The sequence below is a fragment of the Apis mellifera genome, linkage group LG9, assembly GCF_003254395.2.
Source record: "Apis mellifera strain DH4 linkage group LG9, Amel_HAv3.1, whole genome shotgun sequence".
Classification (NCBI taxonomy): Eukaryota; Metazoa; Arthropoda; class Insecta; order Hymenoptera; family Apidae; genus Apis; species Apis mellifera.
Genome location: NC_037646.1, coordinates 2,373,350 through 3,526,782, shown reverse-complemented (window position 1 = coordinate 3,526,782; position 1,153,433 = coordinate 2,373,350). Strand labels below are relative to the sequence as shown.

Genomic DNA, 1,153,433 nt, shown 5'->3' with positions numbered 1-1,153,433 from the left:
CGATATTACCGGCTATTCAAGCCTCGATTTATTATTACTTCCAGAACTCATTAAATGAAAATAATCAGGAGGTTGGTAGCTGTGAACCTTCGTACGAGATAGCAATAAAGATAAAGACAGTGGCTGCAGTGTCTACGAATTAGCCACTGACAAGTGAAGACTTCGTTTTTACAAAAAAAAAAAGTCTGGATTATCTTTTGTCGTGGCTAACCTACAACTTTCGCGCCTAAGGCGATCGAGGAACAACCTCTATCGGATGCTTTAACGTGGAATTATTACGAAAAAAAAAAAAAAGAAAAGAGGGAGGAAAATGCTTTATTTAGCGGCGAAGAAAAATTGTGAACGTGTACAGATAAGGGGGAGGGAAGACGAAGATGGTGGAACTGGTTCTTGGATTCAGGTTTTTCTTTCCCCTATCAACCTTTTACATTTGAATGCTGTTCGTGATAATGAGCGATTGAAATGTAATTATGGGAGTGGAAGATTAATCGCCTTATATTTTGTTCCAATCGAGCAGGGATAATTCCGTTTTACGACTCTTCATTTCTATGATTTAGCCAATTTATCGGCTATGGAAATGAATGGAATCGTAACTTTGAACTTAATTGGTATATTTTTAAAAGTGACGGGACGAGTTATGGTAAGAGAAATATTATTTCGAATCCGAGCGAATTCCAAAGATGATTTTCCATCTATGTAAGTAACAAAATAGTAAAAATTAATTATCCGTTGTAATTATATATTGGATATAATTATACCCGTACGTGTTAATATTCTAAATGCTTGTCATGCGTTGCAACGTCTGCTCTCTGTATGTACGCAGAATGTGCAATAATTGCATGGCGCGTTGCCCTAATTACTTTCACACGTTCAAACAAGTTCCTGAATGGTAACACGAATAAAACGATTAAATTCGTGTGTGTGTATAAACGTATTTTATTAAAAAAATAATCTTGTACTTGAAAGAAAGAAATCATAATACGTTCTATAATAATTATCATTAAATAAATAAACTTTCATGAGAAGAGATACAAATAAGATATTCGAATTAACTTTCTAACTAAATTTCAAAATTAATCCTCGAGCCAAAAATCGGAATCTCGTTCGAAATGGGGAAAAATTTATCGATCTCGTAAATCAATCGCTGACATTGAATCAAGGTTAATAAGAGGAGAAGGATAAAATGATTTCGTCGCGTGATATATTTCATCCATCTCACGATATATCCTCCCCCGAAATAATTCGTCGTGGCCCTCCGCGTTTCCCGGGCAAGTTATGCGCGGGCTCGTGCTCGAGAATTATGTTAACAATGCCATTAAGGCTCGTGTTACGCGGGAGGCGTAATATTTTTTATTTTTCTTTTTATTCTTTCATCTCTCTCTCTCTCTCTCTTCTGTGGAAAAGATAAAAGGGGGATGGAATATTCGAAAATTACGGTCACAACTCTTCCCAAGACAGATATTATTACCTATTTCTTCCCCGGCAAAAATGTTTCCATATCGTTGTGTGTCCGCGCGTCTCCTTCAATTACGCAAAATGCATTTAAACCGAGAACGAAAACCCGTTCGCGGTTTAACTTGCGTGCACCTTCATTGTTATAATCCTTTCTCAACCTCCATGGCTGATAGCCAGAAATGATCTCCTTCCTGGAATCGTGAAAATTTTCAACGTACGGGGGCGCAGTAAACCACACCGTCATTGTTTCCCTCGGCCTGCAACGTTATACATCTTCGTTGTTTAAGACAGGCCCTGCGGCTGGCATCCTGCATTATTTCAACGCGAAAGGATTTCGACTGCAATTTTGTTAAATTACCGAGGCGGGGAGGGAAAAGTGAATATTCAATTCGGGAACGATATTTTTGAAAAATGAAGAAAAATAAAAGAAAAAAAGAGGAATTGAGAGAAGATGTTCTTGATAAATTTAAGAATCTTAGGAATTTCGAACGCATGCAATGTAAAGTATCATAACAGGTAACAGTTTTATTAAAGGGTTGATTTGCATTTTCAGAATCTACCACCAGAAAATTCCGCGGATTCCGTGTGTACAATTTCCCTTGGAACAGGATTGAAACTGTAACCGAATGTAAAAGATACGCGTCTTATCGAGAATGTAGAACATAAAAATGCTGTCGTAGCAGCCCTTTACATCCCCGTAAACCCTCTGAAGTATTATTCTTCAAATACCCTCCCCTTTCCTTTCCTTCTCTTTTTGAAATAATTTCATCGTTTCGAAATAATTTTAAAATTTTCGATAATATTACTATTAATAAAAAAAATCAAATTACGAATTAACGAGCGGATATCGAACGTCAAGATACGAAAAAAAAAAATTGGAAAGAGATCACCCATGTTTTCCCTATTTCCAATATATCGGGTTATCTAGGTCCGACACACTCTTACTATGGTCAAACCAATTCCTTCCCATCCCCTGCGCCTCCTCTCTCACCTTCGACCAAGCTCACCCTCCCCCTACGTCGGTGATATAGTTATACATTATTCGATATTGCGGCTCCACCGATATTCTCATTGTATGCCGCGCCGCCACTTAGCAATACATAGCCGGCTCCCGGGGTGGACAATGTTCGTAGACGGGCAAAACCGTGTGCAGGAGAGGTCCAGATGGGGGAGGGACGCGAGTACAATTCAATGTACAATGTTTGAACATTACTTGAATGCTTAATGAAGTCGTGTCTTATATCGAACAATGCGAAACCGTTCGTTCCTCCGCATCTAAATCCCCTCTATAAACCAGCCCTCTCAGCGCGCCGCTTGGTCCTCGTTCTCCTCCCCCCTCCTCGAAGAGGCGCGTCTCCCTCTCCACTCACCCCTAGCCGCAATCCAGGCTATTACGGATCTCTCTCTCTCTCTCATCCACCCCGTCCGCTTGCAATACGAGGTCCTTCCGCAAGGTTCATCAGAAAAGCCTACGATATTTCCTCCTCCTCAGAAGAGGGTATATGATAATACGTTTCCACCAGAGCCAATAATCTTTATCGCCGGCATCTTTCGTGTGATCTTCGCTGGAACGGTGCACGGCGGCACGTTAATAACCCAGGCTTATTATTATTTGTCGTAGTAAGATTCGTTCGGATAAGGCTTGATCGCACGATCAGCCGCAGTAGTTTATCCCGGCAACTAGCTGGCCAGCGCCGAGAGATCAACTTACTCCTGTACGTACGTACGGTGTTTATGATATATACTTGACCCCTCTAATGAGCGGAATATCGTTTCTCCATGTTCTCGCTTCCTCCTCCCTTCCTCTTGATTAATACATTGATAATGAGAAGGGTCACGAGGGGGCGCTCTCCTACCCCTTTATCGACGAGGAATAAAATTAAAAGGAAAGGGAAGGGAGTGTAATTGTGTTGGAGAAGATTAAAAACTCGTATTCAGCAAGCAGTAATACAATGGAATCACAAGTTGTCTTCAGTTCCAGAGACAATCGCTCTTCTCGGATCGTGACTCCTTATGGACGGATGGAGATTCAGTCTCGCTCTCCCGTCCTTGACTTCACCTTCACCTTCACCTTCACTTCGCCGTCTCTTCCTCCGTTATTACGTTATTACATTCTCTTCCTTTCACGCCCACACAAAGATGTGTCCACCGTAAGAAATCGAAAGAAATAGTCGACGACGATTTCTAGAGGAGGTGAGAAACGAAAGAAACGGAGCAAGGGGTTGAGAAAATTACGTAAGGTACGTTTTCTGGCTTCTTGGTAATTCACGCGTGGATGCACGCGCTAATACGCGGCGGGGCAAAATTGTTGCCCCTTAACCCGTTCGCCGTGGATCAAACTCTCACTCGAATATTACACGGATAGGGAAAGTATAATAATTCTATCGTGATCACTGGAAGATGATCATTTCGCGTGTAAGGAAGGGAACCTTTGTTCCTGAATTTGCATCGTCATCACGACTCGTGGAATTTTAATAATAAAGATTCGACAACAAATTGTTGTGTATATATTTTTAAGGGTTGATCACGAATCACGATTTTATTAGTTGTGAAGATGTCTTTATGAGTTTTATTGGATTTGTAACGTTTCGAGGCGAAATTTGAAGTTTTAATGAGAGTTCATCCATATTTTGTTTAAATATTTTCTTTTTTTTTTTTGAATATTTTTGAGCGAATCGAATTTTGGATTACAGTGAGAATTTATTATGAAAATAATATATTAATAAAGATATATTAATTATTACTGTTATTTAGATGGATTTATATGCATTTTAATGAAATTTTAATTTATAATGAATTTTTCGAGGGTGATGTACATAATATAATTCGTAATTTATAAAGTGAAATGAAATTTTAATGTAAAGTTGCACCATTACCGTTCGAATTGCAATTATTATTGGACGATATTTTATTATTTTTCAAATCTGATTTTTCCATGGATTGATGAAAATTAAATATAGATTTTTTTTCAAATACAGAATGTATCGGGTATCGTTTTTGTTTAGTCTATGGCAAAATGAATTTCTACATTTTATAGAAATTCATATATATGTATAGATATAGATATACAATTTTTCGAGAGAGAGAGAAATACGCATATGTGATATAATTTACAAGGCGAGACGGTATGAACGTTACAACAGAGACAGAGAGTAATTCCATCATAAATCAAAAAAGTGGGATGCACCGTATTCTATATAAAATCTCGTGAAAATGAATTTTGCTCACTGAATTCATCGCGTTCATTTAACCAACCCTCTGTTTGACAGATTTTCCTTGTTCCGAGTATTACTTCCGTTTACAAAATTATTACTTTCAATATATTTAATTGAAGAAACGTTTCTAAATTTCATAACTTCTTCTCTTCTTAATTTAAATACTTTAATACTTAGAGATATTAAAAATTATCAATAATAGAATATATTTTCAGAAATTATTTGCTTTTCACTTTCACAACGAATACATCATCTCATCGATGAAAATTGATTTTTATTTTTTTTTTCCTGAAACATAATATTTTCAACTTCATTGTACACGTCGGGTCAATTTTTATACTCGATCAGTTTCTTTTCCTCCCTAATAAAGAGCCGATAAAAGTAACGTGATAAATCCGCGAGGGAATGGAATCAATTTCCCCCTTTCCCCCTCCCCCTTATTACATCACACTCTGATTCTATTCTTGACCACCACCACCGTTTTGCGTCACCGTGTTCAATGCAAATCCCATTAGTTTTCTATTTCACGGGAGGGGAATCCGATAATACTCGTTCGAAAAGAATAGAGACCCACTGTTCCATCCGTATTTTTCCACGGAATGATCCACGCCGCGCTATATATAGGAGAAATAACGAGCTGCGAAACTTCCATACCGTGCACATTTCCTTCCTTACTTGCGTAAGAAAGGATTTCGCGCGAGGATTATAATGATTTCGCGTATACGCGAAATACGACCAACGTCACGTGTTGCGTTCAAGATTACGTGACGTTGTCCGTATTTCTATAAAGGAATATCGATGCTTTGACTTTTTGAATTTCGTTATTTCAATTTTTGTTGAAAAAAAAAAAACTGATCGATCATCAGTTATTCGACATTACTCACAATTTACGTACGTAAAATATTATTTTTACTCGTAATACGAAAATATAAATTCGATGTTTCGACTTAATTTTCAGTATTAAAGTAATTTTACGAATTAGTAAAAAAAAAAAAGGAAATTCTGATGCATGTTTCTTAACTAAAAGTATTTCTTACTTATTATTGTAATTATATAACATACCCAAGAAAACTCGCAATTGGAAACGATAACTGATCGAAATATCCTTCCTCCGTTCTAACTCATTGTTCAAACAATTACGAAATTACAAACAAATCAAATATTTGTTCGAGCAAACGTGCGCAAACATCGTTAAAAGGTCTACGTATCGAAGCTAGGAAGATTTTTCGACGAACAGTGTCACGTTACATTAAGGGGCGAAGAACGAGCGTCGTAAAAGATACGTTTCTCGACCAAAGTCATGCGTATTTTATTTGTCAATCGATAACACGATTCCTCGTGGGAGGACGCGGTTAGCGCGGTCTCCCCTTTCAAATTAGTATTCGTCCTCGTGGCCCGTACTCGTCTACGTGTGTGGGAGGAGGGAGACGAAGGAGAGAGAGAGAGAGAGAGAGAGAGCCCAAAGGAGCAGCGGGGTAATGCGGTTATCTTGTAGCGGGGTATTATTTCCTCTTTCAATAAGAGGAAGAACCGCCCTTCTGCTTGCCATCGTTCTGTGCCACCTCCTGCTTCGAAAGCCCATCCAGGGGAACAGCTTTTGTTCCTTCCGTTCGTTGGCCCGTTTTTCACCAACTCTCGAGACACCAGTTACGCTGCTATCTCCTCCCCGCCGCTGTCATATTTATAGCCGGTTATTAAATACTTGAAATTACATCTCCCTTCCAAATGGAGCTTTCGTTCGAAAATATTTTCGAGGGAAGGATTTGGAGGAGAATTTTTTTTCTTTTTTTTTTTTTCGCTTGCAGAGGAAATGTAATTATTCTTATTCGTGTTTAATATCTTTCGTTAGATATTTTTTAATTATTGTTCGTTCAACGAAATTTCGAAAAATTATTTCACCGATTTTTCGCGTCGAATTAAATTTACATTCCTAAAATAAAAACGTGAAAATAGGAGGAAACGGTTGATAATTTACATCGCGTCATTTTAATTTTTTCTTCTTTCAAATTAATTATTTTCAGACTAGTCGGAGCACGATAGAGAAATATATTTTAAATTGAAATCTCGTTCCTTTTTTTCCATTCGCGAATAATTCCATCGAGTAATAATAAACAAAAATTTCGAACGGATTAAATTGTCGTTTTTCTCGAGGATTGAAGAATTTATTTTACAAAAAGAAGAAACTCGCAATAAATCACAATACACGACATTTAACAAATTCGTGAAGAAGAAATTGTTTCGAGAGAAAACATTTAAAAAAATTGCTGCGATGAAAATTCGATATGGTGAGAACGGCATTCCTTACCTAGCCCAACATTAATATCACGTTGTCCTCATCAGAAGCGTCATCAAGTTACGTAAACAAGGCTTGGTACAGCTTGGTCGTGTATTAATCCGCATTCCACTCGCTTTGATACCGAAGTAGCGAGAGTTCACCCGAGACACACCGATACCCCCAAGATGGCCGTGAACCGTTCGAGAGGAAAATGAGACAGATAACGTAAGGGCGAAACCCGGAGCCGCGGAGGGAACGAGTTCTTGTCGCGTTGGAACGGTGAAACAAGGCTAAGAGATAGACCGTGTGAGATAGATCGAATCTGTAACCGAAGTAGAAACGAAAGGATACCTCTCTCTCTCTCTCTCTCTCCTTCGTTTCGACTTAAGGACCTTACCTTCCGGCTACGGCCACGGATAGTCTTCGAAGATGCACAGTGTACTCGAAGAATATAACCGAGCCCGATAATAATCGGTCGACCATGCTTATGGTTTCTAGGTTGGGGTGGCGAACAGTCGGAGCTCACGAGCCGCAAGCCATTTCTTTCAACAAGGTTGTTTACTGGATAATAGAAGAAGGCCTCTGGGCCTCTAGTTTGAATTCTCCCTCCCTCCTCTCCCCCCTTCTTTACTTATCAGTTTTATTCTATCGGCGAGGAAGGGAGGAAGAAGATGCGAAGAACCGTTCAACTGTGAAAGAATATCCGAGAATATTTTTACTCCCTCTCGTTATTTCACCTGATTTCATCCGTCCCAAAGCTTCCGCTTTAACGCCCCTCCCCTCCTTATATCCGATCCACAATTTCCCTTTTATCGGTTTTATTGTAACGGTATTAATATTTACTAGAAAACTCGATGAAATTATAAGCTTATATTATCTCAATAGAAAGCTTTTCCTTTGAAAAAGAAGTTTAAGTATTGTTTAATTTCATTTATACGATTAAAGGTTTAGGATATTTTATAGGATATGTATATAACGAGACCGGGAAATTGTGCAACTAATTATATACTCAGAATACATCGAAATTGGAATTTGGAATATTTTACTATACGAATAAAATTCCCTAGACTCGATCGGTAATTTTAAGAAAAATAATCATCGCCTATATAACCAATTAACTTGATCCAACTTCGAATCCGGACAAAGTAACGACAATCTCTGAAAACGTTACAAAGGTTACGAATTACGGCGGAAAGAGGAACGAATTACGCGCTGTAATAAGCCGGGGTAATTTCCGTAAACGCAAAACGCACGCAGCTCTCGTACGCGTCCTCTTCCTGTTTTACCCACCGACCCGACCGATTGTAACTGACCACGAGGTGGTCGAGGGGACTCTCGCTCGTAGATCAATGGGACAACGCTTCCAACGTTATATTCGTGCCACGATTGTTGTTCATCATACGACTGTGGAAAGATAAAGGCGGGGAGGAGAGGCGAAAGAAAGCGGTGGTGTATCGCACGGAGACGGAGCACACACACACGTGCACAGCGCGTACGACCGTGTCGCCACCAGAGGATAAAGGAGTTGTGGAACGCGGCTAGTAAGAAACACGCGGAAACGGGTGACAGTTCGTGCCGCGGCCATAACAGCCACGCTATTTTGCCGTCCATTTTTCCTCTCTCTCTCTCTCTCTCCTTTCTTTTCTTTCTCTCCTCCTCCCCACGTTCCTTTTATCTATCGACCCCCCTTCGCCTTTCCATCTTCCTCGTTTGCGGCACTCGGGGGCCCCCCAACAACATCCGAGCCCCGGCGATCACGGCCCCAGATAGACCGTGGCTATATAGCCCGGCGAGCGGGCTTCGATAAAAAGGAATCCCGAGTGGGAGGGGGGGGGAGGGCTCGCTGGTGAAAAACCGCGAATGTCGGACGACGATGCGGCGGTGTTAGATAGATCGGTGGACCAGATCCGGATGGAGGCGAATGCCGCCTCCTGTGGCGTGCCTCAATCAGGGACGGGGAGGGGGAGGAACTGAGGAGGAGGAGGAGGAGGAGATTGTCTCGATTTTTGATCGCGGATATTTTTAACGGGCTAACTAAAACTCTTATATATATATGTTTGTGTGTGTATATACGAGTATCAGGGAGGGGATGAGGAGGGACTTAGAAGGATTTCTGGAACCGAACTATCATCGATCATTGTGTCTTTTTCCCCCTATTCGGGGAATGATTGCTCGGTTGTTATCTCTTTTTTTTTTTTTTAATAAATTTCCGATATTTCTCCCTCCAAGGGTGGAAAAAAAATTTGTGTACCTCGAGTTTTATTATTACTTATGGTTACGGTCCGTTGATTGTGATTATTACAGGCGCGCATCTTCCACGACGAATCTTATATTTACGTCTCTTTTATTTCTCTTTGATTTTTTTTTGAGAATATCGAATTTTCTTCGATATCGTAAAAATCACGCTTCTTCGATTTTTAAATCTCTCCCGCATTCCATTAAGAACAATGGTGCTCTCCTATCGTTCCTGCTCCTCCTCCTCCCGGAGCAAATGAAATTTCAATCTCGATCCAAGCCAACCTAACCCAACCCAACCTCACGGCTCTCTATCTTTTAGTATAAACCGATTGTCACGATACCGAAAGCTAGCTCTGCCTCGTTGACAGTTTTACGACGATAGAGGTCGCTTTCGTCCTCCACACGTCTTCCATCCAGATAGCCCAGTTCTATATACGCAGCAGCAGCAGAAGAAGAAGAAGAAGAAGAAGAAGAAGAAGAAGTAGTCGCTTGATAAATCTAGTTCCGCTCACGTTTGCCGGGTAGCCGCTGTTCGTCTTCTACCTGTTAGACAAGGCGGCCAATTTGTGTGTGGAAGGGAAAACGTTGGCCGGCCGGCGGGCAAAAAGCGTGGTGCGGGTCTCTCTCTCGAGATGCGGGATCCGATTTTTTTGCTTCCGCGCCATCGCTGACCGCGAGAACGAGATTATCGCGGTATCGAATTCGGGGACGGGGATAGAAATTTATCGTGCGGCCTGAGAAAAATGATCCCCGAGCGCGTTAAACGCGTGAAACCACAGGCAGCTAGTCACTGCGGGGGAGCAATTTCTTTAGGCACCGTGAGGAGATGAGGTGTGCCTCTCTCTCCGCATCTATCCGATCGAAATGTTTCTCGTGATTGGGAATGTAATGCGGTTGTAACGCAGGGGACTTGGAATTACTTGGGATCGTATTCGTTTCGGATTTCTTTTCTCTGAAATTGTCCATCTTTTCTGTTATAAGTTTATCAGTTTGAGTTGAGAAATGTTAGAGATGTATTTTGAACGTTACGTTGAATTGTCGAAGGAAGATGGAAAATCAGTTTTTCATTTCTTCAGAGATTTGTTTGTTGAATAATCATAATTGGTGTGGTAACAGGATCGGTCAATTTGTCGAGCTATCACGTGGTTGCAACGAATAAGGAGTACCTCTTCGGATCTCTCTGAGGAAAAATAGATTCCTTACTCGTGTATGAAGTACATTAGTATATTTTCTGGGGAAACAGAAGGTTTTAACTTTTCCATTTGTTCCTTCGAATCGATCCAATAGTTTTTATACTCGAATAAAGTTTGGTTAAAATGAAGAAAGATGTTGAAACTTCAATTTTTTTCCTATTCTTCGAACGATTGTTATTATTGTCACGCACCACCATGGAAAATTTAAACATCTCGTAATAGACTTGTTTTTTTTTTTTTTTCCCTCGATCGATGAATCGAGCCAAGGGACTAATCGCAAATGCAAAAAAAAAAAAAAAAAACGGGTACAAAATATTTTGTTTGGTCGTCGTTAAATGCTACGTGAAAATAGCCGTTGAAAAAAAAAAAAAGACCAATAACAATTCCATTATCCCCCTGGTCGAAAACGGCTCTACTGAATCATAAACAAAGCCCATCCATATTCATGCATGAAAATAGATTTAGTTATGTCGAGCAACGTATGCTCGGCTACGTGAGAAAATTACGAATATTTCCATAAAGCTTTCTTAACTAGGGGATGGCGAGGCACGTAGACCGGAAGTGCATTTCAGACGGAAAACACCGGGATGTCATCGCGTGCGTCATCCCTGCGCTTAACTTAATCTACCTGTGCACGCATACGTTCGTTCTCTCGTTTGACAGAAATTTCGAGATTCTTCACCTCGCTCGAATTTTCAGAAACAAATTTGAACATGTATTTCGAAAAAAAAAAATATTATAATAATAATAGTTGAAGAGTAAAAATTTGAGAAATTTCGAGATTCTTCGCCTCGCTCGAAATTTCAGAAACAGGGCACGGTATAATTTGAAGAGAATTTAAAAAAAAAAATGGAAGAAAATAGTTGAAAATGGAAAATAAAATTTGAGAAATTTTGAGATTCTTCACCTCGCTCCAAATTTCAGAAATAGAATACAATTTAGAATAGAATTTCAAAAAAAAAGAAATGGAAGAAAAATATAATGACAATAATTATTAAAATCATCAAGTATATTGCATCTATCGAATTTCTAAATAATAATTTATTGTGCTACTATAAATATTTAAATTATTGAATTGATTTGTCGATATTTCTCAGTAAAGTATATCTCTATGTGTATCGATTTAAAATTTATTTTTAGTATATAACAACGTTGCGAATTTTCCATCTCGTGTTCAATTTTTTTGATACATTTTGTTAAATATAGAAAATTTTTTCAATGAAAACACACGAATTCTGTCATGACAAATGATTTATATTTTTAACGATATCTATTCAGTTTTATTAAATAAAATTTGTTTTATATCGTTATTACTTCACATTATATATATATTTTTTATTCTCTTATTATTCACATTATATTTTACACATATTTTATTTCATACCGATGCGATCTGCAACTATCATCATCGATCAAAATAACATATATACATACATTTCTGCAAAAATTCAGACACCAATTTATCATCGAATCCATTTTGGTCAAGTTAACTTATTTTCAGATGTAACGATTATTCATTGTACACCCGTATATACATACGTATGCAAAATACTATGCAAAATCCTCGCGTCGATTAAATAAAAAAACAAACGTAAAAAAATTTTCGCCATAAATTACAAAAATTCCAAAATTATCGACAATCCACAAAACTGTAAATATTCCAAAATCATAAAGAAAAAAAAAAAACCACGTTCAACTCGTGGAAAATTATTCCCACGATTCGTAATCCTGCAAAAAAAAAAAAAAACAAATCTTCGATCATTTCGAAATCGTAAAAAACAATCACATTCGCGCCAAATTCCCACGATCGATAATCCTATATATACGCGCAGCAAATTTTGTATTTCTCTCGAATAAATTCTCGATAACGATATATATATATATATATATATATATATCGTTCCACGTTATCCTCTTAAAACAAGACGTCAACGTCGTGACGAGTATTTCTGCTTGGAGCGAGAGAAAAACATCTTGGAATGGTGGAAAAGTGCGCGAACTAGGAAGCGAGTGGGACTGGGTTGTTGAATTTCCATTAACTGTAACGGGAACCGAAGAAGGATTGGAAGCGGACGGGTATAAGATAGAGTTGGAGGTCTAGGTCTCTATATACCTCTAATACACCGATCCCTATCTCTGCGTGCGGAGTTGGCCGGTGGCGCAACTACGGCACAACTAATATCTTGTCCGGCGCAAAACCGGAATGCTGGCAGGGATTACAACTTGTATTAATTACGGGCGACATTACGGCCGGCCAGATTAGAAATCGAAGGAGAGTATGGATGGAGGCGAAGTCGTGGGGCGGCTCGGCTTTACACGACGGGGAAATTCCTCCATCAATATGCAGCAATACGCGCCACCTCCCGCTGCCTCTTTTAATTACCGCCTAGGCGGCTCTGGCTGTCCGCCGCCAAGGCCGCGCCAAGATCGAGCGCGATTTACGTAACGATATTGTTTACTCCCGCCTCGTTAATGGTGATTGGTTCGGATCTAGCGTACAGCAAAAGTGTACACGCACACTTACAGGGTTAATTTCCATGTGAAAAAGGATTTATTCGATAGGAATTGAATAAGGCATTTTGATTATTATTGAAATGTACAGAGTATCAATTGGATCCAATAATAATTAACATAAAATGTTACGGGATGGAAGGACATTTTATGGGATGAAATTAAATGGTTTCGAGTATTATTAGGTCTAATGTATATTGGAATATATGTTTTCTTATATATATATATTTTATTCTACTCGTTAAATTTTACTCTATTTTATATTTAAGAACTTGTGTCGGATATATAAAACGTATTTAATCTTCGTAAATTGGTTCGAAATGTTAGAAACGATTGAATTCATGTTGTTAAGTTGTCGTTCATATAACACTGATACAAATTCGCAAATGAATAAAGAAGAAGCGTGTTGTTTGAAGTTAAAGTTTCGAGATTTAGAGGCGCTCTTGCGGCCGTACATTCGAGCGACATACGTCCTCAAGAACTCGAGCATAGTTGAAAGATAGGGGTAAGTTTCGAAGGTATCTTGGCCACTGTACGTTGAACTTTAGGAAAGTGGTGTACTTTCTTCGAGTCAGAGGGTTGCAATTAAACTGAATTTAGGGATTCTGTAGATTCTATGTATCTTGCGTTATTTGTTGTTCCCGACAGAATAGTTTGTTTCGTACCATTTTCCTTTATTTTAAACGTTCCTCTCCACGCGAATTTATTATAACGTATATATATTTTCTTCAAGAAAATTTATTCTCAAGTTTCTTTTTTAATATCACGAGAATTATCGTATCTCAAAAATTACTCGCTAATTATTCGTGATGATAAATTCCTTCTATCAAATATTATTCATCCGTATCGAGTAAATCTAAAATTGACTGTTAGAGAATCACTATCAATATCGTGAAGATTAATTCTATTCCAATGACAGAGATGCAACAAACACTTTCCTATCGAAAACGTACGAACTTAGCAAATATTCGTCCTATATATCCCTCCCCTTTTCCGCCGATTTTTATACCCATGCATACATACCATGCTTCCTCCCCGTATCGTTTTTCGATGCGCCACCCATGAATAATTCAAAATCATGGGGCGCGTCGTGGAACAAATTCTAATTGAGGCAAGCGCAATGAGAACGATGTACACGTTACGCGTATCACCGGCGCAAGTTGAACGTAATCTGGCCGGGATCGTCTCGAAGATGGAAGAGAGAGAGGAGGGGTTATTGATTCAAGGAAAGGGGAGAGAGAGAGAGAGTTGCCTCGTCATCCGGCAGCAATTCCTGAAACCTAGCGTTTCACCCCCTCGTGCTTTCCGTTTCCTCCTCGGTGAGCAGAGTCAATTAGAGTCCCGATCCGAGATTTTCAATCTTCAGTCAAGGTTGCGTCACACGAGCCGAGTAATGAGCGAGGGATAAAGACGGGTCGTAAAATTACGCAACAAAAGCGTACGAAGATAAAACATTTGAAGAAGTGTTGAAGAAGTTATCGAAACCGAATAGGAAAATTAAATTGTCGAGCAGGTTTGGAAGATAGTGGAAGTAAGAAATTTTACGTTCATCGAAGAGAGATTAATTAAGAGAATTAAGATAGTAAAAAAGAAATTTAATCTTGAAATTTTGTTTGTCCCTTCTTTTCTTCTCTTTGCTTCTTTTGAAATTTTGGATCAATTGGATGTCTTTGAAATATTCAATTTTTTAAGTCATAATCGAAAAAGTAGTTTGAAAAGTATCTAAATATTTAAATTTGAATTATAAATATTGAAGTTAATATTTAAAAATTAAATTCTCGATCCAATATTTGCAATATCATATCGATATTGGATAACTTATTATTTTGTTTTATTATTTTAATCGATAATAACCTTGAAAGGGAAAAAGTGTAATATTTCTCCGTTAAAAAGATTTCAAACCTGTTCGTTCGAGAGAGAGTCAAGTTTTGCTTCGTTCAATCCGACGTTTAATTTTATCTTCAATTTCGTTGATGTAGTTAATTCTCAAAGTTAACCACGATTTTCGTTCTTCTCGACATCGTAATAAACCAAGTATAACGTTTGATTATTTATTTTGGAAAATAAAATCTGTTGCCTTATGAACGTACGTAAGATTAATACAATTTTTCGAGGTGTGATAAAGATAATTTCTTAAAAATAATTGGAATAAATTTGTAAACTCTGTTTCTATATTAATTATCGAACGAATAATAGTTAGTGCAGCTCTAAGGTGTTAAGCTTAATTCGATATTATATATTTAGCGAAGGAATCTCGTTAACATAAATTAAAATTTCAACCATCTGATTTGAAATAATTTTCCTTAACCGAAGAAAAAACTTTTAATTACCTCTTATCGAAATAATTCTCTGCAAATTAGAAAAGAGTTTAATTGCATTCATTCCCGTGTTGCACGATCTTAATAACATTAAGCAACGAGATTGAATCATTAAAAGCGTTGAATTAAATCGACTTCGAAGTTCTCTCGAAATTTTTTTAAATATCAATTAAAAAAAGAAAAATCTTCGTCCCTCCCTCAAAGAAAATTAACTTTGTATTATTCTTCCTTTATTATTTTTCTATTTTAAAAAGAAAAGAAATCGACGTATGCCCGAGAAATTTTCCTCTAAATCCTTTTCGTGTGTTTCGAAGAACTTTCCCCTTTCCTTTCTCATCGAGTGCCCAATCTGGAAAATGCGATAGACGACGGAAAAATCGTAGGTAGCTGAAGGCGGATAAAGTCGATTTTCCCCAGTCAACACACAGGTCACCGGTGATTTCAATTTGTGTTGATTTTTCACACGGCAAACAGAACTCCAGAAAGCCTTTTGAACATTTCTGCTTCTTATTTGTCCCCCCTTTCTCGATCTCGGTTCATTTAACCCTTCCTTCCTCCCGAGACATCCAAGCCTATTTATTACGTTGCTCGCAAACTATTTTGTTTATGCGCATCTCTTCTTCCTCGAAAGAAGCAAAAGCCCCTTTTCGTGTTTCCCTTTTGAAAAATTCGATTTTCTCACTCGAGACGTATCCCCGTGAACATTTTCATAAGAACCGGAAGAAAAGTTGAAGAAATCCGCTTAAAAAATTTTATAATATATTTATCGAGTTATATAAGAGTTCGTTACAGCCCATCCTGCCATTTGGTGCGTGAAATAATTCTAAGTAAGAAGAATCTGATTATATCCTCCTTTTTTTTTTTTTTTTTTAGGCGGTATATAAGAAACTTACTCTTTCATAAAAGAGATTATAAAATTCGCGTTACGAATTATTATTACGCTTGGATTAATTGCAATTTAAAAGATCGAAAAACGATATAGTCTCGAGTTATAAATTTTGGAAATAATTCAAACAATCATTTACCCTTAAAAAAAAAAAATCTCTTTCACGACCAATTTCCAGAAACGGAGCAAGATGATTAACGCGTGCACACGATCCACTCTCGAAACTCTATACTTTCCTTTTCTCTTTCTGTTTGTTTGTTCCAGGTAAGTGATCCATTTATTTTGACGGGGAGAGGCCCGGCTCGCCTTCATCCTTGGGAAAACACGTAAGAAGAATTTTTCTATTTTGTCCAACAGCGTGTAACCGGGCTGGGATATTTCCATGTTTAACAGAAATACCAGTCTGTACAAGTTTTTGCGGCCGAGAGAGCCGTGCAAGAAACGGGGAGGGGGTGGAGGAGGAGAAGGGAGAGAGAGAGATAAAAGGCCAAGGAAAGTTCGTGGTCGTTTCACTTCTCGCCTTTATCCGTCTTTTCGCGGGGGAGAAAAACATCTCGCGAAACATTTATGTGAAATTCGGTTTTTCTTTCTTTTTTTTTTTACTCCGATCTTCCTCTCTCGAATTCTTTCTCGAAAACGCATTTGCATTTCCCCGATCTCTCGACGGCCAACTATGCCCGTCGTTTTTACCCGATTATACGAACCGCGCAAAAAAGAGTAACGAGGGAAATTGTGCGCATAAATTCATTAATGAGCGAGGGAAGTGGTTTTTGTCAAACGATCCCCGATACAATGCCGCGAACAGGACTTCGGTTGATTGATTTCTATAATACAGGATGTCGACTAAAAAGTTTTCTAGATCGGAGCGGTGTACGGTTGTTTTCTGTGTGCAAAAAAGTGGGGGTGGGGCAAGCATGCTCGTATGCTCGTTTATTATGTAAGCTAGGTTTTTTTCCTCTCTTTTACCTTGGCTTGATGAAATTGTAATGTACACGCGTGTGAATATCCATGTTTTTATATATATATATATATATATATCTACAGAGAATTTAGTTCTAAATTGGATCGAGGTAGGATGAGACAGGGATTGCAAAAATGAATATTAATTTAGATCAATGATGGATCAACGATGAGATAGAACGATTAGAGTCAAGGAAATTGAATTGAAAGATCTGGATAATCATTCGAGACGTGCACGTTCCAAACTGGATCCGTTACGAAGAGGACAAATAAAAGAAATGGTGAATTTTTCTTCCTTAACTGGATCTTCTTAAAGGAAAAATCCTTGCATACCAGAAGAATGGAAATAGAAGCAGAGACGAGAGCCTCTTCTTTTTCCTCTTCCTCCCCTCGCATTCTCATCATTTTTAGTTAGCAAAGTAAATCGCAATAAATTTATTAACCGGAAGAAAACTTTTCCAAAAATATCTTAAATTTCCCTCTTTTATATTTCCTGTCTATGTACAATTTCTCGTATTATGATTATTCAATATTCACAATTTGAACAAAATATCGTCTATGAGATTATTTCGATTTATTCATCATTGTCGAGGCGCGTTTTTCAGGCTTGGGAGAAATGTTAGAGAAAGGAGATCTCGAGTAAGTCGGCAAACCAGAAGCAAGGATTGCATGTCACGACCTATGCTTTGCCTTAATAGTAACACTTGCTTGTCAAACAATCTAATCGTTCGGTATTATCATACCAACTCTTGTCGGCAAGTCACCGAGAATATTAGAGATACACTGTGTACATATCTACGTGTATAAATCACCTGGGAGGACGGTAACACGTTAGAAGTAACGGGCCTTCTTCTATTATTCACGACTTGATAGCCACCATCACGAACCTCGTTTTTCTTCGCCTATACGTATGTCATATAGATTTCCTAGGAGAGAGAGGGGAAGGCGAACGAAAACGATAGGGCTAGCCGGTTTATTGGGCTAATTAACGGAAAAAACACGTTCACAGGGATCCAATGGAATCGATAACAAGAGGAAGAAATTCCTTCCAACGGAGTCTTTCTCACGCGATCCTCTTCTTTCCTTTCTTTTCTCTCCTTAAAGATTCTTAAAAATTGGACGGATGAAAGAATTACGCGACTTCTCCGAACTCGGCTTAATAACGGTAACACCTGATGATGTAAACAATCATCAGGGACGAAAATTACACACGAAATTTCTAAATCTCTCGAAATTACATCGCTCTCCTGTTTACCAACACGGGGATACAAAAGCGCAAACACTCGAGTCGAGCAAACAAAAGAAGAGACACGGGCCCCGCGTTGTACACCTGATCTCGGCCTCGAGCGATGAGAGATTTTCATCGCGTCACAAATACAGCCGGATATCGAGGATGGAATACAATATCAGGGACAACCTATATATAGGAATATACTATGGTCGAACGAGGTTAGAAGGTTGCCAATTGGTTACACGTTGCTTGGCCTCGCGTTGACCGAGAGAGGACGATCGTGAACTGGAGGGGGATATTAGATAAAGGTTATAGAAGAGACGTCGAGAAGAGATCAGAGAAGAGGGGGACAGGCGAGCCAAGAAGGAAGGAAGGAAGGAAGGAGGGGAGAGTCAGTTGGCAGGTCACGACCTGGACCGCCCGGTCGTAGAATGGATGCAAGCTATCCGACTCTCCCACATACATTAGGGAAGTTTCTCCTAACTTTTAGCCCATGCTTGTTGGCCCATACCTAGCTACACGGTTACCGTGCTTGGTGGCATAGAATCGGATAACCCGCCTAACCCCTTCCCTTTTAATCTTTCCCCTCGATCTGCCCTCTTTCGTCTCATTTACCTTGTCCTCATAAGTAACGAGAGCATCGAGTTTGCTCATGATCGTGGGTGTACAGAAAAAAGAGGAAGAAAGAGAGAGATATTTTGCTTCGATCATCCAATGGAAAAGTTGGTTCGTTCTATTTCGAAGGAGCTGATCAAGATGGGGATGGATATCCCTCCTCCTCTCGGCTACCACTTTTCCACTCGTTAGTATGCTAATTTATCGAAGCAATTAAATTTTCGCGCCCGATACACCGTGAAATTTATGCTCCATATTTCAGTCTCGGAGGAAGATTACCGATTTAACGAGCATGTACTACTACTCCTGCTCTGTATATATATATTCTCAAAAAAAGAGTGATATCCAAGTGAATAGTAGCTCTCCGTTTCTATCAATTATTCGAAATTCGATTATAATTAATTTTACCTCCGTTTATCTCTCCATCAACACATCATGAATCCATCAGCCGAGGGCATTAATCAGCCCTCAGAGATAGTAGCATTACCCAAAGATCGTCGGCAGGAAATCAGGAATTCGTGGGCAAAATGAAATTTATACCCCGAGCCGAGGATAAAGGGGATGAAGTTTAACGAGCGATGGCGAAAGAATATACAACGTATAACGAAAGTATATACGTAATAAGCAATGAAAACGTTGCTGCTAGCTCAGAGAAACATGCTTATGTAACCGGGATATACGTTAAGGGTAGTAGCCAATCGAAACGATAGCCTGGTTAAATGATTCAGGATTGTGTTACGTTTTACGGAATTTTATACCCTGGCGGTCCTCCGGAATTTCGTACGTCATATTACGGGTATGGCACGCGCGTTAATCACCCTGATATTAGCGTAACTTTCTAAAGCGTACAAAGCGTCGGGACGTAATTTGATATTATTATATTACCTAGCGCACGAACACGTACATACACACATGTACGTAGTGCGGTGGGTAAAAGTGCCGAGCAGCATCAGCCAAGCATCTTTAAAATTAGATTTTTCATTCATTCGCCCTTCTATTATCCCTCCATCTTCCTGCGAATGTGTTTTTTTATATTCGTTAATTAAGAGGGTGATTGAGATTTAGGGTATTGGTATCGTTTGAATTAAATTCTTTCTAATAATTTTTAATATTTTATTCTATAAATCAGTTTAGTTATGATGTCTAAAGCTTGTCGAAAGGTCTAGTGAATGTTTCTTCTAAAGATCCTTAACTATATTCAGTAAAGAAGCACGTTATATATACAATCCTTTTAAATTAATAATTGATACACGAATTATTAAAAGTGTATATTAAAAATCCTAACCTAATCTTCTACAAATACAATCCTTTTGATAATCTTAATCTTACTTTGTGATATTCAATAATAATATTGATGCTTGAATGTTGAAATATTGATTACCAAAAGTCACCTAACCTCTACAAATATCCTATACCTGTTGTTCAATTAAGATTGTACAACAAAGATCTTGTTGCACGATAAAGATCCTTTTGATAAACATAACCTTACTTTGTGATATTCGGTAATAATATTGATGCTTGAATATTGAAATATTGATTACCAAAAGTCACCTAACCTCTACAAATACCCTATACCTGTTGTTCAATTAAGATTGTACTGCAAAGATCTTGTTGCACGATAAAGATCCTTTTGATAAACATAACCTTACTTTTACTGATATTCGGTAATAATATTGATGCTTGAATATTGAAATATTGATTACTAAAAGTTATTTAACTTTTACAAATATCTTATTGTTTGATTAAAATTGTAAAGATCCTTTCGATAAACATAACCTTACTTTGCAATAAACACATTTATCATATTCCATAAAAAAAATAACTAACAAATTACTCAAAAGTCACTTAACCTCTGCACGATAAAGATGTTTTTGATAAACATAACCTTTGTGATATTCAGTAATATATTAATGCTTGAATATTAAAATTGATTGAATATTGATAAATATAACCTTACTTTTTGATAAACAGTCTATCACATTCAATAAAAGAAATACATTATATAATATTGATGCACATTAATTGACATAATAATGTACACTAACAAATTACTCAAAAGTTACTTAACTTCTACAAATATCCTGTCGTTTAATTAAGATTGTACTGCAAAGATCTTGTTATAACCTTTGTGATATTCAGTAATATATTGATGCTTGAATATTAAAATTGATTGAATATTGATAAATATAACCTTACTTTTTGATAAACATATCTATCATATTCAATAAAAAAAACATGTTATATAATATTGATACACATTAATTGATATAATAATGTACAGTAACTAACAAATTAACTTCAAAACTCACTTAACCTCTACAAATATTCTATACCTGTCGTTCAATTAAAATTATACTGCAAAGATCTTGTTGCACGATAAAGATCCTTTTGCTAAACATAACCTTTGTGATATTCAGTAATATATTGATGCTTGAATATTGAAATTGATTGAATATTGATAAACATAACCTTACTTTTTGATAAACTTAATTAATATAATAACGTACAGTAACTAACGAATTAACTTAACCTCTACAAATATGTGCAATTAAGATTTACAAAGATAGAAACGAAAAAGATTCCCTTTTGTCGTTCGTGAACGTTTCAAGATTCACCTCGTGGATTAAACCGTATATAATAGCGAATTCGGGGCACGAGCCAGGGGGGGAGGGGGCGGGATCGTAGATTCAACGAGTAACTAGCGCGCAGCTGGCGAGCCTTGCAAATTCACGATATTCGCGAATCGACGGAAGTTACCGCGTATGTTCGGAGGAGGCAGGCTGGTTTAGGGGCACTTTGAACCAATCCTCTTGCCAAGCTGGAGCAAGCCCCCTCCCCCCATTCGGCTCACGGTCAGGTTATTTCGGAATGGGGGAAATTATTTTCCCCTCGGCGTATCCGAGGGACCCTTGACGGCCGAATCACTGTGATCTCGATACCCACTACGTATTTCCGCTACGTTTTAAATATACCGTGTGATGCAGGGCCGAAACGATACAACCTCGGCCATTGCCAAGTAGTCGAGGCTGCTTTACGCTCACTGCCCCGATAAATCGGGGGATTTGGACGAAGTGTATATTCTTATTCGAAAATTATTTTATCCTATTTCTTTCTCCCCTGTGTAAAAATTTTTGGAAGATGGAATGACTTTATTTTTAGATTTTCTTGTGTACGAAAAATTGGAAGGAATATTGAAAGATAAATTACACGTAAACTCTACTTTTCTTTTAGATTCAATCAATAGTATCACAATTTTGAAATAAAGAAAGAAGATTGGAATTAACTCTTTCATCAGCAACAAGGTATCTCGATTGTATATATATTATTATTAATTTCCTTACTCTCTCATTCTTCGAATTTCCTCTTCCCCAAAAAAAAAAAAAAAAAACAAAGTCTATTCAATCTTCAAATTATTATTCGGTGGAAAACGATAACCAGAATTAAACCGGCCAGAAATATCCGAGGCAGCGTATCCCTGAACGTCGGTTAGGCGTGCCAGGCCGCAAACGTACACGCCCGTATCATCTCTCTGTTCATGTACCGTAAGCCGTCACTTAACGTTCTTGAAATTCAATCATCGCCATTATTAATCTTGACGTGATGCGCACGGGCGTGCGAGCTTACGTTTCGTATTTTGCTACGCGAAGTGACGATCAATTTCACCGTGTTCCTGCCGTGGTGGCCGTGACGTGCCGCCATTGTTTATGCGTTTCGCGTGTCGCGGATACACCGACTATATATTTATCGACTAAACACACACTCTCTCTCTCTTCGAATGGCCGAAACTATCAGAAGCCGCTCCTGTGTGACGCGCCGTTTCCAGAATTACTATAAATTCCTGGAGAGGCGCACGATGATCGCGGAGAAGCGAGACGGAGGAGGACGAAGGAATCATGAGATGCCCGTCCTCGTTAACCGCGCGGACAGATACGGTAAACTGTCGAGTCGGAAACTCGTTAGGTACACACGCTCGATCGACGGCGAGTCTTTAAAGAGGGACATAAGTTCGTCGGGCTCGAACGATCGATTGTTTTTCTTAATTGATTTATTTGAATTTATTATACAACGGGGCGATGGAAGAGTTTCGCCAAGCATTATTTCTTTTTCTCCTTTTTTTCCAAACAATTATCGAAATATTTTAAACGAAAGTTGTTGAATTCTCAATTGACGTTATTTTCTATGTGACGAAAGAATCAATCTAGAAGAGAAAAATTGATAATTAGAATTTAAGAAGCAATGTTTCAAATCGTTTCATTAACGAGATTATTCGAACTCGAGAGAGATATTCCCGCAGTATTCCATCCACGATGGAAGGAGAAGGTTCCACGGCTCGTCGCGAGGTTGATCAGTGGATCACGAAGTGGTTGGGTCGGTATCGAAGCCCTCCACCCCGAAAATATACGACGTGTGGAGAAGGAGGGGAGGGAAGGAAAGAAAGGTAAATAAGAACCTTGGCGAAATAACGGTACCCGGAGGAGGAAAGCTTCGTCTCATCTCCTGTACCCGTCTCTCTCCTTCCTGCCTCCATCTCCGTTCCCGTTCCTTGACGCGATCCAACCTTTTTCCCTCTCTCTCTCTCTCTCCGTTGTATTATATTCCACCCGCCGCCACGAGAAAGAGGAGTCCTTATTATTATTGAGAGCAGTCACGACGACGTATCGTCCGCGGAAGAGAAGGTTCCCGACCGACGTATTTCACTTTCCTCCCGAAGCGAGGGCCCACGATCTCCTCTTCCTATTCTCCTTTTACACCTCCTCGGCGTCGCGCCTCTAACGGATGATGCATGCAGAGATACACGAGAGCCAGGCCTCTCGTTTACCTCCTCTCTCGAGTGGCTCTCACGAGAGAATTTGCTAATCGAACACGGAAAATCGCGGTCTCTCTCACTTGCTTCTTTCCTACACGTGCGCTACCCTTTCGATCGAAATCTCGTTAAGGGAGGAAATGAAGAAGAGGAGGAAGAGAGAATGAAAAAAAAAAAGATGGCAGATATTCTTCGAACCAAAGGAATCTTTCTCGAATAAATAAAAATGCTCGATTTCGGGGTGGAAAGCATAATGCATCGCGATTCGTTCTCTTGGCTGTGCACTCCACTCCTTCCAGTGCTGGATTGGCGCTTGTCCAAAGCTCCTCTCTCTCTCTCTCTCTCTCTCGCTTCGCTCGTAACCGCGGAAATTTTTGCCTGATTAACGATATAGGTTTCGGTATTTTTCCGCTACCGTTCAGATCCTCGAAGTATGGATGCTCGTTACATCGTTCACGAGATCCGTTTCGAGTCCAAATATCTTGGAAAGATTCGTCTGTTTCTTTTTTTCCATCCTCTGATCGTGTCGTCATTTCTCACGCGCGAGATTTTTTTTTAAGAAATGGAAGAGGTTCTCGAAAAGCTTGGCAGTCGATGCATAGAGGCTGTTTACTGGCCCGGCTCGTAATTACCACGTGCTCGGATCCATACGAACGACTTCCTACCGGTTCTCAGTCGGTCGAAGAACTTAACTGTTCAATCTGTGTATCTGAAATTCCTATGGGCAGTCTGTGCTATGGGTGCATAATGCATAACTCGTGGAACGTGATTCATTAGACACCGGGCCTCCCGTGTAATTAATATCTTTTGGGAAGGAGTTTATTTCTGCATTTATGCACACTCGGCAACGTGCTAATGTAATATATATATATATATATATGTACAACCGGTTGCCACTTTTAATGACGTAATTAGCGTTATAGAATGACGTTTGTTTAGCGCCTATTAACGTCTAATAACGTGGAATTTGATTATTTATAAAAAAGAAGAAACGAAATGATTAAAAGATGGAGATTAAATATTAAAAATTTTGATTAGTTTTATATATATTTTTTTTTCTGAGAGAATCGTGTTAAAGTTTAATTCGAAGGTTAAATCTCCTTTTTAAATTCATAATTTTTATTATCACATAATTCAACGTTGACGAGAATAAATTAGATCGAATTTAACGAGCTATCGAAATTCGTCGAGGCTGTCTCGTGAATTGCAAACTCCTATGGAACGTGCACACCCAACGAAAACACCGTGACATATCTCTCTGCAAACTTGCCACAGCTGATAATTATATGGTAATAGCGCACGCTGCGTTAACAACCGCGAGTTGCAACGCGATAACAAGAGCGATGAAGGGACAATGGCTCGCCATCTCCATTCAAAACTTGTACGTCCGTCTGACGTATTCTTACGTAAATGTGCGTAAAATGTCTTGGAAAAAAAAAAAGTCTTCTCTTCTCCTGTTGGTTGGTTGGTTTACAAAGGAGAAATTTTCAAATTTCACGAAAAACCTCGTTCCTTCTTCGTTCATCGTGTGTTAAAGACACACCTGCGGGACGGGTAAATTAGTTAGAAGCTAGTAGAATTTCGTGCTTCCTCTCTGCTACACCAACCGCGAATATCCCGCACCATGATCTCGAATTTTCGAGTGAACGTAACTTGAGGAAAGTTTTAAGCTCCTCTTATCTCTGCTTCGTTCTATTGTTACGATTCATATGTGAATCGAAGCGGATCTGTTATAATGTGATTTCCAACGTGTGTGGACGTCCGTTTTCTCAACGCGGGAGATCAAACTTGAGAAATTAAATAACCGGATTATATTGGTTTAATTTCCTACGAAACTTTAAATACCGTTTTTGAACGTATAATATTATACGAATTTATCAAAATGATGTAAGCTTTGATCATTCACTCTGCTTTAACAGCTAAGGAGAATGTCCAGTATCATTTTCTTACAATAACTTGATAGCCACCAATTTCATAGCCATCACCAATTAAATATCAGTGACTGCAATCTATATATATATTTCACTTAATAATTTTCTTACAAATGATGAACTTGATATGCCCAAAAGAGATACCAATACACAAAAATTATTAAGATCCTTCAAATTTCATCATCACCAATAAAATATCAGTGACTTCAACCTATATTTCACTTAATAATTTTGCAGATTATAGAAGAATGTATAAGTTTTAATCATACAAACTTTAATCTGCTTTGTTAACAGGTAAGAAGAATGTCCAGTATCATTTTCTTACAATAACTTGATAATCACCAATTTCATAGTCATCACCAATAAAATATCAGTGACTTCAACCTATACATATATTTCACTTAATAATTTTCTTACAATAACTTGATATGCCCAAAAGAAATACACAAAAATTATTAAAATCCTTCAAAAGTCATCATTACCAATTAAATATCAGTGACTTCAACTTATATATATATATATATATATATATATATATATATATATATTTCACTTAATAATTTTGCAGATTATAGAAGAATATTTAAGTTTTAATCATGCACTCTGCTTTGTTAACAGCTAAGAAGAATGTCCAATATCATTTTCTATAATAACTTGATATGCTCAAAAGAGATAGTCACCAATTTCATAGTCATTATCAATAAAATATCAGTGACTTCAACCTGTGCATATATTTCATTTAATAATTTTGCAGATTATAAAAGAATGTATAAGCTTTAATCATACACTCTGCTTTGTTAACAGTTAAGGAGAATATCTAATATCATTTTCTTACAATAACTTGATATGCCCAAAAGAGATAGTCACTAATTTCATAGTCATCACCAATAAGATATCAGTGACTTCAACCTATATATATATTTCACTTAATAATTTTCTTATAAATGATGAAATTGATATGCCCAAAAGAGATACCATAGCATAAAAATTATTAAGATCCTTCAAAAGTCACCAATTTCATAGTTATTACAATAAAATATCAGTGACTTCAATCTATATATATATATATATATATATATATATATATTTTATTTAATAATTTTGCAGATTATAGAAATATGTACAATCTTTAATCATGCAAGCTTTAATCTGCTTTGTTAACAGCTAAGGAGAATGTCCAATATCATTTTCTTACAATAACTTGATATGCCCAAAAAAAAATAATCACCAATTTCATAGTCATCACCAATAAAATATCAATGACTTCAACCTATATATATATTTCACTTAATAATTTCAACTTTTACTACATTTCGTACGTTAATCGTTTCAATTTTTCGAAAAACGAAGAGAATCGATCATCCAAACGTGTCCCTTATTATCATATCACAACTACAGCGTTCGCCTATATAAATGAAATCCTGGGGGATGGCGCGATAACGGCGGGCTGTTAAACGTAAATTCACGGATTATTATACTCGTCGACTTCATGGGTGTCATCATTGCGGTCCTCGTCATTGTCGTAACTCGGTCTCGTTGTCACTATTGACCTTCGTCGTTAACGGTTACCGCAGATTGTCGGGGTATCGATCCAGGCCAGCACAGTCAAAGAGTAAACTCGGTAGGCAGTTTTGCCGGTAATATTCCGAAGGCTGACCGCCATCACAATAGGCTCCCCTTCCCCTCCCTTCCTCTCTCCACCATCGATGGATACCCCTCTCATCGAAAAGCATCGAGACTCGGGAGGAATATGGAATGGGGAATGATCGATAACGAGAACACAGTTTCTAACTTGGTCTAACAACAAACAGCGGCGCAGTAGTAGATAAGTAGATACGTCCGATAGGCCAGGTGTATTCTGCGTCTCATTGTGTCTTTGACAGATTTTTCATTCCTTAAATCCTCTATATATATATATATATATATATATATATATATATCTCCTCAGAATAAGATACTTATTTCTGGGCCGACCTTCCTTCGTTATATTGGTAAGGAAAACACACGTACACCGGCTCGATACATCCTGTGTATACGGCTGAATCTGGCTTTTTATTACATTTCGAGGTTTGTTAGCAATGGCCGTTGGCGATATCCAATCCCCCCTCTTTATCCATCCCTTTTCCCATCTTCCCCTCCTTCTTCAAGTAACCGACGGTGTATACCGTGTAAACAATAGCCACGACGATATTAAGGGATCAGCGAGATCTCTTTTCTTGATTCAAAGTTAGGAAATTTATCGACCCCTCTATTGAGAGAGATGATGTCCATAATACACGATAGGATAAAGGTTCCACTTTTTCCTTTCTTTTCTTGAAATATATTTCTCCAATTATTTAAAAGAAATGAGATAAGATTTTGTAAACGTTTGCAATTCGAAGAATAAATAAATTGCAAAATATCTGTATGAAAGACAGATTGGGATAGTATGAAAAGGCGATGGCGGCGAGCGCGCCGTTTCATTTGTTTCGTGTTCCTTCGGGTATTAGAGAACGTGTCGATGGTACGTGGTATCTGTATAGACATAGACCTAATAGAAGCAAAGCAATCTGATGAAACCAATAAGCGTGAAGGAATGCAAGCGTCTTCTCTTATTTCATCCCTTCTCCTCCTCCTCCATCACTTTGTTGCGCCTCTTCTCGCCGAGGCGAGAAGCTCGTTTCATTGGTCTCACCCCTGGAGCACGTTAAATCTTTTCACTTCGATCCTGAGAGATACCGTATCCCCGTGGATATTCGATAAAACTTGGTTTTAAAAGGATGAACAGCTCCGGGGGAGGGAAAGGGTATATAATTACACGGTTCGTGTCATCTTTGGCCAGATTTTCATCAGAGATTTCGACTAATCACCGGCTGTTAGGCGTGGTAGTAGTGGTAATCTCATCGATAATGAGAATTTTTTTTTCGGGGATAATGGACAATTATCTCGTTGATAATTATTGAAAATAAATATCGAGTCTAAATTTCAACTTAGGTACAATTTATAATAATAAAATTCGGCTCGGCTAATCGAGCTTATAACGCGAGAACGAGAAGATTTTATTGTCTTCCGAGTCAAAGAGCTTTGAAGAACGAAATAACTGGAAGGTTGGAGTAATATTTCGGCCCAAAATTGCGTCGACTATCATCCCCCTTCGTTTCACCATCCAGCCGGGCAATAAAAGATAAACGGTTATGCCCCACCCTTTCGGATTAATTTCTCGTTTCCTCGCAATAAAGGATCCGTCTGTTTGATCCTGATCGTATCGAGAGGGAAAACAGGCGGAGCCCCGAAAGGGAAGAGTAAAAGATTGCTCTAGATCCGCCTTAAAAGATTCCTCTCTATTTCCGTTCTTCGTGCAACAAGGGAACGAATCCATCCGCTATTCCATCTTTCGATCCGTCTTTCACAAAGATATGTGTGCGCGGGAAATATAAATATTCACCGATCTGTAACCGATTGAAAAAGTATAGTCGAATTATAAACAAATAAAATAAGACATGATCAGATTCTCAGATTTTCAAAATAGGGTTGAATAAATTATTATTTTTCGTCAAGTTATTAATTGAATGAAAAGTGTGTGAAATAAATTTCAATAACAAATGGCATGGTATATGGATAATAAAGGGAGGATATCTAAAATTATATCCCGAATAAGCAAAATAGAGAAACGCAGGGTTGATCGGGAACGGAATTACTTCGGCTTCGTCGAGGACAATGTAGCCAATGTAGTTTCGGCCTATCCGTTTCGAATCCCATTTTGAGAAGGTCCGGATCCTGGTGCGAAACAGGATTATTCGACGTGGAAATCATATAAATCTGCTCATTAAGTCCGCCCGCCGGTCTTGGCAATCTAACTTCGACGAGCCATCCACGGCGAACTCTAATTGGCTGACGTGAGCCGACCACAGATTAGAACTTCTTCACTTTCGTTCGCGCTAATCAAAAGCGTTCCAACGCCGATCATCCACGGCGACCGCAACGCTTATCCATTCGATGCGAGAGCCGTCTATCGGTCGCACTCGAAACTCGCCACACACAGCCCTGCGCTGATCGCATTAAAATCGGATTTGTCGCTTCGTTCCTCCTCGATGTGCGGCCAACGGAACTTCTCTCTGTAATTTCGTCCTTGCGTGATGCCGTTTCTGCGCTACAATTTCGTACGAATGGCCAGTTTGGTGAATTTTGAACTGGTGAAGATGACGGACTCGATTGGACTTTGTGATTTTGTGATGAATTTCTACTGTTCAGAAGTTAGGTTATGTTGAGAGGGAGAATAATATTTTGTGATGCGTGAATTTGTTAGAAAATTTGTTTACAATGTTACGTTTATCGACGATTAAAGGATAATAAATATTTTATTTGAATTATATCTTGGCAAGTATTTTATAGATCTGTCTTATCACTTTCTAACTTTCGTTTTACTACTACACTTTTTAACTTTCTGTCAACTTTAAAAGTAAATTTATGTATCGGTAGGTGTCTTTAGAAATGCTACATTGTTATTGATGCACGGCAGGTATATCAACTGGATCGCGTGTTACGGTTAAACGTGAAACGTCGTATAATAAATGCGTCCAAGTTCGAAATACACGCTGCGTAGAGATTCTTGCGTGGACAAAAAGTTATTCTCAGCATGCCTTCATCGTCCAGATATATGACCGTGCGATTTTCATGTGTTTCCTCCGAATGAAGAGGGGTACGACTGCGAATCATTTTAATAAGATGACGAATTGTAGAGCGCGGTGCGTGAAGTGGCGTTGAAAAATTGAACGAGTATCCCTCGAAGACGCGATACATAAATCAGCTCCTCGTTACGACCAACTACTACTACGCTTAGAGAGGCGCTTGAATATAAGTTTTTAACTAGCGATGAAAAGTACCTTTTTTTCTATTCTATATAACTTAATCATATACATTTTTAAATTCTCTACCATATAATATAATCAAAGATATTCGATTTGAAAATGAAAGTTTACAAAAATATCCTCTTTAATTAATATAAATAATTTCTATAACTGCTCGACGCTTAGAAAAGCGCTTGAATATAATTTTTTAACTAGCGATGAAAAGTACCTTTTTTTCTATTCTATATAACTCAATCATATACATTTTTAAATTCTTTACAATATAATCAAAGATATTCGATTTGAAAATGAAAGTTTACAAAAATATCCTATTTAATTAATATAAATAATTTCTATAACTACTACTACGCTTAGAGAGGCGCTTGAATATAAGTTTTTAACTAGCGATGAAAAGTACCTTTTTTTCTATTCTATATAACTTAATCATATACATTTTTAAATTCTTTACAATATAATCAAAGATATTCGATTTGAAAATGAAAGTTTACAAAAATATCCTATTTAATTAATATAAATAATTTCTATAACTGTTCGACGCTTAGAGAAACGTTTGAATATAAGTTTTTAACTAGCGATGAAAAGTACCTTTTTTTCTATTCTTCTATAACTTAATCATGTACATTTTTAAATTCTCTACCATATAATGTAATCGAAGATATTCATAAAATGAAAGTTTACGAAAATATCCTATTTAATTAATATAAATAATTTCTATAACTACGAATATTTTTAAATATTTTTCGCGAAAGGAAAAAAGGGAAGACGCGTAGCGGAGAGAACGGTATCTAACCTAACAAAATATCCGAATCCCTGGCACAACTCGTGGCGCGGATTACACGCCGGCGAGAAAGGGAAAGAAAAACAAAGATCCCGTCCGAGTAATCAATTCGCGTCTAAGAAACACGATTTAGATAGCTGGAAACTATCGATCATGGTCGAGCGAGGCGCGATCGTAATAAAAGGCGGGGACAGGTTGGACGAAAGAAGATGGCGGAAGTGGGAGCGGTTTGAAAACGGTTTGAGAACTGCTTTCGGGCAAGAACCGAGAATCCCGTCGTGGAAAAACGTCGTTTCTCGACGTCAATTTTCCAGGCAACGTGGACGGCCAAGGACGTACGTCCCTGTCAGTTGTGGACAGAAACCTCTCCCTCCCTCCCTCCCCTTCTCTTCTTTTACGACTTTTTAAGAAGTCGACCAAGTTCGACAGCGAGTTCTTCTCGCACAATGGACGCTCGGATCTCGCCGCTTTCTCGTTCTTCTCGATGAAGATATCCCTCCTACCCTCCCCCCATTGTCTTCCTCGCGCCTTCAAAATCCCCCGTTTACAAGGGGGCCCTTTATGCCGATCGCCCTAGATAAAGTTTTCAAGGCTCGTTAAATTGTTTTGAGATTATTGTCGCGCGATAATTAAGTTTGTGAAACTTAACGGAGGCTCGTTAAAAAAGTGCATAACGAGGTAAGCATAGATCGAAACGATGGAATAAAGTTGGTCGAAAAGCAAACTTTGATAATTCCCTTCCTTCCTTCCTTTTTTTTTAAATCAACAACTTCCCAAAGTCCGTTTTTTATACCTCTACGAATTCTTCTCTCCACTTTTTCTTGCAACAGTATCACTTTAATCGAAGACAATTTTGAAAGCAATCCTCTTTCTTAAATTCACCGAATATTCAGAGACTCAGATTCTTGGTTGGTGGAGAAAAATCTAAAAGAAAAGCTACCTGTCGAATTCAATATCCACTCGAATCCCGTCCTCGGATGGGGAACGGATCTCGCACGCTTGTCCCGTTAAGATCCTTCATCTTCATCTCCACGTATCTGCGGAATGCAGCGTGTTTCGATGATCGAGCACCCGATGGACGGCGGCGAAAGTTGCGAGATGGATCGCCTCTCGACGGTTCACCCCGGGAACGAACACTGGCAACGCGGGGCGACGACGATCCATCGACATCCTCGCATCTTGGAGGATCGGCGTCGTGGAAGAAGCGACGCCGCTAATTCAACCTCGACGAGTCGATGCTGACCGATAATAATATTCCATTACAGCGGCGAGGCCGTACATCACCGGTCGTCACGCGGATCGTCCGCAACGCGATACCATCTACATGAGGCGTTAATTACGTGCCGTCCTACCGCGTTACACCGCCACTCCACACAGATATCTTCTCCGGGTAGAGAACGAAGCCAGGTGGAAACGCTTCCCAGACGTCTTTCTCCTCGATCATTGCATCTCTCTCTCTCGTTCGATTCTGCTACCCTCTTTTCTCTTATCTCGCGCGGTGGACGTTAAATTCTCTTCGTTTACAATCTTATAAGGGATCCTTCTTCTTTTTGAAAGATACGCAGGAGGAGGATTGAGAAGTTGTAATCGAGAGGTGATTTTTTTAGATGATACACAAGAACGGTGTATAATGCATCGAGGGAAATATGATATTTGGCGATGTCGTTATTTGCTGATTTACGATCTCGATGGACAAACATAAACACGTTCGTTCACATTAATCGTTTTACTTTTATTATTAACATATGCCGCGGTAATCGTTGTTTAACGAACGCATGCTTGCGAACACCGGCTGCTAAACGCGGAGTAATTGCGGCGTGGAACAAGTTTGATTGCCGGGACTCGGTTCAACCGTAAACGACATAAATTGAAAGTAAATATAATTTAATTGCTTGCATTATTACGAACGTAATCGGGCGTGCATCGACGTTTCGACTCGGAGGGGGGGGTATCGGTGTAATAATTTCGAGCTCGAGTTTCACGAAGCAATTTATTTGTCCACACCTATTCTTAATTATAAATAATCTGAGAAACTTTTTCTCAACTCTCTTTATAATTATAATTTGCCTCGAATTCGATGCCAAGTCTCGATCTCGAATAATCTTTCACACTCTCAGATTTATAACAGACTTTCTTTTTTTATGGAAATGATCTTGATAACTTGATAACTCTCAGAGCAGATACGTATTCACGTGACGAAGAAATGTTGATATTTTAATAAAGTTTATCATAAACAATTTTCCATTATTTACAATTTATTAAAAAAAAAATTATAAATTCTTTTTACACGATTGAAATAAAAGAAATTCCAATTTGACAAAGTACAAAATTACCACAATTAGGCACGCTGTTGTACAGGTCGAATAGTTTGGATCGCGTATAAATATTTCATCGACGAATTAAATTTGGAACGAGGAACGTGTGCAAGTTCTTGATTGAACGACAGAAGACGCTGGTTAAATTGATTCGATTCCAAGGTACACGCAACGGGTTACTAATTCAGGCCGTTTCTCGCCGATAAACCGAGTTATGCCGTGTTATACGCACGGTATAAATGGCGCGTAAGCGCGCCGCACGCGCGCACACACGCGCCTCCATTGGCCCGAGTCGATACGCGAGGAATTGTCAATTTGCTCCTTTTAATGAGAATCCAACTTGATTATCGTTGGATGAAACCGCTGCGCGAATGTAATCGATTTATTTGATCGTTGATCGAGTTTCTGGAATAATTACAATTTGCTGACAATTTGATATCAACCGTGCATTAACGAATCCAACGGCTTTTGAAAATCTTTACCGATCGTCCTTTTGTATCGTGGAAAATTTTCATCGATACGATATATTTGTAGAAAGAGACGGACGAATTTTATTAAAATATATAAATATAAAAGTAACAGCTAATTCTTAGCTTAGAGAAGTTGGATTATTCTCTTTTCGAGCATTTTAAACGGCTCGTTAGAATTTTTTGTAACACTTTTAAATAAAGTAATATAAAACAATCGGCCATAAATAACAGGATCATTAGGCTGGCAAAGTGTTAATTGCAAGTACGATTGTAAATAATACAATATTATACTATTATATACACGATGTTGTATAAATATTAATACAAAGTATTAATTTTTTTTTATATATATAAAATTACTTAATACAATTTTTTATTGAAACGTCATAAATGATTCATCGACGCCTTCGATCCACGAACGATTTCAACGTTGCAAGCGAAATAATAAATATTAAAAAGTTAATAGCGGTATAAGCATTAATTATTCGATTCATTATGTTTTTCTAGGATAGTAAATTATTGCCGATAAAGATCTTGTTTTAGCCATGGAAAAGAAGAAGAAGAAGAAGAAGAAGAAGAAGAAAAAAAGAACCTCTTAATAGTCTTAGATCCGGTGAACGTGCCGGTTATAATACACGCCCATTACGTTCAATCCAATCATAAACATGATTTGATAAACATAACAGTACATTCATCGTTTAACGATTTAACACTCCAGGAGACATGATGAATGGAATAATTAATGCTTGTTCTGTTATTACTCGAGGAGGAAAGAAACGTCGTAATTCATTTTATTTTTAGCTTTACAGTTTATCACTTTTGATAGAGATTATATATATATATACGATTGAGTATGAATAGTATTTTTATCGATAAATCTTAAGATTATCCTGGAATTCGGAGTTAATAAATTCTTCTTATTAAATTATCTCTCTAAAAGATTATAATATTAATACGGCAATAAAATTAATTGACAAGGATATTAAGAAATTATTTATCTAATCATTGAATCGTTATTAATAATTAAAGTGTTTCAGTTTATTTCATTCTCTCGATTTAATATTAATTTCAAGCGAAACTGTGTAAAATTCTACCGTGAAGAATCTCTGAATTTTTAAAACCTTTTTTTCCTTTTTTTTTTTTTTTTTAATAATAAAAACTGGAAGTGTAATAATTATTTGGATCGAAAAATCAAATATTGATCAACACTCGAAAAATTCTCTCTCGTTTTTTGATAACATTATTGATAACATTTTTTGTTCTATCTATTCACTCGACGATCACCTATAATTTACGACGATTGGTCGGATAGGATGTCAAACACGTATAAAGCCATCGGGTGGGAAAATGAGTAACGCGAATCCGTTCGAGCGAAAAGAGCGCGCCAACTGTCAGGAGACTTGGCGGAGGAGGAGAGAAATCTAAACTGCACTTTTGTGCGAGTAAACTTTAAGGAGTCATGTGTCAAAACGTCGGGCCGGATGACGGAAATTCCCTTTAGTTACACTAGCGATAAAGCGAGCTTTTTTTTCTTTCTTTCTTTCTTTATTTCGAGAAAAAGAAGGTTAAATAAAAGTTCCCGTCGACGCGAAGACAGAAGAAGAATCGTCGGTTGGAGGAAACCGCCAACTACTTATCGCGAAATAATCTTCGTTATCGTTCATCCTGCGTTGATATTAAATTTTTCAACTGTGACGAAAGAGAAGGAATATATTACACGAATCTGTTAAACATCATACTGGATCGAGAAAAAATATTGTATAGACTTACCAATCTCGTGTCAGTGATTGATTGGTTCCCGAGTCTGGGCTCTGAAAAAAAGAAAGAAGAATATTAAAAAAAAAAAGGAAGAAGATTTCTTATTTATGAATTTACAAGCAATTTAAATTTCCATCGAAGAGAGAAGTAAGAGATCCGGCAAGAAATATACGACGTTGGAAATAGATTCGACGAAATTCAGAGGAAATCTCGGCAAGTTTGCAGAAAAATTGATTGCTCCTCCCATAACTTTCCTTCTTCTTTTGAAACAATTGATTTCGGATGGGTCCATAAATAAAAGTTCACGAGACGCTTTCGAATAAAAAGTAAAGTGTTCGATATATATATATTTCCTTCCTGTTTGTAGATCAATTTATTCGTGGAATGTGATCCGACTACGTCTTTCGTTTCACGTCGGTTAACCAAAGCCCATAAAGAGATCTCGAACAATACACTTCTGCGCCACGCTATAATGGCGCCATTACTATAAGTTATTAGCGCCACTGTGTGTAATGACACGTGCAATACGGTTAGTAATATAACGCGAGTGAACGTCGGCGAATATCGAGGCGGAGTGCATGCATCAAATCGCATCCATAGAAATCGCAGCCACCTTCGAGCGATCACGTCTATTTGAAGTGTGTGTTCCGCGGCCGCATTAACCGCTCCTTCTATCCGCGCACGGAGAGGAGGGGAGGGGAGGGGAAGAAGATCCCCATCCATTTCCATCTTTCCCGCGTTAGAACTAAATACCACGGTGCGAATTGTGAATTGATGATACGCGTTTTATCTATCGGTTTAATCGACGGATTAAAAGGAACACCTTCCTCTCGACGTATTAATGAAATTAATTGCATTCTATCCCTCGTGAATCTGCGAGGAAGGGATCTTACCAGGTTTATGGTAATTGCGCGCGTAATTTAAAATTATCGTTGGAGATTCTTTACAAGGATTTTCCGAAATTTACGCAACGCGAGAAGAGGAGAAATTTGAGAATTCACGGAGGAGTTTCAAATTCTCCAATTCTTTCGATTCGGTGAGAATAATTTTTAAAAAACTTTTGAGCTCGCAATTATGGCTGCTCGGAGAGTAGTTTCGTTTTCTCACGCTAGTGTCGCTAGTGTCGAACGTTTATAACCAACTTCGTTCTAAACCGTGTCGTTATCACATTTCTCATGGTTTGCTAGTAAGAAAAATTGATTTCCAAAATTTATACAACGCAAGAAGAAATTTGAGAAGAACGATTCACGGAGAAGGAAATTCTCCGCGATTTGATTAATAATTTTTAAAAGTGAATATTTAAGCTTGCAATTATGGCCGCTCGGAGAGTAGTTTCGTTTTCTCACGCTAGTGTCGCCAGTGTCGAACGTTTTATAATGGCCAATTTCGTTCTATTATCACATTTCTCATGGTTTGCTCGTAAGAAAAATTGATTTCCAAAATTTACGCAATGCGAGAAGAAATTTGAGAACGATTCACGGAGGAGGAAATTCTCCGCGATTTGATTAATAATTTTTAAAAGTGAGCTTGCAATTATGGCCGCTCGGAGAATAGTTTCGTTTTCTCACGCTAGTGTCGAACGTTTATAACCAACTTCGTTCTAAATCGTGTCATTATCACATTTCTCATAGTTTACTAATAAGAAAAATTGATTTCCAAAATTTACGCAATGCGAGAAGAAGAGAAATTTGAGAACGACTCACGGAGGAGAAAATTCTCTGCGATTTGATTAATAATTTTTAAAAGTGAGCTTGCAATTATGGCCGCTCAGAGAGTAGTTTCGTTTTCTCACGTTAGTGTCGCTAGTGTCAAACGTTTATAACAGCCAACTTCGTTTTAAATGTCGTTATCACATATATCTCATGGTTTGCTAGTAAGACAAATTGATTTTGTTTTGATGCAAGAATTAAAGTCTTATGAAAAGTCTAAGAAAGAAGGTAGTCGAAATTGATTCGAGAAATTATATTAATATTATTGCACAATCCTTTCAATAATTAAACAATGACTTGGATTGGACGTTGGTCGGGGAGAAAGTGAAAAGTCGCGCGGATGAAAAGCCATGAAAATTCTGCCTCCGTATTATCACCGGGGCTAAGAAATAAACGTCAGGCCGGAAGATCTCCTTTGCTCCTGAACTTTTTAATATGACACATAGCCTTCGTAGCGTGGCCGTTATAAGAACTCGCGCCGCGGAATTTAAATTCTTTTCACAGTTTTCTCGGGGAATCCGGCTTAGAAAACGAGCGAGGAGGGAAAAGGGGGGAGGGAGATGGGGAGGGCGCAGAAAGAAATATTAATTCCAGGTTTTTTTCTCTCTCTCTCTCGCCCTTTCTTACGAGGCTATACGTGGATCTCATATTCCCGGGGAGGGGAGACGAAGGTGGAGGATAAATTTCCGTGTCTGAAAACTGTAATGGATGAACATGGGGCCGAGGAGCTAATACCGTTCGAATCGAAGGCATACGCGAGAAAGAATTGGATCGTGTTACCCATTTTCGAGGAGATGGGATCGAAGCGATCGAGAAACTATCGAAGCTACGTTGAATAATAATAATATCGAAGATTGCAAAAGCGCGGGAAAGAGGGCGCTTTTTAAAATTGCGCTCACATTCAATAATTGTATTCGTGGATCTTTGATTTATTTAAGACGAAAGAATAAATATTGGATGTAGAATCGTTTATCCATAAATATAATCTCAGAAAGTAAAAATATTTAATCAAAATAATTTTATATTATAATAATATTAAAGAGGAGGGAGGAATGTTAATCTTATTCGATTTTATAAGGTTAACTGGATGTTTTATTTCCCTTGTGTCATAAATCATGTAATTGAAAAGTAAGGGGAGAAGTTTCGGTGAAGTTTTGAACAGTTTTAATGAAATTTTATTCTTAAATGAGGAAACTCCGGGAGACGTTGGTATTATGAGTCTGTGTTATGACTGGTACTGTTATCTCAAATGTGCCATAGTGCGTTTTAATGGACGATCCTATCCTATATGCGGGATAAATTTAATTTTAACATTACTTATCAAATATTAGCGAATAATTCATCGTCTGTCTCGAATTGATTATTCTTCCCCGTGATAAAAGTGTTACGCGCGAAAATATTGCCAATATATAATCACATATCTTGATATATCGTCTCTATATAGAATTATAAAATTTTTCACTCTATATATATATATATATATATATATATATATATATATATATATATATATATACAACTTTTGAATTCAATTAAGTATAGCGCCCTCATTAAAATTATGATTACGTTCTAGAGTGAAGTTCTTCGTATAAGAACTTTCACGAGCAAACTTAAAATATGGAATAATTAATTTTCCTTTCATTATTCCATGCATATGGTATAATATTCCTTTTAGCTACTACTTTTCAAATTGCTTGCTCTAAAATTAAATTTCACGTATTAATTATTATCTTATATAGAGGGTTGCTCGCCCCAAATTTTTAGAACATCATTATTTAATCCTAAAATATTTGTGATTCTATTAAAAAAAAAGAGAATGAATCCTGTACATGTATTATTTATTAAGATGAAATTTAATTTTAGAGCAGGCAATTTGAAAAATAGTACTTAAAAGGAATATTATACCATATGGAATAATGAAAGAAATTAATTATTATCTAGAGGGTTGCTCGCCCCAAATTTTTAGAACATCATTATTTAATCCTAAAATATTTGTGATTTTATTTAAAAAAAAATCTTTAAGAGAATGAATCCTGTATTATTTATTAAGATGAAATTTAATTTTAGAGCAAGCAATTTGAAAAATAGTACCTAAAAGAAATATTATACCATATGCATGGAATAATGAAAGGAATTAATTATTATCTAGAGGGTTGCTCGCTCCAAATTTTTAGAACTTCATTATTTAATCCTAAAATATTTGTGATTTTATTAAAAAAAAAATCTTTAAAAGAATGAATCGTGCACATCTATTATTTATTAAGATGAAATTTAAAAATAATACCTAAAAGGAATATTATACCATATGTATGGAATAATGAAAGGAATTAATATCCACTTAAAACTATATCCACTTAAACATTTGAGATTTTATTAAAAAAAAAGTCTTTAAGAGAATAAATCATGCATATGTATTATTTATTAAGATGAAATTTAATTTTAGAGCAAGCAATTTGAAAAATAGTACCTAAAAGGAATATTATACCATATGCGTGGAATAATGAAAGGAATTAATTATTATCTAGAGGGTTGCTCGTCCCAAATTTTTACATTTACTTTTTAGAACATCATTATTTAATTCTAGTAAAACTACTTAACTACTTAACTTACTATCCACTTAAATATTTGTGACTTTATTAAAAAAAATCTTTAAGAGAATGAATCGTGCACATGTATTATTTATTAAAATGAAATTTAAAAATAATACCTAAAAGGAATATTATACCATATACATGGAATAATGAAGGGAATTAATTATTATCTAGAGGGTTGCTCGCTCCAAATTTTTAGAACATCATTACTTAATCCTAAATATTTGTGATTTTATTTAAAAAAAAATCTTTAAAAGAATGAATCGTGCATATCTATTATTTATTAAGATGAAATTTAAAAATAATACCTAAAAGAAATATTATACCATATGTATGGAATAATAAAAGGAATTAATATCCACTTAAACGTTTGTGATTTTATTAAAAAAAAAGTCTTTAAGAGAATGAATCCTGCACATGTATTATTTATTAAGATGAAATTTAATTTTAGAGCAAGCAATTTGAAAAATAGTACCTAAAAGGAATATTATACCATATGGAATAATGAAAGGAATTAATTATTATCTAGAGGGTTGCTCGCCCCAAATTTTTACTTCTTTAGAACATCATGAACTATATCCACTTAAATATTATTTATTAAAAAAAAATCTTTAAAAGAATAAATCGTGCACATGTATAATTTACTTACAAAAAACTCACGTTGCAACGTAAAGTAAAAAAGAAATAGAACATATATTATTCCACTCCATTAACAAATTAACATTAATCTAAAATCCAAGGAAAGGACATCTTCAAGCTTGATCAAGAATTGATTAAATCTCCTTCCCCACACTGTTTATTTCTCCGATTTCAATTTCCCGCCCAAAACTTGATCGAACCATTGGAAATAGGTGGATTCGAAAACGGCGAGAGAATCAATCAGCTATTTCCACTGGAACACGTTCCGCGTATCGATAAAGCGTTACTTTATGGGTCATAACCGCGGCGAATGTAGCGGTAATAACCGTAACATTAATAATTAGCCGTGTGCAGTGTGTAACACGTTGTCATGCGACTAATGCAGCTGAAAAGAGGGGTCGTAAAACCTATGCTTCCGGCGTTAACCACCTCTTTTTCCTTTCCTCTTTCCCTGCATACGGGTGAGAGGAGGGAGAGGGTTAAGGGACAGGATCATCCGGGCAACATTTACACCGTGGCTCCATCTCGAAACGATTCGTTTCCTTTTCCCTCTCTCTGTCTCTCTCATTCGCTCGCGATATCTCGTGGAAACGATCGTTCGATACGACATAAATCGAGAGGTGGTGGTACCATCGAGATTTGAAACTGTTGTACCGTTTAATCTGCCGATAATGGGGCATTTCGAGCGGGGAGATACGCAGTCGCGCCGCATATTTGTCTAGCTTGGTATAACGCGCAACTGTTTCCCGTCTGCGATATAACATCTATATGGAGAGGGTTAATATATATATATGTGTTTGTTTGTGGAGAACTATCTGTTTCGAATTATGAGAAAATAATGGGAGAATTTATTTTGAGGGATCTACGTGAATTCGTAAAGGGCTTCCCTCAGATTTGCGTCGCTAAGACGGATATGCATCACTGAGCAGACGATACAGGATCCTCTGTGTCGACGAATATGCATTTGTCTTGATTATTGAACCGCCAGATGGCTGACGATCGTCTTAGCTGCTGGTACAATGCGATTATCGCGCTTAATCAACGTGCCATATTTACGTTATAACGAAACATTATTGCGAATTTTTAATTCACGAAAGAAGTAAATAATACTTTTTTTTAGGAAGGTTTAACAATCTTATTTTCATCGATTCCATGATCTAACTTTTACAAATTAGATTACATGTACAATAATCAATGAAAAGGATGGAAAGGTAAGTTTCCAAACAAAATATTTATCGACCACCAAAAAAAAGAAAGAAAAATATTCTATTCTCGAAACGTAAAGCGTTCGACAAAGAATGCATCGAATAGAGATTCAACGACTCGTACACCACAACGACAAAAGCTCCTCGGCTAAGCCTGGAAGATAATCCAATGAAGAAGGAAGAAGAATGGTGAAAAGGAGCGTATCAAGGAACGATGGTTTATAACACAAAGTGAAGAAGCTGAGAGACTTATACGCCGTCTTTTGACATATGTTTGAGGATAGAGGATTGGTGGTTGAATAAACGGCGAGGGATTTATAGAAATCCATCCAAGCTATGAGTAGCTCGTATTATCATCGTTATGTAGGACCGCGTCAACGGGTCCGCATTAACGTTTCCTTTCTCGATCCCTATCTGATAATCCCTCGTCGTATTCTCCACCGTGTCATCCACCGTGGTTGGAATACACAGCTGTATACAATGGCTGGGTATAATCACCGGTTCGCGTGATAGCACAATTTATTATAACCGGAATTTCGCCGGTTTAACATGCGTTAAAAAACGAGTTAACTTTTATTGAATTGTTTTCTAAACTTCGAAGTTGTGCGTTCCGTACCGTCACGGTGATTTGTTCCGGTAAATGGTAAAGGGATGATTTACAGGTATTTTCTATTAATTTTAATTTCAATATTCCATTCGACGGACCCGCACTTCCAATAATAATTTAACCATGTTATTTAAATTCCATACCCGTGAAATTGTTCGTTATTTTCACGACTCCATTTATTGTTTTACTTTGCAGAATTTCGATATTCCTTTTGGAGAGATGATTGGGAAATAAAATTTTCGACCAATCGTGTCATCTTTGTATTCGTTACACCTTTCCCGATATAATTATATACAATTCATTCTGGAAAATCCATCTCCGTTTAAAAAAAAATTGCTAAGCATTTACATTATTTGAAATGTTATGAAAGTTTAATCAATTGACCTATAAAAAGAAAAATAACTTTACAAATTAACTCAAACTCTTATTAAAAAAGATTATAAAATTCCAATAGCCAAAAATTTCTCGTTTACACCCTTCGTTTATAAAAACACGTTGGAATACGTCCGAAGAGGAGCCCTGTTCGCAACGATGAGATCGTGCTCCGTATTTATTATAAATTCCCGGCCAGTTGCCGGCTTAGAGGGAGATACGTAGTTGGATAATAGTCTGAGACAAGTACACCTACACGAAAAGGGCGAGGTCAACTCGTCTGTCGCATATTAAAGACGAACATTGCGCTCACGTAATCCCCTCCGTCTTGCGTTAAAGGAATGCGCATACGGGTCTCTTAAGTGGCTCGTTGCATCGTGTATCGAGAAGGAAGAAAATTTCTTCCTTCCTTCCTTCCTTCCTTCCTTTCTTTTCAAATTCATCGCGAGAAAGAATCGGCGAGAGAGAGAAAGGGGTGGAAGGAATTTCTCGAATGCTGGAACGATATCACGTTGACGGACACGCGGAAAGAATTCGCTTAGGCGCGCCAAGTATGCGCGTGGATCCTATTGCGTTCACGTACACACACACACACAAAACCGGTGTTGGAAAGGTAATCGACGTCGCTTGATCCCTTGGAAGTGGTCTTAGTTATCGGTGGATGCTTTGGTGGTTGATCGTAAAATTAGGAGGGTGGTTAAAGCTAAATTCCTCTTGCCGCTTGGAACTGGGCTTCTGGGTTTGAAAAAGGGAGAAGGAAGGGCAGATAAGATTTTTCAAACTGGAGGAAACATGGCCGCAGGGAAAATGCAAGCAATTAATTGTCGTGAAGCTGTCCTCGATTGTTTTTTTTTTTTAACGAAATCGTTGGAAGAACGAGAATTCTTCTATGTATTATTAAAAATATTGATCATAAATTTGGTTGGTTTTATTTAAGATTGAAATTTACAAATCTTCCATACTTTTTTTTCTCTGCTTGGATAGATAAAACTGTATACAAATTGTGTCGCTCTTGCGTGTAATTGGAAGAAACTAAAATCAGGAAGAGAAAAAAGAAGGTTTAATAATCCAGTTCAAGGTCATGCAAATTGACGAGAAGCTTTTGACAACTCGTCTGTGAAAAGAATTTTTCAGTGGGCCCGACAATATTTTAAGTCTTTCCCAGGGAAATGTTCAGGATGCTTCTCTTTGTCTTACCGACCATCCTTCTTCCTTTCCATCTCTGACCGGGTTTCCTCCCCCCAAGAAATTTCCATAAAGAGCACCGAACCTCGTAGAAGTATCCGTACAAAGGATTGCTTTATGAATTTGCGCGAGATCTATCCGGCCAAGACGTGAATAATATGCACCTGGCGCAACCGTGGAATGAGCTACGTGCACCATAGTTCCTATTAACCTTCCAGCCCACGTCTCTCCACCCCGAATATTCGCCCGAATTTCCTCACGTTTTATCGCGCCCGAGCTCTGATTTCCACGCGAGCCAAACTAACGACCTGGACGACCCGCTCCTCTCTCTCTTTCTCTAACTGTGCTGCGATGATAATTCGTGCGAGAAAGAGAGAGAGAGAGAGGGGAGAGGAACGTGTGCAACGACGCGTGCAGAATCCAAAAATCCTCCCCTTCCTCGAAGACCCAATGTCTTCGAAACACGCATACCGAACGGCAAAAGGTCAATTGCCGCAGGTGTTTCTCTCGACGTACCTTGAACTCGAATCTCTTTCAATGGTACGCTCTTGGGTAATGAGAATGGTAATAAGAGTTTAACGATGCGGGTGATTTGAATGTACGTAGACGTACGTTATGTAGAATTCACGCTTATTATATGCCAGTTATCGTGCGCTTTTTCATATTTACGATATGATCGAGGCTCGTTAAACGCGTGGAATATCTTTACCGGTTTAAATATCATTGAAAAGTTACGTTAACGGTTTGGATTGTCTTGCTGTGAATGTAATAGTAATAAAAGATCGGAGCAATGTGTATCTATTGTGTAACAGTTTCATTCGATTTTATCCCATTTGTGGAGTTGTCAAACCTAACCTAGAAAGATTGTCTTCTCTGCCTCTTAAAAATATGTTTAATTTACAAAATGAAAAAGTGAATGGATATATTTAGAAGATAGTCCTGGCAAAATTTCTCAACATTAGATCATCTGAATATAATTTATTTTAAAAGAAGAAACTTATTTTTCCAAAACGAGAGGAGGATTCTAACCTAACATTTATCGATCGGTAAAATCGCAGAGGCCAAGCGCGATCGGTAAAAATATTAATTAGATATATATACAATTTAAGGTCAGATTTGGTATGTGTTTGCAAGCAGTGCTCGTTGACCAAGCCAGCATAAATAGCCTGCATAAATTGCCAGCTGAGTACCTCGAACAAGAAAAGGATAAGCGCGATGACCAGCGTGCGTATACAAAAAAAAGTGAATTGGAATAAATTTGTACAAAAGTTATCTTCTCATTTTTCATTTCAATGAAATATTTTAAGCAACTTAATTTGAAAATTTTAAAACTCGTCTAATAGATATATAGGTTAAAATGACTACAACAATTTCTGATTATTACACGCTGTAAAAGTAGTATTAACATATCCAATGATATTCAATCGAGCGCATCGTGATTTTCTTTTTACCTGAAAACGATCTGATAGAAATCACTTCGTTACACATATACGAAACGAGGAATGGAAATACGAGGCGTAACGACTCGCGTGCTTATACGCCAGGAACTAACTCGTGCACAGGTGCATCCTGAGTGTAGATTCACTCGTGTGCCAATGTACGCCCTTCCTGTAACGGTGTTTACGGGAAGCAGTTTCGACCAGCCAGATCTCTGGAGGACTGGCCAGACGAGACAAACCGAAGTTAGACAGACGCTTCGAACTGTGTGGGTGTTATCGAGTAGGTTAACTCGCGTGTTCCACTCGTGGTTGACCATATACATGCAAAATACCTTTGCATTGTAATGACGGAACACCCTTTGCCGTAGTTTATGAAAATTACCGCAGAGGCGATGAAGATAGGAAAGCCTCCGTTCCGGAGGAAACGGATCTGTCTTTCGTGTTTCTGCTGGATAAGCTTTGACTTTCCAACTTTACCTAACCCTTTGTACTTTTAATTGTTTTATTTGTTGATTCGCTCGAAATTTAATATCCTAAACGAAAAAACCTATAAGAATCGATACATTCTTGCCTCTTCATTTTCATTAATTTTATAAGAAATTCCAAAATATTAATGATCGATCGAAATTCTTTTATTTCAAACTATCCTCGATCACAAATCACACACGATATTGATTATTATTGATTATTTGAGCTTGTTCAAATAATCTACAAAATTTATCGTACGATTTATGGGACAGATGTGCTCGATGACGATGATGAAAGCCGTTCGATCGTATGCCCTTGAGTGTACAGGTCACGAAGAGGTCGAGGACCTCTCCGGTTTATTAGTCTCGGAAAATGAATCCTGTTGAACTCGACGAGTTGTGACTCGAACAATTACACAATCGACGTAACGCAATTGCCTTCGAATATCGATCCGATCCTCTCCATTCTCACTCTTCTTCCTTCGACGCGGATATTTCACGCGTCCCACTTTCCTTCTCTCTCTCTCTCTCGTCGTCGAATCGCTAACCGGTCTATCTAGAGCCGATCGTCGATTGTCTCGTTTTTGCGCGAGGCTAACCGCGGTATGCGCCGAACCTGCGACTCGGCTCGCCGTTTTAACGGTACCGCACAAGGCCCGCCACGATCGGTGTGTCCCCCGAGTCATCGTTATTACGCGCGTCGTTCTCATCCCACGAGAAGTTATCGATACGATAAACAAGTCGGCCGGCACGTACAGATTAGCACGTAGCCACGTAGATCAAGCGGGTGGGCGGATGGGCCTGGATTATCGGGCGCAATAAGGAAAATGCAAATCGATGCTCCTTAACCTAAGAGGCCAAGATTCTCGTAATTCGAATCGATACTGGGCGAGGCCAGTGCGAGAGAGAGAAACCAGATCAACTGGATAAACTGGAATACGCAATATATTCCATATCTTGACCCGTTGGATGGATCTTTTAATTTTCTTTCGTTCTTTCTTTCTTTCTCTCTTCGTTACGAGAGAGGGTTAATTAGAAGCTTGGATATATACACGTAGGAAGAGGAGAGCGCGAGGCCAGTCTCTCATGAGTGTCACATGGCAGTGACCCGGAGATCAGTGTCCAACCTCTAATTTCCTCCCGTTACCTCGTATCTATACCGTTGTGTCGTATCTATACGTGGTCACACTCCTATGCCAACCCCTCTTCTCCTCTCCTCTGTTCCCCTCGTGCTCCTCGCGTTGTCGTCGCCTATGACCCGACCTGAATGTACACAACGGGGCCAATAGCAATTACGGGTAGCTATATGGTCTCCCCCTCGTGAACAATGAGCCGATAGTTTCGATCAAGTTATGCCACGATACTTTTATAAGTCCTGGCCGATTCGAAATATTGGAAGGATTTAATAAAATTCGAAGTTATAATTGATCGTTCCATCAATTTCAAACGTTGAAAGATAGTTTTGTATATAAATTCATAAGAGCTCGATCATTACTCAACTCTTAATTAAACTTGCTCCTACTGGCCAATAGCACAATACACGAGAATCTTTGTCCACGCGACAAAGATTAATTCCCTTCGCTATTATTTTCGAGACGCTGTCATTTCGCTCCAAGATTATTTATAGGAGTAAAAGGAGTAAAATTTCAAAGTTGAAATTCGATTGTTCGCGATTTTTAACGATTTTTGACGAGATAAAAAAAATCGTATCGTGTTGGCGAATTCTCGAAATAACGGATATCAACGGGATCACGATCATCGTCAAACGGCACATGATCACGACATGTGATGAGGTAGACCGCAACAACACCAACAACAACAGACAGGAGGAAAATTGAAGTAAAATCACTTAAGCGTTTACCCACGTTCTCGATTATACGCGATGAACCCTCGCCACCAAAATAATTATCCTCCACGCTCCGTTACTCCACAGATTCAGAGTATACAATGTCTCGTTGTGTGTCAGAATCAAAAGATTCCCAGACTCGAAGAAACATGAAAGAAAAGCAAGTATTTGTAAATTGTGCAATCATTTAAGAAAGAGAGAGAAGCGTCGATATATAGATTTAGATTTTGGAAAAAATTTCTCTTTCACAAATCATCCTTTTTTTTCAATTAAATCAATTGGTCATCAATGATATTGATCATATGAATATCCAGAATTTAATAATATTGAATTTGATTCATATATATTAAATTATAATAATTTGATATATATTTTATATCGTTTGATATAAAAATTTCTAAAGTTAAAAGTATATTTTGAATTATTAGATTAATTGGTAAAATTGAAATAAAATTTCTAATGAAAATTCCTAATAATGTTAAAATTAAATGTCCAGAAATTAAATTTGCTGATAATCGAATTGATAATGTTCAAGGTCGAATAATTAATCTAATCTCCCTATCATAAAATTGCATTAGATAAATAATAACAATAATACGTTCCACCTCTTCTCAATTAAGTAATTGCTAATTTAATGCTCTTTTCCTAATATCAATTACTACTAGAGCAACTCGAGAGAGAGAGAGAGAGAGAGAGAGAGAGAGAGAGAGAGAGAGAGAGAGAGAGAGAGAGAGAGAGTTCCGTTCTAATTATGATTACGAGCACTTTGATCTATCAATGGGATCAAAGAAAGCAATCAATCGTCGGGGAGGAGCATCGGTTAACTCGAACGTAATAATTATCGTGATCTCGTGCGGATCCCTCCTTGCTTTGGATCCTCTAAGAGGGTATTAGAAGACGGTGTAGAGAGGGAGAGAGGGGGAACGAATCCACGAGAGCGAGAGATTTAATGCGGGTCTTATCAAAGAATGTCGAGGTCTAGATAAACCCGATATAACCTTATTCTAACATGTGAAATAGAGCCAACGTTGGCCTTCGAATAACAGTAAATCGGTTCCATTCCGTTTGTACGACATTTCGATTAGTATCTCTCGTGCTCCAGCCCTCCGGTCCGCTTTGTTGTCCATCGGTTTTGCTACGTGGAAATTATTCTTTTCGATTTCAACAAACGATTCATTGCGTTCGACGGACGGAGAGAGGAAATCTCGTCTGACGACGAGAGAGAGAGAGAGAGAGAGAGAGGAAGATATTCTAATTTATGATAGAAAACGTCAAGATAGGGCATACGGTTTCGTACGCGTAACGGTACACAGGCGTATATTTCATCTGAACGTTTCGATCGACACTTGGCGAGCTCGCCAACTTTATTAGCCATTGTTCCTTATTCTCATTAACATTCGTGCGATTTTTTTTTTTTCGAAACGGGGATGAAAAATGGCGTTCATTGGGAATCGTCTTTTTCGTGTCGATTAGGTTATTAAGCTTGTTGAAAGAATTTTTCTTCGCTTCTCGAACGATGATGATTCCAATAATTTCTGAATGAAAGAAAGGTATTTAAAAGAAAAGAATTTCTTTATATTCCTATTATATATTGTAAAAAATAAAATTATATTTTAAAACGAACGAATATTCGTGTAAATAAAAATAATATTAAATTCATCAGTCGATGGTGTTTAAATTCAAGGCGGGATTACAACAAAGAAAATTGAATTATTTCACATGTGTAATATATACTTGTTTTGAAGCAGTATTAAGTGACAGTTTCTAAAGGCACTTTGAACAAAATTTAAGTCGACTGAAACAATTTCATATTTTACATAGATAACGTGATAAAGGGATATTGTTGCGTATGATCCCCCTTTTCGTATGCTAATTACGTCGGTTAGAAATAAACAGAAAAATTAAAGCTTTCAAATTTATTACATCTGTTTGACACGTTCATAATTAAATTTTTACTCTATTATTATTTCTTTTTTCACTCTCTTCTAATTTATTTTATTAAAATATCCTATTTATATATTTTATTCTTTCTTTCTTTTCCATCATAGAGAAATCTGTCTCAAATTAAGACGTAACAGAATCAAGAATATATTCAGATTTCAGATAAAATAACGAGGAAAAAGTAAGTTGAGAAATTATATAAATATATAATAAATATAAAAAAATGGCACTTTCGTATAATAAATTTGCCAATACATATATGCGAGAAAATTAAATGGATAGATCTGGCAAAGGATCTGTTTTTCAAGTAGAGACGAATGGTGCAGGGCATCGATGTTTCAGTATTGACGCTCATTTGCGTGGAACGAGGAGAGGAGAGGGGCTTTTGGGCCCAGGATTTCGCGTACGTTTCCTCCCAAAGAGGAGGAGGTCAGTCGAGCAATTTTCACGAACAAAATCAAAGAACTTTTGACCGCCGAAAAGCTTGGGCGGTCAAATATTGATTCGAACGGCGAGTCAACCGTGAAACGAGTGAGATAAAACGACGGATAACCAGAGTGAAGAAAGTATAAATGGGTGAAAAGGGTGAATTTATACGAATGGGGCGGGGAGCAAGTGGACGGGGAGATAAAGGAAACCGGCAGAGGAATGGCCGCCGATAACACGAGCCATAATGATGATGCAGAGTGTGCTTTGGAAATTGGTGGACCGTGGGGGCAAACGAGGAGACCTTGAAACCTCGAAAGTGTATAAAAGAAATTTTCTTTATCGATTGATCACACAGTAATATCGGTAAATGGATATCGATCAACGATTTCGATCCACTGTCTCTTTTTTCACATCCTTTTTCTTGTCTTTACCCTTCTTCTCTGGCCTCGTTATCTCACACTAATTCATCTTTTCTGTCAAAGGCAAGAGTGGCAATTCTTTCCTGAGAGAGAAAAAAGAATATCGTACATTTAGTTTCTTTCTAGGGGAAAGAAAAGGATCGTATTGACAGAGGTACTGTCAATATGACAAGATTAAATGATTGTGTAAAGTGACAGAAATAAAATAAAATTACGAGAATTGTATTTTATTGTAAAAACTGAAAACGATGGAAGAAGAATAACAAATTAAAAAACTATTAATAAAATCTTGTAAATATTAAATTAATATTTAAGCATCTTTAATAATAAAGAAAAAAATTTTGAAAGTAATTTTTACTCTTCAAATATCGAAAATTTCATCGTATAATAAAATTTTTCACGTGTCATGAAAAAGAAAAAGAAGAAAAACATTCAATAAATATTTAAAAAGTATCGCGAATCTATTACGAGAATTGTATTTTATTGTAAAAAGTGAAAACGATGGAAGAAGAATAAGAAATTAAAGAACTAACTATTAACAAAGTCTTGTAAATATTAAATTAATTAAGCATCTTTAATAATAATAATAAAGAAGAAAATTTTGAAAGTAATTTTTGTTCTTCAAATATCGAAAATTTCATCGTATAATACAATTTTTTACGTGAAAAAGAAAAAGAAGAAAAACAAATATTTAAAAAGTATCACGAATCTGTTAAATAGATTCTGAAAACGATTCTATTTGCAACGGTTGTAAATTGAGAAAAGGCTCGCTAATTAACGTTGAAAGCGAATTAATGAATTAACAGTTTGACATTGCATAAAGTTATCATCGAGTCTGAGGTAACGATCTGCCTACTACTGGCTAATGCAGCTTCTTCAAGTATAGATTACCGTTAAAGGAGATCGCTATCGGAATCGGTAGACCACCCATGACGGAGTATCACCAAGGGTCGAGTAATTTTTTGCGGAGTTTACTAACGAATGGCTGGAAGTGAACCATTCCTAACCTGTTTACTTCTTACTTATTGTTACTTGCCCACGATCGATACAATCGATACAATCGAAATTTCAATCCGAATCCAATCATTTCGACAAATCCCCCCGCGGGGGGATTTACGGTTTGATTCTATTGTCCCTCGTTCGTATCGATCGTTATCGAATTCAAAAGCTCGCACGATGTATGATTTCTAACGTTCGAGAAGACAATGCACGTGCATCGAGACCGATCATTATGATTTTCGAACAACAATTCTGTTACGACTACTTCGATTCAATAAAAAAGAAAATTATAGAATCTCGAATAGACGTTGAGTAAGTAAAAATATGATCATCGATAGAGATTTACATTTGTTATTGTAAAAAAATATTATAAACGAATTGTAGCATGTATCCTAGATCGAATACAACAGAAAAGAACAAACTCTGTTATTTAATTCACTGTGCAAGCGTACTTTCGAGAGATTGGAATGCATAAAGACACGCTAACACGAATTGGGAAATATCCGTGATGAAGTTGCCTTTATTTGACCTAAATATTGCAAGGAGAAAGAGAAATCGAAACGTGTAAGCATTCGCCTTCCAATCCCATTGTTTTAATTCCGTTGGATCAACGCTGGATTGTTCGTAAATTCGCCTTCACCCTTCTCTTTCTCACCCTCTCATCCCCGAAGCAGAAGTTTAAAAAGTCCTTATAAAGTGGCGAGTAAACTACGCCATCGCCTTTCCAAGGAATAAACAATTTCAACGAGGTAGAAGCTAATCCAACTCGGCGATATAAACACGGTTCGAAAGATTTCTAGATCCATTCGTATTAATAAATTTTTGTTGAATTTCATCGAGTACAATTTAATCAAAGGAACAAGAAAATTTTTCAAACCTAACCTAACCTCCAAACTCTCTTGAGAATCAAGAGAATAAACAATCGATATGACAGGAAAAATGAAACTTTGGGGATAGATAAAAATTTTCAAAAAATCTGAGGAAAAATATTCGACACAAAACGTAATGATTTTTCTTTCACGCCACGGTTTCAACCAACGCTGAATTATCCATCGTGAAGATGGACACGAGAGTTAACCTCTACTCTTAACCTAAGCTCGAGACCGCATCTGCACGGGTTAATGCCGACGGGAAGGAAGAGGGCGAGCGTGGGCCCTTTTGGCGGGACAAAGAGGAATGGAGGGCTCCTCGCGTTCGCGTTATCTCCAAGCGTGCGCATACATTTGCTCGGCGAGGCAGTTCCGTTTTCTTTGCGCCCTCTCGCTCTCTCGCCCGCCATTCCCGACCGGTAGACGAACCTAACTGTTCCGAATCGTCGCGATAATTTTGAATCCGCGCGCTTCTAAACTACGCCTCCCTCTACTCCACGCTATTCCTGTTCGAATTCTATTCGCCGAGTCTATTCGCCTCTAATCGATAGATAATTCCGTGTTATTTGTTCGGAGAAAGTCGAAATAATATTATTGTTACGTTTCTTGACAATATGATCTTTTGATGATGTTCGAAGTTTGGTTTACAGTTTACAGATTCTCTGATAAAAAAAAAAGATTGGAGTGTTAAATAAGGATTAAGTCAAGATGAAGCATTGTAAATTCGATCCGTAAAGCTGAATTTAAATTAAATTAATTGAATTTAAATTAAATACTAGAAATTTATTCCTTTAGAATATAGATTGAAGAGAAAAATATTGTAAATCGAGTCCAAAGTTTAAATCAATTGTAAGCCTTAATTTATTTCTAAACCTAACCTAAAATTGAATTTAAATGTTACAAACTCAATTCGAAACCTAAGCTAAATTTAAAACTAAAAGAAAGGATTTTTGAAAAGAAAGAAATTTATGTAAAATGCATCTTTTTTTTTTTTGTTTCTTCTCGCAGAGAGTTAATGGCGGAATCGCGAAGAATTATACTCGGCAAAATCGTGCATCACTGCTCTTACACTTCAATTCTTCCGGCATTATTCGTTTAATAACAAGCATTCTCTTTCTTCCCTTCCCGTTCCTCCTTTGTTTTCGAATCTCACTATTGCCGTGTACCCCGCCACAGAAATGGCGGAAACTGTTTTATTCCAGCCGACACGAAATGCATTTTAAGCTCTGAAAATTGTCTTGTTCCACTCCGACATTTATTATTATATCTCTATTTCACGTGTATTATTATTCCACGCTTATAGTTTCGATACTGATTTGAATGTTCGATCGAATGCTTATTTTACTTTTCCACCACTTTTTATATATTTAAACATTTTTCTTATTTCTTAATAAAATTGTACAATAAAAAATTCTTAATCCAACAATACATCACAGAAATATTCACTCCAAAGAGAAGTAAATTAACATGCTTTGAAAATTATTAATTGTATCATTGATTGTAAAAAAAAAAAAAATAATCAAATATTTGAAGAAATTTAGTGGAACGAGTTTTTCAACTTCGAGAACGTGCACAAATGAAAAATATTTTCAGTAAGAACGTTTTCAAGAAGCAGTTTGGTATCCACATTTACTCGAATTATTCGCCCAGGGATTACAGAGTTTCTGTAATGTTCCGCCTGAGAATTACCCGCATATTTCCTCGATATTCATCGGCCATTCCAGAATGTTCGCGGGAAGGCATCGAGATCCAACGGAGGCAGGGATCACTAATCGCAAGTTTTTACTTTTACTCCTTCATCGACTCGTTCCCCAACGCGCGCAAACGTGTACAAAAGCGAAACACGAATCCCCGGTTATCGGCCCCTCGAGTATTGTTCCTTTCGTTGCAAAAACGAAATTCCCCACCACCAGTTTCTCAAGTTTATCCACCTTAAATATTAGTCCGTTGAAAACTGTATACACAGTTTGACAATCGACGGATTTCGTTCGTTGAAACGTGTTTAATCGACGAGGATGTAAACATTATCGAGACATTACTTCCCCCTTCTTTTTTCGTTTAGATATATCTTATTTGTTAATGTTTATCGATAAGAATTATTCGATATTTTATGCGTGTTTGACGCGTAATACCACTTTGATCAGCGGTGGGAAAAGCTTGGATTAAGTCGTCCAACTAGTTTGCAACTAGTATGGATTATCACGGTGAAATGAACAGAAGTTGTTGTATACATGCACGTTAGATGTGATGAATTATTACACTCATCGAGTTGTATCGCGTTTAATTTGTTCGTTCTAATGTTCACACGTCGTGTTAATATTACGACCGGCAATTAATTCCCTTTAATACGATTCGAATGTAATCGTATCGCGTGTAAAAAAAAAGAAAAAAGAAAAAAATACATCGAAGCGGATTTGTAAACTTGGAAAAAATTTTAATTAGAAAATTTATCATTTTTGATGGATATATTTTATATTCGTTCTTTTTGGATAATTATCTCCTAAAGCTTCTGAACAAAGATATATATTAAAAAATATATATGATTTATTGATTCTGGATAATGAAAGAAAGGAAAGTCGAATCTATTTTTCCGGTTATAAAAAATTCAATCTAATACAACGTTCGATATTTTGAGACAAATCCAATGCTACTTCCATTCCAACTTCAAATTACATCCCCCAGAAACGAATCCCAAGAAACGAGACACGAATAACAATATATAAAATTAGTTCAAAAAATTATTGACAAAAATTTCTTTCTCCCTGATAATTAACAAATCGACAAAAGTGGAAATACAATGGTGAAGAAGAAAACGAGGAGCGAATAAGAAATATGTTTTCTCACGTAGGTCAGGAACGATCGTTTCAGGAATGCCGTTCGAATAGGCCGAGGCAAAGTCGAAAAATAGTTTTCCCGTGGCGCTTTTATTCCAAGGCGACGTGACGTATCGACAAACAGCTCACGTGGTGGCGCGACACCACGCGACACCACCCATGCCAGCCACCGCAACACGCCTCCCAAAGAATCCACTCGTTCCGCGTCGACTGAGACCGTGAAAAATGGTATGTGCTTTATCCCGATTTCGTCCTCCTCCTCCATAGACAACGCGACAACGTGGCGTACATCCGAGCTGCCGATGTACAGAGAGTACAAGAAAAGAAAAGAGAGAGAGGCAAAAAAAAAAAGAAATGAAAACTCGGCGACTCGTGAAGGCAACCGTGAAGGCACGTCCCGCTTGTAACTCATTGTCTTTCTCAGCCAAGGACGTGACGAGTACTAAAAGACGGCCAGGAGGAAGATCAGGGAAGGGGGGATCGACCAAAGGGATCGCCCACAACCAATTTCCTTAATAAATGATCCTATTACACCGGTAAAACCGCAAAAAACTTCGCGTTAAAACGTCTTATATATCACTGAAACGTGAAATTGGATATTTATTGGTGACAGATGGGACATGGCTGTTCCGCGGATCACGCGGCACGATCAATCATACCGTAATACTATACACTTTAGCGCAGTGCCGCGTAATGAATTGCATCCGCAGTAATAGCGTAGGTCAGTGGTGGTGGCAAACGGCGCTTGAAAAATAACCGTAATATCATTGTTCGCTTGGAAAAAGGCGCGGAGGGGTAACGCGGGAATTTGAGAAACGCACTCTCCCTCTCTCTCTCTCTTCTATTCTCTCTCCTGTCTCGTTTCATCTCGGTTAGGTACACGCGACCGGTAAACTAAATGCTCGCGGTGCCTCGAAGCGACAGACGCACAGCCGCCTGGGAATAGGAACACATGCGCCCGATTTGATATGCCGACTGACACACAGGATCACTGTTCGAATCTCAACGGCATATACAACACACGGCTTTTGATACACGCGATTCGACGCGGCCCTCCGCCGTCTATTTCCACCGAGCGATACGGAGGAGGAAGAGGGGAGGTCGCAATGAGAGATCGAGAGACGCAAGAGTTATCGGTTAAGCTCGTTAAATTTAACTTTGACTTTTCGAGGCGGAGGTGCCCGTGGGACGTAACGGTGCCCGCAATGACGGACGGCCTCCGCTTCCAACACAAATCACGTACGTACCCTGGCCTCGCCCTCTCCCAAGAATTAAATGATTCCGCCCCGATCTTTTATCGACTGAGCACTTTGGATTCGCTACACCGCCTCCTAGATTCGTTTCTATATATTGGGTTGGCAACTAAGTAATTGCGGATTTCACTCATAGATGAATTTTTAGGTTTGCTGGCGTAGTCCAAATGTAAAACACATTTTGTTATTCGATAGTTGGCAATTCAGCTGTCAATCGGTAAAAGAAGTTTTTTGATCGGTTGCATAGTTTTCGTTGAAAAATGGAAAATCAAAAGGAACGTTATCGTCATATTTTGCTTTTTTATTTTCGCATCGCAAGCTCACAAAAAGTTATGTGCTGTTTATGGCGACGAAGCCTTAAAAGAACGGCAGTGTCAAAATTGGTTTGACAAATTTCGTTCTGGTGATTTTTCACTCAAAGACGAAAAACCTAATCAAAGCAATAATCGATTCGGATCGTCATAGTACAACTCGTGAGATTGCAGAGAAGCTTCATGTATCACATACATGCATTGAAAACCACTTAAAACAACTTGGCTATGTTCAAAAACTCGATACATGGGTTTCTCACGAACTGAAAGAAAAACATTTAACGCAACGCATTAACAGCTGTGATTTGCTAAAGAAACGTAATGAAAATGATCCATTTTTAAAACGACTGATAACTGGCGATGAAAAATGGGTTGTTTACAACAATATCAAGCGGAAAAGATCGTGAAAAAATCAAAAGCTGGTATTCATCGAAAGAAGGTTTTGTTATCAGTTTGATGGGATTATAAAGGAATTGTCTATTTTGAACTCTTACCACCCAACCGAACGATCAATTCTATTGTCTACGTTGAACAACTAACGAAATTAAACAATGCAGTTGAAGAAAAGCGGCCCGAATTGACAAATCGAAAAGGTGTTGTATTCCATCATGACGATGCAAGGCCACACATATCTTTGGTCACTCGGCAAAAATTATTGGAGCTTGATTGGGATGTTTTGCCACATCCACCATATAGTCCTGACCTTGCACCATCTGATTACTTTTTGTTTCGATCTTTACAAAACTCCTTGAATGGTAAAAATTTCAATAACGATGATGATATCGAATCGTACCTGATTCAGTTTTTTGCTAATAAAAACCACAAGTTTTATGAACGTGGGATTATGATGCTGCCTGAAAGATGGCAAAAGGTCATTGATCAAAATGGGCAACGCATTACAGAATAAAGTTATTTAATTCCATGAAAAAATTATCTTTGATTTTCTAAAGAAAATCCGCAATTACTTAGTTGCCAACCCAATAATAACTCGTTATATGATGAATATTCCAACTTCTGCTCGAGAATCGAAGAAAATTATTCGATGTTTTTGATAGTAGAGTCGTAAAGGAGAGCCTTTATGGGTTTGAAAATAAATTCGTTGTAGCGTGAAATAGGTTGGCGGTGTGTGAATATTAAGGCGATAATGATAGCAATAATGGCCGAGCTGTGATGATAATCACTTTGGTGGTCAATCTTGGGGAAGGGAGGAGCCGCAAGACAGCCGTGCACGGTAGTGTGCACAGAGGCCGAAAGGATGTCATGACCTAACCTCGGCTGTCGGTTGCGCGGGAGCGTCATTAATACGGTAGCAATTTATTACGCCGCTGTCTGACTGGCTGTCTGCCCCGACAGCGTCTTCGGGGATGTAGAGGCGTCGTCCGTGAGGCTGAATCTCGCGACAACACACGCGCGCGTCTGACAAGAGATAACGAAAGGAGGAGACAATGCACGGGTCACGTAAAATTCTATGGATGATGAAAGCTTTGGAGGGAAAATCGAGAAGAAGTTCGTTCAAAGGGGACGATTAAAAATTATTATCCCTCTTGGAAAATGTATGTACAGGGTCAATAAATATTTTATCAAATTAATTTTATTAAACTATATTCTCGAAGAAAGTATACTTTTATTGTTGTAAAGAGATATCCACGCCCTCGCAAGATAGATGTATATTTATGGCGAAATATTTCACGTGTTCTTCCTTGTTGTAATAAAGATAAGAATATTGGACGTAGTAAAAGTGTCCTGAAAGCGACACGCTGGATAAAGATGTTTATACAACGGGAGCATATGCAAATGCGCAAGAGAGGAGACGTCAAAGGGGGGAGATTTATTCGAGAGAGCGGTGGAATTTCTGTGTCGGAAATTCGGGGGCTTCTTTCGAGATTCGACAATTCGTTCCTTTCTTAATGTCTCGCTCGAATAATTGATAAACGGACACGGAAAGTTTCGACGAAAGTGGGCGACGAGAGGTCGGCCGTGCTATTTGGGGCAGTGCATTCCCAATGGTGCGGCCAATTAGACGTTATTCAAGACCTTTGACTCGGAAGAGAGAGAAACTCTGCGAGTAAAACTTTGCGATCATCGGATGAAAGTTTATTATTACACGCTACGATACTTGCCACGATAGATGTTCTCTCCTGCGATGATGATGATGATGATGACGACTCTTGTGCTCGCGCTTGCCTATGTCAACGAAACATCGCTGGAATATCGCGAACATTGACGCAATGCATGGTACACGCGCGCCCTCAGGCGGCATACCGTAATAGGTGCAATCTAATTCCTGCACGTGTCATTCTCGTGTCACCAGGATATCCGGAGTCTCGTTCCTCGCGATATTAACGACATTCTCTATCAAACCACAAAGCGTTTGATTAAAATGGATGTTAATGATTTTGGAATTCGAGTGAAGTTTTAAAATTTAATTCTAAATTTACGCGTGAGAAATATATTTAAAAGATTTATTTTGATAAATAAATTTGTAATCATTGATAAAAGTAATTGATCGCGAGGGAAAAATATTTTTATGAATAATCTTTAGTGGAATAAAAGTGGATATTATTTAATGGATAATTTTTAGATAGGAAAAGTGATTAATCTCTTTATTTAGACACGAACGAATGAATAGAATAAATTCGATATTCCAGTTTTCGAGATCGTATCAATGGAGCGAGATATCGGCGACGTTGTATCACTCGATATTCGAATATAATCGATTAAACAATTTCATTCAGTTTAAAACATTGGTCCAAGATTTCATGAATAATATTATCGTAATACTTTTTTCGAAAAAAAGAGAGATGATATTATGCATATATCTAACCATGTCTAATAATTAGAAAAATATAATAATATAATAATTGTTAACATCTTATTATTGAAAATATATGAATTAATAATGACGAATTGATACCATGATTTCAGTTTATAGAAAATACGTATTATCTCGTATTTTGGGACGAAATGCAATGTAATTGTAATTATGAGAAATACTGTAATTTAAACTAATCCCCCGTTATTGATGCGACGATATCGCTGATTAGTTTTGTCAATTATTATTGGGACCATTCGTGTTATCAACGTGTTAGATAATTAATATCCATTTCAATCAATCCGTGATATTGGTAATAATTATTTAACGATAACGAGTTATTTTTTTTTTTTTATTTCTTGCACAGCAGATATTCGTTCGAAATTTTTTTTTAATATAGTTCGGCGAAGTTGAAGTTTTGTCAAACGCAAAATTATTCAAACTCTATGATGGATTTAAAAAGTAATAATACTTTTGCAATTTTAAGGGAGGAAGAGAAAAAGGAAATCTCTCTAGAAATTGAATTTAAGCGAGATACTTCTGCAACGTATCTCTGCAGAAATTACATTTATGGAAATACGAAATACAGCGAATGTACAGGATTTCGCATCAATTTTTAAACGCAGTTACAGATAAAAATTCACAAATTGGCATCGATATATCTTGAATCAATTGTAAATTAATAATACTGCTCTTTAATATTTATCTTTTTATATCAAGAATTATCCAATTGTTAAATTTTATTTTTCTATTCTAACTAGGATATTTCATTATTTACAACATGTACAAAATACAAAGACTCGATATCGTTATATTCTAAAAATTCTTTAATACCTTTATGTTGCAGGTAAGCGATGCATTTATTCCACGAGAATCAAGACGTGCATCCTTGAAAACACGCGAGAATTTATATACCTATTTTCTTGCAACAGTACGTAAGTAGCGAAGTTTCAAAAGAAATATGTACTAGTCCGTGCATGTTATAAATATCGATATATCAGATTAATAAATTCAAAGATAGGAGATAGCAATTTCGAATATCGAGTAACTGTATCAATATATACATATATATAAATTCAAATAGAATAAACACGAATCTTATCTACACGACATTCTCTTATCCTACATATATATTCATGCACAGTTTCAAGAATCTAAATCTACTAAAATTACCTAAGAATATCCGATCCACAATTAATCCTGTATCAAAATTGAATAAATAATTCAAATATATTTGAACTTCCAAATAACAAACGAAAAGGACAAAAAGGAAAGAAAAGAAAACGTATTTCCACCAAGTTAACCCTATCTTTTCACGGATTGCAATACAACCCTCCCTCCTTCTCTCCCTCTTTTGCAAGAGGAGAGCCAGCGTTCTTCAAACATTCGCGCACGACTCTATTTCGAAAACGGAACCAACTCGTCGAGAAGAAAGCGTGTACCAATTTTTGATAAACCTCGGCCGATTCGAAAACCGCGCGGAATAACGGAGGGAGGAAGGGGAGACGAAACTCGATACCGAATCCTGGCCGTGATTAACGACGTTTCACGCTCCCCGGGCGTCGGTTTGTTGCGGAGGGAAGGATTTGCGACTCACGAGATTTTCCTGGGGCAACGACCTCCTAGCCGCACACCAAGGATACCCGGGCCTACGACCCGGGGAGGGGGAGGAAAGAGAGGGAAGCCCGTGCACGACTTTCTCGTAAGCGGAGGCCGGTTGGAATTCTTGGCCGTGGTAAACACTTTTTACGAGATACTTTGGAAATCTTCATAAATCCGGGAATGTCAAGGCGAAATTTGCTTTACGAGGGGAGAGGAGAGGTTCGTCCCTCGCGTCGGAGGAACGCCGTGCCCTCGCGTTTCCCAGGGCGTGCACGCCCCCCTCTTATCCACGTCCCCCTGATTTCCAATTTATCCCTGGATATCGTTAATTTCGACGTGATGTAGAGGGGGGAATTGTTTAAGAGGGTGGATAAAGAATGATCTTTTCCTTTTCTTTTATTTTTTTCCACATTACTTTCCTCGTCAATGGGAGAAATTCGTCGAGAGAACAATTATTGAAATTCGTTTCGATAATTTCGAATAATTAAATAAATTCTTGTTAAATCTACACTAATCTACACTATTAGTAGATACTTAACCCCTTAACCTACAATTACAGACATAGCCCGTGTATCTATACACGCAACTAAATAAATAACGGGAAGAAACAATGATCTGACCAAACGTAAATATTACGGGCATAGGCCATAGTACGATGATCGGGTCAAAATATTAAAATAATAAAAAATAAAAAATATAAAATATTAATATAAATATTAGCGGCGGCGCCCTCTTAAAATTATAAATATTTGTGGAATATTTGATATGTAATTACCTGATGCAATAATTGTGATAGATGCAAGTACTATAAAATTAATAATCTGCAATGGTGTGATATAATTCGAAGCATATAATTCTGGTAGATGTAAAGGAAACCTTGCACTTCTTACACTCCCCCGTTATTTCTCTACTATTTTTTATTTCTTTGGAAAACTCTACAAGGTTTTGACGGTCTTAATTTTGATGCTATTGGATCAATGTGCTTTGGAAAATGAGTGCAGTCTCTCTGGCTTATCTCCGGAAGATAATTCGCCTCGTTCTCTATAATTAGCATATATTCTTCAGTAGAAATTTTACTGAAGAAGCTATGTTGATCCTACAATCCATTATTTATTTTTTTCCATAAGAGTTAAAAAGACTAATATCGAACAGATAAAAAAAAATTTTCTACATCCTTATCTGTCCTATCACGATCGATGCCTAATTGTAACATTTACAATTGGCTCGATCAAGTACATTTACAATTGGATCAGCGTATTACACAAATGGCTGCGCGAACTTGTTTATATTTCCAAAATTCTCGAAAACGTAAATCGTAGGTTAAAGTTAAGTGTTAACACATCTCATTTGCAACTCGCTCGAAACTGAACGATGGAAGTCGAAGTGTGAACTTGGATCGACGGGGGAGGGGGATGGATATGGGGAATAAATTCCGTACTTAATTGGGGAGGGCAAAGGGGATAATTGTCGGCGAATGTTCGCAACGAAACGATTGTTCCGGGAACCCCGATCGTGCGTCACCGGGGGATAGTAGTATATATTCCCCTGCTGAGGCGGACGATAAACTCTTTCGCCTCCTCTCCCTCCCCCCTCCTTTTGCCCGAGTTCGGTTCTCACGTGTAGGATAGAGGAATTCTCCAAAACGAATGCCCGACTACCGTACTACTGCGAGAGATTCCCGCGGAACGGCCAAGCCTCGAGACCGGTAATTAATGGCCGGCCATTATAGTCTTTAATATCGCGCGCATGAAGTTGGCGCGTACGGTTTTCTGTTACAGCGAAACGTGCTGTGGGTTTTCGTTGACGGCCACGCGATGAAACCGGTATCCACCGATACCGGTGGACGCGAGACCATTTGTTAAAGGCGCTTAGAGACGCCGCTCCCTAAAAGAAGGTCCCCGAAACGTTACTCGTATTCGTTCGATCTGCCTCAGAAGACAGAAATGGAACTAATTTTATATATCTCGAAATATCGAGAGATCGTTCCTTGAGAATTAAATACAGGTCGATTATAATACTTTATATTGTTTTTCCGATTGAAAAACAGGATCTGCATGAGAAATAGTCTCATCTCGATATAAGGAGCTCGAGATGATTAATTTAAAAGGGAGAATCATGGAGATTTTTAACAATCTTTATGAAACCTGCATTTATATAATATTGTCGAATTATTTAAAATATATATATATACGGTGGTTTCTTGAAAAGTATTACAGTCAGATAGCCGTAATCGGTCACGCGCGTCCAAGTTCACTGGCTTCGCTGGATGTGCATTATAGGCGGAGGCTGTTTGGCATAGAAGGGAGGCGGCGATAAACTTCTTTGGAAGGCGATTATTAGCCAGGCTGAAAGGTGAAATTGCCCGTAGAGGGAACGAAACGACGTGTCCGATATTAAATCAATCGATCTGTTCGGCGAGCTGTGGGGGAGCAAAATCGATATAACACAGCTGGCCGGATCCGTTGTTATTTCGAGTGTGTGTCTTGGAATATCTCAATTATCGAGCTTCATAAAACGATACAGAAGTCGATTTCTCACCCGTCGTTTCTCCAACGACTGCCGCTCGCTCGAACGGCTTTGAATCTTTGATCTTCCCTCGGATAGGAAAGCGATCTATATATATAGTCTCTGTGTATGTGGAAGGAATGGCGCGTGGGCCATCGGGATACGCAACCTTATTTGCTCGCGGGATGATTCACAGCCTCTGTCGAACTGTTTCACACCATTCGGGGCAAATTCGTCCTCCTTTTGTGCATGCGAAACATCAGTCGTTTGATGTATCAGCTATAAATGTATGTGCGTGTATGTGTGCTTGCGTGTGCAAGGGGAAATAGTCGATTTTGTTCTCGAATAGTTTTTTTTTTTTTTTTATATCAACGAGTGATTGGGTCCTTTGTTTTATTCATTTTCGTGACGAATGAAGCAATTCTTTTTTTTTTTTTTTTTTCGTTGCGAATTTATAAAAGTGAAAGTGTTTAATTTAATTGTAATTGTAATTCTGACCAATGCTAGAATTCGAAAAGAATTCTTTTCAAGCATCACACGTAAATTATATACACAGAATATTCTTGGAATATTAAATTACTATAATAATTGCCAAGCTGAACATTTTGAATATATAAAAACTTCCTTCATAAGATTATTCAACGATCGTCCCAACTATTTCTAAACAGGGCAAGACGAAAGTAACCAGATCCCGTGAAACAGTATTCCCATCCAACTCTAAATCTCTCCTCCCTCCTCCTACGTCCGCCCCATCATCTAGAATTTCACTCGTGCCTCGATACCTTGTCCAACCAAGGCTAGCCATTCGATTCAGCCAAGAAAATTCGTCGTAAATTCATCGCTCCTTGACGCGTGTACGCCTCCTCCTCCTCTCCAAGAGGGAGGTGTATCGACACGCGAAGATCGCGTGCGAATCACGAGATGACCGGGCGTACAATGCTTCGCTGTGATCGAATCCATGGGAGTCGAGAGTCGCATCGTCCGTATGCACGCTTAACGGGTTATCATCGGGAGCCCTCGTAATTCCGTGGCCGGTGTGACAGCTCAATGTACCACAAATAGGGCCCCCCTTCGCTCAGGAGGAGGAGGAGGAGGAGGAGGTTGGTCGGTTGGATCGTCATCCATATTCAGCGTGTTGAGGATTCCGGAACGCGGCTATCGCGTCAGCACGATGTCACGCCGATTCAGATTTCATCGTAACGACGTTGTTGCCACGCTAGCGTGAAAATCGGCATGCGTCTATTTTCGTCTCATCGGTTAATTCTTCACGCTACTTGCTTATTTAATTTGTCGAGTTGAAGATTGGGATGAAGAAGAGGTTTATGAAAGGGTGGGTATAGGATAGGCATCTTAATGGTTTCTTTGGTTTTATGGAATTGGAATTTTTGTAATTTTTCTTATGAAAGGAATGTAAGGAATGATCATTTTAAGATTGATCAAATTCTTATTTTTCTAGTACGATTAATAATAGTATTGCAAGATGAAGATTCTATCTTTCATGCGAGATGAGAAAAATTAGTTAGTTCTTTCTAATAATTGGAAAAATTTTTGTAATTTTTCTTATGAGAGGAATGTAAGGAATGATCATTTTAAGATTGATCAAATTCTTATTTTTCTAGTATTAATAATAATATTGTAAGATGAAAATTCTGTCTTTCATGCGAGATGAGAAAAATTAGTTAGTTCTTTCTAATAATTGGCAAAATTTTTGTAACTTTTCTTATGAAAGGAGTGATCATTTTAAGATTGATCAAATTCTTATTTTTCTAGTACGATTAATAATAGTATTGCAAGATGAAGATTCTATCTTTCATGCGAGATGAGAAAAATTAGTTAGTTCTTTCTAATAATTGGCAAAATTTTTGTAATTTTTCTTATGAGAGGAATGTAAGGAATGATCATTTTAAGATTGATCAAATTCTTATTTTTCTAGTATTAATAATAATATTGTAAGATGAAAATTCTGTCTTTCATGCGAGATGAGAAAAATTAGTTAGTTCTTTCTAATAATTGGCAAAATTTTTGTAACTTTTCTTATGAAAGGAGTGATCATTTTAAGATTGATCAAATTCTTATTTTTCTAGTACGATTAATAATAGTATTGCAAGATGAAGATTCTGTCTTTCATGCGAGATGAGAAAAATTAGTTAGTTCTTTCTAATAATTGGCAAAATTTTTGTAACTTTTCTTATGAAAGGAGTGATCATTTTAAGATTGATCAAATTCTTATTTTTCTAGTACGATTAATAATAATATTGCAAGATGAAAATTCTGTCTTTCATGCGAGATGAGAAAAATTAGTTAGTTCTTTTTAATAATTGGCAAAATTTTTGTAACTTTTCTTATGAAAGGAATGTAAGGAATGATTATTTTAAGATTGATCAAATTCTTATTTTTCTAGTACGATTAATAATGATATTGCAAGATCTTGTCTTTCATGTGAGATGAGAAAAATTAGAATAGGTGGATGTTAAAAGTTGAAATAACTAGGTTTGAATATAATATCGGCTCAGATTTCAGAAACGTTTTTAAAGAAACTGAAATAACCATTGGACAGTTATGAGAAAAGATTTTGATTTATATCGGTTTTGGTTCTACAGAACCGATGTTATATTGGTTTTATAACGGTTTTGTAACGGTTATGTATCGGTTACAATATATATATATCGCCTGTACAGGATACAAGTAGGCGAGAGGGTGATTCTACAAGCAGGAATAAGTTTTAGAAACAAAATTCTGGAAATTTTTCTAGCAAATCAAACTTAAAATAATTTTCCAAATATACCAATTCATTGGAAAGTAATTGATTCTTTTCAACTTAAAATTAAAAATATTTTATGAGAGGCAAAGAGGAAATTTTTCAACAAATCAAACTTAAAATAATTTTCTAAATATACCAATTCATTGGAAATTAATTGATTCTTTTCTAACTTAATTAAACATATTTTATCAGAGGCAAAAATTGTTGTAATCCTGAAAAGTATTCGACAAATTCACGACATATCGCGGATAATCCTAAAAACCGCCTTTCCCTCCGTTCACGCGTAAAGATTGATAACGACAAGTATTAAATAACCGTATAAAGTTCACGTTATCAGATATCTCTTCGCGATAACGCCATTAGCCTCGTGTTCGTAGCCGTGAATTTTAATACACTCGTTAACGTGACGAGACCCCGTGAACCCGGTGAGTGAACTGGATCTAAAACATCGATCCATAAGACACGTATACGCGTTAATTTCACGCATTAGATTCATTTCCTCTCGTATTTATACATAGAAGAAAAAAAAAAGGAAAAGAATAAACTCGTATATCGCGACGTATCGAGCCGGTTTTACCAACGGTACACTCTCTGTGCTACAACGTGCAACCGACTTCCCGTTTTAAATGAACCGAATTTTCTCTCTCTCTTTTTTTTCCTTTTTTTTTTTCAACGTCAAACTGCTCGATGTCGCGAGAGGCGATGCGATACGATAACGCTCGTTTCGAGAACGAATCCTCCACCTCGCTCCTCGTAATCTATGCATTCGTGTGAAACGAATTCGATTTTTAATTTTTCTCTCTTCTTTTTTCTTCTTCTTCTTCTTCTTCTTCACAGTTATAATTCAATAAAGCAACGGCGAATAAAGTAAAGAATTATTTATTATCTCGTGTCGCGGACAGTGTTTAAATTACGCTTCGCATTAGCACATGGAATGTTACTTGAGAAGCGAATTAGTGGTTTTATCACGGTAGAAACTGTGCGCGCTTGCCTACAAAGCAATTATTCTGCTACTAATATTTGAACGCTTCTCTTATTATGTTTTCTATATATTTTTTTTTTTAAATAAAATTTACTGATACAATCTATTGACACGATTAATGCTTTGAATTTTAATTGGAAAGAATTTTTCTTAGATTGGTATAACAAGAATATCACGAAATAAGTGAATATATATGTGATAAATCTGATTCATTTATTTTATTTTTAATTCGTTCTCAAAGTGACATACTCTTCACACTCCAACCTTACAAAGAGATTGAGAATCGTTGAATATTTTCAAATAATTATACTATAAAAAGAAACATTCCTGCATATCGAAATGCCTTTTTCAAGCAATTCCCCAACCCCCTCTTTCTTTGAACAACGACAAGATTAAAGTCGTCCCCGAAAAAGAAGAGAACTCTCCGAAAAAATCGTTCTCCCGCGTTTCAGGGTTTTTTTCCTTTCGAAAAGAGAGCGTGGTCCCCGTTTCTACACCCTCCACCCTTCCCCCTTTCCCCGCGCGAGTTTCACATCCCGCGCAATTTCCAAGCACACTTGTCCACAACGGTGTCGACAGCGGCGCCAGCCGGAGGATAGGACCCGAGTAAATGGAGGAAGGTTCTGGATACACTGGGGGCTGCACAAAGGGACATCTGAAATTTCTACGCTCGCACGGAGCAGGGGGGAGGGCAGGGGAATTAATGGCGTGTGCGCCCTGGATAAAGTGCCCCGGTGAAAAGGCGCGCCACCTCGCTAGCTTGCTTGCTTGCTTGTGTGTGTGTGGTGAGTTTGGGCGAGTAAAGGGAGAGAGAGCAACTGGGGGAGGGAGGAAACAGAAATAGCTAGTGCAGGAAAGAAAGAGAGTAGAGGGAGAGTACGACGTAACTGCGTTTAGTAAACACGGAGCCGTGGTAAGTTACGCCGCCGTTTTGCGGCGTATCGTGACAAAACAAAGTTTGATACGCGGGCCACTGTGAGTTACTACGCAGCGTCCAGCACCCACCCTATCCCTCTTCCGCGGCTCTCCCGGTTTTGAAACTTTGCCGAGGTTGTTTACCTCGGCCAAAGCAATTACGCGAATCTTCGAATCGTCTTCGAATTCGTCTTCATCAGCGCGTTGCTTTTTTTTCCTTTCTTCAAGTTTTGGCTCGGAATTTTTTGAATTTTTTTTACAAAGTTTTGTCGCGTAATTAGCGAGAATTAATTTTTGGAAGCTTTTTTGGATCCTTTCTTTCTCTTTGTGACAAGATGAATATTTTTTAATTTGAAGTTAAAGTTGAAAATTTTATGTTTCTTTTTCCTAGAGAGAGGAAAGAAAGAAAAATTTTTAAGGTTGATTTCAGTAAAAAAAGAAAAAAAATATATATAAATTATCATACGTATAAACTTTCATGGAAATTAAAATTTTAAAAAGATTATTTTATATTTTCCTTAACATTTTTCTTTCTTATACAATGTTTTAATATTAAAATTACATTTGAAAATTATTTCTGAAGCAATTAATAAAAATCGATCTTAATTACACAATTACGTAATTATGCGATAATGCAATTGATAATATTATCAATTATCATAATTGACAGTGTTGTCCAGATATTAGTTGTAATTACAAACATCCACGTATCGTTAAATATCGATAATGTTTCCATTTGTCTGTCCTAAACAATAATAGTGCTAAACAATAATAATCAGATTTGGGGGGGTTTCTGTTCTTGAGAAGATTGACATATCTGTTTACTATTCAGACAATCAACAATTATGCACTGTCATAGGGAAACGCGCGTACTGAAAATGATCCGATAGCTACGATATTGCTGCAACATTGATAATGCAATCTATCATATCATTACCACATATTTAATACTAAATTCATCTGGGAAACGTGGTGAGCCAAGCCTTTATTGCTAAAATTAATCGAACGCATTCGTAATAAAATTTTCCATCTGATAATTGAAATATTCATTACACGATAATAACAACAATAATAACAACAATAACACGATTTCTAAAAGATTAGGAAATTCGTATCGAGTTTATAGATTTCCAAATTACAATCCATTTAATATTCCAATAATATCGAATATTGAAAATTGCGATTTCAACGATGCACATTTTTATTACTTAAAACTCTTTCTATCATATATCGACACAAGCATTATTATCATTAGAATAATTAAATCGGAAAAACTAACGCGTATTATTTTAAAATCACACTTCATATTATTGGGCGATCAATTTATTTTAATCGTTCGTTTAATCATTCGAAACGAATGGAAAATGGCGGCATCAGATCCATGAGATTTCCTTTGCCATCGGAGAGCCCTTCCGCGGATCTGGCAAAACTGGCTCGTGACATAGTCTCTTTGTCCCCCGTTCGAATGATTAATTATATACTCGTTCGAGCATTTCAAGTGGCCAAATCAATCCAGATTCTCATTACGAGAGATCCGCGCGATTCGGTTTACCGAAAGTCGTGTAAATTAATTCCAGTGGCAACAAGCGATCGGGGGTAGTTTCGCGGTTGTGCGTCGATAGGACTAGCGGGCATACCTCAACACCCATGTTTCTCAATTCTCTCGGTAAAACATTGTTCAGTAAAGTATAACCGATTGCTAATTTTGATATCAGCATTCGATATTAATTATTTCTTTTCCTTCCTTTTTTAGAGAGATAGATCATCATGGGAATTTAGTTTCTTGATTATATTTAATACAATATATTTTTTTTCAAGGGTCTGAATTCATAAATACATGATGAAGTATTTATAATAATTATAATTTTCAAAGTATATATAAGTATATATAATTATAATTATATATACTTATTTATTATATAAAGTATTATATATTTATTATTATAAAGTATATATAATTATAATTTTCAAAGTATTTGAATTTCTCCATTTTCTATTTCATTTGGAAAGTAAAATATTTAACAGAATTCTTTTATATTTTTTGAAAATAGTAAAACTCGTTCTAAATATAAAAACATAAAAATCTATGATAAGATTTATTTATATTTATTATTTGCTCCTTTAAAGGAAAACTCTGAAAATAATTCAAATTATAATTCCACCTATGAATGGAAGAAAGGATAGAAAAGTTACGTTAATAATTAATAAATAAAGAAGAATAAATCGTTCAAATAATCTCTAAAACACGAAGAAGATAGCAACGAAAGACACTTTATCCTAGAAATATAATAATTTGGAAATAAGGAACAGGATACATAAATATTTCCCTTCTTATTTTAATTCTTTTTTAAAAATCGTCCAGAAGATCCATTATAAAAATCCGCGAAGGCAAGAAAAAAAAAGAAAGAAATTAATTTAACTACAGGAAGCTGAGCATAAGCACTCCCTTGGAACATTGAAAAGACTGAATGGGGAACACTTTCCTCCTTTCTTATCCGATTTTTATGCGCTTCAGGCTACGGGGTCTTCTTAGCTCGCGCGTATGAGGTAATAAATAAACTTCTTTTGCCTAGTCATTCGACGCGTGAAGTGGAGAAAGGAATTTCAAGGATATACACACTTTCAATACGTATACGTATTCCTGATTACCAGACAATCTCCTCTCGAGTATATTAATTTTCTTAATTTTCTTAATTTTCCGGAAATCCGGATTCTAAACATATTTCATTCATTCGCGAAACGCTAATGTACTTGTAAAAACACTTTTATTTTTTCAACTATTTTATAATTCTTTCTTCCTTTTTAATGAAACCTTGAAGAAAAAGATTTATCGGATATCAATGTCCAATTTCATGAAATGTATTCTTCCTTCGATAGAAACAATACACATTTCTTTATTTAAATATTATTATTATTATTATTATTCAACAATCTTGGTCTTCGAAATCACGTGTTATTCTCTCAAACTTTTTTCAGGAACTTGTTAAAAAGAAAAGAAAAAGAATTTGGTCGATTAAAATATCTCTTTTATCGAGAATATTATATCAACCTATAAATATCCACACAAAAAATCCTTTCATCCTTCAAACCATGTATTGAAACACAAATTCACGAGTAATGGCCAAGTTAACGGCCAACGAAGCAGAGAACCATTTTTTAAACAAAGATGTTACCGAGACGAATCACGTGTCATCGATATTCTTCTCTCCTCCCCCTTATTTTTTCTTTCCTCTTCTTCTCTTTTTTTCGAGGCTCGTGCCACGAGTTCACCACGAGTCGCAGGGGACTCTTTGAGGTAGAACAGGTAGAGGAGCGCGAGGTCGAACGTGGATGGAAGGAAAGGCCGGTATCGCGGAAGCGTGCGTGAGCGGAGCGCATTTATTGCCGGCGTAAAGTAAAATTACCGGTGTAACTGCTGTTACCGCAGAAGCATCTCTCTCTCTCTCTCTCTCTCTCTCTCCTCCCCTTTCATCTGCCCGTTGCCCGCGTGTAACGCAAAATTCCCATCGTTTTAGCGGCTGAACTGAAGCAGAACCATTTTCGGTGCGCAGCCGAGAGACTGTGCATAACGGGACCGAACGCAGGCGTTTCCCCCTCCTTTATTTTTTTCCCTCCTCGATCTTGGAATTCGGGCAGAATTTCGTACGTTTCTCGTGAAAGAGAGGGGGAGAGGAGTGGATTTACTGTTCTCTTTGGTTAAAGTATTAGTCTAATAAAAATAATAATATTAGATTGATATTTAGATTTTGAAACAATTTTAAATTCATTAATTGGCAAAAGTAATTTTTGCCATAGATGTGTTTCTGGAAGAAATGCGCGAATGTTTTCCAAGTTTCTTTTCTTTTTTCAGACGAATCGTATCTGATTGGTAAAATTATTTGGAGATAATTTTGAAGGATGTACGAGGAATGGATTGGTAGAAAAAAATCAAGATGATAAAATTCAACATCGATTCGTGTGTTTCTGGAAGAAATGTGCGAATGTTTTCCAAGTTTCTTTTCTTTTTTCAGACGAATCGTATCTGATTGAAATTATTTGGAAATAATTTTGAAGGATGTACGAGGAATGGATTGGTTATGGATAGAAAAAATCAAGATGATAAAAATTAAGTTTCTTTTCTTTTAAATTTAGTAGAATCTGTTGTTGATTATTTGTATTTGTTTGTATAAATTGGGGATAAAAGGCATGGAAGAAAATGATAAAAATTAAATTTCTTTTCTTTTAAATTTAGTAGATTAGAATCTGTCGTTGATTATTTGTATTTGCTTGTATAAATTGGGGATAAAAGATGTGGAAGAATTTTTGGTTGTGAATTATTTTAAACATTCGTATGCAGATTTGACAAATCTTCTCAAAAGAGTCTTATTGATAATTATTAATATCACAATAAAATGTATTTAAATGTATTTCATATTTATTCTTATACGACATTCATTGGACTATAATATTCGAGCATTAACACGTGTACACGGCAAGGTAATCCTCATGAAAAAACTTAGAAAAACTCGTTTTCTAAAAGCTACATCTTCATGAAACCAAACATCCGCGCGATCAACATACACTCGCGAGAGGCAGTTGCAATAAAGATTAGACATCGTTACCGATCTTCGCTTGCAAATTGCTCGAAATACTTTTTATCGGCCAGTTTTTATCACCTGAACAATGAGACTGCGTCTGCAAATGAAGATTACGCGAACGATTTAATGAGGCGAACAAGAGTTTACGAGTGTGCACGTGGATCTGAGAGGGAAACACGTGTGAGGAAAGTCGATTTTAATGTTGTGATTTAAATTCGACTTCGAAAAACTTTAAATTTTCAAGATCGATTTTACATACATAAACTTCATCGTGCAATTTATTTGCTCCTTTTCCAATATAATTAATAAAAATTATTTAAATAGATTAATTATCCAAAAAATATTGAAAAAGAAATTTCCTTTTCCAATGATATATTCTCGATTTCAATCTCTTTAAACAACAAAAGAAATAGATTATTTCTATCTCTTCAATCAAATCAATACAGTTCATTGTGCAATTTTTATTTCTTTTCCAATATGTGATAATTGATCTTTCATACATAAATTCACGCACAAATCGTGAATTCATCATTGAGTTAAAAACAAAGAAAAATCTCTTCAGAAATATCGGAAAAGAAATAGTTATCTTTCTCCAAGCGTTTCTAATATAAAAGAGAAACGCAATGAAATCGACACAGGCGACGAATATATATCCTTTTTTCCCTCCCCGAATGGAAAGAAAAATGTTCCAGTGACCCAGCCAGATTGGCTTGGACTCGTTCGCGTGGGCGGTTTCCCGTTTTACATTTCTCCAACGCGACTCGACTCTTTATTCTTATCGCACGACACCAAGACTTGGTGTATCCCGTGGAACGCCATTGGCGATAGAACTCCCACTCGAAGGAGAGTTCGACGACTTCGTCAAATTGCCCGGGGCAAGTTTGAAAACGTTGCCCACCGGCTGTTGCCCCCCCACACTTTCGCAAAATTTCGCTTTCTCGACGCGTCCAATGCCCCTCTCTCAAATGTTTCTCTCACACGCGTTGTCGATTCGAACGAAATTGAAATTGTTACAAGATAAAGAAACTTTTGCAAAAACGAAAATATGGTGTCAAATAATCGAAAGGAAATATAATTGAAAATCGAATCGAAAAGGATCAAAAATCATTGCAAAAAAGATATAAGTGTAAATGGAATAATTATAAAACGCGAGAAAGAAGTTAAAAATCAAAGTTCAAAATCGCTTCGTTGATACACTGTTGAACACGGTAGCGACGAAAAAGAAAAGAAGTAGATCGTGTATCGAGTGTCCATAAAGGTCTTGCGGTCTAACGATGTAATTTAAGGTCGGCAAAAACTGGCCTCCGACCGATTTCGTGCAGATTCTGAGGTAGACCGACGTGAAGTCAACGACCACCGCGAAAGAACGGGGCCTAACCTAAGAGAGAGAGAGAGAAGCAACACTCGTGTGACTCTCGAGGAGAAGTTGAAAGAAGTAAAGTAAAACTTTAATCGTAATTTTCAACTTCCAATCTCTTTCGATCGTGCCGCTTTGAGAGAATCGAAAAGGGGCGCGCCATTAGCGGTGCCATTTGAATATTTGCAAAGCGTGCGGGGAGGGAGGGGAGGGGGCCAAGGTTGAGAAAGACGCGCGTGTAATATCAACACGTGGAACTGTCCACTCCTTTACGGGGGAGTAACGGGACCACCCGAGTAACATCCACTCGAAACTTCATTTTCAAGCTTCGCTTAACTGCTCGCCGCCTCTCGTTTGTAAATATTTGACGTTTCATTCTTTTTTCGCCTCCTCGACCGGTATTAACGCATGTTTCGAACGGTAATGCGATTAGGATAAGGCATATTTTGGATTGGATTTAAATTTACGATATTAAGAGATAATTTCACAAATCTTATAATTCGATTAATGAAAATTTTATTTGTATTTATTTATGAAATATATTGAAAGTGTTAGTTAAGAAAGATCAAGCAATTGTTATGCCAAGTTCGGTTCAAGTTTTTCATTCACGAGAAACTATTTGGTAGAAAAAAAAGCTACTATCACACGCGTATCTAATTGCGAATCTTATAATTCGATTAATGAAAATTTTATTTGCATTTATTTATGAAATATATTGAAAGTGTTAGTTAAGAAAGATCAAGCAATTGTTATGCGAAGTTCGGTTCAAATCTTTCATTCAGGAGAAACTATTTGGTAGAAAAGAAAGAAGATGCTACTATCACGCGCGTATCTAATTGCGAATCTTATAATTCGATTAATGAAAATTTTATTTGTGTTTATTTATGAAATATATTGAAAGTGTTACTTAAGAAAGATCGAGCGATTATTATGCCAAGTTCGGTTCAAGTGTTTCATTCGCGAGAAACTATTTGATAGAAAAAAAAAAAGAGGAGATGCTACTATCACGCGCGTATCTAATTGCGAAGGATAATTTGAAATTGAACATGGTGGAATCTATAAAGTTGTTAGTCACGGTCCTCGACGAGCTGTCCGGCTCGTTGGCCGCCTCTTTTTCTTCGCCGGCTCGTTATCGTCAAGTGGCAATTCGAGTGTCTTTTAATTACGTGCCGGAAACCTGGCCTGATTGCAGGCAAATTTCACGGTTTAAAAATGTGTCTAACGTGTCCGAATAATTTATACGCCCCACCCGTCCGAGAAAAATTCCAACTCGAATGGCCGAGATTAGAAATGGCTCTGTAACTTGGTACGTATATATATATATATAAATTAAATTGGACGTTAAATTATCCAACTATCGCGCGGAATACGAAATATCTTACAAGTTATCCCGGCTACCAAACTGTAGCACCAGTTCGTAATCCTCTCCTCGGTCGGCTGCTGCTTCCCGGAAGAGCCGTAGGTATCCTCGAGGCATTTCAATCCTATTCGTCCTTCCGTGCCGGTGATTTACAATTCGCGACACTTAACAGATCAGAAGAAAACCACCGATACGCTCGATAAGAGAAATCTCTTCTTAAGTCATTTTAAATTCTGGGAAACGATTTTGTATGCGGCATTCCTTCGTTCATTCCATTATTTTTGTATCAAATTGTTGAAGATTATTTTTTTTTGAGGGGGGGGGGGGGAATAAATTTGAAAATTATTGAAGAAGATTTTGAACTACTGCTTCTTCCTCTCTGATTCGCGTTTAATAATATAATTATATTCGACGTGTAAAAAAAGGGTGTATCAATCTGCGTTACAAGACGATGGAAGGATGAAAGAGATTGTTATATTTAGGAGAAAATTGGTTAAAATTTATTATTATTAAGAGTGAATGATGGAGAAGGGGGAGACTTCTTACGGAGATCTCGTAACTATGGAATTTTATCTCGCGAAAATAGCCCAATTTCATCGGGGGAAAAACGTGGATGTTCGTTGGGGGAGACTAAAAAAAGCCATTTCCGTTTCAAGAAACTTCATCCAATCTATCTTCGCTTGAAAGCATTCAGCAACGATATTAATATAAATCACGTATTTCCAGACATTTGATTCCGTATTATCCAAGCTTTTTCTCCAGTTTCCAAGCGTTTAAGAGAAAAGTGTGGAAACTTTGTACGGGACAAAAACGTATTCCAAGGAAGTACTTCATCGTATCAGCGTAACAGCTTTCAATCTGCTAAGCGTTCGAATTACGTTTCTTGCAGCTGGCTCGAGGAAGAATGTTTTCTGACATTTACGACGCCATCGAACAGCTTGGTTTTAAACTAATCTCGCAGTGTCCCATGTCTCTACGGTGAAAACTGCGGATAAAATTATTCGCAAATAAACCCTCGAAAAATTTAAATTACACCTTAATTACTTTTAACAACCACTCGGTTGGTTTATACCACCGACAGAGTCGACGATTTTTTAAATTAGATCCAAAATTTATTCTTAATAATTCGTTATCAATTATTATTCGATAAATAATTTCAATTGGTGCAATTTCTTTGAAAATTTCTTCAAATATTCATTTCTTAATTGTCAACGATTTGTATATTCCAAGTTTAGAATTTTATTATGAGAAAATTTAGGCTAATAAGAATTGATTCGATTTTTCCCATGATATTTCGATTGTTGTTATTATTATATTTTCCAAGAGAAAAAAAACTAGATTTAAAAAAAAAAAGATTACATGCGAATACCTTTGTTTCATCGAAATTTGTTTTGCGACTTTAATTGCTGTTTCATTTCTCATTAAAACGAATATTAAAATCGAAATTCATTGCGTTAGTCACTTTTACAGGCTTTGGAACACGAGAAATGAAGCAAATAGCAGGCGCAAAAATAAATATCGTCCATCCCATCTCTTACGAAATTTAATTCGACTTCCATCGAAAAGTTTTATCCTTCCATTAAACAAATTGAAAGCCACGTCACATCGTCGTGTTATGATATTACTTGTGCACCTACGTTAAAGAGAGAGAGAGAGAAAGATTGTTGATTTACCATACAATTGATTATTTATTAAAAAAATATTCTTAATAGATTGAATTATAAAAAATTATGCAGTTTAATATAGCAATATGTAAAAATAAATTTCTATGATTAAATTCTATGATCTTTGCAAACTTGAACTGGATATTTCATTCCATTTAACGTTATACTTGTATAAAATACATCCATCTACAGTTTCATGTATTAAATATTATATCGGTAGCCAAAGTTTTCTACGTTGTTTTTCATTTCAATAATTTTCGACGGCACGAATATCGAGGACGATAAATTTGCTTAATTTTATGCAAAGGAACAGATATTAACATGAAATCAATGATTACGAAAATATAAAGAAAAAATATTCAAACAATTCGTCTTATATGATGAACAATATATTAATCGTGCAATTTTTTTTGAAATTTTCAATTTTTAAATATTGTAATAAATAATCGATAAAAAAAGAAAGGACAGAAACAAGAATGTACGTGTTTCAATTATTGAAATATTGATAGTTTTTTAATGTTGTTTACCTCTAAGGATATTATATATCATTATCACAATCTTTCACAACGCGACTTGTGAAACATTAAATTCTCACACCCCTGTGAGGGTATATAATCGTGATAAAATACCGGAAAGATGTTCGTTCTACGATAAAGGTCGACACGGAAAGATTTCACGATCTCCAGAAGAAAGCCACGTATTCTCTTAAGGATTTCTAATGCGTAATCCGTGTTCGAAACGAAAAGGAAACAACCGTAGATTGTTCGATACTGTGGGTGAAAATGGCGGGAGATTTAAAATAGAGGATATAAAAATTTGAAAAAAGTTGAATCCACGAGCAATTTCGTAATTTGTCGTACTGTAAATTTTACTGCAAATTCATAAAATCGTTTCAGTTAAAGTTTCAGTTAAAGTTAAATCTTCGAAAATACATATTATTCGTCACAAAAATAAAATTGATAAGATTATCAATATTAAAAATGAACTCGAATAATGAATTCGAAACTCGAGTAATTAACGTAATGAAACGTTGAAAGAAAAATATAGTCAGGAATTAAATAAAAGGGGGAAGAAAAAAGATATTACACACGGATACTTGGAATAGAATGAACTTATTTTTAAAATTAATATTCTTTAAATATACCTGCATGGTATTACCTCTACACTTGAGAGAGAGAGAGCCAGTACGAAAGCACCTTGTTACGGGACTCTTGGATTACGTGAAGAAGACGCGAACAATCTCCCCGTTTATTGCAGCTGATGTAAATATTGCTCATTAGCGGTAGATCGCGTACGTACAGTTGTAAAATCGTACGAGCATCGAACTCTCGAGGAAAGCCCGTGCAGAACCCGATTCTCGATTCTTTCCGCTCGTATAACCGGAAAGGATTTGTAATAATTATATTTACAACATTATCCGTGTATTGTTTTATAATTACGTTACGTTGATCACGCTACATTCCTATTCTAATTACAATTGTTCGAGAAAGATAAAGGAGAAGATCAGTTTTTCAATTAAATGATAATTTTTATTATTAATTAAGTATTATAAATATCTTTTTTGAAGAAAATATTTCGGGAATTATTGTCTGTCTAAATGTATCATATATTTTACGTAATATAAATTTAAAAAAATTTTATATTCTGTTATATTGGATTACGGAATGGTTTTATATAAGAATGATACGAGATTAAAAATCGAGAATACAATAAACGTGGAAGTCATTGGAAGAAAATTATTTCGTTCTCTTCAAAATTTTATTTTCGAATAACAGGAACTAGGAGTAGAAAGAAGTAAACAGACAATAATGTAAGACAATTAGAGAGGTTGTATCACCAAATGTAGCATGATATCTCGTGACTTTGATTCTTTATCTTCATCTTCGCTTCCTGCCTACTTTCATGGTACACACATAAGGATCACTCTGACGCGAGTCAGACTTTTAAATTAATGCCTACCGTTATATCCAGTAATGCGTTCCAGCTACTTTTGATTCTGATTAACCGAGCTTCCGGACATTGTTCTCCCGATTATCGCGATCGAAGATGTCGCGCAAAATAAGAAGGAACGAGAGATTTCGAGAACGAAAAGTTTCTTTGTTTCTTCAATTCGAGTTACCACCAGATGTAATATTCTTTAAATACCAGCCATTTCAAATTTTCCTCTCCCTCGTTTCGTAAGATTTATTCGTTTCGCTTCGAATTATAATTTTTATTCATTCTTTTTTATCCCAATTGCTTTCAATATCTTTTTAAAATTAAAAAATTTTCCTCGCTTCTTAAATTTATATTGGTCATTAAATTTTTCAAGTCAATCATCTCGCGATATCTCTTAATCAATTTATAATTCTACATTCTCTGCGCGTATATAACATATCCTGTCCCATAAATTACACGCACACTTATTTCGAAAACTATAAACAATTTTCTAAGATCCGCGAAGACATTCAAAACATCTTATTTCGTGGAATACACATAATAGCTTCGCCGTAGCTTATAGCCCGTTCTATTAAAGTTTCCCATAAAAATGATTGTTTCCTTCACGAAACAGCAAACTTCTCGGGAGAAACAAAATGTCTTCCCGGAATACAGAGATGGCAATTTAACTTTTTTAATGGAGCCCCGAGCCCGAAATTTACACGTGTATTAAACGGTGATAAACGATTTCACCTATCCGATCCGTGGACTACCTTTCCTCCTCCTCCTCCCCTCTTTGACTTATCAAAAACCCTTGGCTCGAGGCAAAAGTGGTTTCAGTTGAACGCCTGGTTTTTGTCCGAATCCCCTCGGTTGTTGATGGAACGAAGTTTGCGACCAAGTGGAAACGAGGCCAGATAAAGGCTCGGTCAAAACAATGGGAATTCCCCAGAAGAAGTCTTTATCGCTCGAAACGAACGTGACAATTCCTTGAACAATCAACGGTTATCAGGGAGATAATCGTTGGACGTGGTTGAACACCCTTTTAACCGATGCTCGATCGCCGATTTCGGGGAAGTCGGCTCACTCTCTGATTACGATACGTCGATCGTCGATGAACGATGGCTGGCTCGAGGGTTGGCCAATTATTTTTAAACGAGCCTGCTTTCGAAAGAGGCTAGTAATTTTTTGGAATAATTCGTTCCAGGAGCCAATTGAATCATTTGACAAGTGAAATTGTGCATACAAAGAATATTTTGTTAAATAAATTTGTGGATAAATAAATAAATCTCTTTTCAAATTCGATAGGAAGGATTTGAGAAATGAATTGAAACGGCCTTGAGTAGTGTATTTTTAAGGAAAGTAGAATATCCGAGCGTGGTCAGACTGAGAATAATTTCTAGACACGCAACAAGAAGTATTTCAATTTAAATCTTTCATACACGTCATAAATTTCGAATGAGTTTCCAATGAAAATATACGTCCCTTTAATCTTGAACAAAGATATATCCATATCTGTTTGCTCTTAACTTAAGATGTTTCGAATCAACAATCGAAATTCATCCACCTTTTATTCCTTTTCCTTTTTTCTTCTTTCTTTCTTTCTTTTTTTTTCCACTGCTTCGAGACGCACGTAACCGTTAATCCTTTCGTTGAAGACTCGAGTCCCACGCACATGGCTGATGGAATTAACTAATCTGACGCGAACTAACATCCAGCATCGTTCTTTGCACCGTTAACCTCGTCGAAAAGTGTATTGAACGAGGCTACGTGCACACATTCGTGCGTTTTTCTTAATTTATGCAAATAGATTGTTACTTCACTTCCCACCGTATTCCGTGTTATTAATTTTTATCACTTCTAGGAAGGTAGAGAAGCGTCATTATAGAACGCTTGTGCGTTCCAACCATCGTACGTTTCAAGTAGTGTCTTATTATCGTTTGGATTAGAATCAATTCCTTCTATGATATTTCTATGATTGATAGAATTTAAATTGTTAGAAAAATTTTCTTTTTATTATTATTATTATTATTCGGTTAAACAAAGTTCGTGTTAGAATTATATTATACGAATTTAATACACAATCTCGTTCTTATCTCTTCTTTATACTCGCTTTACATTTAATAATAATTTTTCTCATCAATTCTTCCTCTGTAAATGGAGATGAGATTAGATTAGCATTAAATAAAATTTCGTATATATAATTAATCGTATACTTCATTCATAGAGAGAAGATGAAAAATATCTGATGCCAAATTAGAGTTTCTTTACTTGTAATTCGTTTATCAAGTCTTTAAAATCTTGAATTTTATGATATAATTTTAATTCTATTGAATTATTATTAATTCCGCTAATTAGTCATCTTATTTTAATTCTTTCGTAATTATTTGTTGTAAATAAAAACGGGATGCATATATTTATATATATTCAAGAAAATAATTGATATTAAATCTATCAAGATAATATTACGTGTTTCTTTCTAGCGAATTAACAATGAGGTAATTGAATTTTATTTTTAAAATCTTATTCTTCTTAAATTAAATAATAATAACGTAGGTTAATTCTGTTCCCGATTGAATATTTACAAGATGTTATTTTAAACATGAATGATGAACGAGTAGTGGAAGGTATTGTATGCTAGTTGCATTATGTACGAGTTGAATCATCTACTTGATAGCTTTTTGATCTAGTTTTTGGCGTAATTTTTTGATATTCTTTGAAAACCTGGAATCAAAAATTATATATTCTACCAAAAAAAAAAAAAAAAAAGAAACTCGAAACAACTTTAAAAAAAATTAATTGATGATAGTCGAGCAACAATACGATTATATTAACTTATCTCTTTTTATCCAAAATTCTCAATAATCATTGAATTATATTTAAGAGAATTTGTAAATAAAAAAATCATTTCAAGCGAAAAATTATCTCATTTCTCTAACTTGATGACCCAAATATTAATAAAATAATAGCATCGATAACAAAATTTCAAAAAAAGATTAAAATACCTTTGATAGCCTGTACTTCAATTTTTAAAAGAAAATCTGGAATAATCCTTTAACACTCTTAGCATTTATTATATTTATTATATTTAAGAGAATTTGTAAATAAAGAAATCATTTCAAGCGAAAAATTATCTCATTTCTCTAACTTGATGATATCCAAATATTAATAAAATAATAGCATCGATAACAAAATTTCAATGTTCAAAAAAAGATTAAAATATCTTTGATAGCCTGTACTTCAATTTTTAAAAGAAAATTTGGAATAATCCTTTAACACTTTTAGCATCGATTCATCAACTTCAAAAATCTTCTCAAACCCTTCAAACCACGCGAATTTTATATTCATATTTTGAATCGTTTCAACTTCTCGGCTGCTATCCCGATCTACGCGACGCCCGAAACTGCTACAACACTGCATATCACAAAACGAAGCCTGAACGAATCCTTTATCCGTATAGAAAAACCGATGCCGATATGAAAAAGCAAGTGCAGGATCCACGGTAACGGTGTGGTAACGGTGAAAAACGGCGATTAATTTCGCCCGAGTCCACGTGGCACTCTCCCCTCTCTCTCCTTCCCCTTCCACTCTTCCATGCCTTCTAAACTCTTCTCAATTACGACTTGTTGGCGCGCGAGCACGCCTGTTTCCTCCGTTCTCGAACGAAAGGAAGGAAGGAAGGAACAACGGTCTGTACGCGTGCGTTACCGTATGCGTGGAGAAGGAGAGGGGCGAGGCGAGGCGAGGCATGCGTGTAAAACGGATGTTCACCTTACCGGCACGCATAATTTTTCGAGGGAACGAGGAACGAAGGTAGGAAAGAAAGGCGACTAAGAAAGGAAGTTGATGCGCAAGTAAAAAGGAACCTTCCGTGTTCGCCTCTCGAGAAGAATGAAAAAGAGACGCGCGTCTAGACGAAAAGGAAGGAAGGAAAGATATAAGAAAGAGAGAGAGAGAGAGATGGAGGATGATTCGCGCTTCCATGAGAGCGAGCGGAGTTCGGTCGGGTAGGTGTACCCAAGGGGCTATTAACCGTTCGCAAACAATGATCTAGAAACGGAAGTGGCTGCGTTTCTTCCTCCCCCCTCCCGCGTGCGGTCTTATCAGAATTTCAGGAGGGAGGGGAGGGGAGAGTTCCAGCTAGGAAGAGATAAGGAGGAGGGAGAGCGATTGTGTTCCTTCGTGTGGCCTTCTAATTGAGCGGCTTGTACGACGGGTTGCCGCATCCGCGCTTCGCACGGACCAGCGATTCTGGGACTGGATGATGTGAATTCAACGTGATTATCTCGTTGCACGAGCGAGCGTGATACGGCTAATCGATGTTCGAAGGGGATGTTTTGGGAAATTGTTGAAATTTTTGATAATTTATTTATCAGATTGAAAATATTTTATCATGGAAATTTTCATATTTACAATTTTCGATAGAGGATGATTATTCTCGGTTTAGAGAAGAAAAATATTTCATAATGTATATAATTGGAGAGATTTAAGAATCATCTAAAGTGAATGACAACATAATAAACACGCTAATCTAATCTAAATCCATTACGACTCGAATTTGATTAAGCGCATCAAGTTCATTTTCAATATTTTATCGTATTATCCTGTGTTAAATCAGCAAATTAATGCTGAATATAATAATAATAATACAATACATTCGTCTCGTGGCAGATGAAACGAAGGGAAGAATTAATTTAACGTGCTAATCCAAAACAATCCCTCGAAAGGGAGAAAAATGACCGAACCTATCTTCTCTCGTCAATTATCGAGGATACAATGTCAATAAATTCATCGCTCATCGTTAAGAGTAAAACGAGACTCTGTGTACTGTCTTTAAATTAAACTTAACAGCAATCTTCTCTATGTCGTCGAGTAATATATCCGTAAAATAAAAAAAAAAAAAAAATGTTGATTATTCAACGTCGATGGGAAATTACAAATTTTAATGGGTTTGCTTAATCAAAGAGCGCGGCTCTTGATGAGAATAACAGTTTCAACGGATAAGAAGCGAGTTTTAGCCGCGAAACTCCGTGAAAATTGAAACGACAGTTCCTCCGAATGGCGGCAAAAAGTATAGAAAATAAAGTAACCCGAGTTTCGAGGGCCAATCTTCTGCTTTTAACACGATCGGGCATAAATCGACCCGAGTGTATTTAATAAAGGGAATAAATAAAACGTTGTTGAATCACGTTAAATTGAATCATTGTAACGTCAAGTGGCAGTAAGTTTAATTAAAAAGGACGATGCGTGAAGAAACGGAGCAATTTACTTTCTTCTTTTTCCCCCCTTTTCCACAATGTACAACAGCATTATACGAAACGAAGAAGCGTGTTCCCCCGTTTCTTCCAATTTATGCGGATTTTATACCAGTTTTTAATAACTGGTCGCAATAAATAACTCGTTTTTATGCTAATTGACAGTTTCGTTGAGACGAGAATGTTCTATGCGCAAATGTATAAGAGTTTGTCTCTCATTTTTACAACAAATTAATGAATCATATGTTTTTTTTTACAATTTTTAAGAAGACGAACATACACAAAACATACACCATGCACATCCCTTATTCCCGTTTTACAATTTCCTAAGAAAACATTCCTTGAATACGACTTCCTTCCCTAGTTTCATCGCATGATATTCCTGATGAACAAAAAAAAAAAAAAAAAAAAAAAAAGAATGGCTTCGATCGGGTTAATCCGTTTCTCGCGTTTCTTAATGAAAGGGTTTCTTGCGCAGAAATTTTACGGCCTCTTAGTAGTCCGTAACCGACTGAACACGACCACTTCCTTCCGCAGAAACGAGTTCGAAGAGGAATGGAGAAAATTCGCGGGGAACAAGCGCTGGTATTATTCCGATTTCAGCTCGAATCAGCTTCGTACATGTGTGTGTATATATATATGTACGCACGCATATGGTTGTACCGTTATAACAGCAAGGCGGTTATAATCCTCTCAGCTGGCTCGTGACGCTCGATTCCAAGTAAAGTAATATCTCCACATTTTATCGAACATCTTTTCTAGGAAACTGTGTTTGCGGAAGATCACGAATTTGGGGACAAACGACGCGTTCATCGAATCTTTCTTTCTTTCTTTTTGTTTTTTTTTCTGAGATTCTTTCTTCTGTTGCATTAAAGTCAAGGTTATTAACCATTTTCCGATCTAGATTCGAAGGAAAAAAATGGGAGAACCGGTTGGTATAATAAAAAAAAAGGATATGCAATAATAATTATTAATATGGAGAAATAAATTGCACAGTTATCGTAGAATAAATCTTCTCCTTCTTATTTATTACTGAAAATGTCGAGCAAATCGAAAATCGAGATTGAAGCGACATCGAATATTAATTAAATCCTCTTATTTAAAAAGTTTACACTTCTTCTCAACTTGTTGCGATGACTGTTATTAATTCATCAAAGGGATCACACGAAGGAAATTAATTAACGTAGATATCCATCACTGGCCACCGTAGAGCCTCTCCAATATTTTCCGTTCTATCAACGATATAAACACTGCAATTCACATATCGTTAGGTATCGAATATGAAACGATTAATTGGCAGCTGTTCGTTTCGAGGGGCGAGTTGGACGAATTTAATCGCCCCTTTTGCGCGTAAACTCGTGCCCTACGACAATAATAATCCAGTTGGAAAACAAGACGACGTTAAACTTTCGAGAAATCCCGGATTGGAATCGTGTATAATTGTGAATTGTCACAAAATTCGGAACCGAGATCGATACACGGGTGGACACCTTTGAAATTAACTCCGGATCCGATGTAAATCAACGGCCAATGTACAAACCGAGTGAAATCCAACGAGCATTGAATTAAAAGGCAACACTAACCGATTGGCCGGGTGAAATAGGCTTTTTCGATCGACAATTCGTCTAATTGGCCGGTAAATTTCGATCGAGTCGAAAAAACGAGCAGTCGAAGCGATCGGTTTAGTAACTTTACTAAGCAATTTATATATATATATCATGAAAGTCGAATTCCCTCCCCATGGGTTGACAAGCATAAGCATCGTTCAAGTTTTAATTGACACGTTAATTCCTTACCCGTGAATCGTAACCTTAATTACGATATATGATAAAAATCGGTTTAATTACTATCAATGACAGTGGCCGAAGAAACCGGATGATCGTGTCAACATTAAAGTGTGGAATGTTGCGTGAAATGCGATAAGCATTTTAACGTCGTTCGCCTCGAGATCGAAGAAAGATAAAAAGAGAAGGCATTTTATGACGACGGTCGGTCTCATACCGATGGGTATATATATATATACACTGTAGTGCGTAGCGTAAATGTGGTTTCGAGACCGCGCTTAACAGGGGTGAAAAAGTTTTAACGTAGGTTTTAATGCGTTATTGGCAGTCGTAGAAGATGAGAGATTATTTAAAAAAAGAAAAAAGAAAAAGAAAAGGAAATTTAATCGAGATTAAAGGTGATAATATTCGGTGTTACTTTACACAGGAGCAATTAGAAATTTCGTTCTTTTATCCTGTAATCCTGAAAATTTATGATAATCTCATTACAATAATCTGTTTTATAGCGTGCGAATACCTCTCTTTGATAATTTATTTCATCCTGTTTTGTTTAAAATTAACTTGTCCCTACTGTTTATATTACATCTTCTTTATAAAAATTCGTAATCACAGGAAATGTAACATGTTATGTACATATATATAGCTTGAATATAACTGGATACCTTGTAAAAATTGAACTTCAATTTCGATTAAATACGAGATATATCATATAAATTTCAAAGAATTCTTTTAAGAAAAATAATCCTGTCAATTTACAAATAAATTACAGTAGATTTTAATCTAGATTTTAATATTATCTTAACTTCTCGTCAAAAATAAATAATTCCTCATTGCTGTCCAACAACGATACAGAATTTCAAATTATACATTTTATTGTGGACGGAGAATGATTTGCGTCTCGAAATCTGTTGGAGGACATCCAACACGGTAGCTCCTCCAGGTAAACGTCCCTTCCCCTCCCCCATAACTTTTGTGAAAAATATCTTTAGCGTTTCATTATCCTTGCCGAGCAGCAACTCGACTAGCTCTCTCTCCAGGCAAATGCCTTATCTCCGGAAACTAGTTCAATTACTCAACAGTGCCGAAAGAGGATCCCTGCAACATGATTGCAGATTATGTCACTGCTAAGTTTCTCAACGTTCCTCCTGCGAGCGGCAAAAGTTTACTGACGGATTACCTTAACAATGTTCAAAGTATCCATCATTCGTACTCGAGATTTCGTTTCACTCGCTCTTTATTAAGACGTCTGCGCTCGATCGATAATATAGATTTACTTGCCGCTTATTGCCGATTCTAAATCGGAGAATATTCGAAACGATTCTTTAAACGAGATTAAAAAAGTGTCAAAGTGGTATTCCGAAAATTATAAAAATTGTAAGAATAATACAATGTTGTACCACTAACGGAAAACAATGTTAACAATGTTCAAAGTATCCATCATTCGTACTCGAGATTTCGTTTCTTTATTAAGACGTCTGCGCTCGATCGATAATATAGATTTACTTGTCATTTATTTCCGATTTATTTAAACGAGATTAAACAAGTGTCAAAGTAGTATTCCGAAAATTATAAAAATTGCAAGAATAATGTAATATTGTACCATTAATGGGAACCTTAACAATTCAAACAGTTCAAAGTATCCATCATTCGTACTCGAGATTTTTTTTATTAAGACGTCTACGCTCGATCGATAATATAGATTTACTTGTCATTTATTTCCTATTCTTTAAACGAAATCAAACAAGTGTCAAAATGGTATTTCTAAAATTATAAAAATTGCAAGAATATATATAATGTTGTATCACTAATGGGATAACATTTTGCTTCGTAAACATGTTATTTTAAATCGTGCGTAACAGGGATTACTACAATTATTTCAAAAGTCGGTTACTTTGTGCGGGGAGAATAATTTTACACAGATGGAACGTGTCGATAGCAGTCCTCGTTAGGCGTCCGTTTCAAAGTAAAACTTGCAATTTCCAAATTAAAAGCCTCCCTTACGTGTGCATCTCTATTTATCGCGGAAATTTATTTCAATATATTCTATTGCCCTGTTCTCCCATCGAATAATTTTGAAAGGAAAATTTCGCATGGTCGAGCGATTAATCAAGTCAGAATTGAACGAAATTTCGAAAAGTAAAAAATTTTTGTTGACTCCTGGAAAATTTAATTGTATTTTAATTTGAGAAATGAATATCTGTAATTAATATTAATATACTGAAACAGATGATAAAATTTATTGCAAGTTATTAAGTATTAAGTAAATGTCATTCTGTAAACTAATCAAGTGTAATTGAAAGATTATTGTAACAATAATGATAAATTACACATAAATCAGGTTTACTTTAATAAAACAATAATAAAACAGAAAGAAGAGCCAATTCTGAATAAACAAATTTTTTTCTAATTCAGTTAACAGCTAAATACATCATGAAATATATGAATGCATAAGAAAAATTAATCTCTCAAATATAAGATTTCAGAATTTATTCCCAAAAGAAATAAACATATCTTGAGATTGAATTTAAATTAAAAATATCCCCAAACAAATTAACCGAAATTATCCTATCCTCTTCAATCACTCTTTGAATGATCATATATTTTGTTGCAAGATCAAAGCATCCAAAGTCAAGATTGATTTCACCATTTCTCTATAAACTCTATCTACTCTTGAATTCACGATCGAGTTGGCCTGTTTCTTTTTCAAAGTTCAATATCAAAATTTCAGAAAAGATTTGCCTTTATCGCAAATTTATTATTAATATGGTCTGACCGAGAAGAGGAAGATGAAAGGAGAGAATTTTATTCGAGCATCGTCTCAAATAAACTTGTAACGGATTGTTAACCGTTTCGGCGAACTCGTGTTTAATGATAAACTTTATCGATAGCCCGAGACGATAAGCCACAAGATATACACGGCGGCCTGCCTCGTCGATTCTTCCTTCCTCGCTCGATTAGCCGTGGAATTGGAACGGTTTCCGGGCCGAGGCGATCTCTTTCTCTTCGTTAAAGTTGAATTCCATTAAATTTCCCTGCGCTTAATAATACTAACTCGGGCAGCTGGTAATAGAAGGACATCCTCGATTTACGATAAGATTTCGCTTTATCAACAATGAGACGATATTTCCTGGTTATTGAAAGTAGAAGATACGATTGTATTCAATATCACAAAATTATTTCAACATAGAAATATATTTGTAAATTTTCTAAACTATATCCAACGATTCCTCAATTCTCATTAATATCATATCCGCTTCGAATAATTGGAGCAAGCTGTTCAACAAGCTTCGTGATTATGCGAAATTACATTATAAAATGTTGGATATCTTTCTAACGATATATATATATAACGGTGAACGATCTGTAAATATTTTATCTCTCGACGACAAACAAGAAACACTTTTCCGTATCTTCGTGTGATTAACGATGGAATCAGAGCGTTAAGAGCCAGCGTTGCCTAGGATGCAGAAGGATTTCTCGGATTTTGGCGAACGATAAAGGCCGCTTGTTTTATCGCTTAATCGTTTCGCAACCCAAGAAACGGGAGGAATTTCTTCCTTATGGTTTACGATAGCCTCGTTTGCGAATCGCAAGAATTGTTGCTCGCCACTTGGGAGACGGAGGAGGTGGAGGTGGAGGAGGAGCAGCGTTCGATAACGATGAACATTATCGATAAGTTATCTGAGAAATGGTGTGTATGTACAACGTTTGCTTGGTTTCTCCCTCGCTCAATTAACTGCACGATACCAAGGGAAAATGTATCTTAAATTTCTTTCCCTTGGTCCTTCTCTCTAATTCTGATACACAGAATTATTTTTATCAAAAATAGAATAGAAGATAAACTCGAGACGCTAAAAAAAAAATAACTAAATTATTCACTATATTCTTTCTTTTTCATATAAAGAAGCATATAATAGCTGAATACCTCGAGTCAAAAAAAAATAATCGTGTTTAATCGCCGATTTTATCATCGATCGAGTACCGTGAATCCAGATAATTACTCTCGAAAGATGGCTTTGTCGGGATGAAGATGCAACGCGCCCGATTCAACGCGATCCCTTCTTTCTTGCATATTTAATTAACGATAGAATTAACGTCACGCACACGAGGCGCGAAAATGACGCTGCCCTCCGCTCAAGGATGATAAGATTGATACGCCTGCCTCCCTTCTCCCTCCCCTATCCCTTAAGTCTCTTGTAAAACCATTGAAGGGCTTTAAGTAATCAATATCACAGGAGAACGAGGGTTGCAGGGGTGTGGGTTGAGGATGAATCTCATTACCCTGCGCAGCTAAGGCCATTGTGCAGCTGAACTTCATTATCCGGACTAATTATTTCAAAGTTAGTCGAACAGTTCGCCACAATGTAATGGGGAAGGAAACGGTCTTAGTTGGCTGGTAGAAGGAGGAGGAGGAGGTTTGCAGTATAGACCAAAAAGGAGCAAGAAGGGAGAAAGACCGACTACCGATGAGAAAGAGAGAGAGAGAGAGAGAGAGCATAATATCGCCGCTCGGTGTATATAAAGCCACTTTGCCTTTGTTACCATTCATTAAGGTAATTACAGGAACCGATTTTCTTGCAAATACCTTGGCGCAACCAAGAATTGAATATCACACACAGTGGATATATACGTATAAAACCATCTATCGAAGTCTATCTCTTGTTCTCGACCGCAACAACCCTTCCTCTTCTCTCCTTCCTTTCCAGAGAAATATTCGTAGCTCAGAGGACGAAGAGAGAATGAAGAGTGATCCGTCAAAATGATGGAGGCGAGCCACGATTGAGGAAAAACAATCGTAGCGGACACCCTTTCACGTGGAAACGAATCACCGACGTCTCCTAACAAACTGCTTCTGCACTTTTCCTTTTTTCTCTAATCTTGGCCTACACTCAGACAAAAGTCTTTCCTCCTCGTTGTATCGCGCAACGATACTTCTAATGACTGTTTCTTTTTTTTTTGACGATCAGAAAAAGCGGAAGAATAGATCTGTCGGATTATTGGCCATTGTCTCTCTATCGTGTATATGTATATATATATGACGCACTTTCCGTTAGCGATCAATTATTCGCAATCCAGCGTTGGAGGGCAGAAATGCCGAAAATTCTCTCGAGTGGGCGGAATCATCGAGGTGGAAAATTGTTTTCCCGCTATCCCGGTGGATAGCGGGTAGAGTGGATAGGTATAACCGTCGCGGATGGGTCTTATCGATTTTATATTGAGAATACAGACAGTCTCGTCCACCGTTCGGCGAGACGTGAAAACGCGAAATGGAAAAATTCGAGGCAGGCACGAATTTTTTTTAATTGAAGAAGAAGGAAAAAAGAGAGTCCACTCGAAAGGATCCGATTTTTCTCCCTCCCCTTCTAACTAACTGACTCGACAATGTTCTATCCACTCGCCTCGTGGCAAAGATCTACGAGGATAAATCTCCCTCCAATCATCACCCTCGACTAAATTAAAATTGGGTTGCGTGACAACTTGTCACAATTTAAACGGAAGGTTGTTTCGAAGTGAAGAAGAAGCTTACTACGTACCTAGTGGCGGATGTAGATGTGCTGCCAGCCCTCTCTGCGCGCCTCCAATAGCGGACTGAGCGCTTCGTTTGCAGGGCCCGGTCGGAAGACGGTTGACGGAACACTCACAGGGTGAGTTCGACGGCGAACCAAACGGACGGTTGGTTGATCTCGCACGCGAGATAGACTGTCGTAGGCACTCTCGATGTTTTCTCTCTCCCTCTCTCTCTCTTTCTCTCCCTCTCTTCCTCTCTCTCCCAGTCTCTCTCACTCTCTCTCTCTCCCTCACGTGCCCTTGGACTTGAGCCCCGTTCACGGCCACAACCAACACAGAAATGCTGGGATTGCAAGGCGTGCGGCCACTTTTCCTGCCAGGTATCCACCAGGTGGGGGGATGTGCCCGGTTGCTGTTGGCAGGTGGAATGCTCAACATCACCGCAACGTACTCACGAATTATTAGTGCGACGGGACGTTTCTGTGCAAAGGAGAAGGGGGAGGGGACGGTGGATGTGCTCGCGCTAGAAGAAGAGGGGAGGGAGAGAGAGAGAGTGGTGGGGGAGGACGGAAGGCCCCCGCGATTCGGACGGCTCGGTGTGATTTCAAGTACGTTCACCGGCTCTGCGCTTCCGCGGTTCCGCGGAATGATGAACCTTTTGGGTTCCTGGCCTTGCCCCTGCCCCCGCCCCCCCCTCCTTGTCCGCGGTTTTTAAGGTCTTTGGACGGTAAATGGATAGGTTCGTCGTGGTTCCTGGAGGTGGGAAACGTATTTCAATTATTTTTTCTTAACGAGCGGGCTAACTTCCTCTCCGTTGATATTTCCACGCCCAAAGGCTAGTAAGGATAGTATGATTTTCTTTTTTTTTTTTTTCAGACGCGTGTGTTTCGAATCTCGATTCGTGTAGATGTTAATTGAAGAATGCGATGGTGTGAACGGCTTGTTGTTGATTGGCAATGTAATTGAAGATGGTTTATGGCTTCCTGAAGGAATAGATAGTTTGATAGAAATAGCGTTTATACGAGCGAAGTTTTTCTTTTTTTTTTTTTTTTTTTTTTTTATGATATTTTGAAGATGTTCGATCACCCTCATTATGCACTCGCGTTTCGTGCAAAATTCGTTTCGATTCGAAAAATAATAATATTCGTGTGAAGTAGAAGAATAAAGATAATGATTTATCAGAAAGTTTTTTTTCAATTTCTTTTCAAAGTTGGAATCCTGAATGATAATTCATTCGAAATGTTACAAAAATGAATGAAACATGGGATGAATTTATTATAATTACAAAAAAAATTGATATTGATGAAATGGACGATACGATTATTTATCAAATAATCTTTTTATTTCCCCAGTTTACTCTCTCTTGATCGTTGGTAACTGGATAACGTCTCATGTTACAAACTTCGAAGTGTTATACACTTGGATTTGAAATTTACTTTCGTTGCCGTTAGTTTCTTCCACATTTTGCTTCAATAGAGTTCGGAATAAATAATTGCGCGATAATACACGAGAAGTGTGATAAACGACTCGCCATTTCTTTAATTACAGTTTTTAACGTAGCGTATTCGTGACGCGCGGGGATTGTAATTTCTGCATGTTTCGAAAGAGATTGTGTATTAATAATTTCAAATATCGTGTCAGAAGTAATTTTTCCCTTTTCTTTTTTATTTTTATCGTTGTAAAATTCGTATTGATTTTGTTATAATATTCTCCATTATTGTTAACAATCTCTTTGTAATATTCTTCATAATTTTTTTTCATTATTCATAATCAACGATCTTTTTCTACTTGTCTACAATTTTTTGAATTTTTTTACGAAAATTATCACTGTTGTTTCGAATTAAATTAATAAGTAATAAATGCATAAAATAATTTACAATGTATCATCTTTTTAATTTTTTAATATCCTTATAATATTTATCCACTTATTAAATATCTTACACGTTTCTCACTAAAATTATTATTCCATTACGATTTAAATTATCATAGCTGCTAAATTTTACAAACTTTATATTCAATATAAATTCGAATATGATAAAACTGGCCAATTCAATTGTTAAGTTTTATTATTAGATCTTGAAATGAAACCACATTCTTGCAATTGATATTCTCAGAACGTCTTTCCTCTAGTTTTTGCTTCCATTGGAAGTACGTTCCAATTTCTGAAAACGTACGTGTCTGCTGAAAGTGTTTCGTTACGACTTAAAAATTCAAACTGCAAGATTCTCCACGATCTTTCCACGCGTGGAACATTCCAGGTGAGAAAATTTTTTGATCCTATTTTCACTCTGATTTTCATAAAATGTTCTAAGAACATTTATCCTACATTTTTTTTTTATTTTCAATCACAATTCTTTCCTTAAAAAATAACATTTATTTAATTTAATTTTCAATTAATCATCCTTTATTAACAATAATATTTTCACATATTTGCTTGTATTATTTATACATTTTTTTTTTTATTTTCATTCATAATTCTTCGTCGTGATGATGATTCATGGATAAAGGATATGCAGTTGCATTATTTTTGCTGAGATCCCATATTTTCAATATTGCAACCTTACTTTGCTATTTTATAATCAAGTAGGATAGAGTTCTAATTATTTGTTGTGCATATTTATTCACAAGTGCCCTCGATACTTTCACTCCAACTACTGTTCCAATTATTTCAATTATGTCTCTGTTACATTTTGCATTTCCTCCAAAATAATCACTTCAACCAATTTTTCTCGAAATTAAAGATTATTCTTACTTATTCGATATTTTATAATATTTGAATATTCAAATAATAAGCTAAACTGATAATCTTTCAAATATGTAAATATCATCGAATTCATATCGTCACAATGCACATATCAAAAGTAATTAATAATAATTTTAAAAAATTTATTAAGATATATTCACATAATGAATAAAATAATTTAACAACAGGCAATCGTCTAAAAGAGGGAGAATCTAGGATCGCTTACTCCTGTAACGGCGGCGGGAGATAAATTTCAAAATTCATGCAACAACGAGCTAATCTATTTCTCCAGCGCGATTCGTATCCGCCGACTTCCCAACGCTGCATAATCCGTGCGAGCAAAATAGCTATTCTAGTCACGAGCGTACTTCTCGCGCCAATTCTCCGGCGAACATACGACATTACTTTATCATATCAAAGGATCGGGATCAAAGAGAAGCTCGTGGCCATAATAAACACAGAAGAGCCCCTTCTTCTTCTTCTTACGTTTCCGATTCCGTAATTACATGCCCCCTCGATAGGCGATCCGTGGATAGAACGCTGGCTCGAACGCGGTTGATAAAAACGAATTCGCCTAGACCGACCGATATTATCGTTTAAAATAATATCGTAAATGATTGCCGGCGAACGTGATCCAATTCTCGAATAAGCCGCATTAAAATGTAGTGAAACGGACGCTATAAATCTCCAGTTCGCGCAACACTACCGGTTCGTCTCGTGGAAACGTCAAGTGGGATCTTGTCCGTGCAACCTGTTCGAAAGCTTCGCCGTTCCTTCTTTATATATATATATATAGATATATCGTTCACACTCGTCAAGTCGAATCGAGTCATGGATCACTTGTTGGCCACTTGAAAATCTCGCGTCTATCCGGCTTAAATTAGAGGCGATGGGAATTTGTGTGATCGAGGACAATAAGCGGTTCAATGAGATTCGCGTCACCGTTTCAGAGATCATCGGTGTCGGGCAACAGCGCCATCGCGTAATAGTTTCGGCTTGTAACGAGCTTGTGGCGCTCTCTGCATTCTCTTGTTGTCGCTCGAAGGTTACGCTTCGCGTCGTGGCTGAAACGGGCGTTTCTGTTAAGCGGCGTGGCCCCCCCTTCCTTGGGTGGACGATTAATTTCGAGCGAGCTTAAGCCGATTGAAACGCTCTTGTGATGAATAAGTTACGTGTGATTAAGTCAGGATTTGTGAAGAATCTGGTTATTGGCCTTGTACTGGCCGATAAAAATAATTCGAAATGTTACAAATCGTTTCATCATACTTGAACTTTGATCGAGGAAAATTTGAATTCGAACGTGAGCATGGAATTGGATAATTGAGAAAATTAATTAATATACGGATTTGGAAATATGTAGAATATAAAAAAAATGTATACAATTTATTATAAAAATAATTATTTTCTTAGAAATAAATTATATCTACTTGAGGATCTACTTGATGGTAAAGTTAAAACGATGCTATTAAAATGATTGTAGTTCGTGATAAATCAAAATGCACTTAAGCGGCGATAAATTAAGGTGGCGCTAGTTAATATGCTAATTTCAACCAATATCGAACGGGCAGATATTTATTAGATAACCTATAGACGAGTTAATGGAAAACGTGAACAAGTCGATGCTTCTCATTAACCATTTCTTTCTCTTTTCTTTTCTTAATTCCCTTTTATCCCTCGTTCAAGATGACGGAATGTTCTTCGACAACGAAATTTGAAGAAACGAAACAATTCTTGTTATATATGCTGCGTCAGAGGATCTGGTAATCAGAGACGTTTAAAAAGATGGAACGAGATAAGTTGGATAGTAGAATTAAATACATCTTTCTCGAAGGATCACTTTCATCAGAGATAGAGAATACATGGAATTATTGAAGAAAAGATTAAAAGTTTTTAGTTGGAAATCATTCTTCGTAAATTCTTCGTTTTCGAGAATTCCTTGTTTCTCTCTTTGTCGTGATACTCGTCGACGGATGCGTGTGTAAAAATTTATAATTTGCATGAATTGCAAAATCTCGGTGGTATGTGTGGGCCGACTTTATTGGATATTTCCTTATTGCACCGACTTTTCATGCACCCACGTTCGAGAGTAACAGCCTCGCTCTTCGTTTAGAGATTGCTGTGCGTTTTATCGAGACATATTCATATTGTTATTTTAAAACATATTGTAGACGAGATTTATACAAGTTGTACGATTAGAAAATTTATTGTATCGATATTTTGATATTGATTTATTTAAAGATTTTTCTCAATTATCAAAATTTTATTATTATGACAATATGAATATATATCACATTGTATTTTAACTTTAATTAAATTAATTAATAAAGTTACAATTATTATTATCATAGCAATTCCTTTCCATCTACTTTTAGCAAGTTCCATAAAGTTACAGAAACAAGTATTGTCTTCCAAAGAAATTGCATTGTACAAATATTACAAACTGCATTCAATACCTCATGATATTTAATAGGATATTCTGGTAGGTAGAATCATACCGCAAACCATTCGCCAATCGTCGCAATAGCCATGGCTATAATCGCCTAAACCAGGGCTAGTTAGTACGTGCAATGCATGCTGTTAAGGATGCATGTAACAAATGTATGTGTATTCGGTTTAACGACCGAAAGATTCGTTTTGAAACCGACTGGAAAGAACATTTAGCTACGTGGTAACATGGAGATGGATGTCTATCTTTAAGAGTGGTATATCACGTTGTGATAAAAAGTGTTTTATTTTTAAAAAAATATTCTCTAATGTGATATCAGAGAAAAGTATTTCTAACTGTTAATTTGTTCATTATATATGAAGTGTAAAGTCGTTTGAAAGTCGTTTGAAATTAACAATGAATGCCACGAAGAAAGATTGACCACATTCCACAGCTGTGACACAAAAGTTGTTGCATAAATTTCAATGTAAACTATGGGAGTGTCCAGCTTGTAACACTAAACCATTGGAATGTGATTTTCATCTGTTTGATGAAGTGAAAAATGATGTGATTGAAATTTATGTAGTTCATGATGAAGAAGATACGTTATGAGTTATCTGAAGATCAAAGAAAGTTTTAAATATTCCACTTTGAAATCAATTATTCTACAATATGTCACTTTTGTTGATATTCCTTTATATTCTATGTAACTTAGAAGTAAGTGTTTATCTGGAAAGTATTTATATTAAGTTCTGTTTCATTTTGTTTATATTTCATCATTGGAATTAGAATTCTATGAATCTTCTTTTCTTCTTCCATGTATTAATATTCTAATATTTTAAAGAAGATGTCTTAATGATTCTTTAATAGTTCCATGATTTTTTGTACATATATATATAATATAACTTTCATTTAAAATATTGTGAAACACATTTACACTTTTCCATTTATAATATAATAATTTAAAACGATTTGAAAATTAATGGTTTAACACTCTGTCTCTATTAACACCTATATCTCTTCACGTTTAGCCTCGGTAACGGCGTTAATTATTTCTCATATAAATCATTGATAGATATCTTCCCATATGTTGTCTTGATATGTTGCTCATAGAAAAGGAAACAAATAAAAGGATCACTGGATAGGTGTATTAAATACACGAATCATTTTATAAAATGAGAATCCAATCCTCTTCTGCAATTTTCACTTTCGTTCCAGAACTAGAATTATTACAACCTTGCCATAACATCCCATCCTCCTCGAGAATCCTTTATTATCAATGCATTTATTTCAGTTTAACGTGAAAGCATGCACATACGAACAAACATTAAGTAATTTCTTATGAAATAGTTCGATCATTTCGATACTTGCAGTAAGCAATTTAACTGGTTTCGTGTGATTATGACTCGATGCAACACTTAATATTTCAGACCTCTGATAAGATACCGTTACTTTATCGTGCGATTAACGCGTTAACGCTTCAAAGAATTTAAAATCATACGAGGGAAGGTTTTTATTAAAACGGTGCGTTACAATACGTTTTAACAGGACGTGTATCGTAAATGTTCTTTCTTTCCTGGTAATAAATATAACAGGAGGTCGATAATAAATACTCATCAACGAATAATAATACCAATTATTAACAAGTAGTGACCCTCTTCCTCCATATTAAAATAATAAGCGACGAAATCGAGGATATTTTCTCGAAATCGTCCCCTAAAATTAAAAATATAGAAATAATTAGTAATACAATTTAATCAACAACATTTCATAAAGTTGGATACTTTTAACAATAACTCCTTAAACTCCTAACTTAAAAATATTTCGAGTGAGATTATTGTATAATTTCATAATATTCTCAGATTGAATAAAAATTAAGAAATAAGAGTTTTATTCTCACTTTCATATATATTTTATTTACTTCCCCCAAAGAATTAATTAAAACAGACACCATCAATTACTAAAATCACTGTTAAATTCTACCATCAAAGCAGCCCTTCGAAAAATACTTCCCTTATTGGAGAGAATTGGCCACTCTTGATTCCATTAAATCCGTATCATCTTCTAAACAAGCACAGATCGTCGAATAATGCGTCGACCCTATTTTTACGGATTCCTCCGTATTTTTCGATCGAGGAGGGGTGAAGGAGGGAGAGGTACAATGGTCCACCCCTTTTTCCCCAAACAAATCGAAAGACGATAGAATTTCTTCTCTCGGCCGAGTTTACATTCGTGACCCCATCCCTCGACTATCCCTTCCCCTCCCCTTCTCTCTCGCAACGACACGAGGGACAATATTTACGTGCGCGCGATCGAATTTGTTCGGCGGACTGAATAAAAGGAAAAAAGAGGGGGGAGAAAAAAAAATAGAAAGAAATAACATGAGCTAACGAAGCCCTTTTGGAAACGGTACAGTGTGTTTATAACATCATTAACTTTTGTACGACAGGGCCCTGGCCTCCCTGTTTTCATTAGTCTGTTGGCACATACTCGATGCAGCGACACTTTGCCCATTCTATTGTTTCGTCCGAGTGTAGTATTGATTTGTCGGCTAACACTTCGCTCGTACGCTTTGCGTTTTTGACGTTGGCCGACCTTCCCTCCCCTCCTCTCTTGCGCCTCCTCCTCTTCCTCTCCCACTTTTATGTACATTTATACACGCTGTCCGCTTGATACATCCTATCTGCGTTAATTCAACAAAAAGCAGGCGGGAATCCGATGTAATAGTTTTATCCAGCTTTGACGTACATTGGTATCTATTGATCTCGTGAAATCGAGTTGAAAACCGATAAAAAAAGGAAGGAAAGAAAGGGGGGAGGAGAGGGGAAAAAAAAGAAAGGAAGAGAAAGAGGGAAAAAAATACATTTTCGCTGATAGGTGCATTTTAATCGGTATCAGGGTACACGTGCGTTCGTGAAATAATTTTTTTTTTTTTTTTGTAATCTAACAATGTTTCGTCTGGTGGCGAAGTTTGTTATTGTTGTAATATTGATTTCGATCCTTCGAATAGTTTTGTTGAATTGTTATTTTTTTTTTGTTTTGTTTTTATAACGGTATATGTATATATATATAAAAGTGAAATTTGTGGCGAAGTCGATTTTAGTTGCACGAATATTGGATATTTTATCAATTCCGTATTTGCTTTATACGTGTACGAATTTCTTTATGGGATCTTTCAACGAACGAGTATTGAACAATATTTGAAAAAATTGTGAAATTTTTTTTTTAGTATCGATTATTTCTTTCCACTTTCTACTTTTAATTTTAAACTTTTCCACTCCTATCTTTATTATATTGTTAATTTTAATATTACTAGTCTAAAAAATTATTTAAACTAACTTCTTTTGAAATCTTTGAATAATAATATAAGTTAATAGTAATATTAAATTGAAAAAATTGTGAAATCATTTTTTTTTTAGTATCGATTTTTTTCCACTTTCTACTTTTAATTTTAAACTTTTCCACTCCTATCTTTATTATATTGTTAATTTTAATATTACTAGTCTAAAAAATTATTTAAACTAATTTCTTTTGAAATTTTTGAATAATAATATAACCTAGTTAATAGTAATTGTTATAAAAATAATTGAACCGATATGAAATCTTAAAATTGTGAATTTGTATATAATAAAAATCAAAACGTTTCTATTTGTAACAATTATAATTTTTTATATATATATTATCATCAAGAAGAATCTTTACAACGAATATCAATTATCTATATAGTTTACTTAATGAAAATACATTTCAAAAATTATGTAAATCGTATCGAACATTTCAATATATCGATTGACACATGGAAAAGTAATTTTTAAACAATATTTTAAAAGATCAAAAATCAAAATGATCGTAGAATTATAAAGAAAGAAACGAAGCGGTAAAACGCAGTACAAATGTTTGCTATCGCGGCTTAATAGCAGCTATTCAAAACCATGGCAACTATTCCAACGCTAAATGTACTAGCGACACACAGACGCGTGTTTAGACCGCTTTAAATGCGACAAAATATAGGATTCTAAACGATAGGGTATTCAAATCCTGAAGTTCCCTACTTGTTTGTAACGTGTAACCGATATATCAACCGGAATTTATTACAACTGGAATAGACTTTTTTCTCCGAATAATATATCTTATTTACGATCAAATTATTGTTAAATAAAAATAAAAATCAAAGATATTTTAAGATAGATCGAAAACTAAAAAATTTACCAACAATATCCATCAATCTCCACGAAAAAATCGTCCAAAGAAACCCGATTTTTTCCCGCCAATTTTCAAACGAATAAATTATTTAATTCCTCGTCTCGAGTACTACTTTCTACATTTTTCGACACCTCTGTCAAATATTTAGCTCGATGGCAGGTATGCCAGGAACGTGGCTCTGGCTGTACGACTAAAAGAGAAAGGCAAGCGTAACTCGTCACAAAGCCTCTGTTTATGAGTAATTACGCGTTCACCTCGGTATCCTCGATAAATTACCTCACCGCTGGCCCAACTTTACGACAGGTGAAAAGCGATTAGTGACCGTGTTACGTTATAAAAGCTTCCTCGTGACCCTTTATTTTTTTTTCACCATCCAACTTTTCCTCCAACGCTTCATCTCCCTCCTCCCCTCTTCATCCCCTTCGATTCTCTGCCACGGCAAAGTAGGGCGCGAGCCAAGAAAAACCGTGTTGCTCTTTCAAAGCCGATCTTCCTATTTTTTTTTCCCTTCTCGAGGAAGAAGAAAAAAAAAAGAAATATTCCATTCCTCCCCATAAAGAAAATCGCGCGAATCTCTTTTCAGAGAGGGTTTTCGAGGCCTTCGCCCCCAACCATGCCCCCCGCCTCGACGTTGCAGCCTAATTGAGTCTGTTTGTAATCCTGCTTATGGATCTTTATGAAAGGGAAGGTTTACAGGCGCGGTATAAACCCCTCCATCCATCAGGCGGGAGGCGGCAGCTAAAGACCTCATCAGTTCCGGTGCCGGCAAACACGGTGTCCCCTTGATAAGCCTGCCTAGGGATAGAACGGGGCCAGGGTGGGGGGAGCGTGGAGGAAAAAATCCGCATAACTCCCTTCCTCTTCGTCTGTACACCATCAGATACTTATCTGTATGTCGCCAGATTTATCTGAGCATCAAGAACGTAACCCCTCTTGTAACGTGTGTGCACAAGGAGGGAAACTATTAACGCGCACGCAAAACTACTACTACGTGCACGGCACACTAGAAACGCGTTGATTTTTCGCGATGAGTTTCACGGTTGTCACCATTCGTTATACCGAGTTATGCGGAATATTTTTCGAAAACCAGCTTATATCGCCATCTTAAAGCGCGGCCGCCTTCTTTGAAAATAATTTGTTAACCCATCTCGCGGCTGGGCTTAAATTGATTAATGTTCCCGTTACCCCGCGTTTTATTTATTACGCAGAAAGGAAAAAAAAAAATGAGCGAGCACAGTTCCATTGTTGTGGAAACACAACGACGGGAAACAGGTTTGTGTTGGTGGTGGTTGAGGTTATAATGGTACAACTGTACAATTATAATTGTATTTCGCGTGTCGCGAAGGTCACCCGTTATGAAGATCTTTGCACGACGAGGATATCGATGAAAAATCTTTTATTAATTTTTTTTTATTAATTCGATTGTTATTTTACTTCCGTAAGTCGATCACCGTCCGTTCGCCGTCAGTTTGTTTATTAATATTCATAGGTTTCATACTTTTTTTCTTTTCTCTCGTGTATGAAAACTCAGTGGATGGAACGATATTGATTTGTTTTGTTTAAGTTTCTTTTTTTTTTTTTTTTTTTGTAACTACAGAATATCGTGACAACGTTCGTCCTCGAAATAATATCTTTAACTTTGGGATGAGTTTGCATGAATTTCACGTAGCCAATTACATACATCAGCGCAATTAAATTTCGATCTCAAGTAATGGTAGAAAATTTCTTATCTTATGTACGTTCATCTAAACGGCGGGCACAGTTAAGCAATTGAGAAAGACATTTGTCGGTTAAACGAGAGGCAAAAGATCGCGAGAACACATTGCTCAGCAGGTTCTGGAATTGGGTCAGTTTAATATACAAATCGTGCGTGGCCGACTTGCACTGGAATAGTTTGTTTCGCGATATCTCGATGACCCCTCTCCCTCTTCATTACCTTGCGATTCAGGTAATAAATCCGAATCTCGTTCGAAACGGTCGCGCTCAGCTTTTCAAAACTATCTGAAACAAAAAAAATTAAAAAAAAAAATCTTTTATCGAAATAATAAATCTTAACGCTCGCGGATTTCAAAATGTGTTACACGCGATCCCGAGAGCGAGATTCTGCGCGAGCTTTGTACGAGTTGTAGGCGCGGGTGAAGTGGCAAGCTTCGCAAGCCTCCAAGTATAATGAACCCTGTGTGCGATAATCCTCGCAAAACCTCGCTTCCCGAACTACGTTTCCTTGGGAGCGTGTACAAGGAGCCCTGCCTCCTCGTGAAAGGAATCTCGAGAATAATCTGAGCCTCGTGGTACATTCTTATTCCGTTCCCGCATCAAGCTTCAATGGCATCGATTTATCACGTGCTTCGTAGGCGAACTACTTGGCCCTCTGGTGTTACATCGTACGAACCACGAGAAAGAGAGAGAGAGAGACGCATAGACGTCGATGTCGTGCCATCGAACACACGTGTGCGCAGCACGGTCGTATACACAGAAGATATAACTCTCAAAAAATCCAAGAACGTTTCGCTGCTATGTAAGATTGCATGAATTCGTCACCTGGGTGAAATAGCTCCCCTTTACACGCCGAGAGTAATCAATTTCTCGACAAACGTTTGGCTAGTGAAAGCAAGGATCGAAGGTAACAATAACAAAGGACAGTCGATAACGCTTCTAACGCTCTGTTTGTGTCCTTGGCGTCTCTCTCTCTGTTTTGTTAAATTTATATTTAAAAAGTGGAAGGAAATTATTATGCATTGTTTGCACGGCACAGTGTAAGCTGGTTGGGTCAATTTCCGTGTTTTCGTAGGTTGGTGTATGGGCGAGGATATTAGAAATTCAAAGATAGAGGCAGCCTGTTAACAAGGCATTCGTTCCCGGTGAATTTATTCGTCTTCATCAGAATACGTGCACTCGGTCTCGTTACACATGGTACCGTAGGTGAGCTATTCCTCATCGATAGAGGCATTAAATCAAAGCGTGTCAGGCATAGTGGCCTTGTAGCGCAGCAAGATTTTTAATAATGCTTCCAGATTCCACGAAGCATGTTGCAGGTTAGTTTTGCTTAAATCTTCGTTAACGGCGTCGCGTCATTTTTCTATACTCGTCGTAGTAATGAAAAATAGGCGAGTACAAGTATCGACATTGAATGCAAATTTCATATTTTCATCTAGTTCCCGTCCCACGAATACCGATCTTTTATCCACTCCCGTGAGACTTTATCGAACGTGATGTTGTAGGTATCGGGTATCATAGCAATTTGTGGTAATTGTTTCGGTTCAGCACATTACATTAATGATTACGCGTGAATCGTATATAAATAATGGAGGTATTTAAAAGTTAAAAATAATGCGTTGTATCAAGCTAACAAACTATGGAAATTCCATAATTAATTAGAAAAGAATTTCGTAATCTTTTTTTACTTAATAATCATAATAAACATCGATAGGTTACTTTTTTTATTTTAATAATATTTATTTTCCTGTTGCATCGTATTTGTGATGTATGAAAAATTGTAGAAATTGTATCATCGATGTTATAAATTAATTATTGACGAATTATTAAAATTTAATGAATTCAAATGATATATAGAAAAAATTTGATGCGAGATCAATGAATAATTTTTATAGATTATATTCAGAGCGTGCGCAATTTTCTTGATCAAGAGAAAATTACACAAGCTCTGATTACAAATAAAGGTAGAAATTTCGTTGATCAGGAATATTATATCGGGAAGCGCGATAGTTAGCAGCGAGAACCAATCATATTATGCGCAATCTAGCGGTGTCTCCAAGTACTACTACGCTTAGTTGTTTTAATTGGTTTATAAGCGAAAGTGTATTACGCTTATTCGTTCCATTGTTATATACCTTATCTGTGCAATTATTTTCAAAGCCGATGATGAAATCGAAATAAGTTTTTTTAAACTATGATTTTTGAAATCGTATCTCTCTCTTATCTCGAAAAGGGAAAAAAACGGAGTAAAAATTTCCTTGCTTTTTAATCACTTTCATAAATGTATTATTCTCTTTTCGCATATATACATATATAAATGTATAAGAAGTGTACAAGCTGTAAATTTTAATTAAGATTTAATTATTATTCAAATTTCATTCAATTATCGTCAAAATTTAATTGCCTCATAATATAAAATAATAATTTCCACATTGCAAATTGAAATTGGAAACGATTTCGAGAAATACAAGTACAACTTATAGCATTCTAACGATAGCGTGAACTAGGAAGACATTCTTAACTGCCATATCATAGTTCGTGACTCAAACACTGAGATAGTGGATGTCAGAGGATATACATCTTATTCATATTATATATTCGAAAGAACCGCACGCCTGTCCCATTCTTTTACCAACTAATCCATTAACATTCTGATTAATTCGTCTCCCCCTTTCATCAATATCCTCCCAAAAAAAATATCTCTCTTACCCTCCTTCCTTACCTCCTTTCTCCATTCCTCGCGCGTTCCAGTATGATAATCGAAAGAAAGAAAGAAAAGAAAAAAATATTCAACCGGAAAAAGGAATTTCTTCCCTCCGCGGATCACATAAATAGAATCGAGGCTACGGTGTGTTCCACCGGTAGCTGGGCCATTAAAGCTTATTAAAATTCTTCGCGACAAACTTGAACTTCTTAAAATTCCCGTAACCGTGCATAATTTAAACCCGTGTCCCCGATATAATATCTTATTATATTTTCCCTCCCGTTAACACCGAGCCGCCATTATTTCCCGCGCAAACGTTCCGCATAAGTGGCTGCCTTTATTCCGCGTTATGCGCCGTTCGAAACACGGTTTGAGGGGGGGGAGAGGGGAGGCAAAAATCAAATGGTATCTTCGAACGTGCGTCTCGTCGCCTGTGACCCGTCTTTTCAAAAGACTGGTTTCGGCGGGCGAAGAGGTTTTTTTTTTTTTTTTTTTACGTTGGTAACGGCACGCGTGCCGCCGCATTGACCCGAATTGTTACGCGAGCGCATCTTCGATCGATGCGAACTTACGAGCGGGCAGCAAACGCTCTCTCGAGATGGTGAACAACAGTTATACGAGTCGGGCGGACGTCTGGGCGGACGGTTATTCGACTGCGCCGCCGTGCGCCATTGTGCGTCGAGGAATATAAACGTCGGGGAGAGAAGGATAAGAATAAGAACAATAAGCAAAACCGAATCTGGTCTCTGATACAAATTATAATTGATCGTTGAAGGATGAAGATGTCCTGACGGAAGTTATTAGCGTGTTATTCCGGGATTTGGGATGAGAAAGGTCGATAAGATGGAATGAAATGTTTCGTATCTTTTTTTTTTTTTTTTTTTTAGAAAATTGAAGGAATCTTTTCAATTCTCTCTAGTTTATAGAGGAATTTAATTTTTCTTATGATTGTAAAAATCATAAATAAATTGAAAACAGGAATTGTTTTGTTATTATATTCTCAATTGAATATCGGTTGAAAAATAAAAAATAATGGAGGACAGATTTTTTTCCTTCTTTCTTTTTTTTCTCTTTTATAATAGAACGAGATATCTCGATGAAAATCGATTTCGAAAATGTATCGAGCGTACTTAACTTTGATATCTATGTACCAAAATCGATTAGCCAATAGATATTGATAGCTTATATCGATAACAAACCAATATAGATGGGTAGTAAATTATAGCGTTAACTGCATCCTCATAAATACAAGCGCGCAACACTAAGAGAGATATATATGTACACCAGGAACCATCAAGTTATTAGGAGTTAAGTGCACGAGTTTTCTCTCGAAAAGAAGCGTCATTTTCAAAAATTTTATCCTCCGTTCCAGAATAATTTTTTTTTTCACAAATTACCACCAAATTGCTCTAATTTTCTCTAAATAGTGTCGCAATAAATTATCTCTAAAGTTCCTCGTATTTGCGATTACAATGTACGCAGTTTTTTTTTTAATTTATAATATTGAAAAATTAACACCAAATGGTGCAATAAATAATTAAAAGACAATATTTTACACGAACAAAGTTTTTATCTGCGAAAAAATCAAATAATGAAAGTACCGAAGAGATGGAACTTTGATGTAAAATTGTTTAAATGATTAAATTTAAAAAATCACAACGATTTTAAAAGTACAAAGAATACTATCTCTAGAAGGAAAGAGAGAAATTTAGGACGATCCAAATACACTCGAAAAATAAATCGTATAAAAGTATCAATATTGACGATTGTAAAAGTCTTTGAAATATAAACAAAACCGAGAGAAATCGATCATTCTTGTTATCGGCTACACTGTTCAACGTAAACATTTCTTACCTATATATATATATATATATATTTCTAAACAAGCCCGTCGTCTCGTTCTCCTTCCCTCCCTCCCTCCCTCCTCCCAGAGCAGCGTGTTCTAACGTTTCTTGGATTGGAAACGGTTTGCACCTTTGTCTAGCCGCTCCTTCGAAGTGAGACATTCCCGTAGAACGAAATATCTATGCGCCTCGTGCCTCGTATTTTGCATCCATGTACGGAAACAAAACTTCAAACGGGAACGAAACTTTTTTTTTTCCACCAAGAATTTCATGCCTCCTCGATACTGAGACCATTGTGCACGAAGCTGAGAACAGCTTGTCCGTTTGCGGAGAGAGAACAGGTTTATTGTCTTAAACAACCATATTCAACCGAGGTTGTATTTGCATTCGCTATTTGCTTTAATAATTTCCTTGGGAACTCTTTTAATTTTGATGTATGAAAAATATGTTACGGTTCCCTTACCTTTTTTTTACTCTTTGTTTTTTCTCTCTTTCTCTTTTTACTTCTAAAACTGTGAGAGATTATAATTGTGTGGAGGAGGATGCGAGATAACGTAATTATAAATTTTAAACTGACTAGGCATTGAAATTAGAGAAGCGAATGTGAGATTATAATTTTAATTTTCAGTATTTTGATAGGGCAATAATTTTTTTCTTTTTTATGTTGTATTATTTTTTTTTTTCTACTTAAACTGTGAGAGATGTGGGATAATTATTCCGAGGGATGTGAAATAACGTAATTATAAATTTTCAAACGATCAAGCGTTTAGATTTGAAGTGATTGTGAAAAGTTTTGAAGTTTTGATACTTTTAATCTTTTTCAAAAGTTACTTATAGAAATATATTATGTATTGGTAATTATTGTTGAGGAAATGCCTTTCGTTCAACTTTCCATATACAAAATCCTAGGATATCATAATCGAATCGATTTTTTTGATTATATAAACTTGTATCAATTATTAAGAAGAAAGAGGTGTACGTTTGAATGGAAAAAGGGAATTTAATAAAGTATCGGATGAATTGTATACCGTGTACTGTACTTAACAAGCAGAAGTGCATCCTAGCTTTATATATAAGGGTAACAAGAAATATAACTTCTTCTATATAACAATAACAAATGTGTTCCCTATACACAAAGAAACAGCAACGTGAAAAGAAAATTTCTTTTATGATGCAAAGAAATAGAAAAATAAAGTGGTTGAAACGACCTCATTCCAGATATTTCTTGCACCAGAGTTTTATCACATGTAGATATTATCGGAAATGAATCAGCAAATAATGTAGCAGAAGATAGATAATTGAATGTTTTTAAAAAATTTCAACGAGTAATCTTCGTAGAGGGGTGCAAAAACACACTTGTACATCTATCTAGAGAAAAAGAGAAAAGAAGAAGAAAAGAAGAAAAGAAAAAAAGATCAAGATCAAATTGTTGAACGATCGACGAAGAATATTCGAGAAAAGAATTATTCGAGGAAGAAAAAAACTGTTTCCAATAATTTCTGGAAATTATATATTTTATTAATGGAGGCGATTCCATATGAAGTTATTTTCATTCCACGGCGAGGCGCCAAGGAGAAATCAAGGCCATCCAGGTTCTTCGCACAGCATGTTATAATTCTTTTAATAGCATCTGATAATTACTCTGGTTAAATTAGCTGTGAGAACAATGGGGAATCGTGCTATTATTATTACGTAAGATAGGCGTGAATATTATACTTCCTTATATCCATAAAATACAATTAGTCAAATATTTCACTCGGCTCTTCCTCTTACCCTTTCGCACTCACAATTTATAATTTGTTAGATCGTATTTATTCAATTATAATAAATGCATACGACTGTTTAATTATGTAATCAAGCATTATCTTTAACTGGGAGCTAAATTAAAAATCATTAAGATAAAAATGATTGAATATTAACGTGTTTCATCAACAATGTTTTACATTTCGTACGGTGTTATTAAATTTTTTTCTCGTGACTTGTGCTCGAAATCAAAAGAAAATCTCTGAATTCAAAAGGATGATTTTGTAAGAAAACATTGATTCTTCGACAAAATTTCACGATAAACGTATCGAAAGTTGTTCTATACTATTATACACGTTGATCAGAATTTGCAATATTATGGACATGTTAAATTCGTTTCGAGCGAGTCGATCACGTTGGAAATTTTTTAACCCTTTTTTTTTTTCTCTTCTTCTTTTTTAACCGTATCAAATTATACCGTGTTTTATAACTGCCATTCTATTTTCGTCTTTTTCATCCTGTTATAATCGTGTTTTACGCGACATCCACCTGAACGCTCATCTCTCGACTCGTGAAAGTTTTTTTATTAAATTGAAAAGATCAGGAAGCTAATTTCAAGAGTCATAGGCATCGTCACGCACCTGCACTTGTTGTTAAAGCTTGCTGTCGAAAGCAACGAGAATAATCTTGTACAAGTAATTCAATACGTTACACCATTTTCACATAAAATCTCGTGAAATATCGAACAACTCTTCCTCTTCGATCGTTCCTTCGATTAATTATCTTCCGCCTAGATTCCAAATGATTGGATTCGAAAAGCGAAAGCAGATACTTTTTTATCCCAATCGATTAGGCACACTTATTAAAATGTATGAAAATATAATAAAATCTCTTTTGATGTTTTTTGCACATTTTATACATTTTATCACTTTTTCTTAAAGTTTAAATATTCCCTCTTCGGTCAGAGGTTACAATTTCTATTATCAATTTTCCACTCTGTAATATCCAACATATATAAAAATTGAGTTTTCTATCCTCGATACTTGAAATTCTCGTTAATCAATCTTCGTTATAGATAAATTTCCAAGCGGATGGAAACGGGGAGATATTCAACGGGGGATCAATTTAACCCGGGGAAACAATGTCGCGGACACAGAATGAATTTTTATAAACATGGCCGCATCCGTCCAACGAAAAGCCCATTTTTCGAATATTCGCGACTTGCGACGCGGGGCGGCCACACAGTCCTGTCCCTGCGCTCCCACTCTATGAATGTTAAATTAAGCAGCGCGGAACAGTGTGCACTCATCATTAAAACTGGTTCGAGCCAATTTCCACTCCAGTTGGACAAGTATTTGTTCGCCGGCCCGGCGATTTGTTGAATAATTTGTACGTGCACGTATGTACGGAGGGACGCGAGACGACTCGATGCATAATTAATTGGGAGGATTATTATTCAAGGTCCTCCGGTTTAAGTTTTATAACTTATTCAACGATGGGAGGAAACAAGCGTGAAGAGAGAGAGAGAGGAGGATAATAATTCCGCGGATAGATTGAAAAGTCCCCTCTTCCCTTCTTCTTCTTCTTCTTCTTTCCTTTCGTTCGAAATCTAATTTACGTAACGCGAGAGATTTTTACTCGCTTGCTTTTATTGTACGAAGCCTGTCGCGAAAACAAATAAATCTCTGCTCAATGAACCGCCTATGTGTACGCCTATGTTCATAAGCGGAAATCGACGTGGAAAAATAATACCGGGGAGGGAGAGAGGTGAAAACGTCTCATCTGGTGGAAATGGAAGGCGTATAAATTGATACGATCAGTTTTGTAATGTGTAAGAGAAGTATATTTTTATATTTGTCTATATTTCGTGATTCGTGGAAGATATTTTTTGTTCATTCGAAGGAAGAAAATGGTAGAACAAAAGAAAAGTAACACGTGTAAATAAGATATTTCGTTTATAAGATAGACATAATAGAAATTTTAAATAGATTTAAAAAATTTATATAAATAAATTTATAAATAGAATTGTGTAGAATTTTTTTTTTTCTAAAAATATAAATAACGTAGAAAATAAATATAGGGAGAAATTATGAAAACGTAACGAAGATTTAAATTACGAAGTTGGGGATATGAAAGGGAAAAAATTATAATGAATTAAAAGTTGAATTTAATTCTTTTTCTACTATCGCTTTGTAACGAATTTAATGATACGGAGATCAGGTCTGATCAGTCTTTCAGATACGTTGCCATAAATACGTTTATAAATCGTAACACCGTAGAAATAATCTTTCCTATACGCTGTTACAGAACTGATAATTAAATTTATTGCTCGATAAATTGTATAATAAACCACGATAGTAATTAAGATATTTTAAATTCGAAAGTCAATCTAAATTTATTTCTAGTAATTTAAAGCATTGGTTTCGAAAATATGAAATTTGAACATATATTAATTTTGTTTCTTTGAACTAAAAAATTTCATAAAAATAATGGCCTTTTATATTCATTGTAATAGAGATAATTTTCAATACGAAATTTGGACGCATATTAATATTCATTTTTTGGAATTAAAAAATTTCACAGAAATATCGTAACGATCAAAAGATATATTTTTTTTTCCTAATTTAATATAGAGGTTATGATTTGAATTATATTAAGAAAAAAATATGTATTCATTGAAAGTATTAATCCTTTTAATAATTAAAAATTATTATTCATAATTTTATTCATAATGTAATTTTCAAATATGGATATTAAACGAGAATGTGTTTTTTCCAAATTTCCACATTATAAAATAATCACGTTTTAAAAATTATGTAAGTTAATTTACGAATACATTTTCATGAAAATATTTAAAAAATTCCATAAATTTCATTTTAAATAACTGCGATTATTTGAAATATAATTACACACAAATTTCTGAAATTCTAATAAAATTCTAATCCAAGAAACGAATAACAACAATGCAGCATGATTTCTGCTCCCCAAAGATAAAAAATTTTTAACATTACGTTAAATTATATAAGTTAATTTATAAATACATTCATGAAAATATTTAAAAAATTCCATAAATTTTATTTTAAATAACTGCGATTATTTGAAATATAATTGCACACGAATTTCTGAAATTCTAATAAAATTCTAATTCAAGAAACAAACGAATAACAACAATGCAGCAGAATTTCTCCTTAAAGATAATAAATTTTTAATATTATAAGTTAATTTACGAATACATTCATAAAAATATTTAAAAAATTCCATAAATTTTATTTTAAATAACTACGATTATTTGAAATATAATTGCACACAAATTTCTGAAATTCTAATAAAATTCTAATCCAAGAAACAAACGAATAACAACAATGCAGCATGATTTCTCCTTAAAGATAATAAATTTTTAATATTATAAGTTAATTTACGAATACATTCATGAAAATATTTAAAAAATTCCATAAATTTTATTTTAAATAACTACGATTTTGAAATATAATAAATTTTTGAAATTCTAATAAAATTCTAATAAAAATTCAAGAAACAAACGAATAACAACAATGCAGGATTTCTCCTTAAAGATAATAAATTTTTAATATTATAAGTTAATTTATAAATACATTCATGAAAATATTTAAAAAATTCCATAAATTTTATTTTAAATAACTGCGATTATTTGAAATATAATTGCACACAAATTTCTGAAATTCTAATAAAATTCTAATCCAAGAAACAAACGAATAACAACAATGCAGCATGATTTCTCCTCCCTAAAGATAACAAATTTTTTATGTTAAATTATATAAGTTAATTTATGAATACATTCATGAAAATATTTAAAAAATTCCATAAATTTTATTTTAAATAATTGCGACTATTTGAAATATAATTACACACAAATTTCTGAAATTCTAATAAAATTCTAATAAAAATCCAAGAAACAAATAAATAACAACAATGCAGCAGGATTTCTCCTTAAAGATAATAAATTTTTAATATTATAAGTTAATTTATGAATACATTCATGAAAATATTTAAAAAATTCCATAAATTTAAATAACTGCGATTATTTGAAATATAATTGCACACAAATTTCTGAAATTCTAATAAAATTCTAATAAAAATCCAAGAAACAAACGAATAACAACAATGCAGCACGATTTCTCCTCCCCAAAGATAACAAATTTTTAACATTACGTTAAATTCAAGAATATTAACATAACAGTTAAATGCAAGAACGCGTTAATATTAAACCAACGGCACGTAAATTAAAACGCTCGCTCGACCAGAATAAACTCTCGTGCTGGCAAGGACGTTCGCGCGAACGTTCGCAAGGAGGAGCATCCAAGCCGGAAGGAGGAAGAGGCGGAAGGAGTTGAAAGAAACGTCCGTGACTCCGGACGTTCAATCGCGTTCTCATCCTCGAGTCTCGTCCCTGCCGCGCGATCAGTTTCGTCCGCCACTATCGGCTAACGAGAGGATGCGCGCAAAAGAAATAAAGAAGGATTATACGGGGGAAAGAAAAAGGCAGAAAGAGCGCCGCCAGTGAATTTGCATTAAGGTCGGTGCACACGGCTTCTTCTTTGCGCACCGTGCTTTTCCGCGTTGCCACGTTTTCCCCGCGGGCGATCACGCCGCTGTTGCGCGGTTTCCCCTTGCTAGACCGTCGTCTGCTGCGAGCCGAGTTTACGTGACAACCGAAGAAACAGGGCCGAAAGTATCCGGGCCCGCCTTATCTCTTTTCCTTCTTCTTTCGTGCGATGGCAGCGCCATCTCGTTCTGGAATCTCGATTATGTCGACGTCCATGCGTCAAAAGTTAACCTCCTCCGACCGGAAATAGCTGGCGCCAATCGCTTGCACCAGGAATTTTTCATCATCGTTCCAACCACGTGTAAAGAAGAATTCGGGTTTCGTTATATTGGCCTTTCGCAACACTGTGTGTCTCGTGTGTTTACGGCTTCCTTCGATTCCAATTCTATGTGGTATCTTTTATGTACGTGAATGTGTTTTGATTTATTGTGAATTGTTATATAAATATATATATATATATATATATATATATATATATATATATATATATTGAAATCTTGGATATTATTTTTAATTTTGAAGGATTTTTAATTGAAATACTGATAAGTAATATAAATTATATATGTTAAATTGTTACAAATCATTCGTTTATTCGACGTAAAGTTGTAAAATATCGGGAAAGAAGTTTGTAATCTGAATTCATTTGTATTATTTCCCATTGAGAGGAGTGATTGCGTAATATATGTGTTGAAAAGTTACGAGAGTGCATATATACCTACGTATTCACGAGTTAAATCTTACTCGCGACATTCCTCGATTCTGTGCTAAAGGCGCTTCTAATTATTTCGTCTGCGCAAACTTTGTATACGTCCAACACCTTTTGCCCTGTTACGCTTCCGCGACTACATTGCTTGCAAAGTTATTGTGAAAACATAGAGATTACTAGGTGGAGATGTACGAAATTATCTAAGATAGCGCATTTAATCGTACACTTTATGAAGGTTAATAATTTCAATCTTTGTGATAAATATGATATTATAAAAAAACAATAAATTTAATTTAATTTTTTTAAATCTTATATAATAATTATAACTCGTGACTTAACTGATTTTTATTTCTTTAGAACTAAATTATCTTTATTCCCCCAAAAAGCACTATATTTGTGATTATAAATGTAATATATTACTTTACTATTCGTTATATAGATTTTTGCCTACAAAATGCGTTATAAATATTGATTTCAGAAAATAAATACTTATATCGATAAATTGATTAACAAAGAAGAAACAAATAGATTCTCAATAATAAAGAAGAAAGTTGAAGAAAGAAAAGAAAAATGATATTAACCATTATTGGTCCAAGTATAATATAATTATCTGTTAATAATAAGAATTTCATACCATAAAAAAAATGCATTATAAATATTCTTGATACTTACCTTTGTATCGATAAATTGATTAACAAACAAGAAACAAATAGATTCTCAATAATAAAGAAGAAAGTTGAAGAAAGAAAAGAAAAATGATATTAACCATTATTGGTCCAAGTATAATATAATTATCTGTTAATAATAAGAATTTCATACCATAAAAAAAAATGCATTATAAATATTGATTTCAGAAAATAAATACTTACTTATATCGATAAATTGATTAACAAAGAAGAAACAAATAGATTCTCAATAATAAAGAAGAAAGTTGAAGAAGAAAAGAAAAATGATATTAACCATTATTGGTCCAAGTATAATATAATTATCTGTTAATAATAAGAATTTCATACCATAAAAAAAATGCATTATAAATATTCTTGATACTTACCCTTGTATCGATAAATTGATTAACAAAGAAGAAATAAATAGATTCTCAATAATAAAGAAGAAAGTTGAAGAAAGAAAAGAAAATATTAACCATTATTGGTCCAAGTATAATATAATTATCTGTTAATAATAAGAATTGCGTTATAAATATTGATTTCAGAAAATAAATACTTACTTATATCGATAAATTGATTAACAAAGAAGAAATAACAAATAAATTCTCAACAATAACGATTGAAGAAAGGAAAAAGAAAAATGACATTAATCATTATCGAATTCTAAATATATATTGGTCCAAGTGTAATATAATTATCCGATAATGGAGTTAAGCGTGGGTTTCAGGAGTCCAACCGAAGTGCAACCATAATGTGTTACTCGTGGTCACAAATTGATTGTAAAACGTTTGCCGGGGCTCGCGATAACTGTAAAGTGGTGGTCATTGTTTGGGAAATAAAAGCAACATGTTTATGCAACCTTGCGGCAATTGTCGTCACTTGTTACGTTGTTTTCCACGAATATTATCGACTTGTGCAATTTGTCCCAACTTATTCAACGTCAAAGCAAAACGATCATCTTTAAACGGGATAAAACGGCAGGGAGGGGGGAGGGGGAAAGGCCGCATCCGTGTAATGCAGTCCATTCACATTATGCAAACGGCACGAATCGAACAGGGTTGAATAAAATCGACGTAAGATATCTTATTCCATCTTACTTTACCCTCGTAATGTATCGAAATGTATTCGCGGAACGAAGATATCTCGTGGATATTTTCAACGGAACTAATGTCGAACACAAATACGGAATAATTCATCATTTCGGGTCGAAGAGAACTAAGAACTAAATCTTTACGTAAGAAATTTAATACAACGTGCTTTCTTTTTTCCGTGATATGAAGAAGCACCAATAATTTTTCGAAACGAACCAAACGAACATAACCTATAAGTTGAAAGTTTGTGCAAAGTTTATCTGTAAAAATGATTGATCGTTTCAGCGTTTGATTTAATCAAATTTTTCGACCAAATTGCACGAACATAACCTATAAGTTGAAAGATTTAATCAAACTTTGTATTTTTATATTCTTTTTTCTTTATTCTGCATATTCAGAATGATTTTTGTATTTAAATATACTTACAGATACAATATGTTTTTTTCTTTATATTTTTGCTCGTGATTATAATCTTATGAAATCGAAACATCTTATATAACGAAGATACTTGGAAATTTTCATTAATTATTAAAATAAATTGTAAATGTTATTATTATTACAAGTTTTTCGTGATTGGATTTTAAGATCTTTTGAGTTAAAAAATTAAGTTTTGGATACTTTTTAATGGATTGATTAAATAGAAAAATAATAATAATTTTTATTACATCGTAAGAAAGTATTATAGAAAAATAACACAGTTCTTTCGTTCCTCTTCTCTTTCTCGTATACAAAAGAAAAACTCGATTCTCTTATTAGCATTCCAAACTGGAAGTATTATTCCTGCAAGTCATAAGATTCCTGTTCCGATACTAGCAAAAATCCTCATGTTAAGTGCGTTTCTCATTCAGTTTCTTAATTGCACGCTTCGACAATACGCGAAAAGTATCAAGTGGAACTCGTTCGAATTGAAAAAAAAAAATTTAAACCAGCCGTTTAATCGTATTATATCCGATAACGATATTAATGCGCTCGGCATACTCACTCACAAGTTTTAAACAGAACCTGATTTCGCGCATAATACATTTATTTCGCTAATAACCAGTCACGTAAGTAATTTATATTATCCGATATAGATTATCATCTTGAGATTGTACTTAATTTGATAATTGGCAAAGTTCTCATGCGTTAAATTTAGCCAACTTTTAACTTTAAGCTTTTTAAAAACTATTTTTAGATACTTTGTAAAAACGAAACGAAGAGAACAATATTGATATTATTATTGCATTCAAAAATGAAACGATAAAATGGAAGAAATTTTTATTTACTGAAAAAACACCTCAAACTTTCTTTTTATAACTCGTCAATAATATTAAAAATATTATATTAAAATAAAAAATAGCCATTATATTTAATTATTATATCGAATTTTAATGGAAATTAAGCTTGATTAACATAGCACACAGTTTAATAGTGTTCATACTGTTTAGCTGCAGCTTGTACTTGGTTTAACAGTTCTCGTTTCACTTAATTGGAAGTTAGCTTAACAAGTATCATAACATTTCGAGGGGAGTTCATTCTGGATTTGACAAGTACACCTATCGAGAGCATTATTATCCGTACTATAATGTTTGCAACGAAAATTTATCGTTCAAAAATCTTCAAGATAATTTATCAATATTCTTCTGTTAATTTTGTATCATTCTCACCTTATATTACAAATATTTATATTATCAAATTCTATTATAACAATGTTATACATCTTTACGAATATACAATAGAAATAATCGAACGTTCGAATAATTCAGAAATTTATTTACAAAATATACCAAGAATCGACCACTATCATAGAACCGTACCACTATCTTAAATAAAAGAAAAATTCCCCTAAAAAAGAAAAAAAGAATGCTATTTTTCCTTCTTCGAAACAGATCCATTTCCAGGATTACTTTCGACCCACTCTGTATAAGTATCGAGTTATACAGTAAGTACAATATACATGCTCGCGCATCGGTCGCTCGTTCGCGCGGTTTGCCAAGCGAGTTATCAGCGAGAGCGAGAGAGGAGGGAAAGGAGAAAGCGAAAGAGTGTAGTCGAAGAAGAGAGAGAAGGAGGGGGGGGGGGCTAGCAACGACTAGTTACACGTATGAAATAATCTATTATCTGGAAAGGGGAGTTATCTGGTGCGGGCATTGAATCGCCAAGGTCGCGGTGAAGTCTTGACGGAGAAAGGAAGACGGAAGGAAGGTTGGCAGACAACGATGGAGCGGGACGGAATGACAGATAGAGCGATAAAGGAAGAGAGAGAAGTCTCACAGCGGTCAACGAACCTCCTTCGATGCTCGACTCCCTACGTATACTACCCGTGTATCTATACATTAGCGATGTTACTAACGCAACGTTACTATCTACGTATGTACGTACGTACGTAAGTACTTACGTATATAGGAGGTACCAGCCTACCATTCAGTCGGCGCTGCTCTTGCTGCCTAGGCGCCCGCCATCTACTGGGTGTTTCTTCGTATGCCGTGTACGTACATATTGATGCTTTGCTTACGGCGCGATGACAAAGCGTAAGAGGCTTCGTTTGTTTACCCTTGGATGGATACGCTCTCGCGAGGATATTAAGTGGATCACGAATGTCGAATGATCTTATGTGTTTGATGCTTGAAATTTTAAAGGGTATTGGGATGAAATGTATTCGTGTCTCGTATACGCGTGAAATGTCAATGTATACGCGTGAATGGACAATTTTATATTTAATTAAAGTATTACGGGGTCGTAGATGAGAAGAGGATAGTTAAAGAAATGAATATTTAAATGACGTTAACGTTATGGGCAATGTACTTTTACGTTTAATTTGTCTAGAAATCATTATAATATTCAATATTCGTGTATTCATTTAAAGAATAGTTGTTCGAACAATTGTATTGCACAATTGTTAAAACATTATTTATATATATATAATGTAATAATCTTTTCTATTTTAACCACGTTATATCATAAATTATATGTATAGTGAATTTTCTAACGAAATTATCCTTCAACGCGTTGTTCATATTATTTTCAAATATTTTAATAATTGTATAAAAGTATTGTTAAATGATAACGAAATTTAATGTATTAAATTGAATAAATATATAATAGATAACAGTAAAAATTGAATCATTAAGTGTCATTCCAAGACTTTTTTTTTTTTGTTCTCACACATATATTTTGGATAAACATACAGGAAACACCCTATATATATATATGCATCTAGTAAAGTGCCTCACAGTGCTGCCTTCTTCTTTCTCTCTTCCTCCTCCCCCTCCTCCCACTTCCCTTTCTTCCATTCTCCACCACCTTCTCACCACCTTCTCTTCCTCAAGTTGGTCCCCTCTTTCTTTGCGAGAACCACCGCTCGCGCTTCTGGAGCACGCTAGCGTCTAGGTTCCTACTAAATAACAAGTGCTTAGATTTACCCAACAATCTTCTTATTTTCCTTGTCGTGTTCATGGCCGGGGCCGCCAGCTTTCTCGATAACGGTCGCGTCCAAACGACGTCCTTGGCGTGTTCGACCTAATAATTAAGGAAAAATATCGACAGCCGGTGAGAAGGCAGTGAGCGTTTCCAATGAGCGGCCGACTTTTAAACTCACTACGAGAGTGTCGATGCTCTGTTGCCCGCTAGGCGAGACGCCATCTTTCGTTTTTTCTCTTGAAACGTTAATACGACGAGATTTGATTTGGAGCCAACTCTGCTGACCATTGCTGATATATATATATTTTTTTTTTCTTTCGTAGAAATAAACGCAACGGTCTGATTAACATTTGGAATATTTCGCATCCTTCTGAAAGGATGAGGTTAAAATTTCGCTTCTTCCTAGGTAAATATCGCGTTTCGAAGAGGAAAAAAATGTAGAAAATGATTAGCAAGATCGAGGAATTTCAATAACTCGAGAATCCCGAGAATGTGAATATACGAGTCCGTGGAAAAAAAAATCTTTTTATGAACATTTCCCTCTATAATTATATTTTTCGTAACCGGTAATTTATCTCTATAACAAAGCTTCTTCCTCCGGCATAGGAGGAACTTCGTGTTTTCAAATTAATTCTCTAATTTTATCTCGCAATAATACGTTCTGAATCTGTTGTTGTTCAGTATCGAAATTATAAGGAATAGAAAAATACGTTCGGTAAAGAGAACTCGCTTTAACCCTATTTCAACCCATTATTTTAAAGTATTATCTTACTTAATGATGCGTTGTACCCCTCGTATTTGTTTTAAAACCAGATCTTAAGTGTAATTTTAATTAATAAACAATATATATAATACACATCCTATTACAATTCATATAATACATTTGTTCATTATTGTAAATCTTGTTTAACTTTCCAGGCGAATTTTTCTCAAATGAATAATAGAATACTGTAACAGAAAATGCGATAGATTGATTAAAAATAGAATCTGATTTTCAATTGGTGATTTTTATTTTTAAATCACTTTGGAAATATCCTATTAATTTCGAAAGAGTTAAAAGAAAACGAGAATTTCAAGCCGAGTTCGTATTTTATACAAATGGAATTGTACATTCTCGTTCGAACGAATATAAACTCGTTATTACATCCGCAAAGATTAATTTTACTTGTTGATTTTTTTTTTTAAAATCGTTCAAAATTTTTCTTGTCGATTGATTACAAGATTTTCCGTATTTCGAACTTCCTTTACGAGATATTTCACTCCCTACGGATGTAGTTTCTAGCAATGATGGCTTTTAAGTCTTGAAATCATAACACTATTAACCTCGATACTAAAATCCTCTTTAAAATCGAAGCACAAATCATTCGATAAAAAAAAAAGAAAAATCTTAGAAATATCGAGAAAATTTTTCGTTCCATTACGGTGGAAAAGGAAAATGTAATAAAAAGTTACGATTTCGAGAAATGAAAGCCTCTTCTTCGATACTATTTTTAGTTTTCAGAGCGTCTATTATTTTACGATTACGTATATAACAATCCAAACTTGAGGAAAATGAAAATTGAATGCGCGAGAAATTTTCACTCACGCCGATCTTGAAACGCAACACAAGTTTTCTGAAATGAAACTTGTTTAATTTATTCGAAGGTATCATTGTATAAAATCCATTTTCGATCCATTTCAAGTCCATGATCATTTGCATCTTATATATTTATTATAACGTTCTTACAAATGGTACTTTATTTCATTATATATATATATAGATATCCAATAACAATAATAATTTTTGTATTTAATAATATTACTTTAAATCATTTATGCGATAAAATATATAGATACACGCAAAGATTACCTGTTCAGCCATATAAATTTCTCTCTCCTTCTTCATCCTCAATGTTTTTATTGCACAGGTTGTTACAAAACTTAACTTACGTAACCTATAGTTCACGTTAGATAAAATAGTATTTACGATCATGCATTCTGTTTCTAACTGTTCATAACATCCCTGAGTTTAGTTGACATCTCTATATTTAGCACGTAAGATTCCGTTACGTTCCGCGCTTCGCCAAAGTTTTCTACGAAACAGTGAGCATTCGTTTCCATTGATGCGTGAGAGACGTGTTAGCCAAGTAACGTGTGGCTCGATGCCAATGATCGAATGGTTACTGTAAAAATAATATTCGCGATAAATTCTCAAATTCGGTTAGATCTTCATATTTTTTTCCCTCTTTTTTTAAAATATACATTACATCATGAATATTTCTTTCATAAACACGAATATTTAAATTACAATAAAATATTTAAATTTTCAATGTTATGAATAAGATGAAAATGGAACAATTGAAGATTGATGAGAACAATTAGTAAAGAAAAATTGAAACGATAGCCTCTTATCTTATGCTTAATATGTTTAATAAATAATATACGTGTGACAATGCAGAATCATTCATGAGAGAAAGTATACATTTGCATGAAAAGATAGAATATAAAACCAAAATATGTAGAACAATATAATTTGCAGTGACATTTTATCAAAAGATAAACATAAGAAAAATGTTCTTTTTTTTTAATATATCATAATTCAAAAACTCTTTCTTTCTAAATTTTACCAACTTTCAATTCATTGTAATTACTTGTTGTTTAAATTTGAAATATTAACAAAAGAGCAATAATTCAACTCTAATTTTTCCATAATCAAAAACAATCGATTTTTTCCCTTCCTCGAAATAAAGATAGTTGCATGCTCACTTTTTCTATTCTATTAAAATAAAATTACACTTTCATTGCAATCGTCCGGCTAATGTCCCGGGGGAAATTTTTGCATCGTTTTAATATATTATTCACAGTGACACGCGCGTCCAACGTTTAATGCCCGGTTCAATTAACGAAATCGGAAAACTACCAGCAACAACATTAGTATTATTATACAATCTTGTTATATCCTTACGCTCGGGGCGATGCCTTTCAATCATTCACGCTATTACGAAGGGAGGCTTATTTTATTTCCGATTCCATTGAGCTTGACTGATGCGATAATGCAACAGGGAATATAATTGCGCACACATTGCGTAACTTAGGGCTTAATCACGCGTAATTTCGCGTTGTGTTTTTCACGCGTACTAATGGAATAAATTACTCTTGACGAAGAATAATGCAATGTTGGTTTACGTTTCAATTCGACAGACTCGGTGTACGAATACGAATAGAGAAAAATCGGCGAAGAATATCTCACACAAATTTTTATCTATTTTTATAAATAATAAAATTCGAAAATAACGAACAATGTACAAATGTTCCGTCTCTTGGTTAGATCTACCGCCATTCTGTGATTCTCAACCTATAATTCTCCATTGAAAAAAAAAAAAAAGAAGCAAGAAGTATAATAATCGAACATCGTTAAAAAATATCCCTTATTATTTTTTCGTATTACCGCTCACTCCGTATCTGACCCATTTATTATGATCACAGTTCAAGGATCCACGTTTCACTGGTGTAATTATACCAGTAATACCTTTATTAAAATTCCGTTATGATAATCCAATTGGGACGAACGGGATGTCTCAATTTCGGTAAATGGCGGTCCGTTAATGGGATTAATTAAACTGGAATGTTTACCCGACAACCGTAATTTATTGCGTTTTCACGGTATCCTCGTATAAATATGTATATATATTTTTCGAAATATATAACATTGATAATCATGATCGAAGATGCGGCTAGTGGACCAATATCGAATTGGCAGAGAGGATAGAAAACAGAGGGAGGAGGAGGAGGAGGAGGAGGAGGAGGGGAAGAAAGAATGGGGATAGAGAAATGGCTTTCTTCGCGTTCTTGGTATTGCAGTCTTGAAAATATAGATTGACTAGACTGCACCTAAAAGAGTTGAAGGAGTAGTGGAACAGTTGAATACTTGGGTCGCGCCCAAGTATTCTTCGATAAAAGCCCTCAAGTACCTTTATGCCATGGCTCACACCCTATACAAGAGAGTTCGCTGTTCTTTCCCTTTATCGCGCGACTATTTCGTGTGCATCAATGGAGATCGGGGTTGGTTTTCGCGACACGACGATTTTAAAATGTAAATTATTTGCTATATCGAGATTGTACATTTGTCCACGTGTGATATTTTATTATAGAAATATTTCTCCTTGCAACGAGAATGAAATAAAATATCCTCGTGATCAAAGATTCGACGAAGAATCAATTCTACCCTTGTTTCTATATAAGTTTGTAAAAATTTTTCAAAATTTAAAAGATGAATAAATATACGAATAAATGAAAGAAAAAACCTCGATTTTAAATAGCCTTTCAAGAAATGTTTTATATAACCTAATAAAATACACAGTGTAATTCGTGATCAAAAAGAATTCGATAAAAATCAATTGTAATTGCTGGTTTCTATAACTTTGTAAAAATTTTTCAAAATTTAAAAGATGAATAAATATACGAATACTCGAAAGAAAAAACTTCGATTAGATAGATTTTATTAAATAGCCTTTCAAGAAATTATACAGCCTAATAAAATACACGATGTAATTCGTGATCAAAGACGACTCGATGAAGAATCAATTTTATGTTTGTTTCTATAACTTTGTAAAAATTTTTCAAAATTTAAAAAATGAATAAATAAACGAAAGAAAAAACCTCGATTAGATAGATTTTAAATAACCTTTCAAGAAATTATACAACCTAATAAAATACGGTGTAATTTGTGATGAAAAAGGATTCGATGAAGAATCAATTGTATTCTTGTTTCTATAACTTTATGAAAATTTTTCAAAAAAAGATGAATAAATATACGAATAAACGAAAGAAAACTTCGATTAGATAGATTTTATTAAATAGCTTTTCAAGAAATGTTTTATACAACCTAATAAAATATACGGTGTAATTCGTGATCAAAATCAAAGAGGATTCGATGAAAAATCAATTGTACCCTTGTTTCTATAACTTTGTAAAAATTTTTCAAAATTTAAAAGATGAATAAGTAAACGAAAAAAAAACCTCGATTAGGTAGATTTTATTAAATTTTATTAAACCTTTCAAGAAATGTTTTATACAAATATCTAATAAAATACACGGTGTAATTCGTGATCAAAATCAAAGAGGATTCGATGAAGAATCAATTGTACGTTTGTTTCTATATAATATAATATATAACAAATAAACGAAAGAAAAAACCTCGATTAGGTAGATTTTAAATAGCTTTTCAAGAAATTGTATAACCTAATAAAATACGCGGTAATTCGTGATCGAAATTCGATGAAGAATCAATTGTACCCTTGTTTCTATAATTTTGTAAAAATTTTTCAAAATTTAAAAGATGAATAAATATATACACGAATACACGAAATTATATAATCTAATAAGATACACGGTGTAATGAATATATTCGTACACGATTGAAGTATTTTCGAAAGCTCTCGAATCTTTTTTCCACTTCACGTTAAAAATTATAAAAGCGGAACATTTCTAATAGAACAGAGGATTAATTCGTACGAATTACCCACGGTTGTAATCCGCCCGTTCCTCGTCACAAAGCAGCGCAAAATACCCCACTGTTAAATATAATAAAGCATCAAACGGATATTTAACCGTTCACCGTATTAACTTCTCCAATCTTCTTACATTCCCGGTGCCCGCGCAAAGCTTTAAATCCGTGCCGTAAATTCGTACCGCGTTGTATCACGTACGAACCGTTGTACAGAACCGGGCGCGCATACGTTAATTTATCGATCGATGTTATTAATTCGATCCTCCCCCTCCCCCCTCTACCGCAGCGCCATCTAATTAATTTGATTTTCCGATCGACTGTGCGCGCCACCTCCCATTCACCTGTCCCATTACGAACCGGTGTCACTTTCCGCCCGACGCACAGTTTTTGCCACCCGCAAAAATCCGCATAATAGATCCAACGTGTACGTAATCCTCTCCAAGGATTAAAAACCGATAAAACCGATATCTCGTCGCTTTTGCCGCGCGTGTCTTTTTTCCTTTCTTCCTTTCGCTTCTCAAGAGCGAGAGAGAGATTCGATTCTCCCTCGCACTGAGTCAAGTATCGAGGCAAGATGACACGAGAAGAGAAGCTTGGCCAATCAAAACGAAAACATCGGCTCGGCTCGTCGGCGTTGTAATTATGGCCGGTGGACGACGTTAAGGCGGCGGAATTCCGCTTCGCGGAAACAACTCCCGTGCCCCGTGCCCCGTGTACACACTAACGAAGTGGCAGTGAAAAACGATGAGAACAGCCATGGAAACCCGCCTGTCCCCTCTGTCTCCCTCCTCCCCCTCCCCCTCCTCCCCTTCGCGCGTCCAAGTATGTGTAAACTTTGCTCGGAGCAACGCATATATAACGTTCATGTCCTACCTTGAGATGTTTCCCGTGAAAGTAGCTGTGATAGTTTGTTTTGCGGCTAACAACACCCGATTTGCGTGCAACGTGGACGCGATCCAACTGTACTTCCAACCCGTGCGCGCTTGTATCGCATTCCTGTCTTCGGGAAAATTGGAATCGTTTCATTAACGGTAACATCCTTAACGCGCTCGATGCCGGCCGAGTCACGGTTGGACGGGTTGGACTCGATTGGATATTTGGTAGAATAACAGCGTTACATTAATTAGCGACGTTGATCACACATGTATGTATTATTCGTTCGATTGAAAAATTTGTCGATCTTCTTTCGATTACAATTAGTTTATTAAGTTGAATAATATGTCATCGTTGGATTTATTATTTCGATAATCAATCTAGAAATGTGTTATATAAGTAATAAGGGAATTATATCACATCGATATATTTCATCGTTGCATAAATGAATTTCAATATGTAAATTCTAATTTCTTTGCTCAATTTCATATAACGTCAACGATCGGTCGAGCGTAAAATTTCACACTTAAATAAAAATCTAATAATAAAAATCTCATCCACGAGAGCACGTTGAAAATTGTCCACGGTGGCAAAACACGAATACAATTGGCGCGGTCGTGGGCTTTAAAAACGGAGCCAACGCACTGGTTGTAAAGCTGGGGGTCGCTAGTTACTTCCAGGAAGGTTACCAGCTTCTTCTTCTTCTTTCCCCGTTTTTACCGGCTTTAATTGAACCTTCGTACAGCTCGGAGGATCCATCCATTTCCCTTTCGCGGTATTCCCTCCTCTCTTCTGCTTCGAATCTCGCCGGGTTCACCCTCCACGGAACTCTGCGAAAGAGTTTATACCTTTATTGCGAGGATGCATCTGGTACACGTCTTCCTTCTCTCTTTTCCTCTCTCTCTCTCTCCCCCGTTCGTCGTAAAAAGACGATATCAGCTATATTTCGTGAATCTTGGTCTCTAGCTTGCAGGAACGATGGATTTGAAAGAGGAGGCTTCTTGTAGGCGTAGTGTAGTAACACGGTTCAGAGGCGAAACAGAAACGCGAACGAAACACTCGAAAACCCCTTTTCCTTCTTTTTTCTTTTTTTTACTTGCTTACCAACGTGCAACGTCGAAGGGAAGAGCGGTAAAAACTGCGACGATAAAAGCACTTGGCGAATCGTTGCCCTGTGATTTTCTTTGGTGGAAAAATGGCCACGATCGTTGAATCCCACGATTGGAAAAAAAGGCTACTGTAACGCTTTTATATATATATATATTAAGTAAGTTAACTGGGCCATTGGTTTCACTGTGAAACCGCCATATTATTTTACCTCTTTTCGCGGTAGCTTGGATTTGAAACGAAATTACTTCCGATTCTTTATTCTTTTTAAAACTGTTTTAATCCAATGTAATAATCAATGGTCAATTTTTGTTTTCCACGTTTATTTATCTGCGATATATTTCGTGTCCTTTTTTTACTGCAATTTTATGAAGAAGGAGGAAATTCTTGTTTGTAATTCATTGACAAACTTTTTCAAGATATAGTAGTATTCTTGATAATAATGTTGATTAAATTATATAAAATAAGATACTGTACTTTTGTATTATCTTATTAAATCCTGAATACGTTTGAACACTTTTGAATAATTTAATGTATATAACGTGTAATAAGCTTCATTAACATTTTATTAATTCGTATTATCAATCATTGTAATAATAATTTTATTCAAATGTAATTATAAATTATCTTTCTTTATTATAATTATTACATTTACAAATCCATTCTTATCTATTTCTTTAAAGTACATGATTATGTAAGTGAGATCTTAGTCAGAGATTTACCGTCTACGAACTCTTATTACCTAGCTTACATGTTTCGTGTTCTTTCATATATTTCTTCTTTATCTCCTGTATAACCATGGTAAATCAATTTCAAAACACTGTTGCATTATCTGATGTTACATTTTCATTTCGAACTGCACAAAAACGACACATTTATTCCTATCATAATGTTTCTTATAATAGAAGATATAGCGAAAATTAAAGTGTTGGAATAAATCGATATTAATGTAACTTACAATTATATTATATATATTTCTTTATTGTAGAATTATTCTTTTTATACAATACTATAATCCTCAATTGTCGATTTTCGTTCACATCTCATCTTCAATCAATTCTCTTTTTGTATATTTTAAATATTTTTCTTTTCAGTTTCACCTGAACATACATAATTTTCTTTATAAAATATCCGTATATCAAAAAACTTTGAAAAAATGTTTAAGAAATTAACTAATTACGATGAGTAAATATTGTAATTCTGATATATAAAAATCATATTATATCAACTGAAACGTATTTCAACGAGGGATGGAAAAATAATAATTAAACTTAAGTGACGTACTATCATTCGAACTTAATACCTGGAAACACCGCTAGAATGCGTAGAACGATAATCGATTCTCGCTCGCGGTGATGCTTGCCGAATATTAATATAGCCTGGTAAGCAATACGCGGACAAACAGTTTCATCGATCGAACGATCTTATAACCCTTTGTTCCAGCTTCTAACTAAACGTTGATATTTGCGATCTTTGAATTATTGATCGTGAAATATTCGATATGGAAGACTTTAATTCATAGATATCTGTATTATTCATGATTATATTCAGTTATTATTTATTAATGATTTATATATATATTCATAATCTATCTAAAATTGTAAGAGAAGAGTTGATAGAATAAAACAAAACATTGGTAAACGTGATATAGCGAATAAACCATTTTAGATTTACTTAGATTATTACTTCGAAATTTACGTATGTATTATCTACGTCATTCGTGAAGATGGAGGAAAAAGGAATGTCGAATCTGATAAGGATCGAGAAAGGGCGTGCAATCGTAAGTTTGAATCTCGTTGGGTGGAGGACAATCGGGAAAAGAGGATCCAGCGGATCGTTTAATGTTCCTGTAAAGAAACGGGGGGGGGAGGGGAGCTCACCTCTGCACTTTAGACCAACTTCTCGAGACGTTGGATTATAGTATAGCCCGGATTCACTCTCTCTTTTCCTTCACCCACCTCCAAGGAAGTGGAAAAAGTTCTTCTCTTGACTCGTATAACTCGTGGGTGGCTACGTTCCTCCTCCTTCCACTGCCGTGTTTCTTTTGCGTTAGAGCCCTTCTGGCTAAACTTCTGGCCCATTAATTTACATTAGGACATTTTTCAAGAGCTCCCAACGCCCGTGTACCTTAAAATTGGCGAAGTCTTCTTTTTCACGCCGCTCTCTCTACTCTCGGCGAAAGGAACGCCCCCCGAGTTCGTGTTTCCCTTGTCGACGTTGCGCTTGAATTCTTCTTTACCATTAAATACCGAATGCGGGAGAGCTCCGGATAATTTTGTTAGCCCTTTCTTTATTTCTTCCTCTTTTATTGTTCGGGAAACGTCGATGCAAGATAATACGCAAATCGCGTTACTTGTAATATATCGCTCTGATTTCTCCACTTTCATGTTTTTATCTATTTTCTGTATTGTAATAGACGGTGAAAAATTCATGTTGGGTTTTATATTAAACAAAGTATTTTAATTAATTATATATCTTTTAGAAGAAGAATATCGAAAATAGTATCCTTAAAATTTTATTTTGTAATATTTATTAAAATCAATTCTATTAAACCTAAGTGAATTTATTTGTTGTAATTTATTTGAAAGCCACGCATTTACATAATCAAAGTTGATATTATCAATTAAAATATTAAATATTATAAGTAAAATATTATAAGTATTTTAATTAATTATATATCTTTTAGAAGAAGAATATCGAAAATAGTATCCTTAAAATTTTATTTTGTAATATTTATTAAAATCAATTCTATTAAAGTGAATTTATTTGTTAATTTATTTGAATGCCACGCATTTACATAATCAAAGTTGATATTATCAATTAAAATATTAAGTATTATAAGTAAAATATTATAAGTAAAATTATATAATATTATAATAATATTATAAGTATTATAAGTAAAATATTATAAGTATTTTAATTAATTATATATCTTTTAGAAGAAAAATATCGAAAATAGTATTCATTCTTAAAATTTTATTTTATAATATTTATTAAAATCAATTCTATTAAACCTAAGTGAATTTATTTATTGTAATTTATTTGAAAGCCACGTATTTACATAATCATAGTTAATATTATCAATATATATTATCAAAATATTAAGTATTATAAATAAAATATTATAAGTAAAATATTATAAGTATTATAAGTAAAATATTATAAGTATTTTAATTAATTATATATCTTTTAGAAGAAGAATATCGAAAATAGTATTCTTAAAATTTGTACTAAATTTTATTTTGTAATATTTATTAAAATCAATTCTATTAAACCTAAGTGAATTTATTTGTTAATTTATTTGAATGCCACGCATTTACATAATCAAAGTTGATATTATCAATTAAAATATTAAGTATTATAAGTAAAATATTATAAGTATTTTAATTAATTATATATCTTTTAGAAGAAGAATATCGAAAATAGTATTCTTAAAATTTTATTTTGTAATATTTATTAAAATCAATTCTATTAAACCTAAGTGAATTTGTTAATTTATTTGAATGCCACGCATTTACATAATCAAAGTTGATATTATCAATTAAAATATTCTATTAACATTCTCAATATTTCATTTGTTATTCGAAATATCAATTTTGTGAAAACTTTTCTATATATATAGCTTGTTTAATATGAAAAATCAATATGTGTAGATATTGTTATTTTCGATAAAAATTTTATCGGAATAAAATTCTGTGGCCATCATAATGTGAGCACGATAACGTGTGCGCATCCAGTGTGAATCCAAGTACCAATTGTTACTACAATCTTCTTTAATACGTCACGTACAATACAAATGATCCTATTATCACACAGAACGTGTTGGTAAATGTTCCAAAACGACATTTCCATTTCTGTTTCAGCACACTCTAACGGGCCACTGCGGGAAGGTGATGGCTGCGAAGTTTCTTGGCGAGCCTTCAAAAGTAGTTACTGGCAGTTACGATCGTACCCTAAAAATTTGGGACCTGCGTAGCAAAGCGTGTAAGTAACCAGTGCCAAATAAATAGGAAACATTTAGTATATACTCTGATATTTTATTCGTCAAAACATTGTTGCACTATATATACATATGTACATGTAGATAGAAAATAATGCACAGTATTACTGGTAATCGCGTTTCTCATTATTCCCATTAGTCATGAATAATGCTAATACATTTACTGGAATTTAAAAGGAATCTGAATATTCGTATATTCGTGTTTTATATACACACTGTTTTTATGCATACAAAGTACTTTTGAATAATCAACAAGTGCTTTGCACGAGTGAAAATAAGAGGAAAAATTATGTAAAATTTTACCGCCACGATTTGTCGTAAAGTTATTAGCAGATTATGAAAAAGGATTTTTTTGTTTAAAAAGTTTTATTTATTTTTGTAAAGGAATGAAAAAAAAATATATCATCTTTAAATTTTGGATAAATTTACAATTTTTCCTTATCCAAATGTTACACAAATGTTGTAAAAATATATTATTCAGAATGATAAAAAGATTTTTAAAAGGATCGTTAAAATAAAAAGAAAAAATAAAAGAAATATATATATAGATAGTCTTTTTTCTTTGTAATGTAATTAGACACTGTATATTTTTTACACAGTTTCTTCTTTCTAAGAGATTAAAATATTATACCATCAGCTGATAGTTCGATTTTCAATAAAAAAAAAAAAGGAAAAAATAGTTCAAGGAATTAACATTACGGGCGTTTTCTAAGCGTTAAAGCGTGAAATTAATACATGTAAATGTACAACTTATTATCTAGTCATTTTCGTTTTAAATTCTTCCACGGTCTAATATTTTAATTATACGCGCTTTAAAGTGTTAAAGATACTTTCTACTTTTTTCCGCATCCAATCTTCGATTCATTATATTTTTGGACATTATATATTTTTTTTTAAATATCTTTCCTCGTGAAAATCGTAAATCAATTATTCGTCTATAATTGTTAATTTGAATCTGGAAAAATATGGTATTTAAAATTAATAGTACGAGGATATTTTCAGATTAACATATTTTGATAGCCATTTTCTCTCCCTATTTATTAATGTTATAAATTACAAAGCCGCCTCGTATTGACGTAATAGCCTATTAACGTAAAAAATTCTTTGCAACTAGATAGTTCAATTTCCTCGCACCTTTATACTCGATTCTCAGCATCGTCTCGTTGCTTTCCCTTATTTACGAGCGCTCGTAAAACCATTACACGCCTAATTCGAGTCATCAGGAGGCATAACGTTGCCATAACAGAGGAATCTAAAATAGCGTCGACGGAGTTGTAAGATAAGTTTGCAAGATATGGTACATAAAAGAGGTATTACTCCATCCAAAGATGCCCTGTATCTTTCAAAAAAAAAAAGAAAAAAAAAAATAACAATTCTAAATGGCCACTTGTTTCTCTTTCTTTTTTAATCGCTATTTCACTTTTTAATACGAATAAACATCGATTCAAGATATCCTTCTCTCTCGCACAACCGCGATGATATTAATATATTTTCGAAAATTGTACAAATATAAAAAACGTCGATCAAGTTTTATCATTTATTGGATAATTAAAGTTAATAATGCGAGGTGTAACGCGCGATAAGACGAGATAAAGATCACTTACGCCATATTTATACACGCATATTTTAAAATTCATTGGTTGGAACTATATAAAGGATGAAAGTTTGCCTTTTGACGATCCTTGATAATAAAGTTTCGTATCGATTCAGCTCTTCGTTCCATGGTGAAAAAAACGGATCGAATAAAAGTTCGATTTTTCGTCGCGTCGTCACTTCACCGAGATTAATTAACACGATAACGCTCTTATCGGTAGTTAACGAAATCTTTTCTAACTCTGCTCCAACAGTGTGCAGTTTTCTTGTCACGGCCTCTTTGTTCCTGATCGTTGACGGCCCCTAACGGATGATGTTTGCCGGTGTGAGAAGGGGCCGATAAGAAATTGGTAAATTCATGCGGGATGAATGCCCCTCTCCCTTCCTCCCCTCCTTCCTTCCTCCCTCATTCTGATGGTGGATGGCATCGGTGATTAAACGGAAGTTGCGAACAGAAGAAATTTAATTTAGATTCCGGTTGTTGTAACGAGACACCCGTTAATTTCTCTCTTCAATGCAAAAGTTTGGCCAAGTTTTTTCCCCCTTCTTCTTTTCTTTTTCGAAATTCCGAAAAACCGAATCGTCCGTTTAAACTGCTTTAAACCGTGTGTGTAATTTTGCTGGAAGAAAATTTTAATGAAATGCAAATTGCTTGTACACAAACCGTTAACGAAGATGTATAATAACGTGTCGTTGTCGTTGGGGAAGGAAATTTGATTTTTCTTCTTCCTCCTTTTTCCTTCTCGCTCCTTCTGTTTCCTTTCTTTCAAACTTAAAAAGAAGCTATATTTTTAATATTCATTGTTTTTAATCTTTTACCGGAGGCAACAAGGAATTTTCGAAATTTCTCGTGATATCTTTTTTCTTTAAAAAATAAATATTCGAAATATATCTTTTCACACGAATTGGATGATTTACGATTCTTCGTATAATAATATTATTAATCGCGTTGAATTATATTCTAATATATTTTAATTATTTTATATTCTTCTATTGAATATATAAATTATATACGAATGAATGTACAAGAATGCTAATTAAATTAATTCTTTAAAAATAACTATTTAAATAGCTATTGTATCATCTTGTACGATGTGATTAACATTACTGATAATATAATAATCGATATCAATTATTTTTACTTCTTTTTAAACGAATAACGATTGGATTTATTGATTTCGAAATATATCTTTTCACACAAATTGGATGGTTTATGATTCTTCGTATAATAATATTATTAATCGCATTGAATTGTATTCTAATATATTTTAATTATTTTATATTCTTCTATTGAATATATAAATTATATACGAATGAATGTACAAGAATGCTAATTAAATTAATTCTTTAAAAATAACGTACTATTTAAATAGCTATTGTATCATCTTGTACGATGTGATTAACATTATTGATAATATAATAATCGATATCAATTATTTTTATTTTTTTTTAAACGAATAACGATTGGATTTATTGATAGTTTCGAAACGAGGGGAGGGAAAAATACATAAACAAATTGAAAATTTGAAAATAAAATTGAAAACGTGTAATCGTATTAATCCAAATGTCGCCTTTTGTACGGTATATTTCGATTTGTATCAATTTTTGCAAAATCAATGTTTATATAAAGTTATTAAACCGGACTTAGTTACGAATATTTTTATATATAATTCGTTTATAAAAATAGAGATTTCGGCTTATACACGAGTTGAGTTATTTGTTTATTTATTTATTTTTTTCGATATTTAGGAAGAGCATGCATGGAGAGAGAAAGTAATAATACGAGCTAAATAATAATAATAATGATAATAAGAATGGCGAGAAACACGTATCGAGAGTCGATCACGATTATATTCGTGGACGAAAATAATTCATCCGTGGTATATTTACTATTCAAACATTTACACGAACGGTGAACAAATATTGGGAATTATTTTGGGAGCGTACACCGCATAGAAATAAAATCATGCGCAATATCAATTTGTATGGATGCGGAAATTGTCAGCCGTTTACGCGAGAAATATTCAGCTCGATAATGCTTTCAATACGCGATTTCTTTTATTAGATGTCATCCCTTATCTTTCGATTTGATATATGTTCCGTTCCAGAGTTTGAAAAGAACTATTCGTATTCAGGCCTGGGAGATTCAATTGCCTCAAGTCACTTTTTGTAATATCAAATTAAACTCTCTTAAATGGATATCAAAATCAAGAAGAGGTTTATACGATGATAAGATTCATATTGAATTATGAATTTTGTATATTTTTTTTTTTTGTAATAGTTAAGAGACATCGAGAGAGGTTTTATTATTAACATTTGCAAATACTTGTTCTGGAGGATGGAATTGTAAAAGGAAACGAAAGGAGAATTTTGTAAAAGTCAGAAGAAAGAGTCTTTTGGAAAAAGTATCTTTTTTACTGCAGTAATTTTAGAACTTTTTGAAATAGGTTATTTGAGAAAACGAGAAGTTCTTGTGATTCTTCTTTCTGATTCTCAAGATTTGACAATCCGATGTTCTTTTTTTTTTGGGGGGCTCAATGAAACTTTGGATATTTCAATTTTTGATATTAAAATTTTCTATCGTGAAATTGCGATTAATCTTATTATACGTGGAATTAACGAAGTAATGCTTTTACAAAATTTAAAAAAAAAAGAAAAAATTATACAATTTTAATAGGATTTCATAATAAAATTGTGCAAAAATGATGCTCGTGACTGCAGAAAACTTTTTAACTACTGTAATAAATTCAATTTTTTAATTCACCATTTTATATCTCTCGTATAAAATGACAATTCATGTTTATACGAAAGATAAAATAATAAAAATTTTTTATATTTTAGAAATTCCATTTTCAAAATTCCACCTCGCACAAAGATATAAAATTTTTATATCAACCAGTTAATACATGAACCGTAAGATAATTAAATAATAATTCAAGCAAATCACTTTTTTTCCCCCCTCCCCACACTTTTCTAAATAATTCTCCTAAAAAAAAGAATGCTTCGAGAATATATCTCATATTTTACGTTTCAATGCCTGGATCCGTCAAAATGTACGATACACGGCGATAAATTATATTTTTTCCATGCCGAATACGTATAAAATAAAATAAAATAAAATAAAAAATAAATAAATAAACAAAATAAAGTAAAATAAAATAAATAAAAAATAAAAAAATATTTAAATCAATGTATCTGAAATCAAATTTCAAATCGAATTTCGGCCGATGAAATTGACGTTCCGCAAACCATCCAATTTTTATCCCCTGCCTTTTATCGTAAAAAATGATTTTGCTTCCGCAGAATCTCTTTCGAAACATCTTATACATACATACATACATACATATACACATATATATATATAATTTCTTACGTGGAGCAGGATTTTTATTACCGGATCGATGATTTAAAAAAGGGGAGGATAAGCCGATTATTTACAACCGATTCGGAGAGACCTACGAGGAAAATGAAATATACAGATCGTAGTTCGTGCGTGGATCCCATATCCCTTCCCAACAATTTTCCTCGGATCCTCCGCGTGATAAGCGGCGGTTTTAAAGAAAAGGGTGGCAAAGTGATAATTTTTTTCGAAAGTGGCGAGGATACAGGCGAATGGGGGTAGCTTTAAGGGGTGAGAAAAGTAAATTGAACGACGTGACTGACTGATACGAGCCGAGCCAATGAAAGTTGGACGGTTTGCAAATGTACGCGGGATTTACATCCCAACAGGCGGTTCACTAATCTCGTGAAACCATATCGTTCGAAGGACCCGTTCGAGATATCGATTTACATTATGGTCAACATTCGAGCTACAATCGAACTTGGTGGGTGGCCAACGTGGGGGGGGCACTATTGACAAAGTATACACGGTGTAGCCTGCCGCGGATGATAGCGGAACGTGGTCGTATTAATTCGCAAGATCCGAATGGAAGGATGATATTGTATAATTTATCCTCCAGTTTTTAGAGATTATTATTTTCAGAAAAAATAATATAATCTAATTCTAATTATTTGAAATCTTTTTTTGAGAAAAGAATTATATAGAAAATAATATTAGTTCGACGAAGCTTCTCGATAATTTTCGAATATATATATTTTTTTCTCGAAAGAAAGTTTGCAGTTGGTGTATGTAATATATCGTGCAAACTTTTGCAGATAATTCTAGAATCATTCCAGAATCATTCCGCGCAATAATGGAGAACGGGTACTCGTTGAAGGCAAAAAGTAGAAGCCCTTTCGCTAACTTGTCCCAGGCGGATACGAGCACTCGACGAAATCTAGACGCGAAACTTCAATTCTTTTCTTCTTCTTTTTCAACACAAGAGCGCTCCTTCCCTTCTCTCTTTACACGATATAAATACAAAAAAACTTGGAATAAACATGGATTCGTCGTCACTTCCGTTCGCAGCACTAAAAAGAAATTAGATTACATTTTTCCCACGAATTTTTAAAATTAATTTCGTAGATCGTGGATAAAGTCGTAGCGTTTGATACACACGCAACTGTGATGTACAACGTCGCACTTGACGTCCGTTCCCACGCTTTTGTCGTTCCAAAATAGTGAAAATAATCGAGGCTTCGCTATCAGGGAAAGGCGGGCGAAGGTGGGCGAGGTTGTACAAAAGTTTTGCGCAAATAAATCTCGCAAGAGGAGAGGACAATGCAGGAGGGGGAGGGGGCCCGCCGTTGCTGAAAGCGCGTTTAACCGTGAATTATTGTTTAAAGCGCGCCACGGTTTGAGACAAAGAAAAAGAAAGAAAAAAACTACGCTTAAAGTGGATCAGCTGTTTTCTATCGGATTATTATCATCCTTCCTTGCCGCTACAACGTCCCCCTATCATCTTGTTAACTGTTTCGCAGCTGTGTCGGCTCACGGAAACATCTGCCGCGAAATGCTTATTCCATTCAAATTTCACTTGTTTCTGTTTATGGACGGTAAATACTTAATGAACGGAGGGAAATCTGGCGACAATCAGGTCAGATCTGAGTATCATCCCGCCGCCTCTCCTATAATCGAAAGAAATTAGAATCAGAGATTCTATTGGAATAAAGTTTTAATTTTTTAATAATATGGAACAAGATTATATTCTTTTGTCTATTTATAAATTTGTTCGTAGAATTGTTACCAAAATTCTATCTATTTTTCCATTTATTTCTATGTATAATACATGCACATTGTTTACGTATTTATTTGAAGCACTCGTTATTCATTCATTTTACATAGCATGTTGAAGATTGGAGGAAGATGTAGATCAGTCTCGAAAAAAAAGGGAGCACGAGATTGAAAGCGAGGTTGTGCTTATGGTTAACTGTAATCCATTGAGAGGCTTTCTTGGTTAATACAGGAGGAAAAGTGAATCGACGTCGAGAAACGGTTAGGTACTTTAGATTGAACGAAGGAAACGGATTCAAAGGGAGATCTATATAAGATATATATATATATAATGCAATTCAATAGTTTTGAATGAATTCGAAATGCAAATCTGTTATATAATAAATATATAACGACGAGTTGTTATATATTTCGTTTAAACTAGAAGAGAATAAACGTGTAATTAATAAATTAAGTTCCATTTTTTTGATTAACAGATTTTTAAAGTATAAATAGATAGGATAATTTAATTTGATTTAAGAATCTTTTGGCAGTAAATGTTTTTATCCGGAGATTACAAATACTTTCTTCTTTTCAAATTGTAATTCCCAGGCTACGGTCGTTTCCATCGATATCCACAGCGTAATAAGCAAGATTTCAAGCTTAATTTACTTCAGGAAACGACGCTTCTCTCGGCATTTCCGCGCAACTGTTGAGAATCAACGCGCTTCAATATAGAAACTCTTTGACACTGAAATTGCAAATCGGATAAATTACAAATCTACCGCTTACCTTAAGACTGCTATCTTCATCTTTTAAAGTAAACGCAGACGTTAAACACAGATTAAAACTTGTGTTATGACCAGTTGCTGGAAAAACTTTGTCCAACTATTTCTAAATTTTCAAACAAATTTTTAAAACATCAGACATTAAAAATTAAATTTACAATTGCACGCTAAATTTCCACATCTTGTTAAATAAATTTCTTTCTACAAACATTTTGGAATAATATATTTTCAAATATTGTATTTGTTACGTTACATTCATAGTTAAACATTTTGCAAAAAGATAAAGAAAATTAAAAAAAGATTGTTCATAGAATTATTGCTTTAATTTTAAGTTAGGAAAAAAATATGTTTCTACGATAAATAAATTTTCATTATACATTAATAATTATATTTTTGAGTTACTTTTGATTCGAACCATTTTCTTTAATACAGAATATCAAAAAAAAATGTAAGAGATAATTAAAAGAATTTGCTCATCTAATTTTGAAAAATCGTTTCTAAATTTTTCTCCTAGAAAAACTTGAACAATTATCTAATTATTCCTCAAGTATATTGGAATTAAAAATTAACTGGAATAAAAAATTAAATCAAAGAAATTTTGCTCGCGTGAAAACACTCTTGCCACGGGTTTGGAAACGACGATAAATAACGTCGAAACGACTGGTCCGTGTCCGACGCAGCGATTACGAATTTCGCATACGATTGTCCGTTTTACTTTGATGATCTACATTGAATCAAAAGTGATTTACTAGGCGATCAATTAGCTTGTCGAACTTACAGCGACGATACGCCGGTTATCGATATCGCTCGAGGCAACCGTGCTTCCTATGAAGATGGAATTACTGGGTCCAATTACTTGGTGGTAATGCATCATACCCGTCAACTTAGGTGTACCGACGTAAGCAGATTTTATGTGAATACGCGGGGAACGCGACGCGATCTGATTGAAATTTCCGAGGATCGAGAAATGAGATTTCGTTTCTTTTCACACGCCCCCTCCTCATCCCCCCCCAATTGGAACGGCTCTATAAATTTGTAATTTTAAGATTTATCGCGCCAGTGTAACGGTACATTTATAATGTTATCCCGTTCAGAAAATTGAAACGAAAACGATTCCTCCTTCTATGTTCACGTTTATGTACGATGAAACAATTGTAATATTGTTGAATAAAATATTATTGATTATTTATAAATATAAGAATTTAGATTAATTTTGCTTGTTGACAGGTATAGAAACAAAGTTTGCGGGCTCGAGTTGCAACGATCTTGTAACCTCAGACGGCGCGGGTTCTACAATAATTAGCGGCCATTTTGACCATAGGATTAGATTTTGGGACACAAGAGCCGAATCCAGCTCAAATGACATTTTATTGGAAGGAAAGGTCACTTCGCTGGATTTATCTCGTGGTAAGTTTTCATATTTTCGAAATATTCCATATCTTATAATGTTGTGTGTATTAAATTATATAATTTTATGAGATTGAAATATTGTCCGAATAAATAATGATAGATTGGAAGGCTAGTTGCAAAGAAGAATCATTTGTCATAAACTTTTCACATAAAATTAAATCATGGAGACTGCAACTGTAGGAAATAATTAATCAGATGATATGCAAGATTAAACAGGAAGATTATATTTATATATGCTTTCAATTATACAAAAAAATGTAAATGTTATATTCTTCTGATTCAACGAATCATTATTTTGATTATTATGAAATTTTTCAAATGATAAATAATAAAAATAGATAAAATTTTTAAAATAAATATAAAATTTTGGAAATAAAAGTTTCCAGATGTTTTTCTAATTATTAAAAAAAAATAATAAAAATAAAATTTTCCACGACTCAATCCCAAGAAATGCAACGATGAGAGAGAAATGTAGAAAAGAATAAATAATACCTCGGTCCATCATCTTCATGACAAAGAGAAAATATATCGGAGTTCGCGAAATTGTTAATCAGTCATATTGAATGCACTTTGTGCATTGATGCAGGTATCAAAGGAAAATATTCAAACTTGTGGGGAGACGGACAGAGATGTTGAATTATGAAAATGTTTCAACTTGTAGAACTCGAGGAATCGTATCGCATGCAAACATTTGAAGCATGGACATAAAAAAAAGGCTGCGAGCACTATAAGAAATTGTATCGTAGGAATGTTAAGATATACAGTGAGCACGCGTTAAAAATGATATTCAGTTTGTATGATCTTCTTATTTTTCTCTCTCCAAGAAGGAAAATAAATCGTGAATTTTTAACTGTTTTTTTTTCTTTTTTCTTTCTTTTTCTTTACGTTATATTTCATAATTAAAAGGTTTTATCATTGGAAAGATTTTATCATTGTTTAAAAAATATTATCCCGCGCGAGATTTAATATCTTTTGTTCGAAATTCGCGCAACTTGTAATTCAATTCGAATTATTATTCGAATTACGCTATTATGAGGTTTCAAAATATTTCTGTTAATCTGGAATTAATTAAAGCTGAGTATTATCGTTACCGTTACACGTAGTTAAACGGTTTATCGTGTTCGATAAAATCTTAAAAAATGAAAATCTTAATCGATAGAAATGGGGAAAATAAAATAATTAAAAAGTAAAATACCTTTTTTTTAAGTTTTTGAATAAACTATAAAGCGCAAATATATTATACTTTGATACACTTTGATAATTAATTTTGAAAATTTCCATAAAATTTATTATCAAATCTCGTGTACTTTTTTGTGAAATTATAAAAAATTAAATTTATGATCGTTTACTGAAGTTTCAAATTTTTACGAATTATATGATCGTTGAACATAAGAAAATTTTCGCCAAAATTTATAAAATTTGAATTTCAAGGACAAGTGGAAAAATTTTACATTTATTTTCTCACGTAAATTGTTGTTTAAATTATTTGTGATGTAATTTATTCACATTTATCCTATTGCTGTGATTAATTTAATTCTAGGCCACATTTAAATTGATGATTTAAAACAATTTTATTACAATTGGAAAAATCACGCCTCTTTTGGAAAGATCAACTTGCCAAAGAATTCTTCTTCGAAGAAAGGTGCACTCGAGTAATTTCGGCGACATAAAACTAAAATTCGAAACGATATCGCTAAGACTGTAAAATTCTGCTCGATTACATTGCGCCACTCTAATGCTTTTCCTTTATCATTCACCGTAATACATTATGTATACTTCCATTAAAGTATAATATACCATTCCTTGGGAAATGGCCGCTAGATTCACAATGAAACCTTTCTCGAACGTCTCCCTATAAGATTTATATATCTCGAAAAAAGAGTTATTTATTTACTTACTTACTTACTTACTTACTTACCTTTTTTTTTTTTATAAATTTCAAGGAGCTAAAGTATTTCTTTCTTCGTTGCCATTGTAACACGAATTCACGAAAAATTTTGTCACACAATTTGAATTTAATAGATTATTTATTTAAATTTTTTATATGATAAAGAAAAAGAAAGTTTTAATAATTAATATATTTAATGCATTTGAACAATTTTTTGTTTCGATTAATATGTTATTTATTTAAATGAAAAATGGTTTGAATTTCTTTAGAGATCTCTCGAAAGTGTAATCTTCAACAAACGAATTGTGTGATATGAAGAAGCTGTAAATTCCTTTTTTTCTTCTTTTATCATCCTTTTACAATCATATCAACGCAATTAATTAAACTTTAATTCAATTTAAGTAGGGATATCTGATTGTTCGTAGATGCAAATTACCTTTTGAGCTGTGTCAGAGATGATACATTGAAACTCATCGATCTGCGGATGAAGAAGATCATTGGATCATTTAGGTAAGTGGCTTTTATAGAAAAAAATTAAGGCAAAAACAGATTTTTATTTTATATTTCGTAGTAACTTGATGATAAATTAGTTTTAGCCAATTGTGAATCATTCATGATCAAAATTACTATATTTTAAATAATTTCTAATAATTCATTAAAAGAAAAAGGAAAATTAATTTTAACAAATAATTATTTTTTAATCGTTCAGGATTATTAGTCTTTCAAAAGTTTCGTTGACAAAATATTCAAAATTAACTTTTTAATAATTATTGAAATGAAATTAGTTTCATTTTTTTTCTTTTTCAGCGCCGATGGGTTTAAAGTCGGTTTCGACTGGACACGAGCTACTTTTAGTCCAGATGGTCAGTACATAGCGGTTGGTTCTTCAGACGGGTCCGTTTTCATTTGGTCTGTCGCCACTAACACGATTGAGACTGTGTTGAAAAACCATTCGTAAGTATCTCCCCTTGTTAATTACTAGAATTTATAAAAAATTACGATCTTCGTATTTTTTTACTTATAATCATCGAAAATATGTAGACATTTTTGAAAAAGTTAAGAGATTAAAATATATTTTATTAAGAAAACAAAAGTAATTACTTACACATATTTCATTATAATGTTCCAATTACCATAATATATATAAATTTGAAATATTTAAAATACCTATTTAAATTAATATTTAAATGGATACATAAGCCATTAATTCTACTATTAAATTAGGTCATTGTATTTAATCCCAAAAGAAATATAATTCACAGTTAAAATTATTCAATTCCAACCAATTAAAAGAATATCACTCGAACAAACGAATCTTTTTCAACAATGAAAGAAAACGATGAAAAGAAAACGATCTTACGTAAATTAATAAATTATATCATTTAGGAGATTAAAATTAATAATATTAATTAAAGAAGATTAAAATCCTCCAACATTTACCGTTCAAAATTAATCAATTCGCGAAACACGATGATGTTATATTTTCAATTTACAAATTCCATTATATAATTAAACATTAAAATTTACCACCTCCAAAACTTTGTTTCCATAAAAGCGTCAAGCCGGTCATAATTGTAGCAAGCTTCTTCGAGTGCTTTACAGAAACTTCACGTTCTATAATTCGTGCGCTCACATCCCCTAACCTGAAGTGGAAAGGCGCGGAAAAATATTTCGGCGTGACCCGATTTCCTCCTCCAACCTTTATATATATATATCCTTGGACACGCCCGCCTATTCCACCGTATATCCCGCACATATAATATTTTTATACATGCATATGTATATATATATGTATATAATAGATATATAGATATATGTATATGGGATATCGCAAATTTATACGATAGTCTGGATGCCAGCAACTTCTTCGAGCCACAGTGTCGGCTACCGCAATTCAAACTGTCGCATCGAGCGTTTGTAAGCGTAAGATTCATTTCTTGTATAATTAAATATTATCATAATTTGTACACACGGGTTCAAATTATTTTGAATTTAATATTTTAATATTTACAAGCATTCGAATTTAATTTGGGCATACTCTGTCTACAATTCTTTTATTATCAAAATTTTCGAAATTTTTCAATAAAAATATATTTTTTTTTACAATAAGATTCATTTCTTGTATAATCAAATATTGTCACGGTATCGTAATTTGTACAAATGGGTTCAGATTATTTTGAATTTAATATTTTAATACTTACAAGCATTCGAATTTGATTTTGGTGTACTCCATCTACAATTCTTTTATTATCAAAATTTTCGATAAAAATATATTTTTTTATACAATAAGATTCATTTCTTGTATAATCAAATATTACTGTGGTAATCGTAATTTGTACAAACGGGTTCAGATTATTTTGAATTTAATATTTTAATACTTGCAAGCATTCGAATTCAATTTTGGCGTCCATCTACAATTCTTATCAATTATTATCAAAATTTTCGATAAAAATATATTTTTTTATACAATAAGATTTTAAGAGATTTTAAGAATTTCATCCAATAAGATTCATTTCTTGTACAATCAAATATTATCATAATTTGTACACACGGATTCAGATTATTTTGAACTTACTATTTCATCAAAATTTTTCAATAAAAATAGTTTTTTTTTATAATTTATTCATAATGAACGAAAGTATCTTTAAACTCTAATAACGAACGTAATCTTGTTCATCGATTTCCAGGAATATTTTTCCAAACGATCTATGAAACAATCCATCTCTAAAACCATTCAATTGATTCAATATTATGAAAAGCAACGTATATAATAACTTCTTCCATTATTATACCATTTCACCTTTTCGCGCAAAATCCTCACCCCCTCGACGAAACAATATTACACGCGTTTTGAAACGCCGCGGATAAGAATTCATCATTTTCACACTCCCCTTTCCCTCTTTCTCTCATCATAATATTTCACCAACCAAAAAAAAAAGAAATCCTCCAACCGTTCCATCTCCATCCCCTACACATTAACCAACATTTCCATCACGAAAATCGCGACAACATCATCATCGAGCGAATAACACTCTCCTCTCTCTCTCTCTCTCTCTCTCTCTCTCTCTCTCTCTCTCTCTCTCTCTCTCTCTCTCTCTCTCTCTCTCTCTCTCTCTCTCTCTCTCTCTCGACAACGAAGAAGGAAAAGGGTGGCGAGCGAGAAGTAGCTGAACCACCCTCGCCTCTCATTCACCGACCTCAGTCATCGCGATCGTTTTCACTCGAATTTCACGGTAGATACAGATCCGTCCCACAATTATCCCTCCTAGCCTCGTCCTCGCCTCCCTCCCCCTCGAGTTTCCCAAGGACGCTGTGTCTGTGATCCTACTCGCGGCGGAAGAGGAGGAGGAGGAGGAGGATCCCCTTTCCGCTCAAGGAGAGACGGGCGGTTGTTGCGGCCGGCGTGCACCTAAGTGCCGGTCGTATCGAAAAATAGCTCGGAGCACCGGTCACGTAGAGGAGGGAGGGAGGCCTGGGTCCACCAGCATCTCTCGACGCTGAAGCTGAAGCTGGTCAGCGTGCGTGATTTCGCCGTTGTGTACGCGCACGTCTCACTGTTATTACTTTCACCCATCGAAGGGGAGCATCCACCCTTCGGTCCTCATCACCCCCCCCCCTGCCCCACACACAGCGAGATATTTCCCATGATCGTTCGACGGATATCGACGGAGCCGGGATCATCATACACGTGTAATTCATACGTTGCGCCGCCCAACGAATCCCCCGAGACTAACTTAATAACCGCCTCGCCCTCTCTCTCTCTCTCCCCCCTCCCCGCGCATACACATACCTTCCCTCGCGATCGACGAGTTACAAGTTGGAAACGTATACCGATATTTAATCGGCGCGCCCCTCGAAACTGCGGATGTGCGATGCCTGGGATATCGAAGTCGGATTAACGCGAGAGAGAGAGAGAGAGAGAGAGAGAGATCCGCGGAGGAACAGATCCGTGGCACGCAAGCAAGCATCTACGATATGCAACCGCGAGTTAACAGATTACCGAGCCGCAATCCTTCCTTTCCCCTCCCCACGGAATCGGATTTCTTTGCTTTCGAAGCGTCGATTTCTTCGACGAACGGGGTAGAAAAATTGTAAGGAGGTGGAAATAAATTCCTGATAGAGAAAAAGAAGAAAAGAAATTGATAAAACATTTTTGTGTAATTATTTTACACAATAAGAAATATTGATGGATAGATCTGGGAAATTATCGAGGAAATTATTCCATCGATTCTGAGGAAATAATAATTAAGTTGATAATAAATTAAGTGTATATAGGCATGCCAGAATGCGGAAAATGGGAGGAAGTGTTCTGCTTTGCACAATGGTTTTTCCCACGTGGGTACCCTCGAGGAGTCGGGGAATAAAGGCTATCATTCCGTGGCAGCCTAGCGATACCTTGATTTGTGTAACTTGTTATTAATAAATAAGTGCGTACCGAGGCGTGGTAACAGGCGCGGGTTATTATTCTTTTCAGCGGTAACTGACAAGTAACAGCATCTCATAAACATTACTGCGCCATATTTCAGTCACGCACGCATTTATGGCGATTTTGTCTTGCACTTTACGAGTTTCGATGGCTTACCGCGATAGTTAGAGGGGTATAACTGGACCCCTAAGGAAGTGGTTCGATTAGTACGTTTCATGGTCCTTTTTTCTCTCTCGTTGCGTTTCAAAAGCGTTCCCTTTCGAACCGATCTCTATCGCAGGTGTAAGGAAGGATGCCGCGAAAGGGCGCGGCCTCTTCTCGTTCAGCTTCTGTTCAAAATTCCCGCCAATTCTCGAATTCTTATCGATTCGCACGATTTTACGAGGAGGATAACCGTTCGAAGTGTTGAAAAGAGAGTTTACTGGTTGGTAATAAATTACAATTGTCTGTTTCATTGTGCAGGGAATTCGAAAATATGAATAATCGATGTATAAATCAACGGTTCGTTTAATATCAAACGAACGTTGCTGAAATACCACGCAAGATGTTTCGAACGCACAGGCGTCCGATAGATGGAACACGTATTGGAATGTGACGCGAGGAAGTTGATTTTTCTCGAGGATTTACTTCGATGTTCTACCGTTATTATCGCCACGGGATATGGTTTTCTATATTTACCACGAACCTGAAAATGATAAAATTGGTTAATGCAAGGTATGCAATATATAAATAATGCCATGTCCTTGTGGTTTGATTGGTTATAAATTTTTGAAATTAAATTGTACGACGAGGAAGCAAATATTATATTAATTATTGACATTGGAAGGAATGCGAGAGAAAAATATTTTTAGCAAAACTGAATGAAATTAAATACGAGTAGTAATAAAGTGAAGTTAAAGTCTCTGGTTTTTAGATAAATTTGAAGCAATTATTTCAACCATTTCAAGTTAATTATTTATCACAGAAATATTATGCTTAAACTTCAAAAATTATAATTAAATGATTACCTCTGGTGGGACTCGAACCCACAATCCCCGGTTTAGGAGACCGATGCCTTATCCATTAGGCCACAGAGGCTGTTGCCAATTATTATTCAGATCGTTTAAACTGCTGATAACATCGATATGAATGAAATTTAAAATTAAATCGAGAAAATATTGGACAAATATTTTTAACGGATGATTCTTCAAATAAATTTCGATGAAAATTCAATGTCACAGTCGATATTAATCATAGGATCGAGTTTCTAGCTTTGTACAAATGCTATATTACATCATCAAACACAAAAATATATGAGAATCACTTTAACACTCGTTCTCTCTTATTCTCTCTTATTCAATCTTGAGGTCCTTTTAATAAAGTGCGTTGCTGATAAATGGTAAAACTGTCAGTAGCGAAATGGTCGACGATTTACGGCGATGTTTTACGACTTTGTCGAGTAGATATTTACAGATGTCGTAAAAACAACGATAATTATTTGATGTATTCGTAAATTTGTTGGATCGATTATTATTACATTGTCCAACGAAATGCAACAATGAATTTATCACTGTTCAATATACAATTCTTTTCCATTGATTGTAGTCATTTTATTCTATTAGATCCTGTCCAATAAATTTATAATTTTCTTGGAGATGAAAAGGATATTTATATTTTTATCTTTCCAAAGATTAGATTCAAAATATTCGAGAAAGATACTTCTCGTTTTTTTGTGATAATTAATTAAGTTGAAAAGTTTTAAAAAAAAAAGTGTTTTTGAACGAATTTGAGTGAAGTGCAAACAGAAACATTCTTGATATCACTTAAAACGTGTTCAAACTTTTAAAGCTTTTCCATTTGTTTCAAGTGATTGTTGAAGAATAGTTTGTGGAGAACTGTTCGTACTATCGGTCAATTCGCAACATGTTGGAATTGTTTGATTTTAAATTAAGTAAACGTTTTAGATTTTCATAAAAAAATGTTGAGATGTCGGAAATACTCGTGGTTATCAAGTTTTCAATTCAAACCAAAAAAAAAAAAAAAAAAGGGAAAAAATTTGAATCAGTAGCATTGAAACTACTTCAAACACATGAAACCACATTCAATTTTTTTCTGCTTTTAATTAAACCTTTTATTAGAAAAATGACATTATTCCATTTCTTTTTATTCAAATATTTGAAAGTTTGCATTTGATTCAGACATAATATCAAAAAAACTAACAATATTTCACCCAAGTTCTCTCTTCAAATCTAGAAACAAAATATTTATTTATCACTCATTGTTTCTTCAATTTACCATTAAATAACAATACCATCATTCACTTATTTTTAATTAAACACATAAATCCTCAATTTTCCAAAAATGGACTCGCTTTTCCAATAATCCAATCACACCAATCTATTTCACAACACATCTTATCCGCTCCAACCCTTCGCATACCTTATCCCTCGTCTCTATCGACAGCAACGGTAAGAAATCAATATCACCAAGGAATTAAACGCGACCGTTAGTCGATACGCCGTAATGAAAATTCACCTACCTTCCTCCCTCCTCGAAGAAAAAGAAGAAAGACGAACGGTAAACAAACGTCAAGAGTGAAGGAAGAAAAAGAGATTACAGGGCTCGCGTAACATACAAGCCATTTCGACGAGTATCAAACGGATTTCATTGTCGCGCCCCGATGTAATGAAGCATCGTGCCAGATCAATTGCCGCCTAACACTCGATTTCGTTTTCTGGGCCAATGATCGGATCCCAGCCACCGATATTATGCCATTTATCTTCGTCGTATCTTCGAAAGGCTGGCAAGACGGCTACCTCTTTATCTGTTTTTCCCATTTCCCTGACCTCCCCCCTCTTCGTGAACAGGGCAGTCGGCAGCTGGTACGGATATATACGTCAGCCCTCCTCTCCTTCCACCCTCTCTGCCTCATATTTCCATCCCCTCTCGACCATTCTTCCCTTTCCTTTTCCCTATTGATGATCAACCCTCGATATAAACCTCAAGTTAGACTATTTTTTAGCGGTTACTCTGGCATCGAATCTTTTTTTTTTTCTTTATTTAACGAGGTAATCGAATAATCGGTTTGATTTTTAATACTGCGTGTATAAACGGATTAATTAAGATTTATTTTTAACACGATTTTATCTTTCTCTCTCTTTTTTAAAAATAGTCGTTGTAAAAGTATAATGATGAAATGCGTTGATATTCTCAGCTGGAATTATAGAATAAGAGGCTAAATCAAGTTTAATTATTTTTGGAACAAAGAGAGAGATGTTACTATGATCAAGCTTGTTCGAATCTTTTGCTATTCCACGGAGTTTATTCCGAGGAAGGTGTATTAATATTCGATAAATGAATTCGTAACAACGTATCATAGATCATGCGTATCTCCCTCTTATCTTTCGCGCTGATACTTAGAACAGCTATAAATCGATATATAAAAAGTTAGAAGCGGCTGCTTCACCCGAAGTAACGCCAACGGGCCTCCTCCCTCGTTTCACTTTATAATTTACCATAATTTCGGTGTTCTCGAAATAAAAAGTTGCTAAAAGGCTACTGTTACATGGTTATCTCTATCACGGGCGATGAGGCTAATTTCTATGATATTCGATTCCACAATATCCTCATATTATATTCCTATCGGATTAGCATAAATCTCCCCTTTCGATCCGCGTCGTTACGCGTAATAATCAAGTAGGAAGTTTTATTAACCGTCAGATTCTTCGCTTCCTGTTAACCCCCTACCTGAAGTCTTCTATGATTGAATTCGTTTCGTCTCCCGTGCTCCAAAGGAGATCCAATAACTATAATATTCGAGGAAGTCCTTGTCGTCGTTTATCTATATAATTATTCCGTAAAATGTAACGCGTAATGGGAGTAAAATGTATCGAAAATTGAAATAAAATGTTGTAATTTTATAATAGCGTAACGACGAGTTGTATGTGTGTGTGTAATCATAATCAATCGTGCATAAAATTTTCGATGTACTCGAATTTTTTTCTTCGCTTAATTACGCCTCTACAAAATTTTTTAATTCCTTTTAAAAAATCTCGCCATTTCAATCCGCACAATTTCTCACGAGAAATAAAGTTTCTCCATTATTCGAATTTTATTTGGATTTTTCTTTTCTTTTTTTTTTTTTTACCATTTCTTCAACAAACTGCACCATTCACAACTCAATCCGGAAATTTTTTCCTCCGTTTCGCGTACGAAAAAAAGAGAAAAGCAAGGAAGGGAAGAGAAAAAGAAACAGGTTGCTAAACAGAAACCGAAACGTTGGCGTATCGCATGTTAAGGAATTAAAAAGAACACGAGAGGTAACCGAAAAGTTTCGCTAACGGATGGTAAACTAACGTGGAAATAATGGAGCAACGTGGATGTATGCACCGCATCGATCTCGCGCCCAAGTATTCAACGTTGTACCATCTATTCATGCATTCCCAACAACTTTAAGGCGAATTTACACGTGCATCCGCTTGATTTTCATCATTTCATCCAAATTAAACAGGTAGAATCAATCTCTTCTACTTTTTCTACTGTGCTAGCAACATAAGAAAGCATCATGAAAATCGTGTAAAGACTTTAATAGCTTTAATTAAATATTGTATAAAAGGAATAGAAACGATTAGACGTATTGGGTTGGCAACTAAGTAATTGCGGATTTCAGTTGAAGTTGATGACGACCTAATCAAAGCAATAATCGATTCGGATCGTCACAGTACAACTCGTGAGATTGCAGAGAAGCTTCATGTATCGCATACATGCATTGAAAACCACTTAAAACAACTTGGCTATGTTCAAAAACTCGATACATGGGTTCCTCGCGAACTGAAAGAAAAGCATTTAACGCAACGCGTTAACAGCTGCGATTTGCTAAAGAAACGTAATGAAAATGATCCATTTTTAAAACGACTGATAACTGGCGATGAAAAATGGGTTGTTTACAACAATATCAAGCGGAAAAGATGGTGGAGCAGGCCACGTGAACCTGCTCAAACAACATCAAAAGCTGGTATTCGTCGAAAGAAGGTTTTGTTATCAGTTTAGTGGGATTACAAAGGAATTGTCTATTTTGAATCCTTACCACCCAATCGAACGATCAATTCTGTTGTCTACATTGAATAACTAACGAAATTAAACAATGCAGTTGAAGAAAAGCGGCCCGAATTGACAAATCGAAAAGGTGTTATATTCCATCATGACGATGCAAGGCCACACACATCTTTGGTCACTCGGCAAAAATTATTGGAGCTTGGTTGGGATGTTTTGCCACATCCACCATATAGTCCTGACCTTGCACCATCTGATTACTTTTTGTTTCGATCTTTACAAAACTCCTTGAATGGTAAAAATTTCAATAATGATGATGATATCGAATCGTATCTGATTCAGTTTCTTGCTAATAAAAACCCCAAGTTTTATGAACGTGGGATTATGATGCTGCCTGAAAGATGGCAAAAAGTCATTGATCAAAATGGGCAACACATTACAGAATAAAGTTATTTAGTTCCATGAAAAAATTGTCTTTGATTTTCTAAAAAAAATCCGCAATTACTTAGTTGCCAACCCAATATTTTCATATTCGTTGATTATGGGTGGATGAACCGTTATCAAAGTGTAAATTCACCTTTATCTGTGAAATGAAACGTTATATTATATTCCAAGACGTTTAAAGGAGTGGAATTTTGCCGTCCATTAAATTCCTAAAATTGGAAAATATTCAATATAGAGAAGATGGGTCGACCAGGCGTGAATTCGAATCAAATATGGAAGCGTAACCGGAGCGGGCGCCGGGTTAAGTGAAGGAGTTTGTGTTATAGAGGTGGATTCATTGTCACGATCGTTCCGTTTGATCGTTTATGTACGTAATATGTTTACCTCGCCTTGCGCTTTCGGATTTTGCCCTCTCTCGAGCCCGGCCCCGCTTAAATACACACACAAATACGTACGCAAGGAACTGCGTGTGTACTCGCAGTTACACAGTTATGTTTGAATGGAAATTTCGGCCTCCGTTTCGAATTATGTACGAGAATTATAGAGATATTTGCGGATGATAATTATTCGCTTAAACTTTGTTCTCGCGAATAATTCTTCTTCGTTCTCGATAATATTATTTTTTTTTATATTAAACTCGCGATCTTATGTATAAATAATTCTTCTTTCGAATAATTTAAAAATTTTTAGAAAATTCTATTCTATCAATAAACAAGTACACGCATAAGCAAGAAAAAGAATTCTCCAACAAGCGTCATTGAGAAATTATTACAACAAAGACGTTTACCATTCTCTCGTTCCAATAGATTCCACTTCCGAACGTTCAGTTTCCAATTCATTCCGCGTTACAACGCTCATACATAACAATAATAAAATTCCGAATAAAATCTGTCCCGCCAGACCTTTTCAAAGCTGCTATACACCGATGATTATCAAACGCGTACGTATACCATCTCTTACCATCTCTATAATACCTCCGTATTGACGAGGAACATCTTAGATCTCTCCAAATATAAATCCATCTCTAATAATAGCCAACCTCCCCCCCTTTCACAGGGGAAATTTATTCCGCTTATTATTGAAAGCCGGCTGCGCGCAACCGTGTGTCGCGAGGAGTGGACGTTTTCTTCTTTGCGGCAGCGGTCTCGCGTCATTTGGCGCGTGAGAACGACGCCGATCTAATCATCGTGCGTATTGTCGTTCCGTACGTCGCGGCTGTAACGTCAATGAGCGCGCGCCATTAGGCGCCACTGTTCATGGCCGAGCGAGCATTCAGATACGCGTCGCTCGCGGCCAACGTAGATTGATGGCAGTGATACACACGATTGTCCCGATAACAGGCAGGAATTCCTCGCAGAATTGTCGCCCGCTAGACTACTCCTACGCTATGTCTATGAATCCTATTCCTTCTTTCGTGTTAAACACGCGAGGGGAGGGGAGGACGTAATCGGGCGTAGCGACTTATGGGGCTGTGTGTTCGCGAGGATGTTCGTTTGTTCGATTCAATGCCGCGTTGGATCCACTCGATTTCCTTGCCCGTATTTCATTCAGCATTGAGCGTAAGGGAAGACGTTTGGGACGAGAATAATACGGCTATTTTAATGCGATTGTAGCAATGGATGTATTCCTCAATGCGACGAGTGTTGCGTGTTGATGTTGATATTTTCAGGAATATGTGTATATAGAGAGAGTGAATTTTCTTTTTTTTTTTTCTTTTCTTTCACAGTGGATTAAATTCATTTTGGTATTACAGTTGAGATTGTATGGAAGATGGATTTCGTTGTTAAAGTTGAAAATCTGGTTTTTAGAAGTGAGGTTCATTTAATTTCTTGTTTAAATCTCGTTCACATAAAATTTTCTTTTAAAGATACTGGAATATGGGAAAGTTTCTAATATTAATACTGTAGAATAATAGTTGAATTATATAATAGAAACATGTTTGAAATTAATGCTTTTCTTACTGTTTAAAGTTAACATTTGAATATATAATTCATTTAGATTATATATATATAAAATATGAATGCACAGGTATTTAATATTTTTAAATTAAAAATATTCAAATATATTCATAAATTATAAAAATTTGAATCTCTCTTTTATAATTATGGAATAATTTTCTTTTATAGATATTTCTAAAACGATTTCGATGATCCTTAATAAATAAAAAAAAAAAAATTTCTTCCATGAAAATTCAGAATACATTCCATGTCAACATGTTCCCATGCAATGAACGATTACGTTTTACGGTTAGTTGCGTTAAGATTCTCATTTTGCTTGTACTGTAAATTTATCGCCTTGAGGCATCGCCTACGTCGACTGTGTCAACAGGTGGTGCTCATCATTTTGCACTGACATATTACAAAGGAGCTGCTAAGTATGATAAAAGACGCATTGCCAAAGAGTAAATTGACCGGCTCCCGCCTGTTAGGTATTTATAAAACAATGTTTCGACAATATTTCCACGCGATATAAATCATATTTTTCGTTTTTTTAATAACACGCCTCGACTGTCTCTTGTAAATCAACAAACTTAATAATTACCGATCCCATATGAATTTCACGGCCGGCAATAATTCTTTCCCGTAATTAAAATTTATTACTGGTAAATGTTGGAGATGCTTTGGATTATTGATTTAACGAAATTCGTCATCCAGGAATAGAAATTTCAGGTACATTACGTTACAAAATATTCGACAGAAAGATTATATAAATATCTACGTGTTATATCTTAATTATAATTGGAATAAAAAGAACATGGAACCAATAAATAGAAAAAAATATTTCAGAATCACAACTGTGCGTATTATTCCAATATTTAATATTCGATAAATTGATTTATATCGATCGAATTTAAATCGAATTCGTATTCAATATAAGTGAAACATTTCATGTTGTCAATTGTTAATTATTCTCTCTCGGATGAACGAAAACGCGTTAAAAAATAGACGAGAAATTGATCCTCCGATGCTCTTCTTTCCTTAAACGATGATCCTCCGGCAGCGATATATTCTATTTCTTGCAATTCCGCGCTCCGCATAATCCATCGCCCCAAGGTGAAATCTGAAATCCTGGGTGGTTCTCCTCGCGGATACGTTTCACTTTGCATTTCCCTTCCTCATTCCCTTCTAATTGTTTGCTAGTGGTTTTCGCAGTACGCCATTCTCCGTTGACCCTTACATGATAATCTATGGTTTTATAAAGATCCAACTGCCAACGATTCTATAGGTCTTTGTTTTGGAGAAAGAAAATTAGAATTTTTTTTCTTCAAGATTAGAGAGTATAACTTATGTATTTTCGTATTAATTTTTTCCCTTTTATTAGATTTAGTAGATTTTTAAAAACAAATTTTTCTCTGATATCCGATAAGACTATATAAATGAATTAGAAAAAGCAAAAAACATTGTATAATAAATTAATCGTAAAATAAAGTCGTCCTTCAAATTTAAGATTAATAATAAAATTTATAAATAACAAATCAAAAGATTGTCTAAAAAAAAATTATTACCGAAATCATCTCTGGTTCTAAAAAAAAAGAATCTTAAAAAGTTAATCAAACTCCCCTTCTCCATACTTCATTTATCCCAACGATCCAGTTTCTCGCCAAAAAAAAAAAAAAAAAAAGAAAAAACACTGGCAATTATAGAATAACACTCGGTCCAGTTAGAACGAAGCGATTGGATAATTGTCACGATATTACTTCCCCGTTTCCTTCCATTCGGTTAGTCTAACCCCCTTTTTCCCATTTCACCCCGCCGTTTTCTCTCGGTTAAATCGCGCTCGCCACACGCGAGGAGGAGAGGGATGGAGAGGAGGGGAGGGCAGCCGAGCCGAAATGCAGCGCAATGAAAGGAAAAGAGAAACAAAGGGTGGAGGGTGGAGAGTGGAGGGTGAGGTAACGGTTGGAAATGTCGTTCGAGAAAGCTTATTTCCACGCTCCTTCGGCAAAAATGGATAGGTCCCTTTTATCACGCTCGCAATACACACCACATAGGTGGCTGGCTACCTACTCGCAAAGGTATCCCGAGACACTTCGAGAAATATAGCTGTCGCGGTTGGTAGCACTGGCTGCGGGCGGCGACGGCCATCGTTGTGCACGACGGGCGGTCGTCGCGACGCACGTTCCTAGCTACACTTTTTTCTCCTTTTCCGACCTGTACTTGTTGTTTCATCCTATAAGAGGCTGCCTTTTCGTCAGCAACGCGAAATTTACGTACTCGTGCACGTAGACACGTCGGGGTATGCATATTCTATATTTTCTTTTTTAAGATTTATCGTTTTCGATTCTTGCTTAACAATATTCTCGTATTTTTGATTTTCAAGAAGTTTGGATTTAATTTATGTTCAATTCTTGTTCAATATTTTTATTAGGGATTATATTTTCTAATTGGAAAAGAAAATAAGTAGATTGTAGTTTTCAAAGGAAATGTATGAAATGTGTAAAATCAGAAAAATGTTTCTAGTTTTTTCTTTTGTGAATCTTATTTAAAGAATAGTTGCAAGAATTACAACAATTGAATTTAATAAATCAATAAGTTATGTTAAATTAAATATTAATTTTGATTAGACTTGTTTTTTTAATTACATTTATTAGTTTATTTTATTAGTTAAGAAATTATAAATCTAAAATTGTAATCAGTATATTGTATATTTTGAAAATGATTCTTCTAAACTTTTATCATATTAAATTATTATTAAAATTATTGGCATAAAATGGAAAAATGCTATTCGAAAAAATGAAGTGATTTTTAAGAAATAATAAAATATTTTAAAATCTATCTAATTTTAAACAGATTCTTCTTACGCAACAAATTTAACTTGGCTCTGTAAATATATAAAAGTCTAGAAAACGTGGTGCCAAGCTTAAGCCCGTGATCCAACAGAGATATCGGTTACTTAAAAACTCCTCAACATGTTTCCTAAAATGTGATAACCTTCCATCGTGTTGAATTAAATACCTCCAAACTTCAACATCTACTACAGTAAATTCAACAAGTTTTCTTAAAAAAGTTAAATTGGTTATATTGGACGCGACATATTTTCTTGTACAATAAATTAATTCATGATCGTTGAAAGATATTGAAAAGCATTTAATTTTTCAGCTTCAAAAAAGTTATAAATAAAATTCTGAGCAAAGAAATTTATTTCCAATAATTTTCGTATTAATTTTATTCTTTTCCTTCTATTATTTACGATACAAATATTGAAAATAGCGGCAGATGATAACGGTATTAAATCGACTGACAACGTACATAAAAACCATATATATAACAAATTAATATTGATTTATTTAAAATGAGATTTGAAACGGGGAGAAGAAAAATATTCTTAATTTTCGTTTCTATTTCTATACGATTTTTATGCGATATTCCATTTATAATAATTTATTTACGATTTCTACTTATTGAATACATTTTAATAATTCACGATATTCAATATTATTTAATGAAAAATATATTTGAAATTGTGTTTGAAATTGATAAATATTCTTTGCTCTTTTTTCAAGCAGCCTGTTATTTATGCACAAATAAAATATATAAAAGTATATGCAAAAAGGAATGGTGTGGATGTCGTCAAAAAATAACGTACCGAAATGTTTTTCTGTTGGTCAGTTTTTCTACGTTGCAACATCAATCCATCATATCGCAAGTGACCTGGTTTAGTATGCAGAATGTTGTCAGCAACTGAACTCGAAATTTTTACTTTGACTTTGTGAGTTTTTAACAGCTTAATCATAAGTTCAGGATAAAAAAAAAAAAAAAAAAAAAGATATATACGTGAGAATATTTACAAAGAAAATTGCAAATAATTCTCTTATTTTAATATAATTAAGATATTAAAATAACTACGTTCATTGCATAATTTTATTTAATTTTGTTAACGAATTAAACACGGCGAGAGGAAATCATAAATACTTCAAAAGTAATTTATGTTCCTACAAAATGAAAAGTCATTTCGAATTTTTTAAATCAAAATACAAGGCATTCCTATATGCAATTAAGAAGAGAGTAATTTTATTTGTTATAAAAAGAATAAATCGAAAACGTAGGATGAAATTTTGTTCAAGTCAAGGCTTGTTTTCGAGAGGATTTAAGGTAAATATCGAATTTGGTTTTTCGAGAATTTTAGTAAAAAAATGAACATATTCTATTCCACGTTTAATATTTATTCTTACACATAGAACATTTTGTTATTCATTTCGATTATTATTCATTCGTATCTACTTAATAATTAATCAAATTCATATAAATAATTTTTAAATTTTAAATTTCTTTTTACTTCAAAATGAGACCTTAAATTAAAAAATATCGTTACATCTTCTGCATCTCTGATTTGCTTTTCAAAATTCCCTTTCGTGCTATAATCATATTACATTAAAAAAAAAAAAAAAAAAAGAAAAATTCAACCTAGCAAATTTATTTATTTATTTTTTTTTTTTTTCAAAAAATGAAAGAACTCAAAATTTCTGTATTTGAACAAATGATAATTGAAACTCCACTTATTCCAGTCTACATTCTACATCGTAAAGAGCAGAAGTTTCCTCCTGATATCGAGGTCAAAAAATAATCGACCCGTGTGCATATATTTTTCAGAATATTATGAAAAAAAAATTAAATTAAATAAATCAAAAAATATATATTTGGCAAATTTACCAAGTAAAGTATTAACAAACAAATTATTTTTTAACTTAATACACATACGTTTCTCTATCTCAGATATATTCAACAAATTTCGAAAATGGGAATGTAAACTTTTTTGTAATCATATTTCCACGAATCAAATTTCTCTTTAACACGTCATTTCCGCTTGATCTTTACAGTATATCCGAAAATAAACAACGCATTTTACGCCAAAGTTTTACCCGAGACGCAAAAGGTATGTCATTTTCACCACGTTTGTCCTCGCGTAGAAACACCCTTTTACGATTCCACGGAGCCCCGTGAATCACCCTTGGGAATTCAGGTTTTATAGACCTTTTGCTGCATGGGCGAAGCCGCTCCGGCCAGAAAATTACGCGCCACCGTGTATTTCCACATTCAAATGAAATCTTTAGCGGTTTGCGCCATCCCAGATTTTCCAAGGTGGCGCGTTAAACGTGGCCGCTTTTAACAATTTCGAAAGCTTTTGATTTTTAAGAATAAAAATTCTTTTTCAACTTGAAAGATAGGAAAGAAGAATATAGAGATAATAATATCTTTATAGAGGGTTTATATTCTCTGGATGTGAAAGTTACGTTTATTCTTTTTCCGAGAAATGGAATGATATATCTTTTTTTTTTTTCCTCCCCCTTTACGATATGATAGAGATTTTTTTTTTTCGGAGGATATATAAAGTTGTAAGTGTGTAATAAGAAAGACACGCTTTTGACGTGATAAATGATCCACGTTGTATTCTGAGATGTGAGATTATATATATAGAATTGTTTGGTTTAGATAAGATTGGCGAAAATTTTGAAAAAGAAAAAAAAAAATTTTTTTTAATAGATTTTTAAATAGGTTAATCCTATTTTATTTTGCTCCAATAAATGTATATATAATCTAAAAAAAAATTTATATTTCAACGTTATAAGAACAATATTAATATTGATTTTATCACCCATAATAAAAAGGATTAAAAAATACATAGCATTAAAAAAAACTTGCATTAAAATAATATAGTAACAAGTTCTGAGATAATTACATTTAAAAGTTCTTGCATATATAAATATTCCAATTTTTACACAGATATTAAATCTGAATTTATTTTAAAATTAAACTTGAATACATAAAAGAAATTAGACAAGTATTCAATTTCTCTTATTACAATTATTACTATAGACATCCTATATATATATACATATCTCTGATTACTACCAACTTAAAATAAAAAAAAAACAATACAATTATAGAGAATAATAATTACAATTCAATCCTAATTCCAAAGATCAATTATTCATATCTAGTTCAAACAATTAAAAATAATCATTTAATCTCCCTCATTATTCGTTTAATCCATCCGTACAATTATTACCACCCATCTAAACCAGTACAAATAAAAAATCCTATATCGGATCTTGTGAAAATCCCCCCCTCTCCCCCAATCCGCTTTCCATTTTTCTTTTCGCCATTCGCAACAGAGGCACAGGAACAATGATGATATTCAGTCATCCTAATTAAGACCGTGTCCTTCATCGCATTATGTCGATTCACAGTTGTCGGATGGAAACGGAGTTTCCACGACAATCCCCCGCGCCACGTATTTACCGCTCGGCAAAAAACAATAGGGACGGGGAAACATTGGAGAACGGGTATGGCCGGCCAACTCGAATCAAACTGTGTGTCCGACGACATATTTGCCTGCTTTCTCGCGGGGACAAAATGGCGGGGGTGGCGGGTTTGCTTACGTCCAGATCGTGGCCTTTTGCAACAATCAATGATCGATTAATTCGAATCGAAGATTCTTTTTATAATTGATCTCGAATTACAATAACTTGGGAAGAGATCATTCAGCGTCTTTCAGAGATTCCCTTTTGCTCTCATATTGTCGATCTTGCTTTTCTCTGTTGTTTTTTTTTTTTTTTTTCGTGTCGAAACTTTCAGTAGGATTTAACGAGGTTTATTACGATATTATTACGTAGCATTATGCATTGCCTCTGCTCCATTGTTTTCGATACTCTTGTGATGCGATTTGATTCGATTTGTTTAAAGTACGAAAATGTATATATAATTCAATTAAGCTGAATATCTCTTAAATGTTATTTTATATTGAATTAATAATTGTAATTATTTTAACTTTATTTGACTTTTTTATATTGTAATTTTGATTACTATGATTCTAAGTAACAGAATATATATATATATATAGACTATAATTAACATTCTCGAAATTGAATTCGAATTTATTAAAAATCGAGATATTTTCGCAAACTGATAAATTTCGAGATACAAGTTTCCATTTTTTTTCTTTTTTTCTATTCCTCGCAAATCGACAAATCGAGCCACGACAATACGCACAACGAAAACAATGAAAAACAAAGCTAGAACAAGAAAAAACAGAGTCTAATCTAATTGATCTAATTGTTACACTTTTCAGAGCTGTGGTGACAGCAGTTTCTTGGCATCCGCACGGCACCTATTTCGCATCTGTGGACCGTGCAAAAACGGTGACAATATGGGGCGACCACGTTTAACAGGACAAACAATCCCAGGATAGACACGATTGTCTCGCGTAACGAAGGTCAGCTTGTTCTTTCGTTTTTTTCGAGAGCGAAACTTTCGTCGAATCGAGAAATGTAAAAATCCGTGGCGCGCAGCAGCCCCATAGAAGGAGAGAGAGAGAGAGAGAGAGGTTCGAGAGCACAAAGGAGAGACGACCCCCGTTGCGGGCGCACGGGTTTGTAAAGAAATAACCGTTTCCAGAGGTTGTACAAAGCGTGGCCACCGCGATGAACAAATTCACTGGTGGATATTATTGTACATAAAATGCTGCGATGATTGTTGTTGCCCTCTTGCCCGAGGTTGTAAAGATCCCCTCCCCTCCCTCCCTCCCTTTTTTAGGGTAATACCGGCGCCCTCGCATCAACCCCCTCTCCTCCTCTCTCGAACCAACCACGTTCCACTCAGAATTATCGTAGTTATCCCCCTTTTTTTTTTTTCTTCGAGATTCGCTAGAATACACTCCTTTTACTTCTAAGAGACTATTTCTCGCGTTTCAATCGTCCGTGTCGGTCGAGACGAGATCGCTCCTGTTGGATTACTTCTCGCGAGAAACCTATAAAACACGGTTCCTTCTTTCTTTCTTTCTCGACACCTGGCTCGACACATTTCTTTTTCTTCTTCTTCCATTCGCGAGACCGTCTTTTAAATTTCTTCTCGTTGTTTGCATGCGAGCTTTTTTTCCACGCAAGCTTTCCAATAACTCGTTGAACGATAAATGGTTTCTTTTCTTCGGTGCTTTTTATCAAGAAACAATTTATTAAATTAGAAAATTAATAAGTCGATTAGATTACGGATTTGTAATTATACGGTAATTCGATATTATATTGTACATACGATAAGAAATTTTCAATAAGAATGAACTATTAACAGGTTATTTTTGTGAAATATTTATACGAAAATTGAAATTCAATTTTTTAATAAAAAAGAATTTTCACTCTGTATATCGAATAGAATAATCGAATGACTCGATACGAGTCTCCATAAATGATTTTATTTTTAAATCCTTTTGGAAAAACTCGATATTGAAGAAAAAGAAAAAAGAATTAGATAGATAGAATTCCGATACTTAGAATATTCTGTGTATAAAATGTATAAAATTTTATAAACGGTGTAACATTAACGTGTATTACAAAAGATTTTTATTACAAATCGAAGAAACGAGAAGAAATTTCTGAAACGGTCTAAAATATTGAGAGCTCGATCGAACGAAAAATTCTGATTCGTCTGTGAACCGATCTTGGCGCGATGATTAATCACACGGGTCACGAGCAATGTGTTTTCTATGTTACTATCTCTGATGTGGATGGAAAATGAAAAAAAAGAAAAAAAAAAATCTGTGTGCGAGTCGGTCCATAGAACAAGTTTGTTAATTGCCGAAGCAACCGTGAAATCGAGTCTACTCGAAGTTCTCCAACGTCAGCGAGTTTTGAACGTTTTTATCGTAAGTCTGATATAGGGCGGAAGAGTGGATGTACTCCGTTTTAAACGGAGAAGCACAATAAAGTTCTAATACTGATACTGAGTAAATTGCATTATACAAAGTTTGATCGACGATTACGTGACGAATAATATATACTTTTCCCTCGATTTTGTATTTCTTTTCACTTTTTCTTTCTTTCTTTCTCTCTTTTTTTTTGGTTTTTAAAAAAAAAATGAATAATTAACCGTAGTACGGGACATTTCACGTTCGATACGATATGATTAATAAACTTCGAGAACTCGTGATATTTAATAATAGCCGGTTCAATGTTTAAATATTTTTAGCTCAAGATAAGGGAGTTATTGTTAATAAAAATTAAATATTGAATATGCGAATAGACTGATATCTTTGCGAGCTTCTTACGTGTTGCAGTTCACAATTTTTTAAGTGTAAATTTAATAAGAACAGAGATTTTTTGATATTCTGGTTGATATTACACTTGATTTATCTCGAAAAGATACGATGATCTTTTATTTATTGCACTTTTAAACAAAGGATTGTCTGTTATTTCTTCTTTTTTTTTTTTTTACAGCAATTATTGAAAACCGATATATCAGTGTCAAGTCTGAATTTTTCGATTCGTTTTTTTCTATCGATTAAGTGTTCTAACAATAAGAATTTCAATTATTCATATTTTTTGAATTATACGTGATATTTGTATCCTTAATTATATGTCACATTTTCTTTCTAAAAAATCGTATACGTTTAAATGTTTTAAATAAATCGCACTTTTTTCTGCCTATTATAATTTTTTTTTTTTAAATATTCAATTATAAACTCATTAATATTAATATCTAGTGATAATATAAGATAAAATATTGTTAACGTTAATACTAATCTAATATTAAGATGATATAATATTAACTTAATTATTAATTTTCGGTAGCTAATAGTTTTACGATTATTATTAGTGCTGCCAATTTTTAATTATGCTCAAAAATTGCAATCGATTGCTATTTTGCATTATATAAAATTTATAATATAATAGATATTCTCTATTATAATATTATATTAATAATCGTAATAAATAAAGAAATCTTATTTTTAATATTACAAATATTACATCTAATTATAATTTTATTTGAAGATAAGATTGAAAGAAAAAAAAAAAGAATGATTGTTAAATATCATTCGTTAAAAATAAAAAAAAAAAATAAAAAAGATAATAACACAATCAGTGTAAACGAAATCTGTCTTTCTAACAATTTATTCAATTTTTCCCAATTTCAGGAATATCTTTTAAATATCTCTTTAAATATTCCTGAACGATTACTTTTCATTAATTATTTATTTTTAAATCTGTGAAATACTTATGCTTTTTTTTACTTTTAAATATATCTAGTTTTTTTTTATTTTCTTTTCTTTTTTATCTTATATATCTCCTCTTTTAAAAATCTTTCTATTTTCTTCACGGTATAGAAAATGTTATAAAACAGTGGACCTAAATAATAAGATAACTTTGAAAAATATACCTCGTCGATTTTTAGAGAAGAATTTCCATATAAAAGAATTCTCATTTAATTCATAAAATTTCATCACTGAAATATATTCTTAGGCACGTAAAAATCTATTACATCTTTAACTTATCCATCCTATGAAAAAATGCATGAAAATTGATATTTTCATGAATAGGATCGAAATCGTGATATATGTAATTTTTACCAAAAATAATTAAAAAGAGATTGTGTTCGATTTCGATATTTATCGTAATTATTCCCTAAAAATATGAGAATTATTAATGCAGTGATTAAAAATCGTATAACGAGAGGCTATATTTTAAATATTAAGGGCTCTATTTAGATTAATAAAATTTTATACCACAAATTACACCGAGTTCGAAAGAAATTGTTTACGTATAATTTCACGTGAAATGTCTCGTACATCGTATACCTTCTAACAATTTTCGTTTATTACACTCACTAATGGGGAAAAAAAAAATTTGTGCTGAATTTTACACACTGTCCACTTATATCCTCTTAGTTTGTGCACAATTTAATAACAGATGGCCGCATTACGCCATATTGCACAATAGTTGTTTAAGCGAATGCTTTCTATAGGAATACAGGGCCAAGATCGAAGGGCTCTAAGTGTAAGTATAGAAATTTATGACAATGTTTGTCGATAATAAATGCGGAAATGCCAACGTGTATAGTTTTTCATATTTTTGATACGTGTTTTTGTTAATTCGAATACACACAACAACAACAACAACAACAACAAGCACACGAGAAGACACTGATACGATACATCATGATGATCATAAATTTCTTTGCGGCCTTGTTTTATATTTCATATCAGCTTTTGTATGAAATATTTAAAGACAACAGGAGGAAAACTTGATGATACAACCATTTGTCCATTTTCTATTTTTTTACGTACGATTTAACAATCAAAAGAAAAAGCGCGCTTTAATGAAAATGCAAAAAAAGAAAAAAATGAAAAACTGAGAAATTTCAAAATATAATGATTTGAATTAGGGATGGATAACTCGAAACTCTTCGAAATTCAAAAAGATTCGAATTTCTCGAATCTTTGAAATATTTTGCTATTTTTGTAATTCGAAATTCTCGAAAATACAGATAATAATTATATAAATAACTTACATTTATACATAAGCTGATAACGATTTTGAAAAATTCTAAATATTTATTAAAATTTAAATATGTAGCAAAGATATAATAATAATAATAATAATAAATAAAAGTGCCCGATTAACTGTCGTGGAATCTCTGAAGGATGCTCTGAAGGCGTATATAAAAACTTAAGACATCATAAAAGAGACAAGAATACTTTTCTATCTCGATAGAAAATATTTTTCTCTCTCTCGAACGTTTCCACGATCCAGTGAAACGAAATAAAAATAACTTTCGAAGCTGTAAATACTTTTTAGAAAGTAATAATAATAATATTAATAATAATAATAATAAATATCCTAGGTTTTCGAGAATTTTGAGATCTCACAAAATCTTACGAATCTCAAAATCATCAGGTTTCAAGAATTCATCTCTGATTTATAAATCATATCTGTATGTAATAATTTGACAAGTCCAACTTTAAATGTGCTATTGTGTAAAAATTGGAAAATGTGATTCATCAAGTTTTCACTCACTGTTGTCTACATTTTTAGCACGTTTTTTCCTCTCAGAGTCCTTTGATCATCATTTATAGTGTAAGCCTATGATCAACAACAACATTAAGAAAATACGTTTTGTGGATAAGTTAAATGTTACGTATGGATTTTGGTATATATAAATATTGAATAATTAGTATTTCTTTATTATTAGATGAAACCGATTACATTATAATTAAATGATATTATTTTTAGCATTTAAGTTTTGTAAATCATCACATTGTATTCAAGCATAGAATTAATTACAATATATAATTGTTGTAACATCATCGGTTTATCCAATTGAGGACTTGGAGATTTCCTTTAATAATTAAACAAACAGTGATTCGTCTTGTTTACTCGATTAATCATCTCATTGATCTCAAAAGTAGAATTTATAAAATATATAGGATCGATTGTGTTTTGCTCCACTAATAGACTAATATCTCTTTTTCTTTTTATATATATACATATATTATACGTAAACCGATGAGGATTATAATATCGTTTGTAGAGTATATAATCTGAATGTAAGTTTGTTCTTTAAATGCAAATTGCGTCCAACTTGTTACATAATTCTTTCCCCGTCATATGAACAATATGAACATAAATCTATACCGTTATTCTATTTACATTTTACATTTATTTCAGCGGAGACATTGTATACACTGTTCGCAATATATTATATATATATATATATTAAACGTTTTCTTCTTGTATTTTTTAAAAAGTGGTGCACATTTTTAATCAAACCCATACATACCTATATTTATTAATTCTTAGATTGTTAGATTAATCGACAGTGATGTGATTGATTGATCTTTTGTGATCTACATTGTAATGAAATTCTAAGAATATTTTCTTCAAAAATTGTCGAAAGAATTACACTAAAAGAATATATAAAATATACAAAAAAAAAAAAAATTATTTTCTAATGACTCTTGTTTAATTTCACATTATATTAGAAAGATCATCACAACTTTTCTTAATAATACTTGTGCAATTTTATTAAAAAAAATTTATCGAAGAAAAATTGAAGACTTTAAAAATTTTAAGTGAAATAAAATTCTTTTTTTTAATTCTTACAATTTTAGTTATTGATAATTGAACGAAATGAATAATATTATAAAATTTTATTTAGTTTCAGCATCAATCTTGAATGTTTCCACTTTTTTTTAAATATTTTTCTAAATATTTATTCATTTTATAACAACAAAATTTGATTTAAAAAAAAAATGTTCTATCTTCATTCTTGAATTTTAGTTCTTCCCAACTTGGTATTCGTATAGCGCGAAAGAAATTTCTTTGTTATGAACGACAAAGATTCGCGAAAAGAGTTTTTATTCGAAGATGTTTCTGGATAAGTAGCAAAGATCTGAGTGTACCGCATACCTTCTTCCTTTTAAAAATTCCAAATGCACCATCTGTACTCGGAGAAAACTTTGATTTACCACGAAATGAAAGGTTCTTTCATATTAAAGAGACAAGCCATCATACTTTATCTTTTGTTTTTTTCCTTTCTCTCCTTTTTAAAATAAGCAACCAACATTTAAAATAGACCATCGTTTGTAGTCGACGTTCTCGTGTTTTCTAACAAAGGAGTGTTTCTTACAAATTATAAAACTTTGAAAATCCATGCTATAAAAGACGTTTACAAAAGAAATACGATCATTTTTTCTTCTATCCCCTTCTCTCCAATTTTTTTTTAATGTTGTTTGTCTTAATGTAATCTAACTATTGGATGAAAACTACAGATTTATGTAAATAAATGTCTTTTTCATGGAATGATTTTTATTTTTATTATACAATTTATTGTAAAGTGTAAAAAAATAAATGTGTTGAAATACTTACATTTAAAAGAAATTTATAAAAATTATTTGTATTTTATAATTTATAATGTTTGAATCTTATTTTAAATTTATATTTTCTTTTATTTCCTATATTTTATCTTGAGTAATATCATTTAGTATCTAGTTTCTATTATATTAGTATTTTATTTGTTATCTTATTTCGAAAAAATAAAGATAAAGTTTTTCTATACAGAATTTCTATTATTTTCTATTCTCTATTATCCTTTCCTTCTTTACTTTTCTTTTATCCAGGCCAAAGTATATTCTCTCTATGTACTTTTCTAATTCTCATTTCCGTGAAATAAAATTTTCTTCACCTTTATTAATTGAAACAATTGAACCACTTGACAAACAAATAATTCACAAAATAAATTTACTTCATACACATATTTGTTTTTCATTTTGTTCAAATATTTTATTTAAATATTTTCCCTTCTATTTATCTTTCCTTCCTTTTTTTTATCTCACATTAATAAAAAATAATCCAACCCTTATTTCCAATAAAACCAAAAAAATTGTATTTACAAACTTTCGAAATTTATTTAAAAAAAAAAAAAAAACATTACCCAAGACCAAAATCAAATTTCATCCGAACTAATTATTTCCTCTATTTATCCCTTATCCACCCTTCGAACAATCCAAAACTAATTACAACACATCAGATTCCACGGATTCCCAAATTAAAATACTTTCTCCCCACGCGTTCGACATCCAATCTGTGCAACTTTCCAAAAAAAAAAAAAAAAAAAGAATCTCCATCCTCCTTTATTCCTTCTCCCCTCGTTTTAAAATTAACTTCATCCCAGAGAAATTGAACAGAAATTCACAACGGCAAACACGATGCCGTTCGCTTCGTCCCCTCCCCCCTCATCATCATTTCCCTTCCACCTCCGCTCCTCGTAGCTCCTCGCGCGAAAGGATGATAAGTCCTCGCTACCGGAGAGACTACTCCATTCCTCTCCCTACTCTGTGTGTGTGTGTGTAGATATGCATGTGTATCAAGATCCCTTCACAGAGGGTCCACGGGTATAACAGAGCGTGTATCTGACAGTACCTAACGTGCTTTCGAAAGCGCTCATTAGTCACTGAAATGCGGTCGCGAAGTGACAACTCGTACGTGGAATATTATACGGTCGAAGAACTTCCGCTTGTATCGCGCGAGCGATGCACGTCCTCCCGCGCATGCGCGCTTCGCCCCTGTTTCTAACTTTCGCATTATACGCCCTTTGTCCGCGATTCGACAGTTTCGACAGTTTCGCAATGGAACGTGAGAATGCGGCGCCAGGAGGCGGGAGGGAGGAGGGAGGGAGAGAGGATTCCGCTTGCAAACGACGTTAAAGTTCGATCCAGAGCGGACCCGGTCGCATCTGGGGGCCACCGAAATTTTTCTCTCTCGCCGCCCACCGCACAACCGGGTCGGCCGAGGCCACCACTCGCGCTCCGATGTGTACACAAGCAAAAGTTACACGCGCGCATCTTGTACATACCACGGTGGTCCGTGGTTCGATTCCCCGTGGTTTACCGGTTAAACGTTGTAATCAATTGTAAAGCGAACGGGGAAACGGCCCACGCGGGGGGAAAATTTTTTAAGCTTCCCTTTTTTTTCTCTCTCTCTCTCTTTTCCCTCTTTCTCGCTGGCGCGAATTTGTTGTTTTTACGGGGAAAAATAGATAAATATTTTTTTTCTGGGGAAGGGGGGAGGGTCTCCTCGATTGGAAAAATAATACGGGCGAGGAATAAAGATTTAACTGTTTGAAAAAAGAGAAAAATTGCTTTTAGTTTATACGTGTGAGATTAAATTAGGAAAATAAATATAAATGCGGAGACGAAAAATTCTAATTTTCTTGATTGAGTGTACGTAAAATATAATTTTTGTGGGTGGAAGAAATTGAAGAATGTTGAAAAAAAAATAAACGCGTGAAATATCGAGTCAACAAGTTTCTCAGATACAGCGTGCAACATTTAATTTACGTCCATTTCATGTTCAAGTGTGTCTGCTTAATTTTGGCCGCAGTTGTCGTTGATCTACTCCACTGGCCGTAGATTTGAAGTCTCACAGAGTTATACGTTTAATCAGTCGCTTTTAAAGTATATATCTGGATCAGCTTGAACTTAGTCAAAGTACGGAACGATGAGTTAGATTTGACTTAAATTAAGATTAGAATCCCTTGTTAGCTCTGCATTTAGTTTTGCTTTTCTGACTTTATCGATCTTCCTTTTGCCCGTTTAAAAAAATCAATGAAAACATCTTCTCGAATAAAAATTAATACGTTTTCATGATAAATTTATCAATAATGATGATAAAAAGTTCATTGAAAAATATTAAAAAATAAGTACTATAATTTCATATATTAAACTCATAATAAAAAATTTTTTAAAACAGATTGAATTATACTTTTTTTGAACCTAATTTTCAATCTTAAATATCTAAAATTCCTAAAAATCAAATAACTAATCCAGATATACTCGATCGACTCAACTTTCACCTATCTCGTTTCCAATTTTACAAATTTCGTTTTAACAATAATCATCACCAATATTTTCTCAATAAATAATTAAGACGCAATTATTCACACACGAATTCTCATTGTCCAACGAAATAAAGATTCTTCCAAATTCTTTTATAAAGCGACGCTCTATCAATTTTTCCTCTCCACGTGATTATTCCGTCGTCTTACGATGTGTAATAATAAACTTCAACCCGAGAAAGAGGTGACGATATCGTGTTTATTGTTGCACAAAAACCTACCTCGCTTCCTGTCGTCGAGGGGGTAACGAGCGACGATGAGGCGAGGGATTCAAAGAGGAATCGTATAAACGAATCAGAAGAGTGACGCGTTAACTCGTGTTTGGGGTTCGAGGCGACGAGATCCGGATAGCCTCGTCCTCGTCTGATAAAAGGGCGCAGGCGAATATTAGCGGAAAATTCGTGCGGAAATTCCATGGGTTGTCAACCGTGGGTAAGAGACTCGAGGACAAGTTTAAGCGCGATGTTTGTCCGCCGATATAGAATAAGCTTCTGTGAGCCGGGGAATGCTTTCGCGTCCCATCATACGGAAATACAAATTCCTTTTCCAAGCTCGATATTTTGACTGAGCTTTGGGTGTTCTTGCAGAAAATTTTCTTCCCGGGATTTGACGGCGGGATCCCTCTAAGCAAGTAAATTGTACTTGCGTCGTAACTGCGTCGCGCAACCTCGTTCGAAATGTATTTTACTTACTGATTTTTTTTTTCTTCACAAAGTTGGGAACAATGGGGTTGTATGAATGTGTGTAATTATACGAAATTTAATAAATTTTATAGATTCTATTGGATTATAAATACAATTGAATCCTGTACGAGAAGAGAAAGAAAGAATCTTAAGGGAAGATGTTTGATTTGTGGAAGTTTCTTATTGAAATTTTTAAAGAGGATTTATAGGAAAATTTGATGTTGTAGAGATTCTGTACGAAGATTGATATATTTATTATCTGATTATGAGGGTTGAAATAGAGAAAGGTAAGAATCTTTTCTCTTTTGAATAAAAATAATACATCTAAATAATAATGGGAAATAATTTAAGTTGTATAGAGTGTATATAACTTATATTTTAACTTGTAGAAGTTTTTTCAATGGGAAAGGAAAAGAATGAATGAAATTCTAGTTCCATAAAAGTTTTCAAGTTATGTATAGAAGTTCGAATGTATATGGGGATACTTTTGAAGGATCGGATTGGAAAATCGATTTTAAACAGTGAAGCAAACATAAAAATTCATATTAAAAAATATCGATTCGGGGGGGGGGGGGGGTCATTCTTCAAGTTTCGAGGAACGAAGAAATAAGATGGAGATAAAATGAAGCGTCTCGATTCGATGCATATAATTGTCATGATTGTACGAATTTAAAAAGACTCGTATACAATTTCAAAATTATTAACTCTGCTAAAATTACATAGCAGATATAAAATTTTTGTTTAAGATCAAAAAAAGTCAAATATCCGAATGTTAACATATTTTTCTATCGTACAATGGAGATACATACAGAAAAAGAGTCAAAATATTTTTTATTATTTTGTAAAAAAAAAAAAAAGGAATTTATGTAAAACAAATATTTGCTAATATATCAATCATATATATATATGATTATCACAATTATATATCATAATTTATAATTTCGTTGTTTTTGAATTATAATAGAAAGATATTTTTTATATTGGAAATAATTTCTATTTTAAATATTATATTAATTGTTGTAATTTTATTAAATGCTATAGCGATAAAGAGAATGTTCTATTTATTTTAATCATGTTTAGTACGGCAGGAAAATACCGTTGAAAAGTCCACGATAAAAATTGCATTTCATGCTTTCAGACCTTATGAATTTATTATGAGTTTTAAAAATAAAACGATAGAGTATCATATGACGACCATTTATCGCACTAAAAAATTTCATTATACGCTTTGATTTTTTGCAATCGTATACATGTTTTTTTTTTATATTCTTCAATTTATTAATTTATTTTAAAGTAATTTTTATTCAAGTAAACGATTGAATTAAAAATGAATGAATTAATGTGCAATAATATATATATATATGGATAATTATTGTAAATATAATTACTTTTAAAATTAATTAAATATTCCATTTTTTTTTAAATAACAAAAATAATTATTAATTATAGAGTTGAAAATTTTTTTAAATTCTGTATTATTATCATACAGATTCATTATCGTAAATCATAATTAAATTCTTTTTAAAATGATAATTTATGTTGGTACACAGCCATGTTATGCAATAATTAATAACGAATTATACAAACATATCGCCATTACGAGTGAAATAGAATTGAAAAAGAAATAAAATCATTATTTTTTAAATTATTATTTTTTGGTTATTAAAGTTTAGAATATTTTTCATTTTAATAAATATTTGATTTTAACTACAACATTAGCTTAAATAATCTTATGATTATACTCGTTATACTAACATTATAGTAATTGTCACAATTTCTTTGTCAAGTATAACAACTCTTTTTATTTTTTATAATTCCTTCTAATGAGAAATTCTTCAAATGAATTATGCATCAAGGAATGATTTATTAGAAATTTAATTAACATATAATTTCATCTTAAACTAGAATATAAAACTTTTATTTTTCTAGCTTGAATTATTAGTATAAATATTAATATTTTATCAAAAAGTAATTATTTTAGAAAAAAATTTAGAAAATGAATTATTTCATCTTTTTTTATTACAGTTACTTTTACAGAATCTTTTTTAAAGGATAATATATGTTTAATTGTATAATTATGTAATATTACAATTTCATATAATAATTCGAAAAAATCTTGATGGATAATGTAATCATAATTAATACGTGTTATTCACATGTTATTAAATATATTGTAGAATTATATTTTTAATACGCGTTATGTATATTATATATTTTATATACAATAAATATTTTATTAAAATTTAAATAACAAAGTGAATCTTTCGTTATTATTTAATACATCGAATATATGATGTACCATTCATAATTCTGAAAAATATCGAAAATTTCCAATATTTTGAATACAATGAAATATTAGCGAATTCACAAAATTATCGATAAAAAGTTATTAAAAATCGTATCAACAAATATGAAATATTATGCGGAATTATTTGTGTATGCTAAAAAATATTCGTATTTGCGCATTGATAAATCAATGCAGTAATAACAAACGTTTGAAAGAGAAATAATATCGACTGTATATCATTATAATCCACATAATTATGAAATATTTTTTTTCTACTAGAAACGAATCAAAAATTTTTTTTTTTTTCACAGATTGCGTGGAAAACTATTTTAATTTAGAAGCGTTTGTAGATAATAATCATACAATAAAACTTTTCTCATATTATCCTTTAAATATATGAATCTTTGCCCATAAAGTTCTTTCTCATCATTTAAAATTCATATAAAAGTTTATGTTCTCTTCTTGAAAGTTTTGCTTAAAATATGTTTACAAATTAATTATTTCTAAAGAAAAAATAAACTTTATGAATTCTTGATTTATTAACGAATTAAACGAATAAAAAACTCATTAATTCCTAAGGAAAAAACTGCTGTTTGAATAATTAGTAAGAATTATAGATACTAAAAATGATACTCTAATGTTAAAATAACAAATCAATTAACAATTAACAATATGAGTTTGTACAAATTACCCAATATTTTCAAAAATATGAAATGAACTTGAAAGAAATGGATTCTTGAAATTAAAATTTCTTTCAATCATTATATATGATAATGAGAACTTTACTTTAAATATTTTTTATCCTTTAAATTCCGAGGAAATGGATAAAAATTTACAATTTATTTATGACACGAAATGTAAATGGACTTTTCGATGTCATTGATATTCGAGAAATATGATTACTCTCCGACTTTGGAATGTGAAAAGAATTCTGCTTCAAAAAGTCGAAATAACCATCTTCAAGAAATTAAACACACAGATAGCTACACATAGCGAAATGCTGTTATCCTGTATACATCAATCACGTCTCGATTCGACTAATACTGTGTATCTGGAATGCAGGTCACTCACCGGAACATGGCTCATCCATCCGGTCTTAATCACCTTAACTGTACGTGATATACTTGTTTTCTCTTAAATGATACGATCGTGATTGTCCAGATTCCTCTAGGATCAATTTAAATCACACATGTCAAATCAATCAAATCGAAGGAGAACGAGTATCGCGATAATTATCGTATAGATGCAAAAATAATCTTATCTTTCTTTGTTTAATCTGTGAAAGAAATCAATTTTTACGTTATTTTATAATTTCCTTCTACTGTTCCATTTCTACAATTCAATCTGAATGAAATTATTATTATATTTTCTGTTATGCTACTATGTTTGAATTTTTATATTTATAATCGAGCTTATACGTAATGGAATGTACACTATAAATGTTTAATTAAATTATTTCTAGATGTGTTTATGATATAATAGGAATTTAAAGATCGTAAGATTATTCTACGTTCTATCTAATATACGTGTACACATATTTTTTGATATATTCGTAAAATGTTATTAATATAATTATCTTATTTGAATTTTAATTAAAATACATTGTAATTTAAATTTTGTTGAAAAATGGAATTAAGCTTTTCATATTTCAGGCGAAGATACGGAGAATTTTATTCAATGTAAAAGAGGGTTGACATTAAAAATGTCAAAATAAAAATTTTGTAGAATTTCTAGGTTATAAAAATAGGGAAGAAGTCACGTCCACATTATGAACGCATTTCACGTCCCTGTTCTCGACGCTTCATCGGCTACACGTTTTCACTTTTGTGGCATCATGTTAGGTAGCAAAAAATTGCCATGTCATTTATTAAAAAAATCACCTATTACCTATTATACATATTTATACCCATATATATTACCCATATATAGGATTACGTATATAACGTTATATTAATTTCTTTAACGTTTTTTTTTTTTTTTTTTTTTAGGATATTGCATTTAATAAAAAATTGAATGATTAAGTAGAAAAATCAGTTTATATCATGATACCGTTTGAAATATTTCGTGATTTTAAAAAATATTTTATTTTACCTCGATATTTTATTTTCAATGACGATAGTTATAGTTAAGTTATAAATACGTGCATGTTAAATTGAGATAAATGATGTTTTAATAATAGTTAAGAAAATAACTATGTGTGTTTAGAATATAACTGATAAACTATCTATTAAACTGATGCACAGGAAATACTGGCTCTTCTTGACGTTTGAACTTGATACCACTTATGTAGTATTATGGTCAATTATTACTAACTCTTTTAAGATGATTACTACACATGTTTCGGATCAATGTCAAATCAACGTCAAGATGGATTAAAATCAAAGTCGAGATGCATTTTCAATGTATTATGGAGACCTTCGTATCATTCACAGAGTTCATAATTCACATAAAGCAAATATTTTTTTATGATGTAAAAATTATTTTTTACTATATAGAAAAAGGAGTATCATTTCAAAAAAATAAGCAAAGTTTACTTTTAATTTTCATTATTATTGAATGTCAAATAACTCAAATTGACTGATTATAAATTTTTTTTGTAATATAACTTTTGATTTTTTTTTAAAGAAATATAATTATTCATATACTGTATATTGAACTATTTTTATAATATCTAAATAATTTTATACAGTAGTTTAAAATTCTTAAAATATATCGAATACATTAATCAAAATAAAAAATTGATATTTGAAATGAAAAAAATGAAAATAATAAACATAAAATCATGTAAATTTTTTTGTTATTTCAAATATTGTACCAGCTGTCTAAAATTTTTCAGTATTATATTTAGATATTATTATTATTTTCAGTGTTAAAATACAATAATCCGAGTATTGTACAGTTGTTATGGCATCCTTTTCAAAAAATGGCTCGATAAGAAAATGAACGATAACGACGAAAATAAACTTGAATTAATAAAATGCTTCGTACGAGATGAAAAGAAGTATGGTTGGTGTATGGATAAATCCAAGATAGAAACGTTCAATTGGCTGTACGAGATTTAAAAGTGGGCGAATCGTCGTCGTTACGGGCTGTCTTCGCGTAGAATGATGCGAATGACGTTAGATATCTAGCAATCTTATTCAATAAGAACGTTCTAGTAGTGACTCATATCATTTTGAAAATTTTAAAAAATCACAACTTCCACTTAGGATAATGGTATCATAATTTTTTTTCAACATTATCAAATTGTTGTTTTTACAATGAAAGAAGAATCAATGAGCCAGATGATCCTTTTGATAAACTTTTTTCGTGAACGTACAAAATAAATTGTTTTACTTTCTATCTATGTTAAATTAATTTGGTTACTATTCAGCATAACGATGGGATGGAAAATGTATGATGTATTTCTGTTTTTATGTTTCGTAAAAACATCAAATAAATCACGTAAACTGTTTCAAGCGATGTTACACAAAAATATGACACAAATATGAAGGATTTTTTTTAAATGTAATAAGTCAAAAATGAATCTATCTTTCAAGTAAGTTTTGTTTCTTTTTTTTTTTTTTTTCCTTTTTACAATCTTATGATCTTGATCTTTATTTAGACACAACAAGATATTTCTATATAATTTTTCTTGAGCAAAGTTCGAGCAAAATTTGTGGTATAATTTATACTATATGTTGACTTCAGCATAACAATCTGTTCAGCCAAGAGGATGTAAATGTTTGGATGCTGATGGAGAGCATTTTGAGTGTCTAATATAGAACGTTTTCATGGCGTTGAATAATTGATGATTTACAATAAAAATAATTACCCTTACAATTACTTACTATATCATATTTACTATTATTTTTTAATAGTAGAAAAATATATAATAAAATTTTAATAAAGAAAAAAAAGATTAAAAAGATAAAAATTTAAGAAACGTTAGAATCCATTTGATTAGATATTATTATATTTTGCACGATAATTCACTTATTAATAATTAAATAATACGAATTAATAATTAACAAATCTTACAATTATGTTTTTTTTTAGAAATGCATCAAAATCCATCAATATCTAATTCATTTCTATTAAATCTTTGCCAATTAACAAGTTACATTGTCCTATTGGATACAAGAACAGACAAATTGTGAATTTCTTCTTCTTTAGATATAATAAGAATTTATTGGCAAGTTTAAATTACGAAGCGTAACTTCATCAGTTTTAAATCAACAACAATTGAGATTTACAGATTTATCTATGAAAAAAAAAAATCTAATTAAGTATTTTATTCAAAAAGTACTCGCCTTTCTTGCATCCAACTTACACTTGCAACAATTATAACGAAACATTTACATTTCAATCTCATCTGAACAATTTAAAAAACAAAAAAAAAAAACTATCCTTTCCCCATCACCACGAAAAGCAAACCAAAACAAAAACTCGATCCTACACATCTTACAAGGAACAATCATTCTCTCGTTGGAATCTCTCTCGTCAAAGGACCGAGTAGTCCATTCCACGAATAATCGAAAGCAATCGATCAAAGGCCGGCCGAAAACTCGACCCTCCAATCTGATCGCGGCTCCAAGAATCGCCCCTTCGAAATTAACCATCAAAACCCTCCAAGAAACACCCGTACAACGTACACGCGGGTACACACACCCTCCCCGCGTACCATCCCGCGCGGGGATATTGATATTGAAACGTGAAAGGGGAAAAAAAGGCGGGAGGAGGGAGAGAAAAAAAAAAAGAAAAAAAGAAAGAAAAAAAAAAAAAGAAAAAAAAGATTCAATCAGTCGCGAAGTTTCATCGCCAATCAATCACCCCTCTCCCTCCTCCCCCTCTCCCCGAAAGCTTCAGAAAGCTTTCCTCGCGCGCGCAGCCCCGCACTGGCGCGGCTGATCGCGACGACGACGACGACGCTAAAATGGCCGAGGGGGTGAAACGAGGCGCGGAGGAGAGGAGAGGAGAGGAGAGCGAAGGAGAGAACGAGGCGACAGGGTGCGTGGAGGGGGAGGGAGGGAGGCGAGCTTTCGGGTTGCATGACCGAGTCGACGCACTGGAAGCTTTCCGTGCTTGCGGCGGGAGCCTCAGTAGCCGTTTGTACGTCGACCGGAAGAGCTCCTCGCGTTTACGTCGGTCCCGAGACGCGCGGCGCGCCATCGTCGACCGAGTGATCGACGAATCGAATCTCGACGTCGCTTGGTCCCAATTTTTTTCGTTTCTCTCTCTCTCCCTCTCTCTCTCTCTCTCTTTCTCTTTTTTCTTTCTCTCTTTCTATCTTTCCTCTTTTTTCTTTCTCTCTCTCTCTCTTTCTCTCTTTATCTCTCTCTCTTTCTCTTCCTCTGCTCCTCGACTGGAGATCCAATCCTCTGGTGACATTGTCATTTCTACGGTGAAAAAAAAAAAAGGTGTTGCAAGGGGTTGTTGCGAGTGGTGGATACCCTTTCCTCCCTTCACGAGAAGAAGAAACGGATGAACGAACGGACAAACAAGAGGGATTTCGTAAATTTTGGTGGAGAAGTGTGTGCGAACGTTTTTTTTTTTTTTTTTTTTTTTCTCCCTCCCCTTTCCTTTCTTTTCTTTTCTTCCCCCTTTTTTTTTTTTTTTTTTTTGGTTTCCTCCTTCTCTCTTCGCCCTCCCCTCCCCTCTGTTCCGGTCGAACGAATCGCCGTGGATAGGTGTGTGGTGACACACGCACGCGGGGGGGGAGCAGGAAGTGAATTAATTATGAACACGGGGCCAGTGAAAACCGTGGAAACCGCGTATATGTGTGTATAAAAACACCGAGTTGCGATCACCGAGAAACACGAGTGGAGAAAACACGATGAGAAGTGACACAAGATATCGGGAAGCGCGATCTTCTCTTCTCGCGTCCCTTTTTGTCGTCCTCGCCGTTTTCGTGATCGGTAAGGAACCCCCCCTCCTCCCCTCCCCTCCTCCCGTCTGGTGAGAAGAAACACAGTGATCCATCGCGATATATTTATTTATCTTTTGTTACCGTTTCGATCGTTGAAAATGTGCGCGCTTTAACAACGTCGATATTGCAATACTGATTTGTAACAACATAATGTATGGATGTTCGATTCGAGTAATTGTTAAAATTATTGGAAATGAAGCACAGGGAAGGAAGGGATGAAAAATGTTTAAATATTTTCGAAGATATATACTTGTGTTGAAATCGTGGGATCGAAAAGGGATCATCATCCCGCGAATTGAGACGAATTCAAGTGCTTTTTTTTTTTACGATTCTGAAGATTGATGAATCTTCTTCTTACGAAGAAATACTTATTCGAATTAATGTTCGAGTCGGACAAAGTGTGATGAAATTTTGAACACGAGCGACACGGATCGACGGTTTCCGCGATCGATTCGAAATTCATCGCGTGTTACTGTATGATGTACACGCAGCGGCACACTTTTACGTTTTCATCCTCTACCGGATAGTAATTCTCTCTTCGACATCGCTACTTCAGCTTTTTTGCAATCAAATAACTGGCCTCGTAGAACAATCAGCATTTTTCGATATCCCCGAGGGAAAATGGTGAAATCGTTCGTATCGATATCTTCAAGTATAGAAAAATCCTCGTCGATAAATAATTCCTCTTTCCCTTTGCCGAAATCAAATTAGGAACGTTCAATCATCATTAAGGATCGAGTGAAAAGTGGAAAGAAGAGAAAAGAAGACTTTAAATAAATAATTTCACTCTCTTATTTCGAAATTAAATTAATCGTCGTTTAAAAAGTGATTAAACATATGATGAAAAAGATAAAGTCTATTTGTTTTAAAACAAACATCTCTCAAACGCGCGAATCTTTATAAACAACGTCTCTCGTTTTATTTTGAGATTAAATACGAGAGGAGTTTAAAAACACTCCTTTTTGAAGAAGATATACCTTTTAATGGAATCTACTTCGAATAATCTTCGAATGAATAAATCTCCTCTAAACCCTTATTATAAAATCGAGAACAATCAAATTCAATTTAACAAACAATTTCTTTCTTCAAAATCAAATTGAAAAAGAATCTGTCCATCCAGTCGAAAACATAAAAATCGTATTTCCAACCAACATTCCGGTGAAAATCTATCCGACACAACACCTCCTCTCCCCTCCCTCTCCCATAAGAGTCGGTGATTTTTAAAGATTCAATCAGTTTTCGTTGGCGCGCTTTTCCCGAAGCTGAAAGCGACGGCCTTTTCCCCAAACCCATTCGTCTTCGTGAAAGTATTTGAAACTCGGTTTCGAGACTTGAGAAATCGCCCCCGGTGATTGTGCAACGTATCCGTGTTTTGACTTAAACCACCAACCTAACTTTGTGGATAAAGTATCGCGGCAACGACGAGGAAAGAGAGACGTCGAACACACACATATATATATACATACACCATCTTGGATCATTCGATTTTTCGGGGAGAGCTAGTGCACTTGCGGAGAATTCCAAACTACCTTTATTAGATACCTTTATTAGACGTCCGTACTTCTCGTGAATCTTCCCGAGGTCCATCCATTTGCGGAGACAGGAGAAGAAGGGCTTTTCCACGTCCGTTTCGACGGCACGTTACGCGTTCTCCTTCTTTCGCGCGGGGCAAAAACCACGCTCGAGTAGGATTGGAACAGTTTTTTCCCCCGATGCTTGGAAATTTTTGATCGCGGGGAAGAAGAAGATGGAACTAGGTGTATGGAACGAGTTTTTACGAAATGATATTAACGTTTCAATCCGTTCAGTTGAAATCATCATTGGTGCACTATGGTGAAGATTTGGGGAGGGATCAATAAAAATTGATACATAAGCGATAAAATTATGCGTGCTTATATTTAGTAGATTTAAATTTCAAAATGTACGCCATTTCTTTAATTCGTTCTCGCGATTGAAATTTAATAATATTTTGTTTCTAAAGTATTAGACGTATTATTTGTAATTCCAAGATGAAGGAAAGTCTTGTTTTTTCAATTGGATGAAAATTTTTTATTTGATTATCTATATAAAGATATAGATATATATTTTAAAACAGCGTGTTTAAACGAATAATTAAAAATTCTCTTATTTTATTTTTCCTCCATTTATTCGATATAACGTGATGTTCGTTTTAATCGAATAAAATAGAGTTGAAAAAAGAAAAAAATCTTTCCTATACTCGATTAAACGAAATATAAATATTAGCGTAATTAAGAAAAAGAAATTAAAAATGCAGATTGAACGAATATATATCTCGGAGAAACGAGCTTAAAAATGAAGGTTTTTTTTTTTTTAAATTGCGAGCCGGTGCAATTTAATGTAAAAAACATTAATCAAAGATGAGAAGAGAACCATTTCTCCAAAGTATCTATTAAATAACCTAAAAGAAACGATTTCTCTCGAAACTTGTAATAATTTCCTTCTCTCAGAGATTTTAGGCGGTCGTTCCCTCAATTTTTATTACCCTTAAATTAGTGACAATTTTAAGTAAGAAATTCAACCGATCTCTTTGCCAACTTCGGAATCAATTACTAGATCCAGAGCCGATTAAAAATTTGATTTCGCCAATAACTGATCCTCAGATTCGGGGGAAAATCACGCCATTGCGAATTCCACCCTTTGTATCGCGATGAAGCCATTAACTCGTTATAGCGCTAATATTGCCGCTCGAAATTGTTGTGGCAGGCGGCAATTAATATTGAAAGCGAATGAAGACTGTAATTATAGGATACTAAAAAAAAAAAAAAAAAGAAAGAAAGAAAAGTGAATCGAGAAAATGCACTTGTATATATCCTTTTCGAGGATCGAGCGAATTGTTGGAAATTATTTTATAGGAAATACATTATGGACGATGAAGAGAATCTCTTTTTCGATGCTACGTTTCTCGTGTTATTATTTCGTATCGATACGTATCGATAGACTGGAAAAATGCGTGCACGATGATTTATATTTCGCGAACGACGGGGAGGAAAAAAATTTCGATTCCTCGTAGATCTGGATCTATTTTTACCGAGTTAAAGGAGGGAAATAAAAAGTGTTTCGTCGCGTGATCATTGAAAGATGGTTATTTGGTGGATGTTATATAATGTGGTGCGCCGATACAACTGCGAAGAATTTATTCAAAGGAATATAAATCAAAGGAAATATAAAATGGAAATTCTATTTAATTTTTTTTTGGTGAAATCGTGCGGTGTTTGCATTTGATAACGTCAGAGAATTTTTTTTTTTATATCATTGGAATTATTTTATATGAATTAACGAAATTTTGTTGGATTATTGATATTAAACAGTTTTTTGAATCAATTCAACAAGTTATTTGAAAACTATATATTTCTACGTCAATTTTTAAACGAACTCGAACTTGAATTTCTTGAAATGGCAGTTGTAAAAAATAAAAGTATTATTTTATACATCCTTTTTATTTTTTATTTCTAGATTTGATATTTAAATGCGGTATTACAATATCCCCTTACATAAACCAAGATAGAATCTAAACTTTAATATATTCATAAAAATTCTTATTCGTTGCATTTCGTATCTTTATGATAAGAATTTAAAAATTTTTTTTGTTTCGAGGAATTCGAGTATTTAAATGGAATAAGCAAATATAATTATTTATGTAAATGTGAATAGTGAAACAGACAACTTAATTTAGTGCATAATTAAATATAATAGATATAATATTTATGGGAATATTTACTTAGTGACAATGACATTTATAAAAATATTTATTCAATATAAATTCTTTCTTATTACTTTAACAAATAAAGCAGTTTCAGTGTAACAAATATATTAAATAATAACATTGACTTATTAACAATTCATACATACACAGATATACAAATATTTGTATATATACATATGATATGTACAATTATATAATTAAATCAATAGTTGTTTTTGTTTCATTATTCACATTTGTATAAATAATTATGCGTTTTCTCATTTAATATAAAAAATATAAATGTTTATTATTCCTCATGAACAATTTTCCAATTTTTGAACAATTTTTTAATCATATTTTTCGAAAAATGATTTGTCTTTTCAATTTAAAAATGAGAAAGCTTGCAGTTTCGAAAATATCGCGACAAACGGAATCGTTGGTAATTCATTAGTACTGCGTCAGAAAAAAATTTGATGGATACGTTACATTCATACTAATTGAATTGTTTTTATTTCATTTTTTTAAATTTTATCGTCATTTTTTATTTTATTTTTTAATTCTCTGCGCTGAGCATCGTAATCAAATATTGCTATAGCGAACAAAAATTTCTTTATATAATTTATTAACTATATTTATTCATTTATCAAATCTGTATATGATTTGTTTGATTCTTTATTGTAAACTTTTGCTGAATAATTTGATCTTGAAACACGTTGATACAATAAATAATTCTTCGTACAATTGAGACTGAAATTCTAAAATGACATTGTACAACTATTTGAAGTATGATCTAATAATAAACTACGTACTATTATACAATTATATCACAACTATATTACTTATAACAAATATTCATTAAATAGATCATGTTAATTTAATTCGAATCTGTTTATTAAATAAACGATTCAAAAATTCCGAAAAAATAAATTTTTAAATCTCTAAAATTGATTTTACTTCAATGTCAATCGATCAATTTTCTATCGATCGTCAAATAGAAATCCTAATACAAAAAATCATACATAAATAAAAAGCAACGATTACTTTCCGTGGCTCAAACCATAAAATTATTTATATGCAATTAGAACAACTTGACAACGTTGATTCAAACGTGTTGATAGAAGAAGATCAAAAAAGTGTTTCTTACGAAAGCAAAAAGGTTCATTTCGAAGGAAATGCAATCAACTTTTTCGATAAGACGAATAAAAAAAAAGAAAAGAAATATTAACACGCCAATCAATCAGCAACAATGCGAGAAATAATTTTTTTTTTTTAATTTCTATCCCAGAGCAATCGTCGGATGACAGGACGAGTCAATGCATACATCCTGATATGGCGAAGGGAAATAAAGTAAAATAACGCGGACAAGCGTGAAGTTGAATTCTTCTAAGAGTTCATAAAAGGCAGTATATATATAGATCGTGGATCGTTTGTGAATTAATATCACAAATCTTTGAAAAATTTATTTACAACCAGTTTCATCTAATTCAAATTTTAATTAAAGGAAAATTTCCGCGAGAAGGAATTGTTTGCAATGCTTGAATATTAAAATTGAAATTTTATTTGTATATAGAACGGTAATAAAATGTATACTTTTCGAGGAAAAATATTTTTTATTCGGGAGAAAAAAATATACCGTCGGATGTAGAATGTGTTTAATAAAAGTTTAATTGTTATTATATATTGTATGGAAAGAAAACAATTGAAATTTTTCTAATTAATATTTTCAAAATTATAAAGTGAAAATAATTAGAACTATCTGCATAGTGATGATTAACACATAAAATATCATTTTTCTTAAACATAATACAAATTAAATTAAAATAATTTTCCAATTTTTATTTTAAATTTATAAAAATATCCAGTATTAGAATTGTTTATTCGTTTAAAGTTTCCTTTGAAATAAATTATTAATCACACGATCATTTCACTTATTTGAATGATTTTTCTTGTAATTATTAAGATATTAAGATACTTTTATTTTAAACTTATAATGAATATTATGATTTTTAAAAATTCACTAAAGAAGTTTAATATTTTTATTATAAGTTTTCACACATTTAGTTCAAGGAATCACTCAACACTTTTATACAACGATTGATATTTTCTTAAACTGGATGGAAATATTTACGAATTCGTTTACGGATTGCAATAATTAAAATAGCGGGAATTCAAGCGCCAACATTGATGGGAAAAGTGTTTCAAACTAGAAGAGAAAAAGAAGTGATTAAGTCAAGCAATAGAATTTGAGGATAAGGCATTACGAAGTTCAATCGAAGTAGAAGCAATTTAATCTCAGAAATAGCGGAAAGACTGAATTCCGTCTACATTATGGTAATACTGTACGTAGACACTTAGCAAAGATTGGAAAGTATCGAGACTTGGGAAATGGATTCTTCGTGTACTGTCTGTGGCTAACTGCTTTTCAAGTACTGGCATTTGTACTTCATTACGAGACCTCCAAGCTCATTCATTTATTTCCTCGCTGGAATGAAATACAGTCTCGTATGTAGATATCATGAAATCTTAATAAGAGAGTGAAAATTACATTAAAGTAGAACATAATTTAATATAAATTTTGTTTAACGTAGGAGTTAATTATACCGTGAAAGAATAATATTTAAAAACCAAATACTTGTAACGTATAATTTCGTGATACTTTTAACGTAGAAGAAATATTAATTTGCTAGATTTCTTTATTGAACATTTTAACATTGGATTGAAATGAATTCTGATGTTGTGAAAGTGATGTCCTAATGCTACTCTAAATCTCTACTATTAATTATTATAAACAAAATTTATAAAGAAAGAAACATTTAATACAAACAAAAGCAGCAACAATAAACATTTTAAATTTTTACAATTTTTCAATAATTCATTTCGAAGAGAACTTATACTTAATGAATTTTATTTTCGAAATTAAACACAATTTAAAATCAAATAATCACATAATAGAATAAAACAAACAAAAATTCAGTCTACAAAACGAATCAAAAAAAAAAGAGAAACGAAATTAAATCAACTCAAATATTCCTCGCATTCCGCTAATAACTCTATGCAAGAGAAATTAATCTATAATTGGAAAAAAAAAACTTGGTTCCGTCGCGAGACGGAAACAGTTTGAAACAAGAAAGAAAGAAAGAAAGAAGGAAGGAAATTCGATATTTCGTGGAACAGGATTAAAAGAAGAAAGGAAGGCGGGAGGGAGGGGGAGGAGAAATTCCGCGTAGGAGGAGGCGGTGTAAAGGAAAGATTGTATCGCGGTACACGTTAATTGCCAATCGAATCGAGTTTTCACCGTGGAAGTTGGCTTTAGTTGGATTTACACGCCGGCATAATTAAAGTGTCACGCGACGAGCAACGTTGATAGCGCGTAAAAGTAAGAAGGCCAAAGTAACGGGTGCTCGCCTTTGTTCTTTGACGCTGAGCGAGGGCTTCACTTGTGAGAAATTAAGCAATTAAGCCGCGTATTTTACTACTACCGGAGATCCGAGCCCCGGCCGTGAGCAAGCCTTCCGATCCTGAGGAGAGAGAGTCAGCCTCGCTTGCCACGACCCGTGAGTACACCGTGAGCGACCGAGGCTTTATTAAGATATCAGGCAAGATGCGAATTGGCCGAGCGGATCGCAGGAAAAGATACGCGGGAAGCGGAAAGATAGATGTAGAAGGAGGGGGGAGGAAAAAAAAGATGAGAAGAACTCGTGGAATAAAATTACTCGTAATTAAATTTTGCCATCGCTTTGTTTGAAGCAATTTATTAACGAGTTTGGTAATTTCTATCGAGCCAACTATCGTTGAATAATAATTAGAAGATATTTGTTCTCATCTTGAATTAACCTGCGTGTTTCGATTCGTTATCGATCGTTTGAGGATGATTCAATTTAGTGACATTTTTGTTTCTTACGTTTAATTTTATTCCAACGTATTTCTAGTAAATGATGTTACGATTATCTTTGGCTAAGAGTTGTATTGATTCAACGTTAGCACGTGAACAAGTTGATCTTTTCCTACTTGGCACAAGATTCAGTATTAGTTTAAGCACTTGAAGTATTCAATTCTTCAGAGAAGAATATACGTACATCTGCATACATCTTAACATCAACAAAGAGTTCCAAAGAGTTGTAAGAAGACAAATCAAATATCATGCTAAAAATTTTTCGAAATTTACTAATTTACTAAAAAAGGGATATTAATCACTAACAATTGAAATTAATAAAAATCATTGAAACGGTTATTTTAAATTATCCTGATTAATAAATTTTTAAATAATGTAATTTTCCAATGCATTCCTCTTACGAGATTGTAAATTGTTTCTTCTAATTCGAAAGAATTTCTCTCCCAATCAAATAATCATCAGTAACAAAATTTAACACATTGAATTATTAAAAAAAAAACAATCTCATTACAACAGTTTCATTTAAAAAAATTATAGATATAATCTGTATCTGTTTCCTTCGTCAAATATTTAATCTTAAACTATCGGATGAGAAAGAAGAAGAAGAAAAAAAAAAGAAACTTAGTTGCATTCCCTTAGATTAAAATGAATTTGGACTCGTGCCTGGGAAAACAAGTAGCTCAGTGAATCGCGCAAGTAACATTCGGAGGCTTTCCATCTATATAAAGGCTAATCTTGCTGGTAATTCTGGAAAATCCTATTAACCTAATTACATAACTTGCTTAATAGGGTGTATATCTCAAGCTTCCTGTGAAGAATGCGCACCTGTGCCAGTTTAATTCGTGGCAACGCGCGAATCGATACCGCGGTTCGACGTTTCACCATCAACACCCTGATTTGTTGCTCGTTGAAACCCTATCCCTATTTCCTCTGGTCACGAACGGGGATACACCATCCCATGTATCTGACAGGCAGAGTTCAGTTCAGTTCACTTATATTCGAAGGGAAATTCCTCATCTTCCAAGGATGAAAATCGTCTATTGTGTGGTATAATTTCACTCTCTCCCTCTCTCCCTCTCTCTCTCTCTCTGCGTGAAAGTCTATTGAACAGTGAAAATTACGGTGATCGATGAGCAATGCGATGGAAAATTCGTTTTCTGAGTTTGTGCGTGTATAAAAGGGTGTTCGAGATATATTTCTTTTTTTTTTCGATTAAATTTTGATTATCCTTAAATGGCTTGAATGAATGTTTTAATTTTTAAAAATTAATCTGGATATCTTATTGCTGTAAAATTGAAAAGAAAATTTATATGATGTTTATAAAAATCTGAATCGAAAAATTTATATGCGTCGATCAAAAATGTAAAATTTTTTTCGAATATTCTAGTTTCTTTTGATTAAATTTTTTTCGCGTGCATACGTATCTATTATTTCGTCTGGGACACTTTCGTATAAAAATACATATTTATTGTTTACCAAGTTTATATTGAATAAACATGTGTTTCCTCTTAATATGGAAAAATATTGTTCATTGATGAAACACGAAATATATCTAGAATTCCTCGCATTAATATTTGTATATTTATATTATACGAAAATATATAAAGTGCTATACTTTGAAAATTTCTTCGAAACAATTTGTACATGTGCAAATAATTATTTTTTAAACGAAAAAACGTTGAAGATATTTTAACTATTTCGATAAAATTATTAAATGTACAACACTTCTGCTCAAAAAATTTTATCCATTTATTATAAAAAATTAGGCATCGATAAATAAAACAAATTATTATGTACTGAAGTAAAATTTTTGTTGAAATATATACAGAAAAATTAAATCGTTTAAAAGGAATAAGATTAAAATACACAAAAAAATAAATACAAAAAAGTTATTATAATTTTGTTACAACAATTCTCTCACGTTTCGAATTTACCGATATTATCATATATAGATAGATAGAGTTGTGCACTTGCCATAAAATTACGCGATGTTTGTGTTTGCCTCGATTCATCGCGGACCAAGTGCGATAAGAGTGTGTCCTCCGCAAAATTATACCCTCCCCCCCCGCCTTCATTATACGGGAATAATGTTGACGGAAGGAAGAGAATAACGAAGAAAGTTACCGTTTGTATTAAACTTTTGATAAAATGGCTCACGACGGTACTTCCGGAACTGAGACAAGCGATTCGTCCTATCAGACTGGATCCTCCAACCTTGCAAACGAATCGTTAAGAACGGTGTTGTTTTTACATCGTAAATTCAATTGTCTTTTCACGAGAGTATTGCCAAACCATCCTCCCAGAATAATGGAATTAAAGATAAAATTCTAATAATTTTCTGAAGTTGAAATTAAATACAACTCGTTCGAGGCGATTTAAGTAATCGTCGAAAAGAAATTAAATGAAATTATTCTTCTTAATGTCAAAATTATTTTTGGTAAATATAAATTTTGAACGATTTGATTTCAGCAAAAAGAAAAAAGAATGTACGTCATTGATAATGAGATATCTATTTTCTTTCGAACATATAATTATATAAATATTTAATAAATATTCTTCACAATTTTCACAAATAAACAAACTCAATAAATTCCCTGGACACTTAATAAAAGCAACTATCATTCACAAATTTCCTTATAATTCTTATCCTCGTTTCATCTCGAAAAAGATTCATCGTTCACGATGCCTGTTATTTTCTTATTATTTTCATATTCAAAGAAAGAGACAAATTCGCGAAACGATTCCTCGACTTTAAATAATTTCAACAAATATATTCCCTTCGATTCGAAGAATACAAAGTTAATTTATAAATATCGACAATACGAATTCGAAAGATCGAATAATAACGACCTCCCTCGCTCACATTGTACCCCACAACAAGAATATTCAGATTTCTGAATAAATATCAAAGTAGATCCCGAAGGAAAACCGATAAGTAGTTAGGGAGAGCGAAGACTAGCCAGGGATGACACAGTTAGCTGCATAGAAAAGTGGATAGAACCCAGCCACTTCTCTATTCGCATGATAAAAGAGAAAGTTCGGAAAAGGGTGGTTCGAGAGTTGGCGAGGTGTGTCATAAACCGTTCGATAAGCCGTTGCTGATTCTTGAGAAACTTGGAAGGCCACGTTTGAAGGGGAATCCTTTAGGATTATCATTACATCCGTCTGAAATCCTTTCTCCCCGGTATCGGTGTGTAAGAGAGCGGTCGGGAAATATAGAGAACGAAATGAAAACCGGCCGTCTGAATAATCCATTTCAATTTGCAGTAAACTACTTGCTACTGAGATAAAGAAATCACGGCGAACGCGTATAAGGAAGAGGATAAGATTTAAAAGAACGGTTCGGTGTGTGGATCGCAAAAAGGAAAGGGAAAAGGGGAAACGCGGGTGAAATTTATAGGCCGTGCGTCGAGTATGTTTGTTCGTGACATTTTTGGCTTTTCGCAAGGAACGGGCGTCCGTGTTGCATGAAAAGTGACGTTGTTTAATGATAATAAAAAAACATTATGATGGTAGTAAATGATACTGGAATTAATATTAACATTGTAAATAATGAGATATTTTAACAAGCCTGTTCAATTAACTCTTAAACGACAATGAAAACTTAGAAGAAGGAAAGTGTTTAAAAAGTGTTGAATGAACAGTTTCTTAATAAATAAAAATATAGTGGGAAAGTGAGTGTTTTAAATATGGAATAAAAATAAAAGTAGCATTGAAATAACAGTGAAAATATATTGGACATTGTTACGAAGAATATAAAAGAAAAACAGTGAAAAAAAGGGAAAAGAAAAATATATTTAATAATGCAAATTATTTAATGTGAAATTAATATATGGAGATAATACTTTTAAACGTGTCTATGTATATATTCTAACTAATACATTGAGGATAAATGTTCCATAGGTGGAATAATAAATAAACAATGGAATAACGGCGATTCTTAATCGATTACGTCCACGAATGAAACGAGAAACAATTCGAAATTAAACGAGAAAGCCTTATGTAAAATTTATGAGACGAATTATTCGCTTATTTGATTATACGGAAAGGATGTTCCGTATTACGGGACAATCTTCGTCCAGGAAGGATGGAGGGAAGTGTCATGTGTGGAAGGGTATAGAATACGAATACACAGTGCTTGTCGTACACAAGCTGAAGCTGTTTGTCTTCGAGGAAGAAGAAAAAGGCGAAAAGGAAACGACCATTCTTCAGAAGTTCTTCCTGCTGTCTGGTTTTCCTGGATCTCCAACCTATCACAGCTTTTTTCCCCACTTATCAACTTGGATGAAAGGGACTTGTTTAGAATTAATCAAACAGAAGGATAAATATTTCAATTATATTTCACGAATATTTTTTTACACATAGTGAATTTTATTCTTAATTCTTTTTCTTCATTTTTTCTTTTCAATTGAAAGACTGTTTCTCTTTTCAATTACTACTAATAACAACTATTTTTATTAAATATATACAATCAAAAATGTTAAATCACAAAAATCCAAGAAATACATCATCGAAATAAAAAATTGAAAAAAGAAATTTCATCTAAAATGGAATAAAATAGAAGAAAAGTGACTCAAAATTTTGTTAAATTAATTTCACACTTACTTACTCAAACACACAAAAATATAAAATAATCACCATAATATAAAGAGAAAACCAGGAAAACCATAGACACCGATGTCATTAAAAATAATTAAAATTTCGATCAATTTTCAAACAAAAAAGAAAAACATTGACATTCTTGATAAAATAAAAATAAGATCTCCGATGAAATCAATTTCTACGAGGAAAGAGAGATAAAATTTGAAATTTCTATTCGTACCTGTCGGCGCAAAATCATGGCGCATTTTCTCAGTGGCATTGATATCGATGTCATTGTATCGAGTCAATGGGCTATCCATCTGGCGCGCAGTTATCAATTTGCTAAATTGCAAATCGATACGTCGAATTCCATGCCTGGTAATATACCTGGACCCGACGATAGCCGTCGGATACGTAATGATCCTTAAGGCACAGTCGATATTGAGCCGGCGGGCGTCGCGACGTCTCGACAGTAACCGAGATTACGACTCCTGCCACGTTACATCTTTAGAACCTTTGGAAAATATATTTTTGAACGGGTATATATGTACCTGGTAACGCGTGGTTCGTAAAATTGGATTTTACACTTTATAGAATGTAAATTACGCGGCCCGGCTTCGAAATGGCGAGATTCACTGTCGCATAAAGTTAAGTCTCTTGGAAGAGGAATGGGGGAGAAGGGGGCACGAAGGAAGCCGCAATGCTAACAAATATTTCATATGGGAAGTTCATTGAAAAGAAAAGGAAAAGATAAAATCTTTTGTTCCGTTTTTATTCCAAAAACGCGTATATTATCTGAAAATTGGATAATTTTGTAAAAGTTATAAATTAATGAATTTTTTTTTCGAATCGAAGCGTAACGAATGAACGCGTTTTGTTGAATATAAAAAGAAATATGTGATATTGATCCCTGATAAGAGTTAGATATGTAAATGTGATGGACATGTGGATATGTAAAAAATTATTTTATTTTTATATTTATTTTTCTAATTCGATTAAAAATTAATTTATATTATAAATATGAATAAAATAATATTTTTATTTTTTTTTCAATATTTCTTGCTCTTTTTAATTGTCTTGTAAATTTTTTCCTCGACGTCCTGTCTTATATTATGATTTTCATACCTGTTTGAAAATTAATTCTCAGAATGAATACGTTAGAATCAAGACGAGAAATTAATGTAGTTAATTGAATAATGAATTTTCCAAAGTTAATATCTGAAACTAATTTAACAAGTAATATTATCCTTTAATTCTATCATAAAGATTTTTCTTCGCACCTTAATTTTGTCTTCATCCTCCATCTTTTAAACAAGTTTTAAGGCTAATTAAGCTTATCTTATCTTCTTTATTATCCACAATGTTATATGGAATACAATATTAATTAATCTACATCTCACAAAGATTATAAATATCTCTAAATATCTGAACAACTCGACAAGTCTTTGTTAATTAAACGTTGAAATATTATTTAAATCATATGCTATATTATCTACGTGTATTATATTGTTTAATTATACGGTTATTAATTAGGGTAAAAAGGATGCCTTTTATTATCGATCATCAATATAACCAATTACTACAATTACTATATAAATAATAAATTTATAATAATTATGCACAATAATGGATAAATAAACCATTTTAGCTAAATAATTTTCAACGATAATGGATTTAAAAAAGATTGAATTAACGATTAAATTATACCATACTTTTCTTCAATCAAAGTCAATGCACAAATATATAAAATACGTTAATTCCACGTAATTGAAGAATCATACGACAAAGTATTATTGACTTTACGGGAAAAAAATCGATCTTCCACAATTTAATTAAAAAAAAAAAAGAGCAAACTCAATATCTTAATTAGTCTCTTCCACCACACACGAATCATACGTTGCATAATAATAAAAACAAGATCAGGAATAACAACGTGTAATTACGAGATCGTAAAATCAGAATAAATTACCATTCCATCAAATCTAATTAATTCCTAATTCCAACAAATTTCGCGGGGGCGAAACGGTTGATTAATCAACGATTAATCCCAACGGTTAAATCGCACAATTAATCCTTACACGGTGGACGATATTCTTTACCTCGTAAAACTCAATTGGCCGAGATGATAAATTTGAGGGCCGCGATATTTATTGCCGGTTAAACGTACTTTTTCCATCTTTCTCGTACGTGCCCGAGTGAACGAAGTCAATGGAGCGAGAACTTATCGATTTGCCGGACCGGGAAGAAGGACGTGGTAACAATAGTTCGACGAATACAAATGTGCCCAACCTCCCTCAGCTCTCTCTCTCAAGTTTTAATAGAGACACCGCGTGGATGAACTTTCCACGGATTCGTTCGTAATTTCCAACTTAATCCAACATGGACGAGGACATGGACGGAGGAGGAAGAAAGAGGAGTATAAATTCGCGTTTAAAACAATCGGCCATAATCGGAGCTAATATCTCGCCTCGATGAAATATCCACCCGTCACTGGGACCAGTGTGCCAAATTACAAATCGATATTCGGAATTTCGTCCCCGCGATTCTAACATCCTTCCAAGTAACATCTTGAAGGATTGACGCGGATTCGGAGGAGACGGAGGAGGAGGAGGAGGAGGAGGAAAATTCATCACCGTGGAGCAAAGCCGTTCATCAATCAAAATTATTTTGAATTCCATTAGGCGGAAAACGTGGTAATTAATTTCCTCGGGATTCGATATTTTCGTCTAATTACTCGGTTGCTCGCGTGAAACGGTACGGAACGAGGGTAAATAGCAAAGATTTATATATATATATGTATTTAGATTTTGTAGAGAAGTTAATCCTTTCACCGTTTATTTCGAAAGAAATTTTTTTGTACGGCAAGAATAATTTTAAGTTTATTGTCTTAAATTTTATTATTGTTATAATGGAATTTGATTAATATTTATTGGCTTATTATATCAGGCAGAAAATGGGATAATAAATTTTCTAGATTAAATTTACTTATTCATACGAAACGAGTTAACAAAGATTTATATACTTTTGATTCATTCGTAATTTATTTCGAGATATAGGCTCCGTTGGAAGAATCATTCTAATAAATATCTAAAAAATTTTATCGTAAATTTCTTTTTATATTATTATAGATCGATCTTTCTTACGTAAAATTTCTCTTCACTTACACTTTTCTTAAATTACATTTATATTTACATTGTTCCACTTTTGTTCCACAGTGACTCCTTTAATTAACATTTTTCGCAACGTCACGTATGCGCATACATGAATAATTATAAGTTATTTCCTCCGTTGAATTCTTTCTTCTTCTAATTAGACACCGATCAGAATAGCTCGTCCCAATTGCAATTTATATAATATCGCGAATTGATCGGTCGTTGAACGTTGAATCACATTTTCAATCGTGCAGATATCCCTTATTTCATGGAATAATTTTCAGGATAATCTTCCATGGCAGAGGCGTTCAAGATTGAAATTACAGCTATTCGTATCCATCAAACGTCGAGGAAACGTAACATTTTCTGTATAAAGTCGATTTATCTTTTCGATAGGGTTAAAAAAAAAAAGAAACGAAACATTTTCGAGAGAAGAATTCTTGGTTCAAATTTTAAAGCGTAGATAAGGATAGTAAATTTTTTGTCGGATCTATACACGCGTATCCTTAAATATCATTGATCTAAATATCCTTTGATATTGTAAATCAATTTAATTTTTTAATTTTATAAAAAGAAATTTCGATACGTTTTATTCCTTCTTTTTTCTTTTTTGAACACGATTTTTAGATTTATCATTGCAAATTAAAATAATAAATATATATAATTTTTCGTTAAATTAATATTAAATCGAAACCAAATTTGTATTTTTGTCTATCTAATATAACTTATTATATTTTTAAAATATTCGAAATAGTGTCATAGTCAAGGAAAACTATAAACTCGATATTGCTTCGTTTAAATAGCACATTTATATGCATACGCATATATTCTGCAGAACTTTCTGAATTGTTCTAACCCGTTTCAATGTAATCAATAGTGCGAGAACATAGGAAAACTTTAATTAAATTCTATCTATGAATTTCAACTAATTTCATCTTTTTTTTTTTATTTTTATTTACTTGAAGAATGAATATATAAAAATAATGTTCGAAATACGAGTAAGATTCATTTTTTTTTTTTTAAATTTTATTTATTGGAAATGAAATTTTTGATAATATCTAAATAAATCAGTTCTTTTTTTTTTGTAAATTGCATTTCATTTGTCTGAACCTCTATTATATGAATTATTTATCTCATGCAATCAAATAAATGTATTTTCTGTTCCAGATCAATCATTAAAAATATTCGATATTTTTCATTTTCTTTTTTTTTTTTTTTTTAATAAATACGAAAATGGTAAATAAATTCTGAAAATGAATTCTGATAAAAAATTATTAATATATCCTTTCATTTTCTTGATAATATTACGAATTAAAAATAAAAAATTAAAATTAATAAATTAATTACCAACGAAAAAAAGAAAGAAAATCTCAATTCATTACATATTAAATAATTAATAATAATTATTTAATTAAAACACATATTTTCAATATTCTTTTACTTAAAATATATTCATCACTACTCCACTAACAATATCCCAAAAACAATTTACTAATTATATATAAATTCATCACGAATAATATTTAAACTGACTGGATTGCCAATATTCATAAATTAATACAAAAAATTTGTATAATAATAGAAAGCACATACAAGAAAAATACAAAAAACCATAAAACCTCCATTGTTCTAAAATTATATTTATAAAAACTTGACTTTAAAAATTCCTCTTACGATACACCATCTAAACACTGACTAATATTTTTTACATATAACGATATTTGAAAAATTATCACCATTAACAATCTTTCATATATATATACATACACACACATACTCTTCCCGCCCAAAGAACAGCCACGTAACTCAATTACAGGATCAAACAGCGCGCGCCCCCTCCGTCACTGTAAATCACAATCAATTCTGGCCAAGAATAATGATCCGGTATAATGATCCTCGAGGAAGCGTTATGAATCAGACTACTTCAAGTTAAGTCATTTTTCCGTTAAACCGGTTTACAGTGTCAAACTTCTGATATATTTGATATATATATGTATAAGATGGAAGAAGGATCGATAGCTGGCCGTGCTTCGCTAAAAGTCGGCCTGATCCAGGGGGGGAAGGGTTGGTTGGGGAGAGAGAGAGCAAGCACCGTGGATGCGGGCTGAGTTTCATGGAAGCGATACCTGTTAAATAACGTTCCTCGGAGGAAGCGCAATCGAAGACGTTGGGCAAATTCGATCAAGTGTACTCACGTAAATCCTCGTTTCCGTTTCAAGCGATTTTGGGGCTCAACTCGGGGCTTGGATCGACGATTCCGCCGGGATAATCTGCGTAAACTGGGCTCCGGAATTCGATACGTTTTCCGCCGATCCGATTCGTAAATGTACGACATATCGTTACAAATTGTCACCGATTAAAATGGTGATTGAAATGCCGTTCAATTTGGAATTTTAATGAGTTTGGAAAGGAATTTTGTTTCGGCGATGAGGGGAAAAGATCTCGTTTTAAAATTAATTCGATTGTTTTTTTTTTTCTCTCTTTCGTTTTATTTATAATTCATCTTTTGTGAGACTGAATTCGATGAGATATTCTCTTGCATCTCGTTTTAGGTATTATTAATATTAAATTTTCTATTCTCTTTTTGGAAACACGAGCAACGTAGTATAAATGAACATCGAATGAAATCGAATATTCCCTTCGTACCAATAAGCAAATTTATTCTTTAAGGGATGAACGTTATCTTTTTTATACTTGATTTCAAATTACAATTGTAAAATATTGAAAAATTACAGTTTCATTGATCATAATAAATATCTTGTAATATTTTAAAATTATATGATATATTTACAATTCTAACATTTATTAGTATCACATCAGAGTGAAACAACTAATGTTAACTAATTACAATTATTATTATTGTGATACTAGTTATTAAATTTTACACGATAAATTTAACTTATTATTTATATTTTAATATTATTTTTTAATATTTTAACATTTAAATTTATGATTATTGTATTATTTTTTATTAGTTACAAATTTTCAAGAATATATTTGACTTTTATGTTATTGTTTAAAAATTATTAATTACATTTAATTAACTTAGAAAAAATTAATTTATTTATTCAGTGCGTTACAATGATATTATAAAAGTTAATTCGATCAAATAAACAACGATCTTGATTAAAAAATTTGCACAAATATATATTTCTAATATGTTCATGTATCGTCAGTCGGAATCGAGTCGTATCGCGATTTTCAAACACAATTTTACAATTTGTGATATTTTCATACCGTTAATTAATTTAAAAGGTCTCTGGGATCTCATGAATTTAAGTTAATTGCTTATAAACGTTTCCGTTTCTCACGTCAGTTAGCGCAAAAGCTTTGGAAGCCTGATAAAATCAATTAACCACTCCTCCAAGCCCCTACTATTTTACGTTACGTTTCAATGAAACTGACTTGAAACAAACTTTCCCAGTAGCATTCGTACTTCATAACGTCGCTTCTAGACCATTGGTGAACCTGTTATTTCCATCCGAGTGGTTTGCTAAATTGATTTGAAATCAGTTTCCCAAATAAGTAAAGATGTTTGACTCTTTCAAAATGGAGCGGAAGCCATTATTATTATTTCTTCATCGAGTTTTTTTTTTCAATTTAAATTAAGGAATGTATATCAAAATTTATATACATTGTTTTAATTTAATTTAAACTTCTAATTCGTTAAATAAATAATTTTAATTGTGATCATTAGGATTCAATGTATAATATTTAATAATCCGTAAGATGAATCAATTTTATCGAAAATCTAATAATAAAATCTAGTAAAAAACTCGTTGATGTATAATAATTTATATCTTCAATCAAACTTCCATTTCTTTAAACACAATTCTGTCATAAATGAAAGATGTAATAAAAATATCAGATGGAATTGAAACATAAATTTAATTGTATTCAACAAAAAGAAGAAACATTTCAAATACTTTTATCCACGTTCTTTTTAAGAAAAAGCAAGAATTGTATTTAAAAAAAAAAAAAAATGAGGCAAAACGCGAGGAATTAATTTTTGCACAGCTTAAAATATTCCGTTTTATTTAAGTTACAATGTCGCTTTTTAATAATCGTCGAAATTTAAAACGAACCACTTTTATGAGAAATTATCCGCTATAACGCGAAACGAAGAGAGGGTGTTCTTACGCGAGGAGGGCGTAAGCAGCGCCATCTAGCGCATCCCCGAACGTTTCTTTGTTATATTCCGAGTAATCGACTTGGGAGCATTTTGCGGGGACGTTCAACGTCTTGGCCATTCAATGGTGGCCAACCCGTCGTCGTTTCTTTGCGGAAAAACTCGTTGGAAAACGTTTTTCGTGCCCGTTACTTTTAATGTCTTTGAAAAATTGAAAGGAACTCTTCCTCCCCTCCCCTCCCCCCCTTCTCTCCCTATATAATGAACCATAGCCTGATGCTATACATCGTTTAAACTTGCAACGCCTCCCTGGAAACTTTCCACGGCCATTCGAAAGGAAACGAATTCCTGTAACTTGAACGAACACCATCTGAATGCATTTCCAATTCGATTCGAAATCACATCGGCCAGACGTTTCCATTTTCCAAGGGGTGGGAGAATTTCAAGGGAAAGTATCAAGGGAGAAGCGGGTGCAAAAGTTCTTTGTATCGTTCATAAATAGAATTGTTCTTCTTTAATGGATATTTTAATAAAATGGAAAGTAAAATCTAGTTGCAAATACGATTCGATAATATACGAAAAAAGGAAGTCTTTGATTGTTTTGAGAATCGAAGATGTTTAATTACAATGACAACATGATTATTTAAGCAAATCAGGCTTATAAGTCCATTTTTTTTTGATAGGATCTTGTTCTATCATATATTTATTTAAATTATTAAAACTTGTAGAATTTTTAATCATTTAATCATACAAGTAATCTGATTAAATTTTGAAGTGATAGTTTGAAAGTATCCTATCCTAGTAAAAGCAGATCAATTTTTTCCTCCGTATTAAATCTTTATAACAAACTTGAAGGTAAATGTTTTTTTTTTTTTCCCCTCCCCTTTTTACTTGACTTTAAAGAAAACAAATTTATCCTGCTTGACTTTTTATAAATCTCCTTCGAACTTCTTAGCCAATTTTTCTTCCAGGAGTTAAAGAATTTTTTTTCCCGAGCTTAACAACTTTTAACAACTTCTTTCAGAATTCCAAACTTCGTCACGATTCACAGTTTTATTATGCTTATATAAAAATATTTTTTTGTTTCTTTGTACATTGATAAAATCTTGTATCAATTTTCGAAAAATTGTTTATGAAAATATTGTACACCGTGGATAAGATGAACGTATATCAACGATTATATTCGGAAAGTTTTTGACTCGGAATATCGACCAGACATAGAGAAATAATTCGGAATAGATTAAATTCCGGAATACTTGTAGAGCACATTCAACCGACGATAAAGAATGAACTCCGCGCGCCCGCAAATGCTCCCCCATTTTTCAGAAAGATCGAATTTTAAATATCTCGATGGACCCATTCGAAGTTGGGCAACGTTTGATAATAACGACGAAAGTTTAAGCTAAATGTTCGTCGAGGATACTAACTTTTAACCCAGAATCATAAATCGCGATCAAACACCCATCTATATATCGCGAAATGATATTTGTTTCGTGGCCAACGTCTCGAGAAAAAGATCTTCTATCTTTTCTCTCAAAAATAAACGAACAAAGATCTAAATATTTACTCTTCATTAGACGAGTGTAATATTGTTCATTGACATTTCTTGAATTGATTGCTATCTCTTGGAAAACTTGTTGCGCTTCATCATCAAAGATGAAGAATGCCAATTATGTTACATTAATTTCTGATTTTTAATAAAAATATCCTAATTGTCTTATTCTACCTCCATGAAAAATTAAATTACTCACTAATTCAATAAACACAATTTTAGCCAATTACATTTTTTGTAAAATAATTCACTCTCCTCTTATAAATTATATTAAATATAACACTGGAGTAAAAATTAATAATTTTCACAATTCAGAAATACATAACGTTTTATATATAATAACATACTGCGCCATTGTGTAACAACTTGAGCCATGACGGGTATATAACGACATAATCGCTCAAGGGGTTGATAATTCATCCACGCTCCAAGACGACGTAACAGTTCATAAATGGGGCACGAGGATCCGGACTGATTGTGTTCCAGGTTAAAACATTGAAACGCCAACGAACGTGGCAATGATGGGAGCGACATGTGATAAGCGCATCGCGTGTAATTTTCTACTATTTGCCAGATATAGGAGGAGATGAAATAGGCGTTGTGTACGCACACAACACACATCGTGGTGGTAATAAAGTACTTCACAGCCGTGAAACAGCTCATTTTTCCTTCCACCTTCGTTTACGCTTCATTATACATGGCGCGTCAACAACACAGGTAATCAGGCGCGGCTGTGAAACAACACCGCGAAAAGTGGCTCGTGATAAACTATTACGGGGAATTACGCTCCTCTTCGAATATCGAAGCGATGTGAATAATACTTGACGTTATTATTCCCTTGTGCATTGTTTAGCTTCTCGTTGTTCCAGCTTTCTGCATAAAGTATTCACTAATAGATCGTTTCTCTCGGGTGAAAATAATGATCCTTCTGATGTGTGGATTGGAAAGTGTTTCATTGAGAAAAAATTAGGAAATATGTTTCATAATATATATATATTCTTCGTGAGTTATTATTTATTTATCAGTCTACTGTTTACCTCTTTGCTCGTTCTAAGCTTTCCACGTAAGGTATTCTCTGATAAATGATTCCTTTTGTACCATGAAATACGTTAAATACGTTTGATAGGGATTTGGGAAATATTTCATGACAAAAATATGAAGCATGATGTATATTTGTTATATGTAAATTATTTAGCGTGTACAGGATGAATTTGTAAAGTAGAAGTTAAATATTTCTGTTGGAATTGAAGATAAGATAATTGATGATGGTGAAAAATCTTCTGATCGACTTTTCTTCAAGATGTTTCGAAGATCATTCGATTCGAAACAAACTCAATGTACTTGAAATGATCATGAAATGATCTTGATTCGACGAACTCTTCCAAGTTTCATTTGTGTATGTATAATAAAAAATTGATTTCTAAACATATTAGTATAATTATTGTGATAATGTATTAGTAATGCTACTGTTTCTACTTTTTTCTTTATAATTGAAAACTTAAATACGTCCTTAAGTTACAATGAGAATTTAAGAAAAGCAATTTTTTTGTTATATTTGATATATTTTTTGTAGATTACTGATATGGGTTTGGCAGAGTAATGTAAATCCTTACGGATAGAGTTAGACTCTCCCGAACTTTCTGAAAGTTTATTTCTCTCATTTCTAGTGGTTTAATTACGTGTCATAAAACTGAAGTTTCTGAGAAGTAAATTAGAAATTAGTTGTAACGGTCTGGGAACCAAAGTGTCAGAACCTGAAGAAAATTCCCCACTGTTGTAGAACTTTCATCCACTCCGAATTTAATCCGAGTATCGTTAAACTCTTGTCGAAAAGAAAGCATACGAATCGTTGAAACGTTCGTTATATAAAATGTATTTCGAAAATATTGGACGTTACATTTTTCACGCCTCTGCTGCTAATTTATTTTTTATCGCCGTGAAATTTATTTGTACAATAAAAAAGAAAATTTCTCAAATTTCGATGCTCGAAGATCATAATTCCGCGATTTAATTAGATATAATTTTTCAATAATCAATTGAACCAAGTATATTATATTCAATTATCTTCATTATTAAATCCATGTATATTTACTTTTAATTTTTCCTAAGAAAAATTCTTAAAACTATTCCCTCCGTCCGTGTTATTAGGATCAAAGAAAATAAGCAGGGTGAAATCAGTTGGAGAATTGCATCGTACGATTGGCCACGGTATTTCCTATATTTTCACACGAAATTACCTCTCTGGACCAACGTTGTCCGGAGAGAAGCAACGTTTAATTAAAAAACACGAACGGCCTAGACGAGAGGGATAAAATAAAGAGGAATGAGAAACGAAAGCAATCGCGTTACGAGACGTAGCTGACAACCAACCGTTGTCCCAATTTCGCGCGTGGCAATTAAACGTTATTCGTTGGCCACACGTAGAGAAAATTGCTCAGTCAGAGAGCACGTATGTATTGTTGTTCTTTACTTTTTATCCCCTCCCTCCCTCCGCGCAATCACTTGCGGATTTGGACATATGGCGTGCAATGAAATCGAATATCCAGCGTTTCAATTAATTTCCCAAACACGAGAAACACACGACTCTCTCCCTTCCGTTTATTTCCAGTTACTTTCTAGGTTATTGCACGCAGCCAAATAATTCGCTATTTTTCGGCCAAATTTTATTTTTTCCTTGGCATCGTGAAAAAGATCACCGCTTCAAAATTTTATATCTTTCAATACCTTTTTCCTGCATTCGATTCCTCCAATTTTCGGCATGTATTTGATCGATGTAAATGTATTGTTTAACTTTTCATTACAGGCTAAAAAATGTTGCAAAAATTGATCTTTATCATTTTCTATATCTCGATTCCAATTAATTACAATATCATATTATATTGTCTTTTTATATATTATTTAGTAAATTAATTATACTAATTTTTAAAAAAAATATTTTTGTTGTTTGTACCAATTTTATTTTATTTTAAAAATGAATAAAAATGTGATCAAATATTTTTTGCCAGGGGTTGCATATGCATATATTCTTCTTTGAAACGAATGCAGGAAGGATATGTGATATTCATTTAAAATGTAATTTCATTTGTAATTTTAATTCGTGAAAAGATATAATTAGAGAAAAATTATGTAATATTTATTTATTCATAATGCGTGCAATGCAATTTATTATAATAAAAATTTATTAAATTAAAGCGATATTTTTCCATTTTTGGGAGGTAATGGATTATATACAACAGCTAGAGATTACGATTTATTGTTTATTTAAAAAAATATATTTTAGAAATTTAATTTAAAACTACTTAATATTAAATATAAAAATTCAATAAATTTTTATTATTGCATTTATCTATTTATTTACGAAATACGTATTTTTTTCAAAATTAATTATAAATATTAATGAATATTAAATTAATATTATATCAGAAATAATATACGATATTGGATAATTGCAAAATTTCATTTTTCATTCCTGCAATCCAATATCTAATGTTTAATAATAAATTACTTAATGTAAAAGGATTAATTGATAAATAAATTATAGATATGCCTATATGGATAAATATCTAATTTTATTAAGCATTAGAAATTAGTTAGAAAGATTTTGAACGAATTTAATAAATTTCTTTATATTATTATACTTCATTGTAGTACACTCAATTATAAATAATTAAAAATAAAGATATACACGAGTTAATTAGAGAGATTCACTATGATAAATTGCATTTAATTTTAAATAATATAATTAAAAATTTTATACATGATGTAGCTAATGCTTAAAGGACTATAAGTAATAGCAAAAAAATAGGAACCTAAGAAGAATCAAAGATTCAGTACTGAAAGAATCAAAGATTTAAAGATAAAAAGATTGGCAATAAGATTCCAAAGTTATTCGCAGATTCAAAGAATCAAAGTATGAAAAAATTATAAAGGTAAAATATAAAAGATAAAATTTCAAAAAAATTAAAAATAAAAACGTCAAAGGATGAAAATCTTCAAAAAAAAAAAAGATAGTAATATAAAAAAGTGAGATTAGAGATATTATAAATATTTAGATACATGATTTACCTAATGAGAGATGTATAAATTTTTAAATAATTTGAACGATCTAAATACACTGAAAAGTGTGGAGAAATCTGGAACGAAATTTGATAATTCACGAAAATAAAAGCGAATTTATTTTTTTTTGTCGTAAAGAAAAGAAGAAAAAAAAAAATAAAACTTATTAAAAAACATACTATAAACACATTCGTTTAAAAAAATGTTTACAATTCTTTTACATTGTTTAAAACATTTATTTTGAGTTATCAAACTATAATTAATAAAATGAAATATCAATATATTGCAGAAACATTTTTTGTTTAAAACCTGAATGAAAAATTGTAGAAAATATTTTTTGTATCAATATTAATTTTTAATCAAATATAATGTTATACAGATAGAATTATTCTATCATGGAAATGGTGTTTTCATTTTTGCTTATCTGTATTTTTGCAATACTTATATTGGCAATTGGACCGGAAACTGGTGCAATTTGAATACATCCGCGAGCACGATAACAGAAAATCAAAACCCATTGGCATGGAATTTAATTAAATCTGTTATTTGAATTCTGATCACAGGAGCATGGCTAATAATATTTTCAGAATTGTAAACTTTTTTTACAAGATTCAAACGAACGAGTAACGTAAATTAATTTTTAACGATTTTGTCGCGATTCAATGATCTTGTAAGAAAATACAGTAAAAATTGGCGCGCGAACGATCGGAATTTCGTCATCAATTTTACACTCTAATTTTTTTTTCTTTGTTTTCTCTTTTTTCTCCCCTTTCTTTCTTTTTCGTTGTAACGAAATCGAATATCGTGCATTTTAATTGAACGTATCAATATCCGTTTCAATGTCGATAACACACTTTTAATTTATTTTACATTCCAAAAACTTGCAATCATTTATTACATGTTACGTAATAACGCGTATAACTTACTTATCTCCAAGTATATTGTTTTATATATTATCACGACATCTGTTGAGATATTTATAAAGTCATTTATAATAATGTTAATCAAGTTTAAAAAGAAAAATCTATTTAAATTAAAATTAATTAAAAATCTTGATTTTTAAAACATAATATAATTTAATATCTATCTCTATTATTCTTCAATTTTTGTCTTGATATTGATATTAATCCTAAAAATCTCAAAAATATTTGTTTAAAATATTTGTTATTTTAAATTTTCTATCTTAATATCTATTTAATATATATTAAAATCCCTATAATTACAGTAAAAAAAAAAAATCTTTTAATCATAAATCACAAAGAAACAAGATACTGAAATAATTTAATTAAAGATAAGAATCATCATCAAAGATGAGAATTCTACATAGATATTTAGCTATAAAAGATTAATTGAAGTCCTTAATACGATAAAGTTAAATTCCCTGGAAACGATTTTATAATAAATTAATTTCGTCATCCTTGTCAAAGTTTATCAAAGTTATATTAAATATAAGGTATTCTGTTTTTAGAAAGGATTAAATGCACATCTGTAGGGAAATCTTGTCAATCGAAGCACCTGTTCGGTGGCTGCTAACACTTTCCTTTGGAGATCACCAACTACACACAAGCGCGTCCAGAGTTTATAGATGTAGTTGTCACAACAAGGTTGAAGGACTGACAGATTTCACCCTGAAGCACACTCTATCTCCTCTCAGTTTTCCACCCTTCCTCTCGCTATCAGGTTACATTGTCATTCAAGCAGACTATACATCATGACTCTCAAAATGTCGCTGCTCGATTAAATGAAAATTTATATTTTAACTTAAATTAATTTATCATATTAATTTCTTCGATTCCCTTTTATCGATATTTTTTTGTGTATAATATATATAATTTGAAATAAACTAATTTATATTCAATCGTTCGAAAGATACAATTATATGTATAAAAAAAAAACAAATTTTGTAAAATTATGCTATTGTGACGTATAAGATAATTTAAATACTTCTGATTTTTTCACTATCACGTTCATTTGAACCTAATAGAATTCAAATTCGATTAATGGATTAAAATAAAATACAATAGAAAATCCGTGATAAAAATATTCGATTGAAATAAAATGGAATAGAATGCGATAAAAATCTGATAACGTTCATTGATATTATTTCGTATTCACTTTTAATTAAACCACGTTTCTCCGATTATAATAAAAGTTTAAAATTGAGAGAAATTGAAATATTAATATTAAATTCATATTAAATTTTATTAATCATTTCCAATGTGTGAAAAATAAAATTTGCCGAGTTCGCGTTTCATTTTTGAATCGAGTACTGATTCGTCTGAAATTCAACGACAGTAGTAGTGGCTGCAATGATTCGTTCAAATTATTCGGAACGACGTCGTTAAATTTCTCACTTTAATATTGTGTGTACTAGAAATGAATTCTATCATGCAAACCGGATGTGAATTGCTAGAAGACAATTTGAAGCTACCTTGTAATTCAGACTGTTCGAAAGCAATTTAAATTCTCTCCCGGCAAATTCAAATTGCTTTTGCAGATTCGTATCGTGTTTGCATTGCATTTCGTAGTTTGTACCGTGCGCGTACTGTCCTCCATCTTGCAATTTATTTTCTACACACAAGACATTTTTCTTCGTTTCATATAATATAGATATGATTTCGATATTCCAAACTATAACTTTCCATTTCCACTCTATTCCATATAATTCATAAATTTTTAAAAATCTTGACAATTTGTTCTTAACTTAGCTCTCAAATACGACTTTGAGAAAATTATCCAAAATTATCCAAATTATCTAACAGTTATATCCAATATCGTTAAGAATTAATTACTAAGGATGATTTGAAATTCAAATAATGAATTATTTAACGAAATAAATTAATTCGAAACAAAAGTTGCTTTTATTACTTCTATTAAAAATATGACCACTTCTCAAGACGAATGTTCAAAGAAATCTATTTTCTTAACAGAAAATTTTCTAAAAATTGGATCAATTAACGATCGATCTTAATAAATGAATAATAAACAATTGAGCAATTTTTTGCAAACATTTGATATAAAAATTCGTCCGAGACATGCCAAGTTTGAATTAGCCGACGAAAATGGGAATAGATAGGGCAGATTGTTGGAACAAACACGGGAAACGAAAAGGCGTTTACGCGAAATCTAAAATCTAGCGCGAGGTCGCGTTTCACGGTGGGCTGCACTTTCGACGCGGGCTGCACGACTCCGCGCGAAAGAAGCGTGGGTACCGGAATGCGAAGGAAAGAATGCGGGGGCGATGATGTCTGCCCGACTCATTACACCACCACCACCACCACCACCACCCCGGAAAGTCAGCTACGGATAGAACCGTAGAGAAGCGGTTCTGCGCCGCGTGAAACGATAAATAAAACGTGGCAACAGGAAGAGGCGTTTCTCGAATGCGGAACCGCGTTGTGCGTTGCATGTGTATCGGCTCGCGCGTGCACTTATCGAACAGGGGAGAGGTAGAAAAACGTGGACAACGTTCACCTCGTGAATGGAACGTGGAACAAAATCATTAACTCTCTCGGCGATGATCGAAAGAAGTTGCATACGTCGTCGCGCCGACGCGTACGGCTATCGTAATTTTTCCAATGCGTCTGGTTCCTTGATTCCCGTGTCGGCGAGAAGAATTCGCCGAGAAATTTAGTTTTTTTTGTTCGCGTTTGGAATTTTTCTTTTTGTTAAATTCAGATGATTTAAATCGATCCTCTTCTTGCAAAGGAAATTTTGGAAGTAATTGTGATCAGTATGAGAATTATTATGATATTTCGTTAAAAATTTGGCGAAATAGACGATGTCATTAATATTATGAAAAGGATAGGAAAAGAAAAACTTTTGATTCAGATTGAGAATTTAATTCGATTTCTTTATATTAAATCATTTATTAACTCTGATTTAATATATATCATTTGAGATGCGAGGGGATAGAGTATATGCTACTGGACTTGTTCCAATCCTCAGACTATTAATTCAAATCTGTGAATATGTTGAGAGGAACTGATGAGAGGAAGAGATAGTTTGCAGTACTTATGATGGCAAGACGTTCATTTGCAAAAAATATCATTTTTATTGAACTCGAAGGAATTCTTCGTGAGGAATATTTCGCTTGGATTTATTTCAATGTTGAAATCATTTTAATATTATTTGATATATATATATATACGTATAAGAATTGAAGGAAAAAAAATATTTATGACTTCCTTCCTTCTCGTCGAAAGAGAAAAAGAGTCATTAAAAATAATGGTGAACATTTCTTTTCAAAGTATAAAAAGTTGTACGATTAAGAAATGGTGATTTTATTTTTAAAACTGTTTCTAGATGTAATATTTTTTTTTTTATAGAAAATTTAATGAAATGAGAATAATGGATTCCATAATGCAAAGTAAATATATGTAAACAAAACATTAAGGAAAATGAAAAATTCTAAACGAATTCAAATTCTTGCGAAATTATGTTTTCGTGTATCAACTGGTGCGAGAAAAAACGTTTATAAATAATTAAATGATCCTATGATTTTATTCATCGATTATTGACTCGAAATTATTACAAAATTAGAATCATATTTGAATAATTCGGGACGCTTAATTAATCCTGGTCAATACGGAATCAGAGATTACATAAACACGTAAAATCATACGAAATTTAGTGAATAAACGTATTTAATTAAATATTACTCAATATTATTAATAATTTAAAGAATTAAATCAGAATTATTTATTTTTATAATTTTCTTTACAATATTCTACGCCTCTGATTATTATATCAAAAATTACCAATATACATTTCCTTCTTCTTGTTCATAATTCCAACTCCATCGCAACTTTTCAAACTGTTACTCACATTCCATATCTACCGAACATTTTATAATTCCTAGATGCGTGCCGATAAAATCGTGAAAAATTTTCCACGAAAATTACACAAACATGTTGTGTATACCCGTAAAATTTCATACACCCCGGCCAACTGTTGTTGTAAATACTTTCTCGAATCGCCGTACAAAATGGAAATTATCCACTATGAAAATTGGCTGCTACGTTCCCGAAGGACCGAAATCATCATCGAACCGCCGCTCTCCCCAGACGTACGCGAACCATAAACGTTACACGCTTCCGCGGCAATGATAGGTTAAAATAATTTCGCGTAACGGAAAAAAAAAAAAACCGCGCGAGAACTGCGTAAGTAATTGCGATGCGCAACGAGGATGCGCGTTGCACTGATCTCACCGCCCGTAAACCATCCGTCCCGTTTTCGTTCTCCTCCACCTTCTCCTCTATTTATAGACCGAGCGAAGGAAACGTCAAATTCCATCGGCTTATCTCGTGACAGGGCGCGGGTGCCATTGCGTCACATCGAAATGTCGGGTGGAATGAGCGTTAACACGTGCCATCTCGACGGAAGGAAGCGGCATTACGTATCGGCGACGTAACGTATGAACGACAGGTGATACCGACGGAACTTCTATTTCCGCATCCGGTTATCGGTAATCAGCTTTACGATGACCGTGTACGATCCGATACGTACGTCGTAAACCTCGCAATTTCGCGATAATGCACCGCGTTTTAGTTTATCCGGCCGTCGTGATGACGCATCGAGGGGGGGGATTAGGCTTCCCTTTCTTTTTACGCGTTGAAATAATAATATGGTTCATCGAATTATTCGGATGCAAAATGCTTCGTTCAATTCTTGAATATCGATATTGTCTTGCTGGAAAAATCGTTTTTAGATCAAAATTGCGAAGAACTTATTTCTCTATTTAATTTGTGAAATTATGTTAATTTAGATATACGTAGATAGTAAATTTTTTCATTTGAAATATTTTTCGAAATATTGAATGCTAAAAAGATTCGAGACAGATTCTTATCGTTTACAAAAAAATTCTCTATTTCATAATTTGTGAAATTATGTGAATTTAGATATACGTATATGTGTCTTAAAATTGTTTATTAAATTTTTTCATTTGAAATATCTTTCGAAATATCGAATGCTAAAAAGATTCGAGACAGATTCTTATCGTTTACAAAAAAATTCTCTATTTTATAATTTGTGAAATTATATGAATTTAGATATACATACATGTGTCTTAAAATTGTTTATTGAATTTTTTCATTTGAAATATTTTTTGAAATATTGAATGCTAAAAAGATTCGAGACAGATTCTTATCGTTTACAAAAAAATTCTCTATTTTATAATTTGTGAAATTATGTGAATTTAGATATACATGTGTCTTACAATTGTTTATTAAATTTTTTCATTTGAAATATTTTTCGAAATATTGAATGCTAAAAAGATTCGAGACATCTTATCGTTTACAAAAAAATTCTCTATTTCATAATTTGTGAAATTATGTGAATTTAGATATACGTATATATGTGTCTTAAAATTGTTTATTAAATTTTTTCATTTGAAATATTTTTCGAAATATTGAATGCTAAAAAGATTCGAGGCATCTTATCGTTTACCAAAAAATTCTCTATTTTATAATAATTGACACACGATTCATTATTTATATTTTATTGTTAATTTTTAAATAATTTAAACAGGTAGAATGGAATTCATGCTCGAATACATGTTATATACAATCGTGCGAAATAAAAAATCGGAATAGGATCGGTTTCGATGCAACAACAATTTTACAAAGAATGTAATAAAGAGAAATATATACATTCTCGTTGATGCGTACACAATGTTATAAGGAAGCGAGTGCAGCAACAATAGCTGTATATTATACTAATAGGGTTGGAGGGGATAAGGTGCAATCCTCTTACAAGCCTACAATGTTCGTAGTCAACAATGAACTCATATTCTCATGTTTTCTACGACTATTCCCACCTTCCGTGGTTGTTGAACCAGACTTTCCTGCTTTTAACACATTAAGGTTCAACGTTAACATTTCGTTTCTTCAACTTTTTCTCGATATGCGCAATTTCATCATCAATTTCATATTTTCTAGAATCTCAATTATGAAACGTTTTTTTTCTTTTTTTTTTTTTAATTTGAATCACATTGTGATAAATCTGTATTAAGTTGAATTAATATATTTATCATTCTAATAATTGTTTATTTACGCAAAATGATTAAAAAAAAATTTAATTCCTATATATTTTGGACAATATTTTATATTTATTTGTCAAACATCATTGCTAAAGATACATTATCCTAATAATTCGATTGTATTTAAATGTTTAGCCGATCTTTTTTCACGAACGAAAAATCGAGAGAAATGATTGAAGTGGAGGATTTTATATCATTTCGATAGAATGTAGAATCGAGAGAAAAAAAAGAAATGATACGGGATAAAATAACATTTGCGAAAACAATGAGAAGAACGAAGAATGGTATGACACACTTTAGCTTAATGAAATTTTATTGACGATGAAATATAGGTAGAAATGTAAATATTATTTTGCAACGATGTATAAACTGATTATAATTGTGAAAAGTATGGAAACAATTTACATCTATTATGATCGAAATTTCGTTTGGAGTATGGATTTTATATTGAATGTCATTTTCCATAATTAATTGAAAAAGATAAACTAAATATGCACGAATAGAGGCTGTTAATATATTTTCAAAAGGTCGATTCTAAAATTACAAACTATTTAAGCTTGCAACTCGAATGAAACAAGGAAGAACGAAATAGTTTCAATCTGATACACGCATATCCAAATAAAATCGTATAAAGATCTAGAAAAAATTAATTTTGAAAATAACATGTTGATTTTCAATTCAATAATATATATTGTGAATAATATAAAGATATACAAAAAACCTATTCTTTTCTTAAACATTACCTTAAACATAACTTCTCAAAATATTCTATAAATAACAGCTTATTAAAACTATATAATTCTCACGCCACCTAATAAAATATTTATTTTAAAAATTTATTAAACACGTTTCCATTAACAAACAAGAATAAAGTTGAATAAAGTTACTTAACCTAAAAAATAAAGCAGTAATTCATATTCGATTAATCTTTGAAAATAGCGATCGGTGAGAAATCAGAAATTTCCGAAACCTCGCCAATTTGGGGGATCCAGTCGTATCAGCACAATGTGACCAGCATGAACTTCCCCAAGGATTACGATGCCGTGAGGCAAGCGCGTTACTGAAAGCTTCGAAAGCAATTCAACGAGACCACCACACCACTGATATATCGACGAATTTACTATATCTCGCACGGTGCACAGTGAAAACGGACAAATTTCATCGTGCGCCTTCTTCTTGGCATTTCCACTCCTTCGCGTTTTCATGGCAACCAGTCATGGCAAGGTACATAACCCTGGGAGTAAATCACAACCGTGTACAAACACGCGGCACATACTTCCGAAGTTAAGCTCGCTCGGAATAGGGTTTCAGCTGAATCTAGAGGCGGAGAATGATGGGTACGCGGGGGAGGGGAAGTTGATACGAGGAGAAGACAACAAGGAATTGGGAACTCTATCGTGCTGCATTTCCTATCCGCTGTTATATTTGTTTCGAATACGTATATTTTGTTTCTCGGCGTGACGAAAAAAGGGGGAATAGTTTTTGAGACGAGGATCGTTTCGATAATTATATTTGTGTGTAAATGTGTATAATGATAAAAGATGGTATAAGTATATCGATTATCCTCAATAAAAATTTATAAATTATTATAAATTATTTTATAAATTTTAGTTTAATAGTTTATAAATTATTTTTCATTTCGATTATTTGCTTCTCTTTTTGGATTTTTAATGAACGATGATCGTTCTCGAATTTTTGAATTTCTTTTTCCGTTGAAAATTTGTTGAAAATATGGTATGCTCTTTGATATAAATGAATTATGTCAAAAAAATGCAAAATGAAATTGAAATCTCTTGTAGCTTTTTTTTTTAAAAGAGTAATTTTCTGATAACGAGAAATTAAACGTGGAAATATGGAAGAAGAATATGTTATGGAGAATTTTTTTATAACCAGAAGAAGAAACGATGAAACGTTTAATTTAATTGAAACGAAATATTTTTTTTCGATTATTCATATTCACTAAACCTTTTTTATTACCCTATAATGATTAAAATCATTAATCAACTTTTTGAAAAATTCTTACTCTCAATATAATTAATGTTTAACTTTATAGAAAAAAATAGTCTCTTTCTAAAATATTATACGATTGATATAATATTGACTACTATTCTTGAATTTATTACTTTGAAACGAAAAAGTGAAAAAAAAGTCAAGCATAGAAATTTTGTTTTAAAAAATTCAAATTAAAAAGGGAATATTTGTTGAAATATTTTAATATTTTAAAACTAATAAAAATCGTATCGAGACTAAAAGTTTTGAGATCAACTTAATTTCTCATGCATACTATATTATCAATTGGAAATTATTATGTTTTTATATTTTCATTTTTACGTAATACGGAAACACATTATTTTGAGAAAAATGTTATAACAAGTGGTTAACATGTAACTTTAAAACAGTAAACTTCCTCTTTGAAGTTGGAAGAACAATAGCGCGATAGAGATTAAATTATTATCTGAAAGCATGCATCTACAGCGCGAAAATAAATCTGTACAATTAGCGTATGCAATCTCGTTTAATAAGACGTCACTATTACGCGATGGGTATTAAAATGTATGTTCAGAAAACGCTTTCATAAACAAAGTTACGTTTAATTTCTTAACGAAGTAAATATTCTTTTCGCGAAACTATTATTCTCTGTAAATGCATTTGAAGAAATTCATTAATTGTATGAAACAAAACAAACAATTTTTATAAAAATCCGAGCTAAACAAGCATTCAAAATTTTTATATTATAAAATATAATTAAAATTTGAAATTAACTTGACATTAAAATTAATTTGATGCAACTCGAAATTGCTCTTTAAAAACCGTGTAAAAATATTTAAAATTTTAAATATTCTTTTCAATAATTTTTAAGTTGAAATATAATTTAGATAAAAACGCTGAAACAATACATAAATTGAATAAATTGAATAAAGTATTTAAAATGCCATTTTAAATTATATGTTATTCATTTTTTTTTTTTTTTTTTTTTACTCTTTATTTAATATTTTCTTATTTAATACCCTATCATTTTATTACTTTTAAAATATTTCCACAATGTGTGTTTTTTAACTATATCTAATAATTGTTTTCAAATTTTATAAAGAATTAGAGAAAATTCATAAAATTGTGGATAATTTTTGAACTCAAAAATCGATAATATGGAAAACTTTCCAAAAGTTTTTCCACGCTGTTTAGAATTTTGTACTCAATTAACGTGTATTAAATCTGCTTGAAATTAGTATTAAATTGATTTTTAAAACATTTTTATACGCTTGACATGAAAATAGAGAGGAAAATCGAATTAGAAATATATTATTATCAGAGATGCGAGTACAAAAATTCACACAGAATGAAAAATGGTTTACATTTTATCCATTTTATTATTTAATCCGATATATTCTACTATTTAAACTATTTCATCGAATTAATTTTTTATTAATTAATTATTATTTAATACATTTTGTATAAAATAATTTAAATTCACCTTCTATTTAACATACGTGTAATTCACCACCCTCTTCTTGCGTTCAAATTTACATATTTTTAGATCAATGTTAAGCTCTTTTATTTAATTATATTTTTGCACAATCATAATTAATATAATGAATATAATAAAAAAAATTAATATTAAATATTAAATCTGTGTATTTATACATATACAAAAAAAATTCAAGATGACTTTAAAAATTTATTTAAAAAAAAAAACAAATTAGATGGTGCATTTTGATTTATTAAAAAAAAATCGAAAAAATTATAAAATTAAAGACGATCTAATTGAAAGAGAAATAACGAATAAAACTGCAAAAGAAAATAACGTACTACGCATTTGTAATGCGCTACATCAATCATCTGTCAAGGAAAAAGTGGTATATCAAACTGTCATAAGAAATGATCCAGAAAATAGAGGCGGTTCGAAAAATACTCATAAACAACTAAACGACATAGGAATACTTATCCACTATATCCCTTATACATATATGCTCGCGTTCGGATATTTTATATATTTTATTATAGAACTTTTTACGAGCATCATATAAAAGTTCAAGTTCCATTTCGAGAGACCTGGGATGGAATCCTTTTTCAACGTCCGATTACTGGCCATCGCCCTGCACGGACTCGAAAACTTTAAAGATTCAACGACCGCTTCTGAATCTTGCAATATTAACCGAGCCAACCCCCTCCTCCCTCCCTCCCTCCCCCTCCACCGGATAGATTTCTCGATTTCCATTGGAAATTAAATACGGCCGGATACGTAGCGGATACCAGTCGATCGTAACACTTCCATCTGTTGGATTAAAAGATCGTCTGGTGCAGATACTTTCTCGGCCGAATCGATACCAATCGTTAGAATTAATGTCTAGTTTTTCCATGGGTTAATATCGGCCGCACCTCCACGTTATCGAGGGTTAAAGTTGATATCTGTCATTCTTGCGTGATTCGATTTATATCAGGATTTATATTTTATTTTGATTTTTTGGGCCTAATGATAGGATAAAATTAGATAAGATTTTTAAGAAAAGAATTTTTATTTCAAGTGATAATACATTTTGATGCTTGTTATATTCGTTGTGTTTCGAAAGGAATGATGAAAAAAAATAATTTTGATTCAATTAAAAAAAATATTTTGTAAATAATAAATATATGTGTTCCTAAAATTTTAAAAAAATTCTCTCCCTATTTGAGTTTATGATATATGTGACAAAATGATTAGAAAATATTGATCTGACTTTTGCAAATGATTTAAATAATTTTGTAAACTATTAAAATGCATATCTACAAATTATATTTTATTTAAAGAAATCTCAAAACATTTAAATAACAAGTTATTAAAATATATAGTCTATGAAAACTAATATTGGAAGAATTATTCACTGAATTTGACAATCCTGATTTTAAGTATCGGATACTATACGAATATGCAATAAAAAAAAAATCTGCAATGGAAGTTTTTCGTTCGGATAGGTCGTTAATTTTGCTCGAATTTTTATAAAATCTGTTATCGAAAAAAAAAAATTTGATTCAGAAAAACAGAAAAACTATAAGAATGGGAAACGTTTGTATCGAATTATAATAAAAAAATATTCAGTTTGGAAAAATACGTAAAAAATATTTTAAAATGATTAAATTGAAATTGAATTTTCTTGAAATATTTGATTATTTATATATGATCGAAATTTTAACACGAAAAGTTATAATATTATTTCGTCAAATTTTAAATAAATTTATGCATAAAATAAAAAATGTAAATTTAAGATAAAAGAATATCTAATTATACGAACTTGAAGTTATATAATATCTCTTTATAGAAGAAAGTTCAACGTATCAATTATCGTAACATCTAATCATAACGAATACAAATGAAATTAAATATTCAAAAATGATTTCTGCATAATTCTCGAAATATTTAAAGCTACTCTAATACATTTTATTTCGATTAAATAATAACCATTTGATTAATTTCGAGATAAAAAGTAAAAGCATTTAATGGAGTTTTAATTGCTTTTAAATTAACTACTTTTAATTGTGTGGAAAAATTGCAATCATATAAATAAAAACGAAATTATTAATCTAATTAATCAATCGTATCTTATTATACGTTATATTAAAAATTTTGCCATAGAAACACGGCAAACATTCTTCTTATTTCAGAATAATCTATTCACATTATTATTATTTTTATTAATCAGAAACATTTAATACTATCTTCTAAAAACGTACATCCAATATTCATCAAATTTGAAAAAAAATTATCGCAATCGAACGTTGTTGTTTTCAATTATTGTTAATATTAATTCATCTTGAAATTCATCCATTATTGAATATTATTATTTCTCAAATATTGTCCACGAATTATCGAATCCATTCTGCTTGGCCAATATTCGAAACATATTGAAAATAATCATCAGAGGCGAAAAATATACAATATTCATATACATTTGAAGAAATGACGTCATCAAATATTGTTATCCATGTCTCCTCCCCCGTTCTTTTGATCTTCCAGCAGATTTATATAGACCGCTCGGTATGATATTTTCTTTATAACAAATATTTTCAAAGACTTTTTCCACTTGGTCTCTTTCTCCCGTCTTTTAGAAAACAATAAAAGGCTCGGCAACCGGCTGTGTATCAGAGATGGGGTTTCATTTAGTTGAGTTCTGAAGAAAGAAAGGGATCTCATTTCAAAGTACAAGCTCTTTACGCCTTTGGCTTTTCCGTCTTTGCGGGCCGTAGGGGATCTTGCCAAGGATATGCATAATGCTTGGAAGATGCTTTTTAGAAGAGATACTCGCCATAAGCCTCCCTAAATAAAATATGCATGTAATTAATTCCTGATTGGGGTATTTAAAATCGTGGAACATCCGGAACACAACGTTTTAAAGACGATTTATCCTGATTTTATACACAGATGCGGTTAATCTTTATGATAATAATTAAGATATCTTATTTTTTGCTTTACGTAAAATTAAATGTTTATCTTCCCTTCAAGAGATTCTCGAATTTAATTTGATCGTTACATCTGATATCGATTTGTATTCTATCACGATGAAATTGAAAATTGAATCACAGAGAAAATTATCTTCTTTCAAATTTAAAAGATTTTTAAATTTGATTAAAAAGTAATATTCCAATATTGGAATTTTTATAATATTTGGTAGAAAGTTTTTTAAATCAGAAATTGATTCAGAAATCTTCACAAGATTTTCAAATCTAGTTCAATTCGTTATTTGACATATTTGCTATCAATATTATATTTTTATTATAATTTTTGAAATTAAAAATTGAATCAGAGATCTTAAAGAATATTCAAATCTATCGAATCATTGTTAATTGGAATATCATTAAATCAGAAATTGATTCTTCACAAGATTTTCAAATCTAATTCAATTCGTTATTTGACATATTTGCAATATTATTTATCAATATTAAATTTTTATTATAATTTTTGAAATTAAAAATTGAATCAGAGATCTCAAAGGATATTCAAATCATTGTTATTTGGAATATTGTTAACGATTTATATTCCAAAATTGATATTTCATTACAAGGAAACTTTTTAAATTAGATATTAAATCAGAAAAGATCTTTCTTTAAGAAGATTTAGAATCCAGTTAGATCTCTTTATTTTATTATTAATTTCTATTCCAAAAATAAAATATCTATTATGAAAAAATAAGTAAAGTCAGAAATTGAATATCGAAGAGACTTTAAGTATTGTTGGAAAGATAAATAATTATAATGGCGGTGAAAAATTTCCACGAATAACTGTACGCCAATTATGCGAATTCGGTATAAATTAACTATCTGAATGAAGAATCTGTATAATAGAAACTCATTAATCCGCTGTGGCATTTGATTTCTTTTTCAGGATCTGATACATTCGCTAATTATAGCGAACTGATGCAAGTATAGAATTGACACACCCACGTTTATGAATGAGAACAATTCCCAGAGATCTGTGTACAGAGATTTCTCTCTGCTTGAGAATTATTTTACATAAACTTCCTTGTCGTGATATTTTCACGGAAATGTACGTTCATGGAATTGATAAGAGACTAATTCCATGCTATCTAAATATACGTGTAGTTTTTATGGAAGTTTTTATGGAAAACCGTATAAATGAAATATTTCCTTTAATTAAAATTTTATCGAATAATAAAATAGGAAAAGAGATACAAAAATTGTATCCAGTTTCTCAAATGCCAAAATGACTTCATTTTTTGAAATATATTTTTACTTCAAAATATAAAATCACGATTAGTTTTTGAACACAACAACAAAAAAAACTATTGGCTTCAAATTAATTTAATTATAGTCGAATTATTTTCGTTGAATTTTTAAATCCATATTTCAAAAATCTCCTTATTCTGTCACTTTTTAATAAATCAATATTAAATTATCAAAGTATTTAATTAATTTACCAATTAAAAAGAAATGTTTGAACTTGACTATTATAACTCATTTTCGAAGAACATGATCTCCTTCTCAATCCTTCAAATTACAAATTCATAACTACACTACACTAAGTAAATATTAAACATCCATTCAGTTTAATCTTTCCAAAGAATACCTCGATTCCTACCGATTCACTTTCGATGAAGAAATATACAAAAATCCATCCCATTCTTCACGATAACGAATTTAATCAATTACGCCAATTATAAAAATCATAGATTGCACGCGATCGATTGTAAATTGATAATAATAATTAAAAAATCGATGATGCAGAAGCTATTATATCGACCAGCAAATGAATTTCCCCTCCCCCCTCCCCTTCCCTTTCATTTCCTAAGGAGAGATTTGTAATCACGTGGCCAAAAATCGATCGCCCATAAAGCGATACCGTAATTATAAAAGCACGAACTTTACGAGGGATTCGAGAGAATAACTCGAATAACAGAACAGTAGTGTATTTAATCCCAATGGTCTGTGTTTAACGTTTCGCTGCGCAATTTGACGAAGAACGGGGCAAAGTGGCCGTGAAGGAGAACGATTTTGGGATCTAGCTCGCCCTATTATTCGAGCGATAATTTAAGGCAAAACCGGGGTGGGGAGTTGGAGCGGAGAGGAGGAAGGGAGTGATGTATAGGTAGCGAGTTTATGCAACGCCATTGTCTCGGCGGGTACTGTTATTTATTATGGGGAAGGTCTCATCTTCTAAAAACGGAAGGTGCGTGTACCAAGAGAGGCAGGCAGCGTGACGCGAATAACGATCGGAGGGGCCAGTAATTAAAGATTAGCGAGATGATTAGCTAGGGGGGCAGGTATTTAAATCTCCTTGAAATGATTTGTCGAGTGCCCAGTTCTCAAACAACTGATTGGCTGAGGAATCCACCACGCTGTATGCAAGATTCCGCGATTAATGGCTATCTAATTACGTTCCTTCCAACGCTTCGTGGCGGATATGATAAAATTTAACGTTTGATTGAAATGATTCGAAGAAAGCAATGTGGAGTGTCAATTTGATGATTGATGGCCAAAATAGGAATAGGATATTATTTGGAAAGCAGATAAAAGTCTTAAACGAATTTTGGACCACAGAAAATACATTCTTTTTGTTAAAAAAAAGTATATTGAATTATTAATAGGAATATTTTGGAATAAATGTAAATGAAGAATTTTTGAAGCTGTGTTGGAGGAAGAGGATACGATAAAATTTTGATTATCTATTACTGAATGTTGTATACACAATAATTTATGTGTGTAATTGCTGGATAAGTAGAATGAAATCAACGTACTGCTTTGTAAGGAATAGCAAACGACGTATCAAGTGTTGAAGTGGTGAAGGATATAATGATAAGGAAATGGCCGGGTTGAATGATGTTCCGTTTCTATCCATAATTTCATCTCATTAAACCGCAACCTGGCTGTTTTCTATACATTAGCAAGTCAATCATAGGCGAACCTAATGGTCAATGCATATATTTAACAATATTTTCTTTTTTAACGGTACTTGATTTACGTGTCATTACGTTTTAATACATATTTTTTTCAATTTGTTATTATTCCTAATAACACACGCTTGATATTTTATTTTGATATACTACTACATTTACTCAATAATTTCCCATAAAATTCTAAATAAAAATTAAACTTAAAACGAAAATTCAAATATTTATGAGATAAAACAATAATTCCCCCCTATAATATCTGAATATTAATCTCTGTTTGACGATAATGAAAATATTTTTAAACCATTTATTTCTCCAATAATGGACTCGTATTAAATATTTTTTTGTATCCAAGTATCTCGAACAAGAACAAGAAGCACAGAAGACTGAAAAAAAAGAGAAACATACATGATGCTAATATAGTATATAATTAGATCAATTAGTAATTAATTATATTAAAGATACAACAGGCCGTGTGTTGTGCCATGAATAATTAACAAGTTTCGTGTTTCCGTGAAAAACGCTTAATTAATGATGAAGCTAGCTGCGTTAGTCCAGTATAGCAAATGCCACTCACGTACATCGCGTGCTGATCTCGCAAATCCACGGAGCTAGACGTTTAACTTGCGACAGATTTTTTTCTCTCTCTCTTTTTAAGCCGAAATGTCGACGAAACGGACAAACTTTTCAACTCGTTGGCGATAACCGGGGCTAGGAATATGACACGTCGTCTTATCACCAGTGTACAAACATTCCCATAGACAGTGACATCGCATATCCGTCTCGTTTAATCGCGAATATATACATATTTTATTTGTATTATTATTATTACATACAAGAAAATTGTTACGTAATATTTGTATTTTTTACATGTGAATTATAAATTGAAATAGGAAAATGATCACTTGAAATACTTTTATGTAAGTTCATATTTCCTGTATCACGAAATTTGATTCTTTTAATTATTTATTGATTTGAAGTAATTTTAAAAATACTTTGATTTGTTTTTAAATAATAGTGAGATCATTTTATCATTTCTTTATTTTGAACTTAAAAGAGATTATGATTAATTATATAGAGTATGCTTTTATTAAATCTCTATTGAACATCTTTTTGATATGAAATAATATTTAATTATAAGAATAATATTTCAAATAATATAATTTTATAACTACTTATAGATATCTAATTTAAAATATAGAATATCTTGTTCTAATGGAAGACACAAATACTAATTCAAACTACTACTAATGAATATAATTTTATATAATGATTATTTAATATATTATCTTTCAAAAGAAGAATCACAAATTTCTTGCTGTCATATTTCCTTTATTTTAGGCTCATTACACGCAACATTAAATACAGCAATCACAACGAATAATAATGTTTCTCGTGAAAGTCATCATTTCAGATAAACGTTAATTTTAATTCGTACGGTTAAAAATGAAGTTCGAAACTTTCACGAAAATGAGGTTATCCGTGATTTACCTAATTTGTAACGCAACGAAGGGATTCGGATAAAACGAACATTAGGAAAAAAAAGAAAAAGTTAAAAAGCGCATATCGTTATATTTAGAAAAGAATAAACCGCATAGTTCCCCGGGGTGATATTTAAAAGTCGACGCCAGTGTCGAAAGTTTTCCCTGCCTTTTCACGCAATTCTTTTCTTGGGAACGTAATCCCACGGGTGACTAACACTGACGCTGACATTGCTAAGCTTACGTAGAAAGTTTTGTAAGTACTTGTCTGTTTAAGTTATTACAGGATAAATGCTTGTCACCCAACTTAGTAAATCTTGGGAAAGATATGTTTGCGATTTATGCTACGTGATTTCTTTTCTTCATCTGTCCGGAATATTCGTTTGAAAATCGTTAATAATAACGTTTCAATTGAATCAAATTTGTATAAACAATATCCAATAGCGCTTACAATTTAGGAATATAATGATTGAATTAATTAAAATTTTTTGAAACTTTGAAAATTAACTCATTCATAATCAATTTTATCGAAAAATGAAAACTAGTTTATAAATTTCGCAAATAGAAAAAGTTTTATTTTTTATTTTTATTATACATTCTGAAACTCATGATTTTTTATTAGTAATGAAAATTATTTAAAAAATTTCTAAAATTAAAAAAACAAATTTGTTGCGTTAAGGATAAATATTCTTAATATAAAATCAAACAAATATAGGATCATTAATTGGAATTACACAATTTTACAAAAGAATTGCAAGGAAGTTCCAAATTATTTTCATTACTTCTTTTCTTATAATTCTCCTATCAAGTCATTTGGAAATATATCTAGCAATGTATTAACAGAAATTCTGGCATGAAAATTACATTTTCCTTGTTTTATTTCCAGGTGTGCGAGGACTTAAGAATGTATCCATCGATATTCCATTGGCCGTGGCAGATGGCACCACCGTCAATATGAGTTGTGGATACGATCTAGAATCGGATACTTTGTACACAGTGAAATGGTACTACAAACGTTTTGAATTTTTTCGATACATTCCTAAAGAAATGCCACCTACAAGTGCTTTTGGAGAATTGGGTAACAAAGTTCTCGTAAGTATTCATTATTCTTGCAAATATTAAATATTACTAGTAGTATACTTCTCATTCGTATGATGATTAAAAAATAATATATCAATTAAATTTTTTTTTTCTTTTCGATTATTTTATATTTATCATGTTTTCATTATATTAATAAATTAATGAATAATATATATTTCGTTACTTTTAATTAAGAATTTTTTGTTTACGAATAATAACTGGTTGCCTCGTTATTGAAATATACAAAGATTCGTGTAAATTAAAAAATTGAATCTCTTTTAAATAACTAGTTGCTTCGTTAAAATTCGTTAAAAATAAGGCGGTTTCACAACAGTAATCCGTGGTGGACGCTACTTCAGAGAATTGTCGCCGAGTTATTTCGAGCTAAGAACAGAGCTTTAGAATTTCTTACTTATTAAAAGTTGGAAGGCCGACCTCTGCGCGAATCACGTTTTACATTCGCGCCTGACGTGCAATCGTTGAGAACCGAGGAAACGGAAGTGAGTTTCCTCAAATTATATTTCTCCAAATTCGCCAAACCATGAAAGTTTGTTAGTACCATTCACGCCCTACTTTATTATATAATTATATTTAACAAACTATACACACTGCGCCACGTATTTTAACTTCAACTTAAAATGTATTCCCTGTCCATTTTTTTCATGCCATGAATTATGCACATATACGTATGTGCATAATTCTCATTGTAATCTTTGAGTAATGAACAAATTAATTATATTATTATGGATAGAGATTGGATAATAAAAATAGGATACAAAATAATCGAGGGAATTATAAGAACAATAATTTTAAATTTGGACCATGATATTGATAATAATGTACATTCATTAAATGTACATACATTTATGGATAATTATCCATAATAACTATGTAACAATTCTACAAAGAATATTTTATTTTAAAGAATAATTTCTTTCTTAATTAATTCGACATAAGCAAAAATTAAAAATATTGGAACATTCTTCTGTTAGAAAAAAGTAACAAGAATTATTTTTATTATATAAATCCTTCGAAATAAAACTATCTCCAAATCGTTGAAATTTAACTATGATATATTTGAAATCATTGTGTAAATTATTTAAAAAAATAATCTCTAAATATAAGTAAATAGGGCTCTCTTTATTCAACTTGGAATTCAAACAAGAAGAAGTTAAATCGGTTCATTTTTAAGGGAATTCAGACGTATACAGATTTCCATTCCGATACGATCGATAGAACGTTAAATTTTCGTCAGTCGCATTCTAATTTGCTAAAAGCATTCACAAACATCGGTGACCAAGCAAAATGTACCGTTGCTACGACCGGCTGATCTGGAAGAAATCCTGATTAGTTGAAACTCTTCGAAGCTTCCGGGTGTAAGCCGTGTTCTTTTAGACAGTTTAATTAATCTAACGAAATCTGGGAACAATTCTCTGGATTGATTCTACAATTCTAATATATTGAACCAATAAATACAAGTTGCTTAATTAATTCTACTTCGCTGCGATTAAATTAATCCTGTATATACGAATCTTCCATTCTTTCGATATGATTTTTCATTTATACAATAAAAATTTTGTATAAACGTTCAATTGATGATTTATCGATTTGTATCGATGACGAAAATCAATTGTCTAAATCTCATTTCTTATAAGAAATTATTCTTACTTTCTTATAAGAAAGTAAATAAATAGAACCTGTTTAAAAATACATCTCTATGTTTATCGTAAAAACCTTACCATATTATAAGAATTAATATGTTAATTATTATTTTCAAATAAAAATAATCGATAGAACATATAACTATAATAAAATCCTATTCATTCAACTTTTAAGAAATTTCAATAATAAATTATACGAATAATTTATATGTCATTTCATGTAAAAAACAAGAATAATATACAATTAATATTTAAGTAAAAATATACAATAATATTTTGAATTTCTTTTTTCCGATTCAGTCACATCATTTACCTTACCGTACCAGATAAATTAAATATAACGTATTAACGCAATAATTAATAACATGTTATAAACATTAAACATTCGAAATGAAATATCATTAATCAATAAATTATCGCGCAAGAATTGGCCTGATAAGTGAAAACCGTAATACCTTATAAAACACACACACACAGCGCGCGAGCGCTCGAAACACAAACCAACTGTTTAAATTACCATCAAGCTACGAGTACATTACGTACGCACATCTTATTAAGTGAAAGCAAAGAGGAAACGTAAATGAAGGTATAACTGAGTTCTGTCGTTTATTCTCTCGCTCAAGTAACTAAAATCATTTTCTCCGGCCGGAAAAATTATCCTCTCATTTCAAACTCTCATTACGTTGCGATATTTTTCCCTCCTTGTTCGTGCGCATCGCGTTTGCGCATACATTGTACACGATATGGCAGAGGCCTAAGGGACGCGCGAAACACAAACAACGAGCGAGGGGGATTACAGCATGGGATCGGGTTGGATTCGTATTTCGCAAACGGTAACATTATTAAAATTATCAGGAATGAGCCGGGATGAATTTATGCGTGGCGTTAGAGCCGCCGGCAGAATTGTCGAATCGATGAGAGAGATGCGCGAGATGGTGTGAAATAGTACGTAGAACAACCATGCATCGATGCGTGACTGCACGTCGATCGCCCATCGAATCCCACTTATTTTCCAGCGAAACGTTTCATCCGCAATTCCGTCCAATCCGTTTTTCTACCAATCCCAAGTAATTCCTCGAACGCATGAACAATAGTTGGCGGTGTTGTGTTTTCCACTTACGGTGTGGAAATTACACGGTCGATTCGTGCGTATGAAAAATCTTGCAGGATTTCTTCTTCTTCTTACGAGTAGTTAACCTCCGAGCGAAACTAGCCACTCTTGCTTGCTTCGGATGGAAATTGTTATTTCTTTCCATTCTTTCCATTCGTAAAAAAAAAAAAAAAAAGAAAGAAAGAAAATGGAAATGGGATGTTTGATCACTCTTGGATCATTTTAGGGTACATTGTAGTGATTTGAGATTTAGCTTTTAATTTTGAGTATGTATTAAGAAATATTTGAATATTGCATTTATCGTGAGATTTATGTATCAATTAATTTCTATCCAAGTGTAAATTTCGTGTTATTTTATTTGATTACAGAAACTTGATACTATGAAAAATGAAATGTAAAATCTGATAAAAAAAAGCAAGTACAAATGGTTTTTCGTAGTTTTCATAGTTTCTTCGATTTCGAAATATTTTTTTTCGATGAAGACTAAGAACAAAGCGTTTTTTTTTAATTGCTTCCTAAGCTGGATTTACATTGATCAACATATGAGTTTAAGTTTGTTTTATCTGACTCTCTCTAACAATGTTGTATTATTAACAACTTTAACTTTGAAGATTCTTAAAAATAGAATTAGATCAATTAGAATATTTTTATTATTTTTTATTTTTTTTATTTTGTTGGTGTAACTGACATTGAATTTTCATCCAATCATTAGCCACTTTTTATCTAAACACTTCTTCGATTATATTTATGTTATTATTTTTCGTTGCATGTGTAATTTTCTTTAAATTTTAACAAACAATGATAAGAAAATGCAATTTGAATTTTATATTTACCATTATAACGAATACTAAAATATTAAAATTAAATTTAGTATTACAATTGCATCTTTAATGCAATTTCAAGAAGGCCATTGTAATTATAGAATTATATACGATAATTACATTAAACTAGAATTATGAAACTGAGAAAATAAAAGGATTCATAAAAATTGCCCTCGTTCAATTTTAATTCACTATCCAACCTCATGATCTAATTAGATATAGTGCCTCTCCAACCACCTATGTCAAGCGTATGACGAACATTCTTTAAAGAAAATTTAAATTGATAAAAGATAAAACTACTAATTATCATTCAAATAAATTAAAAGTAATCAATAATCAAGTTTCAAGTGATCAGCTTAAAAAGTTTATCCAATTACAAATCACAAAATACACCGCAAAAAAATCGATATTCGAAACCATTTTATTTGAAAAAACTCCATCGATCAATATAATCAAAAAAAAAAAAATCGAACCTCAATGTAATCAAATTAACAAATTCCATCAAATCCTCTCTCTCTCTCCGTATCCCTTCTCCCTTGTTGTCATCAATATCCCCCCCTTCGGGAGAAAAGCAACGAGTGGTTAAGCGAAGATAATCGTTCGACGATTGGCAAGTTGGATCACGAGAATGTTCACACCGCGAGCGCAACACACCACTCGATGAAAATTGATTGTGTGATTTATACGCTGCCACCGGCAACATGTAATTAATCGTTGTTGCGAGGTATTGTTTGTCATGAACGGGCGAATGTGCGAGGATGTCAAAGGGAACGAGTAAGTGCGATCGATTTGCAATAAATGGTACGCACCCTCCATCCCTCCTCCTCCTCCTCCCATCCTTCCTATATGATCATCGACGCTTGAATTGACCCGATCGACGACGAACCGATCGCTTCATATCGCTTCATATTTTTCCAATTTTTTTTTAATTTAATTACACGGTATCAATTCACGGTGACGCGCAGGTGAAAATATATCCCCCGTTTTATCATCGTGGCCATCGTCGAATTTTATTTTAAATTGCGCCAATAAGTTATGCCCGGCGTGAAACAATTATCCCGCGTAGGTGGGCAGATGGACACGATGTTTCGGGATTTATATTTAATTGAAACAGATTCAATAAATTGGAAATCTTTTAAATTTGTTATTGCACGGCGAGGAACATTTTCGAGGACGTGCATATCGATATTGACATTTGTAACGAATGTAGTAAAAATAACTTGTCTCTCTGAGAAAGAGAAAGAGAGATTGATATAGAAATATATATATATAGAATTTTGTGAAATACGATTTTTTATTTCGTTGTGATTTTTTTTATAATTGTTGGTGATCGTTTCTTTTTTTTCTTTCTTTGATTATCCATTTAGTATATTCTCTCTCTAAGTTAATTAATCTTCGCGTCAATGTTACTTTTTAATTACGTTACAGTTAAATCAAAGTGATGCTCATCGCGTAGTTTTAAGGGACTTGCAACCAAGCCACACTGGAAAATATCGCTGCGAAGTTTCTGGCGATTCTCCATCGTTTACTACTATAACGGTCGCCGCTTACTTATATGTTGCTAGTAAGTATCATAATTTAATTTCATTTACGTTAGGAACAATAAAAAATTAAACGGTTTCTAATAATTTTATATAACTAAGCAATCAATTATTTAAGATTTATCATCCTGTTAAATCATCAAACGGTTTAATAAACAGTTAAATCGAATTTTATAATAATTTTATCGGCAATAATTACGCGATCGTTTATCTATTTAAAATTTATTTACCTCGAATGCTGTTTGAAAAAAAAGAAACTTAATTATTTTATATACTTATAACGAACAGATTTAAATTTCTACTTTTTCTTTTCGAGTAAAAATATATATGAAAAATATATAATAACGAGTTATTTCTTCATTAGTATGCAAACTCGCAATTATGAAGTCATTTAGCGAATAAAAATATATTCGCACTCGAAAGGCTGTGAAAAGGCATTAACAGCCTCCGATAACCACGGTATCTGCTTACGCGTGATATAAATAATGCAGCCAACGGGGATAATTTGTTCGTAAGGAACATTAAGAAATAGTAAAACAGTGCAGCATTAGCGCTCGTTTAATATTCCTAAAAAAAAAAAAAATATGTAAAATGAAGTTCTCCTTACGAATACGAATTATATATATAAATCATCGCTTCTTAAGGGCTAGAGGGCCATTAAGCGTTTCCTACCTCATTTAATATTTTTATATCCTTACCTAATCCGTATCAACATTAGTTAAATAAATCGGTCTGACACTTTCTTCTCTTTATCACGATAAGATAAATAATACGATGATACGACAGAATTGTCAAATATACAGTTCCTTCGCTTATTTACCGATTTTTCCCCCGCAAAAATGAAAACCGTGAGATTAAAAACAACTTTAAACACGGGACAAAAACCGTGCAAGTAATAAAATCGAGTACGACGGATCGGTCTCATTAAATCACCGAATACAGCTTCTTTTCATTCAATCTTTCACGGTTCTCTTAACCGAGTTACTGTTAATTAACAACCTTCCCCTATTCTAATAAACATAACCTCGCTCTCGCCTCTTTTCAGTATCATTTTCACCTACTTTCCTACCTCGCGCGGATTGATCCTTTAACACGCACTATTAACTTTCAATGAAGAAAAAAAAAAAAAGAAAAAAAAAAAAGAAAACGCACGAAGCTCATTCAAATACCTGGGACAAGAGTCGAGAGAACCGGATCGTGACCCATTATTTTTTCCTTTCTATCCCCTTTTCCTTTCATCGAATCGATGTCATCTTCGACTCTTACTTTTCCACGTTGATCATTCCGCGCGATGAGTTAACTGCGGTTAATTGAAATCGAGGCACGATTCGACGAGTGACGAAACGAGAAAAGAGGAAGAGAGAGAGAGAGAGAGAGAGGAATAAAAAGGAGAAGGAAGATAGGAGAAAAGGATAGAATATCGTGCCTCGTTCCCACCGTCTCGCATCCTCGTTGAACGTCGACTTAACGACGCCACAACCGCGGTAGCGATTCTTCTTTGAAGAGACGAGGTGATTGCCTCTCCTTTCCGATCACGGATCGCTCGTAAAAGCTCGATACTGGATCGAGCCTTCGAATCTCGCCTTGTATCCCTCAAACCTTGCTCCCTCCCTCTCTCTCTCTCTCTTCCACTTTTCTTCCTTTTCTCCATTCTCACGAGACAGGATGATCGTCTCGCATCCACAACATTACCAAACAAGTTCAAAATGGTAATCTTCGGCCGATCGAGTGTCCTTGAGAGTGAGGCAAGAGGAGAGAGAGAGAGAGAGAGAGAGAAAGGAGGGACTTGGAGATACTCAGGCGGAAGTCATTCAAGCCGAAGTGAGACAATTCTTTGACAGTTCGCTACCGGTACCAGGAAATTGACTGCCTTCTGTGGACGGCATAATGATCCCTCGAGATGTACAATGACGTGTTACGTATTCAGGAATACCTCGATCTAGCCTGGCTTCGGCCTCGGAAAAGTATCGTTCGACAATAGACTTCCTATCCGTTCTTGAAACGTGCGAGGATGAAAGGGGAAAAAGTAAATCGGATCGAAAGATGTATTCCAACAATGTATATGTTCTGTTGATGATAATCGATGCAACGTTATAAACATGAATGAATAAGTAAATGAACCGTTGATATGATTGCACTTATTTAAATGCTTGAAATTAGGTGAATGTAATTTGATTTTAAAAAGCAAATATCTAACTAACATATTCTTTTCTCATCGTTAGTTTATCGATGTTCTATACACGCTTTGCTCGAGGATATATTATATAATGGAAGATAATTATGAAACAAGATTTTTCTGTTATTAAGTAATTCAATGAATTTCAGATTTACCAAAAGGGGATCCTCAAATTAGAGCCGAAAAGATACGCTATGCGGTGGGAGACACGGTGCGTGCAAATTGCACCGTTCCTTCGGGAAATCCTCCGGCGAATGTGACATGGACTGTGAATGGAGTACAGGTGGGTTTATTAATATAAAAACTTTTGAGGGTCGATAAGCTACCGTTGTTACTTGAATCAATTTATGCTATATTTTATTAAATGGATCAAATAATATTAAATAAAACTGTTAAATGTAACTAATTACTAAATAAAAGATTAATAAATTTAAATTGAATAATTATTCGTGAAAGGAAAAAATAAATAAAAATTAAAGTAATAAAATCTAAGATTCTTGAAAAATTTTTTTCGAATATTTTTTATATTTTTCACAAATGATTTACCGTAAATTCTTCAACTTTAAGATGTTTTTGGAATATTTATAAATATAATGAACGTGTAAAAAGAATGATAAATAATTATTAGGTAACTGAATTTTATATGCATCTTAAATATTCTTCCCGCGTACAGATATCAATTTGTACCTGTATCAATGTAAATCACATATGTCTTTAATTTGAAATGAACCGGCCTCCAATCATGTAATCCTGGTCTGATATTTGCCGTTCTCATAAATTTACGGTACGTCAATGATAATTGAAAAATGAGAGATAAGCTTCAAATTTTAATTTAAAATTTCCACGTATAAATCTGTGGAACTTATTAAATAAAAATTTTCAAGATGAAAAATACGAAAAAATTAACGAACACAAAATGTGTTCTTAGTTTCATAAATAAAAAAAAGAACTGTGAACAAATTATTGTTAATTGTTTGTAATTAAATGTTCGAAATGTATATACTATTAATAACACATAAAGTTTGTTCACATCAAAAATTGATGTTATTTATAAACTCAAACCTATACTTTTCATAAATTTTTTTAATCTAAATATCTAAAATTTATTCTAATAAGTTTATTACGATTGAGTGATAAAGATAAATGAAAAAGATTATTATTGTTTCTACCAAATATAATATAATATTGTTATTCTACTTAAAAATTACATAAAATTTATATTCAATGCTAATTCTGCAAATTTCAAATAATTCTATCTAGAAGATAACTAAATGGAATATAAAAACTTAAAAATTCACTATTCTCTCATAACATAAAGCATTTATATTGCTTTTTAACGTTATTTTCTATAATAAATATTCATTCTATACACACAAATAATAAAATAAAATTAAAAAATGCATAAAAATCAAAAAAGGTTTCACGTGTAATTTTCTATGTAATTTCCTTTTATTACACGATCGAGATCAATTAAATAAATGTATATAAACATTAATAAAAAAAAAAAAATATCGAGAAAATGTATGGAATGTGATTCACATAGATTCTCCAATACAACAATACCGTTATAAGTGTGGAAAGTCACCGAAGAAATTATTCTTAGTTCAGTCATTTTCTAACTTTTATTCGATACAAAGTAACAATTTGAAATTATTCAGCGGATTTCCTAACAATCCGCTAAATATTATACTTGTAAAAGAGTATACCATAAACTATTCATAGTCTCTTTTAAAAAAAGATCATAATAAGTGTCTATGGTATAATCGAAAAGCAAGAAGTACTGTTACATACTTATGTATAGTATTAAATCTTATCCTGTTTATTTTTCTTTCCTTTCGCGTTCCAGTAATAATGTATGCACGTTTTAATAACGTTTTCCTGATTTAAAACATAATTTTTTACGTAATATTTATACATCTTCCATTCGACAAATTTTATTTTATTGCAAAAAAAAAAAAAAAAAAAAAACAAAAATACGATAATAAGAAAGAATGTTTTACGTACACATTTATAATAATCTAAAAAACGCATCAAGTCCTTTCGATAATTATTATTTGATATAATTATTCTATACCTTACGCGTTTAATATTATCTCAATGTAAAATGTATCTAAACATTATTAAATTTTTACAAATTAAATTATTTCTATTAAAATTAAATATAATTGGGAGATAGAATTAATACTATGTATTATGTATCATGTATTGAATTACTTAAATGTACATATAATTATTTTACGAATAATTACACGTACATATAAAACGTATTACATATAATGCTCAATTAATTTTGTATTTGATTTTATTTATTAACGAAGTGAAATACATATTTCCATTTCGTTATTCTCATTTCACATTTTATAAATAGAATTTTATAATTTTCCAGGTAAATTCCAGCTTCATGATGAACATTACGGACAAGTTTGGTGACAATCAGCAATTGATGACTATCGCAGGATTGGACTTCGAGACTATACAAGATAGCTTTAACAACGGAAGATTACATATTGTTTGCAATGCTAACGTCTTTCATTTGTATAAAAAACAAGCAGATGTTATTTTGATCGAGGAACGGCCACGTCTGGCATCAGTATTAGGAACCCGAGAATCTTCTTATATTGGTACATCTTCTAAATCTCTTAGCTGGCTACATTCGTAATATCGCACAATATACTCTCTTTTCATAACCGGTATTGTGCTGTTCAGACACTTCGAGATGTACGAAAAAAAATGTATCTTTTTATTTTTGCCAATAACGAGTATTGTAAATTGTAACGGCTAGTAAAAGACGAGGAGGGATTAATAACGATTCAATGCGACGAAAATCAAAGGAAATATCCGGTGGCGGATATTGATTTTTCAGGAATAAAGAAACAGTTGTAAAGCGAAAAATACAACGAAATTCAAAACAGTTGTGCATATTGATGATAACACTTGTATTGAACGCGTGTGCAAAGGGAAAGCCGGATATGCAGAAAACCTTTTACATCTTTTACATTTGGGGAAACATGACGCGATCATTCGACGTCATAGAGAAAAAAATTCTTATAAAATATATGTTCATGTCACCTATATTCAATGTGTTAATTAATAGAATTATTTCTATTGATGAAATCAATGAAATTTATAATTGTTACGAACGAATTTTATAATTTATGATATAAAAATATCTTTGCTCGACTACAATTTCGAATGACACCGATTAAAATGAAACTTAACAAATTTGAAGATAAACGAATGATAGACGGAAAGTATAAAATTTCAGGAATGCATGCATTCCTGAAGATACAAATTATATCTTGTATAAAGAACGATGGATAAATTTTAAATATGAATTTAAGAATTCAATACGAAAAAATTCTCTCTACATAAATGTTAAACTATAATATTTTTTAATTCTATTTTTTGTTTTATCTTTTCTTTTTGTTTTCTTCTCGATAAAGTATATAAACTTTATAATTATTTTTATATTATTAATAAATATTAATCATCAGTAAAATTCATGTGCATGCATTTATGCAAAAGTTAAAAGTGCAAAAATGTACATTATAGTACAAATGCATAGCATAATAAAAAACGCAAAATATCTAATTATTATTAAATTATATTGTGTAATTAACATTTATAGTATTTGAAGTATGAAACAAATATCCATTCAAGCCCTATTTTTTAAAAATTCGTATAAAAATTTGATTTTGCATAAAATTGACGATAATCAAATACAAAAAAATTTTTCGCTATCGATAATGAATATCGGCAATCAAAATAAAATTTCCCCTATCGATAATAGTTATCGGTAGTGGAAAAAAATTTCCATTATTGATATTGGTTACCGATAACCAAGAAATTCCAACAGTAATAGTTATTGAACAATAATTTAATTATTTATCATAATGGTTTATAACAAGTACATTTTTTTTATTTTTTTTTTAAATTTCATAATGATTGCTTTCTATTTGAATAGAAATTAACTTTTATTCAATGATTTGCAAAAAAAATTAAAAACGTAAAGTCGTAAAAGATGAATACGTAAAAAAAATTTATTTACACTATTGAAAAAATTAATTATATTTATGTTAAAATATCACTAAGTGTACTAAATCTAACTATCTATATCTAACTGATATCTAACTAAAAAAAATATAATCGATTCCTTTTCTATTCTATCCAAATAATTCATTAACTAAATCTTCAATTGTATTGTAGATAATTTTTACATTATTTTATTTTAACATAAGAAAAATAATGATAGAATTCTGAAAACGTAAGAAAAAGTAAAAATAAAAGTATCATAATTAGATTTTATTTTAAATAATATTAAGAAATTCTAAAAAAAAAAAATTTGAATAATATGGAAGATTTTCTTATAATTTCTTTTTTTTCTTTCTTTTTTTTTTTTTTTTTTGGAAAAAAAAGCTATTTTTTCTTCAAAAAAATTCCGTGTGAAAAAAAATGATTTTAAAAAATTAAAAGATCAAGATATAATTTATTTCAAATTTTTCGTATAATTCTGTTTCTCTGAAAATGTTAATAAATAAATATAAATTCATAAACAAGTAAATATAAATAAAAATATTATAAAATGTCATTCGATTTAAACACTATTAATTACAAAAAAAATTTGTTCGCGTCAGTAATTACGATATTGAATATACTATATCAAAATTAAATCTTTATAATTATCCTTATTATGTATCCTTAAATGATATATGAATTTATATATATTGTTTTTCTAATTTCAGGGCATGCATCAACGCAATTTACACAAACTTCATTTGCAAAATGGTTTATTGCCTCATCTGCTCTGTTACTACGCCACTTCAGATAACAACGATGAACCTGTTATTCACCCAATATGCATATGACTGTATTGAAATGGAGAGGGCAAATTGTTTGTAAAATTTTAAAACTTAAGTGAGACGAGGAAAGAATGACAAATTTTTTGGTTAATATAAATATCGACCGTATGTTATTCGTGTAAATAGGATAAAAAAATTAGCTAATTATCTACGTGAAATTGCGACCTGCGCTGTCTCATTGCAACGAGACAAATTTATAATCTAAATAACATGTCATAATATTATGTATTAGATTGATAAAGTGTCGCGCCAAAGTGTTCGAAAATTTATTTCAATACTATTATACCATGTTTTCTATCCTCTAACAATGATTTTGATACATTTAAAGAATCTTCCGTAAAATATAGCTGCCAGAATATATCATCTCACGTTTATAGGTAAAAGCTGTTATTGTTTGTGAATAAAGTTTTACTTAAGTGAAAAACAAATAAATAATTCACCTCCGTTATTTTCGTTTTTCTCTTCCTTAAAATTATTTCTATTCCATTTTTTCCTTATTAAATATTCCTATTATAATTATATTATAATTATTTATTAAGCAATATTAGTTTGTACTTTAAATATAGAATTATATATTATTGATAAAAATGTGTATATGCATAAAATTTGTTATATTTAATAAATATGTATATATAAAAAAAATGGATAATATCATAAAATAAAATTTAAAACATCTTATTATTATTAAATTTAATCTTCCTTTAAAATTCTCAAAATAATTATTATCCTAACAAAAAATGTACAGAACAATGTAATTTAATGACAATACCAATACAAATTTGTACAAATAAAGAGCAAATTACATAAGAGCATTTAATTTAGAAACATTAGTGTTTTCATTCTTAATCTTCTTTCGGCACTTGATTTTGAAGTTTCATTTCTATCACATCCACAGTTGCATCTCTAACTTTACTTTTTTCAAGGCCCAATTGTTGAATTTTTTCCATTTGTTCAGTAACATAAGCTACTCTTCTATCAAAGTAATCCTTTGCATCTATAACTTTTTTTTGAGCATAATAACCAGTTCCAATATCAATTAGAACATTATCAGTTTCTACTAGTTTGCCAACTACGTACATCGAGCCAGTTAATGGCACAAGAATTTCGTTTCCTTAAAAGAAATTCAACAATATTATTAATATAATATAGGTTAAAGACTCATATTTTCTAACCTCTAAGAAAATATTAAAAAATTAAACATTAGAATATATATAATTTTTACATATATAATTTTTACATAACACAAAATTAATTAAACTTACCTTCCAAGGATGGACTAATTTTTTCAAGACATGAACCTGATTCTTGAAATTTACTTTGAGCAATTTTTAATGTTTGCAATGAATCTTGGAAAACACCGAGTTCTTGGTCTAATTGTTGTTTTAACATTGTAAGTTGTTGAAGATTTAAAGTTGTTAAATCTATTTTTTGTAAATGTGGCGTTTCTGTCATCGAAACTTCTGACATTTTAAATTATTTACTATAAAAATTAATCGAAATCAACGATTTTCCGTACACTCTAACCGTATATCCAAAAACGGTCAACACCGGAGATAAACTCATATGTTTAATCATTACTTTTAAACTTTACTAGATGGCGCAAATGTATCTACACTACTAGTGACATCTTAACTTAACAAAATTAACTATGAAAAGAAACAACATTCTAAGAGACTATTTATCTTTTGTAGTAAATCATATTTAGAGATTACATATTAATTCCGCGTCTCATGTTCTGAAATATCGACGACGAAAAAATAATGTTTGTTACGCCATCTGTGATTTATTGAAATCAACAAAAAAACTATATCCATTTTATCATCAAAAAAAATAAAAAAATAAAAAAAAAAAATACATGTGTACTATGAAAAAATCTTAATTTGTTGTAGAATACAACAATAAGCTATGATAATATATTATAGATATAAAAAGAATAACAAGAAAAAAATTTAATATACGTTTTAATATATTCTGACTTAAGTGCTATCAATTTTTATATAATTTAATAATTAAAAATACAAATAAATATTTCTAATAAATACTTCCTAATACAAGCTTCACAAAACAATCAATCATTGATCATTTGCAAAACAACTAATAAAAGAAGTTATAAGAAAAACTTACGCAATAAACTATACCCCAAAATTAAATTATATCATAATTCAATTGTATATAATTTTATATAACAAATAACTATTACTACAATAATAAATAACTACAAATAACAAACACTATACAACACCATATAAGACATAACATTCAAATACTTCATATGTATATCAATATCTTATATATTCATTGCCATGAAAATATAAAATATTGATATTTAAAATTTAAAACCAAAATAAAAATGCAAAATGAGTTAATGCATTTTATTGATCACAATCTTTTTTAATGTCAACAGTATTCATAATAATATTACTATTATATTATATTACAATAATTATAATAGCAATAATATTACTATTATTATTATTACTGTACATGCAATGACATATATTTTACTCAAAGCAGTAATTCTATAGCTGCAAGCTATAGAAGCTACCCACTTATATTCTAAAACTTATACCATTTTTATTAAAAAATTTCACGATTCGTTAAACTTCACTAAACTTAAAAAAATATCCAAATTGTAAAGATAATTTCGATTCCTAAGAAGAAACATCATCCTAGTCTTCTTAAAAATACGATTTTAAAATATTCTCATCTAAACCTACAAGTTTTTATAGTTTTCATTCATTAGCTAAATACATTGCGTAGTATAAATTTAAAAATAGTATTTTCCTATACATAACAATCTAAAGATTTTAGAGAGCCTACTTAGAGAAAAACCTCATTAAAATGAAGAGAATTGCATGAAATACAATTATTCTTTACCAGTACTCTATTGTATATTAATACACTGTTTGAAAGAAAAAGGATTAATAAAAATTATATAAAATAAAAATATTATTTTCGAATTGACGATAATTTCAAAAATCCTATTTTCTCGAAATATAACTGGTAACTTATGTATGAAACAAACTTATTTAGAAGATTAGTATAATAATTAATAAAAGGAAAGAGCGATTCAATAAATATGATTATGGAATAGTATAAAATATAAAATTCTATAACGAATATTCACAAATGTTCCTAAAAAATATAAGACACAGAAATTTAAATTCGACATTTTAAATGATTTGGAAAAGGATTTTCTCAACAATGACAAAAAAAAATATACTTACAGTGTTACAGCAAACGCAGAATGTGAAAAGAATTGCTGAAAAAGGAAACAATTTAGTAGCCAGAAGGGCTACAAACAAAAATATCTTCCACTCGAAATAAATCCGAACAATAAACCGCGAGTGGAATATTCATTTTGTATCGCAACATTAATAAACTAACACTTTTTTAGAAAATAGAAAAATTATTATATCAAGCATTGATTTAATACATTTCGAATATTAATTAATTTACAATTGAGAAAAAAAACTGAAAAATTTCCGGAAATAATCGAATATTTATGCAATATTATCATTTAAAAAATACAACATTAGTAACGAGAAATTCAGTGCAGTCTTTCATGACTGCCGCCGTACAATCATCCTTGTTAGCTTGCTTTGGCCAACGTGAGATGATTCAGGAACATATGTAGAAATATTTCCACAATCTTGGTGGAAAAAATTTGGGCATTTAATGTTCGTAATATTACTAAAACAAACGCGACTATTTCTTAAACGCAACACTACTTTTCAAAACGAAATCGATAAAATTATTATTGATGCATGAAATAGAAATCTATTATCAATTAAAAGGAGAAATGATGTAATCTTCAATACTAATTTACAAGAAATTTATAACAATTCATAGTCAAAAAAAAAACGCGATACGTTATAATTTCCAAAGATATTACAAACGCGATTCTTATTTTAAAGAAACGATCATTCAAACCGTAATTGCCTTTTCGCAACTCTAATGCAAACGCGACTCTCGTTTCGACGCAACACTAATTCAACCCGTTAGTTAATCGCAACACTAATAAGAAAAATCGCGATGCCCATGATGACTGGATCTGATAGGCCTGCATGCAATCGGCCAGACAATACAACAAACAATTACTACATATTACTAAAACGAGCACAGAGACAAAGTAGTAACAATGACTTCCCATTCTGTGGACCCAAACAAAATCCAAAAAATGAGAAGCCATTCGTTGCAGCCCCTCTTCGTGACAGTTTGTCGAGGCCTCTTCGGTCTTCCTCCTTCGGGCGCAATGCCCGCTGAAACTTAAATCTAGGCTCGAGATTCACTACTCGTAAAACAAAGAAAAAAAGAAAAAAAAAAGTCTAAATCGCGGAAACTGATGCACATGGACGACTAACGATCATTGATGACCATTGTCCGTACATGTGCAGAATCTCGAGCGCAACGTTCGTTTCGAAACCAAATCGCGACCGCGACCGCGGAATTCGAAAAATCGAAAGCAAAGCCAGAAACGAGTGATCGCTGAATGATCACTCGTCTCAGCCTTACACTCGTCTTTCAAATTTGATTTCCTGAAACAGATTGTCACGCGAAAACGCGCCTACCCGATCGGAGACTGTGACAATCTGCCCGGCCCTACCTACTTATAATTAACATTCGCACCAGAAAGTATGCTACCTATCCTACCTAACCCTATATTTAAAAAAATGGCAAAACGGGCACACCAACACATTCATTCCACGATTCTCACGCATAATGCTCGGGCGCAAAAGCCTACACTAGGGAAAGCGTCCCGGGACACCTCCGACACCCGAGCTTGGCACGCTACTTTCACACTCTAACTTTACGTACCATTTTCCTGAAATCGACTGACGATGGCTAGCGACCTTTGCGTGAAATATCATATCTCAATTTTAATTATTAATATTTGTTAACAAAAGAATATTTTACAGTTTTATATCTAATTTGTTATAATTTGAAAGTAAAAAATCTAATATTATGGACAAGTTATTGTTTGAAATTATTGTAACGAGATTAATCATAAATATGCTAAATACTTCGAGTTATATCGTATAGAATAACATATTAAACGACGCAATTCCACAGCCTAACCACACACACAAAATGTGGAAAATACATCGTGCACGATCACTAACTCATCGTCAATCGCTGAAAAATTTTTATTAACTTATGAACTAAAATCATCATGCCCTTTGCCTCTCTCTCACCCAAGTAACACCTGGGTACGTGAGTGAGATCCTGGCATTAAACATGGAAAGGATTAAATCTGAAAATCCTGAGCTAAAAATAATATTAGTATATCTAACGGACTAATGTTTTGTAATTCAAGATCTGTTAATTTTATTTGAAACTTTGATAAATTTATTTTATAAATTTAAGAAGCTATATTAATTCAATATAACAAAAGAGAAAAAATATGCAAACGATATAATATGCAAATTAATATTCAAAAAAATTTATTTATGACAATTAATAATAAATTTACACACAATAGTAAGAAATAATTGAATCTTAATAAAAATATATGTAATGAAAATAACCTCAGGCGATCACTTTATCAAAGCATATTTCCGAAAATACAAAACTAGCATACATAAAAGTTTTTGCTTCGATTCAGAGATCTACCTGTCGCGAAATATCTTCTTGCACATAATATTTCATACATTTTTTTACAAAAAAAATAAAATATTTTTATATTTCAAATGATAGATTTACATAAATAAAAATCAAATAATTAAATATTACCGATGAAATCGAAGATAAAATTAAAAATTGTTATTATACGCGACGTGCAAGAAGATCTATCCTATTCTAATAAATAAAACAGAAGAAAAAAAATGTTACTACTCACGAGTATAATAAATACCCGTGGTCACTGTGCTCGTGCAAAAATCTACGTATACAACCAGTCACTCGTGTCGATTTGGACCTTTCGTCCTACGACATGATTGAATGACCAGAGGAACATAAATGCATGCGACTCACCATTAGATGCGAAGAATTTCTATGGCACATTAGGAAGTCATCATCGTGAAGAAGGATGTGGAACATCTAACAAAGAACGAAATATAATTTAAAACATAGTTGAGATAATTTAAAAAAATTAAAAAAAAATTAAAAACTCTATTAGTATAATAGTAATAAAAATTGAAATGAATTTTGATAATGATAAAAGCTAAAAATCTAATCATACTATATCGCGATAAAGAATAAGAAATTTTTATTTTAGATAAAATACAATATTTACCTCTTCGCGTGATGGATGACCGCCTTATATTCTTGAGAGAAACACTGACTCTAATTTCGCGTTATCCATTAAAGGATTTAAGAAAACTATTACGAAGCAAACACTGATTCTAATTTCGCGTTATCCATTAAAGGATTTAAGAAAACTATTACGAAGCAAACACTGATTTTAATTTCGCGTTATCCGTTAAAGGATTTAAAAAAACTTTTACGAAACAAAGCACTGATTTTACTGACCGCATTGCGCGCGATCACAAAAATAACACTGTATCATTAGAGAGGAGTGATATAGAAAAAATAAAATTAAAAAAATAAATCAAGAAACAAGTGTAAAAATAAATAAATAAATAAATAAAAGAATATGTGAATAGATAAATAAATAACTGAAAAAATAAATGAAAAAATAAATTGAAAAATAAATATTTAAAAAAAATAATATGTAAACGATTAAATAATTAAAGCAATAAATAAAAAATAAATTAAAAAATAAAATGAATAAATAATATATTATATATAATAGCAATATTATAAATATTAATTTAAAATAAATTTTATAATATTAAAAATTATTTATTATGTTAAACAATTTAATTAAAATGTTATAATATCGATCTACTCCTCAATTAAGTTCGATAAGAAATGATCGTTCCGTCGCGACCTGTCTTGTATTTATAAGACGCGAAAATTTACGGAAATATACGTACTTTACCGATGGCTTTAAAATCGAGTTTTCGAATATAGCGATTAATAATTTCTCAATTATTATTAGATTATTAGATTATTATTGTTAATTTATGCATTTAATAATTTATTATATATATATATTAATTAATATATTATATATATAACTATTATATTAATTATAAGAAGATTGAACATGTATTTTTTAAATTATTGTTTCAGTACATGTTGCTTAAATTATTATCATCGAAAAAAAGAAAAAAAGAAAAAAAAATTTCTAATTATTACGAATATCAATAGTATAATAACGCATCACTATTTTGATTTGAATCACGAATTAGGGAAGAGAAAAGTGTGCGTTCGGAACATGTCGGGCGTCATATGGACGCGACTCCCAATTTCTTGGAAAAGCTATATTATGGAAAAAATATTATCAGCCTCGAGAATAATAATAAACAAAAAGGAAAAATACGTTAACATTATAATGAGACACATTTAAAAATGTTATTTAGAAACGCAATACGTATAACTATTATAATTTATTTTCATAAAATAAAATTGATTTTCTGCGTTCAATAAATTACGTTCAATAAAATTTTTCAATAAAAATAGATAAAAAGATTATAGAAATTTATTTTTCTAAATTATTATAAGAAATAACACGTTAAAATTATCACTTAAAAATTTATCGTGACATGTACGTACTCTAAATCATTTTTCGAAGTTATTCCGACAATCAAACGACAATTTTTCTAAATAAAAATCAAATTCGTAAAAGAAATCTATAAAAAAATCGATATTAAGATGAAGCAACAAGTGAATTCGAACCTCGATTCAAAGTACGAAATACCGGTAATCTTGACAAAAACGATTAATGGAAAAAACTCCAAATATTAATTAATTTCAACATTATTAGTAATAAATAAATTAATATCTAAACGAAAATAATAGAAATTTATAAATTTTATAGCGAAATATGAACAAAATCACTTATTGCGCAGTAGAATTTATCGAAGTATACGACGATCACACGTATATGTTATAAATTATTTTTCAAAATTATTCCGACGATCAAACGATAATTTTTATAAATAAAAATTAAATTCGTATAAAAAATTTATAAAAAAAACCTATATTAAGATGAAGCAACAAGTGAATTCGAATCTCGATTCAAGGTCGAATTACCGGTAATCTTGACGAAAAGGATTAACGGAAAAAACACAAAAAAAACTCGAAATATTAAATAATTTCAACATTATTAGTAATAAATAAATCAATAACTAAAGGAAAATGATAGTAATTTATAAATTTTATAACAAAATATGAACAAAATCACTTACTACGCAGTAGAATCCTTGAAGCTAGCGACGATCATACATCCTCTCACTATGACTTTCCACACTAAACTGACATTCGCGCGCCAAAATTCTGTTAGAAGCTCTCTGATTGGCTGACATTGTAAGCCAATTCGATAATCGAAATCGATAATCGCAAAAAATTATATATTGCATAATATATTTTAATTATTTTAATTAATAATATTGAAAATAATTATTAATTTAATTTAATATTAATAAATTTTAATTTATTAACTATTTATTTTACTTTTATATTTATATTTTCTTATTAATTTATTTATTTATTGATTTATTTATCGACTTTCGATTTATCGATTATCGATATATTTATCTAATTATTTATTTATAGATTTTTTTATACAAAATTATTTATTTATTTCATTTTTATATATTTATTTATTTATTTGTCTAGTAAATTTTTCATAAATAAATTTTTTGTTCATTTATTTCTATCCTATTTAAATATATAAATATTTATTTATTTATTTATTTATTTAACCCATTTTTTCACATATTTTTTCATTTATTTATTCATTATTGTTTAAATATTAATTCATTTATTCGTCTAGTAATTTATTTTTAGAGTTTTTATTTTTGCATTTATTTAGCTATTCAGCTATATTTGTTATTATGAATTTATTTATAATTAAAATTATTTATAAACTTCTGATTTTGTTTTTTTATATATAGAAATTTACATTACTTATTCAATTATTTATATGAATTTAATTATTATATTCATTTGTTTAATGATTTATTTCCACATATTTCTGTTTTGCCCATTTATACATTTATGCAACAAATAATTTATTTATTTCTTTATTTATTTATTATTTAGTTCCTTATTATTTATTTATTCATTTTATTCCTTTATTCATTCATATATTTAATAATTTACATATAAATTTTATTACAGTCATATTAATTTTAAAATATATCATACATTTATTATACATATAATATATAATAATATACAAATAAATAATACTAAATGAATGAAGGAATAAATAAATAATTTGATGCATACATAAGTAATATAAAAGTATTATTTATACATTATAACAAATCATTAGAACAATGAGTTAATAAATTTATAAATAAAGAAATGAACAAATAATTTGATATATATATAAATAAATTAAACAATGTGTAGAAATAAATTTATAAACAAATGAATGAATAAAGAGATGAAATGTATAAATAAATAATTAAATAACTGAAAAGATAATTATATAAATAATTTGATGCATACATAAATGAATTGAACAAAAATATATAGAAGTAAATCAATAGACAAATAAATAAAAAAGAAATAAAATGCATTAATAAATATTAAATAACCAAATAGAAATATCATAATAAAATAATAATTTAAATGCAGGAATGAGTGCAGAGAGAAAAATAAAGTAAAAAAAGTCATTAGATATGAATGCATAAATATATAAATAAATATAATTAAATAATAATACATAAATAGAAAACATAAATAGATAAATTATATGTTGCATTTATAATTCAACAAAACAGATATGTGTAAAAATAAGTCATTAGAACAATGAGTCAATAAATATATAAATAACTAAATACACAAAAAAATAAACAAATAATTTTCTATTTTTTCAGTTATTTAATTACTTATTATATATTTATTAACTCATTGATCTAATGACTTATTCTACATTTTTGTTTAATTTATTCATTATATTATCAAATTATTTACTTACTTCTTTTTTTTGTTTAGTTATTTAATGTTATTTATATATTTATATATTTATTCATTTATATTCTGTAAATTTTGTTTGTTTTATTTTTTTTATGCATCACTTTATTTATTTATGATTTTTTTTTTCTACTTAGTCATTTCTTTGGTTATTTATTATTTATTTTTGCAAATACGTTTTTCATTTATTAAAATCTAATAATTTAGTCTAATAATTTATTTCTATACATTTTTGTTTAATTAATTTATGTATGTAACAAATTATTTATTTACTTATTCATTTATTAATTTAGTTACTTATGTATTGTACAATTCATTAGTCTATTAATTTACTTTTATACATTTTTATTTAATTCATTTATGCATGAATCAAATTATTTATTTTTTTCTTTGTTTATTTATTTGTATATATTTTGATTCATATTTGATGAGTTTTCTTGAGATTTTCTTTCTTTTATTTTTTTCTTCATGCATCATTTTACATTATTGAGATCATTATTTAATTATGATATTTTTATTCAATCATTTACTGATGCATTTCATTTTTTTTCATTCATGTGTGTATTAATTTATATTTACACATTTTTATTTAATTAATTTATGGATGTATCAAATTATTTCCTTTGTTTATTTAATCATTTATTCTTTTGTTTGACCAATAATTTATTTTTTCACATTTTTTATTTAATCATTTGTGCATGCATCAAATTATTTATTTTTTTCTTTGTTTATTCATTTGCATATACTTTGATTGATATTTGGTGAGTTTTCATTGTTTTATTTTTTTCTTTATGCATCATTTTACATTATTCAGATTATTATTTAATTATGATATTTCTATTTGGACATTTACTGATGCATTTCATTTTTTTTCATTCATGGATGTATTAATTTATTTTTACACATTTTTATTTAAATAATCAATGGATGTTTCAAATTATTTCCTTGTTTCTGTGTTTAATTAATCATTTATTTTAATTAATCATTTTATTCTTTTGTTTGACCAATAATTTATTTTTTCACATTTTTTATTTAATCATTTGTGCATGCATCAAATTATTTATTTTTTTCTTTGTTTATTCATTTGCATACTTTGATTGATATTTGGTGAGTTTTCATTGTTTTATTTTTTTCTTTATGCATCATTTTACATTATTCAGATTATTATTTAATTATGATATTTCTATTTGGACATTTACTGATGCATTTCATTTTTTTTCATTCATGGATGTATTAATTTATTTTTACACATTTTTATTTAAATAATCAATGGATGTTTCAAATTATTTCCTTGTTTCTGTGTTTAATTAATCATTTATTTTAATTAATCATTTTATTCTTTTGTTTGACCAATAATTTATTTTTTCACATTTTTTATTTAATCATTTGTGCATGCATCAAATTATTTATTTTTTTCTTTGTTTATTCATTTGCATACTTTGATTGATATTTGGTGAGTTTTCATTGTTTTATTTTTTTCTTTATGCATCATTTTATATTATTCAGATTATTATTTAATTATGATATTTCTATTTGGACATTTACTGATGCATTTCATTTTTTTTCATTCATGGATGTATTAATTTATTTTTACACATTTTTATTTAAATAATCAATGGATGTTTCAAATTATTTCCTTGTTTCTGTGTTTAATTAATCATTTATTTTAATTAATCATTTTATTCTTTTGTTTGACCAATAATTTATTTTTTCACATTTTTTATTTAACTATTTATGCATGTTCAAATTACTTTTTTTTTTTTGTTTATTTATTTGTATATATAATGATTCATATTTGGTGAGTTTTCTTGTTTTATTTTTTTCTTTATATATTAATTTACATTATGTATATAAGTTGTAATTAATTACATATTATAATTATTATATTAACATTATATTAACATTGTTTGGTTATTTACTGATGCATTTCATTTTTTTTCATTCATGGGTGTATTAATTTATTTTTACACATTTTTATTTAATTAATCAATGGATGTTTCAAATTATTTCCTTGTTTCTTTATTTATTTATAAATTTATTAACTCACTGTTCTAATGATTTATTTCGATATATTTTTGTTTTAATCATTTATGTGTGCATCAAATTATTTATTTATTTTTTTCTTTATTTATTTATTTGAATATATTTTCACTTATATTTGGTGAATTTCCTTTGTTTTATTTTTTTCTTTATGCATCAATTTACATTATTTACATATTTGTATAATTATGATAACATTGTTTAGTTATTTACTGACGCATTTCATTTTTTTTCATTCATGGGTATATTAATTTATTTTTATATATTTTTATTTAATTAATTTATGGAAGTGTCAAATTATTTCATTGTTTCTTTGTTTATTTAATCATTTATTCTTTTGTTTGTCCAATAATTTATTTTTTCACATTTTTTATTTAACCATTTGTGCATGCATCAAATTATTTATTTTTTTCAATGTTTATTTATTTGTATATATTGATTCATATTTAGTGAGTTTTCTTGTTTTATTTTTTTCTTTATTATTTATATAAATTATAATTAATTTACATATTTATATAATTATGGTAATATTGTTTGGTTATTTACTGATGCATTTCATTTTTTTTCATTCATGGGTGTATTAATTTTTTTCTATACGTTTCTATTTTAATTAATTTATGGATGTGTCAAATTATTTCCTGGTTTCTTTATTTATTTATAAATTTATTAACTCACTGTTCTAATGATTTATTTCGATATATTTTTGTTTTAATTATTTATATATGCATCAAATTATTTATTTATTTTTTTCTTTATTTATTTATTTGAATATATTTTCACTTATATTTGGTGAATTTTCTTTGTTTTATTTTTTTTTTATGCATCAATTTACATTATTTACATATTTATATAATTATGATAACATTGTTTGGTTATTTACTGATGCATTTCATTTTTTTTCATTCATGGGTGTATTAATTTATTTTTATATATTTTTATTTAATTAATTTATGGAAATGTCAAATTATTTCCTTGTTTCTTTGTTTATTTAATCATTTATTCTTTTGTTTGACCAATAATTTATTTTTTCACATTTTTTTATTTAACCATTGTGCATGTATCAAATTACTTATGTTTTTCTTTGTTTATTTATTTGTATATATATTGATTCATATTTGGTGAGTTTTCTTGTTTTATTTTTTTCTTTATATATTAATTTACATTATTTATATAAGTTGTAATTAATTTATATATTTATATAATTATGGTAACATTGTTTGGTTATTTACTAATGCATTTAATTTTTTTTCATTCATGGGTGTATTAATTTATTTTTACACATTGTTGTTTAATTTATTTATATATATATCAAATTATTTGTTCATTTCTTATTTATTTATAAATTTATTAACTCACTGTTCTAATGATTTACTTCTATGTATTTTTGTTTCAATCATTTATACATCAAATTATTTATTTATTTTTTTCTTTATTTATTTATTTGAATATATTTTCACTTATATTTGGTGAATTTCCTTTGTTTTATTTTTTTTTTATGCATCAATTTACATTATTTACATATTTATATAATTATGATAATAATGTTTGGTTATTTATTGATGCATTTCATTTTTTTTCATTCATGGGTGTATTAATTTATTTTTACACATTTTTATTTAATTAATTTATAGATGTATCAAATTATTTCCTTTGTTTATTTAATCATTTATTCTTTTGTTTGACCAATAATTTATTTTTTCACATTTTTTCTTTAATCATTTGTGCATGCATCAAATTATTTATTTTTTCCTTTGTTTATTCATTTGCATATACTTTGATTGATATTTGATGAGTTTTCATTGTTTTATTTTTTTCTTTATACATCACTTTACATTATTTAGATTATTATTTAATTATGATATTTCTATTTGGACATTTACTGATGCATTTCATTTTTTTTCATTCATGGGTGTATTAATTTATTTTTACACATTTTTATTTAATTAATTTATAGATGTATCAAATTATTTCCTTTGTTTATTTAATCATTTATTCTTTTATTTGACCAATAATTTATTTTTTCAGATTTTTTATTTAACCTTTTATGCATGCATCAAATTATTTTTTTTTTTCTTTATTTATTTGTTTATATAATGATTCATATTTGGTGAGTTTTCTTGTTTTATTTTTTTCTTTATATATTAATTTACATTATTTATATAATTTATAATTAATTTACATATTTATATAATTATGGTAACATTGTTTGGTTATTTACTGTTTCTTTTCCTTTTTTTTTCTTTCATGGGTATATTAATTTATTTTTACACATTTTTATTTAATTAATCAAATTATTGGATGTTTCAAATTATTTCCTTGTTTCTTTGTTTATTTAATCATTTGTTCTTTTGTTTAACCAATAATTTATCTTTTCACATTTCTTATTTAATCATTTATGCATGCAACAAATTATATATTTTTTTTCTTTATTTATTTATTTGCATATACTTTGATTGATATTTGGTGAGTTTTCTTTATTTTATTTTTTCTTTATGTATCATTTTACATTATTTAGATTATTATTTAATTATAATATTTGATCATTGCCTGATGCATTTCATTTTTTTTCATTCATGGGTGTATTCATTTATTTCTACACATTTTTGTTTAATTAATTTATGTATGCATTAAATTATTTGTTTACGTCTTTATTTATTTAGTTATTTATATATTAATATATATTAATATATAAATAAATATAAATATAAGAATTGCATAATATTTTTTATAATTAATATGTCAATAATGTCTACATATAAATTATTGAACATACGAATGTATAAAGGAGAGAAATGTTTAAATAAATAAATAAATAACTAAATAAATAAATAAATAATGAAATTAGTAAATTATTTATTGTATTATATATTATTGTATAAATGAACAAAACAGAAATGTAAATCATTAGACTAATGGATGAATAAATAATTGAATAAATAATGTAAATCTGTGTATAAATAAACAAAGTTAGAAGTCTATAAATATTTTTAATTATAAGTGAGTTTATTATAGAAATTCATGAATAATTAAACAAAACTAGAAGTAAATAAATAAATAATTTGATTCATACATATAGTAAATAATAAATATATAAATATATAATATATGTGAATATATAAATTTGATATAAATAGAGAATGTGAATAATACAAAAAAGTTTAAAAAGAAATTATTAAGCAAATAATTGAATTAATGTTGAAATAATTAAATAAATGGAAAAATATGTGAATAAATGATATACTAGAATAAATAAAATAATTAAATATTTATATATTTATATAAATACAATAGAAATAAATGAACAAAAAATTTATTTATGAAAAATTTCCTAGACAAATAAATAAATAAATATATAAAAATGAAATAAATAAATAATTTTGCATAAAAAAATCTATAAATAAATAATTAGTTAAAATATATCGATAATCGATAAATCGAAAGTCGATAAATAAATCAATAAATAAATAAATTAATAAGAAAATAAAAATATAAAAGTAAAATAAATAGTTAATAAATTAAAATTTATTAATATTAAATTAAATTAACAATTATTATTAATATTGTTAATTAAAATAATTAAAATATATTATGCAACACATAATTTTTCTCGATTATCGATTTCGATTATCGAATTGGCTTACGATTTCAGCCAATCAGAGGGCATCTAATAGCATTTTGGCGCGCGAATGTCAGTTTAGTGCGGGAAGTCATAGTGAGTGGTTGTGTGATCGTCGCTCCAAGGATTCAAGGATTCAAGGATTCTACTGCGTAGTAAGTGATTTTCTTCACATTTTATTATAAAATTTATAAATTTCTATCATATTCGTTTAGATAATAATTATTTATTATTAATATTGTCGAAATTAATTAATATTTCGGGTTTTTTTCTATTTTTTTCCGTTAATCGTTTTCGTCGTATACTTCGATAAATTCTACTGCGCAATAAGTGATTTTGTTCATATTTCGGTATAAAAGTTACAAATTTCTATCATTTTCGTTTAGGTAATAATTATTTATTACTAATATTGTCGAAATTAATTAATATTTCCGGTTTTTTTCTATTTTTTTCGGTTAATCGTTTTCGTCGTATACTTCGATAAATTCTACTGCGTAATAAGTGATTTTGTTCATATTTCGGTATAAAAGTTACAAATTTCTATCATTTTCGTTTAGATAATAATTTTTTATTACTAATATTGTCGAAATTAATTAATATTTCGGGTTTTTTTCTATTTTTTTCGGTTAATCGTTTTCGTCGTATACTTCGATAAATTTTACTGCGCAATAAGTGATTTTGTTCATATTTCGGTATAAAAGTTACAAATTTCTATCATTTTCGTTTAGATAATAATTTTTTATTACTAACATTGTCGAAATTAATTAATATTTCGGGTTTTTTTCTATTTTTTTCGGTTAATCGTTTTCGTCGTATACTTCGATAAATTTTACTGCGCAATAAGTGATTTTGTTCATATTTCGGTATAAAAGTTATAAATTTCTATCATTTTCGTTTAGGTAATAATTATTTATTACTAATATTGTCGAAATTAATTAATATTTCCGGTTTTTTTCTATTTTTTTCGGTTAATCGTTTTCGTCGTATACTTCGATAAATTCTACTGCGTAATAAGTGATTTTGTTCATATTTCGGTATAAAAGTTACAAATTTCTATCATTTTCGTTTAGATAATAATTTTTTATTACTAATATTGTCGAAATTAATTAATATTTCGGGTTTTTTTCTATTTTTTTCGGTTAATCGTTTTCGTCGTATACTTCGATAAATTTTACTGCGCAATAAGTGATTTTGTTCATATTTCGGTATAAAAGTTACAAATTTCTATCATTTTCGTTTAGATAATAATTTTTTATTACTAACATTGTCGAAATTAATTAATATTTCGGGTTTTTTTCTATTTTTTTCGGTTAATCGTTTTCGTCGTATACTTCGATAAATTCTACTGCGTAATAAGTGATTTTGTTCATATTTCGGTATAAAAGTTACAAATTTCTATCATTTTCGTTTAGATAATAATTTTTTATTACTAATATTGTTGAAATTAATTAATATTTCGATTTTTTTTCTATTTTTTTCCGTTAATCGTTTTCGTCAAGATAACCGCCGCCATTTTGTGCTTCGTTGATTCGAATTCGAATTCACTTGTTCCTTCTTAATATAGGTTTTTTTATAATTTTCTTTTATGAATTTGATTTTTATTTATAAAAATTATCGTTTGATTTTCGGGATAATTTCGAAAAATGACTTACATATATACATATATATATATATTAATTATTATATTCAGCATTGTAATAATTTATAATAAATTATTAGATGCATAAATTAATAATAATAATTTCACAATTGAGAAATTATTAATCGCTATATTCGAAAACTCGATTTTGAAACGATCGGCCGAGTACGTATGTCTCCGTGAATTTTCGCGTCCTATAAATACAAGGCTGGTCGCGACGGAACGATCACTTCTTATCGAAATTAATTAAGGAGTAGATCGATATTATAACATTTTAATTAAATTATTTAACATAATAAATAATTTTTAATATTTTAAAATTTATTTTAAATTGATATTTATAATATTGCTATCATATATAATATATTATTTATTCATTTTATTTTTAATTTATTTTTTATATTTTGCTTTAATTATTTAATCATTTACATATTATTTTTTTTAAATATTTATTTTTCAATTTATTTTTTCATTTATTCTTTCAATTATTTATCTATTCACATATTTTTTTATTTATTTATTTTTTTATTTTTCTTATATTTATTTCTTAATTTTATTATAATATAATATAAATAAATAAATTTTAATATCTGGGTCTCGACGTAGTCACCTCCTAGTTGGTGAGACCTGGTAATTGGCATCAGTTTCCTTTTTATATTATTTGATTATAAATATATTAGATGTAAAAGATTATATTATTAAAATTATATTTGAAATTATATTGGAAGTTTTTTATTATAAAGATTTTATGTTAGTTTTTGGAAACTGATGGTAAGCTAAGAACTACACTAATTTCTTTTTTCTATGTTTCAGATTTTTTTTTAATTCAATTATATATTTTTTTTTTTCTTTTTTTATATGTATATATTACATTGTATTATACTTAATTTAATTATAGCATTTTGATTATTTTACAAATAATTTCGAATATTTATAATTCGCAATATATCATAATTTTAATTAAAATTTATAATCTAAATTTTGATAACGAACAATCGTAATATAACTTTTCTAAATTAATAGTTTAAATTTATAGAATTCATAAATATTTTGAAATATTAGATATAATTGTAAGAAGTAATATTTTACATAGCAATATTGTCTTAAACAAATGCTTCATAAAAAAAAAAAGAAAGGAAAATATCAGAAATATTTTACTTCTTTTTCTAATCCACCCCTCTCTAAAGATAAGTTATTTTTGTGATCGCGCGCAATGCGATCAATAGAATCAGTGCTTTGTTTCGTAAAAGTTTTTTTAAATCCTTTAAGGGATAACGCGAAATTAGAATCAGTGTTTGTTTCGTAAAAGTTTTTTTAAATCCTTTGATGGATAACGCGAAATTAAAATCAGTGTTTGCTTCGTAATAATTTTCATTAAATTCTTTAATGAATAACGCGAAATTAGAATCAGTGTTTGCTTCGTAATAGTTTTCTTAAATCCTTTAATGGATAACGCGAAATTAGAGTCAGTGTTTCTCTCAAGAAAATAAGGCGATCATCCATCACGCGAAGAGGTAAATATCTTATTTTATTTAAAATAAAAATTTCTTATTCTTTATTGCGATATAGAATCATTAGATTTTTAATTTTTATCATTATTAAAATTTATTAACATTTCAATCTTTATTACTATTACATTATAATCTAATAGAATTTTCTTTTTTTTTAAATTTAATTTTTGTAAATTATCTCAATTATATTTTAAATATAATTATATTTCGTTTTTTTGTTAGATGTTCCACATCCTTCTACACGATGATGACTTCCTAGTGTGCCATAGAAATTCTTCGCATCTAATGGTGAGTCGCATGCTTTTTAATTCCTCTGGTCCATTCAATCATGTCGTAGGATGAAAGGTCCGAATCGACACGAGTGACTAGTTGTATACGTAGATTTTTGCACGAGCATAATGACCACGGGTATTTTATTATACTCGTGAGTAGTAACATTTTGTGTTTTATTTATTAGTTTAGGCTAGGTCTTCTTGCACATCGCGTTTTTGAATATTAAAAACAATAATATTAAAAACAAAAATGTTTTTATTTTTCATTTCATTCACATAATAATAAATTTTTAGTAAATTTCAAATCAAAATTTTCAATTTTAAGATGAAATATAAAATTTCTATTTGATTTTCTCTTGTTAACGAAAATATATTAAATTATGTGTGCAAAAAGACATTTCGCGACAGATAGATTTCGGAATCAAAGCAATACGTTTTGAATATTGCTTTCGTTTTAAATATGTTTTGATGAAGAAATCGTCTGAGGTTATTTTTATTAATAAATTTCTTTTTCAAATTTTCTTTGCCTAATAAATATTAAAATTAATATTTTATTAAATTAGAAAAATAAAGTTTGAAATAATTCAAATAAATTAAAAAGTATTAGCTCGTTAGAAGAAAATATTATACTAATATATCTTTTTTTAGCTCAGGATTTTCAGGTTTAACCCTTTCCGTACCCATTGCCAGGATCTCGCTCACGTGCTCAGATGTTACTTGGGTGAGAGAAAGGCGATGGGTATGACGACTAGTCGATAAGTTAATGCAAATTTTTCAGCGACTGACGATGAGTTAGTGATCGTGCACGACGTATTTTCCACATTTTGTGTGTGTGGTTAGGCTGTGGAATTGCGTCGTTTAATATGTTATTCTATACGATATAACTCGAAATATTTAACATATTTACTTGTTTAATAAATTACTTGTTTGTTTGATTAATCAGTTACAATAATTTCCAACAATAACTTGTCCATAATATTAGATTTTTTTACTTTCAAATTATAACAAATTAGATATAAAACTGTAAAATATTCTTTTGTCAACAAATATTAATAATTAAAATTGAGATATGATATTTCACGCAATGGTCGCTAGCCATCATCAGTCGATTTCAGGAAAATGGTACGTAAAGTTAGAGTGCGAAAGTAGCGTGCCAAGTTCGGGTGTCGGAGGTGTCCCGGGACGCTTTCCCTAGTGTAGGCTTTTGCGCCCGAGCATTATGCGTGAGAATCGTGGAATGAATGTGTTGGTGTGCCCGTTTTGCCATTTTTTTAAATATAGCGTTAGGTAGGATAGGTAGCATACTTTCTGGTGCGAATGTTAATTATAAGTAGGTAGGGCCGGGCAGATTGTCACAGTCTCTGGTCGGGTAGGCGCGTTTTCGCGTGACAATCTGTTTCAGGAAATCAAATTTGAAAGACGAGTGTAAGGCTGAGACGAGTGATCATTTAGCGATCACTCGTTTCTGGCTTTGCTTTCGATTTTTCGAATTCCGCGGTCGCGGTCGCGATTTGGTTTCGAAACGAACGTTGCGCTCGAGATTCTGCACATGTACGGACAATGGTCACTGCGATCATTAGTTGTCCATGTGCATCAGTTTCCGCGATTTAGACTTTTTTTTTTCTTTTTTTTTTTTGGTTTACGATTAGTGAGTCTCGAGCCTAGATTTAAGTTTCAGCGGGCATTGCGCCCGAAGGAGGAAGACCGAAGAGGCCTCGACAAACTGTCACGAAGAGGGGCTGCAACGAATGGCTTCTCATTTTTTGGATCTTGTTTGGTTCCACAGAATGGGAAGTCATTGTTACTACTTTGTCATTATGCTCGTTTAAAGTCAGTAGTAGTAGTAGTAGTAGTAGTAGTAGTAGTAGAAGTAGAATAATAGTTGTGTGTGTTGTAGTAGTTGTATTTATTTGGCCGATGTGCATTCCGGCCCAACGTACAATCATCATGGACAAATGGGCAATCGCGATTTTTTAATTAGTGTTGCGATAAATAAATTACGGTTTGCATTAGAGTTGCGAATAAATAATAATCGCGTTTGCTTTAGTGTTGCGTTTTAAAAGATATCGCGATTTTTTTTAATAATATAAATGATATAAATGAAATGTAATTTTTTTTAAAATTAGTATTAAAAATTTGTATGTTTTTTTTTTTATTTCGAGTTTTAATTATAGTTTTATTAGTTTCCAATTTATTTGTATTCTTATTAGTATTGTCTATATTAAATTTATTTTTAAATTTAGTAGCGTTGCGATAAAAAATGATCGCGTTTTTGAAAGTAATGTTGCGTTAAAAAGTGATCGCGTTTTTGAAATTAGTGTTGCGTTAAAAAATGATCGCGTTTTTGAAATTAGTGTTGCGTTAAAAAATTTTCGCGTTTTTGAAAATAGCGTTTCATATATAAAATGCCCATAATTCTTCCACTAATAAAATGTGGAAATGGTCCTATTTCCGGATCACAAAATGCAGTTACAAGAACTGCAAAAGTGTGGTCCCTTTTTTGGATCATCAAATGCAGTTACAAGAACTGCAAAAGTGTGGTCCCTCTTTTGGATCACCAAATTATGTTATAGCCTCTTTTGGCTATTTCTTTTCAGCGTCCCTGAATATTGAAGCATTTGTATATAAAAATATTGTTTAAAAATTTATTCGTATGAATTTTTTTAATTTTTGTAATATTATTTAAAATCATTATGATTATAGTAAAAATATTAATTCATTTAATATTCTTACTATGATATATTAATATAAATTCAGTTCATTTCTTTGAATTACAATAATTATTCGTTATCAAAATTAAAATTAAATTTTTTTCTATGTTACAATTTAATTAATTTTGTCTATATATACAGTATTTTTTATTTTTTAATTATTTTTTATTTTTAAACTAGTTGTATAAATATTCGAAATTTCTATGTGAAATATCATAATTAAATTTTTTTTTTTTTCAGATTTCAGATTTTCAGAATTTATTTATGTTTCATTTAATTGATTTTATATATATTTCAGAGTTTTTTTTTTTTTAGATCTACTTCATTTTTCAAATTCACGGGGCATCACGAGATATATATGTTTTAGCTTAAAGTTAGATTTAAATTTTAATTTTAAATATAATTTAAGATAGATATTTAAATTATATATTTATTGTGAGCATATTCCATATGAAGATACGCTCCTACATACATACGATAAATTAAAATATTTTCAATATCTTTATTTCTTTTCTTCTCGAATAAAATCAAATTGTTCTTATTCTTCTTTCGATTTCTTCTTCTTTTTATGATTAGGCTTTTATGATTTTTTGGTATTTGATGAGAATAAAGTCTTGTGGTCGAATCATCATTCTTGTAAATCGATTCTGATGGTCATGGATTTATTCTTTGTTCGTTCTTGTGTCGTCAAAAGTCGTAAGTCGTTCTTCTACTAGATCAGTAAATATCAATCTGTCTGGTGATTCTCGTAAATCCATTGACATAAGTTGTGATAAAGCCTATGATTCAAATTTTTTAATTTCTTAATTTTTCTTTAATTTTTCTTTCTTGGGTTTTTATATTTCTTCTTGCGCTTGTTTTTCTGTTCTTTTTTTCCTTTTTTTTGCAATGATTGAAGGCATTTGTATTTCGATTGAATATCTAACAATTCTTTTTTTATTTTATTATCGTTTATATTAAATAGGAGCATATCTTTGATATGGATGATGTCAGTAGGACACAAATCGTAGATTTAAGATTTAGCATTAAGATCTAGATTAAATTAGATTTAAGCCTCATCGTTGGATAACGTGAGATTAATTGCGAGAAGAATTGAAGAAAGAAAAATGTAAAAAACTTTTGTAAAGATCAATGTAAAGATCCTTGTAATTTATATGTATATAAATATATAATTTATATTTTAAATTATTTTTATAATACTTATTTTTTATATGTTTTATATCCTTTTGTCATAAATTTATTTTTCATTTATTTGTCTAGTTATGTTTTATATTTTTTGTAACTTAATTATTAATTATTAATTTTAAATTCATTAATTATAATATTTTCTTTTTAGTTTTAGGTGGGTCTCGATGCGTAGTCACCTCCTCGTTGGGTGAGACCTGGTAATTGGCATCGTTTTCTAAAAATTCTTTTTTTCAAAATTAAACAAAATTATATTTTATTCACAATACATTTTATTAGAAAGTTTTTGAAATATATATGTTATCAATAACAGTAGTTCGGAAAACGATGGCAAGCCAAGAACTACGCACACCTGCAATTCAGTCTAAATTCTGCATAATTTCTTTTGATTATTTTAATTAATTAAATAGACTGGATTGTAGGTATTAATAGAATAATTAATAAATTATATTAGTTAGATTAAGTTTATTGTAAGCGTATTCCGTATCAAAATAAATTGTGTAATTTATAATAATAAAGCGAAAAAAGCTTAGATTGTAGATGGTAATAAATGAATAAATGTATATATACATAACTAGACAAATAAAAAAAAAATAAATAATCGCCAAATCGATAATCGATAAATAAATCAATACATAATTGAATTAATAAAAGAATCATAAATATAAAAGTCAGATATATAGAACGATAAATGTTTTAAAAATGTTAAAAAATATTAAAAATTAGTAATATACAAATAAATCAATATATTTTTAATTAGAATAATAAAAATATAATTTGAAATACTTTAATTTTTCGCGCGATTTCGATTATCGAATTGGCTTAGAGCAATTAGCCAATCAGAAAGCACCAATTTGAGTTGTAGCAAATGGCATCAGTTCCCTGTGGAAAATCATCATGGTAGGACGTGTGATCGCAACCAGTCTCGCTAATTCAACTACGCAGTAAGTAATTCTCTTCATATTTTCTTGTTAAATATAAAAATTACTATCAGTTTTGTTTATTTTCTAATCCATTTATTATCGTAATGAAGAAATTAATTAGTGTTTCGCGTTTTTTCCGTCGATCGTATATTCCATTGTTGAAATTATTCGTGTTATTGATAATTCGTTCAGCCGATATTCACTTGTTGCTTCATCTTAATATATTTTTTTTTCACACATTTGTTTTATAATTTTGATTTTCGTTCGTTAAAATTGTCGTTTGATTGTCGAGATAAAATAATTCATAATATATACATGTCACGATAAATTTCTAGTAATTTTGGTGATTTTCCTGGTAATTTCGATGTTTTGTTTCTTCTAATAAAGATTTTGGGATAAATTTCTATAATCTATTTTTATTGAAGCGAACGTAGAAAATTAATTTTATTATGTCGAAATAAATCACAATAGTGATATGTATTGCGTTTCTAAATGCATTTCATTGTAATATTTATGTATTTTTCTTTCCTTTTCGTTTGTTGTTATGCTCGAGATTGATGATATTTTTTCATAATATAGCTCTTCCAAGAAATTAGAAGTCGCGTCCATATGACTCATTCCTTGTTCCGACACGTTTCGACATTTTTCGATTTGCGGAACGCCCCTTTCCCTAATTCATAATTCGATAATCGAAATAGAGAGGTAATGTGTTATTATAATGTGTATCGATATTCGTGGTGACTGGAAATCTCTTTCTTGTAGTGTGCGATCTATTTGTTACGTAATAGGCGCATATTTTCTTCTATAATTATATATTATTTATTGTTCGCATATTTTCATGCAATCAATATGGATTCATTATTATAATTGGCAATTTTGTTCGCTTTTCTTTAACATGATTTATTTGACACAGTTTCATTGATTACAATTTCATTTAACTCGTATTATTCGATTTTCTAAAATGGAATTTACGATCGATTATTGTTTTATTTTCACAAGGTCGTTAATTTTAAACATTTTATACATTAATTTGAAAATTATTATTTTCTTTTGTACAAGTTATTTTCAGATTAATAATCCAACTTCATAGACGGGAAGTATTCCAATATGGACATCAATATTTTTTCAAAGAGAAGTTTGATTTTTCGCTCTTGTACTGTATGTATTTATTCTATTTTTATTCTATTTTTATTCGATCATATTTATGTGATTTATATTATATTATTTCAACGTATATTTATAGTTTTATAATGAATATTCACGACGAATATCAATATGTTTGTACAATAATTTAAAAATGTATATATGTACACTCTTTTTATATATATGTGAAATTTTTTTATTCGTGAAAAATTAATAATTAGTCTTAAAGAAAAAAAGGATAATATTTTCTGAAACAAATGTTTGATAAGAAAAAGAAGGAATCAATTTACTTGTTTTTCTATAGAACTTCCATTATTAATACAACTTTATTTCCAGAAAATTTTTATGACCGCGCGCAATGCGGTTGATAGATTCAGTGTTTGCTTCGTAATAGTTTTTTTAAACATAATAGTTGTTTTAAAACATAATAGTTCTAATTAAATTTACTCGTGATAATCGCGAAATTAGAGTCAGTGCTTGTTCGCCGATTGTAAATTATCGAACGCGTTAGTAGATTTTTGTTTTATTTTTTTTTTTTTTTTTTAAATAATATTCGTTTTCGGTATAAGATAGAGTCAGTGCTCAAGAGAATAAGGCGATCATCCATCACGCGAAGAGGTAATTATTTTTATATATTTTTTATTTATTTCATCTTTTTCAATCAATCAGTATTGTATTTCAATGGTATTTCCATGGTTTGTTACAGTTTCCACTTTCTCACACTTGATGACTACTCGACATCCTACAAGCCATGGTAGATTCTTCGCATCTATTGGTGAGTCGCATGCATTTATGTTCCTCTGGTCACTCAATCATGTCGTAGGATGAAAGGTCCGAATCGACACGGGTGACTGGTTGTATACGTAGATTTTTGCACGAGCACAGTGACCGCGGGTATTTATCATACCCGTGAGTAGTAACGATTCTTTTTCTTGAATTTATTTATTAGAATAGGATAGATCTTCTTGCACGTCGCGTACTTAAGATATCAACGGTTAATTCTACATTAAGTAATATATTAATATATGATATAATACATCTACATCAATTATTAATATGAATGATATAAATTAGTTTAAAAATGATTTTTGCCATAATTATTTATAAAATGGAAGTTAAATAATCATATGAATAATATATATATATATTATTTCATCAATGTGATAATAAATAATTTTTAATTTTATCTTTGATTTTATGGTATATTTAATTATTTGATTTTTTGTTATAAACTTACAATTTTAAATGTAAAATTATTTTCTCCGTAAAACAATGTTTGAAATATTATGTGCAAGAAGATACTTCGCGACAAGTAGATTTCTGAATCAGAGCAAGAAATTTTAAACATTAGTTTTATATATTTTTGGAAAATGTGCTTTGATGAAGAGATCGCTTGAGGTTATTTTCATTATATCTATATAACCATTTAAAATCAATTATTTTTTATTATTGATTATCATATATAAATTTATTAATAATATCATAAATTTTTTAATTATCATTCGTGTATTTTTTTTTTCTAAAACTAATAATTCTCAAATTCGTAAAGTAAATTTATTAAAGTTTAAAATAAAATAAACAGATACTGAATTACAATATTAGCTCGTTAGACACACTAACATTCTTTTTAGCTCAGGATTTTCAGATTTAACCCTTTCCATATCCATTGCCAGGATCTCGCTCACGTGTTCAGATGCTACTTGGGTGAGAGAAAGGCGATAGGTATGACGACTAGTTGATAAGTTAATGCAAATTTTTCAGCGACTGACGATGAGTTAGCGATCGTGCACGACGTATTTTCCACATTTTGTGTGTGTGGTTAGGCTGTGGAATTGCGTCGGTTACGATTATCGTTTCATTCATTATTACTAATTTTCACAACAATTTATTATCGTATTTATTATTACATCTTCTATGAAATTAATCATATCTATGAAATTAATTGCAAATTATAATTATATTGTTTATCAAATTTTCTATTATCTAATCCATTAATATCATCTTTCCTTCAAGTTATACGTATTCTTTCGATCATAAATAGAATTACAAGTACGATTAAAATATTTTTATCGCGTTTTACGCAATGGTCGCTAGCCATCGTCAGTCGATTTCAGGAAAATGGTACGTAAAGTTAGAGTGTGAAAGTAGCGTGCCAAGCTCGGGTGTCGGAGGTGTCCCGGGACGCTTTCCCTAGTGTAGGCTTTTGCGCCCGAGCATTATGCGTGAGAATCGTGGAATGAATGTGTTGGTGTGCCCGTTTTGCCATTTTTTTAAATATAGGGTTAGGTAGGATAGGTAGCATACTTTCTGGTGCGAATGTTAATTATAAGTAGGTAGGGCCGGGCAGATTGTCACAGTCTCTGGTCGGGTAGGCGCGTTTTCGCGTGACAATCTGTTTCAGGAAATCAAATTTGAAAGACGAGTGTAAGGCTGAGACGAGTGATCATTCAGCGATCACTCGTTTCTGGCTTTGCTTTCGATTTTTCGAATTCCGCGGTCGCGGTCGCGATTTGGTTTCGAAACGAACGTTGCGCTCGAGATTCTGCATGTGTACGGACAATGGTCATCAATGATCGTTAGTCGTCCATGTGCATTAGTTTCCGCGATTTAGACTTTTTTTTTTCTTTTTTTTTTTTGGTTTACGATTAGTGAGTCTCGAACCTAGATTTAAGTTTCAGCGGGCATTGCGCCCGAAGGAGGAAGACCGAAGAGGCCTCGACAAACTGTCACGAAGAGGGGCTGCAACGAATGGCTTCTCATTTTTTGGATCTTGTTTGGGTCCACAGAATGGGAAGTCATTGTTACTACTTTGTCTCTGTGCTCGTTTTAGTAATATGTAGTAATTGTTTGTTGTATTGTCTGGCCGATTGCATGCAGGCCCATCAGATCCAGTCATCATGGGCATCGCGATTTTTTTTATTAGTGTTGCGATTAATTAACGGGTTGAATTACTGTTGCGTTGGAACGAGAATCGCGTTTGTATTAGAGTTGCGAATTACGGCAATTACGGTTTGAATGATCGTTTCTTTAAAATAAGAATCGCGTTTGTAATATCTTTGGAAATTGTAACGTATCGCGTTTTTTTTAACTATAAATTGTTATAAATTTCTTGTAAAATAGTATTGAAGATTATATCATCTCCTTTTAATTGATAATAGATTTCTATTTCATGCATCAATAATAATTTTATCGATTTCGTTTTGAAAAGTAGTGTTGCGTTTAAGAAATAGTCGCGTTTGTTTTAGTAATATTACGAACATTAAATGCCCAAATTTTTTCCACTAAGATTGTGGAAATATTTCTACATGTGTTCCTGAATCATCTCACGTTGGCCAAGGCAAGCTAACAAGGATGATTGTACGGCGGCAGTCATGAAAGACTGCACTGAATTTCTCGTTACTAGTGTTGCGTTATTTAAATTCGAATTATTTAAATTATATTGCGTAAATATTCGATTATTTCCGGGAATTTTTCAGTTTTTTTTTGTCAATTGTAAATTAATTAATATTCGGAATGTATTAAATGAATCGTACTTGATATAGTAATTTTTCTATTTTCTAAAAAAATGTTAGTTTATTAGTGTTGCGATACAAAATGAATATTCCACTCGCGGTTTATTGTTCGAATTTATTTCGAGTGGAAGATATTTTCGTTTGTAGCCCTTCTGGCTACTAAATTGTTTCCTTTTTCAGCAATTCTTTTCACATTCTGCGTTTGCTGATGTAAGTATGTAAGTATATTTTTTTTGTCATTGTTGAGAACTTTCCCAAATCATTTAAAATGAATTTAATTTTCTATGTAAATTTTTTAGCAACATTTGTGAATGTTCATTATAGAATTTTATCTTTTATACTATTCCATAATCATATTTATTGAATTGTTCTTTCCTTTTTTTAATTATTATATTAATCTTCTATATAAGTTTGTTTCAGGTATAAATTACCAGTTATATTTCGAAAAAATGTGATTTTCGAAGTTATCGTTAATTCGAAAGTAAGTACATTTTATATAATTTTTATTAATTTTTTTTCTTTCAAACAGTGTATTAATATACAATAGAATACTAGTAAAGAATAATTGTGTTTCATGCAGTTCTCTTCATTTTATTGAGATTTTTCTCTAAATAGGCTCTCTAAAATCTTTAGATTGTTATGTATAGGAAAATACTATTTTTAAATTTATACTACGCAATGTATTTAGTTAATGGGTAAAAAGTATAAAAACTTATAGGTTTAGATGAGAAGATATTCTAAGATCGTATTAGAAGATCGTATTAGGATGATGTTCCTTCTTAGGAATCGAAATTATCTTTACAATTAGGATTTTTTTTATGTTTGAGTGAAATTTAAAGAGTCATGAATTTTTAGAATAAAAATGGTAAAAGTTTTAGAGTATAAATAGATGGCTTTGTAGGACTGCTGCTTTGGGTAGAATATATGTGATTGCATGCACAATAATAATAATAATATTATTACTATTATAATATAATATAATAGTGATATTATTATGAATACTGTTGAGATTAAAGAAAATTGTCTCAGTAAAATGCATTAATTCATTTTGCATTTTTATTTTGTTTTTAAATATCAATTTTTTATATTTTCATGACAATGAATATATAAGACATTGATATACGTATGATGTATACGTATGTGTTTTATATAGTGTTGTATAGTGTTTGTTAGTGTTAGATTTTTCATTTATTGATTTATTATTTATTTTTTTTATTCAATGTTTGAAAATTTATTTTATTTTTCCTAAAACATTACTTTTCTTTCATGTATTTGTCGAATAGAATTTTATATTTTAACTTTCTTTTTGTATTATTTGTTTTAATGCATTTTTTCTTTTTTATTACTTTGTTGTAAATCAATTGTTTTGTGATTTTTTTTATAATTGTATTCATTTATTGTGTAGAGATCCTAAATATTTTTAGAATATAATATGTTTAATGCTGTAAGAAATGTTATTAAATTTTTTGTGCTTACAATATTTTAGAACATGAAATTCAGTTTTATCTAATGTTAGGTTTAGTCTGTATTGCTTGTGTTTCTCTAAATGTAAGATGAGAAATTGTTTTGAATGTGATCACAAATTAGATATAGAAATCCTATATCTAGTCCGTGATAGTTATGAGTGATATAATTTATAACATATATTTAATAAGAAATAGAGGTAGAATAGTATGGGTTAACTGTGCTGCAAGTGTGATTGTATTTTTCATAAATTTTAACATTTTAAATTATTTATTAATATTAAAATATATAACAAGTGATATACAAGCATAGGTATTTAAATTGTTGTATCCTAGATAAGAAATATTTTGATCTTTTTTGAAATTGATATTTCACAGTATACGTAAAATTCCATAAAATTCCATAAAAATTTTAAAAATTCTTTGTTTGTGTTCTTTGTTTATAAATATTTGATTACGCGAAAAAATAGATAAAAATTATAAATAATAGAATAAAGATAGAGAATATAAGAATTGAGTCTAGTGCCATCTCGTATCAAAAACGTTTTACCATGAGCAGTAAAATAGAATAGGAATTGCTATGCTGCGCTATCTTTCGATTGCCAAACATATTTTTCTTCTATAATTTTTTAAGAGATGGTGTTAGTTATTAATTCTTATTTTATCTTATGTGATTTTGAATACATATTTTTATTTCGGAAGATGGCGTTAGTGATCAACTCTACCTTTATCTTTCTTTTGTTATTTGCTGTCTTTTCTATTGTGTTTTATTTAGACATTTTAGAGATGGCACTGATTTGAAAATTTTCATTCTCTCTGTATCCTTTCATTATTTGCTCTTTTTGTTTTTCAAGAGGTGATTCTGATTAACTTTTTTTTTTTAAAGATTGAAAATTTTAAGAAAGTTTATTTAATCCAATTTTTATACATGAAGTATTTATGTACATTTTATATTTATTTTTATCGTATAATGAAAAAAGTAAAATTTCGCGTTTCCAATAATTTTTTATTCATTAAAATCTAATTTTAACAGAATATTATTTGAGTTTTAAGATAAATTATGTGAAAGATATATAATATTTAGAAAAATATAAGATTTTATTAATGGTATATTGAAATTGATTGAAAATTTATCTTAAATTTTTAGCTTCAAAGCTAAATTAAATTTTTGATAACTAGGAAATATTGAAATGAAGAAAAATTATTTAATTTTTATGTAGATAGGTTATAAATTATTTTAGATTTCAATTAAACTATATCTTTTTTCTTAAATTTTTTCATTTCAATATTCTCATTCGTGTCCATAATTTCTTATATTAAATACTAAATCTAAATACTCTTCTTTCACAATTACAAAATTTTTACGTGAAATATTTCATAAATATCTATTCATACAGAAACGAAATTAATCAAATTTAATCATTTAATTTCTAAAACAATCAAATACCAATCATTTTGGTATTAAAATTCAGAAAGACTTTTTTCAAGAAGTGAAATTTATTATTTTTATTTCTAAACAACTTACTTTATTAATCATTTACAAATAAACTTTTTACAAAATTTTGTTATTAAAATATAAGAATCGAAAGAGAAAAAGAAACGTAAATAATTGAAATACGTAGATTGTACGATTGTCTAACATTTATTGCCCAAGTACACGATAGAGTACATTTTATTTACACGGGATGAGAGAGGGTAGAAGTGGCAATGTGGTCACAAATGCAAAAACTAACACATCATCATCATCTTACAGCTTAACGTATTTACATGTCCCTGAGGCTTATTCTACACATTATATCATACACACGCTATTATTTTACAATGTACCACGTATAATCCTATGCGTCGAAAGCAACGATCTGTAACGCTTTACAGATCACGTTTAGGCATTACAACGTTCCATTATATTACACGCAACGAGAATCGTTGCCAAGCCGGGCTATATGAACGATTAATGCACACAGCTTCGTTTCTTCTTTGTTCCTTTTTATCTTCTTTATCTCCTTGATTAAGGCTGAAACATGATCGCCAAACTGGTGTTCAACAAGCAACGTCAACGTTAAGAATATGTGTAAAGGCGGATTATAGGCTCGGTTCGCTCTACTTGTCTTGATCACTACCGATCTCTCTCGTACGTTGACTCGAACAGAGTGGAAGGAATGGATGATTCTATTTAAGTCGCCATTTAAGTCATATTGATCATTTTCTTCATATTGATCATTTATAAATTTCGAAATTTTATTAAGTTAAGCGCATATGAAATGTCATTTATTAAATCTTAATTATTATTATAATTGTCTTTGAATATTTTAAAGATTACAAATATTTCCTAATTTTTTATTTGATTAACGTGTAATTTAATTACTTATATTGAATGTATAGGTAATTTTAATCGGATTTAGATTTACATTTAAAATATTTATAAAAGTCAACAATCGTTGTAAATTGTATTCTCTGAAAGTGATTCAGTGCAAGAATTCCTTTGTCGTTTAAACTTTCAATTGACAAATCTATTAAGTAACTGTTCTAAATTGAATTTAGTAAACTCTTAATTGAAAAATTAAGTGACTAATTTTGGCGATCCAATTGATTTATCGTTATTAAAAGTTTATAGTAATTTGAACAATTTAAATGTTTCTAATTGACTTCTGAATCTTTCAATTTAACTAACTTACAATTCTAAATTTTTATTTTTTATTGGAATTAGAGAAGTCATTATATTTTAATTTTATCATGGCAGTTGAATATTGTCTTTTTATATTCATTATCATTATCATCAATTATATTCATTATAATAGTAATTTATGATAGTTAGGAGTTGCACATTTTTTTGTCAACTGTTATAAACTATTACATTATTATAAAATATTTTGAAAAAAGAAAAATATTTTATTTATTAATATTATGATTTAATTCCTTTCAAAATTTATCTAGATTATCAAATAAAACAATAGATATATTTAACATTCAAAGATTTGTTAAATTTTTATAAATCAAATAAAAGAACTACTTCGATTAAATGTATAATATTAATTAACAACAAATTTATTCCAGAAAATGACATTTCATATGCACTATTCTAATAATACATGACTAATACATAATTTTTCAAAAATGAAACGATATTTATATTAACAAGAGATGATCAATTTGACTTTAGTATGGTTCATTTTATTGGTTAGGGTACGTTAAAATATTACCCATATCGTCATCCTTATTAATCGTGTTATTTTGGTTATTAATTATTGTTAATTATTGGATACAGAACTTGCAAACGTATTTATAAAACGATGGAAGGAAGTAAAGTCACAGTTTCTCTCTCATTGTTTCCACTTGTCCTGATTACAGAAATATAAATGTAAATAACGATGATAAAGGATAAAGTTTTTCTGAAGTATAGTTTTAACTTTTGAATCTTTGAATTTGAACTTTTGAATTGTGCTTGATTATCTTTGCAGTGGACAAACTTATTGTGTATGCAAGCATAGAAACTTTTTATATCTAAAGCAATGAATTTTTAGTCGCGATTTAATACATTTAATCTTTATAATGTAATGTAATTTTGTGATATTTATTTCTATTGTGTCTTTTTTAATAATTAAATTAAAATTTGAAGAAGAATACAACAAAGAATTATTACTATATTTATTAAGTACTTCTAGTATCATTAATAATTTAAATTAAAAATTTAATCTCATAAATAAATAGTAACTTAAAATAATTATTCCTATTATAAATAAAAATTTATTATTATTTTTAAATATATATTTAATTTTTATAATATTTTATATAATTAAAATTAAACATTTCTAATATTAATAATAATAAAAAAATGTATTTATAACGTGAAATTATTTGTCGTTTAATGATTAGTAAATAGAATAAAGTAAACTATCTACTTCAGAATCACTTTATATTACAATCGTGATTTAATTCGATTGAATGTTTCATTGATTGTATCACTTCAGAATCAATCATTTCTTTGAAATGAGATAAAAATAATCTATATTCATCTTGACGAGTTTCTAATACACGATAATATTAAAACAGAAAAGTCAACGATACAATTTACAAGCTTTGTACAATAAATTTATAATTTTCGATTCATCCTCTGAAAGCAGAGAAAAGCTTTTTATTCTCGTATAAATATATAACGTGATTCGGAATCAATGTTACGAACCTTGTTGCGTGTTATAAATCATATGTTTCTGTTCGTAATTGAATAATCGAAACAATTATTGTCGTAAAGCACGTCGCTACACGAATAAGAAAATGATATGTACTTACATGTAGATTAGGTACAAGCGTAACACACATATACATAAAAAGTAAAATAACTCTCGTCGAGATTTTTCACTATAAGAGAACATGAATTAAAAACGGATACTTTCGACTTAAAATTGATAAATATCACAATAACAATATCAAACGGTTGATAATGATATAACGATTGATAAATGATATTAAAAATTATAAATTACGCGAATTAGAAAATATAAATTTTTCTTAAAATTTTATAAATATCACATGATAAATAATTGCACGAATAATGTTACAAAAAAGATTTACAAATTAATCGCATAAAATTCAATGACGAATAAATTAAATCGAACACATCGTCATCGGTGAAAGCTCTTTTCAGATTTTGTATCACATATTATCGTTAAGCGTTGTTATAAATTATAAAGAAATGTAAAAAAATATATTTGCTCGATATGATAGGCCTTACGAACGATCTAGAATTTACAAATTAACAAATAACAATAAATTTCTATAATATTTCTCGCAAAAGTTTGAAGATGGAGAAAATTAAATTTAAATTAAATTAGATCTTTCCTTTGATTTGTAATACGAATTATGTCAAATATAAATATTCTTTATTTATATATCTCTATCGTTAATTCTTGATACACGGGATTTAATATGAAGAAAATACGTGTTATAATTATTATTTCAAATTGTTTGGAAAATATAATTTAATAATTACATGGAAGAAGAAACATAGCAAGTTCTGTTATTCTAAATAAATGCATTGTCGGTTCAAAAGCTACCTGTAATACTATTCTTAACCCTTTAGTTGCGATACACGCGTCATCTATTAATCAAAATTATTATAATATGATACGATATCAGACGCGTATTAAATTTGTAATAAAGTATTACGAGTACAATTGCAAAACCAATCCAAATTTGCAAGTAGATTTTAACTAATAATTTTCCAAATTTTTTTCTCCAAATATATTTTCATTAGATTTTCTCCACTTTATATTCAAATAAAAAATTCTTAAAAATATTCCCATTATTATTTCAATATTTTTACAAAATTGCTAAATTTAATTAGAAATTGATAAACACAAAAAAACTTGCTTTTGAAATTTTCCATGAATTCGTCTCGATATCTATTAACTGATAGACAAAATAATCATTGTATTGCAAAAAAATTAAAAGTTTTAGTTAAAGAAATCTTATTTAAAAAAATCAAATGTCTTGAATCTTGAAATTGTATTATTTATAACAGAAAAACTTTAAATTACAATAATAAAATTCAATAATTAATATTCTAATCTTCAAAAGAAAAAACACGTATTAACACAAATATTTAACAAAAAAAAAATCTTATAAAACAAGTGATTTTTATCCATCATACTTATGCTTTTCATAAATAGGCAACATTCTCCTCGTGTTATGTACTCGTGCTAAAGGGTTAAAGAACGAATGGAATCTTTCGTATAAGAGGAACGCGCATTCTCTCAAGCGTGCGCTTCGTTCTAGGCGATCTTGCTCTCTTAGAAGACACTTTTTTTTTTTCTTTCTTTCAATCTCTCGACACGTTTTCTTTCTTTTCAAATCCGTGCAATGGATTCTCTCGAACAACAAACATCGAACCCGACTCTGGTCCTCCCGTTAACATTAGAGTCGCAATCCGGTAATAATTATTACCGTTATTATTCTCGCGACTAGCGACCCTGAAAACTCATCCGGACGCGAAATTGATCAGTTTCATACGTGAAAAACTGAGATCACAGAAGAAGGGTCTACGTTGACATACCACCGGCCAATATGGCGGCGGTGATGGTCGCGATTCCGAGATTGGTCAGCAGATGGCAGTGGAATAGGGACGAGGAGGCAGTGGCGGATTGGAAATCGATCTGCTCGTCCTCGTTCTCGATCATTTTCGTCATAGGCTCGTCCTTCATGCCGGTCGTGTTCCTCTCGTGATTGTGATCCATCTTCCAACTATTCTTCGAGTCTCGTCTGGTGCTCGGTTTACGCATAGTTGGCGATCTATCGATCCCTGGAAAAAGAAGAAAAATTGACGCGTTAAAAAGCACGTTCTTCCGGCCGCGATTCGGAATTTACGACGCGATCGAGCACGGCCGCGCAACCGATCAAATGACCGCAACTCTCGGGGAGAAATATCGCTTCGGTTCGAAATTCGCTTGGAATCGAATCGGGAGATCTTGTTTCGCGATTGGGAAACGATTTGTACTTCGACGCGGTGATTAAGAACCTGCGTGTGCTTTTATCGAATCGCGAATTATAATTTGCTTTAATGCCTTAGTTTGCGTACAGGTGAACGTTGTAATCGGTTGTTTATCGAAATTTTATGAAATTTTCGTGATAGATTGGAAATAGATTGATGAATAAAATTAAATTTTTAGCATGAATGTAAGATACGTGATTTGTATCTGTATAAAAGATGTTGTGTTATTTATTAAAATTTTATTAAATATTTCGGAAATAGATTGCATAGAGTATTATATATAATGGTGAAAATATAAATAAAGTTGTCTTAATTTAATTTACAATCCATGTAAGAGGTATATATTTTATATTAGAAAAAAATAAAAAGAATAAAAATTAATTTCTTTATAGTATATATAGTAGTTATTCAAATTGAAAATTATATTATTAGTTTATTAGTTATATTATAATTTTTGTTAACTCGTTATCTGTCGAAAAGTTTTTATAAGCTTTTCCAATACTTAATTTTTTTTCATTAAAAAAATTTATAGATAAAAATTGGAATAAATGACAATAGGATTACATTCTTTGAATAGAATAGATGAATATTCTATCTGAGATTCAATATTTTTTTATAATAGTTATTCAAATTGAAAATTATATATATTATTAGTTTATTAGTTATATTATAATTTTTGTTAACTCGTTATCTGTCGAAAAGTCAATCATTTTTCAAAAAATTGCAATATTTCTAATAGTTTTTACAAGCTTCTTCAATATTTAATTTCTTTTCATTAAAAAAATTTATAGATAAAAGTTGGAATGAATGACAATGGGATTACATTCTTTGAATAGAATAGATGAATATTCAATCTGAGATTCATATTTTTTTATAATAGTTATTCAAATTGAAAATTATATATATTATTAGTTTATTAGTTATATTATAATTTTTGTTAATTCGTTATCTGTCGAAAAGTCTCGTCAATCATTTTTCAAAAAATTGCTCATCCAATAAATATCTATTTCTAATAGTTTTTATAAGTTTCTCCAATATTTAATTTCTTTTCATTAAAAAAATGTATAGATAAAAGTTGGAATAAATGACAATTACATTCTTTGAATAGAATAGATGAATATTCAATCTGAGATTCAATATTTTTTTATCTGTTCATCGATACACGAGATTCAAAGTATTCTTGTTCTTTTTTATTAATTCATGTATATTTTAACTAGAATCTTTTATTATTCGCATATTTTTTTGCTCTTAGAGATATAATAATTTTCTTCTTTCCATTCATCGTACAATTAATTAAAAACAAACAGATTAAAAATCAAAATAAATTTTTTTAATCTTCAAAATTTTTACTACTTTAAGTTTTTAATTCCATTTTTTTTAAATATTATTTTTTCGTCGATCAATAAAAAATTCAAAATTTAATTTTAAATATGAAAAATAACTTTAATCAAATTCTCGATATCTTCATAAAACATTAGATTTCTCGAAATTCTTTCCTTTTCTATTATAAATCAATCTTCGTTCTTAATTGATATACATCCAAGTTATATTTATCGAAAAGAATGATCAACAGTTTATAAATCGAGAATTCGTTCGAAGTGTATGGAACATAGAGATGAAAAGTAACCTCTCGCAGATCCCAAACGCAGATCTATGGACTGACGTATCCCCTATTTGTTCCACATAAATTCAACATTATGTACGATACATTGTTACGGGATCAATATTAGCCGAATGCGCCATTAGTTCATCTATGGCTTTAACCTTAGCTTAAGCTTCATACTTGGATCCACAGTTCATTGTTTGATACCTTCAGAGATAGAATTTACAGCTTTGTACTTGAGCAATTGCGAACTTCTGTGTTTGACGTATTTCTAACTTGTGAAGGAGGGGAGGGAATGAATTGTTACGACAGTTGTGTTTGGATACTTAAACAGACGAGACACGGTAAGATTTTTTTATTTATAGTGTTGTTTCATTATTTCGTTATTATTTCATCTTTTGTTCTCCACTAAATATTAATAAAAAAAAATTAGGTTCTATTTACAAAGAATTTATTTAAAAATATTTTTAGTTTAATAAATCAAATTCATTCAATTCTTAAACGAAAAAAGAAAAAATTAAATAAAATTGAAATAAAATTTACCTTAAAGGAAGAAATCTCCATTCATTGATTCCATGACAAATATTTGCCCGTATAACGAAATGCAATTGAATTCCCCGATGCTCGTCCAACGTTCCCGGTTGATGAATAAAATAAAATTCTTTAGTGAAGTACTAGAATCGTAACCTACTTGTCCGATCGTGACTGGTAACGCATTTGATTGAATATCGATTCTCTTCCTGTTGTAAGAAAACTAATTAAGAAAACGAAGAAGAACGTTTTCTTTTTTCGTTTAAGAAAATATATAACAAAATATTTTATCGGATTAAAAAAATATTGCGGAGAAAAATTTACACGTAATCCAATTTTAAATGGAAGCACATACAAATATCGGCTTTAATATAAAATATTCGTTAAAATATTCGTATATTTCCGTGCGATTAAAATCGAAATTTCATCCCGCGCGATATACAAATATAAAAGAAACTCGATCGAAGAAAATCGTGATTTTAGCGAATAACAAATGATAACGAAGGAAAGATTTCGATTTCCAGGGGGTGCGAATTGCCGAATCCATTACTTGCCCAGAAAGTCTATTGTCCCGACGCGACAAGAGCCACTGATTCGAGAAATAACACCGCATACGTGTTTCCGTATCGTGGTGGAGGTCGGCAAAGGAAGAATGCTTCCATGTCAATGTAGCATTGTAATCCTATTACACTACCACAGGATATCGATAAGCGCTTTTGATTGAGCCAGTCTACGTTAATCTGCCGTCGTATCCATTGATTTGATAAGCTTGTTTGAAATCCGGTCCATCGGTGTGCCGGTATATACACCAAAGTAATAGCATTAAACCGTATCTTTAGTACTCGCGCGTATTGCGATACAGGAAAATGGGTATACCGCTGGTATATAATCTCTGGAAAGAGAGTATTTCCTTTCCGTTCCACTTTGAAATCTTATTTTGTTTCTGTATATATTTTTGATTCGATCGTATAATATTGTAACGATAATAGTAATGGAATTTTTTATTTAATTAGCAGAGCATTGATATAATAGTACTGTATACATTAATTTAAAGTTTTGAATGATTGGAGTGAAAATAGATTTGCATTTAATGTTTAAGAAAATAAATTAGATTTCTATTTAAATTCCATTTTTTTTTAATCGCGTTAATAAAAATTCTTGTATAAAAATCCAGCCATGATTTATGATGATTAGCTTTTTAGGCAAAGTTTTAATTTCCTTTACTAATTAATTAGTAAACTAGAATGTTGTTGCTGCAATTAAAACTTGGATGGCATCGTAATTGCCATTATGAAGTAATCATAATTTTACTCTTAAATGATGTATGAGAAATATTTTATCTTTAATCTAAGTATTTATAATTTATATATAGCTTCGGATTTTATTCCTCATTGGGAAATAATGATAAATTAACTTCGTAATTAAGAGTTAAATTATTGGAACGAATTTTAAAACTTTTAATTTTTGGCAAGATTAATCGTCAAAACTTAAAATTACGATTATTACTCGATATCCATCTTGCATTCATCAATCATAAAGGAAAGCTCGAAAAGTATGCAGTGGTAGATTTGTGGCGGCACGTTCCTCGTAATAAACTCGGCAACTCTAATTAAGAAGACTTTAAAGTTTCTTCTTCTGTAACTGACAGTATCATAAACCGTGGAAAAAGCTGGAAAACTCGTGGAATCGTTGGTCTCGTTCCCCCAAATTAAACACGCGTGCAAACATCCCTCCTCCTCCCCTTTGTTGTACGCATTTGTAATGCAAATAACGCGGAATGAAAACGAACACATCGTTGTAAGTAACACGACCAGCAGCCAGCTATTACGCATAAATCAAACGCGCGCTCATCTAAGTGACTTTAAATCACTCGCCGGCCAAAGATCCAATCGGTCAATCAATAAACCAATCTGCATCTCGATGTCCATCGAACGGGACAGCGCATCGTCCATGTAACGGATAGTCGCGGCGCGGATGATAACGCGCGTTATCACCGATCTGTCCATTAATAAAGATGAACGCGCGCGGAATCTCATCAGCGGCGCAAAGTCCGCAGTGCAAAGGATTTAACGCTCGTCAAATCGAGCACGTGCCACCGGTCAGAATAGCTTTTCCTGAAGCTTTTGAATAGTTTTTGTTCTTCTTTTGTTGTTGTCTCATTGTGTTTCAACCAGAAATGTAAATTTTAGAAATTGATCGTACTTTTAAACGTAATTTAATATTGACAAGCTTTGGATGTTTCGTATCAAAGGATAGAGTTATTAATTTAATTTCACTTGGAATGTAGGAAGGATTTTAGGAATGTGTGTTACTAGTTTCATTATCATCGTATTATCGTGGATATGTAATCTAAACATGTCTGGTTATATTGAAGTTTAAATTGATAGAAATTGAAGATTGAACTTAGGACAAACCGCGCTATAAACTTTTATTGAGAAAAAATTAAATAATTAAAATTGATGGAACGTATTCATTTTTATCTGTAATTTCACTCGTTCAATCCACTATTCTTTAAATCTGTAATATTAGTGATTCGTTTCATTAGTATATAGTCATTGAAAAATCAAATCAAGGTGAATTTATTTACAATTGAATAAATAAACAAATCAATCGAGAATATTTGCTTTGCCCTTCTCTCCCTTAAAGATTAGTTTATAGTTATTGAAAAATCAAATCAAGGTGAATTTATTTACAATTAAATAAATATACAAATCAATCAAGAATATTTGGTTTGCCCTTCCCTCCCTTGAAGATTAGTTTATAGTTATTGAAAAATCAAATCAAGATGAATTTATTTACAATTAAATAAATAAATAAATCAATCAATCAAGAATATTTGGTTTGCTCTTTCCTCCCTTGAAAATTAGTTTATAGTTATTGAAAAATCAAATCAAGGTGAATTTATTTACAATTAAATAAATAAATCAATCAATTAAGATTTTTATATATTAACTTTCATATTTCTTTTGTTCTTTCCTTGAAGATTCAAAAAATAATACACTCTGCATACAAATTACCCGAAAACATTGTAATTTCAAATATTTGGATTTTGATAACAATTTTGCGTGAAAACTTTCTATTCTCTGCTCGGATATTGCTCCAAGAAAAAGTTTAGCCTTTTCCTGGGAAAAATGGAGTAATAACCGGGAGAAATAATCGGGCTGTGTCAACCGCGTTTCGCCTATTGGCGAACGTCGAATGCCGCAAAAGCGGGAATGCACTTGTCACTTGCACGCCTCGTCGAAAATGTTCACCGACGATATTAATTTTCCCGTGCGCGTGTGGTTCCGTCCGTTCGAAAATACACTTCTTCCAATTATTCCTTTAAAAGGGGGCTAACGGACAATCGGCTCATCTCTGTGGTCAAAGCTCCCGAAAAAAAGCGCGCGATCGTCGAACCGGTAATAACTGATCGCGGATCAGACGACCAAGTTTCTTTCATCGAACATGTTTTTTTTTTCTTTTTTTTTTTTCACCGTGGAAAACGAGCTCGATAAGGGAACGTGACGCGGTTATGGATAGGAGAATGATGGTATTGGATGGAGTGTGATAGTTTGTTGTTGGTTAACTCGTGCGCAGTGTTTGACAGAAATTCACGATTGACTTTTGAGAACGCTTTCGTGTCTGGAATTGTGATTTCATGGAAATTCGTGTCAATTCTTTTTTGATACAATTGTTTTATTTTATTTATGTAATTGAAAATTTTCGATGATATTGATAATATAGTGTTTTATAGATATCGAGTTGGTGGAATATGTCACTCTGGTAAAATAAAATTGTATATTAAATGGATAATATTCTTTGGACAAGAGAGAATAACTTTCCATTCGTGACGTTATTCCAATGATAAAAGTGAAGTTTTTAAATTTACATTACGATTCTTCGATAAATTCTTCAACGATCTCTACATTGTAATATACGGAATCATTCTCGTAAGATTTGTACGATTTTCGATTCGCATTCTACAACAATTTTTCTCATCAAGATATGCGTTGTAATAAGACGCGTCCGAATCCTATATTTCATTCGAAGAATTCTTCATTCCGTTGAACCAATTTTAAAGAATCATATATTTCTGTATAATATAATTTAAGAATGATATGAACCAATCATTTTTCACCGTTTCGGTGAAATAATATCGTGGAGTCGTCGTAATCGTAAAATATCATTTTCCTTCAATTTTTTAGTCTCTTTATTAGACGCCAAGATATGAAAATTGGAAAGGATGGAGCGAATTTTAACAGACCGATCTCTCGCCAACTTTTCGAAAATTGTGTCCAAAAGAACGGAGTCGAATTCATTCATCGATTCATTCAACGAATAATAAATATACGGATTCGAATCATTTCAAAGGCTAAATCTTAATGTGCATACGTGGCGTCTGCTGGAATCGCAGATTCATCTAGGTAAATATTAAATCGTACGAGGTTCGGTGATCAAACTTGCCCTTTGTTTATATAGGTTCGCGTTGTTGAATTTCATTTCGCCACTGTAATTGCATTTGTTTCGATGACAAGCGCGGAGTCATGTTTGTTCATAATTATAATCCATATACTGTGCACACGAATTTGCTTATGTGCATATTAATATTAATATAAAATTGCTCTTTTTTATTCGACGATGAATAAAATCTACGTGAGAAAATAACAAAGAAAATTTAATATAAACGCGAATTATAAAATTTAATCGAAATTGCAAATGTTTTTGAAATTTTCATTTTTTAATAAATTTAAATTAAATAAGTATTTACACGCAAATATTTATCGAAACAATTTTCTATGAACATTTTTTATTTTTGTACTTTCGATATTTATATTTATTTCACAATTAAATATTCAATATTCGTTTGTTTAGAATCAAATTCAATTTTGGTTGATATAAGTCACTTTATAATTAAGATTTAAAAAATTATTTTTTTATTTTTAATTTTGAAGATTAATAGTTTTATTTAACTTAAAATCTTTTTAAATTTATAAAATTTAAAAATTAAAATAAAAGTTTTATAGATTTAAGCTAAAAATTATTTAGTGTTAAATCTTAAAAAAGAGTTAAATTGTAAATTTAAAAATTGAAAATTAAAATTTTTTTAATACTAATATATAATTAAAATTATTATAGTTTAAAATATAAAACATTAAATTGCAAATTTAAAGATTAATTTTTAATTATAATAATTTAGATAAAGTTTAATACAAGAAAAAATGAAACGTTAAATGATAATAATATAAGTGCAAAATAGCTATGATATATATATTTATTATCTTTATCATCAAGAAAATTATTTTTATAAAAATTTATTTTTAAGAATACATGTTTTAAAATAATAATGTATATTATAATATTCGTCAGTTTAATTTATCCTTCTCCTAGCAATATCTTACCTGACAAATCAGATTGAACCGAAATCTAGATTCCAACATTCATCTAGAATGCGTGTATACGTGCGTGCGTGTATAATATTAAATCTAATAAATAATATATTATCTCGTTTTTGATGAAAAAACACTTCGCAGAACGATTATTATCCTGAATATGAAATTAATTCTTATAATTTCAATATATTTTTCAATATAACTTTGTAACGAGATGATAGAATATTAAAATCGGGGATATTTTCGGGATAAAATTAGTTGATGAGATAGAAAACTTTTGCGAAGCAGCCAGGAAATGTAAGGAATGATTCTGGAAATTAAAAGTTTATTATAAACAATTTAATCCTTTCTTTCTTCTCGATAAATAAATTAATATATGCACAACTTTCACGTTTCCTTTACTCTCTAAAAAATCATTCCTTAAATTTTCCATACTATTTCATATGCACATACACACACATTTAAAAAGCCACGCGTATTTTTCCTGTCGCAGCCATTTTAATTTTCCGCCCTCGCACAATACCGAAATCCATTAAGAACCGCGTAATTGCAGTCGGGTTCAAAAGCCAATCAGAGGCCCCGGATCCATCTTGAAAAACATTCATCCCTTATAATCATCCCCCCTTACTTCTACCATTCTTCCATCCCCCTCCTTACACCCCATTGTCCGATAATTCCCTCCCCTCGCGCCCCAACGAGATTTCCATCGAAATTAATCGACTTTAATAAGGCATATAACCCTCCTTCTTAACCCCCTCCCCCGATAATTATTGCTAACGTTATCAGCCGGGACCGATACCTGGGTGGAGGGGAGGGGGAGGGTTTAAGAAAACCGAGGAAGGAAGGAAGGAGAACGACTCGTCGTCGACGGTGCGTTTCAATGGGCCGCGAATTATTCAATTATTCGGAGCCAATTTACTCGACGAGGAACTCGAGAGGTGACGATTGCACGGGTTTTATTTACAATTATCGATAATTGAGTACGCGGCGCCCGAATCGAGCCAATCGGGGCTTTCTCTCTCCCTCTTCCTCTCTCCTTCTCTTGATCCATCGAACACCGGTTTTCGTTAAATCCGTCGTCGTCGTCGTCCCCGTTTCTCCTTTCTTCCTTCCTCCGTCTTCCCGTTTCATTTGCCCCTCCCTCCCCTCTCTCTCTTCTTTGCCGACCGATACTCTCTAATCGGGCGACCGATTAATTATCCAGCCAGAGCCGGGAGCGGAGCCGTGAATAGATGGCTCGCGGTTTAATCGTATGCATGCCATTCGAAAATCACGTTCCAGGACGGGTTTCGTTGAAGGAAACCTGGGGGGAACGGGGAACCATCATCGGGGGTTTGTCGGCTATATCCCTATGTTCGTGATTTTCGGCGATGTATTTGCCGGGGATTGAACGATTTCGGATGGGAATGAATATGTCGGGTAATTTCGATTTTGTAGAGAGGTTTTTTTTTTTCTTTTTTTTTGTGAAATTGTGAGGGGAAGGATAATTATCGTTTTTTTTTTTTTTCGTGATTTGATGCTTCCTTTTTTTTTATATATTTTTCTCTTCTCTGCGATTATTTCCGAGATTATGGATTTTGCCGAAGAAATTAGGAATTCGTTGCAAATTTATTTTCACGAGCTGAGATATAGTTGAGAGTTTGCAGCACGATAATTTCGAGTGATGGATGGTTATGCGGCGTAATTTTATAGGGGAAAGTGTTATGAATGGAGGTTTTTGTGTAAGCGGTATTGGTGATTAAGTCGTATTTGGTAGGTTTTTCTTGGTGGAAAATGAAAGTGTATTTAAAAAGATTGCAGAGAAACTTTAAAACCGTTTTAAAGCTGTGAACGATTGCAGTATTTCATTTCGAGTATTTTTTTTTTTTTTTTGAATTTAAAGCGCAGAGATAAATTAAAAATATATAATAAATTTTGTTCACTCGAAGCGACTAAATCATTATTTTGGAGGTGTGAAAATTTATCAAGTATACATGAATTTTATTATTTCCCATTTGGACGCGAATGAATAATGGATGAGAGTTTATTCTACGCGTGAAAATCAGTTAAAAATGTAGTGGAAAATTTTTGTTCAAGAAAATTAAGTTTGCAAATATTCGGTTAAGATACATAAAATAATGAACGAATTTAAAAATTTAAAAATTTTCGAATGAAAAAATTCTTTTTTTTTCTTTTTTGTCTTCACTCATTTTTGTATATGAAATAACGTTCTATAGTTCATACATTCGTATTAAATTTCAATTCATATCAAATTTATCAATACACGAGTTATATTTTCAAATTTGATATTCCCGAAAATAAGAAAGAACAAATTCAAATGAATTTTATTCATTTTCGACTTATTTTCGTGTTAAGAATTTATCTTCGCTGTATTTTTCACATACGTAATGACACACATTTCTCTTTGGATAAAAATCAATATTAATTTTTCCAAAATCACTTGCAGCTTTAAAAAAAAAAAAATAAAAAAACAAATATGAAACCAATCAACCTGATTGATTCGACAGTATTAAAAAAATAATTACTATCTTGGTTCATCCTCCCTAAAATCAATATTCGGAGTCATTCAAGTAGTTCAGTAGTTGCGTGAACAACCCTGTACAGCCACGTGACGTTTATGTAGGAAATTTGACATGATATGATGCGACATGACGTGGGGTTATACGACCTGTCATAATTTAAAGCTATCTGAAATTCTTCATCGATTGCAGCATGTTTTCTCTCTCTCTCTCTCTCTTTTCTTTCCCTTTGCAAATTACGATACTAACGTCATTAGCTAACGAGAAGCAACTTTGCAACAGAATGTTTCTCTTCGAGATACTTCTCAACTTCTTTGAGAAGCATGTAAATATTTGCAATAGCAAAAGTAAGAAAAAAAAAAAGAGAAAAAGAAAAGAAATATTGATGCAATTTTCTTCTTAAAATGAGTTAATTTGTGTTATGAATAGAATTAGCTCGATGAATGGAATAAGAGTAAAAATGTATAAGATTAAAAATTAAAGTTTAAAAGGAAAATAATTAAATAAGTAAAGTTAGAATATATTATAAAGTTGCAGGAGAAAAGCTATGATAAGTTCATCTTTATTGATTTTTCATTTTTCGCGCGATCTAATGATTAAAAGAGTGTACATTAAAAAGTTAAAAACTTGACAAGTTTCAAAGTATAATGATTTGAATGATGAGCATATATAGGAAGATAATTTCATACATGTGATTTAAGATAATAGTTTTATATATTTATATAATATGTATATACAGATAAAAAAAACTTTTAAGATAAATAATATTTATTAAATAAAGAAGAAAAGTTTTAAAAATTAACATTTTCAATGTTATAAATAATTTTTTTTGTTTTGCTTGAAAAGAGTGATTTTGAGAACTGACACATCATGTAAAAAAAAAAAAAAAACAATAGCCTTATTATTTCTTCTTTTTCTGTTTACAAAAGATTTTTTTACATGTCCTTCTTTCATTTCTTTATACACGCTTGGCATCTTCATTAGAATTATATATCCATTCAAAAATTCTTTAAAAACTATTTGCTTTGATAAGAAATGTTTATTAATTTTGAAAATATTATCATTAATAGTTTTGTTATAAAGGATACTTTTTTCTTCATTTATCAAATATTATTTATCATAAGAACATGAATCTCTCTTTTTTATCAGTTTATACATATATATGTGTGTAAAACAGTATTTTTGTTTGATTATAACTAAGACTATATTATATATTCATTTTATCGTGATATTAGTATATACTGCAAAATTTCTTCTTTAATTTCATTTATTATTAATTTTAAATTTCTATTTTTATTTTTGTCTATTTAGTTCGAGTTTCGTATGAATTCTATTTTCAGTTTGATTTGCTCGTTTCCATTCAAAAATAAAATTTCACTAGGAAATTCTGCCAATTTGTAAAAATTGATGAGAACTATGTAACCAATCAACGAATTTCGGTATGTAGAGAGATTTATATCCATTTTTTTTTTTTTTTTTGCTTCAATTTTCGATATTACCCATATATAATCTTGATAATTTTTTTTATTGAAATATCAAGTATTAAAAATCTTTTTCTTGCTACAATTATATATTCTATTTATCATTATTTTGCTATATTTTAAAGAATAACATGAACATAATATCATGGATTTATCTAATTGTTTAATTTAGAGCAAAAAATATACAATGAAATATATAAATAGAAAAAGTTTTTAATCTGTATGTATCTATATGAAAGAATTTATTTTTTAAATTTACAAATATAATATATGTATTACATAGTAAAGTAATATATATATATATATATATAGTGAACTATTAAGGAAATATTTTATGACAAATTACTAAAATTAATTGAATTTGAAATAAATATTTTCTTATTAATACATTTGTAATTGTATTTCATATTATATATTATCATATTAAATTATAATAAACAAATTTAAAAATATAAAATAAAGGAGCAATCTATAAAAGAATTAAATTAGGAAGAATATATAAAAGGATTAAATAATCTCCGATATTAATAGTACAAATGATAATTTTGAGGTTATCGAATATCAAACGGTAAGAAATTGAATAAGATCCACTTTCTTTGTGATCATACAAGTTTCTAATTGCAGTACAGTATTATCGTCAAGTTTGCACCGAGAAAGATACAGCTTAACCGTTTTCTCCAGTTAAATAACGTTTAAACAGCTCAGTTGAACGCGTATGTTTGTTTAATTAATTCAAGTCTCACCGGTTAAATTACTTTTCAAAGCGGTTGAAAGAACCGTCACGATAATTAACACGTTGCAAAACAGAAGAAGAAAGTTTGTCCATTATCTTCAACATGTAACGTTATTTAGCGTATTAAATTTTTCGCCTGGCATGTAACGAACAAGTTTTTTCGCATAGGGAAACGAAAATCGTTAATATAACATGGCGAGTGAAAAAAAAGAAGAGGAGGAAGGAATTAGGTAAATGGCGAGAAACACGAAAGTCTTCTATTTTATATTCTTTTTATATTATTACGCTAAGGAATTAACGAAACGATTTGCATTCATATTCAATTTTTTCCTAACAATTAATTAATTAAGTAAATTTGGTTTAATGGATATTATCTTAGAATATTTTTGAATTAGATTTTTATTTAGAAATAAGTGATATATTTAATTAAATTACATTAGTTATAGAGATTTTAATTTAATAAGTTTATCCAATAAATTTTATAAATATTAAATAAATTTTTAGTTGAAACGTTCCATTTAGAATCTTGCGATATACGTGAAAAGTTTTTATCGTTTTCTTTCTGAAATTTCTTGCGAGGAAAAATAAATTAGATTCCTAAATCTCTATAAAACACATAAGGTTTTCCAACTTTACTTTTGAATAAAGAAAACAGATTGTAGAATGCTAAATATTGTTAAATAATGCAAAATTTTTCTCTAGAATTTTTTTTTCATTTTATCTGAAACGAAGGATAAAATAATTTTATTAAAATTTAAGTTTAATGTATAATTTAAAACGATACGTGTGGCTATAATTTATTTTTCATTTCAATCTTTACAACTGATTCTTCTGATAAAACCATTTAAATCAAAATATTAAGTAGTCACACGACATATTTCATGTTTAATTATCGCAATGGAACTTAGTCTACAAGCGATAAGCGATACAATTAACTATCGCAATATGGCGGTTTGTGAAAACTTTAAAACAGTGCCAGATGTATCCCCGTAATTCCACATTAGTTGTATTAATTGAATCCTAATAACGACTCCCAATGGCTCGATTATGTTACCTGTACGTGGCTGTATCGTGGCATGCGGAGACGGCTTCCGGAATGGATTTAGCACGCGAAATCGATAAAAAGACGTTCGTACGAACGCGCGTTCTATTTGCAACAAATTTTGCGTTCCAATACGAAACTTGTTAAAGTAATTTCACACGAAATTAGCAAAATATAAATAATCTATGATATATTCATGATATTAAAGAAAGTATAATTAATAGGAGGATATTCCTTATATAATTAATTTCCTTATTTGCAAATTTGTATCATTTCTAACTATAAAATATGATCCTATTATATTTCTACTATTTCACAAACTGGATCGACACTCATAGATTATTCAAATTGATTTTAATTTCCAACAGATGAATTGACCTGCAACGAGCATTCCAATTTTTACATGCAATTTTTATAGAGTCTAGGATTTGAGGTAAATTGGCAAAAATGGCGTTTATTAAGATGAATTAATTGAGTGGCACGAAAATATCGTTGGCAATCTGAATTGATCGACGAAATTTAACGTCTCTTAATATTAGCCTCCTAGTTCCTCTCAACCTCCACCTTCTCTCTCTCGACCCTTTTCTCTTGCACCCTCGATTCGATATCATCGAGTGGTTACAGCCGTGTAATTAAGTAAAGTTACGATAACGAGAGGATTTCGCGAACTGATAAGCGGAAAAGTTGCGCAGTTATGAAATTGCTGTGCAATTGCTACCGTTGAATGAACGATATTACAAAAATAATTTCTTTACATATCCTCTTGAGCCGAGTTAAATTTTCTTTCTTTCCTTCCACTGAATATAACAAGAGGATTATCATAGAAATGAAAATGTTACACGTTACGTATCCGACGATTGTATAACTAATTAAACATTAATTAGCACAGTGGAAAATTTTTAGAAGATTTTTTGCTCTTTGCTGAGGTCGGTTTTTCAAACACAATGTGGATCGCATTTACGCGCATGTGAGTTGAAAGTTTGAATAAAAATATATTATTATGTATTATTATATATCGGGAATAGAGATTTTTTTAAAATTCTTTTATTCCTTTTAGTTCTGATGCTAATTTTAATTATTATCGTGTAATAAATTTTAGACGATTAAGATTTTTGATGATAGCGTCGACTATGGTCATGATTTAAATTAGGTCAATGAAGTTGCATTATCCTATTTTTCTATCCATTAACCTAATTCTATTATTCAAATGAGACGTGCTTGCAATTTTAATGCTACGAACGGTTGATCGATGTTGACAGAATTGGAGAGTGATGATCGTATAAGTGAAAAAAATCGCGTTAAAAATTTTTTAATCGAAATATGGAAATAATTTTAATTGATTATTAATATTCGAAGGATTAATATCAATGATGAGAATTTTTTATGAAAATGAAAAAATATTTCCAATGGATATCGAATCTTTGAATAATAAATAAATTCGATTTACTTACTGTACAGTTTAATTTTTCCGTCCATTTCCCCTAATGAGTTTTTCGCAACGCATCGATACGATCCAAAATCTTGAGGTTGTACGGATTTTATAGTAAGCTTCATAGTGATCTCGTACCCCTTTGGAATTGTCTCAACCTTATAATTATCTACAAACAAAAATACGAGAGATTTTATCGAATCATTATTTAAACAAACAATTTCGCATTTGTTGTGTATAATTCAAAAAGTATTTTCACGATAAAAAGAATATACAAGATGATCCAATAATAATAAATCTGAAACGATTGAGGAATAGATAAACATTATTTCAAATGGAAACACGTTAAATTATTTGGAATTGACATTTGATTCGATGTGTGTTTATTATTATACATTGAAAATCGAGATATTTGAAAAGCATCTCCTGGAATGAAATCGATACGTGTTTCTATTCTCTTTTGTGGAAAACTAATTGATACATTTTTATCTGAAAACGAATTCGTTCGAAAAATATCAACTTGTATATAAAATTTTCATCCACCTTCTATTATAGATAATCATTATAACGTCAGAGTATCCCGTATAAAATTATATTAGAACTTATAAAAATTTTATAGAGAGAACCAGCGCACTAGTCCAATAACATTTTTTTTTCCCTTCTCCAAGAAAAACATATTCTCACGAACAATCGTTCTTCGTAATTGAAAATCTCGTTCAATCTCTACCCACGTTGTTCGTGAACGAAGAATGCAATGAAAAAGTGCTTGATAAGACTCATCACTCGCGAGTTCCGCTATTAATCCCCTGGTGGTGTAATTGCTCGTCCGTTAAAAACCTAATTCGTTTCATTTCTACGAGATGACAACTATAAGAATGTGATCGTCTATTTCGAGCAATGAGTGTTGAATGACATAAAAAGGATTATAGATTAATCTTAGTTATTTTATTCCGTGATCAATGTCATCTGGTTACGAGACAGTTGTTAGAAATATGTATGAAAGTAAGAGATTATAAATTATGTAATGATAAAAAAATAGACGGTACAGGATTTATTCTGATTCGTAAGATTTTTCTTTGAAATCAAATGCTTAAGAAGTTATGTCGCAAATGTGATCGATCAATTTCACTGTTTGAATTTGGCGCCTTTTCCCGTAAGATTTAAGCGAAAAAAGATTATGAAATTTTATTAATTGACAAGTAAAATAATGATATTAAATTATTAAATTACTAATTTTTTTATTTTTTTTTCTTATGCATCGAGTATGTAATTACTATTAGATGTAATATAATTCTGTACAGAAACAAGAAAATCGAGTGTATATTTAAAATCTAATCCAGATCAAATTTTTAAAATTTCGAATATTTTAATGATATTATAAAAAATACATAATTTTTATTTTTTTATTTTCCATTATATTTGAAGAATTCGGTGTAATTCAAGTAACGCAGAAAGATTGATTTAATTTGAAATAATCGAAATCGATTTAATTTAAAGATTTACAATCTTTAAGGGATTAAATATAATATGAGAATGCAAAAGAAATTGTTTCTTTCAATCTTATAGAAACACAAATGTTCTGAAGACAAAAATATAAAGAAGAAAGAACAAAAAACTTTTATCTCTCGTTGTTACAACATTACAACGTGAATTGTATATACCATGCTTTTACATGGCTGCCATTTTCTATGTTGAAATTCGTTCAATGTTCTGAAAATGCGGATACGTCGTACACATTTGCTTATCAGCGTATTTTCTTCCTTGCTTGGTATTCTAATGCGTAACTTCTTCCATATACATTCGTAAATTTTTTGAACAATATTAATATTTTTTTCCTAGCCAGACGTCGTGACACGCGGAGACATAACGTAAATGAAGTTTTATTACGCTTTGCAGGAATACGTGGTTGGAATGAATAAAAAAAAAAATTTAAGTTAAACTTTTAAATATTATGATGATAAAAATTCCTCTTAACGACTCTTCATTCTTAATTATCTATTTCCAAATAGATTCTGCATAGAAGATAATTCAAACTGTAACTTTTTCAATTCTGACATTATGACAGTCTATGTTTTCCTACGTGTATTTCTCTGGTTGATATTTGAACAATCTTTTTTATCATCGACAAAGAGTTTTTGCAAAGAAAAATATCGCTTGAAAATTACCGTAGGAATTTATCAAGCTGTATTTCCCATATTTATCTGCCGCATTTTTTGGCCACCCTGTGTATAAAGAATTTACACACGGAAAATTATTCGAATAGTGATTCGTTATTTTTCCATCAGGAGAATACAACAGTGAGAAAATACTCATATTTCGACCTGTTAAATATTGTCCTTTGTCCCAATAACAAATCTCTCTCTCTCTCTCTTTCTCTGTTATTTTTACTGCATGTCACGTAATCCAGACACCGCGATCAACTTCCAAATACGCCTGAACTGACAAAGGATTAACCGTTTCCGCAAAAGCTTTTCCAGTAACCAAGGAAAACTATCATCGATCCAGGACAATTTTACCACTGTATCATTTTTCCTTCCTCTCTCTTCTTTTTTTAATCCCCTTTTTCTTCGTTTCGTTCCGCTCAATCCGCACGTTTAACGAGTTTCTGTCACGCAACGCGTATTTTCTCACGGGCCTGAGTCGACGTATCAATTAATTCAAAAATAAACGCGCGGTCCGCGCGGCGCGATTAAAGATGGCCGTGATTCGGTTAACAAAAAGGTGGGAATTAAGATACACGCGAGAGAGACGTGTTATTAATTTTCAACGCGTTCAACGATTAACTCGAAGGGGATAAAGCGGCACGCACGCGCTTCTTTGTTTCACGTGCGTGCCCCTTCATCCTCCCTCTCTCTCTCCAATTATCACGAAAGGATATTAGGCTTTAAAGGCGAGACAATTACGTTGGATTGAAATAATTAAGCGTTAGCGTTGCTTGGCAGTGCAAAGTTTGCATCCCGTTATATCGAGGTTATTTGAGGTTAGGAAATTAAAAATTCGTTTTCGAGGGATAAAAAATTGACGAATCTGTTTTGAAGTATGAAAAATATTAGATGTAAGTATTTTTTTTTTAGGGAATAATAGGAACTTTTAAATTTTCTTCTATTAAAATATTTGTTGTTGCGAATAATATCGTATTGGAGATACAATTATTCTATGATATTGTAGATCTCATAATTGAAATTATATTTCTGTTATGAGCCTTTTAAGAGAGGAAGAAAAATATAATTTGAATTTAAAGAATTGCCAATAAATTGTTACAAAAAAAAAATTGCGTTCAAAAATTTCTATTTTAGGAAAATAGATTGTTCTTATAAAATGATGAATCATTGGAAAAATTCATCGTTCGAAAAATTGTGAATACATGTAATCATATATCTATATTAAAAATTTAGTTTCTCACTCGTTGTTTCGAATAAAAGAAAATAAAAGCATGTCTTTGAAGAAAAATTCAATATTTGCATACCATTCGTAATCGTTTCGTTAGACGGCCTAGTCCAATAAGTGATTGCTGTTGGATAAGCCTCGCTGTGACATTCTAGGACGAGCGTTTGACCCTCATAAGCGCCAACTAACTGGTTTTCAATCCATACCACTGGCTGAACTGCGAACAGAATTTCCATTAATATTTCATGCACCTTGTATCTACATATGAAATCAAAATTTTCTACCGTTAATTGCTTCCTTCGCTTCTACACTTGACCAAACGTTTGATAGGTATAGAGAATATAATAGATTTTGAGAGAGTTGCATTAATGAATTTGTGCGATGATGGATCTGTACTTAAATATTAATAACGTACAAAGTGATTCTGAATTGGCACTAAATTTACTGAAAATTAATTATAGAAATATATGGTAGAAGTAAATATTTCAAAAACCTCGTGAATTTCTACTAAAATATTAATAATAAAGATCAAAATATAATTGCATACAATTTTTTATATAAAGTATAAAGTACTTAATTTTTTCAATTTTTCTATGCTAAGATTCTTGAACAGAGATTCTTCAATTAAACATTTTAAAAAATTTATTTTTATTTATACGAAATCATAGATTATTTTAATTTCATTCATCATTTTCTAGATTATATATTTTTTCAAAGATAGTGAAAATTTTTAAGAAAAATTCACAAATAATTAAAAATAATTTCCTTATATGAAATTTACATCAACTAATAAATTCTACAAATGAAATAAAATCACAATTCCCAATTATCAAAGAAGACTTTTAATATTTTATAATTTCACTTAACTTCACAACTAAAAAAAAACCTGAAAGATCAATTTATATCTGTATCCAGCAGAAATCAATCGAATTACAAAATTCGTTTCGAATCAATAACAAAAAAAAAAAAAAAAAAAAAAAAAGAAAAATGAAAAAAATTAACGAATTTTACTACGGATCCGGTTGATGGAATATTTTTCGCCTCAAAGCGGACGTTTCAAAGGCCCCATATTTTAATCAATCCGGTAAGATGGTCGACAAGCCGGCTCGTGACGGCAGCAGAGATTCGCCGGTGGCGGAAAATATTTAAGGCGTTACTCGAGCGGCGGAAACAATAGTCCTTCGCATCTGCCATTCACGGCCTCCCAAGTGGCGTCATTATGGTACCGCTCTCCCGGCGGAGAGAGACCACGACCACGTTGCAGCGAGACCTTAAATTGCATTTTCCAACGTGCGTGCACAATGCATTGTTAACGCTTTCGGTTGTTTGCCTTTGTGCCGTGCTCGTGACCCATTAACTGCTCTTCGAGTCGAAGATTTACAAACGATTAAATTCTCTCTCTCTCTCTTTATTGAAATTATACAAGCATCTTTATTTTGACCGAATTTAGGAGATTTAGGCTTACGCGAAGGTAATAATATTGTTATTTTGTTATTTGACGATTTTGACGATTTTTATTGTTGGAAGAAAGAATTAGAAGAATTGCAATATTATTACGATTTTAAATTGGAATTTTTTGTAATAATTTTCGTGCGATTTATGATTTCTCAGTTCTCCATATGTACAAATGAAATGATTTGGTTATTCTTTAGTTGTAGGATAATGATCATTTTTGCACGTAATTTTTTTATATATATATCATATAACAAAATCTGAAGCTAGTTTATAAAAATTGAAATATATATTTTCTCTACAATCTATAGTTAATCACAAAATTCTATGGAAAATTTCTGAGTGAGAATCTTCTAAAATTTCAGCTAAAAACATTCTTTACAATAGGATGGAGCATCAAATTTCTTTGTAGCTTAAAATATCGTTAGATTGAAAATAATATTAATGCTTTAAAGATTTCATCTTTTTAATATTCTAATAAAAGCTGCTCCATATTCATCACAATCTATGTTATTTCATAAAACATTGTGAAATTATCATTGATTTCAATAACACAAATTATTGAATTTTCATAACCCGTAACAAAGACTTTTGACTCTGTACAAAATCATTAATCAATGAACAACAATAATTAACCTCAGAGAAAGAAACTTTAAATCCTCTCTTTTTTAAAATTAAAAGATATCAGATTTTACCATCCAACCGCAACAAGTTTTCAACAAGTCATCAAAAATTTTTCAATGAGGTAGCAGCATATAGAAAGCATAAAAGTTTCCGCATCGTGATTTATAATTCGTGTATGTACACGTTGTTTTCTCAAACGGCAAACAAACGCGTCGCTGAAAATACATATGCATATTCAAGATACGTACAGTAAACGTTGAGGACGATCCGCTTGCTCACCGCTGGCGGCACACCGTTTGACGCTATGCACAGATACGGTCCCATGTGGGTACGCGTGACACGCGTTAGCTTCAACACGGGGCCCTGGCCTACTGCAACAAAACGTGTGGAAACGTATAATACACGGAGGGCGGCGGCGCGTGTTCCGTTTTATTCGAGCTATATAAGCGGGGGTGGTCTCGTTTAAAACTCGGATACTTTCGAAAAATCGCTATCTCCCTCGGCCAGGTTTGCAACCCTCGAATGGAATAGGGGAATGATTCGCACGACCGCACGAAAAGCGAGTGCATTAAGTAGTCGATTTTGCTCCCGTTTGTATATCCGTTTTTTTTTTTTTGGAAGGAGGGGGGATAGGGCTAGTTGATTTTTCGTGTAAAGCATAGAAATTCTATCTCGCAATTGGAGGAGGAATATTGATTCTGCAATGTGTATTTTGTGAAATTAATTAAATTTTGATTATTTTTATATCATCATTGTCGAAAGGAAAATTCACTCAGGAATGGATATGATAAAAGAGAATAAAGTATCTTTCATAAAAATATTTAAGCTCTAGAACTAATTTTTGATGCTTTAACAAATCATAGAAAAATTATTATTTATGCAAGAGATAATATTTATTTAAGTGTATTTTAATCTATACACTTTTCTATATAATTTGAAATTGTAGTAAAGTACAGAGAAAATTTACTACGATCATCTTCCCATTTTATTTCTATTTTTGAAAACAACTTACATTAAAATTAGGATCAGACACTTCAAACACTTTTCAATAGTATATTCTCGATACACGAAACACGTTTAATCGTTAAAAAATTGTTTGCCTAATCATGTTTACGTGTAATATCGTTGCCGTGCACCAAAAAGCTGGTTAAATACGATTACGGTTGTAATCCGGCAGAAAATATTCGAAATCACGAGGATGCGATGCACCTTGGCTTGGTTGAACGCGACGCACAAAAAACCTGCTTAAAGGATCTAATTAGACCGTTTGAAAGGGCGTTTGTGTAAGTGATGTAACCGCGTTCAAGGAAACCTGCCACGTGAAATTTCACGTAGTCTATGATTTATTAAAGTAGCGAGTGTACCGGCAGGAACACGTGAAAGGGGATGCTAATTTCATGACGTTATGAACTTCAATGGCGTATGTAATTCGCGGATCTGAAACGGTATTGAAGTTTGCGTATGCAAGGAATATGCAGGATGATGAGGAAAAAGAGATAATTTTCAGAATGCGTAGATAATACATGAATGAGAAAGAAAATAATAATGGGGAATTTGCATGCGTCTAACTCCATCTTGATTTTTAATAAAGTGCCTCTTTCTACGTATTCTAGTGTGTCTCTGAATACGAACTTCTGAATGTAGTATAATGTTTTCTTTAAGGATGGATTTCGACAGAAATATTCAGGATAAAAGCGTTAAAGTATTGTTGAAATTATTATTAAGTATTAAGTATAGTATATATTAATATATAGTATAGTATATATATAAGTATATATTATTAAGTATTGTTGTAGTAATCGAGATTATTTAATTTTGTTCATCTTATTACTTTGAATGAGGAATATTGATTCTTGATGAAATTTGTTCAAATCGATAAATTCAAATCGAAAAGAACACGAAGATATTATTTTTTTAATTATTATATAGTAATGTAATCAAGTAAATAAATAAGATATGATTACAATGATGTGTATTATAGTAATAAAATGTAATTATATGAAACTAGAACGAAAGAATGAAATGTAAATTGCATCGATGCACGTAGAAAGTTCTTCGAACGTGTTTTATAATTTATAATGAATATTTTCTATTGTTAATACCACGTTGTATTTTTAAAAATATTAAACAGTAATTCATAAGTTTATTTCTTTTGAGAGAATAAACAATGAGGCTTGAAAAATTGAGATTGTATAATAGAGGGTTAAACTATTATTGCTTTTCATGGAAAAAGAATTAATGAGAATCATTTTCGTTATGAACTTTTCAATTATTAAGTTGTTAAAACTTTTTAAACTTTTATTGTAAAAGTTTAATAATTCGAAGAAAATTTCATATAGGAGATTTCACATAGAAAATAAAAATTTCTTTAAGAAGCAACCAACAGTTTAAAGAGAAAATGAATCTAAAAGTTTTCTTTTTCTTTTTCTTTTTCTTTTTTTTTTTTTACGGAGAAACTTTCTCACTGTTTACAACTTCTCATTTTAACTTTCTTTTCCCTTTTATAAAATTTAGTCAAAATTTACATTTACGATATTCTTTCCAAGAAATCGTTAGAATTTAATCTTCGTGTAAAAAATCTCAAATTAATTATTTAATACAATTATTATTATTATTTTTTACTTTGATTGTATAACTTTAAATCGACTTAATTTCGAATTTCTAGAAAATGCGAATTTGAGATAAAATGAATTGAAGTTTATTTTAACATATGTTATATACGTATAATATAATGTATTTTTATGGATGATATAATTAATTGATTAAACTTTATCATATTTTACCGTGTCCATCATTCCTATTTTTTTAAATTATATTCCTTTCAATCGTGAAATCGGCACTGGTTACATTACAAGTCTCTCAATTTCCAATTAATACGTTATTCATTTTCAGTTAATTAGCAATCATCGGATATGAAATGACTAATTTCTAATTTCCAATTTCTCACTTTCGTGCGATATATTTCTCCCCCCAAAAAAGACAAAGAAAGAATATATTAATCAAACGCAAAATCGAATATCGAAAGCAAAACGATTTATCATTCACATAAAGAAAAAAAAAAGAAAAAACTTCTTAAATCATCCCATAGTTTCGTCAATATCAGCGGGAAATTCTACCGGGAAGTTGAAAAGAAAGGGCTTATTTCCGGTAATTGATTCGATCGGAATCGGTGGTAGAGAAAAAGGGAGGGGGTGAAAAAGGGAAGCACATCCCTTTAAACACCTGTTGAGAAGAGCATTCGTTCGTTCCGTTGAAAATTCATTTCACGTGTCTGTCTTTGGTGTCCTCGAGCTAATTAAACGAACAGCATCCAGTTGTGCTGAAATTAACGACAGGAAGTTTCATCAGGGAAAAGATTTTGCTTTTCATCAAGCATTGTTGAAGGCCGTTAAGCTTGTCCTTATATACGTGTATGTGTTTGTGCAATGTCGGTCGCGCGAACGAAGCCACCGAGTCGTAGAATCAACGCCTGAAGGGATAAAAAAAAAAAAAGAAAGGGAAGAGAAGAGGAGAGAAATCGTGTGTATATATATATACGGCCAATGGAATATTTTATACCTTCCCCTCTATTTATCGCCTAATGGAATCGAATCGCGCCATTGTTGGGAAACGACAGGTGTCGAGGAAGAAGCGGATAAGGAGAATAAAAAAAAAAAATAAACGAAACAAACGCGACAAATGCTCGGAACGATTCCTTGGAACCTATTGGCGGACGATAAAAAGGTTCATCCGGTGAATAAATCAGAGAAATTTCATCCTTCGAGGCTTGCCAGTGAAATCCCTTTTCGTTTCGACGAGCCATCACACCTTCTTGTGTTGAAATCTATGGATCCGATACGTTCTGTTGCTTCATCCTTTGCTCGAGTACTGGATTGATTCGATTTTTGGGAATTCTAGGCGAAGGAGGATTCGAAAGGGAATTGGATAGATTTCTATTCGAAGTCGAATGTGGATTTGATGAAATGATGATGATGGGGGATCGATTCAAGTTTTCGTAAGATCCTTTTTTTCCTCGATTAAAATATGAATTTTTAAAAAGGAGATAGATAAATCGAGTAAATCTTGTTATTCGTTTCTTTAAAAAATAAACAAATATATACGTGTCTATTTTAATGAGATTAATTAATAAAATTTCGCAAACTAACTACTTAATTGATATATAATAATAATTAGAGAAATCAAATAAATTCTCCTTAAAGAAACTAATATACTTATAACTATTACTACAATTCCAAATTATTAATTTAATAAATAATAATTAATTAATCTTAACTTAAGATTTATCAAATCTTATCAAGCTTGAGAGGCTCACAGCTTTTCTTTTTCATTAAAAAAAAAAAAAAAAAGAAAATAGAACCACTAGAAATAAACCTCAAGAGTTTCAATTCTTACTTAATACTTATACCTCTTGATCTTGGAGACCGTCCTCGAAGCTGTCCTCTTGGAAAGAAAGAAAAAAAGAAATAATCCAACCCTCTCTTCGAGATCCATTCACCGGAGGGTCTTAATTAACGAGAACCTTGACCATTTATCTGGCTTGAGAGTGGCTCAAAAATTGTCGGCTCCTTTCGTTTCAAAAGAGAAACCGCAAACGCGGTGCAATTGTCGTCGTCGCCAGCCTCTATCCCCTCAGCCTCAGCTCTCTAAGCTTGGAGTCTGGAAAGGACGAGGAGGGCTGGAAAAGAGGGGGTGAGAAAGGGTTATAGAGACTTCTCCTTTACGCACCTGCACAATTCGAAACGTCCCTTGCACTTCCGTGTGCAATTAGTCACGAAACGGTTGAACAGTCGTGCAGGATGCCTCGAGGGGTGAGAAGGGAGAAGAGAAGTGGACAAGAGGGATGGCGTATTGGGAACAAAGAAGAGGAGTAATTCGAACGAGGAGATGGTAATTGAGGGGGGATAAAACGATCACGAGCCATGACGGCTTGTTGTGATAGTGGAGAAAATTTTTCCAGGCTTGAGAGAATTCGAAAACGAAGAAGGAATCGTGTATCGATTTTCGAATTCTCGAATATGAATTCTCGTTCGATCTACGATTCGTTTGCACGATTCCAGGCATAGAAACGGTTAATTGATTGGCGCGCTTCTGAGGAGGTAATTAATCCTTTGGATAGAAGCGAGTTAAATTGATGATTAAATTATCCCCGCTGAAGGTAACTTTGATGGGGGTGACGTTACAAATGTGTAACGTTCAAAGTGTTTGAATGTTACGTATATCCTCTATTTACACTCGATTGTTGATCGATTGCTATTTAATACTTGGGTTAAATTAATTGATTAATCTCTAGATTCTAGTTCTCGTTGAAATATAAATAAAAATAATAATATAAAATTGTATAAATTATTAATTAAAAATATTTTTTCTTTATAAGATTTATTAGATTTAATTCAGGACACATCACTGTTTGCTTGTTAAAGATTAATAAATAAGAAGGAGCGACAGTTTGAAGATTAAAAATGATAACGTGATCGAAAAATTAATCGAATCTGTTCACTCTGACACAGACTGATTATTATTAGGAATTTATTAGCAATTTTCGCCTTTAACAGGTTCGTCGGACATTTTCGTTTCGACTTGTTCCGTTGTAAATTATTAAATGATTCTCGTTAAAAACGGATCGTTAAGAATTCTTGACGGATGTTCGTAATTAAGATAGAGAGCGATTTAAATGAATAAATGAGAAAGTTAACGTGTCAAATGTTACGTCGAAATGAAATAAGACCATTTTTGAATAATGTTATTCTTGTTATATTAGCGCATGCGACAGAGATGGTGATCGAAAACACATTGGATAACACTGCTCGACATCTGTAAACGTATTACTACAAAATCAATTATATTTCATGAACAATAGAACACACGAATAATACACAATTATATTAATCTTTGACAGATAATTATAGAGAAAATAAAAAGTTTCTCAAGTTATTCAATAATTGAATTCGTTTGGATATTAAAATAAGTATAATTGAAATTGTTAAAAATAACAATGAATATAAATTTATTTTACAGAGATATATATAAATTTTAATTCTTAATAATTTTTAGTAAAAATAATTTTTCTCAGTATTCAAATTTCTCGGTATTCAAAATTTTATCTTTCGATAAAATTAATCAAGGAAGACTTTATTTTCATGCATTAAAAAGAGACACAAGTAAATTTTATCAAATACGAACGTATGAGACGTCTGAAATGGAGAGAGCCAAAATTATTATGGAATATAAAAGCAAATGGATATATTTACATTAACTTTTTAAGCATTGTGAGATAAATAAATCGCGAGGTAAATTAATTAAAAAATAATAAACAGACGAATGTGAAAAAGAGATTAACGAAATAAATTTTAATTATTCTCTACACCATCCTTCTTAAAATTCTCTCCTTATATCAAATTAAATCGTATGTTCTAAATTTTAAATTCGATCATTTTAATCTATTTCTGTTTATTTTGCAGAGTAAAATTTTTTTTTTAAATAATTCAGTTGAATTATATAGAAGTACAATTATTACATTCAATCAGCAAAATTGAATTATATTTGTTCTTATATTAATTTGTAAAATCGAAATCATTTATTGAATTTTATTAAAACAAAATTATTACACATATATAATGTAATAATGGAAAAATAAATATGTGTATATATAACGTATATTTAAGAAATGGAGATTATTTCTATGTGAAATATTTATTTAATTTATACATATATTTATTCTCAATTGAAATAAATATTTTTATAAATTATATTTCACATAAGAATAATATTATTTTCTATTTTGATATCTTAAGAGCAAATGGTTTTTGATAATTAAATTTATTGTATCCTATTTAATTCATCTTATTTTCTAATTAATTTTATCAATTTTTATTAATTTATTAAATTTTGAATTTTAGATTATTTCTCTTTATTACATTTAAATTGGGAATCTTTATATAATCTAATTATATTAATTTTATATTTAAACTGGGTGAAAATTGGATTTTTCAAAATGAATTTCCTTTTAGATTTCTTTAAATTTCCAATAATTATATATAATAGAATTATTGTTTCTGTATTTTCAATCGATATAAATTTTTCATTTTTCTCTTTTTCCCTAAAGTCTAACAAACTAGAAAACTAATATCAAAGTTTAATGAATCTGAAACAAAAGTTCAAATCTTCCGAGACAGAAAGTAATCTCGTATTTATCTGGTTGTTATTGAAAGATAAAAAAAAAAGGGAGATTCATTGATTTAAATTATGTCAACATGGAAAATTACCTATTTTCAAGATCAAAATTGAAAATTCTATTTAATCTCTTTTTTTAAAAACTAAAATCATAACACTATATATTGAAAATATACCAATTCTTAATATTTAATAATTTATTAAAAAATATCTGCATATTGTCATCTTATATTGATATTTAGATTTTAATAAATTCACACAATATTCAAATTCACATTACTTATTTTAAGTATTTTATAAACAAAATCGAGCAATAAGATTCATTTCATTCATTGTCCACTCATGCACTCAAATTTTTTAAAATATTAATACAACATAATTACTTTTTATATTTGTTTGAAATATTGGAAAATTGGTATCTTTTCGACGCATACAAATTATCAACTCTCTGGTGCACGATCAGTAACCATAGAAAAATGTCAAAGAACACGAGGATCTCATTCAGATTGCTATCAAAACGTGGGAGTAGCCAGACTATCCTCACTAATAAAGATCTGGTGCAATCAGAGAGGAGGTCGAGCTGGTCGTGTCGCAGCTTTATTTGCAAGAAGGTTGGGCAAAGTGTGCTCCTCTGCAAGAGGAAAGTGGTAATATACGCGGAACAAGGTGAGAACGATTGTCGGGTAACAATGGCTGCAGATGGAGAGCAGATATAAATGGAGGAAGATAGGTAAAAAACATACGGTCAGTCGGTGCAGAGTGGAAGCTACGTCGAGATTGGAGAAACTAAATTGGGTCGAATGATCCATTAACCTAATTTTCTGAATATCTTGATTTAGTGAAAACCATATTAGAACTATGAGATATCATTTGATGATTGTTTTTATTTTCCAATTTTTATCCTTGTGATGACAATTGGAAAAATGACAAATACATTAATTTAATTTTATTTGAACATTCAAATAAAATTTTATATTTAATGAAAAGCAAATATTCTTATCAAAATTCTTGATGCATTACCAATTTTCCATTTTTATGAATAATCCTTTAATTTATTGTTTAGAAAACCTGATTGATTTCTAAACTGTTCTTCACACTTGATATTATCAGACACTTGCGAAAAGAAGTCGATCAAATCATAACCTAATATTATATTATGAATACGCATCTCCATATTTCTTTTTTATAATCTCTCTCGACAAAATATCGCAAAAAGAAAAATCCAAAGAGTACAAATTTTATCAAGAACCACGAGTGAAATATGCGCACATATATCCCCACAAAGGATAACGAAAAATCAATATCACCAATATCAACACGGGGTAACAAAAGAGACCAAAGTGTAAAAATTTGCGCGAAAGGAGATCGAATAATTCGGTAGAATTTTTCGGCCAAATCCAACATACCTTCGTGCGAGTTGGGCTGGATGGTGCCTCCAACTTCGCGACGCCACATGACCTTCGGTTTCGGGGTGCCGGTCGCGGCGCATCGCAACGTCACGTCGCTCCCCTCCCGCACCTCCATATCCGTGCTGGTGGAGTCGTCCAGGATATCCGGTGGTACTGAAACAATGACCACATTGCAACGACAACGAGTAGCCCGCCTCCCTCGTGTACCGAGCGCCAACCCCGTGTAACAACTGGCACGCTCGAGCGCGGCCGCCATTCGCTTGGATGGATGGCTATCTGGCCGAAATCGGCACCGATCTACCAATGTCTCGTCGTGTATTCGCAAATATTTCACACCACGAGGGGGCAATCCACACAATTCGATCGTAAAATCCGGGAATCGTTGGGATGATCGAATGAATAGTGGGACTATCAGCGATAGGATTTAGTTCAAGTATATACTTGTAAAATGGAATTTATTGTATAAAGATTCGATTAAGGAATGGATATTGTTATTATAAATAATTGTTTTATTTTTTTTGTATTTGTTGAAATGTTTCGAATCTCGAAAAATTTAATTATCGTTTGATAGTTGGAATCTTTTATGAGTTATGAAAAAAAAATAAGGAAATACAGTATATGAATTTGACGTTCAAATAAGAGTTGAAGAGTTTAAATAAACAGACTCAATATTATATCTAGTTAAACTATTGTAGTTGATGTTCATACAATTGAAATGAAGTTTGGAATTCAAATAATAAACTCAAACGAGATTCACATATTGAAAAATAATACTTGACTGATAATAATAATATTTCTAAAAAAAAAAAATTAAATAAAAATAATATCATCGAGACTATTATTTTATTTTGAAACATTTTTCTTCTGAAAATATTCATAAATTAGCAATGAATTTTTCTTTTAAATCTATTATCGATTTCGATTGTAAAAATACATGAATCTTGTTTGTCAATGTTCAAATCTACTCGAGGTACGTTTAATCCCATCACTAGCGAATACCCTTTGAAACGACGTGCTCCGATTCACCAATCTGTGTCTCTATTGTGCGGTGACGCGTTCAAGGCGCCTTCGATCAGTTGAAATCATTGCGTGTAATTCGTTTCGTTTTTGGACCAGTGTTTGAAATTACGTGACGAGCTTTTCTTTCGTGAGTTTTTTTTTTTCTTTTTACTTTTGAATCGTATTGGATTGAAATTTAATATTGGATGCCTGATGTTTTGAATGGACAGGGTAGAATTGTTATGTAGGTCTTGTTTGTAGGGAAAAAAAATATGTATGGTGGTAGCGGTGGATGTTAACAACATCGAATAGATAGAAGTTTTGGTTGTACGTGTTTTGTTGGAATTTCAAAAAAAAAAAGAAAAAAAAATGATGAACGACGTAGCTTCTTCGTAAGTTTTATTTTCACGTGTACAATTATTGTTAGTTTTATATTTGCTTGTGAAGAAGAATAAAAACGAAGAAATGGATTTAATTACTTAATTATATCTCTAACGATTTTTAAATTGCTGATTAAGTTACAGAGACAAGTTAGAAAGTTTAAATGGATGATTGACTTATTTGTTAATTCATACTATTATAGTGGAATTAGATTAAAGAAGAAAGATATTTATGAAAGTAATAAAGTATTCTTTAATGATCTACAACAAAAGTTAATCAGAATACGTGGAAATTCTGAATCTTGTAATTGTACGATTTGCATACATTCAAGGATTATTTTATTAGAATAATCTGATATAGTTAGTTTTTTGAAATCTGTATTTCACAGACCATAGAATTATCCTCATTTTTCAGATCTCCGCTTATTTATTCTAATACAATAAAAAAGAATAACATGAAAAATGATGAAAAATGAGAAATCATATCAACTATTTCTAATAAAAAAAAAAACAATTTCTTAAATTAAGAAAAAAAATTATAATATCCACGTGTTATTAATCAATATTCCTGATTATTACTAATTAATTCTTCATACCAGAAATTTCACATAATTTAACTTTTACACGAAAATTTTCCGGATGACTGTACATTAAAAACTTTTCCCCAAATCCATAAATTGAGAAAGAGGAAAAGAAATAAATTACACAAGGTTGTAAATTCAAAGAAATGAAAAAAGTTTCATAATATTTGATACGATCGGGGATTTTATACGTTTAAATTTTCCAAGGCTAAGAATTGAATGGTCCTTATCACGGTTCTCCCCGATTTCGTTTCTTTCTTTCTCGAATGTGAGGGGTGAAAGAGACAGAGCATGCCTTTGTCTCGTTGCCATCGATTCGTGATAATTGGCCACGATAATTTCGCTACTTCGATCGTTATTTCGATCCGCAGGAAGGGGAAAGGGAAAAATGTTTTGTTTCGCGCGCTGTGGAAATTAAATGGCGTACCGTGGCGCGGGATGATAACCACGAATCTTCAATTTACCGAAGGTTATAATTTCAATTTAAACGAGAAAGGCGAAAGGGACTTTATCGATTAATGTTGCAATATATACCTGCAATTTCACTTTTTAATCCTGAAAACGTTTCGGGCTTACAGTTTCATTCGTGTACTCATTTACTGAAAGTTCGAACAACGAAGGGGAAAAATATAGAAATTTATTACTGCCCGCGGAAAACTTTTTATCGATTTTTATTATAAAATGAAACGAATCGTGTTGTTTTTGCAGAAGATAAATTATTCGATCAATTGTGTCATACAAGAAAATTAATTATACAGAAAAATTACGATTTTAAATGATTCGAATTGTGTGATTTTATGGTTTTGGAAATTCGTCTTCTATTTGTGAAAAGTAGCAATTTTTTTTTGTACCAATTTAATTTATGAATTGGAAATTTTGAATTATATTTAAATTTTCTAGTATTTTCCTAGAAATTTAACCGAAAATAAGATGAAGAATCTATTTATTTATAAGGGAACCTAAAACTTAAAAAAATCAAAACTTTTGCGTGTATCTATTATTTTCAAAAGATCTTTTCTTTTTTTTTTTTATATTAAATCGTTTCATTATTCATTATAGATATTGTTTTTATAAATGAATATCAATATATATATATATATATATATATATATGTGTGTGTCGATTTTGCAAAGTGTAATTTATATTTATTAATTATACATTGATATCAATCACTGGAACATGAAACTAGATGTTATCAATAGTTTCAAAAAACTTTTAGCTTGTTATTAAAATTGAAACGTTATGTTCGTTTTTAACAACTTTCAATGTGTTCTATGCATCGTGTTTCTTTTATGCATTCGAAACAATTGATTAAAAAATAAAGGAAAAATGCTAAAAACTTCATTCAAAACATGATAAAAAATCATTTCAAAAAGCAATAAAATTAAAGCAAATTGCCCAATTTTTTAAATTTAAATAAATGAAACTATTGTGTATATATTAAAGTGAATATTAAATACATCGAATGTATATTAAACATGAAAAAAAAAAATAAAAAAAATTCGGTAAAATTTGTTAAAATAAAAATTTTCCCTACAAAATATTTGAAATTAAACTTCATCGTACATAAAATGATAATGCATTTTATCGATAAGATTTTATTTAAAAAAAAAGAAGTACTTTTTGAAAATACCTAAAAAAAAACAACTCAAGCTATTATTTTAATAGAAGTAACAAAAATTTCAATTATCGTTAGAAAACAAAATTCGATAAAATTGCTTTTAAATATTTCATATCACGAAATTCTTATACGAAACTTTCATAAAAAAAAAACTATTTTTATTCCAAATTCTTAGTAACAATATTTGGCATTACATCAAAGAAATATATACATATAAATAAAACATTTCTAAAATCGTGAAATTTGAAAATATTCGAAAGTATCGGAATCTTGACTGTCTTAGAAATTTGGCTAGCTTTACGATTCAATATTCAAAATTTTAAATTTAAAATCCAAATTTAAAAATTTGAAATTCAAAGATCCGACGAAATTCAAAATTCAAAGTTGAACAAGCTTATTTGCGATATTTTTGCATATTGAAATAAAATATTATCATCCATAATAACATAGTTTGAGATACTTTAAATCCTAATTATATTCAAGAAATTTTATTTAAAATATTTGATAAAATATAATAAATTATTACCGGAATAAAAGATAATAAAGAAAGTATTGTAAAAGAAACTAAGTTATATCGCTTGAAGTTTAGAATTTCGATTTTAAAGTTTTTACTTCTTTCATCCTCGACTAGTCGTGTCATATCCAAAGAGCTTTTTAAGAACAAGGTAGAAATTAGTTTTTAATGATCTTTAGAAACCCGTATACTTGACAAACGATTCAAAGCCCGGAGAAAACTTTCCCACAGACACAGATGCTATTGCAGCTATTTTTTTTTTAAAAAACCTGCACCAAGTTTGCACTAAAAGAGAGATTATATCTTTTAAAGTTAATGAACCGTTAATTAGTTGAAAATGAAAAAGAAAGAGTCCAATATTTCGAGTTAAATAATATAAATAATTTGAGAGAAATTAAAAATTTAGAATCATTTTCATTTTCCTTTTTATATCTAAATTTTTGTTAAATTAGTGCTATAGATTTAATCAATAGTATCATTTTTTTATTAATTTAATTTTCTTTGATACATTTTTTACGGAATAATTATTCTAATTAATTAAAGAAATTAATTTATAATTTCTACGGAACATATTAATGATTCTAATTCTTTGAATAGTTAAACGAATAAAAATAAATATAGAAAAATATTATTATTAATTTTATTGTGTAATTCTTACAAATAATTTTTCAAAAGTATTTTATTCTAAAGTATTATGACTGACATTTTCAATTATTAAATCAATAGGTATCTTTAACGATTTATGGATCAAAATATTCTTCTCTCAATATATACTTCAAGAATATCAAATATATCTATATCGATCAAAATTTATAAAGATAAGGAATATTTCAAGTTAATTATAGATCATCATCAATTATTAATCATCTTCCAGAGATAAAAACACTAAAGGGAAAATATTCATAAATCTTTACTAATTATATCCTTATATGAAGATCACCATTAAGGATAACACTTTTCTAAAAAGCTCTCTTTCTCTTTCTTTTTTCCTATGCACTGAATTCTCAAAGACGTGTCCAGAAGATGAAACAGTTTGAGAACGAACTTTTCACAAAAAAAGAGCGTGAATTTTTCATCCAGCTCTCTCCCAATGCAACTCTTATGCAATTTTTTATCCTGATTGGAATGATAGAATAGTGTTATAGGCAGAAATTTCGGCCATATTGAATTATCAAATCGAAATCAAATCAAATAAACAAGCATCAAAAATATAAACGCGTATTAAATGTTTAAAGTTACTTCATATCGAATTAATATGATAATCAGGTTATATTGCTTATAATAAATGTTGAGATATTATTTTCATTTATTTTAGAATCACGGATGATCATTTTTATTTATATCTCGTATCTCGAAGAGATTTATCCTTGGTACCGTAAAATTAATAATATTATCAAAGCAATAATTTTCGTTTTTAAAAATGGAACGTGTAGAAATGTGGTTTTCTTTATGAGTAATGCTTCTTCGAGGCTATAAATATGACAAGATTACTTCGAAACAAAAAAAAAAAAAATCAAATTTTTGTGAAATTGAAATTAATGATACTTAATACAATTTAGTTTAATAAAACATCATGAACAATATTCATTATGTAACAAATTAATTTTTGCCAATCATTCGAGGTTATTCAAATTTTTGCAATGATTTTAAATTTTGTATTTTTATAATTATTAAAATATGAAGGCGACAAAATTAATATTGGTTTTCGTTCAGATACAGATATATTTACAATTAATGTATTCTCACAATACTATTTTAAATCTAATTATGCCTGTATAACACAGAATATATTTAGTATACACTGTGTAGGATTTCTATTTCACACAGGTTCTAATTTATAATATATTATCACCATCGACAATTCTAATAATTAATCCTTTCATATTCGACGTTTCGTATTCGAAATATTGTATTTTAATTAAATTTCTAAATGACGAATACAAAAATTTTCTCGTAATCTTAAATTTGATTTTGAAATACGTCATTGTATAGATCTTACATTTTATACAAGATATTTCATATTATGTCGAATGAATTATTATATTTTATAAATTAATATATTTATTGTTACATCGAATCTTCATATTTATGCGTAAAAAAAAATCAATTATACATTCGTACTAATAGAAAAATTATTCATCCTGACAAATGGAGCGATCGTGTACTTCCATGCGACCATTTAAAAATCGTGGGTGGTGTTTATTAACGCTCGTAGAATCGGAACTTGAGCTCATTTATTTCCCTTCTTTGATTTCGTATCAGACAGATCAGGAATTTAAATAACTTTCTTATAAAAAAAAGAAATGTGGAAGGCTATTAAGTATATATTTTGTCATTCATTAATCTTTATTTAACTTCTTTACATCATAATTTAGAGTAAAATTTAATGAAACGAGATAAAATTTCTAATGATTTATTCTTATTCTACAATATATTTCTTTATCAGATACCAAATAACAGATTGGATCATTTTCATATTTGATAAACTTTCGAATATTAAGAAATTAAAATTTTTTTTTTAATATTGAAAATATAAATTCTTATTGAATATCATTGAAACGATTAATTAATTAACTTTATTAAATTACTTTTAGTATCAAATATTTATTTATCTATTATTATTATTATTTTTTTTTTTAGAAAATGAAAATACGTTTACAAAATTAAAATTCCAAACATAAGCTAAATTATCTATTAGATTATATAATATCACTTAAAAAGTTTCTTTATTTTTAGAATTAGGACGCAGGATATCACGATAAAACTAGTATGCAAAATTTGCATTCATTTCCATATCGTATAACGTAAATCGCACTACAACTTTGAACATATTAATTTTTTTGACTCTAAATAGAATCCTTATTTTTTTTCTTTTTATCCAAGGAATATTATCTATCTTAAAAAAAAAACGAATTACAATTTTTTTTCCTCGCTTCGTACATACAATACATACAAAAAACTGTATCCAACCGTGTTTTACCCCGATTGACAAACGCACAAAAACACTTTGTGTTACAGAGATATCGAATTTCCATTTGTACCATCTCATCGTAACTACTACTACTGCATAATCGAGGAGGAATAATCGTGAATTATTTTATCGACGATGCATCGCAACTAAATTATTAAACTTTTCTTTATCGATGCAATTCACAATTTACGGGGGGGAAAAATATAACTTGTACGTCGGGCATCGTATAATGGGAATAAAACGAATAACAAATTTTCCGTGGAAAATCAAGTAAACGCGGGGCCATCGAGCAAAAAAAAGCAATTGGGCCGGAGAAAAATATCAAGCTACGCGTATGCGCAATTCATTTCTGGCAAACGGAGCGACAAAAAACCTTCTCGTATCCGCAGATAGTATATTTATTGATACTGCGAAACAATTGCGTCGAATTTATTATTTCGCACGTGTTTCGCTTGACAACGTGCTGCTCCGGTTCCTCACTTTCTTTTTTCTTCTTCTTTCGCGCAACTTTCCCCTTCCCCCCTTTCTCATCCCAGATTGCGCGAAACATCCGTTCCATTTGCGAAATGAACGGGTTACTGTAAATCTTTAAGACAACGAAAACATGATGCAATGTTTAGGAATATTTTTCACTGGTGAATCGATAAAAATTCTTTTCTAAATATCAATTAAATAATTATTAGTTGTTAATTAATTATGAGGGAAAAATAATAGTATTTTACTAATTATATGATTATATTATATATGCTATATTCGACCATCAATATTCATTGCTCACTTTTCCACTAATAAAATAGAAGAAAATAGCAAACAACGAGAATATCATTGTAAAGAAGAAAAATTCCATTCCACAAAAATATTAAAAAATTTCACGGAGGATATAATAATTAGTATGGACGAGCGAGGGAGGAGATATATTATAAAAACTTTACATTAGAGAAATAAGACTAATTAAAAGGGAGAAAGAAAAGTAGGAAATGAACGAAAGGACGTCGTGCTTTCCCCGTCCATCTTGCTTCTTTAAGGCTCGTAGAAAAACATTTCGTGCCTCGCATAATAATTCCCCCAACACGTGCGAAAATTCAAACTGCCAACATCCCCTCCCAACACGCGAAATATCATCATCAACCCCAAAGTTTCCTTCACTTCCAAAAAAATAATAATAAATCCTCTCCATCCCCATGTATACACAATAATAATAATTAAACCGATTAAAACTATAAGAGTTGATTCTCGTATCATCGCCTCTAATCCCGCGATACAATCAAATCCCAAAATTCTCGAGCCGATCGAACACATAATTCACGGTGCGCGACACCTTACTAAGAGTAGTAAACGCGATAAAGGAAGGAATTTAACGAGGGTTGTACCCGATAAACTTAAGAGCTTGCCAAGAGGGAGGCAGCGTGGAAATTATTGCTCAAGTGTGGGGCACGCTTCGGTTTGTGTCCACTGGACTAATGGAATTTCGGGAATTCCATTTGAAAGTTAATCGCGTGTCCCCCTCCCTCCCGCGGAGAGCATTTAATTACTCGCAGAAACGGTCCCCCTAACTTATTTACGCGTGTCCAACAACAACTCCACGCTGCTTCCATGCAAATATAATCTTGCCCCGTTTACGAATTCATCAGCGCCCTCTCGCTCGTCCAGCTGTTCGCCGGCTAAACGGTGAATTATGCAAACTATGTACGACATATGGAGAAGGAGGACGAGGACGAGGAGGAGGAGGAGGAGGTTCTTTTCCTCGCGCAAAAATTTCGCTCGATCGATCATCGAGCGAAAGAGTTTAAGGGATAGCGCGATTTCCTGTATGCGACCCTCCACCTCTGTGTTCTGACGCCTCGCGAAATGGCGGCTTTCGTCGACCGATCGTCGAACGCCGATAAAGAAGAAATTTAACAAGGGGTTAGGTGGGTTGTTCCCCTGGCTCACGTTCTGCCGTGCTCAGCGACTGGTAAATGGGCTTGTTGCGGGGAGAGAGAGAAGGGATTACCGGGCAGTTATTAGGGCGAGTCGAGCCAGGAAGGTGTTTAATAGCCCGCGCCAAGAGTACAATCACGAGCAAGGAGGTTTCGGTACAAGGTGTGCACTTTACATATATTTGCATCCCACCGCGGCAAATTCGACATCAATCTAGGGGCGCGAGCCCTCAGGTGTCTCTATCTTGGCCGACCGGACTATTTCCACCCCTTGATTACGCTGTCTCGAATTCGCGTTTCCACGCTAAACGGCTTCCTTTGTGCCCTTTGTTCCATCCCTGCGGGTGGTCCTCTTTCTCTTGCTTTTTTTTTTCCTTCTTTTTTTTAGTTCCAGGAGAAATTTACAAGGGATGGGTGTTGGGTTTGGCTCGAAGACAGGTCTACTACGCTTTGAGAGAGTGTAGGGAAAGTTGTGTATGTGTGTGTGTACACGGTGGATTTGTGATTATGTGGATTTATAGCCTGAGACTCATTTGCAACCTCGTTAAAATCGTGGTTAGTGTTAATTGGTCCTTGTGTACGGAGTGTTAGAGAATAAAGGTCTTATTTTATTTTTATTTTCTTTTTGTAAGAGTTTATACTTATATATTTAGCGAGTTAAAGTTTAAAAGTTCTAGTTGTTCTTTTAGAATGTAATGTCATTAAACGTTTTTCTGTATTGTGCAATTTTGTAGTTTAATTGTTAGATGTATTAATTGATATAATTTTTTGTATAATACGATTTTATTTTTTCTGGTGGTCAAATTTCTATTATTTTTATCTAGACTTTTCACAAAATTTAACTCGTTAATATCGAATTATGAAAAGATTCGTCATTTCAGATTAAAATTAATCCACTTGCTTTATAATTCGATCGAAAAATTAATCAATTTTATGGAAAGAGCTTATAATAAAAGTAATATTTAAAGACATTAAAATATCAGTGTTGGTCTAAATTAATGTAAAGATATTCAATTCCTGCGCGATAAAATATTAGCATTTAAATTACTATTACGTGACAAAAGATTTTCCTTGTTATTTCCAAAAATTGTCACATTATAAACTTTCGAAATTTTCCATAACTTCTTTTATGTGTATCAGGAAATAATTCGAAATGCAGATATCAAAGTATTCTCGTTATAAAATCAATAAAAGTATTATTTATTGATTTCAATATGGCGATTGCTATATTTTCATGAACGAAAAACTTTTTCTTACATTATTATAAAAATAATGTGGAAAAGAATAATTAAAATCAATAGTTTTTCCTATTTCAAGATAAGAAATTATCCAAATCGTATCCATTTAAAATCTAACCTAGTTTAACAAGCGCAACCAGTGATTGTAAACAATCTAACTTAAATTAAACATAATCTACTTCGCTTCGCAAAATATGCGAGGAGTAGCACAAATAAAACTAGAATATCCATCACGTTGTAAACTCGATCTAACCTAAACATAACCTAAACTTAATACAAACCAAATTTCGACCTGAATCAAAGACTCTTCGAAGATGTATTAACGTCTAAAAATAAAACCAAAGGCATACAGAATTAAAAGATCGAGATTGGCTCTTATTTATTAAATTATTCCAAGAATTTGAAGAAATTTTCCATAAAAAGAAAATTCTACTTTTATTTAAATGATTCCTCTCACAAAATAATCACTTTTGCCACATCCTTCCTTCTTTCCAATCACGATACTCTTATGCTATACTTCATCACTGCTAAGCATTGCCCTGGTCAGCGAGACAAACTACCAACGAAATAATCAGGGATTAAATATCGGTGCAATCACGCGACCGGAGAGACACCAGTGCGGATTCTAAGGCGACCGTAAGTTGGGGTAAGTTTGACAAGTTGGCGGTAACAGGAACGGTGGTACCAAGTGCCAAGAAAGTTGTGCGGGAGGAAGGATCGGTTGATGCATGGCCACGGAAGAGGGATGCCGTCCAAGGGAAGGTGTTCCGCGGGGCCAAGGCTGAGTTACGAACACACGGAAAACGCTGATTCCGAGTTTCCCAAGGAGGACCGAGGAAAGATGGCGCGGAAGATTTGTGCGGGTTTCCACGGCGCGTTACAAGTTCAACCTGTGCCATCTCGTAGATTCAAATATTTGCTGTAATGACGCGGCCATCCAGCTTGAGAGCAACAGCACAGAGCGTGAATTCGATACTACCGAAATCTGAATAACAGTGAGCGTAAATTATGAATTCCTTCTTCGTTGCGGAATGATCCTTATTAAACTTAGCGAAAACGGTGGAGTATTTGTTTGGCTGATAGAAGAGGAGATTTTGGGGTTCCGCGTTGGTTTTTGTCGATTGTGAATTTGATGAAAATAGCGGTTGATTGTGAGGATATTGTAGTGCAACGGTCCTCAAATGATAGAGAAGAATGGAATTACATTCGCATGAATTCTATTCGTATAAGAGACATTTTAATAATGCTTATGGTTATTTAAATTTTGGTCGATTCTTCTATTAAATGGATTACTTGCACTATTTGTACAAAAGTCTGAAATAATAAAGAAAGATAGGAATGAAGTTAAAAATCAGTAAAAGAAACAGAGTGAGCTTTTTATATTATATTTTGGATTAAGTTGATTTTAATGGTATCCATTTATGAGAATTTAGAATCACTTGAGAGGGTTTATGTAATTTCATTTCATCATGGTAGAAAAAATTGGGGGGGGAAAAAAATAATAAAGATAATGGATGAAAGATAGGGTTAATTTTAAAGATTAAGAAATTTTTAGGAATTTGGGTATAATCTTTATAATATTTTATAACCAAACAGAATTCAAACTATAGAGTTTTATAGCAATGGATATTTCTGCAGGTAATGTATTGTGTGCAGCAATAGATGTATTGGAGTTTTTAATTAATTGACGAATGGACCATATCTGTTAGGCAATTAATCATACAAAACATAAATGATTGAATAATGCTTACAAAAATTCCTAAACTTTTTCACATTGGTTAGTACATTTTCTCAGTTATTAAAATTTTTATAAAAATATCAAGAATTATAGTAAATTTAATAGAATAAGATTCTTGAAGAATCATTAAAATTTGTTAAATTTTAAATACAATTCATTAAAATCATAGTCAATATTTGTTATTATTTATAACTCTTTATTTATATTATATTTATAAAATATCATCTTAATTTAATTTAATTTAATAAACAGTTATTATTTGAAATTAAAATTATATTTTATATTTCAAATATATATTATTGATTTCATTGTTTCAAATGATAATATGAGATAATTATTTGAAATAATATTTAAAATATCATAAAATTCACAGTTTTAATAAAAACAATAATATCAGACTCTGTTTTATATTTGATAATTATTATGAATATTGTTCGTAATTTCCTGCGAAATAATGATACAACTTTTATATTTTTTCGAGGATTATTGTTTTCCTTAAATTTGAAATGAGTATAAACAATAATGTATCTTTTATTTCAATTTTAAATAACATTTGCTAAAAAAGTTTAAATATAAATATGAAATCACGATTCCACGAATATTTGGAATTTTTGCAGTAAATACTTGTTGTACGATCTGATAGTTGACTTCACTTATTGAATGTCATCCCTCCTTTCGTACGAAAGTAGACGTCTAAAAGTTGAACTTTTCAAAAACTTGATTACACCATTTCCTGATATTTCGGTAAACTTCATATAAAAAGTTGTATTACATTTTCCGTCATACATGTTCGAAAATAGAAATTCAATAATTACAATGAATTAATTTTCACAAAGAAACAAATTCTAATAAAATAGAATATACTTGATGGAATATTAACAAATTCCTAAATCCGAATTTTTATTTATTTATACCTCGCTATAATTTTTATTTATATACACTTCTTTAACGTTTATTTTAAAACTCACGAAAGTTGTAAAAATGCTTCCAAAGGAAATACGAACGGCCGTGTAATAAATATTCCTATATATTTATTTCCTGAATTATTCATTTATTTACTTGGAAAATTATTTATCATTGAAAAAAAAAAATAAATAAACAGTTGATTACCGACTACTTCGAGGAATCCAGTGTTGCTGGACATCGGGTCGGTGTTAACTTGGCACATGTACCATCCCCTGTCCGTCTCTTTGGTGTCCCGAATGTGAAGGCACCACCTACGATGACCGCTATGTGTCACGGCGATCCGATGATTCTTCGTAATGACGTGCGTTGCTATAGTGAGTATTGTCTGTGTGTCGACGCGTAGCCACGCCACCTGTCAAACAGAAGAAGAAAGAATTTTTATTTATACGTTCAATTTTCAATTCGATCCGAGACATTAAGCACCATCGACCAATTGTACACAATCGAATACAAACGGAGGAGCGTATCCCCTTTGAAAGGTTAATTTAACTTGAAACGCGTCCCGCCGTGGAACTTGGGCAAAATTAAACTCGTTATATTCGTCGGCAATGTTGTTATCTAATTTTACTAACTTCGAAGAATTTCACTCGTCGTGACGTCGTGATATAGTTTTAGACGTCGAAGAAAGGAGGAATCAATTTACTTATGAATTTCCAAGCGGGACTGGTTCTTTGAAATTTATAATTATTCATTTTTAATTGCCACGTGTTATTTATAAACAGATTAGAGAATTATATTTTTTACGGATAAAAAAGGATGGAACAAACGTATCTTTAAATTAAAGAAGTACGAGTTATTAATAATTTCGTGTCTCTTTTCTTTCGTAACTTGATTTAAATTTTTTAAACATTCAACATTCCTTTGTTCCATCGAACAAAAAAACTCCTTCGTACTTACAAGCTGCAACAAATGATTTATTATATTCCCCCGCGTTAATAACTGACGAAATATTCAGATAATTTTTCCCCGAGAACAGGATAACAAATTCAACGAATTCATAATAATAATAATAATAATACGTATCATTTTGACGTGTATTACACGCGAAACAAAGCTAATATATTCATTTATATGAACCAATTTTCGCAATTTCACACGTGGAATCCAGTCGATATATCGAGACGGTCGTCTTCGCGGTTCGATTGAAAATTAAAAAAAAAAAAAAAAAAAAAAAACACGACCACCAATGTACATTCTATAAATACATCAACGAGCGACAACCAATCCGAACACAAGCGGAATCCTCTTCGTTCGAAAATAATTCATAGCTGGACGGGAAGGGGGGGGGAGAAACGCGGATATAAAAAAAAATATAAACGCAACGAGGATCTGTTCAAAGCCGACAACAACACGCGATTGTCGCGATCCAAATCAAAAGAAATAACAATTTATCTGACCTAGATGCCGCACGCGTCATCTCCAACCATCTCCACCTCTCCAACACCGCTTACAATCTACATGCATCACAAAAATGTATACGTTCCCTTGTTTTATTCAATCTCGACCACTTTCGTTTCCTACTATCCGTGTATTACTTTGGAACACGCATTGTCCCGTTGGCGGCCAAGACATTTTGTTAAAAGTATACCGCGTATTCTTCGTAAACGAGAGCGAGAAATTTCGTGGAGAAACAAATCCCCTCATACGGGGGGGCTATATATTTACAAACGTTCCACCACTTTTTTCCCCCTCTTCTGTCCTCCTTCTCGTTATTCCTTCTGGAACATTTCCCAATCCCCTCCCTCTTTCCGTCTCGGCCGCCGCAAACTCTGGTTTCCACTCCTTTTTTTTTTTTTTTTTTCGTTTCTTTTTGTCGCCATCGTCTCTCAGTGACTCATTGTCCAAGGTACTGCGACAATGTGCTCCGTGTTACAAAACTGTACTCGTTACGTAGAAAGGAAAAACTTGGGCCGTACAAACACCGTAATACACTCGTCGACGTTTTAAAGCGCGTATTTCCTCGCTTCCGCTCCCCTTCCCCTTCTATCCTGTATTCCGGGAGAGCTTTGTTGTTTCCCGCTTGATTTCTTCTTCCGCGGGAAGACACATCCACTTCATCCGCTGCATCCTCGCCTCGGCCCCCGTGGGCGATACAAATGTAACCACGTTCCATCCACGCGTGTACAGGGTGGTTCGTCGTAATTATTTCGCCGGTAGCAAAATTTGAGAAAGCTCTTACTTAATTTTTTTTTCTTCCAAATTTTATAAACTCCAAGTTATACAGTAAAATATATTTGATACGATGTTTATGTTCTCCTTCTGTTTCTTTTTTATAATAAGTTTTATGAGGTTCGAGATAAAATATCTGGGGAACTAATGATTCTTTTTGGAGTAACAGGTAAGTTAATACTGCGTTAATAATTGAATTGGAAAAAATGTTATAAAAGTGAATCGAGATGGTAATATCTTACGAAACCACCCTGTATATGGATGGTTTACGTGCGTGTGTATGTTATATACAAAGACACGTGAATAGATTTTTATCCGCCTTTATCTCGTGACGCGCGAGTACGCCTCCCCAGTATCCGTGGAAAGGGGCGAGAAAGAGAACGTTTTCCGAAGGTTTCGCGAGGTTCTTTAATAGAACAAGGGGAAGAGGCGCGAAGCGGACCGCCACCCCGAGAAAGACGTTTTCCAAAGACAAGCGAGGAAGGTTGAAGAGAAGAAAAGGAAGAAAGCGAGGGTGGCGGAGGAAACTTGCAAATCGTGCCCGCCTCCAATGTTAGCTCAACGTAGTTTACCGAGTCTATTGTTTAGCGGATGAAAAATATAGCTTGAGATGGCGTTTGCGGTTTTTCACTAAAAAAACTATTAATTTAATGATTAAGTTTATTATTTTTGTGTATTTGAGGATGATTGAATTTTAAATATTGGGAGAGGAATACGAAAGTGACGATTAAAAGAATGAAATTAGTAATCTTTTTCGTGTTTTTTTTATAAAAATATCGATCAACTTACGTGATCAATATGATAGTTTGTTTTATGATATTTTGCAAATGAAATTTTTTCTTCGCGATAAAATTTAATAAACCAAGATAGGTTTGTTTCTTCGTTGTTTTTTTTTTATAATAAGGAAATTTTTATAAATTTTTAGAAATGGAACAATCGAATTGAGGAACATTTTAATTAAATTGTTTCTTTTCTTCGATTAAATTAAATATAATATTTTTCGAATTCAATCACGTGATTGGATGATAAAAGTTGATAACAAAGTACTTGTTTGTAAATTTCAATAAAATATTCTTTAATAATTGTACAAACATTATCCGATATATTATTTGAATCGAAATTCATTCGATATTAATTACAAAATAAAATTGTAATTATAAAGAAAATTTAAAAAAAAATTAATTTCTGTATACGTAATCAGCGTAAAGTATAGTTGAATTTTTCGAGATTCGAGAAGATAAAGATTATGATGATTTTCTTCAAGAACCATCGAGTTGAAAATCCTTATTTCAAATCTTACAAAAGAATTGTTCGATCGAATAAACTCGGAATACGGAGATTTCTGAGATTTTTATTGAACTTTTTACAAAGACAAACTTTTTCTTTAAATGAACGTTAAAAAAAATGAGAGAATAAAGTTTTGGTTAATTTAATATCTTTTTGTGTATTCTTCTATATATGAGTGAATAAGATACAAGAATTTGATACATATATAACATTTTTTTTAATACAATTATTTTACATTTCAATGATTATCATCAGCAAAAAAGAATAAACTTATCACTTTAATTTATTACATGTTTATATATTTTATTTATTTATATAATCTTATTCGTATATCAAATCGTTCATTAAATTCTATTCGCTCTATTCATAATATTAATTAGAGTAAATATTATTAATTTTTTGCCTTTGCAATAATACTTGTTAAAAGTGTAATTTCTTGTCTTTACTGAAATAATATATACTAAGTCGAATGATTTGCCATTATTTCAGATTCCACTTCGAGCTAAAGTAGTCGATTCAATTTTTCATTTTATCGTGATTTTTAAAGTGCTATCCTTTTAGACCATATTGGACGAAACTGGACGAAATGAGTCGAAGGTATAGATAGCGTGAGGAAAGTGAAAATAAAATAAAATATATATCGATTATAATCTATTTTATTCGTATTTATTTTACACAATAAATGAATTTTTATATATTATTTTAATTTTTTGTAAAATAATAATTTATGAGATAGGAAAGAAAATTGACGTAAAATATAAATTTAAACGAGAACGAATAGAGAATTATAACAGAATGTTATATGCATTGTGAATAATACAATATCAAATTTAACGTGGGATATATAGAATTACAATTTTTTAGTACAAAAAAAATCTCCTTTTCGAGCAAATAGAGTTTGAAAAATTGTCAAACACACGTGAAAATTGGCTAATTCTTCATTCAATACGAGTGAATAATCGGTAGCAAGTTATTCTACATGTCAAAATAGATATAAAAAAGTGTAGAATAAAACTTTTTCATTTGAAAGGTTCGTTTTCCAGAAAATCGAATTTCGATATTCATCGAGTACGTACGCATGTATCTGATTCACTCCTAACCGAATGTTTTTTGAATTCTATTTTTTAGTCAAAACTAAAAGGTTAAATAATAAAAAAATTTTCGACTTATTCTTCTATTTTATTTGACTTATCATTTCATAAAATACGAAAAATTTATTAGATAATTTATTATGTTTCTTCAATTTAAAGAAAAATCTACAAACTCTACGAAATTAATTTAAAACTTAGAACTAAATAAAAGAAGTAAAAATATATTAAATATTCTTATTATTAAAAGTGCGATTATATTATTTATAGGACCAAGTTTAAAATTAATATTTTTTATAACTTTTAATCCTGTATATACATCATCTCGATCCACTTAATGTTAATTATCATAACAAAAAGCCATTATTACAAAATTAAATATCAATATTTCATTAAATTTTCTCATTATCTTATAAAATAACACCCATGATATAAAACAATAAACAACGTTTATAATAAATAGAATAATCGAACCATCAATCTTTCGTTATTAAGGAAGATTAATCGGCCGATGACATTTATTTCGCTCGATTCGATAATCAATACAATTTCTTCTTCTCCTTCCCCTCTTCAGTTTCATTTCATTTCTCCTCCCCCGTTGCTTTCCTCTCCCTCGGTCAGATACTGATGATGTAGTTCTTTAATTTACCTCGAGATATACCACTCCTCGACTCCGACCACCGTGAAAAATGACTGGGAAAAGTTGCTTCCACGCGGGAAGAATAGCCCTCGCGATGATCGCTCATCCTCTCCACCCCGATCCCTCCTTCCTACCTATCTTTTCACCCTGGCGTAGCACCGTAACCAAGTTTGCCGATAATCAACGAGAGAATGAACGTCGGTTTCACGAGTTTCCAGCGATTTCGAATGATCGAAAAGCTGTCGATGTTGGTTCCCGATCGAGGTTTCCCCGATTCGTGGTCGCGCTGTCACTTCTTTTCTATTCGAGTTTAAAAGAAAAAAAAAGGAAAAAAAGGAAAGGAATTGGGAGGAGGACAGTGGAAAATGGGTAGTGGGCTATTGGAAATTTTTTTTTCTTTCTTTTTTTACTGTTCTTTTTATTTGAAAATTTTGTTGCGCGTGTTTTTTCGATTGGAAATTCTGGCTCTTCGGAGCAAATGATGTTTGAAAGATTCAATCAGTGCTCACCGGAGTGGTTATACTCTGTCTGATCGATTCAGTGGTCAATCAGTGGTTAATGAATGGTCAGTCGATGGTCGGTTAATAGTCAGTCTGTGATTAATTAAGGATCGATATGCGATCGTTAATAACCAGTTAACAATCGGATAATTGATGAGCAGTTAGTTGTTAATCAATGGTGAGGATTAATAGTCAGTTAAAGTCAATAATCAATTAATCGGTCAATTGTTAATCACGGATCAATGATTGATCAATAGATAGCTTGTCAACTTTCGATTGATGGCCAGTCAATGATCAAGGATCGAGCAAGTTGAAAGTTCCACAAATTTTACGTATAAAGTATAAATTATTTGTTTAAAATATATTAATTCTTTTTATACAAATTCGTTTCTTGATAGTCTTTCAAAATAGTTCAGTTTACAAGAAAAAAAAAGTCGTTGTTAATATCTATGAAATAATATCCTATCATTAAAATTCTTAAATGTAAATAAACATTTTATCGAATGTTTCGAATATCGCATTTAATTGTGATATTCACGTTTCGTATTAACTCGTTTTTCCGTATCGTATCATTTTACTCACACACATTTACCCAGCCTATTACTTGTATTATTTACGTTACAAAGACAAATACACGCATTGATTAACCGAATTATAATTATCTTAATCCCATCGATGTTCTGGAAAATCTCGAACAATTCACAAACCGATCGTAAAATTATACACTCGCACGAACAATAACCTGTTCAAATCGAAGTAAAAACAATAAAACGATTAACGGACAAGCTGGGGAACAATTCAGCCCGATAAATAGCAATTATTGCGTGCATACCGTTATCAAATATTCGATAACGAGCGAAAAAGTGAGACACGAGAGCAAAGTAAGTAAAGCGTGTATGCGATGAAAAGTTTTTAAACGCAAATCAACGTGCAACAAAGAGTGATGATCCGATAATTTATCCCCTATCTTTCCCCTCTTCCCCTCCAAAATCTATGCTAACAATAATAATTTTAAAACTCTTCTTAATTCATCCATTTCCAAAAGAAAAATCGAAATCGAATATCGTCATATACCGGGTATCTCGAGTAAAGAAAGGCAGAAACAGGGCAGAAACAGACATCAAAGGGGTTGTCACTATAGGCATTCCGTTGCCGCGAAAAAAATCATGGAACGTATATATATATATGCAATGTACGTATATATATATATATATATATAAGCAATAACGAAACAGGCATATTGGGTTATTCAAATTTTCTTGTGGCGTGGCGCGCACAGCTGTGCAAAATATTGAATATTCTGGCGTGTAAATATTGGAAATTCTGAACGGGGCACACGGTATGAACACAAGGGTTCGGAAACGTCGTATATCGGGCCGATGTACATTGGTAATCGTATCCGCACGACCGTTTACGAGCGAAACATCTCGAACGCGCCGTCATTCATTTTTTCAACAGCTCTATTTCCGCCAGGTATATTGAAACGAACGAAAAGCTGATGGCCACAGAGGCGAGATTGGCCGAAATATGAAACGTTCGACAGAAAATTGTTTGCTCTGAGTATTTCGGGAATTATAGTAATGTTTCATTCTTCCCTCTTTTTTCCTTTCTCTCTTTCCTTCTTTCTTTTTCTTCTTCTTTTTTTTTCGATTACAAAAGATAAAAGGAAGAAAGTGGAAAGAGTTTTTTTCTCAAACTCGTTTCTCGCGGATTTTGATTTTAAGCGTTGATGGGGGATTAAGATATTCTGCAATTAAAATTTTACAAATTATATATATATAGTCACATGCATTCTTTTTGAAAATATTGCTGTTATTTATTATTATTAATTAGAGATTTAAATTAGATTTCAAATCATAATCATAGAATATTTATTAAATAATGATATTTTTTTTTTTTAAATCACTATTTCCTTTCCTGCATTTGAAATGATATTATTTCAAAGATGTTTCTGAATATAAAACCACAAATGCTGCTCTCATAATATGGCTAGTGAACTATAATTTTTTCCAAGAAGGAAATTTTTTTAATAACATTGTTTTCTTCCTTCATTGTTTGAGATAATGCAAAATCATACTTAAAATTTAAAAAATGAAGAAATAAAATAAATAAAATAATAATAAACAGTATAGTTAGTATAAAATTAGATTTCTTTATTTTAAATTTTGTAAAATTTACTTTGTGTTCTTCATCTTTCATATAGTAAGATTCAATAAATTTAAATTAGTACTCTCACGAGTATATATTTGAACCATATTAAATAATTAAGAAAATATATTAATACCCTATTCTATAATAACAATAAGAATCTTATTATTATTATTTTCAATTATCATTACATTAATCTTTTTTCAAGCTAAAATTCAGAAAATCGTATACGACCTACATGCATTTCTCACTTCTAAAAAACATCTTCCAAACTAATCCTCCCTCACAGACCTTAAAAAACTTCCACATTATTCCTCTCAACACCCTCCTTCTTCACCCTTATATACACCCGAAAATCTCGTTTATTCGTAAAAATTCAGTTGAAAGATTCTTCCCAGACAACGATTCCCCGATAATGTAATGAAAACGGACAATGAACACATCCGGTGACCCGTGCACATTGTGTGCCAACCCCGCGCGAATTTCAACGAGAGAGAGAGGGAAGTCGGTAGCCGTGACCGGGTCGACGGTCAGGTTACGGGTTAATTCGATGGGTTATCAGAGGACAGAGGAGAGATAAGCATCTGTCCGCAACGTCAAAGTTTACCAGAGGCAGAGCGAGAGCCGGCGGGTGCGGAGAGGAGGAGGAGGAGGAGGACGGAGGCAAGTACGGGAGAGGATAATTAGCCTCGGTGGAGCAATCCGCATAATTATCGTGCGCGGTACGTCTCTGTCCAACTCGCTCTTTTCCCATCTCCCTCCTCCCCTCGCTGGCATCAACCAGCGAGTGCCTGGAAACGTTTTACATCCGGCAAACATTCCCGCCACGATCGAAACACGGGCTATCACGTCGATGATCCGACGAGCGACAACCAATGAACCGCTTTTACCTAAACAAGGAATACACTGTTAATTGTAATCGCCCGTGAGCACGGGACCCGGGCTAATTACAAAGGTAATCATCGTAACGAATGTCACGTACGGGTAATCCTTTTTCGTGGACGCGTGCCAGATGTGAATGGGCGAGCAGGAAGGGGATAATTCGCTTTTCGAATTTCCTGATGATGATTCGTGGCGGTGGTGGAATAAGAAGATTCTTTCGGGGAAGTATTTTCGTAGTACTTTTTTGTTTGCTTCTTGAGAATTTATTTTATTCTCTATATAATTTTATGAATTAAATGTTGAAGGGAAGAATGTACAGCGCATATTATACGTACATTGAAAGTTAATTCGGCGCAAAGTTTTTTTAATTACGGATATGCTTAAGAGGATATATAATGGAATAGAATTGAAATTTTCACAACAAGCGATTCCAAGCATCGCAGCGTATTTTAAATGTTTATAAACGTGACGATAATCGTGTTTTATAAAATTATATTATCCACTGACAATGGCCATAATTAAAAGATTGAAAAAGATGAATTGTCAACTGTTCGTACCTCCCTTATGAATTAAAGAGAAATAGATATTCGATATATTTTCAATTTTAACATCGACTATTTTACTTATTTTGTTATATTTTATTCGTAATATGTTGCAACCATTAATTTATAAAAAAAATTCAATCTTGTAAATCGATTTAATTTCTTATATTTAAATCAGTTTCATCTGATTGATATATATATATAACATGGCGATACGAATGTGACATTTTAGAGAGAAAGATTTTTTTAAAAATCCGATTTTTATATCCAACTTTTTTTGAGCTTATACGTTTTTCATTGTAAGTACGTGATTCATAAAATAAAATATTTGTACCGGCCAATAGAAGTTTAATACAAGTTTTACTCTGAAATTTCAATATTGTATTTGAATGGATATATATATATATATATATATGGATATTTTTATCTTGTTTCCACATGATTTGAAAGAGTTTTAGGTAACGTTTTTAATTTAATAAAATTGTTAAATTATATTTTTCTATTATACGTATATTCAATATGGACCAATAAATATAAAGCATGGAATATATAAAATCGAAAACGCAAGTATCAAGAGTTAGAATAGATATTCAAAATTATTTATTTATTCAAATAATAAAATTAAAATATCGAAAAATTTTATCCAAAATTTCTATCTACGATTCATCCATCATCCATTTTCGAATGCTCAACGAATTCCACGGAGCCCCGATATCAACAACACTCGTCGAAGCTAGATCAGTCACGATTTCATTCACGTGGGAATTCGCCGAGACGCGTCAAAGGGGAAGCAACCAAAGTAAAGGAATAAACAAAAGGAAAGGAAAGGAGAGGAAAGGTTTTCGGGATCGATTTCGACGGTGGGTTCTTCTCCTACTGTCTTCCCCGACTGACACCCTTCCAATACTACTAATACAGACTTGCTTATACACGCTTTGCACTGGGATCGTGGCCGTTCCAACACGAATACGGGCGAGAGAATATCTGTCGAGCATACTGGCCCCCCCCTCCCATCTGACAACCCGTAAAAACCGTTCACCTAAGGTGTGCACCCCGACGACGCTGTGTTGCTCACCCTGTGCCGCCGTCACACATCATTTTTCATATCTCGAGGCCAGGAATATCCTAACCTCCTCCACGACGGCTGACATTTTCCACCCCTGTCTGACGTCGACAATGTGCCACGTTGATTGAATCGTCGAACGTCAACCCGTGCCCCGCCCCTTTCTCTTTTCGTTTATGTACACCCTCTCCTTTCTCCCTTCCTCCTTCGTTTCATGCGTGTCTCTGTCCTTTTATCCGCTATCGGTTATAGCCTTTCTTCGAGAGATTCGAGGCTCGATTCTTAACGAAATTCCACGAGTGGTAATTCCAACACCTATCGACCTGTCTAACGCTTTGCAGCTTCGCTCAGAGAGGATTATTGTTAAGCGCTTGTAGGCCATCGTTCAGTGGCGTCTAAATTCAAATGCAGGAGAATGAACGAATTGTTTATTTACTTTGAATTCTTCATAAATACAAGAACGATTGAAAGTTATGAAAGTATTCATTGTATACGATAAAGAATATGTATAGGTTAAGATATGAATTTATAAAATTATTTTGAAATCAATCTGTTTTAAATTAAATGAAATAATATGATTTTAAGAAAGAATTATTTTAATGATAATAAGAAAGTATAACAAATTTTAAGAGTGTAAATGAAAGAGTAAATTTTATTTTTCTCTCGCAATGATAAAGAAGAATAAACAAGGATAAAAGGAAGGGGAAGAAAATGGAAAGGAAGAACTTGTAGAACATTAATATACAGTGAAAGATACGAATGTACGCAAGATTGAATTTTATTATTCGAATAATAGAATAATTCTGGAATAAGATATGATAAAGAGAAAAATATAAATATAAATAAGCGAACAGTACGATCTTTTGCTTTCAAGAAAATTTGCGTGATAGGCCATGTCACTTTAATTCGCGAGAGATGTTGTAGCAGTTGAATACTTGGATTTGGGGATCTCGTAATCCCCGAATATCTTCGTATAAACCTTATACGAACCACTCACGATAATGTTTCTGAGAATGAGAGCTAAAAGTCACTTAATCCGATGAAACTGAAACGCAAAGTACCGTGTTATTCAGTAAAGTAAGCTACTATAATTTTCATCAAAAGAATACTCCTCGAATATATATATAAGACATTTACTCTCTCATTATGTTTGAGTTTACGTAATTCTACTTTTAATTTTTTCTAGAATAAATTTTGTCAAACTTTCTAATTTCCTTAATTTTTAGATACATATTGAATGGTTGATGCAAACTTTACATTTAAACATAATATTACAAAAGCCTCAATCATATATGCTTTCATTCAAGATATCTCTTAATTCATGGTGAAATCGAGTCAGACAGGTTTTATAGCTTTTTAGAATCCTGTATAAATATATTTAATTAAAATCATATTCCATATTCCACATCCAAGTTTTACAACGATTACATTATTCATTTAAATATTATATTAATTATCATAAAAATATATTGATATTTCATTCAGATCAAAAATTCAACAATTTCAAGTTAATCGTAAAATCGATAAAAATTATCTAAAATATTATAAAGTAAAATAAAACTTGCAAAATATTCGAAGAATCATTTCTCGCAATTACAATATCGGCACTTAAATGGAAGGGGGGGACATGATACGCTATCATAATAAACATGCCAGTCATGATATCAGACTACAATTACCATCAACGTCGATCCACCGGCAAAGTATAGGCGCATACAATGAGCCGAGGCTTGATTATAGTCCCAGAAAATACATCATCAGGGACATTTAGTGACTAATGTTTCAAGGTACTCGATCCACGTCGAACGAATCGTGAAATGGGAACAATGCATGGTGGAAACGCGAATTCGCCGAGAAAACATCAATACGAATAGAAAATTCGATCGTGATGAAATCTATTGTGCTTTTGTATTATTGGCGATAATTTAATTCGTTATTATCTAATAACGAATCTAAAAATAATAATCGAACTTTGATATTGTATTTTAAGGATGAAAGATCGCATATCGATTCAAAAAATTATTTTTGACTTTTGTATTTTCTATTCTCAAATTTGGAAATTTTATAGCTGCGTAATGAGAAAGCACTGGTGAATAATTGATAATGATTCTGCCTATAAAAGTTGTTCAATTTCAATTAATCTTCTGCAGCTTGGTTGAAAGAAATTAAATATTGCATCCAATTGTTAATTTAATTTAATTTAAATAATTTAAAGATTTAGAATTTCTTTCTTTCGTATTATTCATTTTCATCATTAATGATGTTGTATTTCGGTTTTATTTTTTAATTTTATGATTATTTTTCCTTTCGATCTTGGCTTTTTAAATAAGATATATTATTTAATTTATCCCATTTTGCTATTTTATTTCAAATATTATTAATGTCGAATTAAAGGAAATATTTAAAAAATATAATTTATCATTGTCGAAAATTTTGAATTTTTTCAACGATCAAAATTAATCACATTCTTTGAAAATATAGAAATAAATAATAATTAACTGCGATGAGTTGATGAACAACAACGATAAAAATTTGAAATTGTTATAAAAATAACAAGTAGATACAAAATAATGATACGAATAATAATAAAATAACTTTTAATAATAAAATAAAAGTTAAAAGTTTCGTGTTTCCTCTTCTTACGCTTTGTTCATTTTTTTTCTTTTTTTTTTTTTTTTTGATACGAACTGTGTCTAAGTATAAAAGCATTCTAACGTCTTGCAAAAGACAGAGCCGGTATAGAAAAGCAGTGTCGAATTGTGAAAGCTTTGAAACTTTCGAAACACTGCTAAGTGCGATGAAACGCACACATGATAAAAATTTTTCTTAAAACTTTTGAAGAAGCTCTTTTGAACAAAAACATATTATTTTTTGAACAGTGAGCGAGAATTGAGAAGAAAAGGATGCTAAAAGGATGCTATTGTTAATTTATATCTACGTACAATGCTCATTTTATATAATTGTACAACATAATTCTGTGCAATTAAATGCAATTTTCATTTTGTTTGAGTTTTGAATACTCGTGCTTATTAAAACTATAATCCTACTATCACGAGAATATAAATGGAAATTTTAGAACATTTAACATCAATAAAAACACTTTCATCAAGAAATTTCCCTCGTTAAAAATAATTTAATTAAGAAAAAGATATAAAAACGAAAAAGATATAAAAACGAAGAAAAAATAAGAAAAAAGAAACCACAGGAAAGGAAACATCGTTTAAATTTTTTCAAACATTGAAATTGCTGTCACGAGTATCTCTCTTTTATTCAAAAGGGAGGAAGGAATTGCTATTCATGAAATCAGAAATTGAAGAAATATACGTAGTTTATTGACTACACCGTTACATTGCCTTCAGATTTTTTTTATATCTTTGTATTTTTTTTTATTACACATTTTATTTTAAAAAAGAAAGAAAATTTTTAAAAAATATTATTCTTCGTTTCACGTATAATAAATTAGCCAATAATTATATGATCTTGCAAGAAGATCAAGTGCAACTTTATTTATTATACAAATAAAAATAGAAATAATAAACATAAGAAAAAAAACGTTAATTATAACGCTCAATCTTCAATCATCTTTCAAAAATTTTTATCGAAATTAAAAATTGTAAAATTGTAAATTTTAACGTTCTGATAAAATATATTAAAATAATATTACATAATATTACATGCTAATTTTTCAAATGAATATTTACAAATAGGATCGATTTATTGAATTTTAAATCTTTTTGGCCGATTTGTCAATCATTAAAACAGAAGAAATGCAGCATTGAATAAATACGTATCCCGAATGTACGTTTATCGTTTCATTTCACGAATGAATGAAAAGTGGCACGCGTCGTTGAAAACGTTAACATTGTGAAACGGAGAACGATCTACGGATAAAATATATTCTGGAACAAATTACACGGTGAGTTGACGATTGTTTTACGTCGGGGATGTTTTGAGATAAATAATCTCTCTCTCTTTCTCTCTCTCTCTCTCTGTAATCCTGTATCTGATACAGAAAATACAGAAGAAATAAATAAGAAATCTAAGAATAACGTTATACATACGTTGTTGTTGACTCGTGGATTACAAATATTGAATTTGTCAACATTGCCTGATAAGCATCAGTGTATTTATGTCTCCTCATATTTCAACACAATGTTTCATCTTCGACATCCTCGTTAAACATTGGTACGATTTATGTTACGTTAGAAATCGATGGATAGAATGGAAGAGATATTTATTCAAGCTAATTGTGATAAGTTAAAATATATATAAATTATTACAACGAAGAGTTATTATTAATTAACTTTCTTTTCGAGATTATAAAATCGTAATAAAATTGTTTGTTCAATTATCTACTATATATAAGTTTACAATAAGGATATTTTTCTCATATCTCCTGAATTAAATATATTTAATTCATATTTGTATAAATAAAATGGAATTTCTTTGTACGAAAGATGAATCGTATAATTGGAACAATATAGGGGTTCTTTCTGTTTCGAGAGATAGGGGAAAATAGTAGAGACAAAAGTTTAATGATATAATGGAGTTCATTTTCCTATACCCTCTCTTTCCTTTTTGAAATATAATCAGAGGAAGTTTAGTTCTGCCTCTGAAACTATCATATTTCACGGCTGTTTTAATACAGATTCAGTATTTCATTTTCTTTGAATTCGATCAAAAATTATTATAATATATGCATCGATAAAAAATTTATATCTACGAATAAAAAGTATAAAACGTGAAATATAAATAATGTGTCAATTCATCGAATACACGTAAACTTGGCTAGTTCCGGGAATTATAGGATTGGAGAATGAATAATCAGTGGACAGCTATCAAGCTAGAAGCTATTGACCAATGAATACACAGAATAATCAACAATTAATCAAACACGTGTGTAATAATTAATCAGATACATGGGATACAGCAAACAAACGAAAGCTTTAAAGAGAAAAATTTTATTCTGTAATACCTGAATCTTTTTAAAAAAAATGGAATTTTTTGATTTTCATCTGACTTTAATAACCATCTTTATGTACACAGTACATATATTTATATAAAAAATTATTTATAATATTTAATAGATAAAATACATTTCTCTTGATGTTCCATTTCATTATCTATAAAAATACGAATTTTTATAAAATATACTTATAATTTTGAAGAAGTAAAATATTCGAAAGTTTATTAAAAAGAATCTCGATTTCGATTTTTTAAATGAAAATCTGGAAAAATCAAATCAGCAAAATACATCACGAGACAACTGAAAATCAAATGATGCTTAATATTACATTACATCATATATATCACTTAATATCTATCATTAGCTAAAAAAAAAAAAAAAAAACGTGAAGAATTTTTACCAACTAAATAAAATATTTTAACATATCTTCATAATTGTATCACCGACTATTTATTTATTATTTGTATAATAAAAAATTGCATAAGAGCGGAAACTAATTTCCGACAAATGTGAAAACTCGAGAATGCATGTTTCAACAACTGTTTTCCCTCGCACGATTCATCCCATGCACTATTAAAAAACGAACAACGAAACGTTAAACAAACTCGTTTAATTATCCTCCAACAAGTGTTGAGCACGAGTGTTGTCTATATTCTCGAAATCTTCTAGCTATCTCTCGTCTAATGAAGTATGAATGGCAAAGAGAGAAGAAGAAGAAAAAAAAAGAAAGAAAAAAGGAAAAAAAAAGAAAAATATCCACCCTTCGCGCAATTTCATCTCTGTTAATTTGCGAACCGCAGAGAAGAGAGGACTTAGAAAGACGGTAGCTCGCAATTTCGCACAAAGCAACGCAATTATCATTCGCGTTGTTTTAAGGGGCTGCGTTTCATCATCGCCATAGCAAATTTAGTTAATGTTTCTTCACAATCTTTCACAATTTTTCTCGGTTCTTCTTCTTCTTTTTTTTTTTTAAATTAAACTCGTTAGCTTGATCTTATCAATTCTGTTTAAGATTGAAACCTCATTTTACGATTAGGATAAAATTGTATTAATCGCTGGAAATCTTTTTTTGAGAAAAAGAAATTTCAATGATAAATGATGTGTTAATTCGAATTTCGCCAGCGGTATCAAAGTTAAATTGAGTTTAATTAAATTTTAACGATTATTAGTAATTAATTTTTTATGAAATATATTCTTTTTTTAGATTTATAATTTCAATTGTTCACGTGGAAAATATTTTCGAAAAAAAGGGCAATCAAGAATATTTATTTTATATTTTATTTTATAGTTATATATAGGTTTAGAATTTAATTTGGATCTATCGTTGATCGATATCATTTCCATAAAATTTGAAATTGGTAAATTAATACTGTTTGACATTAAGTTTTAATTATAATAACTGACAACTATTTATGATTACAAAAAAATTCTTAGGTAATAATAATATATATTTTGTTTTATGAATTTAAATTTAATTTTATTTAGAGATTAATAGAGACGTAAATGTGTATTATATTTTTGTTCCTCTGTTATCAACAATATTTTGACAAGATTTTACAATATGCATGCTATTTGTGGTTTTATACTTCAAGAAACTTGCGCAGTTTGTAATTTTGACTTGTAAATAGAGATTTCATTATTAATTACTGTTATATAATTAAATCGGCGAATATGGAAAGTTAAGACTATAACTGCATGACTTATACGTGATCTTTATATCATTCGTTACAAAAAAGATAAATTTGTCTATGATTGAAACAGTCGAAAAGGAATAACAATTATTAGAATCGAATGATTAAAGTGATGAATATTCGAAGAATCGTATAAAATTTTTATTAAATTGAATATAATTATTTTTTTCTACAAATAAGAAAACGAAATCTTCAACAATCGAAATATGAAAATGATCTCGATTATCTTAATATCTGAATATTGTTATTCTATTCTCAATTTTATATTATCTTAAAAATAATCATAATATAAAATTTGAGTTGGAATCACGTTTGGTACACATTTATTTAGGTAATAATATCATCAAAATGTAAACAAGTATCCAGTGTTACGTTACTTGTAACTGTTGAAGTGAAATTATATTAGAAAGTAGCGAGAATGTTAGGGAAATGGAAAAATTTTCTTGTAATATTGGAAAATAATTGGCACAATCATTGGCATTAAAAACCAGAGGAAAGAAATAAAAAATTATTTGAAGTGAATACGTTTCATTACACATACTTTTTATTTTGGAAATTTTTCTTTTTTTTTTTTTTTTTAGAAATTTTAGGAAACGTTTATTAAGATGCAATATAAAGATTGAATTGAATATGAAATTTGAAACATTTTATGAAATTTGATTGCTAAAAAAAGAAAGAATCTCTAATTTTCATTATCTCAATTTTATTGTAAAGAAGAAATAATATTTTCCTCGATACATATAAAACAATTCAACTTCAATGAAAATTTGTGTTTCATTGTCCCGAAAATTTTCTTATTCGATTGAATCTGAATCTTCCTATTAATTCTCATAATGAAGATATTTTTTTGTGCAATTAAATAAATTTCGGTGGAAGAAAATTGTGTATCCATACGAATTTGACATTAAATAAGCTCGGATTCTCGTTCCCTCAAGAACGAAATTGCGTTCCATTTATACATAAGTAATTTATCTCTAGCTACGTCCATCGTTTCAGCTGTTGCAATTAAGAAATTGAAACGAGTCCCCTCGAAAAGAACGGAGAATATCCGCTTGTCATTGCAATTTCGATTGTTGTTTCTGTTTCCACGACGAACAAAATAGGAGGAACAATTTTCTATAATTAATCTTCCTCATACAGTATTTATCTTGGATCAACGGATAGATATAAATGTTGTAACGATGATTAATTATGATATAAATGAAATTGAATCCGAGATTTTTATATAAAATATTTGTTATATCGACTATGAGATTAATTATGTGCCTTTTGTTTTTCGAGGAAAAGCTTTTCACTTTAAAAATTTATTGATATTTGAACAGACTTCTGTTCCTTTTCGAACGAAATTATATATTTTTATAAAAATTAAATTGTTTAGTATTTTTTCTAACAAAAGTATCATACCTTTTATTTTGGAAATTTTTTAATTTTTTTTTTTTTGCATTAGAAATTTTAGAAAATTTTAATTTATTGAGATGCAATATAGAGATTGAATTGGATATGATAAATTTGAAACATTTATAGTGAAATTCGCATATGATAAAATTAAATAAAAATTAATGAATTTTTATGCTGATACAAATATCAGAAAAGATTGAAAAGATTATAACTAATGATAGAACTGTTATTAATTATAGAATTATTATTTATTACATTAATTATACATATATATTAGGATAAAAATCATTTACTTATATTTAAATGTATAAAATAGATCATATAGATTTTATTCATCGAAACACGTTTTTCTACACAGATTTATGAACATATTAATACCAGAAACGATTGAAATGGTTGATTTTAAAGCTTTACTCAACGTACGATTTTGTTAATTCCTTTCAAAAGTGAAGTAAAAAATGATAGAACTATTTTATGAAATGTATACAGATAAATTCACAGATTCAGTTGAATTTTTTACATAAAGAATATTCGAATAAAAAAAGAGGAAATGATTGATTGTTTAATTGATTATAGGATTTTTAAGAGTTTTTGGTTTTATGTTATTCGAAATTTTAATAGTTTAATTTAAATATCTGTTTTTACAATGCAAATATTAACTTTTAATAACAATCCTATCTTTCTAAATATAATATCAAAAAATAATGGAAAATTTCCATTTGTTATGCATAATAATATAAATATAATATAAATAAGTGAAATATGAATACAATGAAATGAAATATATCTATGCATTTGCATTAATATTTGAACATTATGTTCTATCTCTGAATTTGTTATTTGATATACAAAAGGATTATTTATTATGTTTGTTACGGTTTGTAGATATATCAGTGATATTTTCACAATAATAATATTTGTGTATGCAATATCATCTATCTTATTTTATCAGAGAAATATAAATAATTAGTTTTAAACGCATATTTCATAAAATTTCATAGTATGTTCATTCGAAAACGAAGGCTTATATAAAAAATTGTCATTTCTATATTTACTTTACAAGAATCATCTTCCAGTTCTGCATCACAATTTTCAGTTTTTTAAAGCTAAATAATCATCTCCAGAACCAAAAATAAAAATAAAAATCATTTCGATGAATACTTTTCAACTTTCTAATATTTAATAATTTAAAAAAAATGATACTTATATCTTTTTATTAATTTATTTTTTTTACAGTCAGAATAATAAGTCATAATTTTTTATATTTAATTACTTTTTTCATTTCCAACACGGAAAAAATACAAAATTTTTTCGGTAATATTACAATTTCAAAGAGTAAATACCGTTTCGGTTGAAAGATCAATCTAAAACGAACCTTCGTGAGTTTAGCGTTGTCTTGGTTTCACAACACGCGATTGTTTTCTCGGAGAGGAACACGAATAGGAGAACGAGTCGCAACAATGACATTTTGCATTACCCAGCAGCTTGTCATCTTGCCATTTCACTCGCGAAATGTCGTTCATATGGCCGTCAAGCCACGTCGCGTTGCGATCAAGCGAAAAATTCACCAAAATGTCACATTTCTTAGGACAATCTAGGCTATTTTTCTCTCTGCAACTATTATTATCATTATTGTTGTTATGATTTCTTGATATCGTTTTCCTAATTTATTCGAAGCTTATAGTTATATTCCTCGAAAAGAATATTGGATTGAGACCATTATAACATTTGGCCTTGAGTGAAATGATAAAAGTGAAATGAAGAAGTATTATATATGATGATAAATATATAGGAAATAATAAATGAAGATAATAGAAAAAGTAAATCAATATTTATTTTTTTTAAACATTCTTTTATAAAACTTTTGTGAAAAAAGTTTATTTTCGTTGTAAACAAACTTTAAAAAAATTATGAAAATTTACAGGAGAACGGAATATCTCAAAATTATGTTCGAAAATTCCGAATAAATAAAAGAGAATAATTAAATAATATTATACGTAAACTTAAATAATATAATAACGTAAACAATTTTGTTTGAAATGGATTTAATAAATGTTAATTAATTAAACATTAAAATATTATTAATATTAGAACTTTCAATCGGATTATAACTGTATAAATAATTCAATTGTAAAATTTTCTATAATTAATAGATATGTAAACAATTTCGTTCCCGATTGATTAATTAATGTTAATTAATTGAACATTAAATATTAATAATATTAGAATTTTCAATTGGATTATATAAATAATTCACATAAAATTTTCTAAATAGAGTTCAATGAATATGCAATCAATTTTCGCAAATTAATACTGCAACAACACCTCGCAGTAATGTAAATAATTTTAGAATAATATTAAATTATGCGGGGATTATCAATTGGACATCAATTTTGACAAATAACAACCATCTTATTCCAAATATTATTTCAAGAAATTAATAATTCATTATTTTTAGAATAGATTTATTGAAACCTTGTAAAATAACATGGAATGGCTCATAAAATTATTCAAATACTTATTCCAATTGTTAATAAAAAAATGTGTATATTAAATTATTGAAAGAATAGTTGCAATTATTATAAAACACGAATATCAAGAATTACATCAAGAGTATGTATAAATTTTTTATAAAAAAAGTAACATTATGATAGAGTGATATCGAGCTTTAAAATTTCAATTTTGGTTTTTTAAAAATATAATTCGTTAGTGGGATAAAAATTTTAAATTATAATACTTTTTTTATCATCCTATTGTAAAAAAATATTTATATTTCCAAGTGAAATTGTACACAAAATATTATTCCTGTTGAAAAAAAGTTTGTTTCATTTATAATCCATTATGTCGTGACATGTAAATGAACTTTCACGTCACTTTAAAATCAAAATGAAATTAGGTATTAATTAAATATAAAAACATAATAATATTAATGTATAATAATATAAATAACATACTTGTTGTACATTTTATATCCATAAATAATTTAAACTTCATTTATTTTTAAAAAGAAAGAGTTTACAATTTCATTATAAAATTACTAATAAACAAATTTATTAAAAAATATTACAAGTACTTGTAACTTAGTAATTAGTTTTTATCAAATATATCTTTCAAATAATGTTCGAATATTTTCATTACACGTTATATTAATACAATTTAACACAAGATATTGTCAAACTTATAATTGGACGATTATTTATTTATCATTACATCAATATAATTCTAAACACTTAGATATAAGTATCTGTTTAAAAAAGAATTTTCCTTTTCATTCGAATATTTTTCAACGCCTGTCTAACTTGTAATTAGAGAACCACGTATTCATCATCATTCCACAGAGAACGCAATTCATCGACTATAACTACTGAAACTAAGCACTAAATTGAGCATAGAAATATTTCTCGACACATTGGTTTCCTCGTTCTTCACGCCACATGTTTTCCAATTCATAAGACGAAACATTCCGCCATCTTTATTATTTCGACCCATTAGCAATTCATTGTTCCTTACAAACGCTTTTTTACATAAGCATCCTTTGCGTAACGAATACGTTATTACCTCATTTCCTTTACGTGATATACCCACCCCCCGCAAATAAGATTCGACGTTATTTACATATTCATGACGAAACTACTTTAATGCCCAAGGAAACTATAGCGTTATTTTATTCCAATTTCCATCTTAAATGGTAAACAGAACGCCACTGTCATTTTACTCCGTGGTATCGATCGAGTGTCCCCCCTCCCCTCCCTCGACAAGTCGTCCCTCGTTATAGAACGTAAATTATCGCGCCGCAATCCCAAATGGTACCGTTAATCCTCCTTAAAATGAAATTGGAGAATGCACTCCTTTGGAAACGTCGAATAAATTATAGGGATTTAAATCGTTCTGAGAGAAAAAAAACACGTATCACACCAGTAATAATGTTCCCGCAGAACCAGGATATAATGATATATGTATATATATATATATCCATATATATATATATATATATATATATATATATATATATATATATATATATATATATACGTATGTATGATATATGTATACCTTGAAAGATGGCCATTTGCTTAAAATATAATAATGTATGAAACGTTATTTATGAAATTTTTTTCTTTATTTCTTTATTTTGTTAATTTGTTAGTAATACGTTCCGTTTGTAAATGGAAAATTAATATTGTTTTGAGGATAATTTATTTTATTGTATTTTTTTTTTTTTTTTTTTTTTTTTTTTTTTTAGGTAAAATGTGTTATTTAAAATTTTGAAAATCTCGAGAAATTGGAACGGTTTTAATTGCGATGTTTTTGTTAGAAAATATATTGTTGAAACAGGAGATATTAATTTACACGTAAAAGCATTAATCTGCATATTGAAAAGAAATTATGATACGTGAAAATTGAATTGATGAATACAGTAGAGGATGCATAAAAGAGAATTAATATTAATTACGAATAAAAATTAAAATAAGCGAAAAATAATGAAATGAAATTAATAGTAATTTAATTAAATTTCATAAAAATCTGAAAGACTTTTTTTGCTTATAAAACGAATTATAAAAAGAATTAATTTCATATTTCATTTAAATTAATACTGTAAAGTAACTGTAACTGTATTTGAATAATTTTTTTCGCAGTTTTGTTTAAAAAAATTTTTAATTTTCCAACAATTTTTTCGCGCAGCATAAAGCGTTCCTTATAAGCTCATAAAATCTGTTTTACATATGTATGATAGAATTGTACTACTTCGTATACTATCGTAAAACTGCAACATCAAAATAATTTATCTCATCACGTGCCTGTCGCATCCCTACTATGCGACATTTTTTTTTTTTTAACACGAAAAATAGAGATAAAATTTTATTTTAACATTATTTATATGAGCCATGAAATTTTTATGTCTAATTAATTTAAAAAAAGTATATTTGAAAAAATAATATTCAATAAAAGATTAATTTTTTAGGTAAAAACAATATGCATTCACGTGTAAGTCTTTTAAATGTTAACAATAGTTATTATTATCCACCTTTACTTTTGTTGTTTTGGTGTAATTAAAAAAGTATCATAAAAAAAAGTAGCTGGGAGCTATTTCAAGCTATTTCAAATAAATCTAACTTAATTTTTAAACAAGCTGTGTAAAAATGTAAAGCTTGATATACCATTCCATTAAAACAATGGCGTTACAGTCGTGCAACGCGAGTTGAATAAATTCCAAAAAGTATTCAAAGAGAATACTGTTTCTGTTCTTTCTTCTAAGTTTCATAGAGAATAGATAATGTTTTAATGTATCTGACTTTCGAAAGAATATCCTTATTATAAAAATTCATATTAAAATCATTTTAGAATTAAAAATATTGTTTATTTTCGTTATTAATCGTGAAATAAATGTTAATAAATTATATTAATTATGTATATATATACATTTTAAATTTATTACACGTGAAATGAGGATTTCTACAAATAATATTTTCCATAAAGAAAATTTAAATTCAAAATATTTTTATTCCTAAGAAAAACAAATTATGATGCAAGTCATTTAATCTTGTTAAATAATATTAAACAATTTATTATATTATGATATCACATATTCAAAATTCACACAGATCAATTTCTGAACCTCTTTCTAAAAAAATTTTTAATTTTATGTATAATTAATTTTTTAAAACCTGAATGATTTTTTAAAAGAAAATATATTTGTTAATTTCTCACATATTCTATTAATTTTTTTAATACTATATTTTTTAATATTCATTAAATTATAGTATTAGATAATTTTATTAATTGATTTAAAATTAAGTTTATTTAAAATAACGGGATTAATTTTAAATTCTGTACATAATATAACAAATTGTTGTGTTCTCAAATAAGCGTCATCTACAATAAATGATCCACATCCTAAAAGGAAGAGACACCAAAACGTGCAAACTATTTTCTTTTCCCTAGCTCGAGTAACATCGTTTTCCGTTGGCCGCGCGATCATTCCTTATCCCCCCTCTTCCTCTCCGTGTTTCTGTTTCTCATCAATTCTCCATTTCTCGTCATTTTTGCTTGCGAGAACGCGAGAAAAGCAATATCAAAAGAATTTCCCGCCGCTCGTTTGAAATCGAAACAATTTTAATGGAAAAATCTTCCGGGCCATTACATTGAATTTACAATATTTCTCGAATAATGTTAAATATGAATTCTTATAATATACTTTAAAAACTACTTATAAAACTGTTTAATCTAAATTTTAAAAAGAGGAGAAATTTTCAAATGTTCGAAGTTTTAAAATAATGTCGATTTAAAAGAGGGAATGGGTAATTAAAATTAATTAAAACATCAGAAATTTTAAAAGATTATGTTACGTTCGAAGATTGAGAATTAAATTATAATTCTTATTTTTTTTCTATTTATATATATAGTATCATTGTTAATAAAATAAAAGTAATTGTTATCAATTAAAGTAATTATAGAAAGTCGAGGGGAAATATCAATTTCATATTTTCTCGAATGCATTTTTCCTTGCCATTCTTTTTCCCATATTGTTACGCATATATTATATACACAGATTCCTTTTCTTTTAGTCGTTATATATGTTTCTTAACAGCCGTTTTCATTTTATCGTTCATATAAAATTCACCACGTGTACAATGCGTTGCGAGTATATTTTGTTGGGAAACAAATCTTTTCTAGAATTTTACGAAAATTTTCATTTCATTTTCTGAGAAATAATATTTCCAGATGCAACATTTAAAACCCTGTAAAATAGAATATTCCAGTTATTAAACATTTCTCAAAATTTTCCATACACAGAATTGCTCGAAGTTTATACAAGAATTATTTCGAATCGAGACTATCTAAAAATTATAAATTTTCTTTTTTACGATACATAACATTTCAAATTCAAACTGATTCGTAACGTTTATCGCAATCGATATTTAAAAATAAATAAATAACACATTATTATTTAAATAATATCGCGTCTATGAAATATCAATCATATTTCCGTTCGAACGTTAAAAATTTAAGTGTCTCTTATTCGCGAGTAGATCATTGCTTTTCGAACGAAAACGACGCAATTCCAGTTCCGCAAACTTAATAATATCGGCCAAGTTTTCGATATTCATTTATGACTTTCATACGGCGAGCAACGATCGCAAATAGCGCGTTTGAACGGAATTTCATTAGAGTTCTACCATTTGATTCCACACACACGAAACATCCTTCTTATGCATCACCCGTGTCTGAGCTCGCAAGAAAACTTCATCGTGGCGCGCCCCATATTCTCAATATCTGCACCATTTTCTTTTGTGCACGAGCGAGCTTGAAAATTTTCAATTTTAACAGGAAAAGTGATGTTAGCTGCACGATCAATGTCGTTTTCATCGTTTTTTTTTTCTTTTTTTTTTTTTTTGAGTGGAAAAATTCTATCCCTTAAATAATGTTGAGATTAGCCGAAAACAATGTTGGAACTAAAATAATTATTGTTATTGTTCGACGACGATTTTCTCGAAAGCTTTTGAGGATCTTTAAGGATATTTAAAAAACGAGTATCTTTTAAATATTCTATAAAATATAGGAAAAAAGTTTTTCGATGTGATAATTTAGAATGAATGGGCTTTTGCATGAAAATTTATTTTTTCACGCGACGATAGAAAATTGTTTATCGTGATTATTAATAAATAAGTTCCTGTGTTTATTGTACAATCAATGAGATGACGTGATTCTACATGAAAAAAAAAAGAATTAAATTTGAAAAATACAATTTGTTCGTTCGAAGCTTTGATTTCGAGAAGTTTGAAAATTTTTCAAGTATTTAATTATGTCTTAATTAAATAGAATTTATGAATGTAGAAATGATTGAAAATACTGTCCATCGTTATAGATGCATAATTGCATTCTCCGAGTGAAATTTTTATATTAAATTTCACGAAACGAATCCAGACAGTTATCTGTCTGAGCAAATAACTTGTGGAAATTCAATTGATCGGGAGAAAAAGAGGAAGAACGAGTGCGAGTGGGATAAAGGATCGATATCAAATTTATTATAGATTTATCTTGAAAAATCTTTGACACGTTTAGATTTGATAGAAAAATTTCTATTATTTTTTAAAAATTTTTGATTCGCGATTTTCTCGAAAATACCGCTTGAATTAAAATATTTCATTCCTTTAACGTATATTTTTTTCACACAGAGAAAATTACTTATCATAGAAATGGATTTATATACGCGATTTTTTTTCATCAAATTTAATAAATTTTCCAATAAAAAATTTAATTGAAAACACGCTTTGAACGGAAGGTAAACTTTGGAAGGCAAAGCAATTTCTCTACAACTACGAATTCAGAGTTCTTTCTTCTTTTTCTTAATTCATCTGCAAAATTAAAGGATTAAAAGAATCCAGGAGAATCCACCTTATTCGTAGCTAAAATACACAGGAATCCTTAAACTTCAATGCGAACTTTCGAAACTCGAAAGCAAGCTCATAACTTTTCTCGAAACGAAAACTATATCAATTAAAAATTTGATTGAATAATTTTTTTTTACCAATGAAGAAACTTTAATTCGATTTAAATAGAATCGTCCCCTATCCATTCCTTTTATTCTTATCTCGTCCCAAACACGATCCCCAAACCAGAAAAAAACAACAAAAAAATATTAATAATAAAACTATACAGCCATTCACGTACATCTCATCGCACTGACTGGCATATAAAATCCTTTACGTATTCATATTTCATCGCTCGTCTCGATCCCGTCTTGATCATCGCCACTTTACACCTTGGAACGTATATCGATATAAATTCAATAAATGAACGCAACATAGGCAGACAACGTAGGATAAACGGATAGGAGAGGAAGAGATACGAGGATGGAGGGGAGAAAAAGAGAGGAGGAGGGTGGAAAATCAACGCAATATTTTCACTGTCATAGCATGCGAAGGAGGACGAGAGAACGAAAAGGCCGAAATGTTTTATGGTTGAGGGGAAAAATAAAGGAAAAACGTGGCATGAATGCCACGTGTCGGCGCCCCTCGTTCTCCATCTTTCTCTCTCACTCTCCGGCTATTCACGCAAACAGAAACTAAACAACCGTGAAGTAATTTGACCGAACTGAATCGTTTGACGTGATAAAGTCCAATTAATTCCCTGGCAATTGCCACGAACACGACGAGGCCTTGTCGCGATATCGTCGTAACGTCGAAACGCGTTCGAGTGGAAGATACAGGGGATTAAAAGAGAAGAAGGGAGGGAGAGAAGGAAAAAAGGAAGAGGAAAAGGAGGGGGAAAGGGAAATAACTCGATGTTATTCCGATTGGTCGTACTTACTTTCTGTGCACGCTATACCTGTTGAGAACAACGACACGTACCTTGGATTATGACGAACGTGATTTCTTCGTTGTTTTCGAGACTATGGTGGAGTTTCTGTTCTTCGCCATTTCGAGGTTTACGATAGATTCGTTTGGGAAAGAGATAAAGTGAGAATCCGAATTAAGAGCAACAGCGAGTGAGGTATTTATTTTCTTCTATTGGGATTTTATGGTCGGATAAGATTGCATTCTTCGAGTACAACTGTTTTCGATTTTATCTTGGAAATTTTTAAAATTTGAAATTTCGAACATTGGCGGCGAACTCGAATTATTTATTCGACGTTTTAATTTGCAAATTAAATTCATAACGTGTTTTTGAATATTCATAAATTAAAAATGCGTTCCTTTGTCGTATATCTGCGATGTGAGAATAATTAATGCCTCGTTTGACCGCGGCTCGGATAATAGAGATTCAGCTATGAATAATTTAAACTGAGCATTACAACGGTATACGTATAAACGGAATGCTGATAATCCAAATTGTACTGCATAGCCGATCTTTGGATAATGAAATCTTAAATCTGTGCTAAGATATTTTAATGCCTGTCGTATATTTTTCTAATCTTATAATAAGATTGATTTTTGAAATTAATTCATCTTTGAAAAATCTTTTTTCTCAATCGTTTTTTTCAAGTTACGTGATTATTAGTAATCACGGTATTATTTTATATTATTGAATGTGAGATTAATAGGTGATTATTTTTAATTTTTTTAATATTTTCTGTTTGCAAATTAGTTTTAGGTTTATCATCGTTAGTTAGAATAAATTATGAATTATCTTGGTCACCAGAAATTAAGAATTATAGATTTAATTTATTAATTAATATTATTAAAAATTTATTAAGATAATGTTTATAAATAATAATAATTTTTAATAATTTATTTATTAATATTATTTTTAAATAAAATAAATAATTTAAATTTAATTCTTGGAAATTTGACTATAATTGTTTTATTAATAAATTTATTTAATTTTAATTGAATTGATTGGATCAATATTTTTTGTAATTTAAGATTTAATTGTTATTCATATGGATTAATTATATTAACTTTATGAATTTTTGGGTTAATTTTTATTTCATTAAATAATAATAGATTAAACTGTTTATTAATAAATTTATTATTATTTTATTTATTTTATGAATTTGGTTTATTGTTAATTTTTTATTTAGTTGTAAAATGGGGATATAGAGAAAATAGAGACAAGCATCATATTTTTTTGCAAATTAATATTTTATTTAAATAATCACAAAAATAAATAATCTACAATTATTAAATAAAACATTTGAATACCATCATAATATATAATAAAACACTATCTTATATATAATTATAGTGAAAACAATTATTTTTCTTATAAAACTTTTTAAATAACAACATTAAAAACATTAATTTGAAAATTAATTAACTTAAACAATTGCATTCTTAAGAACAACAATTGCATCTCAAGAAATAAATTAATAGATTAAAACATAATAACATTATACTATTGAGTTTACTACTATTAGTATAAAATATCATTATTTTAAACAAATCCTTGAAAAAAAATCATCAACTTGAGATTACACGAATAATCTAGTCACACAACATGCTTGCCAGATTTTCATAAACGAACTGTCATCACGCATTATTTTCCCGACAAAAGCTTTCTCATCGTTTCTCTTTCATTTTTTTTTTCTTCTTTCCTTCGCGAAAGTGCATAGCAACGCACATATATACATACATACATACATATATACATATAGATAAAACGTTGCCACTTCACTCTCCTTGACTACTTGGAGCTTCATCTTCACCTTTCGATTCTCACGGTTCTCGGCAGCTAGATTACAAGGTGCCTCTTCCTTGTTGCCAGAGTATTTCAACGGGCTCCCCCTCTCGTAATACACGTGAGAGAGCGAATGAAGGTTGAAGCGGAAATTCTATCGTATATATCCGGTATCCAGAAGGGAAAGGGCGCCGACTTCTGGCAAATATTTTGCGTCGATAAGTGGAAGTGGAGCTGCATCTTGCGCCGCCACCCTCGACAATATCGATGATAAATCTCCGTTTTCGAGTTCCTCGTGCGATCAAATTACATACGTACACTAGACGACTTGGCGTCTCCATCTTTGCGAAAGATCGTCGAAGATTTATAAATCCTTTTGTCGAGAAAAATTCTCGAACACTTTTACAATTTATTTATATCAATTTTTTGATAAGAGTGTTGGGATATTTTTCATAATTAATTCCAAATTTATTTTTTAAAATTTAGAAATACGAACAGATCGATAAATTGAACACCTATTCCTTCGGGAATATAATTATTCATTCAAAAATTTATCATTCCATATAATGATAAATTAATCACGAAAAAGGAAATTCCGATTTTTATGAAATTTTTCTGCAAGACATAATATGGATTGTACACTTGACGAGGAATCTCTTTGAAAAGAACGAAAAAATTAATCCTCGAAATCCTTTATCTTCATTTTCTCATTTTCCAATAGTACGATAAAAATATTTTTTACAAGAGGATAATAAAGCATTAAAATCCAAACATTTTTAGATATATTTAAATCTCTCTCTCTCTCTCTCTCTCTCTCTCTCTCTCTCTCTCTCTCTCTCTGTATCTGCCTCTGTCTCTGTCTCTCTCTCTCATACTATTAAATATACTTTAACGACAGATTTTACTCCCTCAATGCAATATTCCTCTAATAACACAAATCTTAATTTTGATACAGCACAAGAAATTCAAATTATATATACATAGTTCAATTAAGAATCTCCTTTCACCGTATCCACTTAGAGAAAAGAAAGAAAAAATATCAATTTTAGCAATATCTTGAATAGATTACGATCTTCTTGCTTACGGTTAATCAACTATCTGACTTACTTTTCGCACAACCGCTCGTCCCTCTCAAAAACGAAACCCCTACATATGGCGGCACAGTTTCCACGCCGTAATTACCCGGAATTATTACCGCTTATCGCGAGCCGTTGGCCCGTGGAGGGTTTTCGTTCGTCGATTTCGTATCGCGTAAATTTAATAAGCGGCAAGTTGGAAACCGCGCACAAAGGCGAGAAGGGGGAAGTCTTTAGGAGAGAGGACAGAGGAGGGAGGGGGGGATACTGTATGCAAATTCAACGGTATCGCAATTCCATTCGGGAAACGTAACGCGCGCGCACTTTACGACCGCCACAGGTCGACCTAATAATTGTTCCATCCGGGGAATAGCCCAGTTGCAAAGGCCCGGGTGCCGCATCTCAAGGTTCTACACTCGCTCCCGGCCGCCTCTGAATTGTTCCTAACCTAAGAAGCAATTAGCGTTATCGCGGTATTAATATCGATCCGGGATGGAGCGAGGAAATTGTGCGAAACATGCGATTCCAGACTCTTTTTTCTTCTTCCTTTTCTTCGTCTTCTTCTTTCAGTTTCGTTGTTCCGTGCAAGCTCGAAGTTTATATTCTTTTTCTTGGAAGTTGAAAGAGGGAATCGATTTGACTTTGATTTTGATAATAGGAAGAGATTGTAGTGAATTTATTTGGAATAAAATTATTGACATTTTGTGATATGGATACAATGTATGTATTTATTTATGGTATATTGGTTCAATGTTTTAAAATTTGTAATTATTATATGGGTAATAAACGAAAGGAAATGTTGTAAATTAATAATGCAATATAGATGAGAGATCATAGAATAATATAAATATATATTAATAATTGTTGAACACTTTTTTCAATGATGCATCGTGTTATGTAAGATGTTGAGTAATTACTTTTTTATATTTTTTGTAAAGAAGGAATAATATATAATGTTCAAAATAATAAAATAATAAATGGTTGAAAATATCTAGTCAAATCTATTTTCCAGAAAACTTTCTTTATCATGAAATTAATTTGTAATCCAATAGACGTGGCTAAATTTCACAATTAGTAGATTGAATCGAAAATAATTTATTCAAAGTCCAATTAAGGATGAATCCATTTTTTCATTAGAATCGTCGTACGAAAAAAATAATTTAAAAATAAATTAGAACGTGATTAGGAACTTTAGAATATTTTTAGATTAGAATATCGAATCAATTGTTTTTTTAAATTTTTAACTTATTCAAATTAAAATATCCAATAAGTTTTATCGACAAGATTTGTTGCAAAAGCACTTAAATTTAATTAAACGTTGGAAATTATTAATTATCATATTGTTTCAACAAATAAGATAATTCAAAATTTGGGTTTAAAAATTCTTATCATAGATCTTGAGAATTAATATTGAAGAAAGTAATTGAAAGAAATAGATATTGATCAGATATATTAAATGTAAATTCCCAATTTATTACATCTCTATACAAATTTGCTAATATTAGATATCTCAGAAGCACTTAAGATATCCGAGTTGAACGTTAGAAATCATTAACACAAATTACTCTTGCTACAAATTCCCGTCTTGCTCAATCCTACATTATTATTAGATTATTCTGTAAGAGATTTCAGCAAATATAATTACTCGAAATTTGTATCTAAGGAATCCTTAGAAATTAATACCGAAAATGTGTGATTCAAATGAATATTATTTACATCACAGAAATACAAATTGCATGGTGTGCAATCGATACAAATTTTATCTTGCACAACACCCTCCATCTAAATTTAACATTAGACAACACAAATTACATTACAAATTCTCTTCTAATCCATTTGCAGAGAATTATTCCGCAAAGAAACGAAAGAAAATTCCAGCAAATGAAATCATTTAACCTTAATCGATCGATACGAAAAAAACTTACTTGCCAAAAATTTACAAATTTCCCATCTCGCCCCTTATCGATAATTATTAAATCCCAGAATGAGAAAGAAAATTATTCGAAAAAAATTCAAAAGTAAACTTGGACACCTTTTCATAGAATCGTTCTCCCCATCGCATAGTTTCCAATCCCATGGGGGGGGTCCCTTCGAATGCCTGCCTCGTCGTAACCATCGACATTACGAATAATTAATACGGTGGTTTGTTTGCATGGGCAATCACAGGGCAGCTCGTGCACACAAGTTCCCCGACCCTTCCTCCCTCCCCATGGCTCCTTCCCTTCGGCTATTGACTTCGAGACGCGGGATTCGCCGGGTTAACCTCCTTACTTTCGAATAACCCCGCATTAGAGCTGACGGCAGACACGCGTCGGAAATCGTGCGTCTAGCTGCCTCGAGATCTCCGGGTAATTACGGATTCTTAATAGGGCCGGCCATTTCCGAGCAGGAAGCGCGCTCTAATAGATGATCCTCGAGGCACGGGGGGACCGATCTCACGGGGCAAATTATAGAGGTGTAAAAAAAAAGAAAGAGAAAGGAAGAAGGAGGAGGATAGTGCGAAAGGGTGTTATTAGATTGGGATGAAATAGGGTGCCTTTTGACGGGTGGTTTTTAGGATTGTGGGTGGTTGGGGTGATTTCAAGATGGATGATGTGCAAAATAATTGGAATTGATAAATTGTTTTATTATGTTTATTAGATAATATTTGTAATGGTTATGCGTTTAGAATTGAAATTAAATATTTTTTGTATCGAGTATTAGAATTGGTATTCGATTTTTATTCTTTCGTTGTTTTTTGCATCAATCGATCGAATTTTATATGATTGGTATAAATATGAAAAATGTATCGTATTTAACTTTCCGTTGCAGGTTCAGGTAAAAAGTTTTAAAGAGCCATATTTAGCGTTTTTTTTAAGATTCTGATTCTAGTTGCTTAAATTTTCCAAAATTTTATCATTTAATAAAGTAATATTTATAATTTTTTAAAAAATTTCGATATGTTTCGTCTATTTTTAAAAAAATTATTCTAGTAATTTTTGCCAGGAGTTGTATGAATGCAATCGTTCTTTATAATATATTAAATAAAATATTAAAATAACAATTATTTTAAGAAAAGAAAAATTATTAGATAGCATGTTAGCTAAAATATAATATAAATAGCACAAAATTTACTTGGATGTAATAAAAAAAAAAAAGAAAAAGATAATTTTGATATTAAAATGAAAATTTTGAATAATAATATTCGTATGAAATTTTCAACATTTTTATCACGATAGATATCTTTTTTTTATAATTCAACAAGTTAGATTGTAACAAATAAATTTAATTTGTGATTTCTGATATTTCTATTCGTAATAAACAAAAAAAGAATATTGGCATTGTTATCAATAAAATATTTTCATTATTATATAAATATTAATCAAAATAATATAACAGAGCATAGATGGAACGTGAAATAAATTTATATAGATGTATAACAAAAAATATTATTAATTTACAATGTAATTTAAATATAATTTAAATATTAAACAATATTTACTTTAAATACCACATCTTTCAAAAGAGGAAATATATTTTTAGGAATATACTTTACAATTTGTAAATATTAATCAAAATAATATAACAGAGCACAGATGAAACGTGAAATAAATTTATACAAATATATAACAAGAATATTGTTAAATTTATAACATATTTATTTTAAATACCACATCTTTTAAAAGAGAAAATGTATTTTTAGGAATATACTTTACAATTTATACGATGCGTTCAAAAACAATTTCATTTCCTTCGAAACTTTCTTTGAGAGGTTTTTAATGCATTTGCAACATTCACAGATGTCTCGAGTTATAAAAACACGATATGTAAACTTAGAATATCGTAATAGGATGAAAAAAAAAACTTACTTTGGGAGATCATTTTGCCCAAGAGAATGAGATAAATGGAAGAGAAAATAATACGTGGCGCCACGCGGTATAAGTTTCAAGAATCTAGGGTAAGCGCCAAATTTAGAAGAAAGAAAAAGTACGGTATTAGAGAAAAATAACCAGAATCTGACCTCCCGTATTTGCTCGTGATAAAATGCGGTTTAGATTTATCCTTTTTCTTTCCCTGAACTTTTTCCTTTACTCCTCTTTTCTATCATTTTCATCTTGTATATATATATATATTCATTTTCTTACTATATTGTTATCTTTTAATTATCTATAAGTAAAAATCATAACAAGTGAAACTTATCCAATTAATTGTGCAATAATTAATTTTTGAACAGAAAATAACATGATTTATTAATAGAACATTTTTACAAATAAAACTTTTCACTCTAAAATATATACATATATATAACAAAGAACTCTATCATTAAGATTCAATGAAAAAATAAAAAAAAATTAAATAATACTCATAACAAATGAAATCTATCAATTAATTGTGCAATAATTAATTTTTGAACAGAAGATAACATGATTTATTGATAACATTAGGACATTTTTACAAATGAAACTTTTTATTTAAAATATATATATATATAGAATAAAAAAACTCTATCATTAAGATTCAATGAAAAAATAAAAGAAATTTAAATAATACTCATAACAAATGAAATCTATCAATTAATTGTGCAATAATTAATTTTTGAACAAAAGATAACATGATTTATTGATAACATTAGGACATTTTTACAAATGAAACTTTTCATCTAAAATATATACATATAATAAAAAAACTCTATCATTAAGATTCAATGAAAAAATAAAAGAAATTTAACTAATTTAAAATAAATTTAAAATAAAAGAAATAATACTTAAAGTTACCCAAACTTTTCCTTGAAGATTAATCCATTTAAACTCAACTACTTTAATTAATTGAAAATTTCGTTCATTTTGACCAACATTATTTTTATTTGCACATACTTGAATATATTACTCTTGATTACTTCCAAATTCAAATCTTACGTGTATCTCATCCCTTCATCATCACCCTCGACAGTCCTACGAGGACACAAGGATCGCGCACGAAAATCCCATCCCCGTTATCGTTTATTTCTCCGATTAATTTATTCGTATTTCTGTTCTCCAACCAACTCAAACGCCGTTCGTTGCATCCGCATTGTGTTGCTCATTGAATATGTAACCGGTATTCGTGCTCGCACGCCATTCTCCGACGTAATATTACGTATTAGCCGCAACATCGCGCATGAGAATCGCGCAGTTTCCGAGTTCGTCTTTATTCACCCGCAATGAAATCTCTGCCATTGATTCCCATGATTTTTACGTGCCTCTCCTTCGAAGGGATGCATATATATATATATATATTCGCAACACTTGGCACCCGATCCACGGTTCGATAAAGTTGCGATCGCGAAAAGTGCATTAAGGAGGGGCCGGCTCATATTCGTCCAAGCTGGAATGGCGTGCGACCATTTGGCAAAGTTGGCTGGCTCCGGTTGGCGAGATCAAACCGGTAATCCGACGGAACGTATGGACGAGTACGAATGAAACGTCGTCGAGAAAGTTTGCCGGCCACCGAGTCTTAATTTCATCTTGATGGGGAGCAACGATCGATCGGGATTTAGGGAAAATTAGGATTTCGATCGTGTTTTGATTAATCTTCGTGAAAGAGACAGAAGAGGAGAAGGAATAAGTTATTTTCTACGCGTATTTTGTGTCGTGGTTCAATTTTCTGATCTCAAATCTTGAAATCTTCATTTTTATTCAAACAAGAGTTCGAATCATCTAGTTTAACTTTTGTAAGAAAATGTGCCCGCGATTCAGGGAAAATAAAGAACAAGTAAGCAACGTTTTGTTGAAACATTGGGTTGAGACGAAGAAACGAAACTCGATATCGCTATTTACACGTTACAAATGCGGCAAACAAAACGGAAAGAGAAGAGCTTCTTTCTTTCTTGATGTTATAAATAAAAGATTTCTCACGCAAATACTAAAGTATATGTAAAACAGTGTACAATTTAAATACGCGATTTATTCAATTTAACGATAGAATAGAAAGGAGAAATATTGTGTAGCTGATGCTGAAGATAGTAGAAAAAAAATTTAAACGAATGATAAATTATAACAATATTTTGTCACGTAAAATATAGGCACGTGTAATATTTCCTTCATTTATAATTTTTATTTCTCCCCTACTATCTACTAAAATTTTCCATAGGATAAATTATTGGGTTGTGATAAATGGTTGAATTTTTGATAAAATTTTTAATTTAACTTTTAATCTGTATGCGGACTTTTGATTTATATCTTCATTAAAAGAATGATTTCGAGTTCGATGGAAGATTTTTTTAAGATTTTTGTTAAATTAAAATATTTTTCCAACGTTTATTAATAATTTTTATATTTGCCAATCAAAATTTTCACAGAAGAAGAATCTCTTAATGTTCTCAACGATGTTTTATACATAGAATTTTAAAATTGGATAAGAAAAATATTTGAAATACAGTTCGTTATCACGTACAATTCGCTTCCTTTAATAATAAAGCGATTAATAAAACATTGTTCAAATTATGGTCAGTTAATTTCAAGCTTAAAATTAACGTGCAAATAATTAATTAACGATGATATATATTTACTCATTAAATTCTAAAAACGTATTTGTGAAAACGACTATTACATATGTAACAATTTAATAATAAATTAACATTGAAAATTTTTCTATTCATTTATCGCGTTTTACATTATTACATATTTATCACTTTGTCCCACGAAGTAGAACTTGATCCTCATTGCATTCAACAAGGACGAAAATCACGTAACAATTCTATTAGAGTGAAATTTATTCCGCTTTAAGTGAACCGAAACTCGGTGACGGCGTAAATACAAATTTTATCCTCCCTTTAAATTCACTCATGCGCTGAATGAAACATTATTTAATGTATTTAATTAAATGTATTTAAATTAATTCATAATTTTCTTTCAAAGCTTTCAAATATTATCTAATTATTGAATAATAATAGAAATATTTTAAATGTAAAAGTAAATTGGAATAGGATAAACAGAAAAATATAAATATCTGTTTAATAAAATGTATATAAAAATAAAGAATATTATATTTCTTAATTATATATCTTCTTAAATATTGTTGATGCTAAATATTGACCAAGTAATGAGCTATTATTGAAGTGTCTTTTTTTTTCAATTTTCTTAAATACAATAATATAATACAATATTAATAATATATTATATATAATATAATTGTAATAATTATATGTAATCATTCTAGATTTCTTAAAATAATTTAATCATATTTATTTTCAAATACTGTTTGCTTAATTCTGAAAATCTTTTATCACGTCTCACATATTTCAATAGCATTTCTTATATTAGTAAATAAGATATTCCAACAAACAAATAAAATTTTATTAAAATTTTTTTTTAATTTAACAAATTTTGAAGATCGTTTTCCACTTTAATTTTCAAAAGTTATTTTTTCCATTCATCTCAGTTTCAACATCGTCAATTAAATTATTAAAAAAAAAAAAAAAAAAAGATTCAATCCGATTAAATCTTTGAGCAGTGGAAAACAAGTAATTCGAGCAGGAAACGATTATTTTAACGGGACGAAAAAGAAATTCTGTTGATGCTAATCTCGCCAACTCCGACAAATTTCGAGGGTTCCAACTTCAATTAGGTTTAGCACCGTAAAAATACGGGGGGGTTAGGGCCGCTTCCACTTCAGCGCCGTTTCCGCAGGAAGTAATTTCGACTCTTTAATGAAATTTTAAAATTTCCCGCCGACTTTGGATAACGTGCAAACTGTATTCGCCTCGCGGACCAATGTTCTTTAATTTTCGCAAATTTCATCCGGATTGCACAGAGAGAATGTTAATATTAAGCGTTTTTCCTCTGTGGCGGAATCAAAACTTTCAATTAATATTAGTTCGTTTTCTACAAACGGAAAAGGAAAATTATTGTTCGTGGAAAATGGAATTTTTATCCATTTTATATTTATGATATTGAATTTGTTATTATATATATATAATATTTACAATTTTATTATTTAATTATTTTATCAAATCAATTTAATTTATATAACGATTTGACAAATTTCTGAGATTCGATATCATTTAAATATAATTAAAGGGATGTACTGTTTCGAGGGTATATTCAACAGGTTATTAGTTATTCTTTTTTAAAATGTTGAATAAAAGAAAGTTCTACGCGTTTTTAATGGAAAGATTATTCCAATAAATCATAATCTTGATTTTCTTTCTTTCAACTTTATTACATTCAAAGTTACAAGATTTTATCTTTAAGTCACCTCAATCTTCTCTATAAGTTTCTAAAAGAATTTCATAAAGATAAAAAAAATTTTTTAAAAGAAAACAAAACAGAGAGTAAAAAAAAGAATAATAGAAATTTGCATTATTTTAAATTCAAAAAGAATCCTTTTGTTATAAAAATATTATATATCTTATTCTAACAATCTAATTTACAAAGATTAAACAGATATTTTATACAAACAAAATTTTATCGTAGAAATTAACCATTGATAGTTACTTTCTCGATTGCATTCCGGATAAGATGCTTTCGAGCCTATTGCAAATAATACGTCGCCCGAAGTATCACAGATTTTGATTACTTTAGAAATTGCCATAGACGAAGCAGCAGATAACCTAGTCATTTTCAAAGGAATTAGCGGTGACACGTACACGTCGAATACCTGATAATGTCACTGTAAACTTGCTTCCTTGCTCATGAGCATACTAATTATTATCTTGAAGTGGAAGATTAACTTGCATCGCGTACGTATAATTTCAATCTTTCTGAATACAATATATTCTTTATAGAATATATTCGAAGCAGAGAAAATTTAGCTTACTTAATTAACTTCTAAATCAGGATATTTATAGTGTTTCAAATGATACGTAAAAAAAAAGCAACATTAATTAACTTAATAAAAAAATTCTTGAACTCTGAATTCATTCCATTGCTTGCAAAAATAAATATACAATAATTCTTTTTAATGATTCCTTCATATTCGATCATTAAACGTTTCAATCTTCCTCTCCAAAAAAAAAATCTCTCTTTTACAACTTTAGAGAGAATTATTAATACTCGAAGCAGAAAAAATTTAACTTACTTAATTAACTTCTAAATCAGGATATTTATACTGCTTCAAATGATACGTCAAAGAAAAAGCAACATTAATTAACTTAGTGACAAACATCTTGAACTCTGAATTCATTCCATTACTTACAAAAATAAACATAATATACAATAATTCTTTTTAATGATTCCTTCATATTCGATCATCAAACGTTTCAATCTTCCTCTCCAAAAAAAATCTCTCTTTTACAACTTTAGAGAGAATTATTAATATTCGAAGCAGAAAAAATTTAACTTACTTAATTAACTTCTAAATCAGGATATTTATACTGCTTCAAATGATACGTCAAAGAAAAAGCAACATTAATTAACTTAGTGACAAACATCTTGAACTCTGAATTCATTCCATTACTTACAAAAATAAACATAATATACAATAATTCTTTTTAATGATTTCTTCATATTCGATCATCAAACGTTTCAATCTTCCTCCAAAAAAAAAATCTCTTTTTTACAACTTTAGAGAGAATTATTAATACTCGAAGCAGAAAAAATTTAACTTACTTAATTAATTTCTAAATCAGGATATTTATAGTGTTTCAAATGATACTTCAAAAAAAAAGCAACATTAATTAACTTAGTGACAAACATCTTGAACTCTGAATTCATTCCATTACTTACAAAAATAAACATAATATACAATAATTCTTTTTAATGATTCCTTCATATTCGATCATCAAACGTTTCAATCTTCCTCTCCAAAAAAAAAATCTCTCTTTTACAACTTTAGAAAGAATTATTAATACTCGAAGCAGAAAAAATTTAACTTACCTAATTAATTTCTAAATCAGGATATTTATAGTGTTTCAAATGGTCAAAAAAAAAGCAACATTAATTAACATAGTGACAAACATTTTGAACTCTGAATTCATTCCATTACTTACAAAAATAAACATAATATACAATAATTCTTTTTAATGATTCCTTCATATTCGATCATCAAACGTTTCAATCTTCCTCTCCAAAAAAAATCTCTCTTTTAAACTTTAAACTTCATCAATCATATAAATAGATAATTGCATCGAACACAGATCTCGAAGATAAAATTGTTGCGCCGAATTTCGAGGAGAGTTCGTCAAGATAAATTATTCACGGAAGAAACAAGGTTAACTTGACCGGAAGCGCATCTTCCATTATCGATTACACCTCCCATTTACCCATTTATCCCTTCCCTATTTTTTCTCCCCTTCTCCCCTTTCTCCTCGTAGATTCACCCTCCTTTTCTCCCCATCATTCAACCACCATTCTTCTTTCCTTCGTTCCTTCTAGGAACCTTGGCATTTTCATTTCCGTCCTTGTCCACCACGCCGCGAAGATAATGCAATCGATACCCATACGTGCACCCCCATAAACCAACCCCCGCATGCATTTTTTATTGGCGAAACACGGCCCCCGATCGCGAACGATGCCCATATAGCAGAATTTATAACTCGTGTATATACAGCGGCTGGTCGGCTAAGAGGGTTACTCGAATGGGAGACGTGTGAGGAGAGGGGATAAAAGTGTCGAATAGGGAGGGGTTGGAGGAACCACTTAACAAACTGCTGAACTCACATCCCGCGGGATTTTATTTCTACTTAAATGGAGAGCGCCGAGATACGCATTGGATTGTTCGAATTTATCCGTACCGTTTGTTATAGACACTCTTTTATCCTCGGCTTCGATCGTACATCCGCCTTTCTCCACGAGTCTTATAAAATTCCTTTCGCCTCCCAGTCGAAACTATCCCGTTCAAGGTTGGTAGAAGGATTATGGGTTTCTTTTCTTTCTTTTTTTTTTTTTTTAGGAGGAGGATAAGTTTCGAGAAATGGATAAGATGTTAATCGTTTGGGATTGGGGATATGATTTTTAAATAAATTATACGGAGTGTTAGAGTATTGTTGGTTGGTGCTTGTTTGTGTTACGAGTCTTGTTAATAAATAAGCTTGAACCAATATTTTTCTTACCAACTTTGCGAGTTTGTTTTGGAATCAAGCCTTCGGGCTGTTTCACGAATACATTAACCGTGTATTAAAGCATCAGTTAGTTTTGCACGAAATTCAGATTGTATAAAGGAAATTAATATATAATTTATATTTATAATTTAATTTGAGAAATTGTTCAGAGAAGAATTTCTTTCCAAACACGAGAGAAATTTACTTGATCTATCGAAACTCATTTAATCCTCTTTAAATAAGCAAAGAGAAAAGATCAATCTGAATCTTCTTACTGCACAAATTTAAAAGCAGTTACATATCAGCGTTGAAAAGTATCGAAACGATATCAATTCTTAATTTTTTCCTTTTTAAATCCATCCCCCTCCCTTATACAAAGAAACAACGCAAAAAAGGAAGGAAAAAGCTTCCTTTATTTTTCCAACTTTTTTCACGCGTAACGTGGAGAAGGGAAGCTGGCAGAAAGATATCTGTTCCATTCAAGAAACGCTCGCCTTCTAATTTATTCGGGGCGGTACGCGCATAATATGGCGTGAATAATTGCAAAGACGGTTTGAAACGGTGCGTGAACAACGGAGACAGGTAGGAAGGAGGATAGAGTGAGGTGGCTCACCTTGTACGGGCCAAGATTTTCCACGATGCAGGTGAAAACGGCCTCTCGGCCCACGGATACCGTCAGGTTGTTGAGCGGTGTGCCGAACCTGGGTAAATCTGCAACACGAAACATCCTCGTCTTAAGTGTCCCGCCAACGGGTGAACGATTTGCATAACCGTGGTATACACGTTACTCCCTTACTCGCAGCTACTTATACTTATAAACCCCCTCTCCTCCCTCCCTCCCTCGCATTGGAGGAGCGCGGTAAAGTTTGCAAAGTACTCGAGAAACTCGACCGGTGAACGGGGCGAGTTAACGTAAGCGGGTCAACCTGGGACCTAAGCCAGCCTCTTTATATTTCTCCCCGAGAAATTCTCCTGATTTCAGCGGAAGCTCGTTCGTTCGATCAAGGAAGGGAAGCGGTCATCCCGGGGAATATCTCGTGAAAATAAAGGGAATGGAAGAGAGAGAGAGATGTCGAAGGGAGGTTTTTGGGGGTTTTATTGTTATAATATTGGGTTCGAGTGGACGGATATATTTTTGTTTGAGAAGAGTTCAGATGAGTATTTAAACAGTTTCGAACATGTGAAAATATTTTTATTTTTGTGCGAATAATGTTTGAATAATGTTTGAATAGGAAAATTTATTTAGTTTTTAAAAGTTTGTGTCTGAAAAGTTTTGGTTCAACTTTAGTTTCCCAGTGATAATAATGAAATAGATTTGTTTAATTTTTTTTTTAAATTATCTGGTAGCTTTTATGGTTATATATAGATATTGGTAATTTCGAAATTCGTTTATTATGTTTCCAGAGAGAAATTTATTATATATTGAAAATAAATGAAACTATATATACGTGTATATCAGCAATCGAAATATATTCGATACATGTCGTAAACGATTCAGAGGTATATCGTGCGGAAGTTCGTTGGACACGAAAATTTCAATTCTCGTAAGACCATTGGTTACATATGCCACGTTGAGAATTTATAGAACATCGATCGTCATTGGTGGTAGAAGGAAAGTGCAAGACTCTAAAAATGAACGTTTCGAACAAAAACTTAAAAGTTCTTGAATATAACAAGAATATTATAATAATTAAAAATCTATGTTATATTTCCACTAGCATATGATAAAATTTCTATAAATTTTTGTTAATATATTTAATAAATATATCTGTATTTAAAAAAAAGGAAAGGAATAAAAGATAAGAAAGAAGAATTATAATTATAATTATTCGATTGCATTTAATGTATCAAGAGAACATAAACACGATATTGAAAGAGTAAGTAACGGTTAAAAATTAATTTACTTCAAAATCTCCAAACAAAAATACGACGGTGTATGATCACGTGATAAATCTAGAAAAGCTCCAATAAAACGTGACTAACAGTATCGTGCGAAATTGATTATTCTGTGACATCTGGCACTTCCGTTATCTCACGGTTTTTCACTCGTACAAATTTCTAAATCGTTAGATATTGATTTCGATACATTCGGCCATTCATCTTTTCTGACAAATATTTCCATAATATGGCTACAATGATTATATCTTGAAATCAATCGATTATATCTTAAATCGATATAAAGGCTTTCGATAAATTTGATACAGATGATTGATGTATATGCAGGTACGATGAAACTAGAAATAAATACAATAACAATTGTGTATCAAAATATTTCATATCACATAATCCGTATTTATATTTATCTGAGATATTTACATTCGTCGAATTTATATTTCAATAATAATTATAATATTGTTTATCGAATAAACGATGATTAAACGTTAATCACATTCTGAGGAAATATTCCTTCGCAGATGGGATCAAGACGATCTCAGACGTCAAGTCAATACGAATTAATTTCTCGATACATAGTGGCCGTTCAATTTATTTACACGAGGAAACACGTTTCAATAATGTCCAATGCTCGTAACGTCTTTTAGCATTATGAAATAGCATAAAATTTAAAAAAAAAGAAAACTGAAAAGTTACGTTCATTAATGAATATTGTTATTAATATGTATTTTTATTAATACATCTTGCAAATATGTTAAAGAATTAAATATGAAAATAGTATAGATAAAATTTCTTTTTCTTCTGTCAATCAGAATTGGAATTAAAATTTTTTGTTGGTTAAGAAATATTTCATTTCTTTAAAAAAATTTGTAATTAAATTAATTCATTAAATTTGGAATTTGTAATATGTATATATTACATATCACATCTTATAATTGTGAATAAAAAATGAATATTCATATTAACAACATAATTGACAAAGTATTATTATTCTTTTTTAAAAATTTTTTTAAAATTTAACAGAATATTAAAATACTTTGCCTTTCACATGGCATAATTTCACAAATTTCCAATATTCTTTTAAATTAATCTTGATATTAAAAATAACTATTAAAAATTAATCCATTTTAAAAAGAAGTAAAGATTCACGTAACCTCTATAGAGAGACACCATCCCCTTATACCGATATTAAAACAACTTTTGCAAACATTTTCTTTCGTAATACTTCCTCTCCTTGAAACATACCTCGGTGTATTTAGATAAAACCAGATATCCTGTATTAAAGTCAGTTGATGAAATTTACCACGTCTCTTTGAAAGCTATCGCTAAAGTTTCAACGGTGAGAGCGCGGAAACAGCGCGGTTATTCTCGTTTCTTCGCGTAGCCTGAATTCGAGGATGCCACCTAGGTCGTGGCACGTAAAGGAAAAAAAAAAATATATATATATATAAAATGCATTAATGTCCGCGCAAGCTTGATGATTTATCCGATGAAAGGGATGCCGAGATTCGCCGGATACGGATCTCTCTCTCCCCCCTCCTCCCGATACCCTTTAGATATAATATCGAGAGAAATCCTTGGGGGTGAATAGGAGGGTTGGTTGAAAGCGGGCCGAGCGTTATTTAATGCAAAGAACCCGCGGCATTTAATTGCGGAAAATCGGATTCCGCTGTTACAACGAGAAAAAAGGGACGTTTAAACTAGTTTTTAACCTACTTCCCTGACTAGAGGAGTCACCCCGCTTTCGCGATTTTAATGAATTGTATTTTAATGGGGTCGCAGCAGGGGGTCCAAAGTAAAACTCATCGCGTAATTTCGCCGTTTTTTCTTTTTTTTATAACTAAATCCGTGACAAAGAACCGATTCCATCCCATCTTTTCGTGTTCCGGGTTCTCGTCGTTGAAAAATTTGTCGAAAAAAAAAGTAAATAAAAGTGTAAATGAAGTATATAATAGTGAAACATATAGTCACATAATATATATAATATAGAATATAGTATATAATATAGTATATAATATAGAAACATATAGGCTAATAAAAAGTATTTGCATGCTATTGCTAGTTATTAATTAATTAGGTTCAAGTATAGTATTTCATATTTCGTAACAATACTTTTGTATGATCGATATTCCATATTAATTTTTTCCATATTTCGAGAAATGAGTGAACAGTGATTCTATATGCGAAAAATGAGTCGAGATGAAAAAATAATACAATCGTTTCATTAAAGGTTTCGTTTTTAAGTCAGATTTGAAAATTTTTTAAATACAAATGGGAATAATATGAATGAATTGTTGATAGAAGAACGAAATTTTCATTTATATACACTTTTTCGAAAAAATTGAAAAATTCCTCGAGCATAAATATTTGACCACATTTCGATTACGTATTCAATTTCGATTTTCTCAAAAATGCAATGTTTGTGTAAAGACAAAAGTATGTGAAATTTAAAAAAAAATTATATTATTAATAAAAGAATTAATTGTTTCATATCATTTTAAGAATTATTAAAAAATTAATTAGAAGTAATATGTATAATATTTAAAAAGTCAATATTTTTGAATATATAGATATTAATTTTTTTATAGATATTTTTCATGGATATTTTCTCTTTTATGTATAATATGAACGAGAAAGATATTGAAAAAAATTTTTTCAATTGTAAAAAGAGAAGTTAATTTTACTTTAAAAAGTGCATTCCTTGCATTGATTATGATTATAATTGATATTAGTATCTTTCTAATGAATAGTATAAAATAAAATTAAAGTTTAATTGTCGTGCAAAAAAAAGGATCATTTTTCAGTCGTTTACCATCTTCATCCTTGCTAATTTGGATCTCTTGCTCGCACCTCGTCTCATTAATCTAACTCGAGAAAAGCGACAAACGCGATTCTTGGAAAAACTAATACACATTTCCATATTTTTCAAAGAAAATATATAAATCATCGAGTCGTAAATCTATTCATAATCTCTGTATTAAATGTATTGAATGTTTGAAATATCAGGATGAAATAAAAATTTCAATTGCATGATTTCCTCTATTTCTTATAATCGATTTTAATAACAAAATTTTTTTTAAGTTTCTTCTTATATTTTTTTATATTATATTGAAATTTCATTTGTAACTTTGCATGGATACAGTGATTCGTCAGCTCGATACAAAGTATATACAGAGACTTAAATTTATTTAATTTCACGCTTTACAGTACAAATGTCATTTTATTTTACTTTATAGTGCTTTATGAATCGTTTTTTAAATTTTTAGATACACGTTTCTATCCTCTCAGTTTGATAGAATTTGAGGAGGATGTATTTAATCAACAATTTGCAGACATATGACACGTTACGATAATCTCAAATTCGAAAAGTAACGTTAGGAAAACAGTCGAACGTATACATATGAAGAGGAAATTCACGCTCATGTTTTTGCAAACACGAATGTTTAATATTTCACGTGAAAGGGAAGATCCATTGATGCGCATGAAATTGCCTCCGTCAAATACGAACGATCGTTTTTTATAAAACTAGCCAATCAACTGAAAGTTCATAATTTTTGGCGAAATTTATCTTTGAAGACGAATTAATTGATCGATAATTATACATTTTGTTTTTTTAATATCATATCATTATTTATTTATTATTAATAATCATATTTTTTTAATACTGCTTTCAATTATTTTCATAATGATAATTTCAAAATTATTGTTATTATAATTTTTCTAAAGTTTTCTGTACAAATGAGATGAAAATAATTATTTTTATATTTTCTATCATTATATTTTGTAATAGAAATGCATTCTTAAAACAATCTTATAAAAATCAATGTGAAGTATCTGGAATAAAAATCGTGATAAGTAAAAAGGATAGCAACAAGAATAGCAATTCATGGCATAAAAGTTTAACAAGCTATATCCGGTCATGAAATAGAAATTCAGTGAAGTTTTTAAAAAGGTAACGTGAAAAATTAAAGACTCATTTCCTTTATAGTTCTTCAAGGGACTACTACTAATCTGATGGATGTGGAAGGAACGGGAAAATGGGAAACAAAAATCAGCACGCAAGGATGAAACGAATCGATAACAACCCCTTACTTGAAACAACGTTAATTGTTTTACTGAAACGAACGTGAAATTAATTCTCGAGTTTATTAAATAGACCACTGCTGCAGAGATTCCTTTTCAATTAGATTTCTTGAATAATCCCTTTTTACATTCCATTTTTTTCCCCTTTACTATTATTATTATCATCTCAGTAAAAGTAGTCCGTTTCCCTTCTATTTTCTTTTATTACTGGTATTATAAAGGTAGAAGAAATGCGTAGTATTTATTTGCTTGTCATTAGTTCTCACAATGAAATGGATTAAAAAAATCTGATTAATGAATTGACAAGAAGATTCGTGTACTAAAAGATCTTTGTGTTAATTTATTCCTGGTAGGAGATACGTAGAATATAATAAAAGACATAATACGTCATAGGATAATGGCTTTAACCGATGAAAAGCAGCCAAAGTTCTGATAGATATAGCAGGATGTAATAATGCATCAAAGGTGTGCTACTTTAGCTCGTGAAAACTAAATAGAAGCTGTGGTAGATATAATGTAGAGGGAATAATAGTGAGCACATAGTCTATGTAAAAAGGTACTATTGATAACATTGAATGTTTCAAGAAAAAAATATTTCAATATTGCTTTATCATAATAAATATTGTTTACATATCTCATATTATAATGGAAAACAATATACAAATATTAATACAATAGACAAATTTCTCTAAGACAAATGATTATAAAATTGTTTTTATTTTTTATTTTTTATTTTTTGTAACGTTGAATTGATATAAAAAAATATTTGTGTTGATTAATGAAGAGAAAAATAGATTAATAAAAAGAAAAAAAGATTGTTCAAAAATTACTATGTAATAGCTAACAGTTTTTATCATTATAATAGTGATATAATGATTATACTATAATTAAATTTGTATAATAAAGTAGCTGTAGACTATTGAAATACAGCCTTTAGCTTTAAGTCATATGTATATCTTTACAAGACTTGATTAGAAACAAGATTTCTTTCGAGGTTCTTATTTATGATTAAATGATTCAACTATCAAAGATAATTTTATTATCAAAAGTAGTTTAGAATCATAATTTTTCAAGATTATGAATAATTTTTTTGCTTTCTTTCTTTTTTTATGTAGATTAAACAAAAGAAAACAGCATTATGAATATTTCCTCAATCTCATGAATCATTTGAATTTTTTCATACTTTTCAATAATTAATAACATAAACAAATTACGTCGAAGAGTATAAAATATTGAACAAAAACGTGAAATTTTTGGAAGAATACACAATTTTTTAGTACAGGAATGAAAGCCAGAACATCTAGAAAGCATGAAATTTCGAAAAGCCGGAACTCTTATTAATTGAAACACGAAAAAAATTAATATCAGCCAGGCATTGTTGAAACGGTAATCGAATATTTCTCGCGTGTAAGCCAAACATGGATCCAATGGATGATATCTAGATTTGTAATCTGCAGCTTGACTCGAGCTCTATGTAAATTCAGCCGAGTGGTATAGACGGTTGAATGGTCAGAGTGAACAGAGAAAGGAAGGGAAAAAAAAATAACGCGGAAGAATGGAAAGGTTTTTCGAGTCTCGTCACGTCCGCGTATTACCATCGATGAAGGCATCCGAGTTCTTCGAAAATAAACGTAACGATTTTATCTAAGATCGGGAGATCGACGAATCGTGAAACGACGTATCCTATATGAGAGTTCTGGCCATTTCTGGAAATTATACCCGTGCACAATGCGAGCACGGGTATTTCTAATATGAATTTTGAAAAAAAAAAAAAAACGAGAATGGGAAGGATACGTGGCTTGTTTTGGAAGTTCGTGTCTCTTCTTTCGATGGTGCGTTGGGATAATACTCTGTTTCCGGAGAATACGTAATCGGATTATTGGGTTTCTTTGGTGGAACGATATTTGGCGAGAAGGACAAAAAGTTCTGGGAAATGAGTTTGTTTCTTTCGCTGTGCTCTGGCCGTGGTTCTGGGGAAAAATATGGAATAGGATGTTTGCTAGTGTATTAATGTACGTACTAGGGATATTTGGAGTCGTGATTAATTAGAATAGAGATTGACTAGATGGCGATACTGGGCTTAGAGATTTCTTGATTTGGATAGATTACTGATCTATTACATGATATTGATTTTTCTTTAAGAATGATAGGATGTTCATCAAATATGCAAAAGTATATGACATGAAATGGAATATTAGGATAGAGATTCTTTTTTATTCATAGATAAATCATTGATTTGGTAAAATTGGTTCTTCTTTAACGAATTTGTTTCTTTGTGATGTGATATAAATTCAGAAAAAGATATGAATGATCAAACAAAATATGGAATAAATTATGAAGTATAATTTCTTTTTTCACTGTCAAAAGATAATCATATAATTCTAATTTTTTCGTTTCACCTTACCAATATAATAAATTTTTGGAAAATGTACAAAATAAATATCTCTTGCAAATATCTGGTTTTTGCATCATTTGTCACATCACAAAAGGAAATCCTCGAGTTATCTCGATTTTTGCGAAATTGCTAGGAAGCTCTTAAACTTCTATCACCTTTCGAACGTTTCCACGAAAGAATTTAAAAAGGATAGAGCAACACGATCGATCGAATGCTATACTGGCCACAGCATTTTTCCAGCGGAAGGTGATGGCGAAATATTCGAGAGGGAGACGTGTTCCTCATCGATTTCTGTCGTCACAGCACACGAATTATCGTCGCGTGATAGAAAGTGGACGACTGATGACTCTAAACCCTCCGATGTTATCTGTGTATCCTCTCTTTCACTCCCCCTCCCTGCAAAAAGGATACCGGATTTTGGTGTCCACGAGTTTGAATCTAATCTGGCCACCGCGTATTAGCATCGGAATTAACGAGATCTTCGTTTCGATCCTGCTTACCTGCTGACCGTTCTTTGCGCCGTGACAATTGCAGCTTTATCCTCGAACTACCTCGAGGAAATCGTAATTGCGTACACAAACTCCGAATGTTAGTTTCATGCTTTCCTGTTTTTTAGCTAGGAGAGATTTGGGAGTCGGTATTGTTTAAGAAAGAATTCAGTTTTTCTTTTTTCTTTTTTTGTCGAATACATAAAGGAATTTATGAAATTTGTATAATATTTTTATATTACATATTGAAGGAAAAATATCGTTGTTTTCATTGATTAGAGAAATATAGAAGATGAAATGAAATTGTGAAAAATTTTCCCTTTAATTATTTGTAGAATTGATAGAATATTAATTAAAATTTTTATTGTATCAAATTTTTTAAATAATTTAAAAAAAGGGATCAAGGAATGATTTCTTTTTACTGAAAAATTTAACTTTGATAGTGTTTTTTTTTTTATAAAGAATCTTCAATAGAACTGTTACGAGTATTTAAAAAATGGTAATGATTGACCATCATTTTTGATTATTTCAAATAATTAATTTCATTTTCGAGTTGGACGTATTTTGATCATTTCGATGAAATTAATGGTTGAAACAGCTTTTGTAATTATGATTTAATTATGTTAATATATTGACAATTATGGTCATATATTAATAATATAGTAATATTTGATTAAATTTAATTAACTTATAAAGTCATATATAATCCGTATTTTAATGTTATTTTAGAAGCTTTAAATTTTTATTCAAAATTTTTAAATTAAATTATCACGATTGCAATTTATAATAAAGAAATAAACAATAGATTTTATTATTCCACTTTAATAAACAAATATTCAGCAGATCACAAAAGTAATTTTTTGCTACAATAGCTGATCACATCCAGCAAAAGTAATGTAAGAATGTAATTACTATAATTATTATTATTATGAAATATATTCTTTCTAATGTAACATCAACGAAATAATCACGTATTTTATCCATTGCAAGAATTTACTTTTTAAACAGCAATATTTTCTTCTCAAAAAGAAAGCTCACTCGAATTAAAATTTTTAATCTAAAATGATAGCTTTAATTTTCAAATTATATAACGAGAAACTCGAACATTCCGAAAATTTCGAACTTTGAAAAGAATTATTTTTCGTACGACAGAAATATTCTATTATGACGAGTCTTCAAAGCTTGAACATTTTAAAAAAGAATTGCCTTCACAGTGTTTAATTTGCGTCGAAGATTAATTTTTAACTCGATATAAAAACATGTATTTTACGCGTGTAATAAGAAAAATCATTGCACTCGTATTTTTTTTTCAATATAATATTTCAATATAATATTCAATTTTTACTTGGACAATTCGTTTTTTAATTTTGATGAAATTGATTTATAATTATATTGCGGTAAAAAATGTTGCTGGCTACACAGTTGCCATAAATTAAAAATGAAGTCTAGTTTAAAAATTGTTTACAAAGCGTGAACGGTATAAATACGAATGGACACACGAATAACGCGAAAATGGTAACGTGTCACCGATGGGATACAGATACAATCAATATATTGTATATCTTGACATTAGTAATAAATAATATTGTTACAAGCTGTCCAAACTGTGACGGCTCCAATATGAATGCTTTGTTAGCTGTCACCGACTCGTCTGACGGTTGTAAACAAGTCAGGGAAAGAAAGAAAATGAACAAATGTACGTCAAATGCTAAATTGAAATTTTTTTTAACACTTAATGTGGTTTACCAGAGAATAATGATTAAATTTAATTAAATTTATGATTAAAATATTCGATCGATTTTATCATATTTATTTTAATAAAAAAAGAGAGGGAAAACGAATATTTATTTCAGATATATAAAAATTGTAACAAAAAATTTTGAAGATGTTTCTCATAAAATTTAACGAAAAAAAATATTTCTCTTTTCTTTCTTGGAGTTTACGATTTATAAAATAAAATAGAATTATATTTTCAAGGATTAATCTCTTAGACCAGCGATTTTCAATCAATTTTTAATAAAAAAATGTTGTTATTATTATTTGTCATTAATCAGTAAAAATTATTAATCAGAATATATAGTCCTGTATTTTAATTTTAGTAATATTAAGTAATTTTAATGTTCTCTAAAATTTTCTTAAAAATCAAAATTTCCTGTAATTTCAAAAAAGAATTTGTGACAGAACAGAAAACAAATTATATATTTATACTCCACTTGTCTTCAAAGTGCTACAAAAGTTTTTGAATTTTCTAAGATATTAAAGAATTTTTTTGTTAAATATATGAGTTCAATACTCAATATTTTTTCCATGCTCTTATTGCAGCATCTATCGTCAAACTTCAAAGAGTCAACATATTTTTATGACCTTTAAAAATAGTTATATATTTATTAAATTCCAATGTATTTTTATTCTCTCTTTTTTCTTTCTCTCTTTCTCTCTCTCTCTCTCTTTTTTTTAATATAACAAGAATTTTTTGACAAACGTTAAAAGAATGATAGAACATTGAACTAATGGATTGTCAGGAGTAATTGAAAATTCGTCTAGCGACACATTATTTCATGTCACAAGCGTTTCTCAATGCACCTTCCAATATCTATTACTCTCTGTTTAAATTAGTTTTCAAATTGTCGGGTGTAATACGCCAGATGTTGTTGTCAATATAATCAATAACACTTTTAATTTCTACGTTCGATGTTCGAAATAATTGGAAATGAAATGTTCCTTGTTGTTACGTTATAGAGTTTTATTACATTACGTTTGATTAATTAGAAATTGTTGGATATCTAAATTACTTTGGAAATTCAAATTTTTGAACGAAGAGTATATTAACGATATAATCGATATATTTAATGTACAACGAATATTTTTAAGCTATATAAATTATATTTGCATTTGGTTGAAATTTATCATTGCTATTATCGTTATTACACAATGCTAAAATTTCGTTATTTCAATATAATTTTCAATTTTGCTCGTTAAATTTAAATCTTTCCTATTTATCATTTCAACAAGATATATTATAAGATAATAAAATTGGGAAAATAATTATTGTTATTGCAAATTTACTGTTTCATTGTTGGAAACTTTGTTGCTTCAAATATTCTTTTAAATTTTTTTCTTTAAGATTAAACATTTCTAACATGTTAGATATTTTTTTTAACAAAAGAGTAGATTAAAAAACGGACCACTTTGTTGTCGATTAAAAAAATATTTTTAATTGAAAATATTCTTATTAAAAAATTCTTTTTCAATTTACCTTCTAATTAAAAATTTCTATATACTTCTTTACTTTATTGTCCTTTGAAAATTACGTGTATTCACTCATACGTATAATTAAAAATTTTTATAAATATTGATGTACATTTTAAAAAATTTAAAAAAAAAAGTTCTATCTCGCTCCATATATTAAATATTTTATAATTCCTTAATGAATTCCTTTCTTCCTGCACAATTGCTGCAGATACAACATGTGTACAAAATAAACGCAAAATTTAAAGTGGCAACTGACAATAGCTAGGAAAGAACTTACTTAGAAATAGCTTAGATCTGTCCTTAGAGTTAGACGAGTTTTGAACTCTAGTGACCAAACTTCTTGAGCTCTTGTGCTTTTGCACTTTAGAACTATTCGTGTACTTCATTGCGCCAAAACTCTTGAAGTTGCAACTTTGTAAATCCTCCCAAAATTCAACCGATTATTATTTCAATTAGATATGTCAAATTTTCGAAACTATTGAGTCGAACTTAGAAAAATAAGAAAAAGATATATATTCATTCGGAATAAGTTTCTTTATTCATTTTATAATGATATATTAATAATATATAAAATGGCAAAAAAAAATGGAGAAATTTCTTTTAAATCTATATTGTAAATAAAGTTTCAAAATATAAGGAAAATTATTTCAGAATCACTGGATAACTATTGGTTAACGTTAATAAATTATTTCCTTGTTTTATTAATTTCTTAATTTAATTTTTTTCGTTCATAGTTGAAAAATTGTACATATTCTATTTATTTAATTTTTTTGAAACAAAAAATTATTATACTTAATTAAAATAATTTTATTATACTTAATAAAAATAATCCATCAAATGTATAGAAAGTGATTGACGAGCTTCGAGGAAATAAATTTTAACGACACATGGATTATAGTCAAAATTCGCACTAATTTTCAATTATATTTGAATACTATACCTTAAAAATTAAAGAGCTGCATGTATATCCGAACTTTTATTAATGTTTTTTCCAGATATTTCATTTGATCAAACTATACTTCAACGTAAGATCTTATTTTAAATTAAAATAGAATTCGATATTATGTAATTTATTATATAATTCTTATTTTTTTTTTTATTTTATTTTCAAATACAACATCATCGATATTATGTTAAGAAATTTACACAATGGAAAACCAAGATGAAGATGCTTCGTATTTCCTCGATTCCAATAGAAGGAACATAACATGTTTGAATCATAGCTTGCGGGAGTGGCGAAATTCAATAGAAATCCATGTTATTCGTAGAAACATAAGGAGAAACATCTCGATTGTTGCTAGTTATATAAATAATATCCCATTAAATGGAAAAACAATCTCAATCAGCGTAAAGAAAACTGAGTCTTCAAAACTGATCATACGTTAGGTTAACTCGAAGATAAAGCAACATTTAAAAGTAAAATAAAATAGTAATTTGAAAATATAATTTTGTCAGGCATTAAAAAAAATCTTAATGAAAAGTCTTAATGGAAATAATGGCAAATATTAAACTTTGAAGCAAGAAGTAAGAAATATTTATACAAAATATCAGAAGATATAATGTTTCCATTGAAATAAAAAACTTTGGCAGATCTAAGCAAAAAATTTTATATACATTATGGATCTAGTACGTTCTCGAGAAGTGTGAAACAATATGTGCAAATAATCAGATGCATTTGGAGATAATATTTTTCTGCTTATTAATTTTTATCACAAATTTCGATATTAAATTTTTATATTAATTATTAAAATTTTCTTCCCTATTTTCTATGGTCATTTATTATCTCTAAAGCGAAATTTTTTTTTATTATGGAAAATATAAATAATGTATGGTACGTATATGCATATTGCATGAAAGAAATTTCTTTTTCAAGGAATAACTCTTTTCAGTAACTAAAGATAAAAGAAATATTAGAAGAAAGATGTTTTCATAAAATTATTGATATCAAAATTTATATGAAGATTATTTAAAACTATTTCCAAAATTATTTTAAAGTATAAATAGCTTTCTAAATTAATTTCTAAGAAATATATTTTGAAGATTATCATATGATCTTTTGGACTAAAATATATAGTAATTTATGATAAATTTATGATTTTTATTATTAAACCATATTTATATTTTGAAATATCAATAATGCATTTTGAATATTAAATTCTATTGTCTAATTGTCAAGAATTAGTAAATTTAAAAAATCTATATAAAACTTTTAAATATTTTGATTTTGATTTAACTTAATAATAAAAAAAGTAGATCATATTACAATCACATGACGCATGGGGAAATTTATGATGACTTATTTTTCTTCTTTCAAAGAAAAATGAAATAGCATAGCAAATCCGCTGTATTCATCAGATATGCCATTCTCTGATTATTGTCTGTTCCAATCTCTGCAACGCTATTTGAAGGAAACAAGATTTCCAAATTATGACAAAATGGAAACTGGACGAAATTTCCAATGAATTTTCCAATTCACGGATTTTTTTCGCAAAAAGGAGCTAGACAAAGATGAAGAAAATTTAATTGAGTCAAGAATATTAGAAAATCAAGAAAACTTAGGAAAAAAGTTTATTGTAAATATTTTAATTTTATTTATTTATCTATTACAAATATCCACGTACGAAAAATTATTTAGATAATTACACAAAAATTAAAATTAATTTCATCATAAAAACATATATTAATATATATTATTCCATTGAATATTCAAATTTAAAAAAAATATATTTGAAAATTATAACATCTCATAAAAAATATCATTCAACTGATGATAAAATCTCATAGTTTTTTTTATATTTAACTAACTCGATACTACACTATATTACAAAATTAAAAATGAAATTATGAATGAAAAATATTATTAAAAAATTTTTATTCACACACCGTATTAATAAAATTACTCCAACTTAAAAAAAAGTTTACAAAATCAAACGCAATCTATGAACTGGAGTTTGCTATTCAGTTGTCACTTCGGGAGTCACAACAAGATCAATCGAGCAAGATGAAGTATCAGATCAGGTTTATGTATGATTCGAATTCGGTGTCCAGGGAAATATACGAAGAATCAGCGGCTGATAGGATAGAGTAATCGCGGCTAAAATTTTAAATCGTCGATAATTATCCTCGTTGATGAAGGAATATTATAATTTCGAGTTTTGAAGCGTTCGAGTTGAATGCGTGCACCGAAGCGATGCCATAATTAGCGGTCGAGCCTGTCATGGCGACGAAGTTGCGTGCAAATAATTGAGCTAACATTGCGCACCATCATTTAATATTCTGTTGACCAGTAATAACACGTGATATTTGTACTTGCATGTACGCGTTGTAACGATAGATGATGCCATATGATGGTGGAATAAATCGTTGATTTTAAAACGAGATTTTGGGATATTAGTAATTATGAATTATTCCCTTCCTTCTTGGATTGAAGAATATTTTCGAAATGAGTACTCTTGAGTTTTCATATTGGATTGATAAATGATTCGTGATTTATTGGCAAATGAAAACGTTTATTTAAAAATTTGGATTTTTCATTTAGACTTTTTTTTTTTTTTAGCTGGAAGCGTGGAATTGGAAAATGTTTGAGATGAATGTTTCATGATGAAATCAATAGTTGATTGAAATATTTTAATTATAGATACAATAGATATGATAGTTTTGTAGGATGAATATTTAAAAGTATTTTCTATGTCAGCTTATTTGTAAAAAGCTTATTTTTTTATATAAAATTGTATAATATCAAAAAAGATGTACCAGTTTCTTTTTGCTATATTATTTCTTATTCTATAATATATTTAATGTCGAGTAGAAATCATATACACAAATTTATAATTTAATAATTATTAAATATCGTTTATATAAATTTAAAGCCCATAATAATTATTACAAATAATTGGTCAATGAAGTGTCATTAATATATGTTCAAATATTTTCAAATAATATCGACAGTGATATTGACGAAAGACTTTATTCTTTTATCAATATTTGAAAAATAATCCAATAGCGTCAAGAATAAGCCGGTTATGAAAATATTCACTCAATTTATCGATTCGTGGATTATCTTATAATATCTGATGCACTTATGCATAATTCATAATCATCCTGTGTTGGTACCACATTGTTAAATATAGTCGCCATAACGGATTTAGTTGTGTTTATAAACGCATTAATCCTTAAACATTAAATCGCCATTATTATCTTATTATATTGTCATCATATTTATCCCATTAAATTAATCCCCTATCTCTTCGTTACATTATACCTTTTTTTCCCTATCCTAGTTTCAAATTTACAAACTAAATTAAATTATAATTAAATTCAAGCTGTAACTTACTTTTAATTATAATATAAAATACAATTTCTAAACATGTGTCTATATAAACTGGATAAAATTCTTTTTCGTAAAAAATTTTTATATAAAATAATATCCAAAAACTAAACTTTAATATTTTCAAATAATCAATTGATTTCAATACACATGCCAATATATCAAAGCACTCTCTGAATTATTATTCACACACACACAAACATACATAATTATCATATTCCAGAAATAAGAGAAGTAATATCTACGTTTAAAAAAAAAAAAAGTGATCGTAGTCATCAAATGAAAATAAGAGATGAGCCTAACTCTATAGTCGACCTCGTTAGACCGGAAACGCTCCCATTCGGCCGAGTTAAGACAATTGGCCGTTCATCGTTTGCCCCACGATCCTCCTTCCGCAAAAGCTGATCCTTCCGAATTATTTTATAGCCCGTCTCCCTCTCCAAATTCTGTTGTTCAATTTCTCTATGCTCTCCCTCCCTCTCGCTTAATTCCTCGATAAACGGAAGAAGCATCGAGTTCGTTCGCGGAATAACAATGGGCATCCGGATGGTGAATCCGGGCTAGGGATTTTCAACGGTTCAATTACTTGGAGGGCTCGATTCCGCGGCTCCTACGAAAAATTGTCCCCTCGAGGAACGTTGTCGAAAATTCAGCTGAGACCGGTAAACGACGACGTACCGGAAACTCGGCGACGAATCTCTCTCTGATCCCTCTCATGATCACTGGATTAAATGCACGTACGATGGCGCTGCCAGTCGTGAAAAATGGGGTATACACTAACGATCGGAGTGTGGCGTTTTTCTTTTTCTCTTTTACCTCTCGTTTTACGATCTCTGTCTTTTTTGTGTCTGTCTTTTTTTTTTTTATTAAGATAGGAGACTTTGGAGGGGTTCGATTGAACGTCGACCGAAAGTCGACGTCTGCTTGAAAATTGGAATTATTGATTTGATGGAAAAATTTCATCGGGAAAGATTTAGAAATGAATAAAGCTTTTATATATCTTTCGATTCTTGACAATTCAATAATTCATTAACAAGCTTCAAACGAAATATACAGTGGTGTCTTTTTTAAGTTTACTGTTTAGTATACTTCTTTTTTATTAATTGTATAATGTTGTAAAATTGAAAGTATGGTAGATTAATAATGTTCGTCAAAAGTAGTTTTTGGAAAAGTAAAAATAGGAAATGGAGAAACAATTGCAACAAACATTTAGAAATTTCATTCTGAAATTTATTCGCATTAATTATTTCTTTATTCATGCAATAGAAAAAGAAAATTGTTGGTTTCCTTCCAAGATAGAAATCATGTTAAGCGATATTAATGTATCAAGAAATAGTAAAGTGTAAGATCTACGTAGAATATATAATTAATTTCGCATTAGCTGTGTCATATATGGTGGCCTTATTAGCTAGTAGAAAATCAGGTTTAGGTTAGATCATTAAGACTAGATTAGAAGCGTAGGATAATTATTAGATGTAGATTAAAGCTCTGCGCTGCATCTAAGTATATCATCTAATCTATCCATGAAGCAAGCACATTTGATTTACATATATAAAATAAATTTTCGTACGAAACTTTTGTACTTTTTCCTTAATTTCTTTACTTTAAATTGTTCTATCACAATTTGTTTGGAAAAATCTTATATATTTCACAATGTAATTACAAAATTATTTCAATTTGTCATCATAACTATAAAGTCAGTCAAGAAATTTTAATTTTCATACCAGTAAATTTATATTGGTGCATTTGGAAAAGAAAGGCTTTTCTTCTTTCCAAGAGTTTTTAGAAAAAAAATGTTGTAAGGATTTTCAGAAGCAAAATATTTTTCAAAAAGCAATTTTGATAATAGTAGTTTAATTTGAAGAGAATTCTGTGATAATGATATATTGTTACTAGTTATTTTTGTTAACAAAGATGAATATTTAGTAGTGCATTAATCTTAGTAGAAATTTCTGGAGAAAAACAATGACGATAGTAAGACAATGCTACTACAATTACACATCAATCATACAATATATACTTAATTTGACTTCTAAATCAAAATTGATGTATCTTTTTGACTATAACCTATTCTCTAAAATTCTATACGAAATACGTATAGATACTCGTTCAGAAAGTTCTTGTTAAAAATTTGAATTTTTCCATAAAATTCCATGTCACATAAAATATGGAAAATTCAGAGTGCTTCTATGTGCACTACGAAACGCGGTATAAACTCAACAAATAATTTCCAAAATTATAAAGTTTTCAAACCTACAAATCTAAATATCAAACATCATCCATCAAACATAAAATATACATTGCTGCAAAATTGGATCAAATTATAAAATAATTATAAAATAAAATAAATCATTTGAAAAATGTAATTCTACCACCAATAAAGAAATTATCATTTTTTCCTAATGAATATATTCATCACTTCTTCTTTTTCCTTTTTTTGATTAAATAATCAACAAGATTATTATTCATATTGTAATTACAAACATTCAAGAAAAATCTATCCATCTCGAAACAACAATCTGAAACATCTCTTTCCAATCTCTTTCAAATCCTTAAATCCAAAAATTCACCACGCAATTTCTCCATCCTATCATTACATTGAGATTCAAATTGCAATTCAAACATCATCAAACAACAACAACTCGATACTAATACAACACAACTCGAGGAAATTCTCATTCCGGATTGTCTCACAATCCGCATAAATCGACTCGGCTACAGATTGACGAATTCTAATCTCCGCGTTGCTTGAAGGTATGAAAGGGAGGGAGGGGGGGAGGGAAGATTGACGGATGAAGAGGAGATAACAGAGGAGGAACGGTTGATCGGGCATAAGTTGGCGGGGACAGAAGGCTGGAAATGCGTGAGCGTGGCCGGTGACAATCGTGTATATCGTCCAGGCAAATCAGATTAATTAGGGAATAACGTGGCCATGCGACTAACGTCAGGCGAGGGCACGAAGTCCCTCTTTGATAAGCTGCTCGTGTCGAGAGGTTGAGTGTCGCTCCTTGAATGATTGCGACACTGGGGGTTGGGAAAGGCTACGGTAGACAGGCCGAACAATTCACGAATCTGATGGCATTAAACTAACCGACTCCCGCCGTACGTAGGGAGGGGGGAGGGGCATGGGTAGGAGTGGTGGAGGCTTTGATCGTAATCCGGAGAAGCTTCTAAGCTGTCGTCGACCTAATCGAGCTCAATCGATAGAGGATTCCTCGTGTATTCTCGATATTCATATCGACATATTTTTGAACGATTGGGGATGGGATAATCGATGACCGTTTCGCGTGTCGTTTTTCGCGGTCGTGATTTTATAATTTGTGGCTTCAAAATTTTGAAACGTTTGGAATTAATATTATTTTATTTGTTCTTTCTCTCGTTAAAAAATGAATGTTTTTTGAGAAATTTATAATTATATTTTTTATTTTGAGTATTTGTAAATTAGTGAAAATAATGAATTTTGGAACATTTGAATATTTTCCTTGAGTTTTATTAAAAATAAAAATAAAGTCTAGATCTAATTTTGTAAAAAGTACAAAAGCGCATGATTAACATTAATATTTTTTAGATTTTTTTTCATTTGAAATGCCTAGAGTTGGAAGGATGCAAGAGAAATTATTAAAAATAATATTGTAAAATATTATTCTTATTTTATAAATTTGAGAGAATTATTTTATCAGAATTTATTCTTTGTGAAAAGATACATTAAATCAATAATTAGCTTTGGACTATCAAAATGGAAGGGAAAAAAATAGAAATTATAAAACTTTTTTTCAATATAAAATAAGATAAATTAAAGAAATTAAAGAATTATAGAATTATTGTGACATAAATGTCATAAAGAATTGAAAATAACTTTTTTTATTTCTATTTAATTTTTAATTTTTTTTCACTTTGATTTTTACTTATCAATATAGTATAATAAATATAATATTAATAATTTTAAAAAATATTTTGAAAAATATTTATTATTATAAACAATTCTTTAATATAAAAATGAATAAGAAGAAAATTAAGCTGTTCAAACTTTGAAAACTAAATTAAATTTAAAAAAAAAAGATAATAGGATTTTTTAATTTAATTATTGCAAAAAAGAAGGTGCAAATTTAAGTACGATTTTCCTTTCAACGAAATATACGCAAATGGAAATGCTTTTCTTCGTGGAAAATCATCAAAGAAGCTTTAGAGTCGCTTTCGAGGAATAATGATAATACCTTTGATGTAAGCTTATAGATAATGTATAAATAAGCTTATAGATAATGTAAGAAGCGAGATTCAACGACGAAGGAAGAATACAATGTTCTTAAATTCAATTCTAATAATATTTTATTTGACATTAAAATATTAACGATTCGTAAAGTAAAAGAAATAATTATATTAATTAGAAAGAAATTGAGATTTTATAATTATCGTATAAAAATATATGATATTAATAAATCTCATTATTGTTAAATTATAAAGGAAATAAAACATTTAATGATATTTTACTTTTATTACTTCTTCCTTATATCTATATTTTATATTCTCTAAATGATTTATTTTATTTTAGAAAGAAATGATACATTAGACTAGATGGAAACATTAGGATTAGAAATATTTTTCAGGTCGATGAAAGTAGCACATTTCAGAGTGTAGTTTATTTTTTGAAATCCGATTAAAAAGTTTCGATAATAACTTTTCGTTGCAAACTCGAACAGAAGGAAAGTTTAAAAAGCTATCAAGCTTTTTAAACTTAACTTTAAAAGCTCGAGGAATTTGTGATATAAAATAAATACCAGTCCCACAATAAAATTCTAGAATGTAACGATATCATATTAAGATATCCAAATATAACAGTATCCAATAATTTCTAAATTTTCTGCTAGATGTTTATCCATAAATCTAGATAACATTTCTTTTAGAAAATAAAATTTACATTTTATATAATTATTGTAAAATATTTTTGCAATCACGATATTACAAATTAAATTATTCTTATTCCATAAAATGTTTTAAAAAATTTTAAATAAAATGTTTATACGCAGAAAAATCATATGCCTTAAAAAAATAATCAACAGATTGAATAGAATTATTAAACGATATCAAAAAATATTCGACGATAGATAGAAGATAATATTGTGGCAAAATGAAATGGCAAGATTGATCAGAAATTTTAATTTTCGAAATTATATTATAAATTGATGAAATTTCAAAAGATAAAATGAATATTCAGGATCCAATAGAAGTTAAACAAACACTGCTCGAACGAATTTCAATCTGCTCTTATTATATCATCCTGTGTCAAAGTATAAATTAAATTTTTAACTTTTAATTGATTCAATTCAGCTGCACATAACAGATACTTACACATACCGCATTAATAATTAAAAAAAAAAATCTCCTTCGTTCAAACAATCCTCGATTCTCAATTATTCGTACAAATTAAAACGAAAAATCGTTCTACATTTCTCAAAAAAAAAAAAAAAAAAAAAAAATTCACCCGTTACAAACACGATCGGGATAAGGATCAACAGTAAAACCAAGTTTCCAGTTACCCTACTAAACCGAACGACATCCCCGCCACCTACCTCTCTCCATGGAGGCCATTCGAGGGTGAAAATTACAATCAACGTGGAAAGAGCGACAGATGGCGTAACCGCAATCTATAAGATCGTAAGAATACGGATCGAAACCGTTGTCTAATTAACATCGGAATGGGAAGAGCGGATGCGTTTTCATTGCGCCGGCAATAAATCCAGGAAGCAGATAAGCGTTATCACGGTCTTTCGCCACCACGAGGAGGAACGTTTTCCCTATCCTCGACCGGGTCGGGCCAACGCAACACCAACAGAGTCAGGGTGAGGGTGGCCAGTGATAGATGGCTCATCGATCAGCCTGTTCGCAATGTCGTGGATCGATGGGGGGGATCGAAAACTGGGCGGGGCGGTGTGAAAAACGTCAATTTGCAACGTGCAAATGCTTATGGCACCACGCATAACTGGTAACCGCCGCCGACTGTCCAGGTTTATTTAAAAACTCGCCAATCGATGAGGGATGATTGATTCAACGCGTCTTACGACGGGCCTCGAATGGAACGAATCGGAGTGGATGATCGATTCGATGCGTCTTCGATGCTTGGAATTAATTAATACGATAATAAATGGATGTTTCGTTTTCAGATCCCCTCGAGGGATGGTGATTTTGTTCAATTTTTGGAAAGTTTTGATTTCACAATGAAAATTTGTGAGTACGATTTTTTTTTTTTTTAACGAGAAATATATTGTTAAAAAAGTTTGTTTCATATTTCGAATATTCGAATTTGGAAATTAGTTTTGACGATGTTATTTGGTGGTATTTCAGAAAACGAGAGGGAAACGTTAAAATTTGAGGAGACCATTTTGCCTTAGGCCAATCTATAAATTATTTATCGTATGTGGCATCTGGATACAATATCTATTGTTTACATTAACACATTACATTAGCATTACTGTACGTACTCTAATACACATGCATTAGCATCAAGTTACATTAGCATATTACGTAGGGAAATCACGTTTGCATTAAGCAATTTTTGATCTTTCGAGCAAATTATTCGATTATAAATTATTCAGAGTTATTCGTGTAAACTAAATTCTATTTGAATAAAGTAAACGACTGGAGTTGAGCAATTTGGTCTGCGAGAGATAAACTTAGCCTGGAAGATGATATAAACTAAAATTGTCAGAAGTCTTAATGTGAATCTTAATTCACATTTCGATAAAAGAAGTCGTGTACGAATAATTTTGATTAAAGATAAAATATTCATTTGGGGATGAATTTGACACAATTGGACAGTTTTCCATTTAAAAGCAAAATAGAATATTTTATGGAATGATATATATAATTATTTATATCTTGTATCCATCATCCCTTCAAAATTGTACATAAATAATTGAAAAGAAGAAAACAGTGAAACACGTTTCACTTTCTTTCCACAAGAAACAACACGTTCTGGAATACAGCACGTTGTATTGAACTTTCCATTTTCTTCGCGTCATCGAACTCCGTTTCCTATTTGTTTTACAGCTAAATTCTGATGCCTCCTTTCATCGAAAAAACTTGGTCGGTCGTAAAGCACACGAAACGGTTTCAAAAGTCGTAAATAAAATATCGATCTGGTTTTACGCGATGCCGAGTGTGAAGAGATCCGTCGTGGCCGCAAATGCAGGGAAAAGACAAAAAAAGAAAGGAGGGTAAAATTTCCAAGAAACCGCGTGTATAAAAATTTGTATTTGCGATAAAATTCCACGAATTGAGATGTTTTCGAACGCGCGATGAACGTTTATTTGCTCTCCATAACACATTTTAACCTCGAATTGGTTGTTAAAAAAAAAGAAAAGGAAAAAAATGCAAGAGGAATATGGATAAGTGAAAAACAATATTCAAACGTAGTGGATAATTCTACATTTCCGTTTAATTGTGTAAAATATAAACGATCTCGAGTGAAAACAATTCTTTAGTTCGTTTGTCAACTTGTCGATAAATCGGTGTTTGTGGAGTTCTACATGCAGAGTGGTAAAAAAGATTTCTTCACGCAATATTTATGACTCTATTGTATCGTTTTACAATAATTTGTTTTTCTTTCTTTTTCTTATTTTTTAATCTGTGCTTTTCTCTTTTTTACAATTTATTTAATTAAAAAGGAATTAATTGGTGTAATGAAAAAAAGTATATTTTTATTTGTTTTTGCAAAAGAAGAGGGAATTAATTTGAAATTTTAAATTTTATCTTTGCAGCTAGTTCATTTAATATTTAAAATTCATCAAAGAGATTACGTTAGATGGATAAAATTTTAAGTTAGGGTAGATTGAATTAGGTAAATAAATTTTGCAAATGATGGAAGTATATAAAGTTATAAAATATACATTTTCAACAAAACTTTGTCTAAATCAATTTTGTTAGAACTAAACAAGTAAACTAGATTCTATAAAGTCCCTATTTTCAATTTTAATCAAAACAACTAATTCTCTATAATATGAAGTAAATATAACTTTCTAACTTGATTCAAAGTGTGCAAAAAATGTGCAGAACTTTAATAAATTTCAACATATTTTAATATATATGTTATAATACATGTATATTATAATTTCTATACATTATTTTCCAAAATAATAATAATAATAATAATAATAATAATAATAATGCATATAATTCTGAAGAAATATTACATAAATTTCATGATAAAGAACAGTGACATATTTTTTTTGTGTTTGATGAAATAGTCAAAGGAATAATGAAATATAATTAATCAACAGTTATCAGAGTAGAGTATGAAATAGTCGGTTCAGACATTCTTTCATAGATCGATGATACATATATCATGGAAAAAATCGATCAAGATAAACAAGCACTTTTGGTTGCAAGCTTCATGTGATAAGAGCTTTCATGTAATTTAAGGATTTGATAACTATCCGGTTCATTTATGAACGTTTCGTGGAGATCTGTTAAATACATAATTTTCTTGCCATCAGAAGTAACTGTGGTATACTTCACTCTAATCTTTCCTTTATAATCAACCCTTTTTTACACGCTGCTAATTGTACTATAATTGAGCTCATAACTTTATTAATAACTCTCTCTAATTTTAGATAAAAGTTGAAATGAAGTTATGAAGTTATTTTACTTTTGTGATACTTTTATTATTCGTTCTATGTATATATATATATAGTAGAGGTGAATGAACTTGTTATTAGATTATTATAATGCAAGTAAAGAATTCTTTGTTACTGTATCTATCTATTTATTTTAGAAAATGAATAAATTTTTCGTGAATAAAATATTGTGTGAATGGTTTGATATGAAAAAATACTATTTTGATAGATTAACGTTGTTTGTTGATTGTAAAAATATCATCTGGATCAACAAGATTCATTCGAAAGCTGCAGAAAGAGAAAAGATATTTGTAAGGAAATAAATTATTCTTTGAAATTCTTTCAGAAATATTCCAACAAGTATTTATATACAAACTCATTAAACTCACTTAAATTATTATCAATTATTATTAGAATGACGTATTCATTCAATAATAATTTATAATAATCGAGTCAACCTATAATTACTTGATGAAATTTATTTAATACCTTCAAAATAGAAATGAATCATGTTAATAAAATTATCCCAATAAAAGCAATTATTATCACATTTCATCCTATCTTTGCATAACCTCTTTTCTCTCACCCAAGAAAACGACACAATTCTCAAAATCGAATTTACTGACTCTAATTTCATCCCAGCTTCCCTCCTTTTTCTCATTCAAGAAAATGACACATTCGAGCAATCGAAATCGTTCTCCTTTTTTTATTACGTTCAAAGTGCGATCGACCAAAATGTATTTGTTGGATCCATGGAAAATGGACGACAATGGAACGCGTTCGACATTCATTAGTAAATTGCACTTGTGAAGAACGGGCGGAGCCGCGAGACAGGGCTGGGCAAAAGCAAGGCGTGCTGCCACCACCATTGATGAGAAGTTGTATCGTTCATGCTGAAGCAACATATTTTACGCGGGTTTCTGCAGCCAGCAAGATAGGTGAACGCTGTCGGCGAATAAGTTAAAGTGCATCGCATGCGAGCCGTTAATTCATTTTACGAACAATTAAGCCTGGGATCGTGATGGGTCAATCCCGAGTCACGGCTTATCCCGATCTCATTACGTCGAAAAATAGTACGGATTTGTGGGCTGAGTTTCTTTTCTTCCCTTGCGCCGATTCGACCCATTATTGGATCCTTGAACCCCCTCTTCCCTCTGAACTAGTTCCGACAATTGGTTCTCCTTTGTCTTCCTTTATTATTTAGAGATGCAGAGAGAGAGAAGGATAGGATATATATATATTTTTAATTTTGTTGTGCAGAGTGTTAATATAGATGGGAGAAGCTTTGAGTTGATTGAAACAAATACAAATGTTTGTATTGTTTCTCGAATTGAGAGCAAGATACAAGATATTTATATTTTTTAGATATATTTATCGAGTTATTATTGATGTTTGCAACTTAATAAGTAAATCTCAATCGAGATGTTTATTTCTGTTTGTTCCGAATTGATTCTCTAAAGTTTCACGAATATATAAACTGGGATGGATTTCATATTTTTTTGAATTATTGAAGCAGGGAGGAAGATATTTAGCAGTATAAATCTATACTTTCGAATAAATATATTCCGTTTGATGCCTTTGACGCCATCGTCATTGGATCGAAATTTGTGAAATTTAACATTGACAAAATTGGTAGATCATTTATAATAATATTCCTCTCATTAAGTACTTTGATGTTAAATTGCATTAATAATATCGGTATCTGATCATTAAAATTAGTCGATCATGTAATATATAATTAAATGAGTTACGATTTATTAAAACAAATTGCATTTGCATTGCTATGCACATTCTAAGTACATGTAAACAAATTACATAATATTTATCAATATAATAGTCAATGAAATAATAATATCGACTATGTAACTCGTAAATAAAAAAATAATTTCTTTCATATTCTATTTAAAATAAATTTCAATTAGAGGTAAACGTATGAGAGACAATGAATTGAGTGCAAATAAACGAATAATTAACAAATTATATATATATATAATTAATAATTAAATAATTAAATAATTCTTCTTTCGTTAAAATAAAATGTATCTCTTCTTATAATAATATATATATATATATTTTAATAATATTTTAGTAATTCATTTCTTACGAAATTATTTTAAAAAAATTCATAGAGATTCAAGAAATTTTTTTTTCTTCTTTCACTTGATTTGCTACAATCCAAGCACCGTTTGAGTATTAACACTACTTCCTTTACAATAAATAATTTTTTTTCAATAAATACACAAGAGAACTTAATACAGTTTATCAAGAATGGATTTTTATTTTTTACTTTGTAAATTTTTTTAACGCATGCAATTTTATTTCCCGCCGTTTATTCAATATAACGATGCGAAATTGAAATTTTAATATTGCCGCATATTGCCGCTTTAATGTGTAATATCCACGAAGAAAATAAATCCAAAATATTTATACATTTTTTTTTTTCAATTATTAATAGATGATATTTTAAAACGAATGTTGAAAATGTACATACATTTAACCGTATATAAATTGAATGACGCATGAGCTTCGATATTAATTTTTCTAATTGTAAAGAAACGATTTGTTGATATCATTAACGCAATAATATTTTACATTCACGTGTATAACACATTTTCTTTGTTAATTGATATCTTTGAACGTATTCCCCTTTATAGTTGAGCCACTTTGTTAATTCGCGTTTGATCTCTAATTATAGTGGATTTCATGGTTCGACGAGTTTTCGTGGGAAGAAACGTTAAAAATGCGGAATAACCGAAAATAAAAATTAAAAATACAAGATAAATTAAAAAGAACATTGCTGAGAATTTAATATCAGAAAGTGAGAAATTATGGTTGAAAAGTTTATTCAAATTGTGCAAGGGTTCGGTCAATGTTTTAATTAAATTTCCACTTTGAAAATCTGTGGATCGGCAAAGACCCTGTTTATAAAATGCTTCCTAATTAATTTAACTTCCTGATAAATTAAATAGATATACTATATATATATATATATATACATATATATTATTTAAAGTGTCTCTCTTAAATCGCAACAAAAATATTAGAAGTTTTATTATACAATTTCTTTTCGAAAAATAGAAATTATATTTAATTTTAATGCTACTTTTGAAAAATTTGTGTTTAAATTGTTTGATTTGTCATTCTTTACTTTTCCATAAAATTTTGTATTTCACATAAAATTATCACATAAAATAAAAATTAATGTAACTTCATTCATTTTATATTTATACAATATGCTAATATTGCACTTTTAACGTGTATTAACATATAAAAAAGAAAGAAAATTACAATAATTTTGTTTATTTTTGTGTAAAATGTAACGTTATGGCAAATAGATATTATTTTAATTTTTAAATTTTTAATTTTTAAATCACATAGCAAAATAAAAAAAAAAAAGACAAGATCCATTTTTATTTGTAAATTATGAAACATAATAAAAGTTTCAAATAAATAATTACCATCAAAATAGCTTTAAATTGCACTTTCTATATCTCAACAATAAAAACGAATTGACCATCCTTGACATATACATATATATTTGAATTTTTTCAAATATATCATCAAAAATTCTCGATTTCGATCTAGCACATCTTATATATATAATAGAATTTGTGTTTCCACTTGTACAAATCTTAGATTTACAAATCTTATTCCATCACATTGTAAATTACATCTTACATCTCACATCTTTTTCCAATTACTCTTCTACGTTTTTAAATATCATTCATTCTTCATCATTGATAAGATCAAATCCAATCCAATCCAAACCTGAAGAAGAATCTCTGTATACGAATCCAAAAAAAAAAAAAAAAAAATCAAAGATAGAAAAAAATAAGGGTTCCATTTCGACAATCAAATAGATTAACGAGCACTCCTCCGTGAATCGCGCAGAGGAACAGTCTCTGAAATTATCGTTTAATACCTCGAAACGGCGGCGTCTCCCCCATGGGAGCCTTTCGCGCGAGACGGCGTCAAATTGATAGAATTTTTAATTAAAATTCGTGGTAATTGTCCTGGGCAAGGAAAAGTACGCGACAGGGAGGGCGCAAGGGTGGAAAGCGCGAACAACGAAATTGTCCGCTCCGACGGGGGAGGGAGAAGGTGAGTTCATAGATGGAGAGTTTATTACCCGAATCTGATTACCTGGAGTCGTAGGGGATTTAGCCTCGCAACAATTCAGACCGCAGCGAGTGTATCACTTAAATTTGAATACGACGTTATACGACGAAACTGTCACATCGTGACGGTGATGCGCAAGTTTTCAACAAGAAATTTCGTAATTGCGTTCCTTCCGTGGATTTTATCGAGTTGTAGGATTTATATTGTAATTCGATTTGATGGATTTTTGAATGTTTCGCGGGTTTGTTGTTGTAATTTTTAATTTTTTGACGAGTATTAACGGTGTTTTTAAATCGGAATTTGAGCGTATAATAAATAATGGAGAATGTTATTCTAATCTTTAATTATTTTTAACGTGAATAAAAAATAACGAAAATTGTTAAAATCATCATAATCACATCACGATAGAATATCATTTTTCAACTAAAGTGCTCGTGTAATCAATTATAGATAAAATGGGGATTAAAATTATTCCACAATAAATTGATTAATTTGAAATCAAATTTATCGATCGATTTTATCACGAACAATAAGGAAGTATATCGATAATTATTCACAGCTTCTCTAATAAAAATATATATAAGAAAATGCACCCTGTTATTCAAGATACTTTATCATATTTTACATATTTTATACGCATATAAATTACCGTAATTGGTTCTTGAATCTAATGGAGAAGAGAGTAATAAGGAAGTAGATTTAAATGTATCATATCAGCGCACACGTGAACGTGTCTGTATTTTATTGAAAAAAAAAAAAGTAGAATAATAATTAATATCACCTTTTCTTTAAATCTCTCGTAAAATATAATTTACTCTTAAAAGTTTAGATTCGTTTTATTGTTTACAATTCTACAATTAATTTAAAAGATGTTCTCGAGTGAATCACCTATACGTTTCAAATCTCTGAAAGGGAACAATCTGGTGGGACGCTTAACAAGGATAACAGTGCCGCGGGACACGAGGTAGGAAGGTAAAGTTCCCGCTTTAAAGCACAATTTAGGAACAGAGTGTCTTCTATATTCGCACCACTCGGTTGGTAAGATAGAACAGATAGGATAACGAAGGATGGCCTCGAAGGAAAATCGTTCTCTCATTTTTTTTCCCTCAAGAAGATTTATTTTCACGAAACAGTTCCTCTATCCCGCCTCGTTAATATTTATATCCCGCATCGTGTTTAATCTTAAAATGGGAAAAGGCCTTTGTGAATTCGTCCATCGAAATTGATCGGAACAACAGTTCCAATTTCGCCCTTTTTTTGCGGATTATTATAAATTTTCCATTCGAAAATTAATGAATCGCGAATGAAATGGCTATCTTCGGCTTGATTAATAATGTATCTGTTGCTGTTTACAATTTGGCCGGATTTATTGATGAAAAACCTTGTGCTCAGGTTTCAAGATCATTTTTTAGGAAATAGGAAACTTTATTGATACCGAAACTTCGAGAGCTTGCAGTACTTCATCAATTGGACGGAGGAAATGATTTATGATATGATATTGTATACGATAGTTTTTAAAAATAAATATTTGACGTAAAATTATATCCTCCTTTTTACGAAATAATTCAAGCGCGTATAATTTTTATTTCGAAAAATAAGCTAGGTAAAGAATTATTATTGAAGGATAAAGTAAGTTTGTTTAACTTTTCATTAAAGTATAAAATTAAACGAAGATTCGTAGTCAGGCTATGACGAAATATGACGAGATATTATCCACACTCTTGAAAGTACAATTCTTTTACTTTACCTTTATTAAATATTCCAAAAGAGAATCATCCTCAATCATTCACAGAGATTTTAACACACAGAGAAGATAATAATTTCTACTAAAATTGTTTACACGACAAAATAATTATTGCCTTTGTTACACGATTTAATAAGTAATCGTTTAATTTTAAAATATTTTAATAATCGAAGTCTAATTCATGGAAATTTATACCGTGTTTCGAAATTTTTTTTTACTTTTACAATTGAAACGTTCATCGAAATGTCGAAACTCGAATTTTTACCACATGTCGCAGATTTTTCACGGCGTTCCGTTACACTTTAGCAATTATTGGGAATCATTGGCCGCGAACGGGAGGAGACGTTTTTACGAAACAATGGACTGGCAAAAAGCTTGATCGATACGCGCGATACGTGTGCGTGCAATATTCAACGGGCGAGCAGCGTGGAGAAAACCGCGACTCGTACCGCACCGGAAGTAGCCAGATTCGATGCAGGTGCATGCAACTTTGATTAAGAACGAGGCAAAGGGTGTGGCGCGCTCTGGCGGTGAAAAAGCTTCGCCAACATTTTTCCTCTTCTCTTAAATGATTGCCAAGATAAGAAATATTTCGAACAATGGTATATTTAAACATCTAAAATTCGAATATTTTGCCATTAAGAATGCAAAGGATTGATCGTATCGTGTCGTAATGGAGAAAATAAACGTGGAAAGTAACATTTATTTTATATCAATAGAATAAATTCGTTCAACACGCTCGTCGAGGCAAAATAATATATCGAAAATATTCGAATAAAATTCTTATTATCGCGTAACAAATACGCGTCGTAATCAAAATATGGAAGGAAAATATTTCATTTTTCATGCCATGCACCACACGAGAAGAATATTTCAATATTAAACGTGTAAGCAAATTTAATAAAAAAAAATCTCTTCTCGCAAAGATTTGACAACGCTGTCAATAACGGGCAATTTCTTTGAACTATCAGATTATATTCCTTTCAATAATATCACTGAACACTCTTCCTGCATCAATCATTCACATATAAAATCAATCTTCTTATAGAAATTATAAAAAAGAAGAAATAACAAAAAATTTATTAATAATTTTCCGTAAAGTATAAAATTGTTAATCGATAAAATTATACAAATATTATACTTTTCTTTCGTTCGAGACTTAACCTAAAACTCGAAAAACGAAATTAACGAAATGGACCGCCGTCATTCTTCGATTCTCCAACTCGTTTTCTGTTTGGAAAGTAAACGAGCAACCTAATACGTGAACACGAGCGTGAATTTGATCCGGTCTCTAATGATCAGTCCCACTGCACCCCCACGTAATCCGCCTATAATTTACATTTCTCCGCTCGAAACCTCAGGAAATTTCTATCGTATCATCGCTCGTTGCATCCGCTGTTTGAGTTACAATTACACGGGAGGAGGAGAGGGGGAGGCACGAAGAGGAGGACGAATCGCGCGAGCGGTTTCGAGCGAGGAAAATCCGGGCATCATCGTAGGTCGAAAATCGATTTGACGAGTCGTCGAGGGAAGGAAGGGATGGATATACGTATAATTTGTGACACGCGATCTCTCACCGAATGAAAACTTGATGCCGTCACGTGGATCGGCTTGGCGCCGAGCAGACGTTCCGCTTATTTTATCCGCCTGCGCTATCTGCCTTCTCCCTTCGTTCAAATTCGTCTTGCTACTACCTCTACTCTCGTCTGAGGACGAAATTTGGATGCCGTTGTCGAAGAATCATAGATTGGGCGAGGTAATGCAAATGTTTCGTGCAATAGGATTTCAATGATTGAGATATTTTTCAGCGGCCTGCAATCGAAAGAGTGATGAACGAATTTGGTTATTAAAGATATAAGTTTTGAGTTATTTATAAAAAGAAGAGAAGGTTCTGTCACGTCATCGTCAATATTTCAATTATAAATTAATTTATAAGTTAATAAGTCAGTCTCAATAGAAATTCTTGTACATCGACTTTAACGTTTATTTTCGTTTCTAAAATAGATAGATGTTGTACAAATATATATTATAACATTCCAAGTGTAATTTTCAATAAGTTGATATTTATTTGAGAGGAAGAGATTGAATAATAACTTATTTTCAACTATTTAGCGTTTTTTCGAGACTGATGGATTTTTTACATCTATTGGTGTAAAAAAGTTTTATTATTTTATTACGTTTTTTTTATATTTCGCATATTTCTTTTCGCGAAAAATAAAATACATAAAAAAAAAGGGTCAACAAATTTAATGAAAAAAAATCAATTTAAAATTTTATAAATCAAACGATTGAAGCAATTATTTTTTTCAGTATCGCACCTATTAATTAATCTCGTACAAAGTTTAAATCTTTCACGACAAAAAAAAAATGATCCGATTGTTTTGTCCTTTCTCACCTTTTTTTTTCTTTTTCCTTTTTTTTTTTTTTTTTTTTTGTCACAGACTTTTCAGATGCACTGAAACAGTTCCAATCAACGAAATTTCATTTGAGGGCTTAAGCTTTTACGAAAAAATCCAATTCCCTTTCACTTCAAAAACTTTTTGTTTCGCTCCGGCAAATTTCTAGTGATCCCTAGCCATGTGGAATTCGTTATGAAAAAAGAGTTCCCAAAAATACCTTTTATCAAATGATTCTCCGGTCCACATGTAACTTTTTTTCTTTTTAATTAGTAAAATTAAACGTAATCCCGCATCACAACACTCGTAATTTACGTAAATATCATCCTTCGGTTATTTTAATAAATTAAAGAAAAAAATTTTTCAAAAAAAATTCTCTCGATCGAATTAAAAGAAAAAAAAGAACAAATTGAAAAATAAAAGAGCAATCTTTTTCGTTTTTAATAACAAAAATTACGCGCGTTTCGCGAAATGCAAGCGGATTTTCAGATAATGTAACCTCCTGTAATATTATTTTCACGGTGTCCGAATTTTCAATATGATCCTCGGTGAAAATCATTTCTGAAATTTACGGGAATGAAAATTGAATCGGGCAATTACGGAAAAGTAAAGTTTATGGAAAACGTTACCAAATAGAATTTCCAATTTTAATTTAAGCGATCATTGTGCGAGTATGCATTATCTTGATTGAGGGGAACCGATTCTTTCGATTCGGTAGTTAGAATTTATTTTTCAATCCTTGTTTTAACTCGGCGATATGATCTTTTTAAATGGATTTCCGTTTTTAACGTTCGAATTAACAATACGTATATTGAAATATATGTAGAATCTTTCATCACATGTTATTTTATAATTGAATCAACTTCTCGATATGTTACAATTTTATTAAATAAATTTTACTTACCGTTATATTAAATTATGTTAGATTATTGTACAGATTAAATCAATAACTTTATTAAATTTTTGCGTATATATCATAAAGTTTCTTGGATTATTGATATTCCTTTTATCACGATTATTAAAATTCTGTCTCTTTTTAGAATGTATCGTTTAAATGAATTAAAAGAAATCTCTACAATTATTATCAATGTTAAAAATTTCTCAAAAATATATTCAAAATAATTTTCTTTATTCTACAAATGTTCTCTTTTTTATAATGTTTATTAAAACAAGCAATCTAATTCCATCTATTTTAATAACACGAATGAATTGACCTAATTTCCCTTCTCACATCCTCGTATAAACGTATCTCAAAGTTCCAAGTTCCCTTTTCGGAACATATCACGAGATAGCCTTCCTTATTCTACAATCGCCATCCATTTCAAAATTTCTACACACAACATATGGCAAAGTTCCAAGTGTCCTTTCTAAAACATATCGTTCGTTCAGATGCAGATAGTTTCCCCTACTTTAATAAATAAATACCAAAAATAACCTCCCTTACCGTTACGACGCTTCGTTCGTTCTAAACTTTAACACATCCTCGACAAACATATCGCAAAGTTTGAAACGTCCTTTCTAAAACATCATCGGTCAATCTGCAGATAGTTTCGTACCTCAACAAGCCAACCAACGAATTAATCCAATTTCCATTATTCCACGACTCGTTTCATTGTCAATTCCAAAATTACATAAACGTGCAGAAAGTTTCAATTGCCCTTTCCAAAATATCTACACATAGTTTCGATTAATTGCAACGAATTTGACCAATTTCATCATACTCCTTTATTGTCAATTCCAAAATTTCATAAATATCTTCAAAAGTATTATTTGCAAAGTTTCAATTCTAAAATATCATCGATCTACAGATAATTGCAACGAATTCACCTAATTTCTATCATTACATCGTTCAATTTCAAAATTTCATAAATATCTTCAATGTATCTTCAAAACTCGTTATTTATTACACTCGTTCATTTTCAATTCATAAATATCTTCAGTAAATGTATGATATTTATAAAGTTTTAATTCTCAAATATCATCTGCAGATACTAATAGTATATATAAGTAACGAGTTCACACTAATTTCTATCATTATACTCTATCATTATATCGTTCATTTTCAATTCCAAAATATATTTATAAACATTTCCAATAGACATATTATTTATAAAGTTTCAAATCTAAAATATCATCGACCTGTAGATAATGACAACGAATTCATCTAATTTCTATCATTATATTCCTCGTTCCAAAATTTCATAAACATTCTCAAAGTTTCAATTCTCAAATATCATCTACAGATACTCTAATATACTTAATAGTATATATAAGTAACGAATTCACAATTTCTATCATTATACTTATCATTACATTGTTCATTTTCGATTCCAAAATATATTCATAAATATCTTCAGTAAATGTATGATAAAGTTTCAATTTTAAAATATCATCAATCTGCAAATATCTTAATAGTAAATTAATTTCTATCATTATATTTATTATTAAAACGTTCATTTTTGATTCCAAAATATATTCATGAATATCTTCAGTAAACGTATATTTTATAAAATTTCAATTCTCAAAAATATCATCGATCTGCAGATAATGGCAACGAATTCACCTAATTTCTATCATTATATTTTTCGTTCCAAAATTTCATAAACATTCTCAAAGTTTCAATTCTCAAATATCATCTGCAGATACTCTAATAGTATATATAAGTAACGAATTCACACTAATTTCTATCATTACACTTATCATTATATCGTTTATTTTCGATTCCAAAATATATTCATAAATATCTTCAATAAACGTATGATAAATTTCAATTCTAACATATCATCAATTTGCAAATATTTTAATAATATCGAATTCACACTAATTTCTATCATTATATCGTTCATCGTCAATTTCAAAATTTCATAAATATTTTCAATAAACGTATACTCGTTATTCATTACATACACGTTTATTTTCGATTCCAAAATATATTCATGAATATCTTTAATAAACGTATTATTTACAAAGTTTCAATTCTAAAATATCATTGATCTTAATGGCAACGAATTCTCCTAATTTCTATCATTATATTTCTCGTTCCAAAATTTCATAAACATTCTCAAAGTTTCAATTCTCAAATATCATCTACAGATACTCTAATATACTTAATAGTATATATAAGTATATATAACGAATTCACACTAATTTTTATCAATTTCTATCTTATACTTATCATTACATCGTTTATTTTCGATTCCAAAATATATTCATAAATATCTTCAGTAAACGTATGATAAAATTTCAATCTTAAAATATCATCAATCTGTAAATATCCTAATAGTAAATTAATTTCTATCATTATACTTATCATTAAATCGTTCATTTTCGATTCTAAAATATATTCATGAATATCTTCAGTAAACGTATGTTTTATAAAATTTCAATTCTCAAAAATATCATCGATCTACAGATAATGGCAACGAATTTACCTAATTTCTATCATTATATTTCTCATTCCAAAATTTCATAAACATTCTCAAAGTTTCAATTCTCAAATATCATCTGCAGATACTCTAATATTATATATATATATATAAATAACGAGTTGACATTAATTTCATCATTAAATTCTAATATGATATAAGTATATAGTATTCTAATATCATTACACTTATCATTACATCGTTCATTTTTCCGATTCCAAGATATATTCATGAATATCTTCAATAAACGTATATTTTATAAAATTTTAATTCTCAAAAATATCATCGATTTTAATGGCAACGAATTCTCTTAATTTCTATCATTATATTCCTCGTTCCAAAATTTCATAAACATTTTCAAAGTTTCAATTCTCAAATATCATTTGCAGATACTCTAATATTTTATATATATATATATATATATATATATATATATATATAAGTAACGAGTTGACATTAATTTCATCATTAAATTCTAATATGATACAAGTATATAGTATTCTAATATCATTACACTTATCATTACGTTCGTTCTTTTTCCGATTCCAAGATATATTCATGAATATCTTCGTACGTAAACGTATGATATTTATAAAGTTTCAATTGTCCTCTCGAAAACGCGGCGTCAATCCGCGTAGATAGTTTCGCAAGAGGGTGAACACGGGCGAGCGCGCATTGCGGTCGACAGTCGTGTGTGACAGCGCACAAAGGGCGTCCCATTAGACGACACGGGTACGCAGTTCCCTTTGAACGCACGCGAATCAGTGACAAGTGTATATGTGTCGAGTCCTGGGGGCCGGACTTCTCGAGCACATCAAGGCGTCCGCGACGCGTGTTTCACGACGCTCGTCTTTCCCTCCGCGATGGGGGGAGGGGGAGAGGGATGGCCCGTGACACGAGGAAATGGCTTTTCAATCGCGGGCCAACCGACCCCGGGAAACGCTACGCCCGTCACCCACGAAACTGTGAGCAACCCGACCTCTTAATGGATGACGAATTTAATTAACGCGCGAAATTGTTCTGGTTACCCGGTTCATCTCATTCCGCTCTCCCTCCTCTTTTGTTTCCTTTTCCGCTCGCGAATTTCTCGCAGAGAAAATATTTTCACTACGAGCCACTGGGATGTTTTTGTTTGTCAAGGATCCCGCACAACTAAGGTATCTAATTTTTGGGACACTTTGTATAATTGCTTACTACGATTGTGATTATAATTGCTCTGCTCTTCCCTTTCCTTTGCGAATTTTTCGTCGGTGAAATATTTTCACGAAATCGTGAAAATTTTGATTTTGATAAAATGATTATTTTAAAGGATATCATTGCTTATTACATCCTGATTTTCATGAAATTGTGAAAATTTTGATTTTGGTAAAATGATTATTTTAAAGGATATCATTGCTTATTACATCCTGATTTTCATGAAATTGTGAAAATTTTGATTTTGGTAAAATGATTATTTTAAAGGATATTATTGCTTACTACGTCCTGATTTTCACGAAATTGTGAAAATTTTGATTTTGGTAAAATGATTATTTTAAAGGATATTACTACGTCCTGATTTCTTTTTATTTTTCTAGTGAAATATATTTTCAAAATTGCGAAAACTTTGATTAAAATTATTCTGGTTATTTGGAAAAGAGAGACGCAATATATTTGGAGTATTATTATCGGTAATTTGGAATATTTGAAATATTACTATTACCTAATATCATAAATAATAAGGGTAAATATGTTGATCAATATTTGTGGATGAACGATAATTTCTAACCAAATTTGCGAAGCAAAATATGATAAAACGTTTACTATAAATCATTCAATCTCCTCATTTGCTATTATTTCAAGAATAAAAGTGTGAATTGAAATTTTAATCTCACTTATTCCAAACTGATATAATTTGAAATAATTTAAATAAGAAAAGAAATATTTCCACATTCTTTTCATACTTTTCCATATATCCTGTATTCTCTTTTACCCAGCCTTTCATAAAACTAATCCAATCTTCTAATTCTAATAATATTATTTCCTTCATTCACTCCTTTCCCATTTTGCTTATTTTCCAACAAATTCGCAAAAATATTTAACTTTTCCCATTAAATCGTGTTTAATGCACCTCCTCCTCCCCCCAGAGGGGGTCTACAATTATCTGGAGCAGTCAGTCTAATTACCAGGAATTAATCAGGATAGGTGGAAGGCTCGCGAAACTTTCCGCTCTCTGTTCTCTCAGCCCAGAGGCCGACTTGGACGATCCAAGTCGCGTCTCGAATTACGGGGACGACAACCCGCGAAATCCTCCTCCCCGTCTCCCCTGTAATTTATCACTTTATTCGGAGAGAAACGAAGGGAGGGAAATTAGACGATCACGAGAAACAACGAGGAATCCTCCGACGCCATCTCGCGGAAATCTCGGTTGATGGGGGCTGGAAGAGGGAGGAGGGGGAGTGGTACGGTCTGCGACAGTGGAAAATGGGATTTCTATCGTTCGGACGATGGGCCACACCGTCGAGGGAAAGGGCAACGTTGGCGGATCAATCGGGGTGAAAGAAGAACAAAGAGCTTCTGTATTATTAAGCTGGGATATTAAACGTTCGCAACGGTGAACCCGATTGTTAAAGAAACCTTCATTACCATTCTTTTGCGCTCCTTTGAAGGGAGAAGCGAAGGCCTGGATTCTTCCTCGCATTTTGGAATGGAATTTTCTCAGGTTGCTCGTTTCTGTGATTTTTTTTTTTTGTGTAAATGAAATTTACATTAAAACGGATGAGATTTGGTTAATTTTGGTTAATTAATGTTTGACGATTTTTAGAGAGAGATAAGAATAATTGTTTGCATTTTGGAAAGTATTGGGAATGGTTGGAAATAGATTGGAATGAAATATTTAGTTGATTAGTTGATTGGGGTTAATAATTTCTTTTTTCTTAAATAAAAATAATTTCTTTAAAAATAATTGTTATTTGGCAAGAGAAGTAAATAAGAAAGGAAGAGGAGTTTATTATTATATAAGAATAAACTTCTTATATTTAATGATTAATGGATTAAGTTTTAGATGAATATTAATCAATCATTTGCTTCACGACACTGTATAAACACTGAATTTTAAGATACAATCTTAAAATTATATGGTGAACGAAATGATATTCAAATGATATTTTATTGCACGTATAATGAAGAAAATATTTATTTTAAAAAATATTTTTAATTTTTTTTTATTTTCAATATTATTATACGAGATTGTTCGTGAAACACTTGGAAGTTTTGCTATAAAATTTATTCATCGATAATTATAACTTAGTTTTTTTTCAGAATATTCTTTATATAATTTAAAAATAAATTCTCTTTATAAGTACTTAATTATCACGATTTATATATATTGAAGATGGCAAAATGACAAATAGTTTTAAAAAATTTCTCAATTCTTTGAGAAAAATAAAATAATTACAAATAAATCTTATAATTCTAAATATCAAGATAAATTATGAAAAGATATGTTTATAACACCTATTTATTGAATTTCTTCAAGCAAGAAAAATACAATGTAATGGTATTTAAAACTAAGTTTAATTATAGAATTTAAAAAGAAAAAAATTTATTGAATAATTTAATTGATTAAAGGATTCGTTCACTATACTATTATACACTATATATATATAGAAAGATCTTAGTTTGATCTGTATTCACTGATAACCCGATTCTTTCTCTTCTTAGAATTCAATGGTACGAGAATTCAATACGAAAATTCAATGAATTCATTTCAGAAAATTCTTTTCAAATATTCAAGTTCTAGTCCTGATTCATAATAAATATCCAGTAAATAGTGCGTCTTTAAACTGAAAATAATTAAAATATTTAAAAATTAAATATAATATCTTAAAACTATAAAAATTATTATTATTAACTTTCTGTAAAACATAAATTTTCATCTATGATTTATTTACGACTATTATCTCGTTTATTATGCTTGTGAAATTATTACTAAATTTACGCGCAATTTACATTAATTCACATTCATTTGATCATTTGACACTCGTGAAAATTCGTGTAAAGATAACTATTTATGTAATAAATTAGAAAATTAATTGCAATAGTATATCGATACTATTGATATCAATAAATCAATTTGTACATCTTTTATTTTATATCTTTTTTTTAAAAATTTCATGAAAAAATGCATCAATATATCAACCATTTATGGAACGATTTGATTAATTATATACATTTAATATTATATTAAATTAAATAATTAAATTAATAATAAATTATAATATGTAATATTATACATTGTAAATTAAATACATATTATAATATTAATTTAATATATATTCACATTTTCTATAATATAATAATCAATTATTAATGATTATCAATATTAACAACCACCATATATCTTAATCCAAAAATTTTTGACATTGTTCAATTTGAAAATAACGATTAATAAAATTACAATGTAATAAAAACGATATAATATGAATTCGAAATTATCTTAAATATATCTTAAATATATCTTCACAAATTATCAAACAAAATTTCCCCAAAAACGAATCATAAAATTATAAAATAATTATTCAACAATACCAAATCGTAACGAGAAGAATACACGATGTATACGATTCATCTTAAATTAAAATTTAAAAAAAATTACAATACACGATCAAGAAACTGGAGAACTAAGAAAACATTACTCGTTCAATTATTTCACATCTTCCGCAAACATCCTTAATCGGTATTCCTCCAACAACAAACACTCTCAATCCTTCACAAACAAGAGATCTTCTTCCCCTCCTCTCTTCCACGATTTCGTCTACCTTGGTATACGAAATAACTCGAGCTTACGAAATAACTTACGACACGTCGAGTTATGCGATCTCCATAAAAAATAACGGCCAGATCGAATGTAAGATCCGCGCGTGTTCCATGCTTATTACTTTTCGACCGTGGAATGGGAGAAATCTCGCCGCATAACAAACTTGCAGTTCCTTGTTAACGATCCTGGTCGAGTTTCAACCTTCCCTGCGAAGTGATTCTTAAACGACAGAGGGTGTTGCAACATTAGGACGATATTTTACGAATTATAAGGAGGTCGGGAAGAATGTTGGAAATTGAGCCAATTCGATAATTCTTGTATTGATTGTTTTTTTTTTAAATAGATTCTAGTTTTAGTACAATTTTTTATTTTATAATACGATATGATTAAGATTAAGAATTATTATATTTAACATCGTTGTTTGTTGATAAAAATATCATAGTCTGGGTTATTTCATTTGAAAAAGTGAAAGATATTTGTAAGGAGATAAATTATTTTTTGAAATTCTTTCAGAAGTGTATAATATATGTATAATATAAAGTCAATGTATAATATAATGTATAATAGTAAGTAAATGTATAATGTATAAATGTATAAAAAAATAAATGTATAATATAATATAAAGTCATTAAACTCACTTAAAGTATGTCAGAATGATGTATATATTTAATAAGTAATTTTGGAATGTCGAAAATTGAGTCAACTCGATAATTTTTCGATTGTTTTCGAGATGAATATAGGAAAAAAGCAATTAGAATTTTTAATACTTTATTGTGTTTTCTTGAAGATAAAACGATGTGTTGTTGATAATAATTCTTATGAGATCTTTTGATAAAGTTTAATTGAAATGCATAATAAGCAATTGTCCATATTTATGAGTTAAATAATCAAAGAACTATAACATTTTTATCAATTTGTTATAATCAACAATTTAAATGGATCGATTTAAACGAAAATATAAAATGGAAAATTATTCGTTGTAATTATTTGATTTTCAATTTCAATATCACATGTCATATTATCGAATTTCAAGAAAATTATACCATTGAGACACAATTAAATTTGATTAATTGAATTATTGAACGAAAATGACAGGGAGGAGAAATCAATATTTCGCTGAAACTTACAGTGTCTAACAGTGCATACATACGTGACATTTGACGAGATTGCCATTTAAGTTGATAATAAAGCCGAGTCGTAAATTTAATACACATCATCATCAATATGCCCGGTGGATATTAATCGTTTGAATCAGAATACGTGATACATGTATATTTCCATTTTGGTAAAATGAAAGCTGTTATTCCCCGCTAATAAAATTTCATTAATATTCCCATTCTACTTTCTATATTCTCATTCCGTTCCATTTAAAATTCACGAGTCTGATCTACATAATTTTTTTATTATATAAATCCATCCGTGAATTTTTTTTTTTTTTTTTTTTGAACGAATTAAAATTCATTCGCTCGAATTTAAAACTTAATGCACTAGATAGAGATAACAGCTTTAGAATATTGTAGAGGGATATATCATATCACTGTTTCAAAATTTACAATACAATAAAAATATCCTTCCTAAAAATTAAAAAAATTCTCATTGATCTACAAATAATATACTACAATACTTTGTTTTCATTTATTTTTATCAGTTATTTTATTTTTATTATAGCTATATTGATTTTGAAAAAAAATTTATAATGTTTTATTCAATTTGATAATATTATTGTGTTATGCACAAATATAGTATTAGCCAGTATTCATAGACAATGTACGTGGATTGTTTGCACACTGTTTGCATTATCTGTCAATTGGGTTAATCCTAATTCCACACGAACGACAGAATGTTGTCTTTACAACTATTATTATATTGAATAGTGAATAATACGTGTATAATGATATTATAGGAAACAGAATGGAAAGACAACAAGTGTCTTCTGACAAAAGAATATCGTTTTATGATATGCATAAGATACGTAATTTTAATATGTTATTAATTTAAAAAATGAAATTATTACTTTTTCCATTCGTAATTAAAAAATTGGAAAATGTTTATTGCAAAATAAATTCCAAAATCTTGTTTGAAAAATAAACGTGTATATTAAAAATAATTATCGACGAATAAATGTTTGGAAATAAAATTCCAAAATCTTGAGAAATAAATTATTTCAAAACATTCTTTCAACGTTTAATTCAACAAATATTCGATCATATTGAAACAATAATTAATCACAATCCAATAACTGCGGTGTATTACTAATAATTTTTCCACGAAATAAAATTGTTACGTTTTAATTTATTATTAAACGTTCGAATTAAGTGTATTTTAATCCACTTTACAGATATTTACCGATAATTGTAAACAATATTCAAAAAATATATACACACGAAAAAAAATTGGAACGTTTTAACGAAATAAGAATTTTCGTCAATTTCAAATAATATTTTCACTCTTCCTTTTCTTTTGTCCTTCTTTCTTTCATTTTATTCGTGAAATTAATAATAATTGATTCTCATCAATCCATGTTTCCCTTAAAACTTCATCCACGAGATATTTCTCAAATTTATGAACGAAGAGCTTATCATCCGTGAAATAATAATTTTTAATCTACACAGGCTTGTTTCATCCTTTGAATTTACGATTAGTAAAGAGGAAAATGTGTATATATATGATCATATTAAATTTTACCGATTATAAATATATATAAGATAAATTTGGATTATTCATTGGATTTCATTTCATACTTTTTTTGCAAAATGGAAATACTAATTCGTTTTGGAAATCAGTTATAAATATAATGACAGGTTAGACATTCGTGGGAATAATTTATCCCTGATAATTCTGTTTATTAATTATTTATTATCAAAATTATTGTTGTGCTCAATTTATTAATTCAATTATTGTTAGGATTATTTGCAGGCCGATTATAAAAGTAAGATCATTATCGATACTTCTCAATTATCTCTTAAGTAAAATTTTATTTGCAATTTTTTTTATTTTAAATGTATTTTTTATTTCAAATTCAATGCAATAATAATAGAAAATAATAGGATATTTGTAAATCTTTACTCGTCTTACAATTTAATTAGATAGCATCGAAGAAATATTATTTAATTTCTCTGTGGAATGGAAAATAAAAAATAATAAAAAGATAAAAAGATATTCAAATTTCGTAAACTATAATAAAATTTGCAAAGTATTTTTCTAAATATTATGTATAGCAATTTTATTTTAAAAATTAATCATTCGAAAACATAATTTCATGATGATAAATAAAGGATTAAGCTTCATTTCATAATCTTCTTAAAAAAATTTGAAATATTCGAAATAGAAGAAATCCTAGGTTTAATTGCGACCAACGGGGCACGAAAATTAATAAAAAGGGTTGAAAATTCGTAGAAGGAAAAAAAAAACTTTGCACCAATTTGTAACGTTTCAGTGACATCGAACGTGTCAAATGAAGGATAAAATCGATTCCAAACTAGGGAATTCTGGCGTGTTTGAATCGTGACAAGAAACGAGGGCGAAATTCTTTTGCGAAATTCTCGTTAATATCCGCCCCGTTTTTCCCCCGAAATTAATAATCGACGAGAAAAAAGTGGATAAGTAAGAAACGAGTCGCGAGTTTCCAAAAAAGCAACAGAAGACAATTTAATTAGAGCGTGGTGGTGGATCGTGCTGGGCTATTTGCGGAAAGAAAAACGATCAAAAACGGGGCGGAATCGTTACGCAGACGATTTAACATTCGCGAGATACGAAATTGCAGACCTGCTATAATTTGTTACGATTTCGAAAAATTATTATTCTATTTCAGAAAAAATAAATTACACCGATAGGAGGTTTTTACGAACGATGATATTTTTTTTTATTTATTTACGATCGCGAGGCTGATTGAATTTCGACCCAACGTGACAATTTGTGATAAATATTCTCCGTTCCTGGATCGTTGAACAATCGAATATGGACAAATTTGTATCGCGATTTAGGGAAAAATTAATATCAATGAAGTTTCAAACGTGGAACTCTTCATCAAAAATTTTCTGCTAGCAATTAGTCGTTTATCCTCTTACAAAAAGAAGGGAATATTTATGAAAATTGAAAAAGACATGAAATAATTGGTGTTTTATTTGCAGAGTAGCAAAGAAGATAATTTTCATTCTTTCGTTCTCGCATTAAGTAAAAGATTAACTTGTTTTTATCGTAATGCGAATACTTTGATTCAAAATTTAAACTTTAGTTAAGAGTTTAAAGAAGAAAAAAAATAAAGAGAAAGAAAAGGTTTTTGGAAAAAAAATTAAAATAAAATTCTTCGATAAATCTTTTGAATTAAAGAAATATTGTAACTTTAATTTTCTTAAACATCGTATAAAAGATAAAAATGATTTTTCTCTTTCATTTCTCCAAACCAACGATATTTTTAATAAAAATAAATTAATATATTTTTTTAAGAATTGATAATAATATATCTATGAATAAAGAATTATATATTATTCAACTAACATAAGTATCGATTAAAAATATTTTATCAATTTATTGAAATAATTTTAATTTGCCACCTCCTTAATTACTTCTTGTTTCTCGACACAATGGATTAAAAAAATCTTTTATTGATCTGCACAACACCACATCATATGAATCGTCTTAGAACATGTTTACATGCAGAATATGGGGGCAATCAAGCGTTCAGTTAAGTATAGGTTCAAATAATTCGGATAATGGATTCGGATAATAATGGTTTAGAGGTTCTACACAGGTACACCAAACTACGAAAGCACAATTTCCCTCACAATACTCTGTTCAAATAATAGAGGATCGGGATAATGGATTCGAATAACACAAGTTTAGAGGTTCTACCCCACTTGCCAAAGCACGAATTCCTCCACGATCAATCAAACGTCATTATAATGAATTTCAATTTGATAAGCAGTCAGAGAGCGCAAAAAAAAAAGCAAAAAAAAAAAAAAACTCCACAATCCGTAATCATGTTACAGCAAAATTCCCTTGTTATCCCAGATCACACCATAGTTGACTCACCATCAATCACGAAAGATTAACCTGACACGTGGATCATTCGTTCCAGAGAATATATTTAGAACACTTTGATAATCTATCAAGTGTCTGTTCAGAATACGGTTCGTTAAACCAACCAACCAGTTGGTTGATTCTGGTTGACGAGAGAATAACTTTGATTTCGCTGATAAACTATTGGCCGAAGCCTTTACGACAAACCTCTTCTTGACAAACCAGATTCCTTATCAAAGATTTTCATACAACATCGTTTGACGAAGTTTGAAGGGGGTCGAATTTAGCAGAAACGATTTTGAAGGATGGAGAAAAGAATTTAATTAGTTTCATTACAAAATAAACTTATTGATTATTCTTCATTCAGTATAAAGTAATATTGAAGATAAATTGCTTCATACGAAGAATTTTTAATACATGATGATGTAATTAATTAATATGGAGGAATTCTTATTCATTAATTCATTATAATAAATATTTATATATTGATTTCTACGTTTATTTATAATGATATTACTTTACAGTTACTGCTTGCATTCAGTAGTACAACTCAATAATTGGATCACGTGTATATATATACATTTACAAGTATACTTTAAAAATAATTTAAGCAATTATTTGACTGAATATACAAAATAAACACACTGTTTCTCTATATATAGAATGGCAAGGATAAGTTGTACTTTACACGATTCCAATTAACAGAAACAATTCTCAAAAGAAGTGCAAACATTATTTCCAACTATTCTATCAAAACTATATTCATATTCAATTCAATTGTAGATTAAATTAAATTAAATTCCAAAAAATCTTATCTCTCGAGAATCCTAAATCACCTAATATCATTTTAAACTGAATCCACTGATAAATTGCCTTCAAAAAAAAAAGTTTAGTCCAATCAACAAACAAAAAGAATTCATGAAAAAAGAAATAGCAAAAGAAACAAGAAGAAGAACAAGAAAAAGAAAATTGCCCTCGCATGCAAAGAAGATGAAAGAACCTCACGAGTTCGGGTCTTTAATTAATTGGGCTTAAGTAACCGACTATAAAATAGTTGGCGTGTCGAGGTGGCGGGCACGCGGCTCGAGAATCGAGAACCCCGTTAAGAGTTCAAGCAGGGGTTACGGAGCCAAGGGTTGGCCAAGGAGTATAGAGAAAGAGAGAGAGAGAGAGAGAGAGTCACCTTTAATGAGCTTGATAATGGGGCTGGTTATATAGTCCCCCTGTTTCCCGATAGCCTTTCGTCCCTTATGTTCACTCCACCGTTTTCTCCACCACTCATTGATTTCACGTAAACGCTAGATTAATCGAGGCTCGGACGATATTTCGGATATTTCAACCGAATCTACCACACTCGTTTAAATTTAAAACGTTCTTGAATCGAGAAAAAAAGAAGCGTCGAGTTAATTGGCTTCGTTTTAAAAATTTACGCGAACTTCTTTTTGTCTTCTCTTTTTGGGAGGGGGAAGAGGAAATTCAAAGTTGACGGAGGGGGGAGGACTAAAAACGTCTGAGCCTTCGAATCAAGCCGTCAAACCGAAAATGGGCGAGGCGATGATGGGTTAATTCGCCTTCGAGTATAGAATTCATTTGTGCCGAGTCACCGACCCAAGTCTATTTCTGATCCCATCGGACAAAAAGCGCGCGGATAATAAAACTGGGTCGAAGCAGGTTGAGCGAGGAAATGCACGCCGCCGAGGGTGGTTCCGTTTCGAGAGTTTCTACGTTTAATTGTCGCTTTGACATCTTGCAGGATGAGACAATTTGTGTTGGGGAATTTTCGAATGGAGGCGATTCGTTCGATTATTTCGGATGGTTATTCGGGGAACGTTTCGAATAGTTTTTATTGTATATATTGGAACAATGGTTTGAAATTTTCTTTTTGACGAATTTATAATCGTATTTCTAGAAATAAATGTGTATAAAATGAGACGATTGTATAATTGAAGGGCTAAGTTCTAGATAAAAAATGGAACTGTGTTATGATCTCTATATTATTTTAAGTTAACTGATATCTCGATATGTTATAGTTAAAAATTGAAACCAAATCGATATTGGAACTGGAGAATAATAAAAATATACGAAGAAGGCTAATCTTTTTTTAAACGTATAAAAAAATCAATTGCTCGAAATAAATTTAATTTCCATAAAAAAGTATTGTTTACATAATTTTATTGTATAGAAAAGTTAATCAATAGAGTTAAAAATATAAATTTAGTTATTTCTATTCTGTTGCTATTTATTCTTTACAAAAATATATCTATTGACTATTGGTGTGAAGAAATTATCGATTCGAGATATTTTGATTTCTTTCAAATTCAAGCACATCATATGTAAAATTGTTATTATTACATTCATTGCATTAAAAAAGTATAATAACATTTTACAAAAACGATAGAAGAATGATCATTGAAATAATTAATGTAATTTTTTAACTAATAATTAATATTTATAATAACAATAATAATATTTATCAGTATATAAGAATATATAATTGTATCTTTTAATTAAATAGGATTAAATAGGACAAACTCGATTCTATTCGTCGAAATAATAGATAAGAAATTTAATTAAATTCGATGACGATCAACGCATATTCGAGGACAAATTTGCAACTAATTTGCAAGGTTAGTTAGCTACAATAATTCATTAATATTCATTGCAAACAAGAAAGGAGAAAGTCGATAAGATAAAAGTAGGGTATGGTCTTGTTACGATTACACTTAATCGATTCATGAACTTCGATAAGTCAATTGACCTGTGAAGTTGAATGAGCGTATCTCGCAGTATTAAGTAAGTTTATTTTTAAAACTTTTTTCAGGAATAGATAATACAGGAATAGATAATAAAACGTGGTAAACGATCATAACTTGTCGTTTATAAATCTTAAATCGTATGAAATATTGAACAATTATTATTAGATAATTATTATAATTAATATCAAATTAAGTAACCATTGAATTTATGTCTTCAAATTTAGCAATTTGTATAATTATAAAAGTTATACATTAACATAATAAATTTCGTCCTCGATACATAAATGTTAAACAAAATTTATAATAAAGTCTCAATGTGTGGGTTTCATGAATAATATTCATATTGTTTCAATTTGAAATAAATTATGAAAATAATCTAAGTAAATCACGAAATTTTAAAAATTTTAAATCAATAAAACGATTCTCATATGCATGAGATAATAAAATTAATCAGAGATTGAAAAAAATTATCAATGATTAAATTTTGTAATATTTTAATTATACATATATGGTATTTTTTTTATTTGAAAAACATATTTTACATGCACATCGACATTATAAAATTAGATTCTTCTTCAAAAACAATTCTTTCATTATGATTTGATATTTTCAGTTGATATTTTTATTATTGAATCTTGTATAATAATAATTATTCATTTCTTATATATCTTATAATTTACAATAATCTTGCTGCGTATCAATACCTAGATAACATTATATATGAACTACAATATCAGATAATCGATATCAATATCAGATAACACTGAGTATATTTAACAGAGCACGTTTTACAACTATTACACATTTCGTACATTCAGAACATGCATCATTGACCAATATAATCCCCATTAATACAGAGAACGATTAAAAGTTTTCAGTGTGTATATTGTAACATCATCCGAATTAATCGAGTCATTAATTAATATTTCCATTTATTAAAACCAATAATATGAATAGAAGCGTCAATTTGATAATAAATATAACATTATAGATAAATACAGAGGATAAATTCGCCAAGATCTTTGAAGAACATAAGACAGAATATCTTGTTTAATTAAAATCATTTGTTATAAATATAACATTAATCTTTCAATGAAAAAGATTTATATTGTATAATTAGAGAAAAATTTTAAACATTTAAAAATAAGAATCCAATTTTATTTTATGAAATAAGGCATTTCGACAATTTTTTAAAAATCTTATTCTCGTTATATTTTTTTCTTTCTGAAAAAATCTCAAAATTTCATTTCATGATAAACGTTCATTTAATCCTTCGTTATCGATCTCTTCTCTCTTAACGACATTAATAATTCGTGTTATCTAAATTTACCAAATATTTTTGATTCTACAAAATTCTCTGTCAATAAAAATAACAGTTTTTAAATATTCTTTTTATTTCGAGTTCATTCCTTAAATTCTGAAGAAAATAACAATAACTACGTCTTATGTCTAATACCTATATTCCCAACGAAGAGTAAATATCTTTAAAGAAGAAATACTTTCTATTTTTTTCCTCCTCCAATAACCATTTTCTTAAACAACAAGTGTTGAATTTGCCCACAGTTTCCAAACAAAAAAAAAAAGTTCATGTATATCTCGACGGAAAGAGAAGAAACAATGGAATTGCTCGTTCAAAAATCCAGCTGTTACAAGATGTTTGTCTCCATCCAGCGGAATAATAAAGCTGAGTACAACTACTCGAATGAATAATAACTAACCGCAACCGCTGAGAAACATTGTTTGCTTAACCGGGCGCGAACAAAGATTTGTTTGCTTCTCATTCATTCCGTGGAGGCGTGTAAAAGTGACGGGGAGGGAGCAGGCTTGATAAACGTGTAATCAATAGGTATCCTATTTGTGGAATTTACCATAGTTCGAATTCGACGTCAGCAGGTCAGAAGAATCAACCGCGATATCATTATTCAGGCCTGACTTATGACGCGGTTATATCACGTCGCAATCCTTTTCCTCGCCGATAACGAGGTTAAAAATTCGCAACCCGAGGTGTCTTGAAAGCGTTTCGTTGTTGCAGCGATGACTAAGGATAAACTGATAAGCAAGAAAGCAATCTAGAAATTGCATAAAAACTTGGATCTATTCGATTACGTGTTAAAAATTTATATCTTTAATTTTTTTAAATAATACGTTTTAAATTAATTTGATTAAAATTAAAGTTTCACTAAGATAATTTAGAGAACATCAGAAATGACAATCCTTCTTTTCCGATTTCTTATTCAAACTTGGATTAGTCCAAGTTTCCAAGTACGATTTCTCAATTTATCCTCTCTTCGTTCAAGATATTTATGAAAAATTTAAATAATGAAAAAATCAAAGGAATTAATTTCTCTTCTAATTAATTATACACTTTCCAATTAAGTTGCCGCTCAGAGCAATTAACCTTTCCGAAACAAACGATTTTCAATTAAAATCTTGTTTAACCAATCCCTTGGAATAAATATACAATTTACAAGAATGAAAAGAATGAATTAACCAACGCAACTGGATCAAAAAAATTTCAATTTTTTACTATACTTCGATACGATTATCCCTTAAAAAAGGAAAAGAAGAAGAAAGAGAGATCTCGATCGATAACAGGAGATTATATTCCGCTCGAAACGATGGAACAGAAGAATGTGTCGCGAATTACACAGGTGGTGGCACGTATTCGAAAGCGATCGCGGTCACGCATCATCCTGAATGAGCCACGTGTGGATATTTTATAAGTTGAGCTCTGAGGTGATTTATTGCGCGGCCGGTGATTTTTCATCCGAGAATCTAGTGGAATGAAGTGATTGATCGTGGCCGCGAAGGAACACCGTCGAATAGGGAATTTTTATTTATCACCGCCGCCCCCTTCGTACAGAAGAAAAGAACAAAACCAAATGTGTGCCAATCGGATCGGACAATTTACGTATTTGCTTACTGCACGCTCGATTTGATATTTAGATTGTTGGTGAAGCTTTGGAAATTTTTTTTTTGTAATGGTGTTTGTTGACGGGAATCGATCATTTGACGAGAGTTTGATCGTCGCGAGGAATCCAACCACAGTTCGAGGTTTTTCATCGTCATTTTTCTTCCCCGTTTCGGAAAATTTTATCGGTTCCAGAGTGTTTGCGAAGTTGATGCGAATATAATAATTTTGCGTATACGGAGGGAAATAATGGTAAAATAATGAAACTTCGATGGAACACGTTGCTTCGTTGTGATTGAAGGAATTTAAAAATGTATATTTTAATGTAACATTGGTGGAGACGAGTAGAATTATTCGTGCTTTCGATTTGATAATTATTGCGGAAAATTTGAAAGATATGTCATAAATGTAGTAAATAAAATAAATATTATATAAGAATTCGAAATATATAATCAAGTTAAGGAGAATAATTTTTTGCAGAATAAACAAAGGGATAAAATATAATAGAATAATTAATAATTAATATCTCGTTTAATATTTTATTCATGTTTCTGACGCGTATTTGCATACGTATTACATTTTATATTTTTCGTTCACATTTAAAATATCGTTCGTCCAACGAATGATCGATGTTGCAATAATAAATGTAATTTAAAAAACATATACTTTTTTTTTTCATTAAATATATAATTTAAACGAAATCCAAATATTCCAATATTCGAATCGTTTATTAATTCATATTCTCGAAATTATTCTCCTACGAAATAATTTTCTCGTAAAATCTTCATAACTCAATTTACCTTTTTTTTTCTTTAATTAATTGTCTATCGTAATCAACCTCTCGTGTGTATCTGCATCGATATTAATAGAAAAATACTTATCTCATCGTCACATTTCGTTACGTTCGAGAAGAATATGATAAATTTATCCGCTGCGGAAAATCGAGAAGAAGTTTATAAATCTCCTTATCAACGTCAAACTCTTCCAGGCAACAACACCCTTTCGTCCCGCGCGAACGAGCCACGATGAAACGTAAACGGTGCAAATAGGTTGCGATGCTAAGCAGTCGGCCGGCAGAAAAAGCAAATTGATATCGGAAAAAGTGGGTGGGAAAGGAATGGAACACAATGTAAGAGTCGCGCGGTGAAAATGGGCCGATGATAAATGTTGCTTTTCCTCCCCCCCTTTTCGTTGCTTGCTTGGTTGAACGCGCGATTCATCATCGGTAATTAACCGTGAAACTTGGACGCGCACACGCGTGTGCAACGCCGCGAGGAGGAGGATGGAACTGTCAGTATTTTTTTCTCAGGGAGGAACTGTTGCAATTTGCCTAACATTCGTGCAAAATGATGAGAAAGTATTGAAAATAATAGAAAGTTTGAGGATAAGTAAATAGATTTTTTTCTGGTGAAAAATATATATATAGTGTTTTCTAGTGAAGTTTTCTGTGTTTCATGTGACGAGTAATTGAATATTGGAAGTGAATTTAATGGTGATTATGAGAAAATTAAAAATTCTGATTGAAAAGTATTAAAAGCGAAGAGGAAATGAAATGAATTTTATTGCAAATTGTGATTTTGTAGATGAATAATTTATTGGAAAGAATAATTAATGTTATATTTCAATGCAAATTATGATAAGTACATATATATGTAATTATATTATTGATATTTCATGTATATATGTATCTTACATAATTGGGAATATGTTGGAAATAATATGATAATACATAATATATTCCATAGATTAATATTTGAATAGTGAAACATAGTAAACAAACTATCTGTGGAATTATTATTATTATACTTGCATTTAAAGATGCAAGTCATAATAATATAATACATGATAATGCAAGTCATCATAGTGAAAAAAGAAATAATATTTAAGAGTGAAAATAAATAAATAAATTGGAATAAATATACTTTTGTCAAAAAATAAAATCTTTTATTGACATTATTTGAATAGTGAAACATAATATAGTAAACAAACTATCTGTGGAATAATTATTATTATATTTGCATTTAAAGATGCAAGTCATCATAGTGAAAAAAGAAATAATATTTAAGAGTGAAAATAAATAAATAAATTAGAATAAATATACTTTTGTCAAAAAATAAAATCTTTTATTGATATTATTTGAATAGTGAAACATAGTATAGTAAACAAACTATCTGTGGAATTATTATTACTATACTTGCATTTAAAGATGCAAGTTATAATAATATAATGCGTGATAATGCAAGTTATCATAGTGAAAAAAGAAATAATATTTAAGAGTGAAAATAAATAAATAAATTAGAATAAATATACTATTTTGTCAAAAAATAAAATCTTTTATTGACATCAAAATAAAATTTTATACATTTATGTATATTAAAAGAAATGAAAATATTTGATTATGTTTAAGACACATGTATTAATCTTCAATATTGAAACTCGCCCTTTAAGAATGCTTTAGGATCTCGAAGACAACTGTTAACATATTCCTATATTCAAAGAAATGGAGAAAAATCACATTTATAACTTAAAAAATTTTGTTCAATTTTAAGATCCATAAATTATTTGATTAAATAATAATTATAATATAATTACAATCATTAAAGAAAATTTCTCTTTCTCGAGGAAAAATGAAAAATTTCTAGAAAAAAGAAAAATTGCCCAAGGCTCGTTTTTTTTTTTTTTGATATAAATTCTCGAGATTGAAGGTGAAGAACAGAAGAGAAGAAAAATAAGAGAAGAAAAGAAGAGGAAGCACCCTACAATGATAAGGAGAGGGAGGAAGAAATCTGGAACACATTAGCCCCACCGTTGAACGTATAAACAGTTTCTGTGCGTGCACGAAGAAAATCGATAGAAATACACGGGATGATGCTTTGAATATTCCCCTGCTTTTCAGTGCTTTCATGCGGGTTGTCGATTCGCTATTATGCCCATGAAGAAGATCTCGCTGAAACGAAACAGTACTCGAAGTACTTGAAGTGGGATGGCTTGTTGATAGATCGGTATGCGCGCGTTTATGCTTCTTGAAACTGGGTTTGTAATGGTGGATGATTAAAAGTGAAAAAGATTATTCGATAAATGCATGATGAAAGTATGCGAGTTATGAATAAACGTTGAATCATAAAATTCTCAGATTACTTACAACGATTTGAGAAAGTATTTCAGATACTTTTCATAAAAAAATTCGTTGTAATTGAATATCTGTTTTTAATAACAAGATAAAATGTATTTTCAATATAATAATATATAATAAGCATATAATAATTTATCTTTAAATGAATACATAAATTTTAATGAAAATTGAAAAAAGTATTGAATATTTTGTAATTTATAAATCAGATACTACTTGAAATAAATTATTAACATTATAAGTGAAACGAATAATTATTGTATAAACTAGTAATAATAGTAGATAATTCTTTAACATTGATATGATAAATTATCATTATTTATAATGCTATAAATAATCTAATATCTAATACAATTATTTAATATTGTATTAATACCCACACTAGATACATTTATTTACAAAATAAACTTTATTAATTCGATTAACTCGCTATTCTAGCGTAAAGTGATAAAGATAAACTATGCTTCATACAGAGAATCTTGTGTGTGATAACATAATTAGCATAGAGAGAGATATAATCTTACAATTAGCTACATTGATAACCTGATTATCGTTAAAATAAAAACACGCGCATAATAATCTATCACCAAGTATATTATCCAGTATTTTATATTAATTTCTAAGTTCAATCAACTATCGATTATATGTTCACTCGATTGGAATTGATGTCCCCAACAATATTATTTCAGTTACCGTTTTACCCGTGCAGTAGTACAATTCAATAATTGGAACAACGACGTACTCCATCCGGGTATTTATAACTGGATGCTTTAAGAATAATTTAAACGAAATGAAAAGAATATCTAATCAGACAAAAGGTCAAAGAATCAGAAAGAGATTTTAAAATCTGACGTACATAATAATTAATAAATATATCACTTTTTTTTAATTTTAAAATGAAGTTACGATTTTTTAAATATATATATAAAAGAACAAAATCAATAATTCTAACATTGATAATTTAACATTATAACACAAAATAACTAAAATTAAAGTATCAATTTTTCTATTCTATTTATCGATAAAAAAAATGAAATCAGCCAATAAAATTCGACTTACCAAAAAAGGTACAACAATTTCAACAACAATAAATAACAATTTGAATCGTCAAGCAATAAATTCGATTGATCAAATTAATAACAATTGCCAATTCGTAGGAAAGAAATTCTTCATTCACTAGCCGGATGATCGATTACCCCGCACTTCACCTCCCGCCATTTACATTCAGAAGGGCGATTAGAAATCGCGTGTCGCGGATAAACCCCGGGTGTACTCAGCGCGCAATTATCGAGTCACGTAAAGAGCGTCGCGGGGGTTGTTCCCGATAGGGGTTGGAAATAGAATATTCCGCGGAAATTCGCGCGGAATAAAACGTAATTTGTCTCGATGAACGCGCGCGGTGCGGCGCGGAATAAGCGTTTTGTTGATGTTCCGGGTGTGATGACGAGTCGTGATCCCCCTCGAGCAGTATCGATCCTCGGTGAGAAATAGTCGTGACGTGATTCTTTGGCTATCAAAAGGAATCGAAATGTAAATGAATCGCTCGTTCCAATCTTTGTATGCATCTATCGGAAGAAATTCGTATTGGTGCATTTGCAATTCGTATATATGCTGCCATTTCAAAGTTATCGATGTAGTACTTTTACGTTTGGTAAAAGGTAAATGTAACTTGTTCCGAGATTCGATTCTCTCCTGTTCTTTCTTATTCTTTTCGCTTTTCCATTCCGTCTCTAATGTTTATTTCATTGTTTATAATTTAAGAAATTTATACCGTTTTTTTCTGTATACTTTTGTAGAATATACTTTAAAGATGTTTCGCAAATATAACACTCTGTATAATACATCTATTTCAATGATATCCAAGATATCAATTTTGCATTGATTCTGATAATGTTTCAAAATTGTACAAGAATTATATAATATTGAAATTTGAACTAATAATAGGAAATATCAAAGAAATAACAGTATCAGAATGATAAAAAAAAAAAGTATTGTGCACTAAATATTTTTTATCATATTTTTTATCATATACAATTTACGTCAATTAATTTCAAGTCTCTATTTTTTCTTTTAAATAAGTACAGAATTGAAAATCGTGAGAAAGATTGATCTTACATCCATCCGTCATTTTTTTCACTTACGAGATTCAATTTCATTTCACGAGGTGATCGTGAGACGAAGCACGTGTTTCCACGCGTGCGTCGACCGCTCGTCTTTCGTGACAATTAAAAAAAAAAAAAAAGAAAGAGAGAAAAAAAAGAGAGGGGGAAACATGACGAGCAGCCGTGTCTAACGTTGGACGAGGCATGGAATATTGCGAGGAACAACGACGGTGACGTTGCGTTGTGTGAAACAACACTCGTCGACGTTGGTAAAATCAAAATACACCCTTTATTTGTGCTGCACCCTCCGCTGCGTGACACTGACGCGTGAAACGTTGTAAAAACTGTGCATCGACCGTGGTGTTTATAATATTTGATCGATTCGATGAATTTAATGGATTGAGTCAAGAATCGTCGTTGGGAGGAGATTTCGAAAAAATAATGGATAAGTAAAATAAAATTTTAAATGTGCGTCGACCGCTCGTCTTTCGTGACAATTAAAAAAAAAAAAAGAAAAAAGAAAGAAAGAAAAAAAAAGAGAGGGAAACATGACGAATGTGAAGGAATGAAGGATTAAATGATAATCGATTTGAGACTCTTAGTCTGAAAATTAGAAATTCTAATAATTCTTATATAAATGAGATACAATGGGTTATGAGTGTATTTGAGCACTTTTTATTTTTTACAACAGTGACTTGGAAACTAATAAATATTATAGATAAATTATATAATAATAATAATAATATCAGATTGATAAAATAAAATTTTTTAAATATAGAGGGATAATTTACAAATTATATTATGCAAATTACGTTAAGTATTAATAAATTGAATTTACACTTTGAAATAAGAACAGTAATTTTTTTTTTTTTTTGTTCCCTGATTCTCTGATAAAATTCTATTTTCGCAGCAGAATTGTGATATCGTATCCGACCAAGCCATCATCGTAATGAAACGATGAATAAAATTTTAATTTTAATAACATTTAATATCACGGTATGCCTGCTACCGTTTATGTAATAATTTTAACAATAACGGATTTATTTTATTTAAATAAAGCTAATGAAACATACACAATGAAATATTTCCGAGAATTAATTAAATTTAATTCCACTTGTTAAATCATATGTGCAAGATGTTACGTTATCTCTATTTATTATAAATTTTGCATTAATGATTTACAAATTAAACAAATTGTTTGAAACGTACATTTCTTTTTTATTCTACTTTCAATTATCGAATATAACAAATTTGGATAATAAAGTTGGAAAACATTCAACTGTATACGTAATTAATGGATTTTCAAACTCGGTTTTTTCTCGAAACAAAAAAAAAAAAAACAAAGCGTAAAATGAAAAAAAAAATTTACTTGACAATTTTCTGAGCTTGTTTGGTATCATATTATACCAAATGATGCCTTGTTAGACAAATATATTTCGGTACCTAAATTCAGTTTATTGACACTTTGAAATATGACGTTGGATATAAATTTGAACAATTATTAAATATTGTGTAATAGGATAGCTTCGAAATAGAACACCTGTCTGTAGTATCTTCCGTTTTATTTATTATTCTCATTGAAAAGTTATCGTAAATTGTTTCGATCTTGAAAGATACAAGCCTTAATAATATCTTCAAGAACAAGAAATGTTATAAATGTTTATAATAATTATTGAATCAGAATCAATCATCATTTGAGTTATTCAAACTGTTATTATTCATCGAGATATCCTATCATTAATATTCCATTTAAATTACTTCTAGCATAATAAATATAGTCTTAATTTTTCGTGTAAAACTTTTATATTGTTTCACGTTTCTAAAATCGATCTTATAATTAGATAAAAGTAATATGAATAAAAATTAAGATTTCAATATTGTATCATAAATTGTTATATACGAATAACACGAAACTTTAATGAAATACACAAAGTGATGAAGCGTTATAATTAAATTCAAACTAGAATAAATTACACAATCCAATCCTAAATCTGAAATTAAAAATCTCGAAACCCTCTTTTTTTCCCTCTTCAATTCTCAAATGAATACCTACGATATTAAACAGCAGATAAAATCATCATAAATTTCAATTTCTAATTCCCCCTCAGACTTTCAATCTCCTCAGTCAATAATATACCATTATTATACTGAAATCCTCTCGATAATCAAAAAAAAAAAAAAAAAATACGAACCACCGAATCATTCAAAGAAATCCCCTTTTCTCAAATCTCTGAAACTGACGAATCACCGTACTCTCGTAAGAATAAAATCATTTTATATCTTGCCAATTGTTCCTTCCAATGTTCCTCACCCAATGGCGGAGGCATCGAGCGATACCGCTGTTAATGACACGATCGAACAAACTTCAAAAGAAGAAGAGGGGGCGGGATGAAAAATCGAGTGCTCGCCGAGAAAGACGGAGAGAAAAAAGAAAAGGATGCCGGTTAAATGATCGTTAGCGAAATTTCGTAGGGAGAAAGAGAGACAGAGAAAGAGAGAGAGAGACAGAGAGAGAGAGAGAGAGAGTCAAAGCGTGGCCATAATTTACGTTTAGCTACGTGTGTCCTACTCGACCCCGTCGCGAGATCGTATCGTTTCGCTAGGTGTCTGACTCTGTACTCACCCATGGCCAGGCACGCGAGGGTGTGCACGTGCACGTGTACAACTACCCGACGGCCAACAACCACGGAAACGCAGTTTAACAATTCCGTTTCGCCCGCGCGAAAATGGCTCGCCCAACTGGTTCGTCGAGTTCGAGTGAAATTTCCACGAAACTTTGCACAATGCGATGAACCCTTCGACTTTCGCGGCCACCCCTTCACCGGTTACCTTGTATCTCGGGTTAGAAATACATTAGAGACGCCGAGGGAAGGATCGGTTGATTAAAAACAATTGTGGAATGATAGATAATGATCGAATAATAAAATTTGTTTTATTTGTTAAGAATATCACGAATTTCGCGTTAACAGTGAATTTTAATATTTCTTGCTGCAATTTTTTCCCTCCTTTTTTATAATATGTTTTCGTGATCCTCAAGCACTTTTTAAGAATCATTATACATGTCTTCGAGAGAAAGATTGATCGTAATTGATTGTTTTCTTTGTACTCTTTTCTTCTTTTTTATATTTTATATTCATAAAAATGATGTACATATAAAGAATTTTGCTTAATTTTTATTGCTTCTTTCTTATTTAATATTATTAAGTAAGAAAGATTGTTTGGAAATTATTTTTCAAGGGAAATATTCATCGGTCGTACAACAAAAGGAGTAATTTTCGACAAATGTAAATTATAATGTCCAAGCGAAATTTTGCACGGTTGCACTGCGCAACAACAATAAAAGACTAGGGATATTTTAAAGGAAGGTTTTTTATCGATGTGCCGCGGTATCGCGAGACCAGATCTCCTCGAAAGATTTAATCACGAACGCTTTCTATTGCCGCGGTTGGGAGTGGGTGCAATATTTAAAGGGTTAATCATCCGTCTCGCAAAGCTAATATGTATTCTTGCTTTTATTATCCGCCATAAAATGTTATAGTGTAACGATTGCATGTCAGATAGTTTCATGTGTATATTATACGGAACGCTTTGACAGGACGGAATAAATCCAAGAAGATGGACAAAATGGACGAGAAAGTGTTGTAATTTTGTGTAATATATATATATATATACTTTATTTTTAATTATCTTTATCTTTATATTATGCGAATTTTATTATTTTTAACTTTATTTTCGAAAATGAGCAATGAATATAATATATCAGATATTTAAAAAAATATTGCAAAAAAGATAGCAGAAATAATATTATTAAATTTAAACGAAATTAGATTTCGTGATAGATTGAGTTAGATTATGGATAAATGAAAAAGTATTGTGGAATAATTTTTAATCAATATAAATATTTAAAAAAAGTATTGTATACACATTGATATAGAAAAATAGAAAAAGTCCATTATATAAGTACATATTCATTTAACAAAAACATGTATATCTTTAAAAATTATTTTACAAGATTCAAATCAAAATATTGTATAAAATAATTAGAATTGTACATATAATTGATCATAATTATAAAAATCTGATAGTATTAATAAAACATTAAAAAGTTGAAAAGAAGTGCTTAATATAGAAAATAAGAAAATATTCGATATTAGCTATTACAAATCAAAAAAAAAACGAGAAAAAAACAGCCATTATCATTCGAAAAAACCAGCTGAAAATGCAAAATCCTTCGATTGTCTGTAATTCAATCCAGCAAACTTGAATAAATTCTTCTGATCTAGCCAAACTAACCAGGATTAATGTCCCTCACTCGTTTAGCATGGCTACGATAAAAGCTTTTAATTCGATTGGATCGGTTAAAATGAAAGCTTTCATCTGGGTTAAATCGTGGCAAAGATCGTACTAAGTTCGCAAACAGTAGAATCTCCAGTTATCCAGTATCCGAATAGCCCGATATCCTGTTATTTAAAATGTATTATACCTCTACTCCCAATGATATAAAAATGTCTTTTCCTATTCGATGGAAATTTAATGAAACTGATCCTCACATGTACTAACATATATCAACAATTTTAACGAAATATATTAAATATTGAAACGATATCGAAAATATTCAAGAAAATTGCAAGAATATTATAGAAAAGTCCACGAAAAGTTATTTGGATATTTCTTTATATACATATAATAATTTGGTAGCTGAAAAAATAGGATCTCTAATTTTACAATAAACTATTTTCTCGTATTACTACATATAATTTTAATTGTAGATATAGATATATTATTTTCTTTGAAATATAGAATAATTCATTCATTCACAGAAAAATCTGTGTACCATTCTTTTGGAAATTCTTTTATCCATTAGTTCGAATAATGGAGGTTCTACTGTATTCCACGTTTAGATGTTAGTTGTAAAGGACATCGATCGGCTTTCGGAGAACCACTGAGGCCACTCGTCTTCCGGTAACCATCGACATTGCTCGATCACGTGTCGTGGACCAAGCTGAGATTGATAAGCTTCCCGACGAAGCAAAACAACCAGGGAAAAAATAAAGAAGGAAAAATAGATAGAGGTAAATTCCTTTTTATCCGAAGAGAACGTTTATGACTTTGAAAATTTATTCAACCACAGTTACGATCATTTTAACCATCACTGCATTCTCCCTCCTCGCATAGAATATTTACATTAATTTTTATGCAATTTTTGATGACTGAATTTTACGCGATGACACTTTTCAGTGTTTAATCGTAAAAAAAGTTGTCAACTTTAAAATTCCATAACTTTGTATCTATTCGTTGAAAACACGAGGGATAAAAAGTGCAAGTTAAAACTTAAAAAAAAAAATAAATAAATAAATAAATCCTTGAAAAAAGAACTCTCAAATTTTAAAAATTTACTAATGAGTTACTTTTGAAAACATAAATATTTTTTCTTGAATTCATCATTCTCTCTTTCCTCCACAAACAAATAACTTGGTTAAAATAATTTACGAAAATGAAATTGACTAAATTTTCACTGATGAAAAAAAAAAAAATTCCAAATAAAAAATTATCATTTTTCATTCTTCTTGTTAAGCGTATGTATCTTCGCACGAGGGATCACCCTCTTTCGACTTGCACCCCAGGTATTATAAACTAAAATTAGTTTCCAAGCTATCTTTCTCGATAAATTCGAACGTGGTTGAACGCGGTTTCCAGCTCCAACGATCAGAGAAAATTCATTTTACACGTTTTACCCGGTAATTGTTAATCACGGTTCGAGATGTCTCGCGATAAAGGCGAGAGTGTATCGGGTTCCCTCGCCGTTTCGTACCCGGTTTATCTGATTTTTTTCCCTCCCCCCGTTGGAGAAGTTTGAAAGTTAAATGAGGGACTACGATTCGGTAACACGACATCAACCAACGTGCGCACTTTTCTTCGCGGAATGAAAGCGCAAAACCGCTTTTAATTATTCGGGCATAGAGGCTCAACCTCGGAAAGAAACCTTGCTAGTCTCGACGAAGTAATTGAAATTTTTCTTCCGTTTTCTAGTTGGGGGATGAGGCGCGCCTTTGCTGTCGTCGAATGAAGGGAAAAGGAGTAATGGTATTTTATTTTATTTCATTTTCTTTTTTTTCGAAGAAGTTAAATACATTTACGTGTTTATCCTCGTGTTGATTGAAAAAAACCGGTTTGATTCGTCAGAATGGAAAAGGTTTTGCCGTTGAACGGGATGCTTTGAGACGGGTGAAAGAGGGGAAGAAAAAAAAAAAAACGTGGAAACAAGTTTTACCACGATGAAAGTAAAAGGGGGGAGGGAAATATATTAAACCGAAATGTTTTTTTTTATAGTATAATGATTTGGCGGTCTGTTTGGATTTCTTTGTAGCCTTTGTGTTCAGCCCATCATATTGGTTCCTGGAAAAACGAGTTATTCCACTTGCTCGATCAACACTCGTTTCGTTTTTTTTTTTCTCGAAAATTTTTCGGTGCATTAAAAAACAATGAATTTTTTTTCCCTCCCTCCGATGAAAATGCATGTGTAGACAGGAAGTGGATATAAGAATTTTATAATGTAAATATTGAATTAAGTTCTTAATATAAGAAAAAAAATATATAAATATCTTATCTGCAATAATATTTCGAATTAATAAAAAATAATTATTACTGTTGTTACTGAGTGAATTTTTCACATTGTTAATATATATTAACAATAAAGTAATTATTTTCTTTAATTAAAAATCATTTTCTTCGGTATTTATAAAATGAATTTGCCTTGTTTTTTATTATATATTGTCTTTTTTTTTTTTCGTGATTTAATAATTGTATCTTTTTCATTTAAAACGGTACTGATGGATTGTTTGTAAAACTTTCAAGCTTTCTATGCTACTCTTTATACCGTTGAAAATTACACACCTCTTTCACTGTTTCCGTCACCGGTCTACTTGACATAGAACGAATTTCATTCACCGCTAAAAAGTACATTTATTGTTCTTTCCGCATCGAGGTGCATTGTTCTCCTCGATAAAATATTAAATTTAGGGGAAAGGAGAGAGAGAGAGAGAGAGAGAGAGAGAAAGAAAAAAAGGTCAATTTCCATTCTTTTTTTTTTTTTTTTTTTTAAGGGTTTCAGAAATTTTAAACACTTTGAGAAGTTGTAACGTTATAACCTTTTTGTAATCCATTCGTTTAACATTTACATAAAAATTTTTACGAGATTATATTCGCTTTAAACGTACCGAAAATTTAAAGAAAATAACGTGATTGAAAGAGATTATATTTTTCAAGAATTTCCCGTTATATAATTTAAATCTCTTTAACTGGTTGCACATTTAATTCAAAATATTTCCTTTTTGCTTCTTCTTTTTTTTTTTTTTTTTTAAGAAGATTAAAAAGATCCAAGAGATCTAGTGGAAAACAAATTTCGTTTGTTCATTTCACGAGTCTTTAATGATAATATCATTTTATTAAATATTAAATAACGTTTTATTGAATATTATCGTACTACTACTTAAATATGCAATGCAAACAATTTTATAAACATATTTTTCATATTTCATATGTTTTGAACTTTTGCATGAACAAATATGTTAAATATTTCTCACATTTTTTTTTTCTATCGTAATCAAATATTATGATTTTAAACTTTAATCGTATTCTAAGGAAAATTCTTGAGCATCGACAAGATATTAAAAATTGAAAAAATTCAAAATATGAAAAAAAAATATTATGACAGAGAACGATTTCTTTTAGCCTGTAATTATTTACAAACAATACTAATTTGTATATAGAAAATTGCGAAAAATTGTTATAATGAAAATTATAATTAACAAAAGTTAAAGATACAAGTAACATACAGTAATTTTTTAATTACTCTTTTTTAATCGCAAAACATTTCACTGTTTAAAATTAAAGTTACCTCAATCGAGATAACTTTCCAACTTTTCAACCAAACTTTCCCGAACTGTGCTATGGTATAGTCGTTAATGACTTCGAAACTAAATTTTTTACAAGCGAGATTAGTAAGAAGTTGAGTATTGATATATATATAATTTCTTAACCTCTTGCCAGACTTCCATTACATAAAAAAAAAAAAAAAAAAGAAAAGTGAAAGTTTCGAGATGACAAGTCCATCATGTGTGTTTGCCCACGCACTATCCTCTCGCGCGTAGATTTTGGGGGTGCGAAGTGGCGAATTGCCGGTTTAATACCGAGTGTTCGTGCAAATAGGGATGCATCGACTGACGGTGGTTCCCTGTTTGCGAATTAGATGCAATCAAACGCAAAATCGTACCGGCAAATATCGCTCTATTTGCCAATCATAGATGTGCCATGTGATAATTATTGTCATGAGCGAAGTTAAACGTTTCAAGGAGGAAGAATTGTTGTTGGAAAGTAATAAAGATCGCGTAGATGGCGCGATGGAGTTGTACAGATGCGTGATAGAAGGTGAAAAATTTCGTGGAAAGTTTTATTTTTATTATTATTGTTCAACTTTTTTCTTTCTCTACCTTTTTATTGGAAAACGAAATTTTAAATTTTATTATTTAATACGTAGTAATATTTTGTAGATAAGGTTCTATTCCGTTAGTTAACAAGAGCATATTTAAAATTAAAAAGAGAAAATTGAATTGAAAAATCAAAAATTCATAATTCAAATTTTAGATTGTATAAATTCTATATTGTTGGACAAAATAATAAGATGCTATACAATTTTCAATGTTTTTTAAGATTGAATTTATCCAAATTTTATAGATAATTGTTCTATTCTTGATAATATAAAAGAATTTTAATCGTGGTTAATATTTTATCTATTTATGTAGACAATTGATCAGACAAAATGATAAAACATGTACAAAATATTTTTAATTAAAAATGGAAAATGGAAAACATAGAATACAAAAATATTTTGTATAATATACAATAAATTTAATAATATAGCATGGTGTTTAAAAATTCACAAATCAAATATACAATTTCAAAAAATATTTACAATTATTGAAATAAATTTAAAAGTACAATAATTATAGCTTGAAATATAAAAAAACTGTGAAATGTATAATATATTAGACAATTTGACTCTTTTTTTAACAATATTAATAATATTTCGTGTTATGTTGTTCATACAAAAACAAGTAGTAGTGTGGAAAGCAGTTGGAGTTCTAAAGTCAGGCAAACTATGAGAGAGTACATAACACGTTCGCAGTTACAAACTCCGTATTAAATGAGCCCCAGTTTTGTTTAATTACATTAAACTACATTTTGTTAAATTACCTATGAGCTTCGTGATCTCTCATTAAAACGTCCATTCAAAAAACTTGAAATTAATAATGTGAAATTCTTTGACAAATATATAATATACAACATTTTTAAAATTACATTTTTCTTCAATTCACGGATCATTTTCATATCATCGAAGTTCATTTCTATCAAATTTTATTTAAACGAAATTTGATTATAAATTTATATGTAAAATAATCTAATAATTTTTATTAAAAATTTATCATTTTATATTATTTTTTTTTTAGCTTCTTGAATTTGAAATAACATATTATAAAAATATTTCATTAAATACAAAGATATACATATAGTATTAGAAAAAATTTTGATCTAAATTATATTAATAGATATTGTGCGATTAATTATGATTTTCAATTGATCAATTGTGTTTATGAATCACATTTTTCAACATTATATAGATAAATCTTAAGACGTTGTTTGAAAAAATATTGAAATAAAAACTTTATTTTTGACTCTTTTACTCTTTAATGCACTTTTAGTAGAGTATTATTATTTTCTCCAATGCAATATGAACTCAAAAGGTTCACTTTAAGAATCACAACGAAATGAGAAATCCGATTAAACAACTGCTTTAATTATAAATGAGATTCAACTTTAATTAAAGTAATATTTAATGGAAATCTGTTGAATTGACAGAAATTACTTAAATTAAGAAAAACATTATGATGAAATTAATAAATATATTGTATAATTTATTAAAGAGTATACGAAACTCGTAATTATTTACCGATCTAATATAAAATATTACTTTGCAAATAATTGTACAAGTATATTCGAAAATAAATATATTCAATTAAAATAATAATGGAAATTGTGTTACACGAACGATTCACAGGATTTCTTATAACAATATTCGAATCACCTCTGTATGTATCGTTATTATTATAATTTATCGAAACAGAAATATCATTCGTGGTTTCAATTATAACGTGTGCATAATTCACTGCAAATTTAACAAGCTGCTGGTATAAAATGACTTTTGCGAGACCAAAACGTCAACCTAATTGACAATGACGCCACTGCATAAATATTAATTAATAAATATTAATTAATTACGATCTCGTTCGCGATTTCGGACAATGAAAAAATGATAATTCAAAAATTACAAAATAATACCACATTCCTTGAAATTCTATCTCATCTGGAAGAGTAAGTCTTATTTTAAATAAAATCATATATATTATATTCGAAATTCAATTCGAGATCATTAATTTCATCGTGGAATCTAAATCGAAAAATAGGATATTTAAATTCAAATTGTTTCAATTATTGAATAAGAATGTTTAAAATATCATTGTAATATTGAAAGAGGAAATATTAAATCAAAAAAATTAATTTGAAAATTAGAGAAGAAATAAAATCGCTGAAATAAAATAAATTGATTAATATTCTACTTTATTCTTAGTTCATTTCTAGATATTTTGGATTGATATGATTTCCAATTTAAATCCAAATAGAATCAAGATTTTTCTGTTTTCAAACGACTATTGGAAATTTGATCCAGATAGATATAAAAACATTTCCATAAAATTAATTCTTGATTAAAATCTATTATTAATAAATAATAAATCGCAAAAAGAATTTAAACTCCTATTAAACTCAACAATAATTTAATTTATATTTTCAACGATTCTCATTATAGATCTACTAAATAATTTCGAATAAAAACAAATACGACTTATAAATAAATTTAAGAATTTGAATTAAGAATCATTGTCAATTTGCTTATTTATATTATAAAAATAATTGTACACATTCATTTTAAAATTCCAATAAATTCAATAATATTAAACTAACAAGAAAGATATATTTAAAAAATACATTTTAAACGACATCTAGCGATATGTATATAAAACTATTTTTCATATATTAAATCTACACGATAAAATTTTATTTTTTATTATTAAAAAACAATCAATTCCATTTAAAAAGAATCGTTCGAAAAGAGCAATAATAGAAGAGTACACCTCGTGTTCGTAATATGGCTTGAGAGAAAATGAAGCTCGGGAAAGGGAAAAAAGAAAAATAGGCAAAGTGTAATAAAACCTCGCCAATGAAATATGCAGCCTCAATTTCGTTCGACCACTATCTAATAACTCGAAATAACGCGGTAAATCAAACATCAGTCAGGTTGTGTAATCAACGAATTAAATCAGGTGCCCTATGCTCGTTGAAATCGATGATGCAATTAATTTAAACGCTTCATCCTTGCCGTCATTTGAAGGATTGGAAAAGCATGACGGATAACGCGTACGACGTCTATCATTCGATGACACGTCGTGGTTAGGCGTGAAATAATTGTTGAAATGCAATGATATCCCCGTATTGAATTCAATATCTCGATTTTATTCCCGTATTATAAATTAAATAAAGAGCAAAATTTTAATTATTTAATTTCGTGAATGGTTGAAATTAAGAAAAGAAAATTCATCGTTCAAAGAATGTATATATATATATCGTTTATTAATTAAATATTATTTCTCAGATTAGACAAAAACTGTGTCTTCATCATCTTTGTTTCCATCCACAATTTACATGCTATCTATGAAATGAGGGAAGAGGGGGATGTAAACAGGAAATCAAGCACCGATTCGAACAGTGTAGTTGAACTGTTTACACATCGAGATTAAAGATGTTTGAATGGAAAAACCTGACATTATTCGACAAAAACGCGTTATAATGTATTTACTTGGAGACGAAACGAAGGAAAATAACTCGGCTTGGAGAAATGAAGATTTAAATTTTACAAAGACAGATACGGGGGGTGTAAATTATAGACACTGAGGGGAAATCTGCCGGTTGAATAATGCATAGTCCTACGTTCGGATTATCCGTCATATCTGTCTAATAAAAATATTCGCATTGTGATTCGCCTTTTTTGCACTCGTTCTTCTTATGTCTCCCCCTTTTTTCTTTGATTTAAAATCGCGAAAAAAACAAGGATCATCGATCTGATTCGTCGTCATTTTTTGGCGTAACAGTCGAGTTACGTAAAGAGTAAAGAGTTTTTTTTCCTTCGTGGTTTGGAGCCATCTCGTGGAACAAAAGAACATCTTTCACAATGATGCTTGATTCGTTCTTGATTTAATTATTTTTTTGTCAAAGTTGGTGAAACTTTCTGAAACTTCAATACGTTTTTGGTCTATTTTCTACAATATATCCGTTTAAATCTCATTAAAAAGATATAATAATTTGAAACAAGAGAGAGAATAATTTAAAAAAGGGACAGATGAAGAACTACATAAGTATATATTAAGTACTCGTAGTTAATAGTTACGTGGCGCTAGTGTCGCCTCTCTAATCATAACGATGAATATATTAAGAATCAAAATAATTTAAAGAAGAAGTTACAGTTACAAAGTTCATCTCTAAATTCGATTTTTCTAAACTTCAAAATTTTTGAAATTTTATTCATTTAATATAGAAATGTATATACCTTATAACGCTAGCTAAAAATTAAAGGTTGCAAAATAGGAAATGTTCGTGAAAAAAACCCAATTACGCGAGAAAACTTCACTAATCAACGTTCAACAAAATTCTAACTCGGACCACGGATATTTATACTTGTCCAACGAAAAAGTTCCCAACAATCTCTGACACGGCGAATATATCATTCACCACAAATGGGTTAAATTCGTATATATCCTTCTTCTTTTTCTCCTCCTTCTTCTTCCGCGGGGGTAGTAAATTCGTAACTAATTCCGGGTAATAATGTCCGCGCAATTAGAGAGAAGAGAGGGCGGTAGATTTACGAGGACGTGGAGCGACGCGCGATAATTCGGCGCTAAGTCATTAGCCTGGCCGATTACACCGCAAGATGCGCATAATAGGCGGCACCGTATCTCCTAATTCGCGAACGCCCATCCTCCGCCGTTGTTCCAATTATCCTTTCAATTTTATGTCTACGCTGCTCTAAACCGGAATAACAAACTTTCCTCGCAACTCGATGCCGGCTTAACGAGACTCGGTTTAATCTTAATGCTGATATCTTCCCACGGAATTCTGCTGTTATTATTGGTCTTAAATCTTTGAATATCGGTGAATAATCTTTATTGTTTGTGGTTCGAGGTGAAACGAGGTGTTCGTTAGAGGAATATTGTTATAAATTGTTTTTTGGAATTTAGATAATTTTTTTAAAATTATTTTAATCATCGAATGATATAATAATAGACAAAATTTGGCAACATGTTTTGGAGACTATTCTTTGGTTATTAAGATTGTTATTTAGTATTATAGAATGTAGTGCATAGTATTATGTTCTTTTTTAAAAATGTTTTTATTATATAATTTTATATTTTACAATTTTGAAGTCCATTTTTCATAACGTTTTAATAAATTGTTAATAAGAAAATAAATTTTCATGACTTTTATAATTATTTGAACCGTTTTCAATTCGTTCTTTGTTTACGTTTCGCTTCGATCCTGTTATTCATTTTATATTTGTTTTCTAAAACTGATACGCGTTCATCTTCATTTAAAAATTTTCCAATCAACGCGTGCAGTTTTTTTATTTCATTGTCCACGCGGATAAACAAAGCCGCTGGAAAATTTAATAATACCACAATAATATTATTTTATACAAATAATAATTTTGTATAATCGATAATTTAAATATAATTTTGTCACCCGATTTCTCTTGAAATATAAATGTAGAAGAAACACGTCTATAATTCATACGAGAAATAAAGTGTCAGAGGTAAAATAAAATGTCACCAACAGAATGTAACGAATAGTTTTTTATTGCGCAAATAATTTTCTAGTATTTTGAATTTTTATTGAAATACTTTTTAAATTTTGTACGTATATATTATTAAAATAAATGGAAAACTAATATAATAATAATTAAAAAAGATATTCGAATGTGTATCATTTTTACTAATTGATGGACCGTATTTGTATATTTATTTTAACAGACAATTTACATTTTATATTTACAAAACATCTCGTTGATTATTAATTCTATTAAATTATATAAAATGAATACATAAATTAAATATAAATCTTATTGAATCAAACTAAAAATCTATATCATGAAAAATTTAAAACTATAATATTAAAAGATTACAACATTACAATATTGTATGCAAAAATTTCACTTATTATATTACAATAATATTATAAATAGAAATTTATGTTTAATTATATAATTAAAATATTCTTCTCTAACAAGTTACACTTTTTATCTATATTAGAAAAAAGAAATTTGAATTATGTCAAATTCAAACAAATTTGGAGAAGCCTTTCCATTAAAAACCAAAATCTAAGATTCAAATTGAAATTAAAATAATATTAAAAAGATTCCTAACTTATATCATAATAATAGCCATTATACTAATAGCCAAATCAAAAACTTTTATTTCAAATTCAAACAACATTTCAGAAATCTTCCCTATTTCAATCCTCATTTTTACTAATTGATGGACTGTATTTGTATATTTATTTTAACAGTCAATTTACATTTTATATTTAATTTACATAATATTCGATCATTACATTAATATAACACAAATTATAATCTTCTACATTAAAAACGCTCGGTTCAAACTCGAAATTCAAGAGACACCTCAACCGATCGTCACCTTCGAACTTGCTGTTTAAATCACCAAACCAGACACGTGCATCTTCCCCCCTGCGGCCAATGGACGTAAAGAATAATCGTTTCGGCGCGAATAAACGAGGGATCTCTAGCACGATCTACGAAGTGTCCCGTCAGAGGACTAAAGAACCTATTTCCACCCGACCGGCCGAGAAAGAGAGAGTAATTATTATCACGCGAGAGGATAAGGAGAGTTGGTTGGACTAACTTCCGCCCGTGATAATTTATACTTGCCATGAGCGCGGTTAAGCGTGAGATGGTGGACGTTAGAGGATGATGGGGCATAATGTCGAGGAGGAAAAGAAAGTGATACAATGCCACAATTTCATTTCCAAACAATTGACTCTCGAGAAAGAACATAATAAACCGATAAATCGAAACAAATCTTGATGATTAACGATGGATTTGTCCACGTCAAGTGATAAATGCTTCGATATTATTGACATCGAGCTTTATCGTATGCTTTAATCCTATTGATAAATACAAAAATGTAAATTCGCGAGGATATCGTGATCTTGTGTTCAAAAGAGATGATTTTATTCATAATTCAATGGTAGAATGATAATTCTATTAGTATTGATAACAGGAAGACTGAAAAATTTCTTTTTTTCTCTGAAATGCTTTTCTTTTAAATTGTTACGTTTCATCAGTTGAATAAGTTAGTATCCTTTATTACTGCTAGATGGCCATGATTATGATTAGTCACTATGATTAGTCATATGCCGATTCATAGTACTTGTTATGACCGCTAGGCGATACCTTGATTCTCGCTAATATTATTAATTCTGTCTGGTATAATTATTAGGTCGAAAGGATGTTACTTGAATTGTATTAATGTATCAGAAGTTTAATATTTTCAGAATTAGTGGAAAACGTCAAAAAAAGATTTATTATTTGGTCTTGTATTTCAAATTTTTATTTCTATAGTTTGTACTACAAAATTACTTACTTAAAAATTAAAATTGGTATTTTATAAGTAAGGGTAAGTGGTATTTTATAATAGGTTAAGATATATAAAATTTAATTGTAATAAATTTTGCATATGATATTATAAAATAAGTAAATTTAATAATAATTAGTTAGTATGCAAAATATGATCAAGAATTAATTAAAAAAATATATATGTGTATAAAATTTATCAAAGTTTTAATTATAATTTTTGACATTACTTGTAATCAAATTTCCTATATAATGAGATTGATAATGTAAAATGAAGTAATTAACTCTTATATTAACATCTCTGAAGATTTTTTAAAATTAAAATTTGTTACCTTTGTCAAATATTTTCAAATCCATTTGAATTATTTAATATATTTATTATTAATTTGAATTACATTTTTTAAGGATAACAAAAATTTTGAATATAAATGTAAAAATTAAAAAATAGAAGAATAATTTATACAACTCATCAGCTTGAATTCCATTGTGCGTTTTAATCCTTTGAGCTTACAAGCATATCACGATCAAGTATTCAAAGGCAGTGGTCAACTAGAGTTCTACCATTGAATGACATTTTCAATGAACTCATTCTGTTCATTAACCTATACCGATAACAGGATGTTCGAGAATAAATTTTCTTGCTCCTTGAAATGTCAAGATCGTGCTTTCCGTATTTTAGCTAAATGAACTGATTAAAAGATGACGGGGCAATTTATCCAGCTCGTCACCCCTGGTAATTGCAAGCTGAAGGATAGTACATAGCTATGAGGTGCATCCATAAAGACGAGGAACTCATCAGAGCTTCCTTCCACCACAACAAACTTGTTTGATGACCAATTGCTAGCCTCTTGCTATATAGTGTGAATGCTATATATTAATGAAAATATGACCAAGATTAAAATTTCTTGTGATAAAATAAAGATCATGTCAGATGTAGTCTTAGCCAAATTGATAAACAAGAATGTAATCAAGAATAAAGCTATTACTAGTAATTATTATATTATCTGTACTATTATAGTTAAAAAAAGAAAGGAATTAAAATCCTGATATATTTAAATCAAATTAACTTAAAATTTGATAGTGCAATTTATCTTGTTTGATTTATTATTTTATGAAATGAGAAATAGACACGTTAGCCTTTGATGTATAAACGAAAATAACATTGAATGATCTACTAATTAATTAATAGAATTACAGTGACAAGAATAAATTCCACATTTTTATTTCATAATGAATTTTAAAATTCAAAATCCTTGAGAAAGCTTATTAATAACCATAGATAACGCATAAAATACGATTCACTATATCGATTCCTAACTATTCCATTCTAGTATTTCACTTTTTCACAGAAATAAATAATAAATATTTAATGGCAATATTTTATGAAAAATTGATTGTCAACTACTTTTTTATTTATTATTTTTTTTCTGGGAAAATTATCAAAGAATAAAATAAATATTAAACGATATATAAAATAAAATTCTTCATTACACTATGAACTCTATCTGATTTAAATCTTAAAAATAATTAATAACTTAATTACTTCGTGTTTCTTTTTTAATTTCTAAAAAATTAATTAATTTTCTAATATGTGAGTCAGTATATAGAACAACATTAATCACGATAATGATTTCAACGGGTTATACTTTGGCTACATGCAATTTTAATTCTACAGTATGCAAATTAATTTATTGTGCACTATTTTAAAACATAATATCATAAATTTTAAAATAATTATTATATATATGCATATTATAGAATCAAAGAGAATATGTTTATTTTAGTTTAGAATTATGAGGATCTCCATAATTCAAAGTTGAGTTGATATCGATGTAGAGATTCTTGTCAGAAAACAATACATGAATATCATATATATATATATATATATATATATATATATATATATATATATATATATATATATATATATATGTATGTATATATTTTCGTGGAATATTGTGCCATTAGTTGAAATATCTCCCTCTTTACAATAGAATCCATTGTGATAAACTGTTATTTAGATATACATCATCAAATATCATTCAATGTCGCGAATTTTATTTCTTTAAGTATAATTTATTATTCGTTTTACTCGTTTTATTCGTTTATATATATATGTTTTTTATTTTAATTTGTTATTTAACTCTTTCATTATACATGTGAATATAATTGAAATGTTTTACTAAATACTTTTATATCATCAATATTATCATAATTTAATTTTTGTGATTTTTTTATTTGAAATAATATTTTATTGTCGAATAATTAATTATTTTTAAAACTTATGTGAGAAAATTATAAATTATCTATTTGAAAAATATAATAAAATTTGGAATAAATCAAACCAAAATCACATAATATATATTTATCCATAATATATCTAATTATTATTAATAATCACTGAGTTAGTAATAAATTATAATTGATTAAATAGTTTATTTTTGAATAGACATATATATAATCTCTCTTTATAAACTTTAAACTGTATATATTTCTTTTACATATTCTAATACATATCATTTTTAATATCTTTATCATACAAAATATCAGATTAAATAACATTACTTTATATTTATTATTATTACATGTATATTTCATTATAATTTTTGCCAATTTTGAAGAAAATATAAATTATCCTACAAATTTTATCAAATAGGAGTAGATGCATTTAGAAATTAATATATATATTGATCTCCTAATTGTACAATTTCTATCCTGTTATGTGTGCCAAGTAAAAGTATGGATATCTTTCAAAATATCAGATTCAGTGAACGAAAACAAAATTTCTATACATTTATCTTCTACATCTACAACAACCTACATTCAATATACATCAATTCATAATTTATCCCCACGGATATTCAAAAATCGACCATCAACGATTCCGATGGATTCCGAATTCCAAGCATTTCGTTCAAAAAATTTAATTCCAATGAAATCTTTTAGCGCGAGGTCGTCCCAGTTTAACGGCATTGTTTATCCGAACGAAGCATTCGAATTTCCTTAGATTGTCCGGTCGTTAAATGAAATACGAGGGACGAAAATGGAAAACGAAAGATAATTTAGAGAGCGTGGCACGATCCATTGCACGATCGATGGAGGGGCTAAATTTACAACACGATCCAACGGCGTTGACGTAGCGAGCGACTGACGCGCATTTTATGCAACCATACACGAAGCAGTAAAACGGGGGTGGTGATTAAAGAGATCCAGCGTGGTGATAAGATTTCGATCGCCCTCTCTCTCCTGCTCTATCGCGCGTGTCACGGCCGAGTCTTTCTTTTTCCTGGAAACCTCCTTACGTATTTTAAGAGGGTGGCGGTTTGGATCCGGAGACGATTCGTTAATTTCTTGAACGATGAATAATGCGTGATTGTAACGATAATTTCAAGAAATTAAAAGTGTGCGAATTAAAATTTCTTTATTTTTAAAGATAAATAAATTATTTTGATATAGGTTTTTCAACAATGAGATAATAATGATAATGTTAAATGTGTCGAAAGTATATATTTTGAACGAATATAATGGAAATAATTAATGGTGAAGAAAATTGAATTAAAATTTTTTGAATGAGAAGAAGAAAGGATCATCATCTTTCGTAAATTTCTCGTTGATGAACAAAATGAGATAATAATTTGTTAAGAAATCGTTTGCGTGTCAAGAGATAAAAATAATTAATAGTAATTATTTTTATAAAAAAAAATTGGAATAGAATTTGAAATTTAAATGAATAAATAAAATTTCTATTATAATACAAAGTAATAACATTTCTTCAAATAAGAGATTGGAAAATATATATAGCTATTAATTTTAGAGTGAAAATTAAAATTTATCAAGAATAAAATTTCTGTTACTAAAATAATAATAAATGGAAAGAATCACTTTTAGCTGAGATTCGAATCGATTGTTCTTTTTGTTTTTACCAAATTTTCAATTATTTTAACATTCCCTTAAATGGAATATTTGATTCGTTCTTAAACGTATTTTTATTACATAAGACTACGAATAAATTTTCACACAAAATCTATTTTATCACATATATTGCAAAATTTAATTCATTTCATACTATTGTTTTATTATATATTATTTCCTTTTCAAAATTTTGTAAGTTTTTTATTTTCTTATTTGTATCTGAATCAACATAAAATTCAAAATTATTCAAATTTGAAATAACATATACTGTGAATGCACTAAGAAATTAAAATAACACAGAAACACCTGATGTATAAGTAATAGTGCCTCAGAATATCGATTTTGAGACATGTGGATGATGTGTGTGTTTCATTAAAACGAATAAGAACGCGATAATAGATAATAATAATACAAAGATAACTTAACAAATGAAGACAAATGTAAACGTGATATAGTAGTTAACGTTTATAATTAATTGAACTTTTTGTATATGTTTGTCATTTAAATTGATATGTACTTTATCATATATATGATATACAATAATATCATCTTATGAAATTTAGTAAAAAACGTATCATTTTCATTCTATTAAAGGATCAATATTTTATCCCCATCTCAGTTTTAATTATCATGAAATTTTGAATCTTGACAATTAGAAAATTTCGAAAAATTTTTCACAATAATTCAGACAAAAATTAGTACAAAAATTAAATTTCATGTGAAATATATATTATTTTTTTTTTTTTTTTGGAATAAATCACGTAACGAGAATTCAATCAATAGTGAATCTATTGATCTTGTCGAAAGCTTAAATTTATAAATAAAGAAAATGTTCATTTTCATCGTGTCATATTATATTTTCAAAAGGAGCATCTTTAGTTATTTTTGTTTGAAAATAGGTTTGTGGCATTGAATTGGATACGAAAGTATAAACTGAAATGCTTTAAAACGTGAATGCGCCTGACCAGACGCATAAATATGGAATGATGCTAAACAAATTGACATGAACTCTAGCAACTAACACTAAGATGTCGTTCTCTATGAGTGAATAGATGACTCGCAAACGTAACGAACTACACGCCAAAGATGAAGGGACCAGGATTAAATCCCATGTTTAATCATCTGCGGAAGTGAGAAGATAGAGAAATACTCGCAAATACTCGCAGGCAAACTAAGAAATTGCATAGAATAAGAAAACAGGAAATTTTGAAAGATAATTTTATAAATATAATTAGATATAAATTATTTAATTCTAAATCAAATTTTTCACGAACGAAATTAATTTCTTTTATTTTTTTTTTATTAATTATATTCCAATTTTTCTAATGATTCTTAAATAAATGTTACATTTACAAAAGTGATAAAAATTGTATTGTAGTAAAATTAAAAAATTTTATGTCGATTCAAATTGTTTTCTTAAAAATTCTTAATTCCTTAACTTTTTTTAAATTTAAATGATATTATCTGAAAATTGTAAAGTTGATGTAATATGTTCTATTTTGTTATATTGATAATATTAATATCAATACGTAAATTATTACTCTGATTTGATATAATATTTTTCATTAAAACTGAGTTTCATTAAAACTAAGCAACTTTGATTTATAAATTGTTTATAAACACGAATTCATTTTGAAAGAAATAACATAAAAGAAAAAATTGTCAGAAATTTTTATTTAAAAGAAATATTCTAAAATCATGCTTGAGTAAACGAAACTCAATTTTAATAAAAAATGTCGAATTCAAAAATTCGTATTTAAATTTGACAAAACTTCAATTAAAATACCTAACATTTTAAAACATTAGAAAAAAAAATTAAAATTCTATCACTTTCTATCACTTCTAAATCACTTATTTTTATATCTCTATTGAATACATAATTTCTAATTTAACTTCAAGAATAAACACCGTGTAAAACTTCAAATATGCAAAAAACATTTCGAAACTTGAATAAATTCAAACATAGCAGAGAGTAATTAACAATCTGCAAATCTTTCATTTCTCTAACAGATAACAGTTATCAATTTCACCGATACTTCATTCAATATTGATTCACAATAACAAATCAGAATCTTAACCAATTAATTAAATCACCACAAAAACTTTCTCACAACTTCGACAAGCCTTACAATTCCATCGCTAATTTAATAAACACTGTATATAACAACACTCTCGTTCATCACTAATTAATTAATTGGCAAAATATAATAACATTATATCCAATCCAACACGTAAATTGTGGAAGGCGTAGCAGTGGCAATATCTTGCTGTATCCTTCATTTAGAGAAACCTTAACAGTTGCGCCTGTTACGCTGCAATCAGACCAGCAAACAGTCGGTTTACGATCGTTGTCACATTGAAATTGTTCGAAATACGTTCTCTTTCGAGAGAACGTGAAATGACTTGACGCACCATATCTTTCCAAGAACTTTAACACATAAAACTGAAACTTTGCACAGTTGAATTTGACATAAAACACTAAAACACTCTGACTCTTGTCACGATTTGCGAATCCCTTTTTATCGATCTTCGAGATTTAAACGCGAATATAACCATATTATAAACTGATTCGATATGCAAATGCGTATACGTAAATCAATCAAGTTTTAAAGACACTTGAGGCTTTTGTGGTTTGGTATTGCACAATTTCGTAACTATAAATATTTTAAATACTCTTTCGATATATTGTAACGTGTGAGTGGCATTAAGTTTGATGTGAATAGATTATTATGTGTGAAAATATGACAATAAATAAATATTATAATAAAATTTAGAATAATTCGTGAATCGTAAACTTTTAATTTAGAATTATGTTTTTGTCAATTTTTTAAACGAAAAAAGTTTTAAAAAAATTACTGTTAAAAAATTAAAAATATAAAATCAAATAAATAGTGTATATATATTGATTAATTGCAAAAATCCACAATCTAATAAACGGATGTGTTATTAAATCTTTATCTGCTAAAAAAATCGAATTACATCTTCCAATGGAATTCATGATGAAAAATTCACACTCCCAATTTTAATAAAATCTCTGAAGAAACTACAAGTACAATCGAGATATTGTCAACCTCTCAAACTACACGTAAACACTCGAAGATGTTTGTCAAGCATTCCTGATCTTTGTCGAGCATCTTTGCCAAACTTGAGCAAAGAAGGACTTCTGTAATCATTTCTTGATCCATAAAACACAAAAGCCTATACTCCTTCGTACAAACGTGCACGAAAGACGTTTATCTTCCGTAAATATATATATATATATATACCAACATTTCTCGGGAACACTGGCAAACATAAACGAACGTTTACGCTCATTCTAGTTGCACGTCTCCGTTAACCGCTTCGAGTGATTTGCAAACGTTCGTGAACCACTTGCGCTACTCAGCCTTATAAACGTCAGGCTAACGAGGTTAGAGAACGCGGCGAGAAAGAAAATGGAAGAAGAAGAAGATAAGCAAAAAAAGGAAAGAAAATGTTTCGTTCTCTCACTGGGAATGATAAACTGACCGTGGTGCAAAGGTGTTTTAATTGGCCAGGTGATTGATTTACCTGAGAGCGGATCGTTCAACGCGGATGCCCATGTCGCGATGCAGAGAACCGTGATCGCGAGAACTGGGAGCATATTGTTACGTGGACGACGCGGCTACGTCAACTGACTGGTGTACGCCGGTCGACCGTATACGGCTTTGCCGCCAACGGAACGGCGCATGCGCAGAACCACGGAGACCAGAACCACCATGAAAATAACGCGAAAATATCTGTTTACAATCGGGCATGCCGACACGAGTGCCTCTTCAGGGATACTACAAGGGAGTAGAACAGAGGGCTCTCTATTTCTCTCGTTCTCTCTCCCGAGTCACTTTTCACGCTAATTACATTAATCTTAATTGCTTTAAGATTTCCCCTCTCTGTCTCGTCGCCCCTTTCTGAAGTCTTAAAAGCCGGTTAATTGCATCGTGACCCGAGAATCGTGACGGATTCCTCTTTCCGCCAGATCGAGAATTGAAATACTTTAATCGCGAGTGGCAACGTTCGAGGATTTTACATATGATTTTCTCGATCAAAAGAATTTGAAATTTAATTTGATTTCAAGTTGGAGCCTTTTGTAAATGTCGATGAAGCGTCGATAAAATTTTTCGTGATTTTTCGAGAGATTGATGGGGGATTTTTTTTTAATTAATTTAATTAATGTCAAAGAGGCAGGGAAAAATTTTTGAAAATTTTAAAATTGTTGAAATTTTTGCTTACATTTCTATATAGAAAATATATTAAGTGATATATTAAAAATAATAGAATAGTTGAAATATATTTTTATTGATTTTTATAATTTCTTTTATTAAACTTTTTTACAAAATTATATAATTCTATAATATTAAAATTATTTTTGTGAATGAAATAAATTTTAAAACACGCAATTATAATGATTTATTTTTATACGATAAAAATTCTTTTTATACAATTTTTAATATTATTGCTTCTTCTCACTTTTTATCATCGTTTATTTACTTTTCCAAAAACTATTCGACGAAAATATAAAGTTTCATTCAATTTCCCTATTTGCTTTATTCTTTCATGCATAAATAACGAGATATCCCCTCAATTTCTGCAGGATCAACCTTTTTGTCGTTTCGTAATAATTAATTATCAAGTTGAAAACTGCAATAGCCCGAATTCAACTTTCCAACACCATCTCTCTCTCTTTCTCTCTCTCTCTCACCGGCAAAAGTTATTATAACAAGCTTTAAGAATTGCTCTCGCGCATTGATGAATATAAATTACATCGTGCATCGAGAAGTTTAATCAAACTACGAGAGAAGCTTTTCACGCGATCATTATTACGGCCGATCTCGAAGAATTTGAAACACCAAACGTGAGCACGAATAATTTTGTCCAACCCAAGTTTCCCAAGCTTAATTCGTCAACTGGGTCGATTTCATAATCGAAATTGTTTCGTCGACTCATCATCTTCTATCTCGTTATCTCGTTTCGTCTACGAGAAGATATAATAGAATTTGATTTTTGATTCTCGATGTAATGACGATAATGTAGGAATGCTTGGCTATTTCGAGAGAGAATTTAATAATTAAATTTAATTTAAAAATCTCTCTTTAATTATATTCATGAAAATTTGATTTTGTAAAGAGAAAATTATCTTTGTTCTATTATTTGAATTATTTGGCAACAAGTTTTCAGTTTATCATGAAAGCATTATATATATATATATTTTTTTTTTTACTTAATACATCTTTAAATTTTGCAACTTTCAGTGTAAGGAATTTTTGTGTAAGTGAATTGAAAAAGCTGAAAATTATTATAATTATAACGAGTGCTTTATATTTAATATAATTTTATTTTTCTATTGATATGAAAAATTTCTGTTACATTGCAACAGACATTATAATGCAACATTATTATTCGAAGCTGGCTATTTCTTTTTTTTCATACGAAATAGAAGATTATATTTTTTTTAATAAGACAAAATGTGGAATTTCCTCTTTATTCTTGCAAACCCTTTAATCAGTAAGATAACTCTACGTTCATTAAGGGGTGAAAATTAACATTAGAGCTACTAAATCCATAATTACATGTAGCTATTTATTTTCATTATTAATTATAATTATTTGTATGTGTATGAAATATTATTCACATATTAAACATTACATATTTCTATTATATATAATAATTATGAAAAATGAAAAAGAAAATTTTTAATTTAAATTTTTAAAAAAGACGAATTTTTTTGAGAATTTTCAAACGTAACCACAATTAAGATTCACATTTTTACTATTTCGATTTTATATATATATATGATAAAAGCAATATTCGCAATATTTCAATCAAAGAATCGCAATTTTCACGATCACATTTCGATTATTATCTTACTTTTAATTTCAAATTCAATGTTTTAAGCTTGAATTAATATTCATTCGACAATTCAATTTACTCGTATCGAATAATTTCGCAGCAAAATTGCCGAAAAACAGGTTCAATGATTGTTCTCATTAGAAATATTGATTTCCAACGATTTTCATAATTGCTTTTCATAATACTAAAAACTCTCTTGAACATACATAGCTTCAATCATAAGACCATAAATTAAGCCAATAAATTACGAAAAATTATGAAAAATTGTAAAATTCGAATTTCCAAAATCAAAATTTAAACAATTATATAGTTTCCAAAAAAAAAGGAAAAGAAAAATTCGTTTCAAATTCTTCGCGATCAATTATTTACTCTTCGAAATGGGACGATGCTCGAAGACACGAATCCATTTTCCATCCATAGAATCCTAGCGATAGTAAATCCATTTGTTTCGATAAACCCGAAATTCGCGAGAATTCAACAATAAAAATACGCCGTAGCAGCTTGCCGTGGGCATTGTCACGGAAAAACGATTATTTTGTTTTCCCCCGCGTTTCACATTTCACTTTTCGCGTTTCGATGCATCGCGAAATTTCCCCCCAATTCTTTTTCTTTTTTTTTCTTTCTTTCTCTGATCCTTCCTTTTGTCGCCTCTCCAATGTTACGCGTCATTGCTAACAGCCGGGTCGTTAATGCGCGATTCGAGGATCGGCGGTGACAACAACAACAAGAAACAAGTTGTGAATTCCAGTTTGCCGGAAAATGCAGATTTTACACGGGACGGTTGGCAACAAGCTGGTTTGTAACCGTGCAGTTTGTAACCGAATTTACGCTGCCGCGGCGGAAAATTCACTTTTACAATTAGCCTCGTTAGTGTTTTTTAAAGGGGTAACGAGGTAAAAGTAAAAATTGCGCTTCGCATCTATTGAAAGGGATCGCGTTTGACGGAGGGAGATTCTTCGGAAAGTTGCGTAATTCGCTTTGCATCTCTGAAGAATGAAAAACTCTCTCTCGAGAAGAGGGAGAAGAGAACTCTCTCTCTTTTCGTGGAGAACAAGAATAAAAAGTATCAGAAAAAGTGTCAAAACGCTAATAATTAACAAGTTTTAATACGTATAACTACATGGAGAGAATTTTTTTTTTTTTTTTTTAAGGAATATTTTTTCGTGGAAATGAATTGATTTAATTAACGATACGATGTTACGAAAACGTTGAAATACCAAGCTGTTTTGATAAGCAAGCAGGAATATATATATTGTGTACATATGTAATTGATATACCTGCGTTTTAATCCACTTTTAATATATGAATACACAATTGTCGAGATACACGATTATACTGAAATATAATATTTAAACGAAACGTATTGAAATATAAATGTTTTATTATAGATGCACAACAAAATATTTCATTTATGCACCAACGTGACTAAAAGTACATGGATAATAATTAATGCGACTTCGAAACTATCTCACGGATATAACATATATCCCTTATTACGATCCATGCATTGTTAAAACTAAATCTTTGTTTCGAGAGAAATAATAATGAAAGAATTAAACATGGAAATTTCTGCAAACGTTACATTCATCTGTATATGTTATATATAGTCAAATAATTCGTTCCCAGGTTGTATCGAAATCGAATGTTAAGCTAATTGGAAATTAATCGAGAAAAACAATGGGATGGAAGAATTCTCGTAACATGACAATTTCGAATAATTCATTGTAAAAAAAAAAAAATAAATTCCAAATAAAAAAGTTGCTTCGAGTTTTATCGAGTTAAAAATAATAAATAACTCAGCTTGATCTTTTTAAATGTCTCGTGTTTCTCATTGAATAATTTGAATAGAGCATGAAATTTTCAAGAAAGTATTGACAAAGAAATGCTGCGCGTTGATGTGATTAAAGTGACGAACGTGTATCTCGGATCGATCTTGGTAAATAATTCTGTATTATATCGTCAACCGTGCTGTTCCAGTGATCTAGTGTTGATTTTTAAACGTTCGTAATAATACAGTTCGCGTGATAATTCAGTCTCCCCACGAATGTCGTACAACGAATAGTATGCTAGATGAAATCGCGCCCCTGGCCAGATGCTATTACGCTCAATTGCTCTCGCTTATTACAGGCACACGGTTTCCCTTTAAATAGAAAAATGCCGTAAATATTTCTCGAATTGTAACCCGTTTTCGAAACCATAATTTCATCGTGCCAATTCACGGTATTTTTGTTTTAATTGTTTTATCGTGGCACACATTCTAAAATGTTCCAAAATGTTCTTCAGGGCACGGCGTAAATATTTAAAAATGAGAATTCATTTTATTCTGGTATTCGTAGAATAGTTTTTAGTATTTATGTACGTAAAGATTGAAGAAGATTTCAATCTCGTATGCTTTTTTAATGAGTTATTTCGACAAGATGTTTAAACATTTCAAAAAGTATCTTTGAATATTTATAATATGAAGAATTATTTGATATAAGGATCATATTTATTTGAGTTAAAAAGTTATTTTTGTTTAAATAAGGAACAATTGCAGATACTAAAAAATAGAGAGAAGAGTTTTGTCTTTTATTATTATTATTAACATGATATATCCGATATTTTTAAAAAAAATATACGTAAAATGTAAAGATTGAAGAAGATTTCAATCTCGTATGCTTTTTTAATGAGTTATTTTGTCAAGATGTTTAAACATTTCAGGCAGAAAGTATATTTAAATCGAAGAATATTTATAATATGATATAATATTTATAATATGAAAAATTATTTGATATAAGGATCGCATTTATTTGAGTTAAAAAGTTATTTTTGTTTAAATAAGGAACAATTGCAGATATTAAAAAATATTTATTTTTCTAATATATAATGTATAATATTTTCAAATAAATTTTTCTTAATTCGAAGAGTTTTGTCTTTTATTATTATTATTATAAACGTGATATATCCAATTTTTTAAAAATGTATGTATAAAATTTGTTGATTTGATATCTATCCAAGAGAAAGTTTAAAAAAATTATAATCAAAACTTCATGCAATATATCATAATCAGGATATTCTATTTTTAACAATTTAAATTTATTCAACATATCAGCAAGAAAATTTATTTACAAATTTACACAATTATATTTTTTTTCCACTTGAAGATTTCATACTCGACTTATACTTAACTAATTTTACATCAAATATTTAAAGATATTCAAATCAAACTAAAAAAATTATTTCTAAAAAAATAAATAAATAAATCATCAAAGAAAAACATTTTATTTTACTTATTTTTTACTTATTTCCTCCGCACAGGGCATCATCATATTCGAAAATATTTATCTATTATAAATCACGGAATAGGTCTATGATTTATATTTAAACACAATTCACATACGTTTCTTATAATATTTATAAAACACACTCTCGTGAAATAATAACGTGAACTTCAAACATTTCGCGTGTCAGTCGTGCAAATGTATAAGGTATTGCATCCGTGATCTAGGCACAGTGTTCCACGAGTTGCTAAACACGCCATGCTATCGTTAATGCTGTTATGCATTATTTTATTTGCATGATCTTACGTACACCGGCTCGTCATTCCGGACACGGATAGACCATAAAATCGTGATCCATTCCCTCCCATTGATTTTGCAAGCAACATTCGTCGAATACCGTTGCACGAATTGGAAAAAAATGAAAATATATCGTGGTCACGGTATTCTAGATTCTTTAATTCGTTTACACAGAGGTGCGAGAAATTTCTGCTCGTGTTGCATATTGCCATTCAAAATATATCATATTCCCGAAATTCTTTAAATTTTGTATACATAAAAAAAAAAGGATTTTTCGTTTATATTTATCTTATTAAAGATAGACTATTTCAACATACACCACATGAGAATTTATTTTTAATTTTTGTTTTGCTTAAGTTTCATTTTGTCAAACAATATTAATGTAAAATTCTTTTTTTATCACGTTCCCTATAAATATATTAAAACAATATAACAATTCTTCCCTTTCATTTTCACTCATGCAAGAAAACCATACTCGAATATTTCTTATACAAACAAACTCAAACAAACTTCTACCTCGATATATATAATAAGACAATATAACAATTCTTCCCTTTCTCATGTCATTTTCACTTATGTACCCTTCCATTACCAATGAAAAAAGAAAACCATACTCGAATATTTCTTATGCAAACAAACTCAAACAAACTCCTCGATATATATATTAAAACAATATAATAATTCTTCTTTTTCATTTTCATTCATGCATATTCTTCATTATCAATGAAAAAACAAAAACTATACTCGAATATTTCTTATGCAAACAAACTCAAACCTCGAGGAAATAATCGCACGAAAAAGCGTCGGTCCAAAACTTGGTTAGTCGAGTTTCGAATTTGAGCGGAAATCTTGGGGATAAGAACCTAACCCTAACCCTAACTCTAATCCTATCCCCCCCCCCCCCGTAACGATCCTCTTCCCGAAAACAACGAGGTTGCGATCCGAGTTTAACAAGATTGTGTCGCGTGCACATTGGTGCAAGGCACGTGGCGCGGTACGGGCGAACGTGTGCTTGCCGCGGTTCCTCGAGACGGTGCAGTGTGTAGTGGGTGATCGACGCCAAAAGCTGCGAGAATCGATTTCAATTTAGCGGCCGTTTAAGCGTGCACGCTCGTGGCTAACGAGCTTTCGAAAGTCGTAGATAGCCGACAAGTTGGCCTACACGGAACCACCCCTCGGAACTTACCGCAGCAAGCGCACGTGTAACACGACACCGATAACTCCCCCCACCCCCTCGCGTATCTGTGCGGATACGTGGATCGGTATACAGGGTGTTGGGGAATAGTATTGGAGGAGATTTTCGAAAATTAATAAGAAGAAGAAATGTGTAGTTTTAGTTGGAAAATTAGGTAATTTTTTTCTTTCTTCTTTGATATTTTGAGATATCTATGTAAATAATATGTTAAAAATTAGAGAATTTTGTGTGCATGTTTTCAGGTATCAGGTTTTTTGTTTACGTTTTTTTAAAGTTTCTTAAGGTACAAAGGAAAGAAGGAAAAGTTTAATTTATGTGTTTTGAAACATTAAGTGTTTGATTTAAATATATTTTCTTTTTGTTCAACAGATATTTCGATATATTATATCTCAGTTGCAGAAATAAATTAAAGAAATTATTGTATAGATATTACGAAAAAGTATTTTATTGTGGTATATTATAAAGGAAGAAAGTAAATTTCTAAATAATAAGCTGCAAAGAAATTTAAAATAGAATATGATATGTATATTCCGTACTACTTATTCTATATCTTATACGATTTGTCGTACTAATGACCGAGATATACTACTCGTTTCTTTATTCGTGTAATTAACCTATATGTATAATCGCATCATACTTATCTCAATCAAACGGCCATTAAATTAGTCCAACAAAAATTTACCTAAACATATGAAAGGAAAATTTACAAAAAGATTTTATAAATTCTAAACAGTTTCGTGATTAATTATCCCAAAAATATACACCTTATGTTAGATGCATATTTTTAATATACATATTTTTTGATTGAAAGATATTCCACATAGATAAACGTATCATTGTTCAAAAGAATGTCCAATTGAAACTTATTCGTTCAACGATTAATTCAATTTTCTTCCAAAAATATCTTACATATACAAAACCAAAAATATAATCTAACAAATTGTACAATATTGATTATAAATGAAATATACTTTTTCCTTAAAAAAACAAAATCCTCCAGAATCAATGCCAAGCATTATGCTCATGAAAATCAATTAATCACAATTAACATGTATGAACTTTACTTTCTAAATAATGAGACAAAATAACTTCCAAAAATATTTTACATATACAAAATCAAAAATATAATCTAACAAACGTTACAAATTTTACAGTATTGATTTCTCTTTAAAAAAAAAAAAACAAAACCCTTCAGAATCAATGCCAAGCGTTATGCTCATGACTTGAAAATCAATTAATCATAATTAACATGTATGAACATTCCAAACAATGAGACAAAATAACTTCCAAAAATATCTTATATATACAAAATCAAAAATATAATCTAACAAACATGACAAATTGTATAGTATTAATTATAAACAAAATATGCATATACACACTTTCTCCTTAAAAAAAAAAAACAAAACCTCTAGAATCAATGTCAAGTATTATGCTCATTGAAACTAACTACTTGACTTGAAAATCAATTAACTATAATTAATACATATGAACTTTACTTCCAAACAATAAGACAAAATAACTTCCAAAAATATCTTACATATACAAAATCAAAAATATAATCTAACAAACGTTACAAATTGTACAATATTGATTATAACACACTTTCTCCTTAAAAAAAAAAAGCGTTATGCTCATGAAAATCAATTAATCACAATTAATAAGTATGAACTTTACTTCCTAAACAATGAGACAATATAAAGTACACTAACACCCTGTATAAATAACCTCACAATAGATACATCTCGTGCACGATGGAGGGCGCTGTTACCGCGATGGAAAGGAATAGAAGTGCACCGATGGAAGGTGGCCAGGTTTATTGCTTTACTGCTTTTCGCAGGGGCGAGTCGATTGTACGGTGCGCGGTGCACCCCCCGCGAAGATTAGAGGGAAGCGTTATGCGGCTGAGGAACAGATTTACGTTCGGCAGGTAGATTGCACATTATGGTCGACATTTTCTACGGGCACGGTTTCCTCGAACCTCATCCCCTTCCTGTCCACGGACACTCCTCTCCAACGAACGCGATTTCTTCTTTAATATCGTTGAATGAGATATTACTGCGATTGATGCACTCTCTTAAATTTTCTCTTCTATCTGCTATAGATGATGGCCGTGTTCTTCGTACGTATCACTGTTGTGCACGGAATTCGTTCGGATATCGGAGATGGGGTTGGGGGAATTTTGATAAATGAAATGTTTTTATTTTAAAATATGAATTAAAATTGAAGAAACGAGGTTTATATATATATTGTACATATATAGTAGATTTTTAGTTAAATATGATTATTTTGAGATTCATGAAATCAATTTGACAAAATAATGAACGAAATTCTAATCTTGTAGAAATTTTCGTGCCAGATTATATAACTAATTTAAAGTACAAACAGATAAAAATCTATATCCAATTTTAAAAAATTTTCATGTTCCTTTAAAAAGTTATCTTTTCAACAATTTTTCATTCCCAAAAAATTAAAAAATCTAAAAATCAATTTAACCTTATCTTTATTATTTTAATGATATAATGATAGAAAAAAATAGTGATATTTTAACAATATCGATCACTAAATCGAATGGGATATACGAAAGATATAATTCTCGAGTAAAAAGTCCATAAATAATTCTAAATCGGGAGAGAAAGGGAGGAAAAGTTTCTAATATAACCTGACATCCGGCTCGACCTATTCCTTTCACACTATTGCAAACGTGCCTTTCGTTCCGGGCAAACGTTCAATCATAGAGAATCGTGCCATATACCATTGTCTTCGCTTCAAAAAGCTCGTTGCGATACCTGGAGAACAATGATTCTTGGCCAGCCTTCACGCAATAACTGACGCACAAAGGGGACTGTGTGTGTTGACCGGGGAAGAATCGATTATATCGAGCAAATTTACTACCCACTCGTTGGTAAAGTATCTCACATTTATCAAATTAGTTTGACGTAGTTTGAGTATTAAGGGGGATACTTATTATAAGGTAGTTATTAGTGGATGTTATAGTGGATGAAAATATGAACTTATTTTATAAATAATATTTTTTTTATTCCATTTTAAAAAAATTTCTTATTTTCAACCGAGAAGTTTAATGTTAAAAGTGTTTTTGTATCTTTTCAAAGATTTGAATTTAAAAAGATTCAAAGTTAAAGGGAACGTGGTGATTTTTAAAATATGGTGAATGTGATATATTAATAAATATTAGTTATATAATAAAATTCGTTTTATAACTTAAGATTTGATTTTTTTTTTTTGAGATTCGAATTATTCAGAATAAATATAATGTTAAAGTTAAAAATGTCGAAATAATTTCCTTAAGAAATATAAAATGATTATCTCTTTTCAAAATGATTAAATATAAAACAAAAAAGTATACTTTGTAAATAAGAATAGATAGGATGCATATTTTAATTCAAAAATTTAAGAATAATTGTTATAGTATATACAAATAGATATGATTAAGTAACACAAAATTAAGTTAAAAAATGAACTATTACTTAATTTTATACAATTGAATTACCTATGAATTAATAAAAAAATAAAATTTTAAAGAAAAATTTATAATACGATGTTAACTTTTATTAATAATAATTTTATTTAAAAAATTAAATTTAAACACAAATTTTCATTCACGATTTACGATTTCTTTTTCGAGTCTGAGATATCATTGATCTCTACCACTGACGAAGAACCGATCTGCACATGAATACACAGGGAAGTAAATGACAAGATGGAAAATATAAAACCAGCCTTTTATTCGCATAAAATATTTTCACGACGCTACAGAACATTTGAAAAATATCATCGTACAGGCACACGTTTCGAAATTCTTTCACAACTCCAATCCAAGGGCGGATAATCTGAATATAAAATACTCGTTATATTAACATTTGTCAAAGCGTCTCTCGATAACAGTCCACCGCGAAAAAGGAACTAACGAACATCTAAAATTCGAGAAACGGAAAAACGTGTATAGCAACGTATATATTACATTATTTTTTGTTATATTGCTTACATTAACAGCGAAAATTCGATGATTGAAAATTTTGTTTCTCGCTCGTGCTTTCAGAACGGAAAGGAATGAAGATTACTTTCAGTTGAACAGGATGTGAAAAGTATTTGCACTTTTATTTATCCATTGATAAAACAAATTTCTTTCTTGGAATTTATAATCACAATTGAACTTGTTGTCCTTTGTCCCAAGTTTAATTAAATTTTTAATAAAAATTTGTCTCCATTAATCATTGAATAGTGCAAAGGGTCCAGCTTTTTGAATAAAATTTTAGTAGGCTTGAAGAACAAAGTTAAAAATTGTAAGAAGGGATTACCTAGAAATTTGAAAGATGATTTCAATCAAAAGATATGCATACTTGGATACTTTTAAATGTTTTTCAAATTTACAAAATTTTATCCAATTTGGAAGTTGGACTGAATCATTCATAACTTTTCATTGTAGGTAATTCAAAAATTAATAATTTTTTAGTTAATTCGTATTTTTTTAATTCGTTTTCTTTATAAATATTTCTTTTATTCTTCTTCTTTATAAATATTTTGCTATAATATAAGTTTTGTTAACAATTCATCTAGTGATATAATAAAATACAATTTTAATACAGAAACGATTAGATAATTAAAAAATTTCTGTTGTTTCTTTATGATAGAAAGTAAATATAGTAAAATATAAAAAAAAAATATTTTATTTATTACAATAACAATACACACAAAATTCCTTCTTTATACAAATTCATTATTTTTGAAAAATGAAATAAAATCTAATGTTCTATAACTTTACTTATTTCTAAAATATTAATAATTTATACGAATTCTCTATCCATTATTTTCCAATATTTTTATTTATTTTTATATCATTTTAATATTTTATTAATTAATACAAAAAAAATAATTTTATTTTATCTTCAATTACTTATAGAATATTTTTCTATCATAAAAAAATCACAGATAAACCTTTTTTAATTAGCTAATTCAGAACTCTATAGAATAAGACACTTAAGATTGGAATTTGAAATATCAAAAATTTTGATTGTATTGAAAAATGTTTCGGATGAGAGTTAAATTTTTATAAATAAACATTCGATAGAAGACATTTCAAAGTCAAATTTTTTCCTAAATAAAATTATACATTTTTCAATACATGAATCAATTCAGTTCATCATTCTTCATAAAAATAAAATACCAAATTTAACTTAAATCGAAAAACTATTGCTTTAAAAGATATTTAAGAATTCTCGGATTCGACGAGTTGGATGAAAAGTGGCACGTATCAAACGAATTCAAACTTATTAAATTTTCGTTATCGATTATCAAATCGTCTGGATCAAATATAATCCAACCGTTGTTAATTAAAATATCGAAAGATGGTGTACAACTCAACTGTTTTAAAAAGACAATATTTCTTTTTCTCACACGTTATTTCTTCTTGCAGAATAATAATGGTGAAACGATAATAGAAGACTATCATTTAACGTTTCTCTCACTCGATATACCTAGCGCAGCGAACAGGACATCCATCATGTTGATACCACATATCCATACTGCATACTATATATATTTAATACTTTTTTTTTTTTCAGTAAATCTGATAACATTTTTTGTCAAGTATTTTTTTCAACATTCCATTCATAAAATATATATAATCTTCACTTTTCCACAAAATTAATTCATGCATTAAAAAATATATTTGTAATTAAAATAACATATATAATATTTATAACAATACGATAAAAGTGAATGCTATATAATTCTACATTTAAAAAAACAATCCCGACCTTCAAATGCCCCCTACTTACAAAAATTCTAATCTTAATGCAATAATAATAATAATAATAATAATAATAATAATTTTCTCAATACGACACACTTTTCCAAAACATTTCGTCTCGTCCCAATCTCCCCTTGCACGTCAAGATACACACCGAGTAGTCACGAAAAAACCGACGTGCCAATCAAGCATACCAATCGAAATTACCTCGTCAAAATATAAAATGCAAACACTTTTTCCATCGGAAAGCCTCGAGACAAAATGGCGGCCGGCCTCTCCCTCTCGTAACAATATTTCCCGAATCTTTTACAGAACGTCGCTCGATGATGTTGCGATGAAAGGGATTGGACTCGAGGCGATGTAGATTCGACACCTTTTCGAACAACAACCGCGTGCGCCGAATTGAAAATGAACGGCGACGAGGAAGGAAGCGATCTTCGAGGACAGCAGAAACATGTGTTTACATGTGTATATGTATGTCAGAGAGAGAGAGAGAGTATATGTGCGGGATAGATCCTTTCTTCCATTGTTTGCCCATTGTTTGTTCTCGTCCTTGGGTAAATCGGCCACGTCGAGCGTACGATGGACAAAATCGGTTAGCGCTAGCGTGCACACGTGTAACGACCGACCAGGAACACGTAACACTCGTCGCACACGCGTACAGGTTTCGATGAATTCGGCAGGGACGTGGTGTTGTCGCTGCAAGCGTTGCAGAAGATCTTGCCGCAGTTTCTACAATGGTGCTGGAACACAAATGGTTAATATGGCAATTAAAGAAAAGTTATTGGACGTGTGCGTTGCTTCTGATGTGGAGGAGAGAATACATGATCTGGAGGAAGAGTAGTGGTTGTTGAGAGTTATTTTTCTTTGTTTGTATTTTGAGAATTTTTTTTTTGTGTTTCTTTATTCCAATATCATCTCTTTGATATGGTAATGATTATATTTGTCTTTATATTGTTCATTGTTCGTTTGAAAGTTAAATATTTTGATTTGATGATTTTAATTGTTGGATTTTAAGTCAAAGTTGTACTATTTTATAAATAATATTTTGTATTTATTTTATTTTGAAATTTGTACTAATATTTTGACTCTTTCTATCAATTCTTATATCAATTATTTAAAAATTAATCAAATTAGAGAATAACAGGTTATATTATAATTGAAAATAAAAAGATTCAAAGTAACGTAATAAAAATGTAAGTAATTTAAAGTAATTTAAATTGTAAATTAATATTAATTGTAAAAAATATTCAGTATAAAAATCCCTTAAAACTGAAATACTTATTAATATTAAAAATTTTCATTTTGATACCATTTCATTTTTCCATCCGAGGATTTAAAATGTGAAAATTAATCTCGTAAAAAGTACTAATTAATTAAAACGTATCGTAAGGTTAAAAGAGAATATAAATATTCTGTATAAAATAGTATATTTAGATTGTGCATAAAGATAAAAGTAAAAAAAAAGAAAGAATCCAGGAAATTTCCCCAATCGATACCAATCCTCCAATTGTACATAATTATTAAGGTAAAGAAGGAGGAGAAAAAGAACATGCAAAAGTAATTGAAAATCAGAATCATGCATTAATTGCTTGATACAATAATACTTCGAATTACGTATAATTTGTTTGTTCCAATTAATGCACGGTATGTACCACTGCTTCCAGTTTACCATCGAATTTCTCATTAAGATAAATTCGTTAATTCGTTTGCTAAGAAATAAAAAACATCTCGAGCAACAATTCTTCCAAAATACTGCTCTGATAAATCATATTATTCCTTTTAACGTTGATATCTTTTATTAGGATTTAATTTTTTTTTTTGTGAAAATAATATATTGGGTACGTTTCATTATAAATTTTGTTTTAAAATTTTTTTTACTTTATATTTTTGATAAAAAGAAAAGATATGGAAAAAAATATAATTTTATGAAATCAATGTTTCAAAAAACAAAGATTATTTCAAAATGAGAATGAAAATAAAGGATTAAAAACAAACGAATCACGTATTGTTACATAAAATCATATTAAGCAACCAATCATTTATTAATCATCCATCATTTATCATTTATCATCATTGACATTTCATATCTCATGCCTTGTAATTTGATTGTTAGTTATTAAATAGTTAAAAAATAAATAAAATGTTTTTCCAATAAAACTTCTTCAATGAAATTTGCAGATCTCAAATTTTAATAAAATTTTTTTTTTTAAATTATAATTGAAAAATTAATAATAATAACAATCATTTTTTCTATTCCTAAGAGGAGAGAAAAATATTCTAATATTTACAATTTTTATTAAAATAGATTTACAATTTTCTATAACAAAATATTCGTAGTAAATATTTAATAAAATCATAAAATTGCATATCTCATAGTTGATAACAATTGCTGATTTCCTTTGTTAAACGAATCCTTCATTTTTGTTTTATTCACTAAATATAATTTATGTCATTGTGTAAGAAAAAAAACAAAGTAATAAAAAAACGTAATAATTAAAACCCATTAATATTGCCAATCTTTAATAATTTTTCAAATTGAAACCATTAATTTTCATTTAATAAATTTCTCCTGCGAACGAGTATTATTGCACATAAATACGTATATTTATATTAAAAAGAAGAAAAAAAATAATAGAAATCGATTTTAGTCACTCGAGCTGTATAACAACACGCCCATTGCTTCCGTAAAACAATAATCAGAGTTAATGGCAACATCACAAGGACTTGTGTTCAAATCGAAAATGTCAAAACACCATGGAAATAAAATTACGCGATTTAATCATATTCTTGCCGCTCATTGCGATCAAATACATTTTCGTAAATATATTAACCGAATGAAATGTCATTGTGCGCCTAATGGACGCGTATATGATAATCCAAATCGAAACTCCATCAAATCAAAATGACTTTAATCGCGTTCCCAAAATTTCGAATATTCCTTCAAAAATGGCCAACGATAACGATAAAAATAAATCCTTGTTAACGTATCCAAAATTTCGAAAAAGTTTCAAGTCTCAAACGAGTCAAAATTTCAAAATCAATATTCAAGAAATACAATAATAATAATAGTAATAATAATAAAAGAAGAAGAAAAGAGTAAAAAAATTGTTCGTTTCTTTCGTGTATAACCAAGATCTCCATCCAAAATTTCGATGAAGTTTTAAAGATGTCGTCTCAAATGAGCCAAAATTTCAAAATTAATATTCAAGAAATACAAAAATTGTTCGTTTCTTTCATGTATAACCAAGATCTCAATCCAAAATTTCGAAGAAGTTTCAAAGATGTCGTCTTCTCAAACGAGTCAAAATTTCAAAATCAATATTCAAGAAATACAATAATAATAATAACAATAATAATAAAAGAAGAAGAAAAGAGTAAAAAAATTGTTCGTTTCTTTCGTATATAACCAAGATCTCGATCCAAAATTTCGAAGAAGTTTCAAAGATGTCGTCTCAAACGAATCAAAATTTCAAAATCAATATTCAAGAAACAATAATAATAATAATAAAAGAAGAAGAAAAGAGTAAAAAAATTGTTCGTTTCTTTCGTGTGTAACCAAGATCTCGATTAAAGCGAAACGTATTCCCACGATTCTCCCATACGGGTTCCTCAGATCGGCGACAATGTAGAAATTTTTTAACGCGTCGAGGCAAAAGTGGCGTGGCAATACGGCTCGTGGTTGCGGATTACGTTCGCAAAAGTCGAAAAAAGTTTACGGGGTTGCACCTGAAGCTGGCACACGGACAACAGAGCTTTTTTCGTCTGGCGACTCCATTGTCCCTCCGTCAATTTCAGGGAAGAGAACGTTTAATCTTGTAAAATATCCCTTTATTCTCCCTGTTACATTGTGTTCAGAGTGTTGGGGAATGTTAAGGACAGGTGAGAAAATTGTAGAAAATCTTATTTTGTTATTCCTTGCGTGTTTTTTTATTATTGTTATTATTATTGTGTGTAAATAAAGTCGAAGAATATAACGTTGAGAATTGTGAAGAATTTTTAAAATTGAGAAATGTTGGAATAAAATAAGGTGTTAAAATAAATAATGTTATATTTTTTTTCTGTGAAGTCGTGCTGATATTAATATACAACTTAATGTTATTGTAATTTTGTTATTTAGGACGGAATAGAGTTGATTGATTTAATTTCAGTTAAATTTTTCAACATTATTTTATTTTTAATAATATTATTCAGCAATGAAAAATTTTTTGTTCATATAGAAGATATAGAATGTTTTTTATGCATTTTTCTATGTATAATTTTCATTTTCCAAATACACTTTTTAAATCCAATATATGATAATAATAAATAGAAATATGTTTATTTTTAATAATCATTTTTATTAATCATTATTATATTAATAAGCAACTTTAAATTTATTTCTTTCTTCCTCTCTCTTTCTCTCACAGTAAATGATTACCATATGATAATGACAATTATTAATATTAGCAAGGATATTATATTAATTATGTTCAATTTTGTATTATTTAATAATCATTATTATTGAAATTATCGTTCATATTCGTACATTTCTGAGAATAATTAATTACATTTCTGTATTTTGACTCCTGATCGCAACTTTGTTAAATAATAATTGTGGAAATTTTAAATGGAAAACAATATTTAAAATAGGAAAAGTATGAAATATAAATTATTCGAATATAAATATTAATTTGTAAAAAAAAAAAGAGCAAAATTTATTTTAAAAATTAAATTAAAATAAAATAATAAAATAACAACGATGTCGAAGCGAGATCGAATTTAACATCGAATATTTTTCTTCGTTTAAAATACATTAAGTAATAAGCAAATATTTTTAAAACATTTTAAAATATTCGTATAGAAAATTTCTTCTTCTTATCATAAATAATTTCAAAACATATTTAAAATGATTCAATAAATTTTAACGTATCATCTAATTCTATATTCTTCCTTCTTCAACAAATTTTCAAAGTTACATCTATCTATAAAAACAAATTTCAAACATTTTTCTATATATCTAATAAAATAAAAAACCTAAGAATTACACACAAAAGAAACTTTACTTAAAAAAAATATATATATACTTTAAAATAATCTTTCAATTACATATTGTCAAGTACATATTATATTAATTAACATCCAATCTTAATAATCCAAAAATAATCTTACTCATCTCATAAAAATATATCAAAAGAACTCGTAACAACTCGACCGGGAAATAATAAACGTCGCTTCGTCAATTTCATTTCCAAGCGGGCGAAAGGGAACGAGCATCGCCCCGAAGTTACAACCACGCTCATCGTGGAATAAGAAACACACGGAGGATTTAAACGAAGGAGGGAGGATGGGGAGGGAAAGTTTATGGCTCGTATATATATACGTACATCCAAAGGTATGCCACTCCTTCCACTATCCGGTTTCTCCATTACCCCTTGCCTCTTTATTTTCGAGCCATTACCAACGGTCTATTATAATAATGCGGAATTCGTCGGTCGAAGGGGAGGGGGGAGGGGTGGCGGCGGCGCGACCACCACTCTAAATTTTACATCTAAATTGAATCCGGCCGAGGTGAAATGGCGGCACGGCTCGTTCGTTCGAGCATTTCGGTTCGAGCCGTGGTATTATCGAGGTGGCAAGAGGTCGAATAATATCATCTCGATAACCGATTTCCACGCCGGGTTAATTATTGAACCGTCCGTATCAATCGTGACTTACGACGAGGGGAGGAGGAGGAGGAGGAGGAAGGGAACGTTTAGCTCGGACCACGACGTTCATCTGATTTCAGTTTTGATAGATGATAGAGACTTATATATATATAGGGAAGCTTTTAAATTTAGGGAATAAATCGGTTTGCAGATGTAGAATTGTGGAAGATAATTGGGTTAATGATGTAATATTTATAACAGTGTGAATATTTAACGTTGTTTCAAGGTGTTGTTGGAGGAGATATTTATGCACGAGACCTCGTTCGAAAGGATTTATTAATCGTCGAATTAATAAATAGTAGAGTTATAAATAGGATATTAACATTTTAGATAAATTTTGCAATTAAAATCTTGCGATCGTGTAACATTGGCGCAACAGATTTGAATAAATTGCACGGATATTTTTTTTTTTCACTGTATGACTACTTAAGTACGCGTGTAATCAGAAAAACACGCACTATATGTGAAAATATAGTGAATATTAATTAAAATAATGTGAATATTAATTTATTGTACGGTAAATTTAAATAAATAGTGTTAAATTAATAAATCGAGTCAACTGATATCGATATTGGTGTAGTTAACCTGGAAGATTTACTCTTAAAAACGTTCAATTTTATTTAATAAACCGTATTTATTCATTCATTATTTTTTACCACGATATCGTTAATAATAGTTATCCATAACTATTCTAGTTAAAATGTGAGAATAACGAACAGGATTAAATGGCTTGAAATTAAATGTCCTAACCTATTCTCAACACCGTTTTCCAACCAGCTGAGCGTTGATATTAACATGTAACGACCTGATGATATTCCGAGATTAGCAACCCCCATAGCTCAATTTAAAACTTGTTATACAGGATATAAATAAAAGTCGTAAAAGATTCAATCTCGAAATAATTAGTTGTTTAAACCTGCTACTTAAATGTTAAAGGAAAGAAGAAAAATAGATAACTAGATGTATATAAGAAGAAATTTTAAAATATTCGCCTCGATAAAATTAAATTGAAAAGACGATATTTCAACCCTCCTTTAAAACACGCACAATGATTAAACGTAACGAGTTAGTGCAAGAGAAGATCTGAAAACATAGCTCAATTTTTCTCTTTTTACTCTTAAATACATAAATTACAGAGAACAATTTTCCACGATTTTTTAGAGAAAAGAATAAGAAGAATAAGAAGATCTCGTATCTTATTCTACTTTGATAAACGAAAAAGGTAGAGTAGAGATCTGAAATTATTTTTTTTCTCCTTTCTTTTTTTTTTATCGCTTGAATAAATATGAATTGCTCGTGTGAATAAACGATTTTTAAGGAGACAAGAAATATATATATATGGTGGCGGTTATCGTCTAGCGTTCCTCGAGCACGAGAAGGTCAAGTCAGTGTGATAATGTTTGCGCGAACGAAATGATTAGGCGAGGACTCGTGAGAATACTATGCCGGTGCCGGGTCCCAGTAGTCGCAAGTGTAGAGGGATCACCGCAATTCCAATAGCGAGACGTCCCGGCTGATTATGAGCGTTGTGAGTATTTGCTTCTAATATTTAGAACATGCGTGGTTACTGCACACAGTGATAATGCGATTCTGCAATCGATAAATTCCATTGGGCTAGAAATTCAACTTGATGGCCATCCTAATTAATAGATAAAAGATTTTTAACGAATTATAAATTGTTTTTTTTTTTTTTTACGATGTCGAATAAAAAAGTTGGCAGCTTTTAGGATCAATCATCGGATCGATGTGATATAAATGATTTGGAGTTTTGATTTTATAAAAAGAATCCATAATTATTGCATTATTATTATACAATAAGAAACAAAGAGATATAACAATTAGTTAATAATTTATTGAATATGTAAAAACGAAAGTAACTTTTTACACATCTTTCAAAATATTTTAAATTCATATCAGGATGGATATCAATTCCTGAATGAATTATTCTTTTTAAAATTAATTATTCGCAAAGTCTTGTGCGATTTCAAAATATTCTCTGACGAATTTATCTCGATATCGTCGAGTAACTTTATTTTTTTTTATACACATAGAGCAGAAATAGAAAAATTTTCGATTTTAATTTTTGATTTATTCAACCTAATACAATGTTGAATCAATATATTCGTGGTATATATAAATTGAATCGGCACGGTGTCACGGTATATAATATTGAAACAGGAGGAACAGGATGAATCGAAACGGCAAAACGAAATGGTAAATGGTGAAAACAATCCTCTCCCACCCTCTCCAGTTATTTCAACTTCCCACCGTGAAAGCTATTCCAGCCATTTTCCGCGCGATCGCGTGAACGAACAAAACGATTTTTTCACATGGAGGATCGTTAACCTAATTGAAGGTATCTTATTGCTTGCAGCCATTTCCAGCCCCGAAACAGAAATATTCGTGCATCGAGAAACAGGGAACGAGCATTCGTTACGAAGTTTATGGTAAATCTTAATAATCATCCTGGCGCCGGTGTATTTCCTTGTGTATGTATGTGTGTTGTGTGTGTATTTTATTCCCAGATTCGAGAAGGAAAAGTTTATTTCGCGTCCGTGCAATTATTCGCAACAATGTTTTCCGTGTTTTCTTGGATTAGCAACATTTCGAAAAAAGAAGAAACGAAAAATATGGAAAGTTTAAGGGATTAATTTCATCCTCTCGGAGTGAAATTTACTTTCATTAAGAAAAGGAATTTATAATATATAATATATTGAGCAATTAAGAGAAAATTTAGAATTAAGAAAATCATGTAACGATTGCATTTTTTCTTAGATATTTTTAGTTAGATTTAGAGAAGAATGGAAAGCATTGGATCTCTTAAGAGTTCCATTCTTTTTTAAACGATACCACACAAAAGAAATTTGCATGATTTACTGCATCTATAAGTAAAACTTGATTAAGAAAATCGTGCAATTTCTGTATCCATTTAAAAAAAAAAAGGGAAGAAAGGGAGAGATATCGTTTTGTTACGATACATAAGATGTTCAATGTGTTTCACTTATTAACATCTGTGTACGGATCGATATCGGCGATTATGCAACGTTATGACGCCATTTTGGTATCGGAACGATGCTCGCTTCTTATTCCAATTTACAATTTATGCGTTATAACATTTCGTTGCTGCAACATATGCACGCATCGGTTATGATGGTTATTTCCCAATCGATTATTAGTATTAGGGATTATGCGATGAAATTTTCTCTACAAAGAAAACGTGAAACGCGTGAAAAAGTTAAAATTATTTCGAGGAGTGGGAAATATTGTTGAAAAAGATTAATAATAAATTTCTAATCGCGAAAGTTTTCTTATAAAGAAAAAGAAGAATACTTCATTTTTTGATATTAATATTACTTGATGAAAATTATGATTAAAATTAATTAAATATTTTTACTTGAGATTTTTTTTGTTAATATACAATAGAATATCTATATTTTGATATATAAATTAAGGAGATATAAATAAAAATGTAATTGAAATTACTTTAGAAAATTAAATTCAATTCGATTAATCGAGTAATGATAAATTATGCAGAGGGCAAAATGTTATAAATTATTTATTCTCTAAAATTATTGCACGTGCTTTTTTTTAATTAATTGATAAAAGTCAAAAATATAAATGTAACAGATTTGAAGAAATATATAAACCTAAAAGAAAGTCTCTTTTTTTCATTTTTTTTAAATACATATTAACTTTTTTTTTTTATGAAAATACTGTGAATTCTCGATTCCAATATTCATTAAAACGAGTTTTAGCTAAAAATATTCTAAACTAAAAATATACCAAGAAAAGAATTTACACCACAGAAAATACGTGACACAAATTCTTTCCTTCTCTCGTCCTCTTATACACAGCATTCTTTGTTATAATTAATCTACAAATTTTTATACAATCAAAACATCATATAAAACATATATTATTATTATTATTATCCATATTCATAATAATTCAAGAATAAATTGCATTCGTGCAAAGTGACGTGAAACTTTGATATTTCGCATGAAAAAACTTGAGAAAGGATATTCGATAACAAAAATTTGTTATCGAATATATGCTTGGGGAATAGAGAAAACCGTACCATTGAAATCCCTTTTTGTTTTATCCCGATATCTCAATCGGTTGCCGAGATATCACGATTCAAAGTATTCATACCGTTTAAGATAGCGCGCAATTTATGAATGGATCCACGATCCAGTGACCTACATATTTTTCCTGGAAACGCGTACTACGTTTTTCTAGGAATCGCGTCTGCCGCTTGTCTGCAGTTTGGGTTAGGTCAGAGAGACGAGGTGCGAGCGAGAGGCCCGAATAAACAACAAGGACGCAGATAGTAAACGATTAAAAAATTACCTTTCCGTTTATACGACGATATCTCGGGAACCGGAAGTCGTATCGAAATAGATAAAAAAGCGTTTCAAAGGGGAAGATTCCCCGCTTCTAATGATCGTTCATTCGTTGATTGGAAATCATTATCTTCGGAGTTATAGCAATTCAAATTTTTTCCTAATTTTAATAGGATTTAAACAGTTTAAGGTAAACGATTAAAAATTACCTTTCTCTTTACACGACGATATCTCGGGAACCGGAAGTCGTATCGGGATAAATGAAAAGGCGTTTTAAAGGATAAGGTTTCGCATCTCTAATGATCTTTCATCCATTGCCTACGGAGCATTGTTTTTGGAGTTATAATGGTTTGAATTTTAATAGATTTTAATTGAGTTTTTAAAACAATTTACGTTAAATATATTTAATTCTGGAAGATGATATCTTATTTATGAAATATTGAAACTCCAAATTGATTCAAACAATTTTTTGATCTTCATCACTATATTTTTGTCAATACAAAAATAATAATATAAATTTCTTTAAATTTCATCCACTCTCTTTATAACTATCAAAATTCGTCAAAATTCGTTAAACATTAACACATATTTTAGATGCCTAAATTACAAGTTTCTCCAACAATTTCGAACAACTTAACCGGTTCAACCGTAACAATAGGATCAGGGCCGAGCAACAATACTCTGCTATCTTAACGACAACGAGGGCGAATCTGCGGTGGAGGGTTATTGTTTTGCAGGGGTTTGCATGTGCCAAGCCGTGCTTGCTTGCATTTACCTCCAGGTTTTTCCAGCAAAACCCTCTTGCGAACGAGCCACCAGCGAAACACATCGGCCGCCAACCGACACCTCTTGTCCACCGGCACGGCAACACGCTCCTCTATTCTATTCTATATTAAACAGTATGGTAACAATATGGTAATACACGTGTTCCAGCGATGGGACTAAATGCATCGCGAGTAGACATTGACAATCGAAATTTCCGATAAGTAAAACCGAAACTTTGCATAAAACTCCGTTAATTGAAACGAAACTTTCATCAATATCCGAACTCTGGATAAACTCTCGTTATCTATCTAAACGAAAATAAACTGAAAATAAGCTTCTCGGTGAATTGTGCTCTGAACAATTGTTGATGAATTTTTTTTTTTCTCACAGAAATCTTAGCCTCGAATAACCATTCATTCTGAAAATCAACCTATACTTGGATCCAAATACTTGGAATATTTTTGGACTTGAAGTTACGCGTCGAACTTGATCCCATCGCTACCTCGTGTCGCGCCGTTAAAAATGAGTGTATCTCTGGCTTGTTATTATGCAATAACTTGCGAGCCATCCCCCTTCGAATGTCTTTCTCCGAGGGTGGGAAGAAAAAAAAAGGCGGAGCCAAGCGAACGTCTCTATCGAGACGAGGCTATCTGAATATGCATATATTGCGTGCGTCGAAGGTTGCGTGGGTGATTGCGTATGAATGGGTGGAGGCAGAAGTGATGGTGCAGTAAAGTGATTGCACCGAGGATAAGCGAGGGTGAATGTTTTCGGCCGGGTTTATGATTATTTGGAAAGTTTTGATTTCTGAGAACTTGTATAAAAGTCTCTCAGTTGGATTGTTTATGCATAAAAGAAGAAATCTTTCGTATTTTAATATATAACTCTGTTTTCTGTATTTGTTATTAAATAATTGTAATAGAATTTTTATAGTATTGAAAATTTATCTATACGTGTAATGTAACAGTTGATTTTATTTATTTCATTTTAGTATAATGTTTTCTAATTCATAATTATTTTTCAAATGCGAATCATTAGCATCTGTATTTGTTATTAAATAATTGTAATAGAATTTTTATAGTATTGAAAATTTATCGATACGTGTAATGTAACAGTTGATTTCATTTTAGTATAATGTTTTCTAATTCATAATTATTTTTCAAATGCGAATCATTAGCATCTGTATTTGTTATTAAATAATTGTAATAGAATTTTTATAGTATTGAAAATTTATCAATACATGTAATGTAACAATTGATTTTAGTATAATGTTTTCTAATTCATAATTATTTTTCAAATGCGAATCATTAGCATCTGTATTTGTTATTAAATATTGTAATAGAATTTTTATAGTATTGAAAATTTATCGATACGTGTAACAGTTGATTTCATTTGTTTCATTTTAGTATAATGTTTTCTAATTCATAATTATTTTTTAAATACGAATCATTAGCATCAAAATAATTAATTGATGTAATTAATGTTTGTGTTAATAAGAATAAAAATTGAATATTAAATATGTATTTATTTATGTTGCTAATTATTGCCACGTGTGCAATAATTAGTATTTTCTATGTGTACAAACAATGGAATTATATAGTTAAATTATTTTACACGAACAAAACTTGCAAGATAAATTAATAACGAATGAAACAGCAAGATAAATGAAATTAAATGACGACACATTTCAATCTTTGAAACTAATTTCATTTGTTACTTTAAAATTATATTCTTCTGAAACGTTAGCTATCCATTTTACATGATTTTACATATAGAAACTTTGAATATAGAAAAATCTGCAAGATACATATGATATGCAAAAATATCCAAACATACATTTGCAAGATAAAGCAAATCTCTATTTCTTCCTTGAAACAGCTCCTTTTTTTCAATCATATCTTCTATAAAAATTTCTCATTATCCCTTCACATTTTCTACTCATAAATTTTCAAAAAATAAAAGTAAAATTCAAACGACTCTCTCTGATCAATTCCATAACACGATTGAAGAAACATTTCTTCTTTCCAATTTCTTTCGAAAGGAAATCGAACGAATGATTATCTTCTTTCTCTTCTTTTTTCCAAAATAAAAATCTCTCAGATTGGACAAGGAAATCTCTCGCGTTTAACGATCCCAACTCTTTCCCTTTCTGCGAAAGGGGCGCCCCCATTAGCGCGAGAAATCCTCGGAGAAGCTCTTGGTAAATCTCCATCGGGCGCGTCCACGAAATTTCGATAAGGGCCGGCCGTGCATAAGCCACGGGGATATATATTCCGAATATGACGAATGCATGCATTCTCCATGCATTCCTTATCGATGCACGCAACTCGAAATCACGATCTGATCGTGACTGAATATTTTAAATGAGAAGGAGGAGCGCGTCGTTACTTTTATTCGCGCTTATCGATCGATGCTTGTTTTGGATAAGATTTTTATTATCGAATTCGCGTGTAATTCGAGAAAATGAATTAAAAAGTTAATATATTCGTGGATATATGTAAGGATATTTTCTTTTTAAGATAATTTATTTAATATATCGAGTATCTTTAATATTCGTGCATATTTTTTTTTTATCGAGAAAGTAGTTAATACCGAGTTTGAATTTTATTAAAAAGAAATTTATTCGAAGGGTTGCAATATTTAGAATATCTTTCAACGGGGTTTTCTTTTTTTGAATGGAAAATTAACTATTTTGTTGCGAATAATTTGTGAATTATTGGAATTATTGATTTTAGGAATTTTTATTCATCGCGAACGTTTTTGCATTTGTGAAAAATGGATGAATAATCGACTGAAAATCTTTAATGGATAGAATTAAACGAACATTTTGTATTAATATTGAAAAAGTCTTCTCGTCATCTTGCTGAATCCAATTGTATAAATGTTTTAAAAGAAATTAATCCCTTGAAGGTAACTTCAACTTTCTAAAGTAAAATATCTTCTCTAGTCTCTCATTTCGATAAAGATACCACTTCTACACCTTCTTGTTATTCCATTTTACACTTTATGCTTCTTATTATATCTTCTAGTTACTTACAAATTCCATTAGAGTTACAATATTCACTTTTATCTCGGGAAATATTCAAATGTACGATTGTTGTTGCCCTATTTCCTATTCACAGATAATTTTTTATTAAGCGAATTTTAAAACAGGAAATGAATCCAATGTTGCAAAGGTACATTAAAAATGCCAAAGTCTCCAAAGTCGTTCCTTTATTCTTGCAAAAAGATAAAATTCCTGTTGTTTCATGTAAATTAAAATTTATATTACTTGCTTAATCCGAATATTATGAAAGAAAAAAATGTTTATTAATTTTTATATTTTCACTTCAATTCATTAATTGTATATTTCGATAGAATTGAATAATAATATAGAAGCAAAAAAAAAAAAAAATGTTTTCGAGAAAAATGAATTTTAAACATTTTTCATTTAACATTTTTTCCATGAATGCATGGAATAAATAGAATCCTAAAATGTCCTACAATTTTTATGTTCAACAAATGTGAAACAAATCATTATCAAAAGAATATTTCTATTATTTTGCAAAATTTAGATTCCATAAATTTCCATTTTCGAAATAAAAAATAAAATGATTCCAATTATATATAAAATCTTGAAAATCGGTGGCCCAAAGTAATTGTTTTGTTACTTAAATGGATTTTCAAAATAAAATGTTATTCCTATTCAATGAAATAACAGTTAACGTAGAGTTGGGAACATTAAAAGTGGTTAAGCAGCGTTGGCCAACATTATCGTATTTTCAATCTTTTCAAATCTCTGGGAAAATGACAAAAAAATGTTTATTATTCATTTGACCATTCACAGATAAAACGAATATTGAATCACTGTAGATAAATATAAAAAGCGCACAATTTTGAGAGGTTAATACTTATTTATGTGAAATGATCAGAATATTATCTTTTAATGCAACACTAATATTGCAATATCATTCGATCAATATATAGATTGAAACGGATTTCAAAGTCAATAAAGATCACAGGATAGTGTAACAAAAAAAGATAAGTAATAATTAATAAATATATTTATCTATTAACTCATTGATTATCCAATTCAATATTTTGAACACTCTCCTCGATAAATACATTTTCCAAAACCTTCGATCGACGAAGCGAATTCAAATTCAGCATCGAGGAGAAGAGAAATATACGAAAACTGGTGGTGAATATCCGCGATACGATCTAATCAAAAATCCACGAGTCGAGATCTCTTCAATTACCCTTCCCAGGAAGGAAGGACTGGGCACGGACTACCAACAAACGAGGATCGGGGCCGCTTGTAATTGCAAACCCTAACACGACCCGATACAACTCGCGTTATCTCTAATAACAGAACTGTCATGCATCAAACTTCCCCACCTGGCGCACGCGATTCCGATCTTCGAGAAACAAGCGTATCTGTTTTATATATTGGGTTGGCAACTAAGTAATTGCGGATTTCACTTATAGATGGCTTTAGTTGAATTTTTAGGTTTGCTGGCGTAGTCCAAATGTAAAACACATTTTGTTATTTGATAGTTGGCAATTCGGCTGTCAATCGGTAAAAAAAGTTTTTCGATCGGTTGCGTAGTTTTCGTTTGGCGTTCGTTGAAAAATGGAAAATCAAAAGGAACATTATCGTCATATTTTGCTTTTTTATTTTCGCAAAGGGAAAAACGCATCGCAAGCTCACAAAAAGTTATGCGCTGTTTATGGCGACGAAGCCTTAAAAGAACGGCAGTGTCAAAATTGGTTTGACAAATTTCGTTCTAGTGATTTTTCACTCAAAGACGAAAAACGCTCTGGTCGTCCAGTTGAAGTTGATGACGATCTAATCAAAGCAATAATCGATTCGGATCGTCACAATACAACTCGTGAGATTGCAGAGAAGCTTCATGTATCGTATACATGCATTGAAAACCACTTAAAACAACTTGGCTATGTTCAAAAACTCGATACATGAGTTCCTCACGAACTGAAAGAAAAGCTTTTAACGCAACGCGTTAACAGCTGCGATTTGCTAAAGAAACGTAATGAAAATGATCCATTTTTAAAACGACTGATAACTGGCGATGAAAATGGGTTGTTTACAACAATATCAAGCGGAAAAGATCGTGGAGCAGGCCACGTGAACCAGCTCGAACAACATCAAAAGCTGGTATTCATCGAAAGAAGGTTTTGTTATCAGTTTGGTGGGTTACAAAGGAATTGTCTATTTTGAACTCTTACCACCCAACCGAACGATCAATTCTGTTGTCTACATTGAACAACTAACGAAATTAAACAATGCAGTTGAAGAAAAGCGGCCCGAATTGACAAATCGAAAAGGTGTTGTATTCCATCATGACAATGCAAGGCCACACACATCTTTGGTCACTCGGCAAAAATTATTGGAGCTTGGTTGGGATGTTTTGCCACATCCACCATATAATCCTGACCTTGCACCATCCGATTACTTTTTGTTTCGATCTTTACAAAACTCCTTGAATGGTAAAAATTTCAATAATGATGATGATATCAAATCGTACCTGATTCAGTTTTTTGCTAATAAAAACCAGAAGTTTTATGAATGTAAGATTATGATGCTGCCTGAAAGATGGTAAAAGGTCATTGATCAGAATGGGCAACACATTACAGGATAAAGTTATTTAGTTCCATGAAAAAATTGTCTTTGATTTTCTAAAAAAAATCCGCAATTACTTAGTTGCCAACCCAATATATACATATACAATATAAAGCTATAAAACTAGGCGGCCATCAACGGGTGGTTCAGTTCAATAGCGGCTCGGTTCCAAATGTTGCTGCGCATTGGGATCCACACGTGGTGGAAATGTGGAACCGTGGGTGACTTTGCCGATAATCCAGGATAATTGAACGATTAAGGGAAGCGAGTTAACCCTTTCGAGCGATCCGTGACCCCAGGCAGGAGGGAGGGGAGGGTAAGGAAGGAGGACAAGAAGGAAAGAGGCCGGGATCCTCGGGCCAATTAAAAAGTTTGATTACCTTGCGACGAGTGATGTTGAACTCACGGTTGCAGCTCTTGCAATGGGTGACCAGCCGATCGTTCGCCCAGGTCGCCGCTCCCTCCTGCTGGTGGTGCTGGTGGTGCTGGTGGTGCTGTTGGTGCTGGTGTTGAGCGTTGTCAGCGGCCTCCCTTAATTCGACGGCCGCCAATTTCGCGGCGCTCAATTGCCCCCCAAGTTCCTCCAGAGTTCTCTCCTGCTCGGTGCAGATCTCCCTCAACGCGTAATGCTCCTCCTGCAGGGCCAGGTATTTCTGTAACACACGCGCGAAGGGGGGGGAGGAGAATTACACGCGTTCTTGGAAACTTTGCCTCCAGACGCCTCTCTCTCTCTCTCTCTGTTTCTCTATCCGAGCCTGGACACCGATTGTTAGTCGAGCTGTCGCCGGCTGTTAGGCGAAAGATTCGATTGCAGGGAGTGGAGAAGTTTGGGGAGATTGATAGAGACGTGGGAAGAGGTAAGGGGGAAGAGGGGAGAGAGGCGAAAAATCGATCGGGGAAGGTGAGTAATATAGTAGCATTGTGGAAGAAAATGGACGCTTGAAGGTGTTGGACTGTTTTGAAAATATTTAAAATATAAAGTTTTTATAAGGAAGTAAAGATAATAATTGAGCACGAATATTTTTTATTTTATATTGTGATATTCTTTTTTTTTTTGGATATGAAATAGATTAATTTGAAAATAGGAAAGTGTAAAATAGATAGTTGAAAATATTCTTCTATAGATAAGAATAATAAGTGAGGTGACTAATGTAGTAACATTGTGGAAGAAAATGGACGCTTGAAGGTGTTGGACTGTTTTGAAAATATTTAAAATATAAAGTTTTTATAAGCAACCAAAGATAATAATTGAATATTTTTTATTTTATATTGTGATATTCTTTTTTTTTTAGATATGAAATTTTTTTTTAGATTAATTTGAAAATAGTAAAGTGTAAAATAGATGGTTAAAAATATTCTTCTATAGATGAGAATAATAGATGAGATGAGTAATGTAGTAGCATTGTGGAAGAAAATGGACGCTTGAAGGTGTTGGACTGTTTTGAAAATATTTAAAATATAAAGTTTTTATAAGCAACCAAAGATAATAATTGAATATTTTTTATTTTATATTGTGATATTCTTTTTTTTTTTTTTGGATATGAAATAGATTAATTTGAAAATAGTAAAGTGTAAAATAGATGATTGAAAATATTCTTCTATAGATGAGAATAATATATGAAGTGAGTAATAGTATTGTGGAAGAAAATGGACGCTTGAAGGTGTTTGATTGTTTTGAAAATATTTAAAATATAAAATTTTTATAAGGAACCAAAGATAATAATTGAATGTTTTTTATTTTATATTGTGATATTCTTTTTTTTTTTTTGGATATGAAATAAATTAATTTGAAAGTAGATGTAAAATAAATGGTTGAAAAGATTCTTCTATAGATGAGAATAATAGGTGAGGTGAGTAATATGATAGTATTGTGGAAGAAAATGAACGCTTGAAGATGTTTGACTATTTTGAAAATATTTAAAATATAAAATTTTTATAAGGAACCAAAGATAATAATTGAATGTTTTTTATTTTATATTGTGATATTCTTTTTTTTGTTTTTTGGATATGAAATAGATTAATTTGAAAGTATGAAATAGATGATTGAAAATATTCTTCTATAGATGAGAATAATAGATAATTTATGAATGTTTTATATTGTGTGTTGTTTTGGATTTGAAGAAAAATTTGAAGATAGAAAAATGATAGATAATGTAATATTTTAGGAGAAAATTGAAAATATTCCATAGATGACATCAATCTGTGAGAATATTGGATTCATGAATGTTTTACATTCTGTTTTACATTCTTTTGGAACAAAATTACTTTTATTTCTCTTTTCTGCATTATTTTGACTGATGTTGATTCATTTTGTTCTTCTTAATCGAAAATATTCTATTTGGAATTTTTTAATAATCTGAAGATATCTTGCAATATTTAAAGTTCCATGTAAGTACATATTCCATGTAGAGATTTAAAACTTGAGATTTTAAAGAGAATAATATATCAACGAATTTAAAGCAAAAATTTATGAAATTTATTAATATAAATAATTTTTCAAATATATTTAAGTATGATTCGAATATTATATCATTTATATGTTATTTTATTGAAAAAAAAATAGAAGTTAATTCTCTTTAAAAAGCTAGCAACAGCTATTTCATTTATTCTGTAAAAGATCTGTGTCAGTTGTGTTAATTGTTCTTTTTTAACATTTTTTTTAACATTAGAATTATCAAACCAATCAAGTTAATTGATTTTAAATTTTTTCATTTCTACAATTACCAAAAAATATTTTATGCTACTTTTCAAAAAACTAATATTGATTCTTTTCAGAAGCATGATTATATCCCATTTTAATTCAACTTGGACATTGAGATACATCAGATATTGAACTTCAAATCAAATCAAACCAATCAAAAAAAAAAAAAATCTAAAAACGAGTATATTTTACGTTGATCTTATCTCGATATCGAATAGAGATATCGAAGAAAATTTCAATTCCTTGGCAAAAAAAAAAAATGTTATTCTCATCAATTTTTCAATTTCTCTATTTCAAAACAGAAACCATACTTCCAATAATTCCATAATACTACGTTGATTCTAATGTGATATCACTTTGATGCATTCACAATTCTAACGAAATTAAAATTCGTAAAAGAGAAACTGAAAAGTGTATTCGGGATGAGATCGGCATTCTTCTCGATTTTGGCCGTCAAATTCGAATGTCGATATATTTGACGAGGTTGATACATGCAACGTACCTCGGACACTCGCCTCAACTGATCGATTTCCTGATGTAATTGAGAGATCTTCTCCGCGTTGGAGATCGATGCTTCCTGCAAGGAGGTCCGCCATTCACGTTCGAGTCGCAATTCCCTCTCGACCCCATTCGCCCTCGCCTCCCTCTCGGCAGCCTCTGCGCCCAAAATCTTCACCCTCTCCACCGCTCCTGATTTCACGTCGTCGATTTCCTTGCACCTGATTAAGTCAAATAGCTGACGCTCAAAACATCGGTGTGCCGTGTTGCACTCGCCCTCGTCACTCGTACGAGATGCAAAAGACAATTTTCGAGAAACGCGAAAATTTACGCACGAAGGCTGATGCTCAAAAATGTTATCTTAATGGTAATTAAAAATATAACGAGCGAAAATTAATAAATTTGAAATTATTTGACAGATTAATCTCGTGTCGAAAGATTTAGAAAGAGAAATCTTTAATAAAAAGCCAAAAAAAAAAGGAAAAATATTTAAGTGATATCTGCTTAGACTGTTAACCTTTGAAAAGAAAGATATTGATTTTTGAAAGTAAATTTAAATTTGTTTCTATAATTCTTTTATTAAAAAGTAATACATAATAGATGAAAATATGAAATAATGAGAACGAAGAGGTTGTATATATGTACAATAAATTATTTTTAATGGAAGAAACGATCTGTTTTTATTAAGGAGTCCATATTGAAGGAACTGTCTTGCGATCATTTACACTATTTACGTAACCTAATTATTAATTAAACTGTAATGGACTATGATTCGGCTACAAGAGTTATCTCGAGAGATTATGGGGGAATCGATATGCAAAATGCGATGAATTATTATTACGATAACCGATGCAGGTCAGCAGGCATCCGGAAAATTAAAGAAAATTCATTTGGCTGTTTGCAAACCGGCGTGAACAGTTTCGAGTTTACAGAAATGATAAGCCCCGAGGAAGGAAAAGAAAGTTACAAAAGCAAAGATCCGTAACTTAGTTCGAGGTCTTCCCGTTGAAACTTTCAAGTCATGATTATTCATGACTTGAATACCTTCATCCGCGAGAAGAAACAGGCAGGTTGTTTTTTTAACGGCTTTACGCTGCTATCCCCGAGCAAATTTAACAAAATGCACGGGATCTCTACCACTACCACTACTACTACTATTACTCTATTGCTACTATATATTTTTCCCCTCCAATTCAATCTTTATCCGACTTACCTTTTTCTCGAAAGAAAGAAGAAAATAATAATAATAATCTCTATTCTTTTCTCTATCTATGCGAAAGCGAACAAAATTTGCAATAAAAGAAAAAATAATTTGAACTATCTATGTATGCACATCCTTCTAAGTTTGCAACTTTCTAGAAGCACAAAGAAAACATGTTACGCTTTCGACTCGAGCGATGGATTTAAACTAATAAGTCTCTAAACTAAAACTGGAACATATTATCATATACATCATTCAAAAACGAGATCCAAATATTATGATAGTGTTCCAACTAAATATGCTAAACATGGAAAAATCTTGTTTATTAAATTTAATATCAGTTTCAGAAATATAATATTCCATTATTGTAGAAGAAAACATTTTTGAAAGATTGATTCTATTAATTTGATTGATCGTATATTAATTTGAGATATTTCTCAATATATTTTATTTCTTTTATTAAAAATATTCTATAATGTATCAAGTGTAATAAGCAATTAATAAAGCAAGCCATCGATTGAGTCGAGCCATCTGCCACGTTTCAGCATCCTTACACAATATTTATCATTATATCCGACCAAGATGATGATCTTGAGGGTAATTAAATGGTAAGAAAAAAATCTATCTTCTGTCATGAATTTATTTTCCGCTGAATTGATATACAAGCACACAAGTGTCTCGGTGCATTATAAAGACCATTGCTCGATGCTTATACATAATTATATTTTTATATAAAGATTAGTGTTGGGTTATATGGCACGTATTTGCTTCTCTGTATTATGTGTCTCTGATGAACATGTGAACGACACGACACAAACATGTTTACATACATTGTGTCATTGTGTGTATATAACGACGAAGGATATATATATTATATACATATACACGATCGAGAGAAACAATTTGATATAAAAGCAAATATAATTGTTCAGGAGAAATAATAAGCGGATATCAATGCTTATAGAGATAAAACGATGACGAGATTAAAAAAATGATCGCAAGCCAGTCCCAAGTTCAAATTCGTCCTGTCGTATTATTCATCCTGATACGTTACTCTAATTGACCAGATACTTGATCAAATTGCATATAATTAAGGCATGTGATAAAAGAAGTTGTTACAACTTCGCGCACGAGCAAGGCAAGATCAACGAAAGATCAATCAACGTCTCTATGCACTATCTTTTCTCCGATATAGCATTATTCCATATATTATTTTACTCGAGGTATAAATCTACCAATTATTGCGAGAAACATGGATTGTATAACATTAATATTATGTGTACTATATACAGGCTGCTTCAGAAATAAGCAACCAAATTTTTTTTTTACTCTCGTTAAATACGAAAAAAAAGTATAATGTAAGCACAAAAGTTCTTATTCGAATCAAAGATTTAAAAATCGAGAAATATTACAAATATCTTGATCACGATACTTGATCTTCTAATAGGAAAAAATAGTAATTTTTTAGTAAAATTTCGATCCTTTCTCTATCCTTAGCAAGAAAGTTTGGCTATCCATTTCTGAAATTGCCTTGTATATAAATAATATATGTATATATATGTATATATAGAATTAATAATCTTAAATCGAGTAGCCTTTGAGTGAAGGTTTGCCAACATCCCCGTTAACGATAATCTGTACTATGTTTGCCTTGGCTAATCTAATCTAAGTCAGATCGCGTTCGCGAGACGCCTACGTAAAAAATAAATCACCTCTAACCCTACAGCCCTCGAGCGTATATTATTCATCGTTTCTCGACGTTGTCACACAATAATCGTCGAACAGATCGGCGATTTTATAGAAAAATTTGTTATCACAACGACTAGGTTTCTTTTTTTGTACGTAAATCGCTAAAAACGATTGACGATAATAAAGATATAATATTTCTAGTAAGTTTCTCTTCCTCTCTTTTTTTGTTTCTTTCATTCTTTTTCTTTTTTTTTGTCGTTTGTTATCAATGAAGTTCCTCTTCCAAGATAGGTGAGGAACAGTGAGAGATTTTTTTTTTTTTTGTCAAATTAGAAGCGTTAGAAGATGGAATGATGTAAGGAAGACTTTGGTATTTGAAATATTTTTCTATAATAAAATAATAAATAATAAAAGTTTTTAACTAATCCTTAAATATTACTTGGCAATATACATTGATACTTTTATTGGATAATTATAATGTATTACAAATAATATGAAAATCATTTTAGTACAATTTTACATGATATATAATAATTCAAAAATAATATGAACTTTTCAAACTTTAGTATCTTTATAAATTTAAAAGTTAAATTATTGTATTTAAGGGTTCATACTTCAACAAAATTAATATATCTGTTTCAATAGGACAACAGTTTAAACAAATTTTAGTAGAAAGAAAAATTGTGTGATATTTTCAATCAATTCAAAATTATCCAATGATTCGTAATACCAAAGTCTTCAAAGTTAGTCGCGCTGAATGATTCGAACATTTCAACGTGAGGAAAAGAAAGATTTTTACAACCGTGACGCGAAGCAGAAACTCACGAATATAACCATTTGATTGGAAAGCGACATAAATTCTACGCGATAGAACGTATTATTATTGACTTTTTGATAAATTAATTAGCTAACGTATATAATCTAGAATACCGAATCAGTCAAGTGCTTACAAATTAATTAACATCTAATGAAAGACAAAATTAAACATACTTCTCATCCATTTTCTGGATGGTCTCAGTCATCGATAGCGTCTTAGCCTCCAATTTAGTGATCAGTTCTGTTTTATGCTTAAGCGAGCCTTCGCACTCCTGAAATAAACTATGTTTCAATAAAAGAATCGTTCCGTTTCTATTTCACTACTTAAAGGAACAACCCTGAAATTCGCACACACAATTCTATAGAGACAATGTAAATATTTTGCAGCTTGCAAACTCGCGATTTAAAGAAAGAAAAGAATTCCTTTGAAGAAAAAAAAAAAAAGAAATTCCAATATAATCATGCGTTGAAAAATGAATTTTCAATCTCTTTATGAACGTAATATTATTAATCATTTGTCAGGTGGTAGATCATTTGCAGTAGCGCCAGTTTTAGAAATTTGGAAGTGGAGGAGGAGATTGAATGTAAGTTTGAGGAAGAATCTGAGATGGGATTTATTGAAGTTTGGATACTACTAAAACAGGCACTACTCTGTATTTCTCTCAAAAAAATTAAATCTCTTCTGTTAAATGTTCAAATGACAAATTGTCTATTGGGAAGATACAATAATGTGACAAGATAATTATAACACTTCAATCAATATACGTCCCCTTTTGGATTGAAAACACATGTGCGAGACACTCTAGAAATAGAGTAATAATAATCATAATCAAAATATAATGGAAGGTAAAACGGAAACCAATTGCGACAAGATAATAGGAAAAGAAATATACGTCTATTAATATTATTGTCCTTGGTAGTAGTTTCCATGCAGATAATAGCAATTTTATTATTTAAACAGCCGTAACTATGCCGTAACAGGGCACAGTTAATTCCATAGAGTGTCTCGATCGAAACACACCACTGATGAATGCTGTATTGAAAGCCTATTGATGCATGAACAATGCTAAATAATTAATCATTCGGATATTTCGTTTTAAATCCTCGTTAAATATTCTACGCGTTTCAGTTAAATATATATATATATATATAAAGTTCTGTCCTGTGAAAGGATATCTAAGTGATATTTTGATATAGTGTTGAATGTATAATAGCAGTGCTTCTGAATGATCCAACAACATTTTAATCGATTAATCGATAACAATCATAGAGTCCATAAACGTTAATTCTTTTTTTTTTCTCTCTCTCTCCATGCGTTAACAGTTATGCATTTAGGCTTCGACTGCATTTACACTATACAATTATATATATATATAAATATATCCACCGACTTTTAAACAACATTTAAGCTCTTTCTGTTAACTCAACTCGTTCGAAAAAGCTGCTACGATGATTAAAAGTATATAAAAATTGTCACGTTGGAAAATGAAAAGTTTAAAATAATACAAACTATTTATAACACGTGGACATTTTTCAAAATGTCATTGGTCATATCAGGAACACCTTTTCTTCGGTATAAAGAATTAACTGTCTTTCGATTACGCTTTACTCGAGATATTATTTAAACGTAGTGATAGTTTAGAAGATGCATAAGTATAAAAACCATTTCTCTAGAAAGACAACGTTTATTTTTTTTATTTATGCGGTCGATCGTTCCTCTCCGGATTCACCCGTGGAAACCTCGCCGTTACTCTGTTCTCTCTTATCAGGCTTCGCCTTGCACTTGGCGCCATTTTCTACCCTCGTTTGTTTATTATTATTGTTAGGAGAATCTAACTGCTTAACGACAGACTTTTGTTGAATGACGTTATTGGATTGTTGTTGGTGATTATGGTTAATGGATGATATTTGCTGCTGGTTATTAGTCGACTTTTGCAGATTGTTAGCCGATTGTTGCTGATTATTGGACTGGGGATGCTGTTGTTGTTGTTGTTGATAATCAACCGCATTGTCAGCGTAACACCTGGGCGAGGTGGGACTGGTCTTATTTAGGATAGATTTCGTTACACTGCTCGGTGTCGTCGGGCTACGAATATTCTCCACCTCCTTTTTCATGTGGTTGCACTTCTCGAGATTATTCAGGATCTTCCCTATTTGATTCGTCTTGGCGTGGAGCCGGCTCACCATTTCCCCTTTCTGCGTTAGTTCGTGCTCACATTCCTATAATGGAAATATTCCCAGAAACAAGGAATTTCGAAAGCCACCCCCGACCCCCAGCTTGGCGAAGGGGAAGCATAAACTGTCTGAGTGTCTATATCAAATCTTGGCTAAAAATCTGAAAAGCTGGATATTAAAAGCAGAGGGGAGAGCGCAAAATTTCCAAGTGGAAGAACACGTAAATTAGAGGAAACACAAGTTAGAAAAAGTGTAAGTTAATGTAATCGCGACGAGGAAATGGAAAAATGTACGAAATTCTTCTTTCGTACGAGGGAGAAGAAGAAAAAAAAGACATTGAGGAGAAGTACGTCGATCTATAAAGCATCCCTCGTCGCGATTAACACGGGTGAAAAGGTATACTAATGATCACCTGTAGCTTTTTATACATTTCCAAGTTAATTAATTTGATCTCATCGAGTTGCCGTCGCAACGATATAATCGTGTCTTGTTTCTCGTGAATATCTTTCTCCAACAGTTTCATAGCCACTTCCATTTCCGACTTCATGCTCATCTGCTCAGAAAAAAATTAAAACCTTAAGAGTCATTCCCTTCCTCGCTGATAAAATTTATTAATAATAAATTTTCCAACGAATAAGGGATGACAAGGATCCATTTTTCTATTTTATATATATATATATATAGAAGTAAATAAATATATATGGCCCCATCCACCTGCAACTCTAACTCCTTCTCTACATCCTGCCGCATTTTCTTTTCAGCCTCTAATCTACTTCTCAACTCCTCGATTTCCGTGGTCGTTTCAGTGATTTTGATCGGTGGTTTCCCATTCTGAAACCAGAGAAACCCCAATTGTCAATCTTGACAAAAAAAAAAAAAAGAAGGAGAAAAGAGAAAAAGAAGGTGGAAAGAAAGGGGACGATCAAAACCAAACGATATCGTACCTCGTTCGTGTCTTTGATCTCGATTCCTAACTCTTTCTTCAATTGTCTATTCTCCTCGTGAAGGGACAGTATATTATTCTTAGCTATGGAGAGATCCTCCTTCATAAGAGCGTTCGTAGTTGTCAATGATTCCACTTTAGCTTGAAGGTTGGTCACAGTAGCGCTGAAATCGACGATCGTATAAAAGGCTTCGAATCATCGGCGCGTGTTAATGTTAATAGTTACTTCAAATGTCGGTTCAGCTCCTCGATGTAATTTTTCTGATCGAGCACGGTCGTCATGTTGTCGTTTTCCAGCTCGTCGTCCGGGGATTCGCCGGGTATGTGATTGCTGTTCCGCAGATACAATGAAAAATCGATCACCCCTTGTTGACAATCGAGGTCTTCCTCCTGTTCGCAACATTCAATTCTATATACACTTGTTTCTTGGTCGAACAGTTTGCGCGGACAAACTGACCTTCACGCAGAAATTGCAATCGATCACGTTCAAACCGACCAACAGGCCCATTATAACGATCGCCTCCTCGCTCATCATCAGAGCATCTGGCTCGAAGTACTCGGACAGTATGTCCTCCTTGTGATCGATCAAAACTTTCAAGTAATCCGCCAACTTTTTCTGCATTAACGCCATGCGCAACCATGCCCTTGCCCTACCCATGGCGGTCCTGCAAATTCGGTCAACAAACGACCCGTGCAATTTGAATGATTCAATTTTTTCTTCTTTTCGAAAAAAATTAACAAGACTTTTATATATGGAAGAAAATTAAATGTTTGATATTAAATTCATGGAAAAATCTCTGCAAGAAATGATACGTTATTTTGAGGTTAGGAAAGGAAGGATTTAAAAATTCAAGAATAATTTTTTTTGGATGGAGAAAGAGGAATGAATAAAGAAACGGAAATTATACCTAACAGTGGGTAGATCACGAATACTGGACGTAATGTCCTGCGCTTCGGGGCAATATTTCTCAACGAGCTGTAGAATATCCCAAAGCTCCTTCTTGGGTCCAAGGAGACCCTGAAATCGATTAGGCAATTAGCGCCAATTTCCCTTCCCAGTTTCTTGTTACAATTCGAAGGTAATCTTCGTTTTACCTTCTTTGGTCGCAAACCATGCCTAAGCACGTGTTCAAGAACGATGAAGAAATGTTGCAACGGCATATGATCAGAGTCGAGCATTCGACCATACTTCAAAGACGTTTCGATCAGCTCCTTCACGATTAATTTCGAGATATTAACGAGGTTACTCCTCTCGATGATCACTGGATCCCGTGCTGCAAAAACAACATGTTCTTGTTCCAATTCGAATCAAAGAATATATATGTATATATGTATTTATGTCTTCATATTCATATTCAATAATCGTTGGTTTCATCCGATATTATTCTCGATGAATCTTCGATGAAGATTTTAAATAAAAAGAATAAGTAAAATAAATTATTCTTCTCGAAAGCTGATGAAGATGCGATGATATGAATGCGAGTATCGGCGAAGCGCAACGAAAAAAAATATTAATTAAGAAAAAGTTGCGCTAATAAAGAAAAAAAAGATTTTCTATTAAAAGATATAGAAATAGTTTAGAGAGATTGGAATTACGGATTTTAGAAATCGCGAAGTGAAAGAGAGGAAAGGAAAAAAAGAATAGACAAGATAAGATAAAATAATCTTACATCGAAGGAAATTGATTCCAGTTTGTAATAAAATTAAAGAACAAAAAACTCTTCGAATAAATATCCTATAAATCTCGGAATTTCTTTCCACTTCGAAGATTATTAAATTGGAAAAAAAATTTCTATTATCCATAATCATGATCTTTTTTCGCGCACATATAAAATGTCGAATAATTTAGAAATTATTGAATTAAAATCCCACGTTTACGGAATAAATTTCCCTCTCCTCGAAAAAAGAAATGAAAACTTGATCTCGTTCGACGAAACCACAACCGAAAGAAAAAAGAGAAGAATGGAACGATCGAAAAGCTTCGAAACTTGAGCTCGTCCATGTCGGAACATTACCGACCGAGACTGCAGGTGCAACGATAAACCTGTGTTGTTTCGAGAAAATAAAAAACGGGGAAGAAGCGTGAATAGTGCAGAGAACATCGAGTACAGACACAAGCTGGAAACGTGCTGCAATGGCGGTGGGCTTGACGGCATTATATCGCGAAGCTCTCGCTGTTGCTGGCGATGATGATCGTTATGATGATGATGATGATGATGGTTAATACCACTTAGAGCAAGCGGTGGCGAGGGGGATCGTTGGATCGAGTCGTGCAACGAGAACTCGACGTCCTGAAGCTCCTTCAGGCACAGCCACTCGCCGTCCACCGACACGCGAAAGTTGCACAGGTATATGGTATCCTGGGCGCCGGCCATGTCTTCCTCAAGCATGACACCACCGTGATGCACGCCGTGGTCACCCGCTGGTCTGATCTTCAGACCGTTCTGGGATTCTTGCCGCATAGAAGAAATCGTAACGATGGATCCCTTTAAGCCGCTCCGCACACGGAGTACTTGTGCTCGGGTTTAACTGGGACTGGCCTCTTCTCGCTATCGATCGATCGCTTCCTTTGTAACTTTTCGAAAAATATTCAATTTCTCTCTAATTGTGAGCTCTGTGATCAGAATTTATTATTATCTCGATAGTGCTTTCTTGTCACTCCAATTCGATCGTTTCTTGTTAGGTTGTTGGTTTGCTCTTGAGAATTTCAGAATCAGCTGATGACTCGACGATAATTTTGCGTATCGAATAATCGATGATTATTTATTTAATTATTGACCACTGTATTTTATATTTATATACACGAATGGCAATTGTTTTTAAGAAGTTTTAAAAAGTTTCGAAGAATTGGCGATGTTTGTTCGATTGTATATCGGTTAAATTGTTAAGTGTTATAGTCCCGTGTTATGGAGAAAATGAAATATAGACACTGCGGTAAAAGCGGTGAAAAGAAATCTTTGCTGAAGCGGAAAAAACAATCGCGTTCGCGTTTCGGTTTTAGAGCTACATTGTAGCTGTGACTTCGTGTCAATTGGCTTCTTAAGAATTTAACGTGGAAGAAAGAGACTGATTCACTCTGTCGAGGAAAATCGCGTATGATCGCGTGTGTCGATTGCTCGCGAAAATTTTTACGACGAAAATGGTGTGTCGCCGGCGTAAAGTAATATTGATTTTCCCGCCGACTTTACCTCCACCTACGATAATCAATACGCATAGTCGAGCAGCTGGCCGGGAGGTGCTGCCATCTACTTTGCTTCGTTTTCAACTATGTCGATAAAACAGTATTTGATAAAAAAAGGGGATATATAACGGAAATTAAATTGAAATTTAATGTATCGTGCGCCTTAATTAAAATATTTTATTTTAATATAGTTAAAATAAAATAACTTTTCAAAGGTATTTTTAAGAAATTACATACAATTGTGTGAATTATAAAATTTTATTTTAATTTTATCAAATTATTTGTTCATAAAAATTATATAATTATATTTAGGGTAATTAAATATAATAATGAGTTAATTTTATCTTCATAAACAATTTTTAAGATTTTTTATTATGATATAAAGTCAAAATTTAAAATATGTTTGCTCAATGTCAAAGATCATTTGATGCAAATAATAATACAAGATAAATATGTATTATCTGTAAATGTTCTATTGCATTAATGTATTTTGAAAAAAATAAAATCGTTTAATCGTTTTCTTTACATTATATTCAATACTTTGTATCATTATCGTGGTATTAAAACCATTAAAATTTTATATATATAAATTAAATGTTATTTTTAATTTAAATATCTCGCTTTTTGAGATTATTTGGCTCAAATTTTCAAAATTTAAATATAAATCTTGAATAAATCTCATATATTATATATTTTCACGAAAACTAGAATTAATATCCTAAATTCCAAGACGAGTTAAAATAACGAGCATTTATCTCTTTTCTTTTTTTCTCTAATTAATTTTTAATTAATTTTTTTTATCGTTACCGTTTCACCAATCGAAATCATATAACCAATAATTACCGTAATGTTACACATCATAACGAAAATATAATTTCTCATTTCTTGAGCCATATCTAACACGTTTAACATTACCATTGACGGTCACGTGACATACTAGTTAACCCTAGTGAAGTAGGCGTATCTCGATAAAGAAACGAGAATACCGGCGTGTGAGCGCTAATGTGCGTGTATACTACGCTATACACGTACATATATATATATATATATATATACACACACGGTTGAGCGACGTTGAATCACGCGCACTTTGCATCGACGTAGCCGAAACTGCCGACTTTAAAACGCGCGCCGAAAGCGGATCGAAAACATGCACCTGTGTATCGTGCTATGTAGTACTTACGTCTCGGTAACCACCAAGCGTCCAGTTTTCTAGGCCTCGATACCACTAGATCCGGCCACTTGTCCTCCCGTATCGAGTAAGTCGACGGCGATCGCGATACACTTTTCTCATTCTCCTCGGACACTAAGCTACCGGTTAACGATTTCTCGGACGGAGATATTGGCAAACCTTCGCTACTCTCCGCGGCCATGTTTACGTTTTCACTGTACGCTCGCGCGCGCGCTTGCTACCGAATGGCTGGCCTGCGTTCATGCGTTCTCGCGTGCGCTCGCAGTTAGCGATGGGAACGACACTCTTTCAAGTTTTGTAAGATAGTTTATTGTTCTGGATATGAACGTTAGTGTTATTGATAGTGTTGATAGTCATATTTGTTGAGTTCAATTGATGTTCGAGATTACGTAGAAATATCGTCGGTTTGTGTATTCTAACCTGTCATCTACTACTATCAGTTATCGTGTTTATTTCGTGTTATTTTCGTATTATCGATGTGTGTATATATAAGTATGTGTGCCAATACGTGTGTGTATAATAAATAAAAATATTTATTTCATATTGAAACAGATATCGATTTTAAATATAGAAATGACAATTAGAAATGTCAATATTAATTTATATAACTTTATATTATAATATTATAACTAAACTATAATACAAATTATAATTTTTCGTTTAATTTTCAATATAAGAATTATAAAACTAAAATTTATTTATAATATTTACTTTTCGTTTTCAATATAAATTCCAAATTTTAAATTCTATGAATGACAATTATCAAGGGATTGTAAAATGTTTTTTATTTAAAGAAATATTGATTATTTTGGTATCGTGAAAATAATTATAAACATTAGTAATATTATATATTTTGTTTTGTGTTTTTTTATCATTATTATTGTTATATATTATTGTTATATATTATTTAATATATATTTATTTTATTTTACTGTATTATACATCGATGTATATGTATTTTTATTACAAATATATTTCTACTTTAATCTCTATTTCACAATAAGATTCTATTATCTTTTATATTCCTCCAAAAAAATTTATGTATCTTTAAAAAATTTAAATATCAATTGAATTAATCCCATCACTACTTAATATCTTTATTTCGAATAGAATATTTGTTTCAATGACAATATTACTTGTTGATCATTAATGGTATAATCAATGACGAAACATAAACAATAAAATGCGGGAAATATGAATCATCTTGTTGAAAAAATTGATACATTGACAATATAAATTAAATGGTAACGAGTGTAACTAACTTTACAAATACGATAATTATGGATTAATTTGATTAAATTTCTTTTTTTATAAAAATACTAGATAAAATCTATCGAATAAAATGGTTTGAATATATTAATTTTTATACAAGATTTATCATATTTATGTCAATTTTAAGTTATTTTCTACTATATTTATAAAATAAGTTATTATGAATAAAAAATAAAAATAATTATGATTATATTTAACAATATAACAATTTATATTATACTATATTATACAAAATATATATATTGTTTGTACTAAATTTGTAATTTCTTGTAAAGAAAATAAAAGATATTATCATCTTAGCACGTTTAATTCCCACTTTCAAAAAGGAATTGTCATGCCATGTACGTCTCTACTAACCAGTTACGATAAAATGTGTTGGCGCGTGTGTGGCAAAAGATAACAGTACATCTTCCATGACTTGTACATCTTGTTTGTGACATACATTATCATATACATAATTTCGTTCTCTAGCACATACGTATTTTTTATATAACTAATTCGTTTAAAAAAAAATATGATTATGAGAAAAAAAATTATATTAAATAAAATTCTTAATAGTTCTTCAATAAAGTTTATATATTAACATACTTGATCTTAATCAAAGTAATTAATTAGTTAAGTAATTTATTACTTAAGTAATTTATTTTAAAAACTAATAATAAATGCATAATTATGAAAAAAAAATTCCCTGTAAATCTAAAATCAAGAAATTTTTTAATTCTTAAATAATTAAATCAGATTAACAGATTAGATTACATTAGATTTAGATTCTGCATAATAAATTTGCATTTCTAGATTTAAAAAAATAAATCTAGATTAATACATAATAAAATAAATAAATATAAAATAAATTTAGTTTTTAAAATACGCTAAAGCTTAAAATATACTAAAAAAAATATGTTGATTTTGTGTCAAATATTAATTTTAATAAAGTTGACTAATTGAATAAATGTAATATATATCTACTTTATTGTACATTTTATAGTCAACTAATATATAGACTCATACTAGTCAATATATAATGAGTTAAATATATTATTTATCTAACATGTCAAATTATTTTAAGCAGTAATTTCGATTAAATTTTAATCGTAGGTTAATGTTACGTTTACACGAAACATAAATTCAGTTCTACTTATCGAAATAGAAACATCTTATATACATATCACGAATCGTTTCATGAAAGAGCAAAGGACAAAATGACTAATAAACAAGCCAATTCATATTAATAACTTTACATTAATACATACATTAATATTACATTAATATTACATTAATATACACTAATACATTATTATTTACAATTAATGATACCTATATAAATTATTAAAAAAATTCTTCATTCATAAGTCATTGTAAATATTGTAAATATCGTTTAACTTTTCGAATTCGTCTTTGAATTACAATATAAAATGAAAAATATATCGTTAATAATAGACATTGGACTTTTACATTTGTGAAACTTAAATTTGAAACTTTATAAGATCATGAAACTTTCGAATCCTAATTCTTACTCTCTTCCTTCATTTTCTTTTTTGAGAAATATTTATTTTTCCTTAATCTAAAATTGTAATAAATTTTAATTTATCTGAAATGTTCAGATTAAACAATAATAATAATTATTATTCTTTTGTAAAAAATACAATTTTTTCATCGTTTTATTCAAATTATTTTAATGAATTATTGAAATTTATTGAAATTATAAAGCTTATCAATTAGAATAAATCTAAAATCTAAACACAGAATTAATTATTATTATTAATTCGTGTATATAAAAATAAAAAAATTAAATAAATTCATATCATTACAATTATGTAAATTATATAAATTATTGTTTATCTGAATTTTCACAATTTTTAATTTTTAATTTATAAAAACATTAAAAGCTGTTAAACTTCACATAACATGAAATATTTGGAATTTCAAAAGGTTTCGAGATTCCAAGTCCCATTCCTACTTAATAGACTTTGTCAGTGGAATACAAAATACGAAATATATTCCCCCAATTTCTCATCTCATGTTTTTTCATTTAAATTATATGATCTCATAAAATTTGAAAAAAAGAATAATATAAGAACATAGATTTTTCTTTTAAATTTAGTATAAATTAATATTGTATAATAAACTTGATACAACAATACTTAAATTACCCTATTTTTAATGACTTTTTTAATCATCTAAATTATATACTAAAATATATCCTTAATTATTCAATAACTTTTAAACACAGGAAAATTTTATAAAAATTCTATGATAAATAAATTAAATTGTTCAAATTTACGCTTGTCACAATTTCAAAAATTATAATTCTTTCTCTCTCTCTTTCTCTCTTATTTAAAAAAAAAATGCCAAATATACTGTAAATATACCAACATACACACTGAATCACATTCAATTCCAATATTTCTACACGAAAATAATATTACACAGCAGATTATCGAAATCATTTCACGATATCCTGTCATAAATTTAAAAAAAAAAATCCAAATTCCCCTGAGTGGTAACAGGGAATGAAAAAAATTGAATCAACGCAACTTGGATAGTCTCCTCGCATTCCGCGCTGGTTTCCTCGCGGAAAAGGGGGAGGGGAGGGGGATGGAGAGCTCCCTCCTTCGAATTTGGAACACGTTTGAAAAGGATCCAGGAAGGAAGATGCGTGGTGCGCACGCAGTCGGCGCGTATCTCTCAACCACCCTCCCCGAACTAACCCTCGCGGCATGAAACTCAAAGTTGGCCGCGCCGCCGAGGCGGACAGTCCTCTCCGCGCTCTCACAAAAGGCAAAGCGAGAAGAGGAGAGGAGCGCAACAGCCGAGGATGTTGTCATGAGGCGCGGTAGAATGGCGCGAAACACTTGATCGGGGACAGGGCGATGCGGCGGCGTCCTCCGCGACGATGCGATTTTTATCGTTCACAAAATCGTATCCGCGAAAAGATCCTATCCCTTTTCTATGAATGCGTACGCAACTTGATAGTGAATTAAGAATCATCACATCGCGGAAGCACAATGTACGGCATGCTGTTGGAGAGTGTGCAGCACTTCGTGCAGGTAAACGTGATTGGGGTGGAAGGAGGGGAGCCTGGCATGATTACTCGTTGAGTGAGTGCTTTTGTTTGTTGATTTTACCTCGTTCCGAAGGTAAATCTGATCCGTTATTAAGATACTCTTTTCGTAGATTTTTAGTAGGATTGTGTTTAAAGGATAACGATAAGGTGGTGCAAAGGAGAGTAAATAATAGTTTGTTCGATAGGAAAAGGAATTTTAGGAAATTTTAATGATTCGCGTGTGACAATTTTTTCGAAAATATTGTAAAGTTATAAAATATATAGGGTTGCATATGTTTTAAATACTTTTATTTTCTTTTGTTTTTTTTTTTTTTTATCAAAATAATGGATAGAATTCGAAGAGAATTTATGAACAATTTATGAACAAAATCTAATATTCTTTCGATTCGAGATAAGGTATAATTAAAATACTTTTATTTTCTTTTGTTTTTTTTTTTTTTATAAAAGTAATGGATAGAATTCGAAGAAAATTTATGAATAATTTGTGAACAAAATCGGATGTTCTTTGATTCGAAATAAGGTATAATTATTTTTAGGCGAGGAAAGAAGAAAGTAGCAATAAAGAGGAATGAAAATATTTGAAAACAGCTTGTGTTCAAACTGATTTTGATAACTCGTTAAATGAAAGAAAATATTGAATAAATTCTTGAATGAAATTTCTTATTTTTTCTTATTAATGAAATTGTAGAATTTTTTTTTAAATGATAAAAATAGCTGATACTCAAAATTTAAATACGATTTCCTATTATGAATCTATATGTAAATATGGTAACGCATGCGGTATACATATAGGTTCATTTTCAATATACATAGGTTTCCTGGTTTGACGAATAACTTAAAATGCAAACATGTAATTAAATATAATTGTATGAGATACAAATCTGTAGAGAAAATAACCATTAAATCTGTATAAAATATAGACGATTTTAATCTACATGAAAGATAAAAGAGTACAAAGAGTATATATGACAAGATTTAAAAAACGAACAAGAATAAAATGTCTTGAATTGAGGACAATAAAAATCTTTTAAAGGATTTTGTTTTCATTTAAAAATTGATGATTTAATTTGATTTAATTTGTGATTTGTCTTATTGATAATTTTCAGAATCACCCTGTATATTTGACCTTCGTCAATCTAATTCGTATCAATTGAACTGGTAATGAAAACTTCTCTGATATTTTCTCTCGTTGAATTTTATTGCTTCTTTTTTTATTGCGGTATTATTATTCCTAGTACATGTATCGTACAAAAAAAAACATAACATTTTTTTTGATTTTGTTTTTATAGAATATAATTGCAGATAATTTTGTGAATAAATTTTTAAAGTTTTTGCAGCTATCACAAATATTTATACAGTTATTAAAAAATTAAAACGTGTATAATATAATATAATATAAATCTGGATTATGAAAAATTATATTGATTATCTACAAAAGAAAAAGCATCCTCATTTTTTCATCTTATAAGTAATATTTTTTATGCATATAATAAGTTCTTTTTCACCTAGTATACTATGTATCTATACGTTATTAATTTGTTATTACTATATAATACATTATTGAATATAAAAATAATTTATAATGTTCAAAGTAATATATCTCTATATTACTACTAATAAGAATATACTACTAATAAGAATAATGTGCTTAGGAATTTAATTAAAAATAAATTATTTCTTATTGCTACATTTAATCCATTAAATCTCAAGCAGTAGAATAATGTAATTTTTGTATATAAGATTATTTATCCAAGACAATTACCTGATAATTTATTTAATTGTATATATATTATGTGTATTATTGTATATATATAATTATTATGTGTACAATAAATAATATATGTACAATATCTTTATAATTTCTTTAGTCTTTTAAATATCGATAATTTATAATTGAAAGATTATCAATTAATTTTATTCTTTATTGATTTAACAATTACATCATTAACATTTAACATAGTATGCCAAGTAATATTCAAGTTTCTTTTATTCTTTATCTCATAAAATCCAACATTGCGCGTGATTCAAATTTCGTTCATGCACATATATGCACATAATTCTATTATAATTCTTTGTATATTATAAAAAGGAATTTAAAAAATTCATTTAATATTTTTTGTTTATTTTAATTTTTTTCTTTCAACTAAAAAATTATTCGTATTATAAAATTTAAAAAATTTTGTTAAATGATCATATTTTATTTGAACATCCATATAACATTATTATTATAACATGTATTTTTTTTATACAAAATATTTTTAAAAATTTATTATCGATAAATATATTAAAAATATTCTAAAATCACGTAATATTTTTTTTTATTTTTACAAATCTATAAATAATAAATAATCATATAAAAGTTTCAATTCATTGCTTAGCTTTAATGTATTAAATAACAGTGTTATTTATTAAATAAACTATTTCTAATTAAAATTCTCCTCAATGATATAAGATTACTCGAAATAATATACATTTACATTTTTTTCTGCAATCTCTTCAAAAATTTGTAGCAGAAAAATTTTCAAAAATCATTTCATATTTCTAATTTGTGTAATTTAATTTAATAAAATTTATCTATAAAATGATACATAATTCAAAATAGCATTATACTGTTCTATTAATATTATATTATATATTCAATGTGTATTTAAAAATTCCATTTTAATTACATTTAATGAGATACGTAATTACATTAACAGAAATAAAAAATCATCCAAGAGGATGCATTGAACGAATATAAACGAAATTAATCGAAAAGAACTTTTCTGCGAATAGAAACCATAAAAGAACATGATCCGATCTGCAACGTGATAGCTTTCTCCAATATCCTCCATTTCTCAGCTTTAAAGATTCATGTCCGTTCTTAATCTTCTTGATTAAGTATCCCAAGTTGTTTAAGTATTGACAAGTAAAATAAATTTCCTTCATCTTTCGCGCATTTTCAAACTCACCCACTTGCTTCTGCTCGAGCGATCACGTGATCGTAAAAATCATTAGATGCACCGAATCTTTGCATCATAAATTTCTTTGACAGGAAAACGCTGACTTCGAAAATTCTTTTTTTTTCTTTTTGCTTATATTACATATATCGAATTTTATGTGCAAAAAAAAAAGAGCAAGATAAAATTCTTTGACGCTATTCAACACCTTTTTTCTACGTATTTTATACGCAACGAATCTTTATTTTTTGTATTTTATACGTACGAACAAAAAAGTAATAAACGAAATTCTTTAATAACGTTCAAAATATTTTCCTAGTATTAAATTCTTCTGAATTTTTTCTATGCAAAATAAGGAACAAAACAAAATCTCTTTACTCTTGTTGAAACAAATTCAAATTCGTACAAACAAAAACAAAATAAAACTCTTTTCGAGATTCGAAGATTTGCTGTACTTTCAGAAAAATGCATCAAACTTTTACTTTTAATAAAAAACAGATAAAACTTAGCGTGCATAGATGTGTTTATCAAGCAAGTGTGCAAGTTGTTGATTTATCGTGTCGTCCAAAAATAATCGGTCGTTGCGAAAAGAATCACGTAGTGGACGAAGGAAATGGCCTGAAGGTACGCAACGAACGAGGTATCTGAATATGGATGGATTCATACTTCCTTTCGGTGCAACTCCTTAATTGTACGAACATTTTAAAAATAGCATCGTTATTCCGTCACTTAAAGGACGGTTAATTTGTTTTTCTAATGTAACATTTTATGTATCAATGACGTTTCTTCAACCATCATTGTGTGTGTCATGCTCTTCATTGTATATATATATATATATCTTTACAAATGAAGAGAAATAATAATGGAATACACACGCGAGATTCATATCTATTCAGAAAATTTTCAGCTCTTCGTTTAATGTAATAATACGATTAGAGTTTCTGAAACTAGCGAACTAAATGCAACATGTAAATCTCTTACATGGGAATGGAAACGTGACCGTGTTATGTTCATTAGTATGTACTTATACGTAGTCTTGATTAGTTCCTTTGAATAGATCTTGCAAAGTATCGTGTACACAGGTGTATACACGAAAATTATTGCTTTCAGAAAACCATTCGTTCATAATTTTACGAAACAACAAACAATTGGACAAAATTAAAGATGATAATAATTTCGAATAATTAAACTTATCGTAACGTTATTTTTTACTTTAAATTTAGTGAGATATGTAATCGATTCAAAAAGAAGTAATATTACATCGTGCAAAGATACAAATATAAATTAAGTTCTCTAATTAACATTTTAGAAATTAATTCAGAGATGTTAGAAATTAGAAATTTTAGAAATCTGTATATTTAAAAATGGAATATTATTCCATTATTAAATTTTCGAGTAATTGATATAATTGCACGAAATAATTATAAATTAGATTAAATTTTTTATTTCATATTCATTTCATATGTTCATTTTTATATGTCTGAAGAAATTACGAAATGATATGACATGTTATTCGAAGTAATATTTCAATGTTTCCTTGTAATATTTCAATGTTTTCCAATGTTTCAAACCTTGATCCGAGGTACGCTTCTATGTTTTATAATTCAATAAATAATTGTGAAAGAATTCGGTTATTAAAAATTGATCCGTTCGAATCGAGAAATTTGTGCGTGTCCACTTGACATATTAAACCTTAAGGGATTTCATTAAATGGGGTTCCTATTAATTTTCGTGACCAGGGTCATTATTGTAGAAGGAGCATTGATTATTCTATAGGGAGCCAGAAATTGGCTTGATTGTGCGAATCAATTCCTTGTAAATATGTGGAATGAATAGTTTTATTATGTTCACTTGGTATCATATTAAGTGATTCGTTCCGTGAATTTTTAATATCGAACGTATCAATTGTATTGTTGTATCATTTCATGGCCATCAAATTAATCATAGGAAAGAAGGGAAGAGATTAAAAAACAAATTAAACGAAATCAAGATAAGAAAATATAACAAACGAATTTTGTTTAATTTTGTAAATGTGATTAATATCGAGTGAGTTAGATTATCGAAAAGAATTTTTCATTTTCAATTTTACAATTTAAAATTCATCTATTAATATACATGTGATATTTTAGAATTTTTTTTATAAATATGTAGATGTAATATGAAAAATTCATTACTTTTAATTTTATAATTTGAAATTCAAACTCAAAGATTTTATTATTGACATTTTTAAAAAATCATTTATTATATTTTATGCAACATAATTTAAAAAATAAATAAAGATAATGGTAGTTGATAAAGTATTTATTTAATATTATATCCTCTTCGCGTTTTATCTTAAAAGGAATCAAATTGACATCATTTTTCTTTATAAAAAAAAGAATCAGTGTCATAATTACTTGTAAATATATATTTGCAAATTTTTTGCAAATTTTGTTATTAATTGTATATTTGTATAATTTAATTTATATCGATAGATTTTTGCAAAAAAATTTTTTTAACTATTACGTTAATAATTGAATATTTAAAGATTATTTTGTATCATGACTTTTTATCTATTAAAGATAATATAAATTTTTATTATTATTAAAAGATATTAGATTGTTATATATAAAATAATTAAATTTACATTTGACATCTTAGAACTTAAATCATTATAAAAAAAAATAGTATGTTATATAATAAACTATAATATTTCAATATAGAATTCCAGTACATTTCTATCTATCATTGTTGTAAAGAATTAAAAATACTAATATAATTAATATAATTTAATAAATATTAAAAATGAATCAAGAAATTTTTACTTGTAATTTTCTTTTTTTTTTTTATATATAATAAAAATACCATCTATGTGGCATTAAATTTTACAGTGAATATTTTTTTTTTTTTTCGGTTCATAATTATAACTTATGAATGACGCTACGAGCTGCACAATATAAAACATTTGTCTTTGTTTTTCGTGATGGAGGAACAATAGGAAATATGAAGGGAGAAATATTCCCCGGAGCATAATAGAACGGTTACACGTTCTATCCTTTTACATCGTCTTTTGTCACCGTGTCTAAGCTACTTTTATCGGAAATCAATCGTTTGGTGGAAAGTAAAATCTGTGTGAAGTATAACATCAATGGAATCGAGTAATAATCCTTTCCCTTAAAACAACAAATCTTTTAAGCATTTTCGTTGAACAACAAAAGAGAATTTTTTCGAAAAAATGAAATTTTAATTTCACCAATGATATATTTCACATAAAAATTGTTGTGAAAATATCATTTGAAAATTTATTTCACTTATCATAGTGATAAATAAACGTATAAAATATTTATTTGATATAATATTTTATATAATTAAATTTGAATTGATTATTTGAATATTATTTTTTTATTATTTAATAATGTAAACGAATATAAAAAATGAATTTCTTATATTCTTTGATTAATGATATGCACATCACGAATATAATCGCAATTTTATTGTGGACAAAGTTTCGTCAAAATTCAAATATTTATTTTAATTAATTCAATTCGAGATAATATTAAAAAATATTATCATATTAGAAATATTTATAACTATTAAATACTTATAATATATTTGTAAAATCGAATATTTAATTAAATATTTAAATATTTAATTTTACTTATCACAGAAACGAAACAATTATTTCAAATATCCAAGATTGAATTTCACCCTTTTATTCCTTTACCATAGTAAGCACAATATTACATTTCGTAGCCATGAAAATTCTACAGAAATGGAATATTTGATCCTTAAATACCACTAAGTCGTTCAATATAATATTATACGAACGTGATGCAAACTTTCAAGAAAAAAAGAAAACTGTAATCTTAAAAAGTATCGAGACAAGTGACGAAACACGAAATGAGAAAGTTTTTGAAAACATTGAGGGGACAATAAAATTCTCGTTACAGTTAGAATACGGGGAGGATATGTGGCTACAGCTACTGGAAAGAGCTGATTGCAAGCATATGGTCTTCAACACGCGACAAACTTATCCGGACGAGCTTATGACCAATTTAGCTGCTGCATTGGCCGAATTTAATGGCGAATCCGTGGAGAATGTGATGCAATTCTTTGGAAAGTGTTTCGTTAGATTTTTTAGCAATCTAGGGTAAGTGAACTTTCATAATTTCGATTTTGAATTATAACAGTATTTAGAGAGTTATATAACAATAATAGAGAATTTAAATAAGAAAAGTTTTGAATCGATATAATACTGTTTATATTTTAGGATAAATAAATATGCATGATGCATTTCAATTTTGTATTATAACAGAATGTCGATATAATGTCATAGAATATGCTTTGAAGGGTCGATTCTAGAAAACAAAAGTTAATATGTTGATCAAGTATTATAAGCAATTTAAATTTGTGGCCAGTATTTTCGTTTCATCTAAACTTTGATTGCTTGTAGGTATAATAATAAATAAGTTTTAATAATCAAAATTATTGTACATCAAGTTTTATTATTTGTCTTAAAATTAGAATTAGAATCGATCCTTCAAACAGATAATCTATGAATGTATTAATACCATGTATAAAGAAGTAAAAATTAAACTTTTCATGGTACAGAAATTATTGGTTAGATTAAAACTGAGCTTATACAGACGCCATTGCAGATGTCGCCACATGTTTGCATTACATTCAAATCTGTTTATTTTATTTGTATTTATTTTTTTGCAATCTACTGTAGTACAATTAAAAAACTTTAAAAAATTTTTCAAATTATATATCGTCTTAAATAAAATTACAACATATCAAGAACAAAAAAAACACTTAAATTAAGAAAATTTAACATAATTAAAGAAAAAAAAAAAAAAGAAATCAAAGTATTCCTTTAATCGCACGAGTTTAAACACGTGGATGATTAGATTGAGCTCATGCTGATATTGGATTTAGGTTCCTGCTAATTAAACGGTTCAATTACCATTATACATCGAGAATTACGTGATGTGGAAATTAATTATTATCTGGGGACGAAGTCACATTAAAAGCCTCGATTAATATTTTATTACATTTGAATCGATACTCTACTTGGAATCCAGTTGGCAAACTGTTCATTGAAATCAATGGAAAATCATATTGTCTTGTTCAATTACCCACTCGAATACTTTCACTTAATAAATAAAAATAAAACTGAGAATGAAATTGCAAATGATTTGTTAGGATCGTTATGTCAATTATACGTATATCAAGTAGTATTTCCTCTTATCAATTTCCCGTGTCTCGAGAGGGATGATTATCGAGACAGGCGTGGTTTTATACCGATTGTAAATTTGAAACGTTAGATCGTTATAACTCATAAATGTTGTTGAATGAAATCAGATTCCATTTTCTCTTGTAACAGGAATACTTTATCTTCTTTAACGTTTCTTCTTATTAAAATTTAATAATTTACTTCAGAATATTGAAACTATTATTGATTTTTATCTTTCATTAATGAACAAAACGAACAAAGTTTATATTATTTTAATAATACGATTTTGAAGATATTAATCGATTGATCGATTTTTAAAAATAATTATTAACAAAGAATTGTCGATAAAGGTTATAAGTTATAAAAGATTAATTAAAAATATAAAAATGGAAATACCGGTGAAATTATATCCAACTGAAAAACGATTTTGTTTCAACGGTTTGCGCCGTTTTCGTTTGGAATTTAAATTTCCAGAAAGTAAAATTGATACGTCTCTCAATCGAAATTCAACGATAATCATTTTCCTTTGTAACAGATATGCTTGTATGATAAAAGCCACTGGCCGTTATTTTTGCGACTTTCTACAAAATGTCGATAATATTCACATGCAGATGAGATTCACGTATCCTAAAATGAAAAGTCCCTCGATGTACACGACCCACATCGACCCACAAGGCGTAGAATTAGTCTATCGAAGCACCAGGAAAGGATTTACGCATTACCTTATGGGTAAGGTATATTAATTTTAAATATTCGAGTAAAAATTATTAAAAATTAGTATTTAGAGAAAATTATAATATCTTCATATTTGTAAATTATTATAATAATTTATATTTATATTATTTATATTTATATATTTATATTTATATTATTATAATATTATAATATTGACATAATATTTATCAGACATTTCACTTTTACGTAATATAATTTTTCGTAGGTCAATTATTTCAAATAGCGAAAGAACTTTACGAGACAGATTTGGTCATACGTGTATTAGGAAGTTCGAATAATATACCTGGGTCCAGAAGCGTGATGGTTAAATTTAGAATCGATTTTGACAATCGTGAATACGTAAGTAATCAATCATAAATAATTCAATCGATGAAACTATAATCGAACAATTGAAACAAACAAAATAAATAATTAAAACAACGAAAATTTTTTTTTTTTTACAAAGCACGAAGAATTGTTTTTAAGAATTTTCTCAAAAAAGATTTTTACGTATATTAAATTTACATTGAAATTTACAAAGGAAAAGGAATAGCATGAATATTTGAATATATTTTCAAAAATATGTATTTCTCTATTATTCCATATAATATCAATCATTTAAAATTTAAAAAAAAATTATAGATCGCGAGGAACAATAGGATGAAAACTCCACTTAGCCGTGAACTAGCGCCAGTGTCAATTTCATTTCTCCTACGGCTTTTCCCATTTGGAGCGATAATCGACAAAGATATGAGGATATTAGGAGCTGGTGATAAATTGCTGCAAGCATGGGGTGGCAGCTCCTCCTCCATCCTGAATAAGCACGTCACGGATGTTTTTAAACTTCGTAGGCCTAAAGGGATATCCTTCACGTGGGGAAATGTAAGGGAGCATTTTATGTGAAAAATAAGTGAGAGACGTGTCGTATTTCCCGGTATCATTTCCCTTTTATTTTCCCGATAAGAAAAAAGATGTTACGTTAAAGTGACGCACATTTATATTTCTATGAAATATACACTTTGAGTAAGATTTTTTTTTTTTTTATTACCTACAATATTTCTATATTTCTTTCTTGTTTCATTTTTATTTTTATAATTCATCGTTTCAGAGAAATTCAGTATTTCAAGCAAAAGTATTGAAAATTGTTTGATTAATTGAAGAATGATAATTTAATAATTATTAGATACAATTATTTGAAATGAATATTATTGAATATTATGAATATATCGTATATTCGTGTTCGTATAATTCTTTATAAAATAACATGTGTACATGCGCAGGTGATATATCTACATTCGGTGATGTTCGAATTGGAGATGATCAGATTAAACGATCAAAATGCTTCGTCGAACACAGTCAATACACCGAGCACGAGCACGGGATTGGATAGACGAGGTAGTCAAGGAGCTAGGAGCATATTGCTGAAGGGTCAGATGAGATATATCGAGGATCTCAAAGCGATTATTTTCTTATGTAGCCCCTTGTAAGTTTCGTAAAAAATGTACTCGTTAAAAAGATGGAGGAGAGGAAGCAGAAAAGGAGATAAATTTAACAAAATCGTACTTTGACAGAATTAACAGTTTAGACGAATTGCTTAACATGGGCCTGTACCTGAACGATCTGAATCCCCATGGTTTGAGCCGTGAGTTAGTACTCGCTGGATGGCAGCACTGTGGAAGGTAAATCATATCATTTTTTTTTAACTATGAGTGAGATCTATTTATTTCTAATTTATTCATTTGGATAACTTCACTTGTAATCATATTGTACAAATAGCGTGTACACAAACAGGTTTAGGTCTTTGATTTGTTATTTCAAGGTATTCTGTTTTACTTCAATTAAAAGTAACACATTAAAGATGGAAGGTTTTAATAGAATGGAAAACAGTACATCATTTATATAGATTGTCACTTGTTGCATGAGTTATAAAATTAGCATGAAGTTTGAAATATTTAATGAGACAATTTATAAATATATCATAAACAGATTTCATTCATTTGGCTTTAAATTGATCCAAGTATATTGTTTACATGGACCAAAATATATGCAAATTAAGAATATGAAAATTTGAATGAAAATTTTTTATCATATATTATTGTTCATAAAGTCTGAAACTTTTTATCATTAACAATGAACAATGAATTTTCTCTTTAAGAGAAAATTTTAAATTGCATTTTGTACATATACGTGTATGGATAAGTTATTTCATTACACACTTGCTGAAAACATAAAGAATTTTCCACTGGGGTGTTATTATTGTGATATACGCATGTCCGGACAGATTGGAGATGATGTTCGAGAGAGCGGAACAAAGATCCACGGAATTGGAGAACAGCTACGCGTTATTGGATCGTTGGAAGAACAAAAGTGACGAGCTTTTGTATTCTATGATCCCTCAGACTGTCGCAGATCGATTGCGTGCTGGCGCCAGTCCTTTAAGTACTTGTGAGGTATCGAGAGAATCTTTTGAATTATATATAATTTTATTATTTTTTTCTTTCTTTTTTTGTAATAATTGTAGATATCGTAGAATTATGTAATTTATTCTAAATATAAAGCGCGTCCTTCATCGCGAGGATTAATTCTTCCATATGAAATATAATAAAATAATTTATTATCCTGTAATCTATCTAATCTTGTCTTCGATTTATAGTAAAATTATTATTATTTTTTTTTTTTCGTACTAAACATTCTGCATACAAATTTTTGCTCATTATATATTGAATAAGGCATTATTATCTGTTATTTCTCGATAAGAATATCTTATTTTCATTTCGCATACGTTGCACTGCAATATCTGACATTTAATTTTCTGGTGACTCATATACGAGATACTAGCAATAATTTTACAGAAATAGACCGCGCATTTTAACCTAAAAAAATTGTGTTTTGCATTGAATTACTAAATTAGTTCCATAGCTAGCATATACTTTCATACTCTCGGATATATAATAATAAATGTTTTACGTAACATAAATTTCTTTACCACTCGTAAACGAATGGTATAAAAAATCAGAAAATATACGTGTTTGTTCAAATTTTATATGAAAAATTTATGCCATGGCACGCTCTTTATATTATATCGAGTTTTAATCTGATATTCTCACCCATATATGGATATGAAATTTGATTTATCGATTTCGACTCTGGGATTTGATTTTTATCCCACATTGAAAGGGAATATATAATATATATAAAAATATCGTAACAAAAGTTAGAATTTTTTTCTTCTTTTTTCTTTTTTCTTCTAAAATTGAAAACGCTTTTAAAAGATTATAAAATAAATTTTTCAACGCTTTTAAAAAGTTTGTTTTAACATATTCTTTTCTTCTCGTCTAGTCGTTCGAGTCTATTTCCGTGCTATTTTGCGAGCTGTGCGACTTCGATTATTCGACGATCGAGGGTGCGATGGATATTGTTTCGTCGATGAACGCCGTTTTCTCCTGTTTCGACTCGCTGATGGACGAGTTTAACGTGTACAAAGTAAGCAAACGAAACGCGTTATCAATTACCGTTAGAAAACACTCGAATGGGGTAAAATAAGAGTAAAATGCGAGAGTAATATCTCGAGATGATCCCAGCACGGCATCTCTACACGTCTACTCTTGTGACTTTCAACAGGTAGAAACTGTCGGTCGAATTTATATGGCAGCCAGTGGAGCACCGGATAGAACGGAAAATCATGCGCAGAACATCGCGGATGTCTCGTTGCAGCTGCTAAAACACGTTCGATCCCTTAAGTTACCCTCTGGTTTAGATATACAAATTCGTATAGGTAACTTAGGATAAGATTCATTTAAATTAACGATCGATTGTTGCAAAATATTCTTTCATTTTCGTATGAAAAATATTGAAAGAAATTTAGAGAAATCAAAGTTTTTTTTTTTTTTTTTCTTTCAAAAATTCAAATAATGCAATTTTTATATATTAGTATATTGGAAGGAACAAAAGAAAAGTTTTTTATTTCTTCTTTTAAATTTAAATTTTTCAAGAAAAGGAAATTGGAGTAAAAATTATTTATTAAAAAATACACGACAAAAAATAAATTAAACGTTTTTCGATGCAGTCATAAGATATGTGAAAGATGTAATAATACTTGTCCAATTTTTGAATAATCGATGCTCTGTTGTATATTCTGTTCTAATTTCTTTTGTTTCTTCTTCCTTTTTGTTCTGTTTTTCTTTTCTTTTCTTGTCGCTTCTTTCTTTTGTCTTCACGAGATTAAATTTGTCTTTCTATCGAAAACAAACTGTTTTTTTTCCCCCCGAGAGAATAATCAGAGAATGAACGCAATTGCATACAAGTGTGTTCCACTTTCTACTAGGAATCCATTCTGGACCAGCTGTGGCAGGTGTGGTTGGCATCAAAGTACCTAGATATTGCTTCTTCGGTGACACTGTGAATACTGCTTCTAGGATGCAAACGACTAGTCTGGTAAGTTGATTTATTCAAGTTAAATCCCAATGGAGAGATTGGAAAAAGATAAAAAAGATAGAGGATAAATTTTAAAAAAATCGAAAAACTCTTTGTTCTTTGCTCAAGATTTTAGTATAAATTGAAATTTAAACTTTGAAATTTCTAATAATAATTTCTTTTGCGAGATCAAAATATTTTTACTTAAGAAAAATTCTCAATTTGTTACATAATTTCTACACACAAATTCTTCCAAATTTTTTTACACAATTCCTTATGATATCCCCAAAATTATGAAATATTGAAGAAAAAAGCAAGACTTTTGATTTTGAAAAATGAATTAAAAATAAAATCTTTGTTTGCACAATGAATTTTTTATCCAAATTGAATAAATTGTATAATTTTCAAGTTTGATTTCCTCAAAATATCACATGGAATAAAACTTATTCCATATTTCATACTCATTTTTAATTCATCTCTTCCTCACTATTTCACCAAAATACTCTTCGTTTCGCTTTAAAATATTTAAAAATTATTTAAAAAAATCTTTTCATTCTATAATATATAATTCAACTATCTCTCAGATTCTTATCCGATTATTAATTAACAAATTATTACTTTTTCTTCCATTTCCTTTACCACCAATTTTAACGTCAATATTAAGTAAATTTTCTTTCGAAATTTACTTCCACGACGCAGCCGGGAAGAGTGCACATCTCGTCCGATGCCAAAGCCTTATTATCACTGGATCGCTATCACGTTGAATCACGCGGTTTGGTCTGGGTCAAGGTTCGTATACACAAGAAGTTTTTAATTTAGCTTATCTCTCCTCCCCGCGCCGCTCGTGTAATTCTTTAGTTTCCGTGCAGGGTAAGGGTAACATGGAAACATATTGGTTGTCCGACAAAGTAGAGGCAACCCAAGTTAAGTTGATGGAGGAACAAGCCGTAAGACCGGAAGGACTTCTAGTCACCGATATTTAAAAATATATATGAAAAATATGTATGAAGTATTGACGATTTTAATTTTTAACCTGATCGATCTACTTCTTTGTGGTTGTTCTTGTGGATGTTCGTTTCGATGTTAAAAAAACAGATCAGAAAAATTCGCTCTCTCGACGTACGATTTTAGACATATTGAAGTAGGATATCATTGGGAGTAACTCTCATCCAGGTAACTCTCGTATGACACGGTGCTTGAGTTACATAAAAATTATTATGCAAGACTCGCGTTACACGCGTAAAACGTGAACGTTTCGTCCGAACAATTTTATTATCCATTATTCTATCAAAGGAAAAACAGTTTTATTTAAGAATCGAATTGATCAGTTCGTTAAAATTTAAACAATTGTATGTTTAAGTAAATTTTTCGATGAATAAAATTGTACCGTTTACTGTACAAGAATTTTTTTAAAATTTCCTAAAACGAGATTATGAAAAATAATGATTCTTCTTTTTTATATGAAGAAAATCTTTAAAAAAAATTATATATAATTTATATTCATATTATATATTGCAAAATCTTTAATCGAATCAAAATTATATTTAATGAAATTATAAAATTGATTTCATTGAAATTGAATAATTTTGTATATATGTATGAGTACTGAGAGTTATTACACATGAGAGTTACCTATATTTTTACGATGTTGTAGACATATCATAGTTGAATAATCGGCATATGTGTTTAATTTAATATTATTTTAATGTTTATAGAATTTTAACGAATTATTTATATAAAATAACGATAGATCATGTATGTATGGAGTACAATGATACGTCGATTGACAGGAAACAATTACTAAAAGGAACTAAAGCTCTTGGTTGAAACAAGTTACAGTAAATGAATTTCTCTTCCGTTTTCCTTACTTCCTTCCCCCCCATTTATCCCTTCTTATTTACTTTGCTGTTTCATTGTACATTGTGCTAGGTTTTAGAGACTGTTTGTCGAGTTGAGCTTCTTCAATTCTCTACATCCTTTCTTTATGATAACGTTCTCTTTCGCTCTTATTTCCTTGGTTCGTATATTAATTTTATCCCTGATACAACTTTTTTTGTAACTCTTTTGTTCTTCTCACTATTAAATTTTTTTTTAATTTTCTTTTCTTTTTTTTCAAAATATCGCTTTAAAGGGGCGAAATGAACGCATAAAATCGATATTAAATTTTGTGAAAAGTGTTTACAAATTTTTAATTGGGAAACAAAAAAAACTGTGAAATTAATTTATTTTAATTTTTTATTTAAATCTGATTTGGTAATTTCAATATTAATTATGATTCAATAAAATGAAAATGAAAAAAGTATAATTATTTGTGGAAATATTGTAAACAAATTTCAATTAAAATAATTGAATATGTATTCAAAATTTGAAAATTTGTAAACATAGTAGAAGATAGTAGAAATAAAAGTTTAGAAAGATTTTTAAAGATTTACAATATGGAGGTTAAAGTCGTATAACTAATATTGAAAAAAGAAACTAGTTTCTAAATTAAGTTTGTGAAAATTAGTTTCAGTCAAATGAATTTACTTTTTATATACCGCAAGAGTTTCAAAATTAAAATTTCTTTTTCCTTGAAATTGATGTTTCCTTTATTTTTCCATTCTTGTCTTTATTTTATATTTTTTTTTCTCTCTCTCTGAATGAATTTTAAAAGTTGAAATACATTTATGGGAAACAACTTTTGTTCTCCATTGAAAGTTGGAAGTGATTCAAAAAAATGTTGACTTTTCTTTTCCAGTCGAGTATTCAGACTTGAAAAAAAAATTCCATTGAACGTCAGTCAGAAAAAAATTATATAAATAAAAGTTTCCTATTAAAAAGTTTCTATTAAAATATTAACTATCTTTCTAACATAACTCTTTTTTATCATCATCCCTTATTTTATATTACAAAAAAAAAATCGACGAAAAATTCTTGTAAAAATTCTTTTCCAACTTGAATCGATGAAATTATAACGATTAAAATTACAAAGAAAAAAAATTATTATTTTGAAAAATATAAACAAATTTATTGTTTCTCTGGAAAATTGGATTTCCAGATCTCAACTTTATTTTTAACTTTATTATAAAAATAATAAAATAAAAAATTCCACGCAATACAAATGAATTTGATAATAATAGTAAAACAAAAAATAAAAAATTGATACATAAATACTATAAAATTAAAAATTAACTTACAAACTTGAGTATCATTCGAGTATTTTATACATAAATATATTCTATCAGTTATCATAAATATTTAAAACTAAACACTTTCGAATTCCTTCGAACAATTCGTGTACGACAAAAAATTTTGTCGATGATCAATGACAATCGACGTTTCACTGTCGCCCACGAAATTGATGGAAACGGATACAGAAAGAATCAAAGCTCCGTGGGCAACGGGTATATATATATATATATATATATATATACACATATAGTTTTCACCGAAATTCCAGTTCGAAGAAACAGAGAAAGTCCGGGTGACTTTCTTTCTCGTACGTTCAATATTACGAGTCGCGTGGAGAACGCGCGATACGTGCCTTAATTTTCAATTGTCTCCATCGATGTGGGATAACGGATCGCGTGGCCACCTATTATTTTTAACTTCTCGTGGAACAAGTAGAAAATCGTTTTAACCCTCTGTAAATTTTTCATTTTCAGAGAAAGGATAAATAAGCTCGTTCGTTTTAATTGGAAAAATTAGTTGTCAAACTGTGGAGGAAGGCAGTTAAAAAACGAGTTTTATTTTTCTTTTTCTAATTTTAGTTGAATATTTTACTTTCGAAGGAACGCTGTATACATGTATAAGATGTTAATATATTGTATAGAAGAGAAATTGTAAGTTGTGGAACTTTATACATTTATGAAAAATCTAAATAAAATATAAAATGCATAATTTTTTTTCTTTTTTAACTTGCATAAATATCCCCGTCGTTATAAAAGATTGAAGTTAGATAAAGTAAAATGGAAGAAGAATCGTTTGTTTCGTTTCATTTAATTCATTAAAATTAAATTGCTTGTAATTGGAAAACGAACAAGACTCGATCGATATTTTTATATATCATATTTTTGTTTGGTTTTTAATATCTAGAATTAACCTCAAAGATGTCCCACGAATATATTAACATTCTATACAAACTATTGTTTTAAAACTTTAATAACTGCACTTTAACGAAGCCTTGGAAGTTTATATCAACTTCCAGGAAATCCAGGAATTCTGCTTCCCCCTCCATAGTTGTACAGAATAGAAATTAATAATTGTTACGTGCAGATTGCGCCTTACGAGGCAATGATGTAACAGCAAAATAAATTAAAACTGTAATTACACGTTTATAAAATACAAATACGTAGAGGTGTTTGACTTTTGAGTGGCAATTATAGAGGGTTAATTTATGAAACACCTTCAAACTTGTCGAATGTAAAAATTCGCGAAGATCCTAAAATACTCGAGAAAAGATATTCCACGAGGACGAATTTTACTATTTTTTTTTTTTTTTTAAAGAATCTGGCGATGAATTTAAAAATAATCGAACGAAAACACGACTCTTGTCGTATCCACGCGTGATTACCTTTGATTATTATTCATCGTTTAAATCAACAGTAACAAGAGTCCTCGGTGTTGCGACTTATCCACGAGAGGTAACGATTCACCCTGGTGTAAACACCAGGGTAACCAGGCCTTGCGCATCCTTCGCCCCAAGATACGATTCCTGTGAATTACAAGATAGGACAGATCGTAGATATAAGTATAGAGCAGTCATTGGATGAGATATAAAGGAGATATCAATTCGAACGTGTCTTATGAATTTTAACGAGATATGTCGAAGATAGAATTAAGAGATTTCTCTTCAATATTTATATTTGAATTTAGATAAGAATTAATTTCGAAGAATTAATTATTATTTGTTTATTTTAAGAAGAAAATAAACGATAAAGCATGATTCCTGAAATTTTGAGTTAATTTTTCGATTGATTATAACATGTTTTTTTTTCATTACGTGTCCTAAAAATTTTATTAATTCTCTTTTGTAATCACAATAATTTTGTATTAACTTTTTAACATATTTAACAAAACACAAGCACAACTTTACGTCCCTTCCAATGATAATTCTATTTATAGCCAAGCAATATAGCAGAAATCTTACCGACTATTTGATACGTATCCACGTTGACGACATGCAGGGGACCACCACTGTCTCCCTAACGAAAAGAAAAAACAAAAGAAGAAATTTCACAAATTTAAATAGCACTTTTCTCTGTATGATAAAAAAAAAAAAAAAACGGGACGTGTAAATCACGTGTAAATCAGATGATACACGCAAAGTAGATGCAAATGTACAAAGACGTAACAATTCCCGTTTGTATATGTCGTTAAAAGCGGAGAAGTGTTAATAGTAACGATAACGGAGAAGAAGAATTTGTTGTTAATTACCTGACACGAATCCTTGCTTCCCTCTTTGTAACCGGCGCACAGCATGTTGTCCGTAATCCTTTGCGATGGATATTTACTGGCGCGACAATCGGCGTTCGAGAGAATCGGAACCGTGACTTCCTGTAGAGTTTGTGATATGGCGCCAGACTCGGCTGTCGCCCCCCAACCTGTCACTGTTCCATTCAATCCGGCAAAAGTTTTCGCTGAGAAAAATAAATAAAAATTTTCCCATGATTTTTTTTTTCTTTCCAAAGAATTTCTTTTAGAAATATGATTTGTAATTTTATGATAAAAAAAAAATAGTAAATCGAAAGGAGGGAGGAAAAAAATACTCGATTCGAAAAAGTTTCTCGAGGACATGCGAATGCGAATCTTTTTATTTTTCTAGTATGAATGGATTGAATTAAAATTGACATTGCATAGATGATTAACAGATTGTTCAATGTGTGTGAAAATAAATAAGAAAAAAAAAATGTAAAAATTTGTTTCGACATTTAATAAACTATATTCGATTTTATCGAGAATAAGAATTTAAATTACATCTTATTATTTAGAAATCTCCTGTCAATTTCATCTAATAAAAAATTAATCAAATTCAAATATATCTATTATATTTCTTGGAAAGATTCTTTCTTATTCTATTTATTGTAAACGATAAAATTCTTTATTGTCGTGCACAATGTTATAGATTAACGAATATTGGAAAATTTAGAACGTTTACCTCGTTCTGGAAGACAAACAGGTCTCATCTTTCCCTCGAATCGAATCGCGTCCTTCAGTTTGATGAGCGCGATGTCATTGTTATAATTATACGTCGAATAACCGCTATGCTTAATCACTTTATCGACACGAAATTCTTGCGTCTTTGCCTCTGTGGTGGAGTTACGATCGTGTTCCAATATCCGCACCGATATGAGCTTGGGATCGAACCTGTCGTTGGAATTGGAATACGATACGCGCGATTAAAAAATTATTGTTTTGATGAGTAAAGCGCAAAATTATTATTATTATTATTATTATTACAGGCATAAAATTTCAAAATCGTTGAAATCGATATTTGTAATAAACGTTAGCAAAATATCAAAGTATTGTCATTAATATAATAAATTAAAATATTAATATGTATATAAGTATATTATAACAATTGATTTATTTATTGCAATGTATTTTAAAGAATCACCTGTCGACACAATGGGCGGCAGTTACTACGTAAAAAGAGCTTATAACAGATCCACCGCAATAGAATCGTCCTCTGTACATCAATAAAACCATCCATGGATATTGATTAACTTGAGTCTCGACACCACCGACGATACGTCTCTGTACGTTCGTCAAACCGCATTCTATGAAATATAATATAATATGTGTCGTGTTCAATCAATTTTATCAAAAGAAAATAACTATATTTAACATTTTTCTTTAAGAAAAAAAATCTACTTAAAGATATATATATATATATATAAATGCATGGAACTCTCTCCACGTAATTTAACTTTCTATGTATAGTTGAAATTCTTTAAAACTAGAAATCATCCTGGCACGATTATTTTTAATCATATTTCTTTGTATCCATTTTTATTTTGATTTAATTTAATTTTAATAAATATTCTCGTTTTATTTGTTATATATTTTCACGATACGTGTATAAAATATGAATGATTAGAACTTATATTTTATAAAACAGTCGAAAAATTTATAGTTTTATCTTTTTACAAAAGAACGAATAAATTAAACTATCTCTCAAGATTTCTCAATTTCTAAAATATAAACGCTTCTTCTTAACTTTAAATATTATAAAATATATCTTGAAACATGAAGAAATTTTTAAAGATAACTGAAAAAGGATAGTTTTTGTCTCTGGATGTATTTTCAGTATTCAATAAAATCACTTACTGCAAGGTAAACACTCTTCAGGAGTTCCTGGTTTCGGATTTTCAGTCGTGGAATCACTAGGGGACAATATCCCGGCCAATATCCAATCCCAAAAATTTTTGTCATCGTTAATTGTTGCATTGTATTGTGTTGCGTTTAAATTTATCCCCTCTTTGATTACCGACGACTGCACCTACAAAAGTTTGTATTACTTATTATTTCAATAGCAGAGGCATTAGTATAAATACATTTAATTTCTTAATGTACATTTTTTTGTATTGTATTTCTACAATACAAATAAAATATTATACAATCAGAATTAAATTACAAAGGAAATCAATTATATCATATGCACATATTTTATACTAGAAACATTGATAAAATCAAACAAAACTAAATGGAAAGAAATATTCTAAACTTTGCTCTACATTTCTTTCATCATTTCTTTCACCGATAAAAAAAAATTCTTTCTAACCCTTAAAATCTCGTCAAAAAAAATTCCTAATTACTAATCGCAAAGTAAAAAAAAAAAAAAGAAGAAGAAGAAGAAAATATTAAAAAAAAAAAAAAACGAAATCGATCGGTTTTGCCATTTCCGTGCCACATCCATTTCGTGTCGAACTCTCGAACTCGAAGAGAAATTGTCCGATCACTTATCCGAGCACCACCGTTACTTACTTCCTCGCAATTAACAGTACACGCGACCACGGCCACGATGACGGCCAAACAGATTGTCGTGCGGATACACATGATCGTCGGTCGCACTTTTCTTTCTCGCGCACGAAACGTACACACCGGTGTGTGAATTCCGTGGCACTCGGTCGCCGAATAAAAGGGAGCAACCGGCGATTGAATCGTTGCTCGGGATCTACACTTCCTACCAGGACGGCGTACACTTTCACACGACACTTAGCCGTGGCCGTCGCATCTTTATTTATACGGAATAGTGGACTGGCGGGTAGTCGAAGTGAAAATTTAGGCTGGCCATATTTACCAGAGCGAAATGGTCATTGGGTATTGGGTGAAGATGCGGACGTGGAATCTTATTTTCGTCCATTTTATTGATTCGTTTATTGATTCGAATGTTTTTTTTTTTTTTGTGTTTGCATTTCTCAACGATGAGATTAATGAAAATGGTGGTAATATGCGGAACTATTTTTTTCGAAAATTAGTGCATTGATCGGCTTTTCGATTTTAGTGGAATCTTGGAGATATCGTATTTATTTTGAAGATGATTATTTATGCAATATCACGAGTTTTCATCGCGATGATCCTGTAAATGTTTAATGGCCACATAATATGCAAATAACGTTCTCGTTAGCTTCTATCCATCATTCTTCAAATCCCTCGAATAAAGCTGCAGGTGTGTTTTATATAGCTGCATCAGAATATTTGAATATTTTACAATCGAATATCTTATAATGCGTGCGCGCCCATGAATCGTAATTTATAAATTGCTTTATGAAAGAATACGATTTGTATCGCGTACGTGAATCTCATGTAAAAGAAGTAGTCGATTAAGTGGAAAATTTTATCAACGAGCTCAACAATTTTCAATAATTTTTATATCAATAATACTAATTTTATTATTTAATAAACTAATATACATATAAATATTTTTAAACTTCAAAATATTTTCAAGAATTGTCATAAATTAAATAAAATTCTCAGTTGAGTTTCGTTCGAGTCTTTGCCAGAAGAGAGAAAGAAATATTGAAAATTGCAAAAAATGGCTTTTCTGACCAAAAACTACATATAGAATTGCTGCTCTAAGAAAGAGGCGAAGAAATGACACGTAATCGACTTATTTTTTCAACTCGACATAATTTCTGCGTACACGTGATATATAATGCTCTCATCGTTATCAATGGTCCGAGAGAGAAATAAGATAAGATGATGTAGGACGGAGGATTGTAGCTCACCTGTGGACAGTGGGTCAAGGTATATGGGTCGCAGCACCCTCATGCGGGTGGGACATCGCCTCATTGTCTTCTCGGATGACTAACCTTATCGGCCAGCCTTGCCTTATTTACACTTATCGCCACGGTCAGATCGTCACCATGATTTCAACTTTTCACGGGCAACGTTCCCCCTCCTTCGATTTTTATCTTTTGTCATACATTAGAGATAATGATAAACTTTCTTATAATTTTCGAGCATTGATCTATGAGTCGATCGATCGAATGGAATAATTGTGGATATTATGTATCAATATATGATTAAATTTGATTTTTATCTTTCTTATAATTTCGATCGAATTAATTCTTGCTCTGTTTATCGACAGTGATGAGATAATGCAATGGTGTATATCTTCTTAATTTCTTGTTAATTTTATTAGAACCCAAGGAAAGTATAATTTTGATCATACTCCTTTTTCTCAGAGTATAATACGATATCCATGAACTAAATCTTCCACAACTTACCATCAAATATATTCAGAACTGTAATTAAAAGGAATTAAAATTCCATGTTATTATGATAACTAAATTTCATCCAGGTTATAAAAAAAATATAAACAATGAAAATTTAGAAGAAAAAAATAATACAATAGGTTCAAGTGAAATTTATTTAATTCCTTTCCATAATAATAATGAATGAAAAGAGACAAGTGATTTTGATATCAATTTGGGAAATATGAAAATTCTTGCTGCACTCGAGATTCGAGATAATAATCGCGTTCATATCGGTGGATGGGACGTGACAGATTAATCGAATGAATGGTGAAACAAGACAAGGTGGTATTAAAAGAAGCATGCATAAATTATATCGGGCACGGTTTTGATGCACGCGAGACGATCGCCTCGTATCCTTGTTCTTCGCTACACGATTCGATCCAATCGATCGATACTCACATTTTCTCCCTTGTGCCGCGAGTCGCACACTCGTCCCACGAATTACGCTTATCCCAGTGGGATACGTGCGTGGCGGCGCGTTTTCTTACCCCGAATAATTGAATTCCAACGTCGGGACGAGGGAGCGTTTGTTACACTCGGTGAAACTCGTCCGATATTGAACGAGTCGCGATCAATCGGTAAATTATTCGATTGTCAAAAGGATAAGCCATCTTCTGGCGAAGGTGAAAGTGAGAAAGTGCGATTTCAAAGTGATTTAGATTTCTTTGCTTGGCGACTTATAATAATCGTCTGTACGTATATTGTAACGTGAAGTGTTTTCAACGATAGATCAGTGTTGAATCAGGAAGATTGATTTTGAAGAGATGGAAGCAAAAGTAAAAATGTTACGAGACGTTAAATGTCTTCAGTTTATTGTACCAAGATGAGTTTTATTTGATTTGAAGCTCAAATTATTTAATAAAATGGACAATAATTAAAGATCTTTTGTTTCGCGAGTATATAAAAAATACAAAGTTAAATTTAAAGTTAAATTAAAGATTGGGGGCAATCGGATAAGAGATGATTTCACGTGTCGAAAAATATACAGGGAAAAAAATTTTTCTTTCCCTCTTAGTTTTCGAAAAAATCGAGTTGAAACGTATATAGAGATGAAACATATAGGAAAATTTCCGATAGGAGTTATTGGAATTATCGATAGAAAGTTATTTGACGTGAAAAAAAAAATACATATGGAATACAATTTTTTCATATTTTTTGCAAAAAGATTATTAAAATTCATCGAGTATAGTATATAGGATCTGATTATTTCGAGGAGAAGAAAGTTTTAAGTTGAAAATTGTTTCATTTATTTTCGCATGTAGAGAAACCTTCTATCAATAATCCGTTTATATTCAATTGAGAATCGGTAGATTCGGTTATATTTTCATCTAACAAATTCTTTTTCAAATTCAATTTCTTTGAAAAAGAAATCCCCAGGGGAAAAAAATTTATTTTTTGAGTTGTTTTTACAAATTGAAATTATTCGTTGTTTAAAAGTTACCTAAATATTAAATGCTCGTAAATGTTTTATTTAAAAAAAATCGTAACAAAAATACGAAATGACAATGGCCTAGTTTTTCATTCCATATACAATAATGCAATGATAAGAACATTAATGATAAGAATACATTGTCCATATCTATTTAATACGTTTTATTATTCTCAACCACTCCTTGGGAAATTTTATTTAAAAAATTGAAACAATAATAAAAATATACTTGTTTGTCGATTTATGTTAATTTATACGACAAAAAACAATAATTAAAAAATTTGTTTTGAATTAATGTAACGAACGAATGCAAATTATTTCGTATTTACAAGGATTCAATATTTAAAAAAATATTCTTGAAAACGAATCACAAGTACAAACATTCCAGAATATACCGTATTCCATTATTATTATAATTCCAGTATCTAGTTTATAAATAACACGAGCCTGCAGAAATCATAAATAATCGAAAGCGAACGTCTAAATGATAATTGCCTCGAGGCTGATAATTAACTCGAAGCTTAACCCCATCATCCGTTGAGACGAAACGAAAATTTCTGACACGGTTTCCCGAAATTTACATAAGATAACGCCGTCCCAGCCGAGCAATTATCTGGATGTTTAGCGTCCAATTTTAACACGCGTCGTGCAATTAACCGAACACGATTATTTCAACACCCTCGCGGAGCATTGGTGGAATCCCGTGTAAAAGAGAGAGACAGGCCGATAGCGCGCGCGCGCGCGCTCGTTAAATGTTTGCTTTACGAATCCGGAGGCAAGGGCAAACGGCTATTACATTGACCCGATTTCGAGCGGCAACATTAACCCGTGTAATATCGTTAAACTGTCACAAACTTCTTAGAATCTCGACCAGTAAAAATCTTTTTTACCACGAAATCGAAAACTGTTTCATGGCCCTTACAGGTAATTCTCTAATTTCGTATTACGTAATACGATGTTTAAAAGAATGGAATAGATACGTATTTAAATTCCGTTTACTTGAAACTCTCATTACGTTGATTAAAAAAAAATTCGAATTTGCATAAATATCTATTATACGTTCTAATTATACGTTCAATATGACACGTAATCTTCGAAAGTTTTTTTTTTTTTTTGAACTTTCATAATCGAATCATGATAGAATAATAGAAAAATTATTCTCTACGTAACAGTAAACGTAAACGGTTTAACAATGAACGTGTCATAAGAGGGAGAGAAAAATTTACGAATTATCCCAACATCAAAAACAACTGCAACAAAGCCAATACGACGTTCTTACGACTTCAAAGTTATTAAAAAATTCCAGCAACACCCATAACCCATCCACCACACTGGCTCGTGAAACGGGCCACAGCCAATTACAAGAGCTCGTTCCACTCGATAAGTGAAACCCTTCCAATTAACTCGTTCCATATTGCTCCTATGTTCTCTCCTCTCGAATACAATAGAGGAGGCGTGAAGAAGAATTTCGTCTGACGAAATGAATGACATTGATCCAATCCGCCGGATCTTCGAAAGGAAGGAAGGGTCGAAACGTGGAGAGGAGAGGTCGAAGGTAGCGAAAGGTAGTGGTGGTGGTGGTGGATCCGTTGTTTGACATTGATCGTCGTTGGTGGTCGTTGGTCGCCTCGACGACATCCACTTGTATAATATATCCCTCGTTACGCATCAGACACATTGTCACCTTTTTCCAAGTGTCGTTTATCCGTGTGTGTGTCGAATCGGTTGTGCAGGTGAGACAACGTGCCGCCGCTTACACGGACAACTCGGGCTGATTTAAAAGCTGTCACATGCAACATCTGCCAATGCACACGCACCACTCAAGGTTGACGATCCCCACCGGCAACCGCGGCTTCTTCAATAGTTATAATTTACTATAAAACGGCAAAACGGCCACGGTACCTTTAGAATTTTCACGCCTGGCGTGGCCACGTGCACTCGACGTAGCTTGTATACACTTTATATATATATATATATATATATATATATATATATATATATACACACACACGGTGTATACATCCGAGATCGGAATCGGGAAGGCTGTTAATCGACAACGCGCCGATATTTCGGGCATTGACACGTGACAATGCGACGAACACTCGTGATCCTGTTCTGGATAAGTTGTTGCAGCCACGCGTTACCGCGAGTGGTGAGTCCTCTCGTCTAATTAATTTTATTTCGATCGTGATATAGATCGCTTGTAGGTGTATGGCCGGAGATAGGCAGGTTAGAGAGAATAAAGTTATTTTTCGTGTTAATTTATCGGTATTTATTATTCGAATAATCGCTGAACACGAGCTATTTAAGTAATAAGTAATATTTTATGTTTAGAATTTATAATTGATTAATAATTGATCAATTTGTTTAATCGTATTCGTAAAAATGACATTGATCATGTAAATATTCGAAAGTTTCATGATTATTTTATTTTTCAAATTAATTGGATGTCTAAGTGAATATTAATATATTAATATTTTGTTATTTGTGAAATTTTATACAATTTATATTTTTTATAAATTATTAGTATATATTTTTTCAACATCACATAAGTTAATACAATAATGATGTCGTCGAATTCATAAGAAATAAAATGATTTTATTATTATTAAATTTAAAAATTAATGATCGATTATTATTTAATTAATATTAAAATTATATTACAATTATTGTTGTGTATTTTTAAATCTCTAAAAGTTGAGTACAAAAAAGTATTTATTGATTATATTATTCATAAATACGATAAATTATGTCCTCTATAGATGATATAAAAAATGGAAGACGAATTTTAATAAAAGTAGTGATATTAATATTTTAAATCATACGATGAATAAATGCCAAAAATTGTTATTTGAATTTACATGTTTCATAAAATTGGAATCAGAATATTATTAGAAATAAAATTTATATGATATTAATATAATAAAAGGGTGGAACGAAATATAGGGGTAAAATTCCTTTCATGCTATTTATGACTTCTAATACAGGCCAAAGATTGCCTTCTGCAATGATATTTATGTTGATCTGATTTTTATCAACAAATTCTTTTAAAGTGTCGTGAATAACTTAAGAATTACTAAAATTTAATAAATTTTTATTTACCAATAATATAATATTTGTTTTTAGCAAATAATATTCTTTACAATCTATAAAAAATAAACTTCTGATAAAGAAATTTAAACTAGATATGAATAAAAAAGATAGATAAGTATTTGAAAATAAAATAGATTAAAGAATCATTAAATAAATGAATTATAAGTATCAACAAATCAAAAATAATTTCAAAAATTATTATATAAAAAATGGTATGTGAATATATTTAATATGTAAAAATTGCAGAATATTTAGAAAAATTTTTCTTGTTAAGCATATAATAAAATATTATGATTTTTGCTTATAGCAAAAATGACTCCATCCTCTTCAATAGTTCATTCTCAATTCACTTCCAGATTTAATTCCTAGATATCTCAGAAACAATTCATCTAAAATTTTTCTATTTATCTTAAATTTAACACGAAACAATCACAATAATATTAAATAAAATACAATTATGCGATTCGATTCTACAATAATTATTTCATTTTTTATTTAGATAACAAAAGATAAGGAAAAGAATCTATCAGCGTTAAACGTTACGAGCAGGGAGATAGATAATCTGAAATCGATAGATGAAGTCTCTTACATCGATTTCGATCCAATTTCTTCGATTCCGCCAAAGAAACCGAACGTCTGCAACAACTGTGGTAATTAATAAAAACGATCAACTATGAAACATGATTACTCCCACTCTTCTGAAACTGTCATCTTGAAAATAACGAGTGAAAGAGTCTATAGCTACTTTCATTAAGCTCTTTATTAATTATTATAATATTGTGCAACAGTAAAAATGAACAAAAAATTTTTTTAAATAAAAAATGTATAATAATAATAATTATAATATAAATTATAATGATATAATGATTTAATTGAATTTTTTTAGATTGATTATTATTAATCAAATTTATAAATTAAATATTATTAATAAAAATTCTATATTTATTGTAATATATATAATGAAAAGTTCATTTTTATATTGTTTAAAAAAAATGATATTTAAAATTTGTCTATTTTAATTTAATTAAAATAGAAAGAAATTGTTATGAAAATTATTTAAATTTTTATTGCAATATACACAGCATTCTAATTTAAATTCATGTTCATTCATGTTCAATTTGCATGAACAATTCATTTTCATATTACATTGAAGAAAATATCGCTTAAAATTTATTTTAAACACATATGAACAGAACAAATATAAAAAGTTATTTTAGAATATAATAAATAATGAAAGTTAAATTTTAAAAATCTTTGAGAAAAATATAATATTTTATCTATGTTAACAATATTTACGTATAATATTTACGTATCTATTTTAGTCTGTGGCATAGGGCGGAAAACAAGAATCATAGGTGGAAACGTAACAAGCGTTTATGAGTATCCCTGGATTGTTAGCATGTTTAAGGAAAATGCATTTTATTGCGCTGGCAGTTTAATCACGCGAAAACATGTACTCACGGCTGCTCACTGTTTGCAAGGGTGAGTATCGACATACAAAATGTCGTATATTCTATTTATAAATAGAATATTCAATTCTTTATTCAATTTTTTATCGAGTAATAAAATAAAAAATATAAATAAATAGAATTTTTTAAATTTGAACGTATTAAAGCACTATTTTGAAATAAATGATTCACCGTACTTTTATTTTATTTTATTTATTATTAGATGCCGATTTGAAAATCCATATACTGAAAATGATGATAACTATTGTGAGTTATTGATAACATTCAAAAGAAAAAATTTAATAAAATTTCATCAAATGAAATTATATAATTATTTATTTTTCACAAATTTTAAAGTATTTTCTAATTTCTCTGCTCTGAATTTTTCACAAGCAATATTCTGGACACACGTTTTGATCTTTATTAATCCACTTATAATAATTAAATCAAGCGTATCTAAAAAGATTTAAAGCTTTCAATTTCCTTTCTTTGTCTGTAACGATAAATCTACAAATTTACACAAGTTATTCATCCAAATAATTTATTAACTTTTCTTCTGTACACATTATTTATCTTTGTTTATCACTTCAGCTATTTGAAATTGAAATTGAAATAATCACATCATTTAAACGAATTATTTGTTTTTAATAATTTTAAACTCGATAGAAAAATTGTAATTTTCACAAAAATATTTCTAAAACAATTTTCTAATAAATTTCAGATTCGACAAAAGAACGATTAAACTTATCTTAGCGGACAATGATAGAACAAAAGTAGACAAGAATGCTATAATTCGTCGTATCAAATCGGTTATTATACACGAAAATTTTAATAAATACAGCAAATACAACAACGATATAGCCATTATCGAAATGGATCGACCAGTGAATGTGAATGGCATTGTGCGAACCGCCTGTTTGCCCAAAGACAGTGAGTTATTACGATAAATAGCGTAATAAGTCAATGACGTGCAATAAAATATATATCTCATTCATGAATGAACGATTTAATTTAAAGAAATATATAAAAAATAACTAACTAATTTTTCGCGCTTTATTTAAAAAGTCAAATGTTTTTTTTTAATAATTCGAATTTTAATAATAACATATTTACAGTTACATATTTTATAGATATTCTATGGATATTATTTATTCATTTTAATAATATTTCTTTTAAAAAAAAATATCGTGTGTTTTAAAACAAGAAAAGGATCGTGAAAATTATAAAATGGAATACAATTTTGCAGAAGCTGTCGATTATACTGGAACGACAGCTACGGCAGTTGGTTGGGGTCAAACGGGGGAATATGAACCTGTGAGCAATAAATTGAGAATAGTCAATCTCCCAATTTTGTCCAAGGAGGAATGCGATCAAGCTGGTTACTACAAACATATGATCACCGAAAATATGTTCTGCGCGGGATATTTGAAGGGTGAATTCGACGCTTGCTTCGTAAGAGAACAATCAATCTTGTATAAAAATATCTATCTTTTGTAACAACATCTCAATGTTGTTTTAATGTGATTATGAATTTGAACTTTTGATCGCAATAATATTAATTTGTAATCCTTGTAATTCAAACATTTCATTATTCTACTTCATAAAAATTAATCACAACATTACATTATTTTTAGGGCGACAGTGGTGGCCCTCTCCATGTGAAGAACACGTTTGGATATATGGAAGTAATAGGTATTCATCGATCTTTATGATTTATAATTACATTTATTTAAATTCTTTCTATTTTGTTATTATTGATAACTAATAATAGTTCTATGGTATTAACGTGAGAAAATATTTTTGATTATTGCTACATATTTCTTTTCAGGTATTATTTCATGGGGTCGTGGTTGCGGAAGACCAAAATATCCGGGAGTTTATACAAAAATAACAAATTATCTCGAATGGGTGGAAGATCATCTACACGAGGAATGTATGTGTCCGCCATCGTCACAGAGATATTAACTTTTTTACATCAAAAATTTTATGCTTAAGATAAAGTAAGATAATATGATCACACACACACCTTTCGAACGTCAATCTTTCGTTACGTAACACTTTTAATTCCATTGAGATAATCGATGCAACAATACGATCAGTATTATCAGTATATTCCATATAGTTGATAGGTTAATTTTATTGTTGTACGTTTATAAATATTTACGCGGATTGTTTTATTGTTACTTGACAAATCTGATCTTGTGTAAATAATTGTTGTTGAATTTGATAGAAGATATCATAGTTTATCATGTTAATTTATTGCAATTTTTAGTAGATACAATTGCATATAGCTGAGGTGATCTAGTCCAGTGTACATATATAATCGAAGTTCCGATTTTCTGTGATGTCCCGCGTTTTTCTGTTCTCAAACGATTGTTGAATAAAGAATTTGCGTCCATCTTGATATTATTATCATTGAAGCCTTTCACTTATATTTGGTAATTGTACGAACAATAACGAAAAAGTTGTAAAAAGACGGATTTAAAGTTGCAAAGAAGCTGTAAGATAATTATTACATGATAAAAGAGAAAGTTACAGGTAAAACTTTTACCTTGGATTCGCAAATACTTTGATAAAAACAGATGGTAAAAAATAATATCGAATATCATAATTTTGAAACTTGTGAAACTTTCTTTCTCTTGTTTTTAATTTTTTAAATTTACAACTCGGGTTATTCATTTTTTTTCATCTCTTTAAACCTTTTCTTATATCACTGTAATACATTTGTAATATTTTTTCATCATAATTCATAATGTAAATGATAAATCGAAAAATAAAAATATTTGAATTATCATAAAAGAAAATAATCAATGCAGAAAATTAGAAAAATAATCCTAACAATAATTTATATAAATAATCAAAAAATTTCGATTAAAAATCATTTTTCCATGATATACGTATCTTTGCAATAAAATTTTGCAATAAAAAAAAAATAATTAAACCGTTAGAAAAATATTTCTACGAATAAAAAATCGCAATAATTGAAAAATTCCATTTTTCTCTAAAATTTCTCGATCTCGTTTACTGATTAATTATGAAAAAAAAAAAAGTGCAGGTTACGAGTAAAACCGGTAAAATCTAACGGTCGAGGAAACATGACTGAAAGAAAAGTCGGACTTCGTAACGAAATAGATAAAAGTTAGATAAAAGATAGTCCTCGATCAAGATGAATTGATAATAATGGAAACTGGGTCAGCGGTCAGAAACGTTTTGCTTTCAACGATGAATGTGGGTTAGTGAAACCTCCAGACCGTTACCAACGACTCCTAATTCTTCCCAAAATAAAACAGAAATGGCAATCGAATTTATTGTGTAAAAATAACTCAAGGAATATCTTGTTACATTATATAACGTAAAAATTAAGATAATAAATAATAATAAAAAAAATATTGTGCATATATTTAACATATATTTATACATGTATGAAATATTAAAATACGATGTAAATAATATAATATATCTTTTGATTGTTAATAATAAATAGTAAACATATTTTTAGAAAATTTTTACTATTTTTCTAAAAATATTTTATAATTATACAATAAAGGTAATTCTTTCTATTAATATTTTTTGGATTTTAATAATAGTAAAGAAACTAATAATATGTTATTAGTTAATTAATTAGAATTTTTAATATTTTTAAAAATTAGTAAAAATGTTTCAAAGGAATTTTCCATTCCTTCAATACTTTTGTCTTCTCAAAATGTAAATTCGTGAATTAATTTTAAAGTAAAATTATCAACCTGCGGTATAAAGCTCGAAATTTTGGAGAAAATTTAATTTAAAAGTCTTTGAACAAACGGCAATCATTAATCGAATTCGTTGCCAGTTGAAATGCTAAGAACAATCTTAATGGCAATTCTTAGAAAGAAAAATTTCTTATTGTGAGTCGTAAAAAGGCACACGATCAGAGGACACGAAAGAAGTAACCGTAAAAATTGACGATGAGCGGAGAACTTTTTTAATAAAAATCTTTCCATGGCAAAACTCGTATTTCTCGCCTCGTGATTTCATTTGTCAAGGATGGAGACACGTCCACGTTTGGTCGGTCGCTAAAAGAGAAATTTTTTGAAAGGATAAATCGAAAGCGTGCCTCCTTTATCTGGTTAAGATGGGGTGTATCGAATCGGTGTAATAAAAGTAACGTTCACGATGGAAAGATTTCGTATTCGAGATCATTTCGAAAAGATATTTTCATCGTATTCGATTTGATCATTGAAAATGTTAGGAATCCTCTTTTTGGTATCCAATAATCTCAATTTTCATGCGGAAAAAGCATTTCTGGAATTCTCAATTTCTATCATTGGAAAAACGATCGATTAATCGTTGAATATGTTCCAAGTTTCTCTAACATTTACCAACGTTAAAACGATTCCATATCCTCTACTAAAGAGAATAATTACCATTGGAATATCAAACAGTTGCAAATTGAAGCTTATTTGCAAAATTAAATGCAAAATTCAATATACATTAATACATTGGGATTGTAATATTTGATAATCTAATTTTTTCATTCTGTTAATTTTCAAAATTTCATTGATTTATAAAACGTAAAATTTTTAAACAATTTTATATTCAATTTTATATTCTTTTCTCAGAATTAAATTTTTTACAAGAAGAAAATCTTTTATTTCTAAATGAATATATATATAAAAGATATCATATTTATTCCTAACCTCACTTTTTTGTTATTAATCTTAATAAGCTTGGAATTGTAATATTTAACGCAGTAAAATTATAATATTCAAGAAAAAAGTTGATAGCATTAAAATTGTAATACTTAAAGAAACAACAATCATAAAATATCACTTATGAACGAAACAAAATGTTTCTTTTTTTAACCAAACAATAAAATCATGTAATCATTACAGCATTCACATAAATATTATTTAACTGAATCCAAATACATTAAATTTCGTATTAGCATCACTTTCACTACATGGCTACAAAAAACTTGGCAATAAAATAATAAATAAAATAAACAATAGTCTCGTTGAAAAAAAAAGAATACACAGTGCTACAAATTCCTTTTTTTTTTGCTACAAGAAATCAAAACTTTCAAATTCTCAATAATTGTAAAAAATGAAAATTAAAACCAACCTGACCGACGATCGAAAAAATATTAGGAAATGGAATGGATCGAATGGAGGATCTGGACAGTGGCGTGACACGAATCTACGCGGCCACGTCCATCTTGCCAATTTCGAAACGAGAGGATCATCGTAGCGATCGGCTTAGCATACTGAATGGGAAGAGCAACAGGACATAGTGAAAGAACTTTCTTCGCGAGCGAGGAACGCTCGTTGTTGGTCTTGCTCGGTCAGTCCGATGTCTTCGTGGAAGAGCGGTGAAAGCGTCTGCACCACGTCCGTCGATCCTCTACAGCCTCTCGAACGGATCTAGAGAACTAGTGAAGGAAGGAAGAGGGAAGAAGAAGAAGAAGAGAGAAGAATATCGGGTAGTGGAAGGTGTGTTGGCGCGCGAGAATATAGAATGCGCGATCATGAAAAATTCCGTGAAAATCTCGAGTGTCTAGGAAGTTTGGCCGGCGAATGGGAAAATCTGGCGTGACATTCCTCCGCAATCAGACTGCCGGAAGATGTTTCGAGGCACGATATCGCGGGAAACGTGGACTCTTGCCTTGCTCTTGTTTCTTTTCGCTCACGTGGCTTGTCTGGATGTTAAACCTCTGCGTAATAATTCTTTCACTACCTCGAATTATGGTGTAAGTACAATTGGACACAAGTGAAATTGGTATTTTGGCATTCTCCTCTTTTGCAAAGTGATGTTTTAAACGAGTGATGTTATGCAGTGGATAATTAAATCTCTTTTCGATACAGAAAAATTCGTATGTAATGTATCCTTATTCTTGATAAAAAAAAATTGCTTTGGTCGAGGAATTTTTCTTTTTTTCTTTTTTGGAGTGGTAATTTTTCAGATAAGATAATTATTGCAAGTATTTAAAAATTATATTTTGACTGGAGAGATTATTTCTTTCGCGAATATCTCGTTTAGAATAATGAAACGGTTCGTTATTTCGTTATCCCTTATTTTATATGAATAATTTAGAGGATTTGTTGGTTGTGTAGATTGGAATTTTTTAACGAGACGAGCCTTGACCCATAATTCGAATCATGGTCACTTTCTCTGACGGCTTCTTATTGCTTATTTGCAATGGAAAGTGAGCGTACGGCTTGAAGAGTGATCGATGTGTTTCTTTCAGACGACGAATTCGACCCGTTATCGAAAGGGCAAGTTCTTGTTTGATGAATTGTTCGGCCTTGACATAAGTAGCAGCGTGGACGACGATGATGTTGTATCAAGGAATTGTACATGCGGTAAGATTTATGTTAACAAGTAGATGAGTGAATTCCTCTTCTCTTTTATTTTCTACTTGCAAGAAAATAAATTTAAAATAATTGCAGAGCATAAATATTTATTAACATTGAAAGTATTGCTCGAATTATAGTTAATTTGTCAATATATTTAGAGTGAGATTATAATATAAATAAGTAATTTTTATAAAATTTTGTAACAGTTTTTGATATTGAAATAACAAGAACATTAAAATTGCTATCTTTTTTATTATTATTATTATTATTTTATTTTTTTCATTTTAATTACTAAAATTTTCCATTTCAAATTTTGAAAATTCGAATTAAATATTTTGGATTTTATTAGAAATATAATTTTCTATTTTTAATTTTATTATATATTATTTTCTTATATCTGAAAATGACACGTTTCATTTATCTTACGTAAAAGAATATATTCATCCTGGATGTGATTCAAAATATTATTATATTTTTTTCTCTTCCGCAAACGAAAAGCATATTTATTAGTTTATTTAGTAGAAAATAAAATATGCTATTTTACCACGTTTTTTCCCATGGAAAGTAATAAATGTTTAGTTTTGATTGCCTCCAAACAGAAGAATATTTTAGTCGTTTGTAATGAAAATTTAAAATGTTCGAATGTACACGGTAGCACGTTTCATTTAAATGTGACTCTTTTTTCCAATGAAAGAGTGAAATTGATTAGTTTTCGCCTCAAACGTTCAAATACGATTTCTTTCAAATAGGGAAATAAATTATTTGTCGCGCCAAAGTCAAAACATATCATTATTCGTAATAAAAGAATGTGAAATTTGTTTCTTGGATAATCGAAATATAATTACTTTTCATAAATATGAAGGTAAATGTGAATAAATACAAATATGACGAATGACACGTGCCACTTTCGATTTATTTTGATGAATTTATTGTGTCCTGAATTTTCCAGAAATTGTATGTATTTACGATAACAAAGAATATTTTTCCGATAATTTTTTACACCAATTTATGAGTCACAATCTGATATAAATTTTTAACAGGAATTATCCAAACTATATTTGAAACGCATCAACTCTACATAAATATGCAGAATTTTATTCATAATATACGTATAATTTACATAATATATACATATACAATGATTCCAATTTTGTCAACTTTTCAAAAACTCTATATTTCAAATATCCAACTCGTGGTACCACGCATTACAACTTGATTACAAAATTATTGTATACGAGATATCGAATTTTTAATAAATCTAAACTCATAGAATGAAGAATTATAATTTATAGAATTTTCGAAAAGTTCGAATCAAAAATTCATTGACAAAAAGATTTATTATTGAATCAAATTCTCAATTAAAATTAATCTCAAACCTTGTACCAGTACCTTTATATTAAAAATTTCACTTGCAACAACCTAATAACACATTCAGTCACATTCAGAGAGAGAGAACCAGAAAGTTGAGAAATTCTGCTCCATACTCTACTTACATTCACAACCACGTGCAATAAAATGATCAAGTTCAATGCTCGAAACCGCACAGATCGCAGATCGATTCGTTTTCCAATTGCAAGATAAGAAAAGATAAACTGGTTTTAAACGAAGTTTTCACCTGCGTTTAATTCCACTTGACGGTGGGATAGAAAAAAGAAGAGGAAGAAAAAAAAAAAAAAGGAAAAAAAAAATACACGAACTAATTTCCATCGTACTCGTTACTCGTTTCTCTTTCTCTTCCACAGCGTGGAACGAAAGTGCGATCGAAAAATCACTTTCCCCCCATACCACTTTGCAAACTTATTACATCACGTGACGGAATTTACACTTGACCACGTCGGCCAAGTGTAATAACGTCAGTCAATACGTATGATCGCGCGCTACCTACCGATGTAACAGTCCACGGTAGAAAGCGTCGTTGAGTGCTTCCGGCTCCTCTAGCGACGATGTCACGTAACGGGCAACAATGATGGAGGAATTGCTTTCAGAATGCGGTATATCGAATCAGGAGGATCGAATCGTCGGTGGACGACCGACAATCCCGAATAAATACCCGTGGGTGGCGAGGCTCGTGTACGAGGGTCGTTTCCATTGCGGAGCCAGTCTCGTTACCAATGATTACGTTATTACCGCTGCTCACTGTGTACGAAGGTAAGATTTTCGTTTCGAAGAAGATTTTCATCAGTTGCATCAATTTTCAATTTTTTTTTAAGGTAATTTTTCTGATTTGCACTTTTGTTCGGTGAAAATTAAATTTTATTAGCGTGCAAGAGTTTACGAAAGAATTTTTAGGTTATTATGTTATTATCATGTAAACATGATACATGATGTATTTTTGTATTATCCAATTTGTAATTATTAAATGAAACGTAAAACATCAAAAAATGCTTTGTTAGAAAATAAATAGTAAATATATAATGGATACGTGATCAAATGACTGAATGTAAATATATAATTGTTATTAAAATAATTGACAGTTATATTATTATTATGTATGTAACATGTCAACTTAAATATTATCGAATTTGAAATGAATTTTAGTTTATTATCATTTTCTTTCTGCAGAATTTTTTATTAAGAAAAAAAATTTACTACTTACTAAGTAAATAGAATGCTTAGGTAGCAGTAATGCAGGGAATGTTGCAACGAAAGCATTTTAATGTTTCCATTATTTCTCTTTGTGTATTCTACTTTTATGCAAAATAGTTAAATCAAGTGATATTTATTAATTTATTGTAAATATCTAATAAAATCATTTATAATCAAAAATTATATATATATTCCTTGTATTATTGTATAATACAATAAATATGTATTAAATTATTTATATTTAATAATTATATGAATTAGAATACGATATATATAAAATAAATAATACCAATATTTTGTTATAAGGAATTATTAAATTTATCAAATTATTAAAATATATTAAATTTTGAATTATTTTTCAGATTAAAACGTTCAAAAATACGTATAATATTGGGTGATTACGATCAATACGTGAATACCGATGGAAAAGCTATAATGAGAGCAGTGAGTGCTATAATTCGTCACAAAAATTTCGACATGAATTCGTATAATCATGACGTTGCTTTGCTGAAACTTCGAAAATCTGTGAAATTTTCCAAACGTGTCAAACCAATATGTTTACCTCAAAAAGGTAATTAACAATAAATATTATCTCAAATATGCCAATGAAAATTTTTGAAATTCTATTTTTACAATTTTTTTCTACAAATAATATCTTATATTTTGTAAAATTTTAAATCTTTTATGAATTTCATTATCACAATTGAATAATCATGAAAAATTTATTAAAATTAAATATTGTTATTTTCAAACAAATTGATATTAGAATAAATAATTTTATTTAAAAAAGACAAAAATTTATTCTATTCAAGAGATCCTATTACACTAAAAACGATTAATTAAAAATACATTTACTAATCTTCGCTTCATAAAAAGAACAAAAATTTATTTTTCTCTAATAAAATGAATTTAAATAGCGAAAATATTTGCAGGTAGCGATCCAGCTGGTAAAGAAGGTACCGTAGTAGGCTGGGGTCGGACAGCGGAAGGTGGTATGTTGGCTGGACAAGTCCACGAGGTTCAAGTACCCATATTAAGTTTAATACAGTGTCGTAAAATGAAGTATCGAGCTAATCGAATCACGGATAATATGATATGCGCTGGTCGAGGAAGTCAAGATTCTTGTCAGGGTGATAGTGGCGGACCTCTTCTCGTGCAGGAAGGCGATAGACTCGAAATAGTTGGTAAGAAATAAATATCGTTTAACATTCAAGTTATCAAGTTATTCAAAAAAATTTCTATTCTTTTTATTCGTTTATTTTTTCTTCATAAAAAAAATAATTAAATAAAATACAAATTCACTGTGTAGATTAAAAATTGATATACGATTAAATAAATATTAAAGAAATAAATAAACTTTTGAATATTAAATAATTGTAAACTAGTAGTTTTTAAACTATTGAAAATTAATATAGTTTATCTTTTTGAGATGTAAAAGAATAACAAATTTTTATTTTTAAAAATCATATTTTTATAAGAATATTGTATTATTATTATTTTTAATTTTTATTTCTTCTGAATATAGGAATAGTTTCTTGGGGTGTTGGATGCGGAAGACCAGGATATCCTGGAGTTTACACAAGAGTATCTAGGTACCTGAATTGGATTAACACAAACATGAAACAAGGGTGTATATGTACAAATTAAAAAGAATCGATAGATTATTTAAAATGATATTTCCATAAAAAAATCTACAAAATGGAAAATCTTTTAGTACTAATTTAATTTAATGACAATATTTTATATTATAATTCAAATTATTTATTAGTCCAATCATGTTGTGTTGAGAGTGTTTTGATTTTATTATTTGATAAAATATAAAAGTCAACACAAAATAAGAATTATTTATTACTTTATAATTATTGAAAATTATTATAATTTTATTAATTAGTCAAATATATTAGAAAAGTAAATTAAATGTATTTAAAAATCTCATGGCTAAATGATAATATAAAATAAGAAACTGCTACAAATTAATTTAATGTATATAATATATTTAATGGTAATTAAATAATTAGAAAATTAAAATAATTAGATTATATTATGTTAACAATAAGTATAAATAGTCATAATTGTAAAGAATATTTTGTTATTTTTAGAATATATATTCATTGTACATAATTTATTAATAAATTATAACGTTAGAATAATTATTATCATAGCAGAGAAAAATAAATAAAGTCGTATGTTGTAAATTAAAAAATAATCTACTAAAAATAAATCCATAAATTTTTAAAAATTTAATAGAAAACAAATAAAAAAACAAATTTCAATTAGTAAAACATTTATACTTTATACATTAGAAATACTTTACAAATAAAGTTTTCTTTTTCTATTTTGCAAACGAATAATAACAATAAATAGTCTTTTTTTATTCTGTAAAATACAGATATTGCTTTCACATTTGTAAAACATCTGTAAAAATTTACAACATGTAGAAAATGTATTGTATAATTCGAACTGTACTCGTATCGTCCCTTTTGTTGCGTGAATGGCAACCAAACGTACTTGGAATAATGATCAGTAACGGTTTTCTGTCGAACCACGATTAAATTAATGAAGCTAATACAAAACCAAGACGACAGTATGTGCATTCGTGCATATGTAACATTTCAATCTTTGCATTCAATGCTTTACATTTTTCATATAAAATATAATATATCCGATATAACACTGACTCATCATTCAAAAATAAATTTCCTTTCGATCCATTAAAACTAGCTCCCTTCTCTTTATCTTTCTCGCATTCCTTGATATTCCAAATATGACGTTATTCAACAACTATTTATAAAAGATCATTGTCAGAGAAAAAAAATATATATATAAATAAACAAACAAATAAAAACTAATTCTGAAATCCGAAAGAACTTTTGTTCCTTCCACACTGGTCGGGACTAAAAATAAACGGTCAAGAAGCCGTATCATAATTTAGTCGAAAGTGGAAAAACCAGACTATAATAGCCTAGTCACTATCTCGAATAGATATAATATTAGTGCAAAATGCTTGATATTGAACAAATGACGCATGACAAATTTGTGTATAATAAGAGTTTTCGTTACAATATGATGTGTAGTTGTAATGTCTTTTCCCTTGGAATTTGAATAATATATTCGTAACACTGATTTTCGGGCGTGTCGTAAAGTAATTATAAATATGCAAAAAAGAAATATATTTATATATTTTGATAAACTGTAAATAATATATAGATTATATTAAGTGATATATTGTTACAATTGTTATCTAAAATAAATCGATAAGATTTCTTTTCAAGCGACTATTTATCACGAAAAATATACATATTATTATTATACAATTTATTTAATATAATAATACAATATATATATATATCATTAATATGAGAATCAAAAATAGCAAATTTTCAATTGAAAAAGCACATGCATTATAAATAATTAAATATAAAATTAGATCGATTCAAACGATTCATTTCTAAATTAAATTACGATATCAAAAAATACTTAAACGCATTCAAATGCATATAAAAAAAAAAAAAAAAAAAAAAAAAAAAAAAAGATCGAAACTGCAATGATCGTTGAAACCTAGCGTGACCCTGATGAAGGTCAATAACAGTCACCCGTAATTCGACCCTGAACGTGAACCCGAACTGGTCAGGTACTGTCCAGTCGCCGACCAGTCGTGTCCTCCTTCTCTTCTGGAATAGCAATCACCTTCCTCGAAGTGAGTCGTCCTCAGTTGCCGTGGGACACTGGCGATAGCAACTCCCCAGCCAGGGATATGTTCGTAACTCGTTCCTGACAGTGCCCGCGCGGCGGATCCTTCATCAACAGAGAGAGAATCCTTTCTGTGGAACGTGTTCAACTTCGCACGGATAATAAACGCGGGCAGAATTTGATCGACGGAAAATGAGGTTCTCCCCGTGCATTGGATTACTAGTGGTCCTGGGTCTGGCTTCAACAAGTTGTCAAGTAAGATCATCTTTGCGGTAAAACTTATTTTTATCATAATATCAACGGTATCGTGAGAGGAGATGCAGATGTAAATGCAGAAATTTGCAGGATATTATCATTTAATTATGGGATGATCATTGAGATTGTTTTAGGGATAATTGAGGAGTAATTTTATTAAATAATTGGGGAATAATTATTGAATTTGTAAAAATGTTTTCTGTCTCGAGATTTTGAATTGTTTTTTAAAAAGTAATTTAAATTGGAACGTGATGTAATATGAATTAATTTTATTCTTTAAAAGAAACTTAATATTAATGTTAATTTTCAAATAAGTTAATGTACATATAGTTTATTTATTTATATTTTGTATTGAATCGATAATTGAAAATTTATTTAATGAATTTTTTTTAGGCAAGTACTATCGGTGAAAAGGTGAAAAACTTTTTTGGTATATTTGGTAACAAACCACCGTATGCTGTAGAAGCACCTGGACCATGTTACTGCAGTAAGTACAACTACATTTCTATTAATAATATCAAAAATAATAACTAATAATTATATGATGCATAATATGATGCAACAATTGTATCACCAAGATGATACAATATTTTGGAAATAATCTTTTTAATTTTCTCTAAATATTTAATTATTCATAATATTCATTATCATGTCATTTTTAATATCTTTAACATTTAAATTAATATTACTATCATATTATTCAATATTATTCAATATTAAAATGGACTTATTATTGCTAACTAAAAAACTATTATAATTATAACAATATTAATCACATAATAATTATTGAAGTATACTATACTATTTAACGGTATTATTTATAATCTTAATGAATCTTAGATTAAATTTTACATACGTATTGGCATTAACTTAACGCTACATGTTCTAAAACATTTGAACACTAAGCTCTAATATAACAGTCAATATTGCCAACTTATTATTATTATTTTATTTTTCGTTACCGTTAACTGCGACTCCTAGTTAAGAAAACCAGGTTGCTAACACGTTTAACTGTTCAAACTATTAGGCTGCGGCCTGCGAAACGAAGAAAGTCGAATAGTTGGTGGTCAAACGACTCGTATGAATGAATTCCCATGGATGGCCAGGCTTTCATATTTAAACAAATTCTATTGCGGTGGAACATTGATAAACGATCGATATGTACTCACTGCTGCTCATTGTGTCAAAGGGTAAGTATTAACCAAAACAGGCAATTAATCCTCTATATAATGGTATAACAAAATTTGCATATCCATGCATGTAATACATGTTTTTATAGTATTTTTCAAATTTAATTTGTTCTATTTTTTTTTTTATATTTTATTGACATTAAGTAATTTGTAATTTGTAATTAAGTCATCTCATAATCAATGTTGTTTTTGATAGAAAACAATAATAATTATTTTTAATTATTATGAGAAAATAATTTTTCTTTTCAATCAAAATAATATTTTTATTTAAAAGATTTTATATATGAGGTAAATAAAGAGAAATATAAATTTAATCAATAACAAACAAACAATTATAATATAATTCAATATAATGGATATAATATGTTAATATTAATTAATTTTTTTTTAATTGCTCACTTATCAAAATATTATCTATTTAATTCTTCTTAATTTTTCACTTGCAGCTATGACAATTCTTTCTTTTTATAATAAATGATTCTTTAAAACGATTATGAAATTAATTAATATTCAACTAATGACTATTATTATTCAAATTTATAAATCAGAAACTATAATTAGTTACGTAATTTTTTTACGTCAGAAACGAACAGAAAATTATCACTCATAGAGGTTAAAACAATTTATTATATATATAATAAACCAAGCAAAGAGTTTCGAATCTCTGGTTTAAATTACCAATGACAACTTAGTTCTCCAGAGAAGCATGATCAGCTTTCCTAGCCCCATTTTCAGGTTCATGTGGTTCATGATCAAGGTCACGTTCGGTGAGCATGACAGGTGCACCGAGAAAGGGGTTGAAACCAGATACGTGGTGAGAGTGTTAACCGGTGATTTCAGTTTCCTTAATTTCGACAACGACATTGCCCTGTTACGTCTTAACGAAAGAGTGCCCCTCAGCGATACCATAAGGCCTATATGTCTGCCATCAGTAAGAGGTGATTATTTCATTACTTCTATTATCACGTATGTAAATATTAAAGATGTTCATTCTGTCATACAGTCTGTCATATGTATATCATTCTGTAATAAATACTCGTGTAGAAATAGAGTATTAATATATTTATTTTTAAAAAATTTTAAAGGGAAAACAAATAAAAAAAAAAGTTTATTTATCAACAATTATAAGTATTGAAGTTTACATTAAGTGTGACTAAAATCATCTCACTTTAACTGCATTTCATTTAACTTAAACTATCTATAATTTGATATCTGAATTAAATCTTAATTGACATTTTTATATTTTTTCTAGAATGGATCTTTGAAAGATATTTATTAATATTGGATAATATTGAAATATATTTGAATATTAAAAATAATTAATTAATCAATAGATTGTAGATTTTTATATTTTTAAATAGATTTTCTGTAATACAGTTCATGAAAGAAATGTAATATGATATAATAATTCAAGAAGTAATACTGAAGTTTTAAATATATTTCAAAGATATTTTGTAATATCAAAGAACAATATTGTTCAATCTATAAATTAATTTTTTCAAATAGATAAGAGTATGAGATAAAAATATGAAACATTAAACTTTTAATTGTAGAAACGTTTTATAGCCATTTTCCTTTATTAATATTCATGCAATACGTACATCATTAATTCTAGAAATTAAAACAAATATAAAAATATAAATTAAAATTGATTTAATAAGTTATAATCAATTTTGTACTAAATAAAACAAGACAGAGATAGTGTGAAACATTTTTATCTCCATCTATCACACTCTATCAATGACATATTTTCTTAAAAATTTAATAAAATCCTGTAATATAAGTTCTATCTTATTAAATCCTCTTGAGTACAAACTTAAATCATTTAATAAATAAATCTCAAGCACTATTTTTTACACACCAATTTTTACCATTTCCTTCATTCACAAAAATATTAAACACTCGTATATTTGAATCTTATAACAATTCACTATTCCATCAAAACATCTAACATCTCGCACCAAATAACACCATCAAAAACGAAACGTCAAATAGCACACATATATAGATAGAAATTCTTAAAAACAATTAATCTATCGTTACAAACATTTCAATCATTCTTATTTATTGTTGCAAAATTAGAAATTGATCAATATACGGGTACCTAAAGAGAATTCAGCCACTTTCGATCAAAAACAATGAAACTGTGATGTACAAACAACTATTGGCAACAACTATTATCGAATTATTAAGTAATTCGTGGTATTCAAGCAAGGTGGCCAGATCCAGGTGAGAAGTAAGCAAATGGATAAACACCGGTGTGACAAGTGAAATGCAAAATAATTCTAAAAACTCTATGCATACCAATCGATATCGATGCATACCATTACCATTCCACCGCAATCTTCTCTTTCTCTTTCTTTCTTTCTTTTTTTTTTCCCTGCACATTTCTCTCCTCTCGTGTACATACGGGCCGTGTTAATGGGTTTCAGATAAGCAATATATCGGATCGAAGGCAATCGCGTCCGGCTGGGGTACGTTGTACGAGGACGGTAAGCCTTCTTGCCTGCTGCAGGAAGTCGAGGTACCGGTTATGAGCCTTCAGGATTGCCGTAACACAAGCTACAATCCACGCATGATTTCTGATAACATGATGTGCGCAGGATATCCCGATGGCCAGAAAGATTCTTGTCAGGTGAGCTTTAGCTCGGTGTTCAATTTAAAAAATTATGCTTAATACGCGTTAGACCGCTCGAAGAAGAATGTTCGACGAACGATTTTTCGTATGGGAAAGAAGAGAACTTAGAATTAAATTAAATTTTCTTTATCTATTTTTATTTATTTACAACTGATAATTGAAGATTAATAAATTAATTTTTTGTACGTAAAATTATTTACACATCATTTTGGCAAAACAGTTTTAACAAATATCGTGTTAAAAAGGAAAGAAAAGAAAAGAGAAGGAACAGATTATTTTTCCAATATTTTCCAAAAATATCGTACAGATGTTCTAGTTTCTACAGATTTTTTTCTTCCTTTTTTTTTTAGGGTGATAGTGGAGGACCACTCGTAACCGAACGTGAAGACAAGAAATATGAGCTTATAGGTATAGTATCCTGGGGAAATGGATGTGCTCGGCCAGGATATCCTGGTGTTTATACGAGAGTTACACGATACATAGACTGGATCATTTATCATTCTCGAGAGGGATGTTTCTGTGAACAGAATTAAGATCAATAATTGTTGTACACTACGATGTTCGAACCAATAGATTTCTCTGCTTTGTCGTTATCAATTATTATCACCGAAAAATTATCACGTTGAGAGAGATAAATAAGTTTGAAATATTATAATTCACGTGCACGCAAGGATAAAACGTTTGATTTCGTTACGAATATTAATTAACAATCGGATATTTCGCATGAAATATGTGTCGAATGTAAATGATATTCGATATCAAAAATTAAATTTGTTTTTCTGAATGAATGACTCAAATGGAGAGCATGAAGCTCAAAAATAATTTTAATTTACGTATATATTTACAAAATACTCAAATTTTTTTCATTTTTTTGTATATCATTTCTCATCTATTATTATTAATGATCATAAATTTATTCATTTTATTGTATTTTTTACAACAAATATAAAAATCACGATTTACAATATAAGTATAAGATCAATTGAAATAAAAGAATTACACGATCTGTTCAAACATAAGTGAAAATTTTTATCATTTTAAAGATCGAATAATATGCTCAATGATGAAATAGTCAATAAACATAAATTACATAAATTATGCAACGATAATTATACATAAACTTTTTATTTCATCCTAATAACGAAAAATTTAATTTAGTTTATCGAATAACTTAAATCATTTGTCATGTTTTACAATATTTTCTTTCATTAAACTCGAAATTTCACTAATTTTCTATACACGAAACATTTATCAATGTTATTTTCTATCAAGATTAATTATTTCATAGGAAATTAATCGCACACATTAACAAATCAAAATTAAGAAATTCGATCAAAATAATAAAAATAGAATTTACAGTGAAAGAAGGATAGATCCATTTTTAACAAATCTCTGAATTATTAAGGATTAATTATATAAATTTTAAATCGTTTCGTGCAATACGAATAAAATTCTTGAGTTGCTTCTCTTGTATATAAACGATATAAACGATGCTTCCAATCAATAAAACGATGAATTAATTAAATTAAGTATTTACAAATTCGTCAAAAATTAAAATAAAAAAACCTAACACCTATTATTAATTAATTACCATCGATTATAATGTCAAGTCGAAACAATATATAACACAATTAACATCATTCACAAATTTTTATTACAAAATAAATCAACCCTTGCTGCAAGATCGATATATCGATATATCGTTCGATCGATGTGATTCAATTATGCCCGCGAATCAATAAGATCATTACATCCGATATGCAAAGCTGAAATGCGTGCATCATCCCTCGGAATCGAAGCCAATACTCTCTGCTCAAAGCTTATCATACGTGTCAAACGTATATTTCCATTTCCACGGATTGACTCCTGATCACATCATCTTGAAATCCTCTAACGGTACCGTGCAACCGGTTGGCGACCGGTTACCATTCAAACGAGACAACCAAGAGCGAATTCTTGGGCCGATAACTTTCGTGGATTTGACGTTTGTATAAAAAGGCCTTGGCCACTGCTTGAGATGCGGGCAATGATAATTCCCGCTATACAAGACAAACCGACCGTTCAACCGGACCCAGTACCGTTTCGACAGCCGAGGGAAAAGCCATGAAGCTGCAAAACTTCGTTAAATACCTCGTATGCGGTCTTTTGTTGGTGCTCGCCACGAGATCGACTCGGTGTATCGAGGTATTCGCTCCATCCGTAAGCGATTTTTCTTTAAGCGACATCTTCGATATTCGATTTCTCGATAATAGAATATGGATTAAAAATAGTTTTATCTACGTACGTTTCTGTCGTCTGTGTCCATTTTTTCTAATTCGACTTCGTGCCAAAACGACGATATGGAATGAAATATAAAGGAAATGGAAAGAGATGGTATAAATTGAAGATTTAATTCAAATTTCGAGATCGTTTTTTAATTATATGATAAGGGGGAAAACAAGGTGGTAAGAAATTATTAAATAGAAGGTATTTTATATTCGCTATTTTTGAGAAATTACGAAATTAATATTTAAAATTCAATATAATATTTAATATTGAAAAATTATGTTATTGATTTTCTTCGCGATTTTAATTAAATCGTCGTGTATTTTCAATTCTATTCTCGATTAAACTTCAATAAACTCATTATAATTCATATTTTTACACTGTCAACAACTATAATCTGTTAAAAAGCAATCTTTGAAACAATAAAACTATTTATTGACAAAATAATTAAATGATTTATCTTTTACTTTATATATCTCGTAAAATTAGCGAGAAATTCGTAAAAAAATAAATTCAATATTTTAACGTTCAAAAGGATGCTAAAAATAAAGTATAAAATTATAAAATATAAAAACAATTAAATTATTCACGGAGAGTTTCATACATATTATATTTATACGAAATACAGCTCTTCGTGTTCTACTCTTTTTATTAGAATAAATTTGGGGAAACACGAGGCATTTTGGACTTCCTGTTGGGCAGATTCAAAACTTGTGGCAATTGTCGTAAGAGAATATTTCATTTTTATTACCAGATACTTATTGCTTAAACTGTTCGTCGATTATTAAATATAACTTGTTTATAGTTTGCGGGCGACCAAATCGATTTGGGGAAACACGATTCCTCGGCGGAGAATACACGAAAGCTCACGAATTTCCATGGCTTGCGAATATTCACGTGAAATCGAAATTTCTCAGCGGAGTTCTGATAAACGATCGTTACGTTCTCACTTCGGCCAGTCAATTGATCGGGTTCGTAAATCGAGTAAAATTTTCATCGTTTGTAATAATTTTAAAAAAGAAACGAAACAAAATTTGAGAATATTATTTGCAGCGTAACGGCGGCGGAAGTAAAAGTATCCCTCGGAGAATACGATCGATGTAATTTGGACGTGTCGTCGAGCACGATCAGCGTTGAATCGTTGACCCTCTATCCGGAGTATAACGTAGAGTCTCATGCTCATAATTTGGCATTGATCAAATTGAGTCAAGCTGTTAAATTCGAGAGAAGGTTAACACCCATCTGTCTACCGAATCCAGGCATGTATTTCAATTTTTATAATTAATTTTTTCTATTTTTTTTTCAAATAATCTACTTGTAAAATAATAATTAAACTGCGGACGTTTATGCAAATTTGCGTTTTTATGGAATTGAAATAAATAATATTGTTATGAATATTTTTCAATATCTTTTTCAATATCACGTGCATTCCAGATTTTTATATATATATATATATAAATTTTATATGTATAAATATGTAAAACTTCTTTAATTTAATAACAATATATAGTTTAGGGAAATTTAAAAAATGTATCCAATAACATCCTCTTCGTTATTTTTAAAAATATTCGAAAGTTTTATGATACAATATGTAAAATTTTTATAATATAAGAAAGAGTTGAAATATGTATACTTATAGTAATCTTTTTTATATGCTCGTAAAAATTTTAGTTCTCGAATATATACGCATTCTTAACTTGGGAAGCCATGCTTGTTTTATCATTGATATTAAAAGATATTTCTTCAAAATTCTTCATTTTTATTGATATTTTTTGTTTCTTTATATATCGTTAATATAACTTGCAACAAATCAGACCAAATTTCTAAAGAAATTTATAAGAAATTGAAAAAATAATTTCTGGCAGATTAAACATATTATACGTATGTTGTATAATGATAAAAGAAAAATTGATAAATAAGTACAATTAATAATGCAAAATTATATCATTATTTACAATTATTTAAGGTTCGACTTATCTTGGACAAGTTGGAACCTTGGTCGGATGGACGGTGAAGAATATGGACGATTCAAACAACAATCAAACTTGTCAACCACGAAAATTGGGACTTCCAATTTTGGGGCACGATGAATGTGTTAAATCTGGAATAAATCTTACAAATTTTCACAAGGATTCCGGTTGTGTTGGAGTATTAGGTGGAAATTCTATTGTATGCGAGGTATGTTGAATTATCAGCAATGTTATTTTTTTAATCGTTTTAATTAAGTACAGTTATTAATCAAATACGGATATTATAAGTTTGTTACAAAAAGTAAATATAATTAAGGGATAATTAGATGAATCGAAGAAAAATATTATTATTAAATTATAATTTACAAGTTAAATGGAATTTGTAATCTTTTTTTCTTCTTTTTTTTTTTTTTAATTTTATTTCAGTTTATTTATCCATTTATTTTATTTTGATAAAATTTTAAATATCTAAATATACGTTTCAGAACGACGTGGGTTCCTCAGTACAATACCGTTCATATTTTGGAGTGTATGATCTAATTGGTACGCATAACATTTTTTTTTTTTAAATTATTTAATTTTGAGTATACACGAATAATTGTAATTAATATTCGTAATAATTTTATCGCAATAGTTTTATCGTATTAGTATATGATAAAACTTCTTTATAAATAAAATTTTCACGCTAAGAATAATGAATTAATGACAATAACTTATTTTTTAACAGGTATAATTTCAGATATAAACAAGTGTGATAATATTCCTGCAGTTTCGATATTCACAAGAGTTGGTCCACATTTAAATTGGATATTACAGCAAACTAATGATGCTTGTTATTGTTCAAAATAATAGATTATTATTTTTTTACAGTACTTGCATTTCAACAATTTGTTTTACATTGAATTATCAAATGATTCATAAATAAATTTATTTTTATTATTTTTTCAATGTGTGGAAAATTTCATTATTTAATATAAATTTTAATTATTTCCTTTAATTATGCAGAATAAAAAAATATGTTTCACATGTTTGAATGTCATTTGACAGCGATTCTAATAACAAAAAATTAATATTTTAATTTTAATATTTTTAATAAATTTAAAAACATCTTTTCCCCTCAAAATTCGATGCTCTTAAAATAATATTATAATATTTAAAGAAATCAACATACAATCGTTTCAAAGAAAATCAATTTGTAACGCTTTATGTATCTTATGTTACAAATTATTATTTAGTATTATTACTGAATTGTTATCTTAAATTTAAAAAAAAAATAAAATCATTAATAAAATATTAATATAACTTCTCAATAAACAGAAAAATAATTATCTTCAACAATTTCAGTATGAATAATATTCTTGCTTACATACAATAATATTTATTTTGTTGTAAGAAATTTATTACATATTCGATATCGTATGCGTGTACAAGTGGACGGTATTTGCAATCATGAAAAATTAATTTGTGATGTAATTATCAACGAATGTACAATAACTCATTCAAATGTGATCAAGGTATAAATACATGAATATCTATATAAACACCTGAATACTTTGTGCACTAAATTCACTTGAACATAATACATGTATTATTATCTGTATTATTTATGTTTATTATTATTAATCCTACAATGATATACTACTTCTTTTTCGATACATCAAATAGATATTATTGCCATCTTTTAGATTTAATTGTATTTCGTATATTTACATCATACAAAAAATTATGAAAAAATTCATTGATATCTTTTTATGTATAATTATATATTTAAAAGAAAATTATAAATTTTATATTTGCAACAATATTGGATAGTAAAAATAAATATTCTACTAGTATAATGATGAATTCCAGTATATCATTATAGGATTAGTATATTCGAGTTTTCTAAATAATAAATATGACGTACGATTACAAATTTGTCTCGGAATATAATATTTCGTCACATGCTATATCGAAAATAAAAATAAAAATTTTGATTATGATATAGTAACATATACTGTAATATACAATATACATGTCATTGAAGGAACTATTTGAAAAAATGTACCATATAACTACAATACGTGTTTCATTCATCATTTCATACAACTTTTACATATATAATGAATGAAAAAATTCAATAAAAGGAAATATTAAAAAAATTTCATCTAAAATTATTTATAATATATTTATTAAAACAAACAAACTTAAAAGTCAAAATGATAAATAAATAATTTTTTTTATATCAATATTATTTTTAATTGATTTATATATTTATATTTACATCATTGCTTGTAATTCGATATAACAACAAAGATAAATTTTGAAAATATTAAAATATTAAAATTCACTTCAATTATAATAAAATATTATATATAAAATTTATATTTTTAAATGTAAAAAAATGTAAAAAAATATATAATATTTAAATACAAAATTATAAAATAAATTTTAATTTTTGATTTTTAAAAAAATTAATAATAATATTAAATAATGTAATGAATTTTAAATTATAAAGCATAAATATAAAATTATATATATCTAATTAAACAAAATTATAATATATTTAAATTTCAAATTACATTTTTAAAAACAAATTAAATTAAACTTTGTTTTTGTCAATATTTCTGTAATAAAATAATAAAGTAAAATTTATGTTTTATTGTAATAATTATATATGTATATTATAATATTTTTATGAAATGAAAAAATTCTAAGAAACATTATAATAAAATCACAATAAAAATATATATAAACGCTAAAAATAAATTACATGTAATATATAAACAATCAATAAATTGCTAATAATATTAAAAGCTCACCGGAAAGAATAGATTACTGAATTAAGCAAACTGAATTTAACAGTAAGCAAAAGCACTTTAGCTATTATAATTTAAAATTAAGTGTTATATTATTTGCTAATATATCTAACTTAATAATATTTAATGAAATATTAATAAAATAATTAATTTGTTAAAAATAAATTCATATTATAATGGAAGTATACATGAATACAAAATAATATGTTACACGCGTGCTATTATACAGTAGCTTTAAAATATTTGATACATGCATTAATATATAACATGGGTAACATTTGCATTACATTGTGATGTAACTGCTTCTTCTAATGTACAATCCAATTTACGATAATTAGCAGTGCTTGGTCGTCGTCTAGCGCGACTATTTCGTGATCTTCGTCCTTCTACTATAATAGCTATTATCTGTAATATTAAAATACTAAACTGTAAAATATCAAGAATAGAAATGAATGATTGAAGTTTTATAAATGAGAAAAAAAATACTTATTTACTTTTTGTTTATGTTGATAAACGAAATATGCAACTACAAAGATTAAAGAAAGTGCAGTTAAGTAAGTAAGAAAATGAGATTCTTCATCTGTTCTTATAGGATGATATTGAGGTATTGAAATATCTCTTTGCTCAGATGGTTCAGGTATACCTTGATCTTGATCTGCTGACATAAAAATACATTAAATATAAATATATAGCAAAAATTATAAAATATTTTTTTTTTATTAAATTATTTTTTACCAGCATCAGATTGGTCAGAACCATCATTTGTATCTAAAAAAAAAAAAAAATTTTAATTTAAATACATTAAATTATACATTAAAGTAAGAATTAAAGAAAACATGAATTAAATAATACCATCAGATAATTTTCCATTTTGCTTAATGCTAGCAAAATTTTCATGATCTTCAGTATTATCTGATATTGTACTTGTTTTATAATCATCATTTATATTATTCATACTTTTTTCAGCTTCATTACTTATAGTATTTATTCTATTGTTTTCATTTTTTTTTAAATCTTCATCATTTTTAGATAACGTTTTTGAATTTATATCATTTTTATCATCCTTAGGTTCTGTATCATTATTATCATTATTATCACTATTATCAGGTTTTTTATGTAACGTTGGTTCTGAATTTTCAAAAATATTATTTGTAGCACTTGATTCTTTCATATTTAAATTTAAATTTGTTTTTTCAAAATCAGATGTTGTAGTAAACTCAACAAATTCAGTTTGAGATTCTTGTTCTAACGCAATATTTTTCACATTAGATGTTGTTTTATATTTATCATCAATATCTCCTTTCGTTTCATTTAATGCTGAATTTTGTTTTATATCTATAGTAGGTTTTTTATTTTCAGATTTTTTTCCAATATCTTTTATCTCATCAATACTTTTACTCCATGATAATATTGCGCAAAGTGGAATAAATTTTCCTGACAAATTAAAACATGCGGCATTACATACATGAGAATTATTAAAATGTACATGTGATAATAATGGATCCAATTTTTTATATGCAAATTTAATATCTTTAATATTTTTACAGAAATTTGTCTCATCATTTTCATTCTCTTTAGGGAAATATTGTTGAATATTTGAATAAAAAGTAGTATGATTCAATTCGTTTTGCAATTTAGCTTGACAAACTTTATACAACGTATCATAAAATATCAAACATAAAGAATTTCGTATATTCGTATATGTCATATCATATTGCGCAATTACGTGTTCTCCTTCAGGATATGTTACATTATAACAATCCGCTGTAATATTATTTTCATATAAAATTGTCGGCATTTTACATAATCCAGTGTCATTTTTTATTACATCTATAAGTCTGTGTGTTGTTGATACACTTAATACATTTGACACTTTTATAAAATAAAGAAAAAAAGCAAAAATGCCAAAACTAAAGGCTGAACGAGTTATGTAGTTTTCCATTATTCTATTATCTTTTAAATTAATGTTTTATATAACTCTTAATTTTTTAACCAATTTGTTTTAATATGTGTTATGAATACAGTGTATTATTTTTTAAGATTTTAATGAACATAACCTTCCACAGTTTAATTTATTTAACACAGACTCAACTATAGAATTTTATATATACGCCATCTTTCGTCTGATTGATCATACATAACCTAAAAAACCATCTTAATTTTTATATTTATTCAAATGTTTTTATTTTATATACTATATAAAAATCTTATAAACAATAATATAATAATAAACATTGTTTTTTTTACCATTATTATTATTTTATACAAGATATATTAGAAATATATAAGCACAGATAAGATGCAGAATAGATTTGTCACTTTATGGGATTTTGTATTCCCTCTTCTAAATTACCGATTATATGAGAAAAAGTGATTTTGATATATTATTTATGATTTAGACATATAAACTATAATAATAAATTGAGAAATTAATATTCAAAACATTAAAATTGCAATAAACATGCAATTAAAAAATTTTATTAAATATAAATAAAATCAATATAAATTTATATATTCATATAGATATGATAATCGAAATATAATAAATAAAAAAAATAAAAAATGATTTTATTTATAAATGCAAAACTATTGCAATTCAGTAGATAGATTTTTTCATTATTTTTATCTTATATTGAATCCCTTTTAAATTATATATACTAAAAATATATTACCAACGACCATACCACGTAGGACATACTGGTTCTCGTCCGATCACCAAAGTCAAGCTACGTTGGGCACGGTTAGTACTTGGATGGGTGACCGCTTGGGAACACCGTGTGTTGTTGGTATTTTTTTTTAATTTTATGAGAATATTTTATATTTTCATATAAATAATTTTTTTTTCGATTAATATTTTTCTCTTATTTATTATTTTTTTATTTATCATTCTTTTAATTTTACAGTCGTAAACTATATTTTCATTTATAACAATTTGAATTTGTTTACTATGTATATAAAAAACCATATATAGAATTTATATATATGGGCAAAAAAACAATATTCCAACACATTCCATTTTAATAGATAGAAAATAAATTAAAATCTAATTCATTAGAGAGTAAAATATATATTTAAATTTTAATTATAATGCATGGTATTCTAAAAAAAGTGATATTGCAAAAATCATTTCTCATTCATTATTTTATTCAAGAATAATGCAAATTAAAATTCTGTATTTTTACAACTTTTTAATAAGTAATATATTGATCTAATACTATAATATCTGGTTTATATTTATGCTGTAACAACGAAAAAATTTTAATTTTGTCTTTGAGATAAAGTATCGAAATTTAATTTTATCAAAAAAAAAAATTTTATAATTTTTTAATTATATAAAAAAAATTTTATAATAAAAAATTATTATAGATGAAAATCATTTGCATCATTTATTTTCATTAAAACTAATTTGAAAAAAATTATTGTAAAATTTTAAGCATTAATTTTCTTCATTGCACCATATATATGTTTTATTATATTTTATAAAAATTATAAAAATTAATTATAAATCAGTTACTGTTCAAGATAAATTTAAATATAATAATAATACAGTCAAATAGTGGCAATTACAACTAAATTATAATTATAGTATCAGTTTAGCAAATCCAATACATATAGATTCCTCGGTAGTATAGTGGTCAGTATCCCCGCCTGTCACGCGGGAGACCGGGGTTCGATTCCCCGCCGGGGAGAATTTTTTTGCAATTTTTCTTTTTTTATATCATTATTTTTATATTATTATTATCATTATTATATATTAATATCGTAATATATTAATACCATAATTACATCTTATTTATCAATATTATTTATTGGCATAACAAAATTATTATACTATAAAACTAGAAAAGATTAGTAAAACAAATGAAATTCTTAATCAGTTAGCTCTTTGCAAACAATATATTCATAAATTAATTGGCTGAAAAAGTCACATTATATAGTCATTTCTCTTTAATCTTCTTTCTTTTCTTCAATACCGTTTTTTGTTCATTTATATGTACATTTTCGTACTGCGAACTTTGTTAAATTTACTTAATATTCAAATTTAAATTATAAATAATTAGTTTTATAGTTACTTCGCAATAATAAATATAAAAATTAATTGTTGATGATAAAAACAAAAAAAAAAAAAATAAATGACTAAGCATACAAATAATAAATCATTTTACATATAGATAGTAACCTCAAAAAAAAATATCCGATATATAGTTATGAAATGAAAAGTAGTGAAGTGAAATTTTTTAGTGTTCTAATTATTAATATTAATTAAAGGAAAAAAATGGAAGGAAGAATTTCTTGAAAAATTAATAATATGGAAAATTGTTAATAAAATGGAAAATTTATACATTTTATTTATATGTGCATATATTATTTGTTATTTAAAAATTTTTGAATGATAAATTCTGGGTTAACAAAATGTGCATTATTTTATTATCTGACTCAAACAAAATGAATAATATGAATAAATATTTCCAATTCACTTTTTTTCTTCCTGAATTATGCGTTAGTTAACTTTATTATCCAGTTTTTTCTAGAATTTAGATTTTAATTTTGTTTTTAAATTCTCATTTTCTATTATCAATTCTTTATCGTTTACTATTTTATTATTATTTAATAAAAAAAATTTTTTTTTAAATAATCTTTTATTGATTTATTTCCTTTATTCTTTCGTAAAATTTCATTTTAATTATTCCCACGTGAGTTTAATGAATTATATATATAATAATAATATAATAATTTTAACATAAAATTGCATCATTGTTTTGTTCAATATTAGATAATATTTATAAGTTAGTTTCAAATTCTTTTTTAAAGATAAATATTTTCATATTATTATAATAATATAATAACTTCTTAAATTCTTATCACATAATTTTAATATATTTGATATCTGCTCTTCTACAACATTCTAGCAATACAAAATAATTTTTAATCAATTTTTGTTTTTTTTTTAAATTCTGAATTTTAACGCTAATTTAGCTATCTTATAAAAAATGAAAATTATCAAGAATAACAAATATAAATTTCTACTTATATAATATTTTAAAAGAAATTCTCATCTATATATTTAAAACTTTTTCAAGAGAATCATAGTTTTTTTGAAATTAAAATTAAAAATTTTAAATCAGAAAGTCAATTAAGAGTTTGAAATTCAAAAACTTAAGATTTCTTCATAAAAATTGAAGAAGAAATTGAGATTAAAATAGAACAATATATTATTATTTATATTAAAAATTCATTGTGGAAAAATCATTTTATGTTTTTAAAAAAACTGAATATGTAAAACATTAAGTAGTATCATATAAAAAGCTGAGATATAAAATATTACATATAATTATATAATAAAACATAAAAGATATCAATAATTAGGCTATATAAATAAGAATAATTAACTATGCAAATGAACTATACAATAATTATGAAATTTAATGAAAAACACAAGACAAGATAATTTAAAATTGCATTAACTGAGTTGAAATTAGCATAAAATTTTATATTATATAAATCAGAAAAATTTTGAACATTCAACCTTTCAAATAGCAGATGTTTACAGAACACTGGAAATAAAAAATATTGTTTGGAAAAAAAATGACACAAAAAATGTAGAAATACAAAAAAAAAGCATAATATTCTATGAATGATATTCTTTAATATTCTTCTCTCTTAAAGCAGGCAGATTTTTTTACATGTTAAATCAGATATATTATATCAATATATATTATTATAGTAAATGAAATATTATTTTAGCAGTTAATAAATAAATAATATAATAATATTGTTAAAAGAAATATAACAACTATTAAAATAAAATATTTACAGATACAAATATTTATACATAGCAGAAATTTAAAAAATGAATAGCACAATAAATATAATTTTTATTACATTTATATTAGATAATAAAAAAGTAGTAAAATAATGAAAACATAATGTAAAATTTGATTATCAAAATCAATTTATATAACATGATTAATATTTAATGATTTATATTTGAAAACATCATATTAACAATATTTCTTTTTATTTTTTATTTTCGTCATTGTATATGTTTTTGTTTAAAACATTTATTTGTTTTAGATGATATTTCAATATTATACCTAATATATTATTAATATATTTATATTTTATTATTTTTACATATCTCTTTTAAATCTTATATATTAATATTGAAAACTTAACTTATTAACCAATTGTAATTTCATAGAATCATTAGATCCCATTTAAACATAAAAAGTAAAATATATTATTATTGTTAATTGACAAAGTAATTATATATTTCTATTTTATTTAATAATTTAAAATATGACAATTTAAATAATAGAATTTTTTATATTTTTGTATATATATTTGATGTAATATAAATCATTATTTATATAATTATATAATATTAATTTTAATAAGTTAAAAATATAATAATTTAAAGATAATAGAATTTCTTTTTATTTTTATATATGTATATAATTTCATTTAAAAAACTAAATGTGATAATAATAAATTGTTTTAAAATTGTCATCAATTAATTTACTTTAATTTACTTTTAAGTAAAATCAAATTAAAAAACCTATATACCAATAAAGAATATTTATACGTAACATAATGGAAAATAAAATTAAATTTTAGAATTGAAAATCAAAATATTAAAATTAATATTAGTGAATTATAGAAATATTTGGATTAATTAGACTTTGATATTTATATTTAATATAAATATAAATAAAATAAAAAATACAATATATTGAAACAGAATAATAACTATACTAAAGAATGAAAATATTTTGCATAATATAAATTATTATTTAATATATTTAAAATAATATTGAAAAAACAATTTTCATATTACAAAAAATTAATAGTTACAAAACTTATTATAAATTATATAGTTATAAAAATTAATATATAATAATATATAATATAATGTATTATAAATTATAAATTTTATTAAATTCTAATGAAAATAATAAATTTTATATGACTTATTTATTAATTTCTATTAATAATTTGTAATACATATTCAAATATTTTCCTAACTTTACTTTTTTGAAAATTATTTTCTTTTAATATTTAAACAATATTTTGTACTAAATTAAAGATTTTTTATTTTATATTTATTTTAGATATAGATATAGAATTTAATGTTTAATTAATATTTTTTATTATATTTAAAAGTATTTTTATTTAAAAGAATATTAATAAAATTAAGAAAAGCAAATTTATTGATTTAGTGATTACTAATACTAGAAGTTAATATTGTTCAATAGATATAAAAAACTTTTACTTTAATAAATTAAATTTTAATTAATTAAAATATAATTGTGATAAAAATAATCATTTTAATACAATATAATCACTATCATTTTAATTTAACATATTATATTATTAAAAAAATTATAAAATAAAAATAGATTAGTTAAACAAGAAATTGTAAGGACAATTATTTGTTTAGCAATACAGCAATTCAAATAAATTAAAATAATATAAATAAGAGTTTTATTATTAATAAAATAAAATATTTTACTTTTATTTTATAAATGTGTAAATCTTATTAATATTTTCATAATTTCCAAAATATTAAATTAACTATAAAATTTTCCATTGTTTCTTATAACTTTCAATTAGTTTTATAAAATATGAAATTTTTAAAAAATATAGTATTAATTGAAAGTAATAATATATATATATAAAAAATATAATTAAGAAACAAAACAATCAAAGAACAAACACTGCATGCAAATCAATATTTTAACGTTTTCAGAAATCACATTTCAACATAAACAAAATACTATATGTACCGTTGTTTAAAAAACTTCATTTGCGTTTTTTCTCCAAACCTTCGTCTTTATTCTCATGAATTGAAATATATAATTTTATATTGCAATTTATATATATAAATATTGTAAAAAAATTCTTATTATTTTTTTAATATAAACAATTTTTCATATTTAAAAATATTAAAACATTAATTATCTAATATTTTATATTAATTGAAAATATAAAAAATAGCATATGTAAATGCAATATATTGTTTGTATCGTTCTAAAATGATAACCAATACGAGAATGAAATATGACAAATAAATATCATTCTGATGATTTTTTGTTAGTGAAAGTTTTTTTACGTTGAATTATATTTATAATTAAATATGAATATATTTCATATAATATAAATGCTATAACTTTTCTATAAAATATATAGAAAAAATGAATGCATAATTCTTAAGAATGTTTTAATATTAAATTTAAATATTTTTAATATTTTAATAATTTTATTGTAATAACATCATAAATTTTCTTGTTTATATATGATATATTTTATAAAATAAAAAATATTTTATTTTATTAATCAAAAAAAGTTTTATGCATAATTTTGTATTATGAAATTTTGATTGGAAAACGAATTCAATTATCATAATCAATTAAAAATCTCTTAAAGAATTTCGTTGTGCAGATTATTATATTTATTTTCAAAAATCATTGTGACAGCATATTTCCATAAAGGTATGTTAATTCAAAAAAATATTTATTTAAATATTATTTAATATTAATATTTAATATTTAATATTTAATATTTTTATTACTATTCTATTATTCTTTATAGATCTTTAATAATATTTTTAAATATTTTTAAATATCTAATAGTTTATTGTACATTATTTTAATAAAATCAAAAAAAAATCAAAAATTATTTTTTTGATTATCTATTTAATTACTAATATTTTTTATAATATAAATAAACTTTGAAATATAAATTTTTAAGACAAAATATAATTAATTATTGTTTCATTTTAATATAATTTTATTATTTATTATTTATTTGTTATAATTTATTTTTATACTTTTTTCCATTTACATTTCATATCATAAATAATAATTTGATTCATTTTAATAAAGATAAATATATTATTTAAAATATTTTTTTTATTGAATCATTAATAACAAATTATATTTGATGCTTACACATGTAATTGATGTATATTATATAAAATATTAATATGTAAGGTGTTAAAATGAAAAAAAAAAGATATTCAAAAATAAATTTTATATATTCATCTGTTTATTATCTTTCAATATCTATTATATTTATTATTTTCCATTAAAGATAACAAAAATAAAAAAAATATCTCTTTTTATGATATTTAATGTTATTAAAATAAGTAATTTAATTATTATAAATTTATGTTTCTTAATGTAGTATATTTATAAATTTATTACAATTTAATAATAAGAAGAAAATATTAAAATAGAATAAATATTTATTTTCATTATTTATAAAAAAATTGTGCAATGAAAACAAAGAATCTTATTAAAGGTTTAACATTTCTTTATTATTATAGCTATTTACATGCTGATTTAATGATTAATATGTGTTCTATTCAACTTATATTATTCAATGAATTCTTTTCCTCATTATCACATACTAAAAATATATTTAATGAAAGTACAATAATATAGAACAATAAATAATAAGGAAAAATTTGATATTTGAATAATATTCTTTTCGTTGTTTATAAATGAAAAATTTGTGTGAATGATATCAATTGTTTGAATAAACTATTTTTATTATTTAAACTTATTTAAATTTAATCATTGTTTGAAATAAAAATTTCTTTTTGAAAATTATTAGAATTGTTATAGTATTTAAAATAATCAATGATAAAGGTTGTGAATATTATACATAATAGTTTTTTTACAATTATAATTATATCACATTATTCACTTTATTGTAATTCTTTCTGTATATATTTTTTTATTTATATTGAATAACTGGATACATTATCATCCACCATAATTGATATATATTGTTACAGCTGCATGCACAATCGTAAATAACAAAAAAAAAAAAAATTAATACTATTTAACTATAACTATGTCATTGTAATTCTGTTAACTATTTTATTTATATGATTGAGCTGCCAATATCGAGTCGTTCACCATTATATCGGTAATCAACTTTATATTTTGAAAAATATTAAACCATATATATACAGAGTGCAAGAAAATTCTTTCGTACTTATCAATTTATGATATATTTATATATTTTTACGTAAATTGATATTTTATGTAATATAACAAGATTACATTTAAAATGATATAATGATTATTGTTTTAAGAATTTATTTTTAATAATATGTAAATTTATATTTTTCATTTACAATTCATGCTTCAGAATTCATCTCTAAGAATTTTGCCTCTAAAAATTGTAATATTCCAAAACAAAAATTACAAAATAAATTATTTCTTTATTTTCCATTCAATATTATAATTTTTTATTGCACTGTGTATACATATATATGTCACTCTAATAAAATTTCTTATTTAAAATATAATGTAATTTTTCTTATAAGAATTCAGCATATTAATATGTTTTATGTATACATACATATAGCATCTGAATGTTGTGCAGCTGTATGTTATTAACAATTTTACAGCGCTATTAAGTAGACGCGTCCATTTTAGTTTTTTTTTTCTTTATTTTTTATTTAAATATGTAACATATATTCACACACTTTATTACATTATTGACTGTCGCTAATAAGAACAGTTTTTCTCTATAACACAATTCTCCTCTACCAAAACTACTTTCAGACATGTGACATTTAAGCACTTCTATCATATTAATGACGCTTGTAATATTAATTTTTAAATTTTAATATAATTTGTTTATTGGACTTGCCTTTCATGTATTATTAGCGAGGTTTTGGAAAAGTCTATTAATATTTTAAAGATATATTTACATTTGACAAAAATTTTGCATAATATTTTTTAAAACGAAATTTTTTTTTTAACAAGTAGAAAATTAGTTGTAAAGGATGATAGTAAGCGTTATATTTCGTTGTAATATAACTGTTCATAAAATAATATTTATATCAGAAGAAAAGATTATGACATTCAGAAACATTAAATAATGTTTATAATTAAAGTTATTAATTAAAAGTTAAAATGTCAAATGCAAATATATCTTAACTTATATATTGTAATAATTCACATTATTGATTGACGAAATGTAAGAAGTTTTTAATATTTTCAATTTTTATCTTAATATGCACATAGCTTGCGATAATGTATTTGTTGATAAAATTATATTATTTTTTCATATTTTTTTCTTAATTAACCCTTAAAAGCTAATTGATCTATATTTTTGTAGTATAATTATATATTTTACAAATATACTATATATTTGAATAAAAATGATTTCTTTTTTTTTCTTTTTAGAAAACTTCTATCAAATTCACAAAAAAAAGGAAGAAAAATTTTTAACAAAGATTTAATCAAAGTTTAATATATTTTGAACAATATTGTTAGCTCTTAAGGGTTGTTGAAGTTCAGATTGTCCAGCGAGAGCACGTGCAGTATTGTCTAGAATTTAATTACAACGAAATATTTTTTCATTGATCCCATGATAGACAAGGATGTCCATAAAAGCACATTATATTTTCTTTTGTCTTATAGCAGATCAGTTTCTTATTTTTATATATAATTAAATATAAATTAAAAAATTATTAAAAATCATAAATAAAATATTACGTAATTTTATAATAATATCGATGAATTATATTTTCATGAATGTAATAATGATTATTAATTTTTTGTATTTAAATATACTTTTATCTTAAAAAGAAAAAATAAAAAAATAAGAAATAATTATATATCTCTCACTAACTAATTTTAAATAAAACTAATATTATATTTCTTCTATTTTCAATTATACATTAGTACAAAAAAATATAAACATACTTAACTTTATGGTAATATTTTATACAAAATACTAGTGTATAAGAAATGAGTAAAATTTGATAATTTTATTTATGATTTCTGAAAATAATACTTGAAAAAATGTGTACAATCTACAGTAAAAATTTCATATAATAGATGATTCTCTTGATTCTCATCAAGAATTGAGTATAAATATTTTAAAAAGAGCTTAGTAATTTAAATGGAATAAATAGTAAATTATTTTAACAGTCAAAAAGTCTTAAAGAACCTATTAAATATTATGAACTTATTAAATATTATTAAATATTCTCGCAATATAATCAGCCTTGTCAGTCAATAAATTGTGTGTCAAAAAAACGATATAAATTAAATTAAATTCTATTTGATTTCAATAAAACTAAAAATATAAAATAATATAATTATATGTTATATACAAATTGTTTAATACAAAAGATTACACTAGATATAAAGATTAAATAGTTTATATCAATTTCGACACATTTCATTACTATTAGTTGTACCTTATAAGATAAAGATTTGTGTAAAAATTTCTATAAATATTAAATTATGTAAAATATAAATTTGAATCACCTGAAATAATAAAGTAATTAAATTTTTATCTTTTTGTCTAGAATTATCGCATTAATGTTATTAAAATATTTTTGATATAAATCAATAATACGTATGTTTATTTTTTAAATTAATATTTAATAATTCGTATTTATAGAATTATAAATTTTTACCATTTAAAAATGGATATTACATTTAATTTGTCATTTTAATTGTTACACAGTATTTATCATAATTTTTTTTAAAGAAGAAAAAGGAAAAATATCATCTTTCCAATTGATTTAAAACAATTTTATTATTTTAAAAACATTTTTGCAAAATATAAAAAATGTAAAAAAACATAATATAAAAAAAAAAATAAATGATACACGTATATAAATTAAGCAAAAGACAAAAGATACAATATCTTATAAAATATCAGTTTTCATTCAGTAATATGATTTTTAATAGCGAATCAAAAAACCGATCCGCAGCATGACTCTCGTATTTTTATCTGTATATACTGTGTTTTGAGGTAGAAAGAGTGAAAATTCATCAGGAGATATCGCGAGCCATTGTAATGAATCGAGCACTTGTACGCCCATAAACGAACGTCTTAATTGATCTTCAATCTCTTTTAATTGAGACTAAACGTGGAGTTTTTTTTTTTTCTTCTTCTTCTTCTTTTTTTCGACTCATTTTCCCAACGCCTTATAGCTCATTAACGTTTCCCTCCCCCCTCCCCCCACCCTTTTTTTCGTTCTTAATGACTCTGCTTCATTGGTAGGCGTTAACGAAGAATACTATGGCGATGAAAGCTTCGGCACACAGAAAGAAATGCAGAGAGCGCGAATATTCATTTTCTCCACGGCAAACGTCTAGTTATCATCTAGGCTTCATGCTTATTTTCTTCTTATTCGTTCAACATTAACTTTTAATTCTTTCTCTAGCTCTATTACGCTTAATTTCTATGAATCCGAATCTATCATTATACGCTATATTTTTTTTTTTTTTTTTTTATGTATACTGCTACTTGTGATGTAGCTTATAAGCAATTTATTTATTATTTATTTATTTAGCGTGTTTCGTTTTAACACAACAATTGTTCTTAGAATTGTAGACGATGAAACGTCAGCTGTTTGGAAGCGAGTATATTAACTATTATGCATTGTATATGCAAACATCGAACTTTTAAGTAATTACCGTTTTCTACAAAAGTCTTAAATGATTTATAATATAATCCTTTTTATACACTCTTTTTGTATTTATTACAATTTGTACATGTATATTAAAAATATTAACGTTTGAACAAGTGGAAATAACTGTTAGCAATTTTAATTTTACTTCAAGATTGGTATCTTTAAAGTTGTAATTATTTGCATTGAATGTGTGATGACCGTTTGTCAATTGATAACAAGCTATTTTAATAATGGAAATTCTACATTATTCTGGAAAAATTTCAAATGTTAGATCATTTCGAATTATCAAGAAAGTAATAAAATTAAGAGTTATGTATATTTTCTTTTCTTTTTCTTCTCTTATTATATTAAAGTTGAACAAATGCAATTTAATAATTTTGATTTTTCAAAATGAAAACGTTGTTATAAGTATTTTGGAAAGTTTATTATTATATAAAAACTAGGCAAAAATTGATACAAAATTGATTAGAATTTTATTGTTGAAAAAATAAAATGAAATAAATTATTAATTAGAATATATGAACGAGATATAAGTATAATTATATATAATTTATATAATAAAATTTATAAAATAATTCGTCATAACATGATACATATTTTTATGTTAATGTATAAATACATTTTTTATTCAATAATTTATATTACAAATACATCTAAGACTTTTGCACGGTATTACACATTCTTCTATTGGAAGATTGATTTTCGATTTATTGATCATTTTTAATTCCTTTTGTTGTACACGTATTATATGCTAATCATATGTTTCGAGTTTCTGAAAAAATTGACATTTTAATGTATGTTATTCACTTCCATTTTCCATCCTGAAATTTCTATTTATATATATATATATATTTTTTTTAATACTATTTTTTCAGAAATTTTTAATTTTGAAGAGGAAAATGATTTTACACGTTTTATACATAATGTCATACTATGTATAATATTCTAGATTGGACAATTCTAGTAATTTATGTTCAACATCCTTTTTTTTTCAATTTATTTCTTTTCATGAAGTAATGTAATTTTCTTCAAACAATATATGTATATTATATGTTATTATATAACAGATTTGTGAAGAAGATCAGGAATAATTATAAATAAAATTTATAAAAAAATCACTATAAGAAATAAATAATTACAGATATGATATAAATATAAATAGGATGACTTGGTATTGGCAGTGAATTTCGAAAAACGTTGACAAAGTATCAACATAATTAAAAATGAATTAACATAATATTTTATAAATTATAATTTTTATAATTTTTTTCTTATTTTGTTTTTTTTTTTAACCAGGATGCAATATAATTAGAAAATCGCGTTTCTAAATTTCGTTTCAACATTTACATGAAATTGAGTCCATGCCAATTACGTATAATGGTTCATAATAACGATTGATAAATACATTTAACCATTCTGAATCATTTAGAATGATTCATCTTTACATCGTAAATTTACAATTATTAACATCACCAATATGAAAATTATATTTTTACGAGCAAATTGTAGTTTACGTAAATTACCGTGCGAGATAACTTGGATTTTTGTAAAAAAGATACAAACCCTTGAAAATGATTAAATCATGGGGAAATATAAATATTGCCAGTTTTTTTCCTTCGCTCAATATGCAATATTGCATAAAAGTGCTATTTAGTATTATAAAAGTAACTTCACAACGTACGTATTTACGAAAAAGAGCGAAAAATATTGATCTTGACATTTGACATTGTCGCATTTGAATCATTTTCTATGTGTATGTAAGAGAGTTAATCCCAATCATGAATGGTAACTGTGGTTTTATGTAAAATTCTTCTGTCGTACGGTATAGTCGTTTATTTAAAAATATATCCCTCGCAAAACATGACATTTTGGATTAGGGATTTGGATAATGTTTTTCTTTATTAATTAGTGATTGTATTGGAAAAGCTCGATTAATAGTATCAAAGTTGTACATCGTTATTGGATTAGTCTCGTGAGATCAATTTAAATGTTTCGACAGTATCTTTAAAAAATATGTTCTTTTTTTTTTTTTTTTAATAAAAAGCATACTCAGTCAAAATGTTAATCTATTGCATTATAAAATCTATGGAAATTCACGAAAGTCTATTTTTATCGTCGAAATAAATGTTGATAAATAATTAATATTTGCGTCTAAGGAAGATTGAAAATATGTAGCTATGAACGAATGAAACATTTATACAAACGTGTATAATTGTAACTCGTACAAATTGCTCATCACTTATTACGACGAATATTTTACGAATGAATTAATAACACTGGCGTACAATTATTTTAGATTTTTAACTATTATATTTTATTGCATCTAACAGTTATATCAATTGATAAGAATATTTCATTATTTTTTAGGTAATTATTTATAAAAAAAAATATCTCCATCTGATTTTGATGATTTTTTAATATATTGTCATCAAGTTGAATTGTATTATGACAATTAAAGTGGATTAAGAAAATTAGTAAAAATCATTGAATTGTCAAATAAATATTTATTCAATTTTTGGTTTTATTTATTCTGATTTCATGATTTTTGGATTTGAGTTAGCTTAGATTATTAATAAAGAACAGACAGACAAGTAAAATTTTCAAATTATTTAAACAATAATTTAAACAATATATTCAAAAATCATCGAAATCGAGATGGTATATTTTTATAAATTTATTTATTAATTTAAATTTTTTCTGACATTTCATATTTCTTTGTATTTCATATTTTTAATATGTATAATTTCTGAAACATACGAATAAAAATATTTTTTTGTATCCTCTTGATGATATATGCACTGTTACTTTTTATTTATTTTTTTTTTTCTTTTTTACCAAGACTAAAATTTTTCCTCGCGCGATCTCCACGTTGGATAAAATCTAAAATGAATTATACCAGTGTTATCGACGAGTGTTCAAAAACTCCTTTCGTCGGAGTTTGAGTATTCGGTATAAGTGTGTTCCAAGTGTGATGTTTGAAAGCAAACATTATCGATTAGAAATCCACTGGACGCTCGTTCACGAGGACAGCACCAAATGTAACTGAATTCGGAGAAAGAAGGCCCGTGTATCAGTAGGCCACCCCAAGGCAGTGTGTACATAGATAATAAAATCCTTGTCTCTTTGGTACTTCTTCGAAACGAGCCATCTCGATCTGGTTCGTTGCTCGTAAAAAATATTTGTCTATCGTTGAACAGATGAAAGCATAATCCGCGTTTTTAAAGGCTCGTGCAACGATACAATGGCCATGTTACGATTGGCGAAAATTAATTAAAGCTTTTTCTTCATTCTTGTCTCGAAAATATCTTGTTCATTCCGATGCGAAGTGATTTTTTTTTGTCTTTCTATTCTAATCTTATTCTCATTCCTCTTGTTTTCTTTCCAACCGACGACGAACGATTCGATCGTTCAAAAAAAACCTAATATCCTTTCTTTCAAAGAAATATCTCAACTTGATGTTTTCATCATCGAAGCACTTATTGTAAAGCGATTATTACTGTAATAATAACGCACAGTTATCTAAATACTACAAATACGTTACGTTTCTTTCTACATTTTGCTTTTTTTTCCTTTTTAATGCTTTCCTGCACAGAATTTAACAAATATTCATACATATACATTATGTACATCCGAGTCTAAAACTACACCAACGCATCCTATTACTATATACACGAAGCACACGGTACTTTTTTTTTTTTGCCTGCGTTTAAATCGCAAGTCATCCTACTAATCTTATTGTCCAATTTGACCATTAAACAATGGCTTTGGTTTAAATATTAATTCGGTATTTAATTAAACGGAAGGCCTTATTCACCTTATTTTCTCAAAGCATGTTTACTTCTCTCTTTTTCTTCTTTTATTTACTCCTCTCTTCGCATCGAATCCCCTTCCTCCTTTACGTCATGTGCAGATCACCTTTCAATATTCTCGTAAAAGTCTTCTTGAACTGTTGGTTGGCCAATGCGTAACAAAACGGGTTAATGGGGCTGTTTGTGTAACACAAGAAATACGAGAACATAAATAGATGCTCGTTGGTGCACGGTTTGTTCGTACAAAAACCCTCCACTAGCGCCAAAATGTGATACGGTGTCCAACAAGCGACGAATGCGCCTAGAATGAAAGATATCGTCCTGAAAGCTTTCCGAGCCCTGTTCTCGGTCCGTGATTTCTGCCTGCTCAACAAAGGATCCCTCCTCTGCGTTTTCGTCTTCAAACGTTTCCCAATCGTCTTCACGAAGTCCTTCCTCGAGCCACCTTCCTCGCCGCCCCTCGTGTCCCTCTTCTTCGACTGTTTCCTGCTCGCCGTCTCTTGCTCGTTCCCCGTCGTCCCGGAAATCGTGGGCACCATGCTACCGCTGGACGACGAATTCTGCGCAGGGTTGATCCTCGTTTCTTGATCGGAGTACCGATTCGTCCCGTTGTTCTTCTCCACCGAGTGCGTGCTCACGATCGTTGTCACCGGTTGCTGCTTCGTGTCCTTCGCTTTCACGCTTACCTCCGTGTGCACTTTGCTCACCGTCGGCGATGTTTGAGAAGCGACGTTCGACTTTTGCGTGATGAACACGCGGGGAGGATGCGTTTGACTCGAGGCGTTCGACATTATCGGTTGGCTCTGCTTGCCCCCCGCCGATTGCTGATTGCTCACTTGCTGGGCCGTGGCTCTGATCAGCGCTGCCTGCAGCAAGCTGGTGTTGGACGAGGTAGGGATATTACCTAGGATGGGGGACGAGGGGGCGCTGGAAAGGGGATTCGCCAGGCTGTACGAGAAGGAAGACGATGGACTCTCGTAAGATGGGCTGGGCAATATAACCGAACTTTCGTCCATGTACCTCAAATCCCCTCCGTCCAACCCGGTCAGAATGTCGAAAGTACCTGTTGTCCCGTGAGAGGACACGACCAACGACTTGGGTCTGTCCGTGGACGAGGACGTGGACGGGCTGTCGGACGCTTGGGGGCTGCTTCGAAACTGCGTGGGCGGTGGTATGATGTTCTGTTGGCTTCCGCTGATCGAACGGGCGGAAGCGGGATGAGTGGGTGGCGAAGTCTCGGCGGAAGTGAGGGGTCGTTGATGAGGGGTCGCGTCCCCGTTGCAGTGAGACTGTTCAGGTGTCAACGTTTGACTGCTCGACCTGTCCGGTTCGAGCACGTTGTCCGTGTCCAAGAGGCTCGACTCTTGTATCTTCGGCAACGTTTGAGCTTTCTGCGTGGCCATGTCGCACGTCGGGCCTGCGGCCACGGGGAGGAGGAGCTTCTTCGATGCTTGCACGTTCAGATCGGCCTTGGCAGGAACGATCCCGTTCAAGTGGCCGTTGGTGGAGAAAACCGGGAGGGCGCCGGTCTGCGCTACCAGGCCGGCCAAGGAGGATCGTTTCCTGATGCTGGCGAGCTGTTGGGAAGCAGGGCCCATCGTGCTCTCCTCGTCCGAATCGAACGCTGGGCTGCTGCTCCGCTCGGATTTTTCCGTCTCCGTCGGGGCCACGCTTCCTCCTGTTTGCTTCTCCGTCGAGTCGGTCACGCCCATGGTTCCGGAAGTCTTCGACGAAGTCTTCTGGCCTGAACCGTCGCCACCCCCCTCCTCGTCGCCCGACGCGCTCAGCTTCGGTTTATCCTGGCTCAAAAGGGTGCTCTGCGTCTTCGATATGCCTATGCCAGCCGCCCGACCCGCCATACCCGACATCGCGCCCGCGCTGAGGGCGACCATCGATTGCATCTTCCTCTGTTTGGCCTCGCTCTTCTTCTGCATGTCGTAAGCCGTCTTGTATATACCGCCGTACAGGATGAAAAGCACAACAAGCGTGGTCCAGTAATAACCGATTATCAAAGCGGTGTTGAAAACGGGATCTTTGAGGAATTGAACGGTGCATTGGCCGGGATCTAGGTCCCTGTAACCGATAAAGTGCTCCCAGCCGAAGATACTGATGAAGAAGAGCAAGGCCGGTATAATCCAGGTGATCGTAACCATCCAGATCACGCGATTTTTCGTGCGCCAGCTGCGATACTGGGCTGCTATTTTCACCGAACAAAATCGATCGATTGTGATCAATAGTACCGTGTACTGGGATACCAAGCATACCGTGTAATCTACGGACAGCCATAAATCGCAGAGCAAAGGTCCAAGATTCCAATATCCCATCAGAATGTAGACCGTGTAGAATGGCATGGATACAGTTCCTGTTATAACAAACGTCGTACGTCACGATTAGGAGGTTAATTTGAGTTAACCGGAGTTATTAGTTCGGTCGTGCTGTGCAATTGATTTATCGTTAAGAAAGTGAAAAAAAAAATTGCAAGCAAGTAGAATACGAATTATTGTTAACGCGAGGGATATGTTTGTTTATTAGGTGAGAGACGAGAGACTTACCAATAAGCATATCGGTGGCCGCTAATGAGGCGATGAAGTAGTTACTCGGCTGTCTTATAGCCCTATCTACGATAAATGCCAGGAGGACGAGAATGTTACCGCCGACAGTTAATAGTATACATAATGCGAGGGAGAAAGCGATCAGTATCGTCTGCCATAGTTCGAAGGGTGGTAGAACAGGTGTGAAAGGTTCCGCTGTTTAATATATATAGAATATTCATCCCATTTGTTTTTACTTGTACATATGTGTATTTTTTCAACTAAAATTAATTTTGAATTATACATGTATATATATATATATTATATAACAGTGAAAATACGGATGATAATTAAAAAAAATAATATTTTATTATGCATATAAAAATAATTTGAATTATACGAAATGCATCTAATAATTAAGCTGAATTACAGTTCTTTTCTAAAAAAAAAATATTACGTTTTTTAACAATCTTTATCATTTTATGAATGCAACTTTTTCTTAAAAATAGATTAATCTTCAGATTCAAAATTTTTAAATAATTTACGCAAATTATTGTTTTCTTGAATTTTGAGAATTTTGAATAGCAAAAAAGAACTTTAAACTTTAAAATTTGAAAATTATTGAGTTTCGAAAATTTTTTTTTTATATAAATTGTTAAAAGAAATTAATATCTCGCGAAATATTTGAAATTTTATAATTTCCACTTTTCTGAACTTGTTCAAAATTGCGTTTAAAAAAACAATTGCACCTGCGTCTTTTAATTACGAAGATTAAACGGTATACAAATTTTCTCTAGAATTTTTTTCTAATTTCATTTGGAATATAGTTAAAATCCAGCCCAATTATTAAATCCCCCCCCTTAATTAAGCACAAACAAGTGATACAGTATCGAGAAAAATTTAATTATGTTACCGGTTGATAAGGTTGTTGCGTTCCCCGTTATCGTTCCGTTGGTAATATTTGACGGAAACCATTCTGACAGAAGTTCTACATATTCCCCACTGCTCCAACGTGGATCATCCGGGTCAGGCCAGCTTCCATTAAGCTGGGAGCATTCCGCTAAAACTTGATTGTACATGCGACAAAGACGTTCCCGTTGCCTCTCTCGTTTCCTAAAAATTATTTTGAAAGTATTATATTGTTCGTATTAATGTTGTCACAATATATACATAACCTCTTAGTTGGTCAAAAAAAATATTTGTCTCCCTGAGCCATTATTTCAACTCTCTTTTTACACGAATTTTTACTATTTATCATTTTACACAATTATTGTAGAAAACAATAAATATATTAATAAATAAACTTTTATATTTTTGTATACCAATTTTTATATTTACTCTCAGAATCAATGAATATATAAATATATTAATACCCTGTATATTCTATTTACTATATTAGTGTAACTTAATTATTTAAAAAAAAAATTTTAAAAAAGAAAGATAAAAAAAGATATGTTAGAAATTAAATATAAAATAGTATATAGAAGACTTTTAGAGTACAAGTTAATTTCAAGTTAAATTCATGTACATATTAATTTGATAAAATATTTATGGATAAACAAAGGTAATGCAGATTTACCAATAGTAATTAATATTATAATAATTGATCATATATCCTATTAATATTTTACATATTTTCTATTAAATCTTTGAAAATATATTTTAATTATTTAAAAATCCATCAGTCTGATAGAATATTTGAATTATTGTATTCTTTCTCGAGCAAAATATAAGAATTTCTTATTTTAAAAATAAATTATATGATAATAAAATTATCAGGAATGGGACGTGACACGATTTGCTACGAAAGAAGAATAAGAATCGTAAGAGTGTTACTTCTTTAGTAATGTTCGTTAGCATCGAAGAAAATGTGACAGCGGTATTTCCTGATTTTAGCTAGTGACACGCATGCCTCTTGCTCTCTATGAAACATTGCTGCAGTGGCAACACGAGAAGCAAGTCAAAGGCTGAATACACCGGGCGCACAATGAGCTTGAAATAAGCATGAATGGAACCACATCCATTCCTCCGTTCGCAGGTCCCTGTCGCCAGGAGGGAAGAAACGATGGGCCTCCGCCTTAAAGAGGGTGACTCGTTTTTAAATAATTTAGCTACTCGATCGTAGCTACCCCTTGGTTAAACGCTACCTTCATCCTTTACATCCAACTTTGTGAAAGATGTGATTAACGTCGTTCATTCATGAGCTTATCTTGCAAAATATTCATCTACTTTTCTCTATCTCTTGCCTTTGAGGAGAGAAAAATATAATCGAGTATCTCAACTGATAAATCTCAAAGATAAATTTGTATTTTGCTGTTTTATTAATTTGTTATTATTAGACTGTGAAATATATATAAAATATATGAATTTCTTTATTATTATTATTTGTTATTTATTATAATTTGTATTATAATAGGTAATTATAATATATTTTTTTTATTTCAGGTAATAATGTTGCTTTTATGCAGGAAAAATTAATTTATATGCCAAAAATATTCATTCAACGTCGCAGGATGTTTGAATTTCTCCAATATTGTGCCATAATTTGTTTTATTCATTAATAATTTCATCTTTTAAAACATTGTTAATTTTACATATTTCATTAAAATCTGAATCTTTTTGAAGCATTTTTTTTATAAAATGCTTAGAATAAAATTTAAAAACTAATTTCAATAATGTTTTATTTGCTAACTACTTTATGATTTGGTTATTAATATTTTAATATTTGCAAAAAATATAAAAATGTGTAAAATAAAAAATATATTTCTATCCAAATCTCATCTCTTTATTTATTTATTGTAAAAATATGCATTTAAATAAATATATTTTATATAATATACATAGTTATAATAAATATCCATAGTTTATTTATTATTATATTTTTATTTTATTAGTATTTTGATTATTATATTGAATATTAATTTTTAAATTGAATAACTTGGATTCCATCATAAATGAATATTTTACAATAATTCTTTCCTTATAAAATTTCTGTTAAAAGCTTTACATTTTTTATAATATTAAAAAGATTAATCAATTTCATTAAAAATAACAAATGTTGAAAATATTGAAATTGTTCAATTTTAACATAATTTTATTCATTTCAATAACTCAGAATACATCAAGAATAAAATTGTAGAAAAAATTCATTGGGAATACTCTTGTAAATTTTAAGAAAAGAAACTTGGAATAATAATTCCTTTTAATTCAGTTTCATATATTATAATACATTATTCCTTTCAATATAACGTCGCATTGATTAACGTACTTCTAAGATCGATGATCGAAGATTGGATGAAACGAATGGAAAAATGTAATATAAATATAACTTGTTTTCAACTATTGATTTAGGGAAAGACGTTACAGAGGGCAATATAGTTAATGTCTTAGGTTGGACATTAGATTTGCAAATCAATGAGATCGTTCTAAGATTATTAGAACGGGTCTCTCCGAACGCAGACAATGAAGTCACACGAATAAAAGATAGAGAGATGAGATCCATTGTTTCAATGTTCTCGAGGGTAAATACTTGTCCTCGTTATAGTAGGCTTTCTCTTCAAGTTGCGCCACCGTGAAATGATTCGTAAATACTTGTCCTCGTTATGGCGGCATCTCTTTTTTACAGCTCTAGCAAGTGAAATGATTCGTAAAGAGGAGCCAACTACCTATAATTAATTGGAACTTGCAGCGAGCTTAATCACCAACAAAAAAAAACATAATGAATCAAAATGTAATATATTCTACTTGGAAAAGAAACATGCTTTCAAATTTGTCATAAGCATTTATTTATTATTAGATACTTTAAAAAATTAACCAAATTAAAGGAAAAATAATTAAATAGTGAGATAATTTTGTTGTTAAATAATAGAAAAATAATGTATGATAATGTGAATGATTATTTATAAAATCTGTGGAATAATTCTATAAATTATTAGAGATTTGTAAAAGTATTATCAAGTATTACAATATTTATGATCATATTGTGAATAGGATATATTAATTTTGTAGATTTTGATTCCTCTATATTTCGTTACTATAAAATATTATAAAATATTGACATATTAAATATATTATTTTACAAGACTAACTCTCAAGACTTAAAATTATATATACACTATAATATCATATTTAAAACATTTTCTACTTCTACTACTTCTTCAATTATATTAAATTTCATGAAACAATTCTCATTCAATTCTCATCCTCCTGAGAGGATCTCCTTTTAATTATTATACAATATGCAACTCTTAATTCTGAATAATCAGAGTAAAAAAAAGAATATTTAAAAATACAAATTTTCTTATTCCATTTCTTCTATCTTCTTTTCCCTTAGAATCACTTGGAAAAAATATTTATTTTTATTTAATAATAATAATAATTATTATTATTATTTTTTAAATGAAAATTAGAAGAAATCGGTTCACGAATTAAAACGGATTAAAAGACACTTGAGAGAGTATTTAAACGAGTTCGAAGAGGATACGAGTATCGAGTAAGAGCCGAATGCCGAGGAGTAAGGTACTTACTTACGTAGCGTGGGGTCGTTTGCAGGGTACTTTAGACGAGGAAAGGGTGCTCGATGGGTTGCCGCAACAACTCGTGCATCGAAACAAGGGTAAAGTATCCATTTTGTCTAATGAGTTGTAATGCCCGCTCATCAAGGTCATTCAACCGTGAGTCGAACAGCCGGAGACACCCCTCGCTCGGCGAGGATTTTCCATTTCTCTCGTATTTCGATATTTTTCAAACGAGTCGCTCGAAGAGGAGGGAAATTTAAAAAAAAAAAAAGGAAATGTACAATCACGATCGAAAGTGTCTTTGCACGAAACGTTAATGTACGATAGGTTTCAGATAAATGGAGAAATGGTAGATTGGTGGAAATGAAAAAATTGTTAAACTCCTTTGTATCGCGGCGTCGTTATTGGATAATTGTCTTCTATTTTTTATTAATTACGGACGATTCGTAATTAAAGTGTTGTGAAATTGCACAGGTGACCCAGATCTTGTGGGTCTAAGAAAAAAATTTCAAGTGCACTTAGTTAAAGTCTGTAGTAGACTCAGTTTCCAAAAGCTTCTGTAATAAAAACGCAAATGTGTATGTTGCATAAAGGTAAGTAAAGATAAATATTTTACCAAGAGTCGGTTAATACGGATTGCGAGATGCGAGTAAACGACTCCTGAGAAGGCTCAACCTTTGCAAGAATCGTGGAAATTTATTAATATTTCAACCGGTAGATAATAATTGCATATTCCTTTCTAAAAAGATAATTGTAATTATGAAACAGTTATTCAACGAATATGTATTATAAATAGAAATTTGAAATATTAATATCTCAATTCAATTTTTCTTATCAAATAAACAAAATAACAAATGACAAGATTAATATATATATATATATATATATATATATATATATATATATATATATTAAAATTGCTTTTAAGAATTATTCTCATATTTGGTATTTTAAACTTTTGTAAGAAATTTCCTAACTGAATCAAGATATTGAAATTTGTATTACAATATATAATAAGATTAACTTTTTGCATTATGATCATATCATCTCTAATGTTTTACGATTCTTTCCCCAGAAAAATAATTATAACTTGAGAGGTCAAAAAATTCTTAAAGATTATTTTTTATACTAATCCATTATATATATATATATATATAGTAATTGTGTTTTTAGGTATATATGTATATATAATAATGTATAAACTTTGTACATTTTTTCTTATATGGTGAACACTTAATAAATTGAATGCTTTGCAGGAAAGTAGAATTTTTTTTAAAATATTCATGTTTCTTTTACACTAAAATGAGTCTTTAGAATATTAATGCGTAGATGATAGTCCATTATCTTGTATATCTCTCGTCTAACAACTATCAGCATTCATATATGGAAGTTGCTATGCCTTATGATGAACTATATGACGCGTTTTGAATATTCATGCATTTTTACCTCCACATGTCATCCATTTGAATCAAATATGTAAAATTTGCTCTCATCTCACTTTTCATTTCGTTCGTGTACGAAATATTTTCTAGGTGCCATGCTGGGTGAGTAGGACAATAGAATAGAGATGATTTTATATGCAAAAAAATAAAAAAAAAGAATAATATTTTCATTCGTAGCTTCGTTTCTGAAAAGATCGGAATCGAGGTGAAAAAAGTTTGATTAATTCTCCACTGGATTATTGATAGAAGATTATTTTATGCCCAAAAATAAATAAAAAGTGCAGAAAATTTTTCTTTCAAATTCTCCTTTTCAAAGAGATATCATATTCGATTTTTTTGAAATCTACTATCTAAAAACTTTTCATTTATTTTTCGAAAATATAATAACCCATTGAAATTCAATCCATTAAATTAAATTCCTTTGCATTTGATAGTTTTTTTAAAATCGAAATCAGGAAAAAAACCTTATTCTTCTCTTTGTGGCTCATCTGGATTCATTCTTTGGCGTGAATACATTTGAGAGTAAAATTCTTGAGAGTTCTGCTTGAAAGTTATTTTTCGCTAATGAACAGCGTTGCGAGGGTGAAAGTTACTTTCGGACATCCATTCTTCCACGCATTGTCCACTTGCGAAAAAATTGCTCTTGAGAATTATTCTCATATTTAGTATTCTAAACTTTCGTAAGAAATTTCCTAACTGAATCAAGATATATTGAAATAATAAGATTAACATTTTGCATTATGATTATACATTCTTTCACCTCTAACGTTCCACTTCTACTTTTCCCTTAGAAAAATAATTATAACTTGAGAAGTCAAAAAACTCTTAAAGATTATTTTTTATACTAATCCATTTAATAGATAAATTTAATTTTATCTAATAAAAATTGCATCTTAAAAGGATATCTCGTGGGAAATAATTCATTCGTACAAATATTTTCTATATTTTATTACATTGGCATTTTCTCTCGAAGACACGTGGAATAGTTGAATTCAGTGACAGGCTGGGGTGTACATTTCTGCGTTAAGGATTTACGCGAGAGTCTCTTTCTCGAATGAACGATACTCACGTGGCGGATATTCAGTTCCTCTTGAATACCTTGAGATGAAAGGAGAGAGAATTCAACGGGAGAAAGCTCGAGTGAACCGAAATAGAAAACGGAAAGATGTGAGAAGTGACTATGGGCATATGAAAAATCCTTTTTTTTTTTTTTTTGATTAAAAAAAAAGAAAAAAAAAAACAGTTCGCGGATCATGCTTTTGAATATATATATATATAAGTGTGCTAGTTCCATTTCGTGAAAATATTTTAATTAACTTGGTACTTGGTTTCGCAATAGGTGCTTTAGTTCCAAATCATTTCGTTCCTTCGTGTTCTATAAATTATTTCGAAAATATAATGTTTTGATAACATTCGAATGAAACGATGGTTATCGCATAATAATTCAATCTATACGAGTTAAAAATAAAGAAATTAATTATATACACTTTTCATACGTTTATTTATACATCGTTTAATTAAAATTATACAGAATAATATTATGTAATATTTTGTGTATGATGTATATAATTTCTATTTTTCTTCCAAGATTAATCAAAAAATTGACAAAAAATTTTCATCTATCATCGTAAAACCGTATTACCAAAGTAAATTTTATTTCCTTCAATTGTCCTCCCATTCGTCTCATTTCTAGCAAAAAACCAAAAAAAAAAAACATCCTTGCAAACTGTTTGCCGCATTAAAGCGAAGCATCTCATAAAAAATGGGCGCGATCCATCGAAGTTTAAAGAGAACTTGCATGCAAAAAAAAAAGAAAAAGAAAAAAAGAAAAGAGAGTCCCAGTTAAATTTCATCCGTCCAAAGTACCTCCTTTGTTTATATTGTTTCTCGACTTTCTCTTTGTCCCGTGAAAAAATCCCGTAATTTCCAAATTAAAAAGAAAAGGAAAAAAAGAAAAAAGAAAGAAACGATGAAAGAATTCAGAATCGAAAAAGTTTCTTGTTCCATATACTATAAACAAGAGGTTGAAATATATCGGCGGTAATCAACGCCGCTTTGCACACGCCTTAGACTCCTCCATCCTCCTTGTGTATATGTGTGCCAAGAGGATGGTGAAGGGTAGCTGGTATATAAGCCCCGTTAAGCGGAGGATCATCGCCGTGGAATGGCACGATCATACGGATAAAGTGAGAAGGAGAAAGACGGATGGAAAGACGAAAGGGTGGGAAGAGCGGAAGAAGGGGGATCCACCGTGGAGGGGGTTGAGGCGAGGAATTTGTGGAGATGTGGAGAGGAGAGGCAACAAGTACATAGCGAGCAGGCATCGTTCCAATATTATGTGAAAACGCTGCTCCCAGTTTCGTTTCGTTCCGTCCAAGAATGAACCAAAACTACGAGCTGCCTTCCGTTGTATCGACAATGTCGCCGATGAATGACAGACACAGCTTCTTACATAGTATTGCGACGACATTGTCAGAATTTGCTGATTTCAAGAGAACAACTACTCGTGGAACACTTTCGCATGGCTTGAGCTCAATCGCTCACGATTCTATTGTAATTTTTCGCTAGGAGTTTGGACGTTTTTCTTTTTCTTTTTCCTTTTCTTTTACTTGAGAAATTAACATCGTCGGTTTCAATTAATTAATTGTTATTGGTGGTTTCAAGCAAGTTTAAAATAACTCGGAAAGTTATTGCAAGATCGAGTTTTTCATTAAGGAATAATTTCTTATCAAATGGAATTTGTTTAATCAAAAGAATTAATTGAAACTATGGGATATCTATTTTTAATTTATTATATTCGAAAATTATTATGTTCGTATCAGAAAGATTAAGATAGATCTTTCGAGATGGATTATGCTTTTAAAGTCGTTTCGTTACATTGAAACGACAAAGTTGATATTATGATATTAAGCTGACCTATAAATTAATTACTTTTTTAACAGTGTAATGCCTAAATGCCTAAATGCGAGAAACTTTTAGTCGGTCAAACAAATTAATCGAGTTATTTAAAATCACTCGTGTAAAATAAATTCCAATCGGGAAAAAAATAAACGATTGGAGTTGAATCGCTTGATTCGTAACTTACTTTTACTTAATTTACTTAAATTATCCGAGCTGTAAATTTTATAGATTTTCGAAGTGAACGAGTTACATAGTCGATGTAGCAAAAAAAAAAAAAAAAAAAAAAATAGGGCGAGCCTAAACTTTCAAAGCGAGATATATTTATAGTGAAATTCTATGTTCCGTACGAATATGCAATCGATAAAGACTTTTGACAACCCATCAATCCTCGTAAGATTTATTTTGGAGAATGTGTCATTCTATTAATCTCTAAAAATTTAAGAAAGATTTAATATTCGATATTAAATACAGATAATTATGAATTTACATATTTAACGTCTCATTTATAGAAAATAATCAGAGATATATATATAGAGAGAGAGATGTATATACATTCAAGCAATTTGATGAAGCTTTTAATACTGTATTATTCGAGTGTAATGCCTATACGTATATCTTTACCAACTTAAACAAGCTTTGGAAATTGAACATACATTTCTAATTCGTTTTTATCGCTATAATACGAGGCGAGCTGGCTCGCAGAAACGTTGACTCGTGACACGGATTATACGGATGCATGTGTGCACTTATATTATTAGTCAATGTAATTCATTCTTCCGTCTCTAGCGAGAAGACCGTGGAGAACAAAGCCGTGTAAGGGAGATTCCCTTGTGATTAACCTGTACGGTTAGCGTAGTGTGTATAAAGTATCTCGAATAAAGATTGATTAGAAATTGATGGAGGGTTAATTGCTTTTCATTTTAACCCAAAACTAATCAACGACTAATGATTAAATTATTCGTACGCAGTACTTCTTTGCTTTCATCGATCGATCGATCAATTACACATTTAATTTGGAAAGAATAAATTTAAAAGGGAATTCTCAATTATCGTATAATATAAATATATTACAATGATAAAAAAATTTAAGGGAAAAGTTTGATAGAGTACACGGCTTGATAATAGAAAAATATCGAGAATAATCCATCAACAAGACGCGACTGATTTACCTCGAGAAGAGGAGGGTGGCAATGCCATGACGAATTGTCCGCATCACACCATCCATTCTTCGATGCTTCCTGCTAACCCCCTCAAGGGAAACCCTATTTTTATTTTCTCCTCCTCGTCGCATCTGGATGCAGTCTTTGAAAAGGATGCCTCTCGCCATGCACGAAATACATAACCCATAGCTGCAGGGTGATATCTGCTCCCCCCCCCCCGTTTCTTCCCGTGACATCGTTTCCTTAAATTCTGCGATGCACCTCTTGTAAGAAATAGGCCGTTATCGCAAAAAAAAGAGAGAGAGAGAGAGAGAAACTTGGATCCACAGAAACTTGCCTCGTGCATGAATCGAATCGCACGTCCCTCGTTTCGTTCGCTGGACAGGTGAGCTTGAAGCGCAAGAAATATGGCGTGAAATGACGTAAAATGATTATAATATATGATATTTTCCAACCTAAATTAATAACTTCTGATCAATTATATTTTTTTGCAGAATTGGATTTATTAAATCTTTCATAATTTGGTAATTTTTGTTTTAGAATTGAAACGATATTTGGGATATACGTGTCGATATCGAGATAATAAATATGCCAAATTTTTGGATATTTTGATAATTCATTAATTTTTTCTGGAAATAAAATGCCACGTTTGGAATATAAATCGATAGTAATTATGCCAAATAACGAGGATTCAGGATGAAATCTTTAATTGAACATTTTAAACTATATAATTTCTGAAGTTCATTTTAAAATAAAATACCACAAGAACAGTATAATTTTATGACAATTATTAGACGATGTCTTATTGAGAATTAAGAGACACAGAATCTTCTGTGGATTCTTTTTTAAAATCTTTAGTTGATTGAACTGAAGAATTGATTCAGATTAATGATGAAAGATTAATTATGAAAATACTACAACTTTCTAATCAAATCATGAAATTGTAAAATTTTTAATTATACTGTTTTAATCGTATATTTTATTATTAAATGTCAGAGCACATGCTTTTTTTATCTTTATATTTTAAACTTTATATTTTTATATTTCTTCATCTTTGGTTATGTTTCACTGGCTTGGTTGTAGTTTGCCAACGGCAAAAATGAAAGAAAATGGGAACAAGCGAGGATGAGTAAAAAGTAGAGGGATATATTCTACGTGTTATACATTCGTTTTAATATTTCGTAATTTTTTTATCGTGATTAAGAACATTTTATTATTGAGATCTCGGATAAAATTCTAGTAAAATCGAAAGACAAGATAGAGATTTTAATGCTTTCACGTAATTAAGATTCTAGAAATTTCTCGCAAAAGAATGGAAAATATAAGATAAATATATTTTGAACGCGTTTCTAAATATTTGTTTTAAAAAAGTGGAACATTATAATTTTTAAACTTCTTACGTATTTATTAATGTTTTTAATTATTTAATAAATTAAAAATAATTTTTCTCCCTTCGATTTCTAGAAAATGAAATAAATTTTTAAACGAAGAATAAAAAAGAAAGATAAAATGAAAGAATTTTTTTCATTTAAATAGATTTCGTTATCCCGATATTTGCGAATGCTTCACAATTAAATCCAAAATTAATTTTTTTAAGTAGCAATTTCATATTTATATCTTTTTCAAACGTTTGGAAAATACTTTAATATTTATTAGAATGAAATCTGTTTCGTATAAAGCGAATAATGAATCAAGTTTTTAGCAATTTGACGAGGTTACATCTTTCCATTTAATCCCCTTTTGACTTTGCCCTTGTTTTGTGTTGATTTTAGTTTCATTCTCTGTGCTCAGAATGAAATTCGGCGCGCAAAAGTCTAGAGATGAAAGTAGAAGTTAGCAGAAAATTTCCCGAGATTGAACGTTGCTGCGGTCCAAGAGAATTGGCACTAAGACTAGATTCATCACTTGTCGAAAAATTTCCTAACTTCTTTGAAGGTTTCTCACAGTTTAGTAAGAAACTTTCAGTATTGCTATAAACAAGCAATTTCGTTATATTACAAATTTTAACCGTGTAATTGTTATTCAAAGATGTATCATCGTTTGAAAGTTTCTGATTTTGCTTAGAGATACAAATTCCATGATACCATAGAAAAACGAAACATCATTTTACCCAATTAATAAATAATGATAAATTTCGAACCTTAATAAAATAACAACAATAAAAGAATATATCAATTACAAATATCAGATACAATAATATTACACACAAATTAAATTGACAAATATTAAGTTAATTTATTTATCAAATATATCATTCAAAACTGAATTATACACGCGAGAAGTGAGAAATGAAATTATTTCATATAAAACAAAATGCATTATTACACGTTCTATTTATTATATTATTTAACTTCAAATTAATCAGATTCAAACATGTTAAAATTTCATTTAACTTGCCACGTACTCATACACAATTATCAATATACAAAAAATTTGTTATATCATGAAAATTAAATAAATGTATTAAATCCAAAGAAAAGAATTCCTCGAATTAATCAATCCAAATACTTATTCATCCATATATTAAATACGATAGATGTAACACAGTTGCTCTTAATTCTCGGCAACAATCGATCGAAAACTTCGATACAACGTGACTAAAGCGAGAAGAGCATGGAGGTATCTCTGGAAGAAGATGTTCTCGAAAACAGAGGTGTTGTGCCAGATATTGTAGACCAATTTTCTTCCACACACACACACATACACACACCGATTCAAGGGCTGGTGAAAGCTTAATATAGATAGAGATCAAATCGGATTTACACTTGGGCGGAGGGCAGCCGTGTTCCATAAATATCAGTGTTACGATGGCGGTGATGTAGGAAACTCTGGAGGGAAAGCTTGATCGCTCGGGGGAATTGAACGAACGCGTTTAATAACTATGCTGGCATACGATCGCCCACGGCTTGACACTGAAATCATGGCGAGGCGAGACCCTCGTGGAAAGTCGAGAGGAAATTCCCGCCAATGTTATCAGTGGCCAACCTGTGATCGCGTGATCGATGATATTTCGTACGACAGCTTCTCCCTTTCTCTCTCTCTCGTGCGTAAATTAATTCCTCCTCGTGGTGCGCGTGGACGAATCTTTTTTACTTTTTCTATCTACAGAGAGACGAGAAAGAGGGAAAAAGAGACGAATATTTTGATTCTGATAGAAGCTAGAATTATTTAACGGTTAATTAGTTGCCAGGTTAGGTCGAGTGATCGAAGTTTGTTTATCTTTATAATATATGATCGATATGTATTTTATCGTTATTAAAGAAGAGGTTATCGAAGAAAGTGTATCGAACAGTTTGATATTTTTGCATTTAAATAGAATAGAAATTGTGAATCGATTGTGATTGATTTGAATGGAAAGAATTCGTTTAGTTTTTCCGAGACGAAAAAATTGTATTTTTAACACGTATTTTTAAAGTAAATATAATGTTTTATTTTTAAAGGGATACGAATTGTGTGTATATATTATATATAGAAGGTATGAATGAATGAAACTAAATATTAATTGACTAAAAATTTATCGTATATAAAATATTTATTTTATACAGTTATGAATATTTTTTTATTTCATTTATTCCTACGTAGATGTATTAAAGAAAGTAAATATTGAAAATATTTGTTATTACAACTTGTATTTATTTTGACTGTAATGAGTTTATACAATTTTTCTTATTTTTTTCTTATTGAATATTATAAAAATATTTATGTTAGCTTATTATATGAATGAATTTATTGAAAGAAAGATTATTAGGATATCGAAAAATTAATTTGATATTTTAATGTTTTATAAATAGAAGAATTGTTTCTTATCACAAGATTGCATTGATTACTTCATGATATAATTTTTTGAAAATGATAATTGTGAAAAATTATAATAATATATTTATTAGACTTTGTTTCATTTCTTTTAAAGTTTACAAAATTTTGTTTAGAAAAATTGTTATAAAAAAATGAGATAGATATATGATATTTTATATTAATTACAAGTAATAATTAAAATAAATTATATAATACAAAATGATTAGGTTAAGATATACATTGATTAGATAAATTTTGATAACACATTCTAATGTTCTTTCATAGAATAATAAACTTTTTATATATTTAAATATGTAATTTTATGGATGGATTTACATAGAAACTTTACATTTGAACGAAAATGAAGAATAAGCTTTATAATCCTATAAAAACACTTATGAAACTTAGGTGCTAACAAATTTAAGAATCGATATGTTTTATAGTTAAAATGGAAAAGATATTTGAAACATTAATCTCTTTATTATTCATTATTAAAAGATAATTAAATTAGATTTACACAAGTGTAATGAACGAATAAATGCAATTTAACACGTTCTGGTAATTCTGATTGCGAAAATAATTGAAAAGCGAAGATAAAACGAGTATTCGATTGTTCAAAGAGCTACACAAATTTATCTTGCAATAATATTGAAACTCCATTGAAATGAAACGTTTTCTCTTCGATGCAAATATTCTTACACCGATCAATAGATCGAAAAATTCGTTACAACTTGTATTCTTTTTTTTTTTCTTTTTATCGTAAAATATAATTTTATGAAACTTCTCTTTACAAGTTGAAAATAAATTTCAATCGATCATTACAGCGAATAATACATCTAATAAAATTAAAAATTAATTCAAACTTAAACATATTAAAATACGTTATAAGTTTAAAAATATATTTCTCATTGTCTACGTATTTTAAATGTATTTTCATTTCCATCTTGTTTTACCCGTTATCCGCATTTTAGAAGCTTTCACGATTCGCAATACGAGGGTATTAAAGTTCTTATCACTGGCCTATTACTCTGGTAATAGTGTCCTTTATTTATCTAGTCGTTGCTAAAGTGCTCAGTGACTCTGTGTAAATAATTAAAGAACGTAATGTAGCACGATTTTATCGTATATTTTAAATTTATTGTAAAAATATTTTCTTTTTTTTTTTATCAATTCTTAATAATATGCACGATAAAAGTTACGAAGTTACTTATTAATGAAATGTGATTTATAGAATCAAAAAATATTAAAATAAAATAAGAGAAATTGGTATTGATATCTACAGCACTGATTTCGAATTTATAATTAGCATCAACAAAATTGTAATTATAAATTATAATTCAAAAAAAAATTATTTTGAATTATATAAGAATATTTTTAATTTCATTTTTCACAAATCATATTAATCTTTTTATTAAAGGCAATTTTTAATTTAAATTTCTTCTTTTTTTTTTTTTCATTAAAAGTAGGAAGAATCATCATAATGGAAATTAATATTTATTACCTCATAATTTTCGTTTATCTTACGTTCGATAATAAATCAATATGCCATAAATTTAGAAGTTTCTTAGGAACAAGTCAGCAAGTAATTTTCAACGATTTTTATGGACCAATCTGTGGATTTGAAGTTTTATCACCGAACAAAAGCCATGCCACCCTCCCTTTAAAGCAGAAGTGTTGAGACCGCAATGAAAAGAGGGTCATAATCCAAAACTGATTGTATTTTCGATTACTTCAACTATTATTAAATCGATTGATTTATCAAGCACAGATTTTCAATTAATTATTATAATCCCATTTAAATTTTATTATTGTACAGGCTAAGTGATCTAATTATACCATATTTTAATCTTAAATTATCTTTAATTATCTTTTATTGATTACATGAAAAAAATGTTTCGAATAAAAATTGCGTGATATTAATGGTAGCGTAAAATTTAATAATTTTATTTATTGAGATATAAATAACTCAACATATAATATTTAATAAATTATAATCTACTAAAAAGAATATTGAATAAAAATATTACTAAAAGTGTATTAAAAAATTTATGAGATTTATTTTTATAAAAATGAAGAAACTTTACAACGCTTATTTAATAAATTTTCATAAAGTACATACATATAAACAAGTATGAATTTAAGTAAAAATAAAATTTTATTCTACATTTTTTACTTTTTTCATATGCAAAGTAATCTACTGATCCATTTGATCATTTTCACTTCTATTTGTCTCAATAAGTCTAAAAAAAATTTCTTTCAATTTACTTTTTGAATCATCACCCCTTTCCAATTTTATATTATGAGTAACATCTTGTAGAAATAGTAACATTTGAAAGAAAAATTGGATTACATTCCATTAAGAAAAAAATCCAAATTTTAGTTTGATAAAATTAATTTAACAACATGTAATTCATTTGTTACATATTTTTCTAAATTTTAAATTGAATTGTACATTTATTTAATCACTGCAATTACGCTCAGAAGAAAGTTGAGAAGGAGAAACGACTTAACCTGTCTCTCGTTTTACATTTCGTTTTACGTTCTGACATATAGATACATCAATCAGTGATTTCTCCGATTACTCGATGCATGATAATCAACCTATCCTTAATGTAATGCCACCGCGTGCCCCACCCCATCACGTCTATCCGTCTTTCCTCATCTCTGTTTCATCGGAAGACAAAGACTGGCTCATAATTAAGTGACGTGCATAGACGTTGCTGATAGGGAACATTATGTTGTCATCGCTTAGATAAAACGATATATACATGCATCAACTGCTCCCTTATACGTCATACGCATGAGTATACGTATCAATTTCCAGTAATTACGGGACGAGGTGTCTTTATTCATTTTACATCAAAATGTCATCGCCGTTTGACAGTTCCGACGTATGCAAGAAACGGATCAGGATTTCGACGATTTCGACGAACGTAAAGCTGAATCGATCTTTGAAAATTTCTTCTTCTTCAGTTGATTTAATGACCAATGATGAAAATTGTTGATTAAAAGTTTAAAATTGAATTTTTTATTATATAGATTTTATTTCGTACTTTTAAAGAATATTAGAATATAAAATATGTATGTATAATTTATAAAATTGCGACATCTTAAAGGTTAAATATTGAAATTTCGATGGGCTCGAATTAATTTGAAAGTAAATCGTTGCGAAAGTTTGAATTCCTTTGAATATTTTGTGATGATTTTGTGAAAAAATTTATAAAAAGAAATAATTTCATCACGGTATCATGAGTAATAATTTTCTTCTCATTTCTTTCTAATTCACGTCTTAAATTCAATGTATTCGATAATTAGTTTCTTAATTGTAACAATTAATATCGCGTTACATGTGGAGAAAAATTATAAGAAGGAACATGTAAAAAATATATTTAGTTTCAGTTACGGATATTTTTCACAAAAGAGGTAGTTAGCTAATGTTACATGCCGTTAAGCACTCGTATTTCCGACTCACAGAAAATAAACAGAAGCTAAAGTGGGCAATACGGATCATAGAGAATGCAGCATGAAATAAAAAATAAAAAAAAAAAAAACAAAAAAGGAGAAGAAAGAAAGGACGAACCTCGAGCCTCAGAGAGTTTCACGTTTTTATTGTAATCTAGCCATTGTTGTTTCCTATTTTTCGTTTTATATCGTTATATCGTTCTGCATCAGTCCTACTCTCAACAGAAATTTTTATATTGACAATGCCTTCTCTGGCTCCATATGAAAATAAGAGGTTCAAAAAAAAAAAAAAAATAATGATAATTACTATTTCAAATCATATTTTTTTTAAAGATCATAAAATAGTAATTACAATGCAATCAAATTATGGTTTTATTTTTTAAGGCTCTCGTATAAAAATTTAATTGTATAATAATTATATTTATTATATAAATTATAAATTTCATTAGAACGTTTTATTTACAATCTTTTTTTACGTTATTCTAATTTTATATTTTTAACATGTTTTTTATTTCAACTTTTATATGATATCAATATCGTATAATTTTTTAAAAAATTTTCTTAAAAATTTCTTGAAATTTCATTTGTATCATACAAAATATTATTTTTTATCTAAAAGAAACAAGAATTGTACAAAATATTGATTTTAAATATTATACATTTAAATATGTGAGGAGAAAATTTGTGAAAATAATGATATTAAGACAATTAAAAATTATCTTATATCAAATTTCGTATAAAATACTATCACAATGAAAGCAAATATAACAAAATAATGATTAATAATGATCTCGAGAATAAAGCAATTAAAAGCTCAATTTATATATTAATTATAATTGTTAAAAGCTTAATCTGTTTATTGTAGAATCTATTTCATTGAAAATTCACAAAAATTCACATTATCGACTACAAATAATAATTTAAATAATAAACTCGTTCCTTAATTTTTGATAATAATAATTCTATTCTAATTTAAAAAAAAAAATCAACCATTTAAAATCATACATACGTACAATATGAATAATTTTGAAGCTCATTATACGCGTGAAATTTGAAGCAAATTAATTCGTTCAAAGTAATTTCACACATATATTTCGAATAGGATGCTTTCATTGTTTCTATAATATTTCCTCGTTTATGATAAAAGCAGACAAACTTATGAAACAACGGAAACATATTTGGTATTGAACAACAGAAGCTTGTATAGCTTCATAAAACAAGAAGCTGAAAGTAAATACAATAACATGAAGAAGAAAATATGAAAGACGTTTGTAATTGATAAAATATTTATTGTTTTTTAAATCTAATTCCACTTTTAAAATCCCAGTTTATCCCATAATTGTAATCATACTCCTCTATGGAATTTTTAAAATTTTTTATCTTAAAATTTTCACAATTTCTTATTAATCTCTTCCTACTTGAATATTTCTGAAATGAAAATTCACTTCTTTTTTTGATATTTTAATATTCAAACAACAGTTTGAACTGATAACAGAGAAATATTTTTGTTTGTATGTGTGTATATATATATATATATATATATATATATATATATATATATATATATATATATGTATGTGTATATAACAACGTTTCTCAATACATAGTCCACCTATTACCGGCAGTACATAAAATATTCCCAACTGGTACGCAAGCTAAATCAAATCGTATTAAATTTTAAATTTATTTGCAGGATATGCTAAAATGAATTAATTCGTTCCAGAACCTTGTTATATATTGAGATAAGAAAGAGGTGAAGGGAGAAAGAAATGTTTTTTAATTAAAAATTGTTTCGTGTGTATATATATAGACGCTACAATGGTGAATTAACAGAAATGTATCAGTTATCCGGGGAAGTGTTTCTCTGAGAATTATTGGAAAATTATTCTTTGATTTCATTCGTTTCGCTGATTCATGAGAATCGAAAAAGAAAAATATTTCTTATAAATGACATAGAAAGAGATTAAAATAAAATAACATGTGTTTCTTTATTTTAAAATCTTGTATTTCTAAATGTCTCAAGAATTAGATTAAATTAATTCTAAGAGTTGATGGAAATAATTCTATAATTAAGAATTCAAAAATAATTAATTAAACATTATTCTACGTGATTTAATAACGACTGTGTGGTACATAGAAAAAAGAAAGATTAACTTGATATAATTTAATTTAATTAAGAGATACAAAGCGATTTCGAAGTCACGTCAATGAATATTTTCACTACGTTTATTATCAGAGCAAATAGCTGATTGTTTAATTTAATAAATGTCGTGTAAATTTAAATTTCTTCCAATCGATAATTGTGCAATTCTATTGAAGCAAGTATCCAGACGATAAAGTTATGATTCTTGTACGATTTAGGTCATAAAGATAGATAAAATGGATTCAAGGCAATATCGTCGATTATTTAACGATTTATCTAAAAAGATTGATTCCCTTTCATGTCTTGATCGCATCCTTGACAGCTGTAGAACCGAAATCCAAATTGATTTATCGACACATTTGTGTATCATCGTTGATAGGACACGACAAGATTCATGTTTCTGGAATTTGATCTGGATAAAATCAAGAGGATAAAATCTGCGAATCTTGTGCAAGTATAGGTTCGAATTCTTGGACATGATTAATAAGACAAATACTAATAAAGATTTGCTAATTAATCCTCTTGATAAAATATTGTTGCTCTAAAATGCTAGATATTTGTTGACACTTTTAAGATATAAAGGCTAAATGAAAGATATTATAACAAAATTATTATCTGATTCACACAGATTCAATTATTCTTTATTATCATAAATTAAGAGTAGAGAATACAAAAAGGATAAAATCGTATAAAAAACATTTATAAAAAGAAATTAGAATTTATTAAAAAAGTCTAAACAATAATTTATTTTATCAAGAAAAGGGATAATAAAAGAATACGATATTAAAAATTAAAAAAAATATTTTATCGATTTTTTGATACGTGAAATTTAAAATAAAGAAAAATGCAAAACGACTGCATTTGCTAATAGAAATTCGAATGCTTGAAATCTCTTTGAATATATTGGAAAAAATCCATGGTTATGCATCGTCCCCATTAAATGTGTTAAATATAGTTTGATTTTATAATTGAATACCATAATTACTTAACATAAATACTTCACATAATTTATAATAAAAAATATTTATCTTTGAATATTATCAAAAGTTTTGGACTTTCTGAATCGATTGAAAATTAGGTCAAATCTCATAGAAATTAACATAATCAATTATCGTAAAATATAAATCAACATAACATAATAATAATTTAATCATCATTTATTTATGATCACGATTTATTGATGAACCATATATATAATATCATAACAATATAAAATATTTCACAACAATATAAGAAAATTTGGATATTTTTCTTATAAAAATAATAGCATATTTCAATTAATATAAATAAACAAAATTTCCCTATATTTGCATCTTGTCTATGCGTTAATTCACAAAATACTCATTTAAATACACATGAAATAAGAGCATTCTAGCTCTGACACTAGTTGATGAGATTTACTGAATCTATTAATTATTAATACAAGAGAAATAGCAATGGTAAACAGCTAGATTCATATCCTAGTTCAATTCTGTCATTTCCGATTCGGATCTCCGCACAGTTAACCACATTCTATCCTACTATAGACATATGTCAAATCATTAAATGATCCGAAACTCACTCGAAAATGAGATTTGCCTTTATTTACTTTCTACATTGATGGTTATTGGCAAAATGTCATAAATAAATATTTAGTGAAGTATAATTAAGTTTAGAAATTTTAGATTGTAGATATTCATATATTTATAGAAAATTATGTGTAAAAATGTAAAGTAAATTATTTATCAAATTAGTTTAATGATTAAAATAATTTTTTTTATTGTATTCCTCATATATTTATATTTATTAAAGTGTTAGATTATTATATAAAATATGTAAAATGATTTCACAAATGTGTAAAATCATGCAAGATTTATAAACAGAATATACCATCAAATAATATCTGTTTCATATCTATTTGATCTATTAAAAACCAAATACCGAAATAATGCAATTTTTATATATATGATTATTTATTATTTATTATTCAAAATACAAAATTATAAATGTTTAATTTAATTTTTTAAATTATTTTCAAATTAATACTATAAATATCAATAATTTTATTTATGCTTCAACATATTCTATACAAAATAATATTTTAATCTAATTTCTTTTTCAAATTTTTAAATTTCATAAAACATATTATTCTGAATTTTTGATTGATACTGTACGTACTTAAAAATTACTTAGATTCTTTATAAGTGATTTGACAGTGATTTTGATATTTTGATATATCTGATCATTTATTTGATTATCATTGGAACGTGTCTTTGATATCCAAAATTAATTAATTTTGTGATGACAAGCAATGAAAAGCTTCATTGCATTAGTGGCTGCGATCACTACCCAAATAGCTAACCGATATCTAATCGTGGTCACTAATCGTTGAGTTCGACTACTAACAGTAGCTAATTGTAGCTTGGGCGCGACGAAGCCGAAAATGTGCTTCATGTTTATAATTCAATGTTTTACTATTAATTATTTTAACCGATTATTTCCTATATTTTACAACGATTTTTTTGCAAATTTGTAATTTTTTTTTAAATTATTATAATATCTAATTAAAATAACATTTCAATCATTATTGAGGCTTGATGTGAAATATTAATCATCAGTGAATGCAGAAAGAGATTCGAACAAATTGTTAAGAATAATTATGTAAATTTAATAAAAAATTAATTAAATATTATAATGCTTAATGCAATTATTAAAATTTTCTGAACTTTTAAAAATATCGAGGATAAAAAAAAATCTTGTAATTTTATTACACTGATTTTATTACAAGAGATTGAAAAATTAAATATAATTAGTAATCATCTAAGATTTTACATTTATATTTCTGTCATGTGCGTGTATCAGAAAACTTGAAATCATTCTCGATATCTTTACTTTACAGTTTGATCAAATCAAATAGAATTTTATTTTTCTGTTCAAGGTTCGAAAAGATGACGTTTCTCTTTTCTTTCTTCCTTTTTTGTCTCGTCTATTATTCCAACACAACTCAATCCAAGAAACATTCTTTCATAGTTTCAATATATAAACTCTGTTAAACCCACTGTGAATTTCAATCCAATATATAATACATTGCTTTCAAAATTTATTGTATAAAAAATTCTGAGTTCCAAATTTGAAAATACTTTGAGCATTCGATTTTCTATTTGGAATATACTCTATTTTCTATTCTGAATATACTATACGTACACATATTATCTGCACTGTAAAAGTTAATCTCAAGAACTTTTTGATCCGATCATTGAATTTTTCTTGGAGGAGAAGAAAATATTATATCATAAAATTTATTTTATGTTTAAATTCTTAATGTCATATTTGATCAATTAATTAATAATTACATTTTTATACATTTAACATCTACATAATCCACAATACCATCCGTTAAACTAATTAATCACTATTTAAAAAAACATTTTTAATTTTTCTCTCTCGTACAACCATGTAAACCGTATAAATCAAAAACAAATATAAATGCAATGTTTGATTGATGTACTGCATTGCCTCGAGATAAAGATATGCATGCGAATTTTTCGCCGATGTATCACAAATTAGATTTATACGTTTCAACTATAAAAATTGACTGTACAGGTTTCCCCGTATCGCGTGGTTAAAATAAATATTTACGTGTACATACGCGTGCATGGGATATGTATCTCGAATCTCGATCGAAGTATACAATTTGAAAGCAATACGGTTCGGTTCAACATAGAGAATGCATTTTTGCCTCCATTCTCTCCACGGCGCAATGAAAATTCGAAAATCAATATTCCCCGTGTCGTCACAATATGCCTACCAGAGTTTCCAGTGCTGTGCTTATTTTTCTTCACTTTATCTTTGTCATATTCACGTACAACGTACGAGATGACACACATGTGCAGGAGAGACAATTGAAATTATTTCAAGTTTTTCTTTTATATATAATATGATTTATACACATGTTTTAAAAAGCTTATTTATGTATCAATGATTAATGGTATCAAAAAATTAGAATGATTTCGATCATTCAATAGAAAAATATTTCATTTTCCAATTCAATTTAATAGAAAAACATATAATATAATAATATTATTTTAGTTTAATATTATCATTCACAATCGCAATAGAAAATGTTTCGTCGTTAAAATATTGTATTTATTCATTTTTTTTTTTTTAATTTCATTTGGCACGAATGAATCTATATTCATTGTTTTTAATCGCGTAATTGATGGAATTCTCCTCTTTGATGAAGACAACAATTTTCATCGGAACAAAAATCACTGAAAATCATCCACGTAAAACGAATGAACGATAATTGTCTTTTAAATTTAACATCATTACTTTTTATCAATTCTCGATTCTCATATTTCATAATTTTTCTCAATTTTGACACAAACTAAATAATCATTAATAATTGTTAATAAAACACAATAATTCTCGTCAATTATTATTAAAAAAAAATTCGTTCACATTTTTCCATATTAATCCATTATACACACATATTGTATAATAATTCGATATCTAAAAATGGGCAACGCCGCCGCATGTACATCCCTCCACATAGAATATTTCTCACTTATAAAAGAACAAAAGGATAATGCCACCGCTGTTTAAAGAACATCCACGTCCCCGTTTTACTTTCCCGCCACTATTATTTCAGTCGTTTAAACCACATTGAATCGAACCTCGCAAATCGGTCAACGCGTTTCGACGTTGAAAAAAAAAAGAAAGAAAGAAAGAAAGAAAAAAAGAAAGAAACGAAAGGAAACTTGGTTGAAACGATCGAAGCGTGCCACAAGTGATTAAAAATTCGATGAATCTACCGATGAATCCCCGACCCTTATCCAACCACCGTTTTCGATCGATCGAATGCAACAACGTTGCAACTGATTAACACACAACGTGTGTGCGCAATAATGCTTCGTTTTATCGTGTAAACTATTCTCATAGATGGTTCGTACCTGGCGTATACTATATATATATCCATTGTCCTGTAAAGCAGAATTCACATGAGCAAATGGAAGCCGAACAATGGAAGATTTCTCTCTTCTGCGTGCGCCAATTCATTCGAACAGGCACACGGGGTGACGTTTTTCAATTTTTGAACAGGCTCGATGAGTCAAACAGCTGATCATTAGGGTCTGTTTACGCCGCTTCATCAGCCGCATTTTTTAACCTCCATTTCCTTGATATTGGGGGGAAGGATGAATCAGGAGACTGTAACTTGACGGTTTTGTGCTAGATTCTATTTATTGGATGGATCTGCATTGACGTTCGCCACGACGTTTTGTAAAAATTCTTTTGAATTCGGCAGCGATATTGTGAATCTTTAAACTGTGGTGGTTTGGTTTGATCCGAAACGATAACCGATTTCAATGCTGTTTCTTTTTCTTTTTTCTCTCTCTCTTTTTTTTTAATAGGTAAATGCATTTTGTAAAAGATATAATTTAAGTGAATCGAGGATCTTGCAAGAGGAAGGGGCAGATTTATTAGTTATTGTGAGTCGATGAGTTGATTCAATTTTTGGCGAATTTTTTAAATTTGAAACTGATGTATATTTGACAGTGATTAAGTTTTGTTAATAAAAGGCACAATTTATTATTGATTTATTATTGGATTATAAGTTAAAAATTGCGTTTTTTCTGTTGGATACAAGAGAGAGGATTTGCATTTTTATTGTATAGAATAGTAACGAGTATAAAAGAATACTAATATTTTTGTCATGAAAATCTTATTTTTTTAATTTACTTTAACTTTGATAATTATTAAATAAATATGAAAAAGTATAATTTTATTTATATCTAAGAAAAAACGTAATGAATGATTTTAATTGTTATTAAAATTGGACGAAAATTTATATAAAATAATAAAATAATTACTTTAATTCGATGAAAATCTATCATATAAAAATATCATGTGTATTTGAATTTTGAAAAAAAAACTTTAATCTAAAATATCATTAAACGATGAGAAATCATTTCTATTATCTGAAATCTGAATATCCAATATTTTTATATATTATAATCCTTTTTACAAGCTAATTTTTCAACTCGATTGACACATAAAATCAAAAAGAGAAAAATTTATTTCTTATCTTTTACATCTATATTTTTACAAATAATGATATTAATAATGAGATTAATTTCTCTCTTTTTCCCTTTTTTATTCGTTTAATTCGTTTTCATAATTATAATTTTTATAAATATATTTATATCAACATAGTGCAAGGTTCTCCTATATTATATTACGCTAAGTTTAATTACGTATAAAAAGTGAAATAAGTTTCATGAGAAACACGCATTCAGTAATAGAAAAATCACATTATACCTTTACATGTGGCCAGTGATATGCAGATGATATGCAGATCATTGGAATTGCAAAGGTTTTTTGCAAGTTCGTGACAACTTGAACGTCGATTTTATAAATGATATATAAATGTAACGAGCTCTAACATGTTTCACATTTCAACTGTTTCACTATTCATGCATATATTAATTATCAATTCTCGAGTTTTACTAGCATTGTTTATATTTTAATTTTTATGTAATATCAATACCACGTTTAATAAAATTTTCATTTATTGAATATTGCCTTAAATTATTTAACGATTCATGTGATAATTAATAAGATTCCTATAAATTGATACAAAAAAAAAAAAAAGAAAAAAATAAAAGAACTCAATATCTCAGTATTGTAACAATTTATACAAAGTCGTAAATTTTATAAAAAATGTTTGTTATCAAAATATTAAATAATTCTCACGTTCTATGGTTAATAAAATAATCGATCGAGCTTGAAAAACTGTTGAAATAGCTGAAACTTATAGAAAAATGTTTGAAGAGAGAATTAGCATGCAAGAGGTAGAAAATGGGCACGAAAATCTGACGATCTGGTATAATGGAGCTCTCACAGAGCGATAAAAAAAGTGTTTCGTTGAATACGTTCTAGAAAACGACCACGCTGAATATACCTTAAAGTATCTGCCATATATGTATGTACATACCATATCGGATTTTGAAGTAATAGCATCATGTATTGCTTCATAATTGAAAGATTCGTTTCGTTAAATTCGATAGAAAATATTTTACGAAGAAACTTTTATGCGTTACAACACGTTAATATTTGAATTGAAAAATGAATTGGAAAAATATTTTTATTCGTATTATGTTTCGACAATTTAAGATAAATAAATTTTCCTTGATAAAAATATTACGTTAATTCTAAATAATTGATTATCAATCGAATATTTCGTTGAAAGAAAATATTTTTTAATTTACTATAATCCCGTTTAAAAAAAAAAAAAATTCTTATTATATATTATTCTACTAAATTCATAATGCTGTATAATATTTTCGTCATGGCTCATATTTTATGAGTTATTTCATTCATTGAATATCATATTGACGTTTGTATTAATTTTTATTAATTTCCTACTATTTTAAATTATTAATAATTTATCGATTACCTTTTATTATTAATATTGCAAAAGAAAATATCTTTGAACACAGCGCGTATATAATTTCATCTGGAGAAATTTTAAATATTAGAAGGTGAAGCTTTGCGAAAAATTCATACTTGTTTTTCACGATAACGGAAAATGATAAACGTGAAAGGATACCTATTTGGTTTTATCGTATTTCAATAAGTCATGAAAGAAATGATAGCAGCGATACCAAATGATGCTATCTGCGAAAGATGGTAATACTCGAATACCCGTATTCGACTACGGCTTTTGTATATGATGAGAATGAAAGAGCCTGGTCCATACTATTAGTTTAGAACTTATTGAAAAAGGATTTCAATACCAAAGAAAAGAGACATTATCATTATCTGACTTCGTCTTTGAAAATCTTTGTAATATTAAACTACTTATTCCATTAGAGAATCGAATAATAAAATAACGTAATTTATTATAAGTATATAAAAAATAACACGGAGAATCGTGTTAAAAAATTATTTCAAGTAAATATACATACATATATTGGAAAGAATTTTATTTGTTGAAACAGATTTTTGATATTCTTAATTGTATTCTTATTACAGGAATAAATTAAAATACAATCAAAAATTAAATTTACCATTTTATTGTCTCTATATGAGGGGCAAAATTTTTCTATTCACGAAAATTATCGTTTCATTCCACTTACTTAAAGAGGAATACGCGAGGCCAATAATATCGATACGCGTTTGTTTTAGCGATTTTATCGATAGGTATACGATAGATATTCGACATTTTTTTTCGTAAGCAATCGGCTCGATCGGTAAGTCGAGCGTATGCACGAACTCGCACGCTTTGTTCCTGTTGCACGACACAATGGATTCTCCTTTTTTACGAAATAACGACGCAGAGCACAAGCATGTACTCGCGCACTCAAACAACTGGCCCCATCAACCGAAACTCACTCATATAGCTCCACGGGATACGCGAATTAGCGTGGCTAGGTCAAGGGTGCAATTTGCCCCAGATTAGTTTTGTTCGATGCCAGCTCACTGTCACGCCCTTTCCCCATTGCCCTACTCGTTCTTGAAACATTTCTTTCTCTTCAACTCTGAAATCCTAATTATCCCTACCTATTCAGTTATATTTGCCACGCTTGTGTGTACCGACGCGTTAAATAGAAGTCTGTCAAGTAAGAAATTGTGCTTCCAGATTATGGTTCAAAATATGATCGAATTCAATTTGTAAAAAATTTCGCGCAATCCATTATACAAAAATTAGAACCATTAATGTAATTTTCAATATTACTAAAATTATATAATATTTTAAACGAAAGTTTGAACGAAATTTAATTAAAAATTTTATACATATATGATACATAATATTTTTATACATTAACTTTTATTAACTCTTTCATATGAATTCAATTGGGAATGTCTGGAATTTATTCAAAACATCATGTTTGTTCAACCATCATAAAAAATTCTTGAATTTAATTCTTGAAATTAATTTAAATCGATAAATATTTGAAAAACTCTAAACTTTTTTCTGCCATTAATAATTTTGCTTCTAAAAGCCAGATTAGCCAATATCTATTTTTCCCAAATTCATATATTTTAATACGTTTTTATTTTATCAGAATACATTTATGTTACATCTTAAACAACAAAAATTCTTTTATTAATAATTTCAAATTATAATATGTTGCAATTTCTTTTTCCTACAAAAAAAAAAAAAAAAAGAATTATTCTAACTTCAAAATACAGAATTAATAAACAAAAATTCCCTATCCTTAAAAAAAATTTAAGAAATAAAACATTAAAATAAATGTGCAACAAATTAGAAGTCGACTTTTTTTTTACAATTTATCAATAAAATTCAAAGTCATCAAACTTGATTATCAGTAATTGATATTTGAGAAGAAAAAAATTACCATAATAATATTTTGTCATATGGAAAATGGAATGGAAGTCTAGTTTAGCCACATTTAACAAACTTTGGGATCTCGATCGAGCACTGCCCAACCGGAATCTAACTTCGATTACTCGAAACACACATGAGAACCCGAAAATTACAAACTTTTGGGATCCCGATTTGAACACGGATATCAACACACGTTTACTGGATATTAGCATATGCAACAAGTTGTAAATTATTGTTTTTATCATTATATACAAAACTCGTATAAAAATGAAAAAATTTTAATAGCATAAACAAGATATTATAATATTTTGACTATAAAGATGTAAAGTTCGTTAAGATAAATTCGTTAAATCTTTTTTACTTAATAGATAACGCGAGTGATTCTTTATTATTCTAATAAAAAGATAAAATAAAGATAAAATATTAAAATGTATATGACTGAATTTAAAAAACGGAAATGGAGTTAAATTAACTTGATATACAGAAACATTAATGTCATCTGAGGCAATTAAAATTAATTTATAGAATTATTATATCTTAATGTAATAAATATTTTTAATTATAATGTAAAATCTACTTAGTGACACGATTATATCACACGTGATATATTTTAACTTAAATTCTCTTCATTTCTCTTAAGTAATAAGATAACTATCTTGATTTGAGTTTAAGTCACGCGAAATTCATTTTAAACCATTTTCTTTATTCATTTAAGTCTAATAATAATAGAATAATAATAATATGATAGTAATAATGATATAATAGATAGATAATAACATGATAATAACATAATAGTATAATTGAACGAGAATAAAAGTTATTTCTCTATTATGTTTATTTATATCCACTGAAAAATTAATTTTATTTCTTCTTCTTAAATAATTATCGAGTATTATCATAAATTGATTTGCTTACAAATTAATTTTCAATTACATAGTCAATAAATCTTGCTTCGTAGGTAATAACAGATATGAAAGAAATTGCCTGAAAGGCATTCGTGTATTTAGATCAAATCTTATACTATTAAAAATCATGCAAACAGTTGATTTATTGTTAATAATATAGTATTAAAAAGAAATCGAAGCATAAGCATAGTAAAGATTAGTCATACGCCAATGTGAATTAAGTGTGATCAATCAGATAAATTAATGAAAATGTTTTCCAAAGTATTTGCAAACGTGTTTTTTAAAATATGTTAATACTGTTCTTTCTTAAACATATTTAAATGCATGTAATTTAATTTAATCAAGATAATTTCACAGTACTTTAAAAGAAAGTGATAATCAAATAAAAATTAAGAAAGCAAAAAAAAAAAAAAATAGAAATCATCATTTTACAATTATCTATCTAAAAATAAAATATTTAATATTTTTTAGTTAATTAATTCTTTTTAATTTTAATTTAGATATATCTTTTTTTACAAAATTTATAACTCATCTTAGCTTTTTTTTCCACATTTATTTATATACACGCTTTTTTCAAACCATAATTTTCATTCATATAGATATTGTACAAAAACTCAACTCATTACAGTTTGTACGATTACGTATTTCCACAAGTAAAGAAATGAAAACTATTAAAAATCAAAATTAACAAAAAAAAATATATAGTTATACAAGAAGAGAAACAAACCTAATAAAAATATGATCATTTTTTTTTAAAAAACGCGATGAACGTTAAAAAAATAAGCAAAAAGAAACACGATAACTAGGACATACGCGGGATTAAACTTTTTCGCTACTATAATTTTGATACAAAATCAGCATTGAGCTCGACCTGACAAAAAAAAAAAAAGAGGGATTTTTCCCATGGTGAAACTCTGATCTTTTGATGAACCTTTGCACAATGGTACACATTGAAAAAACTGAAGCTAATGACATCCAGTTTCGAGGGCAGACGTTTAATAGTTTATGGCTTATTTGAAGTTGCAATCTCTGTTTCATCCTCTGGAAAAAACGAGACCGCGTTTACAAGAAACGGCCGTTCTATGATAAAAAACTTCAGCCCACTGTTCTTTTTTTCAGATATCGTTATCCGTTAATTTTGCAAGCGCCGCCATTGTGCAGGGGACTCGTCAAAAAATCATGGCTACACCTTGGGATCTCCCTTTGTCGAAAAAATTCCGCCAGGGGCCAAAGCGATTCTCGCGATTCTTCGCGATCGAAATACTGGATTGACAGCGATTCAGCGACGAGCAAACATGTCTATATCTATCGAAAATATAATATAATGGATATAAGAATTTTCTTTCGAGATGAAACGATAGAATGATTCTTTAATGCGGCGTGAAAAATTGATTTTTGATAAGAAAGAAATATTTTTGAAAACGAAATTTAAGATAGTTTAATGAGACAGATCGAAGATTTGTATGTACACAAATATGTGGAAAATTTTTTTTCGTTTCTTTGACGTTTCTTTGAAAAGTATTCATGACGCGAGCGTATGCGTCAATCGTCATAGAATAGGACAACATTTCTATGACGTGTACGTTCGCGTCATCCCGATATTGAATACATTATACTAAAACATGATTTTCAAAGTTTTGCAAATGCTTCATTTGAATTAAAGTTTGACTCGTTTATTTAATAAAAGTACTACGTATCTCTAATTAATCTTTTTCTAATTAAGAATAATTACTCTCATTCGTGTAGACATAAAAATATCTTCTATTAAGAAAAAGTATGATTAAGGATCTAGAAAAATACACATCATACGAAAGTAATTAAATCGAACTAACTCGTAAAGTTTTTAAGAAGTTTTTACAGTATACAGGTTAATAATAGTTTATGAAACACAGATTGACGTAATGAAATTTCAATTAAATGCGAGTAATTCACGAGGAAAGAACACTAAGAATTTTAAGGATCAAAAGAGTAAAAGATGAAAGCAATAGAATAAAACGCAAGATATGAATGAAAGTGTAGCACACGTTGATTGTACAAATTAAATTCATAATAATTCTATTCGTTTTTCATTCATAAAAATATCTTATAATGTCATTAAAATTTCTTCAAACTTCTATTAAAATTTATGCAGTCAAAATATGCATCTGATATTCTCTTTAGCGTCCATGGATTAACCGATTAATTTTTGAGAATGAAATCTCATTGAGTTTCAAGTGTGAATTTGACTAATTTCCTTTCCTTTCAATTTCAAACTCGCAGAAGCCACGACGTATAAATGTTCAAATTTGGTCTGAACCGCAGACGGTATGCAAAATTAAACAGAAAGTGTTCACGCATTACGTGGAAACAAATTGTTGGAAAAGCTGGATTGCATTTATACGGGGAATAAATTTGTAACAAACTTTTGAAACGAAATCGAATCATCGCAATATTCGTCGTTATATCAACAAATAAATAAATATTATGCAAGTTTAATTAAACAAACTATTGGGAAAGAAAATTCGAAAGATCTATCTCTGGTCGGTCATTTCACCTGTTCACCTTGTATAAAGAAGAAAGATTCGAAATACGAGTAAATGCCGTAAAAAATAAATGCAAGTAACTGTAAATGAAGCAGCATAACTCGAGCATCGCGATACAATTTTCTAGAATTTCATGGAATCCGATTTCGTTTACTCGTTTATATTAATTGGAATGCAATCTTCCATTTGAAATATTCGCTCCAGAAAAGTTCCAATACATTTAACCTATCTCGGTCAAGGGAATAAAAGAGTGATTAAAAATAGCATTTATTCGTCTCGGTAGAGATACGCCATACACGTATAATATGCATAATGTATAAATATATAAATATATAAATATAAAATTCCTTTTTTTTTCTATATAATTATATAGCAGACAGGTTGTAAAATAGTTGTAGTGCTGCGAAACTTTGAAAAGCTAATCTATTTCTTGCTCGATATCGATTGTTTATTAGAAAAAAATAAAAAAAAAATAAAAATAAAAATAAATAAAAAAAGAAAAAGAAGGGAGAAAATATTCTGGCCAAGCATCCCCTTTAAAAGAAATTGTTCTCGATAGTAATTGCCTTTCACAGGTACACCGCTTGCATTATCGGAAAACGCAGAGGCCGTCCTTTGAAACGAACGTTCGTTGTAGGTATCTGTTTGCAATTCACCCGTATATGTGTCCTATCAGACCACAGCAGACTGACAAAGCGAATCTCTGGTGTAAAATTTTAAACTTGCTAGGCCCGGTTAATATTTACACAAGAAATTTGGATATACAATGGTGTTATCATAATTTGGAAGATAAGTACACAAGATGATAAGAGAAAGGTATTTGTTATTTTTCTTCTAAGTTCTACTTACTAATGTACTAATTTACATGAATATATTGGATGATAATTTATTTTATTTAATAATTATAAATAATGATGATACATGTATTTATCTTTTGACATGATGCTTTCACAGTAATTATATTTGCAAGCTTTATATTTTGATTTAATCAAGAAATATTATCTATTCATTATGTGGTAACGAAAAAAAAAGATTTTTTTTTAATTTTTTTTTATTTCAATCAAAGAAAAAAAAGAATAGTTTTCTTCATTAAGTAATTATCGCAATAATAATCGAAAATTTATGAAAATAATAAAATGTTCATTATTTGAACATTTTATTATTTGAAGTGAAACATTAAATTTATTCATCATAATGATTTTTTTTTAACAATGAAAATAGAATTTAATTTGAAATTAATTTTAGACACTATTGAAAAGAAATTGAAATTTACTTCGATATTTTCTTTTCAGGAATCTTCTGATATGAAGTCATTCAAGATACTAGGAAAAGAACTTTTATGATACGAAACTCAAACTAAATACTATTTAACCTTTTACATTAAAATTTGTACAATTAAGCAGATAAAAAAATATTAAATTTCTAAATATTTATAATAAAATAATGTATTTTTTTTATATATATAATTATTTCAATTTCGTTTGTAAATAAATATTAAGATTATTAAGATCAGAGTAATATTTCCCTCAAAGTAATAGAATAATTTATCTAAAAAAAAAAACATCCGTTCCATTATCCAAAGCTTTTCTTATCCAAACACTATTAGCTCGGATAATGGAAGTTCTGTATGCAAAAATATTTCGTTCAGTTTTTATTTTTAAAAAAATATAAGATATATCGGCGAGTGCATGTAAAATATTCAGAGATGTATTACTCTCATATCAAAAAGGATGCATCGTTCCAGAAGTCTTTTAACAGCAACAAGAGGCAAACGAATACTCCATTTACCGCATGCACAGCCGTACTCATTAAGCGCGACCAGAGGAACAATGGTGTCTCGAAAAGGAACAAGACCCTCAAGAAATTTTTGCCTTCGTTTTGGTCCCCAAGAAAATTCATTTCCTCCAACCTTGGTGTTTTCCAACCATCTCCACGGACAACCAATATCGACTGTACGAGAGAAACCACATGATGCTATTAATCTTGAATAATGAACATTTTGAGGAAGCAACCATAGATCATGGGAAAGATCAAAATTAGAAATTCGAGAAATGATGAAATGGGAAATTATTTACGTACAATTTTCAATTTGTGATTCGTATATTGTACTTTTTCAATTTTATCGTCTTAATTATGTAAGATGACATAATTAATTTATAGAGTTAATGTTAAAATTTATACTTTTTTTTATTATGAAATTTGTGAATGTGAATTATTAATGGTGATAAGTTTTAAATGATAAAAATATATTTTTTTTCCTGTTAAAAAATAGAAGAATCATAGTGCGAAGGAAAAAACAAATTTTATAATAGAAGTTTATAAAATTTTAACAATATTAGTTTAATTAAACTGTAAGCTCTTTTGTAATACATAAATATTTCTATCTACAATACATTAATCCAAGAAAATATTTATTCCAAAAAACACATTTTTACAAAATTACAAAAATAAAATTTCCAGTTAATATGAAATTGATATTGTAAAAAGAAATAATTACGTAAAAAGACAATGATTATTTTAAATATCTTATCATAGAGAAATGTTAAAATATAAAATTAAAATTAACTCATAATTTAAAACGAGAAATAATTCAAAATTTTTTTTAATAAAATTCTCTGCTAAAATTCGCTGAACGTTTACATCATGATAAACCGAGCATCAAGATCGAGATCGTTTAATAAGTCCTAATTGCATATTAATATTAAAGAAAATGTAGGTCAACATTTCTTTCATACCCATTTCAGAACATAATTCAGATTTATAAATACCTCTCCTCGTACCTCTTGCTAAATTGCTCCGTAACTTCATATCTTTAAGCGAAACAGTTCGAAAATTTCGCGTGTACTAAGCACTAGATACTTGCTAGTGAGCGGAGTAAATAACCGAAGATGATTATTCCATAAATACACGTCGTCGCTACTTGATGCAGAAAGATTGGAATCGCTACGAATATCTAGCTGTAAAATATTATTACTAACAGTGAGATGTTTTAATTTTATAAGAAAATAAAATAGATTTAAAATTTATTGTCACATGAATTAAATATAATTAATTTAATCATACGTAAACGTTAGATTGAAATGTTTTTGGAATGGAATTTGAAAAAATTTTGTGAAAAATAAATATTCTTTCGTAAAACTATTATCTCATTAAACAATACTTTATTTTCCAATATTTTCTGCAAATTGAATCTTCTTTTTTTATTAATAATAGACATTCAAACAAATTGAAATTCTTCTTTCTCTTTATATAAATAAACTAAGGATAATTGATTTATAAGCTCAAAAAAAAAATAGATCAAATAATAAACAAAGTTTAAAAAAATAATTAAATACATATCAAATATCCATTTGAATAAATTTGATAGTACTATATAATTTTATTATCATTCAGTACAGACACAAATTACAATTTAATTTGAGTGATTCCTCGACTAGATAGGAATCTCACGATATCATGTGCTGATATTTTGTACTGATATTGCAACAATATTGAAACAATATTAAAAAAGAGCTTGTAATTGAGTATTGCTACTATCTTCGAATCTATTATCTTTTAACTTTGCAAATTTGTATTAGGAATATAATGAGTATACATTTAAAATAAAACGAAGGATAAGGACAAAATTTTTTTGTATTGTTTATGATACTTAATGGCGAATAAAATATATATTTTGCTATATAGTGCTTTAGATAAATTAAAATTTGAATTTTATCAATAAATTTTTTGATGATATATAATAATTTGCTTTTTGTTTTTAGCAAATTCTTATTAACAATAATTTAAATAATATTAAATTAAATAATAATAGTTAAATAATAATATATAATTATATAATAATTAAATAATTAAATAATAATAATTTAAAGAAGAAACTTAATTAATATTTATATGAATATCATTTCATCTATTCATTGTAAAATCTCAATGAATATAAGAGATTGAAAGAAAATATATCATAATTAAATAAAAATAGAAATAATATTTAAATTTAATCAATGGAAAATATGTTTAAAAAAACAAGAAATTAAAATTTTTAAATCTTTGCAGCATTAAAGTTAATTTAACAGAAATTTTACATGTTTAGTGGCTGTATTAGAAATATAATAGATTTAAATAATTCTCAATATTAAATTAATCATATAATTTTAATAATATTTGAATATTATTACATATTAAAAATATAACTTTTATGTTATATTGCAATAAAATTTTATTTGAGTTTATTAAAACTTATTTTTTGAATATTCTGACAATCTAAAAAAATTTTTAAACTGCAAGGTTGAAAATATTTTCAAGCTTTTAAAATCTAATTTCCTTTATAACATATTATAGAGTTATATATTATATATATTTTTTTAATTATGCAGTTCTCGCCGAATTTTATACATAGAATATAAGTAGTTGCAATTTAACATTTTAAAAGCGGGTTTAAAACGCGAGCAATTTTTATTTTGCTTTTTTTCTACTCTCATTTTTTAAAATATCAAATATTATTATACGAGTTATTATATTAATCATTATCAATAGAAAATTTTTAGTTACATAATATATGTCTTCGTTTTGTGATTTTTGTATTTGACTTTTAACTATATATCTTTCTTTTAATTGAAAATAGGATATAATATGTACAATATAAAGTTATAAATATACTCACCATTGTGTCATATAACGCGTGCTAATAATGAAGACAGGAGAAGTAGTACGATTAGCTTCGGTGCCATTTAGGCTGCTGTCTGTCCCATTTATCTCCATTTCACTAGGCGAAAAATTGCGGTGGCAGTAACTTTCAAAACCACTGACACCTTCACTTTAATAACCAATCACCTCTTGAGCATTCTGAAAAGAATACAATAATTATTGTAGTAATATATTTTACTCTTAAATCAAATATTTCAAATAATTTTTTATTTTTAATATTCATAATATATTTTACAAGAAAGATTAAAGATTATATGAATTCAAAAATAGCATTATTAAATTTTCAACTTTAATTCTCTTTATTTGTCTCTTTTTTTTTCTTTTAATAATAATTTTTAAATTTGAAATGTAAATTCTTAAAAATATTCTATTCTTCACAAAAATCCTTAATAATAATTATGAAAAATAGATACAAAATTTTATACTAGGCACTTAGACACTTGGATTAATATATATAATATATAAGATAGTATTTTAGTTAGTAATAATAAATATATATCTTTTCAATGAATATATTTTTTGAATATATTTTCTTTGTTAAAGAAAGTATTATAAAAGAATGTTTTTATCATAAATAATTGATAAAAAAGAATTTTTCTTTTTATAAAATTTGATACTCGAAGAATTAATTAACTGCAAATTAGTAGATATATCTTGCAAGTAAGCTTATGTTACAACAATTAATTCAGTCGCATTATTCTTTACGTGAAATAATTTTCGTGAACAGGATTATAATAGGTCAGGCTAATTGGAATTATTTCAAATAATAGAGAGAAATATCTCTTTTAGCAGTGGCTTGTCCCCAAGAGCAAATGTATAAACCAGATAAAGACACCGAATTGAAATGAATTCGTTTGCGAATGCTATTGAAATCGCTGCATCCTTTTATTATTGATTTTCATCTAAATTGATATTCATTTATGTTGAAAGGAATGTTTGAAGATTGAAGGCTATTCGATTTTATAATTTACTAAAAGAATAATATTTAGGTCCCATGTTAGAAATAGAAATAAAATATAATTTATGCTTTTTAGAAAAAATTATTAAACATTGTTATTATTTTAAATAGAAATTTTTTTTTAATATTATTAATATATTATAAATAATATTGAATAGAATTTTTGATATAAATTAAACGTAAGATAATTAAGTATAATTATTGATATAATTATTTCTATAATTAAAAATAATATATAAAAATTCAAGATTATTAAATTTATATATATATAATAAAATAGATTTACATATAAGATAGAAAAATAAAATTTGTATATATTTGCATTAAACATTAATATATTATATATATATCAAATAAAAAAATCGCTTAAATAAAATATATTCAAAAAAATTTATACAAATACTTTTTCATCATGCAATTGTTTTTGCAATAGTAGAATCGTAAATTAAATTTTTGCATTCATGTGACACGCGACAATTGTGCATTTTATTCTCTTGACCTTCGTAATTTTCTTTAATTTGAAAAAAAAATTTATTGCAGAGATTGACCAACTTTATTTTAAATTATATCAAAGCACGAAATTATAATATATACTATATATAACAAAATATATATATAAAACTATATATAACAAAAACATTGTAAATTTTGGTCCTTTTTATTCAATAAGCAACTTCATAAACATTTTCTATATTATTTTAATATATTAATTATTAATTTATTAATAAATTATTATTATAAGAAAATTTTCTACTTTCACAATATTCTATTCTTATAATAAAGATGAATGAATTTATATTTGTATCACAATGGAATATACATATGATATTTCTATTCTTTCAAAAGGATACATTTTAACCCCCACTTTATTCGTCTCACACGATTTTTTTCAATGTTCCTTAACATCGGTGTTCTTTTACATTTATATTGTAGTTTAACGTTCAAATATTTTTTTTAAATATTTATTCTATTTTCTTTAAACATGAAATGTTTCATTTGAATTGATATTATAATGTAATATTTAAAAATACTTTGGACAATGATTGAATGATTTTACTTTCTTTTTATTGTTAATGAAAATATATAAAATATTAATATATATGTAAAGATTAATTTTTTTTAATAAAATTATATATTTTTATATTGACATATTAACAAAAAAATTAATAAGTTATTTATAATAATTATTTATTTTAAAAAATATCTTTTATATTTCTATTTAAACAAATTAATCCTGTATAATTATTCAATTTTTATTTGAAAAATTTTCCAGTACAGCATGAATTTCTAATCGGTGGATTGCAACTTCCAAAAAAATCGAAAATTTTTTTCAAGTTATTTTTAAATGCAATTATTTAACAATATAGAAAACTTTAAAATAAAAATTTTCAGCGTTTAAATTTACTTCAATAAAATTATTTAAAAATACAATAAATATAAATAATTCATGTAGCAAAAAAAAATCTTAAAAACTCACATGACATAGGTACATTAAATATACACGTATTATTCTTTCTATAGATTTTCAATATTTGTTTTTAATTCCCGCCGTATTGTATATTTACTTAACCTATTATAAAAAAAAATAAAATTTTATACGATTATAAAAAGGAGAAAATCTGGCAAATTACTTTGACTATTACAAAACAGAATCGTATCTCAAAAAACATTAAGCAATACTGATCTAACAAGATATTCAGGTAGATCGATTTAAATAGCACATCCTAATAATCACCAACATCATCAACATCACAAAAGTCAGCATGTCAGTCATTTTATTATCCTAGAAACACTTTTCTCTCCCTATCAGTTCGTGCAATAGAGACCCTCCCCCCTCCCCCTCCCCCCTCCTGCCGTTATTATTCACGTCATTTCCTTAAGTAACAGCTTTTTCTCCCCCAGTATTTTTCCATTTTCAAAGAAACATATCTCTCCCTGGGCCCTTTCTTATCCTACCAACTTTTAACCCTCGATGTATTCCACGCCTCATTTTGCATCACTAGTCAAACATGAGAGAAGTATCGTGGACCTCAATCTAGCCGTACGTCTTATCTGTGCACACGTCACGTTCGTTCGGATACGAGTCAACGATACAGGGTATTTTTTTTTTTCCCCTCCTCTCTCTCTCTCTCTCTCTCCCCCCCCCCCTCCCCTCTTACAGATCGCGACTGCGGTGTTTGGGCACAGGGTCAAATGAGTTTTCGTGGCACATGTCGTACCTCTGTGTGCGAGCAATGTGAAACGGACGAGAGATAATGAAAATGGAACAGAGAGAAGAACCGAGCCACGATTCTCAGCTACGGAAAGTGAGAAGAGCCTGACATGTAGGAAATTTCGAGGAATATGTAGTTTAATGATGTAAAGCCACAAACCACTCCGATGGGGTGGGGTCAAATTAGAATGATCCTAGAAACGAGTCTTTGTACCTGCGGAGAATATTTAAGCGGAAAAACTTGTGATTATATTTCGTATGTGTTCGTAATTATTTCGTATATAAATATGTGAGATATGTTATTTATGAAATTTAAATTTTTCGATGATTTTTGATTGAATTTATATTAAAACAAACAATATTAAAACATTTCGTTTAAATTTTTATCTCGATTGTGAATATAATATTGATTAAAATATCTAAGTATTTGAAACAAAATTTTATTTTTGAATTTTGAGATGATTTTTTTTATTTTTTGTCGATAAATTTATCTGATTCATGGACAATCAATTGTATAATAAAGAAACTTTATATCCTAGAAAGTTTATCAAATTTTTGAGAAATTATGACAAAAAAAAGTGATTGTTTATAAAAGATATAAAATGAGAATAATAATATGTAATATTTGAATGATTTGCAATATTTAAAAATAATTCTTGATCTTTAGATTTCATCAATTTAAAAACTATAATACTACTTAAAAGCTATAATAAATGAAATTTCATTCCTTAATAAATATTGTTTCCATAATTTCTTTTAATGATCTCTATTAAAATTAAATAATTCTATAAATTTTTTTTAATTATCAAAAATTATGAATAACACATGAAAACTATTTCTTGTTAAACAATCATTATTCAATTATCTAATCTATAAAGTTTCAATTTACTAAAAAATTATTAAAAAATTACTGAAAATTAGTAAAAAATATTAATACAAAAATTTCCATAATTATTAAAAATTATAAATAATACAAAAAGATTTTCATTCTTATTATTTATTTTATTAAATAATTATTATTCAATTATTTATTTCAATTATTTACTGCAAAGTTTCAGTTCAATAAAAACTGATACATTTGTAACGAATATTGTTGACAACGTTAAACTTCCCACGAATCGATCAATAGATTAAAATGTTATTCCAAATATCTGGCAAGTTACGCGTGAAACCTTCACTATGAACACGTGAAACATGTAGTCACACAGAGATCTATACATGCGCAACGAATCATTCTGAACAATTGAGGTGAATCAGACAACGATCGTATATCAACAGTCGGTAATTCATTTCGAATTTATTGTTATTTCAAATGATACAAGCAGCGGCTATTGGCTGTTCGAACAATCCTGGCTTTTTTCCCATTTATTCGTTCGTTCCCTGTCTACGAATTTCAAATAATTTGCTAATTTTTATTTTCCACGTAGTTAGGGATCCCTAGATTCTTTGTATTTTATTTTCGCGTGTACACTACTTGATGCCACTCATCGATTACCGATTAACAGTTTCTCCGATGTAACTTCAAGATATATGTAGATTCACGTGAAAAATGGATTTTCGATTAAATGTAGTTTATTCCAACTCTCGATGGTATGAATTATGCATAAGCATAAATTAAATAAAACGTTCTACCCTTGGAATTAAATAGCAATAAAAAGTATCGTATAAATTAATACCATTTAAATTGTTTTGTGATTTAAACGTTCCTTTTTTTTTTTTTTTTTTTAATTGTGGGGAGAGTGGAAAGTGGAAATCAATTAGATAATGACCAGATTTTTCAGAGAAGTATTCGTTCAATCTGAATGAATTGAATTTTATGATGATTAAAATTTGAAAAATGAAATGATAATAATGATTGAAAGTGAAAGAAAAAAATATTTTTCTATTAAAAACAAAAAAGTTCATTTGTACACGAGATTTAATTATTTTGATTTATATCAAGAAAACTTTTTTTTAAGAAAAATTAATTCTGCAAAAATTATCTGTAATTATATTAGAGAAGAACTATAATTAAAATATATCATAATTGAATAAATTGTTTTTTGTTATAAATCCAATTCAATTGTTCACAATAAATATTCCTCACTAACAATATCTTTTATATTTATTTTATCATAAATTGATTATACAATTTATTCCAATAATAATAGTGAATATTAACAAGAAAACAATGAAATTATTTTATTCGTAATATCAACTATCTGATATTCATCTTCATCGGCAATTAATCAATTCCTTAATCAATTCCGAATCCGAAATTTCCGATATTAATGGAGAGGTAGAAACCAAATTATCAAAGATCTTGTATTAATAGATGATATATTAGGCGTGACAGATTCCTTATTATCTTGTCGCGTACAGTTTCCAGACAATGGACAAATAAGAGACAATTTAGTTTTACAAAAATCGTGAAAAGCGTTTGCTATTTAGTTTGAGAAAAGGAAGTTGCCGCTTCCAGTCAGCTGATTGAATATCCTTCTGCAGCGGAGATGAAAGTCGTTGCAGCTTGGAATTAGATCGATATATAACTATACAAATATATTTTCTCCAAGGGGGAAAAAATTGTCGATAAACCTAGTTTGACGCTTTTTCCCTTCCTGTCGGCTTTAATGAGATTCTCACCGATTAATCTGAATCGATCGTTTCGTATTTTCTTCTCTCTCTCTCTCCCCCTCCCTCTTCCTTCCCTTCGTCGGTAACATTCGATCAAAGATCGAATAAAACGTTATCGACATGCGCATTATCGACAGTTTCGATCAATCAATTGAATATTTGTATCAATAATTATCCTAGTTTCGTTATCATCCATGCTCGAAGATTAATGATTGAAAATTAATTTTGGTCTATGAAAATTTAGGATGATTTATCGAGTTTGAAAATATTGTAATAAAGATTAGGGAGAAATTTTTATTATGGACTTTGGTTTTTAATGATATTTAATTTTAAGTAATTTTTTTATTATTAAAAGTTGCATTTGTTGCACGAGATATTCAATGAGAATCTCTGATGAAGATAAATATTAGAATTGGACAATTTGAAAACCTTTTGAAATTCAAAAAGCTTCGAATTTTAGAATCTCGAATTTAATAATATATATATAAAATTTCCAATTGAATTTGTTTTAAAACAAATTATAACACAATTATATAAATAATATCAATATGAATTAAAACAATCGAATTTTATAGATAAATAATTATTATTATTATTATTGAGTAACTTTGAATCTAAAAAACTTAACTTTGAACTTAAAAAACTGCAGAAAATCAAACTTTATTTATATTCTTGTTCTTGAAATTCTGTTAAATTTTTAAAAAAATTGAAAGAAATAATAAATATTATAGATTTCAATTGATAGAAATGATTGACAAATCTAAAAATTCAATTTATTTTTAATTATAAAGAAACAATTTCATTTGTTAATTCTAACTTAATAATGATTTATTTTTTTCAGCTGCTACTCAATATTTTGAATACAAACATTTCATTACAAAGAAAAAGCTAAAATTATCTTTTCCATTTATCTTTTATCATATATTCCATATTTAATTCATGTTTATCAAATTATATTTAATTAATTAAACTTATATTATATATGATTTATTTATATACGACATTAAAAGTTACTTTAAAAAGTAACTTGAAGTGTCAAAATTTCGATCCAAAATATCTTTTTATAGATATATAGAATATTTAGACGAGCATGATGTTCCTTTGAATGACGTTGAACATATTGTTATCGATTTCTTCTACATATCAAGTAAGCAAGCTTGTCATAAACGCTTCTCATTCTCTTCTTAAGCGGCTTTAAACATCACTCAGCGATTTAGATGGTCTATTATTGTCCATCTGTGCTATGGGGGAAACTACTAAACTTCTTTTATTATAGAGCCATATATTCTTCGATTTTCATATTATTATGAAATCAAAATTTAGTCTTTTTTTTTTTGTCAATTGATTAAAGCAATACAAATATAATTAATATTAAAAAAATTAATAAATAATCATCACACATGAAATATCATTTTTATAATAAATAAAATTTTAAGCTAATATTTTTAAAAATATTTTTCATATACATTCTATATACTTTTTTAAACAATTAACTAGTTTCATTATTCGTTATTATTCAAAATCAAATCAAATTATCAATTATTCAGAATTTATAAAACAATTTTTAAATTTTTTCTTTCAAAAAAATTTAAAGTGAAATAAAGAATGGATACAACATTTTGAAATATTAAATTCATGTTTTTAATAATTTTTTTATTGTACCTGTTTTATATTTAAACTTATATAAAAAAATTCGAAATAATAATAATAATTATTTTATTAATATAATATTTTTATTATTTTTTCAATTTCATTTATTTTGAATTTTTTTTTTTTTACTTAAACTTAGAAAGAAAATGAAATTGCATTCACACTAATTTAAAATATATCAAAAATGGTTGTATGTATAATTTATTTAAAAAAAAAAATTCAAAAGAGAATTTGTAACATTATTTTTTAAAAAAAATCATTGGTAATCTATAAATTAATATGAATAAGATATAAAGATAAAGATATAGTGAATATTTATATGAAATTTTAAATAATATTAATAATCATCAGTATTTTTATTTTATCAAGCTTTTTGAAAGCTATATTAAAATGGAATAATGAATTCATATCATTCGAATGCAAATTGAAAATATACTAAAAAGTGGAACAATCTTTCTTATTCGCTAATACTAATTTTTATTTTATTTATTTTTAGAGAAAGAATGATTTAATTCAATAAAGGTTTTAAAAGCATGTATAAAGTAATTATTAGTTTCATTATTAGTTTTTAAGTAACCCTATAAATTTCCTTACTTTGTATCAATTAATTTCTACGTAGCAAAGAAAGCTTTCTTATAAGATGAAGAGATATAATAACATTTTTATATAAAATTCTATATATAATAGAGTTTACGTAGCAATCTATGTATAATATTATTATAAGTGAAACAATAAAATTGTGATTTTTATACCTCGATAATTTATTCAATTAATTTCTATTGATCTGTATTTCCATAAAAAAATTTAATAAACTTTTGTTCAAAATTATTATTAAAATATTTTATATATTTCTTCTTATTTTTTTTTAATAATTATACAAATACATACGAATATTTACAAATATTTTACATATTTAATACATTTTCAAATCTAACGAAAATATACAGATATTTTAATATTTAGTAAACGTATATTTTTCATATAAAAAACAAATACAAAAATTGCAAAAATATTAAAAGCTTATTTATTAAATTCAATTTAAGTTTATGTTAGATGAAACAAAACAAAAAGCAAACTTGCGAAAAAAAATGATTTTTTTTCATTTTCCATCTCGCTTCATCTTAAACGAACTTTAATATAATTTAAATATATAATATTAATAATATTATTTATTATATATTAATATAATAAATAAACCTTGATCAACATTTTTGTACCAACTTTTACGTTTATTTTAATTTTTTTTCGTTTATTAAAATCAATTTTCCAATAAATATATTAACATTTTCTTTCAACTTTCATTGAAGACGAATAATTCTTTATTTTATAAAAAATCATAAATAATATCCTTATTAATACTTCGTTATATTTTTATTCTAAAACTTTTTAAAAGACTTTCTGAATATATCACTGATATAATTAATAAATCTTCATTACATGTTAATATTTACATTAAATGTGTAATTCATTGTCAATATTATTTCGAAAATGGAGCAAAATACCTATTCCCCGTATCTCGAATAGTGGGAATACATACAAATTTCTACTGAAATGGTTGCAATACCATCATTGTGCAATTGTATATATACTATTTATTCCCTCTCATTGGGATTCATTCGAATCCTTTATCCAAAATATAATGAAATTTAATCTATTATAAATCGTATAATTATAGAATAGATTGCAAGAGGAATTTTTCTAATCCAATTTTTAGAAATCGTTACAATAATAATGTTTTTTAAGCAGGGACATCGATTTTTAATTTAATCTAATAACAAAAACTTTTTCTACAACTTGTATTCTTCTACAATTTGTTTTTTCATATTGCAAAATCATATTGCAAGCGACCTATTACAGCCTACCAACCTTTCTTTCCGTGACTTCACATTCGTGACATCTGTGACACGAACAAATTTTCGCACCCCTCGCTCTGCTAAAAACGAAACTAAAACTTTCACCCAGTTGCCGCCGTCTATTTTAATCGTGACCAATCGTTTACGTTCGTTGCGTAGAAATTGCCCTAATTAAGAGCCCTGTATAAAAGCAATTAAACTTGCCACGATTAAGAAACAACAATTTTGTGGATTATGGTTTAATGATCACGGAAAATGTGTTAGCCATTTTCGAAACCCGGTGCAAGAATTCAACGTGGCCGATGAAGTGCTATTCAATTTGTTCTTTTATGTGAAATTGAAAATCTTTGTTCCTGTAATGATATCGTAACTACAGTTACATTATTATTGAGAATAGTATTGTTACTACACTTCAAGATTGAACGCTATTGAAATAAACTCTTATTGAAATAATTATTTAATTTTACTGTATTATATTGAATAATATATCATTAATATATCATTATTTATATAAATATACAAATAAAAATTTAGACATTCATATTTTAAATATTAATTACATTTTATTAGAAATATTTCACTTTTCTATTACATAATATTATATAAGTTGAATTAATTAAAGCTAGAATTAAGTAGAATATTTTTATTTTAATAAGATGTTTCTAAAAAAATATTGTAATAAAAAATGTTCTTTTGAGTTGGAGTTTTATTTATTTGAAAAATAAATTTATTATACTCTATTATTTGATATTTTATTTTATATTTAGATATTTGTTAATTAATTTTATTATAAGAATGCTTTTTTGAATAGAATCATATTTTCTTCAAAACTATTTTTTTTTTTCTATTTTTTCTGAATCTATTAAATATATTTCATATTTTTGCAATTTTTCTAATTGTAAAATGAAATTTACGTTTCTTATATAGCGTGTACAAAAAATTTATATTTTCCATTGCTTTTCAAAATATTTGATATTGTTAACAAGAATCATTATCACTAATAATTAATTTTTTAAATAAAAATTTATTAAATATCTTTATCTTAATTAATTATTAATTCCTTCTATTTGTTATTTTTTTTTCAAGTTTGCTTAAATTTAAAATGTCCAATTTTATTACAATTATCCTAAAACTTATTATTCCTAAGACTAACCAATACATACTAACAATAAGTTAATTTAATTTTATCCTAAAACTAACGATCATTAAAATTTTATAATTAATATATTTCTGCTGTTTATAATATTTTTCACTTAATGAAAGTTGTTATTGAATATTGTTATATTGTTTCTTTTTATCTGTTAAAATTACGAGCCACCAGTTTAAAATTAAAGTTTTCCAGTAAACTATTTCACTACAATTATTTTCATTAATTTTTATTAAAATATGTTAATCATTTTATAATATAAGAAAAAAATCAAATTTATATAAAAAGAACGTAACATCAACACGGAATGATTGATTTTATTACTAAACATGTTTGTGAACAGTTTTGTGAAATTAAACTTTATGATTGATACGATAAATAAACTCACCATTTGATTTATTGATTTGACACTTGACCGACCATATTCACTTCAATAGGAATAAAATCAGAGAAATAATACATAAACGTGACTTATCGTGTTGATTATCGTCCTATTTATCTGATTTGAACTATTTTTTCTTGATATATCTAATACTTCGTTTAATTGTAAAATATTTATGGCACATAATATTCTCGCCAATTTTTCACATTAAATAATTACGTAATTTCAAAAATATTAAAAATTAATATTCCAATTAAATCATAGACAAATTTATCGAATTCGCCTTATTTATTTATCGTATATATGTATTATATATTAGAATATAATAAAATATGAACGAATCATAAAATTAATTATTGTAAAAATATAACAAATTTCTTTTATCTATTTTATTATATGATTTCTAATGTAATATCAGTTTAAATATAAAATATAATAATTACGAATAAGATTAAAATATTGTGACATGAAAATATAAAATGGGAAATAATTTATTAATAGAAAATTATATCTTGATAATTACGAATACGCTCTAATTCACGTGATAAATATCATACAAATATTTGCCACAATTTTAAATCTTTCATTTTAATTCAATTATCTAATTTAACTATTTTCAACAAATTTGAAAAATTTAAAACTTGCGTGAAAGAAATATATATTTATTATTTAATAACTATGTCGCGTAAGTGTATCAAGTAATAAAATATTAAATAATACTTGGTACAAGTTTCATATTAACTTAGTGGCTATAACACGATAATTATTATACATTTCATAATTAATATTTTAAACAATATGGAATACGTATACGTATGTTTCATTTCCTTAAACAAAAAAATTGCGTGCAGGGATAATTATTTTAAAATCTGTATTTAAGTAAAAAAAAAAAAAAAAAAAAACGCGCAGAAATGTTATATCGTCCTAAGAGTGAAATTCGCTTCTATTTCTTGTTACTCAAGATGTTCGTGACGCTTTTCCCGTATTAAGTTAAACATAAATTCAAGAAGGATGGCGTGTGCTCGCTAGGTTGTCGTGCTCTTTATCAGTCCTTTCGAAAAAAAGTGATTCGTATATTACAGTGGCCATAATTATTTATCGAGAATTTTTTTCTCCATGTGCGTTAAATGGATTTAATTGAATTTGTCGATAAAATTCGAGATTATATAATATCATAATTTGCCAAGACTCGTAGAATTAAAAATTTAAGAGTTGTAATCTTTCTAAATTTAATCAAATTTGGATTGAAATTTTTTTTTTAATTTTAATTCTAATTTAATTTAAACTTGATTCTATTTAATTCTATTTAATTTTCATTTCAACTTGAAAAGAAAATTTCCAAAGTGAGGAAATAATTTAATACATATTATTGAATTATTATTTTCAATTTCAATATGTGAACTGTTTAAATAATGAAAAGTTAATATCTTGCTTTATATCATTAGTGTTTGGTTGATAATAATTTTATGAGCACATCATTGCATCATCGTGTAATTAAATCATTTTCGATTATTATACTCACGCGGTTCATTGAATATATTAGTTATTATAAAAGCATTTCTTAATCATATCCCTTTCCCTTTCGTTTATTATAGTTAGTGTAATCATTTTACACTTGGTAGGAGTCATGAATCTTTAAAGAAATTGTATTTTCATACATTACTCAATTTCAAATAATCTTTTTAAATTATTAGCAATTAATTATTCAATTTTGCAATAGGACATGTATGAAAATTTTAAATTTTATGTTTCAAAGTACAAAATTTTTTATTTTCATATAACAAAATATCGTATTGAATTTAATTTAATAACTTGGAAAATAATAGAAATTATCAACAAAATTATAAAAAATTTTATATTACCATATAATATAGCAAAAATAATACAGAAAAATACACGAAGAGAAAAGCGTACAAAGTATAAAATTTAATTTTAACTCGTTTTTGAGTAATTTTTAATATACAATGTGATAAAATGTACAAAGAAATGCGTACAAAGAAGAAACATTTATACATCAGTTCCTACAGTTTACATTGTTCCATTACACGTAACAAAGCATTTTAATAATAATTTTTAATTTCATTAACTTAACAATATGCATTTTGGCCTACATCGCTCTTTGACCATGACAGGATAATACAAATACACGTCTCTCTATTCTTCACAAAGAATTAACTAATCGATATTTATCGATTGTCCTTTAGAAGTCTAACATGGAACGCACGAACTAGAATCCTTTCACGTTTACTATCAACTAATCCTTCAATTCTCATGCAAAATAGGTAAGCTTAATGCGGTAATAAAATTCACTTTTGATATGGAATTTTATTTCAACAATGTTACATAGATTTCCAATTGAAAAGTGAAAGCTTGTATAATATACTGAATATATTGATTCTTAAAATCAAATTTAATGATTAATATATAAATATTTATTTTGATCATTGCATCTACACATATATATATATATATATATATATATATCTTATTTATTTTTTTTTAATCTTTAATTTATAAACATTTGAATTAATACAAATGTTTTAAATTCCTTATAAACTAAAAGATAATGAATCTTTATTTTTAATTAAAACATGCTATATAAATTTTTTCAAATTTCTTTAAAAACTATTATTAAATAATATTCCCAAATACATTGGCAATGAAAGATTTATAAATGCAGAAAAAAATTATTTTAGAATTTTTTTACTTAAGGAAACATTTAAGTTACAGATTGAAACGAAAAAAATTATTATTTATTAACACAAAATAATAAAATTATAAAAAGATTCAGTACAATAGAGATTTAAAAATTTTCAATTGATATTGTAAAACTTTAAAATTAACTTGAAATTGATATTTTTATAGAAAATTATCTACTAATAGAAATAACTATTCTTAATATAAAATATAAACTAAACTCTATCACGATAAACTAAAATAAACTAAGAATATTTATATACGCATCAGAGTTAAATCTAACGTGGAATTTATTTGTGCAATAATGTTCCTTTTTCATCCACGTCAATCATAGATCGAGTATCGCTCAGTTGAGTGGAATAAACGCTTCTGAATCCCGTTTAAGGTTGGCATCACTGAGAATTGCAGTTTCTTTTTTATCGAGCATGAAAATCGTGGGATCCGATCCATCCGATTTTTGAATTTGAATGAATTTTCACATCTTCGTTCCATTTCGTGTGAAAGAATTTCTGTGTCAACCCCGTTCCTCTCCTTTTCACCAGACCGCCAATGAATTTACATTTTGTTCAACAAAGCATGATCGTTGGAATATATAATTTTTTCGATAATCGATCGCCAACTTCACGCACGCATAAAGATAAAAGCGAAACTATGTATACGTTTCACAATGTATTCGTTGTTTCAAGAAAAGAAAAAGAGGTTACATGCGCGAAAAATATGAAACAATACATTAATTCGAATTGAAAAAATAAAAGATGTAATGAAGTTTTCAAATATTTTATAAATAAATTATATTAATGAAACATTAAAAGTTATTATTTTTGTTTGAAAGATAAATTTTTTGCAAAATTCTATATTATAAATAATGTTGTTATTTAACTTTATAATGAAAAATAGCTTTGTAAAAATATTAATTCAAATTAATTAAACGTTATATTTCTTATTTTAATAAGAAATTTCAACTTATATTAATTTCCCAAAATTCAATTTCTTAAACCATATTAATTAAATATTACAGTGTATCAAATTCTAATATAATTTTTCGAATTTAAGATTTTATATAAAGAGATCATTAAAGATATACATAATTATGCTTTACTCTTGTAATTTAAAGTTCCAAGTTCTTCGTGTTCTTTTTTAGAATAATATTATATAAATTAAATTCTTCTTGAATTTCTGACTTTAAAAAATGAGAAAAATAAATACATGGAATTTTGGAAATATTGGGAAAATGAAAAAATGATAGATAATATATTTATAGCTAAGAAGAGAAGTATAGGAAACACATAAAGACAACAAGTAATGGGTAACTCACCTTGTATATCCTTCGACTGGAGGACTGCGGCAAAGTAGGCCACATAAATCCCCAAAACTTCAATTCTCGGTGTTCCACTTCGTCATGCCTGCCTGAGTTCTTAGTTTCATCTTCCCAAGTTCTGGATCGGTATTGAGTTGTCACGTTGCAACTTAACAATCCACGGATAATATCATTCCAATAAATTCGATGCGAACGAAATCCAATGAAACGTTTCTTAATTCGTAAAAATTAAACTCTTAACGATAAACGATAAAATTATCACAAATATCATCTAAATCGAGTATACTTTCCAATCATAACATAAATTTAAATTGAAACCAAACCCTTCACATTTCCAATATTCACTGACAAAATTCCTAATAACCAATAATCCCTGAACAATCTTCCTTAACAATAACCAAATAATCCTCAATATATAATAATATTTCACCACTACTCCCAATACTTCTCCTTATCGTCAACGGATTTCAATCATATATTCCCCTCGATCTCTCCTCGACTTTCTATCCTTTCACTCGTAATCAACTTCGCGATAAATCCTCCCAGTGAAACGGCATTACCAGCTAGGTGATCAAGTAACGATCGAGTAACGAAATTGCATCCACAACATACTCCTTCGAAATCGCTAATTATTATCCACTTGTCTTTTCCTCTTCACCACCGCGCACCACATTATTCGAGGGAATAATACATCAGGATACGATCGAGCTGTACAACAACCCAATGGAATATACGTCGAATATAAATCGGATAAATAATGATGTAAAATGATCCGACGTATCTGTTTGTTTGTTTTTATCTAGAAAGACATTGCTCGATCTCGAGCTTGAAGGGAAGGATTGGCACGGAAGCGCGCGACTTCCGGCTCCGTCGCGTTTTCAAACTCTGCCACGAATGGGGGAGAATTCGACGGACACGCGGCGAGGATTCAAGTGAGCGCCGCGTGGCGTCGCGGTTGTGTGCAGCCTGGTTCCAAGGCTGCGCATGCGCACAACCGGCGTCCGAGGGCCGCGCGAGAGGGATGAATCGTTCGTACGCCGCGTTTGTTATCAATTCACCTAGTTTTCTTCATAATCGGGCGGAGAACCTGGGTGACGGTTAGGTGTGTGAATTAACAATGAGCCCACTCGATTCCGATGACGACACGACACGTGGACGCGCTTGAAACACTGATACCAACGACTGGGTGATCTCGTGCCGAGTGAGATGATGTGCATTCCGCTTGCTATCCATTGCATTAATATCATTTCTTTCTTTTTATTATTCATTCACGAACCTTTTTTCTTTTTCATTCCTTCTTCTTTAGCCGTGCTAAGAATTCTTATATTAATGTTGAATATGTTTTGTAAGGAAAGATACGAATTGTTTGAATTTTGATATTTCGTGGTTAGGTGATTATTTTTAGGATAATGTTAAAGTGAAATGTAAACGAAACCAATTCGTTCTGATAAGAAATTTTTATACGAGTAATGAAATATAGTTTAAATAAAGATTTGTTTAATTCCTTAAATATCGTAAATATATGTATTATTTTGGATATCTGTTTTTTGCATAAATATCTACAATCTATTTATTACTAAAATTTTCACATATACTTATATTATAAAGATAAAAATATAGAATATGATAAAGAAATGTTTCATTAGAAAATAAAACATACAAATACTTTTTTAAACATAAACTAAAATAAAGGTTGATTTAATTCAAAATAAATTGGAAATTCATTCAATATTTTACATAAATATAAATTTTAATATATATTATACTTTAAAAAGAAAATTTTTACATCATATCAAGTTTATTTAATTTATTACATTTTTGTTTATATTAAAAAAAAGTTATGCAAGTTAAACTATATATTTTTCTTTATTTGCGTATAAACACAGAGAATTAGGCGACTGTAGGTATTTAGAATAGGGGACAACATGAGCTTCGCTTTGTACGTCCATTACTTATTGTTACCATAAGACTGTACAATGGGCATTGTAAGATTTAAGATAAAAATTCGTAGGAGGAAAGTTAAAAAGAGTGAAGTTCTAAAAGCAAACATACTTGCAAAAAGTATTTTTTCATTCTTATATCGTCAGAAATTTTATGCCCAAGTGATCATTTTGTTTCAACTTATACTATTATTTATATATATTTTCTTCGCATTCTAACAGCTTCCTATATATTTTTATCTTCTTTTAAGTCAACAAAGCAATTATTATCAGCGTAAATGGGAAAAAACTTTTTCATCTATTATTATTCTTATATAAAAGCTACCGTTAAAGGTATTTATTATAATCAATCAATATAATAATATTGATTTTTCCATGGTTATATTATTTTTAAAAATATATATAATTTTGTTAAAATTATTCTACAACAAGAAATTCTCCTTCAATATTTCCTAATATCTAATGATACATATTTTTAGAATAATAAATATTTACTATGTTATATAACTAATGTAAAAAGTCATATTTAAATAAAATATATCATTTATATAATGTGAGATATTAAATAATAAATTATTAGATTAATCAATCCACAAAATGTCATATAAAATTAATAATAATATTTTATTTAATTTTAATTGGCAATTCAAATAAAGAGTTAACTATATATTAAAGATTAATTAATTATATCAAGATGAAGTCCTTCAAGAACAATTCCCAATATTTTATATATCGTTGTGTCATTCTATAATTGTTTCAAATATATTCTCTATTATGTGTCTCATTATTATTTCACATATACTATACATACAAGGACGACTATAAAAGAAAATAACAAAAATAATTTTTTGTTATTATTATTAACAAAAAAAAATCATCAAAATTTTATTATATAATATTATGTTTCTATTAATTTCTTTTTCATCTTTTTATTATATATCATAATACTATTCATACCAAAAACTATGTAAAATTATGTAACTATTCTTATTTTTCCTTTTTATAAAATATTTACATCATTTATAAAATACATTTATAAACATAGATTTATATATTTATTTATTATACATTTATAAAATATTTACATCATTTCTGCTTAGAGCCAACGAGATCAACATTATAAAAATTAATAACGTTTAAAAAAATAAAACTATCAATTTTATTATTATTATTAAATTCAATGGAAATATTCTTATAAAAAAGAAATTCTTATAAAAAAAAAAAAATCATCTTATTTTGGTATATATTCAAAAATTCTAAAATCATTCTAATTTAGTCATTCTGGTTGCATCACTCTGCGTGTTCATCATCAGGCAGACGGTAACAAAATCGTTGTAAAATTCTTTCAGACCGTTCGAAATCGTTCGAGATCTGATTAGAAAAATCAAAGAGGGAGCCACGGTTCGCATGAATTCGCCAGTTGCGCCTTATCTCGAGGGAGTTCAACTAATTGTACGAGTTTACATCGCGGCACGGCGTGATCACGTCGATTAACGAACAGGTTTCGGAGATACACGACACGCTGCAAACTGTGCAGCGGCAGTAGGTCGGCATGCAAAGCTCTATCGTTGATCCCAATCTTCTCCTTTGACGAGGATGTGTGATCGAGCACAGTCCAAAATTAACACCACAAGAGCACGAGCGAGGCAACATAGCGTCACGAACAACACAGGGATCAGTTGATTCGCCCCCTTTGGTACACGCGTTTCTGGCGACTTGTCTTTTAAACTGGGTCAATACAATTTTTAATTGAAATAATTCCATAATTTTTTTCAATATGCGTAAGTGTAATCAATTTTTCTCGAGTTTAACGCATCGCAATAGCATTGGATTGTGTGATTGTACAAGAGTATTAGGTAAATATAAAAAATGAACTTTGGAACTTTACAAAATGAATTTTTAAAATCTGATTTTGAAACTCAAAAATTGAAAAATCATCATTAATTATAATTAATTTAATGTTTAAAAATAGGCAAATGTAATAAAATAAAATAATAAAATATACAATAATAATAAAATTTATTTGGGCGTTTTTGGATTTTCCATTCGATTTTGTAATGTACGAAATAAGTAAAAATCAAAATAAGCAAAGTCTGATGAACAATAAATAGGATAAAATATGTAAATTAAACTGAAACAACTTTTTATGACGTCAAAAATATACATGCATTCTTATAGTTTTTATTAATGCTTTTTGAATATAAATGATACTTTTAATTACATTTAATCATGTAATAGATAAAGGTTCATTATAAAACATAATTTTTATAATCCTACCAAAATGACAATAAAATCCTGGATATTATGGATTCTATTAAATTATTAGACATAAAAAAAATAAGATGAATTATTAATAAACTACTTTAATATACATAATTTAATCTAAAAATTAAATAAAGTATTAAAACAATTAAATAATTAAATATATTTAACCATTAAATGTGAAAATTGGGTAGATTTTTTTATTCTATGATTTTTTAAAATTTAAAATTTTCTCGCAAACAAGATTTGAAATGAAAATATTTTACAAGACGCTTTTAAACTTTTAGAATCAAATTTTTTCTTATTTATGACAAAAACATATCTTTTTACGATATTTTCGTAAAAAAAAAAAAAAGATAATTCGTCAAAAAGAAAATTTATTTAATAACAAACTGCTATAAACTATTACAAATAAGAATAGAACGTAATTTCCACCATTATTCGTGTGAAGTACAAATACAAAGACATACTCCAAACGATTCGGTTGGAAAACGAACTGAAGCCGAATTGCCGAGCGTGCCGAAGACTTTTACCCCTTGGATAAGGAGGGATTTAGTCGTGGATATCTGTTTGAATGAAGGTAATATCAGAGAGAGGTTTTTGATGGGGTCTGAGGGAGTGACCAAAGCGCAGTTAAAGACAGGGTCCCAGAATGACGTCGCGACAGAAGCTGGAATGGATGAACGAGGGTGGTCAACGTGAGAATGATCACCGTGAAAAGAGACAGAAGAAAGAAAGAGAAAATGGTCAGAGACCCTCATCATCCTCCGCTAATATTTACTTACGCATATGCAAAGACGAGTCTTACTAAAAAGAACTATCTCGTTGGTATTCTTTGATAAATATGCCTGGAATTATGGAAGACTCCCTTCAATAACCCCCTTAAAGTTTAATACACCTTTAGATATTTATTTGTCATCATATATGTATATGGAGAAAAAGATTGATTAATGATACGAAATAACAGTTATAAATTAAATTAAAGTTATAAATTAAATCTTGTACATATTGTATACCGAGTGTGATTACATGATATTGTTATCATAACCTTACTTTAAGCGTGAGAAGAATATTTATTGTATATTTCTATTTGCATTTATTTTAGTTTATCTTGATATATCGACAATATGACAAAAATCATATTATGATTAATCATATCGTATTATTTAAAAAAGGCTATGATAATTTTCATTATTAAAAAGTATTTTGACAATTTAGAGTTAATTTTAGTTAACAATTTTTTTGTGATATATGGTCATATCATCAAACTAATGGTACATAAAGATGAAAGATGATATGAAAAATAAATAATAAAATATTTTTTTCTCATATAGATTCATTTCATTCAATCTTCAAATCAATATTGAAAATTTATATTTATTACACATATATTTGAAAAAATTATGCATTATTTAAATGAATATCCTTATGGTTAAATCAAATATTTGCATTCTTTAATTTCGATTAATTATTTAAAATATTGATTAAAAATCTCAAATACAAAATAAGTATTTGTTTTATGTAATTTTTTCCAGAATGGATTATATCATATTTTCAATAAATATTAAATATTAATATATTCAAAATTAGATAAAATTATAATAATATAATATAATATAATTTTTAAATTTTCAACCATTTAACTAATAATCGTGTTTTATTTAATTTAACTTTACTAATTTTTATCCTGAACTTAGAAAATCGATTTAATAAAATAAAAGAATTTAGATATAGATTAGTTTTAATAAAAATTATTTTTAAAAGTTATTTTTAAAATAAATTTAATAAATCATAAATTTTATTAATAGTATAAATTTGTTATAAAGAATTAATTAATTTAATAAATTATTGGTAAAATATTGAAAGATATAATATTTTATCACAAGATATATTTATAATTTTATATTAAAATATATATCGGAAAATTATAGATAGCTATTTATCCCATTATCGATATAACAGTTGATACATAATGACATATGAAGTGTAAGATAGACATGATATCTTATGGGATTTTTTATTTCACGTTCTGAAATATCAACTTTGAAAAAAAAACAATATTTCTTCTCATCCTTTGCGATTTACTATATAGAAACAAAGATAAGAAATAAAATGAATGTGACATCTGTGTGATTTAGTTTGCACTAATGATCTTTGACACTCAAAAGATGGTGCTGATAGTCAATTCTTATTCTATCTGTATTCTTTTCATATTATATTTGCTTTCCTTGTCTATTATTTGTTTCATTTAACATTCGAGAGATGGCGTTGATTCCTTAATTTTTAATCTATTTCTATCTTTCTCTCATTATTCGCTTTCTTTGTTTGTATTTATTCAATTTACGAAATTTATACACTCAAATCATCAACTTTGTGACATAAATATTAACATTTACAATTATAATATAATATTATATCACAATATATATATAGCTTTGATAATATTATATTTAAATATATATTTTATTAAAAAATCTCATAAATTAATATTTGATATTAGTATTAGAAATTATTTTTAAAATTTATTGACTTTAACACCTTTTTTTAATTGAATTGAATATAATTCCTTACTTTTTTAAATTAAACATATCAAATACTCTGATTTTTTGAATCGATATTTGAAAATATAAATTACAGAGTCTCTTAAAAAAGATTTTATCTTATATCTCGTGTCTTACAACATTGCATAATAATTGGAATGAAAATTAAATTACATTGAATTACAAAAATATAACAAAGATGAAATCTTTAGAATTTTTATAATCCTTTATATAATGCTCATTTCTTCTTTTTTTTGAATGCAATATCTGCTGAAATTTAAATTTAAATTTATTCTTTTATCATAAATAAAAAAAATAAATTATATAGATGAATTATAAGTATAAATTACAAACGTTGATCACAATAAATATATTTAATAAATATTTATTAAACATATATAATTAATAATATATTCGAATGATTGTTATCCATACATATAAACAGAATCTTGAATAATATTTATTTTGAAATCCATTTTGTGAGTATAATCACAAAATTGAAAAAGCTTCAAAGTACTAAAACTAGAAACAAGAATTTATATAAAAATATTAATTAATTTATCCCATATTGTATCCCAATTATGTAACATAATTTATATCATTTTAAAATCATTTTAAAATCATTGAATATATAAAAGAATCTTTCATATTTTAAAATATCTAAAAACACAAAATCCATTGTTAGCTTTATATTTATTATGACTATATGCATATGTAAAGGATAAAAACAAACAATTTTATTTAAGAGAAAATAATAAAAGCAAATATAAATATATATATAAATAAATAAATAAATATCTTATCAAAACAATATCTTATCTAAATAAAAATTGTAAAAGCATCAGACAAATTAAAATTGTAAAAAAAATTTACGTTGTTATTAAAACACATCATCCCTTGTGGGGATCGAACCCACGACCTTTGGATTAGAAGTCCAACGCGCTATCCTCTGCGCCAAAGGGACTCGCTGTAAAAATTTTTCATAATAGTATACTTATGTTTAAAACTTTTATTATGAAATATAAAATAAATATATTATAAATTTTTTAACATTTTTCTTTTAATAAATTACAAAAATAAAAAATAAAATAATAATATAAATATTTTAAATCAAATTTAAAAAATTAAAGATAATTTCTAACCTATCATTTTTGGATCATCATGGTTAGTTTTGAATACATAGTATTATACAATTCCTCTATATTTAGCTTATTTTTTTGTCTTTTGAGAAAATGAGAAATTCAGCACAGTTTTTAAGATCGATTGGTACCAATCTATGCAATAATCTGATTATATAAATTATAAACATTTTCTGCGCATTTGATTACATTGATCTCAAACATCATAATATTGTAAGTACTTACGTATTTGAATGAATTGGCTATGAATTGGCTGTATTTAATTTCGGATGAATTCAAACATTTCCACAAATTATACAATACATAATATGTATTGTTTATTGTTATACATGTATTTATATGTGAAAAAAAATAGCTATTTACATTTATTATTTTATTTTTGCAAAATATTAAATAGAATAAAGCTGTTTAAAATTTCATATCATATGAATAACATAGCACTAATATAAATAAATTATATATATATACATTACATCGAATTATTTCGAAACATAAAATATTTTTATTGTCTTAATGTTTAGAATCGATTTCTCAAAAATGTCTCACATTATTGTATTGTTATATAATATATATAAAATGTATATATTTAAACCAATATATAATTACTGTTTTCTCAAAATTTTTAATCACTAAATATATAATCTTTGAATTTGCTTTCTATTTTTTATTTTTAAAAAATCAATTCATTTAAATTATTTCGCATATTACTATTTTTAAGACATTTTTTATTGATATTATGGATTGAATAATATTTAACTTTCTTTTTGCATTTTATGATTATAAGTATAAATTACTGTAATATTATATTAATAATTATATTCAATATCTCATTAAAATATCAATTCAAGATATTATTATTTTTTTAATGAATCCAGATATGTAAATATATGTAATAAAGCATATTACAAATTGTTTGTGATACTGTATCTGCTAAATATCTTTTTATTTAAAAAAAATTTCTACAAAATTAGATTAAATAAAATTATCTATTTAAAGACTTATTTAAAATTATTTCGTGAACTTGTTTATCAATATATAATCTATATATAATAAGAGATATCTATCATATATTTTAGCATGTAAATTTTACATCTTAATATATATTTATAAGAAATAGTGACTGAACATTTTTGGTTTTATTCATTTATGTTTATTTTAATTTTATATTTGGATATTTATAAATTCAAAATATACATATATAAAATTTAAAACAAACTTATACCATTTGTTTAATTTTCAATTTTTACAGATGATAAATACAAAAAATGAACTTAAAAATATAACTTATAAATTTTAATAATTTTAAATATATTTTAGAATATAATAATAATTTTTTTAATAATATCTATTGAATTTGTATTCCAAGAAAAATTTAATTCATTTTAATTCGTTTATATAATTATTAACGTAATAATTTATAAAAAAAATCATTAAAAAATTTTATTTATTTGCAATACATATACAAAATAAAAAATATATTCCAAGTATAAGTATTATTGCAATAAATAATGCGAATAATAATTAACTTATTATATATAATAAAAAAAAAAGTAAAACTTGTATATAATTACTTTGATTTGATCGTTTTATAATTATAGTTATCTATTAGTTCTAGATTTTAGTTAGAATTTTATTAGTTAGAATTTGTTTCTTTTATATATGATATTTGAAAATCATTTATATAAATATATTATATAAATCTTCTTTAAAAAAAAAGGAAAGGTTTTTTAAAAGATAATATTATTTCAGAAAAAATAAAGAAAAACATGTTATTCAAGAAGATATAATATAAAAACAGTATAAAAGATACCAGATATGATATTTAAGATTGTTTTATTAAATTATGAGACACAGTAACTTCAATTTTAATGGTATTATTAGTTTTATCAATTTATTTCATTAGATGTTCAAAAGTTCGATAGAAATATTTCAAATGATGTTTGAAATCAAGGCGAGAAAGAAAACGCCATTGTTAGGCAATGTTAGCCAGATCCACAATGAATAACGACCTTGTCTGTATTGCGACGATAATCTGGATTGTTTTAGATGCGTGAGAATTACCTATCAGAATAACTCGCTAGTGGAGTGGTATAATGGTAGTCCGATTTCGAGCCAATCGGAGACGAGATGGAAATCAATGTAATTATAGAAGAACCAACGAGAATTCGTTGAAGACGCGCATGCGCATATGCAGTTTCGCATCGAGCTATCTCTAATTTCCTTTGCCTGATTTCTATTGTCAACATTATGATTATTGCAAATACGATATTTTATTTGATAATTATATATAATGATTGAAATAAATATATTTATATGTAGTATTATTTCTCCAGAATTAATTACATTCAAACAAAATAATCCACACGAAATAATAAAACTAAAATATATTTCTATACTTTTATTTCTGCATTATATTGCATTATATTATTATTTATATCATTTATTTTACTATTATATTATTAATTTCATAATTTTACTTGTTGTATGATATATCTATATTTTAAATAAATTTTAAATAAAAATAGTAAATAAGAACAGAATATTATAATAATATATCAATCTTTATTTTAAAAACCATAGAATTTAAAGTTATATTTTTAATTCCTCAATTTGAATATTCTTGAAAAAGTTTAAATATTATCCATTTTGAAATATATAAATTGAAATTCGCTTCGATAATATTGTAATTAATTATGATTCTATGATTGTTATAATTAACTATAATAACAATTTCTATTATAAATTATATAAAATATAAACATTTAAAAACATTTAAATAATTATTTTATAATTAAATAAAAAATAATATAATTAAAATATATTTAATTTTAGATTCACTTTTATAAAAAGATATTTACAACAATATATAGTAAATATAATAAATTTAATTAAAATTCTTTACAAATTCTTTATAAATTTTATTACATTGATTGAATGATTATCGTTCTTTTATTATAATTAATCAATCAATTAAACAATAATTTTATTTTTATGATAAATATCGGCTAAAATTTTTATATTGCTTTAATATTGTTAATCTGTTATTAAAAAATAAAATATACTATAATATTATTTATAATACAAATATCTTCATAAAATTATTCTGAATCTCTAAATTTTTTTTCTTTTTTTACATAGAAAGAATAACATAAAAATTGATGAAACCAGTGATACGTAATTTAAAGAAAGGATAATAACAAAAATTGAAGCAATGATACGTGATAAGAATCCGTAAATCTCCCCCTAGGGGTTGAAATCTTCGATTGATGAATGAGAAAAGAATTCCTGCATAGATTGTTCAATGTGCGGTTAGCCGTGAATGTACGAGATATTGCGAGATTAATATTTCATACTTTTCAGAATCACTCATGTCTAATGAAAATGATTATTTACCAAAAATTTATTACGATAAAATCACACGTGATAACATATACAATAGTTACGACATACAATTTTAATATTTACTTTTAATTTAATTCACTTTATTCACTAAACTTTTTAAATTATACATTTCCATTTTACTTTCAACAATTGTAAAGATGGAAAATTATACAAATTATTAATACAATTGCATATTTTTTAAAAAATAAGAAGATTATATTATTTACAAAAAACGATAAATATTTATATAGCAATACTTTTTCTTACCTTTTCAATAGCATATATCTTAATTATATTAATGATATCAAAAAATTAACAAGTTGCAAGTGATCATTTATAATATTTCTTTACAATTATACATGAAATCGAATAATCAGATGATTTTCCATATAAAAAAAAAACCGTTCTTTAAATGATATTCTAAAAGACATTTTCAGTATTTTGCAAATAAATAAAAAAGTTATTCGAAAAAAGGTAAAATAATAGAATATTTGAATACATACAAGCATGATAAAAATGAAATCGTGAGAATTGTAGAAAAATACAGTAAAATCTGTACAATACAAAAAACAAACAATCTAATAGATTTATATATATATACGTACATTAACAATGAAAACATCAATATTAGAAGGAATTTAAGATATTAATGGCTTCAATCTAAAACTGTTTAACTGTCATTCATGCTCGTTAATGCGTATCTGAATTTCACGGTGCAATCGTAAATAATAAAGTCTGTTTGAAATGTTTCTCATCCACTGGCCACAAACGTCTGCAGGTGCTCTTTCGCAAAGGGGCGTTACAACGATGACAGCGAAATTATCTGAAACCGAAGGGATGGGGGTGGTACATCCACGCATAGTGGGGAACATTGATAGGGGTAGGGAGATACGAGAGAGCACCCCCGAGCATCCCTTCTCTCTATTTTCATACCTAACCATGAAGCGAGAGAATGGACGTTGGAGGCAAACTGACTCAGATACGTGTGCAACCTCGTACCGAGTCATTCAGTGGTCTACTTTGAGGTATTTTACACGCAAGTGTCGTTCCAAGTGTTCCGGCAATATCGTCCTAACTAACTTTACTCGTTCACGTGAATGATATCTGTACTTATGTACATATATGTACATACACTTGCGCGTGCGCGCAAACGTGTACTTTCACAAGTTTTCGCATAATTATTCCATTATCTTTGAACGCGTAAAGTTTGATTTCTAAACGCGTAACGTGGAAAATAGATGTGTAATTACGTGAATTTGACAAATTTGTTTGCCACGCCTAGGATAGGGAGATTCAAAGTGAGCAGGATTAAAATTTTTGGTTAAAAAGTTTTTGATTTTCTATAAAGACGAAAGAGTTTCGTGTATAAAATGGCAAATTTAACAACGTCGATCGGGTTGATGAGATATGAGAATAAAACAAAAAACTCAATGCAGAGAATAAAGATGATGATCGTTTAATACGATTTGTTTCGAAACTTTTTTTTTTTTTTCTTTTGCAATTTGGACTATACTTTTTCGTTCGTTTTATACCTCGAAGAGGTATCCATAACGGTAGAATTTGATCGAAGCTAAATGTCGACGAAAGCAGAAGGGCCATCATCTCCACGACAATTTTTTGCCCGAATTTATGGACATCTTGAAGCGAAAAAAGTTGATGGTACCGAGAAAAATGATGAGGACAGGACTGAACCGAAATCAAGTTTTGAACTTTCCTCGAATATTCTTCTTTACAATAGAAATACGTTAGATGCGGATAATTCGTGCAATTCTTCGAACGATGAAGTTATACAAGTAAGAAGTAGCTTTTCTTATTTCTTACTTGTCGTTGTTGTTGATGTTGGTCTTTTAATTCGTAGAAAGTATCAAATTTATAGTCGTTACTATTGATTTACTAATATTTTTAATAATTTTCTTTTTTTCTGTTCAAATATTTATGTGCATAATCTTGACGAAATTATTTCCAATTATTTATACTGATTTCGGAATATATGGATTGTATTATTTATCAACATTTATTTTATAATATACAATCAGTCTCAAAAGTTTCCATACATTATATATACGAAAATTATTTGCGTTAAAATAAAATTCTACGAAATTTTTTTTTTTTGAAATGACAATATAAAAAATATAAAAAAAAGTAAATAAATAAATTAGAAAATTATTTATCTTATTTCAGAAATAATTTATTTTTAAATGTTTGATTGATAATAGAAAATAAAATATAACAAGTAATGAAGTTCCTCATAACTTAATCTTATAATCAAATTATTAAAAGAAATGCGAAAAGAAATATATTTAGATCATTTAAATAAAAAAGAAATGATAGAAATAGAAATTCCAACTACAAAAGGATCAATATTTTTCTTTCAATTATATTATTATTCAAATATTATTTAATATACAAGTAAAAAATATAAAAATATAAATTATATAATAAAACAAATAAAAAATAATATATAAAATTTTTTTGAATAATTATTTGAATAACATTCGCAATTCAATTTTACGCGTTAAAAAATAAATATATAGTTTATTTTAATAAAAAAAAAACTTTTATGAAAATGTATGAAAACTTTTAATGGGTCGTTGTAAGAATCTCGCTTAAATATTTCGCTTCAAATATTTCTCTAAAGAAAATATTGATAAATTGTTAATAAAATTTATAACGATAGAATTATTGAATTCAAAAAATTATCCATTATTTTAAAATTATTTTATTAAATGAATAAAAATCTTTTTATATTTGAAAACACAAAACGAAAATTCATTGTTTTAATGTAATAACCTTATATCCAGGTAACAGGTATAAAAAAAAAGTCGTCAGAACGGGGCGGAAAACAGAATACCAATGAAACAAATACTTTAATGAACGAGAAAGAAAAGAGCTCGAATTTTTTTAATTTAAGATTGCCATTGTTTCACGAACTTCATCAATCTAGACCAGCCAATCATCCTGTATTCTTATCTCAAGTTACATATCCGTCTGCGCTTCCGCCACATTTTCATAATTTACCATATTTTTCAACTTCGGAACACCATTTGCAAGGATTTTCGGCTTTCTGTAAGTATTACTTTCTCTTTTAATTAATATCATATTTAGAATTAATATATTGGATATATATCTTGCTGTATTAAGTATATTGTGTAAATACAATAATAATCTAAATTATTCAAGTTTCTTTTTACATAAAAGATATAATAATACATTCCATGATTTGAAATTTATTTTTGAATCATTGGTACAGAATATATTATTACTCGTATGTGAAATCACAGTACGTTTCCAAATTGTGAATATTTAATTTGATATTTTGATGTGACATTTTTATAATAATTCATAACATTTAAAATTATTTTTCTTAAAATTCTAATTATTGCAATAAATCAATAATTATATATTTATTAAAAAAAAAAATACACGAACAAAATTTTATTTTCTATATTCGATTTATTTTTCCATATATAGAATTTATTCTCTTTTGACAAAAATAAAATTTTTATTTCAAGAACATAAGAAAACAGATTATTTAAATCTAATTTTATGTTTAATGTGTACAATTATCTTAAATATTTAAATATAAAGAAGTTTTTGTGATTTTAACATATGGAATTCATTTTCTTGTTCTAATTCGCGATATTCGAATTAGAGAATATTATTATAAAAAGCTATTATTATAAACACCTAAATATGTTTACATGTTATATAAATAATCTTTTTTCTATTTTTCATATTAGAATCATTTAATCAAACAAAAGTAAATCTAAAAACATTCAAAATTTAAATTATTCTTAAAAATATTATTATGTATATATAAATTAAATTGAAAATATTGATTAATTACAGGACACTTTTTATTGATTATAGCAAATCATATTTTATACACAATTACTAATTTAAACAATATAATTATGAATTTAATATTGCTTTTCAAAATATCGTGGTACACTTTCCGAATGAGAATGTCTTTAAAAGGATTATTTGCTTGTAATATTAATTACCCAAAGTTCAATATTTATATCAGCTTTCAATTCTGTAAGTGAAACGAAAAATAGACATAAACCGATATAAATATAAAATTTAACGAAATCTAAAATATATAAAAAACAAACTGTAATCAATCGAAAATTTGGATTATGAATATATTTACGATTATAAAAATATTCATATTAAATATCATTATTAATTACCATTTAATTTTTATTACATTTAATAAATATAATGCATATACAAGTATAAAAAACATAATTTATTATTAATCTATAAATAAAATAAATATCTGTACATATACAATGTAAAATGTAGAAATTTATAACATGCAACATTCAAATCAGAGAATTGCGGATCAATATCAATGTATATAACCTATGCGTTACTGGACATTGTTCAATATGTAGCTATACATAGCCTAATCGTTTGTATAAATTTACTGCATTATGTCTTGGCATATATTCTATTCAAACGAAAGGAAAATTTTACAAAATATTTAAAAATATATTTGAAGATTCTTAAATTGATAAATTTCTTCTATTGTCCTCAAAGAATATAAAAAATCAAAAATTAAGGATAAGACACACAAAATCTCTAATGTTTAAAAAATTTGGATGTCCATAAAAAATATAAAAATTTAAAATTATTTTTGCGTTATTTACCATTTTTTCGATGAAAAAATCTTGAAATACCTTCTGACATATATAATTGAGTTTACAATATGTTAAAATTTCTCCAGATTATTGACATGACAAATAGAAAATAAAGCAAAGACGGATAATCCAAATTATCCCAACTATCCTTTCAATCGAGATAGAGCGTAAAATCTGGTATAAGATTTTTTGATAAGCTATCGAATGATCTATCACCAGATAAATATGGTTTAAGGGTTCTTTTAGTATCCGCTATACCCAAATTATTTGCGTATTAAATACTTCAATTAAAACAATTTTATTTTGCATTTTGAATTTATTAATCATGTCTTTTCGTTTAAAAGACATAACTAATTATTATTATATTTATTGCTACAAATAGCTTACAATGCTTAAAATATCATATCAAAAAAATATAATAAACAATGAAGATCAAGAAAGCTAAAAATTAAAGAATTATTTTCGAAAAAATGAAACGTATGATTTTTTAAAAATTTGACATCTTTTAAAAATAAAAAACGAAAAACCTAAATTTTAAAACTTGATTTGACTTTCTCAGACTGAATTAAATGACAAACTACACAATTTTACTGACTTCACAATTTGATTAAATACACGTATACACTATAATGTCAAAATTTATTGCTATGTATTATTATTATTGAAAATTTGACAACAATAAACAAAAATGTTTTCTCTTTCAATTTTCATACGTTTCTTAAAATCGATATAATTTGTCGCTAATGTATATAGATATACATATTTAAACATTTTATTCAGTTCCTGAAGCTTTTCACTGATAAGTGTTATTACAGCAACATGTACAATATAACACAATACAGGTATACGCACACGTTTGAATGGATTTATTCCGCTTCGCTACCTCGTACCGATGTTGTGATGAGATTACTGGACGCAGTTGGCCGCATTTCAATGTGAAATATACCTTGCTATATTTCTGCAAACCCAGTGTTACTCGCCTGCCCCTTAAGCCGTTGTCACGGCAAGGCAGTCCCGAATCACTATCGTGTTAAATGAAAAACAAAAAATAAAAAATAAAAAAATAAAAAAATAAATAAAAACGAAAAGGGAAAATTTAAATGAAGATACAATAATCTGTGAAAATACTGAAATATAATAAAGTAAGATTTTAAAAGCTTTAATCTCATTTTTTTATATTTGTATCAAGAAATATTTTATGAAAAGATTATTTTATAAGGAATCTATAAATAAAGAAGAAATAGATAATGAAATTTAAATAAATTGATAAAAAAGGATACGAATATTAGAGTAAAAGGAAGAAATCGAAATTTTACCATATTCTTAAAAAATAAACTATAGAAATACTTTAAAAAGTGTCACAAAAATATAATTACTTAATTATCTTATCATTTTTATTGAAATAAACAATATTATATATTGTATAATAATAATAACATATTTATTATATTTCTTGACGTATAATACATCTAATAATAAGACAGATTTTATTCTCAATATAGAGCGCAATAATATTAAATTTTTATTATATTTTAATTTAATATATAATAGTCTTTTTAATAGTCTTTTTATAAAATATATAAACATTATACATGTATAAACATATTTTGTAACTATACATGGATGGTTGTAAAATATATTTGTAAATTTTTTTATTCTTCCATCTAGAATTTTAATTCATCAACAAAACATAAGACTTCGAATTTAAAAAGTTTCAAAATAAAAATTATTTTAAATATTAAAATATGAATATTATGTTATTTATTATAATTTGCAATTGAAAAATCAAAATTTTTACTCCGAGCATAAAATACATTGTAAAATAGATATATTTCAAAATATTATTAATATTATCTTGTTTACATTGAACAGTAGCTCGCAAGAGAAGAAAAGAAGGAAGACCGCGAAGGCAAAGAACAACTTTTAGTGGTGAACAAACATTAAGATTGGAAGTTGAATACCGTAGAGGAGAATATATTTCTAGAGGACGAAGATTTGAACTTGCCACATCTTTACACCTTACAGAAACCCAGATTAAAATTTGGTTTCAAAATCGACGGGCCAAAGACAAAAGAATAGAGAAGGCACAACTTGATCAATATTATCGGTAATTTAACATGCACTATCAAATTATTATTTAATTCATTTAATTGTATTATTACATTATATTAAATCATAAATTAAAATAAGTATTTACACAATTTTATTTTTTTTAAATTTAGATATATTTAAAGAAATATAATATATTTTATATTCCCTTCTTTTCTACCATCTTATATTTTATGCGACAAAAATATAGCATTTTATAAATATAATTTTTTAATTATTCTTACAAAATTAATATATCTCTTTAATTTTAAATGAATTAAAAACGATATTTCTTAATTTGTAAAAGATATTTCAAAAACTAATATAATATCTAAAAACAATGAAAAACTTATTTGATTTTATTAACGAGATGTAGTATATTTTATATTTTGCCATTTTATTACTGAATAGTTGCTCAAAATGATTAATTTGCATTTCAATGCTTTCATTCTAATATTATAAATGTAATTTTTGATATTTTTTTTAATTATAATATTTACTAGATTCTTTAGGACAGCCTGATTTGCTACATTTCAATCTATTATTATTCTGTTATTAGAAAAAAAAACTTTCTATTTCAAATATAAGAAATATCCAATTAAGATTGGACATTAAGTGTAATAAAAAGAAAAAATGTAATAAATAGATTATATAATTAAGATTATATAAATAGTATAAAAAAAAAATATATATATATAATATAATCAATATAAATAAATATATTAGAAATATTACATGTTCCAGGAATTTTGCCATTTCTAATGGAATGATAAATTTGCCAATTTATGGTAGAAACGGATTCTGTGAATTTTGTTTTTATAAAAAGACATTTGGATCTACAACTAATCATTCATGTGCTTCAATGAATTCTGTTACCGGAACTTTTACAAAACAACAATGTAATAAAGGTGAAAATGATATAGATAACACATCAAATATACTATTTTCTGCTTGAAATTTGTTAAACATTTGGAATAAGATTCATTATATTTTATTATAACCATTTGTATCTGTTTTATCATGTATATTCAATATTAAATTTTTTAATATTAAATTTGCTAATTATTAGAAAAGAATTGTAAAAAGACTAATGACAAAGATTTATGAAAACAGAAAATTTAAAAAATAACAATTTTAAATGACAATTACGTAAACTTGATAAATATATATATATATAATTGAAATATAAGTAAATATATAATAATAAAAAGTGTATAATAAAAATGCTGTAACAAATGTAAATATATATTTACTTATATTTAAGTATAATATACCAATTCAAATAATCCTTAAATATGCATTAAAAAACTCATTAAAACATGAAGTTTTTATATATTGGCAGCATATATTGCTACATATTACTAAATTATAATGTAATTGTAATTTCTGATAATAAATAATATTAAAATAGAAAAAAAAATATTAAATTTATTATTTTCCTTTAAACCAATAAAATTAAAACTTTTTCTACATAAAATAACATTTGATATTATTGAGAAAATGATCATAAAATAAAGATTATTAATTATTAAATTATATTATCTGAATTTTTACAGTAATAAATAGATTTAATAATAATTAATACTTTTTTATATATATTTTTAAGACTTCAAAGTTCCATTACCGATTTAGTATAAATTAAAATATTTATAGCGGTTATAATTGATTAAATTTTCAAATGAAATATAAGAAAAAATATTTTATTATTATTTTAAATTATAATTATTAAACGATATGTATATTTTGTATTCACAAAATATTATCTTTACATAATATAAAGATTTTTATTTATTCTTATATAATACAAAGATGAATAAAAATATCCAATTATTAAAATGCATTATTATATATTACACATATAACATTATATTATATTATTCTAATGAAATAAAAATATACATAGATGAAAATTAAACAAATAAAATTTATCTTAAATAAAAAATTTACTTTTACAATTATTTAATTTTTATATAAAAATAATATTTTTAAATAATTTCAGTTACATTGCAGAAATTCTAGAAATTACAACTTATTATAATATATCTTGTAAAATATTTTCAATTTCTTATATTATGCACTATTTAAGATCAATCAATATAACCGATTTTATTGTATACGTTACATTTTGTTTAAACAATCCCATAAAGATCTAAAAATATATTATCAAAATAGGATGAATAATTTGAAATTTTGAAATTAAAAAAATTATATAAATTGAATTATAAAATAAAATAAAATATATATAATAATACTTGTAATAATAATGTGATAATTAATTGATTTTGATTTTTGAATTATTTATTTTCCAAAAATTATTTATTTAAAAAATTATTAGGTAAAATTTTTAATTTTTAAGCAAAAATAAATGCTCGTATTTAAGAATTATTATTTATTCAACATAATGTTTACAATAATAATTTCAAAAATAATTTACATATCGAAATTGACAAGAATTTAAAGCTTAATAGATTAATAGATTATGTTATTATTTCAATTCAAGTGATAATTTACACATGATAATACACACAATCATACATAAATTTTCATATACTCACACAAAATACAAATGTACAATATACATAGAAAATTACGAATCCAAGCATATCAGAGAATTAATACATTCGCAAGATATAAAATCGTTTTGTAGGTTATAATTAATTATTATTTAAAATTATATAAAATTATATTTTTTTTTGTTTTTAAAGCATTTTTTCTTTATTGTTATTTATTACATACATTATAACTATAAAAAATTTAAAGTTTGAAAACGTCCATAAAAATGTTATGTATTGATTAAATTCCTTGCTTAAAAATCTAGTGAAATTTTTTCATATATATTTATAACAATAAATTAGAAATTGATAATTATTTTTATAATTTCTTTATTTTGAACAGCTGCGAACGTACTAATTTAAAATAAATTTAAAGGATATATGTGAGAAATGACAACCATATATTGAAAAAGAGTTTATTACATTTTTTTTTAAATATATTCAAAATTACATTTGCTGAAAATTAATGTAAATAATTAGCTTCTTATAATACATAATAGTTTTTAAACATATATTATTTAATATTTGCATTTCAGAATCAGAATTAATGAACACATATGGCTATAACAATGCTAAATAAAATTTATTATTTATTTTCAGGACTTACTTATTTATTTTATCTCTTAAATATATTATTTCAGATTTAAAAACATTATTGCTATATATATAATTATTATTTTCAAAATAAAATAAATTATATATTTTTACAAAATAAAACTTTTTTTAATTTAATTATATTTTAAATATACTATTTAATAATTAAATAGTTTTTTAATCTTAAACATAAAATAATATAAAACTAATATTTTGTAAAATATAATAAAGAATATAGATTATAGAATAAAATATAGATTGATAAAAACAAAATAAAAAACGATAATACTAAATATATGAAATATTAAAATTAAATAAACTTACAAACAATATTTAACGTTTTCATCTTAATAATAAAAAAATAAATCTATTTTTTTTTATAGCAGCTTTCTAAATATATTTATATATTTCTTTGTAGTACTAATTTTCATAAATTATATTTTTTATTAATTTCTATTCTTCATTAAAATAAATATTTTAATATATTCTTATTTATATAATGTTTAATTTTTTAATAAATTTTTTCTTTTTATAAAAATATATATGTAAACTTGAAACTTACTAGTTGTTGATCCACGATACATTTTCTTTGTACTTTTAATTTAGACTAGTTAATATTAAATTATAAAAAATATATATATAAGAAGTATTTTTTACATTTGAAATTAATAAATAAATCGTTTTTAATAATTTCATATTATATAAGGTTTTTATAAAATTGTGATATAATCAAAAAGAAAATAAATAAATCAAAAAATTTAATATTATTTAATATAATTTATAATTTTTTTTATATAAAGCTTCATTTTTTAAAAAATTAAAAATTCATCGAATAAGAATAAGTTAAACTACTTTATAAAGAATATAGAGATCAATAATATACTAGTTTGTCTTTTATGATTTTTATCAAAAAAAACTGATTACAAACAATTTATAAATAAAATATATAAATTATATATACATACTTTACAACAATAAATATATAAGTATATAATAAACTATCATCAACTTAATATCTTATCGATTATATTCAATAATAATGATATAAATATAAAGATAAAAAACTACTAACTAATTTTGATAAATATCTTATAAATTATTGGCAATTTATCATAGATATCATTAATTTTAGATTTTCTTTAATTTTTTTAATTTATTTAAAAAAATTTAACATTGAACAGGAATTTTTAAAAAGACAATTGCATTTTGAAATCTCTTCTCAAATAATTCGAGATCAATTTATTTTCTACTTGATAATAAATTTAATTATCTGGATTAGTAAAGCATATTATTAAAAAATATACTTATTCATCCAATAAAAGTTAATTTTTCAATATAATAGAATTTTACCATGACTTATCAAGATAAATCGAAAAAATTATGAAAAATTTATTAAAACAATAACAGAGAACAAAACAATAACTTCGATATTAGATTCATTAGATCTTATTTTTTTATTTATGAAATAAAGAAAAAAAAATAAAATATTTAATTTTATATTTTCAAATCATATTTAATTTCTTTTGCTATATATATAGTAAATATATATATATATATATATACATGTTATAAAATACCTTATATATTATTCATATTTATCTATAAATTTTATAAAATTTAAAATTAATAAGATATGATTCATTATTGTTCTAATTTTAAAAATTTAATTATTTAATAAAAAATACTTCTTCATATTTCATAGTATGACTATAAATGTTAGTAATATATACTTCTAACTTTTGCAATTTTTTGTGAATATATAATACATAATGACTATATATCATACTTTAAATCCCACCTGCCTATAAAAAATTTTATTATATTTATTTTATATATTTATATGAATCCTATAACCTTTTTAATTTTTTATATAATTTGTTATAAAATTTATGAAAATCTTGAAAATATTAAAAACTAACATATCATAAATATATATATTATTTTTTATGTTAAAGAAGCAATCGACTTCAACTTACCTCCTATGACGAGTGACAATGGTAGCTGTGACACGGAGCGCTCTGAGAGTACCAGCCCAAATGGTAAACCAGAAATTAATGAAAACGAAAGATAGCAGTTAATATACAAGTAAAATAAAAGTAATTACTATCTCCTGCTTATATAATTCATATTTAAGCCATAATAGATTTTTAATATTTAAACAATTATATTTTTTTTAAATATATATTAATGTAATAAAATCATAAAATTCTTCTATTTCTGACATTTTATACTGGCAATAATATTTCATTGTAAATAAAATATTTAAATATAAAATAACTATTAAATATTAAATTTAGAAATTATTAGAAAAAATTATTTTAGCATATTATAACGTAATATCTTAACTTAAAAAGGCTACATACATCCAGATAGGGTCAAAAATTTTTTTTACTTGAAATATTATTATTATTATTATTATTATTATTATTATATTTAGAATTTATGATATTCTTACAAAATTCTATATTCCATTTAAAATGAAATTATGATTGTAATGCAAATACAAAATATATTACTGTTCATAAATCTTCAATTTTTAATAAAACTTTAATATTTTGAAACCGTGATGAAATTTTAGACTTTTTCATCATCTAAACATGTATATATAATATATAAAACAAATTGTTTTAAATTACTTAAAAAATTTATTTATAAATCTGAAATAAATACAATTGAAAATATTTAAAATGAGAATAAAACAATATAATTTTTTTACAAAAAAATTAATTGTTTCAATATTAAAAATAATAGAAATTATAATTAAAAAGTGTGACGGAAATTTCAATGAGATAGAAATAAAATTTTTAAAAATATTTTTTTTCTTAATATTTTTTAAAAAATAAAATTAAACCTTTTCTCTACTTGCAATAATTATTTTATTTTTTTCGAATTCAAATATAAATACTATAATTGATTTAAGACTTATGAACAAGAATATAAATAAACTAAATTTAAATAAGTTTTTTTTAAAACAATATATTTGAGGAAAATAGAAATATTTAAAGAATATTCAATCAATTGATAATTATTCTGCAATAAATTGTTCTCCAATATAAAATTGTTTTTATATATATATCTTAATTATCTTCATTATTAAAAAAATATTTATAATACAAAATCTCTCCTTTTAAACCTTAATAAGTCGTAAAGTTCTTCCTTGGAGATAAGCCTTATTTTAATTTTATTTTTTATAAAAATTTATGATAAAATATATGTAAATATTAATTTTTCAAATAAAAGATTTATAAAAATAATTTTGGAGACAAATACTTTTTGTCCCCCTTAGATGTGCTTAGCCTTTTAATAAATAAAATAAATAAATAAATAAAAAAGAAAAAATAAAAAGAATGACACATTCTAATATAAGATATGTTTATAAATTAAGATTGATTTTCAAAAAATATAATTAGTCCATTATTTCAATTATGTTTAATTGTAAACTATAGCAATATTCATAATATTCATTTTCATATGTACAATTTTTATAATTTTTCCCACCAATTTATGATTTTAATATTAAAAAAAATATGTTTCATTTTAAGTATAAGTGTATGTATATATGTATACATAAAACATAATATATGATTTATAAGATAAAGCAAAACTTGATAATAGTATGCAAATGATTTCTATTTAACTATTTATTTCGCGTTTTCTTTCATTAACAGAAATAATTAAGTTAACAGCATAATCTAATAGAAATATTAAAAAATATTAATATCATGCACAATCTGTCATTTAAAATCCCTATGTCTAAACAAATGAATCTAATATTCCTACCTGTGGTTGTATAACAGAAGCTAGCAAGAAGCCTAGCAAAGTCTAGCCTTGCTGCGTAGTTCAGAATCCCTTTGTTCTGCTACCTGCCCGTTTTAAGTTTCTTCCTTCATTTTCACTCTTCTAACTTTCGATACTAGATACATGCTAGATAATAAATCTAACTAAGAATATTTTTAAGTACTGAAAATATGTTATGCTCAGAAAGCATAACATACCTATTTAACTGCTTATTTCATTACAACCTATTAATCAAGTTAAATTTACTATGTAATAAAATAAAAAAGAATTTATTATTAAACCTAATAAAGAATATAATTCCAAACTAGGTCAAATGAATATATATATTAATATATATTAACTCAAAATTAATTATATAATAAAATTTGAAAATGTGTAAAAATATCAGTGTTGTGCAACATTTGAATAAATACTATTTATGAAAAGTATAATATAGTATTATAAAAAATACGATATTAAAATGTAAAGAAAAATTGCTTGCAAAAATTAATTTTCTTTCTCTTTTATCATCATTGATTTTTTCTTAAGTAATACTGAAAATACTATAAAAATATTAAATATAATATTAAAATATTATTAATTTAAAAAAAATAATCTAAATATTTAGTATGTTATACTTGTAATAATTATTTTTAAAAAGAATTTATAATATATTTTAAAATTTTTACTTCTTTATATTTTTTGGAAAAATATTAAAAAATTTCTTAATATTATTTATTTTATAAATTTTCATAAAACATTATTTTAGAACAATATCATTTGCTAAATTAAACTTAATTGTAAATAACTAAATAATTAGAATAAAAATAGATTTTAGATGTTTCTATTTATTTTATTAATTTCAATAAAAGTAGCATTAAAACTAAGAAATAATAATTTAAAATACATATTTATTGCTACTTTGCACAACACTGATTAAATATTTTATCTTTCTAAGAGGAATATAAACAAATGAATTTCAAACTAAAGTGTATCTATTAAAAATATATACACTTCTATTTTTTGCTATATTTAATATATAATAACAAAAATTATTAATAAACTTACAATTAAAAAATGATTATAAAATAATTAATTTCTTAAGTTAATATAAGCTTTTATTAAAAATTTCATAAATTTTTAATGATATTTAATTATCATTTATTATGTGAGATAAACAAAATTTTCTTTTAGAAATTTAACATTATTCTTTCTGGTATATATATAATTTAAAGAAATAGAAGTCTATATATAAAATATAAAATTGAATATATCTTTTCATTCATAAATTCATGTATGTTAAATGTTATAAAAATTACACAAAATTGATCAAAGAGATTTTTTATATGTACAAATTGTTTAATACTGTGAATACATATAAATATAAAGCCCTTAATTGTGCTTTCATTGACTACACAGACAGAAAATACAAGAATGCTTTCTATACATAATATTTGAAATTTTCCATTATTATTTATATATAATAATCAAATATACCCTTATCTAACTATACTTCCCTATTCCTTTAACTGATACATCTTCTTGTACTTTTTACTTATCCTATGCTATGGACATTTTATTTCGTAAATTAAAAAGTGACGTGGAAGGTTCTGGTCATTTTTATTAACTAACTCTTAAAACATTACAACTTAAATAATTAATTAATCTAGGTAACCTACAAAAATGCTAACTGATATTTATGTACCTGGTTCTTTTGCAAACTCATTAATTTCATTTTGTATTAACATTTTTCTCATGCAATTTCCCTTTTATCCTGAGATGTTTAGTCTATATAAGAACCACCTTGCTTATTATGAAACAAATCATCAACATATCAAAACCTAGATTCTTACATATACCGCTATATTGATATATTTCATTAAATTAGAGAAACAATCGTGCTCTCCAATATCTAAAATCCTAGATCTGTAGTCACTTTCAAAGATGTTACACAATAATAAGTATAATAAAATGTTACAAAGTTTAATATTTGGATGGCACGGATGTATCCCTAGCCATTGTAACTGAATAATCAAATTAATCCATATCTTTTTTTACTAACAATGACGATAATTACACGTTAATAATTGTTTCTTTTTCAGGGGATATTATATGTGCCAAACAATGAGTTCAGACACAATCTAGAAAATTGTGATGCAGTATTTTCACATAAATAGTTGAATATAGATATATGCAATAGGTGCTAAATACCAAAAGAAATACAAGTAAAAGCCTCCCTCACTGTGATCTATTAAGATGACGCTTCTCTGTCCTGTATCCTGATTGTCCTGCCTGGTCTTGTCTCTAGCCTTATAGCCCTGCCTGCTCCAATACTAAACAGTACAGAAGTACTGGCGACTAGAAGACAAGTAGTAGGTTCACCTGAGGTTCAAAAGTCATAAATCTATTAGTTAAGATGATTGAAAATACTCAAATTGTAAGAATCTATAGATTTTGAGCTAAAAATTAAATATCATATAATTATTTACTATAATTTACTATCATCTTAAGAATGTTTTTTTAAAACATTTGTTCTTATGATTGCATACAGTACTATATAATATAATTATTTTTTTAAATTAAAATAATTAAGAATAATATAACTAAAAAAACAATTCATTGCTCTACTATTGAATATTTTGCACACTTAAGATATTATAATGAATTATAATAATTAATAAAATATATAATAAATTTATAATTCCATATAATATTGCAAAGCTATTTTACTTTTTAATTTTTTATCAAAATAAAATAAAACTCTATTAAAATAATCAAATCATATACAAAATATGTATATATGTATATAAATATATGCATATAAAAAAATTTTAATTAAATATCTGAATACTTAGTAATAAATATTATATACAAATTAGTAATATTTGAAATAAGTTATTTATTGTTTTAATATATGATAAATGATAAAATGATTATTTTGAATATGTTAATAGAATATTATAAAAATATGAATTTCGAAAAGAATTTTTTTTTTTCATTTTTTTGATTTCTTTATATTTCTTTTATAATATTTATATTTTTATATATTATTATTAATTATTTACTTTTTGATAATGTATAAATAAAATATTTTTGGAAATTTTTTCCTAATTTTATTAGAATAAAAGTATTCAGACATTTTATATTCTATTATCATTATATTTATGCAAAAGCTAGTTTTAACTATATTTCATCAAAATTATAATAATATGAACTTTTGTTAACTAATATGAATGTTAAAAAATATTCATGCATTATGTGCACATAATGCTTCGAAATTATAAATATTTACCATAATATTTTTATATAATTGAATTAATATAAAATTTATCTAAAATACTAAAAAAATTTATCTAAAATATTTAAATAATGTGTCTCAAACAGTTATATTGTCTCTTATATTGTCTCTACTTTTTATATATGAATTATTTTATATTCTTATATTTTGCATATATAATTAATATAAAATTAATAATAATAAAATTTCTGAATTATTTTTTAATTATTTTCTTATTTATAAAAAAAAGCACATGAGGAGCTTTAAAAGTTTTATATATAGATAGATATTTAATTGCATATAAATAATTATATACAATTAAATTTTACTAAGATTATAATCATATAATCATATTCCCAATTAATTGATATAATATAATTATATTATTTATTTCATAATTTAATATATTTAATTAATATAATTTAATTAGAAAATATTTTTATAATATAAATAAAAAAAATTTTTTTACAAAATAAAAGAATAAAAAAAATATTTATATTCAAAAATTTATAAATTTGTACATTGAACATTAAATGTAACAATTATATTATATAATTCTTTTTTTATAATTATGTCAAATATATATAAAATTTTTTTTGACTTGTAAGTACTTATATGTATATATGTGTACATATATTACATAATGCATGTGTATATAATATAAAAATAATTATATAAGGGATATTGATACAAGTATTCTGTAATACCTGATTTCATTTAACTATAAATAATAACCCCATGTGAACAAAATGTCAGTTATTGATTATACCTGATCTATCTATATAATTATAAAAAAAAATAAAAGATAATTGATTTTAGAGCTCAATTGAGTTCTATTTAAAATTATTTAATATATCATGAAAGCAAATTCCGCATATATTTTATTTATTTATAAAAATAAGTTTTCTTTTTATGTATGATATTATTTCAAATCATATTTATTTAAACAATATTTTTTATTTTAAAATGTAATTTAAATATATATATTAATGATATATTAAAGAGACATCATTTAATAATATATTCTAAAAAATAATTAGAATAAAATTCTGCTTACCACATGAGGGAAGTAACCAGTGATAATGCATTTTAGTATCTTCTTCCACCTCCACCACCTCCACCCCCCATGTTTCCACCACCAAGAGAACTACCTCCATATCCTCCTTGATTACCATAACCACCACCACCACCTCCAGAATTTCCACCACCCATAGGACCTGAAAAATAAATCAATAAATTGCAAAGAGTTAGTAAAATTGTTTAAAATTATATGAAATATTATAAAATATTATTTCTTTGATGATATTTACATGAATATTTACATGAAGTTTACTATCCTAATAATTAAACAGATGAAATGTAAACTACGTCTGATATAAATATCTTAATAAATTAGATTATATTATTTTATGTACAAAACTGATTAAACAAGATGATTAAAAGTAATAAGCAATTTATAATTTAATATTTATACTTATTTAAATAAGTATTTAAATAAAAATAACTGAACAAATGATAATATATATCCAATATTTGTTAAAAAAATTATTTCTACAATAAGATACAAAATACCTTTATAAAATAATAATTTAGTATAATATGAACAAACTGCATTCGAATTGAATACAGAAAATGGACAAAGGCGCTCCTTCTCACTGCAACATCGCGCCTTATGTCTTAGTTATAATTTATATTAAAACATATTTATTTAATTTCTTTTGTTTGTAATATTTTCAAAAACTATTAAATCCATTTGTAGATTGTTATTATTTACATTAACAATGTAGTTAGTATTAATCTTACCATGCTAATCAGATTAATTATTCATTTCTTAAACGCAATGATATGTGAATTTTACGAGAGAATCACACAAGTGTTGCATATCAATTTCAATAATACTTTACATAAATAGAAAATCAACAAATATTTAATAAATATTTTTATATTAATGTAGACTTCACGAAATATTTAACAAATAATATTCCTTATATTGAAACATGAAAATATCTATAATTTTAGAAATTAATCATATAATAATTAAATTTGTCTATATTTTTCGCGTATAACACTTAATTCCATGTAAATATATTTTCATAGCATGAAATATAGTGCAATGTAAACATAAGAAATCAATCAAAAATTAAATAAATTTGAATATATAATTATAAATAATAAATATAAATTTATATAATATAATTTATATAAATATAAATTATAAATAATAAATATAAAAATCGATAATATTCAAAATTTTTCGAAAATATCTAAAATCATAATTAAAATCGCACAAAATATATTGATAAATGTTTAATATTTTTTTAAATTTTGTAATTGTAATATTTTATATAAAAATTTTTATTTTTGTTAAAGAAAGTAATCTTTTTTATATATAATAATTTTTTTATACATACATATATATATGTATAAAAAAATATTGATTATTAATCTATATTCAATGTAATCTATTTTATATCGATATCTTTTCTTTGATTTCTTATTGACATATGAAATATAAAGTTAATATATTTAATAATCATTATTTTATTTAAAATTATTATAAGTGCAATTTGAATTATAAATGATATTATACCCAATTTTAAATTAATTTTAAATGTAGTATTTGTAAATAACATACTACGTATGTGTTAATATCTTTAAAGAGAGAAAAAAATAAATAAAAAAAAAAATGATTATTTATTCATAAAAAATAAAAGCGAGATTTTTCCATCATGTTTATAATTTTTAAATTGTTTAGAAAGTTAATTTAAAAATTTTTTTTTGAATATTTTTTTATCGTAACTTCGTAAAAATAAGAAAAAATATATAAGTAATAAGAAAAATAATTATATAAAATTTAGACATTATTATTTTCCATATTTGAAATAATATTTCTTTCAATTTAAATAGTATATATGTTATTAAACTGAAAAAAATGAAGTCATGCATATATTGAAATAAGAAAAAATTTTATAATATTCAAAATATTGAATATCTTCACTAACAACCAAATATTTGTCAAATACTTTTTAATTCTCTATATGCAAAATTTAATTGAAATTGATATATCACACTTTGTGTGAATACTTAATTAGTAATATAATATAAAATTGTACTAATTATAAGCTGAACGCTCCTTGTGCAACTTATTGTATTAATATAAATATATTGCATATACTTAATATGAATATAATTAAAACAACATTGTTGTAAATAATTAATGAAAATCTAAGAATAGTTGCTCAAGGTACGTAACAGACGCGTTGGCTTTTGAGAAGGACAGAAGCAACCTTGTCCACCGAAGGGTGGTAGCCATCTCGAGTCTCCGGATTGTCGGCCACTAGGACCCATATTAATACCATAGGGTGCAGGTCTTCCTCCAGAGTTGAAATTATTCCGTACTGGTCCACCGCCATAGCCTTGCTGGTAACCTCCTCCAAAGTTATCGTTGCTCCAATTTCCACCGCTATTATATCCACCTTGACCTCCTTGACCTCCCCAGCCACCTCCTTTAAGATAAATTTATTATAAAACTTGCAAAGAGTTAATTACTATAATACATTATTAATTAATATATTAATGTAATACTTAGTAAAATGGGAAAAGTATATCTTTCTGCGAACCTTTACCTTGATTCTGATTTTCCCAAGGACCGTTACCGCCCCAACCTCCTTGATTACCTCCACCATAACCACCCTGATTACCACCATTATTCCAATCACCACCGCCACCACTTCCTCGTCCTCCCCAATTACCGCCACCCTGATTACCACCACGGGGTCCCCTTCCTACATTCTGTCCTCCTCTGCTACCACCACCTCCACTACCACCACCACCTCCTGATGCAGAAGCCATCTCTGCTTTACTTAAAGCCTACAATATAAAAATATGATAAAATCTAAGAAAGAATTCTAAAAAAATTTAAAATTCTATTAAAAAAAAATAATACTAATAATAGTAGTTTTACCTTTTTAACATCTACATGTTTGCCACGTATTTGGTGATTACGTTGCAAACAAATTTTATCTACTGGATCATAATCATCAAATTCAACAAAACCAAAACCACGCTTTTTGCCTGTTTCTTTATCTGTTACAATACTGATCGAATTTATAGTGCCATAACTTTGAAAATATTGTTTAAGATCGTCTTCTTCATGGTCATCTTTTAAACCACCTACAAATAATTTCTTCACTGTTGCACCAGCTTCAGGTCTACCAATTTCTTGTCTAGGAACAGCTCTCTTAGGTTCAACTACACGTCCATCTACTTTATGTGGTCTATAATTTCAAATAATGAATAATTATTAATTTCTATACTTTTATATATATATTAAATATTTATATTACATAATACATTATACTTATATTATTATTATTTAATATATATATATATATAATTAATTTTAATATTTAGAATATAAATATAGCAAATGTTGAATAATTAATAAAATATAAATGATTAGAAATATTTTTTATTAATTTTTAAAATTATTAATTTTTTTATTTTGTCATAAAATTCAAGAATATTAGTTTTAAATTTATAAATTGATTATTTTAAAACTTACTCATATGAAAAGTTAATTTATCATTACAGATAATTTATGAACAATAATCTATAATTTAATTAGAAAAATATTCAAAAAGTATTCAAAATAGATTTTAATTTAGATTTAATCTAAGCTAAGTACGATAATATTTAATACTATAATAAACATTAATATTAATTTAATCATAAATAAATTATGTATCACTAATTAATATAATCAAAATTTAATCTATTTAAATTAAATTTACTAAATTATATTAAAGTATCACGTTTTATAAACATATAATTTTTGTATTAATGAATTTTTAAAATAAATATTATAAAAAAACAAAAAAATCAATAATTTAATCTCAATAAACCCTTATATGATAAGAAATACATATGATATATTTGATATATATGTAATATATATGATATATATGTATTACATACCTTGCATTTTGAGCATCATCTACCATATGTGCACGTGAATAAGTAATAAATCCAAATCCTCTAGATCGTTTAGTTTTTGGATCTTTCATTACAACAACATCAACAATTTCTCCCCATTTCTCAAAATGTTTCTTTAAAGAATCATCTGTAGTTCTATAATCCAAACCACCAATAAATAATTTCCTAACATGTTCTGGTTCATTTTTACCATCCTGAAACATCAAATTATTATTAAAATTAAGAATTAAGTGAAAATTTCAATTATTTATTAATCATTTTTACTAATCAATATTTTAATTATTAATAATCATTAATAAATTATCACATTTATTCATAAAAAATTAGATATATTTAAAATTATTTTGTTTTTTAAAATATTACAATATTAAATAAATATTACAATATAAAGAATGATATATTTTTATTGAAAATCATATTTAATTTTAAAATAATAAATAAGTATTATATAAAATTTTGTTTTTAAAAGAATTTTAATAAAAAAAATGTATAAAAATGTGTTATGTATAAATAATTTATAAGATAATTATAAAATAAGTTATTTATATTTAAAATAATCTTTACATTTTTTTTTATTTATATAATATTATTACTATAAAATATATATTATTACTATATATATTATTACTATAAAATCTATATTATTATATATTTAAAATCATTTTAAAAAATAAAGTTATATTTGAAATTGATATAGATTTCAAAAAAATTAATTTCAATAAATTAAATATTAAATAATTATATTAAATATAATTACTATATAACTTTATTACATATTAGTTATTATATTCTAAGTTAAACATTCTAAGATAGTTGAATTCGATTTTTATAATTTCATAACATTTTCTTTTCATGAAATATTGTGTATATTATTAATGATTAATTATTATTAGATATAATTATTTTTCTAAATGATTTGTATTTATAAATCTTCTAAATAATTAAATTAAAAATAATGAACAAACTATAAAACAAATAAATAAAAATTATAACATAATTTATATATAATAATAATATAATGAATTAAAAAATATTTTAATATAATAACATAATTAAAAATATAAAAATATAAAATTGAAGAATTTAAATTAAAATATCTTAAATGGCGTAGCGTCGGGGTACGCCATGATGAAAGAAAACTATAAAAATGTATATCTGTATATTATCTACTTAAAATTAATAAAACTACATATATTTATTTAAATTCAAAGTGCTCTTGATATTTATTTTATTTTTTTATATTATTATTCACACAATTTATTTATTCATAGTAAATAAAATCTCTTCATAAATAAAAAGATATAATAAATTATAAACATATAAAATACTACGTAAAAAGAGTTTCAAAAGATCTTAAATGATAATTAATAATTATTAAATATTTCATAATATTAATATAAATAGGACAAAGTAAAAATTAATTGAGATTAGATATATTTCTATTTTTATATATATTACTTTCACGTATAACAAAATATATTTAAATTATTGATTAAATTATAGATTCTGTACTTACATCATGCTCCATTTTAACCATTTTGGATAATTTTAAAGGGTCAAATACCCTTCACTACAGAATATACAAAGAATCCCACTAAACTAGTATTCAAGAAATGGAGATCGCGCACGTCGGTCAATCGATACTGTTCCTTCCAAATGCCTATGTGAACCCCAAATGCGCAACTACCACATAAATATTTCAGACATGCGCAGCTTTTATATTACTTATTAATTTATTATCTTTTTAAGAATTTTTTAGAATATTAGGATTAAATATTATCCAAAAAAATTTTATATATTATCTAATATATTTTTTTATATATTTTAATTGTTTATAAAGAACAAAATTTAAGTATCATTATTATTCAATATATTCTTCTATATAAACAATAAATATTTTATATTAATAAATTGATTGTTTAATATCATATTTATATATTATCTACATTTATATATATATAAATAATACATTTATAGTTATACAATGCATCTATTTCTAAATATAATGAAATAAATATTGTATTTATACAGCGCCGGAAATGTCAATCGTCATTAAAATAAACTATCTATATATACATATGAAATGCAGTTATAATAAGATATGAAACATTTTCATATTTTATTAGAAATGAAATTAGTTTACAATTATATGTATCATGTACAATATAATTTTTTCTTAAGACTTCTTAAGATTTTAAAAATATACTACACTTCGAATTATAAATAATATTAAATACAAATATTACAAAAATAAATAATATAAAAAAAATCAAGTAATTTTTTATTTATGATAATGATAAATAAAAAAAAATAAATTAATGATTAATATTATTATATATATTATACTAATGTATGAATTTAAATATTTAACTAAAGATAATTGTATTGATAAAATCAAAATTCATTATTGCATTCTTATTATCGTAATTTTATACATCAATGAATCCATTAAAACAAATATTCTATTAAACAAGTATTCTATTAAAAATAAAAATATATATGCCATAAATTTAAAAAAAAATATAGTTTTTTTATATATTTTTTTCTATATTCTGAAAATAAGAGATTCAAATTAATGATATTGTATATATTATATTTTATATAATACAATATTTCAATCTAATATTTTTTATAAAATAAAATCATTTTTTATTTCATAAAATTTTAATCTTTTAATAAAAAATAATTATGCAATTTTATATTATAATTTTGAAATTATAAATAAATAAAAGAATAAGAATTTATTTTCCCTATGTATATATATATACATTGTGAATATTATATGCACATTTATTTTTGATTTATATTTTATTTCTATGTTATTTATTGTGAAATATAATATTTATGTATAAATTATAATTAGTTAAATAAATAAAAAAAATAAGCATAGATACAAGATATAAAATATAAAAATTTATTTTTAATTTTTTAAATAATATCAGAAATTACATTAATTATTACATCAAGAAAGTAATGTAATATTTCGTATAAAAATATGATTTTGTGAAAATCTAAAAATTTGTTGTATTTTCAATGAAGAACAATATTGATATTCAGAAATTATAATTATAATTATAATTGAAAAATTATTAGAAATTCAAAGAATAGTCAATATCTTTTTTTTCAATTTGTTGTTTTTCATATTATAAAAGTTTTTTGCTCATTTTACTCTAAATAAATAATTTTAATTAAATTTTTAAATATAATATTGTTTTGTTTGTAAAATATCATAGATTAGATAGAATTTGTATGAGATATTTGATTTGTGAGGGTAGGATATGATTTATCTGTACAATTTAAACAATTTCTAAGAAAATAATTGTGATTTGATATATTTTGTGGATATAACTTTTCTTCAATACGTTTATTTATTACAACTGCTTCAGCAAGAGGTATTGGTTCTGTATATGTAAATGTCTTTCTTTTGGTATCAGACTTATCATCTAGCTTTTTAATATTAATTGGTCCATTAATAACAGAAACAGCATTACTGACTTCATTAGTAGTTCTTATAACAGGTGTAATGTTACCCATTGAATCTAATCTAGAACTAATTTGATCACAAGAACTTATACACACCACTGATACCTTAGTTGGAGTTTTTGGTAATAGATTGGAAGGCATTTTTTGTGTCTTTTTTGTCTTTTGCTTTTGTTTTAAATTTATTTGTTTAGTTTTTGTTAATTTTGTATCTGTTTCAGTATTTGCATTTTGTTCATTATTAATATTAAAAGATAAACTTTCTGGATGATGATGTCTAATGTGTCGGTGTAAGTTATCTTTTCTTCTAAATACAGTGTCACAATATTTACAAGAAAATGGTTTTTCATCTAAAATGAATTGTTTATATCATATTAGATTTATAATTTATTATTTAATAATATAATACATATATAACATATTACATACCTGAATGGACTGTTAAATGACGTCTTAATTCACTTTTAGATAAAAATACTCTACTACAATGTGCACACGAAAATGGCCTATCTTTTCCATGCGTTTTTTTATGACGAATTACCAAAGATTTATCTTTAAAGCTTTTATTACATTGATCACATACATATGGTCTTTCATCTATTAATAAAGAAATTATAATTAATAAAGAAAATATTAAGGTATAATAATTTTAAAATTATTAGAAATTATAATTAATAAAGAAAATATTAAGATATAATAATTTTAAAATATATTTACAATAAAAATAATTTAAAAATTTTTATTGAATATTTTTTATATTTTATTTATAATTTAATGATATTTTATTATCAACATATATTTATATCAACAATTTATTTTCAAAATATTTCTATTAATTAAAAATTTCTTTAATTAAAAATAAATTTCTCATTATTAATTAATAAAAAAATATAATCATAGAAATTAAATTTCTATTAAAATGTTTATTATTTTTTTTTTTTTATATAATTACTTACTATTATGTGTTTTTAGATGACGTTTTAAATTAGTTAACATTCTAAAAGTTTTTTCACAAGTTTTACAAGAATATGTAGTTGTTCCATTATGTACATGTAAATGATTTTTCAAATCATCTTGTTTGGAATATCTTTTATCACATTTAGAACATATAAATTGTTTATCTCCTAAAATTAAATTTAATTAAATTAATAGTTAATACATACTTATTATATAAAAATTTAAATAAATATTGTTTTTTTATAAATGAATTAAATCTATACTTATTATTATAAAATGTTACTACCATGAGAATACATATGTCTATTAAGTTTATTCTGTTGTGGAAATGCTTTCTCACAAAGATTACACTTATATGGTCTATATCCTTTATGAATTCTTTCATGATATTCAAAATGTGATCTTTTTATGAAACTTCTGTCACAAAAGGAACATTGATAAGGTTTAACACCTGTTATACAAGCATCATGATAACATTTTCCTTTTTTGTTTTGAAAAATTTTAGAACATATATTACATTTATATTTTTCTGGTATTCCTGGTATTATGGTAATATGATCACGATCAGCACATTTCATAGATTTATTTTTTAATTTTTCTTTTGTGGAAAATTTTGTCTTGATTTTCTAAAAAAGTGCTAATATAGAATAATGATTTAAATATCATTATATAAATTATATAAATTATAAAATAAACTTACCACATTGCAAATTTCTGTTACTTTATTATTAGATGATTTTACTACTACATTATTACTTAAATGTGGATATACATTTAAAAGTGCATTATTAGTTTCTATATTTGAAATATGTAAATTATTTGATGTATCACTATTTTTAATATCTGTAGAAGATTTATTTATTTCTTTTGTTTTGTTAATTATATCTTCTCGATATAATTCATAGTTATTTACATAATCAATAGAAATTGGTTCAAAATTATTTGCTTTAAGTTTGGAATCTTTATTAATAACTAATTCCAAAGGTAATATTTCATTACATATATTATTTTTATCAGAAATAGAAACGTTATTTAATATTTTTTTTTCTGCAAAACAATGTATAAAAAAATAGATTAATAAAATAAAAATTATAATAATAATTATTATTAAATATATTCAACTATAAATGTTCTACCATAATTTTCAATACTATGTTCATTGATACATATTTTGCAACCTTGTTCTTCATATATTAAACACATACGACATTTAATATGACCACAACTATCTTTTACAAGTCTTGAACGCGATGTATTTATTATTTGTCTACAACTTGGACATACTTTGTTCATCATAAGTATTTTTATTTCCCGAAATAATGCTAAATAAATTATTTATTTACGAGTAAATTTAATTTTATTAATTAAATTAATTTTAAAAAAAAATACATATTTTCCTTCATATGAATTTGTTTCCTTCCTATCGCCTTTTTAAAAATTTGTACTACATAGATACTTACATATATGTACTGATGTTTGATTCATGTTGTGCATATATGTACAAATTTATATTCTATTCGTTTTAATAATATAGTTAAAAAATTGTAGTAAATATATAAAAAAACATATTTTTATATATACATATAAGTATTTTTTATATTTTTGTATTTTAAGATTAGGTTAAGTTTATAATAGATACGATTTATTATAAATTAATATGTCTATAATTAATGATATTAAAAAAAATTATTTTTTACTAATTTAATTTAAAAGTTTTTCGTTATTTTCGTTTAACATATATAATGTTACTTATAATTATTTATAATTTCACTTTATTATAATAAAATTTATAAGTACTATATATATAAATATTGATATATGTATATATAATATGTACATTATATAGTATATATATGTATATTTATATCGATAACAAAACAATTATGTTTATATAAAAAGTATTATTATCAATTTTAATAAAATTTTATAAATAGATATAGAAAAAATTTAATAATTTCATTTTCAAATACATATTTTCAATTTACTTATTTTTTTGGAATTAATTTAATGTTTTATTACATAAAAATATTAGATTAAATAAATAATTAAAAATATTATAATATAAATTTATTTTAATGCATATAAAATAAAAAAAAATTATTTTATAATAATATAGTTCGTAAAAAATAATAATTAATAATTTAGTAATTAATAATTTGGAATAAATTTTATTTAGATTTAATGTTAATATTAATAAAAAACAATTTATATTTATAATACAAATATAATTACTTTACTTTAAATGGGAATGTAAATACTTAACCTCTCTTTTAAAAAAGAATTAACTTTTAAAAGTGAAATTTATTTGATATTTTTTAAGTACAAGTATTTTAAAATCCTATTTGACATTTTAAAAAAAAATTCATTTTATATTTTTTAAAAATTATTGAAAAAATGGGAGATAATCTACGACAAAAAGTAATGCTTACATTATGTTTATAACATTTTGTTAATATTATTTACAAGGTTATGATTTGATCTTGAATAATTTTTAATGAATAAAAGTCATTTAAAATTATATAAATAATTACTAATATTATATTTAAAATTTTGCATGAAAAATTTTATAAATAATTCAAATAATATTAAAAAAAATTAAGATTACATTAAAGTTAATATAATTTAAGAAAGTTAAGATCAAATTTTTATTTTTATATAAACTTATAATATATATTTATAAAAATTTTGGAGATATTTTTGTTGCAATTAAATATTGATTTAATGTGTTAATATACTTTTTTATTAAAATATGATACAGTAACTGTTTCATAATAAAATAGATTGTTTTGAAAATATATTATACATAATTTCTAATCATAATACTAGAAATTATATATTTTTAATATTTAATTATTTATAATTATTTTTATTTAATTTAAATTTTTTGCATCCAAATTTTTAACTCTCTAGATTTATTTAAAAAAAATGAATCTATATCTAACAAATAGATTTTAGAAAAATCTATTTATAATATTTTATATGCTTTGCATATATATTACATTAATATTTTAATCTTATTTATATTTTATTATGTTTATAATGTTATTTATATTTTTTAGGTATTACAAACATTTAAAAAATTGCATCGTACTCGAATGAAAACTTTTCAAGGTGATGAACATGCATTACAAGGTAAGTTAAATACGATTATTAAATATATTTGAAAAAATTATTGAAATTATAATATTTTGATAAAACTATAAATTTGACTTAGTATTAAGGAACAAGATAAACGAGGAGTACAAAAAATATAAAAATGTCACAAATACAGCTGCTATTAAAGAGGTAAAATTTTTATTCTAAAATATAGTGAAATTTCAATTAACCGAATCTTAGTTTAATCAAAATTTATATTGTCCGATAAAAAAATATGCTATACAATTTAATTTTTGAAGAAAAGTCAGAATATTAATAAATACATACACAATTGTTTATGGATAAGTTGTTATTTATTTTATTTTTATAGCAATTAACAAAACAAGAAGAAACAAAATTTCTGAATCAAATAATAAAATACTGCATTTTTTGTCAAATCAAATATATATCATATTATATAGTAGATTTTTATTAATATAAATTTAATAAGAGGAAAAAACAGTAAGAGATAAATTCATATAGTACAAGTTACATAAGATTAATTATTTTTAATTTTTTATTTAAATAATCAAAATTTTTATTTGAATAAGTGGATTTAATAATATATATAAATCATTCTTCCAATTATATTTAATGCTTTAAACTATTTTCATTAATTTCATTAATTTTCATTAATTTTATTTTTTCAAAGTTCATAGTTCATGATAAAAAATATTTAATGATAAAAAAAATTTCATATATTATTTCATAATTTATATGTATAATACAAATAAATGGAATTTTACTATATTTAAATTTTTTTTTTCAGATTTTAAATATTCAATTTTGATTTATTCTTGTCTTATGTCAATGAAATCGGTTAATTGAGATTTCATTATAATTTGTATAATATGATAAAGATTTTTTTAATATAATAATGTATATTTTGCAAGGATTATTAATACATTGATTATTATAGAGATTATTAATTGTCAATATTTCAATATATTATAATAATATTTAAAATACATTATTATTTTTTTTAAATTTTTAATACTTTTAGTACTAATACTAATGGAAATTATTACATAAAGAGATTAAATTAATTTATTTGATAAACAAAATATATATTAAATAATTTTATTTATTATAACAAAATATATAATAACTAATTATAAATGAAAAATTTTCAATATTTATGAAAAACATATAAAATAAATTTTAAGCCTATCTTGCAGATATATGAATTCACGGATATCCCATGAAGATACGAAATATCGCGAATAATAAACATTCTTAATTTATGGACATATGTGCATATTCCAGAAATAGATTATAAATAATTTTAAAGGTAATAATATATATCATATAAAATAACAAACAATATTAAAATTCGATCATGGATTATATTTTCTAAATGTAGATGATTCAATAAGGATAAAAAAAAGCTATATATATTTAAACATTTATTATATATTATATATTATATATTATATATTAAACTTTTATTAAATGATTTATTAGTCTATGTTATATTATATAAAAACTTAATAAAAATTTTTTTATTCTTTTCTGCTATATGTCGCATATGATTATTGTAATACTTCAACTAATGAATGTTTTTAAATATAAATATAACAGGGTAAGAAGAAATTATGGAAATTGATAAGTATATCAGCGGTTTAACAAGAGAAAAAGTTTGATTCTGTTTTTTCAAGACAGTAGTGGTTATAATGATATCAAATTGTAATGATGAGTTCAACAACAATTTAACTTAATTTTCGTAAAAATTTAATATTTGGCTATGTTGATTAAAATTGTTGATTAGAATTTCTTCAATCTTTATAATTGTATTTTTGCCTTGATAATATTATAGAGAAAGAGAGAATCATACATATAAATACATAAAATACAAATAAAGTATTACAAGTTATTTCAAACATTTTACTTGAATATATCAATTATTATTATTTTTTTTTTTTGAATATGAATAAAATAGAATTAATTTTTTTGGATATTGAGATAAAAATTTATTAAATTATATATATATATTTGAAAAAATTACTGAATAAATATTGTTTTAGCTAAACAAATTTGCGGAAGAAGTAGAACATGAAGTACGAACGACAATAGTCCAAGCAGTTGAAACAAAACCTGGACATTTTGGTAATACTGTTAAAATTATCATGATTATAAATTTTTTTTCATTACTGATATTGTTTTACAATATTTTAGAATTACGCATTACACCTGATACAACATTAGTAGATAATGTGCCCTACAAAGATGAGCCATGTAATAGAAGTAATAAGGATAATTTAGATACTTCTACTTCGAAAGATAAAACAAAATAGTTATGTATAATTATAAATATAAAATATATTTAAATTATGCAATAAATTAAATAATTAAATCTATTACTTTATTTTATAGAAATATACAAATATTTATATATGTAATTAATTTTTTATTAATACATTTTTTTATAATATTTAAATATTGAAAGTCTCAAAGAAAAATTGATATAAATGACAAAATTATTAAAAAAATTATGGATCAAGTTGAATTTAAATAGAAAAATATTATTATGAACAACAATAATCATATTATGCCAAATATGACAGTATAGCATTCCAAGACTTATTTTATTAGATCTTAAAAAAGAATCCAGCAAATATCGCATTTTCAGTGCATTTTCATAAAACAAGAAAATGTGTCAGTTGTGCATTGATTCTGATATTTCAAAAAAGACAAGAAAAGATATGAATTGAATTTATTATTAACTATATTGTATTTCAATTATATAATTATATAATCAATTATATCAATTATATAATATAAAAACTTAAAATAAACTATATTGAATCAAAATATAACAAATGACGAACTAATATACAGATATATATGTTATTTATAATATTAAATCTCATTCGATTTAATATTATATTTTGCGATTAATAATAAAATAATAAAATCTTTTAAATAAATATATTTATTTTAGAAATCATTTGTATTATTCTTTTGAACTTTCAATTATTTTTCATATTTTCAAGTTTTTTTTTAACATTAAATAACTACTTGAAATATTATAATATTGATGATTTATTGCAAATTACAAATTATTTTAGAAGAATTATATTTATTATTTTCTTATTTATCTTACAATACAATTGTATTTATCTTACAGACAAAGAAGAAACAATATTATAATTGAAAGCAATTATAAATAATGTAAAAACTAATTATTGCAAAATATCTGCAATATTATATATTTTAATATATTATATATTATATTATATATTTCTTCTATTGATTTTTTGTTTTTAATGATTTCTAAATGATTTGTGATTCTGACGTAACAGAAAATAACGTTTATACATTAATTAATTAATTCAATTATGCATCCTGCGTATCTCCAATCGTTCTGAAAAAACATAAATAATATTTTTATAAATATTTATAAATTATATATTTGAATTAAAAAAATTTATTTCGAAATATTACTTACTTTTGGAATGTTATCCTTATATGTTGATACGTTAGTAAATTATTATTATGTATAGTATTAGTATACTATCTGTTATGTCCCGATATAAATGGGTTTTCATTTGTTAAAGAACAATTTTAATAGTTCTCAATAAAAAAAAAATAAAAAAGAATAGTTTTTAATACAAATACAATGTTTTTGGTGCAAACCTAATAGGAATTTATTTTGTAAAATTAATTTAGAAAATTTTATCAAATTTACTGAATCATTATAAATAAAATTAATTTTAATACTAACGGTAGTTCTGGATGAGCACGTATTTCATTAATTAAATCTGCTGGTCGTATTTGTTCAGTGCAGATGCGATGTATTGTAGTGAACAATGGAAATTTATCTGTTAAATTACGAGCTTTTAACATTCCGTGAACTTCATCGGCTGTAGCTGGTCCTTGTAATTTTTGACCAGCTAAAAGTTCTTCTTCAAGTTGTCTAATAGTCTAATAGAAAAAATATGATATAAATATATGTATATTATATTTTTTTATATAGTTATTAAGAAATATATTGAAGAAATATACAAGAAATATATTGGAATAAAAAAATATAAGAAGAAATGTGATTTATACTTTGCCAGTTTTAACATATTGTTCGCAAACTCTACGATTTCTTCCACCATAGCATGTAGTTATTAAATCTGCTACACCACAACTTTCGAAAAATGTTGCAAGTTTTGAGCCAGTATAAAATGTATCTACAAATCTAACCATTTCTATTAATCCAAGTCTGATAACAGCTGCTTTTGTATTATCACCTAATCCTATACCATCTACAAAACCAGCAGCACATGCCACAATATTCTAAAATATAAATTATAATTATTAAAGATTATTAAGAAATTTATTAAGTAAATTTGTTTTATTTAAAATTAATAAGTTTATATAATTAATTACATACTTTCAAAGCGCCACATACTTCAACTGCCTCACAATCTTCAACAATTGAAACTCTGAAATTGGAGGTTTGAATAAGATCTTTTAAAAGTGGAGCCAGACGTTTGTCTCTACAGCCTAAAAATAAAAATGTAGTATAATTAAATACATAACTATATAACTAATTAGTTATTAAAATTTTTTTAATTATGAAATATCTTATTAATATTTAATTTTCTATGAATTCTATTATTATCTCATTTTAATTATGAAATGATAAAAGAAAAATCTATTATTTTGTTTCTATAATTAAGATAATTAATAAAATTAAAAATATAAATAATATAACAAATTATAAATTAATTGATAAAATATAAATAACATTATATTATGTAAAGTTATGTAATTATTTTCTTAAATTATATAATTTTATATTTCTTTATTTGAAATGAAAGAAATGAGCGAAAAGTTAATAAAATATTAAAAAATTTATTTAATATTTATTTTTTAATTATTTCGATTAAAAGATTATTATAAAAATTAATTATATGTTTCAAATATCAACAATTTTAAATTTTGCAGAATTATATATAAATATATAATTATATATAATATATATCTATTATATAATTATATAATTATATATATTAATATAATTATATATTATAACAATATAATCTTAAAAAAACCTGTGCGTTTTTTTATTGTTATTTTTATTTTGTATATTTTATTTTTAATTGTTATTTTCATTCTTATCGATTTATTTTTTAATTTAAATTCATTATTAAAAATCAAAAAATTTTTTACATATTTTTTTAAACTAAATGTTAATTTTAATAATAAAATTAATAATAATAATAATAATATATTTAAAAAACATATCAATATCTTATTCTTTTTAATTTTTAATTACCAATAGTTGTTTCACAAAACTTCTCTTCAGCAACTTCATTAGCTAAATTAGCACCCATTAAAACATAGCATTGAATTCTTAAATTTTTTTCAATGACTTTAGAGATAAGTTCGATATTTACTCCATCCCCTCGATCAAAACCCTTGATAAAAATTGAAAATTATTATTATATTAGGATTATTATACATAAAAAATTATTATTAAAAAAAAATTTATTGAAAATAGATACCTTAATTAATGATACTCCGACTGCAGTAGGTTTAATTTTATCGAGTAAAGTTGCACACAATGTTCTTATGAATTGATGAGGTATTACAAAAATAAGAATATCTGCATCTTTTGCAGCTTCAATGACATCTGGAACAGCAACCTAGACATTGTAAAAAATTAAAAAATTAATATACTTTATCTATTAAATATTTTGTATTGTTTACTAAACAATTCAATAATTCATTACAATATATAGTATTTAAATATAATAGATAATTATTTAGTTAAAATTAGAAAAATTTATAATTAATGGAAAGTAATACATATATGTATATTATTTTATCTTTTAAATATATGGATGTATTAATTTTTTTTTGTTAATGATGCCTAATTGTCTTATAGAGATACAATATAATATTTTATTTTAATATATATTTATCAAATTAATAATAAAAAAAATATGTATATACATATACATTTATTATATATTTTGAATTATGAAAATTAAGATAATAAAAATTAAGATAAATTTTCATTTCATGTTTGAGAAAAAACAAATTTTTATTTAAAATAGATCATATATATTTTAAATTACGAGATTACAAAAACAGTGATAAAAATTCATATATTGCACAATATGTCACAAAACTTATATATATAAATAAATAATCATTGAATGAGTTCATCATATAGATGATTATAGAAGATTTTAAATATTTTTATTTTATATCTTTATTTTATCTTATGATGTAAAAAATATAAAAAAATATATAAATATAATATAAAAAAAAATTTTATATATTTTAACATTGGAAGAGATTTTTATTTGTTTTAATTCTTTCAATTAAATTAATTATCAATTTTAATTTCACAAATATATCATAATTTTTTAATGAAAATAATTTTTATATTTTTTAATTGAAATTATTAAATTTATTTCTTCATAATAAAATCATTTATTTCTCCATAATAAAAAAATAAATAATTTTTAAAATATTGGACTTGAAATATTGAAATATTTTATCGAAAATATTTTACAGAAAAAATCGAATCAAATAATAAACTTTCATAAAAAACTATTATTTTATGATCATAAAACTTTCGATTATAAAATGTTATTTATAATAATAATATTATATAATAATTTATATATTTAATAATTTTATGTAATCATATATTTTATATACTAATATGTAAAAATGATTGAAAATAATTGTCACACCTTTTTTAATTATTAAGTATTTTATTATAAATTTATTATAAATTTCTTCATATATGATAATAAATTTTTAAAATTTTATCATGTTTGTTTCACTTTCCGAATATCTTTTGTTTCGAAAAGATAAAAATTACGATGATTATTTAGCAAAATAATACTATATTTGAAACGAAAAGTTTTTATTAAAAAATAATCAAAAAGTAAATAAATATTTTTAAAAATAATTTATTTTTGAGAGTAAAATAAAAATATGTAATTGAATAATGATTTTTAAATTAATAATGGTTTTTAACTTAATGTTATTTATTATTTAAAATTTTGTTAACATTTCTTATGTTTTAAATATTTTTAAATATAAGAAAGTTTGTTTGATATTTAATAAATAATAAGTATTAATAACTCTAAATAACAAAGTTCTAATATTCTACATCTGTAAATATTTTTTTAAAAAATTTTTGTGAAAAAATAATGTGTACACTTGATAAATATTATTACGTTATTTATTGTAACATTCAAATCTATTGAATTGGTTTCTATTTAATCTAATCTATTTAATGCATGTATATTTCTCAATGGCAATAAATTTAATATCAATTTGTACAAAGGAAATAAGTACTTGAACCAAGAGTAGTATTATGCTTATATAACTTTGTTGAATGAAAAAAAGATTCTGTTATAGCTTAAATTTGATAATAGTCTATATATATATATATATATATATATATATATATATATATATAATATAATATAATATGATATAATATAATGTATAATTATATAATTATAATATATAAATATATAATAAAATATGTAATCTTTATTACATTACATTATAAATACATTTATAAATATATTATAAACATCTATTATACATTCATTATTTATTTTTTTTAGAAATTCCTTTAAAAAAAGATTTGTTATCATATCTAATATTTATTTTCTCTAAAAGAAAAAAAAAAGAAAATATTTAATAAAATTTTTCAAAAATAATTTTTATATAAATATTTACCAATATATTTCTTAAAATATTTTCATTCAAAATTTCCTATTAAATTGCATATTAATACTTTTACGATCAATATATAAGTGCAAATGATTATGATTAAAGCAAGTTGAAAACATAAAATAAAATTTGTTTACAAAATGTTTTATTTTGAAAAAATAATAATTTTAAACAAATTTTAAAAAAATAATTTTAATTTGCTTGATAATGCACTTAAAATGTATTCATTATTTTATAAATATATAATCACAATTTTGAATATTAATAATTTCTGCAAATTGCAATCACATATTAAATTATAATTGTAATTATAATATTAATTATAATACTATGTTATATTACTATATACTATTACTATATTACTATATTACTATATAATACTAATTATAATACTAATTGTTAGACAAAATGTCAAAAAAAATTTTTTTTTACATTTAGTAAAATTTGTCATAAATAAAATTCTTTTAGTTTCCTCCTACATATTATGATTAGCCAAAGTCAACACATCTTCATCAAAAGATAATATGTTTACCATTCAAAACACATAAGTAGACATATGTACATATAAGTAATGTGACATCAGTTACGCCTATGAAAAGTAGAGGGGAAACGCTTAAATAGTAATGCTAGTGCGCAATTTCTACATTCTATATATTGCAATAACATTTAGGAGTGGCGTATTAAATTCCCGTGAATTATTGCTTCATGTGTGATACGCTTAATTAAATTTCAAAAAAACAATCATGAGAATTAATTCTATTGTGCCGAATTTTGAAGCAGATACTACTCAAGGACAAATTAACTTTTACGATTGGCAAGGAGATTCGTAAGTTTAATTGCATATGTTTATTTTTTCCTTTATTCCTTTTTTTTCTGTCTAGTATTAATTTAAAATACTATGAATAATTTTATATAATAAGTATTAGAGATTGCGTAGATTGTTGTTATTATTATTCTTAACTCGTATGTGATACTCACGTTACATATCAAATAAAAAAACATACAATTATGTATGTGTATCTAAGTTAATATAATTATTTCATAAGATTTTTAAAAATTTTATTTTTATTTTTCTTATGCATTCAGTGGCATCAAATGTATTTTACAAAATCATAAAAAGTTATTATCGGCACATTACGATATGTCAAATAAATAATGTGTTAAAGAAGAATAATTCTTTTTTTCTCTTTGTATATATTTGTTCTTTTATATGTATATAATATAATATGCAATATAATATATTCTTAAATAATTTGATAGTCAATTGTATGAACATATTTTTCAATCATATATAAATGATCTTATTTCATTTATTTTTATTCGAAATTATCTTCATAATTTTCAGATTAATTTTTAATGACACCAAGTAGAATTATCTTTTATAATTGAATTTTTTTTATAATTTTATTTTCATAAAATTCTTTTTTATAAATTGCTTTTAAAATTGTTTTAATATTGAAAAATATTTAATATAATCGTTCAATTGATCTTAATATAATTTTAAATTTTAAAAAAATCTGATAGGCATTCTTAGTTGATCTTTAATTTTTTAGCTTTGGACTTAGATTTCTAGAATTCGACAGAAGTTAAAAAAATTGATATAAAAAGATTACCTTACAATTAATAACATAATTAATGTTTTTTGTTGTTAATAGTTCGTTTATAAAAGTAATTTCGTTTATAGAATTAATTAGAATTGTTGATAGAATTAAATTAATCTTATTTGAAATAAAATAATGAATCTATCACTTTAACTATTTTATTATTTTTATTTTCGAAGTATCATAAAAAAATTTATTTAAATTATAAACATATTATAGATTTCAAATATCTGTACTTGATTGTGATTTAAAAAATTTGAATATGAAATTTCTGAATTCTTATTCTTATCACCAAAACTAAGATTACAAAAAGTAAAGATAATTTTTCTAATAATAGTATAATATCATTTCACCTATATATTATTTTCTCATTTCATTATATAGGTAATGTATTATCACACATATTTTATCAATAATGTTTCGTTTTATTATTGGTTATTATTAATTAAATTAATTATATTAATAATAACTTTTTTATTAATATCTAATTATGCTCAATTAATTAAATTTTATTATTTTTACAATACAGTATATAAATTTATTTAAATATATAATATAATAATAAATTTACTATTATTATTTATAAATTATTATTATTATTATTATTATATATTTATTATTTATTTATAAATTATACCTATAATATAATATATCCTATAATATAATTATACCTATAATATAATCTCTATGTATTGTAATTACATAATCGATTACAATATAGTTCACAAATTTGAGCAAATCTTGTATAATACCGATATTTATATGACGCAATATACTAATTTTAATTAACTTAATAATAGCTTTTTTCTATAAAGAAATTTTTATTTTTTATTTTTTGAATTTTTATTTTGTTAGAAAAATTAAAAAATATTATGCATTTATATTATGTAATATTAAAAATTTTATATTTTTTTGGGAATTAGTATAAATTGCATGTTATTTATTCTTTTATTTTTTAATTATTTTTCAATTACTTTTAATTTATTTTATTTTTCAATTGCATCATTTATATTTTTGCATCGATATTATCGATAAAGTTATCTATTCTACTATTATTAGTTATATAGATTTATATAGTACATTTATTTTTCATGTGTATTGAAAGATTGTTATGAATAATTTTTTATTAATTTTAATAAATATGTTTTTGTAATATATATGTTTAATAAATATGATTTTGTTAATGATCACAAAATATTGGCTATATCAAAAGTCCTAGTAAAACAACAAACATATTTAATTTTTAATTAGTGATCTTATTTTATTAATTTTTATAATTTTAATAATATATACATATTTTAACAATTTTTTGTAAGTCATGTTTAAAATAATTCTTCCATACTTATGAAATAAAATAATAGACAAATTTTATTTCTCATATTTTGATGATTTATAATGATTGGTACATAATTAAAATATTATTGATTATGAATTAAAGATATTGCTAACAACATATTATATATTATTCTTTTACTTAGTATCATAAACTGGATATAAGTAATCTAACATTATTTAAGAATGATGATTAAATTTACAAAATCAGAGAAAAAAAAATATTTTCAATGTTAAAATATTACATAAATAACTTTAAGTCACTATATATCTTTATATATATATATATATATATATATATATATATATATATATATATATACAGATACGTAATAGTACATCTTCTAGTTTTTAGTTGTAATTAGACAATTAATATACCAGAATAGTAATAATATTATATAATAGCAATAGAATAATAAAAAAAATAATAGATATAATAATTATAATAAAAACAAAATAAATAATTTACTATAATAAATTATTATAATAAATAGAAATGTACAGTGCATAATATTATACACAATAATAGAATAATGAGAAAAATAATAGATATAAATGTAATAGAGACAAGAGAAGTGATTAGTTATTAAGTTGAGATATGAATTTGATCATAAAAACATTTGGATCATAAAAAAATTTCTATTCTCTTTTTAAATAATTAGACTATCATTGAAAATATCAAGTTGATTTTTTTACTAATATATAATTTTTCATAAAATATACTATGAAATGTATTATACAGTTTTAAAATTAACTGTATTTATATTATATTTATAAGATTATTTATAAACTGTATTAATGCAAATTTATGAAAGTATTTTTATTATTTTTTTTTGCACTTGTTAATTATAGATGGGTTGTTTTATTTTCCCATCCTGCCGATTTTACACCTGTTTGCACCACTGAATTAGGACGTTTGGCAGTGCATCAACCTCATTTTAAACGTCGAAATACAAAACTTTTGGCTCATTCTGTCGACAAATTACAAGATCATGTTGATTGGGTTAATGTAAGTTACAAAAATTTTACTCAATATTTAATGAGACAATAATATAAATATAAATAAAGATATTTAGATATTGTATTTTTCTAAAAATAAATATTGTATCTCTTTTTAATAAACACATGTTAATTTCGTTCAAAAAATTGCATTAATCAAATAATGAAAATTTATTTCAAAAGAAATATTTTATGAACATAGCATTTTTCTATATTTTTTTAGACATTTGATTATATTTCTTGAATATATGGAACTTATCTATAGCTAACAATGAACTGTTTGTGAGCTTTTATTTCTATATAAAAAAAATTATACTTATCATAATATATCCTACTAAAGATAAAATAAATTTCTTTTGAAAACATATATGAGCTTGTGTTTCGAAGATATTGTTATATTATTTATGTTATTATAATATATTATTTATTTATTATTCATAAATTTATTCATTTAAATATTTAAGTATATATATTCACAATGTAAATGAATTTTTAAATATGTATGTGCAATATTATAATATTTGCAAATTATAAGTATATTATTTTTATTGTAGGATATCAAATCTTATTGTCAAGATATACCTGGAGCATTTCCTTATCCGATAATTGCTGATCATGACCGCACTTTGGCAGTGAAATTAGATATGATCGATGAAATTAGCAAAGATGATCCAGAACAAGCGTTAACTGTTCGTGCTTTATATATTATAAGCCCCGATCATCGATTACGTTTATCAATGCATTATCCAACATCCACTGGACGCAATGTAGAGTAAGTTTTTATTATATCATTATCCTTATATCACATTAAATACATTATTTCTTTGAATAAAAATATGAAATTTTTGTTGTTTTTCTATCCTTAATTTCAAATTCCAATGATAAAACAATATTGAAATCGAACTCTGAAGCAAATATTAATAAATATCGATCTCGAGAATTATTTTATAACAAAAAATTAAATTTTAATATTTGTCAGAAAAAGAAAATTTATTTTAATTAAATATTATTTTAATTAAAATAAAATTTTTTATATATACTTCAATTTCTTATAGATATAAAATTCAAAAAAAATTTTAATTTACAATATGATATAAAGAAATAGAAGCATTCAAAAAAATATTCAAAAAAATATTAAACTCAAAATTAAAATTTTTCTAAATATTCGTTTTCTTTTTGTTTGAATCTTTCATATTTCATAATGTATCTTTCATATACATATATAATAAATCTTTCATATTTTATATTTCATAAAGGCATTAAAATATATATTAATATTTTGTATATAAATTTCTATTAGTAATTAAATTATATATTTGTATTTCTAATATAAAAATAAAGATCATATATAGATCATTATATATTTATATTATAATATAAATATATAATTAATAATATATTTATGATTTCTAGCGAAATCTTGCGAGTTATAGATTCCTTGCAACTTGTCGATAAAAGACCGGAAATAGCAACTCCTGCTAACTGGGTGGTAAGAAAAATATTTCCTTTTTTCAAAATTTGATATGTTGTTTCTATTTCTAAATATTTGAATAATATTTTAATAGATAATAATATTCAATATTTATTATATTATTATATTTATATTTAATATTTATTTTATTATAATTTTATAAAAATTAAAATTGTACTTTATTCTTTATTTATAGCCAGGTGAAAAAGTTATGATTCTTCCAACTGTAAAAGACGAAGAACTTCCTAAACTTTTCCCCAAAGGAGTGGACAAAGTGTCAATGCCTTCTGGCAAGATTTATGTCCGCACAACCACAAATTATTAAACATATTCATAAATGAAGTTTTGTATTAAATATATGATATATTATTTTATATTTTTTTTATTATCATAAAGTTGTATAAAATTTTATCTTTCATTTAAGATACTATTAAAAATTATATATATACACTTCGTATTTATAGTTATTTAATAGAAAATAATAAACTTTCTCTTTATTTTATTTTATTATTTTCACTAATAATTTGATTTCTAATAAGAAAAATATTATTTTCTAATAAGAAGAATATATAAAATTAAATTCATTACATATGTTCTTCATTACATATGTGATAGATCAGTTAATTTTCTTTTAATATTCATTATGTATAAATAGATAATAAATATATAATAAATATTTCTTATATTAATATTCAAAAACTGGACATACTAATTATATACATACATACGAATTATTATATACACTATTTTTTCTAATCATTTTCTAAAACAATATTCTAATTAAATTCTTCATGGAGTATAATAAAATCTTATTAAAATGAAAAAAAATTAATTCTGCAGTGACACATCAAAATCCTTTATTAATTCAGTGGAATATTCATATTTAATTATTGTATTGCAAAATTATTACAAATATAATTTATAAAATAGATATAATAAATAAAATAGATTATAATATAATTTATAAAATAGATATATTAAAAATAGATTATAACTTATAAAATAGATATTTTTAAATATATTTTTCAAAATTTTTTATATTATAAATATGCGAAATATATCCTAACGTGTTATTAGACTGAAAAAATATTAAATAATCGTTCTATTTTTTAGAAAAAAAATATTATGCTATTGCAAAGTTAAATTAATTCAATGACTTAGATTTGATTTAGATTTGAAGAATAATAAAATTTATGTAAATTTTATAGATAGATTAAATTAGATATATTATAAAATTAGATATAAATTATAAAAATATCAATTATCAATTAAATTATAATGAAATTTTATCAATAATCCTATCATATTATAAATAAACAAAAATTAAAATTATAGACATTATATTAATTTAATTTTATAGTAAAGGCAAATCAAAAATAAATGCAACTTTTTTTTTTTTAATTTTAATTTTTTTAATAAAAAAATATTTAATCATATTTCAGTATATATTACGATATTATAATTTATATATAAGTAAAATATATATTAAAAAAAATGACTTACAATTACTATACTCAGTGAAATAATTGTAATTATTATATTAATATCATTTACAAATTAAAAAAATACAAATTCTAAGTATATTAGAGAAATACTATAAGGAACATATTTTTTTATTATTGGTTTATAAAGTTTATCTTTATAATATTGATATTATTATAAAATATTAATATTAATATAATTTTCCATCATTTTTATTAATGAAATATCATTATAAATATATTTCTTGTTCTCAAATTTAATGAAAAAAAAATGCAAATATTATTAAAGTTATAAATTTCAATTTTTCTATTTTTCAAGTCTAAAATGGAATCAATATCGTCTTATTAAACATTTATAAGTGCACTTATATTTTCAATAAAAATTTTCAAATTTGAACGTAATATTTACAAAATTAAAAATAAAAATGTTTAATTCGTAGACTTTACATCAATTTTACATAATCTTGAAAATTAAAATGATACATTCAAAAAAAAACATGTGATTTTAAATGTTAAACAAAACTTACAATATTTTCTGGAAGTCTGTGCCCAGGAAGATATTTCACATTTTCATGTAATTGATTGATAATATCACTCAACTTTTGGCTATTCACTATTTCTTCGTAAACGTACATTGTCACGCGTGTTTCAAATTTATTATTAAATTTTACTACATTGGCACCAATAATTTTTGCAATAGCTGAGCCCCTAAAGTATAAAAATTAAATTAAAATAAACGATTACTGGTACAATTATTTTATTTTATCAGTTTTATATAAATATATATAATTAATAACACATTGAAAGATAATTTTAAAATTGTATACAAATGCAATTATATATAATACAAAATAAATTGATAAAAAAATAAAAAAATTGTAAAAATTAAAAATAAAATATAAATATAAAAATAACATATATAATTGATTAAAAATATAATATAATACAATTTTTTAAGATGATATGATTTTAATAAAATTGGCACATAATTTTGATTCATTTTATAAATATAAGAAATAAAAGAAAGAAAGAAATTTGCATCACATACCAGTTACCACTTCCTACAATGCACACCCTCTTCTTTGCATCTGTAGCCATTTTGGTATTTTAACGTATAAATGATACAAAATTTATAAGTTCACGAGGGTATGAGAATGTTGCACAAAGTACCACAAATTAGATAATTTTCAAACGCTGATGTACGACTGACTGAGTGACCGATTAACTTACAAACTAACTTCAGCCTTCATTGACCTTAGTAACGATCGCAAATTATTTTCTAACGGTTGGCATTCATTGTTCTGGATCAAGGCCAATATAAACGTAACAGCAAACCGTAGCCAGAATGAATGTTAAAATTAGCAATTGCTTAATAATAATTCTTAAGATAATATCTTGAAGGTTTTAACTATATTACAACATAATCTTAAATTTTAAATTTGAAAAGAAAATAAAAATTTTCAATATAGCTTACTGTATATAATATTAAGAAATATTAATATAACATAATATTAAATATTAAAATAAAAATAGAAAACAAAAATATAAAATAATAAAAATATAAGAATATAGAAAAATAAACAGATTATAAACAGATTATATCAATTTGCAAAATAATAATCAAAGATATAAAGTAGCACCCATTACTAGAACTTATTTTTTTTAAATAAATATAAAAAAAGTTACTCCAGTTATTCGTAAATTTTTATCACCGCGTTATATAAGTCATTGTAGTTATCGTTACATTGTCCATATCAAAATATAGATATGGAAATCTATGCTTTAAATAAAAATAGTTTTTAAAATCGAAATAATGCAATGAATATAATGTAAATCTTCTTTTATGTCTTCCAAATAATCTTCATAGGTGACATCTTGGTGATAGTAATTGTAGTATTGGTGCATTAACGTCGTTGTTCCTAAATACGAAGCAAATATAATTAAAATTTATGAATCTTTTGTGCATTTTTAATTATATTTTACATTTTTACACCCTTAAATATATCAAAATTTAAGTATGTAAATATATAGTATAAATATAGTATCTATATATATATATATATATATTATATATATAGTATATATAGTATATAGTATATATAGCAAAATATAGTATCTAATTATAATTACTGAATTTATATCACAATACATGTAATAGGATATATTATATAAAAAAATATATTACATTAAAAAAAAAAATAATGTTACTAACAATAGCTAAATTATTATTTGGAATTAAAGGCTTTGGAAAAAGGACGAATATATTTCTAAACAAAAATTTATCAATTAACAAGTAATAGTCATATATTTGTTATGTCTATATTACACTGTTCAAATTAATTTTAATTTTAGTACAACAATTTACAATAAATTAATGAAATTTATCAATATAAAATCGAAATGTTTAAAACATTTGTTATAGATTTTTCTTAATTTCTAAAATACAACAATTCTCATAAAATTTTCATTAAAATATAACGCACAATACAAAATATATTTAAATGTATTATATACTTATAATTTTATTTTATGGATAAAATATTTATATATTTCATATTCATATAGCTAAATGCAGCTAAAAAAATAATTACATGATTAAATAATTTTGTTAAGGATGTACCAAAATTATTATATGCATTATAGCTATTTTTTAATACAAATGGAAAATATAAGCTTTAAAAAAAAGTAAAACAAAAAATAAGCAGTATCAATTTAAATTATATAATATTATAATATTATTATTTAATAATGTCTTTGGCAATAATTATGGCAAAATTATAATGTTTATAAAAATCCATGGTCCTTTATATTTCCTCTTCTATAATATTTTCTTTCTTCGATTCATTTTAATAAAATTGTCAAGGCGATACATATTATACATATAAAAACTAAAAATTATTTTTATATAAATTTTAATATTTTTTGATGATTTGCGTAGTTCATATAGAGCATTTACATTCTTGATAATTTCTTGTTTCATCTCTGTTTAAAAAAAAAAGTTAGAAGTTTTAAAAATATCTCATGTACAAATTTTATTTATGAAATACTATGAAAATATTAATCTCTTAATAATAAAAAGAAAGATTAATAAAAGAATTTTGTAACATTCCCATAAAAACAGTAACACATCTTCATGCAAAATAATGATACATAATAATGATTTAGCAGGGTATCTCAACTTCTTTTGTTAAACTTTTTCAAAAATATTTTATGGATATAAAATAGAAAAGATAAAATAAAAAAGATAAAAAGGTAATAAAAAAAGATGTTATATAAACTTAAGATATTTTTGGAACTTCTTTAAAAATTTAAAAATAAAAAATATAAAATATAAAAAAAAATACTTATGTAATAGATATGATTATTATAATAAAATGATTATAATAAAATAATTTTATAATATAATTATAATATTATAATATAATAAAATGATTATTATAATATGATTATTATAATAAAAAACAATCAATATAATTATTAAATATTGTAAGATTTAAAAATATATTTTTCTGTAGATAAATAGATATTAAAAAAATTAATATTTTCATTATAAATTTATTAATATAAAATTCAAATTATATACATAAACATGTTTATATAATAAGATATATAAGTATAATGCTTATTTTCTTTTTTATATCTATAAAACATTTTGAAAACAGTTTGATTGAAAATATTTAAACAATTCGTTTATATTTACTCAACTTTTATTAATTTTATTGTTATATCTTATATAAAGATGAATATATAAAGATTTTGATCAAATAATAAATTAAATAAAATATGTTAAAATATATTTCTTTTCGCCTTATATTATTGTATTGTATTGTTCTACAAAAATATATGAAAATATTTATATAAAAAAAATATTTATTGTTTTTAATATATAGATATACTATATATACAAAAATATATTATGCTTTTTTTTAGTAAATTATCAAAATTCTTTCATATACAATTATATGTAATGCATTATTAATTAAAAAAATTGTATTTAACAGAAGTTAAAATATTTTATTGTATATATCTATTGCATTTAGAAAAAAGATATATAATTTCTTTTTGATGTAAATAACAATTATTTACAGGTATGTACATGTATTATATACATTATACATATTATTATAATAATATTTAGATAATTTTTATAGATTACCAATTATTTTTACATATGATGAAATGTATAACAATATAAATAAATAGGACCATGGCCAGAGAGATTATTGTTACAATAAAATTTTAAATATTGTAAAATATTAATTTAAACAAATAAAATTTTAAATAAACTAAAGCTTAAATCCTAAATCTTCTATGATATCGAATCAAATTTACTAAATATCATATATTTACATGTCTTTCGTCGAATTTCTACATTTATATGTAATAGTACTAATATATTAGTTCCAAAAATAATTTTTTTTTATAATATATTATTCTATTATTCTAAAATATTCTAAAATAAATGTTATGTATATATATATACATATATACATATATATATATACACATATTGAAACTAATCCATCATTAATTATAATGGAGACAATGAGCTTACATGTATTCTGGATGATTGCGTAAGTTTTCAATTAGTTCCATAGGCATTGTCTCACCAATACAAATCCGATGTACAGTTGTAAAAAGGGGAAATCTGTTTTCCATATTTTTCGCTTTTAACATATAATTTACTTCTTCAGCAGTGAAAGGACCTTGCAATTTTTGTCCATTCAACATTTCCTTTTCCAATTCAGAGATTTTCTGTAGAGGAAATAATACATTATAAATTTTTTTATATATATTTATATAACATAATAAATAATATATAATATATTATTTAATTTCCTATCATATGTATATAAGTTTATAATATATAATTACATGTAATTTATAAAATCAATATAATTAGATCATAAATTAAATTATTATATTTAATTATAGTAATATTAAATATGAATAATTTATTGTTCTTACAATTTTATTCAAAATATAGTAATTAAAACTGATTTATATATTAATAAATATTAAAATTTAATAAAATATATATTTAAATTAACCTTGCCCGTTTTTACAAATGCTTCGCAAATTTTACGATTTCGACCACCGTAACAAGTTGCAATTAGATCTGCTACTCCACAACTTTCAAAGAATGTAGTTTTTTTTCCACCAGGGAAAAAAATATTCACAAATTTAATTATTTCCATAAGGCCCAATCTCATTACTGCAGCTTTTGTATTATCACCTAATCCTAAACCATCGATGAAACCAGCACCGCAAGCTACTATATTCTGTTAAAAAATAAAATTAAATCATATTTGATGTGCAATTTTTATTATTAATTCTATTATATTATATATCATATTATACATATATTACTTATATTTTATATATATATTTTTTTAATTAATGAAAAAATGTGAAAAATTAAGAAAAGTATTATTGCGAGTTTGATCATAATTAAATAATTGAATTATCATGTATTGTAATCTTATGAGTTACATATATTTTTTATTAAATTTGCTATACAAAAATAAAAATTTATTTATTCAAATATTATTTTAACTTCATAAAATTATACAAAAAATAATATTAAATTCATAATTGAAATAAATCTTTTTATCATAAAATTTGTTCATTAAAAAAAAATTAATGACTCTGCCGATTAACAAAAAAAAAAAAAAAAAATTGAAAGAATTTAAAAAATATTTTTATCTATTTTATATTTTTATATTTTTATCTATTTATCTTTATATATTTATATTATTATATATTTATATCAAATTTTTATATATTTATTATTTATACTTGTATTCTATTTTCATTTTTTAAATTTTAAATTAAATTATACATACATATATGTGTTATTACATAATTATTTATATATTGAAAATTAATAAAAAATTATTATTTTAAATTCCAATTTAATTGAATTAGTTAGAAATTAAATGACAATTTTGATAAATAAATTATTATAACTGAATTATTTGTATATTTATAATTTCATTCTGCAAAATAATTTCAAAATTATTCAAAATATTTTTTACATATCTAATATTTTGATATATTAATATAATTGGTATGTGTATTTTCATTCATATACATATAATTATAAATTATCTATTAAAATCTGAAATCTCTCAAAAAATCTGATTGAGAAGTTATTTGAATTAAAAGTATATTTAGGATATATCCTTATTTTCCTTATTTTCCTTATTTTATTTAGGATATCTTCTTATTTTCGAAATATATCCTTTTTATGATTATATTTATATTTTATTCACTTTACATATTTTTAAATTCTTAATATTGCAATAATTTATTTAAAAAAATTTTCAAGAAATATTTTTCATTTTCATAATATATATTGATTACTTTTTTATAAAATATAAAAAAGACGAAAAAAGTAGAAAACATTTTTTTATCAATTTTTACTTTCAGATGGATATGTATTTTTTTTTTTAATATTTATAATCTTTTGTATCTTTTGTAGTTTTAACATTTTAATGTTGTAATATTTAAAAATTTGTGTAGAAATGACGCATTATCTTTATTTATATTTATTTTTATTCATAATTTATATTTATTAATGTAAATAGATTTCAAATTGTAAAAATATATCAAAAAATGATTCAAAATTTAAATTTAAGATTCAATATAAAATAAATATAAAATAATCTAATATATAAATCTAATAATTTTTTTACATATTTCAAAAAAATACAAAAGATTCAACAAGTGTTTTTCGTATAATATATAAAATAAAAAGAAAATAACTATTATTTATAAGATTCTTATTGAAATTTGATAAATAATTATATTAAAAATATGATATTATAAATTAAAAATTTTTCCATTATTAAAATAATTTTCAATTTAAGTCAGAAATGTAGTTTTCTTTTCATATTTGTTATCTGTTTAAATATAATGCTCTATTTTTTACAAAAAACAAAATAATCTTTTTTTTACTTCATATTATTATATTAAAAATTATATAATTAAAACTATATTCTATATTAAAAATTAAATTTATAAAATATAAACTTTTCATCATTATTATGATTCTATAAACGAAAGAAAAATACAATTTTACATACAACGAAATATGAATTTAGAAAGTACATGTATTTGAAATAACTTCTCTATTGTATTCTGTTTTAATTTATAAAAGCTTATTAATAAATTTGTTAAAAAAAATAGTGTAATATATTTACCTTTAATGCTCCACAACATTCAACTGAATCAACATCTTCAACTACTACAACTTTAAAATATGATGTTTCCATTAAATCTTTCAGTATAGGAGCCATATTTTTATCCTTGCAACCTAAATATAACATTTATAAAAAATAATAGCTATTTAATCATATTAAACATTATCAAAAATATAAAAAAATAACAAAAAATTTTATGATATTGTATATAGAAATTTTTTTCAATTTGTGTGCAAATAATAAAAATTATTTAAATATATTATATCAAATATAAAGAAAGAATTATTAATATATATACATATATATATATCATCATTGCATATTCTTATAATTGACATTGAAATTTATTCAATTATATTATTCATCATAATGGTTTTAATATCGGTAAAATATCAATTTTAAAAATTCATATTTCGAAAATGAAAGTGAAAAAACATATCGATAATATTTTAGAAATCTTTTAATTAAAATATTTATTAGTTATTCTTGAAAAAAAAATGAAAGTATATATATATATATATATAAAATATATATAGTTCTATTTTGAAAATGAAAATATTTTTTTTTGGTTTTTCAAAATCATTTCAAAATCAAATAAATATTATTATAATTCATAACATTTTTTAATATTATTACTTTTATCTAAAATATTTTTCAATTTAATGATATAGCACATGTATTTACAATTATAGTTAAAATACATATGTATTTGCAACTATAATTAAAATACATATGTATTTGCAACTATAGTTAAAATACATATGTATTTGCAACTATATAATACAAATAAATTTTACAAATTGAAATAAAAATTCAAATACAAATTCAAATACAAATTCAATAGTACGATATTTGAATTTATACAGATTATATCAGATTGCATTTAATGCGAATAAAAATTTAAAACTTATTAAGTTTTTTTTATAAATATTTTTTTTTATATTTAAAAATATAATTAAAAACGAGATAAAATACAAATTTTTTATTCAAAATTATTTTTTATTCTTTATTATTTATTTTTATTTTATTTCAAATTTAAAAATAAATAAATTAAGAATTCAATTTAATGTCAATTCTTTCTTTGTTTGATTTCTAGTTTGATTCTTTAATATTAGATATTATATTTTTAATTAATTTCTTATATATGATAATTTATGCAATTTACAAATACAATATATATCTAGATTAATTTTTAACATATCTTTTCAAACAAAACTTTAAGAAGAGAGAAGAAGGAGGAATACATGAACTTTTTTTATGTAGATTTTAAACATAATTAAATTTTAAGATTAATTTTGTTATTTTAAAAGAAGTATTATATTTTTTATATTAAAATATCGAAAAATAATTGTTATTGTGTTTAATTATAATATTACTGTAAAAAAAAGTATTCATTTTAAACCTAAACCTAATGATTTCAGTTCATTATTTATTAAAAATTTTTTTTGCGCAATAGTAATCAATAATAATATGATGATTGCTCTATATAATAAACATATATGTATAGTTAAACAAATATAAGACAGATAATTTCTCAATCCATGAATTAATTATAATGAAGAACTTTTATATATTTACAGATACTATATTCATAAAATTCAGAAAATACCATTTTTTTGTGGGATACATTAAAATTGTAAATTATCAATAATATTAGAGAATATAAAAGAATAAATTTGTGAAATCATTTAATTAGATTATATCATTGATTATATTAATGCCACTAATTAATATCAATTAATATTATTTTGGATTATTACACGAGTTAATAGAAATAGATGATTGCGATAAAAATCACTCGAATTGATAAGCATTATCATGTAAACATCATTGTTTTGTAAAAATCTATGATGATAATAAATTTTCAACTTTATATTACGCGAATTAAATTTAAAAAAAAATGAAATAAAATCATTCCTTAAGAAGAGATTTTTATCATATTAAACCTAATCAATTTTTTATTTAAAATTAAATATTTTTCGATTTTGATATAAAAAATATAGTATTTAAAATAATTAAAATTAATATTATTAATTAAATTAACTTAAAATTTCATAAATATCTTCTTTAAACTATATGATACTTGTATATAAATTTATATATATTTATAAAATTTTTTAAATTTCTGCTAAGAAAACTATATACTATTTGAACTTGACTTAGATTTAATCAATGTGACCTATTTATGTAAAAGTATATACACAAGCGGGAAACTGCTTTAATAAATAAATTTATATATGAAAACAATGAAAAAAATATTTATATTCTGAACGTCTGATATTGAGTTTTGTTTGTAAATAGTGAAATTAGTTCAATTATTTTTATCTTGTAATAAAATTATTTCAACATTCGAAAATATTTAATATTCTTTTCACTATAATTCGAAAACAAGATCAAATATTTATATAAACTTTGTTTACAGTTTCTATATGTAGATTTTCCTAATATAATGGAATATTCTATATATTAAATCAAATAATCGTACAAATATATTATTAATGATTAAAATAAATTTCAACTATTAAAATGTAATTCTACGAATTATTTAAAAAAAAGATATAATATATCAATATCAATTTAACTATAAAACATGCAAAAGATAATGTAATTATTCAAAAATATTTTTCTTAAGTACAATATTGATCTATAATATTAGATATTGATAAATAATCATGAACAAACAATTATATATTAGGAACAAAAGTATATAAATATAATCAATTTCTGCAATATAACAATGATTTTCAAATATATATCTCATTGTATTGTTAAAATTTGATTATATAATATAAAAAAAAATTTCTATAATAACCATTTCAAATTAATAATTTCAATTCATAATATTAATAATTATTTTAATAATTGTAAAAATATCCATTATTTAGAATAATAGAACAAAAGTATTATAATATTTTTGAGAAAAACCAATGATTCAGAAACTTCTTTATAAATACAAATAATCAATTTGATTGATATAAATTATTGATTATTTAATTTTGATTTATATTATTTCCTTTGATACATAATATGACGTTAATGATATCATAAAATACTTAAAATACTTTATAACTTTGTTCAAAAACATTTATCTAAAATTGTAATGTATAATTTTGATATATTTGATAATTTTTTAAAATATTAAATATTTGTGTTAACAGTTTTTTAAGTAGAAATAAATAATATAAATAATTATAATACTATTAGCACACAAATGATATTTATTTTAGAGATTTAATAAAAATTTACCAATAGTAGTTTCACAAAACATTTCGTTTGCTACTTCAGAAGCCAAATTTGCTCCCATTAAAACTGAAACAGGAATGTGAAGTTGTTTTGAAATTATATGTGAAATAAGTTCAATACCACCTCCTTGCTTTTTATCAAAACCCTGCAAAATAATAATAAATAAATATAAAAAATTTGTTTCATATTACCATAACTTATATTTGTGAAATATAATTGTGTCATAATTGATGTATAAATCTTATGAATATAAATTTATTTTTTAATACATTAATAGATAAAGAATAGATAAGAAGATAAATCTATCTTAATGTCAAATATTTTATTCTTATTGTTTAAATTATAGATTAACTAATTTCATATAGTTAAAAAAATTTTATATAGGTAAAAATATAGAATTTATAATATATTATATAATATTATATAATGTGTGTAAATGATTTACATTAAACTTTTAAAAAAAAGTTACAGTTATTACTGTTACAGTTATTGTCTTTTTCTAAATAAAACTATATATAAATTATAAAATTATACATGACAAAACATATATATTTATTTTAATTTTTAAATAAATTAAAAACTAAAATAAAATCATACCTTTATAAGAGAAAGGCCAATAGCTGTAGGCTTTATTTTTCCAAATAATGCACTACATATTCTCTTTATAAATTGATGAGGTACTACAAAAGTTAGAATATCTGCATCTTTAGCAGCTTCTACTACATCGGGAATTGCAATCTAGAACATTATAGAATTATATATATATATATATATATACATATATTATTTATATGCAAATTATTAATTATACATTATATATATAATATTTATTTATATATTTAATTATAATTAATATTTATACATGCTCATAAAAATTATATTTTTTAAAATAATTAAAAATGAACGATATTATTAAATCTAAAATATTTTATATAATTGCTTATTTCTTTTAATTTCCAATATTTTATTAATCTCTTTTATTTATATGTTTAAATTTTTATTTAATTTTTATCAATATATAATTTTTAATATAATAAATGCAAAATAAATTTATTGAATATTATAAAGAGATTACAACAAATTATGAACAAAAATAAAAATAACATGAAATATGACATTAAGAAATAATTTTTTAACCTACTCTAGTACATTAAGAATCTGATTACATTAATATCTGATTAATCATAATTAAAATTAATTATTTTAAGATGAAATAGGAATATTTCATAAATTATAACATTCATTTGTTATATTAATATAAAAAAATTGATATCATTTTAGATATGTTGCATCATTTTATTTGTACTTAAGAAAATGAAAAAGAAAAATACATAGATAGACATAGATATAGTCAGAACAGCGCGCGCGCGCGCACATGACACGCTCGCGCACATACCATACACATACATTCTTTATGTTTGAATCATAATATGTAGCTTCACTTATTTCATGCAGTCAAGGTTTTTCTATACAAAGCTATTGAATCTAAAAGTTACCAATCTATATGTATGTATATATGTATATATATATATATATATATATATATATATATATATATATATATAAATCAAAAATATAAATTCTATTTACTAAATCATAATTTATCATATAAAATAAAATTAGAATGAAGTTAAAAATTTTCTAGTAAATTAAAAATAAGAGATTATTTTAAATACTCAATTAATAAATAAATAACTAATTATTTTATTTATAAATAATATAATTTATTACAAATTAATAATTAATTAATGATTATTAATTTTTTTTCATATAAAAAGATAAACATACGAGATACACATGTAAATTTGTATATTATGAATTACTAGAATTATGTAAATTTAATTTGTTTTTAAAATAATACATTCAACAATAAGAATAATAAAAATCATATAAATAGTTAAATTATATGTTATAGATGTATTCATATGGAATAAATAAATTTATTATATTTAACAAAATATTATTTTCGAAAAAATTATATTATTAATATTACGAAATTTATATATATATATATATATATATATATATATATATGGAGAGAGAAAAACGTAAAATGATATTAATTTTTTTATATATACATCCATAATTTATTAAATAGCTAAACTTAATATCATTTAATAATTATATTTAATTTTATTATTTCATATAATATTTGTAATATTCGAAAATGAATACGATAGAATAGAGATAATAGAAAAGTTATAAGTATTTTTTAATATGCACATATATATCAAAATATAATAAATGATAAGATATATAATATTATTATTAATTTGATTTTATCATAAAAAATAATTTTTTTATTTTGAGGAAGCACATAATATATACAATATACACATATATATATACTTACTATATTGGGCGGAAGCTTATGTCCTGGAAGATACTTTACATTTTCATGTGTCTCATTAATAATTTCTGTTAGTTTTTTTCCATTGATTATTTCTTCATAAACATACATTGTAACGCGATCCTCGAAGTTACTAAAATTAGCAGCATTTATTCCAATTATCTTAGCGATAGTCGAACCCCTAAAAATTATAGAAAAATAAAATTATATAATATTTCTGTATAATATATTCTTATATATGTCTATATATAATTATATATAATTTTCTTAATGAAATATTTTTCAAATTATTTCCATCAATTTTCTATTTTATGTCGAGTATATTAAATATAAATGCATTTAATAATAATAAACAAAATTATATTAAATATTCATTTTTTTGGAACGATTTTATTATATGAAGTCCAAACTAAAATTATATAAACAATATATTTTACTTAACATTATGCTATTTCTCTTATTAATAATATTATTTAATTATTAATTTAGATATTTATTTCTATATTTCATATTTTTTCATATTTTTGTAATATAATCTATTTAAAAATATTTTAAATTAATATTTATACATTAATATATAATCAAAATAATTTCATTGGATATTTTTTAAATACGAATAATATGATTGAATTAAAATCTTTCGAATTTGATTTTTTAATTTTTATAAAATAATTATTATTTCAATTATATATTTATTAATAAAATGTATATGTATGTATGTATATATGTATGTATGTATGTATGTATGCATGTACGTATGTATGTATATATATATATATAAATAAAACTATCAAAAATGGAATAGATTTAATTAATAATTATAATGATATTAATACAATATTCCAATAAATCTTTATATATTTATAAAGTACGTGGAAACTAATTATTATAATAGAAAACATTTAAATGCGTTTAACTAAATCAATGATAGTATTTCGCTACTAGAAATATTAATATTACTAAGATTTAAAGAAAACTTACCAATTTCCTGATCCAACGATACAAATACGTAGTTTTTCTGCCATAATTTGATTTATATTTATATAATAATAAAATTATAAAAGAGTAAAATGAAAATGATTGGAAAACAACGAACAATAACCACACACTGTCAAAGCAGGAGGACGACTGGACAACTTCGAACGTAAAAGACTTGCGTTATTTTATACAGAAGTGGGAGTATGGAAACATCAATGATAGGCACCTAGTTATTGTTGTTATAGTAATCGACCAATGAAAATCAAACATGATAAAAAAATATTTGTCTTTGAATTTTACCTTCTTACTATTGTAAATAAAAGTATCATCGACGAATGAACATCAAATATGATAAAAACATATTTTTGCTTCGAATTTTTACTTTATAGAAATTACGTAATTAGATAAGAGTAATTTTATTTATTAAAGTACAAAGAAATATTCGTAATATGAAACGATAAATTTTATTATCAAATAAAATTTTGAACTATTTTAAATATTTTAAATATATAAACTATAAAATTTTTAATTATATATCAATAATATATACATGTTAGTAAATTATAATATCAAATATTTACATAAATATAATTTTATTTATATTAAACGAAATATATAATAATTTTTTATATTTATACACAATATATTTATGTAATTAATTTATTAAAAAATTTAACCAATATATTAATTATATTCCATTTATATGAATATATATAAATATATGAACACATTTATTATAATAGTATCTATAAAATATATATTTAATATAATATATTTAAATATATATTTTTATATAAATAAGATAAAGACAATAGATATTATTTATTTTTTTTTTATTTAAATTTTATTTTTATCTATTCTTAATATAATAAAATAATAAAATAATTTGTTCTTTGATATTGTTACTGTGAAATGAATGTTAGTATATATAGATTTTATAGAAAATATATTTAACGCAAAATATTATTTAATATTTCAGATATATAAACTTTAAAAAAAAATATGATATAAGTATATATTTACTTCTATAAAAATGTCTATTTAATGTATATATAATAATTTAATTAACTATCAATATAAATGCTTTACAAATGCAAATACAAGTGCTTCAATTTCTTTCTTTAAATTTTTAAAAATATTTAATATTATTTTTTAAGATTATTTAATTAACCAACAATTTTGACATAAAATCGTTATATTTATTATTATAAATCTGATATAATTTTTCAATGTTATTTTATAAATATTAGAAATAATAAAATTGTTTATAAAACTAAATGTTTACAAAAATAACAATAATTGTTGAAAATAATAATATAGTTGAATTAATATTGTGTAGATTATTATTGTTTTAAAATGATATATTATATAATAAATAAAAGTTTTGAATTTATTTAGTATCAAATTTGATTAGATGTGGAAATATCTCTTTTGTTAAAATAATACTTAGATATATGCTTATTCATAAAATTTTATTCATAAATGTTCGAATTTATTTAATTTAAAAATATTTGATATACTTTTAAATATTGTTTTAGATTTTTTTGAAGTATTCATGAAAAAAATTGAAATTATGTCATATTCAACTTGCAATATAGTTGAATCTATCAGGTTGTCAATATTTTTATCTATTTGTGATAAACAAACTGATAAATTTTACGTAAATAATGATTTATTATTTATATATATATATATATATATATATATTAAAAAACTCATTTCAATAAATTAATATAAATTATATTATTTATTTGTTTATTACGTAATGGATAGGAATATAATAATAAAATGATATAAGTTAACATTTATAACATGTATATGTATAATTATAATTAAATACATGTCATGCACATACAGTTGTTTTTACTACATATTTCAGATCCACTTATAGTTTACAATTTTTATTTTTTTTATAAATTCTCCATAAGCATTTTGAATAATTAAATTTTATTTAAAAAAATATATTTAATATTTATAATTATATATATATATTATAATTATATCATTTAAAACAATATTTTTATAATAAATATATTGAATAAATTTTTAAATATAATTATAAAATGAAAATATTATATTTTTTATTTTTAGAATTACAATTATTTTTGTTTTATAAATAAAAATAGAAATTAATTTATTTGAACATAGTATTAATTTATGATTAGTAAACTTATGATTAATAAAAATCAATTACTATTATAACATTACAATATTATTAATTTTATATATGTTTTTTATACTTATGGAGAACAAGAATTTCATTGATAATAAATGGAACATTGTATTATAAATCAATATACTTATAACTTTAATCTTCTGCAGTGGATTGTGCTGCATCTAAAATAATTTCAAATGAAAATGGTTGGAAACCATATCCTAGTCCAGAGTAAAATTTACTTTGAAATTCGACCCTATGAAAAAAAATTCAATTTTATAATACAAGTATATATTATTAAATTGATATTATTTATTTGATATTTTATTTCATTAAAATATATTCTAAAAGATTTCTTAAAGAGAAATTTTTTAAAATATAAAAAGTTTAATTATTAAAAAAAATAAATAAATAAATAAATAAATAAAAATAAAATAGTATTGATTAGAAAAAATTATAATTTTTTTTACATTAAATTTAATTTATTTTTTTTTAATTGAATTTTAATATGTTATAAAATTATTTAAAGCAAAATAATTTTTCAACATACCAATGAAGCCTAAGTGTATGTAAGAAAGCTGATAAACCTTCCATAAGAACTAGAATACCAACTGTTAAAACAGCCCAAAATGCAAACACAGCCCATAGAATAATACCACCTGCCCAGCCTTCTTGAGTTAATCCATTTCTCATAACCATATTCCATAATACTTCTGATAATTCTAATATAATCAATAATATCCAATAAAATATATTTATTAAATTTATATGTAATTTGTATTATGTATGATTAATATTATATATGTTATTATATAATTATATATAATTACATAAAATATTAATAATTATATAATTATATAAACGTATTAATTATATTATTAATTTTTAAACTTACGAGCATGGGCAAGAGATAAGGCCCATAAACGCAAATAAGATGCAGTATGAGATACACTGCCAAGAACATATTCAATAGTATGTATGCCCTGATGAATAAATACTTCAGCCATATCTTCCTCTTCTTCTTTGTGACCTCCACCTTGAGGAACTCCATTTGCTGGTTGTATTGCATCAACAGCACCTTCTACATCTCCATTTTCTGTACCATGATTATTTAACTAATGTGAAAAAAAAAAATCATTCAATATTATTATTGTACTAATTTTTAATTTTCAAAATATAGGAAAGCATTTTAAAATAGGAGAACATATAAAAGAACAAAAGATTCAATAGTTTAAACTATTAAATTGTGAAATATAATATAAAATTAAATCTAATATTTCCAACTTTTTAAGCAAACAAATAAATATTTGTTAATAGAAAATAATTATTCTTGTTTTCAGCAAATTTTATATATGATATATATTTTTTTCTTTCAATTCATATCATATTATAAAAATTAATAATAATTTATTTTCTAAAATAATTTTTTATATGTAATTATGATAATTGAAAATTTATGTATAAATTATATTCTTAAAAAGAATTTTTAGAATAAAATTAAATTAAATTAAAAAAGAATTAATAACTTCGAAAATATATAAAAATAGATAATTCTATTTAATAATATTTTTGTATATTTTTAATAATTTTAAATAAATTAGTTATCAAGCTATAAATGCATTTCTCTATATAAATTATAATTTCGATTCATATTTTTAAGTAATATTTTTAAGTATATTTTTAAATATATATTATATAAAAAAATTAATTAAAAAAATATATATTTATATTGAATTTAAAATTTAACCTGATAATGTTGCTTTTTTCTATTATTCATTAGCATAATAGGTTTTGCCAATAACATCCAAGGAATGCAAAGAACAGCAATAACTACTAGAAATGATTGGAATCCACTTTGTCCACCATACATCCAAGGTGAACAAGGTTTTGGCGCAGTTCCAGGTTTAAATAATACCATATTAATAAATGTAATTAATACTGATGGTGCACAAGAAGGGCCATGTTCTGGATCTATTTCTACAAATAATATTATAAATGTTATTCTATTACAATATGTATCCTTTTTTTTCTAAAAACTAAAATAAATATACTATATTATAATAATAATTATTACTATACATTAATAATAATTAGTATTAAATATAACATATTTTTCCATTGAATATTTTACTTACTATCGCTATCAGGACCATATTTTATCCATTTAATAAACATAAGTAGTACCATATAAAGGAAAAGAAATACTAAAAAAATAATTTGAGGAATGAATTCACAAGTTATGTTAAGTTTTCTTTTGAAATACATATGATTCCATAATCCAATCACCACACCAAACAACATGTGTATGACTCCAAAAATGATAGATATTTTCATCTTATATGAATTTAAAAAAATGATTTTATTTTCTGCTAATTGCCACACAGGATCCATTCCAATAGGATATGGAATTTGTAAATATTGTTCTTTATCACTAGGATTTAATTGCAACTCCTTATTTGAATCTATTGTAGAGAAATTATAATTGATTCTCCAATATGATCCAAAAATATTTAGTGATTTGGAAAATATGTCATTATATATAAGTCCAGTATACATTGAAAATAAACCCATTAGAAAAATAATATATCGACCACCAAAGAAGATATTCCAAATTTCGTTATCAGATTTTTTTGCAGCTAATGGTTTTTCTTTTAATACCATCCATCCACCAAAAAGGAACATAAGAAGGCCATGACCAGTATCTCCAAACATAACCGCAAATAAAAATGGAAATGTTATTATGGTATAAGGAGATGGATTCATTTCTCTATAGGAAGCAACTCCATATGCATCTATTAAAGCTTGAAAACCTTTAGTAAATTTATTAGTCCGATTATAAGTAGGTGGATCTTCAAAAGTTACCATACGGTTTAAAATTGGTGGCACAGAACTTCCACTACGTTCCTAAAATATAATACATAACTTTGAAATTTTTAACTAAAAACAATTAAATAAGCATTATTAAAATATATAAATAATTACAGTTCCACGACGTAATGCTAATTGTATTATTTCAATGTCTAATACAGGAACCCAACATTCAGCAATTAAACATTTTTGTGTAACATCCAAATTAAATAAATTTAAAGTATGATAAATTGCTTTAATTTTGCGAACTTTCACAAACCAATTTTTAATATTTTTTGCAGCAGCTACTAAAACACGATGTCGATGATCTTGAGTTTGTCCAAGAACCTAAAAGAAATTATAATAAATAATTCTACTTATATACACACATAATAAATACAACATGAATATATATATATATATATATATAACAGATTTATGCAAATTTAAAAAAAATGTTATATATATATATATATATATATATATATATATATATATATATATATATATATATATATATAACAGATTTATGCAAATTTAAAAAAAATGTTATTAAAAAAAAAAAAAAAAAAAATAAGAAGACTGAAAAGAAGCTTTAATTTTTAAAACTAAAAATTATTTGTTATTTAATCAATATTGATTGTTATGATTATTAGCCATTTTAAATGAAACCTTTATTTTTTAATATACAAATTTAAAAACATAATTAATTTTTTTTAAAATAAAAGACTTAAACTTTATCTATTGTAATCTAATAATTATAGAAAAGAAAGCAAAAAAGAAAAAAAAAATAAAAAATAAAATATCATTTAAAAAATATGTTTTATCATATAGAATATTTAATTTTTCGACTTTATTAATATATTTTATAAATATATGTATATATAATTTGTTTTAATCTTTATTATAATTAAAATATAAAATAAATAAATATTTCTTTTTTTCTTTTAATAAATTTCATATTTTTTTGTTAAAATTTTTGTTTAAAAATTCAAATATTTAATTATATTTTAATATTAATTAATATTTTTATCTTATTATTATTATAATTGAAAAATTGTATTATTAATTAAAATTATAATGTATATATTATAATTAAAATTATAATGAATAAAAGTTTTCTATTGCTATAGATATTTCATCTCTAAAAAATAATTTTATTATAGAAAAAATATAGAAACTAACTGTGTTTAGATCTTCAATTCGAGTCATAACACCCATAGCCATTTCACGGCGATCAGCAGGTGCTTCAGGGCAAGGATATAAAGTTGCTCTAAATCCTTCACAAATTTTTTTAACTCGAGTTTTCAATTGATCTCCTTGGAAAAATATGATAAACACAGATTTAAAGACTTGATCTCCCTGAAAGAAAAATATATAAAATATATAAAAACATATATAAAATAATAATATATTTTATATATATAATATTTTAAAATATTATTAAAAAAAAATCAATTTTGAAAATTTATTCGAATTTTTATTTACCGTTGAAGGATCTTCCAGAGGAGTTTCAATTTCTGCTTGACGTAGAAATACATTACCACGACATGCACGCCAAAGCATACGTTCAAATGCTGGAATACGTTCTCGTAGAATTACTCCTGCGACGAAACTATTTAAAGAATAATTTTAGTAAGATGCATAAATCATGATAAATTATCAATGAATGAAATTAAGACATGACACCATAAATGAAATAAAAACATGACACAACACATCAATATGTTGTGCATGTATAAAAATTTTAAATCACTTTAAATTTAACATGAATGTAATAATAATAATATGCATCAATACAATTTGCATAAAAAATCATTTTCATATTTATAATATTATATGTCGTCATATTGGGCAAATTGTATGAGTTTTCAAAATTAACATTAAATTCTACATTATAGGTATTAATACCTTCAATCTGTATCATTCAATATTTTAATATTTTTATTAACAAGATATTTATTTAAAGACTCCTTTATTATTTAATTATTATTATTATTGAAAAATGATGATTTTTGTAGCCATGGTTTTTTTCTTAATATCACAAATATTATTTAATCGTCATACAAATATGCATATATAGTTTAAATATATCATAAATTTTATATACCTACAATAAAATTCAATAAATATATCATATTAACATTAATAAGAATTAAAAATAATTATGATAATAATGAAGAAAAAAATAATAATAATTGTTATTAACAGCAATAACAATAGCAATATTTCAATAAAAATATATTAAATAAAAGATTTATTATTTATTTTAAATATCAAATGATATTTAGAAAATAAATAAAGAAAAGAAACTAAAAATAAGCTTCATACCTGCAATTTTTAAAAACTTAATATCATAAAAACTTAACTTACTATTACATTAAATCAGATCTTAAATATTGATCTATCTATTGATTTAATATAATTGTATTAAATGTATGCGCATATTTTTTTGTAAAAAAATAAAACATGCATCTCAAATTCATCATGATTAGATTAAATAGTAAATTATAGAATATGTATAATTATGATTCAAAAATGTATGTTTTATTTAAAAAAGGAAAGAAAATTTATAATATTATAATATTATATTATATATATAATATTATATTATAATAACAAACAAAATCGTATTATTTTGAGGGATATAAAGCAATATAAATATTTTTTTTTACATGCAAAAATTTATTTCGATAAAAATTGATTTAATCTCAAAATACATGAGACATTTTTTCAATGATATTATATAATAAAAAGAAAATTCATTTATATCTATATATGCTCAGTAATCATTCATTTTTTTTAGTTATAATTAATTTTGAAAAATCAGTACTATCTAGAGAATAATTGTAAGATTTAATATAAGAATTGATCAGCTCAATTTTTTGAAAAAAATAAATTTAACTCTAATATAACTCTAACTTTGATAATATTCTATATTTGTAAATGCAAAAATAATTATCGAGATAATGTAATTTTAAGTGCAAAAACTAATTATCCCTGAAACTATTTAATTTTTCTTGCAGACAATAATAACAGTTATTTTTTGATCGTTTTTTTGTCATTTATTTCAAATAATTTTTCTCTTATAATATTACTATATATATATGTATGTATATATATAATAATTATTATTAGTTAAACAAAAAAATTAAAATATAATTAGATGTATAAATTTCTTTCCTAATTTTAGATTCCATATTTTTATATTTTTATAAATAAAATTTTTCAATATTTTATATTTTTATTTGTTTTTTAATATTTTAATTGTTTTATTTTGGATTTATTTATAATTTATATAGAATAATTTTGAACTTTATAAATATTAAAAAATATTTAAAAATATTAAATATTAAAATAATTAATACAAATACTTCTAAAAATTTGTCTTCTTTATTTCATAAATAGAGATCTATAAGTCTATATATAGAATGAATCCAATGGCTATAATTCCATATCAAATAAGATTTAAAAAAAAAAAATGATTAAAGAAAATTTTCCATTTTTTGTGAAAGTCATTCTATTGTGCAATTTTTTTAAAAGTAGAATGACATAATTTTTAATACAATTATATTTGATTTTTTAGAATAATAGAATTCTGAAATAAAAAAATTTTTTCTTATATAAATTAATTAAATTGATTAAATAAAAAAAATATTAAAATACAATAAGAAAAAATTACTTATAAAATATTTTAAATTGTATAATACAACTTTTATATTATTCTTGAAATTTACTTAATAATAAAAACGCAATTGTATTTTGTAACTGTACTCATGACATCTTAATACAAAAATTATATCAAGATAATGTTTATGTAATAATAAAGATTATTAAATTGAACACAATTTTTTTTTCTAATTGTACTATGAACGCATACATAATATACTTTATAATAAATACATTATAATTATATAATTACTATTTCTTCTTATTTTTCTGAGAATCTAAACATATATATATATATACACACATGATTAAAATATTAATTGAAAAAATTTACAATTAATGTATCGTTACTGCGCATATATAGATATAATACAAACATTTTTCATTCATCTAAAATCATATAAAGTCATTTTTTAGATTCTTTTTTTTCGTTAATTATATTAATTTTTTTTTTTTGTATTTCTATTCACATTATAGAAAATAATTTTATAATTTTTTCTACTAATAAATGTTATATTTTTTTATAAGAGAGAGAAAAAAACATTAATTTTAATGATCATCATGTTAAATTTATGTGAAGGTTTTCTAGAATTATTTATTCATATGGATATCATATCACAGCATTCATCTATTAAAAACACACTTACACAAATGCTCAAACTCACCACAGAATTATTAAATAATAAAAATCTATAATAAAAATCTTTTAAAAGCTATAAAATTATTATTAATAAGTAATTTTTGCACAATTTTGTAAATATTATATAACACTAAATTTTCTATAAGCATAATGTATAAAAATTATCAAATTTGTGTATTATATGACCTATATATTTATTTAAATATTTCTATTGCTTGTGAAATTATTAAAACAGTATTTAAATTTTTAATTATTAAAAAATTTAGTATATATTAATAATAATGATATAAAAAATAAAAATAAAATAAAAATAATATTTATTAATTTTTTAATTTCTTATAATTTGATATATTAGCAAGCTAAAATAAATATAATATAACACTGCTTTGTTTGTATATTTGTTTTATATTAATTAAAAACTAAATTTTAATAAAAAAATAATCATATTATTTATATGATTTTCTTAAAATACAAATTTCATATATTTTTATGATATATATCATATATTCTTATATATATTTATTTAATTTATTTTTTTTAAATAGTTTTTAAATTTTAATTATTTAAAACTGTTTCAACAATATATCAAAATAATATAATTTGTATTTGTTTTGTATTTAATTTTTCTATTTTCAAAATGAAAAAAATTTTAATTGAAATTTAAATTAAAGTTTATAACAAGTATAATTTATTTTTATTGATAAACTAATTTATGTCATATGTATTATTATTGTAACTAGTAAATTTTTCAATACATAATTATTTTAATACTATTATTTTAATGATTTCCATTGAGAAATATTTTTGTATAATATTTTATTTTTATTCAACTTTATTATATTAATCATATTTTTGCAATTTCAAAAGCAACAAAAATATTTATAATATTATATTTAGGATATGATATAATTATTTATTTCTGAATGAGATGGATGATACACTTGTACAGATAATAAGCCTATGTAAAAATAAATTGAAATTATAATAAGAAATATATATAAATATAATATAATAAAATACAAATATAAAAGTAGAGATTTTGTTGAGATTTATTTTTATAATTTTGAAAAGACAGGATTTAAAGACCATCTCAGACTTATTTCTAGATTTTATTTTATTAAACTCTTATTTATAAGAATTTTTTTTATTTAAATACGTAATATATAAATTTATGCAAAAGTTTATAATTGAAGATATATGAAGATGTTTTGAAGATATATATATATCTTGAGATCAAAAAAAATATATGAAAAATGTAAGTTTTTTAAAATAAAAAAAAAATTATAACACCATTCATAGAGCAAGATACGTGTCAATAAGATGCCATTTTAAAAATTTCTTCAATAATATATGTAAAAATAAATTAATAAAATTATATATAGAAATTAATTTGATACTTTTAATATTTTTTAAATTATTAATTATTTTTGAAAAAGTTATACAATTTTTTTTTGTAAATAAAAATCATTATTTTTAACGATTTTGTTTTATTTTTCAGATAATTTTCAAATTTTCTAATGAAAAGAAAGATGATTGCTTTAATACGCAATAAAGATTGGATAAGTGCTCGATGACGTAAATGGTTGATAATCATCTTTATGATTGAAGAGATTCCTCTTGGTGCATAATATCAATCTCAATTTTTTTAAAAATAAAAACTTAAGAGATAAATTTTATTCTATATTTTTTTATAGAATATATAATTATAGAATATATAGAATTATCTATTAATGATTAATTCATATTCAAGAGTATTTGGGAATTAACAAATTTCATTTGAAAAATTTTCAAATTTGATTTACTCGAAAACGTCAAATAAAAAAATTTTATTCTTTCTTTTTTAACTTATTAAAAAAAAAAAAACTTCAAATATAATTCTAAATAATTGCCAAAATAATTTTTTTCGACAAAAAATTATGGAAATAAGAAAAAATAAATGAAAGAATAAATGAAAGAAAATAATGGAAAAAATAGAAATGGGGAAAAAAAATATTTTAAATTTTTAATATATTTTTAAGACAACAGGATCTTATTATATATATATATATATATATATATATATATATATATATATATATATATATATATATATATATATATATATAAGTAATCTTGATCAAGATTAAATTCCAATACTACTATTTCATAAATATATAATTTGAATTATAGGCACTTGTCCAACGTTTATTATAATTAGTAACATAGTTATCAATGCTTTCTTGTAGCTTTTTTAATATTTGAAAATGTTTATTTGTCAAATGATGAAACGATTTGGATAAATCAATAAATCAAATAAAGCAAAAATTAATTGTAATAAGTTAAGTAAATTGCATTTCCTAATCCAAAGAAATATTTTTTATCTATTTACAAAAAGGTTTGTCGTATTTTATAAACAATGAACAATATTCTATAAGCAATGAACAATATTTTTCTATCAAATTTATTACTTCTTAAATTCTTGTGTTAGTTTAAAATCGAATAAATAATTTTTTTAAACCAAATGAATTATAAATATTTAAATCAGAATTATGAATGATTTAATAGTAAGCCATCGAATTAATTTTTACATATTTTCCCGATATGATTATTTATAAAATTTACTAGAGATTACATAGTAGAAGAATATAATAAAATATAAGGATAAACTAAGAGATAGTTAAGTTCATGAGCACAATGAATGATTAAATTTTATTTTTCTTACAAAATTAAATTGTAATAAAATTCTATATTATATAATTAATTATGAAAAGATTCTATATCTTCAATTTATTTTTACATAGAATATTCTATAATAAGTGAAAACTATTTCAAAGATTGATTCAGTATTTAAAAAATTGTGTTTACGAAATATAACAATGTTTATTAACAAATTTTGTCGTATATAATATTTCTAAAATATTCTTTTTATGTTTATTAAATAATTATGATCTGAAAGAATATGAATATGAAAAAAGTTAAAAAATGTATACGATTTGGAATGTTTACCATATTTCATTCATATAAATGAATCTTTGATCTTTCACATACTACTTCACAAAATCTTTAACTTAAATTAATATTGAAATTGATCAGTATAATGTTGACTCAGCTTGACACTATTGTAACCAAGATAGAAAGAGGTCAAGGTAAAAAACCTTGAGAATACAAAGAATCTTTTCATAGAAAATAATCTTTTTACATTTTTTTTTGTTCGTTTAATAATAGAATAATAAAATAATAATAATAATAATTAATATTATAATTGATCATTGGTTTGATTAAATAAAAAATGATTCAGTTTTTGTTTACAAAAAATAAATTGAATAAGTTGCTGAAATATTTTTCATTTATTATTGCATTGTTGCATTTATTAATGCACATTCTGTGCATAGAATGCATATTTCTGTTCAAGTGTACCATCTTCTTCAGATTTCATATACTCCTTGAACATGTAAATAGTTTTCTAAAATTTTAAATTTAATAAAAGTAATTAGAAAATATATAAAAATAGTGGTAAATATAAAACTTGATAAATCATTAAATTAATAATAAATTCTGTTGAATGAATTTCGAAGGATACATAATAACGTATGGGAAGGATTTACTAGATACGGAGTACATACCCCAATTGGACAGGACCAAGGGCAGTCTGGCGGGCGATATTATCATCACTAATCAATGCACGTGTCATGGACTCGGTAGGATTCAAGCCTGCGTGCTCTTGCTGACGACACAACAGACAAGACACAACCACATTAGCACACTAGACATCACTATAATGCTCCAATGCCATATTGTTGTTGCATAAGTTCCTTACGTTTTACACACATAGGAATGAGATTAAAGATATCTTTAACAATTCGTATTTTATCAAATTTACTGGCTCCAAGATTACAAAAAAAAAAAAAAAAGAAAAGAAAATATATTTTTTAATAAAAATTTTAGATAATTTTTTATTTTAATTTAATGCGATAGAAAATATATTAAATACGAGATTTGACAATAAAGTTACCAAATTCATTGTGGTAAAATTACAATGTCAAAATATTTCTTTGAGAAATTGTTCATTTATGTATTGTTCATCTTTTAAAACAATTTTGAAAATGATTTTTTGAAATAAATTTCAAAGTTTTTATTCTATTACTTTTCATTATATTGTTAAAAAATACCTTTTTTAATTTCTTTTGAGAGCAACAAAAAATCATAGAAAGTTAGTAAAATCATAGAAGTTAAAAAGGAGAATTTTCCAATAATTATTTTTTATTAGATATTACATTAATAGTATTAAGAATAATATAAATAAATTTTCAAAATCATCTTAGAATGAAAGAATAAACAAGACACATGTTAGTTAATATATTTTTCCAAGAAAAGTATATATTTAAATACGATCAGAATGATATTTAGCAAGAAAATACATAATTTAATGTATGAGTTTTATTATCAGATCTCATAAAAAATTAAGAAAATATTGCAATATTTGAATGATTTAAAATGAATATCGTATTATCGATAATATATATACACATAATTGATATATATATATATATATATATGTATATATATATATATATATATAATAATTATAAATTTATAATTATTTTTTTGATTTTATATTTCTTGAATAAGAATACGGAATAACATATAGATATAATATAGAAAACAATGTATAATATGAAATACAATTAAAGAATATAATGATTGATGTTATAATAAGATAAAGATGCTATGGCAAAAGCAAACAAGAAGAAAATCATTCTTAAAATTGAAAACAAATTTTAATTATTGTCCCATATTGTTGCTTTTAATTATTAAAAAAATTTTCCCATATATTACTCATGTTAATTACGATTATAACTTTTATGTTAATTTAAATTTATTTCTACTTTTAAATTACAATAGCAGTATAATAGTGGATACCAGTAAATTATGTAATAAATTCTTATATGATAGAATTAATGAAACTATTTTTAAGCTTCCAAAGATATCTTAAATCGATTATATTTTTAACTAAATATAAATTACTATACAGTGTTATATTATAATATATTGAAGTTAATATCAATTATGCTAAATATCAATTATTAATTCACCATTAATACAAAATGACCTTGTTAATTCAACGAATTTTTTATTGTCATCAAATTCTGAGAATTGAAACTAAAAAAATGTTAAATAATAAAATAATATTTGTTTCTCTCAAATAATGGTTGTGATTGACATATAATAATAATGATTCTATAATAATTTTATTTTATTGCCTTTTTTATTATCTTAATAAAGCATTTTTAAAATTTTTTATAAACTAAATTTCATGATTTCTTGTATGTTTAAAATATTTACGAGAATTATTGTAGGAAAAAAAATTTATCTATTATGATAATTAAAAATTTTCTTAAGAATTATTTATTTTCATATCGTTGTTTCTTTTTAAATAATAGTAATAAATAATAATAATAATCATTGATTAAAAAAATAATTAAAATAATAATTAAAATAATATATCTAATTCTGTGTTCCATGTTGAATTAATATTATATATTATATAATATAATGAATTAATATCATATATTTTTAAAAAATTCAGATAATAAAAAAAGAAGCAAAATCTATAAAAAAAATATTATATAATTTTATATAATCTAAAAAAATATTTATATTATAAAGAATATTAAAAAATTCTAATATAATTTTCTAAAGAAATTTTTTTTTCAAAAATTATTTATATAAATCTGTTATTTTTTTATAATTTAAAAATAGATAAACAACATTCCAAAATGATAATAATTAATTTCTAATTATTATAATTTTGTAAAAAAAGATTTATTATGTATCTTTTTTTATTAACAAATATTTGCATGAAAATTATTCTTAAAAATAAAAAATTATTAAAAATAATTTATATAGATATTTTATATTTTTGAATAATAAAATTATAATTACGTAATCAAATATGAAAAAATTCATTTATTGAAATAATATATTATAAATTAGATAAATATTTACAAATTTTACAAAAGAAATTAACAAAAATGTAATTTTAAATTTTTAATATAATATAATAATATAATAATATAGAAAATTTTATCAAAATTTATTATTACTTGGAATGTTTCTATCAAGTATATCATTGAAAAATAAAGATATATACCTTATTATTTCATTCCAAATTATGGCATAATTATATTTTTATTAGAAAAATCATAAAATTTTTAAAGTTTATTAATGCAAATAATTAAATTTATATTTCATTGAACTCATTGAAAATTCATATTAAGATTGCTATAATTACTTGAATTTATTCGGTATTGAATTAACCAGGTCGTAGAATGTATATATGAAAAAAGATAAGAAGAGAGAAGAAAAAAAAAATTTTAAATCATATGGCAATTTCTATTTAATAGATTATTTGAAAATTATTTCAGTTATAGTTATTATCTACTTTTTAAGGATTTAAATAATATTAGATTGCGTACTGTTTAATTAAATACAGTGTTTTTATCTGTTCTTCAAAAATCATCTATAAATTTAATTTAATTATTTTGTTGAAAGATATACATCATATGCATATATACATGCATATGTATATATGTGTATATAATGTATAATATCTTAAAATTACAAGTCAATTCATTTTTGTTTAGATTTATTATATAAAAATATGTATGCATATAAATATAATTAAATAAACGTATAATTAAATAAAATTAAAAGAAATAAATATAGAAATTAAACATAGAATTAATAAAATTTTTGCAATGCAAGAAAGAAAAACAAAGAATTTAAATGAATATAAATCAATTAAAAACTTCGAAAATAAAATATATTAAAAATCTTTTCAAAATACGTAATCATTCTTGTTTTAATATATTTTTTTATCAAAATAAATTTTCATTTTTTCAAATTTTAATCTATTAAATAAAACATTTTTCATACACAAAATAATAAAAACTAAAATGAACCGACTTGTATATTTTCCACTTGTTTTTTAATTTAAACTGACAAATTGAACAAAAAATTTGTATAAAAAGTATAAAATAATTTTTATGACAATATAATGATTTTCTTATTTTAATTTAAATATATATAAAAAAAGCTTTTTGTTAACTGTTAAATGGTATTAAGTTTTGAAATAGTAAAAATCAGTTCACAGCATGCAAAAAAGAAAGCTTATCACAAACCCACTTATCAATTATCAGCTTACCCATTCAATATTTCCCACATATATACATATAATACATAATAAGCAAATATACATTACTGTTCATAAATGATATAAATTTATAATATATTATAAATTTAGAGACAAATTCATATTATAAAGTGATTTGAATTATGAAATGAGATTGTTTATAGATAATAGATTAATAGATTAAAATTTTCGTAAAACTTTCATGAAAATTTTTTTTACAAATTATACAAATATAAATAAAAAAGAAAAATAGAAGAGAAAAGTTTCTTATTATTTTAAAATCTGAAATTTTGTTTTTAAGATTTAGATAATTTCAAATTTTTATATATAATATTTAAATAGATATTTAAAAAATAAATGTTCAAAAGCCTTAAAGAGTATAAATCATATTCTCCTTATTTAAATTTTCAGTTATTAAATTAAATAATATTAAATATAATATTAAATAAAATTATTATTATTAAACTAACATTTAGAATATTATGAAACATTATTATTAATGAAACATTTAGAATATTATTTGATTAATTTATCAATTGAAAATTTAAATAATAAAGAGATTTTCAAAAAATGACTTATACTAATTGGTATATTAACTCTTTAAATAGTGTATTTTAGAAAACATTAAAAATATTTTTAAAAATTTTCGTTTTAAATAATTTTTTAACGAATATTTTATAAATTATTTTTTTCATTTTTAAATTATAAAATATTATTAAATGTATTAGTATCGCATGGTTTAATTAAATGGATAAATATTTTTTATATTATTATTCAAATTTACAAATCTAATTTAAGTACATTTACATATATTTAATTATTAAATTTAAATTTTAAATACTTAAAATAAACATTACATTAATTACATCATATATAATTTTTAATATATAATTATAATGTAATTTATTTTAATTTAATAAATGAAAGTCAAAGATAAAGATTAAAAAATTCAATAAAAATAAATGATAACTATTTAATTATGTATATTAAAAAATATTTAAGCAAAATATTAGGGATAAGCAATGTATACATATAAAACATATATACATATATGTACATGGGGAAAAAAGCGATTATTTATAACCGTATACATGCTATGTCATAAAGATGCAGTAAAGATCATAAAACATGCCAAAAATAGGATAATATACATACATCAATATATAAATATGGTAATATTTTATTTCTAAAAGCTTAATTGTTATAATAGGAATTAATGGAACATAATGCATAGAGCATAATACATAATATATAAGATATAAAGCTTAAGAATTAAATATATAAAATATGCAAAACATTATTATTAGAATTAAAATTTATAAAATAAAATATATCTGAAACATATTATATTTTATGAAATATTTTTTTGTTATTAAAAAAAATTAATTTAAGCAGATAAAATATTTTTATATTGAATCCACGTAAATCCTAAATATATATTATAATTTCGTATGCGTAACATTGCTATAACTTTCACATCACAACGTACCAGCATTACAATGAATCATAAAAGTATTTTAAAAATTTACCACAAAAAATTTTTATAAATATAATATGTATGTTATTTACAAAATTTTTTAAAATATCACTAAGATAATGAGCAATTACAATTATTAAATAACATATAATGATTTAATAAATATTAATGTTTATTGATACATAACTATATATTTCTGTGGTCTTCACAAAGTGATTATAAATTTTTTATCTTTATAATTTTTATGGATGTACTTTCGAAAATAAGATTTTTGAAACTTTGTAAATCTTATAATGATCATTGATAATTCTATCTATTTAATTTATTTGTAATGTTAATAATATTTTTAAAAATTTTGCACAATATTATATTGATACAGTTTTTCTTTCTGAAAAATATTTCAAATATTTTTGTAATTCATTGTAATTCATTGTACGTGTTAATGCCTTTGTTTAAATAATAACTATTTATCACGAATCTTATTAGACGAGATTTATTAATCATAGTATCTTTAAAAATGTTAATATAAGACAAAAAATGAATAAATAAATATGAAACAAAGGATTTTAAATAATCATCTAACTTGAAATTAAATACTTGAATCTGTTCATATTTATTTATTATTATACCTCATTCTTCTATATAATAAAATCGTTATAATTACGTAGATATTAGTATTTATTAAAAAAAAAAAAAAAAAAAAAAAATTTCAAAGCAAAATTGGTAATTTGCTTTGTATTGATCAAATCCCGATTCCAAATCATCCGAGCTTAAAAGATTAAAATATTTGATAACCAGTTATATACGACTCACCTTAATTTTTTCCCAACAATAATAGCTGTAATTTATTGCGACGTTTAAATAATGCTGTTACAAATCAGATTCTTTTGATTTTAATTAGTTGTATTTTGAAAGCGAAGTCTTGATTAAATTAGAAACAAAGATTTTCCGATTTTTGCGTATATGCGCACATAAGCGCACGTATTTTATACATACCCATGGCCACACTATCATCATTATTGTTATTTACATTAAAGCTAAATAAATAGTGAATGAACGAATTAACATATATTTTAACATTATTATTTTAATATAAATATTTCGATACAGTTTGAATGTATTAAACAACTTTTAATTATGTTATGTGTAAACAACGTCAAACTGTATCAACTGTTATATAATGTATAAAAACTTTTTTAATATGACTATTTCAATAACAATATAGCACACATTTTAGAATTAAGAATTTTTATTAAACAATTGATAAATGATCGATAAGTGAATGTTATATAATTACAAAGCAAACAGTCGCATTTGTCTTTGAAATCGTTAAAGCAATAATTTTTCATGATTGATTATTTTTCTTATACAGTGTATGAAGATAAAAGAAATTCGCATATTGCGATAACAAAACATGAAAATAACAAGTGGAAAAATTAAATAACATTTAAAATAAAGTATATACTTATAGTAATAAACACACACATATATATATATTTAAATGAAAATTAATTATATGTATATAGAAATTGTATGGCTAGTATCACATATACATATCATATATATCATATATTCATTGTGATTAGATTTGTGCCAAATTTTTTTTAATAAAATTAATAGAAACTGTATTAAATTATAAATCAACAATTTTTACGATATAAAAAAATATTAAAATATGACTTCTTATTATTTATACATAAAAATAAGATTTTCTATTGCTTTTACGAAATTCCTAAATTTTTCACTATTTCAATGAAATTTTGTTAGCTTATAGAACTTGCCAAATCAAATGTATAAATAACTAATGATTTAATAGAATTATTAATAGAAATATTAATAATTTAAATTAAAATTTACATTCCTATTTTTATAATATATGATTATAAATTTTTTATTTTATAATGTTAATAATACAAAGATGATGATGAATCATGCATTTATAAATTCTATGTTTCAATATTTGTTTTTCAAATAAAAATCTCATTATATAATGAATCATAACATCAAGTATTTTCTTTTTATTACTTTCTCTATAATGTATTTGAATGATTCTCATTTAATGTGAAAAAATATAAAAGTTTTTAATAATTTATTCAATTTTAAATATCTTTTTTTTTTGCTTATTATTTTTTTTTTTTTATTTTTCCAGCATATTTTATTGATCTCAGGAAATTTGTTATATTTTTTATAATTTTTTAAAATATTTTTTTTGATATAAAGAAATATATAAAGAAATAATTTTACATTTCGATGTTTGAAAAAATTATTCGATATATATAAGATAAAGAAAGAAAGAGAAAAATTCTTCATGTTTATATCATCTTTTATTATTTAAAAAAAAATCAAATTTTAAAATTTGATTAAAATAAATAAATATTTATCAGTATTAAATTTTAAAACACTTTTTAAAATCATATTAATTTATTTATAAAAATTATATTATATAAAATTGATAAACAAATTTCGTTTTCTTTTTCCATAATTTTGAGTTAAAAAAATAAAATCGTGTTTATATCTCAATAATATCAAATATTATATCAATTATATCAATGTACATCAATCATATATAAATCATATATAATATAAATCAGATAATTTTAATTCTTTAAATTAGATATTCTTTGTACAATATAAAGAATATTAGTGTTGATATGCTCTTTTTACATATTTTCCAATTCTTTCATATATTATATATCGTATGGTAAGTAAAGTTTAATTAATTTAAAAATTTTAAAAGTTTAATTAAAAAATGAGAAATTATTTTCGCAAATATATTTACGAAAATATAATTTTATAAATAGTAAGTCAATATGCAAGATTTAGATTAAAAACACATAAAATTACAGATATATATAAGATGTATAAATGTATGTATATATATATATATATACACACACATATACACACATTATATATAAATTAAGCAAGTGCATCTTAATATATAAATTGATTACAGAAATTAAACCTTGAATTTTTATTATTTTTTATTACCTAATTGCTTTTTCAATTAAAAAAATATTCGATTATAATTTAAAAAACTTAAATATTCTTTCTTTTTTCTGAATTTTCGTAAAAAATATATTCTTTGAAAATGTTAAAAAATTCTACAATTCTAAATGATGCTATATGTAAGTAAATATTAAATTAAAATTATTTATCAATTTCTTAAATATTTTAAAATTACGAAAAATAAAAAAATTTTATAATTTATTTTTAATTTGTATGAAGATATCACAAATTATATTTTTCTGCGATACAATTTGTACAAATATATTTTTAAGAAAGAAGAATTGTTACATTATTATAAAATTACTATACTATTGTTTTTATTCCTTTTTACATTTGTATCTTTTTTCTTTTTCTTTCTTTCTTTTTTTCATTTATAAGATATACCTACATTTTATATTGAATATTGACGGATTATAAATTTAAAATATGATTTTGATCACAATCATTAAGTAATCAAATATATATATTGATTACTTAAAAAATGATTGAAAAGTTAATATTCTTTAAAAATTTCTTTTAAAAACGATGCTCTATTTGGTCATCTTTATTAATATTATAACTTTTATTGATTGTAATTCCATCATAATTTTTAAATTAAATAACTTTTTTAAATCATTTGCATAATGAATATTATCGATGACAGAGTTTTATATGCTATCAAAATCTTATTGATAGATTTTAATATGTTACTATAAATATATTTCATTGAACTAACAATTTTTTAAATCTAATTTTTTTTAAAATTTAATAAATATTTTAGCGACTGTAATATTAGTGCTCTTTTTTGAGCTAAAGGATTTTAGGTAACTACAAAAAAAAAAAAAAAAAAAACATTGAGCAAAACAGATTTGCAAATGCAAATAACGGTTGATAACAGCTTGCCTGAGGGGATTCCTATAGTGTGCTCCTATGGCGTCTGCCGTAGTGTACAGGTGCTGTAACCATAGAACACACTGACGCATCATGCCTTCTACTTAAATCTATATTTGTACATAGCCTAATAGCACAAAAAACATTTATCAGAAGCTCTGCAATTTTTGCAGATTATGGATTAATAAATCCTATTTTAAAATGTATGTACAAAAAATGTTTCTATAGATTTAATACTTTATATTATATTCTCCTTTTTTTACTGTAAAAAAAATATTTGAAGAAATTTATAAGAATTTTATAAGTAAATCTATAAAACATTTACATATATGTTGTACAAATATGATTTTTAGTCACCGGTCTAAAATGTAGAACGTAAAGATTTCTTTCCATGATTATCACATATATATTCAATGACATATTCTAAATGATATACATATATCTTAATACATTATAAAATTATCACATTCAGAAAAATCACTATATTTATAAAATTTAAGTTTATACAAGAATTTTAACATACTAGTTTATATAATTACTTGATTTTCACAAAAGTCATTGTGATTAGCATATTTTTGCTGCTAATTTATATTCATATTTATAACATCTAACAATATATCATTTACATGTTTTCAAAGTAGTAAGGCAGAAAAAAAATTATTAGAATATTATATAAGATATAAATATATAAAAGAAATAGAAAGTCATAATTGTACATAACGAACAAATTATAAGCCATAATGTTTTTCATTTTATACATATCAAAAAAATATTTACGAATCATTACGCTCTACATTGTTTGAATTTGCACCACATTTAATTACCCGAGCTTGAGAGCCTGGCCGCCAGCGCGGAGGCCCTCTTCACCCAAGAGAGTGACTTGTTCTTCCTCACGGCTGGGGTCTGCCATCTGCGACACGACACCTCCATGCTCAGCCTGGCAACAGACACATGTCACCTCTCTTTTGCCCTATCTCCCCCATTTTTTTATCATTCACCGATTTAAATTCGGGCGACAATTGTAAAATTTCGTAGAGAGGATAAGAAGTGGATTAATGTAACATTATGACTCTGATTTCAATAATTAAAAAATTATAGAAGGAAAATAATAAATAGAATATGTACACAAAAAGATAAAAAAAAAAGATATGCACATAATAATTCATTCATAATTAATAATATTCAATACTTTTTAAATATTTTTTCTGTATATATTATATATAATACAGGATGTCAAAAAAAATCGCATACTACATTTTTTTTTTTAAATATATAGTATTTAATGAAATATTTGGAATGAAAAACTAAAAAAATTTGTTATTTTGTATGCTAAAACTAACACTTGAAGAATTATAAATTATAATAGAATTCTTTTTGATTAAATAATATAATATAATTGGAATTAATATGTGTATATGAATTAATATGAATTAATATTATATATTTACAATTGTGATTATGATATGCAAATGCCTTAATATTTTTTATTTAGATAAAGATATTTATGTTTTATAATTCAAAAAGTATTAGTTTTATCATACTATTGGTTATTGATTGTGTATAGTGTATATGTATTTTTTTTTGATATTCTGTATTAAATATAATATATGTATTTTTTATGTTTAATTTATTATATTGTAGTGTACGTACAGATTTTATAATGAGAGATTAGGCATCAAATATATATATAGTGGATTCATATATATATATATATATATATACAAACACTTACCATATGAATATAATATATCCATGGATTATTTTTGGAAGCTATCAATTTTAGAAGTCAAAATAAACACAAAAAAAGTTGATATATAAAAATGTCGATTGAAGCTTATTTATTAAAAATTATATTTAACAATTTAATTTCTTTATTAGATAAATTATAGATACACAGTGATTTCACTTTTTTGTGTCTCTAGCTTCATCTAATTTCAATAATTTATAATTTAATAAATAATTTTCAATCGATATTTTTACATATTATTGTATTTGTTTTGATTTTTAGAATCGACTCTTCAAAGATATCTTACAAATATATTAACATTAACAGCTTGTATATGTGTTATATGTATATAAATGTTCAAGAAATTTGATAAATGAATTTACAAATTAAAATAAAATGAAAATTAGAAATAAAAAAAATTATATTTTCAGCTTTATTTTTTTAATTATTGCTAATTATAAATTTATTATACACTAAATCATGACACTTTAAGCTTGAATAAATTTCTTTAAGAATATGGATTAAATAATAAAGAATGTAATCGATATAATTGATGTATATGAAAATTATATTTCTTTGCTTGAGGTCTGTATTTGTCTATTTATCTATTTCTTCTAAAAAACATTCTTTTATAAATCTATAATTTTATAAATCTATAAATCTATAATTTTATAAATCTATAAATCTATAATTATCAATAATTATCAAAATTTATTAAAATAAAGTCGAAAACACAATTTTTTTATTTTTAATTTTTGTTGCATTTTGATTTAAAGAATCATATCTTAAATTTTTTAATATTTGCAGTCAAATATCCTGTAGACATATCTAATATATATTTTAAATTTATAAAAGTTTTTTATGATAAATATTTAAATACTTTCGTGAATTAATTTTATAAGAATATTATAATTTATAATTAATAATTTATAAGAATAATGAGAAATATATAAAAAGTAATTTAAATGACATTAAGAAGTAATATAATTGATATGAATTAAATATAATTAATTTTATTTTTTTATTCCTTCTATTTTTTTTCTTCTTTTCTATTTTTTTTATTTTTCATTAAGCTTATTTATAAACTTTTGTTTTAATAAGATCATTCTATTTTCATTTCTTAAAAAAGTATTCTTTTTCTTTTATTTCGTTTTTGATAAAATCATTAAAAATATTTTTATCTATTTTTTAATTTTTAAAATATTTGAAGAAAAATATGAATTATTTGAGATTAGAGGTAGATTATAGCACTTATGATTAATAGAGATTATAATAATATTATAAAGATAAATTTTGAAGATTAGAAAAAATCATACGATTAAGAATTAAATATGAAAAGAATGTTAATATATCAATAGTATTAATCATAACTCAATTAAGAATTTTAAAATTCTCTTAAGTGTCTCTTGATTACTTTCTTAATTCTCTTAAGTACCAATATTATTAAATATTTCAAAAAACAAAGAATTTCAATTTTTTGAGAAAGAAAAATTTAATTTTGAAAATTAATACTGTACGTGCATCTACAATATACATTTGTATATGTATGTAAGTAAATAATGAAGTATACATGTATATATATATATGATAATGAAATGATAATATGTATTTATGTATATATTACATGAATTTTTCCTCCACACAATTTACAACTGTTTTATTATATAAAAAAATGAAGTTATATGAGTAAGTTATACAATTCAAGTTTCAAAATTATTATATTTTTATTTTACTGTTTAATTTATTTTTCAAAAAAAAATTTCTAAAAAAATATTTTTTTTTAGAAAAAAAATTATATTTTTATAAAGTGTAACAATAAAAAAAATCATTTTTAGCAATTGAAATAAAAAGAATAGTACTAATTTAGAAAAATGACTGTATCTAAGTGCAATTAGATATTATATTAAATTTTTATCAATATTAATTGCAATAATTTTAATACTTGAAGAAAAATTGTTAGACAAATTGTTCACTAAATAAATAAATAAATAAATAAATCAATCAATCAATCAATATGTTTTTAAAAGCATAAAATTTTGTTAATTATTGTTTTTATATATTCATGTGTTTATATTATATAGATTAATAAAATATGTTTTATATTACACATTACTTTGTTTAAAAAATAATAAATATATATTTATATTTAAAAATTTAGATAATATACATACACGCATTTCATATTGCAAAAAAAAAAAAAAAATAAGTAAGTAATATGTAATAAAAAATTCAATATCTGAAATTAGATTTAAAATAAAAAATTATTGTTTTTTTTATATCATAAAAATAAAAAGAAAATATATTTTAATGCTATAACAATTATAAAAATTTCAAATTAATATAAATTTCATGCAAGTATAATTTTAATATAAAATTTAATTTAATCAATTTCATTAAAATGTAATATCAACATATTACATATAATATAAATATAATAATTTTTAAATGCAATATAATATTTTTAAATAAAAAAAAATAATATAAGGCATCATAACAAATCAAACTATGTCAATTTGTTATATTAATAAAAATTGAATGATCTTTATTATTTATAAAACAAATACAATAATTGAAGCTTCTATATATAATTGAAATTATGAGCTTTCAAGCATGATCAAACTGCATATATATAATTTTAATAAATGCCTGCAGTCTACAAACATTTAAACTAAAAGATTCACAAATAAATTAAAATAAATATAATATTCAATTGTTTCTTATGCATATAAAATATTTTATTAGAAATCAATAAAATTGAAATATAAAAAATATATGTTTTTTTATAATATAATATAAAAAAAGTATGGATGATTACATATAAAAAAATCATATGCATTTCAACTTTTTTATAGATTATGATTAAACAAACATTTTTAGCAATTTTTCGATTTTATTAAATAATTTATGAAAAATTAGTCGAAAGAAAAATTTGATTACTAGATCCATATATTTAAATTAAAATTTTTTGAAAATATTTTCAATCATAGAATTCTTTTATGAATATTATTATTATTATTATTATTTTGAATCATGATAGAAACGATTAGAAATAAATAACAATTTTTAATTACATTCAAAAATTTGAAATTTTCATTTTGTCTCATATTATAATATATAATTGTAAATAAAATATATTTTAATCCTTTGCGGACTTGATCATTTAATGCTGAAAAAATAATATTAAAAAATATGTTAAAAAATATAAATTTTATTTTGAGAATAATATGAATATATTACATAATATTCTTTTTTTATTATAATATATTAATTACGAAACAAATAAAAAAACTTAAGTCTATATACAAAAATAAGTAAAAAATAAGAATAAAGTCTCCTCATATGTATTTTTAAGTAAATAAATTAAAATTAAAATTTGTCGAATACACGTGAATTTGGTTTATGGAATTATCGACTAAATACGAGTAAATAATTGTTGAATATAAATTACATTCTAAACACAAAAATAAATAAAAAATATGAAATAAAAATATTTTTCAAGAAAATTTAATTTGAACGTGAAAAAATATTATTTTATATTTTCAATCTATTTTTATATAAAATTATTCGTTATTGATTATAATATGATTATAAATCTTTGTATATTTTATAGATATATTTTATACATATATATTTATATATATTTTATACATTACAATTTTTGTTTTTTTTATGACATAAATTATTCTACATAATTTATTAGTAAATAATTATACATAATTTAACTTTTATTATTTTAATTTTATTATATATATATAATTAATATTTTTATCTATTAAAAAATTTATTAAATAGTTAATTTATCAATGTATAAGTGATCATTAAATAAGATATTAATATTATTAAAAGATTGATATGTATTTATAAAAATTATTATTAACAAAATTGAAAAGAAATTTTCTAATAATTATTTATAGACGTTCGCAAAGGATTAATATAATAAATAAATATATAAAATAGAATATAATTTTTAAATATTTTTATATATATATTTAATAAAAGAATTTTTAATTTTGTGCAATTAAAAAAAAAAATATAATTTATATTGTTAAATTTTTTTTCTTATTTTAAAACTTTATTTTAAAAGATTGATGAAGATTGGAATTAAATGAAATATAATTATATATATAAATTTTCAGTTATTCATAACAAAAGAAACATTTTAATACATACATAATTCGTTCAATTATAATTGTTTCTTTGTTGTTATAATATTTTCGAGATTTAATCTATTATGAAAATATGTTATACATATTATATATTATGTATTTTTATTTGAATGAAATAGAAAATTTTTATAAAAAATATAAGAAATGAATAAAAAAATATTACTATAATAAAACTTTTTTCTTATATATATATTTTTTTAAATTTTAAAATCGCTATCATAATTATATATATTTATATTTCATTATTGATCTTTAAATGAATTAATTAAAGAATAAATATAAGATATTCATAATTCATATATGATATATATATTTGATATATATATATATATATCAAATATATTAATATTATATATGAATATTTGAATTTATATATAAAAAAATTAATATGTAATATTCTACAAAATAATTTTTTAATATATAATTTTATAAAATATATATTATAATCTTTCGATATCTAATCATAATAATATGAAAAATTGATTTGAAAGTATGAATATTGTTTTTTAATAACTGTTATAATGATACAAATTCCATTAAAAAAAAATTAATGATTTTTAAGAAATATATTAATAGAAAAATTTTAAATATATTTAACAAAAAATTATCGTTATAATATTTATTGGTTCACACGAAATTTTTTACTATTTTCATTTCATTGAAGTTAACGTAATCGAATATTTTATATTTCATCAGATGATAACTAATATGACTAAATATGACTCTCCTATGTGATAACATTCATTTTTTACTGTAATATAAAACTTATATTAAAGTACTTTTATGGAAGTAACTAAAATGTTAGATAATTTAGAATTTTAATGAAACACGTAACTGTTTTGTTTTTGTTTAAAATTTTTCTTAGAAAAATTATTACATGCACATTTAACATTTCTTATATATGCACATTTATAAATACATATGTATATAATATTTACAATATTTGGCATGCTTCATGCAAACATATAAGATAAATATAATTTTAAAAACATATTTAAATTATCATTCTTGAGTTAATAATATATACATGCTAATTTTTAAATATTTAACATTCCAAGCACCAATTTGATCCCTTTATAAAAATTTTAATGCAATATGTTACTACATAGAAATTTTGATCAAATTTCTGATTAATAGAATTAATGAAAGTTGAATTGAAATATTGTACAAATGAAGGATAACATATAATTATAAAAATAAAATTATATTTTTATTAACATTTAGATTTAATTTCAATATATGAAATATTTAAAATAAATATATAAATAAATGATTATTAAATAAAATTTATTTTTATACTAATTTCTCAATGATATCAATAGGATAAGAGAGCATGTTTTTTTTATGTTTTATGTTTTTGTATTAAAACATTCAATAAACATTAATTTCAATCAATATTGAAATTTTTTTATGATATAATATATTGCATATAAAAAATCATCAATTATTACTGCGAGTTGAGAATCGCTATTTGCAAGAGTAATATTAAGAATATAAAATAAATAATGATTACGTTTTATATTGAATGATGTTGAAATACTTTATGATTATATTTTTAATTGAAAATCTAAATATTTTTACTATATAATATTTAATTTTTGCTTTTCTGTACCTTATAGTATTGAATTATTTTCATTTAAATTAACATAGTTAAATAATTAACAATAATAATAAAAAATCAATTTTTTGAAACAAAATTAAAATATTAAATTATTTGTAATAATTTAGATTTATCCAAAAAATTAAATTGAATTAATATAATATAATTAATTCTAATATATAATTAACTATAGTAATAATAATAAATTTAATTTTTACTTAAAAAAACTAGAATTTATTAAATATTTTAATTAAAAATCTTTCAATTGTACAATATATTATATAATCATTTTATATACATAATACAAGTTTAATAAATGTAATATGCAAGATATCCTAACTGAAGAACATCTCTTTCTTCTCTTTTTTAATAAATAAAAAATGTGCACAATTTGTTTTTTTTTTAATAAAATAGCATAATTTTTTATACATTGCATTTTAAGAAATATGATAAAAAAAAGTGTTTTAAGATCATTTTTTTTTTTTTCAATGAAATTTTTACTGATATTTTTTTTTATTATAAAAATATATATATATTTTTTACACTTTATAATGAATATAATATAATGGAAAAATATAATGGAAAGCAGATCACGACTTCCAGATTGAAAAGATGATGAAATTATTACATAATATTAAAATGACATGACAATTTTTTTGTTCGCATTATAGACGCTCAAAGTGATATTTGTCCATCATATTTCTCTTTCAAAACAATTTAATACTTATTATTGAATATATAATAATTATTTTTCATTCTATTAAAAATAAGAAAGTTATTTAGACTAATACTTCTTCTCTTGAAATATATTTATATATAAGACATTGTGCTCTTTTCTCTTGTATCTGAATTTTTCTATTATTTTCTATGACTTTAATAAATATAATAGAATTACTAAATTTATGATAACATATGTACATACATATAAACAATATGAATATATATTTAAATAATATGAATATAAAATTAACCCTTTCAATTTTAAATGTAATCTAATTTTTAAAATTAATGAAATCTATTACAGTCCATTTTTTTATATAAATATAAAGAAAATACTAAATTACAAATCTAATAATTAATTAAATATTTATAAAAATATATTGAATTATTTGATATTTAATACATTATATATATAGAGATTTATATAAAATTGAAAATAATAAGAGTAATAAAATTTTGAATAACTATAATAAGAAAAATTTGAAACTAAAGATTGATTTATTCAAATTCTAATTTTTATATTAAAAATAAATATTTTATATTAATTCACAATTTCTTTGAGAAAGATGATCTTCTATAAGAATAAATTAAATTAATTAATTAATAAATATTTTGTTAATATAACACTATTTGCAATATTTCTTATAGCAATATGAAATTTTGTCATCTCTATTGATTTTTTATATAAATACATTAATATAAACAATTAATATAAATAAATTGTGTTAACGTTAATTATTAAATAATTATTAAAACAAAATATAAATACTTATATTTATTTGTATTTTTCATTTCCCTTAAAAAAGCCATTAACATGATTCATCCTGCATATATAAATATATACATAAATATATATACACATAGATAAAATAAAATGATTTTTCAATTTTAAAATTTAGAAAAATTAAAATTTTAGAAATTTTGAGAAACTGAAAAATTGTTTATTAAATATAAAATAATTTTAACATGATTATTAATAATAAACCTTTAATAAAACAGTTAACGACAAAATATATTCGAAATTGTTTAATTTATTGTAAAAATATAGGAAATATAAAGGACATAGGGAGATAGGGCTTATATAGTGACTTGTGTCCTTTGCAATTCTGCAACTTGGTTAATTGACAACACTAACACATTAATAATCCTAAAATCACTCAATGATATCATTAGTAATACAAAACAAAAACAGCTTAATATCAATAGCATTAGAATTTGTTTCGTAATTATAATTTACTTTATATCTCGTAAAATAATCTTGCTTCTATTATATAATATTATGAAGCAATATTACAACAGATAAAATCGATATCAAACACAAATAATACAATTTTTGTTACCATGCATTTTAATCAATTACATACGTTATAAAATCTAATTATTAAATTAAATTTATATAATAAAATCTATTTAATAAATTAATAAATTTCATAATGACATATTTATTTACATTTGTATCCAAAAAACATTTGATTAAAAAATTACAATATTATATAATTAAATATATAACTATTATATCATATTTTATAAAAAAATTTTATAAACTTAAATAATTCTGATATTTAAAAAATATATATTTTTATATAAAAAATATATATATAACAAATAATTATTTATCAAAATCTTAATTGAAACATTATATAATTATTGATTAGCAAAATTTATATATTATTTATTATTATTATTATTATAATAATATTATGTATTATTTGATTACAAAATTCATCATATTAGAAACATTATATTTATATAAACTAAAATAATAAATATTAATTTAAACAAATTTTATACATACCAAAAGTGCTGCCAAATATTAATATACTCAATGTTTATAAAAATTATTTAGATATTTGAATTGTATTATATTTGTATTATATTTACAATAATTAAATAAATATAACAAAAAAATTTAGAAATAAAGAAATAGTTTAAGCCGTTAACATTATGTATATACATATGAAGAAAAAGCAGAAAGTTTAAATTATATTTAATTTTCTATTATTAAAATAAAAATAAAATATCCAAATTTACATCTTTCTAATTAAATTATTGTCATTTTTATATGAAAGATGAAAATTATTAATCAATGTATGAATAATTGTGTATATTATAAAATTTAATTTTTTGTAAAATATTAATATAAAGATTACGAAACTTCGATTTTTAAGGAATAATTTGATATCAAAGAATACAACTTTTTATAAATATCAACAATTACAAATAATAAACAAGATGATTAAATATAAAATTAAAATCATATTTAAATTATAGTATAAAAAAATAGTTTAAAAAAAATTGTAATTATAATCGCGATTTTTTTTTTTAATTATTAATATATATTGACATCAAATAATTTCCAAGAAATAGAATTGATTACTTCATATAATTGAAATATTATTTTGTAAGAAATTAAATTTTATTTTGAATATATATATATATATATATATATATATATACATATATTAAATTACATTAAATGTAGATTTATTAGTAAATTTATATAAATAAAATTTTTTATTAATAAATAGATATGTATTTTCTTCTTCATTTTCTAACATTAAACATTTTCAATTATATATATAAATTTACTAATTAAGTATAAAAAAATTTATCGTAATTTTTATCTGTACATATAATATACATATATATATATATATGTATATATGTATACTTACATAAATTGTGTAAATGTGTATGAATTGTCTGTATATGATGAGAAAAATGTAAGATAAATTATCAATTTCCATATTTCAAATAACAACAGATTGATCATAATGATATCTCTCAGGAAAAATTAAAATTAAATATAGCATTATATCAATTTAAAATAAATATTATTAAACAATTTAAAAAAGAAATTGAACTTTATTATTTTCAAATGAATTATTTATATATAATTTCTTTTTTCAATTTGTTTTAATATAATTGTATATAATTAATCTTTAAAACTTTAATTCATATATTTAAAACTAAATAATGAATCAACTTTTAAATAATAGTTTCTCAAATTTTAATTTTAAAAGAAATGTATTATTAGAATATAATTTTTAGGATATATTAATTTAAAGTTTTTATATTCCAAGAGGTGTCAATATTTGAAATCTGTTATTATTTAATACTTGTTAAAATTTATTATTCATTTTATGTCTCATTGAACATATATATGAATGATATTTATTAGAAATAGAAAATTTTGATTTTTAAATTCGCAATTCGAATCCAAAATTTATAAAATTTCGAAATTTTCAAAAACTCTCGAAACTCAAAATACTTCAAAATGTTTTTTTTTTGAATTCTGAAATTCTTTAAACTCTTAATAATTATATTTATATTAGCATGGATTATATATCAAAATTATATCAAATGAAATAATCTATTCTTAAGGAATTAAATTCAAATTCATAATCAACTAATAGTATATAATAATACAATAGTTTTTCTTTTAACTTGTAAAAAAGTAAATTTTTATATTTCATTTTTTCTTCTATTATAATAATATCATAAATTAAAAAATATATTTAAAAAATTTTAAGTTTAAATTTAATTGGATTATTAATTTAATAAGTATTACATTAATAAGTATTATAAGATTAATTAAATAAGTATAAATCCATATTATCAATATTTACACTTTCACAAATTACACAAATTATTATACTTATATATTAATATTTATATAAATTATTATTTTTGAAATATTAAAAGTTTCAAAAATAATAAAATTTTGAGATTTGAAAATTCGAAATTTTTTGAATTTTAATACATTTTAAAATTTTGATTGTTATTCTTAATATTTATTAAGAACATATTATCTTGATATTTATAAAACATATTAATATGTATCTAACAAAAAATATTTTAATGAAAGTTGCATTCATAAAAACTAATTTGATATACATAAAAACATTTTTTTTTTCAAAAATTTTTTCCAATTTTAATTATTACATTAATATTTTTTTTAAAAGAAATTATTTTTTTAAAAGAATTTTTTAAGATAAGATATTGAAAAGATATTGTAAATAATCACACAATATTTTTCATAATAAAATTAATTATACAAAATATTTATTTATTAAATATACAAATTGTTTCAATTTGCATTCAAATTGCAAATATATATAATAAAATTGTATATGTAAATTGTAATTTTTTATTAGTTAAAGAAATAAAAATCTATAATATTTGAAAATGTTTGTATCTTATTTTTATTGATCGTTTCTTTGTAAAAAAATATATCATTTAAAAAAAAGAACTATTGTAGTATATTGAAATTAAAAATTACAAAAAAATTTGAAGTAAAATTCTTTACTTACGAAATGTTAAAATTATGAAATTAACTTTTCATTAATATATTTTTTGAAAATCAATTTAATAATGAAATAATTGTGTATTTACATGTGTATATATAATGTATTATAATAAATAGAGTATATGAATATCTCTCTTAAAAATTAAAAATTTTTTATTACTATTTTTTGATTTTATTTTTATATAAATTTTATTTTTATTTTAATTATTTAATAATATTAAAATTCATATATTTAAAAGTATTTTAAGAATAGTGAATAAAAATAATAATACATATGTTTATTTATATATATTTATTACAATTTTAATTTAAAAGTTTATAATATATACATATATTATAAAATTCTTTTCATATACATATATATGAAAAAACTTGGATCAATTATTTTATAAACTTTTAAATTATATATATAAAATAATTATGAGAGATATACATTTATTCTTTTTTTCATAATTAATTCTATATTTGTAAAAAAATTTTAAGAATAGTTTCATATGAAAAAATAAAGTGAAAATGAAAATAATAAAATTTTGATTGAAGCTTTTTGTTTTATTTATTACATAAATTGCATTTTTAAAATTCATAATAAAATATATTAAAGACACAATAATTCAATAGTGAACAATAATGAATATAATAATATATATCAAAACTTTTTAGGAATTCAAATTTTATAATGTATATATATATATATATATATATATATATATATATATATATATATATATATATATATAATAATTTTATTTAATAATTTATATACATTTATAAAATTATAGAAACTCAATTGTCAAACTTGTTTAATAAAGTTACATTAAAAATGAAAAAAAAAATCAATTCATCTTTTAGTTTGTGTTCATAAATAATTAATTTATACTCTATTCTGATTATTCTAATTATTTTTATAGGCAATTATAAGCAAATTTTATAAAAGAAAAAAGTAAATAATACATTAAATGATATAATTATAATATATATTCACATAATCATATAATAACTAATCATTTTATCAGTTCATCATATAATAATACTAATATGTACTATATTAATAATACTATAATATATAGTAATATTAATAATACTATTAATAATACTATAATATGTACAATCTCTCATAAAAATTTGTAATGCTTGTATATGCTAATTATTTATACGGATTTGCTTATATGCTAAAAAAATTTTAATTTTTTTAAATTTCAATTGCTATGCAAGATTAATATAATTTTACTAATTTTATATTAAATTTGAATATTATGAAATTTTATAATTTCTATAAAACTATTTTTGATACATTATTTATATAGTATCTATTATTTTACGTTCTTAATTAGTTAATTGAATGGAATTTTAATTTAATGACTAATTATTATCAATTAAATAAATTGAATATTTTAATTTTTATAATTGAAGAAATAAAGCTTCAATCACAATTTTATTAAATGATTTTTACCATATTTTATTGTGTAAAATTATTTCCATTATCCAAATCCATCATATGTGTATTAAAATAAATATCTCTATAAATAATGCTTTTAACAAAAATTAATTCAAGTAACATTTTGTTATATTATTCAAATTTTTTTAAATTATTTATTCAATTTCTATATAATTATTAGTTAAATTTTTTTAAAATATTAAGTTTATATTATGTAATAAATGAATTTCAATATTTAATATTATTTCAATATTTTTCATTAAAAATTTGATTTTTATTTAAAAAGTAGAAGACATGCTTAAAATCACAATATAACAAATTAAATAAAATTCAGTAATATAACATGCAGTTTTTTTTTAATTATGTAACATTTAAATATAAATCAATCATTGTTAAAATCATTATTTACAGAGTTATAAAAATGTTATACATTCCCTATGCTATATATTAATAGTAGTACATATATGTATATATTTGTTATAATATGTAGTAAACATATGTAATAATATACATTATTTATTTTTCGTGCAAGTTAAAAAAATATTATATTATACTTTTTACATATTTAAGCTCTAGTATAAAATTTTACATAAACACTTTACATAAAAATTTTAATAAATTCATTCTTACCTCATCGAAGAAAACTTGTGTTTTTCGAAGTATATGCTTCAATTCAGTCAACTCCAAGAAGTTACGTTTAAGTGTTTCTGCATTTTGATTAACTTCTCGTAATTCATTTTCTAATTTTTCAAATGTTGCTTCAAGATCTATCATTTCTCTGGGTTGTGGAGCTTCTGGATTTTCTCCAGTATCGAGCATAGGAATACCATCTTTTTTAATTTCTTTTTCCAAATATCGTAATTTACGTTCCATTTCATCACAACGACGTACTTCATTAACAAATTTTCGTTGGAAAGCATTAACATCAGGATTAAGCTATACAAACACAAGTTGATATATAAAATAATAAAATTATAAAATAATATTATATATATATAATATATATTATTAATATTATTTCTTTTTAATTAATAAATTAAATATGTGAGATATTTTGATTTAAGAAATTATTTGAATCTTACTCAAAAATAAAAATTTTATATCAATATATAATTATTTGTAGATATATGAAATATCACTGTTCATTAAAAATTATGTTTTAAATAATTTTGAAGAAAATATTATTTATTTTCTTTTTTTAAGTTATGAATAGATATCCTAATATAAAAATTTATTGAAATAATAAAAATGACAAAAAAAATTCAAAAATATTTTACATCTTTTAATTATATTATACTTACATCTCGAAACTGTACAAGGCCAAGTTCTCCAAGTTCTGAAACACAGGCATAAGCTGCTTCACTTTGTAAGAAGAGTTGACACAAGGTCATCTCTTCGCTTCGAAAAAGTGATCCCATATTAAATTTCAATAAGTTATTAGGTTAAAAAAAAAAATTGTATTTAATATGAAAAAAAAATTGTTAAGTAAAACAGAAAAAGACGATTAGAAATAAAATTGCTTCAACGTAGCTTCTTCTTGCCAAACATTTAACAGATTAACACACTTCCCGATTTCGATTACAAAAGTAATCAATAAAGTAGTCACGAGGTGAGACAGGCATAAATTACGAATTGAAGGTATATCGCTATTCATATTTTTAGTTAACGCCCAGAAACTACACTAGCGACAACTAACAGTTCTGTAAATATTATCTATTTTCATAGAAAAATTAAAAATTTAATTAAAATGAAATATTAATTTATTATTAATATTTTGAAATTAAAAAATAATCTTTTGATTTTTAAAAATAAAAAAACCTAAAAAATACACATTATTCTTTCTATTACATATATACTACATTACCTACATGATTTTGTTATTCACGTTTTAGTTCATATAATTGTTGCTATATGTCAGCACATGTTGTTGCTACTAAACTTTCTATTACATTAATGTCATATGATCAGTTTGTGAATTCGTATTGAATTTAAGGGAGTGTCTGAATTTTTACTATCTTAAAATTTTAGATATTCTTTAAAATAAAAATGTTGAAATTATTTTTGTGTTTTATAACTGCATTAGTTATGGGTAACTTTTTCAAACAATATTTCATTTTATATCATTTAATTGTACATTATTGTACAATATTTAAATAATTTGCAAAATTAAAATATTTTTTAATATTATTATTTTTTATTATTATAGTTACAGCAAGTGGAGATTTTGTAGTTTTACATAGTCCAAATAGTGTTTTATTCAATGGAAATGAAGAAGTGGAACAAAGCTTACTAAAAGAAGTATTAGCTGCTGCATTAGGTTTCACTGTCAAACTGGTGCATCTTTAAATTTTCTTTTATATATTTTTTATTCATTAATAATCGATATTTTAATCCAAATAGTATTAAAAAGTTATATAAATTACATTAAATATAAAATTAAATATATATTGTTGCAGATATATTATGAAATATTTCAAATTTTAATTATATATTATCATTTTCGTTATAGAGAGGAATATGGAATGGCATTTCTATCACTGATCCATTCAAACTTCCAGAAGCTGTTGTTGTAGTGGCAATAGAAGGAGTGGATTCTTTAGATATACCAAAAGGAAAAAGATTTCCATTAAATGTTAATGAAGTTGAAGAAACTACATGGCAAGCTCTTAGAGAACGTCTTGAAGAGAGAGATAATGATAATACTTTAGTGAGAATATCTTTAGGTGATGGATTAGATGCTGTAAGTATTATTATAAAATAATTAATTTTAATAAAATAAGAGTAACAAAGTAAGAGTTTTTAATGAAAGTATTTATTATTATTTGTTTAATAATTGTTTAATACATTAATATTTATATAATGTATAAAATAATGAATATTAATATATTTTCATAAAATTATTAATTATTAAATTTATTAAAATATAATAATATATAATAATTAAAATATAATAAAATATAATAATTATTAATATATATAATTATAATATAATATAATCATACAATAATAATAATTTAATATTTATTGCACTAATAATAATAAATATAAAATATAAATAATTTAATATTTATTGCACTAATAAAAATAATTTCTATATAATTCTATATAATATGAATTCAGCTAGGACAATCTGCACTTGGAGAATTAAAACCTACTCCTATTGATGAAACATCTTTAAGAGCTTTAAGTTTAAACAAGGAAGAAGATAAAAAGTTTTTGGAAGAAGTTCAGTTACTTCATGCTATTGCTAAAAAAGCACCTTCAGCAATTAAACCAGATTCAAAGTCTGATATTTATTGGCTTGTTATATCTGGTTTGCGACCTATTTTTGATGCTTATGGAAGCAATTCAACTACTTCTAGAGAAGCTTTATCATTGCTGAATAATGCTTTGAATGTTATTCATGATGCATTTATTCAAGCTTATGATGGTCAGGTAAAGATTTAAAAAGTATTTTTAATAATATTTTTAAACTTTAATATTTATTAATGTACATATTATAATAAAATAAAATACTATTAATATTCTAATTCAGGTACTAATTGTGGCATTTACAAATGATGCAAGTAAAGTACATCATATCCGTTCAGTAACTCTAGAAAGGCAAAAACGGGATACTTCAGATACGGTTTGTATTTAAAACTATATATGATTTATAAAACAAATTTATAACATTATAATTATAAATATCAAAAAAAGAATTAATTCAAATACTATATGAAATAATCCAGATTGATTTTTTTTTTTTTACTTTGCATATTTGTACATATATATACATTAAAATATTATTTTATTTTTAATTTTTTCAATTAGATTTAAAAAAAAATTGATAAATCGTTAAAAAAATATATATTTATATCAATATTTATTATTTTTTATAAAAGTAAATTATTAAATGCAATGTATACTAAATAAGCATAAAAATGTAAGTTTTTTGGAAATACACACTTTTATGAATGAGATTTTTTTAATGTAATTTATTCTAATAGTTTTTTTATTTTTTTTAATTTAAAAAATCATAATATTGAAAAATTAATAGTAAAAAATATGTACATATTTTTACAAAAGATAAAATTTTTTTTATACTTTTTCTTTTCAAATTAAAACATAACATTTATTTGAAAAATAAAGAGCAAATGGAATTGATAATAATAATTCAAATTTATTTTATTTTTATTTAATTCCTTAATTAAAAATAAATTTTATTTTATTATATTTTAAAACATATTTATATATTTTTTATATTGATTTTAAATCAAGAAAATGCATATTATTTAAAAATATGTATATATTTATATAATAAAATAATTAAAATAAAAATTAAAATAATTAAAATAAAAAAAAATATTATATAAAAAATATATATATATATATATTGTTCAAAGTAACTATCATTAACATGAATTATTTTAATATTAACAGTAATAATATTTTACAAATTGCAATTATATACTATTAAATTAATATATGTATATTTAATAATAATTACACAATTCTTATTAAAATTTGAAAGATAGATTTTTTATTTATGAAAATTTTTTTTAAAAATAATATAATTAAAAAATAATATATCATTTTGAATTTTCATTATTATAATAATAAAAATTAAAATTAAAATATAAAAATATGTATTGTGAAAAAACTTAAATTTCTGTGATTTTTTAGGATATATTGCATACTATATTCAATTATGAAAAATTTGACAGAAAATTGTAATCGCTAATATATGTATCTTATGAAACATGATTTTAATCTTTTTTTCTTATTGTCTTTTTTGTAAAAAAATTAATTTTAAAAATTAATAATTTATATATAAATTTAAAAATATGCAAAGTTTGAAGATTATTAAATTAACTTTTTTTAAAATTTTTTGAAAATTATTTTCTAAAAGATTTGAAAAAAAATGATATCTTATAGAAAATGAAAAATTATTATATATTTCCATAGAATTATATAGTAGTTCTTAATATAAAATTTAGCAATATAAGTATAGTCTTTTGTATAAGGTTTAGCAACGTTGATATTACAAATGTAAATAAATTTGTTTTATATAAATATTACTCTCATTAAATTTAAGATTTGTAAACAATTAGCAAAAGTAAATAAGTTATTTATTATTATTTAATTAACATTTCTAACAATTTAAATTATTATTAATTTTAAATTAAATAAAATAATATTTATATAAAAAATATATTAATGAAATATATAAAATTATATATGAGCATTTGTTAATCAGATAAATTAACAGATAATAGATAAAGAAAACAGATAAATTTAAAAACATTTTTATATATGAAAAATTTTAAACTCTGCATTTTATGTGCATTTGTATTATCAATATTGTTATAATCTGTAATTTTCTATTTAATAAAATAATTTTTTACATTTGTAATGTTTAATATTTTTTAATATAAATATAGCAACCATATGAAGGGATTTGAATAATATATTAGATCTTATAATATATTTGATATATTATATTTTAGCTATTGAAGAAATTGCTGATTAAGGTGGCAGATTGGATCTACATTTCTCTTAAATACTGTACCTATCCCACTTATTTGTTGGGTTGGATATAGTGATAATTTGTTGATAAATATATTAGGTTTATAGTATTAGGATATTTTATATCATTTTATAACATATATTCATTAATATGAATTTATAACAAAATTAATTATATAATGAAATACATATAACATTATACATCAAAACTAACTATATTTTATGTAGAAACTGAATTTTATGGTAAAAGAATTAAAAATGTCACTAATAAATGTTTTTATTTTATGTGAATAATGAGTATTCACATTGCAAGTTTAATAAAAGTTTCATGTATTAGAATTTAATGATTGTATCTAACACCTATATATTTTATAGGCTAATAAAACTAAAAATGTAGGATCTATTTTGGAAAAAAGGATGCACATTTCAAAATTTAATAACAACAATAATAATAACTATAATAATAACAATAATAATGCAAAAAAGGTATGTTCATATGATTGCATGAAAATTTTGTTAAAATTGAAAAAGTAGATTCTTGCATGATTTAAAACATGTTAATATATAAAACATAAATTATAAGATAAATAATACAAATATTCATAATTTTATGATTTAAAAACTTATCTTTTTATATATGATAAATTATCAAGAAATATTTATCATATAATTTTTATAAAATATTTTCAAATATAAATCTAAAATTTATATGGAATACAAATAGAGCATAATATTCAATTTTTTTTTTTCAAATTACATATATTTCATATACATATAGTACTTAATAGTTAATCCAAAAATATTTTTATAAATATTAATTTTTTTTATAAGATTACAAAATTCAGTTTTTAACATTGTTCTATTCAATAACAAATATTAAAATACAATTAATTTATTACTTATTTTAATTTTAAAATATTATTACAGGTATTTAATTATACATATGTGTATAATTAACTATCTTCTAATAATATAATTTAATATATTAATATTTTCTTGCATGTTATTTAGCACCAATGACAAACTGTAAGTGATGCATTGATTTTATTAACTTTTTTATAAGAAAAAATGAAACTTACCTTATCATGTTATTTTTTATATTTTAACTAATTACAATTCATAACACTTTCCATTTTAATTTGTTCTATGTATATGAAAATAAATATTTATACTTATATTTATATTAAATATTTCATATTTAATTTTAATTTTAAAAATCAATACTATAAATTTAAAAATTATATTATAAATTCAAAATCATATTATAATATATATAATAATATATATCTAAATATAATTACAAAATATAAAAAAAAAAATATGCAAAAAATTTGCCGACTTCAAATTTAAAAAAAATCTCAGAACAAGAATATTTATTATAATTATTCTTAAATTGCATGTAAAATATTTCTTATCTATTAGTATAGTCATTAATATGAAACATTTTACTCATATAATTATGCTACTTTTAAATCTTAATTATTCGTTAATTATTCATTGAATATTATATATAAATTATTTTACTTATTAATGTGTTTTTGAATTTATTTTCCCAATAATTTTCTCTTTCTATGAAAGTGAACATTATATATTTATGAATAATTGCATGAAAAGTTAATAGGATTTATAAAGAATTATCTAGTTTACATTCATATATACATATAGATCGAAGATTTTGACATATACATATATATTAAAAATTTTAAAATTATCACACAATTAAAATGTTAGTTAAAAGTTATTGAATATTAAATATGTTTATGTAAAAAAATTACACTCTCTTATTAATTAAATTATTTTATTATAAAATGGTTATTTTATCAAAATTTTGAACATTTCTTCAAATTTCAATATTCATTCAATAATCGCTGTAAATTCTCACGCAAAAATTAATATACATTTTTATTAATTTTATTAATATATATAATATATAAATTTTCGCTCAAAAATAAAGGATAACTTTGATGATGATAAAATGTAATGGTAACTTTTATAATGATAAAATGAACTTCTTAAATTTTATTATTATTTTGTATTTCATACTTAGATATATTATTATTGAGTGATATTATATTCTATCCTGATATTTTTTTATACTATAATTCTTTAATCCTAATTTAATTTTTTTTCTGTTGATTATTCTTAAATTATAACTAATTTATTATTATGTTCCACTATTCTAGTATTTTTTCTTTTTATTGATCAGTAAATAAATAATTAAATAATAAATAAATAAATATTAAATAATCTTTTTACTTTTGAATATTTATAGTTTTTAAATTAATTTATTTATAATTAGTTTATTAATTCAAAGTATTTTTCATCAATTTTTATGTACATATATATTTTATTTTATGATCAAGAAAAAATGATTTTGAATGATCAAATAAGTTTACATTCTTCAATTTTTTTTTGTTTTTTTTTTTTTATAATCAAATTAAACAAATTAAACAAATTTTCTTTGTTTGAATTCATTTCTAATATTTTCTATTTTTTTTATTTATAAAGAGATTAAACTTATTCTTTTTATCTTTTAAGATCCCAACTCTAGAAATTTACATAAGATAGAATTTAAATAGGATTATTAGGATATTTAAAAATGGATTTTTTAAAAATACTTCAGCAACATAATAAATTATAATGACATTATAATGACAAAAAAAATAATTCTATAATTATTATATTTATATAATTATTAGTATTATCATATTAAGTTATTGAAATGTTTTATTAAAAAAATATATGATTTTAATTCGAAAAAATATATAAATAAAAGTAAGATTAAAAAAAAATAATTTTATAAAATCTTTATAAATCTTTTCAAAAATTTAAAAATTATGTTTTTTGTTAAAAAAAATAAATTTCTCGATATTAATTGAATTTTCACAGTAGTCGTCATAATATTAAATATTAGGTAAAATAGTATAAATAATAAAAAATAGTACTTCTATTTTTATTTTATTTCATAATGTGGTTAAATATATTTCATATATCTTGTATTGAAAAATCGACAACTACTGTGATTAAAAATAAATTAAATTTGGATTATTTTGAATTAACACGCAATGTTGTTTACATAATACATAATATATAATACAAATGTTGTTTACATAAACACATATACTTATAGCGAGATGAGCAACCAGAAAACAGAAAAATAGAAGCAGAAGAGGATTTAAAAACTAATAACACTAACATATCTTCCGATGAAATGAACAATTCTACTGCAAATAATAATAATTCTGATCATAGTGGAAACAATGAAAATCAGGATTTGACTAATAAGGAGCATAAAATATATTCCAATACACAAAATATAGGACAGGTATCATAAACCCCTTAACATGCATTCTAAAGTTTTAATTTGTAATTAAGTTACAATTTGAAAATTTATATGCATTTTATCATATCAAAATAAGAATGCTTATTTGAGAAATATTCCATTTATTTTAGTACTATGTATATATATATTCTTTAGTTTCAAAATATATATACATATATATATAATAATATAAAAGTTATATATTTTATTATCAATAGTCGTCTTATTACGGGAAATCAATATGTACAATTTTATATACATTTTTTTTTTAATTATATGATTTTTAATAAGTATTTATGATATAGAATATATTAGATTAATAATATAAATCAAAATATAATTTATAAAAAATCCAAGTAGAACTTTAGGGCATGTTATTAATAATGAATATTACGTGGGTACAAAAATGTAATATACTTTTAAAAAAACATCTTTAAATAAACATTTTCATATATTATTATCATGAATGATATTTTAGTATATTTTTCCAATAACTTACAAAATTTTATTTATTGATACCACTTACTTCTTTTACTTATATAATTTTTAAGTTTATCATTCCATCATATATATTTTATTATCATAGTACTAAAAAAATCTTAAAAATATAAATTAAAATGTAAATTAAATTTGTTAAGTTTATTTAATATATATTTAAATTTTATATTTATATATTTAACAACAAAACTAATGTAATTGTTAGATATTACTATTAGTGAAACAAAACATATTTTCGTTTTTATTTCACATTCTTCTTTTATTTCAATATTATTATATTGATTGAAATATTTTATTATTATTTACATTCACATCTGTATCACATAACACCGGAAGAAAGACATAAAACATTTTACATGATGATAGCGTAATGAATGTAAATGTAATCGTTGAAGTAAAGGATGTATGTGGTTTCAGTTTGTAAAGATTATTAATATGCTTGCACAAAGCTTTAGAATGCATTGTTTTTTTTAGAATGCTTATTGCCAATAGTGCATTTTATATAAATATATACTTAATTATATTTTATTTTATATTTGGTATGCTTCTATATTTATCAATTTTTTGCTATTAGTTTATTATTTAATTTTTAAATAGTTAGATATAAGTTAGATATTTGAATGTTGATTTTTTTTAATTTAAGCTTGAACGATTTATATATTACAGATATGAATTATTATGTATAAATTCGAACAATCCGTATGGGAATAAAATAATTTACTTAACTTAATAATTTTTTAATTATTTTTTTTATATTTTTAGAAAATTGTTTTAAAAAAATTTATTTCTATTTTTATGCAACAAGAAAGATTGAAGATCTTGAAAATTTTATTTTTATTTTTAAGCAAAATTTTTAATATTTTTTGTATAGAATTGAAAAAAAATCGAATAATATATAAAAAAAAATAATACAAGTATATATTATTGTTAAAATAAATAATTTCTATCGTGAAAGTTAAATTTTTTTTATATTTTATTTTGTTTGATGATGCATTCAATCTATACATAATTAAAAAATTTTATTGAAAAATATCGAGTTGATCTTCAATATTATGTTTATAACTAACATAAAAATTATCATAGCATTTTCTTTGATGTTTTCTTTAAATTATATTAATTTTTATTGTAAAATATTTTCTCATATAATGAATAAATATAAATATTCAAGTTAAGTGAATTACAAATTAAATGATTATTAAAATTGTTAGTTACATAACACTTTTTAATTATTTTTTAATAATAATTTTATCATGGATGAAAGATCAATGCAATTATTTGGTAAGATGCATGATTTTATATAATGAAAAAGTATAATACTTTTTAATATGTTTTGTGCCGTTTGTATTTTAAATTCGAATGAAAGTTATAGGAAATTTAACTAGAAAAAAAAATTACTTTGAATTTCATTAAATTTTTTATATTTCCATTTTCTTTTATCTTTATTTGGATAATATAATATAATATATAATTATTTATCTAATAAAAGTTTTATTTTCATCAACTGTATTGTGTTTTACATGGTTCACAAATAATGAAACATGGCACGAAACATATTATAGAAATAAATAAATATCATTTAAGAAATATAAATTAAATAATTATTTTAATTTTTACTTAAATAGGCACATTAGTTTTTTATGAAAATAATATTATATCAATTGCTGATATAATATAATAAATGCAATTTAACAAGTTCATGAAGAGAATTTTTACAATTTTATTATTGTAACAAAATATAATATTTTATATATCGAGTCTTTTGTTTCAGGTGTACAATCTTTCAAAAAAATATTCAGAAGATTATCCTGTCATCTTTAACATATTCTTATGGTTTGGAGTTGTTTTTGTCTTTTCGCTTCTTGCTATTTGCAGTACGTAATTTTTATTATTATATTATTTTTAATAATATGTATAGCATTGTTCTAATTTTTATTTATTTGTTGCAAAAAACAGTTGCCATTTCACAAATGGATCCAGGACGAGATTCTATAATATACAGAATGACTTCTAATCGTATGAAGAAAGACAATTAAATGTAAATATAAATTAATATTATTCAAGTAAAAAAATGTTCTTCATTCTTATATAATACACTTTATTTCATCAGTTTTGTTTAAAAAAATATGTAAAATTCCATCTCAGATCATTGAAATGATTTTTTTTATATGTAGAAGTACAATGAATCATCATGTATAAAATACTTGTAAACAATCAATCATTTATTATCAATCGTAAAATAATGTAAACAATTATTTACTTTATTTTTTTGTTAAATATTACATAAAATAATTAAATAACTAAAATTGTATCTATATATATCACAATACAAAAATGTTCAGATTAAATTAAATCTGTTATAAGCAAGTACAATAATAACGAAATATATATTCAAATGTGAAATTATAGAAAATAAAGTTAACAAAATTAAGTTAAATATTTTGTTAGCTAAGTTAATTAAGCAGATATTAATGTAATTATAAATTTGATTATATTATGTTATGTAAAACTATAAATATGAACATGTGCATATACACTTTCATATTGAATTAAGATATATTGAATTAAAATAACAAAGATTTTTTTCTTTTTAAAAAAAACTTGTAATCAAAAATCTTGATCAGATAATACTAAATAATATCAGATTTCCTGTTAATTAATATCCATGAATCATAAAAATCAAGTTATTATATAATAAAATAATCTTTTTTTTTTTCACATCAAATCTGAATAAAATCAATTACATATGATCATCACATATGAAAAAAAATTAATAATAAATATTATATTATATAAAAAATAATGTTATATAAATTTAGCGCGTATTTATAAAATTATTTTGTAATTAAAATTGATTAGTATGAGAGTATGAGTATGAGTATGAGATTCTCTTTATATTCATTTTCAATTTTTCAATTTTATTAATCCAATAATAGTTTTCTTTTCTTCATAAACTTAAAAAATTATAAAAATATAAAATATAAATTAAAATGTATACGTTTTCATTAATATATATACGATTTATCCTATAGAAATATCATATTAATAACTATATATGTATGTATATATATATATATATATATATAAATGATATATTATAAATTAATATATATAAAAATAATAATAGATAAATAAAATATTCTATGAAGTTTTCTCTTTTAAATAATCGAATTTGTTTTAAATTAATAGGACTATTTCAATATAGTTTGAAATTCAATTTTTTTTTCTTTTATCAATCAATAATGAAAATTGTAAAATAATTTTTTTTTAAAAATAGTTATATAATTGTTAAAATTTTAATATATGTTAGAATTAATATTATTAAAATTATAATATTATAATATAGTATATGAATGTTTATGGTATATTTTTTTTAAAATAGTATTTTTCAATTATTCATTTATTAAAAATAATTATTTTAAATACATATATATAAATGAATTGAAATAATGAACAAATATAGATATATATATCTCAATTAAAAAATCGGAATATTTAAATATTTCTATCATTTTAATTGATATTGCAAAATGTTTAAAAATATATTTATTTTAAAATAATTAAACATTTATTTATTTAAATGTTTTTTAGATTTGTTTTTTTTTTTTCAAAATCACCGTTACTTCTACATAAGAAAACATATACACTTTTATCGTATCATATATATCGTGAGAAAAATATTTTAAAAGCCATTTTTTCAAGGTCATTTTGCTTTTTCTTATCATATTTTCTATTATTATCATTATCTTTAAAATGCAGTCAAATACATTTTAACTTAATGTAGTGTGAGTACGTGATGTTCTTCTAAAAAAATATTAAGAATAATTAAGAAATTTTTTAAATTAGAAATATAATGAAATTTTAAAACAAAGTTAAAATGTATATAACGATTAAATTTTTATTAACAAACTTTATTAAAAACTTTATTAAGAAAAAAAATTAAATAAATAAAAAAATATATCATTAACATTTTATTAATTAATCTGCAATCAATATGTAAAGCTATGATTTTATTTTATATAATTTTTATTTTTAATTGAATCAGTAATTTAAAATAAAAAATAAATATATTTTATTTTATTACAATATTATATTTTATTACATATTCAAATTGAAATTATGATTTTGAAAAAACAAAATTTCATTTATTTTTTTTTAATAATAATAATACGTTTATTTTTTAATAATAATAATATATAAATAAAATTATTTATAAATAATAATAAAAATGAAAATTGAATGATAGATTATCATAACAAAATAATTTAATAAGATATTCAATATTTTAATTTTCATAAATAGTTAAATCATTATAAAGAATATTCACAATGATCTTTACTAATAATTGTAATTTATACAAAATTTATAAATATATATATATTATAAATATAAAAAAATAAATATTTTGCTTATCTTTCAAAATACTTTTTTGTTATTTCTATATGTATTTTATTTTTATGATATATATAAAAATAAATCACTATTTAATTGTTTATAATTTCATTTAATTAATATATATGATATTCTATATCAAATATATTTATATTTGAAGATTTTAAGAAATATATATTTTTACTTTTTATTTTATTTATAACGATTTCAATGTTTCATTTTCACTAATTAAATGAATTTTTATCATTTGAAAAAATTAAAATATTTATAATCACACTAAATATTGGAAAAATATAATAAATTACATTACAACGTGAAAAACAGAGGTTACCTTGTACCTCTTTATTGCAAGTTCTTAAAGGTTTATCCCACCTTCACTATCCCCACTCAAATATACCTTTAGTTCCCCACCAAACTACGCACCTATTATTACAGGAAAGAACGAGCAGCAGTAGTTTCTGTCATTTACGTTAAATCCGGCTTGATGTATGTAGGGTAGTGATTGATTTCCGAAGTTTCTGTCGCATGCGTTAAGTTTTATTATTTAAGTTATAGTAGTTGTTCACCACGTGATTCGTGATTATTAGGATTATTATTCGATAATGAAATTTCAACATTTTGTGAAAATACTTGTCATTTAAACGAACAACACATGTTGTATGGAATAATTCGTGTTTCTTTTTTTTTTTTGTTCTTTATATCTGTTTCTGGTTTTTCTGGTTTCTCTGTTTTCCTCTTCCTTAGCTAGGAAGACATAAACAAGTCTGTGGATAAGGTGATTTTTTCAAATATAAATATTTAGAGTTATTATGTGAATTATTTTTGTATATTGAATTATTATTAATTTCTTTTACACAATTAAAAAAAAAACGAATATTTTCATGTGTAAATATTGTTGTTATATATATATAGCATATATCAATATATATATTCAAATAGTTAATAAAGATTGACTGCATACTTCAATATATATATATATATATTACATGAATAGAAAATACGAAGGAAAATAAAGAAAACAGTGCAAACTACATTTTAAAATATTAAAAATTAAATATTTAAAAGCATTACTACATATATAATGTACATAATAATATTATATTACATAAAATAGCAAATGACAAAAGAAGATAGTAAACAATATCAGTTGTTTACAAAACAATAATTCAAGTTTCAGAAGTGATACAAATTAAAATTGAGATTTGAATAAATTGCTGTTTATAACATATTTTTCTTTGAATTATTTAATTTAGTGAAAAATTATAATAATAAAAAAGAAATCGCGAATTAAAAAGACATTAAAGACTTAATGAAAAGAAAAGAAATTAAAATAAAATCATCGATAAAAAGTGTGATTATATAGCACAATGAATTAAAAAATGTTTTTTTAGAAATGTTTTTTATTAATAAACTACAAAAGAAGTACATATTCTTTATTTTGTAATTGTACTTCCGTTTTTTCTTTGTCTGTATTCTTACACATTCGTTCTTTGATGCTTGATTTCAACAGGAGTTTTTATAAAAAAATACAAAGCTCAACATACCATATAAAATAACCATAGTTATTGCCAGCAGGCAAACATGATCTATAAGGAAAATGTGCGTGCATTTCAAGAAACTGCTACAATGTCATCTACAACAAAACACCTGTGCTGGCTGTCTATATCATCAAGAAGCCGGAAAATCAGCATTCGTAACTTTGGCTTTACGTAACACTGTCTGCTGCGTCTAGATTCAAGGTTATCCTATGGCCCGCAGGAAACGTTATTTCTAATGTGCCTGGGATTATAGTATAATAATAAAAACCTTGATTAACAGTTGATAGCTTTTATTATACCAATTACATATTTAAAGAATTAAATACTAATCAAAGAATAAATTATAAAAATATTGTTTAATTAAAACAGAGAATATGAATTTGTGATTTTAAAAGAACATTAAGAAATATATGATTAAATTTATTTATTCTTATGACAATTCTGCATAAATAAGTATTTAACTATATTATACTTTCATTTTAACATGATGTTATGCATCTTACAATTAAAAAAAAATTTTTTATTGTTATATGTATATAATAATTTTGAGCATTTTAAATCTTGATATATAAAATAATTGAAATAATGAAATAAATTATTCGAAACAACAAAGACAATTTACAGGCTACAGCAACTTGTAGTTACATGTGAAGTCAAAAACAAAAAATTTTCAAGAATAATCACGTTTGATCATTTCGTACGGAATATATACATGTTTACAATTCAGTGAACATCTAATTGTGTAACAATGAGTGTGAAAATTGTTGTTAGTGTGACGGAAATTGCAGATATGAGTTCTAAGGATCGTTATGTCATCGAAGGGATAGGTAAGTCAATATCTAAAACAAATTATTATACTAGATATTTTTCTAATAATATTAGTATTAAATATACGGCATTCTCTAATTTTTGAAATAAGATCATTATCTATCATCATTTATTATTAATTTTTGCATCAAAATTAAAGATAAATGCTAATTAATAATATATAAATAATAATATGTAAATTTGTAAAATAATATTATTTATTATTTAAAGTTTTAAAAGTGAAATTATAATCATAAAATTAAAAAATATATTTACAATAATAAACTAAATAATGTTTAAATTTTATAAAAATATTTAAAAATTATTTCAGTTATTTTTACAAATATATCCGATAATATTAAAATCTCAAAAAATATATAAAAATTAAGATATAATGATAAATCTTTCAATTTGAACTTAAGTGTGAAATATAAATGCAAAAGTTTGTACAAATTTTTCAACTTATCATGCAAGATATATGTATGTCTGATATACATTTATAGGAAATTCAATCTTTACGCACACATGATCACATTTTGATAGTAGTTTAATTAGTTTTCAATTACAATAAAATTCCCATAATCTGACATCCAATAATCTGATAATACAAATCTAGTTCAAAATATGAATCATAATCATAATCATATCTTATAAACATTATTCGCCAATCATCACAATTGTTATTTTATATTACATATTTGTATAATTGTACCTGATAATTCGAATTTCAAAAACTAAAATCTGCAAATTATAAAAGTTTTATTTTATTGAACTTTATCGAAGATTTTGGATAAAAAATTTAACAAATGAAAATTTGATACTTTATATTTTTTTTTATTTTTTATTGAAATAATATAATTGTATAATGATTCAAGTTTGTAAATGTCATTTTCAAGTAGGATAATTATAATAGTTGAAGGAAAGGAAAGTATCCAATAATCGATTATTGATTTGCAACACATAATTAATTCGAGTTGTAGAACCACCGGTGATAAAAGCTTGATTTATGGAAGTAAACTTTAAATTGCAGAGGTAAAATAACATACATACCTAAATGTATAGCAAATAATTTGAGTTAAGTTTATCTTTGTGTATGTATGATTTTATATAGTTAAACAAAATTTTAATTTTAGAAATTTTCAAAAGATTTAAAAGTATTATATTTATACATTTATATTCTGTGTTAAATATAGAAATTAATTAAGAAATTTTATTAAGAATATTTATTATATTAATCATAATTACATTTTCTTATTTTTCATACTAAAAATATCATATTAGAATATAAGTTCAATAATTCTGTATTGCATTTATTAGTATATTTTTGGGTTGCGATTCATAAGGATATCATTGCTGTCATTTTTTATGATTTTTAATACTTATTTATTTTAATAACGTAATTATGTTTACAGAACTATTAGAATAATTTTCTTAATAATTAATTCAAAAGTATAGTTAATTGTTTTATAACAATAAAACCGTGTTAATTTTTTAATCTATGTTATAAGAGAAACAGAAGGATTATATATTATTTAAATATTATAAAAGATGATTTCAAATCAGTATAAGGTGATTTCAAACACATTTAATATTCTAGAAGAATGTTTTCATACAAAGTTAAAAAATGTTGCTCTAGCATGTTAAATTATTGAGATTCTATTGTATTAATTTTATTTTGTTATTTAATAATAAGTTATGTATATGATCGATATATATTTTTTTATATTTGGTATATTGTTATTAACAATTAAATGAATATAATATATATTATATTTGTTTTTAATAATTCATTTACAAACAAATAAGATAAATATCAAATTATTTTTTTATTAAACATTATTTCAAAAACAATAATTTTCAACATTTTATAATTATATAATATTTTTATAATAGCAAAATTGTATTAATATTAATATATTATAATTATTAATATATATTAATTTTAACTTATAAATTAATTTACATTTTTTTGAATATTTTCTTTAATTTTCATGAAATTTAATTTATTTTTTTATTATATATAAAATTAATTAATATAATTACTTATATTTCTCATATTTTTTACTTAATTCGGTTATAATAATAATTATAGTAATTAACACGGAATAATAATAAAAATAAAATTTTTATAGTATTATATAATATTTTAAAAGAAGAAAAAGAAAATTGATTATTTAAATCTAGTTATTGTATATTTTTAAAATATTTTTACATAAAGAAGTTTTATGATATTAATTTATGTGAATAAATTTATTTCTTCATATTTTAATTAGATGAATACATATTATCATGCATTATTACGAGATATAAATAGATAAATTTAGATATATTTTTATCTTATAATTAATAGATATTAATACATATCTCTAATTAATAGATATTAATTTCTTTATATTTATTTCTTTCTTTCTAAATATTTCTTTTTATATATCTTATAATTAATAGATATTAATACGTATCTCTAATTAATAGATATTAATTTCTTTATATTTATTTCTTTCTAGATATTTCTTTTTATAAAAATTATTTATTTAATCAAATAAAATAGATATAAAAATTCTTAAAACTTATTTAAAAATATTGATATATAATATTAAAATTAAAATGATATTCATATATTATATATATCTTATTATAAATATTTTAATATATTATTGAATATTATAATATATTAACAATTGTAAAAAAATATTGCTTCTTTAAGAATCTATTAAAAATTGTTTTGTAAAATATAATTTTTTTTTGTTTTTATTTAGAAAAAATGTAAAAAGAATTTATTGAATAAAAATCAAATCTTATAAAAAAATTAGTTTTTTACATTATTTTTTATAATATTTATTTAAGTTAAAATATAATTAATACAAAATTAATATTTTTTTTTCTAGAATTTGTAAATTTAATATTAATTTAGATATTAACATATTAACGTATTTGAAATTTAGGTTTGTTATGTACCTTTTATATAGTCTTCTCATAAAATCGTGTGATGAAATTTGGATTATCTAAATTACTATTGATAAAATAGCATATTATTTTTTATGTGCAATAAATTTCTATAGTTGGTAATAACATTTAAATTTTCAATAGTTAGTAACTTTGTTATCATTCAGAAAATCTGTTTCTTTCAAAAAATTCATTAATATTAATATATAATAAAAATTCATTTATATATGTTATTATAGTTACATTTATATTTAGATTTAGATTAATTCTAAAAAAATGTAACTATTTAACTTTATGATATATATATATATACACAAAAAATTTACACACACACACACACACATATATATATATTTATATTTATATTTGCGTTCATAATAGAAGTATAAAAAATTGCGCTTTTATTATAATATAAAAATAATAAATTATTTTTACTTAACTATATTTACATTGTGATTTTTTTCTAATCATTTGAAAATATATATTTCAATTGAATATTAAATAAGACAATACAGTTAAGTAAACATATTAAAAAGAATAACCGAATGTTTTATAACAGACTAAATCATGAAATAAATTTGAAAAAAATCTATATTATTTTAAAATCATTATATTTAAAAATCTAAAAGATAATAATAATATAAAAAAAAAGAATTTTTTTATATATTTTCACAAAAAATAATTTTATTAAATTAAACTGAATATTAATTATTTATGTATTATAGACAAATTTTCTAAAAATTAAAATACTAAAAATAATTTTTTTACTTCATATTATAATTATATGTACTTTCAGTAAATACTCTTCATCTCATATTCAATCCATTATACCCATTTTAGCCATCATATTCATCATACCTAATTTTAAGTCCTTTAATCAGCAAAATTCTTCTTGAGTATTATAATTTTCTCTTTAATATAACTCTCCAAGTATATTTTTCTTTTTCATTGAATTCACTGAATACATAATTATTGAATTGTTTGCATTAATAGATTGAAATAAGATATATTATATAAATTCTAGATTTATGCATTAGTAATTTTTATTTTTAATCATATCTATTTACATTTTAAAATAAAATTTTGAAGTTAGAATATCATTAACAAGATGTATTCTATTTTTTGTAAAAATATTTTTTCTCTATAAAATAATAAATTCGTTAATTATCGAAATAAAAAATAAATAGCATTTTTCAATTATATGGAACGAGTGGCGTGTAATATCCGACCGGAACTGGTTTGGCACGAATGGAAACGTTTCAGTATACGCATATATAACATTTGGTTCGATAAAAAGAAAAAATAACTTTCGAGGACCTTCGTTCGTAAAAAAATCTTCCGCATGGAAACGCAAGTTACTTACATATCTCATCGAAGATCAACACTTATTCTGCAAACAATGGGCTTGTATGCTTTTACATGTCATATCTATTATTATATATTTCATATTTTTATATTATCCATATTATTTTATATGTTACATATATTTGTATAATATAATATATATTATATTATTAATTTTTATACATTAGTTTTTATATTATAATATAAAAACCATTAATATTGTCTAGAAAATATTTAAACTATATTAGTATAAAAATTTATACTATATTATATGAATTATTTAAAAAATATTTTTTTGTTGTTAAACTTTTATTTCTTTTATTTTATATATACTATTTTATTTTTAATTATATACTTGTAAATTTCTTTTTAATTTACATTATATTATGTTTTCTTTACATTTTTAATTTTTTATATAATTATATGTGATACATGCACAAATTTTTTTGACATTGTAATAATTTTGTTTTTTTTTTATATTGTTTTTATATTGTTTTGTTTAATACAAAAAAATTGATGTAAATTATCAAAATATAATGTGATCTATAAATGAATAATTTTTACTAATTATATTTCTTTAAATTTCAAAAACATGTTTACATGATCTGTTATTCAGCTTTATATCCTGGAATGATAAATTATTCGCTCTAAATGGTTCTCTTTTAGATGATTCACCTCATTTGTAATTCTAATTTTTGAAATCATTTTTTTCTTATGCAATATTAAGTGAAATGGAACGCAATTTATTTGATGAAATAAAGAATAAAGCGATTATAATTGATTATTTCCAATAATTATTTATTATTATATAATAATCATGATATTGCAAAAAGTAAAATTCAATGTGATAAATAATATTTCATGAGTAAGCAGAAATTGATTCTATTAGCATTTAATCTTAACACTATATATTGTGATTTGATATAATGAATTTGATATATGATAAATTGCAATAGTCTAAAAGTTATAAGAAATGGGTTATTCTTCTTAAACTATATATTCTTATGTATCTTATGTATACATATATAAGTAAGTAATGTACGTCATCTTATTAGCTAATCACGTGTACTATTCATGCACAATAGTCATGAGCATACTTATGACTGTTGATTTTACATATTTTTTTTACATGTTCCATGAAATGAATTCAAGCCTATGATTGTATTAGATTAATATCAAAAATATCGTATGTTATATTTAAAATAAAAATGAATTCATTAAATGAATCTAAATAATTAGTTTGAAATTAATAATATTTAATCAATTATCAATGATATTTAATATTTCTATGAATCATGTGCAATAAGATTTTTTTTTAATTAGATTTTAAAAAATAAGCTAACATAAAAAATTTTGAAATGAATATATATTAATATTTATACATAAAATAGTATAAGTATATTTAAGAGTCTGAGAGTCATAAATTATTCATTCATAAAAATAAAAGCTTTATATGTTTCTTCTAAATTTTTTTTAAATATTTTAATGGCTTTAATGATTAGTATTAAGGATTATTGCATTTAGTCTAGTACTCAAATTAAAGATAATTTATGATAGGTAATATCTTTGTATATTTATATTGTCTGTAACTTCTATGTTGTAAAGTTTCTCTGTCAGTAAGAATACAATGAAAATAATGGAAATGACATAGCTATTCAACAATTATTTAAAATAATTGTTTTCCAAGTTTTTTTTTTTACTCTCTTAATTTTTCATAAAAATAGTTTATGAAAAATTTCATATATAAAAATATAATAAAATTAGTGAAATAAATATAATATTTTATTTTTAATAGTGAATAGTGAATTTATTCATTGACAAAAAATATTCCCATATGCGATTAATTATATTCTTTAATTATATTCATATAATAATTAATATTAATTAATAATTTCTTTTCAAAAATTAATAAAATTCATATTAATTAATTATAAATATTATTTTTTCTTATAATTTCTTGTAATAGCAAAAGAAAAAGTTTCTAAGACTTTAATCTATAAAAGCGCATATATTAAAATGAAGAAATAATATCAGCAATCTCCAAAAAAGATGATTTCCATGATTTTCTTTTAGATTGCGATTCCATAATTACTTTAGACAATAGGAATATTATTTTTAAAAAAATTGGTCACGAAATGCAAAAATATTTTGAATAAAATATAATAAGTACTTACATAATAAGTAACACGTGATATATAATCTTATGTTGTTATTTTTCCCATATTTCGTTACCTCTTGATTATAATATTGTAAATTTGAAATATAGTATATATGAAATGTCAACTACGAAAGTCAGATGATATTATATTCCCGAATTAAGATAAGAAATGCAAATATTTTGTGCATGCATATGATAGATGAAGACTTTAATTCAGGGCAAATTGAAATTGAAAAAAATAATCTCTTTCGAAATATAATTTGAATTTTAAAAACACTTATTTATCGAATTTAATGTTGTTTATTCAGAAACATTTCTGTTTAGAGATACTAACATTAATGATATGATAAAGATGTTTTTATATAGTATACATGTTATAAACAATTTTATTGGAAAATATTTAGAAATTATTTATTGAAAAATATATTATTACAATAAATATTCTAAAAAAACTTAATAAAAGAAATATTTTGAAAGCTTTTTATTCTTCTTTTTTATGCATATATTTATATGTTTTTAAATATCTTTAATAAAATATTATACTTATAATTTCAGAAACAAATAAAATAAATTTTTTTTTTAAACAATTTTCAAATTTTTCTTTTTATCTATGCATCTTATATCGAAACCTCATTTCCATATTAAAATAATATCACTACTATTACTTATAATATCATTATTATTATAATAATTTCACTTATTGTTAAATTTATAGTAATTGGTAATTTTTCTATTAATAATATTTTCACGTTTAATATATCATTTCTTAATAATGTCGATTTCATTTATATTTGTTTTAAAAATCTTAACATTATTTTCCAAGAGTTTCCAAGAGCATTTCTTTTGCCGAATGACATTGAAAAATTTTTTTATCTAAACAGAGCAATTTACATATTAATGCTGCTGTATACCAGGCAATATAAGTTGAGCAATACGAATAACGATAATCTGACAGCTTTAGATACATATTGGATGTTCATAATCTGTCGAGGATTTTGGTATAAGATAAGATAACCGAATAAAATAATTAGGTTTCATAAATTTATATTTTATTTAAAGAATGAAAGTTTTATTTTCTTTTTCTTTGTAAAATTGAAATTGTTTCATATTTCATATTGATGATATTAAGACAAATAAAATATTATGAAATAATGTATATATAAAAACATATGGCAAATATAAAATAAAAGATATTAATTAAAAATGCTTAAATAGAAATCATGTCATCATATAGAATCATAATTTAAATTGAAAATATTTACGAAATAAAATTATGTGATTAAGTAGAAGTTTTGAAACTTTTTTATTTTTATAAATATTTTTTGATAAATTTTAAAAAATAGAATTTTGATTTTAACTATCGAAATTCAGTTTAAAGATCATATATATGTAAAATGCAATATTTTTAATAATTGAAACAATCTAAATATAATTTAGATTAAATTCAAATTAAATCATATTTTTGGCCAAATTATTGTATTTTATACAATAAATTGTCAGAACAAAGAACATGTGCTGTACATCTGTATATACAGCTTTAAATCGCTCCGTTTAAATAATCATCATTTATATGCATTTAATAATTTGATCCATTTGGACTATGAATGACGTACAATATAGTGTCAAGGTATAATATGAACATTAAATTTTACATACATGTAACTTTAAAATCATGAATTTTGACAATTAAAATTTATATTATTAAATCTGTTTCAATTGTACATTAAAATTAATCAGGAAAAAAATTCTTAGCATTCCAAAGTAAAATTTAACTTATTTAAATTATTCTCATAAGGGATTATAAAAATTTTAAGATACAAACATAGAAAAAAAAAATACCTGCGTAAAAATTAAAAATAAATAATTTCTAATATTTACAAATAAATTTTAATATTTGAGAATAAAAATCAATCAATATTTATTAAAGATAGATATTATATAGTATAATAGACATATAATTTTAAAATAGATTTAAAATATTTTATTTTTAAAAATAATAACATTATTATTCTATTAAAATCAAATAATTTTGAAACATTTTTAAAAAAAGAAACCAATTAATATTTAAATCATTTATTTTAATTTAAAATTTTTTAACAAATATTCTCATTTTTATAAATATTATGAATAAAAATTGATTTCATTGCAGATTTTATATTTAATATGTTTAATTTTAAACAAAACTAAAATAAAAATATATTTAAATTGATTCTTTTCAAAATATAAATATTTTAATATCATTTTTCATTAATTTATAAATAAATTAGCGTGTAAAAAAAATGACTTTTGATTTTCCAGATGTATTAAAAAAATTCATACATTATATATTATATAACATTAATATATACATAAGAATTTTATCTTACGACATTTCATATCTTCAATTATTTCAAAAATATAGCCTTATCCAGCTAGAATACAATGAATATTTATAACATATGTTTGACATATCTTATTATCATTTAGCTATTTATTTTATACATAATTAATACATATTATTTTAATAGATTATTATATGTGTCATATATTATCTACTATTTGATGGAAAGATCTATCATTAAAATCGATATCTGTTTAATCTTTCGTCTAACTTAATATACGATAACTTATCTTAGCTATTCTATTGGTCTTTTGTTATCAGCCACAAACTATTCGTTTGGTCGCCACACTGCCATTAACATTACGTCGAAGAATTATTTTGAAACATTAGTTTCAATTTCGACAAAAGAATGTAACAGAATAAATAATAGAAAGTGAAGAAAGTATATAATTCGAAAAGAAAGAAATTATATTCTGTTCTTTTGTTATTTATTTTATAATTTATTTTAAATTACTTATTTTCTTTCTTATTATAAAGATATGAACAATATGATTTACTGTAAAATCAAAAAAAACTATAATAAGTAAAGTTTATTGGTACTAATTATTTCTTTTTTAAAAAATTAACTTAGAATTTCAAATTTTAGAAATTTATGTAAAGATTCAAATTGGATCAGTAGATTGACAATTCTCAATAGATTTTTTTAAAATTTATTATTTTAGGTTACGTTAGATCGTAGCATTCTAAATTAGATTGTTCAAAATAGTTTAAATTACGCTAAAAAATATCAAACAATTTTAAAAAATAATTTGAAATAATTATAAAACAATATCTAAACAAAAAATTCAAAACAAAAAAATTTTTCAAAAAAAGAAAATTTGAAAATAATCAATTATACAAAATTCAAGTTAATTTAAGAATTAAAAACTAACTCAGTTTTCGCGTGAAAATTAAAAATTTTTCAAAAAATGAATTAAATTAACTTTAAATAATTCTTATAATATTTTTTCGTTTTTGTATAATTTACATTTTTTGTATAAAATTTTATTTATTTTTATATATTACAATAGATAAATACGTATATTTCAATAAAATATATAATCTATATATATATATATATATATAATTATATATATAATATATATATAATTAGTATATAAGATTATATAGTATATAATCTATAGTATATAATATATAATTTATATGTATTGAATTATATAAGTTATATGATATAGCAAAATATTTATTAATATATGAATAATAAAAAAATATTAGAAAATACAAAGATACAAAAAATAATAAAAAAAGATTTTTATTTTTTTAACTTATTATAAACCAATTACAAAAGATTTTTATAAATATTTGAAATGATTTATTTGGAATTCTGTATTCTATGATAATAATAGATAAGATTAATTATTGACTTTAGATAAAAACTGGATAATGTACAATAAATAAATGAGAAAGTAATATTGGTCGACTTTTGGATAATGTTTTTATAAAACAAAATATCTGTTAATATAAAAAAGAAAAATTAGGAAATTATACATATGATAAAATTCATTTAACAATATTTATTATAATGGAATTTAATTATAATATCTAATTAATCTTTTCAAATCTGATAAAATAATACTAAATTTATTAAATTATGCAGATTTTTAACAATATTTTATTTTGTTAAAATAATATCATTATAATTTTTTCTTTTAATTGAAATACTATTTTGAATGATTCATTCTCATTATTATTTGAGAGAGAGTTGGATTCCATTTTGTGGCAAAGTATTACAAGAGAAAACAGTTTCATGAAAATAATATAATATTGTAATAGGTAAATTTTCATAATTAAGATATCAACTTGTTCACTAGGCTATACTTTTCAGATTCTTTGTCTTACAATACAATGTCGATTATCCATATTTCAATTATTCAAATTTCGATTGTTTACTGACCAATTATCCGGAATAAATAAATATCTATTTAAATTATATTATTTATAAATATTTAAAAATATTTTAACTATTTTATCTGAAAAACCAAAGGAATTTAATTTATTAAAATAATAATTATAATTTTTTAATTAATTAAGATAATTGATATTTCAGTGTATTTATTAAAATAATTTCATTGCAATTTTTTTCTTATTTTAAATAATTTAATTGAGTTATTTTAGTAAAAAATTAAATTTCAATTAAAAACTAAATAATTGTCAATCCGATTTCTTGATCTGACTTCATTGTGATTTTTTATAATATTTCTATATTATATTGCATTTGACGAAATATAAATAATATTTATAAATAGTGAAGAATAAATAAATTAAAAATGAACTTCCTATTTCGTTTTATTTCATTTTGATAGTAATTTTAGCAATGTGTACGAAACAATCATTTCGACCATCTTGGCGTTACACATCTTTCTTTTAATTATTTACCGACATATTTCATGCCGATAAATTTATCGATTCATTTTCTTATAGCTTAATAGTTAACTCTTGAAGAACAAAAGAAAATTGGCGTGAAATATAAATTGAAAGTAGTTCGTCATTTACAACCGATAAACTTAGCGAATAGCCTAATATATGCCACAGTAATTTTTACAAAGACTATACGGCTATTACAATTGTTCTAATATTACTGACAAAAAACCTATTGAGGCATAGAATCTCATTAGAAATAAAATTACATATTTCATTTTGCGAATTATTATTTAGCCTACGTTTTCTTTTATTTATTATAATCATTAATATGTTAATAATATAATAATATTATAATATTGTAATTAATCATTAAAAAAAAATTTATTTTTTTTTGAGTGAAATATTTATATATTTAATTCAATAAAGTTTAATTTTTTGTTATTAATTGATAAGTCATTAATATTTATTTTTTTAGTTAGAATAATTTTTTCTATAATTATTATTTATAGAATTAGATATATAGATTTAAGGGAATTAAAAATGGATCGTTTTTTATATTTAATAATTTTATTTTTAATTTATTGTTGAAAGAGTTAATTAAATATTTGATTGAATTTATTTATTTAAATGTATACTTTCTTTTATTATTTGAACAAAAACTTATGAATAACGAAGATTCTCTTATTAGATATATAAACTTCATTTACATAAATTATTTGTTTCCCAAGAGATCTAGTTAAATAAAATTTCACTGTAAAAGATATATCTATATATACTGATTACGAGTCATAATAATTATAATAATTTAATTTAAAAGTTTGTTAAAATTAAATAACATTAACATTATGATTTAAATAAAAACGAAAAAAATTATTAGTTAATTATATTTATTTACATATTCATTTTCATCAATTTTATATTTTTATGTCATTTTGTAAAAAGTGATTTTATTACAATTAAAAAATTTTAATTATATAATGACTTAAATAAATCTAATCTTAGAATTATTTTCTTGCAAAAATTTTAATAAATTTAAATTAAATTTAATAAATTTTGATATATACTGTAGTATAGTAGAAAGATAAAACGATTGATTCATTGATTTAAAACAATTTTTTTTAATTAAAATAATATATAATAATATTTTAATTTAAGTTGGCCATTTACATATTTCTTTGCTGCATTTTTTCTTTTTTAAGTATAAAGTTCAAATTTTAAAATTAAAATAATTCGATACGTGTTCTATATTTTCGCATTATATTTCATTCTGATATGATATTATATCTGATAATAATAAAAAGTGTAATCTGAAAAAGTGTAATTAGTATAATAATGAAAAATTTATTTTTTAATTAATAACAGAATAACAATTTAAATTATGAAACTTAAGTAAATAATTAATTAAATGAAATGAATTAATAATTAAGTAAATTAAAATTTACTAAAAATTATTAATTATCAAAATCTAATTACATGAGAATATAAGTTTTATTTAAAAATTATATTTTTGTGAATCTTTCTTTGTTAAACAAAGAATAAAGTATATGAAAAATACAAACAAATTACGAAAAATTAATTTGATTTATGACTTTAGACATCCCAATATCTTTCTTGCTAAGTTAACAATGGTATTTTCCTTCTGTCAGTAGCAACTGTCTTTATTACTTACAATTACATCAATTTATTAAGTGTTTGATGTGATATAATCATATAAGAGATGATTGCAACCAAGATGAACGCTCTTTAGATAGAGTTGAGAATACCCAATAATATGGCTTGAGATTGTTCAAATTTTAATCTAATTGTAAAGCTTTATTCTATTCTGCAATTTATTTACAGTAATAAGTTTTCAAAATTTGAATTCATTTTCATTTAAAAAGGAAATTTTTCATATATTCTCTTATCAAACAAAATAATCCGAGTATACATATCGTTTATTTGCTCTAATATTAGTCTAAAAATTTTCTTATAAGAATATATTAAAATTTAATAAAATTAATAAAATTAATTATTAATGTCTTTAAATTATTTAACTCTTAATAACTTTTAATAATTAATTATTCTAGAAATTATTGTAAATATATTGATTTCAATTATTCTATAATTAATCATAATTCTCAATTAAATTAATCTTGCAAAAGTATATTGAAGTTATTATTTTAACACGATATATATTTTTGTTACTCTATTTCTAAATAATTGTAAACGTAACATTTATTTAATTTAATTTAATTTTTCTTAAATATTTTTTTAAATATTATATAATTTTACTTTTATTACATAATTACATAATTATATTTTTATATATTATATTACATAATAACAATTTTCTTTATATTTTTTAAAAAATTTCACAATTTAAATATATAAAAATCACGCAAAATTTGAAAGATTCTAATGTAATATTTGATAACATAAAAATATATATCTATTGATTATTATGAAAAGTAAATAAAAATATTTTTAACAAAAATTTAACAAAAAACTTAATTAAAATTTTTATTTTATCAATATTTATTATTGATTATATATATCAGAACTCCGCCCTCTCTCTCTTTCTTTTATTATTAAAAAATATATTTTATAATAAAGCTAAAGAAAATTCAAATTATTAACATATAATCATATTAATCGATAAATTTTACTATTAGAATTTGTTCGGATGTAATATTATTTAATAAATAATTTTATTAAAACATTACTATAGTAATAATTTTATTAATTTTATTTAATTATAGTAATTTCATTTAAAAGAATGAAAAATTTCAAACATTGATCAAACTTTATAAATACTAAAATTATACGAAATTAATTATGTCAAGATTAATAGCTTAATCATACATTGTTATATGCTGATTTATGTGTACAAACGAAATTTAACATTTCAATTGCACGTTCACATCACGTTTCTGTTTTTAAATGCTACTTTAGAAAGAAAGATATAGCATAAGAAAGCATTAAGAAAGAAGATCAAGTTAAATGTTAAGTAGCAAGCAATTTAAGTCTAAAAAAAAAACTTTAATATGTAATATGTCTGTTTTAAAAATAAATGTTAATTAAAATATTTATGTATAAAAAATTGAGGAATTTATAATAACAATATAACAAAAAATATATTTGCTAATTATAAAATTTAATAATTTGAATAGATATTCTTCTTGAATATAAAATTTCACATAATATAACAATTATAAGTATAAAAATAAATAACAATAATAATTATATATAATAAATACTTTATTTAAAAAAATTTTAATAAATTTGATAAGAAAATATTAAAATATTTTTTTTTATAAGAGAAATATATAGAAATTTTTATATACTACTTAAATTTTTATATATATATTTATATATATATATATTTTTATATATAATTATATTTTGCTATAAAGGATGATAATTGACAAAAATTTAATTAATTTTGCTATTAACTTCCCAATAAATACACAATAATTTAATGAATATATATGTAAATATTTATTATATTTGAATGTCTTTCATTATCAATTTTTTTAAAAATGTTAGTATTATTACTTACTGTATCTTATTTTACATTGAATTTCATAAATAATACGAATGAAACACGCATTTGTAAGAGAATAAAAGAGAACATAAAAGAATAAAATAACGAACATAATTCTGAAAATGATTGTATGAAAGCCAACAAGAATATTTCAACAAACATAATAATCAGTTATTTTAACTTATTTGTTATTTTTTAACAAATATATCATATTCAATATTTCACAATAATGCTTTCGAGATATTATTTCGAAATATTGAATAGTAAAAATTAAAATATGTAAAATCAAAAAAATGACATGTTAAAAATAAAATAAAAATTTAAACAATTCATAACCTTCACATAATTATATTTCTTGTGTGCTGATTGTTTTCGTTTTTATCTTATCTGAAATTCTTTGTCATTTATGAACAATACAGTATAATTGGAAAATATCAACTCAATTTTTATTGATTTTTGTCTGTATTTTATATTGAATGAATTATAATTCTGAAAAGAAATGTAATTATAAAAATATGATTAAATGTAAAAATTATTTACATTTAATATACATGTAATATACATGTATCGTATAGATATTTATATATCAAAAATTTTTTTCGTATTTTTAATCTTAATATTAAAATTTTTATTTTAGATTTGTTTTTACATAATAGTGCTAAATCAGATTAAATATGTTTATTTTAAAAATATATTAATATATCTACAAAAATTGTATATATATTATACAATGATAACATATACATATAATCAGCAACAGCGATTATCAATGCGTAAGACCTTCGCGGGTGGTAAAATGTCAATATTTCTAAAGAAGACACAACAATTTATTTAATCTTTGTGAGAGATAGAAATTATCTAAACGATATATAATTTCCTTCCAATATTGTTTTCTTCTACATTTATTTTTTTTTTCTTTCACATTTACTTTAGTATTTTTTTTTATCCAATAGATTATTCTATTGATTAAAATTCATATTGCAGAAATAATACGAGAATTATCGGTAGCTATTTGAACAAATACTTGAAATAATTGCACGTTGAAATTAACGTCAGAACGATGAGAAAACTATTTTAGCTTGCGATTATAATGGAATTTTTTACAAGAAATAATTATGCACAATTGTTATCGCCACATTAAAACATTTCAAAGTTTATTGATTACTTAAGACTAATAGATAAAACCATGATAAAACTTTTTTATATACTTTAAATTAATTTTTCTTATATCAATAATTATCAAAATTGATTGGATGAAATACAAAAAAAAATTGAAAATATTCTATATTTATATATTTCTTTGCATATTTACATTTCCTCATATTTCTTTTCTTGAATCTGTTTTTTTTTCATCAAAATTCTTAAAATTTTTGTTTTTATCTTTAATATCTTTCAAAATTAAACATATATAAAAATATCTATAATTTTAAAGTAAGGTCAAGTTGGACAAATATGTTTTTTTACGTATTATCTTGTTATAAAAAGTATTTTGCACTTTATATTGAGAATATGTACTAATCATATTAATATATTCTTTAAATATTTCGATGACTGTTTTTTGAACATTAATTATGAGATAATATTTTTGAAAAATATATTTGATCAACATTTTCTATTATATTATATATAATAAAAATAATTTACAAACAAAAGATAACAAATAAAAATAATAACATTCTTGGCAATAATAATTATAAATTTATATTAATACAAAAATATTATTATATAATTATATTTTAAATAAATATTGTTAATATATTTTTAACAGTTTAATAATTATTTTTATATGAAATAAAATTTTTATTTATAATAAAAATATTAAAAAATTTAAGAAATAATTTATTATTAATCAATAGTTTTCTTTATTTCTTTTTTTATTTCTTTTTTATTTCTTTATTAAATATGTATTTGTTTTTTTTTCTAAATAAAATTATTTAAATATAAAAATAAATCTAAATAAAATAGTGTATTATTTCTAAGATTAGTATAATATTTTCAATACTCTTTATTTTGAAATATACTTATTAAAATATTATAATTTGTATAATATTCGACATATATATTAGAAAAATTTATAATGTTTGGAAAAAAAAATATTTTTATATATTTATCAATTATGTTATTAACAACACATAATTTTTATTTGTAATAAATTATTTAGTATATATACGTTTAAAACAAATATATTTAATTTTGTTTTTTCAAATGTTATTCAATCATTTGTATTAAATAAATATTGTTTCTTTAATAAATTTTATTGATTATATTGTATAATTCTGATGATTATGCATATTTTAATAGTCACGATAAATACTTTACATTCTATCAAGTCATCATATTAACTTAACTTAATGACTTCTATAATATCCCTAATCTTTTATATGGAAAATAGTATAAAATATGAAGTATACAATATATAACACAATTTATAGTATTGACTTGAATTGCTCTTGGTATGTAACTCGCCTACGTTGATTTAAAGCTTTAGACGAGAAAAAGAGGATTGATTGACCATACTGACCTTGGACGTGTTGGCAGTTAACGCTAATTTGTTCTAATAGATTAAGCAAATTTAGCGAGTAATAAAACTTGTCAAGTAATTTTATAGAATTTGCATTGTAGAATTCGATTTTAAACAATTTTTACATTTTATTTATAGCTTAAGCTAAGAAAACCGAATTGGATGTGTATATTGTAATTTTTTATCATCTTTAAATATGTACTCAAATATAGCAATATATTTAAACTGTTGCATAGAGACAATATAATTTTATAAATATATAATAATAATAGATAAATATTTATTCTCATTGGAATGCAAAAATGATATTTTAAAAATAAAATAATTTATTAACTTTATTGATTTTTTAATATGGAACAAAATCATTAAATAATTCTATTTTTAATTATATGTAATTGTTATTTAATTAAAAATTGTGCTTCTCAAAATAAACAAGTTATCTAAATTTTTATCAATGTTTATAATTATAATTTAATTATAATTTATATAATTCTAAAAAAAAGAAATACATCATTAATTAATTAAATATTTTATTATTTGTTATTTATATATACTCTTAATTTATTTATAAAAAAAATTTATTTTATATTTATTTAAAATATATCATTTATATTGTTGATTCACAATGATATGCTATATGATAAAAATAGTTTCATTCGCAATTCACTTAAATCTATTTTTTTAAACTTTTTTTATTATATTTCAACTTAAACATAAAACATTTTATTACTTTCTATTGTCACGATATTTTGAAGATTATTTATTTTTCTATTTTTCATTTAAGCATTAATTTAAAAAAAATCATAAAATTATAATTTTTTAAAAATATTTAATTTATATAAAATTTAAAGTGAAACTTAATCTTAAGGAAATAATTAAATAAAACAGTTTACAGTTGAAATATTTGACTAAGTCAAATAATAATATTAAATTCAAATTATATTTTCTCTTTAATATAAAAATTTCTGTAATTTTTGAATGAAATTTTCCAAAATTAAAAAATTAAGTATATATGAACAAAAATTATTTGTATAAAAATATAATTTATTTATCTTATTATAAGAATTATCTTTATTTTTTGGTAGTTAGATGGTCATAACGTTTGAGTGTTGTCAATATAATCCGGAAACTATCGAGGTTAACGGTCATCGGTAAATTCTTTCGAGCACAAACAGCAAAATGTTCCCTGTTTTGCATTTACTTTAATCTGTATTACACTTAATTCTAATTCTTCAAGTGCTGAAATAGAATATTTGCATATTGATATCTCGTATTTTTACTTGCAAATATATTAAATTTTTAGTTGACATATTGAAATTTTATCATTCAATTCAAATCCATATATTAATCTAATTAAATTTTTTAATTAAATAATATTCTTTAAATTTAAATATTTATAATAGAATTTATAATAATTTATTGTTTGTCGTTAAATTAAAACTTTAAGATGTGTATAACCATAGTAGAATAAATTCATTACAAAAAATATTTTTTCTTGTTATTCTCTAATTCAATGTCAAATGTCGGCCAATTAATTAAATTTTAAAGAATTTTTGATTATCAGATTGAATAAAACAAAAAATAAAAAGAAAACATTATTTACAAAAGCAAAGAATTTATATCGTTTATTTTAATTGAGAATTCAATATCCTCTTTAGCAATTTACGGATAAATAAGTTTTGAATATACAAGTATATATATACATATGTATTGGTTAGAACACGCGAACATACACGTATATACTTTCTAGTAAAGCTTGTTGGTCTGCTTTCTAAAATTTTGAATTAAAAAAATGAGAAAGAAAAAAAGAAAAGATCGAAGAAATATAATGTATATATATTTATATACGAAGAAAGAAATTAACAAACGAATAAATGAAGACACGAAGACACAATTTGCGCTTTGTTCAATTCCCCTCGTAGTGATAAACGAACGTATCATCTTATTGTGCTACTACATTTTGTCCGATAAGAATCTAATCGAAAACAGTGCTCGTCTTGACGCATGACAGCATTCTACACGCGTATAAGGCTAAGTGAGAGGCTGGCGTATACATATATACACAACCTTCTCGCTGCCGTATCATTCAGCATGGTTCGACAGCCGTGGTTCAATCGAACGGTAGCAACAGGTGCGTTGATCGTTAGTCGTTCCCTCGGGAATGGAAAACACGCGTTCGGTGTAAATGAGAGAAGAGAAAAGGGAAGGAGAAGAAACGGGGTGGGGTTGTTCGGGAGTAAAGGAGAAGGAGGGGAAAATCAGTGGCGAGGGAACGGGAACGGGAACGGGAGCGTTCCTTGGTTCAGTCAGTTCAGCGAAGTCCGTCGAAGGTGAAAAGTCTCTCCTTCTTCTTTACTCTCGGTTGTCATAAACGAGAGAGACTCTCCACGATCACCTTGCCCGTTACTTTTTAACTTTTAACGCGTAAATACGTGCGTGGTCGCGTGCTGGTGCAGATATATTACACATACCGACTCGACAAGTGTGTGCACGTGTGTGTTAATGCGTGTCCGTGAGTTTTCTATCGTCCTCGAGAGATATTGGTGTCGATGCTGTATCAAATTCGAAGCTAACCGAGAGATCTTTATTGGGGATTGGTCGCATTGATGAAAACATTTCGACTGTTAAGTATGTTTCAGGATCTAACGCTTGATTAGCTGTCGCCATCTTCTTCCTACAGTTGACAGCTTGAGTGCATTTGAAAGTACACACACGTTACATTGTTCCTAGCGGATATACATATATACGCGCGCTCACACACGTATACACACACATCGAGATATATATATATATATATGTACATCTATATATACGTATATAGTTGTTGATTTGGTGCATCTATGTGTCCTTGCCGTGCGATAGCATCCTCCCTTTACGTCGACATACGATAGCCAGGTCGATTCCGCCGATTTCAACCTACTATGTTGGAATTCTCCGTACAACATGCCGAAGTCGGTACGTACACGAACATTTGATGTCCAGCATGCTGCACGATGTACGTGGATCGCATGTGGGAAAGAAAGTGCTTTCTCGTTTGCCCATCTTTTGTATAACTCGTGACCTTTGAGAAGCATAAACAAACTTTGTAGTAGAATCAGACGTCCGTTTTTCCTTCTGCTTTAAACTATACTATTATTTTTTTCTTTTATATTATCTCCAACATTTTCAACGCTTTTTCTATTCAAAGAACGTACATACATATATATTCAATTAATCATGCGAGCATGTTTCCGCATTTGAATATATACATTTCGAATGACATCCAATTCATCCATGGACGACAATAAAAATTACATTTTTCTTCTTTTGTCAATGGTACATCTAATTAGATCAAACTAATTTCTTTTTTTTTTTTTTTTTTGATATTCCCATTACTTAAATATAATCGTTAATCTACTACTTATCCGACATAATAGACGAATGAATTGATAAAATATAAGTCCAATGTAAGAATTTATATTAAACGGTGCAATAAAGTCAATAATACATGTAATGACGTATCATCGCGATTATTCAATTGAAAACTTCGAGATTCGAGAACAAGCGAGGATAGAAACATTTTCTACAAGAATTTATCTGAAAGCACGTTCATTTTTTACAATTTTCGCATGTTCCATGATACTGTTTCTTTTATACATATGTATATATTTTTAATTTTAAAATATTCGATGAATGCTTTTCAATGAAACGCATACCATCGTAATTAGTAAGAATGAGATAAGAAAATATTCTTATGCTTTTACAGTTATATTACCAATATTTTCTCGTCGATATTTGTTCTCTCCTTTCACATGACAAGTGAAGTTGCATACCTGCTTGAAAAATTTATTACGGAAAGTGATAAAATGATCTTACAATACCGATGTGCTTCGTATACTTTATATTTGGCGTTTCATTATTTCTTAATCTTGAACGTGAATAATACAAATAAATCTATTACGTTTTTAGATAATTAAACTTTTTTTGTCTTGTTAAAAGAACACTGATTATAAGTTCGCTTGAAAACATGAAATACATATTTCAGGAGCGTATAGATAATACCTACCAATCTTTCATTGAGATTGTATGACATAAAATTGATGATGCATTAATTCATTTTTATGCGTAGTTAGTATTTACAAATGTATTATTATTACTTTCTAAAATCTTTTTGTAACAAATTAAAATATTGTAATTAATTAATATAGTATATGCATAATAATAAATTTTTTGACGATTTTTTAAAAAATTTTAATTCAAAATTCAATTTTTGTTTATATTTATTATTAAAAACAATTATTAATAATAAATTATTAATAATAAATTTAAAAAATAAAATCAAAAATTTATTATAACAAATATATAATTAAATGCGAAGAGATGATTTATAAATTTTATTCAAATCATAATTTAGAATTTAACAGAGAAATATTTTTCACAGTTTTCAAGTTATTATATGTAATTATATATATATATATATATATATATATAAAAGATTTTGTATTATATGGCATGAGCTAACTGCTCAATAAAAAACAAGCAATTTATTATAGATTTTAGATTTTTTTACAATAAAAATTATTCTTCTGTTCAATAAAAATACAGAATTTGCTTCTCTCTTACAAATAATAGATTTTAATAATAAATCAATAAATTTTTCAATTTTTTATTAAAATTTTATTTAAAAAAGTATTTTTATTACATAAAAATATTATAAAAATATTCTGTTTTTTATAATATTAATATTAATATTAATTATACATATACTGAACTTATTTTTTTACAAAATATTTGAATCAATTAAACTGTTCTAGTATATTACTCAAATATTTTTAATAGATACATTCACAGAATTTTTAGATTTATTCTGAATGTAAAATTTTCGTGATTCAATGAATTTTTATATTTAGTAAAATTCATTAAAATATTTCTTTTTTGTTAATTGTTGATCACGTGATACTGCAATTACAGTATTTTCACATATGCTTAAGTAATTCAGTACAAAAGTGATAAATTTTAACGTTTACTTCATATAATATTACGTCATAACTATTAGAAACATATTATATTAAGTATTCTATTTTTTATTTAATACTTTTTTAAATATTAACTAAGAACAATAATTTTATAAATAATTTTTCTTAATTTTCTTATTATATAATTATATAAGGACTCTCTTTAATTGCATGATTCTTAATTTTATAAATTTAATAAATTATAGTAAACAAAAAAATATTATGAAACTTCTGAAAAATTTATTAATATTATTGAAAAATTTAATAATTCTGATAATGTTATTAATATACGATTATTTGATACATTATTTGATATGTGCACGTTTTTTTTATTTGTTTTATTATGTAACTTCTAAGAAATTTTTCTTATAAAATTCATGATAAAATTATATTTAATTGTTAAAAAGAAAAAATTTAAAATAAATATTTCATAAATTATCAATAATTAAAATTAAACAATTTGATTGTTAGATTATATTTTATTTATGAATATTTTTATTATATATAAATTATATATTTAAATTTTTTTTCTATATGATTTATAATTATATTGAATAAAGAAAATTTGAAAGTTGTTCAAAGATATTATATTTTAAAGTATGTAAAGAAGAATTTATTTATAAATTTTATCAATATAATTTTGATTTTTATGATCAACACAATATAATTAATTATATAGTATTAATTATTTTAATTAACATTTATAATCCATTATGATAAAAATTTACAGTCATGACGATAACTTCAATCTAATACAACGGAAATTGTTATTTGATGGTAATGTACAGAAACATAGGAATTGACGTCATTACGAAAGATGCTTTATGGGAACAAAATATTTTCAATGAATACCAATATACATAATATATCATAGAATTTAAAAAAAAAATCAGTCAAAGATATAATAGTGTTTATATGCTAAACACAAGCGTGAAGTTATATGTATAATCATTGCAACGTAATCCTATAATTACTATTGTCCTTGAATACATGAATAATAATTTATAAATCCCAGTTAGTGGTTAAAGTTCGAGGTTTTTAGTCATATGTTTTATAATTCTAAAGTACAGATTAAAGTTAATAACAAATTTATAAAACAAATATATATGTATATATAAGATTTATCCAAATTTATCCAAATTTAGTATGGATATTTAAATTATATTTATAATAAATAATATTGAAGAAATTTTTAATATTTATTTTATTGTTTAATATTTCAGTTATTGAAAAATATATCAAATTTTTTTATTTTAATATAAAATCTACTTCGTGATGTTTATTATAGAATTACTATAGAATTATAGAATACAATATCGTTTGAATAATCTTAACTTAATGAATGCGATTTTATCTGATATGCAATACATTCTCGTATAATAATTTATTTCATTAATAATATTTATAATATTGTTTTTGATTCGTCAATCATTTTTGAATTATTGATATGAACTTGATAGGAATAAAACAGTATTATATATCAAAAGAAATATATTAAATTGTATTAATGGAAAAGAAATATATTGGATATCAACTTTATTAGATCTTCTTCTGTACAGTTTACTTTTTTTGAAAAATAAACTTTATATTGGTAATTCAAAACTGATTAATAGCTGAATATTTTAATCACTAATATTTAGCTATTATACAAAAATATAATGGAAAAATTAGATAAAAAGAAATAAAGATCATGAAAATAAATTAAAGAATCTATTTAAATAATGTTGTATTCTATTTTTTTTTAGTTTTATTTTAATCTTAAAATGATACGACATTTAATAAATATATATATATATATATATATTATATATATATATTATATATATATATATAATATATATATATATTTATATGTATATTATTTTTTATATTATTTTTTATATTATTTTATTATATTGTATAACTTTATAACTAACTACTTGTAGATATAAAAATTTTGAGAGGTTTTTACGATAGGAAACCATTGTGTCATTACTGATTAGTATATTTAATAATATTTTTATCACAATATCAATTATAATCATTACAAATTGATAATTTAATCGATTATTTCAATTCGTATAAAAACACATATGCGTATGAAAATACATGTACATACATAATACGATGTAATGAATGAATAAAAATTGATCAATTGATACGAGTAACTCTGATGTCATACATACAACCTTGAAATTTAACAATTGTGGACATATTGTTGCGAATAAAAAATTTTATATTATTATTTAATTTAACAATATTCTAATCAATTATTAGAACTTTAATATAAAATAATACATTGAATCTTTTTCATGAACTTAATTTTAAAATTTTCCAAATTAAAAATGATAAAATCAATAATGATCAAATTTATAAAAAGAATAAAAATATTTAACTTTATTTAATAAAGTTATTTAATAATGTTATTTTTTCTAATAAATTTAAAAAATAAAATAATTAATTATTTATAATTTAATGTAATTAATTAATTATTAAATTACAGTCTATGTACAAAGTATATAATCATGAACTTCCATGCATAAAAAATGTACGAAAAAGATAAAAAAGAAATCTTAAAACCCTGAAATCCTGTTAATAAATTGAAGTTCTAATTTATTAATTAAAAATTTATAAAATTGATATTGAACTAGTTAAATTTACATCAAAGTTAAATTTACATCATTAAATGCATTAATTTTCGAAAAAATAAACTGGAGGTTCTGTATTATCATTCTTTCTTCTATAGATATGCTCAGAAAATTTTTCTAATGAGCAATAATATATAAGAGATATCAATATATTAATCAAAATTATCAATATATTATCAGTGTATTTAATATTAAATATTAACAATAATTATTAACAATAATTAGATATTAATTAATGATATAATATTAAATATTAAATAATTAAATAAAAGCAATTATTAATATATTTTATAATTATTATAATATAAATAACAGTTAAAAATTATAAGCATTTTTGTATATTTAATAGTATTAGTTTATTACGTTTATAAATAAAAATTAATTTATACGTCAGTTCTTTACGTCATACAATATTATCAGTTTATAAGCATTTAATTGCGATTTCTTTCCACATTTTTTGACAAACAAATGCTTCATTCATTACTTTTTAAAATTTTTAAAATTGAAATTGAAATTTGTTTCTCTCTTAATATTATTTTACTTCGAACTTTTAACATTTTAAATATTGAAAGCCACTTTCAAAATTTAATTTATTGTTATGATAATTTCTGATAAAATTTAAAATATATATTATTACATCTAATGTTCAATTAGCAATTCAAGGATGCAAAATTGCAGTTTGATGCCACTTATAATCAGCATTCATTGTTCATTATTATCATCGATGTTATACAATGGTATAAAAATTTATCGATAAATGAAATTATAATGAAATAATTATTCTATATTCTATAAGCATATATATAATACATACATATATATAATACATATTAAAATTATAAATAATACATTTTATTATATTCAAAAGATATAAAATAAAAAATATATTTTTAGAATTGTTTAATTATTAAATATATTTTTTTCCAAATTCTATTGCGTTATTTCAAAATTCTATAATTCTACTTTTTTAAACATTCACAATCATTATTTTAAAAAATAATTCATATATTTTATAATTCTTTATATTTTTCAAAAAACTAATTTTTTTGTCACTTTAGAATATTATAGAATTATAGTTTATTATAGATACGTATTATAATATATATATTTTATTAGTAATTGAGATAATAAAGTAATGAAATCAGTGATCAGTAATAAAATCAGTTAAGAGATTAATTGTTGACCTTGCATAGTGATAGGTTTATTTTCCGGTACTCTTAACTTCCTGAAAGTATGCTTATGTGTTAGTGTTATTCACGTTGAATGAGAATTAATGTGACTTCTTAGTGTGCGGTCGACGTTCCTTGTATTTTTTTTCCGCGCTGTTGTATTAGGATTTTAATATTGCACGTTCACGAGTCATTGCTCGCGTTGAAGGTTTTTTCGGCGAGAAGAAGAAATCGATTATGCGTCATTCCATGTATTGAAAACTAATAATTCTTAATTAAAAATATAATTATATTGATAAAAATATTTAATTCAATTCGAATTATAATAGTTATTTGTTTAAAATATTTTGGAGAAATTGATATGCTTTAAATTTAAAATGTAATTGTTTAGAAAAAAAAAAAAAAGATAATTTAGATTTATAGATTCATATAATATCAGATTATTTTTAGACATTGACAGATATTGAATATTAAAATTGTTGATTTCAGATATATAAATATTATATGTATACCATTATATATTGGTCTTTTTAAAGGACAAAAAAAAAATCTGAAAATTTTTAAAATAGAAAATGTTAATATTAATTTTTTTTATATTCTTAATAAATAGAATTTTTTTAAGAAAAGATGAAGAAAGATATTGAAATAATTTCATTTTATGTTAAATATTCGAAATAGTTTCAGATTTTTAAATATATTTTAAATCTTTTACAATTCTAAAAAGAAATATGTATTTATATTAGTTTTTCTTTTAAAATTATAAAATATCTGAAAGAATATAAAAAGGATATATGAAAAAATTATATTTATTCAAAATTATATTTATTATATTTGTATATAAATAATTTTAATATTAATTATATTAAAATTATTTATATACAAAATTTTTATTATTTTATTTTTAATATTTTTTGTGGTTATTTTGTGAATCATTGTTTCCATAATTATTTCTATAAAATAATGTAAAAATAATACAAATTAAATTATTAATTAATTTATATAAATAAATTTTTTCTTTATTTAGGATTAGTTAAAAGATTATTATTTAAAACTATTGATAAAAAATTTTAATGAAAAACTTGTTATATTTAGAATTTGATAATGTTCATTATGTACATTATGTACATTATGATTGGATTTAATTAAATATTACTTTAGTTCATTTTATAAAATTATTTTTATAAAAAAAATATTTCTTGCTACATTAACTATTGCTTTTAAATTCATCTTCATTAAATATATCTTACAGATTTTCATCTTTTAATATATTACAATTAGCATCTAATTCAATATATATGCAAAATATTTTTTATTGCAATTATTATAATTATTATAAATAATTAGATATATATATATGTATTAGATATTAATTTAGCGTTATTTTTTTTTATATAATCATTAAAAACTGGAACTTTTAATTTATTAAAAATTTTACTTTTAATTTGTATATATATATAATGTATTATAATTATATATATATGTAAAATCTTAAAAGTCAATAATAACGAAATCCTACTTACATTGTAGAAAAAAAAAAAAAGGATTTCTTTTTTAAATAAAGATTAATAAAAGTATCTATATATTTTCATCGAATTGTATTACTGATTATTCGATTTTTGTTTAAATTCCTATGCAAATAAGAAAGAGAAAAGCCTTGTTATCGATGGTCTGTGTTCCTATTCCGCGAACAACTAACAATTTCAATTTATCCGTCAAGCATGGAAGGTCGTGATTACTTTCTGGGGCGCGTATGTTCATGACGCGGTGTGCATTAATAATTAAGTTTGAGAAACGTTAAATAAAGACGATAGTGTGGAATAATCTTGTTTGTCTTGGTTTCAGCTCTTTCCACGGCCGCCGAGGATGTGGGAGATGGAATTCAAGGGCACGATAATGACACCGGTAAGTAAAGTTAACGAGTTCAAGTTATTTTACATAAATTCAATTCGTGTTACATAAGAAATACATTCAAGTATCTCGCATAGAATATCGTACTTTCATCTCATTTATATCGTCTTAGCTACCTCGAATCAAGGTCAGTTTACTACTTCTAACCGCACACGCTATTCTTCTACGTAATACATATATGGAATTAGGAAGTTCTATACTTCCACTTTGCCAATTTATCTCTCTATACTAATCTTTATTTTTTTTTTTTTAAATATAATCGTAAATAATTGATATGTTTAAATTCGTAATATTAATTTGAAAATTGTAGAATAGTGAATCTATATATGCATATTCACATTTATATACATTGTATATATATTAAAACAAAGTAAATTGAAATTTAATTTTCTTTAAGCTAATTGATTTTAAATTGTTTCAATTTTTTTTTCAATTTTATATATATATATATATATATTAAAAATAATTAGAATATTCACAATATTAACGAATAAATCTAATACATAATAAAATTTTAAAGATAATATTTTAATATTTTTAGTTGAAGTAATATAAAAATAATTAAAAAACAATTAATCAAGTTAAAAATCTATTTGGATTTTTTTTCAAAATTAATTCAATAATGTATATATATATATATATATATATATATATATATATATATATATATATATATATATTAATTTAAAATATATATTGCATACCGGAAAAGAGCTGAAAAGCTTAACTTGTAAGACTAATATACTATTCAATGCTATTCAGTGGACCGAAAAAAATAGTATAATATTACAAGGTTAATTAAGTAATTGAAATTACTTATTTTCATTTACAATTTATACAATGAAATTTAATTTATAATTTATAATTTAACTTATAGAATCAATTATATTTTTTCTTATGAATCGAAAATTGATAAAAAAAATATTTTAATATTTCTATGATATAATTTAAAAATAACTTTATAAATTTCGATTCAAAATTATATCATCATTAATTATTTTTCATTATAATATTCGCTGTAAAATAAGACGTCTATATGTTTTCTATTATTAAAATCGCAATCGCCACTGATTTTTTTTTATTAACTAGATAATGTACACCTGCTAGATGTAACCTAGACCTAGCCTACACTGTTAAAGTATATCTCGCTTAGTCATAGTTAACCTAGAACCGACTAATCTATCAGTTCGGAAAAAAACCTAGCTTCTCACGAGTGACCTCACATGTATTACAATCATTACAATTGTTTATACTACAATTTATAATCTATCTAATATCTATTCAAGCACTTATACCATAAAATAGCCATAATTAGTCAGAGATTCTAATTGTAAAAAATAGAATCTAAAAAGACGAATCGTTACAAAAGATTTAAATGATAAATTTGCATGGAAAACACTTTAAAATCTTTATTAAAAGATTTCTCGGCCACAATCTTTTGCGCTTTAAATACGCTGTTTCGATTGAAGAATTCATTTATCTCCTCGAATTGACAGATACGTTATTGTTTCACGTCCAACCAAACGATCGATATTTCTCGTTTTAATCCATCCTCTGTTACGTTTTCTAAAGAATTCCATATAAATCTTATCTACAACGTCCAATTTAGTGATTTCAGTTTGATTTCAAATCATGGGCTTTAGATGTGATATATCTTTTTTATGTTTGTAGGAAAAGTTAATCGATAATAAAAAATTCCTTTTTATCTCTGAATTGATAATTTACGACATGTCGGAAGAGATTGTGGTCATTATTTTTTTATTTTTTTTGTGTGTATTATTTTGACTATATCTTTCAGGTATTTCTTACACGTCATTCCAATCGTTTCGATCGGGAATTCGTGAAGGGCTATATACTTACTTTTAAGCGGTTACACTTGCCATACATATTCGGTCCAGGGTCGACTAGTCCAGTTCCACGGAGTGAACGGCGATTAATACTTATTGGTGTATTTATTCTCTAGAGTTTTCGATTGATACATTCGATTGGCTAAACTTGTGAGATTGTCATTTAGACCACGGTCATACGGTATTAAGAATAATTAACCGATGAGTTCTTGCTTTCTACGTACATTTGTACATATATATATGTCGTGTTTTGTAGAGATATAGTTGTTATATTATGATATATGCGATTATAATAATCAAATGCTAATATTTCTGATACCCGAATGAATATATACTTGTTATGAAATGCATACAGATTGAATAGTTTGACCTTTGTTTTCCTACTCGATCCGATTTATATATGTATGCATATAACCGTTTAAACGATTAATATTGATTATACGAATAATTAATATTACCTTCGATGGGAATATATTATTCGTTTATCTACATTTACATTTGTATTCCCATAAAATTTCCCATAAAATATTTATCATAAAAAAATAAGGATTATTATGTATATTTTTTAAAATACTGTAATGCATGTATATATACCTTAATTGTTTCAGGACCAAATCTTTTTGGGGCCAAGGCAAAATTTTCTTTTATCAATTATTAATGATAGAAACATTTTTTGTAATGTAAAATCATAACATATTAAGATTTGAAATCTATTTCATTGAAAAAAATATATATACATAAATGTATATGCGCGAAAGAATTTATAAAAAATTTCACTAGTTCTTTGGGAATAATTTTATCTATCATTTTATCATGTTACATTATTTAATAAATAACATTTAAATTTTTTTAAAATAAATTATTGAAAATGTAATAAATTAATATGGATAATTAATCTGTAGTTATTTTAGAATAAATATATTTTTTAGAAATTATAATAGTTATAATTTCATGTAATTTTTAGAAAATTTTTATACTAATAATATTTATACTAAATATAATGAATTAAAAAAAAAAATAAAATATTAAAAGAAAAATTTTATTTTAATCAATTAAAATGTTTATTGTTAATATCAATATTATAATTTTTTTTATAATGATATATAAAAAAATTCATTTATTAACTCATAATCCAAAGCTTATAGAGATTATATAAGATTTATGGAAAAAAAAATTAAACGTCTTTACGGCAAAAAATAAATAATATTAAATATATACATACGCCGAGTCTTATAGATATATAGTTGTTATATTATTATGTTATATACGGATATAGTTATTATATAAATAATATTAAATATATGATAATATTTTTTAATGAGATAATTAAATAATAACAAATATTTTTAATATTATTATTAGTAACAAATTTGCGATAAATTTGTAAGAAATAATTACTAATATTTATTACTATTTCATTTTTAAAGCATTTAAATCTTCTTTGATTTATTTTCCATCTTTTTATAATCATTTCTTGTTACATAAACATTAATTAAAAATGATTCAATTAATTTGACTAAATACTTAAATCAAAGTGGATTATTATTTACTAACGCAAAATAACATGACGCGAATATCTATTCATTTGTATTAATTTATTATAAATTTTCAAATTTAAAAAAAAAATGTTATCGTAATATATTGTAACATTTTAATTGTAATTTTATTAATATAATATATAATCAGAATTAACATATAATCAGAATTAATAACAAATTTTTTGTTGTTATTGTATTACTTTTTATATTATTTGATATGATTGTTTTTAATTCTGCAATAGAAAAAATCTTATATTATAATATTACTTTTATAAATAAATTTTTTTTATTTATAATTATTGCTGTTTTTAGATAGATATCAATATATTTCTGTTATTTCAATATCATAGTTATATTTTTAAGTTTATATCAATTTAAATTTTTCTTACATTTTATCTTTTTATATTAAATTAATTTAAATAAATTTTTAAAGTCACAAATGGTTAATGAATTCATTTTTTTATATATGTTTTTATTCTTTTTGTATGGATAATAAAATATCATAAAATAAAATAAAATTATCATATCATAAAATAATAAAATTATTGAGAAAATTAGCTATAAACTATAGTATTTTAGTAGTAAACTATAGTATTATGTAGTATTTATATATATAGTATAGATTTTTTTACGTATAATGATATTTCAAATTTTATATTATCAAGATTGCTTTAGAATAATTCTGTGAAATTCGATATTTGTTTTGTGTAAATAAAATATATAAAATTAAAAAATTTTATATTTATATATGCATACATTATTTATATATTTTCTTTTTGCAATTTTTATCATTACATTATCAGTATAAAAATTAATTTATTATTTTATTTATTTGAATTTTGATAATAATAAGGAATCTTTTAATGTTAAAAAAATAATAAATAAATAATATTAAATAATTCATTATTTATTAAATAAATAAATAATATTAAAAAAATTTAATAATAAATAATACATACACACATACATATAATATATTAATATTAAAAATTATGATAATCAGCATAATAATTCTTTCTTATCTGATATAGATATCAATGGAATATTATTTCACAATATTCCAAACATTGTAAAATGCTTTAATTTGCCATTTTTATAACGCATGAAAGTAAATTATAATTAATTATATAATAATTAAATACTCAATAAAATATAACTATAATAAAATAATAAAAATATATAAAAGTTTTTTCAAAAATATTATATTTTATTTATATAAATTGTTTAAAAATTATTTGTGTTTAAAATAAAAAGTAGAAATTATTGTTGTTCAAAATTATTTGTCAAAAGAAAAATGTTTTATTTTTTTTTTATATAAAATTTTTTTATTTATAAATATAAATATTATAAATATTTTTGAAATTCATAAAAAATTATATTTCTTTACCATTATTTTTTTCTTAGCTATTGTTCTAATATTCCTAGTTGAAAATAATTCAAAAATAATCCGTACATAAAGCAGGCAACAATATGCTTATATATTATGATTCTCGATAATGTGTACTAATAACATTTGCAAATAACCATGTATGCTAAAAGTACATATTTGAAGGTCGATAAGTAAAATATCCAAAAATAGATATTTCAAGATTATTGTTTCGTATAATAATGATACAAGTTAAAAAATATTTTATAATGAAGAAGAAATATGTTTTAATAAGTTTTTATAAAAAAAACAAAAATGCAAAAATAAAATAAAAATTCATATACATTTTACAATATTTATAATGTTATTAAAATTTCATAAGTATAATGAAAAAATAATAATACATATTTTTTGTTTTTTTTATCATTTAATTTTTTATTAATTCATGTTCACAGAAAAAGGAAAATTATTCTTAGAATATTTCAAATGAAAATTATTTAAATACATTCTTTATTTAAAAAATATTTTGTACAAAATATTTATGTCTTTTCAATTTTTTAAAATCATCAGATTTATTTTATCAGATAAATATTTTTTTTATTATATTTTATAACAATTAAAAAAATATATTCATCAATGTTAGAATCATGATCTTTAAATGACTGAATATAAAAATGGGGATAAATTTAGGGATAATTGTTATGCATTTATTATTTGTATTATATTATTATATTACAGTAATATAGGAGCAGATATTATTAATGTAAACAAAATCAATTTTTAATACTACTTAAAAATTTCACCAATTTTTTGATATTCGAAACTTAACTTTTTTAAATATATGATAAAAAAAATATGATAATTTTGAAAAATTCAAAAGAAGTTGATTTTATAAAAATATGTTTATAATATTTTTCCTTTGAAATTATTTAAATTTGTTTTGAACATTTTTTATATCATTGAAAATAAAAGATTTTTAAATGGTTCCCTTATAAACATTTTATATATCAACACTTTTTTTGATTTTTAAAGAATTTAAAAGCCATGTAATTTATTTTTTAATTTTGTATGTTAAGATAATGAATAATACAATATATCAATATATCTTGATAATTGCAAGATTACGTATTTTTTACCATTTATAGAAAGCGAAAAAGAAATCTAAATGCTTTTAATATTAAATTAATTTTACTTTTAAAAATGAAAGAATATGTAGAAGAGTATTAATATAAAATTAATAAAAATAGCTGAAGTATTTTGTAGAAAAATGCAATTAAATTTTTATATTGTATATATAAAAATAAATTATTTTTACTATAGCTTGCACAATTGGATTATTATCAATAATATTTTATATACGAGTATGTAATACAAATAAATTTTGTACATAATAAGTTTAATATTAAAATAAAATTTTACAAGTTAAATTTTGCAAATTATCTATTTCATATAGATTTGTAAAACTGTAAAATTATGATAAATTATAACTCGTCAATTTGTCATAAATTGTGCAAAAAAGGTTGATTTATGTAATAGTTAAAGCAAAATCAAAAAAAATGTAAATTTATCGACTTCTATATTAAATTTATTAATTTTTAAAAATTTAAATTAATTTATATAAGAAAATAATTTTATAATATTCTTAAAAAGAATATGAGAATAATTATATCAAAATATTTTTTTTTATTATTTACGAGTGTAAAATGATATTCATGAACACAGAACACTCCATAACCATCTAGCGATAAACAACTGGAATTAAAATTAATTAAGTAAAAAAATTAAAAAATTTTAATTTTTTGATTTCCAATTTAAACTTTTTGCCTTTTGATAATTTAAATTAAATATTTATAAAATAATTTGAGATAAATTTTATTCAATTATTTTTTCGTTAAACAAATTAAAATTTTTCGTTAGGCAAATTAAAATTATATAATTTAATATAGCTATTAAGCGAATATTTATCTAAACTCGTTTCAAATTATTTTTAAAGATTTAAACTTTAATTAACATTTATAAAAAATAAAAGATTCATAATTATATTTAAATTATATAATTATGTCACCTGTCAATTAGTTTATTCGTTTATACCGATAGATAACGATTCAACATTTAATTGATTTAATAGTTCAATTTTCGAATATTATAAAAATAATTATTAAGATAAATCTAATCATATTATAAGTGCAGAATTGACGTAATATACATTTTCTGTTCCACGTTTCGAAAAAAAGTGTAGAATCTTTTTATCCCTTTATCAATTTACTATCATTCTCAATGTTATCAATTCAGCATAAATATTTATTCTGTAATTTTTTGAAAAAATATTTTTTAAGATTAAATTATTGTTTAAAATTTATTTTATTTATCAAATTTTAATACAAAAATTAAAATAAAAAATAAATAATTTAATTCTATAAAATTTTTAATAAAATAAGAATAAATTATTAATATCATTGTATTTAAATTCATTTTATAACAAAAAATTTCAAAAATTGATTTATTATAATAGTATTTGGTTTATTGCTTATATATAAAGTTATGAAATATTAGAATTAAATTATTTTTCGTTTTAATACGTAATACAATAAATTTTATTAATAATTTATAATAAATATATGAATATGATTGTATAAAAAAATTTATTTTTATCGATTGTATAATATATAAAATAAAAAAGAAAATAAAAAAAATGCCAACAACACACGGTGTTCCCAAGCGGTCACCCATCCAAGTACTAACCGTGCCCAACGTAGCTTGACTTTGGTGATCGGACGAGAACCAGTATGCCCTACGTGGTATGGTCGTTGGCTTGTTAAGATAGGTTCTGTTCTGTATATATTGAAATCAAAAAATAAATATAAAGTAATAAAATAAAAATATATTAATATTTGAATTTGATTTAAATAAAAAATAAAATTTATTTAAATATTCTTTTTAAAGTGCTAAAACTTTTGATAATCATACAAATTATTTAACTAATGATTATAATTTTTATTAATATTCACGATCTTTGTAATGTTTATTACATAGTATCTCAATAGCATTTATATTCCATTATATTAAAAATTTATGAGTATAGTAGTGATAAGTGTAACCTGACTTAACAAATATTATTATTTAATGATAATGGAAAAGAAAATGCAAAATTGACATCATTAAGAGTACTATTTTGTGTGAACAAATATACTATATATATATATATATATATATATATATATATATATATATATATATATTTATATAATATAAAAAAAATATATAGAAAATATACAATATAATATATTGATATAAATAATATTAATTATTTTTATATTTTTCTAAATATAATAAATTGATATATTCTTCTTCTTTTATTTTAAAATGATCTATTACTTTTTTTTATACAATATGCAATTATTCATTCTATTATAAATAATTTTTCTAAATTGTATAATAATAAATTGTATAAAAATTCTTTTTCTTCTAATCTAATAGTGAATAAATTGCTTTCTTCTTCTTTGAGAAGAAGATTTCTCCATTCTCAAGAATGACTTCTAAGTCGCATTCATACATTTACTTAAGTACTTCTTTTGGAAACATTGATAGGAAGAATTGTTGCATATCTTTCTCATCAATTGATGGACTTTCTCCATATTTAAAAGCAGACGGTTCAATATTTTCTCTCATGATCGATAAATATTTTCCTTCGTAATTTCACTGCATGTTTTACTAATCATGTTGATACAGTCTCTAATATTATAATCAGCAAAAAATTCTACAATTTCTGGATATACTAATATTAAACTGTAAGAAATAAATATTTATAATTAATAATATTATAATTAAAAATATTTAAAATTAATAAATAATATTATAAATAAAATATACCAAATGAATTTATATCAAAACAATTTTCTATATTTTTTTGTGACACTATATATACAAGAAAGAAAATTACTATGAATTCTTTATTTCTCTCTTTTAAAAATACACTAAATTGGTTCCGAATTTTTTCTCCAAAATATTCTTTAGGTTGAAAAATTATATAAAATTATTAGCAAATTATTAGACATTTATTTTGTCTGTGTCCGTTAAATATAAATCTTCTGCAATATAAAATTGAAATACATACGAATTTATAATAATCTAAAGCTAATAATCTAAACTTTAAATCTTTTTATAATAATAGAATAATAATAGAAATATAGAATAATAGAAATTAGATAAAATTTACTTTCTTTGATTCGTAAAGTAATAAAACTTTATTTAGTTGCAATTCAAATATATAGTACCAAAAATCTTTGATTTTCAAGAAGGTCTTCATTCACTAAAAATATTTTTCAGAATTCAACATTTAAACGAATATAAATTTTTTTTTATTTCAAATCCTTTATATTTTAAAGTCGGATTAGAAATATTACTTTATCTCATTCTATCTCTTTATTTCAAATGAAGAATTTTAGATATAATTCTTTGTTAGTTCACTAAATTCGATCTTAATCTCAAAATATAAGATATATGTATAAAGATGAACAAATATAGAATTCTATATTTTTTTTTTCTAATTTTATTCATAATGAATTTAATTTTAATTTCAATCATTAATAATACTATTAATTTATTTTTTAATCGATAATGTTGCATATAATATAAAAATAATTTTTTTATATTAATATATTTTTTATATTAATAATATTTTTGATATTATATTACTGATATTATATGATAATATATGATATTACTGATTGTATTTTTCTTATAAATAAAAATTGTAACAATGTAATTAATAGATAAATGATTTAAATTAAAGCAAATTATAAATAAGATATAAACAAAATATAATATAAATTTATCAATTTTGTATTTTATGTTCAAAAAGACAAAGGATGAAAATGTATTTTTAATAATAATTCATTTTTAATAATAATTATTATTAAAAATTCTTATAGCATTTAGATAAATCTAAATTTAAATCATTTCTAGAATAATTTAATTTTGATTTAAGCTATTAAAACTTAAAAAATTCACGTTAAAAGAATTTGAATTTTTTTATTTCATATAATAATTATCTTTATTTATTTCTAGATTTCTTTTTTTTATTTTATGTAATTAATATTTAAATAAATTAAATTTGTATGATAATCTATTCTTTTTTTATACATCACTTGATACTAGTATACAATAATAGAACTTATCTCTACAAGCCAACGACCATACCACGTAGGGCATACTGGTTCTCGTCCGATCACCAAAGTCAAGCTACGTTGGGCACGGTTAGTACTTGGATGGGTGACCGCTTGGGAACACCGTGTGTTGTTGGTATATTTTTTTTTTCTTTTTTATTGCATATATATATATATATATATATATATATATATATAATATATTAATACGAAATATTTTTACATATAATATTGAAAAAATTTATTGCATTATTTATGTATTGAAGAATAATCGAATTTTAATATTTCATCATTTTAAAATGATAAAAATAAGCAATAAATAATATTAGTACTAAAATTATTTTTTTAATATTAATATTAATAATTTTCGATCTTTTATGATGTAATTATAATTTTATTTTAATAGAGATTATTCCTTACATCATGACTTAAATTTTAATAGATAGCTGAAACTTTAATTTTCATTTTATTGAAAAAAAAATTAAACAAAAATTAATTTGAATTTTATTTATTTTAAATAAACTTTTTTAATATAATAGATAGATAAATAAACTTTTTTTATTGCAACTTATTTCTATTGCATGAACTTGAATTACAATTTGTATATTCATTTTCATATTATTTCTATTTCATCTCATAATTATTTATTCTTTCTTATTTTTTAATTTATTCTTTTTAATTATTTTAATTATATCTTATCTATTCTAATTATTTTATTTATTTATGCTTTAACATTATTTTTTCATTTTTTTTTTTAAAATAATCTCTTATTCTTTCAGAAATTCTGTCTTATTTTAATGTTTATTTTAACTTTTTCCATGTTTTAATTATATTATATTTTTTTATATTTATTCTATTTATTTTTCAATTGTTTATTGTTGATTGATTAATTGATTATTGTTTATTTGAAATTCCATTCATTTCTATTGTTTGTTCTTCTATGATTTTTTTACTTTTTTATATTTTTTCTTGTGTTATTTTAATTTTTTTTTTTCCGTCATTTTTTTTCTGAAAAACGTAATTTTACTTTATCTTATAATTCTTTTTTGAAACGTAACTTTTGAATTTTTATATATTTACTCTTTTTTTTTTTTTTTTTTTTACATTATGTTTCTTATTTGTTGATATAATGTACTAATAGTAACTATCTGTACAATGATACAGATGAGCATAATAAATTTTGATTGAAAATACAATAATTCTTATTGATATTATTAATTTAGAATGGAATAAAGCAATAGTGTTATTAATGTGAATATTTATTGAATTTTTAAATTAATTTTTAATTAATTTTTAATTAATTAATTATCTTTTAATTATTTATAAATTATTTTTAAAAAGAATTACATTAACTTAAAATTAATAAATTAAAATAAAATATTAAAAAATAAATAAATGAAATGTTTTAACATAATGCAATTTCTATAAAAAATAAACAAAATGAAAAATTTCTTTCGTGTTTAAAATTTATTAAAATACTTAACATATAGCGCTATCTCTTTAATAAATGCACGAACTAACCACACTTTGTTACCGGCAAATTTAGTAATGGTCTTTGGTAGTGCCATCTCTTGGTTAAAGATTAGAACTATTTAGATAGATCTAAAATAATAATCGCTTGTAATAATAGAATATACTAAAATATATTATAAAAGAAAATTAATAAAATTTCTTGAATTATATTAAGCAAGAAGATTATTGCTGAACAATATCTAGCAGACATATTTTAGGATTTACATTTTTCCGATTTGAAATCAGCTACTTTATTATTACATTCATACTATTTGGTTTAATTTTGTTCTCAAATGAAATAAGAGATTTGAGATAACGGGAAATTATATATCATATTATTCTTAAAAAAAAAAAAAATTTTATAAAAATAGAATGACATTCTCTCTTTTTTTCTTTGTTTGTGTATTACTAAATAATTTCAAATAAATATAAAGATTTATGATTTTTATGGATCTCTCAATTATTTTCAATATAATTGATTTTCTTTTTTAGATTCCAAAAAAGGAAAAAAGATGGCGAATTGTTTATTTTGAACTAAAAAAATAATTGTTTATCGTGAATTGCTATATTTTTAAGATTGTTGTTTCTAAAAATACATTATAAAATCAAGAATATTATATTTATTTCTTTTTATATAAAAGATTGAACATTACAATTTTGAATAAAAAAATGATAAAATTATATTTAATTGATTTTTTTCATATTTATACGAGTATAATTAAAGAGAACAAATAGAGATAAAGTAAGAATTAATCATCTGCGCCGTCTCTTGTAAATATGCCAAGAATATTATTCTAAAAGGATTTAAAAGATGGCACTAGTTCTCAATTCATGTTCTGTGCTCTATGTCTTACTTTATTTTTCAAGAAATATATTTGATATTCAAAAGATGGCGATGATGATCAATTCTCACTTTATTTCTTTTTTAATATTTGCTCTCCTTATCTACATTAATTTCATTTACGGCATTCTGGAGATGGCGCTGATTGTTCAATTTTCATTCTATTTCTATCCTTTTCTTATTATTTGTTTTTCTTGTTCTACTTGCTCTATAGAATTTATACACTCAAGGGATGATATTTAATTAATTTTATTATTTGCTTAATTTATTGACAGTAATATATTGTTTTTAATTTTAAAAATCTTAAAAAGATCTATTCAATCCAATTTTTTTTTCATAAACAGATATATTTATTTTTATATATTTTATTATATTATTTTATTATGTATATTACATGTAAATTTTTTTAATAATAAAATATTTTTATTTTCTATTAAATTTTTAAAAATACATTTATAAAAATTTATAATTATTTAACATATATAAATGATATATATAATGATAGTAATATATATAAATGAATTTAATTCCAAAATATTTTTAAGATAATATTATATTTAAAATTATAAATATTATGATTAAAATATTATTTAAAAATATCATAAATTAATATTATATTTATATTTTTATATTTAAAAAATATAAATTTTTAATTCATAAATAATATAATTCCTATGTTTTATTATTTGTAATAATTAAAAAATTTATGAATACATTTTAATATATAACATATAGGAATATTTATAAAAGGTTATTTATAAAAGGATATTTATAAAGTAAAATATTTATCAAAAATATAAAATATTTATATAAAGTATAAAATATTTATCAAAAAAATTATTTTTAAGATTTGACTTGACTTCATGAACTTTTGTAATTAAATTGAACATATTTCCTATTATAAATTATAAGAATATATCAAGCACTTCGATTTTTTGCGCAATTGATATTTCAACACAAAAGACACAAAATTCTATTCCTATTGCTATACTTTATCTGTGATTATAAATAATAATGTTCTCTTATGTCTAATATTCTTCTAATATTGTCGATTTGATATAAATAAATGAAAACTTACGGTAATAACTAAATTTATGTTTCGATATTAATAGTTTTGTTTTATTTCGTATATTAATTCTATAAATTTTTAATTTTAATTATAGAATTAAATAATGTATAAGATAGAAAATATATTGTAAATAAAATATAATTTTATAATTTTAATGTTTATAGTTTATTTAATTACAATATTAATATTGTATATAATAAATAAATAAATAAATAAATTTTTTAATTAATTAATTGGTGAAGTGATTATAATTAAAGTAAAAATAAACAAATTTTATCTAAAAAATTATTAATCTTAATAAATAAGAGAATATAAATATATAAATAATATAATACTTTTTTTAATATAATAAAACTTATTTTTATTACTCCAAAATTATAAAGAAACTTTAATTTTTTAATTTTCTAAATAAAAGTTTTATTAATGATTACTTTGAAAATTTGAAAAAATAGCATACATCATTTGAAATTTATTTTAGAATATAAATCACTTAAAAACTTAGGTTAGAATTATTCAAAATATTATTTAAAATTTACTTTCTTTTTTATATTTTTAATCTGTTCATATATAACTAGAGTTCATAATATATCTTACGCATCCATTTTTCAATATTTATAAATTTATAGATATTTATATATATATATATATATATATATATATATATATATATATATATATATAAGATATAATATTAATCTAAATAAATAATGTATATATATATATTATATGTATTAAATATATATGTATATATATATATATAGATTATTAATAACATAATTATTATAAATGATATCGATCAATGAATCAAGAAAAATTACATTATTTATACTAAAAAATATTTTATTAAATATTGTCAATATTTGTGAATGAAATTTTTTTTTCAAGTGTTCGAAAATCAAATCAGAATACTGGAAACACAGAAAGTATTAATGACTTTGGTAAGTATACGTAATATGGCAAACAATGCTTGTTAATGGACCGATAAAAATGACGAGTAGACATGGTTACAACTTTTCTAGAAACGTTTTAATAGTTTTAAAAATGATAATAGAAGTTTATTTTACCCAGTTACCCAATTCACATTTTTTTTATCTACAAAAATTCTTTTTCTTCTTTTTTCTTCTTTTATAAAAATCTATCTATTCTATAGTCGATTCATATGTGGAAATAAAAAATATATTTATTTCAAACTATCTTAAATAGATGTTATTCTATTCGAAGAGTTTGATTATTTATTGCATATTGTATTCAAATAAAAAAATAAATTATATAATTATTATAAATAATTTTTTGATTGTTATATATCAATGGTTTACTATATATAAATGTTATATGTCATTTTTTTTATAATATATAATTTTTTTTATATATTATTTTATATATTCATGTAATTTTTTACTGTTTTTCACTTTATTGTTTATTGTACATATCTACCATCCATATTTACTATGTAATCTTTAAACCTGTTTTTTTTTTCTTGAAAACATTAAAAGTGAACATATAACATTTGTACCATAAATATAATATTTATACATTTATTAACTCATAGATATAATATTTTTCAAAAAATATTTGTATTTTTGTTCACACGTTACACAACTTAGTTTACCTATTCAGAAGAATATTCATTTAACGTAAGTACACATTTATATATTCATATATATATATTTATGACAGTTATATACAACAATTTTTAAAAGAGAAACATCTGTTAAACATTATTTAACAAATAAAATTATTTTCTACTAGAATATCCATTTCATAAAATTCATAAAAAAAAAAATCAATTATATCTTATGATATAACATTTTTCAAAAAACAAGAAAATAAAAAGACTTTGTAATTATACAATAATACAATATGTACATATATATATATAATCTTCAAATGAGGAACATTTACGTAGGTTCATACGTTAAGGAATAAAATAAATACAATTTTTAATTAAAAAAAAATGTCTATTCGATAGAAGTATCTATCAAGTTTGTTTTTACATTCGTTAAAGAAGAACGATTAATATTTGCGTCTATTTCTTTTTTTTTTTTTTTTTTGTATAAACGCTAATTACAATCGAAACAGTTATCGTCCTTTTTTGATGGTAACATAACAGAGAATAGTTCAATTGTCGGTTAACCTTTCGTTCAACGGAACAATCAACATTAGTTTACCGCCAGCTGCTTCCTAAACGCAATAGGTCGCCACGTGATAATCACACGCTTGGCATATGAGACGTATTCGTTGCTTGAAAATTTTCCTACCCAAGTTTTCCAATTCCTTCCATGGGGATTACGTTACAAAATGTGTACGATCCATCGAACACGCGCGTATACGCAATCTTATCGGTAGAACTGCCAAGTATGGCGAATTCTTTTCCATTAAGTGAATATATTACGAATTCTTTGCATGAATCTCTTACATATTTTCCTTCGAAATTTCCTTTAATTGAAAAATACACGTAATAGGATAATTCCGGAAAACCAATGGTCCTCTTCAATTTATCCTCCTCAATTTATCCTTCTCAATTCGAGGTTATACATCGTTGAAATCAGAATTTGAGCATTGTGAAAATAAACTCTTACTTAGTAATTATTTGAATAAAATTATTTTATTTCACCTTAAATAATATTATTTGAATATTAATACATATTTCGAAAGATAAATTATTTTAATATTTGATATAATTTGATGTCTTATTTGATCTAACTATAAAAATATAAAGATTTTTCTCATATCTAGATATACATACGTGATAGATATACGTGTTTTTTTTACTAATTTTTGAATTTCGTAAATATTTTCCTGAAAATATTTAATTGTGTTTCTCATATAAGAAATGTATTATTTAATATACTTTATTTTCTCTTATTATTTAAATAATTGAATATTTGATTAAATAAATGATTTAAAAATAATTTATGAATAAAATTTTAGATTTTATTTGCAAATGTTTTAAATAAATTTATTTTCTATCAAATATATTTGATTGTAATTATTTTTTCTTCTTATTTTTTATTTTTATTATTAAACAAAAAATGTTCAATTCTGATATCAAATTTTGTACTTTTATTACAATTTTCTAATACATACATTTATATTGATATTACGTTATTTTTTTTTACGTTTTGACATCGATTTATGCAAGAGCTTGAGTCATCTTGTATTTGAAAATTTGCAAATACATATCCAGTTAATTATCCATCATTTTTCTAGAAATAACCAAGAAAATTCCAAATACATTTGGCAACAGATTTATCATAAAATATTGTGAAATTGTCACGATATTTAAAATTTAAATATGATTTATTGCTAATAACTATTTAAGTGTATGAGAAATTAAATAAAACAAGTTAATTGACACGTTATATGTATACTTTGAAATTGCGCATAAAACTCTGCATTTAGTATTCTAAAGTATCAAATGTAAAATGCGTTGAAAAACCTTGGCAATGAAACGAAACACGTTTTTGATGAAATATACATATATGAAACGTTTTATTTTATTTTGCAGCAATTTTTTAAAACATTAATGTTGTAATGCATTACAAGATACGAAGTCTCTAATTTTATTTCCTTACGTATTTATTTTTCTTATTGTTTCTTTAAAATTTTCCATTTTTTTTTATCTTCTTAAAGTAATCAAACGATTTAATCTTTCCAAATATTTGCCGCAATAAATTTCACATTTTTGTTATTCATCAAATTAAACTTTAAATCTCTGTGTTATTAATTACCTCAATAAATACTTCAATTAATGCCACATTTTCCTTTTTCTACATCAGCATTATTGTGCAAGGGATTAAAATGCAATATTGCGCAACAAAATAAATATTTGTTATAAAGTTCACTATTATTAATAAATCTCTATTATTAATATTATTTCTATTATTAATTATTTCATTAAATATTTTAATTAATATCACATTCTTCCTTTTTCCCCTTATCAGTACAATATTGTGAAATGACACAAATCTTCGTTCTAAAATTCAGTATAAAAATAATTGATAACTAAAAATAATACTTAGTGAATAATACTCTCTGAAAAAGTATTTTGCAACTTTTTGTGGGTCATGGTTTTATAGTTAAACCGTAGATTTTGAAGTATAAAAAATTTAACAGAAGAATAAAAAAATAAGGAACAACTAATTAAAAGAAAAATAATATAAATTATAACACAAAATCAAAAAATGTAAAATATAAATTAAAAATAGCAAAAATATGTTCGTTATAAATTTTTTATATTTAAAATATTTTTAACAATTATCTCACTTGTATTTGTATAAATTAAATTATTTATAATATATATAAATTAAATATTTTTTTTATAAATGGCATAATAAAAGTAATTGTAAAATTATCTATATAATTTCTCACTTTATATTGTATCATGTCGAATTCTAAAAATTGCATATGTTATTCACGTTATATAAATTTTGGGAGTGAAAACTACGTGAAATTCAAAGAAACAAGTTCAAGTTCGATTTTACAGTAGACTACTAAATTATGTTATATTTGTACGATCGTCCTCGAGCCAACTTTGCTTTTGCGGTAGACGACAAAATTTAGACCAGACAGAGTTTATGGCGGATAAACCGAATTTCAGAATTTTTCGCGACATGGATAACATCGATGACGACGAATCGAATAGTCGCCAACCACGAATGCCAGAAACATCGATGCTTCGTGACTTATAATGTCGTAGTTACTTTAACTTTGATGTCACCCAGAATATTCTACATATATGTCGATCATAAAAATCTTCGAACGTCTTATGCAATCTTAACTAACAATCTTAACCAATGAAAATTCTTTTTTTAGCAAATAAAAAATTACGAGTGCATGGAACTTTCGAATTCATTTTAAGATTAATAATAATAAAATTATTTCTTTTATATTTTTTTTCTTTAAAATATAAATTTATAACGATGATACGAGATAAAATAAAATTTTAAATATATAACACTTAGATTTTCTATCTTTTTGTAAAAAATATTTTCAGATGAAATTATATTTGTACATAAAAAAAAAAATTCTGAAAATTTAAAGATTGCTTTCACCTTCTCAAAGAAATTTTCTCTATAACAGTTGTTTCATATTACGCTCTATATACACTCAAACTTTCATTTTAATCTGAATTTTTAAGTAAGATATATTTGCTTATAAAATAATATATGAAATCTCGTATGAATGACTGGCTGTGGTTCTTTTATTTTATTATAATATATGTATAGAGGACGATGTAAATGAGATAACTCGTATATCTTCGTTATTTTTATAGATGTGGAAAAATGTTAGGTTTGTGAAACATGAACAGCAAAGCTTAGAAATTGAAAAGCATTGTGTGAAATAAAAAATATAAAAAAAATAAGAGACAAAAACTTTTCAAAATACTCATTTATAAATCGTATTTAAAAAAGATTTCTTCTAAGATCTTTTATTCTTCGATAAATGATCATCGTTTCTTATTTAAAAAAAAAAAAACGCAAAAAGCCAATGTTTCTTTATAAATATATATATTTATAAATTAATATTGAAAAACATAATAATAGATATAAAGTAAAAGTAGAATGAACAGTTCAATGATTATATTAAATTTATACTTGTAATATGTAGATGATTAGATAAGAAATATAATTATTACATTGAGGCAAAAATATCAATTTTTTAGTTCGAAGTTGATATGTATATCATATATATATTATATATATATATATATATATATGTATATCATTATATATATATATATATATGATGATTAATTTTGAAATGCAAATAATGATATTTATGTATGATTACTATATCTATTTATTAATAATTTATTTATAAATAAATATTTATATACATTTTTTCAATTTTGTAATACGTAATATATATAATATATAATATATAATATATAATATATATAATATATATATATATATATATATATACACATTATTTTTATTTGTTCACAAATACATATGTATTATTGAAAAAAATAAGTTGCGAAATGATATATTGTTTTGCATTTCTTCCACTTTGTTGGATATATATTTTTCTTATATTTCATTTATTTTTTAATTTTTTAATTTCACATTATATTTTAATGTAGAAATATTTTTTTCTTTCGACAACATTATAATATTTAGGCACAAATTATGTAAAATTATAATAGAATACGATTTTCAATTGCAGCGTATATTTTTGAATAAAAATCATTATGAAATAAGAATTTTAACTCATCACACTGATAATTAAATTCTACAGATGCTCGGCCACGGAGTACAAGTATAGCAGGTTTAAATTTACGCGCGCGTAGCTGAAAATATTGAAGGCGATTGGATAGACGTCGGTCCTCTTGAAAGTACTTCTTGTGCATTCAAATATAAACTCAGAAGCCAGGTCACGGCTTGAAAATAATTCTGGGCATTTAGGAAGGCAACCCATTGCTTTTAGACCGACATAGACTTGTGACGCATATAATCCCCTTTGCCTCCCTTACCGACTATGCTCTCATTTCAATGACACCCTTCATTGAATCATTGAAATTAAAAGATTTAACGCTATTAAAATAATTTATTTCTTTAGATAAAAAATTAATAATTTTATATGGATAATTTATTTTATTAAGTAAACTTATTTGTTTTTTTTATTCATTTTTATTGTTAATTTATAGCTAATAAATTTGTTTTCAACATCAATGATAATAGTAATGCTCAGAAGAATAAATAATAAATAGTAACTAATAATAATATAAATAATGATAATGATTTTGGTTTAAAATAATTACTATTTATTTAATTTCTTCTTTAGTAATAATAATGATGATAATATTAATTACAAATTAACATGATAATAAATATTATTTAGAAAAATATAGATATTATTTTTAAACTTTTATTATTATTTTTTTGAATGACTATATTTTTTAATCTCTGGAAATATATGTAAGGACTCAAGCAGAATCTTCCATAGATTTTTTAAAATTTAGTACATAAATATTCTTTCATAAAAAAATGCGTTATTAGATAATAAAAATATATGCAAGTATTTTTTATTAGTCATTGTAGTTATCTAATATGTGACGTTATATTTTGATGTTCTTTTAAAAAAACACGATCAAATTTAGTTTTAATCTTTAAGATATTTTATATTTCAATTACAAAATCTGCATAACAATAAGAAATTTAGTAGAGAAATAAACAATTTTTCTATTTTTCTATTTGTCAAAAAAATAAAAATGAAAATAGATAATATGTTCAATCTTTAGCTTTTTTTGACCTTCATCAACTTCGTAACACGAAAGCACTTATGATGGCTACCATGGTTGTGTGTGCGTCTCTCTTTTAAATTAGAAACTTATATTAATTTCATTCGTTTTTATTGTTTCAGAATCCTTGCAATTGTTGTCGCATCTTGGTGAGTGACCTTATATTAATGGATTATTTAAGAAATGTTCATGTCTTAAACAAATCCTAAGGCACTTATTTCAGAAAAGAAAAATTAGCTCGAGGCACGTAACATATTGCACATTATAATCCATTGCTCTTTCCTTCTTCGTAATTCTTTAGAGGTGTGATTTGAAATTATATTACACAAATTACACAATCACTGTTTTGCACATACCATTTTTAATTTTCCTCGAAAGCAATTCTATTTCTGCTTTGGCTACTTGAAAGATATAAATTAATAATTAGGATTCGAACAATCTCTATGTTACTCTTCCGGATTTTTCAGCTTTTGATTTTTTTGTCCATTATTCGATCCGACAAAATCATTGTAATCTCTATGGTTAATTTGAAATAATTTTTTTCATAACTTGTGATCAACGTTAAGTATGATAACCTTACGCGTAGAATAGGCTAGGCTAGATTAGATTAGGTTATGTATTAGTTAAGAATTTAGTGTATTAGCTAAATTAAGCTTCGACTCTTCTATGCACTGCTTGTCATTATAATTCTTTATGATTAATTTTCAACTAGTTTTTTTTTAACAATTTATGATGATCAAATATAATTTATTTATCTTTAACTTTTTAATAACTGTTCCATTTATTTAGACTTACATAATCTATTTTATCTGATTAAAAATATAATCAAATTCTTTGTTCATTTAAAAAAAGAATTCATTGTGAACGAAGAGAAATTAATTCGAACAAAAAAATTACTTATTACAAATTATATAAATTTTAGTTAATTTGAATGAACAAAATGATTATTTAATGATCATATAATAGTAAGCTTATAATAAAATTTAGAACTTTTTTCATAAATTTTTTTTTTTATATATATAATATAATATTTTACAACATAATATATTATTATTCTTGTTAACTTTACATTCTCATAAAAATAATTTCATAAATGTATAAAGAAATTCTTAAAAAAAATTGATTTTATTTTTGTTTAGACAGTAATTCGACAAGATGTATTGGCATTTTATCTTTGAACTTATATTGATGTCGCTTTCACTAATGTAAATAATGTCTTCTATTAAAATTATATGTATACAATATATTATATATATATATTCTAACTTTTTAAAATTGTATGAATAAAGTTGTTATGAAATAACAAAATATGACGTCGTTATGATAGTATATCGATCACTTCTGCGTTTACGCATATACGTAACGTAGTTTCCTATTGTTATAGATAAATCGATTTTCAAGCGATATTATTATCAACGTCCACATTGTATACCATTGAAGCTAACCTTCTCTATATATTTTTTTATATTAAATACGATGCCATCTGACATTTCAAGTGACATTGGCTAAGAATGTATTATTTTTTTTTAATTAAATTTAAATTTAAAAGTTGAAATATCATAAATGTAAAAAATGTTACATTTTAATTTTATATTATTTAATTAAAAAAAGATAATAATTTAACATTTAATATTTAAAAAAATGTCATTTCTATATATAATAATCTTTATATGAGAAAAGTCAATTATAATCAATATAACGAAAATTTTAAAAGAAAAATCTTAGAAAAAAAAATTTTTTAAATTACTTTAGAAATATCAATAGATGTTACATACGAAATATATAAATTTATTTTCTCAAAATTTATTCTAAATTAAAATTATTTTCAGAAAATTTGATTATTTTGTATTACGAATGAAATAATGATCATTTGGAAAATATATTATAGAGGGAATTTTTCGATAAATTTTATATTTAATATCAATTGTTTCATTAGATCAATGATCTCTATCAGACTCGATAGCAGTAATTCTATTTTCGCTTAATCGCTAAACTAAGCGGCACGACGTCTGAAAATAGCTTAAGGCGGTAACTCTCCATGAAGTCGATCAATCGGTTTCTAATTGAAGAAACTTTCCGTGGTATAGCAACGAGAGATGCCATGTTTCCAACACGTGATATTTACGTGTCCTTTTGACGTCAATAGGACGGAAAATCTGCGAAATTCGATCTTGCGAAAATTTAAATCATTAATTGAAAATGACAGGAAATTCTATGATTTATTGTTCATATTGAAATTGTACGCATTATTATATTTAATACGATGAAAAATTAATAAAACAACAGTTTGATAATTTCCTGTCAAAATTTATTTCTAAAAATTTTATCTATGAAATACGATCTGTACATTGTATTACAATTCACGTACTTATTTTTAAATATAATTTTAAGTTAGATTATATTTAATGTTTAATTATATTTAATATAAAAATTATTTGCTTATTTAGAATAAGTACATAAAATAAGAAAGAAAGATATTAAGCTTTTAATATTATTTAATACTATAATGAAAGGAAAAATTGGATACAAAAATATATGATAAATTATTTCTACTCTTTTAATTAATTACAAAAAAAATTTATATTACAACTTTATATTATATATATATATATATATAAGAATTTTATAATTTCATTTTTTATATTTTGTATATTTATTATTTTATTTATTAAAAAAAGAAAGAAAGTTTTCATTCAATGTAAAGCAATCATTTATGAGTAATAATTATAATAATTTTACAATATGCAATATCTACAATATAGTAATAATGCAATTTTATATATATATATATATATATATTAATAGAAATTTAAATATTAAATAAGAGAAAGAAAATATTTGATTAAAATGACAATCTATCAATCAGTTTATAAAAATTTAGAATTAAAAATGTATTAAGCTTTGTAAAAGATATTGAAAAAAACAATATGTGGTTTTTTTTATAATAGAATTCAGACAATCAGATAATTTATAACAGAGGATGTAAATATCTTTTAAATCATTTCATGTTAAATTGCTTAGAAAATTTTTATTATATTTTTAAATATTATTCTAAAGTATTATTCTAATAATAATACTATTATCATAATAATTAATAAATTTACTTATTCTTTACTGATTATTATTTCTTTAATGAGCATAAAAAGAAAGGAATTCCAATATTTAAATTTTTCATTAATATTTATTTTAAAATTGAAAATTAAATATTTTTAATCAAATTTTCGTTAATTTATCCATATTCCCAAAAAGTAGATCCATCTTCTTAATATAGCAAACAATAGATTTCAATTTTTTAAATTATATTTATATAAGCATATATATATATATATATATATATAGAATCTCTATAGAAAATTGATGAGAATAAGAGTATAAAAATATATGATAAATATAAAAATATAAGAGAATATAAAAATCAATCAGAAAAAATCAAATTTTTTTAGCTAACTTTATTTTCGATAAAATCAAAATTGAAAAATTTTCAAATACAAGTGAATTTGGCTAATTTCCAATTGGCATGAATATGGATTATTGGTAAGAAGATAAAAATATATAAAATAAGAAGATAAAAAAATGTAGAATTGAATTTTATTGCTTAAATTTTTCTTTTTTTAAAAAATTGTAAGTGAAATTAAATAATGATTTTTATAAATTTTCAAATTCAATTTTCTCGAAAATTAATTTTTACAAAAAAAGATTTCATATTTTATTAAAAATTTTATATTCTAAATAATTCCATGATCTTGACCTTTAATCCAAAAATGAAATAAGATTTATCAATAAATTTCAACTTATAAATATCAATTATCACTATTGATTAATTATATATATATATATAAAACTTATTTAATTAAATTTATTGTTGAAAAAATTTCTAATAATTTTTCTATTGCATTTTATTCTGCAATTTATATTAAAAAAATAAATACCTTTGAAATATTATAGTTTTTAGAACGATTTCTGATGTATGTATATTTTGAACCTTGGCCAATAAGCGTCTTTATAGCAGGAAAGAATTATACATTTGCGTCAGAAGGTTCCTTCACGTTTCAGACAAATGGTTCTAAACTGTCCGTATTGAAGCCGGTTGAAACAATGTTGTTTATCTCCAACGATTTGCTGAATACAAAGAGGCATCTGTCTTCGGTAATTTTGCTTGTAAATTCACTTTAGTTATCGGCCATACTTGTACACGCAGATGGCAAGATACATCGATGTAAATTACCAAGATGGATATTTGTCACTTGTTGACAATGAATTTGCATATTGTCAATAATTGTCAAAATACACTCGAATGTCATGTGAAAATAATCCTGGGAATTATAGCATCTAACAATCATTTTATTATTCTATTGTTTTTTAAAATATACGTTTAACCTTGTCGAACATGACAAAATAATTAATTAATGAAATGATCTATAGACTGAAGAGTTTTAATTATTTATAAAGACGGATGTTTTATCGATTTTGATGACCTTAAGATTGCAAATGTCAATATCTTAAATAAATAATTTTGTTTGTAATCTTTAATCTTTTAGTTTAGTTAGTTTTAGGTAATTTTAGCTTGAATGATATAATGTTATATTATTATAAAAAATTTATATATTTAATATTATTCGTATTAATATTTGGAAATTTTGAATATTATTTTTGAATTTGTTATTTCGTATACGAGAAAATTATTTAAATATATTTAGTATATTATATATTGTATATTATTTAAGTATATTATTTAAGTATATTTATACAGTTTATTGTTTATTATTGCTTATATTTTTTATTCACTGTATATTAATTTTCAAATAAAAGAATAATATATTAAAAAAATTATTTCGAATATAAAAATAATTAAATGAAATTATAAAATAGAAGAGGTATATTTTAAAGTATCAATCAGAAAAAATATTTTTTCATAAGTAAGTCAAGTAAGTATTAATATAATATAAAAAAATATAATATTTTATTTTTATTTAAAATCTATTTTACAAGTATCATTATTATGAAAAAATTATGCATTTATAAATTATAACAATTATTTATATTATTATATATATTATATATATTATTAATTATATTTTCATATTATAGCAATAAATATTAATTATATTTAAATAATTCTTTCATATACAAAAAAGTAAATTCAAAGATAAATGTGAGAATGTTAACTGTATATTATATTTTTGCATTATTGTAATTTGAAATTTACAGTACGTTTTGGTATATGTGGTTGCATATCATCTGTTCCATTTTCATTTATACTAACAGATACCAAATCATTGAAAAATAACACTCCAAATTATCTTTCTTCTTTGATATATATATATGAAAATATAACTGCTTAGATTATATTTCTAATTTATTGCTTTGAAAGATCGATATATAACAGTATTAAAAATATTTTTGCATGTATTCTGGAACTAAAGATGAATACAGATTACGTGCATAAGAATACGAAAAGTAAAGATGAAATTAATCAAAAGATATTGATAACATGTCTCAATTTTATTAAAATTAATATAAAATAAATTATTAATATTTCTAAGTATTTATTTTTTATTATAAAATATTTTATATTTTTATTAAATATATCAATTATAGTTTTTAAATATCACTTAGTATAAGTTTCTTTACTCTAAAGTATTTTTAAATTAAAATGATATAGAGAGTTAGTTTTTTATAATTAAAAATTATAATTAATAATATTTTATAAAAAAATTGTGAATAAATATGAAAAATTACTAAAATTCTTGTTATTACAATTATCATAAATTGCAATCGTTTCATTAATTTCATGTTTATAAGAATACCATAAACTTAGTGTCAGATAACAAAGCAATTTACATCAATTTACTAAACATAACTCTAAACCTTATTATTTCATAAAAGCTAATATAGGGTCTTTGAAGTTTATGGACAATCTTCATTTTTAAAACTTGATCATTGAAAAATAGAGAAAGTTTGAATATAAATATAAACATTTACATTAATAGAATATAATTATAAATGTATGAAGTAGAGTTTTATATTTATTCATGAAAAGATACTCAAAAAGAAAATTCATTTCAATCAAGATGTTAATCTTTTCCAAACTAATGTATCTCAAAATTTTAAGCTTAGTTACAGATATAAGAATGTTTATATATAAATATTAAAAGATTCAATTACAAATAATATTACATATTTCAGTACTCTCCAACATTTTTTGAATTGGAAGCCTTTTTTCATAATATTCAAATAACTTGCACTTACATCTCCATATAAGATAAAGAAAATTAAAAAAATTAACATAGTTTTATCATAGTGATATGACTAATGACTACCTATAAGTTAACGTAATTAACGTAAAATCACCTTGATATCCTTGTAAAATATGATAATGAATATTCAAAATATGATAAGATAGAGTAAAAATTTGTCCATTGTTTAACGAACTAAATTTTTTTGAATACTTTTTAGTTTATAAAAAAATAGCATTTTTTCAGATTTTTAAATAAAATAAATTCTTGTCCATATAGAATATATATAAATTATAATTATTATGATCAATAAAAAATATTAATGTAACCTGTATGTAATCTAATCTATTTTATCCTCTAGTCAAATTATTCCAGATTTACACAATATTAAAATAAATAAGTTTTAACGGTCATTGAAATTCATGAAGACCATAACAGTCATCAATTAAAAATGACAATGACCCCAGTAATCCCTGAAAAAACTTTAAGATTCCATCAGAAATCATTAATATATATTATTTTGAAAATTAGATATAACTTACTTATTTTTCTCTAATTCATTACAATCCATATAATTTTAACAATATATTCATTGCTAAAGAAAAATCTATCTTGGAAGAGAATTTGCATTGCGATTTTTAACAAAAGAAAATATATTGAATTATTTTATTTGTTTATTTGTTTATCTTATTTCTTTTATTTATTCATCTCGAAGATTTTATTATTCGATACTTTTTTTTTTATCTATGCTTTTTGTAAGCATCGTATAATTTTACTTACTAACTTCAACAACTATATACTTACATTGGCGATGTAGCATGATTTACTGTGACGTAATTCAAGGCAATGAATCTCTCTTAACTGGTAGAGAACTAAAACAGATGGTTCAATAAAATAAAAATCATTGCTATAAAACATTAAATAATCAAAAATAGGTTTGAAAATTATATTTTTTATGCATATGATTTTGCTCGTAAGATTTATAATAAGATTTAAAATTAACAACATTTTTTCTCCTCTTGTCAAATTTTATTTTTATAATTGCAAAATAAAATAAGAAAATAATAATGAAATAATAATTTAATATATTGACAATATATTAAATTTATTGATTTTTTTATCTAGATTTTATTTTATTTAAAAAATTCTATTTAAATTTACGAAATAAAAAATATCTTTTTTAATTTCGAATTATTGCATATTAAATACTTATTATTCGTAATTTAATAATAAATTATAACGTAAAATAAAAATACCAAAAGAAAATTATAAAATTTCAAATAAAAGAGCATTTTTTTCGTTTTTACATATAATATTAATTTTTTTGTTCTTATGATCTTCTCGTATTATATTATAAGCTAATATAAATATATTATATTAATTACTTATAAAATTTATTATATTTAATTCTTAATAAGATACAAAAATGCAAATAAAATTATTTACAGACTGTTAATCACAATAATCCAAGATAAAATGGCAATGCCATCTGAGTGAAAATAACCAGTTATTATAATTATATGATTATAAATAGAAATAAACCGAACTTCCAATTAAAAGCTAATTATATATAGCACAGATAGACTTTTATCAAGTTAACACGATGTGGAAAACATGATAAAAAATAAATTTAGCTTCGCATTTTTAATCCATTTCTCTGAAGATGAACAATATGAGTTATAAAAAATCATTAATCATTATAAAACAAATTTTCTTGATTATTAATATCTAGAATTTTCTTTTCTTTTCTTTTTTTATATTTAAACATAAAATCTGTTGGAAAAATAAAAAATAAAAAATTTTTTTATTTATATATATATAATATCAATTTATCATAATTTTTTACAATACGAAGATAATAAATATTTTTAAATTATCTATGATTTATAGTTACGAAAGGCTCAAAAACTCTTGTCCAATTTTAATCATAAGATTAGATAGTTTTCTTGCAATTTTCTGATAACAAAGAAATTCTATAATACTATATGTACATTAATAATAATGGGTACACATATTTTCTTATAAAAATTTTAAATTTATTAAAACAAAAATTAAAGATATGATAAGATTCTTTTAAAAGAATGTCTTTTAAAAAATTTACAATTGTGTTATAGATTTATAGTATAATATGTCTCTAAAATTTAAAAATGAATTTATTTTTTCATATAATAGATTTAATATATTATATATATATATATTATTGTAATATATAATTATTGTAATATATATATATATATATATATATATATATATATATATATGTATATATATATATATACACATATGGCTGCTTGATATTGATGTAATTTAAAATGTAAATTCTTAAGAAAAAAACTTTTTAAAATTTATATTTTTAGAAATACTATTATAAATATTAAATATTTTAATTATTTAATAATTATGGTTTTTTAATAAATTTATATATTTATATAAAAATAATGTAAATCTTGTATTCAATAAAAAGAAATTTGAAATTTTTTGAATTGTGTTACCAATCAATACTAATTACTTTGTTCAATTTCTCACAATAAATATAAAATTAATGACAAATTATATTGTATCAATGATAACATATATTTCTACAATATTATATGATTATCTTTGTTTTTAAATTTGTACAATATTTATTTGAACTAAGTATTTTGTTATTTTGATAGGGGTTTATAATAAAGATTTATATATAATCCTCTTTCAAACTCATCAAATATAAAGTATAAATTAATACATGTATCAGAAATATTTCTCAATCCAATTATCACTTGATAGCTACTATTAAATAAAAAGAAAGAAAGCTTCTTGAATGATAATCAATATTGTTTTTAATAATTTAATACTAATACGCATGTTATCATAATCCTTACTTACTTTTATCGTTTCGAAAAACGGAAAATAGAGGTTAAAATTATTAATGATATTTGATAGATATTAGAAAAATACAAAGTGGAATTATTTATCTGTAGATCACTTCAGAAAATATCATTAAATTATATATTAAAAATTTTTGCCTTGATCCAACATTAATTTATTACTCTCATACACATATGTATTTCGAGATGAACTTATCCACTTTGTTATAAAATTTTCCTTATAACTCATTGTCAAGTTAAAAATATTTGTTTCTTTAACGAACGTAACGATATAATAGTCTTAAAATACACGTGGGATGTATAAACGAACGATACTATGATACTACTATATGAGATGTTATAACGATTGTATGAATGTTATAACGATATGTTTTTGTCATTAAAATTAAAATGTTACAATGAGTGAACAAAAATGTTACAACAAAAAAGAAGAAAAAAATTATAATATATATTTGTACTTATGTTTTTTTCTAAAAATAAATCGAAATTTAATTTTTAAATACATGAAATTCGAATCCGAAAATGTATGATGTGAAATTTGAAATTCTGAAAATCTAAAATTTATATTTTTCATGGGAAAATTTTATCAAAAATTATAATCTTAGTAAAAAATCTTTAAAAATTTTTTAATTTTAAGAATTCTTCAAATTTATTCATAATTATAATCAATATAGTAATAAAGAAAGATTATAATAAATTATAATAATAATGATTATATTTTTGATGTGTAAAAAATTAATTTTTATATTTTATCTTTTCTCTATGTAAATTATTGTAATGAATCAGTGAGATCATACCAATTATAATAAATTTGAAATTTAAACACGAAGTTAAATATTTATTATTATTATTTACTTAAGATTCAAAAATTTTAAATTTTCAAGGTTCATTTTCAAGATTTGAAAATTAAAAATTGAAATTTCGAAGCTCCATTGTTTTATCACAGTTTTTTCTATTTAAAGTAATTATTATAAATGGTAATTTTATTATAAATTATGGAAGTTATTAATCATTTAATAGCTTAAAAAATATTAGTAAATTTTTAAATTCATTATTTATATTTATTTTATAATATATATCACAATGAACAGATGCTAAAACAAGACGATAAAGAACAAAATTCTAGAAACAAATAGTATACTAGTAAATATATGAATAGTATACTAGTAAACATATATTTTATAGTATAGTATAGTAAATATATAATTTAAAGTTCTATTTAATTTTAATTGCAGCTTGATTTAAAAGTTATTCAATATTATAATATTTATTAAATTATATATTTGTTATAATAATATAATAGCAAATATTGAAAAAAAAAATAGTAGATTAAGTATTATATTTTATATTCTGTATTCTATATATATTTTCTTTTATTATTTTATAATAAATTTTAAATTAAATATGTATAATTTTATACATAGTTATAGTATACGCAGAAGATTTTACTTTCAAGTATGACAATGAAAAATGGTTTTATATTAATACATTTTTCAAAACTTTTATTGATTAGAAATTTATTAAAAAATTATGCTTTATTGTGCAACAAATATTATATAATTTTTTAATTTATTTAATTTATTAAAATATAAATCTATCAACTATTATTTTCTTAATAAAAAAAGAATTGAATTTTTATAAAGAATGTTTGTTTTGTACAATATTGTATTTAACGATAAAAAAATAAATAAATAAATGTTCATATCATATTTTAAATTTCTATTGTAAAGAATTATACTTCTATATAAGAATTATATAGAATAAATGAAATATGTGAAACAAAAACAAAAAAAAAAATGCTTTCAAAATGTAGTCACGTTATATTATAATAAAAAAATAACTTCCTTATCGGGGAAGGTTAACCGTTTTTATATATGGCTGGGTTGTGTCGATCGATAAATACGCTGACATTAAAGTACAATGCACACATTTTAAAGACAACTTATATTACCTCTCAACATACTTTGTTAGATTAATGAATAGATTAAATATACTAATAACATATAAAACATTTTGTGTATATAAAATATACATGTCTAAGTTAAAAATGTGTTAATGATATGGTGCAAATTAATATTTTCCACAATTCATACATAATATTTTCCATAGTTAACATTAAATATATGAAACATTAAATTATGAATGCATATTATAAATATTTGTCATTAATTTCTAGTCTGCAAAATATTATTATGTTTCGTCATTTGTTTGACTATATGCGTATAAAATTAATATGATTTTTAAAATAAAAAAATTATCTTATAATGATTTTAAAGTGACATTATAAATTACATTATAAATAAATAATAAAAAATATTAAATATAGATAATATTAAATACAAATATTAAATATTACTAAAATGATATAAAATAATTTTTCTATTAAAAATTTTTTCCATTTAAAAATCATCATTTTTAATGTAGAATATATGTATGTATATAAAATGACGTCATATTAATATGACGTGATATTAATATTATTCCTATATATTCATTTATAGTACAAAGAAGCTTGCTTCTAAAGGGAAGGGTATTCAACCAGGGATGAATGAATATCATAGATATAGTAAAAGTCATTTTAACTCTGACCTATAGTATATAATGACGTCAGAAATATTTTTAGTTTAAAATACTTATTGTATAAAATATAAAATAATGCAATTGTATATTATATAAATTTTAATAATAAAAGTATAATATAAAAAAACGATTAAAGAGAATAGATTATTATTATTGTTTAAACTTTACAATATGTTAGATAGAATTAATGTTACAAGATAAGATGTTTTAAAAATAATTTCTAAAAATAATTTTTGAAAAAATCGTAAATGTTCAAATGTTACAAATGTTACAAAATATGTTACATAATTTATTAATAATATGAATGAAAATATATCTATCTTTCATCTATATTTGATTTGATTTTTAAAATTTAATTTTTTATTATAAATAAAAATGAAAAACATTTTTTGTCCTATTAATAGTTCTAATTTTTATTACTCATTTTTTGTTTTAATTAAACTTTGAAAAAATACCATTTGCTGATCAGTGCGATATTCTATACTGGAATCATACCTTGTCAACTCGTTGCTTTTATTAACCAATATTTTTTAATATCAGCAAAAATGTGTGTAAATATGATATAAATTTCAATCATATAAAGTTCATTAAAACATAAATATAAATAATATTTTTTAATTCATGCAATGAACTAATGATTTATGAAATAAAAATTAATGCAATTCAGGATACAATAAGATATCTTTTCATTGAAATATAAAATTAATGCAACTCTAGATATGATAAGAAGTCATTCATTGAATAAATAATAACATGTTAAGAATGAAATATAAAAAAATATAAATAAATTTATTTTATAATTTTAACGATAATCAACAAATTACATTATTGTTTGATTTAACAAAAATTAAAAGATAGATATTCTTTAAATATCATAATACTATTTTATTCATACTATTAAATGTTCCAGACACACTAATAATAAAATTTAATCATTTTTATGTATACAGATCCTCCTGTTGACAGCGTGTACATGATATGTGGTGTATTGATCGCTTTGGTATTAGTCGGTGTTATCATCGTTCTACTAGCTGTAACGATCAGGTAATAAAATACTTAATATTTTAAAAAAGATTGCAATATAAGTACAATACGAATATTTTGAAAATTTCAAAATATTATTAAATAATATTAAATTCAATGTAAAATCTAATTATCCTAATAACTACACTACAATAAGAAAAAAAGTAATTCTACGTAAAAAAATAATATTTTTGAATAAATCAGCAGCAAAAACTTGTTATCTTATATAACATTGATCACTTGTCAGTTAGATATCAATAAATAATTAACAGAAGGACATTATATGTATAACAATAATCAGACATAGAATAAAATCTTTTTATTTATCAGAAAATTCAATTCGAATATATAAAAAATTAGTTATTAGTTATTAAAATTAGTAAATTAAAAAATTTTTTAATTTAATTTTTTTGAAAGCTAGCTTTAACAATTTAATAAAATAATGAAATTGAATGAAATTTCAGAAATATATAAAAAAAAAATTCAATTAGTTTCATCTTGTTTTTTAAAATATAATAATATAATAATATTGATAAATATATGTAATATAATAAATATACATATAAAATAAAATATGTATAAAAATAAGAAACAGATTACAATAAAATAGTATATTAGAATACAAAAAATAAAATTGAATAGATAAAAAAAAAGTTAAAGAGGATAATCATTCTCATTTTGTTATTTTCAATGAATAAAATTGTAGTATTTTAATCGATAATCTTTTTGAAATAATTTTCTTTAGACTTTGAATTAAGTTTGATCCCCGTCAAGTTTTGAAATAAAACGATATTTTTTTTATATTTTTTACTCACTTTTTTTACGTAGTATCACTTTTTTCTCTTTTTTAGTAAATACTGGGACATCTTGTATTAATATTGTACATCATATTTATTTTATCTCTCTATTTATCTCTATATATATAGATACATATAGTATATTTCCGTTCAAAAATTTTATGATAAATATTTTAATAAAACTTTAATGTCTGCATGGTTTATCTATATAGATTAATAATATTAAATTGTCTGAATTTTTTTTTATTTCTGTATTGTATGAAATAAATTTCTCTATATTCAATTATAATTTAATTTTTTTCATAATTTAATTTTGAAGCGAATATAATAATTTCTTTATATTTTTGAAGGTGGATGTACATATAGATATCTTGCATTAATCAATAAATCGATATCTAAATATTTACAGTATTTTATGTGTAAAATAAAAATAATTTTTAAAATTTTAAAATTAATTTTATTAACAAAAATATATTAAAATTGATATTGGTACAACTTCAAGAGCTTCTTTTCAAAACGACGAAAAATAAAAAAAAATAAATAAAAAAAGGAATAAGATTTATCCAATAGATATAATAACAAAATTTAATAATTAGACCAATGAAATCTCAAAAGAAATCTGTAAAGAAAGAAGATATAAAATATATTGAAAGAAAGTGTACAATTGGATGGAGTTCAACAGTCTTTTTAAGCACATTAATCATGTTTCATTGAAGATTTATCCAATAGATATAATAACAAAATTTAATAATTAGACCAATGAAATCTCAAAAGAAATCTGTAAAAAAAGAAGATATAAAATATATTGAAAGAAAGTGTACAATTGGATGGAGTTCAACAGTCTTTTTAAGCACATTAATCATGTTTCATTGAACATGCATCAACAAATAGCGTGCATTCATCTATTAAAGCTCTATCCAATTAAGGTCATATCTTTCTTTCTCTTTTCCTCTCTATCTTGCACGCGTGCGATTTATCTACGAATAACAATGTATTTGGTTCATACTTCTATCGAATGCAAACACTACGTCACAGTGTAAAAAAGCAGTCAACAAAGAAATAACGTCATTAATTTATGTTGACGTTATATGAACAAAACAAGTTATATGAACAAAACAAGTAAGTAAATAACATAATTGAAACTTGTTAAATGTCAATGATCAAGAAAATGAATGTCTTACAAGGTGATCCACATTAGAAATGAAATAAAAAAATGAAATCAGATTCAATTAAAAGAAGGAAGGAATTAGAAGGAAACGAAATAAAACTCTAATAAATTTTTTAGTTACAATTATTTTTTTTAATTTAACAATTTTATTAGATGTTTGTATAATGTCTATTACATCATTTTTCATCGTCTTTGTCAAATATTATATTTATGAATTTTAAGAAAGAAATCGAAGAGAAGAAAAAAAAAAATTAAACGACACTTATCTTTCAAAGAAGTAACGACGAGAGTCATAAACGGAATGAGTGATTAAAGATGCATAGGTATTTCATAGGTTTTTCTTCGTATATCGATGAATCACGTTTCTTCATCTGAAAATATGTGTTACTCATTCGATTTAACATTTTCAAGATAAAGATAATTTCGAAAAAACTTAGTTTATATTTGATTCAATCTATTTCACAAGTAATTAATTGATTATTTAGATAAATATATATATATATATTATATTTACTTAGACTTTTATCGAATTCATATATGTACATATATATATAATTTTAGAAATAATTTAAATCTTATATAAATGAGCAATATTTTTTTTACTTTTAAAAAAACAAAATTTTATTTAATTTTCAATGAATCATTTTTATAGTTAATCAATATATTATCTTTTTTAAAATAAAAAGTCGATTAAAAGATTTTATTATATATCCTCACACAATGAAAATAAAAATTTGTAATAAAAACTTAATATTTATTAAATATCTTAGATGTATTTATATTATTGATCTTATAATATTAAATTAAATATATTTTTTGAAATTGTGTTTACTAGAGAATAAATAAAAATTTAATCACATAATATAATGTAATATATTAAATATATAAATTAATTAAAAAACTCTCGATATTTTAATTTTTCTTTTATTTTATTTTATTTTATTTTATTTATTTATTTTTTTTTCTCTGTATGTAATGTATAACTTGTACATTATCTTATGTACAAGTTCTAGTAAAGGTAAAGTCTTAACAAGTTTCTAAAATTCTTCGAAATTAGATTTGTCATCAGTTAATAACAATAATCTTCTTGACTTATGAAAACTTAAATTTTTACGTTCTATTATTTCTAAATATAAATAATTATAACTAATTGATGAAATTATTGATTAAAATAAATTTAAAATTTAAATAACAATTTAAGTTGATTATTATTCATTAAATTTATTCATTAATAAATTCTCATGCTCATAATATTCTTATAAATTTGTTATGTAAATTATTAAAATTAATTATTATAAATTTAGCTAGATTTCCAAACTTTCGAATCATTAAAAATAACAAAAAAGTTTTAAAGTTTGAAAATATAAAATTTTATGACATTTGAAATTTTGAACGTTTCATATCTAATTTTTATATCATTATATGGAAATAGATCAAATTATTTTTTTCATATTATTGTTTATAATTTCTTCTAATTCACATACATGTCTGTAGTGAATATATTATAATACATTAAATCAAATCTAATTTATATGTACATTATGAATCACGTGAAAAGTCATTTAAAATGGAGAAAGAGAAGTTGAAAGATTTTAACCTCAAAATTCACATATAAACTTACGTGAATGAAATGTGAAAATCTCATAATCTGTAAAAGAATTTTGTTTTAAATCTCAATAAAGAATTTATCCAATTGTAAGTTTTCCTATCCAATAGCATTGTAATCAAGATTATTCGGAAAGGTTTCTTCATATCGAGATTGCAATCGATAAATATATTTTTCTTCGTATTTTTGACGATTCACTTAAGTAGATTTAACACAGAGATTATATGCAAAAAATTTTATTGCGATACACTTTCTTTGAAAATCTTCTGTATGCTTCTGATTATACTAAGTCAACTTTTATCGATTTATTATCCGATTAATCTTCACGATTATTAGTTCTATACAAGATGTTTTGGAAACAGATAATGTTTAAGAAACAGATAAACTTTATTATTCTATTCTCCCTAAAAATAAAAAAAAAGTCATAAATTTTTTTTCATTAAACTTTTCCTTTTTGAGATATAGATATTTTTTATATATAATAGATATTTTAATCCTTTGTACTCGAGATATAAATAAACTGTTTTCAGTATTACAAAGACTTAATTTATTACAATACTTAGTTTTAATGAAAAAAAACTTCAATAATGCTTTTAATTTTATGTATTAAATAATAATAAATATTTATTTAAAATTTCAGCGTGAATAAAAAATATTTGTATTTCTATATAATTTCTTTATATTTTTATGTATTTTAAAGAGAATATAACATTAAAGTTTAAAATTATTTCTGAGATACTTTAATCTCAAAATTAATTTTGATAATCAAATTGGATTATTTTTTATATAATTTTTTGATAGTAACTTTTGATCTAATCATCATATTATTAAATAAATAAAGTTTAAGTATATAAATATACAATTTATATACAAATAATATTATATAAAAATAAATGATAAAAAAATGAAACTAATGAACTAATTTTTTTATATTAATAATTCCAAAATGATATCAGTTATTAAACTAAATTATAAACTAAACTGAAAATAATTATAAATATTTATTATTACACGTGTATAATATAATTATATATTTCAATATATGAATATTATTCGCTATAAAATATAAGTTGCATTAAGTTATATAATTATTATATAATAATAAACAACTTGTTTTATATAATATATAAAAAAAAAGATGTTTTATTTCATATCAAACACGTGGAATTGTTCATTTTAAACGATTGACTGACTCATCTTATAGTTCCCACGATTATTATGTTTTCTGTGAAACAACGTGATATGTATATCTGTTAGATAATTTACAAAAGTAATAATATATGAACACAGAAATTTGTATTTATTGTAATTAAATATTCAAGAACGTGTATATAATTGTTTATACAATTTTAATAAATAAATGTATCACGTTCTTAATACATGTTATACATGAAATAATAAATTAAATTATAAATATTGAATAATTTTTCATTCGTAAATCCTTTTAAAAATCTTTATCTTTAATACAAATTGAGGATAATTAATAATGAATTCATTTGATGATGATTGTTCAAATAATTTTCAAATTAATTATTTATTTAAAAATTTATATTTTGTGAATTCCATGTATGAATTATAATATATTTTAATATAATTATTGAATGTAATGAATATTTATATTAAATAAATTATACAAATAAAAATACATACGTAGTCAAATGCAATTAGTGAATTTTCAAAACAATGAAAAATTTATTAATGAAAAACAAATCTTTTTTTTTATAATGTTTTCAAAAATAATTTAAAGCATATAACGAAACATAATATTTATGTTAAATACAATTAATAATTGTTAATTTACAATAGAAATTTATTTACAAAATAGAATTTATTTCAAATTTATGAATAAAAAGAATTACACAAATTTATTAAATTAAATTAAACAATGAAATTTATATACGATATGAAAAAAATATGAAGAACAGAATTAAAATTAGAAGAATTATTTTTGCTAATATAGTGAATTTCTATTGAATAGAAATGCAAGTAAATATATTAAATGTTTTCGTTAAATACAAAGTATATATTAAATAAAAAATTTGCCAAATAAATAAATATAAAAAATGAAATTAATCTCTCTCTCTCTCTCTCTCTCTCTCTCTCTCTCTCTCTCTCTCTCTCTCTCTCTCTCTCTCTCTCTCTCTCTCTCTCTCTCTCTCTCTCTCTCTCTCTCTCTCTCATAAAAGTATTAGTTATAAAAGTAGTATTAAGTTATAAAAATATGAATATTCCAGAATTATCAAATTTATTATTATTATTTTTTAAATCTAATTTTTAGAAATATTAATGAATAAATTTTTTATATATTTTTATATTTTCCTTATTTAATATTTTTATTAAATAAAAATCATATTTAAAATTCTAATATTTTAATTGAAATCCATGATTTAATTAAACAATAATTCAATTTTAAAAAAATTTCCAATTTTTTAATTTTTTTCTAATAAAATTTATTTTACTATTAACTAAACATTTTACCTAATAAAAATTAATATTCTATTTTTCACGAAAGATAAATATTAATATTATGTATATAATAAATATATATATAAATACATATATGTACACTATAGTTTTATATATATATACATATATATATATATATTGTTATATTATACTATATTTTATTATTATTAGCTTATTTTATTAATATTAGATATATTATATGATATATTATATTATATCATATAAAATTATATATAAAATTTATCATTATTATAAAACATGTATCTTATATATTTATATAATGTGATTTAAAGATGGACAACACGTGAATTCTCAGGTAAAAGATACTAAATAGATATACGATAATCTGATTAGTTGCTTATTCGTTAGAAGATATTGAACGATATAATGAGTCAAGTCTTATCATGATGTCACATTTAGAGAAACTGTGTAATTAAAAATGATAGTAAGATATCATATAAAAAAATTTATATTTCTAAATAATATATTTATAGCATTTCTATTAATGTAAATATCTCATTCAAAAGATTAATTATACTATGGAATTGTGAATTTTCAAAGAATAGATTGAAATTAATATAAAGCAATATTTTGTATATATATGTTTATCATTATTATTTTATTACTTTATTAGTTATTTTATTATTTTACGTAAAAATATGTACTCATATCCTATATAATGCTATTTCAAACCCTTCATTATATGTCTTGTTTTTTTTATCATTAAGAATTAAAATTACAAAATAATTAAAATTATGCTAATATTATAGTTAAATTGCAGATATTTGTACAAATATTTTTTATGCATAAAGTATATTTTTTTTATAATAAATACATTTCCATGATTTATAAAACCAATATTTAATATGTAAATATTATAATTCAGTTTATCAATTAATTTTTTTAAATAAACTATATGAATTTATAATAGGAAATCTTAAAAAAAATTATCTAAAAGAAAATTTTTTTCAAAAATTATTTATAATTATTATTTATATTCAGTAAACAGACATAATTTATCAATTTATTTTGATAATAAACAAAAATAGTGGTGAATAATTATAACTATTTATATATTTAATGTTTAATAAGAATATTTTATAGAAAATGTTTTAATCAATTAAAATTTTTCAAAATTTATGTTTTAAATGATTTTTATTATATATAAAATAAATTTTTATATTTATCAATTTGATACTCTATAATTTTGAATAATTCTAGAGATTTTCATTTTTTCTTTAATATCAAAAGAATGAATTTATTACATGATAAGTTTATTAATGAATCAGAATATATTCAAAAATTTATTTATAGATTATATATATATATATATATATATAAATTCCAACAGATATGAAAAATTCAGTAGATATAATATTTACGAAATACAAATTTAACAAATTACTCTAAATTATCATTTAAGTATGTCTATAAAGAAAGGATTAAAAGTATATCTAAATATATTTATTGTATATCTCTAATGAACAAGATGACCATAAGAAAATATAAATATTATTATCGAGTCAGTTAATTTTGTAATGTAGTCACAATCTATATACTTACACGCCCAAAAGTCAAGAATAGATACTAATTAAATAGAGCACGCAAATATATGTACCTAAACTACCCCTATTCTGTCTAGACTCATGTTCAACATTGCTGTCAAATTAAATTTCATCATAGCAAATTAATCAGATAGTCTGAAATATATTTGTATAGATTGTTGAAATTTTTTATCGAAAAACATCTGTAAAATACTATTGCGATCAAAATATACAAGACAAAGTGTTTCTTTCTGGGAATATCAAGTTATTATCATACAAGAGAGCAATTCTTGAAAAAGAAATAAAAATAAAAATCTTGATATCTATTATTAAATGAAATATTTATAGAATCTATATTAATTGAAATTCGTAATTAAAATTTATAATTTTTATCGATATTTGTATATTGTGATATAATTGATAATAATTATGAATAAAAAGTAAATAATTTTTGATAATAACACATTTTAATATCGAACAAAAATCAATTATTAATCGAAAAATATTACAATAAAGTTTTTATTATAAATGCTATAGTAAATTTTCACAAGAATATAAAAAGGAAAGAAAATTAATTAATTGATATCAAAGTATTGATTATGTTCAATAGGCAATCTTACATTTTTTTTTGAAAAGTTTATTTAGGATTAACTTTTAATTAGAAATAATACTCAAAATATATTATGTTGGATTTAACAATTGCATTCCAAATAACATATAATATAGTAAATTAATAAACGAATGATTATTTGAATTCATAAAATTTTATATTTTTATATTTTAAAAAAATTTATTGTTTAGGAATTATTGAAATAGTTTAATAAGAATTAAAGTTATAATATAATAAATTGCATTATAATATACTAAATTGCATTATAATATGATAAATTGCATAAAAAGTTATAATTCTGATTAATTTTATATTTCTTTGAATTGTTCAGAAAAAGAGTACTTCAAAAGGAGATAAAGGTAGATTAATGATTAATTGATTATCGAGAGAAATGAATCATTTTATTAAAATATCTTATTACTCAAAACAATACACATATTTCATAATTTCAAATTATTCATAAATAATTATTTACATGTTAAGCAAAATTTTTATGATTTTAAAAAAGACATATGATGAAATTTTCAATAAAATCTATAATTTATTATTATCAAATTTATCAAAAAATTTAACAAAATCTATAATTTATTATTATCAAATTTTGAAATTTTTTAAAAATAATATATATTTTTTATAAAAATCAAAATAACATTATACAGAATAAAGATATTGAAATATAGTAAATTTGAGATAAATCATAATTTATCAATACAATTATAGCAAAAGTATTAGTAAAAATTATTATGTTTATTATTATTATGAAAAAAATTATTAACGTTATTTTCAATAATAAGCAATACAAAAATTATATGAAAAATATTTTTTATTATAATATTTTGAAAGTAAACTATTTTTGTAAATTTTATAATTTAATAGTATTAGAATTAAATAAAGTATTTTTTATATTTTTTTATTTTATATCCTATCTATACAATAAATATATATAATATATGCACAAGTAATTTTAAATTTTCAAATGTTTGAATTAATTTCTACGTTAATAAAAAATTATATTCATAAGAAATTAATAAATAATAATACAAATTTTTTCAAAAATATATCTAAATATATTTAATATTTAACCTGAATATATTTAATATAAATAATGTAATATTTAAAGTAAAAAATTCAGAAAAAACTATTATTTAAATTTTTAGTCTTTAATAGTCATATAATATTAATATACTTATGAAGAGATAAAAAAAAATTATTCATTAAAAAGATTGATTTCTCACAATAATTAACACAAATAAATCCACCAACAGTTTCAGTGAAGTATCATAAAATGTAATAGGAATATTTATGATGACAGTAAAAGATTATACATACAAAGAATTGGTACAAATGTATTTAAATACGTTATTTCCCTTATTCCATGGATATGTTTAAAAACGTATACATACCTATAGTATATATCGTCTGGCCTTTCCAACGTTTATTCGAGATGACGGCAATGAAAAGCTCTCAAGTGAACGAGCGAGCGTGCACCGTTCGAATTTCACGCAGTAAGTGAGTTGATTGGTTGGAGCTCATAGCAACTTCCAATCATGATGCCGCGTAGTCGTGACGTCAAGCACAGTATATAATAACGTCGCGCGCCATCGTTCTGGTCAGATCTCGGTTGGCTTTGAAATGAGCGAAACGAGGTAATTTTCGGAGAGTTCTGGCAGCTCGCGTGCCCTTTGGCTGTGAGAGAAGCCGGGTGGTGGTTTTTCTTCAGTTCAAAAGTAAAAAATAAATTATTGTATAGTCGTTGTTCAATCTAACGCTGTATTTCAATATCAAGAATTTTTCAAACTAGTCATCGAATGTATCGTCGTTTGTTGAGTGAATGTACGAGAACGAACAGCTGAACGCAAATTATACAGTGTTTCATCGATAGTATGAGTTAAAAGGTGGGCTAGAATAAGTTGCGTAAAGCTTTGAATAAATTTTTATATTAAATTGAAGAATTAAAAGGACATTTTCTAAATCAAGAATACATTTACGTATTATAATTTTATTTGTAAATAACAAAAGCTTTGTAAAATTATGCTAAAATAGAATTTGAAGAAGAAAGAGAAAAGAGAGAGTGAAAAAAACCGATATATAATATACGGAAGAAAGAGAGAGAAAAAATAGACTGATAAGAAGCATATTGCTCGAAAAGTTGTTGTATTTATTTTACGTAAAAACAAACATATTCTTTGGTCGTTTGACTTACGTATTTTCCTTCGGGAACCAATAAAAATTCTCGATCCATTCGAGAGTTGTGACATAAAACAACTTAAAAATTTGTTCACGAATTAACACGAAGCTCTTGAAGCTGTACCTGAAAGAAAAAAAAAAAATGGTTGGAAGCAATGGGACTATGATTGCAATTCGGCTTGTCCGTAGTAAGTTGCGGAAACGAGAGGATCATTCGAATGCAGTACATCCGGAAGCAGCCGTAGTTCAAACGGCAACATCGCCGGTTTCGACGATCGTCGCTCCGTCTTATCCTGGCGAAGGTTGTTGCACGCAAACATCAGTGACTACAACATCGACGGATCTGGGAAATAGCACAGCTGTTGAACAGGATAACGTCTATACCACCGCCAATCCGGCAGATCAATTCGTCTGGCAGTTTCCGCCTCCTTATCCACCGCCTCATACACCGACACAGTATACGTTGTACAACGACCAGGTTGGTATATAACCAGATTTTTTTTTTTTACTTTCATTTTTTACTTTTCTTTTTTTTTTCTTTTTTTCTTTCTTTTTTTTTTTTTTTTTCCTTTGAACTTATAATCTCGAAGAAAAACGAGGACTACACGTTTCTTCCTTCTGACTTCCTTCATATTCCTCTATGTATGTATATTAGCTGTACTAACCAGTAAAGCCAGTATTACCAGATTTTACTGGTTTATTCCCTACTTCTCAGGACTATTCGGTTATTTTAACGGCTATCAATAATATTTAACATAATAAAAGATTTTTTGTAAAATTAATTTTGATTTATTTTAAAAAATAAATTTCTTTAAATTTTAAATTTTATTAAAATTAACGAAATATTATGTGATACAATATTATTAAATAAAATAATAAGGAATGAAGTTATTGCTAATTTTGCAATTGATTTCAAAAGATATAAAAGATAATTTGAATAATAAATGATAAAAATATTGTATGTATTTTTTACTATACTTTTTATTTCTGAATTGAGTAATTTTATATATTAAAATTTTTTTTGTTCATGATATTATTAAAATTTCAATTAGTGAAAAGTAATATATTTTTAGTTAAAAATTAAATTGAATTAAAAAACAAAGGATTTGAAACAAATAAAAAAATTACAATAATTTTTAACATTTACTAAATTAAAAATTAAAAAGTATTGGATTTTGTATACACAATATTTATTGAATATCAATTTTTCTATTTTTGTGTTTGTATTATTTATATTATTTTAATATTTTGAAAAAGTATATAGGTTATGTTACAAATGTCATTACTTTTATATAATTATTTATAATTTGTAATATGTAAAATAACTGTTTACGAATTATATTTTACTTTTACAAATATTAATGATGTTTCAGTATGCAGCTTTTAGTATTTGTTAATATTTAGATTCATAAAATGATGAAAGCTTGTGCAATATGTTATTTATAGTAGATATGATAGATAGTTTATACATAATATATTATATCAAAAAAGACATATCTGGTAACACTCCAGGATATACTTGGTAATAGTAAGGCCTTTGAAAATTGTAGTTATTAATAATAGTTGATGGCGCTATCGATTGTCCAAGGACGAGGCATACGAGTAGACGGCCTGGCAAACGAGTTGTAAGGTCGAGGCTCAGTCCGAGGCTCGTCGCCAGAAAAATCCCAAACAATCGGCAACGTTGCCACTTTTACTCTGCTTTGTTGCCGTTATGACACGTATGTTTCAGTTTCATGCTCCACTTACCGGTAAATCTCTACTGCTTTCCAGTATCTTTGATAATTTTTAAATTATTTTTACTATTACATACTATTACATATCTCATTAAAAAATCAATAAATGTTATATCTTTAACATATATTTAATTTCAAATTATATTCCAATATTAATTTTGCAATCAAAATTTATAGTTTATATGACATACATAACATTTTCTAAATTAGAAACTTTATAGTTAGATTAATTTAGCTATTCATTATCTAAATGATACAAGTTTTCATAATTATGATGTAAGATATACATGTATGACGTAGATATCATACTTATATTCGATTAAAGTAAGCTTATCGAAAGTAAGATAAAATCGAGATTTTCCAAGTTTTATTTGCTACGTCATACAATTATAATTTTGCAAAACAGATAATCATTCGATCGATTTTTACTTATTTACAGATTATCGAAATTGTCAATATGTAGTTCAAATAAGAGTTATACTAATAATAATATTTTTGAATGTTTGATGATTTATAATCTTTATCATGATTGTTAAAGTTTACATAATGACTTAGCTCGTATAATTCGCATAGTTAAAGTCATTCTTTGTCTTATGTCATACCTATTAATCATAACAAAGTATTAATCGGTTAATATAATTACATTAGTTATTTCAAAATCAGTATAATTATGAGTCTTATACAGTTATGAGAGATGATTGTATAAGAAAAAGCACGACAACATTTAAATTAAATCAATGTAATTGCTAATTACAATAGTTATTCTTTTACAAAATCTTTAATTCCATATAATATATTTTCTTAGATTATCATAGAATATTTATTCATATCTTTTTAATTTTAATTCGATTATTTTAAAATTGATATACATATATAATATTAAATATTATATTTTTTATAAAACTTTTTTTCTTTTTTGCACATATTTTTTTCTATTAATATCTATTAATATTAAAATTATGTTATTTGATAATCAATAATTTCATTAAAGAACATATAGAACATGACTACTCGTGGCTCAACATGTTGATTTTATCGTATTATTGGCGCCTATTGATCATTTATATATGTATATAGCGTCGCGACGTTCAATTTTCCATCTGGCAAACTGCGAAAGCCGCTATGTTTGGTGTTTTGAACGCATAGACGCACCTAAAAACCCGCTTTTACCCCTCGGGCTGGCTCTAAATTTAGCGTAGGTGGGCGGCCACAACCGTTTGCCAAGCAACAGGACTTCGGTACAGGGTGCAGCTGTCTCGTAGACGGCAAAATAATGCGTCTCTCCTTGACGATATTGGCAATATTCCTGCAACATTCTTTTGTCATGCTTTGTTGAATCGTTCGACGATTGCCGATTCTTTTCTATTTTTTACGATTCATTTCTAAATGTCGACCGACGAGAGTTTCAGTTTCTTCTGTCCGCATATGTGGTCATCTACCTCTGTCGAACGGTTCCGTTTGCCTCTTCGCAATGTATATAGTCTGTCTCACTCTTCAGCTCTGGACTCTGCTAGTCGGTAGTTTCGTAATATCGCACCCGGATACACGACGTATCCTGCTTTTTCAGTTGAGTCGACGCGTTCTTGACTATTTCCATGGTTCATAGATCATTCTAATCGTATTGCAGTATATTATGTATATATTATATATTATATATATATATATATATATATATATATATATATATATATATATATATATAAATTGCAATATATGTATGACTTCGGTTACCTATGTTATTTAACTGCAACACTGCTACATATTTTAAATAAATTGTACAATTTGAAGATCAAAGATAATGAATTTCTATACAATTGAAAGATTGAAACAGATGATTTAATTGTTACTTATATTTGTAAATATTATATTTTGGTATCTAATCTTAAATAATATATTAATATTAATGAAACTTATCACATATTAGACAAATGTTAATTATTTGTTATGCATAATTGCTACTTATATTTGTATTTGTAAATTACAAGATTTGATATGTTAAAAAATATAATTTTACACAATTTCACATAGCAATTATTTTATATTTCAATATTTAATTATGATGATATTTAAGAATGAAAACATAAATATATAAGAAAATAACATTCAATATATAACAATATATAAGAAATGAAATTCTATTGATTCTATTCATATCAAAAAAATAATATAATGTTCTAATAGCTCTATATTATGTTCATAATTTCATGATTCTTTTTAAATTGAATATTAATCTTAAGTTCTTGAAAATGCTATTTAGGTTCTTATATTATGTAATATTAAAATATTACTAGAATTTCAGAATATTATTTGTTACTTAAATATTATAATATTATAATATTAAATTGATATCCATTAGACTTTTATAATCCTGATCTAATAAATTGCTTCTATATTAAAAAAAATACTAATCGTATTCAATAATTAAATATATTAAAATTATTAAAATATAAATTAATTTTTGGAACAATAAATTGCTTCGTAATGAGATATATAAAATTATTTTAATAATTTAACAATAATATTAAAAATTATATTAATATTAATATTATAAGCAATAATTGAAATATTTAAGCAATATTACAGGAATATTTTTGTAATAAAAAAAAATAATATGATTTTGGAATATTTATCTAATAATATGATTTAGCAAAACATACTAAATCAAACTAACTAAATCAAAAAAAAAAAAAAAAGAAAGAAACTTTATATTATTATTATATGTATAAAATATTTTTTTCATAACATATGTATATATGTATTATATTATATAAAATTTATGAGTTATTTATTTTGGGATATTTTATTGGTTAGTACATGATCCAATTAAAAATAAAATGATAAAATTAAAAGAAACAAATTTAAATTATATTTTCTTCTAATAATTCTAAAAAGATGTTTTTATAATTATTATATTTTATTCATTATATTTTATAGGATACACTTGTACACGCTCTACCGTCGGATAGGCCTGGATTTGCAAAGGGCTTCCGTAAAAATATCGGAGGACGCTGGCGTCGCTTGGTAAAAAGGAAGCCGGAGTCGGAGACTTGTGCCATTCCTCCTGAATTAAAGGATCAACTGAAAACAATTTACGTCTATTGACGATCAGCGTTAATGCGCCGTTGTCTATATTTTTATAATTCTTCCTCGGTTATCGATGATTTCCTCTATGTAAGATAGTAATTATATCGAGAAAGATGTATATGGTATGAATGACAAAGAATAAAGAAAAAAAATGCGTAATGGGATAGTTCATCAAAAAAAGACAAAGAAAAAATATCGAATATATTTGTTCATATAAACAAAAATAATAAAAAATATTAAATAGTTTATATTATATTATAATAATTTTTAGTAGAAAATTTTGAAAGAAATTTAAAAAAAATGAAATTCAATATAATACATACGTTTTGTGAAACATATCAACAAGTGCCTAAAGATGTCTGTTTGGTCAAGTTAAAAATATATATAAAAACAAAATGTTATGTTCTTTTGATGATGAATATTTTTGTGAAAATATAACATCGAAGTAATTATAATTTGAATCATAATTACATAAAATATAGCAATATTTATAAAGACATATATAGAGAAACAAGAAAAAAATTTTATTACTATAGATTTTATATTTATCATCAAATATTTTAACATGTTTTGAAATATCATCAATAAGAAACAAAAGAAAATTTTTAAATAGCTGTCCCGCGTAAGTATCTAATTGCTTGGCTATGCAAAAAATTAAGTTACTAGGCTTTGATACATTGGACAATGGCGTCAAGAACTCTATGAGACTGAAACGTAAAGAGTACGACAACACGAGTTACCTCGTAGCTTTTCTTGAATACGTTCTTTCATGAATAATACAAAAAAATAATTTCAAATCACTAGTATTAACATATACCTGAAATTTTATAATCTTCAGAATTGCCAAAATTTCTCTATCTACATCTTTTTTTTTGGCATTTCTGTTGTATGTAAATAGATGTATAAAGCAGTAAAAATATGAACTACTTTTAATTCTTATAATGGCCGATTGTTCAAGTAGAATTTTAAATTTTTCTTTATAAATATTATTTAAAAAATTTAATATTGCACAAAAAAACAAAAGAATACCAGTTAAAAGTTAAACTCGAAATAATTATTTCTTAGATATATTATAGAATAATTATTTCTTAATCTTTCAAAATGAAAATTATTCGTATACACTTGTGACATAGGCCAATTTAAGATTCTTAATATTATTCAACAGCTCATATTGAGCTCGTATACTAATATGGTATTTTAGTTGTATTGTTGTATCAAGCAATACTTTTTCTTGAAATGTACTAAAATTTAATGGATTAAATAAACAAAAAAATTTGTGTATAGTCATTCTTCAGACTTACGTATTAATTGATTCCGGATATAAATTGAAAAAGATGTAAATCGAGGAATGACTGTATGACATTGTGCCACGTTTTATATTAGCGAAATTGTTTGATTCTGTGCTAAATGTATTCTTTTTGCACTTGCAATTTTATGCGTGCGTCAAAATTGATAATTTATATTTAGATGCAAATGGAAATAATATATATACATATTTAAAAGAAAAAAAAAAAAGCATTAATTGTATCAACGTTTCTTTGATAGCTCGATTTTTTAATTCTTTATTGTAACTTTCTAGAATGTAAATATATTATTGCATTGTTTGTTTATTATGAATGTGATGGCATAATGTTTAAATGTGAAACGAATAGATAGTTTAAGGATCAATAACGTGCCTACGATTTTTATAAAAATGAAATACTGATGCGATTGCATCTATCACCTAGTCACTTGATAATAATTGTTCAAAACTTGTATTTTAAACTTTTTGCCGCAGCTTGGATCTTTCCTCGTGAATATCTGTCTGAATACAACAATATCAAATAAAGTATTCAAAAAGATATATATATTATTTGTGTATTTATTCTATATAATTCCTTAAAACATTTTTTCTTTCTTGTTTATTTTTTTTATATTTAAGAAATTGAAATTTTTAATTAAAAAAATTATTACATATTTTATTAATTATAAAAGTATAATTGAAAAAATTAATAAGAAATATTAAAATTAAAGATAATAAATGTCATTTAAATATTGATATGTTTCAAATATATAAAAAATACATTTTACATGTATTTTATTTTATATTATTTCAATACTTTTATTTTTTATCATTTTAGCATTAATTCTTCTAACAATTAATATATTTCAAAACAATATACATACTTATATTACCTTGAAGCAATTAATTCCATTATCTTGATATATATACTATATATATATAACTGTGTATACATATAGTATAATCATTAAAAAATTTTTCACATATTTTATAAAAAATATAAAATATAAAAAGATTATTTTTATAAAAAAGAATCTATAAAATTTTATTGTAATCTATAAAATTAATATATACATTCAAATAACTTAGAATTGTTTTATTATTATTATATATATTAATAAATAAATATGATTATACAATATAATATATATAACATTTATTTTAATCAAAATTTTTATAGAAGTACAATAATTTTATATATAACAATATATATCTAATTAAAATTAAATATATAATTGTATAATTCTAACCATATGATCGTAAACTTACAATTAAAAGTATACTTACACAGATAATTTCTTTGTTTATAGAAATATAATTATATAAATGTATAAAACATTTATGATATTAAAAAAAAGTAAGTGATACATTGTAGATTATAATAATATCATCAGTATATACTTTTTATATACTTAAATTATATTAATTAAAAAAATAGAGGTTAGATTTTTCGATAGAGAGATTTTTCAATACTTCGAAACTTAAGAAAAAAATAATTATTGCTTAAATGATTTTGTTATATATTATAAAAGCACGTTCATATATTTAAATAACATATAATAAAATAATATTTTTTTATATATATTAATTTTATTAAACAAATTTAACATGTTCATATTATAAATATTGAAATTAATGAGATATACACAGAAAAAAAACAATAATAAAATATTTAATATTGAATAAATTTTAATATCATGTAAAATATATATAGTATTTCTGCTAAACAATATTTAGATTTTTTTCTAATACTATTTTATTAATAATAATATAACTATGATATATGTATATATTTGTAGATTATAGGAACGCGACAATTTTATTACGAGGAATAAGTATTATGACACAGAATAATCCAATAGAACTTTCAATAAAAAAAAAATTGATAGATTTTTTAAATCCATCTTACATCGAAGTAATAAATGAATCATATATGCACAATGTTTCTAAAGGATCTGAAACGCATTTCAAAGTAATCGTCGTTTCTGATTTGTTCAAAGATAAACCACTTATTAAGGTAAAAAATAATTAAAATAAAAATAATTATTAAGGTAAAAAATTTATATATAACGTTTATAACATGACATTTAATTGACAATGAAAATTTTTAATTATATTTTATATTTAAATTTTATAATCAGTTTTTATAATATATATATAATATTATATATTATATTTGATGAATTATTTTATAAAAAGACTATGATATTTTATAAAGTACTGTTTACAATTTATGTTTCGTTTTAATTTTAATTCATATATTTTAAAGATATAATTTTATTGATTTAGCGTCATCAAATGATAAATAAATTATTAGAAGCAGAATTACAAGGAGGTGTGCATGCATTATCAATTGTAGTAAGTACTATAAAAATATTTTAATATAATGTGAAAAATTTCAATAAAATTTGAAAATAAATTTATTTTCAAATATTTAAAATTATTTTTATGTTTATTTACAAAGGCGAAGACATCTGATCAATGGAAAGACAAATGTAATATATCACCAAGTCCAGTTTGTAGAGGTGGTTTTGGAAAATAAATTTTTGTTATATATATATATATATATATATCAATATTTGAATTATAGATATCATAGTATGTATATACATATGATATCTGCATATTAAATTTTTTAGATTTTAATTTAATTCTATTTTATAATTATATGCAATTAAGGAACTTAAAATAAGATAATTATAAATTTTTAAATTCAATATTGATTATTAATAATACTTAATTTGAACTGAACAGTAATTTAAAAAAATAAAAAGATACATTAATGTCATAAAGCAAAAGTATCCAGTCTTAATTTTCCCTCATTTTCAGTAAAATAAAGTATATCAGCCATAGACTGTTCTGCTATTGCTTCTTCTGCTCTATCATGCATCTATAAAATATAAATAATTGTTGAAAGAATATATCAAGAATTTTTTTTATTAAATTATTACTTACTCCTCTGAAGGTAACATCTGTTGGAGGACATTTAAAGTTTGGTCCAAAATTAACAGAAACTGTAGCACTTTTATGAATGGAAACTGTAGGATAGTAAGCTCCTTTATTAATGTCTATAAATGCTTCACCTTGATTTACTCCATTTTTATAAAATATAATTTTGCTTCCTTGTAATGGTTTTAGAGCCTTAAGAGCTTCAGGTACTTGATCTTTTTCTTCATAATAAAGATGACTTTTGAATTTTACTAAGGGCTAATGTATAAACATCAATTTATAAAACTTTTATAATAGTATAATAAACTTACATTTCATTCTTACCCGATCCTTGTAAGTATTTGGTAAATGCGATGCATCATGTGTATCTGGTAAAATTAAAAGGAATCCTAATGTATCACCTTCTCCATAACCATTGCTATAATGTTTACCTCTACTTTCATGAAATCGTGTACCTTTTCTATTTATAATTAAAATTATTTATTTATTATAACATTGTATTATATTAAAATTATTTTGAAATAGAATATACCTAGATCTCCAGGAATATCCAAATTTATCATAACCTAGTGGAGCTTGTAAATTAGCATATTCTTGACCCCATCCTAATCTTGTAGCTGATCCTTCTGGCATTTCTTCAATAGTAGCTTCCCAATACCAGGTACCTCTACTTACATCTAAAAAATGAACAAGTTATTTAAATGATATAAAAAATGATATAAATTAATAATTTTAATTTTTAAATAATTTAATTGTATGTTTATTGTATGTATAAAATTATTTCTGATAATAGATTAATGTTAACATACTATGAGTTGCTCTGACCATGCAATAGCCCTTTTCTCCAGTAACTGCTAATCTATCTTCTGAAACTCTAAGTTGTGGTGCTCGATCATGCAAAGCAAGTAAAACTGTACTTGGACTCAAAGCTCTATACAGCCAACCAGGAATAGGTTTTCCAGCCCAATCACTACTTTCATCAAATTCCTATAAAATAATATTTAGATTTATAATATATATGAACTAAAGAATATACAACATAATTACAAACCTGTCTAAAAGGTGCATGTGGATCAGGTTCAGCAAGAATATATCGATAGCCATCTTTATTAAAAGGATGTTCAAGAGGATATCCATGAGCAGGTAACTTAGGAGCTGTCATATCAGAACCTCTACCCTTTTTACCAGGTCCAGTACCTGTTCCTTCTCCAGGAAATTTACGTTTTGCATTGCGACCACGAAAACCTCCACTAAGTGGTACTGTACATGCCATAGTAATATTCATTACTTATGTAGTATAAATTTTAATATAATGATATATCAAAAATATAACAATTGCAAAAAGATTATTTATATATGCTTAACTGTTAAATCTTTTTAAAATAAAATTGATGAAATTTAAGATGAAATTTTTTTAAAATAAATTGAATATTATAAATTGATTCATAATACTATAATTACTATTATATAATAAATTGATAATTTTATAAAATTTATTAACATAACCTATTTAGACATTCTATGATTAGGCAAGTTGTTATATGATACCATAGTACTGATTAATATCTTGATAAGATAAGAAATAAGTATAATAAAAAGAAAAAAATTAATTATTGAAAAATAAAAATAAACATAAATAAATTAATCAAATAATTAATAATCAAATATGCAATAGTTTAATATAAAATATTTATGCTTTTAATTATTTATACATTATTTTGTTAATAATAATAATATTTAATGATAATTAAATAAATTTATTAAGATATCTCTCTTTTTTGAAATAATAAATGTCACTCTACATTAAAGTAATTATGAATAATTGTAATTTATTAAACTTAATTAAACATAACTAAGCTTACCAACATGCTGAACACCCATTTCAGTTACTTTTAAATGACCACCCTTAATCATTGCTTCATAATTTGGTTTAATCATTTGAAGATCAGAACATATAAGTCCAAATAATTGTCCATCTGAATTGCTTTCCTCAATAGTAAATAATGTTCCAACATCTTTTAACAATGCTCTATGTATCTATATTCAAACATTAGTTATTTTTATACATAAAAAAAATAGTAAAAAATTATAAATAAATAATATGTTTAATAAATATATAAAATAATTCAATGATTTTAATTTATATTTCTATATTTTTAATTATATTATTTCAATATTTTCTTATTTCTTTTTTATGTATCATTATGTAGTAAATTAAAACAATAATATTTAAAATATTAAGATCTTAGAATATTTAACAATTAGCTAAGTTATATAAATTATTTCTATTTTAATATGTAATTTTATATTCATAAATGTTTACCAACATAATAATTTAATTTCATTTATATAAATAAATAATAAAATTATTTTAATATTTATTGATAATAATATAAAATTAATAAAAAAATCTTCTTTAAAATTTTTTTTTAACATCATTTTTAAATGAATTAGAAAAATGTTATATTTTCAATAAAATTAAATATAATTTTATATTAATTAATATACAATATTAATTAAATATATAATAAACTGCTTACTGTTGCATGCCATGATTGTGTTACTCTACGTGGCATTGTTGTCATACTATCCCAATGGCATTCAATGAAAGGAATAATATCCTTATCTTTATGAAAAAATGTTCTTTGTTCATTTTCTTTTTGAGATATTTGCAATAAATTTGCTATTGCTGTTACACACATTTGTGGAAATGCTAGAAAAATCATATTCTTTTAAATATATTGAATAATTAAACAAAAGTACAAATTATATATTGAATAATATAATTATTATTTTTGTATTCTTACGTGCTTGATTTTTTTTGAAACTTTCTAAACCAGTAGGAGAACAATTTTTGCACATAAATATATAATTCATCATAAAGGGCACTAATTTACCCAATTGATATCCAATACAAGATTCATGAAACCATCTTGAACAACTAGCACATAAAAGTTCTATGATATTAAGATTTCTTTCTTTTCCACTGAAAGAATATTATAAGAATATAGATTTATAAGTTGATATTTATTATTTTACATTGTTTGCTTGAACACAAATTTTAAATAAACTACCAATAACAATTTCCAGTTTCATTATTATTTGTTCGGCCATTAGGTTTATCAATATTTTCTTCCAATTTATGTTTTTGTTTGCTTTTATCATCATGTTTTACTTTTATTTTGTCATCAATAGATTCAAGTTGCAATCCATCTACTTTATCGATTGGGCTATAAAAAATATATTTATACTTGACTATGTAAGTTATGAAATATATTAATGGTTTATAACCTCAAAAATACTTTTTCTGATAGGCGAATTTTAAGTAAGTATTTTTATATTGAATTAAATATAATAATACAATTGTACTTTATATATATATTTTTATAAATATGATATATATGAATAAAAATATTTAATAAATACCTTTCAGTTTTTTCTTCTGACATATTTGACTGTACGTTTTTATTATCTTTAAATTATTCTTGTTTTTATTTTATCTTAAATTTTTTAATGTATCAATATATAGCAATATATTTATTGAATATATATAATTATACATGCTTTCTTCGGTTTACTTTTTATTTGTTAGCCATAACTTATTTTTTAAAGCTTAGTTCATAATCACATGTGTGTCTACTTATAATGCACAAACATCGATAGGATACTATGGAGATTAAATATCATGTAATCATATAATATTTATATATAAATAAATTAAATATTATGCAGCATAAAAATATATAAAATGATAATGTTATACCATTTGTTTCGAACTTTATTTGTGTGTGTGTATATATATATATATATATATTTACGCAAAATTATAATTTGATAGAATTATAAATGTAAAATAATTAAAGCAAAAATTATACTTAATATGAAACGTTAACATTTATTGTATATTTAAAATTATAAATAAATTCTATTATAATATTGTATTAATATTGATATTAATAATATATATTAGAAAAAATTATATATAATTATATATATCATGTTCATTTATAGTGGCTATGGAAAATATTAATAAAATTATATATAAAATTTTAAATAAAGAAGATATTAACAATATTTACAAATTTAAATAGAAGTGGAAATTTGTTTATTTTTTTATTTTTTCATATTTGTATAATTATATTAAAAGATCAGTATTTATATATAGGTTATTTTAAAGTTATTTAAACTTTTATGAGAAATAAAAATGAACTGCTATTTTAAGATATATTTAAAAATATATTATTAATTAAAAATAATTAAAATAAATAATAAAAAAAATTATTTTACTATAGTTTAGAATAAGTAAATAATATCTAATTCATTATGTTTATTATTAAATTTAAATTATATTTATTATTTGAAATCATCGTATTTTTATATAGTAAATATACAATAAAAAAAGAAGGAAATATATTGATTTAATTTATAAAACAATATTATTAATATATTATAATTTATTTTATTTTAATTTAGAAAATTGTTTTTCATGAATGCTTTTGCAATTATTAGAGAATTATATTAAAATATTCTTTATAAATAAAAGTTTAATGTTGTAATAATTATTATTTTTATTATAATTTTTTAATAAAATACTTTTTTATTAATATATTACTTTTATATATATATATATATATATATATATATATATATATATATATATATATATATAAAATAAGAATAAAAAAATCTTATAATCATACTATTAATATATTTTGCTTATTTAATTTTATAATATGATATATAATTTACAATATATTTGAAATTTATATAATATTTATAACATTGCAATTCATATAATCATTTATTTTACCTCAATATATCGTAATAATTAATATATTTACAATTAATTATTAGAAGGAAATATTTTAAGTTAATAAATTTTAATTGATATATTTTAGTAAATTTCAGTGAATTTTTATTAATAAGATAAATTTAGTTTAATAAATATATATTTAATATATGTTACTATTCTCTTTTGTAAAAAATAAATATAGCTTATAATAATTATAATGTTATAATTTATAATAATAATTATTATTATATTATATAATAAACATAATTAATTTGAAGATGAAAGAAAAAACAAAATAAATATTTCATTGTCTTATTTCATTGTTTAATAGAAACAAGAATTTAGAAAAGAATTATTTTAAAAAAAAATATTTAAAAAAACAATATCTACAGAAGAAATTAAACAGATATTCATTAAAAAATATCTCTGATCTCTTAAAATAAATCCATGAATAAGATTAAAATACGAAAACGATTATTCCAAACAAATATGTAATCTGAATATTCTGTCTTTCTTTTCAAGATTAATATTATGTAAAAATAAATAACAATACCACAAACTGAATCATTTAGTGGCTTTAAAGTTGCTATGACAGGGGTTAGATTTGCTTTGGCGCAGCGATGTTCGATATGGCGCCCTCTGATGGTAAGCTCTGTTATTAGAGCACGAGAAGCGGTGGGGGAATAGAGTGTAGCAACGGAGCGTGCGTCTACGTCAAGAAAAGCTTTAAGCTTATTGGTCCCGGTCCATTGTTGCGTATTGATTGCTGCGGAGCGGTGGTATGGTCGTTGGGACACTCGGTCGTCCTCATCGCCGTCGTCGTCGTCGTCGTCGTCGGTGGTACAGTCGAGTAGGTTAAGAAAGCGGGACACGCGTACAGATAGATCAGTTTTCCGTGTCGTTGTGATCGAAAGCGCGTTTCGTCGCGTGCGATCCATGGATCTGGGTTTACTATATAATAATTACACGTAAAATATACAAGTATATATACGTATTTCTTCATATATACATATAATTACACTTTCACATATACATGCATATAGATGACACACGCGACACTTGTAAGTATAAGTATAAGTGCGCGCGCGCAACATATACACGTATAAACATATAAACACATGCACGATACAAATAAAAATTATTTCCATATATGTATATACGCATACATATACACGCATACACGCGCGCGCATCTACATATATGTTATACGTGTACATAAACATTTACTTATAGATATAACAGATACATATGCACGATCGTGTGCGCGCGTGTCTACACGTACATTTACGCATACTCCATGTAGGAATATATAAATATGTACGTATATATTTATAATATAACACAAAATTGATATAATTACAAATGAAATACGAATACACAGACGAACACGTTGATGCGCACATATAGGCAACATGAACATACAGACAGACGTATATAAAGAAATGTAAAGATATAATACGCGACATACAGACAGAGCATTGAATACAGGCACGCACGTATGTGTATATACGTGGACGCACGCGTATGTATATATCATCGTAGTGGTGGTGTCAGTGGGTTGTTTTCTTGTTTTCTGTTTCTCCCTCTTTCGAGATTGGAACTACCTGCAGCATCAGCGGCGGCGGCGGCGGCATCAGCTGCCGCCGAGCATGTCGACATCGACTCCTACTTCTATCTTCGATCACTCGATAAACTTGGTGGATAATTTCTGAAGATAGTTCTCGCGAATTCTTCCCGAGAGAACAATCAACGGAATTATGTATATCCGAATAATAATTTATAGGAGCAGGACCGAATAATCGGGGATAAGAAAGAAAGACAAAGATCAAAAATTTCATCAGTTCGGTTGGTGAAATAGCGGACGAGAGGAAGCGCAATAAAGAATTGCCGAGTGATTCGAATATAAAAGGAAATTAGCATCGGTCAATCTGAAATCTGATTTCGCTATATTCGAAAAGAACAAACGAAACGAAACGAAGGAAAAGTTGAACGGACTGAGCGAGAGGGGGTGGAGAGTGAGATAGAGTGAAAGAGGGTTCTTTCGTGAAGTGAAGAACGAGCGCGGAAAAAGAATAGAAGGGAGAGAAGGAGTGTAACGAACGAGATAAGGAACGAGAGATAAGGAACTTGGCGGAAGAAGGAAGAAAGAAAAGGAAAAGAGATTAGGATTAAACTAACACAAAATCAGCAATAGGAACGGCAATAGTAGGATTTGGAAACAGGTGAAGATAATTTCGAAGAGAGCAAGTGTGGGACGGGGGTGGGTGGGTGGGTGGTAATCGGTGCGTGCGTGCATCGTGCGTGCATCGTGCGTCGTACGTGCATCGTGCGCGGGTGCGTGCGGCGTGCGTGTATAAACAAGAAAAAGAAGAGGAAAAAGAAGAAGAGGAGGAAAAGGAAGAAGGAAATAAACGGCGCGATATAAAAGGGAAGAAAGGGAAAAAAAATAGAGGAAATAAAGGTTAGTTGGTTTGGTGGTGGTGGTGGTAGTAGTGGTGGCGGTGGTGGTGGTAGTGGTGGTGGTGGTGGTAGTAATAGTAGTAGTAGTGGTGAGTGGGCGCAAACTGCGCGAAGCTAGTTCGTGGTTGAAAGCTGCAACGAAGCGCGAGGCGTGCAGAGTTGCAGCAGGAAATTATGAAGCGTATAAGGAGCGCCCCGTTGGCCGCCGCTTGTGACAGCTGCCGGTGAATGTGTGATCCGGGGGCAGCAGAGATCCACCGTAATGACGACCGAAGAGACGACCGAGCAGCCCCCGGTAGACGACTGCCTGAAGGAACGGAAATGGTGGTGCTTCCTGCTGTCGAGCATCTTCACTTTCCTTGCCGGGCTGCTGATCGTACTCCTCTGGCGTGCGTTCGCCTTCCTCTGCTGTCGCAAGGAACCCGAATTCGCTCCAAATGACCCGAAACAGAAAGAGCAAAAGACGAGCCGTCAGGGCAAGGAGTTCGAGGGGACTTTTATGACCGAGGCCAAAGACTGGGCCGGTGAACTGATTTCTGGACAGACCACCACTGGACGTATTTTGGTAAGTTTTTCCTTTTTATTTAATCGCACTTTTCTTTCGCTTTTATCCTTTAACTTTTTCTCCGCATATTTCCTTGCCATGTATCTTTGCTCTTCCCTTCACAGCTGTGAAACGAAAGAAAAGAGAAGGTAGAGACGAATATGTGCGCGTGTATATCCGTATGTTCGAGGGAGAGAAAGATATTTGATAATTTATCTAATATATTTGATAATTCTTTATTTTTGATTCACATATTTTTATTCCTAATGGATATTATATCACGTTTAAAAAGATGTTTTAATCTATATCAATAATTGAAGTTTCGTTTTCGACATGTGTCGTATTAACGGTTTTAATTTTATATTACTTTCTAATGTATTTGAATATCAAACAATCGAAATTCTATTGGAATAAGAAAGAAACATTAATAATGTGCGACTCGTTAAATGTACGTTAAGTTTTCTCATTGTTGGTAGTCTGACGCGATTATTTCCCATGAATTATGTTGTCATCGATTTAAATGATATTTACATATCTACTTGTGTATTCCAGTACCATTACGTTATATTATTGATCATTGATTTACAAGTTTTTGCAGCATTATACGCGGTATATTGTTGATATGGGAATTCAATGTGCGTGAGAAATAATATTATAGATCAATAGAGAAGAATATAGAAAGAAAATCGAAATTTTATAGGTACTTACATCGTATGATCATCGCGATATTATACATATATATGTAAGGAAAAATATGAATAAATAGTATAAAAGTATATTCGAAGAAATTGCTTTTATCATGCATGGTTTTTTTTATTACAAGTTATAATATATGTAAAATTGTACTTTTAAAAAGAAAATGAACAGAGATTAAATTATTAATGCAAATATAACGTTGAATCAAATTTCAATTCTTTTTTAGCGGTTTAAAGGAAATATGTAAAATACGTACATACTATATATATGAAATAAAATACATGATGAAATTGAATTAATTTTCTAAATAATTACTTATGTATCAGAGACATAAATAATTTTGAATTATAATTCTAGAATTATAATTCTAGAATAGATTGAAACTTTTTATATTTCAAGAGAATATTAGTGTAAATATTAATCTATTTTTCTATAAAATTTTATAAATTTATTTTCATTTTTATTTTTCATATTATGGAATTCTTTTCCTTCGAAATATGACATCATAATATGAATAATTATTCTAGTTTAATGCCAATCGCACACGTTATTTTTCTTTTTTTAATTGGATATTTTCTTACTCGAGAATGATTTAGTATAAATTAGTATAAATTTAAAAAAAAAAAACATAAGATATAATGAAAGTATTTCTGAACTATAACAAAATAACAAATATTATAATTGTATAATTATTATAATATCTTATTGTCAATATAATGCAAATTTAATAAACAAAATTGTATATATAATAATTTCTTATATGTTCTTATTATTTCTATATTATTATTATTTGATCTATACTAACTCATGCATACGATTCACAGTAAATCGATCGATATTATTCAATGATTGTATCAAAAATTGTATCAATGACTATATACGATATAAAATTTGATATAAAAAAAGAAGAAGATTATTATAGTATGTAATAATTGAAATATACTATATATTTTAATATCACAGAAGTGTACATAGTATATACATATACTATACATATATATAATGGCACGTACAGAAAGTGAGTTCACGGCACGAGTTAGCTCGAGTATCGTAGCTGGTGACCCAGTTTTCGTTCGTGGAACCAGCACGTCGTTGACTGAAGTAGAGGGGTAGTTTCTACGCAGTGCGTGCTTTATCCTGTGGGGCGTGTTTCCAGCCTCTTTCCTTTTCGAAGCTTCACGATTCTATCCTCTTGGTTTTATTTTCTTTATGTATTTTCCAACGAGAAACTATATCTACCAATTTTTATTCCGATTTAAACAAAGAATACAGCTTTTAATCGGGTACGCTTTCTCTTCAATAAATATTTTATTAAAAATAACTTGATCCAAAATTTTATATAATTTTAATTTAATATTCCTTTTATACAATATAATAATGAAGAATATTATTTATTGAAATTATTGAAAAGTTAAATATAAATATTTATATGTTAAACATAAAATTTGTATGAGTTAAATTTATATTAATAAATCTGTTAAATTGTTTTTAGATTTTCTTATTTAAAAAAAAATATAATAAAGTTTTTTTTAAAAATTTTTTTTGATATACTTTGATGTATATGATTTGAATTTGATTTTGATCATTATAATTTAAATTTTACAAATATATTATGGACATATATGCTACATAAATACATTTACACAGAAATATACATTTCTTTATACTTAGCAAACTTGAATCAATTGTATTGCAATTATGTTTGTTGTTTGAAAGTTTTAGCACAACACAGATAGTTTAGGACTTAAATTATTATTGCAGTTCTCATTTACATGATGTATGTACTACTTTGGAGAAGATACTGCGTCATTTTTATGCTTGCAGTTAATTTCTATAGTTTGTCCTATTTCGATAGGGTATATGCTAAGAAGTATGTTTCTAGGTTAGCAGTTTCTTCTAATAAATAAATCAAATTTTTGACTCAAAAAAATATTCTATACTTGAGTTATGATTACATAGTGATTACTATGTAAAATATTTGAATACTATTATATTCATTATAGTAATTTATACTAATAATTAAATTCTAATAATATTTCATATATATGATTTAATAATATTCTTCATATAAATATAAAAATTTTATATTATAGAAATAAAATGAACGATGAAAAATGATGCTTTATTAAAAAATATGAAAAATACTTTTTATAGCTATTATATTTTTGTTGATCAAATTTTCTATTTTAATTTTTCTGCTCAAAATTAAAATTTTTTTCTTCATTTGAATAAATATTATCAAATATTATTCAAATAATAGAGATATAATTTTGATAATTTCATTTTATTTGAAGTTTGATGATATATAATAGAAATTTGAATTTTTAATTGAAAGAAATGATTAAAAATCAAGATATTGATAAATTAAATTTTATATTTCATAAATTTGAAAATTTTAATTATATTAATTTATATTGTATTTAATTTATATTGTATAATTTTGGCGATTAAATTATCTTCATATTATAACATAAATCCAAAAGTTAGAACATCATTAGGTTATCATCAATTTAACAGGAAATTTTATGTCTCTCTCTATTAGCACGCGATACTTTTATGATACATTTTTATATATTCTTTTCAAATAACACGACGTCACTTATATAATGGCGATGTGTCTTACAAAGACAACTAAGTAGGTTTCTCTCTAATTTAATCCAACTGCAACTTACCACGTTACTTGCTACCAACGAACTGTTCGAACCATACCCTTCTCTACTAGATGACGTGTGTCTTACTTTTCGCATTAAGTTTTATCGAATTATAGAAACCTTTATATATATTGACATCTTGGTTAATTTAGCCTAGAATATATAATTTAGTCGAGTAAAAAATTAAATTTCATTTAAAACGTGTTTGTAATTTTAAGATATATTTTAATGCACAGAGCGATTTGTTTCAATTATTAATTATTTATTAATGATTAATATTAATCAATGAAAATTTTTTTTGTCATGAATGATAAAATTTTGAAATCTCTTCAAGGTGGTAACTCTGATTTTTTCTATGTTCTTTTTTTAAACAAATTTTTAAAGTCTTCAATTTTTTTATGTACATTTAAAATTTAAAAAAAATTGTGAAGTATTCTAATTGTTTAGTTGTTTTTACATAAATTTCTAAAATTTAGAAAAATTAATAGATGAAAAAAACTTTGGAATTTATTTAATTTTTTTTTGATCTTATTCAATTCTTTTTAATATTAATTGTTAATCAAAAAATATTATATAATAAAAAGCAATGATTAAAAATTTTATTATGAGAGAAGGATATAGAGAATATTAAATATCATTATGATAAAAATGTATTAAAATCATCTTATTTATAAAAAAAAAACCAATAAAAATAATTGAGATAATCATGTTATATGTATATGTTGTATCTTCTATATCATATTTATAATAAAATTATAAATAAAATAAGGATATTCTATAACTTAATATAAATCAATAATTAATCAATAACGATAAATAAGAATAAAAATAAAATAAGAATAATAAAATTGCGTTGACTTATGTTCTCTGAAGAAATATATTTGCAAATCAATATATACATCTATTATTATTAATTAATGTTATTGATTTTAATTGATTATATATTTATTTCATCACAGACTATTATGGTTGCTTTTGTACAGAATAAAATATCAAAGTTCGTTTATTATTTATTAACGAGTACAATATAGCAAGCAACAAGTAATGAATTAATCATATTAATAAATTAATTAATTAAGTATTAATTTGTTTTAATTTATTATTTTAATTAAGATATTGTGACTTTTCTCTCGTTCAAATTTGTACTTGTTACATTATTATTGGTTTAATTACTGTTAGTTATTTATTACGTTTTCAGATTTTAAGGATAAATTAATAGATAAATACGGAATAAATTAAAATATATTTTTAGTTTAAAAAAAATGAAAATGAAAAATAATATTTTCCATTTATCAAATTATTTTACGTTGGAATACGTAAACATTCTTTCACATCACGATGTAAAAGAACTGTCATGCTATTAATTCAATGCTACACTACCTTCATGCATTGAATATACAGATATATCATTATGCCGGTGAATCCACAAAGATTTTTATCGATTCTTGTTTATCTTCTGCATATCTTCTGCACACAGTTTCCAAATTATATGGCAATTTTTATCATTTGTCATATTCTTGGAAAACAATTTTAGATGTAGCATAGATAAGACAATCAATTATTTGGAAAAATTGAAATGTTAAAAGTTTCACTTTGATTTTTTTCATTAAAGGAAGATTTAACATTGATTGAAACAAACAAAATCCATTTTAACTTTATTATAAAAAATTCTTTATAATTCTTATATATTCTTTAATTTAATATATATATATACATATTTTTATACAATAAATTAAATAAATATTTCAATTTTTTACAAATTTTTCAAATTTTTAGTTGTTCTAAGTATAATATAATAATTGGATCCAAAATCTATAATAAATCTATAATAAATCTATAAATTGTTTAATTTTTCATTATCAAACACAGAAATATAAAATATATGTCAAATACAGAATTTTTTTATTTATATAATTAAATAATTAAAAATTAAAAAATTATTAAAAATTTTCATCTCTATTAAAATCCATATTAGTAGAATCCATAATTTTGTTTAATAAAAATATTAATATATATATTGTAAATAATATAAACATAATATAATATAATTGTTTCTTTAATTTTCATTGAATATAACATTCATTTTTTAATTTTATTTTATATTAAGAGTAAAAATTATTTTAATAGTTTTGTATTAAATCATTTTTAATTGATTTAAATGTTTGTAACGTTTCATTGAGATGGGAAGAAATCAATGTATTATGAATTACTTCAATTTCAAATCAAACTATCAATATTTATCAATACTGCTACCAGTATCAATTCATTCAATTCATACAACGTGAGTAATGAATTTGAAAGAGAAAGATCGATTAATGAAATATGGCAAATCTTTCAGTTGTATTTTGCAAAAAAAATAAAAAAATATCATTTGTTCTTTTGATTAGAAAATTCTCCCGCATGTGTTAATCCTCCCTTAACTCTCTGATCTGGCTTCATTTGATTATTCACTGAAATCGTTTCAATATTATTTGATAGTTATGCATTTTTAAATATTGGAAAAAATGCAAAAAACATTAATTAAAAAAAAAACTTTAACTAAGAATTTAAATCTTTTTTTTTTGCTACGAAGTTCGATAAAATATATAAAAAAATTATATAAAAATTAAAAATTTATTATATATATTTAATGATGAATATTTCTAAAAATAAAAATTTTATGGTTTTTTTTTTAAATTTCTTTCTTAAAAAATAAATTTATTTTAGAAAAGTACTAAATTAATTTTTAATTTTAACACATATAGAGGATGATTCATAAATATATATATTTTAAGAAATGAATCTATACAAATATATATTTTAAATTTATCACAAATTTAATACAAGTAAAAGAACGTACATAATCTGCAAAAAAATATATAAGAAATTTGGAATCATTAAAATATATTAAAGATATATATCATAATTTCGAGTACATTCAGAACTCAATGTTATTATATGCAAAGCAAAAATCAGTCAAAAATGTAAATCAAATTTTCTCTGAAAATAATTAAATCAAGAATCTTTTTAATGCTTTCATTTAAAATAAAATTAAATTAAAATAATTAAAATTAAAATTAATTACTTTATACGAAATTAATAGATTTTTTGGTATTTTTATTAGCATTGCTATATTTAGTAATGTTAATTTTGTTAAAAATTAAATTTATTAATCTAATATTTAATTTTTTAAATTACATTAATTGGCTTTCTTCATACGTCATTTTTTATTTATTTTAACATATAGATTCACCTTCTAAAATATGGACATACATTTATAAATTACCCTGTATAAACAACAAACATATTTCTATCTTTCAGCAAACATGAAGCGTCAATGCGAATGCAAATAAACTACGGTTGCCGAGACACACCCACTCCCTTCAATTCAATATAGGATCCACTCTCGCAATAAGAGAAACGGGCATATAATCGTACATACATAGGAGTGTATTATGTGCATACCGGTTTTGTCTCCGCGATATCATTATGATGGAGTTTCCATTTATGACTGTCCTAGGAAGCAGGCCGTCTATCCTAGCGCTCTGTGCTGAACCTACTTTCAAAAAAGCTTCTTCACGACGATACTTTTTAGTCTACTTTGTAGTGCGTTAGCATAGTGCGTTAAAAAATGCTTTGGATGAACAGTTTTATTTCTTCTTGAATGAAAAAAAGGAAAGATTTCATTAGAAAGCTTATATAATATAATATATTGAGATAGATAAAAAAAAAAGTAATGAAAATAAAAACAATTTGAATAATAAAAATTTAATTCATTTTCTATTTAAAAATTTCTCGAGACTTTTTTTCCCTTGTTAACAATGCTCACTTGAAAATAATTTGTTGCATATTAAGAAATTAATTGCTGTGTATTCAATTAAAAAAAAAAAATGAAATTTATATCTTTATTGATTTCTGAAAGAAATTTTAACATTTTATTTAAATTATCTTGTAAAATATCTTGTACATAATCATTAATTTGTATAAGATTTTTTTTTATATGTAAAAGATTAATAATTCAAAAAGAACTATATTTTCATAGTTATATTTTTCTATAAATGATACAATGTTTAAATATTTTTCCTACCTAAATCCATATAACATTAATATAGAATATATTATATTATTCGAATAAATACTGAAATATATATTTCTTTTCTTATTTATCATATTAAATTATTAAATATAATTATGATAAATGAAAAAAAAATATCATTTTACTTAAGAATTTAAAAATTTATATACAAAAATTATTCCATCACAGAAAATTATTATGTCAAATAATAAATATCTAGATATCAAATAAAATAATAAATATTAAAATAAGAATTTGTTTCGATAACATTCGTGTTATGAATATATAAATATCTCTATCAAAATTTAAAAAGAGTAAGTGATAAAGGTTATCTTGTATAGTCCGTAGTCGTCGGAATTATCAATGATCATTACTACTTGACTCTGTCTGATACTGATGGTTGCTACTACTTGCTACTACAATTCAACGTTGTGTTAAATTGGTACAAGTAAAAAAAAAATATTTTCATACAGAACACATAGATATATAATGATAAATTATATATTTGAAAAATAATATGTTTCTTTGAATAATACTAATATTCTAGTAATATTTAATCTGATAAATAAAATGAATGAATTATTTATCATTTTATATGCTGCAAAATTGTAAAATTGAAAAAATTTCTTAAAAAGTTTATATATAATTTTTTATTTACCAATTCATTATTATTATTAATAAGTAAATTATTATATAAAAGAAAGTTTAGTTACTGTGTTATATTAAAATCGAACGGACTCTTATAAGAATTCATATAATCAAAATAAGAAAAGTATTAATTGTTTCAAATTTGTTTAATTTTATCCATTATTTACTGCATTATTTATATATACAATTAAACAATAATTTTATATATGAAAAATAAACCAATATTGAAAACAAAATTAGTTTTTATTTCATAATATCTCGAAATTGTAAATTCAGTTGATCCAGCTGTCATAGCGTAGATTTATTTATATCTTATTGATTCGATTCATTGGACTATTATGGTAGTCTAAAAATTGATTAAACCTTCAAGATGTCAATCACCAGAGGCAGTTATTCGCAGCGTGAATCAGTTACGACTGTAGCGTGAACTCGGTCGCGCGGCAACAGCGATCGTATTTAAGATGCTCTAATTTAAAAATACAAAGTTAAATCCCGATAAAACACACTGAGCAGCATTTGAAGAATCACAGAAAACTAGATGATTCCCTAGGGAATCCGCGTAAGATTGCGCAAGATCGTGCAAGTTCACGCAAGATCGCGCAAGATCATGTAAGACCGCGTAAGAACGTGCAAAAGTTCGTTTACGATTATAATTGTTTCATAGAATAGAAAATAGAAAGATCATTGTGATATTTGTTCGAAATAAACACGTATAAACGTTTAATTTTCTTTGTTACATCGATATTGGTTGCATGTGCGCGAGTCAGCGCAATCTAACACGTGTTACCGTTCAAATTAGCCGCGCAAAGTACAAGTCGCGTTTCGAACGCGCGCAACCAGTCGCGATACAGCGCAATAGTGGTGCGCATCTAGTCTTGGTATATATAGCTTTAGGAAGAAAATCTGTAATAGTGGAATGGCCGCAAGTTTGTAATAGATTTGATTAGTATAATGTTGAGTTATAATTTATAATATAATTTCTAATATTTGAAAAATATCTCTGTGTTATTTAGAGTGTGATTTGTGTTGTACATATAAATGTTATTTGAAATTGTATATCTTAATATTTGGAAGATTTTTCTTTACAAATTACTTAATTAAGGTTAGAATAATTTACATAAATAACATACTTTTATTTGATAAATAGTAATTATAAAGTAATTTTATTTATAACAGGTAATTCAATGATATTTTCATATAAATATATTGAAAAATTTTTATTTAATAAAAATTGCATGCTATGAGTTTTATTTGTAAAAGATTATTGTGAAATGTATTAGAAATCAATTAACATGTTCTAATGACAGATTAAAATATATTAAGGATACATTTTTTATATATTTAAATATATTTAAATTATTATATAAATTAATTGTACAATGAATTAGTATTTTGTTAAATTTGTTTGATATCAGATATTGGAAATGTTAAGAATAATATATTAAATTCTATATACATAATAAAATGCAATATCATTTAGAAATATTATTTAATCTTATTTCTTTTACTTTAAATTTTATTTTTTTGATTTAAATTCAATAGAAAATGACAAATAATAGATTTTATTAAATTTTTCAAAAAGAAATCTTGCAAACATTCATTTTTTCCATTATCAATTAAGACAAAATAATTTATCTATGTTCAGTATATTTGGAACATATGAATGGTATAATTGGAACTTATCCTTTAGCTAAAAAAGCAATCCTTTATCTGACCCATATAACGAAATCAATTTCTTTTCATGGATCACTATCTATTTTTCTTTGAACATTCGGCATCAAGTGCGACCATATCTGTCTCATTCGCGTTATTTAATTCGCGTCGTATCTCTAACCTAACTGGCGACAGATGAGGAGTTTTTAGAACTACTGGTCGTGCCCGTCCTTCGTACATGGTCTATTTTTGAGATCCTGTAAGCTGCGCCTTAAGAATCTTTAATAAGTTTCGATATTTAAATGTTGAGTGATCTCTATACGAAAGAATATTTTATCATATATTCCAATTTCTCCGTATTTACCTACTTATTTTTTTTCAATGTTCTTTCATTTATAGATATTGCAAAATAATTAACAAATACATATAATGAATTATAAAATTTCCATTAAATATATATCAGATTGTTAAATGGTATAATTTAAAAAGTATTTTTAAAAAATGCAAATAACTATCATTAAACTTAATAACGTATCGTTTAATTAATTATTAACAAAAAAAGAATAATGTTTATAAGATATAATAAAGTGTCGATAAAATAATTAGTATAAAAATATAAAAAATCTTAATTAGAATGATAAAAATGTGATATTCCTTTCTGAATATTTAATAATGTCTATAAATCAGAATATTTTAAAAAAGTAATCTAATTGCAAACATTTTGTATTACATATTGACTTTCCCTTTTTATTAAAAAAAAATAATAGTTAGGTTATAATATTAATTATATTAAAAAAAATATCTATAAGATATCTTTTAATCGAAATTCATAATATCCAAATATTTTATATTATTATTTTATATTATAATTTTATATTAGATAATTAAACATTTAAATTAGATTATAAAAAATTTTTAGATTTTTAAGTATTTTAGATTTAAAAAATATTTAAGTATTAGATTTAAATGCTAGATTTAAATCTAACATTAAAATAGATACATAGATAATATATATTTTTAAGATGGATATTTTATTTGAGATAAAAATAAATGTAAATAAATCGTAAAATTTTATTCAAAAAATAATTTATCAGATCTAGATATAAGAAAAGTAGTTTTTACTAATAGAAATAAGATAAAAAATCTTATATTTTTGTTGTTTGCGAATAAATACTTAAATATGAAATAAAATATTAAAATAGTTTCTTTCAAATATTATTCAAAATAAAATAAAATAGTAAATAAATAATTATTTGCATAAGAATTTTTTTCAATAAAATTTAATTTTGTCGCATTATCAATTTCTAGTCAACAAACATGAATTCATAAATTCAGAGAGAATATAACACATTACATTATCTTATTAGCAAAATTAATATCAATTTGTAAAATTGATAAAATTTGCGACTAATTACAAAGAAAAATATGTGATAAATCAACATATCGAATTTTTTCATGACATTAAGTCAAATTAAAGTAAAAAATTAAATTAAAAATTAAGTTAAAAAAATAATAAAAAGCAAACGAGATAGATTAAGAAGAGGGTTCATATTTGGAAGAAAAGTCGTTAGTACTAGGCTGGCAGACAGCCAGTGTCAGTTTCAGGCCAAAGAGTAGATTTGTCGTGACGGTGTTCGTGAACATAACAATTGTATTTACGTGGATTCTTTCGGTCCAGTCGAAATAAAATGTTAGATACGATTCCAACCCTTCTTCGTTCGACTGACACGGTTTCACTGTGCCAAGGCCTATTAAAGATAATCTAGTTTTTTAGTTAAGAACGAGAGGTATACATGTTTACATATATGTGAATGTAGTTTATACATATTTACTTTCTCATGAATTTCTCTGAAGTATTTCGAGATATTCGTCCATTTACACTTAAGTAAATATCATTTGCGTAATTGCATTAGTTAATTACATGTATGAATTAACTGGAAATGACTATAAAGAAAGATCAACCAAATGAGGCAAATCTTTTTGCTAGCTCGTTATCAAATTATTGAAAATTTTGCGTAATTTAATTGTTTTATTTATTTTTTTCTTTTTATTTTTTTTGCTAATAAACGATTATGTAATAATTTTTCTTTTTCGATTTGACTTGAAGAGATTTTTCATATGGATTTCCTTTCTATGATACAATGATTGAAAATCGAATAAATTATTTCCTTTTTGTTTATAAATCACTTTCTTATTTTTATTTATAAATCTCAATCATAATTCGTCAAATTAATATTAAGTAACTCATATAGCTTTTCAAATATTCGTTATTATCATATGAATTTTTTCAAAAGATAACATAAGAATTAATTTTTAAAAATAGGACTCCTTTTATATCTTTTATTTTTTTTTTTTTTTTACTCTTTCCTCAAAATGATTAGAATCAAATAATAAAATCCTAATAAATAAATAGAGATATAATTATAATAAAAAATGTTTGTAAATGTTTTCTAAATTTATATATCATTAAAGAGAAACTAAATATAAATTATTATACACATACAATTAAAAATGGAATAAAGATTTTTAAAATATAAAATATAAAATATTTCTAAAATATCATTAAACTCTTGAACAATAGTTTTGAAAATTTTTACATTTGCTTTTAATATTATTTTTTAATTATGAAAAATAAAAAAAATATTTAATTCAGATTTAATTTAGAATCAATTGAAATTATTAGGTAACTACGCGTTTATTAAATGAAGTCATTGAATAGATATTTTTACTCTGACAATATATTACGTTGATCTTACCGAAAAGCGTATTACTCACCATTCACACTATCCGAATTTATATCTTTCATGATTAGTCACTAAAGGCTAATTTAAAAACGATAATTATATATGAAATAGTTATATACTATACAAAATCATTTGAAACAGATTTTTAAAAGATATAAGTTCTTTAATTATGAATTTATAATAAGCTATAATAGTTTTTAATTTATAATAAGATAAAATATAATAAAGTATATATATTATAATAAATTAAAATTAGGCTAAAATAATCAATTTTCTTGCTTCTTATTACAAAGTATTAATGTAATATGTATTTTATATATTGAACATAAAAATAGGAATATATAATATAAAATAATATATAAAAAATATAAAAAATATAAAAAAATATATAATAAAAATTTAATTTCTCTAATGCTATATCATAAGATTATATATATATATATATATATATATATATATATATATATATATATATATATATATATATATATATATATATATATATATGATTATACATTGTTTTTTGATTATTAATTATTCAATCTTTCTATCAGTTTAATTGTAAAATCAGTTTCAATGTAAGTAAAAATATTATTTACAGGATTTAATTAAAACAATTAATTAAAATTCTTTTTATTCCAATATTTATTTCTATCGATATTTAATTTAAAGAGTATACAATAATAGCTTTTAAAAATTAGATATCTGAGGTCTTCTCATAAAAATTATATAAACAAATTAATTTTAAAAATTTAAATACTAGTTTGAAGTATTTTTGAAAGCAAATTATTTCTTTATTTTGATAATTTGTTCCCGAGATAAAAACATGATTCCCTCTAGTGATACAAGAGGAAAATTATCCAGACTATAAAGTGTTTCGTCTGGCGAACGGTTGGTCATATGAAACTCCTGTCTATTTTTTTCTTTCTTTCTTTCTTTTCTTTTTTTTTTTTTTTTTTTTTAACGTGTCGCAGTACTTGACCCAAATTGTTTGCGACCACCAGTGCAGGAAGATAGAGACAAAGACAAAGGCAGTGGGAAAATAAAACAATACCGAAGAGACCAAGTAGGAAGAGGTGGAATTAAAGAGGAAACGATTGTCGACGTCGTGTTTATACTAGAAACCACTTCCGTCATGAGGATTGTTATCACGCGTGCTGCTATTAGTTTTTTTTCTGCAGTTAACGTACTTATTAAATCGTGTGCTTGGTCCACGTTGAAATATTTCATTCGTACACTTAAATTTTTATTCATGATTTTTTAATTTATAAATGGAAAATGAATTGTTATCCAATTTCAATCATAAGAATAAGGAGGAAAAATTGCAAGGAGATAAATAAAAAGATTTCTTAATTTGTGTGATAGAAAATTGTGCAAAATCGTGTGAAGAATTATTAGTTTAATTATTTGTTGTATTTTGATATACCAATATGTGTAAATTGCTTTATTTATATATTTCATATTATTATTGTTGTTTGATGTTTAATGGATTAAAATAGATTTATATAGATTATTGTATATTAAGATTATTAGAATTTGTGCATTTCTTTATAATATGAATTCATTATAATAATGATATAATTAAAAAAATTATGATTTTGAGTATTCTGAATTGCTATAACATTGTATACAAACTTTACATAAAAACTTTATATCAAATTGGAAATTAGTTACAAAATTCTATTAATAAGTAAATAAAATTAGTAAATAAAATATAATTACTTTGTACAATAACTTTTTCACCATAAAGACAATAATTATAGCATATTATTTCTTGATCTATAAAATAACGCTTTATGAATATTTTAGATATCAAAATTATTCAAATGTTGAATTTTTAATCCCTAATTATTTGATAATTTTTTATTCTTTGTTAAGACTATTTAAAAATGGCGCGAAATTTAATTTTATCGACCAATAAAAGGAAACGTAAAAGATGTTTATATAAAGAAAAATAAAATTGAAATGTATAAAAAAATGTGAATTAAAAGATGAATAATGAGTTGCGTAATTTATTTCAAAATTTTTATTGAATGTGAAAAACAGCACACGTAACTTCTTTTTAAAAATATGGCGCGATATTCTAATAAAGAGGTAATTAGAATCAATTGTTTCATGCGATATGCATTATGTAATGCATATCAAATATCATGATCATGTTGAAAAATTTAGAATAAATTGGAAGATAAAATTACATCGTATATATTTCTTTTTTAAGTTATGATGCATTCTTGTAACAAAGCAATAATTAAGATCAATTGTTTTAATCGTTATACAAGTTGAAAAACATTTAAAATTGAATCAAATTAATCTTATATAATAACTTAAAGTACTTAATTAGTAATATAAGTTTCAATTTGCAAAAAATAAAAATGATAGTTTAATTATACTTACTTAGTATAAATATATAGTATAGTATACTATATATATACTATTCTGAATGTTATTAAATAGAAAAGAAATGAATAATTAGAAATATTAATGTTAATTAAATAATATGAATGAATCATACATTTTCCATGTCAATCGAAAATAAAATTAAAACAATTTAAAATAGAACATATTAGATTACTTATTATGTGGATTTTGTGACAAATTTTTATTAACAATCACTTCAATATATAATAAATAATGAAAAAATGATTGTTGAATGCTCGCAGAACTTCCAATTAGTTAGTTTGACTTTATTTTGATATCTATTAATTAAAAAAATATAAAACAACTTATTCCATTAATAATTAATAATTTGTTTTTGTATCATTTATTATTATACATATATAAATTATAATCTATAAAAAAATTATATATATTTTAATTGTATAAATATATAATTTATACAATTATAATTTAGTCATTTATAATTAAAATGATGTAAATTCATTTTCCATAATTTATTTATATAATATAATTTAGTAAATATGAAATAAAATTGAGTTGTTTATACGTAATTTTTATTGTTTATACGTACGAATTTATCCAAAATAAATGTAATTGTAAAATTTACATTGTCACAGAAACGAAACTGTATATACAAATATATTTGTATAAGTTGTTCAAATATAATTCTCCAATATCAAATAAACAAAAAATCAAATCAAAACATAATTTAATATAATAGATATCAAGATTTAAATATTTATTCCGTTAATTCGATAATTAAAAAAAAATAATGTAAATTCATTTATGAATTAAAAAATATATTCATACAATCAATTCATATATTTATTTACAAAATTCAGTTACTTATATTCCATATTCAATTAAAAAGCAAATTTTTAAACATTTCAGAGCAAAGGAAAATGAATTTACACCACTTTAGTAACAATGATGTAATGTCTATTTACAATATTCGACGATACTTGAACACTTATTACATTTTATAAATTTTTTATAAATTTTCATTGAAAAAAAGTTGTTAACATTGCGAAGGTTTACGAGTAACACTTTCAACGTAGAGTTTATCAGTTTTATGCATCTCTTCATCCACGCCACGTGTACTAAAAACAATACACGTGACATTTAAGACTCATCTTAAATTATTAATTTTCCGTATCGAATTGCACGCCATTCAATTTATTAATAATAATCCAATAACACTATTTCATTAACACACAATAATAGCCCAATACAGTGCAACAGAAAAATAATAAAATTTTCACGATTAATTCGATACATTTTATTACTGATAGAATTTCAATATTCAATCTCATATTTATCCCTATATAAATAGTTAGGCGAGAAAAACTCGGTCGAGTCTGGTGTTGGCGCGAAACTGCGGAAACTTGGGGCTATGCCATCTCGGGATGTAAAATTTCTTGCCTGGCAACGAGTTGCCCATTCCTCCTACTTTCTGCCACTTAGTGCGTTTTAATTTGGGCCATTCTTATATTGGCCAATTCAACGTATTATTTCGAAGAAATAACCGGTTTGTCACGAGGCGAATGCATTTTCTTCATTTTGTCGCGTGTACAGAGCGCTTCGGAAATAGGTAAACTTATTATAGATATTCCGCTCACTTTAAAGGTAAAAAGGTAAACACAGGCTAGAAAAATTCTCCTTTTCGAGATGCAAACACTCTATTTTTATCTTTTAAATTTTATGCAAATAGATGTCATGTAATGTAGAATGTAATATAAATGTCATGTAGAATTATGAGCGTTGTCAACTTTTTTTCTATTAGAAAATAAGTATTGTATGAGATATTGGAGCAAATTTTCTTATGAATGTTAAATATTTCATAATAAATGAATTTTTATGTTTCAATAGTTAAGTCAATTATTGGAATGATTTATTCTAATATCGAGTGAACAGATATTTATTTATTGTGAAGAATTTAGAGAGTTGATTTTAAATATGAATGACAAAATAAACACAAAAATTGGTATATATATACGTAAATATAAATATCAATTAAAACTTATTATATTAATTTATAAACAATTGAAATTTGTATTTTATATTTCAATTATAATTTAATAAATAAAAGCTTTAATGGATATTTTTATATTCCAACTTTTTTATTTATTTTGTTTTTTAAAACTGTCCTACGAATATGTTATATGAACATTTTGTATACGAACGAAACTGAAATTGCGTTATTGGAAAAGGAAAATATTTTCAATAGATTTCTTTAAATAATTTTTAAGTATTCCTTAAAACGCTCTGTCACAAAAATATATGTTTACATTTTTCAAAAAGAAAAAATTTTTCGATTTGTGTACATATAAATGAGTAGAACACGAAATCAAAGTTTGGCCATTTACTTCTGAAACACATCGTATACGAGCATAAATTTCGTTGGATAAATTGAAAATAAATCTTGTCTGAAACGCCGGTGTAAAATGCAAATGCAGAATCCAAAGTGCACGTAGAAGTTTTTGACCTAATGATTGGCCCAAAGAATGCATGTGTTTGTTATCGTTTCATCGAGATCGATCGTAATTGTTTGATAAGATCTTTTCAACGCTAGAATTGTGAGTATGTACACAAGTGCATCGGTGTATATCCAACGATACGAAAATAGCGAGGGCAACTCGTGATGAGTCTGCCCGAGACCCACGCTAATTCGCACGCTAAAATAAGAACGGCAATCCTTATTTATATCGAGGTGCGATAGGTCAGATTGTCACCTATGCATATGGAAACTGAAACAATAATTCGATACGAAAAAACTTATTAGAGATATTAAATCAATATAAATCTCTATTTCAAATAGATTCTATCTTATTTTTGTTTGGCTGTTTATTTGCTTATGTTTATTTGTCTGTTGTTTCAGAAGATGATGTTTTGCGTTTATTATTAATGTCGCAGCTATTTATTTATTAGTATATATTAGTTGAATGTTAAGATTAGGCACTATTTGAAAGATCATTATATTGGAGAAATTATTATTGTAATTATTTTGAAAAATATTTAGCAATATTTTTAAATATTTGATCAAAAAGTTTCGCATATTTTTGTCAAAAAGTTTTTTATTTTTTTTCTTTCTAAATATATATTAAATATTTCATAATTTGAATCTATATCTATGATTTGTAAATATTTAAAAAAAAGTAAACTGTATTTTGATCATAAAGATTTGAATCTTTTATATATATTTTATTTTAAATTTTAAAATATTTATTGTAAAATTTTATTATTAAATATGTAAATTATTGAACTTTTCAGTTTGAGATTCTATTACTTGATAAATACAAGAAATAAAACATCATTTCTTATGAATAATCGAAGTAAAAATTTTTATTGAATAAAAATTTCATTAATATTGAAATTAATTTATGATTAAATTTATGAATATACATACATTAAAATTGATATTATTTCTAATGGAAGATCCATATTATAATTATAATTATAATATTAGCTATTTTTATATATATATACATAAGAAATTATAACATTATATTATAATTTCTTTTAATAGTTAATCAAATATTTAAATTTCTATCATGCTAATTTTTCATAAATAATATTGTAATTTTCTATCATAACTTAAATTATTTTACAATTTTTATATGTAAATAAGAATATTTTGAAGAATATTATTTTATCTTCAATATTTACTTGATAAAATGCAAATTTACGTAAAGAATTCTCGATATTTTTATTATACAAATTTATATTTTTATGAATACAAATAAAAAAATGAGACTTAAACAGAAATTCGTTTTATCTGCTGAATATTATAACCAATATTTTTTATTTTAAACTTTATTTTATATTTCCATAAATGTATACAAATTTGTATTTCGAGTTACAATCCGACGAGTTTATTCGAATTCTGCATTAAATTTCTGTATAAAAGAATTATTTAACCGAATGATCTCAGAGGTGTGGGCATTTCTTTAGTGTTGTCCTTTGGAAAGAGCAATTGGTTGGAAAAGTTTCCGCCAATGGAAAAGAATAAACCACCAACGATAACGATAACCTAGTGACCTACCTTTCAGCTGCCATGTTACCCGCTCGTCTTTGAAAACTACTAGTATCACAGGTGCACACAACTAGTCTATTTTGCCAAGAAAAGATAGACTCGTTATTGTTGTGCTTCATTAAAATCAGTATCGAATAATATGGTATTTCATGTTTTTTTTATATCTACATGTATAATAATAATGTTTACCGTGTATATAAAGTATTAAATTAATTTATGCTTTGGTAATGTAATGGTTTGTGTGAATAATATTATTTTTTTTTAAATTACTTTTGTTAGATATTTTTGGGATATGTTTTACATTATTTATGTTTATTTTACATTATTTTAATTTTGTATTTTAGAGTCAGATTAATTCAAATCCATTTTTTTTTAATTTGCATTTAGTTATAAATTATAAAACTTCATAAACTTTTCTTTATTTTGTTAGAATAATAATAGACTCGTTTATTTTACATGTAAAATAAGGAAGATTTAATAATATGAACTTTGAATTTCAATTTAGTGATTTTACATTTTTATAGTAGAATTGACCCAAATCCTGTGGAATAATAAGAAAGATAATTCAATTTACATATAAAATATTATATTACATATAATATTTTTCGTAATAATTTTCAATTTTAAAATCTTAAAATTAATCGATTTTATGAAATCTATGTAATGATTATTTATCTTTTATTTATATTGATATTTGGTAAAACAGGATTTTGTATTATTTTATTTATCTAATTTTAAGATACAGAATTATTTAATTCATTAATTTAGTACATTATTTAATGAATTTAATAACAAAAGTGTGTGGTATAAGAATATATGAAAAAATATGAAAGAAATTTTATTATACAACTGTAAGAAACTTTTTATATACAAAACTTTTCCTGCAAAAAAATGAAAAGATATATTTTTACAAGATATATAATTAATATTTTGAATAATTTCTACTGCTTTGATATTTTAAAGTTATATATTAAACACAAAATTTTATAAATTTTACTTTCTTATTCAATCAAATTAAATTAATAACTAAACTATGAATATTTATTTATTTATTATTAAAATTTGAAAAGTACAAAATGTACAAAAGAATATAAACATAATATAATAAACACAAAATATTATTTTTAAAAAAATAAAATAAATCTCTGTTTAAACTCCATTTCTTTACTCATGTTTATAATAAATTTATATATCATGTTTATATATTTTATAATATCAATAAATATCCAAGTCAAAAATATAACTAAATTAAAATATTTATATTTTAATAAATTTCACAAATGTTAAACATTGCGCAATTAAACATAAAATCAAGGTTTGCAATTTTTCAACAATCAAAAAAAATTCTCTTGTTAATAAATGAAATAATTATGGATGATATGAAAAGAAGCGGGTTAGATAATTTAATTAAATACACAGTATATAACATACTTATATACAATTAAACAAGCTACTCGTTCGACTAAGATCCCATTAAGCTGCGTCTATATCCGGAAGGTGAAAGAAAAGTAGTAGCGGATAAGACAAGAGGTAAAGGAGGTCTTCCCTAACATATCCCTCAGCGTTCATGTCTCTTTCCACGTTGCTGAAAAACGCTGACTCGACTCATTTAGATAGGGAAGAAGCGTGCGGAAAAGAGGAAAGAGGAAAAAGTCTGGACCTCGAGCTCTGAAGCCCATCCCTATGAAGCAGCGTTCTTCAGTGAATCAGCGATGCGTGGTTGAGCTACGTGAAAGATGAAAGCTTGCTCTCCGTTTTGGTCGGCTATGAAACGAGAATGAAAAGTACGACGCAATTTCCATGTAATTTAAGATACAGTTTAGAATTTACCTTTTTCATGTATTGCTGTATTTTCGATCTTTTCAACGTGTGGAAATTAAGTGTTGTACAATTGACGATTAAGTTGCTGCTTGTTTCGGATAAGACTTGTTCAAAATTCTTTTCTTGATGATTATTGCATTTTTATGTAAAGTGATAAATGTATATTTAAATTTATTTATCAATTTTTTCTCGCGTGATCTAATATTTTAGAAATTTAATAAAATTGGAATCATTATAAATATTATATATTAGAAATAATACAATTAATTAAAAATTGAACATGACTCAAAATATATAAGTGAATAAACACTTGTTTGAGATAATATGGAATTATTAGAATACTTTTAAAAATAAAGACGAATCGATCATAATTCACAAATAGTCAATATGACAAAAAACAATGTTTAGATTTTTAATTTTTAATTTTAATTTCTAAAATTTTTTGAAAAAAAAAAAGGATTTGAATATTTGAAACTTGGTAGATCCAGTATCATAGAATTTTAAATATGTCTTTCTGAAAAAGAGAATTCATCAGAGATCAAAAGACATACTAATAATATTGATGTTCATCTTTTAAATTTATTATCTATTAGATATTTTTGACTGATTAAAAATATTTAAATCAATAAAATTATGTTTTTCTTTTTTCTAAGTGCTTCTTGATATATTGATTGTGTATTTTATTGTGTGAAATATGTTACTTTTATACATTCTTTTGCTTTTGCTTTTACACAATCTATTATATAGTTATGAATATTATAATTATGTATATACATGTATATCACATGTTTTGATTATCATCTCATTTGTTAATAGTTACATTATGAAATCAAATGTCATTTTTAGCATCGCTAAGAAAATAGAATGAGGGTCAAATCATAATATTAATTGTCGAATCAATATGGATTCTACATTATTAATCATATAATAATCATTATGAAATGGTTATATATATTACATGCAAAGAGACAGGAAGATGTGTTTAAAAGTAATTTTACAATATGATAGACTATAATTTCATTGTTATATATGTATGTAATATATATAATTTACTTTATATCAGCTATGAATTTTGTGCAATAAAATAATATATTCATAATTTATCTTTTTCCATTTTATTTTTAACTTTCACTCTTTAATTAAATTATGTTATTTTATTAAGATTTTAATTCTGTTAATATACGTTTGATCATGTGAACATTTCAATTTTTATCCATTTTATATACATAATAAACGTATAATAAACATTCCAACTTTTGTGTTTGTTTTGGCATTAAAATCGATCTTCCAAAGATGTCCCACGAATATATTAATATCCTGTATACTTGTTTGGTTAATATAAACTTCTTTTGCCACGATATACCAATTCTTAGTTCAAAAACAAAATACGAACAATTTTTCACTTATAAAGAAATATTTCTCTCTCACGATTTACGAAAAAAAATTGTTTTGACGTTTTTTCAGAATGTCTAGAATTATTAAATTTCTGAACGTACGTGAAAATGTATAGCAATAAGTTTAAAGGTTAACCGTGATCATTGACCCGAGTAACAATTTGTAATTAGTGGTCTTACTTTTTGAACAATCGATTTAATCGAGAGTACATACTTTGCTTAAGCCAAAGTGCCGCAAGTCGAATTTTTCATTCGCGAAATTATGAACTGTGTACACTACAAAGGTATCGAAGCAGAAAGCAGAAAGCTTATTTTTCGATACAGAGAAACAAAGAGGAAAACGACAAAGAGAAGCAATTTTTGCAAGTTGACGTACATTCCTCCGGCATTTGATCAGTTGCACGATGACCTAGATGTAAAACAATGGATAGGAAATATTGAAGAATATGGAGATCACTACAATTAGAATGAGATGGTGATTTGTTACTGTACTCTCGCGGGATTTATAGGATTTGAAAGGAAAAATAAAAACGTTAATCTATTTTATTGGATACAGATATGGATAATGCTTGATATAATGGATAATGCTTTGGATCAATTGATTTATTATTTAGAATTTGGTGAATTTGAAACTTGATTATGGAATAAAAATAATATAAATAATAATAAATAATAAAAATAATGATGAATAATATTGTGAAAAGTTAGTGACACATACTGAAATAGATAATCGTGAAGAAATGAATGAATAGATAATTTGAATAGTCTGTGTTGATTTTAATTTGATATAAAAATGAAGATTTGAAATATGTGTGCTTTTACTAAAAAGAATATTCTAAACCAAAATTTAAGAAATATGATTTAAGCATGAATAAACAAATATAATGTAATGGAATACATATTCAAATATGTAATTAGTTGTAAGATAAAATGATGCTATAAGAATATTACATTTTAAAATAATTGAAAATATTTCAATTTATCAATTTATAAAAATGTAATTCTTTTAAGATTGAAATAAATTAATTAGAATTTGAAGTAAATCTTTAAATATGTTTAAATTAATTAATTAATTTAAATTGTATTTATATATAATTAATATTATAATTAAACTTATTAATTAATATATTTTTAAATTGAGGATTTTTCCTATTTTCATATTCTCATCTATATTCATTAAATATATTATTTGTAATATAAAAAAAATTCAACGACATAGAAATAAATTATACAATATATTTATAACAATAAATATTTAAATAGTAATACAGGTATGAAAATTGTTTATTTCTGATTCAATTAATGATTATATTACTATGTAATGATTATAAATTATTTCATTTATATTTTTTTATAATATAAATCTAAATAACATATAATATTTATATCTCTAAAATAAAAACATTACTCTTTTTATATAAATGTAAATTTATTTTTGTATAAGAATTTTTCCTATTTATATTCTTATTGCTATTGACATTAAAACAATAATTATAATACTTTTTGATATTTTATGTGAATAAAAAATATTTCAATCCTGTTTTATTCTTTAATTCAATCTTAAAATTCATAAAAAAATATCTACATATTTTGAAAGAATAATGAAAAGAAATTAAGACGAAAAATATAAAAAAAATTTTGTAAAAAAACGTTTGTTTTGTATAACGTTTTAATTTGATAATTATAATATTTTTTAAATTCAAATTAATTTTAAATTTTAAGATTAATACTATTGTAATCCTATTGATCTTTACTTCTTTCACAGAAAGTCATTCTCGTTTCAGACTCCAATCGGAACACGTCGATAACCCTCTTTTAAGACAAGCATTGCTCTTAAGGTCAAGTCGAATCTTCAAAGCTCGTAAATATTTTCAGTTGTTTCCGTTTTTTTTGTGATATAAGTTTTAAATATAATGCTAATTGAAAAAAAAAAGATATAATGAAAAAGAAGATAAAAGAAATTTAGTAAAAGTAATAAAAATTAAATTAAGATAAATGAAACCACAATATTATAAAATATTATAAAAAAGAATTATAATTAATATAATATTTATTAATATATATTATATATATAATATTTATTAATATAATTAATATAATATTATAATAGTTAGTTCATTAATGTTTCAAACATTCACCATTCATAAATATTTCATTATATTTCTATCAATATTTTTAAGAATAATAATAAATAGATTAAATTTTATATAATAAATACATAAGCAATTTATATAAAATATAAAATATGTACGTAAATGCATGTTACAGGAAATGATTGATTATATTTAATTCATATTTTTACTCTTCCACTCAAAAATCTTTCAATTTATTTATCTTATTACTGATAAAATTTTTAAGTTTTTATTCTATAAAATATCAAATTAATTTTTATTGATTTTTCCCAATTTTTTATTAATTTTCTTTGCATTCATTGTTATTGTAAATACATTGTTATTGCAAATACAATTTGTCTCGATAAATTGCAATCCATTGTATACTTTTTCCATCATCAATTATTTCCTATCATTATTATATGAATGCTTTTCTTTACTCTTATCTATCTATTAAATTATATACACAAGTTTGTAAATTATATAGTCATAAGTTTGTAAAAATTATTGTGTTCTTAGAATATATCTTTTCCATCCCTTTTCGATATTGAAAAACAAATATGAGAAACGTTCATGCATGGTCTTCGTATTTGGGTGACCTAGATTTCCGTAGCGCAGCTGCATACACTCAGATGGTGCATCGACAGAATGACCTTACACGCTCTTCTACACTTCTACAATCCTAAATGTGCACACGTTGTACATATGTGCATGTATACAACCCTCTCGTGCAAATTTAAACGAGACAGGTAAATGTGGCACTGAAAAAATTTAATTTGCGGTTTTATGGGATTTGCAATATCAATTCAAATTTTTTTTGCGATTTGAATTTTTTATTTCCGTAATATTGTATATTTTAACGAATAATATTTAATAATATGTTTTTTAGATTAATAATTTCGAATTTTTGTTTAAATTTCTCTATATTGTGTATTTAAACAAATGATATTTAATTATATGTTTCTCGAATTAATAATTTTCCATATTTTAATTATTTAAAATTTAACAAGTTTAAGTGAATATTTTTCTATAGATTGTTCGCTTGAGATTAAATTTTGCTGAATGGTATTTTTATTAAATATATATAATGTATATGGATATATTCAAATTTATATGAATTTAATTTATTTGATTTATTATTTGATTTATGCTTTTTTATGTTTTTTCATATGGTTTTGTTACTCAAGTTTTTTTTTATTAAATTCATTTCAATGTAATTGATAATTTGAATGATTAGATATTAATTTAATTAGCAATAAAAGCAAAATAATTTTTTTTTATAATTAATCGTAAAAAAGAAAATTTATTTTATATACACATTCAAATTTCTTTCGAAAAATTTTCCAAAATTATTTTAATTATATACAATGTCAATATATTCATATTGGTTTCTAGAAATGACTCTCTAAAAGTGTTCTACGAATATATTAACATCCTCTATATAATATTAATTTTCTCTCTTCATTCTTTATCACTCTCTTCATTTCACTCTTTCAATTCAATTTAAATTCTGATATTAATGTGTCTTACAAAAAATATTAGGCAATCAACAAATTAAAAGGAATATAAATCTTTATGAAGCATTGTTTAAATTATTAGATTATTTTAAGGATATGTGTAATATTTTCAAATAGTATAATGTATTAATTTAGTTATTTTATTGAAAAAAATGTAACAAAATATTTTTATGACATTTAAATATACATCTATATGACATTACTATATACTATCTATAGTAATAAAGAATTTAGAAAAATTTTAAATATTTAAATTTTTCGCATATTCTTTATCACAATTGCATATTTCAATTTCAATCATAAATAGAAATTGAATATACATAATTTTTTACTGAAATTAAAATCGATAAGATGTTTCATTATGATTAATGATTATATTCATTTGTATGATTTTTTCAAGCGTGAAAATCTCGAAGAAAATTTTAATAATTATATCCATGCTATCTGTTGCATTACATTGAAATGATAATTATTCAACAAATGTAAAAATTACGAGAAAAATTTTAATTCTATGACTTGGATCAATAAATCAGATATTTGATGAAAAGTTGATTTCGAATAGTTAAAGATTAAGATCTATCAAATTCATTTCGATAATATATCATTGACAATTAAGAGTCATGTGGCGAAATTCTTTGGTATTTGACGAGCTGCTGTCTGGAACGGAGCCAAGCAAAATCGATCGGCGGTTAAAGTGCATAAGCCGTGCTTCTTTATTTATTCACGCTACTTGCACTATATGCTTCAACCTGAAGTCTCGTAGAAATTGTACGTGTATATTTGTACATTATGCGTATGTGTATGTGAATGCTTGGCTCATCGATGACTTCGCCATCCAATATTTTTTTTTCACATTTCCATATTGAGTAAACTGTGCGAAAGAAAATAATGAAATAATAGAAAAGAATCTTTTTTTACCCTCGTTTACACTTTTTTTTGTAAAGTTTCTTTGATGTAAAATTTAGATTTTTCTATTAAATTAGGATTGAAGTGAAAATAATTTGTTGATAATGTAATTTATGTAAGATAAAATAAAATAATGTAAGATAATTATATATTACAATTCAAAAGTCTTTATTATAATAAAATTTTATAAAATATTTGATATTATAAATAATCATTAATTTTAATTGTATAAATAAAATTATATATATATCAGCAAATTTCATTTTATGTAAATTAAAACACCTATTGTGTTAGGGCTAAATAATACTTCTTTCTTGTTTCTTTTAATTATATAAAAATTCATTTTTAATAGCATAATATTCTATTTTTAGAAATGAATTTTTTATATATGCATAAAATATCTAATGAAATGAAATATTAGTGATGATTATTAAACGAGTTATTGAAAACCTAGTCCACATAGCAAATATAATAGAATGTTAATAAAAAATGATGTAAAAGTGAGTCGAAAAAGAAAAATAATATTTTTAAATATATAACATCTGAAACATTGTTATAAACTTTATTTTCAAATTGAATTTAAAAATTCATTAAATATACTTTTGATTTTCCATAAGATATGAATAAGTATATATATATATATATATAGGAAGAATATAAAATAAAATTTTTTTACTTTATTTTAAAAACTAATTTTCAAGAAAATTGAATTTAAAAGTACTTCTTAATCATTTCCTTTTCTTCTTAATTACTTCAAAATTACTTCTTATCTATATATTTTCAATCTCTATTTTCTTTAAAACGAAAATTTAAATTTTTTAATTTTCTAAAATAAAATAAATAAAACAAAACTTTATTCTATTTACTTTTTACTTAGTTTCATATATATCTCTTATCATTCATATTCAATTGAAAATTAGTTAAAGTTACGTAAAAACTCGAATACGAAATTTTAAATGACAAATTTGATTTTTTTTTTATTCATTTTTATATATAAAATCATCTTTTATTCGCATGTACCATCTGTCCTGAAATATCCTACGTATATATTCACGATAAATCTTTCTTCACTATCCGTCATTAGGATAAGCTATGCATCATTTCAATTTATTACATTCTCACGTAGCTATATTAAAATAATTAAGTATTGAAAAATTTCATTAAGAAATTTTCTTATATAAAGAAATTGCAGATAAAAATGACTGTTAGATTGCGAATTTTTATGCAATTAAAATAAAATCAAATATTTAACAAATATTCAATAATATGTAAAAAATATATGATATTATTTAAAATATATGTATATTAAGCTGTAATATTTTTAAAATATCCATAATTTTATTATGTAGATTTAACTATATAAATCTATAATATTATGTAAAAATTTTATCATAATTTTTCGATAAGTTGTTTAAAAAAGAAAATGTTTTACAAATTATATAATATGTTGTTGTATAATATCATGTTGTTTTTACAAATAAATATAATTAAAATATTTTAGATTTCAATATTATATTTTTATTCAAAAGTTTTATTCAATTTTATGTATTAAATTTATTTATAATATTTATTTATAATATTGCCATAAAAATGAAATTCATATCAGAAGAAAAATAATTAATATGTTTATTTCTATTATTTATAAAAAATACAAAATGCAAAACATGAAAAATATATACTATTTGCATAAAAATTCGTAGTATTTATATCGATTAATTTAAAAATTTAATTTAATTTAATTTAAAAATATTTATTCTATTACAAATTTATGCAAATGGATGTCACGATTTATAGATTTAAAAATATTAATGTAAATTAATTAAATTAATATCTATTAATGGTTACTGAATTTTTTCTAGTTTAATATATATATATACATAATGATATTCTAAAACTTTTGAGCAAAAATATAACTTACATACAGTCATGTTCAAAATTTGTTTTGAAATTTACCAGCTTAGTAAATCTTTCATCCTCACAAGTAAAACTATTCAGTTGGAACGAGTATTCTAAGATCGTACATTTCAAAAAGTGCTAACAAAGTGGTTGAAGTATAACGTGTATTTATTCGTTGGCGCTCATCGACTATTGTAGGAGAATAAATTCGATCGTTGGAGCTTTTCATTATCGTTAAATCAACATTTGAAAGTTATTGTTTTTTATTAAATTATTATTAATAAATATGTAAACAATTTTTTTAATATGTAAAATAAAATACATAATTATGAATATTAGATAAAATATTAGATCCAAAAATTTATGTGAATTTTTAAAATTTTATTATAAATATTTAATAGATAATTTCATTTACAATTATGATAATAATGGTTCTGTTATTAAAAGAAACCTCTAAAGATACATAAAGAAGATATTAGTGAAGTTATATGAGAAATATATTGGACAATGATTTTGATATAAATAAGGATAAAAGAATGAAAAATGATTTACTTAATTAAAAATAATTTCGTTTAATTTTAATCACGATGCTTATGCATATTTGCTTTCATGATATTTATTTAATTTAACTTAATTAAACTTTGAATAATATTGTGTGTTTCAGGTGGTGTTAGTTTTCATTCTCAGTATAGCATCGCTTATAATATACTTCATCGATGCCTCTAGGTAAGAAAATCAATTAATTATATTTGAAATATTATATTTGTTTGTAAAATATTTTTTAATCATGTAAAATGGAAAAAATTCTATAGAATTCTAATAGATTTGTATATGGTAAAAAAAATTGTTATAATCATTTAAGTAAATTTAATTTCATTTTAATAATATATAATAATTACAACAGAATTATTTGGATTTACATTTAATTTAGAATATAAAATATATTTTTCATATATATCAAAATATATTAACGAATCATGTAAATAACTATGTAACGATTGATTATATTATTATTGTTTATTTATTTTCTTATAAAAGTCAAGCAAACTTATCATAAGTGAGATTTTAACGTAATTTATTAACATCAAATGACAATTTTATGTTACAGCGAAGAGGTGGAACGTTGCCAAGAGTGGAGCAACAACATTACTCAGCAGATAGACTTAGCTTTCAATATATTTTTTATGGTCTACTTTTTTATACGCGTAAGTGTAAACTTTTCATCGCATTATGATGCTTTTCAAATTTATAGATTCATAAATATTAACAATTGAATAGTGGACAATCACTTCTTACCCGTGTTAAATTCTTATTTTCAAATATTATAAAATAAAATGTAAAAAATATTATTATAAATTACTTATTTAATCAAATCATTTATATCAAAATATATAATTATAATTGACCCAACATAATAAAATTATGACTATATTGTATCGTTATTTTATTGTATTTATTTAAATTCATATAACAATATATTAGATCATTCTATTAATAGCTTGTATAATAATGATAGACTATAATGAATCAATTTTGTCATGTAATTCTTAAAAGTTAACTTATTATATTGGAAATACATTGATATATTTTATTACAATTATAACATGTGGATAGAAAATTAAAAGAAAGAAATCTCTGTTCTAACGTTAAAATGATTAAGACTGTAATTTTCATCGCATGACAATGCTCGATTTTGCGCTGTTAAAACAATCATTGTAATACATTCAAGAAACTGTAATTGTAGTGTTATAAGAGGTCTTTATTTTAAAGTAATACGTTGACTGAATGATACAACTGTTGAAGTCAAACAATAAAATTCTGCTTGTCAGGAAATGTCGTGAGTTTTTAAGACTTAGGAAAAGATTAACCTTCGTTAACAATCTGAGTCTCTTAAAGCACATGCTTTGTTATTCTCTCAAAGTTCTTCGAGGAATTACTTAGTGAATTTATAAACGAATGATGTAACATTTATGAATACAAATTATTAGACGATTTTTTTAAGAAATACACCTTGGATTTTTTTTTACTTTTTTCATGATTCACAATTTACATTTATGTTCAAACAAATATTTAAGAAAATATTATTTTTTTTAATTATGCTCAAGACGTTAATTTTTTTTATATATTTATTAAATTAAATGTTATTATTGAATGCATTTTTGTATTTTAAATTACTTTTTTTTAGTATCAAAAAATTTTAGATGAAGTTAAATTATTAAATGATCTAAATTATTGATGATTAATAAAAAAAAAAGATTGTTGATGAAAGGTATTATATTAGAATAATAATTAATAGTTAATTGTAATTAATAATAGTTAATTTGAAAAAGAGAGAACAAAATGATTTAGGAAAAAAATTAATGATTCAATAGTTAAAAAAATAAAAAATATCAAGATTATTAAGAGGATAATTAGATATTGCAAATAAATTAGTATAGAAAGTTTATTTTTAACCAACTTACTTTTCAAATACTAAATTTTTGGCTATCAGTTACTTCTATTTAATGTAATATTGTTTGAAAATATATTATAATCCTTACAAAATTTAGACAAAATAAAAAATCAATTATTTTACTTACTAATTAATAAAATTTCAATATTTAAATATCATAAAATAAAGAATTTGTAAAATTTAACAGAATTATCTATTCTTTTAAAATTATTTTCTCCTTTAATTCATATAGAATTTTATTAATTCAAATTCATGCTAATAATTGTATTCATATGTTTACATATCAGAGTATAAATTTGATGATGAAATAATAAAATTATATTATTAACACGTACGTGATTAAAAATTTGTTCTGTGACAGTTTATCGCCGCCAGTGATAAGCTGTGGTTCATGCTGGAGATGTATTCGTTCGTGGACTACTTTACGATACCACCGTCCTTCGTGTCGATATATCTCGATCGGACGTGGATCGGACTGAGGTTCCTTCGAGCCCTACGACTGATGACGGTCCCTGACATTCTCCAGTACCTAAACATTCTAAAGACATCGAGTTCCATTCGTCTCGCCCAACTTGTATCGATCTTCATCTCCGTCTGGTTAACAGCTGCTGGCATCATTCATTTGGTAAGATATTTTTTGGTATTATTATTTGTTTTCTTCTTCTCACTATCGGTCTTATGGATATAACAGATTGTCGATAATTAATTCGTAGATAGTATGGTTACATCATTTGAAATGAAAAATTGTTTTTAATTTTTTATTTTTAACAATTGATAATTTAATTGATAGTTAAATTTTAACAATAATAAAAGCATAATCGGCTGATTAGAATTCTAAATACAAAGTATTTAAAGCTGTATTAAGATTAATAATATTGAATAATTGTATTAAAAATACAATTAATCTTTCCAATACATTGAAAAGATATTTGAATAATTTAACATAAAAGAAAAAAAAATTAAAGCATAAAACTGCAGAGACCTAAATTGCTTAAGATTGTAAAAGTTAAAAATATATAATTTCATTCATCAAATTGATTATTAACAATATGGTTATTATTATTTTTTATATTTTGTTTTATTTATCTTATGTTTATTTTATTTTTAACTATATATTATTTTTATTTAAATTAACATAGTTATATTTTCTTTGAGTTTTATAAATATTTTTTCAATTCTACTTTACCATCTTATTTTATTTTTTATCACATTTATTCGCTTCCCACTCATCGTGTGACTAATCTTACACTGATATTTCTAAAAATCTCTCTGTCACACCCACTCGATTTTCTGGCTCGTCATATATTACGCATTTGCTTACACTCTAATCTTAACACCTCGATGCAAACAATATTTGTTTGTTCTCAAAACTTCGTCAAGATGCTTTCAACACTTTTTACTTACATATAAATATCTAACTTATTCATCATAAATATATACTTCATCTAAAACATTTTTTAGAAATATTTAATACATTATTTTCTAGAAATGTATTTTCTATAAGAATTAGATTCTTAAGTCTTCTTTATTTCTTTCAATTTCTTAGATATAATAGATTGTATGATATTATATAATATTATAATTAATATAAATTCAAATCAATATTGACAAACATTGACAAAATTGCTATCGAGATATTGCTATTTAGAAATTGCTAGAAATAGTTAGTTTTAAGTAAGATATATACTTAAAATATATATTAAAAAAAATTAATATAAATCAAAAAATTAAATTTATACATACATACATCTATTTTCTAATACATTTATTTTCTAATAGTGAAAAAAAATCTGTTTTTAATTTTCCAGATTACACATACATTTTTTTTGAAACGTTGTAAAAGCTTTGAAGTTTAAAATTTTTTTCTTTAAAACTTTTAAATATTTTTATGCATATTTTTAGATTTTTTAGTTTCTTTATGATATATCTTTAGAGGGTCGATTCCAGAAACCAAAATAAATATAAAAAATCGCCTTGAATCTTATTTATTAAATTAAAAGCAATTTAAAAAATAATATATTCACTTTCTGCAAACTTAATTTGTTTTAATAATTTAATAAATAAAGTCTCGTCCGATATTTTTTTACATCAATTTTTGTTTCTGTATCTGAATTCACTTTCTACATGTATTATATATTAATACATAAATAAATATATAATGAATATAATTTTAATTATTACTTTGGAAAAATGAAATCGTGAAAGATAGAGGAGATCTGTAAAAAACCAAAAATAATCTAAAAATAATAATATACAAGTATATATATATGTATATATTTTATGACTGTGTATATTAATCTCACTGTTAAATTATAAATGTTCATATTATGTGATTACAGCTTGAAAACTCAGGGGACCCGTTCGAGTTCACGAACCCTCAACAGCTTTCGTACTGGACCTGCGTCTACTTTCTCATCGTGACGATGTCCACGGTAGGATATGGCGACGTTTACTGCCAGACGGTCCTCGGCCGCACATTCCTAGTATTTTTTCTACTCGTCGGTTTGGTAAGCCTTCTTTGAATTCTCTTAATACAGTCAAAACATTACGTTTAATATGTTATATGAAAATAAACGACTATCTATAGTTCAGTGTAGAAAAATCTCGCGTGAAAAATCCAATTGTCTGATTAATAATAAGCACAATTTATTTTCAGATTATACTGTCTATATGTATATATATATATAGATACATATATTTGTCTCTGTGTTTTTATTGAAATTTAAAGAAACAAATTTAAAACAATTTGGTTTTTCATGGGATAAGTATTCGCAATACGAATTCTGCGGAACACGTGGCTTTTCACTTATTATACAAAGCATTTTTCTTTATCTCATCGTGAGATTATCCTTAAAAGTGTTCAAAAGTATCGTTATTTCGATAATATAATCTTATAATCGTATCGTATAAATTTTTTCTTAATTGTATTTTATGATAGTTTTTGAATGTCAAGTGATAATCAAGTTCACTATTAATGATTTATTTTGATCTATTGTGACAACTAATAAATTTTAGTGGTAACGTGATGAACTTGATTAATGATTCGAGTGTTTCGTAGAATTCGTCTCGTTAGAGTAGCAATCCTGATCTCGCCATGAATCGGCAGATCAGATTTTGAAAAAAATTTACACATTTATTATCCTTGAGACACAAAACAAAACGGTGAATATTTCGACAATGTGCAATGTTCTCTGGTTAGATACATTTATCGTACTGCGAAATAAATTCAGCGACGAGATTTTCGTTTCATTTTACACGTAATGCGAATTTCTCTTTAATATATATATTTTTTTAAATCTATTCGTTAAGTCCTTTTTTGACAACAAAAATTACGATTTTGAAAAACATTTTACTTTTTACAACGATTAAGTAAAATTTACTTATAGGGAATTGATTTCATAGAAATATTTGATATAATTAGCATATTTATTATGCTATTGGATAATTAATAAAATCGTATTATATAGATACTATTTATATATTTTTTGATAAATATTTAAAAGTATTACTTGAACTATTAAGAAAGAGATTACAAAAATAGAAATAGTTAATCTTGTTAAATTTGTATAAAATAAAAATCAAAGTTTATTGTCATGATATGTGAAACTAGAATATTTATTGGTGTTTGTTAGAGATAAGACAAAATGTCATAAATAAATGAAATGAATAAATTATTTCACTAATAGATAATGGTAAAAAAAAAATAAATATATATTACAATCTTAATTAAGATTATTAGATTTTTATACAATGTGAAAAAATTATAGTATATTTTATATAAAAATCCTTTTAAACTTTATCATCCAACATACATGTAATTCTTGATTGATCTTAATTGATCTAGTAGACAGCCATTAACACTAATTAGTTAAGTTTGACTCTACCAATAATAATCATTTGTAACTATTATCATATACTAACAAATTACCGTATACTAACTATTACTCAATGCATTTTAATACTATCTTTTATCGTATGGTTATATAATTATCTAATCATGAACTCAATTTAAATATTCACCAATATCCCTCAACTTCCATTTCCTTAATTATCTTTCGCCAGAGAAATTCGCGTTAAACATTAAGATGCGATGAGATGAAACAAATGGATGAATCAAATGGAATTTCTTTTAGTTATTAAGCAACCATCGGAGAACAATGTCACTAGTCGTGAATCGATTGCTTCGTTTGAACGACGATGCGCAGTGTCTGCGAGAAGTGTGACTGGCCGCGAGTGTGCGTGCGAATAGCTGAGCGTGTGTGATGTTATCGATCGTGCAAAATCGTTAATTTTCGGCGGAGACGAAGGAATATACGGGAACATTCAAAATTCGCGCGTTTTACGATTCGTTATTATTGATATATATCGTTGGAAAATGTCTGAGCATCGCCGTTTAAACGCGGATATGTTAGCGTAACGTTTGTCTACAAATATTGTTAGAATAAGAGAATTAACAACATATCAGTAGACACTATAAATTATCGAAACAAGTAGGAGGACTGTTTTCTTTCTTCTTTTTTTTTTTTTCCTTTTTTTTCGAAATCTATAGGACTTTCGACAAACCTTACGCCAATCACGATAACCATGTTTTCTCGATGAAACGAGGAATCGATTCGATATTAATATATAAATCAATTGAACAATATTATATTTATATTTTATATTTACTTATTCGAAAAGTTTTTTTATAATACAAATAATAATATAAAAATAATTGATAAATATTGAGAATGTAAGTAAATATTATCATCGAGCATTAATTTTTTAACTCTTAAACTCTCAAATTCTGGAAATTTATATAAAGATCTAAATAGTTTCTTTAGTATATCCTACAAATTTTTCCAAGATTTAATATCTATAAAAAATGTAAAATTATTATTCAAGCTTAATATTCAATTTTCTTAAATACTTTTACAATTTTTTTTAAATAACTTGCGCCAATAAAAAAATTTCCATTAAATAACTTAATTTAAAGAAGAAATATAATTTTAAAAGAGAATTACTTTGTTTAGACCTTCAAGAATTAAATTATTTTTAATTAAATCTTAAAACGATATTTTGATATTTAGATATTTTGAAATTTAAATAAATTTATTTCAATTTTTGTAATTAAACTGGATGACAATACAATAATCTGGAATATTTTAATCATTATTTTTCATAATCTGCTTCGCATATCGATTATACGGTACGAGTCGATTCCTCTCCATCTCATCGAGAAAAAAAAGTAAAAAAGAGTTTTAACTGAAATCACAGAGCAGCTTCACACTTTCTCTCTCTCTCTCTCTTTCTCTCTATCTCTCTGTCTATCTCTTTTTTATATCAATTGAATCGTAACCTATTTAAATTGAGCCCCCATACCACGAGTCGCATATATAAACAATTTTATATATGCTATGAGAAAAGGGTATATTTCATTCATTAAATGAAAAAAAAAAAAATAAGCAGCTTGTTGCAATTCGGTCCAATTCTACGCCATTTTGGACCATCGTATATGTATTATGACGAGAAAAAATATAATTGAAAATAAAACTTTACATAAAAAGTAAAAAAAAAAAAAAAAAATATTCGCAATAAACGAATGGATAGAGAAATTAAAAATGAACGAGAAATAATAATAAGAGCTCGAAAATTTTCTATATAGCGTTACTGGCTACCTGTGCCTTATGCCTATACCTCTATATGGTGGTCGTAGTCGGGATCTGGTCTCGATATTTCCATATAATCATATATCACTCTCGTCCTCGCGTGTCAAAAGATATGTATGTGCAAAAAAAAAAAAAAAAAAAACCAACGTGGAGAGACAAGGTGGAATAACGAAATGCAAACGACGAGATCGTTCTTGTGGAAAAGGATTCGTGTTCATTCTTCTCTCCACTTATTGATTTCACGTCCTTTCACATACCCGGCTGAATAATAATTCGCGAACCGAAATTGGAGGCAAAGAATAGCGAGATCACGAGGGATATATGACACTTTGAGAATAATAGAGGAAACGTTCGTGACACGGTCCCGGACGACGATGGCAACCTTCTATATCTTGTGCAACCTAACACGCCTCACTCTATCGTACGAAAATGAAAGGTTTGTAGCGCGGATCGCACTGGTATCTTGCGCTTCGAGCTCTCTCTCTCGAGATAAAGTGGTCGGAGGAAAAAAAAAAAAGAAAAAAAAAAAAAAAAAAGAAGAAAAAAATTTTTCTGCTTATGCAGCTGTTTATTCAAACGTTTTTTTTTCCATTTTTTTTTCTTCTCTTCTCTATATATACGCTGTCTTTTGACCGTAAAGGCTTTCTAAATATCTATTTTCGTTTGGCGGTTTTATATGTTTGGCTTTCGAGTATATTAGGCCATCGTTAACAAGGTTGGTAAATAATGTGTGGGGTATTATGCTTTCATTTTTGTCAGTCCCTAGAAGTATATTGAATTGAGAAAATTGAATTTGAGCAAGTATTTAAATAATAGAATTAGACAATTTATGCGAATATTTTATGTATTAGTCTTTTATATAGCTGAATTAATGAATTTATGTGAATTTGTGTGATAGAAAGACAGAAATTGATACAAATTCTTATATTTTATATTAAAATTTGATATTATTATTAAAAATCCTATGCAAGATATTACTTTGTGATATATTTATATTCATATTTATGGGATACAATGGAAGAAAAATAAAAAATTTTAAGTATTTTGAATTAAAAATTATGAAAATTATTTTTAAAAATCTAAAATTTATATGTACAATATTAAATTGTAATTATATATTAGTATTTATGAAGGAATTAGAAAAAATATGATGTAATGAAAGTACGCATATTAATATACTAATTATATTATCTCAAATTTAGTAAATCTTCTTTTATATATAATGATAAATAATGAAAACTCGATTAAAAGTAAACGAAAAAAAAAATAAATAAATAAATAAAAGAAAATAGAAACATTTATCAATATATTTCTGAAAATTCGATATACTTTTAGGGACACATTGGTAAAGAGATCGACACGAGATACTCTGTGAAATTTCAGAGAATAGAGATTGAATTGAATTCGAACACAATCGATAAAGAAGATCTCGATCTTCAAAAATAATTACTTCTTTTAATCACACAATTTTGTTGCTCGTGATCCAGTGATTAACCTTAAAAAAAAAAAAAAAAAAAAAAAAAATAATGTGAACCAGCTTTGTTGCAGCAGTAACACGTTACTTTTTTTCGCTGAATGAAATCGGGAGAAAGTGATCTCGGTATGACGATCATACCGTATGTATCTTAACTACAATATTTCAGCTCCTTATCGCATATATATATAAAACTATTCTATCTTTTTTTCTCTAATATTACTCGCTTCAATTTCTTCTACGAGTTACTCGCCTTATTCACATTATAACCTACTTTTTATATAATGTATATAATATGATTCGATCATCATCAATGAGGTAAATCGAATCCTTGAATCGATTTGATTTACCAAAAAGGGATATTCACGCTAACTAAATCAAATTTGATAACTAATAACAGGAACCTATTTGCGAACGAGCCTCGAGTCCATTCAGGTTCATTTAAGTGTCAAAAAGATTAAATTGTTTTTTGTTCGAAAATTTTTCAAAAATTTCCCGCCAATTTTTCCAATCTTTCGATTCGAGGCACGTTATCGTTCTTCTAAAATGTCCTCTCTAACATCGATTCACATGTATTTTCGTGAACTTTCTCTTTCTCTCTCTTTCTCCCTTTCTCTCTGTATCTCTCTCTCTCTCTTTCTCTCTTTCTCAGAAATCCAACGATATCAATACAATGTTGGTTTCTGTGCGAGCTTGTTGATCCTGATTGACTGCTCATTCTGTCTGTATGTTTATTCTATCTGTTTTCTGCGAACGCTAACATGCTGCCTAACCTTACTAACATATTACATAGATATTGATATTATTGATAAAATAGACATGTGTTTTTTTGCTTGCTTTTGTCTTTGACACTCGGATTGCCGTTGCAAAGCGTTCAATATTCTTTTCTTTTTTCCCATTTGTTGCCAGGATCCTCGACAATATATATTCTATATATGCACAATTTTCAGGGCAAGAATTGTCGCAAAAACTATTTTTCAAGCTTGGTATTTAGACTTTTTTCTTCAAGGGGATAGTCGACACGTTGTTTACATCGTTGATTTAGACGGAATCGAGTATAGTTTTATATTTTTCGCTCCAGGACAATTTTTCTCTGTAAGTTATTTGACCGATGAGAGATCACATCATCTTAAATTTTGTTGTTATATAATGTATATTCTTTTATTTTTTCTTGAAAAGAATCATGAAAATCATGAATAAATTTACGTTTCATAACGGGAATTGATATTTTTCGATTATATCGGTATTCTATGACGGAGAATAATGTCCTCGTAACATTTTAAAGCGAGCTTGTTTTGGAACCTTCTCAAACTGTTTGGCACTTGATTGGAAGCATGATGTCACTGAGTTTTGGTATAACGCGTTATAGCGATTCGAACAATACAGAACCGCTTCAAACCGATTTCAGGAGGTTAGTTAATAACGATGACGATATCGCTTTAGGTAAAAAATTATCAATTTTCTATTTAAATACGAAGATGTCAAGAAGGAATCGTAATGAAAGAATTTAGGATATGTTTCTCGTTTTCAAAATTAATTCAATTAGTATTATTATATTAATTTGATGTGAAGAATTGTGCAATATAAAAAGAGTGGTTTTGACAAATAATAAATATAACATCATAGTAATTCGAGCAATTTGTTTATATACCATGGATGTATAATAATTTATACACAATATATTGAAATATTGCCTTATTTTTTTATTTTATATTTTTATGAATATTAATATATCAATATTATTTTGTATTTTTTTATAATTTTGATTTTTTAATTAAGTTAAATAATTAATCAAACTGAAATTAGCAAAATATTTCATCAAATATTCTGTTTGATGTTATACAATTATATTTAAATTAGATAGATTAAATTATTAATTGAAATTAATGATTATTTTATATAATTTATATAGTTGTATAGATTTCTTTATATTTTTTATTTCATTGGAATTAATTTTGAAATAAACTTTGAAATAGAATGGTAAAAAATAGTATTATTTGTCAAAACATTCTACACATTTAATATTTCAGGGATATAGCAGTTGTGTAAGGAATTTTTCCTTATTAATAGAGTCCTGGAGTTTTTACTTTATCATCAAATATATCCAAGTTTTTCTTCTTTCAATTTAAAAATAATTAAGTAAAAAGTGATTAAATTCCTTTTAATTTTCGTTATTTCGTCATACGATTCTATACACGATGTCGTTAGAAAGAAGGACATTAATTAAAAAAAATTATCAATATTGATTAAAAAAAATTATGTAATATTAAAATAAAGTAAATATATACTATAATTAATATATTTACATATTATCTTAAATTTAATAAATTTAATAAAACGTTTGAAAATATTACAGTTTTAAAATGTTCGACATCTATCATTAAAAAATTACTAAATATATAAATAAGTTTTATAAAACGAGAATAAAAAATATTGCACGTAATTAATTTGAAAATAACAGATAATTAATCAATAAATCAATATCTCGTAAGATTTTCCTTAAACTATTGTCCTTTCGTTCGAAGACATCTTGATTAAATTTTAATCGATAAATTTTCTTTCAATTTCGATACGGATTCGATATAGATATATCTTCTTCTATTATATTCTTCTTATGATTTTGTTTAATAGCAGTGTCTTTAGTTGCTTGACGTGTTCGATTAAATTTGCCTGACAATGTGAATTACTTACCATACAACTCAAAAATCGAAGGGAGCACTATGAGGTTCTATTGCTTCGATGATTCTAACATTTTTTAATCGATTAACGAAACCAAATTAACTAAATGTTCACAGTGGTTCGTTGATTCTTTTAATATTACAATAGAGATCTTAGATATTAGTTATACACAAAATTGCAAATGTATGATGTAGCGCTTCCCTCGTTGCAGTCCTCTACAAGAATAAGATATGTGCATAATGAAATTTCTAATTTCGATGATAATTTCTACTTTCAATGGAAATTTTGCTATCTTATTGTAAATTAGAAACATAGGGGTCTGTGCTTTGCTCTACATTTGCATGGTTGCTTAGTATATCGTTACTGATCGAAATGAGTGCTCATCTTACTTCCTTGATTTCTTTGCTTAATGTCTAATAGCATGATTTTTGATTTTCTTTTTCGCACTCTCTTTATCTATACGAACGTTTTTGCATACCTAATTTTATTTTCACCTTTACCTCTAATTAACTAAACGATATATCATCTGCTTTAAATTATCGTCTTTCCAGTTTCCTCGTACATACGTGTCATAAATTGGTCTATCATCTACGAACATTGTATTCGTGCAATTTACTTACATGTACATATTTATGTATTCACATATACATATACATATAGATGTTATACAGGATTTATTTGTAAAAAATTTGAAAACCATAAATTTCAATCATACTCATAATATAGAGTATTGAAAAATTATTATTTATTATTTTATTAATTATGGATAATAAATATGAGTAGAATAAAGTATTTTGTTAAAAGATAAATATTTAAAAATCTATAATTTGTGTATATATGATCTTCGAATATATTTCAACTAGACTATAATTTATTTAAAAAATGAGTTAAAAATTATGAAATTTATTATTAAAATAGATAAAAATTATCAAAATTATTTAGTTTTGAATAATGTATTACATATATTTGAATGAAGTGATTTTTCACAAATTTTTCTCTATGATAAATTTTTTTAATAATAGAAATGATATAAATAATCTTTTTTAATACTCTGTATAAGTAATCTATATTTTTTATTTCTACAATTGTATTATCATATTTTCTCTCAGTTGTAACTGTTTTAACATTTTTTTACACGTTAATATTTTACATTTTAAACATAACCTATACCTATATAAAACTGTTTAATTTCATTCATTATAATATTTTATAATAACACATATACATATATACATCAATAATGCTACAATAATAAAATTTAAAATTATTTATTTGAACATTAAACAGATAAAACTTTTCAAAATTTACATTTAAAATATGACCAAGGAAATTGACTTTGTTCCAAATAATTTCTTAACAACTTTTTCATTATTTTTTTTTTATATGAATATAAAATTTTACACAAAAAACTATAAAAATAAAATATATAATGCAATGCATATCTGAAAATCAAAATTTAATAAAACGAAATTCGAACTGAAATTCAAAGATAACGTTTGACATTAAAGCTACGTTTAAATTAGCCAACCTTCACTTATTATTAGTCAATATGATCAAATCGATCGTCTTCGTTTATTTTATCCAACAGAAATTTTATACGGATGATTTTCAACTTCGAGGTCAAAACTTGTCTAATGTAAACGTGGCTTAACGATTCGCGAAGTGAGCCGCCATATTGGAATTCCGTCATTCGAAATACAGATCGAGGCATCGATCGCAAAGTCAATTTCCTGGAAAATTGTAGCATTCGGTAGCATAGGGTTAATCGTCGCTGAGTATGCATTTTCAATGATGCTCGTCATCCGCTAATCCAGGATATCACCACACATTCATAGCTGGATATGAGTACGAGTATAACAAACTGGTCGGTATTTATCACCGGAGAACAATGAGAGACGCGAGAGCACATGGAGGTAGAAAAATGCAGATCGTTGCCCCTGAACCTTCACCATCTGTCTATCCGTCTCCTACGTTTTTTTCTTTCTCTTTTTCTCTTTTTCTCTCTTTTTCTCTCTCTCTCTCTCTCTTTCTCTCTCTCCTTTCTCTCGTTTAATGCCGTGACCACGTATAATCCACGAGGATTCAACGATACGTGTATATACTATATATACATATATACATATTTGTACGTGGTATATTTGGCGAATACGCCCTGCTGTATATTGCAACCATACATAGATGACCCAGTTTGTTTGTAACGGTTCGTAGTGGCATAGCGTTTTCCAGTTATGATTTCTATTTGCAGGCAATTTTTGCTAGTAGCATACCTGAGATAATAGAGCTCGTAGGCAGTAGGTCCAAGTACAGCGGCGAATACAAGCGGGAACATGGAAAGAGGTATTATTATATAATTACATCCTTCAATCTCCTGTCTTTTTTGTCTATTAACATTTTTACTTTCAGTATGTATATAATTATAATATTTCATGTATATGTACACATTTTATTTACGTAAATTATGATAACAATAACTATCAATTACACGCCCTTACACGAATTCATACACAAATGCTCGATATACGAATACATGTTGTTATTATTATTACGAAAGTTGTTGCATACAATGCTCATATGTTTAAAACGTATTCCGGTTATTTCATTAGCTCTGTTATGAGAAAAAAAATGTGTTATTTTTTTTTTTGTTTCATTTTTATTCGAATAATTAAATGGAGATGAAAATTAGAAAAAATAAAAAATCATCTTTATGATTTATGTTAGCAAGCATTTATCTTTTGTAAAATAATCTACTTTTCTATGTTTTTATTTACTTTTAATATGTTAGTTTTTTGTGTTATTGTATTATGTTAATATGTTGTATTGTGTTATTGTTGTATTATGTATTTTATATTATTTTTATATTATATCTTATTTGAAATATGGATACAGATATTTATTAAACTATTCATTATTTTAAAAAAAGAATTTCCAATACAATTTGCTTTTAAAGAAATAAATAAATTAATTGATTTTTTCTTAGCTTTATATTTTTAAATAAAATCCCTATAAAAATTATTAAATTATTTATACTAAAAAATTGTTAGTTAAAAAGATTAAAATATAGAGAATAAAAAACAATTTTGTATTTATATGATCTTTGATATTAATTTATTTAATTTAAATTAAATTTAAAATATTTTCAAAACTAAATATATATTAAATTTATTATTTTTATTATTTTAACTAAAAATGTCTAATATTTTTTATTTACCAATGCATCAAAAAATATTTTATTTAAAAAAAGTCACTTATATAAAATTATAATATTTTTTAAAAGGAATAATTTTTCATCATTAATTTATTATTATCAAACATTAAGTTAAATTCTTTTTATGTTGCATAAGTATTTATATATATATATTTTTTAAAATTTCTCAGACAGAATTAATAAAATAACCAACGAGTGCATATAAATACGTATCAAGCTATGTCCAACAGTCTTACGAGGATAACTATCAACTAGTTAAAGTGAAAGGAACGATGAGTGCCGAGAAGCTCGTTATAGTTGACGCGAACTTTGACGTTTCAGAAATGTTGCATACCAATATGGTATCGCTCTCCGCGTTCCCTTTTCTTTTCAAGCTGAACGAAGCTATTTATTTCAATGATCATGGTGAAAGATCCAATAGAGCAATACTTATAATCAAATATATTCTTGCATGTTAGATATCATGTACATTTTTACATTATTAACGAATTTAGAATTCTTCAATATTCTTTAAAGTATAAAAATGGCTATTAATTTAATTAATTTATGAAATATATTTAAAAAATTTTATTTTTAAAATTATAATTATATATAATAGATTAATGAAAAATTTTGATTAGAATGATGATGGAGATGAAACTAAAAATTACAGTCGTCAATGTCTCGAAAATAATATAATTTCATTTTAAAAAATAAAAAACTAACATTGACATGCAATGATATAAAATTTATAAGTGGTTTGATCGAAATTTTATGATTGATATAAAACTGCCATTAAATTTACATCTTTTTGAAAAATCTTAGAACATTTACCATATCTACTTGTTTATTTCAGAACTGAAAGAGTTAAGTAAATTAAAGAGAAAGAATTTTTATTCACAATTTGATATTTTATAGAATAAAAGATCTAATTTTAATGATTTATATTATATTTAAAAATTTTGTTAAATTATCAATTGTCAATTTTGTTTTTTTTAATATTTTAAACAATAAATAAAAATTTAAACATAAATAAAATTTTTAATAAAAGTTATAATAATGTTTCAATTAATAAATTATTATTAATGAGCAAATTTAAGAGATATAATAATAGCTTTATCCAAATAAAATATATTTTTTATAATTTTATATGAGCCATTTTATATTCATAAATAATATTTTTTTATTCTATTTTTGTATTTTTCATAACGAGCCATTTTATATTCATAAATAATATTTTCTCATTTAAATTCCTAAAATTTGCATAAAATTTTTCCAAGTTAGTAATAATTTTTCTTTTAAATAAAATGTATTAAGTTTTTATTTTTACGAAATATTTAATTACAAAAATCTATCTATTTATAACTTGGAATATATTAATAAAATTAAAGTTCACACTTTCGTGCAACGATATTATTTGGATCTTTCATCTTAGGATAGGAATTGCGTACGAGTAAACGTTCGATTTAACAAGAAGAGCATGAAATCTTTCAACCAGTTCTTCTTTTGCATGTCCTTTGCATTATCGATCCGATTTATTCGTTCTGACGTAACAAGGTTCATCAATAGGTTGCTGCTCGAGCACTCGGCATTGGTGTATTTGAACGCATCTCATTCTCTTATCCCTTATATTTGAGGAATTTTGACAATTTGTTTATCTTTAATAATACGATACAAAACATTGTTAAAATAAATTGGAGGAAAAACAACCTTATATTCCTCCATTTTGTTTGATTTATTATAGAAATATAACAAGAGCACACCTTTTACCAAGATTGCACGGTTTGCCACTTTAGTCTGCTATCTACAACATCCGTTCATTATACAGAAAATATCGCTTATTAGTATTAGAGATAGAAATACAAAATATACACGAATATGTACAGAGTGAGATTATTTCAAATTATTTGTAAATTATTTATTATATAAAAAAATATTTCTTTTCAAATTTATAGACTGTAGAAGAAAATATAACTTGTTGTTATTTTTTTTGCAGATAGACGAATAGAGGATATGAATAGAATCATATAATTTTTAATAGATTGTTTCATATAATTTTTTATTTTTTGGAAAAAAAAATATTAATTTTCAATAAAAAGCTATTAGTTTAAGATTGATCTGAATTTGGTTAAATTTACTATATAAGACATATTTTCTTCTTTATTTTTCATAGAACAAATTCAAATTTGAGATATTTTCTAAATTAATTAGAGAATGATTATATCAATAAAAGAAAAATGATTTTATTTAAAAAAATAAAAAATAATCATATTCTGATAAAATTAGGTTATGTACTTCTTTATTAACTTTTAAATGAAAAATTTTCTTATATAATAGATAGTTTACAAATTATTCAAAATGATCGCGTTACACAACTCACTCTGCACATAATAATCACTCAAGATTCATAAATAATAGTAAGTTAGTAAGCGATAACCTTTAACCAAATACATAATTACATAATATCGTATATTTATTTCTTTTTTTTCTTTTTTTCATTTTTTATTTTTTTCCTACTTCTTGTTTATTCTTTATTTCCAACAATATTTTCACGATATCAACATAACGAAGGATTAAGATATTCTCCACATATATATTTCGCGTAATTTACATTATATTACATCAATAACGTGAAAATCCAGCTGTTAGAAGATATACTAGAAATACACAACTCAAAACTCCTATACATTTTCATACATATAGACCAAAGTACGCACGATACGTGAAACATAAAGTGTTCGTTCCAGTTTTCGTTTATTTTCTACCCTATGTTCCCCTTTATATAGGGCAATACCATTATGTTTTTATTCATGTACGAGAGCACTCTTGACGACAGACGATGTCATCGCAGAAATGTTGTTATACAACGCGATTGTGCTCCACCTTGTGGTTGTAAGTTGTCCACATCATACGCTACAATAGAGCCTGCATGCCAGTTAATTGAAATCTGAAATTTTTACCAAAGCTTTTATACACACACATATATATATTATATATTATATATTATATATTACATATTACGCTTGTTTCTTCGTCGACCAAGGAAAATATGTGCGTCGTTTTCGATATAGAAATGCTGATAATATAAATTAGAGTGATAATTTAAGGATCATCGCACTGTGACACAATAATTAATTTCTCTATGTTATGGAACTAACGACACTGTATCTTTGTATGTACAGTGAATTCATATTTTATGTTGTTTTGTGGCGAGATGAATATTTATTATTATTTTTTTTTAAGTAAATAACGAAGCGATATTTGTTGAATCATTTTGATTTTATATTGATTAACTCATGTTGTGTATAATCTTTTCATTAAAATTATTATTATTTTATTTTTGGATATAATAGAATATAAACGAACCTATTTAATATGCATTTAATTTATTATTACTTGATTCTATATGTATTTATGTACATATATATATGTACAAACAAGAGTGAAAGGAATAACAAGGAATTAATATGTTAATGTTTAAATGTAAATATAAAACTATATTGAAAAAATAATTTTTCAATAAAATCTAACTCAGATTTGAATTTTATAAAAATTTATTATATACTTATTTCAATAATTTATTATTAGATATTATTTTCATTTATATCTGAGGTGGCATTTTTGATTTCTGAATTTAATTTATGATATTGATAGTTTGAATTTATTATTAATTAATTTATTATTTGTTATATTCAATTGTGCAAATTGATTCGTATAAAGTTTAAAAATTATTTTTTTAAATACTGCTGAAGATAATGCAAATATTTTTTATTTATATAATATATATTTCAATCATTCACAAATAAATTATTGTTTGCTATTCTCACAACAATTTATAATCAATATTTAATGATATTTATTTTTTTTATGATGAAAGAAAAATGAGAAAACCTTTAATAAAAAGAAAATTATGCAAATTAATAAAAATAATAATAAAAATAATTTCAATTTAAAGTTATGCAATTTTATATTGAATAGTTAAGATTTTTTCAAATATATTTATTTTAAAAAATTATTTTTCACTATTTTTAACTTTTTGAAATTTTATTTTTGGAAATTTTATTTTAATGATATTTTAATATTTGTTGCAGTTGTTTAGATAAAATTTTATTAAAATTGATTTTTATATAATATATAATAATTTTTTTTATCTCTTAAAAAAATATTAGAAAACTCACTTTCCATGACATTTTATTAAAAATAAAAAATAGAATGTAATGTCAACAACGATATCACGTTTATTCTGTAGAAATTTATTGAATCGATTAAATCAAATAATAATTTTATATCATATTGCTATTGGTTTTTTAATTTTTAAATATTTTCGAATAGCTAGCTCCGAATTATAGGTATATTAATAACAATTTTATTATAGAATATAAAAATATTAAATATGTTTATTTTTTTATGAACTGTAATTCTTCTTATTTTTAATTTTTACATAATAATAAAGATGAAAATAAAGAAACATAAAAATAATATTTTTCTAAAATTATTTTTTAAAAATTTCTTTTATTTATTAAAAAAGAAAATCATAAATGCATTATTTTCAATTGGCGAATATTTATTATTATATATTATTTTACATTTTATAATTTTATCATTTATTTTATTATTATCTGAAACGAAAATAACCATTGATAAAATAAATTATTATAATTTAAAATTACCTTTACGTTTTAATAAATATTTTTCATCGTTGAAATTCAATTTCAACCAACTGAAGATTAATGTTTCAAGAAAATAATTATTTTATATCTTAAATGATTGTATAATGTGATAATAATAGATTTTCGAATGTCTATTAATCCAAGCTTATCATCATAATCCAATAAATTTTTTAATTTATTCAAAACATTATTTCTAGGTAATTAAGAGAATAAAAATAATTCTAAGTGAAACAATAAATATATTTCATTTTTACCGTAATATCAATATATTTAATATTCTTTAATCTATTCGAAATATCTTATAATTTTACCGAGATAAAAATTCGAAAAAGAAATTCTCAACATATCATTATTTTCCTTCAATTATCCTAAAACGAATATAATCTTCGTATAATATATTCTTGCAAGCGATAAGTGAGCAGAGAGTGAAGCGTTGCGAGCGTGTATTGTCTTAGGCGTTCAGAAAATGACAAATCCAATAATCATAAAATATAAGATATATGAATGAAACCGATATATATATACATATATATATATGCTACACTGACGGAAATTAAAATACAAATAGAGATCACAAGTACAAATACAAATATACAGATACAAAAATTGAAATGCAAATGTTAATGCAAAATAGCAAATTAAAAAAAAAAAAAAGAATAAAACAGGAAACTCAGGCTAGGGCTCTGTTCTGACGGCAACGGATGATTGTGGGTGTGTAGGCGGTGTTCGCCAGCTGGATCCCAGAGATCACGGAGCTCGCCGCGAACCGCTGCAAGTACGGTGGCCAGTACAAGCGCGAGCGTGGACGCAGGTATCCCAGATATCCACCTACGTGGAAGCCAGCCAAAGACACCCCTTGAAACTAGTCCTTGAACTGTTATCCTTGTAGTCACATAGTTTGCGAGGAGGAGCGAAGACTATCTGGATAGCAAAGTGACTCGTTTATCGGTTAATTTTCTCATTATTTTTTTTCTTTTTTCAATATTTCAATTCTTTTTCGGTAATAATCTTACCTATCGTAGGTAAAGTCTTACCTACGCAAGATAATTTTGCTTTGTTCTAAAGATAAAAAAAATGGGAAGATGATAAAAATTTAAATTTAAATTTTGATAAATGATTATAAATGTACTATTTTCTTTTGATGGAGAATTATTCGATTCTTTAATTTTTTTGTGTAAATTTTTGTATTTTGGAATAGAAATATATTTTTATCAGCAATGATTTTATTTTGTGTTTTTCGATATTTTTCGATCGATATTTTTGGCCATATTTCTCTATAACTTTATTCGAGACGATGTTTTTTGAATATATATAAACAGATTCGCAACTGCTATCCAGAATAATTTTTTAAATAGCGTAAATATCCTTCACCTTCACTACACCTGGTCCGTAACTGTTAGAAACAAGTGGCATCCTTATTTCTGAACCACTGCCCCATTTCTTTCACCATTTATTTAACGTACCTTGTGCTGACTCTCACCGCTTTTCTTACCCACCTTTTTACCAGTTAGCAAATATATTGGTAAACACGTGCTGGTATGCTTGGACTTTTGTAAAAAGAGAAATACACACACGAGTTTTTTATTGTTATATACACACATGTTTATATTACACTATAGTAGATGAGATCAATATATTACTGTTGCATCTCTCTCTATTTCTTTCTCTTTCTTTATCTTTCTAAATATCTATATATATATATTTATTATACATATATACATATATACATGGTAATATGTATATGAGCCTCACCGCACGGATTCGAGATGTAGTTTGTATATTCTTATTCCTTTTTACGATTTATCGATTAATTTTTCTTCTTTTGTTTATTTTCTTTTTTTTTTTTGTTTAATCTATCTAAATAAGGCGCGATTGATTTTCAGTTGTAACGTATGTTTTCTTTCTTGCTGCGTATTATCTTTTTTATTATATTATTTTCCATTGAATCGGGCAACCCTTCTGCTTTTAATTGCGTAACAGGAATAGATCATCGATTGCTTCGGCATGAAACGTTGATTTGCGCGTTTAAAAATCTTTTTCAACGACTTGGTTCTCGTTTTAATGATAATCATCGATGAAGGTGGATCATCTGATCGTGAGAATTTTTCTTTCGATTTTTCTTTCTTCTCTCTCTATACAGTGGAAAAGTTTCCTCACATCTTATCTCAATATAGCAAATAATAATGAATCAAAATTAAGTACATCAGCATTATATATATATATATTTTTTATTATATTTTATGTTAAAAAGTTTCGTTTATTTTATTATTATGACGAAGATGAAACGTTTATTTTGATTTATTTGTACGTAAGATAAATATTTGAAACGAAACAACAAGAACCAGGTCAAAGTATTAAAGTATATTGTACATATTCTCTATAATATTGATCATTTTTTTAATTCTATAATTAATTTTTATATCGCACTGGTATTTTTGTTTTTGTATTATAATATCTTACGTATCTGTGGAATTTGTTATATTATAGCACCTTCGAGATTTTATTTTATTGTAGAGATTTTGTAGAGGATTAGTATAATAAAATTGCTGATTTCGATACGTTAAATTTCGATCAATTTTTAACTTATTTTGCAATAAAATTAAATTCTCTATTGACGGTTAAATGATTTTTCGTTAACAAATTAAGAGAGAAATTATTTATATTTTTATAGTTTAATTATTTTGCATTGTTATATTAATTATTTTCTATGATATTTAGATCATTGTTTTACTGTTTATTATTAAATGTGAATCGTTGATTTTGATTATACTTCATTGAAGGAATATCGGTAAGGTGAATGGAAATTGTTAAATCCACTGTATATATATATATAACATTTATAATCATATATGTATATATATATATATATAATCATCTTATGTACAAAATGACTTTTTCTTTAAATTAAGAGAAGCTGTAGATACTTTCTAAGAAAAGATAGAGAAAATTGGTGAAACAAATTTTATTTCTTTTCTAGATCTATAAATTTATATTTGTTATAAATATTTTGGATATATTTTTAGTTTCAAATAATTGAATTTATTTTATTAAATTTAATTTAATAATTTAATATATTTTTTTCTTTCAAAAATTGATTTTATCATTTTTTCATCATTATTTTGTAAATCTTCTATTATTTTTATTTTTTTAAATTCAATTTTAAATTTTTATAATGTTTCAATTTTTTTTTATTAAAAAGTGAAATAATATTTTATTTGCTTATTCGATAATTTTGAAAAATTCTACAAGATACAAAGTAAAATGTAAAAATTATTAATAGAATATAACGAGAATTTATACATATATCATTATGTTTCGAATTATAAAATATTTTTTTAATTATACTTTTTTAATTATTCATCTTTAATATTTTATAACATAAAAAATAATTTGGGATCTCATATTTGGATATTCATAATATAAACAGGCAATTAAATTCAATTATTTATTAATCGATTTATTAATAGATTCAATTTTCTCCATCATCGCTTAGAAAAGTGTTACATGCTATCTCTAATCTTTGACGAGTCATTATAGCTCGTGTGTATCATCGTGATATATCAACGTGACGATATTTGTATCGATTAATCAACAGGAAGAGATAATTTTAAATGAATCTATAACATTTATTGCATTTCATATTTATTTCTACATCCCGGCAACTCAGTGATTTTATTTAGGATATATGGCATAGTTCGACGAATATCACCAATTTAACGAATTATGCAACTTTTATTTCAATAAAAATTTCGAAAAATTCGAAACGGTGTAAATTATTAAAATTATTAAAAAATAATCATTTGAAGCTTCCTAAAAAACCCTACTTTCTAGAAGAAGCGCAATGATCGACTCAACAATGTGAATCTTTCACATTACCATCATCTATTATACATACTCTTCGATGGATAAATAATATCTGAGAAATTGGAAATTTTTCCCCCTTGAAATTTTATTCCCCTTAAAAGCGTTTCTTTATAAATGAAAAACGAGTTTTTTTATTTATATAACATTCCCAGTTGTCCCAGAGAAGAAAATTACAAATCCATTTTCTTTTGTTTCAATCCAACATTCCAATGATTTGATATAGGAAAATCGTATCTTGACTAAACTGAAATTATGCGATCAGCATGAGAAACTTAGGTTTTTCGGAAATTCGTCATAAAATTCGAATGATCGGTAGAATGGTACGGAATGAAAAGGAGGAATCGTGAAACAGCGGGTTGCGAATGTCGCTGATACTTTTAATTAATTAAAACAAGTATATATTAATTAATCCTCGTGATATGATGGTCGTATCAACGATTAAAAAATCAGATATTCAGATTATAAATTACTTTTGATCCAAATTAGCAAAAAATTAGATTTGACTTTGATTTAACTATCATACACTTGAGGGTTAAGAAAATGAAAGGGGGAAGAGGAAAAAAAAAAAATATTAAAAATAAAGATATTCTAAAAAAGTATCAGCGACTCGTGGGCATTTTTGTTTTCTCTCTTTCTCTCTCTATCTCTATCTATCTATCTATTCTGCTCTATCTATCTATCTATCCCTCTTTATTCACAAACCGAGTTTCTTGGTGGCATGCGTTAGTGCTCTGGCTAGCCTGTAGAGTTTTTTCCAAAGGTGAAGAAACCTTTCGCGGAATGGCCTGTTAGAGAGGAACGGTTTCTTTCACTCGACGCATGAGTGAAAAGTAAAAACAACAACAAAAAAAAAAAAAAAAAAAAAAAGAAAAAAATGAAGAAACCCCACACCGTCGAATCAAGACACGATTTCTGGCTTGATTACATAAAATAATATTATACTTTGGCACTTGAAATTAGAACGCAGCAGTAGAAGGGGGTGCAGGCGTAGGCACATGCGGCTGCTCTTATTAGGGATTTTTTATTAAGTAGAAATTGCACGTATATACATTATATAATTGCGAGAAACACAACGCTTAACCTTTTTTTTTGGCGTCGAACGGGCCTAACGCGGAGAAGGCGTACAGTACACGTGAGAAAAGTCACGTGATCGTGGAACCACCAATCGCGTGGAACTTGAATATATACTTCATATCCGCTTATTCGTGTGTCGCATGGTAATAAGACGTAGAAGAAGTAACCAAGCATGGGTTTATACTCCCTTTGTACTCATTGGTAAATTTAGAAGAAGTTACTCGAGTTCGGTCGAGTATCTCTTTTCTTTTTTTTTTTTTTTTTTTGTTGTTAACGTAGATATAATGTATTCATGATATATACATACATACATAAGTACATACATATCGTCGATAATTATATTCCTATATGAGATTTTATTTTTTATTCGCGTATTCATACTTTGATAATTCGAATATATTAGTAATTCGATACTTTCATTTTATTATATTTTTGAATAATTTTACAACAATAATTTTACAATTTGATATATTATACGATAATTATATAATGATTATGACAGCCTTCCCGCCGTTTCCCGTGGGACGCTTATTATTCATTATCCTTACTTCGTATTATTCAGGCACATAGATAGCCTTTAGAGTTTCAATCACATCGAAAAGATCTATCTTCCTTTTTCTCTGTCTTTCTCTTTCTCTCTTTTTTATCTCTTTTTATTTTTTTTTAACAATTACATACATATGCATAAATGTATATTATTATATACAATATATGTATACGGAATATTCAATTACTGAGTATTGAAAAATTTAAGGGCTGATTTTTCGAGACAAAATAAGACGAAAATCAAGAAAATGAAAAAATTGTATTTGAGGCTTTGCTCTTTTAATTATTGACAAATAGAAATGAATCCATACGTGCCAGAATATATCTTTCTGCTGAAATAAATATATGATAATTTAAGCAGAAGAGAACATAATATTCCTCATAATTAATAAATCTTGGATTTTTTAATTGTTTAACTCGTACAAGTCTTAAAAATATATTAATTATAGAGATAAATATTATTATTATTTTTTATATAATTTTATATTTCAATAATATTAAAAATATTAAAAATTACAAAGATCATTGTGCCTTCAATAGTCGAGTTATCAAAATTTTCTTGCATCTAATGATATTTTCGATAATTTTTATTTGTCAATAATCGAATAACAAATGAACCAAGAAAAAAATTTTGTTCAATTCATGATTTTCGTTTTATTTCGACTTGAAAAATGTTCAAATCTTTTAAATCTTTCAAACATCTGTAGTTGAATATTAAATATATGTATGTATGTACAGTTTCATGTGACAGGCAAACATTTATCGCAGCCATTCCAAGAATATTTTTCAAACGAAAATTACAAGAGAAAGATTAGTAAAAAGTCACAATATCTCCATCACGATCATCGTTAACACATTACATGTGTATATGCATATACATATACTTTATTATTTTTTTCTTCTTTTCTTTCTCTCCATATAAATATGTATACTTGTATACACGTACATACACGTGTATAATAATCATGTGTATGTGTGTGTGTGTTTGTGTGATATGTGTGTGCACATCGTGCATATTTTCTGCACCATGTGTACACATATATGGATACGTATGTATGTGCGTGTATATGCGGATATTTATTCACACAAACATGCATCACTGAGCGAAAGGAAAGCGTATAAGAGACAACATACACGCATAGAATGACACTAGCCCATGTCCCAAGAAACACTTTTATTTCGTAAATTTCGTAAATCAAATATAACAATAATTGATTTACGAAAATGTTGTATTATAACGCGATTACGCTCACAGACTTCGTTGCCGCAGACGCATGCTTCTTTTTTTGAAAAAAAACTAGTCGTTCGAGATCGATCGTCTATTGGCCTGTACGATTACTTGGTATTCATTCGTTTAAATTAGTGTTTAAATTAGTTCTCAACAATATTTACGAGTATAAATACGATATATAATGGAATTATTTAAATTTAATTTGAAATTGAAAGAAATATTTTTTTTTTATTTTATTCATAATAGTAATTTTTTTTAATAATTTTAATATCTATTATTGAAAGATTAATCATTGTTTTATAAAATTTTGTAAAGTAAAAATTTTCAATTACCTCATGAAATGTTCACATTTATGATCAATAATATTAAATTATAAAGATTTTATTAGAATAGCTAAATTAAAATTTATTCTTAGATTTTTAATAAAATTATTATTAAAGTTTTAATCAGAATATATGAAATTTCTTATTTAAAAAATAAAGTAGGATCAAACATATGTTTATTGGATAGAAGAAGCATTTCCTTTATTAACATTTTGTAAATTTTTCTTTAAATTATTTATAGTACATCAATTAGTTGCTATTTCTATGATCGATACGGATATTTTTGTTTGTACTACGTGTATAATATGAATATTTTCATTATTTTAATTCAAACAAATGAAAATTCTAAGCCAAAATTGAAATACTTCATTCATTAAATTTCTATTATTATTAATTCAATATATGAATACAATCATATTTTACACATCATTAAACAAAATTAATTTTATTAGTAAATTATATAATTTAAATTTCACTATAATATTAATAATATATTATATAAATGTATTTTAGAAGCAATATTATTTCATTTTTGGCTAAAGAAGTCTTTATTTGTCAAACGTGATACACACCTTGTACGAATCAATTGCATAAATTTATAAAAAAGGCCGATCGACGATTTTTTTCCAAAAAGAACAAAAAAAAAAAAAAGAAAGAAAGAAAAAAGAAGAAAAAAAAATTGCAGAATTATAGGTCGTGCATTTGCTTCAAAATGATCATTCGGATTGTAAGTTTCAAAGTGGACACATACGTCGAGAGCATCCTACAATCGAGAAGAGGAAGAAAGAGAATCGCATCAATGTTGCGATATGGCATAGTCGAAACGATAAACTACTAAACTATGTCTACATTTGCTTTCGTACATTTCTAAAGGCTGCATTCGATTGTGCGAAGCGTTAATATGGACGAGTGATATATTCTTACCTAGACGCTAACATCGCTCGCTAACTGCTCTTTTAATCAGAAATACAGGATGGTGCATTTTCATTTTATCGTGCGGCAACGATACAGTGCATTTGAAACGCGTCCTTCGTTCGTCACCAATAGGCAATATACTATATATATATATACTTTCAATGATCAAAGTCATACATGATGACACTAACCTTTTTCAAACAGGAATATCTTCTCTTGAACAATTTTTTGGGAAAATTTCGTTCGGGTAAAAAAAAAAAAAAAAAAAAAAAAACAAACCGGTTTACTCTGCGATCGATATTTCGTGCTACAGGGGGTTCTTGTATTTTCGTATTTTCGAAAAAGAACAAAAAAAAAAAAAAAGGAAAATATTTAAATTAGACGAAAAAAACGTTTTCTCGAAATCTTTCTCGATCCGTTCGTCGACGTTCATACGTATATCCAACGAGAAGATAGAAGCGATTCTTCGTTAACGAAAAAGCCAGACAAACGAAAATATGTTTAATTGTCTAGAGAAACGTATCCTGTGTTTGCATCGCAAGAATTTCGCGCAAAATTCAATACAAAATTGAATACATTACGACCTACCTGCCAATGGACTAGGTAGACGTGTCGGCACGTGTAGTTATCGTTATAGGTCTAGGTGTAGGAGTGTAGGACCTAGGTGTAGGTAGCCTACCTACCCCGCCCTTTATTTGGAACGTGTTCGTTTCCATATTTACATATTTAACTATTTGGGCCGTGGCACCCATAGCGGTACAGCACTGTTAATCGTGTCTCTATGAGTGGCCGCGGAGCCCGGTAGCTGAGCCAAAACTTACTTCCGTTCATAAATGCAAATTTCCTCCCCCTCGCCAGCTCAGAGAAAAAAGAATACCAACAAAAAAAGAAAAGCAACTGAAAACAAACTAGCTAAGGTTACTAGCATTTGTAACAAACGACATGTTGCGAATCACATTTCGACATTGGACAAGACGACGAAACTACTGGTGGACTGAAATCTGTAAATGTGAAAAGAAAAACGAAAAAAAAAAAAAAAACAACAACAACAACAACAAAAGAAAAACAAAAAAAAAAACAGAAACAAAAATAAAGCATACAATTGTCACCCTTGTCACACAAGTGTATTGATGCGAGTGTTGTGTTCTGTTCTATCACGTGGTGTAGGCCATATTCGCCAGTTGTATCCCCGAGATAATTGACCTGATCGGGACGCGAAACAAGTATGGCGGCACTTTGAAGAACGAGCGAGGTCGCAGGTGAGAGACACAGCCAACCAACTAGCTTTCCCGAGTTGAGTCACCTTTCGCAGTCCTAATTATTGTCAAACTGCTCACCACTGCCCCCCCCCCCCCTCTTGTATATGATGTACGTCTAATTGTTCCTGTCTTCCTCTATCCATCATGTCTCCAGCACGTCATATAAATGAACTTGTAACTTTTTTTTTTTCTTTTTTTTGGATCCGTATGCACATCTGGACATCTGAATAATGTATACACACACAAGATTTGCCTCGTGTATCAGATCCTACACACACACTCCCTTGATATGTTTCTACTGTCACAGAATAGAATATTTATATATTTTCCACCGATGAGCCTGAAAAGAATTTCCTTGGATTGCCCGTATTATTACACGTCTTATTACACCTACTACATTTGTAAAAAAAAAACATATACTGTACTACACACACGTACACGTACGCGCGGGCACGCGCACACGTGTATATGTATATACACACACATATATATATATATGCATTTATTATACGAATTATAAATATAGCGAATAAATGAGTGATGAAATTGTATAATAAATGTATATGCGTGGTATATACAATATATATATTATATATTATATATATTATATATACACTTTTAGAGACAGTGTTAGATACGCAGAATTCGCAGTTCAGTATCTGCTCTTCGAATTAGTTGTCAATCAGCGTTAACGCAACCATGCTTCCACAATCCTGAATAACAGTTCCCCCAAAACCCTTGGTCCACCGACACTTTCAGTCAATCAGCTAGTCCAATTACCATCTCAGATTCACTATACCCAGTAACTGGTGTTAGCTTGTTTGTTTACTTGACCGCACTTGGAACAAATACGGCTTTGATTTCCTTCGAATTTTGACGAACAACGAGGAACGATAAAGTGAAATTGTATCTAAAAATAGTCATTACGAGTTATTTTATTTGAGGAATTCTGTCCTCAAAGAAAAATGCTTCGTCGAAGTATTAATCGTTTGAATATTTTAATTTATTAATTTGATTCCTCGTTTTTCGAATTGCATTTAATCAGAATAATAATTTTCGAACTGTAGTTATACGTAACTACAGATAGAAAATCAAAGATAAATAAAATAATATAAATATAGGCGAAGAATATCCTTGATTTCATAATTTAAAATTGTTATTAGAATATATTTTATCATAAAATGGAAATTATAAATTTTGTTAAATGCAGATCTGTCACTCGTGCAATCATATTTACGCGAACGTGATATAGAAAAGGAAAGCAATAAATGTTGGAGCTGTATTTCTCTCCGAGTGCAAAGGGTCAACGCCCAGCATGTACCCTGCATTTCCAACTTAAATTTAGATCATATATATGTATATGATCTAATGCAATACTTAAGTGTAATAACCTTGGTGTTTTAGACAGCATTAATCATTGTTTTTACGTGTAAATCTTGGAGAAAGGACAGTGGTAAAGTGAAATTTGCCTTGGATTATAAGCTCGCAGGATGGATCATGTGAATTATTACAAATTAATTTCTCTAAAACTATGAAAACATATGACTACAATAATATATACTGTATACTGCAATATTTCTATATAAATATTTAATTCATGATTTAATAAGTCGTTACATGCATGTAACGATTCATTGTAAAACAAAAATATAAGAATTTCAAAGAATACGTTATTGATAATAATTTTCACAAATTATTTATTATTTTTAATTTGTAATTGAATAATATAATTTTTTCTATTCTTTATTTATTTACATTAAAAAGTGATTATTTAAAAAAGTTAAAGTACTAAATAGAAATATATTAATTTTATAATCATTTGTAAAAATTTAAAAATTGCATAATATTTTTTTAATATTTTTATTTTTTTTTAAATTTTACAGAATAAGAATATATAATTTTGATAATTTTTATTAATTCATAATTTAACATAGAATAAACTTCCTTTTGTTCTTCGAATTTAATAACAACATTGATCAATTCGAAAGAAAAATTATGTTTTTGATAGTTTTTGAGATTATTTTCGGATAACAATTTATATGACTCGTCCTGTATACGCTTTATATACGTGTATCGATGTTACACGTATATAAAGCTATATATATACGCATATATGTACTTGTATATTGCTAATCATGTGTCACGCGCTATTCAGAACGAAATGGAATTTTGTCAATGGGCCAATAATCGAATTTTTTAGATTAGGGAAGATTTGTATAGTCATACATATATATATACATTCTTCTTGAATTGATAATTTCATTTATAATTTGTGTCAGCGTGATTTATGCTTTTTATTATAAGATGACAATAATAAACTCAATATCATCGGTATTAGCTCCTTCAATTATATGAATGTTGAATTACTTATATACACGATTACGCATACGAGTGTGCAGAGTGAGCCATCAACAAATGATAAATAATGTCTTTAATAAAATACATAATTATAGATTATGTTTTCGATATTTTTTTTTTTCAGAGTTACCAAGGTTATCAATCTCTTCCTAAATGAATCTATATGTTTACTCCTTGCATGTCGTAGTTAATAAAATTTCCAAAGTGTATATATATATATATATATTTATGTATATATATATTTATATATACATATGGATAATAATTTGATACAATTGCAAAATATTTCAATATCAATGTCCTTTGGCACCAACGCATTTCTTTTTAGAAACGACCCATTAAAATTACAATTTTTTATAATTATTTTCTTACTGCTCGTGTTTCTCGGAATAATTTAGGTTTCCTTTTTTTTTTTTATTCTCATACGTTAAATCATTTTTTTTTTCTTTTTTTCAAGAAAGAATCGTTCGACCGGTGTCACATCTCGAGGATTAAAGATTTTCGTCGAGAGAAACGTATCGAGAAAAAAAAAAGAAACTTGTAGATTTATTTAGAGGCAATGATAACGTGGATAACTTTGAAAGTAACGATCCCCGAATTAATTAAAAGAAAAAAAAAAAAAAGAAATAATATCAAAGTGAATCAGAATCTTTTTTCCTTTACTTTCAACTCTCGAGAAAGATATTTCGGTCTTTTATCCTCCAATTTAACTCACTCTGTATAATTCATAGTCATTTTTTTTTCTTTTTTTTTTTTTTTCGATCTCATATACGTACACAGAGACAATTATTTACGACGGTACTGTTGATCGTTGCACGTACTTACTCGATACACCGAGCAGCGTCCTAGTGACAAATATATATTTAGTCAAGGTGTCACTCGTCGAATGTATTCACTATCATTTTTCTCTATATTTCACGTATGATATTATCATCAACTTTAACTGTTCCTCGAGAGATATTTCGTTTACATATAGCTTACCGGCAGGCATGAATTTGCGGCGATTTTTTCAAGATGCATTAAACCGCGAGAAAAATTCGAGAAGCGAAATCCTAACCTCAACACGGAACTATATCATACTCATGTAAAATATTTTCGTATCGTCTGTTATATCGATCGACGAATATTATAAAAGATACTATGAGCAAACGTTCGAATTTCTCGAATGTACGATAACATTTTTCCACGATTTTCGATTTTTTCTCTCTCTTTCTCTCTGCTGTTTCTCTCTTTCTCTCTTTCTCTCTCTCTCTTTCTCTCTCTCTCTTTCTGTCTATCTATCTATTACATGGGCAAGATAGAACTCGAACGACACGTGAAGATTCTTCATTCTATTAGACAATAATATACACAATAATATATACTCATAACTTCTCTCATATATACACAACACTCACGTATATATATCGACATTCACGTAACAAAAGCGTCGGCCCCGTACAAGTAGATTTTAAAAAGATGACCTCATCTCTTAAGGCTTAATATTTGATATCATGTATTTTGGCCCATGCTGGATTCAGTGGCACACAAAATCCATGTGTTTTTTAATATATTATTTCCTTTTTTTTTTTTTTTTTCAATATGTAAAGCGTCGATCGATCACTGGGAAACAAGAGAAAAAAAAAAAAAAAAAAAAGAGAATTGTCTGTGTCTGCTGAGTTCATGATGAGCCTCGCATTTTTAGACGCCATATCAAGTAGAAAAGGATTGGGCATGGAATGTCTATGGTGAAGTTTTTCTTATTCGATGCAATAACACTTTTTTCGTCAGTTTTAGGCAGTATTTTTTTTTTTTTTTTGTCTATTTGTATGAATTTATTATTACGTTTATAATTAGTGAGAGTATGTGATTTATTAATCCACACCGCACGTAGTGATTAACACGAATTAGAGGAAAAAAGAATAATGAGTCTTGTGCTTGTATAATTTTATTGCAAGGATCGAACCGTCTCAACGAGCCTGCACTCTACATATTTTCATCCAGTTTTTTGTCATGTTTATTGTATAATGTATGTCTAGCACAGATGATTTACCACGTATGTTGTGTGTGTAATGCTCGCGTGCTCGCATGCAGCGAGCGCGTGTGCATAGTTATTCGATCACGTTAGTCGGCTAAAACGACTCACCTCAATTCCTATCGCAGTTCTGGTAAGTTTAGTCACATTAATTAGTTTCTACTTTTATACATATATATATTATATGTCTATGTTCAATGTGTGTATAATTTTTTATCAAATACTCGGGGATCGCGATTTTTCTAATAAATATTTCCTCGATCTTTAATTTTCAAATAATTATTTTTCGCAAGATTTGTGATTATACAAGTCGCGAGAGTACTTTTGTACTATTTAAAAAAGAAATTAAATTAATGAAAGATTACGTATATGTAGAGCATAATGAGTTTATTCAAATCTTTTTGAAAAAGAAATTTTTCAAATAATTTTTACATTTTGTCTGGATATATTTTTCATAATAAAGTAATAATGTATTGAAACTTGTTTTATTTACTTGTTTTAAAGTTTTGTCATTATAAAATAGAAAAAAAAAGAACAAAAAAGAATTCTAAAAATTTTTGAAAGTTAATTTTACTTTCTCAAAGTAATATTCCACTTAAAAAAGTCAATATACACGAGATAAAAAGTTCATGAACTCATCGTAAAATTATATATATCTTTTATTGTTGAATGTTACTATAATAAGTTTCAAAACATTCCTTTTAAAAAGCTATGCACCGATGATTTATACATTTTTCAAAAACAATTTTGGAAATCTCTTGATGTCATTAAAGCCATAAAAATGTTTTTATTTTTGGAAATAAAAAGAAAATTATTAGATTCAATGAACGAGAAGAATGTTCCAATTCTAAACAAGTTATTTCAGTAACTGAAAGCTTGAAAGAAAGGCACTTTATGACATCGAAAATAACATGATAGTTTTAATACAATATCTAACAGTTTTAAAGTTTTATTTCACAAAATTGTTTGGAAAAGTGGACAGAATCATTGACATTCTTCTGAAAAGGAATATTTCGAAGTTGATAGTGACATCTAGTAGTGAAGTACGTAATTTAATCGCGACGAATTCTCGAACTTTATTATCAGATCTCACATAACCCATTCTGCTCTACATGCTCCCAAAAACAAAACTTCGTTAAAAACAAAACTTTTTTTTTTTTTGCTTCTAACAATACAATTCATATGAATTATATAAATTGTGCAAAAACTTTTGCGACTGATTGTATATATATATATATTATTCCAAATTATTATATATAACTAGAATGATAATATCGTTTCCGACAGATCTTTGAATCGAAGATTGTTATTGTGGCAGCAGACTAAACTGGTATATACGAAAATACGTTCTCCATATTTTTTTTTTTTCTTCTCAGTCGGTTGCGCCGTATATATTTTCGCGCGTATATATTTTCATTTGACCGTATTTACGCCCTCGAGCGGCATCACGACAAGTGTATATATTCTCTCTCTCTCTCTCTCTCTTTCTCTCTCTGTCTTTCTGTCTCGAGGAATCGTGTTCAAAGAAAGAAAAAGCAAATGGAAAAACATTAAAAGCTGGTGGCTGGTGGCAATCAGAGAGAGAAAAAAACGTAACGAAATCGTTAGTCGGTTGATACATATGTATGTATATTATATATATAGAGCGTGTACATGGTAGTTGCTTGTAAGTCTTCGTATTTTTTTTTTTTTATTTATCTTCTTCTGTTTTTTTTTATTTTTTTATTTTTTTTTTTTAATTTTCGATCATCCGTGTTACTTTTATCGGGAGTGGAATCTAATTCGTTCGTTGTGTTGGCAGACATATTGTCGTGTGTGGCCACATCACCTACGAATCAGTCTCGCACTTCCTCAAGGACTTCTTGCACGAGGACCGCGAGGACGTCGACGTGGAAGTTGTCTTCTTGCATAGGTATGGTTATCGGTCCGATATCTATTATTTCACTCTAAATCAGACCTCGATGCATATCTATCTTCCTAGTTATGGTCTCTCATTTCGGTCAACGAACCTCTGTATAATCTCAGCATGTGCAGCATTAATTGCAGACAATTTTTTTTTTCGTTTTTTTTTTTTTTTTTAACACGATTATACAGGATGTTTTGACACTTATCCTTCCATGTCCTAACTCACTTGTCGTATATCGAGATCGATCAGATTCGATTTTATTACGATTTAATTCGAACTTAATTGTTATTGAAATTCAATTGATATATTTATAACGATTTTCTCCACATTTGAGTCACCTCACTCAGTTAAAAATAAATACGCGATAATGCGTTTATACACATGTGTTAAACGATATAAAATTAAGTAAGTCTGCTACTGTAATCGTTACCGATAAGCAGTCACTCACGTCAAAAAACAATGTCATGCGATATCGATGATTATCACGAAAAGAGTAATAAATTACGCTTGTAATTTATTGTTGTGACGATTTGGGGTAAGTGTAGGCAATACGATTTGCCTAGGTTTCACAATTGTGTATATCAGCTTTCCAGCGGTTACACGACTAAAGACGATCAGACACTGCCGATCTTATTTCTTTTATTATTCCATTTTCAATGCGGGCTTTTGGGTCAATGCGAATGTTAATTTAAGAGCTTAATGTCAAGGCTAATGTTTCGATGGTCAACAGAGAGAGGGAACAGGATGTACCGAAATACACAGTGTAGAGAAAGGCCAAGGGTATCTGGTGTTCCAATGCACCACGTGTTTCGATTGATCGAGCCATGAGGTCTGATCGTCATTGTCGTAAGGAGTGATCTGTGTTTCCAGGAAAGAGCCAGATCTCGAATTGGAGGGTCTCCTGAAGAGGCATTACACGACCGTGGAGTTTTTTCAGGGCACTATGATGAATGCTGTGGACCTGGAGCGTGTCAAGGTATCCTGAACCCTAAAGCAACCATCACACGAATCCTCACCCCTTCAATATCGAATATCCTTACTCTCTGTCCTTTGCGTGGCCGCTCGTGCTTTTTATTTCCTTCTAGTTTTTTGCGCGGTTATTTACTCAACAGCAGTTGATCGATCGATATAGATGTCTCTAAAAAAGATATATATTTTAAATTAGATATTCAATTTATGACGTGTAAAATGTATACGATTAGATTTGCAATTAGGTTTGTTCAGTTTTAATTCTTACTCGATTGTATTTCTCTTTTTCTCTTTTATTCTTCTCTCTACGTATTTTGCCATCTTTCATCCTTTTTTTTTTGTTTTATTTTCTTTTTTATTTATACAGTGGTTTGATAATGTATTTGCAATTGAGGTATTGCTTTCTTTATTTTAAAAACTAGTAATATTTTGTGAATAAAATAATTGTTATAGTTAAAATAGTTAAAAGAGATAATTAGAGGAATTGAAGATATGGAGATAAAAATGTGACGAGAAGTAATATATTTAAAAATTTTTTTTTTGTTATATGTGGTACGAATGAAAAGGCAATTTCTCATTTAAACATAAGCATAAAATGTGAAATCAAATTTTTTGTGTATTATTTTTAAGAGAATTGAAAGTTCGCCAGATATGCATATAATTAATACACATGGGTATATTCATTATTGTTTTCATCTTAATTGTCATTAGTATGAATTAACATTTTATATTTCTTGTCATTTAAATTTTTTATTTTTTTGATAGATATATTCATATTGAATTTATTAATTTTTGATAGTTGAATGCTTTTTTAATTGATCGAATAAAACTCTATACATATTTAGCATAATAAGAATGCAATCCATATAATTTTATATTTTCTTCGAATCATAAGTAATAAAATTAATCAAATTATCAAAAAAAATTTATAAAAAAAATTTTTTTTATGAAGAAAATTCCATTTCACGTTTTCTATCTTTACTTGTGAAATTACATTCTTTTCAATTGTATCACAGATTACATTCTTATTTTAAATAATTTCTAATCTTGAACAATCTTAAACTACTTGTCGATAATTTTGTATCAAAAAATAATCATCGTCACAGGAATTACATTTGGAAAAACAATTACAATTAAATGTAAAACTTTCTTAACCTCAACACTTTCGTCTGCGAAACAGTTTTCCTTTTTATCGTATGACATCACTCTTGAAAATGAACATTTCAAGTGAAATGTTTCTCCATATTATATTTCGAGATTACGCAGATAATCGCATTAGTCATTTATTAAAAATCACCTTATACATATGTTGGTGTATGTACATAATACACATATATATGTACATATATGTATATGTACAAATTTATACGTAGAAAGCAATTGCCTGCGACTGCATGGTATGCTGTAATGAGCTATGGAGCCGAATCAGCGTGCAGTAGAGACTTACTTAGATCTATTACAACGTTTATCGTATCCTTGACTTACGAGGAAGCATATTTACAATATGAAATGAATGTTGTAGAACAGTGATTCTCAACCTGAGTTGCTTTTCATTTTTAAATAGATAATTTTTAACATTTATAGTAAATGTTGGATAAGTAGCCAAAAAAATCGAAATCCAAATTGTGCATTTATAAAATAATGAAATTTAGAAAAATTAAATTATTTGATCAAACCTTATAGTTCTTTTCCAATTTTGTCACAAAAATATTTGCAATACAATGTAAAAATTGGATAAATCGAAACTCAAATTGTGTATCTATGAAATAATATATTGAATCAATATAATTCGATCATAATTCTTTTTATACTTTCTTGAATATAGAAATATTTATCAGGATATATATAATAAAATTTGTATAAAAATTTGTATAAAATTCAAAGATTAAGATTCAGTTATGAAGTAAATATTAAAAGTAAATATTAAAGTGAATATTAATCATTTTTCTCGTATTTTGTTAAACACAGAATACAGTAAAAATTGGACAAATACTGAAGAATCAGAATTCAAATTGTACATTTTTCGAAAATATTGAGAATTTAATCTTTGCATGGTTCGATCAGAATTTTTTTGTATTTCACAAAATATAGAAAACAAGATCAAAGAAAAATTCTATAATAATGGTAACTATTGATCACTATTAACACTTATCTGATGTTTACTATATTTATATATTTTATAAAGATATTTATCTTACACGAAAAGAAAGAAATTGCAAGATATATAAATATTGCGACTCAGTAAAGGTTGGGAAACGATCCATTAGAAGGTTAATCACTTGATATTCCTCGAAGGTCTGACGTTAAACACGACAGCATTATTACTACTACTTACTACTACTTATGTTATAAGTCGAATCTCCGCCCATCTCTGGCGGGCCTACTCAGCGATAATTCGCAAAAAAGGCGTCCTCCGATATCTGAGGTGAACATTATTTATGAAAAGAAACGTATCATTTTGTCGGGCTCGTGCCATTTAGGAAACCACCAGATCTCGAGCTGGAGGGACTATTCAAACGGCACTTCACCACCGTGGAGTTCTTTCAGGGGACCATCATGAACCCCATTGATCTGCAACGGGTCAAGGTGAGTCTGATATCTATTCTGCCCCCTCCAAAGTTATTGATAAAAATCCTCGTCTCCTTTTCAACATATGCAAGATAATACCTGTGATAATTATACCGATTTGTATCAACCTGCGTGTATTATTTGGCGAACGCCACTATGCATATGTATACGTGTACATTGTGTCCATGAAACAGTGGAATATTTTTTGGAGAGATGAAAATAAATGTTAAATTTGTTATTAAGATTTTTGAGTGTGAATCCAATTGGAAATTTTATTCTAATATTTTGTCAGCATTGAAATTATGTTTTTCAGATTTAAATAACATCTATGATATTAGTATTTGAAACATTTTATGAAAGTTTAAAAGTGATTTGAAAAAATAGGATTTATTTATTACATATTTAATTAATTGAATTTTATTCTAATATATATATATATAATAGTAAAGTTTCATGAAAAAAATATTGAAGGATATAACATACATAAAATATATTGCATGAAATAGATGGAAAAAAAAGAATTGAATATTCTAATTGTGATTGCAATAAAGAATAATAACATTTAATAATAATATACATTATTATTATTAATTATATTATTTGGTTTTTTCTAACAATAATATAATAGTTTTATTTAAAGCGAATTAAATTATATCAATATTAAATTTTCTTTATGAACATTTTTTTATATATATTTTCAATTAATCTTAAAAATATTCTACTATTTTCAAATTAATTGGACATATCGTATACATATATTTATGTACATACATATACATCTTTGTGCTCAACATTCACAGGATCATCGAATTATCGTATTCCTTCGTTGTGTTATAGCAGCTTTCATGACGTAGTACTTGTACTTTGAACTTTATATTATTGTTGTCAAAATATTATTATAATTATATTTGTTGTCAAAATATTCAATTAAATTATTTTCAATAATATAAATTTCATTTGAAATATAATATTTAGATTAAATATATATTCTTTGAGAGACTAAATAAATTATAGAATATAAATAAATTAAAGGAAAAGATTTTTAATAAAATAAAATATCTTGTATTTATCAATTGAATATTTTAAAAGATGACATATATATTTGATAATATAAAAATATAATTTTTCTTAATGAATTAATATAAATATAAGTGTTGAATAATTTTAATTTTAATTTTGATTTTAATTAAAAATAAAGTATAAAGTTATATTCTAAATATAACTTATAAATATATTTAAATGTAATATATTAAATTTTCAATCAAAAATGCTATATATATATATGTAAAAAAAATATACATTGTAATTATACATTAAAACTGTATTATAGTGGTACTTCTCAATTGGTTTTCATCGTTGCCATTAGAGGGATAAGTATACGCTTTCTCACAAGTGTTCATGTTCTTCTCTTATAAATACTATTCCTCTTAATATTTCAGCATCTAAGATATAGGCTTGTCAATAAGCGCCTTTTAATAAGCGTCGCTGGTTTATTTTTTTTTCTTTTTTATATTTCTTTTCTTTTTTGTTTTTTCTTTTTTTTTTTCATTTATATTTCATTATATTTCATTTATATAGTCTATAAGTTATAAATTCATAAGTTAGATGTTAATTATAAATATATATTATTAAATATAGTTTAAATATAAGTTATTTAAGTATATCATATTTAGTTCTTAATTTACAAATAATTTACAAATAAATAAAATTGCATTTAATTGTAATGTACAGTATATTAAATATATTATTTACTATCAGAAAGTACAAGGAATATGGTCTCATGATTGCTGCTTCAAAATTTTAGTAGTCGTTCGAAAACGTGCGAAAGGACAAATGTTGTTGTTCCAAAATAATTGTTGCCTGTATGTACCCTTCTGTGCATATTGACGATGTTTCATGAAATCCCTTTGACGCGCTTTCCATGCTGTCATCTGCTTTCGTGTTCCAATATGTAATAGCTCGTACAAGTTTAATCGAATACACGATATCTCAGCAAACGTTGAACGATAAAGTTATCAAATGAAAGTTAAAAATCTTTTAATATTTCTCCCTCGATTCTAAATTCTTCGAAAATATTTTGTCATCTCAATGCCAATCTCTTGCCAAGGGATTTTGAAAAAATAATAATTATATCTGTAAAAAAAAAAAATATTCTTAGTTTCTTCTGACGTTAATATGTATACATTTTAACATCTATATCAAATTGCGTGAAAATAAGTCTCTCGAAGATTGTTTACACCTACTGGATACAACTATGTGTCTACTATCAATCGAGGTGGGTAAGTGCTTGTGAATGAAATTTAAATAAATAATTATACTATATTATATTAAATATTACTTTTTCTGTTAAAGATTTAGTTTACAATAGCGATTCATAATTCTTTATTAAGTACATAGATTCTGCATTTGAAGAAGAAAGAAAGAAAAAAAAGAAAAAGTGACAGAATAGTGTGCTTGGCTATTTGTATAATATTTCTTTTATATCGATTAAATTTAAGTCAGGTTGTAGATGCGCATGTTGATGATACTTTGATATATTATTTTGGTGATTCGTTGTTTAATAATATTTTAGAAATATTGTAAAGATTTGCTTTAAAATGAATCGAAGATACTGTAAAATATAATATATGATAAATAATAGAGATTTTTTTTTTTAATAAAATTATATAGATACGAAAAATTAATATTGTAGTATTCTCATAAATTATTCTCTCATATATTATTTTTTATCTCATATTTTTTTTTCAAGAGTTTAAAATCACAAAAGCATTGAAAGTTTCAAGGACTCAAAAGAACTTTTTGAGTTGTTTTTTTCCAAAAGTTTCAAGTGCTTTATCCTTAATAAATGCATACATGAAGAATTTTGAAATATAATACCTTTAAAATACAATTTAAAATCATATTTTCATTTTTGAAAATATCGATTTCTAAAAAAATTTTGATAGATATTCTTTTCTCAGTATCTACGACGCATGCCGATAATTATTATCTATTATTAAACGCTTATAAAAGAAAATATGTAGTTGCATATTCCTGCATATTCGATGTACCACAGTGATTAGTTTTCCCGTATTCTCTTTGCCTGATATTCATCATTTCCCAAAAAACACATTTCACTTGATCAAAAAATCACATACCATACATATGGCGGACTTTACTTTTTATAAGTATTTATTGATTGAACTTAATTTTATCAGGTATATTTCCCGTATATATTTGAAAGCAATGTGAATCAAATGACATGTGAAATTGTACAATTGTTATTTGCATTGAATAATGATCGAATAGAATAAGTTTTGCGCTACATTTTCTTTCGCTAATGATTCCTTAGTTGAAAATTTGTTCAAAAGCAGTTTCTATTTTGTAATTGCTTTCCAACCATTCGTCCCTCTCCATGTTACATACACCTTCTTGATTCCATTTTCACTCGTTTATCATTCATATATACGCGGGACAAAATGTTTCGATCATTTTTAGGTCCACGAGGCAGACGCGTGTTTGGTTCTGGCGAACAAGTACTGTCAAGATCCAGATGCGGAAGACGCAGCAAACATCATGCGTGTCATCTCCATCAAGAACTATTCGGATGACATTCGCGTTATCATTCAATTAATGCAATATCACAACAAGGTATTGTTATCATTAGATATTTTGAATGTGATTTAAGTTTCTTTTAGAAGAATTTTGTTTAGAAAATATATATTTTTAACCTAATAATCATCATAATGATTCGAATAATAAATAATTAATGATTGTAAATATTTTATATTAGTAATATGAAAGTATTATATAAATTTCGATTAACAAATTTAAATATTAATATATGTATATTATCAAATTTTATTTTATACACAATTAAAGATGATACTGTTAAATACCTGGAATTATATCTGATCAGGACTTAAAAGAAAATTTACTGTAATTTATTGCTTCGCATTATTTGAAATCCATATTATAATAATGTGCTGAATATCCAGACAAGTTGGGTGATTACAGTTTAATAAATTTCAGATATCGATAAAACTTTTAATTAAAGAGAAATTATAATAACATGTTGATTATAATAACTAATTATAATATAAAATATAATTATTGTCAATAAGAATTGTTAAATTTATTGGGTATATTCAAATACATGTAAAGAAATTCAATTCGATGTTTGAATAATCGATACTTTATTTTGTTTAATTTTATTCAAATATAATCGTAATTTTCGCTTTTCTATTTCTATTAATCGTTAAAATTTTTCACAAAATTAATATAAATTTTCATTCAATCAAAAATATAATATAATATATATTTTAATTCTAATGAATCTATGTATAATATATATTTCGATAGAAATTATAGATTAATAATTTTAAACCTTCTATATTATTTAACATGCAGTTTCGAGAACGATGTTGTTAATATGCGCGGTACTCCCGAAAAATAATTAAAATAATGAATAATTCGATTATTATTTCACAATCAATAATTAATAAAATGAAATAATAAAATTAATTTAATGATAAATACGAACCAAAAGAAGCAAAAATGATGTATCTTTTTGAAATAAATTTATCGTTTATTTATAAAAAAATATTCATCAGATCATTGTTTTCAATCACTTTTTTCCATCATTCAAAAAATTATAATCTTTTGACAAAAAGAAGATGTCTTATTTCAATGAACTCATAAGTACATTTTTTACACTTTTATATTAATATTCGAATATGTTCGAAATTTTACGTTTCAGGCCTACTTACTAAACATTCCATCATGGGACTGGAAACAGGGCGACGACGTGATTTGCCTGGCCGAATTGAAGCTGGGCTTCATCGCACAGTCCTGTCTAGCGCCGGGTTTCAGCACGATGATGGCCAATCTTTTCGCCATGCGTTCCTTCAAGACGGTCAGTAGAATGTCGTTCTAAGGACGACAGAAATATCTGCCGATCTTTTTCATCTATGCATGTGTGAACAAGGTTCCTTAGGTTTTTTCACGGTTCACTTGTTCACAGCGACCTCGCGATTTTTATTAATTCTCATACAAAAATAATATGTACAGAAAATACCATTCTGTTATTTTTATCTCGTTTTTCTCGTTTTAAAATCGGTCGAAAATCATTTTTCGATATAAAAGCTGCGTTTTTATCCGCTGCGTTTTGTTTTAAATTATCCATGTTGAAAGGTTGAAAAAAGTCGTGGAGACGTAAGTAGATTGGTGTCGCTGTGAACAAAAGCGCGAATCCGTACATGCATAGGAGCGTGTGTAATTTAGAAATGGTTGGTTGATTGGTACCAGTCACCCGATATGCAGGCTTGGCAGAATGACTACCTTCGTGGAACTGGAATGGAGATGTACACCGAAACACTGAGCCCTACCTTCATTGGAATGCCCTTTGCCAAAGCCACTGAGTAAGTCGGTCCATGACCAATCCAACATCCAACAGATACCTGCATATCTGATTCAAGAGACGTGATCTGTGGTTCCGTTCGTTTGTGTCGAGTCATTGCGTGTGTATATACGTATATATATACATATTATACATATCCATATTTTGTATTTAACAACGCATCTAAAACGCGACAAATATTTTATCGAGTCTGTATTAGACTCGATCTGAATTAACAAATAATTAATCACTAATTAAAAGAGTTATTCGATTCGAATAATTTGTCAAATTTGAGAAATATATAGAAATGACATATCTATTTGATAGATTAATTTAATATAATTTTATAGAAATTTATTTTTTTATATATTGAAAATAAAATTTAGTAACTTTGTTCGATTATGATATCTTATCTATTATATAATTAGGTTTTTATATAATTTTATAATAATCTTTTGAATACTTGAAATGTTTATATTATTATAAATAATAATACAAAATGGAATCACAATATTATCTCAATTGCATTACATTCAAGTAATATAACAATAATAAATAAAAATATATGAATAATTATGATGGAAGAATACGAAAATAATTCTATAATTCTACTTTTTGTTAAATATATAAACGTAAAAGATTTTTTCTTCATCTTTTTCATCTTTTCACTCATTATTCATATCATCGATCTCAATTATTTATTTTATTTTATATAATTAACAAAAATATTGATATTCGTCTAATTCCAGTTTTCTGTTGAAACAACGAATAAAATATCTCAAATTATATTAAAATCATATAGGAGACGTGCTCTTATTCAAAAATATAAATAATAAGGATATGTTATAATTTATCGTGATCGAAAATATCGACGAATTTTTCATTTATTATTACGTTCAAGTATTATTAATAGTACTGTGCTAGTTCGTTCGAAAATTCTCAATTTTGTCTCAGAGTAATAAGGATTCCGGTCGACCTCGGTTCTTTTTGTGTTCACGTTAACGACGACGGAATCACTTGGAAAAGGATTCGCAGTCTCTTGAATCGGAACGAAAAAAAGAAAAAAAAAAAAAAAAAAAAAAAGAAAAAAAAATAAAAAAAGGATGAAGCTTCGCCTCGCCTATGTCTTTCACTACGCTCCACTCTGCTATATACATTATATGGATTATATCTACATCTATATATCTATATTATACATGAACGTATTAACTGTATATTGTACAGTACCGTATCTGTGCTCTACACCTAATCGATGTAAGCCACCTCTAATCGCTTCAGTAACGTTTTTTGTATTTTTCACTCTCTTTCTCTGTCAGTTCTACGCACGGTTTGAAGTCGATCCGATTTATACCGTGGTTCGCAAAAAGATTTGTTTCAAAAGAAAGAATTTTACATGGAAGAAGGATTTATGTAGAATTTTATTATGTGCAACGATAAAGCACTTTGATTAAATAATCGATTTAAAAATGATCATTTTAGCAGTATTTTATCTGTTAGTTTTATTTATTAGTTCTAAAATTCTAATAACAAAAAATATATTAATATATTTAAATATTTAAATATTTCTATTCTAATTTATTGTTTCATTTTTAATTTAAAATTTCATCATATGCTGCAATATATTACTTCAATAATTTAATTGAAACTTTTTTAATACCTTTTCTTTTTGTTAGTTACAGGAATATACATATTATATAATTTTTTTATAAAAATTGCATAATGAACATTGAAAAATTAAAAGTTATCATGTAATTAAAGATTTCACGTCAAATCCTTTTTTCTATTTTGAAATCGTACGCATATTTTAGAAATATAATTTGTAAAATAAAATGTGATTTTTATGCTTGAATGCTCCACGGTATCGATTGACTCGAACGCTCACCGTACGTATAATAAAAATTTGCAACAACGACAAGCATAAACGGCAACTGGATGATTGGTAAGCATTAGGAATTATAGCTAGTAGGTATCTCAATCTCGCTTAGTGATTCGATCAGTCTTGAAAGGCGATTCCATATATGAGAATCGAAGGTACTATGCAGTGCTTCGTGTCAGTGAAAAATTGTTGTTGGTCATTATCAGTTCAGGATTATATCTATCATAGATATGTGTAGTAACGAATATATGATGCATAAAATGGTACTTATTTGGTTATATTTGTAAAAATATTGGCCTATACGATAGATAACAAGAATTTTTCAATCGGTCAAGATTGTGTGTAATAATTGTGGTTAGGTATAATCGTAGTGTGATGTTCGTACAATTGTACGAAGATTAGTATATTTTTTTTTCCTGTAAATATCCAAATTTCATTCAACAAAGGTCAGTAAAACAAAAAATGTAATAAAAGTAACTTAGCTTAACTGAGCTGTCCATTAAGAAAAAGGGAAAGAAACAAAATATATTCGAAAGAATTAAACAGATCACATAGAACGTAGATAGATTTCATAGAATATTGTTATAAATTTTTATTAATCAAATTTTATTTCCAGAAAACTAACTTAGATAATTAGAATATTCCTATACGATTTCGAATCGTTTCTTATTCTTGGTAAATCTTTCTCTCTATTCGAGAAATACCACACATGCAGGGTATTTCAGAACGAGTAGTACAAGCATGCAGAAAGTGGTTCTACATGCTATAAATGAATCGAAAGAAAAGGATTAAATTGTTTCAAGGCTTTGTTTTCGAGTAAATTAAGTTTGAAAAGTATTTAAGTTTAAATGGTATTGTCTGATTTTTGATTGAATACGAATGAATAATGGATATTATAAATGTAAAAATAGACAAAAAAAAGGAGAAATTTTTTAATTTGGATATTAGTTTCTAAAAAATCGAATTTGAAAATCAAATTTTTTGAGTATATAAAATAATTTCTTAATTGAATATAGAACATTCGATTATAAATTTAAATTAAATCGAAACAATATATTATTTTTGATTACGAAGACGAGACTTTGATTTTTCATGTAAAAAATGTAAAAAAAAAAGTTGAAAATTTTACCTCAAAACCTATTCAAAAAATAGTAAAAACCATATCCTTGAATTCACTTTTGTTTCATTCCGATATCTGAATCGATTGTCGAGATATGGAGACTCAAAGTGTCTATAATGCTTAAAATAGTGCTGAGAATATGAATAAGCCTCGTGACCTATATTTTTTCCTGGAAATGCATACGTTCTTCTAAGAATTATGTCTAAAGTTTTAGATAGATCAGTACGAGAAAGAGAATTGAATAAAAGATAAAGATAGAGATAGCAAACGATTAAAAATTATCTTTGTCTTTATACGACGATATCTTGGGAACCTGAAGTCATATCGGGATAAATGAAAAAGCATTTTAAAGGGCAAGGTTTCGCGCTTCTAACGATCTTTCATTCGTCGATTAAAAATCATGATCTTCGAAGTTATAGCGATTTAAAATTCTACTAATTTTAATAGGATTTAATAGAATTCTAAGGTAAATTACGTGTGAGAGGTGTGTTTATTTCTGGATAAATATTCTTTATAACGATTTTATTAATGATATTGAAATTGAAGATGATGATAATGATTATATAATTGAAGATTTTAAATTAGTTCAAAGTAACTTGAATCTTTATTTATTCGATTATTTATTCGATATTATTAGATTAAATTTAATTATATTAATAGAAAAGTAAAAAGAAAGATCTTTGAAATATAGTTTTCAATATCGTAATTTTCTTTTTTACGATACACTTGAGTAATACTTAACATACTTTTGAACTTGATAATCATACTTTCTTTGAACTGCCCTACATTCATTTGTGAAACTTATCGATGGATATTCTTATGTTACTAAAGAATAAAAAACGAAGCTTTCTTATAATTTTTAATATCAAAGAATTATTAAATTTATCCCAACATCTATAACCAAATGCTCAAATCTCAATTTTCACCAATAAAACTAAACCATTCTTCTTCTTTTCATTTATTTTCACACATAATAATATTCGATTCAATCAACTTCGATCGAAAATTTACAATTTCAGTCATGCTTTATAAAGAAGAAGAAGAAGAAAACTCTTAAATCTACTCTTACTCGAGAACGAAGCTCAAAACGAATTTTCATTCTCTTCTTTTCGATTCATTTTTTGCGCCTAGAATTATTCATTTCGTCGACTTGATCACGTATCCGTGCTGAGACACTCTGCACATCTATTTGACAGATGAATGAAAATCGGTGTTATCCTATCTTGTTTATCCTGCACGACGAGATGCGGACCACGAGGTCAGCGTCCTTCCTCGTGTCAGGTTCAGTCAGTTATTTAGATAGATTATGAAAGGTTTGATGACGTGGGGCTTGATTGGTTGGTGTTTCAGTCGCCGGATACTCAGGCGTGGCAGAATGATTACCTGCAGGGCACGGGCTGCGAGATGTACACGGAAACCCTCTCCCCGTCCTTTACCGGGATGACATTTCCCCAAGCCAGCGAGTAAGTTCTCGCTGTCATTGGTTGTCACACATTGCAAACAATTTTTATTAACATACATATACATACATACATACATACATACAAACATACATACATACAAACATACATACATATATAAATATATGTATACACAAGACACATCATACAAACACAAACGAAACACGTAGCGATCGCGTGATAAAAAAGAAAAACGAGTTGTGACAATGAGATTTTTTATATACACGTGCAACATAAACTTGGACACACTCGAAAAATGAACACTGATAGTGCGAGATTTTTGTTTCTCTGCCTGTTTTTATATAATTGTTGATCTCGCACACTTTTTAAATGTACCTCATCGGTGTGAAACGTGTACATATACATATTATATACTATATTATTGATTACGAGATTACAATTGTCACCCTTCACCTCGGTTTTATTGATTATCCCTTGAAACATGTTTTTTTTTCTCTCTCATGTATCGGGATCGTTTTTTCTTTTTTATTTATTTATTATTTTTTTTTTTTGGCTAGTGTAGTTTTTGTTTTGTTTGGTAATTTGATATTTTGAATGTATCTTTGAAATTTTTATATATAAATACACACACACATATATACATATATATATATATGTATGTATGTATGTATGTATGTATGTATATATATATGATATTGAGCCGATCGTTTGAATAGTAACGTTTGTTATTTTTATTTATTTTTTTTTCTTTTTTGTTAACCAGCTATCTCTGGTTTTCATCACCAATTTGTACGAACAATTTTGCACCAATTTTTTTATATTGTAGAAGTAATAGTGATGCCAGATCGGTGCAGATTTCGCGACAATTTATACAAATACAATAACTCTCAAAGTTTTTTTTAAATCTTAAAATTTAATTTTATTACATTGTTTTCAAAAATTTTTTTTTATTTCATTTATAGCTTTATAAATTATCTTGTTTCGATCAAATATTTAATTTAAAATAAATATATCATCGTTTAAAGAATTTTAATCTTTAAATACTAATTTCAATACTAATTTGTTTTATTTTTATATCTTAGATTCAATATTAAAATAATTTATGTAACATATTACAATATATATTTTGCAATTATTATTTGAAAATTGATTAGAAAATGAAATAATTGAATATAAAAACTAAAAAGTTATGAAATGAGTTAAAAGTCATTTTAACTTTGTAATTAAAAATAATAATTGCACAATATTTCTATTAAAAATGATTTCTTTATTACGTTATTTTTTTATCATTTTCATTAAAATCTTTTTTTAATGAAAATTTATTTAAATTTTTAACGTTTCTGAAAAATTTTGTCTGACGAAATCTGCATATCATCTATTTAAGATTGTATTTTGTTTTTGTTAGTAATATTTTTACGGCTTCAATATAAAATAACATTTTAAAAGAAATATATTGTTTTTAGCAATATAATAATATATTCAATTTTATCTGGCATATATTTTTAATATTTATGCATAAATTTTTTTTTTAGGGATATATATATGTATATAATATATACATATACATATGAAGAAGGGTTTTCTTTCCATTTTTATTCTTCTTCTCTAGTGTGTGTTCTTAGTTGTAGCCTTCTAATCTTTTCTTAACAAAACACGTTCGTTGTACACGCATGCCTGCTGCTCTCTACTTTACATCAGATGCATACATTTTCGGATGTATAACATATTCACACGAATTATAGAAAACCTCTTGAACGAGCTCGCAGTTTTTACATTTCAAGTAGGTTAATATTTAATATATTTTATAAATTCCTTATACTATATAATTCTTGATAAATCCAGTGATAAATATCGTTGGGAAAAAAATAACTGTATCTTTTAAATATATTTATTAATATTCTTCAATGATATTTTTTATGTATTATTCGTACATGTGTTGTACATTATAATTCATTGATCGAATTTTAAATAATATGAAAAATATATAATAAATTTGGGAAGTTGTTATTATTATTATTATTTTTACAACTTCATTGCGTTCTAAAAAATATAAGAGTGCGCAATAATAATTTAACTTAACGAGCTATAATAAAATATACTTTTGTAATTTACTGCATAATATTCCTTCAATAATGGAAATTCGATTGAACAATTTTAATCGATAAATACATATAGCTTATATAATTGATTGTGTATTTAAAATTGTTTCTTTTCTTCTGGAAATGGAATATGAAGAAAATTTATTTTACTATTTAATTTTATCGATACGTAATGTCTTTCAATTTTCTATATCAAGCCAATTCTCATCATCGACTTTTTTTTTATTTTATTCTATATTCTCTTTCTTTTTCTCTTTCTATATTTTATTTTTCCATATTTTAAAATCTAATATCTTAGGAATTAATTAAATTATTAATATAATATCATTTTATTCTTTTTCTATCTTTCATCTTTTTTTCTCTTTCGCTTTTCATAAGTATTGCTTTTTAATATTTTAAATTTTTTTTCTTTTTTTTTCATTAGAATAGTATAATATATTTTGCTAGATGAGAAAAAGAATCGTCAATGGAAATTAATTAAATTAAAATTATTAAAATTAATAATAAATTTAATTTAACTGTAAAATTAATAAAAAATTTGAAATCATTAATGTTTAGATAAATGAAATTCAAGAATTTAAAAAAAAATTAAATTAGATTTATGTTATTTCAGAGAATACTTTTATTAATTTTAAATTTTTAACATAAAAAAGAAGAAAAAGTTTTTCCAAATTTTTATACATATGTATATCTCTTCTATGTATCTCTTCTTTTAACTTGAGTGCATATTTATAAAAAGTTAATGATTTTGATTTTGATCTTAATTTATAAAACTTACCTAATATTGAAAGCTATTTAAGAAATAATTTGAATAAAAAATTATTCAAATAAAATGTGAAATTAAAAATTATTTCATGATAATGAAACCACATAAGATTGTATATTATAATGATTTTTTAAATGTTTTATTTCAATAATGTCCACCGTATGAAATTTTATATTTTTTTTTGTAAATTATAAATTATATAAATTTACATATTTTCTATTTTTTATGTAGTCTTTAATGTCATTTTATCTACTGTAGAATTAAAATTTAAACATATATCATTCTGCTAAAAATATTTTAGAAAAATGATTTAAAAATAATATAAATTTCGTGTTACAAAACTTTTGTAAATAAAATTTTTCATATATCTAAAAATAACAGATATAATCAAAGTGATCAAAGTTTATATCTTGTGTGTAGATTTATTCATTATTTTATCCTTTAACATTTTATTTATATCTTTCAACATTTCTTTCAGTTTTCTCCAATACATTTCTTCAATATCAAACATTACTTTTAGTTTGATAAAGCAAACCATTGATTTTTTTTTTATTTTTTTTGCAGTGCTCATTACGATAACATGTATACTTATTATTTCTATTATCCGTTATCTGTTTTCTCTTTTTTTTTTCTTTCTATTATTTCTCTATTATCTCTTTTCTCTTTTTTCCCTACATATTTTCCTTTAATCTTCTTGATAATTTTGCGAATTCAATTTAATTTTCTGGTTTATATATATATTTCAAGAGACTATTATCGGTGATCTTTCTCTTCTTTGTTCTTATCACTATAATTTGTATTTTAATTTTCATTTTAATTTTATATTACCATCCTCCATTTTATGATTATGGATTCGTTATATATTATAGAATTTTTCTTCAGAATATATGCAACCATTTCTTTTTATTTCAATCTTTTTGTATAAAATGTTCTATGATATGTAGGATTTACTTTAGAAATTGATTATATATTTGAAAACAATAAAAAAGTAGATATATATCTATTTGATATCTTTCTTTCTTTCAACTCTTATAAAGTCTGTATATCGAATATTTTTGTTAAACTTTTTTTATTTTTATATTAATACTTTAGTAAAATAAAATCTCTTAAGCTTTAACTGTTATGTATTACAAAGTTTTCATAATTTTACTTTTAATTAACACATATGATGCTAACAAGTGTTTTAATAATTCTCAATTAAGTTAACTCTTTAAATTTTCACAAATAGTGGAATACCTGGAATAAAATTATAAAATCAAAAAATTAATATACATATTTATTATTAATTTTATTAGAATAATTGAGGTATATAATATATATAAAATATAATACAATATATATATATATATATATATATATATATATAAATTTCATTGTATTAAAAAGAAATAATAATAAAATCTCAATTACTATTCATCTTATTTTTTTATATTTGCATTTTTTTGAATTATAGTGATCCAGTAAAAAGAAATATTTTAAAAATATTTAATATATAACAAAAAATAGAATACATATTTATATAAACTTTCTTTATTACTTTCAAATATATAATCAATTTTTGAAATTCCACATATTTTGAAACATTGTATAATCTATTTTATTTTCATATTTTTTAAATTCCCTTCCTGAACATCTAACACTATTTTTCACCTATATTTTTCAAATATATAGTTTACTACTTTTCTAAAGTAGTAAATGGTCATTCCATTCCTCTATCTTGAAATTCTCTTTCACTCCCTTTTCCCTTTTCTTTTCTTCATTCATCACTCTCTTCAGATGTTCTTTCCGTATCTGATCTTTCTGATCTCTTTTAAAATCTCCTGTCTATTTCTTTCTTCTTTTCCTCCTTTTATAAGCTACCATTTTTTTTTCCCTTTATATTCCTCCCCTTTCCCGTCCAACCTTTCATCATCTCCTTAGCGCTTTCCTCGCTTCAGCCCACTTTTCTTAACACTCATTCGGCTCATCATTTTCTCTCTTTTCCAGTTCTCTCTTCTTTTTTTCCATCGATCCCTTTGTTGCTGTTTCCAAATTCTACACTATTTTGCTCATATCTTATTTTCTTTTATCAATATTTGTTTCACATCATAGTAATAATTTTCTCGTGAACAATTGATAATTATTTACATCGAACATCGCTTTTCATCATTGAAGCTAAATTTTAAATAATATTAATTTTTGGTAAAAGGAATTAGATAAATTATACATTATGTTTGGTATGTATAGGATTTTTAATATAGATATTTTACTGCTGTCATAACACGTACAATATTTCTTTGAATATTTAGAGATATTGATTTTTATATTTTATTCGTAATTGTAGTATTGTTATATAAATTATGCACTATATTTATTGCACAATTGGTATTGCTGAAAATATTTTAATATTTTACTTATTTTGTAAATTTTAGATTTTAATCACTAGAAATATTTTTCTTGAATTATTAATTAAACTTTTAATTAGAAAATTTTTATCAATAGTTTAATTATAAAAAGCATGTAATAAATAAAGAAACAAATAAACAAAGTCATTATATATAATATTATTTGCTATGTAAAATAATAAGTTGAGTAATAAATTTGTTCGAATTTCTTTAAAAAGATCATAAGTATTTTTACATAAAATTTATTTATTTATTATTAATCAAAATATATAAATAAATAATATAATTTGTTTTTTTTATTTTTTTTTATTTTATTAATCATTTAATGAATAAAATAATTTAATTATTCTATGAATTTGAAATTTTTTTCATAAAGAATATTTTTTAAATTGAAAAAAATTCAATAAAGATTAAAAACAAACTATTTTTCTTGTATAAAAATTATATACAATTTGATTTAATAATATTATATAATATTATATAATTGAATTCAACTATTTGAAATTTTATAAATATTCATTTTTATAAATATATTTTAAATATATCTATTTATGCTTATTCACTAGCACAAATAATATTTTCATAATGTTTTTTAAAATAAATAAATAAATAAAGATAAATTAATTTATTATTTAATCTGATAAATATGTACATTTGCATGTACAGTTTAATCATTGTAACTTAAAAGTTCATATATTTATTACATATAATTATATTCTATTATATATTCTATTATACTAAGGATGTGAATTATAACAAATGATACAAAATGAAATTATAATCTTTCAAAATTTCTGTCAAACATAATAATACAAAACTTTATCGATTATAATATATTAGGTTGACGCAAATTTTCTTGTCTTGATTAGAGACAGCACCATTTTAAAAGGTTATTTTCCCCAGCACTGCTATTTATGTATTATATAGGATTATTGATCTAAAATCTTTATCTATTAGTTTGCACATATATGGTTTGTCATCATGGTTTAGTTTGTGAGCGCGATAACATGTACAAATTATCAAATTTTTATTATCAAATTCTATATAGACATTAGGTCTTTCTATCATAATTACGCTCTTTGACATTTATATTTTGATACGTATATTATAGTTACGCTTGTTGCGCTTAGGAGCAACAAGGACACTTAGTTGGTCTCTTTCCCAAGTTTTCGAATAGGCTTAGGATTTTAAAGTTATTAGTTTAGAAAGCACTAGATTTCTTCTATATATTTCGCATGAATTTCGAATTTATTAGACAAGTAATGATTTCGTTGTTTCGAATATTTCTCGAGTTACCGTTTGTTCAATTTTGCTTGCTTTGCATGCCTCTCTGATATTTTCATTTCTGGCCGAGGTGGCAGAACAGAGCGTCTTACAAAAAATTATTGATACGATTATATTGGATATTTATTTTTTGATTAAATTTTTTTGACAATTTTTCGAAGGAGGAAAAAATAGATGGATTGAAAACGCTCTGTAATGCTGTGGGTGTCTATATTACGCTATAATTAACATTCTATACTATCCACGTGAAACTTTCACTTTTACATCAAAAGCATCCAAATACCCAAAAACAAAGACAAAATATAAATTACTAAATCTTAAAAAATAAAAAGTGTTACACATTATAAAAAAAAAATAAAATATTGGAAGCAAAACATAGAAGAGAAAATATTCTCTCTTCTATATGGAAGAAAATATGGTGTCTGGAAGCTTATGAATGCGATATATAAAACAAATATATATCTATATATAAATATTTTAATGTTAATTGTAATGAACTTTTTATTTCTTCATGTTAATACACATATAAATATTTTTATATGTTTCAATGCATATCATTAATAATATAAGATTTTGTTTTTCTATCTGTGAGAAATCCTGTAAAAACTTAGAAGATAAAATTTAAGTATAAACTTGAAATTTAGATTGATCATTAATAATAAAGTAGTAGATTTATATAGTAAATGAATTTTATATGATTCTATTTATAAATTAAAGGAGAATTCATATTATTAATTGTAAATAACTTAGTAATTATAAATAATAGTAAGTACAATGATTAAATTAAAAATATAATAACAATGAAATTTTATATATTTTGAAATTATTAGAATTTATTAGTGCTATTTACATATTTGTTACATTTCACTTAGAATTTCCTTTCACAGTAACTCTCTCCCATAATAATATTTATTATAATAATATTGGATTGAAATATTTACAGAATATCTCAAGCTATTTAACTTAAACTATTAATTTAACTATTAATTTAATACTTTATGCGTGTATATATTCATTTATTTTCTATTTATCATGCTTGATTATTTTTTATGTATCATATATATATATAGCATATTAAAATCTATATTTTATATTATATTTAATATACTTTAACATAAATAATATTATTCTTATAGTTTATAAATTATATTATTTACGTTATATATTATTTTATATTTTTTTTTCTTATTTTCTTTAAATATTTATTTAAATTAGATATATTTATTTAATTTAACGTTAAAACAAACTTAGTTTGCATTGATATAAACGCTTTGCCCTATTTGTTGAGCACCTGTTCTCACCTATTATTTCATAATCACTATTTTACGCGTAAATGTTTCTTACTTGTGAGTAAAAGTAACTATGATATTGTTTATATATTTTTAAAGAATGTAGAATATTATGCAAAACTTTATCTTAGGTTATGCTTCACGAAGTTGAAGTTATTGCTGTTGGCAATCGAGATAAAGGGCGAAGGAGGTGGCGACAGTAAGATATCAATTAATCCACGTGGTGCCAAGATCGTAGCAAATACTCAGGGATTCTTCATTGCTCAATCTGCCGACGAAGTAAAACGGTGAGAATAAATTCTTTCTGTAATCAAATCATTGAAGATGAGCTTTAATGTGGAATTTTATCATAAATTTTCTTACCAAGGATAATAATCATAAATCTCTCTCTCTAAAATGGATCGTTTAATTATGGATCATTTTTTAAAATATCATTTTTCAATGAAATTACATGTAATGAAGAATATGATTATATTAAATCTAAAAAAAAGTAATCTTACAATTAAATATAAAAATTTCATTCTTTCTAGATTTTCTATGAAGAGCAATAAATATTGAAGAATTTATAAGAAAAACAACTCTCATTGATTTTTACTTTTTTTTTTTAAATAAAAAATATTATTATTATTTAATATTCTTAAAATAATATTTATTCAATAAATCTGATTTCTTTTTAAATAAAGCATTATAGTATATTATTACATATAATAAATATAGATATTATTTTTAATTACATTATATATCTTTTATTATTAATAAATGATTAATCATTCTATACGTGTATTTTTCCAGGGCGTGGTTCTATTGCAAAGCATGCCACGAGGATATAAAAGACGAAACTCTGATCAAGAAGTGCAAGTGCAAAAATTGTAAGTCTTTCTAGTCTAGTGATATCTCTTAACCGACAATATTTAATTCTTACTGAAAATTTTCTGCTATCGAATTTCTTAACCAAACTCCGAATTATTATCGAAGTTACTTTATATATACTATATATACGAATAATAATTAACGTAACATCTCTCTGTACATAGAGCGCGTTAAATATGTTGAAAAAAAAAAAATATTGCGAATCACACACTATTCGATCCTTAATTTCGAAGAACGCAACAAGTTGCGACAAAATACGGATCGAAACCTTTTTCGTGTGACTCGCAAAAAAAAAAAAAAAAAAAAAAAAAAAGATAAACGATTCTTATATACGACTTTACATAGACTAACGTGTAAGACCAGACGAATCACACAGGAAGCTCTCTTTTTCCATGATATTCCTTCGCCCTTTCCTCTTTCTTTTTCTCTGTGTCCTTCTGCCACTGAAAGCCGTAGCAGTAATTACCGCGACAATTAACCAAGTGACATGGTTGTGACCATCCTCTTGTGATATATGATCTAGTGGGGCAGCAGCAGCGCTCCTGGGGCCGGGACTTAGGTAACGTCTCACACTCGCTCGCTTAGTCTTTATCTATCTCGTTTATGACTATCTCCCTCTTTATGTCTTCGTTCTTTTCTTTCTCCTTTGCCTATCTTTTTCTCGCCTACTTATTTTTCCTCCCCATCTCTTTTTCCACATTTCTCTTTCTCTCTCTCTCTCTCTCTCTCTCTTTCTTTCTTTCTTTCTCCCTTTCTCCCTCTTTACTTTATTTTGTAAAAATTGAGTGATTTTGATCCGTAAAACTAAAAAAGATTTTCAATGGATTTTCAATCAAGATTGAACGTTTCAGTTCTTATTTCCCCGATTTCAATTGTAATTATATACTTGGTTTTACCCCTTGTATTTTATTCGTTCTATTGCTCTCCCTTCTTCTCTCTTTCTCTATATATCATTGCCTCTTTGCATATATTTCTGTCTTTTTTGTGTCTTAATTATGTGTACATATGCCTTCGAGTTTTTTAACCATTATCTTGCATATAAATATATATATATATATATATACGCCGAGGCGGTGATGATGATGATGATGATGATGATGATGATGATAATGATGATGATGATGATGATGATGATTATTATGAAAATGGCGATGGGATGATTGCACCTTTTAATCCTCGTTTCAGAGACACTGTCTAAACGCGACTGCCTACAGTTGGGTATTTATTCGTTTTTCACGATTTCCGTTTCCTGTTTCGTTTATATTCTATTCGTTCTCTGTTGCAAACGTTGATATATTTCGAAGAGAAAGTTGGCGAATTTAAGAAGTTATCTGTTTACAAGAATAAATATATATATTTTTTTTTTTTTGAACGATTTGAAAGACTCGATCGTTCAACCAACACTTGATGCCACTTGATTATCGTGACGTGAAAAATGAAATACCACTGATACACACGTGATATGTATCCCTTTATAGTTCTGTCAGTTGGCGCATGTCCACCTGGCCAATCGAGGAAATTAGTCTGCACTCTAGTGTGTGCCCTTCTCGCTCGCCTTGCATGCATGATTAGTTTCCGATTCGAATAATTTTACGCCTTAATGATACGACAGCTTCGTATAAAACTCACTCGCTCTCTCTCTCTCTCTCTTTCTATCGCTCTCTTTCTCTCTTTCTCAATAAACCTCAATTCTCTCTATCTTCTCTATTTTCTCTCTGTCTATCTATCTGTCTGTCTGTCTATCTGTTTATCTATTTTACTCTATCTATATTTCTTCTAATTCTTTGCTATCGCTATTCTACCCCCTCTAATCTCTCTTCGATCGTGTGAGAACTTTCAATGTGCCAGCTGTCATTGATGAAACTCTGTCGATCGTTAGGTTTCGATCAATTTGAAATTAATCTTCTATTCGCTTTCACTCCGAATATTTGTCAAAATGATACAATGTTTCGCTGAAAAAGAAAAGCGGATTACCTCTTGGATAACTTTGGCGATAATGATTTTCTACGATTTTTTTCATACGAATAAATTTGTAGGGAATGACGTATATTCTTTAATCATGGATCGATTTTTCTGATTAACGATTCTACTCTCGTTTACATAATAATGTCACACAACGTATCATACCAACACACATATATATATATATACATTCAGTTCATCTGAACTCATCTGAATGTAAGATCCGCTATAAGATATTCAATCTCCATCATGTTAATATTAAACCCTGGGCAATCAACGTGATTTCATGTGAATTTTATTTCGCTTATTATCGATTTTAGAGAGAAATTCTTTATTGCGTCATTTTTGAAATTATTAAGAAATTTCAGGATGGATAAAAATACATCGGAGGTAAATAGTGTTTGAGGAGCTTTGTAGTTTATTTTTGTATTCTTTTTATTTAGTATCCCTTATCCTGACTGTAGGAAACCTGACCGTGCTGATTGAGAGTAAATTTAAGCAAATAATACGATATAGTGCTGCTATCTTTCGATTCATACGTGAACGATAAATATGATAATTAAATTTTCTCGAGGATATGTTTCATTTAACGATTAATTCTTATTTATTAATTAATATAAAAATAAAAATAAATACAAATCTTATGTTACTTTTATGATTTTTATTTTATTATAAACTAAGATATATTAATTTATCATATATCTTCACGTATGAAATGTTTGAACAATTACCTATAAACTTACGTTTATAGGGTGCTTAGCAGAATTCTGTCTTTGCTAACATATTCTGCAATTATAAATAAAATTTCTAATAATAAATTCATAAATATTATATAATAGAACCTTTCGTATCCGAATTAATAATAGATAAGTAGAAATATATAAATTTGTCATTTTATTTCAATATCTAAAAATTTTATATTATTTTAATAATTCTAACTATGAATGCTTTGAGAAAATATATCATTGTTGTTAATATTATCATTTACTATTATTTTATTATCGTTTAATTATTTATTTTATAAATATTTTAATAAGAATTATTATATAAGGGTCTAAATTATATAAAAAAAAAAATTTATATTATATATAATATAATTATATATAATATAATATATTATATATTTAAATTTCAATTTGTGTAATTATAACAAATGATTTATAAAATTATATATATATTGGATAGATAATATGTATTTTTAATAAAAAAATATATTATTAAGAGATATTTTGTTCGAATAACAAAAACATTTGTATAATCAAAAGTTCAGATACGGAAGACTCTACTCTGTTAAAAACTTACTTAATGCAATAAAAAAAAAACATCAACTAACATTTTTATTTTCAGGAAGAAATAAGGTAGACAATTACTATATTTACAATATCTAATAGTAATAATTAAAGCTTTGGGGTGCTGTTGAGGAACGATGAATAAGATGCTTCAACTTACCTTTATTACAATATTTTCATTTTACTTTTAGTCCCAGTACACGCTGTCAAAGTTTCTATGGTAACTCGCAAGAATACCTTGTATATTTATAACAATTTTCTAAAATTCAATTTCGTTCTCTGGTTCCTAATAAACAAACCTCTTTGACCATTGACAAACCATTAACCCTCCTATATCATCTTCCAGTCATTTCAGTAGAATATCCCTGCGTGTTTACTGACAAACATATGTCCGGGCCGATCGCTCGATTTTTACAGATGTGGGGATGATGATGATGCAGACCGGCATGGTGAAGGGAAACACTGCCTACAGCAGTTACCTCGACGGTACGCGTATTTGTACCTTCCTTGCCGTCCTCTTCATCCCAATGTACATCCTTCATTGACCTATATCTACGAGTTTGTCAGAATAATCTTAAAGGAAATAGCTTGAGATATGCTATATGCAATCCCGAACTTCGGGTCGAGTCGGAAATATTCGAGTAGAATCGTGCGAGCTTTCGATATCGCTCGAGGTAAGCTGTCTGACTTCGGCTCGACTCGACAATAATCGGACGTGATCGGCTTTAATGACCGAGACTCGAGCTCTCGAACTGAAATGAGACAACCGTTTTGAATCGAATCTTTTAGGATTTACTACGAGAGTATCGTTCGATTCTATACGAATTTTCCCGACTTATCCCAAGTCTGTAAAAATTTCTAAAAATATATCCATTTGTGAGATGACAATATAAATAAGAAAAGTTATAAATAATATTATAAATAAAAAAAGTTATAAATAAGAAAAGATTATTATTCTGATAAATTCTCTCTGTTTGAGTCCAATTTGAGAAATTATTTTTATTATTTTTATTATTTTCAAAAATAAGAAAATCAATTGACTCAAACAGGATTGATTTTGCGTTTAACCAGGTAAGATGGCGTAAGTGATGGAAAGAAAAAAAGAGAAATGCAAGTTAGATGTTTAATAATTCATTATCATATGCACTTACTCCACGGTACCTGCGTTTGAACATTTTTGACATCGTTCGATATTGTTTCTCGCTGGGCTTTTGCTAGAGCTAATATATTTTGGCGATTATTGTTTTCTAAAATGAAGCAGCAACGTCGAATTCAAGCTGGACGAAGATCGTTACACATCGCATATGTACAGAATTTCAGTTTGATATAAATTTTGCTTCAGTTTTCACGAGAAATCGTCGCTTTTGCGGATATGCTAATTTTGCTAAGCACGTTAATATCAACTCGTATATTCTGTGTCTACACATTCCTGGCTGTTACGTTTCACTGGTTAAGAAACTTGCTCGTTTCAGGCTTGATTATCGTTCTTAATCGTTATTCGATGTGCTTATATTAAAATAATTTTGAATTATTTTCTTCACAATTCAAATGTTATCTTCTTTGTTTTCCATGTAATTTTCTCTGTTTTAGGATAGCATTGAATTTATCGAAGAGTTAATAGGTCAGTTTTATTTTCAAATTTATTGATTAGACAACGAATTAAGAACTGTCAAATATCTTCAAAGTTATTTGACATTTCTTTTTCTAATTTTATTTTCAAAATCTATTTTTTTTATATATATATAATATAAAATTGCACATTAGTACACTAGATATTTGAACGTTCTCGTGAGTTTTGTTATTTTAATTCTAGAAACAGAAGAATTCTTTTATCATTGATATTTTATAAAAATTTTGTATCTTATAACAGATATTGTACACCTATGCTACTATATTATAATAAATCTTTATTTTTGGTTAATATAATCTTACTTGGATGATAATAACATCAAAATTTTTCAAGTTTATTTTCATAAATTATTCTAATTTATTAATAAATTCTTTTCATTAAACAAATAAATTATTATTAAATAATATAATAATAATAGTAAAAGTACATTGTCTTATATTTTTTTAATTTTTTTTTAAATCTATATTTCTCTTATAGATATTAATAAATTATATTTTTAAAGAATAATTTTTTTCATCTTTATTAGCCAAATAAAATTTTATTTGGCAATAAAGAAAATTGTTTTTTTTCTTCTATAAATCTTTTACTTCGATTATTAGATTCGATTATCAGTTTAGTATATATCATGTTTATACAAAGTGTTTTGTAATGTATGAGTCAATTTCAGGAATTAACACATATGAAAACAATAAATAAAATTAATATATATATATATATCATAAATATATCAATCATCATCAATGCTTAAAAAAATATATAATTTTTTCCTTGTCAAAATTAATTACATCAGAAAATGTGTCAAATTTGAAATTATTCAAATCCACTTTAATCATTTTCTTCGTGCAATTAATTTTTTAATAATTAGCAATAATGGATTAAAATGAAACACTTGATATTTATTTTTGCTATCATAACATAGTATTTTTAAGTTTTGAATAATTTTTTAAATATTTCTCGTTTATTAAGAAACATCTTTGAAAAGTAGAGTTTAACGTTAAGTTAAAACACACAAAAATTGATTAGTATATTAAAATATTGGTTCAGGCTAATTTATTAAGTTGTAAGCAATTTAAGTTCGTATTAGATGAAGAGATACCGCGTTAGACAGATAGCTTTATCTCTGTTTCGCTTCATCTACAAATTTAAATTGCTTATAACTTAATAAATAAGTTTTAAACAACATTTTTCCATATCAATTTTTCTGTTTTAATCTTCAGAATCGATTCTCGAAACGAATATACATGCATGTATATAGGCAAGTATTATGATTGATTGCACAATCAATTTTAGATTTAATTTAATTTAAAACATATCTGGATAATTATTCTAAATATTTTTATTTTTATTTTCTATCGTTTCATATATTTCATTTTGAAGAGAATTTTTTCATCCGGTTTTGCACTATTGATTAACGTAACACGGAAATAATTCTTTCTGCATGCGTTAGAAACATGTTTGTTCTTTGATTTGAGAAAATTATTAAAAATAACATTTGAAATAAATCTGAAATATATACATATGTAATTTTTGTATAACCAATAGAAAAGAAAAATATTCATGCGTTATTGTACATTTTAAAATTGATTGATATATATATAGTAGAATATATATGAAAATTATAGTTTTCATATTTCGTATCTATAAATAATTTCTATTTTTAATCAGATAAATTATATACTTTACATCAAAAACGAAGAATAATTAAATATTTATTAAATATCATTTGAAGAAGTTGAAAATAATTATTAAAAATCTTTAGAAAAAATACTATCTTTCGATGAATAATGTTTCAACAAAGAAAATTTGCAACAGTTTTCTTTAATAAAGCACAAGATAATCCTTCTATATGAAAGAAAAATTATTAGCATACCTAGTAGATGCATTTGCGTGGATGAGTGTGTATACGTGTGTGTATGCGTGAAAAAATGATTTTAGAAAATACTTGTAACAGTGTGATCACAAACAACATTCTCGAATACATGAAAAATAAAGTTACAAGTGAATGCCACCGGTGTAAGCACCTTTAATTCTAAATTTATACGGATGATGATAATCGATGCCCAGGGTTTATCGAACACAACGATTAAAAATACTTCATTCTCCCCTCACATGTTGCGCATATTTGATATCATTCACTGACGTCACAACAATAACGTCGACATTATGATTAATATTTATTATTATTCGAAGGAGACTATTCGTGTCTCTGACGAAAAAGGAAAAAAAAGGAAAGAAAAAGAAAAAAAAAACGGAATATGTATCACCATTTGGCCATTGTGTAAAATCAATATGGGCCACACACTTATAATTGTATAGTTTTTCTGTACACCGATCCTCATACTTAGACCGAAACGACTTAAAGTGATCGCTTTAAATCAATAGTGTGTTTTAACCATAGATTTCTCTATCGATTGTCACGTTTTATTTTTATTTTATATTACTTCATTTTATTATTATTATTATTATTATTATTAATAATCGATTATTCATTAATCGAGTTTTAAATTACGCGCACATTTTTCATATTTTGTTTAAAATTTACAACGTGATGAAACGATCGAGACTTTGCGGTTAACCCCTCCCCCTTACCTGTCACACCTACCCCCAACACCCCGCATTTAGGTTCACCTTATTTTGGTATAACAACTAACAGCTCTGGTTCTCCTCCCTTCGGGCAGTGGCCACATTCCGGAAAGGCGTGCGAGCTGTTCAAATGGTTGGAAGAGCAAGTATGTATCCCCCGAATGTAGAATTGTCTTCCAATTGTCCCTTTTTTTTCTTTCATACTCTTTTTCTCTCTCTCTCTCTTTTTCTCTCTAATTTTCCCATCGTTCAGTAATGTGCGAAGATATAGTCGAAATTTATTTAAGAAATAGTTTATTGATTTCATGCAACTTTTAAATCAATATAATAAAAAAAGAAATCTATTATTTCAAAATTTAGTATTTTTTTTAGTAAATTATGAATGATAATACGTATAAAAATATGAGATATATAATGTATATTAGGAAAAAAATATTTGATTTAAAAGTTGATTGCACACAAAATCCTCTTTTCGTTGATCATTTAAATCGCGTTGATCATCTTTTTGTTTTTACTATTTTTAAAATTTGAAATCTATAGTATTGTTGTATTGAATTATTTATATTTATATATACGTGTAATTAGAAGAAGGAAATATGTGAGATTAAATTAAGCCAATTTATCATAGTATAGTTTAAAAAAAACAAAATTTAAGTTAAAGGAGAGTGTAAAATCGTGGAAAAAAAATATTAACCTGGAATCATTTAAATAAAACTCGACGAAGTATAGCACAACGTTTGGTCGATAATTTCTATAGTTATTTATACGACGTTTTTTTCTTGATTATTCAAAATTAGAACATACATGTACGTATAGACATGTTCGTTGTGCTAATTTGTGCTAATTTCATCTAAATTGATAATAATTGGTTTTTCAAAGTAGAACATATCATTAGTGTTTTGAATTCCTATGTGATGTGATGTATTTTTTTGTTTCTTTTTTTTTTTCTGCAACCGAAATTACTATTTACATATTTCGATGTCGTTTTGAATGTAGTTCTCTGAAGGTATGTAAGTGTTTTTTTTTTTGTTTTCGATGGTTATTGTTGTGAGTGAATTATTGAAATTGAATCGTCTTAAACTCGCGCGATGTGATTGCCTTGAGTTCTTTTAACTATTTCCAATTTGATCTTGCATCGGTGTTCAATATCTAACTATTATATCTATATTCAAAAAAATTTTTTTTTTATTTTTTTCTTTAGAATATCTTAGAATTAGTGTTTCTTGAGTGGTTTATTTACTTGTTTCATGGCAAAATCAATGATTATATTTGGAAAAAATCGTTTCCTCCGATATCCCGATATACTTGCTTCAATTCCTTAGGTGTTTTTTAAACGTCGTTATAAAAATGTTGAACGTGTTGCGTAATGTTGAATCGATCACAATATTAAGTGTGCAGTATTTTAACAGATATATATATATATGTGCTTCGAGTTATCGCAAATTATATTGTAAAAGCTATGTGCTTTTATGATTTTCGATTATATTACGTTCGATTCATTATCGGAATTTAGAAAATGACTAATAAATGTGAGAATATATGTAGTTGAATTTTTGAAAATTATATATTTTTTTTTATAAAATTGTATCGAGTAAATCTTAGTTTAATTTTATTTAGAACAAAAAAATTATCTTCTGCTAATCGAATATTTTTGTGCTATTGAACTCATTGAGCTATTTTAAGATTAATTTCATATTTAAGATCAGTTGTTATATATATATTTTTTTATAATTTAATAATTGATTTAATTGTATTTTTATTAATTATCCACTTGCACAATTATTGAGCAAGTATTATTAGTGATATTTGACAAGTTAGAAATTACAAATAATTAATCACTTTGCATATATATATAAACATATATTGAATTAAATAAATAAATTTTTTAAATAAAATATAAAGATATATTCATTTGTAATATTTATTTCAAAAATAAATTATTTTCATTATTCCGAATCAAAGAAAAAAAACTATAAAAAAAAATATATTTTTAAATCTAAACAAAAAAAAAATGATTTTTGAAAAAATAGAATTTCATGTACTATTTCTATCAAATGAGGTGATAAATATTAAAATAGTTCATTTTTCAAATACATTATTATTCAAATAATAAACGATTCAAATTTTACTTAAATAAGGAAAAAAATTATAAATTATTTGAATATTACAAAAAATTGAAAGATACTGTTCTAACTTGCTGCAACTCGTCAATACCACTAATATTATTAACTGTTAAATTATCGTGCAAATGGATAAATAAATCAATCAATTCAAATGTGCACGCGAGTAAAAAAAAAAAAAATAAAAATGTACACGCGATAATACACGCTTTGTATTAAAAAACGGGAGGTAGAAAAATAGAAGGAGGGTAAGAAAAATCAATCAACAGTTTCACTCGCACCGGAGCCTAACACGATCATTATATCACCTCTAATTTCATCTATGATCCATGCGTGCATATATGTGTACCTCTTTGTACAACGTCACGAACATACACATGCGCGCGCAAGCACGCACGCACGCACATCTTACCTATCGATATATACGTGTATCACATATGTGTGCCCGCGAGGCGTGCACACAGCACACATACGCATACGCATAACACACATTATGTACACCGTTAATATGAAGAAAAGATATATCTATATAACTAACTTTCTATGTGTCTATCTGTTTGAACTTTCTTCTCTTCGTCCTCTACTTCTACTTAGGTGAAGACTTCTCGTATGCAAGTAAGTCTAACATAAAGCGGGTGTATAATCAATATTTTTGTACATATGTATGCATAATATTATTATTACAACACGGGAATCCGTATTGATAAGGCATAGATCATAAGACGTAGGCTGTACACGGTCACTGTACTATTTTACCGACACGTGCTTTATTCATATGTTTATCGTTATATACTTTTTATTTGTACACGGTATAATACTGTTTTTATAGATTTGAATTCTTTGCTTTTTTCTTTCTCTTTCAATTGTTTTATAAAGGAAAATCCTTATCTCTTTGGGAAAGGAATCAAAAAGTATTTCGAACGCCATTTTCTGTTTCTTGTTTGAATCGTTATTTTTCTTTCGTCTAACTATCTGAAATGATCTTCAAAAATTTGTTAATTAATTATTCTAAGAATTTTGAACAAATATTTAAGCTTTTAAATTCCAATAGTATAATAAAAAATCTAATTAATTATACATTATTCATTTTCTAAATTTCTTTTAAAATTAAACATACGCCATTTTTATAATGAACTATTCATATATTACAATTTTACAATTTATAATCTAAAATAACATTTTAAATTTTAATAATCGTAATATTCATCATAATGAAATAATATTTTTAACAATTTTCCTAAATAAATATATTTAAAAATGATTTATTATATATAATATATATATACAAAGAATATATTGTATATTATATATAAATATAAAGGAATATTTAAAAGGAAAAAAATAATTAAAGATTGCAACAAAAGATATAATACATTAGAATTAAAGAATAATAGATTTTCCTTTATATGTTATACAATAAATATAAATTACCTATCTTCTTTATAACGATAAACATTGAAATAAAAAAGAAAAATCAATCGAATAGCACAAAATAAATTACGCGAGATACACACGATATAAGCATTACGAGCATTTGAAGTGGCCTTTTACACGCGCTACACTTTTCCCTCCCTTGGTCGATTAAGCTTTATATTAGGAGCTTAACGACGCCAATGGCAAAAGAAAAGTGCTCACAAGATAAAGAGCTGCATATACTATACGAATTCGGGAATAGTTTTGCAAACGACGAGTTTCACATTAGTTTCTACTACTATAACGTGTCTCTCCCCCTCCCTCTCTTATAACTCTGCTTTGACACGGTAGAAACCCTATATAACTTTCTCGAATAATATAACCTTTTTGTCTCGAGTTTTCCCAATTTATCGCACGAGTTTTATAAATAATATTTGTCAAAGATCGCACTTACAATACCGAGTAAATATTCACACCGTAAGAATTATTATTAATCTGCACGCTTAGATACGATAGAATAGATAGATTTGTCAGAGGCAAAGATATTTATTGAATCATTATAACGGAAAAATTATTTTTCTTTATCTTAAATATTAATTTCTCTCGAGTTTGTTCTTTGCCTCTGTTATAATTTTTGCATGAAATTAAGTATTGCCTGTGCACAGTGCTTAAAATCTGGTTATGAGAACGTGTATATGATTACCATCACTACTTTAGATTATATTTGTACAACGCGGAGGAGAATCACGATGTACAGATTGTTTTTTATTTCTTCTTTTTTTTTTTTTTTTTTTTAACTTTTTCTCCTTTTGATATTTTGTACAATATCGTGCCTCGATTACTTCTGGACTCGTCCGCGTTGCCACGAGCAGCATTGAAAACGGTAGTTCTTTCAGAGTAATAATTTGATTTATAGTATATTTATAATATATTATTTAGATTAGAACAAGATTCGTTTCAGTCGATAAAAAGAATTTCATTATTATTGTCTTTTAATACGAGGACCTTTTGTTCTCTAATTGTTTATTATTTCAAGCAATTAATTGCAAACAAAATATATCTGTTTCAAAAAATTTGTATTATTTAATTTTTACTTGAACAACAAATATTGATGAATAATGAATATTAAAAATATTAAACGTTGATATAATAAAATCTTTTTAAATCAATTTTATGATTAATTTTATATAAATATAGAATAATCATATCGCATGAAAGTCAATTTTATTGCTTTAATTTTAAATTTTGGTACTAAAGTATCATTATTGCTTAATTTTTTTAAATATCAAATAGTCTTTATAAATCTAAACAATTTAATATCTGTGATTAATTATTGAATTATATTGTATTATAATGCTAATATAATATAATATAATATAATCCTCGCAATTAACGACAATAATGAAAATTAAATAATTTTTTATGTATCAATCTTCGTGATTTCTGATTCTGATTTGCCACATTTCGAAAATTAATGCTACTTATACTATAGTACTCTTCAATCGAAGTAGATGGCAGCACAGTGACGATTTACGAAAAATCTTTCGATAGAAATCTTAAATAAGATATTTTTCATCGATTTAAGACTGGAATGAAGCTTTAATTGATTAAAATGCAAGTATAGGAATGGCAGTGATAGCAATAGCGTAGAAAATAGGCCTTAGGTAATTAGTTAGGGTAGCTAACATGTGTAGTGGTTTGTTACAGACGACCACCATCCTCCCCCCACATTCACTCCGCCAGAACTGCCCAAGATGGTTCACGTAAGAGGTACAGTTACACCTCAATCAAAACCGTGCTATAATTTTGCAAGCTGCCCTTCCTAATTTTTATGAAACACACGGTATATACGGGTATACACTGTAATCAATCGCTTTCAGTCTCTTGGACGAAGGAACTCGAAGTGCTGCTTCACGAAAAAAGTGCTTCGCTCTCGATTTAACCTTTAACAACTGTCTGCACTCAGTTTCTGATGTTTTTCGATTTTCTTTTTTTCTTTTTTTTTTGTTCTTCTTCTTTTTTCTTTTTTCTTTTTTTTTTTTATGCATCATGACGAATATACGCTTCAACGACCAATTGCGACATTTTCTAGGACATTTTCTAGGAATCAAACATGACTTTTCGACCGACTTTTGATAACAATGCTGGATTTAAATTGTTTTTTAATTCGATTATTTGAAAGTGAGTATTATGAAATTGCTATGAAAATAATGTTAAATGATAATTATAGAGAATATTGTATGCAATTATTTTGTAATTTTTTTTTAATGATAGTAGATATTAGAACATATGAATAAATATCAGAAATATAAGAAATAATTTTTAAATATTTTTATGCTTTTTGGAAATTTATTGAAATTTATTTTTCAATATTATACATCCCATTAAGTTCAATAGGATATTATAACAATATCATCTAACATTAAATAATTTCATTTGATAATGGTCCAAAAATCAATGATAATAAATTATTTCTATTTCTCGATGAAATTTATATAATTTTCCTATAATTATTATTTATTTTCCTTTATAAAATTAACAAACTTAATTTTTTTCCATTTAAATAAAAAAAAAAGAAAAAATCATATTATTGATTAAAATAATTAATTCAAATTTAACAAACAAAAATTTCTATAAACAAATAATTAATAAAACTGTGATAATATTTAAACTAAATTGTTACTTAAAATAAAAATTCTAGCACTGTTTCTGAATACATCTTTATATATACGTAATATGGAACATGTACGGAAAACGCGTTATTTTCACTACGATTTTGGAGAAAGTAGAAAGATATTTGTATAAATTATTTAAGATAATTATTTTTCTGCAATTAAAATTTCGATTGTATTACAATATCATTAATTACTACTTTCTCCGATCGCGATGAGTGCATGCAGCTGTAGTAGATACATTATAGTTTGCATCTTATGTTAACAATTATATTATTTTCACTCAGACGTAGTGAATTAAAATTTTTTGTAGTTTAACTTTAGTTCTCACTATGGCTATCATATCACTTATCTTCATTATAAACGACACGTCATTTCTTCCCTTTCTTTCACGTTTTTCTTCTTTTCCCTTTTCTTTTTTTTCTCCTTTGTTTTGTGTCTTTTACAAAAAAATCATTGCAATTCGTTAGAATACATACGATTATTATAGAGTTTTATAGTTATTAGACTATATAGCATCAATTATCACGTTTTTGTTTCGTGATCATTTGTTTCGTTATAGTTTTGAAAGAAAAAATATATTTGTTCATAGACAAAACACAATGATTAATTTATCGATAATTTTTATAATTAGAAAAAACAATTGTGATGTTAAATAAATTTAGTTTAAGTAACTTGAGTGCAAAGTACTTAATTAATTTTGAATAATTGATTATTTTTAAGAATTCAATTTGAAATAAAAAAGTAACGTGTAATAAATATAATAGTGAAGGAAAGAGAAAATCAATTCGAACGCTTGATAACTTTATTCGCGACAAACATACCTTTCCATGTAATTGAAATATATGCAATACATTTGCTGGTGTTCGTCTGCGTAAGTAGTGGAGCAGGAATTCATAAAGACATTAGCGTTTCTCATTCTGGCTTTTTTCTATAATCGAATAAGTAATTATAAACAAAAATTTTCGTACATTATATTTTAAAAGAAAGAAAATTCTGATTATAATGAAAATTTATAATAAAAATTGTACGTATATGTGTGAAGCATAATGGATCAAGCATTTTCTTCTTTTTTTTCAAAAAATTTCTTTGAGGAGATAAAACTTTCTTAATATTTCTTTTAAATTTTGAATAGAATTTCTTTTTCGTCTGAGAATATTTTTTTTTTAGTAAATCCAAAAAAATTAGTAAATCCAAAATATATTTTGTATTAAAACTTTTATTTTATCTTTCATTATTATAAAATTATATTTAAAAAAAAATGGAAAAAGTTTTAAAATTTTAAAGATTGATTGATTATGATGTGAAAAAAATATTGCATCGTATACAATTTGGTATATGTAATACAATCAGATAGGAGATGATTTTATATGTAATTTAAAAAGAAAGGAAGATATTTTTTTTCGATAAAATTAATTAATTTTGAAAAACTGTAAAATATAAAAAAATATGGTTGAATATCATCAGAAAACTATGCAAAAAATAAAAAATATAAAAGATTCTTAATTTGTTTAAATTTTTGTTTTCAAAAAATAAATTTGAAATTTTATTTTTTCAAAAAGTAATCTTCAAATTGAAAAATTTTAATCTACACTTTTCATATGTAGAATAATCTTTTATCAATAATCAATCCTTACCAAGAATTAATTATATTTCCTTATTATTTGAATTTTCAATTTCCTCAAAAATAAAGTCTTAAATAAAAAATATTTTTTTTCCATTGTTTTTTATCTAATTGCAAAGTCCATTGATTACTAAACATATTGTAAGCAATAATTCATTATGTATTCAGAAAATTTCATTTAAAACAGAATTTTTGTTAAATTTGATGCAACAATTTCTTAATTGAATCCGCATAAGATATGTACGATGATTTTTGTAATTGATTTTTGTAAATGACAAAAATTTTTTATCAAATTTGCAAAATATTCGATAAATTATTTTAATTCGTATAGAGTAAATTTGAAAGATGAGAGTAAATTTCGCGGATAGTTTGAGAAATGCTGTTTGAATTCAAATATTTTGAGTGATATTCAAACTTTTTCAATGAATTTTTGTGTGTTCTATGTAGATAAATATACTTGATTTAGGATGCTTAGAAATATTTTTTTCGATATTTCTTCTTTTGATATGTGTATAATTCGCATATGTTCTGAGTATATATATATATTTTATTTGTGTAATTTTAATATCGAGTGTAAACAGATGAATAAATAGCTGTAGAAAGCACGGTAGATTGACAGATACATTATTATTATTATTATTATTATTATTATTTATTTATTTATTTTTTATGATGACATTTAGACAAAGCACATTTTTCACGTTTTGTATCTCATTTGATCCATTTATTTACATATATGATGGTGCTTCACTCAGTTATCGCGACAGATGCCTAATTATTATTATTATTATTATTATTTTCTTGTCTTCTGCAAACAGCACGTGCCGTAATGGCTAAGAATTGCTTGCGTACAATGAACGTTGCTTTGGTTTCCATTGATACGTCAAATTTTCCTTTATAAAGATTTTTCTCGCATACTTTTTGACGCAGACACTGTATACAGGACGTTCCATTTTAATCTCCACTTCAATCTCCTAAAGTCAACACGTCGAGTTTGGAAGCTTATATCTCAGGAATAGCTTGTACCAAAGACCCTATTTAAGTAGCGTTTTGAAAATGTTTCGATGTAGCTGCAATAAATACCAACTATGATAGTATATAGTAAAAAATATTTAGGTTTTTATTTTTATCTTAAATTTGACATTGACATTTATATGTTTGTTCAAAGACATCACAAGTCGAATAAATAACAGCATGATCTTCTTTTTGATAGTTTTTCGTGTCTTCATATTTTTCTTATTCGAAATATTTATTCTAGAAAATTAAAATGGAACATCCTGTATATTATTAAAAAATTGATCAATATAGTTTAATGCATCACTTCTCGCTTTCATATAATTTAATGCGTTGTGTTATAAAATAAATGATCCAATTGTTTCATCAATTTTTTTATATTTTTATTATTGCTTTGAATCATCCAATTTTATATAGAGATAAGTATTTGAGAATGTGATATTAAATATTTTTTACGTAATAGAAAATATATTTTTCAAAAATATATTTTGTACGAAAAAAATTCGTAAAATTTACAATGATAAATTATATAAGAAGTTATTTTTAATCATTTTTGTGATTTTGAAATAAGTATTTCTATTTTTTTTATTCGTAAGAAAAATTATTTTTATGTTAATATTTGACATCTTATCAATAATAATAGTAAAATAAAACAGTAAAATAAAAATTATAACAATTGTGCGAATTTAAAAAAATTATATCGTTAAAAAACAATCTAAAGATTATAATTAGATTTTCGAAAAATATTAAAATATAAAATTATTTACATTTGTCAATATTCATAAAAATTCTTGTATTCGACGTATTCTTGAAAACCATAAATATAGTTCATTAGTTCATCGCAATTCTAGTTATTTAAAATTTTTCAAATAAAAGATGGCACGTGCAAAATATTTAGGATAAAGTATGCGTGCCTGTAAGCATGAGGCTGTAGGCTCTCTTTGTCGATTAAAAGTAAAATACGTTATAACGAAGGGATTTAGGTCACGATCAGCGTGGCACTGAGTAATTTTCTTAATCATTGTTGCTTTGTCTATTAGCTACGTTGAAAAAGAAAATAACGACTACGTAGAAGTTAATTCTAATTTATCGATTTTAGGTGAGATCAGTCGTGACCGAGAAGATCCAAACGGTAAGTTTTAAATCGATCAAATATTCATTGAAACATTTTTTTTTTAATAAATTGTTTAATAAAAAAGTACAATCTTTTTAAATTTCTTGCAATTTTATCACATTATAAAAGGATTAAAACGTTATGCATTATTTTCAAAATGTATATCTTTATATCTCATCCTTAAGTGAGATGAAAATAAATCGAATAATTAATTTTATTTAATATTGATTTTTGCTGAATTAACAAATGGAATTTATTTTTTCTTTTTTATAAATTTTCAAATAATTAAATTTAACACAATCTTTAAATTGATTGTTATTATTTAAATTAGTTATTTAAATTTTCTCAATAATTTAAGCATACTCTTATCGGTAATCTCGAAATACAATATTAATGAGAAATTAAAAAAAATATGTATAAACTCATATCATTGTATTATATTATAGCGATGAGAAATCACCGGAATTCCGTCGGGATGACCATGATGAATTCAACGAAACAAGTGAATAAAGTGAAACCGAATGTGAATCGAGCGACAAATGACAGTTTATCCAGTCCAAATCAACCGTACAATCAGAGGTACTCATTTTACTTTAAACATTCATTATTTTCTCTTCACCATACATACGGACGTGCTTCGTCCTTGCATTCACTATTCATTGTTCACACTTTCGATCACTTCTACGATAAATGAGTCATTCAGAAGACGAATTGATCAGTCATATTATTCTTGACATTAACATTAACATAAAGATTTAAAATTTTTTACATTTGGCATCAGAGATAGATGTATTCAAAATATTTTATACTGTGACAAAATGATTAGTTAATAATTTTATTCAATACTTTTCAATATTCAAAAATTTCTATTATTTAAATATTCATATATATATTTAAATATTCACATACACATACTTATATATATATATATATGTATATTGTTAAAATTTTTAAATATTTTCTATTAATAAAATTTGGAATGTAAATCAATAATAAATATATCAAATTACAATGACAATTTAACATAAAAACAAGGATTGTGTGAAATTTGAGAGTTAATTAATTTGACTTCTGTGGCTCAAGTATCTCATTCAGAATTAACAACCGTGTGTGAATTTCACTACTGAGAATTAGATACACGTATTTCATTGAAAGAAAAAAAAGTATCGTTGTGTTTTATTGTAAAATTTGATCGTATTTCACGTCTTATAAAAAAAAAAAAAAACACTTTTTGTGCACTCAAAGTTCAATTAAATGTGATTAATACGAACATAATTATATACAGTGTAATTCAATTTATACACAATATGTACACAAATGTATAGTAGCTCGTGGTGAATTTTTCGACTTTTCTGTCTGTAATACGCACTTTCACTGTTGTTGTACGAAGTTAAAGTTGATACTGTTTCTCTCCTATATTTGCACGACTAGAACAACTCGAGCTTTTCTGTACACAACATTTTTGTAAACTATGTGGAACGGGTTATTCAGACTGCATTAATTAATTTTTAATGTATAAACATGTATTTTATATTATACATATCCGCTCAAAAATCTTAGATTCATTTTTATTAAAAAAAGTTATATTAAGTGAAAAAAAGTCAATAATGGAAATGTTCGAAGAAAAAACATGATAATATAATATTAATATCAAAATTTTTTAATTTTTTTTTTAATGCAATTTTTATCTATTATTTATAATAAGATGTTTCAGATTAAAATAAAATCAAATACAATAATTTGGATATATTAATTTATTTAATAGATGAAAAAAAATTATTATCACTTATAATATTATTATAATAATATTATTTCATTTAAAAAAATCATTGAAACTTTAAGAAAACAAATATCCTAAGATTTGTAAGAGGATGTGTACTTGCAATGATGCATCACTTTAATTATTAAAATTATTCTAAACTGTAATTTGAATAACCTGATAAAACATCAAAGCAATTATCTTTATACTATGATTTATCTCACAAAATACAATCTAATTTTCTTAATCTAAAAACTTGTATGAAATAATTTCTCATTTATACAGAGTGCACTATGATGTCAATAACACAATATTCTTTAAACAGTATCTGCATCTATTTTAATTTAATCAGCATGTTTTAAAAGTTATCATAACGTAAATGATGATAAACATTGTTATTACATAAATTTTCAACTTATTAATATTAATATTCTCGGTAGAGAACTTCCATGCGATCCAGAATCATTCTCATAAATTCAATCGTTTGCATTCTGATCAATTATGTTATATGTTATTTAATTTTTATTATGAAATAGCATATTCAAATTTATTCGTCTTATAGTTTTCTAAATTTTAAGAATTTGTTCATAAATAATATCAATTCTATATGTCGATTTTATGACTTGTATATAAAAAAAGTCAGTTTATAAATTTTATAAAATCATATCTGATTTATTTTACAGTAATTTATTACTTATAACTAGATAGCGGATTTTTATATAGCTGAAATGTATTTGGAATATTTTTTTTTTACAAAATTTATTATACATAGGATATATATATATCCAAACTTTTAATAGATCAAGTCAAAGTAAAACGAAAATCAAAAATAAGAGAATTACATTTCTATCTTTGTTTTTTAGTTATTGATAATTAAATATTGATTAGATTATATTATCAAATGTATGACATTTTAAACAACGGAAAACACAATGATTCTTAAATTAACACAGCAAAGAGCAACTTATCTGTATTTTTCAATTATGATCCCATCAAAATTTATATAAAATTCTTCTATATATTTATCATTGTTCGTATTATAATATATATAAAATATATAAAATAAAATTAAATTTTAAAATAAAAAAAAATAAAATTCTCTATAAATTGTATTAAATTTTTCATATATTCTGCATTAAGATATTGCAATATATGCAAAATCAAAAATGAAACTTTGACTTTCCACGTAAAAATCGCGAGAAGAAACTAAAAATTTTATAATAGGAAATAGAAAAAACCATGCCATTAAAGTCACTCTTTGTTTTATCCTGTGATATCTCAATTGGTTACCAAGACTCAATGCGTCAAATATGAAGACTCAAAGCGTCCATAATGCTTAAGACAGTGCGGAGATTATGAATAAGCCCGCGAGCCTCGTGACCTACATTTTTTCCTGGAGATGCACACATTTTTTCCAGGAATCATGTCTGTCATGTGTCTGAAGTTTAGAATAGGTTAGAGACAAACTTCTAGCGAAAGACAAAGACGGAGATAATAAACGATTAAAAATTATTTTTTTCTTTATACGACGATATCTCGGAAACCGGAAATCGTATCAGGATAAATGAAAAAGTATTTTAAAGGACAAGATTTCGCGCTTCTAACAATCTTTCATTCGTCAATTAAAAATCACTTTCCACAGAATTATAGCGATTTAAAGTTTTACTAATTTTAATAGGATTTAAAGTAAATTATGTGACAAGTAGTTACTTCTGGAAAAATATTATAACGATCTTACTAATGATATATTTTATCTCATATGTAAGGATATTCAATCAATTTAAAAATTATCTTAAGTTGATGTAAATTTCGATCTTTATTCAATCAATATTATTCAAGATTAATCAAAAAGTAATTTACATAATATCAAATAAAATGTAGTTATCTCTTTTTTTGTGATTTATACAAAGTAAACTTACATAGTAAATATACAAAGTAAACATTTGAGAATCATTGTGCTTATCACTTTTTAAATTATTTTATATACTCGTTTGATAATTTCATTTTTACTTTGATTATTTTTGTTGATTTTTAATTTTCAATAACTAAAATAGAAGACTAGAAACGTAACTTTTTAAACTTTTAATTTTCGTTTAATTTTAATTCAAAAAAATTATCCTTAAATCTTTGGGCAGTGCTAGTCAAACATTTTATATTTGTCATATAATATGAAATATATATATGTATTATTAGGTAAAAAATCCGCAATTTAAATGAAATATTAAAATGTACATTATAATTATTTATTGCTTCATAATTAGTTTCTTTCTTTTAGTATCTAAGTATGATTTTTGATTTTTAAAATACATATATTTTAAAAGCTCATATAATGAATTTATTTAGAAATATATCATTTCTTGAGTTAAAATAATTATTAAAACTAATTAATAATAATTATATAAAATTATATATTATGAAGACAAGCATAATTTTTTTATTTTAATAATTTATTTTCCTCCCCAATTTAATACTTATACATATATATACATATATATATATGTATATATATATATATATATATGTCGCATGTTAATAAATTTCATGGCAATCCATGAAGTATAAAATTATTATATTCTTTTCCTATTTTCCTTCCCCTACAATATCTAAAGGTCAGCTTTCACCCGCACGGATAAACCGCTCATCTGTGCTTCTATAATTATTGTATACCGCTGAATCGCGAGAAATTCCTGTGCGATAAAATCCGCTTATTATCAAATTTATTAGTCACTGTTTAAAATGAAATTAGAATAATAACAATATTTTATTCTTGATGGAATTTGTTTTAATAACTATTTTTTTAAAAATATTTTTGATTAGAGATTATTATTTCAGGGTATTCTAAAACGTTGCTAATATATTTGAAAAATCATTTTAAAGGAAATGTAGGTTGAAACAAATCATGGTTTAATTTATCTTTGTTCTCGAGATGTGAAAAATTAAATGATACAAATAATCAGATACATTTAAGATTTATTATTTATTTTTTAAAATCAGTATATATTAATGTAAAATAATCAATGTAAAATATACATAATTTCAAATATATACAAATTTAATTGTGATTAAAAATCAAATAAATTAAAAATTAAATAACTTGAATGCATTTTATTGTAATCTATATTACTTCATTCTTTATATCTCTAGATAAAAAATAAATTGATTCACAATGTACATAATATTTATTTCAAAATAACTTGTCAAATATATCAATACAATTTGTCAGTTTTAATCTGGAACATTTTGAATAAGCTCTGAATAAGCTAGTATAAACTACAAATTGCTTTTTGTAAATTTTTTGACAAGAATATAGATATTTTTTGCAGAAAACTATATGATATAATTTTTTTCTCGTAATTTTATTTCATTTCTTTTCAATATCTTTCTCTCAAAAATAAATCATTAATCATAAATTATATTTTAATCGATGAAACATTTAAAATTTTGTAATTTGATCACTAACGAGAACCATTATTATCATATTGCTCATAAATTCAATTTTTAATTCTATTTCTGATATATACGATTCAATATTACTCGATGGGGAACGAAGAAAAGAGCATCTACGAATTGAGGAGTCCAACGTTACGAATACCTTCTGATTCCAGATCGCAAGAGGAGTCCGCATACCCTGGCTACCATCTCGCCTACGAAGTCAAAAAGCTCATGTACGCTTCTTATTTTTACGTTAATTGTCACGTTAAGCCGTTATGTTCTCTTTTCTACACTAATTTCGTTATGCGATATAGAAATCTGCTTGCGAATTGCATGCGAATGTTTCATTGATTGCTTGTGTAATTAAAGCATTTATCATCATTCATATGTACATATGTGAAATATTTTCAGTATAGAAAATGAACATGGATTATTTTTTGTAATAATAATTATATTAATTTTTTCTTTTCAATGATTTCATTGTTATTCTATTTATATATATTTTTTATATGTATCATAAAATATTTATTAAATTAATAATGTTAATATTTTTGAAAACAAAGTTTTATCTACATAGAAATATTATTTTCGATTTATCTTTTTATCTTTTTATGATACGAATCTGCTCGACACTAATACAAAAAACAAATCATACATATATACAATAATATTGATAAAATATAGTTAATAAGTTAATCCATTTATATAACGAAATCAAACAAAATTAAATATTTTTTAAGCATTAGTGGTCAGTGATTTTTAAACTTTTTGAAATAATAAGAAAAATTTGAAAAATATTAAAAAATAATTATTAAATTAAAAAATATTCATGAACATTATTCTTTCATTAAAAGAAAAAAATAAAAAATTTTAATAATATAGTAAGCTAACTATATTTTATAATTTTATACATTCATAACAAAAATCAATTTCATAGAACGTAAGTGTTTCAAAGAACACGTATTTCAAATGGTTCAATTTGTCTAGATATATACGTTTGCTATAATGCTTTGTTGCTAAACGCATTACATATGTATCCAGATAGGATTTTCTGTGTTAAACGCTTGCGCCTAAATGTATGCTTTCAAACTAAACAGAGATCACTTTCAGTATTACTAAGGTTTAGCAATAAGTTTACTCTCGTTCCATTAAGAGAGCTTTAAATTATTATTTAAAATCTACTATAATTTTCTTATAATTTTAATTTTCTCTTTTATTACATAAAATATAAAAAACAAAAAATCTAAATGTACCTGTTACTTTTATTATATTAATGTTTCAAATAATTTATTCCACATATCTGTAACATTCTGTCCTGTCAACAATTTCTCATTTTGCTTTTTCTTTAATAATAAACAAAACTTTAAATTATATTTCTTGATCATATAATATTTATTTCATATCGATTTAAAATTTTTATACATTTTATAATATTTTTAAAAAATCGATAGTATTAATTAATTAAATAATATTATTATTATCATTACTTTATCGCTTCTTCAACTACTATAATTTTCATGTTTATCCGCTTGAGCGTTTCAGGATTAGCTTAGCTATATTTACAACTATTCAAAAAATAAAATAGCCATGGAAAATTATATCAAATAGATATCATATCTTATATTCTAACATATTAGTATTTTGTTGTTCTAATCAAATAATACTTTACCAAGATACAAAAAACAATTGGTACTTATCACTCGATAAAAAGTGAAATTTATCTTTTTTAGGCCGACGAGCAGAGCCTCGGGTGGTACGAACGTGAACAACAACGGTGGTCTTCAAGTCGGAATAGCCGACGATCAGGCGAAGGACTTCGATTTCGAGAAGACCGAAATGAAGTACGATTCAACGGGTATGTTCCATTGGAGTCCATCCCGTAACCTCGAAGACTGCATATTGGATCGTAATCAGGCGGCGATGACAGTCTTGAACGGACATGTCGTCGTATGCCTATTCGCCGATCCCGACTCGCCTCTCATCGGACTGAGAAACCTTGTCATGCCATTACGAGCTTCCAATTTTCATTACCACGAGCTTAAACACGTAGTAATAGTTGGGTCTGTGGATTACATCCGCCGCGAGTGGAAGATGTTGCAGAATCTACCGAAGATATCGGTGTTAAACGTAAGAGATATTTTTCGTTTAATTTTTTTTTTTTGTTATATTTTGAATATACGTATAAGATTTATATATTTTAAGATAGTGCGGATGATTGTGCAAATTTGAATTTTTATTAATAAAACATAAAAACTTAATTGATTTGAAATTTGTTTTACTTTCAAGATATTACAATGATCACTGTAGTTGACATTTTGTGTTTCTTTGCATATTATATGCACATTGTATATTTTTCTTTTACATTTGAATTTTCTATGAATATATAAACAGCACATCAGTTGATAGTCTGATAGTCAAAATTCTCGACTGAAAAATGAAATTAAATTTATGCATTGGTGAATAATGCAAGTGAATTTTATATTTGTAATTTGTGAAGTTATTTCATTTGTTTAAATTAATGAATAATTTGGAATAATATTTTTCATTCAAATATTCAAATATTTTGTGTATTATAATTCTTTCTAATTTTCTTTCGAAAATTTCTCTGTATTAAAATTGTAAGAATGAATTTGTAATATAATTACAATCAATAATATCTGTATTTTTGCAGGGTTCACCATTAAGCAGAGCAGATCTGCGTGCCGTTAACGTGAATTTGTGCGACATGTGTTGTATCCTGTCGGCTAAAGTGCCTAGCAACGATGACCCCACCCTCGCCGACAAGGAAGCCATCCTCGCGTCCCTTAATATCAAAGCTATGACTTTCGATGACACCATTGGTGTGCTGAGCCAAGGTATTCATATTAGTTTTAATCTTTAACTGCTATTGTGAAGTATTCATCTTCTTCGTAATTTCGTAATTTTGCTCTTAATATATATTGCCGAGCAATAATTTCTAAATTTTTAAAGATGTAAGTTTATAATATCTATTAAAATTTTTATTTTTTTATTCGGTTATTTTTATTGAAGAATTTCACTACGGTAGCTAAAGAGTTAATTTTAGAAATAATAATAATTCGAATTCAACATTTTTCTATATTTCCTATCGCGTATACAATAATTAAATGTTAAGTGACAATTCCAGCAAATAATGAACAAGGTAATTTGACCGCAGTTGGCAGCCCAATCGTTTTGCAGCGACGAGGATCCGTTTATGGAGCAAACGTGCCAATGATAACAGGTATAACGCGTCAAATTCATTATTATTATTTTTTTAATTATCTATTTATTTATGCGCATTATATTCATTATATCAAAGTTTCCTAAAATTTTATGAATCTATTTTCACGAATTAATTAAAAAATTTAAATAAAAAATATCATTTTATCACTTTAAAATATTTCATTGAACATATTTAATTAATATATAAATTTTTTTAATTAAATATTTAATTATAATATATATATAAATGAAAAATTTTAATAAATGTGAAGAATAAAATTTGTCGATGAATCTTTCAATATTTATAAAATTAAATATTTACTTTACCTTAATAAATAATATACTTGAAATTTTGATCAATAAATAATTTAGCTATTATTACGTAAAATATATATGTATAATGAATGATACAAATATTGATACACACCTTAATGTTTTCTTTCCATTATAGAACTCGTAAACGATAGCAACGTGCAGTTTCTTGACCAGGACGACGACGATGATCCGGACACAGAACTGTACCTTACCCAACCGTTTGCTTGCGGTACTGCCTTTGCCGTCAGCGTATTAGATTCATTAATGTCGACGGTTAGTTGCATTCTTCGATCGTGAAAGTGTTAATATTTAATAGGCAATTTATCGCACATATTATCATTTATTTATCGTACATTAGGAGAAAGGTTTGACTTCGTAGCTTATATCTATGTATTAATTCTTTTACTTATTTTCTTTTTTCTTTTTTCGACAGACATATTTCAATCAGAACGCGCTGACTTTAATTCGATCTCTAATCACTGGTGGAGCAACGCCTGAGTTAGAATTAATTCTTGCTGAAGGAGCAGGTTTACGAGGAGGTTATAGGTAAGTTAAAATTTATTCAAATATAGATTTAATTAATTTTTTCTACCATCATGTTGTTCATTCTATATTATATTATCCAATTATAGAGAAAGACAATAATTAGAAAATAATATAATATAACATTTTGTATTTTATTTTGATATTAAATAGTATTAAAATATAACGTAATATTTTCTTGAAAAAATTAATAAAATATTTATTGTCTTTAGCTAGCAAATATAAATAAGAATATAACGCGTAATTGTGTTACATAAAATGTTAATTAAAGCCATTAAATTTTATATTAATTTTCATCAAATGAATTTTCAGTAGATATTGCTTTTCTTTATAATTGGACAGTAAAAAGGAAATATTTAACATCATAATATTCTTTATACGATGCTATGATGTCTCATAATATTTCATATATCTTTTATTAGAATATATTATATCCGAAATTGATGAAACATTTATTTGCAAAAGCAGGAAATTATTAGGAAATAAACGATAGATTATATTTTTACAAAAATTAATCTTTTGTTATTTTTATTTCGTATGAAACAAAACATACCATAAGAAATAATGAAACATCACAATATCACATAAATTTTACAAAATATTATTACAATTCATTACTAAAAATATTCATTTTACAATAATACAAATTATTCTGATTTATGTATCAAATGAATATTTATATAAAAATTTCTATAATACGAATATCAGTCATTTACGCTATGTAATAACTTTAGCCATGACATATATACCATATATGACATAATTGCTTAAAAAGTTCTTATGTATAATATATCATCTATAATGTCATATATATTAGATATTTTATGATACATTAATGTTCATTACATATTTATATCATGATGATATTTTGTTCATAAGGGAAAATATTAATACTTTTTTACGTGTGAAAGAAAAGTCATGATCCTTATTATTTATTTCTTTATTTCTATTTATAGCACACCTGATAGTTTGGCCAATAGAGATCGATGTCGAGTTGGTCAAATCGCGTTGTACGACGGGCCATTAGCCCAGTATGGCGAAGGAGGCAAGTACGGTGACCTCTTTGTCGCAGCATTAAAGTCATATGGAATGCTGTGCATTGGTCTGTACAGGTACAGGTACCGGACTTTTTTCCTTCTCTCGATGGTATTTATTGGATTACACCACATGAATATTCTATAGCACACACATATGTATATATATATATATGCATATATATATATATATAGATATATATATGTATACATAATATATGTATATATATCTTTCTTCTGAAAAATCTTTCATCTTGTTGCCATATTAATTATATTGCCATTAATTATATTTTACTATATGCCATTTCTTGTACTTACTATGACTTTTGGTTTTTTGCCGCACACTTTTGCATTTTGCGTTTTTGCGTCATGACAAATAAAAAAAAAAAAAAAAGAAGCGACGATCGTAAGTTGCCTTCATCCAACAAATACTCATCATTTTTTATGATTGTCTTTGTATCACTTATTTGTTTAGTGTTTAGTTTACTGTTGCCAACTGTTTAGTTTAGTTTTAGTTTTAGTTTTAGTTTTAGTTTAGTTTAATCGTACATATTAATGTACTTAGCTTAACGAGTAAGTTTATGTTTGCCAAAAATAATGTACCTCGACTAATTCTTGATACAATTTTAGGTTTCGAGATACAAGCTCATCGTGCGATGCTTCTTCTAAACGATACGTCATTACAAATCCTCCAGATGATTTCACGTTATTGCCTACAGATCAGGTATGAAAGTATTGTTAGAATGCAAAGATTGATTATTATTTTAATTAATCTTAAAGATTCAAGCTCCACGAATCTATAACTAAAACTAAAATGAACCATTCTGAAATTTAATTTTCTAAACATATCTAAAAATATTTTAAACTATATTTGGATTAGTATTAAATAATTTTATTAAATATTTGTCTAAAATAATTTAAAAAGAATAATTTATAATCTATAATCAGTTTGTAACTTGTTAATTTTTTACTGTATTTCTCAAATCATAACTATAACATATAAATAATCAAAAAAATATTTAATCTAATATATTTTCTATACGATAAGATAATAATATTTTTATCTTTTAATATGTATATATAATCTTTTTATTTATTTTTTTTTCTTCTCGATAATTTATAGGTTTTCGTGCTGATGCAATTTGACCCAGGTCTGGAATATAAGCCGAGCAGAGGAGCTCGGGGAAAGGATGACGCCTCCTGACTGTTGCTGTGTAGCGCCCTCACCGACGGACCTTATTCCTATATCTAATCACGCAAAGGAAGCCATCATGCCGCCCGTCGTCCCTAGTCTAGATTGGCTGGCATTATGGTACGATGCCCTCAACGAATAATTATCGCAAACCCCGTCCATAGAAACGTATCATCAACACGTCCGTTTTTTCCGCTGGTTACATAGTGTGTCACTGGTGAAAATTTCGTCGATACTTAAGTACAACTGATTCGGTTTTCCTTTAGTGTGTCCAACAGATTTCTCTGTTCTTTGCTATTTATCGCTGCGTGATTTATTTTCACATCGTGTTCGAACATTTTTTACGTTGAGGCTTGTTTGTGATAACGAGTAGAAGAAGAAGGTAAAAAAAAATATTGTAGAGAAAGAAAAAAGAAGCATCGTGACAAATGTGAAGAGAGAAAGGAGGAAGAAGAAGGAGGACGAAAGAGGAATAATCTGCAAGGGGAAGAAAGAAATATAGAAACGGCAAAAGGGATACCGGGATGCGGTATGATGAAAAACGGTCCGAGGGTAGCTACACGTTAAGGTTTCTAAATCTTCGTAAGACGAAGAAATAATAACGTCTTCGATGGAAGGCTGAATAAGGACTGAACGGGCTTATCTCTGAAGCGTAAAACGGTTGTGTATATCCCACGGCCCTTTATGCATTCAGCAGTATACAGAAGAAGTACAGGAAGAAAACAGAAAAAGAAAAAAAAAAGATATACTTAAAACAATGCGAAGCAAAACAGCTTAACTAATAAAAATGCTTGAGAACATCTTCAAGGCTGATCGCTAAGGAATTGTAATCGCCTTCGCGACTTAACGTATACCATCGCTGTAGCTCATTCAGGATATGTAAATAGGTACAGAACAGGTGAATATGTTGTCATTTGACGGTAAACTATAAGCGAAAATGCGGAACGAGGAGGAAAGAGGAAGAAATACGATTATTGATTGAGATATAAATCGCACTGACAGGAACCACCGTTTTGGTCCTTTCATTGTAAATGCATTGTTCACTTTGCAAAGACAGTCGTGTGTTCGTCTCCTGTATCGTGATTTTGTATCTTGCCTTGTCAGCAAATGGAAATATGTATACATATATGTACATGTATCTGTATATGCGTATGTACGTAGGTGATTTGTGCAATTAGAGCAGACCACAGCTTTTATTCTGAAAATGAAAGACTTACAAGAAGTGTGATATATGATTTAGCATATTTGCAATTTTATCATTGTATATCTAATTTTGTTATGATTATGTACACTTCTCCGTTTTTCTGTTCTCTTCTTGATTTATAAATACAGAAATATTGAAATAAATAGTTTATATAATACTCTGTGATCAGTGTGCAAGTCCACTGATAAAGATATTTATATTATTGAATGTAATATGTGATTTTTAAACGTGATTTACAACTTTTTTTGTAACTACATACGTATGCAATAAAAAGTTGACATCATATTTAATTATATAAATCTATACCAGAAAAATAAAATATTTAGCACGGTTATGTATATACACATATGTTATTTCTCTAAATGGGCTTGTAAAATATTAATCTTCTTATTCCATTATTGCAGCATTTTTACACAAATAATGAAAAAGGATTAATGATAATACAAAGCACTATATTTTCTACTTGCATTTAACGAAACAAATATAAGCAAATATTATAGATAGATATTTACGATATTTCTAAAAAGAAACGAATATTAATTTAGCGTGTTTATTTTGCTAATTATGTATGTATGATATATATTTTATTTCAATTTTTGTGTAATCAAGAAAAAGGTTATAGTCTGTTATACATGCAACAATCACCTCGTATGCTTAGTTTTAGATGAAACAATTTGCAAATGATATGTGCAGCGTTACAAAAGATAGGTACGAACAGGAGTGCAGGACTATATGTAAACTTTACCTTGAGTGTCTTCTTTTGCGGCTAATGATAAAAAAAATCTCAATCAAGCACTTTGTACAGATTCTATACATAAACGTGTATGCATCTATGGATGTATGTACGTATGTAGGTACGTACGTATGTATGTATGTATGTATCTATGTATGAATTTATGCACGTACGTGCGTATGTATGTATCTATGTATGTATACATGTATGTATGAATGTATACATTTATGCATGTATATACATATGTGTATATAATTGTATACGTATGCGGGTACTTATGTACGCGTATATACACATATTTGTACGTGTGTATATGTATGCATGTGTGTGTGTTTGTGTGTAGATATGTATGCGTGTACATGTGTATGCATGCACGTGTGTATGTGTATATATATGTATGTATGTATATGTGTGAATATATATAATAATTACGATAAAAAAAATACCCTTTTCCACACAAATTGAGTATTAATCGATTATGTATCGATACGACTAAATATACGTTATAAGTATATATGCACATATATATGTATACATAGACACTCTCTTTTATATATTTTTATGAAACTCACGAGTGTGTACATACGAACGTACATATGTGTACATACATCCATATACGTATACACGTATGTATGTATGTATATATGTCTGTATGCATGTATATGTATATATATGTATGTATGTAAAAAAAAACAAACAAACAAACAAACGGATCAAATAAGATATATACATACAAAATATACATAAAGAAAAAAAAAAGATAAGAAATACACAGATACACCTATACACAAAACTTCTTCCTTGCTCTTTCCCCCGCTCCGCCCCAACCCCCTTTTTTTCTGTCACTGTAACATGACTGAAACACGCACACGTAATGATATAACATACGAGAGAGAAAAAAAAAGTACGTACGAGTGCATGTAATATGGCAACACAATCACAATACGGTATGGATTCACAGATACAGATGCATTAAGGTACATACACACACGCGCATCCTTTCTTTCTTTCATGTACACGCGCGCAGCGCACACGCATAAACACACACACACAACACGCATAAACACACATAACACGTATATACACACCCACATGTGCGCGCGCATACACACACATACACACATGCACACACGATGGAAAAAAAGTGATATTACATCGACGAAATGCGTGAGAAGAAAGAAGAATGGGGGGAGAGAAAAAAAAAAAAGGAAACCAGGGGAAACGATTCGCGCGTGCGGAAGCAAAGTAACACGGGGAGTGTAAAGGAAATGGAAATGTATCGTGTGATCCGACCAATATGATACACGTTGAAAAAAGCATCGGTTTCTGTGCTCGATCGTTAAAATTCAGACTAACTTACGGGATAATAATAATAAAAAAAAAAAAAAAAAAAAAAAAAATGTGCAAATGGGACGTAGCGGATCGATATTAACGGGGAGAAGAGAGAATATAAAAAAGTAGCTGTGGTAGACGCTGCCGTGTATCGCGATTACGAGTCGCCGCCGCCACCGCCATTGCTACTGTTTGCAATATATCCATATGCACTATTCACTGCCACTGCAGTTCGTGTTATATCGTTGTATATAACTTTCTATGTATGGCTCGATTAAGGCGAGAAGGGCCGGTGAGGCGTGCGAATCGGATAGCTTGATGAATGTAAAAAAAAGAGAAAAAAAAAAAAAAGAAGAAGATTATAATAACTAAACAATGTGCAGCATCAGCCGCAATAAGTGTCATTCGTTGCTCCTGATTTCCAAGTATTTTTTCATTTTTTTTTTATTCTATTTTTGATTTTTCGTTATTTATTATTTTGTATCGATCCGGAGAACGCCGATCGATCTCTCTCTGTTTTTTTAATGTCAAAATCGATATTTAAATGCGCTCCTTTAATCGATTGCGAATGTAATGTTACGATGACGATAAAAATGAACGATTGTCAATGAATCGCTTTCAGCTTTCTTATTCTTCTCATATCGATCGAACAATAGCAAACGAAGTTTTATTTCGAGTATCCAATCAACTATGTGATTATTGATTTATCTTAATTATAAAATTTCAAATGTTATAAATTTTCTTTGTGTTCGTATCGAGACATGATAATTTGACGTTATCATGATCAAATTAAAATTATCAAAATATTGTAGTAAATTTCAAAAATTAATAAAGAATAGATAAAGCTGAAAGTGAGTCACTAACTATGAAAAGCGAACGAAAATCACATTTCCAATGATTAATTACGAAAATTCTTTTATATGTTATCCTCCTCGCTATATGGACAATGCTATTCTTTTTCTCTTTTCCAAACTGACCACTTTGCATCGGACTTCGAGGAATCTTTTAAACAATGAGAACTGTAACAAAGAACGACCATAATTGTAATTGAACTCTTTCTACTTCTTCATCGGCAATTCCACGATGAAAATTTCATAAAAGAAAAAAAAAGAAAAAAAAGCAAAAGACAGATTAGACTCGTTTATTGATAAAAATTCGATTTCTCGAGGAGCGAGCATAAAGTATCTTAAAGGACGAAAGAAACGCATACTTTATAAAAATAAACAAATTACAATTCGTAATCGAACGATCTTGTTTTTTGAAGAGAAAAGTTTGTTCATAAAAGTCAATTCTCATATAATTGTTTGACTAATTTAGCGGCTTTTAGAATCGCGTAAATCAAGATGGAGGACTCTCGATGACCCTGCCTCGCCTTGATGCGATTATATAATGAAAACAAAAGTTTGCGCGTTAGATTTTGTGGAAATCGTTCGTTAAGTGATTAAAAAAAAAAAAAAAAAGAAATTTGTCGGAGCCTTGTGTAGAGTTTTAGATGATTGGTCGAGATTTGCGTCGCGTGGGACGAGCCAGGCAGTAGAATTTTTACTTGATAAAAGGGTGAATATTTCTTGAATTTTTAATATTTTTTTCCCTTTAAATTACAGTTGTACACATTTAGTTCGATTTTTTACGTAAGAAAGAAAAGTGATTATTTTTTTATACTTATTATTTCATTCACACATACACATACACACACAGACAGAAACACATTCTCTCTCTCTTTCTCTCTCTCTTTCTCTCTCTTTCTCTCTCTCTTTCTCGAGAAGAAACTGGTGCCTGGCTACTCGCGAGATACAAATTATTCATGCACTATCTTTAATAATTAAATCATGCACCGATTCAATCGATATCATCACCCGTAATCGTATTTTCGTGCGTCGCACGGATACACGTGGCGCATTTGTGTGTATGTGAGACGTGTGTATCTAAACGAAGTATATATATACATATATATGTGTAATATAATTATATATAATATATAATTATATTGCATATATATATACAATTAACGTTAAAAGAAAAAGAAAAAAAAAAGGAAAAAAAAAAAACAAATCGAACAAAATACCAAAATGATTCGAAATATATATGGAAATTATAAAATGTATAAAGAGAGAAAAAAAAATTAAGGCGCGCTGAGCGTACGCCACCTTCGATGCCTCATTGACCTCATCTAATGCTTTTTTATCTGTACATTTACAATTTGTGTACCAATGAGGAACGTTGTTTAATCATGTTGTTGATGTTATTGTTAAAGAATGAGATTCAATATTGTATATAACTATATATTCATTATAATTGATGATATAAATAATTATATACATAAAATTAAGCTTTGGAGTTTTTTTATACCTTAGTGCTTGAATTTATTTTATGTAATTGATATAAAAAAAAAAGAGAAATAAATACAAATATAGAATATATTAAAAATGTCTTTTTAAAATAAAATTACCATTTGTTTAAAAGAAAACTGTACAATTTTTATTCGTTATTATTTTCGTAATTTTTTCAAATTTTTTTATTAAAAAAAATAACTTTAATGTAATGAAGATGCTTTTTTGTGTTTTTCCTATTTTTAAAAATAGATATCTGCTAAATAATTTTGAAACGATCTAAATAAATCTGATAAATTTAATAAATTATCTTTATCATTTCAAATTGTCAAATATTTGTCAAATATTGATTGATTGATAGTGATTTGCACTGATAGTTTAAGATGTTAAATAAGTTGTAATATAAATAGAATTATAAGTAATTTAATGTAAAGATACTGAATTATTTTCTTAATGTAAAATTATAAATTTCTTAGATTTATAAGAATATTATTTTTAAATAGTTAATTTTTCTAGACAAAAACAAATATAAAAATTAGTACCCAAAAATGTTGGTTGAAAATTTAAATTATAATTTATTTAATTATAATTAATTGAAGGTTACGTTGAATTAAGTGAGACGGAGATGACGATAGAATGAGATAGCTTCATCAGCGCCATCTCTCTATACATATATCCATCTCACTTTACCTAATTTAAATTGCTTTTATAATTTAATAAATATGCCTTAATTGATACTTTTATATATAAACTTTTATATTTATTTCGATTTTTAGAGAATTTATCCTGCAAAAACGTATCACGAATATATTAATGCCTTATATTTAATAATTATTTATAATTTCTTAATATTTAGAATTTTAAGTTAGTATTTAAAAAATCAAGTACAATTTAATTCCAATATATTTTGTTTATTTTAATAACAATGAAATAATTTTTCACATTAACTATTATTATAATAATAATAGCAACGCCTTTGAATTAAATCCCACCATCAAGCACGTTCCATTTGTACAATTTAATTCAATCAATATCAAGTGTTGATTCAGTCGATAACTTATTCATTGAATCTAATGATATATTAATTATGATGAAAAAAATAATTACAATTTTCAAATGTATCATCCGTATAATTGTAAAATAATTTTTTCACAATGAATATTAATGATTAAACACATATACAAAATATCGAAATATGAAACAATTTCAATAAATGTTAGTCACAACAAAAACAAAATAAATAATTTCTAATTTTTTTTTCTAAAAATAAAAAACAATCATTCGTCTAATGTTTCTTCGCTTGATTATGAATAAAATAATGAAAAGATATAAAAAAATTAATCTAACGTCGAGATAAAAACTATAAAAAGTCAGAAAATCATCGTGATCATATTTCTACTGCTTTAAACACTGAAAATAAATAAACAATTAGTGTCAACAATATTTTTCTTCGAATGGAATGTGATTTGTCAACACATTGTATTATTTATATCAATCGTGTTATTTCCTCGATGTTTTATGTACTTCTCTCTATTCTCGCCGCTTACTTTCCAAGTTAGCGACTTATATTGATGCGTGATCTCTGATATTCTACAGTGATAAAAGATTTTCTAATTTCCATTTGTATCGATTCGATTCGATCGATCTCTTTAACCAGCAACATGATCGTATAATTCTAGCAGGGCATCCATTATTCTGTCACGGTATTGGGGTACATGTTTCATTTGTTCGCAAAGCAAAGGTGTTCTGTCCACATAAAGAATGTTTTCCAGAAGTTCTGGCTCGTTTAAGAAATATTTGTTAACAGCTGCAGACTCCAACAACATGATCGGTATGTTCAACACACCGTGAATAATGCACATCACACGTAAATCCTCGATGGATTCTAAGAACTCGTCCCAGGGGAAAACGGTAGAAATGTCCAAACCAGCTTCCTCCAGAGCCTCGGTCATTGATTCATGATAAATCTTGAACAATTCTTTGCCGTGTTTCTCGCGCAGTTGCCGCGTCGTTGTGAATTGGAGGAAACAAAGTATGTCGTGAGCTGGTGGATTGTATCTGTAATAGAAACAATATTTATCAGATATAGATGGATCATCTGTTTTTTTTTTTTTAGATTCTATCTGAAATTTTTTAAAATTTTTGAAAAACTCTTGAGATTTGCATGTAATAGTTTTTTTCTTCTTCTTTCTTGTATCTTGTTAAGGATTAAAATTTTAATAAATTTTAATTTTTGAAATTCTTTAAATTTAATTTCGTAGTCAGAAAATAATAGCGAAAGATTTTTATTATTACTATTTTTTTTTCTAAATGAATAATAAAATCGAGCTAATAAAAATATCTAATATCTGAATTCAGATTCAATTGAATCATTATTACAGTTAAACAAAAATAATATTTTCGTAAGTTCTAGAATTAAAAATTTTTTGTATTTTAGATAATTTTGAAGTTTCTAGATTTTGAATGATTTCTATTTATTAAATATGTTTTGAAATTTGCAATTTCTTATCTCAAAGATAAAATTATTTATATTAATTAATTAAAATCAATTTTAATTTATTTTTTTTTCTATTTCTTTACATAATTATTTTATTAATTTTATCTATCTATTTTATTTTGAAATATGCATAAATTTAATAAATTTTCTAACAAATGTTATATACAGTAATCATCATACAACATATTTTTTCATTTAAAGTTTCGTTTTTGAGCAATCAAAGCTTAAATAAACTTTGAAAATTATTACAAAATTTTATTTTAGCTATTTTTTTTTTAGCTATTTTTAGAATTTTTTAGAATTTTCTATCGATTATTAATTTATACTTAGAGAGAATTGAATAAATTCTTTTATATTTGACAAATTTAATTTAATTTTCTAAAAATTAATCTTAATTTGTGTGAGAATATTATTAAAATATTATTAACAATAAAAATCATTTTTTGATATTATCAATTCGAAAAATTAAAATATTATTTATTAATTTAATTAAAATATTTTTTTATTAAAATATCATCGTTGAAATCTAATTAAGTTTTAAAATATATTTATTAATCACAGTTAATTCGAAAACACAACAGTTTCACTTAAAACTAATCTTTTATAGACGATACGTTATGAATTACCTGGCAAGTTGAAAATCGATAAGGCAACATTCCACAGGTTTCTCATCACTATCGTACTTGAACAAAATGTTATTTGCCCATAGGTCGCCATGGCATAATACGTTTTTGTGCTTCATAGACGGCAACAATTTGTTGGTATGATCGGCACACAAGTCATTAACCTTTTTGCTGAACGTTTTTCGTTGCTCCTCGTCCAACTCTGGTATCAAATCTATCAATGAAACGATACCTTTCACGGCGGCGTCGAACGTAGCCTTGGCGCGGCCATCCTTCAAAGGCCACAACGTTTCTTGCATACAATGAGAGTATTTGTCGTGCAGACTTTTCTGATACAATTCCTCGAAGATCAACGATTTCGCGTGAAATCTTGCCAATGTTTTCATCAGAATCTTGCAGTGCTCGAAATCGAACGGTTTGAATTTGTCGGTCATCTCGTAACCGCAATGGGCCATATCTTCCAGTACGATCACGTCATCCTCCAGGCCAAGGAAACACTCTGGAATGTATCTCTTGTCCGGATCGTCCAATACCTCCGGGAAGACCGTGGTGTAAAGGGCAACCTCCTTCTTGAATGCGCCGTAATTTTGAATAAAATCGTATAAGGGACTGGTCATCGGTGGTGGCAATTTCGTGAAGAAGTTGATGTTCCTCGTCTCCAATGGCGATTGAGGGGAAGCGACGGTTGCTTTCAAGGTGAAATATTGGCCCATGAAACCGTTCACCTCGTCTATGGGCACCACCTCGTAAGTGATCAACGAGAAATCCTCCATCGAATCTTTGTGAAGCTTCTTGCGGATTATCTCGAAACATTCCTCGTCTTTGAGTATTTTCTGCGTGTTTAGATTACGCATTCTATCTCTTTTAATTCCTCTCTATATTTGATCCTCGAGTATCTTTCTTGTAGTAGTAAATATTTTTCTTGAGCTACGATACGGATGGGAACTTCGATTCTCTCGGCGCACGATCAGCCCGTAGAATGGGAACGTCTCTCTTTTCCCTCTTATATTTGTAATCTCACATTCGCGTACAATGGAACGATAAATATTTCGTTTAAGTTTTTTTACGATCTTTTTTTTTTTTTTTTTACGCGATACAGCTAATCCACGCCGAGATACGATCGAGAAATAGAACAACTTAGGGAAGGGGCGCGAAGCTTCTCGTTTCTCTGGAGAAGATGCCCGCCTCGAATTAATCCCGTTCAAGATCAAGATACCTTTATATATATTGACGAAGAGACGCGTGTCACGTGTACGTTACGTAGGATAAATAATAGCGCGTGTGTCGCGCTATTTTCTCCTTTATTGGCACTGATTGAGGCTAATATTAGACGCGTTACAACGGAGCATGTACCGCATAAATGCGTGTAAATGGATCTGATGGCTCCTTATTGACACTATTCGCGATGGATCGATACGGGGGCCATATACGTGCAAGAATCGTGGACGGGGCGGAAACGAATCGTTGAATAATGTTGAAACGATGAGACAGTGGGCTCGGTTTTCGTTTTGATTATTAAATAGATATGACTGCCTGTTTGTGGTCACGTGTATCGACAACATCAGGAGAACGAAGTCACGTTCCGCACGTGACGACGATCTAGTCAACTACCTCTGGTCTTTGCACTTTGAATTGATCATTGATTGAGCTTTTTTTTTTTTTTGTTTGAGATAAAAATAGCGGATAAAAAGGGATAATTAATTCGATTAGAATGGGTTTTTGTTTGTTGGGGAAAAAAATGTGTTTGCAAAATAAATTTTAAAATCTCGTTCGGAGAGTAAACGATTTGTTCATCGATTGTTTGTTATTATTTCAAGTAATGATATGAGATAAGGAATAATGAAGTTTCTTGTGCATGTAAGAGACGCAGATTTCATTTCAGATTATGAATCGAGGAATTCAAGAACTACGCAGGAAAAGTTGTTTTTTTTTTAGGGAATAAAAATTTGATCAAGAAAAAATGTTTTTATAATTTTGAAATAAAATTATTAAAATATTAAATTAAAATATAAAATATTAAGTAATGATTTATTTTTCGAATATATTAATATATTCAAATAATTTAACATGATATAATATATATTAAATAAAATTAATAAAAATTTTAATTTTAATTATTCGAATTTTAAAATTTATTTCGATAATGCTCAATCCTGATTATGTTCTTTTCAAACAACAAATTTTTAACAAATTTGTATCAAACAATTAATTTATATGTTAAATTTTTTTAAAAAGAAAATACGCTAATTTATGATTTTTTTAATTTGAATAATTTCATTATTTAAAAATAAATTGATAATAATTTAATAATACTACAATATAATATACAATATAAGAATTTTTAAAAAATATTATATTCTTAATATTTGCAATTATCTCGTTTCTTTTCTCGTTTGTTTTTCTTTTTAAATTATTTCTTTGATAATAATAATAATTATTTTTAACTACTAAAATTATTCTACTATTTTTCACGAATATAATTTTATTAATATTATTTTATTAATATTTAAAAATGATTGTGATTATTCAAAATGAAAAAAATTATTAAAAAATACTATTAATTAATATAAGATTTTGCTACAATAAATTTTATCAAAATATAATAAATTATTAGATTAAATTTGAAATAGAATAAAATTCCTTATTAATGCATGAATCAAACATTGATGCATTCGTTATCATATTATATTTTTATATAATATGTATTAAATATAACATGTAATAAATTAAAGATTGTTGAAAGATCATAATAAGTTATCTTAAAATCAGCTGTGAAAATAATATTATATAATCAAAATTGCATTTTGTTATTTGAAGAAATCAAAGTAATTTTAACTTTTTAAAACTTTTCTAAATAATTCTAAATGCAATTTTTAGATGATTTAATATCAAATTCTATCTCAAATGTTTTTTTCATTAGATCATTGAAAAAGTTTATCAATTAAAAATCTTATATATACAATAAATTAAAATAAAAAGCAAATAAATTGTTTCTTATAATTACTATTAATTATTTTTTAGATTCAATGAAATAAACTGTTTCAACTATGAAGTTTTAAAAATATATAATTTGACCTTGCCATTAGTTTCATTTAAAATGCATGAAAAAATCAGTATGCATAGTTTTATTACCCTGTTACATTAGTTTGAACTAATTTTTTTAAAAGACGCAATAGCATTGTAAGTAATATGTAATACCAGTATAAGTATCAAAGTCAGGGACAATTCACTAAGGTTTTCCAATTCACTAAACTGTATCACTTATTGCCAATGAATATTAACTCTCAGAAAACTGGCCGCAATTCCTGTTAATTGAAATATCATCCAAGTGATTTCTTAAGATGAATACCAGCAATTTTCCTAGTTAATCTTAATTGAATCTAGTATCTCTTATTCCATCGAAATGAGTGTCTATTAATTCGACCTTTTCTCGTCTTACGAAAGTATAATCATTTTGTATCAATTTATTTAATTACTGATAATTGCATATATGTAAATAAAATAAAATTAAAAAATCAAAAAAAATCGTTTAATGAATAAATTTTTAACAATAATGATTTTTTATTAATACTTATATTTAACACATTAACGAAATAAATCAAATTAAAATTAAAATTAACAATTGACATTTTTATATTTCTAATCTTGTGTTTGTTTTGCCTAGAATCGATTATTTAAAAGTGTATTGTAAATCATTGTATCAACATCCTGAATCTATGTACATCTTTTTCAAGGATAAAGTGAATATATAAGTAGTTTCTATATTGCCCGTAGTAAATCGCAGATGGCGTAAGAAACACTGTCTCTCGAAGTCGGTATTTCAGAACGTGAGATATTAAATCCTGTAAAATTTTATATCTAAATTAATATTTTAAAATTAATATTTTAAAATTTATAATATCTGTTTTATTTATAAATGATATTTCATTCTTTTAATTTATCAAATAATATTAACAGCGATGTTAACCATCATGTAAATATAAAATAAAATTTAATAAGAAAAGAATTTTAAAATAGTGTTACATTTATGAAACTTTATTGATGTTTATTAGAATTTATATATTTTATTCAACGAGATGAGTTAACATAAATAGACAAAATTACATAATAGATGCTGCAATTTCAGTTATTGGTTAATGAACTATTAGTATTAGAATCGTTGATATATTAGTATTTAGTAATGTTAGTTTACTGTTGCTGTACTGATTACTTATTTCTATAAAAATGAATTGTATTTATTATTTTAATGTTAAATGCAATGTTTTATATTAAATGTTGAATAATTTCATAAATAAATTAATATATTAAAAAAAAAAATAGTTTTTTATTTTGTATCTCAAAATTAAATTCGACATTAATTCCTTCAGATTTTGATTACATGATTTTGTTTATGCTTGCTGATTCTCTTCAATGACCGATATGTGTATATATATTCATTTAAATATATGCAATACAATATATCATGAAACTATATTATATATTCATCGATTTAAATCATTGCAAATAAATGAACCTATATAATTAATAAAAATTTAAAAAGTACAACTTTGAATGCACAATAATTCTTTCCACAAATTAATTTATTCGCGAATGTATTACAAATATAAACATATTATCCACAATAAATAAAATATTAACAAACATCAGTTATAAAATAAAAATTTTCTAAAATAAAAATTTCTCTAATTAATTATCTTCTAATTAAAAGATATAGAGGATATATCTTAATATCTCAAAATAGATATATCTTAATTAAAAGATAAAACATATATAAAATATAGAATATATTTAAAAATAGAAAGTATTAAAAATTGTATTGAAACAATAATTATTAAATATAAATTAATTGTTTCATTATTTTATTTATTTAAATATTTCAAAATTTATATATTAAATAATCAGAATTTATTATATGTTTTTTATATATTTAATTTATAATTATAATATTTAAAATACAGGAAGTTTTGAATAATATTCATAAATTTTTGAATAGTGAACAGAGGATGTTTAATAGTGATTTAAAATTAAAATTATTTTTCATGATTTTATAAACAAAAAATAAAAAAAAAATTTACATAAAATTTTATAATTTGTATTTATTCACTAATATTTATTATCTAAATTGTGCTTATTTTTAGAAAAAAAAATATATTTATTTTCTTCTCTGTGAACTATTAGTTAATATTATCATAATTAGTTTAATCGACAAAACTTGTTTTGTCTAGTTTCTAAACTAGTTTTGATAAACTAGTTTTGATTGTAATAAAATAATTATAGCATGAAGATTTATGAAAAGTCGAAATTATATTTTTTGAATTTATAAACATAATATTTCTTGAATAAATAAAATTTAATTATTTTTCTGATAAATAATTTTTAATGAAATGTAAATTTAAATAACAAATTTAATGAAAAATTTTTTGAAATAATAAAATAAAAAAAAATTACTTGTACAATTTAAATATATTCTTTGTAATTTTCGAGGAATTTCATATATAAACTTATTCTTTTATTTTTTTAAATATTATCATCATTTTGAGTATAATAAATTTTAAAAGAAGAGTCCTTTAAAAATAGTTTTATTTTTTAACATGATCATTTGTTAATCTTTTTTTTATTTGAAGAATTGTTACTAAGTAAAATAATTACTTACAATACTTACTTATTACTTACAATATTTTCTTCTAAGTATTTTTGACATTAAATAATTCCTTTCTGAAGTGTCGATAAATAATAATTTTTCATTTTAGATTAAAAACCTATAAATGTCTAAATAATGAAGAATGTTCAATTAAAATCGTTGTAATTGATATTTCATTATGATTGCAAATATTCCTCAATTACCACAGATACAAAGGGCATTTCTTATTAATATTTGTAAGAGAATGACACAATTTCAAGCATTTTAATAAAATAATTCTGAAGGACATGTCAATCTTGATGTCTCAATTTTTCGATGTCTCATGAGAAATAATTCATTTAAAAATTTTTATTTTCTTCATAATTTATTGCAATTTCTTAGCTAGAATGAAGGAATAAAGAATAAAATGAAGGAAATATTTTAAATAAATATTATTAAGTTCAACTACATCATTAACAATATTTAAATAATTAGTGTATTGTTTATAAAAAAAATAAGATTGAAGTTTTTATTTGTCTATTTCATATTAAATTATTAAAAATAATTAATTCGCCATTCTATTTAATTAAGAAAAATCAATACTTGCAACATTTTTAATTTAAGTACGAAGAGTTTTCATATTTTGTATATGTTTCACCCTATATTATACAATATATGCATAAAAGTACCTCCTTTTAAAGTACGTGAGAAATAAGAAAAAAAATGAAACATATTTTATATTTCACACGCATCCAACTGATTACCATACCATCCCATACATGCATATGGGCGTTTGATGAGATGGACTTTGTATAGCAATTAAGAACGTCTGCCTGCGATAATTTCAACTTTTCCGTCTCCTTTTCCACTATTTTTCTGTAGCTATTACTACAAGTAATTTTTATGTCTCTCCCTCTACTATGATGTTGTAAGTATTTCCTTTTTTACTGTCTATATCTCAATATTAAATTATATGTTCAAATATGAAATTTTCAAAAGAAAAAATATAAAATATATTCTGAATCCTGTATTTAAAGTATTAGAAAAATTTGGAAATAATCATATTTATTAATTTCTTAAATTTATTATTATTAACGTAATATTTTATATTATTGTTACATAACAATTAAATTTATTTTATACTTACATATTTTCATTATTTAACAATAAATAATTAAATATAAATTTCTTTTTTTGAAAATTTTTCTAATTAAACAAAAATAATGATTCTAATTTTTCAACTAATTGTTTAAAAACAGCATTTTTTAATACTTTATCAAATCTTTAATAATATTACCATTGTTCAAAATTAATACAAATACATGTATAATCATGTCATAATATTCTATGATACAATTATAATTATTAAAATTTAAAATTATAAATCTTCTTAATTTAATGGAATATATATATTCAGTAGTACAATATATAAAGTACGCATATATAATTAAAAATTAATGTAAAAATTAGATTTTTCCAAATTCTTCTTTTGATCTAATATCTATTAATAAAACCTTTCTATGAATAATACATCTGCCTCGTATTTATAGCAACGATTACCTATATATATTGCTCTGTTCTTCGCGTGTACATGCTACAGTAAACGTAACCTTAAGTCTATCGTTTGAACACAAAGTCTGTGGCTTCGAATACAAACGATGGTAAACGTGGGTGATCAAATTCAACGGGGGCCAATTTTAATTTCTATGTGATGTTTAAAAAAACCTTCATCACCGGATATCATTGGATTACAAGCGTGAGGAAAACGAGAAAAGATTTTATTCGTTTAAGGCATCATAATGCCACAGCTGTATAATCGACATGTCATAGGTCAAACCGATGAGATACCATTTTGCAGGCTTCGACGTTACAGTCGATGTCGTGTTCTTTGGCGAAACATCGACTACCTCTCTGTCATTTGTCTTTACATCCTGCTGAGCTCCATTATATAATTTCATCACGATCAATCCACACTTCGCCATCGGTCCAGTCGGCTGTCCGCACCTTGAGGTAAGAATCAACTATCCAACACGATTAATCATCGATTAAATTCGATTCTCGTAGATTTTCATTGAAATATCCATTGAAAATTGTTTCATCATTACAAATATTTGCAGATTATCGATTCGAAAAAAATTTTTCTTTCTCTTCGTGTCCAATTTAATATACTTTTCTCGTGATACTTTCTTAATGCATGCGAAAAATATCGCATGTGAATATAAGGTATTATTTGGATTACAATTTGTTGACAAAGTCTGCATTGTGGTTTTGATAAGAGAGATAAGAATAGGGTATCGACCTGTGCTTAATACGGACCTATCATATATAATCACGCTAAACTTGAAACAAACCCAACAAACGTTATTCTGTCTAACTGTACTAAATTAGCAAATTACAATGTTAAAAGGGGAAATAACGGATATTATTCGTCTTTATTTTAAAATTTCTTATATCGTTTAAAATTTTTTGTATATATTGAAGACAAAAGTATCGAAATTTATGGAGAAATTTATAGTAATGAAATTGTCGACAGGAATACAACCTTGATATTAACCACGAGGTATATTATAATATGACCTTTCTTATCAATTTCTACAATTAGTTTCACTCGATTACTATGTGTTTATATCATGTTTATATCATATGCAATTAAACATTTTTGAGTTATAGAAGTATTTTTTTTTGTAACATTCTATTTTATAATTTATTTATATATTAGTCAATCACACTTGACTTTAATTATTAACCTTTATCACATATCATTAATTATATTCATAAAATCATTATTTATATAGTCGTATTATACAAAATCATTTTATGTTATTATTAAAAACTTATTTCATCGAGAGTTATCAAACATTCGTAATAAATAATAAAGTCATTTTTCTTAGATCGGATAATAATATAACGCGAAGAAAATAATAATAACAAAATGATCTAATGGAAGAAAATTGACAAATAATTAAATATTAGAATATAATTTTTATGAAAAAATGAAATCTTATATTGTCATCAATTTACAAATTTTATATTAGTTCAAGGTATATGGTAGAAAATAAAACGTTAAATTTTTTTTATGTAATTCTTAAGTATTTATGCACTTGTAAAAGAAATATAAATGATAAATACCTCTGTTCGTTAGATAAATTTAATACATAATATATTTTTCTTCTTTTTTTTCTTTGTTGAAAACACAATGCTTATCTCTTATTCACATATACATAGAGATTACCTCAAAATATTAAAATGTACATTTAAAAATATAACGAAATGTTTTCAAATTTAAATCGCAGCTATCGATTAAATGAATCAAAAATATTTACGAACAAATATTTAACCTTCAGTAGATAAACGTATAAATAAAATACACAATTAACGATTTTGATTTTAATTATTACAGCAAAAATTTTCACAAATGGCACGAACGAATGTGAAAAGACGACATTCTGATTTGCCGCAATTCGAATCAGTTGTTAGAATCTCCAGTCTTCCCATCATAGAAAACGGTATACATATAGCTGGCAATGTGTACGATAGAATAAAGGTAAGCAAAGTTTAACAAAGCATTTTAACAATCCAATAGTTTTGTACATTTCGCCACTTTCTCTCATCTTTCACTTGCTAGTTTCACCAGTTGTGAAAGTACGTCATATTTGCAAGAATAAAATAAATATACGTTCCAATCATTCCAAAGAGCAATGCAAATAAGTAACAAAGAAGTATTGGTAAAATATTATTTTCAAATGAAACTTTGAAAAGATTTCTATATAGATTTGAACCAGTTAAATATCTTCTGTTTATTAAACTTTCAATTGTATACGTGTTATGTATACTCCGAAGGACAAACATATATTGTATTTTTGAAACTAACTAATTTAATCAAATATAACGTAATCAATTCGATTTCTTAGATTTATTTAGACTCCTATTAATATTATTCATTCAAATTCAAATTAATTTAAAATTCGCATAAATATATTAACAACAAATATGAGATAATATTTTCAATTTTAGCGTTCGAATTCATTGATGGGTTGGAGTTTGTATACTGCTGAACAGTCATTTGCGATCGCAACAGCGTCAGCAAAACCCGCGATTCATGCATTAAATGGACCTATTACAACGATCGATCAATTGCTCTGTAAAGGTATAGATATCGTTGAGCAAAGAGTGCCAGCAGTCCATCTTCCGCCACATCTTGTAAGTAAAAATAATTTTATATAATATATTATATTGAATATATAATAGTAAAAATAATTTTATATGAAAATGATATTAATTATTTATTTTAATTAATTGTTAGTTAATTAATTAATTATTCGTGTTATTATTAAGATGTATTGCAATGCACGAGAATACGTGAACAATAAAATCGTCAGGCCTGTTCTGATGCGTGCCGGAAGCGTGAAGATAATAGGAAGCCAAGCTGCGGATGTTGCAGTAGACACATTAGATGGTGCTTTAACTGTTGCGGACAAATATGTTGATCATTATTTGCCTGCTGATGTTACCGACGGTATAGATGGTAAATGAATCATTTTGAATTATTAATATTAATTTAAAAATAATTTTTAACAAGTATCAGAAAGTTCAATTTAATGATATATAATTTTTAATATGAATGCAATCTCAAATTATTTAAACGGAAACAATTATTCGAGGAGAGATTAATTTTTACGATGAATGTTTGGATATATGAAAGTCAAATTCGTCGTTCTAACTAGAATCATAAAGTACATGAATTGTATATAAATAGTCAATTTTTATAAAATATTGTTAAACCATAAATTTTTATAGCTAAATATTATTGATTTAGAAAATATTTTAATTTTAATTTCGTTTAAAATTTAATCTAAAGGAGAATATTTATTTATAGGTAAAAATTAGTTTCATTTGGAATATTTGATATTAATAATTGACAAAAAAAAAAAATAATTCGGATTAAATTAGTAATAAATTATTTTTAGGTAGAAATATTTTTTTATACATTTTATATTTATTTATGATAAATAGTAAATAAAACTAATTATCTTTGAGTCGAAAATCATAACAAAACATCAAAATGTCACGTACCAGACACCTTTAGACTTAAGATCCCCTTCAAGTTTAAAATAGATATCTTTAATACGTCGTGTTACTTGGGATTTAAGCCTAAGCTATTATAATAATAGTAACTAAAGTAGTGATTAAATGAAGAAGACAGTAATTAAAATGTTTTTAAAATTATCATAAATCGCTAAACTAAAATTATTTATTAGTAAAAATCTCTGAATAAATTTATACAATATTTTAAGTTTTCTGAAGTAAAATTAGAATAAAAAATAAATTGTTATTACACTATTAATATATCACTTTTTATTTAAGATTTTCAAATTTTTCTGAACGATGGAAAACATGATTGATTTATGAAAAATAACGATTCAAATAACATATTAAATTAATTAAAAAATATCATATTGAATTAATTTTAAATTATCAACAAATTGACGGTGGAATAATTCTGGATACAAATTTCTTGATATAAATGCCATACGATGCGATAAAATTTTATTGCCAATAAAAATTATTTTTCAGAAGTTGCTTCTCCGGAATCGGTAAGTAAGACCAAACGAACTATCAATCACGGTGCCAGACTATCTAGGAAATTACAGAAACGACTAACACGTCGCACGCTAGCTGAAGCTCGAGCACTTAAGGAACAAGGAACGGAATGCATTCATATACTTTTGTACGTTATAGAATTGGTAAGTAATATTTCTTTTGACTAATATAATTAGTGAAAGTGAGAGTGAATAATCCGTGAGTATAAAGTCAATCAATTTAAAAAATAACAAAAATAATGACTCACGATATTAAATAGATGCGTATGAAATGTCCTTTGATATTTTCTTTCGAAAGAATTAATATGTTCAATTAACATAATTTCGAACGATTCTACATATTTTTTCCAACGATTAATTAAGCTTTTCAATTTCTCTTATAATTTCTCTTTTCCAAAAGATATCTCTAACTTTTTCCAAATTCATTTGCAATTTTCTTTTTAAATTCGAATATTATACGAAAATTCACAACAATTTGCATTTTTACTATCTTTGCTACAAATATGGTAATATTTGATGGATGACACATATTATTGAATAGTTAATCACAATAATCAAACTCGTTAGATTTCTTATGTTCAAATTAATGCGTTACAGTTAGCAACGGATCCAATATTAGCGTTCCAAAAAGCCAAAGAGCTGTGGGGAACTTTAAGTTTGCCCGAACCGGAGAATCAAGCTCGGCCGACCACTGTAGAGCAATTATTGGTTCTTCTAACGCGTGAATCTGCACGTCGTATTGTACATCTGGTGAATGGAACAGCAGCGTTAGCAGCCAAAACTCCTCGCAATCTTGGCAGACTTCTCATTAGAGTTTCAAATCAATTGCATGCAGTTGCAAATGCTACATTAAACGTGAATATCATTGAATTTGAATCCCTTCTTTAAATACTTGTCGATTTAAATTTCAATGTTTATTTATACAATTATTTTTGTCTCATTTTCTTTAGATGATACCAATCATCAATCAAAAGGATGTAACGAAAAAACATATTTCAGCTGTACGTTTAGCCATACAAAGGCTCAATTCAATTACGAATCAGTTATTGGTACGTAAAATTATTTTTTTATAATTTTTCTTTTTATTTAATTTGTACATAGTTTCGATTATTAAATTATGCGTTTGAAATTGTTTGATTTCAATACTTGATCATATCTAAACAAATTTATGAATGTATTATTATATACTTTAGAAGCATGTAAAAAATATGTCTGATCTGAACACTACAAAATATCAATTTATATTTACATTTATATATAATATATATTTTTATTGCATGATGGCATCGTTGTTATAGGAGCAGTTTGCAGCTTTTCTAGCTGGTCGTCCAAGCGTTTCAAAAGTAACACACGTCCAGACTCATCAGCAAAACCACAATAACCACAGGTCGATGTCTTCCAATCCGCCAGTAAATGGTATCGAATAACGAAGTTATGTTTAAAAGTTATTCCGCGTGAGTTTCATCCATAATAATTCTTTTGTTTTCAAAGTTGATAAATATTGGGAATATTCCAGATTGAAATTTTCTCATATAAATAATGTCGATTCCACCGAGGTACATAATAATATTATTAGTTGCGAATCTTTATACTCCTATGCTCAGATAAGCAATTAATATACTTCTTTTATCTAAAAGACACATTATATCCGTGTCATTCTTAGAATTTTTAATTCTTAGATATACTTAATTATCTTCATGTTTACTACAAAATATTATAATGATTATAGAGATAAGAAACTTTAAAAATAAACGTTATAATAATTTCATAGTATATTATATTCATTATATTAATTTAAAAAGGATTTACTCTTTTTTTTTTGCATTTTTTTTTTAATGCATTTATGCCTGTATGTATTTTAAACAATTTTTTCAATTATTAATTTTATCTGATATTAAATGTTTTATTTTTTAAAAAAAATTAAAAAATGTTCATCACATTAGAAAAAAAAAAAGATGTAGAGACATATTGTAATAAATTTTATTTTTAAAATTATCCAAGAAAATGTTGTTATGGTAAAAAAGTAATAAAGAATTGTATGGACTAAATAAGCAAATTTAGATAATTTGAAATACTATATTACTTTGAACTTAATTATCATTCCCGTTATCAAAGCTAGACGAATTAGATTTTGTAATAAATACATTTCAATGTTTTAATTGATAAGACTAATAAACAAAATTAATTCATTTAATATTTTTGACTTGAGAAAAATGTGTATGAAATTATAAAATAGTAAAATCTTTGTTTGATTGTTTCTATATACTTATTTTTGTAAGAATATTATTTATTCTTCAGATATGGCTTGGATTCTTATTTCTTAAATCTATTAAATTTAAAATATCAAAAATAATGCCAATAATTTATATTTCAACAGTATTTCAATTAAATAGGAATAAATTTTTATATCTATAAATTAATTCATTGATTTGAATTCTATTGATTTCAAAATAGAAATATAATAGCATAGATGCATTGACATTAATTAAAATAGAATAGAAATAGAATAAAAATAAAAAGAGGTACATATTAGTTTTATTTTATGTATTTGGGTATAATATATTTATATTTTTTCTTTTTCTTTTATTAAAAACAAAAAAAAAAAAATAAAAGTACTCAAAATATGTAAGTAGTAATGTAGAAACTTTTAGAAATAATGTTTAACACATGTTTGCTTTCTTTATTCATTATATGTTTTTAATTTTAACAATAAATTAATCATGTAATTAATCTAATTAACTTTTTGTTCTTCTTTTACAATAAAGAATATTATATATAATGCTATTGTAATTCTGCTATTGATATTCATTTTTTGATAAACTTTCTTTTTAAATAAAATGAAAATAAATATCGTGAAATCTTTTTTAATTCTTAATCCTTAAGTTTTCCTTTTATTTCTTCAATTTTATTTCGCTAAATCTTTTGTTTAAATAAAAAATTCCATATACATAACACAATATTATTCTTCCAAAAAATCTAAATTTTTGAAAATTAAAAATATTAATTATTATATACACATATTATAAACAATAAATTTATGTTGAATTTTCAAATCAAGGTACACTAAATAAAAACAATTATATATAGGTTTTATTATCTTTTATTATCTACGATATAATAAAATATAGAAAAAGGTCATAGTCATATTAGAATTATAAAATTTGTCTGTCATTTAAATAAATATTGATATTATTGTATTTCCAGGATTAGTTTTTATGAGGTATTCATTATTCAAGAAAATTTTGTGTTATGAAAGAACTCAGGTATAAAGTCCCTATGATTTTAATGTTTTCTCGGTCTAGTAAAGGGAATAACATGAAAGCATTGTCATCTTACAATTAGCGGACTTTGAAGCCTCGTAGCATTTATTTCATCACCGCTTGTAGATGTCATGGATTTTCATTGGCTCATATGAATGAACCTTAGCGCGCAGGCGGTAAGTCAGTTATAAGAGTTGAGACAGACTAGAAGCAAGCACATTTCTATTTACGCTGTGAACGCGACGTTTTCTCTATACGTAGTCTTCAGAGAAACAAGGGATTAGCGATAAAGAAGTAAGTATTATAATAATATTATATTCTATATTTAAAAAATTTTGAAATGTATAAAAATTTTGAGAAAAGTTTCAAATTATCTAGATTTTTTTTAATTCCAGAAATTTTATCTCTGTTATATTTATATTATTATTATACATTTTAAAAAATTTGAAATTTATCAACAACTTTAAAATATATAAGTTTTCAGTTTTTTGAGATATTTTTTAGTTTTAAAAATTGTATTTTCAAAATATCTATTTCAAGAATTTCTGTTATATCACTATTATATTGTACTATATATATGTTAAAACAATTTTAAAAAGATTCAAGTTTTTTATGTTCAAAAAATGTATAATTATTTTATTGGATATTATAAAAATTTTAAGATATAATAATTTTAAAAAATTGTAAATGTTTTAAATATTTTTTAATTTCACCAATTTAATTTCATTTTTTATATATTACATATTATATACAACTTTCATTTTATGTTTAATTATCGAAATATTTATAAAATAAATAATAAATTGTTTTATAAATATATGTTTTATATATATATATAAATGTTTAAAAATAAATACAAAATAAATAATTTTATTATTTAATTTTATTGCAAATAATTTGATTTAAATAATAATATCAATATCTTTGTATTTAATTTATTTTAATAATAATTATCATAATTATAAATATAATACAAAATACATAATATTTATATTAATATCATTTATGTTAATATAAATTATTTATATATATTTATATTAAAAAATATATTTTAAAGTTAAATTATTTTAAAGTATTGTAAAGTATATATTAACTTTCAATTAGAAATGTTTCGAAACGTAATTACGAATTCTAGCGAAAGTAGAGAAAGTGATATATATATAGTTTTATATATAACATGTATATGTGCACGTATATGCACTCGTCCGTTGAACCTTACGTTATCGTAATGCATTATTAGTTGTATTTTCATTTATAGTTTACTTCATTTATATTATTTTAATTTATCAATACTTCTGCAAATGATAAAAATATAAATATAATGTAATATATTATATATAATAAAAATCTTTAACAATAAATTATAAATAAAAAATATATTATTAAATTTGAAATATAGATAAATAAATATAAATAAATAATGAATTTGTTGACAAGACAAATTCTAAATGAAAAAAAAAAATTCTATTCGTTAATTTATTTTACTTTTTTTATTTTGATAAAAAAAAGAAATATTCTATGCTTTCTTTTATATTGTATAAAATTAACTTTTTTATAACTTATTTTAATTATTTTCTTATTTTAATAAGAGAAATGTATATTTGTATCTATATAAACATATACATGTATTACAGAGTTTTTTATAAAATTGTAGAAGAATGGCTGCCGAAATTGCACAACTGCCTCATATCGAAGTGTTTCATCGTGTAATGGAAATTCCAGTAATTGAAAGTGCAATATCAAAATCTGCAGCGACATATTTGCGCGTAAAAGATTGCAACCAGTTGGTTCATTGGGCACTAACCACTGCAGAAACTTCTTTAAGCAATGCAACGAAGCAAGCGGTACCCATTGCTGCTCCCATAGCTAAGAAACTCGAGAACCCTATACACTTCTTTGACCACACGCTGTGTCTTGGTCTCGACAAAATCGAAGAAAAAGTACCATTGGTTAAAGAGAAACCCGAGCAGGTTAGAAATAAATCCCTTTTCCGATAAACGAAGTAAAAATATTTAATCGGAATGCAAAGAAGCATTTAAATTGATATCTTATCGTAAAATAACGAAAATTTTTTGATCGTAAAATACGCGATAGATTTTTATCATATTCTTATCATATCGGATGTAACTCTTTTGATTTTTATTTTCATACTACATCTTTATTTATTTTATATTATTAAATAATTTTAATATTATTATGAATGAAATATTCAATATTCAATAAATACACTTATAATATAAGATATAAATCATTTGTTTGAAGTTGGAAAATTTTAAAAACAGAATATATCAATTTTTATGAATGAAAAATATTATAAATAAAAATATGAAATAATTGTGTGAATATTTCTAATCGTATAATCATTTTATTCATTAGATTTTAGAAAATGCTTATTCGCTAGCACGTCAAACCGTTCAACCAGCTGTTTCAAGTATTTCTCTCGTTAACAATTTAATAATTTCCCAAGCTTTAAGTTTGAGAGATATAAGTTGGAACAAAGCGAATCAAATTTTAGAAACACAATATGGCAGTGCAGCTGTTAGAGGTTTGGACAGCACAGCTGATATTGTTGACAAATTGATTGATAAATTTTTTCCTGCTACAAAAGATGAACAATCAATAGGTAAGTTACTTAAAAAAAAATATTATTTATAATTTGTATATTTTAATCGATAATATATAGTCATAATATTGCAATAATATAATTTTTTCTATTTAATATAAATTAAAAATAAAAAGAGAGATTGAAATTTCAAATTAAATTTTTAAATTTATTGTATTTATTTATATGTTTGTATTTCTTCATACAAAGTTTTATTAATGATATAAATCTATATCAATAATAATATATTGATAATAATTATATTATCAATATTAATTGTAATATTTTGGTTTTATTTTAGTGGTGAATATAAATGAAGAAGACAAACTTCTTCATACCTTACAAATTGTTGGACGTTTATCTAATAAAGCTGCTCGTCGCGTATATTCGAATATAATTCTTCATCTGAGAACTATTAAAACAGATAATTTAAAATCTTATATCAGAAATATAGTACAGTTTTTGCAATTAACGAATCGTCATGCTATAAATGATGCACATACGAACGAAGTACATACAAATGAAGTCAATTCGAAAGCTTCTACATCGAATGCAATTACAAAGAAACTTAATTGATATTATTGATGAAAAAAGAAAAATTTCCACCGATTCCATTAATTTTCTATTTATTTTTTGCATACATTTTGTAATAAAAAAATCATACTTTTTTAAAATTCATTTTTTATATATATATAATTAGTAGTAGTATTATATACTATTTTTAAAAAATTACATTTATACTTTTAGTAAAATACATTTGTACTTATAGCCGTGAAAAATAAGATTTTTCACAAATAAAGTCTAAGACACTGTAGGTATTTATAATTGTATAATTTAAACATACGATTGAAGATCATTTTCTCTATTATTAGAGATAATATATTTTGTTGTTTGCTCAAAAATAGATAATCTATTATCACATCATTATTTAGAAATTATACTAATCTATCAAAAATATTTATTTATATTTCACGCGTTTTTTAAATATATTTCATTTGTGATTATTTTTAATACTTAATAAAAATAAAGTAAATATTTTAAAATGATTATTATTTTTAAATAAAAAAGTAATAAAACTTTTTTGCACAAAACTTAAATGTAATATTTTATTATCAATTTTTATAATAATTATTTATTAATTATGATAATAAAAATATAATTTTTTTTATCGAAAATTGCATTTTTATTTACATTGCTATAATTTTTTTGATGGATATAATATTATAAAAATTATATATGTAATAAAAAATCAATATTATAAAATAAATATTTTATTTTCTTATCTGTAAAACGATAAATTTAAATAATAAATCGATAAGATTAAATGTACATGGTGTACACACACGTACACACACACGCACGCATATATATATATATATATATATATATATAAGATTATTTATTTTAAAATTATATTTTTGAACTTTTGAATTACAATAAATAATACGAAATTGCTTATAAATAATATAAGATATTAAGATACATATTCAGAAAGTTGCATATAATTTTTGATTGTTTAAGTTTGTTAAAGTTAATTATAATATACGATAGTTTTAAATTAGATTTCATTATTTAAATTATCAATAATAATTAATAATAAATTTTATATTATATTAATATTAATAATAATTAAAATTTCTTTTTAATTTTAATTTTTAAATTTTTGGATTTTTTTTAAAATTTTAATTTTTTAAAATTCATATATAATACTTAAAAAATAATTAATGCTATAATAAATATTTATTAATTATATTATAATAAAAGATTTATAAAAAATAATATTTAGATTTATTGAAAATAAATCTAAATATTTGAATAATTTTCAATTCAAATAAATTGATAATTAAAATAGTTCTAATTTTAATTTAAAATAAAAAATAATTTACGTTTTGATATATTTATAAAATAAAATATGTAACATATTTAAATACCTAAATTTAAAATTGTACCAATCATGTTTCGTTGAAATGATTATAGAATCAATGAGAACGTATTCTTCGATGTATTCTTCACAATTACTGTTGCAACTGTACGAGGAAGCAACGACGTGACCGCCACGTCATAGTAATGACACATATGTATACATATATAAGTATGTATACATGTGTATAGCTGCGCAGAAGCACGAATGTATTCATGGAAGTAGACACGCATTGAAGTTCCCTTCGATCTTATTCCATTTAAACACTGACGTGTGTATTAATATAATTATAAAAATATGTATCTTATGTTATCTTATTCATCAATATTTATGAAATTAATGAATAATGTTTTAATAACATTTTATTATTATACATTGATTGAATACATGCATTTAAAGATTTTTTAATTTATTATTATATTAAAAATAACAATTTATTTTATTCACAAATTATATTATATATCTATTTTGTATTTTCTCATGTTATAATTCATAATATTAATAAAATTTATATATGCATAAATTGGTTTTTTAATAAAATATATAATTTAAAATGCTATAGATTATTAGGTATATAGTATAGAACAAAACAATATAATAAGAATAAGAATTGTAATATATATTTGTTATTTATTGATAATAAAATATTTATAGCAATAAAATAAATATAAATTTGATGTTATAATTATTTAGAAGAATTTAATGAAAATAATCGAATATTTAAATTTTGTTTTTGAGATTATAAATTATCTATATTATCTTTTGGATATATAATAATATTTAAATTATAATAATATTATTTTTCGTGCAACACATAAGAAACGTGACAAAAGTAACGTTCTTTCTACGGTCCTGAAGAATGTCTGCCCCCACTTGTGATCATTTTCTACCAGTAGCTTTTTACCTAGAGTAGTCGTATCGTCATCGTCAGTGTTACGGGATTTGTCGTATGTATCGTTGAATATAGTATATATTTTGCTTTTATTACTATATTTTGCTAACTGTTGCATCAAACATTACAAACATTATAAATTAATATTTGTAAGTAATATCATACCTTGTAATCATTTATTTAATATATACAGTTTTTATTATATTTTATAATTAATTATTAATTATATTTTATTCTTTTAATTAATTATATTTAATTTTATAGTATACTTTATACTTTGTAATAATTCTTAATGAAACTCATTGACATTAGAATGTAATTATTTTTAGATTATAATGTTTTTAAGTAATAAATTAGAACAAATATGTTTTAATATTATGAGCATAATTATTATCGTTTTATTTAAATTTTTTATATATAATTTTTTATATATAAAATTCGATTCTCCTATATATTCATTCTGTTTTTTAATAAATATATTTTTATAAAAATATATCTTTATCTCTTATATCTTTGCAAAAATCTAATAAAGATTATAATTTATAAATATATATAAATTAATATTTAATATCCTCTTATTTTTAAAATTAATATCCTTTTATTTTAAGAAATTAATAAAAACAACTGCAATTGAAATCGTTATATTATATTATACATTTATTAATTTTATATTTTAATATAATTCTTATAATTTATTATGATATTTTATTATGATATTACTAATATATAGATATTATACATTTTTATGTATTACTATCATTGATTATTTGTCGAGTTACTTGTCCATATTGTAGTGATTGATATTATCGTTTCATATTTATTGCCGAATATTATTTCATAGTCTATCGTATGAAAGATTTACATAAGATTAAATAGTTCATGGTAAAGATCGATAATTTGAATACGATAAAGGACTATAGTCATATTTTTTACGCGTTTTACTTCAAGAAATATGAAACATCAAAATTAATTTTTAGATTTATCATTTTTATTAATTTTTAATAACGTGAAAAATTTAATTCAATAATTTTAATGAAATTTGAAGTGTATCAATACATGTATAAGAAACTAAAAATAAAGTTATGTATCACCGAAAAATTAAAAATACAATTTATGTGTCATCAGTCCTGTACATAATGAATATTTAACGCTGTAAGCAATTTTAATATATTTTTTGTTTTACAGTGAAAGAATTATGAATTATACTTATAATCTTCTGAAAAGTTGAGTATAGTATATTAAATTATTTCACGTAGCACAATCTACATCTTTCAATTGAGTAACACAATAATTCACAAATTTTGCAAATATTATTGTTCATTTTGACTTAATTTTAAATATATATTAGCTTTATTTTTATTATTATATTATTTTGGTGTTATTATCGTTTGCAAAAAAAAAAATTTACTCATCATTACGTACTTAACTATGTAAGAATACGTAAAAAAAAAGGTAAACAAACAATAATCGGTCACTTTTCTTTTAAATATGTAATACTTTTTTATTCTCTATATCGCTAAAATTCATCTAAATCTTATTTTAATTATGAATAATGATTTAAAATGAGATCATACTTAAAATGATTAATGAAGATTATTTTATTCGTTAACTGTGACGTTAGTATTACTAATACATTGAAAATAATTTCATGATTTATTGATACCTATAATAGTAATATATATTATATAGCATTAGGATTAAAGTACAAATTTTAAAATTGCAAAATCATGGAATTATGACTTTAATTCTTTATCTTATATTTATATTGCTTTTTTATCTTATAATAAATATAATAAATATATTAGATGATTATTAACATTTTATTTAATTTTTCAGAAAAAATGGCAGATAATAAAAGTACTTCATCATCTGATAGTACACCCCATCTCGAAGTGATTAATCGCGTAAAAAGCATTCCTGTTATTCATTCAGCTATAGAAAAAACGGGATCGACATATTCTTATCTCAAAGATTCGCATCATTTAATCAATTGGGCATTAACTCAAGCCGAAGCTGGATTACAATATGCAACTGCCACAGCTGCTCCTCTTACTGCACCTTTAGCTAAAAAGTTCGAGGAACAAATCACTGCTGTAGATCAAAAATTATGCGAAGGGTTAAACATGGTCGAGCAAAAAGTACCAATCATGACACAACCACCTCAAAAGGTAAATAATAATAATAATATATATGTTAAGAAATATAAGAAGTTACAATGTTAGAATTATCAATTTTAATTAAGTCTGACTATGCTGACTTGTATATAGAAAGATAGTTAGAAAATAAATTTTATATTAATCTTATTATTAAATAATAATAATAATATATTTTGAATTATATTTTATAAAAATTTAGATTCCATATTTGAGATTTAAATTTCCAATTTCAATTCTGCTATTGTTATTATGTTAATCTTTTAAAATTTCTTTTTTTTTAAGTAAAAGAAAATTTACAATAAAGTACAAATACAATAAGAAGATGCAAATTCATTTTTTAAAATTTTAATTTTATTTTTGTTATAATTAAAAATCGAATTTTTGTGAACCGAAGATAATAATAAATTTAATTATTTTTTGTGTGTACAATAATATTGTTATTAGATGAAAAATAATATGTTGTTAATTAAACGAATTAATCAATTAACAAGATATTTTACAATCAATTATATTATATTTTTCTTTATATATTTTACGATCAATTTTTTAATTTATCAAATGATATTTTATCGAATAGTATTGTTTTCAAAAAATTGGTTATTTGAAAAACTGAATAATTGGTTAAATTTTTCTAGATTTATGATGCAGCCAAAGCAGTAATGAGTAGTTCCTTGCAACCAACAATTGACAAATTACACGCTGCAAAAGAATCAGCTACGCAACAAGCATCAACTCTTAAAGAAATTAGTATGGCAAAGGCTAATGAATTGTTAAATACACAATATGGTAATATGGCGGTACAAAGTGTTGATAATAGTAGCGCTCTCATTAACGGTTTATTGGATCGTTATTTCCCACCAATAGAAGGGGAAGAAAACATGCCAGGTATATATTTATAAATATCCAACAAGATATCTTGTTAAGAAAATATTAGATATATTTCTAATTTGTAAAATTCGTATTATAGCTCCAGTATCTGCCGATGAGAACAAAATTTTGCATGCTGTACAAACCATTGGACAATTGTCCACGAAAACCGCTAATCGAGTATACCATTCGGTCGTAGCACAATTAAAAACAGTGAAAAAAGAGGATGTTGCATCGTATATGTCGAGCGTTATATCTATTCTTCACCTAACACACTTTTTAAGTTTGAACGATAAACAAATCAATAATAAAAATGCGACTGAAGAAAATACAGAAAAAAAGTAAATACGAATCTTACTAGTAATTTTACAATAATGCACCTCTCGAATAAATAATTGTAGAATAAATTTCATTATTTTGTCAGTTCACGATCAGCATGAAGAGTGAGAATTAATATTTGGATATTTAATTTAATATATACAATATCAATTATATATTGAAGGTATTATTTATCAATGTCAATGTAAATTTTTTATATTTTTAGTTAAATTTTGATTCTTTTATTATCGATAAATTTAAAAAAATTTTTAAATTGAAAATAATATTATTTTGATAATTTTAAAATGCAAAAAAACATTAGCTATTGAATTATATTAAACAATATAGTATAATAATTTATAGAACAATCAGATTGTTTCATAAAGATTTAATAGAAAATATAAAAATTATAATTTTTATTAACGAATGAATTTTTATAAATATCTAAAATTATTATTTATATATTGCTATTTAAATACATGAAGTACCGAATATTCATTGTTTTTGTTTCGCTTACTTTTATAGTAAAATATTTTTTTTTAATAAGATATATTGTAAAAATAAGAACAATTTATAAAATACAGTGTGATATTTTATATTCATATTTATAATATTATAATAAGATTCGTAGTACATCAAATTGTAAAAATTCTAGTGTTTTAATATGTGTGTAAAAAAATTTTTTAAAAAAATATATAAAATCAAAGAAAAATACTTGATTAAAAATAATTATACTTTTGTAATAAGGAATTTGAAAAAGTAAAAAATTAATGTAAGTCTTAATATATGTAAATCTTTCTCTATACATATATAACTTTAAAAAGAACTGTTAGAATAAAAGAAAACATATATTTTATGTAACGATTTTGTAATCTGTAATTTATATAAATATTATATAAAAAAATATAAAATATTAAAATATTTTATTCATATTGTTCATATTATTAATATAATTATTTTTTTTTTACTTTACTTCTTTTCTTTTAATTTTTTTTTCTCAATAATTTTTGTTAAAATTTCCTTTTCGAAAATTATAAAATATTAAATAAAAAATATTTATTATCTAATTTCTAATATTTCTACAAAATGTTTATTTACAATTATGAATTAAGTATTGCTATTTATTGCTTCAATTTATAACTTCAATTTATATGTCTATATACTATATACTAAATATTTTTAAATATTTGAGATAAATTAAGGTAGGTATTTAATTTTCTAATTTTAATATTATCTAATAAATCTAATTTTAATTTTAATTATTTAAAAAAATATTATATAATAAGAAATATTTAAACAAAATTAATTTCGAATTATTTTTTAAAATCTCTTTTAAAATCAAGTTTTATGCTTTTTTTGAATTTTTAAAAATTATAAAATTTAAAAAACATTAAATTTAGATTTTTGAATTGTGCCATTTATTCAATTTGTTTTTTATTAGGCAGTCATATTTTATATAATTTTTTAATTATCTTCCAAATGAAGAAAAATATTAAATAAAATTCAACTACAGGTTTCATTTGAATCTTTAAAATTTTAAAAATTTATAAATATAATTTTTTCATATTATGAATAAATATTTCTCTAATAATACTACAAATATCATTTGATAGTACTCCATATTTTGATTTTAATATATAATTATTAGAGATTTCTCCATGAAACATTGCATGTTATTCTTCATATTTCAAATTTTAATATAAGTTCTTTAGATAAATTAATTGATAATTTCAAGAATTTTGAAATCTTTCATATATGTAAAGATATAAAGGTCATTGACTTGATATGACTTGATGACCTATACACAAATGTTAAAGATATAAGTGGTGCCCTCATACGATTATTTAGTGAATGACAATATCATATGGTAAAATGTGATATATTATACACAGTTATGAGTGTTTTTATAAAAGAAAAACAAATAAGTTATAGTATTAGGTAGGTAATTATTGAACAAACATGTACTTTAGTGAAATGATTTAGAAAGCGAAAAAGATCATGTATTATTAAAAAAAAAAAAAAAAAAAAAAGAAAAATAAATGAGAATATGAAAATTTCATGAAAAATTTGGTAAGTACACCAAATAATTTATAAATATAATAATTTTTAACATAATAATTATGTTATAATTATCTTGTTATCTGCTTATAAATGATTTCATATTATATTATATATTCCATGAAAATATAATATAATAATATATAATAAAGGATTATTGTTTTGATTGTATATATTTGAATTTTGTTATTTTTCTTTAACGTTATTATTTATAAAAATATAACATTATGTACAAAAAATAAAAGATTAAAAGAATTATATTAACGAATTATAAACGAGATACAAAAACTATTAATTTTAACTATTAATTTACTATTAATTTTATCAAATTATTATTTTAAAATTCTTATATTTGAAATAATCATATTGCTTTATTTATGTTATATTATAGTAAATAATTTTTAGTTATTATTATAATTATATGATATATATAAATATATATAAATTCATATAAAATTTTAGAGATTTTTAATTTATATTAAAAGTGGTAAAAAATATTCACTAATATGGAAATTGAATCATCAAATGATATATATAAAATACAAGTTATTAATCGTGCTCGCAAAATACCAAGTGTCAATTATTTGTGGGATAAATCTACAGAAGTATATGGACGTTTGAAAGAAACAAATATATTTGTACATTGGGCATTTAACACTGTGGAAAATGTTTTTAATACTATGATTGAAAAATCATTACCTATTGCGAAATTAATAGAGAAACCTATTAATACAATAGATAAAACATTGTGTCAAGGACTTGATTATATAGAAGTAAAATTACCTATAATAAAAGAAGAACCAGAACAGGTTATATAAATTTTTATGTTTATATTTATAATTTAGATTATAAAATTTAATTCTTTATAATGTTATTATTTCTTTAAAATATTTATTATTTTAGATAATAAATCAAACTAAATCTCTGGTATCTGTACATCTTAGACCAGCTGTTAAAACATTTACAGATTTAAAACATGAAACTAAACATAAAGTTAAAGTTATGAAGTTGCATACTTATTGTAAAGTTCATTATTTAAGAATATATAGTTGGCAACAAGCAGATAAAGTTATGTCAACTGAAACAGGAATTAATATTTTAAAAACTATTGACAGTACAACTGATTTTATTGAATTAATATTGGATAAATATTTACCTATTCCATATGATTTTGACACTAATGTATCTGGTAAAATAATATTTTTGATATATACTATTACAGGTATTATATAAAAGTAAAATAATTATTTTGTAATTGAAAATTATTTATTTTTTATAGAAAGATTATGCAATGAAGATGCTAAACTTCATCATACTATTGAAAGATTAAGTAAATTTAGTTCTCATATTTCAAAACGTATTTACTTTGCATTAATGGAATTAGAACATATTTACAGAATGGAAATTCGTTTGTTGATATCTGATATTATTTGTATACTTTTATTACTTAAATACATAATATACCGTTAAAAATGTGAAGTTTAATGTATATAATAATATGTTGAAGTTGTATTTAAAATATAATATTTCTAATAGTTTATATATAAATATAAAAAATATAATACATTAATTGATAAGATTTAAATGATTTATATGATTATACAAATTTAAATGATTACATTATATGTTTGTTTATCTATTATAATGAATTAATAAAAATAGTTAAAATATAAGGAATGAAAATTTATATTATATATATAATATGTTATTATATTATACCTATATATGTTTACATATATGTTATTATTTTTTTTAAATAGAATTGATCGATACAATACAAAGAAAATTAATTTTATTATAAATAACTTACTAATAAACATAATTTTTCATAATTGTTGTATTCAATAGAAGATATACTAAAAAACAAAAGCTAATGAATTAAAAAATTTGAAAATAAGAATAATTTTATATAGCAATGATATCCAATTTTTATAAATAGTGTCCTATATGATTTCTTTTAGATTATTGATTATAATGCAAAATATGACAGATTCATTTGCAAAGGGTTATGATACAGCAAAGGGTTATAATACCTGAATGTATTGGTGTCATGCGAACGTGATTTAAACCTCTGAAAATACTGCTTAGAGCTCCAGGCAGTTCCAATTAACCCGCCACGTTGTACGCGATATTAGTTGGATGTTGACAGTAGCCTCGATAAAATCTCTCGACAGCTTGTAGCTAAGTCCGCTTATTATTCATTACACTTTCAAGTACGGTCAGTTTTACCGGTGGGGCAGCAAGTCTGTCGCGTGAATATCTCACGCGTCGTTTTCTATGGAAGATGCCTATGATAGTGAGCACGTGCGTAATTTGTACATTTACGCATAGTTATTGCACTTCCTAAAGCAAATGTGTCTGCTAAAAATGTCATGTCATGTTGGTTTTTACGAAGAATAATCTTTATTTCGTATTTATAAGATATTATCTACAATATTAAAAAAATATTTAGAACATTTGTTATAGAATTTAGAAATTAATAAATTTCAATTTAATTAGTAAAACAAAAATGCAAAAACTTTTCAATAATATCTTTCAAAATAATTCTTATTGTATTTTAATTTTTTTTTTAATATTAATTTTAAAGAACGTTAAAAAGTTATCAACATAATAATATTTAGAAATTTAATACGTTATTTTTTTGTTAACAATATTAAATCAATTTTAATGATTAGATTAAAAAACAAGTTTTCAAATTATATTTGAAATAAATATACAAATATCATCATAATGCATATATTTATGAAAATATTCTCTACATTTTATTCCTTTGATCAATCATGGCTAAAAGTTGCCCCTTGATTGTCCCTCGTCAACTGTAAAATTGAGAGAAACTTTTCGCTTCCGTGATTTTTGGAAGTTAGCTGACGCGGTAAGTTCGTTGAGTGGAAGAGGAACATAGAGGCCACCTATCAAGGTAAACAGTGATTGGAAAGTTAGTCGCGGTCGAAATGGAGTTCCGTGGATTCACAAAAGTTGTCAGTTGGTAGACAAATCCTTTTTCGTGGTCTTCTACAATGTTTGTAAACGAAATGAGCTCAGTTTATTTCGAAATAAATCTATTTTGAGAAAAGTATATGACTATCGATTAAATTGGTAATTTTGAAACTAAATTTCTTTTAACTATATTCTCTTAAGCCATTTTTTTTTTAAATTTTTGTTTCAAAATTATTTTAATAGTTTTAAAATTTATAAACAAGGTTTTATCAAATTTTATTAATAAGTAAAATAAAATGCATTTCAAAATTTCGAGAAAAAGATTTTGCATTTTATTATACTATATTATAACTTTTATTGGTTTTAATATTAGAATTTTTAAATCCTACTATAATTTATTGAATTATAAATAAAAATTAAAAATTTTAAAAAAGTTTATCATGAGTAATAAGTCATAATAAATTAAATAATATATTTTAATTACCTTTTAATGTTTATTAAATCGATAAATTAAATTACACAGAGTTTCAATATTTTAATTAATTCTTATAATATACTTTTCAACTGATTTTTAACGTTTAAAGATCTCATTAACTAATATAAACGTGAGTCTAAAGATATCGTTTACATTGCGCCGAAGTGTAATGATTCTATGAGCTTCGATTGTTAAAGCCAACCAGATGTGTCTGCTTCTTCAAGGATATATTCGATGATTGAAACGTTATTGGATCTCATCCAATATTGGAACCGTCGTTCTCGTCAGCTTCGATACCACGCCCAATTCTATTTCCCATTGCTTGTGAACCAAATTTAGACCTTTTGGATATTCCGTTTTGCTTTACTGTTCTATGATGTGTTTCATCCTTAATTATTGAAATATTAGAATGTTAAATGTAATGTTTATTTAAAGCTATGTTTATTATGCATAGATTCTGTTTGAATTTTATAAAGCTAAAAGATATGGAAAAAATAAATAAATGTTTTTGATGAAAATTTTAATATTAATAATATTAATTTAATTTCATAATAATTTAAAATTAGAAAAATAAAAATTATGAAAATAATTCAGAATTTATGAAAAATGAACATCATTTCTATTCAAATTTATTTTTGTAATTTGTTTGCAGCTTAAAAAAATATATATATATATATATATATATATATATATATATATATATATCATAAATTATCACTAACTTCAAATAAGATAATTTCATGACACAATAACAAAGGAAATTTACAGTAAATTTTTTGTCTCAATCTTGACAATTAGTTTTGTACATAAAATTATTAATAATTAAACTTAAACATTAAAAACTAGAATAAAACTATTTACATATTAACATAGAAGAATTTAAAACACTTAAGATTTATTATTTTTTTTCCAATAAATAATACACTATTTAAATATGATTATTCGTTAAAAATTTAAAAAAATGATTAATTTCTATAATTACATTAAGTTATAAAAAATAAAATGTCGATAAATCATTACTTTTATTTATTTGAACAATTAGTTAACGATAACAATTATAAGAACATAAAATTCTAAATGATATTATACTATAAACTGTAATATTCATGGGACCTGTTTGGAAGGCTAATTCTAGAGGTTAAAACAAATACAAAAGTTGATATATAAAGATGTCCATTAAGACTTATTTGTAAAGCTATAAATAGTTTAAGTTCACATTAAATGAAGCAAGATAAAACAAGATAACTTTATGTCACATCATCACTCACTTTCTCCGTTTCATCTTAATGCCAACTTAAACTCCCTATAACTTAATAAATAGTTTTAATTGATATTTTTACATTTGTTTTAATCTTTAGAATCAACTTTTCAAATCTTATATCAATACACTTTGAATAATTATATTTGTTTCGATATTAAATATTCAAGATTTAACGTAAATATTTTTAAAAAAATAATATTTTGTTTTAATGAAAATTCATCGATATTAAAATTACTTCATCGTCTGATACCTGGATCGTGAGGAATGACGAGACAATAAGAGCGAGAAACAGGAGAGTGGAGCTAATATTAAACATCGGGATACGTGGACCGACGCTGTTCGTTTTATTGTCTCAGCTTAAACAATGAATCGCAGTGGTTATTTGCGAAGTGTGAGACAGGGAGATGGGATGCAACGCTGACACAAGCACCATCAGTGCTCAGACAAGGAGGGTCCTTCGTCTCGCCATTTCCAACCTCTCTCGTACGCTTACCGACATCATCCACCAATAGGGGCCGAGGTTCACCGATCTTCTTTACACGCATTCACACATTGAAACATCGTTACCTGTACAGAATACGCGTACCGCAAGCCTGGCTCAGCCACTTTCAGACACCTTAGAATTAACGTGGTGATTTCGAGTGCCCTAGGGAATTCTTTACTTACCGCCAGCTACGCCCTCTTTTTCCAGTTAACGGTCCTGGTTGAAGTTTTATCGGCCTGTTGTGCTTGCCAGTCGAAACCGATTTATGAATATTTTTCCGCGGAGAATAGGGTATATGTATAAAATAGGATATAGTTTTCTCGAGAGTAACATGGATTGCTTAGCTAACTGTGCTATGGAATCATGTTCGATGAATGGATTTGAATAATGTGCAATGCAATTTCGATTATGAGAATTCTAAGCTTTCTAATCTATAATATATATCTGTTTGCATATCTCGAAAATGAGTAAAGTATTTAAGGAAAATTAAAATTGGAATAAAGGTATAATTTATCAATTTTATGAATTATAGGCTTTTATTTTTCAATAGTCTCTATTTAAGAGATATAAATTTCTTTTATATGTGATATATCTTCATTTTGTTATTTAAGTACTTTTTTTAAATCGATTCTGAGTCCAAAATTTTATTAAATAATAAAATTTATTATTCACATTGAAATAAATTTGAATATTTTTAGTTCTTTTCAATCTGAGATATTTAAAAAAAATTGAAAATCATAAATCAATTGTGACAAGTATTGAAATTTTAATTTCATATCTTTAATGAGATAATAAATAGACTTGTTATTTAATAGTTTATTAATAAAAATTTAGCAAATTTTTTTATATTAATGCATTCTCAACTAATAGGTATATATTTCGATTGATATATAAAATTATAATTATAATTTTCAAATTTTAATATTTGCTTATTTTTTTCAAAATTATAAATTATAAAATGATATATTTTTCTTGATGATATATCTTTTTTTATAATGATATCAATATAAATAATGCATTCCAAAATCAGCCAAAGAAATAATATTAAATAAAATTTAAAACAATTTATAATTAGCTATAATTAACACAAATATTATAAAAATTATATAAAATATATAAAATATATAAAATATATTTAAAATATATTTAAAATATATTTATATATTATATATAATACATATATAAAATATGTATTATATAAAATATATAATATATATCACTTTCTATATCATTTATCTCAAACTTAAAGATTTATATTAATTTATATACATATATTAATATTGTAACAAACAGTAATATCTATTTTTGACTTTCTGATTGAAAGAACATCGTTTAATAATCTGTTGCATCGAATTAAGTCGAAGTTTTTTGCAATACATCTCATGAATGACTGGAATGTAAAATGTGGTCATGTTTCCATTTTGCTTGCAGACTGCGTTTTTCACGGTTTTTATTTAATCTGGCATGAAAGCAACCGACGAGCTTGGATTATCGAGTATGCGGTGAATTTCTTTCTTATGAAGAAGGAATCCACATTTTTCGAGTTCGTTTTCGGTTGTCTTTTCTTCTCCTTGGGGAGTCGTTGCAGAAACTCAAAAAGAGAAACGGTGAACTAGTGGCTTTTACTAATTTACGCTATCATTAATCACATTCGCTCGTTTCATTCTCTAATTTTGTGTGCCACAAACGTTAGTAATTTTTCATTTACCGAGTAAACAAAGGGAAAAAAAATATTATTAGGTATAAGAGTTGCATTTAGAATTAAATGAAAGTTTTTTAAACGGTACATTGAATTTTAAAAGTTAATACATAATAATTTGGAATATTTTGTTTAAATGAATTTTTTAGTTATCGATATTATTATCATATCAATATCATCCAGACATAATTAAATATTTGCCAATTTCAAAAGATAATAGATAAATAAATGTTTATTAAGTTATTGATAATTAAAGATTGAGTGAATGTAATATTTTATTTGTAATTTATCAAATCAATTATTTGAATATTAATATTATTGTTTTTTAATATTATTTATAAAAGGAAATTTCAAGTATTTGTTTTATATTTGTTCTCTCTATATATTTCTTTTTTTTAAATTTAAATTTTGAATTTTTTCTCATACAAATATTTTTATTTAATTTCTATTAAATAACAAAATTAAAAAGAATCATATAATTATATACACAAAAATGTGTATACACTTTTATTAAAAACTAAAAACACAGAAAGAATTAAATGTAATTGTATTTTAATATATTACCAATAAAAATAATTGATATATAGTCTAGTTTGTATGACAAAATACATTTAAAATTGTTTAAGTTATTTAAATATTTTTGTTTGTTTGTACTTCTTTGATATATCAACTTTTCATAGATATCTACATTTAATTAAAGTTGCATGATTTCTGAAGAGTTTTTACAAAACAGGTGGTAACGTATCATTTTATATACAAAATTATTTTTTCAACAGTTGTTACTATTACAAGACTTAGCCGTGTCTTTGAAAAGAGCAGTTTTTAAAACTTCACATAAATCCATCTGGCACATTCATTCGTTTTAAACTGTGCAAAAGACCGCAAGACATTGCAATCCATTTAGCTCAGCCCACTTTCTCGAATTACTTTAGTGGGAGAACGCAGATACGAGATGGTGTACACAACGAAAAATTGCTTGCTCAAACGAAGAAATGCTTTCAACAAAAATGTGCAAAGGCTGTTTACAATGATAATATGTTGGAATTATACGTAAGTATATCATATTTTTATTAGGCTATTCCAGAATACTTGATATCCTTTATTTTTGCACTGACTAATAATACGATTTAAATCTTTGGATTAAGATAATTTTCATTTAATAAAAATCTTTAATTCTATAATAGTTTATAAAGTAATTTAAAAATTTATGATGAAATTGATTCTTATCAATTTTCCTCTTCTCTTCGAAGAGAAAAGAAAAATATTATAGTATTTTAAATTTTTAATAGATTTTAATTTTCTCTAATAAGATATTTATTGTACATTACTGCATAATATAGTGTCAATATTTTCGTGAAATACTTTTAAAGAATCAATTTTAAAGATCAAAATAAATATAAAAGTTGATACAAAAATATCGGTTAAGGCTTATTTATTAAATTACGAACAATTTAAATTCATATTAGAAAAAGTGAGACGGAGATAAAGTAGATATTTTTATTTTACTTCATCTAATGTCAACTTAAACTATTATTTACTCTTTATAAATAAGGATTAACTGACATTTTTATATATCAACTTTTGTATTTATTTTTATTTGTAAAATCGATTCAATATATTAATATTTTCTATAGTTTCTATACATGTTATCTATAATTATAATGCAGAAAAAATATCTAATTAAATCCTGAAATTATGTATTTCATTATTGGAATAATAAAATATTATGTGAAAATTACAAAAAAATTATTAATAAAACAATAAAATAATGAATGATACGTATTGCCGGCTGTCGATTGACTATTAGTACGTGTTAATACCGCTAGATGGCCACAATCATGACCAAATTACCGCACGGAAGTGGCGATCGGCATACACGACGATCCATAGTACCGATTATAGCCGCTAGGTGACTCCAAGCGCCATCACGATTCTTGTTAGCTTTATCTATATTTTCAGATGGATATATATGATGGATATACAATAAATAAAATATAAAATAAATATGATATAGAGTAATTTTTTTTCATAAAATATTATATGTCTTACTTTATCTGTATATATACTAATCTAATCACTAAAATCAAACAAACGATTTTTGTTAATATGATAGAGATCTTGCGTATTTCTATTCTTCACAACAGAATGGTTGGGAAGATTTGACAGTTTTTTTTTTTTGATTTTTAAATTTTATAATTTTTTTTTCACTGATCCAAATTTAGCTACCATTTTCCATAATTAATTGATAATTACATCTTGCGAAAAATGAAGTTTAAATTTAAACAATAACAATATTAATGCAATAAAATTATTAGTTGTAAATAAATTTATTAAAAAAAGAATTAATGTAAAAAGAAAAATAAAAGATAAAGATAAAGTTTTCTCTAGATTATTATTATTTTTTAATCATAACTCAATTCTATTATTTAAAATCTTGAATTTAGCTGAAGTTAGATTAAATATAATGATATAATATAATAATTTTTTTTATAATTAGCTGTATCCATTGATTAAAAAATAATTATTAAATAATTATAAAATTTAATTATTGATAAAATGAAAATTATTTTTATTTTTTATATCGTTAAAAATAAATATTTCATAATATCAATGAATGTCGAAAAGACATTCCTTATCCCTTTTTTTTTGATCTTGATATATAAATGTAAAGTATTCATCCAGCATTGAAATTCTTCGTATTAGTCGAAGGAATCAAAGCCAATTGCCAAGGGATCCACTAGTTGGAAACTGTCTGAATGGATTCTCCTTCGTTTCTTCGTATTCTTCCTCGTTTTCTCAATCTTCTCTATGCCCTTCGATGCTTCTTACTTTTTCGGCCACTGAAAACGTGGTTACGATGAAAAGCGTTTCGTGGAAACTTTAAGACGCGAGAGAGAACAAGAAATGCAAGACGAAGAAGACACTTACGGATGATATTTGCTTTCCTATATTTATATATACATATACACGTCTCTTAACGTAAGTTCCTGTTCTTGTATCCATGTATTTTGCAATAGCAGCTTTACAAAATACTCTTATTACGAATTCGATGTTCTATAATGGAAATTCTTTCTTTTATGTTATTCGATCTTTACAATTGATATTTCTAAAATTAATTTTGAAAATAAAATAAAAATTCGAAATATAAATAATTAACATTATGTTTGTATATAACAATATATTAAATATTTTTATATTATATTAAAAAAAGTTTTTAAATTAGTTATTTATTTGTTAATGATATATTAACATATAGAAATAACATATAGTATAATTTATTAGTTAACAGAATAAAAATTACTTCAAGATTATTGAAATTCAAATATTCAAAAAAATATTTTGTTATATAATTTTAATAGATTTGTAGTTCAAAAATGATTCATTTAATTTATTAATTCATTTATATTTTTTAAATATAGTATTTTATATTTAATTAAGATTTCATAATCAAAATTAAATAAATTAAATGTAAATAAATTAAATAAATAAATAAAAGTTTAAATCATAATAATTAATTATATTTTGTATTTTCAATTAGACGAGTAAATTAATTGGTAAAAAATAAACAAACAAACAATAAATAAAAATGAAAAGAAAATTCATTAAAAATAAAATACAAATCACAATTTTAGAAATTATCGAATAATATTATTTCATTAAAATATATTAGAAAAGAAAAATTTTTAACTTCTATATTGTATAGCAAAATTTTCTAAAAACTTGTTAAAATTTCTTTAATTTATATTAGATATATATTAATATTGCAGAATCTATTTTTGGATCATAATCTTTTTGATTTTTCAAAAATCTTAAAAATTTTTCTAAAAATCTTCTAAATTCTATAACAATTTTTATTTATCACTATTGATATCTTTTTAAATTTATTAATGTTTATTAATGATATAATCAGTATTTTTCTAAATAAATATAATTTTGTACAGATAAAGAAATTAGAAATAAAAAGTTAAAAAGCAAATAAACCTAATAACTGCATGTGTCAAGTCAGAGATTAATCATTTATTGAATATGCATATTTTAAAATCTGCTAATCTCTTACTAAAGTTTTCGATTGGATTATTTAAACAACCGGATTACTGAATTATATTAATTAATTTTTAAATTGAATGAAAATCTTATGAGTTTCATTTTTTTTTTACTTAATCTCATTGTTTTAATTCTTTCTACTTTTTCAATGTTTTTTCTTTTTCTTATATGAGATTTTCCTTGGCAAAGAAATCAAACTTCGATCAGTTTGACAAAGATCGAGAGTATAAAATAAATGAATATTCAGTAGAGTAGAAAATAAAGGGAAAAATAACATTATTTAAAATTTAATTCCATATTACATTTTTATAATTCTATTTCATGGAGATTAAATTATTTCGATTTAAAAATAATTAATCAGATATAATAAATAGGATAAAATTTAATAGCTTCATAATTGTTTTCTTCGTATTAACAATGAATTATTTCATTATATTTATCTTTTTCCATTTGTAAACATATTTGACATAAATTATTGATATTTGAATAAATGATATTGAATATTCCAACTACCTATATATTTGTCATTGAATAATAAAATTCCAAGAATATTTTGATTGTATAATTATTGAAATCTAAAGTAGATAAAGATTATCTTTTCTTCTTTTTTTTTTCCAATTCCTTATTATTCATAGAAACTTATACAAGCAACGATCGATCCTCGTTATCAACGTTGGCGAATTTTAATTAAAGCAGAGCCTTCGTTGAAATGAGTGATTTTGACAATCACTGAAGAGATTCTCGTCCTCGATCAAGCATCGTTCTCACGGATTTATTTCGTAATTTCCTTTTGGAAGCACTTCACTGTGATCGATTTCAAGTGTCGAACCTCATTATAACATCGTTAGAAACGAATGACCGAAAATCTCGTTACGTATCACCGAACATGGATAGACATTTTGCGATTCCGGAAGAAGATTCTCACCTATCAATATAGTTCCTTTCTTTATCTTCGCTTCGAGAAATTATAAATCAATATAGTTCTGTTTTAATTATAATTCCAGATGAATATCTCGAAATCTTGAAAGATTCTCTATTAATTTTAATTATAATATAAATAATAAAATTTGTTACTACTATCTGATTGTAAGTTCTGAAATCACTTTAAATACTTTGAAAACTATATTAATTTCAATGATTATGAAATACTTCCAAACATTTTTATATATATATTTTTTTTACGTATATTTATATACAATATATTAATATTTTAGGCATAAATAGTTTTATTTTCTTTTAGGAAATAATAAGTTGCATTATTAAAAATTATTGCCTTCACTCATGCATAATGTATTTCTTTATACAAAGTATAGGGTTTAAGATTTTACGTATAAAATTATATAAGAACATTTTTTTTTTTTTTTTGTATATAACGCAGATATTTGAAGATATAACACATTAAAAGTGAAATATTTTTACAATATCTCCAACTTCAATTCTTTTATTTCCGCGATAAATTGCAGATATTAAATTCAACACAATACAGACATCTATAAATTCAATTCTTTATTTACACCAAAGTCAACAAAAAGGTAAAAAGAAAGGAAATGGTTTGTCGGCCGAAATGTATCTGATGAATCAAACCTTTGACTGTGTTTCGTGCATTGTCGATTGATCACTCTTTTTAAAAATCTTTCGATACCACTTGACTTCATTCAGTCTGAAAAGTCCGCGTGGCTTATCCCGTATTGAGCGAGACAGGCGGTCGAAAATCCCGTTACGAATCTCCCCACTCTATCCGCCAGGATTCAATTGCCGATATTACGTGGTCTCTTTGTTGCACTGAGCCTTCGTTCTTGGCTTAAACCGGGAAAAAAGATTCGTGGTATTTGTCAAAAATCCAACGGACGAAAAATGTAATCCACTTCTAATTTAACGAATCGATCATCATTCCACGGATTTCCTCTTAAACATCCATCCATAAGAGGTCCACGTTGGATCGTCGAGATATGTATGCGATTTACTTTCACGTAATCTCGCGATGAAAGTAATTCTTATACCGATGGCCGCCATTTGTGACTGTCTCTTATGCTCAGCCTTTGACAAATAGATGGTTCATCCGTTGAAATATTTTCTTTACTATTATCGATGTGTGACCGGGAAAAAATGATTTATATTTCTTTTTTTAAATAGAAGAATTTTTTTATAATAGATTTTTAATAGAAAAATTTCGATAATTTTTATATTATTTGTATAATTTTTATATAATTTTAATTTATATAATTTGTATATTATCGATTATCGGTACATATTCGTTTGAACGATATAGTGACAAAATTTAAGGAATGATTTTAGAGATTAAAACGAGTATAAAAGTTAAAAACAAATGTGTCATGAATTTAATTTATGTTTATAAATATTTTTTTTTATAAATTACAAATTACGAAATTTGTTTTTAAAAAAAATTTTTTTGATAATTGATTTCTGACAGGAGGAATTTTGATAATCTGTATTATGGATTATCGTAATTCATTTATGCGAAGAATAGCGGTTGTACCAGTGCGTGATTGTATAATTACGTAAATATTTGATACGCTTTGATGAGTATAATTAGCTTCCTGTGGTTTGGTCTATTGTCATGATGTAGCTCGTAATATATTCGTTCCATTAGTATGTGACATGTAACAACTTTGGACGTAGTTTAGCTAACTACCACATTTGAGCAAAAATTATATTCTCATTTAATTCTAATTTAAAATTGAAATTTATGCAAAAGAAATAAAGAGAATATTTAATATAATTTTAATATAAATTTAATATAATAATCGTGTATAGAAGTTTTATTTATAAGTTTTTATTAAAAATTTAAATTTATTTATAATTATTATTGTAAATTATATCATTATACAAAACGATCAATTATTATTTATTATAATTTTTAATAAAATTTAAAATATTATAAATAAAAGAATTAAATTGTTATTATTATTATTATTAATCTATATGTTAATATTATTACGAGTTTAAAATTTTCACTTTAACGAGATAAAGAACAAGTACAATTGTTAAAATATAAAAAGATACTTTAAATTTAATTTTAATCGATTAATATTACAAATATTCAATAAATAATGAAACTAATTATGCAAATAATACAAAAACATAAAATCATATAAGAATTAATATTAAAATTAATCCAGTATAGCATAAGAAATCAGATTTAAAATTTTATTTGAAAAACAATATCTTATCAATTAAATAACTTTCATATTAAATACACAGTAAAAAAAAAAAAAAAAAAAAAAAAAGAAATCTTTCCTCAATCAAATATCAGAGAATTTGTCTTTATCACACGTTGCAATCTCGAATTATTCTTTCTCTTACTTTCTAAGAGTATCCAATGTCCGCAATAATATCTTTGGCTACTGTTCCTTGAAATCGCCATTGAACGGTATTCCCTTCCTCCATCATTTTCGACGACACCGGAAAGATACGTCCAAGAATATCCGGTGAAGTGGGCAGGTTCTGGTTACGAGATGGAATATTGCGTGTTCCAACGATCTTCCCTCTTTTCCTAATCGTTTTTCCTTTTCGAGGACGATTTCGTCCCCGCAGAAAACGGTATAAGGCTTTGGTCTCCGCAAGTTCTTCCTTTCTCCCCCTATTTCCTTTCATCCTCTCCTCCGCCATAACGATCCCTTTGATGTTGTTGGAGCACACGCGGCAATCCATCGATCCGGAATACATAGAATAACTGAAAATTGTTTCGGTGAGGAGAAAAGGAGAAGATGAATCGTTTTTCTCGCCACGCAACGCCATTAAATTTTTCTATCTAACAATAAGAGAGTTTACCTTGTTCAAAATACCTTTTTCCCTGAGATTTTTTATTTTTATCTGATTGCATATATGGAATGAAACGCAGGGATAAAAATTTGTTTTTAAAAGAAAATAAAGAACTAAAAAAAAAAAAAAAAAAGTAATTAAAGTGTATTATGTATCAAACAATAGATAGATCCGAATTTCACAAACACAATTTCCTCTCTTTTCTTTGCTAATTCTTACGTATAAAAAAAATTAGAAACCATTAACCAAGAATTATCAATTACAAATTGATAGAAAAATTAATAGAAAATTCGTGTCAATATTTATCAACCTCGAATCAATAAGAAAATAGAGCTAGAATCAGAGAAGTGATTTCAAACTGGAGAACGATACCTGTACCCTGTAAAATTAAATTCCTTCCTACATTTCTTCCAGAAAAATTGACTGGAGAGCTAACAAATTTTCGGTTCGTTTCATCGCGCTGAGCAAAAAATTAGGGAATAGAGCGAAGTTAGGAAACTTACACGCGCGGCAATCCCCGTATCGGTGGAAATCATTGTAATTTCTCCGGGTGACTCTAAAAGTTAAATTAGATTTCAACCCCAACGGGCAACGAATTTACTTAGGTGGCGAGCGCCCCCTGTTAGCCGGGAAAGAAAACTCCGGCCGAGTTATTACCCGCCATAATCTACTCGCACGTAAAAGTAAAGCTCGAGGCTCTCTTAGGGGGTACCGAAATAAAGGTTACGAATAGGCACGTACACGCCGTTACGTTCGGAATGATTCTCGGAGGGTGCATTTACATACATTACTAAACGCTTTTTATCACACTTTCTTTGAAAGTTCATTCGACTGACGAGTATCCCCTTTATGACACACTTTTCGGTGAACGAGGCCCCCATTCAAAAGGCCAGCGTTGCACTCTGACAGCGTATTTCCCTGCATTTTTCATCTCTAAAAGCTTGCGCGTAATAATCTGAGAAATGTTTTTTCACAACCGAGCGAATAATGAAATGGAAACAGTGCAGTGGCTAAATTCTCTCTGATTAACTTTCCACGTTTCCGTTTGCGAAACTCTTCGTTCCTCCTTCGTTTCCGGTTTAACACTTGACAATTTAGCATTCTCTCGTATTCTTGAATAAATTTTTCTTTTTTTTTTTTTTTTTCAATTTAATATTTAAATTGTAGATACGTATTATATATATTATATCATTCTTGTACATTTATGTATTTGTAATTTTCTCTAATCAGAATTTTTTTTATTTACTATCATTTGTAAGATACATTTTTGAAAAAAAATGCATTATAGATCATACATTATAGTTTATAAATTTTTCATTTTTTCATATTTCAATTAATCGTGTTTCGGATTAAGAATCAATCAATTATTAATATTCTTAAAAAGTAAAAAAGATATAACAATAACTTTGTCATTTTATAAGATATTTATTTTGAAAAGGAAAATTTAAAATTATGATTATATTAATAACAAAATTTGAATTTTTTGTTTAGTTTACTTATGAAAAAAATTCCTATATTTTGCTTATTTTTAAAAATTTTAATATAAATATATTTTAAACAATTATTTACTAATTGTTAAAAAAAAGATTATGGTCTTTACCTATTAATTAATAAAAAATAAAATAAAAATAAACAGTGATATAAACTTTGTTAAATATTTTTTTGTTTAAGCTTTTGCATATTGCGTCTACGATTGTTCGATTCAATACTGGAGTAAGATGCCGAATCAGGGATGATCCAGACTTGTCCCATAAAATAGTATTAGAATGATATATGCGAAATGTCTGTCCCAATGCTTTAAATTCTTTATCTAGATTGAAGAAATATGCAGCATAGTATAATTCAAAAGACAAAGATGTATACATATATAAAATTGAATAAAGTTTTTTTGATCAATTTCTAACAAGAAAAAATTTGATGGTATTATTTTTAATTTTTTATGATGTATGATTAATAAAAATATTAAAAATAATTTTAATAAAAAATATTAAAATTTAAATAAATAATTAATGTTAATTAAATAATTAGTGTTAATTTAAATAAAACTTTTTTAATTATAAAAATAAATTCTCTTATTAGAGGATAAGATATATACAAAATAATATTTATAAGCATAATTATATGTATAACTTTTAAGAATATTAAATTTGGATCATATTTTAATATATTAAGTTACGGCTGTAATAATTCATTTAATTTAATTTAATTAAATTTGTAATTTTGAAAATACTAAATTTATAATTGTTTGTTTTTTAAATCAGAAAAACTTACTCCCTTTAATAAAAATAAATAATTATTTATAATTTTGGAAATATTAATTTTTTGTTATTTTATTTATCTATTAGGATTTTTTTCTTTTATTTAAAAAATATTATCCATGCTAAAGTTACAAATTTTTATCTTTTTTTTTAATCACCAAAAAAACTTTAGAAGAAATAATTTATAAGAAGGTGGACAAGAAATAACAACATTTCGTTTGAATCTTTCGTCATTTATTTCTATTCACAGTCAATAAATTAACACTTGTTGGAAACCATACAAGAACTGAGAGACGATAAGAATTACGAATTTATTAATCTCTATAAAACCCGCAATTAATCAATAAATACAAAAATCAGCTTATAAAAATGTTCAGCAACTCACGCTGTGGCGATTGCCATTCCCTAATCCTGTGTGTGTGTGTTTTATCCCTTTACTTTATGTACATTATACATATATCGCATCAAATTGTAAACTTTGCAAGAAAAAATGGACTAGACCGCTAAGTAGATGCTTAATAATTTTTTCTTTCTTTCTTTCTTTCTTTCATTCTTCACTAGCGATTTAGCGACAATCACTAGACACCGTGATTTTTCAGATCTTCAGCCTCACGGTGTCCACCATTAAATAATCGATCCTTACGGGACGAAGACGGATCGTCCATTCGTTCAGTTCAGTACGAAATTCGAATCGCACACAAACACACTTAACGTTTTTTTTTTTCTTCTTTTACTAACATACCTTTATCTTCATGTAACTATTTTTCAAATTACTTATTTTCGATTATAATTCACTGCATCTATTTTTATAACGAATCTGATTTTTTTTTTTTTTTTACATCAAACATTGCATACTTTTCGAACTAATAAAATTATTATTATTTTTTTTTTTTTGCATCTAATCATACTCTCAAAACGTTACTAATTTTTATAACATTTTTTTCACGCATTCCATTTCTCTCTCTCTTTCTCTCTTTTTTCTTTCACACTCTCACTTTTGCGCACATTTCTTCTTTCTTTCTCTCTCTCTCTCTCTCTTTCTTTTTTCTATTCATCCTGCATTTACTGTTTTGTTTTTACATTTTTTTCGTTTTTTCTTTTTTTTCTTTTTTTGATTCGCTCTCTACAATATTATTCTCGACGGAACGGACCAACTATATCATTTATCGTAATTTGTGTGCACATGAAGTAACGAAGATTTTGGCTTTGGATTATTTTCTTTATTTTTTATTTTTTTATTTTTTATTGCGGAAAAAAACCATTAAAATTTCCTGTTACAGTGTGTGCCTTCGTTGGATATTACAGATGATACTTGATGTCAGCGGTTGAATCAAACACAAGCAAACATCGTTTTCATCGTTCAGATACGATCGAACCTTGCAATATAACATCACTTAATGCGGTATATCGATAAAGTACGTATTATAAAACAATCGCTATTCTGGAAGCAGCGTGTGTGTATGTGTGTGCGTGTGTGTATGTATGTGTATGTATCAACTTATTTTAATATATTTTTTTTTCTTTTTTTCTTTTTTTTAGGCCTCTTTGCCCAAAGTTGAATCACGAGTGTTCAAAATTTTTTTGTTATATATCTCTATAAAGTTTTATTTTTTTTTTTTTTAATATAGAATCGATGCTCTATTCGTCCATGGTCGTACGAAAAAAGCGTAACAAGATTTGTTACAAAAAGGGGATTAAATCTCCTAAAGCTACTTTTGTAAATCGATAATAATGAAGAAGGTAAACATGCATTTTCATTAAAGTCTATAAGATTCTCTAACGTTTGCTTCATCAGTCTCCGCCATTTTGGATAGTCATCGAATCGCTCTATCGAAACGAATATATATTTTTAATATATTCTATTTACATATGCAATAGAAGTTCTTAGATCGTTATTTTTGATAATTGTGTCCTTTATATTTTTCCTTTTTTTTCTTCCTCTTTCACGAGTTTTCTATCCTCGAATTTCATTCCTGATCTCGTTCTTCTGTCGCCTTTTTTTTCTTTTTTTAAATTCATCGATCATTTTACACTATACAAAAGATGTACATAAGAGCCAACGGTGTGATATATAACATATGTATATTTTTATGTATAGATTTGTCATAGTCTAAAATTTTGGCAAAAGTTGGATTCAATATAAAACATCATTAGGTTTCTATGTGTGCTGTATATATACATACAAAAACTTTGTAACTTTGAACGTTTTGTTTTGTGGTATATAGTCAATATACACATGTACAGTTTACCATCTTGTCGAAGAACAACTTTTTAACTTTTAAGTTGCATCGATGATGGGGATTGTCGATCATGTATTAGTAAATGTAATTGTTTTCATATGAAAAATTAGTAACGATATAATTCAAAATATTAGGAAAATCAATTAGTTGCAATAAGATTGGATAAAATAATTTTATAAAAGGTTATTTTGATAATTATTAACTATCATTTTATCATTGTTTCGAAATTTGAAGAAAGTCACTATTTCATGCACAAAAGTTAATAACAATGCAATGTAGTTTTATTTTGAAGGAGGAAAAATATTATTTAAACTGTATATTATATTACCATTTTATTTTATTATTTTATCCAACTTGATTACTATTCAGTTTTACATATTATTCAATTTTCGAATAAATAAATTTTTTAGAATATAAGATCCAATAACAAATTTCTTTTCTCTCTCTCTCTCTCTCTTTCTTATTACATAATAATCCTTATCTTTCATATTTCTGTGTCGACTGTTTAATCGTCAAATCATATGCATTTTTCATTAAAGTAATCTAGTCTCAAAAATAATAGCAAACGAACATTTTATCACGTGTTCAAAAAGTTTTAATCTGTTGGCAGTCTTTAATCTAAAAAAAGTTTCCATTTCTCGTATAGGCAGCTGAAACAGCTGATTGAAGTCCAACTGTTGAATTGACAGATCAACATGTCTCTTCTCATTATTCCTCGTTAAACATCTCATTAGTCTCTGTTCTCTGTAGCTTATTGTATACAAATTGCAAAGATGAATCCTCTATTGCGAATCTTTAATCTATTTACAAAAATTATTTAGACGTAAATGCAATCTTATCACAATATTATCATTAGTTCATTTATTACGAGCGTCGAAAACGATAGACGAGATCATGAAATGATTGGCAGTGACACGGCTCCTCTCGATATTTCATCGTACTGCCAAAAATTTTATTCCATTCGTGCACGATACAAACGTTGTTACTCGTTCCTCTCGTCGAGGCCGTATAAATTTTTATATCTGGCTCGTCTCCTCTTTCCTTCTCATCGTCTCATTTACCGAGAGTCATAAAAAACTCGGAGTGAAAAATAATCACGTGGAAAGCTTTGATCCAATATCGAGATAAAGCTGGAATTCTCGTTAAAAAAAAATAACGAGCAGCCGCGAAGTTTTGATTATGAAATAACGAGGACAAAGAATCGACGAGGCAATAAAAGTTAGCGAAGCGTTATTCCTTTCGATTCAAGGATGGGTTAAAAAAAAAAAAAAAAGACAAAACAAGAGAAGAAATTATATAAATATTGCCTTTAACGGGGAAATAAAATATTAAACACCGAGTAACCGCTATTCATTGATTGGTTCTTCAACGTGTGAATCCTACGAAAGGATTCCATATCTGTACGTGCATTTTCCATTTAAGCTCGTTTCTCGGTTTACAGCCATTCTCTACGTTCCGGTTTCAAGTTCATTCGATAAACTGAATTACAGGAATACTAGATATATCACTGCATAACATTTTATAAATCATTTCAGTCATATTCAATAAGTCGTCTCAATAAGTTTCAACAAGTTGACCCTTCTCCGAAGATTCATTATAGGTAGTACGTTTTGTTTGTTAGTTCTCAAAATAGACAATGAAAGTATATTACAAAATAGTTATACAAACGAGCGTGAAACATGTAGCAATCTTCTCTATCGCGTTTGTGTACGTATCTTTTCGAAATTTCGATCATCGTTCACTGGTATGAAAACCTATTTTCTCAATGTACATTCATATACTACATGCATACCTTTCTTGATCGAATCAAGCTATCGAAAAGGTTAAAATCCCTCCTCGAACAAATTGTGTAAATACTTACGGATACAGCAGAAGAACTCCATTGAAATTGCACGATCTTGTTAACAATCTTTTAAAAATCCGCGTTTACATTATCGCGTAGTAAGTGTACAATAATTTACAATGAAACTTATGAAAATACAATGTAAAGGCAAGATGAATCGGGATCGGTCTCCTGTCCTCCTCTATCAGTATCCTTTACTGGTAACTGGCCTCCCCACTCTGGCTCTTATTGGTGGCTGGCTGAGAGGTGGGGGACGCTCTGGTGAAATTGCCAAAGTTCTTGGTGGGCGAGTCGGAGGCAACGTTGGCAAGAACTTTGTCCCTAGGTGGCGGTGCAGAGCTGATGCTCGACGAGCTGACGCCCGAGTCGCTCGATTTCTCGCTCAGGCAACCCCTTTGTCCAAGACCTGTCATATTTCCGCTGTTCTCGAGGCCAAGGTCACTGCTCCCGACCACGTACTTCACCATGCCTCCCAGTTTTTGCCCACCCTCGCATGCGTCCTCGATCACCACCGTCTCGCCGAAATTCCCTCTTTTCGCGATAAACCGAACGTTTCCGCTACGAAGCAACGGCGATTTATCGAACTGGCTCTCCTTCTGCCCGGCCACGTTGGCCGTGATGGGTATGTTGGGGTGGAAGTCGTCCTTGCTGTCGGTCACCGTGCTCCCTTCTGTGCTGACGCCGCTTACGCTCTTCGTAGGCGCCGCGGAATCGAGATTGTTCTCTCTGGGCAGCTTGGTAGTCGTTGTCGATTCCGGGCTTACGGTTCGCCGGCTAGTGGGATTCTTGTGAGCGTCGTAACAGCCAGAGTCCCGCGGGAACTGGCGACGATTAAACGGTGAACAATGGCCGGATGTCTGGCCAGAGGTTAAGACCAGTCGACTTACCTCGTCACCCTCCGAGCTTGAAGCTAAATCGCCCTCGCTTCCGGCTATTAGAACAGAACAAGAACTTGTGTAGTATTCTATTTACTACTGAAATTTTGGTATTAATGGAAATACCTACGTAGTAAATATTTTTTATTTTGTATTTTTTCGACTCGGATTTGAATTGTTTGAAAATTAAGATATTTTTAAGAGGTGTGGTATTATTGTTAATACGTCATTGGATATTAATTGTGAATATGAGTTTATCACGAATTTTTGTTATTATTTGTAGTCATTAATTTATTAAGCATTTTATTAATTTCTTCTCTGATTCTTCTTTGAAGATTTAATTCTTTTTTAAATCGAGGAATATTATAAAAAATTTGAAAAAAATGGAATAATTTTTTTTATATAAATAATTCTATACAAACATGCGAAATAATAATATATTTTATTATCTTTTAGTTTATATTTATTAATTTAGTAAGTTAAATAAATCTTTAATATAATAATTTTTATTATCTTATTATTTTATCATTTTTAATAAAATTATATAAATCAATTGTAATTTTATTATCTCCTCGATTAATTATTTGCAATATTTTATATCAAAATTTTAATCTTGAAAGATTATTAAATTCAAGAAACTCAAATAATCGTAAATTTTCTATAATTACTCATTCATTTTGTTATTAAGTAATTAAATTAAAACTACTAAAAAAGAAAAATGGTATACTAAGATACAAATTTAATTACTATTGGGAAAGGAAATGTAAATTCTAGAAACTCACATTGAAGATCATTTAATAGTTGCACAGCTGTAAGTATCTTAGCACGATGTTCTGGCTGATGTATACGCAAGTAATCAAGATCCGCGGCTTCAATTTCCCTGAAGAGTTCCAGATCCTCGTATCCGTTAAATACAAAAACAGGAATATGTTCCTGTAAAAATACAAAATTTCATTATTTCTATTTTCATTCCGTGTAACCAATTCATAATCAGATCAAATAAATATGAATTAATAGAGAACATTCTTCATTGCAAACAATTATTACAAATTATTAAAAGAAAGTTAAAGTATAACAATTAAAAACTATTTAGAATGCTATAAATCACATTTAGAATCAATCATTCAGAATTTTCACTTTTTTAAAAATTCCTTTTGAAAGTTTTAATGTCAAAATATGATTAAATTAGTGATAGTGATAGTGATAAATTAGTATTAGTGATTCTTCAGAAATCAAATAATTGATCATAATAACATTGATCAATTTCAATATATATATATTTAACATTAAGTTTTGCTTCAGATATAAAAAAAAATATGATTTCTCGATGGAATGTGGAAATATAAAAATTTAGCTTACATAGAATGTCAAAAAAAGTGATTGATAAGTGATCTTATGTATGTACAAGTAATAAATCAACTGTAATATAATATAATGTCTTTGTCGATCAATAATTCAAGTATGATTGAATTATTTATTATTAACTTTATAACCAGAATAATAAAAAAAAACAAATTAACATTAATTAAGGATATCAAAGATAAATTTACACTAATTACATCATTATTGATTATCATTTAATGATACGATCCATTCAATTCCATTAATTATTTAATCAAGGGAATTTAACACAGCAAAAATATCTTCTTACATACGTCCACTTTCTAAATTTCCAATGGTTGAACGTTAACGAGAGAAGGAAGCTGAACATTCATCACCGGTAACATCCGAGAACAGGATAAGAACGAGATAAAAGCGGGAAGCGGGAAATCGATAGGACGAGATAAGGAAAGGAGGAAGATGGATATAAAAAAAAAAAAAAAAAAAAAAAAAGAAAAAAAAAGTGTCGACGAAAAAAGGAACACGCCAAGTTTTCGTGGAACTGTGTATTGTAAGCGATATAAAAGATGCACGCGAGGGAGGCTAGCCGGGGTGGTGGGATATGGATGAAAAGAGAGAGGTCCAGGCGAATAAAGAAACGTATAAAAGCAGGTTTCCCTGCTTTGCATTCGAAGCGATGCAAATGCGAATCAGTTTGTTCGAGCCGTGGCAAGATATTGCTCTCTACCTGAAGATTCATTCTCTGCAAGAGCTCTTGAACGGAACCGGGCTTCTGCCTATACCTCTGGCCCCACTTCCCCCGCCCTTCGGGCTCGCCCCGCCTTGGAACCCTGTCGTTTAGTATCTCGACGTTTATGAACTTGAAGTGGCCTATCCTGTTGTGCAAAACACCCTTCCACAGCCCGCTCTTGTTCATTTGTACCACGTCGATGATGTCTCCCTTCTGCAACAAAAGCCACAATTGCAATTCGCTTCGTACTTTCCACCTGAAAAAACCTCGAAAACCTTTACAATTTCTAATTCGAGCCAAGTGGATGCGGAATCGAATCCGATGTTCGCGATTCATTATTATCGCGAAGTCGTGTAGAGAGAGAGAGAGACAGAGAGAGAGAAAGAGAAAGAGCGAGAGCGAATAATTTTGAAAAAGAAAGAATATTGAATTCTGTTTCGAAGTTTAATTTTTTCGAGAGGATAATAGGGCAATGCTGAGATAATTTTTGCAAGAATTGGAGAAACGCTTTTGTTATTAATGGATATATAAATACTTGGTAGTAACTGTAATATTTTATGAAAAAGATAATTCATAATAATAATAAGGACAAGATAATATAATATAATTTATCAAAAAAAAATAAATTGGGATATTTATAATAATAATTTAAAAAAAAATCTTATATTTTAATATTTCCTTATTCCAAGAGCTAGATATATAATATTTTATGCAAATGGTTTTATTGAAGCATCTATAAAAACAGGTTTGAAAATAAAAACCTCGTACTTATCTAAGATATATAATAAATTACAATTTTTAAATATTTTATATTAATTGTTTATATTCTGTCTTAATTCCAGTTAAATCTAACATATAATCTTTACAAAATAATCAGTTATCCAAGTATCGATGCTTCCTCCATATGATACTTTGCGTGAAGAGTGACACTCTTAAACAACGATTCGAAAACAAACCTTAAACTTTAATGCTTCCTTGTCATAAGGGCTGGGCGTATAATCGACCAGTGCCCTGGCTCTGCACAGCACAGGTCCAATAGACGTTGGGCTGATGGCGTCCCTGTCTTCGCAGGATATCGAACTGTGATTGCTTCCTGCACGCACAAGTGCCTGCGTGCTCGAACCACTTCCGCTTGGAAGGCTCTCGACGCTGCTCGCGCTGCACGGGAAGGCCTCTGATGAGGCGCGATCCTGGCGCAGCCTTGAAATCTTCCGTTGCACGTCGTGCCTCAAATTTCTCGCACGTCCCGCGATCCCCGCCCTGGCGTCCCCCTCGAGCAGAGCGCTAGCTTCTGACTGGAAATTTCGAATCGAGAATTTCATAAACGTCGAAAAGTTTTTGGGAAAGTTTCACTTGGAATCTTTGCTTGTATCGATGGAAATGAAAAGAGGAACTTCACAATACGTAATACGTTAAATTAGAATTGAAGAGGTGCACGGAACGAGGGCCCATTTTTAATTCAATTATGATGAAATATCTGACCTCAAGATTAATACTATATGTTGTATAATTTTATAAGAAAGAATGGCTTTACTTTTTTTTTTTATTTATTATTGTATGCATTATTAAAAAAAAGATCGAAAGATCATGACGAATTGAAATTTCGAGTTGCAAATTCCGAGCTCTTCGTTTCGCACAACTCCTCGATCGAGTTGCACAAGTCTGTCAATGAAGTCTTTTTACAAGGGAGACTGAAATTTGGATCCTTTCTCGTGATTGTGACGATTCTTCTGTGGTTTTTGAGAACATGCAACGATTATGCATAAGGCACGACCATGGAAGATTTGCAGAGGCTATCGAACCTCAGCTTTGAGCCTGCGTGACGTCGTTGTCGACTTGTCGGTGGAGTAGACGCACGTGTATGGCTGTATATTTCGTGATCATGTTCAAAAAAAAGCGTCTACTTTCGTGTTTGATGTATACGTCTTTGATGAAATTCTACTATCAAATCTAATCGATGGCAATAATGTAGCACGAATACAATTTGAACGAAGAAAAAGCTCGCATGCGTTTTGACACTGCGCAATTTTTCGACTAATGGCAATTTCACCGATCTGGCTTGAAATTTAAAAGAGCGATGTTTTTATATAGCGAGTTAATCGTGTATTTTTTAAAAACTATACAAAAACCAGACCAGAAATCAAACAATTGGCATTGAAAGCTTTGCTACGAAACGACCAACCAGATGAGTGAAATGAATGAAATGAGCGAGAGCGGTATGAATAAATTACTTACCCCATAAGATAGACAAGGTACAAGAAATTTGAAGAAATTAAGGAAAAAAAATATCCTAAATATTTCGTTATAATGAATTTTTAAAATGGAAACCACAACAACTATACCGTATTGAAAGAATGAAAAAGATAATGTCGATTGTATTATTCCTTTTTTTTTCTTCACATAAATGAGAAACAATTATTATCGTATATAAGAAAGATTCAAAATAATTTTTTGGATCAATTACAGATTTAGATAACAATTTGTCTCTTATTTTAATTTGAAATGTTGAAACCGACATTATTTTTTATTTATCTAGAATATAAATGGCAGAATTGTGCGAGAACATAAAAATTGAATTATTAAGTTAAGAATTTACTATTTTTAATTTTTTAATTTTTAATTTTCAAAATTCCAAACAGTTTTCGAACTATGAAAAATCTATTTTCCCTTCGAAAAATTTTAATCCAGAAATATACAACAACTCGAAGTTATGAATTATAATCTCGTATTGTTTGAAGTTTTTAAAGATTCGATTGCAAACAGGTTCGGATTCTAGTTTGACTTCGGATTAGCTCGACAATAATCGGATCGGTTTAAGCATCAGAAACGTACTTCCAATCAGCTTATTAAACCCATTAACCGAATACGTTCGATTATTGCCGAATTCATCCGAAGTTAGCTCGAATCCTGAACAATATGGGAAACGATATCGAGATCGTATCCGATCCAGCCCGAATTTTTCCGACTCGACCCGAAGTTTCGAATCAATTCCGCACACAACTGCAACAAATATATCGCTTGTTAGTAGTTTTCACTACTGCACATTTTTTTCTAAATAAATAGCCACATGATCATGCAACACAGTATGCCAACAACAACAATAACAACAACAACAACGACAACAACAACAACAACGACGACGACGACGACGACAATAAAGGACAGAAAGTAGAGAAAAAGGAGACATTTGTGAAAGGAGGAGTTGTATATGTCACGTACTGTGTGTACGGCGGCCGGATGTTGATTCTCAAGTTCTTCTTGATCCTCGTAGTCGCTGCTTTGGCTTGGCGATAGTCCTTCCTCGCCGCTACTCCGGCTCTAAAACGCAGTTTGATACTCGCAGAGACAGTTCTAATTCACGGATATGTAAAGGAGAAGCGGGCTCTAGTTTGGTCTATTAGCACTTATGTAAAATGCTGTTAGAGGAAATTGGTCGTTATGGAAAGAAATGCTAGTTTGAAATCAAACGTGAAAATAAAAAAAAAAAAAATACCATGTATGATTTAGATCGAGAATACAACGAAACGAGTTACAGTATGTGTATCGTGAATATAAAAAATAGTTACTATACGTGCATATACGAGGGTCAGCCCAAAAGATGTGCATGCCATGAGCTTCTTAGAAGATGAAATTGGATAATCACATTTATATTTGTTTGTGTTATTTGTTTGATTTATTCGGTGTATTCTGCTTTGTATTTGATAAAGGATTTGCAACAAGTAGGAAAAATTTTCAATTTCTTTTAAACTCAATTTTATTTTCACAAATAAAAATATTAATGATTTAAATATTAAAAGGTATTAATAATGAAGAATAATTTTCTCAGATAATATTTAAATTATATAATCCAATTATAAATGTTTTAAGTATTGCAAAATATTTACAAATAAATTACTTTGTTGTAAATCCTTCAATTGTATATAATTGTATAATTGTATGATAATCTTTCATATGTTACGTATCTTATTCTATCAAAATATTATATAAAATTGTATCTACTGGTATGTATGTATTTTTAAAACATTCATTTATTATAATTTTTTTATTTATTTATTTTAAAGTGATTTTTCGTGTGAAAATAAGTAAATAGATAACGATATATATATGTATATGTGTAGAAGCGCACAAAATCCAGTCACGTTAAAAATAATAATAGGAAGAAAATAATAAAATTGATCAAATTTCCATCGAGACATGCCCTAAAGAAAATGTTAAGTAAAGCATTCTCTTGTAGATTGAAAGTATGCCTTTATATACAAACTCCTGATATATTGTTAATAACGTAGAGCGTACAACTTGCGATAAGACACCCTAATACGTAGCAGAAACTGAGAGCAGCGCACTAGACGTTCCAAAACTTTGAATTAAATTTCTGGAAAGTTGCATTCTCAGCCATTCACCGTCGAGTTCATGAAGCACGGATGGTCAACTCATCGTCGTATGAAAAAACTTTTCTTTATTGGAACACGCTTAAATTCTACTTTGTTTCATTTATAGGAAGAATTTAAAAACAGTAGGAAAAAAAAAAAAAAAGAAAAAGAAAAAGAAAAGAAGAAAAAATTTGATATCGAAATTTATCTTTAAATGAGAAATCATTTTTAATAAACGACTTTTTTTTCGCTTATTTTTAAATCAATTATTGTATTTGTACAATTTATTTAAATTGATTATAAAAGAATATAATCGTAATAAAATCGTGTCAACCGTAAAAATAAATTGCATATAACAGAGTATACATATATATAAATAGCAGGCCATTGTATATCTACATGTGTGACGATACATTTAGTATGTGAAGTAGTATGAGTATATATACGAAAGAAATAGAGAATTAGGCCAGCAGTCTAGATGTCAGAATAGGAAATAGTAAGTATATCCCGCTTCTATGATCAGAATTATAAAAATTCTTTAATATTTAAACACAACATTGATTAATAGCATTAAATAGATTAAATATAAATTATTTATTTATAATAATAATATTATTGTCATCAAAATTATTCAGAATATAAAATAAAAGTTAAATTTCCTGAAATATTAAATTAAGATTTAACATATTTATTATTACACGTTATTCGAATTAATGTATTTTATATCATATGACTAAGCTACATTAAAAAAATAAAAAATAGTGAAGTAAATAATATTAAAAAAAAAAAAATAAGAATAATTTTTTTTATATAGGATAGTCTACCTATTTCACTACTTCATCACTTATACTATAATATCTTAAAACATTCATCGTAAATTTATTCGAAAAATAAAATGTTTTAAGTTAGAGTTTGAATTGCTTAGATATAAATAAGAGATATAAATATAATATGGAAATATTGTTAGTTTATTAAAAAGAAAATTTCTTTTCGCGTGATCCATTTCTGAATTAAACAGTCGTATTTCATGCATCAAGATATTCGATTTCCACAACGCTCAATTCGTTATGTTCGGTTCGTTAAGCTCAACGAAAAGCATATTGGGAGAAAGAGACACATCGTTTAGTTCGCATAGATATACGTAGCTGTGTTGGCACAGTTATCTATCTCTACGTGAATTGAAGAAAGGTCTGTTAATATCTGTTAGAATGATAAAACTATACTAGAGAGCGGAACCTTTGATGGTGCACAACTAATCGATACGATAAATATCCATATTCATGAATGTCAAACCAATTTGCTATGCATTTCTAATTGGAAAGAAATCTGGCGATGAAGACATTAATATTTGATATCTTGATATGAAAGACATGAAAGACATGAAAGATGTTTAAAATTATATTATAGTGAAACGCTCGTACAATTTACAATTGGTCATAATTTAAACAACTTAAATACGAATTAACATAAATTTTTTAAATATCTTTATTAGATCTTTAGAATTATTTTAAAATTATAGTTTATGACTTATATTATGTATATTTATGATTTTTTAATTTTTTTGTTAACGATTAAATAAGTACAATCAAAAAGTTAAATTTTATTATATATTTCTAATATATATATGATTAGACAATATTCCAAAATTTAAGAGATGATTTTTTAAGTTAAAATAAGACTAAAATCATAAATAAAGAAATTAGGGGAAAAAAAAGATTTAAAGATCTTTTTTTTATGGAAAAGTAAAATTTCTTTAATAACAATTAAACTTAAATTAAATCGATTAAGTAATGATTAATTAATTTACTTCAATTTAAGATTTTAAGATTTTAAATCAACTTAAAGTTTTCAATATATCATTATTTCTTTAAAAGTAAACGTATTAATCATGAAATTTATCTTGAAACTTGACCAAATCTTATTAAAATTAGAAAAAATTTAAATTGCTATAATTCCGAAGATATTAATTTTCGTTTAACGAATGAATGATCATTAGAAATATAGAATTTTATTCTTTAAAATGTTTTTGTATTTATCTTGATGCGACTTCCTGTTCCTCGAGATATCGTGTAAAGAAAAGGATAATTTTTAACCATTTACTCTTTCTATCCTTGTCATTCATTCAGATCTTTCACTCGTGCCTCGTCACACTGACCTATTTCAAACTTCAGACAAGCGATTCCAGGAAGAATATAAGCATTTCCAGGAAAAATCTAGATTCATTTATAATCTTTACACTGTTTTAAATGTTATGGACACTTTGAATTTTGCTATCTTAGTAATCGATTGAAATATTGGGATGAAATAAAAAATGACTTTAATAGTATAGTATTCTCTATTTTCTGAATAAGTTTTGAGAACAAAATTCTTTTTTCACATTTTTTTTTAAAATAAAAGTTTTATTTGTAACTCTGCATAATGATCTATAAAATATATTAACGAAAGTTAAATTTATTTAATATTATTATATAGTAAAAAGAATAATATATGAAATAAAAATAAATGTTAAATATTTTAATGCTGCTAACTCCAATTTTATTCATTAAATATTATACTATATTTATTTATGTAAAGATTTGCTTGTATGAATTTTTAATTGTTAGTAAATATTAAAGTTGCTAATACAATTATTTTATTTTTGCTTGAAGAATATTCTTTAATTAATCTTTAAATAATATTCTTAATTAATTATTTTCGCTTCGAATATTGATAGAGAATCTTATATTTTTTTATATTCTTTCATTATATTTCTGTGAATACGGAGCTTTCACCGTACTTTCATAACTTTCGCATAAAGTATATCAAATTTTGTTGTTTAAATTTATTTTAAATGAATTTGAACAAAATTATATCAATTATAATATTAATAGTAATACTTCTAAAAATTTAATGATTATATTATATTATAATAAATTACAATGTTAGTAATATAGTTAATAGCAATTCCATTAATAAATAAATATTTTAATGATATCAATAATAATAATATTTGATGTTTATAATAAAAAAACTGCAATTGAAAACCATTTGCTGAAAAATCATTCCTATTCGTGTCCACCGACACAGTCGACAGTTTTATTATTTCAAAAATTTAATAAATTACTTATGAAATAATATATAGTTGTAATAATTATTAATGATTCTGACATCCTATAAGACAATAAAAAAATTAATTAATTGTATATTATAATAAATTATTTTCTTTGACATAAAATTGAAACGAGAATTTATCACTACTTTATGATAAAATTTCTACGTATTTATCATATAAACATCAATAAATAAACGTAAAGCGAATTCAAAATCCATAATAAGCGACGACACAAAAGTTCAAACTAAAATATGAATATTCATACGTATGTGAGACAATAAGATTAACACGAAAACCTGTTGTTTAATATCGTCAGATAATTATATTTTATATTTTCTGTTTACAAAAACAAATAAAGATTATCTTGAGCCTGATTATATTTAATTTTCCTATTCGATAAAAAATCTCCAATACTATTATTTTAAAATATTTATAAAACAAATATGAATATTATATATAAATATAATATTAAATATAAATAAAAATTATATAATAATTGTCAAAGAAAATATCTATAAATTCTGAAACAAACATTGTTTGGAAAAAAATTAAACATTGAAACAATGATTCGTATTATATAAAATAGTATATAAAATAATTCAATATTGTGTCTTTAGGTTTACACCATTTATCGTTTTGATAAAATTATATATCTAATATCTTTCGATAGGGAATACTTTGTGTGAACTTACCTGGACATCGCTGCTCGCGTAGTCTCCACTTTCTCGAGAAGCTCTCGAATGTGTAAGTGGTATGATGGCCGGTGGATTATTGTGACCTTGTGGCACAATAAGCCCTCGCATTGTCGATGTTGCTCCTTTCCTAGAGCGATCTCGTGGGAGGCTGATGTCTCCGGCAGTTCGAAGCGAAATAATTCCCTCACTTCTGTTCTCGGGCTTCAAATTTAGCGTGAAACATACTCTGAAATGAAATAAATAATATTTTCAATCCTTCGATCGATGTAAATATCGATAAAAATATATCATTCTCAAAAAATTGAAAATATAATTTGTTAATAGTGATTAATAATTTTTATAATCTCATTCAGAAAAATATTGATTTTATATTATAAAATTGAATGTATTATTTTTTTATAATTATTTTTATAATTTTTTAATGAAAGAAAATATAAAAAATTATTGGAAAAAATTATTTTTGAAATATAATTTAAAAAAATTAAGAATAAGAAAGTTTTAAAACTTTTATTTTTTGTAATAATTTATATTTAAAACAAGTGAAGATATTTTAAAGCAAATATTCTATAAAATATTTTATATTATTTGATTTCGAAAAATAATATTTGATATTAAACGTTTAATATTTAATTAAATAAAATATTACAAGAGAAATAATATAGAATTTATTGGGAAAGTAAAACTTTGAAATGCTGATGTAAATTTATATCAAGATTTTCAATAAAACAGTTTATAAATATATATGTACGTCGTATATGTATGGGCACGTAATTGTAATTCGTTTCATTATCAAACCAATAATAATGCTCATGAAATTATTTATTATATATTAAATATTTTGTTATATTTATGTGGTATGTCAAGCGCATGGCATTGTGTTGTTCTCTTTTAAATTTTCTTTTCTTTTTCTCAAGTATATTATTTTAACTTTATTTTCTCATAAATGAGAAAGTCACGTCCTCACAATCAATTTAGCGTCGGTCGTCCGAAGGTTAAAAATATATTTGTTGTATTTTACCTTCCATTTTGTATAGTTGCAGTTGGCACTGGCCCGCCACTTGCCCCCATAAGGAAATCTTCGGGATCTGACTCATATGGTGGTTCGTCATACCAATGTTGACCTCCAGGACCCAAGCCCAATCCTCCTCCACAACGTGCATCTTCATCGTACATGTAAGTGTCATCTGGATATTGAAAATAAAATTTATATTTTCTTAAATAATCAAAATCGAATTTTTTATTTTTTAAGATCTTGATTTAAGATTTTCAAATGTTAAATTACATATAAAGTAAGAATAGAAGAATAATTATGATTTAAACAGAAAATTTTAACAGAACAACTAATATTTCCAAACTTTTTATTAATATTTCGTATTTTAATGATTGTAATAATTGTTTTATAATAATTTTTGACTTTATTGAGAATATTTAAAAAATCTGTAATTTCTTTATAATGAATAAATTTCAATTTTCTTTAATGAAATATCCATTGTAAATCTATTATATTATATAGATGCTGAAACTTTATCTGTAATTATATTATGCAGAGGTATTATATCTAATTAAATCATGAAGTTATCTTATGACTGAAATTTAACAAGGGTTTATTATGAACGCTTCAATGTTCTTATTCATACTTAAAACATGGAAAATTTACTCCAATAAATCTAATTTTTTATTTCTTACTTATTCTGTCATAAAATTTTATGTTACATTAAATATTAATTTCTTTATCATTAACAATAGAAATAATATTTATTTTGAACATAACATTGTACATATTTAGAATCTGTTAATTATTGAAATGAAGCTATAAAAATTAAAATTGAAATATCCATGATCATTGATATTAAAAAATAAAAATAGTGAAACGAAAAATTTTTTTGCAAGATGCCTTGCAAGATTCCTTTTAAAAAAAGGGATACTGTTGTCTCTCTATTAATTAGAATAATAGAGCAATTACTATTCAAATATTTGTTTTAGTCTTTAGAATCAAAGCTATTCTACATTAACATTGTGTACATGCAATTTTCAAATATACATTTCAAATTCTTTTCTCATCATCAATTTCATTCTTTTATTTACGTAAAGAAAAAAAGTTTAATCAATAAAATACGGATTAAATCCTTCTTATTCTTTCACTAGGAACTTCTTCTCGAAGAGAAATCGCACGGTCTTTCTTTCCTATAAAGTGTAGCGTGTGGCGCTAATGCGTGGTAATTCGAGACGCGAGAAGACCTCGAGTGGCGTTGGTGAGAAAGGCTGGGCGAAATCAAGCGTCTGAGGATCGTGCACGTGCGTGTGGGCGCGAGAAAAAACGAGGGGATCGGGAAAAGCGAGCCAGCAGAGAAAGCAGTCGACGGTTGTTGACGATAACGAGATTAGCCTGCACATAGAAGGGGCTTCGTAGCGTGGCGGTGCTATTGCCTTCGTCGGCGATGCAATCGCAAATAAAACTCCCCCAGTCAGTGATAAATCGGTAATACGGAATTTAAAGGATATCCGAAACATTACTCTTGATATTTTATTTGATCCTCTTTATGGCATTCTGTACAGGATGTTTCAGAAATAGGTGGACTTTAGTAGATCGGCGTTTTATTGTGCTCGAAGATGAATCGTAGATAGAATTGGAAATTTTTCATTTACAAAATGTACAGATGATCACGAAAGTATTTATAAGAATAAGGTAATTTATTTAATTTGAAAGTTTGTAGAGTATATGTAGAGTGTAATAAGTAGTGAAGAAAGTTCTTTTTTAATTGAAAATATTTTTTAAATATGTGTAAATTAATCTTCAAATTTTCTTAAATTTTCAATCTCTTGGATGTAATTTCGTTTGGAAATCTTTTTTTACAATAAAATAGAACAATTAAATCTTATTAATAAAATTTACATACTTTATAACTGCAATGTTAGGAAGCAGAAAAAAACGAAAAATTTCATTCTTTCAAATGATATTTTATAAATTAAAAATATTGCACATATTTATAATATTTCATATGAAACAAAATTATTGTTTATTATTTAAATTTACATAAAATTTATCGACAATTTTTTTATTTATCTCGAAATTTTATAAAGCTTTACATATTTACATTAAATGAAAAACAATTTAATAATCGTTAAAGAAAATAATAAATTTTAATTGTTTTGAATTGTAAAAATGTCCTGACATTGAAATATTAATTTTAATTAAAGATGATAGCATAGAATTATATACAATATCAATTTTATGTTAGAATGTTAAATGTTGCAATAAAGCAAATCATTCTTACATTGAACGCAATATATGTCAAAATAAATTAATTTGTATTTAAACGTTTCGTAATTAAATAAGTGTATAGAAATTTTCTGAAATTAATTTTTTCATGAACAAAAGCCACTATAATGTACAATAGAAAACGTTATGCTATGATAAAGTTTTTAGTACAATGGCATTAGAGGTCAGAAGCTGACACGAAAAAAGAAAACGAACATTGATTGAAGAAAGAAAGACCATATGTTATAAAAATTCTTATTTCAGAAAAAATTATTTTTACATTTTGTAAAAAATTTATTATTATGCATATAAAAATAATGATTTTTATATCTAATTTTTTGTTTATTGTACTCAATAAATTAATTTCTCTTCATTATTTATTTATTTTCCAAAGTAAAAGAAGAATATAAAAATTTCATATTTTTGGAACGCTCTGTTCTAAAAATCATAAATTTCTAATATAACAAACTGTAACATCAAATTCATTTCCTTCAAAAATTTCTCTTATTCGAGAAAAATTTTTGTCTGAGAGACCATTCAGTTTCATCGCATCCCCCGATCTCTTTCGCCCGAGAAATTTTCGTCTACAAGAGCGTTCCGTTTCATCGCGCCGAGATTCTTTAAAAAATATCACGGGAAGAATCATCGGAGAACGAAAGCGCTAAATGAGTCCCTAGAGGGCGCGCGGAGATGTACGAAGTGTCAGGCGTTTGGGAGTCGATTCTCAAGGCTCTGGCTGGCACGTGGCTCGTTTCTGCTCAAGGCAGACACGCTCCATAGAATACACATACACACGAATGAGGACGTGGCCCGGTTGGATCGAGCAGGCCGAGCTGTAAGTCGCGGAGAGGCGACAACTAGCTAGAGGTTACACTCCTTGACGTACTCACCTCCAGGGAGCTGACCCCGTCCGTCCCGACCAAGCTGCATTAAACCCTGCCGGATATCCCTCAGTATCTGAAACAGGACAATAACGAGATCGAATGAATGAACCCTCCATTCGATTACTTGATTAGAAACGTTGCATTAATTTGGCATTGTTGATCTCTTGGTTGAGCGTTTTCGGATGAAATTTAGTCGGCCAATTATATTTAACGATGCGTGATTTATCCTTTTGATTGAGAAACATTTAAATAGAATAAAAATTAGTAATGTATTAATTTAATTAATAATTATAATTCTTTTTTTCAAATGGAAGAAAGACCCTTAGGAATAAATTATTGTTTAATTTGTTTATATTATATGAAATAATTTATATGAAAGGTGTATATAATAATTATAATTATAATATTATAAACATTGTTTTTTAAAAATATTAAATGGCATCTTCAAATCTATAATTTTAAGATGCTTAAGACATAAAAAAACTTTTAAAAAAAAAATTCATCCATTTCATTTTACTGTTTTATTTATTAAGTATTAATCACTTTTTTTCTATTTTGATTGCTAAAAAGATTGTTATCTGTTATTTATTTCATTGTATTTTGAAAGTTTATTGAAATTAATTGAAAGTTTTATAATTGATGTGTTTTTAATCAATATGTTTGATTAATCAAATTATAAGATATTTTTATAGTTTAAAGATATAAAATTAGAAATTCAAAAAATTACATAATTATAATATAAATTACATTAGTTTTTTTTTGTAATATGAAAAATTCCAGTATGCTATTACACGTGCTATTATTAGATTTATTAAAAAACGATTTATAAATTTATTCCGCTCTTACAAAATGAATAATCCAAAATGATATAAATGAAATAATCCAATGAATAAATATCTACATTATCTTTATTTTATATATATATATATATTAATCTAATAGAATTATAAATCGATTATTTGAAATATTGATTTTTCTGGAGTAAAACTTACGATATCATATATTAAAATATAACTTGTAAAAAATATGTCATTATTTAATGTCACTATAATTTTGATCATTACTTAATATAAAAGAATTTCATTACTGTCATCAATAAATTGAAAAAAGATATAAATTTAAGAAAAAGATATTTAAAAAGTTCCAATTTTATTTAAGATATTAAAATTTAGAAATTAATAATTTGAATGCAGAGATTTAGTAGTCCTACAGAAATCCATTTTATGTTTGCTTACATGTTCAATAGCAATAGATATGTCAAATTCGAAACACTGCATTGACAGGTTCGACAGTGTACTTTGGACTGAATCTGACTACCCCATTGACTTGTCCTGCTTAACATTTTCAAAATGTTACTAAAATAACTTCTATTATAGTTATAAATTTTCTAATATTAGATTGACAAAAGAATTATTAGAAATTTTATTATATCTAAAAAATAAATTTAATTTTTGCATATCTATATTTAAAAAAAAATTATTTTAATTTTGCAATTTTGTAAAAAGAAAATAAATTATTGATATTTTAAATATATTAAAGTACAATGAAAATGAATAATGAAAAATCACTCGTTCAGATATCAAAAATAAAAAAAAGATATTAAAAACAAAATTTGGAAATGGATTCGTGCAGAACAAAATTTATATATATGATTATTATAAAACAAATTGTGATTATGATTCTTATATATCACTAATATATTTATTAATATATTGTTTATTATATATTATATTTATTATTATATATTATATTATATTTATATTTATTAATATATTATTTATTAATATACTTGAATATAGTTTTATAATTTCTCTCAAAAATTATATTTCATAGCATATTTCATGTTGAATTTCCTTTTCTTATTATAAAAATCTACAGAATACATATAATATACAAAAAGAAAAAAAAATTCAAAATATAGTATACATTATAATATTCGAAAAATAAGACTCTCAATAAAATCTCTTTTTAAATTCTATTTCATATTCATAAAAATTTTATTTTTATTTCATTATTATCCGCAGTTTAGTTATTATTTAAAAAACAAAAATCTCATATTCCCACTATTCCCATTCCTGTATCTGGAATGTTTAACAATTTACACGCCTAAAATATTATATCAATCACAAGGATAAAGAAAGGGCCGAAAAGCGTAAGAAGGAATCGACGATGATGAGGATGGTTGACGAGGTGGTCGCCCACGGGATTATACCGCAGTTCCTCGCGTGGCAAAGGAGAAGTCAACCGGTTGGTGAAGAAAATAGAAGGTAGGTAGGGGAGCAAAAGAAAGAAGGTCCTCCCTAGGGAGCAGTAAACCTTCGAAGGTAGAAGTGACACTAAAACTTTTACACGGATACCGACCTTTATTTCCATATTGTTCTCCAGCCTCAAAGGAAACTCTCCGCTTTATTTCTTTCTGTCTTTTTCTGCCTGTTCGAGTAGCCGAGGGCCAGGAGAACAAGGCAGTTTCGGCCAATTTCTGTGAGACCCATTTCGATCTCTTAAATTTTCTAAAAGGATGGTGGACTAACTTTTCTTGCATCCTCAGTTTCGTGTAATTAAAATTCGATATTTTGTTCACGTATAATATATTCTATACTATTTCGATTAATTTTGTTTTTGATCAATCAAAAAGTATCTTTTGTTAGTAAATGTGTAATTACAATTTTAAAAAATCTTTAATCATGAAAATTTCCAAATAAAAATATTGGCTAAGATTTGTTTATTAAATTATAAATAATTGAAGTTTGTGTTAGATGAAAAAAGATGGAAGAAGCGTGAGATCGTTTTATTTCTGTTGTACCATCTCATATTCTATTTTCGTCTCTCTGTTTTCGCTTTACTTAACACGAAATTAAATTCCAAATAATTTAATAAATAAGCTTCAATCGATATTTTTTTTATACCAACTTTTGTGTTTGTTTTAACATCTAGAATTAATCCTTCAAAGAATGTGTCCCGTATATTATCCTATATATACATTCTATATATTTATTTCTTAAATAAAATTATCTTGTATTTTTTTTTGTACATAATCCTATGATTTCTCTTCAATAATTAATAAGCGTTTGATTTTATGTAATTTATCCTGTATACAAAATAGCAATATATAATAATTTTTCATTTCTTCTATATAAATTTTTATTGATTAGTGAATTATTAAAATTATATTTTTTTCAGAAGATAGAATCCAATTTACAAATATAAAATAATTTAATGTAGCAATTAATGAATTTAATGAATTTTTAATGTACATCAAATTTTCGTTTGTAAATTGGATAACAAACTCTATTATTATTACAAAGAAGCTTAGAAACTTCTGTCAAGCAATCTTAGATAATCCAGTTGATTCTTCGCATTGCCCATTTCAAATCTTGACCAGTCCTCTCTACAAACTTCAATGACACCATTCCAAGTTCTCTCTACAAGCTCCTTTACGAGTTTCAACTTATTTCCACACACGTGGTAGGTACTAGGGAAGGCGAGATTAATGCTTTTAAAAAGTTATTAAGAAATCTCTAACCTTTTAGAAAACTCTCTTTATTATTCAAAATACAAAAAAATCATTCTTATTACGAGAATCAATTGAAAATAATTCACATTTCCAAAATGAAAAGAGATATTTAAAGAAATTAAGATAAAAATGAAAGTATATTTATTCATTAATATTCGTAAAGATTCATTAATTTTTCCAATTCATATAATTAATTATAAAAATTAATAATAAAATATATCAAAATGTAATATTCTTGTAATATACATGTTAAATAATATATATATAGAAACCTTCATTTTATTTTAGAGAAAAAAGTAATACTTATCCAAATGTATTTGAAAATTATTCAAATAGTCATAATTCATAATTGGATAACTAAAATCGAATATACATTTATTCATTCTAATTAATGTTTGCAGAATTGTAAATGTTCATATAATTGGAGTGACGCTCAGAATAATCAAGAGTTTAACAAAAGTTAATAAATAGAGCATTAGATAAGATTCGTAAATGAAATATTACTTTCTACTGTATTTAACTTAATGATAAAATATCTCAAGATATCTCATTTTTCATCAGAAAATATGGAGAAAAATTTTGTAATTTTATTTAACAAAATTTTTTAATTTTTAAATTATTCTTCGATTATTTCCATATGCTTTTGAAATTTGTCCATTAAAACTTATAATAATTATATATATATATATATATATTTATAATGTCATAATCAATTTTTATTATATAATAATTACAAATTTATTAATTAATAGGAAAAATATGTATTCTTTTTAAAAATATATTTTGTTTTAAATATAGTATAAATCTTGATTAACGTATTTCTATGATTGATAAAAATGAAAATAGAAATTGCGAGATGAAATATGCTATTAAATTGATCATGTTTATTGCGTCTATTCGCTCTTCTTTCAAAAATGTATCCACTTTCTTTATTTGGCATTCGTATAGACAAGAATTCATTAGTAAATTAAAAAAAGGGAAGAGTGAACTTTAATTTAAATTGCACTTACCTCTTCGTGTTCTTTATGAAATCGTTCCTTCTTTCTCAGTGCCTCTTGAACTTTCAGCTGAAAAATATAAACCGGTAAAAAATCTCTTTTTATATTGACTAAAAATTTTGTCGATAAATATAAAGAAATCAATTTCAATTACGAAAATACAACAAACAAACGATAAATTGATTTTTGTTTATTCTTTCGACGAAGAAAATTATAAAATGTTTATAATGATTTTTTCTTAGTATTTTATAAATTAGTATTTTAAAATAATTGTGCAAATGATTATTTTTTTTGGTTTACTTTTAAAAGATTTTTATCTACAATTATTTGTCACATTTGTTTTTTTTTTTTTTAGAAACAAAAAAATGAATTATTATAAATTATATGAATAATGAATGATAATTTATTGATATTTATTGATAAAATAGCTTGATGAAATATTTATGAAATTCAACAATTTAAATATCATTATATTTAATAAATTATCATTTAATATTTATTATATGTAAAAATCATACCCTATGTATGGTCTCTTCGAAGCTGTTTGGCTGACCTCCATTCATTTGTAAGTATCTTAATCGATCGTAATCTCTTGGATCAACCATAGAACGTAAAATAGTGTGCCCCATATCTGGTCCCATGCCTAATCCACTTTGCAATACGCTGTCTGGTGTATCTACCTATCATTGACAAATATGAAAATATGAAATTATTAAATATTCTGCCATAAAATAATAAAATGTTATTCTTTATTTGAATAAGAGTAATACAATTGTATTAATGATAATAAATAATGATGAATAATTGTCACATTCAATGTCAATTTTTAATTTTAAAAGCAATTAATGATTACTTCAGGAATATATATTTTATTTAAAAATAGAATGTTTCACGAAAAATAATCTACATAATCAAGTTTGATTAACTGCATTAACCAAAGTTACTAGATCCATTTGTTTCCCTTATTCTTAAATATTTTTCTATCATTAATTATGATACTCTGATAAATTTTAATGACAGTAATGAAAATAATATAGTTTCTATTAAATTATTTGAAGAACATGTAGTTGGAAATCATGATCAAAGAAATGAGAAAATAAATATCGTTTTACTCTTCAGCATCATTAGTTGAATAATTAAGACAGAGATTGCAGTGTTTTAACTTTTAAGCAATAATTTCAAATAAAATGAGTATTTGCAAAGAGCAAATTTTTTTTATTCCATTTCTCTAGAAAATGTATTTCTTTTCTAAAATTATAGATACATTAAATAAAAATAATTTAGAAAATAGAATGGAAAAAAATTATACAATATCATTCTAAATATATAGTATAATTATTAAGAATTATTAGTGACGAAAATTATAGATGTATGTAAACAAATAGCTATAATTGTTTTATCTCAACTAAAATATTTGATCTAAAACAATATATTCACTTTCTGTCGGTTTGAGATTTTCGTTCTTTCTTCTATTTGATGCATTAAAGTAAAAATCAACATGGCATTGATAAACAGAGAATGTAAATGATGTAAATTCTCAACTTTAGAATTATTCAATCTTAGAAAATGGTATATTGCTCGGTCTACTGCTAGTCTGCTGTCTATTTACGAAATTCAGGCCTGTGAACACAAACAAATGGTTTTAATCCGTTTAACATAAATGCAACGCGGTTTAATTAAATTTCATTCAGAGGATAATAATCTTCACATTCATGTTTTTCTCTATATTCATGGCTGATGAATTTTTATTTTCTATTTTGCAATTGCGATTTGTTCGTTTTTATAGTCAATCTAATTACACGATTATTTCAATTATTATTATTAATTACAATTATTAGTATATATCATTTAAACAATTATTACTTTAATTAAATATATTTTTTTATTCGAATAAAATATATATAAATTATATAAATTAAGAAAAAATTATGAGTTTAAATCGTCTTTTTTAGTCTAATTTTTGTTTTCATATATTAAATAATATTGTGTTTTTCAAAATTCAAAAAAATAGAAAATTAGAATTCCATTAATTCAACAAATATTTTCATTAAAAATCTACTAAAATAAATGAAAATATTAATATCTATTATTAATATTTATTGCACTAATTTCTAATTAATTCTAAACATAGTGTTCAATATAAGAATAAAAAGAGAAAGAAAGTAATACTAAATGTTTAATTAATTGTACTCTAACGTTATTATGATAAAATTTTAGTTCAGATAAGATAATTATATAATAATAACAAACAATAGAACAATATTATTCTCTTCACATATTAATCAACAAATTTTTGAATATCTTTACTATCGAGGAACTAATTATTTTTTATTTTATTAAATATTTATTTTTATTTTTTATGAAAATATAATATTCGTATTTATATTGATATTTAATGATATTTAATTTCATTATTTGATATCCAATATTAATTTATTCATATTTACATTATACATAATATATATATATATATATATTGTATATTGTCTAATATTATTTAATATAACATATTCTAATATATTACTTAATAATATAAACTTCAAATAATAAGAAATCAAAAATTTTATTCAAATACTAATTACATAAAAAATATTTTATATTTTAATATTAATTTATAAAATCATAAAAATGTACTATATAATATTTCAATAATTTTTATTTTTATATAAGTAAATATACATTGTGTAGAGATATTAAATTTTTGAATTTAATTATTTCAATATTATTTTATACTTTTGATATCAATCCTTTTATATAAACAATAAATTTAATTTATAAACCATGATACAATTTTTAACTTATTATAATATTACTGATAATATACATCTTATTTACACATAGATACACCTAATTATTACATAGTTTAAACTTAAATATACTTTGATTGATTGATGATTGATGATATAAAAATCATCAATTGATATAAGTTAATATTGCTGTATGTGAATTTTTATTTTGTCGAAATCTTTTTGTTAATCGTCTTACAATTTATGATCTTGTTTCTATGCCTCTGTCCGCGGTTAAAAAAAAAAAGGTTAGCGGTCTACTGCTGTTTCATCATGCGGTTTAAATCCATCAACAGGGTTATGCCGTTATAAATCCGTCATAGACATACACCACTAACGCGCAGTTAATTCTACGAACTTGAACCGCAACGGATGAAAACCAAACGAGAAATTTCCGTATATAAGTCCGGGAGGACTTATCTTACCAAGTACTGGAAAATCTGCTTAACTTTTAGAATTTACTGCATATATATATATATGTATTAAGTGGAATATGTTCAACATGTTTCAGATTTTGTAATCCAACAAACACTGTCATGAGTCTTATAGGAACTTATAAGAAAAATATTTTACAATTTTAATTATAAAATCCATTATAATTTTATTGTTTAATTAATTTTGTGACATAATTTTTGTTTAGTATATTCGATTATACATAATAATACATCATGGAATATTAGATTTATTGTACAAAAATTATATTAATTATTATTGCTAATATAATTTTTTTTTTTTAGAAAAATGTAAAAATGATAAGGATCATTTTGTTATAAATTCTTATAATTGAAAGTATAGCAATGTATAGCAATGTAACGTTAAATCTTAGGAACTATATCTTCTATAAGCTTTGTATATTTTGTATATTAATATAATTATTGAAAAGAAAGAAATTTAAAAAAAAATTGAAAAAACAAATTATATTAAAAAATATAAATTATATAAAAAAATATAAAATATAATCTACGAAAGACAAAGAAGTATTATATTTCGAAAAAGTATACTCAATTTTAAACGTATGTTCTTCAATATTGGAAGCTGATACCACAAAAATTCTAGTCATGATTCTGGGATAAAAGTGCTTTCAATAAGGAATCCTTTAAGTTCCTTCATGAGTATTGATCTTTGCAGGAAGTGATAGTTTCTAATAAAGAGAATTTTTATATAAAAATGTATTAATATGAGATAAATTATATTAAAGTTTAATTTCAATTAATTTATTTATTTAATACATTTATTTTTAATATAATTTTTTAATTTTAATTCTTATTTTCTAAACAAATTTATTTATTATATAAGATATTTCACATAAGTTTAGCAATATTTCAAGTTTATGTATATATAAATTCAAATATAAATTATATATATATTATATATATATAAATTAAAAATAAAATTAAAATAGATTCTAATCTAAATATTATAATTCTTTCTTTGAAACTGAAACATTAACATTTTAGAAGTTCTTTTTAAATTTAAAAGAAAAAAGGTGAATTTAAAAATATTAAGATATTAAATCATACATATGTAAATTTGCTAAAAGAAAATTTTTTCTATCTTTTGTTGTTTAAGAGACATATGAATCCAATTATATGAAATATTTTGTATAATATTTAAATTAAACAAAATAAATAATTTAATAAATAATAAAATTGCTCAATAAAAAGTAAAAATATAAAAAATAATTTTATTAAATGATAATATTTCAATCGAATAAAGAAATAACATTATTCGTAACATTGTTGTTACAAAATAATAATACGAAACCATTCTATACAAAATCGTTAGTACATGAAAATTTTCTTAAGGGAACACGTTATTCGAAGCACGCGGTTTCCAGTTCAAAATTACAAAAGCAGCGACCGCATGAAATGCACGTTCTTCGATATCCTAGGCAGGTATTGCAAGAACATTCCAGTCACGAGTCTCGACATGTCACTCAGGTAGAAGCGTTTGCAGTGAAGAAATCTGTAGCTTCCTTAAATCTGATGATGGTATTGCGACGGTAATGTGGTAAATTGTAGTCGAAATGAATGGATGAATATAAAATTTTCTTAAAATATTCATTTAATGTAAATATTCAAAGTTAATAAATTCTTTCTTAAATATTAAAAGTTAATAACGATAATTAATTTTCAATACTTTATTATATATAATTTAAATTTAGCATATAAATTTATAATCTAGTCAAAATTAAAATTATAATAAATTAAAGAGGAAATTGATATAAAACAATATAATAATGTATTATATATATACAAAACTGTATATATTTAATATAATGACATATACATTAAATTTTTTTTAATTCAAGGATAATTTCAAAAGAAATGAAAGATTTTATTTTTTAATATTATCTGATTCATTTGATATTTAAGAATATATTTTAAATATATAATTAATAAGGAATAATTACCAAGTCCTAATAAACTCATCCCTTAAGAGATTAACAAAAGGTAATAATTTAAAAAAAGAATTAAAATATTTTTAATCATCATATCAATATCAATTCTCACGTTATATTTTTGTTTTTATTTCAAAGGAGATTTAAAAAAGATTTATAATAAAACTTAATAACGATAATGATTGAATATATATATATATAAAAATCTATAGAAAATTTCTTCACATAATTTCTATATAAAAAAATATTTATATTGATAGTAATAAATTTACAGAAATAATGTAAATCTTTCAACACAACAAATCAATCCTATTTCAATTGTATTCTAGAGAAAACTGGAAACAGTTCAATAACCTGAAAACTACGCGACTGACTTTAATCTTTCTAACCTCAAATTTTATAGTTCCTGAGGGTCTTTACATAGGTGTCAGCGTTGATTCATATTCATACCCCGTAGGAGTTGAAACGAGGGTTGAATTGTAAATTCAAATGGAAATTTATATAAATTTGTTTATAAATACAATAAATTTTGACCGTTCTTATCCTTCCATATTTAAATTTTAAAAATCTATAATTTTTTTAAAAAACATGTTTTATACAAATGTATTATAAAATAATAATAAATTTTTAAATTAAATTTAAATTTTTTAAATTAAATTTCATTAAATAAATATATAATAAAATATTTGTATTACACTCTTCAAAAATAATTCCTAAAATTATAAAAACATTTATAAAATGTTAGCTATAAAATAATAACAAAAATTAATAGCCAAAATCACAAGACTAATAAAAATAGTTGTACAAACATACAGTGCATATAAATCTAAAAAGAGAATTTAATTATCTTTTATTATCATTGATAAGATACCAAATGTATTATTAATAAAGTACATATTCATTTATAATTAATTCATTAATACAATACAATTAATAATTTTTCTTAAGTATCTGTTATAATCAAGAAGATACACACATATCTTACACTTCCTTAGATAACTCTTATATTAAAGTGTATGTATACATGTATATTATACATTTATAGATGAAAATGTGCGACGTAAGATGAACGAGTTACGAAGAAGCTGGTATGTGACGTCAAACACATGACAGTGGTTTCTGTTTACCAAAAGGATGGGAGTAATCTCTGCGAACGTCACCAAAACTACGTAGACGTCAAGGACTATGTGTGTACATCGTAACTACCTAATAAAACTCGAATCTACGACGTGGCGTCGCGACGGCTCGTGTTAATGTCTCGCGAGACAGGCGATGAGTTAGGCCATGTGACGCTGACACGTTGTGGTGAAAATTGTGTGCACGTGATAACACGTAACTCGACGTGATAAAATGTACACTATATTGGAAAGAAATCTTTGAATATTGAATGATAATATTGTATTATCGTAAAAATATAAATGGTGTTTTATTCTAAGGGGATAGATTTTAATAGATTTAAATTAGATTTAGACAAAAAGTATAAATATAATTATGATAAATAGACTGTTTGTTATCCATTTAATGGTACAGTAATAAAATACAATAAAGTATAATAGGATTAGAAGACAAAGTAAGAAATATTTAAAATTTTATACAACTATAAATATTTTATTTTAATATAAATTTTTTTATCATTATTATTAATTAATGAAAATATTTTTACAAAGCACATAATATATTAGAATTTAATTAAAAACAAATATATTTATCATTCAATGAAAAGTATTATATTGTTTATATAAAATCAACTATAAAAGATTAATAATATTAATTATTAGTCCTATATGACGAGAATTTATTTATTTCATTTCAACGGCACAATTTAGTAAACAACTTTTAAAATAGAACAGCTACAACTTTTTATCTTCTGTATGGAACAATCTTCGTAAAATACTTTTCACAAAGTTCAGAAACAATTGACCTAACTTGGTATCTATTATTCATCTTCCATCGTCATCTTTGTCCAAATATCGTTAAATATTTTATACATAGGTCCATTGAGACCTATTCTGTTTGCACGTTCTTGTCGAGATAAGCATGAAATATTTCTATTCAGTTTCGAAGAAATAGATAAACTTTTCCGCTGTCTCCGCAATATTACTTTGCCTGTAAGATCTATGAAACCTGGACACAAGCGTGTAAGTATCTTTCGAATGATAGAGAATCGTTCGGGATGCATCGAATGCAAATGAAACAGAGAGGAGTAGCCACGAAAAGAGCTATGGTTCTCGTCAAAATGTTTTACGCGATATGGAAGATATATGTCATGGGTGTGCAATCATATTTCATGCAAATTTACCAATCCGTCCTGCGACAAGTAGCTCACAATTCTGATTTCAGTGCATTTTATCACGAAAATTGAACAGGTGATACACATTTTGCCCGCCTCATCCTTTCGATCGTGGATCTACTAATCTGTTTAAATTATTATTCTAATAATTGCACTAATTTAATCTGTTTAAATTATTATTCTAATTTCTGGATTATATTTTTTAAGAAGATAAGATATAAGAAGTATTTTATATTTGTGGTTGAAACTCAATCAAAATTAATTAAAAAAATATCATGATATAAATTCTTAAATGTTTTTTAAATTATTTCTTTGTAGATTGTAATATAATGAGAAATGTTTTATATTTATCATTAAATATTTGTCATTAAATGTTATCGTAATGATATGAATTGAAAAATATTTTATGATATATTAATCTTGTAATTTTATTTTGAATGCGAATTGATAAGCTGACAAGAACAAATAAGTTTTACAAAGTATCTTAAAGTTTCTAACAGGATAATCTTCTATAAAATATATTTTGTAATAACTTTTTCTAATGAAATTTTATCTAAATATTTACTTAAATTTAATCATTTGAAATATTAAATTTAAAACAATTCTGAGATATTAATGATTTTTTAATTTTTATTTACATAAATTTTTAAAGCTTGAAATATTAAATATAAAAGTTATGTATAATAGTCATTAAAATTTATTGATCATAAAAGACTAAAAATCTATTGTAAAGAATTCCAAAAATTTGAATTTTTCTTACATTATTAAAAAATTAAAAATATACTCATTTAGAATTAAAATAAACAATAATTGTTCCTTCAAAATTTTGTATTACGATCTTTATTTTAATATTTAAAGAAAAAAAACAAATGAATCCAGATTTCAGAAAGTCAAAAAAAAAAAATTTCATTAATTTCATTAAACGATCTATTTCAATATTCAATAAATGTCATTCAAATAATCGAGAAGTACCATTTATAAATGTTTATTGAAATTTTACAAGATTATATTTTACACGTATAATTGAATAATAGATTTTTATATCGATTCGTATCGTGATATAAAATAGATATCACTTTTGATTACAGATTATAGAAATTTAATTGTAGAATTGTACATCTCAGATTGTTAGAGGCCCTACAACTCGTTTCAGGGTTATTTCTATGCTGGGAAAACAGCTCTTTTGGAATAATATACGCTTAATTAGTTGTAACCGATTTAATTAAAGTTGAACCATTTAAACGGGATGCTTCCCCCTATGAAACTTCAGATAAGGGAGAACATAGTTAGCAAAGCAGTTGGATGACGAAGCATATTATCGTTTACGTTCTTTATAACTATAACTATTTGCATAATGTGGTAAACATTGGAGAAACTTTAATTCCCAAGTTAAAAGCACATTCTTGCATAACGGTAATTAGAAATTCATAGTTCTGACAATTCGTGAATTATCCTATATATGTATGAATATATATATTTTTGTTCAGAAGAATCGAAGAATTATTTCAATTCTTTAAAATTAAATTTTTTAGGAAGAATTTTTTTTGCGATATTTTTTAAAGAAAAAGTAGTGTAATAAAATCTGATATAATTCACCGGAAAGAAATATATTTATTATTTAATAATTAATCAATGTGTTATATAACATATACACAATATTTTTGTTAAATAATAACTTTTTATTTTTAAATTTGATAAAAATTCAGATTGAAATTCGATAGCATGATGAAAGCCATTTTAGTTTTATTTTCTATATATTTATTTAGTGTTCGTATTAAAATATACATTATTCATTTTGAGAGAATTTATTCATCTATTTTTCATCTATTTTTAACAATTTTAATTTGAAGCATAAAAGGATTAATATTCATTCAATCATAAAATATAAATAGTTTATTTTCTGAATAAATTTATTTTTTCTCTTTTACTTGATTAATAATAAACATAATCGATAAATAATGAAAAATAATATTTGAAACAATCAATGTCAATTTAACACATAAAATATATATTATTTCGCACAATTGTTTTTAATACGTATTAAAAAATTATTACTCTAATTATAAATTCATAGAATATTCTATTTTAAACAAATATTTTTCATCGATATATTTATTATATATGATCATGAAACAAATCCCCAAATATTATTTTATCTTAACAAAATTATTTCAATTACTTTCCAATATTTTCTGCTCGAAATGTATCTATCGCTATCGAAGGTAGTAGATTACAGATTCGATAACCTTCAATTTATTTGTACATTCTCGAAATCGGTTGTTGTCATGTTGTTCCTGAACGATTTCGAGGAAAAAAAAGAAAAAAAAAAAAAAAAAAAAAAATTCCAAAAATAAAACGTTCCAAAAATATTTTTTCTCGATAGTTTCGGATTACACAAATTTACACACCAATGCACCGATGGCAGTTTACAGAGACCAATTCTAGATTCTAGTGTTGTCTATGTGCTTGTGATCGACGCGTAACATTTAAATTGCATGTAATTCAGTAATAAATTAACGCGTTGAATCTCGACCGTATAATTTACGTGCAGCGGTTCATTTTCGTTTTGCGCTTTTATCGGCAATCAGCGAATTTAAGCGAAAGGCACGGAAATGCGCAATCAACGAATTATTCATCCAAATGTATTGTTTTTCTTTTCTCTTCTTTTTTCCTGTTTTTTTCCCTCTCCTTTTTCTTTTTTTTCTTTTTTTTATTCCGTTTAATATCGATTTATTCCAACAACGATTTGTACAGCATTAATTACAACAATGTATAATCAAATTTCGTATTAATCGTTGACAATTTTAATAAATAAACACCATTTCCAATTTTATTCGCCCGAAATAAATTCACCTCCCGAACAGTATCTGATAATTTCGGTTACTTTCGTTTAAAAGAGATATTTTACCACTTATCTGACAATGAGTCACCACCAGATTTATAGGCAGGCAATTCTTATAACTAGGACACTTTTGATGATAATAATGATGATAATTTTCTTGTTACGTTCTCTTGATGGTTCGTGTAATTAACGTCAAAGCATTGTCGAATAAATTAAATTATGAAGGATTATGATTATCATATAATGGGCTGAAAATTACAGTCATGCAAATCGCTATTATTATTTACGATAATATCCAATACAATAAAATTTCAATATTCTTATTACAAATTTTGTTAATAATAGTTTGCTGCTATTGTAGCATGATATGTTCATTCCTTTTTTTTTTTTTTAATAAAAAGAAAGTTTTCAAGTATAATTAAGTTATTAATAAAAATGCAACGTTATATACAATTATAAATATTGTAGTTTCTAACAATTATTAATAAAATAAATTTTAACGAGCGATATCATCTTATAATTTTAAAATTCATATAAATTTCGTATACACCAATCTAATAAATTAATATCTCTTCAAAATTATAAAAGAACACATCCACTTATCACGTATCAAAATTTTTCAAATTACAAATTCGTATTAAACTTCGCACACGAGATATAAATTAAAAATCGTATTACGTGAAGTTGGGAAGAGCAGATGCGAAATTAAGATCGGATTTAAAGCAAAAAAAAAACGAAGAGAAGGGAAGAGAAAAGAGAAAAAAAGTAAAGAAAAAAAATATATTGAAGAAAGAAGTCGTCATTAAGGAAACGAACACGTGGAAAGGCTGGCTAAGAGTTGAAGGAGTTCGGTGGTGAGTGGTGGAAGAAAGCGAGGGGGAAGGGAAAGGGGGAGAGGAAAAAGGGCGAGAAAAGGGGGAAAGAAACGAAAGGATTGAAAAGGATCTCGCCAGAGGGCCTGAAGGCTCGCACTGATATCTTGTTTAATTAAGCAGACTCGAAAGTGCGGGCTGCCGTCTTGTCGTGGTGGTAAGAAGCCGACCTATTGTGGAACTCAAAGCTTCCATCGGGCGGCACTCGCCACTAAAGAAACCACACTACACCCCCTCCTTCTTTCTTGGCCTCTCCATTCGCGTTTTTGGTCATCTTGCTAACGAATACCGACGTTGAGTTTTCTGTGTTCGGATGTATACACAGGTGCACGTGCCTGCGGCGATTTTTTCTCATGTTTTTCAATATACACGATGTTCCATTTATCATGGATTCTTCAATATCTTTACTTTGTACTTTGCTTCTTGTGTTCTTATTATTTAAGCGGTTGAATGTTTTCAAAAGTGATGTTAGGAGTGAAATTATATAACATTTTATGTGAAAAATAAATATTTTGAGGTTAATGGAAATTATACTGTTGTAAAATGAATGTTTTGGAAAATGAAAATATTCAATTTTCATATTTTGTTTAGATCGTCGCGATTCTTTTATTTATTTATCGTTTACTAATCGAATACTCTCATTCTTATTCCTATCTTTTGTACGAAAATTATTAGTATAATAATAAAATCTTCAAGAATATTTTGATCTTGAAAAAAATTACTTGCTTATTATCATACTGTTTCTGTATATATATAATATTTTATTATTCAAATAAATTTTCCTATCAGAAAATTAGTTACTCACTAATTTTATTAAACAAAAAGTTTTAATTCTAAAAATTTTCAATAATTGATTATAAATTTTATACACATGTACATTATCATTCAAGTATTTGATTATAGTAATCAAAATTATATCAAGGTTATATACTTATCAATATTTTATATCACAATAGATTTAATATTATTATATATTATACATATATATATTTATATTATTATCATATAGTTTATATATTATAATACAAAAACAATTAATAAATTCAATTAAACAATCTGAAGAACAATTTCAAAAGCAAAAGAATTCTTTTCGTTATTATATTTCTATATACAATACATTTTCCAATTTAAGTATTATACCAATATTCTACAATAAGTGCATAAATATACTAATTATTTTTATGCATAATATGAAAATTGAAATGTAAAAAATATATACGTAGAAATTAAAAAAACAAAATCATAAATCATAGATCGAAATGTTAAAAATATAAACATGTTTCAAATACTTTTGAAATGTAGTGTACGTGATATACTGAAAGATTAACGAAAAAAGAAAGAAAAATCTACTGATTGAAAAATCCAATGATTGAAGAAGAAGCTGACACGCTCCGTTCTAATTACTCGATGGTATAGACATTGTTGTCTCTGGTGCTAACACCTGGAGGCAATAGAATGGCGGGAAGTTAAAACGACTAACGAAAATCGTGAACGCTCTAATACGCTTCCACCGACCAGTTTACTAGAACGTGTGCAAGGATAAGTGTCGATTCTTGATTACGTGTGAAGCACGATTGGGAAAAATGTAGGATAAACGGTTTTTCCGCGGAGGAAATGGACAGTCAGAAAGCACCGCGCGGATAAGCAATTTCCGTGAAAGTTGCGGAGAAATCCGAGTTTCCAATCCTTGCTATTTTCCGCCACATTCGTGGCTAACTATACAGGTTGCTTTTAATGAAGCAAATCGAAAGAATGAAAGAAACAAATATCGTAAGAAAGTTTTGTATATAAAGAACTTGTAATTTGAGATGAAAACTCTCTTTTCGAGACAATTTTCTATAATCTTTTTTAAAAATTATTAGAAATGAATTATAGAAATGAAAAATAAATAAATAAAAGAGATGTTTATTGCAAAATGTGCAAATTTGTAAACTTGAATTTCATCATTGAAATTAAACAAGAATGTTTTACAAATTTTTGTAAATTATTTAGTAAATTATTTTATACATATTGCTTTATAATTTCATTTGAAATACATATTTTATACAATTTATATTTTATATACAATTTTATATACAATTTATATATAATAGTGATAATAAATATATTTTTATTTCTTTTCTATTTTAGGATTCATTCTATATATATAACATTATTATCTATATTATAATAGTTTTAATTATCAAAATACATTAATCTATGAACATATACTATAATTAGATAAATACACTGTGTGAACGTGTTACTTAATTGAATTCTCTAACTTTATATGCAATTTTGATTTAATTGTGACTATAATTACAAAAAATATATTATGAAAAACGATGATTAAGAATTATTATCTAACTCAATTGAAATTCATTATTTATGAAGCAATTACTCTAGCATAACTTAATTTCTTCTTTAAGCTCAATGAGATAGAATAACTTTCTTCAGCTATTTTTTTATCATTTATACATAATATCGTTCAATAAAATGGTTAAAAATTTCATTCAAATCCAATAAGAACAAAGATATAATTTATTTTTCTTCATTTCTTCCAAGATTATTAAGAGATTTGATCACTAAATATAAATATAATTTAATTTTCACATTTATTTTTTCTACAATTTACAATAAAAATATTAGGAAAAAAATCCATAAAATATCGACAGATTGTTAAATAGATTATATTTTTTCCTTTTATTCCAATTCCTTTCAGATAAGAAAAATAACTTACTTATCGACTGAGTTTCGATTCAAACAGCACAGTGTACAATACGATTATTTTCGCTCGTTAAGTGAATAACTCGTGATCAAACGAATTAAGAACGATCGAATCGTCGGATAAATACGTTCCCGATGTAATTCGGTGGAAGCTTTTGTACGACTGAACTAATTTACGAAAATTTGCCTTTAACGCGGCCACCAATTTGTTTCGTTGATGCGATTCGACGTGGTGGCGCTCGTTGAAAAGAGCACGAACGCGTTCAAACGAACCGTCTAGACAGTCCGCAATCGATCAACCCCACTTTAGAGAAATCTCACCGTGGAAACGACGTCGCATGAACCGCGTGCCGCGTGCGTGCGGAACCGTGCGCGCAAACACGAAAACAGTAGGGTGCTCGACGCACAAGGCGGTACAATTCTGACGTTTCTCTTTTTCCCTCTTTCTTTCTCTTCTTTTTTCCTTCTTTTTCTTTTTCTCCGTTCCTTTCTTTTCTTTTTATCGATGTTTCATCTGGTCGGGTACATTTACTAATTAGAACGAGCTGCACGAAAAAAACTGGCTCGGTTTCGCTGTACACGCGCTACTGCTCAGACAAGAAAATTACAGGGACCGTGACATTGAGACTTTCATTGGGACGCAGTAACCGAAAACAAAGAGGGCATGCAGGAAAATGATGGAGAAAGGATTGACGCGATGGATGGAAAGAGAGAGACGGCCATTCTGTAGGCTCGAAAAAGTTGACGGAGATGGAAGGATCGAGGAAGAAGAGGATAGGTGAAGAGAAAGAAAAAGAGTTCAAGGGACGACGAGGGTGATGTGCTATATCGATCGCACCTGAAAACATCCACCTTTTGCTGCCGCGGTCTGGCTTGCGTCGTTTTCCTTTCGTCTTTTTTTTTTTTTTTTTGTTCTTTTCGGTGGCTTTTTATGCAACGCGCATCGATAAAAACACTGGAACGTATCCTCTTAGCATCGCTTTGCAACCGAGTATTCTTCGATGCAAAGTTTTTCGTAATTATTGGTACAGAGTTTTTTCGTAATTATTGGTAAGAAAAGAGTATTGATTATTATCCCTATTTTAATATGTGAAAATATAAAATATGAATTTTTGGGGGAGATTTTGAGAAAATTGAGTTTAAAAGTGATGAATTATCTAAAAATATTGATAATTTTATATTAAATTTCAAATTATTTTTTGGTATCATTAATGATAACATTTATTTAATATATTTCGATCAGAATTGTAAATTTTTGTTTTCTTTATTTAAATAATAAAAGATTATAACATATTATATTAATATAAAAAAAAATTTTAAAGAAAAAAGATAAAATAAAATTTTACATTTTAATAATAATCATATATAAAAAAGCAATAATATTAAACATTTGGCATTATATATCAAATTCACTATATTTTATTTCAATATCAAAGAATTTTTTTTTTAGTAAAAAATTTTTTTAGTTAATAAATAAACAAAATCTTTGAAAATATAAACCAAAAAAAAAAATTTACCTCTATCGTACAAAATAATTCTCGCAAATAATTATTTGATCGATTAAAAACATATACATATAAATATCTGTTATTATTATTTTATGAAAACTGTTTTTAAAATAATATCACAATTAATTCATGTGCCTATATTTAAGAACTTGACACGCGACAACAATACAATAAGCTTTAGTTTATTATCGACCAGATATAAAATTACTGAACGAGTTATACGTTGAATTAAAACCTTGAATCAAGCTTCAACACGTGGAATCACAAATTACACGCGAATTACGTAATACAACAACACAAAAGTGAAAGCTTAAAGCTTTCGATCGTTAATCATCCAGATCAACAGTTGGCGGCGAGACCTGGATGGAAACCGCGTTTAACCGTCCCCAGGATTAGTAGAGAGCAGCGTGAAAGAACGGAGAAGCAGAGGCGATAAACTGTTGGCCGACGTATGTAACCGAAGTATAGCAGGATGGTAGCAATGCGCACACCCAATGAATATGAAACAGTCATTAGCGCGCCAATCCGGAATCACTTAGGTATACTCGCAACCAGTCACCAGACGGGGGAATCAAGCGTGGAGGTTGTCGGTACATTGAAATGCATTGCCTCGAGCCTGTTCCTAGACATTAGAGGTTGGTATTCACGTGATTATCGTATACCTAGGGACTGTTGGGGCTGTAAACCTGGAACGTTTCACCGCCACTGGGGCGGAGGACGATCACCGAAACGATAAAATCGACGTTACATCCGTGCGTTCATCCACTTTATTGGCTTGGTTGTGGATCACTGATAACGTGTACGATTGTGTAAAGCGCATCTCGCTGTGCGCTCCGTGAAACTGTTTCGAGCATGCGTGTAGAGTGTTCTCGAGAGCCCTGATCGAGAGATAAATGAGATTCGACGCATATGATTCGCCGTGTGCTATTTGGTTAACCAATTTTCTTTTACGAGAAGAGAATGTGACGAGAGGAAAAAAAATTCGATTTTTTTTTCAAAAATGATTGGAATTGTTTGATAAGTATTTTATGGAGTAATAATAGTGAAGATCGAATAATATTACTTTCAGAGATCGAAGATATTAAAATGTGAGTTAGAAAAGATGAGTGATGAATTCGTACTGTTTATTGATGATGTTGTAAATATTTTTTGAATAAATAAGATTTATTTTGTTATTTTGTAAATGAAAGTTATGAAGATTTTAAATAATAATTATTTTTAAATAATATTAAATATTAAGAGTGTATTTAATCCTATTATATTTTTTGTATTTGATTTAATTATATTCTCTTATTATTAAAATATTTTTTAGAATAAAGAACATATAAATCAATATGTTTAATTATTCCTTTCAATTTTGTATTATAATTTATTTTTTTAAATCTTTGTTCATTAAAATAATAAGCAATTAAGGTACAAAAATTCGAAGACCATTACAATGTTAAAATTTCTGCTTTCTGATGAAAAAGTGATCATTTTTATATATTATAATTAAGTTATAATAAACTTGTAATAAATTTCATATAGTTTCAAAAGAATGAAAATATTAGATATTAACGAAGAAACAATGATTGCAATAAATAATTTTCAGCTTATAAAATCTCATTATTATTAAAAATTACAAAATTTAAAAATATGTTAGAATGATATTTATAGTTATAGTTTTATTAGTCTAGTTACTTAGATTGTTTATTTAGTTTAATTAATTAGATTGGAACTATGTTTAAATTAATAATAAATTAATAATAAATTATCTTTAAATTAATATCTTTAAATAATCTAATAATATTGAAATCTAGATTGTATGTTACAATGTAAATGTAAATATGTAATATGTTATATGAAACATTAAAAGATTAATTTTATATTTATTTATTTTTAAAAATTATTTTATTCATTTTTATATCATTTTTTTATATTAATTATATATATTTTTTATATTAATCGTTTTTATATTAATTATATTATTTTTTATATTAATTAAATATAATGAATTATTAAAATAAACTGTATGTAATATAAGTGTAATCAATTAATTTCAATAGATAACTTTATATATTTTTTCTCTAAATCATTTCATAAATTAAAAGAATAAAAATCTTTTATAATGAAGAATGAGAAAAGAAAGGAGAAAAGAGAGAAACAAATAAAAAAACAAAATAATTTATATCCTTTGATATAATTGTTATGTGACTGTAGCTATTATAGTATAATCTCAAGTCACTATTTCGTGGATATTAACCATCTAACTAAAACGTAAAAGTATCGAGATAGCGTGTATGGAAGCAAAAAAAAAAGAAAAAAGTATATAGTTAAAAAACACAAAGCATAAGCTATAGTGTCAGTGAAAATAGATTTAAATGAAGGTTCTCATTATAGTATATATAAGGCGACGCAAACAGAAGGGCTTTTATTCTAATGGCGTTACACAGTTTTACACTCAGACAATTTAATGGAATTACCATATAACGAAGGTATAGATAATTACAAAAGAAAATTGATGGATACTTTCAACTTGAAAATATGTGTAAATATGATATAGGTTTAATATCAGAAGTTATAAAAGGGTTATAAAAGAATTTATTAAAGTGATATTAAGATCTCTTAAGATAGATGATAATAAATGTTAAAATAAATTATTGAAAATATATTTGTATTTATATAATTTTTTAAAATATATAATAATAAAAGTAAATAGATATATAGATATGTTGCTTCCAATTAAAACAATTATTTATCCCATAAAATTATTATATATCTATATCTATTATTATTATTACATTATTAATAATAATCAATTTAGAATTATATTATTAATATTGGAATTTGTTATCATTCTAGTAAAATATACATTTCTGTTATTGCATTGTATATTAATATAAAAATTAAACCTAATCAAATTTAAAAATATAAAATTATTTAACTTCTTTTTTAATATTTAATCTTGAGATTAGATAAATATCTCAAAGAAAATTATCAAAATTCAGAATTTTCTGCAAGATTGAATTTATCAAATTCACATTTCAGCAATTTTTTTTTCAAAATTAGGAAAATACCAATGTATAAAAAACAGTATAACATTGCTAAGATTAACATTATAATATTATTTTCTATGCAAATGTTACATTTACATATAATATTGTTTATAAAATGCATTTCAATTAATCAAAATGTATCAATCAACAGGAAATTGTCCTCTTGTTTAATCGATTGTTTGGAGACAGATTACAGCAACCGAAGATGGGAATTTCGAACATGGAATATTTAGTGACAACTCAATAGGGATCGACAACAGGCTCTTAAGATGGCTTAAGCACTGCTCTAGTATCAAACCAGGACTTGTTATTTCACCAAACTATCGTTTGGAAACTCGTAGTACTTCAGGCCTCTCTTCTTGATAATCATTCCAAATTCTCTTCCGCCATGATCCAAGTTAAACTGAGACTATAGAGGTCACAACCAGCGATTTAATGCTAGAAGAGGAGGTAGTACTATGAAATTCCAGTTTGTTTTTTGAGAACTAGTGCATCAATTGACATTGTTCTTTTATATTCAAATATTTTAAACAAAGAATAAAATTTTTAATTAGGAAATTTGACTTTTATTTTAAAAAGTGCACTTTTTCATTGAAAACTTTTAATTTAGTAAAAAATTTGATTTTCATATTTTTGAGTATAATATAACTTAGTATTATTATTATATATCAGATAATTATTTATATACACAAATCACAAATATATATAATATATAGTTATTATCACGATGATTTGAATATTTATATACCATATGCAATTTTTTTTTAAATATATTCATATTTGTTAATCTTCTATTTAAATAAAGAAATCATTCAAAGAGATAGATATGAAATCCTAAATTGGTATTAAACTTAATTAATTTTAAATCTTTGTTAAAATAATATAAATGTCTCATAAGTTTTTTTATAAAAGAAATACATTTTTAATAAGAGATAGAAGAAAATTTTCGTATCTTAAAAATTTAAATTTCAATTGTAGAAATTAATGGTGATAAATATACAACAACTAAATATTATTATATTTTAAATGCACGAGAAAAGATGAATAAATGAAAATTATTGATATCGAAACATTTAAAAAAAATTTCTTCTATTTAATACAAATAAATATAATATATCTTCTTGAAACAATGCAGAAGATTAAATTCCACTTTTATTTTTTTTTTTTATTTCATTATATAAGATGTATAATTTGTTATTATATAATAAACGACAATATTAAATATACATATTTATTAGACAAGTTTATTTACCAAGATAAGACCTATATTACTATCTTGACATTAATGAAAACATCACTTTAGTGTATAGGACACATGGTTGCTAATAACATGGTTTTCATTTCGTTTAAATATTCATTATTCGAAATATATAGGCCCTGAAAGTTTGAAATAATTTTCGCTGCTAAAACTTTTCCGATCGTCCCCTGGCGAAGTTGCTCGTTTTCAAAGTTAATTTGGTATTGGAGGTTAGTTACCGTGCACATGGATTACATATGTTTTGTAATAAAATTTAAATAATAATAAATTAGATTCAAGAATTAGAAATATTATATATATATGTGTGATTTTTTAAATATTGATTTAATTTATTCAGATTATTCCATAAATAATTTTAAAAGACTTTTTACAAGTTCAAATGATTTGATTAAAAGATTATAGATAATATATTTATGCTATTTTTTTATTTATACATAATAGATATAAATATTTCGAATTTTCGAAGTAAGTAATTTTTTTCGTTTCTTCAATTAAAATATTGTTTTGATAAAAATTCATGATTATCATTTTCATAAAATTAAATAATTTAATTTTCATTAAATTTTGATATTTAAAAAATTTTATAATTAATTTTTAAATATAAAAAAATTTAATATCAATTATAATATTTTTAATTTTTATAATAAAAATTTGAGGACAAATTAGTAAAATAAAAGAAAACTAACATGTATTATTATTTATTATATTATATAGAAATAAATATAAATGCACAAAAATAATATTATTATTTTTGCTATAGAAAGCATTTTGGGCTTCTAGAATATTTTTAATATGTTAAACAATGGAATTTGTTTGAACATTATGATAATAAATATCTTACGAGAATCTATTGTACAAAATAGAGGCGCATAAATTAATTCCATAATTTAATAAAATCTACGTTTATAATAATGCCATAAATAATTCAAAATTTTATTAATTTTGTTAATTTTTTTTTTTTACTTGAAAAGAAACTATGATAGAAAAATATTCAGTAAAATTTCTTTTTAAATTCTTTTTCATAATAATTTTAAATTATTTATTACATATTACATATTGATATAAATAAATTAAAAAAAAGAAAATTGAAAATTGAACACAATCTTACAAAATTATACTTAATCAATATTTTTGCGGCATTGCATTGTTTCGTACCAAATACACATGCATATGTTATTATTTAATCAATTTCCAGGATTTTATTTTTACCTTTACATTTTTCCATTTTATGTTCTATGCGGTGAACAAGTAAAAATCGCCACGAAAGTTATTCCTCGGGCAGTGAATTGCAACCTCAACAATACCTCATAAATTTAGAAATATTCAAAGGGGAATTCACGGTTGCGTAGAAATTTTACGAATTCGCAATGGCGTGATATTACTGGTTTTCAGGAGTGCTTTTGCAGAGGCGTAAAATATTAAACACGTTCTTCATACATGTTCCAAATTTCGTATAAAACATCATTTGAAAATGTAAAATTTATAAAAATGTCATGATATATGATTAAAATCATTCTTTGAGATATTCGATACTTTTTTTTTTTAACTTAAACAAATTTTCTTTTCTTGATTCTTATTCTTATTAAAAAAAATCATTTTTCTTGTATCGCAATTGGAGCTAAATTCTCTAAAATTAAGGATTTATACATGTTTCATGCATGATTTATGTAAATAAATGTAATAGAATCTTTGATCTTCTTTGATTATGTTAAGTTAAGAAGAAAAGTGAATTTTCATGAGATTCTGTGGATAAAATTAAAAAGAAAGATTCATATCTGTTTCCATGAATCGAGAATGCATTGTCCAGTTCTTCTTAGTTCTCCATTGTGGATTTAAAATGGTTATTAGCAAATCCTGATTGATAAGAGAGATTGAAAGAAAACTGTCTTCTTAATTGGAATGTGTTAATTTAAAATAATGTCATTTGACATTTACAACGATCTAGCTATTTTCGAACATTTCATAAAAACGAATTTTTTATTAGAAGTTTTATCTTTGAAAATCTATTTATTTTGAAGGCATTGTGATTTTTGGAAAAGATTTTATTATATTGTTAAAGAATTAATTAATAATAAATTAAATATAATTATTTATATGATAAATTTAAGGATTACAATTTTAAAATGCAATAAATGGATTAATTATAATTTTTTTTGACAAAATGCCATGCATAATCTGTAACCAAAAAATTAGAACCATTCACAATTTTCAATATTTTAATTTTTGAAGAATTTTTCAATGGCATTTAAAATTGCCATTGATTTATGTCAAAATGTCAAAATAATTTCATCCTGTTATTTTATTCTATTTTATTTTATTTTATTCATTTTGTTTTATTTTAAATTTATTTCCATTTTGTATAATTCTTCTGTTTTTACATTATTATTTTTTTTTATAATTTTTTACATATCAGACGGTTTTTAACTAAATAAGTATTGTTACAAACAAAAAATCATTAAATTTATGATATAATATTTATTAATTGAGATAAACATCTTAAAAAAGAAGATCGCATTTCTGGAATTACCGACCTAACAAAAAGATTAATCTTATTAGAAATTTTTTTGTTTTAATATTTATTATATATAACATAATTAATATAATGTAAATTTTGTAAATATAATACTCCAAAAATTAAAATATAACAAAAGATTAAGATAAATTGATGCAACATTTATTTATATTATTATGAAATTTTATAAAATTTTTTTCTTTTCTTCTAGAAATCCCCATCCTTAATCTTTTTAAGCTTAATATCAATAATTATTAACAATATTATACATCACAGATTCTTAAAATAATAAATTAATAAAGAAATTTATCAATCTAACTTTAATATATATTTATATATTTAAAATAATTATAAAAATAATTGTGTAATAATACATTTTATCACTAAATTTCTATTCATTGAATTACTGACAGCAGTCAAGCCAAAACTAGAGGAATAGCAATATGCGGTCAGTGATGTCGACAAGAGACAGCTGTATTACTGTTGACAGTTCACGATATTCTGTTCTGGGGTCAGAATCACGGTTCTGCACGTATACTCTGAGAATTCGTCGGTTGCCTTCCATTGCAGCTACCAGGATATTCTGTTAGACAGCGAGACCCAGCGCGGTCATCATAGTAGATTCATACAACGGTTGTGGTTGTCCTAACTATGATATTCATGATAATAATATAAATTCTATATGCGTATACTTATTACAAATTGCATTCAATATACATAAAAGAGATTCACTCCTCTTTACTTATTTATTTATTTATTTAATCATTTAAGAAGAAAGATGAATTATTAATTTCAGAATAGTGTTTTCAAATTCTTTTTGTAATATATTTTCCTATTTATAATGATTATTGTCAAATAATATACAAGTATCTTTATTATTTATTCATTTAAATAAATATAGTATTTTATTTTTATAAATTGAATCAAATTTAAGGAATGAAAAAAAGTTCAAAAAAATATTTCAAGCCTATTTCAATAATAATAATAACGTAAAATTTTTAAAATATAACAATTTTTAATATTTTTAATAATTATCACGATTGATGTATCTTCATATAAATAAGCATTAACTATTTATATATAAATAATTATAAAATATATAATAGTGATCTTCTTTCAACAAAAAATTCGACATAAGTTGAAATCCGAAATTTTATCTTTTACAATATTTTGTAATACCAAAATAATTTTTGGAATGTATGAATATTTATATTTATATACATTTATATTTATTTGATAAAGTCTAAAAGTCAGAACCAAAAAAAAAAAAAAAAAAAAAAAAGAATGAAAAGAAGCAGCCGGATTAAACGACGACATAAGTGGATCAGACGATGGAGAAACTCTTTGACCAACTCTAATGTCCTTTCCCCTTTACCCATCTTAACGGAAACCGCAGTCTCGCCACGGCTTATATCGTGATTCCTTCTATCATCCACGTGTAATTTAATTTCCATCGTAACGCATACTCATAGTCTCTCGAATTCTTCTCCAAGTCGTGGAATTTGTGGCCTAGTGTAGAGTGATCCACCGATAGAGGATGGCCAGTGGTTTCCGGGCTGAGAGTCCAAAACGAGGTACTAGCCGTGTACGAGTGCTTTATCGAGGGTTCTCGAGGAAATTTCATTCCAAGTACTATCAAGGCTACGTGATACTTTATACCAAGGTCAAAGTGAGAGGAATGTCTTTGAGTGGTTGTCTACGAGGTGTGCGAATGATCTTTGTGTGATGTACTTCCTTCGTCGTACTTCAATCGTCGGATAAAAGGATAAGAGGAAATTTTAACAGAGAGCGAAGTTCCGTAATTTTTTGTTGGCTTTAAACTTTTTCATCGAAATTTAATAATTATTTATATTTGTTAGCATTTACATATTAATTAATTAAGTTAAAATTAATACATCGAATTATATATTGAAAATGAAAATTGAAAATTGTATAATTATTATATAAATATATTTTAATGCATTATATTTTTTTTAAAAAAACATTATAATAAAACATATTTTATATGTTTATATTGTTAATACATACTATTATTATGCATACATTTAGAACTCCATTTATATGTCGGAGAATGAGATTGTATAACAAAAGTCCACTTAATTACCATCAACTATGATTTTTCATTCAGATAACAAAAGTTCATGTTTATATGAGAAATTTTCACGAAACATTTTCTTTAAAATGCATAATAATGTATCAAATATTATAAATTTTCTAACGATTTTGTAAATATAACAATTTATAATTTTTTATTTCATTTATATCAAAGGTTTTTCTTTAAAAATTTTAATTCCAAAAACATATTTATTTTCACAATAAAATTAATAATATATTTATAACATATATACGAAAAATAATTTAAATAAAATAAAAAAAATTAAAAAGATAATTTTCTAACATTGTTTATAAAAAGTTTTTTATCAAAAGAAATTTAACATTCTTCTTGATATTCGTTTAAAATACATATATATAAACATTTGACCGAAAATAATTATTTTTTTTTAAGATAATCTTTCTTCGAAATATAATTTTAAAATTTTGATACAAAATATATGTAGGTGCATATATTGATAAGAATATTCATCGAAGAAGAAATTCACAAATTTTATTCAGATGTCGCGACAACGATTCGTAATCTCAGGGGTCTAAAATTGTCGGTATCGAAAAATTTAATAAATCGATGACACATGGGAAATCTTGAGGATCTTTAATTCTCAGAGGCAAACTGTTCACTTCGTTGATGCACACAAATTTCTTTATCAATGAACCGGAAGTAACGGATATTCGAATTTTCCATGTATTCATGCATAATTCCCATCCTCTTGTCTTCTTTTCCAATCTTTTAATTCATGTTCCATAGACGGAAATGATCTTGTAAACAAAATAATCAGTAGCGTAATTTGATTTATTATAAGCTTTACGAAATATAGCAAGATAAGGATATTTTCTTTTTTGAGAATATTATCAAGAATTCGATAAAATAATATTACAAACAGTGACAAACAAATGTCTGAAGTCAAATGATTTATGATTTATAAATTGAGAAATAGAAAAAAAATATCACGAAATTATCGATAATAATAGGAAAAATAGAATTGTACTTCATATACAAGCAATTCAAAATCTTCGCAAATAGATTTATAAATTAAAAAATTAGATATTATAAAATTATTTGGAAATAAAATGAATGGTATGAATTAAACAATATGTAATATATTTCAAGAAAAATGAACATATTCATGGTTACTTTCTTTGATGATACATTAATATTATCTGCAATGTTTATACTTATAACTTTTTAATCGTTTTGTCAAAAAACTTCTTATTTTTTTCAATTAAAATGGTATTCTTTTTTTAAAGATTTTATTTATTGATTAAGATTTTATTTTTTATAGATTTTATTTAAATTAATGAGAATTTCATTGCAATAAAATTAAAATTTGCATTTAAATTTTGAAGTACCAAAATATGTGAATATAATATGATAAATCATCTATTAATATTTTTATTTATGCATGAAGATTATTATATTTTATGAAAAGAAAAAAAAATTTTTTATAAAAAAAAATAAGAAAGAATAAAAAAGTATAAATAAAGTGCAGTTCTAATTGCAGAAGTAATTGGTCTAAAAGTGAATCAAAAAATTACAAGTTACAGTCTGGGAAAATTACTTGCATAGTAATTTTGTGACGTTTGATTAATGAAAGGCATGGAGATGAAAATTACCGGTTACTGCGATAAAACGTTTAACGTTTCGTATTGAAATTCAGTGCCTATTTGAAATAGAAAATAATAAAAAAGAAAAAAAAACGTTCATTTTTAAAATAGAAAATAAGGCGCGATTTTTTAATTTACTAAATTTTTTAACTTTCAAAATGGATTAACATAATATACATAAATACATATTTATAATTTATAAAATCTCCAAACATATATTTTTCTAATATTTTTATAACAAAATAATTTAATGTAATATAATCTAGATTAGATTATAACTAAATAGATTATATTATAATTAAAAATTATAATTCAATAGAAATTAAGAAAACGTTTCTCAAATACTTTACTAATATTTTTAAATATGGGATGATATCTATAATCAATTTCAATTAATTTTGCATGTAGTTATCTTTGTACAAAAATTACTTTATAATTCGCTTAAAGATTGCCAGTTGAGAAACACTGCCTTATCAAGAAATATAACAATAAATTATTAAAATGATTTCAATAATCGATAGTAATATTTCTAGTTCAGTGAGAAATTTTCAATACGAATTGCAGTCAGGATTTATGTATTCCATTTTACGGCTGCGTAAATATAAGTTAACCGTGAAATAGAATTAAACAAAACTGACAGATCGTGCCTTGCATTCTTCAGTTTTGCAGATAGAATTACAAATAGATATCACTATTGAAAAAAAAAAAATATATAGCATATATATGTATGCTATATATCGTTCGAGGCAAAATGGACGATGAAATGCTAGCAGCATAAAAAAATCTATTTTTTTTTAATATAATTAAATTTTTTTAGACCATATTTTAATAATGATATAAATTTTTAAATAAAAAAAATATTTTTATCTTATCTATAAAAAAAATAATAAAAGTATCTATTATCTAATATCTATAATAATCTAAAGCATTTATAATAACAATTTTAACAATTAAAATAATATTTTCAAAAAAGAAACAAAACTATATATTAAGTGAAATTTATTAAATTCATATTTTGTTCATTAATGCATTACACTTTTTATAAAATTTTCTTTAAGAATATATTGCTAACATTATTAAAAATTAATTTTAAATATTATATTCTCATATATAATATTATTCATTATATAATACGTAATTTTGATTGAAAAAATTAAATTATTTAATTAATTCTTTCTCTTTTCTAATTCATTTATTTATTATATTGATCCAAATTGATTGATTAAATTTGATTTTAACATTTAATATATTAATCACAGAAAAAAAAAATAAAAAAAAATATATTATTTTTAACGTTTTAATTAGAATAAAAAAATAATATATATTTTTTCAAGACTAAATCTTTTGATCTAATGTTTAAAATAATTAAAAATTAAAATCAATATATTTATCTATATTGATTTCAAATAAGATAATAATATATATTTTTTCAATATCAAATTTTTTTGATTCAATGTTTGAAATAATCTATAAACAATTTTGTTATATTTTATTATAATATTGAGAGATATTTTACCTTCATTATTTGCTAAATATTCCCATTGAAAATACAAAGTAACAAAGTCTAAATTGCGAATAAAGGATGAAATTGTAGTTAGTTGAAGAATATATACAGGAAATCTGAATCGACAGTAGTAAATGGCTGCTTCGGTGAAGTGGGATTATGGTTTTGTACACAGATACACACTTACTCTTTGTGGTACTCCCATTCTTATACGGCCATGCCTCGGGGAACCTTGAGTTTGCGCTTGCTTCTCCTTCCTGTGCGTCTTTAGTCCTCGAAGCAATCGCGAAAATGTTGTTTTCTTCTTACTTGTGGTTTGTCCTTGTTCTGAAATGATACGAAACAGTACAATGTAAATATCACGAAATTTATGTTTATTATAAATGAAATGTAATATTTGTTTATTTTTCGATTTATTAATATGTTTGTAAATCGTTAATTGTCGTAAATAATCTATTTAACAAACGTTTACTCAATAAAGATTTATAATTTGATTATTTTTTAAATTTTTCTGCATTAAAATTTATGGAGAATTTATTATCAATTATTTCTCTGCATTTATTTTTTTCTGATAAATTTTTAAAAAATGAATAGAGTATTAAACAAAATATAAATGTTACATTTATTGGATATTGTAAACTTTCGATAATAAATTTATTATTTTATTCAATTAATGTATTTAATATGAATGTAATGCTTCTTTGGTAAATTTTAATATAAATATTTATTTTATCAACCTCTGATTTAATCACTGTTTTTAAATAATTTTTTAATGGAATTAGTGTATAAATAATAATATTTCGAATAATATTTTCAGCATAATTTGAGAAAAGTTAATTTTAATAATTTATATGAGTAAATAAAGATTTATAACAATCTTTCCAAAATAATTTATTTGTTTTATTTATTTTTTCCAAATTTTTAAAAAATTAATTGAAAAATTATTGTGGTGATTGGAAAAACCATATAATAGTTATTATTTAAAATTTTATAAAATTTAAAATTAATATATAACATATAACATATAATATTTATGAAAATATAAAATTTATTACTACAGTTCATTTATAAATTTTTTATTATTTTTCGAATTAAATTAATTACGAAAAATATTTTCAATATTTAAAACGAATTAATAATTATCGAGCAATAAAATTAAACCGCATAATATTTGTTAAAATTTAGAAACACAATATTTTCGAAAATATGATATTTCAACTATTTATTTCAATTCAATTTATAAATCTTCCTATTACACAAGAGAATTAAATAGAACAATTATGAAAAAATGAAAATAAATAAAATTATCTAAAATATAATAAAATTCAGAAATGTTATGAAACATATCGAAAATTTAATTTTGTACAATATCATCATGTTTGAAATACATTTCTCTTCTATCTTTCATAATTACAATTCTCAATTTTCTATTCAATTTACTTAACAAATTAATTTTTAAAATTTAAATAATCAAATCATCAAATTTTATCACCTTCACTTCAAAATCCATCGCTCGAATGAATAATCTGCTATCTTCAAAAGCTACGCATCTTCGTTCCCATTCAATTCTTTGCTATTGTAAAGGTAATAATATTGATATAATTTGAGATAGCAATTCTAAGTACGATTGTATACCTTTAACGCGACGGCACGTTCTACTTGTATTTCTCAGCGCGAAATTGAATCACTGACTGCAATCAAGTGGAATTCCACTACAAAAAAAGAAAAAAAGAAAAAAGAAAGAAAGAAAGAAAGAAAGAAAAATCGACTTGCATACCATTACGGACAGACTACGCGATTTACCGAGTGCGATTTACAGTTCCGTTATCGTACTGTTGGTGACATTGTAATGAATTACTGGTTTTTATTCTAATCGTTTTAGAAAAAAAATGCAATATCTGGGTAAACAAGGAAATAATTCTATTAAGAATTTTTCATTTATAAATTCGGTTTGGTTAATTGGTTATATTTTGATAATTAAAAATTTGTTATTGAAAAAAATATTCGAATATTGATCAAATTTTATCTTAGAGTAAATGTTAAAATTTTAATATATAAATGTCAGAAAATAAAATTGTTTAACTTAAAGTAGAAATTATTTATATTTGAATTATTTAGAAAATTTAAGTTAAAAGAATTAAAATAGCAATTTTTTTATAAATTTTTAATATTTGTTTTTTATTTGATAATGTATTTTATATATTAATTACATTAAAAATGAAATTAGATTGTTTTAAAGATTGAATTATCTTCTGATTTTAAAATTTGCCGAATAATTAATCAGATAACAGCTCATTAAGTCAAATGTCGAAAGTTAATATGATATTAGATTGCTAAATTTAAACATTCAAATAGAGAAGAAATATATATATATACTAGTCTAATATTTGAACAACCAATATTTACCATATTTATTGATAAACTATAGAATACTAATAAAATAGTATTTTTATTATTAACATAATCAAAATATTATAATAATCTTTGTATTTTGGAAAGAAAAACTAATTAAAAAAAAAAATTAATTTTTGATACATGTTTATTTTTCTTTATTAAATAAGTATTATTGTAAAAAATTATAAATCTTTTTTTCTATTTTTATCACTTTATATTACTTATATATATATTCATAAAACGATTTTGAAAGATTTTAGAAAATAAAATATATATAAAAATTAATATACAAAAATATTTGTTTATTGAGTTATTAAAACATTTTATAAGCATGAAATTCACGTTAGATAGAGATAGAATCAGAATGGTTTATCTTCGTTATATCGGTGTTTCGTTTTAACTCTATCTCGCTTCATCTAATGCAAACTTAAACTGTTTATTACTTAATAAATAAGATTCAACCAACATTGTTGAAATACCAACTTTTATGTTTATTTTAACTTTTAGAATCGGCTGTTCAAAGATGTTCCACGAATATATCAATACTTCGTACACACAGTATTTGAATATGAATATAAGTTTCGAAAAAGTATAAGAATATAAAGACAATGATTTTCGATTTTATAGAGAATTATTCATAGCAATGTATGATGATAAATGAGTATGATATGATATTTTAGGGCTTGAGTATTTTCTGAAGGGAATAAAAAATTAATCCTCATATATTAAAGGAAAGACACGATCTATAACGTGAACGATAAAGCGGTATGAGCTTAACTTTCTTACGTGGATAACATCAATCGAAGATGGAGGTAATAAAAAGATACGAGTATATGCTTTTAACATTATTCTTTGCCACTTTGCAGCTCATGTCGCTCGCCTCGCACGTAAGGATCATAAAACAAAGCACCGCAAATGAGAAAACTTGGAAAATTTTCGATGTTCGGTAAATTTTACTTTACAAGTAATACGAGCACTTCGCGCCACCCTCGTGAGATTTAAAAAAGTTTCTTTTATATCGAAATCCATTTATCTGTAATATGTTTCTTCTCATTCAAAAATATTAAGATATCACTCGTTGATCGAAGTGAAAAAGATTTTTTCCTAGCACATTCTGTACTAAAAATTATATAATATAGAATATAATAGAATATAGAATATATATAATATAGAATATAAATAAGATATATAGAATATATCTAATATAGAATATAAATAATAATTAATTTTAAAAAAAAATAATAAAAACCTCACACCTTCTACAACATATCCTCTTTCTCAGCGCAATAATTAAATGAAATATTCTCAATACTTATAAGCACAATCACGAGAATAGTATAAAGTCCTCTTAATGGGACAATAATCAAGCCAATAACTCGTCATATATTTTTCATCGTGTTCAGCCGAATTCACCGATGTCCAATTATCATATATAATTAATGACCGCGCGTCAAGTGACATTTTATCTCGTGTCTCGTAATTTCTCCATTCTCCTTCTTCCCTGCTTCTCTTTTTCCATTATCTGCCCCTTGACCGCCGTAACAATACACCTATGCAAATCGCGCCCGCTTAATTGCGACTGTTTTGCATGTGTGGAACATCCGGGTGACAATCGTCCTATCGCGATCGCGCTTCCTATCGTTTGCCTCGTATCTGCATTCCGCGCAATTTTTCATCTCTCCTCGCGTGACTTCCAGCCCAGGGAGCAGGAAAGGGTTACGACAGAGAGAGAAAAAGAGAGAAAGAGAGAGAGAGAGAGAGAGAGAGAGAGAGAGAGAGATAAGTTGACCGAGTGTTTATATAATTGTACGGTTGAAATGGTAATTAGAACGGCCGGGGATAGATTATATGGCAAGCGATATTCACGTCATCAGTTTCAATTAATTACAGATAAGAGATTATAGTACTGGTAATAAAGATCCGTCAACGTTATGAACGTAACGAAATTGTTTGTCCGGAAAACTTGTTTCTAAAGGAGTTTCGTTTCACTTTTTTGTTGTATTTAATTTTGTTACGTTATATAACGATAGAAAATACAATTTTATAATGATTGTAGTGATTATTATTATATTATTTGTAAAAACAAAAATTATAAAATTATAAAATTATAATTTTATATCAATCATCAAAGTTACGTGTACGAGTTTTATTAACGATCCGTATTGTCAAAAGTAATGAAAATTCTGATTCTAATGAAATTGCACTCTTTTTTAGCAGAATATTAATAAAGGATTAATTATTAAAGTCTTGGTATTTTTTGCGTTTTTTTTTTAAATTTGTAATTATGCAAAATGAAATAAAATTTTAAAATGTTTATAGGTTTCAATGCTCGATCATCCTATTGTACGAAATATTTTATATTTAGAATTATATTTTTAATATGGAAATACATTGAAAATACATAAATATAAAATACATAAATATATTTCTCATATAGCATATCTATTTTATTCGATAATTTGTCGTTAATTATTAGTGAAATTACATTTTTAAAAAGTTAAAGTAAATCTATTGTACGAATAAATATCAATATTACAAATGAATTCTTTATATATTTGCAAATTATAATAAGTATTATGCATAATTAGTAGTATAAAATATATGTACAATATATATTTGTAAACCATGATTATAATCAAATATTTAAATCTAAAAAATATCAAATTCGAAAATAAACTACAATACAAATATTAATACGAGTAATTTAATTACTTATTTATATTATTATATAGATATTCTACATTCAAGATTAAAAGAATAAAATTTTAAATAAATAGATATAGATATAGATGTTTTTATTTCTTCAAATGATTTTTCGAATAAATTCTTCCTTGAAATAGTAATTATATAAAGAAATAGTATTTCAAGTATAAAGTTCTGATTCAAAACAAGTTTTTCATATAAAGTACAACTTATATAAATACTATTTTATAACAAATATTTTATATAGTATATAAAAAGATAATATTTTAAAGATTAAAAAAAATAAATTTTAAAAAAATAAATTTTAAAAAAATAAATTTTAAATAATAAATAGATATAAATGTTTCTATTTCTTCAAATGATTTTGAATAAATTCTTCCTTAAAATAGTAATTATATAAAGAAATAATATTTCAAATATAAAGTTTTGATTCAAAACAAGTTTTTCATATAAAGTACAACTTATATAAATACTATTTTATAATAAATATTTCATTATATAGTATATAAGAAGATAATATTTTAAATAAAATAAACATTATAATATTCGAATAATATTTTTTTATAGAAGTATTTCAATTTTTCCGTTTCTATCCATTTTCTCGTATCGAAAATAAAGTCAATCTTCTGAATCATCCGACAATTAACGTCTTCAACAACGCAAACGTACAATCTCGAGGACGTGGAACGTTCATCCGTCACTAATCACGTAACAGCTTTCGCGATGATTCGTGCGAGAGCTCAAAGTGGCTATTAAATGGAAAGAAACATAAAGGAGGAAAGAGAGGAGAAAGAGAAAGAGAGAATGCAAGACAAAGAGAAAAAGAGAAAGAGAAAAAGAGAAAGAGAGAGGGAACTATGGAACAAAACCGAGACAGCGATGAAGAGAGTGAGAACTAGACGCTTTTCACTTGGTGCGAACTCGTGACGTTACACTTCCGCATAGCTCACAAGTGCTTCTTCCACCCCAAGCCGACTGCTTCTCCCTCTTTTGCGCGAGAATAGGGGATGAAAAAACGTTCATGGCTATGTACATACGTACAATGGGTCAAAAAAGTTTTTCTACGCGTTACTCGCCGATTTAAATGGAGGGCGATCAAATGTTAAATCATCGGAGATGGTTTTATTAAAAAATAAGAATCGTGTAAAATATTTGATCGATGTTATTTTGAAAAATAGAAATAATTAAAAATAATTTAAAAAAAAAGAAAAAAAAGATTGGGAAATTTTCAATTCAATTTTCTATTGTTTGATGCCATTTGGAAATTGTAATTTTTGGAAATGTTTAAAAATGATGGTAAAAATTGAGAATAATTTGCAAAGTTAGGTGTTTAAATATTTGACTGTTTAATTGTTATGATTTTGCAAAATAAGAATGAAGATTAGGGATTTTTCGATATTTTACTATTTCATTGTTGAAATTAAACATGATAAATAATTGAAAATAATTTCAAAAATTCATATTTGATTATTTCTGATAATTTTACACATTGACAAAAAATATCAAAGAATATATTTAATTATTAAAATATATAAAAATTATTAATTTAATCAATTTATTCTATTATTATAAAATAGAATTATCTACATAATAAAATGTACGTAAATTCAAGAAACGAAAAATAAAAATATTTTGTATTTAATCTACCATTCTTTAAACATTTTTTTAAACATTCTATTATTCAAAATATTGTGATTGAAAATGAACGTCACTGAAACGTACGATGTGTTACATACAGATTTTTTTTTTCTGACCTACGTATTCAGTTGGCGTGGGGTCGTCATGGTAACAACACTGGTTTACTCGTGGTACCAACCGCAAAAGCAAAGGCGTGACAAATAGGGAGAAGAATAGACAATGACGATACTCCGCTCTCTCGACGGGACTCTCAGCTTCACCGAACTGAGATCGTTCGTGCCTGTAACATTATCCGTTCGCACGCTTTGGAGTTCATCCAGGTTTCACCCTCGCTTCGACTCACACCTTCTTATCCATCCTCCATGTGTTCTCCGTCGTGCGCAAAGTTAAACATCAGATTGAATTTTTACATTGGAGATATTTTCGAAGAAATTGCAAAATGAAGACGAAGCAAATTTAATTAATCAACTTATGAAAAAATAATTGTTTTCGATTAATAATTATTATTGAAACATTATCGAAAATAGAGAAGAAAATAAGATTAAGTAATTAATCTATAAAGAAGAAGAAGAAAAATATAATTTATTTAAATTAAAATTATATGTGTATATGTAAATAAACATTTTTTGTTCTCAATTATTATTATTAAAAAATATAATGTTCTTAATTTGAAATAGTATCTATTGTCTCTAATTAATAATTATTATAAAAATATAAAATATATACATGTATATTATATATACAAATGTGTAATTTTTATTATTTATTTCTTTAAAAAACATTAAACAGAATAATTATTTTGTTTTAAGATAAGCAAATAATATATAATATATATTTAACTAAAATTTCAATATATATATAAATTGTTTATTTCTGTTTTTAAATTGCTTTAAAAAAACAATTAAATTATTATGAAATATATTATAGTTATAATACATTAGTTTTATAATAAATAAATAAATAATAAATGAAAATTAACAATTAATATAAAGATACATGTTCAATGTAGATTAAATAATAATTATTTAGAAATTGAAAGATTAATGAGACAGCATTTTAAAATAATTTTTATATAGATTTCAGAATTGTTACAATTTTATTACTGCTAGATTACGATAAGAAACTTTCTAAAACATTTCATTAAAAACTTTTATTATTAATTATTTTAAAAACTAACATTTAGTCTAATTTTGATTAATATTTCGAGTTTATATTATATTGTTGTACGTTCATTTCTTTCGTTTGAAAAGTGAAATATTTGTAGGTACGAAATACCACAATCTGCATAATAAATCATTCATATCAGGGAACAAAGAAATATAAACGTTCATCCTTTAGTTAGACATAAAAGATTTAGGAAAGATTTATTTTTGTTTTGCCTTCGTGTTAGTCTAAAGCAACAATGTAACTAAAACTATTTTCCTGCATGCCTTGGAACTCATCCAGCTTTCACACTCTCCTTCACTACTCCACCCTCTCCTCTCAACTTCTACAGCTCTTGCATCCTAAGTGTCATGTGCTATGACACTCACGCTCTGAATCTACCGTATACGTGTGCAATCTAAACTATCGTATTAATAGTTAGCTGATTAAGAAAATATTAAATTACAATGCATAATTCTAATTTCGATATAATTCTATTGCTAGAAAAGTTCTACTTTTTTATAAAAATATTTTTAAGAAAAATCAATTTGTTGTTAGAGATAGAAATAATAATTTCTCTAAAGTTTAAAGCTTAGATGAATTATATATGATTTTTCTTTATGAAGATGATTAGTTTTTTAATTAAAAAATTTGTAGTTCTTTCGATAAGTTAAATTTAAAATTTTAATTTTATTTTTTTATAAATCATGAAAATATAATTAAATAGACTACGAATTAAAATGAACATAACTAGAGAAATAGAATTTAAATAAAGATTAATTCTTTAAAATATACATCGTAATTTGAATTATTTTATATCATTAAATTTTTAATGAATGCATAAACATTAATATCTATTTATAAGAAAATTTGTGAAAAATGTAAGAAAAAGAAAAAAAATGTAAGAAAAATTGTAAAAAATGTAAAAGTTTTCTTGAAGAAACTATAAATGGAATTTGTTAATTTTTAAATGAGTATAAGTTTTAAATGAAAATTTATTGCCAAGTATGTAAATGAATCTTTACTAACTTGTCTCCAGTCAATTGTCCATAGGATTGTCAAACTGTCTGCATTTCCAAAGTTAAGGGCTAAGAATATATATGGACAATAATAGACATCAAAGTAAAGGACTTTAATTACCGATGTGTGTCACATGGATAGACGGTATGTCTATAGTTAAAGACAAACGACTAACAGGCTACGAAGTTCAACTAGAAATTCTCGAGTTATTTTCCATTTTCTAAGAACAAAATCTGTTTAATAAATGCAACCAATAAAGAATTTTAATAGAATTTTATAATTTCATTATATTGTAATATTGGCGGAAATCTGAAATTGAAATAATTATTTAATTAAATATTTTAAACAAGTTTTTATTAAGATTTTATTAAGATTTTCCAAAAATTATATCTATTATTGGCAATGGTATCTATAATTCTTCATATCCAAAAGTATTTTCTTTTTTGTAGAATTGCAATATCTGTCCATCCTTATTAAAAAATTTTATAAAATTTATATTGAGATTTTAATGAAATAAAATAATATCTGCGTTAACGTGGAATTTATTCAAAAGCTTTTATTGTTTTTATAACAAATATTAATTAAAAAGTTTCCGAGTATAAAGATTTGAGTGTAAATCGTTTTTCGTGAAATCTATCGAGATATATCATCGTATATATATACATATTTTTTTATGTTAATTAAAATGGAAGTGATAAAAAACAAGAAACAAGTAATTATTATAATTAAAAAAAATTAAATATATCGTGTAGAAATAAGATTATTTATATAATTTTTATTACATATGTATTATTTTGTTTCGATATTATATATCTAACGTGATTTTATTAATAAGATTATTAATATCTATATTTCAAACAAAGTTCGAAACAACTTAAATTATAAAAAAAATATAAAATTGAAGAGCTATATACCATTATATCATCTCTTCTTCGTAAACAATTTTTTTTTCGAATTACGAAAATATTCCAAAACTTTTTCCAATTTTTTGAATTTGATATTAAAATATTCATATGAAAAAAAAAAAATACATGTACAATAGATACGTGTTAATTCAATATATTTCCCCTCGAAACTTAAATCGTTTTCCATGAAATCTATCGGCCATCATCGTATATTTCTACTGATTATCGCGTTATAATTAATAGCACGATTTCCACTCGGATTCCGTGGCACTCATGCGATATCGAGAAAGTGAAAAATGGATGGGCCGATAATATCGACATACTCTCGTCATTTATCTCTCTGTTCATTTATTCGATGTCGTTAAAGATGGGCGATTTTAAGCCGGTTATAATCTGACTCTCTCGCCACGCCACCTCGATGAAGTCCTCAAAGAAAGGTGCATTATATTCCCTTTCAATAACGATGCACCTTTTCATTACTTTTAAATTTATTTATTTTTTTTTTCCTACAAATTAAAATTGATCCATTATTTTCATTGAATCAAAACGATTCTTCTGGATTTTATTTTACGTGAAAGTATAATATATTTTGTAATTACTATGTATATATGATGGGAAAAATTTTGTTTCTCTTCTTCGTGGTTTTAAAACTGAATATATGAATGAAGATTCATACGTTAGCGAATAGCAAATATTGAAAATTCATTAATTTAGATTTGTTATGTATTTATGGCAGATAAAATATAGATTAATTTTTATTGAGATCTTTTTCTCGAACGATATTTATAAATTTTACTACATTCAAACATTAAGAAATATTTTATTATTATTTTATTATAATATTATTTTACTTAGAAATATATCTATTCCAATTAAAATAACGAAATTTATAATGTTATTTTTAATAAATTATCGATGAATTTGTTAATATTTTTTCTTTGGCAAGCTTGAATTTTTATTTCCTGTTTTTTTTTCACATTCGACAACTAATTATTACTATTAATTATTATACATCTTTCATGCAAAAATGAATAAAAATTGTGCTTCAATTAATAAAAAGAAGATTTTATAATTTATAATTCATCAAATTGTACATTACTTAATTTTCATTTTATATACATGCATTTTCGAAAAAATATTTATAAAAGAATATTTTCTGATCGAATTGTTATACAAGAAATTTGACAATTCTTCAAATAAAACGAAAATTAAGGATAAAAAACTTCATTTTAATTATTAACAATTAAAAATGAATATCCGAAATTAGCAACAAAATATTAATTATTCACTTTCTAAAAATCTTCATTTTTATAAAATAACTCTATATCAATATAATTCTATTCCTTTTAATGATAAAATTTTTTTTTACATATTATATACGTCCCTCCTTTCAAGGGAAGATAAGATTATAAAATTATCAAAACTTGCTTGATACTCAACTTTGAAACAAAAATAAAAGGAATAATAATATTGATAATAGTGGAAACATCTGAAACGACTCACAGGCGCTACTTAGACCGACACGAGCGGGACACAATTTGCTAAATTTACATAAGCGGAACATGAACAATCTCAAAACGTGCGCGCTGATAATGCAGACTCTCCTCCGTGGAAGGAGAACAAACCTGTTATGAAAATCCTTGAGCGGCGAAAGCGGGGTTATAAGTATGAATAAATAAGCGATATTAAGATTCACTTTCTTTCTCCCTCCCTTCTATCCGCCGATCGTCGCCACTCTTCCCTCCTACGTAGACACAGAGTTCTATTACTTCACGGTCGGTGTAATGCCATTCCTCCTCTCCTTTCTCTTATACTTCCTCAACAATTTACTTCGTTTCGTGGCGCACCTTTATCAGAACCTCGGGCTACTCTCCATTTTTGCTCATTCTTTTCTAGACATTATTCAACCTAATTCCAAATGGATATTAGCCCTTTTCACGGAACAAAAGAAACTCGATCCAGGGAAAGCTTGAGGAATGTTCCGTATACAGTAGGACTTTAAGTGTATTCCCTCCGTTATTTATTCGACGATTGAAAAATCTGTACAATTTAATTCACGTATCTCATTTAAACTTTTATAATTGTCTCTTGAATTATTTATTATTTAAAAAAAAAAGGCGTTTGAAATTGATAAAGAAATTATAAATTATATAAGCATGCTATTTAACTTGTTAATAAAGAGAATTATTAAGCTAATATAGGACATAAAAAATATAAATTCTTTTACTTTTAAGATATAAGAAAAGTAGATTTTTTATGTAAAAAATAACAAGATGTGCGTATTTTCTTTTTTTATTGTTAACTCAAATTAGTTTCCTATGAGAAATTGGGAAAGTAATATAAAAAAAATAAGATTTCCTTCACAGCAAAATTATATCAAATTATAATATCAAGTCTCTGGAATTTTACATTTTATCAATTTTAATTAAAAGTTTATTAGTTTGAACGATCAAATCTGGAAATAGTATTTAAGATCAGAATAACATTTGTATATAAATTTTTAGAAATTAACTAGAAAAATAACGAAAAAGTTAGCAGCCAGGATTAATAAAAACATTAAAATTGAATGCATTATTGGTAAAATATTTTTTCTAATGCAATATAAATTAAATACATATAATTGAACGAATAATATATATCTATCATCATTCATTTATATTCCATTAACTTTATTTCATACAAATGTCATAATAATTACCATATTTGAAAAACAAATCAAATTCGACAAAATAAATTTCTTACGAAAAACGCATCCTTTCAAGATACAGCTACAATATAAAGCTTAATATTAGGGAAATCTTTTTAGATCCCGGGTCACATACCGGCCATTCGATAACCACTTCCAACTCTCGGAAAACTTTGGATTTTTCTGACCACATTTCGAATGTGTAAACCTGAGCTTGCAGAATACGTAAGGGAGCTTCTTCTTGACCTCTCTTCAAGAGATCTCCTCGGACGTACGCGGCACGTATGTTTGCCACGCTTCGGGAACTTTCTTAGCTAAAATAATTCAACGAAGTCGGGGAGGGAGAGTTGTTCGATTGCAAAAAAAAAAAAAAAAAAAAGGAGAGAAAAAGGGACGCTGGAAAAGTGAGGCTGGAAGGGAAAAAAGAAGGGAATAAGGTTTAATAACCGGTTTTCGTCAGCCACGGAGAATTCCTCTCGCATTGAGGTAGAAACGCAGAAAATGGCGGCTTGGTAGGGCGCACGAAACTCTGGCCGTAATTTACGGAGGAACGTGCCGGGGGTCGAAAATCGGGAGCAAATATCATTGCCAGCTTCTTTTTCCCCGGTGGTCCAGTTATAATCAAGGGGTATACCCGTGAGAGGGCCAATTGAATTTGTTGGCCACCAGTTCGTGCTATTTCCCGCCCTCTGTCTTTCCCTCGATGAACTAATTATCGGAGTTTCGGTTACACGTGCGGTTACCCCAGTCTAAACTTTTATCAAGGGCCGAACGAAGAACGCTTTCTTTTCGACTATTGACAAAATTTTATTTGAAAGTAACATGAATCGAAACGATCATTTGTATTTGTTTATACGAATTTTGTTAAGGTGTTAAGGCTGACTTATATTATTCAATAAAATATAGATTGATGTGATTTATATTGATATCACGTATGTGTATACGGAGTGGTTCGTAATTGTAGTACAAATGAAAAATATAGAATGAAATTTTTTCGTATAAGACATTGTTGTGTCTAAAAAGTCGACTTGTAAGTCAAGTATACGTGTACTTAAATATTTAAAGTCGATTTTTTTTTTATCATCAATTTTTGACCATTTTGTATAAATATTTTTAATTAATAATATGTAACAATGTTTGTTGTATGAATTGTGTAAAATAATATAAGTTGACATTTATATCGTTTATAATTGCAATAATTATCATAAAATTGAATCTATTTTAATAAATTTTCTTCGCATATTGAATCATGAGAAGAATATTAAGAGAAAAATTATTAATTATGAATGAAAAAAAAAAATATTTTTAAATATTCTAAAGATATGTTCATATCATTATACAGGAATTGAAATAATATTGCGACAATTAATAGTAATATTATTAAATACAATGTAAAAATGAATAAGAATTATTTAAAGCAATTTATCAACTTAAAATTATCAATCGAGAAACTTTAAAAAGAAATAGATCAAAAAATAAAAATAAAAATCGGAAAAACAATTAATAAATCTATATGAAAGAGGATTAAAAAACAAAAATTTATTATTTAATTACATTGTTAATATTATTATTGCATAATGTGATAATGATAAATATATTGATTTTTATTAATTAAATATATCATATAATTATAATTATATACATAATTAAAGTGTTATAATGAAAATGAATACATAATTCTATTTTTATTTCTCTTGAAATCGATATCTATTAATTTTATCAAAAGTCATATTTATATATTATTATTAATAACAGAAATGAATAATAAAACGATAAATAAAACGAATTTTTAAATTTGTTACTCTAATATTTAATAATATATGTTAGTTATAATATGCAGTTTAACATACACTTTCTCAAAATATTTTATAATCCTTATTTTATTTCTCATTTTTTTTTTTTTTAATCGCCACGCGCGATTATCGTATCGCAATTCGTAAATGTCATATGTACGAAACAATACCAAGGTATGGAACGCGTGAATTATAGGGAATTTCTTTCACCATTACTCAGCGAAATGCATTTCGCACCTCTACTAGGGAGTCCCTGGGAATTGGATAATTTTTCACTCAGAAACCGAGATATTTTTAAAATGCGGTATCGTACGAAGTCTGGTAAGACGAACATCCATGAACAAGAGGGGAATATGAAGCCAAAATTCAGAGACGAGGATGTCGCGAATGCAATCAACTGTCCTCCTTGTTTGGTATTTGTCTTCTTATGCAACTATTCTGCAGCGTCTTACTTTTCCTCCTCCCTCTCAATCTCAACCTCCTCCTTCTAAGATTTAACTGTGTTTAACTGCGAAACAATCGTGTAAATAGAAAATTTTTCTTATATATCATAATAATAATTATATTGGATATAGTCTTGTATTAAAACATATTTAAATCAATACTTTTCACTACATATTTTAAAAGATAATTGAATTTATAAATTAAAATAAATAGTGGATATTAATTTAATATTGTTTTAAAATCTTTTGTTAAATTTATTATTATAAAATATTAACAATACTATAACAATATATTCTTAAATCATTATTATTTTTAAAAGATCTTCGACATATCGTGAATATCATTGATACATTTATTTTGATTCTTGAACTTTTCTATATTCAACTTAAATATATAAAGGAAATGAATCCCAAATTTTGTCAAGCTAGGTCAGGATTAAATTTCAATACCTTTACTCGATAAGTGCTCGACAGTTAGGATCCAGATTTTTGGGCACTTATCCAACATTTACTGTACGTCGTATGGAATCAATCTTTGTCTATTTTCAACAGTATTTGTCGAAGCATTGATTGAAGGTTGGTTCCAAATTTAAATCAGAAATTCCCTATTCATCTGAAGCGCAAATATTGTATCTTCAATAATTAAACATGACTTTCAGTTTTAAGTAAATTTTAAACATTCTTAATTGGAATATATATATGTATTTCATTCGAGGCTTTAAATTTTATTTAAAAATTGAGATTCTAATTCTTTGAAATTGTACATTTATATCCATTCTTTATATTAAATTAAAAAGAAATCATCGAGTGTAAAAGATTAATTTGCACATAATACTGGTTTTCATCTGCTTTCTAGTATTATTATCCATTACTATTCACTTCTTATTGCTATTTCTATTATACTATCTTATAACAATTGTCGAGCGCAATTTACACGTAACGTTTAATGCACTAGCGTTTTATTTCATTTTCTAAATTCTATCATTTGAGGTAAGTAACGTTCAAAAAACGCCCATCTGCTCCCGCCTAACATACATTCTGTACGCAGGAGCAAGTGTTCTCACCTATTCGCTCACCAGTTTTTTGCTACGTTACCGAAAAGAAAGGTATAATGAGAGTGTTGCAAAAGGTACGTTACGATGAATCCTTCTCTAGGAAAAAAATTCCTTCAGACTGTAAGGTATCATCCACCATTCGTTCCTCTCGTTCTCCGCTTTTCCTTTACGTTAATCCCTTTTCCAACGCTTAGTTTAAGAGTTTCATTTCGACTTTGATGCTAGAGTTTGATGTTTTTAATTTTTAATGAACAATTAAAATGGGATAAAAATTTATAATCGTATATAAATATATTCAATTAATTTATACAAAAAATAATTTTATATACATTTATAACAATGTTATAATATTTACGTAATTAATAAATTTTGTTAGTAATTGAAATACTTTATCGGGCAATTTATTATTTTTCGATACATATGGAAAGTTAAAGTTATTATAAAAATTATTAAAATAATTTACTTTAGTATATTTTAATTTAATTTTTGCATAAAATTACATGGTACATGTTTATTTAATAATTTAAAAATTTTTTTACGCAAAAAATTTTATTAATTAATTAATATATCAATAATTTTATATTTGCATAAAAATTTATTCTATAATGATGATTCATGACTTAATGATACTAATCAAGAATTAAAGTTATTCAATAATTTTTTGAATCAAAATTCAAAAAATAGAGAATGGCAAGTAAATCAATTTTCCAATATTTTTTTAATAATTTGATCTCTAAAATTATTTTTATAAATAATATGATGAAGCATTAAATTGTAAACATTTAAAATTTCGTATCATCGAACTTCACTTTCTCAATGTGTAATATTTCGAACAGAAAAATTGCTCTTTATATCTACAATTCATTATGCTCTATACATATCGACAAACTTTCATTAAAGATAAATTATCTTTTCATTCCGTGAAAAGATAAAGAGCCTTTTTTCCTGGACAACCGTACATCGCTCAACAAAGAGATTAAAATAACAGATCGCGATAAATAATAGAGGACAGAAGTTCGAAAGAGGACGAAATTGCCTGATTTTATCTCGGCTCGCCGCCGCCGCCGTGCAAGCACACTTTATCTCGCACGCAACTTAAAGATTTGATGCATGCGTCGGTGGAACATTCGTTTCTTCCCCTCCCCTTCCCCCTCCTCCTCACCTTTCATTTCACCTTCACATTTTACTTTATTCCTCGACGTCATTTCTTTCTTCCAACTTTCTTCCCCTCTCGCCAAGATAAAGAAAAACGGTATTGGACCTTTCGTTTCCGATGGAGGCAGGTTTATTTTTATTCCATACGATTCATTCGATTGAACATGACTTGTGGTTACAGGCTCGGCAATATATTTTCGATATTACGAGTCGACATCCCGACCAGTAGTCCCGCGAGTCTCTTGTATTCTTTACATGTATCGCTCTTGCCTGCCCGCCTGCCTGTTCGCCATCCACTTTGGTAAAATACGAACGATCCTCCTTGGAATAGTAGCCGCTTCCGGCGAATTCCTAGCCTGGTACCGATCAAAGCTATCCCAGACGATTTATTTAGGAATGTTTTTATTTTATCTTTGAACGGAAAATTTACGTTTTTTTCCTTTTTTTAAATAATTTTGAATGACTTTAAATAATTTGTGAATGATTTAAAAGAGCAAGTTTAATAAGATTATTTTTTTTTTGTTTAAATATATATACAGAAATTGGAGGATAGTTGTTACTATTTTGTTAAAAAATGGCAAAAAATATGAAAGACAGTTGATAATCTCATGATCTTTATTAAGAATAGAAAATGAGAATTTTGAATTATGTAATATTGTTTTTATATTGCAATGACTATAATACTAAAAATTAAATATCGTGTAACATGACTGGAAAAATTTCGATTAATCTACAACATAAGCAATATTTAATTTTCAATTAAAAAAAATTTAATATCGAAAGTATACATAGCTAAATATTTGACTTTTCTCACAAATTTTTATTTACGATTGTAATTTTTTAAATTTCAAAGTTTTAAATGGAAAATTTTTCATGTAAATAATGTTAAAATAAATTTAATAACAATTATTAAACAATATTTAAAAATGTTTCATCAATAAAACTGATATATTGAGTTAAATGTTTGAATACATTGAATAGGGAGAAAAAATTTTAACTTTCATTTTAAAAATTAAATTTCATTTAAAAAAACATTTTATTAATCTTTAGAGACTTGAGTTTTATTCTTTTATTTTGAACAATGATTCATGATATTAATCATAAGCTAGACACATTTGTTGCGAAATTATGCCAACAAGTTTGTAACAGCTGCAAACAGGCGATTTAAGCAGCACAAAGTCTGACTTAAAGTTCTTCATGATTTGCAGTGGGTTCCATGTACTCTCTGAATTGTCATTAGAGTTGCCACAACGATAGCACAAAATACCGCGCTTTAATTATTACACGGAAAGTTCATTTGTTTCCTTGTTTTGAGCAAATAATTTACAATGAAGTATGAAAGCGTGCTTTGTTAATTATTATATAGCACTGTTTAAATGAAATAGGAATGATGTATTTTGTTTAACTATGGAGAAAGACAATAATTAAAAAAAAAAAAAAAGGAATATGAAATGGGAATTACTTTTTGCTAAAAAAAATTAGTTACAAACTTGAATGAAAAATTCTCGTATTTAAATACATGTTATATAATAATTAGTAAGTTTGTATAACAGAGTAATACTTATGAAAAAAAATGAATATTGTACTATCTAAAATTTTCCTCACTTGGACATATATTTTTATTTAGTTAAATGTATGAAAAAACTTTAATTTCTTTTTCTAGCATTTAAATATATAATTATTCTAATTAAAAATTTTGTTTATTCTTTAGCTGTATCTAAATTTAATCGATTTATTTAAAATATATTTTTAGTAGATTGAATGATGAATATCATGTCAAAAATAAGAGAAAATTAAGAAAAGAAATAAAAAAATATTTACATCTGATAAAAATATTGGAGATTTTATTAATAAAATATTTAATTTCTTTTGTAAATTAAATTAAAATAAATTTATAATACAAATTCCTAATTGGATCTGGATATTTATAGAAAGTTTTAAATAATATTATTTTAAAATTATTTGAAAATAATATATTTTAAAACTATTTGAAAATAATATATTTTTGATATATATATATAATAATAAATAACAAAATTTAAATTATATTTAAATCAAAAGAATTTAATTTTCACTCCACAAAATAAATTATATATATTTGTTATTTAATATTTTATAAATTTAATATTGGTTATTCATTTATAATATTCTAATAAAATTTATTATAATATTGTAATATTTCGTTAAAAATAATTAATTTTTATAATATATTTATTATTATTGTTTCTTATTAATATATACTTATTATTAATACATTATTGCTGAACATTTCAAATAAATTTTTCATTTATCAATATATTATTTTCTCAAATATTCAAATTAACCAAATAAAAAAGAACATAACCTCAATTCAAATACATTATTTACCAAATAATAATTATCATTAATCGAAATAATCATTTTTAAATTATTATTTGAAATATATAGAATTTCAAATCCATTACTAATTTTGCACATAAAAACAAAATTAAAAATACAATAACAATAATATTTCATACAAAATATTATTTCGATTTAATGCATAAACATAGATATTTATATCTAACAAACATCGTTGTACCAACTAATCGAAGTTTGTCATATATGCATACAGAATCAATCAAGGATGATCCAGATGATCAAGTGATCAAGACGTGCAACATAACTGGCTAGAACAACATGGACGATCAATTACTACTAACGTATTTGAGCATTTGACCGAAACAGATAATTATGTTGATCAGGTAATCAAATGAAGTAATAGATGCCATGTACGATACCAATGTAAGCAGCTACGTAGAAGAGAAGTATATCCTAACAGATCTAGCGAGTTATCTTGACGATAAGCATCGAGTTGGAAGCATGATAATTCGTTCTAGCTAACATTCATGCAAAGGTAGCTAATTAGGTGGCACTGTTGTCGGTGTTAATAAACGGATGTGTTGACGTTAATACAATATACTGTTCCAGCATAGAATGAGAGGATTGGGCAGATACGATAACTAACGGCACGGTTGAATTATCCATTAATGGATAGCGATGTTTCAACCAACTCCGATTCATTCGATTATTTGCAAGGCTATGAATAATAGCTGAAATTATTGCTCTATTGCGATATTATTTTCCGAAAGATTAGAGTTCGTTGGATGATGTAAGATGATTTTCTTGAAACGTTTCTGTTACGTGATGTCACTTGGAAAATAATTGTAGAGAATGATTGAAATTACTTATGTGTAATTATAAAAAGTAATACGAAATTTTAATAATGAAAAATGTTTTAAGAAAAATATAACTTTTCTTTTTTTTTTGATCTTTTAATTTGATCTTAATTAATTTTTCCAATTTTATTAAGCTAAGAGAAAAATTATCTATTTAAAAGAATACAATTACAATTAATTAGAATTATATATTTTTCATTATTGATTATATTTAAATTCGATTCAATCGAGATCAGATTTCATTTCTATATATAAAAAAAAAATAATCATTTCTAATTAAATAATATAATTATTAAATGCATCAATATATTTATAAATATAAATGTAGCAGCTTTTAAATTCATTTTTCATTCATCCTTTTTTTTTTGATATTTTTTTCTAACAGCAATAATAACGAAGTTGCTATCGAAAACAATCGTGTATATGTATATATATGTATCCCGTATACATATAAATATTTATACAATTTTTTTTTTTTTTTTGAACGAAAATAGATTCACTTCAAAGATATATTGAAGGTTGATTGCACCTATTCTGTGAACGAGAAAAAACCGAAAATGAGAAATCGAAAAGGATCCTTTACCACGAAATATAGCATAAACGGTTGAATGGTTTTCAATAGATCGTTTTGTTGGAACGATGGAGCTTCCACTCGATATAAGTTCGAGACAGAAATAATAACAAAGAACAAAAAAATTACACTCGCAATAACGTTTCATCGATTCTTGTGATTCTTTTTTTGTGCATCCTGTGCATGATTGTTAGGATAACAACTTTGCAGTCTGTTCCTTCATTTGAAAAGCCATTTACGTTACATCAACTTATAATATATCAATTTATAATAAATAAAATAAAATTCTCTTATTACAATAAAAATAAAAATTAATCTAATTATAATCTTTTTTAACAACAAATCAATGATTACTTAATTAAATAATGATCAAATAATGATTGATCAATAATCAGTTATTCATCGATCGAAGTGTTTAATAAATAATTAATCAATAGTTAACGATCTGTCAATGATAAATCAGTGATTAGCTAGTGATTTGATTTAATGTTTATTCAGTGATTAGTCAACAGTCAATGGTCACTTAATGATGAATTATCAATGAATCATGATCAATGGCCAATAAATAGTTAATTCAATGATTTATCAGTTAGTAAGTGGTCAACAAGTAGTCAATAAGTAATCAATCAGAGGTCAGACAATAAATAGTTATAGAATAGCAAATTAATGATCAACAATAATTAATTAATGATTAATTTTATTTGACTAATCAATGATCAATTACTGATTAGTCAATAATCACTTGTTAATCATTAATTAGTAATCACTCAGTGGATAATTTTTATTCTGAAATTTAGAATCAATTATGTACATTTTAACATTCTATATTGTAGAAATGTAATCTCTTAAATTAATAATTATATTTCAATATAATACAAGAATAAATATTCTCAATATTTCTTATTTCAACCTATTAATTTTATTATCCTACAATTTATATTTGTGATATTTATTTTTTTTGTTATTTGTATATTTAAGAAATTTCATTATGTATTATTAAATTATTATTATTATTTATTTTTATATAGATAATACAGTAATTGTAACAAATTAATTGTAATAAATTCTTCTTCTGCAAAAATTTATTAATTGCAAATATTTTTCAAATTTTTTTTAATCATTTTTTTATCATAATTGTATAAATAAAATATAAAAAATTTAAAATTTAAAATAAAACTTTAAAATAAATAAATAAAATGAAAATATATTACATTAATTAACTAGTAGTAAGTAAATAATAATCAATCTATAAATTCATTAGCTGCTAATATTTTTCAATTTAATAATAATAATTTTAATAATAATTTTTTTATAATATAGACAAAATACAAAATTTAAAAAGTAAAGTTTTAATAAAGTATATAATAAAATGAATGTATTATGTAACACCATTCAACAAGTAGTATAAGTAAATAATAATCAATCTATAAATTCAATTATTAATATTTTTGAAATTATTTTTAATGATGATTTTTTATTATAATTATACAACTGAAGGGAGAAAAGATACAAATTTTAACATTAAAGTATTAAATCAAACGAAAACATTATATTACATTATTGAATAAATAATACAATAAATAATAATCAATGAATCATGCTGAAAGTTGAATTCAACGAATTGTCACAAACGTAGCCTGATGCAGCAGTTAGCTATCTCTTGGATTTCAGTTAGAGCAAACAACTAGCTCTGTCATAGTTAAAGCATTTCTCCCAACAAGCAGGCAACCCGAACAAACGTGTTTGCGTAGTACGGTAAGCCTTGCAAGTTTTGGGTTAGGTCTATACTTGAATTCGTTAGGTAGTAGTATTCAGTGACAGGAGCTAAGAGTTGTAACAATCTGACATCGATGCCTCTTACATGAAATTACTGTTAAACGTGCACTATTTAGAGCACGTTCTTGATTCTCTAACTTGATTAGTCTTTGTCTACGCGAGAATAAAACGAGTAAGCAGTAAATTAAGATAGCTGTCAAGAATCTTTTTAAATATTCAACCTTTTATATGTTACAACATTACATATGTTACGAAACATACATATAGTATTTTAATATTATATAGTATTTTAATTATTACAATTAATAAATAATTGAATAAAAAAATTTTTTTTCTCGATGAAAAAGATTTCAAATTTTATATTTTTTTATTTTTTTTAAATTATAAAAAAAAAATATGGTTCTATTGTCGATAATTGATGAAAAAGAATTTTTTTTCTTATTTTTTTAGAAAAGTTTGGTCTTGATGAAAGAATTCATATTCGTTTATTGACAGTACGTGTACGAATATTTTCTGGAAAAATATCCGAAAACTTTTCATGAAAATATTTGTGCACCAATACAGGATAACCCAAAAATGAAGGAACATCGCTTAACTGGAGATTCCTAAGGTAATTTCAAGCAATATTTTTCTTTGCAAAAATTTTCATTTTGACTTTGTATCAAATACAATGTTTGTATCAAATTGAAACATGTATATCATTTTCTTAAATTAACAATATATATTTTTAGAAATATATATTTACTTAAATAATTTGCATTATTCATAATATATATAATTCTTAATTTTTAAATTCTAAAATAGATCTTATAAATCTATAATTCTTATAAATCAATTTATTGATTAAAAGTTAACTTGATTAGAGAATTAAAATAGAGAATGATTATAATATTTTCTAATTGATAATAAATTAATAATAAATTTCAATAAAAATAGCCCAATTTAATGATAGAAACTTAATTATAATAAAAATCAATAATTTGTTATTTATTTTCAATTATTTTCAATATCATCAAAACCATTTAACATTTTTAACGATACTTTTAAAATTTATTTTACTATTTTTTTTTTGCTAAAATCCATGATATTTAAATTACACTTGAACATTTTCATTATATTATTTTCTTTATTTCCTTTATCAATGATTTTTTTTATTGAACCATTTATTAAACTGAATTTCATACCAGCTAAAAATAAAATTAAAATATTTGAATAATCCAATCCCGTTATTGAATATTACAAATACCAATCATTCATTCGATTTATATTTTACGTAAGGCTTCAAGTTATTTCTGTGCACACAGTAATTTATACTCGTATGTACAGAAATTTTTCCCAAAAACGGATATATATAATCATGTTCAGACAATGGTAATTCACAAAACAAAATAAATTTTATATTTATAAGAATATAGAAAAATTATAAAATAAAAAAAAATTATTATATATCAAATTATTCAAAACAAATTATATATCGAAAAAGTTATTAAACTAAAGAAACTTTTATTAAAAATCATCATCATAAGTAGTTATTTTGGATGTTGAATTTCATCTTATTGTACATATAACATAATATTTTTATTAATTATTAAATTAATTAATTAAACAATTAATATATTCTCTTTTGATCACATACATATCAAATTTTATAGTTTGTACTTTTTTTATAAAAATTTTACAAAAAAAAATTTTTTCATTATTAATAATAAGTAAAAAAGAATTATTTTCTGTCTTAAATTCATTCCAGAAAATATTAAACAATGATTACATTTAATTTTTTATTTTCTATTATATTATACTTTAATATTGCAAAACATTCTTTATGCATATTTATTAAAATTATACCGTTGTTAGTATATTTTTAAGAACAACTAATTAATCCAATAGATATTTCAAAAAATGTCGAATATTTTTTCATTGTTGTGTTAACAAAGTTCGAAGATAAATGCATCGTTTACAAATACTAAAAACAATGCAACAACGAGAGAAATAAAAACACGAGGAAAATCTATCATTAAATATACATACGGATAACTGAGAGGAGAAGATTTTGTTCTTAATTATATATTCATAGCAATGGAAATGGCGAGGAGTGAGAATGGCAAGAAAAGTCAATAGAAATGAAATATCAAAGCTAACCTCCTTGGCTCGCGAGCCAACTTCCTCTCCAATATGGGATCTAAAGTGTTTTTCGATATCTTGAAAAATTCCAATGATACGATCCGGTTATTTCGGCCTTTCTTCTTGATTTTTTATTTCTCATGCTCGATCTCAACCTTCGATATTACTACGTTCCAAAGCGATTTCCTTCGTGGAAATCGAGTGTGGATTGAAGTGTTTTTATAAAATTTCACCTAGGATGATAAGACATTTCTTGGATCCTTTTTTCCTTATATCGAGGATCTATGAATATTTTTTGGAATTGCAATATCCAAACTGAAAAATTCAGTTTAATTCAATTCTAAACGAAGATGTCTGAAGAATATCGAACTTTGAATTAAAAATAAATATTTATCATAAATTTTATGACGAATTTAACGTTTCTATATATTTTGAAATTTTATTAGAAAAATTTGATTTATTATTTTCAAAAACGATATTTAAAAAAGATATTTTAAAATAAGAATTAATTATTCGAAGGATATAATTTAATTATTGTCATGCATATATAATATATACTTAAAAAATATAACATATTGAAATAATGAAATATCTAAATGTTTATAACTTGATATCTATAATAGCAAAAATTCATTCTTTTTTTATTTTTATCGATATTTTACCGTTAATACTTTATTTATCGTTTTATTACAGACACATATTTTTTTATTAATTTTATATGCATTATTTATTACAAAATTGTATAATATATATTTAGTAACTAGTATGATTCAATGTAACTTTTGAAAGCAAATTTTCTCCAAAGAACACAGAAGGTTTGATACAATTGCTGAAGGTAGAACAGTCTCCAATTTAAAAAAATTATGGCGGTACCTACGGAATTCGACGTCTATAAAATCTACGAACTTTCTTTTTGAAAGATGTTGCACAAAATCCTCTTTGTCTGAGAAAACCGATTCATAAATTTCAAAGCCTCGATTCTCTAGAATCTTGCCCATTCTTTTAAGTTCAGGATGTGCCAATTGCAATTTGAGAATATAGACAGAAAAGTTTTACAAGAAAGTTAACTAATAAATAAATTCCAACCTCTGTGAAACATATATAACTTTTAGAAATGATAGTATTCTTTTTTGTGTGTAATAAGAAACTATATAGTATTTATAATTTGGTGAATTTTCGTCACAACTTAGAATCTTGTTTTATAAATACAATGTATTTTTGTACAATGTAAATTTTTTAAATAAATGTATTTTTTCATGTTAATGAAAAAATATATATATACATATACATAATAAAATGGAATATATAGTTAGTTTTTTTTATATTGTTTCTAATTTTTAACAGTGAACAGTGAAATATTATTTTCTATTATAATAGTTTAATTGTTAACTCTTCATTTAATTGGTAATCAAAATTATAAATAAGTTAAAAGCTTTATTATTTCAAATTTTATCCTGAAATTGTATAAGTATAGGACATTTAAAACATTTTTGCGATATGCGTTGAGAAAAACATATAATGTTAATAAAGAAAAAGCAGAAATGGTTAATTAAGTATTTAATTAGCAATAAGAATTAAGCTATTAAAACATGAATTTATACATTTTACGATGTTTTTGTAGTTTAACAGTTTTCATCACAGAGTTATATTTTAAAAAGCGAAAAGCATACTGAAATTTTTTTATTTACTTAACGTGATATTTTGTCAGAAAAAAATTACACTATAATATATAATCTATTATACTTCACTTATTATACTCATAATATTTAATTAAAAATAAGAAAACTTGCTTAAAATATTTTAAAAATAAAATTTTGCTTATCTTTAACAAAATTTTTAATGAAATTCACTTTAAAAAAATGAAATCAACAATAAAAATTTCATACTTTAGTTTTTTAAATATTATAATGCTAATAAAATAGATACTTTTAAATTACAAAATTAATTCAAAACTTAATGCCTTCTTGTAATCATTCTTCACGTTGCCAAACAAAATTGTGAAACTTTAAGAAATATTATAACTTTGATTTCATTTCTTCAACAAAATTAAAAAAAAAAGTTATTCTATATGTAATATATTAACATTCCACGCATAAACTTTCATTCAAATCATAATAGATTATACATATATAACATTCAAATATTTTTCATAATACACTTTTCACAATTTTTTCATAATGATTAAAACATATATAACAACATAAAATCTTATTTCAAAAAAATAGTCACGCAATTTAAATAAACCTGTTCCATCCCATCCCAGAGCCTCGATAAATCCAGAACCCAAGAAATTATCCGAAACGCGATTCAAGAAGGAGCGTTATAAACACATAGTACCAAAGCCGCACTCGCATGAACCGCACAAGCAGATAAGATGCAGGACATCATTGTTGTATAGGGTAAAGACACGCGAGGCACATACGTGGAGGCAGCTGCACGCATAAAATGGGACGATCCTTGAGCGGGGAATTTCAAAGGCGCGTGGCAAACTTCGCATAACGATGCACCATGGATGGTAGCACGAAAGAAGATGGCCGGAGAGCACCATGGCGAGCGCGCTATCCTATTGTTGCGCCATTTAGATATATTTCATTGGGAGTGACATGCACGAACGAGCAACGTTCCTTCTTGGAATAAGCTTTTATACCGGCTCGGTGAATGCATGCGCCGTGTAGAACCTTAGTCAACGCATTAAATAACAGGGGAGTGTATTCAGAATCGGCCGAATATTCCTAACCATTCTCTCCTTAGTCGAATCTCCGCTAGAGGTACTTACTTGTGCCATGATGATATCTATAAGTGTTTGCTTTACAATGCTGTGGACATTGATAATAAGATACGAATTATGCTGTAAAGGGCTAGACGCTAGTTAAATTGAAAAGTCAATTGGGACGAATAAGTTTCTTCTAAGGGATATAATTGTGCCAAACGTGTCAAAATTTGTTGTTTTATTTTTCTCGATATATTGTTAATTATGTGATTCTAAATGAAAAAAAATTGTTATTTATATATATATATATATATATATATATATATAGAAAATAACATATGTTGATAATCGTATGGATCTTTCTTCTATGAATTGAGGAAATAAAAATACTTTGCTTAAATAATTGCTATATAATTACATTATATAGTTTATTATATTCTATTATAATGACAAAGTTTTATTAAAAATGGAATTTTTATCTATTAATTTAATGAAATTTGTTAATTAACATTAGTTAATTAAACTCACATAAAACTTATGATTGAGCAAATTACATGTAAATTAATCAGGACAATATAGAAAATTAGAGATCACAATATATAATTAAAAAAAAATACAGTGTAAAAATTCACTTTTATTTTAAATAATTTTGGCTTGAATAATTATCATAAATGATAAAAAAATGAATAAAATATTTTTTAATCATTAATAATTATAAAATTTTATATAAAGTAACGAGAAAAATTAACTAAAATTAAACTTTCAATTCTTATATTTTATAATATTTTTTTATATTAAAAATATAACTAATTTTCAAACTTAATATCTTTAATTATATAATATCTTCATTATAGTTCTTTTTTTATTATTTTATTTTATAATTATTTGTTAATTAATACAATAATTACCTTCAATCAAAACTTTTATGTTATTAAAATTGTTATGTAATTAAAATGTATTAAAATTTTTTAATCATTAAATTTTCTAAAAAAAAGTATCATTAAAATTTAGTGATTATTGAAACAGAATGTATCTCAATGTATTTGTATCTCAATATTATTTTTCATTAAAATTTTAAAGTAATTGTTAATTTCAATTTATACAGAAAATATTTAATATGATAGAATATATATATATGTCAATAAAAGTTATTTTCAATTTTTCATGCTATATTATGTCATATTAATTTGATTTAATATTATCAAATAGAAAATAACTTTGTTTTGTTAACTATTTTGTATATTTTCTTCTACAGAGTTATTTTCGTAATAATGCTATAATTTAAAGCAAATTATTATTTTTTTCTTATTGGAGGCATATTGAAAAAAATATATGTATGATATTAAAAAGAATATTATAAATAAATTTCTGATTAAATAAAATTAAATTTGAAACTTTTAATAAAATTTTAATAAAAATTCATAATTTATGTAAATATAACAAATATTAAATAATTTATTAAAATAATATTTATATTATATTTATATTTGCATATTTTCAAAAATTATTAATTTAAAAATGATTTATGATTAATATATTAAACTGGTGTGCCATTTTTAAGTATTTCATACACCAAATACAAAATGAAATTATCATAGAAAAACGATATTCTTTCATTATTTTTTAAATTTATTTTAATTATTTACTAATTAACATATTGATTTAGAATTTTATTATAAAACGTTTGATGATTCAATAATTTGTGTTATTTTTATAAAACTTTATTATTAAAATTAGTCTATGATAACTAATTGATAATTAAATATCTAATTAATTTATTAAGAAATTATAATTAAGTATAAAAAAATGTAAAAATGTTATGAAAAATATTTTTAATTAGGATCTATATATTTCTGAAACAAATAGATATCTTATAATTAAAAAATTGAATAAATTAAAGATAACAAATTATATATTTATTTTATATAAAAATTATGCAAAATTATTATTTTTCTTATTAATATATCTATTATATTCAAAGTCATTTTTTAATTATTTTACATAAATTATTTTATCTTATTTGAAAAAAACATTAACAAAAATATTATTCATGAACATATAATGCTTATGCATATTAGTTAACGAATTTCTCAATTGTAAATTGATGAAATTTCACGAAGCATGTTATCTAAAAAGATCAACTAACTTCTCCAAAGTTATTATCATTACAGCTTGCAAAATTTCTATAGGTAACTAACACACCTTCAATATTTTCTTACTTCCCTCTCTACGTTCTCAAATTCCTTACATCTTGAGATATTTGACTGTAATATTTTCCTCAACTAAACTTTAGAAGTCATGTTAAATTTATGCAATGTAATGAAAATAAAAACACAACATTAATAATAAAAATATTCTTCTTATATATAAAATAATAACAAAAATAATTAATATTTTATTTATATAAAATAATGAAAATAATCTTCTTATATGAGTAGTTCTCTTTTGTAATCAAGACAAATATATTTTATTTTCACTTTGCGAACGAAACACGCTCGTAGAATTTCAAAACAATTAAAGTTTTCTTTCTCTTTTTAAATCTCAAACAAATGATAAATGAATCAAACGAAGTGCATGCAACCAACCAACTTACCGTTAGGCGGGAATTCGTAGAACAACGCAGACCTCGGGCTCAGACAACTGTAACAGAGAGAAAATTTACGATTAAAATGTGCCGACAATTAAAACGGTCATACCACCCGTGTCTCAGTTCGTTAGACTTTCAACCGAAGTTTTCCAATTTTCATTTTAAGAATGAGACGAAGTTGAAATTGCTTCAAAACTCTGTTTTTATTCTATTTTTTAAATATCAATTTTTTTTTTATTCGAAATATATAAAGGAGTATAAGAAAAGACTATAAAAAATATAAAAAGTAAATTTGAAATGTTGAATTGAGTATAAAATTGGATGGGTATTAAATTTTTTTCAGTATTGTCATTTTGAATTATTATGAATCATATTAGAAAATAATTAAAAAAATTAAAAAAGAAATCATAATATATGAATTCAGTGTACATTTAGTTCAATGTATTGAATAAAATTTCGTATTTCAATTCACCTTAAACTTATTTAATTAATCCTTATAACATAATTTTCTATTTTTAAAGTTTTAAAATTAGACATTCTGTCTAATTATCTAAAAAGTTAGGACCTCTTCAATGATTTGAAAAAATATGATAAAATAACTCAATAAAAAAATATATTCTGAAATTATTCTGAAATATACATATAAATACTACTAATTAATAAAAATAATAGTTAATAAAGAACTTAGTAATCAATGAAAATCATTATTACACGATATATTAAAAAGCAGAAAAAATATTGAAAAATGTAAAAGTCCTAATTATTTGGCCACATAACAATGAAATTACTTTTCATTCAAATTTATCATAATTATCATAATTAAAAAAAAAGAAAAAAAAATAAAAAAAGCAACAGATCTTTCGAATCCACCTTGTCTTTCTACACGTTTCGTAAATTACACCTATCTTCTAGTGACCCCTAGATGAGAAACAACGAATGGCGACGCTGTAGCCAAGCCAGCCATCCTCTCCTCTTAAGCCACGGTATTTGTCCAAGTATTCCAAGTACTCGAGGGAGTAAAGGGTGATCTCTGAACGGTAGATCACGGTGGAATGCGTGCACAATGATTTCCGGCTAGCGCCAAGGATCGTGTACAGCAAGACTAATCGTCTTATTGGCCCGATCGACGAATACTGGTCCCCGATTCCATCGATCGTTTCAAAGTGGAATCGTGGAAACCTCGTGTCCACGAGGGCATCCCAAGGTGAAGGAGAGCGAATGTGGAGAGCATCACCAGAGGCAGACGGTTCACATGCCAGAGAATTGGTAATAGATAACGATCCCAGGATCTCGTGTATCTTGATACACAGTTCCGTAATGCTAACCGCATACTAATAGCATCCTTTGACGAAAAGCTAACATCTCGACAAACAAACCATGTTGGACAACCCTGTATGACTCTCTTTGGAGCTTAAGCTTTCTCTCCTTCTCCTATACGGCATTCCTAAGAGTGGCGGTTATCTCGCGTGGCTTCTTGTGCAAATTGACCTTGAACTGTTTACATTGAAGGAGGGAATGATAAATCTTTTTCAAATATTCTATTAAGTTTGAAGATTTTATTATTCAAACTGTTCTTAATAGTATAAATAAGTGTTATTATATAATATAATACATATATATATGTTTATATTTATATCTTTTTGATAGTTTTGTTATATAAATTTAGTAATTTATTTTGTTTCATTTCATCACTCAGAATTACAAATTAAATTATAAACTAACTAAGACACAATATTATTAAAACGAAATAACTATATACTAAACAGAAATTTTTAAGAAATTAAAAAGCAGCAAGAGAATTAATAAAAAATATAATATTATTGGAATTAAAAAAATTATTTGTAAGATGTAGATTTTTTAGATATATCTTTCAAATAGAAAAAGTTTAAAGAAAAGTAAAAATGTAAATGTCAAATGATTCGTATAAACTAAAAAAATGCCAATTTTATTATAAATAAAAAATAATGTATATAAACACGTAAATAAGCTTGTATTATTTTCTATTATCTCTTATTCAAATGTATTTTTTCTTTATTTAGTTCGAATAATGAAAGTTTTACTATATTATAAGCTTAATACTATATTAAAGTTTTACTATATATAGCTATAACAAATATATTTCGTTATGTATCATTTTGGATTTAAATTGCATAGAGTTAAAAATAAGTGGAAATCTTGAATACTTTTAAGAGATGGTAAGATAACAGTAGAGATAGGATACGAATATATTCGAATATCGACAATTTCCACTTCAGTTCACGCAACTGTCACCGAATTGTCTACCTTAGCTGGCTGTGAATTTAATGCAGTGAAGCGGTTTAACGAGACGTTCTGGAATTTTTGAATATATTTAAAAATCTACCATGGAATTTATCATATATTCTATGGAAAAATGTATATACGATTTATAAAAATGTATTGAAAAATGTCAATATTCGATACTTGTTAAAATTTTAATACGCTTGACCATATTACTATTTGCAAGAAAAGATGTTTTTATCTTAAAGAAAAAAATGCAAATATTTTTATTTTAAATATTATATTATAATTATAATATGTTCAAAATTGTTTAACGATATTAGACATATTTAACTTGAAATAACAATGTTTTCATGTTTCAATTAAAATATTGTTTGAAATATTTGTTTGATTTTACGAAATGTAAAATATTTCCATTATATGTAATCATGTTTATTATCCAATATTGAATTTATTAAAATAATTAATTGAAATAAATATTTTTTTCATCATACACAATATAACGAAAGAGTATTTTTTCTTTACAAAATTCTGTCCACTAAATTATATAATACATATAATATAAAGTAAACGAAGCGTTAATATTTAAATAAATTTATTTATTGGACTTTTATCTGTATTTTGATTATTTATCATCAAATATTTTATAAAGAGATATTGAAAGAACAAATAATATAAATAACATTTTCGTGTAAATATTTAATAATTCAAATGAGAGAAAATTTGTTATAGATTAAAAATGAACATGCATGCGACAATTTTGCCATCTGTCGTTTTAATCACAAACTATAAGAAGACTTTCATTTTCTTTTCTGAAGTTTTCTATATATTTTCATAATTAAATAATAACAAAATAATTTTTAAAATAATTAAATATGTAAGATATTATTTTAACTAATTATTTTAATATAATTATTTTCAATAATTCTTGCTTTTTATTTTAAATATTCAATGTTTTTGATAACACATACTGGATATTCTAGTATTTTGGAGTCACGAAAGTATTAAATTTTAAATTTTTTAGTAAGCCAGTAAATCCTCTACGAACTAATAATATAACAAAACTTGATAAGTTAGCAATAGACTTTAAACTAGCAGGTAACACAACAAAACTTTCTGAGTTAGCAATCAACTTCAAACTAGTAGCACAGACTAAACTTCTCGTGTTAGATACTCAGGTCTTGTATTGTATTAACCACACTTAGCAAACTCTATCAGTTAATACATTCGATATAGTTTTGTTCCCCGTACGAAATAGGGTGGTCCTCCACCTAGGTAAATTAATCGACATATCGCATGCAAATTTCTATCAAGATCGAAACGAACCAAGTAACAGTACTTAATTTCAAAGAAAGAAAGAATGTTTCTTAAATGATAATGCAAAATTTTTAATTATTCAATTAGAATTATTAATAATTTTCAATATTTATTATTTTCTTTTGTAAAAAAATCCATTTTTTTCAAATTAAATATTTACTTTTATTGATAAAAGTTTAAAATTCATTTTTTTACGTTTCACATAAACATTTCTCTTAATTTGTGGAATAAATTAGAGATTTCGATCAGAACTTTTTTAATTTTTTTTCAAAATCTAAAATAATAAAAAATCAGGATCGAGAATAAAGAAGTCAATTTAAATTCAAAAAAAAAAAAAAAGAAATAATTAGATGGAAAAAAAATTGATTTTTATATAATTATTTGAATAAAAAAATAAAATTTAATTTTATTAATTGGAAATCGAATATAAAAATCACTAGTGCATTATAAGAATATAATTATTATGTTCTAATTATAGAATTAGAATATAATTTATCATATTATTCCAAGTGATTTATAAAGAACAAAGGAATTCCAAATACTTTCCATTATAAAGTTAAAATGAAAAATTCTCAATCCAAGAAGTCTAATGTCTTAAATTAAAATTCTGGAAATCATAAGAAGTTCTTTAAACTTCGAACAGTGCTAAAAAGTCCAAGAAATATTCTTCCTTTTTTCTAATTGCTTTATACTTATATAATCTTTTCCCTCGTCTTTATACGTGTCCTTGTGAAAGTTTTAATAAGAAGAGAAATTTACTGTCTGATCCAGAAAAATTATGAATTTTCAAGGAGTATTGAATTTTCAAGTTTTACACACCGCCTATGACTCACAAGGAAAAAAGGAAGAAATGGTAGATATAGATAAATTGAAATTAATTAATTTTCATTTCGTTCAATATTTTATATTGAACGCCATAAATAAAATAGTGTCTCAAGTTTTAATATATTCGTTGTATAATATATTATATTTTAAATAAAAAAAACTTGGATATATAAATATGAAAATAGTTAAATTAGAATTGTCTATCTATCCAAATAATATAAACAGTATCCACTTTTGCTTACCACGGAAGGGTGATGTTGGATATATTTATATAATATGACGATATCGAAATATAATTATGTAGTATTAATTATTCAGAAATCGAAAAATATTAAAAAAATTTGAAAGCAGAGAGAATTATAGAATAGGCAAAACTATATAATATTCCAACAAAATTCATGATCATTAAGAAACATAAGAGTGAAATTGAAAATTATTTGCAAGATGCATCTTCCAAATCCTTCAAAAGTTTAAAAATATTGCAAACTAAAAATATAAATGCTGTTTATTTCTCAAAATATAAAATAATTCAAGAAGAACTTGTGAACTCCATTAATACTAAAAATTCTCTTATGGCTGCAAATGGTCTCTGTATTAATTCAGATAATGGAGATTTTACTATATAATATATATTAAATATATTCGTAAATTAAAAATAAAAAAATATCTTTTTCCATTGTATATATTATATGTTTCTCGAATTGCATTAGTTTCGAATATTTGCATTGAAATAATTCAAAATAACGGTGAAATTATAGAATCGTTTCATTTTCCAACAATTGAACTTACACCATTATGATTCACAGCCCATCAATTATTGTCACGAGCATTACGAGAAATATCGCACGAATTTTATCCGGCACATAATACATTTTTCCAGAATGAAACAACGTAGCATGGCGAATTGCGTAAAGGTCACTCGGATAGGGACATAGAAACGGCACGTATTCAATATGCTGCATTAACGTGATTCGAGTATAATCACGCGCGATACATTTGTAATATCGGATAAATGTACGCATAAATCGCAGCTTCCATCATTACTTCGTCGACAGCAGATGGTCGTCCATAGAATATCTGACGATATCTCATTTGTGGCCAGGAAATCCTATCAAGAACGATGTTTTTAGATACCTTTTACATGTAATATGCAGTTATATATGTAAAATTGATCCGCATTAATATTGGGACATGTCATGATGCAATGGAAATTATTGCTTTATATATGTGTATTTATGTATTATAATATTACTAAATTTCTTTGATTTTTAATATTACATTATTAAAATACTGGTTATATTTAGAAATATAAATTTGATTTATTTGATGTACACAGATTTTCGCATAATAAGCGATAAATTAAATAATAGAAGAAGTTAATATGATAAAATATTCAATTTATTTTATAGCTTGAATAAACGTATTTATAAATATAAATATAAATTTATATAATTTTCTCATCGTCTGAATATTTTTACGATTTTAATTTACGCTTATTGCAAAAAGAAATTATACGCATGGGTTAGATAAAATTAACACAGTGATAAATTAGTGATAGAAAATATGAAAGTCGATATTACAAGAAAGTATTTGATCATTCTTTAAAATTACAATAATTATTTCAAAATTGAATTTCTTTGAAAAGTTAAAAAAATTAGTTTATTAGTTGACGTGTAATAAAAGAAAAATAGTTTTAATATTTCAATAGTAATTAAATTTATAAAATATAAAATCATATTTTATAAAAAAAATTAAATTCTTAAAATATTAAATTTAAGATACTAATTTTGTAAGGTAGTAAAAAATTTCAAAATCGATTAAAAAATAAAATTAAAAATATAAAATATTTATACGAACATAATATATTATCAAAAATCTATTGTATCTATTTTATCTATTTTTTTCTAATTTTTCTAATTCTTATAAAATCTTAGTAAATTTCATGATCAATAAAGTCATCGATGTGTACTTATCATATAATAATTACGCATTATGCAACATCCATGAAACTAAGGTACAGAGGCGTATAATTAATTCAGTCAAATGCTCGTCAGTCGATCGTAAACCACGAATAATTAATTTCACGTGTTGCTTGCACAGAGGAATTGGATAAACTCCGATACCCACTTATATAATAATTATTGTACCAAATAATATTCGTATAGATTTATATAGAAATATGCTTAAATATAACAGTTGTGAAAATTTTTCCACAACATAAATTCAAATTAATTTTAAAAGAAAAATAATAATAAATAATAATAAATAATGTTATTTTTTAAATACTTTATATAATAATTATTGTTATTTTTATTTAAACTTAAATTAATTTATATAATAAAATTAGTATATTATATTAAAAATTTAGATTAATAATCAAAGTTTTTTTGATAAATTTTGTATGTTTTAATAATGAATAAAAAAAGATATAATATAAAAATATAGTACAGAATAAAAATATATTATTTGCAGAGATTATAAATATATTTAAGCATAAAATTATTATGGAATTATTTAATTTCTAATTAATATAGAGTTTATTAAAATATTTTTTATTAAAGAATTTATAAATAAGTATTATTCTTGAACCACGGATGAAGAAAAAAATGCATATTCTAAATATATAAAAATTATTTAATTTTGTAATTTAAAAATTTGTTAAAAGAACAAACATTAAAACTACATATAAAATATATAACAAATATAACAAATTAAGTTTATATTGAAAATAAAATATTGAAAATTTAAGATATTCTAGACTTTTTCTACTTACTTATTTTAATTATTATATTATTATATTTTAAATATATTCTATTTATTAATCTTTTTCTTGTTTCTACTTCATCCGTGATAATGCAAATATCTAACTAATCTTTCAATTGTTTCATATACTATTATTGACATGTTAAGGCGTAATAATTATTAAAAAAATTATTAAAAAAATATAACAAATAATTATATCAACAATTATCTTTTGGCATTTTATCATTCAATTATAAAATTATCTCTTGACTTAAAATTAATTTGAATAAAGTAATTTCTAAAAACTACTATTACAAATATAATTCATCATAAGGAAAATATTAATACTAGAAATATCAAATCAAATTAATGCATATATATATTCAATAATTAATAGAAATAGCAATTAATAAAAATTATTATTAAATAATGTCTATGTTATTAAATTTTACAAAAAATATATATAATATTAAAAATTATGAATAATTCTGATTTTTGTTGAGGGATTGTAGAGGGTTTAATTTTTAAGATAATCCTACCAAAATTATTATACGATTCTAAACTAATCAAATGACCAAATATAAACAATAGTTATATATCATTTATTTTCTTCAATAATACGATTAAAAATTTGTAATTACAATTTTCAATTTTTGAATAATTGATACAAAAATTATTATTATATTATATTTTTTTTATATGTTTTCAAATTGTACATTTCCAATTTAATATTTTGATGCGAGATCTTTAGTCTCAGAACATTTATACCCGTTTTCTTCAAAATCATAATTTTTAGGTTATGTTGCAATAAATGAATATTATTACATACAAATTATAATTGATAATTCCAAAATTAAAATAATCATTAAAGTATCAATTTAAGTGAAATAAACAATCAATTAATACTTGATTTAAACAATAATAATAATAAAGAAACAATTATTCCGCAATAAATCCTAGTTCTCCAATGAACGTCGATGTGTTTACGAACTATAAATAAAGTCTTGCATCTTCAACGAGCAAATCGTTCAAGCTTATCGCGGTTTAGCAAAGTCGGAGAACTGCCTGAGGTAAGTGTAGCTGAGAGAGTCACAAAAACACGGTTATCGTGGCGGCAAGAAGAGAATAATACAGCATCAGAGGCCCAGGATCGTGGTTATTCGCGCGTGCACGAAAACAGATAATGCCGGCGGCAAGATAATGGAATTTAATAACGACCTCCTTTGTCTCTTTCTCTATTCACGGATTCCGGAACTACGGAAAATGGGGAGTATGCGCGGCAGTCTGTTGGTTAATTAGCAATTAAATATCAAGCAGCCGGCGTAAAGGTGCGCGCAGATGTTATTTCGGATCAGGTAAACCACTTAACAATGGGCAATTATGTATAATAAAGAGGCCATACCAGTTAAGCATTACTCGTGACTAGTTGGTTGGATGATCATCCTAGTAATTGAATGTGCTCTACTGTGTAAACATTGCTCCCAATTTTCGATTTTACTTAAAATTTACCCTTATACAATTGGGAAAGTTAAGTTAATGCATCTTGTTATCTTCTCTTCTTGGAAAATAATGAAAGCTAGTGATTTTTATTAATTGTACTTTATGAAAATCGATTTATATGTAAATGTTTAGTTCAATGATTTTTTTCTAATTTCGATAATTATTATTAATATTATTTACTATTTTATTATGAATGTGTTAATTTTGTCCACCAAAATATAAAATTTAAATCCTTCGATTCAATTAATAAACAAGATTTAAAAAAGTTAGGTTAAATAGGTTTAGATTAGGATTAAGTTTTCGTGAAGAAGAACAATTAATGAAAGTTTGCTAATCGATTTCTTTTAGCAATAAAATTTTAAAATAAGTGTGTAGAATAGAAATTTGATATTTTTCATAATAATAAATAACAGATATATATTTTGAGAAGAGATTCATAGAAGCTCTATTAATATAAGACTTGATAATGTTTTGATATAATAATTCTCTTTATGAATTTTAATCTTATAAATTTTTTGAATTTAAACTTTTATTTAAGATTGTATTAAAATAGTAAAATTTTTTATATTATTTTTTAAATGTGTAAATTTTTTGCCAATAAAATCTTTTCTTATTATTCAATATTCAGTTTATATTCTATATGTTCTTTTTTAGAAAGATAATTATCAATTATAATGTTATTTTTAAAATAAATTTCTGTTTCATAAATTCTCGATTTATGAAAGATCATCAGGAATTAACAAATTATTCGTAGAGATGAAAACTATCTGTAGCATATGATATTGGAAACTTGTCATTTTTGACGATTATCAATTATATTGGAAATAATTATAAATAAAGAATAATTGTTTACTTTTGCATAAAAGATAGAATTACGAAATAAATATGTTTTTCAATAAGATAATGATCCAAAATATGAATTAAAATTAATGATCTTGAACATAATAACATAAATATATTGAAATGGATATATAAAATTATATAAATTATTTATTGTATTAATGCTTATATTATATATTAATTGATTTATATAATAATATAAAAAAATATAAAGTAAACATACGATAATTCTAAATGTTCCTACCTTTGATAAGGTTGTTGATGTCCACCAGGTGTCACTGCAGTTGTATTTTGCGCGGCAAGAGCAAGTTTCTGTTGTCGTTGTTGAAGCATTTGCCTGCTGAATACACCGTATCCAAAGCCATAGATTTCGTCCTCTTCCTTATCGCTGAGACAGCTCGAGGGCTGAACAAAAATAGAGAACATTCTTGGTTTTTATCTCTTTTACCTTTTACCCCATTGAAAGAAATCTTGCTTGCGTGAAATTAAAATTTATTGCAAAGAGAACAAGATAACTGTAAAGAAAATTAAAGAAAGTTAAATTTTTTGCAATTTTCTTAACTTTTGTTTAAAAATAAGTGAAATTTATTTAATGCGATCTATTTAGAAATTAAAATATAGAACATAATAAATTTTATCTTTCTGAAAATTTTTCAGAATCGTGTTAAATTTGTGATTAAAATACAACAATATTATACAATATTTATTAAAGATATTTTTCATCTTTCTAATTAAAAATTTTTTATTTACATATTTTTATATTCTCTATGCAAAAATATTATCTTTACATTCTCTCGTATCTCGTATGCAATAACAATAATAATTAATTATGTGATGATTATACAATTTTTTATTAAAATTGTACAAATGAAAGACAAACAGCGACAAATAGCGAAATGGGCAATTTTGATAAATTGTGCAATGGTTTTATCATAAAAAGCTTAATTACTTTTTGAAAAATCATAGATCTTCAAAAGAATTAAACTTAATCGACAATCAATAGGAAATTCGATTCGACCTGGTAGAAAGTTAGAACTCCGAACAATAACTGATTTGAAACAGGATCAATGGATCTACACGGTTAATCCCCTTTAAACCAGTTCGGCAAGTTGCCCTCAGAGGACTTTCAATTCCACGATGGAAAGTGTTTAGTTCTTGTGAACTACTTACCTCTAAATCTCCCCAAACGAAAAATAAAACTTGAGTACTCGAAATTGATTTCCTTTCCCATAAAATTTATTGCTATATTTAACAATAATTTACAATGATTTCAAAAATATATCTTTGGTTTTTCATGTAACATATTTCATTTAATATATTCTACATTTCATTTTCATAATATAAAATTATCATACTCATATTACTAAATAATATGAAATATCTTGATCTAACTAATTAGAATATAAATATTACAATAAATATAATGGTGAGTAGATATTTTTTTTAGTTGTACAAAATATTTTTAAATTTAATTCTGAAATTTAATTTTTATATTTAATTTTATATTCAATTGTGGAATTAATTACAATAATTTTGACTATGATATATGTAGTATTATGTATATATTTTTATTAATTAAATATTAATGGAATATTAGATTTATAATAGTGAAAATAATAATATTTCACTTATTCATTCACATATTAATTCATTTCATTTTGAAAGAATGAATCTAAAAGAATGAACAATTTAGAATGTAAATACTAGAATGTAAAACATCTAATTATTCTAATAACAGCAATTCATTCAAACTTCTAAAAGAATATAGTATATTTCAAAGTATGCAACATGAATAATCATGAAAATAAAGTGTACTATATAATAAATTATTGAGTTAATATACATTATAAAAAAAATAACAGAATATATTTTTATTTATGCCAGTATCAAATTCAAATATTAGAAATTCAATACATAATTAAATTCAACTAAAAATTAATCAAGTTATAATTATGCGTAAAAATCTTTGATATAAAAATATAAATGAAAAATATTAAGGAATACTATTGTATATATATATATATTATACAATTCTATCAGCATTTCAAAATGAGAATTAAGAGTAAATATTCTCTACCTCATTACTAAAAATAATTGCCATATTTAAATCTTTTCTGCTAATGACTTCCTAACAAACAATAAAGGTTAATTAGGATGACTTTTAAACAAACATTTTTAAACATGTCAAGGTCATTAGAAGTAATTATCCAAACTACATAATTAATCTGATTCTAATTGTAAGCCAGTATTCAGTTGAAAAAAAAAAACCATAAAAATTTAACGTTTCTTGATTCTAATAATTAACGATTCTAATATTTAAAGTTCAATAAAAATTTTGAAAAAAAAAATCATACAATAAATTTTAAGTCATTATAAAGGAGAGATTTCAATTTTCGTTTATTGTAGATTCAATCAAAAAATTTCTATATCTTTATAACAAATTAAATTTTTTAAATTTTCCAAAATAAAGGTATCTTTATTTTTTTATTTGAAAAAAAAACGAGTTCAAAGTTACATAAATTTCATGTTTTAAAATGAGATACAAGTTGATTGTAAACGTTGACAATATTTCATGTATTGGTTCATTCACGCTTTTTATCGTATCAGAGAGTTCTTATAAAGTCAAGAAACAAAAAAAGAGAGAGAAAGAAAGAAGATAGGATAGATAAATAGAAAGGACAAAGGGAAAATCAGGAGAAAAAGAAAGAAAAAGACGGATTTACTCACCGAGTATTTCCCGGGCACGTAAATGGGCTGTGAATGACTGGTAGTGAGTTGAGTGTTGGGCATTCTGGGAGAAGCATTTGTTTCACGGCGGCGTAGCTCCTCAAGCGGTTCCAGGACGTCTCCGTAATGCGTTCTGAAGAGGTCTGCATACCTTGAAGCCAGCCCCTCTAAGTATCCCCTCTCACCTTCCTGAAGCAGCCATTCGAAAAAGACGAAACATCAAGTAGGGTGCCTTTGAAATGTAACTATGTGATACATTAATTGCTATATATTTCATTTCCACGAAATCCTGATTAACTCGATTCGTGAAACGTGAGCTGAGCATCGACTATAATCGATATTAATGACGATAATATGATATGATCGTATATTTATAGACGATAAAGAGGAGATATATCTGTGCTCAAAAGTTTTACGATGTAATTTATACTCGATTGAAAAAATTAAAGAATACGAAGGAAAGTCATTTAAATTATGAAAATATATATATTGAAGATTATAAAGATTATATTGAAATTTATAATTTTGAAGACAAATTTTATTAGTGGAGAAATAAAATTTTTTTTTATTAGTAGAGTAATTACTGTAAAAATTAGAAAAATGATTTTTTTTTCCTTTGCCAATAATTTGTTATTCAAAAATATAATATCGATTCATTTGATAGTATAATTCTAGATACTTAATGTATTATTTTGTAATCCTTTTATTTCAAATTTGGCAAAACAATCGTAAAAATAATTCCAAACAAATGGAATTATATTATATGGTACAAACTAATTAAATAATAATATAATAATAATATAAATAACATCATTTAAAATATTATTTCAAATTAATAGAAATATTTATTACTTCAAATAATTAATAAACGATATTTTTCTTGAAATAATATCTCAATTATATTTCAGAAGTATCCAACACAAAAGTTCTACACAAAATTACAAAATAAAAACAATACGTTACTTAAAACAATATAATTTATAAGTTAAATCACACATACAGTTGTGTGATTTAAAATTTAAAATTTAATAATCAACGAATTCTTGAAGAAGAGAATTCTTACTTCAATTACATTCCCAAAACATCAAGAACATCCATTTTCCCCTTTCCCTAATCCAGATCGATTTACGAATTCATTTCTTCGGGCGTAGCTTCTTGAAGATGTATATCGCTCGCACGATATAGATATTCGTTGTTTCGTGTGTCGGCATGTTATACGATAAGGGAGAAAAGATAGCTGTGCGCAGAGAGCGGTGGAAAATGTTTAAAGCACGGATGAAAGAAGGGAAACAGAGATGGTATAAAAAGAAACAGCGGGAGAAGAAGAGTGGGTAAAAAGAAGGAGAAGAGCAGAGGATCAACGTACAACGCTGTAGGAAGTCGCATTAATATTTCACAATTCCACTTTTGCTGGCTCTCGATTTGGCTTGGTACCGTCCATTGAAGGGCCTAGCTACGCTCTTTCCTTTCATAAGTTTAAGAAAGAGAGAAAGACGGGAAGAGGAACTGAAAACGCGGGAAAAGAGATGAAGGAGAATACTTTGTCTGGCGTGAGTCTCCTTTTATTTACACTCCGAGCGTCGCCATCTATATGCTCGGCTACCTTGCAGACTGGCAGATATTCCACCATTTTATCTTAGATATATTCTACATTTAAATAAGATTTGTATTAAATATTAAGGGATCTCGAAACTTCGAATACGTTTGCTGTTGATAAATGCATCATTACTTTGTATAATATGTATTACTATCTTTCTTACTAAAATAACTCTATATATGAAAACAATGAAACAAAAAAAATTCATGTAAACATATGATCTATATTCGATCTTGTTTTCGAGTTACCTATAGTAAATTTTATGTTACAATAATTTTATCGAAAAGTGGAAATTATTAAAAAATCCGCATAAATAGTACTAATAATATTGAAATATTTGAATAAAGTTTTCAAAAAATTATCTACAAAATAATAATTTGAAAAAATGGGGAAGCTAAAACAGTAAATGAAATTTCTTCTTGAGTTAGTGTTGGAATGCATAAATTATTTCGAACGCCATATTATATTATAAATAGATACAGTGTATTAAAAAAAAATTCGTTCGAAAACAAAGTCAAATATACATTTATATGAATTTTTTTTAATGTTAATGTTATTTTAAAAATAAAAAATTATACAAATTATATTAAATATTATATTTATTACAAAAAATAATTGAATAAACAATATTTTATATTACTTAATTATGTATTATTATTTAATATATTACTATTTGCATTGTAATTGAAAAAATAAACTTTACATAAATTTATTGAAAGTGAAAGTTTCTCATTCAAACCAATTCAAAATTAATCCATATTAATGCCTGCGGGATATTTTACTTCTATTCACCCTATCTCTTGGATGTCCCGCAAAATACTATCAAAATGACGTTAATATTGCCAATATTAATCTAAGGTACTATCTTTTGGGTGTTTCATACTCAAGAGATACGATAAATAAAGGTACTATAATGATTTCTCAAATATATATCCAACTTAACTTGAACTTAAGCTAAACGCTTAAAAAATATATTAAATATATTTTAATTGTTAGAAATACTTTTTTATATTCTTTTATAAAATACTTTTATAATTCGAAAATTGAAAAAAATTATTTGAATGATAATATTGATATATTTCAAGATCAAAATAAATGAAATGATGAAATGATATTTTAAAGAATATATCTATCAAAGGAATGTATAAACGATTTGAAGATGATACATCTTTTTATCTTCATTTAAAAAAAAAAATTTCAAAATTTATAAAATTTGATTAATTCCTGATAGAGTACAATAAATTATTATAATTGAATTACGTTTGTAACATTTGTATAATTGTTCAAAAGTGAAATCTATGTAAACTTTTTCAGTTTTTACAGCATAAAATCCATATCTGCTATATAAATTAAATAAAATTAAATAATATAATATAAAGATGTTTTAAAATGTAATACAAAAGAATACAGATAGAAGATATTTTTGTATGTAAAAACATTTTGAAAGAAAAAATAAAATATTTATAAAATCATATTTGAGAAAATTATGTTTAATTTTTCATATGCAATTAAATATACTGTGATACGATACGATGATTGATATTTAATATTTCAATAATTATAACATTATTTTTAAAATATAATTCTAATAAATTAATTTTAAAACATAATAATATTTTTATTTTTTAATATTTTAATAATTTCATGATCCATTTTTATTCTTTACAAATTCTGTCATTTAATCCTTTTTAGTGGTATTTTATTCGCGTCATTTATTTTATTATTATTAAATAAAAATTCAATATACATTTACAATAATTGTTTTATTTTCGTTCATATATGTTGAATTTTTATTAATTGGAAAAATGTAATGCAAATTATTTGAAACCGATACCTTTTTCATTGTAAAGCAAAATATGACTAAATAAAATAAAATTAAAAAAAAATAAAATATTAATTATTAATAAAAGTTTCAATTTTAAAGCGTCAATTGTAAAATTTCAATTTTAAAATTCTCTTCAAATGCGTTTGTTCGATATTAAAAATCAGACGATACTATTCGAAATAAAAGTATTCGATACAAATGCAGCATTGTATAAGTAGTTTCGAGCTCGCACGTTGAATCAATCAAAACGACAGATCGAAATATCAAGATCTACCCTCTTCAATATTTATGATCGTAACTGTACTGTCAGATAAACGCAGGTGTCAATAATGCATACAATGGGATCTGCAGAGCGTGCACCGGTACCGTGCAATACGTATTGGCTTACAGACATTCAATGAATCCAGACTGGAATGAACTCGTCAAATACAAGAATGTCAAATGTCGAAATTTTTATGACAGTACAATTTATTCCAGTGTTTCTTAAAAATTATCTATATTTTAAGTTTCTTAATCGACGATTTCATTTAATCCCAATAACATTGAAAATATTGCTGAAAATGAAAATATTTCTTAGAAAAAAAGAAATAATTTTTCGATTTTAATTTAAAATATAGTATGTGTATATATATATTAAACAATATATAAAATATTAAACAAAATTGTAATGTTTATCGTTATAAAAGACTAAATGACCTGAAGGAATTGTAATTAATTGTAATTATTGTAATTAAAATAATTCTATTGTTATTATATATTATTTAATCTTAACGCATTTAATACATTTTAAATTGTTATTATTTTCTTTGGAAAGATAGAAAATAAATAGAAGTTAAGATTTCCAGAAAATAAAAGTTTATAATTCATAATTATTTATAAGATTGTATAAACATTAATATAATTGATATAAAAAACTGTTGATTAAAACTTATTGCAAGCAATCGAAGTTTATATTGGACAAAAAAAGAGAACATCATACTATCTTCGTCACACCATCGTAATATTTCGTTTCTTTCTTATTTTATCTAATGCAAATTTCAATTGTTTGTAGCATAAATAAATCTTTTAATTTTTGTATATCAAACTTTTGTTTTCGCCCTCAAGAATCCAAAGAAATTCAAGATATTCACACGATATATACGAATGTACAAAAAGATCGTAAAAGATCGTTTCGTTTTTCTATGTCAGAAATATTATAGCAATTTTTATTGGGTTGTATAGATGACAGTATTCTGTATTGGTTAAATTTTACGATCATATCACATGCACTGGTTCATGTGCAACGACAGTTTTAGTAGGCATTTCTGTTTCTAACTGTCGTCGCGAATGAAACAGTTTCGCCATCTTTTGAAAGAATAAATTAAAGCAAGATTAAAAGAAAAGTTTTGAAAAAGATAGTATGTAAGATCACAATACTTTTTTTAAAAATCTATTGATTCACTATTTTTCCAAAAGATCATAAGACATGATCTTGTTTCATTTGTGATAAAATTATTTTTTTCGCGGAAAAACTGTATCTGATTATTAAATTTGTTCCAGATTCTGTATAATTAAAAATAACAGGAAAAGGAATTATTGAATTATTGGTTGGAAACGACTGCGGTGAAGTTGTTGCTGCGTACAAACCACGACTCATACAATCGTTAAATTAATAATAATATCAGTGACGGAATCCAATAAAAAAAAAAAAATTGCTGCAGTATCGAAAAATAAGAAAAAATAAAAAAAAAATTTCACAGTGTAAATACAGTACTGTTATTCCATGGTGTTCCATTTCATGGAATCGACGAGGAATTTCCGGATTAATAAAGAATACAAAATGAAACAATTACGATGGGATTTCGATTCTAATTCGATTCTATTATTTCCTAAATTGTAAACTTTGTAACCTTCTTTCTTGAACTATTTCTATAATTAGAATAATTAATTTTTTTATAATAAATACATATGATGCATAAAAATATAAAAATGAATTGTAAAAGAAAATATAAAATACATTTACTCGGAAGAATGTATACAAACTTCATTTTGAACGATAAAAAAAAAGTACATAAATACTTTAATTATTCTTATTTTTATATAAATATATTTTATACAAATATATCGTGTAACAAATATAACGTACTATTTTTAACTTTTCAAAGAGAACAGAATATTGAAGAGACACCGTTTCACACAGAAGAATAATCGAAAAATGTATTAAAAGAGAGGGAGAGGAGCGAGGAATTGAAAGAGACAGAACGAATCACACTTCCATAACCATCTTTCCTTCCTATTTCACGTCCAACCCATTCCTTTTACATCTTTATCCATAATCCACGGGTATTAATTAGAATTCCAATTCACCAGTTTGATACGACGTGCCCATTGCTCGTTACTTCTCCTCACCTCTCGTCCCATTCCGTCCCTTTCTTCCACTCCCCCTCCCTTTTCCCCTTTACCCCTTATCCACTTCCCTATCGTTCTTCTTCTTCGTGGGGGCTTAACGGTCAAACCGAAAGTTTTCGAGGCGCGAGTACATAAAGCGAGCGAATTTTCCGGGGGTAACTCTTCAGAACTTTGCCCAACCCCCTCCGTAAATTAAAATTTCATCCATGAACGGATAATCGAGGGGTGATTAAAGCATTTCGTTTATCAAACCGGATGATCTTCCCGGGACACGACCAGATTCAATTCTGCTTCACGTCGATGTGCTATTTGAACAGTCTTTGACGAGTTTATCGTTCGATACTTCTCCTTTTTAAGGGAAGAACTGTTGCCCGGTTATTCGATACCTTTGAGAGGATATTTTTCGAAACGATGCTTTAAGCGGCGACCCGATCTTAAAAGAGATAAAGAGGTTTGAGTTATCTTCTTTTTACGATTACAAATATTGTCTTTTTAACGAAGAGTAACAATTGAAATTTGATTTTATTCTACTTTTCTTTTAATTTTTTTCTTTTTTTTTTTTTTTTTTAATTTGCAAAAATTAAATAAGATTTATTTTTATTATATTTCTGGGATTAATTAATTAATCCCAGGAATTAATTTCTGCAATAACGATAAATGATAAATTTATATTTTTATTTATTCTTGATTTCTTTTTGAAATATTAAATAATGTTATAGATAATATTGCTTAAAATTTTAATTTCAAAAAATAAAATGTCTAATATTGTCTGTATTTTCAATGATTTTTACCACTTAAGAAATTTTGCAAGAAAAGAAAAAAGAATGTTATATAATTTTTTATCGTTAAATAAAAAAAATAATGATATAATTATATAAAATAATACTAATTTTTCATGCTGAGTATTATTCATTTTACTTTTAATTATAAATATAATATATCATAATTTGATTTTATTTTAAAATAAATGAATCTTTCAATTTAAACTTTCTTAAAATGATATTATTTATAATTTATTAATAGCAATTTGTATAAAATGAAATTAATTATATTATAATAGAATTTATATTGCAGTAGATTATATTAAAATTATATTTAGAATCTATTTAGATTAAATAAGATTTATTTAAATTTATACTTGAAATCAATATCAACCTAGTAATTAAAAATAAATGACAAAATTTCATTTATTTTTTAATAGTGATAAAATCTATTTACGTAAAGTGAAATTGAAATTAATTATATTACAATAGAATTTAGTATTTATGTAAAATGAAACTGAAATTAATTATACCACAGTAGAATTTAATATTATATTACAGTAGATCCACCTGAATTTCTAATTACACTACGTTGGTTTGCTTGGATTTGTAAGTGTACTGTATTCCGGTACAGACCGTAATTGAGTAAATTTACCTATCGGACACCAACGCCACGTTAGTAATCAAAATTGTAAACACTGGTGAGTAATTAATAGTTATACAAGATATCTCAGTAATCATAGTGCAAATAAAGAAAATAAAATAACTTGAAAACTTATGAATTCATATGAATATTTATTAATTTTTTATTAGAGGAATTCACTTTATTTCACTTTATTTAAATAACCTCATCTTTGTCTTATGTATGTATATTTAATTATATTTTAGGTTTTTTTATTCATATTAATATATTTATAATAATCTATATTAGTTAAATATATATCTCATAAGTAATAAAAGATAAGTGTTTGTCGTACATAACCTCAAAATTTTATTTTTAATTCTTCTATGATTCTTCAAGCATACTTCATTGCGAGATCGTTAAAATTAAAACAGTTACGATGTGTAAAGTCTTGCATATAATGTGAGTTAAAAATGTAGAATAATACATTTTTTCACTTTCCCAAAAGAATCGAATTTAAAATTCTTCGTAATCTGAAGAGTCCTCGACCGAATATGTTTAAAGTTGATTTTCACGAATGAAGAACTTGTCGTTTGCACGTGTCCAATCAAAAAGTTATTCAAATTCATGTGTGATACTTCACGTTCAATTTTCAAGCTTGATTAACTTGAAAAGAAAACTTTATATGATAAAATATTATTCTATATTTTTGCTTTATTTTTTTTTTCGCATAGAAGTACCACCTTGTTGATTTTTTCCTACACTTATTGCGATATCTCATGCAAATAATGATTATCTACTTCGATATCAAAAATATACGAGTGCGAACAGTAGTTGAAATCTCTATTGAATCTCGTGTCAATGTGTATAAAATTGTGAAAAAATAGGTGCTGACGTGGCTAACAGCCCGAATATTTGCCCATGTTGATAACTGAGAGATTAGCAAGAGGATGGTGTAGATAAATGAGGGGACTAGGCTCAAGGGGAAGCGACCCTCACGCCTACGAATTGCTCGTGAGCTGTGACATGGGTTTATGACACGTCAATCGCTATTGAGGATGAAAATATCGTATCCCACCTCTTCCATATGACTGTTTTAAAAATAACAGACGAGATATAACAATAAAATTCGTCGTATAATTACTTCATACTTTATTAAATAACTAAATATCATTGTAGTTGTTTGAAAAAAAGAGAAAAATTATTCTTAAATACCTCTGCATCGATTTTGTGAAATGGCATTCAAAATTACTCTTGATGTCGTTAATCTAATCAAAATATTCTGATACAAAATTGGAATAAAATCATCATTCTATGGAGATAGGTTTGTTATTCGTAAAAATACATGATAATTAAAAAACATTGTCCTCAACAATTTTGAACGAGAATAAATTCTATTGACATATCGTAATCGTTTAGCTCAACTGATTGCTAAGAAGTGGAATATATAGAAGAGAATGGAAGAAAATTGAAAAGTCAAGATTTCCCTCGCCATTTACTACTTCTTCGTGGAGTTTAACCGCCGTAGTCTTAGACGACCGATTTTACCTTCCTTCTTTTTCGAATCGATTTGTCGTTCCCTTTTGCTACTTTTGCCTAAGTTTCTCTAGATTTCCTCTTTTCACAATCTTCGCTCGATCGTCATGCACGTAGGTTGTAGATTGATTCGCTTTGAAAAAGTTTCATCGCATCGCCAGCTAGTGCTCGAAATACTGTTTCTGTTAAATTTGGGCCGATTCAATCCTATACAAATTCTTCAACTGTCGCCTATTTTCCATTCCAATACAAGTTTGGAATCGAGAGTTAAATGGAAGGAAGAGATTGGCACGAAGAAGAAAAGATGTAAATTACGATCACATTATATTTAAATATAATAGTTGAACAACAGTCTTTAACCAGGAAAAATTGTATATTGTATAGTTTTAATTAAATTCAAAAGAGCATAAATTTTTATTCATTTCCTTTTATTTAATTTTTTTTCTTCAAATATATTTTTATTATATCTGTTTTTATTACTTGCATAAAAGATAAGAAAATTCATCTCATCATTATGAAATATATATATTTTTTAATTTATAAAATAATTTCTTTTTTTTCATTTAAAAATTAGTTTCTGAAAAGCTATAAAATTTCTATATTTTATATTCACTTATACATAGAATAATTAACTCTTACAATTAAAAATTATATATTAAATAATAAATTATATTATATATCTATTTATATTCTTAATTTTCTTAATTCTCTAATATAATCCATTTAAAAACAAAATCTCGAACGAAAGAATCGCATTCTTTCTTTCATCGTTACATACATCTCCAATGTTATCCCCTTGTTCAATTATCCACAATTCGAAATACCCGCATTCTACGATCACGCTTTCAAAAAAAAAAAAAAAAAAAGAAATACGAAGAACGGCGAAAAGGAGAAAAATGCAAAAAGAAAATTTGGAAGCAACAACGATTTTTCTTTTCTTTTCTTTTTTTCTTTTTTTTTTTTTTTACACTCGTCAAGATTTATCGCCGGCCGTATTGTCTACGGACAAGCATCGCTTTTCATTTGCTTAAGCCCGAAGCGCGAAGTAGTAGGTAGGCGTTTCACGATAATTGGGCGGCCTGAGGGGGATTCTCTTGGTATAGGATAGAGGACGGAATTATTTTCGGGGTAGCCCTTCAACGGCCGTTGCACCCGCCATTAGTGCAGCCACAGCCTCCACGTATTCATTCCCACCCTCATTATTTACATATACTTCATTTGCTCGACTCGGCTCCCCTCTTTCCCCCTCGCTCGTCAATTGCGAAATGTAATTCGCGAAAATCGAGGTGAGCCGAAAATCGGGATCTTCTGCCGCCAGACGTCATTCAAATTCATCGTTAATCGAGTACCGGAGGAGAGGGGAGAGAGGGGAGGGGAGAGAAGGGAAGGGGAGGGGGGAGAAGCAACGAGAGTAAACAACGAAAATATCAACGAACCGTGGATTTATTATTTTTCTCTCTTTGTCCCTCTCTTTGTCTCCCTCCCTCTTTATCGGATTTTATTGGACGGTACAGAGGACAGGAAGTGTTTTAACGGGACGAGACAGGTGGAAAATCGAGCCGGTGATACGTGGCCCCCAACTTTATGAATACTGGAGAAACTTGTTTCGAACTTCCATGTCGGTTATTTCCCTTTTATGAATCGTAAAGCGTACGCCGCGTGTCAAAAATCTGCCAAATTTTCTTTCTGAAACTTTTATCCTATTCAACGGTTACGACTTGGTGCTTTTATCTTCGTTTTTAATACACGTGCGATAATTGTATTGTCAACTTGAGTGAGAAAATTCTTCTCGTTGAAAGAGGTTTTTAAAGGATTTTATTTATTTATTTTTTTTTACGTATTTTTACGTGTTTTATGTAAAATTGGATTAAGAAATAGTTTTAATTGCAAAGAGATGAAAATGAATCATTGACGTTTTTGTAAAGTAGAATAAAATTTATGATAAATTTGTTTTCAAAGTTTGTATGATGTCTCTATTTCAATATTTTATATATTTCAATAATAACACAATGCTCGAATATTCTTGCAAATTTAAAATATATTTTTCTCTAATTCGTTTTACAAATCAAATTAAATTATCGCAAATTATTATAGATTATACAATGTTATAAAGTTATAAAATTTCATTTAAAAATTACAATTTTGTACTATGTTAAAATTAAAATACAAACTTTTTTATTCTTATTATTATAAAAATCTGATATATAATGTTTATGCATAAAGAATAATGTTTATATCGTTTATATCGGAAGATTTCCTTTTTACAAGAAATTGATCGAAAACATTGTATTATGCGTTCGATAAAAGAATCGTTATAAAACGCATGATTGATGTCATGAATAATTTATAGTATTTTCAGTATTTTGAAATTATATAGGAAAATCTTATGAATCTGTTTTTTCTCCATTTTCATACTCGATTAAACTTAACATTAAACTTAACAATAATAATCATCGTCGTCATCAATGGATTATCATGGATCAAAGATTATTATTTCTGAACTATTGTATTATTTTTTATTTGCGTGTTATTCCACAAAATTTCCGCGTCATTACCAAGAAGGGGCATTTCACTCCAGACAAGAGGCCATTAATGTAAACGAAAACACGAGGAGCCGTGATTTTTGGCAGAAAGGTGACACGAGGTAAAAGAAAACTCGAAAGGGTGGGATGAAGCGGAGGTCGGGGAGTAATGCGCACCAGACTGGTCCAGGAGAGGGCGTGCAACTACGAAAGCGAAAGATGGTAGGTGGGTAGGTGTTCCATTCCTCTTCCACCACGACGAAAGTCTTGCCTTGCGTCGCAAGGATTTTCGGCGTCAGGCTTAGGAGTGGCCACCTTAATCTCTACTTGCTCAACCGACCCTCCTATTCTTCGCCATCCGTCTTCCTTCTTCTCCTTCCTTCCACTTTGACCTCTTGTCCTTTTTTTACGCTCTCTCTCTCTCCTCCTCTTCCGCGTTTCGTACCTTTACAAAGGCCTTCGAGGCCTCCCCTCCCCCTCCTTTCCTCAAGTTTTCTGTCCATAGAGCTGTGGCGTGTTTACGAAACCTGGTAGTTAAGGATGTTCCAAAAAAAGATGGTAGAAAGAAAAGAAGCAAAGAAGAAAGTTTGCTGATGCTGCGATGCGATAGACCGTCTTCTTTTTTCCGTCTTTTTTTTTCGCGTTTGGCGAGATGGCGGAATCTTACACGACTCTCTCTCTCTCTCTCTCTCTCTCTCTCGGTCTCTTGCATTTTAATCAAAGTGTCCTTTAAATTATTTCAGTATTCGCTGAAGGCATAAAAAACTTGTAATTTATGGATTTTTCTTTTTTTTAAAAAAAAAAAAGAATGCCGCCATAGTAAGTGGAAAATTCAACGTTTAAAAGCGGTGAAAAATATTCGTATAAACATATGTTTCGCTTGACCTCGTTCGAAGATGTAGAGAAAGAGAGAGAGAAAAGGAGAGAGAGAGAAAAGGAGAGAGAGAGAAAGAGAGAGAGAATTTCATATGATATATAATATTTCTAAAATCTCATTCCCCTGATTCTGCATTTTTATGATTTTTTACGATTCTAACCATTTAAATTTGGTTTTCCGAAAGATTTATTTTGTCTCGCTGAAAAAGAAATCGAGAGAAGAGAAAAAATTATTACGTTCAATGTTTATGAAAAAAAAAAAAATTATATCGATATATATCAATTTAATTATATATTGTTAATTTATTTAAAAAATAAAATTGATTAAAAAAAAATTAGAGGTAAAATTGAGAAAATTATTTAAGTATAATATTCTCTTTTTACTAAATTAGTAAAATTTATTTAATTACCATCCATTATTTAAATATTATTATAAATATTTTTAAACATTAAAAAAAATATTAAAAAAATATCGATAATTTAGATCAAAACATAATTTTTTAATAAATTTTAATGAAATAAAATGAGAATTATTTAAAAAATAAAAGTTATATAATTTCTTTGTAACAAAATGTAAAAATTTTAATTTTTATTATCTCGCCGAAAAAAATATTCGATACAAAAATTGTACTCAAAAACAAAGAAAAATGAAAATGTGAAAATTTAAAGATTGATTTCATCTCCTTCAAACAAACCCCTCCTGTTACTGTTATGCTTTAAATAGATTAAATCCAAGATTAATTTCCAAGATTAGGTAAATATCTCAATATAATACTAAAATTCAAATATTTGTCTCATTCAATCATAATTCCCAAAATACCTCCTTTAGTTAAATTTTAATCAGAAAAATGCATTGCCTATTGTTTTCGAGTCGTTCACGGGACCGAGGAAACTGTCACGGGGTTTCTCTGCCGGATGGATGGGCGTCACGAGTGAAAGACGGTGAGGGGGCGTTGAATGGGAAATGAGCGTGCGAGAGAGGAGGCGATGCGGTGCAAGAAAGGTGATACACTCTAGCATAAAATGATTTTCTTCGAGATTGATGCAATTTGTCCAAATTTCATCAAACCACTCCTTCTTCAACAACAAAGAAGAAGCATGATGCGATATATTTTTTTAACAAATTTTTACAAATTTACGTGATATATAAGGGGACGTATAGAGAAAGAACAGATCAACGAGATTTTATTTTAGAATGCCTTTTTTTTTCGCGAGTTTGAATCCGTAAAAATTGTCTGTCAAATTGAATTTAAGAGGAATAAAAACTATCGATTTTTGCTATATTCAAGGAAAAGTAACTGTTATACTATGGAAAATAATTCGTTTTCAATATTTCTCGTCAACTATCGTATCATCCTTCCCCTGTTAAAATTCGATTTATCGTCAGACAGAAATTCTTTTTTTTTTTTCTTCCTTCCCCAGAGAGATATATATCGCTTTGAATTTATTCCATTTTTTTAATACCACCGATAAATTCCACTGGTCTCGAGGAAAGACATATCTATGAAAATCATAGGGCGAGTCATCATTTTGTCCGGGAGTGTAGTTTAGACGGGCGTTTGAGCGAGTGTACTACGGAGAACGATTGTAAGAAAAGGGAAAGACAGCATGGAAAATGAAAAGTACTGAACTGGCGGAGAAAGCGTGGTATCATCCAGTCGTGGATCATAGAGCATTGTTAAATGTAGCAGCGCAGCTTTAAAAAAAAATGTCCTATTGTCAGTTTAGCGCTCGTTCCCCTATTCTAACTGTGCTAACGTCTACGTACACCCGGAAAAATTCCCTTTTTCTCCCTTCTCTTTGCCTAACAGCTTCGCGCGAGGCAATCCCTCTGTCTTTCTCTCGCTAGCTTCTCTCTCTTTCTTTCTCTAACTCTAACTCTTTGTCTCTTTCCACGGTATTCTTTCTCCTTCCGGTTTCTCGCGCGAGATTTCCGCCATTGTAACTTTCCTAGAAAGAGTGTCCTGTCGCGACACGATAGTTCTAGTAACACTGGTCCACGCATTAATACTAACTAAAAGCGAGGCGACGCCAGATTTCTGGACCTCGGCTTTGCTACGCTCTGTTCTTCTCTCTCGCGTTCTGCGTTTGTCTTCTTCTTATTGCACAACATCGTCGGTGCCTCAAAACGTTGTCTTTGCGAATCTCTTGGATGTAAACAGGCTCTTTTTAATTTTTATAAGTGGCAACGCGGCGGGATCAAGATGGACGAAAATTTAGAAACTTTTCGGCAATGAGAAGTTCCCGTTATTGTCCTGTTCACCGACTTGATGAAAACGTTTCTTTGCTGCTGTCTGCATTTCGTATAGATGTGACTGGAGGATGCAAGATGCCTGCGAGATTTTGAATGTTATGATTATTATAATTAAATGGTAAATGGTGTTTTATATATTTATTTTAGGTTTAATTCGATATTGAGGAGAAATAAAGTTTGTTTAAATTTAACATTGGAATTATTGATCTTTAATATGGATTTAAATATAAACAAACGATTATAAGTAGATGAATACAGTTAAATAATAATTATGAAAATTAAAAAAAAAATTAGTCCATTTGATTTGATTTGATTTGATTATTCTTAATTCTAATTTTGAAAAATGAAAAAATTTCTTTTATTTTATATAGAGAGATTTCTTTTATATTTATATAAGATATCTATTTAAATGATATATTTTCGAAAAGAAAATATTAATCATTTTAATACAATCTAATTATCTTTTATTTTGATTTGTTGAATGTTTTTAAAACTATTTGAAAGTTAAAAAAGCCTTTTTTTTTTAAATAGATATATATATATATTTTTCTTTATAGATTTTTGTTAGAAAAAGTTTAAAATATTATATGATGAATTCAGATATTAATTTAAAATGAATACTAATACAAATAGATAGAATCTATTACTAAAATTGATAAAACAAGAAGAAGCTTGATTTTGAGATTCGATATCGCACGTACATATTAATATAAAGATCTCAAAATTTTAGCATAAAAATATCACAAACAATTTTTCATCTCGAACAAAAGAAAAATGGAGAACATAAAAATTGGTGAAAATCCAATTAAAATTATCAAAAAACTGTCACACAGAATTTTTCTTTTTCCTCACTATTTAACAACAATTACACCGTCGTGATGTCCAATTTTAATTTTCAGACTCGAATCATCCTCTGCGAAAAGAATTCTTTCGTTTCCAAGCATTAATAAGAATTCTTCCCTGCCTCTGTGCAAAGTGTTTTTGATGATTAAACGTCGTAAAAGGCAGATAAGATCGCACGAAAATATAATTCCACGGAATAGAAATGAAAATTGAACGCGAACGCCGACTTGTTCGCAGTTAAATGCCCTCCTCCCCGCCCCGCCTCCTCTTATTCTTCCGCTTTTAATTCTCGGCCGGAATATGAAATTAGTCGCAACCCCCCTCAGCCTCAGTGCTCAGCAATTGATTGCGTTAATTATGCAGATATTGTTAGAAGCAGAAGCGGGCATTCCTTCTCGGGCCCGGAGTGTCGTTAAACCTATGCATGAATTTATATTAATTCTTAGGGAAATGTCCAATTTCAATAATCTCCTCCCCCCCTTTCAAGATGGCCGATATCGCTGCAAGAATCTGGTTCAATGCTTCAGATCTAACCTCGATAAGATTCTTTAATATATTCTATTGCATATTCTTCGAGTTTTGTGGAATTTGCAGAAAACTTTTCTCGATTCCTGAACTCAGTTGATTTTTAATCGTGTTAGAAATTAGAATTAAAATGAATTGCAAATTTTTAAATTTGAAATGCGATATAAATTGTATAATGTTTTTGAGGCAATATTATTTCTATTCCTTGGAGATATTAAATATCGTGAAGATGTGTTTTTTTTTTTTTTTTTTTTGGAAAAAATTGAGACTATGAATAATTCAAGTTTATATATTTGGTATACGTATTTATATTGATTAATTAAAAAGTAGTAAATAAATCAATTAACTAATTTTGTAATTCCAGATTTAAATGATTAAAAATTATTTTATCATGTTTTTATATGATAAATTAGTTTGGAAGAATTTTTATTATATTTTTTTTTAAATATGAATATAAGAAATCTTATTAAATAGATAGATTAATTCGGATAAAAATATAATTAAACATATGTTTAATTATTGATACTACTCACTAATACAATAATATTAATTCATATAATAAATATATCTAAGTCAATAATTAACGTATTAACAGATAGATAGATAACAATTGATAGAGGAAAATTTAATAGGCGATATTAGCTCATTAAATTTAAATTTCGAGAAACGATATCTCATGTGCAACAAGTGAATATTAGGTATTCCTCCCGATTTCGAAGCTACATTTTACCAATTTTTAATTACAGAATTAAAAAGTGCAAAAATAGAGATCTATTATGGTAGAAATGACCATAAGGAAGATAAAATTAAACGTTAAATATCAATTTAAGCGAAAGAAATATATGTTTTACTTGCTGCCACGCATAATCTGCTGTAGGATTAACATTAAAACCTTTGTCGAGCCTACAAGAGGATATATACACACACACACATACATACATACACACATGGTCCGCAGGTTAAAAGACCCTTTGAACAATTTCTACGGCTCTCGGTTACTAAACCATATAATCGCGACTAATTCTTCTGTAACATGAAACTGTGAAATTACGCATAATACTAAGAAGAAACCCAATTAACTTTTCGAGATATAAACGATACATTTAAAAATGAAAAGGACATCTCTTTTGTATAATTAATGAGTTAATATTGTTATTAGAAAAAATGTAAATAAACATAAAGTATAATCGTAAATGTAAAAAAGGAAAAATGCATGAAGGAATTTTAATTCCAACGTAACATTGAAATTTTGTCGTTTATATTTTTTTTCATAAACAATATTAATATATCCTACATAACTTATATTTTAAATACAACATATATTCTACGTATATTATCAAATCAGAATTGAACGATATGGAACTTATTGAATATTAAAATAATTATTTAAATTCGTACAGTTTAAAATTTTCCAAAAATTTTTTATCTTCCTCCCCAAAATTTAATCTATTTTATAAAATCAAATCGTTAAAACAAAAAATGAAGAGTTATTAAAAAATTAACTTACCAACGATTAACATGATTCGATTGTATTGATATCACAATACAATATATATATAAAAAAAAAAAAAAGAAAAAAAAAAGAGAGAAAACAAAATTTCTGGATGGAGACAGAGTTTTATACGCGATATCAATATCGTATAAAACAAAATTGTCTCCTCTATACAAGTGACCGCACGTTCAGTCACATATTGTGTGAAATGAAAGCAATCCACAATGCACGGGACAGCGCCATCAAAGGATATGGAGACGCACAATGGAGGTGCTCCCTGACAGTGTTACCGTTGTTCCCTAGTCGGTCTACGCTGGCAATTTCATTCAATGACTAATGGAACAAGGCGCTTCGACATTGTCGTTAGCAGAGAGCGTCGGTAAATAAGTAATTCACGCATCCATTGCTTAATTCTGAATTGTGTCCCCATTCTATTTCACCGTGCAGAATTATACAGAACTATAATTTCCTCCGACTCGGATATTTCTATCGTTAAAGAATATTCATATGGGAAGATATACGATATCGAGCAATATTGTAGAAAGATAATATATTGGAAGATTATCTCTTTCTTTTCAATAATTGTTCTTGAAATATATATTTTACGAAAGTAAATATAAATCTGAAATGATGATGATTTTCAAAATTATCCATACATTTTATGAACATTATTATTCCATTACTTTTTTCTTTTCATCGTCTAATCTTCTTATAATATTACGTTATTTAATTAAGTTAATAAATTATATCGAAGATAAAGAAGTATAATATATCACTTTAATCAATAAGGTTAATCTTCAAGGTCTTCGACATGTCGCAAAAGAAAAAAATTTATTGCTTGTACAACATGCACTAGCAACAGCCAGTTTGAGGTTGAACACATCAAAGGATAAGATCGATAAGAGAACCAGTTTGATGACCATTGGAGAAACGAATATTTCATTCGGCCTGTTCACGTTCTGCGGTGATTCGTGCAACGAAACAGTTTCGAAGAGAGGATCGACCGACTCGTAAAGACGGTTACGAGCCATTAAAAGACACTGTTGAGATTCGAAGGGAGGGCTGTCCTAGGTCATCCGTACGTAGCTAATAAGATGGAACGAGTACCGGCCAGATAATTGCCTACAGACGCGAGTAAAGCAAACATTAATTAACCTACACAACGGGAAGTGTGTACGCGCCATTACCGTTTACACGACAAGCCCTCAAGTGCGACTGCAATCTTGGGACAAGATTGCACATTTCAACTGACAATAGGGTCGTTTCGTTTTGGAATAAGTTCAGGTGGAAGAAACGTAAATTTATGTTTCATGTTCAAAACGTAATATTTGGATTATTGTTAGTTAAATTCGGATGGATAAATTTTTATGAACAATATAAGACGTATCTTTGAACTGTGATTGATTTAAATTTCTTTTCTTTTTTTTTCTTTTTTTTTTTTTTTGTTTAACAATGGAATCGTTTTAATCTAGAATAAATTCGCGTTGTTGCAACGAATGCAAGCAAATTATACTTTTAATATTTGGTTCGGTTTAATTCGCGTAAATAAATTTGTGTAAACCAGTGACCAATTCAACGAGCGATACGTAAAAAAAAATTTTTCACACGAAAGTTACGCGATGTGATGGAAAACGTAACTCGATATTATTTGGTTTTTAATTTATCAAAAGTCAATTTAATCTTTTTTTAAATAAAATTATGCAACGAGAATAGCTATTCGTGATAAAACGTTATGTATTAATTTAAAAAAATATTTCAATTTTATTTTACAAAATAATATAGACGAGAAAAATATAAAAATAGAAGAATTACTCTGCATAATTTATTCTTTTCATACTTAATTTTCAGAAATTAAACTATTTCAACGAAATATCTTTTAAACAAAATTACATGATTTCATTAAAAATAAAAAAATTGTACGTTTTCTATTTATTTATCCACTGAAAACACTATACAATTTTCCCACAAAGTATTTTTTTCCCCCTTACCTCTAAGAGAAATTTAATTTTCCATTAGTTTCTCTATTAATCGAATTTTAAGAATACAATTCATAGGAGATAGGAGAAGACATTTGGAAATGTTTCAAGACATTCGTCATGGGTGTTGGATACGAGAGCGTTAAAAGCATCGAGTTATAAGTTTCGAAGGAAAAACTGATCAGATCCAGCGGTAATTGAAACGTTCGATGGTTTCGAGAGGCGAAGCGAGCAGTCGTCGTTGGCCTCGTAGAACGCCAGAAAGAAGAGAGAGAGAGAGAGAGAAATAGAGACAGAAAGAGAGAGAGAGAGAGAGAGAGAGACAGAAAGGGTGAAGCTCGACGCGACGTGGAATTGGATTGGTTTTTTACTAATTAAAATTTCAAACTTGACACCTGAATGTGCCGTCTTTAATGAGACGCCGTCTGGCCGTGGGTTTCTCTCTCATTATTCTCGCGGGTGCGGGTTACACACTGCCGCCTGAGAAAAAAGAGGATCGGGGGGGAGCGAGAGGGGGACAAAATGCGGAAACAGACGAAGATGGAAACGGTGTTAGTCACACAAAGTAATTTTGCGCGCGTGCCTTCCGTTAAAATTTACTTCCCGACACGTTTGATACGATCGCGCGGGTAAAAAAGAGACGGCCGATTCCTGTTAATCCGCCCGGAAAATTGCATTACGCGCTTATAAATTGTTATGCTCTGTCTGATTAATTTGTTTAACACTTTGAAATTTTTGAAGAATATAATAATGTTATACAATTTTGTAAAATTGTAAAATTGACAAGAAATTTATTTTTATTTAATTAATTAATAAACTGACATTTACGTAAATTATCCAATTTCGCGTACAAAAAGATTGGATTAATGAAATCCCTAATGTTATTATGGATATTGTTTTTGCCTTTTTTGAAATATAACATTTTCTTTATAGAATAGATATTAAAAATTTGAAAAAGGATTTTTAATCTTTTATAAATGCATATCAGAAATCTTTTATAAATCCATATAGAAATAAAATATAAAAATTTAAAAATATAGTGATACCGTTTTCTTAATTTCATTGAATTTAAAATATTTATAATGTACAATCTATCACAGAAGTCTTGGTATATTTTATTACATGCGAGTAATAAATTGTGTTATAAAAATTAAAAATAATTCTATTTTTGATGAAATATTTCCACTAAATTCATACACGAAAAAATAAATTCCTCCAAATTTTCATTAAAATCAAAATTATCTTCTATATATCAAAATTAACTTAAATTAAATTCCCTTATAAGACGTAACGTTCCTAAAAATAATAATTATACGTTAAAAAAAAATCCTTAATCTTCTTTAAAAAAAAAAAGAAGAAGAAGAAGAAACGAAGTCAATGTAATAAAATTCCTCAATGAAAATAAATCCAATAATCCAACAATTCAGAAATCAAATGTCTATTAAATTAAATTCCCTTATAAGACAACGTGACTAAACTTCGTTCCTAAAAATAATAATTACACGTTAAAAAAAAATCTTTAATCTTCTTTAAAAAAAAAAAAAAAAAAAAAAAGAAGAAACGAAGTCAATATAATAAAATTCCTCGATGAAAACAAATCCAATAATCCAACAATCCAGAAATCAAATGTCTATCAAATTAATTTAAATTAAATTCCCTTATAAGACAATGTGACTAAATATAATAATTAAAAAATAAAAAAATCGTTCCTAAAAATAATAATTACACGTTAAAAAAAAATCCTTAATCTTCTTTAAAAAAAAAAAGAAAGAAACGAAGCCAATGTAATAAAATTCCTCAATGAAAATAAATCCAATAATCCTGATTCAACGATCCAGAAATCGTAAAATGGAATATCGAAGGAGTTTTCCAGCCCGATTACGGGTCACGGGTGTGTGCAATGCGAGTAAAGTTGTCGCGAGTCAATGCCTGCGACACGTAGGCATTCCGTATCACGATTCTCGTGTAAAGAGAATAAGATCAAGGCGGTGAGTCGAGGGAGGGAGGGGGACAGGCGGCGAGACAATGCGGGGATCGGAGTGGGATGGAAGATGCGGAGGTAGAGGAAACGTTGTACGCGGCGAAGATGTTTGGGCTTGGCCCGAGACACGATACATATCAGTCGACGGTGCAACGTTATTCAATTTGCAGCTCGGCCCTGTTGATTGTGCACGTAATGCCATTACCACGGCCTGGAATCCGTTCTGCTGTTGGTGTTGGGGCCGGGACCAATGTATTTACAACACCGACATCGGCGGGATTTTAACTCGAAGATGCGAATAATCAACCAGCTATTTCTACTTTTACTTATGAATAATACATACGTTCGCGAATACCGCGTGAATGTAAACGAAATGGAAACCAGCTTTCAATTTTTATTCCGTGCAAGTGAGGATCAATTTTGCGATTATTTGTTTTTTTTTTTTCATTTTATTAGAAAATTAAACGAGAGAATAGAAATTTTGATTCTGCGAAAATATTATATTCGATCCGTTTAATTTTAAATTTAAATTATTTCCTTTCGATTATTGCAATAATTTTTTATTTCATCTTTCTTGGAAGAAATGTTTATAATAAATTTATAATATATAAATAAACTGATGAATACATTTAAAAAAATGTCAATATCGTTTGATATGATCGATATAACGAAAAATAAATTGTCAAAGAAAAGATTTCAAATTTCATAATTTTATGGTATTTTTATCTTAAAAGAAATGGAAAGAAAAATTGAAAGTTGAATCTTGTTAAATTTCTAAAAACTTCGCTTTAACATTATTTACCAAAAATTTAATTTGTCAATGATGAAAATAATATATATATAATATTTAATTAAAATGATGTATTCATGGTAGATTGATGGGAAATGATAATATTACAAGGGTAATTCAAAGCTTGCTCGCTTGAATCGACCGAATGAACGAATAGGACTACGCACGAGGAACTGAATGACTGAACGAGGGAAACAGAGCACACGTATGAATGAACTAGTCACGTGATATGCGTAGTACGTAGTAGTACGTTACTACAAGGACGTCTAGATGTACTTGAATGAGAAGTGGGTACTTGTATGCATTAAGCGATGCTACGAATATAATATCTTCGAATGATGCTTAATTATATTTCGATTAAATTAATTGAGAAGAAACAGTGTTGATTAATTGCTATTCGCGAAATTTCATCGCGAATAGTTGCTGTATCGGAAAATCAATAAAATTTTTATAATGCAAACAATTTAAAATTATACAAATTCTTGTTGATTTCGTAAATTTTTAAATTCAATTTTTTTCGTTTCGTAAAATATAAATCGTAACTCGATCGGTTCCTTTAATGCAAAATCGAAAAGGATAATCGTGAACAGGAGAAGCAAGGAACGAGCAAGGAAGATCCCTCTATTTTTCCCAAGAAGAAACGAGTGTGTCTGAAGGTCCATTTGTTACACAACGGGACATTTAAAACGGTTAATTTTTACGGCTGCGATTTTTGCTTTGCCCCCGTTCCCCGCCCTCCTTTTAATGTGAATTTATTCCTCAGAGTTAATTACGCGACACTAATTTTTGTCCAACTTGGTTCGCCTCGTATTCCGTAGCCCTGGTCATCTGAACTTCCGTTTTCCCAACTTTCCCACGGGCTCGCCTTTAAACTTCTCCTCCACTGCCATTTTCGTCCCGTTCTTTCCCAAGGAGAGAAGAGACTTTTCACGGTCCTTCTTTGCGAAATTTCGAGATCCGCTAAAGATTTACTGGATTGGCCAATTAGCGGACCCACCTAAGCCGTTTCTCTCTGTCGATCGTGGCGCCCCCACAGCCTCGTAACTTTCTCACTGGATTAATCCGTACGTAAGAATTATGAAATTATTGCTTCCCGGAAGTTTTTCCGGGGGGAAAAGTCTAAAGTACTCTCGGCCAGAGTCTTCGCTCGGCGAAATTTTTTTCGCCAAGGAATTATTCGTTTCTGAGAAATTTCATTTCGTTTTTCCTCGGAAGAATTGATTAATAGGCGATCTTATTTCGTTTTCTTTTTCTTTTCTTTTTGGAATGAATTTTTTTATTTTTGGCACAGACTATTTTTTGGAAATAATGGAAGTTATAGTTCATTTTTTGAGATTAGATTAGATAGTCAAAGAAGTGAAAGATGTAAAGATTTTTGCTTGCGATATGAATCTGCACTAATAGCATTAATAAATATTTGCATATTGCAATTAATTTATGCATATTAAACTACATATTCATATTATGATATTTTTTAATTAATGATATAATAAGCTTATCATTTACATCATTTATGAATAATGTAAACATAGAATATTGCTTGCAAATGATTTTAGTATCATTTTATAAATAATATAATAAGATAAATTACATTTTCAATTGATATGAAAAATTGCGTGATAAAAATAGAAATTTCGATTTTGTCAAATAACATTATTGATTTTGAAAAATTAAAAAAGATTAAATTAAAAAGATTCCATTCTATATTTTTAATATATATGTGCTTGAATTAATTTACAAATGCAAGAGCAAGAGCTGATTAATTTCATTGTTCTTCACTGCATTGGTGAAAAAGTTTTTCAAGTCAAACAATAACCTCAAAATGAATAATTGCAAATTAGCTCGGTTGACGTTGCGCACTTAGGTAACGTTTCGACGCGTCTCTTCCAAGGCCATTTGTCTTTATTCTCCACGACAGAGTCAATGGAACGAACTTGCTAAAATAATGTTCTCGTAACAATGCAACACAACGGAGACATATATCTTGGGTGCAATTGAAAATAATCACGCCTCGTTTAATTTTTTATAATCAACCATACCAGTTTACCCGATCCAACGTAAATTATTCGATAAAAACACGAAGCAATTAATTTTATGCAACGCGAGAATATTTGTTATTCAAGTGATATCTAATAAACATTAATTACACTTTAGGCACTCTATTCATCGTCTAATAATACGATCGTAATTTGATTGATACTTGAACGATATTATAAGTTACAATTACTATAATAATTTAATGATAATTAGAAAATATATATACACTATATAATTTATTTTACCAAATATATTATAAGGAATAAAAAAAAAAGATAGAATAGAATGCAATAACAATTATTCAAATATTCTATAATATTAAAAAAATTACGATTAAAATTCAAACTCGGGAATCAAACCATATATAAATCGCGAATGTATCGCCACCTCCGTATATTCGTAGACGTCGAATTCCGATTTATTTACTACGTCCTTATTATCATAAAAATTCGCGTATCTATCGTGGGAACGGAAAACAGAAAATACGCCGATTCCTTATTCTGATTCATCTCGATACATCGGTACACCCACCTCCTCCGCCAAGAAATTCCCATCGCTCACGAGTGGTGCACGTGTAACCAAGCCACCGATAACCAAGAGTCTGGCCATTGTGCACGCGGTTATCGATTCTCGTCGAGCCTCTCTTCCTCACCAGCCGGATATCATGCATTTTCAAGGTCTTCTGAAATACTTTCCCCAACCAAGAGTGGAAACTGGGCTCGTGTGGGTGTGTGATCGTCGATGGTGTACGTACGATGCGCACGAAGACAGGTGCGTGCATTTTTCAGAAAGGAGGACTCGAGCCTGCCGGCCATTTTCTTGTCTGGGACGCGATATCGAGGCAAAGGGTGCGAGGAGAGGGAGAGGAAGAGAGCGAAAAAAGATGAAAATATGCCAAGATCGGGGAGGAAGGGACGAACAGCTCTCTTTTCGGCCTCGTTCCTCTTTGGAAAAGGGGGAGAAAAGGGACGGGGGGTGAACAGGAGTTGAAGAGGGTCGAACCGGGTTGCAGACGGGAACGATGATACGTGCGTGGAATAGCCCCGGTGTTTTCAACTCCTTGGAGATTTGGTTTACCAACCAAAGGCTCGTCCTCTTCCTCTCTAGATACCCCCCCTCCTTCTATCTTTCTTCGTTGGTCGCTCGTTTTCAAACATCTTACGATTTTCTTTTGAATCCTATTTTTCTTTGAATCCGCCGCCATTTCTGATAATTCCGGACTTTTCCGGAGGATACCTACGTGACGAAGTTTAAATTGGGAACAGAAGGTTTGGCGCCTTTCTGCGAGCGACGCGGACACGGTACGTGTAGATATAGTAGTATACGTGCTCCGTGGCAAGGAAAATGAGACGTTTGTCTTTGAAAATATGTATTTCTGTGCTACGATGTCGCAGAAATAAAGATTCGCGTACAATGATTTTAATTTCTACGAATATTTTATAATTTAATAAGTCGGGAGGAAGTCTAGGTTTCTATATTTCAAGTGAAGTTTGTCGTATGAAAGGACAAAGGAAATGAAAAATGTATATTCTCTTTTTCTTTTGAACTTTACAGGAAATTTTATTTTATAAAATAAATTAAATTAAAGTAATAACTTTGCTACATATGATTTGTCTTGTTTGTAATGACTGAGATATTGAAATTGATTAATATTTAATAATAATAATAATAATTCGAATTATTTCCTTTTTAAAATGGAATGCATTCAATTTGAGCAATTTTTTAAAATGATATAATTTAGGAGATAATTGCTTTTGAAATTGCAAATGAAATATTTTACAACAATTTAATTTATTATATCATTTATGAAAGAGCAAGAAAATAATGTTTCAAGATGTAGATGCAACAAGAACTATGCTATGAATATAAATTCAAATCTTAATACCTATGTTCAAAACTTTCCACTTTTAAAATATATTTCCAACTGAAATGTTAATTTTTTTAAATTCTGTTATATTAGAGTTCTAAACTTTTGCAAATATTCCGAAGAATTTGAGAGAATAAATTTATTTTTTTTTATATCAGGTTTCTTTCTCTTAATCTTTGAAAACAATCTTAAAATATCAACTGTGATATATTATCTCTAGCCCATACCGTGCAAGTTCATTTTCTTTTTTACGATCAACTGCTTCCTTCTTCATTTTTCTTCTCGTGACTTCTAACTTCAGTCGAAATATATTTTTGGCTCGTTTCTTGAGGATTTCGTCCAAATATGGTGCCTAACGATCCTTTACTTCATTTTTTTCTTTTTCTCTCTTGCCAAGTAATTAAGAACGATCGAAAAAAACTCTGTTAGCGAAAGAAACGCTTAAGATGCGAAAATTTCGTGTACATATTCAAAAATGTTTTCGTTTTATATTTATTATTCATAATATTTGAAGGTAAAAAGTATTAACTTTATGATTAAATAAATTTTTAATAAGTATATTCATTAGTAAAAAGGACTATATCTATTTCTTTATTTTTTTAAATGATATGACGATAAAATTAAATCTGTGATCTTCATTTTTAATTTTATATAAATAATTAAAAACTTCTATTTTACAGAAATTCAGAAATAGTTTCCATTTATTCAAAATTAAATATTATTTTTATTTATTCTAAAAAGAATTTAAAAAAAAAAAAAAAGACAATATTTCAGTATTTTCGAATATTTTTCTAGGTAGGATATCTTTTATCTTTTTTATCTATTTGCATATTGTAAACGATATAAAAAATGGTTTAAACGAAAAACGATTTAAAAAAATGGTTTAAACGAAAGTTCTAAAAATTTCTAAAAAAGAAAAATTTCAAAAAAGAATTATTTTTTTATTATATTTATTTAACTTTTATAAAATCACTTTTTCGAAGATTTTTTTTATATAAATTTTTGAGAATAATTCAATTTTTATTGAAATCATTTCTATTTTTTCATTTTCACCGATTTACAAGCATTCGAATAGATCAGTTATCAATAGATTATTGATAGTAACAAAATACAATAATCTGCAATTATTTCCTAAAGTATGCGTTAATTAAAATTTTCAAATTGATTCAACTGCACAAAGCAATCATATAAAATTACATTTATATGAGAATTAATTTAATAGAAATTTTATTGAAAAGTTAATTTTTTAAAGTGTGTAGCTTGTACAATAATAACTTTGAAAATATTGTTTTATCATAACTTTTTCTTCTTTAGCGACTATCTGTTCTAAAAAAAATCGTAAACCCTTTTTTTAACGTTCTGTATATGATTTTTTCTAAATCTGATAAAAATCTGCGAAAAAACGGATTTCATTGAAAATAAAACCCTTTAAGCTCGAATTAATATCTAGGTACAATTTTTAACAACGGAAAAGCTATTAGCGAATACCAAGAGAAAGAAAAAAAAGAAGAGGAGGGACGATTGGACATTAGTAGAATGGCTGATATTGATATTTAACTTTTATTGGATACAATGTCCCGTATACAATTGTGTAGCCGGCTAACGCGTTCGAAAGCTACAGGATTTCAGATTCATTGATATTAAAATATGGAAAGAGCGTATGGTACAAATACATGGAAATGTGTATAGAAAATTGAATACATCACAGGGGATGAAGATATAAGCCGCTTATAGGAGCGTATAACTTTTTACCGCGCGGATTCAACCAACGAAAAATACTCTTCCCAAACAGTCAATGGGTTTCACTAGTGTGTGACACTTATTTGCAGATTGCCATGTTACCCTGTTTGTCCAGGTTTTTCCCGAAACTTTGGCAAATTTTCCCCCATTCCCATATTTGCCGAATTCGCGAATTCTTCGTAATTCTATATCCCTCGGCCATGATTTAAAACTATAAATATTGAAACTGTGTGTACCGTTTTCAAACATGATCCACGTTCGGCCAACATTCGACACTTTGCGGAAAAATATTTGCAATTTTGAATGTCGATACGAATGCATCTTGTTTTTTTTCGTTGTGTCATCTTGAAATTCTTTTTTTTTTTTTGCTGATTAATCGCTTAATTTAAAGGAATTAACATAAAATTTTGGAATAGAATGGGAGATATATGTATGTATTTTATTGTAGAAATTTTTTACTTTTTTTTTTTTTTTTTTTTTTTTTAGGAAAATTGAGAGTAATATCGATAGCAATATTTATCAGTTATCTTAATCTTTTTTGTTTCGATTATATTTCAAAATAAGAGTATTAATCAAGGAAAATTTAACTTTTATATTAAAATTTATTTGCTTATTTTTACTTCAATATAATTGAAAGTCATATTGAAATTAATTATTAATGACTAAAAAATTATAGTACATATTTATGTGTAGACACATTAAAATTAATTTTAAGATAATTAATTTAAACGATAACTGAAAATGATTAATAAAATGAAATTTAAAATAATTTAAATACAGATAATAATTACACTATGCATATTATTGATTAAATTTATAAAATTTAAAAACAATTTTTCATTTGTGAAATAAAATTTTTTGCCAAGTCGAGGATCAGTAAAAATATTTTTGATTTGATATAAAAAGCTTAAAAAATTAAAAATATTCTGATTTTATCAAATCCAATAAAATTGTCGAAATTTACAAATTAAAAATTTACTGCATCAAAAAGGATAAAAATAAGGGTGGAAAATTTGTAGACCGCGAAAAGTAAATTTTGTGGATGTGTCGGTCCATGACAAGATTTCTTGGAAAATCAGGAAATCGTCGTGCCAAGTGCAGTCCAGGGAGTTTGGCTTGATCACCGTGTAAACATGGTCTCAAAATATACACTTGAACAGCATATTCGAAGTTGACGCTGTGCTAGTCACGAGTTTCTCGAGTAGGTACCTTTGGAAAATCGACGACTACCGCATGTATGCTCTCTATTTGATGTCCGTGTTATCTTTCTCGTGAGAAATAGGGATCATGTATGCTTTATTATTTGAAATTAAATCCTATTAATCTAAATCTAATTTATATTCGAAATAAAAAATGTAAAGAAAAAAGTTTGAAAATTGAAATGATATAAAAATTGAAACATACTTATGTTATTTTTCTTTTTAAATTTAAATTAATTATCTACGTAGAAAAAGAAATATTTATAGAAATTCTTTTTAATATTTTTAATATTTATTGATTTTCAAATAAATATTGTAATATATATGTTTATTGAAAATAAACTAAACTAAACTAATTTTTTATTATATTATAAAATATTAAAAAAACACTTATTGATAAAATTTTATTAATATAAATATATAATAATAAATATTTAATTATTCGAATGAAGGAAAAAACTCATAAAAATTATTATGAATTTTAATATACATTGAAAGTAATAAAAGATAATAAAAATAGAGAAAAGTTATAAATTAAGTCACATCATTAACAAAAATTATTTATTCGTTCAAACTATAAATATTAATATTAATTATTCGTTGATCTGATGTTAATACAATAGCATAGAAAATAGAATGAATAATTGGAGATTATTCAAAGTCTGGTTACTCCTTGTGAAACTGACTTTGATAATCTAATTGCTTCCGATTTCAACTAATTCTGCTTAATAATTTGAAATTCTCTTACTTAGTGAAACCCGATGCTTCAAAAGTTTGTTTGCAGTGCTATCTATGTACTTACAGAGTTATATGTACTGCGTTTAACCCATTAAGTACCGAGAATTAGATAGATGAAATATTATTATATTGATAAATTTAATTAAAAATTATATAGCAAAACTAGATTTCTCTTACATTATAAAATGCTAAGAATTAATTTTTTCACATTTTTTAAATATTGCAACATGTAATTAAATTAATTGTGAGAATATAAGAAAAGATATTTATTTATTTATGTAATAATTAATAAAAGAAATAAATTTATAAAGATATATATTTCATAGATTTTAATAAATAATAATTTTAAAAAAATATAAAATATAAAAATTGATAGTCGAATTAAAAATAAAAAATTTGAAAAAATTATTATAATTGGAAAATAATTCGAAGCAAAAAGTTGATTATCCTAATGCAAATTAATTTTTTTTTATTCTTTTGAAGATTATTAGAATAAATTCAATAATTTCTTCGATTATTTTTTTCAATATCTTATAACATATCACAACAAAGTAGTTAAAAAGAATTTAAACTTATGAAAACTTAAGCTTTTTATTCTTTTTCATTGAAAATTTTCATTTTTCTCCTTATACTTTATAATTTATAAAAAAATATATAAAAAAAATGTGTAAAAGAAATCATAGTAACGAATTTAAATCGATGATTTATCGGAACAGTATTGGTAAAACAGAAACTTTTTACTTTGAAAGATTGAATTTTTTTTCTACGATCATATATTTTTTATTCCAGTCCAACCAAGTGCAGAATGAAACTATAAAATATTCTTTCCACCAAAAAAAAAAAAAAAAAATAAAAAAATAAAAATAAATATATATGACGGATACTCTGCCACAACCATATCATAAACGCCGTCAACGACAAACGGCTACGTCACGATGAATGATAGTGAAAATATACTACATACAGTATTGTCTGCCTTTTACCGTTTCAAATTCGTTCAGGGAATGCGGCACGTTTTGCTATAAAACGCATTTGTCGATTGCAAATGCAGTATTCCACCGGTTTTGCAATCACCATTGTCCCCTGATAGGTATCTCGTACAACACGTCGAACCCCATAGGGTCATCCAACACGGCAGCTATCCTCTTTTCGGCTCGTCTCTATCGGCGGATGGGGGCGAGATCCTTCGCAAAAGTTTACGCACCGTCGAAATAGATGGTTGAATTTCCCAAGCGGATAGCGGAAAGTACGTGTACGTTACTGAGCTGATCCCCAAGAGGCGGTATGGAAGTGTCAGAGTCAGTGATTCAACTGGAATCAAATCTGGCTCCGAAGTGAAGAATAAGGAAAATCTTCTGCTTTCTGTAAACTGAGATGGATAATCTATTTACTTCGATAATCGGATTTCAACGTGTATGGCGGTTTGGAAATAGATAGTCAAACTTTCGTGACTTAACTTCTTCTGAAATTCCGTTCAAATTTAATTAAATCACTTGAATTCAAGATGCTTGAATAAGAAATACAGAGAAAAAATAATAATACTTCCGTTTATTAATTTCTAGTTCGTGTTAATTGAATAAAAAATTTGTTTTTTTTATTTTTTAGATATATGATAGAATATTAATATATTCGTGGGATAACGTTTTCATACTTTATTCTCATATTGATTTATTTAACACAAATGACTTATTTATAACTTAATAAATAAATCTTAACAATATTTTTATACTATCTATATTATTCTAATACTTATTTTATATACTATATATTATATTACTGCTAGTTTCTTATACATTAAAATAACTACATTAAGCTTTTAATAAAGATTTTAGTCAATTTATATTAATAAAAAATTAAACCAAAATTTAATGATGTAAATATATTTTAATAAAAATGATAATAATTCTACACTTATGATATGTTATAAGTTAATAATAAATATATTATTATCAACTTATAATCAAGCACAAAAGTTTTGACTGAAGAAATAGTTGTTCTCTCTATATATTTTCTTATATCTTATAGTATAAATAATGCTAGGGAGAAAACAATAGAGTTTGGAATCACTTTTGAAAAAAGTAAAAGAAAAAATGACAAAAAATTTTTTTTTCCAAAATATTCCTGTTGAAACCATTCAAATTGTATTATAAATATTTTTCATGATTGAAAAAGAAGCACAAAGAAAAGATTTAGTTGAAACAATTCCTGTATATTCTATACAAAATATCAAATTCCATATACATACCATATACTGTAGATTTATCATACGAATTAAATTGCGTTTTATAACTTTGATATATTGTATTACTGGTATAAATTGATACAATATTTTTTATTACACGAACATCAAAAAATCAAAGTATCAAAATGTTGGAAAATAAATGGCTATTCGACATTCCAACCTTAAATTTGTTTTAATTTAAATATATTTAATTTCTCGTTAACAAATACTTTAATAAAAAAGCATTTTTATCTGAATTTCGTGAAATCGTATATTCATATGTGGAAAATTTTTATTTTTTCCAATTAATATATAATACATTTTGTAAAATTTAATTATTCGAAACGGTATAAATTACATTGTATAAAAAAAAAAAAAAATATCACAAATCATGAAAGACAAATTTGAGGAAAAAATACAATATATCAGAATCTTATATTATAATTCGATCAACTTCGAAGTTGTTATTCTTTGATTTATGAATTTATTTAACATAAATTAAAATTAAAAAAATTTTAAAAATAACAAATTTCCATATCAATCTAATAAAATCTAATAATACAACATTGATTTTTATTTAAACAATGAGAGACTGCAAGCCATCGTGAAAATTGTCAATGCTTCCAAGTTTCAATAATGCTTTGTTGAATAAGAAAGTATCAGAGTCTGTTGGAAAACGATTGGAAGCAAAAAAAAAAAAGTAAAGGTAAATGTCCGTGTTTCTCAGATAAAATAGATCACCTTCTTTCTGCCTTTTCCATCTTACCAACCAGTAAACCCTGGTGAAGAAAACGGTAACCGTGTCATCGATACTTCCCAACGAAATCTATCTACAGAAGTGGAAACGCTCGTTTCATCTCCGGAGTGAAAGTTTTTCCTTCTCTCTTCCTCTCTCTCTCTCTCTCTCTCTCTCTCTCTCTCTCTCTCTCTCTCACTCGCTCGCTCTCGTTGATGATAGGAAAAAAAAAAAAAATAAGGGAAGAAATTCGATATTCATTCAGTTAAAGATATCGTTGAACAATTTCAGAAGGAATTACGATCAAAGGGAAATTTCTTGCGTAAAATATCTGTAAAGGGAGTTTTCATTTTAAGGCTTTGCTTTCATTTTTTACAGTTAATTAACGTTCTTTAATGTATTCTAAGTAACAAACTTTTTAATATCTTTATTGTCGAGTGTAATATAAATGCTAATAAAAAGAGTTTGAAGTTTTAATAAAGTTAATTTACAATAGAGTACGAAGATTATAACGAGAAGAGTTCATTGATATTGAGCCAAATCACCATTTAATATACAGTATTGGTTATATATGTTTGGACTTTGTTCAATTTAGAATAACAATATTTACATATAATTACAAATAATAGGCAATTACAATTTCTTTTTCAAATACTTTTTGTGAAGATGTTTATAAAAAATTTGTAATATGTATTTTATGATTTTTATATACTTTATTCTATTTTATTTTTTGAATTTGTTTAAATTAATAATTTATTTACAATATTAATAATATATTAATTAGTTAAATAAATTTTATACACACGTATTACATTTATAAAATTTTCCATACTAAATATTCAAATGTCTTATTCATTAAAACTTTATAATCATTTTTTTGAAAAACAAAACCCAATATCGAAAATTATTATTTTATATTTTCGATTTATTTTTTCAACTTTTACCACAATTTTTAATATACCTTATATTAATTTAATTGTTAAGTACAATTAATTCTTAAAAATCGTTTCTATAATAATACATTCCATAATATTCATCGTAAGTTATTATTTTTATTTATAACTGTTTAATCGTTGAATTATGTATTCTATTTTAAATTTAAGCTAGTGTTTGGATATTTTGAATATACGTACAATATATATACAAATGTATCGGCTCTGGACTTTATTAATGATTTTATTGCTCCCCTATTAAACTCGAATAAATGTTAAAAATATACATACATAAAGAAGACTTTTAATGAATAATCTAACGACTTCGCCGTAGATACGTGTTATCCATTTTGGCTGCAACCGAGTCGCCTAGATAATCTGTTTTGCATATTTCGAGCTGCGTACCAACGGGTCGATGTAAATGCGTACGGTGCTCCGCCAAACGTTACACGGACCTGGCCGAATATTCACCAAGAGATACTGATTAAGTCGAGATATTCGTTCATTTGAATGCAGCTGCGACTGAACGATGGCCAATTTAACGACAACGTGAAAAAATAGAAATACACTTTAGAAAAGTGTATACACGATGGATAAAAATTGTTTCTGAGGATAAAATTGAATAATTTATTGGGCAATTATGCAAAAAAGAGGCTACGATTTTGATTTCGAGATATGTCGTAAAGAGAAATGATACGCATCAAAATGTGAATCGATAATGGTTCAAAAGTTGTGACAAAAAGAAAATGAGATTAACTTGTAGAGAAACACTTGTTGATCGATTTGAACAGTAAGTAAGATTAAGTTAGATAAAGTCAATTAATCTCTTCTTCAGGGACACTATTTATATGTTTAGCTTCATTTTTTTTAATTAAAATTATTCTAAGAAAAAAAAATCTGTTAGATTATTCAAAATTTCTCAACTGTAAAAATGAAAAATTCATCGTTTATGCAAACACTGATAATATTTTATTCTATTTCACAATCACTGCTTTGAAAATGCAAAGTTGTCTTTAACATTTTAAATTATCCTTGAAGAAATTAAGATTTATTAAGGCTCATTTATAAGCAAGATAAGTTCAAGTTTAAAATTTTTAATCATCATCAATTCATGTTTATAACTCAATCGATATTTTTGTGTATCAACTTTTGTACTTGTTTTCGTCTGCAAAATTGATCCTCCCATAAATATATTAACAATTTATAATATGCTATAAGCATAATAAGATCAAATAATCCTTTTTGTAGATAATAATAAATTTAGATATAAGATAATATCCAAATATTAATGTGAGTAATATGTTCGTGTACGAACTACATGTATCATACATTTGATAATTTATAATAGAATAATATATAACGTATACAAATTGTGTATGACGCTTCATTATCATAATTAACTGGAGCGAAGGGAGAATTCTGACCGTTGTTTTGCTGCTTTCAGCTTCGTGACTACTGCTTTATGCCTAATAATTCGTCCATCTAGATTTGCATAACAACTTCAGAAATTACAAAGTCGAATATTAAAACGAAAATAATAACGATACTTCCAGTATTAACCAGATCTCTTCTCTTTCTCTCTTTTTCATTCACTATTCGTTCTGTTCACATTCTGACATGGAATAACTGCTTGAATTCGCTTTAAATTAACGTCAATATAATATTTAGAATTTATATCGATAAAAAATAGAAGAATATAATTTAATGAAATTATTTTTTTCGTCCATTTTATTAATGATATATCGAATGTATTGACAATTATGGTACATAAAGGTATATAAAGAAAAAATAAAATAACATTTTTTTATGCTAGACTATTTTGGAGAAAATTTGTCGACTATTTGAACATGAACAGATAATTTTGATGAAACCAGTTTGAATCTTATTCTAGAAAAATAAATTAAAAATATAGGGATGAATGATTTTGAATTTGTTTTTGCCAAAAATAATATCTTAAACGGAAAAGTTTTATTCTATAATTAAAACAATTGCCAATTATATTACATTTGTATCTAAGAATAAATCAACTTCATGTACATTTGATAAATTTTCAATCTTAATTTTCTTAAAAAACACAAAAAATTATCGTTTCAATTATTCTTAACTTTTTTTTATTCATATCACGATTTTACAATTATACAAATCATACACAATCTATTATCGAATTTATGGGCAAACAACTAAATACTTAATTTTTAGAACGTTGTTGAGAAATCTAATAATAAGTTTCACTTTTCGTACAAAATTACTGCAAGTTCTAAACGTAATCCAGCAAACGAGAAGTAGAAATTTGAAGTGTTCGCAACTGATTAACAAAATCCAACAACTGTAATCTATTCTATCGCTACCTAAGAGGTCAGTGTACGGCAAGAATTCAAAAGTGGGGAGACATCGGGTGCATCAAAGGTACATAGAGTTAGCCAGAGCGAGCAGAGTACCACTTTTGCCTCTGTGTCGGCCCGCTAGCTAACTTCTCATCTCTGCAAAGTATACTCTCGGTTCGTATCTTGTTAATTCAGTAGCGAAACAGTATGCGTTTTCCAGGCTTTAAACTTTTAGGTCAATTTTTATTATCCCTATTTTTATGCCAATTTTTATTCTTTTCAATAGATAATTGTGTTAATAAACGAATTAATAAACGTATTTCTTTCCTCAAAATGATATTCCATTGATATTTCATATATATATATTTTTTTGTTATTATTATGATTATGATATTTTTAATGTTTCTTTAAATCTTACTTCAATATCTATCATTTAAAACCTTTATTTATTTAAATTCTATTATTTAAAGGCTTATTTTTAGAGTTTATTTTTATCAAGTTAAATTTTAAGCCTCCTTTTGAAAAACATTATGAAGAAGAGATATATAATATTATTATTCCAACGTTTAATTTAACTAGTTTTCGTTTTTCACTCGAAAGATTAAATAATTGTTAGGTTGATAAATTATCTCGTTTTATGGGAATGATGCAAATCAGAATATTACGAAGTTATTATGTTTCGTGGAAAAAGATCTTTTGTTCTCTCGATTCTCCCACATCCTTTAACGAGCCACGACTGTCTTTAAATTACGCCACGCTATTTAGCTGATTTTACCATAATTCCTGAAAACGCGTAAAATTTAAGCGAATATTAGCATATAATGCTTTTTCACAGCTGCATATCGATCAACTATTTCTATCTACTTGCAAATATGTAGAGCGCATACATATTGTCTACCTCGGTCATTAATATCTCTTTATCAAAGAATATTGATTGCGTCCATGAATTGAATTTTCGTAAATTTTTTTCTTCTTTTTTTTTAAATTTAAATCTCTATATATTTTTTAGTCTTTTAGCTACAGTGGTTATAAAATATCACCGATTAATAACCAATAAGAAAAAAGACGATATGACAAAGCAATTATTTTTTTGGGATTATAAAAATTTTCTTTTAGATTAAAGATAGTTATTTTAACTTTATTTTTATGAAAATCTCTCATCATACGAGAAACGCAAAGAAAAACATGAAAATAAGAGCACCATTTTACTTTTCTTCTCTTTCTTTTGGTAAATTTTACAAAATTAAAATTTAAATATCTTTTTTTAATTTCTAATTAATAACAATTAATTATATAAAATCATCGATCGAAATATTACATTTCTCTTAAACATTTATCTTCATTTTAATGATTAAATTATACGAATAATTTTACCTTTCAAATAAACGTATTAACTTTATTAAGAAACTAAAAACATCCAACGACTTCGTATCCCATACGCATAAATATCTAACTCATCCCATTTGAGACAATCAATCCTTCATTCGATTTACCATACGGCAATAACGCGATTTTTATCCACGCAAGCATCGTCATTTCCTCCTTTCATTCTCTCCCCTCTCTCTCTCTCTCTCTCTCTTTCTCTCTTCATTCTGACCACGATAAAATTTATTTAACTATTCATCCACCCTTCCATTGTTCGCCGATGCAGGAAACGACAGGCTCTTTATCCCCCGCGATGTCTCGCATTATGCCACGCCGTTCCATCGATGGATTCGGATTACGGCCGAATAATAGGCCAATAAAAATGTATAAGGAGCCAACTTCTTGCTACGTCGTCTGCACGTTTTTGATACACGATAGATTAACAGGCGTGTAGCGCGGGGGAGGAAGATAGTAAACAGGATAATAAAACCAGCAGTAAAGTCGATACCCGGTTAAATTGATCCCGCTTTTGGTTTCGAGGTGACGACAGACGGACCAACGACCCCTTACCCCTTCGTGAACGGCAGCCTCGGCAATCCCGGTGGGACACGGCGGGCTTGTTTAAATGCAAATCGGTCCGCCACCAACAAAAATAACTCTGGTAATTCGGCAACGTACCCTTACCTCGCCTCCGGTGATTCCTTCACGTAACGCGAGGGATCGCGTCAAACGGCGAGAAAATTCTTCGACAGGTTGTACAATACTCCCCTCCATGGTATTTCGTCCCTGTTCGTAAAAGGAATCGGTTTTCTTGAGAAATTTCGCATATGTGTATGAAATATTTTTGGAGAGTTGATTCTAAAGAATGAAAATTTTGAGGTCATTTCGCTTTATCTGATATGGATTTGTGAATATCAGACAGAAATCTTCAATAGAATTATAATCTAATATGTATATTTAATATATATAAGCTCATAATATGATTTTATATGAATCAACCTCTTGTAATTTAGATATAAAATATTCAAGTTTCATTAGTTCGAAATTTCATTAAAGGTAAAAAAGTTAAAAATTTTTATCAAAGAAAAAAGGAAGAAAAATAAAAGAGATTGTTAGAATTATTAATAAAATTCGTTAGATTCTTCAATCAATCTCAAAATTCAAATAAAAGAGAAAAATTTATTATTATTTAAAATATGTTTGAGATAAGGAAAGAAGAGATTTCAGATATTTGTTAAATTTAATTCGTGTAATTCTCATTTTACATACGTATATAACCGTAACGAATATCCCCTGAAAGTTTTCACGGGGTGAACTAACGAATATCCCATGACGATATACCTCCAGATATATCACTTGATAGCAAGTTACAAGACCCACCATCCTTAATCCAAATTGCTCTCGGCGAGCGTGTGGCACGGGTTGATCCACGTTTTCCTTCTGACCCTTAATGTTAGTCATATATCGGTTCGTCCATGAAATCCTATTTTGCATCTTATGCCCAAAAATGTGAATCTTTAAATTTTCTATGCATGAACACCTGCAATCTTAATATCAAGGTATATATGAAAAATTCTTTACTTTCTTTACTTTTATAAATATCCAGATACGTTTGACGAATTGATATTTATTCAGATTATTTTTATATATGTACATAAATATTAAAGATACCAAAATATTAATTCTTCAGAAATTAAATAATTATTAATATAGTCTTGATAATATAATTCATTCCTCAAATAAAATTTTATAAATATATTTATTTCGCGTATTATTAATTTTCCATCGTATTTTAAATAATTATTTGTTCCTTTATTTTCATTCCAAATAAAATAATATCCTTTAAAAATATAGAATTTAAGATTAATTTCATTTTTACCTTAATTTTATCATTAACTTAATCCAATCTAAGTAAGTCTAAAATAATAGAGCATTTAATTCTACTTTTCCGTACAGTAATTACGACAAAATCACGATCGAAACATTTTTAGGAATTAACTTTCGGCTTTTTAGCCGAAAAAAAATACAACGAATTTAACACTCTGATTTTTCATGTTGTACCGTGATCTACGTGTTGAAGAGTAAGTACAAAGAATCTGGGTTAAAGGTTTCACGTTCCGTTTCACCGAAGGTAATATTAAATTCTGTACCTCTACCTTTGAAGTTGCTTCGCACCTCCCAAACACGAGTTACACTATCGAATACGGTGTACGGTGTTTCATTATCACTGCTATACATACTTACACAGGATTTATACACTCCTGTTTAAATAAACTTTAAATTAAACGTTAAACTTACGCCATTGTTCTTTATAACACTAAAAATGTTAGGAGGATAAACTATTAAAATTTTTTTAAGGAGTTATATTAATAATTATTTTTTCTTGTGATAAAATTTTGTAACAAATTTCTCCACCATAACTATTTTAGCGACGTAAAATATAGAAAAATAAATCATATCTTTATCAATTTATCAATTTCTTTCTTCTATATTTGTTTGTGAATATACTTTATTTTCAGAAAATAAAATTTGATAAAAGTTTGTTTCATGGATAGATTAAATTTTACAAATATTTTGACAATCAATGAAATTCTCATGATTTGTAATAAAATTTTTAATTACATTTCAAAAGAAATATTTCAAATTTTTTGTAATTCTTAATAGAAAAAAAAAAAATTTCATTTTATTCAAGATACGTATCAAACTGAATGTATTATCTCGAATTTTTTCTTGGCAAAGTTGAAATCCATTGCCGCTATAACGATGAGAAGAGCAAATAAAAGTCGGTGAAAAAATATGGCGAGAAGTAATTGTTCCATAAAATAATTATGGAACCATTTCGGTGTTGGAATTTAACAAAAATAAAGAAAGGAATTACTACATTTCATTTAATTACTACGAACATTTTCGTGCTGTTACATTCCATTATTATTGTAGAGGATAGAGAAATGGCGAAAAAAGGGATTACAGTTGGGCTACACTTCAACTGGTGGATTTTATGATTCGATTTCGAAATCAACTTTGTCAAAGGATAGAAATAGAAGTTCTGCATGGAATTGTTAGTTCTCTCTCGCAATATCGTTTTACAGTAAATGGTATACCAGTGCAACGAACTTTTATAAAGTAAACAGAGTTCGATAGACAACCTATTCGAATGCTTTACCTAAATTAAATTACGCGATGAACCAGCTATTAGTTTGAACAAGCTATAAAAAAAATTCAATTTTATTTCAGTTTTATTCTTAAATTTATAAAAAAATTTGTTTATGTTAAAGTAAAATTATTTTTTTGCTATTTATGCTACTATAAAAGGAATAAGAATTGCTTCTATAGTAATATTTAAGTGACAGAATTTGAATTTGAATAAAATCAAAATTTTTTATCTAAAAATTATTATTTTTATCGATTTTATACATTTTCATTCAGCAAATAACGATAATTTAATTTTGATCTTTAAAAAATATTGTTTCTTTCTATCTATAAATAATTTTGGACAAAGAGTGAGAATGTGAGAATTAAATTTGGAATAAATTAAAAAGATATTTAAACATTATCATTTCAAATATTAATTTTTTACAGAAATTATCTTTTATGCAATAAAATTTTAAAAAATTAATCTTTTTCTATAATTATTAAAAAATAATTATACAATTTTGTTTCTTTTGTTTCATTTTAAACATTCTTGTTCAAAAATTTCAAAACTATAAAAGAATAAAATAATATAAAAGATGTGAAAGAATTTATTTTACATAATAAAAATTTAATATAAATAAATATTATTGATTAAAGTCTCATATCATAAGATTTTTGTGTAAAAGTATTCAATAAAAAATAAAAATATTACATTATTCTGAAGAATACACGAGTTATAGAAGAGTATGTATTGCATTATATAGATCTCTCACATTGAGTTTACTTAATGTTATATACGCAATGAAACACATTTTCAAATTGGATCCCAAATATTAGCTCGAGACTTGCAAACTGACCGTACAAAGGTTAGTTAAGAGATTCGAGGTCACAAGCTGCACATTCTAATTCGTTTAATTATCTTAATGTAGAGTTATGGACGCGATACACACAGCGACCTATGGATTCAACCAGGTTATCTTTGTTCGCACGATAGGACGTAGGTAAACTTCGAAGTTTCGTTGTCGATTCTATCTATTTGTCCTGTATTTTTCACGAATTGATGAAAATAAATAATCATTACTATTATAGAAAATGGAGTTGTCTATTGATAAATTAATAAAAATTATATGTAAAATTAACGTATAAATATATGTAAATGTAGAATAAATAGAGATATGATATAATATAACCTTCGTATGCATGTAATATAATAATATAGTATATACAGCTGCAATGATTCAAATAGTCTAAATTAAATATAACTACGCTTTGTTCAATTAATCAACAATTAGAAAATAAGTTGATAATCTTTTAAATTTATTTGAAAATAATAATTTGTAAAAATTCAAATTCATAAATATTATTTTAATGCTTAATTAAATAGATGATTAATAAAAAGAATTACCCAAATAATAAATAAATAGTATCAAAGATATTTGCTATAAAAAAAAATATCAATTTCTTTTTTTATTTCAATTATTTTATTTACATATTTTAAAATTATAAAAAAAAAAAATTATGAAGATACATTTATACATATATTCGCTGTTACTATAAATTAATTTTGGCGCCATTTTTTTAACCGATATTAAATTTTTGAAATAAATAGCGCTCATTTTATTTATTAAGAATATTATAATTTTCAACTATTATTTTCTTAAATTAAATCATTTAAATAACTTCGCTCGTACGAATGATTTACTTACACCACTGAGAAAATAAAAGTGATAGAAGACTGCGTATAATCAGACACTTCTTACACGCTTCACGTTAATTCCATTATTACCTTTTCTCGTTTATTCAATTCCATTTTTTTCAACAAAATATTCACATAAAAAAGAAAGAAAGAAAAAAAGAAAAAATTTTTAATAAAAAAAAATACAATCATTTAAACAATTATCTTATTAATAACGATTAAAAAAAACATTAAAAAAACATTAAAAAAAACTCATTAGCATTTTAAACTAGATATTTCCATTTTAGAACATTATTTAGAACATTTTATCTCGCAATGGCGTTTAAATATGTGTACTTTTTCTAAAGTGGGAAAAAAAAAAATAATACGCAACTAAAAATATTTACTTAATTAAAATAATAATTCCATAGACGCGAAATGTAAACTCGTAGTGTGCCCGCATAAATTCGTGAAACGAAAAATAATTATTAACGTGGCCGGTAGTATTGGTTGCAGGTTTTACACGCGTTTTTCAACATCGGTCAGTTCCAGTCGATTGACACCAGGGACCATGGAATCGACGGACGCGGCCATTAATGGCTTTGATCCGGAGCGAAGTGCTAATAAAATGTTCGACTGTGTTAACGATCTTTTCATCGCCCACGCGCGTTGCGTTTTACGATGCTTTACGATAACGAGTTAACCGATCATGCTAGGTTTGTTCGTTCGTTTTTCATGCATCACAAAGAATTTCTATCCGAATCATCCTTTTTTTGACTTATTTATCGCGATAGTTTCGATAGTTTCCTGATTTTTGTTTTTCGAAAATTTTTTTCACGAACTTTTCATAATTTTCATATATTATGTGATATATTATCTGAATCTGTTGCGTGTCTAGTAATTGAAAATAGAATTAATCATACGTATTAGATATTTTATTTATGACGAATTAATGTTCGTTGAAAATTAAAAAAAGATTATTCTCTTTTAACAAATAGTAACTGTTTAAATTTTTATCATTCTTGTATTTTATTCAATGTGTGATAAATTTGTTTATCTATCCGGGTTAAATATGAAAAAAATAGATAATTTTTATATTTTTATCATATTTATATATTCACAATCATCAGAAGAAAGTAAATAATTCAAGGTTTTTTAAAATAATTATTAAACGTCATAAAAAAAGTTATCCTTTTGCAAATAACAGACTCGAAATAAACGCATAAAGATAATTTATTCAAAAACGAATCAACGAAAAAAACCTATTAAATCACAAAAATTCCACAATCCACAACAACGACTCTACAAAATAAACAGATCTATTATAAATAACTCGTTTCATTGTCCGAAAATGTTCACTTCAGAAACAAAACTAACTAAAATAGATGAAACGCGTCAAAAACAGTTGGATTTCGATGAACTCGATCGAAAGGGATGTACGATTGTACATCCTGTTCTATAAACTTAACCTAGTTATCGAATAATCTGTTAACTTCTCATCGAAATTCTCGTTAATCGACCCATCATCATTGAAAGATAACCTACTGTCCAATTAGTTTCTTCTCTCCTCTCGAATTTTTCTGAAAAAAATTTTTCACACGAAAAAAGGAGGAGGCGGAGGGAAAAAAGATTACAACGATGAATTAAAATCGTGTTTAGCGTCCAAAAATCGTTGGCAGTTTGTCGAGACGGATACATTAATATACATAGTCCTGCGTCTACCTCGTTCGTGGTATTCTCGTTACACGGCTCCCTGAATTCATCTTCGAATTCCCTTTGAACTAGACAGTCATTAATGCTATAACTACCGCAGCCGCCAAAATTCACACCTCTCCTTTCTGATTCAACCACCCTTTTCATCTCTTTCACCGTCGACCTCCTCTTCAAGCGCGACTGGAAATCGAATTTCAAAGGCGCGATGGCGAATAGCGAATGTGAAATTTTTTCAGATTTCGACCGTTTGTTTTTCAAGAAAGAGGGAATTGGAGAGGGAGAGATACGCGTAGACAATTTGAAACGGCGCTATGACCAAAGATGTATTTTTATCGGAAAACTACGGTATTACTTTTAGTCGACCACTTGCTTTTCGAAAAAAGCAAAACAGTTTTCGATTGTTCACTCTCATGGTAGAAAAATTTTTACAAATAATGGAAAAATGAATAATGGCATGAGGACAGAGTGTGAGTGTTTTTAAGGTATTGAAAAATATTACGACGATTAAATGTAATAAATGATTGAATGTACGAATTATTATAAATTGTTACGAATTATGTATGCATTATTTTTAATGTATATACATACATATATATATATAAATAATAAATTGATTTTTATGTAAAATATATATTTTACATGATACATTTTCATATAGATATTTTAAATAAATATATTACACATATTGAGTAGGCTATTATCAAGTGTTAAATATGTAATATGTACATAAATTTTAGATGAAAAGTTCAGTTATTATTATTTATTTAACAAAAATATAAACTATAATATTTACAAGAAAAACTTGCTGATATAATTTAGGAAAAAATATTTAGAAGTTTATTAAATGATAAAAGAAATAAAATACAATAAAACAAAGACGATAATAAAATTTCAGATATATATATATAAGCCAAAAATTTTTAATTGAAATAACAATTTTCATTTTTTATTATCTCTAAATAAATTCTAATTCTTAATTTTTCTCTATCTGGAATAATTAATGTTAATAAATATTTATTATAAATGATGAATTCACAGAAGATTTTTGATTTTATATAAAAATATGATTACTTCCATTTTATGATATAAAATCTTCCTTAATCTATGAATAAATAATATAGTAAAAATATTAATACTATATTATATTAATATTAATAATACAAAACTTGAAAAAAAAATTCATTTAATATTCATATAATGAAAATAAGATGAAAAGATAAATATATAATATAATAATATATATATATATATGTTTTATATAATATATTGTCAATAATATTTCTTGAATATTTAACATATTTTAATTGCATAAACGTGTCCATTAATTTTATTTGTTCCATTTAAATCACAATATACGATAATTTTTCCAATATATTTTAATAATTATTTTCAATAAGTTTTAATATAATAATTTTTTCAATATTGTCAGTAAATTAATGTTAAATATACACAAAATACGTAATAAAAATGTATAAACAATACACATGTGTAATATACAAAATATATGTATGAAAATCATATAGTTTAATAAAAGAGTAAAATATATGTTTTTTAAATATTCTTATAACAAAATAATATTTGTTTCTTATAAAGATATGCATTTGCACAAACATCTTTATTAAATTTATCAAATTTATTCTCTCTAAAGTATTGAAGTATACATACAATACATGTCCTAATTTATGTCAATTTAATTTTTCATGTATATTGATTTAACGTTTGAATTTTTACTGGATACATCAAACACATTTCTGCACCTCGTATTTCCAACATAAATTTATGGTCGCCACGATGGTCGCACGGTATCATAATAAATTCACACTCTTCTTTGACTTCGTCAGAGACCACTCGTAATGAAAAGTCGACCCTTTTTATGAAACAAATTTAATGGAGTTGACACGAGAGGAATAAATTGGACGAGGTTTTATCAAGCGCCCACCGCGCATAGGACACAAAATAATATCGCGGAATCCGTGGAAAAAGATACAGACATTATATGCGCCCGCGCGTATAAAACATTTATTTTAATTATTCAAGACTAACCGTGTATATTGCATCATAGAGCCTCAAATTATTCAGAACTTCAAACTGCGCAAGCAATCTTTGCATCATATTCAAGTATCTTAAAGATAAAAGTCAAAGAGCTACCACGATGATTAAAAATAAGATTTAAGGCTTCGTTCGAAAATTTATTTCAATTTATTAAATACGCGTGAACACTGACTAATTGTGATCGGATAATAGCTAATAGTAAATAATAAGAATAATAAGAAGTAAAGGAATATGTATTAACTTGATTTCAATTATTGAATTGAATTTTTTAAATAAAAAGAGAAAAAAAAGATTGCAAAATTAAATTAATTAAATTAAGTTAATTTTTCTATTATTTTGAATAAAAAAATGATTAAAAATAATATAAATGATAAAAAAATTCTAACTTTTGATACATTGATAAATATGGCTTCAAAATATATTACACAGAATCCTTATATTCATTTCAAATAAAAATTTTAATATCTAATAAAAGAATGAAAACCAATTTCGATTTTACTTTAATCCTATAAAAAAATGAATATTTCAAAATAATTTTTTATTATTTTTCAGTTACTTATTAATCAACTTAATAGAATCATAATAATTATAAGAAAAAATAAATATCCAAAAATACTCGAAGTTTCAATTACAATTCTTCGATATTATTGGCCAATAAAGTAATAATCACAAAAGAAAAAATATTCTATTCCAAAAATAATCAACATCCTCTTATTAATTCTAACACTCCATATTCCACCGTGTCTTCCTTTCTCTCTTTCTCTTTTTTTTCCTCTTTTTCTTTTTCCAGCATTCCACGGCTCACCAGTTTTATTCAATTCGCGCACAGCTGTTGACAGAGAGCCGCCAGATATCCTCTCGAACAAGACGTTATTAGATTCGAATCCTTACAGGATTTTCCCAGGCACGCATCCCTCTTCCCCTCCCCAGGATTCATATTAAATTTGAATCATGCCCGAGAACGCAGTTCCGTTGCACGCGCGTGTTCTTCCGGCCGCGTTTCCAAATGCGACTACATCAACACGCTTTGCACGTGGGCATTATCGTGCCCTCCCTCGTCCTGGCTACTTCCATGGATCATGGTTACGCGGTAGACGTGACCCATTTGTTATTTACCACGAGCGCGGATTCGCGCGATACGCAACGCCACCCTCACACCCTCCTCCACGAGCGAACAATGGAAATTGCCGAGGGAAACAATCGTGATTCGCTCTCTCTCTCTCTCTCTCTCTCTCTCTCTCTCTCTCTCTCTTTCTCTCTCTTCGTGCACGCGGGTAATCGCGTGCTGGAGCTCGGTTAAGGCCGATAAATCATTTTTACATTGCCGTTCGATTTCTACCAGGGCCAGTGTATCCCGGCGTAATTATTTCACGAATGGACGACGACTACTCTATTTTTTTTTTGGCCATGTATTTTGTATGTCGAGAGTGGATTCGTGTCCAGAAGGAAACGATGATGATTTTAACATTTTCTCTCTTTTTTTCTTTTCTTTTCTTTTCTTTTTCTTTTAAGAGATTGTAGTGTATTAAATGTATATAATTCACGATATATGAGAGATTAGATTTTCGGAGTACGGATAAAAATGTATGTTTAAAGTATCGCGTGTATCGTTATAAAGGTTAAAGAGAATGTTTGTAAGAAGAAAGAAAGAAACCCGTGGGGGGGGGGAGGGAGGAATACTCGTTCTGGTTAAAATTTAATCTAACCGAGATTGAGGCCGACAATCGCGTTGGCGGAAAGATTTAGACGCTTCGGAAAATCATTTCATTGGAGCGCATTGATCTAGCAGAGGCGAATCGGTGTAGGTGAACATATTTGGCCGGATTTTCGAGTGGAATCCGGGATTCGAGTCAATTTCAATGGTAAAGGAAAATCGTCGAATGTCCTCCCCCTCCCGCCGATTCAGTTTTAAATTTTCGATGCAATCTACCGACGAGGAAAGGAAACGACAGAGTTCATTTATATTTTAGGATCTACCAGATACACATAGGTGTGGCGCTTGCAGAGGGATTACAAGAAGGCAAAAAAATAGCGTGGAAATAGCGCAAATCTGTCAGTAAGATTTCAAGCGATATTTAATTTAATGTTTAATTTTTTAATGTTTATTTTCAATGTATATTTTGTTGTATATCGTGATAAACTTTCGCGCATTGATGTACGAGAGTGACACGATTCGATTTGATGAAACAATAATCGAGTTGATGAATTTTAATGTAATAATTGATACTTATAGCATGATTCGTTATTTTCGTAAATGAAAAATGAGTATAATGACAATTTGTTTCAATTATGGATATATTGGATTATCTCATAAATAATTTTGTTTTAAAAATCCAGTATTCGCGATTTAATTATTATAGAATTTTAAAGAGAAATTAAATTGTCAATTGATAAGGAAACATTAAAAATAACATGAAATTTTCATAAAATCTATCGATATTATATATCACGATATTAATAAATTACGAATTATTTATTATTTTACGTGAAAAAATGATTTTTCAAAGTTCGGATCACTATGTTAAATTTTCACGATTTAAAGTTTTCAAAACTTAAATAAAAAATAATTTGTATAAATAATTTAAAAAAAAGAAAAATGATATTAATTCACTTTTATTTATAAGATTTTACTAATTCATAAGAATAATTTACATAGAAAGAAAATAAAACATAAAAATTTAATTTTTTTTCATCATGGAATTCTAAAATTTTTGAAAAATCAAAATTTATCAAATAATTAATTCTTATAAAACAAAAACAAAAAAAATTAGCATTCAGAGTTTCATGAATTTAAAAATTAGATTCTTAGTTTTTCTTAAACAAAATTCTCTTCTATTTTAATTTTCATTTTTCCTATTCTAGCATTTTTTTTAACTCCAATAAAAAAATAAAAATAATTGTTACAGTTACATGAATCATTCGATACAATACAATAAAAATTGGTATCAAAGGAGTGATAAATTACTCAGTAAGATTGATTGCCAATAACAGGCTCGAAATGATTGGAAGCATTCGTGAAACATCAAAAACTGGACGTTCTCAATGAATTTCATATCATTCCTCCAAGTAATAGACGTTAGTGGAGAAAAACTTTTCTTCGAAGGAAAAAAAGTTATGGACGTAAGGACTTTATTCAATAAACGATATCTCTTTGGCAACTGGGAGTATGTATGTATACATATGTACGCATTAAGAGTTGAGGAGCTGGCAAAAAACCAGTTGATACATGTTGTGGACTCCTAATGCAGGAAGTACATAACAAAAGAACAAGGGAGGCCAACCTACAATGAATAATGGATAGACGAAATATGGTGAATCTCTAACGATGTATAAAGCTCCTCTCCTCTTCCTGTATCTTCTCACTCAACTTCAACTTGCAAACAAGAGAAAAAGAAGAAAAAGAATAGAGAGACAAAAAAAAAAATAAAACTTTTCAACGTTTTAATGAAAGAAAAAAAATTGTAAAATCTGTTATATTTTGTACTTACAACTTTTGTAAAATTTATAATTCATCATAGAAGTGAATTTACAAATATTTTTTAATACTTTACACTAATGATTTTCGATATTAATATATCATTGATCCAAAATTTTTGATTTTTAGAGAAAAATAATTATTATTTTAAATAATTTCGAATATTATTCTTTTTTTTTCATAAACTATTATAAGTAAATGACAATATTAAACAAAACATTTGGAGTTAAAAATACTATACATCATATCACAACAAGTATTCGAATATTAACAAAAAATTTTATTTTAATTCTTATTCAAATATTTTTTTCAATTTACTTGAAAATTACAATGAGATTAAATTGATTAAGAATCTAACATACTTATAACATTTATTGATTAAAAAGAGATGATTATTTATTGGATCAATTAATAATTATTTATTAATTAAACGTTCAAATTAATTATTATTATAATTTACTAACATATAAATAACAATCAAGAACAATTTATTATCGATAATCAATTGAATAATCAAGGATTAATATTGATAAAAAAAAAGAAAATAATAAACAAATATTTTATAAATTACAAATCGAACGTTAATTATAATAAATTTCATCAAAGAAAATTAAATTAACCATTCCTTCATCCATTTTCCCTAATTACAAAATTTTTCTCGTTTCAAAAAAAAAGGGGGGAGGATCAAATACATCTTATCCCAATTTACGTAACGACGCGCAAACACGATGAAGTGAAAGCATTTCGAAACATAATCCCTTAATTTCGACTGAATATCAACGCGTCAAGAAGATGAATCCATTATCTCCTTTAAGCCTTTTCATCAGGCGCACCTTTTTTTCCCACTCCTCCTTTCGAACTGCTCCTTCCTTCCTTCCTGCCTCCTCCTCCCTCTCCCTCCCTCTCTCTTCCATCGCGACAGACAACGTGGTACCCGAATCTGTCACCAGACTGCTAATTAAGTGGCTAACGTTTTGCACTCGTTCCCTTCACAAGCGGACCTCGGTGCTTGGTGCTTGCCTTTTGCCAAGCAAATGAGAGTAATTGGATAATAAAATAGCCTTTGGGGAGGGGGGAGGAGGGGGCGAACAATATCGGCGAGGGAGGAGGACAGAGATGGAAGGCTCGAGGAAGGGGGGGGAGGGGGAGGTAGAGGCGGAAGTTGGTGGCAAAAAAATAAGAGCAGAGCAGCGGAACGAAACGGCGGAATAAAAGGATTTGCGCTTTATAATCGTGAGACTGTCTGGCCGCGATGAATGAGCGGGGCGTTTAAAAAAGATTGGGTCTACTGGATGGCTGGTTGGCTGGCAATGTGCCTTCTGCTCCTTGCCTTCTCCCTTTCACTTCCTTACCTGTCGTCTCCCTTTCTCCTCCATCTTGCTCCATTTCCGTCCCTTTCTCACATTCCCCCCTCCCTCCCCCCTCGCTCTCCGCACAGTTGGCGGGGCATAATCGTCGCATCCAAGACTTCTCTCATTTCTTAATGGATCCAGGAGGCGTCGAAAGGCCAACTCTCTCTCTCTCTCTCTCTCTCTCTCTCTCTCTCTCTCTCTCTCTCTCTCTTTCTCCGAGAATACAATTAGTTCGATCAATTATTCGGGGAAGGAGAGTTGGCAAGCTCGATTTGGATCTTCCTTCTCTTCTTTCTTCTCGTGAATTCCGCTGACGCGGCACGTGATCGTTCTTCTTTCGATTTCGGGATCACGAGGCGATAACGAGAAGTTACGGGGAGAAGAGTCGCATCCAAACGACGGTCCTTTAACGGTTGGAAACCTATCTACGTGTCATTGACTATGGAAACGTGTTCCCTTATTTGTAGCCAGGAGGGGCCAGATTTTACGACGGAAGGAATATCCTTAATGTCGTCTACCGGTATCGTTTAAATTTCGGCTCTCTTATTCCCCTTTTCCTCTTGCATTGCAATCATTGATTCAAATATATTTATTATAAATTATGATGATAATTTGATTAGAAATTTCAGATAGAAGTAGTTTTTGTCTTATCAAGTTTGATTTTTTGAAAAATTGAATTTTAAATGTGTAAAGTTAAAATAATATTCTCTATCAATGAATAAAAACGAGAAATTCTGCATGTTGGTAATTAAGCTCTAATTTTCGCGATATCTGCATAAAATTACTGTTGTTACGTTATAGGCAACTATTACGTACAATTTTTAAGTATACGTTCATAATAAATTGTGCATTATCATGATGATTAATATCGAAAATATTCTTCATATTCAATGCGATTCAATTATAAAAAAAGAAAAAAAGCTATTCAAAATGTTAATTTCCAAAATATATTTCGAAATCGAAGAGATAGATATCTTTTCACCGAAAGTTAATTTCACCAAGAGTCGCTAATCCAAAATTAATCAATTCGAATCTTGAATCTAGTACTAATCACACGAGAAATGTATATCTTGTATATCCATTTCCTCATCCTCTGCAACATTGAAATGTACTTCTCTCTAACAACGTCGTTAACATGATCCCTAACAGGAAAATTTTAAAGCTCCTTGAAAGACTCGTTTTATCGCTTTCGAAAGTGATACGTCGATAAAAAAAAAGAAAGAAAAAGAAAAAAAAACGAGGAAGAACGATTGCAACAGCCAGGAACTCTCTATCGTCAAAATCGGCGGAGGATAGAAGGGGGATGGTGTTCGTCCGCAAACTCGTTGCCATTGAAACGAACGTCCCTGCCCGTGAAATCTTTCGTTTACGGGGACATGATAGATGCGTTTGATGCGCGCCAGTTTGAAAACACACTCGTTGAAAGAGCGATAACGTCATTCCTGTTTTCCACCTACGGAAACCTCCACCGAAGCTCCACTCAATCGGACTATCCATTCAATCGGTGCTTTTACATCTGACGATAATTTTCTCTATCAAAAAATTTATTTTTCCTAAACTTAATCGACATTTAATCGTTCGTTTACACTTATCAGTTAATATTTTTGTTAAGATATACGTAATATTGAAATATTTATTATATTTTTAGATGAAAATATTTTGAATTAGAGATTGTTAATTTTTCTTACATTGCTTTTTTTTTAATTTTAACGTTAAATTGCCAAATTTCAAAGTCATAGAAAAAGATTTTTTTATGAATAAAAATGTTTTTTTCAAATAAACTTTATTAGAGTGATTTATGTGTAGTTTTGTAGAATTCGACAAATCTTTAAATACGATTTTTACGAATTTTCGAAGAAAATGATTTATTAATAGAAAGATTATCTAGATTTTCGTACGATATTTGCAGTGGAATATTTTCGTGACATTCAAATGATATAAATATGGAGTACTCTTAATGAGATTCGAATATTTCTATTTTCCATTTTTTCCTTAAATTATGAAATTGCATTCAAGTGTTGACAACAAACAAGTTTTAATGATATATAGGTGGCAATACGCGCGAACATTAATTCGTGATAATTGGACTCTGATGAATCGTAGCAAAACGATGTAAACAGATTATTGGCTTGATTGTTTTCTATCCAGGATCCTGCAGAATCAATAATGCTGACAATATTATTTATTGCGCTTACTACTTACTGAAAATATTTTATTTAATTATTATAGACATAAAGAAATTTCTTTTTTTATCTAATTTGATTTGATTTTTGATTGAAAAATAATATCGTGAAATTTTATACGAAGATTTACGTGAATATAAACATTGTAATCTTTAAGAAATTTTTTACTTTAAATTAAATAAATAAAAATGTAAGGAGAAATTTTAATAGGTAATATGAAATATTGCAATTTTTGAGAGAAATGGAAATTATGAAATTTCAAGTGCTGATAAATTTTAACAGATAATTAAATTAATACGAAAATATAATCATAATTTATTTTAATCGATAAGTATTAGTTTTAAATTTCAGTTTTTTTTATTAAATATTAATTTCTCATTAATATTCTGAAATTATTGTATGATATCATACAATAACTTATTTTCTCTTTTATTGAAATAACATTCATTAAACAAAGAGAAATTAAATTTTATTCGTTAAAAAAAAATATAATTTTTTAAAAAATTTTAATAGTTTTAATAAAAATTCACGAGTATACAAAATATAATGTTATTCAAAATTTCAATGTTTTTTTTGCTTTTTTAAATACATGTCATCATTAACGATACAAGATAGAACGAAATTTATTATTCTATGTTATAAAATGTATAGAATTTAATGCTTTGTCACTCGATTGTAAAAAATAATCCAAGAATCCAAAATTATAAAAAGTTAAAAAAACTTTCGATAAAATTCCGATAAGCGATTTCATCTCTTCAAAAAGATTTTGAAAAAAAAATTACTTCATACATAATTCGTTGTATATTCATGAATTTTATTCGTTACTCTCAAATTATTCAATAAAATATTAAATAAACTGCAATAATGTATGAAAGAATAATAAAAAACAAAAAAATTTATTTTTAATGAAACATGAATATGTAAAATAATGTTATGCGTAGAATATTTTTCAGACATTCGTGAACAAACTACAATAAAATCCACGCACAATCACTCTGAATAAAAACTATAAGAAGTTAAAATAACAATTTTTGAATTAGACAAATTTCTTTATAAAATATACATATCAAAACTCTGATATCTCTCATTCTCCTTTTCAAGACAAAAAAAAAAAAATTCAATACAAAATTCAAAATCTCATCCACGTGTCTCACATTTCACTTATCTTCCCTTTTAACAAAAAGAAAAAAAATCCACAATTCAAAATCTCATCCACCCGTATGTTCATTAAAGTTTATCTGTTTGTCTGCATGAAATCACTACCTCCGATATGTATATATACATATAACGCGATATCACAGGCCTCCATCCGAGTAGCACTCGCGATCGATTTTTCTGCTAGTCGTCGTTGGTACCCCTGTCGCGTCTGTTGTACTTTACCTTTACACGCTCTGTCTATCTCTGTCTTGCTCGGTCTGGGGATGTCTCTCCCTCGAGGGGTGAAGCGTAAGAGAAGTGGGCGCCTCGAAAGGAGGACGAGGGGGACGAAGGCAAAGGTCGGTGTAACGATGAATACGATATTTCATAGAGCGCCCCTCTTTTGGAAAAAGCCTCGGGGGCAAGCTTTCGAAAGCACAAAGACGTCGCGGCGCTCCTCTACACGTGTATTATATACACGTGAAACCTGGGCGCGACCTGTGGACAAATGCTTCCCTTCTCTCTCTCTTTCTCTCTCTCTCTATCTATTTTTATCTCTCTATCCTTCCGCCTTTCTCGTTGTGGGGCAATATTGCGTAGACGAAGGTGCATCGTGAGCAGAAAATAGGCAGAGTGGGGACACGATCGACATTAACAATGCATCGAGGCCTGCGAGGGTTACGGTGATCAAGGCTGGACGATCATCTATCATACATGAGACCTTGGAAAAGAGTTTTCTCGACATGGAGACGGGGGACGGGGGACAAGGGGATTTTTATGCGCTTAGGTTGACCGATTTAAATTTTTATTTTGGGGCAGTATTTTCGTGTCGATTTATGGGATTCTTTTTTTTAATAATTCGATACTCGTTGTGATTTTATATCGAGGAACGAATTAACTGATAAGTAAACTTTTTTTTTTAAGTTATATTGAGATCAAACTGTGTGAGATATTTTTATTTTATGTTATATAATACATACAATTTTTATTCAGTTTTGAAGAATATTTAATGCAAGTTGGACTGAAATAAATGGTATTAAAAAGTAACAGTGTTAAGCAATAAAGATTTAATATTAAATTTTGCTTTTGATCTTGGAAAAGTTCTATTAATGATTACGTTTTTAGTTGGAAACACAGACGTCTCGAGGGAGCCGAGGGATCTTAACGTTAAAACGTGCAGACGTTGCACGTTGACCGATTTAAACTTTCATTTTACGTCGTTCAAGTCGTGTTAAAACTTAAACTGTTTTGCTAATTTAATATCGTATTTTACGATTTGTGATTTTGGAAAATTTTTATTGATAATCTCACTCGTGACTGAGATTGCGGATATTTAATTTTACAAGAGGCAACATATGGATGAAATGGATTAAATAATATAATTTTTTGAAATATGTATTAACTATTAGAATGTATTTTCATTTTATAGGATATATTTAGTAAAATCTATTTACGAGTTTACTTTGTGTTTTTAATTTTAATTAAACGTGAAAAATTTTCTCTTGCTACTTTAAAAAGGGAGAGAATATATTTTGTTGCATTTTTAACAATTTCTAAACAAAATAAGATAATTATACACTTATCAGAAAATGTTACATTTTCAAAAAAATTCAAATTATTTAATCCAATTCTAAGAAAAAGTTATTCTATTTTAATGATCGAATTTTTATATAATTTTAAGTAGAACATAACAAATGAATATTATTGAAAATGAATAAAAAGCTACGATAATCCTTTAAATATCCCAATTAATTCCTCGATATATCTAAATAACTGAATTTCGTTAGAAAAAAATTCCCAATTATCTCCAAATCATTTATTCCAAATCGTGGAATATCAAATATTGGTGATAGCGGCCATAGTTAAAATCGAGCCCTTGGAAGGGGAGGGGGAGGGAGAGAGGAGAGACAGCACTTAAAGTTTCCTGACGTCGGTGAGGACGCTGTGCATGTTCCCCGAACACCATCGCCTAGCTGTTTGCCAACACGCTGGTAATTACTGATACCGCTTTAACGCTTACCCTGTCTAGGTTACAGCGGGCACCGCGAGTAGAGGCACCGCATCCTGTTTATATGGAAAACGGAAACTTGCCCGTACTCTGGACCAACCCGTACACACGCTGGCTGACCACTGTCAACGCTTTCTCGGAGCAAACGGATGTTGTGACCTAGCAACCCCCACGCCGACGAATTATGGGCCATGGTTTTGGCTTAACACCAGACGGCCAACAGCTGATTAACATATTATCGTGGTAAGGATACGTGAATCTCGCGCGAAAAATTACGGTTTTCTTCCGGTTTACGTATCACGTATCATGTGTATTTTGTATTTAAAGGTTGGTATCGGTGTACAAGAGAATCGTGAAAAAGGATTTTTAATGTTGAATTATTCTTGTTTAAATAAAAATTCTTTTTTTTTTTTTTTATTACGAAGATCTTTTTGTTAGTAGGTGTTTTTTAAGAATAGTTATTGAGAGATGGTTTTTTTGGATGTTTCCAGAATAATTTAATTTATGACTCGTTAATTTTCTGTTAAATCATAGTTTCTATGAAGAATTAACAAGATTGAGTAATAAATAAATTAGTATTTACCTTATTACTTGTTGCTTTTCATGAATAAAATATGATACTGGAACTTACCTGCAACAAGATAAAAGATTAATTAAATTAAGCATTAAATAATAACAATTGTAAATAATGATATTCAAAACGATTTTAATAAAAAATGATTTTCTTAACTCAATTAAAAATACTGAAATATTTTATTTACTTGAATGTATTCTGTTTCATTAATAAAATACTTTTTTAAAAATTAATTTAAAACAAATGAAATATAAATTATATCACTTTACTTTCATAGATGTAGTTTATATTTCGTATAAATATCAAACAACGTCAAATATAATGAATGTACGTGTATATATATATATATATATATATATATATATATATATATATATATATATATATATATATATATATATATAAGTATCAAAACTACCAGTGAAACCATATATGTAGTTGAAACATTTAAACAATATCATTTAACATTTATGCGAAATTCCAACTAAGCATTAATAATCAACAAAACTAGGATATTCTTGACACAATAGAAATTCAAACTGCAAGTCCGATCGGATTTATTAGTGTTTGTGATAAACGGACATTTATAAATAAGGTATAGATGATTAATGTCTATTTAAGCAAGGAAATTAATCGAAAATTTTGATTTGAACGAAAATTCGTATTTATGTAGATCATAAGTTTTTAAATTACATATACATCATAAATTACATACTAATTATTTCGTCTATTTTGTGAGATCAATTCCAAAATTTCAACATTTCGTTATTATACTCTGCATCAATTGTGAAATACATATTTATAAAAGAGTAATCTGAATATTTTTGATAATTAAAAAATGAAACACGACAGCATTATAATTTTTTTTACCCCCATTTTTAAGAAATTATAACTCCTCGCAAAGTTTCATTAAAAAATAAAAACGAATATTCAAATATTTCTCTTTGAAATTAATCCAAATTAATCTAACCCATTTCTATCGATTTGAAAATCACAAAATTTCATTTTAAAAAAACATTTCAAAGCATTATAAAAAGATTTGGAATTTACTATTCCTCCACCCTGTATACTTTGTGTGCCTCGGAATACAGTTTCCAGCATGAATGGATGTACTGGTCGTAACAAGTGGCGGATCGAACGGCGATAGATGATTATCTGAAAACTGAATCTTCGCACATGACATACTTCGCATATTGGCAATCACATAGAGCCAGGATCGTAACATTTCTGCAAGTAACGGTGCGTGGCTCTGTTATCGCCACGCATCGGATCCCGATTGTATACCATCTGCGATCATTGTTAGAATCGAGGCACGCGGATGAATGGCTCGAATACCAGCGTATCTTACCGCTGCAGAAATATTCACGAGGCAACAAATGGTATACAGAAGCGGATATAGAGTCGCATAATGATAGGTGAAACGTAAAAGCAGCTACCATAGATTATGTAAAAGAAAGATAGGAACTTGCATTTTCTCGTACGAGATCATCCGAGATCTGTTGAGAAACCAATGATCAGGGATCGTATCTTTTGTTCGTTTTTCTTCTATCGATTTTGTTTTAAAAAAATTATGAAATTCATGTTGAAATTTAAAAATGTAAAAATATAGAAACGAGATACGTATTCGTTGATGAAATAAGTTCATTTTTAGTTAAGATTAAGTTAATTTGGAAAAAAGTTTTTATGTAATTTGAAGTTTATTTTAGTTTTGAAAAATGAAATGTAATTATTTATTTTTAATTTTGTTCTTTTTTTAACAAGTTTTCGCATTTAAAATATATTTTATAAAATTTTCGTTTCGTTTCATTTCAGTCTCTAATTGTTTCTTATAAAGAATATTTTTTAAATTTAAGAAAAAATTATAATAATGAATTATATAGATAAAATAGAAGTTTAAATTTAATTAAATATTAAAAATATAGCAATTTAGTTTTTATTTTTTTTAACAAGCAATCGTTAAAAATATTTAAAAATATTTATTGATTTTCTTCTTTAATAATTGTACACACACATTTACGAATTAAAATTTAATAACAAAATTCAGGGACCAATTAGTGTAAATCATATTTTCACAAAAAATAATTTAGAATATAATTTAAATCAATAATTGATAAATCAACTAATCAATCAAGATCTTTTTATATAAAACTAATATTTAAAAATTTTAATTATCTCGTTTTTAATATCTATTGATTTACTTTAATTAGTTTCTGAATCCTTTAATATTTTTTCAAGCTCTTCTGATTGATTTCTCTTCTTAATTATAAAAAAAAAAAAAGAAAATACAATCAAATAAAAATTGAAACAAATTCTTTACAAAATTATTATAAACTTTTGACAAATAAAATCAAATTAAATAATCAAAATTAAATTCATCGATATTCAAATATATTTCTAAAAAAAATATATTTATTGCTTCTATCTAAAAATATTTCCATTCTTTTGTTACCTCGAAGGATAAAGAAGATTTAATTCAAAAAAAAAAAAACCACAAAACTGAATTAAAATAACTAAATTTATGATGCATCGAATTACAATCAAAATTAAATTTACCAATGTTTAAATACTTTTGTTAACGGACCCCTCGTTTCTATCCAAAATTGTTTCCATCCCTTTGCTTCCATATCCCAAGGAGTGTCAGTTGAAGAAGATCTCTCGATCAAGTGAACGAAGAAGTCGCTTAGGAAGAGAACGAATAGCGGGGTACATCTGTATAGGAAAAGCAAAATCGAACATCGAAGGGGAAACTCTTCTGAATCATCGGCGGCGTTGCTTTTAATTTGTAGCCCTCGATTGGTATACAGGGGAAGCTAAATAAACATTGACTGAATCGACGGATTCGAAAGAGGAGCTAGAAGAGAACGAAGCGAGGGAAGAAACGCAATCACCGTGACTGGATCTGGTATGAAGTAGAAAATCGTTCCAGAAAGCTGGTAAAGCTTCTTTAAGCTTCTTCGAACCGATTATGTAACAAGTCGAAACGTTATTTCTTTATATCGTCAGGATTTGTCATATAACGATAATTAAAGGATAATTAAATAATAATAATAATTCATAGATATGAAACAGCATTTTTAAAATATAATGTGTTGCAAAATTTGAACTGAAGAATTATCTGAATTAGGAAACTGTATGAAAAGTACAAATAATTTTAATAAAGAATTAAATTTAAATAAAGAAGATACAGAAACATAGAATTTTAGAATGTAGAAATGAAATATAATAAAAATGATAATAAATGAAATTTTAATGGAATATAATAGAATCTCTATTAAACTAATTATTTAAAATAATTAATAAAAAAGACTGGATATAAGAAAATTTAAATAATGGAACACAAATTTTTCTTAAATGTTTTAAAATTTCAAATTTAACAAAATTGAAATCTTAACTTGCATCATTAGTTTAGTATATATTTTTATTTTTCAATATCTTTAAATTTTTTTATTTTATTTTTTTATTGGAATATATATTTTGCAAATAATTTTCAATTCTTCTGTTTTTTAATTCAAATGAAAATTTCCCAATATTACATACTTTTATTCATAATTTTTTAAGTATTTTCCATGCCATCGTATATAAAATATATCATAAATATTAATTTCAAATTAAATTCTATTTTATTATTATTCTATTTTATTATTATGATAAGAGAAATCTGTTTATTATTGCAAATATAAAAAAATAATAGAATATTCGGTTAGTATAACATTTAAATATTCGAATAATGGAATGTTTAATTAGTAAATCATTTAAATATTAAGATATTCGAATAATGATATATTCCTATAAATAAAAATTCCAAATAAATAAATACATCAATAAAGCAAATCTCATAAAATCATATTGTATTTTCTTTCATAATAATGATAAATATTTGATTATAATTCTACATAAAAATGTTCTGAATTTCAATTTTATTCTCTTTAAAAATTAAGAGTTATCGACTAGAAGTACACTTCGCATTTTGATGCTAGTACTCGTGTGTAATGCGTATCTCCATCAATCTATATCAAACATTTTCTCACATGCCATTTCATTCCAAAGAAATCTTCTTGAAATCTTATTGAATCCAGTTAAAAAAGGGAAAAATATATAGATAAATTTAAAAAAATAATTTTCTTTATAAAGTTTTAATATTTTACTTTGTTTCATTTGTTCACAAAAAAAAATCCTTTAACTCAAATATTTATCAAATTTCCAATTTCACTTTTTCATCTTTTACTTATAATTTCATCTGGAAATATTTTTTATAATCTGATAACTTAAACGACATTAAAAGTAAAAATTTATAGAATTATATTTATAAAAATAGAAAAACAACAATTACAAATTATTTCATCGCTTAAATTAACAACGCAACAATATCAAATTAAACACAAGGAGATACAAAGACTCATATTGAATTCTAATAAATTCTAACATACAATAAAACGATGTAACGACAAATTCTATAAATTAGTCAATTTATTCAAGAAGCCAATCTACCACATATAATACTATATAATAATAATCTTAACAAAGACATTATTGTTTATTATTATTCGATTAAACCTTCATTCCAGAAATGCTTCCACGTAGAACCACATAGAATTCGAAGAAACGAAAAATTAATCAGGGGCACGAAACAAAACGGTGGCCAATTTGGAAAACTAAAAATTATTCAATTAACTTAAAATCCCGGTCAACAGTTGGACTCGTTAAGGCTAGAGGGAGGTAAGAGGATTTCCCAAACGAAAACGGGTGGCCGAGAACAAGCAACGGGCAGGGAAGTGGTGCGCTTGGCTACCAGCAGAGAGGTCGATTCAACTCTCCGTTCCCTCCCTCCCTCTCTCTCTCTCTCTCTCTCTCTCTCTCTCTCTTCCGTCCTCTGGCCAAAAGGTTAAGATTCAGATGGCAAGGAAAGCACAACCGACTTTGTTCCGCAGGCACAGCCTTTCCCCTTCCCTCCCTGTTTCGATTATACCGAGTCTGCGGTAACTGGCTTCCATAGTTCCGTGATTCCTTATGTAAATGGTTATCACAATAGCCGCGAAACGAGATGACTGGGGCGGAGAGAGAAGATGAAAAGAAGAAGAAGAAGAAGAAGAAGAATAAGTGGAAGAATGAGAGAAGAGGGAGAGGGAGAAAGAAAGAGAGAGGTGGAACTGGTGGACAGATAAGAAACTCGGCGAGCTTTTCCAAATCGTCCGCCTACTGCCGGACGACTTACGGAGCTGCTATCGCAAACTCCGTGTAAAGGGTGCAGTTAGGGTTTATTGGTTACGACAATCGCGAGGAAAAGGGGAAAGGCACGATCCAGGGGAAAAGATTTTCGCCATTGAAAAATATCTCGAGAATGGTGGAGCGTATTCTGTTCTGAGATATGTATGATTTTTCGACGAATAAGGAAGGGGTGTCTTATCTGTGCCGGAGGATTTAGGGGCGATTCGAATTAATATTCGAATACTATTGTGCGTTAAGAATGGATCGAAAGAATTGAGTTCTTTTTTTTTTTAATGTTCAGAGGGATTAGAATTCAGAATATTCAGGGAAAGAAAAATTTTCAAATTTTATTGCGTGTTTTTTATTTTTTTTTTTTTTTTTTTTAGCAGCATTTTTAATTCCTTTTTAATTCTTTCGAAAGATATTTTACTTCAAATTCAAATATTTTCGAATTTAATTCGCTAAATGAGCAAAATAAGTGGTAATTCGTTGATATTGGATTGAAAGACTGTCATCATAAAATGAATATTATACGAGAATATTTACTATGTATATATAAATAATAATAATCAATAAATTTATTAAATGTTATATTCGTATGTCCACAGAAAACAAGAATTTCGTATTAATTTTTGAACGAAAATTGAAAAATTCTTCTTTTTATCTTCTGTTTTTTTATCACGAAAGAAGAATGGATAAAAATAAAAATCATGTCAAATTTAATCTGTCGATTAACTATCTTTTTCGAAAATCAAATTCAAAATTAACAAACTAATTTAAAATCTTTGAAAACAATTTTTTAAATTGCTATTCGATTTGGATGCTTACGAAATTTCCTCCATTTTGGGGAGGGAAATTTTAGTCAATAACGGAAGGTGGAGGGTTTGATGAATAATTATCGCGGTTTTCGCATACGAATTTTCCGCGACCGTTGCTTTGACAGTGGAACACAATTTCGATGGACGTATTCAGGTGAGTGGAGCGCGTGTATCGTAAACAAATTACCGAGATGGCCGCGATTAAACACGGCACGTTATCGTGGTTACGGTCAATAACACGCTGAATGGCGGCTTCCATCGAACAAGTATATTTTCTCCAAATTTCTCTGCGCACGCGGAAATGTAATTTCGTTTCCTGTAAAAGCTTCGACATTCTGCAAGATTATCAATCACCGACACCAAAACTATTTGTAATTTGCCTGGATGACCGACTGTTTCAATTAACATTATTTACATGTTTTCGACGTTGTTAACATCCCATCGACTAATGTAAATATAGGGAACATCTACTGATCTGTGTGATGCAACGTTGTTATAAATTGAAAATGAGTGTTTAGATGTAGATGATACGCGTAGATGTTAATGCATGAGATATAAATATTAATAGTACGTTTAAACTGCGATATAATTGTTTGTAATCGTATCTGTTTATTCGAGGAAGCCATGGAAGCCTACGTTCAATGAATTTCAATGTTAATTAGCACAGCGTTGAATATCAGGTTAATATCCGCTGAAATTTATTGTTATTGTTGTTTCCATATTTTAAAAATATTCTGTTTCCGTTGTATGAATTATCTAGATAAGTTTGGCAACGTAGTAATCCCAATATTATTGGATATATTTATAATCTATAAACGTTTCAATATTATTTATACCACACATATTTTTGGAAATTAATCTTAAATTTGATTTTATCATAACTTTCAAAGTAAAATGCGAATATCATTTATAATCTTTGTTAAATTATATATAGTGTGCAGTTTGTATAGTGATACTGAATATTATCAAAACTACGTAATTTAAATCTAAATTTCTTTGTTCAGTAATGTATTTTTTCCTTTTATTTAATAATAATACAATCAAAATAAAAAATGACATATCATAACGTTTATTGGAATAAAATATCTATTATAAAATACTTATTAGTCAAATATTATTTCAATTGTGAGAAAAAAGAAAAAAAATATTTACACATCTTTTAATTCTATTTTGCATAATCATAAAAAATTAATGAATAATATGTTGTCGAATAAATTCTTACGTATATATGTATAATCTTGTGCTCATGAGTGAGATGCGCAAAGTGAAATGTATTCCATTTGATGGTATCCATAAAAATTTATAAAAAACTGACTTTACATTATTCAGAGTGAGTCTGGTACCGAGGGGTGGAACAGAACGGAATGGAGGAATCGTTATAATTTTCGTGGTCGTGGCATTCGTATGCCACGTGGAATGTCTTCTTTACCGTAACCTGCTACGTGACTCCAACTATTTCTTCGTTTTATTTTTTCTCTGTTGCATGACTTTCGTCCTTTCAGCTAAAGCTCATGTTGTACGAAATAGAAAGATTGAAATAGAAAATTTCAATCTTTACACGAAAGTATTGATGAATATCGAGCAATTTTTAAAATTAAAATATTCGAATATTATTTAATTTCAACTTACAAGTCATAAATAATTATATTTAATCAGTTATAAATAAATTCAAAAGCACAATAAAATATTATAAAATTATAAATACATCTCTATACTTTTATTGGATTAATTTTCAATTAAAGAGAGATAAATCTTGAATCAATAAATAAAGTTTAAATTTTATAAAATATGCTTTTCAAGAAAACTATACTTCAATTGTTATTTTTTTTTACGAAAATTATGTTCGTTATTTTTAAAGTAAAAACAAAAATATAAAAAACAACTTTAATAAATAGATACAAATTTATATAAACTATCGTATTAGTAGATTTATAAAATTTAAATATAGGATAAACAATGAAGAAATATTTTGAATAAATATGAAATATTCAATATGAAATATTCGAAGTTGATTATGTATTTCGATTCTTTAAAGTATAAATTAGATCTTACAGGTTCAATATATTTTTCTGACTATAAATAAAAATCTATTTAAAGAAATTTGAAATTCATTGCATCTTCGAACATTCCAAGTTGAAGCTCTCGATAATTTCCTTTAAAATGAGGGGACGAAATTTCACTATCTGCTAGTTTGCGAGAAATTCAAACTGTTCAAACTAGCCTCACGAAAGACCCACATTTACACAATTAAGAGTTAAATGGTACCATATGTAGCTAATGTCGAGTTCAACGATCTACTACAAAGGTTAATGGCTCATTTTGATAATAAAATTTAGTTACGACATGATTGTGCTTGAACAATTTGAAGATATTTTTTAATTTTCTTTATATTAGAAATTGTAAAATTATTCTTTATTTTTTTTCAGATAAATTATTTAAAGATTAAAATTATGAAAAGAAAATTTATCTATTCTTAATTTTAATTAATATAAAACTCAATAGAAATATTTGTAATTTTGTATAATTCAATAAAATATTTTATGAATTTTTGAATTATTCTGAATATATTTTGAAAAAAATTTATTGAAGTAATTTATATAATTAAACGAAAACTTAAATTTTAAATTAAATTTTGAAAATATTAAAAATAATTTAATTATTTCAAGTTTTTTTCCTAATCTTTAAAAAAATTAATCGATTTTTCATTCCAATAATTATGCTGTTTAATTATTCATTATAATTTCAATAATTTTGACTTCAAAATTCTGAATCAACAGAAAATCATACTATTTGAATCATATTATTCCTCTTCTGAATATTCATCAAATTACTTAAAGTATTCATATATAATATTATAAATTTAATGATTCTTCCTTATTCATACTTACAATCCACACTTTATTAAGTCATTTAATTAATTTTATAACACGATATAATAGCATCATTTAAAAAAAAATATTTCACAAATTTTGCGACATTCGTAATATAATATGTGTAAAATCTCGAAAACTTTCGTTCAAACATTTTCGTTCCTCAAATTATTATAAATTCTTGAAAAATAAACGTGCATAGAAAAGTGTCACGCGTCAAAAACACAAAACTTTTCTTGAAAATAAGCCGATTCATTACGCTAGCATTTCGCAGTGAGATAAAATGACACCGCGATACCATTTCCCTCGAATAGCATCGAATTTCATCCTTCTCCCTCTCCGACACTTCTCGAACTGGAAATGATTTACAGATCAGAAGACTTCTCTCTTACAAAAAATAAATAAATAAATAAATAAAATAAAATGAAATAAAACTCAAAAATTTCAACCATTTTCGTTACGATATCGAATAAACACGAGCCAAACTTGTTGTTCAAACCTGATAAAGGAAATAAGCGAAAAGGTAATCAGGAATTTTTCTACACGCCGTGAAAATCAACGATTATCGGGCAGATAGGGATAGGATAGGATAGGATAGAGGAGGGGAGCGAAGCGTGCGCCAGTCACGTTCGCTTGTCAAATCTCGCCACGGTTGAAACGGGAGCAGTGGGGGAGGAGGAGGCATAGGCGAAAACTGCGAACGAGGAGAAAATCCAAATAAGAAGAGAGGGAGAGATGGTGGCGCTCGGATCGCGAGTAAGGTTGGCCACCACTTGGAATTCCAGACGAGGACGGTCAAGCAAGTGAGTGAGCGCGTTGGAATTACATTTTGACGGCATCGTTTGTCAGAAGTGACCAAGATTATTAGGTTTACGATTGGCCGCGTTCGTACGTCCATCGAGATAACGATGTGGGTCCAGACGTCGGAACGAGGAGGAGGAGGGTAGAGGGGGAGAGGGAAGGGAGGAAGAGAGAGAGAGAGAGAGAAAGAGAAAGACGAACAGCTGGCCGGTCGAGCGGATAAGCCATTGAAGGATTTCTCTCTTTTGCCTTTCCTGCCGTTGACGTCCATTCGATGCCCTCTGGACGCTAAATCTTCCAGCATTTCGACGTTTCCCAGCTTTCGCCTCCCTTTTATCTGATATCGCATCCCTCCTCGTTGCGCATCGTGTGTAAAGTGCTTTCTGTGGAGGAGTTCTGTGTGGAAACACAATGACGAAGGCGGGACTCTATCTCACTCTCTTTTCCTTTCCTGGCAATTAGGCTTTTTCGAGATGTCGAGATCAAAGAAGATGTTTTCTATGGAATCTTGATGAGAAGTTTCTTTAAGAAGATGATTTTTCGGCTTGTTATTTTTCTCAACGGATGAATTGGCCTTGTTTATTTGAACGCATTTGAAGAGATTTGTAAAATAAAATTTCTATTCTAACAAAAGGAAGAGGATACTTATTATTTTATTCTGCAATGATAGCCTGATTGTATAAAAAGATAGAAAATAGATACTGATGATAAATTATATCTCGTATTTCAATGATTATTCAAGAAACGATTAGAAAATTTGAGAGAATTTCGTCATAAAATATATATGCAAAACTTATTCCAATAATCTTAACATTAAAAAAATATTCAGACATAATTAAAAAACTTTATAAAGTAATAAAAATTTGTCTTGTAAATTTAAAAGAATTTTCTTAATTTTATAAATTTGCGATATTAAAAAACAAATATAAAATATCTATATGAAATACCTATATGAAATAAGTTTCCATATAATGATTTATAGTAGATTGTATAGATTTTTTTCTCGCCAAAGAAAACTACGTATAACTTCCTCCCCGCAATATATCAAAGTTTGGCCCCGCAATCCAGGCGTCAAAATGTTTTACCACTCGGCGTATTAGCGCGAGAGAAAAAAGGCGACAACCGTTGTCACCGCGGGATCTGTGATTTCGACCCCTGCTCCAACACCGAATATCCTCCTAGCTATTCCACCCTTTTCCTCCCAGTAGATTTTCTGAAAGCCACGCTGTTATGCCGGTGGTTATAATTCATGGCATTTCGGCCGCGAGCCGACCAAGGGACGGACGTCCGTGTGGAACACGGCTTCCGCTCCTTGCCAGCCCACCCGAAAGCGGGAATAGAAAAGGAGGAGTGTGGAAAGTCGAATACGGCATGGAGGAGCGAGGCTGTGCAATCTTGCGGGGTGTGTAATTTACTCAGATGAATGCGAAATCGCGCTCGTGCCGCTTTTTCCCCACTTGTTATTAGCCGAAACTCCGAGTTAAGACACCATTCCTCCTCAAATTTCACCATAGAATCGCGTTCTTTACATCTATTTCACTTTCCTTCCCTATTTCTCAACTCCAACGTCAATTATCGAACAATTGTCACTTTGTCAAATCCTGTAAATGTATAGCCTAATGACTGACTATTCGGAGAATAATTGTTTTTTTAAAATTGTTTTAAGATTTTTGGAATTTTTGAACTTTGAAAAATATCAGTGGCTATAGCTTCAGGAGTTCAAAAATGATAAAAAATAAATAATAATCATTTTATTCTTAGAATTTTTAGATAAAATTTTTTACGTAAAATTGTTTAAATAATGTTTTTATTAAATAATGTTTAAATTGTTTTAATTATTAATTTTAATATTTTGGATTTATGAATTTAGGACTTGAGAAATTGTTGAAGCGAAAAATGATGTATTAAATAAAAATTAAGTATTATAAACATTTGAAATATTTATTTCCAATATAATATAATAATATTCAATAAAATTACAGACAATCGAGAAGATATTTGGAATTGAGAAATTGAAATCATAATTATTGATAAAAAATTTTAATAATGAAAATCATTTCATCGAGGCAAATTGTGTGGATTAGAGGAAAATATATTTAAAGGCGTTTAATAAACACGTCTTCTTTTCTTATTTTCACTACTAACTCTAATATCGTATCATTGTTTTCCTTTTTCCTCTACGAGATTAAATTTATAGTCGGCGGAGCAAAAGATAAAATGGTAAATAAAAGAGAAAAACGAGAGACACAAAGAAATTCTATTGGGGACGAAAGTGCATTCATCTATTCGAATGAAGAAGAGTTTTCTCGTATGCTTATTGCTACACTTTTTTTCATTCAATGATAAGAGAAATACAATGCAATAAATATCCTCCCCTCTTAGGAACCTGTTCTCTCGATCTTGCATACAAGCCGAGTTGCAACTTACAACGCTAGAGAATAGAGCTATAACTACGCTCGAAAGCAGAGATGACCTGAATCGATTTGGTATCGCAAAGTATACTTTGTTGCCTGTTTCCGAGTTACTTTGAAACGAGGAAAGATATTCACCTGTAATCTGAAGTCGCGTTTAATTAGACAAAGCGACGAGTGAAATGCTCTTTGTGAGATTTATAGTATTTACATTACGATAAATCTTTTTCTTAGATCCTTAAGTAACGTCGTCTTAAATGCTCAAAGAAAATTTGTTATAAGCTTCTAAAAAATTTAAATCATCGTAATATATTTAACAGTAAAAGTAATAAAAATTAAAAATGTAATTAATATTAATATAAAAAAATTATCATATTCTTTTAAACCAATAGCAAAATATAAAATAATAATTTATTATTATTATATAAACATATTAAACGATATATTATTAATTAGTATTAATCAAAGAGACTACATTAAATTTTTATTTAAGAAAATCATATTTTGATAAATATCAAAGAAACAACATTTGTTATAAGTTTCCAAAAATTTTAAATCATCATAATATTTTAACAATAAAAGCAATAAAAATTGAACAATGTAGTTAGTATTAATACATTAAAAAAAATCATATTCTTTTAAACCAATAAACCAAAGTATAAAATAATATTATTTATCATTTTCATTATGCGAAATTTTTAAATGACAAATTAAGAAAATTAAACATATTAAACATATTATATATTATTAATTAATATTAATCAAAGAAACTATATTAAATTTTTATTTAAGAAAACACATTTTGATAAATACCAACCCAAAAACCATTCACAAATCAATCACTTCCAATTCCAAAATAAATTCCAATTCCAAAACGACCAACAATGAGCGCACAAAATATTAAAAAAAAAAAAAAAAAAACTTCATTTCCCATATCATCCCTTTTCCTCTCTCCCTTTCAAACTTTACAATATCCCTTTTTACGTGTATCCATTAATGCTTTCCTCGATTACAGCAGGTATTTAGGGAACAAAAGAGGAAAAAGAGGACGAAACAATATCTGGCTACGTGCACAGGTCCCCATCTTATTGTTTCGTGGCCATTGAACACGAAACGAAAATGTACAAGTATGCGGAGGGGGTATCGGTCGAGGGTACGAACAAATTTTCATCGCATAATGACACAATTAAAGTTTCATGCGGCAGTGTGCATACCGTATCACGCGTGGCAGAAGGGTGGGCTCGTGGAAAGCAGAAGCTAAGTGCGAACTCGGCGCACACCGAGGCCGCAAAAGGGGACGCAGTCCGGCCATTAAAGTGGAGAGGTAGGTCCGTCGAAAATTAACTATAAACTCAATTAATCCGGCAAAGGGCGTCACGGCTCTTGTACATTAACACGTGGACGTTGTTAAAAAGCCACACTTTTTAAATCACCGCCAGCCCACCGGGCGGGCAACATTTACTCTTTACGAAAAATCTCTTTAGATGGCCGTAATTGGGAACAATTACAAGACCCCTTTTGTACTTACTTCTATGTAAATTTTGCAAATTTGCCGGCCGATGAAGCGAAGAACCGGGACCCCTTTCAATGTCAAAGCGAAGATTAGCGGAATTTCCACTCTTTGTCGCGATAAAAAGCTGTTCGGTCGCTAGATGGCGTTGCATTTAATACTGCGTAAGTGGATTGGCGCGTAAAGAACAGTGTTTTTTTAAAGATCATTTCTGTAAAATTAATTTGTCTTTGATTCTCTCGCAAAAGAAAAATATTTCATATAATTTAACTTAATTTATTTAATTGTAATCCAAAGAGTCAAGATAACATAAGGGATTCGATGTTTTAAGACTTTCGAGTTTTTAATTCTCATTCACATTGCATCATCAATTACTGTCTTACATTTGTCGATATTATAAAATCTGTGTATATAATAATAATCAGTACAAATTAAGAATTTCTGAGAAATAATTATTTTCTTTAAATTATTACTTTATTTTTTTGAATTTATTTTTACATAAAAAGTTAAATTATGATCAATTATATTCGAAGTCATGAATATAAAAAAAGAATTTCACGAAAATCCTAATTATTTTTTTCTACTTTTCAAATTGAATACTATCGATATTCCTATTTTATAAAAATTCAACAATATTCCCTTCACGTTGCGTTATATTTTTAACTAATTTTTACAGATACAATCCATGTTCATGGGTTGCAGTAACGCCATGGATACCGTATTGCATTTTCGATACGACAGTTATCGCGGAGGGAGTGTTTAAACGATAAGAGAAAGGGATAGAAGCAATAATGATCGGGAAATACGATGCCTATGCGTGGTAAACATGCGCACGCTTGCGGCTAATACGTGTTTCTAAGATGCCTGCGACGCCTATCATCCCAAAGGAAGATCGTTGTTCGAGAATCGGGAACCATTAGGTCGCAGCTGAGGTGTTCTTATGGGTTTACTCCAGGATCCAGCTAACTTCATTTATGAGAGGTGAAACGATTCTCCACTTTGCAGTTGCTTAACCGATATCCAGCTGTTTTACGAATAAATTTCACCTCATTTTGCATAACTGTAATGGCTGAGTTATGATACTATTTTTATGATCAGAATGAGGAAATGATATCTGGAACAACGTCTGAGAGGATTACTTGTCAGAAAAGAGATGCTTTTACTGCATTTGTTGCGCTCTGTAGATTTCAATTAATATAGATTAAAATATAATGAATTCTTTTTTCTTTTTTTTTTTTAATTCTATTAATATTAAATAAAAGTTTGTGTGTAATACTATTTATTTATTATTGAGAATAATCGATCATTTTAATACATACGAAAAAAGGATAATTAAAAATATTATTTTTCCATTTTCATGTATTTATTTTATATCCAAAATTTTTTGTATGGAAGTTAATTTTTATATCAGTAGAAAACAGTAATTTAAAATGTACCTCATATTATGTCGACGATTGAAAATATGAATCATATATTTTTTGTTCCAAGACATTTACATGTATTTTTTTTATTCAGAGTTTTCCATTTTGATATTGAAAAATGTATTTTTCTATTATAAAGCAAAATGTAAACACAAAAACTATACTATTGTAAAATGTTTCTATTAATCTAAAATCATAATCATTCGAGAAAGAAAAATATAATAAAAGTAAATATAATAAATATAACAATATAAGATACATATATGATATACTTACAAGATAACTGAAAACAATAGAAGGATTAAAATCTTCAAAAAAAAAAAATGTTTTAACAAAAGTCATTTAATTAAAAGAGGGATATCATATAGTGCAAATTTTTTTGTTTATCAAGTAAGTGAAGAAGATTCTAAAGTCAATTTTATTTTTTTTTAAATGAAATTTTATACAATTTTGAATGCATTTATCTAAGCATCTTCTATAAAAAGATATTAATCTAATTACATCTAAAAATTGATTAAAATTTTTATCAAGCTTCAATTTTCAATTCTTTTTTCCTTTAAAGATTAAAATATATATCAACGTTACGCAAAGTAAATGTGAAAAATTTCCTTTATTTTTGATTCACACCGTTTTCACGTATATTTCATTTACATTGAGTTTCCATGCGACCAGAGAAAAATTTATCACTTTCATAATCGCGTTATAAAAACTTCCATTACAATTAAATATCAAAGAGGAAGGGAGAATATCCATCGAAAACGTTCAACTGTCGCGAACCCGATACCTTCATATCCGCCAATAATTAATCTTCATCTCGGTCGATATTAACGACTAATACACTCAATCGGTACGATCGTTCCTCGCAGATCGAAATAAATTTCTATTGGTCGCCGTCTATAAACCCCCGTTCAATATATCAGGCCGTTCATTATCGGCCTGCACGGCGCGGCACTTAATCGAAAATTAAATTTTCAAACCGAAGAACTAAAACCGCTCGTCCTACCATCCGCCCACTGCCTGTAGATAGGACTCGATTTTACGCGCGAATTGCCTCAGATTTTTCGCTGGAAAGAGTCGGAAGGAGTTGTATATACTCTCTCTGTGTGATAGAGAAAGAGAGAGAGAGAGAGATGGAGAGGCAAACCGATAGGAAAGAGGAGAAAAACCGAGAGGAAGGCACAAAGAGGGGGAGAGCGTGGAAGAGAGATGGAGGGTGAAAGAGCGAGTGATGCCACCGAATGCATCTCTTTGAAGGCGAAAGAGGGAAGCGCGACGGACCTTTCTGCCGGCTGACTGGTAGGTCTGTAGGTATACCGGTAGTTCGTTAAGCTACGACCGCCTCTGAATGAAGGTAATGGAGTGGGTCGGGCCGGTAATCTAAATTTCTCATGTCGCGAACGTGCAGCTCGCCGGTAAATGTCGGCTCTTCACGAGGTTCGCAAAGGGGCAGAAGGTGAAAGGAGATGCCGAAGAAACTGTACCTGGCAAATGTATTTTCTTGGGATAATCTTGCGGTGCTACCTGTACTTCCTTGTTAACCCATTACGGCCCAGTGTTAATGCAATGTTTCGTTTGCGATTTTTTTTTTTTTTTCAGTCGATATAAAATTGAAATGATGGTCTTAAGCAGAATCTTTATTATTACTTATGAAGATATATAGTTCGATATTCGGTTAAGATGGATGAAATCTGATAATTTTGTTTAAAATAAAATTTATTTATTAATAATTAAATTAGATTAATATATATATATATATATATATATTTGTTCCATTTTGAAAAATATTCTGCTTGTTTAATTATATTAGTGAAAAGATAAATTCTAGACATAATTCTAGATACTTAATTAACAATAATTAATTAATTATCACAATATATAATTTTACCGTCGTTAAAAATAATAAATAATGGTAAAATGATAAAACAGTTTTTGATTATATATAATTACATTATATTACATTCTCTCATTATTTTCAGTATTATTATAGAACTATGGAAGTATTATTATAGAACGTATGGATCATAAATTTCTTTATTATTTTCTAATAATCCAAAATTCATTAGCTAGACGACAAATGATAAATCACAAAGTTATAACAAATCTTATAACAAATTTCTAATTTAAATTAGAGAAGGATCGTGTTCCTCGTTCCCTCTATTTTTACCGTAAAATAATATCACGACGTTTGAACGTTTGATCATATATCTCATATCAATCTAACGATGGGAGCTTGCATCGGCTTGATGAGTCGGTTGATTGACGGTAGTTTTCCCAAAACCGATTCATAGAGCTCGGACTCATAGGGCACGTTTCGCCGGAATGATTATTAAAGGCTGAAAGAGAGAGAGAGATATATATATACATATATATGTATATATTCTACGTATACTAGAAATACGGTCACATAACATGAGCGGCGGTAACAGATGTAGTAATTCACCAGGTTATACACGTTCGCATAGAGGCCGTTAAAGGGGAACTTGTGCAAACGAGCGAGCAGCTCGCGCTTTCTTCACCATGACTGTTACATCGTGCGTTTTCTTTCCCTCCGTTATCTTGCCATATTTCTCTTTTTTTTTTTTCTTTCTTACATCTTATTTGTTCCTTTCGTCGCGTTTCCACTCATCCACTCCCTGCACCAGACATATCCCGTTTCCCTTGAGTTTCTTCCATTATCCCGTGAGCGTAATACAGTTTGATTTATTCAGCCTCTTTGCACTGTATGTTGGATAGTGAAATTTTTTCCTTTCTGCTCATTTTATCTTCTCCTGTTTTCTTTTTTTGGTCAAGGTTGGAAAGAGGAGAGAAGAAGTTTGTCTTCCTCTATTTCGTTACTTTTTTTCCTTCTTCGCTTTCGTCTTCCTTTTAGCATCACCATGCTCAGCAATATTTCACAATTACGCCGCTTTATGGGCAACTATAAAGATACAGAGTGCGTGTCGGTCGCGTGATGGCTGACCTGGCTGAATTTTTATTGCCGCCGCGGTCAAGACTTTTTTCTGTTTCTTTTTTTTTTTTAATTATGTACGCGTTCAACTTTTCACGATTTTTATATTCGTAAGTGTTTACGCGTGTTTATTCTTGAAAAGTGTTACGGGATTGTAGTCACGAAGCGTAATATTAGACGAAATGGCCGATATTTTTTTAAGGAGAGTTTGAAAGTTTATGGCTAGACTTAGCGAGTATTTATGCAAAATTAAATTTTTATGAATATAAAAAAAATGAAAGCTAAATAGAAATTTGGTTGATTGTGCAAATATTGTAAGATATGTTATATTTTTAATATTTTAATACTTTTTCTTTGTATACATTCTTTAGATTTTTTTGTAATAATATTGTAAATGATATAAACATTCATTTAATTATTAATAAATGATAGTTTATATAATAATTATTTCGATAAAATAATATTGATAAAAAAGAATGAAAATAGAAAACGATAAAAATGGATAAGGATTTCTTGTTACACACTCTTTAAATGCTTTCTTTTATACATGAAATATCTATCATATGAAAATAATAAAGGAGAAAATAGCCATCACTTGATCTGACATCTTCTAGATATTTTTGCTTGGAAATACATCAAGTCACAGGTGTACAAGAAAAAGATTAACAATATCCAGGGATTAAAGAATAATATTACATCTGTTGTATTTCATTACAAATGATATATTAGAGAAGAAGTTCTCAATTGTTTTAAATTCTTTTTAGAAACGTATTATATTTAAATACGAGAAGATTTCACGTTGAATCGCATTGATTTCCTATTTATTTGCTCTAAATTATTTTTCTCATTTATCGAATCTTAATTGCAATCTTAATATTAGAACAATTTGAGTGATATCTTCGAAAGAAAAAAAAAATGTTATAGAAAAAATTCAGCCATATAAAAGTTGTTTCATTTCATTTCAAACTGTTTACATTAGCCTATTACTGCAGAAAAATTAATACTGTATAACATATCTCCTCGTATCAAACAATTTTTATATTTCGCTGTATTTGTAAATAAAACAGACATCTATATAATTTTATTTAAAAAAAGAAACTTCGAAATGTTATTCCATTTTCAGATCAAACACACCAATCGACACGTTTTTATTCCACCTCACTTCCGCAGCTTAAAAACCATTGCATGAAACATCCCGTATAAATAAAGTTCATAAATATTCCATTGGAAACCCTTTGATCAATTATTACATGTAACCCTTCGAAAATTCGTGATCAGACGAGGGATTCTGGAACACGGGCAGATCCCAGGGATAAAGTGGATAAGCTCACGATCGTGTGATTCGTGAGATAACCGGGATTAGAATGTGGGGGAAAAAAAAAAAGAAATCTCAAAGGAAGAATTCGCGTTATATCAGAAATAGAAAGAGGAAAAGAGATGGTTGGAACGGAAGAGAAAGGCCACCGTAGGGAGAATTGTAGAAGGAATGCTCGATGAGGATGCTCGAGGGTCTTACACGTGTTGTCATTATGCATACACTCTCCTCAAGGGGTAGTCTGGATTAGAAACTTTAGCTTTAGAAAAAGCCATGGCCGTGAGGAAACCACCAGCTGAGGAAACGGATTTGCAAGCTGGTTCCTTGATTTCGCTAAGCGAATTCAGGCCTGCCTCGGAAGACCTTGAATTAAAACGGAGTTACAGATGAGATTGTGATTCTGCATTTCTCTGATTTTATACATCGAAAGATAAGTGTAATTTGTAAACAAGAATGTTAATTTTTATAGATTTTAAATAACTTGAAATAATTAGATTAAAGTATGTGAGTTTTTATGAATGAGAAATGTTGAAAGCAATATTATGATGCTTTTTGTGTATCATTATGTGCATTTTGAAAATTTTTGTAAATTCAGATTTTGCATAAATATAAATATCTTCATACGAATGAATCATTCCAAAAATACTACGTACACAGATAAAAATATGAAAACATGAAATAATATAAAAGCAGAATAATGAAAAAAAGATAAAAATATAAAATGCAGCAATCAGAAATCAGAATAAAAGAAAATAAACATACGCGAAATTGAAGTAAAGAAAGAAACGCGGTATAATTTCGAGTTAAATAAAACAGTCAAAAATCTACAAAAAAAAAAAAAAGGAAAAACAGAATATCGATCATAGAATAAAGAATAATACGATTATTCATTGTACATGATTTTCTTGAAATCGGATTGTTCGTTTGGTAATCTAGAGCCATCGCTCCAAACGTGACGACGAATGTTGACCACGATTCGTTTGCATGGTTGTTAGTACGACTTCCACGTATCCACAGCCGGGTTTACACTTGTGGTCACAGTTAGAGGAAGCACAGGTGCAACCTCGTAGAATTTCACGAAGCGTG

General features: G+C 26.9%; 30 protein-coding genes, 1 long non-coding RNA gene and 8 other non-coding genes across 119 annotated transcripts in view; 18 read left to right on the top strand and 21 right to left on the bottom strand.

Annotated features, from left to right (window-relative positions):
• Positions 1 to 92,432, bottom strand: part of LOC413256 — a 206,212-nt gene extending 113,780 nt beyond the window's left edge. Inside the window, exons 1-2 of the mRNA XM_006558824.3 lie at positions 91,941 to 92,432; positions 35,813 to 35,853 (exon numbers count right to left, since the gene is read on the bottom strand). The gene's annotated coding sequence lies outside the window, so the exon portion shown is untranslated. The remainder of the gene's footprint in view (positions 1 to 35,812; positions 35,854 to 91,940) is intronic.
• LOC725024 (autophagy-related protein 16-1) overlaps positions 1 to 222,923 on the top strand; it is a 572,103-nt gene extending 349,180 nt beyond the window's left edge. For 2 of the 3 annotated variants that reach the window (XM_026442878.1, XM_026442879.1), the window contains 6 exons: positions 131,067 to 131,187; positions 139,904 to 140,083; positions 142,400 to 142,484; positions 142,782 to 142,928; positions 160,945 to 161,088; positions 222,763 to 222,889. In XM_026442878.1, coding sequence (XP_026298663.1) covers positions 131,067 to 131,187; positions 139,904 to 140,083; positions 142,400 to 142,484; positions 142,782 to 142,928; positions 160,945 to 161,041 — 630 coding nt within the window. In that variant the 3' untranslated portion in view covers positions 161,042 to 161,088; positions 222,763 to 222,889. Of the gene's footprint in view, positions 1 to 131,066; positions 131,188 to 139,903; positions 140,084 to 142,399; positions 142,485 to 142,781; positions 142,929 to 160,944; positions 161,089 to 222,762 lie in introns of all 3 variants that reach the window. The other variant, XM_026442880.1, reaches the window with a different exon arrangement.
• Positions 88,289 to 88,403, top strand: Mir3748 (microRNA 3748). Its single transcript, NR_039439.1, has one exon. It is a non-coding gene; the product is annotated as a microRNA 3748 (primary transcript).
• On the bottom strand, positions 104,890 to 104,965 carry Mir6051 (microRNA 6051). Its single transcript, NR_127327.1, has one exon. It is a non-coding gene; the product is annotated as a microRNA 6051 (primary transcript).
• TRNAR-CCU lies at positions 147,405 to 147,477 on the bottom strand. Its single transcript has one exon. It is a non-coding gene; the product is annotated as a tRNA-Arg (tRNA).
• LOC724936 lies at positions 222,831 to 232,925 on the top strand. The gene is made up of 4 exons (XM_026442952.1): positions 222,831 to 222,968; positions 227,978 to 228,113; positions 230,416 to 230,549; positions 232,653 to 232,925. Exons 1-4 carry the CDS (start codon positions 222,831 to 222,833, stop codon positions 232,923 to 232,925), a joined length of 681 nt encoding a protein of 226 aa, XP_026298737.1.
• Positions 232,926 to 235,798: 2,873 nt separating this feature from the next.
• On the bottom strand, positions 235,799 to 236,703 carry LOC411936 (prefoldin subunit 5). The gene is made up of 2 exons (XM_395405.4): positions 236,388 to 236,703; positions 235,799 to 236,236 (listed from the first exon to the last, which is right to left on the bottom strand). Exons 1-2 carry the CDS (start codon positions 236,590 to 236,592, stop codon positions 235,968 to 235,970), a joined length of 474 nt encoding a protein of 157 aa, XP_395405.1. The 5' UTR covers positions 236,593 to 236,703; the 3' UTR covers positions 235,799 to 235,967.
• Positions 236,704 to 270,942: 34,239 nt separating this feature from the next.
• Positions 270,943 to 435,672, bottom strand: LOC413555 (lachesin-like). Of its 3 annotated transcripts, none has more exons than XM_006558348.3 (8): positions 435,583 to 435,672; positions 355,477 to 355,574; positions 313,441 to 313,648; positions 300,367 to 300,522; positions 292,039 to 292,161; positions 289,794 to 289,931; positions 286,350 to 286,496; positions 270,943 to 271,428 (listed from the first exon to the last, which is right to left on the bottom strand). In XM_006558348.3, exons 1-8 carry the CDS (start codon positions 435,653 to 435,655, stop codon positions 271,169 to 271,171), a joined length of 1,203 nt encoding a protein of 400 aa, XP_006558411.1. In that variant the 5' UTR covers positions 435,656 to 435,672; the 3' UTR covers positions 270,943 to 271,168. The 3 variants fall into 3 exon arrangements, with proteins under 3 accessions (XP_006558411.1, XP_006558412.1, XP_026298642.1); XM_006558349.3 differs by having other exon boundaries at positions 292,039 to 292,158; XM_026442857.1 differs by lacking the exon at positions 286,350 to 286,496.
• Positions 435,673 to 447,123: 11,451 nt separating this feature from the next.
• Positions 447,124 to 479,772, bottom strand: LOC724787 (protein RUFY3). 4 transcript variants are annotated; one of them, XM_016913926.2, is made up of 14 exons: positions 479,223 to 479,772; positions 476,972 to 477,370; positions 475,954 to 476,132; positions 475,767 to 475,876; positions 475,316 to 475,523; positions 475,085 to 475,248; positions 474,860 to 475,022; positions 474,630 to 474,746; positions 474,328 to 474,468; positions 473,653 to 473,960; positions 471,915 to 472,022; positions 468,039 to 468,255; positions 465,216 to 465,488; positions 447,124 to 449,163 (listed from the first exon to the last, which is right to left on the bottom strand). In XM_016913926.2, the coding sequence occupies exons 1-14, from the start codon at positions 479,410 to 479,412 to the stop codon at positions 449,023 to 449,025; spliced, it is 2,718 nt and encodes a 905-aa protein (XP_016769415.2). In that variant the 5' UTR covers positions 479,413 to 479,772; the 3' UTR covers positions 447,124 to 449,022. The 4 variants fall into 4 exon arrangements, with proteins under 4 accessions (XP_016769415.2, XP_006558415.2, XP_006558413.2 ...); XM_006558352.3 differs by lacking the exons at positions 473,653 to 473,960; positions 476,972 to 477,370 and having other exon boundaries at positions 471,915 to 472,012; positions 479,223 to 479,770; XM_006558350.3 differs by lacking the exons at positions 473,653 to 473,960; positions 479,223 to 479,772 and having other exon boundaries at positions 471,915 to 472,012; positions 476,972 to 478,029.
• Positions 479,773 to 483,227: 3,455 nt separating this feature from the next.
• Positions 483,228 to 514,962, top strand: LOC413274 (soluble guanylate cyclase 89Db-like). Of its 2 annotated transcripts, XM_026442929.1 has the most exons (18): positions 483,228 to 483,550; positions 490,436 to 490,635; positions 492,257 to 492,450; positions 492,662 to 492,795; positions 493,078 to 493,317; positions 493,716 to 493,918; positions 494,007 to 494,114; positions 494,717 to 494,885; positions 495,775 to 495,918; positions 496,057 to 496,210; positions 496,760 to 496,869; positions 497,548 to 497,637; positions 511,610 to 511,760; positions 512,433 to 512,592; positions 513,280 to 513,488; positions 513,805 to 514,010; positions 514,193 to 514,250; positions 514,387 to 514,962. In XM_026442929.1, exons 1-18 carry the CDS (start codon positions 483,509 to 483,511, stop codon positions 514,521 to 514,523), a joined length of 2,709 nt encoding a protein of 902 aa, XP_026298714.1. In that variant the 5' UTR covers positions 483,228 to 483,508; the 3' UTR covers positions 514,524 to 514,962. The 2 variants fall into 2 exon arrangements, with proteins under 2 accessions (XP_026298714.1, XP_026298715.1); XM_026442930.1 differs by lacking the exon at positions 483,228 to 483,550 and having other exon boundaries at positions 490,522 to 490,635; positions 492,333 to 492,450.
• LOC411358 (trypsin-1) lies at positions 499,859 to 505,054 on the bottom strand. 2 transcript variants are annotated; one of them, XM_016913931.2, is made up of 8 exons: positions 504,814 to 505,054; positions 504,157 to 504,328; positions 503,444 to 503,606; positions 502,985 to 503,193; positions 502,264 to 502,466; positions 501,977 to 502,031; positions 501,401 to 501,541; positions 499,859 to 500,471 (listed from the first exon to the last, which is right to left on the bottom strand). In XM_016913931.2, exons 1-7 carry the CDS (start codon positions 504,883 to 504,885, stop codon positions 501,426 to 501,428), a joined length of 990 nt encoding a protein of 329 aa, XP_016769420.1. In that variant the 5' UTR covers positions 504,886 to 505,054; the 3' UTR covers positions 499,859 to 500,471; positions 501,401 to 501,425. The 2 variants fall into 2 exon arrangements, with proteins under 2 accessions (XP_016769420.1, XP_394832.1); XM_394832.5 differs by lacking the exon at positions 499,859 to 500,471 and having other exon boundaries at positions 501,314 to 501,541; positions 504,814 to 505,053.
• A 2,919-nt stretch (positions 514,963 to 517,881) lies between the features above and the next one.
• LOC113219006 (transmembrane protease serine 9-like) lies at positions 517,882 to 529,782 on the top strand. Its single transcript, XM_026442951.1, has 12 exons — positions 517,882 to 518,283; positions 518,782 to 518,896; positions 520,876 to 521,038; positions 521,839 to 522,047; positions 522,409 to 522,660; positions 523,002 to 523,120; positions 525,335 to 525,421; positions 525,815 to 525,908; positions 526,449 to 526,611; positions 527,335 to 527,549; positions 529,044 to 529,246; positions 529,600 to 529,782. Exons 1-12 carry the CDS (start codon positions 518,158 to 518,160, stop codon positions 529,780 to 529,782), a joined length of 1,929 nt encoding a protein of 642 aa, XP_026298736.1. The 5' UTR covers positions 517,882 to 518,157.
• A 1,109-nt stretch (positions 529,783 to 530,891) lies between these two features.
• On the top strand, positions 530,892 to 534,427 carry LOC724477 (vitamin K-dependent protein C). Of its 2 annotated transcripts, none has more exons than XM_016913933.2 (7): positions 530,892 to 531,433; positions 532,170 to 532,239; positions 532,320 to 532,485; positions 532,568 to 532,773; positions 533,481 to 533,692; positions 533,970 to 534,027; positions 534,212 to 534,427. In XM_016913933.2, the coding sequence occupies exons 1-7, from the start codon at positions 531,353 to 531,355 to the stop codon at positions 534,331 to 534,333; spliced, it is 915 nt and encodes a 304-aa protein (XP_016769422.1). In that variant the 5' UTR covers positions 530,892 to 531,352; the 3' UTR covers positions 534,334 to 534,427. The 2 variants fall into 2 exon arrangements, with proteins under 2 accessions (XP_016769422.1, XP_016769421.1); XM_016913932.2 differs by having other exon boundaries at positions 530,896 to 531,448.
• Positions 534,428 to 536,428: 2,001 nt separating this feature from the next.
• On the bottom strand, positions 536,429 to 538,643 carry LOC551227 (myb-like protein I). Of its 2 annotated transcripts, none has more exons than XM_625239.6 (5): positions 538,530 to 538,643; positions 537,135 to 538,424; positions 537,018 to 537,050; positions 536,777 to 536,940; positions 536,429 to 536,687 (listed from the first exon to the last, which is right to left on the bottom strand). In XM_625239.6, the coding sequence occupies exons 2-5, from the start codon at positions 538,222 to 538,224 to the stop codon at positions 536,538 to 536,540; spliced, it is 1,437 nt and encodes a 478-aa protein (XP_625242.2). In that variant the 5' UTR covers positions 538,225 to 538,424; positions 538,530 to 538,643; the 3' UTR covers positions 536,429 to 536,537. The 2 variants fall into 2 exon arrangements, with proteins under 2 accessions (XP_625242.2, XP_006558420.1); XM_006558357.3 differs by having other exon boundaries at positions 536,777 to 536,937; positions 538,530 to 538,641.
• A 309-nt stretch (positions 538,644 to 538,952) lies between these two features.
• LOC113219021 lies at positions 538,953 to 539,071 on the top strand. Its single transcript, XR_003305377.1, has one exon. It is a non-coding gene; the product is annotated as a 5S ribosomal RNA (ribosomal RNA).
• Positions 539,072 to 539,899: 828 nt separating this feature from the next.
• On the top strand, positions 539,900 to 539,971 carry TRNAD-GUC. Its single transcript has one exon. It is a non-coding gene; the product is annotated as a tRNA-Asp (tRNA).
• A 12,470-nt stretch (positions 539,972 to 552,441) lies between these two features.
• LOC412011 (muscarinic acetylcholine receptor gar-2) lies at positions 552,442 to 608,703 on the bottom strand. The gene is made up of 5 exons (XM_006558358.3): positions 607,785 to 608,703; positions 592,914 to 593,095; positions 556,992 to 557,191; positions 556,100 to 556,294; positions 552,442 to 555,909 (listed from the first exon to the last, which is right to left on the bottom strand). Exons 2-5 carry the CDS (start codon positions 593,009 to 593,011, stop codon positions 553,634 to 553,636), a joined length of 2,769 nt encoding a protein of 922 aa, XP_006558421.1. The 5' UTR covers positions 593,012 to 593,095; positions 607,785 to 608,703; the 3' UTR covers positions 552,442 to 553,633.
• Positions 608,704 to 615,420: 6,717 nt separating this feature from the next.
• On the bottom strand, positions 615,421 to 615,493 carry TRNAR-UCU. Its single transcript has one exon. It is a non-coding gene; the product is annotated as a tRNA-Arg (tRNA).
• Positions 615,494 to 620,002: 4,509 nt separating this feature from the next.
• LOC100576220 (homeobox protein rough-like) lies at positions 620,003 to 626,821 on the top strand. Its single transcript, XM_003249249.4, has 4 exons — positions 620,003 to 620,842; positions 621,851 to 622,115; positions 625,568 to 625,802; positions 626,528 to 626,821. The coding sequence occupies exons 1-4, from the start codon at positions 620,624 to 620,626 to the stop codon at positions 626,736 to 626,738; spliced, it is 930 nt and encodes a 309-aa protein (XP_003249297.2). The 5' UTR covers positions 620,003 to 620,623; the 3' UTR covers positions 626,739 to 626,821.
• Positions 626,822 to 630,844: 4,023 nt separating this feature from the next.
• LOC552027 (heterogeneous nuclear ribonucleoprotein A1, A2/B1 homolog) lies at positions 630,845 to 642,647 on the bottom strand. Of its 5 annotated transcripts, none has more exons than XM_006558360.3 (7): positions 642,495 to 642,647; positions 640,961 to 641,172; positions 639,948 to 640,260; positions 639,604 to 639,853; positions 639,271 to 639,489; positions 637,041 to 637,200; positions 630,845 to 630,947 (listed from the first exon to the last, which is right to left on the bottom strand). In XM_006558360.3, the coding sequence occupies exons 1-6, from the start codon at positions 642,513 to 642,515 to the stop codon at positions 637,073 to 637,075; spliced, it is 1,143 nt and encodes a 380-aa protein (XP_006558423.1). In that variant the 5' UTR covers positions 642,516 to 642,647; the 3' UTR covers positions 630,845 to 630,947; positions 637,041 to 637,072. The 5 variants fall into 5 exon arrangements, with proteins under 5 accessions (XP_006558423.1, XP_006558422.1, XP_006558425.1 ...); XM_006558359.3 differs by lacking the exon at positions 630,845 to 630,947 and adding an exon at positions 634,117 to 635,088; XM_006558362.3 differs by lacking the exon at positions 630,845 to 630,947 and adding an exon at positions 634,117 to 635,088 and having other exon boundaries at positions 639,340 to 639,489.
• A 1,467-nt stretch (positions 642,648 to 644,114) lies between these two features.
• Positions 644,115 to 646,945, bottom strand: LOC100576261 (zinc finger protein 569). The gene is made up of 6 exons (XM_016914031.2): positions 646,552 to 646,945; positions 646,116 to 646,462; positions 645,702 to 646,041; positions 645,415 to 645,582; positions 644,888 to 645,055; positions 644,115 to 644,808 (listed from the first exon to the last, which is right to left on the bottom strand). Exons 1-6 carry the CDS (start codon positions 646,709 to 646,711, stop codon positions 644,213 to 644,215), a joined length of 1,779 nt encoding a protein of 592 aa, XP_016769520.2. The 5' UTR covers positions 646,712 to 646,945; the 3' UTR covers positions 644,115 to 644,212.
• Positions 646,946 to 647,269: 324 nt separating this feature from the next.
• LOC726662 (complex III assembly factor LYRM7) lies at positions 647,270 to 651,732 on the top strand. 4 transcript variants are annotated; one of them, XM_006558365.3, is made up of 6 exons: positions 647,687 to 647,833; positions 648,475 to 648,547; positions 648,630 to 648,700; positions 650,575 to 650,656; positions 650,726 to 650,843; positions 651,678 to 651,732. In XM_006558365.3, coding segments are annotated over exons 1-6 (369 nt in total). In that variant the 5' UTR covers positions 647,687 to 647,809; the 3' UTR covers positions 651,679 to 651,732. The 4 variants fall into 4 exon arrangements, with proteins under 4 accessions (XP_016769522.1, XP_006558428.1, XP_006558429.1 ...); XM_006558366.3 differs by lacking the exon at positions 651,678 to 651,732 and adding an exon at positions 650,924 to 650,942; XM_016914033.2 differs by lacking the exons at positions 647,687 to 647,833; positions 651,678 to 651,732 and adding an exon at positions 647,270 to 647,313 and having other exon boundaries at positions 650,726 to 650,903.
• A 78-nt stretch (positions 651,733 to 651,810) lies between these two features.
• On the bottom strand, positions 651,811 to 664,659 carry LOC102656448 (glycerol-3-phosphate dehydrogenase [NAD(+)], cytoplasmic). The gene is made up of 8 exons (XM_006558364.3): positions 664,184 to 664,659; positions 663,663 to 663,843; positions 654,049 to 654,189; positions 653,820 to 653,961; positions 652,932 to 653,044; positions 652,604 to 652,834; positions 652,275 to 652,474; positions 651,811 to 651,914 (listed from the first exon to the last, which is right to left on the bottom strand). Exons 1-8 carry the CDS (start codon positions 664,231 to 664,233, stop codon positions 651,887 to 651,889), a joined length of 1,086 nt encoding a protein of 361 aa, XP_006558427.2. The 5' UTR covers positions 664,234 to 664,659; the 3' UTR covers positions 651,811 to 651,886.
• Positions 656,896 to 662,348, top strand: Tpx-4 (thioredoxin peroxidase 4). The gene is made up of 5 exons (NM_001170973.1): positions 656,896 to 657,077; positions 660,037 to 660,193; positions 660,738 to 660,955; positions 661,597 to 661,672; positions 661,851 to 662,348. Exons 1-5 carry the CDS (start codon positions 656,995 to 656,997, stop codon positions 661,977 to 661,979), a joined length of 663 nt encoding a protein of 220 aa, NP_001164444.1. The 5' UTR covers positions 656,896 to 656,994; the 3' UTR covers positions 661,980 to 662,348.
• Positions 664,239 to 677,100, bottom strand: Gpdh (glycerol-3-phosphate dehydrogenase). Of its 3 annotated transcripts, none has more exons than XM_026442627.1 (8): positions 676,915 to 677,082; positions 675,937 to 676,114; positions 674,181 to 674,321; positions 673,587 to 673,728; positions 670,341 to 670,453; positions 668,187 to 668,417; positions 667,691 to 667,890; positions 664,239 to 665,054 (listed from the first exon to the last, which is right to left on the bottom strand). In XM_026442627.1, the coding sequence occupies exons 1-8, from the start codon at positions 676,956 to 676,958 to the stop codon at positions 664,997 to 664,999; spliced, it is 1,107 nt and encodes a 368-aa protein (XP_026298412.1). In that variant the 5' UTR covers positions 676,959 to 677,082; the 3' UTR covers positions 664,239 to 664,996.
• Positions 677,101 to 679,120: 2,020 nt separating this feature from the next.
• Positions 679,121 to 714,353, bottom strand: LOC727630 (V-type proton ATPase 116 kDa subunit a). Of its 4 annotated transcripts, none has more exons than XM_026442920.1 (11): positions 714,007 to 714,353; positions 713,336 to 713,641; positions 699,574 to 699,686; positions 683,402 to 683,528; positions 683,099 to 683,275; positions 682,049 to 682,261; positions 681,202 to 681,970; positions 680,814 to 681,043; positions 679,962 to 680,181; positions 679,617 to 679,788; positions 679,121 to 679,322 (listed from the first exon to the last, which is right to left on the bottom strand). In XM_026442920.1, the coding sequence occupies exons 1-11, from the start codon at positions 714,121 to 714,123 to the stop codon at positions 679,220 to 679,222; spliced, it is 2,547 nt and encodes an 848-aa protein (XP_026298705.1). In that variant the 5' UTR covers positions 714,124 to 714,353; the 3' UTR covers positions 679,121 to 679,219. The 4 variants fall into 4 exon arrangements, with proteins under 4 accessions (XP_026298705.1, XP_026298708.1, XP_026298709.1 ...); XM_026442923.1 differs by having other exon boundaries at positions 699,574 to 699,659; XM_026442924.1 differs by lacking the exon at positions 699,574 to 699,686 and adding an exon at positions 698,762 to 698,814.
• A 284-nt stretch (positions 714,354 to 714,637) lies between these two features.
• LOC552228 (renin receptor) lies at positions 714,638 to 724,599 on the top strand. 2 transcript variants are annotated; one of them, XM_624605.6, is made up of 8 exons: positions 714,638 to 714,794; positions 714,912 to 715,039; positions 715,215 to 715,445; positions 715,826 to 716,140; positions 716,241 to 716,333; positions 721,344 to 721,538; positions 723,802 to 723,904; positions 723,987 to 724,599. In XM_624605.6, exons 1-8 carry the CDS (start codon positions 714,752 to 714,754, stop codon positions 724,064 to 724,066), a joined length of 1,188 nt encoding a protein of 395 aa, XP_624608.3. In that variant the 5' UTR covers positions 714,638 to 714,751; the 3' UTR covers positions 724,067 to 724,599. The 2 variants fall into 2 exon arrangements, with proteins under 2 accessions (XP_624608.3, XP_006558237.1); XM_006558174.3 differs by lacking the exon at positions 721,344 to 721,538 and having other exon boundaries at positions 714,639 to 714,794.
• A 3,942-nt stretch (positions 724,600 to 728,541) lies between these two features.
• Positions 728,542 to 805,407, top strand: LOC724177. 10 transcript variants are annotated; one of them, XM_006558169.3, is made up of 7 exons: positions 748,087 to 748,128; positions 748,860 to 748,952; positions 756,630 to 756,689; positions 777,402 to 777,428; positions 789,913 to 790,006; positions 800,553 to 800,841; positions 805,034 to 805,407. In XM_006558169.3, exons 2-7 carry the CDS (start codon positions 748,919 to 748,921, stop codon positions 805,199 to 805,201), a joined length of 672 nt encoding a protein of 223 aa, XP_006558232.1. In that variant the 5' UTR covers positions 748,087 to 748,128; positions 748,860 to 748,918; the 3' UTR covers positions 805,202 to 805,407. The 10 variants fall into 10 exon arrangements, with proteins under 10 accessions (XP_006558229.1, XP_006558230.1, XP_006558232.1 ...); XM_006558168.3 differs by having other exon boundaries at positions 748,088 to 748,128; positions 748,819 to 748,952; XM_016913937.2 differs by lacking the exon at positions 748,087 to 748,128 and adding an exon at positions 748,209 to 748,625.
• LOC113219023 lies at positions 764,140 to 764,258 on the bottom strand. The gene has a single exon (XR_003305379.1). It is a non-coding gene; the product is annotated as a 5S ribosomal RNA (ribosomal RNA).
• On the top strand, positions 766,632 to 766,750 carry LOC113219024. The gene has a single exon (XR_003305380.1). It is a non-coding gene; the product is annotated as a 5S ribosomal RNA (ribosomal RNA).
• LOC102654076 lies at positions 779,174 to 800,537 on the bottom strand. Its single transcript, XR_003305359.1, has 4 exons — positions 799,580 to 800,537; positions 784,320 to 784,387; positions 781,209 to 781,398; positions 779,174 to 779,435 (listed from the first exon to the last, which is right to left on the bottom strand). It is a non-coding gene; the product is annotated as an uncharacterized LOC102654076 (long non-coding RNA).
• Positions 805,408 to 807,701: 2,294 nt separating the features above from the next.
• On the top strand, positions 807,702 to 809,257 carry LOC551959 (DNA-binding transcriptional regulator BolA). Its single transcript, XM_624341.5, has 4 exons — positions 807,702 to 807,822; positions 808,265 to 808,482; positions 808,755 to 808,823; positions 808,930 to 809,257. The coding sequence occupies exons 1-4, from the start codon at positions 807,792 to 807,794 to the stop codon at positions 809,005 to 809,007; spliced, it is 396 nt and encodes a 131-aa protein (XP_624344.3). The 5' UTR covers positions 807,702 to 807,791; the 3' UTR covers positions 809,008 to 809,257.
• LOC413573 (set1/Ash2 histone methyltransferase complex subunit ASH2) lies at positions 809,100 to 812,998 on the bottom strand. 6 transcript variants are annotated; one of them, XM_016913927.2, is made up of 12 exons: positions 812,841 to 812,998; positions 812,489 to 812,644; positions 812,222 to 812,400; positions 811,955 to 812,127; positions 811,277 to 811,451; positions 810,466 to 810,674; positions 810,224 to 810,401; positions 809,947 to 810,091; positions 809,739 to 809,874; positions 809,421 to 809,672; positions 809,244 to 809,355; positions 809,100 to 809,118 (listed from the first exon to the last, which is right to left on the bottom strand). In XM_016913927.2, exons 1-11 carry the CDS (start codon positions 812,861 to 812,863, stop codon positions 809,251 to 809,253), a joined length of 1,731 nt encoding a protein of 576 aa, XP_016769416.1. In that variant the 5' UTR covers positions 812,864 to 812,998; the 3' UTR covers positions 809,100 to 809,118; positions 809,244 to 809,250. The 6 variants fall into 6 exon arrangements, 5 of the variants coding, with proteins under 5 accessions (XP_016769416.1, XP_397014.4, XP_026298710.1 ...); XM_397014.7 differs by lacking the exon at positions 809,100 to 809,118 and having other exon boundaries at positions 809,237 to 809,355; XR_001704190.2 differs by lacking the exon at positions 809,100 to 809,118 and having other exon boundaries at positions 809,346 to 809,355; positions 809,726 to 809,874.
• On the bottom strand, positions 812,977 to 815,758 carry LOC113219002. Its single transcript, XM_026442928.1, has 2 exons — positions 814,760 to 815,758; positions 812,977 to 813,081 (listed from the first exon to the last, which is right to left on the bottom strand). Exons 1-2 carry the CDS (start codon positions 815,142 to 815,144, stop codon positions 813,014 to 813,016), a joined length of 453 nt encoding a protein of 150 aa, XP_026298713.1. The 5' UTR covers positions 815,145 to 815,758; the 3' UTR covers positions 812,977 to 813,013.
• Positions 815,759 to 816,676: 918 nt separating this feature from the next.
• Positions 816,677 to 936,702, top strand: LOC413994 (calcium-activated potassium channel slowpoke). 38 transcript variants are annotated; one of them, XM_026442888.1, is made up of 28 exons: positions 816,677 to 817,231; positions 846,396 to 846,457; positions 846,840 to 846,936; positions 848,545 to 848,808; positions 850,523 to 850,690; positions 866,558 to 866,649; positions 881,224 to 881,334; positions 882,199 to 882,304; positions 888,343 to 888,495; positions 889,604 to 889,759; positions 894,589 to 894,701; positions 902,613 to 902,768; positions 903,274 to 903,350; positions 903,875 to 903,910; positions 910,911 to 910,961; positions 913,530 to 913,550; positions 916,056 to 916,118; positions 920,758 to 920,790; positions 921,219 to 921,351; positions 926,137 to 926,196; positions 927,694 to 928,090; positions 928,635 to 928,818; positions 929,109 to 929,204; positions 929,637 to 929,773; positions 929,934 to 930,046; positions 931,000 to 931,161; positions 931,708 to 931,801; positions 932,201 to 936,702. In XM_026442888.1, the coding sequence occupies exons 1-28, from the start codon at positions 816,929 to 816,931 to the stop codon at positions 932,279 to 932,281; spliced, it is 3,519 nt and encodes a 1,172-aa protein (XP_026298673.1). In that variant the 5' UTR covers positions 816,677 to 816,928; the 3' UTR covers positions 932,282 to 936,702. The 38 variants fall into 38 exon arrangements, with proteins under 38 accessions (XP_026298673.1, XP_026298688.1, XP_026298669.1 ...); XM_026442884.1 differs by lacking the exons at positions 866,558 to 866,649; positions 882,199 to 882,304 and adding exons at positions 874,959 to 875,050; positions 884,778 to 884,883 and having other exon boundaries at positions 816,678 to 817,231; XM_026442887.1 differs by lacking the exon at positions 866,558 to 866,649 and adding an exon at positions 874,959 to 875,050 and having other exon boundaries at positions 816,678 to 817,231.
• A 2,071-nt stretch (positions 936,703 to 938,773) lies between these two features.
• On the bottom strand, positions 938,774 to 942,337 carry LOC552326. Its single transcript, XM_624701.6, has 2 exons — positions 940,992 to 942,337; positions 938,774 to 939,926 (listed from the first exon to the last, which is right to left on the bottom strand). The coding sequence occupies exons 1-2, from the start codon at positions 941,840 to 941,842 to the stop codon at positions 939,518 to 939,520; spliced, it is 1,260 nt and encodes a 419-aa protein (XP_624704.1). The 5' UTR covers positions 941,843 to 942,337; the 3' UTR covers positions 938,774 to 939,517.
• Positions 942,338 to 948,384: 6,047 nt separating this feature from the next.
• LOC409465 lies at positions 948,385 to 964,400 on the top strand. Its single transcript, XM_026442948.1, has 14 exons — positions 948,385 to 948,618; positions 950,009 to 950,152; positions 950,623 to 950,808; positions 950,944 to 951,133; positions 952,183 to 952,352; positions 952,806 to 953,063; positions 953,159 to 953,257; positions 953,507 to 953,631; positions 955,730 to 955,762; positions 957,123 to 957,458; positions 957,898 to 958,091; positions 962,720 to 963,051; positions 963,675 to 963,924; positions 964,007 to 964,400. Exons 2-14 carry the CDS (start codon positions 950,024 to 950,026, stop codon positions 964,249 to 964,251), a joined length of 2,547 nt encoding a protein of 848 aa, XP_026298733.1. The 5' UTR covers positions 948,385 to 948,618; positions 950,009 to 950,023; the 3' UTR covers positions 964,252 to 964,400.
• A 1,667-nt stretch (positions 964,401 to 966,067) lies between these two features.
• Positions 966,068 to 967,781, top strand: LOC100578428 (lipid storage droplets surface-binding protein 2). Of its 2 annotated transcripts, XM_026442713.1 has the most exons (4): positions 966,068 to 966,294; positions 966,745 to 967,091; positions 967,186 to 967,471; positions 967,562 to 967,781. In XM_026442713.1, exons 2-4 carry the CDS (start codon positions 966,789 to 966,791, stop codon positions 967,750 to 967,752), a joined length of 780 nt encoding a protein of 259 aa, XP_026298498.1. In that variant the 5' UTR covers positions 966,068 to 966,294; positions 966,745 to 966,788; the 3' UTR covers positions 967,753 to 967,781. The 2 variants fall into 2 exon arrangements, with proteins under 2 accessions (XP_026298498.1, XP_016769683.2); XM_016914194.2 differs by lacking the exon at positions 966,068 to 966,294 and having other exon boundaries at positions 966,731 to 967,091.
• An 18,138-nt stretch (positions 967,782 to 985,919) lies between these two features.
• Positions 985,920 to 1,153,433, bottom strand: part of LOC413382 (SAM and SH3 domain-containing protein 1) — a 468,674-nt gene continuing 301,160 nt past the window's right edge. The window contains exons 2-17 of one of the 5 annotated variants that reach the window (XM_006558129.3): positions 1,114,427 to 1,114,534; positions 1,076,602 to 1,076,790; positions 1,074,119 to 1,074,279; positions 1,064,398 to 1,064,444; positions 1,034,682 to 1,034,821; positions 1,007,582 to 1,007,743; positions 1,007,076 to 1,007,132; positions 1,002,558 to 1,002,624; positions 999,427 to 999,592; positions 998,406 to 998,634; positions 993,472 to 993,570; positions 991,209 to 991,547; positions 990,250 to 990,465; positions 988,964 to 989,114; positions 988,194 to 988,237; positions 985,920 to 988,127 (exon numbers count right to left, since the gene is read on the bottom strand). In XM_006558129.3, coding sequence (XP_006558192.2) covers positions 987,501 to 988,127; positions 988,194 to 988,237; positions 988,964 to 989,114; positions 990,250 to 990,465; positions 991,209 to 991,547; positions 993,472 to 993,570; positions 998,406 to 998,634; positions 999,427 to 999,592; positions 1,002,558 to 1,002,624; positions 1,007,076 to 1,007,132; positions 1,007,582 to 1,007,743; positions 1,034,682 to 1,034,821; positions 1,064,398 to 1,064,444; positions 1,074,119 to 1,074,279; positions 1,076,602 to 1,076,790; positions 1,114,427 to 1,114,534 — 2,802 coding nt within the window. In that variant the 3' untranslated portion in view covers positions 985,920 to 987,500. Of the gene's footprint in view, positions 988,238 to 988,963; positions 989,115 to 990,249; positions 990,466 to 991,208; positions 991,548 to 993,471; positions 993,571 to 998,405; positions 998,635 to 999,426; positions 999,593 to 1,002,557; positions 1,002,625 to 1,007,075; positions 1,007,133 to 1,007,581; positions 1,007,744 to 1,034,681; positions 1,034,822 to 1,064,397; positions 1,064,445 to 1,074,118; positions 1,074,280 to 1,076,601; positions 1,076,791 to 1,114,426; positions 1,114,535 to 1,153,433 lie in introns of all 5 variants that reach the window. The other 4 variants (XM_016914098.2, XM_016914100.2, XM_016914101.2 and 1 more) reach the window with 4 other exon arrangements.

Coding starts and splice junctions, on each gene's coding strand:
- LOC724936 (XM_026442952.1), top strand. CDS start 222,831: ATGAGTTGTGGATACGATCTAGAATCGGATACTTTGTACACAGTGAAA. Junction 222,969..227,977: donor AATTGGGTAACAAAGTTCTC/GTAAGTATTCAT, acceptor ATTACGTTACAG/TTAAATCAAAGTGATGCTCA. Junction 228,114..230,415: donor CGCTTACTTATATGTTGCTA/GTAAGTATCATA, acceptor AATGAATTTCAG/ATTTACCAAAAGGGGATCCT.
- LOC411936 (XM_395405.4), bottom strand. CDS start 236,592: ATGTCAGAAGTTTCGATGACAGAAACGCCACATTTACAAAAAATAGAT. Junction 236,237..236,387: donor AATTAGTCCATCCTTGGAAG/GTAAGTTTAATT, acceptor ATTTCTTTTAAG/GAAACGAAATTCTTGTGCCA.
- LOC413555 (XM_006558348.3), bottom strand. CDS start 435,655: ATGCTCCCAGTTCTCGCGATCACGGTTCTCTGCATCGCGACATGGGCA. Junction 286,497..289,793: donor TAACGAAACGATTACGAATG/GTATGCAAATAT, acceptor TTTTGTTTGTAG/ATAATTATAAGGTTGAGACA. Junction 271,429..286,349: donor CGGAAAAATTAAACTGTACA/GTAAGTAAATCG, acceptor TTCTTTTTCCAG/GGATCGATAGATCGCCAACT.
- LOC724787 (XM_016913926.2), bottom strand. CDS start 479,412: ATGGCCGCGGAGAGTAGCGAAGGTTTGCCAATATCTCCGTCCGAGAAA. Junction 475,524..475,766: donor CGTGATCTACCCACTGTTAG/GTATAATTTCCG, acceptor CCGAATTTGCAG/GACCGCCATGGGTAGGGCAA. Junction 449,164..465,215: donor TCAACATCACTCGTCGCAAG/GTAATCAAACTT, acceptor TTTGTGTTCCAG/CACCATTGTAGAAACTGCGG.
- LOC413274 (XM_026442929.1), top strand. CDS start 483,509: ATGTACGGCATGCTGTTGGAGAGTGTGCAGCACTTCGTGCAG. Junction 494,115..494,716: donor GGATGGCAGCACTGTGGAAG/GTAAATCATATC, acceptor ATGTCCGGACAG/ATTGGAGATGATGTTCGAGA. Junction 496,211..496,759: donor AGATATACAAATTCGTATAG/GTAACTTAGGAT, acceptor ACTTTCTACTAG/GAATCCATTCTGGACCAGCT.
- LOC411358 (XM_016913931.2), bottom strand. CDS start 504,885: ATGTGTATCCGCACGACAATCTGTTTGGCCGTCATCGTGGCCGTGGTC. Junction 503,194..503,443: donor GCCGCCCATTGTGTCGACAG/GTGATTCTTTAA, acceptor TTCCAACGACAG/GTTCGATCCCAAGCTCATAT. Junction 501,542..501,976: donor GGATACGTATCAAATAGTCG/GTAAGATTTCTG, acceptor TGTAATTCACAG/GAATCGTATCTTGGGGCGAA.
- LOC113219006 (XM_026442951.1), top strand. CDS start 518,158: ATGTTTCGAGGCACGATATCGCGGGAAACGTGGACTCTTGCCTTGCTC. Junction 518,897..520,875: donor ATCAAGGAATTGTACATGCG/GTAAGATTTATG, acceptor AATTGCTTTCAG/AATGCGGTATATCGAATCAG. Junction 526,612..527,334: donor GCTGCTCATTGTGTCAAAGG/GTAAGTATTAAC, acceptor CAGCTTTCCTAG/CCCCATTTTCAGGTTCATGT.
- LOC724477 (XM_016913932.2), top strand. CDS start 531,353: ATGAAGCTGCAAAACTTCGTTAAATACCTCGTATGCGGTCTTTTGTTG. Junction 531,449..532,169: donor TCGAGGTATTCGCTCCATCC/GTAAGCGATTTT, acceptor TCTTTTTATTAG/AATAAATTTGGGGAAACACG. Junction 532,486..532,567: donor TCGGCCAGTCAATTGATCGG/GTTCGTAAATCG, acceptor TATTATTTGCAG/CGTAACGGCGGCGGAAGTAA.
- LOC551227 (XM_625239.6), bottom strand. CDS start 538,224: ATGGAAAACTACATAACTCGTTCAGCCTTTAGTTTTGGCATTTTTGCT. Junction 537,051..537,134: donor AAATGGAAAATTATCTGATG/GTATTATTTAAT, acceptor TTTTTTTTTTAG/ATACAAATGATGGTTCTGAC. Junction 536,688..536,776: donor TTTATCAACATAAACAAAAA/GTAAATAAGTAT, acceptor TTAATATTACAG/ATAATAGCTATTATAGTAGA.
- LOC412011 (XM_006558358.3), bottom strand. CDS start 593,011: ATGGAGATAAATGGGACAGACAGCAGCCTAAATGGCACCGAAGCTAAT. Junction 557,192..592,913: donor ACGCGTTATATGACACAATG/GTGAGTATATTT, acceptor AATAATTTTTAG/GAAACGAGAGAGGCAACGGG. Junction 556,295..556,991: donor CGCAACAACCTTATCAACCG/GTAACATAATTA, acceptor TATATTAAACAG/CGGAACCTTTCACACCTGTT.
- LOC100576220 (XM_003249249.4), top strand. CDS start 620,624: ATGTCGACGAAAGCAGAAGGGCCATCATCTCCACGACAATTTTTTGCC. Junction 620,843..621,850: donor CGAACGATGAAGTTATACAA/GTAAGAAGTAGC, acceptor CCTTATATCCAG/GTAACAGGTATAAAAAAAAA. Junction 622,116..625,567: donor GCAAGGATTTTCGGCTTTCT/GTAAGTATTACT, acceptor TACATTGAACAG/TAGCTCGCAAGAGAAGAAAA.
- LOC552027 (XM_006558360.3), bottom strand. CDS start 642,515: ATGGTTAAAATGGAGCATGAT. Junction 641,173..642,494: donor TGGTTAAAATGGAGCATGAT/GTAAGTACAGAA, acceptor TTGATGTTTCAG/GATGGTAAAAATGAACCAGA. Junction 639,490..639,603: donor AAATCAGAATCAAGGTAAAG/GTTCGCAGAAAG, acceptor TTTATCTTAAAG/GAGGTGGCTGGGGAGGTCAA.
- LOC100576261 (XM_016914031.2), bottom strand. CDS start 646,711: ATGATGAACAAAGTATGTCCAAGTTGTAGACAAATAATAAATACATCG. Junction 646,042..646,115: donor TAACAGAAATTTGCAATGTG/GTAAGTTTATTT, acceptor GCACTTTTTTAG/AAAATCAAGACAAAATTTTC. Junction 645,583..645,701: donor TAGACATATGTATTCTCATG/GTAGTAACATTT, acceptor ATTTAATTTTAG/GAGATAAACAATTTATATGT.
- LOC726662 (XM_006558365.3), top strand. CDS start 647,810: ATGGGAGATAATCTACGACAAAAA. Junction 648,548..648,629: donor TGATGAACATGCATTACAAG/GTAAGTTAAATA, acceptor AATTTGACTTAG/TATTAAGGAACAAGATAAAC. Junction 648,701..650,574: donor ATACAGCTGCTATTAAAGAG/GTAAAATTTTTA, acceptor ATATTGTTTTAG/CTAAACAAATTTGCGGAAGA.
- Tpx-4 (NM_001170973.1), top strand. CDS start 656,995: ATGAGAATTAATTCTATTGTGCCGAATTTTGAAGCAGATACTACTCAA. Junction 657,078..660,036: donor TACGATTGGCAAGGAGATTC/GTAAGTTTAATT, acceptor TGTTAATTATAG/ATGGGTTGTTTTATTTTCCC. Junction 661,673..661,850: donor CAACTCCTGCTAACTGGGTG/GTAAGAAAAATA, acceptor CTTTATTTATAG/CCAGGTGAAAAAGTTATGAT.
- LOC102656448 (XM_006558364.3), bottom strand. CDS start 664,233: ATGGCTACAGATGCAAAGAAGAGGGTGTGCATTGTAGGAAGTGGTAAC. Junction 652,475..652,603: donor AATATGTTAAAACTGGCAAA/GTATAAATCACA, acceptor TTTTTCTATTAG/ACTATTAGACAACTTGAAGA. Junction 651,915..652,274: donor CGTGCTCATCCAGAACTACC/GTTAGTATTAAA, acceptor ATGTTTTTTCAG/AACGATTGGAGATACGCAGG.
- Gpdh (XM_026442627.1), bottom strand. CDS start 676,958: ATGGCAGAAAAACTACGTATTTGTATCGTTGGATCAGGAAATTG. Junction 668,418..670,340: donor AATGTTGTGGAGCATTAAAG/GTAAATATATTA, acceptor ATTTTTTAACAG/AATATAGTAGCTTGCGGTGC. Junction 667,891..668,186: donor CATTTGTAAAAACGGGCAAG/GTTAATTTAAAT, acceptor TTTCCTCTACAG/AAAATCTCTGAATTGGAAAA.
- LOC727630 (XM_026442920.1), bottom strand. CDS start 714,123: ATGGGATCACTTTTTCGAAGCGAAGAGATGACCTTGTGTCAACTCTTC. Junction 713,642..714,006: donor GCCTTGTACAGTTTCGAGAT/GTAAGTATAATA, acceptor GTGTTTGTATAG/CTTAATCCTGATGTTAATGC. Junction 681,971..682,048: donor TAGCATTACGTCGTGGAACT/GTAATTATTTAT, acceptor ATTATATTTTAG/GAACGTAGTGGAAGTTCTGT.
- LOC552228 (XM_624605.6), top strand. CDS start 714,752: ATGTTGAAATTATTTTTGTGTTTTATAACTGCATTAGTTATGG. Junction 714,795..714,911: donor TATAACTGCATTAGTTATGG/GTAACTTTTTCA, acceptor TTATTATTATAG/TTACAGCAAGTGGAGATTTT. Junction 723,905..723,986: donor TTCGCTTCTTGCTATTTGCA/GTACGTAATTTT, acceptor TGCAAAAAACAG/TTGCCATTTCACAAATGGAT.
- LOC724177 (XM_006558166.3), top strand. CDS start 728,709: ATGAGTGTGAAAATTGTTGTTAGTGTGACGGAAATTGCAGATATGAGT. Junction 756,690..777,401: donor AGGGCACGATAATGACACCG/GTAAGTAAAGTT, acceptor TTATTGTTTCAG/AATCCTTGCAATTGTTGTCG. Junction 790,007..800,552: donor CTACTAGCTGTAACGATCAG/GTAATAAAATAC, acceptor GCTTGTCCGTAG/TAAGTTGCGGAAACGAGAGG.
- LOC551959 (XM_624341.5), top strand. CDS start 807,792: ATGTATAAAACATTTATGATATTAAAAAAAA. Junction 807,823..808,264: donor ATTTATGATATTAAAAAAAA/GTAAGTGATACA, acceptor ATATATTTGTAG/ATTATAGGAACGCGACAATT. Junction 808,824..808,929: donor TGCATGCATTATCAATTGTA/GTAAGTACTATA, acceptor TTATTTACAAAG/GCGAAGACATCTGATCAATG.
- LOC413573 (XM_016913927.2), bottom strand. CDS start 812,863: ATGTCAGAAGAAAAAACTGAAAG. Junction 812,645..812,840: donor TCAGAAGAAAAAACTGAAAG/GTATTTATTAAA, acceptor TATTTTTTATAG/CCCAATCGATAAAGTAGATG. Junction 810,675..811,276: donor AATGGGTGTTCAGCATGTTG/GTAAGCTTAGTT, acceptor TGGCATGTACAG/TACCACTTAGTGGAGGTTTT.
- LOC113219002 (XM_026442928.1), bottom strand. CDS start 815,144: ATGGATCGCACGCGACGAAACGCGCTTTCGATCACAACGACACGGAAA. Junction 813,082..814,759: donor ACTAAATGATTCAGTTTGTG/GTATTGTTATTT, acceptor TAATCTCCATAG/TATCCTATCGATGTTTGTGC.
- LOC413994 (XM_026442888.1), top strand. CDS start 816,929: ATGACGACCGAAGAGACGACCGAGCAGCCCCCGGTAGACGACTGCCTG. Junction 903,911..910,910: donor CTCCTGGGGCCGGGACTTAG/GTAACGTCTCAC, acceptor CCCTTCGGGCAG/TGGCCACATTCCGGAAAGGC. Junction 921,352..926,136: donor AATCAACCGTACAATCAGAG/GTACTCATTTTA, acceptor TTCTGATTCCAG/ATCGCAAGAGGAGTCCGCAT.
- LOC552326 (XM_624701.6), bottom strand. CDS start 941,842: ATGCGTAATCTAAACACGCAGAAAATACTCAAAGACGAGGAATGTTTC. Junction 939,927..940,991: donor ATCGATTTTCAACTTGCCAG/GTAATTCATAAC, acceptor TTTCTATTACAG/ATACAATCCACCAGCTCACG.
- LOC409465 (XM_026442948.1), top strand. CDS start 950,024: ATGGCACGAACGAATGTGAAAAGACGACATTCTGATTTGCCGCAATTC. Junction 958,092..962,719: donor AAAAGATGAACAATCAATAG/GTAAGTTACTTA, acceptor TTAATTTTTCAG/AAAAAATGGCAGATAATAAA. Junction 963,925..964,006: donor AGGGGAAGAAAACATGCCAG/GTATATATTTAT, acceptor TTCGTATTATAG/CTCCAGTATCTGCCGATGAG.
- LOC100578428 (XM_026442713.1), top strand. CDS start 966,789: ATGGAAATTGAATCATCAAATGATATATATAAAATACAAGTTATTAAT. Junction 967,092..967,185: donor TAAAAGAAGAACCAGAACAG/GTTATATAAATT, acceptor TTATTATTTTAG/ATAATAAATCAAACTAAATC. Junction 967,472..967,561: donor TTTTGACACTAATGTATCTG/GTAAAATAATAT, acceptor TATTTTTTATAG/AAAGATTATGCAATGAAGAT.